The sequence below is a fragment of the Cynocephalus volans genome, chromosome 6 (assembly GCF_027409185.1).
Source record: "Cynocephalus volans isolate mCynVol1 chromosome 6, mCynVol1.pri, whole genome shotgun sequence".
Classification (NCBI taxonomy): Eukaryota; Metazoa; Chordata; class Mammalia; order Dermoptera; family Cynocephalidae; genus Cynocephalus; species Cynocephalus volans.
Window position 1 is genome coordinate 150,897,044 of NC_084465.1, and position 1,153,433 is coordinate 152,050,476.

Here is a 1,153,433-nt window from a genome sequence, read left to right on the forward strand (position 1 = left end):
AAAAGTATCCAAGATCAACACTTTCAAGGCCATTATAAATACTAGTATATACATTCAGATATGCAATTACACCCCAGCATGAACACACAGGGAAAGAAAATTCCAATTTGCATGGCTGCGAGGTTTCTTCTGCTTGCCAGCAATTTCAAGAGTATATTGAAATTTTCAAATTAACTGGGGACATTTTATCTCTCAATGCTTTTGTGTCACTTTTTCTTCAAGGTCTATGAATTTTACTGATTGAAATGCTCAAACATTTATTCATTCATTCATTTCAAAGGAACAGATCATCTTTATGACTTTTTTTTTTTTTTTGAAAGAATAGTGTTAGAACTTTCTAGTCTTCTTTTCTGTCTCTTTTCTCTATACACCTTCCCCCTCCATCTCTGTCCTCTTCCCACCTGGGCTACTTCCTATTACTTCTATGGGGAAACTTTTTCAATGTCTTTAAAAAGAATCTCTTTTTAATCCTAATGCATTCTATGGAGAATCAGCTTCCTAAAGTCAGAGTAAAATTCCTTGTGGCCTCCTGGGTCTGGGACAGGGTACATGAAAAGAGGAAACACTGGTATATAATCTTAAAATTCAAATGCTGTTCAGTAGCACCATACCATCTGAAGTAGCTGCAAATGGTAAATAAATGCAGCTTGTAACTTCATGATCCTTGTGTTTGTGTCTGTGAATACAGTGCGAGCTCTCAAAGAGAAAATTGTGTAATCATAAACAGAAGATAGCAGAGAATCCCAGGCAGCCATACAGAAACGACAGAATACCCCTATCAGTCGGTGTGGATATTAACATGGGTTCTGTACCCTTCTGGTTGGCTGCGGCAGCATGAAACCCACTCTAGGTGCGGCAGCACGGGGAGAGGTTTGAGGGTCTTCATTACCTATCGTCTGCCCTGCAAAAATCATCTGCTTTACTTGGAATTGATTTCAAAACCAGATTCACGTGGTGCCTGCTGTACCACAATAAACAAATAAATTAGCTGCTGTGATATGGAAATTTACATGATTCAGTGTACTTAAAAACTGTTAACTGTGAACTTATTAATTGAAAACCACAGGACAATAATCAGCATGTCCTTCAGTGGAAAAACGAATCTCTTGTTAAAGTGAATTCGTAAGGCAATAAAGAGGTATTTTTCAAATAAACTTATGCCTCAAGCCGCTTGATGTGATATTTTTAACTTCATCTTTCAGCAGCTTGGGCTCTGTTTGTGGACTACATATTGATTTGTTTCCCAGAAACGTGTAGTATAACTCTACAACCCCACATGGATTTTTTTCACTGCTCCATGCAGGTTATATTCATTTCAGTCAATCTTGTTTTTCTGCCTCCTGTCTAGAGAACTTTAATTAAAATGGTCTGCTAAAGCTCGAATCTTTTAAAGGGAGCACTTGGAATCCTAAACTACATTTTCATCACAGAACTCCCAGGGAACATACGCCTTCCCCCTCAAACATATGTTCTGAAGGGAATGTTTGTCTAGAAGCTACGAGGTTGCACTGAGGACTGAAACATAAACTCTGAGAGGAAAGTGACAATGATTTTTACATCCAGACAATTAACCAGCCAAATTTCTCAAGTTTGTCCAGTGAAAGCTAGACAATCCATAATCCATTATTATCCACGTTTGATCTCAGAAAAGAGTTCAGTAGGAGGTAGTGCTGTCTGTTCACTGTATCAACAGACAGACCCCATGCCCTCTTGGAGTTTGTCTTCTAAAACTGTCACCTTGTCACTGATGCTGTCAGACATGGTGAGGGTGTTCACGGTCTCCTTTGAGAACAAGGGTCCTGAATGGTAACATCATGTGATATGATTAAAAATATGAAATTTGGCTAAGACTATTTAGGTAAAAATTTAGTTTTAACATTTTTTAAAGGTCTTTGTTTTATCACATTACCTTCCCAATGCTACTGTAAGTACCCTGTAAGTATCATATGAAAATCTTCTGAATCTTGTCCCGTGTTTTACTTTTCTGGTTGACTCATCATGAGCTACCCCTGCAGTGGAGAAGCCATCTGTTGTTCTTGATGTCTTATTTCTCACAGAATCAACCCAGAATGCTCGTGAGTCTTTCAGAGAGGTCAGGGTGCCATGAGCACTCAGGTCTCTCCTTGGACAGAGTGGTGCATTTCCTCCACTGGTGGCTCCCATTAGCTGGCACTTCCTCAGTTTCAACAGCAACTTGGCACGAGGTGGAGAGAAGTGGGGGATCTCAGGGTTCAGAATCAAACCACTCATGGAGAAAATGTTAATAAAGTACAGAAATTAAGTGCATGGTTCATTAGGGCCTTGAAGATCACATGGCACTATAATATACTCAGCTCATCCAGGACAATGCTTTTTGAAATATTCTACTGATCTTTAAATGCATCTCTAAAATGTGCACACTCAAAAAACAACAACAACAAAAACTCTATTTGGATTGAGCTTTACATATGCATAAAAAACTTTTGTGTGTGTTTCTTGTTGCTTTCCCTCCCTGAAGACAACCTTAACAAAAATGTATTCTTATAAAACAAGACTGAATAGATTTGGAAAGTTGTCAATCACATGTCAGTCAGGCGTGGAATCATTCCAACCAATAGAATAAAGAAAGCAATGCTTGGTGATTTCTGAGGTTTGGTCAGAAGAGGCTATGCAGCTTTCCCCTGGGTTCACTTGGAACATTCTTTCTCTGGATGCTTCTTCAGGAACCCAGCCCCATGCTGTGGGAAGCCCAAGCTCCACGAGATGCCACATGTCAATGCTTGAGTTGACAGCCCCAGCTGAGCCCAGCCTTTGAGTGATCCCAACCCAGTCACCAGACATGTGGGTGAGGAAGCTTCCAGATGATTTCAGCCCCCAGCTTTTTGAGTCACCCAGGGCCATTCATGTCTTCCCAGCTGAGGCCCCAGACATCACAGAGCAGAGATGAGTCACCCTGCTGTGCCTTGTCCCAATTCCTGACCCATCATCAGTAAGCAGAAATAAAATGGTTGTTGTGTTAGGTCTCTAAATAAAACAGGGGGAGGAAGGTTAATACATAAAAAAAATAAGGATTTCTTAATACGTTCCAGCCAAATGAAAGGGGGAAAAATACTTAAAATCCATAGTCACCTCCATTTCTTGTCCTATTCAGTGGTAAACTTAGAGATGTAGGTGAAGACATAGAAGGGAGCTTAATTTGCTCTGCAGCTCACACAAGACTTAGGAGGATAGAAATATGTAAGATTATGGAACTAACTCAATAAGTTCTTGATAGAATGATATGATGAACCAAATCTCACAAGATGACATACAACAGGAATAAGTGTAAAATCTTCCATCTGTGTCAAAAAAAAAAAGATAAACCGAACAGTATGGTATGGGAGAGATGTGACTCAGAACCAGCAACAAGGATAAAGGGTATGTAGGTTGAGAGTAAGCTTCATATGAACAAAGAGCACAAGGAGGTTGCCTAGAAAAATAACACAGTACGAGGCCGCATTAATAGAAAGGGAGTAGCCAGAATCAGGAATTGGGGGGGGGGCATGCGGTGGTCCTTTCCTGCTCTCCAGAATTCTCAGAGTATCCCTTCTCTTCTGGCCTTTTCTCTTACAGACCGACTGGAGTATGCACCATGGTATACAGGGAGAATACTTGTGAAAACATGTCATTTGGAAAATGGCTGGAGAACCAGGGGTATTTACTTGGAAAACAGAAGGCAAATGGGTTTCATAATAACTATCTTCAATTTTGTGGAGGCAGGTAAAGTGGGAGAAAATGAGGATTCTCAGTATAGCTCCAAGGATAGGACCGTGAACACTATAAGCAGATACTGTGGGCAGCTACGTTATATCAGTACGAAAAAGAACTTTACAGAGTCAAGGTCGTCCAAAGATGGAACTAAGTGCCAAAGGCAGTGGGGAATATCTCACAATAAAAAGTATTTGGCAGAGACGGCATAAAGAGGAATTAAAGAACTAAATAACTTTAATGGTCATTTAACCATTGAAGTTCTCTGATTCTTTTGGAAATCATTTATAGTTGAACTGTTTGAATAGAATGCCATTTATTCATTCATTTTTCCATTTATTCAACAAATAATTATTGAGTGCCTGTGTAGAGCTTGAGCTAGGGTCTCGTGCTCACAGACCCCTCCAGCCCATTCACAAACCCTTCACATGCAGGTCTCTCAGCTAGGTAACCGGCAAAAAGCTCCTTGAAGCCTTGGTTGAAGAAGGAATAGTCTTTATTCAGCACACACAACGCTATGAGCTAAGCAGTCCACAGGAGAAACTCAGAAACTCAACTGCTACCGGCAAAGTCCAAAGAAAAACTGAGCAGCTGCCAGCAGAGTAAACATGCTCTATTTTTAGACATGAGCTCTGCCCTTCAGCTCTGCCAACTAACTGAAGAACACACAATAGCAAGTAACTAAAAAGATACATTGGTGCACGTGCTCACTAACTCCACCCAAACACAACTTGTTTACAAGAAATATGGAGGGAACCTGACTAAATTATCCTATTTTCCCCATAGCCTGTGAACTGGGTACTGTACTAGCCACGGGAGGGGCTAAAAACTCAACTTGCCTCCACAATCTTATGGCATAGTAGATGGATTGCAGCAAATATTGGAGTTAAAAAGTAGAAAAGAAAAATCTGCAAAGGAAGGGGAGTCGAAATTGCTTTTAATCACATGTAGAATGCAGTGCAACGAACTGAGTTTCTCACTGCTGCATTTTAATGGTGTGCTGAGATAGACATACACACACAGTCTAAATATGAATCTCACATCACTATCTTATTTGCATCAGCTCCAAGCTCAATGTTTGGGTTCTGTTTGAGAAATATCTGAAATCTATGTTGACATTTTGTTTTAGAAGTACTCATTCAGAGTTCCCCAATTTCCATATTTTCTGATTTTGATCCCTGGAATAAGAGACTCTAGCAATAGGAGGTAGCAATGAATTGGGAAGGTTATTTATTGTGGTTAAGAAGAAATTAACAAAAAAGTAGAACAGTCTCCAGGGTGTTCACACCAAACACAATGATTACAATATTTATCCCTATACTAATAATGTGCCATTAATTGTAACTATCACCTTAATGATAATAATATTGGCTTACCCAGGAGAATGCTCAGTATCGTATAAATTTAAGAAACTTATTTAAAGTTAGTTTAGTTTTGAATACATTGTGTCCTGGCTTATACCTGCAATGAAATTTCATTTCTCCTCCTTGAAAGTGCAGACTGTTGGATGCTTTGACAGCTGACATCAGGGCTCTTCCTCAGCCAGCTGTCGGAGGTGCCTCTCCCCTGAGGGCAGCATGCATTAGTGAAGTGACACATATGTGCTACTTCCCATAGCAGCAACCTAGGCGGCAGAGCTGAGAGTCAGCAGCCCTGGCTTTCCAGTGCAACCAGCTGCTCACTTAGCACCTTAGCATGCCTGATCACAAAGGGGAACAGCCACAGAGAGGAATCTAGGACCATCTTGGCTTTCGGTTTGAGAGATTTTTTTTTTTTTTTTTTTTGCCTTTTTTCGTGACCGGTAAGGGGATCGCAACCCTTAGCTTGGTGTCGCCCGCACCACACTCAGCCAGTGAGCGCAGGCCAGTCCTATATAGGATCCGAACCCGCAGCAGGAGCGTCATTGTGCTCCCAGCGCTGCACTCTCCCGAGTGTGCCACGGGGTCGGCCCCGGTTTGAGAGATTTTAGAGGTTATTTAGTTCCTCTTCTCATCCACAGCTGGAATCATCTATTAAACATTGCTGACAGGTAAGCCATTCAGACCAGAGGAAGATCACTACTTTTGGGAGACTCACTCTTTCTGTATACTTCAATAAGATTGGAATCCCTATAATAGCTCATCTATCAGTCATAGGCCTGCCCTGTGTAGCATGTTCCATGTGGCAGCCTCAAAAACATATGGAAAGTAACAAGCATGTCCATACCCCCGCTTCTGTCTTCTCTGTCCGGGTAAGCACCCCTAGTTCCTTTTCTCATTTCTTTACGACTTGGTTTCCATACTTCTCATCCTCACCATTGCACATTTGAGCACTTTTAGATTGCCCATGTTCCTCTCATGTGGACTCTGGACTTTGATGCAATACTGCAGCTGGTTTTAACCTCTTCAGGTTCAGCTACTACCTTCTTAAATTGGGTTCATTTTTCCTATATTTGACATATTTGTATTCTTTGTCTTCATTCCATGTCCATTCCAGGGCCAAGTTCAGGTTCATCCCAGAGCCAAGACAGACATGCAGGTAAAGACATAGATCCTTCGTGTAGACATAGTTCCATTGTTCAAACTGCACAATTCCACCTAACTTTATTACCTAAAGCAGTCTTATTTATCTTCTTTGCAAGGATCTTATTCATGCATTAATTCAACAAATATTAACTGAGCCCTATTCATGCCAGGCACTGGGCTACACTTTGTTAAATTCTTGCTGAAACCAATTTACATAAAGACTATGGTACATTTCCCCCTGCAAGGGGAAATGAGCTAGATTTAATACAAATTAAGCTCCGAAAACATTCACTTCTTCTCAAAGTTCTCACAGCCCTCACACAAATCCGTTTTGAGGATTGCTATGGGTTTGAGTTAAGCTCACCAGGCTGAGCTGCTGTTACCTACCTTGCTATGCCTTTTGAAAATCAGAGTATCTGATATTTTGACTTTTTATTTTTTATTGTGCATCTCTAGTCTCCTGACTCTGAATCTATAAGTTCTCATAAACCCTGAAATATAATTAACCTAAGCCTGGGAGTCTGGACCCATTTTAAAGGTTAGATTATCTCTTTACCTAGCTAGCTTTCTATTTTCCCAGTTCTTGAGGAAGGTTATGGAATCAAATGGGGACCAGGAAACTCTGTTCCCTCAGATGACTGTTAACTTTACATTGTCATCTCCAATCACTGCGCCTGGTTCCTTCCTGATTCTCCTCTGAACAGAGGCAAAAGTTGTTTCTGTTGCTTTGGGATTTTAGCTATTCCTGACACATGATGCCATTTGGTGATTTCTTGGGCGTATCTTGGCTCCTATATATTGTACCTGCCCTTTTATCAAAGAATGCTGTAAACAGCAGCAAAGATTTCTTTGAACACTGTCTCCTTCCTTTTTCTTCCTTGATGAAATTATGTGTGATTGTGTTGTTACAACTTCCTTTGCTCAGATCCGTCCCTCCATAATAAGCCACATTCACATGTATAATCTGCAACCTGGAAGAGATAACTATATTTTCTTTGAAGTCTTTGAAATCTACTTTCCTAAAATCCACTGTCTGTGCCTAACTATGCCAGGCATTTAATTTCCTTGCTTCTCTGGATTCCATGATGATACTTTCACTTAATTCCAATGTCTTTGTCATATCCTCATCCTCAATACAAGCAGAACAAGTCTTGAATAGATTATATTTTCTGAACCAGGGAATGGTCAGCTAGAAAAACCAAGAATTTACCAGCCCCACATCACAGTAATATTAGCAGTTAGGTAATTTAATTCTAACAACCTCCTGTTGGTGTAATTATTCCCATCTTATAGACAAGGAAACTGAAGTTAGAAGGACAAGGAGAAGGATAGGTTATTTGCATGAAGTCAGGGAGGCAGTTTGCTAGAGAACTGTTCACCAAATCCACTTACTTCCTCTTCTTTCTGAGATCAACTACATTTCCCAGCCTCCCTGGAAGCTGAAGAATGTGCATGGGAGCAATGCATGCCACTTCTAGGTCGGACCCATTAACAAAATGCCCCTCACCCAGTCTCTCATACTCTTTCTTCTTCAAGTCATGTAATACAGATGAGCAGGCTGCCCCTGGAAGCCAGATGTGGAATGTGTCTGAGCTACAAGAATGGAAGAAGTTGGGTTACTGACGCTGAGCCTGAAGAGGCTCCCAGCAATCAGGAACACCCTTCTGAACTTAGCATAAGGATAAACTTCTTTTTCTTAAACCATTGGAATTGAGATTTTTATCTGTTGCTGCCGCTGTTAGTCTTATTAAAACAGATAGTAATAGCAAACTCAGGTCTCTCTGAAATGAAAGTGCGTGTCTAGTTACTTAACTTTCCTAGCCTCAGGTTCTTCTATAAAATAAAGATAATATTCATAACTACCTCATAGGGCTGCTGTGGCCTTTAGATGAAATAATGCTGGTGAAATGCATAGAGGAATGCCTGACGTTTCGTGTCTACTCCATACGCACACTACAGGTGACTAACATTATTACCACTTACTGTACTTCCATGGAACCACATCTGCCTCTAGAACTACTTTGCAATCTCTTTATAGTGACATTATCTGTGTCATTTCTTTGGCTGAGCAGTCTACGTTATAACTCTGGCAAATTCCTTCTAATTTTCTTTCTTTTACCTACACCTAGATATTCTTCTCTGTGGTTCCATCCTTAGGTTAATACAATCTTATGTAGAAGAATGAAAACTTTTTTATTGATTACTATGTGTGTAACCCATTTATTTCAGACAAAGTATACTCTTCCTTCGTTGTATCATCATAAAGCTCACATTACCAAATATACTGATATATTACCTTGGGGATAAAATTTGACTACTTGGCTAAAAATTTCAAGTATCGTTGTTCCAACTTCTGAAACAATCATTCCATTTAAGGTGTGAAATATTCTTCTAAAGCAGTGCATCTCAAACTTTAATTGCAGATTAATTACCTGGATACTTTGTTGAAATACAGATGCAGTGGAGTTGGGGTGGGGCCAGAGACTTGGCGGTACCAACCAGCTCCCAGTGATGTCAAGACTGATACTGCTGGGCTGGGATCACACTGCAGTAGTAAGACTCTACAGTCTTATAAAAATATTCATCAGCCACCTATTTGGTTGCATTTCATATAATTCATGCCAGGTGATAAACTTATTCTACGGGGAAGCTAGAAAAAGAAAAAACTAAGCCACTTAACAAAGAAGAGAAATTAATAGGTCTTTTAGAGCCAGAATAAGAAAAGTCAATACAGATTATAGAACTCCATTTTCAAAGATTTAAAGATAAACAATTTCATAATCTTTTAGCAGATTATATAAGAAAGCAGGGAAATATATTAGGAATGAGAAAGTAAAGAAAAAAGTGTTATCTTTTATTAGAGCAGTAGTTCTCAAATTCTCAAATTAAGCATGTATCAGAATAACCTTAAAGCTTATTGAAACATGGATTAATGACTCTGTGGTCTGGAACAGCCCAGTAATTTGCATTTCTAACAAGGTTTCAGATAATGCTCATGCTGCTGGTCACGGGACCACACTTTGAAAATCTTTGCATTAAGGAACTGGGAAAATGGCTGGCAGATAACAGCAAAAAGTCAGTATATTCAATTTCACTTTGTATGTAAGAGTGTGGGAAGCTCTGTAATAGAAGAAAGAAAAATGAACCAAAGTAAGAGAAACAGTTAAAAACCCATTCAAGGTCCCAAGAACTTGAACTACACTTAAGAACATGTCCAGAGTAACTTCAAGATCATCAGCTATCATTTTAAAGATTTTTTGAAGAGTAAACGGTTTGACCAAAGCAGGAATGGAACAATTTAGTTTCTTTTTCTAAATGGAAAAAGAAATGACCCTGAATAACCCTGGACTTCTAAGTTTAACTTCTCTACAAAGGAAGTTAGGGGGAAAAGACAGAGGAAATAATCACAAAATCTATTGTCAAGTACCTTGAAAAGAACAGGGCATTGAGTAATAACATGGATAGCTTTCCAAAGAAAACCTTCTCTCGTGACGGTTTTAGATTTTGAAAGGATCTCAGAATCACGTGACCCAAGCAGCTTACTTTAAAGATAAGAAAACTGATGTACAGAGAGGATTTTGTGCCCAAGGTCATACAGTTAGTTGGCAGCAAAGAAAAGAGAGGATCCCAGTCTCCTGGGCCATTCCTGTTCTCACCAGCCTGAAGCAGCTGCAGGTTCTGATGGCTTTCAGTTGGTAGTCTCAGCAGCTTCCAGGTCCTGCGCCAATCTGATGAGGCAGCCACAGTGTGCATCATGGCCAAGTCAGTTGTACCTTGGCATCTGGAGACCTCTTTCCAAGCCTTTTCCTGTATGCCACACAGCTGCTGAGACTCTCTAGTTGTGTGGGACAGAGGTGGCAGAGAGGCAGCCGGCTGCCCTGGAAAAGCCCTGCATCTAACTGCTCTGACTGTAACAAGACTACTCATTTTGTCCATGTAATTGGCTCAACAAAACCCTGGGGAAAAATTATCTAAAGTGTACATTCATTTAGCCAGCAATAGTAAGTACCTACTATGCGCAAGGAGGCGCTGCACTGGACAATGTGGAGGATCAAAGGAGAAAAGATCTCCTTACCCACAAATGTTTAGTGGGTACATAGTTCATCAGGTGATTGTCCATAGCTGTGTCATCAAAGGGTTGCCCCAGGCTCATGGCACAGGGCACTTAGTACAGCCTTTGGAAGTGGGAGCCCTTCAACACTAATCAATGCCTTCAGGTTTCAGGTAAGGAAATGACAGTGCAGAGAGGTGAAGCAACTTGCCTAATAGCTCTTTGGTGAAGAGCTTAGTCTAAACTCTGAGGTACTGGCTCCTGATTCAGAAGTCTTTCTACTTGACTGCACTACTATTAAGGCAGATCATCTTAATATAAATAAAAGGCCTTCATATTACTGTCAAACAGCGATGGGAGAAAAGGTTTGCAGTGTGTATTTTGCACACTCTGTTCTGTGAATAAATGGGGTTCTCTACAGCAAGCACAATTTCTCAACCTTAGCTGCATATTAGAATCACCCAGGTGCCTAAAGTAGCACCAATGCCATGGATCCATCCCAGAGATTATTTTCAGTAATTTTGGGGTACCGTCTGAGAATTGGGGGCTTTAAAAGATTCCAGATGATTCTAATATACAACAAAAGTTGAGAACCACTGATCTATAAGAATTATTCTGAGCCCATTTTGGCTAATTAGAGGCCAAACTTCAGAAATGCTAGTGACAAGGCTTCTTGCCACGACAGCAAATGAAATCCATAATCTCTGGTTCCTCTCTTGAAGAAGAGGTTCCAGGCAAAGGGAAAGGCAGGTTGACCAAGAGCGTTCTATTCCCTTCCTACAACTTTCCCTACCTCCTTGGGGGTCTCTTTTCAACCACTACTACTGCTATCACTACTAAATGCTCAGATACAATTGTAGCCCAGAGACCATTTTCTTGACTCTTGTTTGTGAGGCTGATTAACTTGCATTTAAATATTACAGATAAACACACACTGTAAATATTATCCTAACATGCATTGTAAATACTACAGAGAATTAGAGGACAGAAGCACAGACAGTATATGATATATAAATACTTTGCCTCGCAAAGCACAATATTCCAAGTCTACCATAGACAGCTTGTTCCCTGAGATTTGCAGACACCATATAATTCCAGCTATGAATCCAGGCAAGGGGCCTTTTCCAGGAAAGCCTCCTCTCTACCCCCTTTTAATGCTTTGTCACTTCTTCCAAGTTGAGATTGGGCTGTATGCCTGGCTCTCCAATAGAGCTTTCTGTGACAATGAAAATGTCCTATATCTGCCCTGTCCAATGCAGTAATCACTAGTCAATGCTGGCCGCATATGGTTATTGAGCACTTGAAATGAGGCTGGAGCAACCCACGAACTGAATTTTTATTTTGTTTCATTGTAATTATATTTAAATAGTCACATGTGGCTACTAGCCAACAAGATGGATGGCACAACATGAGTGCACTAAAACATATTCAATTATGCAATATCTTACAAGAGTATTCACATAGAAATAGGTTCACACTACAAAAGGAGAAAAAAATAGTGCACTTTTATGGCATTGTATCAAAAAGTAGGGTAGAGAATACAGTAGCAGCCTCAGCATAAGCTACAGGCACAGGCATGGCCTGCTGAAAGTTAAGCCGCAAAGCTAATTTCATCTTTGATCAAAACCTCTCACAAACCAACACTTTAATTGGACCAAGGGGGAAAAAGTCAAGTGGAAAGGTTGCAGCAGTCCTCTTTTTTCAACAGTTCCTAGGACTTCCTGATGTCTTTTGTATCAAATTACTCTAACCATCACATTCCTCTTATATTAGCACTTCCTGGTTCCATAAATACTAGAAATAGACATTCGGGATCCCCCAAAACAAACAAAGCAAAACACCAAGGTTTTGTTTTTAGTAACGTAACCTTTTGAACCTCCTCTGGTGTTCACTCAAATGTGTAATAAGGGTTGGCGTTAAATTCTCAGATAATCAGAAAGACAAGAGAAGCAGTATTTAATTTAGTGAGTTAAAAAGTAAAAGATAAGTTCAGATCTGCAGTTGACACTGGAACCTATCAAACCCGTAACAGTTGCCTTGGCCTGAATTGACTGATTCCCAGTATTCCATTTTCTTCGCTATGATTCCCTGCTGGTCATCACTGGGGAGTTTTGCCTCCCCTCTTCTCAGTGTGGACCCTAGACCAGTGTGCACAAGGGGTTAAGAGCACAGCCTCTGGACTCAGACTGCCCGGGGTTGATAACTCACCCCACCAGTAACTGTTTGAGCTTGGGCAAGCTGCTTAACATCTGGCTACATTTTCTTCACATGCTAATGGGAATATTAATAATCCCATTCATAAAGATGTTTAAGAAAGAAATGAAATAAGACTTGTAAAATGTCTAGGACTTAGTCATTTCTTAATACATGTAAGCTATTGCTGCTTGACGAGTTCGGGCTGGGTCTAGAGCTCACAGACCCCTCAAGCCTGTTCACAGACTGGGTCACAAACCCTTCACATGCCAGGCTGGGTCCCCAGACCCCTCACAAACCAGGCTTGATCACCAGATCCCTCACACGGAGGTCTATGAGCTAGGTAACTGGCCAAAAGGTCCTGGGAGACATAGGTCGGAAAGCATGGCTGCACAGGGTGGATGCCCAAGGCAGACACCTGTGCACCTGCTTCACTAAACCTCTCTCTCTCCCTCTGAAGAACACAAGAATAGCAAAAAGCTAAAAAGATACATTGGCACACACGTGCACTAACTCCACACACACACACACACACACAAACACACACACACACACACACACACAATTTGCTTACAAAGGATGTGCTAAAACCACACCCAACTGGACCCAGGGTGAGGGACCTGACCAAACTATTGTATTTTCCCAACAATCCACCCCTTCAGGGTCCTTGCCATACAATCTATGTGTTCAGAATCTTCTGTGATGTTCCCTTAGCGAGGATAAATGACCCTTACATTTACATACTACACATTCCATCTCAGTCCCAAAAGTCTTTAGCTTTTTGCACCACCAACTCAAAAGTCCAAAGTCTCCTCTGAGACCAAAAGCAAAAGTCCTTCTAGCAGTGAACCTGTAAAGAATCAAAAACAAGATCATCTACTTCCAAGATAGAGTGGGACAGACATTGGGTACACATTCCTATTCCAGAAGGGAGGAAAAGAAAGGAAAACAGTCCCCAAACAAATCTGACACCCAAGCAGGGCAAACATTAAGCACACTGGGGCACCTGGATCCCCAAAGCATTGGGCAACCTTGCTCCCACAGCTCCACCAAGTGTAGCCCATTGAGCTGCCCTGGTGCCTACAGCTTTTCCAGGCTGGCACTGCACATTACCAGCAGCCACATGGTTCTGGGCTCCTGGCAGCAGTCCTGCAATCCTGGCTTCACTAGACGTTTCTGCAGTGGGGGTTCTCTGTGGGGGCTCTGACCCCACTTTTCTGCTCCACATTGCTCTGTGGATGACCTCCGCAGTGGCTCCACCCCTGCAGAAGGTCTCTGCCCGTGTCCCCTGGCTTTTTCATACATCTTTTGAAATCTAGGTGGAGGCTGCCACACCTCCACTGCTCTCACATACTGCTGGCCTGCAAACTTAACACAACGTGAAGACCATCAAGGTTTTGAGCTTTTTTTCTTTGGAGGTGCTGAGGCAGGATTGTCCCATCCAGAGCAGCTGGGATGCAGGGAGCAATTTGCCGAGGGCAATGACACCTCAGGACTGCCCTCCAGGACAAACTCAGTTCTCCTTGGATGGGAGGGGTGTTCTCCCAGACTTCTCAAATGCATTTAGGGCTTTTCTCCCCATTGTCTTGGCTCTTAGCATCTGGATGCCTCACCTCCAAGATAATGTCTTTAGCAAACAGTTTATCTGCTTCTCCCTTGCGTTTTTCTCCTGCTCTCTGCTTCTCTACTACATGGCCAGGCTGCAAATTTTCCAAATCTTTATGCTCTGCTTCCCTTTTAAATTCTGGCTTTTAAATTTCTTCAATCAGCTTGGCTTATACCAGCTACTTACTCAGTCTCAGGCAGTTTTGCAGTGTTTGCCCACAGAGTTCAAATAGCTGCATTCGCCCAGTCCATCAAGGAGTGGCTGCCTTGCCCCTGTGCATATCTGCGACTATTCTGCAACCGCTGCCACAGAGACAGGTGCATAGTAATGGAGACTAACTTTTCCACCTTTTCACCAGGTGAAAACATACTTGAAATTCTGCAGGGGCACCCATCCTCGAGTCATCTGCTCATCTGCATGTGACAGTCTTTTCTCATGTGGCAGTTTTACAGCACCCAGCTGGCCATCAGGTTTAAGTGGCACCCTCTGAGCCTTTTGCCTTCAGACAAATTCAACATGTGTTTACTACATAGTCTCTAAAGCACGTTACATTATCCACCCCTAGGTCTCATAGCTGGAGCTGCCAGGGGCTCTCCCTGTTTCTGCTTCTTTACTGTCTCAATTTCTCATGCATAACAGGTCATGCCTGGAGATGCACAGTTTCCCCAACTCACCACTGGGTTGGTTATCTTTCCTGGTGTGAAGGGCAGGAGTGGCCAGTCGCAACACGTCATCCTCCAGGACATTCATCCATGCTTCCAAGGACTCTGCTTTCTGCCACAAATCTCAATCAGTTTGCAGCATACTGAGCAGCAGCCAGGCTCCGGTCACCAGAAAAGTGGCCACCAGGCACCACATGCTCAAGGACAGCCACGTTTCCTCCCCCTCCCAAGGGGTTTTGTGTTGTAGTACCTGGTCTATGCTGCCTTTCAGTAAAGTGTGCAGCAACCAGATCCTGGTCAACAGGAAGGTGGCCATAGGGCACAGCATATTCACAAGTAGCCACATTTCCTCCTTCTTCCAAGGGCTTTCAGCTCCTGTACCTGCTCAGCATCCTGTCACAGACTATGACAATTGCTGAGCTAGGGCTGGGTCTGGAGCTCACAGACCCCTCAATCCTGTTCACAGACTGGGTCACAAACCCTTCACATGAAAGCTGGGTCCCCAGATTCCTCATGTATCAGCCTGGGTCACCAGATGCCTCACACACAGATCTATGAGCTAGGTAACTGGCCAAAAGGTCCTTGGAACGAGAGGTTGAAAAGCATGGCTGCACAGGGCAGACACCCAAGGCACATGTCCACACAGCTGCTTCACTAGAACTCTCTCTTTCCCTCTGAAGAACACTAGAATAGCAACAAAACTAAAAAGGTACATTGGGTACATTGGCACACATGTGCACTAACTACACACACACACACACACAAAAAAAAAAAAAATTTGCTTACAAAGGATGTGCTAAAACCACAAACAACTGGACCCAAGGCGAGGGTCCTAACCAAACTATTCTATTTTCCCAACACTGCTAGTGACATTAAATTTTTAGTCAGAGGACTGACTTCAAGACCCTGCTCTGCAACCTACTAGTTATGTGGTCTTGGTCTAGTTCTCTTCTCTGACCTTCAGTTTGCATCCATTGAAAAATGAGAATATGATAATGATTCTCAGAGAGTTGTTGTGGAAACCAAGTGAGAGCATTTATGAATGTGGCATGAGACAGGAAGTAGACGGAAGTCCCCTAAGGTAAAGGGTAATGCTCCTACTATCCCCTGGGAAATGGAAGCTGGGCTCTCAAAGAGCTTCAGGAATATCAATCCACAATCTGGCCCTCCGCTTTGCAGACTCAGAAATCTGAGTGGTCAGCCGGTGAGAACAGACTCGTTACACAGGGGTGGATTGACCTCAACCAAGCTCATGGGACTGAAGAATACAAACAGAATTCCAATCTGCTCATTTGTCATGAGAAATATACCAACATCTAGACAAAAAAGGTCATCCCAGCATGTCCTTGCTTTGTACCCGCACTACCAGTAAAGCCAGATCAGAATCAGAGGCTGCTTGAAGAATGCGTGCAAAGACAAAGGGCTTGTTATATGATTCTGACATTTTCTTGGATCAGGAGGTAATTCCTGGTGTGTCCCTCTCTGCAAGAGGATGCCAAGCAGGGGACCAAATCGGTTCTGTCCTCAGGCCTGAGCATTCTCCTGTTCAGTGTGTAAATAAGCACTGCCAAACTCTAAGACCAAACCACCCCTTTCTATGTTTATACAGCCCCACATCAGTCACAGACCAGAACATTCCTTCAGTAGATGCACAAATGCCCTTTGGTATTTTTCTGTTCCTGCTGACCAGGAAGTTGTTTGGTTCCTTTTCACTTATCTTCACTGTCATCCATTCAATGTTGATGTCATTGTTTGAAGCCCAGAGAGTAATGTTGCTTTGTTTTTATCCCCCCAGTTATCAGGGAGTACATCCTGAGTCCATTTCACAAAAGGCTAAACAACTATGTTATTGTTTTTATGTAACCAGTGATTTAAGGTTACAGTGACCTAATGAAAGAGTTTCAAACTATGTTGCCCCTAGTTTCTTTTCTTCTATTTGCTTTGTGTGTTATGTCTTCTCTTTTACCCTCCAAATGCACTCTCCAGCCTTCTCTGCCCTCCTTCCCAACTCTGAAGGCTGATGAATGTGGAGTCTATCAATGGACCCCCTGCTGTTGCTTCCAGCTGGGTTTATCGAGACTTGGCAGAGGGGAAGAGGGAGAGAAGAGAGAGAGCTCAGGTTACTTATTCTCTTTGGCTCACTTTCTGAGAGATCACCTTGGGCTATTTCTGTTGCTCAATCAAATGTCACTGCTCCTCTCATGATGGTTTTCGCTGTAAGACTCTTAGGGATTCCAGACACCACTCCCTGTCTCCTTAGCCTGAGTAATGGCAGCTTTTCCACTATTAACCCCAATCTACCGTAATAGTCCTTGTGCTTCTCCCGTTCTCCTGAAGAGTCCCTTTGCAAATAAATCTCCTTTGAAATTTCCCAATTTGAGGGAGACATCTACTCCTTGTCAGTATCCTGAATGACACATTTTGGTTTTGTTTTTAATGTTTGTGATCTTCTATGTAGATTTATGTAATGGTGACATCTTAAATGGTGAGTGAACAAACTCGTGGCAGAAATCCTTCAATGGCATGGGGAGGCATGAACTCTGGGTTCCGTGGCTCATACCTGCAGATACCATACACTCCCCGGAATCTCCTCCCACATCCTGGAGCTCTTCCTCATGCCCCAGGCAGCAGCTGCATGTGCGTGAGCAGCAGGGGTGTTGGAAGTTTCATTAGTGTGCGTGGCCCCTCCACGGTTCAGAAAGAACCAGTCGGGTCCGTGAACAACAGCAGCAGTAGGAGAATTCCCATCCGGTGTGTTTTCATAAATTATTCATTGATCATTTTTAGAACTATTATGTTCATTAAAGACCCCAACCCTTCATTTCCCATGTGAGGAAACAAGCCCAGTTGAGCTAAGACATTTCAGAGAAACAGGTCAGGAACTCAGCTTCTTTATTCCAGTCCAGTGACTTCCAGGAAAAGGCAGCTGCTTCTTCAGATTTAAGGAGCAAGAGTTCCATCAGGGGCTTTTAAACATTTATGACGTTTTATTGCTTAATGCAGAAATTGTATCAACTTGCTTCCAACTTAGATTTTCATTAAAATACATTGGAAAAGCATAGAAAAGTTTTTTTACATATATCTATTATACATATGCAAATATATGTTCATGTATCGTATGTGAGTATAGACAAGAACCTATGCATGTGTATCTACACGTGTGTGTGTGTGTGTGTGTGTGTGTGTGTGTGTGTGTGTGTGTGTGTGTGCATACATATATATTCTTTTTAGCCTTATACTTGGTTCTCATTAGTTTAACTTGCTGCTCTAGCCCTGGGCATGTGCTTCTCTTCATGGCTGGTTTAGCATTAACATTTTGGAAATTGTGACAGCCTCTTTCCAACTGTGAGGAGAGAGCTGGATATTCAATAGAAAAATAACCTATCAAATCACATTTTTCCTGATGTGAGTTAACTTACAAAAAAGTAAGAAGAGTTATTTCTTGTTATCTGAGGGTAAAAAGGAATTCCAGAATATTGAAATTCGAGCAAAATAGGGAGGTTTGGGTTTGTCAAAGCCTTGTCACATGTACTTTAACTTTCTTTTCTTTTTTCTTTTTTTTTTATTAATTTATTAATATATAAATTTTTTATATTCTAAGATGTTGTGGAGCAGTTGTGGGAGAGGGGGAGATGGGAATGGAGAAGGAAATAGGTGGGAGAAGGAGGAAGGAGGGGGGCATGGTTGAGGCCCATGGCACACCCCTCATTCCTTCAGGGGAGACCAGGGGGCTTCTAGCAGTGGCTCGGTCATTGCTGAGCTGGATGCAGATGTAGGTCGGGTGTGGCTAAAGCTATAGCCCCAGCAAGGCCCCAGCTCAGGAGACCAGGGGGCTTCCAGCAGTGGCTCAGTGGTCATCACTGGGCTGGTTGTGGGTGTCGGGGGTGTGTGGCTGAGGCCCTTGGCCCCACACTGCCCCAGCTCAGTAGTTGAGGGCACTTCATGTGACAGCTCAGTGGTTGTCTCTGGGTTGATTGCAGGTGTTTGGGGGGCATGGCCCAGGCCCTTGGCCCCCCACCTCCCTGGCTCAGGAGCCCAGGGAGCTTCCAGGCCTTCTAGGTTTTATAGATGTTCTTTGGTGATGTGAGACCTTTACTATTTAATATCAAGCTTTGTCTCTGATCTGTGGGTATTTTGTTTTTTCTTTCAGTTCTGTATTGGATTTTTTGTTGTTTCTACCACTTAAACTCTGCACTGGAACTAATTTGTTGTCCTTTGCTTACTTCTAAAATGGAGGAACTTCCTGTGGGGACCAGTAGTCGAGCCCCGTAGTTGATCTAAATTGCTGCATTGCTGCTAATTCCCTGGGGAAGGCTTTTTGTGCAGCTCAGGTTTTAATTGCTGACCTTGTATGTACTTCTGGGTCTTGTGAGTTCCAATACACATGGGTTGTGTAGAAACTCTGGTCTGGGCCTGAGACACTTTTCAGCAAACTGCACCCCCTGCAGTTCTATGTTCCTGACCAGTATCCACTGTGTGGGCCTGTGCTGATTAGGGGGGAGATCAGCTGTCCTTGCTGTGCCCCAATATTCCCCCAGTGGCCCGTCTCCCCCACTGCCTGTACTCTAAACACTTCTCATGGGTCCCTTGCTATGACTCACCAACCTCTGAGTGGCTCCTTTTTCCAGCTGTTGTGGCTCCTCCAAGGCAACCCTGTGAGTGCTCTTGCTGGCCTGAGGGCCACCAAGGCCCTCTTCTCCCCTGCTGCCTCCAAGCAACTGCATCCAAAGGTCACAGCTGTGGCTTTTGCCAGCTCTTGCTCTGTGTGCTCACCAGCTTTAGCCTTGAAGTGGCTGGGGCTTAAAACGGGGAGAGCAGTCCTTTCTTTCTCTCATTGTGGCTTCTCCTGCCTTCATGAACTCCCTAGGTCTCTCCTCTTCTCCTAAGCTCTAGTGGCCCCAGCTTGGCTGTGGTTGCTTTTTAATAGTTGTCCACTTTTGACTTCCTATTTAAATTCTATGTACAGTGATTTTTATGCATTTGAAGTTTCCTTTTGTCACTTGGAATGTCAAAAATGAACATTTTCTGCTTTGATGTAATTTTCCTATTTGAGAAAATTAAACTTAAAAAACCAGATTTCTCTGTAAAAGCGTATTGTACTTAAAAATCTGGGACATTATCCAAAACTAAACCAGCCACCTGTGGGCTCAAATCCCAGGAGTCAAGGAATTGAAAATCCTGCTCAACTGTTTCTCCTCCCTGGTGACCTTGGTGCTGCTCGAGCATGGAGAAGATGGCTTGCTCCTGGTTTAGCAACACAGAAAGCAATGCTTAAGAATAAAAGAAGGGGAGAGGAACTCATTGGAAGGATGCTACAGACCCCTGAGCAAAGGGAGGCTGAAGAAGCTAGCTTGGAGAACACTCAAGCAGCTCAGGAGGTCCACATAGTAACTCTCAGCAGAAACAGCCTTTCTAGGAAGCTCCCAAAACCGCTGAACACCCTCTTGCTGTTATGATGGATTCTTTCTTTCTTTTTTTTAAATTTTAACTTCTTAATATACATTGTAGTTGATTTTCGTGTCGCTTTCCCCCCTCCCTCTCTCCTCTCCCCCCACAACTACGTCATATCTGTTCACTTCTCTTAACAAGTTCAAGGAATTGTTGTGATTGTTGTGTCTTCTTCCCTCCCTCCCCACCATTTATTTGTTTGTATATTTATTTATTTTTACCCCCCCAAAATAAGTGAGAACATGTGGTATTTCTCTTTCTGTGCCTGACTTGTTTCACTTAATATAATTTTCTCCAAGTCTATCCATGTTCTTGCAAATGGTAGTATTTCATTTCTTTTTATAGCAGAGTAGTATTCCATTGTGTAGATGTACCACAGTTTCCTTATCCACTCATCTGATGATGGACATTTGGGCTGGTTCCAACTCTTGGCTATTGTAAATAGTGCTGCAATGAACATGGGAGTACAGGTATCTCTTCGGCATGATGATTTCCATTCCTCTGAGCATTTTCCCAGCAGTGGAATAGCTGGGTCATATGGTAGGTCTATCTGCAATTGTTTGAAGAGCCTCCACACCATCTTCCATAAAGGATGCACCATTTTTCAGTCCCACCAACAGTGTATGAGAGTTCCTTTTTCTCCACAACCTCACCAGCATTTATCATTCAAATTTTTTGGATATTAGCTATCCTAACTGGAATGAGTTGGTATCTCAAAGTGGTTTTGATTTGCATTTCCCAAATGCTGAGTGATGTTGAGCATTTTTTCATGTGTCTGTTGGCCATTCGTATATCTTCCTTTGCGAAATGCCTATTCAGCTCCTTTGCCCATTTTTTACTTGGGTTGTTTGTTTCTTTGCTGTGAAGTTGTTTGAGTTCTTTGTATATTCTGCATATTAATCCTTTGTCAGATGTTTATTTTACAAATATTTTCTCCCATTCTGTTGGTTGTCTTTTCACTCTGTTGATTGTTTCTTTTGCTGTGCAGAAGCTTTTTAGTTGGATACAATCCCATTTGTTTATTTTTCCTTTGGTTGTTTTTGTGCTTTTGGGGTCATATTCATGAATTCTGTACCCACTCCTACTTCCTGGAGTGTTTCCCCTATGTTTTCTTTAAGAAGTTTTATTGTTTCAGGATGTATATTTAATTATTTATCCATTTTGAGTGGATTTTGGTATATGGTGAGAGGTACAGGTCTAGTTTCATTCTCCTACATATGAACATCGAGTTTTCCCAGCACCATGTGCTGAAGAGGCAGTCTCTTCTCCAGTGTGTAGACTTGGTGCCTTTGTCAAAGAACAGATGACTGTAGCTGAATGGATTGATTTCTGGATTCTCTATTCTATTCCATTGATCCATGTGTCTGTTTTCATGCCAGTACCATGTTGTATTGGTCATTATAGCTTTGTGGTATACTTTAAAGTCAGGCAGTGTTATGCCTCCAGCTTTATTTTATTTTATTTTATTTTATTTGCTCAGGATTGCTTTGGCTATTCAGGATCTTTTGTTATTCCATATAAATGTCTGGGTAGTTTTTTCCATTACTGAGAGAAATGTCATTGGAATTTTGATGGGGATTGCATTGAATCTGTAGATCACTTTGGGTAATATGGACATTTCCACAATGTTAATTCTTCTGATCCAAAAGCATGGGATATCTTTCCATATTCTTGTGTCCTCTTTAATTTCTCTCAACAGTGGTTTGTAGTTCTCTTCCGTAGAGATTTTTCACATATTTGGTTAACTTTATTCCTAAGGTTTTTTTTTTGTTTGGTTGTTTTTTTTTCTTGTTGTTTTTTTTTTTTTTTTTTTTTTTTGGTGGTGGCTATTATAAATGGGCTAGCTTTCTTGATTTCTTTTCTGCATGTTCACTGTTGGAGTATAGAAATGCTACTGATTTTTGTGTGTCATTTTGTATCCTACAACTTTACTGAAATCATTTATCAACTCTAAAAGGTTTTTTGTAGAGGCTTTAAGCTGTTCAATATATAGGATCATATCAGCTGCAAACAGGGACAGTTTGACTTCATCTTTTCCAATCTGGATGCCCTTCATTTCCTTCTCTTCTCTGATTGCTCTGGCTAGTACTTCCAACACTATGTTGAATAGGAGTGGTGAGAGTGGGAATCCTTGTCTAGTTCCTGTTCTTAAGGGGCAATTGTTCAGCTTTTCCCCATTCAGGATGATACTGGCAGTGGGCTTATCATATTTAGCTTTAATTGTGTTGAGATACTTTCCATCTATACCTAACTTTTAGAGAGTCTTTATCATGAACGAATGTTGAATTTGGTTAAATGCTTTTTCAGCATCTAAAGAGATGATCGTCTGGTTTTGTCATTGATTTTATTGATGTGGTTAATCACATTTATTGATTTGCATATATTGAACCAACCTTGCATCCCTGGGATGAATCCCATTTCTTTGTGGTGGATAATTTTGTGTAGGTGTTGCTGTATTCTGTTAGCTAGTATTTTATTGAAGATTTTTGCACCTATATTCATCAAGGATATTGGCCTGTAGTTTTCTTTTTTTGTTGTATCTTTATCTGGTTTTGGTATTAGGGTGATATTTGCCTCATAGAATGAGTTTGGGAGAATGGCCTCTGTTTCAATCTTTTTGAATAGTTTGTAGAGAATTGGTATCAATTCCTCTTTGAAGGTTTCGTAGAACTCTGCAGTGAACCCATCCGGTCCTGCACTTTTCTTTTTTGGGAGACTTCAGATAACAGCTTCAATCTCTTTTATTGTTATTGGTCTGTTTAAATTTTTGATATCTTCTTGGCTCAGTTTTGGTAGTCTGTATGTGTCCAAAAATTTATCCATTTCCTCCTGATTTTCAAATTTGTTGGCATATAGTTGTTTACAGTAGTCTCTAATGATTCCTTGTATTTCAGAGGTATCAGTTGTAATATCACCTTTTTCATTTCTAATTTTTGTTATTTGGGTCTTCTCTCTTAGTTAGCCATGCTAAAGGTTTGTCAATTTTATTTATCTTTTCAAAAAACCAACTTTTTGTTTCATTGATCTTTTGTATCATTTTTCAGGTTTCTATTTAAGTTCTGCTCTGATCAATTATTTCTTTCCATCTGGTAACTTTGGGTTTGGATTTTTCTTGTATTTCTAGTTTTTTAAGGTAAAATGTTAGGTTGTCTACTTGCCGTCTTTCCATTTTTCTGAAGAAAGCATTTAATGCGATAAATTTCCCCCTTAGTACTGCTTTTGCAGTATCCCACAGATTTTGGTATGATGTGTCATTATTTTCATTAGTTTCAAGAAATTTTTTGATTTCCTGTTTAATTTCTTCTTGGACCCATATGTCATTAAGTAGAATGTTGTTTAATTTCCATGTGTTTGTATAGCTTCCAGAGTTTTGTTTGTTATTGATTTCAAATTTTAATCCATTGGAATCTGAAAAAATACATGGAATAATTCCAATTTTTTTGAATTTGTTAAGAATTGCTTTGTGACCTAACATGTGGTCTATCCTGGAGAATGTTCCTGGTGCTGATGAGAAGAATGAATATTCTGAAGTTGTTGGATGGAATGTTCTATAGATATCTGCAAGTCCAATTGGTCTAAAGTATTGTTTAGATCTTGTGATTCTGTACTGATTTTTTGCCGAGATGATCTGTCCAATGTCAACAGTGGGGTGTTCAGGTCACCCACTATTATGGTATCAATGTCTATCTTATTTTTTATGTCTCATAGTGTTTGCTTTATAAATCTGGCTGCTCCAATATTGGGTGCATATGTATTTATAACTGCTATGTCTTCTTGATGGATAGATCCTTTTATCATTACATAGTGGCCTTCTTTACCTCTTTTTATGGTTTTTGGCTTAAAGTCTATTTTATCTGATATAAGAATAGCTACTCCAGCTTGTTTTTCATTTCTATTTGCATGGTGTATCTTTTTCCATCCTTTTACTCTTAGTGTATGTGTGTCTTTACAGGTGAGGTGAGTCTCTTGAAGGCAGCATATTGTTGGGTCCATCTTTTTAATCCAGTCAGTCTGTCTGTGTCTTTTGAGTAGGGAATTTAATCCTTTTAGAATTGGAGTTATTATTGAAAGGTATTGATTTACTCCTAGCATTTTATTGATTTTTGTTTAGGTGTCTTAAGTATCTTTTGTTCTATCCGCTTAAGTATCTTTTGTTCCATCCATTCCATCTTTAGGTGTCTTAAGTATCTTTTGTTCCATCCGCTCTGATTTTCCATTTGTCTTCTGTGTGGTTGGTTTCTTGTGTGGTTTTTTTCTCTTTATTGTTAGCATTTTTGTTTTACTGGTGGGTTTTGTTCTTTCTTGAGGATTCATGGCAGTGATGGTTGTTTTTCAGGTACCAAACCCAGTACTCCCTTGAGAATTTCTTGTAATGCTGGTCGTGTGGTAGTGAACTCCTACAGTTTTTTTTGTCTGAGAAATATACTATTTGTCCTTCATGTCAGAAGGTTACCCTTGCTTGGTAAAGTATTCTTGGCTGACAATTTTTGTCTTTTAGTGTTTTGAATATATCATCCCATTCTTTTCTGGCGTTTAGGGTTTCTGATGAAAATTCTGATGTTAGTCTGACTGCAGCTTCCTTATAGGTGACTTGATGCTTCTCTCTTGCAGCTTTTAAGATTCTCTCTTTGTTTTGCCAATTTGACTCTAACATGTGTTGGAGAGGACCTTTTCATGTTGAATATGTTTGGGGATCTTTGAGCCTCCTGAATCAGAAGATCTGTGACTTTCCCTATACCTGGAAAGTTTTCTGCTATTATTTCATTGAATACGTTTTCAATGTCATTTTCTTTTTCCTCCCCTTCTGGAATACTCATGATTCAGATACTTGAGTGCTTAAGGTTTGTCTGTTATCCCTCTTAGATTTTCTTCAATTTTTTAAATTCTATTTTTTTTTTTTGGTCTGCCTGTGTTAATTCTAACAGCCCATCTTCAACGTCAAAAATTCTCTCTTCTGCTTGTTCTAGGCTGCTGGTTACACTCTGTTGTGTTTTTTATTTTGTTGAATGAGTCCTTCAGCTCCGCAGCTCTGCTACATTCTTTTCCAGGGCATTGATTTCTTTGTACATTTCTTTTTTCAGGTCCTTTATATTTTTTCTCATTTCATTGTGTTGTCTAACTAAGTTTTCTTGTATCTCATTTAACTTCCTTAGAATTGTTGCTTGAAATTCCTTGTCAGTCATTTCATGGACTTCCTGTTCTATAGGATCTAGAGCTTGAGAGTTATTATTTTCCTTTGGTGGTGTCATACTTTCTTGACTTTTCATATTTTGGTATCTTTCCTTTGGTGTTTAGTCATTGTGGCAGGGGGTGGCACAGTCCACTCGTTCCACCCTGATGTCTGGCCTGGATCCCAAAGGGACTGCCAATTCTTGGCAGCAGGGACTGGCTTGGGCTGGGGGTCTCATGGCACCTGCCTGTTCCCTCATGGCTGGCTCTAGATGTGTGGGCCCGGCAGCTCTCAGGCCCCTCTGGGCAGGAGGGACTGGTCTGGGATGGGGGTCCTGCAGCATGTGGTGCCGGCCTTTTCCGGTGCACCTGTCTCAGGGCATGTGAGCCCAGTGGCTCTCGGGTCTCCCTGGGCAGTGTGGACTGGCCTGGGCCAGAGGTTCCACGGTACATGCCTGTTCCAGTGCAGCTGACTTAGGGTGTGTGGGCCCGGCAGCTCCCTGTTATGATGGTTTCTATCATCCTTTGTCATATGATACTATCTTTATTTCAATATCCCAAACAGGAAATTCTAATGGCCGGACCAAGGCCACATGCTTAAAGCTTGGCCTTCAGGGACAGGAAGGAGGAAGGTCTACTCACCTTCTCTTTGCTTTCTGTAGTGGGTACAAGGGTACAATATCCCATCAAATGTGCAGACAATAGAGGGCATCCCCAAATAGGTAGAGTGGTTGGCTGTTAACAGCCAAAAAACCTAAAAACACAAACCAAAATAATTGTCTACTCTGCTTCCTAATCGAGCAGCACTAGGTTCAATGTCTCCCACCCAAGGTACATAGGCAAAGAGGCCTTGCAGTCATTTATTCTTTTGTCTCTAAACTCAGATGAGAATTCCCAGTTCCCCAGCATGCAAAGCTAGAATCGGAGTCTGAGTCAATTTTCAACCTAAGTGCGAGACAGTGCTAAAAGCATGGGCATTGAAGCAAGAGCAAACAGGGTTAAGCTGCTGGCCCTGCTACTTATCAACCACAGCAAATCATTTCACCTAGCTGATCCCAGTTTCCTCCTGTGTAAAATGCAGCTGGCAAATATTGCTCACCTCTTGAATTGTTGTGAAGATTAAATGAGGTAATTATACAAAGCACTCAGTACTGTCCTTGGCAGATAACTTAGCCTCGATCTTTGTAGCCCTCTTCATGAGCATGAGTCTCTGTGGTGGGGCATAAACCAAGTTCAGAATTCCCTGAAACAGCTTTTGATTGGTCACATGACCACTTCCCTAGACTTGTCAGTTAAAAATGTCTGAGTTGTCCCCATGACACTGTCACCAACATCAACTACTAATGCCAGAACCAGCCTGTCTCCTGTAATGTGATCCCTCACTGTGCTGTCCACATCATTACCCAGTGACATACCTGGACCCGACCCTCTTACAACAACTATGCCAGAATGGGTCCCTGTGCTCCAGTATATTTATACATTTTGCTGGAACTTACTTGAAACCCAAATTTAAAATATCATCAGTTTACATAACAGAAATATTTTTACTGATCCCTCAACTCTAGAAAAGTTCTTCTCTTTGGGTTGACCTTTGGTAAAATTTGAAGTTTGAGGAGGACCATTGTAGGATGTTTTGGTCCCTCTGCTATTGCTGATACATGCAGGGAGAGAAAGCTCAAACCTCCAGCTAAATGAGATGTGCAACTATGGTACAAGAAGAGGGAGAAAATCAAGAAATCACCCAGCAACAGGGGGTGTCCAGTGAGCTAGCGAGTGAAGGGCAAAGGCCACTGAAAGCCAAGATTTAGCTTTATAACAATATCTTGGGCTTTTATCAGTGAGTACAGGGCTATTTCCAGTAGCTTCTTCCTGTTGATAAGCGCTGGTATTGTGGTTCATGTAAAGCAAATGAAGCCTGACCCTGACGTGCATCTTTCTAACTTCCCTCCCAGGGCAACAGCTGCTGTGCTGGGATCTCAAGGCCTGTGCTCATTGGGTAGAACGGCTTTGGAAGGGGCATCAGGATTGATACAGACACAGCATCCAGGACACAGCTGCGACTGAAAGCCAGCTGGACCATCCACACGGGGCATCCATCTGAAGTGGCTGTTAGAGGCAGGTCCAGGTGCAAAGCTACAGGATACAAAGGAGACCCAAAGCATGAGTGAAAGGTACTGTCATGGGGGAAGGGGTGGCATCTGGAGGGACCACCTGAGCTGTTGGGGCACAGCAACAAGGATGTTTGATGGAGGGCTTCGAATGGGACTGCAAAGACGCCTAGCTGCTTCAGAAACAGAGAGGGCTTTGCTTTATAAGGCAGTTTTCTTCCCCTGGCAATTTGCTCTTCTCTTAGCTGGATTTGGAATCTACCTACATAGAAAGCCAAACTCAAACAAAAGCACAAAGGAAAGTTGGATGCTGTATTAGTCCGTTTCTGTTGCTTATGACAAAATACACGGAACTGAGTATTTTATAAAGAAAACAAAATTTATTGCTTTCAGTTTGTGAGGCTGGGAAATCCAAAGCCCATCTGGTGGTGGCAACAGTGACTCAGGGGTCTCACATTGCAAGATGGTAGAAGCAGAGAGAGTGAGAGAGAGAGACAGACTCTTCATGCTCCCCTTTTAAAGCCCTCAGAACCACGCCCCTGACCACCATTTTTAATCCATTCACTACTGCACGGTCCTACAATCCAATCACCTATTCAAGGCTCCACCTTTCAATGACCATAACAGGATTTCCCACCCTCTTAACAGTCACAGTGGGGGCCAAGTTTCTAATACATAAAACTTGAGGAACACAGTTCAAGCTCCAGTGAGTTTTGGGGGGAAATAATTCAATCCACTACAGAAGCCGTCTCATACAATTGGTTTGCAGATGTCCAGGCGGCATCTGGGACATAAGAGAGACATGAAGTCAGACTCTGGATCAGCACCCTGGGGTGCTCTCAGCTTGTCCTGTTGAGCTCATTCTCATGCAAAGTTTCATTTTCTTCTTCCCCTGGGCCCATGGAAGGCCCGGCTCAAGTGCAGTGACCTCGAAGCATTATACAAAGTTAATATGGCTTATAACTCTTAAAAATCCAGGGATTCTGGGCCGGCCCTGTGGCTCACTCAGGAGAGTGCGGCGCTGGTAGCGCCAAGGCCACAGGTTCGGATCCTTTATAGAGATGACCGGTGCGACACCGAGCCAAGAGTTGCAATCCTCTTACTGGTCAAAAATAAATTCCAGGGATTCCTCGGTGGGGACGACATATACACTTTTGGGGGGTTTTATCAAACAGACTTTCCTTGACTACATGAACCGCAGTGGAGCATCATGCTGCCCATGAGGCAGTCACCGAGGGGATGGGGCATATCCCACAGGTGCATTGAAGTATAAAAACGGATTCACACATGACCTTCTACAATTGAATTCCTGACCTTTAACTACCCTCTGGTCACTTCCCCACATGGAACATATAGACATCTGCTGACCCTGAGACCCTGGCAAGCTTCATACACATAAACATGTCTATACTCAGGCATTGATTCTTTAAAGCTGACCACATGCCATATTACTTTATTTACAACACAGATAAACAAAGGCTCTATCACTTCGAGATTTTTTTCCTCCTGAATTATAAATGAGGGAAGGGGACAAACAATAGGAGATTAATTTAAGGTGAGCTCCCCAAAGGATAAGACCTAATTATGTTAAAACAGCATTAGGTGCCTGGCCCTGGCCCTCGGGATGCCTGTTCTGTGATTCCACTCCATGTTGGTGCTAGAAGTTTCCTGTGTTCTGGGAACTATAAGAGTTGGAAAACCAAACAGACGTGGAATAAAAGGAATGTCTTCCCTACCGCTGGGAAGGTCCTCACGATACATGCTCAGCTTGAAAACTCGCCCTGCCACTGGGCCAATGCATGCCAGAGACCTTCAAACAAGTACTGATCGTGTTGAGGGCTCCGCACAATGACTATTAAACAACACTCTCAATTTCCTAGGGCCATTGCTGAGTATCAACGCCTCCTCCTTACTTACGTGCTGACATTTTTCCTTAAGATATTGAACCCCTCACCGAACAGACTAGCAAGTAATCACCAAGGATTCTTTCAGAAACCTGTTTATTAATGCGCCTTCATCTTCAGTTCAGATTGTTTTTAATCTTGTAAATCAGTAACCAACCAAGGTGATTGCTGCTGATTTTAAATACTTCATGTTGTTTTTAATGGGTTTTGCAGAGCTGGGATCTGATGAGCATACATGTAATAAAAACACATCCTCCTATCATTTCTTTTTTCTTAAACACATTTTCCTTGTACAATCTGGCAAAAAGACAGATACTTATAGAGTAACTTCTTTTGCTGTTTATATTTCTCCTGGCGGAGCTCCAAAGAGCATTTAGCAGTGTATTAATCAGCCAGAATGTGAGCTCGACAGACCACTGCATTTTCCTACTGCACCTGAGAACTGTGGTTGAATGTTCAGCAACTCTCATTGTGCCAAAAATGTATTTTCATTGTGTGTTGAATTCATGGGGTGCATATTATCACCTTCCACTTCCAGGTGAAGGCTGAGATTGCTAGCAGGATCTCCCAATTCTGGGATTCAGCAAATGGAGAGCCATTTCACCCCTCTAGACTTTAGGAGGAAAAACGGTAAATTCTCTCTTACTCATGTGACATCTTAGAAATGTCCACCAGAATTGCCAATAAGTTTGGAAGATGAGTACAGTAATGGAAATGGCTCAGTGTAATTAGTTATCTTCTCATTGGTGATGACTTCTAACAGAGGTGACAGGGGCAAGCTAGACTTGAATGAGCTGCTAAGCTTTAAAATAAAGGGGAAAAAAAAGTAAAAAATGGAATAAAAGGATGAAATGGATTTTGGATATTTCTGTACAAGAAAATCCAAAGAGTCAATTTATCTTCCTTTATTAGATTTGGTGCAGGTCTTGGAAATATCATAAATGTAAAGTAATCTAGCAGCTTTTCTCACTGTGAGCAGGTTGCCTTTTTAGGTCTTCCAAGGAGAGGGCTGCTTCTTGCCTTACCTGTTCTTCTTGGAGGCTCTGTGTAATAAGCATGTGTGAGTTGCCAGATCTCAATGGCACAAAATGAAGGGCTTGCTGATCTTAGAGGCACTGGGAGCTGAAGCAATTGCTTGAAGGAGTATGAAGTCAAAAGGAAGGGCTTGCTGATCTCAAAGGCACTGGGAGCTGAAGCAATTGCTTGAAGGAGAATGAAGTCAAAAGAGCTTCGCCTTCAAGCAGGCACTAGTCTAGCACAGCCAATGATAAGCCCAGCTCGGCAGGCATAATTCTAGAAGAATATCCACCTTTTGACAGTCTCAAGATGTCAGCAAAATTAAACCTCTGAACACAAGCATTTTTTAATTGGCCTCACTGCCTCTGCTTGCAAATTGTGTGTGTGTGTGTGTGTGTGTGTGTGTGTGTGTGTGTGTGTGTGTGTGTGTGTGTGTAGGGCATTTGCATTCAGACAAAGCTATGCAGTGAAAACCTGGCTGGTGTGGTTTACAAACTGCCCCAAAACAAACTTCTGAGCATAATATTTCCTTAAAGGCATGTCTTTCATACAAGAAAGACTCATATATTTGTATATTTTCTTTGACTTTGTTTTATTCTCAGAAATCTGAGTGTATTCCCCAGAGCCTATTTATAACGATGCTTCAGGTTCAGCTGTGTGTCCCCTTTGGCTTTCCTCCTGAAGCAGAGAAGCATTTGCACAGAGCACACCAGGTGTTACTTTCATATTCTCAGACATACTAGAATACATTAACACAAACACTAAATCAAAACATAGCAAAATTAATGATCATTGCCAGGGTATCTAGACCAAACTCCTTATGACTGCGCAGGATCTGTGTGCACTGAGTCTCTGTTCTCATTATCCACATGATTGGACAATCTGATACTGATATTAATTGCATTTTAACTGTTGGTTGATATTCCCATATATTATAGACCAAAATTCATCTCACTTAGCATCATGTGGCTGGTTAGATAATGACATATCCAAAGACCGGGTTTTCGGGGTTTCATTTTGCTGGCCTAGACCCAAAAAAAACTCACTCCTCTGGCCTGAGCCCCAATTTCATGCTTGGGAGCTAAAGCACATGACAACCGTTCATCATTTCCATTTCTTTTTCTTTCTTTTTTTCCCCCTTACTATCAGGAAACCAGTCACCAAAGGAAACTGGTAAAACTCTTTTGTAAAACATTAAAGAAACTAGTGTGCAGGTGTAGCTTTCGTAAAGATGCCAAACTGCTAAAGGACACAGGGATGCTGGGCATTCATCCATAGGCCTTTTTAATTGTATCCACACCAGCCTATAGATGCATAGTCCTCTCAGAGGTGGACTAGTGTCCCATGCACCAAAAGCAAAAATGTTAATTACCTGTCACTTCTCTATCTTTCTATTAGCTGTAGCTTTCTTTCTTAGACACTAATGCAAATATTTCAATATAAAATATTATCTTTGTAATTATACTTTCTGAGTTCAGGCATGGTAACCAAACTAAAGGGAATGAACATTTTTCTAAAATATAGAGATTAGGAAAACAAAGCTACTCTAAGGTGCCTTAACTCATGCAGCTTACAAAAACCACAAAAATGAACATGGTTGGTTGCCATGAAGACAGGAATACGAACTAATAAATCTCATTCAGATTTCTCAGTAACTGAGTCTTTTCCCTTCCCCACAAAGGGATGGCCAGTTTTTCTCTTACGATGGCAATTCAGAAGTGGGAAGGATTCGGTTTATCCTTTGAAGAAATACCATGAAAGGGTTTAATCTACAGGATCTTTGGGAGAGCACCTTTCCAGACTCCAGGTGCAACTCTCTGGCTAAGATAAACCCAAAAGACACTGCTGAGAAAGTTTCTGAAAGGACAGAAGCATGTTTTGAATGATAGGTGAGAAGAGGAGATAGGAAGTTCCCAAAAGAAAGGAGAAAAAGATTTATTTATCAACAGGGAAGGTAGATATCACTAAAATTATTGAGTTAAAACTTTGCCCTTTAGTTCACAAAGGAAGCTGGGGAGAGATATGAGAAGCAGATGGTAATTTCCCAAATGGGGATGAAAGAAACCCCGGGCATAGAAACCCTAATGTTCTAGTCTCACAGTCAACTGAGGACTTGGAATTCTTAGGAGATTGTAAAATTTCATTGCCCTGTAGATCTGTCTCTAAATTCTGCAGTAAAAAGAGGATGAAATAAAAATAATTAATCTATTTAAGCTTTAATGTGTAACTATTAGCTTGCAGAAATGTTCTGATGATCTGAATAGTAGGAAAATGTATGAGAGAGTGACGGAGCACTGGATCGATTATTTTTAGGTCCATCAGTAGTGCTCATGCATACCTGCTGCCTCAATCTCTGCAATTCTCTTTCTTTGTTCAATATCTACTCTTAGACATTAGCCTGCAAAGGAGTTAACGTTTGGTTCTTTTTCTGGGTATTCAGGGTCGTGACGAAGAGGGGAAGCCCACAACAAACCTGCTTGCATTAGAAATTGCTACAGGTGTTTTATTCTTACTTTTTTTCAATTTGGTTTACTTCAATTCAAGCCAGAAAGTGGCTGGCATGCACTTAGTGTGTGCTAAGCCCTGTGCTGAACACAGGAGACACAAAGACAAGCAGGACCAAGTTCTGTCCACAAGATGCATTTCAGAATGCAGTGGAGAAACAATCACAAAACAGGGTGACCAGTGTGATTGGGTGATCCAAAGGAAGTAGAGCAAAGGTAGACTGTAATTCTGCATAAGGAGATTAGACAAGGATTCCCAGAGTACATCAGAAGGAGGTCTCAGAGAAGGGGTGAAGTGTGCAGGGAGGACAAGAAGGATAGGTAAAGACACCGAGGGGGTGTTAGGAACACATCATGTTCTAGAAGCTACAGGTTGTTTGATGCGGGTAGATTTTTATGTCTATGGCAGATGCGGGAGAAAGATGAGACTAGAGAGGAAGGCAGGGCCCGATGGAGACAGACCTTACCTGGCAGGCTAAGGAGCTTAAATATATCCACAGATGACAGAGAGCCCAAACTAGGGACTTGAGTAGATAGACAGTTACTGTGATATCACAGGTGAGAAAGCAAAGCTTCAGATTGACAATCTACCCAAAGTCCTCTGATGACTAGACCAGACAGACAGAAGTGAATGCTCTGACTTATGGGATTTTCTTCATGGGACAGTGCTGTGGTTCTCAGGGCAGGTAAAGAACACCTGACAAGACAATGTGGAAAGAGAGTGATCTCATCTGGGCTGCAAATGACCCCCAAAGGCAAATGATAGAATATGGTCAACATTAATGGCAGCTGCCACATAGTTCCATCAATGGCAGCCCTGGAGGTGACAGGAAGCCTCAGCGGCACTACTCCAGAGACTGGCACTTTAGTGGCTCAGGCGCATGGCTCCATATCCTGCCTCTGCAGCAGCAAGAATGAAAGCTTACTCTCCAGGGCCACCTTAGTAAGTGCAGTATTTTGAGCACTGGCCAATTTAAATCTGTAACTCAACTAAAAAGTTGACAATAAAAATGTATTGGAAATTTCCTCTTAATGTGATTTCCCCCAAATGCAGAATCTTCTTACCCATCAGCCCCACCAACAAACTCAAGGCCTAAAACAACTTTAAAAATATTCAGTTTTCATGGTTGCTTAAATAATGATTTTTTTTCCCCACCAGAATTTGCTGCCTCTCATTCAACATTTAGAGATTTAGTTCCCCAATATGACATGAGGTTTCATCACTCAATAAGTTAACAAATATTTATGGCACGCATCCTGGGTCAGGATGCTTTCAGTTGCGGAAAATAAAGACTCAATTAAAAGTGGCTTAAGCAATTATGGGAATGTATTGTCTCACTTTAGATGGGGTGATTCCAAAGTCGGTTAATCAGTAGCAGCTCAATGTTGTCGTCAAGGCCCCAGAGTCTCACTCCTTCCCACTCTGCCATCTTCAGGGAGTTAGCTTGTCCTCTTGTGCTGGCTGTCCCCATGGTGCCAAGATGGCTTCCACAGATCAAGGCATCACATTGCTCTTTTCCAGGAGTGAGAACAGCTGTTGCCAAAGCATAGAAGCTACCCATTTCTAAACTAATTACTGATAACAAGAATAGAAAAAACCTAGGATTGACTTAGAGTGGCATTATCAAAAAGACAAAAGATAACAAGTGGTGGTGAGGATGTGGCGACAAAGGAGCTCTTGTTCACTGTAGGTGGGCATGTAAATTAGCATAGCCAATGTGGAAAACAGTGTGGAGTTCCTTAAAAAATTAAAAATAGAACTAGCACATGATCCAGCCATCCCACCACTGGGTACATATCCAAACCAAATGAAATCAGTTTGTCAAAGAGATGTATTTATTTCAGTATTATTTACACTAGTCAAGGTATGGAATCACCCTGAGTGTCTATCAGTGTATGAATGTATAAAGAAAATGTGATATGTATGTATGTGTGTGTGTGAATATATATATGATAGAATACTATTCAGCCTTTAAAAAACAAAGGAAATTCTGTCATTTACCGTAACATGCATGAACTTTGAGGATATTATGCTAAGTGAAATAAACCACACACAACAGTATCTTGTTCTCACTTACATGTGAAATCTAAAAAAGTTAAACTCTTAGAAACAGAGAGTGAAGTAGTGGTCACCAGAGGCTGGGGGGGTGGGTGGGAGGATTGGGGAGACAGTTGTCAAAGGAAACAAAATTTTAGTCAGGATGAACAAGTTCAGGAAATCTACTGTACATCATAGTGACTATAGCTAATAACAGCATACTGTATACTTGAAAATTGCTAAGTGAGTAGATTTTAAATGTTCTCACCTCATACACACACAAAGCATGTCAGGTGATACATATGTTAAATAGATTAATTTAGCCGTTCCACAATGTATACATATATCAAAACCTCATGTTGTACACCATAAATATATACAATTTTTACTTACCAGTTAAAAAAATTAATAAATAAAAAACATTCCTAATGTGTATTATTAACTAAAGTATCTAGGAAAATTAGTTACATAAAAAAGGTTCTGGGCTGGCCAGTTGGCTCACTTGGGCGAGTGTGGTGCTGGTAACACCAAGGTCAAGAGTTCCGATCCCCTTACCAGCCAGTTGCAAAAAAAAAGTTCTATGTACATCAAGCAAGATTCAACTCAGTGGTAACTACTGGATAGGTAATACCAATGATAATAATAATAGCTTACACTCGCATAGCACTTACCATGTACCTCTAAGCCCTTTACATATTAGCCCATGTAATCATTACATCAGTCCTAAGAGGAGGTGCTAATATCATCCTTATTTTACAGATGAGGAAAATTCAGGATTAGAAGGTTAAGTTACTTGCTCAAGGTTACACAAGCTAGTAAGTGGCAAAGCTGATTCCAACCCAGGCAGTTGGGCTCCAAGCTGTGATTTCAACCACTATATTAGACAGGTGGAAACAAGGACTGCAAGAGCATGATTATTACAGAAAAAAAATAAAGCACACTTGGCAGGTTTTCTTCTCACAATGTAGAAGAGGAGAAGTGAACTTGGAAGACTGTTCCTTGTACCTCTGGCCTTCTAGGTAAAAAGTGCTTTGAAAATGAGGTGCTCACAAAGGCGTCCCACTGCAGTCAGGAGCCTGGGGGGAGGAAAAAACCTAGTTATGCAGCAGACTTAGCAAGACTAGGCAGAAAGATTAAGGAGACTCAAGACAGTCATCTCTGGGAGTTTGTGAGTAAGGTTGAAAAGAGCACCCACTTTTTAATAGGCCATCAGGCCTTAAAGGATGTTACCTCCAATTCTCTCTTATGGAGAATCACAGAATGAGAAGCTAAGGTACTGATAACAGGGACCTGCAGTGTAGACAGCTTCAAGAGCCATCTAATGCAGACAGCAGGGCAGGTTGGACAGCCGGCTTACAACAGAGGCTTAGCTGTCTGCATTTTCCAGTTTTGCCCTCTGTTTGGATGCCACAGGCCTACTTTTTTTGTGTGGAAACTGCCTGTTTCCCGCAGTTGTCATCTTGTTGTACATTTCATAAAACGACCCACTGAGCTCTTTCATAGCTTCTCTCCAGCTTTCTATGAATGGGAATTGGGGCACAGCAGCCATCACACAGATGCTGAAAAACACAAAAAGAGTTTAAGGTTTTTTTCTAGCCCAATATAGGTCCTTTGGCCTAATCCACTGAAAGATACTCTTGCATAGTGAAAAGAACACTGAATTAGGCTTCAGCAGGGCTGGGATACAAATTCTCAGAGTGATTCTGACAAATTTCATATATGACATAGTTTTTTTACATCTCAGTTTCATCAGCTGTAAAATGGCAATAAAATGCCCTGACTCCTACAAAGGGTTTTAAATGTATTATGAGAACCAAATGAAATAACATGCATGAAAACCATTTGAAATGGACCAATTACTGTACCGCAGCAAGGGGTTCTTATTCCTTTACACCTGTTACATAAAGGTGGTGTAAGAAAATTCACACACCTGCCACCAGGGCCCCAGCCCCACGCCTTCCACCAATGTCACCACACACAAACAACTAAAGATTGGAATGCTCAATTAGTCAGCTCTGACTGCCATAACAAGATATCACAGACTAGATGGCTGAAAGAACAGAAATTTATTTTATCACAGTTCTGGAGACTGGAAGTCCAAGACCAAGGTGTTATTAGGACGTGTTTCTGGTGAGGTCTCTTCCTGGCCTGTAGATAGCCACCTTCTTGCTGTGTTCTTACATGGCCTTTCCTTTGTGCATGTGCATCCCTGGTGTCTCCTCCTGTTCTTATAAGGACACCAGTCTTATTGGTTTAGGGCCCCACCCTTATGACCTCAGTTAACCTTAATTACCTCCTTAAAGTCTCTCTCTCCAAATACAGTCATAATGGGTGGTAGGGCTTCAGTATATGAATTTTAGGGAAAACAATTTAGTCAACAACAAACACCCAGAGAGAGGAGCAGCTTTGCTGCACCTCCTTTACACAGTCGGACTGTTTCTGCCCTGTAGGGTCTACTGTTGTCTGTGACGGAGTGTCCTAGGCAAGCCCCAGACTGGGACTCTATTTCGACCATTTCTGAAACTGGGGGACTGGTGACCACTTCAGTTATCTATTTACATTAATTAATATGCAAGAATATTCTGTGCTTTTTAGATAGATATAGGAGTTTGTTGTTATTGCTCTTTTCATATTTGATTTATACAGAACTATCTGAGAACACAGTAAAATGTTATCTGCCCCAGATTAATCTTCATGATTGGCTTTGAGACCTATGCAGGGATGGGTTAAAGGAATAAGCTAAAAGCAGGCTTAGAATTCATTGCTCCTGGTACTTCATGGTTCAAAAATGTGGGCATCCTTGAAAATCAGCACCTTCGGCATGAGTAACATTTTAGCACCGAAGCTCCTTCAAGTGGGTTCATGACCACATGGCATCGACAAAGAAGAGAAGAACAGGGAAGGTGTAAAGTACTAGCTGTTTAGTCATGGAGGAGAACACCCCAGATTTCAAGGAAGTGGTAAGGGGAAGGAGGTGGAATGGAGATTGGCCTTACAAGGGCAAGAGCAAGAATATTTAAATATCTATGTGTATTACTTATTTGCCTCCAAAACTGGTGAGGCATGAGGCATTTGGTTAAATTCTTGTGATGTTAGATCTCAGGGCACAGACTAGGTAGGGGATGAGGAGAAGCAGGGAGGAAGAATTTTAGAAGGTGACTGGTGATTATTTTCCCAGTGCAGCTGAAAATTAATCTTGCAGACATTGACAGAGATAGGTTTGAGGTGAAATGTACTTACTCCATATATCTTAGGACAGGACACCCTGAAGTGCCTCATCAAGGCACAAGGGAATCAGTCAATTCCAGAGTTGTAGCCAAATAAAGGATCCAGGATTCCAGGGAACTCTTCTCCCCTGAACAAGGTCAGCAGAGTCAGAACCCCTGACCTAATCTTGGCCTTTTTAATCTGACTAGAGTAGTTAAAACTTGCTATAGCAGGGATGTAGCTGCTGTGCCTACAGCTCTGATAGAGTTCACAGTGTACGGATGCCCTCAAACTTTACTGATGCTTTAGTGAGAGCAACGATTTCCTCGGATCACTCACCTGTTATGTCAACACCATGTGAACAAAGCCCATAGGCTCAGCATAGGGACCAAGTGCCAGGAGCAGAGTAGCCTCAGTGCCAGGGACGGGGCCTCTGGAATATGACTGTGTCACAGGTTCAACAATCTCTCTAGGCATCCCTGTCACCAAAGGAGTCAGACTGAATGTGCAATGACTTAATTAGAATCTGGCACTCCAGCCGATATGGGCAGGTGGGAAGCATGTTTGGAAGTTGGCCTTGGGAAATGCCAAAGAGAATAAGCATCCATCTCCAGTTTGCTAGAGAATTTTAGATAGGCAGAGAGGTTGGACTGTGGACAAAGCTCATAATTTCAGGAGAAAAGAATCTCCATTAAGATCTCATGCTCACAATCTCTGAATGAGTTCAGATTTATTTCAAGAACACATTTTCCCCCAGCCCTGAAATAAGTGTGAACCGAACTGTGAAAAACAGATCTTGACCATATTGTTGTCACTACCAATTCACAGCAACAATCTTCAGTTTTGAATTATCACCCTCTTTTTTTTTTTTTTTTTTTGCATTGAAGGATTTGTAGATTTTTTTTTAATCTCTAGCCAAGATGATTCAAAAGATTTCCCTTTTTGAAATCTTGATCATTCTTATTCCAGCCTGAGATCTGCAGTGCATCTCATACTCCCATCAACAGTGCTCACTGGGACGTGTCTAATGAGAGGGGGCCCTCCCTTGGGCTTCTGGAGAGATCTCTACAACATAACTGTGCCCTACATAATGAGAGAGAACCACCTGGGGAATTCCAGACCTCGGCAAACCTCAAGTACAAACTAAGCTTGTTCTTTTCCATCATGTTCTAAGTCAATCTGAATGCATTATAAACCACAGAGTTGCAAATTGTATTTGATTATTTATAACCATAAAATAAATGGAATAATGTAGGTCTTGTGAATTTTTTTCAATGACGGATAAGGCAAGAAACAGAAAATTCCCTAGTGAGGCTAAATGATTAATGTATGATGAATTCATAACAGGCTTGCATTTGACAATCTTTTTTGAAGAAGTTGAAACCAGTTTCCAAGGTACAATACCTACAGTTTTCAAACATTTTTAAGTTTTCTAGCCCTGAGCTCTTACATAAACCGCTGGAGTTCAGAGAAATACATAAATTTTGAAAAAGAATGCATATTTCTTTTCTCCAGGCAACTCATCTTCTCATGGCAAAGGCCACAAAATACCATTCTTTCACCTGCTTCTAATTTGGTATAAAGGCAAAAATAATATGCCTAGGTATTTACTTCTAAAATCACACTATAAGAATACTTTGAGATGAAAGGGAGTCTTGTGAGTTACTATGTCATTGGCTTCCCATGATTAAAGTAGGGCACCCATGCAACTTGGACGAGCCACATCAAAGCCTTCATTAGGCCATCAGGTACGGTGCCATGTGTGTGACTATCGTGGCGCTCTGAAGTTAATATGCTTTCATTTGATTGAAGTCTGAACTCCTAACAAAATAGCAGTATGGAGACAGCAATGCTGTTCTCTGTTTTTTCTCCTTTTGGATGTCTCTCTTTTTTGTGAAGCTTCTGATAACTGAACAACAAAACTCCTTTTGTTGTTTGCTGCTGCTGTTGTTAATGGCCAGCTTTTGTTAACTATGTGTTCAGCACTGTGCAGAGTCCTTTATACATTTAATCTCGTTTAATCATCACATTGAGATTGTGAGATGGATTTTAATGATAAGGAAGTTGTGGGTGTCCCACAGAAAGGAACGGGCACAGCCAGGTCCCCAGGCAGGAGGGAAGGCAGGAGGATCCCCTATCAGCTAGAAGGCCTCCTTCTTTCGACATCCCACTGTCCACTACGGTGAGGAGTAAAAAAATACCAGATTGGCCAGTAAGTTCATTCAAGTCAACAGCCTCAAAGACCCCCTTATTCTCAAGGAGTCAGGTAAAAGATGTGTTGACCTGAGAAATGGTAGCTGCTATCGTTTAGAGCAAAGTCTAAGGGAAAAAATAACTGATTTGCTTCTTTCTGTTCAAAATCCTCACAAAACAGTCTAAATGAGCCCAAGTCTCTCCCTAAGCCCCCTACCATAATCCTATACTATTCCCCTAAGGGTCACAACAACCAAGACCTTATACTCTAGCAAAGGGGAAGCGGGAAGCAGTAAATACGAGAAGCTTCCACCCCAACAGTGCAAGAACCCTTCTCAAGAACACCTGCATTTCTACAGGCGGACATGGAAGCTGTAAGTAATTGCCTGTAAAGCAGACATTAAGGCTGTGAGCCCTGCCAGCACCCCCATCTCACATGGAAAAACAAGTTACACATAGGATGCACAAAACTACTCCACTGAGAGGAATCTGGTCCATCAGCCGTGCAACCACAGCTCTGCACATCTTCTCCCCTGAGCAGCCTTAATGGCAACAACTACCCTCACCCTGAAAAGAGAATGTGTTCGAAACACAGGACCTCTATTACACCTAGAATTAGGAACAGAATATCCACTGGGCTGACACAGACACAAACAGCTGTGTAGTCTAAACTTGGACAGCAGATTGACATGAAGTTGCTGCTGAAACAAGCATGCTTACAACAAAGAGCTATTGTGCCTACAATAGTAGTAGCCAAACTCTATGGTGGCACAATCAGATATGGACCATTGGTAGCCCATCTGTACCTTCTTGTTTTATGGCATTCACTAACATTGGTCTAGAGTAAACTGTCCACATTTTCATGTCTTTTCACACAGTTTTATTTTCCAGAGTTGGGGGAAGCTTAAGCAACTTTTGCCTAATCCAAAATTAAATCAGCAGGTATCAAAATACCCAAGTGCTTTCCTCTGACCGACATTTTGTGTGGTAGGAAGACAGAAAGGTATACAAAAGGCAGCCAGGACTGCAAGGATGCTGATGTCTCAGGCATTTGGACTTTTTTCTTTTTTTTATTGCTAACTTTCAGAAGTAATTAGGGCACTCATTTCTAAGCTAATGCCTTCTAATGGTCACTTAATTCTGGACAAACTGCAGAGTACAATGCTTTTGAAACTAGAATTAATTGTTTAAAAGACATTATTGGGATTAGTCTGGTAAATGTAGGAAGAAAAAAAGATCTTTTAGTGAGACATTAAAAATAATGAAGTTCCCTCTAGTCCCAGACCTAATACATTTTGTGGGTTTCTTTTTTTCTTTTTCTTTCTTTCTTTTTTTCTTTTTTTCCTGGAAGTAATCAGCCAGGGCATGGAGCAATACCGGAGACTTTTACACCTGTTTATGGGAGTTCAGTGATGTTTCCTGCTATCCTATCAGATCAGTCCGACTAAGCAAGGGAAAGCATATAGCCAGGATGCGTCATGCTGCGATTATTTTTCTCACTCGTTTCGGAAAACATCCATCTCATCACTGCTGTGCTCAGAGTTCTTGAGACAGCCAGTGTAATGAACAAAGCCGAGTACGTTTCAGTCCTCTGAAGCTCGCAGTGCATTGAGGAACAAAGGCACACAAATAGCAAAGCACGCTGAGACGAACATGATAATAGGAGTACAGACAAGATTCTATAAGAGACAATAAAATGAGGGAAGTTCGAAAGGGAAAAAAGCTGGAAAGGCTTCAAACTCTTTAAAAACATGCAGTTCCCTAATGGTTGGATAAGGAAAGGAAGGGAATACCAGGCACAAGGCACAAAAGTAGGAAAGTCAGGGTGGAACAGGGGGTCGTATGAATGGAAGAGAGCCAGGGCCATGGGACGTAAGGTGAGATTGTGGCCATGTAAGGGAACATTTCAAATACTGGTGTACAGACAGTCATGAACTTCTAAGGGTTTTGAGTAGCAAACTGCCATGTATGAAGTCATGAGTTCAAGTGGGTGTGTTGAATTTCTTTTCTCACCGTGGGAAAAATAAGGCAGCTATCAATGAAGTGTGATAAGGAAAGAGAAGGAAGAACCATGAGGGAAAAAGGGAGAAAGGCAGATCTGGGATCATACTTGCAGCATATAGTTCCACTTTGCCATTCTGGGTAGGGCAAGCCTGCTCATTTTCCTTATCTACTTTCCCGTTTCTTGTGTGTTAAGTGTTCACATTCTTCTCTCTTTAACATCATTACAATACTTAAGCATCACTTCAAAATTGAATCACCAGACCGAACTCCCATCCTGAGCTTTTATCCCAAATTTTCACATGCCTGCTTGACCTATGGAGATGGATGTGCTATTGGTCCTCAAACTCAACATAGCCAGAGTTTATCTTCCACTAGATCCCTATTTGCATCTGTATTCTCATCACTTAATGTCGCCACCATGCTCCAATCACCTGGACTAGAACTACAAAAGTTATTTTAAGCTATGCTTTCTTTCAACCCATCAACACATGATACTTTGTCAAATCCTGTTACAAAACCTCTCTTAATATCTATACATCTATCCCCTTTGCTTCATCTCCTCTGACATGGGACTATTTCAGGGTCACCTGATTTCTCCCTCCCTGGACTATCAGAATAATCTCCTAATTGGTCTCCTTGTCTCTGACCTCTTCCCTCACTACTCATCCCTCACCAGGCAGCCCACAACACAGATCGGGTGGTGTTACATTCTTCCTCACAAACCTCTGATGTCTTCCCATTGTCTACACGATGAAGTCAACCACCTGAGTGTGACATCTAAAGTCCTGAATGATCTGGCCAAAACCTCCAATCAATCTCTCCATGCTTTTCAGATCCCCTATCCCCCAAATGCACTATTCAATTCAATGTCTTGCCTCCACCTACATCTTTCTTTTTCCAGGTTTGCCTGTTGAAATCCTACTTATTTTTCAAGTCCTAGATCATATACTGCCTCTTCCACAAAACCTTTCTACTTTCCCCATCATAGCTGAATAAATGGCTGCTTCCTCTTTGCATACATGTAATTCTTTAAGTGTATTATTTGTGTAATTTATTATTTTCTATATGCTTTCTCTGCTCAATTTTAAGTTCCTTGAGTATGAGAGTCATGTTACATTCATCAATATATCCTCTAATATCTAGCATAGTGTTTTGCAAGTTATGCACTCTAGAGACTGAATGCAGATTTGGTTTATTCATAAATTTGTTCCTAAATATTAAAATATCTACGATTGTAAGTTTCCTGACTGAGAATCACAACAGCCTATCAAAAGGGAAGGTATGTCCTTCTTTATTTTAGTAATTTTGAGCCTTAAGTTTCCAAATGTTAACTAAATATGCATTGGGTCCTAAGTATGCATTCTAATTAATAATTTATTCATTTACTTACTTAAAAATATTCATGAAACATTAACTTTGCTCTTAGGACTATTCTAAGTGCTATAGATATGTTGATGAATGAGACTGGTATGGTTCAACTTCATCTGGTTTCCATCCTAGTGGGAAACAGATTTTTTTAAAGTAATAAATTAAAACAAAATTTGGATAGAAATAGATGGTGGGATGAAGATAAAACAGAATAGGTTCGAGCATTACTTGGGTGGTCAGGGAAAGCCTCTGTAAGGAGATGACAGGCCGTTCTATCGTTCTATAAACTGATATCATTCTATAGGCTGATAGGCTGTTCTTTCATTCTATACATTCTATAAACCAGGTGCTTGAGGGCAATAAAGGTACGTGATAGAACTAGGGACTCCCAGGACCATCAGCTTTTTTGGGTTTTTTTTTTTTTTTTTTTTTTTGGTCTATAAGTGTGTTCCTGGGTCACAAGCAATGATGAATGATAGACCATGATGATGCTTCCTCTCTGAGATGGAGAGCCTGCCACTAGACCACTGCTGTCTGCCCACACCCCCACCCCAGGGATATAGTACTATATCAGGATTTCAAGACTGCTTGCTGCTGCTAATTAGGCACTTAGGGATGGCAGTAAGCAGGTAAACTTTAGTGACTATAAGTCCAAGTTGTCGAAGCTATGCTCTGCCTCTATCCCTGCCACCATGGTCCCTTTGGTCATGATCCCATGAAGGAGCCCTGAAATAGTTGGGCAATGAGGTTAACTAATATGCACAAGGGTGTTCATCTCAACAACCAAATAAGTGAGACATATTTCTGTTGTGGAATTCTTCTGTTGAGCATTCTTACGAGAAACAAATATCTCATTCTGGACTGATTCCAATAGACCCATCCACATTCTTTCCTCCAAATCTTATTGTCGCTAGTCCTTCCAAGTATGTGACTATAGAGCCACTCCCTTAACCACTGCACCTAAGCTGGTATCGATTCTTACCTCAGGTTCTCTCTCATTCCAGCCAGTGTAGTTATGAGATACTCTATTCAAAGTTATTTGTGTTGGAAAGATGTCCTTTTTCCACTCCCCTAAGGACCACCTGTGATAAACGCAGCTGTAATAACACAGCAGTCCATTTCTAGTGGGACCAACACACTCACGCTAAGCAGAGCCATCTGTAAACCAAGCTTAAAAATTGTTCTTCTGTAGCTCTATTTTTCATAAGGACCTCCTAAGGCAGATTAAAGAGGGAGTGAGCTGGCCAGTTAGCTCAGTTGGTTAGAGCGTGGTGATGATAACACCAAGGTCTAGGTTCAATCCCTGTACTGGCCAGTAAAAAACAAACAAACAAACAAAAAAAACTAAACCAACAAAAAAGAGGGAGTGACAGTGAGACAGGAATGTGAGTCACATGCTTATGTAATTGACTTGTGCTTTTACAACCTTCTGGGTCCCTGTATCATATACCCTGCTGTCACATGATAGAGACATGCTGGGCAAGCCTGATTTTATGGCAATGGGGATCAGATAATTTTTACTCCATGACAAACAACATGGGTCACATGGTTACCTGGTGTTTGTGATCAGGCACTCAATCCATACCAGAGCTCAGTACAAAAAATCTGTTTCTTAAAAGAAGAATAGTATTTGCTAAAGAAGGTATGGTTTACATATGATCCGGCAATCCCCCTACTGGGTCTATACCCAAAGGAATGGAAATCATCATGTCAAGGGGATATTTGCACTCCCATGTTTATTACAACTCTATTCACAATAGCTAAGATGTGGAACCAACCTAAATGTCCATTGACAAACAATTGGATAAAGAAAATGTAGTATGTATACACAACGGAATACTACTCAGCCATTAAAAAAAGAAAGAAAAAAATTCTGCCATTCACAACAGCATGGATGAGCTTAGAGAAAATTATATTAGGTGAAATAAGCCAGGCACAGAAAAAGAAATACCACATGTCCTCACTCATAAGTGGAAGCAAGCAAGCAGGCAAGAAAGAATCAGTTGAACTTTCAGAAGGACAGAGCAGAACTGTGGTTCTGCTAGAGGCAGGAAAGTGGGGAAGTTGGTTAATGGGCACAAAACAGCTAGATAGGAAAAACGAGTTCTATTGGTGTACAGTAGTACTAGACATCTATAATTAACAATAATTTGCTGCATGTTATCAAATGGCTAGAAGAGAGGAGATTGAATGATGAATATGCTAAAGACCCTGATTTGATCATCACACATTGAATACATGTATTGATATTCAACTCTGTATCCCACAAATATGTATAATCAACAACTTTCAATTAAAAAAAAAAAGAAGCTGCAATTTAGGTCCACAGTTCTAGTGATTTCCCATTACGTGTTGCCAGCATTTCATGTTGTATTCCTATTTTCCAAAACCCTGAAGGCAGCAGAATCAGCTGGGTCATGAGGACTGAGGAGTTAAACTGCTTGTGCCCTAGGTTGCATTGACCACTCTCTTACTCGAGCCTCTGTTCAAGCTTTTCAATTCACCTTGTAAGTGGGTTAGAGTAGCAGACACAAATATTGTATACATTGCTTCCAAAATCTGAAGAGGTGCCTTCTTAGTGGTATAAAGCACAGTGTGCATCATTTTGTTGGGAGTACCTAAACTCCAGCAGCCTCCATAACATGGCCAAGGTAGTTGTGCCCTATATTTTCATAGGATTTTCTTAGAGCCTCTGGTTTGTGTGTGTCTTATTGATGCATCTAGATCTGCTACTTTCACAGCAGCAAAACACCATAAATTGAATGAACCAGCATGAAACTATGTAGGATGGAGAGGCAATCATTGTTTCTGGACCATACCATGGCCCAGAGTCAGAGTTAAAGTAATAACTCAGAGGCAAATTTGTGAAGACATGTTTTCATCCCTTCCAGATGAAAGCACATTAATTCTGGTGTTCTTCATTTAATGAGACTGAGAAAAGGTATTTTTTTAAGCTTAAAACTGTATTCTAGGTGCCAAGGATGCACTAATTTGCTTCAGTAAGGAAAGCACATCTGAAGCAGCAAAATTGAAATCACCATTTGATTAATCTACATAATATACTATTATTCTCCAAGGCCCATCAACAAGCCATGGAACATAAAATTAGGATGTTACAAAAATCACTGTACCTGTGCATTTTTCAAGTCTTTAATGTTGTAGGATTGCTTTTGTAATACTATTTTGGTAAAGGCAGGATATCCAGGGACATTCACTTGGTCTTCCCTTCACAGATCAGGGAGCCAGTGTGCATGGATTCTGACAGTTGTCGATGTTATCTATTTTAACTCTATGTGTTAGACAGGTGGGGAAAACAGCATGGGATAGGTTTAGGGCACCACTGGGTCTTAACGAGGCAGATATGGGTCAATTTATCATGGGACCTATTGCTTTTTATCCTCCTTTGGTGGCTTCTTTTCTTTCAGATTTCTAGTTGTCACAGTGCAGAGTGTTCTGGGGTTCTGTTTGAAGCTTTATCTCTCTCCTATTTTCTATGTATACTTTCTCCTTAAGTTATATTACCCAGTCCATGACTCTAATAATATACATAGAAAAACATATACATAGATGCCTGAAATTCTCTCCTGAGCTCATATATACTCCTGGCTTCTATATATCTCCATTTGAATATTGATAAGCTTCTTAAACTAATAAAAGGAAATAATTAATTTCTGCTCTGCACTCAGCAAATCTGCTCTTTCTTAAGCAAGGTTTCCACCATCTATCTAGTTTCTCAGACTAAAACACTTGATGTTATCCTTCATTCCATTCCTGTGTTCACATTTTGTCCATCTGTAAATTTCGTAGGTTCTACCTACAAAATGTACCCCCAGATCTGATTCTATGATACAGTCACTGCTCCCACATCATTTGTCTACACCACCGTCATCTCTTCTTTGACTAATACAATAGGCTCCTACAGTTTTCCCTGTTTTTACCCTTTTGTGCCTGACTCTACCTAGAATCAAGAGTAATTTCTCTAAACATAAATCAAATCATGTCACTCCCATACCTGAAATTTTCAGGTAGCTTTTTACTTCAAAAAGAATTAAATCCAAACTCCTTATCGTAGCCTATGAGACTCTTCTGGCTCCTGCCTGATCCTCTTACATCAGTTTTCTCCATTTTCCCCATCTCCCATATACTGCAATCTACACGGGGCGTGTTTTTCTCTCTGGAGGCTATAGCACTCTTGTTCCAACTCAGGATCCTTGATCATGCTTTCTCTGTTTGAGACTCTTGTCCATGGCTGCCTCTTCTTCATAATTCAGGATTCAGCAACTGCCCCCAAGTCATTCTTTAGTATCCTCCTTGTTTTATCCTTTTCAGAGCATCTATCAGTTTGGAAATTAACTTATTTGTTTATGGATTTATGACCTCTCTCCCCCACTATACTATAAGTTTCATGAGGACTCTGTCTTGCTCACCACTACATTTAGAACAGCACTTATCAAATAGTAGTTGGTCAATAAATACTCGGTAACTGAATTACTGACTCCCTGCATTTCTTCACTTTGCTTGGTGGACTGAAGCATTGTTTTGGGCACCAGAAATTAATGTTAGCTCAATCCAAGGTCTGACGACCTGTGGAATGTCTGGATATTTCCTTTGCCTCTGTATGCAATTATTCTAATGAAGAGCCTTCAAGGAAATCTAGAAAGATATTTCATTGCCCCTACTTGTGATTTCATTCCAGGTTCCTCAAGGATTCTGTCTTTCCCCTTCAATTAAAGGAGTCTAGAACTAGCACAGCTCTGGGAAGAGGATGAGGGGCTTTCACTCTCCCAATCTGGCTCAATTCAGGCCTCTCCTATGAGTCTTAGAGTTTTGTTTTCTATTTAATATAAATAGGATCTTTAATGTGAAGTAGGACTTAACAACAGAATCTCTCTCTCTCTCTCTCTCATCTCAGTTTTAAGATCCATCATCAATTAGCTACTGCCCCATATCCCTGTAGGTCAAACCATTCTGCTTACTAGGCAGGACCTGCATCTATCATGTTTCCCTCCCCCACTTTCCCTCTGGCTATGGCTCACTGTTGCTTGATCTCTGCCACCCCAGGATTTTTGTAGCCACATTGAAATGAGGAAACATGTTTTAATCATAGGGCTCATGTTTTTCAAAGATGATAGCACCCTTTCACCAATGTATTTCTCAAGGCTTTAATGAATGAAGACCTTCTCGACCCTCTCAAAGGGGAAAACAAAAATAGATAAATTACAAAAATAAATTCACTCCAGCATTTCTAACTCTGAATCTGGATTCCTTACTTATTATTTTACCAAAGTATATCTCACCGCAACCTCCTTTAACATAGTTTACTGTTGAACATGGATTCAATCATCTGATTGAGAAAGCAATTTAGCCACTACCAGTGCTCAAGTTAACTTACTGGAGAAGTCATAGTCCTATGTGGTGGGTTCTCACCCAAGTAGGAAGGAAGATTCAGATTCTAGATTCTGGGCATCTCAAAAATATCAAATATAAACCATGCAATTTTGGATTTTATGCTAATTGCAATTTAAAGCTATTGGTGTGCTTTAAACCAGGGTAAAGAGAAAGGATATATGCGATGTGTAAGGTAGATGACTGAGTTAAAAGAGTAAAAGCAGGAAGCCAGTTGTGGGGACATGGCAGCTGTGTAGGTGAGAGAGGATGGTAGCTTGGTCTAGGGAGATAGCCAATAAGACGGTGGAAAGAGGTAGGACAAGAGATGTACTTTGGTCATAGAGCTGCCTGGATTTGCTCTTTGGATATAGACAAGTAATAAAGAAAGAAAGATCAAAAACGACGCCTAGACTTTTGGCTCGGTGTTAGTAAGCCAGGTGGAGAAAAGTTGTGCCCTGTGGGAAAAGAGCATTGTGACTGTGCCTTGAAGCTCCCAATCAGTCTGTGACTCTCACTCAACAGACACGTGTCACCAACCAGTGGAGCACGGTGGGGTCCAAAGTAGTGGCTGGCGTCATCACACACGCAGAAGAGGGGTTTGGCTACATTTCTTAAGAGGGGCTTGACAGACGGACTGGAACTAGGAAAAGAAAAAGCAGGACTTCAAATAAGGATAGGGAGTAGGTACCCGCAGCAGGGAGGAGGCATGACCTCCACAGGGTCAGCACTCAGCTCTGCGGGGTGCCGTTCACATAGGCTGCGTGTGGGGTTGGCCTTGAAGGTGGCACAATGCCAGACATGACACTGGGATGGTAAACAAACCAGTGCAGTCAAATCGTAGGATACAGTTAAGGAAGGTTAGGGGCTTTAGGAAGATAAACGATTCCAGGATGCAGCCTCTACAGGGTTTATTCTTAGGCACGTTTGAATAATCTTAACTCCACAGAATCCAACAGGCACGGGAAATATTGGTAGGCATCCTAAGTTTCCCAAATCTCCTGTTAACTAATTATCAAATGTTAGCTCATCCAAGCTCCAGTAGCAGAGGAGCTGTAACTTTTTATGAGAAGCTCTGCTTTCTTCCGTTAAGGTGAGACACATGAATCCTCCAGTCCTTGTTCCAAGAAAGCACTTTAACTGCTGAGACTAGACTCGGTTGCCTCAATAAATGAGCTGTTAAAATTGATTTCTCCTCATTGAAAGGCACTTCATTCACAAATGTACTCTGCCTCATGGAGACCATTTTAGTCCACAACCTGGGCTGTTGCAAGTGGAAATTTTTCATGACAAGCATACCTTTCAGAATTCTTATTGGTGTTGTCACTGCATAAAATCCTGTTTTTCCACATATTCACAGTACCTCAAACTTGAATGTCAGTCAGGGTTTCGGGGCTTTTTCATCCTTAGAAACAATACTTTTGTATATAGAAAGCATTTTATTCCTGTCAGGGCCCGCAGTGAACTATTTGGAAAGGATAAATATCACTTAAGGAAAGATGGCTTGTGATCGCCTGCTCTATGTCTTATAATAGCATTATTCCATGTGGCACACAGGCAAGAGACCATTTACTGTATCACTGCCATTTTCAGAGAAAAAAAACAATACTTCGGCCAGAGGAACATTGCTCATAGTTTTGGAAATCGGGAAAATGTATAAAAACTTTGCTTTAGAAAAATATGCTGTGTGTCAAATACGGTCTTTCTTGTTTGACAGACAAGCAATGACAATAAATTAGCAAGCTAGCGCACGGCTGAGAGACCTCTGGAGTGGGAGATGCTTTGTGGACAATGGATCCATGCCCCATTTTTTCTGCCTGTCTATTTTGTTTCGCCCTGAGACTGGAAGACGGAACATACCACAAAGCACACATTGAATGGCGAACACATTTACAAAGATATCTCAGATCAATCTATTGTGAAATAAATATAATTATGGAGAGTGTCCTGAAACTCCCTGACAAGAACTACCTAAATGACTAAGTCAAGATTGTTACTGCCGGTTCATGAAGGCAAGATACTGGACTCAGCAATTCCCTCCTGCAATTCCAGCCCACCCTGGCTAATTTTTCCCCTAACAATCAGAGGTGGACATTCCGTCTGCTTTCCCTGAATACACAGAAAGTGTTCCCTACTCATCTGCAACGAGTTCCTTATGTTTCTCGTGGAATCTGCTAACATTTCCATTTAAAACCGTATCTGTTCCTGTTTGGGGATGTGAGCCATTTTGAAATACCTTATCCTTGAAGACTGTGATTTGTTTAGATTCCATGTGCAACATCCTGTTTTTTTTTAAATGCCTTCCCCCCCCCCCCCCCCCCCCCGAGAAATAGTTAAAAACAGTCAGGGGAGGAGGGTCAGCTGCAGCTCGAGCACCGAGTTGAGGTTAGACAATGCAAGGCCCTCTTTTCTCTACCTTTTGCTTTTTGTCAAACTGCTTGCCATAAGGAAAGGTCAGCTTTTGTTCCTTAGAAAATAAGAAGAAAAGAAAAAATTGACTATTCCTTACAGATAATGGGTGGTCAGCAATTACATAGCAATGGGACAAACATTCAGAAATTCCAAACTATTCTATCAGTGCAGCTGCACAATGACAACCATATGCTCCGGCCTGAGGGGTTAACTATTACATTGAAACTGATTACAGTAGTTTATCTTCACGGAAAACAACTCCATTCGGAGGGATGGTTACCTGCAGAAGGTAAACATCAATAGGGTAGGAGTTTGCTTTACATACCTCTGACCGTTTTTAGAATAGTATTCCGGTTAAAAGAATTGATTATCCAATCAGACCTACATTCACACACTAACCTTAAGCAAGTGTGTTAACAACATGAGGTTTTAGGCAGTAGAAAGGAATTAGAGAAAATCAGAAGGCAGGAAACCGTATAAAAGTTTTCCATTTTCTTGCAGCACTATGCTGAAGATGTGGAGTCCTTAAACACGTTAGACTAGTAGTGGTTCTCAATGGATGTGAGAGATTAACAAAGATCCAGATAGCTTTTTCCAGATACCTGCCAGTCCCCCACACTTGCCCTCTTCAGTGCTGGTCTGTCTCCATGTGAGCCAGCTAATGCATGTGTATGTGTGTGTGTCCGTACCAGTCCTTCTCCCACTTGTTAGTTTTTACATTTTTCTCCAGAGTGACAAAGTACGTGTGTGGGCTCAAATGAGAAGAGGCTTCTTTTCTCATGGATTGACTGATTTATTCATCCACCCCTTCAATGATACTTCCTGCGTCATTGTTTTAGGTGTGGGATATAGTGGAAAATGAGATATAGAAAGGCACTAAGTAAACGAAGGACATGCATGTGGACTTATCTTTAATGTACGCTAGGATATAAGGAAGGACAGAGATCATTTCCAGAATAATCGTAACTGTGGGGAAATGGTAAGGATAATGATGATCATGTTAATCATTAATAATAGCATCTTATGCGTGTGTGGCCATGCAATGTTTACAAGATTTCAAATGTTTTGTACTGTTATGATGTGTGCCATCTGCCTACATTATAGGTATCAGCATATGATGACGTGCATGACTAATTATCTTGTTGGTATATGTGTGATCTTCCCGGACAAATTATAAATTCCAGGAAGGCACGTACTGTGCCTTTCCCTTATTCATCTTTCATAGTGATCATCGATGTGCTCAGTTCAAAGTAAGTCCTAAAATATTGCACCCACTTACATAGGTCTTAATAGTTTTTAATGCTTTTTATACATTATTTCATTTTATTTTTGTAATATCTCATTTACAGATTTTAAAAATGAGAAATGAGAGGTTCAAAGAGTATATTTATTTACTCAAGATTACATGATTACTTACGAACAAAGTCCTATGTCTTTCTTTTTGTCTAATGCTTTTTTTTCAATATACATATGTGGCCAGCATCTTAAATGCATGTGTATCAGATTTTTCAAGCATACTTATTATGTAATATTTACATACTATGAGGAATGAACTCATTTGGGGGAATTGGGCATGAAAACAGAGATTAGATGGCTTGATATACATATCAAGCTGCTTCTCATTGGGGTAAACAAGATGGTCTGAGAATCCTGTGAGCAGAGGCAGAGACGTAAGTGCACCAGAGCAGCAGTTCAGAGGCGCAATGCACTGAGGGCATCTTTAGAATAAGTAATTGGCACATGGTGTTGAAATGAAGAGGAAGTTCTATCATCAAAGAATGCAATCGGCATGGCAGCAAACATTTGAGGGTACTTCAAAAAGTTCATGGAAACGGGCTGGATGGTTAGCTCAGCTGGTTAGAATGTGGTGCTCATAACACAAAGGTCCAGGGTTTGATCCCTGTACCAACCAGCTGCACCCCCCCCCCAAAAAAAGTTACTGGAAAATAGAATTAAAAGACAATATGAATCTTCCCATGAATTTTCTGAAGCACCCTCATAGTGCTGTGGATACTAGAGCCAAGGTGAAGAAGTTACCCCAGCCTGCAATCCAGCTGTGCGCCTAACGTCTTCTCCCTGCTTTGTGAAAAGGAAGTGCCAATCCCTCTCTAGGGCTTTCTTCTTAACTCATGTCGGAAGCCCCCAAGGCTTGACACAGAATATGTCAGTATGTCTCCAGAACATGCAGTCTATGTCTGATTATCAAGCAAGAGATATAAAAACAGTTAAAGCTACTTCCAGCCTTAGAACTCACAACATAAGAGAACACAAATTGATTATGTTTCTACGGTTTCTGAACAATGCAGGGTTCCACTTGGACTCGGCCTTATTTATTGGCAAATGCACACACAGGAAATCACTCTGGGATTCATGTCTTGCTTTTCTACAATTTGACAGCAAGCATCAAACAGCAGCAATGTCAGCCATGGGACATAACTTTTATGCCAATTTCAGCTATGCCCTATAAAGTTTTTGCTGTTTTCTTTTTTTTTTTTTTTCAAATCCATAAGGTCACAAAGACCTTCCCTTTCGGTAGCAGAGCTTAAATGTACAAATTAAAATTCCATTTCCTGCATCCATTCCATTCATAAAGAGCAATTAAAGTAGAGTATCTAATATACTGTATGATGCTGGCAAGGGCATTAGTCTTCATTTGCCTCAATGGCCTTTGCCAAAATATCTCTTTCATTTATTAAAGCCATTCGTGATTGCCACCAACTTTGAGCTGAATGGCATCCCAAGGCCAAATTTGTTCATTCATCCACTTGCTTTAAAAAAATAAAAACCACTGGAGGAGTCATTGATTGATTAACCTGTGGCAGTTCCTTACATTAAGCATCTTCGTATGTTGAAACAAAATACAGAGTAAGCTTCTGTGGAATAGAAAGCTGTGCCAGCAGCTATGGGGACATTATTCTATGGTTTTAGCCTTATGTTCAGGGACACTTGGAGTTTGACTGCCTGTGCCCATGCACCCTCAGGAGTCACTGAACACCATCAAGCTGGACTATTTTGAAAGGAATAGGAGTCCATCTGCCCACTTTCCTTGGGCTGCTTATCTTCCAAGTCCGGAAACAGAGGAGAGAAACTATGATAAGAAGCAGGCTCAGGAAAGAAGGTTCACGGCTTTACTTTGTTGCAGGCAAGATTTTTCTATTTACCAGGCCCTTTCACATATATCATCTCATTTAGTCCCACAACTGTGTAAATAGGTATTATTACCCCATTTCACAGATGAAGAAACCAAGGCTCAGAAAGTAATTTGCCCAAAGTCATATGGTTTATAGGTAATAAAGCCACGCTTATTGCAGTCTCTTTCTACACTAACAGCTTTCATATAAACTCGGTAAGATCCCTGAGTCATAAAAAAGCATTTATATACATAGTACCAGAGCAGCATAACAACTCTAAAATAACACCTATAAGCACAACACAAAAATGTTAATAAACAAAGAGGAGAAATGTACATGGTCTTCCAACGTTGCCTTGGATAGTTAGAGGAAAAAAATGACATCTTTTGTATACTTCTTTTAGCTCCAAATGGCAGGCTTGGTGGGTGATAATCAAAAACATTATTTGGTGGATGATAATCAAAAACACTATATTTGGGAGATGTAGTCACTCATAATTCTGTACGTTATGATGATTCCCTGGACACTTACCTGAAGTGGACTCCACCTGATAATTCAAGTAGAAACTGTTCAGCTCCAGAGAACCTTCAAAATAGGTCTGATGATAATTTTTTGAAAGTATTTTGTAAATAAAACTACCCCAAAATATTAATCATGTAGAAAATCTACTAGATCACATGTCTTAAGAACAGTGACCATGTCTAATTTACCTTTAAATACTTGATGCCTAGCGTATGTCTTGGAGTAGAGTGGGTGTGTATTAAGTACTAGGGAAACAAGGAACATTAGCCAGGTGAAACTTACCACTGGAGAGTTGGCATGATGTCAGCTAGCTGGCTCAGCTAGTCAGGCCCTGTACTGGAGGGCCACCAATTAGGTAGAACAAGAGCAGGACACGCAGCCTCACACCACCATGGAAGAGAGTCATGTTCTTAAAAATGCACGCTACATGAAGCAGATACCAAAAAAGTATGACTGAGGTCAAGTTGTACAAAAAACTCATTATGTTTGGGGCATCTTCTCAGCTCACAACAATTCCTCCACCTCAGGGATGTGACTCTGATGCCGACCGAGACCTTTCTCCAGAGAAGGCAGATAGGTCTCTACCATGTGCCTTGTCCCCATGGCTGTGAGGAATTCATGCAGGCGTGGGCAGTTGGGAAACCAGTGCTAAAATGGATCAATCAGATTCTTCTCTGTGGGAAATTAGAATTTTCAGTCCAGGCTCTTACGAGGTGGGGGTCCTTGGAGCTGACCAATATGAATGGTGATGCTCTGGAAAGAAGGTGTATGTTGTCAGAAGGTTTATGCTGTCTTGTTACTGAAGTCGCTGGAGCTACCCTTTCTTCCCTTCTGAGATCGTGTTTGTTTAGTCCTTCCTAGAATTCTATGATATATCTCACTATCCTTCCAATAAACTCCCACCCTTGCTTGAGCTACTCAAGTGGATTTCTATTACTTGCAACCAAACAAAACTTAAAGGATTAAGAAGTACAGAGGGATGGCTCTAAGAATTGGTGCAGCCAGAATGAAGCAAGTTGAAACTGGAAAGAAGACAAATCCACAAAGGTGGGCATAAGAAAGAAGGAACGTTCTGGAAGCTCAAGAGAGTAGGAAAAGCATTCCACAGTGGAGCAGCAGATCAAGTAAAATGTAGGACACTTGGGAGTCAACTGGGAATGAGGATCAGAGCTCCCTTCCAGAAGAAACATGGGATCCATGCCAACATGCAGGAGAAAGTACCAGTGATTGAAGAGGCTGGCCAGGTATTTGAGTTAAATTTAAGGACTGTTGTTTGTTTGGTTTTTGTTTTTGTTTTTGTTTGTTTCAGTTTTGTTTTATTTTTTGTCTGGAGCTTTACAGAGCAACATTTCCTTTCTACAGGTGGAGAGCACAGTAACTCTGTCCTTTGGCTTGGCATCTCAGAGCACTGCTGATTTTGCTATAAGAAAAAACATTTAATGAGGAAAGTCTCGAATAGAACTTTCAGTTCAACAGACTTTGAGAGATGAGTGGCCTTGGCAGTTGTCACTGAGCAGCTGACCCCCACCTGCAACACAGAACTGTTTTGACAAGCCCTTCCATGGTGCGACCTTGAATCTCCAGCTCCTCTCTGGTGGCTGGAATGGGCCAAGAACTGGATGGGACATTCGTGGTCAAACCCAACCAACCCCTCCTAAGACAGGAGTAGACTTAAGCCACACACAAGCAAAATTGTGGGAAATGGTTTGATCCTAAGTTTTCTTTTAAAAGATGCAGACCCAGCATCTTGTTTGCCCTGGGTGATGGTTGGGTCTAGCCCTTCTCAGTGCCAGGAGGAGGGAGCAGCATGCATGGTTACTGGAACTGCGACTTCACAGCCTATCAGCATGCATGGTTACTGGAACTGCGACTTCACAGCCTATCAGCATGCATGGTTACTGGAACTGCGACTTCACAGCCTATCAGCATGCATGGTCACTGGAACTGCGACTTCACAGCCTATCAGCATGCATGGTCACTGGAACTGCGACTTCACAGCCTATCAGCATGCATGGTCACTGGAACTGCGACTTCACAGCCTATCAGCATGCATGGTCACTGGAACTGCGACTTCACAGCCTATCAGCATGCATGGTCACTGGAACTGCGACTTCACAGCCTTTCAGCATGCATGGTCACTGGAACTGCGACTTCACAGCCTATCAGCATGCATGGTTACTGGAACTGCGACTTCACAGCCTATCAGCATGCATGGTCACTGGAACTGCGACTTCACAGCCTATCAGAGATCTAGTTTCTTCAGATTATCACCCATCCACTGCTCCAGCTTCTGGATTGAGCCTTCTAGTGCTGTCAGATGGGCGAAGACTATAAGGATTTTATTAATTTAACTATTAAACCTAGTGGAAACAAAGTTAGGTATATTTCACATAAGAAAAAACTTACTTTCAAGGCCCAGTTTTTGTGAAGCAAGTTAATATATATCATAAGCCCAACAAATTAAAATATAGCATGATTCTTTTGCCCTGTCTGTTCCTATCACACCTTCTGTTCAATAAATTCTTCTAGTGCATCCTTTGAATTCTTCCAGTAATCTTTCTTAACCTAAAGAGTGAAAGCCAGAAGGCAATTTTGAGTGCGATGACTATATTTGGCTAGTTGGAGCGTATGTAATTAAAAGTCGAGACTGATAGAAAATATTGCTCACCACATTAAAAGCACTTAAATAAAAGGTTAATGCTTATTCTTAGTATAATGAGCAACCCTTTCCTTTTAGGGGGTTTCTAAGAATATAATTTTCACCAAAGACTAAAATTTTCTTCTATAAATATAAGTGCTAAACAACACATACCCCACACTCCCACCCAGGCTCTGCTTTGGCTCGGTTTAGGAATTTGATCAACAGTTTTTCAACTGCACAACTCTTTACTTGTTCTTTGTGTCAGAGTCAGAATCAGAGCACAGAAAGTTCCCCCAAAAGTCTATCTTCTTGGTATTTGCAACCTGAAAGAAAGTTTTGACAGTCCCCTAAGAGGTGGTCTGCTTAGTTCTATGAAATTTCCAATGTACTGTGGGATACTTATCCCAACCCAAATCTTATTTTTTTTTAAAAAGAAGTTTCAAGTATTTCTAATCTCAAGGTTCACACTGGACTTTTCCAATGACCACAGAAATGTAGCAATAATCTTTACCTGAGCCTCTGAAGAAAGTATTGGGGGTCTCCAACAGAAACATGAATAATAATAGCATTTAAGCAACCAGTTCATTTTAATAACACATCTTCTTCCCCACCAGCTTTCCGAAGAAAACATTCCCATTTGGAGTCTGTCTTTTAATATTGCTGCTTTGCAAACCAAAATTAGTCTGAGCTCCCCTGGTAAGATTAATTAACATGGCCATACTGTGGAAGAACAGATAGACTAGAATTTCTTTAAAATAAATGCTTGTCATGACAACATTTTCTATGATGTCACTATGACATCTTGCTTTATTTTTTTAAATATTAAACAAACGAACAAGGAAAGCAGGCTTTTAGTGAAGAAAAGAAATAGTATCAGCTCTATTTCTTATGGCTAAGACATTAAATGACCTCTCTGTGGTGATATAAAAGTATCAATAAATAGAAAAGACCAGTCTGGCACTAATAAATAGGATCATTAGTAATAATCAATACAGAAAAAATACTTTCTGAAGATCAATGCTTGCCAAATCATTGCACACAAAACAAAGTAAGCACTTCTAATAATTTACCCGGGAAGTAAGAACTAAGAATGTGGGGAACGTTAATTATGAAATATATGATATATAATGAGTTATTTCTGAAAATGGAGTTGTATCTTTAGGTTAGGATAGTTGGAAAAGGCTTAGGGAAAAAATAACAAGATTTTGAAATTTTAATATTCATGGAAAGTCAGAGAGAATTGGAAAGGCCATTCACAAAAACGCCAGGCCCATTTAGCAGAGAGTGAATAAACCATATGGATTCAAATGTTTACTCAACAATCAAATGAATGCCAGCTTCCTTCCAGTAGTGAGGTAAGCATACAAAAATAAGGACAGTCCAAAGCCTCAGGTAGCTTCCAGTCTAATGTTAGGAAACACACCTGCACAGAAAAATACAACAGAATATAGAAAGCAGAGGCACAGCTAGGGCACTGGGGGAGCACAGAGGAGGGGAAGAGTGACTAAGGTTATTTTAGCCTGGGAAAACCACACTGAAAATGTGTAGAGGTGTTAGAGAACATGGTCTAGTTTATGAACTCAAAGTAGGTCCATCTTCTTGGTACACAGGGCAGATTGAAAGAAATGAGACCATTCCAATCACAAAGGCCTTTTATGTCATGCTAAGGACATCAGACATTAGTAGGCAATGATGAGACATATAAAAATCTTGGGAAAGAAAGGGGCTTGGGCATATCTCATCTTCTAGAGTTTGCACCGGCAGCAGAATGAAAGGACTTATGGTGGGCAGGCATCCTAAAGGCAGGGAAACTAGCTAGGGGACTGTGAAGGCAGTCAGGTCTATACCAGGGTGTTGATTCTGAGAAAAATGAACAGACGCAAGGGATAGGTCATTGAAATAAAAATAGACAGGCTTTGATGACTCACCTGACAACACCTGCTAGAGGTCAAGGAAGGTAGGATTCTAATATGACTGCCAGGTCTCCAGGCTGAGCAAATGGAGGCTGGTGACACAATCCAATAAGATTTGGGCATAAAGCCTGGTAAACAACTGGCCTGAGGAGGAGGAAAAGGAGTTCAGGTTTGAAAATGTTGGGATGAGGGTGATGTAGACACCCCAAAGGAGATGTCTGGTGGTGCTAGAAATGTGCAACTGGAACTCAGGGGGGCTTCTGGGCTGGAAATGAAGATTGTAGAGATAGGCTTTGGGGCATTCACTGAAGTGATGATGGTTGAGATCAGGCAGGAAACTGAAGGAGGGGATTGCTGAGGACAGGCATTATCAACATTCAAAGATCAAACGGAGAAATCATTACACGAGAAACAGACTAAAAAAATGCACTAGAGGAGGAGAGAGAAATCCAGGAGAGAGGAATATCATGAAAGCCAAGTTAAGAAAGTTTCTGAAACGAGAGTGTAGTCAACAGTGTCAAACACTTTGGAGAAGCCAGAGTCTAAATGTGCAGCATCTTAGAAGTCACCTGCTCTCCCTCCTTCAATGCATTTGTTAGGAAACGAAGACCCAGAGAAGTTAAGGCACTTGCCAACAATCACACAGCCGATGAGGGGAGAGCTGGGACTAGAAGGCAGGTGCCCTGATGTCCTGCTGGGCTGCTTCTGCTCTGTGAAGCTGCGCCTTTGGTTTGACTACACCCAGTTTTTGCAGAGGAGAGTTCCGGGAGATAAGCCTTAAAAAGGTTAAGTCAGGGCTGTGCTGGAAGGATGCTAAACTAGGGAGGTTAAACATTATTCCGAGGAACAGGGACTCCCTAAAGAGTTTTGAGCATGAGAAGCATCGTATCACAGACATCTCTGGGGAAATTTCATGTGGCAGTTTTCAGGTATATTGTCCGTATTTTGCTCAGATTAGTCATAGATGGAACAATTATGATGGCCTCCCTCCCTTAAATAATTGTGAGTTGAACAGAATAAAACTCCTTAATTAGATCAGAAATGAATGATTCATAAATAAGAAAAATCCCAACTGAAACTCAAGTTGTCTACTGCTTGGATCAACCATACAGGCTAAAAACTATCTAGCGATATAATGAAAGGCTCTTTGAGATTCGGAACCAACCCAGGCCTTAGGTGAAGCCCTGGTTTGTTTTGGCCTGGAGTACACTCTAGCTCACCTACACATGCATTCATGACTCTGTTAAAATCAATGATTAGTACCACCCGGAGGGGCCTTAGTTTGCGTGATTCTTTCCTCTTCCTCTTTTTCTTGTTTACATATACATCTGTTAGAAAGAAAAAATAAGAAATCATCCCTGTACTATGGAAGAGTGCCTTGGGAGAGACACCCATCACACGAGGCAGACTTTCTCTAATGGAGTTGCCATGGCATGAGCTGGTTGCTCTCAGTCCAGCTGAAGCCACAGGGTGAGATTTGTCAATGACACGGGAGCCCCTCGATTTCCTCCTCTCTCTCTCCCCTTGGAGCTTCACAGCTTTGAGGTTCTTAAGAGCATGGATAATGATTTGCCTCATAGGTGACGGAACAGTGGTGGTAGAAAGTGACCTGACACTACTGAAACCCCAAGGTCCCATGATCCCAGAAGTCTGGTTAGGCGTTTCATGGCAAGACCAACAGAACACAGAAAAATGTTACAAATAGTGCTTGAAATTGATTGGAGAGTCACAGCACCCTGAACCTCTGACCCTGACTTTTAACCTCCTCACTCCTTGCCTTCTATCTCTGCTGTTGTTATGATTGTGCACAGTCTGAGCGGAAAAGACGGCCCACTTTACATGGACCCAGGCAGAATACTACAGTGGCCTCGTTGCTGGGCAACAGCAGCTAGAACAATTTGTTTGGGGAGCATTTTGAGAATGATTACACTTGCAGGGTTGGGTTGGGTGGGTTGTTGAGTTTTTTTTTTTTTTTTTCTTTCCTATGGTACCTATTCCTGGATGCCGTAAATATTCATCTGAGCTTTGCATATATGAGGGGAAAATGTTATTTAAATGAGTTTGGGAGGGTAATCTGCTTGGATGTCTCACTATGCTCCTTTATGTTTTGCAGGCAGCCTGCTGGAGGAAAAAAAGTGATTTTGTGACCATTATTGTCAGAGATGACAATGCTACACTGGCGTGTTTCAGTTACATAGAACAATAGGAGCAGGAAAAAATGCAGTTTAGCAAAGGCATTTAGTAAATTGTTGGTAAATGGGAAGGATGCAAAAGCCCCAGCTAAGTCATCAGACACATTTCCTTGCTAATGTGGCTGCAGTTACTCTCCTGGCCTCCTCAACCCCCCCCCACCCCCCCGACTCAGAGAGGAACACCTCTCTTTTCCTCCCGTGTAGTGATATCAACACAGTGAAACACAGCACTTGGCTAAACCCCAGAGAGCTGACTTTGAAAGGTAAGGAGAGGAAATGTTTCCTTTCAAAAGGAATCTGGCAGCCTTTAAGGATTTGCAGCAGACCAGTTTCAGATGAGTCAGAGTGGGCTAGGAGTTGCAAATATTTCAAAAACCATCAGCGTCAATATTGCCCACACTCCTGGAATATTAAGATGTACACACACCCACGCACCCCCCAGAGATGTGTTTATTCCACAATTCACAAATGGAAAGGAGACCTTTTCTGAATTTTTTCTTATGGACTTGGGGAGCCAGCATGAAAATTGTGATTCTTCCAAATGCTTCCCCATATGCCTTAAATGCCCCATTAGAGTCAGTTTACTCAATCTGCATGCATTCTCTGTGACTTGGTGTCCACATCCCTGTTTCACTAAAGAGAACCTTTTCTTGGGGCTGCCGCGTCATCCCCTGGCTATGACTTGATCGGGAGCCTCTGGCACCACATGGCAGAAACCATGGCTGTGGCACCAGCCAAATACAGCAGTTGTTTATAGAGCACCGTCAGTTACAGACTCTCTCTCTTCACCCACAGGGAGATGTCTATGGTTATAAAATATGCCTCTAGGCCATCTGACAATATGGGACCCAAAGCTGTTGGGCTTTCGGTCCAAACTGCATTCAAGTAGCTATCCCATGTAAAAGATTCCCATCCTAGGTCCGTAATCCCAGATCCCCAGGCTAATTTTGCAAGCTCTCTTACACATGGGGCAGCCTTTGGTATAGGATTCAGTAAAACTCTCTCTGTCCTGGTTTTATTCAGGAATAGGGGTTAGTTGTACAGTTTCATTTTGCGGGGAGACCATTTAAATATCCAGGATTAAAGCTGGGGTAATAGGGTAGACAGTAGTGAGAGGAGAGACATACAGAAGAAGAAATTCAAAATTAAACTTATTCTTTAGCTTTTATCTTGGAGCGGATGCTGCGTTAGAGCAACAGGTCACTCAAGCGTCAGTCTGAACACACCCTTCAAGATGGCCTGGAAGGCCCACACCTTCCATATTTTATCAAACGACCTTCGATTTATTGAGAGAAGATATGCATAGGTCTTGCATAGACTATAGAAAGGATAAAATGCAGACTCTTTTCTCTTTTTAAGAAGATTGCAGCACACAGGGCTTCTCTGGGCTTGAGAGAGAGAGAGAGTTGGCCTTAGACGATTATACCTGCACTCAACCAAATGCTACAAAAGCAACACCCCAGCCCCCATGATGAGAAAAGTCACTTCAATTCAGAGGGAATATCTGGCTCCACTGCAAACACTCAGCCCCGTTCGCTTCTATTTTCCTTTTAAAAAATGCCCTATGTCTTTTGATTCAAAGTTTACATCCAGGAACAGCCCCTTTCTTTTGCTATACCTCTAGGCAAGGAACATATGTCACAAATGCCATAGCCATATTTAGACGCTGCCTGTCGTTCAGCTTCGCTGAGCCTGCCGCCAAGTTACCTTTTACGTGGCAATTACTCATGAAATCTGAACACTCCTGCAAATTAGTGTTAGGTTGCTTTTATTTCCCAATTAACTGCCCACCTGCTATTATAAGATTCAAGTAAGACATAGTCAGCCTTTTCTGCTTTAGCCTTTAGGAAGAAACAACAAAAGTACCCAATTTCTTTATGCAGAGAATAATTAACGTGTGAAATGATCTACCGAAGGCAACAATGAAACATGCAACTGTGAGTATATTCAAAGAAGAGCCAGACAAGGAAGAAAAAATTCCATGATACAAACATTAGACAGACAGGTGGATGGGTTTGGATAGACCATATGGCCTCCTTCTGTCTTGAAATGTACTGTGTGATTATATTTTGCAAAACTCCTTCAAGAACCAAGTTGATTTCTAAACAGTAAATTATGGCAAAGGAAATGCTTATGATGCCTTTGCTATACCCATTATTTTGATGTAATTTTGTATTTCTGGGGATATGTTTTCAAGACTGAACTAACACACTTGTGATACAGTAAATGAGGTGCAGAGGGTAAGGTGGAAAGACAGGGAAGAAGAATTTAGTCTTGCTGTCTTTTCTCAAGAGAATGGCTATGTAGTTTCCAAACTCATAGCAGAGGGAAACGCGGATACCCCACCGCAGCCTTGGGGAAACAGCCACTGTGATGCGAATCCAATGTACTGAGCGAAAAGTCAGACATGAAATGCACCAGATAGTGAAAAACAGTGTCATTTCTGGAAAACATTAAAGAATATTTTTCTCCCCCTGAGGAAGGCAGGGCATATGATTCCCATTCTCACATTGCGACAGAAATGCTGCACGCACTGGATGTAGAAGATTGCATCCTGAAATTCCAACAGACCATAGATGCCAGGCACCTACAAACATGCTTCTCCAAGCCCAGTTTAATTGACACCCTGGTTGACAAGATAACACAGTTTTGACAGCAACTCAGCACTAAAAGAGTTTCTCTTCAAATTTTCAAACAGTAATTCTTGCTTTTAGGTTGGGAGACAAGAAATCCACAGCCTTTCAGGGCAACTTTGAAACACAGCCCATGCTCTGTGACACCACACCAGGCTGGGAACCACAAAAGTATCGCTCTGACTGTGACAAAATGGCATTCCCCTGTCTCTACTCTCCACTGACCACCTATAAGTGCAGGATGGCCAGTCCCCTCAAATCCTCATGTTCCTTTCAAGGGAGAACCAGAGGTTATTTCCTGGATGCTTGAGCCCTCTAAGTTACTATGTGGCACCTACCACTGTCCTTTGCTCTGGCTTTTTGCCAAGATGCCACTGGTTGCTACAGACACAAAAGTTTGCAGCTCTGTGCTGATGCCTGCCAGTGGGACTGATCCTTTCACCAACGCCTGAAGCTGTCACTGCCACCATGATGCTTCTGAGATGGTACCGAAGACTGCAATGGTCCTTGGAAATGCATCTGCCTGAAGGTACCTACAATGTGCTGCTACAGTGGTGTAGCCAAGGCACAACAAAGGCCCTTCTTCTGGAGCTGTTTCATATCCCAATAATAATCTTAAAGGGGGAAAAAGCGCCCACTCTGCACACTGGTGCTGGGCTATCACATAGGCCACACAGCCTCAACTCCTGGCATGTGTTATGGGGTCTTAGGGGAATAGTACTTTCCTTTGTCACTCAGCTCTTTATTGCGGCTTCCACTTCCTAGGACTGCTGTTTGAGCCCTTGGAGGCTTGGAGGAATGAAATTAGAGTGACAGATATTATGATTTCCTTAAAAATGTTTCTTCATGAGCCTCAATACCTGCTTTACTTAAGCCGAAACCTTACCCCTGTTGATCATGCAACTAGACACCTGCCTAGCAGAATCACTTCAGAAGCTCTTGGGACATGGTCACCTGTGGGGCCAACTTGGGATCCCATGTCACAGCTTTAGAAATTGAACAGAATAGTACCTCTATATTCTCTTGAATTTTGGTTTTATGTAAACGAATATTAAACATCCACTGAGAAAGTTTAGTATGTGTTTAGATGATCATACTGCAAGCAAAAGCAGAATTCATGACTCTATAAGGTGAGATGATTTCAATTTTTTCTCTGCTATCTTGCTGTAGAGGAGACTATGGGAGAGAGTTGGGAGGTAACTCTTTGCCCCTGAGCTTGGGAAAATCACATTGTCTTCAACAGAGAGAAAAACAGATAAAATAATACTAAAAGTAGAGAAAACAAAGAGGATAATCAGATAGTCTTTTTCAATCTTTTGTGTACCCAGCCCCCAAAACTACTTGGACTACAGCTGTAAGACATCATGACAACCTACTGGCCAGGAAAAAATTGTGTCCTTTAATTCATCGTTTTGGCTATATGCGGCCAGACAATTGGTTTGAGCCACTTTTTTCCCCTCTAAAACGACTGAAGATTGGTTGGTTGGCATTTGATAAACACACACTAACAGTAGATTCCAGAAGGAAGTCATCACTAGTATCGATTTTTAAATATCCTTTTTCTTCTTTAATGCATCAAATACAATAAAAATAATTTCATAGGCACTATTATATGTTTTCTCAGTTCATTTAATCATGCATTCCATATGGCTCAAGAAATAGGTACGATGTTTATAACCTTTCAATGAAAATGATATTTTTCTAAGCTTATAAAACTATAATGAGTTCAAATCTGGGTGAAATACAATACCTTTAAACTATTTCCCATTATGAAAATGCCAACAGTAGAAACTTTGTTTTATTTTATGGCTTAGAGTTACTGAAGCTACCCAAGACGATTGCAATGAGTATTTGTTAGAACATCAGCATAAGAAACCCATTCTTCTGACCCTGAAAACTGCAAAAAGGTGCCACGCTCCACCCTCCAAAAACAAAAACCAGAAAAAAAAAAAAACCCTAACGTTTCACACAACTGGGTGCATCTGCTGAGTAATCTGCCAGTTTCAGGAAGTAAGCAACTCTACTGAAGTATTTATAGTCTTTTCAACATTTCCTTATACCACTTTGCAAAATAAATACAATCAACCAATACACCCCCAGAAAGAATATCAATGTATTGCTTTTTTAGTGTCTTGTGAATTCCAGGCCATTAAAGATATAATTAAAACACTTGCCTGAGAAGGAAAACCCAAACCGAGGCAGCTTCAATCCGCAGCAGCCTGTCTCCTTACAACCTATAATTACTCTGTTTAGCTCAGTGCATTAAATAACAATCGCCTGTTATTTAGGGACCACACTATTTGGTGTATGTACAAAGAAGCACCTGTATTAAACAATACCCAGTTTTATGGAGAGGCAGCTCTTCCTACACTATGACAAAATGCCAGATCAGCGCTTTGCCACCCTAATTTTGTCCCAGGATCAGAGGATTCCAATGATCGTAACAGAAAACTCACACATTCTCATAAACTACCTCCACAGATAACAATAATTTTAATTCTCTTGACATTCTAGCTCATGGGTCATGGGTCTAAAAATATAAGCTTTTAGAAGACAGGGAGAGCTGAGAATAGCACAATCCCAATAACAGAGTGTAGCAAGTCCCAAAAGACTGGAATCCTAGAATAATTCATCCATCAAAAAGTAATAGCTTTATTTGGGAGGCCCGTACCCAACAGTAGCTTCTCACATTTTCCATCATTTGTGATTTGCCCTGAGATATGGGTTATGGTGGATTAGGGAACAGAATTCAGCTATCTCTATCTGGTGTCTGATGAAGTACAAAGGTTGTGGGGATGGATTCTGGATAAAGAGATCCCTCTGTGTTCATCCTGATAGAGCAGAGGGGTTGGAGGAGAAAGAAATTGTACTGAATGCAAGCACTCCTGTTCATCCACTCCCCTTAAAACATCCAAAGCTCCAACCAGAGGGCTTTCCTCGTGCTAAAAACTGTGATAGGCACTTGCAAGGAGACGCCTTCCAATGTGCATTACAGCCATGGGCTGGCACGTATCCATTATTGGTTGAATCTTTCATTTCTCAGCTACTCTCTGATGCCTAAGTGTGAAAAAGTCAGCATGCCTGAATTGAATTTCTAGATTGCTTTCCATCAATGCACATTTGTTTGTTTTCCAAATCAACAACAAATGCAACACTAAACACTTCCGACTGCTCAGTTGTGCAGCCTTGCCTACTGCCTTGTGCTGTAACAGAGGTCACTCTCGTGCTCAGGCAGCTTCTGGACTGAGCCAATGGTACATGTAGAATCGTAATTCAGTGAAGTGACTTCAATGATAAACTCCACCTGCCCTCCAGTTACTTATTTTCCCTGTAGAAGGAATCTACCACTCTTTGTACATGCCTCTGTGTATGTGAGTGCGTGGTGTGTACGTGTCGGCAATCACTTCCACATAGCTCAGAAATACATAATGAGACAGTCATAAAGAAGGGCAGATGCAAAGGCCGCATGTCCGGTCCTGTCCAGGGTCTCCAGATCAAATTGGAACCCAATGTTTAGTTCTGATGTTGAAGTGAAGTCGCAGCTTGTACTGTCCACAAATTGGAGAAAGTTCTAATCCCTCTGAAAAAGCAACCATCTGGGAGAAGGCTGAATGGATTAAACATCAGAAATTGTGTTTCCAATTAGTTCCACAAATCCCTGGATATAGCTTAGAGTAATTAAAAAAAAAATACTATAAATATGCAAATATAGAAAAAATCCATGACTTAATGAACACAAAACCCTTCCTGATTTCTGAAAAGAATTTCCTCCTATCCAAACAGTGAAAGAAGTACCAGCTGTTCATGCTGAGTGAGGGAGAGCACATCTTCCTCCTCCCATCCCAGAGACCACCACCCACCAAGGGACCTTCTCCCGCTCTGTTGCCCTGGGAAAGATACCAGGTTAAGAAGCTTCAGCAAATCGATTGAGGGTTTTAAAGACTTCCATTCACTCTCTCACTTCTCATTCATCCAACTATATATCCGTTTTCTTTATGGCTGTGTCCTAAATGTCACTACCACTACAAATATGAGGTGTGGGAGACTTAAGAAACTTTACAGCACTTCCTTGAACTAAAGTCAGAGAAAGCTACTGCCTATGAAGAGTTGAACAGAGCAAGAGAGAAAAATTAAAAACAGAAATGGAAATATATTTTAATTTCCTCAAGCTCCATCACAGCCAGAAAAAATCTGACTTATAAGGTTGAAGTCCCTAATGTTTGACATGGACTCTATTGGAGAACACAATAGCAGGTGAGCAGCTACCTGATGTGAGTGTTTCCTATAGACTGGAGGCGGGAGTTTCCACTCCTACATAATCTGACCAAAGACAGGCTTCTTCTGACGACACCCTTCTTTTGGGATCCCAACCTTGCTACACTCACACCTCTGGATTTCCCCTGGGTTCGATATTGATCACAAGCATTTAAATTCTATGGGGGAAAAAAAAAACGCATGAATGTCATGTTAGAGCATCTGTGCTTGTCTATTTTATTATTACACTTAGCTTCAATTGCATTATGTCTTTTTTCTGACTAGCTAAGGTTCTCCCTTTGGGGAGCAGAAGCCTCATTAGTCAGAGGTCATTACGGTCTGAGAGAATCTGACTGCCTTTTTTTCTGAGCTCACATTCTCTGTGGTCTCCAGTGCTGGACCCTGAAGATACAGAAATGTGTGAGATGCAAGGAACTGAGGAGAGGCCTGGTGTGTGCGGAGGCCTGGGGAGCGTCTCCTGTGGGTGAGCGCAGGATGGGGAGGCAGTGGGCGGTGGGGCTCGGGTAGTGTGTTAGCCTCTAGGCTGCTGTAATAAATTACCACAAATTGGGTGGCTCAAGACAACAGAAATTTATTTTCTCACATTTCTGGAGCCTAGAAGTTCAAAATCCCAGGGTGAGCAGGGTTAACCTTCCGGATGCTGTAAGGGCGAATCCCTCCTGTGCCTCTCTTCTAGTTTCTGGTGGCTGCCAGCAATCCTTGGTGTCCCTTGGCTTGTAGCTGTGTCTTGCCCATCTCTGTCTCTGTAGTCACATGGCTTCTTCCCTCTAAGCGAGCGTCTCCATATCTCTTCTCCTTTTCTTTCTTACAAGGACACCGGCCATGTTGGATTTAAGGCCCACCTGCACCAGTATGACCTTATCTTAACTAATTATGTGTGCAAAGACCCTGTATCCAAGTAGGGTCACATTCACAGGTATGAGAGATTAGGATTTAAACATATCTTTTTGGAGGACATAATTCAACCCATAGCAGGTGGCGAGGCAGATTGTCCTAAAGGATTTCTGTATACTAAAATTAAGCATAATTTTAATATTATTCTGTATACAATACAAGGGACCTGGGAAAGATGTGGGTGAGATAGCAAGAAAAGAGACGCAGGGAAACATAGAAAGAAGTCCCTGGGACAGTCCATGTACAGGAGGTATAGGCCAGACAGTGGGCCCTGCATGTCAACGGGAAGGAGGGGCTGATCTGGCCACAGCTCCACTCCTGTGTGCCAGCTCAGCAGACAGGACATCCCTACAGAGTCAGTGTCAATGGTTTGGCCCAACACCCTGCTCATCTCACTTCCAAAGTGCCGTGTTTAGATGTCCTCAATTCATCTCTCAGATACATAGCCTCTCAGGAATGCTGGGCCACATTGGATTTTCAACCAACTCCGTGTCCATAATGATGAATCTTAAAAGACACAGAAAAATAATAGGAATATTTTCAACTAATAGTGGAGAAATTTGTCCCCAAAAGTAATTCTAGAGACGTGAAAAACTCACAGGCAGCGGGGTCCTCAATGTTCAGACACTGACTTGAGTTTGTGGCTTCTCAAGGCCACTTTGGGTTGTAGGAAGACATGGGGAGAGAGGGCAGTGAACCCAGTGGGAGATCCCTCCATGTGGTCCTAAGAGAGAAGCTACACAGTGAGGAGGTGGCCTTTGCTCTCACAGCAGGAAAGAGGAAATGGCAGCCAGCATGGGCACTAGGACAGTGGAGCGTCCCCTGGAGGTGGAAGGACCTGCAGCTGGCAGAGAGGTCGTGCGCTGGAAGCAGATGTCTGGCAGGTCTTATTCTCAAGGACTCCTGTCTCCTCTGTTATTCTCTGGAACTGCATTCTTTTCTGCATATGCTTTTCATCAGCGCATGGATGGAAACCACCTAAGAGACATTGTTAAATGTTAAGAAATTACCCAAGAAGGGAAAGCTTCTAGAACTTGATGTTGCCTATCACTCTGGCATCTGTCTGGGGTTCGATTGGTGGGTATGAAGGTGAGACTAACATCATTAGTTGATGTGAGGAGCTAAGAAAAAGGGCCAAATGGTGGAATTAAAAACTAGGGCACCTTACCCTCTCTATGAATAATTTCTAGTACATTCACTGTGTTCTCCCCAACCCTCTCCCACCAACCAGAGATAGAATCCTCTGTTTCTATTTGTCTCTTATTATAAAGCTCGTCACTTTTTTTAAACTGTGTTAAATTTGACTCAGGTAATAGAATTCTCCAGGCTGCTGACTTGTGAGAAAAGTAAGACAGCTGTTTTCAAGTGTTAAAAAGAACTTGGATCGACAGTTAACATGATCTACTGGGAAACATTTTTTTTCCCCACTGTGGGTAGATAAAGTATGTTTGGCTTGAGTTGTTAAATCTCTGAATTTGCAGATACATATTGATATGCAATGACCTGCTCGGAGAACTAATTGTCCACAGAGTAGCTTGACAGCTCACGTTCAGTGTGAACACTTTTTTCCAGGGTCAATCACTTTTAAAAGGAAAAGTGAATCTTAACTTTTTTTCCCTTAAGCCAATAGGGACCACTCTGTATTACATAGATAAGATGTGGACAGATCCTGTCCATGAGTGCTCATATGAACTGAGCAAGGACTTCGTGGACACGTTCACCCACGAGCATAACTGTGATCCAGTAGCAGCGAGATCCATAAGCTGAGAATGTTCTCCCAGCCAAGAAAGAAAGCAGAATGGAAAGCAGGCTGTCAGAGGGCTGGCTAGAGGCAGGAAATTCTGACCATGTTCTTTTAATTTTCAAAATGCTTAACAGGAGGGCAAAACCAGAGAAAATAAGCATAAGCTCAAGCTAAAATGGGAATGATTTCAGCCTGATCAAAAGAAGAAAGTCTGTGATCAAGGATACAGTGAACACTGGACTGGAGCTCTGAGGGAGAACCACTCACCTATGTGACAATATCTACAGTATTATGTATTGAGTGCTTGCTGTTTGCCTTGCTGTAAAGAGCTTTACTTTTACCTTTTAAAAATACGTAAATAGTAAATAAATATATATATGTAGTAAATAATTAATACTATATAAAATAATAAAAAGCATAGGTTGTAAATAAATAGAAAATGTAAGCAATAAATAAATAAATACTAGGGATCCAAATTTTAAACATTAGAAATAAAGTTGAATTTCCCCAGACCACACCCTTCCCCTGCTACATCTAATTTCTCTTTCATAAAGTGCACAATGCACTGGTCAATTTGGTCTGTGCTTTTCCAAACCATTTACTTAAACACACATGCACACACATGCACACACACAGACACACACACCCCACCACCACCAGTACATATATCTGATAGGTAGCATTTTATTTATATATAATAGATGCTATCATACTATACATATTATTCTACACTTACCATTTTTCATTCCAAATATATACATCTTGGTGGTTTTTCCATATCAGTATTAATTGATCTACCTTTTGCAAAATATTCCATAATACAAATCTAAATAGTTTAACTATTCCTTATTGTAGATATTTGGGCTGTTTTAAAGTTTTCCTATTACAGACAATGCTGAAAGTATCAACTCAAACTTGCAGTGTCATAGAGAACCCATTTCCTCCCACACTTGCCGATCCTTGATATCATCATGGGGATCTTTGAGAACAGAGGAGACAACCTCACCTGTCCTGGGTGATGTGGTCATTCACTTACTGGAAGGCAAAAGAGAAAAAAATGTGTCACGGCCTACAACAACCCCTTGATTCCATGACAATGGGGAAGAGGATTCTATGTGATGTTTTATGGAAAGATTACCTGGAAGGGGCATACTTCTAGAAAATATGTTCTCGCCTTAATTTTGATACACACACTCACTGGAGGGAGCAGAAGTGTCTGCAGGGGTCAGTGGCCTGCTTCAGTTGTAGGACAGTCAAAATTAGTTGGTGGAGGCACCTCTTTTCAGGTCATTTTTCCTAGTCCAAATCAGAGTGCCATGGGAAATATTTATTTTAAGACGTTTTCCCATGAATTCACAGTCTTAGTGTGGGCTAGGACAAGTGCTGGACTCTGAGGACAGAGATTAAGGGGACATCAGCTGTCCTTTCAGGGAGTCCATAGCCAGAATCCATCGCCTTCCAATATAAACCACAGAGAGATACACAGTGGTTCCAAGTGGGGTCTGTCTTGCTGAGGAGAAACAGTGTCTTCCATTGCAAGTTTAGAGTACAATCGTAATTATTAGATATCTGGATTTTTTTTTTTTTTTTTTTGTCATGTACATTGCCAACCACTTCAGCCCCAATGCATCCTTTTCCTGGTCTGTGACTGTGTTGCCGAGTACACCTGGATTCTGCACCAGCTGCCATTTCAGAGCTGCTTTTAGGAGCAGCCTGAAGAACCGACAGCTGCTGGAGCAGGGGCTTCCTCCAGCCCCGAGAACAATGTAATAATTGAAAACAGAGAGGCTACATTTTCTTGTGACCCAGAGGAAAACAGATGTATTCACAAAGTGACCAATGACCCTGGGTCACTGCCCTCCCTTAAACTTTAAACCAGCCTAAAGTAAGATAATCTTTTTTTTTTTTTTAACTTTGAAAATCAAAAGAAAACTAACTACCCCTCGTTGTAAGGATAAATCACAAGCACCAACTTTATAAATGAGCATATTACCTAAATTGTTACTTAGGTACTGACTCAATTAAATCCGCACATGGTAAAATCTGGATGTGCTATAGAGAGAGCAATTTATCTATAGATGTTCACGTCTTGCCAAAAATAGAATACAGCATCTTCTGCAGTTGCTCTTCCATGTGAGTTCTTATTTTTCTAGAGAACAATTGCTTCATCTAGTAGACATTTGTTATCTTCTCCCCCGCCGCCCACCATCCAGATAAGAAGGACATTTGAGGGGTGAGTAGTTCACTGGGATATTCAGGGACAGTTGATGAAGAAGAGAGACACAGCCGTCTGCATAGAGCTGACATACCAGCCAGCATCTCAATAGCCATCCTTGTTCCTCTGCCCACCAGGAGCTCATTGTGGAGGGATGGGCCTTCCTCCAGGGTCCCTAATGAACTCTGGGCAGGTGGAGGTAAAATAAGCCTTGGATGGAACCCATCACTGCCAAACTCACAGAGACTTGTATCTGCCAATTGGGACAATACCCATCATAAATTGGAATTGCCTATTATGATGGCCCACCCTCGCCAAAGGAGACTGGCTACAAATCAACAGCTCCTGGCACAGACGACTTTGAAAAACTGACCTAGGAGCCAAACTTGGATTGTAAAAATGCTCATAATCCTTGACCTAGTAATTCTACTAGACATTATTTGAAGAAAATGATCTATTTATCTATTTACACATAAGCACACAAACACAAAGATAAATAAATATAAGATCGTTCTTTAATGGTTATTTATACTAAATAAAAATTGGAAACCCAAAGTGGCATACAGTGGAGTATTGATAATATTAATTTTTGTACATCCAAAAGATGGCAATCAATTCAGTCTTCAAAAGTCGTAATTTTGTTTAGTTAATATTATAGTAAATGCTCAAGATAAAAAATGTTAAATGGTTTATAATTGTATATTTAATATGATACCAATGTAGTTACTTTGTGTAGATGGGTGTGTATTTCTATGGCACCCCCCCCCAAAATATTTAAAGGCGGTAGGATTATTAATTCTTCTCTTAAAATATTCTTTTTTAACTCTTCTGTATTTTTACTTCCATAATGAACATATACTACCTTTACTTCCATAATGAACATATACTACCGTTAGAAAATAAATATGCATTTAAAAAATTTTTAGTCTCACAAGCGAAGATTAGCTCTCATCACTCCGCATCCCCTGAAGACATTTACTCAACTCTTAATTGTATTATTTTAAAAGGTACAAACCCCAATTGTCTCGAACTACCCTAAGCCTTTTGTGGCTTTATCTAAAGATAAGTCTAGATCTGTGGAATTTAAAACTTGAGTTTACTAATCCCTTAATACTACCTTTGAAACATTTAGCAGTTTCAAATATCTCTGTATTTAGAAAGTCAGGAAATCAGAACAATCTGGTTCCCCCAACTTCAGATACTAAGTGTACCAGTCTTGATGGGTAACAGTTTTCAAATGTTTTACTTATGTCCATTTATTTATATTCCTCACAAAAATACCTGCAATGCCATCAAGAGGAACATTTTAAAGCATGAGGTGTTGCTTTAATGTAACATGAAATTTGGGGAAATTCTTCTGCAGATTTTTGCAAATGTACCCATGGACTACCAATTACATTTGCCAACTCTTAGTTGCTGTTCAGTTTAGTAAATTAACACATACTACTTTAAAGCTGCCTCTTTCATGTACAACAGTAATTAATTATTTAATGAATATGTAAATTCCAGGCCAACATTAAAGGAAAAAAAATTTTTTTTTTTAATTTCTTGTAATTTCTGAAGGAAAAAGGAGTTTCCAAATATATGACTCAAATGATCTCCGATTTTTTTTCATCTTCTTCTTGCTTTTACTCCTCAGATCTTAGTGTTAAGTTTGAAACTGGGCCTAGGAGACAACCTCCCCTTGGTCAGGAACAGATCTGGCCTCGATAAAATTGGAAAGGACAAACTTTCCCTTCAGAAGAGTCTCTGGTTTGATGCTTGTCATTGGCACTTCCAGCCTTGCTTACTTCAGGCTTGTAGTGCCTTCTACGCCTCTTTCTTTTCAAAACCCTTCAAAACTCTGTTTTCAGAAAAAAAAAAAAAAAGCCAACAAACAAAACTGGGAAACAGATTCAGTTTAAGTACAGTGGAGGAGAGACAATTAAGTTCGAGAATCAAGAATCAAGCAATGAGCAGGAAACAGTTTTGAGAGGAGTAGGGGAGGGGAGGGAGAGAAGGGGATTGGGAGGAAAGGGCCAGCAATGGCAGCCCCAGTGTGACCCGAGGGGTGCTAGTCCCCAGCAGTGTGGTGACGCTGGAAGTGCTTGGGTTTCCGTGCCAGAGAGCCCTGGTTTCAGTGTCTTGGGACCTTGGACAGATTAAACTATTTGAGCCTCTGTGTCTTCATCTGTAAAATGGGAAGACTAAGTAGAATCCTTTGACTGAAGGCCCCAGGCCAGGCCTGACATATAAATCAATGCTCAAAATGGCTAGTATCATCATAATACTAATTATGATTATATTTACATTTACAATAACAAAAGGACTAAAGAGGACTGTTCCCTATTCCACTTTTCTGATAGAGAAAGTGAACACCACGCTGAGGCCGGTATTTTGAGGGTTATGAGAAAAATAAATACTTTTGTGTCTGCAAATAATCTTTTCCTGCTATAAGAAACCTATATCTATTGATCAGATAAAAAGCATGTGTATCCATTATTTTTCAAGGGAAAGGTCTAAACAACAGAAATACCCAGAACAAAAATGCAAAATTAAAACAACAGGATTATGTCAATTCACGCTGTGAATTTTTTTTTCTCATTTGCTCACTATCTGTCACTGCTGACTACCCTTAGGTTTTTGAGCACTTTCAGCCACAACCTAATTTTCTATGACCATTTTGGTTTTGATCTCACAGGATGTGGCCTTGTTCTTTTCTGAAGACCCACAACTTTGTCCCTGTGCATGATTTAAGACAGTTATCACATTCTGCCTTGACTTACAGTCACATGTCATTATATTTCTGCTCCTGACCCCTAGCCCTGGCCACCTTCCTCAGTAGCATTCTCATACACATTGCCCCATCCCATGGGCCAGATTTTGTGCATGTCCTATGACTCAAACCAGGTTTTGGTCTTCTGAGAATCTTCCGTACCTGGAAAGGGCTTGGTGCTCAATCAAAGTAAATGAGAAGGGATGGGGAGATAAAGAAAGTGAAAAGTAAAGATGGATATTTGAGATCTAATATTTTCCCAGATATAAACATAAAAAATAAAACACAGTTAAGCTTCCTGATTGTTAAAGCCAAAGAAAATGACTATGTTACTGATTTCCTAGAATTTTGTTTACTCCAGGTGACACCAGAACCCTGTAATTATTTCATTCCATTTCCTCCTTTACTCAGAAGCATTATGTTGGGAAGATGTCAGAATTGAAAGAAAGTCACTTGCGTCATACCCTGACAAAGAGAGCCAGGGAAGGCCGTGAAGGGAGGGTTCTCATGTATGTATATCTGATAACAAGAACTATCACAAAAGACTGCAAAAATCACAACCTTGCACAAAGGCCACAGCAACCTTGCACAAACAATTCTTCTGTGAGGACATCTGACCAGCGACCTTGGACTGACACCGTTCTTGTTATTAGCCAAGGATAATTATCTCAAAGCAACTTACCTAACCCTCCTCGTTTTTCTTTTAAAAACCCTTGTCTTCCTTTACCTCCCTGAATATTTACATTGCAATGCTTGATCAAGAATAAAAATTGTTTTCTTTTAGAGAGCCGCTCTCTCTCTCTGTTGTGAGGATGGTGTCCGTGTAAAGGGAAAATACAAAATATTAATCTTACACTCAATACGGAACACTTCTGTGACCAAATGTGGGGGGGGGGGGTTCCCCACACACCAAGCAGTTCTACAGTGGACACCAACCAGGTGTCCTATAATTGAAATCAATTCTGACACTGTCTACCAGGAGATAGTGTCACATCCACAGGGTAAGGGCTCAGTCCCACAAGACTATCCCAACTTTAGATGCCAATTGCAAGTTCTAGGTTGTGTGTGGCCTGTGCTTCTGACCAACTAGCTATAAGTCAGGATTCCCACTTGGTTTCAGTAATTTGCTAGGATGGCTCACAGAACTTAGGGAAACACTGTAATCATGTTTACTGGCCTGTTATAAAGGATATTACAAAGCACACGGATGAACAGCCAGATGAGGAAGGCAAGGGGAGGTGTGGAACTTTCGTGCCCTCTCTGGGCAAACCACCCTCCCAGGACCCCCATGTGTTCAACATTCCAAAAGCTCAAGGCTCCTTGTTAAGAATTTTTATAGAACTTGGTCTCCAGCCCTGCCCTCCCAGTGGTCGGTGGGTGGGGCTGAAAGTCCCAACCTTGGAATCACTTGGTCTTCCTGGTGATCGGCCCCACCCTAAGTTACCTCATTAATCTAAACTCAGATGTGATCAAAAGAGGCTCATTATAATAACAAAAGACATTTCTATCAGTCAGTAAATTCCAAGAATTTCAGGGATGCTGTGACAGGAACTGAGGATAAAGACCAAATATGTTTTATATTATACCACCCTTTGGAATCAAAAGAGGATGTCATCTGTATTGACAGGGTGCTCTCGCTTGTCTTCTATATGAGCTCAAACACTACTTCCCAGAATCCACGACTGATGAGCTCATGTCCTATAAGCTGTTTACTCCTGGGTTAATACAGCATTTGTAGTGACTTGGGACATTTACAATGGGCTAGAGGCTTTTGTACAAAGCACCTTGTCATTTTTATTGCCTCTCTTTAAAGAAATATTTGCACAATTTTTATTTTATTAATAGGTATATTTTTCTTGTAGCAAGTAAGGATTATTTGCAGGCATTAAAGTATTTATTTTTTCCTATAACCTTCAAAGTATTGGCCTCGGGTTTGGAATTCACTTTCCCCTATCAGGAAAGTGGGATAGAGAAAATTCCTCCAATGTGACCAGTGAAGATAAACAGGACAGTTTGGGAGCTGGCTTTTAGCACCGTCAGTCATGTTAACATCTTTGTCTTGCCAGAGCAAGAAGGGCACATTCTGACCTTCTGTACATTACCCTCTCTCATTACCACGCTTCACTTCTACGGGAGCCAAGGATGCCCACAAATTTGGAGAGAGTCAGGAGAGAGTCAGAAAAGACTGTAGATAAAAAATCTCCTAAATCAATCCAAAATAATAATAATAATAATGTCAAATCAAAAGGAATCAAAAAGCCAAGCATGTTACTGTTAAATTAGACTTTTAAATATGCTATTGATATCAGAGGAGTTTCAGCGCAATTGTTTCCTTAAGTTTGGAAAGGAAATCATTAACCATTTGATATTACATTTGTACAGATTACTGAATAAATGAGTGGTACTACGGCCACATGGCAGTAGACGAAAAGGAAAAAAGAGAAGCAGGAGAAAGCAGAGAAAAGGAAAGGAGAAATTTCCTCTCTGCAGGCCACACAAAACATGAATCCAGGAGTTCTGGTTATTTCAAGCCTCACTCTTTGGATTCTTGCCTACCTAAATGGCAAGTCATTTTAAGAGCTTCAAAAATCTTGCCAGGCACAAAGATAGAAACTTAGTCTTGTATCAAGCAGCTTTTAATAGATGTAAACTCGGGGCAGATATGAGTGTTACATAACTTCAGGCTTATGGTATTCACTTGGTTGTCATCTGATGAACTGCCAGGTGCCCCCTGTCATCACTGGGCACCGGGAAGCAGAGTCCAGATACAGAATAGCGGTCAGGGGAGCCCTACTTTGTGGGGCTTCAGGAGTGTGACTTTACAGTTTTCAATCCACATGGCTCCCAGGTGAAATGGTTTTCCCACTGTCTCCTACTTACAGCCGCAGCAATCCAGGTTTAGAGACACTGAGCTCTGCTTTCTCTTGCCATTAGCATAAGAGTAGAGCTGGGAAAAGCCAGCAATGCAGATACTACCAACCACTTCAAGTAAGCCAGAGAAATACAAGTCTATCACAGGAAAACATTCCTGGGAATGGGCTATTTTTACGTATCTTTTCTTAACTGGACATTTTCTATAGTTAAATTTGTCAGTTGTGTAAACCTTCAATAGCAGTTGAAATGTTCCCACATCACTCAGTTCCCACATCCACCAAATTTTTGGTTGAGCAGCTATGCACTCATGTCAAAACACTATATAAAAGACTACAGGGAACACAGAAATGAATGAGATGTGGTCCCTGTCATCAAAGATCATGTGTTTACCATGCTTAATGTTTGCTCCCTAGCAGGAATTCCTAAATCACTTCTCTCTACACTCAAAAGACCACCCGTATTATTTTTTAAGGCAATTTGAGACCCTTGCAGTCATCTCAGCCAACATGAGTGTTAAGCCACTACCAACTTCCTCGAGAAACAGGTACCTTCTTTATCCACCCACCACCCACTAGATGTGCCCCCTTCAAGATCTCCAGGAAGGTGCTTGCAGCCCACACACTTGTTTCAATGGCAATGGCCTCCTCACATGTCTCCAGACCTCCTGGGGTTACACCAATCATTCATTTTGCAACAATTCCAATGTTATTGTATCACCGCCCCACCCCCCCGCAAAGAACGGTATGTAGCTTTCCACTGACCGTAAAACCAAATCTAGATTCCTCCGTGGTCACCCAGATCGGGACCCCATCAAGGCAGTAACATAAAATTAAGAGATGTGGCAGAACTAAAATAATTTAGCCAGTGGAGTTCCCAGCCAGGTCTGAATGTGTTAACTGAGAGTCACATTTGAACTGGCCTCACCTGCAGTATTTGGGGCTGCATTAATTTTTTGTAACTGGCAGCCCACCTTTGTACATACAAATTGGGTAATTACAGTAGTAAATAGGAATTTTTGCATTCAGAATCAGCACCTGTAAATAACAAGAGGACAGGAAAGAAGGCCATTGAAATTTTGGCCCTTCATATTTGAAAGCAGCACTTTCTAGACAGTTTGAATACTGAGAGGTCTGAGGGGACCTAACAGGAACGGGCAGTGGCGGGGAGGGAAAAGTACCTAACCGTTTTGTTTGTACATTATTTTCTATTTAAAGATAATAATGTGGTACAGAAAGGTTGAAACAAGAAAATTATACATTTGGTCATCTCATCTCAACTTCCAGCAGAGTAACAATTGTCACAAAATTACCATACTTGTGTTGAACATAATTTGTTAGGAGTTGATGGCCTGAAATCTCACATCTATCCTGAGACCCAAGAAGAACCTGTAGGGGGACTCACGTACTCTGTATTTCTGGAAAGAACATGGGTGACGCATGTCTTCATTGAAAACTAACTTTGCCAATCAGCCATTATTTGTAAAATGCTGTCTGCTATGCATAGAAATACGTATGTGTAGATCTGGAGCATACCATTTAAGCTCCCAAGACCTCACTTCTTGCCATAAGAAAATTGACTGTGTGGGAAATGAAACTAACATTGAGGAAATGCCTTACAATGTGCCGGGCTATTTACCTATGTCATCTCATTTAATCTTAACAGAACCGCAAGCCAGATACCATTTGTTCCCATTTTAAAAATTGGGAAACTAAGAGGGGTTAAATAATCTATTCAAACTCACTTAGCTGGGGAGTGGCATAACTAGTACTTAAAACCAGTTGGTCTAAGCAGGTGATTCTTAACTAGAGATGAAGGAGATGGAAGGAGGCCTATTACCTCTCAAACTACTCCCTAAGCTATATGCACGGGGGGCAGGACAGCACAGCCACCATTGCTGTAAGGAACATGTCACATTCCTCAATGACATTAATGCACAATGTAAGACCAAAAACCCTGGTCTAGCTTTGAATCTCTGGCACTATATCACACTGCTTCCTGGCCATTTTTAAGGTCTCTTTCAACAACAACCAAAAAAAAAAAAAAAAAAAATCAAAATTTTTAATCAATGGCTACAAAGCTTATGACAAGCCAGGACCTTTGGACCTAGTGTATGCCAAATTTGGTCTCTAACATTGTTTTCCAAGCCAACATAATATTTGAACTAGTCATAGAGATGTCACAGGACCTGAGAGGCAACAGAAATGACTTCCTTGAACAAGTTTCCCCCACTGGACTTAACACCACGCCTGTCGGTGTTATTCTCTCTTTTATATTAAGGCATCACAGACGTTTGCTAAAATGTAAATTACATCTGGGAGCTTAACAGTCTTGACCATTAGCATTCTTTGAGACCCCTGCACTGGAGCTTTTTAAACACACAGACTGCAGTCCACAGCAACTAGATTTAGTTGATCAGATTACTCCTAGCAGAGTGCAGATCCTAAGGGGGTGGGCTGGAAAGCAAGCGGGTTTTGATGGGAAAATGAGATCAGCGCAGATGCAGAGCCCTGGGCACTTCCTGTGGGGCCATCAGGGTGGGACCACTGAGCAGCCAGGAATGGGAGGGGGTGTCCAGAGAGAACAAAGCCTCCCACTTCTCAGCAGGCTCTGCGGGAGCTGTGCTCACCCGCACTCTCACTTAACAGATCTGACATTTAGAACCCATTCTCTATACAGCAGGTTCTTTCTCAAGAAAGAAAGAAATGTGGTCACCCCAGCAGCCATGTGAGGGCTATGCTGGAAGAGGAAGACACAGATGCACTCTTGGTGGCTTGGGATCCAATTGCTCAAGAACGTTTACTTGGAGGCTCTTCCAGCTCTCAAAAGGCGCCTTCCACATGTGAGTGAGGCTGAGTGTGTTTATGCAAATATCTAAGGTCTGACTTAGCCACGGTTTATCAGTGAAATCCTCCTTAATGACACTGAAGAGCAAAATGTGGCTCTGACAGGGGACCTTTGACCAACTATTTATTTGAATTGTTAATACTATACATTAAACAAATGAGTGGCTATTTGTAGCCTTTGAAGTTGTTTTTACTTCAATAGCAACACTTATGTTCAGCACAACACACACTCCCCAGGAAAAGAAAGGCAGCCCTAGGCCATGGACATACTCCATAGTGCCAGAAAATTGTCAAAAGACACACCATAAATATAAATTGGGAGTCAAGCAAGATGCTAATAACAGCCATGATGACGATAGTGATAGCGGCAAGCTCAGCCACAAACATTCAATGCCATGCCCTCGTTAACTCTGGATCCTCCCAGCAACCATGGAGACAGGTACGAACAGTATCCTCATTTTATGGATGAAGAAACTCAGGTACAGAAAGACTAAGTTTGTTGTCCACAGTCACATGTTGAGTCAGAAATGGAACGAAATCCCAACCCAGGCAGCTGTTGCTTTGTCTCCCACGGATTTGTCACCCCTTTTCCCCTGGTGACAGAGCCGCCAAAGATTACTCAAAGCCCATCTCTTCTGAGCAGTGAGAAGCCTCAAAAAGGGGTTAATCTCCCGGAACCCTCAAGAGCGAGGCATTCCTTCCCTTTGGGAAATTAACCACGAATTGGGGTTCTCTTCCCACATTTATTTTCCAGACCAGGAAGTTACAGGAAGAGAACATAGGTGGGGTTTTTGCTACGTATAGTTTAACAAGTTTAACTAGAGGCATTCCATAATGCAATTTTCAAGAAGTTAAGTTGATCCACCAACAAAAGCTTGATCTTAGCAAACTTTCTCTTCTTACAGCAATTTCCCAGTATCTTTGCATATCAGTCAATAACCTGTCTGTCTGAGCCAGCAACCTTGCTGTGTTACAATTCTTTATCTTACAACAGAGACTATTGCCTGGGGAAAATTTCCTGTCCTTTGCAAGGTCAATATTTGAAACTCCAAGCCTTTGGAAAACCAGACCCTGTGATGTACATTTGCTTTATGCATACTCCCCAGGCAGCTGGCTCCATGTCCTCTCTCTCTTGGCATCAGAATGGGCATGGAAAATCTGGGCTTAGCCATCTCTGAGATATCTTGTGGCCCTATTGTACCACAAAACATTCATTCCAGTGCAGGTGGGGACAGAGGTATAAAATTAAAAGACAATGCAAATGGCCCCTTGTCCATATTATTACATGCCAAAAAAAGGTGTTGAAAACTCCTGGAAGAGATCATTATTTACTCTTCTCCCACTTGTTTGGCATTTTACAGCAAAGACCTCCTAAATTGTGGGATTATAGATGATGGAAGCTCTATTTTTTCCTAAATAGCCTAAATGAATAACAAAAAGGTATCAAAAATAAAGACAAAAACTAATGAAACGTTTTAAGGCTTTTCTCTGGGAATTAAATTTTAATATACACAAGATTTCTTTTATCTCTGGCAAATTTTTGCAATACTCAATGAGAGATCTATTCTCCCCAGAGGTCAAATGAGGACTGGAAGTACCAGCTGGCTTATGAGAGGTTTTGCACGAAGGATCAATTTTCCTATAAAAATGAGCTTACTATTACCTTAAAGAAGTAGTATTCCAATCCCTTTGTGATAGGCTTTCTGAGTTGGGCCAGGCATGCAGCCTCGTACAATGGGTCTCACTACACATTACTCATATAGACTTGTAGATAAGGCATGAGTTGGGGAAGGTGAAAGGAAGCTTTTTGAAGAGAGAGGTCTAAACAGTATCTGAAAACTAATTTAAAATAACAAAAATACTATTTTCTGTTTTCTAAAGAGGTTTTGGGATAATTATCTTGTCTTTGAATACATGTATGTTAAAATTTATGTTCAAAAATGACCATAACATTTAGTAACTGTGTTACTATTCAATTGAATCCAATTTTGACAATGGCCATTGCTGTCACAGAGGCCTTTCCATAAAGTATTAACACCGCCTCAGGCTTTTGTGGCCTAAAAGGCATCATTTGTTCTAAGTACTGGCACTTTGCCATTTTTTTCTGTCTTCAAGCTCCATATCCATATGTCTGTCTGGTGATGGGCTTTTCCATTTCCTTCTCTTGGTTCCACATTAACGTGTCCTGTCTTATGGCAAGTTTTTTCATTGACTCTCAAATGACCTTTAAGGTAGCACATGAAATGAGATCCTGGGATTCTACATGTGATTTCCAACTCTTATAGCTCTATATGAGCTTTTAAGCAATTTGGGGGTGGGGGGGATGTATGTGCATGTGTGTGTGCATGCACATGCACATATGTGTTTGTATGTGAAAACTGATTTGAACATCACTCAGAGACTTTGTATTCCCCAGGATCCCCAAAGCCTCAGGGTATATTTCCTATAAAGGATTTATTTTCCTCTAACAAGTGATCTTTCTGGCCCCTGAAAGAGGTTCTATTGTCATTTAAGGTCGGCTAGAAGCTTGCTGAGATTGGATTGAGCAGGTGGTCTCTGAATACACGCTTCAAGGCACATTATTCAAAAGGGAAATAAGATCAGGGCTGAGAAAATCTAGTTTTTGAGGTAGGTAGGAAGGAGTTAAGTTGTCATTCTTGTTTGGCCTGTATCTTCACCTCCCTAGATAATACAGGAAAATCCTTCCCCTTTTCTATCTCTTCAGAGCGTTCCGTGGACAATTATATGATGTGTTTGGAGTTTCCCTATATGCTTGCCTTGGAAATATAAGAATTATTGGTATTATCATGATTTGACACTTACCAATGGCCCTGTGTGAGATGGGCATTCTCTGGCTGACATGCAAATAATAATGCATCCAATTTGCTGCAGCTGCACCAAGTCACAGCCTGTTGATAAATAGAAATCCAGAAGTCACATACAAGCCGGCCTCATGCAAGCCATGGATCCCATCCCTATTTTTAGTTAGGACAGCTCTGCTAAAATGTGTCACCAAGTGCAAACCTCTTACAAACCTTCTCACCTGTGGCTCAGTCTTGCAATAGCAGTACGTGCAATAGCAGTACAGAGTAAAAAGGTCACAGTGAGCCATGTTACAGTTTAAAAGAAAAAGTGAGCCCATGTGCTGGGTCCAATAGCCATACAAATCTGAAAGTCATTGTCTCCCTCTGGGCAGTAATCTATCCAACTGTCTCTCTGGCATTCTCACCAGGAGGCCTCTGCAGCTGCTCAAAGTTAACACAATGAAGACTGAGCTCACCCTCCTTTCTGCTGAGCACCCCACTTCCCCCCCACACAGGCATGCATTCAGTTTGAGGCAATTATCGGCAATTTCACTTTCTTCAGCAAATTGTCTCAATTTGGTTGTTTCATCCTTCCTGCCACAGCCAAGCTCCTGCCTATTGACTCTGATAGATCTTTCACAGAATCTCATTTTCATCCCTGTCACTAGAGTCCAAATGCCAACAGACTGATGATGCTTGCTGTGACAAATACTGTATCTCTTCAGCAGTCTCTTCAGGTCTCAGTCTCCTGAGAAAACAGCTCCCTGCCTCTCCCACCGTTTTCACAATATTGCACGCTAAGATAACCACCATTGCCAGGTGAATCTCTTCACAGGCTCATCCTGAACATTTTTCATATCAGTCCTTCCGTGGCATTTGTTTCTTAAGTTCTGCTTCACCTGTTTCCTGCCTGTCTATGTGTCTCTGGCAGCCCCAGGTCAGCAGGACAAACCCTTCTGTCCCTGCAGGCTATGGCCAAGCTTAATTTTAGCACTCTACAAATTACAGTAAGTCCTGCTAATCAGATCAAAGCTTTCATCCCTGCATGCTGGCCAGACTTGGGATGAATCTTCATGGCATGGCAAACAACCTCGAAAATTTCTTATGAGTCAGCTAAGGAGCATACAGGCATGCGAGATCACAGGACAAGTTCATGTGTTCAAACATAATGACGAGGGCAGGATCATTTAACATGAAAGTGAGACTTGTTCTCTGGCTGCCACATCAGGCCAGGCTGAAGGACAGACTTTTGCAGAAGTCAAATATCCGGGAAGGACACCCACGTGATGACACAGCAGAGCTGTAAAAAAAGCTCCTTGGAATGTCACATTTAGGACACCCTAAAGCACACCCATTTGGGCAATTGTAGCCTTTTCTTCTGTTAGCAAATTTGCTGTCAGTTTGATAAAGAAGCTGGAGCCGAGCATCTCCAAAGCTCAGAAGGCCTGGTCAGTCCAGATGTCTGTGACTATAAGAATTTCTGTCTCAAGCTTTTTCATTGAAAAACAGTCAACTGAATTTTTCTATAAATCTTATAACTCTTACTTCTTTCTGTTTTAGATATGCCCAATAAACCGTTTGGCAAGGACATGATTCCTGATTTATATCATCTCTTTATTGGCCTACTCTGCTATTAAAAAATGATTTTATTAGAAGAATTTTTATTTATAGACATCCTCTTGCCTCTTCCCAGTGGCGTCGAGGAGAAATGTGTACACACAGTCAATTCCTATCTGTTCTCTTAGAGTATCTCTGGTATCCCAAGAATTTAAATGTTAGGGATGTTGACAGGAGAGCTGACATTTCCCATCTGAAGTCTGGAAGGAGATCAGTCCTGGAAATAGACAGGCTGATCTTGAAATAAAGTTCACTGAAGTATGATTAAGAACAACTTTCAGAGTCCAAGTATTACCAGGTAACAGAGGTAATGCAAGGCCCACTATGGGCAGCTAAAACATCAGAGAAATTGCTTTTTGCTCTTTTTCTTTTCTCATTCCCTTGCTTCACATGAAAATGTGGAAAAAGTAGATCGTTCCCTCTTCCTTTCACCCTACCACCCCTACATATTTTATTTATTACATTCCTATATATTAATTCTATTGCAAAAATATTCTAATGCTCCAAATTAATCAAAATTTGATTAAAGTAATATGAATTATGAAAAGACTGTAAGGCCCAAAAAAGCTAAGGACCTCTGAGTTCTCAGCACTTTGCACAGCTTGGCACATAGCAGGTTCATATTTGTTTGATAAGTGGATAAACAAAGGAATTGAAGAAATCTACTTTTACAAGCTTGGATTAGGAATTGAATGAGATGACTGCTCTGGGCACAGAGTAGATTTTCAACACTTTCTCCTTCATTTCCCTGCACTAAATAGCTAGAGAAATCTCTCTCTGTTCCAGGCTTCAAGTCAGTTTTCACAGACCGCAGGTCAGGAACACTGAGTTCATTACTGCACAGTCCACCAAAAATATCTAGGTCACCAAGCAAGGCCCAATATGCTCATGAGGAGAGTTTGAACCCAGATTACAAAATCCAATATTGCTTCACGTTGCCTTAGCTCAAGAACCCCCCTGAACGGCCTTAGGAAATACCTCCCTATGGAGAGGACATGTTCAAAAGAAATCTCTCTCCCTGAATAGCAAGTGATCAAAGCTAATACCTGCTCAGTGCCTCTGACCCTGGCTGCCCTTGGTGGCCCTTACTGCCTCATGTTCCAGAGACAAGTCTAAAGCAATAGTCCAGTTCTGGTTTACTTAGTCAGCAACAAAAGCTGAATGAAAAGAGATATTGTATAATTCCAGATTTCACCACACTTTATTTAAGTGTGAGACAGTATCTTCCAGAGACAGTTTGAGTATAATCCTTCCCAAAGACATGGCAACAAACTTCAGACATCTTGAGTTTCTTCCATCACTAGAAATCTTTGAACAACTTTTTAAAATACTCACATATTGACCTAAAATTTTAAAAATGCATGTGTGGAAGCATTACTTCATTCTTCCAATGAAAAGTTTTCTCATCTGGTAGGACACAAATTGTTATCTATCCTGCATGAATATAGTCTGGCCAGAGGAAACCATGATTGAATAAATTTTCCACATCGAACTCCTTAGAACAGTTCCTACTAATCACTCATCATTTTCCTCACATAAAATGGGAAGACCAAATGTGAGTTTTATTGAGGGAAATGTTTGGCAGGTCATTAAAAAGTAAACATGGAAGGTCAGAATTTTCTAATGTAGCCTTGGATCACTAGTGGCACTAAAGAACTAAAAAGAAATGAAACTATTATGTGACAATTTTTTTTTTTAGTTAAAGTTTCATTGATGAATTATATGAATCATTCATCTTTACTTATTTACATATATGTAAATAATTTATTGTATATATGTATATGTGCACATTATTCATAATTAAAACTTTGCTATCAAATGCAGACATTCTTATAAACTACATGTAATGTCCCTCTAAAGAGCCTTATCCACTCATCCACTCCTTATCCACTCATCTGATGATGGACATTTGGGCTGGTTCCAACTCTTGGCTATTATAAGTAGTGCTGCAATAAACATGGAAGTACAGGTACCCCTATGACTTGATGATTTCCATTCCTCCGGGTATATACCCAGCAGTGGGATAGCTGGGTCATATGGCAGATCTGTCTGTAATTGTTTGAGGAACCTCCATACCATTTTCCATAGAGGCTGCACCATTTTGCAGTCCCACCAACAATGTATGAGAGTTCCTTTTTCTCCACATCCTCGCCAGCATTTATCATTCTCAGTCTTTTGGATATTAACCATCCTAACTGGAAGGAGATGGTATCTCAGAGTGGTTTTGATCTGCATTTCCTGAATGCTGAGTGACATTGAGCATTTTTTCATGTGTCTGTTGGCCATTCGTATATCTTCCTTTGAGAAATGCCTATTCAGCTCGTTTGCCCATTTTTTAATTGGGTTACTTTGTTTTACTGTAAAGTTGTTTGAGTTCCTTGTATATTCTGGATACTAATCCTTTGTCAGATGCATATTTTGCAAATATTTTCTCCCAGTCCATTGGTTGTGTTTTTGCTCTGTTAATGATTTCTTTTGCTGTGGTATATCTACATAATGGAATACTACTCTTTTATTTAAAAAAAAAAATGGAATACTGCCATTTGCAGCAACATGGATGGACTTAGAATAATATTAAGCAAAATAAGCTAGGGACAGAAAGAAAAATACCACATGTTCTCACTTATTTGTGGGAGCTAAAAATAAATAAATAAATGAATATGCAAACAAATAAATGGGAGTTGGGGAGGAAGAAGACACAACAATCACAATTCCTTGAACTTGTTAGGACGAGTGAACAGATATGAAGTTAATGGGGGAGAAGGGGCAGAAGGAGGGGGGAAAGGGGGAATTAGTAAAGGGACACGAAAATCAACTACATTGTATATCGATAAAGTAAAATAAAAATAAATAAATAAAATTTAAAAATCAAAAAATAAAGAGCCTATTCTGACAACAACTGGTGTATTGCAATTCAATTCTGGCACTAACTACCTAGAGTTCAGTGCTGACCCATAAGTTCAAGGACAAGACTGCCCTCACTTCAGATTCCAGCCACAAGTGGTGTCCCTAGGACACCCACACTTTTGTCCAACTTGCTACAAATGCAGGGGGTTCCCATGACACCTTCAAGTTTAATAATTCACTGGAACAACTCACAGAATTCAGGAAAGCATTATATTTATGATTGCAGTTTTATTATAAAGGATAGAAATGAGAATGAGCCAAATGAAGAGCCACATAGGACAAGGTCTAAGAGGGTCTTGAATGCACAGCTTCTGTGTCCTCTCTGTACGGAATTAGGGTGTGTCACTCTCCTGGTATATCAATGCATTCACCAACCTAGAAGCTCTGCTGAGTTTCAGTGTCCAGAGTTTTTACTGGGGTTTTATTGCATAGGCATGATTGACAACTCAACCTCCTGACCCCCTTGTCTCTCTGGAGGTTAAGATGCCTCAAAGCCTCAACACTGCAATCACAGGGTTGGTCTTTCTGGCTGAGATCCTGAGCCATCTCATTAGCATAAACTCAGATGTGATCCAAAGAGTTAGGATAAGAAAGACACTCTTTATCATGAAGAAAATTCTAAGGGTTTTACAAGCTTCATGCCAGGAAAAATGGACAAAAACCAGGCAAATTCTTTGTTATATCATAGAGTCCAAAATAGCAGAAACCCAAAAGGAATCAAGTAAAGCAATTCTACACACAGCCAGCCTATCTTGGTCCAGGTACCTGATTTTTCTTATGACCTGACTTAAAGGCCAACTTTAGAGTTAAAAGGATAAAATGACCTACTTATCTTCCAAGCTGTCCTCCATAATCATTGATTGCCTCAGCTATCTTTAAATTTTGTATTATCTAGTTAAAACCCCTAAAAAGCTACATGTGAGAATAAACCTGGCAGCAATCACTGGAACCAAGTAATCCAAGTTAACATCACTAATAATGGGACTATGAGCTTCATGCTCCTCGTAATATAATGCACAAAGAAGGATACAACATTACTTCTGTGGTATTAGTACCAAAAAATTCATAGCTTGAATCTATTCATGAGAAGACATCAGGGAAATATACATTGGGACATGATTTACAAACTAACTGGCAGGTACTCTCAAAAATGGCAAGGTAACAAAAAAAGACAGACTGAGGAATGGGCCCAGATGAAAAGAAACTAAAAAGACGTGGCAACTCAGTGGAATTTCTTACCCTAAGTTAAACTGGGACAGGGGGAAAAAAGTACTATAAAGGACATTATTGGGTCAATTTACACAATTTTTATATGGACTACATACCAAGTGATATTACTATGCTAATGCTGTATTTCCTGGTTTTGAAAACAGAGATGTACAAACATAGGAGAATTTTCTTATAAATGATAAAACAAATTGGTAAAATGTAAGCAATAAATGATATTCTTGGGAAAAGATATACAAAAACTTTTTGAACCATATTTACAACTTTTTGTTAAGTTTAAAATTATAGCAAAATAAAATGCTTCTAGAAATCCATGTGTGAAAAGAAAGGAAATGTAACGTTGCAAAGAAAATACAGAACTGGTCTAAAAGAAACACTGATGGAGGTGCTGTGATTTTGGCCCTCTAGTCCTTATTCTAACTTGGACACCTCAATAAAAGAATGCCCTCATTTATGATTTTCAATCTTAAGATTTTTTCAGAACTTTTCTCAACTTAAATCTCTGTTTTCCCCATTCTTACTGAATGGGGAAACTTTTTTTTTTGGTTTTGCACTTAGCATGTACAGAGTCCTTTGCTTTGTACTGCAGGCAACGCAGCATTGAGCAGAGCATGTTTCCTCCTCAATGAGCTTGTAAGTACGGTAGGGCGGATAGGCCTTATTATATTTAACTGTTTACATGTAATAAGAATTGAAAAACCATAAGTGATGCAAAGTGCTATAGAGCACACGAGTCTGAGGACCTGCTACGTTTTGCCATAAGAGGAATTGGTAAGGGCAGCACAAGGTAGAAGGCACCTGCTCTTCTCTGCCCCATAGGCAGAGGTGTCCAGCTAAAGCCTGGACAGCCTTGACACTGCCCTTAACTACAAAGTAGTGTTCACATCATTTCCTCAGTATTTCTTTCAGTATCAGGGGCTGGCAACTTGAGTTGAAAGGAAGTCTCATAATCATTTCCTCTTCGATTTTTCCTCTTCTTTCCTGTCCTCCAGTGTGCCAAGGGCAAGGGTGAATTCATGCCTAATCATTCCATCAGCATCCAGTGGGCAGGAATTGAAATTTAGCTTCAACTTCTGATGAGCCTGGGCAACCCAATCCAGGCTTCAGTTTGGCCAGAATCAGAAGCAAAGATAAGTAAACCCTGGCGCAGGTAAGAATGAAATTTGGTTAATGACCTTTGATGGAATTGACAGAAGGAAATTCATTTTTTGGACTTTTTTTATTGAAACATAATTGATTATCGGATTTGTGGGGTAAAGATTAGAATATCAATACCTATGTACAATATGTGGTGATCAAATCAGGATAATTAGTACACTTATGTTTACAAAATGTAATCAATCTTTGTGACCCTTAACCAATTGCTTGCTAACTTCCCTCCACCTCCCCCTTTCCCACCACTAACAACCACAATTCTGTTCTTTTTTTTTTTTTTTTGAAAGTTTAATGTATTATTGTGATTATTGTTTCTATCTTTTCTTTCTTTTTTTTAGCTCCCATTCATGATTGAGGATATTTGATATTTCTCTTTCTGGGCCTGGCTTATTTCACTTAACATAATTTTTTCTAAGTTCACCCATGTTGCTGCAAATGGGAGAATTTCATTCTTTTTTATGGCTAAGTAGTATTCCATTGAGCATATATACAACATTTTCCTATCATCTGTCAATGGACATTTAAGTTGGCTCCATCTCTTGGCTACTATAAACAGAGCTCCAATAAACATGGGAGTGCAGGTATCTCTTTGACATGTTGATTTCCATTCCTTTGCATATATACCCAGGAGTGGGATTGCTGGACCGTATGGTAGTTCTAGCTGTAGTTGGTTGAGGAATCTCCACCCTGTTTTCCATAATGGCTGCCCTAATTTACAGTCCCATCAACAGTGGAGAAGGGCTCCAGAAGAAAATTCTTGACTGGTTTGGTTGCAGAAATTTTCACACACGAAAAGTAGACAGCACCTGCCATCTTTTCTGTATCCCAAAACAGACACTGGAAATGAGCGGAGAAGTCGGGGATGGTCAGAATCATTTTTGATGTATAAGTTTTAATGCTATAAAAATATGATACATAGAAAAATGTTGCACTAGTTATACCAAGTTTAGATGGAAGATTCCAAATAGATTTCTATAATTTATAGTTTACAAATCCATCCTAACCTTCATCCTCCCTCTCTTTTAGAAACTACAAAAAACAATACATGTCTGTGACATATCAAAAGAGCCTTTATTCATCCAGCTCTAAAAACTTGAGAGTCCATATATTTTTCAGGAGAAGGTGTGACTGTTAGAAATCATGGCTCTTGTACATGATTTTTATACACCCATTGAGATAGCTCCGATGAATTGAAATAGATTATTTCAAAAATATGAAAGAAGTAGCACTTTTATTTTGTCAGGATGAACCAAATCCTTCTTCTAGCTTTTGGTCCTATCATGACACAAAAGAAACAATTTCAGCCTCACAATCTTGTAGAAAGATTTACGTCTGGAAAGAACTCCTCCCACCCTTGGGCAAGAACATTTGGCACTATTAACAAAAATGCTGTGACTGACTGTTTTTTGGCCAGAATGCTTTACAATGCTATTGGTCTGGTCAAACAGACTAAAAAAAAAAAAAAAAAAAAAAAAACAGTTTAATTTTATATATATGTATGTATATGTATATGTGTATGTGTGCTGTGTATACGTATATGTGTATACACAGAGAGAGAGGGTTTTTAATTTAACTCATGCATTTTGGGCTTTATGTGCACATTATTATACATTTTGCCATCATGTGTTCCGAGTAATTAAAAATGACAATTTCTCATCATAAATATTTGTGAAGTTCCCGTGTACTTCAAGGACACTTGGAAACTGTGCACTTACAACCACCAAAAAAAGACCTCGAAAGATAATATCAACAATGTGACTGTGTTTACTTGTAGTTAAGATGACCAGGAAAATCGCAGTGAGATATTCATCGCATTTCTTTTAAGGCAAGGCAAAATTCAAGAGATTAAGCCAGTTAGTCGTAGGCCTAAATAGGTTCTATTTTACGGGGGACTTCAAAGGATATGTATCACCTGCACTCTTCACTGGTTTGTGAACTCCCTTTCTAATTGTCCTCGCTTCTCCTTTCTCCATCTAAAATCAAACTGAAAAGAGAAATGAAGGAAGTTAAACGCATAAGCCAGTTTAGGGGCCCTGAAAGCAATGAAAAAAATCATTAAGCAAAAAGAAGTCTCTTTAGGCAAACTGGGGGAGCCAGCTACATATATAAATTGAACTAACCAAGAACTTGTGTTTCTGGGATTCCATCTTTCGCGTGGTTCTCAGTTGGATGCCTCACCGTCCCTCCAGCACTGAGGCCTCTCCCGCGTGACGCTCAGTCTCATGTTACTCTGATTTCTTATCATTCTAGGTATGAACCAGTGATTTATTGGGGCCATCTTTCACCTCTGATTTAAGTATTCTCTCTGTCTCCTTTTTTTTTGTTTTCTCACCTCTTAATGCCTGACCTTTTCAAGACCTCGTATAAAAACGCATATCATCTTTCATACTTGAACCTTCTTAGTCTGCTCCCCAACAAGTCTCAAATTTCTTTTCTTGCCATTTACTTTGTTTTGGCTATAATTATTTACATGTCAGCGTTGTCCTTCTCTGGTACCTGTTTTCCATTTCCCTTTTCGCCATCTGCTGTGACTGTTGACTCTATAACTGCATTGAACTACATATAGCTACATTAAAAACCATGACTTATTTGGGATACAGGTTGGAGGAAATGTGATGCATAAAAGAAAATGGCCCCACCACACTGCGAGATCTTCATTTTCCATCGCTTGCTGCCCCACCATGGGCTGGCTTGAAAGAGGCATCTTGTTCCTACCATTTACCTAACATAATGAGTTTACTGTCAGTACGAAACCACAAAGTAGGTTAGATACACAACAGGAGGAGAGAAATTTTAGAAGTTACTAGAATGAAAAAATAACAAAAAACAGATTTTATGGTTTTCTTTATTTTTTATTTTTAATTACAGAGCAGTGAAAAATATAAATGTGACTATAATAAACCTTAAACAGATTGGTACCAGTAAAAAAAAAAAAAAAAAAAAGCCTTCTCTCATTAGGCAAATTGATAGTGCTTATTCTTGTTAAAATAGCTCTTTAAGTCCCACCTTCAATGGTATTTTATGGGACAGCAAAGTAAACAAAAACTTTCTTTTTTTTCACTTAAGCTGACAGCATTAAGAATGCATTTTTGTTAGTGGAACTTGGTGAAAGTCAGTGCCAAAGGGATAAACTTTTTGGAAGTTTGTCATGGTAAATCAAAGTGTGTGTCATGGGCTAAAGAATGGCAGAAGATACATGAAAACCTGACGCTGATCACTTGGTTACAAATGACTTGCAGATGTTAAAATGTGTTTCCCTAAAAAAAAATAAGACAAAATGCCAGGCTGCCTGGCATGGAGGAGCCAAGCACCTGCCTGAAAACAATGAGGATTTAAATAAGCAGCAACAACCTACATACTCTTGAAACTTCCTTCCTTAAAGCTTACAATAGCCTCTTCTACATCCTTTTTTCACGCAAAGTACAAATTCCTAGACTGAACGCGCATAAAGTGTATACTTGTAATTTCTTTCTCAGTCCAGTTGAGATGTACTCGTTTTTGCAACTTTCGTCACATTGTGACATAAGGGCCTGATTTCAATTCGCTCACTTCTGTACCTATTGCAGAATACTCCTTCAGAGCAACTTTGCCGAGCCCGACATTGGACTCTAAATGACTAGCAGCTGCCTGCTTACTCTTCAAGTTCATCGTAGAGATCCAGGCAAATTATCATAATGTGACAAATGATATTGAAAGAGACCCTCCAGTTTGCACACCAGTTTGAGAGAGATCTACCCTTATGTTGGATTGTTTCTCAAAACAGACTAAGCAAATTCCTAGGAGCCCTCTAGCCAAAAATGAAGGCACTACAGCTCACATACTGGAGAAAGCAAGCTTATTTCTTAGGTTGAGAGGCAAATACCAATTACCATCTAGGCTAATCAGACCTCACTGAGACCCGAGTTTCACATTTATAGGCAATCTAATGAATGAATTAGTCAAAGGATTTGCAGACTCTGGGAGCACATGCAGGAGAGAAAATGAATTATGAAAGCCCATGAAGATTAATCAAACATCCTGAACTTCTTATCTTACTGTTAATGTTGTAAAGACATCATTGTAACATGGTTCAAGGTACATTTTAGTCAGACTATGTGTGTATGTAATTTTGACTCAAAGACCAAAACAAGAATCTCTTTAAAAGTTCTTTTAAAATAAACTTAAGAAGATATCAGTCAGTAAACTAACTAGAGAAGGAGACTATAGTTAGGCATTACTGTTAAAAGAAATATTCCCGTCCCCAAATAATTCGTATGCATATATTTTATTTGTGCTTTGGGAGGATATTAATGTCCAGTAGCAATTGGTGTGGGGACTTTTGGAATTTGGGTTTATGGTTATTCTTGGTTAAATATGAGTTAACTGCATTTATACCTATTTAAAAGGTATAATTAAAATAGTTAGGATGTTGAGGCCAAACATTCTTCGAGTCTATTGCTTTGGCAGTTTAATTTTAGGCAAAAAAAAAAAAAAAATCCCACAAAAAAAGCCCAGTTAAATGAACACCTGCTGAAAGAATAGCCTGTAGAAAAATCATATCTGAAATACAACAAAAATAAGTTAAAAAATCACATGATAGAATGATAAACCATTACCCTTGGCCTGCCCGTAATGAAATACTAAATATTTATACAATGATGAAAAGAACATAGAGAAACACATGGTCATTTTTAGCTTCCAGTCTCTATTAATCACAATTATTCTTATTAAGTAACTCCAGGTGAACATAATAAATAGATCTAAAAACAATTGTGGTGCATGATGCATAATTGAAGTACACAAGCAGAAATCAAACTAGCTACTGAAAATATTCTAGAGGTTTCCCTTATTCAAATAATCTTCATTTACAACATTTTCTAAATTCAGTTTTCTAAGTTCTACTTTTTTCTATCATTCCTAGGAAATCTTGTAAATGTCATTTATGCATTCAAAAATTCAGAAAAAATATGGCTTATCTGGAATATTAATTACACACAATTTCTCAAATCCCATTCTCTAATAGCTATTCAAAACATTTTCACTTTAAGATTACCCTATTTTACATTTTTTTGCATAACAGAAAGCTATAAATTACATTTAGAACACGAAAATAAGCTAAGATTTCACCTTCTTTTTAAGTTTGATGATTAAACCAGACTTCCAACATTTCTCAAAATAGCATTGAAACTCTTTGGGCAGAGTACATGCATGAAAATTGGTACTTATTTTATTATAGAAATTCTTTCCTGATGTAAAACATGTAAGTAAAATCACTGTTGTGGCATTTCGCTCTCTCTTCTGTTTTAAATTATTAGTAGAAGATTCCTGGGTTGGCATCTGATGATTAAATAATTCATCTACATCACATGAAAAATATGGACACATTCTGACCAACATTTTCAGGAGTCCTATCAACTATGGTCATTCTACAGAGTTAACATTATTGGGAAATGTACTCTTGGAACCTGTTTACAGTCATAAAGTGCTGGCACGACTCCCAAGGTGGTTTAAAGAGTTCATATATATCCCAATCTTACAGAAAAGGAAGTTTTGATAAGATTTTTATATTAGAGGAATAAAGAGTAAAACAGACTTTTCCTGTGATTAGTACAATGGAAACATATGACAACGTTGTTTTTATTTATTTCACTCGGTTAACAAAGACTTTGTGTACTTTAATTCCCTTAGAAAAATCATGAGGTTGATAAGAATTTCATTTAGGCTTTATACATGCTGAGATTGAAGTGCAGCGTCTGGCCTAGGGGATTCACTCATATTGAAAATATTTCCATGAGCTAGAGCTGCAGGTCCAGAGACTCGAGCTGGACTGGTGGCCACATTTTCAAAGGAACACGCTGAACGAAAGGGCAGCTCAAGAGCCACGGGCAGTGGGGCGTCTCACGTAGTCCGTGAGAAGGAATTCTTTGCTGCCTGGAAGGAAGCAGATTCACCTAGAGAAGGGGCTGGCTCCTACAAAGCACAAGAACATGCCAAGGGGAAATCTAGAATAAGCAAACAGAAATGTCTTGTTTGCTCTCGGTTGGTCCCCACTTCTGGTTCGATGACGCATTTTCCTCCTGGTCACTGAGGACTAACCCTGGCTAAGATGCTCACCCAGACTCAAGCACTGACCTCTCTCCAACCTTTTAATAAGAGTTTTTGTGCATCAAATTGTCATCGTATCTCAAGGAATGAATTAATAATGACATTAATAATATACGTTGAATAGTTATCATTGGGTCAGGGACTGCACGTACTATCTTGCTTAAACTTCATAATAACACTACTGGATAAGAATTATTCTCAACTGTTCTGAATTAAGCCTTAGAGAGGTAAAGAATCTGTCCCAGGTAACACAAGTTGCTGGCAAATCTGGAGTTTGGAATTAGGTATGTTTGATGCCAAATATGATGCTTACTCAACTTCACCAGTCTGCTTAATGATGAACTTAAAGATGACATGGCAGAAGATAGAGGACACATTTTTATAAAGAGGTCCCCTTAGTACACCTCTAATTCTGTCATCTGAATGACAGCCTACTCATGTGGCTGACTCTAAATCCAAATTTCTTTTGAGTGTTGCTCACCTTGTTTCCATATTGCTTTACCAAATTCAAGTACAGGCTATCAAACCACATGTGACCTAGATCGTATCTTTGGATAAAAACATCTTTTTATCTGGTAGCAGAGGCTCTTCTAGTCCAGGATGGCCTCCATTCATGCAGTGGATGATTTTCTCTGGAAAATGAAGAAACGTGACCTGTTGGGTTTCCTTTGATGCTTCTGAACAAGAGAAATGATTTTCCTGGGTCAAGTGACTCACATTTGTGGGAGGTCCTTCCTTGTAGTAAGTAGTTTCATTCTTCCAAGGTCTTCCCCTAAATGATGTTCTATCTTATAGCTCCATCTCTGGTTGGTAATCCCTTGTTAATGAATGAATAAACCCATGCCTCTTGAACTGTAGCAGCCCCTTAGTTTCTTCAACATTGAAATTAACTCTTGGGTAAGATCTGTAGGATGACAATCTGCATTAATTCTGATCACATCTGAAATTCTTGTCTTGTCTTGACTAATCTCATTATTCTCATTTTTTAATTCAACCCAGTGAGGGAAATGATACAGTGAATATAAGGGTTTGGATAGGAAGGATTTAGACTAGATAAGTGATTTTGGAATGTCATCCTTTTTTTTGCAGCAACAGCAGAATCCTTTCTCCCAATACTATTAGAAATTAATATATAAAACCGATAACAGAATTGTTCTTACTGAGATGGAGGAAAAAAGCCTTCTTTCATTTTGTCCCTGCTTTCTTTCCCCCTATCTATATTCCTCCCCCATCACGTGGGACACCTAGAAGGGCCTTGTAGTCCCAATGATATACAGTAGGTGCTCTACAAATGTTCATTGAATGAATAAAATTAATTAATTTACACTAACCTACTAAAAATGTTAATTTTATCTACTTGTTTTTCTCATTTGTGTTACTTTATGCTTCAGTATTTTCATCTGCAGAAGAGTATGTGTTCCACTGGGATACTGGAGAAATCAAATGTTGCAAATGCATAGTGTTTGGCATAAGGAAGGCACTCAGTAAATATTTGTCAGTACGCAAAGAGTGTTGCCTTTTTTTTACATAGGCTAAGCATCTGAATTTACTGAATTAGTCATTTGCTTTATTATCTTAATGAGGCAGTGTTGTTTTTCCTCCTAGAAAACAAAATAATCAGAATAAAATAATAAATTTGCCTTTTACATAACTGTGTTATAGGGGTTTCTGTTGGGATAAACTTTTATTCACTGAGTTTTGCAGAGATTATAAAATAAAGTATTTTGCAATGAAAATAGCCTTTTTGATTTAATTCACCAATAACTCAGAAGCAGCTGCAGGCAATCTTTTTCTTACATTCCAAAAAGAAAGAAAAATATTTGGCCTCAAAAGAAACAAGGAAAATTTTAACCCCAAAGGATGCTGTTCTGGAAAGTTCCAATAGAGTGAAAGTTGGGGTTATAATAGATATTTCCTACAAACCTGAGTACAGTTTACGCTAGAGTGAATAGCATAATGCATATGTGGTACCCAACTTAATTTACCCTGTAATTGTATCAGACAGCAAACAGGAAATAAACAAAGAGAACATTGACGCCTTTTAAAATGAGTAGCTGGTAAGAGAATATTGACAAAGGGTATTTGTCAGCAAAAAATAAAAATAGGACTTATATGTATCTAGTTCTTCCCCTTATTCCTTTACAAGGTATTCATTTAAAAGGAATTCACTATTCTCTCATGTAGTTTACTTGTCAGATGGTACAATTATAGTTATTTTGCAGAGTCAATTTTCTGTTACATAATCACATAGACTTGTGCCTAATGCAACAGAAAATTGCCTGGGTGGAATAACTTTCAGGTGTTGGTTTGACTCTAGGGATTTTGTGTTTGCCTTTTGGTCACAAAGTTTTATTTTTGTTCAAATCTCTCCCAACACCCCTCAGAAGAAGCACAATATGTATTTGTTAAGAAAGTAGGCATTAGAGTCAGATAAAGCTGCTGTGGAAGCCCAGGTCCAATAGTTACCTGTCATTTATTTGTGAGTATGACTTGTGTCATGAACATGACCTCTTGATGAGACAAGGCCAAGGTTACTGCTTACCTGGGTGAAGAAGAGCATCACCAGAACAGAACACTACCAGAGTTCTGGTAAGGTCTTGGAGGAAAATAGGCAAGATTGGATCTTTGTGAGAATTTGAAGTTTGATTTAAGGTGGGTTTCTCAAAGCAGGAGTGTAATTAGGATGGATAAGTAGGGACCCCAATATGACAGTTTGAGATTTGTGGAAAGAGCAAAGTAAGGATTTAGGATTAAGGATTCAAAGGATTTTAGGGCATAAACTTTCTGTTGATACTTCCCATTGAAGAGTTAATGGATCTTTCGGTAAATTCCTGTAATGAACGATCCAGTCATCTGCCTGGCAAGAGACTCCCTGGAAAAGTAAATCACGTTAATGAAGACAGCAGAATAGCAAAGTCTTGGTAATGTGGACAGTAAGGGGTGGTTTCCAGTTCTCAGCATCCAGGCAGACTGTGGGGCCAGTGCCATACAGAGCTTGTTTCTGCACCTGGGAAATGTTCTTGTAAGAATAAATGAATCAACAAATGAAGAGACTAGCAAAGCGTAGGTGCATAACAAGTGATAACTGTTATTATTTAATAGTGTGTTGCCAAACAAAATGGAGTCTGATGAAGTGGGGATAAAATATTGCAGCTGGGGTGTGGTGATTGGTGGGACTGTATATGAGCCGGTGGGTCAGATCATTCTGCACACCTGTGAGTATGTTCACGTGAATACCTGGCATCTCCTTTAGTGTTATCCTCTTGAATGACTTGAGAACCAAAACCATCGACCACTACACAGAGTATGGGCACCATTAACCAAAACTCCCTGCCCATCCACCCAGTTTACTGTCTACACAAACACGACTTTGCTATTCCATTGTCTTCATGAGCACAACTTCACGATTCCAGGACACTCTAGCCCAGGGAAACAATTTGATTGTTTATTAGTTGAACTTCCTGAAGCATCCATCATCTCTTCAACAGCAAGCAGCAACAGGCCTTTTATTTGCTAAGACTCTTCAAACTCTTCCCTGCAAACTCTCTTCTAGCTGTTTTCAGCGACTCTGGACTGTTTTATCATGATCATTACTCGATCTTAATCTAGTCCCTGCTTTGGAAGACCCACCTTAAACCAAACCTCAAACCTCAGTAAGCTCCAGCCTTGCCTTTCCCACTCCAGGGCACTACCGAGCTCCCTCCCAGGTGTTCTCTCTTACTGCAATAAGCACAAAACAGCTTTGTCTGTCAACAGGTTGTGTTGGTGGGGAGAAAACCACCGGTATTTGACAGCCTACAAAATTATACTCCATGAAGCTATTATTCCTAAAATCAAATACACAACCTTTGGAGATTTGGGGGTATTTCATTTAGAATCGATTTATGAATTCAAATCAAATAGGTAGACATCCACCCCCAAGATTAAACCATGCACCTCCACCCCCCAACCATGCTTCTCCATTTATTGAAGTTCAAGAAACATTTCCTTATCTCACTAGTTTGCCCTGAGTTTTGCTTTCTGAATTTTATGTTATTTTTGCTTGAACGTTTTTGCTCTTTATTATGGACAGTCTTGCATTGTTCATTCATCAAACATTTTAATGCTTAGTGCTTAGTCTGGGAGTGGGCTAATCAAAGATCAATAAGGCATGGCCATTTGCCATTAAGGAGTTCTCAGTCTGACACTTGATGGAGAATAAATGTTTCCACATTGCTATAGACTTCTTGAAAATAGGCATCATGCCTTTATAATGCTCCATGCCACAGAACCAAGTCCATGGTATGAGTTCAAGGAATAGCTGTTGATTGCAATGGGCTCCCCTCACTGACCCCCCCAGTCTTCCTGTTTTTACAGGCAGAAGGTAGAGCAGCAGCTTTGAAGATACTGTGTTTCCAAGGACACAGTGGAGCTGTATCTGCTTGACATGTAAACAATTTAGTCAAATTCAATCTAAAATCGAATCAGTCCAGATGTACTTAATTGGGAGACAATGCCTAAGCCTTCTAACAATACGGCTTCTGGAAACATGCCTTGAAGACCTGCTTTTTCTTCCTTCAGTCTTCTGAAATAGCAGAGGAGTGGAGTGGGGCAGGGGGTGGGGTCATTAACGTTAGCAATACTTACAAGAGGCTTGGGTTTTCCTGCTCAGAAACAGACCTTATTCTGGATCTTGGGAATTTCAGCAGGAGAGAATCGACCGCCCATTAGACTCATTTGCAAAAGATTTCCTGTCACTGCCCATTCTCCCTGCAAGTCACATTTTTGACTCTAGTGTGAGCAGAATGGAGTTGGTCTCCTCATTAGAATCTCAAATGTCCTAGAAAGAGAAAAGAACCATTGGGTCCGGCACACCTTGGCACTATCTGGTCTCTGTTCATTTTGTCTATTTATTTCTCATGCCTTTCCTTTTCTGTTTTTCAGTCCCCTTGGTATTATTCCAGCTCTTAATAGCCTCCCTTCTGATGTTTTCCCAAACAAAGCATCCTTTGTGTCAACTGTCAAATACTTGCCCTGGACTTCACCATGTCATCTCCTCTTACTTTGTGTTTTTTGGACAAATATGAAGACACTGTATGAATTTTTTTTTTTTTTTTTTTTTAGTTCCCTTCATTATCTTAGAACAGCAATTAAGACACCAACCAGAACTCTCTTGTGCTCTATTGGAAACAAACCCATCATACTCAGCCTCCTCTATAATTGAATTATTGAAGCTTGATGTCACTTTGGTTTCCCTGCAGTAAAACCCCTTAAGAGCAATTTCATCCTTTCTCAGGCCTAGTAACCAGTCTTAGTGCCAATTCTCTAAGGTACCTGAGATCGAATCTTACAAGGCCATAATTTCATTTTCTTTATCTGTATTATATCATTTCTTGCCACATAACTGCTCTTAACATTGTTTGTATTGTCTTTATTATATCCGTGAATGAAGTTAATAAAAACTTTTGCCATTTAAAACACCTGGAAGTTTTTTAAGTCATTTTTGTAAAATAATGTCAGTGGACTAGGCTGGATTTTTCCAAATAATATTGTAACCATGCCAGGACAAAGCATAGTATTAATTTTTTATATTTTTCTTATTAATCTGTTTAATTGTTATAATCAATTTTGTTCATTGCTCTATGTAGTCTTGCTAAATCTAGGACTGTCAACGGCTAAACTCCTGTTCTTTGTATGTTGTGTATAATAGCTCTCAGAGTTGAAAAATCAGTTTCTGTTTTCTTCTAGGTAACCAACTTTTATTATAATGGCAAAATAATAATTATTTTAATTGTACCATTCCTCGAATAGAAACACCAATCAATGGCTCTGAAACTAGGCTGAACTTGGCTGCATGTTAAAATAACAGCCTTATGATTTCAGGGAAGAACAGAGCCTGGACTATCATTTTAACTCAATCTAAAAGTCAGAAAAATGTTCTACAAATGATTGTCACAGAATTGAAGAAGATTGTACTGCTTTGTCACCGGTTTCCAGGAAACCAAGATGCACACTGTTCCTAAAGGCTTGCTTCTCAACTTTTGCTGAGCACTCAAGAGCCCCTGGGAAGGGGACAGGGACAGAGTCCCTTCATTATGTACAGGCCACCCCTTGTCTGCTTCTGTATTAGTATTCGGGGGAGCAGATGAAGCAGCCAGTTGAGCTATGGCAAATTATTTAATGAACTCTGCTATAAGCCACAAGTGTTTTATGAATTCAGTTCAGTCAATATGTTGTGATCTGAGTTTGTGAGGGATGAGCTGTATTCAGACTTCTAATTAATCGTTTCACAGCAGATGTAATATCTCCCAGGGCATTTAGTGCCTCACAAATCAAAACACAGGACTCCATCTCTATTTGGGATCTAATAAGGAATTTTATCCCTCTCCACCCATATGCTCAACTTCCAATAGTTTTCAGATATCACACATTTATTTCTGGAAGAAATCTGTTTCAAATATTCTCAAGAATTGTCTCTTGACTACAGAGAGTTTTTCTGTGATTTCCAGTAGAATCGTAATATTCCAACTGCGGGAAACCTTTCTATTACATTAGAAGAGGTAATCACTTCTTCTTGAAATCCATTGTCAAGTGCTGACTCCTCAAATGTCACCAGCACCATCTTATTAAGACCAAGATGTATTGTTCCCATAGTGAGAGAGAACACCACCTCCACAGAGCTTTGGTAGCTTCTTGAAGTGGGAACAGAAAATTTGGATTTTATTGAGATTTTGAAGTTTTAGTTTGTCAAAACTTTTCTTCTACTCTCTAAGTTTCAGTATTGGGAGCCTGCAAATTAAACTAAGTAAAACCAGGTTAGCAAGAGAAAAGACAGACTTATTATTCACATATGTATGCTGGAGTTCACAGAAAATTGTGACTCAAAAAAATGGTTAGAATTTGAGTCTTATATCCATCCTAATAGGGGCAGGGGAGGTGGAGAAAGGATATTTATGGGAAAACAAATGACTTTTAGGAAACATAAATGGGCCCTTGGGAGAACAGATATGATAGTTTTGTGACAATGTTAAACAAGGTGATTCCTTATCCCGGTGCTGACTTCTTGTGTCCAATGATAGGAGTCAGTATTCCCTGGCTGCAAAACTCCCAGGAAGGGGATTTATGGCAGGTGAATTCTTTTGGAAGACTCTGCTCTTAGACAGATAAGGGGAGTTCACAAAAAAGACTCTCCACAGTGGCGTAGTCTGGGTCCTTTCAGGTATAAGGTACATCTTTCAATGAGGAGGAGGGGATAGGAGTGCTTGATTAGGATTGAGTAAGGTCATGATGTAACAGTTTAGGATTAGTGGGAAAGACAGTGGAGGAATTTTAAGTGAAGGTTCCAACAGTACAAAACCCGCTTATGCTTTCTATTGAAGATCTGACAGGTCCCATAAATTGTTCCTGTAGTGAACAATTAAGTTATTTGCCCAGACGAGAGTCTCCTGTAATAGTAAAGTTATGCTAATGAATACAATGGAATATTAAATTCAAGTTAATGTGGGACATAGACTGCATGGGAGTAAGTGGTTTGCATCCTCACCAGTCAGCATACTAGACTCCTGCTATTACTTTTGTTTATCTATTAGCTAATGTATCCTTTATATATGCCTACCTTCAGCCAGAACCTTTCAATCAGTATTAATTGCTTTTGGTAATAATTTCATTTGTACTTTGCAAAGGTAGGCCTTTCATCCCTTAATTCTGATTTTGAAATGTTCTGACATCCAGATCATCTGAGCTACATTTTTTTTTTTACATCATACCTTAACAATTTTGTTGAGATCCAATACATAAAATATAAAAATATCTTTGCATGCAGTTGTTTTTGTCACATACGAAGACTAAAACCAATGTCAAACACTCCAAGCCACATAAAATGCCACTGAAGATAAAATAATCTAGATACAAAAATAATCTGATACATCTGCATCCCTTCCCCTGTAGTCCCAGCATGGGGACATGCCTGTACCTGCCCTCACCCTGGATTCCTTGCACACCAGCCAGCTCTTTGTAATCACAGTCCCAGTGAACCCAAGAACAGCCCCACTCAGGAGAGTCCTTGTCTCACAGCAAAGGAGTATAAAGGTGACTTGACATCTTAGTGCGTGTTACAGAGAAGGTCACCCCCAGGTCAATCCTCCAGGCCTACTGATGTTGATGATTAAAAGAATTGACTGCCTGGGCATGGAATGAAGCTGTCAAGGGCATTTAAAGGCCTCTCACAGATATTAAAACTCTGTCATATCTCCCAGACCTGTCACATAGTAGGTACGCCAGAAAGAGTTTAACAATTTCCATTTCATGTACTTCTAAAGCCCAAGAGCTTTTCCCTCTCCGGTTTATGAAACTTTTAGCCTATCCCTATCACCATTCCATCAGAAGAGCTCTAATGAGATACAGTCCTTTGGAAAGAATAGAGAAGGACAAGCTGGCTATGGCTGACTCACAGGGACCCAGGCCAAATTCTAAAGGAAAGAAGTTTGATTCTAGCAATTTAATGTCCCCTTCTCCCTCCTTTTACTTCTCCTGGCAGGTCCTAGCCATCTCGTGCTACCTCTTATTTGATCAAGATCCTCTGACATGGAGCCAGGTTTAGGTCTGCCTTTCTTGGCATGATTTGACCTCCTTCAAAACCAAATTAACTTGTTCCCAACTTCGACTCCTCAAGAATTTGCTCTGGGATAACAGTTACTAGCAGGTTAATAGGTTCATGAACACAGTCCTAGAAGAACAGATGAGACATCTTCATCATAAAGGAGAGAAGCGCAGGTGCTCTCAGAGACCTGAGCTGGAGCTAACGTTAGTGCAAGAAAGATCGCTATGTGCAGTCTTGTACATCATACACAGCATGGCACAAATGGCAGTGATGCCCCCAAGAGTTGTGCAGATACTCTGTCCCAAGCAACTTTTGGTGATCCCTCAAATTGCATGGTGTAGATTCCTCCATGTAGCACCAACCTTGGATTCACCATCAAAAGAGCAAAAGTGATGCCAGACACAAACAGATTGGTCTCTGTGCCCTTTGTCACCTTAAAATTTAGCTGGATGACTTAGTATTCAGAATAAAAGTCCTCTGTATGCAATGCCAATGTGAAGAAGGAGAAACTTTTTATTTCATATTATCTTTTATATATATTATTAATCATATACATCACATGTTAGCTTAAAACCAATGAATCTTGATCAGCATGAATTGGGGGTATGCAGGGAAGACGTCTCAGGAGGGGGTTATCTGAATTCTATGTAGGACGGGAAGTTATGTGTAATTTCTAAAATCTGTAAGATGATTTTACATTTTGGAGAAAAAATTTTTGGTAATATAATTTGAAGAGAGCAAATGTTGACAAAACCTGATAGACAAAGTGATTCTCAGGCAGGTGGGATCTATTCCTTCAGCAAACATATTGGAAATCCTCACAGGTCAGGGGGGCAACACCCTCACCTTTATTTTTAGCAAACTAGAGCAGGGATTACAAAAGAAACACTTGCTAAACTACCATCTGTAAATTAACCCCAGGTATGACTAGAGTTCATATGTGTCAAAATTCTATTAGAACACAGTAGTAAATAATAATTAAACAACAGCAAAAAAAACCAGATTTGCAATTAGACAGATACAGGTTTATCTCCTTGATTCCACCTTTCTTTAACTGTGTGATCTTGGAAAAAATTATTTAACCTCTCTGAGCCTCAGTTTTATCACTTGAAAAACGTGATTAATTAATAGTCATTGCCTCATAGGAAAAAATGCCACAAAAATAATGTATATAAAAAGCTAGTCCCAGAAACTTCTTAATAGATGGTAGCTATTATTATTATAACCACCCAGAACATTTTGAACCATCTTTTGATTTCACAAGTTGCCCAAAGTTTCTCTCTCATTCTTAAACACATCAGAGATCCTGAATTTGTGAGTGTATGTATGTATCTTAGTTTGAAATGCAGGTGACATTTGCCTGTGTTTACTGTGAGAAAAAGATCTCCAGTGGCTTAGCCGACTACCAAACCAGCCAAAAGAGACAACTAAGAATCTCTGTGCTTCTGGGAGGCCTCACAGTCTCTGTAAAGCAAGAGAAAAAATTTCCTTGAAAGAGAAATTACTTGGAACCCAGTAACAGAGAACAATCACTGGGCAGAAAAACCAACACGGTACAGCCATGTCCACATTTAAGGCTGCTGCTTGCAGCTCTAGATCATTTTCCAAATCCAGATAAAAGGGAAAGATACTAAGCCAGCTCAGACTCTGTCTGTTTGACTCTAAACGCCCACCCATATTCAAAGAGAGCCAAAAATCTGGATGTTTTGGCACCATATAGATAAAATACCCATTTTTAAATTGAATATTTTGCATTTTTATTTGGATGTTTGACAGCATGTATTTATTTATTTATGTATGCCCTGACTACTTCCCCACAGGGTTCAAGATGACAACGTCACGAAGGCAGCCTAAGGTTATAATTTGCTCTAAAAAAACCTCTAGCGTAATGCCTTACAAAAACAGTGTTTGAACAGAAGGAGTTATGGGCCTGTGGAAACATAGCACCATTAACTCGAGAAATAAACTAAAATAACAAACAATATATTAGGCATAAAATCAAATCTACAATTGTATCTTCAACTACCAGCATGAAAACATAATCATTTTAACTAGATGAGAGCACTCTTTATTACAGCAAAATTAATCCACAAAACCCATTTGCATTTATCTACATGTTTGACACCAATGGAAATTCAGAAGCCAGCTTCCTAAGACTGAGGTTATGACCACACCACTCTGGTCAAATATGCCCAGAACAAAATTCAGCTGGTCTTTAACTGAGAGAGAAAAGAACACATTTTATGTCAACCAGGACTAAGGTTTCATTTCTTCACATCATTAATATAACACAGCCATTGAAAAAAGAAAAATCACCAAATTATAAATAATAATTACAATAGTAACAACTACCATCTCCTGAGCAATTACTATATGCCAGATACTTTAAGTGCATGTAATACAATGTTACTGAACAACAGCCTGCCCCCAGTTTGGATTGGGTACTTACCATCATTAGATCTTTATAGTCATCATTATATTTTATTAATAAATTAAAAACAAGTGACTGAGCTAGTTTACAAATTATACAAGCATTAAATTCCAGTCTGTAGTCAAAGTGAGGAGTACTTTGCAAAGAGTGTGTTTTCTCAGGCTAAAATACATAAATATTTGTCTGAGTAGGTATTTGTACACAATGGTAAACCAACCACGATTTCATCAGACTCGATCCAGGCTCCTGTAGCTGTAGCTACCTTTACTGAACACCTCTCACTACCCGCCCAACGCGAACTGACCTTGTTTGGTCCTCACCACAAGCTTGTGAGAAAGGCATTAGTGTGTTTGCCTTGCAGTTGGGGAAACTGAGGCTCAGTGCTCGGACGACAAGTGGGAGATCCAAAATCTTATCCACCTGGTCCTGAAGCTCATGCCTGTTATCACCACAGAGACCACCCTTTCTTAACATTTTATCTAATCTTTTATTCGTATTATCTATTCATGTGGCTTATTGTCCCTACTGTCGAGAGTATGTAACTAAGTAAAGCTCACTGTCAGATTTTATGATCTTCATTGTCTTGGGAATAAAATTAAAACCCTAAAATCATAGGCCTACTGTACCAACTCTCTGGTACACATTCCTTCCTAGAAGTATGGTCTGAAGGAGGCCAGTCCAGTCAGTACCCAAGCAATTCAGGAAAATAACCGGATACCACCATGGTGGCTTTAGGCGACCAGCATGTACGTCTCCCATTTATTCGTAGGATAGGACACATTTTTCTTCCCAGAGATATTGTAAGTTCAAATTGAGAACAAGAACCATGCCTTACACTGTAATTCTCCCCACAGATGCTACCGAGTGTGGCATAACCCTGTGCTTTGATATAATGTGTGTATTATTGCATAAGAAATATTCAGCCAATACAAGGGTATTTCAGAAAGCTCATGGAAAAACAGAGTTGAGAGATAATATCAATCTTTTCATGAACTTTCTGAAGTGTCCTCATACAAGATGAACTGACTCTAACTTAATTACATCAAGTTAGATCAAGACTGTGAGAATCTGCTTCCCAGTCTGCCTCCCATCCCAAGCTAGCTCAGCAACCCTTGAACTGGTGAGTGGAGAACAGCAGACATACGCCACACCTTGGTTACCCGAATTTAACCTCTACCCTATTTGAGACGTCCATTGTCCTGATAAAACCCAATTTTTTTAATAATCACGTAGAACTGCTTCAGCACTAAACCACCTCCTAGTCTTCCTATTATCTGTCCTATAATCTTCCCAAATTCCTCCATATTAATATAGTCAATCATTCAGCAAAACTTTAAGGACCTACTAATGCTGAGCAAAGTGGCAGAGGTGGAGGATAGGAAGGTAAAAAGTCACTGTGCCCACCTTCAGGGATCACGCCAGCTAGTGGGGGTGTGAAGGTTAATTCTAGGTGTCAACTTGATTAGATGAAGGAATACCAAGAAACCTGGTAAAGCTATCTGTTTAGGTGTGTTCATGAGGGTGTTTCCACCAGAGATTAGCGAGAGAGCCTGAGTGGACTGGTTGGGAAAGACCCACCTTCAACGTGGGTGGGAAGCATCCAATCCACTGGGGACCCAGAGAGAACAAAAGACAAAGAACAAATAAGAAACTCTACATCCACTGGAGCTGGGATACACTCTTCTCCCCTGTCCGAAGACATCAGAGCTCGAGATTCTTCAGCTTTTGGGTTCCAGGACTTACTCCAAGGATACAATCAATTTCCCTAGTTTTGAGGCCTTCTGATTTGGACTGAGCTATGCTACTGACAACCAGTTTGCAGACAGCCTTTCGCGGGACTTCTCTTCACACTTGTGTCAGCTAATTCCCCTAATAAATCCTCTCTCATACATTTATAACATGTCCTTTTCATTCTGTCTCTCTGGAGAACCCTGACTAATACAGGGGGGAAATTAGAAGAACATCAGTCCCATGGACCAGGTGCCATGGAGGGGAATGCCTTTCTGAGAAAGTTAGTGTGTCCATCCCCATCACCCCCCAGCATGAATCCCTCCAACCCTCTGCCTCCATCCATCCCCACCCTGTGTTCTGTCAGTAAAATCAAGGTGCTTGGTGCCTCTCCCCACTCAGAGCACCACCACATCTGCCCCTTCCCCCTGAGCACTTGGGTCAGTCCCCCCAGTGACCCAAGAAAAGAGAGACCACCTTACATGAACTCATAAATTTCTTATGTCCTGAAAATATATTTGTCATGGTGTGCACTCTTCTTACCTCCTTCCTTTGGGTCTCTCTTCCTTTCCAAAGCTAATCCCTCCCTTGCACTTTGGAATAGGTCTCCCTACTGCCTCCTCTGGGTGCTGGCTGCCTTAATACTCCTCCATTCCAGGTATCCCAGCAAGAAATCAGTCCTTTGAGATCCTTGCTTTTATGACCTCCCATTGAATGAATTATAATGTTTAGTTAAATTAATCTCTTTTAAAGGATTTCTCATGAATACCTCTTGAAACTATCCCTTCATCTCCAAAAGAACCATAACATGGGTAATGGAAATCAGATCATGTGAATTCCCTCTTAGTATATTTCAGCGACTTCCCATTGCTTTTAGATGGGCATTCAAGACTTCATCATTTGTCTCCTGCCAACCTACTCAGCCTTCTGTCTCATCACTTTCTTTTTCAAAAACTAAATTCCAAAGATCCCCAAACTACTTATAATTCCTTAGAATCACCATGCTTCTTCACAACCTCAAGGCTTTGTTAAAAGTTTTTCTTCTAAATTATTCTAGACTTCTCTCTCTCCTTTACTCTCATATCCCCCTGTGTATTTCTGTCATTTGTAACAAAACACATGGAACTGGGTGAATTGTAGAGAATGAAATTTATTGCTTACAGTTTCAGAGTCTGGGAAGTCCAAAGTCCAGGGAACATATCTGGTGAGGGTCTTCTTTGGTGGTGGCTTTACAGCATTGCAGGGGTCTCACATGGCAGGAAATGGCAGAGCAGAGAGAGAGAGATGGCTCTTTACACACTCTCCTTTTAAAGCCCTCAATATGATGCCCAAGACCACCATTTTTAATCCATCCACTAGTCATGGTCCTCAGAATCTGATCACCTTTTCAAGGCCCCACCTTGCAATTACCATAAAAAGATTTCTCACTCCCTTAATAGTCACAGTGGGGATCAAGCTACTAATACATAAAGCTTGGGGGACACAATCCATATCACCCTGGTCACCAAATTCTGCTTATTTCATCTTTTAAATGGCTCTTTAATATGGCATTTCTTATCCAAGACCAGCAGAATACAAACTCTCCTGAAGTGTACATGGAACATTCTCAGGGATAGATCATATGTTAGGGCATTGCTATGGTTTAAATGTGTTCCCCAATAAGTATGTATCGGAAACTTAATTCTCAGTGCAACAGTGTTGAGAGTTGAGGTATGAGAGGTTATTGATTAGGCCATGAGGGCAGAGTGAATAAATGAATGCCATTATCATGGTAGTGGGTTCATTATAAAAGGGAGAGTTTGGCCTCCTTTTACTCTCTCTCTCTTGCCCTCTTGTCTTCCACCATGGAATGACATAGCAAGAAGGCTCTTGCAAGATGCTAGTCTCTCAGTCTTGGACTTCTCAACCTCCAGAACCACGAGTCAATTAATTTCCATTCATTATAAATTACCCAGTCTCAAGTATTGTGTGATGGCAGCACAAAACAAGTCTTAGCAAATTAAAGAGGATTAAAATCATATCAAATATCTTTTCCAGCCACAATGGTATGGTATGAAACTAAAAATCAAGAACAGAAAGAAAACTGGAAAATTCACAAATATGTGGTTATTATACAAGCAACCAATAGGTTAAAGAAGAAATCAAAAGGGAAACATGAAATTATCTTGAGACAAACAAAAATGGAAATACACACACCAAAATTTATGGAACAAATCAAAAGCAGTTCTAGGAAGGAAGTTCATAGCAATAGATGCCTACATTTAAAATGAAGAAAGATCTCAAAAAACAACCTGGTGTTACACCTGAAGAAACTAGAAAAAGAACAAACTAAGCCCAGAGAAAGTAGAAGGAAAGAAATAACAAAGCTCAGAGCAGAAATAAATGAAATAGATACTAGAAAAATAATTAAGCAATCAACAAAACTAAGAGTTGGTTTTTTGCAAAGGAAAATAAAATTAACAAACCCTTAGCTAGACTAACAAAAAAGAGAAAAGACTTAAATAAATAAAATTATAAATGAAAGAGAAGACACTACAATTGATACCACAGTAAAACAAAGGGTCATAAGAGACTACCGTGAACTAATTATACACCAACAAATTGGATAACCTAGAAGAAATGAATAAATTCTTAGAAAAATACAAACCTACTAACACTGAATCTTGAAGAACTAGAAAATCTGAACAGATAATAGCAAGTAAGGAAATTGAATTAGTAATAATAATAATAATAATAATAATAATCTCCCATCAAAAAAAAGCTCAGGAACTGATGGCTTCACAGATAGATTCTACCAAACATTTAAGGAATTAATGCCAATCTTTCTCAAATTCTTTCCAAAAAATGAAAAGAAACAAAGGGTAGAATGGTGGTTGTCAGGGGCTGGGATGGGGAAAGGAGTGGGGAAATGTTTGTGAAAGGATACAAAGTTTCAGTTAGACAAGAGGAATATGTTCCGGATACCCATTTTACAACATGGTGATTATAGTTGATAATAATGCATTGTATACTAGAAAATTGCTAAGAAAGATCTAAAATGATCTCACCACAAAAATATAAGTATGTGAGGTGATGGACATGTTAATTAGATCAATTTAAAGATTTCATAAGGTATACATATATCAAAACATCATATTGCACATCATAAGTGAGTATATTCAATTTTTATTCAATTCTACCTTTATAAAGCTGAAAAGAAGTCCACCTATACCCCCACCAAAAAATTGCAGTTCTCTACCAGGCTAAGTCCTACTTGCATGCAAAATTTCACTTTTAGCATCCCGTCTTCTGGGAACTCTTCTCTGGTACCCTTTCTTCTAAAAGCTGACATAGGTGCCTCCTCCTGGTCCTCCCTTTATTTCACAAGGAATATCTTCAGCATGGCTCTATTACTTATTTGTCAGGCTCGGTGGGCAGTAGTGGCCTTTCTTATCTGCGATCTTGATTTCTGCTATGGCCTCTGCAACACAATAAACACTCAAATGGTTGCAGAGTGGAGAGTAAAGTGGAATTCAGGATAAAGCCTGGAAGGGAATGAGGGAGACTTGGTTCTTCTTACTACTGGCTCACTTTGGGGTTCTTAGCTTCTGTTCTTACTTAGGAAGTATAAACAGCCCGTCTTTACCCAGGGTCCCACCCAATCTCTCCCTGCTTTCTATAGCAGATTTTTTTGTCCCACACTGACCGCAGCAATGCTACTAACTCAAAAATATGAGTTGGAGGAGGGAAGCAAACTATATTTGGCTGAGAGACATTTAGCACAGTTTCGTGTATTCGGTATGCGAATGGCAAAATGACTAAGCCATTCACCACCAGATGCCACCTGCCTTCATTTTTCCCCTAAGTCCTGGAGATTTCCTCTGGCTGACAAAATCTACTCATCCAAGCAGAATTCTCGAACTTCTGTTTCCTCCATCCTGCAAACATAGTTACTCCAACTTTTCTCTTTTTGTCCTGCTCTTCTGTTGAGACTTTTTCACCTCTTGCTGAACCCTCATGCTTTTTATCTGTGACTCCTTTTGTCCCATGCCTTTCCACCATCTTCTCTCACAGGTCCTGTATATCAAGCCTTATTCCTTTGCATTATCCCTTTGGGATCTTCAAAACACGTCTCCTTTCTAAACACGATGCATAGTGACATTGGCTATTTCTTTTAAAATGTTCATGCTCTGCTAGTTACATTTTAATGAAGGTCAATATGTGTCAGGGTATAGGGGACCACTTGTCAACTCAACCCATCTTTTAGAGAACAGGAAGTTCTTTTACTTATACCCACAGAATATCGTTCTAATAAGGTGCAAAAAGAGGATTGAGATCATTGTTCACAGTGAACAGGGGGCAGGGGATAACTGTCTGGCCTGGAGAATTGAATCCAAGCAGGTGATGACAGGGGACTCTGTCTCCCGGAGTCCCTTAAGGCCTGATCACTCTTCCTGGCATAGGACCTGTTCTTCCCAGCATGTGTGGGGTTGGCAATGAGATGGGTATGCTGACTGGTCCCCTCTGAGAGTGACAGGACCATGGACAGCCCTGGCCCACTCACCCCCACATCTTCTTTATCTCCAGAAGTACTATGAGAGCATGATATGAGTGGCTTCTCTGTTAACAAAGCTAAAATGTCTCATTGTGTACTGTAATAATGATTATACTCCTTTTGCACAAGAGCTAATCCATCTGCATTCAGGGAGGCATTTTTACCAAACTCAAATCTAAAGCTTGCAAGATTTCACTCTATACAGAGTAAATATTTCACTCTATAGACTCTATACATTTTTCTTCAAAATATTCTAAAATTTATTTTCCAGCTATTTTCATTTCCTGGAAAACAAAAGGTCTTTAAAATTGAGAGTGATTGTCATCTCAGCGTTTTTTCTCCTTTTCTCCTTGCTATGCTGGTTTCACCTTTGCAACCAGAGTGTTTAAATGTGAGCCACAGGCTACTGAATAAATGAAGGTGGAGCAGTTGGTTCCACTTAAATGAGCTGATTTGTGTCATTCCATATGGTAATATGCACTTATTTTGCATTCAGGGAATAAAGACCTTTTTTTAAGCATTTGTCTTTTTCCACAGATTTTTCTTTGAGAATATTGAAAAGACAAAGTAAGGCTGCTGCTGAACTGTGGGAACATGATAGAGTATCCCAGACAAACATGTGCCATTTCCTTCCTGCCATTTTCTCCACATTCTAAGGAATGGCGATTTTTTTTTTTTCATTGTTGTTTTTGAACATGGTCTAAAGAGTTACCCTGAAGTAACCATTTATGGTGGCCTCGCAGCTGAAAGCTTACAGTAACCACTATTCTTACAGGCCATATCCTGCCATTGATTTTTACATAGAATTCCCATTGATTTCAATAGGGAGTTTTTCCCTTAGATCGATGGCAGGATATAGCCAGTGACATTAAGCATAGATAAAAGACCATTGAGTTAACTGTCAACAGGACTAAAATTTGGTTGTAAAGTCGTTTAACAAAAATTGCCTTTCAAAGGTTCATCAGAAAAGAAAGCATTTCAAAATGCTTTGTTTCCCCCTTTAGGTCAATGTAAATAAGGTTTTTATTCCTAAATCATTATTTTCTTAGATTTATCATTTTGCTTCTCATCTTTATCAAAAAGTATATATTCTCATTAGTACTTCTAATAGATTTAAAGATTTTTTTTTTTAAAGGTGTGATTTTTGCCCTCAAACAGTATAATACCTAGTGGGGAGGAAAGACAGGTACACATATCTCCCTTGTACAAAGTGGAAGAAAAAAAGAGAGAGCAGGAAAGAGAGAGGGGGTTTAAACTCTGGGGCCTTAAGAAAGAAATCTGTCTATAATATATATACAGGATCTCAAGAAATGGAAGTAAAAAATTAAGAATGTAAGCATCCAAATGTTTTAATACTATGTGATGCCACACGTTTATTGGCCCTATGCATATACTGTTATTTTGTGTATTTTAAGACAAAAGCATGAAATAAGCTACTTTCCGAATGAGCTGTCAGCAGGGTCACCCTACCTCTCAGTGTTCCTGGGAAATCTCAGTTTGAACCTGATGTCCCCTAATAATCATTAAAAGCACCTGCCCACACTCTCAAAAGCAACCCCAAGTAGCTGATGAATTTCATGGCCATAAGGGAGATCTTGACATGCTGATGTCAAGATCTCCCTTAGTTGTGACGGGGTAATGAGAAATGGAAAAGAAAGATGTGGAGAACTCTGATGTGCCAGTCTGGGGTTCAGAGCCTTGGGAGTCTGAGCTCTAACTCCAAAATTAGGGGGGTGGGCAATGCTGGGCAGTGTGACACCCAAAGCCACCTGACGTGCAGCGATGGGCAGTCTGCTATCCTCCAAGATCATGGGCTCTTTCCATTCTTTTCTCTCCTTTTATTTATTTATTTTTTTAATTTGATCTCTCTTTCTTTTTCTCTGTCTTCTGTCCTAGAGTCACCAGTTTCTGGATAGTTTATTCCTTAAGTCAGCTGCTCTTCTGGTCCACCCAAGAGCATCCAGAATCTCCTCCTGACTGTTGAAAAGTCATCTTTTCCAATCTGCTGGGAAGTCAGTCAACAAACATTTATTGAACAACTCCTTAAGCCAGACAACGTGCTACGTACTAGAAATATAACGATCAAAAAGTCAAACTAGAGCTGTAATCATTTCTGTATTTGGATTTTTAGCAGGGCTCATCATGCAGGACAAGTGACACATAACCGTAATTTCAAATTTGCTGACAAATTTGTGAATGCAACCACATCAAAATGTCTTGAAGGTTTTATCAGACTGAACAACTTAGGTTATAACCCATAACTCTAAAACATTTTTCTAATTAATGGGGGATCATTTGGGGTTGATTCATGTACATTTGAAAGTGACATTACTCACATTCAAACATGTTTAATGAGCAATCATGAAAATTTGATGTAAGAAGACTTCACAAATGTTTCATTTTAAACAAAGAAATTGCGTGGGTAAGGTGAAACACAATACAGTAGCTTTGTTTATTGGACGTAAAAACATCTGATTGACAGATCAAAAAAAATTCTATCAATCTAATGTTTAGAAATGTTTTTTTAGTTTTATGCTGTTTATTTTTCCTCATCTTCATAAACCCAAGTAACCAATCTCAGGTTTTGTACGAAATAAGCTGCTTGTGTTGACTTCCTGGAAGTAAAATCTTAAATTTGAGGAAATGGTTATGAACACAGGCAAACTCATGGATAATACATTTCAGATGTTTGGCTTCCAGAACCTTCAGTTAGCCAAGGAAAGTTTCTATAGCTCTTGAAGTTTATTTTCCAGGAAACTGAATTGTATAGCTCTTCCATCTCATTACGCTCGCTCTTCCTCTCTGCCCACCAATTTGCTCTCTCCTGCACCCAGTAATTAAGCATAGGCCAGGGTCTGGACATTCAGATGCAAGTGTGGCATTTAGATTTAGCCTTATTTGTAAACAGCATGAGTCACACACACAAAAAAATCCATGTGAATAACAAAAGGAAGAGGACAGTGCAGTGTAAAGCTTTAATTAATGTGAAGCTAACCCGAGGATGTGCAAACTGTCAATTTCTCCCTGGCTGCATGGGAAGCAGCGGCTGACATGCCAGCCTTGATTCAAGAACAGTTTGCAATCTCAATAAAGCAATAATCATGCAAAAGATTGGTAGATCTGCAAAGATGCATTAAAAATGATCACTCTCTTCTTAAGGATTGCCCTTGGGGTGAAGAGTGAGAAAAGTATGCTCATTTCCCTCAATTCCTTCCATGCCAGGTAAAATCATTACAAAAGATTAGAAGCCCAGAGGGTGGAAATAGCTTCCCTACCAGAAAAGCCATTCTGCTCCCCTCCAAGCTTCCACACTTCCCACGGCCTTGTTGAGTGGCAAAGTTGCCTTCCTGCCTCCTGAATAAGACAGTTCTGTTCCTCTCTCCATTGTTCTGGCTCAGAGGAGCTCTTCATTGTTATCCAGAAGCTGTCCAGAGCTCATTTTCAGCCCAGCAGAGGGGTTCTTACACATAAACTAAACAGTTTTATTGTAATTAAGCACTTGGATGCATGGGAGGTTTCTTGGGGGATAGGATAGGAGGATGGGGATAGCTCTTTTCTGTTCTTAGAGTTGTCTGTATTCACCCTTAGCTCTTGGTTTTCGTGTACATACACATTGCGCACTTGTGAGAATTAGAAAAGGCTATCTGGAGTTTTTGCCGTCACCTCGACTGGCTGTCCGTAGTTGCCAATGTGCATTATTGATCACTGTGGAAGTCATTAGTGCTATCTAGCATGTCCTTCTGAGCACGTGGTACGGTTGCCATGCCTTGCCCTCCTAAAGTCAGATGTGGCCATGGGACTGGCTCTGGCCAGTGAAGGGAGTGGGAGCGCCAACACATCCCTTCCAGGTGGAAGTTGTCAGGGCCATGTGCAGCTGGCCACCCCTATCCCCCACTTCTTTCCTTCTGCCACATGACCAGCGATTTTTTTTTTTTTTTTTTAGCTGCTGGTTGTTCTATGAGACTGGGCCTGGAGATAGGACAATGCAGAAAAGAAAATGGACAAATTCATAGACAGGAAATACACCTTGTTTTTTTAAATTATTGAGCATTAAGAATTGCTTGTCACTATAGTTTAACTCACCTTCTATGGCTGATATGCTATCCTTGAACCTCATGCGCTTTAAAGGTTTAGGCAGCCTATCTTGGAACAGAGTCTCAGAGACCAACACTTTACCTATATTCCTGTTCTTTGAACAACATGGATGGAACTGTCTGTTACACTAGGGCCATCATGGACTCCTGCTGGTTTCCATACCAGCAAAATGCTTTGCAAATCTGCCCAAAGCTCTTGACATCAGATCTGGGCTGTGCACCTCTGCCAAGAAAAAAGGTCACTTTAAACATCGAGGCCTTTTGTTTTTGAAACCAGCTCTTGTTCTTTATCCCTTCCCTACCTGAATTTATTCTCTCATAAATTCAAACAAGATAATGAGCCCATCAGACATTAATAGAGACACAGGGCAGCCTATCCATTTTGGGAAACACACACTTAGTCATCCATTTCTCCACCTAACTATTCATCTGCCCCCACTTCCAGGAATTATTTCTGTTGAGAACAGCATTTATTCATTCTCCAACCCCCAATCTCCCCTGGCTGAGCCATCTCTCCATTTATCACAGGCAATTTGAAACACAGACCAGCTCAGGGAAGTGGATGGCCTCTGAGCCCCGGTGTTGCTGCCTTGTTTTCTTCCATGTGCCTCTGCCGGGGCTGCCCTGTCAGCAGCATCACGTGCTGGCTTAGGACACTCACCTCCATCAGCACACACATAGTAAGAACAGCATCTCAAAATGCAGCTTTTCTGAAAACTTTCCATCTTTCCATTTATTAACCTAAAGTTAACAGAAAAAAAAAAAAAAAAAAGAGGTTCAGTTAGTGATACCAGAATCTACTCTGCCCCACAGGCCTGAAAGAAAAGAATCGTAAGGGGAAAAAATATAGTGACATTGAAATATTCAAATACAGGATTTATATGATAATGGGGATAGAGTACATTTTTCACCATTCTACCTGCAAACCATTATAAAGCTGTATAATCATTTGCACAGCAAAAGCAAATCATATTTCGATTAAACCCAGAAGTTCAAAAGATTGACGGAAATCTTTTGCTCATTTCCAAAACAAAGGCATCAAAAGACACCTGAATACACCCAAGATTACTGGTCTCTCTTTCCGACCTAAATAACTGAGCTTTTCATCTCATGGCAAAGGCCTCTCTGTGGAGACAATCTGCAAAGTGGATGAGAATATTTCACGTCATCCTGAAGATGTTTCTCTTGAGGAGAAGCGTTGCCTCCCTTCTACTTAGGTGCCCCTTCCTTCTGCTTCCCGGACACTCGCTTCGTCTGTCTCTTGTCCACTGTTCACACTGCATCAGCGCGTGTCTGACACCCTTATCAGACTGTGCTTTCCTTCAGGGCAGGGACCACTTATGATTTCACTGCTGTGCTCTTGGCGGTGAGCACCATGCCTGGCACAGAGCAGATACTCAATAAATACTGAACATTTAGGACTTTTTAATGATGCTACCCACTTGTGAGCATCCCAAACTCTCCTCCCAGCTGGGGCAGGATAAGGGAAGGCATGGAGTCCTGCTACCTGCACTCTCATCACAGGAAGGAACTCGCAGAATTGGGGGAAGCCTTCCCTATCGCTCAGGATCCTCACAATTAGGGGAAAGTTAGGGGGAGGGCCTAGCTGCTAATCATCCTAAAGGTCTGTAACCATATTCTGTATCTTCATCCCCTTATCTTAAAGCTTTGAACACTATATAAAAAAATATGCAAACAATTGATTCTGCACTTGGCTGATTAGAATCTTAAATTCACACACACACGTAGACACACACACACACAGCACTTATCAAAGGCTTCCCATTAGACTATTAAAAATCCAAGCTCCTTATTATAACCCACAAGACCCCATAAGCTGAGCCTTAGGGACCACCTGTCTAAACTCATCCCCCACCCTTGCTGCTCCCACTTGCTCATTCAGTTCCAGCTCCTCCCCTCCCTGCTCCTTTCGTTCCAGCCGCCTACTCTTCTTTTTACTCTTGGCTCACATCAAGTACATTCCCAGCTCAGGGCTTTTACAAATGATACTCCCTCTGCCTAACACACTCTTCTGCAGAACTTCGCGTGGCTCATGTCTTCCCCATATTCCTGTTGCTTCCTTGAAGAGGCCTTTCTAAATCACCTGATTTTCTCTCACTCTTTTACTCTTGACCTGCATATTCATTTTATGTTCTCCCTGTCATTGAACACTATCTGCATGACTTTGTTAATTTCTTTGTTGCCCCTGTTTCCCTGTTTGTTGTCTGTGTTCCCTTACTAGGATGAAGACTCCGCAGGGGCCAGGACTGGATCCTGGCACGCAGACATGCTCAGTAGACATTCATTGCATGTGTGAGTGAGTCCACAAACCTGAAGCTCGCAGGGTAGGGGACTTGCTCAGAGCCACAGGCCCCTTCCAGGCTCACCAGGATGTGGGCAAATAAGAGTTTCAAGTCACTTTCTCTTTAGTCCAAGAGGATCGAAAGCCCTTTTTGAATACTGTGTTAGTCTGCCAGGGCTTCCATAACAGAGTATCACAACTTGGTGTCTTAAAACAACAAAAATGGATTCTCTCACAGTTCTGGAGGCCAGAAGTCCAAAATCAAAGTGTTGACAAGGTCATGCTCCCTTTGAAGGCTCTAGGGAAGAATCCTTCTTTGCTTCTTCCAGCGTCTGGTGGTTGCTGGCAATCCTTGGTGTTCCTTAGGTTGCACGTATCACTCCAGTCTCTGCTGCTGTCATCACATAGACTTCTCCCCTGCGTGTGTCTGTGTGTCTCGTCCTCTTCTTACAATGACACCAGTCACTGAATTTGGGGCCCATCCCAATCTAGCACGACCTCTTCTTAACTCAATTACATCTGCAAAGACCCTATTTCCAAATAAGGTCACATTCACAGGTACAGGGATCAGGACACCAGCATATCTTTCAGGGGAAGAAATTCAAGCCACAAGTGTTGATTAAGTTAGTCACATGGAGCACACGGGAGCCACTTTAAGAATAAAGCAGCTCTCCTTGCATGGTCTCAAATCCAGGCCACACCGCGTCTCCTAGGACACAGGCAAAGGAACCTCCCCATGGCATCTTTTTATCAGGAAGCTCATCAGTCTCAGACACATGGAATTTTGAAAGGAACTGCAGTAGAGAGAGTCCCTAAAATATTTATTATGTGTCAGGGAAGTGGCAAAACAGAAAACAACATATGTATTTAGATGATAGAAAGTTATAAACATTAATAAGGAGAGAGAACCACAGTAGTGTTTTTAAGAAAACTAGGATTTTAGAAAAGAGATGGGTCCATATTTTTAACATAAAATCAAGCAAATTTAGACTTAACAGAAAGAGTATATGTACCGAGTGCACAAATTTCTTGGGCAGAAATGTGAGAAATTACCCCAGAAGCTCAGGCAGCAAATAGCCACTTTTTACACATAAAAAAACTAAATTTGCATCCTAATAATGCCAAAATCACCACATAGTATAAAAATCCCATAAACAGATACTTGTTCTACATGAAACCAAATGTCCAACTATCATTTTTCCCCCAAAGAACTAATAGTTAGACCTAGTGTCATGCAGAGTGTAATGACAAGTAAGGGCCATAACCATGACCTCTGAGCTGTTCCATAGGGTGACTGGGCCCATCTCCCCCCATGCAGCCAGTCTTTGAAGTTCTACCTTGACCCAGCTGAAGATTGCTGAAGGCTCACTATCGTCCTGCCATGACTGCCATCCGAGGGTCACAGGAACAGCACCAAGAAGACTGCTCCATTACCAGGAGAATTCTGAATCTGCTGGAAACTCAAATTCAGTGGAGGGCATTAAGTCAGTGATTACTAAATGTGAGTGTGCTCTATTCCTAAGCAAAGTGACAGTTTGATTTGGGGCTCATGAGAAGTTCCTGAGGGAAGACATGGTATCTGTCTCTAAGATTCCTATAACTGGAAGACCTTAACAGGAGAAATGCATTTCATTTGGCTCAGTCATGCACTCTCCAAAAATAAAATACTGTCATGTGAGGTAAGAAGAGCTTAATTTTTGAAAAATATACAAGCAGCAAACAACCAGGATGAATTCTTGCAAAACTGTGGGAGATAATCTCTCAACTCTAAAAATCGTATAACTTTGAAGATTTATTTCAGTCCCAGAAGACTTCAAATATACAGAGAGTTCAAGTTCATTGGAAGAGAGATTGGAAAAGAATAACATTATAAATGACAAAGAAGGAATTTAATCAGGGATACGGCACACAAAATGAGCAGCTGATACTCTAAAACAAATGTCTTAAGAAATAAAGAGTAGTTGTCTTCACCTTCAGAGGCTGATCTGTCCAAAAAAGAGCCGGGTTATGGAGCCATTTCAGAGGTAGCCATAGGATAGCGTATAAGGGAAATCAAATCATCCTCTCCAAAAGAGTCATAAGAAGCTGTACTTCCTTTGGGAGCTTATATTTTATAGCACTGGTTCTAAAATTGGGAAAGGGGGTGCCAGAATGGGGTGGACAGAGCATATTGGAATCAATTCAGGAGTCTTTTCAAATTACATCTGCCTATTCTTGGGGGCTCAGGTTCTTTGGTAGGAGATGGGGAGGTGGGGGATGGGGGGAGAGATGATAATTTGAAAAGGGTCCTCAGGTGATTCTAACAATCTTAGAATCACTTTACATGAAATAGAACAAAAACGATTTTGGTTCCTTTTCATCTACTATTGTTAATGATTTTTCCTCCAAAGTTGGCTTTGCTTTTCTTCCCATGGCCTGACTTTTCTAACGCATCGTGGGCTGTTACAGAAACTGCCATAACAATTTGCTTAATAAAATGGTCTTAGCCAAGTAAAAAAAAAATTTTTTTCCCTCAATTGCAAAAACTATTAATTTGTGCTGATAACAATTTTTCACATCTTGAGAGTTTGGAGGAAAAAATTCAAAATTATAGGATTGCCAAAAACTCTGGTAAATTCCCTTTTGTGTTGCTGTACAAGTATGAATTTATCCCAACCAGACCTCCCATGTTTAGGGACTTTCCTCAAACCCCTTGACTTTTTAAGATTATGAAACATGTTCTGGGTACAGCTCCCCTAAGTATCCACACCCTCCCACTCCATGAAAGAGACAGAACATCTGCTCCTCATCTCTGGGAAAGTATATTTAATTATTGGATGCTTTCCTTTTCAAAATGGTGCTGGCTTGTCTTTTTTTTTTTTTTTTTTTTTGAGCCTCCAGGGCACAAACAAAATAATAAAATCATCCCTTCAATGTTTAAATCAGATAATAATGACCGCATCAACAAAAATAAAATTAATTGCATAAAATCCTGTCTTTATAGTTACTGGGAAGCAAAAGTCAATATCAGGCATTGGTTCTCTCAGCATCCATGAAATGGATTTACCTCAGGAGGCTTCTAGAAGCAAGGCTATACTGAAAAGGCGACAGCTAGGAACAAAGGAAGATTGTGGAATCTTGCAGACTTGAGGACCCCCGCAAAGATCAGTTATTGTTTCTCAGTCTTAGCAGAATCTATCAGAAACGTGTGTGTGTCTCTGAGAGAAACAGAGAGAGAGAGACTGACAGAGACAGACAAAGGATACATTAGGGGAAGACAGGGATACAAACCAAGCGTGTGGGTCTTCTTACTGAGAAAACATCATGCCTTCCACATCTTGTTAGGAAAGACTAATAAAATGAGAAGCAGAGATTTCTCTGGAATAAATCTTCATGAAAAAAAATACAAAAGTTTAAGCAAGTGTGGGCCTAGCATCATTCACATTTGAACACCAGTGACAAACCAGTATTACCAGTCATGACAGAGGCGGGGGAATGGTGGGGGCAGTTTTGTCATTTTTCTAGTGTCTTCTTTGTTTTGAATCCTCTTTTTCTAAAAACAAACGAATAAATACTAACCAAAAAGAAATTTGCTTTTGTTTTCGCCGGAGAGGAAAAGAAGATAGAAAAAATTAAATTGAATATTTAATTCAATGACTATTTTGTAAACCACTTTTAAACCAGAGAGAGTACCTGCCTTCACGGAGTGGACGTTATTGGGGAAACAAGCAATTAAAGACATTTGTCGTCCAGTTTGGAGGGGAACTTAACTCAGAGATGGGGGTAGGGGAGCAGATCAGGGAAGCTTCTCCGAGAAGTGATGTCTACACACGGTTCCCCAGCTCGGCTGCTCTTCGGAATTTCCAGGGAAGTCTTTGAAACTACACATTGCAGGGTCTCTCTCCAGATCTTTTGAATCAGAATCTCTAAGAGCAGATTGCATGTTTACAAGTCTCCCCAGCTGAAACTGAAGCAGTGGTTTGACACTGGGTTCTGGGAAGAGAAGAAAAATGGAAGATATGTAGGATCCTGGAGGTCAGAAAGAGGTCATTGGGAGAAGAGCAGTTGGGTGTGACTGTCACTGAGAGAGCCATGTGGATTGCTGGCCAACAGGGCTGGAGATAAGAAGCAGCCACAGCGCGAAGGGCCTTGTGCGTAACATTAAGGACTTTGCCCTTCATCCCAAGGACAACGCTATCCGATGAATGAAAGGCGGCAACTGGAAAGGAGCAGAGGGGATCGTGAGGGCTTGGGAAGAAAGATGAGAGTTATAGGGAGTTATATGAGAGTTATAGGAGAGTTATAGGGAGTTATACCAGAACCCAACCCTTCTCCAGGGCTTTTACACAGCCAAGAACAGTTCCTTTGCCCTTGTTCCATCGTTTACAGTCCCCGTTCCCTTTTAAATGCACATGTTGTTTATGGTCAACTGGTATACCCCTACTCTTCAGAGAAGAAAGTGATGGAGCCCTAAACCCATTTCACCACACCCCCTCACCCCTGCATGACTTTCTTCTCCATCTAAGGCTACTTTCAGTGCTCATTTTAACTGATGTGAATGTAAACAAATATTTTTGTTTACAATATTTGGTTTGAATGTGTCCTCTCCATCTGATGATGGGGCTAGAGCCCATGCCCCTAACAACATACAGTATGATGATATACACACTGGCCTCCCTGTCATATGACCATGTCCTCAGACTGCAAATCTCTTTGGCTTCATTAGAGAGTCATAATGTTGTAATGCAAGAATCCGTGTGAACAGGACGAAGTAGTAAAGAATGGTGATGTGACAGTGGAAAGGTAGTCTTTTGTCTTCATGTTCCAGCCAAACTTACCTGTGCTCCTAGAGTGCTTCAATGCTAGCTGAGCTAGTGAAACTGGAAATCAGGAGCAGACATCAGTGGGAAGATATAATAAGGACATTTAGTAGTAACAGGTCAAGAGATGGATCTTTGAAAACCACAAATTTCTCCCCAAGCCTCTGTTGAAGTGAATACATTTGCACTAATAAGAAGTGAGGTTTCCATAAGCAGAGGAAGTGGATAATGAGAGAAAACCAACCTCTGATAACAGAGGTTGTTATCCTTACCGGTAACCACATATAAAATAAACTATGCTGAGGGACATCTTAAAGGCATCTCCCTTCCTCCAGCAGGTTTGCAAACAAAACTGTTACAGAAAGAATCACCTAGTGTGGAAAATGTCAATTTAAATGTGACTATGGATATTGGCCAACAGGTCACTTCATTCTCCACACAGCTTCTTGCAGCTCTGTCTTTGGTGTTCCTGAAGATGAGGAGGAAAGTAATCAAAGAACGATTGAGCCAAAACTTTGTTTTCTACTTTGGGTCTAATCCAAACAATCTGAACCCCAAATCAAAAGGCAAAGAGTCCAGGAGTCTCGGTCTCCCCTCCTTGGAAGTATTTTATCTTAAAGCTAGTCAACATGTTGGAAAGAGTACTCAACAGGTTGCAAGTATCTAATAAAGGTCATTATTGAGATCTAGAAATTAATTTTGGTGAAAGATAGCTATGATACAACAGATGATACTAAGGAGTGTATGGGAGTGTCTTTGCATCGTTATAGAAAAAAACACTTAAATAAGAACTGAGTTACTATCATAATACTGTGATTTAATTATTGAATAAAGCCAAGATCCACATCAAAAATAAAGTAATTTAAAATAAAAACCTTAAAGTTAAAGTTATAACCGAGCTCTCCTAAAAAAGAAAAAAAAACAGAAAACTTAGCACAACAAAAGCATCACATTCTTCCCAGGAGAGGGAAAGAAAAATGGAGCAATAAAGAGAAAAATAGAAATGCAGGGGAGATAAGGAAGCCAGAATATTCTGTTATCCATGGGCAGATAGCTTGTCATGTCTCACACTTCAACTGAACCCAAATTCTGAATTTACAAGTGAGGTAGAATAATAACTCTTTCCTTGGGTGTTTGATAGAGTCTAAAGCTCGTGAATATGGATTCAGAAACATCTGTCTTCCACATCATCCGTCTGTGGCTTGCCTTAGACTAAAATCTTGGGTGGAACTAATAGCTCCAGTCATGCAAGTTCATGCCTCCAGGGGAAGGAGGTGAGAACACAGAAATATTAATACAGCCATCAGAGAAACGACTCGAAGCCAGCAGCTAACACTGTTTAGTCTCATTGACTTACGAGAGCTGAGTAGTTTTAAACCTGAATTATGAAAGTGGTTAAGGGTTTACTTGAGGAAAATGTTGGCAGGTATGAAAACCAGACTGCTTGTGGCCATTTCTAAGATTTCAGTTGACATTAGTTTGTAGTTGAGAAATCAGGAGGACTCCTCTGGAACAAGAGTTCAACCCTTTCTAGTATGATGCCAAATCCAAGCCAGGCATGAAAGCCAATTTTTATAGAGTCAAAGGCACCGACAGTATATAAAGTTTTATAATCTGATTTCTACAACATGATCTGGCTCTTTAGATTTCCGTCATGTTGAGAAGGTGGAATGAAAGACATGAAATGCAGGGGGCAAGTCTGGACCTGCTCAGGGCCCAGGGTTACAAAGTTTACAGTGAGTAATATTTTTGGCTTTAAGTCTGTACAATGTATCGATATCAGGGTTGGTCCTAAAGAGATAACCCAGGGTACTGCCACATCAAGGCAATAATCTTCATATATATATATATATATTTTTTTTTAGCTCTAAAAGCAAATTAGTCTTAGTATGTATCAAATGATACATAACAAATGATTTTAAACGGTAAAAAAATAAAAATAAAAATGAATAAAAGCAAACTAAGTAAATGTGGCTAAAATCAAAAGTTTCGACTTTATTAATGATCATCCTGAACACAATGTATATGTTGATGTAAATGAATAATGAAGAGTTAATTCTGAATCTGCACTTACTATACACTTAGAATTAGCACCGTACTTTACATTTATTTTATTTCTAATAATTCAAAGTTAGGTAGAAAGGCATGGAATGATTTCTATGGCAATTTCGTGGCCCTGACTGCAAAGAAGTCACATGATTTTTCTAGATTCACCCAGCAGTACGAATGCCAAAATCACCAGATTGTTTATTTCTGGCGCTTTGTTTGGCCAGTCATGCCTAGATGCCAGATGTGTGGTTCAGTGACGTGGAACATGCATATCATTTTGAGTCATGAGACCCGGCTAGGGGCCAAAGCTCTGTCACCTCCTGGTTCAAAAAAAGTGGGCTAATTTGCAGTGATCCATACTTTTGACTTGCCTTATCTCTATCCACTTTAAAACTATATTCCCATCAGTTCTGTTCTTAAGTTCTTTAACTTTTACCATTAAATATTTTTTATTGCATCTACTAAAATAATGCTTTTATGAAACATTGATACACTAAAGCATACAATTTCAAGATGCATAACCATGACATACACATGGCCTGCAAAGTAGAACACAGTGGTGAGCAAGAGCACAGCCTCTGGAGTCAATTTCCTACATTCATACCCCATCTATGACACCTACTAGGTGTGTTTCCTTGAGTAAGTTTCTTAACTTCTCTGTGTCTGAGGTTTTACAAGGTATCTACCTCACAGCTTTCTATGAGAAAAATAAGGTACGTATCTCATACAATAATTATGTGAGAATTAAGAGCAATAATTCATGTAAAGTTATTAGAAAGAGTGCCTAATGCATAGCATAGCGCTGGATGGTCTGTTTTTATCAAATCAATATTTGTACATAATTTAAAAAGTAAAATAGTACTGGGTGGGAGGAAGGGGAGATGGGGTTTTAACTACTCCGTAAATGGGATTTCCAACCTTCTGGTAGCTTTTCTGCCAATTCTTGAGCCTGCCTTAGGCCCAGAGTCTGTGAAATAATAACTGTTCTCATTTCTCTGAGAAGGCACAAAGATTTCAGATAAGTCTGTTTTCAATTCCCCTTCTGCTTTCCATCTTCTGAAACTTCATCGAAACTTCTAGTTCACTGTGTGCCCTCTCTCAGCCTCTATGTCCTTTTGTCTTAAATATTTTTAAATTATTTGCTGTCGGCTTTGAAGCATTTGGAAAGAGCAAGGGCAACCACGTGTGTTCAGTTCACCACAGTGTTCAGTAATGTTAAATATTACACTATTATTATTACTAATACCTAATAATAGTATCAGCTAATATTACTGCTATGATAACCATGGCTGATTCTGCCAGTTGCTATAACTATAAAGAAGTTCAAACAAGGAAGTGTTGGTGAAAAGTCAGAGCCTGGGCTTGTTTTCTGTATCTCAGCCTGGCTCTGAATAATTCAGTGGAAAATTCTTTCTCCTCCCTCTCAACTAGATTGTACCGCTTTAGTGCCTTTCCCAAAACTTTCTGGGTTCCTTTCCTCTCATAACTTTTTAATAGGCCCCCTGACTATGTTTAACCTCCCAGTGACCCTTTGGATCCTTGAGAGTCCTTCTCTCAAAAACTCATCTTAGCATTCCCACATTTCCTTGGCTTCTTACTGTTTCCAATTGCCTGGTTGTCTTTCTCCTTGTCAGGTCATCAGCAGGTCTCGATCATTCGGCTCGCAGATCATTGACCCAGCAAGGCATAATTAAGCTTCAAATTAAGTCTTTTAATTGTGGCATGTGGTCCTGAGCTCCTCAGAGAAAAGACTCTGTGTGTGGGTGAAATAATAAAGGAAATAAGAACAAACAATTGCTTCTCAGAACATTTCCAACAATTCCACAAGTAAGTAGTGAAGGAAAAATTGGCATATCGAAAATAGAGGGGTGGGAATCCAGAATATTCCATGACCTGGAGTGGTAGAAAAAGTGTGGCAGCGAGATTGAACACAGGTCCACAGAGACCTCACATCTGTCCTGGATTGTGCAAATGGAGAAAAGCAAGGATGAACTTTCTCCCCTTCTTAGAGTTGTTCAATGGGACGAGCCAAGATGCTTTGTTTGCCTGGAGTATGAATTACTGGCAATTCCCCCATAGACCTTTAGATCCAGAGCCTCAGATTTCTGAAGCAAGCTTGAATTTCTATTCCTGTTTCTTCCCATCTTTATAAGTACTGCACAGTCATTGTGCAGAGAACATTGGAATTCTGGTTGCAAGTGAGATCTCTGCTCTTCTGAAAGTTTCCCTTGACTTTGGGATTCTCCAGCTTATTTATGTAAGTATATTCTATAGAGATGCAAGTGCCCTAAAAAAGACTGCCATGCAACTGAAACTTCTGGTTTTATGTGGAAGATTACAGCTCTGTTGAGAAAACAGAGAGCAAACATAAGGAAATAATATAAAGGCATGACTCGCCAACAACAAAAGCCTTGAGATGAAATGTGCAAAGGGCAGTTGTTTGACAGCTTCCTTTCTACCAAGGGACAATACTATAAGACCAAGCTAGGAAAAACACGTGTGAATCGTGCCTTGTGTAAACAAGGGTAAATAATAGAATAATTTAGTTGAAGATACTGTAATTGGCTGAAAACTCCCGAATTGTAATTTTTCGATACAAAGGATATCTGGCAAACTTCACATTAGAAATCCCTGGCCGATTTAACTGTCCATTCCCGCTCTCCCTGAGCAAACCTCCCAGTAAGCCAAGGAGTCCTGCCAGTGCCACAAAATATATCGGTTTAATAGGAGATGGTTTTGTTGGTGGCTAAAATTCCCCATGTCATCACCTACCTTCTCTTGGGGTGAAAGATACTGAATTCACAGAAGAGATAAGAAAACTTGCCCTTTGGAATAAAACAAGGAAAATACATCTTGATGTATCAGATACTTCACAGAATAATTGAAGATAGACATATTGTTTTAATGTCCCTCCACCGTGACCTCCCCAAAAACAGACATTAGCAAAACTGAACAAAAATTTATTCCAGCCTCAAACCACACAGGACATGACTCTTTTTTTATTTTTATTTTTTAAATAAAACACCCTCCCTTCCCCCATCACAACACTGAGTTAATTATAATTTCCACCATCAATATCCAGTTGTAAATAAACTAATAAAAATAACAGAGTATCTTATCAAAGTGATTTTCTAATAATTCTTTCATCCAGAATTTTTTTTACGGTAATACAGGATCTTTGTCACTTCTGTAGGAAAATTAAAGTGGCTTATGGAAAAGAAAATTTAAGAGATTTACTAAATTGGGGGAAACCATGACCAATGGAGCAAAGATGTGACAATTTGGGAGAGGGGGAAATAATTTAACTAACCAGCCCTAATTAAAAATGCTAGTATGGCCTAAGGTTCTCTATCTTTCCATAAGGGGTGATTTAAGAATAGTATTTTAAAGCTTGCACATGTCACTTCAAGGCTCTTCACACTAGCAAAGATGCAGCTGCGGTGCTGTTTTCCTTGGCCAGCATCAGGATCCTTTGTGGGTACTGAATAAACCTGAGCCTCGAAGCTGAGCAAATCTAGAACCAGACTGCTGGATGGTTCTCCCGAGAGTTCAAATATGTGAGTGAAAGATATATATATAAAACTCACTTCTTGTTTGGATGCAAGGAAATAGGGACACTTAACCAGGTGTGAAAACATGACTGAGCTTCTGTAAATGTGGTGTTGGGTATCACTGGTCTCAAGGGGCGATGGGAAATGAGCCTTCCCAAGCCACAGGCTCTTGGCAGAAAAACTCAGTTCCCCAAGTTGCACGAAGGAGAGGTGTCAGCCTCTGCTTTGTTGACCTGGTTTCCTTCGGGCTTTCAATTAGGAGCACATTCCTTTTCTCCCTTTACTGTTTTCAAGTTTAGTTCAGGTCAATAAGCACCTGAAGCTTTTTGGACAGCAAATAATAAGCTTAATCAGCCTCCTGATGAGTGAAAATGCTCTCAGAGTCTTACAGCACTTGAGTCTTTGGCATTTTCCTATTCAAGATAAGCCTAGATAATATCTGGGATTAAATGTAGTTGATGAGGTTTGAAGTACCCAAAGGCTGACTCTTTTTTTTTTTAAAGAGAATTTAGCCCTATTACACTCAAAATAGTAGACTAGGAAGTACGTGGCTATCTCATCAAAAAATCTTTTATCTTTTAAAAAGTTTTCTTTAGAGCCAAAATGTAAAAGTGGCAAGAAATTTCTGTAGCAAAATTAGTCGCCCATGGGATGCTAAGAGATCAGGGAAGAAAATGTCTCAAACCTGGCAAATAGCTGGAAAACGCAGCCTTCATAGCTACAGAAGTTACCAAAGTCTGCTTCATTTGAGGAGGGCTGGTAGAAATTGAAATAACTGTTTTATGGAAATAAATAATCTGTAAACAATTCACAGTGGCCCTTCCAGAAGCCAACATCTGTGACTTTCTGTGGCACACTAACTTAGTTCAAGCTACTATTCATAAACAAAAGAATACTTTAACCATTTTATTTTCACATATTTTTGGTAAAATTAAGTCCCTTTTTTCAGGGTTTGTTTTTTTTTTTTTCCTATCTATCCATATGAATAAGTTACTAGGTAGGCCTAAGCATTCAGTATTATTTTTCAAGTAGATAACTCATAGGAGGCCATCTCTCTTTCTGATTACTTAAGTATCATTCAGGGCACTGGAGTCAAAATCATTCTGAGATGTATTTTACCTTGTTACTCATTGTTAACTAAAAGAAGAACATGCACAAGTTTAATATATTCCTTGTTAAAGGGATGAGAGTCTCCTTTATCCCTAGGCATGATCTCTAAGCCCATAGATGGAACTAAAAAAAAAATATGAGTCATCCCATTAAGAAGGAACATGTGTTTCAGCAAGCACATCTGCCTGGGAGAAACCCTTTCTGTGGCACCTAAGTTTCATTGTCCTAGCCTAGCTACCCCTTTTCACATCTGCTTAAGGACTTAAAAGCACAACTTCCTTCCTAGTCATCTCCCGTGGCTGCCTCTAATCGCCCACCCCCCCAGCCCAGACCCAAAGTCTGCTGTGCACATGGCTGAGGCTCAGCTGGCAGGGTGACAGAGAATGGTTGCCCCATGACTACTCCATAAGGATGAAAGTGCATGCCATGATGTCATGGTTAATCCTCACAAAGTGGGCATCACCATCTCTGCGACACAGCAGGGAAACCAAGGAATGGCATGTGTTCTTGTCAAAATTTGCCTGCCAGTGGACCTTACAGGGAAGTTTGGAGTGAGTTTTGGTTTTGGACAAAGCTAGAGAGTGCTGGTTTGAGAAACAATGTAGTGTCATTAGGTCTTGACCAAATGCCAATGTTGCAATTCACATAAATCCAACTTATTCAGTATAATGTGTTACATGAATGCAGAGGGGAAAGAGTCACTTCCAAAGAGAAAGTTTGAAAGAGTTTGATGAGGAAGGCAGCATGTGAGCATGAATGTGAAGGCGAGGCAGAATGTGGCCCCATCATGTAGGGGGTGGGAAGAGAGAGCATGTGAGACAGAAGGAAACCCATCAGCAGAGGCAAGAATGGGAGGTGGTGAAAGGAGGAGAGGCAGGAGAGAAGCTGGAAGAGCAGCATGGGGTCCTACCTTGGTGGCTCTGACTTCTATGCCAAGGGATATAGACAAAGGGGCGCCACTGAAGGTTTATGAGCAGGAGATGGTCATAATCACAGCAATATTCTTAGAAAGATGAATCTGACCATGTTAGTGGACTGGGTTGGAGACAGGAAGAACAGGAGGCAGACATCAGCTACGAGACTGTTGCAGTAATCCTCAAGTGAAATGAGGGTTTGAGTCACAAGTGACAATGAGGCTGGAAGTCAGGGACACGTGAAAGGAACAGAACAAAGGATGGGTCAAAGGCTTGCATGTGAGTTGGACCTGAGGGGTGATGAAGGAGGGAACTAGAAAGTAACTCTGAGGGTCTGAGCCAAAGTGACCAAGAACACTATGTTACCGAAGATGAACAAAGGGAACCTGTCTCAGATGTGTATCAAGTCCAGCCTTGAAGACAGAGGACCACAGGACAGAAAAGAATTAAGAGCTAGAAAAGCAAATTGGTGAAGGGGACGGGGTCTGTAAAAGTCAGGACCCCAAGGCAACTAGCACCGTGCTGTTCACTTGGTATCCACTCAGTAAGTACTAATTAAATGAATGAGAGTGAAGAATGGGAAAATGTGAATAAATACTCTTTAGCCCCACTTACAACAAAGATTGAATGCAGTAAAACTCAGATACAAATAAAGGCTGGAAAATATAAAAGACCTGATGAAGCAGGTGCTCCAAAAAGCTCAGTTAAATTGAAACCATTCCTGCCATCCAGAATTGACTTAATAAAATAGGCATGACATGATGTAATTGTATCATAGAACATAACTTGCATTAATGAAGTATAACAACCACTCACAAAATCCAAGGCTATTTTTTAATGTAGCGAGAGTATTGCTCTGCTCAATAAATTATGTAATCAAAATGAACCTATGACATTCTTTTAAGGTAGTGGAATTTCTGAATCCGAGAATCCAGGTACTTCATAATGAGAAGTGGCTCATTACTGGGATGTCCAGCAGTTTGAATCTCTCTTTGAGAACAAGCTTCAGTTCATCAACTGTAGTAAATAGTTTTGTTTTGTTTTATTGCGTTTGGTTTTCCCTCCTGAAACTAGCTGTGTGTTATAGCAACAAAGTTATAGACAATAGTCGTTTCTCCAATCACTTGATTTTTTTCTTTCATTTTTGGAGAGTTTGGGTGCTAAGGAAAGTAGGTATGAGTACTTATCCAAGAAACTGTCAGTGGCAGAAAAGAAATGGGGGACTCTAATAATAATAATACCAATTTGTATTTATATAGCATCCTTACTTGAAAGAGCTTAGAATGGTTTTAGAACTATTCCATTACACAAGTGTATGTGGAAAATATGACGGTGTTCATGTTATAGATTTTTTTAGCATGGTCAATAAAACTTTCTGTATTCTACCAATAAAGACTATTATTAAGATGTCAACTCTTAAATCTGAGTTCTCTTTTCATGAATGGTCAGTTCGTTCTAAACCTCCACAGTGAATATATCATCCAAAATGATTTTCACTAAAGTTCCCTTGGCTGCAGAACTAAGCAGGATTAGTAATTTGAAGAATCATGGCCTTTCATTTTCAAAGAAAATAATGTTACTATCTGAGTAAGGGTGGGAGATGAGGATAAAAGGAGGCAGAGGGTTGTGTGGGTAAAGAAGAGAGTTGTAGAGAGAAACCTCCGTATGCAAAACGTACCTTTTAGTGACAAATGAATAAATAAATGTTAAAAAGGACATTCCAAGTCTGCCAGTGGAGTCCAGAAATTTCTGAGTTATTCCTCACCTTTTCTTCAAGCCAGCTGCCAAGGGTAAGGTAAAATGAGTTCTGGCTAAGGGAATTCATAAATCATTTCTAAGAGCCTGGGCAACTTTCAACTTTAGCACTCTTTTATACGGTCCTTAAACAATTTGGCATCTACAGTATTTAAAATACCTCTCAGCCACTGTCCTTTTCTCACTGCCACAAGCCCTCAAAAAAGGGTGGACATCAGGACTAACAATTCTGCCTTCCAGGTCTACCAAATGGTTTCTCTGCAGGCAGGTAGGAGCAGAGACAGGATCTGTTCCGAAGATGAAAAGGGAGTTAGCAAAGGGGGAAAAACACAGCTCAGCCACTCTTCCCTTCAGCCCTCAAATATTCATGGAGAGGCTACTGGCAACTAGGGTTGTGAGGGATTCGAAAATGAGTAAAATCCAGATCCTTCCCTCAAAGGAATTTATCAAGGGAGGAACTGTGAAGCTCTCCATTTGCTGCCACTGTTGGAAGCATCTGGGCCATGAGCCTTTGCACGGCGGCCACCTTGGGCTACTTGCAAACCCTCCTGCTATGTCCTCTTCTTAGCCCAGGGGAAGCGACAGAGAAAAACAATGAATGATTTAGCTTATCTTGGTCCCTGCAGTGCCATCTATCCACTCTGCCCTCTTCTTCCTGTCTCCCCTCACTGACCCGTCATCATCGTCCAGCTCACACCTGTCTCAGGAAAGGGTCTGAAGTCAGTCATGGAGCAAGAGCCAGCATATGTTTTCTCTTGTGATCAAATACCACAACGCATCTTTAACAAGAGATGATCGCTAAGGTAACGAGGCTGATTTTCTTGCTTGATTTACAGAAAGCCATCTTCTCCCTTACTGTAAAGACACCACAACCCCAAAATTAAGAAAAATTGAAGTCTCAGTGATACTTGCACTTAAGGCTTTGTTGCTGATTAAGTGATCTCAAGCACAATGAGCTGGTGAGTGGGGCAGTACCTTGGGAGCAGAGGACTCTTCCTGATATCTCTACAATCACTTCATTCACATGCCCACATGCCGTTGTTCAGCCTCTGAATCTCCACTGTCCAATATTGTAATCAGCAGCCATGTGTGGCTGTTTAAGTTTAAATTAATTAACATTAAGTGAAATTTAAAATTCAGAGTCTCAACCGATCTTGCCATATGTCAAGAGCCTGGTAGTCACATACAGCTGGATAGTGGCCACCATACTGAACAGCGTACAATATTTATTGCCATCTTTGCAGAAAGCTCTATTGGACAGTGCCACTCTGAACCAATATTCAAACCGTGGCTGAGAATCACTTTCAGATGTGAAGTTCACAGAACAACAAGCTAACCATTCATATAAAAAATCAGGCACAATAAAAAATTTAAGCTATAATTATACAGAATAATTTATTCTTCTACACATAAAAGGACCAGAGACAACATTTTTTATTACATACCAAAAAAAAAAAGAAAAGAAAAGAAAAGAATGAAGACTTCCTACATACAGTAAGGACTGAATTAGGAAAAAAAAAAAAATCAGCTTATCTTTTAACAGGCTTAGTCTTCAGAGATCTACTTAAACAGGCTCAGTCTTGGGAGATTTATGTAAAGAGGTACTTCATAATTATAACAATTCTCACACAATACTCTAAAATTCACATAAATATTTTAATCTTCATATTGTTCCTTTAGTGTCAAATAAAAACATACATCAAAAGCCTGCAGTGTTACAGTTTGGTATATCATACACAAGGCACAAGCAATCTCTCGCCAATCAGAAATGAGACTAAGTACAGAAACCAGGAGCAAAGTGAATAGCATTAAATACACAGAAGGGCCATGTGACAGCTACTCAGAGACCCTCCTGGTGCTTCTGCAGTTGGGGAACCTCGTCTTTGCCTCTTAACAAGCCCTGGTTTGTGTTCTCTTTCTTGATGGCTGCAGAAGTATTGGCTTTTCCAGACCCAGGACTCTCTTGGACCAATGCTCATGCTGCTGCCACTTGCGGGCCTTTTCTGTAGCATGCCAGTGATTTCACCAACATGAGATAGCAGAGCTGTGAAAGTGAGACAGGAGACACAGCTGTGAATTGCAAGCCAGGGAGGTTTTGAGAAGGGAGGTTTCAACTTGGTGACTGAACTTCAAGGAAAAAATATATTTCCATCCCTGAGACCCCTCACCCCCACCCCAGTCTGAATCCCTCTCTATTTCCAACCTGTCACCTAATAGAATGACTAAATACACAAGGGCATAAAGGAGGGAGTTCAAAGCTTGAGTTCTGGAGATCTCCCCTGCTTCTTTCCACCTGCACACCATTCGGCCTTCACTTGATTCCCAAAGCCTAGCTCTCCTTCCCCAGGATGGCTTACCTGGAGGGCAGTTTACCACTCAGATGCACAGCATCAGCTTTTCTATTTTGAGTATGTGCTGAAATGCATCCCCAAGATCCTTGTTCTGCCCCACCTACATGCCAGCATCACACTTACTCTCCTGGTTGCCTATCAGGCCCCCTGAAGAGCAACCATTCAAAATTGTATCAGTCAGTCAGCTCATACTTACTGGTACCCAGTGTGGATCCGAGCTCCTTGCAACTTCAGGGAGCTTCCAGGTGGAAGCTCTCTCCTCTGCTAAAATGCAGATGTCTGAGAATGAAGACTGATATAGAGTCAACGAGGCTCTGTCATTGTGGACTAACTAGGTGCCTAAAGCATGTAGACAGCGGGGACAGGTGTGGGGTGGGACTGGAGCACATGGGGGCCTTACCTGGGTGGATTGTCAATAGCATTAGAGGCACGGAAAGAGAGGGAGAAGGTTCGTGAAGGTCAGCCTTAGCTTAACCATTGTAAGGTGCAGGGTTCAGGCCTCCATTTCACCATCAGGAAGCTTCTAGAGACTAGTGAACATCTGTTAATTCCCTGAAATTAACATATAAATCCACAACCCTAAAATGATAAAGCTTTCTCTTTATCATACTCTACTCATGAATGCAAGTGGCACATCCCCTGGGGTACCAGCGTTCTGATTGCTCTCCTGCTCTCAGGGAGAGGTGTCGGGGCAAAGCCAATGGGCTGGGAATTAATCAGCAAGCTCTTTCTTGTCGTCCAGGCTGGATAGGAACACACTGGAAGAGAGAAACAGGGCTGAGCATGTTTCAAAACTTGCAGGGAAAAGTAGATAGGCTCGGCTATCGAGCTGCTCTGACTCCACCAAGATGACAGTTTTAATTGCACTCAGCAAATAAGCTAATTATGGTCAGAGAAAGTTAACACTGGGGTTACAATGAGCGACACTTTTTTTTCTGGAAAATGCAGCACACAGGTGACATACTTATGCAATTCAAGTGCTTCTTCAAGGGTTTGGAAAGATATTCAAACCAAAAGAGTTCAAGATAAAGGGGAAGGAGAAAAAAAAGAGGATCTGTGCAGGACTGTGAAGGTTGAGTGGTGAGCAGGAAGTGGAGTTCAAAAGAGGTAGAACAATAGCTCACAAAAGGCAGCAATAAGTGGGACAGAGCAATTAATTGGATCAGTCTGTGAAGGCTCAAAACAGTCTGATAGCAAGTCGACGTAATATCCTGATTCCCGAGTTAGGATCCCAAATCTTCCATATGACTAATAATTAAAGCCAGCTCTTGGGAAATAAATTTTTTAATTTGTGTATTCAAAAGGAGGAATGCAGTTAGCCCTTTGTCCTTACTCTAAATTTTCTTTTGGGAGGTAAATTCCTTAAGATCCTCAGAAAAAAATATCTGGAATCATTCTATAGCACCATGACGAATTTGAGGTCTTAAATGACAAACTTCACTTCCCAAAACCCAGTCACATCCCACACAGTCCACAAAGTTTGCTTCTGAAGACCCAACGGCTAGCTTCAGCATGTACTTCAGAGAGTCTTACTGGGGGTATCATCAGCTTTTCTATTTCTTTCACGAGTTTGTCACCCAACTTTTAATGCACAAGCACGCATATACAAATATACCAACTCCTCCAGGGATTTTGGCAGAAGCAAAACAACTAGTTACACTGTAGTGAGCAGAGGTGAAAAGCAGGCCACTTGTTCAGGATCTCAGACTGGAAAACAGAGACACCTATTCAGCCGGTTCATCCTCACCTGCTATCACCTGGGAACAACCCTGGCCTCTGTTAGAATAGTTTCTAACACAGGGATGCAAAATGTTGAAGATTATGTGACTTGTTTCTTCATGTGGTTTTTAAACTGGAAAATAGACCCTCCTTCCCCCCTAGGGAGGTAAGTTATTCAAGTTTGGGACAAAGAACAAATTGAGTGAGAACAGTCAATTAAGTACATGGTACTGGCGGCTGAGAAATGAAAAAGAAGAGGGTGAGGGTTTTTTTCGAATGGGGATTTTACTCTCTGCTTCCAGCAACAGTCAATGGGTCTCCTCTCTCTTCAATAGGAAGAGGGGCATAAAGCATCAGATGGCCCTAACGTTGGGGGGAAACAGTAGAGAATGCATTGTATTGTTGGTGAGGGTGGGGAATAGACACCAGCTGGAAGGAAACAGCTGAATGGCATCACAGGGACAGCCTGTGAGGGAGGATTCCACACTGAGGACAGCCAAGAGCAAGGCACCTGGAAGAGGCCACCACCAAAGGCCTAAAGAGCCAGGGAGCAGATGACGTCCTCCAGTCAGGGCTTCACACCCATCAGCATCACCCAATATCATGCACGGCGGGAGCGGGGCAGGTGAAGGGCAGGCCTCAAGCTGAAATTCTAACTTAGGAGGTCTTGGGTGGGGCCGATACATTTGCACATCCAACAAGCTCCCAAGTGGTGCCACTGCAGTGGCTGCTGTGGATAGACACATTTCTCCAACAAGGCTTGGTTAGTATTCAACAGACTCGTATTTTATGGAAAGCTCTTGTCTCCATTTTCCTTCAGTAAGCAATACAATGGCATAGTCCATTAACATGGTGTTGACTGGCCTTGCAAGGGGAGAAGCTTCATGGCTGAATGTCCATTCTTGTGACAGATGCAACTCTGACAAGGGTCACACTGGGGAAACTTGGGGGAATGGTTCAAATATGCTTTGTGGACCTTTCTCTAAATTAATGAAAAGGCTCATTATTGTTACTTCATTTCTTCCTGTTCTTGATCGTTAAGACACAACTCAAGACATCCCTGCATATTATACCAAGAGGCTTTTTTTATCCCCTTCTTCACAAGCCCTCTTCACAAGTCCTTGGAGACTTCTAAACACCTGTTAAAAGAACTGAGATTCACATTTGTTCTAGAAAGAGCGCTGAGATCATCACACACCTTGGCTTTGTTTGGTGTTGAAGTTGATGCGGTGGTGATGGGATCAGGTGCTCTCAAAGGGAAATTGCAGGAAATACACAATACTTTTACCAGAAAAAGTGAATGGCAGGTATATTCTGTTTGGCCACCTAAAAATTGTGTCCCCAGGTGATCTGAGCAAGACAACCACTTTGGCTATTGGTTGAAAAGCCTCAGTTCCATGGCAAAACCATTTCAGCACTTGTTCATTAAAGTTAAAACATCAAAGAGGATTTGCAAATCTGGAAAACATTTATGAAAAATTTAAATGGGGTGTCACTTTGGCAGTGCAAGTGGCATGAACTGTTTGATTCTCAACTGTTCACAGATGTATCTGACTCTGGGATTAATGCATATATTTTCCAGGAGAAACTTTGTATGCAAAGTTTTGAACAAAATTTGCCTGAGAAAGGAAAATTAGTTTAAATCTGTATAGTGTGGAACTTTTCACCTGTATGTGGTATGTGTCTCTTTCCTTGTGTGTATGAAAAAGGAGAAACATTATTTTTCCAATTTGTATTTATTACAGCTCTTGATGTTATAAACTCTTCATGAGAAGATTTAAGAACTTAATGTTTCATCCCCATTTTTGTTTGGAATTGCTGAGTTCCAAAGTTGTCAAATCCTTTCTTTTCTGGTTCATATTTATGTTTGGAAACTTTCTTTAAATAACTATCTGGAAACCAGTCACATAAGAAAATGCCAAAAGACAATATGAACTAAGAACATATCTGGTCCTCTACAAGTCTAGAAGTTTTCTCAAATATTGTTTTTCTGACACAGATTCCAGGAAATGAATGATACTGTGAGTCAAAGCTTTCAACCCTTGGGAAAAGAGGGGGGAAAGTTCAGGTTTTTGACTAGAATATTTTGAAAGATTAAACGTTTCCTATAATTCACATTTTAGTTATTATTTATGTCACTTCTTACTCCTAAAATGATTTGATGTGACGTACAAAAGAACACACATTACTTTAAAAAGCAAGCCAAGAAAATGGGGAAAAAGAAAAACTAATTGCTGTAAGTATACTTCACTAGAGATTGATCACATATAGGGGACATGAATTTTCTAGCAGCCAACCCAGAAAAGGAAACGCTCTTTTTGAAACTATCAGGGGGGAAAAAAAATCAGTTGCTCAAAAGAAGTATGACTAGTCCTGGAATTAAGACCTGAAGGAAATTTTTCACACAAGTCAGTTTACTCTATAATATTCTCAACAGCTTTTTTAAATGATATAATGATTTTTTTAAAGACCAGATTCTACACACCCCTCAATGAGGGCCAGCCCTAAAGGAGAGCTCAATTAGAGAAAATCAACTGTGCCTTAGGCTGGCTTGATCTGGGGAAAAAATGTTGTGTATCTAGCAAAATGGATGGACTGTGTATCCTTCAGACAATCTTCCCTAGATGTTATTATCTTGAAACCAAGCCTTCGAAAAATGTTGAATAATGTCGTCCAACCCTCCTCCTGTGTATCACTTGGGGAGCTTTGTAAAAATGCAGTTCCTAGGTATCACCTTGGGTCTAACACATCAGAATCTCTGAGTGAATATCCTGGTTACCTGTATTTTGTAAGGGTCCTCTGGTAATTCTAAAGGACGAGCAGATTTTGCTCCTGCGTACTTGACACATAATCCTTTACGAACGTGCTTCCTCCAGTGCCTCCCATAACTCTGGACACTCTTCCTTGGTCCCATACATTTCTCACAGCTGATTCCCTGATTCTGTCTCTTCTCTGGTACCCTACATGGCCATGACCTTCCTTGCTTTTTCTCTTCAGCCTCACACTTTGCAACAAAAACAGACATATACATTCAACCACCTTGCCAAAAATGTCTCTCTCCACGACTATCTTTCCCAAGCCACAGTACAACATTTTCAACTGCCTGCCAGGCATTCCACATGAATCTCTTCAGTCTTTCAAACCCAAACCCACCTCAATGGGTCATCTCTTCTTCATCAGCTTCACCATCACTGATACTTCTCCAGTGATGCAGATTTGAAACCTCAAAGTCCGTGTCCTTGCGGTCTTGGTCCTACCACCATTTTCAATCAATTGCTAAGTCCTCAAAATGGTATTTCAAAAAATCTTAGTCTCGTGTTTCAGTCTTCACTGTCTACTCTCTCCTACTGCCCTAGGTCCAGTCCTCTTTGCATCTTACCTGGAATTACTGGGCTCCATGACATCCTTCAGTCTAGACAGTTTGGGAAGAGTTGAAATGGTTTGGACAAGATTAAGTTTTAGGTTTCTAAAGCACAACTCTGACCTTAAAAGCTTGTTTTCTTTCACATATCAGAATAAGTTGCCATGTCTTCAGGTATCAACCTGTCTTTCCAAACATCCTAACCCCATACAAATTCTGCACTTACCTGCTTCTTTGCCAATATTTCCTCCAGTGAAAATATCACTCTGCTCCCACCCCAAATGAAGTCCAAATTCCTCCTTATTCTTCAGGGCCAATCAACTGTGTATCCCACACATCAGTCAGAATAATGTCTTTCCCAAAGCAGAACTCAATTAATACCGAATGAACAAATGAATAAATTAATGAATAAATATTCACATCAGAATTTTCTCTTGACTGCATCATCTAGGGAAGTAGGAATTTTTTTTTTTTCATTATTTATTATCTTTGACTCGGTTCTTTTGGGGGAAAAACAGTCTTTTGAGCCTGCTTTGGCACTCCTTAACAACCAAAGAGAAAAAGCCTGCATATGTGACCCTTCACAGGAAGCAGAAAATCTTTCCAGTGAGCCACACGTTGGATCATCTTAAAGAGACCTTGTTTCACACCACAAATCAAAGTGACTGTGAGGGACAAGCCTAGTCATGACACAAAGATATCCACGCGATAGGAATTTGCTCAAGATCTTGAGACCAGGCAGCTTGGCACAAGAGCAATGGCTCAGTTAGGAAAGAAGCACGGGGCTCAGGAGCACTGTTCGCTGGTCACCGGCTTGCTATTACGGGTGCAATGACACTGCAGCACACTGTGATTTATCAGAGGAAAATAGCCTGGTAATAGGAGTAGAACTAGACCTCATTAAGATGAAACTGTGTCTGATATCCTTGAGTCAGACAAAAGAGAATATGAAATTGATGTGGTCAGCATTACTGCCAAGCTGCATTTGAAAAGAATCAAACCAAGTGGCAATTGACAGCACTTCAAGAGGAAAATACCCACAAATGAAACAGAAGCATGTTGAATGTAAACTTCCAGTCTAAAACGCATTAAAATATGACTTTACACTTGCTTTCTTTCCACAGTCAGATCATTCCGAACACATCTATAAAAGGAACAAGGTGCATACCTTTAACATGCTCTTGCTGAAGCCCTACAGCAAAGTATGGTGGTAGGATTAATTTAATTATCAAACTGTCTCCTCTTGAAATAAGTACGGACACGTTTCTAGTACTGAAAAGACAAAAAGTGCTTCATGAAAGGAGGATGGGAGTGAACAATGGTGACAGCCGACTTGGAGAAAATGACTGCTACTGGCCAGAGCCCTCAAAGATCCTTAACTCCTCAATAAAGGGACTGTCAGTTCTCCAGCATGACTTTGCTTCTTGCCACCTCCCAAAACTTCAGGTAAGGGAAAAATGTTTAGAGTGCCTCTTAGCTAGTGAGCCACACAGTCTGTAAATGTGAAATAGTCTTTGTGCAGAGGAAAGTCTACATTACTGAGTTGCTTTCAAGAAGAGAATCGACAGGCTTTTGTCTGAGAAGCAAGTGGTAGCCAGTGGTCTTTCACTCCATGCCAGACTTGGTGTTGCTTTTTGTCTTTTATTGTTATTTATTGATTAACAGAAGAAAACTTGGGGCTCACTTTTTAACCAACAAAAGATATCTTTATTTATGTTTTCCATTCAAATCCTCTAAAGGTACTACCCCTGTCTCCCACCCAAAGGATTATCTCTGACCTTTTATCTCCTAGTCTTTGATCTCCCTCCCCACCCTCATCACGTTTCCAAACAACCAAAGAGCAACATTGGACTAAGGAGCCTCTAGGCTCCAGGAGGTGCCGCAGGGTCAAATCTATTCTGGGGCCCTTACCTAGAGCACCTGGCACATGGGGGAGGAGAACCCACTGCCCCCTACTGGCTGCAATGCCCCTTCTTCCTTTTCTTTGAGATTAACAAATTTTAAAGTGAGAAATTTACATACTTGAAATAATGGGAGGCCATGTTTTTAAAAGAATTAATGCATAGTCAACTTCCTAATTTTAAAAATTCCAGGTGAGATCTATGAGTAGTAGATATTACATGGTTGAAAAGTAAATTTCTTCTTGTTAGACCATTTCACTGCAACAGAATGTTGCATGGGATGAATCTTTGGAGAGCATCAGCTTATTAGATCTATTGGACAAACGGCTCTTCTTCAACCAACTGTGACAGCAATAACACAGGGGGCAGTTCTGTGCTGTGGGAAAAGTCAAAGGAAACAAAAAGTGCAATATGTTCCAGCAAGAGACTTGCTTTGAAACATGACCCATAATAATTGCAAAAGAGGAAAATACTCTCCCATCGCAAGGAGTTGGTAAAGGGCCACAAAAATCGACTACGTTGTAATAATGATAAATTTAAAAATAAATTTAAAAAAAAAATACTTTCCCTTTGGAAATCTACCTCATCTGAACAGTTGACTTAAAACGAAGAAACAACGGGCTTTACTGATTTTCATCTTACTTCTTAAAATAAATTCTTCCAACAGGACAAAGGGGCAGCGCAGTTCAGGACAAAACCACATAGAACTGGCAGTGTGGTCTCTGTCCTGTCTCTGGGTGACCAAGACTCCACATGTCACTTATGAAAGCTTTTTGATCCAGCTTTCCCCACCTGCAAGGTGAAATTCAACAATCTCACAGATTGGGAAAATTTACCAAGAATAATAATAAGAAGAAAGCTTCTGTTGAAAGACTGAACTTTGTGAATACTTAACTTCAAATCACAGCACTTATACTATTTTAAGGAACTTTCTTAAGGGACTCATCTGTCTAGCTTTGGCTCTCCTGGTAAATTTTTTTCTAAGGAGAATTGCCACACAAGGCAACAGGGCTAAAAAACAAAACAAAACCATTTTCCAGATCCTAGAGCCAACATAAATATGGTGTGTGTGATGTATGGCAGGATACGAGGAAAAACAAGGAGTCCCACATTGACCTGCTCAAGACCCCCCTGCCAACACACCCCTATAAAATTATTTTATCACTCAAGGGGAGATAGCAGAGCTCACCCCAAAAGCGATGCTGGGATCAGAAAACAAGCAAGCACTACAAAAATCATAACCCTTTAATTTTTTACTGTGAAAAATGAGCATTTCACTTTCTCTCTGTTTAGCAAACAGCAAAGAGTTATTTGTTAATGAATTATGTTTATGAATTGAAAGGAGTTTTGTATGTAATTTAGGGGAAAAAATGTGAAAAATCCACAAACAGAAGAACCATCATTTCACATTAATATAATTCACTTTCCCACCCATTTCTCACAATCATGTACTCTTGATATATTTAATCTTTTGCAATGGTTCCCATAGCAACTCCTCCTGGTAGTGGCAGAGCTGCGGCTACTGTAGTCTTAAAACCCAGCCCTGCCCTGGGCAGTTTTTTTCTTTTCTCTCTCTATTTTCATTTATTTGTTTATATTAAACCTTGGGTATCTTAGACTTCTCCTTGCAATGACCATCAAAATCCTGCCAGGTATAAGAACATGAGATCCCTTTGAGGACAAAAGATATTTTATTTTTTTATTTTTATTTTTATTTTTTTTATGGGGTTCAAAGCAGAGACCCTGATTCATTTAAATCTACACTCTTCATGACCACTTTCAACTTCCTTAACATCACATATGTACATGAGGAGGTGCTCTTTAAGGGTATTAATTAAAATTTGTCCCTAAAGAGTGAAAAACTTGCCTCTGCTCTGCCCTTAGTTCTAGGGTGATCAGGGAAACAAGATGCTGGAAATCCCCCATGTAAAAATACTTAGGAGCGACATGGGTAGTTTGCAATGGCAGCTTTGAGTTTGTGTAATGCTTAAGGATTCAAATGGTAGGACATATCATTCCTTCCTGCAATTTGTTTCTCTGCCCCCAGATAATACCAGCTCTGAGGAGTGGGCTCAGGGACTAGAAAATCAAATATTATTATTAATCACTATAATTACTTTTCTTGGCCCAACTGTGGAGCTGGGAAGCAAACCAAATTCTCTCGAGTGCAGTCTTAACTAAAACACATTGCTGGGCCACCATTATGTCATTCTTAGTCATCTTAAACTATAAAGAATATTACTGAAAAATTTTTTTCTAAAATATAATTGAGCTTGTTTATTTACATACATCAACTCATAAAAGGCAAAGTTTAAAGCATTTCTCCCTACAGGTAGAGAAGTCTCGTCTCTAACTCCAAAATGTCCAAAAAACTTCAATGTAAACAAAATTAGTTTTAAAGTTACTTATGTACATTGGCATGAGAACACACTTCCACTAACCAGTTGAAGAAGATTAAAGTTTCAGAGTTAATGATACTTAAGTTCCTTGCTTGAAATTACAGCAGTTATACTTGTAATAAATTAGTGGCACATCCTGTTTTCTAATAAACGTACATCTAGGGTCTCTATCACTGCAAAACTCTACAGGGTGCCAATCACGTTGAAGAAAGCATAGATTTGTGTATTTATTAAGACCATTGCCCAGCAGGTGGAATTAAAATGTTTTGATCTTAAACCCAAAACAGCATATTATGACAATTTTCTGAGTGGCGTGTAAAATATCCTAAGGAAACTGTCATTTTCTAATTTACACAGGAGCAAATATTAAACATATTAAATGCATTTCATTTAAAACCATCAATATGGGCAATAGAATATAACAAAATATTTTGATCGAGATTTATGGTCACGTGCAACTATTGGTTATTTTGTGCTGTATTCAACAAGAATTAAAAAGGCTGTTTGAATTTTTTAACCAGTGGATTCACTATCAGGCAGTCAGGTTTGAGACTACATGGACTCAACGTTATTGATCATTTATTAAAATGTCACTGTGACTTAGTGTTCTGGGTGGCAGAAAACCAAAGCTTACATTTTCGTGAGCTAGTTTAGATCATTGCTTTCTTACATGATTTGGGGCTCGTCAATTCACCTCATCCAGTCCAGTTTCTTCACTGAAAAAATATCAATTACAGAATCCCAAAGATCTCTTTGTGCATTTCATAACATTATCAATTTGATCCATTGATACTTTCAGGAATGTATAATTGCATTGCGGTCAATGACACATATCCTTAAAAATTGTACATATTTCATGGGTCTAACAGCAGCATGTGAGACAAATAGTCCAACTACTATTTTCTTTTTAAAAAACATAGATTGAGGTATAATTGACATACAATAAACTGCACATAATTGAAGTACATAATTTGATAAGTTTGATTTATGTACAGATTCATCAACACCACAATCAAGATAATGAACATTTCCATCACTGGGATAAATTCCTTATGTCCCTTTAGTCTCTCCTTCTTGCCTCTCCACACCCCAAACCCCATTCCAATCCCCAGGCAACCATTGATCAGCTTTATTTCACCATAGATTAGTTTCTATTTTCTAGAATTTAATATACATAGAATTATATTTATGAATTTTGGTGGGGGTGGTCTGGCTTCTTTCACTAATTATTTTGAGATTCATTCATGTTATTGCAAATATTGGTGATTTGTTCCTTTACGTTGCTGAGCAGTATTCCATTGTAAGAGGATAACAGATTTTATCTATCCATTCACCTGTTGATGGACATCAGGCTGGCTTCCAGTTTTGCGTTATTACAAATAAATCTGCGGTGAACATGTGTGTATAAATCTTTGTCTGGACATATGTTTTGATTCCTAGGAGTAGAGTAGTTGGATCATATAGTAGGTGTATTTTTAACTTCTTAAGAAACTGACACACTTTTCCAAAGGAATCGTCCACTTGTACATTACAACCAGAAATGTCTGAGAATTCCAGTTGCTCTACATCTTTGCCAACATTGCTATTATCAGTCTTATTAATTTTAGATGTTCTCATCGATGTATAGTGATATGTCATTGTGGTTTTAATTTGAGTTTCCCTAATGATAAGGGATGTTCAGCACCTTTCCATGTGCTTATCTGCCATGCGTATATCTTCTTTGGTGAAACGTCAGTTCATATCTTTTGCCCGTTTTGGTTTTGACTGTTTGTCTTCTTATAACTGAGTCTTGGAAACTTCTTAATATATTCTGGATACAAGTTCCTCAGCTAATATGTGATTTGTAAGTACTTTCTCCTATCAGTGGCAATCTTTTCATTCTCTTTACAGTGTCTTTTAAAGAGCAGAGTTCTTAATTTTGATGAACCCTAATTTATCAAACTTTTTTTCTTTTATAGATGTAAGAAATCTTTGCCTAACCAAATATTACAAAGATTTATCCTATGTTTTCTTCTAGAAGTTTTATAGTTTTATGTTTTACATTTAGGCCTGCGATCCATTTTAGAATTAATTTTTGTACGTGGTTGGAGGTATAGAACGAAGTTCATTTTTATATGTATGGCTATCTAATTATCCAGCACAATTTATTGAAAAGACTCTTCTTTTCCCACTGAATTCCCTTTGCAACTTAGTCAAAAGTTCACTTAACATATGTGTGGGTCTGTTTGTGTACATGATTCTCAATTTGTCTATTTATTCTAGCAGATCTATTGGTTTTTGCTTCCTGAATTTGAAAGCTCTGTATTAACATTTACAGTGGTTGCGTTCTACAATGAATTGACCCCTTTGTCATCATAAAATGACCCTCTTTAGTACTGCTAATATCCTTTGCTCTGAAAACTACTTTGTTCGACATTAGCTTACTTCTGATTCATGTTAGCAACATGTATCTTTTCTATACATTTACTTTTAACCTAATTGTGTCTTTCTTTTCTTTTCTTTTAATTTAATTTGTTCATTTTACATGTTTATGGGGATACGGTTTGTTGTTTTTAATACATGCATATATCATATAATGATCTAATCAGAATAGTTAGCATATCTATCACCTAAACATGTTTCACTTATTTGTGTTTATAACATTCAAGATCCTCTTTTCTGGCTACCTTGAAATATTACTCTTAACCCAATTGTGTCTTTAGTCAAACTGTGTTTCTTGCAAGTGGTGTATAGTGGTTCTTGCTTTTTTTTTTTCTATCAGACAATTTCTTCTTTTTAATTTGGGTGTTACGCAATTGTAATTTAATGTAATTATAGAAATAGTTAAATTGGATTGGGTATTTTTTTAATGTATTTATTAATTTAAGAATGGTACATTGACATCTACTCTGTCTAGAGGGCATCATTGCAGCACTGGAAATACAACGGTGAGTAAAACAGACAAGATCCCTGCCTTCAGAGACTTATTTTCTAGTTGGAGAAATAACGGGGAGACCAGCATGGCTGGAGCAGAGTGTGCGAGGAAGAGAATGGAAGAGACTCACGTAAGAAGTTCAGTCGAAGGACAGATCACAGAAGGTGCTGTAGGTCATGGCAGGGTGTATGGATTTTACTCTCAGTGCAATGGGATGCAACCAACAGCTTTTCAGCATAAGAGAAACATGATCTGATTTATATTTTTAAAGAATTGCTCTGGCTGCCATGTGGTAAAGCTGGTGTGGAAGCAAAAAGGAGGCTATTGCAGTTTTCCAAGGAGAGAGGATGATGGTTTGGAGTAGGATGGAGCAGTTGAGATGGTTCAGGATTGGATTCTGGCTCTATTTTTAAGGTAGATGGACAAAAACTACTAATAGATTGGATGTGGAATGGGGAAAAGAGAAATCACGGATGATTAGGTTTTTACCTGAGTAACTACATAAATGCTGGTGCCATTTGCTGGAGAAGATTAAGTTTTGTTTTGGACATGTTAAGTTTGAGATGCTAATTAAACATTCATATACCAATTATGAAGTTGGATGGGAGCCTGGAAGATGAGGGGAGAGATCATGCTGAAGAGAGATATTTAGAAGTCACCAGTGGGCTTGTGTAAACTTTTAAGAAAATAATCTCAATTGCTATATTCCAAGGGAGGAATAATTTATTTTCTTGAGATGCAAATATGGTCTGTTTCTTTGCACTCCAAGCTCAACACACAGCGTGTATTAGTGAAGGTTCTTTTGATTGCATGCAACAGAAACTGACTCCAGAGAGCTGAAACAAAATGAGGAAACTAATTGAAAGGAATTTTTCGAAGAATTGGAGAAACATTGAAAACCATTACGCAGGAAGGGCAGCAACCAGGGCCAGAGCAGAGACCTCAGATAAGAGTCTGAGGAATTGCCATTAATAAAACTCAGCTCCAATGGCTTTAAGTCAACCAGAGTCATTGCAATGCCCTAAAAAGTCAGGGGAAGAGCCATGTAATACTCATTTGTTACAGAAAGGAATTGAAATAAATCCTTGCTATTCAAAGTGTGGTCCTTGGATCAGCAGCTTGCTTGGAACACAGAATCTTAGATCTCACCCCAGACCTATACTCAATCAGAATTTGCATTTTAACAAGACCCCCACCTGATTAATATACATGTTAATGATTGAGAAATACTAAAGTTCTCTGATTGTGTGAAATGGGCAGATTTTTTTATATAGCAGCTACATCATGGAAGGTTCTTTTGGATTCTTAACCCAAATTAACTTTAAAATTCCATGTTAATGGGCCGAGCCCGTGGCGCACTTGGTAGGGTGCTGCGCTGGGAGCGCGGCGACGCTCCCGCTGCGGGTTCGGATCCTATATAGGACTGACCGGTGCACTCACTGGCTGAGTGCCGGTCACGAAAAAACGACAAAAAAAAAAAAAAAAATTCCATGTTAATGTGTTTACATTATTTTGAGTGATCTGTGTATCATTTTTCTATTAGTTGTTCAGAGTATTACTACATGAGGGCACTTCAAAAAGTTTGTGGAAAAATGTAATTAAAAGATCATTCAAATTTTTCCATGAATTTTTTGAGGTAACCTAATATACACATATTCTGTATTAGTCCATTTCTATTGCTTATAACAGAAATACCTGAAACTGGGTAAATTGTAAAGAAACAATATTTATTGCTTACACTTTCAGAGGCTGGGAAGTCCAAAGTCCAGGGAACACATCTGGTGAGAGCCATGTTGGTGGGTAGTGACTCTTCACAGCAAAGCAGGGTGTCACGTGGCAGATGGCAGAAGCAGAGAGACTAACCTCCTCAGTCACCGTCCTTTTAAAGCCACCAGAACCACTCCCATTATTCTAAGAATGGATCAATCCATTCATGAAGGTACAGTCCTCACAATCCAATCACCTCTTTGAGGCTCCACCCTTCAACTACTATAGTAGGATTTTCCACCCTCTTAACATTGTCACAGTAGGACCAAGCCTCAATGAGTTGGGGGGACATCCAATCCACAGCATTCTACCCCCCAAAGTTCATGTCCTTATCACAGGTAAATACATTCATGCCATTCCCAAAGTCTTCACTTGTTTCAACTCAAAGTTCCAAAGTCCAAAATCCCATCTGTGAAATCAAATCAAGTTATCTACTTCTAAGATACAATGATGTGATAAGCATGGGGTACATATGCCCATTCCGAAGTGGAGAAGTGGGCTAAAAGAAAGGGGTAACAGGTCCTAAACAAGTCAAAGGGGGAAATGGGAGGGATTAATGAGAAATTGGTAAAGGATCACAGAGAATGACTACGTTTTGCAATGATGAATATACTAATTATCCTGATTTGATCATCACGTATTGTACGTAGGTATTAATATTCAACTCTGTACCACATAAATATTTATAGTCAATTATGTTTCAATTTTAAAATAAATTTAAATATATATATATATATGACATACATATCTTATGCTTTTCTATTCATATCAACATTTAACCACTCAGAGTGTAGAGTAGAAACCTCACTTCCACTTGGGTCCCTTTACCTTTCTCACTTTTAAATGTCATTATCTCAAGTATCAGATAGTGTCACAAGTTTGTTTTTGGACTCAGATAAGATCTATAGAATTCATGAAGAAGACAGTCTGTTCTACATACACCTAATTCCACTCTTCCCATTGTTATTTTCTGATGCTCCAATTTTTTTCTTTTACCAGTTTCTTTCTGTTTGAAGAACTTTCTTTAGACATTTGCTAAGGGAAGGTTGGCTAGCGACAAATTCTGTTAGTGTTTTTGTTTTTAATCTGAGGATATCCTCATGTCCCCTTCATTCCTGAAGGACAGTTTCACCAGACAGAGTATTCATGGTTAACAGTTCTTTTCTTTCAGCACTTGAAAAACTCAGTACCACCTCTTTCCGGCCTCCATGGTTTCAGATTAGAATCACTGTCATTCAAACTGTGCTTCAGCCACATGCCAAGAGTCAGCTGGAACAGGCAGGAGCAGGCAGAAAGGGCAGGAGCCATGGGACCTCCAGCCCACATCAGTCCCTGCTACCTAGTGAGGCCCAAGAGCTGCCAGGCCTACAGGCCCCAAGTAAGCCATGCTGGAATAGACAGGGGCTGCAGGACCCCCAGCCCAGGCCAGTGCCTGATGCCCAGAGAGGCCTGAGAGCCACTGGGCCCATACACCCCAAGTCAGCCATGCCAGAACAAGCAGGCACCATGGGAACTCCAGCGCAGGTTAGTCCCCACCACCTAGAGAGTCCCGAGAACTGCCAGGCCCACAAGCCCCATGTCAGCTGTGCCAAAACAGACAGGCACTGCAGGACCCCAAGCCCAGGTCAGTCCCTGCCACCCAGAGAGGCTTGACTGTTGCCAGGCCCACAGGCCCCAAGACAACCACGCCAGATCAGGCAGGCACTACAGGACCCCTAGACCAGGCCAGTCCCTGCTGCCCAGGGAGCTACCAGGCCGACACACACTGAGCCAGCCATGCCAGAACAGGCGTGTGTGTGGGACACCCAACCCAGACCAGTCCCCACTGCCCAGAATTGGCAGTCCCTTCAAGATCCAGGCCAGACATCAGGGTGGAATGTGTGGACCATGTACCCCTATCAAAATGACTAAACACCAAAGGAAAGATACCAAAAATATGAAAAATCAAGAAAGTACATCACCACCAAAGGAAAATAATAACTCTCACGCTCTAGGTCCCATAGAACAGGGAGTCCTTGAAATGACTGACAAGGAATTTTGAGCTACAATTCTAAGGAAACTGAATGAGATACACGAACACTCAGTGAGACAACACAACGAAATGAGAAAAAATATACAGGACCTGAAAGAAGAAATGTACAAAGAAATCAATGCCCTGAAAAAGAATGTAGCAAAGCTTGTGGAGCTGAAGGATTTATTCAACAAAATAAAAAATACAACAGAGAGCCTAACCAGCAGGCTAGAACCAGCAGAAGAGAGAATTTCTGACCTCAAAGACAGGCTGTTGAATTAACACAGGCAGACCAGAAAAAAGAAAAAAGAATTTAAAAAATCAAAGAAAATGTAAGAGAGATAACAGACAACATTAAACGCTCAAATATCTGAATCACAGGCATTCCAGGAAGGGAGGAAAAAGGAAATGGCATTGAAAATATATTCAATGAAATAATAGCAGAAAACTTCCCAGGTATAGGGAAAGTCACAGATCTTTAGATTTAGGAGGCACAAAGATCTCCAAACATATTCAAACCAAAAAGGTCCTCTATAAGACATATTATAGTCAAACTGGTAAAACTCAAAGACAGAGAGAGAATCTTAAAAGCTGCAAGAGAGAAGTGGCAAGTCACCTATAAGGGAGCCCCAATCAGACTAACATCAGACGTTTCATCAGAAACCCTAAAAGCCAGAAAAGAATGCGGTGATATATTCAAAATACTAAAGGACAAAAATAGCCAGCCAAAAATACTTTACCCTGCAAGGCTATCCTTCCAAAATGAAAGACAAATAGTATATTTCTCAGACAAACAAAAACTGCAGGAGTTCACTACGACATGACCAGCCTTACAAGAAATTCTCAAGGGCGTACTGGGTTTGATACCTGAAAAACAACCATCACTGCCATGAATTCTCAAGAAAGAACAAAACCCACCAGTAAAACAAAAATGCTAACAATAAAGAGAAAAAACAGTTTATCTACCACCCCAAGTAACCAACAAAAACAGAAGACAAACAGAAAATCAGAAAGAAAGGAACAAAAGATACACAAGACATCTAAACAAAAATCAATAAAATGCTAGGAGTAAATCAACACCTTTCAATACTAACTCTAAATGTAAAAGGATTAAATTCCCCACTCAAAAGACACAGACTGACTGACTAGATTAAAAAGATAGACCCAACAATATGCTGCCTTCAAGAGACTCACCTCATCTGTAAAGACACATATACACTAAGAGTAAAAGGATGGAAAAAGATATACCAGGCAAATAGAAATGAAAAACAAGCTGGAGTAGCTATTCTTCTATCACATAAAACAGACTTTAAACCAAAAACCATAAAAAGAGACAAAGCCACTATATAATGATAAAAGGATCTATCCATCAGGAAGACATAACAACCATAAATATATATGCAGCCAACACTGGAGCAGCCAGATTTATAAAGCAAACACTACTAGATATAAAGAATGAGATAGACACTAACACCATAATAGTGTGGGACCTGAGCACCCCACTCTCAACATTGGACAGAGCATCTAGGCAAAAAATCAATAGAGAAACACAAGATCTAAACAATGCTTTAGACCAATTGGACTTGGCAGATATCTATAAAACATTCCATACAACGACCTCAGAATATTCATTCTTCTCATCAGCACATGGAACATTCTCCAGCATAATTTCATGTATTTTTTCAGATCACAATGGATTAAAACTTGAAATCAATAACAAACTAAACTCTGGAAAGTATAAAAACACATGGAAATTAAACAACATTCTACTTAATGTCATATGGGTCCAAGAAGAAATTAAACAGGAAATCAAAAAATTTCTTGAAACTAATGAAAATAATGATACATCATACCAAAACCTGTGGGATACTGCAAAAGCAGTACTGAGATGGAAATTTATCACATTAAATGCTTACTTCAGAAAAATGGAAAGATGGCAAATAAACAACCTAACACTTCACCTTAAAGAACTAGAAAAACAAGAAGAATCCAAACCCAAAGTTAGTAGACTGAAAGAAATAAAGATCAGAGCAGAGCTAAATGAAATAGAAACCCAAAAAATGAAACTAAAGATCAGTGAAACAAAAAGTTGGTTTTTTTGAAAAGATAAATAAAATTGACAAACCTTTAGCAAGGCTAACTAAGAAAAGAAAAGAGAAGACCCAAATAACAAAAATTTGAAATGAAAAAGGTGATATTATGACTGATACCTCTGAAATACAAGGAATCATTACTACTATAAACAACTCTATACCAACAAATTTGCAAATCTGGAGGAAATGGATAAATTTCTGCACACATACAAACTACCAAAACTGAGCCAGGAAGATATAGAAAATCTGAACAGACCAATAACAATAAAAGAGATTGAAGCTGTTATCAGAAGGCTCCCAAGAAAGAAAAGCCCAGGACTGGACAGGTTCACTGAAGAGTTCTACCAAACCTTCAAAGAGGAATTGATAGCTATTCTCTACAAACTATTCCAAAAAATTGAAACAGAAGCCATTCTCCCAAACTCATGCTATGAAGCAAACATCACCCCGATATCAAAGACAAAGATACATCAAAAATTGAAAACTACAGGCCAATATCCTTGATGAATATAGATGCAAAACACCTTAATAAAATACTAGCTAACAGAATACAGCAACACATACACAAAATTATACACCATAATCAAGTGGGATTCATCCCAGGGGTGCAAGGTTGGTTCAATATACACAAATCAATAACTGTGATACACCACATCAATAAAATCAAAGACAAAAACCATATGATCATCTCTATAGATGCTGAGAAAGCATTTGACAAAATCCAACATTCACTCATGATAGAGACTCTCTACAACTTAGGTATAGATGCAAAGTAACTCAACACAATTAAATCCACATATGATGAGCCCACCACCAATATCGTCCTGAACAGGAACTAGACAAGGATGTCCACTCTCACTATTCCTATTCAACATAGTGTTGGAAGTACTAGCCAGAGCAATCAGAGAAGAGAAGGAAATAAAGGTCATTCAGATTGGAAAAGATGAAGTCAAACTGTCACTGTTAGTGAATGATATGATCTTAAACTGAACAGCCTAAAGCCTCTACAAAATAACTCTTAAAGTTGACAAATGATTTCAGTAAAGTTGCAGGATACAAAATCAACACGCAAAAATCAGTAGCATTTCTAAACTCCAGCAATGAACATGCAGAATAGGAAATCAAGAAAGCTAGCCCATTTACAATAGCCACCAAAAAATAAAATACTTAGGAATAAAGTTAACCAAGGGTATGAAAAATCTCTGTGTAGAAAACTACAAACTACTGTTGAGAGAAATTAAAGAGGACACAAGAAGATTGAAAGATCTCCCATGCTCTTGGATAGGAAGAATTAACATTGTGAAAATGTCCATATTACCCAAAGTGATCTACAGATTCAATGCAATACCCATCAAAATTCCAATGACATTTTTCTCAGAAATGGAAAAAACTATCCAGACATTTCTATGGAATAACAAAAGACCATGCATAGCCAAAGCAATCCTGAGCAAAAAAAAAAAAAAAAAAAAAAAAAAAAAAAAAAAAAAATGAAGCTGGAGGCATAACATTACCTGACTTTAAACTGTACTACAAAGCTATAATAACCAAATCAGCATGGTACTGGCAAAAAACAGACACACAGATCAATGGAATAGAGTAGAGAACCCAGAAATCAACCCATACACCTATAGCCATCGGGTCTTTGACAAAGGCACCAAGTCTGCACACTAGGGAAGAGACCACCTCTTGAGCACATGGTGCTGGGAAAACTGGACATTCATATGTAGGAGAATGAAACTAGACCCTTATCTCTCACCATATACCAAAATCAACTCAAAATGGATTAAAGAATTAAATATACATCGTGAAATGATAAAACTCCTTAAAGAAAACATAGAGGAAACACTCCAGGAAATAGGAGTGGGTATATACTTCATGCATATGACCCCAAAAGCACAGGCAACCAAATAAAAAATAAACAAGTGGGATTATATCAAACTAAAAAGCTTCTACACAGCAAAAGAAACAATCAACAGAGTGAAAAAACAACCAACAGAAATGGAGAAAATATTTGCAAAATATACATCTGACAAAGGATTAATATCCAGAATATACAAGGAACTCAAACAACTTTACAGCAAAAAACAAACAACCCAATTAGAAGATGGGCAAAGGAGCTGAATAGGCATTTCTCAGAGGAAGATGTATGAATGGCCAACATTCACATGAAAAAAATGCTTAACATCACTCAGCATTCAGGTAATGCAGATTAAAACCACTTTGAGATATCCTCTCACTCCAGTTAGGATGGCTAATATCCAAAAGACTGTGAATGGTAAATGCTGCTGAGGTTGTGGAGAAAAAGGAACTCTCATACACTGTTGGTGGGACTGCAAAATGGTGCAGCCTTTATGGAAAATGGTATGGAGGTTCCTCAAACAATTACAGATAGATCTACCATATGATCGAGCTATTCCACTGCTAGGAATATACCCAGAGGAATAGAAATCATCATGCCAAAGGAATACCTGAACTCCCATGTTTATTGCAGCACTATTTACAATAGCCAAGAGTGGAACCAGCCCAAATGCCCATCATCAGATGAATGGATAAGAAAACTGTGGTATATCTACACAATGGAATACTACTCTGCTATAAAAAAAGAATGAAATACTACCATTTGCATCAACATGGATGGACTTAGAGAAAATTATATTAAGTGAAACAAGTCAGGCACAGAAAGAGAAATACCACATGTTCTCACTTATTTTGGGGAGCTAAAAAAAATAAATAAATATACAAACAAACAAAGGGGGGGAGAAGAAGACACAACAATCACAATTCCTTAAACGTGTTAAGACAAGTAAACAGAGTTGATGTAGTGGGGGAGGAGGGGAAAGAGGAAGGGGGAGAAGAGGAACAGGTAAGGGGACGTGAAAATCAACTACAATGTATATTGAGAAGTTAAAATTTAAAAATTTTTTTAAATAAAAGAGGAAAAAAATTAAATTGGTGTTTCATTGTAGGTAGGGTGGTTTCTCTCTTTCCAGGTAGGTTGCTTTCAAGACTTTTTTCTTTGTCTTTAGTTGTCAAAAGTTTAATTATGATAAATTTTAATGTGGATTTCTCTGGGCTTATCCCATCTTTGCTCAGTTTCTTGACTCTGTAGGTTTATGTCTTTCACCAAAAGTGGGAAGTTCTTAGCTATTATTTCCCTGAATATTTTTTCAGTTTCATTCTCTTTTTCTTCTCCTTCTAGAAACCCAATGATACAAACATTAAAACTTTTCTTATTTTCCTACAGTTCCCTTAGGTTCTGGGCTTTTTTTGTTATTGTTGTTGTTGTTTGTTGTTTTTCAGTCTATTTTCCTTCTGTTATTCAGATCTAATAAATTCAAATAAATTTACTTGTCCTCAACTTTGCTGTTTCTATTCTCCATCATATCCACTCTACTGTTGAGCTCAACCAGCAAGTTTTTTGTTTCTCTCATTTCATTTTCTAGTTCTATAGTTTCCATTTAGATCATTTTATCACTTTTATTTTTTTGTAGAGATTTTCTATTTTTTTCGTTTCTTTCAAGTAAATTAGTAATACCTTGCAGAATCATTTTTATGGTGACTGCTTTAAAATCCTGGTTCTTGGGCCGACCCTGTGGCTCACTCGGGGGAGTGCAGCGCTGGGAGCGCAGCGGTGCTGGGTGCGCTGCAGCCGTGGGTTTGGATCCTACATAGGGATGGCCGGTGCACTCACTGGCTGAGCGCGGTGCGGATGACACCAAGCCAAGGGTTACAATCCCCTTACTGGTCACAAAACAAACAAACAAACAAACAAATCCTGGTTCTTGGTGTGCAGGTGATTTTTTATTATATGCTGGACATTTTGGCTTTTATGTTATAAGACTCTGGGCCCTGTTTAGATCTTTTATGATAGCAGAAAGTCACCCTATTTAGAGTAAGCATAGTGGTTCTGGCCTAATTTTGTAGTCTGTGGTTACAATGACAATTTAATTTTTGAGCCATGGGATGCTATTTTGTGTGTTTGCTTTCTCTGGTGCCACTGGGGCTCCCACTAGTCCCTGCTGGTGCTGTTTGTGGTGGTAGAGTGTAATTTCCCCAAGCCAGATGTCTAAAGCCTTTAGTGGGGAAAGGGATTCTCCAAGCCAAGAGGACAAAGAGGCTTCCTGGACCAGGTTCTTATAGTCATGGACACCCCTCATTAGAGCCACTGGTTCACCTGGTGTCTCTGGATGGACGATGGGAATCTCTAATTCCTGGCAAGGAATTAGAGTGCTTTCTGGGCCAGGTGCTTGTTGCAGCGGAGTCCCCTCCTCAGTGCCTGATGGTGTCTCTGGGTTTGGAAGGGGAATCTCAGCCCCAGTGGGGAAAGAGAGCACTTCCCCTGGGCACTTATTATTAGCAAGACTCTCAATCAATCCCCCTTGCTGGTGCTGCTGAGCTTGCTTGTTGTAGCTTGTTGAATCTAAGGGAGAAATAAGCCTACCTGAGCCACCTCCTGTTAATAGGTTGGGATCAGAACATGCCAGGTCTGAGTCACCTTCTTCTGTCAGGTGGGGGGACCCCAAGACACACTGCTGCTATTTTTACCTCTAGTCCTGAGGTTTCTAGTCAGTTTGCTTTCCTCTTTCCACCAGTCAGCAGTCTCCTTTTGTTGCCTTTTGCACTATTTCTGGGGTTGATAGTTGTAGTTAACAGGAAGAAATAAATCTACACCATTTTACCTGAACCAGAAGCCAGAAGTCTCTGGATTGAGGAGGTTTTTTGTTTGTTTTGTTTTGGTTTTTTGATTATTCCATTTACCTCTTTTTTGTTTTTGTTTTTTGTTTTTTTCATTTTGTTTTACATTAGGTAAACCTTTACTAAGTCCAACAAAGATTTTTTAAATTTATTTTTTTCATTGTATACGTTTATGGGATATAGCTTGCTGTTTCAATACATGCATATATTTTATAATGATCTAATCACAATAGTTAGCATATCTATCACCTAAACATTTATCAACTCTGTGGTTATAACATTCAAGATCCTCTTTTCTGGCTATTTTGAAATATGCAATACAATATTATTAGCTATTGTCACCCTAGAGCACCAGAACTTATTCTTCCTATCTACCTGTACCTTTGTGACTTTGTACCAGTCTACCCACCTATCCCCACTCCCTCCCTTTCCCTGCCTATGGTAACCACTATTCCACTCTTTATTTCTCTCTCTCTTTTTATTTTTCTTAATTGACCCATGATAATTACATATATTTATGAAAAAAAATATATTTGGATACATTCATACTGTGTGCAGTGATCATATCAGGGTGCTTAGTATATCCACCACCTCAAACATTTGTCACTTCTTCATGTTAGGAACATTCAACATCAACTCGATAAGCTGTTCAAAGATATACAGTACTGGTTAACTGCAGTCTCCCTATATTACTATAAAACACTAGCTCCTATTCTTCCTACCCCTCCACCATTTTATATCCAGACCACCTTGTCCCTATCCCTGTCTCCCCTTCCCCCCCCACCACTATTCTACTCTCTACTTCTGTAAGATCAACTTTTTTAGCTTCCAGTATGAGTGAGAACGTGGTATTTCTCTCTCTATGCCTGGTTCATTTTACATAACATCATTTTCTGCAGACTCATCCACATTGCTGTGAAGGGCAGAATTGCATTCTTTTTCATGGCCGAGTAGTATTCCATTGTGTATATATACCACATTTTCTTTATCCAATCATCTTTTGAAGGACATATAGGTTGACTCCTACTCATGGCTATTGTGAACAGAGCCACAATAAATATGGGAGTGCAGCTATCCCTTTGACATGTTGATTTCCATTCCTTTGGATATTTTGCCCAGTAGTGAGATTGCTGGATCATAAGGCAGCTCTATCCGTAGTCATTTGAGAAATTTCCATACAGTTTTCCATAATGGCTGCACTAATTTACATTCCCACCAACAATGTATAAGAGTTCCCCTTTCTCTGTATCTTCACCAGCATTTGTCATTTTCTGACTTTTTGATAATAGCCATTGTAACGGATCAGATGATATGTCATTGTGGCTTTGATTTGCATTTCTCTGATGATTAGTGATGTTGAGCATTTTTTCATATACCTAGTGTTGATTTGTCTTCTTTTAAAAAAATGTCTATTCAGTTTTTTTGGCTCTTTTTTAATCAGATTATTTGGTGTTTTACTATTGAGTTGTTTGAGTTCTTTGTATATTCTAGAGATAAATCCCTTGTCAGATACATAGTTTGCAAATATTTTCTGCCATTCTGCAGGCTGTCTTTTCATTTTGTTGATCATTTCCTGTGCTATGCAGAAGCTTCTTAGTTTGGTATAATACTATTTGTCCATTTTTGCTGTTGTTCCCTGGGCTTCTGAAGTATTATCACAAAATATTTGCCCAGACCTATGTCCTGAAGTGTTTCCTCTATGTTTTCTTCTAGAAGTTTATATAGTTTCAGGTCTTACGCTTAAGCCATTAATCCATTGTGAGTTGATTTTGGTATATGTTGAGAGATGGGTGTCTAATTTCATTCCTCCACATATGTATTTCCAATTTTCCCAGCACCATTCTTGAAGAGACTGTCCTTCCTCATTGTGTGTCCTTGGCTCCTTTGTCAAAAAACAGTTGGCTGTAGATACACGAACTTATTTCTAGGTTCTCTACTCTGTTCCATCGGTCCATGTGTCTTTTATGCCAGTACCATGCTGCTTTGATTACTTTACCTCTGTAGTATATTTTGAAGTCAGGGAGTATGATATGCCCTACCTCGTTCTTTTTGCTCAAGATGGCTTTGGCTGTTCAAGGTCTTGTTTTTCCATATAAATTTTTGAATTGTTTTTTCTATTTCTGTGAAGTGTGTCATTGATAATTTGATGGGAATTGCATCGAATCTATAGATAACTTTGGGTAGTATGTTCATTTTGATGATATTGACTTTTCCAATCCATGCACATGAAATGTCTCTCCATTTTTTTGTGTCTTCTTTAATTTATTTAATCAGTGTTTTATAGTTTCCATTGTAGAGTTCTTTCACTTCCTCAGATAAATTTATTCCTAGGTAATTTTTTTTGTTCCTGTTGCTATTGCAAATGAGATTGATTTCTTGATTTCTTTTTCTGTAGGTTTGTTGTTGGTGTATAGAAACGGTCCAGATTATTGTGTATTGGTTTTGTATCCTGCAACTTTATTGAATTTGTTTACCAGGTCTAGGAGTTTTTTGACAGTTTTTAGGTTTCTCTCTATTTAAAATCTTGTCATCTGCAAATAGGGGCAATTTGACTTTCTCCTTTCCAATTTGGATGCCCTTTATTTCTCCTGCTTAATTGCCATGGCTAGGACTTTCAGTATTATGTTGAATAGAAGTGAAAGTGGGAATCCTTATCCTGTTCCAGTTCTTAGGAATGAAAACTTTCCACTTTTCCCCACTCAGTATGATGTTTGCTGTGGGTTTGTCATATATAGCCTTTATTGTATTAAGATACTTTCTGTCCATACTTAATTTACAGAAAGTCTTTATCGTGAAAGGATGTTGAATTTTATCAAATTTTTTTCCGCATTCATCAAAATGATCTCTTTCTAATTTGTGTATCTACTCTACCAATAAGTTTTATATTTTCACGTGTATTCATGGTGGTTGTTTTCATTCTTTCTCCTCTAGAAAGAGGTAGGATTCCCTAAGCATTTCTTGTAAGGCCAGTCTGGTGGTGATGAATTCCCTTAATTTTTGCTTGTCTGAGAAAAGACTTTATTTCTCATTCATTTCTGAAAGATAGCTTGGCTGGGTACAGCATTCTAGTCTGGCAGTTTTTCTTTCTGTACTTTGAATATATTGTTCCATTCTTTCCTGGTCTATAGAGTTTCTGCTGAGAGAAGACTTCTGTTGGTCTAGTACAGATAGATCCCTTATAAGTGACTTGACATTTTTCTCTTCCTGTTTTTTGAGTTCTCTCTTTGTTTTTAACTTTGTATAGTTTGACTACAACGTGTCTTGGAGATGCCCTATTTGAGTTGACTCTATTTGGGGACCTTTGAGTTTCCTGGATTTGGATGTTTATATCTTTCCCAAAACTAGGGAAGTTTTTAGCTATTATTTCATTAAATAGGTTTGCAATATCTTTTTTGTTTTCTTCTCCTTCTGGAATGCCCATCATGTGAACATTTGTTTGCTTGATAGTATCCCACAAATCTTGTAAGCCCTGTTCATCCTTTTTAATTTTTTTCTTTCTTTTTTATTTTTGTCTTTTTGTGTTATTTCAAAACTGATCAGAAATACAAGGTTCAGAAATTCTTCTGCTTGATCTAGTCTGTTATTGAGAGTCTCTAAGATGTATTTTTTATTTAATTCAATGAATTCTCCAATTCCAAGATTTCTGCTTGTTTTTTTAATAATATCTATCTCTTTAGTGGATTTCTCATTCATATCATGAATTGTTTTTCTGATTTTGTTGAACTGTTTTCTGTGTTCTCTTATATCTCAGTGAGTTTCCTTAAGATAATTAATTTTAATTCCTTTTCTGGAAAGTCAGCAATTTTTGCTTCTTTGGGATCAGTTACTGGAGCATTATTTTGGTTTTTTGAGGGGCTTTTGGTGGTGTCATATGTTACCTTGTTTTTTCATGTTTCTTGTTTTTCTGATTGATATCTGTGCATCTGGTGGAAGTCACTTCTTTGATTTTTGTAGAGTGGCTTGTGTGGGGAAAGGCCTTCACCTGTAAATGCATCCTGGGGTGTCAGTTGGGTAGAGTACAATGGCTTTGTTCTGGATGGACAGTAGTGTAGACTCTGTGTAGTTTCTTCAGCTGTAATATACTTTCACTATATATGCAAGTGAATCAGTGAGTTATGCTTGGGAGATTTGTGGTAGGGTTGGCACAGCTTTGCTGGGGGAAGGGATTGCCTGTTCAGTTCTCAGGCTGGGAGGGTGTGCATGCACCCTGTGGGCCAGTCATCTCAGGAGCTGGCTCACTGGGTATGTGGTTATTGGATTGATTTTCAGGCTGGAGGTGTGGGTGTATTGTATGTGATGGTCTCCAGGACAGGTGTGCCAGTGGCAGAATCACTGTGTTACTTCTTTGACCTGGGCCTGCCAGGGGCACATCAGCCAAGCCGTTTCTCATTCAGATGCATGCGTGTATAATGGCTCAAAGATTTGGGGGTAGCTCTTCCAGGGGAGTAACAGCTGAGCTGTATCTCTGAGCCAGGGGCATCAGTGTGCTTTGGCTCAGCTCCCTAAGTGCAGATCTGCTGGTAGCCCTACTAATGTGCCACTTCTTGGGGTGTGATATGAAGTCATGCTTCCCGCAATGGCTGAGGAGCTGGTCTGCCAAGGTCACAGCTGCTGAGCCATTTCTCAGGAAGTGGGCAAGGCAACTAGGTGGTGCTGCAGTGAGAAGGCCCATCCAACTGCTTCTCAGGTGATGTGCAGGGGGGCTGGGCAGGCGCACGGCAAAGGGGCATGTGACATCACTTCTCAAACTGTTGGCAAGGCTGCTAGGCAGATCTGAAGCAAGGGGTCTTGACCAGCCCCTTCCCAGTTGGTAGGCAGGGTTGCTAGGCAGGTCTGCAGTGAAGTGACCTGTCCAGCTGCTTCTGGGTGGTAGGTGGGACCAATAGGCAGGTCTAAAGTGAAGGGGCCCATTCAGCGACTTCTGGGACTGTTGGCAAGGCTACTAGTTGGGACTGCTCAGGACAGAACTGCCTGGCTGCTTCTCTGGGATGGCATGGATGAACTTTATTTCCACTGGCTCGGGAGTGTATTCTTTAGGGTAGAGACCTGTGAGCTGTTTTTCTTGGTTGGGGGCTCAAGTGCACACAACTCAGTCAGTTGGTGGGGCTGGGGGATAGTCGGACAAATGGCAGGTGTTCCACCTGATGGGTCTGTCTGGCTGGGGACATGGGGGTGAGCCAGCTCAGCAGGTCTAGGATTGCTTCCCCAGACTCCAGAACTAGAATCGCAGCCACTGTGAGCCCAGGCTTCAAGCTGCTGGGATCAGGGCATTGTAGCCTCTCTTGTGAGTGTGCTGGGTGGAGGCAAGTAAACTTCCATGGTTACTGGCCCCAGAGCAGGGCACATTCTCAGCAATAGCTTTGCTTTCAAGATGGTACTGTCCTGCATCAGCTTGTGTCCCAAGGGTGGGAGTAGGGAGTGCTCAGTTTGTGTTTCTGTTCTAGACAGATGCAGTGTGTGTATTCTAAGCCATTCCCCACACTTGGCTCTGGGCTTGTCCTGCCAAAGGATCTGCCAGACTCCGTGGTGAGGGTGGGGGTTGGCGTGGGTCCTCTGCCTACTGTTGACCACAAGAGAAAATTTCTCCTGCGCTGATCCCAGTGTCAGAGATGTGGCAGCTGAGGCAGTGTGCCTCTCTCTCCTTTCTACGCCACCATCCTGAGCTTCTGTGTCCTCCAGGGATCTCACCAGTCTCCTGCTGCACTCCTACGCTCTCGCACAGACGCTCCTGTCAATATTCCGCTGTGTATTCGTTGTTCTGCCCCTTTTCTGTGGGAAGATCATGCTCTGAGCACCTCTAGTCTGCCGTCTTGCCCCTGGTTCCTTCCATTTCTGAAACATCTCTTCTACCTCTGTTTTTTCTTTTTAGCTATAATTCTTGGTGGGATTATTTTAGTAATCATTTTAGGGTTTATAGTATACATCTTTAATTTATCAGAATCTACCTTCAGGTATTATACAACTTCACATACAATACAAGGGCCATACGACAATACACTTCCATTTCCCCTCCCCTCCTTCATGCTATTTTTGTCACACATTTTATTTCTACATATGATAAATACTCCACAATACATTGTTATTGCTTTAAGCAGTCTGTTATCTCTTTGTTTCATATTGGATAGTTTCTATTGCTATGTCTTCAAGCTCACTAAACTTTTCTTCCACTGTTAATCACATCCAGTGTATTTTTTGTTGCTGTTGTTTTGTTTTGTTTTGTTTTGTTGACTGGTAAGGGGATCGCAACCCTCGGCACAGTGTGATCTGCACCATGCTCAGCCAGTGAGCGCACCGGCCATCCCTATAAAGGATCCGAACCCGTGGCCTCGGCGCTACCAGCACCGCACTCTCCTGAGTGAGCCACAGGGCCGGCCCCCGTGTATTTTTCATGTCAGATATTGTAGGCTTCATCTCCAGAAGTTTGATTTGGCTCTTTTTTTATATTTTCTATATTTCTATTTAAATTTAATCTTTCCTCTAGCTTTTTGATCATATGAATACAGTTTTAATGTCCTTGTCTAGTAATTCTATTATCCACGTTGCTTCTAGGTCAGTTTTGATTAATTGGTTTTTATCCTCATTATGTGTTGCACTTTCCTGCTTTTTTGCATGCCTATTAATTTTCAGTTAGATACCAGACATTGTTATTCTTATGGTATTGGCTGCTGACTATTTTTAAAGTATTTCTTTCAATTTTCTTCTTGACTTTTTAAAAATCTAGGACATGATCAAATTACTTGGAAACAGTTTGATTTTCTTGGGTCTTGCTCTTAAGCATTGTGAGGCAGGACCAGTGGAGCATTACATCCAGGGCCAGTTTTCTTCCCTACTTAGGCAAGACCCTTCTGAGTACTCTACTTGGTGAACCAAAAATTATGAGGTTTTCTACTCTGACTGCTTGGAATGAGCATTATTGTAGACCCTGATTAAGCTCTGGGTATTTTTCCCTCTAATCCTTTTCACTGGTTCTTCCCCAAGTATGAGCAGTTTCCTCACTGACATGCACTGATCAGCATTCAGCTGAATACTTGAGGAGGCCCAGCAGATCTCCAGAGTTTTTCCTCTTTGCAGCTCTCGCCTCTCTGGTACTCCATCCTGTGTAATCTAACCACCTTGATCTCCCTGTTTTCCCAGCTCCTCTTTCCTTAACTTGGAGACACTACCAGGCTCCACATGGCTTCCCCTCCTTGCATCATGGCCTGAAAACTTTCTCCACATGATAAGCTCAGTCAATCAGGAGACTCACTTTGTTTGTTTCCTTTGTCTCAGTTATCTTTGTCCTTCATTGCCTGGTTGCCTAATATCCATTATTTTGAGAACTTTTGTTTCATATATTTTTTTCTAATCTTTTAGTTTTTTAGGTGAGAGGGTAAATTTATCTTGTTAATTTATTTTGGCCTGAAATAGAAAGTCGAGTCCTATATTCTTTATGTAGAAAAGTGACTAGGAAGAAATAAGAGTAACTGTGGAGATACCAGTTAGGGCGCTTTGAATTTGTATCTGGGTAAGACTAGGAAAGTGCAGAAGACATGGGAAGAAGTGAATAGATTTGAGAGATATCTAGGAGGTAGAATCAATAGTATTTGGTGACAGAGGGACTGTGCAAGAGAGGCAGAGGACAGCAAAGAGAGTGTTGATGTATGCCACTGTTTGCATGGTGATGACATAGGGAACTCTGCAGGAGTTTGTTTGGGGTGAGATCAGGTCAATTTGGGGTATGTCCAACTTGATTTTGATGGGTCAAGTGTTTGTGAAGTGAGGAGTGACTTATTAAAAGGTAAGGCAACGGGAAGAAATAGTAAGAAAGTAGGTTATAAAGAATAGAAACAGAAGAAAATAATTGTCATGCCCTTCTATGGTATGTTATAGATCATTACTACCCTCCTTTGAAAGGTATATTTATTAGACACTTAGAAACATGAAAGTTTCACTGATCAATGTTGACTGTTTTTAACATGTCAGTAATAAATAAAAATGGCTTCAACTTCTGATTTTAGAATTAAAAATATTAAATATTTTTATTAATGGAGTAAGTATTTTATAATGAATGTCCTGCAGTTTTTTTAATATTCAGAAATTTTTACATATTTGGAAATTCTTGCTTTGCATTATAAGTCTTTTGTGTTACATCCTTGCAAAAAAACACTGACCACTAATGCAGATGATGGGATGATGCACAGAGATGTGAAAGCACTGAACCAGACTGATAAAGCAAGGTACAAGAATTCACCTCAGCATTCAGAGGAGATGCTGGGCTTGGGAGTAACACAATCAAAGAGGAAAAAAATTATCATGGTGTAAAGTGAAAATTTTTAAATATGTAAAAATAATTACAAGAAATTTATTATAAAAATTTACTCCATTAATAATAATAATAACTTTAAAATTCCTAATTCTAAAATTAGCAGTTGAAACCGTTTTTATTTTTTATTGATATGTTAAAAGCAGACAATTGTTTCAGGCTGAGTCTAAACAATCTGATTATGAGCCAACATCAAAAGTGTAGACAGTTTTAGGCAGCAATAGCAAACACCTGCTGAACTCACCACCATGTTTAATACTATGCTGAGTTTTGAGATACAAGATCACAGTTTAAACACTTGTCTAACAAAACAGCATCAGGCTTAAGCCATTGACCTTTATTTGTCTAAAACACACAGAACACTCCCTTGTCAATGAGCATAGCTGTCATATGCTCTGTCTGCAGTCACCGAACATGCTCAAGACTGCAGGTTGAGGTATGGATATTAAGTATACATTTAATCAGCTGGAGAGAGAAGGTGCATTACACTGACTAATTTCAATAGCAACTCTAATGTGCTCTTAATTATATTTGGTGTCTGGTAGATTCATTTAGTCGCTGATTGCAAGACATAGTGGCAAATATTGAGCAGGCTTACCTCTCTTTATAGACAGTGCATATTTTAAAAAGAAATCCATATTCTTAAACTACGTTGTTGAGAGTATAAATTGGAGAAACTTCTTTGGAGGACAATTTGGCAATACCTATCAAAATTTAAATGTACTTATATTCCCTTTGGCCTAGAAATTTGAGTCTAATACTTTATCCTACAGATAGCTTCACATGTACATTCAAAGACATATGGACGAAGATAATCTTTGCAGAATTGAGGGTCACAGCAAAGTATTAAAAACAGCCTACATATTCATCAACAGGGAATTGGTTGAATAAATTATGGTATTTCCATAACAATGGAATGAAGTACGGCTATAAAAATAGTAAGACAGTAGTTCTATATATGCTGAATTGAAACATTTCCAGAGATACGTAGATATGTGAGGAAAGCAAAAGACAGAACAGTGTGTAATATACTATTTGTGTAAAGGGGTAGAGGTTTATGTAGATATGCTGCATACACAAGCATATGTTTGTCTCTGAAAGGATACCTAAGAAATGAGTAATCACATTTGTTTCTGGAAAGGAGACCTTGAAATTTGGGAAACCAAGGGGCAGAGGATGGGGAAAGGTTTACTTTTCATTCATATCCCTTTTATCCTTTGAATATTTTACTATGTGATATATAACCTATTCAAAAATTAAAAATTAAAAAATCCATCAAATATTAAAATTATATCAAACTCCATTATAAATTTTAACATGGCTTCAAGAAAAAATACTTGACTGGAAGATGGAGTAGAGATACTTAAGAATGTATCAAATCCTGTTAAAATTGCATATTTAAAGGAAATGAGAAGTTTCTGATAAAACTAATGATCATCAAAAAAAAAAAGTCAGAAATATAGAAACAAAGGCGCTGAGATGCTTTCCTTGCTTGGCACGTCAGCTTTGAATTCAGAGACAAAAATAATGACAGCTTTCCTGAACAGAAGACGAGCCTGAAAAGTCATTCGGTCTCCATCGCTCCCTCCGCCTTCTCTTTGGTAGCTCAGACCCTGCACTTACCCAGCATGTATTAGGGTTTTATAAATAAACAGGCCAAGAGGGGAAGGAAAATCAGGAAAAAGGGAAAAGAAACCATTTAAAATGAAATCCTACATGAACAAAGGACCACGTTTACTGGGATTTCTATCTAAAAGCATTTCCTTTTAACATTCCGAAACAAAAATATTTGTCAAATTTCTATGTAGCGAATTAGAAATATCGATATATCAAGAATGACCTTCATTGTTTACTTTTAAGTGTATGGAAGAACATAGTGCATACAATAAAATAGATCATAGGTAGTCACTACCGGAGCTGCCCTACAAACCTTTGTAGCCCGGAAAATGAACATCCGGGACATGGTGAATACCTCTTTGTAAATTGTGTTTGAAGATATGAAATCTAAACTTATAGCCACTGTTTTGCATCTATAATTATCAGGAAGTTTGTTAACACTTCACTCTCTATCCAAACAAGTACTTTTAATGGTCATGGTTCAAGACCTTCATGTATCCAGGGAGTATTTTTTAAGGTAGACATAAAGAATTGGTGTCTTATTTTCTCTTTTTGTCTTAAAATTGCTTTAACAATTATAAGCTAATGGGTTAAAAAGCCCTTATCAGGACAGTAGCCTTGACTTAAAGAAGCAAATCACCAGGTTGAGGACATCCTTCAAATACCAAATTGTCCTGGTCATGAATTGTCTGTGACAAAAGTCACTTCTTAGCTCAACTGCCTTCATCAAAGTTTAATTATATTCCACAAGTTGCTGGATGTTTTCTTGGGCAGATTTCACTCTGGTAGAACTTTACTGACTCTAAATACAACTTATGAAAAGATTAAAAACATATGCTCCCCAACACTCACAGGTGGCCACATTTTAAAGAACTGAGCTGATGCCAGAAGCAGATAGCAGTTTCTATGGAAGAGACACAAAGAGAGAAGTAAAGAAAAACTGAGAGATAATGAAAAGAGGGGATACATCAGAGGATAAAAGAAGTTCATTTCCTGTAGAGGAACAAACTCCTTCCGTAACTTCCTGCTTCTTTCCCCAACCAGGACGTCTCCTCTACCTACCACAGATCTCCAATCACATCCCCACTTACCTAACACAGATGAGTTTTCTACCACTCTGTCTCCATCTGAATATGTCCTGGGCTTTCTACCTTAATTTCAACCAATTCTTCTCACCCACCTTGCCATTGTTTATTGAACAACTCCATACACACGGGGCTGCAAGACAGAAGATGAATAAGGCATGATTTATCATCAAGCTCACAGTTGAGAAAATGTTTTACAGCTCGTGACTCTTAACACTGGAGCCCAACCATGTTGAACAGATTCCAGCACAATCCATCTTCACATAAAGTTTCTACCCGTTCTAGTAACTAGCTATTAGACTAACTGCTGAACTGAAGTGTCTCTTCCTGCTACAGTAGTTATTTCTGTCCACAAGATTTTCTGCACTGGGCTTCAGGTGTTTGTATTACTTCCTGTGATTCAACTGGGAAATATCTTATCTGTGACATGGGGGATTAGAAATAGTCTCTCAAAGTTCTCTCAGCCCTCTGGTTCTATAAATCTGTGATTCTGTATAACAGGTAACCAAAACCAAAGTGGAGCTTTAATAAATTAATTATTCATTGATTCTATGACTTTTTTTTTTTTACTATTGACAATTTATTTTAAAGGATATTATGAAGAGATGCGCAGGACAAGATATAGGGAAGGGACGTGGCACATCTGTGCCCTGTACAGGTGCACCACCTCCCTCTCTCCTCCACACATTCAGCAGCTCAGGAGCTCTCCCGATCTGGTCCTTTTGGGTCTTTGTGGAGGCTCCATTACATAAGCATGATTGATCATTGGCCACTGGTGATCAACTCAACCTTCAGACCCTCTCCATTTCCCAGAGGTGAGAGAGGTAGGGAAGTAGGAAAAGGGGAGCGAATGTCCCAACCCTCTAGTGACAAGGTTGGTTCCCCTTGCCAGCAGCTGCATGTTTCAGCACTGGTTGTTTTTGTAGGTTCCCTTGCCTTCATTTAAGTCCCAGGGGTACAAAGCAGTGTAGGCCCAAATGGATACTGTGCCCACAGTGGGTTTACATCACAGCTAAGCAACTAGTGCTTGGAGAACCCACTACTTTTAAACAATAAGCAAGCCTATTTTTTGTTTGAGGAAAGATGTGTGTGACCTGACATCTAAAGATTGCCAGCTTCAAACACAACTCTGACAACTGGCTCCACAAAAGAGCCACCCGGGTTTTGCATTCTGGATACACCCAGCAAGATGTGTAGGAGCACAAGATGCCCCTGACTGACAGGAGGCATATGTTTCTAACTGGAGGAAAAAAGAATAATTAAATTAATATTTATGCCTTTCTGTATGTGCCATTCCCAGTATCCTCCTCTCTTCAGTGAAAGGCTAAATGAGAATTACAGGCTGAATTTGAAGGGCTAGTTCAGTCTGCTGTTATATTTTGCATTTCTTGACTTAGTAACCATAAAGGTCTGATAACATTATATTTATTGAGCACTTACTATTTCCAGCACTGTGTTAGTACTTCACATGAATCATCTCATTTAACCTTCTCAACTCCATGAGGTAGGTGCTATTTATTATCTTCATTTTACAGATGATGCGGCTGAGTTACAGAAAACTTAAGTACTTGTCTAAGGTCATTTACATGGCAAAGCTGGGTTTTTAATGCATATCCAACTGACTTTGGAGCCCATGTACTGTCAGAAATTTTTTTTTTTTTAATTAATGCTGTTTTTTTACATTCTAGGATGTTGCAGAGCAGTTGGGAGGGAGGAGAGAGGGAAAAGGGGAAGGAAATGGGATGGAAGAAGGAGGAAGAGGGGCAGGATTGAGGCCTGTGACACCCCCCCTCATTCCCACAGGGGAGATCAGGGGGCTTCCAGTGGTGGCTTGATCATTGCCAGGCTGGATGCAGATGTCAGGGGGTGTGGCAAAAGCCCTCGCCCCCACCACCCCAGCTTGGGAACCTGGGGCCCTCTTGCTGCAGCTTGGTGGTTGCCAGTGGGCTGGCTGCTCATGTGGCGGGGGGGGGTGTGATCCAGGCCCTAAGTCCCCACAGCCCTGGCTCAGGAGAGCTCAGGGCACTTCCTGTGGTGGCTCAGTGTTCATTGCTGCAGTGGTTGCACTTGTCGGGGGGTGTGGCTGAGACTCTCAGCCTCCACCCTAGGGACTGGTTGCAGGTGTCGGGGGGCATGGGCCCCCAGCCCTGCCTCCCTTCCTGGTTTGGTAGCCCACAGGACTTTTGGTCTTTCTAGGTGTTATAGGTGTTCTTTGGCGAAATGAGACCTTTACCAGTTAATATCAAACTTTGTCTCTGATTGCAGGTACTTTGTTTTTTCTTTCAGTTCTGTTGGATTATTTGCTATTCCCACCACTTAAATTCTGTGCTAGAACTAATTTGTTATCCTTTGCTTACTTCTAAAATGGGGGATCTTCCTGTGGAGACCAGTACTTGAGCCCTGTGGTTGAGCTAAATTTCTGCTTTGCTGCTGATTCCTTTGGGAAGGCTTTTTGTGCAGCTCAGGTTTTAATGGTTGACTTTATAGGTACTTCTAGTTCTAGTGAAATCTGGTGCACCTGGGTTGTGTATAATCACTGGTCTGGGCCTGGATCTTTTCATCAAACTGCACCCCATGCAATTCTGCATTCCTGGCCAGTCTCCTCTGAGAGGTCCTTTGCTGATTGGGGTGCAGATCAGCTGTCCTTGCTGTGCCCCAGTGTTCTCCCAGTGGGCCCGTCTCCCTCATTGCCCATTCTGCAAACACTTCCCATGGGATGGGCTGTGCACTGGTCCCCTGCAATGACTTGCCAGCCTCTGAGTAGCTCCTTTTTTCCAGCTGTTGTGGCTTCTTGCTCCTCTGTGGGTCCACAGGAACCCTGTTAGTGGTCTTGCTGGCCTGGGGGCCACCAAGGCCTTCTTCTCCCCTGCTGCCTCCAAGCAACTGCATCCAAAGGGCACAGCTGTGGCTTTTGCCGGCTCCTGCTCTGTGCGCTCAGTAGTTCCTGCCTGGAAGTGGCTGGGGCTCAAAATGGTCAGAGCATTTTTTTCTTTCTCTCATTGTGGCTTCTCCCACCTTCATGCTCTCTGTCTCTCCTCATCTTCCCCTGAGCTCTAGTGGCCCCAGCTTGGCTATTGTTGCTTTTTTAAAGTTGTAAATTGGTTGATTTGTGGAAGAGAGTGATGCTGGGGACTGTCTATTCCACCATCTTGACCAGAAGTAGGAAAATATTACTTCAGGACCTGCAAGAATGTGGTTATGGCTATACAAATTTCAACATATAGTATGCTCTAAATTACTTCTTTTTTGGGTAGCCAAGGGAGTCCCAGGGATATTCATGGGATTTCCACACAAAAATGTAAGTCAAGCTCTCACATTGGAGAGCTCTGGAAAGGCAAGTAGATAAAGATGCTCAGAATGGAGAGGCAAGAGCCAGGAGCAGATGAGGAGGGATCAGGAAGGGTTTTGCCTCATCTTTCTCTCAGTTTAAGAATAAATGTTATTAGAGGCTAAATTCAAAGAATTGATTGAGTGTATCTCACAAAGACTGGAGCATACCTTGGCCATCCAGGCTTACCTCTGAGTGGGACCTAGCCTGAGACTCTGGGTGGTTCATGAGGGCAGTTCAAGGGGAGAGTGTTTCTACCGCTATGAGATAGGAGTTCCTCAAATGAATGTCCATGGAATCATCTAGGATGGGAACCAGATTCGTTCTCAGAAAATGGGATTGGCATTTAGACAGGAAAGTAGGAGCTTAGAGCTTCACTCTGGAAAGGTTAAGAGGGACATTATAAAAGGAGGCCAAGGACAATAACAAAGAGTGAGACAGGACAAAACATACCTTGGAGGGGTGGGGGAGGGAGGGAGCTGATGTCCCTAAGTGCTGGGCATCTGTCCAAGGGCAGTCTTCCAAGGGCTGAGCTACTCTCCTCCCAGCGTGGGGACCTAAAAACCAGAACCACCAACTCAGAATAGAAATACCACACTTGAAATAGGAAGACTTAAAGTAGGAAAACACCTGATGAACAGAGAGCTTGAGAGAGAGGGAGACCTTTAAAAGACAACAGCTGCTTACCAAGTTCCTTTGTTTTCATTCCCAATCTACAGACTTGTGCTTAGACACATCTTCATTTAATAAAACTCTGCACCGCTGCATTTAAGAAGACGTACAATGTTGTGCCCCGGAGGGAGCGATGAGCACTGCTCATGTGGCTAGAAGAGCTTAAAGAGGTTATGCTCAGTGACAAGGATCTGACTCAAACCAGAGACTCGAATTCTCAAGGAAGAGTGTAACTAAAAGAAAGTGTACATGAGTGTACACTGTTTAGGCTTGAGACCCATGAAGGTCCAAAACAACACACACATACCTGCTCGTATCCAATCACGTGCAGTCCCTAGAATGAACTTCCTCATCTCAGGTGAAGTCACCCTGCTGTCCCACCCCTTCCTCATCATACCACTATACTTGTAGAAGATTTCCTGTATTCACTCCTTATTCAATCTGCTTTATAGTTCTCTGATTTTCTAGGCAGAGGACATTGACAATATACAATCACTTTAGAAGTAGTATTTTAATGTTACAGGGAGTAAAGCTAGAATATGAAGACACACAGATCTTTGGGGGTGTTTTTAGTTGCTTTCTATTCTTTCTTTTTACATTTTACAACATGTGAAATAAATTAGACTCTAATTTTCAAGTATTCAGGACCAAAATAAAAGATAGATACCTTTCCTCACCTTTATTTTGACTCACCGCCATTAATGGGTAATACTTTAGGGTTAATAATCACTAAATTATATAATTAACACCTGGGAAAACTCATTTATGGTCGAGAGGAGTCTCAATGTATGGAACACCATATTTTTTAACAATCTATTCTCACATGCCCATGTCAATGAAAAAAAACAAGGATTTGGTAATCTACCATAGAAAGCTCAAGGGCAAATTACAAATAGGAGTTTACAGACAGAGGCTATCACCTTATTATTAGTCATCCGTATTGCTGCCTACCATAGAATCTACTTAAAATATTTTATTCAAAATTATAATTAGCCAATTATTTATCACCTGGCTTAAGGATTATAGATAAGGAAACTTTGGAAGATTAAATGATGCCTAGAACACCTCTCTCCAAAGTTTACTCTTTAGTTTTTAAAAAAAGAGAAAAATACCTTACCTTATGAAGGGGAGAAAAACCCAGAAGATGTAAATGACTGTAGCTTCCAAGTCAAATCACTTGATTTGGTGTTACGTGCTATGTTAATTTCAGTTTTCCTACCGAAGACTAAGGCTAATTGAAGGTTTATCTGACATTTCTTCTCTCAGTGCTGTGAGTCCTTTTCCTTGCCATTTCTCTCTGGCAGATTGTTGTGTACCATGATTTTCTGAGCACACTTGGAGGCAGCTGCTTTAGCAGAAGCCACCCTTTGCTAAATTCCACAGATTTAACTATCTATCCATTAGAGAAGACAGCTTTGGCCTGGGATCCAGGAGGTGGGCTTTTAGTCACAGCTCTTCTACCAGCTGCTGTGTGACCTTGAAGAAGTCTTTGCCTCTCTGGGACCAGATTCTTCATATCTAATTTTAGGGAGTTGTGCGAGATGACCTCAAGGGTACCCACCAGACCTGATATGATAGTCTGTGGTTACAGGAAAGAAATGTAGCCATGGTGAGAGGAAAGAAAGAAGGTAAGAGACAGTGGCCCAAAAGGAAACTATTCAAACTAAAAATCCAGGCCAACAATCTGATCCAAAAAATAGCAGGTGGCAGGATTTCTAGAGCCTGATTTTCAGTTTCACGATTCCCATTTCAGATCTTGGAAAACCAACATCTCCAGGCAGTCTTTTCTCCATGGTGGCTTCTTCTTACTCCAAGTCATCCCTGGCTGACACCAACCATTCACTCAGAGGGCCCTGAGCAAGGGGCTCCCCCTAGTCCACACTATCTTTCCTCCCATGGTCCTTTTCCTTCTTTCTCTACATATCAATAGCAGGAAGAGTTAAGGGGCTGAGAAAAAACTGAAGAGAATTTATAAAAATGAAGCAACAAAACAAGGAAGGTGAAAGAGAGCTTGCTTCACAAAGGAATTTTAAGCAAAGTTGAGCAAAACAGTGACTAAGAAGCAGAGACAGAAGATGCACCACTTCTACTTGATGAACACATCTCAGAAAATACCAAGGAGAGGATGAGGGAGGCTTCCATAAGCAGGGGATGGCTCAGACATTCCCAGGAATAACTAAAGACATCAAGAAATGGGTAGGGGGGGTGCTGAAATCAGGAAGAGTGGATGTTATTGACCCCAAGGGAAAAAGCTGGAGTCCTGTTATTGGCATTATCAAATCCAGACGAGTCCGGGCATCAGAAGGACATACCAGAGGGAATATCCGCTAGGATCAGAAGACTGGGCTGCATGACTTAACAAGTCCTTCCTCTTTGGTCTATTTTGGTGCATGGATGAAATGCACAGCCAGGACCCAAGGGCTCCAAGATCAAGAATGACATCGGGGAAATTATTCAACTGGATAGCAATTGGACCTTAGTTTCTGGGGACAGGGTCATAAGTTGCTAGTTTTGGCAAGCAGTGTAGTGGGATACATGTGTGTTTTCCCTGCTGTCCCCAAGTTTCTCATTGCCATGAAAGCAAACTGCCTCTTAACAATAAGTGCACATGTCACAACTTTTGGGTCCACGTGGGATTTTCAGGTAGGTGAGGAGGTATGTTGGGGGAAGGGAGGCATTTTACGTTCTATCCCTCTAGCTAAATATGCGAGTATAAAAATTTTCTGATCTAAATAGCATGAGGAGAATATTCCAACAAACACTACAGCTGCTTCCACATGCCTCTTCAGTCCAACTGGAGGTGGTGACAGACTACAGATGGAGCAGCCCGAGTCCCCTCCATTGTAAACAGCCCCTGTGAGTGCCCTGCTCCGAAGAGGACACTGGTAGCTTCTTTCTGGTATCAAAGAACAGCAGTGAATCCTGGAGCCCATCCAAATATACTCCTGTTGCTCCCAGAGGACAATAACCTGTCACAGGACAGTCTCTGCTTTTAGAGGCAGGGACCTCCCGCTGTGATATAAAACAGATTTGCAAGTGAATTCTGCTCTGAAACTGAAGCACCAAAGAAAAGAGCCACCAAAGCAAAACAACACAGGCAGCAACCCAGAGCCATGGGTCACCTGCTCCACACTGGGTTCCTGAAATGGACTCCCGAAATGGATTCCACATTCCTGAAATGGACTTTTTCTATCGCTGTTGTGAAACAAGTCAGTTTCTAGGTAACAAGAATTCAGGATTTTTTTCCCTGCAGTTTTTGACCATGCTCCACCTGATGGAATACTTAAATTCCAACATGTTTACAAGAATGGGGCGTCCTCTAGGATAAAACTTGACCTCCTCATTAAACATCTCAGATCCTAACGAAAAATTATATGGAGTCTATGAAAGAATAAACTTCCCTCCCTAAAAATCCAAACTTTTTGCCCAGGAATAAAATCAAAAGAAATCAGACCAGCTATGTAAAGTCTTCCCTGGGTTCATTAGAGCTTCAATATCGAACCTACTGCTGAGCTGATGACAGGTGGGGATTTTATAGAAATCAGTGGGTCCAATTAGCACCAGGGGTCCACAAGTCAAGCACTTCCAGGCTACAAATTATGGGTGACACTTCTAAACACAGATTGACAGCTGAGGCCAGGACAGCTTTGAAACATTATCAGGGGAAAAATACCCTACCCAACTTTTCTAATCTACTATGTTTTTAAAAAGAGTATCCTGAAAACATTGTTGCCACACGAACACATATGCTCAGGAGACTGGTACCTGCTTTCTCTAATGAACCAAAAACAAGCTTGTTAGTGATGTTTACATTTTGTACTTTTAGGAACGTACGTATGCAGGCACCCAGACTGTGTAAAATTCATTACTGTGATGATTATATAGCTGTTTGTTGATAAGTCAGTCACTTCTAGACTCTCCTGTCACTGTAAAATTTTAGACTCCTGTCTTACAATAAAGGAGTTGAGTACAATTCCATTTTAAACTACCCATTCTCAAACTGTTCCCATAAAACAATAGTGCCCCAGAAGCTAGGCCAAAATATTCCACAAGGAAAATTCAATAATGTCAGACATGAGCAACTCTTAGGAAAAAGAGTGAGCTAATGATTGTCAAGTCAGTTTTCTCATTTATATTTTTCTTAAACCGTTGGCGCTTGCTGCCCACGTGTCCTTTAGAGTACGTTGGCAGAAAACAAAATGAATGAACATGTAGAAAATAGAGGAAAACTCAGTAATAGCTGATCCTGCTGGTTCAACAGCTCGTTCCTTTCCCCATGTATTTGTGTGTTCAGAGTTCTGGTTTCTGATCATAACCATATAACATGCTCCCATTAAGCTTTTCAACTTTCAGAAGAGGAGGGATGTCTCTACACACAGTTTAGCTGATTGTTGAAAAAATATATATCTATCTTGATAGAGGAAAAATAGCATATTCATACTCCAACATTTGTCAGTAACTGCAACTTTTAACTCATTGCCTCTCCATAGTAAGCAAAGTTGACAAAAATAAGACTGAAAGATACGTTGTCCATTCCTTTCTCAATAATCAAAAGCAGGAGTAAACTTTACCTGTAAACATCAAAGAGTAAATATTTTAGGCTTTGTGGGCCAAATGGTTTTTGTTGCAACTATTCAACTTTGCTGTTGCAGCACAAAAGCAGGCATAGACACCAAGTAAATACATTAGTGTGTTGTGCTCCAATAAAATTGTATTTATGTTGTTTAGAGTGTGGTGCTGATAATACCAAGGTCTGGGGTTTGATCCTTGAACCAGCCAGCAAAAAAAAAAAATTATTTATGGACACTGAAATTTGAATTGTATATAATTTCCACATCATAAAATATTCTTCCCCCCCCCAAACAATTATAAATATTTTTTAAAAAATTTTTCACATTTGACCCACAGGCCATAGTTTGCCAATCCCTGTCCTGAAGTCTGGATGCTTTAAAATGCATTAGAGAACTGGGTACCTGAACATCCTCGTTTTTACGCTTCGTTCGATTACATTTACTGAGTTGGCTTTGCCACGGTACCATCCAATTATGCAAAGAGAAGTGTAAGAAGCAGCAGATGAAGCTCATGATGCGGTTTACTGTGAAGATGTCACCTAGAGCATCACATATTGTATTGTAGCACGGGTGATTTCTCTCGGGTCCTGATCATAGGAATCGTAATCTTAGGCAAATGGCTTATCACAAAAAATCATGACAGTGATCACTTTCCCCTTTTGTTTTAGCTGCTAGAAAGTTCACAGGCCAATTTGCTCAGATCTAGCAAGTATATCAGATTAACACAGTGCATATTTTGTGCAAATATGCTCTACCTTTATCTTATTTTCCTAATCTAATTTTTTCTTTTATAATGCATTCCTCACTTTTAAAATATTATTGTATTGCATGTATTTGGTTAATTAGCTTAATAAAGCAGAATGCAAATAAAATGTACATTATGCTCACATTTCTGTACTTAAGATTGTTTGTAATTTATTAATCAAAAATGATTGGCCGTAATGTTTTCAAAAAGAGAATTGTGACCTCCAGGTGTATAACCAGTAAGACCAGTGGCTTTCTGACTCATAGTGACTGAAGATTTCTTCCTTGAAGGAAACCTTAGGCAGAAACCCAATAACACAACAGACACAGGGGAGCTGCTCTGAATGAAGTGCGGCCAAGCACTTGGGGCAATGGGAGAGAGGGATCAACTGAAGGGCAGTCACCGGGAGGGCGTGTGAGAATGACAGATTTCTGGGCTCCACTAAGAAACTCTCAATCTGCTTCCCTCAGGCATCGAGAATGGAATATGCGTTTTCAATGAGATCCTTGGGGAATTCACTGAAACACTACCAGTTGAGCAATACCACCCAAGAGCCCTGCTAAGGACACACTGTTCCAGGCAAATTACATCAAGTACTGGGAAATTCAGAGAGGATGGGGCCGGGAAAAGGGAGCTATGTGGTAAACTTGGCCAGTTCTTGGTGTAAAGGGTAAAGTAGTTGATGATGAACGTGGCCCCCAGTTTGTCCGGGTTCAAATCCTGGCTCTGTTGGTTACTAGCTGTGTAACCTAGGCCAAGTTATTTAAGTTTCCTATTTGTACCATTTTTATAATTTTGCCCTCTTTGATATCAAAACTCAATGTTGCAGAATAGAGGTGGAGAAAGGGAAACTTCACCTTACGGTTGAAGGTATCAGTACCCAGTTGAAAAGATTAGGAGATGGATTAGAAGAAAGAAGAATCTTCGTTACCATGAAGCCGTGGTGAAAACCCCACCACGTAGATGCAGTGTGCACACTAGGCTTAGCTGAAGGCTCTTTCACTTCCAAAATGGGTTGAGTTCAATTCCGATGACACGCCTGCAGGCTGAGAGCTATTTTCTGATGTCTGCCTTGAGTCCAGCTGTATCCTCACTTCTCTCAGCCCAGCAGCCACGATGCCAACAAGATGAGCTGCACATGCAGCATGTGAATACTGTTGGTCACGTCACCTTTTCACGTAAAAACACACTAAGTAAATTTCAATCAGTGGCCTATCATTTCAAAAGCCTTCCATCACATATACTGTCTCAAGGAAACAAAATGTAATATTTATGTAGTACTGGAGTACTGTATGCATATTTTAGTTCATGCATTTGGCGGGGGGAGAGTGATATGGCCCCAAAGGGATGAAAATTGGTTCTTGAGAGGAAAAACTCTCAGCTATTACAATGGTTTGTGGCATATAAAGGGCCATATACATAGAGACATACAGGATATCTGAGGTATTAAAATTCCATGGGAAGAGGGAGCAATTAGGAAAAAAAGTCCAAAAAGATGATAGTGCAAGTGAGGAGGGAAATAATGAAAAAAAAGGTTGAGAAATAATGTTTTAGTGGAAAAAGGTGATGCATATATGGGGGCAGAAAATGTTCACGATGCTCAGATAAAAGAGATTTTAAGGCAAAGCCATTAAAATAATTCTGATGCCTGCTAAAAATTCTGAGGTGGGCCTTAGAGCTACTACATGACATCATAATTGGAAAAACTTTTAAGATTTCTCCTAGGATGGGGTTAAATTAAATCAGTGCATAGTAAAGTATACTATATTGTGTTCTTAGATCAAGGCCTGATTCTGAAAAGCCTTATCACTAGAAACCAGTAAATCATTTTTTAGAAGAGAGAAATCTACTCTGTATTCTTGAATTAAAAATTATGCTCCATGAATTCTAAACTATAATAATAGCTACAATAAAATGATTGAGATGCCCCATCTAATCTCACATTCTGTCTTGCCTATTCAAGCACACACTCTACACAAAAGAATGAGCGCCAGCTTTTCTTCTCTCTGCTATCTGTAAATAGGAAGGAATGTATGAAAGATTGTGATCAAATTCTGTCATAATGCTCATATTTTCATAAAATGTAGATTGCGCTCTAGAGAGGAGATCAGCTTAAAATTTAGTTTATTAAAACAGTGTAAAAGCCAGAAGTCTAAAAGAGCAGTATTAACATTCTGTTCAAATCATCCGTTGATTTCTATTTCAAAGGGTACCATAAGACAGCTTGATTTTTATTACAGTGAAGAAAAATAAAATGACTCCTTTCCATTAATCAAAAAGAACCATAAAAATAGGTTTCACTAAAAGCTAACACTGACAAGTCCAAATGGAAAGTTTGATTGGTGAAGAGATGAAGATATCTTTAGAAATATTGTAATCAATTCTGAAAAACTTAATTTTTTTCTTCCATAGCGTTTCAGCTATTGTGATCTTCAATCCTAAATGCTTCTTTGAGCAATTTTATTCTATCCCACAGAATAAAATGAACTATTTAGCTCCCCAGTTAATGGCAAACTCCATTTCAGCATGCACATTAAGCCCAGACTCCAACAGGCTCTGATCAATACATTTGGGTATGAACCAGAGGCCCTTCTCGCAGTCTGTGATGGTCACTGGAGATAAAGAACTGGAAGCTCTCGCTGACTGATGTCCTCTCAGGAGTGCACTGACAAATGATGCCCCAGGAAACACAGGAGAAACCAATCTGATGGCAGCCACTCTTCCTTGGGGAAATGCTGACCAGCAAGGACCAGGAATCACATCTCAAAGTCAACATAATGGAGACCTGATGGAGCACATGGCACTTAATGTGAAATCTGGACTGTCTACATATTTTATGTCAAAGCAGTTCTAGGAACCACTGGGACCTCTTGGACCCAGGCTAAGGAGCTTGCATCTGAGGTGGGGACACAGAAGTGCCAGTCAAGTTGGCTGCTGTCACTCTACAGCTTGCCTTGACTGGTGGCTGTGAATGGAATAGTTACTAGGACTACATCCTTGCAAGAATCTGAACATGGGCCAAGATACCATACAGATCAAACACCTAGAAAGACAGTGGCAATAGAGAGTTAGCCATGGCAAATGGCCTTGTCATGGGCAGCCCTCCAAAGGGACAATTCTGCTGGTTAAGACTCAGATTTCACCAGACATGTAATCATGCAGACACAGTTCCTTTTTCTGAATGGCAAAGTAGGAGAGGCTTTCCAAATATTGCACAGTTTTGCTGGAGAGCTTTGAAGCTCATTAAGTTTTGAGAGTAGCGGTTGTAATTCAACCAGTTACTCAGCATGCAATAGTAAAGAGAAAAGGGTAACAGAAAAGCAGCAGTCAGTAACATTTTAGCAGCTAGTCACGGATGAGTCACACAGGCCCATGGAGTGCTGGGAATCTGGGTTCCTGGACTTCACTCCTCTATATCTTCTGAAGTTAAACCACAAATAGTTTTAAAAAAAAAAAATTGGTTTTGATTTAAAAAAAGTCTGCCTATCTGAGCAATATCTCATAAAGAGGATTGGAAAAGATCAGTCAAACATCCAGAACCTTTCAATTAATGCCTGACTGTTAAACAGAAAGAAAATAATTAAGGGGCAAAGCATGTTTCTAGAAAGAGCTGACATAAAAATCTGACATTGGAGTTCAAAAGCTGCTGTTTGGATACACTTGTACTTCAGGCACATGAGATGAGATGATTATTCACCCTGTCTAATGCAGCTGCCCATCAGTCGTAAATACAAAGACAGAGAATCCATATTTTTCTCTCAAAAATTTTATACAGTAAAAATTCCCAGAAGTAAACTGACTTTAAATCAGATAACCTGTGTGAGATGCTCCAGATGCACACAGTGGCAACAGATAAAAGCTAGTTTCCTTCTCAATATTTGATAGGTCCCCTTGATTTGTTTAGAGGCTGTGCACCCGGCACAGACACAGGCACAGCTCTGTAGGAAAGACATGACCAATGACCAAATCTCCCTCAGCTCTTTCCCAGATCTGTATTTATTCCAGCACAGTGGCCTACACATCGCCCCTCCAGTTTCGAGGTGAATCCCCATGAGAGACATTATTCATTTGCTGCTGTTCCAGGTAATCCATTTGAGATGAGAGTTCGCAGAGTTTTCCTTTTCCTTTTCTTCTTCTTCTTTTTTTTTTTTTTTTTTGGTTTTCTTTTTAAATAACAACAGCTGCCTTCTGAATCAGCTTCTTTTTGTTCCTTTTAAAGCGGCTGGAATCTGGGGGGTTTGAAAGATGCGTCTTCATCCCATTTGATCAAAGATTCTTTTCCCTGAGAACTGGTTCACTCCCTAGCTGGACATTCATCAAATCCTCCCCTTTTTCTCAAGCGCCAAAAGTGTTTTTCTTCCCTCCCTCTGGCCTGAAGTCTGCTTCTACATTAGGGAAGTTGATGAAGTATCTCTGCGGTGAGAGAGACCCATAGGGGCTTTCATCTCCAAGGCCACAAATTCTGTCTCGTCCAGACTTGTTTACTAAACCTAAGGCCCCGACTTATCTGACCCCTTTGAGCCCCTCTCATTGTGGGGTTGGAGCCAACACCTGAGAACTGGCAGTGACCAACTTGCATGTTTGTGAAGCGATGACCTATGGGGACAGCCTCCTGTGGGGCATGACCCTTGAACACACATCCGGGATCCTTTTCCAAAGGACAACTCTTCACTCTCTTTACTGTCAGCCTCAGTCTTTTGTCTTCTGAGTCATTTTATCTTTTACCATAAATTTATAGTGGTCCCCTATAAATTCTCTTAGATTTGAAGCTCTAATGAAGAATCATCTTGGCCATATAGAATCCACTTTTCTCTGAGCAGTACGTAGCTACTATTTCACCCCGCAGAGTAAATGCCTTATTACTTGCCCAACTTTTGGCCTCCTAAACATATTACAATTGCCTGCACTTGTGCTCTTTCTGGCTCAGCCAGACTCATTCTGAGAACAGTCATTCTAATTCACAATGAATAAGTAAATAAACAGCCAGTATTTGCAAAACCAAAACATTGCACCCGTCCTTTAAGAAATGAGAACTGAGCTTAGAAATGGGTTGCCTAACGACAGGGCACTAACTTTTCGCTCCATTTTCCAAACCAGTTGATAGCCTCCTGTTGGTCTGTCAGCATTCCAACCTGAAACTTTCTTCCCCCTTTTTAAAGGAGGAATGAATTTGGGGTTTTTTCGAGGGGAGCGGTTTGGCCATTATTACTTTTTTGTGAATTTCACAGTAATCTTGGTATCCTGGTTCTCGGTTGGTCCCAATTTGTTTTCCTTCCCTGATAAAAACTACCTTTATCCTCTAATTAAGCACTGTGTCTAAGAACGATTTGCATATTTCTCATAAAAGGACACAAGCCTCAAATGGAAGTGAAACAGATTTTAATTAATAACAGTAACACCTGGCAATTAAATGGCACTTTATACTTTGCAAAGTCCTTTTTGTCCACCAATTCATTTAATTAAAACTTTAGATACTTATCCAACCTTCTTTGGTTTATTCACACCGTGCTCAATATTTTTTTGAACTATAGTAACAAGGTTTGCAGTGCTGTTTTCTGTTGTTTTGTTTTAAATTAGGAGACAGTATTCTGTGACAGGGTTTTCACATGGTAATTGGGCATTTCAACTTGTAAGTCTGGTCAGAAATCCAGAGGAAAATAAAAATAAAATCTTTCATCTTCTTTTTCTTTTCTTCCACACTGAGCTCCACTGTCTAGGTGATAAGCCCTGGTCTGGGGGGTTAAAGGATGCAGAGCCCATTTCTAGAGCTTCTTGCAGCCCCTCTGGGTCTTTGGCAGAATGGTGTCACACCGTGGAAAGGAGACTTGCATCTCTGACAAGGCTCCCACGCTCAGTTATCTTGATGCCTTTTTCTTGCTATTCAAGGTCTTTGAAAAATCCTCCAGACAGAAGGTAAAGAGATTCTGACAAAGCATCTCCTTACACTTCATAGCATGATTGCTTTTAAATGTCACTCAGCACCACGTCAGCTGTCTTACGCTGGTTCGTGAATCTCAGTTTTGACACTGGCCTTTCTCGAACCAATCTTACTTCATATTGGCTTCCACACTGATGCCCAAATCACGGACTAGTGTTAGGTGTTGCAGACTTCATAAGCACAGTGATTTCCATTCTTCACAAATCCAAGTCAGGGAGCAATTTCCTAGGAGACTGGGCCCAGGTTAGATAAAATAAATCGCCAAGTTTATTAAAATCTCTCACATCTTGTCTCTTCTGTAAAAATACTTCACAGGGCCTTGGTCTTTGCTTTAAGAGGTTGGAGACAAAACTTCAGCATAAGTGGTCATAAAAACCACCCAGATAGTCAATGTAAAGATTTGAATAAATTAAGTTAGAAGAGGGAATTTTCACTTCAAAAGACTGTGTTTAGACATCAACAAAATGTAAGCGAAACAAATGTGTCCTAAAATACCTAAATCCTTTGGCAGCTGTATTATTTGGTTTGTATTTAAGGATACGTGAACATGCATATTTTAAGTCTCCAAATATGTAACATAAAGAAGTAGAAAAGGAATACATTTAAATATCCATCCCATCTTCCCACAATGCTTTCCTGACCAAGTAAACTTCAGTAGAAAGTACGTTTCTTTCATTCCTTTTTTAATCTTTCCAACCAGAAAAAGGATTTTCCAAGAGTCTTTCCCATTCTCTTCCCTCATCCTCCCCAGCAGGCAGCTCTGAGAGGTTCATCTCTTTGGAAAATGGAGAAAAAAGTGTTTCTGGCTGGGACCAGCTACATGATTTCTGGGGTCCAAACCAAAATGAAAATACCAGGCCCTTATTTCAAAAATTATTAAGAATGTCCAGGTGGCAACAGTAAAGAATTAAACCAAGCCCAGGGCTCTTCTGGGTGACTGCACGGTCACATTCCCTGCCTAGGGCAGAAGGAGCCCCTTTCAGATGGGGTGGGGACCTCAAGAAACACACAAACAGAGCAGCCCAGGAAAGGATCTTCAGCAACAACAGGAGAGAGAAAGTGACATTGCTTCTCTCTCTCGGTCTCCACTGGCTCCCCTCTTTGTTAGTAGGAAAGGCGGTTAGGGGCGGAAAGGAAAGAAAAAGAACATCGATCAGTGTCAGGCATCCTACAGATGGCTGTATTTAATACCTACGATTGCATTTAACCCCTGGAACAGCACCGTGACGAGGAGACATCTATTTAACAGATGAAAGAAACTCAGAGTGTTAGCAACGTCCCCAAATTTTTACAATTGACAAAATTTACAATTTTATAAATGATAGGGATTTATTGGCATTCTGGTCGGGCTTCTTCCAAAGCTTGGTCCCACTACTGTCCTCTGGAGGCTCAGGAAGCCTTCTCCTTTACAGGGAGACAAGCCTATTTAATACAGTGAAAGAGGAAAACAAATGGATCCATCAGTACTCATTTAAATAACATAACTGTGCTTCCCTGAACCCGCACCCACCCTCCTGTCTTTGGACATTCACCCTCCTTCAGGAGCCCAGGTCCTTACCTCCTCCCGATCCTCCACCTGGTACTCACAGCACACCCTTCCAGACAACATCCCAAACCCTGGACCTTTCCCATTCTTTCTTTCCATCAAAATGTCCCTAACTTACGTCCCACTCATGGAAAGGAACGCTGTCTGCTAAGTTAACTGATCAGATCAACATGTTCTTGAGTCAATACCTTGACTCCGCCCCAAAATGTGTATAATGTATCAATCTTAAGGCTTGATAGTGAGGTCAGTGAGGTGAGCTTTTTTTTCTCAGAAGAATGCTTTTCTGAACCTCAAATTATACCTCCTAGGCACATTAGGCCTCTTGTGTCAACGGCATTTTTATCCGCATAAAACAAAATAAATTATCATGACTATCAGATTTATAGGTTAGGTAACAGGTTGTAGGAAATAACCTCAGGTACCACAGTGCTTTCCCAGGCAGCAGCAATAAAACATTTTATGTCTGATCTGTAATATCCCGTATCCTGTTAGTGCTAGTCCTGCAGTGAACAAAATTGCCACTTCTGCCAAATTTCATGGTCAGTGATTCTGTGATATGAAGAAATGTCCAGTATGGATTCAAATGAAATCATCAACAGCCTTACACTGATGACCTATGACAGACTCACACTATCTCTCCCCAAAAAACATTCATAACTCAAATCATTTCACTATGGAGTTCACTCAAACACTGCAAAAATATATAGGGAAGCATTCATAGAAAAATATTCTCACAATACTCAGAACCTCAATATTGTTCTTCTTATCTGCAATGTACTTTTATCTTGAGGTTCTCTAATTTTAACATTCAAATATTCATATTTGGCCAAAAAAAAAGCTGTATTGTGTATTGAGCCTGGTATATGCACAAGTTTCAGACAACATGAGAAGAGTAAACCATTTATACTTGGCTTTGGAATATGATCTTACCCTTGAAGGGATACATGGTTGTGTCTGATGTTCTAGGAAAAGACTCCTAACAAGATAATCACGTCATGCTATGAAGACCTGACCCAGAAGGATCTGAAGGAGTTTCCTGATCTTGTTCTCTCTGCTCATTCTCTGCCGTGTCTACCATTATTTGTCTTCTTTGATACTCTTTTTTCACTTCCATGACAGTGAGCTGTGATTAATCTTTTCCTCCCCCCTCACCTTTCTCTCCTTTGCGGTTCCTTTTCCTCTCCCTTGTCCTCCAGAGGCAGATCGTGGGTCTGTCCTCATCCCTTCCTTCTCCCTACATAGGCCATTTCTCACAGCCACTTGTCATCGTGCCAACTCACCACCTTGGCCTCAAATCTTCATCTCCAACTCTGGTCTCTCAACCAACTTGAAATCCTGTGTTTCCAATAACCCGAATAGCCTCTTTTAACCATGAGTTCAAGAAATTGCAAACAAAACTCCAAAGGCAGAATACACTGTTTGAGGAGACAGACTGTCCCCTGTTATCAGACATGTCTAACCAGAGGCTCAACACTCTCTTGGCAAGATGACATAGAGCACTCTGAACACCAGAAGTGAGGCTGGACTACAGGAGCACTAGCCAAGGTCTCAGCAACAACGAGAAGCTTCTCCTTTTCAAATTTTCCTGATCACTCAGACTCAGAATCAAGGGGTCAGCATTGTCCCTTATTTGCCTTTTCCTTTCAAATCTAATTCATCATCACATCCTTCAGATTCTCCTATGCAACTTGCTGGATCTCCCTTACCCTCCGTTCACATCAGGCCATACAGCAGCAAAATTAAGCTGATCCACCTGATGCCTTTGCACCAAATCTGGGGTAAATTTGGAGCTGAAATCTCCATAGCAATTTTTTTTTTTTTTTTTTTTTTTTTTTATCAGCAGGTAAAAACTCTCAGACGAGACAGCTTCAATCAAACAAGCAACCAGAGGGAAGAGAAAGAATGGGAAAGAAAGACAAGGGGAAGGTGGCCCACAGCCAGGCTTTTGTCCCTATCCACTGCTCTGCCTGCAGGGTGGCTGCTGGATGCAGAGCCCCCTCCCACTCCCTGCCCCACCCTCCAAAAGACCCTGCATCTCCATCTTTTTCTCCCTACCCAAATCTCCAATACTTAACCAGACCCACTTTCCCTTCTCATGGGAAAAAAGGGACGCCCTTTCATTGTACTTGGGACCGCCATATTTCACTCCACATCAAGTTCCACTTTCACTCATGACTTCACCAGACTGTTTATCTCATTCTTAGGATACTGCAGCCACCTTTCAGTCTCTTGAAACCCTTTACCCATTGTGTACACTGATACCAGATTAATCTTCATAAAATATGTGTTCTTGTTAATTTCCTTTTCAAAAATGCTCAGCGAATGACTTCCCTTTTCCCATTGCATAGAATCCCAAATCTTATGTCTTAGAGTAACAGCCCTCCAAAATATCTTCAATGGCTCTGCCTAGTCAAATTTAGCTTATGGCCACTGACCACCATGATATTTCACTCACTCCATAACTTGGCCACCATTTATCCCTCTAATTGAAGACCCCCTGCTACTTCCAGTTATCAAGACTGCCTGTTCTTAAAGACCCAACCAAACATGTCCTATTGTCTAAAGTTCTCCCCCAATTTCAATCAGAAATTATATCTTCCTCTTTGTTTACCCTCTAGGATAGTATATCAAGTATCTGATGGTGTCTCATGCCCATGACCATATTTCTGTTGTGATTTTTGCACTTAGCTTTCTACTAGTACACTTCCTGGAACTCTGACTAATATTTGTGTGCATCACAGTATTAAATATAGTGTTCTACACACAGTAGGCATTTGAAGTTTTCATGAGCTAACTAAATAAATGAATGAATAAATCTTTCCTAGAACAACTCTTGCTAATAATAGACTATTCTCAAACAGCTATGCATTTTGCTCTCTCAATGGTCCTTGAAGGAAGCAAGTATTTTGGTTTCAAGAGATTTCTATACATAAAAAGTAGAGTTGCGATGTGAACCAAGATATAATTAATATGATTTACTATCAGTGATGAGTGCACAATTTTTTTTGTTTGTTTTTTAAAACAAAACAGTATGTAGGTAGGGAGGCTGATGCTAAACTTGAAAGCAAGGTTTTTCTCAGATAAATTCATTCATAATTACCTAGAGTTACCAAGGCAGTCACATGTGTATACTCCTATCATTGCTAGATGCAATTAGTAAATTACCCTAAAACAAAGTTATTATATGACCACTAAGTTTAAGATATCAACTAAGTCAAAGTTAAACAATTCACATAAAACATAAGTGAAATAAGACATTCACAATCAGCTCTAACAAATGCTCCTGTAAGATTTCACTACTCTCAAAAGATTTATTCTTTTTGCTCTAATTACTGATAAAGAGAGGTAGTTGCTAGCTGAGAAATTACTTGTCTCCTGTTTCAAAAACATGGAAGTTTAACCAATGTGATAATATCAATCTGAAAGGAGATTTTATTAGCTGCTACTTATGAGTAAAAAATCACCTATCTGGCATCAAAATTGGCATGTCCAAAAAGCCAGAATGTTTCAGTATATTTAAGACCAAAATGACATAGAGACCAATGATGTTATCAAAGTGTTTAGAACAACATCGTGGGCAGTGCCTCTCAGCAGCAATTCAGCCAAGTCTGTTCCCTTACTAGTTATACTAGTTAATTGTTCAAGCAGTCGACAAATTGCTGGGCACTATGTTAAGTTTTAGGAATAAGAAGAGGAACAAGACATGGTCCTAAAGGAACGCTTATTGTAGGCTGAGAAATAGACTTGTAAATTAGCATTTAACACAAGGTAGCCCCAAACTCTGCCAGGGAAGCAGGCAGAGAGAGAGGGGAGGAGGAGGGAGAAGAGGTTAGACATTTCTTCATCTAGGTGGGAGCACAGAGTTCAGTCTTGAAAAATGAGTAGGATTTTGTCAAATGAAAGGAAAGCTGTTTACAAGTAGAGTGACTAACATATCCAAGGTATGGGAGGACAAGAGAATGTTTTAATAGGTACCTTCTAAATCATCCAAAATTAAAGTATGTTTAATATAACTGCAATGGTGAATGAATCAGATTTTAATTATTTAGAATTTTAAAATATCATAGGTAGTGATATTCCAGAAAAAAGGATTATGTTTTCATGGTTTTATTTTTGGAACCAGAACACTCTGGCGGTTTTATCTGAAGACAAAGATTCACCATTGAAGCACGCTCCATTGACCTGGCAAGTCACCAGAATGGCCTTTACTTATTCATATCTAGAGTAGTGCTAAGGTTGCTGAGGAGAAGATGGACAAATGCTTTATATCCCAGAGAAGAGACACTGCATGAGAGTTAACTGAAAGAACTCTGTCGTGGAGATGCTAGGAGGCCATGCCAGCTTTACATGGAGAACTCTGGCTGTGCTTGACCCCGGGGAGAAGCAACTGTGATGGCATTAGTGACTCTGACTACTGCTGCAAAGAACATACCTTGATAGTCTCTCAGGAAAGAAATCCAGCAATGCATATCAGAAAACTTTAAAAAGTGGCTCGTTTCCCCTGACCCAATAATCCAACTACTAGACTCAAAATACTTCAAAACGTAACTTAAGAAGTCAACAAAACCATTATTAATGGAGAGTCATTTATTGTAACAAAACAATTTAAAAATAATTAGAAGCCACCCTATGGTGTGGCATTCAGGTTACGACTGTGTAAATTATGAACCATCTCTAAAATAAAGCATCATGCAGCCATTTAAGAAGCAGTGTTTATGAAGAGCATGTTGCAACGAGAAAATGCTCATGATATCATGCTAAATTAAGAAAAAATAAGTATACGATTGTGTACAGAGCATGATCTCAATTAGCTAAGGATGTCTCCTGCTGACTTTGCTGTCTCTTCCTTCTCTCTATATATATAGCCCACCACTTGAGAGTAACTTCCACACATGCAGGGATCTTGTCTGTGCATCAATGATGCACACAGTGATTCACACAGGATAAGCACTGGATGAATATTTTTTGATGACTAATTTACCTTTGTAAGCAATACATCTGTATTTACTTGCTAAGCCCTTAACATTTGGATAAACTGAAGGGATAGCCAATTAGAATAAAAGTCTGATTATTCATTTCTCCTGCACATAGTAGAATTCAGAGAATAATGCAAAGAAGTCCTTTACTTTCCCTCACCCCCTCCAAGTCCCTCTGGAGAATTCTTGGAGGCAAGGACTCAGGGCACAAGCCAGGCCTCCTCCTCTTCTCCCACCATATCACTGGCGACTCCACTGACTCCTAAACCCTTCACCACCCCTCAGGTTCCTCCTTCTAGCTGTGTTTTCCCTATTCCAGTTAAGCCTTGGGGTGAAACATTTACAAGGAAAAAAATAAAAAGAGCCTTCTATTATAAAGTGGACTATCTTTAGCGTAACACCGATGTGCTAAAAGAGTCACTATGTTAGTTTTCTCAGCCCGGCCAAGGTCCTCCTTGTGTTGTGCAATGTGTAACTTGTTTGGGCCAGTGCTACAGAAGATCACGTATGTAAAAAAAGGAAGAAAACCCTTCATTATCATGACTTATATAACAATATGGCAAAAGTGCTTTGCTCTGGGCAGGAAGATCATAAATAATTGTCTATCATATTGATACACACACACTTTCTTCCATTTCCTACAACTGGCATATAAAATTTTTTTTTAAAAATAAACATCTTAAAACTAGTTGACTACACTCGCTATCAATTTTCAAAATCCTTCTCTATCGGCTCACAAGCATACTAAAAGAAACCATAACTTAGAGAAGAAAATTAAGTGGTAATTTAACACGCCCTATAGAACAGTGTTTTGTTTGAAATCATGCCACATCTGAAGGGAATATCACATCACACTTTTCTATGTGAACCAATCAGATCATACCTCCTGAGTTATTTTGAGGCAACACACAATTTGTATACAGTTTATCAAAAGTTTGCTTTGTAAAGATACTTCCTGATCTCCGATATCCTGCAACTCAACTGTTCTGAAACAGCAAGTCTGAATGCACGCTATAGCCCTTCTCATTAAGATTCCAGTTCAGTATTTATTAAGAGATTTGGATCTCTACACCAGGCAGAGAAATCTGAATCTCAGCCTTGGTGATGAAAGCGGTAATCACTATGGTAAGCAAGGCTAGATTTGTGTGCATTGTACTGGACTTCCTAATCATTGAATATATGCCACTTTTGGAAAGCAGAAAAACTTGTCACGGCATCCATGGTGGTTTTCATTGACATATTTTTTACTAAGTGACTTTATTATTTATTTTGCTAAATAATCGTACAAGTCAGTTACATCTCAGCCATGTTGCTGACCATTATGAGAGTCCCACAAAGAAATTCAAAAACAGTAAACGTACATTTTTTCAGTGTATAGTTCTTTACATTCCATATGTAGCCATTGTAGAATGTTTATCAACCGCAGGGATCTCTCTCAGTTACTCCCCCATCTTCACATGCACCCTTCACCACAATACCCATATTCTCTGGCTCCTGAGAACATACTAATTGAGAGGGTATGCTGCATTACAAAGCACGATTTGCCTAAGAAGGAGATTGCCATCTCGCTCATTAATTTTACATTACCATACTGTGCTTCTATTGAGGCTACCACAATGCTTTCTACAGCTACTTACTGAGATTGCAAAAATACACAGATTGTTCTGTCATTAAGAAGAGTAAACGATTTTCTGAGTGATGCAACAAAAGGAAAAACTTTTATGATCATTTTCTCTGGCTATAGTAAACTGTTCAGAGATTACAGTATGTGTTTATGTGTAAACAGTCATGTGGAATATACATTGATGTGGCAGAGCTCCTTTGCTTCTCTCGTGCTATTGAACTGTTTAAGATGTCTTGCTCGCCCGCAGAATATTGGTTTTACGGCACATAAACAAAAGAGTCTATTGACATACTTATAAAGATGTGACTCGATCTCAATTTTCTCTCTTATTTCTAAATCATTGAAAAATGGATGAGAAAGGCTGGCCACAGTAGAACTACTAGCATAGTTGTCATTATGTAGGATTTGATATATCTGTGCATGTCAATAACTAGAAAGCAAAGCCACCATAGAAAATACTTTGGAAACCAAAACAGTACTTTGCTGAGAAAAAAGCATTGGACTGGGAATCAGAAAAGGGTTTCAGACCCTAATTTGTCACTTATTTATGGAACACTATGGGCAAGTGCAGCATGTCCACTTGCTATAAGAGTGGGATTTATCAAAATGACAGACCTCGGTCTGAGCAGAAGCTTCACCACTGACATTGTGTGACACTGAGCAAAGTACTCCCTTAGCCTCAGTTTTCTTCATCTATAAAAATGAGGTAATAATTGTATCCAACTCATAAAGTTGTTGTAAATATTACATGCAATAATGCATGCAAAGTGCTTAGCACAGCATCTGACAGATAATAAACATCCAATTAATAATAGATATCATTACTCCTATAAAGACATTGTCTGGGCTTTAGATTCTTTAGCTCTATAAGATAACTGAATGAGACGATATCCGATGGCCATCCCATTGTAATAGTCTACAATTAAATGAGCGTGTGATTATATCTTACAAAAGAACTCCTCACAATAAAATTCAAATAAAAAAATAATATGTCAATTCATTCATGAAGAATATTAACCTATATTTTAGAAATCTTATGTGAGGTAAAGACCTGATACCAGGGACAGAGTGGGAAGTAAGATTGTGTTTCTCTTGTTTATCTTTCCCAGTAGACTGTGAAGTTTTTGGAGGCAGGGATTATGTCTTACTTGCCTTTGGAATCCCAATGTTGAGCTCATGAAGTGATTTAAAATCAAATATGTAAATGAATGAACCTTTGAATTGTGGGAGCAAACAGCCTAAAATCTCTGCCTTTGTTGGAGAAATACAATCGAGTGATAGCAACTTTAAAGAAAAATAAAGTATGGAAGGAGTAAAAGAACCCCTGGGCTGAAGTTTGCAAATTTAGTTAGAATGGCTAAAGAAGGCTTCACTGAGGATATGACATTAGAATAAAGACAGGAATGTAAGGGAGTGAGCCACTTTGATATCTAAGAATGTTCCAGATGGAGGGAAAACAGGTGCAAAGGATCTGATCTGAGGGTCTGATTAGTGTGTTAAAGGACCAGGAAGAAACTGGCGTGCAGGGAGTCACAGGGAGCATTGGCAGGAGATGCAGTCAGAGAAGTAATGGAATGAGGGACGGACCACGTGGGGTCACACAGGGCCTGGCAAAGGCTTCGGCTTTTACTTTGAGTGAACAGAAAAGATTTAGGAGTTTGAACAGAGAGGTGATAGGACCTAATTTGTTTAATCTAGATTACTTTGGCTGCTATGCTGAAGAAAGTTGGAGGAATTAAGGGTATCCTTTAAGAGGCTATCTTCTCTTAGACAGAGGAGAGATAACGGGGGCATGGACCGTCACAGTAGAACTGAAGACAACTAGTTATATTTAAGATACAGGGTGAAAGGAGAGCTACAGAATCCTCTTACAGATAAGATTGAGACTTAAAGATGAGCAGCTGGAAGGAAACCATTTCCATTGGCTGAGATGTTAGGACTATGGGAAAAACAAGTTTGAAGGGAAATATTAGGATGTCAGTTTCTACTTGTTTGATTTGAGGTACATAAGTAGATATCTAAACAGAATGCTAAATGGGCAGGTAAGATATAGAGTCTGGAGTTTAGACTAAAGGTTACAGACTAAGGTAAGGATCAGTAAATAGATGGTATTTACGGCTGTGAAACTGAATGAGATTATAAAGGCAAAGTAGATAAATAGAAAAAAAGAATAGTCCAAAGAATGGGCATGAGACTAAGTGAATGTAAAGAGGCGGATACCTAAAGAGAAACCAGGAAGAGGCCGGGAAGGATGGGCTAGTGAGGAAGAAGGGAAACGGGGAACGCATGGAGCATGGAAGTCAAGTCTTACCAAGGAAGCGCCCATGGACAACTGAGCCTAATGCTGCTTGTAGGTCAAGCAAGGTAATGACGGAGAATTGACCATTGGGATTAGCAACATGGAGGTCAACTGGCGACTTGATAAAGGAAGTTTGGTGGAGTGGTGTCACAAAGCCAGGTGGAGAGAGCACAGGAGAGAATGAGTGGTGGGGAAAAAAGGAAAGAATTGGGGTAGCAATAGAGGAAGGTCTCTAGAGAAGGTTTTTTTGCTTGTTTTGTTCTGTTTTTTCTAAGATGAGAGAAATAATCACATACTTGTGTGCTGATGGGAATAATCCACTGGAGAGGGAAAAATGACGATGTAGGAAAGAGAGGAAAATTGCTAGAACAGTTTCCTGGATTGAGAGAGGAAAAGATCTAGAGGACAAGTGGTCCCACTGGCTTTAGCTAAAGATCAGTGACAATTCCTCCATCATCTTCAGCAATAAAGATGAAGGAGAAATGGCCATGTTGATCACGTGGCTCTTTATTTTTATTCTTGTGTAATAATGAAAATAGATTGGCTTCTTTCTTAAATCAACATTTGATTACCAGAACAGCTTGGAGTTATTATTCTAAAGTTGCAGATGTTATGGAAATAATCTTAATTCAGCAAATAACACTTTTACCTGACTTTTCAGGAGGGCATCTATTTCCTGAAGTAAATTACTCCTAAGCAATCTAGCTCACTTCTGGAACCAGCCATGGAACACTGATTTTTGAGAATAAACTTTTAAATATAGATTTACCATGTAGCTTATGCTCTGTACAACAGAAATTTGTAATAATATTTCATATTTGAATTATCCTTCTATATGAGTATTATTATAAAGCAATAGTCTTTAAAGTCTCTTTTGATTATTCTCCATTTTCTCAGAATGAAAAAATAATCCCTATCATATATGTCATTTATTGAACATTTTACCAATTAGAACCTTGTATTATTGTCTATTTCATGTATATGTGATTATATACGTGTGTGTGCACACATATCAATGAACATATCATAACTAATTATAGAACATAGTCCACATTTGCTTCTGTTTCTACATTGTTAATGATACCTGAAGTAGTGACCTAAAAACAAGAAAAACTAGAACATTTCTGGAGAAACACCCATTGCCATATAGTCATGAAAGCAGAGGTGTGAAACAAACATAAGCATGAATCCATGGAGAAATGAGTCTTGTGGACTAGAAACAAATGCAAGCCTGTGTGCTTTCTTCAAAGGACAAGGCCACTTCCCAAAACTATTATCAGATTATTTTTAAAAACAGTATTTTTCTTTAAAAAATTGGGGGGAAAAGTTTCCTGAAGCACCTGAAAATAAAATTGCTGTGACTGTGGATCTTCCATTACAAACCTCACATAGAGGAAGCTGGCTGCCATGTACGCAGGCAGTGAAAGGTTACGTGTAATCCCACACTGTGAATTGGCATCATAAATGTTTTCATCGTCATACCATATGTATTAGAACATTTCTGTTGCTTATGACAGAATACCTGAAAATGGGTAATTTATGAAGAAATGAAATTTATTTCTTACTGTTTTGGAGACTGGGAAGACTATGGTCCAGGGCGCACATCTGGTGAGGGACTTCTTGTTGATGGTGACTCTCGACAGCAACACGGGATACCACATGGGGAGAATGGGCTGAACAAGACAGCTAACCTACTCCCTCATTCTCTTTATAAAGCCATCAAAACCACGCCCATGACAACCCATTAAACCATCACCCTTTTACCCCACGAATGGATCAATCCATTCAGGAGGGCACAGTCCTCATGATCCAATCACCTCTGGAAGGCACCACCTTTCATATCATGATGGGATTTCCCACCCTCTTAACACTGTCACAATGGAGGTGGTCAAGTTTCTAATACATGAACTTTTGGGCAACACATTTAACCCATAGCACCGTGTCAGGTATAACTTGTCTCAACTCTTCTTTCCCATTCCAAGTTGATTCTTCTCTGTGTAGTAGGACTTATCTTCTTGCTATAGGTTTCTTGAGGGAAAGTCTTATACTATCTTATATCATGGTATCAGGCACATAAAAGAACTTGAAATATACTTGTTAAATTTAATATTCCAGAGGAATCTTCCAGTAGTAACAAATATTTTTGTGGATTGCAGATCCTCATTACTGGAGAGTACATATTAAAGCAAATTTATGGTAAATGTTATTTGTAGTAATAAACAATAAAATGCAAATTACTATGTTAATCAATATCTCCTTAAAATGTACTAAAAGTGATACATTTATTAACATTTATTAGGCTTTACTCTGTTGACAAAAGTTAGAATCATTATAAAACTGTTGAGAAATACAGAAAAACACAAAAAAAGAAATTTAAATGACCTGAAGTCCATCTCCCCAGTAAATTCATTGTTGACGTTTTAATATATCATCACAATAAATATTTTTCTATGTCGTTGGTATTTTGTAGTACCTGTTTCATAACATGGTTTTTTGGCATAATTAATGTTATAATGTGAATGGTCTTCTATATCATTAAATAGTTTTCTAAACATCATTTCTAATGGCCACATCAGTATACAGATACACCATAATTTATTTTACAAATTCTCTATCATTGGTTATTAATGTTATTTCTAATTTTTCACAGTTATAAATGATGCTGCAATAAATATTCCTATGAATCAACTACTTAAATCTAAAGTTATTTCCTTAGGTTAAATTCAGCATAGTGGAATTATTTAGACAAATGGTTTAAGGTTTAAGCATTATTAGGATTTTGAATACACATACTGCCAAATGGTTCTGCTTTTGTGTGGGCCTCCTTCATTTGCTTTTCATTTGTATATTTATATATTAAGGATATCAGCCGTTTGCTCTCACACATCATAAATTTTTTTTTGTTTTCTCTTTAATTGTATTAAAAGGTGTTTTTGATCTACTGAATTTTTTTAAATAGTCAGATCTATTGGTTATTAGATAGTAAACATTAGTAATTTGGTTTCCTGGAATCCATAGCCTCTTCTTAACAGCACTGCAATTTTCTTTCTCCACTCTCATTTTAGTATAGCTTAGGGGGGCTGTAATTAGAAGCCCCCACCCTCTCCTAGCCATTGGGTGGATATATGATCAAAATTAGGCCCCTCTTTGAAATTTACATTTTTACCTGAGGAATAAAGAAACTGAAAAAGGTTAGCTTTCATTCAACTCCAATGGAAGTTCTTTGACCATACTGTTTCCTGCTACAAAATCATTCCTATAGTTTCAGTTTCCTGGTTTCCAGAGTTTTTTATGGTAACCACCATTCCCTAAGCCTGCCCATTCCCAAGCATTTCCATCCACTCTATGAGCTCCTGATATTAATCCAATGACTATCTTTTTCCTTAATGAGTCAGTCAGTGTATGCAAGACTATGTCAAGGTAACAAACAGCCCAACAAATCTCCCCAGAGTTTGTTTCTCACTCAAGTTCTGAGCTGGCAGGAAGGTTCTGTGCCTCATGGTCACTGAGGACCCCAGCTGATGGAACTTTAATATTAATGCATGCTGTCACGATTACAGGGGCAGTGAAAATAGTAAGTTAAATCTCTCTAAAATCTCAGAAAAGACACACCATCACTCCTGCTTACTTTTCATTGGTCAAAACAGTCACATGGCCAAGCCAGATGTTACAGAGGAAGAGAGGTATAATCTTACCTCAAAGAGAGATAGTAAGTATTTAGAAACAATATTGGCATCTGCCGTACATATTTAATCAGAGTTTTTCCCTTGCTTATAACCAAAGAACCTTAATGGTACAATTTTCCTTTTGGAGTTCTACCTTTGATATTATATTTAGAAAGGTCTTTGTAACACCAAAAGTATAAAAACATTTTTTGAAATTGTCCTCTAGTTTGTTTAGAGCTTTTAATCCAAATTTCCCAAGTGGATGTTAGACTTTGAAAATAAAAATAGCTCCATGTAATTATGCCCAAATAACGCAGTTTGTGAATTCACATTGCACATTAACACCATTTTTAGAATTTTTGCAGAAAATGAATCAGTTTAGTTTAATGTGGAACACCCCAAACTTCTTTAGCCATTAAGCTATTTTTTCATGTTGACCCTATTACTAGCCCACAAGTCAGTGTTCCTTTGTGTACATTTAGGAAATGGTACTTTCTCTTAATTGGAATTTATTTTGTTTTCCAGGAGATAGAGTTCTACGTTTTTAATCTGAAGAATTAATAATTGTTCTGGCACCATATATTAAATAAATTTTACTTTACCTAGCAGTTTGATATGTTATTTTTATCAGATGCCAAATTTGCATCTATACTAGGGATTGTCTCTGAGGTTTATATTATGTTTCATTGATCTTTCTTTCAGTTCCATTACAAGCAACATTATTTTTAATCATTACAGATTTATCGTGTTTATTTATCCATTCCTGCAGGTTCTTTGCTACTCTAACAATTTTTTCCCCTTGTTTTCATGCAATATTCCATAAAACCAGAGTACTTGTTATTGTAAAGAATTGTGATAAGCAAATTACCTGGTTGGTGTGAATAAGCCAAGAATCTCTATGTACATTGGGCTTATATTCTAGCAGGATTTACAGTTATCAAATTTTTAATTACATAAATTTCTAACTAAACGTTTTATACATTCTATGAAAAAGTATGGAGCCATAAAATCAAATAAGAGGGGATCTTCTTAAGTCTTCTTTGAAATACATGATGTGGAGCTTGATTTTAAAGGACAGGAAGAAATAACCAGGGGAAGAGAAAGAGAAAGAAATTCAGGCAGAGGAATAGTAATGGTCTTGAGGTGCAAACATACTAAGCATTCAGGAAACTAAAGCCATTGTGCCCAGAGCTTGGAAGAGGTCAAGGAAAGGAGCCCAAGATTTCACTGGTGAGGGCAGGGGGACCATGTGATATGGGACCTTGTAGACTGCAAGGAAGCTTTATCTTTTATTTTAACAGTAACAAGAAGCTATGGAAGGATATTGAATTGATCTGTTTTCTGTTGCTTATGACAAAATATCTGAAACTGAGTAATTTATTTAAAAAAATAGAATTTATTTCTTATAGTTTAGAGGCTGGGAAGTCCAAAGTCCAGGGAACACACTTGTTGGGAGCCTTGTTCTTGGTGGTAACTCTCTACAGAGATGCAGGGTATTACATGGCAAATAGCTTGAGCAAGAGAGAGCTAACCTACTCACCCACTCTCCCTATAAAGGCATCAGAACCACACTCATGACCACCCGTTAAACCATCAATGGATTAATCCATTCAGGAGGGTACAGTCCTCACAATCAAATTACTTCCTAAAGGCCCCACCTTTCAATTACCGTAATAGGATTTCCCACCCTATTAACACTGTTGCAACGGAGATTAAGCTTCCAATACATGAAACTTTGGGGAACACGTGCAACCCACAGCCGATATTAAGCAGTGGACTTATAAGATCAGATATTCCCCTTCTTATCACTGTTTAAGAAAAATAAAGGAATTGAGGCTGCAGTGGGCAAGAATTGAAAGGGAAGACCAGTTAGGAGGGAACCCAAGAAATTATAGTTGCCTGGTTGGCAGAAGAAATGGTGCGATGTCTTGGAGAGACATGGAAAATATTTAGAAAGGAAATGTAATGGGATTTGAACATTTATGGGATTTTTCCCAGATCAGTTCAGAAGCCAAAATCCATTGTGATCTTGATTAGGATTGAGTTCAACCTATAAACAGATTTGTGGACAGTTGGTATTTTATACAACATTTATTGAATCCAACCAGGAACATTGCTTTCTTTTTCATTTGTTCATCCCTTTCTTTATGCCCCCTCAGCAACATTCACTGTCTTCTGCATGTAAACCACATACACTTCCTGTAAGGCTAAATTTTAAGAGTTGTGTTTTCTTGTTGTTATTATGAATTAGAATCTTTTTTCCAGTGTATTTGTAGCCAATTGCCACTGTATCTGGTATACAAGAAAGCTTTTGGCTTTGGTAATTACATTGTAATGTACCACCTTATAATAGTATTCACTATTACATCTAATTTTTTCCCAGAAAACTCTCTTGAGTTTTCTGCAAGTGATAATCACTTAATTTCTCCTTTCCAGTAGCTATACCTCCCTCCACCAAACTCCTTTACTGACTTACTGCATTGGCAATAAGTTCTAGAGATGATGGCAAGTATTCTTGTCGTATTCTTGGCATTAAGGGGAACACCAAAGTGTAGTACTTTCCAGAGAACATTGCATAGCATTCTAACATAGTGTTACACAAACAAAGGATTACAGGGTAAAATAAGTTTGAGAACCATCAGGATGAGCAGGTAAAACTGATTTCTTTATTGTATTTGCTCTTTCTGAAGCCTCAGAATATCAAAAAAAGAATCTAGTATACAGAATTTCCCAAATTTATTTGAACATATATGCCTCCAATTCTTTTCTCTCCTCTTCGGTATGTTTTAAGCTTCATATTTTGTGGGACACAAATTTAGAAACTGCCACCCAACTATTTTACCATTGTTTTTCTTTTTGGCTGTAAGAGAAGACTGCCCAAGCAAATTCATTTTCCCAGTCTCAGTTTCAGATTCCTGGGAAAGGGAATCTACTGGCTCAGCCGGGGCCAGGGATTCTCTCCATGCCCAGGACTGTACAAGTCCTACACTTGTTTCCTTTAGGGCCCCATCCCAAGGGTGAGAAGAGACAATTCTCAGTTCTCTGAATTCTGTAAAGTCAGGCCACTAGGCAAATCATCTCTGTCCTCCCATCATAGATATATGAAGGTTACTCAAAGGATGACTTGAAAAATCTCCAACAGATTGACTGATTTGTATCTGAATAACTTCACACAACTGGACTCACTTTAAAACTAAGGATTAAGTCATTTACCCTCCGTTTTCCTCAGTGATCTATGCATCCAGTATTGCCTGGCCACCTGATTCATGGCTACGGCTGAGCGAAGATTGCACTGGTGGGAATAATACACATCAGTCTTTTTAGTGGTGGCATATTTCCAGTGACTTCTTTGTCTATCTATTACAATTCCCCCCAAATTCAACCTACTCTAAATAACACATTATTGTCCTTCACCTAGGGTGCTGTTTTTTGGGGTTTTTTTTGTTTGTTTGTTTGTTTTTCCGTTCTCTCACATCAAAGCAATCAGTTTGCAGTAGAAAGTGTAACACAGGTTGAATGGATGTGTTGGGAGAAAAATACACACCTCTACTGCTGCCTGATGAGGAAGCCAACGGATGGGTTGTCTGGACAAGCACCACAGTGCCTCAAAAATATAACCTTCATACACAAAGGAGTGTGCTTTTTAAGGCATTAACTATCTGTGGCAATGCTGTAACAGCAGCCCTAGTCTTTTCTTCCTAGTAACTTCCTTTTGGTACATGTTCCTGCAATTACACTGGGAACTCAAATCATTTTACATCCAGAAAGCCACAAAATATGACTACATATATATGCTATACCAGTAACCAAAGACATTGCTTGAATAAAGATATTTTTATTGCCACTCGTTAAACTGCTATGTTCGAAATGTGTCAAACAAATGCTTTGGAACAGTGTCTTGCCAAACATACCCACACAGGCAGAAAGGCAACTCAGCTTAAAAAAACAAAGTGCTACCAGCCACCATGCTCTGATTGGAGCCACATGGTACCTTGGGATGCCATGTGCTGCCTTTTCCACCAAAATTAATCTGGAACATTTCCTTCTGTGGGTCTCTTTCCCCATTCCCTTTCCCCTTCTGATTTAGAACATATTACAAGAAATTTTAATATTCTTTATCCTATACCCAAGGATAAAGGACAACACAAAATGACTATATCAAATGTTTATTTAACCTGTATAGAGAGCTGTTATATTTTTTAATCTCCAACCTATCAAGACTACATTTTACCTGCTCAAATAAAGACCCATCCAACTCCCAGCCATAGTCAGTATCAGGATAATTTTCGGGAGGATTAGTCGCCCACCTAAGTGGCTGCCGTGGCTTGGGGCTTATGTCCTTGGTGCAAAAGCTTTGGCAGAGCCACGATGCTGCATGAAGCCATGGAGAGGGAGAAGCCCTGGGATTCTTCTCATCTGAAACACAGTTTGGTATAGCACAGCCCTGGCCCACTAGGCAAAATAGTGAAATGATTTTTAAAACACGGCATTTTACATAGGAAGAAACAGAGACATGAAATTTAGTTAGCTTGTCCAAGATCCCATCACTCCTAAGTGAAAGAAAGAGCAAGACTGAGTTGTAACAGACTGCACGGTTCCTGCCCTTCCATTTGGAATCTGAAGAACTGCTTACAGCAGGGTGTCATGTCAGCATAGAAAAGAGTATATTTCAAACACAAAACATTTATTTCATTGAATGTCAAATGTTCAACATTTAGTACTACTTAATAGCAGAGTTTTAATTTAAAACAAAAAAAGACATTGCCTTTGATTTGACTTGAACAGAGGGTCAGTGTTTGTTTCATTACAGTAGTGCCTCCTAACGTAGACCATCACTGTGTGGACCAGCATGACAGCCCTGTGAGGGTATTTTCCCATGTAACAGATGAAACAGCTATCTGAGAATAACCAGCACACTCATTTGAATGCCCCGTGGCTTGGCAATATTTGCTGCCAATGAGCACCCCATAAAGAGGGTGCCCTGCCCCAACAGCTCCTGAGAGCAGATTGCAAAGTCCTGAGATGCCATAAAGCAAGCGACATAGACTGAGCGCTCTCACAGGAGCACGCCTTACATTCACACCTCAGTTCTCACCATATTGCCTCCCTGCCCCTTGGCCTCCTGTAAATGCCTGGACCTCTCCTGCACTTCAAAGGCAGTCAGAAGCTGCTCACCCGTTATGAAAGAGAACTCAAGGATAGCTACTCCACACCAAGAAAACATATGGTCTAATTTCCTGGAAGAAAGAAAGGAATGAAAGGGCTCAAAGGGTGCTCAATTTATTTTTAGAGGAAAAAGGTACTGAGCAGAGTAGTGAGTTGGCTAAATTGTTTAAAAGAGTCATTTTAAAAGAGAGGTGTGCTAGACCAGGTATAGTGTTTCTTGAAACCAAATCACATTTTTTTTAAAAAATCTTAAAAAAGAAATTTTTTTTCTTTTTTGTTGTATTGTCCCCTGGACATTGGAAGAAATAAGGCCAACCATTCACCCCAACATCCTCTTTTACAACCTCTCTCCATCCCTCACCGCTGCAGCCAGGCAGGGTGTAGGGTAGTGGTCTCCCAGATTGATAATGCCTGCCTCCACTTGTTGAAGATTTTCCATTGTGACCCCGTCAAGAATTTACTCATATATTCAAAGGAGCTTTTACATCCCTCCCATTACACCAAAGCATAACGTGAAAACACAAAAGCTATGGGTACATACCTGGAGAATATTTGGAGAGAAAGAGAAAGCTGCAGGACCAAGCAGGTAAAGAAGTCATTCCTGAGCTGTAGTCACAGGTGGCATGGGACAGGATGATCATATGGGGAAAAGCAAAGCCTCCCTGAGAGTGTGATTGTTACAGATTTGGTCCTTAATGTGAACTTGGAGCAAGAGCAGAAGCAGAGGATGAGGATTTCCTGCAGCTGGTTCCCAGGGCCAGGCATAGGGCAGAATTGTGTGAGGTCCATAGAACAAATCTGGTGGGCTCAGAAAGGGAGAAATACAGCCTGAATTCTAACAGAATCTACTCTCATACCCAAACAAGGCTCAGCATTCTCACCACCAAGTCCAACTAAGAAGAAACCAGATTTCCCCTACCCAACCCCACAATTGGCTAAAATCCTGATAAATGGTGGTGCAAAGATTGGAACACCAAATCAATTCATTGTTGCATAAATAGCATTTAACTATACAGAAACTGCATATAATTCTCATTCCATTAGTGAGTTTAGGTATTTGTTTGTTACTGTTTTTGTTGTCATCTGTAGTTGAGATGGAGATCTGACTTGTGGGGTTGACCCTCATAATCAAGGTTCGGTGACCTCAGTGGGGAGACCAGCTGGGTAGCTCTGCTGATGGATAATTCTAGCTGATCTCGGTCTATGTGCACCATATTTGACATCTAGGCAGATGGGAAACACACACCTTTAATAACCACACTATACATTATCTACATTTCTAAACACAGTCTGAGAGCATGCCTTTTCTGCCTTGGCTGTCACCCACAGGGCTTGAAGCCTTTTCCTATGACATCACCTCCCAAGCACAGCCCTTCTTAGGGAAAGACCTCACTGGGTGCAGGGACCATGGCTGCTAATCTTTGTAGCTCATATCCTTCCCCAAGTCATTCCCTCAATTTCCAGAACAGTGGCTTATACATGACTGGCGCTCAATAAATATTTATTGAAGTCAATCTGCTGTAACCTTGTTCATGCTAGCACTTTGTCAGTGCTAAACATCCAAGCCAGTCATCTTGAGAATAACAAAAACTGTTTTCCTGAGGAGAAAGCATAATTTCAAATGACACTTGTAAGCTTTTTCTGATTACAGAAGTAATACATATTCATTATAAAAATTTGGAAAATTCAGAAAAGCATAAATAAAAAGTACAATAATTAATAACCCCATTGTCTACAAAAAGAACCATGTTAATGTTCTGATGTTCTGATGCTTATTCTTCCAGGTTTTTATATATGCCTACATATATTACAAAATTGGGATCACAGCAATTACTATTTTTAATGTTTTAACATAACTTTGTCATACACGTTCAAATATTCTTGAAAAACATGATTTCTAATGGTTGAGTGTGTCCCTCCATATGGATGTTCCAGTATTCTGTAATTCAATCAATTTCCTTTGTTGGGTATTTTGGTTATTTTCAATTTTCTACTATTATAAATAAAGCTTCAGCGAACATCCGAGTACATAAATCTTTGCACCCATTTTAATTAATTTCATATGTGAAATGGAATTTCTAGAAGTGAATTGCTCAGCCAAAGACTAAAAAGCAAGACTATTTTGAAGATGAAAAATGATATACAGGCCAGACTCTAACTTTATGCATTTGAGGAGATGAGAACCAGGCAACAATCTCTTGTCTTCACAGCACAGCCTCTTGACCCCTGACTTTTTTTAGTTTGTGGGCCTGCTCTCTTCCCAGTCTAGGAGAAGACAATCTTCTATCGAGAGTCAATGCCACATGAAAAAGGAGACTTGGCTATGAAGCCAGGCAGGCCTGTCATCTAATTCTGATTCTTCCATTTATTAGCCATGTGACCCTAGCTAAGGTACTGAGCTCTACTTTCTACCAATACAAAATTGAAGACTACTGTGTCAGAGAATGCTAGCTGACTACCCAAAATTTGTTCTCCCCTCCTCCTTACTATCAGAACAATTTTTTTTTTTTCATTTGGGGAAGCACTGTACCTAGTAAATTTATGACAAAGTCAATTTTCCTTGCAACCAAATGTGGCCTTATGTATCAGAACCTGGTCTTTAAGACGTAGGGGAAAATTTTTGTGGGACTTCTGGAAGGACTTCTTAAAATTTGGGATAGTTGGAGGGAAACCCTTTTACATTCCCTCCTTCCTGATGCTTGGAATGCAGACGTGATGGCTAGAGCTCCAGCGGTCATCTTGGGATTTTGAAATGAAGTCATACTCCATGAATGTTGGAAAAGAAAATCAGGTGGCTGGGACCCTTGCAATGCCGTGGAGCTGCAATGGTTGCTTGGGACTGATGCATTTACACTGCTTTAGCTTAGAGAACAAACCCTCTGTAGTTAAGCCAGCATTGTTTTGCATTTTCTCTTATGGGTAGCCAAACTTAATACCAACTGATGAAAATATCCCTATTACATAGCCACCGTGAGGATAAAATAATTTATTAATATGCCTGGAAAATAGCAGGTTCTCAGTAAACGTTCATTCCTTTTCTATATGGTTGTATCCAGTTTTTATTCCCACAGCATGCACACCTTCTACTGACCCTCTCTCTCTCTTTTTTCTTTCTTTCTTTTACCTCCAATATAGAGCCACAAAAGGACCCCCTGTCTGACTTCCAGTTGAGGATTTCTTCCTGGTAATCTCAACAGTTTATCTTCTGACAAATTTCTTCTTCTACTACTTTCTGCTTTCTACCTTGAAGCCTAGGTTTCCACTGATTTCCTGAGATTTCTGGATTCACATGGCTCTCTTAGGGATACCAGAGCGAATTCTGATTTTTCCAATCATTAACTCAAAAGTATACTTATAACACTTATCATCAAGACACAGTCATTAATCATACATTACTCCAAACAGCAATCACAAACTCAGATGTATTTGTGCCTGAAGTGCTAATTTACAGTTTGGATTACCTCACTGGCTAGATCTGGTAGATTCCCTGGACTCCAGCAAGAAAACTTCCTGGAAATCAGAGAAATAACTAATTGCACCTTCTGAAGTACTGAGGACACATCAACCGATCTATCTATGTATCACTTTTCTCTTAGTGGACCGGGAATATGAAGCTATAACTAGAGCAGGGCCCAGTTCTTGAATGATTGAAATTAAATTTATTTAACCAGTCACGAAATGACTTGACCAAATCTGATCATTGTTAAATAAAAAACAAAGCAATTGTTTGAATTCAAGAAGTGTCTTCAAATTTGTTTGCAAATATATATGCAACTAGAAATGGGACTAAATTGTATTTAATAGTGAAAAATTGGAAACAATTTAAATGCAGCAGAAGGTACATAAATTATGTTACAGCCATAGATATAACTATCAGTTATAAAAGCTATGTTTATAAAATAGATAATAACAAGGAAAACATTTGTAATATTAGGGGAAAAAATTAAATTTACAGATGGCGTAAACAACATGACCACTCTGTCTTTTCCAGTCAGTGTGATCTGCTAATTTTTCAGGTATTCCTACGCATTTCTGAAATATTTTTGCACCTGAGTCACCACATTTCTCTCCACTCTAGTTCTACTAAATCTTCCTGGATGGCATGATTGTCCTAGTATAACATACATTCACTAACCTGGTCTACAGATCTTTTTTTTTTTTTTGGCAGAGGGCCAGTACAAGGACCCAACCCTGGACCTTGGTGCTATCAGCACCACACTCTAACCAACTGAGCTAACCAGCCCGCCCCCAGATCTTTGATTTCTGGAATTTCAGTGACTCTCTGTCCTACTTAGAAACCTACTTCTAGGATCACTCTGAATCTTATTAACCAGAATTTTGCTGTCTTCTAAAACTTAAAATTTGGTATACTATTTGCTGACCCAAATCTCCTACTATTATGGCTCCCCTACATTCTCACTCCCTGTACACCTATTCGTCAAATGTATTTCTACCTTCATTCCTTAATCACTCCATTTTCCCCCCTAACCAATTCATTTCTGCCTTCACAGTGCCCTCTCTGGGTGGTACACCCTTCATTCTTCCTGTCCTGTGAAACTCCACCCTTGGACTGACCCAAAGACCAGAGTTCTCAGATTCTACTCCTGAGCTGCTCAGCCCCACTGAGGAGATCTGCCCAGCCACATACACTGGTATCGTGTCCTGGTTTCCAACCTCAGCTGAGCCTGGTGCTCCCAGCTCATTCCAATTCCTAGGGTTCCTCTTCCTAATTCCCTTGGCAAAAAATACCCTTATATTATCAGCACTCTCCTTCCCCCTTCTTTGCTGACTCATTGAAAGAGGGGTCCTCTTCTGCTCCAAATTCATCCCAATCCTTTTGCCTTCGAGCTCATCTTGTCCCATGCAGGGTGCTTCAGCAATTACCACTGACCCTTGCAACTTCAGCCTCTTTTGTCGGCATCAAAGCCACTCGGTTGCTGTCATCTCAGAAGGATGCTTTTTCCCTCATGTTCATTCCAGCTGCCATTCTTGACTTTTCCTACAGAGCCAAGCTATCTAAAAGAATTACCAACACTTGGATTGACCCCAGTTTTACCTCTTTCTCACTTATCAGCATCTCAAGTCTGGCTTTTCTCCCCAAAATGGCTCTTTCCAAGATTACCACTTGACCACCTCGTTGCTAAACTTGGTGGGAAAACTTCAATCCACATTTGACTGCCTACTCTGCAGACTGTTTTTGGTTTTGCTTTCGGTATCAGCCTTATTGAGATATAATTCACATACCATACAATTCACCTATTTAAAGTGCACAATTCAGTAGTTTTTCAGTGTACTCAGAGTTGTGCAATCATCATCACAACCAATTTTAGAGCATTTTCATGACCCCAAAAAGAAAGCCCCTGACCTTTAGCAGTTATTTCCTCATTCCCTTCATCCCCTTCCCCAGCCCTGTCTCTGTACTTTGCCCATTCTGGACATTTCCCATAAGTGAAATAATAAATTATACAATATGTGTTTTTTTCTGACTGACTACTTTCTGACTGACAATGTTTTCACGGTCCATCCATGCTGTGTTATGAATCACCGCTTCACTCCTTTTCATGGCCAAGTAACATGCTGTTGTATGAATAGACCACATTTTATTTATCCATTCATCAATTCATCAACATTTTGATTGTTTCTACTCTTTGGCTATTATGAATAATGCTGCTATGAACAGTAGGGTTCACATTTTTGTGTGGACATGTTTTTCTTTTATCTTGGGTATATACCTAGGAGTAGAATTGCTGGGTCATATGGTATATCTATATTCAACTATTGGAAGAACTGCCAGATGGCTTTCCAAAGTGGTTGCACCATTATACATTACGAAGAGCAGTGTATGAGAATTCCATTTCTCCACATCCTTATTAACGTTTGTGATTATCTGTCTTTTTTATTATAGCCATTCAGGTGGGAATGAAGTGGTTTTGATATTCATTTTCTTGATGCCTAATGATGTTGAGCACCTTTTTTGTATCTTTTTATTATTGAATTATAAGATTCGTTATGTATTCTAGTCACAAATCTCCTATCAAATATATAATTTGCAATTTTGAGAGGGTTCTAGTTTCACTTTTTAATGGTGTTCTTTTAAGAACAAAAATGTTTAATTTTGATAAAGTCCAATTTATCTACTTTTTCTTTTGTTGTTTGTGCATTGGTGTCTAAGAAACACTACCTACTCAAAGGTCATAAAGATATTTACCCCCCTCCTTTTTTTGAGAGTTTTATAGTTTTAGCTCCTACATATAAGGCTATGATCAATTTTGAGTTAATTTTTTGTATATGGTGTGAGGTAAGGGTTGACCTTGACATTCTTGATACTTCCAACTCTCTCTTCTCTTGGCCTTTAAGACTAGGTTCCCCTAGTTTTCACACTATCACACTTCACAATCATTTAGTTTCTATGAAAAGAGTTTCTTATGTCATTGAACCCCAGGTCTCTATTGTAACTATTGGTTTGATTTAGACTCCCTTGCTTAAGTATAAGATAGAGAACAGACACTTCCTGATTTGACTTTGAATTCACCAGAACCTCTGACAAGGCCTGAAACTCTGTGGGTGTTATACATGTTTGTGTAAAAAACAAAAATGGCATCAGGACAAAGGCCTGAAAGTAAAATATAGAATGTGTGTGTGTGTGTGTGTGTGTGTGTGTGTGTGTGTGTGTGTGTGTGTGTGTATGTGTATATATACATACACACAGATATATAGATATATATGTTGCCTTTTTTCCTATTCCTTGTGTTTTCTACAATAAAGATACGAAGAAATAATAGGAAAACATTTGTATTTAAGGAAAAGAGGGAAAGGAGCTAAAACTTTTGAAAAAACCAAAAGAATAATTTACTCCACTAACAACCTCACTGGATTATGAGATCAAGTAAAACCATGTAATTAAAAGCACCTTTTATTGAAAGCCCTATACAAATCCAAGGTAAAGCTCTAAACAAACCTCAGATATTGATGCCCTTGCCATCATCTAGTAAACTCTGAATTCCTTTAGGGCAGGACCCATGTCATGTATATCCCCGGCATGTAGAACAGTGCCTGGCACATAACACATCTTAATTCTTATATTTACTCAACCAGTATGTCTTGAGCAGCTACCATGTGCCAGAAACTGTACAACATGCTAGAGAATTCCAGAAACAAGAAGAGCATCGTCTTTGCCATCATGCCTTACTGTGCAGTTGAAACAGGGAATAAATATTTATTGAGAAAAAAATCAAATCTGCTTGTGTTCTTGACGTGTAGTCTTTTTAGAAATTTGGTTATAATGACAATGCAATATATTCAAATAATTTTTAAGAAAGCTGAAGAAAAATCAAGAAAGTGTATGCAAAACAAAACCCTGTTCGACATTTATAGAGTACCAACTCCAGGTGAAACACCGCCCTACAGTCTATGAGGAATAAAGAGATGAGTGAGACCTGGCTTCTGCCCTGTGAAGTACAAAAGCTGGTTGAGAGAGAGTGGTAGACGACATATAACTTGAATCCAAGGCAGGCTATGGGAAATGGTGTACTGGAGATTCAAACGAAAGGCTCAGAGGGCTCAGTGGAGGGCAGGATTACCAGGAAAGCATCTTACTATCTTAGGGAAGTTTCTGCTCAACATGTCTGGTAACTTAGGCAGCAACAGCTTTATAAACAGATTCCAATATCTGTGCACCCACAAAGCATCTCTGCCTCTCTGCCAGCATGGATGGGATGCTGGTGGTTCTAGGAGTGATCAGTGAATGCTGGGCTTCTATAAATGTCTTACAGAGCAAGACCTAGGTATGACTGGTTTTCATTTCTTCCGCAATATATGAGATTAGCACTAAAGGGCAGGAAGGGAACGTGGAGACCATCTATTCTAACCTCCTACTCAGTGCATCGCTATTTATTTTGTTGGTTTTTTAATTCCTGAGCCTGTATCCATGTTCAAGGATGACTATCCTTCAGCTTCCACCCTCCAGCAGACACTTGGATTTTTGAAATTATCCATACTTAAGGAAAAGTAGAAGAAATGAACATTCAATTAAATATAACTCAAACAATCTGTTTCATAAAAGCAAGTTGACCATAAATCAGAAGAATCGGTGGAGTCTAAATTACATCAACGAGACAGGAACTTGGCAACGGCCCCATCTTGGCAAGCCGTCATGCCAGGTCTACACAAGGTCAATATGGTAATTCATTTCCTGAAATTACTTAATTCTGCTGTCTGTAACCAAACAGTTATTTATCTTCAAATACAGGAGCATGTCTCTTCAAGGTAAAATTGATATTTGGAAATCCAAGTTTACACATGGATGAATTGTTACCATATCATAGGACTTGACTCCTTTACAGAGAAACATTTATTAAACACCCCAAAATAGGACTCCATTTACAAAAAAAGTAAGAAATTCTTTTGTACCACCTCTCCTGTAACATAGTAATTGCATAGAGCTGGATATTTCTCTACAAAAAACTTCCCACTATGGTTAGCAGATAACGTTTGTGCTAAGGCCAGTTCCAAAAATTTGAGCAGTAAAAATCTTTATTCTGCCAAGCCAGATTGCTGGAGGTCAATTTTATCTTCCTTTCAAATTATAGTAATTAATAACAGATTTTTTTTCCTGTTACTGACCCAGGCATAAATGCAGTTTTGAAAAATAGCCAAAACAGATCTGCATAATGCCCTAAAAGGAAAGTTTTTCTTTATGGCATCAGTGTAAGCCTTATTCCAGATTTCTGGCAAAGCTCATCTCAGTTGCCTTTCTCCAGAAAAGTGGGCCTACGCACACGGTAAAATAAACTCAGAGAATGTTCAGCAATCTGCTGGTGGAGGTGCTTGCTAAGTGAGCATCTCTCCCCTCTGTAAGCTAAAGTGTGATCATTTCTCTGTTCACCTCATTTGCATTAACTGATTAAAAATGCTCAATCTTGGACTGCATTTGAAGCTATGAATTTATTAGACCTATACAATAAGAAACCAGGCCCGGCCTGGATATCTGCACCACATACATATTAAATGAAACAGTATAGCATATGTTATTTGAAGATGTTAATGAAATGCTTTATCTATTTATAAAAATTCAAGCATTCACTCAAAGAACAAACACTAAGCAGGCAAGGTAAGAACCTTACAGTTTGGTAGGAAAAGACAAACTCAACATAGAATGGATGGCTGGACATGCTCTAAGAGAAATAGATGGACTCTCAGGAGAGAAGCTGATTCTTGGGCCAGAGGATACACTCTCAGTATAGCTAATGTAAAAAGCTGGAGGGGGGGTGGGGAGAATCTACCCAGGTAATTCTAAAAACATCATACCTTCTTTATTGAAACACAAAAGCTTTCAAATGATGGGATCTTTAGCACAGATACAAACCTGGGGTTTTGTTTCCCTAAAATGGGAAAGTGTGTTTGGAATAACTCAGGTGATGAGTTGCACTACAAACTATTTTTTCCAAAGAAAGAAGAGGAGATTTCATTTTATGCAGATGTGATTACATCAGCCAGACTTTCTTATTCTCTGCACACTGCTCACCTTTCTAAGTTATATGCTGCAGCTGAGCTGTTGATACTTTCCCCTCCTTTCTTCTGAGGATGAAAATGACAGCTGTTCCTAGCACAAGGCATTGCCATCTGTATGCATTAAACAAGCCAATTTAATTTTTAAGATAATAGGACTTTCCAAGCCTTCAAAGCTAAAGGCAAAGGAAAAAAAAAAATCTCAGGCTTTCTCAGATTCTGGAAGTGATTTTTTTCTCTTATGTAAATTATTAAGGTAATGGAAACTGTTGATATCATTGTATTTACTCCATAAGATCCTGTTTTGCAATTGTATTTGAATACATATCACAACAAAAGAATAATAATAGGTAAGGTGGGATGGTGTGTTGGAGCTAAAGAGAACATGCACTTTACTGCAGATGGGGTCCTGGGTGGAGTGCTTGTGAATGTCAGAACATATCAGGAGACTCAGAAGGATTCAGCAAATTCAACATGTTGCGAATCTGAGAAGTTGTGCTGTGTTTCTTATGGAAAGGCACAAGCAGAATCACCAAATTGGGTTTTAATTAGAACACGAGTCAATCAGGAGACTAAATTCCAAGTCTAATTCTAGCAGTGTCCAAAAACAAAAACCAAAAAGAAGCTCAATTAGACATTGTCTTCTAGTTCTCAGCTAAAACGGAAGCATCTGCCTAATTAGAAAAAGACATCATTCATCCAACACAAATTAGGAGACTCTTCTGTGGAGGTTGCATGCAAAATTCTATGATGACGGGTAAGAATTTCTATAGCTCCCCAGAACATGTTTACAGAATTACACGGCCTTTGATGAAATTCTCATTGCATCCTGCTCTCAGGGCTGTGTGAAGGGAGTTATCCTTATCTTTCAATGAACAAATGCCAGGAATATCCCACCCCAAAAGCCTCTCTCAGCAAAGCAAGAAAAATGTGTAACTTTTTTGACTGAATGCACATTTAGCTTCCCTTTTCCCTGTGCTGATTTTATTTTCCATCATTTTTATTGAATTGGCCCAGCTTAAAATTTAATTGGCTTTATATAAGACAAAAATAGGTTTTATAAGAGTTGTATTGAATTTTAAAAATGCAAAATAGAAAAATAAAATAATGCAAGCCCATTCTTCAAGGGTGGGTGCCAATTTTACTCCACATTCCCATGTATGTGATTTGATCCAGCTGCACACTGTCATCGTAAGGTGCCTAGAAAATTATTACACATGTGACCATATAAAGCAACTTATCACTTGGTTTAGAGGCAGTAAAAATTACCCACATTACAACTCTGCATTTTAATATAGAGAAAGGAAGTCCATTCAGTCACATATTTAGTGAGAGTTCCTCACCAAAGCACGTGTATTAAAAATCCACCTGCCCATATGGCTCTATAGAGTTCTGAACAAAGCTCACCTGTTTTTGAAGAAACTGAAATGTCAGCACCTGCAAATAATATACAGTACAAAGATCATATTTTGTTCACATGAAATTCAGTTTTCATGTGCAGAATAAATTTTTAATGAAATATTTTTCTTTTCTCTACCAAAATATTATTCCCAGAATATTCTTAAGAGACAAAAAGGCATTTAATATTCAGACTCAAATCCATTTTTTTTCCCCAGTTCAAACTGCACTCTTATGTTAAGATCTTAGGGTTTTATAGTAATAAAATGACTGTGTATGCAGTAATGCCTCTAGTTACCTAGGATGGGTTGGTTAATGCTTTAGTACTGCTTCATTATGAAAGATTTTTGCCCATTTGGGAGCAAGTCAGGGTAGTTAGCATGAAGCACAGCCCAACCTAGAAAATGGCCCAACAGGTGAAAGGCCATGAGAATTACTCAATTTCCAAAACAAAGGAAAATGATAAAAATGGTCCCCCATGATGGCTGAGGGCCTCAGCCACACCCCACCAACATGCACAACCAGCCCAGCAACAACCACCAAGCCACTGCAGGAAGTGCCCCCAGGCTCTCTTGAGCTGGGGTAGTGGGGAGCTGAGGGCCTCAGCCACACCCTGCAACACATACAACCAGCTCAGCAATGACCACCAAGCTGCAGCAAGAAGGGCTCTATGTTCCTGAGCTGGGGTTGTGGGGAGCAAGGGCTTTTGCCACACCCTGCAACACTTACAACCAGCTCAGCAATGACCACCAAGCTGCAGCAAGAAGGGCCCTGGATTCCTGAGCTGGGGTTGTGGGGAGCAAGGGATTTTGCCACACCCCCTGACATCTGTACCCAGCCTGGCAATGACCTAGCCTCCACTGGAAGCCCCTTGGTCTCCCCTGTGGGAATGAGGGGGGGTGCCACAGTCCTCAATCCCACCCCTCCTTCTTCCATCCCATTTCCTTCCCCTTTCCCCTCTTCCCCTCCCTCCCAACTGCTCCACAACATCATAGAATGTAAAAAAAAAAAAAAAAAATACTGTTAATAAAAATAAATAAATAAATAAAATGTGGAGGGAAAAATGGTCCTCCATGAACATCCCTCTTGTCTCTTTCCCAATCTCCTTTATAGATGCAGCCTTAAGCTCTCAAGAGGAAAATCTGAGGGTACTTCAAAAAGTTCTTGGAAAAAATGGGATTGAAAGATAATGCTAATCCTTCCATGAACTTTTTGAAGTACCCTCATATCCTCTGTCCAGTATATCTGTGGAAGACTGTTATGTGGCAAAAAGAAATCACCTGCCCTTGTAGGAGCTCAAGGCACTTCAAAAAGGAAGCAGAAAACACGGGCACCCCTCTAACTCCTGGTCTCCAAGCCTCTTTCTTGCTCTAAGTTCACCTATTTTCTTGACCTCTAAAACATACATCAAACACCCCTCTTCCAGCATGGTCTAAAGTCCCCTTTCCCTAATCTAGAATATCATTCAACCACCCATCCAACTATCTTTACCGCTTCCAAAAATGTGCCTCAACAGATTCCTCACTTCTTTCACTGCCAACATTTTCAATGTTTGCTCCTTTGACAGAAATACTAGAAGGCTTGTGTTCTCTCAGGTCCTTGTTTCGTTTGATACATTGCACACCCACACTGAATCTAACAGTAGTGACGTGTGAGGAGAGCCGATCATAGCCAAAGTCCCCCCTGCAGCTGACTACCCTGCTCTCCACTCCTGCTCAACAGCTCAGCATTGTCTGGGGAGGCCAGTGATGGCTCAGACAGAGGCATCCCACGGGCAGTCCATCTGGGCCCAGCATTGTGTCTTGAATAGCCCCAGGCAACAGGGCCAGTGGTAAACAACTAACAACGTGGCTTTCTGGGATATGGACTGCATGTGCAATGAATGGTCAGTTGGCATTCACAGTAGAGTGGAGCAAAGGGAAGGAGACACATCATGACAAAGAAACTACAGACCTTAAGAGGACAGAGCGAGTAACCAGATCCCCATTCTATCTCTGTGCCGGCGGCTTCCATTCTAGTCTGCATTGTTCTGAGGAAGTCTGTCTCCTCAAACAGAAAATGCCTAATGAAATAAGACATCCATTTGCTCTCCAAATTAACCTCCTTCTCCCCTCCCCCCACATCGAAAAATCCCAGTAGTGTTGCTGATAATTCTAGAACCTTCTCCCCTTCTCTCTACCCCTGCTCCTCCTGCAAATGCACCCCCTTTGACCAACCACAGAGGTTGTTGGAGACACCTGAGGCAGTACTCCTATTCCATCTGTTGAACGCAGAAGAAATGTTCTAAAGATGCTTTAGTTAAGAAACATTGGCTAGTCTGCGAGAACAGTTGGGAAAGAAATATACATAATGTAGAGGGGCGCAGTTTTTGCAGACTGTATCCCGGGAAGGCAATGGGGATCAGAACAAGCGAACATGTGCTAGCTTAACCGGTTGCAGAAGGCAGATTAAGCAAATGAAGAAAACTGAGGGTAAGAACCAATGATTAAAACATGGTTTGAAGTATCCTGCAGAGACCTATAGGAAATGGCAATGATAATCCAAGTAGCCTCTTTGGAAATATGATACGTAACTGAAGATGGAGTTAAATGATGCCAATTTTCATCTTGCTGAGTTTAATTGGCAGATTTTCTTTTTTCCTGGTAACTTCACTTTTATGTTTATTCTTGGTTCCTGATACCTGATTAAGAGCAACGAAATCAACGATCTCAAACTATGTATGCTGCGTGGTGTTTAGCATTATGCCAGTCTTCAGTTTATTACCTGGGCCATCTTTACCATACCAGTGACAGAAATGCAACTCACTTTGCTGTAACGTTGCAGTTTAGTCCATTTTGATAAAGGGCAGAGCCTGTAATGAACTCCAAAAAGGGAATGAAGCTTGGGTTTATATAGTAAAATAAACATCTTTTTATCTTTTTAAGCCAAAGAGACTCCCCAAAACCATTTAATTTGATTCAACTCTGAAAAATCATCCCTCCTCCTTCCCACTGGAAGATGGTTCTTTTATTTAAAAGCTGATGTAGGCACTTCAGTTCCTGAACCCAAGCCTTTCTATCCTGTATCCCAGCAAGGAACACAGTCCACTCACCACAGTAATGAGGCATGTCTTCATGTCTTTCCCAGTCACAATATAATCCATTGCCAACCCCTTCCAAACAACACATTGGCAGCAAAATTCCTGGATACCAGGAAGATCGCACAGATTAAAATTTAATTCTCTATAGAATGGAAGTATTTGACTTAAAGGGAACCAAGAAAAGTGGGTTTGGCATTAAAATCTCCATGAAGGAGAAAAACCTCTCTTGATGTTTACTTTGTGCTAGAAAATGTTCCTCAAAAATCAATCAAGCAAACAACAGCAGCAACAGAAACTTCTCGATGAAGCCCGAACTAAAGGCAGACATCATCGGCTTCACTCTAATTTTGTAATTATCTCACATTTCTCAGGACAAAAGTAATTTTAACTTGTGTGTGCGTCCGTGCGTGCATGTGTGTGTGTGTGTGCCCGTGCGTGCATGTGTGCACACATCCATAGTTTCACAAAGCACCTGCAGAAAAAGAGTGGCATGAAAAGCATCATAAAGCCAAAGAATATTAGAAACTTTAAAAAAAATGGAAAACACTGGACTAGCAATGTGCACAGATTTTTGTCCTTTGCTTTTTAAACAAAGTGCCACTCTATCCACCAGTTTTCTTCTTTCTCTAGTTCTCACACAGCCACCTCATGCTTAGCAGAGTACAACATCAGTATGAAATAGAGAACAGTGTGATGCAGATTGTTGTGTCTCTCTTTGAAGACCGTAGAAAGCAGGGCACTCTAGAGGAAGTGCCTGGCCAAGAGCAAGGGGTCTTGTCAGGCTCAGACATAAGGCCACAGCAGGTGGCCCCGCTGCCTTTCTGGCCACTGGACAATCCCTCTGAAATAGAACTATCCTGGAGAGTGACTGATTACCAGCCCTGGAGGCTGCAGCTTGGTGCTGCCAGGGCCAGTCACAGCCCCTAATTCATGCCCCAGAGAAGGTGCTGGAGGGAAAAGGAGTAGCCAACTTTCAACTGGGTCAATATTTGGTCTTTGTTTTCAAAGTCGCCTGCAGGCTACACCTGTTTTACTTCTGTGTGGCTTTGGTGGAATTACAAGCATGCCCATTTCCTGCAAATTGACTTGAAATGCGAGGCAGTTTCAGACCATCTCAGCTGACATCAGCTGAATGAATATTTCTCTGATCAGAAACTTTCATCTTCCCCTTCCAGACCAAGAGTTGTGTCCTTCACTTGAGGAAGTCACCTCTTGTAAGGAACACTCTATCTGTTCTTGGCTCCATGCATCCTGCCATACAGAAAATGCTCATCAGAGTGTGTTATCTTTCTCCACTTATGTTTCTGGGTCTCTTTAAGTATGAAATGTTCTGATATCTGATATAGTATAATGATGATTTATAAGGAGAACAGAATCTGGCCCCTGGGTACAGGTAACATATATGCAAAATGAGTTGACTTTATCCGCTCTTTTCATATAAGATCAACAGCTCTTCCAGTTGGGCTTCCCTCCCCTGTCAGGTTATCCAGCCATTGACTTGCAAACACTCTCAGCATTAACATCTGCCTAACACCCTGCCTTCACCACACAAGATGAAACTAAGCTGTCTCTTCTAATTCTCACTACTCTAAGTCATCCTTGTGTCTTTGCTAAAAACGTCTTCCTAAACACCCACAATAAAGAACCTTCCCACCTGGACCCTATTATATTAAAAAACAAAAAAATGAAATTTTTGCATTGAATGTTGACTTGGGTTTAGCTATGTGAATCACTGAGGTGTGACATCATACATTACTCATCTGTTTCGTGCAACTTGGGAAGGACCTAAGTGACACAGACAAATTGTTAGGATTTTAGGAGAAAAAAAGTGATACGCTACCTAAATATTTAGGACAGAAAAAAACACTCTACATAATGTTTCTTTGTATCCTGATTTCTGTCCTAATTTTACCAGGTAAAGTTGATTTACTGAGCAAGGAACAAAGCAGTTCACCACCTTCCTCCCTCACAATGGGTACGCAGGCCTAAAGATAATTAACTCTTTTGTGGTTTTCAAGTCTTGCACATTTTGGCAAATGGATCACTGAAAAACCTCACATAGCCATTTTGCAGATATCTAACAGGTTTTCTATATCCAAAACACATTGATTTGTCATTTTATAAACATGCATTGAAGAGCAAAATAATACTTTTTTCTTCTTGATCTTAATAGATCCACATTAAAAAACAAATGTTGGGAATTTATCATATATTGGATTTCTGAGAACTAGATTAATAAATCAACTGTTCATTTTACAAATATTAAGGACCTACCACCTATTAGACACCAAGAGGTGGAAATAAAAGAAGAAATACTATGATCTTTGGTTCAGAAGTCCCCATACTACAACTGGCTAAGGACTAACCCTTCTTTTTTCCAAAGTCTGGTTAGCTAAAGCTGGGGTCCTATTAGGAAAGGAAATGTTGAGAAAGAAGTCATAGAAAGTAGGCACTGCCAGGGAGGATATTTGGCCATCTACCTATTTAATAGCATTGCACCTGAACTAAAGGAGGAGGAGGAGGAGGGAGAGAAATAAACACCTTTGAATGAAATAAGCCACCTCCAGTATGTCAGGCAAACATAATGCATTTTGTTCACACCTTTCCTTATAACAGGTTTCTTTCAAAGGTAAGGTGTATTTTTACACCAGCAATTCTTTTTAAGATCAGTAAATGCTGAGTTAAAAAAAAATCTGCAAAGTGCCTAATTCACATATGGACATTTTAGGAGGGCATGGAGTTGGTTAGACACAGAAGACTTTCAGCATTTTCTAAATGCATACCAGTTCATCACTTTCCTCAGGAGAAAAGGCAAAAGCTGGCTTGCATTTTTCTCTTGCTATAAACATCGGTGTATTCATTTTCTGAACATAAAATAATAATGATTTATAATAGCATCCCTCCTGGTCTAGAATCTATTGACTAGAATCATGTTACTAATGGAATTTAAGCTATTTTCACTTATTATTCATAGTAATACTCAGGTTAGGCTCTAGGCAAAATTGTTAAATAGACAAAACTTATCTTTTGGTGCTTCCCCCCCCTCAGTAGAAATTTCCCCTGGTAGAGAAAACTAGACTCAGACTTACTCAGGTGTTTATAGCTACTACAGCAAAATATTCAGCATTACCTCTTCCAGGGATATTTGCATGTTAATGAGGGATTCTCAACATTCCAGGAAAAAAAAAAAAATAGTGGTTCTCTAATTTTGAGCTTCCAGGTCCTAATGACCAGACAGAGGAATTTTTGGTCCAGAAGAGCTCTATGCAACACCTTCACTGTCTACCATGTGGGTGTCCACACACTCTGTCAATGCGGAGGCTGACTCCTGTAGAACAGCAAAGCACTAAATTTAAAGCATAAATTTAACTACTAATTATAAGCTTATATTAAATTAAGCATTTCAATTCAACATTAAAGAATAGCACTCTGCAATCTATGATTGTAGATTTCCTTTCCCCTGTGCTTTTGCAAAATACACAAAGCAAGACACAACACAGTTTGTTCTTTGTTCACTGAAAGGAAATTTCCATGAACTAAGGAAGAGAGGAAACTATGTAGACTATGGGGAAACTAGTCGGTCTCATATCTACCTTGTCTATAGATGTCTTATTGATGAGAAACAATAATAGAATTTCCATGGACCTGATGGCTAAGTCAACTGTCTGTTTTGAGAATCATTCCTAGAGAAAGAACAGAGTAGAATGGAATGAATTTTGGACTAACACTCAAAGTTCCAAGTTTAAGTCATGGACATGCCCCTGTGAGACCTTAAGTAAATCACATCTTTCTGAGCTTCAGATTCTCATCTAGACAGAGAACTAGACATCAAAAATCCCTGCCAGTGCTAAATTTTGAATTTAAGAACACGGTAATAGGCAAACATGAGTAATTGAAACATGGACTAATTGAAACCCCAACTTGGAGTGATAAAGTATGATTTTAAATATTTGAGTTACTTGAAATAATAAATGGCATTCTTATTTCCTCTTCCACATCCGTATTCACACTTGCACCTATGACAGCCCTCCAATTATGATTCATTTAGAAGGAAAAAATTTTCCTTCCTGATTTAGCGAAAGGCTCATTTCTAATGTGATTCAGGTCAAAGTTGCCTTTTCTGTGTCGGGTGAAATTACGTAACTAACTCCAGAAATAGGATTATGGCATGGGCAAGATAATAGCATTTCTAATAATTAATGAGTCTGGTTGTCTTGGTCTATGCAGATGATGTTTCATACAGATCTGTATTTATTCTGTAGTCAAACATAGGCCAAAATGAGACAGACAGCTGAACACCAGTTTTGGTTTGTACAGTCATGGGGGGAAATCCTTGTCAATTACACTGCTTAGCTTCGTTTCCATGAATTGCTAAATAATAGTTAAGTGGACTTTGGGAAATTAGATTTTCTCCACTTTTCCTCAGGCAGGAACCAAAAACAGAAAAAGCTCTAAATATGGTTAACAGAACTCTTTCCTCCAGACTATTTCCTGAAGCTCAATAAAGATCATGAGCTGGATCCGTTCTTTTACTTTCATTTAACATCATCTTCTGATGAACACTTTTTAATAATAGACTATTCTTTGCGTCTCTGATTTAAGTAGTGACGATTGATTGACTAGTTACAACTTCCATGCTTCATGAATTGTTCTCTAGAGGTGATGAAATAAGGAAATCAATGCTGTTATTTGTGTTTATAGTCAGTGTACAGAGTGAATTGGATTTTCAAACATCAGAGACAAAGGGATATTTTAGAATGCTGTTCGTTAAGGGATAAAATTTAAAAGGGCTAATTATATCAAGGCAAATATTGCTCAAAATATTCCTAAACATGATGAAATCGGTGATTAATGTGAAAAGAGTCAACCCTCAGCCACTGAATATGGCTTTCTTCTTTAAAACAGAAATTGTCATAGTCACCGCTCTCTTCCTACCTAACATGTGCAAAGCAAAGTTGTCTCATGAATAAGAGCATGTGTTTGGAGTCACATAGAACTGGTCTATTCCTGGCTGGGTGGCCTTGAGCGGGTGGCTTAATTTATCTGAATCTTCATCTCTTTTGCTGTGAAATGAGCTAATAAGAGTTCTTCCTCCTAGGATTGCAAAGAGGATTAAATAAGGTAATGTCTGGCTTATGGAAAGCAACATAATAAATAGTAGCTGTCATATTACTAGTATTATTACTAGTACATATGAAGTAGATATTCAGTGATTGTTGATGGAGCAAGCTTTCAGAGGTCTGCCACTCTCTGGCCTGCCCCCAGGGTCTCACCCATGACCCATTGGCACTTTGACTTCAAGTATCTAGAACATGGTATTTCAAACCGAGACCTTTTCCTCTTTTGTTTGGACCTTTGGTGTTAGGTAACTGAATACACTCTTCTACCAACCGGATTCAGCCTGCTGAGCATTTCTGCATATTCATCCCATATAACATACACTTCTCAGCTGGCCTCATTTCTGTAGTCCAGAACCGCTGACCTTCTAGATCTAAACCTTACTTTGATGCAACTCTTTTTGGGCTTATATCCTGTTCACGCTCAGCTTTAATTCTCTGCAGGTTCACTCTGTGCACAGTGGCTAAGCCCTGGGAACCCCTTCCATATTTGGCCATCCTGCTCACGATCCTCCCTCCTATTCCTCAGACACAACCGGTGACAATTCCTCCGGTTCTTTAACATTCTTAATTCTAGCAATCCTTGTTTGCTGTCCCCTATCCAAATTGGAACCACACCACCACTCTGAACCACTCCAGTTTCCACAAGTCTCAACTTAGGAAACTCTTGTGCCTTCCTGTCCTTTCATCTACTTCACTCCCATATTTACACTAAACCTATTCTTTACTCCCCATGTGAATGCGAGTGGCCACTCCCTCCCTTTCCTTCCAGACCATCTGACCCTTCCAACCTCTCTTACCTCCATCTTCTTTCCCACCCCCATCATTTCAATGAATTCTTTTACAGAATCATCAACTCCCTTGTTTCCTCGCCTTCTATTTATTCATCTTGTGAATTCCTAACCCTAGGTAGACCCCGTAACCCTGCTCCTTCTTAACTGCTGACTGCTATTTGTGATTAGAGGAATCGACTGTGGGATTCATTATTTGATGCTCTTGCTTTGCTTAGGAATATTTTTATTCATCTTTAATTATTTTTACCACCTTTCCCAAAGTTGCTACTCACATCCCTTGTGCCAGCCTCAAACCACAGCCCTAGTTCTGACTTCCACAGAAATGCCTAGGCCTCTACTTCACACACACATACACATGCACACACACACACACACACACACACAATTGTGCTCCCTCCAGCCTCTGCCCATGCTCTCTCCAATGTTGCTTTTTTTTTTTAAGGGAATTTATTTATTTTTTAATTGGAACAAAATGATCGTACATATTTATGGGGTACAGAGTTATTATTGTAATACATGTATACAATGTGTGATGGTCAAAACAGGGTGTAATCAGGTAGCATATTCATCACCACAAAAATTTATCATTTCTTTGTGATAACATTTAAGCTCTCCTCTTTTAGCCATATGAGAACATACAATAAAGTATTGTTAATTACAGATGCCTAGCACGACTGTACACCACCAGAACTTACTTCTCCTATCTAGCTCTAATTTTGTGTCCATTAACAACCTCTCCCTGTCCCCCTCTTCCTTTCCCTAACAACCACAATTCTACTCTCTACTTCTTAAAGTTCAACTTTTTTTTTTAAGTTTCCACAGATGAGTGAGAACATGTGGTATTTATCTTTCTGTGCCCAACATATTTCACTTAACATATTGTCTTCTGGGCTCATCCATGTTACTGCAAATGACAGGATTTCATTCTTTTTCATGGCTGAGTCATATTCCATTCTGTATATACTACATTTATACATCTGTCAATGAACACCTAAGCTGATTCCATATATTGGCTATTGTGAACAGTGCTGCAATAAACAGAGGGGTGCAAATATCTCTTCAATATGCTACTTTCCTTTCCTTTGGATAAATATCCAGCAATGGGATTGCTGGATCATATGTAGTTCTACTTTTACCTTTTTGAGAAAACTCCATAAAGTTTTCCATAGTGGCTGTACTAATTTACATTCCCATAAACAGCATATGAGTTCCCTTTTCTCCACATCCTCAATAAGCATTTGTTATTTTCTGTCTTTTTGATAACAACAGCCATTCTAACTGGGGTAAGATGATATCTCATTGTGGTTTTGATTTGTATTTTCCTAATGATTAGTGATGTTGACCATCCTTTCATATACCTGGCCATTTGTATGTCTTCTTTTGAGAAAGGTCTATTCAGGTCTTGCCTTTTTTTGTTTGTTTATTTTTTTGCAATTGAGTTATTTAAGTTCCTTGTATATTCTGGATATTAATCCCTTGTAGGATTAATAGTTTGCAAATATTTTCTCCCACTCTGCTGGTTGCCTCTTCAGTCTGTTGATAGTTTATTTTGCTGTGCAGATGATTTTCAGTTTGATATAATCCCATTTGTCTACTTTTACATTTGTTGCCTGTGCTTTAGAAGTATTCTCCATAAAAATTTTGCCCAGCATAATATTTTGTTTCCCCTATATTTTCATCTAGTAGTTTTATAGTTTCAGGTCTCACATTTAAGTCTTTAGTCCATTTTGAGTTGATTTTGCTATATAGTGAGAGATAGGAGTCCAGTTTCTTTCCTTTGCATGTAGATATTCAGTTTTCCCAGCACTATTTCTTGAAGAGGTGTCCTTTCTCCAATGTATGCTCTCAGTGCCTTTATCATAGAGCAGTTGGCTGTAGATACATGCACTTATTTCTAGGTTCTCTATTCTGTTCCGTTGGTCCATGTGTCTTTTATGCCAGTACTATGCAGTTTTGATAAATATAACTTTGTAGCATATCTTGAAGTCAGGTAGTGTAATGCTTCCTGATTTGTGCTTTTTGCTCAGGATTGCTTTTGTGATTGGGGATCTTTTGTGGTTTCATATGAATTTTGGGTTTTTTTTATTTCTGTGAATAATGTCACTGGTATTTTGATAGGGATTGCATTGAATCTGTAGATCACTTTGGGTAGTATGGAAATTTTGACAATATTAATTCTTCCAATACATTGCTATGTAATGTCTTTCCATGTTTTGTAGTTTTCATTGTAGAGATCTTTCACATCCTTGGTTAAATTTATTATTCCTAGGCATTTGATTTTTCTGGTAGCTGGTGTAAGTGGGATTGCTTTCATAATTCCTTTTTCAGCTAGTTCATTATTGCTATATGGAAATGCTACTGATTTTTATATATTGATTTTGTATCCTGCAACTGTACTGAATTCACTTATCAATTCCAAGAATTTTTTGGTGAAGTCTTTAGGTTTTTCTATATATAAGATCATGTCATCTGCAAACAGGAACAATTTGACTTGCTCTTTTCCAATTTAGATGCCCTTTATTTCTTTCTCTTGCCTAATTGCTCTGGCTAAAACTTCCAGTACCATGTTAAATGAGTGGTGAGACTGGGAATCCTTGTCTTCTTCCTGTTCTTAGAGGAAAAGCTTTCAACTTTTCCCCATTCGGGATGTTGGCTGTGGGGTTGTTATATATGGCCTTTACTGTGTTGAGATACTTTTCTTCTGTACCCAATTTGTTTAGAGTTTTTATCATGAAGGGATGTTGAATTTTATTAAATGCTTTTTCTGTATTTATTAGGATGCTCATATGGCTTTTATCCTTCATTTTTTTGAGGTGTTATATCACATGTATTGATTTGCATATGTTGAACTATCCTTGCATCCCAGTGATAAAAACCACCTGATCATGATGTTTAAAACATTTCTCCATCATTTCGGAAGAATAGCTTTGCTGGGTACAGTATTCTTGGCTGGAAGGTGTTTTTCATTACGCACTTTGAATATATCTTCCCAAACTCTCCTGGCCTGTATGGTTTTTGCTGAAAAAATTGCTGTTATGCTATTAGTCTGTTGGGGATTCCCTTACAGATGATTTGATGCTTTTCTCTTGCTGTGTTTAGAATTCTCTCTTCGTCGTTGACTATCAACAACTTGACTACAATGTGTCTTGGAGAGGACCTTTCTGGGTTAAATCTGTTTGGGGATCTTTAAGCCTCTTGGATCTGGAAGTCCATGTCTCTCACAATACTTGCGAAGTTTTCATCTATTATTTTGTTAAATAGGTTTTCAACGACTTTTTCTTTTTCTTCCCCTTCTAGGACACCCATAATACAAATAATTGTATGCTTAAAGCCATCCCATAGATCTCATTGGCTTTCCTCTCCTTCTCCTTCTTCCCCCCCTCCCCCCAACTGGGTTATTTCAAAAGACCTTTCTTCAAGTTTGGAAATTCTTTCTTATGCTTGATCTAGCCTATTGCAAAAGTTCTCAGTTGTGTTTTTTATTTCATTTAATGAAGTCTTCAGTTCCAAAATTTCTGCTTGGTTCTTTTTTATGATATCTGTCTCTTTGTTAAATTTCTCCTTCAGATCATGAATACATTTTCTGATTTCTTTGTGTTGTCTATCTATATTCTCTTGCATCTCATTGAGTTTCTATAAGATTATTATTTGGATTCTTTTTCAGGCAATTTGTATATTTCCTTTTCTTTGGAGTCTGATACTGGTGAATTATTGTATTCCCTTGGGGGTGTCATATTTCATTGTTTTTTATTTTTGTTTGTTTGTTTGTTTAATGTTTGTCATATCCATATGTTGATGTCTGGGTATCTGGTGGAAAAATCACTTCTGATTTTCTGCAGTAGCTTTTGAAGGCAGAGACTCTTTCTTGTAGATGCACTCTACAGTATCAGTTGGGTAGAGTGTTTTAGGTTTGGTTCTGGGTGAGTGTAGTAATGTAGTCTCCATATGATTTCTTCAATTGTATCCAACATCAGAGCTTTCTATGAGTGCTTTTGTGGCTTTGGCCCTGGGGCACTTTGCTGCTACTTCCTGGAGCAGTTGACACTGGGCAGGATTGCTGGGGCTATAGTGGGGACCTCGATCTCCTGGGATATGCACTGGTGTGCTCAGTGCTTTCTCAGCTGAAGTAGGTAACCTTGGATGGGATGGCTACAGTCACCATCAGGACTTCAGGGTTCTAAGAGAAGTGCTGTGGCAATCGGCTGATCCTCAGCTAAAGTGGGCAGGGTCAACTGAGTAATGGGTGAGACAGCAGACACCTGGAAGAAGCACTGGGGCATTCTGAAGCTCCTCAGCTGCAGTGACCAACCCTGGGAGGAGGTTTCTGGGGCTATAACCAGGACCTTGGACTTCCTGGAGAAGTGCTGGGGTATTCTGAAGCCTCTTCACCTGGAATAGGAAACACTGGGCTGGGTCACTAGGGTCATGAGTGAGGTCATGGGCTCTCAGGAGAAGTGTTGGGGTGATCTGAAGCTTCTAAGCTGGAGTGATTGACCCTGAGCCTGTTCGCTGGTGCTGTGGCCAGGATCTCATGACCCTGAGAGAGGCCTTTGGATGTTCTGCACTCCTCAGTTTAAATGGGCAACTCCAGCAGGATTGCTGGGTCCACAGCCACTACCTTGGACTTTAAGGGAGACAATGAAGCACTCAGCAGCTCCTCAGTAGAAGTAAGAAACTCCAGTTGTTCCCTAGGGCTTCAGAGGGGGCCCTGCACCCCCAGGGGAGGTACTGCGGCACTCTGAAGCACCTCAGCTGCAGTTGGGGACTCTGGGTGGGGTCGTTTGGGCCACTGCTGGGATCCTAGACTCCCAAGAGAGATGCTGGGATGCTCTGAAGCTCCTCAGCTGAAGTGGGTGACACTGAATAAGGACACTAGGCCCTTGGGTGAGACCCTGAATCCCCAGGAGAAACACTCATGCACTCTGCCGCTTCTCAGTTAGAGTGGGTGACTCTGGGCAAGCTTCCTGCACCCCCAGGAGAGATGGTGGGTCACTCCATAGCTCCTAAGCTGGAGTGGGCTGCCCTACAGAAGGTTTCTGGGGTTGTGGGTGGGTCCCTGTGCCCTAAGAGAGATGCTGTGGTGCACTGAAGCTCCCCAGCTGGGGCAGGTGACCCTAGACAGGCTTGCTGGGGCTACAGATGGTACTCTGTCTCCCAAGAGAGGGGCATGAGTGCTCCACTGAAGACAGCAGGACTGCCAGTGGTGGCAGAAGGCCCCAGTCAGTCATCTCTCAGGCTCTGGAAAGTGCAAGCACTGCCTCCCCCGTCCTGGCAGTAGCCTTGCACTGAGCTGGACTACCTGTTCCCAGGGATGCAGGGCACTTTGTGGGCTCAGGTGCCAGAGTCACAGTGTGATGAGGGGTTTTTAAAGCTGTGGAGATGCCAGGGCTATTGAGCCTCAAGGCAAAATGTACCCTGGTATTGCTCTGATCCCCAAATGGTGACAACCTGCAGCATCCTGGGACCCAGGGGACAGGGAATCTCAGCATAAATTCCCTGTCTGGATTAATGCATTCATGTGGGCTCCAAGCAGCTCCTTACACTGGGCTCATGGCCTGCAAGGACTGGTTGGCCCCCTTGTAGCTTGGATTGCAGGTGTCCATGGTACGCACAGCCTTTGGCAATTCCCCTTGCCTACCTTTTCCCCACAGCAAGGAGTCTCTCCTGGCTCTGAGCCATATGTAGTCAGACATTTCATTTGTCGTTCAATGCTACTATCATGAGTTTCCAAACCTCAGAGGTCTTCCTCACCCTTTTGCTGAATTCCTATTTGATGAATAGAAACTCTATTCAATGTGTGATTGATTATCCACTTGTTTTGGACTTTCTTTGTGTGAGAGCTGAGAGCTGAGAGCCTCTAGTCAGCTATCTTTAACCTTCTTTCAGTGCTTCTTATTTCAAAAGAAGTATCTCCTCATTTACAAAACCAACTCCATCTCTTATGACTTTAACCAATCCTTTCTGCTTGTTTTCAGTTCTGTCTAAATTCATTATTTTCCTTCCTTTTTCCATAATTTATTTTTATTCTCTGAATTCATTTCCCCACTATCTGCAAAACATACTCAAATCTGCCCATTATATAATTTTAAAAGTTTAATTTTTTAAATTTCTTCACATAACTACTTTAGCTACCATTTCCAACAAAATTCTTGAGTAGCCTACATCTGCCAATCACTCATTCCTCCATTCTTTCTAAACTGATTATACCTACGCTCCCCAAAGCATCTCTTGTCTCAGAAATAACCAGTGACCCATGAGTTCTCCAATTTCTAAGTCCCATCCTTTTGATTTTTCTGCAGCATTTGAAAATATTTACCCCTCCACTGTGAAACATTCCCTGCACCTTGCCCACAAAATGCTTCTTTTTTCTCTGCATTCTTCTCTGAACATTTACTTTACTTTTATTTTGTTAGTCTCCCAAAATTTTGTTCTTGCTTTGCTTTTTTCTCTCTGTTGGCCTTTTTATCTAATTCTATCACATCTACAAGTATAATTACTAAATCAATGTCTCAAGCTCAAACCCAAGCTCCTGATCATTAGGTATATCTACAGGGGTGTTCCAAAGCCTCCTTCTTTACAACAGGTCAAACAGCTTCATCCATTTATATATGTATGTATGTATGTATGTATGTATGTATGCATGCATGCATGTATCTATCTATCTATCTATCTATCTATCTATCTATCTATCTATCTATCTATCTATCTATCTATCTATCTATCTATCTATCTATCTATGAAAGCTGATAAGAAAACCCAGATGGCCCTCCTTTGGTCCTGGTTGGAAATTCAAACCATGTGTGAAAACCCATTCTCTCGACCCACCCCCTAACTGCCAAAAAAACCTCCCAGCCATAAACTTTCCTTTACATGTATTCTCAAGCCAGTTGCAGACCCACTTGGGAGCCATGCTGCCTCCCCCAGAAAGCCTCATTATGTGAGTAAAAAAACTTTCTCATAGCTTCTTGGTGTGTGGGTATGTGTGTGCACATGCATGTTCATCAGTCTCAACATCCAAACCAAATTTTGGTTAAGATCCATCCTTGTTCTGAAGGGTGATCACAACACTTAACTTATTAACTTTCTATCTCTTATTACAAATGTCTAACTACTCTGAGACTCCAAGTGTTGCTTCATTAAATCCATTCAAGATTTTTCATGAAACTCAGATACATTTACTTTTTTTTTAGAATAATCTACTTTTCCTTATTGCCTCCCAAATAAAACTTTTGACCCAGTATTCAAAACCTTCCATGACCACTCTAACCAAAATTTCTAGGCTTATTCTCTATTCTCCGGCATGCATTCTAAAATCCCACTAAATTTTACCATCCACCTTTCCTCAACAGGCCCTGCATTTTCTATATTTGGCATTTTTGCTTTCAGTCTGTTCCCTTAGACTGTCCTCACTCTATTGCCCGCTGTCCAAACCCAACCCGAATGGATCAGCTAAGATTTTTTTTGGTTGCAAGAGACACAAAATCCATCCCAGTCTGGCAAAATAATAAAAGAGAATTTGTTGACTCACATAGTTTAAAAATTCAGCAGCAGTTCAGGCTTCAGGTGAGGCTTGATGAAGGGACTCATAATATACTCGGGATCCAGTTTCTCTCCCTCTAAGTTCTGCAAAAATTCCAGCTCCCATATCTTCCATACCTGTATAATTCCAAAGTAAGTGGAAAGGGAGAAGTTCTTTTTCTATGACTCCTGAAAAACTCCTGTATTCACTCTGATTGGGTCATTGTAGGTGATATGTTGTTCTGGAGCAATCACAGCTAAGAAGGTGCAAAGTAATGAATGGCTCAGGCTTGGGTTCCATGATCCATTCCTGGAGAAGGGTGGGGGCTATCCAGACCACAATGATCCAGAGTGAGGAAAAAGGCTGGATTCTCTCAAAAATCTAGAGATGTTACAGGAAGAAAGGGAAATGGATGCGGGGAAGGAAGACATTAAATCCTCACCAGACTGTTAAGATCCAGCTCAAATTTTACTTCTTCTTTAACAACTAAGTCAACTCATCTTCATTTGAAATAATTTCTCTCTCCTCTAAGCTCTCATTACATTTGCACCTACTTTTCTTTTTCTTTTTTTTCTTTTTTTAAAAGATGACTGGTAAGGGGATCTTAACCCTTGACTTGGTGCTGTCAGCACCACGCTCACCCAGTGAGCCATGGGCCAGCCCCTGAACCTTTCTAGTCACATTTGATCACATTCTGCCTTGTATAGTAACATTTCTGCAAACTCCAAGGACAGAGACCACATTATACTTTTCTATGTATTTGACGTTCAGTGTCCCATAAAGTTTACTGAAAGAATAAATAAACTACCTAATGAAAGTATTAAAATCAGATTAATAAACTGTCTAATGAAAGTATTAAAATCAATATTAACTTTTTATTATAATAACTGGTTATTACATTTTCTTTCCTATTATTTTGGCCAGTTAGTTTTTCTATTGGTCACTCTTTCTGGAGAAAAAATAACTTTAAATAATTACTTGAAAAAACTTGAATGGTTAGAGTAAAATGTAGGTGAGATTTATACTTTTGCCTAAGTGTATATATCAGACTAGAGGGTTTTTTCTTTCTCTTTTCCCCACTGTATCCTCCAAAGGAAAACAGAATAACTTTAACACATGTATTACTCAGTAAAGGGATGGTGCTGAAGGTATGCAAATAACAGCAACTACAAATACACTAAAAAATTCTACAGGTCATCTTCACTTCTTCATGGAACTAAAAAGCAATAGAGTGATGAAAAGAGAAATTACCTATGTAATTCTACAGTAGACAAAATTTCTTCCTGGGAACAAGGTCTCTCTCACACTCCAAAGTCTATTGATTGTGGGGCAGACCAGGGAGAAAAGTTGCCAAAGATGGGGTTGGAGGGAAAGACTCAGGGATCACCAAGAAACTGAGGCTAGATATGTTGTCTCCTAAATTTGTTACTGCTCCTTCTTCCATCAACAGACAGTATGTCCCAAATGGATTGGACAGTGGGAATCACAATGGGAGAGAATACAAGAAGTATGGAAGAGAGAAGACCATAGGCAACAAGATTGCATAATTAAAGGTTATCTTCCTTAATGATGATAACTAAAGGTATAAAATATGCCAAATTAAATTACAAAATGCATTAAATGTCTGAGAAATCATTGGTCTATTTCCCCATGCAATGCTGAAATACCAGCAAACCTACATTTTCTCTTTAAAATGAATGTCATTACTATGCTCATGGATAGCATCTTTTGAATGGTTGCATTTAGCTCTTTTTTTTTTTTTTTTTTTTTTTTTTTTTTTTTGCCTTCTTTTCTGACCGGCACTCAGCCAGTGAGTGCACCGGCCATTCCTATATAGGATCCGAACCCGCGGCGGGGGCGTCGCCGCGCTTCCAGCGCCGCACTCTCCCGAGTGCGCCACGGGCTCGGCCCCATTTAGCTCTTAAGATAAATGTTTTTCCATTTCAGCATAACCTTAGAATAATTTGAACAGAGTATCACCACTCAAAAAAAGTTTGATTTGTCTTCTTTGGCCATTAATAAACTCAAACACATTTCCTAAGCTTCACTGCAAATCATTACGAACATTTTAAATGATTTTTCCCCATAAATGAAAACTGTACACTATTTTAACGGTCCTCCCCTTACATCTGCTAACTTGGGAGCTGGCTATAAACAATGTGAGCAATAAGTCGACAAATAAAAATGTAGAAAAAAGTTACTGTTTTGGTATCATCGTAACAATTTGGGTTAACTGATGTTACCACAACAAATCTTGCAGGTCTCTGGAATGATACTTTTTATTCTTTATATTACAGGAAGTGCAAGATAGCATCTTATTAATATTCTGTTAACTCTATTAGCATTTTAAGTGTTAAATGACTAAATAAATTGCAGTGAAGAGAAGAGAGAATGAGAATTTGGTGGTGTTATGTTTTTAAGTTATTTTTAAGGCTAGCAAAATATACGCTCAGTGTTTTGATTTCAATCAGAAATGGAAGTTTCCTCTCATCACTCCATGTCAGTATTTCTTAGCGCAGTCAGCTTTACAGAATTTCATCCCATTTAAAATAATCTTACCTCACAAGTAATAGTGACAGCTCTGAGTGAAATAAAGACAATTTCTTGAGTTGAAGCAGTAATTATTTCCATTTTTCATTAAAGTAACCCATTCAGTAGCAAGGATCAGAGAAAATTTAAATTATGAAATAAAATTGCCATTAAAGCAGAAATGAGCTAATGGAAGAAAATATGTAAACAAGATGAATATGAATACTTTTGAAAATTAAAAAAAAAACCAACTAATGATAAACAGTAATAATGAGCATTTTGCATTTCTAAAAAACCTGATATCAAACCCTAAGAATCAAAGGCAAATGAACATAATTATGATGCATAGGAAGAAAGGGAAATAAAAGTAGCATTGCCTGTAACCTTTAGCAAAGGGAAATAGAATCCAAAAAGAAAACAAAAATTAAAAGAATTTTTTTCTGCCTCACTCCTCACTCTTTAACATTCTTCTGAGAACTAAGTTTTCTCTGAAGATATTTTTCTCTCAGTGGGTTTTCCATACCCTATGAGCTCCTTTGGATCATAGAGAAAGATAGGCTCGGTGTGTTGAGGCCAACATGGTAATGCGTGTGTATTTTGGAAAGAATGCGCTCCTTTCCTGCTCTGCTTCATATTTCCCTCTGCTATGGTGTTTCTGAGTGGAGGGCAAAAACAGAATGGGAAAGCAGGAACTAAAATCCCTCCAGTCCAGCTCCATGTCCTCTGGAAACCTCCTGTGACTTAAACCCATGCCAAGTTCATCTGAATATGGAAGGGAGATCTGGAAATTACAGCACTCAATGGTTGTGCCAAGTGGTAGCTCTACAAAAACTCAGTCTTTGTGTGGTGATTTCTCTACATGTGCCAAGACATTTGTGGCTGTATTTTTTCCTATGAACTAGAAATTCTGGAAGAATCTCAATTCCAGTTTAATTGAAAAAAAAATAATAGAAATCTGGGTTCTTGTTTCTGTTGTTGTTTTAATCTCAAAATCCTTTCCAAGATTATGAAAATTTTATCTGTTCTTCTGTGCATATATACCTTCAAGGGAAATAAAAGTAAATTAAAGAAAACAGTTATCAGAATAAAAGCAAATGCTGTTTTGGGGCGTTCTGACCACATCGCTGCATATATGCAGCCACTATCACAGTGTCTGTTTGTTCCCTCAGGCTGTAAAGCTGGTGCTGAGAGCCCCTGTGTCAAGGACTGCACCAAACTAAAGAGACAGATTTCTCACATTCAATCTTCAGAAACTTAACTTCTGTAAGTCTCAATTTTCTCATCTGTAAAATGGGAATTAAATTAAATAATGTGGCTTGGCATAGAGTCAGTGCCTAACAACTGCTGTATAAATATTAATTCTAGTTAGTGGTTATCAAGAAAAAAGGAGGAAAAAAGGCATATTAGTAATAGAGAGGTGAGTCTATTTTAGAAACAATTTTAATCTGCAACATGTTCAAATTTTATAATGAGCAATTAATATTCCTCAGCTCAGTAGTGAACTAAATCAATCATTCTATTGCAGCATTAGATATGAGGGAATATGGGGATAAGCCATAGGTTAAAATACTTTCTTGACCTCATTATGAATTTTCCTAGATTCTGAAAAACTATGAGTCAATCCCTCAGACTCCTCAAATGCCTACAGAAGGTCATGTTTAGAAACAACATTATCTCTTCCAGACAAGGAAGATACCTGTAACAGTTAATTTTTGTGTCAACTTGACTGGGCTAAGGGATGCCCAGATAGCTGGTAAAACATTATTTCTGGGTACCTCTGTGAGCGTGTTTCTGGAAGAGGTTAGCATTTGAATCAGTAGACTGAGTAAAGAAGATTACTCTCTCCAATGTGGGTAAACATCATCCAATCCATTGAGGGCTGTATAGAACAAAAATGCAGAGGAAGGGCAAATTTGCTTCTGCTTGAGTTGGGACATCTATCTTCTCCTGTCCTCAGACATCAGTGCTCCTGGTTCTTGAGCTTTCAGACTCAGACCAGGACTTACACCATCAGCCCCCCAGTCCTCAGGCCATCACGTTTGAACTGGAACTACACCACCACTTTCTCAGGCCTCCAGCTTTCACATGGCAGGTCATGGGACTTCTCAGCCTCCATAATCATGTGAGCTAATCCCTCATAATAAATCTCTTTCTATATATCTCTATATGATTGATGTGGTCTGAATATTGGTGTCCTCCCAAAATTCCTATGTTGAAATTCTACTCTGCAAGGTGATGGTACTGGGAGGAGGAAGGTTTGGGGAAATAATTAGTTCATAGGGTAGAGCCCTCGTGAGTGGAATTAGTGCTCCAGTCAAAGAAACTCCATAAATATTTCTCACTCCTTCTGCCATGTGAAGACACAGGGAAAAGAGGCTGTCTACAATCAAGGAAATGGGTCCTCACCAGACGCCAAATCTGCCAGTGCCATGATCTTGAACTTCTCAGCCTCTAGAACTCTCAGAAATAAATGTTTGCTGTTCATAAGCCATCAAATTTATGGAATTTTTTTGTTAGTATCCTAAACAGACTAAGATAATATCCTATTGGTTCTGTTTTTCTGGAAAACCCTGACTAATTGCATACGTTTACATCCTGCCTCTCATAGAGTCGTGTGACCTTGCATCTATCACTTAATCTGTAAGCTCTGCTTCATCATCTGTAAACAGTGATTTTAGCAAGATTCATTGGTTATTTTACTCTAATGCTTAGCAAATGGTGGACTTTTAATAAATATTGCCTGTTATTTATTAATATTATCCCTTCTCTCCCAAATTCCAAAAGTTAGATATTAAGCACTTAGAAGATATTTCCATAATGAGGTCAGTTCAAGGATGAGGCTTTTGGCCCCATGACTACCTGCTGCAGCTGAAGCCCTACGGTAGAGCAGCTATATTCAAATGAGAGAGATTAACTAACTGCCTGCTCTGAAGTCTGAATGAAAAGTGAGCTCCTGGCTTTTGGTTATAAAAGCAGTACTCACCCTGTTCATTTTAATCCCACTCTGACCCCCTCCCCCTCAGATCCTCTCCCTTCCTTGTTCACACAGTGACTAGGATATCCCAGTGGCTGGTAATATCTAGACCCACCATTACTTCAAAGTGATGATGGAAGTGCAGCATCTGGAAGCTATGTTATCTTTTAGCAGACGACTAGTGTCCAGAGGCGATAATCATTTCAAACTAGCCAGGAGAGGGAGACGAGAGAACTATAATAATGTTAGTCAGGTAGCGTTTTCTACCTTATCGGCTACAGCAGATGCAAACATGCGCTAACAAATACTGCACCAGAGGGTAGGATAAAAGTGGAATTAGAAAATAGCTACCTTCAGGAGATACCGGGCTTCCAAATTCGATATGCAATTGTAATATAGATAACATGGAAAAACAGATAATAAATACAGCTTTTAATTCAAACATGACCTTCAAAGAGCTTTTTCCTTAGAAACACAAATGAAAATCCCCAAACCTTTGAAAGAACAGATCCAAACAATAAGCATCGTCCCTCCTCCTGCCACCCCGGAATGCAGGGCACATCACAGACCATTCTTCTCAATAATGGCCTTGCAGTGTGCTTTTATCACATTTTATCACATATTCTAAAGTTCCTTATCGCATTGGAAAGATATGCTTCCTTTACCACGTTTTATCTCATTCCAAAGGTATCTTATCAATATTCACTGGGCGAGTGTATGAGTATTTCTAAATGACAGTACAGAACAATATATGATAAACGGGAACACTGCTGCCACTCTGATCGGCAGGCAAGATAAAGAGAATGTAGCCAGCCGGAAAAATCAGGTAGGCTTGGCTGAAGTGTCAGGATCATCTGTAATGTGGCAGGGAATGATTCATCACAGAGCACAAGGACCCTCCTAAAGAGGAAGGGAGCCGAGCAGCACAAGGTCAGAATGCCCAAAGTGCCCTGCAGAAGTGGCTCCCCACTACAGCCAAGCAGATGCCCCTGCTGTCCTTGAGAAGTGAGGGAGGCTTTGTATTAAACTGTTCTCTTCCAGAGCCATATTTTATGGGTGCCAGAGCCAGAGCATTTTAATTGGGCTGAACTACGTGCGTGGGCCTCTTAAGGATCAAGCAGGCTCTTCCCACCGTGACATTGAACCAGAGACTGTCCCTGCTGCTCAACAGTTTGTAAATCACATGGAAAATCTCACAAGAACAGAGGCCCCTCAAGTGTCCTTGATGTCTCAATTACTCCCTTTTCCTGGCCTCATATCTTTGGTCTCCATTCTGACATGGACCATTTGTGTCTTTTAAAGAAGTTTTCCATGGGACAAGAGGGGCCAACGTGCAACTTGCTTTCTCAAACAAGCATTCCAACATCCAACTGCTTTACTAATTTCCAGCAGTACTGTAAAAGATAATTTTTTAAACAAAATTATATGAATGGTCTGGTTAAGAAAGACTGTTACACAAAGGAATTAAATTCCACCAAATGTTAACAAGACACACATACTCTCAATTCTGAGCTAAGCCCCCAAAAGCATTTTCTGATTAATAAAATAAAAAGGCATAAACTAGATCAGTAAAGAGTGATAGAGATTCAGTCCTGATAATGAATATAGCAACTAATCCAAAAGCAGATGAAGTGATACCATTAAAGAAAACTTCTTAATCTTATCAGTCAAGTGCCTATAAACTAGTTGCAAAACCAACTCCAAAGTTATAATGTTGCAGATGACCTACAAAGCAGGCCAATGACCCCAACAAACACCATGATCCCTTTTGCTGGACAGAGGAATTGCAATTCACAAGCAATTGAGCGGAAATTATTTCCTCTCTAGGGCAGTTGAACTACCATAACAAAATCACCAATGCTGTGACAAGGTTAGCTTACTTGTTTCAAAAACAATGCTAATGATGTCAGGGTTGCAGGGTCAAACCCCATATGGGCTCTTTGTCTTTGGAGAGGGAGAAATAGTATTCCATGGCCAGAGTGGCTTCAGGAGCAAATGCCTCTGGTCAAATGGGGACTAGCACCAAGACTTCACCAAGACCCATCTGCACTTCTGGAAAAGCAGTTCAAAAGACAATTTCTGTCTACGTAAATAATGCCCAGTAAGTACGATCCCTGAAAGGAAGACACAAGGTCATGATAGGTCTTATAGCCCAGAATACAAAAGGACAGAGGAATGATCTGAGATGTATCTTTTGTTGCCAAAGGGATCAGAGAAGAAATCATTGGAGAATCAGAGCCAGAAACATGATTGCTTTAGAAAGAGAAGATCTCTCAAAAATAAAAATCTGATAGGACAATCACAAATGAGGCAATGGGAAGAACAAGCAGAACAATCTAAAAAGGACAATGTGACAGCATGAAGAGCCCCAAAGATAAGAGAGTCTCTCATAGCTGCTCCTGACCCTCAGTAAAACTCTCACCCTAAGGGACTCTTCCCCCAACACCGAAACCTTAACAGTCTCCTGCCCTCTGGCTCCTGAACTGTACCACCACTTTGCAGTGGACAACAGTTTTAAGAGACCTGGCTCTTTCCTCTTTGATATGGTGCATTTTCTGGATAAGCCACAATTGTTTGTCAACACACAACTGGTCATTTATGAATAAGCACCAAGTTTCAAAGTAACTTATTTATTGCATTTTTCACAATTTTTGTCTTTTGCATCACTACTAATTAAAGATTAACTACCGCTGCTAAAGAGGAGTTTGGTGAGTCAGCACCTGGAAAACAAATTATTTCAACAGCAGCAGCATCAAAGAGCTGACAGATAAGAATCATCCACCAGCTCAGACTCGAATGCTTTTCCGTAAATAGGTTTAGATCCTGCCTTCCTGCCAGGTTGCTAGAGGAGCAAAATACAATCCTCAATTGCATTCAAAAAGTGAGAAGATGAAAAGGAATGTGTTGTTTGATTAACACAGCTGACCAATCATTAAAAAACAAAAAGTCGGGTTGGATCCTAAATGCTAGCATTCTCCAATCCAACATTGACAAGCACAAGGCTATACCTAAAAATGTAAGATACAACTGGTGAAGATATTAGAAAAGAGGCAGTGGATATAAGGGATTTGATAGCTGAGCCTGAGAAATTCATTAATCATGTCTATGAAGAAGTCAATAATTAAAACCTCAGTTTCTCAAAAGGATTACCCCTACCTTCAAGCCTACACATAAACACTCTGATATTTTTCATAGCTCTGTAACTAAGGTGTGTGGCCTTGGGAAATAAACACAATGGCTTCTCTCAATCCTGGGCCGTTTAATTGCATCACAAGCAGAAACAGGCTGGGGAGAACACTATTCCCAAATGACACAAATTTTTAGGATGGCATCCCAGAAAGCAAAACCAACGGAGAAGCCCAGACATGTGCATACCTTTATAAGTTGAAACTCTAATTTGATGAAGATTCTGTAAATTATTTTCCTTGAGATTGTTATTTCTAGCTCTCACTGGCTGGTAAGGAGAAAGTAGGAGGAAAAAGATCAACAGCTGAAAAGATAGTGCTGACATGTCGCAGGATCCAGATAATAACTTAGAAAAAAAAAAAAAAAAGACCTGGGGTTAATAAGAAAAATGAGAAAGGTAATTAAGCTTTTTCTGTTCTGTTATAAACAGAACGATTTACGCTGTTAGCATCTTAATGACAGCCGGCTATATACCTCGATCGAGTGGAGCTTCCCACAAAGGACTGAACCTGGGCAAGCTGGTGGTGGATTCTGAAGCATCTTCTCCAGCAAGCCCTTCTTCTGACACATGTGTCACATCTGAATCCTATCTCAGCATCCCTCCAGCCCCTCCTGGGAACATGTGATGGTTGACTTGTGTTAGGGGAAACACATAAGGAGAAGGAGGCTTGATCTGGAACTGACATTCTCCACAATAAGGTCTCCTAACAATGTTCATGCCTTTATCCTGACCAGCCCATCCCCGAGTAGCTGCTTTCTTCATGCTCTTATCTCTAACATTCACTTGGTACTGCCCTACCTGGTAGATCTAGCTGTCTGTTTATTTAAATTTATCATGTTTTAAGAGTAGATGATAAAGTAATTGACACAGGAACCATTAAATGAGATTACATATTTCTGTAATGCTCCCACACTACCTAGCACAATACCTTGTTTAGTAATCAATGAGTATTGGTTGATTAAATATAAGTTTTTAGAGATATTTTGTTAAATAGGCTAAACTTCATTGTTCTGCTACAAAATGGGGGATTCAGATTAGGTGATCTTTGAACTTGACTAATCTATAATTCTTATTTATTAATTTGCAATCAAATGTTACATTAACTTTTTTTTTTGCACAATTGATAAGAAAAAAGTGCTTGCTAATAAACTGATAAAGTAGGACAAGCAAGACTTCTGGAAAATGAAAAATGATTAAGTAAGGCTTTTCTTTTCTTTCTTTTTACATTTTTTTGGGCATTTTGGGTACATCTATTTCATTCAAATTGAAAAATTAATTATAGCTCCTTCCTACTTGTTCATTTTGGTAACATTGTTTCCTTTGGTGCTTGAAAACAATAAAACTATATTTCTTTAAAATATAATCTACAATTTTGTGCCTTGATTTACTAAAACTGATTTCATCCCACCTAATTAGTGGCAAAGTCAGGGTTTATTTGCTAATTCATTTCTCCAATATTTTTTTTAAAAACCTTGCAAGGTGTAAAATGTCCAAGCCATTCTATTGCATTGGCTATTCAAGTCACCATCTACCCATTATTTGACAAATAAAATAGCTCGTTCATAGCCAATTCAATAAAGATTCACTAAAAATCTATTATATTTCAGGCAGTGGACTAGGATTTTTAAAATTATAAACTAGATTACACTTCAGGAGAAGTAGGCAGAGTATACAAGCAGCTGCGACTCAATGGCCACATTATAGAGAAGAGCAGAATGCTTTCCTAGCCTCAGAAAAATTTTCCAAATGAAGAGTTGTCCCAAGTGAAATCTGAAGGAGTAGCAACGTCTAGCACGAAGGGATAGTTTTGTCAGGAAATACTCTCTAGGCAGAAGGAACTGACTACATAAAAGTGAGGAGGGAAGAAAGAGCATATTAGAGGAACAATTTTAAGCTGATCTAGAGTGCAAGGGCATGGAGTAGGAAGAGAGGAAGGAAGGAAGGAAGGAAGGAAGGAAGGAAGGAAGGAAGGAAGGAAGGAGAGAAATGGACATTGGCAAAATCATGCCAAGATCTTGTATACAATATTAAGAAGTTTAGACTTCATCTTCTTTGATAAGACAATCCACTGAAGTTTCCTAAGACACAGGAATAAAATATTCAGATGGTATAAAGCTGTAGTGTAGAGAATAAATAGAAGATGGTCAGGACTTGGCATGAGGAAAGCAGTCAGGAGCATGAGCAGATGGTGACCTGGATCAGCACAGTTACGTGGTCAGGCTTCCCAAACATCGAGGAAACATACACAGGAGTCAGTGATTGGTTGATCGTGGGGTGAGCAGGAGGGTAAGTTAAGGAGGCTGCCTAGAGTTCTGCCTTGGACACTGGGTAAATAGCATCATTCACTGTGACTGGGAACAGAGGAGCTGGTGATTTTGTGGGGACAGTGAAGAAGGGGAGTGGGGAAGGCAAGGAGACAGTACGTTGAGTATTTGTGGCCTTGAGTTTGTCATGCTTGTGAAGCATCCAGTTGGAGATGTCTGGCTGGCAAATGGCTGTGTGGGTTTGCAGATGGGACAAGAGCTCTGACTTGGAGATAGGATCTGGGAGTCATTAACGAATACATGGTGGTCGAAGTCACTCGAAGATGAAAGCAGGAAATTAAGAGAATACGGACAAAAGCCTAATTAACAGTAATATTTAACTATGCTTGGAGGAAGAAGTCAGAAAGGGGACTGAGAAGGAAGATTTCGAGAAGCAGAAAGAAAACTAGGTGAGTATGGTCTCATAAGAGGAAAAGGAAGAGAAGGTTTCAAGAAGTAAAACAAAATTGAAGGTGCTGAGTGCTACTGAGAGATGACGATTACTATAGCCATCGGGGTTAGGGACAAAGAGGTCATTGGGGGCCGTGCTGAGAACAATTAGTGAAGTGCTGGTTAAAAGCCAAGTTCCAGGGCTCTCCTCCCGGACCACTCGGCAGTACTGGACACCGCTGACCGCTGGCTCTGCCGCCCGGTGCCACTGACTTCTCGGCTCCCGCCCTCTGCAGGCTTACTTCTCATCTGTCCTGGGTGAGTCATTTCCTGGATCCCTTTCCTCCTGTCTGGATGCACTGAGCATGAGCTCTCTTGGAGGTTTAGCTCCCCGATCTCCCTCTCATCTCCCCACCTACGTCAAGAACCCATTCCTCACGCCTTCATCTCTTCCATGGCCAAACCTTATCTCTCACAGCTGCCTGCCAAGCATGCGTCTCCCTCTGCCTCCGTCCCTCCCTCTCTCTGTCTGTCCCTCCGCCTCCCTTCTCCTCTGCCCCCTCTGTCTCTGACAGTGACTTCTGTGCCTCTCATCACTCTTAACTGTGCACTTTGCTTCTGTGACTTCACCAACCGAAAGCAACTTAAATTCAAGACAAACCAACTGGAGTTTTCACCAAACTCTCCGCTCTCCATCTCCCAATTTCTCTATTCCTCCATTTCCCCATTTTAAAACAGGGGGGTAGCTTTTCACCTCTTTCACTTCTCTTTTTATCCCTGCATCCAATCTGTTGAAAAATCACACTGACTTTATCTCCCCAATATTCCTCCCATTTTTCCCCACCTCCCAGTATGTGTCCGCCATTCTGGCTTAGGCCATTCTCTTTCCCAACATGAAGACAGATTTCTAATCAGTCACTCCACCTCCTGTCCCTTGAACGTGCTGTACACTCCAGCCTGAGGTCCAGCTCCAACCATGTGTCTCCTGCTTAGAAGTTTAATGCCTCCCATTCCCTGTTGAATTAAGTAGAAACGTCTCTAGTGTGCTTTCAGAACCTTCCACAACTTGACGTCTTATATCGTACCTTTCCAGTTTACTGTTCCCTCTGCCTGCTTACTAAGTCCCAAGCAAACTAGACTTGAAGTGAAACCCACATTTCTCACCTGGCTTCTGTCCATTGTATTTCCTCTCTAGAAATCCATCCACTCCATAATGCCCATCTTCAAGGCTATACCCACTACCAACTCCTCCACAACAAACACCTGCCCCCACAAACAAAATTCTCATAGCATTTTTATCATACTTCTCTTGTGGCGTTCACTGTCTCTATATTAATTACAATCATTTGTGTCCTGGTATTATTGCCCTCTGCTGCAATCCAAGATTACTGCAGAACATATCCATGTCTGCTCATCTGAGGCTTCTGGTGGGCAGTAATTGTCTGTTGGCCTGAATTAATGAGATTCCATTGCACATATAGAAGCATTAGTTAATAAGAGTTGATTTCTCCTTTTCTAGTGGCATCTAGAACAGAGGTCCCAAATTGGCAGCTAGAGGCTGAATCTGGCCCACAGATGTGTTTTGTTGAATCCACAGTTATTCTTCTAATTGAGTCAACATTTTTAAATGGAATATTTTACACAAAATGCCAGATTTTCAGCTTCTCCATACAAGTGAACTGTTCTGGCAACACTGAGCCGATATTCAATTCTGGCAGAAAAGGACCGAAGCAGGGGCCTGCCCACTCCCTTTGGATGAGACATGTATTCCTTAGTTTACCCCACTCCACACCCCTCCATACAGCTTTGTACCCCTGGTCCCCCTCTCGTTGATGTGACGGATGGATCCCTGTAGCAGGCATTAGAGTTTGAAACCCCAGGTCTAAGTCTTTATAAGTGTTGTCTATAGAACCTATGTTGACCCATGTTTCTAGCCTAGATTTCCTAGAATTGAATTTGAGGGGAAATGAATTGGATCATGGCATTACATTCCCACCTTTCAGTGACAGTCCTTGCCCTCACCACTACCCCACAATGTCCTTGGGGCTCCAGCTAGAAAACCCTTCCATGTAATGTGCCCTGCTCCTTTCTCATCAAAATATACCTGCCTTCTCATGCGAGTTGGATGATTAATATGTGCTCAAGTGTTAACGAATTAATAATGATAATATTTCCGGCATGGGTATAGTACAAGTACAACAGGTCTGTGTCAAGAATGATGTTGTGCACATGTGCACACATATGCTCAACACACCATGACAGACGTCACCAATCAATCATAGTTCTCTTTCCAGCTAGGTCCAAGTAGGTCTCAATACAGGGCTTCCAGAAGCCACCACCACTGGATTGGAGCTGGCACTAAAGCAGGTCCCCCGCATCCTTCACAGTGTGCATGACACACACACACCCCTCACCTCTTACTCTCACAGCAAGAATAGGTGGTGAAAGAAGAGGTACGATCACTATCATTTTGGAGATGAGGAATCTGATTTTGAAATATGTTCCACGTGCCTAACATTGAGTAAGATAAAGGTAGTCAAGGTAAATTTAAAATCCTGCTCTGGGGGGTTCAAAATCTGCTCCCCCGGGAAGGAGGAGAGTGGAGTGACTTGAATAACAGCTTCCCAGGAAATAGCTTGGTTGATTTTAACTAAAAAGAAATGAAAATATGATGGGGCTGCCTTCCATACAAAGAGAGGTAATACACCTGCTTTCCTCCATGCTTTTTAGGGCACCAGTGATGAGCTCTGTGAGCATTCTGGTTGCTTCCATTTAACAGAAGTAAATGTGGTGGAAGTGGGCAGGGGGGCGGCTGATGACAAAGCATAAGAAAGATTGAAGGGATCGAGGGGGTCTCCGTTGGTAAAGAGGTGGCAATCACATGAAAGATGCCAGAAAGCAGACTTGGACTCAAGAAAGGAAGGAGGTTGAAATGAACATTGTTGCTACGTAGTGATCCCTGCCACTGCAGACGTTCCACGAGGTTTTAGGAGGATTTCGTATACTGGGTGGGGAGAATCACTACATGACTCTAAGACTCCTTTCATCTCTAATATTCTATGTTTCCATGTAAAGGTCACTTAGAGGGGCAAGGCAGAAGCCAAATTTGCTGATACCTGGTCCGACACATTTCTCCATACTATAAGCCCTTTCAGATAATATATTTGCATTTTAACAGAGAATATTAATGCCTTAGAGCAAAGGAAGGTATAATGTGGTGAATTTGATCAACACAACATGCCAGATCCTTACATTTTCTGGTTGTTTATTGTACAGGGTAACTTATCCCTAGTGTTCACATCATACCTGATAGCACTGCCTTCTTAACCTGTATATAAGCTCAATCCTGCCAACATCACTGCAAAACGCCCAGGGATATTTGTCTTCTAAAAAAAGAATCACAAATAATTAGGGCAAATCTAGCTAATAATCTGCATGAACTGTAACCTTTGGGATCTTGAGTTATTCATTGAGTTTTGTATCAACAAATAACCCACCTGTAAGAGCTCTTCTCTGCCTTTGTGGTGGCTGGGATTTGAAGAGCGGAATCCAGGAATGAGGTAAGCCATCCAGGAGGTGGGGAGAATCAGATATCAGACAGGAATTACAGAGAATGGGGATGTGGACAGTGAAACAAGCCGAGGCCTCTCATTAGACAGGCAGGCCTGGATCTGAGAAGAGTCGGGACAGAAGAAAAGCGAAGAGTAGATCGCCAGAAGTTCCAAGAGCACAGAGCTTTTCAAGTTAGGATACAGCAGTGAGCTGGACAGCAGGCAGATCCGATAATCAGCCTAAGGTACCAACACGCAGAGGACCTCGAGATGGTGTGCAGATGGAGGCAAAGTTCTGAGTCTTCCAGGAACTTCAGCTGTGTTTCCCATTAGGTCAGGAGCCAAACCCACAGCAATCATAGCCCAAAGTTTAAAGCTGGGTGCAGCCAGAGAGTATGCCTTCCAGAGAAAGCAGAGGATGTGACATGGACAATTGTGATCCATTGTAATGGAAACCATCCCCCAGATTCAGGGACCTTCTTTACAGATTCGTAGTAACATGCTGTGTTGTCTACGGCCTCCATAGCTTAGCTTGGAGAACAGCAGACAACTACTTTCCACCTTTCCAGAGCTGAGAAGTAATGAGTATGTCATGGCTGGTGTATACGCACATGCTCACATGGGTAGCCATGCACACACACCTGTACACACACACACATTTTCACTTATTGGTCTTCTAAGCCAAAGTACGGCTCAACTGCACAGCCTGATGAGAACACAAATAGGGGAAAATAGAAACAGAATATTCTTGCATGTCACTATCTGGCAATACTAATTTTGCTACAGTCTACCTCCCCAGTGGAGTATAAGCCTTACCTTCTGCTAGATTTTCAAAGTGGGAAAACAAAGCATGCATTTCCAGAGAGCAAATACTTCTCTGCTTCCTATGTGGCCATGTTGTACAAAGCATCGTATGCAGGTGGCTGCCTATTAAATGCCTTTTAATGATTCTGGTGTGAAAGCAAGAATCATACAATCAGTGCAGAGATAGCAGGTTTTCTAGCCTGTGTTCTAAGATGTGCTGAATTTTGTTAGCACTCTAGGCTAAATCCATGGGAGAAAGAGGGTTAATAGCATCTACTTTCCCTTAAATAGTTAACCAAATAGGTTTACTCAAAGGCAAACTATAACTAAAAAATAAAAATAAAAAAGTTTTCTGCTTGTAAAAAAATTCTAAAAATAATGATGAATGGATAAACTTAACAGGGTATTGCTAACATTCATCTCTGTCATAAAGCTGCCATGATAGCTTTTGGAGACCTTTATCAGTGTTAATTTTGAAAGGGATTATCACGAGAAGTGGGTTTTGAGACACCCCCTCTCATTTCTCAGGACTGGGCTCTCTAGGAACATAGCCTGGAGCCTAATGAGGTGCCCCCTCTGTGCCGTCAAGGCACAGAGAACTGGAAAACATTTCCTGCCCTTCTCTGAACAGAAAATGCCACTGTTCTTCCAAGAGCCATACGCAGGGGCAGGATCAGTGTCTATTTCTAAGAGTCAAGCTTGGGTAATAACTCAATATTAAATGCTTGATTGAATGGGGTTTATTATACAATCTCATCAGCTATATTATTCAAGCTAAATCCCATTTCTAGAAATTCAGGCATAGAAGAAAAGAACAGGGCCTCAAATAATCATAGAAGTAAGAGGTGTGAGGTCTGCTATTAATAAATAGGGTCAGACTAGCTCAGCATGAATCCAGAACCCTGTAACTCTCATGAAACTCTATTGAATTTGGGTGAACTCTTACTAGGTGATAGGGGACTGTTAGTTACAGAAGCTGGAAATCTTGATTTGTCTTTCCAAATGCCTTCTAACATAATGGAGGTTTGGGTAACGCACAATTCGACTTCTCATATATACGTAATCTTATTGAATAAAATGTTCAATTGAGATAATTGACCCACTTGCGATTTACAAGAAGGCTATAACAACAAGATTCGATTTTAAAGAAAGAATTGAAAAGAAAAGAAAAAGCTAAGCATGTCTGATTTCTTTCCGATACTTGGTGTCAGTGTCTGCTCCTATTGCTCTTTGGCTCATCAGTGGAACCTCCAGTCCCTGAAAAGCTGCTCCCCAGCAAGGCTATCCACACACACCCTGTCTGTCACCCCACTGACAGTCACCATGCTGCTCAAACCAAATTCCTGGGTCATAGGCTGGCTTTGTAGAAACTGAAACAGATCATTTCCCTAAATGGGACATTTAAGAAATGGTGGAATTTTCCCCCCAAACAGCAAATAGCTATTATGCAAATCTTGATTCATTTGGATAACACTACAGTTATGTATTCACTTATCAGTTCACAGATTCAGGTTTGTTTTGACATTTTATCAACCATTGATCTTGATGACCTAGGAAATCCCGAGGCACTGGTAAAGCATCAGAGACTTTATTTGAGTCAGTATGTGTGACTGCAGCCCAGGAAGACATAGATTCAAGAAGGCTTGAATTATGTCTTTCAATTTTCAAACCACGTTATATTTTTGTAATCACAGAGAAGGGGGAAACAACAGTGAAGAAAGGGGACAGCCCCTTAATTGGTACATCAGGTTTCCCGTTAGTTACATAGCATCAGATAGTCTAATGACTGGTTCTTGGTTATAGCCTATCTACAGATATATGAGTAAGGGTCACAAGATATATTTTCAGCACTCTGGAAAATAAATATATACACAGCCTCTTCAGGCACCAGTAGGTCTGATCTTAGGTTAAAAATAGTCTTGTGGTAACAATTCCAGATGGGGTGATGTGACTATTGCCCCATTTTAGACCTCTCAAGGCTTTTAGAAATTTAGCTGACCTCAGCCAGATCAGATTCTGGTTTATGAAAGAAAATGAGCCGAAACACCAGGTACCACTCAAGTTTTATTAAAGAAAGAAATCTGCCGGCTGTGCTCAAAGTGGCAGGCAGCCCAGGGCTGCCCTGAAAATGGTGGACAGCCCCAACAATGGGTTTGCAAGAGTTTATATTAGATTTTGGGCGTGAAATGTACAGGGGGAGGGACCATCAGGTTGATGTAAGTGGGTGGAGAACTGCGCCAATGCAGAAGGTGGAAAGTTGTCTCTAAGTCAGGAGGCTTCTCGTAAAGGGAAGCGGGAAAGGGCTTGGTGCTGGAGTGGAAGAGGAGGCCGGTGGCTATTTCATGCTGGTGCTTATTGTGTGCACAATGGCACCAGCCACGTCCAAAATCCATCAGTTTATCAATATAATCCCCTTGTAGTGACTAATTTTATGTGTCAACTTGACTAGGTCATGGGGAGCCCAAATACTTGGTAGAACATTATTCTGGGTGTTCCAGTGAGAGTATTTTGGGATGAGATTAACATTTGAATCAGTAGAGTAAAGAAGATTTGCTCTCCCTGATGTAGGTAGGCCTCAATCAATCTGTTTAAGGCTTGAATAGAATGAAAGGCTGAACAAGAGAGAATTTATTTTCTCTGCATGACAGACTTTGAGCTGTGACATTGGTCTTCTCCTGCCCTGAGACTTGGACTAGAACTTACATCATTGACCCTCATGTTCTCAAGCCTTTAGACTCAGACTGGGACTTACACCATTGGCTCTCCTGGTTCTTGGGCCTTTGGACTGCTGATCTTGGAACTTCTCAACCTCTACAATTGCATTAGCCAATTTCTTATAATAAATCTACCTATCTATCTACCTCTCTTATTGGTTCTGTTTCACTGGAGAATACTGACTAATAATGCTTTATTGCCGGGACTGGTCATATGTTGCTCCACTCACCACAAGCAAGTGGCACCTATGAAAGGTTTTTGTAACTTTTCACGCAAAAGAACTGGGGCTCAGATGGATTAAGTAATGTATCTAGTGCCCCAAGCCAAGTAAGTGGCTGAGCTAAGATTCAAATTCAAGTCCGCATGATTATTGCAAAGCTCAGGCTCTTCCCATACAATACTCACTACATTTCAATTGGTTCACTCTAACCTGCTCTGTCTGAATGGGGAAAGGGCTGGAAGAATAGAGCAGAGGAAGGAGACCAGGCAGCAATGGATTCAGAGACCGAACAAGCAAACCACATTCAAGATGACAGTTACAAGATTCAAGTCAAGGCAAGAAATTCAGAATCCAAACAAAGGTTGTCAGGGATTACAGCCACAGAGCAAGGTAGGCCATGGAGAAACAGATAAAGTGTCAGTAGTGTCATAGCCCTAGAAGGGAGAGTGAAGACAAGGCTAGCCGGAAACTGAACAGGCGGCACAGGGGAGTGTCATAACCCTGATGCCAAGGCGACGGTCTTCCCCAAGACCAGATGCTTTAATTCTCTTCTCACCTTGGTTGTGCCAATGCTTGGTGAGTCTGGCCTAAAGCCCTGCAGGTGAGGAAAATAGGAAACAGCTGACAGACTAGTGCCTGTGGGATCAGGGAGCAGACCCTATTCTCTGGCAAAGGCATTCCCTTGACAGGTGGCAAGAGGAAAGCCTGTTCCCAATCAAACAGAGAGTTGGATGAAAATAGCTAAGATGAAAAACACACTCTATGCCACCTCTTCAAAACCTCCACATGCAATGGGAAGCGGCTGCTGATCTGGACCTTGGTAGGAGAGAAGGAAGTCTTCCCAGCTGAGAACTGACACAGAAATGTCTGAGGCCAGCTCCACGAAGGCAGCAGAGAGCCAGATCCAGATGAAATTCTGACTCACAGGAACAGCCGTGATAATAATAGTAACAACAATGCTTGTTGAAAACCTGTCATGGCTAAACACTTGGCACACATTTCAGTGTTGTATCATCCCAACGATCTTGGAATTTTTCTTTTACAAGTGAGGAGAAGGTGTTTCAGAATAAGTGACTCACCCACGTTAAGCAGGAGCACACACTCCTGTGAAAGGATGTCCCAAAGTTTAACAAAATATCAGAGTCCAAATTTCGTGCTCTTTCCGTGGTAGACTATGAAGGTATTTGTCCCCAATCAAAATGTCAGACATGGGGTTGGGAGAGAGGGAAATGGACTCGGTGTGCTATCTACTCACCAGGAAAAGTTACAACTGTATGCACACGTGCACACACACACATTTCCTACATCAGACTCTGCCGGCTTCTAAGTGATTCCCAAATCTTATTTTAATATGACCACACACGTCCCTTTTTATCTCAGAAGGTATATCTTAAAACACACTTAAATGAGAACACAGTTTTTAAACAGGAATATAATTTCCTCACATTCCTCTTGATGATCATTTCCTAGAATTTAACTTTTTTCAAAATGGAAATTTTTTTTTAGTTTAAAAGAATTATAAGTTCATTATTTTAAAATTTTAGACAATATGATTTAAATCTCCTAGTGGTGAACTGCAACTTTGATCCAATATTTCCTAATAATTCTAGCTGAATTCTAGAATAATTGAAGGATGCAGGTGAATTTCACAGAAATAATCCCACCTCACATATTTAATGCCCCGATTTTAGGCTATGAATTGTGGGATCTACCAGTCAAAATATAAGTTGCCTCTACACAAGGAAAAAATTTTAAGACTTTTTTTCTATAGCATTAACTAAAATGTGGACTAACAACAGGACAAATATTTGAGAGCTTTATGTGAAAGAATAAATGTATTTCATTAGTTCATCTCAAAGCTCTATTTTTAATTTTAAACAAACTTCATCTTTAGAAAATTTGTTTTATGGAAGTTGGTTTAAGGGCACATACAAATTAGTATTCAATTGTTCTTACCTAAAATTTTACTACTAATACCAGCCAGACCCTTCAAAGCAACTCCCAGTGCCTGTCATGCCTTAAAAAGTTCATTTATTCAATTGCACTGTCCTTGTTCCCAGATGGGCTCTTCCTAACAAGCACAGAAGCTGAAAACAACACCGGAAAAATATCCTGGAAAATGGCTCACAACATTCTAATGGGTTACAGATGGGTTGGGAACCTTCCTGCCATTTTTTATTGTTAGCTAGCTTCCTTTCTTCTGCCTGGGGTTTTATTGCTTGCTTTCCTTGTTAGCCTTCTGGATGCTTGAATTAACCCACTGAATCTTTCCATACTGGTGAGTGCGGCCAACAGTCCTTTGACATGAAGGTCTCCAGCTGACTGAAAGGGTCCTAGGGCTTTGGATTATATTTCCACGCAGTCTGTAACAGAAGATGCTCATATAGCCAAGCCCGGCAAGATGGTTAGGAAGGATATTTCTGTAAAGTTATTAAACTTACTTTCATAATTTAAAAAAAAAATCCCCACAGTTAGAATGATGTCCTTGGAGACCAGGGAAGCTTATCCAGATAGGCTTTATTAGGTCGAATATCAATCAGTAAAGCTCAGGCTGCCAGAGGATTATGTGGTTAGGAAAGTAAGTCAGCATGTTAATGGTTCTGACTGTTAGCAGTGTTAAACTGGTTCACGAGACTGACAAGGATTATTACCTGACACTTGTGTGTCCTTGCTGAACTTGGAATGTGACAGCTGAAATCCAACCAAAGTTAACTATGTCAGATGTTGCCGATGTGGAAATAAAAATCAGCTAAGCCAAAGAACAGAAGAAAGGATGGAACATACTGGATCAGGAATCAGAAGATGTGAATTCAGTCCTGGGTGGCCCCCATCAAAGACTGAAGGAGGCACTTACTTTGTATTAGTCCAGCCTTCTCCCATTTTTCTGGTAAACGCTGTTCCTTCCTACTCCACCATGAACTTCTATTGGGGTTGTCAGTCATAGTATTCAGCCAAGCCAGCCCTACACATCAGAGCCCTACACATGACCCAAGCCAGCCAATCAGAGCCCTGCCCTAGACATGCTTGCCTGTGAACTAAAGAAGACTGATCACTGTGCTGGGTGTGTGTGTGGGGGGGGGTCTGGGCACAACTAGTGGCCGTGTTCCATGCCATGTGAAAGGGGCAGATCTGGAGGATGAGAACAGGATGCTGATGCACAGAGGGCAGCAGAAATAAGAGGATCAGAAAATCCAGTGATTGTCCAGCTCCAATTCCACCCTTCCTGAGGCCTAGATCCAACTTTACCCTTCCCGTAGTTTGGTTTCAGGGGAACCACTACATCCCCCTTTTCACCTGAGCTTACTTGACATGAGTTTCTCTCATGTGAAATAAAAAAAGTCCTGATGAATGGAAATACTATGAATTAGTTTCTTTGGGCCTCAGTGTCTTTGAAAAAACTTTTAAAAGGACTGTTATTACTTGGGACATAGATTTCTCTGCTATCAAAGAGACCTGAAATAACAGCATCTTAAAATTTGTCAGGGGCTCAGGCTCCCTCTCCCCAGGGGCTACTGGGGGTGCTTACTAAGGAAATTATTGCAAGGCCAGGGTGGAGATTTGTTGCTGTTTCTGCCTGGAAGGATTTGATCATTGTTATGGATGAATAACCATTGTGTTATTATTCCTTTTTCTGGAAGGGAGTTTTTACTGTCATTAATCCAATCCTGCACTACCATGGTATGTGGAATGTAAGGAGAAAACAGGTAATTTGTTTTTACTGTGTAGAAGAGCCTCATCTAGATGAGATATGAGTGCACATCACCCAGAGATCCCAGACTTTGTGCTGGGTGCAGTGACTCAGTGGGACTTGGGGATGGTCTCCCTCGGGGAAGGGCTGGCTGTGGCCTACGAGGGAAGAAGAATACACATGGATACTTTAGGGACCAAAATGGGGTACAGTTAGAGAGACTGTCAATTGTCTCACAATATCTCCTTCTTTTCATAATAGAATACCCAGTTGTGGCATCTTAACAACTGGAGCCCTATCCTCAAGCCTAGCCTGATACCCTGCCACCTTCTTGCAAATTCTCTTCCTCTTTGGGACTATTTGGGTCCTTCCAAGAATGAAAAAGACCTTAATGCCATTTCCCTGCCTATTACCTGGACACCCATGGCCATGCACAGCTCATCAAATGAGAGACCCTTCACTGACACCTACGATAACCCAAACTTGGGGATGTTGTATGGATTCTAGCTTAAAGCTTCGGATTCAGAAGACCTGGATTCAAATCCTAGTTCCATCATTTAAAGTAATAAATGTAGTCTTGGAAAATTAATCTTTCTAAGCTTCCGTAACTTCATCTTCAAAATGAAGAGAATAACACTTACTTTGTAAAGTTGTTAAGAGAATCAAATGGTGCATAGTAGGTGTTCAAGAAATTCTAGCTGATCTGTGCCATTATAGCTGAGCTCACCATCCACCTGGCCATGCCTCTGAGCCATCAAGCTGCCTCAGCAGTCGGCCTCCCCAGCGGAGATAATCTCCTTGATATACTTGGTCCTGAGTTCTGTCCCTGTTCTACCTGACAGTGTTGCCGTCCCCCCAGGTCCACGTGCTCAGTCCCACCCAAAGCATGATGACCTTAGTCATGGTAGGCCCTCAATCTGTGTTTATGGAATCAATGAATGAGCACACGAGTTCATTACGGGGCTGGTATCCATTGTCTTCAAATACACATCAAGTATCTAGCAAAGTCCCATCCCAATTGCTGTGGGAAGTACCCAAAGTTGATAAGCATGGTGGCTTTCCCCAAAGAGCTTACTGTCTTCTGTCTCTCCATGTCATTGTCAGAAAGGACAGTCTGAGTCAGTTGATACATCATCTCTTCATCTCCACACTCCCAATAACATCCTAGAACCATGAAGGAAGTTCACATCTGCTCCTAAGTTCCTAGGATTAACACAACTCAAACACCTTGGTGGCCTCTGCAGTAGACGTGAGTCAGTCAAAGCCATCTGTGCTCCCTCTGCTCCTGTGGGACCACCTCACTGCATAAACCCCACTGAGGGGCAGTCAGCAGGAGAGGAAGGAGGGAACAAGGACATGAGTGCCACCATGAGTCCCCCTGCTGGGAAGAAATTCCCAGGCCCTGGCACAGAACCCCGTGGCAGCTGCTCCCACCTTGGGAAGAGCTCTGGCCTCTGATAGCAGATAAAACTGAAAAAGAGCAGAAAGGGAAAACTTCCTTATCTATCAGACTCACAAATATTGCACCTGTCCCCTGAACTGGGACAAGCCCCCACTTGGTCACCTCGGAGCCTCACCCCTCAGCACTGCTCTGGGTTTAGAACAAGGAAAAATATTTAAGTGGCTTTGCTCCAACAAGCATCTCCACCTCACCTTGGGGAGCTGTATAAATAGGTAAAAACTATTTCTTTTCCCCTATTCAGAAAGGTAAGTCCTGAAAAAATATTTCCATCATTTTAGAAAGGGGTGGGAATGAAAACGATGTTAGGAAGGGCTGGCATAACAGAGAGAAGTAAGCAATTTGATGACGGAAGGCTGAAGAGGAATGGAGAAAGGAGGAATTCATGCTGAAAGAACCCGCTGGTGCTTTCACATAACCAGACACACACAGACCAAAAACACCCTGTAGGGCTTATGGGTGCAAGAACCCATCCATCTCCGCACAGAAGAATGCACTTGGAGACTGAGTGCACCATGGCAGGGTAAGAAACGTTGTCAAAATGTTTCACACTGATTTTCCTCCTGTCGTCCTTCCTATTGCATATGTGGCTACGAGCACAAGCAGTGCCCATGGAGAAGTTCAGACCCATTGGGAGTGTGGCTGCTGAGCTGCATACATTCCCCATGGATGCTCTCTTTCTTCTTCCACCTCACACAGCTTCCGTCCACCGTGCTCTGCTCCCGACAGAGGGAGTGTTCCTGTAGGACTGAGTCGGTGTCAGGCCCTGGGAATCTGTCCTAAAGGGTGGGCAGTAAGAAGATTAGTGTGGCTACGGAATCGAGGTCTCCCTCAGGCTCTGCTCACCTTAGACTCAGGCCTGCATTCCAGTATATTCCGCAAGCCAAGCAAGCAATAGAATGGGAAGGGATGACCATTCATTGTGACACTTAACTTTATTCATTGTCGTAGTTGATTAATCGCTGGTTCATATTAGCCTTTGTCTCTGCATCAGTCATATAGACTCTTTAAACATAAGGACCAAGTCCTAGTCATGGTGACTTTCCACACAGTGTCAAGTGGGGTGCCATGTGTGTATTGGGATAGAGAGAGTTTGAAGATGGACACATGGGCTTTGAGTCTCTGTTTCTGAGCCGAGTTCACCATCCTAACTGTCCTCTATGGAAATGTGGCTCCCATCTCTGGCAAAGGAGCATGAAAGTTTGCCACAATTTTCCCAGCTGCAGAGCTTCTTTCTGGCCAAATATGACTCAATCAGGTCTTAAGCAAAAGCCCTGGAACATCTGTCACTTCTAGAGGCCTCGTGCCAAGCACAGGATGTAAGAGCTCCCTTGTCGCTCTGGCCGCCCACTTCTTGTCACGAGTAAGGAAAATCTCCCCTCTACTCTCGGATGACTTTCTTTTCAGAAACACAAAGGCTCTAGCTCACTGTGGACTCAGCATTGCCAACAGTCACAGATTTCCACATCATGGTATCTCCTTTCTTTCCCTGGAGAGCATCCCAAACTTCCTCTCACTTTGGAATACTTTGAGGCGCTGGAAACTGGACAGGAATGGCAAAAAGAAGGACTCAAAGTGGCTGAGCTCCCTACATTTACTTCTGCTCTTGCTACCACCCAGCCTTCCTTTGGCACAGTAGAAATAAAACCAGAGACATTGTGGGCAGTGTCTACTACATAGAAGATACATAAATGGTTATCCAAAGATTTGTTACAAAGACACAAAGTATGATGGATTTTCAAGCATTGGTGAAAGACTATTAGGTAATCTTCCCTGAAGGATACCTCCTGGAATCCTCTTGATTACACTTAAAGCATGTAAAAGAACACAATAAGTATCTCCTATGTAATATATATTCATATAGGCAAGTAACCATCAAAGAATTATTTTCCCATCATTTCAATTAAACTCAACAAGTGCCAACTGAGTGACCACCATGTGCAAACCTCTGTGCCAGCTGCAAAACCAGAATGAGGACACAGTGTCTGTTCTCAGGAAGCATGGCTCTATTATGGGGAAGGATGAGCTTACCACTCATAAAGATGTGTGAGACTTGTTAAATTATTTAAGCAGGAGGCCCTTGGCCTGAGGTTGTCTCCATACGTTAAGTTCCTGAGTAGCAAACTGCAACCTAACAGGACACAGATGAATTGAAACCTAACTTAGGCGTATATTTTTGTAACAGTCAAGCTTCAGCCAGTCACAGGGAGCCAACTAATCAGACTGTGGCCAAATAAGGCAAATGCCCGGCTGTAGCCAATCAGAGAGTTTCTCTACTTTGCTGCTTTGTTCAGCTATAAAAGCTCACTGGTCATACTGCTGGGTGGAGCTCTCTGAACCTCTCTTGGTTCTGAGTGCTGCCCAATTCATGAATCATTCTTTGCTCAAAAAGACTCTGCTAAATTTAATTTGTCTAAGGTTTTTCTTTTAACAGGCCCAAGTACTATAGCACCTGCTGGCATGATTCTTCCTGAAGGTGGGGTTGGAGGAGGAAGGCAGGGGCAAGGTCAATCGAGGAAGTGATGCTGCCCTGGGCTTTGAGTAGGGGCTAGAATTTTCCTAGATATCAGGTATGGGGTGGTGAAATAACAGGCTTTCCTGGCAGAGGATGATCATGAGCAAAGGCATGGAAGGGTGAAGACACGTGAGCTCTTGGGGAGCAGTGACTAACCTAACATGCCTGCCTTCAGTGGAGGGCATGTAGATGGTGAGGCATGTCCACAGGGGCCTGGATGATGCAATGAGCCTGATGTAAAGGGCACTGAATGCCATGCTTGAGGGGTGTCTTGGAGGCAAACAGGAGCCCCCAAAAGATTTTATTGTAGAAATGATGTGATTACATCTGTGTTTGGGTAAAACTAACCCTAGCAGAGGCATTTATTTCACCCATTAAAAAACCACAAGAGATTAAGTGTCTGCTCTCTCACCTCCAGTACCAACATACTCGAACAAGACGGCATCATAATAGGAAAAATTAAGGTGCTATCAATGTTCTTATGTAAAGGGCTGTGCTTTACAGCTGTCCTGGCCCAGGGGGACCTTCAGGTTGTTACTGAACCCAGGCAGTACAGGTAGGAGAAGTGCCCCTTTCACTTTCATTGCTTGGCTAGGTGAACAGAGCCCCACCTCTTTCTTTTAGATATTTTCAGGGACATTTCAGAGCTCTCCCCCTGGGGTTAATCAGACTGGAAAGCATTGATGGGGGCACGGAGAGCCCCCCACCAGCTGAGCAGCCACAGGGAGGTGCTGGCTGTGGCTCACCCCAGGGGAGGTCAGGCAGCACCTGCACCACTTCCACTCCTGCCTGCCTGGTCTCTCCCCATCGCAGGACCTCCAGCCTCTCCCTCATCCTCCCCCTCTTTCTGGGCCCTGGACATCTGACCTACTGGGAGACGCTGGGGGAGAGGAAGGATGCTATGGGTTAAATGTGTCCCCCAAAAGTTCATATATTAGAAACTTAATCCCCACTGTGACAGTGTTAAGAGGGTGGGAAATCCTATTATAGTAATTGAAAGTTGGAGCCTTTAAGAGGTAATTAGATTGTGAGGACTGTACCCTCCTGAATGGATTAATCCTTTGAAAGTTTAATGAGTGGTGATGGGCATGGCTCAGATGGATTTATAAGGAGAGCAGGTGAGCAGGTTAGCTCACTCTTGCTCAGGCCGTTCACCCTGTGTCACTGTGGAGAATCACCATCCAGCAAAAGGCCCTCACCAGATGTGTCCCCCGGACTTTGGGCTTCCCAGCCTCTGCAACTGAAAGCAATAAATTTCATTTCTTTATACATTACCCAGTTTCAGGTATTCTGTTATAAGCAACAGAAACAGACTAATACAGAGGACAAGGCTCCCGCCTTGTTCTCACTCACGAAATTCTCTCACAAATCCTGCCTAGGTTGAGCCCTTGCCTTTCACATTAGAAGAAAAGTAAATCTGGAGGCATCTTTTTCTCTGCTTTCTACTCTCACTTCCCCTCCAAGATCAATGGTCACAGAATAGTTCAACAGTTTGAATGAGGGAGAGGATAAAATGGAAAAATAAAAGACTGGAGAAAAGTTGTATCCTATATCAAAAATATTATCTGACAGCAAAGGGATTCTTTGAATGTTATTGGGTTTATTCATATATCTATTCATTACATGCACGAAATGCAAAATTCTTGAAACTCATCAAATACTTTCCTATGGGCTCTTAACCTCAGCCAAGTCACCAGAGCACAGGTATTTATAGACCAGCAGATATGAGTAAATTCATCTGAATCTTAATTAATACAGTTACACTTCCACACAGATAAACTATCATTCAGCCAGCTGGCTGCTTCCTCCCCAATGACATCACTACTCTGAGTAATTATGCATAGGAAATATTTTAGTAAATCACCTTTTTATTTTTTGAAAAAGGAACTCAAGATACAGAGATAATTCACTTCATCCCTCATCTCTAAATTCTAATCCATCTAAGTATATTCATATCTCTTTTAAATAGTCTCTTTAGGCTCCTTAAGCTTTCTAATCTCTTCTTTCAAAAAATTATTCAGTCCTCGAAAACATCTCTCCCGGAATAATACCTGGTCATGTGAATTCTGTCTCGGACTCCTACCCACTCTGGAGGCCCCACCACCAGAAATCATAGGACGAGGTCACCCCGCAAAGAGTTAGACCCTGTCCCTGAGGTGCCAGGCCTGCTGGCAAAATCTCTGGGACGATACTTCACCCCCTGAAAAAGTGCAAGAAGGTTTTATTTCTGTCCTGTTAGATGACATGGCCAAAATGATTGCACGAGATCCCCCTAGCTGTGGTTCACCCAGAAACCCCAACGACACAAAAACTCTTGTATTTTGAGATGCACTCACTGCATGACAGGGGCTTGGATCCTCACTAGGGTCAGTGAGAACTTTTCCAGAAGTAAGCAGGAGCCAATGAAATAGTCTACTGGAGATTCCTGTCCTGCATTTATTTTTCCAGACCTAATGCATATATTTTTAAAAACTTATCCTTCTGCCTGATCATCCAATCCAGACTTTTTTTCTGATGTTCAGGACAGAGTGGTTTGGGAAAGACACCCATAGCTTGGGTTACATTCATTCCCCTCGACTGGAATTAAAGAAGACTGTCTTATTTCTTGTTTGGGTGTTTTAGTTTAGTTTTGTTTTTGTTTCTGTTTGGTATGCTTGGTTTTCATCTTACAGTGGTCTTTTCAAAATTATACGTAAGTGGAATAGTTATTCATACCAAACGGCAAAAGGTAGAAGAGTCCTTAATCATTTCAAAACACTATATATGTACAAGTGGTGGGTGCCTGTGTGTATGTGTGTGTAGGTGTGTGTGTATGTGCACACATGCGCTATTTTTTATTTGCATAAAAGCTCATCGTTAGCAAATCACTCACGTGGAATTAAAAATGTGTATGCTCTTGATGTTTGAAGGATTTTTTTAAAATTACACCTCTATCAGTCTGATTAAGTCAGTTTTTCTTCAACTATCAGAATCCTCTGGAATATTCTTTAACGCTGCAGCTTTTGGGCTCTACCCCAGGCCTACTAAATAAGAATTTCTGATTGCAGAGGCCAAGGATCTGCATTTTTAACAAACACTCTAAGTGATTCTTAAGAAACCCTAAAGTCTGAGAACTACTGGATTAAATATTAAGAGTATTATTATCCTAGCATATCTTATCTCCCCACAAAAAAATAAAGCCCCCCAAAACAAACAACAACAACCAAAGAACCTGTGGTTTCTTAACATTTACTCTTTATGTAGACTTGCATTCAAAGAAACAATCTGATTCCAGAATTCATGAAAAAAAAAATTTTATAACAGATACCATGACAATGGCAGGACATGACTCTTACAGAATAATTTACACCAAAAAGATTCTTAATAATCCTCTCCAGGCATCTCTCCTGAGCCTCAATTTTCCTACTCTCAAGGAAAAAAAAATCTATTAAAAATACTTCCCTTTCATGCACTGAAAAGCAAAAGCTACAAAAGAAATCTTTGGATAGTTGGGAAAATGTGAATATGGGCTATATGTTATATAGCAAAGTTACAGTTAAGTATGATAATACAGTCATGTACCACATGATGACGTTTCGGTCAACGACAAATCACATATGCAACAGTGGTCAGAGCACTACATATACCACATAGGTTTGTGTAAGTGCACTCTACACACAACGTCAAAATCGCCTAACAGTGCATTTCTCAGAATGTATCCCCATCACTTTGATGCATTACCTTAATCTTAGGAGATGGATGAGTCTAAAGTATCCAGGCAAGAGATGTCATGACATCTTCAACTTACTGTCAATTGGTTCAGGAATAAAAGCATTGATATGCATGTGTGTGTATACACTTTTAGACACACATATACATACTATACCATACACCCATGTATTGGTGAGAAAGAAAAAAAACGTAAATGTGGCTAAATAATAACAATTGGTACATCTAGGGTATTTATTGTATTTTCTTCCAACTTTTCAGTAGATTTTTTTAAAATAAAAAGCTGGAGAGAAGCAAATCTTTCACGTTTTTTTTGTTTGGCTTTCTCCCCACTCCTGAGGAGAGGTTTAACAATGTTCTAGGAGGTATCTTGGTGCTGGCATCTGCCAATGGGGGTCCCCAAGCTCCCTGCAATTGCAGAACTTCAGAGAGCTCAGGGACAATAGGCCAGGGCCCTCAAAATCAAATAGGAAGGTGAGAAGCAGCATCCAGCAGCCATTCTGAGCTATTAGGTAAGGTAGGCAGCTAGAATTTTGTACAGTTTATTGGAGCTAAGCAAAGCCTCTAAGCAATACCATGATAAATGTAAGAGTAGTTAAATGCACTCCTATTATGTGTGTGCTACCACAACGCAACACCTCAAAGTAGAACTACATTGACAGGACTGGATCAGGGGAGAACAAGGGGGCAAATCCTCCACCAAGGAACAGGAAGCAACAATTAAGATGGGACACAAAACCTAGAAGAGATGCTTGACCTGCCCAGAACAGACACTTCTTTTAGTTGTACCTTGCAGATGGCATTTCCTGATTCCTCAGTGGAGAGGATGTTAGAAATAAATATCAGAAACTAACCATGTCAGGCTGAATAATTGCCACCCAAAGATGTTCAAGTCATAGTTCCCAGAATCTGTGAATGTTACCTCCTTATATGGCAAAAGGGACTTTGAAGATCTGATTAAATTAAAGATCTTGAGATGGAGAAATTTTCTTGGATTATCTGGGTGGGCCCTAAATGCAACCACCAGGTTCCATATAAGAGGGAAGCAAGAAGGTCAAAAAGGCAAGCCATGTGATGATGGCAGCAGAGATTGGAGAGATGTGGCCACAAGCCAAGGAATGCCAACAGCTTCTAAAAGCCAGAAGTGACAGGAAATGGATTCTCCCTGGAATCTCCAGAAGGAACCAGCCCTGCCAACACTTCAATTTCAGATTGCTGACCTCCAGAACTGTAAAAGAATAAATCTGTGTTGTTTTTAGCCACAACATTTGTGGTAATTTGTTACAGCAGCAACAGGAAACTAATACACCAATGAGGTAAATGTCTATTGAATATGGTTATGCTAAAGTTAGTTGAAAGCAAACTAAAGCTCTCATTTTATGCTGTATGTTCAGTATTTCTCATCAACTCCCATTTTTCATTTCATCATAAAATTTTGCATTAACAAATTCTATAAAAAATTGGTATAGACTATAGAGAGATATTCAGAGGGTGTAAACTACACCCATTCAAGCATTGATGTAAACTCTGGTGGTGAAAGGTAAGAAGGAGTCTGTCCATGCTCTCTTCTGCAAGGGTCGCCATCCTGACTGCAGAGCCCAGTCATGGGATTCTAGAACTGGGGAAAATTTAGAGACCATTTACCAACAGAGGTCAGTGGGAGGCAATTTGATGTAGTAGAAACATAACAGACACATGCATTTGCATCCCAGCTCTGCAATTATCAGCTGTAAATTCCGAGCTTCTGTTTCATCCGAAAATCAGAAATAATAATACTTACTTATTGACTAGCTTTCTCATGTGGATGAAACCAGATTATGGAAGCAAAGTGCCTAACATGGTAGCTATTACAATTGTTATTAATAACAGTAGATGACCTTCCCTAGTCCATACCAAGTGTCATTGTCCAGAAGAGGACTTTATACCTCACATGTCTCTCCACAATGCCATTCTAGTACACCAAACATGGCACTATTCTGGGGTTCACCTGGCTGCCTTAGACGACCTCGGAGCTCCTATGCACATGTCTTTCTGTCAGTTCGATCCCTTTTCTAGCTGCCCATGACAGTGGCCTGGACTGCCCTCAGTTCATCGAGTCACACATTTGCATGACACCAGCTGCATGATGTGTGGTGGATGATTTGGGCTGGGTAGGGGGAGGAAGGGACTTGAACAAGGAAAACAATGCCCCTTCCTCAAGGAAATTATATGTTAGTGCAGCTAGACAAGAACAGATGACATTTGTGGTGTAGAATAAGTAGAGAGCTGTAAGAGGAGCAAAGAGAGGTACTATGACCAGTTCACAGGCAGAGGAAAGGCTTCTGTATGGCTCCCCAAAGAGAGCTGTGACTGAAGCAGTCCCTGGAGACAGGAAGGACTGTGACAGATGGTGGAGGGGTGAGGAGTGTGTGATAGGGTAGGAGGAGGGACATCTGGGGACTGCTTAGACAAGGGCAAGCTGCCTGCCATGAGGGGAATTTATGCACACAATGGACATGCTTATATTCACTCCACTCCAAATGTGAATGCTGTTTCTCAGTCACGATGGCTCTGCTTTATTCTTTATGGTGAAAACAGGGTACTGAGAAGGGCAGAGGGTTTAAACCAATGCTCGGCCACTTCTCTTTCTCTCTTGCCAACAAGTAAATACAGAGCTCATTTTCACTCTCAGGAAAGGAATAACTGGAGCCGTTTCTCTTAGTTAAACTATTGTGTAGCCATCAAGTACCCACTGGTGGGATGAAAGTACAGAAGAGACACAGTCATGGTTGGTGGAAGTTCCCCCAGGAGCCCCTTGGTTAGAGAGTTCTGCAGATACCAATTTCCAGAGGAAGTCTAGGCCTTTGCTGCCCAATTTAGAAAATCAGAGAAACCAGTTGGCATGGGCTAGGGGATTCTGACTGTGGTCTGTGGCCAGAAAATATGCCAACGACCCCAAGAAGAAGTTTACAGGAGGGAAGCGGGGTAGTCAGGGCTGGTGACTGGAGCTCAGCCAAGGGCGTGAGGGTCATGAGAGAGAATTGGTCCCAGCAAAGCAGAGGCCTAATGCTCAAGGCCCCTCCAGGCCCACAAGGTGAGTGCAGTGCAGTATTTTGGAACAAATACCTGGGAGTGTGAGCATGAATAAAGGGGAAGTAATCTTGGATCCCAACCAATATGGGATACACCACTGAGGCATAATTAGGGATCCTGGCCAGGGCCCCCCAGGCAGAGAAGCATCCACCAGACACTGAAGGATCATTTCTCCAGCTGACAGCTAACTCATTCTGGACATAGAAGCAGCGGGCTGGGCAACTGACCAGACTTTCCTGTTCTTTCTCTGCCTGCTATTTGGAAGCAGAGCTGACCTCTTAGGAACAACTAAATCCCCAGGATGCCAAGATATTGAGGGTGATGGGAGTGTCTCAAGGAGAAAAGACTAGACTAAAGGTGGTGGAGGGTTATGCATACACTTGGAGAAATAGAGGAATGTTTATCACAGCAGTACCAGCTAGCCAAAACTGTCCTGCCATTCCTGTAGGTATTCATTGTTCAATTAGAGATTTCAGTGTGCTGGCATTTACATGCATAGTGCATCACTGTCTTCACTTGCAGACAGTGACTTTGTCGAACGGACTCTGGCTGTTGAGCGTGGATGTCCAGCACAGACAGTGGCAGCCACTCAGGCTCCAGAATACTTTGTGAGCATTGATGAGCCAGCACTTGTTGAACATCTATGCAATCCTTCCTATAAAGGATCTTTGTAGATTATATTAAATTCATAGGTAAAACCCTTGCCAATTTGTGTCTTTTATATGCAATTCTGGATAAAGATCCCTTTCTCCATAGCTTCTTGTCATATATTATTTTTTAATCAGAAAGTTTAACACGAAACTCCACCGGTGCAGAAGAAAGTGAATGAATGTAAGGGAGACTGAGCTCATTTCAGCTGGTCTCTTGAAGTTCAAATCAGGTGCCGGATGCAGCATCTGGGTACATTCTTTGGAGTCTCATATTCACTGAGATCAATAACCATCCTTTCTCAGTAACCCTGTTTCCCCAACTGCACAACATAGCATGATCAAAGAGTGAAGGATGGCGCCCCAGACCTTTAGATTAAAGCTGAAACAGGGCCTCCAGAGAGGTAAACCTTGAGGTGTTTCTACCTTGTTGGTCACTGTCAGAAGGAAGTGCAGGGAGGAGAGTGACAATGGCCCGGGGCTGCTGATCTAACAGGCCACATCTCCCATTTCTCCAGAGAGACAGGTATAGACAGCTGCTCCGGGCATGTGTGTGTACATGTAAATATCCCTATACTTACTCCGAACTCTGGGAGCAGTCTGGCCATCTGCCACAAATGCAGTGTGCGTCTCCACTATATAGTCAGTCACAGACGGAAACGGGGCAAGCACTGCACAGCTCTCCCCAGTCTGAGACTCACGCACACAGAGGATCCCAGAACGGAATTTCTGAGACTTTGAGGTTTTCCCATCACATTATTACAATGAATAGAAAACGCAATTCAGATGAAATCTTGTCTTAAGGTTCCATTGTTGTAAATGGGGCAGGTAAACACCAAAGCGATATTAACAAGACAAGGTTGAAAACGCCCAGACAATAGGACATCCAGGCATTCTTTCTCTCTCTTGTCCAAAGCTGTTCTCTAAACACAACCGATAACTCTCCCTCTCAGATCCAGATCAACAGCCCATTGACAAAGGTTCTACTTCAGATCCCAGAGACAAAAGCAAATAGCCAAGTACAGTTCCAGATAAACCCTGTTCCTCCTCCTGCTCTGCCTCGCTTCCTCCCACCTCAAAGCTCCGCTGTCTTCCCTTTTCTGTCTTTCTTTGGATTCTCAGCACTGCTGCCTTGTTTCCATAGAATCAGAGAAGTCAAAGCTAAAAAAGCCTTTGCAGGATATTTCCCTTCACACAAACTCCCAAGGGCAAAATGTTACCAAGCTCCAGCTCTTAGATCTATACCAGACTTTTCTGTTGGGAGTTGGGCCTCAGCACAGAGTCATGTGATTTTTGAGTTCTGTCGCGCACATTGGAGAGAACAGCACTGGGTTTGGCAGGTAGAAGATGGCTGCGGTAACATTTACTCCTTCCGGAAGAGATTTCTTCACTCAGCTTAGCTCTCATTTCCTGCTCATGATTAGAAACTTCCAGTTCTAATTCCAAGCACTTGGGTGACATGCTCTATCACTGATAAAGCAGTGCATACCCCAAGCCAAGAAGTCCTCAGAGAGATGGACGGGGCAGAAGACAAGGAGGCAGACAAACTCCATGAAACTTTGTCTCGTCTGTGTCACAATGTGTGACCTTGAGAGAGGGCTCAAGTTGTACTGTCCAGGCCCATGGAGAGCAAGCAGGAAACCAGTTAGTTGCTCAGGAGATGGCAATGATTCAGAGCACCTGCCTTGGAAGGTTGGCCTCCTGTGAGCCAGTTACAGGCCTTCCCCCAGACCACACAGGGCCTCATCCTGTACCATTTTTTTGCAGTCTCCCTTAGCTGGTTAAAGTACTCGATTAACCCGTAAGACAGTATAATTAACAATTAACGTGTCAAGATTTTGTTACATGACCCAGGTTACATTTTAACACCTTCTATACCTTAACACTAAAAGTGCTGCCTAATCACAGAAATGTGGGGTACTGAGAGCCAACCGGAGAGAGAAACATTTAAGAACTCAATATCATGATGGTAGATGACCATCAAATACTCGGTGGGTTCCTGTGTTTTTCTTAAACAATAGAACTGACAATACTAAATTGATTTTCCATAGCCTTCGCATTACAACATTTTCCCATCACAGATGGGAATGGTAAGGCTCTAGGTGGTACATCAAAGAAGTAGACAATAGGGACAGGAAAATGTCCCCAGACCTTCCAGTGTATTGGTCTGCCAATGTAGGTATGTCCCACGGTCAAGGACGAGTCCTTTCTGCTGGACCAGCTCACTAGAGCAGGTGGCCCATTGACCCTGTCCACCAACACAGAGCAGGTTTACACACAAGGAATGGATACTTTATCCTGGGCTGTCCAATTTCAGAACTTTTTTTCCACCCCAGTCTAAAAATCAGCTTAAGAATCATGATCAGACCATATCGATCACTTCTCTAAGCATCTTTCCAAAGGATTCTCTAGACACACATGACTGAGCTGGACTTAATTTAAGCACTTTACTATCTACAGTCTATCAGTTTAGCTTCATGAAAATTATGACATAAGGACCCAGCATCTCTAGGGAACTCTGAGCACCGATGTTCTCAATGTCCTGCATTTCCTCAGCTTGAAGAAAGGCTTTGGCTAAGTCTGCCCCCCTTTCCAGGTGACCCTGCATTGTCACCACTTCTCAACCATGAGCCAAGCTACATCAGTCTTGCTACCCGGATTTCTCTCCCTCATAAGCAACGGCTTACAGAGGAGAGTGACAACTGAGACCACATTCCCATGACTCTGAACACATTCCATCCAACGCTGAGAAGCAACTCTCCCATCCACAGAGAGAGGAATGAAGCCATTTGAAGGAAGGAGCCATATCTCCTTCCCACCGCAATTTTTTAAAAATCATCTTCGACCACTCCAGAGAAGGTCATGTTGGCTAATGTCTGTAAGACTGATTCTTTGATTCACTGACATTGGGCTAGAGTGGGAATTATGGGTATTCAGAAGAGAGAGATGTTCAACCCCTTTATTTCCCTGTAACTATTTTCTCTCATAGTTTGAATGGAATTTTTTAAATGCTATCTAAAGCACAGGAGGAAAATAATGTAAATCTAGTACTAGGAAACTCTTCCCTCCAGGCATCATTCAAAAGCCACACGCATTTGAGAGAAGGTCCAGGGGCTCAGAACCGTGGAGAGGGCACTTGTCGGCCTTGCCCGATCCCATCGAGGCAGGAGACAGGCGGGTGTGGGAGTGAGCACAGCAGCCCTGAACTCGAAGCGTGGAGCCGTGAGTCAGCCCTGGAGACACTCGCTGAAAACAGGCATCCAGCTTTGTCGAGATGATATCCGGAGGCGTGTGTAGGTGGATCTCGTGTTTCAGATGCTTTCAGAGTATTTTGTCATGTCATTTGTTCCATTAAGGTTTGTTTAAAGGAAAAAAAAAAAAAGTCCAGGAAGCTCACGTCAACAACTAAGGACTTTGTAAATACCATTCCTCCCACTTCCAGCCACATTGCCTGCATCAACACTCACCCAGACAACGTGGATAATGCTTTTGAAAGAAATTATGCAAAGACGACAGTCAGAAGTTCCTATTATTTCAGGAAGCTTTTATCAAACATCTACTTTGATTTGGTACTTCTGAACCCAAGGAGCCATGGCCACACCTTTAAGTGTAAGCCCTGTTCTGAAATGGATGAGGAATGTTGCCAAGGTACAAGAAGCTGATGAGTAGCACAGGATGAATGGAACCTGGGACAGTGACATTCTGTGAGAGGCCATCTTCATACTTATGTAATATGCATTCCTGCATCCATGTGGGGCAAGCCCAGGTGCTGAAATAACCCACCCAAACGTGGTAAGAAATTCTTAAATAGCAATAGGGGCAGAAAGTTCCCTTAGGTATAGGATGGTTGTTGTGAAACATCAGGAAACAGCCAGAAATGAAAAAGGCATTGAGTGAACTAGTGGTCTTTTAACAATAGGCAAAAAGAAGAAACTGGAATGAACCCCATGGTACTGGATTGGAATTGTAGGTATTGATACCCTTGAGATTTTCAGAACAGATAAATAGATAAATAAACATAAAAACACATAGATATAGTAATAAATAGAGAGGTGTATGTGTATATATATATATATATGTGTATGTTTATATGTGTCTACATATATTCCCTACATACATATATGTAGATACTTCAAAAAGTTTATGGAAAGATTCGTATTATCTTTTAGTTCTATTTTTCCATGAACTTTTTGAAGTGCCTTCATATACCCTATATTTGTCCACTGAGAGGGCAACACTCCAACAGCAATGAGTATACCCAGCATGTGGATGTTGGCCTCCAAATACGCCTCTCCACTGAACAGAACCAGGGCTTCTTAGGCACACAAATGATTCCACAGCCCGGAGAGGAAAAGTAATAACAAGTTTGGAACATCTCACTGTGCCAGAAAAAAGGGGAGTGTTCAAACAGTGACAAGGAACATGTCAAAGGCACACAGAAACCAGCCTGCAGGGGCTCCTGCTGGCCAAATCTAGGGCAATTACAGAATCAAAGCAATGTTAGAAATGGATCACAAGCCAATAAGTAACAAATAAAAACATGAGTTAATATTGATATAAATATGAATAGAGTGGAAGTCTATACAGTAACAAACAGGATATTTACATAGATTCTAATTACTCTTCTCAAAATGCTTATTACTTACAGAGGATAAAATAAATTTAGTGCAAAGGAGCTTGGTAGACACTATAATCAAGTACCAAATTAAATCTCACCATCAATGGGACACATTGAAGTCGTGTACTTCCTGAGAGGATACAGGGAGGATTCAGCCTCACCTCTGTGATATTACTGCCAAAAATACATGGCCAAAATCTGATCATGAGAACACATCAGACAAACCCAAATTGAGGGACATTCTACATTCAACTGACCTGTAATCTCCAAAAATGTCAAGGTCCTGAAAGTCAAGCAGAGACTAAGAATCTGCTCCAGACCGAGTGACTAATGTGCCATGACAACTAACGTAATGCATGATTCTGAATTAGAGCCTTTTGCTATCCACATCGTTATTGGGACAATTGGAGAAACTGGAATGAGGTCAGAGGATTATATAAAGGTAATACTGTAATTTTCATGGTTACATTCTGGTTATATAGGAGAATGTCTTTGTTTGTAGAAAATACAAAGTAAAGTATTCAGAAGTCCTGGGGCATTAGGTTGGCAACTAGATCTCGAAAGGTTCTAGAAAAGAAAAAAAAAAAAGTACTGTATTCACATCTTTTCCATAATTCTGAGATTGCTTCAAGAAATTTTTTTAAGAAGAACTTTGTAGGGAAGGTAAATTCCACTAGGATTTTGCATAAATTAATACAGCAGTCGGGCTTTCTGTATAGTAGTGTTTCTAAGACAGCAAGGATATCAGAATTATCTAGGGAATATTTTAAAACACACACACACACATACATGCAGAAAATCATCACGTTTCACCACTGTTACTAGCTGAAGGGGGTCTAATAAGGAGGCCCTGATGCTGGGCCACGGAACTGGCCCGTGGTTATGTGTGCCTACGGTTGCAGCAAAAGCAGAGGGTTTTAAATGCAGTTCGGTGAGTGGAGAGAAATATTTGCTGTCTCTCCTCCTATTGGTATGGTACCTAGATTAGCACATAAGGATGATAACTCCCTTTGTAATCTGTATGATTAATTCTAAAAGTTTGGGTCAGAATACTAGCAGGTTCTTAAAAAATGGCAGCAATTGGCCTTACCGTATGTCAGTGGCTGCGCTGAGTGCTCCAAGTAGGTTGTCCTGAATCTTCACAACACGGCAAGGTACATATCAAGGGAGTTATAAGTACTCCCTGGGTGATAACAACCTGTCTACCCGAGACTCCGAAAGGCTGGGGTTCCTCCCAAGATCTCACAGCTAGGAATGCTGTTACTACTTTCTCTTTCTGACCCTGGATGGAGGCCACATCACCTCTCACTCAGGCACCTTCCCTCAGGTAGACCAAGTCTCCATACCCTCCTTGATAGGAAAGACCTAGAAGAAAAAGATGGAGGAATTGTCAGTGTCCTAAGGGTCAGAAAAAAAATCCTTTCTCCCATCAGAGTGCCTCTGAATTGAGCAAAGTCACTCAGTGTCAAGACATATCATCACTGTCCCTGGAAGGAGACTGAAGGTGTAGCTCTTCCCTTCCCTGCTAATGGGATCATCCACTTTCCCTGCCAAGGACATGTCCGGGAAGAGCAGAACAACAAGGGGCATGACAGCACCGTGGGAACCCGAGTCCTCCCTGCGTCTCAGACTGTGTGCAACGGGAAGAGACACGTGTGCCTGACCCCCCGTGCCTGTGCTCGATGCCCTGTACCCTCTCCCTCTCCCTAACTCCTGCAATCAGCCTCAGCCACTGTCTCGGCTTCAGAGCAAACATGCTGGGGCAGAACCTAAGGCCCTCGCCCTCATATGGATCCTTTATCCTAGTAATTCTAAAGCCTGGATACGTAGGGTCATCATATAGCACCTGAGCAGGCTGAGTAGCTAGATTAAATTGTTTGCAACTTTGTGAAATGTACTATACTTACACTAGCTCTTAGCAAATTTCCAAATGAAAATATCTATAGCTGCTATTTAAAGGAAGTATGTAAACCATGTACAACGGGATTTCAGCCCCTCGCTGCATGTCCTGATTTGATAGACAAGCAATTACACAAGCAATAGTACTTTGATCAGCTAGTGTATTGGAAGATGCTGTCAGGTAAGTGGGGCAAAGCAGTATAGGTAGACACTCTGTAGGCAGTGTGAAATGGACAGAAACCAAAAGGTTAAGCGATGCAAAATAGACTCAGTTTCACCAGTTACCCCAAGAGGTGAACGGTCCAACCCATTTATACATTCCACAAATATACATCAAGAATCTGCTACATATCAGGCATTGGTCTAACCTTTGAGCATACAGAGATGAACATGACAAACTGGGGACAGGTGGGGCCCCTTCCTCAAAGAAGATCAGCTCCTTGGGATGTAAGGCAAGTCAGTCCGTTTGTAGCAATGGGGGATCAACTTCTCAGCCATTCATTCAACAAATGGTTATTTGCTCATCCAATATTTGAAGCATTGAGCTGATGTAGATCACTCACTCACTGGTAGCTCTTCCAGCCCCAGCTCCATCCAGGTACTTAGCTTTTCAGGCTATGTGGCCACCCATGATCACCTCCTCTGGTGTATGTAGAAGAGAAAAATGTGAAACTCTTTTCTTTCTCTCAATCAACAGTGCCAAAGTCAGCAGCTGACAGTCGTAAATTCTGTCTCGAAGAGGCGTATGGTGATACCGGCCATCAGCCATGCAAAGCTTTGGAGTTGCCCCGGGTTACTAACCAAAAATCAAGCGGTCTTGGTTATTCCACATGAATATGAGCATCACCTAAATGTAAAGCTTTAAATGCCTGGAAAGCAAAGCTGGGACTGGCCTGCCTTCTGCAGTCTGAGTAAAGCCCACCACCAGCTGGTTCCCATGGCCAATTAGCTGGCCCGCCTGTATCCTGTCTGAGTGCAGCGAGGCAGCTCTCAATGAATTCTACTATTTTTATGGCAAAGACAAACTTCTAGAGTTGTCTGGGATTTATTTCAGGCCCTCTTTATGACAGGGAAGTAAAGCCTCCCTATTTGTACAAGCCACTGCGTGTTTACAGAGGGATTCTAAATAGACTGCCAACTGGATAGCATTGGGCTGGCCTAGTTTTGAAGAGAATCTTAATTAGTAACACCAGCAAAAATCCCATTTGGACCAAAATTTCATGTTCTAAAAGTTTTCATCTCAACTCCCCTAAGGCTTATGGATGACTCTTTATTTCTGGAACAGTCTAGTGAAGAGGGAGTAAGAGAATCCAAAATTATACATGTATCTCAATATATCAAAGTAAAAAATTCAGGCAACTCCACACTCACAAGTTGGATCAAGAGAATGAGTTCCTATAAACACTGTTACCCCAGAGCTTTGGGCTTCCTCAAGAGGTCCTTCGGTCTTAGGAAAGAGTTCCCCAAGAGTCCTCCTCTGTTTTCCTGACCAGGCCACAGTGTTGGGCCACAGGTCTCCAAATTTGGTGAAGGAAGTGCATCTTCAATTGGAACAATGTATCTGCTTTCTAGGCCGGCATTTCTCAAACATTAATGTGCATATGAACCACCAGGGGACCTTGTTAAAATTCAGATTTTGCTTCAGGAGGTCTGGGGTAGGGCCAGACAAGCTACATTCCAAAGACGCCCCAGATGGTGCTGATACCGCTGGTCCAAGGACTGCACTTTGAGTTTCAAGGTTCTAGGTGATCGCTGTGAGCCTGAAAACTTGGCACCATCTCACTCAGAAGTGACTCTCAAACAAGTTAGGGGGAGGGTGCAATGCTGGAGAACAGAGTGACTGCATTAAGCAGCCTGGAGGAGGACTGCAGTCTGGTCTTCAGAGGACGCAGCCTGTGCATGGTCTCTTCCAGCCTCTCATGAGAGATGTGCCCAGCAAGATGCTACCTAATCCCCAGTAGCTCCCCTTCCAAAGTCTTCTCCCCATGCCCATCCAGAGTCGCTCAATTCTCATGCTGCTGGAGGGTCATGTATGGCTTAGATTTACTATTTAGGGCCTTACCTTTGGGATTTTCTTCACTGCTGCAAACTGGCTGACTTGCCTTACTCCCCATCCGAGCTGATCTTCTTTGAGAAAGGGACCCCACCTATCCCCCCTTTTGCAGGGCCTGTTATAAAGAGTCCTCACCTAAGACTTGGGACTGCTGGTCTGTGTGGTTCCGAGAAGACTTTCAGTATCTTCTTTGTGCCGCACATGCTGCTGACTTGCAGGTTGCTGCCTGGTCAGCCCTGCAAACGGCAGATCTGACTTTATACAGGAAAGGACCACTCTTCAACTGCACCCCTACTTTTCTGCACGTCTATTTACCTAACTAAATGATGAAGCTTTTTAAATAAATGAGTTTTCATTAGGATGGAGGGAGTTGATTAAAATAAAAACAAAATTATTAATCTGAAAAAAGAAAAGAAAAATAATAAAATCACCCACTTATTAGCATGTTTGATGAAACAGTAGAACATGAAACTGCTGAATGATTTTGGTTTTGAGTTCTACTTCTGTAGAGGACCGTGATGCATTCTACTTTACCCACATTTCTGGGCCCCAAGGAGATAACCCCAGTTGTAAGGAGAGGGGCTTGTTTGCAGCTGAAACAATTGCATTGCCGATTGAGATGGCTCCTCTCTTGACATTCCAGTTCTTATTAAATCTAAAAAGTTCTCCCAAGTGTGAGAAAGACCGATATGGGGACAGAAAGCAGGTCTGGGTTCAATGTGAAATGCTCTGAGCAATATAAACCTTGCTCCTCAAAGTGTGATTTGAGGACCTGTAGCACTGAGATCACCTGGGAGCTTGTTAAAAAAGCAGAAATCTCTGGCCCCACCCCTGATCTACTGAATCAGAACCTGCATTTTAACAAGATCTCCATGTGATTTGTAAGTACATTAATCTTTCCGAAACACTGCCGTAGAGTTCTCGTGTTTATGGAATACAACATTTGGGGAAATCTCATTTAAGGCAAATTTGTTAGCTCAGGGAGCCAATCTTGAAATTAAAATGAACTGGCCACATAGCTTGCAATTCCATCCCACAACCTCTAGTCTGATGAATAAGACTCTGGTGCCCCACTTTCAGATGGATTCCTCTGAAGAGAATGAGGTGTTTGTTTAAATGTGCATGGAAATTCTCAATTGCCTTTAAAAATATTTTCTAGGACAGTCCCAAAACTGCCCACAAATTCTCCTACATGGACCATAGCTGAGGGGTTGTATTTTACTCCTTGAGGTATTATGCCCAGGTGACCCAAAGATTCAGAACATGGGCTTTGTTCTGTGTCGTGGAGTGACAACGGTAAGTAAAATTCCTCTTCCCCACGATTGCTTCTGCTCTCTCACTGCAATGGTCTTTCTCTCCTGCTGAGCATTACTGAAGCACTTCTTATACTAGTTGTCTTCCTGCTCCAAATTATGAAAAGTAGATTCCTATCTGGGAGACTGGTAAGGGGATTACATGGACCAATCATTCTGCTAAAGGCAACCAAAATCTGCTAACTAAAATAAATAAACTATTTTCTTAAAGACGCGATAAGACTGAAAAGAATCTGTAGCCAGAAAGGTAAGCCAGCACAGAAGCACTTCCGTCCGGAGAGCAATTTGCCAATCTGGGAAAATAGGAATTTTCATTTATGATAAGTTTGTGAGGGCGGGGGGCACCAATCATAGTTCCGAGTTTACAAAAGATGTTTTAGCCCCCAAATAAGCTGGCACTCAAAAGAGGACACTCTTAGAGTAAGAGTGAAACAAAAGTAAGCAAGCTTTCCTAAAAAAATTGCATGCAGCTTCATATTACCTCAAGCCTTACACTTGGTTTAAGTGTTCGAGGCTGGTAAGAACCCCAAGCACTTGGCAGAAGCAAACATAAACCCACTGTGGAGGAAGATACCTTTGAGCTAGACCACAAATTATTCCTAAAAATAGTTTTCAACTACAATGACTAGCACTCAGTCAAAGATAACCAGGCAACCAGGGAGGCAAGACCCCACACACAGGAACCAAGAAAAGCAAGAGGCATCAGAAAGAAGCTTCAGATATTGTAATTATCAGACAATAATTATCAGAGTAATGTTCATATATTAAAAATCAGAAAATGTTACCCAGAATGCAGCAGAGGGAAACAAAAAGAAAACACAGAAGTAATATTAAGAGGAATAGAGAACAGACCAAACTATCTAATGTACATTTTATTTGATGTCCCAAAAAGAGGAGAAGAAAAAGAAGGAAGAACAAACATTAGAAGAAATAATACCTAAAAAGTATCCAGAATGATGAAAGATGCCAAATTACAGATTTGAAGAATATAATATATCCCAAGTAGAGTAAATAAAAAGACTCACACCTGCATACATCATACTAAAACTGCAGAAAACTAAAGATAAAGAGAACATCTAAAAACAATAAGAAAATAAAAAGGATACACTTAGACTAAAAGTTGACTTCTCAAAGGTAACACTAAAAGCTGAAAGCCAATAGAAAATATCTTTCATGTACTCAGGAAAGTTAACATTGATAGATAATTCTATAGCCAGTACAACAATCTTCCAAAAACGTAGGTAAAATAAAAATGAAGAGCTTGTCACCAGTATACTCTCATTAAATGAAAGTCTAAGACAGTACTTCTCAGTCTTTCTGTAGTGAAGGACTGGATTTTTTTTTTTTTAATTTGAATTTGTCATAGACTAGGACTTTTGGCTAATAATTTGTTCAAAAAGTCAAGCACACAGATTTTGCACTTCGGTATTGCAACAATGTCAAATTGCTATGCAAGTTTTAGATTCCCACTTTCTGTACTTATCTTGTGGTGGACTGGTAACAGTTTGCAGACTAGCAACCATTCCATGGACCATGCTTTCCATAAAAAGTTTTAAAGGATGCACTTCAGACAAAAGGAAAGTGATCCTGTATGGGTGGTCTGAGACACAAAGAAGAGTAAAGAGCCAAGAAAATGAATGATCGTATTGGGGACACACAGGAACCATATCACATCTTCTTTTAAATAAAGTGAAGCCAAGTTAGTGAGATGGCTCATTAAAGGAGTGTTGCAACCCAGCTTTTTCTATGTGGCAGGTGTTGTGGTTTGAATGTTCTCCCAAGCTCATGTTGGAACTGAACCCCCAATACAGTGGTTGAAATTGGGACCTTAAGAGGTGATAGGATCATGAGGACTGTGTCTTCATGAATGAATTGATCCGTTCATTGTTGATGGTTTAATGGGTGGTCACGGGTGTGTTTCTGATGGCTTTATAAGGAGAGTGAGTGAGAAGGTTAGCTCTGTAGCTGATGCCATACTCACGATGTGACACCCTGTGTCACTGTAGAGAGTCACCACCCAGAAGATAGGCCTTCAACAGAGATATACCCCGGACCTTGGACTTCCCAACCCCCAAAACTATAAGAGATAAATTTCATTTCTTTTTAAATTACCCAGTTTCAGGTATTCTGTTATAGGAAACAGAAATGGAGTAATATAGCAGAAAAGAGTGAATCTCATTGCAGAGAGAGAGAGGATTTTCCTCCTCTTTTTAAAATCAAATACATTGTGTAATGATGCACACACAATCTTTTAGGGATTATTACATTTCCATGATGATATAGGTAATTGCAAAAAACCACTTGAGAAAATTATCCCAGCAAAACCTACTAAAACAAATTTAAAAGTCAACCATATTTTCTCCTCAATATTATCACAAATAGCAAACTAAAACAAACTATGGCTATAGCGATGTAAGTTACAGAATTCTCGAGTAGATATCCAATAGGACGTGGCAATATCAGGAGCAATGGTTCTATCTTGATTGCTTTCATAAATAATGTCACAGTACAAAAGAAACATTACAACCCAAGTCTACCCCTTCAAAATAATGAGAATTTAAAAATAAGATTCCCACTACTGACTACTGAAGAATTTATTTTACAAACTAAAACAGAAATTGGCATTCCACTATTTCATGTTCTTTACATAAGAGTACCAAAAAATATGTATTCAAATCTCATTTTTTCTTTCCCTTATCTCAACTCATTAATTTATTTTCTTTTAGACTCATACACCAAGCCTAGTTCCCTACTCCCTGTTGGAAACCATTTGATTTTGTTTAGTGTGTATATACTCTTAACAATTATATATTGTTGTTTTGTGCACAGGTGTTTTTATTACAGGTAAATGTTGTGTTGTATACTTTACAAATCTGGATGGCTCCTTATTTCATTGACCCAGACTTTCACAGAAGTTAAATTGACGTCTGAAGTCAAATCCATCCTGCCTCCCAGGATGGTTTTCCCTTCACCATCCATGACATACAGGCTGAGTGCCCAGGCTGGCTTAAACACCCTAAGGAATGGGATCTCAGCTTTGTAAGGGGACCGGTTTCATAATGATAAAGTCAAAACCATGAAAGGTCTTGTATTAGTACATTTCTGTTGCTTATAACAAAATACCTGCCTCCAGTTTTGCCTGGCCTCCAGTGCCACTCCTTTCCTGGCCCTTACACATCCGCCCTCTGTTGACCCCGATGCGTACCTGTCACTAGAATAGGCACTCTCTTCACTGTCCCGCCTGCACACCTGGCTTGCCTCTGCCTTGGTGGCTTTGCTCACACTGCTCTTTTCTCCTGACATCTTTTCCTGTCTCTCCTCAAAGACTCGAGAGGCTGGCTGCACTTCCCAGTCTAAGGATGTTAGACCCATTTTGGCAAACTTCTGAAAATGATCTCAATTCTCTCAAAAAAGAACTTAAAATGTGATTAATAGCTGATGATTAATAAGCAAGAAGTCTCAGCGGCTTTGTGAGAAGAGGGCTACGCCCGTGCTTCTCCATGATTGAGGATGCCAGATCAGGGCGGAACACATGGGAGGTGTCAATAAACGTGGGAAGCCTCAATTGCAAGGATGGTTTCTTTTATCAATTTTACTTTTCCAGCTTGACCATGTGAAGATCTTTTTTATCATTTCATACCTCTTGCACAATTCTTTCCAAGAGCCTAAACAGTGAAGACTCACTTGCAATTTCTAGTGAGGTCAAGTCCCAAGTCCATCCTGTGCAGAGCTAAAGCCCACTCTCATGAGTACCCTCAGAAATACCTCCCACTGCTGTGCACACACTGCTGAGTCAGAAATGTTTCAAGATCTGTCTTGGTCCAACAGCCAGGGGGCAGCCCAATGAGCTGTTATTGGAGTCGTAGTTTAGGAGAGGAGTGGACCGTGGAACTAGGTCTTCTCATGCAGTGGGGCAGGCTTAGGGGGCCACCCAACCAGCTAGAAAAGTGGAAAGGAAAGCAGGCTAGGACAGGGCCTGGAGCTTACAGCAAGAGAGCACATGTGGCTCTTCAGCCAGCAGCCAGCATCAGTCTCAACAGGTAAGAAGTGCAAGAGGCCACAGAGACCGCTGGGTGCTTAGCCAGCATCCAGTCTCCCCTCCTTCCCTGGGAACAGCATGCTAACCCTATTCAGTGTGGCAGTGCGACCCAGTGAAAACCTATACTTTTCCACCACCCTTGCAAATGAACATAAGTGGAAATCATTGGATGGGATTTCTGGGGAAGTTCCTCTACAGCTGCTTGTCCTTTTCTTTCTTCTTGTGTAGAATATGGACATAACAGCTGTAGGTCCTGCAGCCATTTTGTAATGCTGAAGATGTCAGAATGATCCAAATCAGTAGCAGAAGTAAGCCAGACAGAACAGTAAAAGCTGGTGTCCTCCATGACTTTGTGAAACCACCATAGCAGTCCTGGACAGGTTACCTCCAAGCTTTGTCAATGTGAGCGAACGAACTCAATTTGTTTACAACATGTATTTGGTCTCTGTTAGCCAAACAACCCTCACTCACACCACAGAGACAATAGAAATTCAGAGGCCCAAGCCGGGGAGCAGATGCAAATGCCAGGGATGAAGGTTGTAAGGTCACAAGGCTTTAGCCACTGCCTTACGTGCAATGCAGGGCTCACCCTCCAGCGTTCCAGGGAACTCAGCTATCAGTCATGTTGCCCGGATGGAACTTTGTCCAAGGAAATGGACAATATTCAGTGTCCAGAATTTGAATACAAAACCAGAATTGAGTTCCAGGAATGGATAAAAGCACAGTTATCATGACCTGATATGGCCCAAGGTCAATGCTGCATGAGGAGCAAAAGAGATATGATGCCAACTTCTTAAACCCCTCCTGCCTGAACTCAGGACTGCTCCAGAGACCAGGGTGAAGGTCAGTGTGTGGGCAAATGACAGTAGCTTCAGCTATGGTGAGGGGTAACGCAGGACACTGAGGCTGAGGAACAGGCAAGGCCGTAAGAGCAGTCTCCCTCTGCTCCTCTGGAACACTGAGGAGCCAGCTCTTCACAAAGGAGTGAACCCCCAAGATCTCCTCTCATGACAAGATCCCTTGACCTCCATCCCCAGTGGGGACTGACACAGAGGAAGGAGGCAGCAAGGAGGTACCAATTGCTCTGGGACAGGGTCAGAAGGAGGGTCCTGAGGGAGGAGGAAGCTGCTGACTATCCCTGGTGCCTGCTCTTGGGGCACTGCAGAGAAAGCTCCGTCTGTGCATGTGCCCTCCTTCTCCTGCAGGTGACGCCGGTGAGGACCAGTCTCCTTGGGACAGCTGGGCATTCTCTCAATGTGTGAATTAGGGTGCCTCAACTGCCCATAATACTATACTCTATTAAAATAGTGCTATAGACTGAATGTTTGTGTTCTCTGCCCACCCCCACCCACCCAAATTCTTGTTAAAACCTAATTCCCATGTGATGATATTTGGAGGTAGGGGCTTTGGGAGGTGATTAGGTCATGAGGGTAAAGCCTTCATCAATGGGATAAGTAGTGCTCTTAACAAGAGGCCCTAGAGAACTCCTTCATCCCTCTGCCATGTGAGGACATAGTGATCACGACCTATAAACCGGGAAGTAAGCCCTCGACAGACACAGAATCTGCTGGCGTCTTGCTCTTGGACTTACCAGCCTCCAGAACTGTGAGAATTAAATTTCTGTTTGTTGTATAAGACACCCAGTCTATGGTATTTTTGTTGCAGCAGTCTGAACTTAGACAAGACTAAGACAAATGGCTTAAATATGAAGGATATGTATTCTTTTACTTAGCAAGAGGCCTAGAGATGGTTTCTTTCAGGTTTGCTTAATTCAGCAGGACAGTAGGTCATCCACGGCTTAAGTATGCCATGCTCAGCTTACTGACTTCCACCTCAGTCTTGTCTTCACGGTCCCAAAATGGCAGCATGGTTTGCAGCATCCCATCTATATTAAAGCCTTACCCAGACCTTTCCTTCTATCTAATTAGCCAGAATTGGGTCATATGACCTGGCTGCAGGAGAGAATGCCAAAATAAATAGTTGGCATGATTTCAAGTCTTTTGTGAGAAGTGTCTTATGCCAGCAAAGGAAGAGCTTGAAAATGGATGTTGAGTAGATAGCCAATGGTGTCTGCCATGGGGACAGTGGACACTGCTCTAAAAAGAAAGAACAGTTATAATTTGCCACCTTGGAAACTTCCTAGAACCCTATGTCATGAGAATTTACCCACATGCTCAAAGAAGGTGGGATAGAAAGAACCTGTTGTTTTTCTTTACCCAATCTTGAAGAAATTGACAGTCAAGATGCTCTATGCTATCATTGGACAAGGGGTGGGCATGTAGTCTTGGCACTAAGAAGTCACTTTAGGTGTTACAGGTCACTCTAAAATCTTCCATCAGACAGCCCCCTCCCACCTTCTCCACAAAATCACTGCAAGCAATGTGCTTGCCTTAGTCCATTCTGACCAAATCACCACAGTAAGCCTCTCCTAATTGCTGCCTTTAAGTGCCATTTCTTAACCCATGAAATTCTGGAGCTGCCATTTAGAGCATTTGAACAAATTATTCTCTCCTGTTGTTTGAATCTCAAAGTAATACAGGAAATGTTTGAAGCTATAATATTCAAACTTAGGTGTCCTTTAGGACATGTCCCTAGTACATGTTCTTCCAGATCCCTTGTTATTCAGATGTTTTTTCCAGACATGTGAGCCACCCAATATGATTTAAGTAAACTCCTTTTCAGATGATTGAGGTCAGCAGGGTTGCTGTTGCTTGCAATCAAAGAACCCTGGCTGTCACAGATGGAGTACCTTTTGAACTACTTTCATGTGATTCAGGCCACATTTTTAACACTAAAACCATGCCATCAATGTGAGAAACAAAACATCTACTCGAGGTCTTGTACTAATCGACACCCTCAACTCAACCTATGCTTCGACCTGATTTCTCAGCGAATAGATATGCACTCAATCCTGCAGCCCAGTATAATCCAGGTGCTAGAGAATTGCCTGGCAAACAATGCAGGAGCCTCCTTCTGTCTCTAAAGTAAAAGAACACATTAATTTTATCAGGGCATTCAGAGCTAGGACTATTTGCTGGCTTCTTTCACCTTCCCCCAGAGATTTAGCCAAACAATGTCTCTCAGTTGTGAAAAACAAAATAGAAAGCAATTACTATTAGGAATATTAAACTTTAATCTTAGCTTTTAAAATGACACTAAAGTCCTTTCTCCAAAGAGATCTTCAATCAGGTACAAAATAAACCAAGGATGCCTCTGTTAAGCAGGGATTATGACACAGTCCATAATGGATAGCCCGCCCTATTGAGGTAACAATATTTCATTACCCTGCATCAAACTAATGTGCTGTTATAATGATCTGATCATTAGGATAGTGGTTCATTCTGACTAATAGCCCACAAAATATTAGGCTATAAAACAAAATTGAGTTGGGTTATAGGCACAGAGAGCACGCTGAAGGGCCATGTCACAGACCTGAGAGGGAATCCTGCATTTGCAATCATGAACCAATGTCTCTGCATCCTCAGAGCAAAATCTGGAAAGATACTTGTGTATTATGACATGCCTGATTGTCACTTGGGCACTGTGTTTTTCTCCTGACATCTGCATGGCATATTATTGTACTATAGCCACTCGACCCAATGTTCAATTAAAAGAGCGTTTCTTAGCAACCAAAACAACATTATTGTGCAGTCAAAGGAAAAGCACCAGATTAGCAGAAAATCCAGATTCCAAGTTTGAATCAGGACTTCCTGCCAAACTCAAGCTCTGCCCTTGACTCAATGATGTCCCCATGACCACCACTCTGCATGGGGCTTTCCTTTCTGGCCGCAGTATTGCTGGCACCTGACAGTGGGTGGGGGCCGTTGAGGCACCAGCACGGCACTGGAGAAGGGCACAAGGCCCATAAGTGACCAGGTGGGAGCATAGGAGGCCCAGAAGGAGCTGTTCTGGAAAGCCCCGCAGTACACTCACAGTTGCAGCACAATCTGCAGGACCCAGATTGTTCCGGCACCGTCCCAGGCCTCCTTGTACTTTCTCCTTTTTCGGAGGCGCCTCCCACTTGTGCTGCTTGACACCATTTAGTGGGTGTAACACAATGTCCTCAGAGCTCTGCTCTTTAGACAGCTTGAACACCTCCCCCAGGAGCTGGCAGCCTTCCTTACCCTTAGGGGAATTTGCTGGGACTGAGTTTGGGAAGGACTTTGTGTGGAAGGAGAAAATTGCAGACTGGGGGTGGGAGCTTCTGTGGAGGCTCCGGGTGCGCTCTGCAGGGATGGAAAGGATTGATTTCCCTCCCTTGGTCTGCACTCTAGACTTGGGGGTGGGAGGACACAGAATAGGCAAGATGCACGTCTCCCTGAGCCTGAAGTTTGGGAAGAGGTCTCCCTCCCATACGCTTTCTGAACAACCTTTGCATATTTTTGTGGTTTTCCCTGTGGTAGCAGTGACCACATTTCCATGTATTGAAAATACCCAGAATCTCTGCTGTGTGGGGAGTGAGACCTCACTGTATTCACTGTTTACCCTCTCCTGTAACGCAACGCCTGGCAGGAAAGAAAGGGAGGTGAAAGAAATTCAGTTCAGTTCACACACAGCACAGTCCAACTGTGTGGCTGGGGATACAGTGGTGTCCTTGCCCTCTGAGAGCTTGCAATCTAGGAGAAAATAGGTGTGGCTGAGTCAGGAGATGGGGACCCTAGGACAGGAGGGTGTTGGCAGAGACATTCAGCAGTCATTTGCATGTGCTTGCAAGTTGGGGGATGAAATCAAAGTCTCCAAAAGAGGAACCCCTCACTCTGCAGCCACCTTCCCACCCACAGCAAGCTCCAGTGCCAGGCGTTGGAAGTAACATGTGCTCCTCTCTTCCCTTAAGAGGAGCCTTATGAATGCCATTTGCTTAAATTTCCATTTCTGACATTTTATGTCTCTCTCCATTAGGATGCCTTTGAAAACTCCAACTCAAGCTGGATTTCATTCCACTCAGCAGGAGATAGAGCAGTGCAGCACCTCAGGGTTCTGGTTCTGCACCTCTGCTCTTCTCCTGCTCAGCCCCCCTCATGATCTGTGTTTAACTCATCCTCAGGCTGCTGCAGAATGGCTGCTGGAGCTCCAGCCATTGCGTCAGGCATGGTGTTAGGGGCTGAATTGTATCCCCCCAAATTCATATGCTGAAGTCTTAACCTAACCCCGGCTACCTCGGAATGTGACTATATTGGAGATAAGGTCTTTAGAGAGATAATTAAGATAAAATGAGGTCATTAGGATTGTCCCCAATCTGACTGGTGTCCTCATAAAAAAGATTAGAACACAGACACACAGAGGAAAGACCATGGGAAAACATGTGGCAAAAGCAGCCATCTACAAGCCAAGGAGGTCTCAGAAGAAACCAGCCTTGTTGACACCTTGAATTTGAACCTCTAGCCTCCAGAACTGTGAGAAAATAAATTTCTGTTGTATAAGCTACTCAGCCTGTGGAACTTTGTTATAGCTGCCCTAGCAAACTCATACACGTGGCAACGTTCAGAAACACAGAGGGTGCTCTCTCCTCCTTGGGACTCTGCACTCAACAAACTTTGCCTCATGTTTCATTGGCCAGATCAGGTCTCAGACCCCTTCCCAGTCAGCCTGCAAAGATGAAATGGATTGCCCTGTTCAATTACACTGCTCATCTGGGAAGAAATGAATGTGGGGAAGTAAACCCCCATGGTCACTGCACAGCCCTGGCAAGAACAATCTCCTCTCTGTTTCTCTGTCCATCGCCACTCACATCCCACAGACAGCAGGATAGGAAGATCCCAAATGTGGAAAATGGGCCATAGCATTATTTATCACAGCTGATTGGTTTTCCCTTTTAAATCCTTAAACTATGTAGGTCTATTTAACTTTTATAGTAACCAGCAATCATTAACCTTTTGAAATCAAATCTTATTTGTAAAGAAGGATGCAGCTTCTACACAAAAGAATCACCCAGTTTTGGTCCTTTAAGGTCATATGGCAAAATGTTCATTGTCATCTGTCCAACATCATCTGGGCAGTGCATGGTGCCTCCCACATAGACAGCTCTCAGGAGACGAATGAAGATAACTGATTATTTTGAGAGCCTTTGTTTTATGAGAAAAGGGAAAAACTGAATGAAATTCTAGACAATGTTTGTGTATTAGAGTTCTCCAGAGAAAGAGAACTAGTAGGAGATATATAGATGTATAAGAAGAGATTTATCATGGAAATTGGCTCACGTAATTATGGAGGCTGAGAAGTTCCACATCTGCCATCTGCAAGCTGGAGAAACAGGAAAGCCAGTGGTGTAATTCAGTGTGAGTCCAAAGACCTCAGAAACAGGGGAGCTGATGGTTTACCTCCCAGGCTGAGGCCCAAGGCCTGAGAACTGAAACAGACGAGGCAGGTGGGGGAGTGGGGGAACAGGTGTAAGTCACAGAGTCCAAAGGCCCAAGAACCGGGAGGTCCTATGTCCAAGGGCAGGAGAAGATGGATGTCCCAGCTCAAGGAGAGAAAATTCACCCTTTCTCTGCCTTTCTGTTTTATCCAGGCCCTCAGTGGATTGGCTGAGGCCCACCCACATTGGTGAGGATGATGTTCTTTACTCAGTCTACTGATTCCAGTGCTAATCTCTTCTGGAAACACCCTCACAGACACACCCAGAAATAATGTTTTACCACTATCTGGGCATCCCTTAACCCAGTCAGGCTGACATAAAATTAACCATCACAGTTTGGGAAACAGAACCAACCAAAGCTAACCGACAGATGGAAACATTAGATTTTATTCGTCAGTAGTGACTTTACCCCAGCTTTGATTGATCCCTCTGCTCAGGGCTGACTGTATATAGTTTCTTTGCAAACAGGTTGAGCATTTTTTAAGATTTGGGGGAAGATGTTCAATATACTGTCCTGATATCCCCATATATGACAGTGTGGAGTTGTCTGCCCCCAAGCCTGCCACCCCACAGCCCCCAGAAAGCTGCCCCACCACAGCACCTACTGAAGGGTAGCCCTTAAGTGACCACATTTTCAATAACACAGCCCCTCTCCCCAGCCACATCATATTGGAGTACATGTGGGCCATTGATCCATAGGCAAGCAATCTCTCTGCTGGTCAGTGACACCTGCCTCAAAACATATGGGATGTGTTAATCAGATTCTTTTTGTGAGAGATCTGAGCTGTGAAACTGAACAAGTTAGCAGCATGAATCATATCTGAAAGGATGCAAAGAGAATGCTCCCAGAACATCGGAGCTCTACATGCATATTGAAGGATGAAAGCAGCTATGAGGGATGGTCATGGCCAGCCCAAGTCCTGAGGAAGCAGGAACTAAAGGTACAGACCAGGTGGACAAGTTGGTGGCCCTATTCCAAAACTCAGCTGAAATGCCATGTTCTTACTCAAATGGTGCTACCACTGCTCAGACTATTGGGGGAAACCTTCAGGGTCTTCCTTTGGGGCCGGCTATGTGTTCTGTTGAGTAGCCCCAATTGTGGCAAGTTTTTCTTTGATGAGGGATTCACTTTTACTCCAGATTAATTTATGCCCAACTCGTGCACATAGTTTGTGAATCAATCAGTGAAAGAATAGGACTAAGCCTATCAGACTGGGCTTCAGATCTCAGATCTGTAGGTCAGGGGTTTGGACAAGGATCTCACTTGGTCTTCTCAGGCGCTAACATTCTGTCACCATGGTTTTCACCAATGCCTTTCCCTCCTCACTATGTCTATGCAGGAAGAAATACAGAAAAAGTTCCCAGGAGGATGAGACCCCATGTAAGGTGGATCTTGAGAAACTTAATGAAAAACATATAAAACTTAGAAAATGACAGTTACTCCCAGCGGTATCAGCAGGACTCTTGTCTCTTGGCTTCCCTGTGCCACCCCCAGCCTCTGGCCTTGACCCCTACGTTGCAGCGTAGCCTTCTGCCATATTCCTTCTCTCTTCCTGCCAAGGGATGGTTGAGTTACTTTCCCAAACATCTCTGATGGGGGCTGTGGGACCCACACACCAAATTTCACAAAGATACCTCACCATGGGAATACGTGATTACACACGTTAACTCTCAGTTTTCTGACTCCCTGTGTTAGCATATGTCCCATAAACCCGATCCCTGAAGACACACGGGGACAAATACAAAAACACAAACCGAACCACAGTTCCTCTGATGAAGGAAGCCAGGGAACCATGCAGAGAACACCAAAGAAAGCGACAGGGGTTGCTCTGGGCAGTTGCGAGAAGAGAAGGGAGAATACGGCCCCCGATTCAGCATCTGGAAAAGTCGAGCTGGAAAACGCAACGACCACGTCTTCTGGACAGACACATCCAGACTCCAGTGTTTTCTTAGCCTTTGGTGTTGGGCGCCTGCCATTCAGGTCTGAGGCTGAGGGTGGAGATTAGATAGAACAATCGCCCCTGCTTTGGAGGCGTGTGCAAAGCACACGTGAGCTCTTTCTATCACCACATTTTTAAATGTCTATAGACAGGGTGGGGGGGAATTAGGTTAAGAAGGTTTCTGAAGTAAAGGCTGGTCAAAGAGGAACAGCAGGAGAGCTTTATTAGCCTGTCCGCGCTGGCGGTCACTGGGGTTTGATTATGCAGTGGATTCAGGACAAAGCAAGGTGGGGAGCTGGCCAGCTTCAAGGGGACAATGCATGCAAGACAGGCTTTGGGACATCGGGCAAGCTGTTTTCCATACGCCTCCTCACTGACAGATGAGCACATTTGGGGAGGACTGGGGTCCTGCGAGGTGGATGCAATTGGAACCTCTCATGAGGAAAATGACAAAGGAGCAGTGTCCACAGTTCCCCACCTTTCCTAGGCAGGGTTGATCAGCAAAAGCAGCAGCCAGGCCGTGCCTGAGATGACCCCAGCGCCGCTGGTGGTTTCCACCTGGCTTCACAGCACGAGATACCACTGGAGTAGCTCTTATTCTAAATGTGCCCACGTCACTGAGCTCTTGCAACCTTGGTTTCCTTTACCCTCAATGGCAGACAAATACGTGTGTGTGTGTGTGTGTGTGTGTGTGTGTGTGTGGAACTTCCCTACACTGCTGGTGTGTATGTAAAATGGTACAATGACTTTAGAAGCAGGTTGGCTGGCAGTTTCTTAAAAAGTTAAACAAATACCTATCATAAGATTCCACCATTCCAATCCTAGGTATTTACCCAAGAGAAAAGAAAGCTACTTCCATGCAAAGACCTGTATGTAAATGTTCATAGCACCTTTACTTGTAATAGCCTAAATCCGGACACAGCCCAAAGGCTCGTCAACAGATAGATAAATTATGGTGTATCCATACAGTGGAACATTACTCATTCAAAAAAAGAATGAACCTTTGAGACACACAACAATATGAATGGATCTCAAAATAATTATGCCAAGGGAAAGAAGCCAGACCAAAAAAAAAAAGAGGACATATTACATAATTTTGCTTACTTAAAGTTCTAGAAAACAGAAACCAATCTATACTGATAGAAAGTGTGTCGGTGTCAGCGGACGCCTGGGGGTGGGGAGGACAGCAGAGAGGGATTACATGGAGCAAGTGGAAACTTTTGGGGGTGGCGGGGATGCTCATTGTCTCTACTGTGATGGTGATTTCACAGGTGAATGCATGTGTCAAAACTTATCAATTACCTTTTAAATACATGCAGTTTATTATGTCAGTTATACCTCTATAAAGCTGTTTTAAAAACATACGTCTTTTACACTCTTCTTGGAGCTGCCTCCTGTTTATCATTTAAGACTCCATTTAAGCATCGATCACCTTCATTAGGAAAGTTTCTTGACCTCTGCCCCTGCTCTCTCTCACATGTACCCTCTGTTTAGGCCTTCTCTGTGCTCACCCAACCCTCTCTGGTAACACTTATCGTGTGTTTTGTAATGACTGATGGGCTTGTATGGCACCGAAGGGCAGGGCTCCATCTTGTATATGCATTCTTGAAACCTACCATGGTGCCAGGTACACAGATGCTCAGTGAGTGTTGAATAAATAAATAAATAGAAGAATTAAAAAATATTTAGTTTGTACCTTTTAAAATACTAGTTACCTAAGTAGGGATAAAATATGCATAACATTCAATAAAGAATGGATGAATGGATGGATGGATGGATGGATGGATGGATGGATGGATGGATGGATGGATGGGGATCTACTGGCCTAACCACACTTAAGCATGCAGCGTCTGAGGCTGTATTTCCCCATGACCTAGAGTAAGCTTCTGAAATCTCTTCTCCAACCCTTTTCAATAACCACAGTGCCCCCTGGCCAGCAGCCCAGGCTCCTTACTTCCTCCATATCAGGCATCCCTAGGTCCTGTCCACCCCAGACCCCTGGCTCAATCTCTTTTGTGACAATAGGACTTTTTCCAGACCTTTCCAAATCAATACTGAACCTGGAGAATGTTCTACTTTGTCATGGCGCTGATGGAGAAAAATGGAATAATTTATTCCAGTCTGATGCTTTTTATTCTTTCTAATAAACCCCAATTTCCCAAATTATAATTAAAAGGAAAATATTAGAGCACAAACAGAATTATAACATTGAATTGCTATATTTGGTGGACTTTCCTCTCTAAAGCCACATCAATAGACAATTTAACAATAGGAGAAATCTCAGTGGGAGTTCCACAGATGAAATTAACACAGCACACAGCTCTGGACTAAAATATTTCTTTGCCCATGTAATTGCTTGCAGCCACCCTTGTGTAAAAGCCCCCATCAGATTACAGGATTTGTTGTATGTAAATTGGAGACTAAATGGTTGGTAGCACCTTTCAGCTCTGCAATGCTGGAAATGAGTTTTTTAATAGGAAATTAGATTAGTAATATTTTAGTCAACAAAAATGTGGAAAAATTCTGCACAAAGATGAGAAAATTATTCATGCAAAGAGACTTATAGCATCAAGAGCGAACAATTGTTGAAATCTGTGAATGGTTCTTCACAAAAGAATTTCTCTACACTTCTCCTGGCCAAAGTCCAAGACAGAGAAAATGATTTTCTTCATATGTTTATCACAAGATTTCACCACAATTAATGTCCTAGATAATGACCATTCAATCCCTTCCTCTACAGCTCCCTACAGTTTGTGTGTGACCTGGAAGCTTTAATTGACTGTGGGGCAATTACCTGCCTCCTGCCTCCTAATGCACAGGTATGGGCACGGAAATGGTTGCATCTGAAGAACATTAGCATGTGGCCCCTGGAAGGCTGCAGTCTGGCCTCTTTGCTACAGCCAGTGGACCTGGCTGGCTTCTAGGTTCCAGGTCTAGGCAGGTCTTACTGCTATTCTAGGCCAGATGTAAAGAGTGTGATACCTGGGTCTCTCTCTCTTTCTCGCCCCAGGAAAACTGGGCTTGAGAATTCAGTACAGAGCACACAGCCCCAGTGAGGCAGAGAGAACCCAGGCGGAGAGGATAGTATTTAAGGGCCAGGCCACAGGGGCCCCATGTGCCATGCTAAGGAGGAGGAGGACCGGAGGTTTCATTTTTGGAGACAATACCTAGAAGGATTGATTGCGTGAGGATCTACGTTTTGTGGGGTGTGAAACTCGTGCAACTAGGGGATCTCTCTTTATGAAAAGTGATGAATACCCCATGAGGCACAAGGTCTTGGAAGGGGCCTTGGAGAGGAGGTGCCCTGAAACTTAAGCTCCCTGAACTACCCTGTGAATCTGCCTCTGCCCACAGACAGATCTGCAAAGAGGGAGGAAACTGTTGGGGAGCCTGTGACCCACGGCTGGGGACAAAACTGCACCCAGGATGGGTTGTTTTTCTTCACTGAGGTTGAGTGATGTGGAGGGAGTAGGCAGTGGTGTCTGGGGCTGGTCCCCGAAGAGGAACATAAAATGGGCTGGAGGTGGCCTGAGCAGCCCTCCTGCACAGAAGCAGGGAACGGATGGCGTGCGTGCTGCCAACAGGCTTCTAGAGAACAGAGCTGCTCCCTCGGAAATGGCCACACAGGGAGGGGGCAGGCACACACAGGACAAAGGCAAATCAGGTGCCCATGTAGCCCAAGAAAGAGGCCTTGGTCCCCTCCTGCCTCGACTGTGCAACTTGAGGGATCATTCTGCTCTGTGTCCAAGGCTGAAATGGCTGACAGGAAGGGAGAAGAGCCTGGTGGGACAACTCACATGACAGGGACATTTAGCAACCAGGTGCTGATCAGACCGCGCCAGCCACTTCGTGTGGTTAGTTTTCAGACTGTCCTGATGCAGTATCTTATTTCGTCCTGGTTGAGAGCATTGATTCTACGAAGAGCCAGGCTGGAATTCTGGTTCTACCACTGCCTCGCTGTGTAATCTTGGACAAATAATAAACCTCTCTGTGCTCAGTGTTCACATCTGCAAAATGGGCGCCATAATAGCCTCTACCGCATAAAGTTATTGTGCGTTAATGTCCATAAAGCACTTAGAACAGGGTAATACTAAACATAAGTTATTATTCCTAGCCATTCCTTTTAAATGATTATTACGTAGACTGATGGATCTCAAATGTGGTACACCTTAGCACCACCTGGCAACACTTTTTTAAGTAAAATTTTTATTGAAATATAACGCTCATATGGAAAAGTTCATAAATCATAACTCTGCAGATGAATACATTTTCACAAACGTTAACTACTCTCTGGACCAAAATTAGACTATGGCCACATGTGAAGTGCTTTTATAAGTGCAGATTCTCATCTAGCAACTACCAGAAGAAAAAAGTAAAAATCAATCAATCAATAATTCAGATTCTCTAGCCTCTTTCTAGACTTCGTGATCACAGAGAATAGTCTCAGAATTCCCAGCACCGGGAGGCAGGGATGACGGGGAGCCATTCAGAAGTAGCCTAGGACGGGCCTCTGTTCCACGTTGAGCACTTCTGCCCTTCTCAACTGCATCTAAGAAAAGTGAGTCCTCGAGGCCCGGGGGCTGCTCCAGGACGGGTGTGCTCCTTTGCAGCTGGGCCCTCCCCAAGCCAGCTGACCTAGGGACTGAGGGACGGAGCGCAGGTGACACTGGGCTGGCAGGTACTGCCTGTGTGGCGAGCAAGTTACTTAAGCTCTCTTAGTGATGCTTCCTCCACAATAGGAAGACAAGGTACGCCTTGCAGGCACTGTGAGCCATAAAGGAGCTGGCATCTCCATAAGGCCTAATCCATAACTAGTGCTCAATCATTCCCTTTCCATTGCCGCATGTTTTGAGGTGTTCATTGTCCCTCTGCCAGAAAGCACCATTGCGTCCTCTTCCCAAACGCTTCTGGCTCCTCCACAACCCCAGTAGACCCTGAAACTTTGCTCTGGGGCATCCCTCTATGACCTTTCTCTCACCTTGAACCCACATCACTTGCTACTTTTCCCTCACATCTCAACTCTGGAGTCCAATCAATTTAGCACTTTCATGGATATGATCTTTTATTTTTGGCTAATTGTTTCCTAATTCTTTCATGATGGAAATGATGTTTCCTTCTAAACAGTTGCTGTGCCCAAGATACCTTTTTTCTTTTTCTTTCTTTCTTTTTTTTTTCTTAATATTTGGCACCGTGTTCATCCCACAGTACCTGCTCAGCACTTGCTGAATTGATTTGAACTAGTTCTCATCCCTCAATCAAAACGGAATCGATTCGATCATGTTGCCTTTCTGCACCGCTGTTAGGCAGGGGATTACAGGATTGACAGGCTGACAGGTTCCCCAAGAGTCTGAACTTGCTTTCAATTAATTGAGTCGAGAACAGTTCAGGAAAGCCACCATGAGGAAAGCACCGTGGGGGACACAAAGAAACACAAAATACACACTTGCCCCCAGGAAGCTGGCAGATCAGTGAAACCAGTAAGACGTGAGCATGCACAAGCATTACTAATGAAAAAACCAAACAGGAGAAGTGCTCAGTGGGTAGAAGATGTCATCAGAGAGCTCTGTACAGAGAGAAATTGCAAGGCTGGAGTGGCCTGGGAGAGTTTTATGGAAAGGAGATAGAAACTGAGTTGGACTTTGAGGGGTGAGTAGGATTCAGACAAACAAAATGGCAGAGGGTAAGGGAGGGGAGAGGAAGAACTTTCAGTCCAGAGAAATGTCGTGGACCCAAGAATCAGATAGGAACACAGGATGGGATTTGACAGGAGGAGAGGTTTGGGGATGGGGCCCAATGGAGAAAAGGCTGGAAAGGTCATTCTGGCTGATAGAGAACCTCAAAGCCAAGCTAAGGAAGCTGGATGTTTTGTCATAGACTATGAGAATCTATGAGACTCTTGAACTAAAGAATGACTTGGTAATGTGACCTCTGAGGAAGGTTGGTCCAGCTTCAGGGTACAGACCAAACCGGAAACTTCAAATATAGCTGTCATGGAATAGTCTAGAATGTTACCCCTTGGCCACAGGTCAGCCCAGTTCTGACCACCAGAGACCAGCAGAGTCAGAACTGCTGTGGCTGTGAGTCCTCGTGTGTCCACCTGCACGGGGACAGTCCCCACACACAGCTGGGAGCTGCTTCCACACGCTGGCCTGTCTCTCATGGATGCAGCCCCTCTCATTGCAAAAGAAGCTAAACAAAAACAACAGCAAGAAGGAGTCATCTGAGAATTCTTGCAACATCTGTGCAAGCTGGGTAATGGACAAATACTCTCTTACCTGGGACCATATCCTCACTGAGCTGCAGAATCAGGAAAATTAAAGAACGAATAGACTTAATAGGTTTTTTTAGTGTATTCCCCTAGACGGTACCCAATTGTTCCCCACAGTACAGAATTAAATTACTCTAAAACACAACCACTTCCCAAGAAACCAGATAATCTTAATAATTTAAGGAATCTAAGGAGAAAAATAAGCTTAAGAAACAAATTATGATTTTGAGGTTATTTATGCAACTACTCTAGAAATACTTCAGGAAATTCCCTCAGAAGCATAACAAACCTAAAAAGTAGTCAGAGCAGGGCCGGCCCGTGGCTCACTCGGGAGAGTGTGCTGCTGATAACACCAAGGCCATGGGTTCGGATCCTATATAGGGATGGCCGGTTCGCTCACTGGCTGAGCGTGGTGCTGACAACACCAAGCCAAGGGTTGAGATCCCCTTACCGGTCATCTTTAAAAAAAAAAAAAAAAAATAGTCAGAGCAAATACTCTGAATCCTCAGGATGCAATGGTGCTTCTGCAGTGGTGCCAGGTGCAGCCTGGCAAGGTGAGCGAGCTGTCCCAGGAACAGCAGTGGCGGTGGGCTCTGCTCATGGACTAAGAGTCTCATCCATAATTCTGGAAAGGTTGTTGGGTATGGTGTCTCATCCTGGGTGCAGAAGGCTCTGAGCACGTACCACATGGTGAATTGGAGACCAAACATCCAACAGTCCATTTATATAAAAGGTTTCAAGAAAGAGAGACCAGTGAATGGGAGATAGACGACATGGTGACTGTCTAGGACATAGTCTTCTGACGATCCTTATAAACTCTCCTCTAAGCTCCATGGACAAAAGGGGACTGCCAGGAATCGCATAAGGAATATTTTCACAGAGGAATGAATGTGTAAAGAATAAAGACAACTAACATTTGGGGGGGCAATTTTTATGTTCTAAGCATGGAACTAGGCAGCTGCATTATCAGTGAATCCTCTTAACTATCCTATGAAGTAAGTATTATTACTGCTCCCATTTCACAGATAAGGAAACTGAGGCTTGAAGGAGTTAAGTAACACATCCAAGATCACCTAGTAAGTGGCAAAGCTGGGATTCGAACCCAGGTCAGCTGACTCCAGAGCCCATGCTCTTGAACACTGCACTAAATTGTGTCACAAGCAGGGCTGAGAACAACTCTATCCAGAACAGGGGGAGATGAGAAGGAAACTGAGCCCCAGTGGGCAATGGGGGCTCCAGAAAACCAGGATCTTGGGCACAGGTATTGGTGAATTCACAGAGGGCACCAGCAGCAGAGACAGTGGCTCCCTGGGCTGCAGACAGGAGCAAGGCAGGCCAGAGTGAAGACTCTGAGAGGACTGAGGGGACACAGAGACATCAGGGGCTGGGAGCATTCAACATGTAGATGTCATGGAAGAGACTGTGCAGGAAGGGGACAGAATGAGGGAAGAAAAGAGGGCCTGGGACAGATCCTGGAGGAAAACCAACATCTCAGGGATGAACAAAGGAAAAGGATCTCAAAATTAGGAAGGAGGGGATCAATATTCCATTAACTCAACTTTATCAAAACATATTTAATTTTATTAGGACTGACTCCCAAATGCAGTCACTCAAGAGTCAAGGAGTATTTGTCTTCTTAAGTGTCTCTACTTCAGTCTCACACCAACACCTCTTTTCCTATAGCTCACTTTCCTTTCCTATTATTGTTTACAGAAACATTACATTTTTGCTTTAAGTGCAAAAAGGCGAATGAGAAAGTTTCACGCAAAGAATTCATTCAACAAATATTTATTGAGTGCCTACTACGGGAAAAAAGCCAGGAGAAGCCAGATTAATTTCATAGTAAATTAATTTCACAAAGTTAATCTATCAGAAGTGATGGATACAGCACCCCAGGAGCCATCTGGGGACAGCAGTGTGTGCTCCAAGCCTAGAGTGCATTTGCAGAGATACAGCTGAGCTGCTTGGTCAAACCACAGGATAGTGGAGCACAGAGGACCAAAGAAGGACTTGCTTAGAGTAAAGTAAAACCAAAGCCAGAAATAAGCCTAAAACACAAGACTGGGATTAGACAAAACCTTGAGGTCAATATGGAATATCTAAGCATCAGAATCCTGCCTCCGAGCTAGCCTGAGAGGATCGACACAAGATCCACTGATAGGGTGTTGAAGGGATACAACTATTTCTAAAAACAGTGGCCCAAAGTCTCACTGGATTTAAATGGAACCGAGTCTTATGGTATGTGGGTGAATCATTTTGTTAGATGTTTCAAAATCCCTTTGAAAATCTTACCTTCAGACTCACCCAAATGGCATTTAACATGTGTGTCCCTAAAAATCCTGGTATCAGTAAGTATTTTTCCAGCTGATGATTCCATTTTCACAGGAAGACCATGGATGTTAGCAAAGAAAATTCTATAAAGAAAATGGGTTCAGAGAAGATGCAAGATGACTCAGGAAGAGTAAAGAAGGAGACAGCATCTGAAGGAAACAAAGAACAATAAAGGATCCATTAAAGGTACACTGCAGCAATAGTCAGAATGTACATTCTGGCAACAGATATTCCTTAATGTAGAGATTTCTTTTATGTAGGCTATTAACCATGCTGACCACCTTCAGCCTTTGTTCTCTTTGTAAGAAACTTTTAATCAGAAAGGGAGTAGCATTTCCTACCCTTCAAGGGTGATCAATACTCACACCTCTGCCAACAGACCATCTGCCAGAGCCAGCACTTTTGCCAGTCTCTCCATGACTCAAAAAGAAAGTTGGCACTCCTGAGAAGAACATGAATCTTTGACAATCTCCTAATGGCCAACATTATTAAATAGTAATCACATGGCTCTAGACTCCTCAGCCTCTTGTCATCTCAGGATTCAAAGGGTGGCAAAAGTCCCAGGCTCCCATTCCTTGTCCCATCTCCCTTATTCTTCCAAGGATAAGCTGGAAAACTTGTGTCCTAATTTCCCAGAATGTTACATGAGTTCTCTGTGTCTCCAGCTCACCCTCAATTTGAGCTCTAGTGAAAACTAATTGTCTTGTGAACACATTCTGGAAAAGTTGTGATTTGGGCCACAAATGGGAAGTGAGAAATCTCAGGTGGTCTCCATGCCCTAGAGACATTTGTCCTCTATAGCTTTTGCAGGAAGCTCTGATGTTCTTCCTCCACTAGTGCCCAATTCACCATCTTGAACTTCAGTCAGCAGCTACTGTGAGAGCTCCCATTTCTGGCATTTGTAAAAGTTGAGCTTTTAAGCAATTCTTTTTTCTGATTAAACTTTAAAATCTTTCAATAAAGGCCAGTCAGAAAAGATCAGACCAAGAGTTACTCATCATCGTAAGAGAACTTTCACTTGTCCCAGCCACTGAATGGATGCGTAAAAAAAGAGGTGAACAGAATATAAGGCTTTTTTTCTGCATAAACCTAAAAGTTTAGAAAACTTCTTGGCCTCCTCCTCACTGCACCTAGGTTTTTTTAAAAAATGGTAAGAATAAAACTCTCCTAAATCTCTCTCAGACATGCTCAATGACTCTATTATCTTCTCTAGACCCTGAAGCAGCCTGGTGACTTGATCCTAGCCCCTTTCAGTCATGGTCCAGGGTCAGTACTGCCTGCCTAGAGACCCACCCAGTGACCCAGTTGGAGCCCTCCCAAGGACCGGAAGGAAGCCCCAGCTGTCTGCATACCTGGTAATAGGCCCACTGCCTGCAGGCCCTGAAGCAGACTCTTATCCCAGTATCAGTTTACTGACCAAGGACCTGGAGGCAGTTTAGCCCACCCAGAGACCAGATAGGATCCATGCCCACTACAGCACCTGGTAATAGGCCTGCCAACCTTGGACCCCATTGCAGACCCAACAGCAGCCCCATAACCAGGCTCCAGTACCACTTAACTGCAACACTGGAGACAATCCCATCAGCCTGGGTATACAAGAGAAGGCCTTTACCTGCTAAAACAAGTCTATAAAAACTGGAAGAGGTGTTGGCTTCTTTAAATTCACAGACTCCAATGCAAGGCTACAGGATAACAAAGAATTAGGCAAACATGAAACCACCAAAGGAAACTAATAAAGCTCCAATAACTGATCCCCCAAAATGGAGATCTACAAATGGCCTGAAAAAGAATTCAAAATAATCATCTTACAGAACGCAATGAGATGCAAGAAAACACAAATAGACAATTAAATGAAAAAAAATGTAAAAGCATAAACAAAATGAGAAGTATAATAAGGAAATAGAAGCCATAAAAAAGACCCAAACAAAAATCCTGGAGCTGAAGAATACAATAACAGAACTGAGAAATTCAACAGAGAGCTTCAATAGCAGACTCAATTATGTAGAAGAAGAAATAAGCAAACTCAACTACAGCTCATTTGAAATTAGTCAATTAGAGGAATTTTTAAAAAGAGTGAAAAAGAGTGAAGAAAGCATAAGGAACCTATGGGGCACTATCAAACATATGAATATATGTTATAGAAGTCCTAGAAGGAGAAGAGAGAAAGAAAGGGAAAGAAAACATATTTAAAAAATACTGGTTGAAAACTCCACAAGTTTTGGGAGGGATATAGACATTCAGATTCATGAAACTCAAAGGACCCCAAATCAGATCAAGCCAAAAAAGAATATTCTGAGACACATGAGAATCAAACTGTCAAAAGACAGAAACAAAGACAGAATCTTGAAACCTGCAAGAGAAGAGACTCATCACTTACAAAATAACATCCATGTGGTATTAGCAGATTTCTCAACAGAAACCTTGCAAAGCCAGGAGAGAGTGGGATGATATATTCAAAGTACGAAAGAGAAAAACTGCCAACCAAAAATATGATATCTGGGAAAACTGTCTTTCACAAAGGAAATAAAGACATTCCCAGACACACAAAAGCTGAGGGAGTTCATCACCACAAGACTAGCTTAAATCAGAATGTTATAACCATAAAATGGTTTATGTAAACTGCATGGTAAACATAAATAAAAAACCTCTACTAGATACACAAAAGAGAAAGAGAATCAAAGCCTACCACTATGAAAAGTCAACAAATCACAAGCAAAGATAGCAGGATTGGAGGAAAGAAACAAAGGAATTAAAAAACAGTAAACAACAAAATGGCAACAGTAAGTCCTTTCTTACAAATAATTCCTTTAAATGTAAATGGATTAATATTTACAATAAAAAAACACAGAGTAGCTGAATGGATTTTAAAAACAAGATTCTGTTGCTGCTTAAAAGAGACTCACTTTAGCTTTAAGGACACACATAAATTTAAAGTGAGAGGTGGAAAAAATATATTCCATGCAAATATTAGCCAAAAGAGATCGGGGTAGCTATACTTATATCAGAAAAAATAGACTTTTAGTTAAAATCTGCCACAAGAGACAAAGAAGGTCACTATATGATGATAAAGGGGTCAACCTATCAAGATGATATAATAATAAATATATATCCACCCACCATTGGAGCACTTACCTATATAATGCAAATACTAACAGAACTGAAGGGAGAAATAGACAGCAAGACAATAATAGTAAGGGACTTACATACCTCACCTTCAACAATGGATAGATCAACCAGAGAATCTATAAAGAAATGGTGGACTTGAATAACACCATAGACCAAGTGGACCTAACAAACATATATTGAACATTTGATCCATTGGTAGCAAAATACACATTCTTCTCAAGTGCACGTGGAACATTTTCCAAAACATATCATATGTTGGCCCACAAAACAAATCCCAACAAATTTAAGAAAATTAAGGTTATCTCAAGTATTTTTGCTGACCACGATAGTATAAAACTAGAAATCAAGAAGAGGAGGAATTTTAGAAAATTCTCAGATATGTGGGAATCAAACAACACAGTCCTGAACAACCAATCAATGTGTCAAAGAAGAGTCAAAAGGAAAATCAATTATCTTTAGACAAACAAAACTGGAAACATGACATACCAAAACTTATGGGAGGCAGCAAAAGATGCTAAGAAAAAAGTTTTAGCAGCAAATGCCTACATTAAGGGAAAAAAAAACTCAAATAAACCACCTAACTTCACACCTCAAGAAACGAGAAAAAGAACTAAGGCCAAGTGAGCAAAAGGAAGGAAAAAAAATTAGAGCATAAATAAATAAAATAGAGACTAGACAAAAGATCAACAAACTAAGGGGTGGTTTTATCAAAAGATAAATAACTTTAATAAAATTTTAGCTAGAATAACCAAGAAAAAATAGAGAAGACTCAAATAAATAAAATTATGAATAAAAAAGGAGACATTATAACTGAAGCACAGAAATACAAAGAATCATGAGACTACTATAAACAATTATATGCCAGCATATTGGAAAACTTAGAAGAAATGGATAAATTCCTAGAAACATACAACCTACCAGGACTGAATCATGAAAAATAGAATATCCAAACAGACTAATAACAAGTAAGAAGACTGAATTGGTAATTGAATGCCTCCCAACAAAGTAAAGCCCAGATCCAGATAGCTTCACTGGTGAATTTTACCAAGGATTTAAAGAATTAATCCCAATCCTTCTCAAACTCTTCCAAAAAATTGAAGAGGAAAAGACACTTCCAAGCTCATTTTATGAGGCCAGCATTACCCTTATTACAAAGTCAGCTACGGATGCTGCAAGAAAAGAAAATTTCAAACCAATATCTCTGATGAACATAGATACAAAAATCCTCAATAAAGTGCTAGCAAACCAAATTCAACAGCAACTTAAATGTATCATATACTGTGATCATGTGGGATTTATCCCTGGGATGCAAGAATGCTTCAACATACACAAATCAATAAATGTGATACACCACATTGACAGAATAAAGGGTGAAAATAATACGGTCACATCAATAAATGCAGAAAAAGCCTTTGACAAAAGATTCAACATTCTTTCATGATAAAAACTCCCAACAAATTAGGTGTAAAAGGAATTTGCTCAACATAATAAAGGCCATATATGACAAACTCACAGTTAACATCATACTTAATGGTGGAGAGCTGAAAGCGCTTTTTTTAAGATCAGGAACAAGACACAGACACTCACTCTTACCACTCCTATTCAACATAGTACTGGAAGTCTTAGCCAGAGCAATTAAGCAAGAGAAAAAAACAAAGGCATCCAAATAGAAAAGGTAGAATTTAAATTGTCTTTGTTTGCAGATGACATGATCGTATGTCATAGAAAATCATAAAGACTCCTCCAAAAAAAAAAAACAATTACAACTAATAAACAAATTCAGTAAAATTACAGGATACAAAATTAACATACAAAAATCACTTACGTTCCTTTGCACTAATAATGAGCTATCCTAAAAAGAAATTAAGAAAACAATTCCATTTAAAATAGCATTAAAAAGAATAAAATTCTGGGCTGGCCCATGGCTCACTTGGGAGAGTGTGGTGCTGATAACACCAAGGCCATGGGTTCTGATCCCATATAGGGATGGCCAGTTAGCTCACTGGGAGAGCGTGGTGCTGACAACACCAAGTCAAGGGTTAAGATCCCCTTACCGGTCATCTTTAAAAAAAAAAAAAAAGAATAAAATTCTTAGGAACAAATTTAACCAAGAAGGTGAGAGATCTGCACACTGAAAACTATAAGAGAGGAAAAAATTTAAGAATATGTAGATTAATGAAATAATGTCCCATGTTAATGGATTAGAAGAATTAATATTGTTAAAATATTCATACTACCTAAAATGATCTACAGATTCAATGTAATCCCTATCAAACTCCAATGGCAGTGTTCACAGAAGTAGAAAAAAAAAAAGAACCCTAAAATTCATATGGAACCACAGAAACTCCAAATAGCCAAAGCAATATTGAGAAATAACAAAGCTGAAAGCATCACACTCCCTGATTTCAAACTATATTACAAATCTATAGTAATCAAAACAGTATAGTACTGGCATAAAAACAGACACATAGAACAATGGAACATAATAGAGAGCCCAGAAATAAACCCAAGCGTATATGATCAACTTATTTTTGGCAAGGGCACCACAAACACACAATGGGGAAAAGAAAGTCTCTTCAATAAATTCTGTTGGGAAGACTGGATATCCACATGCAAAAGAATGAAATTGTATCCTTGTCTTATATATATACAAAAACTAACTCAAAATGGATTAAAGATTTAAACATAAGATGTGAAACTGTAAAACTACTAGAAGAAAACACAGGGGCAAGGTACATAATATTGGTCTGGGCAACAATTTTTCTGGATTTGACCGAAAAAGTCTCAAGCAACAAAGGCAAAAATAGACAAATAGAATCATATCAAACTACAAAGCTTCTGCACAGCAAAGGAAACAACAGTGAAGAGACAACCAAAATGTACAAGCCATACATCTGATAATGGGCTAATATCCAAAATGTATAAAGAACTCAAACAGCTCAATAGCAAGAAAACAACCTAATTTTTTTTTTAATGGGCAAAAAACCTGAACACATTTCTGGAAAGAAGACATACAGGCAACAGATAAATTAAAAAATTTTTCAAATCACTAATCATTAGGGGAATGCAAGTTAAAACCACAGTGAGATATCACCTCACACATGTCAAAATGGCTATGACCAAAATGACAAAAGATAACAAGCACTGGCGAGGACATTGAGTAGAGGGAACCCTAGTACAATATTGGTGGGAGTGTAAATTGGTGAAGCCATTATGGAAAACAGAATGGAGGTTCTTCAAAAAATTAAAACATAACTGCCATTATGATTCAGTAATCCCACTTCTGGGTATACATCCAAAGAAAATGAAATGATTATCTGGAAGAGATATCTGTACCCCCAAGTTTATTTCAGCATTATTCACAATAGCCGAGATATGAAAACCCGTGTCCATCAACAGCTGAATGAACGAAAACAATATGGTGTATTCGTATACACACACACACACACACATACACAGTGGAGGATCATTTAGCCATAAAAACAAAAGGATATCCTGCCATTTGCAACAACACTAATGAACCTGGAGGACATTATGCAAAGTGAAATAAGCCAGACACAAGGAGACAAATACTGTACGATCTCACTTCTATATGGAATATTTAAAAAGTTGGACTCATAAAAATAGAGAGTAGAATGGTTTTTGCTAGGGGCTGGGGGTGGGGTGAGAGAAATGGGGAGATGATTGAAGTGTACAAACTTTCAGTTACAAGATGAACAAGCTCTGGGGATCTAATGTACAGCATAGGTGGTGATGGATGTGTTAATTAATTTGGTTGTATAATCATTATACCACGTATGTGTATCAAATCAAAATAAATAAATAAATAAGTCACTGGTTAATACTAACAAATTCTCACCAAGCAAGTAGATTTGGAGAGCAGTCAGAATAATCGTGATCAGTTATACTTACCTGTTGAACATGGAATGATTACTAACTAGAAAGTTATTCCTAGGAAGGAGCCAATCTAAACATTCAATGACTTTAAATTGGCAATAACTTGAATAAATTGGCAATGATGGAAGCTTTTTCAGGTACAGAGTAGATACAGCTGAAGTCACAGGGTTAGACAGTATTCCCTATTTTCTGCCACCCAGCCCCAACAATGTTCTAAGAGACATGAACCAGGTGGGAAGGCATCCCAGCCAAGAGGAAGGGAATAGATCAACCCAAGTCTGTTGAGTGACAGACAGAATGAAGATGGTGCAGGATCAGATCCTCTACTGGAGTGAGTATAGTTGACCAAGGATCGTAGGTGCTGCCCTCTGACACCCATGCCTCTGTGCTGAGCCATGCTTTCCATGAACTTCTCTTAGCCAATGACACAGGGCAGCAGGATACCAAGGCAGACCCACTCTGGGGCTCCTCTGAGGGGTGACTTTGGATCAAGGACTCCTCAGTGGCCTTATCAAACTTTCTCTGAATCTCAGTGTCATCTATGGCCTTCCTTCCTTCCTTCCCTCCCTTCCTCGTAGCAGTTGCAGTTGGAATTGTATCATGGTCTGATGATTCTCCCAGTCTCCTTTGGCTCCCTGCCTGTTATTTCTCACCAACACTCGCCTCAAATAATCTATCACACATCCAGTCTCATCTTGGTAGTGTCTGATTCTCAGAAGACCCAAACTAATATACCCACTGTTCCACTGAGACAGGATCATGTCAATACACCCAAGACACGGTGCACAAACACCACCGCCACCACCAAATACCTTGCGTAAGTAATTCATCAAATTTCAAGCTAATCCAGGTTGCCCTGCAAGAAATTCAGTAGCATTTCCTTAGGTTTCTGCAATTACTGATAATGCCATTGCCTCTCATCTTTTAACTAATCTTCTGTCCACCGTACCTGTACATGTTATGCAGGTAATCTTCCTGAAAGGTTGCTTCTGTCCCATCTCTTCCTTGCTTGCTCCCCAGATGGCTTCCTCAGACATCCTCAAATCAATCCACTTTTGGAGCACAAGGGAGCTCCGGCACTCCCCACGACACCAGTCAAAGGGCCTTCCTCTCTTCCATGGCAGTCAGAAGGGGGCCTCCAGGGTTAGAGGGTGATGTAGCTTCCTTAGATCTCTTCCCCTCCATTAACAAGCGTTGAGAGAGAGCCACAGAACCCTCTCCTACCTATTCCCTGTACTCACGGCCTTGCCACCGTTATACCCATTTTCTCCATTTATGGCAGTCACCACAAGAAGCCCCAGACTCCCAGGGGACCCCTCAGGGATCACATTCTAATCCCTGTAAAGCTTTGTGCGATCCTTCTTCTGTTATTGATTTCTGCCATTCCCCCAGTTTCTGAGCCCCTCCGCAATGCTTCAGGAACTCACGGTGCAGTCTCTGCACCCCCAGCCTCATCCCCGAAGCCCGGCTCTCTGAGGACATGGCTTACCTTCAGCCACGTACGTGGGAGCTGTTTGTCCCCTTCACTTCTCATATTTTTGGGCCTAGAAGCATCTTCCTTTGTCCTTGTTACAACTCCAGACCTTTCTTCTCTTGTCAAAACCCCTTTCATCTTTGAATCTCATGTCATCAGACTGTATCACCCACCACGATCCTCAGTTATTGATATCCTTGTAAACTCTCCCTTGCTCTTCAAGGATTTCTGACCTGGCTCACTGTCTCTTTCACCAATGTTACTCCTGTCCAGCTTTTGTCTTATAAACAATATATTTTTTTAAACTTTGAGCATAAATCTCTGTCCATCTTTTGCGTTTCAATAGCTAGACTCTAGAAAACGAAACCTCAGTGTCACAGAGTATAAATTTTCTGAGTTCTTGATATAATGCCAAATTCTCATTAGATTGTCAGAATCCTTTAAGGCTCAGTTTACATGTCACTCCTCCCAAACTTTCACGTCCCCCATTGCTATAGGTTAAATGTGTCCCCCAAAGGTTCAGGTATTGGAAACCTAATTCCCACTGTAACAGTGCTAAGAGGGTGGGAAATCCTATTATGGTAATTGAAGGGTGGGGCCTTTGAGAGGTGATTGGATCCTGAGGACTGTGCCCTCATGAATGGATTCATTCATTGATGGTTTCGTGGTCAGTCATGGGTGTGGTTCTGACAGCTTTAAAAGGAGAGCCAATGAGGAGGTTAGCTCTCTCTTGCTCAGCCATTTGCCATGTGACACCCTGCATTGCTGCAGAGCCACCACCAAGAAGGCCCTCAATAGAGCACCCCCTGGACTGTAGACTTCCCAGCTTGCAAACTGTAAGAAATAAATTTTATTTCTTATAAATTACCCAGTTTCAGGCATTCTGTCACAAGCAACAGAAACTGACTAATACACCCATCGTAATTACATCTCCTCCCATTATTTTCTCACAGCAACTTTATCATGAGAGCCATTGTCACAGGTTAACATAGTACATCTATTAGTATGTTTATGTCTTTAATGTTTGCCTCTGGCTTTGGCCTGTCATTTTTATGAGAACATCAAGGTTTCCTTAGTTCACCACTAAATGCCCAGTGATGAACATATTGCTGGTATACAGTAGGCTGTGAATGAATAAATGAATGAATGAATATGTCTATCATCAAGACACAGACACACAGTGTGAAGCAGGTTTGGGGATTTGGGCTGCCATGATGAAAGACGCCATAGCACTCACCCCTAGGCAAAGGGGCCCATAACGCCTCTTGCAAGACCCCTTCCTCTCAGCACCCAAGAAGCAGGTAACAGTTAGAACTGAATTTCTGTCTCTCCTTCGGGGCCACAGACCTGTACCTGCCCTGAATCCCTTTTCACTTCAGACATCACAAGAAGCCCAAGACCTCCCACTCATGCTCTGGGTGGTCTCACCTCCCTGAGGGCTTTGTACAACCTCATCCTTTCTCAGTCTTGTTGATACCCACAGTGTTCCCAGTGGTGGCTGTTATTGACTCACACACATATATTTTGGGCTTGGAAATGGGACAGGTGTCTTTCCTACTCCTTATTGACACTTTCAGGTCATTATTTTTCTATTCTTGCAAACCTCCTTTGCCCTGGAAACTTGTTAATTAGGCTATTGTATTAGTCTATTTCCTGTTGCTTATAACAGAATACCCAAAACTGGGTAATTTATAAATAAGTAAATTTTATTCCTTACCATTTCAGAGGCTGGGAAGTCCAAAGTCCAGGGAACACATCTGGTGAGGGCCTTGTTCTTTGTGGGTGACTCTCTGTAGTGACACAGGATATCACATGGCAAATGGCTTCAGCAAGAGAGCTAACCTGCTCAGTCACTCTTCGGATAAAGCCATCAGAACCATGCCCATTACCACCCATTAAACCATTAGTGTATTACTCCATGAATGGATAAACCTATTCACTAGGGCATGGTCCTCACAATCTAACCACCTTTTCGAGGCCTCACATTTCATTTACTATAACAGGATTTCCCACCCTCAACACTGTTCCAGTGGGGATTAATACATGAACCTTTGAGGGACAAAATGCAACCCATAGCAGCTATAAGATGTTATTTCACTTTTTGTTGCAGTCTTTTATATATCTTCATCCTGTAAAGATTTTAGCACCTGCATCATTGTCTTGCAACCATAATTGTTGTTGTTATTGATTTCAATTCCCGTGAAGAAGACCCTTCTAACATACTGGTCTCTCTGTCCCCTGACTGCCTCACCTTCATCCATCCTGTCTTCTGCTCACATCAGCCACCATCTTTCATGCTTGTGCCTACCAATATGATACCTACCAACATTCGCTCCGTAATCTCCATGTAGAATGCCTTGACAACTCTAATCCCCAAGTCCAAGCACTCCTCAGCCCCCGTCCATTCACCAACATTGCTTTGTGTCCTTACCCAGCTCTGGTCCTCACTTTTCTCTGTTTCCAGCTGCAGTCATCATCATCATAAGACATTCTCTCGCTGCTCTCTTCCTCAGCCATGCTCACCTAACAAAACGCTAAGCCTGTTCTCCTTACCGTTCTCTAAAGGGACCGGGTCACTCTTGCCTCAGGCTTTGCTCTTGCTGTTCCTTCTTCCGGGCATGCTCTTCCATGCACAGCCCTGTGTCTCCCTTGCCCCCTTCAGATCTCCGCTCAAATGTATCTTTGTGCACTCCACTTAAAATAGCAGCCCCCTTGCTCCTCATTTTCTAGCCCCGCATCCTGCTTTATTTTCTGCATGCCAAGTATCACCCTCTGAATGTTATATAGCTAGTCCCCATTAGAGCAAAACTGTATCGCTCACTGGTGTGTTCTCAGCATCTGCAGCTTTCGGCATACAGGGGAGCCACGAATGAATGAATATGAGATCATTATTTTTCCTATACTGACTCTAAATTCTACACAGTACATTTCAGGCTCTGTAAAACGGTATCTTCAAAAAAATCAATATTGGCCTCTTTATGGCCTTACAATTACTTTGAACAAATCACACAAACAGGATACCCATGATTCTCAATTAATCCAGAGGGAACACCTAAAAGGACTGAAGATACACAGCAGCAGATCCTAGCAGAGTCTATGAAGTAACCAATCGGAGATGAGAAGTCCCTGATGAGCCATCCCCTAGTGAGCGGACGGAACGTCTCCTGGCTTACGGGAAGGAGAGCTGGAGCCGAGGGAAGGCCTCATGCAGCTGGATTAGTTATTGGAAACTCGTTTCCCTGGGCCAGCCAGTCTTTCCAGACACTGTGAGAGTCTGTGGCTGTCTCGTCTCTTCTCTAGGGGCGTGGGATCAGACGAGATAGGCCAGCAGCCTCAGCTCCTGGCTCCTGCCTCACAACACCCGCAGTCCATTTGTAGGAGCCACAGAAGAGAAGCGCCTCTGCTAGCAAAGGAAGCAGAGAGCTGACCCCAGAGAGCCCCCAGGAGAAGCTCTCCAGTCCTAGTGAGCCGGCCCAACTCTGCTCCATGCTCTGCAACCGGCCCAGAAAAGCAGGCACGCTCAAACTGCCCGTGTGCCTCTCTGAGATATTGCAACTGTGTTTGATTAGGGACTTGAGTGGAATAAGCCTCTTGATTCATTGGGACTGTCTCAGAGCTAAAAGTTTCTTTCTACGCATAATTAACATTCTAGCTCTTTGAAGATACATTTTATCTGTCTAACTCTGTGTAAATGGATCATGTCCCCTCGGCTATTACTATGTTGTCTCCTTACCAAAAATAAAAGAAAATACAGAGGAAAAACGATAGGTAAAGAAAAAAATCTTTGCTAAAAATGATTTACATTTTTTATTCCTAATATGAAAAGCTCAAGAATGTTTTTAATGTGTGTCCAGCTTGAAACCCGCTGCAAATGTCTTAACAACATTTTGTAACAGGCTTTTCCCATCTGTGCTGAAAGCAGCTGATGATTTAATGCAAATCGTTATTGTTTCACAATCTCCCAGTGATCTTTTTTATTTCGGATTAGCATTTGGGGTCTCTTTTGCATCTGCTTCAGAAATTCGACTGCTAGGATTGGCTTTTTGTTGTGGCCATTCTGTGTTTTACTGCTTCCTACTTTCCTCATGTTTCAGAGCCTACTCATTTTTTAAAAAATTTTAATGTCTTCAATCTCATATGACTCTTCCTTTTCTCAACAATAAATCCTGGCTTAGACATGAATACTTTCTGGTCTAAGAGCCTTAAACAGTGAAGCAAAAAGCCATAGCGTGAAACAGAGGTCACTAACAAGGGACCTGGGTGGGGTCTGCAAATCCACATGGAAGCCTGGCATTGTCCATTTCAGCAGACATTTTAAGTCTATGACACCCTATGACCAAAGGGTGAATAAACTATCACATAGGTATATATATATAGATGTATATGCATACATGTATATACACATACATAATTTTCAAGTGTATATAAATAGTATTGTGACTGACAAAATTTATTTCCAAGGCATTACTCATTTCATGGCTCTTTGTACATTATGCTGTGCCTATTTTCCCCATCAGTGAAAAGTACAATAACCATCAAGTAAGGAATTTAAAATTGTTAAAAACAAACTTTTAGTTTGATAAAAGCTTCACATCACAATGGTGGGTCGTGTTTATGACAATGGATTTTGTGTTCTGACAAAATGCTTCCCAGTGCTCACCAACTGGGAAGCCACAAACTCCTGGAGTCTTAGTTTCCTCATGTGTAAAATTGGACTATCATTTCTCTAACCTGCTTCACAGGGCTTGGGGACTCAAAAAGAAAAGACGAGAATGTTTTGCAAATTGTAAAGTGCTACGTGAGTAAATAAATCAACCAAATAAAGTGGGAAGCCCGAGGCGACTTGTGCACTCTGATTGCAGGTTCAGATGTTATGGGAATGTTTTGGTTGCTTGGACCAGAGTGGGAACTCCTTGGGCTCAGATGGTAATCGAGCCAAGGAGATAAAATTAAAGTTTGGAAATGGACTTGTAAGTCAGGGCATGTGTAGGACAAGTTCACTTTGAGGCTTCACAAGACAAGTTCAAAGGTTTGCTTTATTTCCAAATACCCCGCATTTATTGGTGAGCCCTAATCTGACCCATCTCTGGGTTGTCAGGAGATGTTTTTACCCATTTCACCTCAACGTAAACAACCGTGATAAGAATGTTGCTGCTGACAACTAGAGCTGAATAAACGCAAGTCAGATATGAACTGAACCCTGAAACCAGATCTTTGGCCAAGGTCATGACTGGTTTAGAAATCTGTGTTGTTTTCCTTCCTGTCACTTGCCAGCGATATATGGCACTTTTCCCCCATGTAGTTTGCAGTTGGCTGGGCCCTGAGCCATGCAAGACTGTTTTTAATGGCAAAACCTTCAAAATTGTGCTTAAAATATTTGCATCATAAAATCCCTCCTGGAAGCCAAACTACAGTTTCAGAAGGAGCCTTCTAGCAAGCACCAGAGCTTGCCCTCAGAGACATAAGAAAGGCTCCTGCTAAAAGCACCATCTTCCAGCAGTTGATCTTGAAGCTGATAACACCCCAGGAGAATCGAATCACAGTGAGGCACCCCCAGTGTCTAAGAACAAACTTTAAATGGCTTTTCTAAGCCAGCAACAGTGTGAGATGACTCAGCAGTTTGTTCAGCAATTCAGAAAAAGGGTGTTTTTCACACATTTAATTGATCCTGTGAGCAAATAAGTGCTAAGCAAGAAAAATGAGTAATTGCTCAACTTCACTGTGGGAAGACTTGGTCCCTTGATTCTTGCACTTTTCTCCTAGACCCATTTGGAAAGTGACAGGCCAATGCAGATATAACTTGCTTGAAAAATATATATATATATAAATTATAAGATAAAAACTGATCATTTAAATTTGAACTAAGAAAGAGAAAAAAACAATGTGAGGAAAGGTGATTATCTCCTTGAACAAAGAATTCTTGATCTTAGGGGACTCATATTGGAATACTTTCAAAGTATAATTCCATACTATAGGGTTTAACCTAAAGACACTAAATTTATGGATGAAAGATATCCATAGATTTTTACTTTGCTGAATGGATTATAGAGGGAAGAAGAGGAGGAGGGGGATGAATACTGCTGGGAAGATGAAGAATTTGGGGAAAAGAACCCATTTAACAAGGAGGTAAGTTCATTCCATGTGGAAATGCAATGAAATCTCCCCCTTTCCCCATGAGCTCTAAAGCAGAATATCAGTTTCTTGTCTAAAAAAAGAAAAATTAAAAAAAAAAAAAAGCTATATTCAGAATTACAACCCTCATCCCCCCACACATTAAAAAAAACGTCAATTTAATTCAACCAGCTTTTGTGATCTAATCATTACTCAGAGCTGAAGGTGGTTTTCCATTAAAGTGTCTCTGTCACTCTCACTTTCTGACCTGTGAACGCTCTTATTAGCTGCCTTATTAAGATGTTATCCTGTCTCTGAAGAAAAGAAGATTATCTCCTCACCTGTCAATGCTGGAGTAATCTTTGTTTCCCCCCAAAAAAAGAAAGGGGAAAAAAAAGAAATGACTGCTAAACAGACATTTAAATTTATGGCACACTAAGCTATGCAAAGGAGGACATTTTTAATAGAATATACTTAGAAGTAGTGAGTTGAACCTTAGTGACTTACTCTTCCATGACTAGCAATTAAAGCCAGAAACAAACTAGTACCTGCTTAATTTTAGGTTGGTTTTGACTGGAGGCAACAATTGAGCTTTCGGGACTCATAGGATGAAATAAAAAACACATTAAAATCATGCACTTCGCATACACTATGTAAGAAAATAATCTGAGTGTTTCATTTTCAGAAATAATTCAGGCCCAGCCCAAAAGTTGTCTGACTGGTCCAGCCCATTCCTGGGGGGGGTCACTGAATAGATGTCCTTGAGATGGTAATGAGTTACCAGCCCTTTACTGTTCTCTTCATTTCCTAGTGTTTCTCCTTTCACAGGGTTTTGGGTGGGCCTTTTTCACGGGCTTGTCCTGAGCCCTCAGACAAAGAAATTTCCTACAAGGGGGTAGTAAATTGGGGTAATTTTAGACATCATCGGGAAAGACTGTGTACCCCATAGTACTCTCAGCCAATGAGGAGGTGGGGGCAGGGACTTGCACACTAGGAAATAAATTGCTTGTTGCAGCCCTTTTCCATGTGCCGGCCTGTCAGACACCCAAACCTTGCAAGGCTGTAATTAAAGTCTCGCTTCGCTGTACCTCATTTCTCCGTGTCTATCCTTTGGCCTTGGACAGGTGAGGGTGTTTCTCACACTCTACATATGACATTTACGTGTATATGCAAACACGTGTACTTTCCAATGAAAAATATTGGGAGAGGTGTTAAGGGACGCTCCAACCCCTACTGACCTTAACATATGCATTCTGCTTCTGTACAAGTCACTTGCTAAAATAAATGGGGAAATAAACAGAGTAGCATGGCCAACGCCATTTTAGGCGGCTCTGCCATTTTAGCCTGGAAAGTCCCTATGGGGAATCCAGGGTGGGGAGGGGCTACAGGGCTACCCACAAAATTAGCTTATGTATCGCTGGCTTGCTTGCATTGGCTAGATTGTGTCAGATGCGAAAAATTCCCGCCTAGCTAAAAATAAAAGCTGCGAGAGGTTTCAACTCAGGGCTGCGCTCCTCGATTGGCCTGCGTAGCCCTGGCTGCCAGAAATAAACTCTTTTCCTTTTCCTATCACCCAGTTCTCGTGAGTGTGGACCTGAACCCCTTCCCCACCCTTAAATATTAACTGACTAGCTTTTCTGCTTCTGTAATTAGCTTGTGCAAGGTTTTACAAGCCCCTGCGGGTGGGACTTTCTGGTAAGGGCAGATGAAGGACTTCCCAAACGGCCCAAAGTTCACCCAGTTCTGGGAAGGGCCTAACCACACAAGGGGTGGGCTGTTGGGCAATTCCCCAGTTCCTTGTCTGTATACCACCCCACTGAAAGCCACCAATGAATTTAAAAGTCATCTCAGGTGACCAATAAGCTGTATACAACTCATCCTGTTGCCAAAGTCTGCCTACCAAACTGTATAAAAAGTGCTCGGGTTAAGAGCTCGGGGCCGCTTCTGTCCTGAAGATGGAGCGACCCCAGCATGCTGGAATAAAAAAACCTCTTGCTTGATTGCAGCGATCTCTGTCTCCTGGTCTTTGCGAGATGAGCCTTCCCAACAAGTAAAGATTCGCGCTTTGGGGCCAGTCTTACAGTGAGCAAATTTCGTTTACCCGTTGGACGTTGGCCATAACAGAGGGGGAACAGTCTTGAAGATGACTGCCATGCTTGGGTAAATCAAGAGCAGTGACATGGACAGAAAATCTACTGTGATTCCTAGTCTCTTACCTTTGGCCTCTTCATATTCAGATTCATCATGGCGGATGATCACAAAGAACACTGCCCATGAAGTGTCTGCTTATTTTCCACGTCTTTTCAAAAGGTATTTGGAATAAAGCCAATTGCTCCCACTCAACAAAACAGAAAATTCATTTGGTGTATTCTCTGATTTGATATAAGGCTATATGTGGTCTTAACGGACTAAGGTTACTAATAATGTCACAGTGGGGACCATCTTTTCCAAGGGACGGTTGAGTTACTCCACTTCCATCCTCATCTGATTGTGGGCCTCAAGGTTCCCACCTGTCCCCTTCCGTGGAATTGGGGGTCCTGAGCATGGTGGGCAGAGCCCTGTGTGTTATGGCCAACGTTCGACGGGTAAAAGAAATTTTCCCACAAGAACCGGGTAATAGGAAAAAGAAAAGAGTTTATTTCTGGCAGCCAGGGCTACGCAGGCCAATCGAAGTGTGCAGCCCCAAGTTGAAACCTCTCGCAGCTTTTATTTTTAGCTAGGCGGGAATTTTTCGCATCTGACACAATCTAGCCAATGCAAGCAAGCCAGCGATACATAAGCTAATTTTGTGGGTAGCCCTGTAGCCCCTCCCCACCCTGGATTCCCCATAGGGACTTTTCAGGCTAAAATGGCAGAGCTGCCTAAAATGGTGTTGGCCATGCTACTCTGTTTATTCCCCCATTTATTTTAGCAAGTGACTTGTACAGAAGCAGAATGCATATGTTAAGGTCAGTAGGGGTTGGGGCGTCCCTTAACATGTGCACACCTTGCCACTGCCCAGTCTGGCTCTTCCTTGAGACACGCTCTCTCAGGTGACTCTCTCCAGTCCTTGTGAAGTGTTCTGGAGCCAGGAGTTCCATTCACTTAGACAAGATTGCTTGGCGGAGCATATGTTCACTTCTGTGCTGACTCATATCTATTCCTACTTCTCTTCCTTGCACGGCTCAAATTGTCAGTTTTCATTTACAAATCCCTTTGCAATTTGGGTCCCCACAACATTCAATATTACCTCTCCTGCTCTGCTTCTTCCTGTCAGTTGAGATAAATAACCTGTGAGTTTTGGCACTTGCAATGGGCCTCCTGGTCAGTGAGAAAATTAACAAATCTGTCCATCTTCCCTTTTCCACTGTCCCACACGTGGCATGCACATAAGAACCAAAGAGGTGATGTTTCCTTGGCTTGCCACGTGCCTCTCATTACTCATCTTGAGGTGACAGAATTTGGATTTAGTGACAGGATGTGGTCTGCTATGACAACCAACTGATGCTAGGCACTTGCTGTGGATTGACAGAATTGTGTCCCCCAAAGTGCATGTATTAGAAGTTAATTCCTACTGTAACTCTTGGGGATGGGAAATCCTATTATGGTAATTGAAAGGCAGGGCCTTGGAGAGGTGATTAGACTGTAGGACCATGCCGCAGTGAATGGATTAATAATGATGGTCAGGATTAATAATGGTGTTGGTTCTGAGGGCTTTAAAAGGAGAGCACATGAGAGTCTTTCTGCTCCACCATCCTCTGCCACATGAGACCCCTGCACTGCTGAAAGGACACTACCAAAGAAGACCCTCACCAAATGTGCTCCCTGGACTTTGGACTTCCCAGCTTCTGAAACTAAGCAATAAATTTCATTTTCTTATAAATCACTCAGTTCCAGGTACTGTGTTATAAGCAACAGAAATGGACTAATACAGTACTCCATAAAGAGGGTATCATTTTTTTTTTTTTTTTGGCAGCTGGCCAGTATGGGGATCCAAACCCTTGACCTTGGTGTTATAACACCACACCCTAACCAGTTGAGCTAATCGGCCAGACCCAAGAGGGCATCTTTGATGGGTCTTTGCAAATCTTGCCCTTTCGGTGAGGACTGCATCTCCTATATTTGTGCATAAGGTATACCATGGATCGCCCTTTCTGCCTTCAAAACACCATACAAATATTAATAAGTGTCCATCTAAAATAAATAGCAAAACCTTATTTTGTAATTTGGGCAAAAGGAACCAGGTTAGTACTGGAGTAGACCAGAATCTGGGCCTTTCTCTAGGCTCATATTATGTGAGGCTAGGACACAATCAAAACATCTGTGTTTACCAAAATGATCCAAAAGGAGCAAAGGGCAGTCATGGAAATATTATGCAGCTTTCTGTATAATTTTGCTCTTATTTAGTTCTAGCATATTGGCTCCTTCAGTTCAGAATTCCCAAGGCTCCCTTCGGAAACCTGGGCCTTCCAGTGGACTCACGAAAGTCCTGTTCTCTCTCCCTTCCTCTCTCTCCTCAGGTGTTCAAATAAGCAATTAATCACCCATTTCCGTGTTTGCACACAGATATGAGGAAACTTCCAACTTTCTCTAATATGAAAAAAGAAACATCTGTTAATACACTTAAAAAAAAAATACCCAGCTAGGAGAGTTTCCACAGGAATAGTACAGACACCACAAAGATCAGGAAGAAATATGCCTTTTATTAGAAGTCTCATATGTACAGGGAAAGCTGTTTCTCACGGCACAAGGAAGGCTGTGAGAAAGAGCCACTGTCATCCCAGGTCACCGCACTTACACTGGTAACACCATTTAAACATCACTGCACATTATTAACAAATAGAACCATTACACAGAAATGCAAAAGAGACACAGGTACATGTGTGGTCACTTCACATATTTTCTAAAAACAAGTCGACACAAAAATACAATGTGCCAGTAAAAAAAAAAAAGAAAATAGGCGTATCAATACATGTCTTTTTTTTCCTTTTCTTTTTTGTTAATACATAGTATGCCGAGCTTTCATTTCAAGCTTCTTCACATCAGGATTTGCAGGCACTTTAGCAACCCAGCCATGGTTTACAATACAGGAGTTCAGACCAACAGACAGAAACGGAGCAACCGAGGTCCTCGTGACCCACGTGGACATTAAAATACGGACATGAGAGCAATCTTTTGTTACCACTGCTTTGGGACCCCAAAATGTTCTCTGTGTGATGTGTGACGGCTCTTGTCTTATTTTATGTTAAATGGCAGAATTATTTAGAAACATGGCATCCCCAGGCAGAGATACAGTCTGCACTAGACAAACCTCAATTCCAACCGACATTAAAAACTGCGTAGAGCAGATTGGTACTTAGAATCCAAAAACGACTGGTTTATCTTTGTCTTACTCTATGCCCTTCCTGCCAGCCTGTCAAGATGAAAGCTCAGTAAAACAATTCCTGGGATGTCCTGGGCCATGAGCTGGTCCTGGGAGAGATCTTTTCCTAGCCCCCACCTCGCACCTCCTGGAGCACACAGGGCCACGGGGCTGGCCCAGCCCTTCCCCACCAGGGGCCACTCCCATCTCCCGTGTCCCCTACGCCGAGCTGTGGTGACTCAATGCAGGCATCAGGGACAGGACCGAACCAGTGCATTTATAAACACAGCCTAAAATGATCACTTTATTGGTAATGATGAGTTATAAGGCAGTTACAAAAGGATCCCCACGATGACCAAATGGCGCTGGAGTATGGCTTTAGCTTCTTCCGTAGAATGACAGAACTTTCCTGTCACAAGGAGCTGAGGAAGAAATGGGGGGACACCGCACTGATTACAAAGTACTACAAATGACTGTGCTCTGAAGTACCGTAAAGCTTCAGTTTCTGGCACACGTCACCCCTTTCACCCACCGGAGACTGAGATGTTGCCTCAGAGCTAAGAGACCTTAGAGGGCAAGACCGGGATCAACGTCACCCTCACCTTCAAGTTCATTTGTCACCACACGTTGTAATAACAGAGCCACGGACATCTCAGGAGCTGCGCCTAGACTCCTGGTCCTGCAGAGAGATGCAGCGCGTGTGAAAGCCTCCAGCAGACGACTGTCAGACGGTGCCAGTCCTCGCGTGAAGCAGGCACTGAGGCACAGGGGCAGAGACGTTAAGGCCTTCCATGTCTTTGCCCGTGCTGCTTAAAGGCACTGAAACCGACAACAGAAATGTTCCACAGTACCATCGAGGTTTTCAAAAAACTCCCCAAATACAAGTCTTCATGGGAAGATGTCCTTTATTGCATGACTTGACGCGTTGGCTCTTCTCGTGCTCAGGAATAAAAGGGTCTCCCTTTCTCCGGAGTCTGAAGTCTGCTCAGCCTAGCGACCTGAGAAGGGGAGGGGGGCACGTCTTGGCGGAAGGGCCCCTTGGCGGGGGTGTAGTTGGGGTCCTGGACTTTCTTATACGAGTCATAGTTGTTGGGCCCCTCGGGGGGAGGCTGCTTCTTCATCTGCTGCTCTTTCCGCCTCTGCTCCTGGCGAAGGAGCTCCTGGGTCTCCAGCATGACCCTGGCATTGAAGCCGTGCCCTCCCAGGTAGCCGTTCCTGGAGCCCTGGTAGCTGGAGTACCTGGGGTTCTCCTTGGCACTCTGGAAGCCTTCCCCAGGGGAGTAGTTCTGCTCCCATGAATCCTGGGAGACAGAGCTGGCGTTTTTCCTGCTTTGCCTGGAAAGCAAAGCCCAGAGGTTAGTGTGAGGGCTGGGAGGAGGGGAGAGAGGGAGGAAAGGGGGAGGAGTGGAATGGAATACGCATTTTAATGTTTCAGCAAATATTACTGGGTTCTACTCATGTGCCAGACACCGTGGTAGGGGCTGGAGAATTCAAAACTGACTGTCCTCAGCAAGCTCACAGTCTTAGACAACTCAACAAACATTGACTAGACACGCAAGAGAAAGAGAGTCAGCAGCTATTTAGAAACAGGGTCCTCCTTCTGTGACTGGGGAGGTACTGTCTGTCCTGCATAGAGTAACAATATCTCTTGCAATTTAGATACATCGGCAAGTGTAGAAGAATTGGAAATTTGGCAGCCTCTACTATAGCAATAATTGCTTGCTTTAGAACGTTACAATTCAATTCTAAACCAGCAAAACAAATATTTTACACAGCTGCCACCATAATGCCAGCTATGCTGGCTGAGATGAAGTACATGTAACGGATTACAATATGAGGTCAGTTATGAAAGATTTAGGTCTAGACTCCTCTGTGATTAAAAATGCAACAGGCAGTCGGTCCCTTAAAGCCCTGGCTTTCGAGTTGTTTATGTCAGCGGCTGACACTCTTCGGAAAACGTGCTCATCAAGACTGTGGAAGCTGGAGATCTGGGGAGTAAGCACTATTTTCTTGCACACGGTCCCTTCGCTACAGGCCAGGATAACCTGCTTAACTCACTTTCTGTCACCCCAGGATAGGGAAATAAATCAGCAGCATACAGAAATTTCAAATTCTTATCACTTCTGCAATAAAGTTGCACATGATTTTCAGGAAACATTATTGTTCTGAAACATCTTTAATTTACTATCAAGTCTCTAGATGCTTTTATGAATTTGCAATAAGATTGGCTATGATAAAGTAAAACCATTCATCCTGTGCCAGAAAGGAAGACATGACCTGATTTTTTTGCTTTGAAAATGGAAGAGAGGGAGAGACAACTAAGTAATAAAACAAAATATATTGCTCCATTTATCAATCAGAAAATCATTTGGCGACAGTACGTATTGCTCAGCCTTTCCCAACAACGCACGCAATGTGGCCGAATGTTCAAAAAGACTCCCATGGAAGGAAAATAAGGTCCGTGAAGCCACTGGTTCTCCCACAGGAGTGAAGTCATTTGCATTTTTGAACATGCAGAAGTGCCATCAATAAGGTCCGGGATGAAATCTGCCCATTTTCCATATGGTCTAAAATGTAGTTAGGGATATTTTCAATAAGGAAAATGAGCTTAATATCCACTGTCACCTCTGGATATGACTGTGATTAATTGAGCAGTCTGTGGTATCTCTATCTGGTTCTCTTTTAATGGGAGCCAGACCATTTGTACAATCAGCCCAGGCAAGAATCTTTAGATTTGATGGAATAGTTTATTTGCCTAAAGCACTGATTATCTTCACTTAAAAAGTCATAAATTAATCTGCCCAGAGACATGAATGATGGAAACTGTCAGCACATAACCAGGGATCTGACATTAATCACAAAACTTTAATTAAAACAATGAAGTTGTTACTGATATTACAGCAACAAAAGTGGGAGTCCTTTATGAGTTAGTTGTCAATTGAGAGATAATCAGAAATGGGCTGCAGAAACTCCAGCTCTTTCTCACCCTTGGCCGACTGAGATTCACCCACCACCCCCTTCTTCCCCAACCCCGTAAAGCCTGAGGCTGTGCTCTTCAGCAGTTGTGCTCCAGAAGCTGAATTTTGAATCATCCCAAGAAGACGGAGTCTTTCTCTATTTAAACACAGTGAGAATTCACTAAAGGTTTGTTAGGGATGGAAATTATGATGATGGGGAAGAACAAATTTCTTGTGGCTAAAATTTTCTTCCAATTAATCATTAGAGAAAGAAGGAAGCAGACTGCCCTGAAGTTTGAAGTAAGATATATGGGGAAAATGCATACCTGGAGGTACACACACATACACATATGCACTCACCGACCCTGCCCCCCCCCCCTCATAAACATACTTCCTTGGTAAGGAAGCAAGTGGTTATGGAGAGGATGAGAAATAAGCCAAATAAGCCCACTGTAGAGAGCAAGAGAAGAAAGCACTCAGTAAGAGTTTCATGCACTACAAACCTAGTCACCCAGGCGCCAGGGCACAGTGAGAGAGTGGCTTAGGATCAGGCAGATGCAGATTCAAGTCCTGAGTCTGCCCCTGGCCGGCTGTGTGACCCTGGGAGAGTTACGCTCGCTGGACCCAAGTTACATCGCCTGTGAAATAGGCATAATATCTAACGTCATAAAGCTGTGGGGAGAAAGAAATGAAATGACACACGTAAAGTGCTTAGGAAAGTGACTGGCACCCAGGAAATGCCTGACTAAGAGGTGGCAGAGTAGTTTGAAGACAAAGTCACTTTGCCTTCAAAGACTAGGCTCTGGGTTTTGGGGGGCATCTTTCTGATCAAGGAAGAAAAATAAGCAAAAATGTTAGTTTTCCCTTCCTTGGGCAGAGGGATTGGGTAGAGGTCATAGGGCAGAGAAAGGCACCAAAGAATAACTAATGAACTCTGACTAAGTAAGGGCAACGCCACAAACATTAACGTAGAGATTAGAAGGAAGTCCCGTGATCCATCAGTGAAAGGTCGCAAATAACATCAGCAACAAAACATCAGTCTCCCGTCACTGAATGTCTTTATAACCAACACGTAGATTTGTTTGGTCCTCCAATGAGCCCACTGGAGATTTCTGAATCCATTCAAATTACTATCCCCTGATGATCACAACGACTTCCAATATGGCCTGAGACCATTCTCATGTGGAGGACTGAAACCAAAGACCCAATGCCTAAGGAAAGCCATTTACCCACCAAAGTGAGGCGGACGTAGAAGGATGAAGAAAGAGATAAAGACCCAGGCTGTACAGTTGGTAAGCAGATTGGAGACATAGTGAATGGGCCTGGTGGGGCTTGGGGGTGAGGCGTGCAAAGTAGGAAGTCGGACATGGCAGACATCAGGCCAAGGGAGAGGAGGAAGAGGAACAGGAAGAGAGACGGCAGGAAGGGAAAACAAAGAAAAATATTTAATCAAGGATCTTAAGTCTTTCGATCAGTGACTATGACTGCATGTATCTCTTCTAGTCAGTTTCAGAGTTGCCTTTTGGATACTAAAAAAAGAAACTAATTTAGGAATAAAAAAGGATGATATCCAAAGGGTGCAAAATCTCAGACAGGAGAAATGTGGGATTTCTTCTGAGCTCTCTTACACAGTGTGATGTAGATAGCTAATAACAGAGTATTGTACGTTTCAAAATTGCTAAGAGAATAAACTTCAAATGTTCTCATCACAAAAAATGTTAAGTATTTGAGGTGATGGATATATTAACTAGCTTGATTTAATTATTGCACATTGTGTCCATAAATCACAACATGACTTTGTACCCCATACATTTATAGAATTGTCAGTTGTCACTTTACAATAAAAAATAAATTAATTTTTTTTTTTAAAGAAAACATCTAGTCTGATTAAGAATTGAGTGTGGGGCCACTCAGGGGTCCTTTCCTCCCAAAGTACTGTGACCACCTGGCTAGTGTTTCCTACTGACATTTCAAAATGTAAATTGCATTCTGCCCATAGATTTCTTAATTACAGTTAGAATTTACAAACCACTCTGGTTCATATACATTCCTCTAATTCAAACCACCTTATCTAATGCAACTGATACAAAGTTTGGACCATTTGTTTTATTTATGCTCCACTTTGTAAGTGAACTTTTTGTGTGTGTATAATCTTTTTGGTTTCAAATGCCATACCAACTTGTTTAGACAAAACTCTGCTAATTGTCAACATCCGAAAGCAGGGGTCAAGTGTCTTTGAAGAATATCACATGTCAGAAACTTGGGTTGGTCTCAAGCTCATGTAGGCTGTTGCAGTCCCCTCTGACCTCCTGTGGGATCTCTTCACCTTCCTGCAGATTCCTGCACAGCGCCTGCTGCTGAGAGGCATTGCTTTGCAAGGAATCAAGCTGGGTGCACGGTTCTAGGTTCCTAAACTTCCTCACAAATATGAAGATGCACATTGAGAAATTACTGTCTAAAAAAAGAGAAGAACATGATATTGAACTTACTTAACTCTTTAATTTGGGAATGACTGCTTTTCTCTTAACTACACAGAATAAAATGACTAAAAATAGTGAGCTGTAATTAACCCAGAGGGAAAGTTGTAGCTAGTCAGGGAAACACTGAGTAACAAGAGAAGTACTAGCAGCAGCAGCAGCGGCAACCCTCTTCTGCATGTAAATGTAGATTCTTCTAGAAGGGGCTTCAGAAGGGAGAGGGAGAGAAAGGAAGGGATGTATAGAGGAGGTGGTAGGAAAGGAGGGGGTTAAGAATGAAGAAGGAGACAGGAATGCTAGGAGAAAAGGCTCAGTTTGCAATGCCTGAGCTCCTCTGGAATGTGACCAGGAGAAATTCAGGGGAAGCACCTGCGTCTATCTTTTTCCTGTTCCCAAGGGTCAGGACCCTAGTGTCTCTTTTCCTTCTAGCTGTGCTACCTTCCAGGCCCTCCCACCACTGTTTCTCCTACCTCCCTTTCTTTGCCCTTTATATTTCTCAAGTCACTCCTCTTATTATACACACGGTTACATTTCCCCATTTCTTATAAATACTCTCAAACATAGCTGAAACATATGATGCCAAACAATTTGCCGATAAAAATAAGCGCAGAGCCCTTGCACTGACAACCCCATTCACACAAGCTACGAAGTTCTATGGCCTACCCATGTGGCTGCATGGTCAGGGCCACACCAGGCATTACCATGTCCCCCTTTCCAATGGAATGTAAGCCACACAGGACGGGAGAAGGGATTCTACACAGGTAAACCTATATGCATAATCCTTAAAGTGTCTGGCATTTGATTCATTGGGTTGATTCCTACAGTGTTCTTCTTCCAAATGCTAAGGGCAGTAGAGCACAGAGGGAAACTCCACACCTATTAATACCCCAAAGTTGGGAATAAAAGCCCTTGGTAACAATGGGCCTAGTAAAATAATGGATTAGGGCATGGGCACCAGGTTTGGGTTTGACTTCAGGCAAAATTAGTTACTAACTGTGTGACCTTGGGGGAAGTTACTTAATTTCTCTGAGCTGTTTCCTTATAAGTCAAGATCATCCATAAAACCCTCTCCAGACCTAAATTTTAATGACTCTTACCTAGAATGGGCTAAATTACTGTTAGTGGGTAATTCTCCTATTTAAAAGAAAAAGTAATTTAGTACTCACAGGAGATATAGCTTTATGGGTTGAAAAGAACAACTAATGAACAAGTTACTACAGACACTCGTCCTGGTGGAGATCTTCATTCACGCCCATGTTCCCTTGACTGGCTCTTCTCACTGTGGTGAAGTCCCTTGTGGCTCTTATGGTCATTATTGAACATTTGAAGGGACTCATCTTTGTTAGAGATTGAATCAAGATCACTTTCACATCCGTCAGCCAAGTATACACAGATTAAGCATTTGCCTCCTCTTAAAAACTGTTTTGCTCAAATTCAAAACATTCTACTTGATGTCAACATGGCAAATGGAACTTTTACCACTCAAAATGTCTTTGTCACCTGGTTTAGAAAAAAGACAATAAATACCCTTAATAATTTTGACTATAGGAGTGACTTGTTTGGGGAGCTTGAAAAGCTGAGTGCTCTTGCACACTTTTATTCTTTACTCTGCCTAGGAGAAATACTTGAAAGGCAGAGTGGCTACTATTTCAATGTACTAGGGCTCAGTCATCTGAGAGCTTTCGAGTCTTTTGTCAGCTAGTGAGCTGAGCATCCCTGGGTGAGGTTTGACAGTACACAACGGCCGGGAAGACAAGACAGTGAAGGAGCTTTGGGACCACCGTTCCGCCCTAAGTCCGGTACATGGAACATTCACCCCAGTCCTTTTACAGAGCTCTAGATTTACAGAGTGTCAGTAATTCTAGCTATGAGCTAAGCAAAGTAAGAGTTAGCTTCCCATTTTTCAGATGAGGAAATTATCTTGTCCACCACCACGTGGAAAGTAGCGGAACCCAGCTAGCAGAACTAGAACCCAGGTCTGACTCTTCAGCCAGTACTCAGGCGTCATGATGCTTCACTTTTGATTAGGGAGCTTTTGGGGTGAAAATGTTGGCATCTCCTGAGACACCTTCCTTTCTAGTCTTCTTGCCATGTGGTAGGATGCCCTTCCGAGCTAAGCAACCACTATCCATTTCCCGTTCCATTCATCCTCTGTGGCTACCTGGAGGCAGGTGGAGAAGCCAGTGCAACATGAGAAGAAGCGTTTCCTACAGGGCTGGGAGGGGACATACCGGGGCAGGGAGCTGTACTGGCGCTGTGCCTGCTGGAAGCTGTCACGCTCCTCCTGCCGCTGTCGCTGCAGCTGCACCTCCACCGACACTGAGTGCCTGCCACTCTGCGCTGCCGCAGGTCTGGAGTTTGGCTGTGGGAGGAAAATGCAAATCATAAACAAGACAGGAACAACATACATCACCCAACTGGTTGTCTCCATTTCAATTCTTATCAATTCACTTTGAAACATCTTGCAAATTCTGTGCATTTTCTTTTTCAAAATCAAGTTTCTTAGAGAAAAGAGGCATATATTGCTGTTATGAATCCCAACTACTCGAGCATCTTAAATTGAGATTTTTGGCTTTAGCACGTGGTTTAAACTTGAGAGGTCAATCTTTCTAATCTTCTTCATGAGGTTTGGTAAATATTGATATTAGATACCAGTTTATATCCCTTGTACGTACAACAAATACAAGAAGAGTAAGGCTGCTCAGACAACTAGAAGAAATTAATGACAAATAAAATTAAAATTTGCTACAATAATTCACAAAAATGGGAAAGTCCATGGGTGCACACGTGAAAGTTGGCCATACTGTTGAATATTTTTTAGGAAGTTGAATACTTTAGTCTAGCAGTAGGATACAATATAGCTGAGTCCCATTTTACTGCAGGATGACAGTTACATTTTGAGCCAAGAATAGTTTAAACTAGGCACTATTAGCCACGGTCAAGTCTCCAAGTGAGGAACAGAGACACTTATCAAAAGAATAAACCTGAAAGCTAATAGCTGCTTGAGTTAGTTTAGGTAATGCATTTCACCTTAGTTATTAGGATGGCATTTCCTAATAGGCTCACCATAGCTTATGGAGAGCCTTTCAATCCTTCTGACTAAATACTTTAGTAAGCAGCTCATCTGTTGATTGATGACTCTAACCAAAGTCAAATTATTGAATATGTATATTGTGCTGTGTAGATCAAGTCCCTGTGGACATTTCTACATCTCACTGACCACTGTTAGCTGACCTTCTAGACCTGACCTTTTGAAATGAAGGTAGCTCTGCAAAAAATAGACAATGATGCCTCTAACTTTGCAAACCATCCAACTATGGTTTCTCCTAGCATCAGTGGCTGGCACTCTTAAGTGATCCTTTTTGGTACTTGCTAACCTCTGCTCCCCCTCTGTGTTATGCAACATTGTGCAAAAGGCATATTCTGAGTGAAGAAAGTCTGTTGAAAACAAGCTATTGATTGTCTTTTAGAGTTGAAAGCCAATGGCCCACTTTGACTCAATAATAACTTTCTAACATAACAGAGTCTTAGCATTCATTTGGAGAGTTGTAAGATAGCATGTGGCTTTGATGACTCCTACGGTTGGCTTTGTCCCTACAGAAATCAAGCATTCTCTATTGTCCTCTTTCTGCCAGGCCAGCACTACCTTATTTGTTGATAAGCAATAATGAGGCAATATACGTGACAAAAATTTCAAAGCATATGGGCATAGTCAGTGAGCATATTAAAAAATATCCCGATACAAAAATAACGTGTGAAGAGATCAGGCTTTATAATACCCCAGTCTCTACTAGTGGATGTTTATAACCACACTCATGGAGGCAAATGTGTGTTCAGAGACCTGCTCTACAACACCATTCAAATAACACATCAGTAGTGCCTTCAGCAAGGAAAACACTTTGCTGAGTGAGTTCTGCTTATGCAAACAAAACATCCACCAATTGTTCATGAACCACATTAAAGGAGATAGACATCTTCTTCCCTAACACTTGATGAGGCTGGCCAAAAAAGAAACAGAACTGTCTTATTGCTCCTGGTGAGCCATGGGAAGCTAGAGAAAGCCACCGAACACAGAGAAAAGCAAAGCAAGAAAATACTATACCATTTCCCTTATGCCCTCAAAAAAACCCCAAAACAAAAACAAAAACAAAAACCCACATTTTCCTTTCCTTTCCGCTCAGTGGAAGCTATATACATGTGTCAAGCAGTCTTGAAAGATCTAGCATTCTGCAGCAGGATTTAGTAACCAGCTTTTTAAGCCCATGTTGTTCAGTGACATACTGCTTGCAGAGATGTGAAAAGAAAATGCAAGGTCTTGTAGAAATATCAGGTGTATTTTTAAGCTGTTTCTCCCCACAGGCCTGAAAATTTGATTCTGACAGAGAAAAAAGGAGTTGAAGGGCTTTTGTTTCCTCAACCGTATGTTTTCTGGCACTGTTCACTTCAAACCTTATCAGCTGTAAGCATCTACTTGGATCTTGATGAACTCCAATAATGAAATTATCAGCATATGGGACCTGAAAACTTAAAATGAATGAATGAGCTTGGTATCAGCAAACTGTGGTATTTCATACTATCATGCTCACGATGATGAAATATAAACAAACATCAGCCTCATCGTTAATAATTTATTCCATTTCTCTTTTCAGAGCATGCAAAAAGGTAGGTTGTTAAAGAGACTCACCCTTATCTTTAAGATGCAACTTTAATGCACCACCTATTTCACATATTTCAAGGCAGATTGCATATATGACCAGCCTATATCAACTCCTAAATAAGTTCATCCTGGCAAGTTTTACATTTGGCCTGAATTAAAAAGTAACCTCTTTGATTCATAATTTCAATGAAGATCTCATAAAAATGTAAATTGTGGGAACAGTATTACCATTGACAATCCTGACTTTTAAATATTGTTTCCAATCCCTATAGCAGAAGCTGAATAATATATCTGAGTCCAAAATCACCCAAAGAGAGAAAGAAATGAAGAGATAATTTGTAACCTCACAGCAAGTGCATATTTTCAAATGAAACATCATCAACAATTATAACAACCAAGTAACATCTATTCACCTGTAGTATAATTGGAAAAATTCCAGAGACTTGCCAGATAACAAAGTGAAGCTGTTTTAACAGTGCAAATTACAAACAACACTGGCCTTGTGATGAAATTGGTTACAAGCAAGGACCTTTTATATCAAAAAATAGCCAAGGCTGCCAAAGCCGTAATAACAATAGAGGTTGCAAGACAGAAATAAATATGTGATTATCTATTACACAATACACTGGAGGGCTGTGATATGTTAATCCCTTCATGAATTCTGTTTAAAACCACAAGTGAAAAATATGCATGTCGCTTTTGTAAATGAGCTGCAAAGTACTGTCTCTATCACGATGATGAAGAAATACTATTTAAAGCTTGAGAAAGCTACACAATGTCAGTATCATTTAGCAGTGTAAAACAAAATATAAAAAATAATCTTCCATATAGCGTTTCACTTAATTAAGTCATTAACTAAGCATTTCTCTCAATTAAATTTTTCTTATTTTTCCAAAACTAAAATATACAAAACAAACAAAATAGTTATTAATAGATTGAAGAACAAAAATAAATATACACAGTACAAAGTGTCAGTACTAATTAGAACTAGGTAGTGTTGTAAGACTTTTAAAGATTAATATAAAAGTATGTTGCCACTTAAGAAATAAAACCATTACCGTTTTATTAACATTTACATAAAATATTCAATAATTTTTAAATACCCTATCATTTTTCTTCATAAAGATAAAACTGTATGTAAGCATACGTATGTGTACATGTTGTATATAAGTACACACACGTATAATATCTCATAAATAATCATTTTGGGCAGGTTTACTACTTAAATTATGAATATTAAAAATCTTCAAATTTGTACATATATCCAGGGGCATATATATGAAAAAAAAAATACGAAAAGTGTGTGTGCTTTGGATGGAAATCTGTAGTGAAGATGACTATAATAACAAAAAGACCAATGACACCTTCCTTTGAGGTTTAGAATCCTTATTTTAGCAATTCAAATGTGCTGCAAACCTAATATGAATTCCATACTTTGATAAAAATGGCAATTTAAAGATTTAGTAGAGGGTACTAATAATTGTATGCCATTAAATCATATAAAGAGTGTAAATTACTTATTCTGTTTTCTATTTTATTTTATATATTTACTTTTGGTGGCTGGCTGGTACAGGGATTGAACCCCGAACCTTGGTGTTATCAGCACCACACTCTAACCAACTGAGCTAACCAGCCAGCCCTGTTTATTCTGCTCAAAAGTGGCCATTGCTAATATCGATAATTATTTTCTGTAGTAAACTTCTTTACAACAACGAAGTTGACTTTTAGTCTGTCTCCTACCTTCCCAGTCCTCCACCCCTCCCCCACCCCACACTCTACATATACAACCATTGACTGAACTCTTGTGGGTCTGCAATGTTGAAAAGCTTGATTGCTACTAAGGATGTGAGTAATGGCGGAAAAATCTGCAGAGCACACCCATTTTCCTCATAAAGATTTTAGAAATGCATTTTTGGATCTTCACATAGTACCTGTCCTCATCTCATCTTTCCCACCAGTGCTGGGACCTGTTATCTCCCCTCCTTCGTTAAGCAACAGGTACAGTGAAAATGAAAGAGTACCACTAGTGAACAGGCCGGGCCTTCCAGCAGCAGTGCTAACAGCAACCAAAGGCAGCTGCCTCAGTTGCCAGCATCCCACGCCTCCGGGGCTGGAATGGCCCACAGGTCACAGAAGCTGTGGCTCAGGGAGATGGGTCATGTGGCTAAAAGAAGGTAGAAGCTCTCTTCATGTGTAAAGGCACCCATTTGCTGCGAGAATGGCTTTCTCCAGATCTGTTTCTAAGGGAGGTGATTTCCACACAATCTCGGCTGGGGTAACACTCAAGGCTGTCAACTAAGACGGCATTTTTGGAGTCAAGGCATGAAGGAAATGACAGCTGATACTTTTTAAGTCTTAGAAAAGATGAAAGCAAAAAGAAAGTAACCGTTTTCTCAAATCCCCCAGGCACAGGGGAGGCAATCTCAAGGCGCAGAGGGGCTGTGTACTGTGATTTTCTGGCCAATTAAAGAAGGAGAAACCCTAAAATGGCAAGAAGTGTTATCGAAAGTCCAAGACAGGAAAAGGGAGAAAAGGGCAGATTTTGTTATTTGTTTAAAGACACACAGCTAGGAAGAAAGCAAGCTTGGGGGAGAAGGGGGTATTCACATTGCTGAGTATCAATTTTCTACCTGAAGGACTAAACTACTTTCAGCCACTACCAACCTGGGATGGAAAGGATTTAGCAATATGTAGCTATTAAAGGCTCCATTATCCCATCTATCACTCGCCTCAGCCAGCACGTCTCCTTGCGGGCAACACTCAGGTATCTGCAAAGTTTTAACGGCATACTGTACTTACGTCTGCAGCCTGCAATTTAATTCTTTTAAAAGCAACACTAAGTCCTGTCCACATCTGAGCTCTGTGATAATAACCCTAACCTCAGCTATTGTTCCATTATCTTAAGAAAGATTTAAAGCAACTTGCTGCTTTATTTATGCTGCACCTGGGACTAGGTGAGGAACAAGTTGCTTTCTCTTCTTCTCATACTCAACTTGGTAGAGAATTTACTTCAATTATGAAGCTAAGGAAATTTTCTGGGCCTCTGCTCATCTAAAGGCCTTTTGTGCCATAAATCAGCTCCCTCTGACCCAAATATTATTTTGAACAAAGGCCCAGGAACAGGTGCATTCCGTACTCCTAGAGTTTACAGAGAACATTTTCAAAATAGCTGAATTGAAAAGGTTGCCTGGATGAATTTTATGCAGCATCCCACTCTGTTTGTAAAGTAATTGGCTTGGATATTTTCTATACGACACATGTGGCTGCACTTTGTGTGGGCATTCCTAACAAGCATAACAATTTCAACTGATACGGTGTAAGCTGTACACGCAGCTTGGAGATGAGTCTGTACTTCCTTAAAACTAAAATGATTACAAACCATTCCAAGGAGTGAGATCATCGGTCACTTTCCAAACAGTGACCTTTCAAGGTCAAAAATACATACAGGAAGAGAAAAAAGATTCCAAGATACTCAAAGCTCATTTTTAAAAACAGATAATAAAAACCATTGGCCAAGCTATATTTTGAACAACTGAGCAGCTTTTACTAAGGTAACCATAAGAACTGGTATGAAAAGTAATACACTAAGTAGAATTATAGACACTTTACGCTCATTTACATGATCAGTAAAATGGAGCGTATACAGCAAGATCCCAATTGCTTGAAAATAAAAAAAGAATTGAAAAGGTCAACTTCTGACCCACAATTTAGGAAATTATTCCATTCCTAAGGTAATCAGCCTGTCATCCAAATAAATCCCTGGTCACTCATTAGAGGAAACAATAACATAAGCCAAGTTATCTATCTGAAGTTGCTATGGCATTTCGATAATTTTTTTTTTTTTTTTTTTTTTGGTCTTTTTGTGACCAGCCGTACCGCGCTCAGCCAGTGAGTGCACCGGCCATCCCTATATAGGATCCGAACCCGCGGCGGGAGCACTGCTGTGCTCCCAGCGCTGCACTCTCCTGAGTGTGCCACGGGGTCGGCCCAGATAATTTTGCCTATGACCTTCCACAGTTGAATTTCCAAATATAGAAGATTTTCTCAAAGGTTTTTCCCTAACATGATTGTTCATATTAATTAGATAACAGAATTGCATGCCAATATATTCACTGTCCCCATTAAAAAAAAAAATCTTGTAAAGAAACCAAAATAGATTTCAAATCATTTTCACTTCTTCCAGTGAAAAATATCTAAGGGATAAGAAGTAGGAAATGCTCATTTAGCCTCAAACAAACTTGGAGATCCTGAGTGTAGCTACAATGTCACCAACCAGAAATAAATGCATCAATCTTAGTTCCCAAAGATATGTTTCTCTGTTTCTCAAAGTAATATATTTCAAACATATTTCAACTTCAAAGAGGGGTTCTTTCATGCCTTTCCTCACCACCCCAAACGGATTTGGGCCTTTCTCCTCTGTGCTTCGAAACACCCCCTGCATAACCTGTCATATCTACACTGTGCCAAATATTCCTTTACTTTGTATCAGCTCCACTGTAAAGTTCTAAGGACATTCTTTCTTTCCTATCTTTAATCTCCAGCACCAAACACAAAGACTGGTCCATGGTAAGCACTCAATAAGTTTAGTGAAATAAATAATTACTTAAAGAACAGATGTAAAGATGCTGATTTGAATCCACATTCTCAGGTAAAGTAAAATAGCATAACGTTGTTCCTCGTGGTACGGCATGGGGAATGATAAGCCCATGTGAGGTTTCGGCAGGTTAGAACACACTGTGTGACAATTGTTTCCATATGCAGTTGCTATTTTTAATCCTTCGTGTTGACATGGTGCTTTACTCTGTTCAGCCCCTTTGTGCAAATATACCTAGTTAAGAATGTATTTACCGCACATCATAAAAGAATCCTGCTTTAGGAAACCTAGTAAGAAAACATCGAGTCAATTATGACAAACAGTATAAGTAGATTAACACAATTGTGTCGTCGAGTCAATTATGACAAACAGTATAAGTAGATTAACACAATTGTGTCGTGTGGCTACACAGGAATGACTGAATCTACTTGATCATCTAGAAAAATAAACTAAATACCATTAATATTGTATTAGAAGACAATTAGAGATTTTCTTAGATACGAGACCTGCTGAACTTGTTTTATAACTTCTCAAAGTCAGGCAAGATTGATTTCATGAAGCGGTTTTACTCCTGAATGCTCGTCCCATATTGTCAATTGCCTGTTTAAGGCTGCGTCTTCCTTACCTGAACTAAGGTGAAGCCCTTCAGACTAGTGTTGCCTCTCCCATTTTCCCTTCTTCTCTTTTCATCCACAAAATTAATCTTCTTCAGACTCCACTTTGATCACTAAATCCCTTAACCAAAAATCTTTGTAGGTTTCTTGCTTTATGTAGAGCAATGCATTGGGAATGCTGGGTTTTAGGACCAAAGAAGACCTCAGAGATCACCTAGACCCTAGAACAGTGCTTCTAAAAGTTGAACATGTTTCAGAATGACCTGGAGAAGGGCTTGTTAAAATACAGATTCCTGGGCCCCACCCATGGAGGTTCAGATCTAGTAGTTCTGATGCTGGGCCCAAGAATGTGTGTTTAGTACCAGTTTCCAAGTGATGCTGAAGATGCTGGTCTGTGGACCACACTTTGAGAAGGTCTGATCTACAGCAGCAGTAAACCGGATCCACGGAGACCTCTAGTTTCAACCAGAAGAGCTCCACTTGCATCTGCTTTACACACTCAGCTTCCTCTTAAACTTCCATTTTATCAAAGGGTTTAGTAACTGACACTCAATTGTCTAATCTTCTTGGCTTAGAAATAAGAAAACTGAGGCCTGGACAGCCAGGGGCACCTGGCTAGTGGACCAGCAGCTGTCCTGGAACCATCCTTCCTCCAACTTTCAATCTAGCATCGAAAGCTCCGACTACATTTCTACCTTTAATCTCCCCTGCTCTTCAACATAACCAACCTCTCAGTTTCACGTCACCTGGGTTGTCTACCCTTCCCCAAATAAAACAGGATCTTTTGTTTTGTTTTTTACTTCAAGCCTTTTCAAACACTAATTTTCCATCTGCCCCTACTCTCCCAAGTATCTAGTGTAATTATCCTCCCAACACTTTGTCTGAACTGCACTCATCAGCTTTATGGACACTGAACTCTCCCCTACTTCTGTAACTCACATGCATAGATGGCCTTAGACCTCAACATCATCCAGAACTGGGCCACCAGTCCAAAAACTATACTGGTTTGGCCACCACCTCTTCGGCCTGAGAAGCCCTAGACTTCTGGCCCCTCCTGCACACACCCCAGCGATCACTGTCACCCCCCCTTGAGCTGCACTTGCTGCCCTACCCAGCTGGGTGAGGCTTCTCCAGCATCCTGTCCTCACCAGGACTCCAGGTGCCTTCCTGGACTTCCTGCCTTGTCTGTCTTGCCAATCCCCATCACAGAAGTAATCTACAAATTTGTTTTTTCTATTCCCAGTCCTCTAAGCACTGTTGGTCATGGTCACATGACCATGTTGATTGCATTTACTAATACCCTGAGCTAGATTTTCCTACCTCAAGCAGCTTATTTATTCACCCCTAGTTGACTCACTCTCAAGTTTCCCAAAGAGATTCTTCAGAATCTTCATCATCTCAGACTCCCCAATCTGCTCCAACCCCTTCATTCGCAGAAGTGCCACACCTCTAGGGTGAAACACAGGATCAGAATATAGGTCTGGCACTGAGAAAGCCACTTAAAGTTTTGTTCTAGAGAGATCACTCTGGTGGCTGTTTGGAGGAAGGACTAGCATAGAGTTGTAGGCAGATAAATGAGAAGGATTCAACAAATACACAAGGGGGATGAGGGAGGATCAAGAACCAAGAAATACTACACACTGTACTTTGTGCAGAACAGACGCAAGAGACACGTGTTGAACTCATTTATTTTGGCTCTGATTCTGAGAGAAATGTATCTGTAGAAAAATATTTACCAGACTTAAAAAAAATGCCTAGTTGAGAGCAAGAATACTTTTGCGATGTCTTGTCATGAGGCTAATGAAACCTATCATGCAATGGACAGATGGTGGAACAAGATAGAAAATGAAATTAGTAATGATGAAACCCAGATGGAAATGAGGGAAAGGTCAATATGTTAAAGGTCAAAGGAATTTGATTCTCTCTTGCCTCATTCATAGAGAACTGAGGTCACAGCTTTGTGGCCTCTACTGCAGGGAAGCTGTAGGACTATTCCTTGTGCTCAAAAACCAAGTACTTTGTATCTCATGAATACTCATTAAAAAAAAAGAACCAACTACTTACCCAGGGTTGTTCAAAGCTATAGGTACGTCGCCGATCTTCAATATCTTCATCCTGCTTTGCCTGCTGAAATTCTTGCCGCAGGCGCTGTATCCGATCATGGTTGCTGGGAGTTGATCTGTTGCTAAAAGAGACAAGGGACAACAATAAACACCCTCCAGAAATACTACCCGTGAATTGCAGTCGCTAGGAAAAATGGCAACTTGCTGTGAAATGACACTATTTAAGAGGAAGTGAATTTTAAAAACAATATCTGGGCACTTAAATTATGTTTTAATTTTGTTCTTAGGATTAAGGCTTATTGAAGTTGTTTCAAACAGATATTCAAGAGGGAGAGCAGTATTTTTAGATATTCCTTTTATACACTGTTCTTTAAGAGCCTCCTTTCCTTCTGTAATCTGGCAAGGTGTTGGCAGCAAAGTTTTCTTAGAAAAGGCATTGCATTAGAAGTCAGAAATACGAGGGACCAGTCCCAACTCCTCTACCTTCTTAGACTAAGGCACTTAATTCTTCTGAGCTGCAGTTTCTTTATATATGAACTGGGGATAATAATTTTGCTGTAAATATCACAGTTGAAATAATCAAGTGAGATGACACTATAAAATAGAAAGGGTCTTCAAAAAGTTCATGGAAGTATTTGTATTATTTTCTTTTTTATTATGAATAGTCATGAGATACAAAGCTAATTGTCACCCCTCATGCCCGTGATGTGAGGGCCAGATTCATACTGGCAGCATACCCATTACCAGAAATTACTTTTGTACCCCGTGTTCCCCACAAAATTATCTCCCAACCTCGCTCCCCCTCCCCCTTTCCCCCCAACTCCACTTTGTAGCCCTAGGAATGTTCACTCCCTTTGTAAGACCAACACACTACTGTGGTTCTTCTTTCCTTCTTTCTTTCTCTCTTAGCTTCCACATATGATTGAGCACATGTGGTATTTATCCCTCTGTGTTTTGCTTATTTCACTCAACATAAGTTTCTCCAAGCTCATCCATGTTGTTGCAAATATTTCATTCTTTTTTATGGCAGAATAGTATTCCATGGTATATATATATACACACCAGTTTCCTTATCCAATCATCCATTGATGGACATTTAGGTTGGTTCCATGTCTTGGCTATTGTAAACAAAGGTGCGACGAACCTGGGAGTGCAGGTATCCCTTTAACCTGATGATTTCCATTCCTTTGGGTATATACCCAGACGAGGAATTGCTGGATTGTATGGAAAATCTATCTGTAGTTGTTTGAGAAACCTCCATACTGTTTTCCATAGTGGTTGTACTAATTTACAGTCTCACCAACAGTGTAGGAGCGTTCCCTTCTCTCCACACCCTTGCCAACATTTGTTATTCACCGTCTTTTTGATTATAGCCAGTCTAACTGGGGTGAGGTGGTATCTCAATACAGTTTTAATTTGCATTTCCCGGATGACTAGTGATGTTGAGCATTTTTTTCGTGTATCTGTTGGCCATTTGTTTGTCTTCCTTTGAAAAATGTCTATTCAGCTCCTTTGCCCATTTTTTAATTGGGTTATTTGTTTTTTTACTGTATAATTGTTTGAGTTCCATATATATTCTTGATACTAATCCCTTGTCGGATGCATAGTTAGCAAAAATTTTCTCCCACTCTGTAGGTTGTCTTTTCACTCTGTTGATTGTTTCCTTTGCTGTGCAGAAGCTTTTTAGTTTGATATAGTCCCATTTGTTTATTTTTTCTTTTGCTGCTTGTGCTTTCGGGCTCATGTTCATAAAGCCTGTGCCCAGACCTAATTGCTGAAGTGTTTTCACCTATATTTTCCCTTAGTAATTTTACAGTTTCAGGTCTCATACTTAAGTATTTAATCCATTTTGAGTTGATTTTGGTGTATGGTGAGAGGTGCATATCTAGTTTTATTCTTCTGTATATGGACATCCAATTTTCCCAGCACCACTTGTTGAAAAGGCAGTAGATTTTTGTTGCCTTTGTCCAATATCAGATGGCTATAAGCCTAAGGGGTGATTTCTGGGTTCTCAGTTCTACTCCACTGGTCTAAATGTCTATTTTTATACCAGTACCATGCTGTTTTGGTTACAATAGCTTTGTAGTATAATTTGAAGTCAGGTAGTGTTAGGCCTCCAGCTTTATTTTTTTTGCTCAGGATTTCTTTGGCTATTTAGGGTCTTTTGTTTTTCCACATGAAAGGTAAGATTGTTCCTTCCATTTCTGTGAAGAATGTCATTGGTATTTTGATGGGGATTGCATTGAATCTGTAGATCACTTTGCGTAGGATAGACGTTTTGACAATATTAATTCTTCTAATCCAAGTGCATGGAATATCTTTCCATCTTTTTGTGTCTTCTTTAATTTCTTTCAGAAGTGGTTTGTAGTTCTCATTGTAGAGGTCTTTCACCTCCTTGGTTAAATTGATTCCTGGGTATCTTATTTTTTTCATGACAATTGTAAATGGGCTTACTTTCTTTATTGCTCTTTCTGTTAATTCATTATTTGAGTATATAAATGCTACTGATTTGGGGGCATTTATGTTGTATCCTGCAACATTACTAAAGTTATTAACCAGCTCTAAGAGTTTTTTGATAGAGTCTTTAGGTTTTTCTATATATAGTATCATGTCATCTGCAAATAGAGAGAGTTTGACTTCATCTTTTCCTGTCTGGATTCCCTTTATTTCTTTCTCTTGCCTGATTGCTCTGGCTAGTACCTCCAATACTATGTTGAATAACCATAACTTTTTGAAACACCCTCACATAGCCTCACAAATGTGCAGAATTATTGTCATAATAACATTAAATAAAGTTCCTATTTCTGAGTCATTAGAGGTCTATAAACAAAATGCAACTTTTGTAGCATAAATGAAAAGCATTTTAAAAATGAGTTCAGGTGGTAGTTTGACCTAACCAGTTAGTTAATAATGATGTTGCTTTCTTTTTGTATAGTATTGAATGCATAAGGTAGTATTTCATACACTTACACATGCTTACAAATGTAGAAACTGACATTTTAAGAAGATAAGTGGCTTGTTCAAGGTCTCCCAGTGGGCCAGTAGGGAAAGTGATACTAGAATCCGGATTTTCTGGCTCCCTGTCCACTATTTCATTTCACTATGCCATGCGTATCCCTTAGTATAACACATATCAGACTCCAGAGCCCCTCCTTTGTAAAATCATACAAATTTTAAAAACAGTATTTTTGCAAGAGTAATTGAGACCAATAATCAAAATTAAATCAATTGTAACTCTCCCAGCACTCTTGGGCTATTCCATTCTCTAAGGCACTAAGTTGCAATCTCTCAGGAAAGCTCTTCAAGCACATCAGCCATATAGTGTCTCCCCAATGAAACTCCAGACCTTCTTGAGGACAAGGATTGAGTCTTCTATTTATCTTACACAGCCTGCAAACTGCTTGCAGAATGGGAGCCTGCAAGCTCTTAGCAAGATCAGGTCTGTTCCCTGAAAACACGTTGCCCTGGTTACTCTGTGTGTATCTGAGTTCTGTTGGCTGCACACCCTCCTAGGTGATGGAATTTGTGAGAGGTAGCTTGGAAAGAGAAAGTCTGTCATAGTACAGTGTATAAAATTTTCAAACAGACATATGTCTATGTATAATTTCACATATTTTGAAAAATTTCAAAGGTTTAAAAATTGCAAGTTGAAAACATTCACATACAGGACCAGAACATGAACATCTTCCAAGAATATGGAATAGTCTTTGATAACTAAATCTATTGGGAGGGGGCCCTTGTCACCTTCATGTTTCTATCAATTTCACTAGAGCTTCTGGAATATTCTGTCAATATATCCAATTTGTTTATTTTCTCAGTCAGTAAAAGCTTGAGCTCCCTTTGTTTTTCTTCTGACAAATGTTTTAAATGCATCAGCCTGAGAACATTAAAGGTTAACAGATCTGTAAATGTGCTGCCTGACACCATGAGACTTCATGAGACTGGGAACAGCTTCAAATCCTCACCTCCACACTATTGAAGCTAGCAAGTTGTTATCCTCACTGACTTTTAAAAAATATATACATACCTTATATTGTTCCAACACATAAATTTTCAGTAATGGCTGCCCAATATAATGTGCACTCTACAAAGCTCCTTTTTCTCTATGTGAAACTGTGACTGTGTGGGCATAAGGAACAGCTAAATTCACGAGACAAAGAGACAGGAAAGTGAGCATTCATGAATGTCACTGCCATTTTTACAGCTGTGCCTTTTATTTGTTTCTGGCGTACTTCATAGCTTTTAATGGGATGACTGTCGGAGGCCTGACAAAGTATTTTACAAGACTAAGCAGAAATATTTCTCTATTATTTTCATATAATAACATGTAGTATTTTTTCATACGGTATAGTCTTAACCCCATAATTGTCATGTTCGTGAAGTCCCAACTACTGATGAAAATTGACCTATTTGTGATTAACTGTGGAAGTATTTTCCCAATAAGAGAAGTTGACCCAGTATCTTTAACTTTAAATTCTGGTGACCTCAACATTCTTCATAGCAAGAGAAAAGCTCTGGAAGTCACTTCCACCCTTATTCCCAAATCTGGGCAGCAAGGGAGACCACTTTTCCTTTGCTCTGCTCCTTCCTATGCTCTATAGAAAGCCGACTGACTTGTCTAAAACCGGCAAAGCTGCTTGAATGGCGGACGCTGGAAAACAGGCTGCTATGGTTTTCATGATTGATGATGATTTCCAAAGATTGGAAGACTGTCAAGCATCCTTGGGGAACGACAGTTGGCAGTCTAAAGGTAAAATCCTGGTTTCGGAAATGAAACCCTTGCAAATGCTCAGTCCTGTTTCTCAGGACAGTCTATTACGAACCAATAATTCAAAGTTGGACTTGTAGAGCTCCTGGTTAGCTCCTTTGCCAAGAAAGCTAAAGGAAATTTTAAACATTTATGAGCAATAGTGACTAATCCCCACATAACCCAAATAACTTATATTTAGGTTCATTGCCAACTTAGAGTTGCTCATTGTTTTTTTGTGAGGAATATAAAAATACGAGGGTACTTCAAAAAGTTCATGGAAAGACGTGAATTATCTTTCAATTCTATTTTTCCATGAACTTTCTGAAATGCCCTTGCACCATTTAGGTTGATCACGTGGGTGAATGAGAAGATAGAACTCGGAATGAGGAGCCAGTAAATCAATTTGTGACAGGGACAGTGAAGGGAGCTACAGAGATGTTTTTTGTGCAAAAAATTCACACAGACAGACACAGGGCAGTTTTAGTCTAATACTAACACTTAGCCTCTCCTTACACATTGGTTTTTGTAGCCCAACGGGAACTTTCTTTTATATACACAAACATATATGTGTGTGTGTTGAGGGAGAGAGGGTGGGTTTTGGTTCAGTAATGATCTGGGTTGGTTTTTTTCCTGACAGGGTTAAGGAAGGGTACCTTGGATCACACACTACAGAGATTCCTAACCCAGCATGCATAGCACAATGTGACCTGGAATTATATGGAACTCCGATCTTTCCCATCCATAATTACCATGGAGACTGTACCTTCTCCTGTCAGAGGTAGACCACACAGAAGCTTCAGAACCTTCAGATTGAATACTGTAATGTATTACCTAAAAGTATCTGAAAACACCAATTCATGCTAAATGCAGCAATGAGCCTATCTGCAGGTAAGCACTGGAGCCTGTCCTGCACCTGTGCATCACAGGCATGCTAATTCAACCACCTCCTTCGGTCTAGTGAGAGAGCACAGAAACTTTCCAACAGCGCTCACGTGCACACACTGTGCATGTGAGAATTGTCCAGAGAGCTTGTTTAAAATGCTGATTGCCAAGGCTCTGATTAGATGTTCTGATTCAGTGAGTATAGTGTGGCGCCCAGGAATCTGCATGTATGCAGAAAGTACTGCAGGTCTTGGACAACACTTTGAAAACAATGCCTGCAGGCTTCTTAGTTGGGGAAAATTCCAGTGCCTACATGACAATTCACCAACAAATGAAGGAGTCCCCACTGCAATGGCATTACCCATGTACATTCTGTGACTCATGAGGGTAAATGTGCTTGGTCTAGACAGGAGGGCCCTTGGCTCTACTAGGTTGTTGTCCTGAAGGAATATGGGCCTGGTGTTGCCTTCCAATTATTTTTAAGAGAAGTCAGAAATACAGTTTTTTCCCCAAATTTAAAATGTTGACTTGTTTTTTAAATTCTAGGAAAGCCGAACAAAATAAGTCTGTTGGTGGCTAGCTTGCAACCTCAACTTTACATTCTGTAGATGCTGCCTATTTTATATGTTGCTTCTGTAGGTTATTTACTTCCATTGCACCAAGATAAGGCCAGTGATCTCCAAGTAACAGTCCCAAGAAACAAATATTTAAAAACTGACAACTAGGCATTGTCCATACAGTCTTGCCTCTCTTTCTGATCTGTCTAAACCTGAACCTGGGGATACTTCCTTGTAGGCTTGAATTCTGATCTATCTTTTCAGAAGGCTATATGCTGAGAGAGAGGAGTTTGTGATGTGACTGATTAATTCTTTAAGGATTAAAAATACTTTAACATTTGCATTTCTAAGTATGCAAAAGAAATCTGGAAACCTGTAATAGAAGGTATAGCTCTCAGATCCAGAATTCAAGGGAAGGGAGAATTAACTCGTTTTTCTAATAAGGAGGTATCATCTTAGTATACACTACCCTTCCCGTAGAAGGAAGAAAAAAACAAAAGGCAGAGAGAATGGAGGCAGAAGGGAGGAAGGAAATTGTGGCAGGCTTTCCATGATGCAGAGAATGTGGAGATGAGCACAGCTCTGGTACAAGAGAAGAGACGCTTCCAAAGAGAAGAGGAAGATAAATTTGCTCAAATTTTTCTTTCTTTAATACTCCCTCCTTTTCTTTCCATCCTTTCAAATTGTACCAGGTAAGTCAAATAAATCAAATTCTACTTCCTCGAAGCCTTTCCTAACTACTTTTCCAGCCCACTTCATCTTTTCCTTTCAATTCTTCTATGACTGTCCCCTGTCCCAAATACTGCCTTACCGTGTTTGCTGGAGCTTGCATGTGCATGTGGTTTTCTTAATTGAGTTTGTGCCTTCACCGCAACCATTTAACATGTATATATGTTGTATGTCACTTAACTGTGGCAGAGTAAATTGTTCAGCAAATACTTGTGACAGACAGCTTAGAAGGTGGCCCTCAAGGTCCTTGCCTTCTGGTGTTCACACCTTGTGCAATCCCCGTACCCTTGAGTGTGGACAGGACCCACGCTTGCTTCTAACCAGTGAAATGTGGCAATGGTCATGGAATGTATGTGATTACATTTCTGTGATTACATAAGAACATGGTGTCCATCTTGCTTGCCTCTGTCCCTCCCTAGCTGGCTTTGAGAAAGCAAGCTGCCATGAATCCCATAGCTGCAAGGAACAGAAAGCTGCTGACAAGTACAGGAGCGGGGAAGCTGATACTTCTAGTGGTGCCTCCCTGTGGAAATCCAGCCTGGTTGATACCTTGGTACCTTGCACCCTGCTGAGACTCTGAGCAGAAGACCAAGCTAAGCCATGTCTGGACTCCAGGTGCACAGAAACTGTGACATAATAAATGTGTATTGTTTTAAGCTATTAAGTTGGTGTCAATTTGTTAGGCAGCAAAAAACAAACAAACAAACAAACAAAAAACAAAACAAAACCAAAAACTAATGCCCATTGACATTGGCGTTGGCCAGGTGACTTGTTTTGGCCAACAGGATGTTAGTGGATGTGATGCAAAGAGGGGTTTGAAATGTGATTGCATGGTGGGCCTGATCTCTTGTGTTCCTGACTTTCACCATGACCGGAATATGCCTATAGCACAAGAGAATAAGAGATGGATCTGGAGCCAGCCTGCAGCTTAACGTCAAACCCGAAAAGCCCAGCCTGGATCAGCCAACCCCCAGTCTATCAGCAGATGTATAAGGAAAAAATAAATGCTTGTTATTAGATGCCACTGGGTTTTATGTGGTTTGTTATGCAACAATATTGGAGCAATAAGCTCACTAAACCTGCCTTCCTCAAATACATACACTCGTTAATAACACCACTACTCTATCACCTCAAACAGTGTTATGAAGGCTGTATATGCTTGTTAAACTCAATGAAATAAAGTGGCCTAGAAGCACATAGGCCCTGCCCACAACTGGAACCGAACAAATATTGCCTGTTGCAAAAACAAGTTGGTTAGAAGAGCAGAATAAAAGACAGGCACTGTATTTTACGAATGAGTTTCTCCACTATCATTTATATGGTTAGTCACTCTGACTTGCTAATCTCTGAGAAAAAATTGCACAAAGTAAGTACTATTGCAGAAGATGTAACTGAAAAATGTTAACTGCCAGATCTTAACACATGAAACCCATCGAATGTGCTTTCCACATAACACTACTATATAGTCAAGAATGCCCTGTGGACTGGACTGGGAAGAGCACCAGCTCAAAAGGATTCTCAAACTCCTTGTCCAAAAGTGCCACCTCTTAGCCATTCAGTGCCTCAGTGTCCTCGTCTGTAAAATGGGTCTCGTAAAACTTTTCTATCTACATCACTGACATTCTTGTGAGGATCATGAGATTTTTATCTGTATTGGTAAATATTTGTGGAATATATAATATGTACAAGGCAATGAATGAGAGATGACAACAAAATAGTGAGGCTGGGAAAATAAAAATAACGCACCATGGAAATCTATCCCAGTTTCTTAGGGAGACTCCTTTTGTCAACCTCCCCACTACTTCACCCAAAACACCCTGCTCTGGCTCTGTGATCACTCAGAATCAACCCTCGAGAGACCAAGGCAAGAATGTGGATGTTTTCCTGGAGTGTAGTGAAAATATACCTGCCAACCAGGTTATTCTGTAAAACTGTACTCCAGGGCTCATTCCTAGTTTCTCTTTCTGGCACAGATCAATGATGACCTCCTGGGACCTGGGTCAAACACACAACTCACAAGGAGATAGTCCTGGATAAAATTTGTTTTACTTAGTTTGCCAAGGAACCAGGACTTAATAGATGCCCTTCAAATCCCCAATTTACAAAAGAGTACATAATCAAAATTTTTCTTAACCATATCAGCTTATATCTTTGGCCGTTTCATTTTTGCTATAATATTTCTCAGCCCTAACAACCTATTTTTGGCCTACACACAAAATTCTATTCCAAATCCTAGTGAATTTCACACCTGCACTTGGCATGCAATTCCTGGAGATGTGAAAGGGACATTATTCTTTGCCCAATTAAAAAAAAAAACCAAAATGTAAATTTCCAAATTATATCTGAGATCCTGGAAATAATGCAATCCCACACTCAAAAAAGCTTTTTCCTACTGATATATTTCTGTCACTCCCACAGGTATCCCACATACACACCAAAGGGAAAAACACTCTAGAGTTCTGCTGCCAACCTCTCTGCTTAAGGAACTCTTCTCTTCCACGTGCCAGTGCTTCAAAGTCCTATGATTTCTGAAACATCATTATGGTCTGCATCTCAGCACAATTAGGAGAAGATAGTAGGTTAAAGCTTCCAGGACTTGATTCATTTACTTGCAAAGGTCTTATTTCCCTGAACCCTGACTTTTCCAAATCTTCGTGATGTCCTTGGCTAATGTTGTCCTTGGTGATGTCCTTGAGATGATGTCCTTAACCTTCCCAGGAGGTTCCTGCATTTTAGTCCACTTATTTAAGGGAAAAGTACCTCTTTACTGACTTCCTTTGTAGTTATACAAATGAAAGGACTGTGGGTCCTGTCTGTTATGTAAAAAACCCACCCTTCAAGGGTACTATTAGTTTTTGAAACATTTTCGTTGGAGAAAAATTAGAATGCTTTTCCCTTCCCTGCTCAATAACTCATTCTTCTTGCATTCTAGAAAAGGAAAAACTGTTAGTCCCTGTGTTTGTAGCAATGGCAAGTCTAAAATTTAGCTATTTCATGGACATCACTGAAAGCGGACACCAGGGCTGCAGTAGGCAAACAGTGACACTGGGAGAAACAGATGTAGGGCAGATCTGTCACGCAGCCTTAGTAACAGCAGCCAGCAGTGACCACCAGCGTCTCAGATCATTAAGCAATGTCTTACTGTGATGTCATGCATGGACGTACAGAGTTGTAATCCTTTCAAAACAGACAGACTGTCAGCGTGATAAAGTGGATACAAACAAGTTCTCAAACAGGGATGACTACAGAATTGGGGGGAGAAATGTCACCAAACTAAAAAGGGATCCTAGCAGAACTACCAGGAACTGACACCATTCAGAGAGAACAGGTAAACAACCTTCTTCCTACTTAGATATTTTTGTATGTGATTAGCAATTTCATAAAATATTCCTGATCTTGTAATCGCCAGATTAAATAGTTCTAATCTACAGATGTCAGAACTGAGTTCTTAATTGCTGGAAATTAGTGAGCAAACACATGTTTCTCATTAAACCCATTACATCCTGTATGTTAAAATGGAACACTTGTCTTTTGTTTCCTCTCCCGGCACTCAGATCAGGAGCATTCTTTGTAAAATCCTGGGTGTAAACAGCAAAGCCGAGAGACATGGCTAGGGTATCTGTGGCAGGTTCCTGGCCCTTGAAAGTGTGCCTATTCCTCGGGAGAAAACATTTAAAGGGCAATGAATGTGTTGCCTAAATTTTAATAATCAGCTACACTGTGTCTCTATCTTTGCTTTCTTAAGAAAGAGCAAAGTGGCGTCACCCCTCTGTGAAAGCTTTTGCTTCTGTTACAGGCAAGCAGCACTTCTTCCCATGGGGCCTGCTCAAAGCATACATTTGCCTCCTGTCACCTGTACCAGTGAAGAAGCGTAAGTTGCTAAATTAAAAGGGAAGGGAAGTAACAGACTAGAATGCTGTGGAAGAGGGAACTCTGAACTTTCAAATTAGGTAAGCATTAGACCAAGCTGGCTAAGGAGACTGGGACTTTCCACTATGACTCTGTCTCTCAGGCTGGAAGATTTATGAGGAATGGAGGAAAGGGTGGGAGGGTTAAACCAAGAAATGTATCAATTACCAAACTACAAATAAAAATAGCTCCTCTGCACAAGCTTCATTAAGTTTTATCAGCAAGTATCTTGGGGCTTTACACTCAAACCACAGGTCATAAATTCACAGTAAATCCCCCATATGTTCACCAAACACCTGAATTCAATTTCTCTTCTGGTTGTGAAGTAGGAATGTGGTGCTCAAATTAATTATGCATGCAAAGTTAGTTTCCAACAAGGGCAGCTTTTTGTGATGCTGAAGGATATTTATAACATCTGAAATTTTGGGAGAGATCTTTCTTCAATCTTAACATTTTTATATTAGTATGTAAATCTAAGCTCCCTCTTCCAAATTTGAACATTGAAAAAAATTATAGCTGGTGAATATCTTGTAATACTGTTTGCATTTTTCTATAGATAATCCCATACATTTATGATATGGAACAAATATTCTTAATATAGACTTTAAGGTTTTTAGACAAATATTTCTGTGGTTATATACAAATCACCCTGAATTATAGAGAAAGGCTGAACTGAGGCTAAGTGGCTATATTTATATGTGTCTATGTATACATATAAAATTAGCTGCTTAGGAAATACCATGTCATTTTCAGTTTATTTTCACAGTTTTACTCATCATCTGTAATATGAAAAGAATTATGAGAGACTTATGCAAATCCCAAAGGCACTCACTTTGCTCAGCTGATAAAATTCATTTCCAGATTGTGACACCCATGATTTGTTGTCCATTTCACACCAATTTCAGTGTAATAAATCATAACAAATTAAAAACATACAGCTATGTTCTCTGGGTTAAAAAGGTGGTCGCCAAAGCTGTTAATCCTGCATTTGCTTCTGATATGATGGTTCCAGTGGTCCGGATGCTTTATGGATCAGGGGGAGGTCACCTCTCCATCAGAAAGCCTCAGGACTAGATCTTACTCGCAGCCCCTCCACAGTCATTTGGTAACAGGCCTATCATTTTATAAGCAGCAATATCTTAGGAATGTACCCCTCGCCCCATTTTATTGCTATCATGATTCTCACTTATTAGCTTGTCACTGGTCTCAGGCAGGAGTGAGAAAAATTTAGCTTTACTTTTCAAGGGGAATTTCTCCATCTACAGAGAACACACACAACGTGCGTGGACAACAATTTCAGGACCCAACAATAAATACATGAGAAAAGCATTCTATTGTGAGACTTCGGTAGCTTTTCCTGACTAGTGTCACAGAAATAATCCAAAAGGACTACTAAATCTATTGTGGTCACACCTCCAGTGAGGCATTTGCTTAAAACTCAGCACAAAGGTAATATTATTTAGCAAGTTTTAATAAATTATCAACGTAAAACTAATTATTAAAGTTTTTGTTTAAGGAACCATATTCTAATACAACTTTTAAAACAAATGACCTTAAAATATATGTGACTATGTGTTAGTACCCAAAACCCCAGAGATGGTGGAAAGAGCCAGACTGAACCTCCTCAGACCCCTGTGAGGGACAGGGACAAAAGGAAGCGGGCAGGGGACGAGTTCTGTGCCTCTCGAGTATTCCTGACTCCCTAGCATATAACCTTGTGTAGCTTTAAGCAAGCAAATGACGGGAGAGAAAATGTTTTCCAGGTATACCTATGAATTTAAATGCATTCTAGAAGATAAAATGTTATTGCCTATAAGAAACCACATATGTCATTTTTCTTTGCATGGTGCAAGAAGCGGTCATAATTTGGGGTTAACGCCCAAAGTGCACTTACTTTTCATAGATCGTGTGATTTTCTTGGACTCGCTAATAAATGGCAAGGACATGTAAGGTATTCTAATGGGTTAGAGAGTTAAACAAAGTTTATGGATTATATTATTCATTCAGTAAAACCACTGAGGAGACAAAGGTTAGCCAGATGTGACCCATAGACTGTGCTTCAAACTAAAATATACACTTAGGTGTCTGAATAAAGAGCAAATGGAATTCAATATTACAGGTGAAAATCTTGATAAACTAAAAGAGTGAAAATCAGGAATATGTTATAAAAATCCAAAATGAAAAAAAGCAATGAAAATTACATTACAAAACCTGATAGGTTTTGATGACAAAATAAAATTATCATGTTCTTTTTCATATTAGAGAGGTTTTATCATGCAAACATAGAAACTAATTATAGAACCATTATTTTAATTCTTTAATCATGAAATGATTACATAGAATTCAAGGCTAACATTTTCTTTGTTTTTGCATTCTCTGTCTTTAATGACAGCATAATTACAAAATACTATATAAAACTAAGCTATGTTTTTTGGGAAAGATAAAATTCCATTGCAATGCAATCCAATTCTAAATCATGAATAAATTCTATATGCTTTTCTGAAATAACTCAAAATGGAAAATAATGTAACAAGAGATACAGTGCCTATAAGTTTTATAAGAGGCTAACTCTGAAACATCTTTGAGAACTAGAATAAAAGTAGTAAAACATACATTTCTTAACTAGTTTTCTAAAAAAACAAACAAAACAAGACAAAAAAAAATCAGATGTGCCCAAATGAAGAGTTTTATGTATTATTAGTTTTTAAAACACTTTAAAGATTTTTAGTCTGTTTCTCTTGATTATTTTTTTACTTCTATTTATTTCATGTCCTTGATTAACTTCATAATTATTAGTTAATAATTATGGAGGTTCCTTTTCTATTCACAATTTGGCCATGTCCCAACTTACAAATTATTTATCTGGATAGAGGAAATAAATGAGATAGTAACATCGACCAATTAACTTCTCATTTTGGGTTAAGCTAAATTGTTATATGAGGAAAAAACAAACAGTGTGACTATATTGATTTGGAATTATTGATAAGTTTTTAAAACTACAAAATGGCTTACATCATTCTTTTGTAAATTACTTTTTTTTCAAAGTAGTATTTACATTCATGTAGTTTGTATTATAAAACACTAACTAAAAGGCTTTAAATAATCTCCTGTTTCATCACGTCTTGCCTCTCTGACCACCCAATCCCCTGAAGGACTTTCAAGACTTTTAGCTGTTTTCTATGATATTTCTTTTTTTTTTCTTTTCTTTTTTTTTTTGTCTTTATGTGACTGGCCGTACCGCACTCAGCCAGTAAGCGCACCGGCCATCCTTATACAGGATCCGAACCCGCGGCGGGAGCACTGCTGCACTCCCAGCGCTGCACTCTCCCAAGTGCGCCACGGGGTCGGCCCTGATATTTCTTTTTAATTCAACCTGAGATACTCAGAATGGATCAATCATAATTCCTGGTTTGGAATATTCCCTCACCAATGATTCTTCCATGGCTTTCTTTCATTTAGTTGGTGTTTTTTAATATTATTCAATACTGTTTAATGTAAATTATCAATATGAATCCACTACATATGGCAAAAGCTAGCAATATTACAATAATCCACACCTAACCAAATTCGTCTGGTATTTAGTACATATTTCTGAATGATATGTTTATACCAGTGTCTCCTGGTTCATTAATTTTAAACCTATCTGTGGATTTCCTATTAAGGTGGAGGAAGCATTGGTTCTTTTGCAGTGCAATCCCAATTCCCACACTGAATTCCCATCTCCTATAGCTTCCCAGTATAGCACAACTTATCTGAAAATGAGTTTTCTGTGTTTACATATTTATATAAATACTGTTTATGGCTACTTCAAGTGGATACTATGATTATATTTCTTTTCTTCTATGACATTCTAGATTTTTCTTTTCTTAGAGCCTGTTTCTAATTTTTTTCCACACTCTATAGCCTTTTGATCCAAATTTCAACAAGATCAAACCTGTCATAGATTATCAATCCCAGTTTTTTTCTTGGAACCTGCAACCTCAAGAACTCTTCCTGCGTGCTCCAACCTGCACTGGATGTTCCCTGCACAGCAGAAGTCCTCTTCCTACATCATCATCCTGGGGTTTTTAGAGCACACATTTAGAGCTTACTAAAAGGGTGTGTTTTAGGGCCGGCCCCGTGGCTCACTCGGGAGAGAGGCCGCAGGTTCGGATCCTATATAGGGATGGCCGGTGCGCTCACTGGCTGAGCATGGTGCAGACCATACCGTGCCAAGGGTTGCGATCCGCTTCCTGGTCAAAAAAATAAAATAAAATAAAACGGTGTGTGTTAGAGGTAACAAATTTTGTTTGCATGCTAACATATTACTTATTCTACCATCACCACTCATTGATAGTTTGGTGAGGTATGAATTTGTGGGTGAAAAAACATTACCCTTCAATATTTGAAGGTGTTGCACCATTGTCTTCTAGCTTCCAATCATGCTCTGGAGAAACTTGATGATATCCTGATTCCCAAATCCTTATTGTATACTTTTTTTTTTTTATAGGCTCTTTTCTTTATGGTATTCTGAAGCTTCAGAATGCTGTTCCCATTTTAAAATTGATTTTGCCAGGCACTAGGTGATTCTTCAATCTAGAATCTTAAGTTCAGTCCTGGGAAAATTTCTTGTGTTATTTCTCTAATAATCTCTCTGTTGTTATCTCTGTTCTCTTTTTCTATAAGGTGTACTAGTTATATCCTGAAGTTTCCAGAATGAACTTTTTATTTTCTTTCCCTTCTTTTCCACTATATTGCTCTTTGTCTTATGTCTCATGTTTTACTTTTGGGAAAATATCTCAACTTCATCGACTAAGCCTTCTATTGTGATTTTTAATACTGCTATCAATAATTTTTTATTTTCTAAGAATTTTCATATTTTCTCAATAATCCTTTGCATTAGCCTTCTGTTCATGTTCAGTGGTTGCAATGTCTTCTCTTATTTCACAATGGATATAACCTATAGTTTTTAAATATTTTTCTCTTCTGTATTTTTTGAAAGAATATATTTCTTTCCTGTATTTTATGTTTCTTAGGGGTTTTTTTGTTTGCTTTGTTGTATTTCTTGTTTTTCCTTAAAGCTTGTTGTTTTGGACTGTGTCTTCCACAATTAAGGCTTTTCTCAAATGTGTGATATGCCTGCCTGCCTGCCCTTTCATATATAAGAGTGAAGCACTAAAAAGCAGATTAGTCACTGTGGATATGGGTGGGGCTTATGGAATGCTAAATATTACTACAGGAAGCCTGGGTAGAAAGTCACTTTTTTGGTTGGGAATTCTCACATCAGTGTATGAAGATTCCTTCTCTGGGGCCATTCAATTTCTTCAGAGGAGAATCCAACAATCTTTGGTCTGAGCCGCATAAACTTGATTCTTGACAACCCGGGGTCATTCTGTCATCATATACTGTAATACAGAGATATACCCATTTTCATGAAAAATAGTTAATATTTCTGTTTCTAATTCTCTTTATTGTTTTGGAGTGCTTTTCAAGAGAAAAAGAGGAAGAAATATCTTGTTTCTCTATGTTAAAATTGGACGTTCTAGTTTGTGTTATTCTCGATTATTTTCAAATAGATCAAATATCTTTTCAAAAATAAAACTGGTATATGGATACTTAAATTATTATTTTTTGAGTATACAAAAGACATGCATGCAAACATTCCAAAATGATAGCTGCTGGTTATAATAAAGGGATTATATCCACCAGTCCCCTACAAACTTTAGGGTTTATATCTGTATTACTTTTTTAGACTATATAAAGTTAACTTGGAGACTACATTTTTAAAACATTGAATTTAAATCTACAAAGCTCCCAATATAAATACTATTTAGCCAAGTCCTCCAAACTTTTTCTCCCAAGCACATGTTCTGGCACTAACTCAGAATAGTTTTCCATTCTTTGACATGTGATAAAATTCAGTTTGGCTTTAGATGTTTATTACACAAGTTTACTCCTACTCATCAATGCGGTGATTATGACATCTAATTTTTAATCCTCTGTTTCAATATCTGCTGGCCTTCACTCTTAATTCTCCTGCCAAAGAGTGACCAAGTCCTATTTGGATCTCTTAAAATTATTCCACTGATGCTTGTGGTAAAGAATGTTTCACAATTTTTCCCACCGTATGGTCCTACCATAGCTACAGAAGCATACTTCAGGAATATAATTCCAGGCTCCAGTACATCCTTATTACACACAAAGCTGATGCCATTTTTCTAGAAGAAAAATAGTTTTGTGGCTAATACATATGAATTGATATAAGCAAACTGAACCTATACTGTATAAGATCCTGTACTATATAATTATAGTCTTAGAAGAATTGATAATCTAATTAATTGAAAGTTTCCCCAAAGCCCTTTTTTGTCATTCATTTCAATCCTTGCATTTGAAAATCCTTTTAGAAAGCAGTAACAGTCTCTTCCATCTTGGAAAGAAGGAAGAATGAATATTATTTCACTTTATAAAAAAGTTTTGAGATTCTCTTGACCTTTAGTTCTCATTATTGAGTAATCTAAGTATAAAGAAGGAAGAAATTAAGAATTTTACTTTGTTGACTACAGGGTGTTGCCCCAAAGCTCTTTTGCGTCTCATGATTTTTCTGACAAACTTCCAACAGCAGCCCTTTCGTGGGCATCTACCTTTTTCTCCTAAAAGTGGAATTTGCAAACACATTGGCTAATTGTGGGTTTGCTTGGTTTCTAGTTAATCAAGACTTTGTTGTAGGACTTCTGGTCAAGATGGCAGAATAGACAGTCCCCAGCGTCACTATTTCCCACAAATTAACCAATTACAATGACAGCCAAGCTGGGGCCACTAGAGCTCAGGGGAAGAGGAAGAGAGACAGAAAGCATGAAGGCGGGAGAAGCCAAGATGAGAGAAAGAAAAAACCGCTCTGACCATTTTGAGCTCTGGCCATGTCCAGGCTGGAGCTGCTGAGCACACAGAGCAGGAGCTGGCAAAAGCACAGCTGTGCCCTTTGGATGGAGTTGCTTGGAGGCAGCAGGGAGAAGAAGGCCTTGGTGGCCCCCAGGCCAGCAAGACCACAAATAGGGTTCCTGTGGACCCACATAGGAGTGAGAAGCCACAACAACTGAAAAAAAGGAGCCACTTAGAGGCCAGTGAGTCATCTCAAGGCACCGGAGCACAGTCCATCCCATGGGAAGTGTTTGGAGCGCAGGTGGTGGGGGAGACAGGGGAACACTGGGACACAGCAAGGACAGCTGATCTGCCCCCCAATCAGCACAGGACCACTCAGAGGAGACTGGTCAGGAATATAGAACTGCAGGGGGAGCAGTTTGATGAAAAGACTAAGGCCAGACCAGAGTTTCTACACAACCCAGGTGCACTGGATCTCACTACATGTGGAAGTATCTATAAAGTCAACCATTTAAACCTGAGCTGCACAAAAAGCCTTTCCCAGGGAATCAACAGTAAAGCAGCAATTTAGCTCAACCACAGAGCTCAGGTACTGGTCCCCATAGGAAGATCTCCCGTTTTAGAAGTAAGCAAAGGACAATAAATTAGTTCCAGCACAGAGTTTAAGTGGTGGGAACAACAAATAACCCAACACAGAACTGAAAGAAAAAGCAAAGTACTGACAACCAGAGACAAAGTTTGATATTAACTAGTAAAAGTCTCATTTCACCAAAGAACACCTGTAACACCTAGAAGGATTGGAAGTCCCCTTGGCTACCAAGCCAGAAAGAGGAGAGGGCCAGGGGCCTCAGCCATGCCCCCCAACACCCGCAACCAGTCCTGAAGGTGGGGGCCGAGGGCCTTGGCTATGCACCCCCAACACACGCAACCAGCCCAGCAACAACCACCAAGCTGCAGCAAGAAGGGCCCTGAGTTCCTCAGCTGGGGCGGTGGGGAGTGAGGGCATTAGCCACACCCCCTGACATCTGCAGCCAGCCTGGCAATGACCAAGACACTGCTGGAAGCCCCCTGGTCTCCCCTGTGGGAATGAGGGGGATGCCACAGGCCTCAATCCTGTCCCCCCTCCTTCCTCCTTCTTCCATCCCATTTCCTTCCCCATTCCCCTCTCCCCTCCCTCCCAACTGCTCTGCAACATCATGGAATGTAAAAAATAATATTAATAAAAGAAAACAAACAAACAAAAAAACCTTTATTAATACTGTTGTTTAATACATGATTTTAAAATTATATTGCCGCCCATTAAAATTAAAAAAAAAAAATCTTTATTTCTTTGGTGAGCCCAGTATTCATGGAATAAAATTTTTCCTTCTAACTTGACTTTTTCCCTCTAAAACAAAAATAAATCAATATTGAATTCCAGACACAAGTTGTTCAAAATGTAGATAAAACCTTTTGACCTTTAGAACTTGATCTACATAATACAATTTTCACTGCTTTGTGTCTCAAATGTTATTCTGAAGACTTCAATTTGTCACTAACTGAACTTTCTTTTGTGAAAGATTCTCAGTTTGACATGATTACAGACTTTAATAAAGATTTGTTTTTCTGTTTACACATAGGATTTTTTATTTTTTAATTAGTATGAAAGGGCTGGGAACATGGGCAGAGTAACTACTGAACCAAGGTGCTACTGAGTCATGAGTAGAAGAGCCAAAGGTCATAGGAATTCAGGTGCCTGCTTCAAAAGGAGGCTTGTGCCTGAAGGCTCAGTAAGGCAGGGTAGTGCCAGCTTCTACCTGAGGACAGAGGAGAAAGGAATGAAGCAAAGCATCTGTTAAAACTCAGTATGATCCTTTATAAGCAGATTGTAACACTGTCTTTCCTATATTTTGTATTTTCAACTGATGTCCAAGTACCAGTGTGCAGGGAAGCTAAGCCAAGACCAAATGGAACTAATTATGTGTTCAGTACCATCAGAAGCCCAAATGAATACAGAGAGATACTGACAAAGACATTGACATAAATACAGGCATAGACATAGATTTAGATATAAATATCAGCAATTTTCTAACCCAGGCATTTATACTAAATAACCACGTTAGGATTTCTTTCTTTGAGTTGCAAAAGATTTAGAAAATGTATACTGAAATATTACACATTTGTCACAGCCAACCATCTGACATGAAGATTCACTGTGACTCAGAAGTCATAGGCCTCTACAGACACCGTTTTGTTTTGTCTTTTCTCATATTGTAATGTCTCTACAGACTGGCACCGATATTGTTCCTTTTTGATATCATAATAGTGTCTCCATGGATTTTGGCTGACATTTTGTTTTGACATTATGTGACAAAAGACCTCCACTGACATTGCGTATTGTCACTGCAACACTGTTTCTATAGGTTTCTCCTGCATTATTTTGTTTTGACATTAAAATGCCATCTCCATGGCCTTGGCATGATATTGTCTAGAGAACATTATGAGGAGGTATGCGGTCTACGGAATAGATGGGTAAAAACGGCACTATGCAGAACATTTAATCAACTTGAAGATATTTTTGATAATCACAAATTTATACATTACTTAACACAAGATTTACAAAATTGTTTTCATCAAATCCTAGGGTTTGTTACAATATGGATTCAGTTAAGGTGTTAATTCTACATCTTTGCGATAAAAGGAGACCCTTCAATCCCTTCTACATGTCAAAAACTTCAGAGGATTAATCCTCTATCCAGTAACTTTTTTTTAGTTAACACAGTCTTTTTTGTGTGTTACAAAACTGCAAAAAGTATTTATGAAGTAAACAATTACAACTTTTTATAATTGTTGAATTTAAGAAACCATTGACACATTATATATAGCTCTAAGAAAAAAAATGCTGCCAGTTAAACTGGCATTGATTATAAAAAGCATCTTGATATTAGATCTTAATTGTGAAAAAAATGTGAATCTCATAATGATTAAAAATAATGTTGGTACGGCATTTGATAAAGTTACATCACCAAAACCAGCAAATAAATAAATAAATAACAGTTTAAGTGTATTTTAATAAATCATAGGATTAAAAGATGAATATTAAACTGATTTTGCAGTTTTAGGTAGAAATCATTTGGTGAGTATCCTGAGAGGAATTTGAAATAATTCTCTCTTTCCTGGTAGCCGCCCCCTCCTTTTTGTATTTATAAAATTCCCTATGAACATTTTACTATTCATAATAAAACCAAGAACATTCACCTCTAAAGCTGCATAGTTCTAGATGATACTAGCTTAAATTCCCAGGGAAATATTTTCACAATATAAAGGTATATCTTCAACTTTGACCAAAAGCTGATATGACAAATGGTCATAATCTGGACATTTTCACATTTTTTTGCAGCCCTATATTAAAAAATGTTATTAAATTTTGTTATATAATTTTTTTCCTAGAACGTATATATATGAATAAATTACTCCTAAAATTTAATGCCAGAGACGGTGCTTCTACAGATTATCTCATATATACCCATTTACCACACAAAGAATTGATCGTAAGAAAATTCATGAATCTTACACAACCCTTCGTTTGCAAATGGTTATTTTGTTACACAGTTTTCCTATACTCCTAGAATTCAGTGCTAGTGAAAGCATTCTCCAGATAGCTCATAGATTTCCTTTTATCATAGATTAAGGATTTCATTTATTTATTTCCTTTTTGTCTTGGCTACCAGGAGATAAATTTAATGTCCATTTATAATTACTCACACATTCCAACTTCCTAATATAATTTTGTGTCATGTTTGTGTCCTTTTAACATTCATTTTAAGAGCTATTTTTAAAAGCTGCTTCAAATAATTTTGAACTAAGGTGGTCATAACGCATATTCCTAACGGGTCACAATGACCACTCTATTGAGTATGGAATATAAAGCCTAGGGGTTTTTTGGTTTTGTTTTGTTTGTTTTTTTCCCCTATTGAGTCATTCCTTCTGAATCTTTTAACAGAAATAGTAATATTTGGCTTCACATGTACATGAATGAGCTGAGGTATAAGTAAGCGTCTAATACAGTGCTGAGCACAGAACAGGCAGTTCATAAACATGGAACATAATGCAAAAAGATGACAGCTAGGTAGAGACACTGAGTGGGTCATTATAGGACACCGGGCCTCAGGAGAGAAGCGAAAATGAGAACACAGCTTCGGCAGTCATCGACATATGTACCCGTGTAATTTAAGCCACAGGAATGGGTGAAATCACAGTGAGAGAACTGTGAACTAGAAGCGGCTGGGGATATAGAATAAATGCAACCAATGCTCTTCTTAGGACAGCATGGTTTTTCCTTTTAATAGTGCTTGAGTCACAGCAATAGAGAAGCAAAAATGAATACTGGGTTGCCCCTGATGTGGAGATCTCATGGGATATAAAACTGTGCTGGGTTTGAGAGCCCAGTGTCAGGTGACTTGGGTCTCTGATGCAAAAAGGTCATTGCAAGGGAATAGCTGACAGCCATCTCTGCCCCCTCCAGGCTGGACCTCGGGCTTGCAATACCTGGGCTGCTGGCAGGTGGTATCTGCTTTGCTGGTGGAAAGAAAGACTCCTTAGGGGCTGTTGAGCCAATTTCCTTTCGTGAGCCTTAAGGTTTCACTAATTAAAAGAAACTGTAAAATAAATTACAAATTTGTTTAAGTTAACTAAGTATGACAGCTACGATGTACTGTTGTCATGATTATCCTTTCCAAGTCCAAGTCTCTAAGATTAACCTTCCTATTTCCTTGATGTTCGATTAATACCTGTTATCAAATGTTTTTCACCCTTTCCATAGTTTGGTTAACTCTTCTCCTAAAAAGAATAAAAAAATAGTACAGGTTGTATCCCTCTCTTGACCAAGTCTACGGTTCACTATAGTCTCAGTATTTCTATGCAGATGAACTATTCAGTTAATGTAGTTTCTAGGGCCCAATGAATATTATATTATAAAAGATTTTTTTAAAAAAATCTGACTGGACATTTTCAATTTACGTACTTTCCAAAAACAAAATACTTAATAAATTTTGATTTTTTGCCCATATAATTTAGAACAATGATTCTCTGCAGAATCTTAGAAGTAATTCAAATATTAAGTTAAAGATTTCATGAAGTAATATGTATGATTAATGATAAAAAGGATCACAGAAGGACAATGAGTTTTGAATTTTTAAGAGAAAAGCCAGGATTTATGATCAATAACTATGATTGTAATCTATGTTTGAAAGACCAAGATGTTTGGCATTGCAGAGAAAAGAAATCTTTTGCTTTAGAACACTTTTTATAAAATCCTTATGAGTGCATATATGTGCAGTTCCACATTTTCCGATTAAAGTTCAAGTTTGATACATACATTTTTTATCCATTTGAAAAAAGGGCTATGAGACCACACTCAAATTCAATCCATAAACGACCATCAATTTAAGACACATTGTTCACATCTTGCCAAGTCATAACTGATGTTGTAAAGGGTTGAAAAGCTTACATTCTAAAAAATACAGGCAGTCTCTACTTTTCACCACAATGTGTTCCTAGAAACCACATCATAAAATGGATCAGATTTTCCCATAGGAGCAATGTTATAATTGGAGGTTATGTTTCTGACCAAAGAGTTGGCTCTGTGATATAGCAACAATGGATCACATAAGAAAAGATATAATAACTTTAAATGTTTATAGTAATTTTAATAGTAAAAGTAGACTGTAAGTAGCATAAAATGAATTTAAATATATTTTATGTGTTACTTATGCAAGACAACCCAAGTTTCTATAGAATACATATATAGTACTAAGAAATTTTTAGAAATTTGGCATGATGTGCTAATAACTAAACATCATAATGCTTTTGCTTTTTTTTTTTTTTTTTTTTAACCAAAAAGGGCTTTGCAGAGGACTTAGACCAGATTTTTTGAAGAGGAAGAGGGACGTCTTCTAGTTAAATCCTTTAATTTTACCCCAGAGATCCAACGTACTTTTTATGTGATTTTTCATAGGATTTTTCTTTTACTTTGCAAAAATTTCCCTGTAGCTAGCAGAGACTTTGAAAAAATCATCATTCCATCGTCTTTAGAACTATTCCAAAATGCCAGAGCCAGAAGTCACAGATTGTTCAATTAAGTGCTTGAGTGTGTGTTGATCTCTATTATGGCATTTAATACTTTATTCAAATGCCATTAAGAAAACCTGGCTTTTTAAAAAGGAACATTCAATCAACTCCCAGATAACTGATAGAACTGGCCTAGAGCAATATCCAATGTGTACTTGTACTGTTTGTTTTGCTGTCTTCTAGTTCAGACACTGGCTGTGACTAGCACTGAATGGAAGGTTGAAGACAGAGAAAAGAAAGACATAGGTGTTAATTACATGGTGCGGAATGAGTGTCTGACTACTCAAATAAAATCTCAGGCTGAAGACTCTACTCCACAATCATAGGATCATAGTGTTTAGAATTAAAGAAGATTCCAATTATAAGGTAATTATGCAATCATCACGACCAACCTCTTCATTTTATGGATAAGAAAACAGAGGCCCATAGAGATCACATGATATGACGAAACTAACAAACTGGGAGATGGCAGACTTGGGGCAATGCAGATGTGTAGGTCCTGCCCAGGGCTATTCTGGTTTGGCTCATATTCTAATACTCTGCTGCTAAAGTCTTCCTGATGCATAGAAATTCTAATCTGTGCCACACTTAAATTGGGGGAGATCTCTCTCCCTCTCTCTTATACAAACACATACACGCGTATATGTAATAAATGTTTAGTTCATAATAGGAATTTAAAGTAAACCTGATTCTATTTCTTACATATTCCACATGCAATCAGCTAATTGAGGTCTTTAATGTATATCACTCCTGAAAGAGTATCATATTTTGAGGTATAAACAGAAGAAGAAGAAAATAAGAAAACTGGCCTTTGGCCATTTTTATTGAGATTCCCTAAAAGTAAGTCAAATTTATATAATGACATTGTCTAAACTGGGTCTTTTATTAATAGTCAGCTTAATTCAAAGCCTTGTAGAAAGATGAATTAAAATATTCATCGAAGTCCAGAGACTTTAAGCATCTACTCCATTATCTTAAATGCAACTCCAGACAAACCACCAAAGCAAACCTCTTTTTTTTTTTCCTTACCCTTCAACATAAATAAGCCTTTTAGTCTTTTCACTTATGGGGTAACTCATACCAAATGATGACACTATTTACAGTATCTGCTTTAAAAGGGCATAGCTTCTATTCCTATTTCAATTAAAGTCACTGTGCAATTATGCTTTCAAGAAACAATTAACAGAGGAAAAAACCATTTCCCTTGCTCCAGCCTTTTTAAAATTGGGTAGTGAGTACCCTTTCTTACCACTAGTGGCATTGAAGCAATTATTTAATGTTAAGGTTCAATTCCTCGGGTGTAAATTTTGGTTTTAGTTGACACTAAAAAGAAACACCAATTTATTAGGAGATAAAACTTGTTCTCCAGTAATGGAGCAGCTGCGTACATAAATTTATAGCAGTTTAATGTTCTCACACATAAAGCAATTAGAGTTTTCTGACAAACAGACTTGCAGCTGAAATGACAGTCTGTATCATGGTGGGAATGGTCTGTAAGATGCGAGAGTATAACGTGAGGCTTCAATAAAAAAACTGTCTGCAGAAATGTAAAATAATACTAGTATGTGTTGGGCAAATACAAGTGAAACTTTCCCCTCAGTGAGTGTGAATGACAAGAAAAGTTGCTAATTCCCTAATCATGGTGAACCCCTCTGCACTTACACATTAGTTTTCCTGGTAATAGACTCACTTAACAATGCCTGGAATTGAGCCTGCTTGGATTCTGAGCGGGGGACAACACAATTTCAGACAGGCATTACCTGATTTTTCTTCACTACAAAAATTAATAGTAGAAGGTGGGCAGTTAAAAGTATTTCCAGTTGCTGAATGCCTGGGTCACACTTTGCCTTGCAGAAAACCAAAGCACATTCATCCAAGGTTTTGTTGCTCCCCAGACAGTGCCCTCATCTGTCACACAACGCCTCTCATTTTTAATGCGAGAGAGAAAGTGGTGCATGTCTTCGCATCCATCTCCATCTGCTACGCCCACCATTGTAAGGAACTACCTCCAGGTGCTGAAACTCATGGGTGTTGGCTGAGAATGTGTTTCCCAGTTAATTTGGGAAGACCGGTTGAGACTTAAAACTACTATAACTTTTCTATAACTTGTAGCAACAATTACAAATTGTATTTATTAAGCACCTATTAAATGCCAGGCACTGTGCAGACTGCTGAGAATACAGAGATGAGAAAATGGTTTCTATACTCAATGGTCAGATAACTTAGTAACAGACAAGGTCTTCAGTGATAAAGTTGTACACTTTTTTGGGGGGAAAATAAGGAGTAATTCTTCCTTAAGGGAATGATGGAGACTGGGCCAGATGAATGTTCATGGATGCCCTAAATTTGGGCTCCGTCTGGAGTGAGGAATAGGAATCAGTGAGGTGGAGAGATCAGACCACGTGAAGGGAAGGCAGGTTGAAGAAGCAGCAAGTGGGTCGGGGGTCTTCGGACTTGGTGCTGATTATTCCTAAAAAGAGGCTGCTGAGACATCCAACTAAATATGACAGATTGAACACACACATGTATCCCCGGCTGTCTTCTAAAACACTGCTAAAATGACAACAAAGAAATAAAAAGTCTTAAACCACAAGGATAGAGAGAATAACAGAGGAGACCATTGCAAATCAAAGTTTCGGAAGCTGGCAGGCTAAACTGAGCGGCAAAGCGTTGGCTCTGCAGAAGCCCAGGAAGACTTGGGGACGGGAGGCACCCGGCACCTCTGCAGAAGGGTCATGGGTCAGGGCAGACTGTCCCCTGGGCATTTTTGCTTTTCATAGCTGTTCCTCTTTTTCATCCTAGGAAACCACAAACTTTTTAAAAATGTGTGTGTGTGCGCGTGCATATCTGTGTATGTATACATGTATATGTATCTATATTAATTTTTTTGCCTCCCATGGAAGCAGCAACAGGGTCAGTGACAGGAGCTCAGGAGAGAAGGGGTGGTCCCGGTGGACATACAGGTGCTGTGCGGACTGCACATTGGACCATCACGCTTGGAAGTAGGGGACAGGTGCAATAGCGCCCTTTCATGATGTAAAACTGGGGCTGGAGTGTATTTGCTAAAGCAGTGTCATAAATACAGCTACTTAGCACACTCCAAAGGGGCTGTGGCTCGCACTTGGCCCAGAAGTTGCTGCCCACTCTGATCACTTTGAGGCAGTACTTTCAGCTGAAAGTGGGCACAGCTCTGTCCATGACCTGGAGGCCACAGAGACATATTAAATAGGATGATTACATTTCATATTCTTATAAAACAGCCACATATCCTGGATTTCACTGGACAGCCACAATTTCAAATTTATGAGTCTATGCTCATAAACAGACTCCTCTTGGTCCAACTACATGTGTAATTTTAAGTTTTTAAGTTGGGACACAACTGTCACCCCGGGTAAGGAGTTAAAAGAGAAGGGCTTTATTGAACCTGCTCCAGAAGAAAACTCCGGTTCTGCATGACAAGGTTTCTGCCTGTGGACCCACTCAAGTCCCCACTAGGAGGGCAGCTGCTGGCCCTGGCAGGCTCCAGTTTGAGACGCAGCCTCTCGGAGTTGTGGCGGGTGGCAAAGCTCCACTGGGCTCCTGCCATTTCCATGCTGTTCATTAGGCAAAACCACCACCCAGGCGCTTATTAATTCCTTCTATCCTTGGTTTACATGAATAGGAAGAACAGCTTCTGCACACTTAATCTTCTTACTATAAATACCTAAGTGAAGAAATACGGGGACAATGAAGGCACATCCCACTCAATTTATTCCTGTTGGTATTCTTTCAGTGGGAAAAAGGAGACCCCCCCCCCAAAACCCCCAACCCTTGCGTATGAATGCAACATGAAAAAATCCCATGCTGAATCATGGACATGATTTTATAACGAAGATTCAGACTGAATTTTAAAATCTCATTTTATAGCTACTTATAAATCCTGTGAATAGCTGTGCATCGATCTCAGCAGACTTACAGAAGAACATGCATTATCAAGGGCAGAGATATTCAAACTTGGCAGGGAAGATAAGAGTGATGTGGGACAGAAGACACTGGTCTGGACAAGGAAGGGTCCCAAGGATGAAGACACCCTTTGGCTGCCTGGTCAGATGCATCCACGTCTGCTGATCCCGTGCCAGACGAGTAAGTGCTCCATGAACTTGACAACTAAGAACCTCTGATCTATGCTGTCCAGTGATGGGCTCCTCTTTTCTCCTGTTTTCTTTGATTTTCTTTTACAAGTATTTATATTCTGCGTCTGCACTTTGCAACACAGAACATCATGAGTACCCGTATAATATTTTCTCCCATAAAACCAACCAGAAAGGACTCCCTATATCCAAACTGCAAATTTCACAATAAAACTGTTTTGTGATTCTTCTACCAAACTCAGGACTCATATTTAAAATGAGACCATCACTTGCTTCCTGTAGAGGATTCCCCACTCGCAACCACACACACCCAAATGAAGCACTTACTGTTCATGGTTCTGATACTCATAAAAGGATGACATAAAACACATGACAAAGTGTGACACTATCATGGAAACAGACGTTGGAAAATCTGAAATATAATTCTATTTATTATGTTAACTACAACTCAAACTAAGTATTTTTCAAACTTTGACCACAGCCCACAATAAAAAGTACACTTTATGCAGCAACTACAACAAACGTACATACATAAAAAGCTGAAATAGATTATAAGATAAAACCATTTCTATTTCCAATGTATTCTACCATTCTACTTCATTCTCTTTAAAAATTGCTGATGCCAACCTACTGAGATGAGTTTACAACCTGACAATGGGAGATAAGTCATGATTTATAAATTGTTTCCTCCTAAAAGTTGCCTGCCTCTCACTTCATTTCAAGGAAACGTTGGCAGGATTCAAAGGCAAGATAGAGTCATCGAGACCCATAAAGTAGGAAACAATTTTTATGGAAAAGCTAGAATCTTCTAAAGTAATCTCTCTCAGGTTTCTTCTCTCTGGCATCTCCACTTCTGCGGTTTTCTTGGGTAGCTTCTATGTGTTTGATTCTCTGTTCTTTTCCATTTCATGTTGCCCATGTGGTTAAGACAGGGGTGAAATTCAAGCAAGAAGCAGGGTGGAGTCACGGAGAAATAGAAAAGCAGCCCTGGCTCAGGCCTGACTCGGTCGGTGCAGGCTCCATTCTAATAAAGCAAGCGGCCTTACAGCTGAGACCCTGCCCTGCGTGCTAGCTTGGACCAACTAAGAAGCCAGCTCCCAAACCTGAGCTAGTAATAAAGAGGGTATATATGCCAAGCACCCCTATGACTCTCCTTCTACAGCACTGTCCCCAAAACTTTCTACCACGGTGGAAGTGTCCCACATTGGTACTGTCCTGTATGGTTGACACTAGCTACAAATAGCTACTGAGCACTTGACATGTGGCTAACTCAATGAATGAACTGAATTTTTCATTTCATTTCATTTCAATTAGTTGAAAGTTAATGAGCCAAATGTGGCTGGTGGCTTCCATATTGGACAGTGTAGCCCTTGATCCTATCAAAGAATGGGTAAGAAAGGTGAGGCTGGGAGGCTTGGGGGCTGGTAAAAATTTGGAGATACTGATACTGGCTATATCTTTCCATCAGATATTTCCAAGAATGAAAATTGAATTGTGGCATTTAGCATTCTCAAATCTTGAAAAAGAAACAAAGTTGGGCCGAGCCCGTGGCGCACTCGGGAGAGTGCTGCGCTGCGAGCGCGGCGACGCTCCTGTGCACCACGGGTTCGGATCCTATATAGGAATGGCCGGTGCACTCACTGGCTGAGTGCCGGTCACGAAAAAGACAAAAAAAAAAAAAAAAAAAAAGAAAAGAAAAGAAAAAGAAACAAAGTTTATGGATCCAAACAACCATACAGTATCAACTGTGAAACTTTTTCATTAGAAACAAGCAAGGTCAACTAGACCTGTGTGGAAAGGTGTTGTACAAACATTTGCATGTTCTTTGAGGGGTAGAGGAGACAAGAGTCTACTTCATTGTAAGGTTTTGGAAAGACCTTGGTGTAGATTCTGCTCTGTCACGTATTGGCTATAAGACTTGGAGCAAATTATAAATGTTCTTTTGAGCTTCCACAGATACTCATGGCTGTTCTGATTAGTAAATGAGTGGGTGTAAGGGAAGCACTCAGTGCTGTGGTTTATGGCAGATGCACATGGTAGTTATTTACAACATTCAACAGAGTGCCCACACAAGCAATGTGAAAATAACTCTTTCACACTAACTTAGGATAACTACTGATGAAATCACATAGGTAGGAAGAAGGCTTACTTTATTCATTTTACATCTGCGTAACTCCTAGGAAATGATGAGGTAATCAAAAAATTGTGAGAGATATGATAATATGAATACCAAATTCCCCAACTTCTCAAGTCTAGGCAACTTGTAAATCTCAAAACCTAGAATATGGCTGGTTGAAATCAGAATGTCTCTGAGCTACAAGACAGACAATTTCAGCAAGATCCTTATCCATTGATGTATCCACAACAAACACAGGTAACATAGCTATTTAGCTCTTTCTATGTACTATGCTCTGTTCTATGCACCCAGTCATCACAACAATTCTAGAAGGTGAGTACTATTATGCCCATTTTATAGATGAGGTAAGTGAGAGAAATGGAAAGATTAATTTGCCCAAGACCAATAGCTAGTAGGAAGCAGAGCTGGGATTAAAATATAGAGTGCACACTTTGAATCACTACACAATACTGCTTTTATATAAGGAGTGGATTCTATAGTTATCTTAACATTTTCACCCAGGAGCTTATGTTTAAAATAAGACAGCATATTAACATCATAAAGAGTACATTGGCAGAAATAAAAAATCATAGATGACTAGAGAGGACTAGATAGAATCTTATAAAAATAGCTAAAATACTTTAACAATATGGATTTATTTAATACAAGGGAAATCAGGTCTTTATATCTTACTAACCCAATGAAATAATCAATGCAACTAGATGACCTAGAACTATAAAGTAAGATTTAATTATCATTTGAATACACTGTAAAGAAGGCAGGGGAATCATTAGATACTTACATAGGGAAAAACTTTGGTTCTTAAAAGTAGTAAGTGTTGATAATAAGGAAATTCACTATATTGAACACTTTACACAGTCATGCAGAACTGAGACTTTAATAAACAAAACAGATTAATTTCAGGGTTTGTACTCAAAAAAGAGTGTACAGCTTGGTGCAGTCAATAGACACCAACACAAAAGCCTTAAAGAGAACTGCAGTTTCAACATTGCTGTTGGGTATATTTTCAAAAATGTGCTAACATAATGGGCAATTGAGGCATTCTGAAATTAGATCTGACAAGGTGACTAATTGCTGTGCAAGTCACACTACAGTTTATAGACTGTGATCTCGCGCTGAACAACATGCAGAGATTGTCTTTAAAAGGCATAATCTTTTTAATTGTTTTTTTTGGTGTTCAAAGGAATTGCTTTCCAATGGAAAAAGAAAGCAAGAGAACAATGTGGAACATTCCAAACAACATGGAAACTTGGACCGTTCACAGTATGCAGTTAGTGACCAGCTGGACTGAAGGACAGGGTAGTAGTCATTAACTTACTGCCACCGTCTTCTTAAAAAGAGGGAGGCTTCTGGAGCCTGTTTCTAGGATTTAAGCCCAACAGAGGGAGCACATGGGGGAAGACTTAATCATCACAGGTGAGGTTTCTCTTTAAGCCAGCACAAACCAGGAAGAAGCATCATTGTTAGGAGAACTGAGTTAGCATGAATCGAGGGGCAGTGCTCAGTTGAAATTCACTGCCAAGAGAGTAAGGAATGGATTTACTCAAACACTCTATAGTGAACAGTGAATGGAAGGCAATATGTTATGCCCATAGGGAATAAAAAGATGGGCCAGCCCCATGGCTCACTTGGGAGAATGCGGCACTGGTAGCGCTGAGGCCGCGGGTTCGGATCTTACATAGGGATGGCCGGTGCGTTCACTGGCTGAGTGTGGTGCAGCCAACACCAAGCCGAGGGTTGCGATCCCCTTACTGGTCAGAGAAAAAAAAAAAAACAAAAAAACGGTAAATGAGACATAGTTGCTTGAGTAGGAAAGACATGAGGTATGTATATGTCACACACACACACACACACACACACATTATATCCATCTTTGGCAGTGCCTACTATGCTATATGCTGGGCATAAAGTGATGACTAGAACAGATATGTTCCTTGTCCTTATGGAGCAACCGTGTCAATAATAAACTAATTAGAATTGTATTATGTGCTAGGAAGGAGAACAGGGTATAATTTGATTGAGTTCAGCTTGCAACATTCACCCAAGCTCTTACTTTGTGAACTTGTCACCCACTAGACTCAAGACAATGGAGATTTAAGTCTGTTAAACAAAAATTATGGGATGCCATTGTTCTGGACTGAGCTCTTGCACTAGACTCCAACAGACCAGACCAAACTAAATGGAGTCACTCATGCTATATGCCACATAATCAAACTGAAATTTTAAGGAAGCAGATAGATCCCAAAATAGACCAGTTTTTTCCTGAAAACAATTCCACTTTACCTGAGTCAAAGTAATAAGAAAGTCAGCCCCCTCTGAATTAACCCTTACAGAAAAGGGACCTGACATTAACTAATCAGGTTTTTTCCTATTGTTCTGTGTCCTTGTTCCCACCTCAGAAAACCCACTGTTCTGCTATTGCCCAGTGGGAGCACTCATCCTATTTTGCAGAATGGAGGCCACCCTGAATCATGAATCATGAATAAGCCAATTAGATCTGTAACTAAATTTGTTGGAAGTTTAACTTTTGACAAGTCCAATGCACTTAGAGCAGCCATAACCCCTGGGAGGGGTTGAGTCTTCACCTAGGAAGTTAGGTCTGGGGGAGAGGCCTGTGCTCCTGGCCCCTCTACAGACTGGGATAGGAAACACCCAGTCAGTGCAGGATGGAAAATTAGACTAAAAACGGAGTCATCCATGTGGAGAAACCAGATAAAGAGAAGTGGAATTTGCAAAGATGAAGAAAGGGCACAAGATGAAAAGATAGCAGAGGCAAGATATTGTGGTTAGATAAAACAGGCATGTCAGTTTGGCTGGGACACTGGACATCCAACCAAGGAAGAAGTGAGGAAAGAGTGGGAGGATCAAACTAGAAAGATGTATGGGCAAAATAATTTACAGTGGAATTGGGAACCACTAGCAGACTTTTTCTGTAAAGGTCCAAATAATAAATATTTTTGGCCTTGTGGGCCCAACATTTTATTGCAACTACTCAACTCTGCCTTAGTACTGCAAAAGCAGCCACAGGCAATATACAAACAAACAGGCGTGGGGGGATTTGGTCTGTGGGCCATAGTCTGCAGACCCTTGCGTTAGAGGATTTTGGAGAGATCTGATCTGCTCAAGCACTGCTGGGAGAGTTACTGGGACAGCAGAATGAGAATCCCAGATGTTTTGCAGCAAGGATCTTGTGGAGGAGAAAGGCCAATGAGTAACACCAAGACTCTGATGTAATGGATTCTTGTTATTCATACCAAAGGCTCCAAAAGCAATAAATACCTGAGGGAAAGAGGTAGAAGGAACAAGGTAACTAAACCAGATTAATACTCCATTTGTTAGTTTAAGCAGTTATTACTGTTTGCTTAATATATCAAGAGTAAACACGGACAACACATGGTTAATTAAAATACCACACACCCAGGTCTACTTGTACCAAATCACTAATATACTTGCAGTCTTTGCCAAAAGCAAAAGAATAAATAGCTGCTGTGTAGAGGGATGGGAATTTAAAATGAAGAGCCACCAAATAATGAAAAAAAAAGAAAGGGGTGGCCATCAAAAATGTCTCTTTTGTTTTTGGCCAACTTTGAAAGATTAGTGGTAAAGGTTTTTTTTTAATCTCAAATGTGGACATTTTCATTCAAACTGCTAATATTACTAAACATATTAAAGCATGGTCACAGTTAACTTCTGCACACAATTTCTGAATTTGACTACACTAATCATTAACCAAAATTAACCACATAGGAATAATTTCAGGTCATTCAATACCATAAGAATACACTTATAACAAACATATTCTGTAGTAAATCTAAATATTCCAGAAAAGAATATTCTAAAGCTTTCAATGAAGAGTAGCACTTGTTAAATTATTAGAATATAAAAATGCAAGACAACAGAATCATGGTCATAAGGAGAGTTATGAATGAACCAGAGAACAGTAATTTCTTTTTCTACTCTGAGAAACATTTAAGCAAATTTCAGTGATGATTCTCATAGACATGTTTGACAGCTATAGAAGAAGGCGACTTGTAATTTTACTGTCCACAATCTAAAACTAAATTGCATGTAAAGTTTTTATTTTTTCAAAAATCAGAATGTACTCCTGTTAGTTCTCCTCCTAGCTGTGCACAAGCACACACACACACATACACACACAGAGATCTTTATTTTCACAGTAATTTTTTTGAATTAAAAAAGCAAGTAGTAGCTGAAGCACACTGACTGAATTCATTCATAGCAGTAATGAAGTTATTTAACTGGAACAGCTCTAAGCCTTCCCCTTGACCTCACCAATTGAATGTAAGAAATTTAAAACAGATAACAGACATTTTTCCCCTTAAAGATCCTCTACTGCCCCTCGTAGAAGTCCACCCTAATATCTCATTAAGTTCTTTCTAATACAGATTTTAATGTCTTCTCCAATTTAAACTCATTTCTCCTTATTTGAGCCTCTAGAAAAATGAGGCAAAACTTGTCAGACTCATCCTCATGAAACTCTGTTTCTGAGAATCTGAACTAGGTCTCCATCCAGTTTTCTCTTTTATAAACTGAATAAATCTCAATTCTTCTTTAACTTTTACACGGAGCCTCTCATCCACCCTTCAGTACTGTCTGTCGAGCTTGCCAGCTTCTCCATTTTTCTTTTGATATGCAGATACCAAATTTTACTATCATCTTCCATCCTATCTCCAGCATGCCAGAGATTAATTATTATATTAAAATCAGGAAATTTTAAAAGCCAGACCCATGTATTAACTGACATTTTACTGAATGTAGCATTTTGCAAGGTGCTGTGGGGAGGAGACAAACTCATCATGACCCAGGAAGAAAAGCCGCTCTTGGTCTTTCACGAGGACCACCTACCTTCTGACAGCCTCCTCCACCCACCTGCTAGCACACCTCCCTCTCTACCCGTGATCATCAGGACTTCGTTCCCTGAGTTATTTTCCTCTTATATCACTAATACCCCCTTCATTGCTGGTTGATTGATCTCAGCTTAATAACCTTTTCTTGACCTTCCTGGTCAATTGAGTTATAAATATCAAATTCCATCTCTACTCCTCTATACCCAACATTGCTGAGGGATTTTCACCCCACTCCCTCACTTCACTCTGCCTTCTCAATCCTCATTGCATTCTCAAATCATTTTCTAACAGCTTAATGCAGTACGTGGCCTTTTCTTGGTCTTCATGTTTCTTGCAAAAATTGACCCTGCTGGCTCTCTTCTGTTAGCTAAAACATTAATTCTGCACATTTGTTGAGGCATTCCCCAAGTTATTGCTCACCCTTTCTCTCTGTTTACTCCAGCCATAGCCTGGTCCATCCCATGACAGCCATGATCATTTTCATGCAATGGAATCTACCTCCCCAGCTCTGATTTCTCTTCTAAAAACCACATCCATTATTCTAATTGCCTGCTGGATGTCTCATCTGAATGTGCTGATAACATTTTGAACATACATGAGGGTAATTCAAAAAGTTCATGGAAGAATAGACTTAAAAGATAATACAGATCTATCCATGAACTTTTTGAGCAGACTTGTACATGTACAAAAATAAAATGTTTTCCTTTACAAACCTTCCTCTGCTTCTACTATCCCTTTATTGGTTAATGCTATCATGATTATGTCTTTAAATTCAGTCACTTTTTTATTTCTTTCCCTAATCCTTTCCTCAAATTCAACAATCTGGATTCAAAGATATAAAGTAGGCATAAGGGAATTTAGTGCTGATGAAATACTAAGCTCTGAAAAAGTTGTTTTATTGGAGAAATTTAACTGGAAAACAAAATTAAATTTAGCAATAGAGCTTGGTGTGTTCCAAAGCATGGACTATGCCCTTTTTTAAGTATGATGGATGTCAATTCTTTCTCTGAGTCTCAAGACAAAATTCCTTTTGGCTCTGACAAATGGAAACACAAGAAATCTCACTTGCATTAAAAAGAGCTCAGAAAGCTTCAAGGACTCTAAACCCATGGCTGGGATAGCCTGAGACCCCTTCATTCCTGTAGAAATAGCTCACTCACAAAACACTAAGTAAGCACCCCACAACACACACAATACCCAATCTGTTATTCTCTTTAAATATTTATTTTTTAAAAACACAAACTAGAAGTAAACCTTAAAGATCTTTGTAAGCTATATTTTTACTCCATTCCTAGTTAAGAAGCGGTGGCTGCTGTAATTCAATATCAACATATTTTATCTGAAACTACACACTCTATTGGAGTCATTATTTACAAAGCAAAACTATCATGCTAATTAAGAGAGTGATTTGAGGAATAAAATAAGCATGACCACATTGGGCAGTAATGACGTAAACCTGGTGCACCACTCAAGATTGACACCTGCTGCATTGTCGGGATCAGTTTTCCCACTGTCTTAACATGTGATGCTTATGAGCCTGTGTCTGTGTGTGTCTGAAGCAGTAACCTGTAAAGAAATCTCCCATTTGTCCACAATGGCCAATTATTTACGGTTCACTAAAAATTATTCACATAGAGCAGGGCTTATCTCCAAAAAGTTTGACTATAGTAAAGTCTCCTTAGCCCCAAGTTATTCTGAATACTTCAGGGTCACTGTGAATATCAGCCATCACCGCCAGCACGTGCATTTTGGTGCCTGATGGGCTACAGTGCTGGACAGCATGCTATGCCACAGCACGCACATTTAGGCTCCTAGTAATGCCTTTTCATTATAACAGTCTACACGAGGAACAGGACTGAGTTGTTTTCATGAAAAGGTGCTCCATAAATGACAGGACTTTTTCATTATCTTAAGAAATATGAAACATTCAAACACACACACACACACACACACACACACACACACAAAACCTCAAGTCAAGAAATTACTCCTATGATTAGTAGCAGGCAATGGAAAAAAAAGAATATGCAAGTAAATGTGAAGACGAACATCTGAAATGAAAAAAAAAATTAGAACACACGAAAAGCAGAACTAAGTAAAATAGAAAAATGTCTTCCTTAAGAGTAATTTTTCTTTGATATATTCTAAGCTTATTCTGTGAATTTGAACCAGAATAACTTGTTTATGCTTGAACGTACCTCTAGCCATGGAAGGTAATTTTATAAGACTTAATTTCTAATTTGTTTCCTAATTTAATTATTTTGACAGCTACTTATTTGTGTCCTTTGGTACAATCATTGACTCTTGGTACTAACTGCAATATCCACTGACCCTCTACCCCCGAATCTTGTACCACCATTAATAGAAAGGGCTGTCCTTTGGCCCTCACTGCTCCCAGGGGTGCCAGAGTGTTATGTTGAAATATGGATCTTTTTAAGCAAAGGTCATGCCACTAGTAATGGCTTGATGTGGGGTTTTTCTTCTTTTTTCCTTTATAAAAAGGCTGAATACGTGATAGAACTGTAACCTGCGAGATATCTTTGTTTTATAGCTTTGGTATCAGTTGCCGAAATAGAGTTCTGAGATGTGTGGCTTAACTATTTATGAAAAATGCCTCCTCCAACAGAAATGTTAATAATTTAATGTATGATAAACTAGACACTAAGTTTCAGACACAGTAATATTTTGTATTCAATATAAAAGCTTAGTAAATAATTTCCTTGCTGCATACTTTGATTTAAAATGTTAGTTTTTCTGCAAAATTATCTTAATACAAAAAGTCATGGTAAACACTAATTTTAAAATGACTTTTTGACTTCTGATTTTTTTTTTCCCTTTTAATCCAGAGAACTGAGAGCGTGTTTATGGGTGATGCCAACACATCTTGCCAAAGCTTGGTTTTGACGTTACACATTCAAGCCCGCACATTACTATGGGGTTCCACTTGGCCAAATACTTCCTAAGACATTGGAAGGAATCTCTAGGACAAGCATGCGATTTGGTAAGTCATCGTGAGGGTAATGAGCTTCACCCTGATTTGTCCTGACAGGCCATGCCTGCACAGGGCTCACTGGCTCCGAGGTAGTTACTGAAAAGAGCATCTATAATCAACAGCTGTGTCCTGATGTTTTGCCAATCCAAGCTCATAAAACGTGATGTTCGGTGATATATTTCAGACACAGTTTGCTGTTGTCTTTTCAACACCAAAATCCCCACGCTGTATTTTCTTTCATCCAATAATTTCAAAATAGTTTGAGGGCATTAATTACGCCATACAAAATTCTTTCACAGTAATTATTGATGTTACTGTTATCCTAATTATGTGTAATACCAACAAATATACTTCCTATATGGGATTGCACCATGGAAATGAACTTAATGGAACATGCCTTAATGCTACCTAGAAATATCTTCTGACTTGCTGACAAATAAAGAGTTCCTAAATGTAGATTACAGAATCTTCTCTGTTCTGTATTATGCTTTTCACATTAAATTTTGGTGCTGAACTTCGTTTTCTAAAATGCCTCTTCTATACACAGGTTTTTCCCTTTGAATAGTAATTAAGTTTGCCAGCTACATTTCTTAATTAATTTCAGAAAAACTGGATCTAGGTATGTCAGAGGAGCAGTTGCTGGGAAATTTAATTTCTATGTGCTATGCAGTGCAGAAAATACAAAGAAGAGTTGTGCAATCTTTACTTTGAGGAAGTTTACAATTGCCTAGGAAGACGAAATGTAGAGGACAGTAGAGGACTAAGTCTGGTTTCCTATAGTGGTGGTGAAAGGAAGCATAAGGTGGCCAGGGAGGAGATGAGTAGGAGAGCAGGTGACACAGGAAGCTGAATATTCTAGTGATAAACTTGGAGTTGAAAGTTCAAGTCTTACTTTTATTCACAAATACAATGAGACACTTCTGAAAAGCCTAAGGAGATGATACATGATCCGTGGGATGGACAGAGAAGGAAACTCTGAGGTGGCCAGCTGTTCCTCCTCTCCACCAGGACCAAATGGAGAAAGATGGGCATTTGGGGATTTAGATAAGAGAAAAGGAATACATTTCTGACAGCAAGACTTCTTAAACAAATAATGGAACAGGTTACAGAAGGAAACGATGAAAATGTCATCTGTGAAAGTCTTTAAAACTGGAATGTATTTTCAACAACCTAAAGAATGGGGTGCGTGGTGGAGTTCACTAGCCTCATGGAATCCAACAGCATTGAGTTGCAAAGACTCACAAAGGCTCCCAGGTGCATATACTTGGGATTCTTTTCCTAGTACGGACAGTCATAGTGAGCCACCATGTTCTTTCACACAGCGTCCCCTGACCCGCAGTGTGAGCTTAGGATGCAGCCAACGAAGAGGAGCCCAGACACTAACCAGAAAAGCAAGGTTCAGCTTCTGTGTGATGTGACATTCATTAGCAAAATCCTTAGCAAACTCAATCCATAAGCTTGTGTTTGGCATCATTAGATGTTTAGCTTTTTTCAGAGCTGATTTAGTATACTTTTTAAGTCATGGGTTTATTCATCCAACAACTTTATTGAGCGCCTAATCTGAGTTAGGTGGTAGGTATAGAGTGGTGCAAAACAGAGTCACTACTCTGGAGGAGACAGGCATGTAAACAGTTAATTATATGCCAAAGTGACAAATGTCAGAATAGAAGTCCAGAATGTGTGGGAAGCACAGATGGTGGACACTGACCCTAGACATAGGGGCACAGGGAAGGCTCACAGACAGACACGGGTTGATCCTGGAAGAAAAGCAGCAGCTGATGAAGGAGAAAAGCTTTATTTCTAGATAAAGGGCATGGCGTGATGAAAGGCATTCCATGTCAGAACAAAAGAGGATCATGAACAAGCCTATAGGAAAGGAGAAACCTGGCAAAAACACAATCTAGGCTGTTTGCCTTCTAGTGCCAAGGTTGCTTTTAAAAATATTTAAGTAAGACCTTCAGCCTTGATTAGTGCATCTGTCATATGAATATGTATTTGCTGGCTCCCTGGAATAATATATTCGACATGGAATCCAAACCCTCTTTCATTTCCCAATGGCTACTAAGAAGTGTGATCGAGCCAAGTCATCTTGCCTAAACAAACTCACTAAATTTAGGAATGGATGTCTAAATAGAAAACATGATTAATTTGATCATTGTTTTCTTCCACCATAAACACTCACTCTTTATCCATGACATAGATTCTCATGTGTATACACACACGTTTATACATACCATCCATCAATCAGAAAAAGTTGTCATGTTGAACGTATGATTTGAGAAGCTAGAGCTCAAACTTTACCAAGAAGTGGGAAAAAAAGTTTAGTGAATTTTCGAAACTCTCTGGTTATACATCAGCTCAAACTATAACACTCAAAGTAAAGATCATCAAGGTTGTGCTTTTTAGTTCACCGTCCACATGTGTGCAGTTTATTTTCTCATTCTTTATCAACATCGCTAAGAGGACGGCTAATACGAAACATGGACAAGTTATAGCAGGTGCCAAAACCCAAAAACTTCGCAAAGTGATGAGAATACAGGTTTTAGAAGAAAGGGAGAGAAATGTTAATGTTCAGTAAAATTATGGATTTTAACAATGCTACATGATCTGCCCGTGTCCCTATTCCTTTCTAACACATGAGACTGTACGGTCATCCTACCCCATCTCTCTGCTCTTAGGAAAGATTTACTAGAAGACTGAGATTTTTTTGGACAGGCAATTGCTGTTGTAACACAACCTTCTCAAGGGTTAAGTACAAATGAATCAGAAACATGTGGCTTAAATTTCCCACAAAATTGAATTCATATGGGCTTAGATATGAAAGGGAAAATACTGTTTTCCAAAACATGAATTTAGTTTTGAAAAACTCCAAGTGCTGGGAAAATAGTTTAGCTATTCACTTAAGTTTTAACTATGGCCAGAATCACTCATCCATAATACTATAAAACTTCATTCTGTTGAATAATGTGTCATGCTCAGAGAAAATTGTATATAGAGTGATTAAACACCCACCTTTCACAATTTTATAAAAAGCTCCAACAGAATAGGATGAGAACAGAACACTAAACGCTTAGTGCCAATGACTGAGACAAGTGATTCCTACCATGGAATGTGCAAGTATGTTATTTAGGGATCTTGTGAAAATGCTGATTCTGATTCAGCAGGTCTTGGGTGGGATCTGACATCCTGCGTTTATAACAAGCTCCCAGGTGATGCCAAGATGCTGGACCATGGACCACACTTTGAGTAGCAAGGACTTCATCACCCATGCTGCACTTCACAACTCACTGTACAAGTCAGATCATACTACGTTACACATGCCCGAGCTTCCTGAGATTCATATTTGTTTGGTGATACACACAAAAAATAATCCAAGCAAAATTACATCAAGGGGAATTAAAATATTCTGCTAAAAAGGTATAGATAATTGCTGTGACATTTACATAACAATATCCACTGATTAGAAGTCATGAGTAATGTATTCATTATTGCATATGAACAATGAGAAAACAAATAAGAAACAGTAAATATTCATCACTACCAGCTCTGCTACTACTTTATATCCTATTCCAACTGGGAATCCTTTCATGAAATCTTCCAAATCACTTCAGACATCAGAGATATCGCCTGTTTTGAATTCAAGTACTTCTTTGTTTACCACATGACTAATTAGTCAGAAATCATCTGGTCCTATTGCATGCATTAGTCTTGCACACATGGATGCTGTATTTTCACAAATAAATCTTAACCTCTGTGAGGGTGTGAAGTGTCTTCCTCCTTCCTGAAGACCCCAAGGTCCCTCAGCATGCTTTCTTAGTTACCTATGAAAATAAACTGCACATCCTGTATAACCATATAGAGTACTGGCAAACCTCAGCTTGTAATTTCTTAACACCATACAAATAGCCAAACCCATTTCCACAGCGTTAGGATTCATGCTGTTTAGGTTGTAATTAATCCAATCATATCTGTCAACCTGGGCAGGGGATGGACACTGGAACTAGGTAAGGAAACACCCAATGTTTTGAGAAAACATTCAATACTCACCCACAAGACTTGATGAAAAAATTGCAACTTCTTTCTTTCCCCAGGGGTTGAATGAGCCCATTTTTCATATATGCAACTTTACAGGAATCTCGTTAAAATGAAGGACACATTCATTTTCTTCTTGGGTAAAGTACTTACATAAAAGCAACTACCTTTTATGAGTACAACACACATATGAGGGTACCTCAAAATTCATGAAAAATAGAACTGAAAGATAATACAAATCTTTCCATGAACAATTTGAAGACACCTTGCACACCACAATGGCAAAGCTAGGAAAAGTGCTTTTCAAGCCCTCCAACTTCCAAACCATTATTCGCACTTTTCTAACAGGAAGACATATATTTATTTGACTGCCTTTCTAAGGGCAGGTCATTCCCGGCTTCTGGGAAATCAGTTCATATACTCTTCCACTGAAGGAGCTACCCAGTCATTTTCCTTAATCTTCCATGTCAGAGCACGTGGGCAAGCCAAATATGGAGGGCTCTCTTCTCACAAGCAAACGAAGGTTAACAGGTTGGTGTGGCCCTGAGGATCCTAGCTATCTTAGCCATCGTCTCCTAGGCTTGCTTTGAGTTTTTCTGCAGCTGAAGTCCTAAGGCCATATCACCAAGGGAGCTGTGCTAGACTCTGCTGCACCCCTCAGGCAAGGACAGGAAGCATTTCCTCTCAGCAGCATTATACACCAGTCATGAAAGTAAAGTCACATGTGCTGGTTGAATGATTGACCACTGATCTCTGTATCACGTGTGTCACCAAACATAATAATCCTTCTTTAGAAAAACGTACTCCAGCTTACATATGACCAACTAGAAACAAACTTAAATGCTATCAATTCTAGAAGGGCTGCCCAAAACAGATTTTTTGAAAGATATTACTGTCATAAATTCATCCCATAAGAATTAGGAACTATATGCATTAGCACAGTGCTAGGCTGAGTTCAAGGAGAGTGTGATTTTTTTCCCCTTACTTTTTACCAAAGAAATTGGCAATCTAGGTGGGAAGGCAATATATACACATATAAGCAGGTAATTAGTTTACAGAGCCAAGAATGTTAATGTAAGAGATGTTATGAAATGGTACAAAGTACAAGAAAGAAATGCTTGAGTTATATCTTGAAGGTCAGGAAAAATGTACAAAAAAAGGAGGGACTAGCACTCCAGATTGAGGATGTGGAGTCATAAAACCCAATGCTCAGGGCACAGTGAGTCACCTGTCTGGTTGGCATAAAAGGGACAATATCAGGTACAAAATTTAGGTTGTGGATAAAGTGAGGAAATCATCAAATCAAAGGTAAATGGATGTTTTTCAAACAATGTTTCTTGGAATCCTAAGATTCTACAGAGGTGCCTCAATATTCTCAAAGACTGACATTACGAATAAATAAATACAATAACTTTGACCTTAAAAGATAAATTTACACTAGTAAGGTAAAATTGCTTTGACCGTGTTTAGGTATTAAGTTTCTATATATGACTTTATTGGGAAAAAAGAATGACACTGATAATGGGAAACTACCTTTTTAGTTATCACAGGAAAGGACAGCCTTAGTTAATTTAAAATATTTTATTTATAATACAAATTCATTTCAAAATTAATTTAAAATTCATTGTATTTTTCAAACAATACACATTCTTAATTTGACACTTGGTGTTTCTGATATGTATAATAGGGAAGTTATTACTGGCATCACCATTATTAATTATATCAGTCTGGCTGCATCTCATTTTATGATGAGAACTAATTACATTGGAGCATGTATCATTACGAGATTTAGCTGCAAATGGTAGAAAAGAATTGCTTAGCTTCCCCCGATCATGTGTCCTTATATACACAAAATCCACATTAACTTCATGGAGAGTTAAGCATCGAGCAGGGCTGGCAGATGATGTGTTGTCCTTGATGACTCTAAAGAAAGATATTAATTTCAGTTTTGCAGCTCATTCAGAAAATTGCCTTGATAACTCGGGAAAGCCCTGTTTATGCTTTCTGCTAGTGTGTGTGTGTGTGTGTGTGTGTGTATATATGTGCGTGTGTTTGTGGATGTGTCTGAACCAAAGGAAACCATGCCAGCCATAAAGGAAATTAAAAATAAACTTAAATATGCCTCCATATGCCAGTGCAAGGGGCCCCAGAGACTTGATCATAAACTTGCACATTTAAATTGTCTTCATGAATTTGTGATTCAAAAAGTGTACTGAGCAATTTCACCATCACAATCACATAAAATATATTTTCACCTGGGGAAAAATATTCTTCAGGCAAGCAATAGGGTATTTTATTTAGACATTCACGTATCAGACAATTTATAATAAAGGAACATTCTGGATTTTAAGAAGCCTAATAGAGCCACTACTTTCTCTTGTATTAGAAGGAAATATAGAGTGAGTAATATAGGAGATATAGGAAAGGGAGTTTAAAACCATCAATTTTATGGGATGATTGAGAATTTTAAAGTGGAATTATGTTAACAATTTAAGTGTTAAATCCCCACATGTCAATTTGTTCAAATCCCCTTACACTGCTAGACAGAACAGGTGTTTAAGTTCCTATACTACTTTTGTCCTACTAGTAACATTCTCTACCTCTCACTGTGTTAACAAAATTTTCAATGGTGACTTCGGTCTCTGAGTGTTCTTCATACACTGGTTGAGAATAATCCACAAATAGAGAAATTAGTAGGTAATTAAAATGTTTAGCAAATATATTTCTCTAAAACTTTATTTCATATTTTTGGACTGAAAATAATCATTCCAATATGACATGATTTTTTTAAAAGGTGTTATAAAAAGAAGTCTATTACCAAACTACTAAAATTACTAGGTCTTGTATGCATATGGGCTGCTGTGGCTGCACCTTCTCTTCCTTGGTTTCTTAGAGCCAAGAAAATAAAGGGTTGAATCAATTTAATTTTAATTCCAATTTAAAAAATTGTCCTGCAATCAAATGCCAGTCACAGACTTCTAAGCCAAGAGGATGCAAAAATAAGGACATTACATACTAATATGTAATGTTATTAAGAAAAATTGGAGTAAGCATAAATAAAGCAGGGGAAGCACAGAAGAGCACAGGAGATTAAACCCATAGAAGTGCTTGTTAGCAGAAAACCTACTTGTTTATTGAGAGACAGACTCAATTAGCTGATGGTGAAAGTAGATAATTTGTTTGTTGTTTATACTTTGAGGAAAGGTTTTCTTACGTATTTCCCACCAAAATAATGGCCCCAGTGGTGTTGATTTTGTCTCTGGGGCAGCTGCTGCCACCTGTACCATTCACCACAATCCCCACATCCTGATCCCAGGCTTGCCAATCATTCTCTCTAGCACCAGCAGTGGCTTTGGAAAAGGCTCAGACTTCTGGGCTAAGGGACCTGGGTGTTGCAAAGGCTGGTGCAATCAGATCAGAAAATGACTATAATTTTAAAAGAAAAGAAAAGAAAAAGCTTACAAAGGATAAGTCCTGCTATGGAGATGAAAGTCAGCCAGTCATAATACCCTAAATGACAAAGCAACTGAATTCACAGGGCTTTCCTTGGTTACAAGATTATCAGTGGGAAGTGATTTGCAATTGTGCACAACCAAGACTGTTTTTCTCTTTAAAATCCTTCCTTTGGAGGAGCAGAGTATGTGAGAGCTTGTGTGTGTCTTGGTTTGTACTGGATGATTTACCCTCTCGTTGAAGGAACCTATGCCACTATTTAGCTTTTATTATAAACGTCTTGATCTTAAAATTGAAGACTAGCATATGTAAACATGCTGAATGCAAGAGAGTAGCAAAAGGATGTACGATACTTTAGAAATATATCAAATATTTCAAATTGCCCGCTAACCCAGCAGATGTTGGAGGCAGCAGCAGGAAATCATACAAGTGCTACCCACTGCTCTGACCCTGTATCTTTTCCCTCCCCTCCTGGCCTCCCTACAGCTGCTGTGCTATTATTCTTTTTGTTGGGAGCATACTTGGTTTAAACCTCTTTCAGAGCTGTGATTTTCATTCATGATCTGATAGAATAAAGATAAAAGATTAGACAAATACCCGCCCCAATCAATTTGACAAGTATTCATCAACCAGGTTTCAAAATGTTTAAGAAAAAACCCTCTACCTTAGACAAAGTAATCTTTAAAAAAAAAAAGTCATCCTTCATTCTCTCCGATTTGGTCTGCTTACTGGGCTGCCAGCTTTCAAGCCTGACCTCTCCTTGATATCCACTTATTGTCCCCAGACCACAACCCACTGGGCAATTAGAACGCAAGACCCGCTTTCCAACCACCTCGTTTTGGTAGAATGCATGATCAAGGAATTCCCTTGAAAGCACAGGGAGCCCGCACCAGTCAGGGAACATCACAGCGCTTTAAAGACTGGTGCCTGCGAACCGCTCACATCCGCCCTTCCAGTTATCAGAGTGACACCAGAAAGTGGGAGTCCTCGCTTCCCTTGGCCCTGTGCACTTAATCTGCTGCATGCGGTGCTTCTTTTCCCTGCTGGGGACTTCTAGCCCTCAGCTATTCCAATTTCTTCAAGTGTTTCTGACCTTAAAAAGTTATTTACACGATTACTGTCACTGGTCCCGAGACATACTATTATAATAAAACATAACCTAAAGTATATATATCAATGTCTGCAGACATTATTTTCTACTGACTTTGCTGCAAAAAATAACATACACATGAAAGTTTTATGTTGACAAAAGTGACCTAATTAGAAAAATACATTTTTGGCTGCAAATCTCTGAAAATTGTGCATTTATAGAGACAAGGGGATAAAAGATACTTCGTGAATAAGCCGAGCCTTCTCTAATGAAATGAACAGTGACACCAATAAACTTTCCTCTAACATAATTACCTACAGCAAAGTTGGTTTCTTTGATTCATAAATCCAAGTTCAGCAAATGGAAATCCTAAGATTTCAACAGCAAAAGGAGAGATTAATCTAGGTCAAGGCATTCCAGGGACCAAGCCAGCTCAGTCCACACCCCACAACAGCCCACTTAGTACCAGACCACAAAGATGTGGGTACCAGCTTTTTTTTTTTTTTTAAGGCAAGAGATAATGACTTTTAGTGTCTCTAAGCAAAGAAGAAATCCATGAGGAATAGCATGCTTCACAAACACTGACCTTTATAGTAAGAATTTTTGTAAGGAAAAAATGGCTTCTATTGAGTTACTTGTTATCACAGTGTAGAATGGACTGGTCCTGCCTCCATCTAAACTTATCAGTGGTGGTCTAATGGGTACAAAACTATGCTATCTACCCTAAGTGAATTATTATATGGTACACGAATGTATTAAAATAACATTACATGAACAAGTAAATGTTAAGTTAAATTTTTAAAAAATGTTAAATTAAAAAAAAAAACTCATCACGGAATGCTGAACCTTTAGGTATAGGGGTTTGGATCTACAAAGGCATGAACATTTGCCAACTCCAAAAAAAAAAAGCTTTGTGGTAGAAAGCTCTGAGGGGAAAAAAGCAATTTGGTGATAATAAATATAATTATTTTAACTTCCCATAATTTGCATAGTGGCCAGCTAACAGAATGCTTTCACAATTTGAACAGAAACCCAGTATATTATGGAAAATTTTACTGATGAAGGAACTGAGATTCAAACAAGATGAACGACTTGGTTAGGATGGTGATAGGAAAGAAGCATTAGAGTCAGGCCTTGACGCCGGGTTCCTGCAGCCAGGGGTTGACTGATGGCCTCTGCAAGTTCATCCAGATAGCCCGGCAAACACCCTACCTGCCCAGGAGGCTTTGCCTCCCCGAGGAACTGAGGAAGGGAGAGAGTAAAGCAGGAAAAAAACCAAGATGGGGAGAAAAGATATCAATACTTCTGCCTGCCCTTCTAGCACAGAAACAACACCTAGGAAATTCATTTACAGCAAGCACATACATAGGCACACAAAGTTTAGAGACTGTATTTTAAAATTTACTGCAGGTCACAAAGGCCCTAAGTGGAGGTATCTATAAATAGCATGGGGATCTGGAAGGACAGCCCTCCGGTGGAGCATTTTGGCTGTGTGACTGCTGCCCCTTCTCAAAATATGCTGGATACGCTGCCATTCTTCAACTCAGGAAAGCTTTTCAATGCAGAAAGCATGGAGCACAGAGAATGGTTTCTATCACTGCGGTAACATGAGATACCTAAGTGTTTTAGTGGAGGAAAAGCAAAGCTTCATATAAATCAACTCAAAATGTAAACATACCACTTAAATATTAATCAAGGTAATTACAGAAAAATAGTCCAGAAAATCTCTGTAACAATCCAAGATAAATAAATGTCCCTTCACGAGAAAGAAACTCAGAACCCATTCGTTCATAACCTAACTTGACTTTCTTCCCATAACTCATGCCAAATACCATATGCTTGGCCATGTCTGTCTGAAATGAAATTATCTAATTCTAATTCAGCAAACCTACACAAGACACATATTCAGGCTTATGAAAGGAGAAGATTAAGTCTAAGGTAAAAGCAATTAAAATAATCACAATATACATCAAACTGAACCACATTACATTTTTAATAGAGCCTATTTCTCAACTACTTCCTTTAAGAACATGTAAAAGAGGAGAAAGGGCATATATGCACCGTATCAGGTGTGTTTTACACCAGACTGTAGGTAAAACTCCTTATTAATACAGCACAGCAATAGCTTAGGCAGGTAGAGAAATGAGAGAGGCTGGTTCTTGGTATCTGCAGGGAGTAGAGTCTCTCTTGAGTGAGGTGAGATGCAATTTGCTGAGGCAGCGTGGTCACATGGGCTCTCTAAAGAGAAGGGAGTTGAGTCCTAAATGACAATAAGGACCTTTATAATATAAGGAAAACAGAACTGTAGACAGAAAAAAAACAGCAAGTGCAAAGGCCCTGGGGCAACAAGAAATATGTTTGTGAAACAGAAGAAAAGCCCCAGTGGCTGAAGAATTGTTAGCAAGGGTTAGAATGTCTAGCTCAGTGCTTGGAATACCACACTGGATACTCCAGATATTACTTTCTTTCCATCTTCTGAGACCTTTAGAACTGGTGGTGGGGCTAGGCTAAGTAATCCAAGATTAGTACCTAGGCTCCTAGGTAATATTTTTGGTCACCAAGTAAGCAACTAACACAGGTACTTATTATTGGCTATGTGATCTAAGGTGAGCTACTTCACCTCTCTGAGCCTCGGTGTAATCGACTCCTTGAGGTGCTTCCAGCTAAAGTGCTAAGACCAATTATAAACACTGATCAGCCAGCTCTGAAGTTTCAACTCAGTGAGAAGCTGTGATCCAATTAATAACAGTTTGGTTTGTATATCACCATTCAGAAATACATATCTCTATGATGTCCTTTTTGCAAGTAAAAAAACAATCACATGCTAAAACTCAGAGGGACATTTACACTGAGCTTTAGTCTCAGAATTTCCTCAGCAAGCCATGTAAAGTGCTGTAGAAGAAATGAGCGATAGGGCAAAAAGGATGCTTTCAAAAGGCAAACACAAACAAAACAGTCACATCACCATAATTAGCAATTGTTTCTCAATATGCGTTTAGCAGATAAATACAAAATTTTCTACTATTCACAAATTTTCTTTATTTCGGCAGGAATCAGTTAACACTAGAAGTCTACTACTCAGAACAGCAATAGGTAACCAGTCATCTTTTTGGAACCTGCTGACATCTGGTTACATAAGATTGCTCTGAAACTTCATAATTCGGGAAGTTCCTGCAGGAAACACTGTATTTGACCTCTATGCAAATGACTCTGCACTTTCAGAAATCGCTACTGACAGTGCATTTGAAAGCGGCAAAGGAAAGCATACCACCAAATTTTAACAAGATTCTTCCAAAAGCAGGGTGCAGATAGAAGGAAAAGTTTCACGGTTGGAAACAAGACTGATCCTAAGAGATTGCCCCAATTTATCACATAAGGGTCAACTAAATGTGTCAGATAAGAATTTGGTGAATTTACTTCGGTTAACACTGCTCTCCTTCTGAGTACACAGGGCCGATGAAAAGCCAGATGTTTTCAATCTGCAAAGCTTAACACTACTGCACAGCAAAACCAGCTGGCAACAGCCTGCAAGAAAGTGCGTGTCTTGCTGGGAGGAGTACCAGCCCTGGTGTGTTTGATCTTTCACACACATCAGACACAGCTCTCCCATTTGTGAGCCCATGCCTGTGTCGCTGTCTTGACAGCCAGTTCAAGCAAAGACTGGCAGCATTAGCATCATCAAGTTCTTTTTCCTGGAGTTCAAAAATACTTGAAAGAAACATACACATTTTTTTCTCCACCTAGATCTCTCCCAATATGCTAGTTAACTTGAAAATAACATAAAAATGAATTGTCAAAAAATTATTTCATCTGACTTAGACCATGGTAGAGACATACGTGTGTGAACATAAAATACAATTCAAGAATTCACATACCTTTAGTTCCTCTATCTTGGAAAGAGCTACACTGAAGTTGGCTTTTGTACTAATTTATAAAGTGTTGTTGTGCAAATTACCTGAATTTTTGGAAAATACAAAACAACAGGAATCTATTTAAGGAAACATCTGCTACAACCAACTCTCAAGTACTTCAAAAGTAACCTGTCTGCTCCAGTGGGATACTTACTGGCCAGATCACAAACAAAGCTATTCAGTGAAAGCAAACTCCGTCAGTACCACTAATAAGCAGCACTACAGACTAGATATCTTTTTTTTTTTTTTTTAAAGCAATCAATTCTGACAGTTCTTTTACCTAACAGACCAGAATTAGTGAGATTTAGCTATACATGTAAATGGGTTCTTTTATGCCAGGTCAATACTCTCCTCTATACATAGTGTCTTTCTCCTCAGAAATTCAAGTATATATTGGTAAATTTCATCAACATTACACATTCCAATAGTCCTAACACCTATGTCAGATAAGCAGACTGGGAAAACGCAAATACTCACATGACATGAAGAGAATAAAGAAAACAGCACTGAGCCACGAGACCATGAGCAGGGAATTGCTTTTCTCATATCTGAGTCTTCGGGGATAAACCCAATATCTAACAGGGAGCAAGAACTCAAAAACCCCTGCTTGTCAAATAAAGTAGTGATTGAGTGACTCAATCAATGAATGTATGAACCTTTGAACTGACTATTAAAACAGCAGTAGAAATACTGATTTCCAGTACAGAGCAGCTGCTGCATGTCCTTGTATATTAGGAACAGATTAACTGAGCCCAGATCATTACTCTAGGGTTTCTGACCACGTACAAGCAGACCTTTGAAAACGACAAGGAAAACAACAGTCATCCAGCATTCTTCATGACAAATGCCTGGAATCACAGGAGAGAAACTAAATCGTCTAGTTGACAGGTCTTCACATCCATGGTCATAATATCCAGGTTTATTTCCCACACAGGCTGATCAACATTCTACCTCGGTTGTTCATTCTCATAAATATTCCACTCTACCTCGTCAGCTCCCAAGTCTGCAATGTTCTCTAACTCACACATCCACTCTGGCAAGAAGCACCAGCCCTCCTTCAGGATTAGTTACTGATGGCACCCTCTGGCTCATAGGAGGCTTAGAGAATTAATTAATGTTTGCAAAGTGCTTGTAGATCCACAAGCCAAGGGGTATTATATAAATGCAAATTATTAGCATGATTCTGTTTTCCAGTGGGGCAGACTGCCCAGAGCACTTATTCATGCCTTATAAGAAAACCAAAGTCTCTTTAACTAGGTCTTCCTCTCTTAAAAGGATTGTCGATTTACAGCTCCAGCTCACCAACACCTGCACATCATCCTCTGTTCCAGGCCTTTGGGTTTTTTTTTTTTTTTCTTAAGGAGCTATTTTTGTACCCTTGGTTTTTAAGCTCAGAGCCTGCAAAAGAGATCAGAACCTACCATTAAAAACAAAGCTCATCTCCAGAAAGAAGCTTCACATTTCACTTTCTTATCTTTTGGAAGAGATAAGACAGAGGTCTTGACTTTTTAGAAAGTTCACTGTGTCCCTTGGTGGGACTCAGGAGACCCTGACCACATTCTACTTTGAGTGATTACATTCTGCTCACCTCAAGGTCTCCTGCTGCTCCAGTTGCATGTAGTATTTATTGCCACTTCCTGCCCTTGAATGTTTTGCAGTCTTCCTCTATTCTGTTTAGACAAATGTTGCACTTCACCTGTCATAGCCCCATATCTGGAATAAAGGGGGACAGGACATCCGACACCACAGCTATCACTTTTAGGACTTAGATCCCTGGTTTATTTTGTTATGCAGAATGAATGAGCTATTAATATATTATGTTTACACATGTAGTCTCTGCCTTTATCTCTGTTCTTTTCACTTTAAACCTGGGTAAGCAGTTGGGAGGTTATATAAGCATTATCTGGGTCCTGACCTGCAAATATCTTTGGCAACTTTTATTGGTCTTTGAGAATTTCATTCCTTTGTACTAAAGAACACACTGTCTTTCATATCATGTCATTAGTATTACACAAAGTAGGAGCAAATTTATTTGTCATCTCGCTCTCCAAGCATGCTTAGAAGGAGAAAATGGGTTTAAATTAGTCTTCATGTATATTGAAAACAGAAATAAAAGGACATAAGAAAAAGAAAAGAAGAAATCATTTGAAGTAATTTCGTCATTTACTGGATTAAATTACTATATGCAACACAAACACGGCATTTATCTTTAAGATTTTTTCCTTCTTACGTTTCAGCTTCAGGACATTTAAGTAACTTTAATAGGAAGAGGACAGGGCAGGCAGTATCCGCAACTCCTCAGGGCTTTGTCTCTGAACTACAACAGTTGTGGGGGATATTGACAGGCCCCAGAGCAGGCAGCCAGGCAAGGAAGAATAATAAAACAGAAAAAGCAGAATAACACCTTCTCTACTATGTTACATATCTACATATGCATATGTAATATATAAACATTACACATCATATTGTGGAGTTATACAGTTTAAGAAGTGCTTTAGGAATGCTGGAGGGGCGTTTCAAGATGGCGGCGGCTGCGGTGGCTGGCGCGGAGTAGCTGAGGTGGAAAAGGCGGCCACTGGGCCTCAGGCAGCCGGGAAACTTGTGGACCTTCCTCTTGCCATCTCTTAAGGGAGGACCGCTGCTGCTGGCCGGTCGTGGGGGGTGACCGCCACTTTGCCCCCGGCAGGAGAGGCTGCCTCATTTACAGGCAACAGCTTTGAAGTGTGGAGCAGGAAAAGAACTGTTTCTTAGCTGCAAAAGCGAGTCTCGAAACAGGGAACACGGCGCCAGGGCTGCTGTGGATGCAGCCAGGATCCCAGAGGCCGGGGCTGAGCTGAAGGCGGCCAGCTGCCCTATTCAGGATTCGAGGTTTCAGGCCAGCATTAAAGAAGATTCCTGGGAGCGCCCGAGCCGCGGCACGACTGAACAGCCCGAGGCGGCAGCGGCTGAGAACAGGGAAGGCTACAAACCAGAGGCAGAGAGTGAGCACCCGACCTGGCACAGCCCTGTGAGTGACCCCTGGCCCAGCCCTGTTCGGGGGGCTGACGCCCACCAGGCTCCCGCCTGCATCACCGGTTCACTCACCGCCCCGGGGCTGCCTCCATTTTCCCAGGCGCTGGCAGCTCCGCCCGGCTCGGCGGTCACTGAGCATTCCCACTTGCTAGGCCCACCGCGGGGCTTTCCGGAGCCTGCGGGCCAACCTCCCCTCCCACACCCTCCACGGTTCTCTGGCGGGGCTGGTGGCGTGGGGCATCCTGGCCAGTGTCGGGAGGGCAAGGAAGTACGGGCGGGGCCGACTGTCACTCCACCACACCCTGGAGTCCGGCCCCCGGTAAACTTCCTGATACTGGGAGGCAGATACCATCTCTGCGGCCACCAGTTCGGAAAAAAGCCTAACCAATTTCTGGTTGGGAATAGTGTGGTAGGAGAGTTCCCAGGTCTGCTTGAACCTGCCAGAGAGCTGGCTGCAGGTGGGCGCTAGATTCGGTCTATGCCGGGGGGATACAAAGGTGAAAAAGTCCCAAGAAAGATCTACACAGTGCTACAAAGGCACCCAGAGCGACCGGTTGTCTGTGCCTACCAGAAACCTGGCAGACTTCCTGGGCGAAGCGGTGCCGAGCAGGGTCTTGAAGGCCCAGCTGATAGATGAGGGTTGCAGAAGACACGCCCCAGCCCAGTACAGTGCGCACAGAGTGGGGAGACGTGCGGCCAGGGAGGCAGAGACTCAACAGAAACCACACACCCTGTGGGGTCGCCACTGCACGATACAACAGCCTGGGCCAGAGCACACGAAACAGGGAGAAGTCCTGCACAGGAAGTGAAAGCTCAACAGAGATCACACACCCTGTGGTATGTGATCCACCAGCCCAGCAGAGTCCAAGCTGACCAGAAAGGTGTCTCCCCGGGGAAGCCCAAGACCCAAGGCAACCACACACACAAGGCACTAAAGGCCAACTGAGCAGTCATGGAGGGAGCCATACAAAATTGGCAACCACCGCAACATCCTAGATAGTCATTAGTCTCAAACCAGTGGACTGTGAAACCCCCTGCCACAATGAATAAACATCAAAAAAAAGATACCAGAAATACAAAAAATCAAGAAAGTACACCACCAAAAGTTAATAAATCTCAAACTCTAGATCCTATAGAACAAGAAGCCCTTGAAATGACTGACAAGGAATTTCGAGTGATAATTCTAAGGAAACTGAATGAGATACAAGAAAACTCAGCTAGACATCATGATGAAATGAGGAAAAGTATACAGGATCTGAAAGAGGAAATTTACAAGGAAATCAATGTCCTGAAAAAAAATGTAGCAGAACTTGCTGAATGGAAGAAGTTATTCAGCGAAATAGAAAACACAACGGAGAGTCTAACCAGCAGGCTTGTCAAAGTTGAAGAGAGAACCTCCGAACTTGAAGATGGGCTGTTTGAAATAACACAAGCAGACAAAAAGAAAAAGAATCAAGGACATTGAAGAAAATCTGAGAGAGATATAAGACAACCTTAAGCGCTCAAATATCCGAGTCATGGGTATTCCAGAAGGGGAGGAAAATGGAGATTCCATTGAAAACATATTCAACAAAATAGTGGCAGAAAACTTCCCAGGTATAGGAAAAATCACAGATCTTCAGATCCAGGAAGCTCAACGATCTCCAAACATATTCAACTCAAAAAGTCCTTCTCCAAGACATGTCATAGTCAAATTGGCAAAACTCAGAGACAAAGAGAGAATCTTAAAAGCTGCAAGAGAGAAGCGTCAAATCACCTATAAGGGAGCCCCAATCAGGCTAACATCAGACTTTTCATCACAAACCCTAAAAGCTAGAAAGGAATGGGATGATATTTTCAAAATACTAAAAGACAAAGATTGCCAGCCAAGAATACTCTACCCTGCAAGGCTATCCTTCCGAAATGAAGGGCAAATAGTATATTTCTCAGACAAACAAAAACTGCGGGAGTTCACTACCACACAACCACCCTTACAAGAAATCCTCAAGGGAGTAATGGGTTTGGTTCCTGAAAAATAGCTACCACTGCCATAAAAACCCAAGAAAAATCAAAACCCACTAGTATAATAAAAATGGCATTCATGAAGAGAAAACAAGGAAACAAAAACACTATCTACAACCTAAGGAACCAACAAACACAGAAACCAAACAGTAAATCAGAAAGCAAGGAAAAAAAGACATCTAAGACAACCAAACAACCAATAAAATGCTAGGAATAAATCAACACCTTTCAATAACAAGTCTTAATGTAAAAGGCTTAAATTCCCCAATCAAAAGACACAAACTGGCTGACTGGATCAAAAAGGAGGACGCAACTATATGCTGCCTACAAGAGACCCACCTCACCCATAAAGACTCACATAGACTAAGAATGAAAGGATGGAAAAAGATTTACCATACAAACAGAAAAGAAAAACGAGCTGGAGTAGCTATTCTTATATCTGACAAAATAGACTTTAAACTAAAAACCATAAAAAGAGACAATGAGGGACACTACTTAATGATAAAAGGACTGATCCATCAAGAAGACATAACAATCATAAATATGTACGCACCCAATGTTGGAGCAGCCAGATTTATAAAACAAACTCTATTAGACCTAAAGAAGGAAATAGACACTAATACCATAATAGCAGGGGACCTGAACACCCCACTGTCAATATTAGACAGATCTAGGCAAAGAATCAGTAGAGAAACACAAGATCTAAACAAGACTCTAGACCAATTGGAAGTGGCAGATATCTACAGAACATTCCACCCAACAACCTCAGAATATTCATTCTTCTCATCAGCACATGGATCATTCTCCAGGATAGATCACATATTAGGTCACAAATCAAGTCTCAATAAATTCAAAAAAATTGGAATTATCCCATGTATCTTCTCAGACCACAATGGATTAAAACTAGAAATTAATAACAAACGAAACTCTGGAAACTATACAAACACATGGAAATTAAACAGCATTCTACTTAATGACATATGGGTCCAAGAAGAAATCAAGCAGGAAATCAAAAAATTTATTGAAACTAATGAAAACAATGATACATCATACCAAAACCTGTGGGATACTGCAAAAGCAGTACTGAGGGGGGAAATTTATTGCATTAAACGCTCACTTCAGAAGAATGGAAAGACGGCAAGTGAACAACCTAACACTTCACCTTAAAGAACTAGAAAAACAAGAACAATCCAAACCTAAAGTTAGCAGATGGAAAGAAATCATTAAGATCAGAGCAGAACTAAATGAAATTGAAAACCAAAAAACAATTCAAAAGATCAACGAATCAAAAAGTTGGTTTTTTGAAAAGATAAATAAAATTGACAAACCATTAGCATGGCTAACAAAAAAGAAGAGAGAAGACTCAAATAACAAAAATTAGAAATGAAAAAGGTGATATTACAACTTATTCATCTGAAATACAAGGAATCATTCGAGACTACTATAAACAACTATACGCCAACAAATTTGAAAATCTGGAGGAAATGGATACATTTCTGGACACACACAAGCTCCCAAAACTGAACCATGAAGACATAGAAAATTTGAACAGACCGATAACAATAAAGGAGATTGAAGCTGTTATCAGAAGGCTCCCAACAAAGAAAAGCCCAGGACCAGATGGATTCACAGCAGAATTTTACCAAACATTCAAAGAGGAATGGACACCGATTCTTTACAAACTATTCCAAAAGATTGAAACGGACGCAAATCTCCCAAACTCATTCTATGAAGCAAACATCATCCTGATACCAAAACCAGGTAAAGATATAACCAAAAAAGAAAACTACAGGCCGATATCCTTGATGAATATAGATGCAAAAATCCTCACTAAAATACTAGCAAACAGAATACAGCAACACATACGTAAAATTATTCATCACGATCAAGTGGATTCATCCCAGGGATGCAAGGTTGGTTCAACATACGCAAATCAATAAATGTGATACACCATATTAATAAACTCAAACACAAGGACCATATGATCATCTCTATAGATGCTGAAAAAGCATTTGATAAAGTACAGCACTCATTCATGACAAAGACCCTCTATAAGTTAGGTATAGAGAGAAAGTATCTCAACATAATTAAAGCCATATATGCCAAACCCACTGCCAATATCATCCTGAATGGGGAAAAGCTGAAAGCTTTTCCTTTAAGAACAGGAACTAGACAAGGATGCCCACTCTCACCACTCCTATTCAACATAGTGTTGGAAGTACTAGCCAGAGCAATCAGAGAAGAGAAGGAAATAAAGGGCATCCAGATTGGAAAAGATGAAGTCAAACTGTCTCTGTTTGCAGATGACATGATCCTATATATCGAACAGCCTAAAACCTCTACAAAAAAACTGTTGGAATTGATAAATGATTTCAGCACAGTAGCAGGATACAAAATCAACACACAAAAATCAGTAGCATTTCTTTTCTCCAATAGTGAACATGCAGAACGAGAAATCAAGAAAGCCTGCCCATTTACAATAGCCACCAAAAAAATAAAATACTTAGGAATTGAGTTAACCAAGGAGGTGAAAAATCTCTATAATGAGAACTACAAACCACTGCTGAGAGAAATTAGAGAGGATACAAGAAGATGGAAAGATATTCCACGCTCTTGGATTGGAAGAATCAACACAGTGACAATGTCCATACTACCCAAAGTGATATACAAATTCAATGCAATCCCCATCAAAATTCCAATGACATTTTTCTCAGAAATGGAAAAAACTATCCAGACATTTATATGGAACAATAAAAGACCACACATACCCAAAGCAATGCTGAGCAAAAAAAATAAAGCTGGAGGCATAACACTACCTGACTTTAAGCTATACTACAAAGCTATAATAACCAAAACAGTATGGTACTGGCATAAAAACAGACACACTGACCAATGGAATAGAATAGAGAATCCAGAAATCAACCCACACACTTACTGCCATCTGATCTTTGACAAAGGCACCAAGCCTATTCACTGGGGAAGGGACTGCCTCTTCAGCAAATGGTGCTGGGATAACTGGATATCCATATGTAGGAGAATGAAACTAGACCCATACCTCTCACCGTATACTAAAATCAACTCAAAATGGATTAAGGATTTAAATATACACCCTGAAACAATAAAACTTCTTAAAGAAAACATAGGAGAAACACTCCAGGAAATAGGACTGGGCACAGACTTCATGAATACGACCCCAAAAGCACGGGCAACCAAAGGAAAAATAAACAAATGGGATTATATCAAACTAAAAAGCTTCTGCACAGCAAAAGAAACAATTAACAGAGTTAAAAGACAACCAACAGAGTGGGAGAAAATATTTGCAAAATATACATCTGACAAAGGATTAATATCAAGAATATATAAGGAACTCAAACAACTTTACAAGAAGAAAACAAGCAACCTAATTAAAAAATGGGCAAAAGAGCTAAGTAGGCATTTCTCTAAGGAAGATATACAAATGGCCAACAGACATATGAAAAAATGCTCAACATCACTCAGCATCCGGGAAATGCAAATCAAAACCACACTGAGATACCATCTAACCCCAGTTAGGATGGCTAAAATCCAAAAGACTCTGAACGATAAATGCTGGCGAGGTTGCGGAGAAAAAGGAACTCTCATACATTGTTGGTGGGACTGCAAAATGGTGCAGCCTCTATGGAAAATGGTATGGAGGTTCCTCAAACAATTGCAGATAGATCTACCATACGACCTAGCTATCCCACTGTTGGGAATATACCCAGAGGAATGGAAATCATCAAGTCGAAGGTATACCTGTTCCCCAATGTTCATCGCAGCACTCTTTACAATAGCCAAGAGTTGGAACCAGCCCAAATGTCCATCATCAGATGAGTGGATACGGAAAATGTGGTACATCTACACAATGGAATACTACTCAGCTATAAAAACGAATGAAATACTGCCATTTGTAACAACATGGATGGACCTTGAGAGAATTATATTAAGTGAAACAAGTCAGGCACAGAAAGAGAAATACCACATGTTCTCACTTATTGGTGGGAGCTAAAAATTAATATATAAATTCACACACACACACACACACACACACACACACACACACACACACAACCGGGGGGGGGGGGGAGAAGATATAACAAACACAATTACTTGAAGTTGATACGACAAGCAAACAGAAAGGACATTGTTGGGGGGGGGAGGGAGAAGGCAGGGCGGTTTTGGTGATGGGGAGCAATAATCAGCCACAATGTATATCGACAAAATAAAATTAAAAAAAAAAGAAGTGCTTTAAAATTTGCCTCAATTCTCACAACAACCCCATGAATTAATATTACACTCATTTGATTTTTATCTTTTTTATTTTTATTTTTGGGGTCATATAAGTCTTGGTTTAATTCAGACTCTATTTCTGTCTCCTTATGTCTGTCTATATATCTATTCTCTCCTGAACCGGAACACATACCTGGACAGAATTGAAAGAACGGCTTCCATGAGTCTCTGAGTAGTTTTCAGTATTATGTAACACTCATTTTATAGATAGGAAAACTTTGCTTCAAAGGCATTAAGCAGCTGTCTAAGGTCACACAGCCAGTCAGGGCGCACAGCCTGAACTTGGCCCAGCTGGCAGACAGGACTTGGAGAAGGGTCAGCTCTCTCATGCTTTCACTCAGATGATGAGCAAGGTGTAAGAAAAGAAATGCAGGAGGAGCAGAAAGGAAGGGAATGTTCAAAGAATGATGGCACAACTTTCTCAAAACCCAGTCAAGCCTCCAGTGTGTCCCCAATCGGAGAGATTTCCAAACGCTGCAATTTGCACATACGTGTTGGCATATGAGTTGTCCCCTAAGTGTTCTGACACTCAGCCTCACCTCACTGTAATAAGGTCCCTTGGGTCCCTTCACCTCCTCTGCAGAGAGAGCCATTCTGGAAGACGTCATCACAAGGACCATTGCTGGGCCCAGCTATTATGGCTTGCAGGTTCCCAGTTTCCCCTGATGGCTCAGAGTGAGCTACTGTTCCCAGAGAAGAGTGAGTGGGGCAGCTGGGGAGGAGGAGAACAGAAGCAGTGGCCACATCGGAGGCTCATGTAAGACAGCAGTCCTGTGACCTGCCAGTCTCCCCTTCCTCTTCCCCAGATGCCAAGGGCCCAGCCATCTGCATTCTCCCCTGACCTTCTGGAATCAGCCCCTTCTCTCCTGTATTCTTAATGGCTGAGGTCTCACCCTCTACCCAAATTCTTCCCAACAGGATTGTGACTTCCTATGTACTGAAGCAGAACTTCATTTTTCCTGGTCTTCCTGGTATTGCTGGTTCCAAGCCAGACATTCCAAAACTGCCTACTGAATTAGCTCCTGAAAACTCCCAAGTCGGAGCTTTCCTCTGTCCCACTGTTTAATTCATAGCATGAATTCTAGTCACTGCTTAAGATCATTGTATCGCTCGGCCAGATGTTAACAATGAGTTGGAGTTTCAGTTTATTGCTATGGGAAGTCTTGGGTCCAAACTTTGGGGGTCCCAGGAATGAATGGGGGTGTGGGGTGGGGAGTGGAGACAGTTAAAGAACTGGCCTCTCAGAATGCCCAACGCCTTAACATTTCACCACTTAAATATGCTTCAACAGCGGCAGGAGGCATAGTACTGGGCAAGGGGTATAACGGAACATCTCAATGCTAATTGAAGGGGCTTCTACAGTGACAATTCAGGGAACTGCCATCTAAAATTCCCATCTGTTATAATCATGTCGAAAAGTCCCAGGCCAAGGCCCACACATTCCTGTATCCCTCCACATCAACAACAAAAACAGATGCTTGGAAGCTCCACGTTGGAATAAAGGCACGCTCATCCCTAGTAGTGACTATATTCCTCTGCATCTCTTTTCACAAGAAAAAAAAAAATCAAACCATAATAATCATTAAGACAGTGCCTAAAGGAAGCCACAAAGCGTCTTCAACAGCAGCAACAGTCTGAGGAGCAGTATGAATTTAGCTCCTAAATGGTTCTGGTCTCCGCATATTTAAGGGTAAACTGACTGTCAGGACATTCACTATCCATATTAAGAAACTGCTTCCAAATGGATTGAAATTAGTAACATGTCCCTTCTTTTTCCAAGGCAGTGTAAACTATACTCTCCAAAGGAAAGCCACAGTGCTTTGTTTTTAAGGTATTTAACTAAATTACTTTAAGCCAACTTAGTCAAAGATGCACAATATATTATCTCCCTACCAGGGCAATGAAACACTTCCTGTCACCCTTGCCAGAATGGGACAGCAAGTTGCCTGGATAAATATGGCTAAGAAAGGAATACGGAGCTGCAGATAATTAAAGTGCTTTAGACCATTCACCAATTGATTTTCCTCTTGTAAAGGTAGCTCGGCTGAAATGTTTAGAATAAATCATGTGTTAGAATTATCTTCTGAGAGTAAAAGCTGAGAGCATATCGATTAATAATTATTTGCACTAACAGACTTAACTAAGGCAATATCATCAATTATCTTAAAAATTGGCTCAGATCAATCACAACGGAATCAGGTGAGTTTGAAGATTCATTGTCTTTTGCTTTGTATTTTTAAAAAGATCAACAAGAAGGCAAACCTGCTCCTGAAGGGTCCTAAGAAAGCACTGCTGGCCTGGTTAGAATGATTTGCAATTACTTCTGAATATCACATTGACCCAGACCTTTTAACTGAGTAATGAGTCTCCCATGCTTCCACTGAATGGAAGGTCTCCATGGTAAACAAATGTTTTCAACATGTGATACAGGATAATCTGTATATTCTGAGAAATATACTGCTAATGACAAAACACAAAGACAAACTGAGCCAGAAAGTAATGACCTAGGAGGTCAAAGAGCCAACAGTGCACGGACATACAGGTTTTCCATATACAGATGCATGTATATATATATGCCCAAGACTCATTCACAGAATAAAAATAAGGACACCCAGAAAATACTTCAACCTAGTTTATTCACGCAATTGAATGTGATAGTGAATAATAAGCACCACTCCAAAAGTGTTTCAGAATTTAGGGCTTACTCAATCTTACACATTCATCTGGCAACTCAAAAAAAAAATTGTTAATTTGGGGCAATGATGTCCAGGTCCAATTTCCAAGCTCCCCAGAAGACGTTCCACTCTCCCACCACAGTGGTCACCCTGAGGTATAAATCTGACCATGCCACTCCTCCCCTCAAAGCCTTGCATGCATGGCACACACTCTGCAACCTGGTGCAGGGGCCTGTGCTGGACTCTCGAGTCAGTCCAATGGCATTCAAAGTGTGGTCTATGGACTCCTAGGTGTCTCCAAGACTCTCTCAGAGTGTCCATGAGGTCAAAAATATTTTCTAACAATACAAGACATTACTTGCCTTCTTCACTGGGTTAACACTTTCACTGATGGTTCAATGGCAATGGGGGAGGGGCAGGTAAAACAGGTGGCAATTCGGCACAAACCAAGGCAGCTAGTGGCACCCAACAATACTGGTGGTCATTGCGTTCTTCCCCTCCAAGCACTTGAAGGAAAAAAATATGCATGCCAGTTTCACTTAGCCATGACCTGGATGAAGCAGAAATGTTAATTTCAGTAAATCTTGACCCCCTGTAAACATCTTTTTAATAGTCTTTCATAAGAAGGCATGTGTCTGTTACATTCCAAAGTATGATGTTTGTCTCAAGGAAAAGCATACGTGAACTGAGTTGCAAGGTGAACTAGCTAGCCACTATTTCACAGAGAACCATTTTTACTGAAAAGGAGCAACTGACAAAAATCTGTTATTCAGATTTAGGAACTTAAAGTCATTTTTTAAAAAAATGAACAAAATGAGCCTGTCCCTTTGAGGAAAACTACTGACAATATTTATTGTCAATGATAAAAATTAGAGCTTTCAAATGAAAATGAGAACTTTAGAAAATCCACCACCATTGAGTTTGACAGCTTCCTAATGCTTAAAGTTTTCTGTTATTTTTTCTTATTGTGTAACAGAATATATCATCATTTGGAAGATCTGCATAGCTCAGTGGACCCATATTTTTCAAGTGACCAATGCATGATGTAACTAAATCATGCATGGCCAAATAGCCATCCAGGTGCAAGAGAGACTAATGGTTTCCAGGTAACAGTATGAAAAGTTCATCCCTAAGGTTTCAGGTTGCATATTACAAAAGCATGTAAGAAATTACCACTTGCCAAGTTTTGGTGCAGGAAAATATGCACAGTTAGGGTATACTGTCTTCATATACTCTAAACAAAACAACACAATGAACCAGATTGACTGCAGAAGCAGATATGAGAATCCAGCTGTCTGTCTTCCCTTAATAAGCCAGGCATTAGAGATTCCTAATTTCAAAAAATGTAAAACAACACTGCTCTTCTTGCTTCAATTTTTTATTCTGAAGAATAGTTATTTATATAAAAATACTTCATTTGTAGTACCATGTAATGAGTTTATTATTGTTGATTTTGAAGGAATAAATTATTTTAAAATTTCTCAGTTTAAATTTTAAATATGGTAAATATCAATGAACAAAAAGCTCTTTGAGGTTTCCAAGGATTTTTAAAAGTGAAAAGGGATCCTGTGACCAAAAAGTTTGAGAAACACTGCTCTAGTTTTATCTCTGCACACCTTCTCACCCAACGCAACTTCTGCTCTCAGGAGCCCATGGCCTAATAGAGAGACGTACCAGGAAGCAACAGTCGAGAGTTCTGTGCCACAAATGCTGTAACTGGAGGCCCAGAATGCAACAAAAGACAACATGACAAATTCAGCCCCGGAGGGTGAGAAAAGAAAATACTCTCGGAGAAGCAGGAAGGTGAGACGAAGTTTTCTAGGCAGACATGGAGAATGCTGGTGGGGAAGGAGCATGCCAGGCAGAGAAGCATCACGTGCAAAGGCATGAAAATATAAACGGCATGGCATAGAGCAGATGCTGTAGCTTAACTAGGCTGGAGGACAGAATGCAAGAGAGAGATAGGACTGGAATGGTAGGTAAAGCCCAGACCACATAATACATAAAAAAAAAAAAAAAAAAAAAAAAAGATTAACAGTGGTCATCTTCCACTTGTGATGGAAGATTTTTGTTTTTAAAAAAACTGTTTTGGCAAAGGAGTGAAGAGGTATGTGATGAGTCAGGGAGAGCAGTTAGGAGGCTACTGCAATTTATTTAAGAAAGAAATAAAAAAAAGGCCTATACTACAGCATTGGCAACTTGGAAGAGAAGGGCAGATTAAGGTGTCATTAAACAGGAGGGACTTAGAGAGGGGAATGAACCAGTTAGGAGAAAAGTTATGAAGTTGAATATGGGATGTGTTGACTATGTTGAATGTGGGACCTCCAGGAAAAAGATGCCAGGTGGGCAGCTAGGTGTATTCTGTGCTATGAACACAGCAATTTCTGAACCAACCAATCACTGGTTAAGAGGCAGCCACTCAAAGTATGAAGGGTCAGAGAGGGAGACGGCATTATGCCCAAGTCTCATATAAGGAACATCTCCTGGCCCGTGGAGAACCCTTCTGATTAAATCTAAATAGACTTGTTGGATATTTGAAAACAGACGTCACCAGCCAGAAGATGCTTTTCAATTCGCAATCCTGCACAGCTTGGAGTGGGGGGCAGAAGGGGAGAGGAGAAAAGAAGTCTGGCACTGATCCAGAAGGATTACTGGTCCTGCTCAAGAGAGAGAACAGATCCAACCCTCCCAACAAGAATGACAGTTTCAGCATTGCTTTCTAATTCCCCACCTCACACACCGACAGGAATTTCAGATGAGGCAACCCAAGTCTAAGGGAGAGTTTTGCAGCACATGATCAAAACTGTTTCACAACAATGAACTATTTTTAATCTCTGAAGCCAGGAAATAGAAACTAGAGGCTAAAACATGGGCTCAGTTGTAATCAGAGGAATATGCAATCTGGTAGAAAGTGAGAACTCTTCACATGTAAAGGGGAACTTAGTGAAATGCTTCAAAATCAAGCATTTTGAAAACTAGCATAAACCACTTTCCTGCTTGTTTTTCTGTCTGCCCTTTCGGTTGCTGTGTCCAGGGCAGAAGCAGCAGCAATCTCATAAGACAGTTTATATCTTCTCAACACAGATCTTAAATTTTTTCAATAATTTGCTTGTTGCTTTATGCTTTGCAAAAAGTTCTTTCATCTATTTAAAGGCTTCTAACTAGAGATCAAAACTGTGTCTTCCCTGTTCTGTCCCTGGCACTGTCGACAGAGTAAAGAAGGTGTTCTGGATCTAACAACATAGCGGGGATTGTTGCCGGCACAGGCTGGCAACCTTCCTGTCTTGCTCATAGAACCTTCTTAGGATCCAGGGATAACTGGTTGGCTGTGGTCTGTACATCTCCAGCTTTCTAAGAGCCCATGAAACCAAGATACTAACTTGGTTTCATTTAAGTGGGTTAGAAATAGTGATCTCTTTGCTCACCCTCACTCTCAAATTATCACACTGACTCTCTAGTCTGCTTTAGAAATAAAGTCGTTAAAACTAGACTGTATTTTTATGGCATACTCCTTCTTAGGTGAAACCCAATTTTAAAGTTTAACTGAGCCAGCACAACTGACAAGCTCCTAAACCTGATTTTTGAAGAAAATGGGAACACCGCTAAGGACAAGTCTTCCATGAATTATACAAAACACCTTCTGAATTAAACAAGTAATTCCTTCCACTGAAGGATCTAATTTGAATTTAAACATTTCTTTACATGCTACCTTAATTAGATGCACGTTTCTCTCAGCATCTTAATTTTATGCATTTTACACTTCTAAGCAGCTTGCTAGTGAGGATTGCTTATTTGCATTCATTTACATACAATTTGCAAGAAATGTTGAGAAACCTAGAAAGGGAGAGATTGTAAATTCATGAATTTTTCCCTAAATAAAAATGTCAGTTCTATGAGAAACAAACGGTGCATTTTTTTTTCCTTGCTTACCTATAGTACTTTTAAGACTACATTTAATATTTGTATACACAAAAAGATCCATTTAATGAATATGGAAATAGAAAGACTTTCCCCTGCAAGTTAACAACAATGATACAAAAGCCCCCAATTTCTAACTGCCTTCTTAATAAGAAGCTGAAACATTCTCAAGCAGATGATGCCTCCTGAAAAATATTATTTGAAAAGTGCATCTTCTCATACAAGAAGGACATATTTGATCAATTCTGCTCTAAAGATTCATTCAATTTAAAACCTATTTCTTTTAGTGATGGGCAGTTTATTCTATATGACTTTCACTCCAGTTAATTGGATTTTCTCCACATCCCTCTCTTCTCTTGAGCTTGAATTTATATTCACAGTAATTCTGGCCCATCCTTACAGGAGCTCTAAGTGAAGCTGGGTGAGTTTGGACCACTCTTTATGAGAGAAAATTCACTTGGCTATTTTTCAGAGATGGAAGCTGTTGATATTTCTCTGGTTTTCAATGTCCTGTATTTCTACTAACATCACAAAACCAGGGGTGCTTCTCTCCCTGTGACTTTGGCCATGGGCTCAGACAGGGCTTTGGAAATAAATTTCCTGCAGCAGCTGTTTCCGCAAGGACTGCAAAGGGAGCAAAATGGTAAAAAAACACTTAAAATATAAGTGCCATCAACATTAAAATTTTATCTCTCTAATTTCATTGGAACATGGCAGGGAGCTCCCCTACCCAAGCTCCATAAATAACCACTGCACTTCCAGAAGGCTCTCTCCTTTACATATTGAAAGTAATTTTAGGTCACTGCTCTGAGCTTTGCAGAAGAAAGCTGCTTGTCCAATATAAGATGTACTAAGCAAAATTTGAGTTTTGACATTCTTCTAGCTATAAAATAATGTTATCTCACAGATGGAGTTTATCCTCGAAAAATAGTTGAAGAGCCAGACGTGGAAGCTGTCTATCCAGAGCAGAAAGAGGAGGCACACGCACCATGGTTTGAAGAAGTTCCTGACACAGCAGGTTCCAGGAGCTTCCTGTGTGGTCCAAGCTAGTCACATGACTTCCCTGTGCCTCAGTCCCCCTGATGTAAAAACCAAACTCTCACAGAAAAAGCAAAAACAGATGCTGCACTTGAAATGATCTCTCTAAAGTAAACAAATTAGAAAATTTATACATCAACTGTGGTCTCTGGAAATCAGTTGGAACAGAGTTTCCTAAAATAATTCAAGAAATCACTACGAATATCCCGTAACATGCCAAAACTTTTTTTTTTTTTAAATAAACATTTCTCTCCCTAAATTCTCAAGGCACTGTTAGGTGGATAACAGGGAGACGGACTGTGGACTGGACCCATGTTATTATGGTGAAAGAAAAAACAAACACCACTTTCATCTAATTGCTTAAGAATATTTAGAGTTTATTAGATACTTATGGTTTATTAAATACTTATAGTTTATTAAGAATACTTAGTTTACTTTTGCTGTAAACTTAAATTTGACAGGCGTAATCACATATATTAAAGTAAAATTTGATGAACTTATCTATTAAGTTAAAATTTGATCATACACTTATTTATAAAACAGATTTGCTACATTTGGTCTAGCAGAATAATCCTCAATCCTGATTTTGTGCCTTCCTAAATTGTCTTTAAATATCTCAAGATGTACCAAAGCAATTTCTCTATGCAAAGTTAACAGGAGAATCCAAATTGCCTTATTTCATGAATAAATATGCCAGACGATGTCTCTTAAGAAAAAGCATAAATAATAATTAATGAAGTAGTATTAGTTGCAAAAAAGGTGAACACAATTAATCCAATGTTTATGCTTTCTTCCTTAAATTTTCATCTTATCCAATCCTATCGTTAAAATAAACTTAATTTTTTATGTGCCTATTTTCAGATTTAGACAAATAACAGGATCCTCAGGACTGACAGTGGATTTTCTTCACCACACCAAGTGAGGTGTCTGCTCTTTTCTGTGTTGTTCAAGCAGTGTCTGGCACTTAGAACTGGCATTCTGTAAGTGTAATATACAATATGCCCATTCATAGAATGCCTGCTGTAAATACACACGCACACAGGTACTGAAGTGCATAGTAACTGAGAGCAGGCAGCAACTAGCTCGGTGCTTGTCAGAGAAAAATCCTTTAAGACAGGCATAATCAAAGGATACAAATCAAAAACGAACTTTAATACAGTGCGTACGTGTTGGACAGGAGACGCATATGTCATTCTCAAGAAATCAGCTTCCGTTTAGGAGACAAGATATATTTGTATAACTAAGAATACAAGGCATCATATGTTACATGAAAAATGTGAAGATTCAGAAGGTGTCACAGAAGCAACACTTAAAAAGGTATTTAGAGTCATGTGGATGGGCACGAACATCCCAAACCAGACTTTAGGAAGAGTTATGTGATGTCAAATAGAATAGAACAGGCTCCATGCATCACACACGTACTTACAACACCCAACACCAGAAAACCTTGCCACTTGCTAGCTGTTAAAACTTGGGCAAGCTCATTCAGCACCTCTCCAAATTTTAGTTTTCTGATGTACAAAATGTGGATAACAGTAGTAACTCATTTACAGAGTTGTTTTGAAAGTGAAACGTTGTGAAAACTGAATCCACAGTAAAGGGCTTATGCAGTGCCTGGAGCACAGAATATGCCTTCAAGAAATACTAGCTACAATAGAACTGATTTACATTAAATTTACCTCACCCCCCTCTCAGCCCAATTATTCATACTTATGTCATTTAATTTGTTCCCATAATACTCTCCCTATCCTCTTAATCAGCTTTGTTTCTGGCCTGTGAGCACCCTTGTCTACAGCTTTCTAGAAATAAGTGACCCAGACACAGTTCAGTGCCTTTGTGCTCTGCAGGGTTACACAGTACACAATGACTACATCTCGGCTTTATGACATAATACCTTTAAATAGAGTGCATTAAATTCTGCTAGTTTATACTCTATCAAATCTAATTAAAGAGCACCATCATTTGAGAGTCACTATTTTATCACCTTTATTCTTAATATCTTGGAATCTCCTTATATCATGCACTGGTTCTTGTGTTGAAGACAATTCGATACAATACAGGGATGCTCCTATCTCCCATCTTAAATTGAACAATGCTTGAAATAAACAGGTTCTCCTGGGAAGCTCTGAAATTGTTCTGTCACATAGATTTTCATGATAGTGGCACATCGTGATACCTACTTTTGACCTGTATTATCTTTTATTTTACAAACACTTTGTACCCTTTCTGTTCTGATTACTAAGGCAGTTAAGAAAAAGGCCAGATCTAAAACCTATATCTGGGTATCACCCCATGAGGTGCGTCCTGCAGTTAATTCTTTTGTTATTAATGTTACTAGGCAACACAAGCTTTGACCATCCACTTTACGAAATGGCTGGTCTGGAGGCAGGTAGGCATTATACTTCATCACCTTTCCCATCTGCACTCACTAGACGAGGAACTATTCAGCTTGAAACCAAGTTACATGAATTCAAAGAATGCAGTGTCTTAAAACACTATGTTCTATTCCTAATTTTAAGTGTGTGTATGCATGTGTGTGAGCACGCATGTAAAATACACACGCACACTTAGTTCATAATCTTAAACAATTTATCATAGTGACCAAATACCATATATTCTTAGGAAAAATGCTTGCTTGTTTTTCAAGATTCAGTTGGCTTCTGAGTGTTCACAGATGGTCTTAATGTTTTAATTACTCAATCTGAGGAACTGATTAGACCAGACCTGGAATTAAACTTCAACCTCCTGGTTTTTGTCCCATCAGCTCTCAGTTCAGACTGAACTCTTAGGACTATATATTGTTTTCCTCGCAGAAAAAAACACAGACCACCTGCCCTCTCCCACCAAACAATCCCACTCCCCCCACCACCAAACAACCTCCAAGTTTCCAGCATGTATTCCTTTGTCAAGCCTTCAACAATGTAAACATCATTAGATTGTGTTTACTTTGGGACATAAAAATTACTCTAGCCCTTCTCCCTTACTTAGACCAGGTGTACACTAATTGATCTAGCAAATTCAGACCTCCAGGTTACTTTAATGTACTTTTAAACAAGTTAACTACTTCTTTGCTTGAATTCTCCGCTATATTTTGCTGGGTAACCTTAGCTCCTACTACAGAATGTGTGAATTTATTATTTAATGAGAAGGATAAAAATGAGAAATGATTTTGAATCTCAGCATTCACAAAGTAGCTCCTAACATGAGCAAGGATGGCAGAGAGTTTCTAGAAGATGGTGCAGAAATTAAAATTGTCAAAAAATAAAATAAAAATTCTAAGCCAAGCAAATGCATAATTTCTAGCCAATTTTTAAATCACTTCGTTTTCTGATTCTCGAGGAACCATATTAAATTCTGGTAACACAGCTATTTAAAAAAAAGAAGAAAATGAAAATCACACATAATCCCAGCAATTATGACTTTCATATTTTTGTCTTTTTTGGGTAGTCAACATCCAACTAGTGACTCAGTGAAAGACAGATTTAACATGTTGCAATAAGTTCCACCTGGGTACCAATTTTAACTATAAATAAAAATCCAGAATGCCCATTTGAAACATCAGTTGAAACATCTCATGTCTAACGAGAATATGCATAGAGAGGTATCTGGAAGGATAGTCCTAGAATAATGTGAGTGGGACATGGGGTTATTTTTTTTATGCTTTTCTGCATTTTTGAATTTTTATAATGAATGCTGTTCCTTTTATTATTTAAAAAGTTAAAATTATTCTATTCTAGTAGAAAATTTTCACTAACTGTCATTTTGTTTTACAACAGTCAACTGAACCACAAAAGCACCTTGATATCCATTTATAGTTTACAAAATTGTCAAAAGTAATTAATCCCTTCAAAAGGTGTCAGGAAATACGCAAATATAGAGGGAAAGTATACCATTGCTAATCACTAATTAGACACTATAGCTAATCACTAATGTGTGGGTGCCTGTTCCACTGCAGACACGCTGTTTAAAGTAAGGACTGGCCTTAGCCTGGAGAAGCCACAGACATCCTGCACACAAAACTGGAGAAAGACCTTCCCAGAAATACTGGCATAAGGACTAAGAGGTAATAACAAGGGCTCTAAACTGACAGTCCCCAATGGCTGGTTAGCACAGGCAGAGCCCAGAGTTAACAAAGTCAAGGGTATGGTTTCATGTGGGTGACCAGGGAACTTTGCTCTGCCTTGCAGCCACTGATGGCACCTACAACCCCAGTAGCTTGCCAGCAAAGACCAGCCCGCTGTGTCAAGGAAACCTGAATAAAAACCTGCATAGAATAAAGAAGTCAGAGTATTAAACACTAACTTCCTACCAGGTGTATAGCAATACGCATAGCATCTCCCTCCTAGTTTCAAAAACAGAGGATGCAAACTTTCCCTTCTGAGCAACTGATTAATCAGAACTGGAGAACCAGTAACTGGGCCATAAAGAAAGAGGTTTCTAGTTATAGCAGTTTCTGTCTGGCTTTCTCCTAGGTTCTTTAGTGTAGGGAAAGTGAAGGAAAATGGTCAGGGCCCCTCAGATGTTCAGAATCTTGCCAAGCATTTGATGTAAATATGCACATGTGCCCAGGTGTTCCTTGGTTATTGTCTAATGTAAGTGCGCATGTGCACCCAGGTGTCCTGGGTTATGAACTTAAGTATAAAGGACGAGTGGCCCCAATGCCCAGGATGCCATTACTGCTGCTGGAAACTGTTGCTGCCAGTGCCCTCGGGATGCCCTGAGAGGAAGTGGTGGCTGCTGCCGCCACTGCTGAAGACTAAACTCATGTCATCTGCCAATGGCTCCCGGGATCTTTCCCAATTACCTAGTGTGGACCTGCGTGTGAGGGGTCTGATGACCCAATCTGTACAACGGGTTTATAACTAAAATAACGAGATGTTTTGGCTTTAGTTATGAAGTGCCCAGTATAAAGCTATGCAACTATGCCAGTTGTCGAGTAAGGCAAATCATAACTAAAGCCAAAATGTTTCATTATTTCAGTTATACTAAGTTTCCATTTGTATTGTCAGGGCTAGGGCTCAAACCCTTCAAACCCATTGTACAGATTGGGTCACCAGCCCCCTCACCCACAGGTCCAGGCTAAGGTAATTGGGAAAGATCCCAGAAGTAGCTGGCAGACAACATAAGCTCAGTCCTCAGCAACAGCAGCAGCAGCTTACAGGTCTGGCAGTGGCCTCTTGGAGGGTCCCGGGGGCACTGGTAGCAACAGACTCAAGCAGCAGTAGCGGCCTCCCCATGGCCCCCCCAGAGGCATCCCGGGGGTGGGGCGCCATGGATCTGAGCCACTCATCCTTTATACTTAAGTTCATAACCCAGGACACCTGGGTGCACATGTGCAATTACATTAGACAACCAAGGAACACCTGGGTGTACATGCATATTTACATCAAAGGCTTGGCAAGATTCTGAACATCTGAGGGGCCCTGACTATTTTCCTATATTTTCCCAACACCTAGTCATACAATAATCCCAACCAGACAATTAGCATAGCTATTGCTGTAGCAAAACATTTAGCAACAAAGATTATTATCCAAACGTGAGTAGCAACTGCCCTACCCCACAAAAAGAATACCATGTCCATGGAAAATGGTCTAGTGATTCCAAGACATTGTGTTAATATCCTGAATTGGTAGAGCCAAGGAAATCATCTAGACAACTATGAAACAGGATTGATAAGTGAAGGCAATAGTCAAAGAACATGGATTTTTATAAATGAACTGTCTTTGAGAATTGTGATCATGTGGATCTTTGTTACAAATAATAATCATAATGATAATCTCTAGTTATGTTAAGTAACTTTACATTCATTATCTCAGTTAATCCTAAAAACAATCCCATGGCATAGAGAGTTTTAAGATTTCTTCTTTCATAGAAGAGAGAAGTTAAGTAACTGGTCTAACATCACCCAGCTAATAAGAGGCAGAAAAAGCAAGCCCCCAGGAGTGCTAACTTCCAACATGTCTTCAGCAACAACAAAAAGAAATCTTAGATTTCCCAGAGACAGTTAAACTTATTTGGGAATGGGCGATATTTGTGACTCCTACCTGGTGGAACTTTTTCCAAAGACTGAAGAATTAACAAACCCTCAGGAGAGGTAAGAAATGCAAGTTAGGAAATGGATTTGTGGCAGTAGATGGGATCTATCTACCTATTTGCCTCATTTCTTCTTAAAGAGTCCTAGCTGTATCAGAAAAAGGAAACAGCCCTCTGCCCATCCATCACATGGCTTAGTACTTATTGAACCCCAATAAAGCATCAATAGCACATTGGTGACGCTCCAACCACTCAGCTAGAGGTATAATACAGGGACACAGAGTACTGACGCTAGGAAGGAGGGAACAGAGCATTAGTTACCAGGGTACTGGCTCTTTCCACACAAGGGATATTGCTGTGTTACAGAACAAAAGCTCACACGCAGATGCCAGGGCTATAATAGCAGATGGTTTTTCAGCTGGCCGTGGTGGTTGGTACAGGCATCTAGACGGATGTGGTTGTTCCTGCACCAGCCTTTGCTATTTCAGAAACAGTGTAGATGCTGAACAATCTCTTTGGCAGCTTCTTGGCAATACCCCTGCTTTTTCTTTCTCCAATGTATGTGTGAGTGCCTGTATGTGCTGCAGACACATACACCTGCCAAATTACACCTGCCAAATTATCTTTACAAACTGCATCTGTTTATGGTGAGGCTGCTTGGAAGAGGAAAGGGGTGGGATTTAGAGACAGAACCAGGTTCCAGTCCCATCTCTGTCACCATGTACTATGTGGCCACTATGAGGCTTAATTTCTCATGTGTCAAAGAAGGATGCAGTCACCTAATTTGGGGGAGTTCTGCAGATGAAGGGCAGTAAGGCATGTTCCAGAGCTGACAGTGTGGCACAGTGCGCTCAAGGAACGCTATTCATTAATACTACGACTAGTAGCTGCTTCCCAGGAAACGCTGATAAATCACTTTATTTCCACTGTATGAACCTTCTTGGAAGAAAACAGGTATTCTCTCATTATTTAAAAGCAATATTTTGTAACACAGGTAGATGCTTATCTCAGCATAAATAAAAGTTTATTTAAATAAATTATTAGAAAACCAAAGAGAAATATAAATTAGAAAGAAATGAAAAGCCACCTATATTAAGAGGCCAAAGACGCTTTGGAGAGAGAAGTTCCAGCTGCTGGTTCAGCTCTTCAGAGTGCTGAAAGTGATTCTTTCTCTTTCGAAAGGGGAGACATGTTTTAAAATTTTATTTTTAAATTAGCGCAGTAAAATTGACTTTGGGTGGTGTACAAGTTCTGTGTGTTAAAATTCATAAAGCTGTTCACCAAAAAAGGCAACTCTACCGTATGTTAAAAAATAAAATAAATTTTATAGATCAAGAGATTAATGTGACCACTTCACCATCAGGATACAGAGCTTCCATCACCCTAAAAAACCAAAGGGAAGAAGCATGGTTCTGTTTGGCAAACACTCACTGAGTACTTCTGCGGACTGCTGATCGTCGCGCTGGGCAGTAGGAAGACAGGGCTGAATGATAAGATCCCCACCCTGGGCACCGTCACTCTTGCAGAGAAGGATCCGAGAGCCTCTGAAATATTTTAAAGACTTTTCCACTATATTCATTACATCTATCTTCAACTTTTTACAGATGAAAAGCATGAAAAAGCTCACTGAGATTGAGATCTACTCTTTGGAAGAAGAAAACATTTCTAGTCCAAATGTCACATCATATAAATGAAGAACAGAACAGAGGTACAGACATCTACATGACTTCACCATATCACACAGAGGATTCAGAACCAGGGAGAGGAACCAAAATTATTCCCCAACATACCTGAAAGCTCAGTAAGACAGACTTTCTCATCCTTTTATCCGTGTTGTTTTTGCATATGGTAGCATTCCTTGTAAGCATTGATACAACCAAATTACACCATAGAATCCATTCTTGGAGTTTCTCTCCAATTTAATAATAGAAGGGAAAAGGTGGGTCTAAATGTAGGCTTGACATGTCACCCTCCTGGCAATAATTAAGGCACAATACATGAATCTATTTCCCTTATTGAGACACACACATAAAAGACAAGTGGCTTAGATCCAGAAAGAAAGAAAGAAAACAGCAAAGCCACTCAGTGACAATGGCCATCCTGAGCTGGCTGTTAACTGAAAAGTAAATACAATGTCTGGTGTTTTGAAGGGCCAGAGCTTGAATCCATTAAGGTCTGCATTTGAATATAACCAAGAGGGCTCAGATACCTTTTCCTAACACCACCCAGGCACTGCTGCCAGCTGCAGCTCCAGTGTATACGTCCCCAGTTTCTCCCTCTGCCTGTGCCAAGAAAGCATGACGGTTTAATTCTAAAGGTCATTTTACAGCACTTTGGAGTGGGGTATACTGCAAGAGAGAGCTGTTTCTATTTGCCTGTGCCAATATGGAAAAGCAGAACACTTCAATCTATATGCCAGGCAACCGAAAAATGAAGGCAAAATGGATTAATCACCAACAGCACATACAGAGACATTCTCACTCTAGACACAGATCAAATGAATGGCTGTTCTGAAGCTGGTAAACCTCCCATTGACTCCTCATCTTCTATGTTCATCTGCAACACTTCTGGAGTCAATGGTTCTAAATACAGCCAGAAAAAAGTGGAATCCACACCCTTGAGTTCTGCTAATATATCAATGACTATTTTGTTACAGTAGGAAATATGTGAAGTTATGAAACGGGGATAATGTGAAAACATTTTGCTTATATGCAAGAGAAGTTTGGGAGATATCTCTTTTGAAGAAGGGTCTGGATGCCTCAAAGATGCCTCTCACATTGTAATTAAAAATCAATGGCAGCTAGATTGTAATTAGAAAATTCATAAGTCAGAGTTCTATTCTATCACTTGATTAGAGGTTTCTGCATGGTAAATGTGTTGACTGAGCCTAGATCTCACTTAGAAAATGGAAGGTGTATGAAAAGTTAAACATATCATTTATTGATAGTATTGATTTTCATAACATACTACCTTTTCAATAAAAATTACAAGAGGATCTAAATTTTCAAATTATCTTTCTTGATGTGAACATTAGCCAGCATAAATGAGGTTTTGAACTTGTGCCATTTATGTTATGGTTTCATGTGCAGAAACGTATAACTTCATAAACAGAACAATTGTTTATTTGGCAAACTTTGGATCTGTTTCTCATATCTAATTACAAGCCCATTAATTTTTATAATGATATTAAAGCACTCCAATAAAACTTTCAATGACTCAAGGGAAAGGTAGTTTTAGACAGTCAACCGTAATTAAGCAAAACGATTGTGCCGGCATCATTACGGCAAATGTAAGGCGTAATTTCAGTCTGGGGACGATCATCTTCACAAAAATTGGAAAACAACACACTGTAAACCTTTGCATCATAAGCACATTTCATCAACAGCAGCCTCAGGGCTCTAGTGAAATCAATTAGGTATGTTATATACTTAACAATGGAAAAAAAATCTTTGATTTTGTATCTCTCAACTAAGAGACATCTGATGCTGAAGTCATAAGAACTTTCAGGTGAGAATCAGCAGGAACCTTAACACCTGCTTGTTGAACTTGCCTGATCTGACTACATTTGGTCTGTTATATCGACATCTAAACTCAATTTAAAAATATTCCTATGCTGGTCTAAATTCTCTTAAAAGGCTACATAGGCCAGGCATAATGAGGAAAAACGTTTTAACTCGTTAGGAAATAAGTGTTTGAATGCCTATATAGTGTTTTAAGAAAAATACTGTCCTAACTGTTCATCAGTTTTCAGAAGTAAAATCCAGAAGTGTTAATCCCCTAGGACTGCGGTGGTGTCAGGTGCAAAGGCCAGCAGAGGGGCTTGGATTTGGAGGAGGCCAGGGAAAGAAGGGCAAAGTGACACAAGAGGGCCTTGGATGCTGAAGAAGAAGGCAGAAGATGAAGGAAGCAGAGGCAGGGTCTGCACAGAGGGGTGCAAGGGCCCACCTGAGGCTGCTCCTCGGGGCTTCTCACTTTCTAACCTCATCTGGGGTCTAGTGAAAGCAACTGCTTGCAGGCATCTTCTGACCTGTTTCTTCCGTGGCCACCTCGGCTGCCAGGAGGCAGCACACCGTGGTGTGTGCTCTGAATAGAGTCCCCCTGTCGCCTGGGGCAGGGCATCTGAGCACTGCTGCCACCAAGCCCCAGTAGCTCATGGCTGATGACTGATGCTGAGGTTGGGAGGAGGGACAGCCACATTGTGGCAACAGGGCGAAAGGGAGGAATGGAGGATATTTTTTTTAAAAAAAAAACCTCATACATCAGACTGGACAGCCAATGACATGCAGTATTTCATTGGACCCTCACTTCAGTCCCATGGGAGAGGAGGAGGAGGGTGGGAGGGTTTGGGAGCAGGTGGGAGAGGCAGCTGCTGGGGGAGAAGGAGCCAGTGGCCTGCAGACTATGCGTGAAAAAAGAGCTGTGCTGGCCGAGCAAGGGCTCTACTGCCCCTGGCTATTAATTTCATATCTGTAGCACATTGGGGTAGGAAACTAGACTCCAGGTCTCAGATGTCATTGGCTACTGCGACAGTTTCAGCAAATCCAGCACTGTCAGGAAACAGGAAATAGTGGCATTTGCCTTGAGTGAGCCCTTCTTATGCCCCTCCTTCTGCTACTAAGATTTGTCAAGCTGCTACTCTATCCACGCCTTGTCCCATGTAGTCAGAGAAAAGCAGTATCATCCTGTAATTCCAAAGGATCGATACTAGATTCTAGATTGTACAGTACAGTTTCCTCACCCAATGAGCACCACACTGTCATTCACCCCGTGCCCAGCTTTAAGCCACCATCTGCCACGGTGTAGCATACTGCAGGTAATGCTGGTGTGTATATTTGGTGAGTTGGGGCAGGTGAGGTGCCTGCTTGCAGTTTAACTGGGGAAATAAGACTTATTAAGCCTACATCAACAATTCACTCCCAAAATATACCGTTCCTTTAGGATTAGTTAAGATTCAGTCGCCTGATTATCTCCCATTCAAATGGTTGTTTGTTTTGCAACTCTTGGGTGGAAAAAAAAAAGATCAAAATATATATTTTTTAAAAGCACAGCAGCAAGTGTTTTCAATAAACCCCTTATGCTAACCACTGAGTGATGTAGCTGATCTCCTATAAGATAATTTAATGTAAACAAGTTAGGACACAGAAAAAGTGAAACCCCAGCCTTAGGGTTCCTGGTAAAAGCATTTTCAATGGTGTGTGTAGAACAACTGCCCCTTGGCCCTCAGATGAAATGTCAGAGGTCACAGCAGGCTGGGACACTGCAGATCACATTTCCTCACTTCAAGACAAAGCCAAGTTGTATAAATAAGGCGTTGAGAGTTGCTGAAGGGTTAAATGCAGATACCACTTTTTCCTTCACCAAGATGATTTTTCCCCCTTTTTACAAATCTCCCAAAACACACACTAATAAAGAGACACAGTCAACTTTATGGAAATTCCCAATTGATATTTACCAAAGGGTTTAATTCAAACTTTAAATAAAAATAACCAGTCTGATTCTAGCATTTAAGGTGATTAAATTCTCTTTAGAATGGATATTGAAGCTTTACTAGAAAACTTGCAATGGATGATTTTTTTTTTTTTTAAGGTGTGCCTCCTGTCCTCAGAAAATAAAAATTTGTATGTCAAAAAAGCCTAACTTTTTGTAAGACAGAATAAAAGTAATGAGCTCTAGTCTGAACAAAACATGCCTGGGATTTTCATACAAAGAACACACTTTTCCAGTTCTTCAAAGCTTGAATATTCTCTAGGTATAACACAATTTTTAAGTGCTTTTGCTAATTAATGAGTCATTTTTAGCCATAAATCAGCAGAACTGCATTTTTTTGAGGCATAATCATGCATATATAATTTACATTTTTCTTATATGTATCTGTAAAAAAAAATCTGACTCTGTCATGGACACAAGTCAGATCAGGAATAATGAGCCATTCTCTAAAGTGCAAATAACAGCGTTCATTAAAGAAGAAGTATTTTAGCAAAGAAAAGTAATTGACAATGAGGATGAGGCATAAGTGAGGATTGCCTACAGGTGGCCCAAATGTGGTACACAGAAACAAATTACAGAGGTTCTGCATGACATTTATTTAGTTGCTCGGTATGAGAACAGCAATATTAGTGACTTCTCATCTGACATTACTAATGATATCCCTTCTGTCTTCCACCTTCAAAATCCTTGCCAGCACCACCAGGGGAATGCCAGGCCTTTAAATATGTTTTTAACAAGACTGTTTACTAATATATCACACTTCATGGTAAAGGCACATCTATAGCCGATTTCTTGTGCGGCTCATTTTGCAAAGGGTTAGAGACAACTGGTGACAGAGGAAAGAGTGGCAGCACAGACTGCAGCAGGAATGTGCTATGCAGGAAGCAATGCTTCCCGAGCACTCTTCTCTTGGGACAATAGAAGCTGCATGACCCAGCCTCTCCTGACATGAGGATGCTTGAACAACGGCCGCGTTAGAGCTTCGCACACAGACCTCAAGGAGCCAACAGCCATCACAATCCCTGGCTGCTCTGTACCCTTCAGGACTGGCTTGGGACCAGCTTTCTGAGGTCCTTTCAGACATTTACAGTCACACGTTTTGATATCTTTAAAAAAAATCATAAAGGGAGTACACACTTCAATAAATACCGAATGTTTGAAACCTCTATGAAAAACAGACATATTAGAGCTTCCCCCCAAATTAAAATCTCAAATTCTTTAAGCTTTAAGAAATATATTCGTGTGATACACACACTAGGGTGGTCTTCAAAAAAAGTTCATGAAAATATTCAGATTATCATTTAATTCAATTGTTCCATCAACTTTTTGAAGTTCCCTCGTATAGAATGGCTGAAGTGGAAAGTATTATTTGAGGATGACTATTTCAATATGAACTAAATTTTCACATATGATATTTTGACAAAGAAAATAAATAAAACAAAGCAAACTTTAATCCTGTTGTTTTAAATTATCTAGAAATTAAAAAAAAAAAAGACTCCAGATTTTCTTTCTACTTCTGAAACCGAAGAATCCCTTATTCCTTTAAATTCCACTTCTTGACAACATATGAATGCACTAGTTGTTTTAATGAGAAACAAACTTCATTTCACAGGAAACAATTTCTCATCAAAAGTCTAGCAGAATATGTAGTTGGAGAATTATCTGATTATCAGGAGCACCAAAAGATTCAATATTACTTAACTTCTTTTAATATCATGCTATTAAATATTCTAGAAACAAAAGGGGTAGGATTGACATGGGGACGTCATCCGTGCCAGTACCAGAGTCTGGGTGAGGAAAAGAAGTGTTCGAGAATCAAACCATAGTTGGTTGTGTCTTTGTGAAGTAACCGATGTTAAAATTAATGTTAAACCTTAATGTATTGTGGGGGGAGTCAAAAATGAACATCTTTCATAAAGAGGTAAAATATTAATTCAGTTTTCCTAACAAAGAGCAAAGAAACTGGAGTCAGAGAGACATGGGCTCAAATCCTGTTTGCACCACTTACTAGCTATGGTGTCTTGGCTAAGTCACTTCTCTATATCTCTGTCTATTCTTTGTACTATAAGCTGGTTTTTAAAAGTGCCCACATCCCAGGCATGCTGCAAAAGCTAAGTGAGAAAAATGCATGCAAATTCTTGCAAGAGAAAGCACTTAATAAATGTTAGTTATTATTAGTTATCATTATTATTTTTATCACAAAGTTGTAGTAATGATAAAACTGTATCAGGTAAGATATTTAAGGATAAAAATCCAAATAGGTACCTGGTTGATTATCATACATATGTAAACTTCATTCTCAGTAACCAAAAATCCTACCTAATGGAAATTAGATTCACTGAATCTGTAACACATATTTTTCTAAGATTAGCCACATATTGCAAGCATAGGAAGATTTTTTAGAATTTATATCAAAATGCTAACAGTTGCATGATATTGTCTTTGCGTAATATGTGCTCAATGCAAGGTCACAACTAAGGACTTCCCAACATATAACATACAAAGATACCTCACATATCTTCTCTGTTGGTATAAACATAAAGAGTCATATGTATGCAGACACGCATGTGTTGTACATGTGTGTTCAGGTCGTGAGTGTGTGTGTGTTGTAAGTGGTGGAGAGAAGAGCAATCTGAAGAACACGAAGAATATTTGGGTTTTAGGTCTTTCCTCTATTCAGTAAGGTTGTGGTTTAATCCTCGGTGGGGACATGTTCACATGAATCAGAACTGCTCTTTCATGGGTGAACTGCCCCACATATTCTGCGTGTGACTGTTGGATGAGGCATCTGATGGGACCAGTGGAGATGGAACATTATGTCTTGTAGGACACCACCTTCTGCCCTGGAGTCTGATGGCTCCTGCAGCATCTGGACCAGCTCAAGTTGTTATGACACTTCTACATACAAAGAGGAGAGATATACCCAGTGGCACAAAGTGGAAACAAATTATCATTTTCTCCTGACATAATAGATATTAATTACCACAGACTTGCTACCTGTGAGATTCTGTGACTGTGAATCAGAAGTGACTCTACCTCAGAGGTTCACCTGGTAAATAATCACCACATCACTGTCATCACAGCCACAGCCTGGACTGTTTTCCAGGAAAAATGCTAGTCTAGGATGCTCTCAACCATCTAATTGCTACGAAAACTAGAATTCAGTCCACAGTGGCCATTTGGGAATATAGACAATTTCTTCCTGACTTGATTTTTCAAAATTGTGTGGTGATAAGAGTCCTGGTAGCACATTCTGCTGTGGCCCCCTTTCCCCCCAAGATTAGGATAAGGTGACAATGTATTCTTACCTATTAGTCCAGGTGACAAATACCAAAAGTAAGGGAAGAGAAGTTACAATGTTATGGGCTTAGTATGAGTAAGGAACTGTGTGTTATCTTTTATTTGCACCTACTTCATGACATGAGAATTGAGAACAGATACACAGACTTTTGGCCTGCAACTGACACCTTATAAGCACCAATCAATGTTTATTCTCTTCCCTTGACCCTTAATTCTTACATTTCTGTGAGGTCAAGTGTAATGAACCCCCAACCAATAGATGTGGAAACATGTCTAGGGCCACAAAGACAGGAAGTGGCTGAATAAGGATTTAGGCCCAGTTCTGGCCCATCTGACACCAAAACCCAGACAGGTCCTTTCTTTGCTGCCAAGTCACCTCCCACAAAGTGTGTGTTTCCTCTTTAAGATGACAGGCATGATATCGGGAAATGACTACGCACTTAGAAATGTGCAAAATCTGAGGAGGGTGTATGCAGAGAGGAGGGCAGACAAAGGCAAAGCATAAAAAGACAGAGGCAGAAATAAGAAAAAAGGGCAGGAAGCAGAGTTCTACTTGGAAAACTGAGCAGAGATGTCTGTCTCTCCAAGAATCTCATTGTCTCACAGTGTATTCGCATCTCCACGCTTCTCCTTGATTCTTCCAAAGCTCTTCCCAGGGCTGCTGCTGTCAGCTATTTGGGGACACTGCACTTCCTTCTTTCGATCAAAAAAAAAGGGCCATTTTTTGGTATAGAGTGCAAGAGATTACTTTTTAGAATCTGACAAGTGCCCTTGGCTTTCGGTTTTGCTTCCATATATTTTTGCTCTATATTTTACTCCCATCCAGGAGAATATTTCTGCCCATTTCCCCTATTCTTGGGTCTACTAATTTAAGTGTGCTCAAATCACTACTATCCTAAGAATTTATGACGTTATCAGGTGAGTGCCATGGGATGGCCAAACGCCTGGATCTGACCCATTAGCCAATGGCTGGGGTGGGAGTGGGGTGAGGAGAGAAGGTCACTAAGAAAGGCCATTAATGGATCCAGCATGACCTGGTCAGAAAACCCTCATACTGAAAATGGACTGGAAAGAGGAGAAACTTGCGATTAAAAGCTAGTTAGGAGGTTCTTGCAAGAGTCCAGGAAAGGATATCTTATTCTCACCAACACTTCCACCAAACCTCAGGTCAGAAGCATCATCACGACATTATTCCTGGAAGCCTTTTCATCTCCAACACCTTGCCTTACCTATTCCACTCTCAAAATTAAGTCAACCCAAAACTTCACTGGCTTCTGGGTTCTTTACTCTACCATACATCTTTGCAAACTCTCACAGGTCTTTTCTCAGATGAAGCCCACCTTTATTTCATTCTCACTCCCTGTACAGTATTTTGCTCAGGCCTGGAAAGCCCATTGGTCTAACTTGATTCAAGTCAATGACTAATCAACTGTTTACTGAGGATAAAAGAGGCCTTCAAAGGGTTCACAATCCTGTAGTAGAGATAAGACGATTACATAGATAACAGGGATAAAGGCAAGATACAGACAAGCTCCGGGCAGCTCCAGGGACAGGAGGTGGAGCAGGCAATTTTAAAATGTACAATCAACTATGTCACAATTCAAAAAAAGGGTCATTTTATAATTGTTCCATTCCATGACCACAAACCACTCCCTTTTTCTGTTATACATTTTTCAACTTATTTTAACTTTTTACAGAATAACTTTTCATGTTAACTCTTATAAGTAGACTCTTTGGATTAAGTAGAGTTCCTAAATTTATAGCTCTTCAGGGTCCACAAATTGGGGAGAGGTGGGTGTTTGTGATTTCAGAGAGCCATAATGAAGTTACTGCCATTATTAATCTGGCTATATATGCAATTCTTATGAAAGAATTCAATAATTCTTCCTTTCACATGATCAATGACAAATTAAAGTGACCACAAAGGCCTTTAAGGTCTTGATGTGGGGTGGCACTGCCTGTTTCTGTGCACACAGAAGAGAAAAACAGCTTATGAGCCTCCTGTTCACCCTTCCTTCCAGTTGTCATCACCGTATATAAATGGAAAAAAACAAAAAGTGTTTTTACAATGGGTTCCTCATTGTATAATGAGTGCTTGGAAGTATCGTACAGGAAGGGGCCTTTAGCAACTTGTTCTCAGAAGTATTACATCAGAAAGTAACATTTTGAAGATAATTAAAACCTGTATAAAGCCATGAATGTTCAGTAAAGGAAGATCATGAGATGTATTTTTGAGCACTTTAAAGAGTCTAGGCTCCTTGAAAAACCTAAAATGACCAGGCCTAGTTTCCTTTAAGGGTCAGACCCAGTCAGGAACTTAATATGCTGATTTTGCTAAGGGATGTCATATTAGCATTAATTGTAAAGGTCCATTTTACTTATTAGGCCCCTTTCACTTATTGGCATTCCAGGCACCTTGTATAAATCCTGCAATAAAGCCAATTAAAATCTCATTAAAAGATAAAACCTAAAACTATGCCAATAAGTGTTAAATACACTTTAAATACATTCATTTTTCCTCATTCTTGGAAGGTATAAAATGGAAAAGAACGGTGTGCATGTTGCAAAGCCTTACTGAGGACGGTACCAATCTCAGGAGGTCAACCTGAGAATACAATTAAATTAGTAAAATGTGCCCAGACTTGTCAAAATTCCAGGTCTGGTTTCCATCAGTACTGTATTTAAGGGATTTCCTAAGCTTTATGTGAAACTGTTTCTACCTGTAATAAAGTAAGGGAGATATTTCTGAGATAAGTGTGTATTGAAAAATATATAAAATGTCATGATAGGCAAACTGAAATGTCACTTTTAAATATCTATCCTTTTATCCAATTCATTGCACATATGTTTCACTAGAAAGCGTGGAATTTGCTCTGTGAACATCTCTTATAGGAATAAGGAGTTGCATTTTGAGCATGAAACTTAAGAACAACTTGCATGAACAGACCTAAAGAGCTGACCCATCAAGAATTTTGAAGAGACCCAACTTTATGGATTATAAAAAAGCCTTTCAGTTACCCTCGTCAGAAGTATTTAAACAAGGGTTCGGCTTCCATTCTTTTTATAATGTTTGAAGCAAGTTAAGAGGTAAGAATTTTCTAAGAAAAAGATATTTACCTAAAAATAATAACAAAGAAAAATAAATTATATTCACAATTAAGGAATATTTAGTAAGTGTTTAGTAAGGAAGAATGTGTGTGTGTGTGTGTGTGTGTGTGTAGGATGCATTTAAAAATAATACCTGAAATACTTGCATTCAAAAACTCATAATAATCATCACTGAATGTGACATCTATATTTTCCATTTGCCTTTCTGTCTTCTCCACACTTTTTGCATGATAGTATTTAGTATTTAGAAAAATAGTTGCTCTATAAAAACAAATGCATGGGTATTAGAAACACAAAGAAGGTAGTTGACTGGATCTACTTGATTGGTCCCAGAAAAAAGAAACCAAAATATTCAAGTCAAACGGTTGACATTTATTTCTTGCATCGACAGCAACCCCTCATTTGGGCATAGCTGATGGTCTAAGATGCCTCCACAACGTTCCTGATGTCCCGCCTTGATGTCCTGCCGCCCAATTCAATATCCGTATGCAAATATTTAAGAAATATGCATGAAATTGAGCAAGTGGGATACACCGCTTTAACAATAAGCATTCCTAATGCTATCTGTCTGACTAACCTGCTGAGAATAACACTGGATGATCTCTTTGGAAATTTTATAAATGGAACACTGTCAAATTTATAAGCAACATTTTAGACAGCAAATATGTTGCTTGGATTTTAGCAGTCTTAAACACTGCAAGCAGCTTAACCTTATCTCCCAGTGCCACTGCCTTCCTGGAGTAATTGATGCTCGGAGTCCCCAATTTCACATAAACCAGGCCACTGTGTTATTGTATACAGCAATCTGACTGCTGGCAGAGACAGGAAGCTGCACTGAACCCAGATCAATAGACATGTCAACAGAAAGCTGCTTAATCTAATTCAGCCTATCTCATCTCGGGGCACCGAGTTTGCAATTTTGCTGTTGGGTCCCTCTGGCAGGAAATGGTTTGGAAAGTTTAGTCTTAAGAAGTTTAAGTGATATGCTTATCCTTCAGGCTCTTGAATGTTTATTCAGCAGAATAGTTGCTTTAAATGTTTTATAAATGGCAGTAATGTAAACAAGGCACGTCTGACTTCCCTCACATGTGAAAACTATAATGGCGATTTCCTTGACTACGGACGTAGCGATGAACACTACAGCCAATTACACTTTAGAGGAAATGGCTTTGGTTCACATGTTCCGAGCTGTCATCTTTGTCCCATCCCCATCCAATGGTGTTCTGAGAAAACAAAAACAAAATCTCTTCATTTTAAATAAATATTTGTCTCTTCTTTAACTATGTATTAAGACAAAAGACTTCTGTGGTATGAAACCTCAAATGATTTCCCATCAAAAAAGCATCATTCTTCTTACTCAGAATAGTGTGGCTGAGGAGAAATGGTGGGTTGGTATGGAAAATGACAGTCTGAAATCCATTCATTCTGGCCCTGCCCAGACATTAGCGTCTGGGGTAAGCCCACCTCACTGCTTTCCTGACCCTAAACCCTGGCGATCTCTCGCGCTCTCTCCAGGAAGGCAGAACTAGACAGCACCGTCACCACCTGGCAGAGAGTGGGTGCTAAGTACCTGATACTGCTGCAGTATCGGTGCGAGTTGTGCTTCAATTATCAAAACAGGAAGGGCACTTACCATGTTCTGCACTTGTAAAAACACTCCATTTGTTCAAGTCTCAATACTTTTATAAGCCTTTGTTACGGACAGTTATCGCTGTCATCCTTAAAATGACCTTTAACAGAGGTGTGACAGGTGATGCAATCCCATTTTATGGGCAAAGAAATGGAGGGCCAGGTCTGCCAAGTGCCACACCTAAGATTGCTTATCAGGCAACAATAATCAACCACAATGTATATCAACAAACTAAAAGTTAAAAAAAATAATAATAATAAAATAAAATAAATTTTTTTAAAAAGATTGCTTATCAGACTAGAGGGACAGGCAGGTGTATTGGACCACATGGTTGTGTACTCAGACGAGATAGTGCATGAAAAGGCTTTGTAACAACAAAGCCGTATATAATATTAACTGTGCAAGATGGAGAAATAAAGGGTTTGGAGTCAGTAGTGTATTATTGTGGTCTAAGGTCAAGAAAGTTGAATTTTGAGTTGTGAGATATTCATTCAACTCATGTTGACTGAATTCCTCTTATAGGTCAGGCTTTGTTCTAGTACTCGGAACACAATGGTGAATAACACAGGCAGGATTCCTCCCTCTGGGACTCATAATTGTAAAGAGGAAGGTAGACAGTAAATAGGTAAATAAATATATAACATAGTTTCAGATATAAATAAGTGCATTAAAAAATATAACAGAGTAATGTAATGTAATGAAGAGTGTGGTGTGGGGGTGGAGACTGAACACACTGGGTGCAGGAGCCAATTTCTAAAGAAGTGACATGTGGGTGCGTGTTTGCATCGAATGCCGTATGTACCACCTGTATTACACAAGTACTTCCCCCAGACCCCTGTGTCCCTGAAACGTCACTCACTGAGGAGATTCAAGATAAGGAAGGAACACCATATACAACTGACTGCTGGTCTTTTAACCTTCGAAATAATCGTAGTTTCCAAATTGTGCTCTCTGAGGACTTCACAACCCATTAGACTCTATTCTGGAAAATTCTATGGAAGAGACATGACTTTTCATTCTTAGTACGGGGGGTTGCCACCTAGTACCACATTTAGGCACTCCATCACTGTTTGTTAAATGGATACATTAATAAACAGTCCCCTCAAAATCTCACAGGCAACTTCTATTTACTAATAATCAAGAAGAAATGAGCTACAGATTATCACTCTGAAGATGTCAGTTAAGAGAGATCTATTGGTATTGAAAATTTCAATCAAACTGGCATTCTAAGAACCACTCCTCCCACCCAGCCCTCCACAGACATACTCAATTCGGAGCTGCGCCCAGGTGGCAAATTCCCCACTCAGCAAATCACTGGTAAAACTGGGGAAAGCTGGGGTTCTAGGGGAAGCAGGACTTGGAAGCCACCTGCAACTCTTCCCTTCTCTGCACAGCACACAGTGGCTGGGTATATGCCTACGTTGAAGTTAGCACCTGGAAAGAAATACTTTGCCATTGGGGCACTTCTCCAAGGAAAAAAGGAAAAATTTTTAAGGTTTTACAACTTATTTTAAAGAAGCTGATGATGATGACAACAATGAAGAGTTAGAGGAAGAAGAAAAGACTGAGAATAAGGTGTCAATGGAGAGATGGATGGAGGTGCAGAGGTCAGGGCAGATGGGGGAGGGGAGGGTATGGGGGATGCAGAAGGAGAAAATGGAAGCAGAAGGGTGAAAAACTGATTTGTTCTGTAATCAGTGGCACCTCAGAATGGTAGACCTTTAAGGATATTTTAAGATCGGGTCTGCTTTTGGAAATGAATTGGGGTCTCCTCTGCTTAACCGAAACCAGCCAACTATTTTCTGAGGCAAGGCAGAGGGAAGCCAAACCACGCGCACTCGGAAAGGGAAGCTGACGGAAGAGCAGAAGCATCCAAGAAACTGTCAATCCAAGGGCCTGAGAGTCCAACCAGAAGAAATCAAGTTAATGTTGATGTCCAGTACTAAGAGCACTGAGAAATAACAATTAGGGGTGTTAATGAGATTCAGTAACAATGTCCTGAGGGCCCAAAGTGTGGAAGGTAGAACTGCAAGAGGAAGAGAAGGGTAGAGAGAGGACATGCGACCAATCTGTTTCCCACATTCAGGTCTTCGGGGCCTTATCCCACAGCTTATGCTATAACACACATCTATGCCTCAGGTTGCATGAGCCAGTCCACTGGTGATAAAATAACTCAATAAATGATGAAACGCTAATGCTAAAGAGTTTGGCTTAACTGGTAGGAGCCTGAATTTCACATTTTAACATGGATATTTATCAGAATTTCACGTTTAGCCTCACTTTTATTAATCTAAAAAAAATGGATGGCAAGTTAAGATTAACAATAAACTTTTCTGTCTTATAGTAAGCACTCAGAATAACACCAAAATACAGATATTAGAGAAATTAACAAAAATACAAAAAAGAAATGGTCGTGTTCACTAGAGCCCATCATAACCTGAAGTGATTCTTTATGCAGCTCAAGAGTACATTACTAAGAAAACTTGTGCACTATTGAAAACACAGGATTGGGACCTGACAACAGAAACTAATGTCACTGTGTGTGTGTGTATCAGTCACTTGTACTAACCAGGCCGAAAGTGCTACTGTCATTTCTGCCAGATAAGGCAACAGGCTCAGAGGCTGAATGGTTGGCTCAAGACCATATGAGTGGTGAGTATGAGAGCCAGGATCTGACTCTGAAGGCTTTCCCACAACTCTGTTAGGTCCTTCTCATAGAGCTGCCCAAGTTGTGCGCTGCATAATGCTATGACTAAGTGAGCACTGTGTGAATCACAGGCAACGTTAATGTGTAATCATGGTGACTATTTTGTGGCAAGTGACAATAAGTGTTCTGCTTTAATAAAATGCCACAGAGAAAATGATGCTTCTGGAGGAAGCAGTGCCTTTTCTAACTGGTACAAAAGTGCCATACCGGCTAGTGGAGGTCCTGACTGCAGGTGTTTCCAACTCAGAAGATGCACGGACACAACTGGACCAGGGGACACAAAGGAAGTTTAGGTTGCTTGCCCAAGTTCTCATTCCACCTTGGCTCTCTGGAATATGCGCTCCTAAGTCCATCAACCAACACTGAATAAATAGTTCACATCATCACAAGATTTGGGGGATGGGCCAAAAGTAGCTATAGCATTCACAGGCCTAGAAGGAGAAAGAGCTGGCTTTAAACAAGTTCACATTAAAAATCACAATCCATTGAAGGTTTACAAATTATTAGTTCCCTTTTTCAGTTGGGTCTGCCCACTGAAAACATTAAAATCAAACTGAAAGAATCTAGTAACCTTCTTTCTGGATTTCGAACTAATCTCAGCCTCCCTTGATCTTCAAGGTGAATCATACAAGGCAATCCTAGGAGGCTGAACTCCCGACTGTGCGGGAGGAGGAAGTGTCGCACAATACTAACTGAGAAGCAAAATATTGATAAACTCCATTAGCAGAAATAAGAATTCTAGAAAAAAGTGGTTCCTCTTATTATGGTACATATTCTTAATTAACGATGAGGAAGAACCCTAAAGAAATATGCCATTAGCTCTCCCACTTTAGCTGGAAGACGCACCCCCCCCCCATTATGAAACAAAGTGCACCTTTATGCACCTGGTGATTTTCTATGCAAAGGCGTAGTATAATGTTCAACAGGGATTGTTTTAATAGGGCTGGTAATGAGATCTGGGTGAAAAATCTCTCTGTTAATTTAGCAGGCCTCCCGAGATGTTAAAATCGTAGTTTGCAGGTGTTTGAAAGTTCCTCGCTAAGCATGACCCCAGCCTGCCCCCTAGTTTTGACATTAGGTTTTAAATATCACCCGTAAATCTTTTAGTCAATTTGTCCCCATCAAAAATCACTTCTAGTCTCTTCTTGCTTCTATACCAGTGTGAATCTCATTTGATTTCCCCAGTACTAACTAAAATGTTATTAAATTAATAATTTGGCACTATAATCATCCATACATTTTGAAAGTAAGCCTCTACGGAGTTTAAACCCTAAGATCTTTCCAATCAAAGGCAAAGTGACCTCAAATGGCCAGAACTGAATCGAACAGCAGCTGTTGCTTCAAGACCTCCTTGTTTAACAAATACATCCGTCCCTGTAAGCTTACTTAGATAAATGACTTGCAAATTAAAAGAAACATTTTTATGATTCACTGCAGTAGCTTGCTTTTGGGGATACAAGGTTAAAAGTGAACAATAAACCTTTTAAGGTTATTGAAACTAAATTATTAACACTGTGTTTCACCTTCGTTTTGTCCTCTTTATGGCATTCTTCCTAATTACTCACCGCAACTCCACTCCTACAAGTTGTAAATCAAATAAAAAATCTTTAAAGTACAAAAACAGCTGATTAAAATGTTCAGCCACAGGGGAACTACAGGGACGAGTGACATCCTGAATTAAAAAAATGAAGTTTATGATAGCTTTTGAAAAAAAAATGTTGTGGCAATTGGGCACTTTCATCTCTGGAAGTGTCCAAAAGGAACAGTCCCACTTTTGAAATCCATTTGTAACCTTCACAATAATGAGCACTTTTCTCCACTTGGATCGCACCTGGTGCCTCACACCCAGAGTGCATTTTACCTGTGCGGCTTTACACTCAAACATGAACTGTCTCAAAGCAGGCTGGTGACTCTGGGCAGAGAACGGAATTTTCTTTCAGCCCTCTGATTAGGGGGTTATTGACGAAGCTCTGAAACGAATACAGGGACCTGAAATGCAGTTGAAGAATGTCGAATTCTACCTTACCTGCATGGGGCCTCCACTTCCTCAGCTGTAAAATGGGCTAATGACACCTTCTTCTTAGGTCTTAGTCGTGAAAATTATTTGTACTTCCTGGCACAAAGCTGGCTCGATAAAATATTCATTTGGTGACTAATGCTTTACAAATTTTATAAAATTATGGTTCTGTGATTCATAAAACTGGAATTTGTTAAATATGTTCCAGTTAATAAAGCCTATTCAATGCCATCTCTTGGTACTGCCACGTTACATCTCGGGCACTCAGGGGGGAGCTATTGAAAGTGAGGAAGAGGGTAGGAGACAGACCAGATGACTCCAAGAGGTCTGATTTAGCGGCTTCCAAAAGCAGGGCCTTGCACAGTATCTTCTCCTCCTGCAGTGGTCTGTGAAACCACCACCTGGTCATTTGTGTGTCTTAGAACACCATTGCCTTCAGAACTTGCTTTAAATGCAAAAAGAAACATGAATGACCCAGGAGCCCTATCATATCCTTTCTTAAATGTGTTATGTCCCTGTGTTGAGCTCTTTGTGTAATTGTTGAGCTCAGCTAATGTCGGAATCCTGCCTATGACTCCAATTGTCACGCTCTTTTACCTGCCTGTAATCCTGCAATGACTGGGCCAATTGTTGAGCTAGGGCTGGGTCTGGTGCTCAGAGACCCCTCAGGCCCATTGCCCAGACTGGGTCACAAGCCCCTCACTCACCAGGCTGGGTCTCCAGACCCCTCACACACCAGGTTGGGTCACCAGACCCCTCACATGCCAGGCTGGGTCACCAGACCCCTTACATGCAGGTCTATGAGCTAAGTAACTGGCAAACAGGTCCTTGGAAACTGTAGGTTCGAGAGCACGGCTGTGTGCAGCAGACACCAGCCAAAACCACAGTGCCACCATGGGCACTAACTCCACCCACACCCACACCCACACACACCCACACCCACCCACACACACACACACACACACACACACACACACACACACACACACACACACAAAATTTGCTTACAAAGAATGTGCCACACCACCCCCAACCATACCTAAGACGAAGGGGCCTGATTAAATTATTCTATTTTCCCAATACCCTGTATTAGCCAATGACTTACTCTGAAAATGATGGCATAGGAAGAAGAAAGAAAAAGATCAGACAACCTGTAGTTCTTTTCCTTTTAATCCTTCCTTACTCATCAGTAAGCCAAAAGTAGACAGTGTGGGTAGAATGTGCACATATCAAAAGTTTTCTAGACATACAAACAGTTGAGTTAGTTTTGTGCAGTGTTTCACCATTCTGTTGACAAGGCAATACATATGCATGTATGAGCTATGAAGTACAAATGATGGAATTTCAGTAATTCCACAAACGAATTAAATCCTTTTATATTTCCTTTTTAAAATTGGCGTTGATCACAACAGTGTGAACAGTGTGAACATACTTAACACTACTAAACTGTACCCTTAAAAATGGTTAAGATGGTAAATTTTATGTTATGTGGTTTTCACCACAATTAAAAAAAAAGAGCTTCACATTGCATTATATAGAGATGAACAGTGAAATTCATGATAATAATTAAAAATTTTACTGTTTCTTTTCTTAGAATAACATTCAATTGCAAATTAAAAATATCATGAGATGTCTACAGAGACCACAGAAGAAAAGAACAAAGCTTTTTATTTTATTACCTTTCACGGCACATTTTCCTTGCGCTTTGAACAAGGGACCCAGCATTTTCATTTTGCACTGGGCCTCCAAAAGTATGTAGCTGGAACTGACCATGAGCCAGTTATTTGAGTGAAAGTCTTTGTCCGTGGCATGACCTTAGGAAAATCGAGGTTTGCCCAACAAGGATTAGGACTTGCCCATCTCTCTGCAGAAAGCAGACCTTCTTCTAGGGCCTGACGGCATTAGGCCCCAAATGGGAGACACCTGAAAGACTTAGGAACCCTCTATGCATGAACCCTGCAGCTCTCGCAATAAGTGTGAAAACGCAGTGACAGCAAGGGCCACAGCTTTCTGGCATAACCAGGATAATAACACATTGAGAGAGAGAGAGAGAGAGATCCATCTGGTGGTGGGGAAGGGAGAGAGTACTTCTCACCTACTGAGGGTACTCCAGGGCTGTGAGCCTCCCTGAGGTGCAGAAAGGGTGTGCAAGAGGCTCAGGACTGGACCAACACTTCACCTAATTTCTACCTTTACAGGGAGCTTTCTGCTCTAGCAGCCCTTCTGAACGTGCTGCCTCAGTCTATGCAGGTGCACTGCTCCTTCTGTATTTCAAATCACAGCACAGTAAACCCAAGAAAGGAAAGCAGAAACAAAACAACCCTCTTATGCATGTGCCACCTTTGTCCACTCTCGGTCAGGATGCCCCCTACTCCCACCCTCTGCAGACTCCCCTGGCCTTCCTCTTGCTTCTCTGACCAACACTCCTCTGCCTGCTCAGCTGCTGAAAGCATTTCTGTGGGTCTACCATGTGCCTGGAATTGTTAGGGCCTTTACACGAATCACCTCACTGGGAGCTCCTATCAATCCTCTATGTTGTATATTATAGGCACCATATTTTAGAGGAGAGGCAGGTTGAGAAATGGAGGAGGACACATGAAGTCAGAGAGCAGGGGTGGAGGGGAAACACTGGCTCGCAGACCACACTTCCCCGTCACCTCACACTGATGGAATACAGGACGTTATATGACAACTGGCCCCGGCTCCACAAAATGACACCATCAAGAAAGACATAAAAAGGGGATGGGTGGGAGAAAGAGCATCCTAGATGAGACAAAACTGAAAAACACATGACGGTCAAATGCAATGGAGGAAACTTTATTGGATCCTGGATCAAAACCAAACTATACCAATGAGGGGAACTCGAATATGGATTATATATTAAATACTCCTGAATCAATATTATTTATTGTTGGGTGAGTTTTAAAAAATGAACAAGAGGACACAGACCAATTTCAAGAGATTGCTACCTCTTTAAGCGAGGAAGGTGAATGGAATGGTAGAGAAATTTGACCAGATCCATAATATGTGATTTTTTTAAAGAAGAAATCTAAAGCATAAAAAAAAAAAGTCAAAGCAAGGGATACTATATGAGGCACAGGATGCTATAGAGAGATCATATGGGTTTAATATAATTAAGTTCATGTCAGCACAGAAGTAGTCAAACACTGTAATAATGACAGCCATCTGCTAAGAACTTCTTAGGCACTAGGTAGGTCTACCCAACTTCTATACGTTTCTTAGTTAACCTTTATAACCTCTCCATGAGATAGGTGTGAACACCATTTTTATAGGATGAGAAGCTGGGGCTCAGAGAGATCATGTAATATACTGAAGGACACACAGCCAGTGAGGGGCAGCCCCAGGATTCCAACCAAGGTCCTTGTGGCTCCAAATCCCAGCCTACGCACTATTCTAAACTGCATGTCTTAAACTACACGAAAGGTGAGGATAAATGTGGATATTAAGAAGACTGTTCTTAAACCTTGAGAATGTATTTTATCCCTACAGTTTGATATGGTTCAAACTCCTGAACAGGTCAGCCTCAGGAGGGAAGTCTCATTCTGAGAGCGTGTGCCAAATCCTATAATCATCACTGCCTTTATATTCCTGTCTCAAAACAACAAACCTTAAGAGATTGACTTAAAAGCTTTTCATAAGACGATCAATATACAAAACAATCTTAAGAAGATCAATATACAAAAACATTGCTCACTGAATCCTGCTTAAGTTGACAATATGGAAAGATTATTTCTCAGTTGGATTTGGGAAAATCTCACAAGATTTTGCAGAGGTCATGGGGGAATTGGGACAATATTTCTTCTTTTTACATCAATGTTTTAAACGTATTGAAACTCCCCCTCAAGGGAAGGGCCAGGTACATTCAAGTGTGTGTGTGTGCATGTGTGTGTGTGTGCATGCAAGCAAACACGTATCTTCTACAGGGTGTAGGGCACAGAGCTTTATACATACTAATTCCTCAATAAACATCTGCGGAGAAAATAGAGTACATTCTCTCCCACCTGAATATAAAGAGATATAAACAAACTCCACTGCAGCAAATTTAAAATAAATCCCGCAGGTGCTGGTTGTCACACCTGTGGAGTAGGAAAACTACGTCTCAGGTGCCACTATAGGAAGTGCACAGGACAGGGAGAGGGAAAAGGATACTTCTCTGTGATCAACAGGGGACAGTAAAACCCTCAGCAGAACAGAGTAAAGAATGACTGGGAGTAAATAATAGAGATGGACCTGGTTGCATGTTTGCTGTCATCTGAGGGTTTCCAGGTTTTCTTAGATATGCTATTTCATTAGGACTGCAGCAGTTATCCATCACCTTGTTCCAAGTCCCATCAAACCACTGTCCCTTTTTATATGTCTATCTCAAAAAGCTACAAAGCAGTTCTGCAGAAATCTGGGTACTGTCAGGTAGAATGATTTATTCCTTTTCCTGAACAAGCTGGTTCCCTGGACTGTTTCTCATTGTTATTGTTTTTTCAAACGCTAGTGTGCTTTAAATTTTGAGAATAGAAAAAGAGAGTGAGATTTTCAAGGTTCGCAGAGGTTGATATTTAATCAAATTAAACCAAAAATATTTTAGGTTCTGTGATGTTTCAGCCACTGAAAATATAGAGATGAATAAGCTTATATTCCAGTAAGGGACAAAGACATACACACATCATGACAATACAGGGTTTTACATTCAACAATACATGAATGTACAAAGAGCTAGTGCAGCAGCAAGTTCTAGCAGAGTGGAGAAGAGAGGACATGGAAAACATAAAAGAGGACTTAAATATCCAAAATGGGTTCCACAGGACAAATGGAATTTTGCTAGGCAGACTTCTTTCTATTTTGATTTAATTATTGGTTAGTATATCCACATGCAAATGAGATAACTTTAGTTCCTTACCTCACACCATACACATGAATTATCTCAGAGTCGACTATAAGCTGGTAGGTAAGAGCTAAAACTGTGAAACTTCTAAAAACACAAGAGAAAAATCATCATGGCCTTGGGTTAGGGAAAGAGTTCTTAGATAGGACACTGAAAGTATAACCAAGAAAAGAAAAATTGATAAATTGGATTCATCAAAATTAAAAACTTTTATACTTCAAAAGACATCATTAAGAAAACTAACAAACAACATTTCCCTGGGGGTTACATCATAAAGATGGCAGAATAGATGACTCCCAGCATTGTACTTTCCCAGGAATAACCAATTTATAACTATTAGAAAGCAGGGACTGCCAACCTGGAAGCACTGGAGCTGGGGGAGGAGGAGAGACCTGCGGAATTCGGGAAGGGATGAGAGGCAACAGAGAGAGGGTGTGGGGACGGTCTATCGTTCTGAGCCAGCCTGGTACAGAGGCAGGGATTAGCTGTCCCACAAACTTGAGAAAGCCTCAGCAGCACCCTTTGTGTAGACCTGCTTGGAGTCTACAGGGGAAAGAGGGCTTCGGAGTGCACCATTCCAGCCCACCAGCCATAAAGTCCACTGGCAGGATTCCCCTGGACCCACAGAGGAGCAGACTACTGCAAATGACTGGAGAGGGGAGTCACTCAGAGGCTGGTGAGTTATCATGAGGAACCTGTACAAGAGGAGCCCCACAGGAGCATGAGAGAAACTGGCTGGCCCACCAGGGGAACACTGGGTGCAGTGTGGGCAGCTGGTCTCAGTGGAAATCAGTCAGGGCAATAGAACTGCAGGGGGCTCAATCTGCAGGGAAGATCCCATACCAGGCCAGAATTTCCACATAGCCCAGACCCAGAAGTGATTAATGATCCTCATGAAAGCCTTCCCTAGAGAATCAGCAGCAAATAACAGTCTCCTCAAATGCCTAGGCATCAACATAAAGACACAAAGATAGAAAAAGAAGAAAGAAATGTGTCACCACCAAATGAAACAAACAAAGCACCAGTAAAGGATGCAGAAGAATAGCAGATCTATGAAATGTCTGACAGGGAATTCAGAATTACCCTCTTAAGGATGTTCAGGGAGTCACAAGAAAATACAGATAGAAGATTAAACGATATCTGGAAAATAATTCAGGAGCAGAATGAGAAACTTGACAAAGAATAGAATCAATTAAAAAAATAACAAATAGAAATTCTAGAAATAAAGAATAAGTTATGTGAATTGAAAAACTCAATAGAAAGCTCCAGTAGCAGACTTAATCAAACATAGGCAAGAATTGGTGAGCTCAAAGATAAAACACAAGAAATTATCCACTCAGAGGAGCAAAAAGAAAAAAGAATACAAAAAAAATGGAACAAATGCAGCAAATATGGGACTCCTTCAAGCTAAATAACCTCTGCATAATTGCCATACCTGAAGGAGGGGAAAAAAGAAGACATATAGAAAGCGTGTTCAAGAAAATAATGGCTGGGACTTCCAATCAAGATGGTGGAATAGACAGTCCCCAATGTGACCCTCTTCCATAATCTATCAATGTACAACTTTTAAAAAGCAACAACTGTCAAGCTGGGACTGCTAGAACTCAGAGGAAGAGGAGGATCTACAGGGTTCATGAAGGCAGGAGAAGCCACAATGAGAGAAAGAAAGGATCACAGGCATTTTGAGCACTGGCAGCTTTAAGTCTGGAGCTGGTGAGCACATGGAGAAAGAGCTGGCAAAAGCTGCAGCTGTGCCCTGTGTATACAGTTGCTTGGAGGTGGCAGGAGAGGATAGGGCCTTGGTGGCCCCCAGGACAGCTAGACCATTAACAGGATTCCCATGGACACACACAGGAACAAGGGGCCACAGACAACTGAAAAAAGGAGCCACTCATAGGCCAGTGAGTCATTGCAGAGAACCAGCACATGGCCTGTCCCATGGGAAGTGTTTGGAGTGGAGGGATGAGGGAGACAGGCCCACCAGGAGAACACTGGGGCACAGTGTGGACAGCTGATCTGCCCTTCAATCAGCACAGGATCAATCAGTGGAGACTGGTCAGGAATAGAGAACTGTAGGGGGTGCAGTTTGCTAAAAAGACAGGCTCAGACCAGAGTATCCACACAACCCAGGTGTACCAGATCTCTCAAGACCTGGAAGTACCTACAAAGTCAACCATTAAAACCTGAGCTGCACAAAAAGCCTTCCCCAGGGGATCAGCAGCAAAGCAGCAATTAGGTCAACACAGGTTCCCTACAGGAAGTTCCCCCACTTTAGAAGTAACCAAAAGACAACAAATTAGTTCCAGTGCAGAGTTTAAGTGGTGAGAATAGCAAATAATCCAACACAGAACTGAAAGAAGAAACAAAAAACCCACAGATCAGAGACAAATTCTGATATTAACCAGTAAAGATCTAACACTACCAAAGAATACCTGTAAAACCTAGATGGACCAGAAGCCCCTCCAGCTCCTGAGCTTGGGGGTGGGGCAGCAAGGGCTTCAGCCACGCCATGCCCAACATCCTCATCCAGCCCAGCAATGACCACCAGCCTGCTGCTGAAAGCACCCCAGGCTTCTGAGCTGGGGTGAGGGGTGCCAAGGGCCTCAGCCATGACTCCCGATGTCCACATCCAGCCTAGCCTTGACTGAGCCACTGCCAGAAGCCTCCTGGGCTCCTCTGACAGGATGAGGGGGGTGCCATGCACCTCGACCATGCCCCCTCCTCCCTTCCTCCTCTTTCTTCCCTATCCCCCTCACTCTCTCCCCATCCACCCCAACTGCTCCACAACATCTTGAATGTAATAATAATAATAATAATAATAAATACATAAATTTTAAAAATAAAAAAAGAAAATAATGGCTGAAATTTTCCCAAGTATGGAGAAAGGTGACAGCATCCAGGTACAGGAAGCTTGGAGGTCACCAGTCAAATTCAAGGAGGAAAACCACAAGGCACATCAAAATCAAATTATCAAAAACCAAAGACAAAGAATACTGAAAGCAGCAAGAGAAAAGAAACACACAACATTCAATGGAGCCCCTAATACATTTTCAGCAGATTTCTCAATAGAAACCCTGCAGGCCAGAAGAGAACGGGATGATACATTCAGGGAGCTGAAGGACAAAGACTGCCAGCCAAGAATTCTATATCTGGCAAGACTAACCTTCAAATATGAAGGAGAAATAAAGTCTTTCCCAGACAAACAAAAGCTAAGCGAAATCATCAACACTGGACCTTCCTTACAAGAAATGCTAAAGGAAGTTCTTCAATCTGAAAAACAGATGACGCTAAGGAGCAGCAAGAAAACACTAGAAGGTTTACTCATTAGTAGAGTAAATTCACAGACAACCTCTGAATACTCCAATGTCATAAGGATGGTGAATAAACTGCTTACATCCTTAGCAGAACAAACTAAAGGACAAACCTAATAAGACAACAACAAATACAGCAACCATATAAGAGAAAGGAAATACTGTAAGATATATCCTGAAACCACAAATTGTCAAAAATTGGAGGGGAATGATGCCAAAGCAGAGAGTTGGCTTTGTTTTCTTTTTTCTTAGCTATCAAAGTTAAGTTGTCATTAGTCTAGAATAATTTGTTATAACGATAACATGTTTTCTGTAATCCTCATGGTAACCATTACACAAAAACTTAGAAGAGACATACTAAAAGTAAATAGTCAGAAAGCAAAATGTAAAAGCTAGAGAAAACCACCCAACCACAAAGGAAGACAATAAGGCCAGAAAAAAGAAAGGATCCACAAAACCATGAGAAATAAAATAGCAAAATGGCAGTAACGAGTCCCTATACATTAATAATAACTCTAAATGTAAATAGATTAAATGCCCCAATTAGAAGACATAGAGTGGCTCAATGGAGTATAAAACAAAAAAATAAACAGTATGCTGCCTACAAGAAACTCACTTCACCTATAAAGACACACACTGGCTGAAAGAGAAGGAATGAAAAAAGATATTTCATGCAAATAGAAACCAAAAAAGAACAGGAATAGCTATACTTATATGCTATAAAATAGACTTCAAGTCAAGGAAAGTTAAAAAAAAAAAGATAAGGAAGGTCATTAGATGATGATAAAGGGATTAATTCAACACGGATATGACAATTCTAAATGTATATGTACCCAACTCCAGAGCATCTAGTTAGACAAAGCAATTACTATTGGACATAATGGTAGAGATAAACTCCAACACAATAATAGTTGGGACTTTAATATCTCTCTTTCAGCAAAGGACCAATCATCCAGACAGAAAATTAAACAGGAAACATCAGAATTAATCTACTACAGGCTGACTCAACCTAACAGACATTATAGAAACTTTCATCCAACAGCTGTAGAATACACATTCTTCTCAGCAGCACAAGGAACATTCACTAAGATAGACTATATGTTAGTACACAAAACAAGCCTCAACAAATTCAACAAAATTGAAATCCTAGCAACTACCTTATCTGACCACAATGGAATCAAACTGGAAATCAACAACAAAAGGGATAATAGAAACCATATTGAATACATGGAAATTAAGCAACATGCTCCTAAACAATGAATGAGTCAAAGAAGAAACCAAGAAGGAATTTTAAAAATTTCTGGAGACAAATGAAAATGAAAAAAACAATATACCAGAATGTACGGGATGCAGCAAAAGCAGTTCTAAAATGGAAGTTTATAGCAATAAATGCGTATATCAAAAAAAAAAAAAAAAAAAAAAAAAGGACTCCAAATAAACTACATAAAGTTACACCACAAGGAGCTGGAAAAACAAGAACAAATCAAAACAAAATCAGTAGAAGGAGAGAAATAAACAAAGATCAGAACAGAAATAAATGAATTCAAGATTAATAAAAAATACAAAAGATTGGTGAAACAGTTGGCTTTTCAAAAAGATAAACAAAATTGATAAACCTTTACCTAGACTAATGAAGAAAAAAGAGAGAAGACTCAAATAAATAAAATCAGAAATGAAAAAGAGGACATTAAAACTGATACTACAGAAATACAAAGGATCATAAGAGACTACTATGAACAACTATATGCAAACAAACTGAAAAACCTAGAAGAAATGGATAAATTCCTGGACACATACCACTTACCAAAGTTATATCATGAAGAACTAGAAAACCTAAACAGATCAAAAACAAGTAATGAGATTGAAGCAGTAATAAAAAGTCTTCCAAAAAAGAAAACCCCAAGACCAGATGGCTTCACTGCCAAACTCTACCAAACTTTTAAAGAATTAATACCAATTCTCAAACTCTTTAAAAACAATTGAAGAGGAGGGTATACTTGCAAACTCATTCTATGAGGACAGTATTACCCTCAATGTGAAAATGGAAAAAAGACACAACAAAATAAGAAAGCTACAGATTCAAAGATCCTAAACAAAATACTAGCAAACAGAAACCAGCAACACATGAAAAAGATCACATGCCATGATCAAGTAGGCTTCATCCCAGGGATGCAAGGATAGTACAACATATGTAAATCTATAAACATGATACATCACATCAACAGAATGAAGAAAAAAAAGCCATATGATCATTTCAACAGGTGCAGAAAAAGCATTTGATAAAATGTAACACCACTTGATGATAAAAACACTCAACAAACTAGGTATAAAAGAATGTACCTCAACACAACAAACCCACAGCTAATATCATACTGAATGGACAAAAATTGGAGACTTTTCCTCTAAGATCTGGAACAAGACAAGGAAGCTCAATTTCCTCACTCTTATTCAATACAGTACTAGAAGTTCTAGCCTGTGCAATAATGCAAGAGAAAATAATGAAGGGCTTTAAAACCAGAAAGGAGGAAGTCAAACTATCCCTACTTGCAGATGACATGATTCTATACAGAGAAAACCCTAAATACTCCACCAAAAACTTACTGGAACTAATAAATGAGTTCAGTAAAATGGCAGGATACTAAATCAACACGCAAAAATCAATAGCATTCCTGTACACTAATGACAAAATGGCTGAAGAAGAAATCAAGACAGTAATCCCATTCACAATAGCCACCCCAAAAATTAAATACCTAGGAGTAAATTTAACAAAGAAGGTGAAAGTCCTCTGCAAAGAAAACTATAAAACATTGGTGAAAAAATTGAAGACACAAATAAATGGAAAGATATACTATGTTCATGGGTCAGGAAATTAACATCATCAAAATGTCCATTTTACCCAAAGCAATCTACACATTCAATGCAATTCCTATCAAAATACCAATGACATTTTTCACAGAAATAGAAAAAAATGATCTTAAAATTTGTATGTAATCACAAAAGACCCCATATAGTGAAAGCAATCTTGAACAAAAAGAACAAAATTGGAGGCATCACACTTCCTGACTTCAAAATATACTTTAAAGCTACAGTTACCAAAACAGCATGGTACTGGCATAAAAACAGACAAATTGACCAATGGAATTGAATAGAGAGCCCCCAAATAAACCCATGCACTTACAGCCAACTGATTTTCAAAAAAGGTGCCAAAAATATACGATGCGGACAGGACAGCCTCTTCAACAAATGGTGTCGGGAAAACTGGATATCTACATGCAGAAGTTTGAAACTAGACCTCTATCTCTCACCATACACAAAAAAATCAACTCAAAATGAATCAAAGACCTAAATTTAAGACCCCAAATTATGAAACTACTAGAAGAAAACATATGGGAAATGCTACACAAAATGGGAATGGGCAGTGCTTTTCTGAGTGACACTACAAAGGTATGCAACGAAAGCAAAAATATATAAATGAGACTACATCAAACTAAAAAGCTGCACAGCAAGGGACACTATCAACAAAGTGAAGAGAAAACCTATAGAATGGGAGAGAGTGTTTACCAAGTACACATCAGACAAGGGGCTAATATACAGAATATATAAGGAACTTAAATGACTCAACAGCAAAAAAACAAATATCCCAATTTTAAAAATGGGCAAAGGCCCTGGACAGACATTTCTCAAAAGAAGACATACAAATGACCATCAAGCACATGAAAAAATGCTCAATATCACTAATCATTGGGAAATGCAAATTAAAACTACAACAAGATATCATCTCACTCTAGTTAGAATAGCTATTGTCAATAAGACAAAAAAAATAACAAATGCTTGTGAGGATGCAGATAAAAAGGAACTCTCCTACATTGCTGGTGGAGTGTAGATTGGTACAGCCAGTAAGGAAAACAGTACGGAGGTTCCTCAGAGAAATAAAAATAGATCTATCTTACGATCCAGCTATCTCACTACTAGGTATATACACAAAGGAAATGAAATCAACATATCAGAAAGACACCCACTCTCCCATGTTCATTGCAGCACTGTTCACAATAGCCAAGAGATGGAATCAACCTAAACGTCCATCAATGGATGAATGGATAAAATAACTGTGGTATATATACACGATGGAATACAACTCAGGTATTAAAAAAAAAAAATGTCCTATCATTTACAGCAACATGGATAGAACTGGAGGCCATCAAGTCAAGTGAAGTAAGTCAGGCACAAAAAGACAAATACTGCATGGTATCACTCATATGTGAAATCTAAAAAAAAAAAAAGGTGTTTCTCATAGAAGTAGAGAGTAGAACAATGGTTACTGGAGGTGTGGGGAGGTCAGAGGAGGATGGAAAGTGGTAGACTAATGGGTACAAAACTAAGCTGTCTACCCTAAGTGAATCATTATGCAGTATACACATGTATTAAAACAACACACTGTACCCCACAAATAGGTACTAATAAATGTCAAGATAAAACAGATAATTAACAAAAAAATCACAGACTGGGAGAAACATTGGTAAATCACATATCTTTTAAAATACTGGTATCAAGAATATATAAAGAACTCTTACAATTCAATAAGAAGAAGATAAGCAATCTTATAAAAACATTATACATTATACAGATGGCTCTTAAACAAATGGAAAGATGTTCAACGTCATTAGTCATTAAAGAAATGCAAATTAAAACCATAATAAGATACCACTTCACACCTACCAGGATGACTATATTCATAAAGATAGACAGACAAAAACGTGTTGGTGAGGAGCTAAATGAATTGGAACTCACATACGTTGCTGGTGAAAACATAAAATGGTACAGCCACTTTAAAAAACATTGTTACAATTTCTTAAAAAGTTAAACATAAATTTACCACACAAGCCAGCAATCCCACCCCAGGCAAATGAAACGTGTCTACACAAAAACTTGTATGCACTAAGTTTATAACAGCATTATTCATACTAGCCTTAAAACTCCAAACATCCCTCTACTGGTGAATAAATTAAATACAGTATATCCCACAATGCAATACTATGAAGCAATATAAAGAAAGGAACTATCCATATATACCACAACATGGATGAACCTAAAAAATCATACATTTTAATGGTCCATTCACATGAAATGTCCTTAAAAGGTAAATCCAGAGAAAGCAGATATGGGCTGCCCGGGGTTGGGGGTGAGAACAAGGACTGACCCCCAACAGGCAACAGGCACAAGGGACCTTCTGAGGATGAGGGAAATGTTCTGAGGTGGGATTGTGGTGATGGCTGCACAACTCTATAAATTTACTATAAATAATTGACTTGTGCACTTAAAACAGGCGAATTATATGATATGGAAATTATACTTCAATGAAGCTAGTAAAAATTATTCGTTAGGATGAAAATGGGGGGAAGAAAGACATTTTTAGGCAGCGCAGTAGTTGAATGATGCTCAAAAAAATTGTTTAAACAGATGAGTAAGTAAATCTCAGAACAAACACCGTGCCCCAAATGTATGCTGACAAATACCCTCTTATCGTGTGAAACTCTATTCACTTTCTCCTTTGTTATGTACGTGTATTTGTGTGGCAGGGGGGTAACTCAGGTTATTTTGAATTTTCTTTCCTTTCTGCTTCTTTCCAGTCACCTTATTTTGCCTGTGACTGCACCTTCTTCCTCTTTATTTCCAAATTACCTAAGTCCCCTAGTCTCTGCTTCTCATGAGTGAGTGATGGCAGGTCCACTAGCAGCATTTCCTCATCAGAGCCTCCAGCAACTGGCTCCTTGTACTTTTGCCTCACTCCCCAAAACGGCCCCTGCCTTCCACTGCCACACCTGGCCACTGGGCTCCCCAGCTTCTCGGCATCTGCCACATGACTGTCTCTACAGGGGCTGCCTCTTCTCCCTGTAGCAGCTTATGCCTACACCTCCAAATATGGCTTAAAGCTCTTCTTAAACACATCCCATACTGTTAAGCCTACATATCCTTCTTTAATGGCATGATTTAGCTCTTATTCATACATCCCTCTGCAATTCTTCTCTAGTTGGGGTGTGTGTGTATGTTTGTTCAAACAGATTAAAAATTTGAGGTCACAAACTATGCTCTGCTCCATATCGCATATGCTTTCAAAGCACCTAATCAGTTTTTGTTATTTTTGTTGTTGGGCAATGAATGAACAAATGACCAAAGGAAAGAAGTAAATGAAGTGCGGATGCAACAAAGAAACATTTCTTTCATTTTATTCATCCAATTTTCCCACGCAATACCTTTTGTTACATAGAAGTCTTAAGCAGGAACTATTCATCCACTAGCCCTCATTTGTCATGTGGCTCTCCTATTAATTCCTATTTGTATTTGGACAGCTTAAAAATGCCATAGCTTTAGTTCATATTTATGCACTTGGTTAGCTATGAGTTGAGACAGAAAACTCAAATACATTAGTGTCAAATATGAATAACCTTTGCCTGCCCAGCTCTGGGTATGCCCTGAGCTGAGGAAACAATTTGGCCTTTTGTCTCTATTTAATACATTGAGTAACCACAAATCAAAGACTGTAACCAATAAATAAATACATGCAATGGAACATAAACCAACCCGGCCACAGAAACCAGGAAAGCCTCAACATGTCAATTACTCGAACAGAGAGAAATACACCAGGGCACAGTCCAGACCAGGGCACCATCTGGTACCTGAAGTGCCGTGTGCCTGTTCCTGTCTCCTCTTCTGTTCCTAACCCAGACTGCTGTATCAGGACAGACTTCTTTCTAAATTCATATTGGAAAAGCTGTTGTATCAGGACAGACTTCTTTCTAAATTCATATTGGAAAAGCTAAGTATTTTATTTATATTTGACAAAAAACAATAGTAAAAAGACACGCCAATATAGCCGGTATCTAGGGTGCTTACTTAAGAAGGAAATAGATTGGAAGTTTTCCACGCCTAGCGAATCCCACCAGACACCTGAATATAGACCATCTCTATCTTTTCCAAGTTGTTTTTCCTTTAGTTGACTTAATGCTGAAGATGTCTTGCCATATTTTGGCTTTTTACTTCTCAATGCAGACCAGACACCTGAAAAACAAGAACTTTTTCTCTTCTCTCTGAAATGGCAGGTTTAGAAAGTAGAAGGGAAAACATACAAGTGGCAACTTCAAAAAAAACAAAAACGAAAACAATTTCCTCTAAGGTTGCTTTTCATTCTCAGGTTTATCTAAAAGGGGGAAGTTCCTCCTACCTACAAAAATTTGCCAAAGTTTGTCAAATTAGATTTGAACACACACATGTACATACACGCACAACAAAATTTCTTGAAATAAATGAAATTATATACTCCACTCCTACAGGAAAAATATATATTACATGAGATTTTTTCCCCCTTTTATTTGACACACACTTTAGTATTACAATCTTAAAAGAAACAAAATAAACTTGTTCATGAACTATTTGCTATGAAGAATCAACTTTTGGTTCCTGAACTATATTATTTCCAGAAGTCACACTAGCTGGGAATATATTAGTTACCCCTGAAGGTCACAAAATTTCAATCAATTTCAGAATGTCAGGGCTGTCTGTGGCATACTCCAAAACTCAATATTCAAGGTGGCAATTGTGGCTGAAAGATGTTCATCTCTCAGGTCCATCCCTGACACAATTTTCATGGGCAGAGAAGCACAGAAAGCTTGGATGAAGCAAATGCCTCTTCTTGAAAGTCTCCTCCACTCTCCCTACACAGCGGTCCATTGTTCTCTGACATGGACAGACTCTGTTTAAATCTTCATCTTTTTTTCCCTTAGCTCTCTTGCTTGTTAATGCCCTGACCTTGGCATCTGTTCTCGATGACAGCTAATGGTGATCTGCTCCAACAATGCCGACTATTGGCAAGGAACATAAGCACGCTTGGTGATGTCACTGAACTCATTAGGGATATATTTGACATTTTGGCCCAAGAGAACATACTTATTAAACACAACCTCAGTGAACAGCAGTGTGGCCTGTTGATAAGTAAAGTAAAACAATACATGTTTTGTCCTGCTATAAAAATAGCACTTTGACCAAGAAATAGGATTTTTCCTCTTATCTCTCTAATTATGGTTGCAAAGCAAACTGAAAGATAACTTATGTGCCAAGAGATAATAGTCTGAAACACTCAGTGCTATGCTGGGCATTTTACAGAACTCTAATAAAGGTCCAAATATTAATCCATCATTTAGCAAACAATCTGTTTTCCAATGCTGGCCCAAGAGGAGAGTCAGAGATTACTGCTGCTGAGATAACACTACTAGAGAAAGCATCTTATAGGTATATAATAGCAATATCTAAATTATGCTTTTAGTCCAAGTATGAGATATTTGGTGACTGATAAAGCTGACAAAATGTTGTCTTCCAGAGACTCCAATCCCTTGCAATTTTATCACCCTATGTGTTAGGTAAAGATGGCTTGATCTGGAAAGCTTAAGAAGGTTACAGTAACACTTCCGATCTTTGGCATCACAAAGCAGCCCTACAAAGTTTAGGAAACCTGCTAAAATGCCACAATGTGGGCCTCACCTTAACACTTAGGAAAGGCAAACCTTTAATTTGGGATTAAAAGAAATAAAATCCCAGCACCAAATCTACTGAGATTTCTCACACAAGATGATTTGGACATGTAAATGAAGTTTTCTTATTTATCAAGCACTGTGACTGAAGAAAACTCGACACAAAAACTAAGTAATAGATACTGTGCAGTGTCAACAACCACTTGGTCCCCAAATTGCAATGTAGAGAAAGCAACTTGGAAGAGCAGGTGGGATCTTTGCCTCATAGCAGGTATGTAAAGGCTAGGAACGCTATCAGAACTCAAATACATCTGTGTCCAATGTTAATACCCTCTTTTTTTTTTTTTTTTTTTTTCTTTCTTTCTTTCTTTCTTTTTTTGCCTCTCCAAGTAAGGCACTGAGTGGAGAAAACAACTTGGCCTTTATATCTCCTTAGGGATCTCTGGGTCAGAATGGAATACCCTTGACTCCTGTAAACTCTCCAGCCTCCTACCCCTATCAGGCACATAGCCAAACAGCTTCATGTGGCTAAATCCATGGCCATTGTTTCATATGCATCTTGCTAAGAGTTGAAACAAGGGATTCGTGCCCCCTTCCTGTCTTGGTTTTACAGTCCCACACTCCCTTGTTTTCCCTTCTCCTATTCTTGCTATCCCACGCCAGTGTCCTTTGCTCTCTCCCACTCCTGTTCTGATCTCTCAACACCAGAGAGTCCCATGGCTCAGAACTAGCCTTTCTCTCTTCATGCTGTCCTAGATAATATCATCCATTTCCATAGTTTTCAATACCATCTGAATGTTGATGATTTCCACATGGATATCTCTAGCCTACACATTTCCTCTTGTTCACCACACTCACATCTCCAACCATTTGCTTGAAATCCAAACTTAACATGTTCTAAACTCAGCACTTAAATTTCTCTCCAAGCCTGCTCCTCTTAGTTTCCCTACCGCAATAAGCAGTGCCACCATGTGTTCAGTTCAAGCCAGAAGGTTGGCAGTCCTTTTTTTTTTTTTTTCCTGCTCAATAAAACCAATCCACCAGAGGTCTTATCGATTCTAAGTTCAAAATCTCTTTCAAATCTATTCATTTCTGTCTCCATCCCACCACTTAGTCCAAGTCCCCATTATTTCATCTCTGGACTGCTGCAACAGCTCCCTCCCAGGCTTTCCTGCACTCGCTGGGTATTTATCTACTGTCTCTCAGCTCCAACGCTGCCCTTTTATACTCTCTGTTCTGTGTCCTAAGAGCTGCTTTCTGAAGTTACTATCTTAGGTACTTCTGTGTTGTCGTTTTCTTCTAGCACTGCTGTAAACAAAACCCTATGCTAAATCTCACCTATTTGAAATACCTAGGGTGGTTTCTGTTTTCCTGGCTGACTACTTAGCTTGTAATCTGTTTTCCACATAGCAGTGATTGGGATGTTTTAAAATTATAAATCAGACTATGCTCACAATCTAAACAACACTGTGATGGCACTTTGAATAAAATTTTATCTTCTCAGCTTTGCCTAGGTGGGTTCAACTTCCACATACCTCTCTGTGGGATTTCATCCCACACCACCTGTAGCCACACTGTCCTTCTAGTTTCTGGAACACACTACACTTTTCCCTGCCTTTCACTTAGTTCATGTAGCTCCTTCTGCCTGGATGGCTTTTTCCTCCATTGCTTGCATGACTGACTCCTTTGCATCCTTCAAGACTCAGCCCAAATGTCATCTCAAAGAAATCTCTTTCCTCCTAAATTACGTCAGCCCTGATTATGCCCTTATCATAATTTATAACTAAATATTTATTCAGTTATTTATTTTACTTTTTAGTTAACTCCCATTCTCCACACTATAAAAGGCAAGGACTTTGTTGAACTCACCACTATGCACCCATCAGAATGACCTCAATATATATTTGTCAATGAATGAGTAAATGACTAAATGAGTAAATGAATGACTATCATTCCTACAGTGCTTTTGTAAATGAATGACTTCTAAACATCATAAAAAATTTGAAGAATCAGAAATAGCTTCCTTTATTCCTTATAAAGAAAGATTTCCAAGGCAAATTGATAACACATGAAGGTGCTTCAAAAAGTTCATGGCGAGATTGGTATTATCTTTTAATTATATTTTTCCACGAACTTTTTGAAGTACCCTCATACATACACTTCAGGGAGAAAATCACTTAGAAATAGTGGTCCATGGTCAATTCTTCAGAAACATTGCTTTATTTACCAACCTTTTATGCTATTTGTAATTTTTTTCTCATCTATTCACCAAAGCAATTTCTCTAAAAAACTCCATGAATCTGAAAGTAAATTACTATTAATTTTGTTTAAATAATCTATAATTCAGACCATTAAGTAGGTCTTTCTCCTACTTAATGTGCATTTATTAAGTTTTACCATATTTTCCCCATTCATATTTTTGAAAAGTAAGATTATTATATTATAGAACTATAAAAATTCCATTAATTCCTAGGTTGGAATTCACAACAGATTTTCCTGAAAACGTAAAAGCTACTGTTTGGTAAGACAGGGAAGAAGCAGATGAGAGACCTGCAGTCAGTCCAATCCTCCTGCTAAGCAGGAAGATGACAAGTCAGAATTGGCTCAAGGGCTGGTAAGACCCTAGGCATTCTTTCAGAGTCCATCCTGTCGACTTTTTGTCAGATAACCTCATTCAAATTGTTTGCCCTTGTCATGTTCTCTCCTATTCACAAACATTTTTGTGATGGATATGGCATTATTTACAACTGGTCACTATTTGTAGATAATTTGCATTTCCCCCCAATTCATCTATGTGTTTATAAAACGCCACATTAACTACCACTGCCATGTAGTTACTGAGTTCTAATGACTGACATAAACAAACAAATGAGTGTGTGTGAATGTGACTGGCATGAAATCAGATCTTGTTGAGTTCTGACTAATAATATTCATTGGGGACTTACTGATCAGAATATGACTTAGTGATAGTGATGCATATTTACAAGAGTGAAGGATGCAATAATTGCTTTTGCATATCTTTTATATTTTACACAGTATTAAACAATTTTGATTTGTTTTAAGAAAATGTCTGACAATATCCAGTTCAATACATTTTCCAGCTCAAATGCTTCCAAATACATTTCCCTCTGAAAGTATCCAACCCCGTATGAACATTCAAATACTTCTAAAGGTATTTATGTTAATGAAGACGGAGGATACCAAGAAAACTGCATGACTAAAAGGTGTCACTAGGACAATGTCATCTCTTCTATAGTCAGTGAATATCGAATGCTGGAATCTGAGTTAGGAAAGACCTTGGAGATTATACCCCACCTAACCATCTACTGAAATACAAGGCATGACTATCATATGAGTAATCTATAGCTTATGATCTAAGGAAAGAGGGAGAGAGCACTTACTGGAAGGGTGATAACTAAATTCCAAAATCTACACAGCCCACTGTCCAGTGATATAATATTAATCAAAGAAAACTACATCACTAGTAATGGACACTATATTTATTTTAGCCCACAGACATTGGAACTTACTTTTACTTCCCACCCCCACCTCATTTCAGTTTCCAGGGCTGCCTGATCAGGACTATTTTAATACCACTTTTACTAGAATTTTCCCACAATTAAAGAACAGGCAATTTATTTAACTATGTCGAATACAAGACTAAAGATAACAGCATTTTCCTACGAGTATATAATAAATAACTAAAAGCTTTAATCATGAAAAATATTCTTTCACTTTAACAAGGTAGAAACTTCTTGTCGCTGTTGTTTTTCTTACTTGGTATAATGCAAAAGCTGTCTTGAAACTCTGACTGTCTTGCAACACTAGTTTACAGGAAGGAATGGACCTAGACCCATGCTGGTGCTCTAAGACTGAAAATGTTAACATATGCCAGCATCTCTTAAATCAATGTAAAATTTTCAAAAGTTTTAGTGGGATTCAATAAGAACTAATAGGAAATAAGACCTTCACGGTTGTCTTAGTACCAATCAGGTCTATTCTCTGATAAGTCTGAATGACTTCCATTATGCAAACACATTGCTGGCACATATCTGTGACTTTTTTCATCAAGGGGGTACAGGGGTGGGGTGAAATTAGAGTTCTTAAAAGCATTTGGAAACTAAGAATAATTAGCTCCTGAAAAACATTGTTCCCAGTGTTTATTAAAGTCGATGTTAAAATAATGGAGAATTAGATCCTCTACAAAAAGAATTTTTAAATTCCTACTAAGGACAGAGAAGCTGTAAACTGACAGATGCTGAGGTCAAGCCATCTAAGCCTTTTACAGCTAATACAAAACCTATCACAGCAATCGGTGCACATTGCTGGGTTGTGAGAATGAGCATGTGTCTTTAACTCTTAACCACAGATTAGAGGCTTGCTTCCTGAGGGTTTTTAGTTTCTTTTAAACAGATGGTCCAAAGTGAAGATGAAGGAAGCTGTTTTGATCCATTGTGTAGGTACAGAATGTTATCTTTGTTTTGTTTAAGCACTACACTGCCTAGAGTTAAATAATTGGGTGAAAATTCTCAGCTTTAACTTTGAAGCTAAAGCACATGCAAAGTGTTTGATAATTTTTCTTAATGTATCTGCATAAATGTTTACTCTCTTGCAAATATGAATATAAATACAACCATTCTTACTACTTATACAGTTATTTGAGTGGGAGGCATACTTCTATATGGACCATTTATACATATCACGCACGCACATCTTTTAAACAGTCATGATTATCTTTTGTAGGAATAGGAGAAACGTTGTTGTTCAACAAAGTTTACCTAAAGATAGGAGGAAGTAACCATGTGTAAGTTTCCATGCAATATCTGAAATAGCTTTCAAAAAGCAGAAAATGAATCTTCTTGACTTATCTTTTGATTTTACAAACGATGAACACATACAAGTGAATTCGCCTCTGAAATTTTGATTTACTCAGGAGTACTTGAGTATGACGTTATTCTGATATATGTTATCATCCCACCTGACATTGCTAAAATAATAAGGCCCAAAGTAGTACTTCTCCGTGCGCGTAGGACTGGGAATAGAAAACGCTGCCTTTTTAAACTTAGCATTTGGATGCATGACGTGATATGCCTCTCCTGGCTTCACACTGGTAAATGGTATTTCATCAGGCCAAATGATTGGAAGGAGGGTTCATGAATTTAGTTTATGAATAGTGACACATTTCAACCCACAAATAGGGATGTAACACTGCATCAAAATGGAGCTAAAAGAGGGAAACGATGGCAATAGCCAATAGGAAAATGTAGAGGAACTGAACAAAGGCACTTAATTTAATAATGCAAACCACTCCAACTTACGATGTACTGTACTATACCTCTAGCCGTGGAATTATTAAAATAAATGCATATTCAGTCGTTTCCCAAAGATGCTTTCCTTCTCTTTCAGATTCAAAAGAATGCCTTCCTAATCCAATACAATTCTTTTCACTCTGCATTTCAGCAGCTGTCTTTCCTGATTTCTAATCAAAGCTGATGATAACTGGCTTTGGCAGCAGAGTGTAGTATCCCAAATGAGTAATTAAAGCTATAAATATGCTCACCTCTTCTTCAAAACCCAGGGTGCATTTCATAGCCTAACAGATTCACGCTCAACAAGGCTCTCCTGGTTTTTTAATTTGGTCAGGATCTTTACTACCTTAATAAAGGAATGGCTGAGGTTTTGTGTTAGTATTTTTCACTAGTTAAAATGAAACTAGTTCCACTTTAACAATACAAACGTCAGTAAAGCTAACAAACTCCCCCAGTCCCAAACATCTCCCACACATGTGGGTCCAGGACAAAGAAGCTGGTATCCAACATTTGGTTTAGACTAAGGAAGAGAAAAATGAAGAAAAACAAAGAAATGCCATTTTAAAGAAAAACAAGGGAAAACATTTTCAAAATCAAAGACAATGCTTATTAAAACACTATGTAGTACTGAATACTTTAAAATCTTCCCTGAGAAACAGTAGCCAAGGGAATAGATGTTCACTTTGAAGGTGACTCTACTTTGAAGGAATATGTTCTCTAATTCATCCATTTCCTATAGGAAAGATTTTGAGTAACTCATGAAATGGAGAAAAACGAAAGAGATATACTGTGTCAACTTGACACAGCGTTTTCTTTCTAGCTCTTAATAACTACACTGTACAACCATGAATAAATATAGATGCTTCTTAATATACATAGCTTCATAATAGAAATTTAACATTGACATATATAAAAAAGGGAATAGACCTTCATTAGTATTAAACAGGGGTTTTTAAAAAACAAAATCCAAAATAAAAGAAACAGCTCAACATTTCTAAATTTGCTTACGTGCTTAAACTAATTATTTAAAAAAGACTTAAAATAATAAAGTTGGCTGGCTGGTTAGCTCACTTGGTTAGAGCTTGGAGCTGACAAGACCACGGTCAAGGGTTTGAATACCCAAACTCTCCAGGCACCCTCATCCCCCCAAAATAATAATAATAACAAAGTTTATATTAAACTGAATAAAGCAACATCCTCTTTAAGGTCATTTGCATTCTTAAAGAATACTGGTGAATGGCTCAACTCTGATAGACAATGCCTCTAGTCTTACACCACTCTGAGGCTGGCAGCCTAATGAGTAGGGAGAGAATAAGCAAAAAGAGGACCAAGGAGAAAAGCATCTCTAGCTATGGTGGAAGGTGCCCCCACACTTCTTTCTGCAATGGCCTGGTGGAAGTCACACCGACCTGGAGCATCAGTCACTAGCAGGGGGTTACGCAGAGGAGTGGCAAAGCTGGAGGATGACAGGGGCTGAGGGGAGTGGGGTGATGGAGCCCCCCGAAGAGATCTCTCCTATAAAACCAAGGTTTTTTTAAAGTTGCTTTTCCCCAAAGTAGAAACACCCTACCATCTTTTGATAATATTATTTGAAAATGAAAAAAATGTATATTTTTAGAGTTCAAAAGTGTCATATTGATAAAATAAAATTACATGTTTGAATTTGCAGGAAATAGGACAGATCATTGATATCAGTCACAGCATATTTTAAGTTGTTAAAAGGTAGTAGGAAATTGGGTAAATATAAACAGCAGATAATAATCATTGAACACACATTTTGACATCGGCACTATTCTCAGTGCTTTATGGTATTACTTCTTTTAATTCCTTTAGACTGTTTGAGGCAGTATTATCACTCCCTTTTGCAGAAGAGGAAACTGAGTCCTAGGAGGGTGATAAATCTATAAAATGAAAGATCACATAGCCATTTAAAAACTGCTTTTGTAAGAGAAAACATACAGGCTATGGAAGGATGTTGGTGACATACTAAGTAAAAGGGTACATTACTAAGGAGTTATGTACAATATGATTCTATTTCTAGTTTTGAATAAGTACAGATATGCAAATATCCATCTGTGTGTGTGCATCTAAGAATATACCCTAAAATGTTAACAATTACGTTAACAATTTGGGATTGGAAGATCTTTTCCTTTATTATATTTTCTAAGCTTTATACAAAAAAGTATTACTTTCATATTGAGATAATTTTAAGGGTTAGTCAAAGGAGTCATACTATTAATGTATGTTAGTTAAACAATAACAATTTCCAGAAGCTCTCCCTTATATGCTAACAGAGATGAACTTTTTAGAACACATGCACAAAGGGTTAATAGCAAAATCTTTAACTAACAGCCTTCTAAATATAGCTGCCTTGAAGTAAGGTGGAATTTTTGGATTTAGTGAAAAAAAGGTGCTTTAAAAGCAAGAAATAGGAAGCACCATAAAGAGGATGTTTGTTTTGCTTTCTGGTGGGAACTGTCTTCTTGGTGGCACACCCAGGAGTCAGTCCTCTACCCCTAGCCCCTCTCCCCACCCCAGAGCAGGATTTTCTGAGGGTAGGTAAAAGTCCCTCCCATCAGCCAGAGTTCAAAGCTGCAGACAGAAGGAACCAGTGCAGACAACACCGAGTCTGCTGCCTGAGTGTATACCACCACACACAGAAAGGGGCAGGACAGGGAGCCTCCATATGAACGTACATACAACAAACACCACCTGAGCAACTACTGCTTGCCATTTAGGAGCTCACAGATACCAGCTATACAGGACAGATGTCGGCTCTGCTCTCCTAGGGTTATATTTAAGAGAGTAGAATCAGAAATAAAAAACACATGCGTGAACAGGGCAATCTGAGATAGGAATACATGTTTGCCAAGAATTCAAGAAGGGTAGTATGTGCTAGGGACGGAGTGTATGTGGCGGGGGCCAGCGTGCTGCTTTAGACTGCACATCAGGGAAGCCACTTTAGAGAGGAAACTTTGAGCTGAGCCTGGATGACAAGGCCCAGTTGTGTCAAGATCCAGGACAGGGCGTCCAGCAGATGAAATGACAAGGACAAAGGCACCAGAGTGGGAACATTCTACTTGGCCTGGTTGAGAAGTTCTGAGGAGAGCAGTGTGGCTGGACAGAGTGCACTGGGAGCAGCAGGAGGCCAGGGCCAGGGCACAGTGGACCGGGCAGGCCACACAGTGTCCAGAGTGCACAGAAGTGAAAAGGCAAGGGTGGATTGGTGGCAAGAGAAGAAAAGAAGGATACAGAAGGGTGGAAAGCAGCACTGAAGCGCACAAAGGAAGAGGCAAGCGGGGAAACAGAGTGAGCACTTGGCCACACAGAGCAGGGTCGATGTGTCTTAGTCATAACTGCAATGAAGAGACATCGAGATATTTAACAAGAACCTGCAACAAACTGCAAAATGGCCACAGACACAGCCCAGGGCACCAGATACGCAAACATGCGGGACAGATGTGTAACCTGTATATCTGGGCCACCGGGAGTATTAAGGAGGACATGGAACTCAGGAGGGGGAGAGGTCTCAATCCCAACGCCACAGGAAATGGATTACCAGTTAAACATTCAAATCACACTTTTATTGGTTACTCACAAATAGCTGTACCTGTTTAGTTTAACTTTCAAGTAAATCTGGTTATAACTATCTGTACTGTGCACATTGAGTTTCTTTTTCAAAATCCCTTCTAACTTTAAGTCCAAGTAAGACCCTTAACTAGGTACGGGGTATAACAGAAATACCTGAATCCAGGTGTATTCCAATAACTAGCTAGCACAGTAGGGTGTGCTGTACTTTTCAAAGTTGTTATCTTCTCACTTGAATTAACTCGCTCACACGACATAATTCTAGAGGTCATGAAAGAGGTCAATACGAAGGGGTAATTATAATCATAGTATAACACAACACACAGGCAGAGCTTTATATTTTTAAGCAAGCTTTCAGATATCTACTTTATCTGATCAACATATCTTCCTTTTGTTATTGGCAAACCAGGTATGACTATCTCTGTTTATAAATTTGTAAAAAGGCTATTGATAATAGGTGACTTGCCCAAGGCAGCACTCCTATTTAAGGACGGTGTCCAACTCCACACCAGGTACTGTGAGGACTTCCTTAAAAGGAAAGATGATCATAGAAGCGACTACCTTCATCTGCACCCCTCATCCCCATGCCCCACTCTGACTTCTGCAAAATGAGGGGTTTTTAAATTAGGTTCCTTCCAGCTCTAAAATGGTAGAAACCTACGATTCTAAATAGTTTTTTTCAATATTAAATTTAATGAAAACTAATATTTCACTGACAACAAAAGCAACATTACACCTGTCAAACCATCACTACCACTCAATGTTGGAAATTAAGAAATGATGACGACTTTAAGGACCTTGTTAAAAAGTGTGCACATTAAAAATAATTTACAGAACCAATTTTCTGTTTGCAGCCACAGTTTAAGAAACAGGAAAACCCATTTGCATTTCTATCTTGTTAATTTCCATGTTACGCTGGTGTTACTAATAACATAAAATATTTAAAATTTGTGTTACACACAGAGCCAATTATAATTATCTAGTGAGAAAACAATTTTATATTGGGAATCTAAAAATAATCTATTTTACCACTGCAACAGATCACACACATTATGAAATGAATTCTACTGCCAATTAATGCTACAGTGGTTCATCTACTGAAGTCCAAGTTTGAAACACTTTCATCCCAGCTGATGCCCACATTCACACCACAGTGCCAAGAAAACACTCCATAATACAAACTATTATTATGCATATACAATATATATTAAGTACATTGTCTAACATGTCACATTCAGGGATTATTATCTCATTTTGCTTACTCCATGGTTTGGCCCACAGTTTATACAGATTTAAGTACATTTAAAATAAACTCCAAGACACTGCCCAAAATTTTATGAGGTACCTATTTGGAAGGATTTTTTTTATCATAATATATTTTTACCCCAATATTTGACCTGCACCACAATTAAATATATTTATAATACTGCAAGTAGTCACTATGCCAAATGTTTTACTTACATTATCTCATTCACCCAACACAACAACCCTACAAGATAGTGGTTATAATTATATATTTGTATATAGTTACATCATTTTAAAGATGGGGGAAGAGAGGTGTTAAGTTCCCCAACTTCACATAGTGTTTAAGTTTGAGAGAAAAAGAATCCCTTATGTTAGCAAATTAGTCCTTCTATGTGGTTGATCTGTTAAAGAATACCAATAAATTGATACACATGCTAATAAGCTTAATATTTGTTTCTACTGCACCTCAACTTCACTACAGGCACACGATGCTCTTTCAGACAATGTTTAATTACCAGTGCTTTTGCTCAGAATTTAAAACTAATTGGAATAGGACTCTGTTTAGTATAAACAGACATCTCAAAAGAAGCTGATTAAGGGATAATATATTTCTCACCCAGAAAACATTTAAAGGAAATCAGCAAAATGTTGTTTCTAGTTAAATATAGTTCCCAGTAGTTCCTGAATATCTGCATAGGAAGAAAACACAGACAAGAGTAGAGATACTGAAGGGTCTCAAAATAACCTACACTCTTTGTTTCCTTAGATACCTGGTCTTGAACTTAGCAATATCAGGAGGGGATGTATCATGATCATTGGCTTAAGGAACTTACCAAGAAAAAAAAAAAATTACACACACACGCGCGCGTGCGTGTGTGAGCCTTCATCTATTTTGAATTGTACTTATTTTTGAGGAATAAAGTCCTAGCAAAAAATTACAGTGCAATAATAAATTTGTAAAGTGAAACATTCTGTTCCATGTCATTGATATGTTAGTGAAAAGTTATACATACCTAATTTTTAAAACAGAATCTTTATATGCTGAGGACATATGCTATGCAGAGGAATCTTCTTAAATAAATAAATCGTCATTAAATAACTTTCAGTCATTTTTTTTTCATTCGTTCATCTTACATACCCACCTTTAAATTCTCCAAAACTGTACAAAAGCATTTGGAGGGTATAAGGGTGACATACGGCATGGTCCTTATCCTTATCTCCTTACAGGTGCTTCCGTTACCAGGTGTTTAAGACCTTCCTTGCCAGAAGATTAGGACTTTCCTCTGCCAGGGGGAAGGGACTTTCCAAAGAGCCCAAAGTTCACCCTGTTCCAGGAAGGGAGTATGCTCACCTGACTCCAGGAACAGCATGACCAGTACCTTATCTTTGGACACCAAGGGAGGAAAGGTGGGGGTGGACCATTGGTCAATACCTCAGTCCTTCCTTTGCCCGCCAAAAGCTAAAAGCCCAATGCTTTTAAAAATTGCTTAAAGTGGCCAATAAACAGTGTACAACCCAGCCTGTTACCAAAGGCTGCCTACCAAACTGTATAAAAGATGCTTGAGTCAAGAGCTCGGGGCCGCTTCTGTCCTGAAAACGGAGCGACCCCAGCATGCTGAAATAAAAACCCCTTGCGTGATTGCAGCGGTCTCTGTCTCCTGGTCTTTGCGAGACGAGCCTTCCCAACAAGTAAGATTCGCGCTTTGGGGCCAGTCCTACAGCAGCAGAGTAAGTCCTAAAAACAGCTCTCAGGGAATGCCTTAATGATTTCCCAATATCAGCAAAGAAGATGTCCAGAAGAACATGGAGAAAAGTACAAACTGTGCAGAAAGTTAGCTTCTAACTATCCTGTACAGACACTTAAGGAAGTGTTTGTAATTTATACACTGTTTGTGATTCAAGAAAGAAGAGATTCATTCTAACTAGTTGTACTAAACTTGCAGAAGAAACGACATTTGGAGAATTGGGATTTTAACAATAGGGATAAAGAGAGCTGCAGCGGGGTGTTCCATGCTAATGAGGAAGCCCATGTAATACGGGGTAGGAAAAGGTCTGACATATTCTGGGACAGGAAATACGTAGCCTGGAGTGAATAGAGTATTGATGAGGGCAGATATGGAGGGCTGGGATTGTGCTGGTTCACTAGACTGAGAATGTCACCCTAAGCAGTTTGGAATGGATTCTGCAGCCACTTTTTTTGAGTGGGTGAGTGATGCCACCTGAACTAGACTCTAGAAAAGTGATGCTGACAGGACTGTGTAAGATGGATCATGGGTGGTAGAGAGGGGTGTAGAAACACACGTGCTGCTGCTTTATAACACCAAACAAGGGGTAATCCGTCCCCGAATCAGGAAAATGAAATAGATGGGAAGAACTGATTGGAGAAACAGTGTAGAAGCAGAGTCACTAAAACCTCATGACGAGCTGTGGTGGCTAAGGAATGAGAAGGAGGAAGAGCACAGGGGACAGGACGGATGCTGGTGAAAAAAGCAGAGAGAGGGGACACGGTGGCAGTCATGGTCTCGGTAATGAAGGCCACACCAGATGTGTTCCTGTTGAGTGTGTGATGCTGTCAGGAGGCCCAGAGAGACACGTGGGAAGTCAGGTCTGGCACTTGGAACAGATCAGCTCTACTACAATGACTTTGGGAACCAGACACACAGAAGTGACAGCTGAACACATAAGGACAAGACTAGAGGGTAGGCACTTGAGAACTACAACAAAAGAACCCACAAAAAAGGTGGGGATCAGCCACAAAGACACAGGGACAGCATAAGAGACCAAGGGAGAAGAAGAGGATTCTATAAGTCAAATATGTAGATTTCAAGTTGGTCTCCAGATTGGCAATTTGGTCACTTGAAAAGAGTCTTTTTTTTGTTTTGTTTTTTAAATAGTGAGACACTGAAAACAATTGTCAGGGATTTAAGAGTGAGAAAGAGGTGAGTAGTTGGAAGAAGCTTTTAGTAGAATAATCACGGAAATGCATTTTAAGGGATTTCCACTTGCAGCAATAAAGTGGTCCAGAGTTAAATTCCCAGTATAAGCAACTTGAAAACCAGACAAAATATAGAAAACTGTTGTTTTCAGAAACTGGAGACCAGGAAGACTAAGACTGTAACCCCTGAGAAAAGGGACAAATGAGGTGAGCTCTACCATCACCTTGGCTTCCTGTCTCGTGTTCCTTCCGACTACAGTACAAAAAAAAAAATCCCAATCCCACTCAGTCTCACTGAGTGGAGGAGACAGGATTCTGAACGTGAGGAGGCTGAGGGGGTTAGCATTGGTAAGCAGCAGGGATCTACACAGAGACAGAGCTCCAGAAATCTGCGTGGGTCCTCTTCAGTCTTTGGGTACCAACCTTGGCACAAGTAAGGGAAAATCCCACAAGTCCAGACAAGAACAACTTTTGTGAATAATTACCAGGCAGCAGTAAGAGGAGCCACTGTGGGCAGACCTACAGTGCCCAACCAGAGGAAGAGGCTTCCTTAAATACACTGGCTGAATATACCAGGTCAAGAAGGGCCACGCCTTGAAAAATGGGGCTAAATTGCCCTAAAAATGAAGGCTACTCTGCACTTGGTCTAGAAGAGACTAAAAAGCAAATCAAAAAATAAGAAACAATCAACAAATAATTTAACTGCCTGCCAGGAAAGATCCAGCACTCAAAAAACACAATAAAACCCAGCCCTCAACACCACAAAATTCACTATGTCTGACATCCAATAAAAAATTACTAGACAGAAGAAGAAAGAGGGAAATATGACCCACAACCAGGAGAAAAATTAGTCAACAGAAACAGATCCAGAAAAGACAGTGATGATGAAATTAGAGGAAAAAGGACTTTTAAAAAGAGACTTCAATTACCCTGTACATGCTAAAGGATATAAAGAAAACATGAACCCGGAAAGGACAGAAAGGAAAGATACAAATATTTTGATGTTACCAGAGAAGCTTGGGATGGAATCAATTCTTAAAAATTAACTGATTCGATCAGAAGACAACTAATACTGTTATACTGTTTTATTGCTACACATAGGAATTAGTGGTATTTTGACAGAATAATTTGTACATTGAGCTCTTTACAACAATGAGAAGACACAAAGTCATCCTTCTTTATACCTTAACTATTTAAAAAATACGTTACTACTAAGTACCACTAAACTCCCATTTTTTTCATTCTACAAGTATTACACCATTCAAAAGAAAGTAATCTCTACTGTGTACTCACAATGAAGATTTAGGGTAGTTTTATAACGTTTTTAGACATCCCCAACCACATGGTTTACATTCCTTTCTAGATCATTTCACATACTGGTTGCCTACAGTTCTTTGATGCAACAAATTTCCAATGACTGATGAAAGATGATCTGTACTTTATCCCTTAAAATGGGCATTTATATCACCAAGAGCTTAGAAAATGGATCAATTCAAGATAAAACATTTTGCTAACTACTTTCATGGTTCACTGGCAAAGAAAAGAAGGCTTATTAGCTTGGCACTCTAGATATGGCCTTGTCCATATGGTAAAAAACATACCAGATTTTTAAAAAGTCAATCAAACCATTCTGGTTTAGCTATTAGAACAAACAGCATGGTCAATAAAACTGGTTGTGTTATTTAAGCCCGTCTGTTATTCTCCCAAAAGACTGGAAGAGCATTACCATCAGAGATTATATCTATTTCTCTTTCAGCCCCAATAGCTTCCAGCACAGATCATGATGCATGGTTATAAAAAACATATTTTCTAAATAGAAAAATCAGAACACAGCTGACATATGGTCTAACAATGGGATAAAAAAATTGAAAATACAGATCAATATAATGAGGCTCATGGGGGTCAAATAACTTGCAAAACATGCAAGTAAGTGGCAGAGCCAGAATCTGAGTCCAAAGTCACATTGGCCTACACTTCCACCTGCTGCACTTGCACATACCAGCAAGCACCTGGAGGACAGAGGCTGTAAAGCAGGACAGGCAGGTTGAGAAGGTCACAAAGTTAAAGGAAAAGTCTAAAACAGAGACATTTTATACTCTATCTTAAAACTTCTTCCAGGAATCCTGTAGATTATCATAAACAAAGAATAGAATGATTAAAACATGTAGGCACACAAAGCAAATCAGGTTAACTCTGATGCATGAGAATAAAGTACTTATTTTACAGAAAGTATTTATTTTACAGAAAGCACTATCAATAAACATTCCAAAGGTAAAGAAAATGTGAAGCGCAGCTCTGGGTAAATAAGCGCTTTTCATTTTTAGTGGTATCTCCTAACATAGGAGAGTTCTTTCAACTCCACAAATAGATATTTATCTATCTACTGGTAGTTCCTTAATTTTTGAAGACATGTTTCTCGAACAGAAATCTGGGACATCAGGCAGGCCAGCATTGTTTCCTGGGAATTGTTAAAAAGGTAATACAGGGTCCAGTCCAAAGAATACTTCTGAACACATATACACTTACCGAATTTTAAAGGACACAAATTTTTATGTCTTAATGTCTAGCAATTTTTACTCAGCATCAAAACTGGTACAGCTAGTGAAAGTTAACGATATGCACTTTATATAAACCATGTAAAATGGCTATAGAAGATGGCCATGTAGTCTTTCATAATTAATGTGGAAATGAAAAAGACCTATTTATTCATCTATTTATTTTCTATTTTTATTGCCAGCATCAGGCAGTCAGAATTTCAGTATGCTGCTGGCTATTTTTCTTTGTATTAGATTAGTGACTCCCCAAAAACCTAAGACATACTATGTATTTAAAGAAAGATGGAATTTGACTTTTTACGAGGTTCCAACCAGACTTCCCCTACCCTGTACGGTCTTGTCTCCGGCTTTGATCTGATCATTCACACACAGTCAATGGACTGTTTAAGAAGAATGGCTCTTTTCAGCACAAGCATCACATTAATTTGAAGGCTTGTCTCTCAGCTTCCCTGCATCGGAGTAGTGTTCCCTAGGTGGCAGCACAGAAGCCCAGGATGAGAGCCACTACCTGAGTACACACAGGCATGCTGCACATCTGAGGCCAACTGCAAGTCTGCATCTAAAGCAACCAGAGGAATATTTTGAAAATAAGGTACATGCACAGATAGTGATCTCATCTGCTGACTACGCCACACACAAGATGCTTTGTTCCTTCCAATTGATGGCATAGTCTAAGAATGTGTCCTAACTATTTACTTCCTGACTTTTGCATATGATAAATCAGTCTCTACTCTCAGAACATATGAAACAGAAAATTTACACGTTATTATCAGTTGTTCAAATGATAAAAGAAAACTGCTTAAACACACACACACACACACACACACACACACACACACACACACACACACACACACACACACACACAGCTTTCCACGGCCTAGAACTCTTAGCTTTAAGTACAGTTTAAAAAAAAAAAAGTTGGATCAATTAGCAGCGCTGTGAATGCTGGAAACATCTTAACAGTGTCTCAGAGATGAAAGAGTATAATATAGAATGAGAAAAAGAGAGAAAGTCTGCAGTCATAATGAATCAAAGCCCAGAAGGGGGTCTGCAAATCAGCAGGTTCTAATGAAATATTAAGGTAAGTGATTATTGATGAAAAATGAATAAGCCTTTTTGATTTCAGCAACCTTTAAATCACACCTAGCTAATTAAAACAACTCAAATGCATTCATTTATTCCTTGACGGGCATTTAGGTATCGTTGGGTATAATGAGACATCATTTTAGGAGGTATGTATGTAGTTGAACCCAGGTCAGTGGACAAAGTGTGCCAAAAAAAGACATAAAAGAAAAAAAAATCTAGTTGCTTTTCATATTTTATTTATCATTTTCAAGTTGGAAATGAAAAAGTAATTCAAGATATTTCCTGTGTATCATAAAGAGAACATCAATAATGGTATACTACATACTTATTAACATTGAGCCTTATTTTAATTAATTATCATATAATGACTACTACGCATTTATAATACTAATATTATGCAATTATATGGTATTTTTGTTTAAATACACCATAGAGGTATTTAAAGTGACCTTATCATTCCACCCCACACTTCCAGGAAAGAAGCAGGAAATAGTTCTTCAAAAGATAAGAATTATCCACAGTTTGCATCACAGGCTGCGGGAGAATCTGACTCCAGCCCCTAGACTGGCCTGGTCTTCCCTCACATCTTCTAATACCGTAACCCTCATTCACCTTAGTCTCATGTTTTGGAAATTAATCTTTGGGTATTCAAGTTCAATACTAAACCAAATAACTGCAGATTCAGTTGCTTCCTAATTACAGAAATTAATCAAATGTCCGCAGCAATGCACATTTTAGCACCAATACATAAAGAGCTACAGACATTAATTGTAGCATCAAAATAAAAAGTTGGGAAGCCTTAAAAAAGTTTTTACTTGAAAGATGCTCAAAATAATATAGAGAATTATCATATACCCATGCAAAAACAATGTATGCAGCAAACTTTTTAGCTTCTAAATGTTCTTAGAACTCAAGAATAAAGATCATGATGATAGCAGTGGTAGTGGTGAAAAAATAATAATAACAGCAGCTAATAGCTAATAGACTCTTCCTATATGCCAGGCAGTATTCTAAGTGCCTTACATGTAATCATTCATTTAATGCTCACAAAAAAACATGAGGCAAGTACTGTAATTATCCCCATTTTACAGATACAAGAAGTGAGGCACAGGTTACCTGGCAGAGGCAGGATGTGAACTGAGGCTGGTTCCAGAGCCTGTGGTTTTAACAATACCTATATCATATCCCATCTTAACAATCGGATGGTACGATATTTTGTCAATCCTCCCTCACTCTCTTGCAAAATTAGAAGCTCTACAAAACCTATAAAAGTTACGAATCTATCATATGCTAAGCCATGGGGACTATAACAATTAAAATGTTTAACTACATTTTGCTGACAGAAACTCCATATTCTTTTTTCTAAAACAGGCCCTCCCTACTTATATACAGCTTATAGTCTTCTTATCATACATTAACATCACATAAACTCTCTCCACTGTGCTGATGAGGAGTTGGTTTATTCATTCCTTAAGTATTTAACATATAACATATTTGAATGCCTGCGTGCCAGATCTTGGAATACAGCAGTGAACAAAAATGACAAAACGCCCTGCTTTAAAATGCAACTTCCTTCTAGTTGGAGGAAATGGATGATAAAATTTTTAAAGTGTGTTATATACCCATCATAACATCATAAGTACTTGTAAGAAAAATAAAGCGAGGAAGGGAGTCAGAGAAAGCCAAGGAGGGAGGGGGGGAGAGTTGCAATTTTAAATTATTTGCATTTCTTCATATCAACTACCTCCAGTCATTGCATGGTGGCACTGCCTTCCTGTACTTGCTGTTCTGCTGTGGGGACAGGGCCAGGCCCCTCAGAGGCCACTGAGCTCTTTTCAGATGAGTGATCGGGAGCATGCAGCATTCCACATAGAAGTACCTATGACTCCTAAGGGCTGAGGCTCCTGTGAGGCCCCAGAATTTGCCTGGAATGCCAACGAACTTGTTGTCACCTGGCCATACCTTCCCAACTGCCCTGCTTCACATGATAGGCAGTGCTGGGTTTCAAACAGGAAGCCACACGGGAAAACTCACGCTGGTGGTCATGTGCAAGCATGGGCAGAGTCCAGAAAGAGCTCAAGAGAGACATCAATCCATGAGAAAAGGGGCTGCCTGGCTCCACATGCCTGTCTCTACAGTGATCCGGAGATGTCAGGAGCCCTCAGCCCTGGGTCCTCCCAAAACGGTAGAGTTGATCACCGGTGACTGCAGGAAACATCACGTTCATTTCGCCATCATTTCCGCCCTCTGGGACACGATCTCATCCAATCCCTGGGACATATATATGTGTGGTGTTGGCATAATCGTCTGACTTTTAAATATTTTCAAGATGTACTAGATATAAAAGTGGGGAAGTGATACTCTCAGGTAACAGCTGTAAAGAAACTCACAGCAAACAATCAGAGATCTACCTGCCCTTTTAAAAATCAACTGACCAACTGAGCTAACTGGCCAGCTGAAGACCATTGGACGTGCAGAGGGAGGGAACGTACCTTGGGCTACAAACTGGAGTGAGGGAGATGGCGGGGATGGGGATAATTGGGTGGGGGACACAGGGTGCAAACACAATTTGTGGTAATGGGCATGCTGCCAGTATGAATCTGGCCTTCACATCTAGGGCATGAGGGGCGACAATTAGCTTTGTATCTCATGAATATTCATAACCAATTTTTAAAAAATCAACTGACATACTGTTTCAGGTATAAATGGGATAGGATGCCAGACATGCAAACCCCTTCATCAGTGAGGGGTAACACTATACCTATATCCAATTTGCTTTGATCTAGTACAAAAGGTAGAAATCTTACAGAAAAACTGAGACAATTCAAAGATGTACCAGTCTTTACAAGAAACTGGTATAGAACATTTTAGATTTGTCCATCACAGAGAGGGATTAATGGGACTGTGCCAGATGCAAAGAAAATTCCTTCGGAATAATATTAGAAAGATGTTGACTAATTCATGATTTTATAAAATCTGTCAGTGTTTCTGAAATAGTCTAGTAAGATAGGTGTGTCTGGAAGGTGCTCAGCACACATTGTAGCAACTCATGTAGTCAGTTCCATCTCCCCTGATGCTCCAGCAAAGTCTACAGGCTCTAGCACTATTGCAGACTGCATGCCAGGCACTGTCATGAATGGCCAAAATAAGAATGTCCAACTCTTCAAATGCTTAAAGTCAAACTTTATAAAAGACGTTAATATTCTCACTGACCTACTCTGGAACTGATCCATAAGGTTATAATCACCGCCCACAGCTGTGACTCATGGCACCTAAATCCTAGAAACCATCTGGTTGCCACTTTGGAGGTTGTGCAGCATCTCTTGACGGCCAGGGTCTACTTCACTATCCCGCAGGTCTCAAGGCCCCACCTACTCCCTGAGGGTTCAGGACATCACACGAGCCCCGAGAGACTGAGTAAGCCTGAGCTGCTGAAATCCCATAAATCCTTTCAAAGAATCAGACTACTCAGAGAAAAGCCACACCAGTTCCACCAGTGGCTTTTAGGAGCAGGGAGAGATCTAGGAACCTTCCCAGTAAACTGTTCACCATATTTAACATCTATCAGGAGTATATAAATCTAGCACCTTAACTGGGTGCCCTGTCAGTCAAAACTAGGTCAGTTTACATATACATAATATATACATTAAAATATAGCTCAAGCACACCACCTCTCAGAAGCCCATCCTTCCCCAGCCTGAGTCAATCTCCTGAACAGCATATTGAATTCGTATTATTCTGTATACAATATATTGCGAGTGGTCTGTCATGTGACACCAGGTGGGAGGAGACTGGGAGGTGAATAGGTCTGATTCGTTTCTATCCCAGGCATACAGAATTCTTGGCACACAGTCAGTGCTAGGAACTGTTGGGGAGCTGTAGAAACAGTCACAGAGGTTGCCAGACACACTGGCAGGTGAACGTGTACAAGAACTTCAGGCTTGCTCAAAGAGTTTAAGCCCCTGAATATTTCACAAAGCTTAAAAATACAGACTAAAGGAAAGAAGGAAATGGGAAAAAAAAATAAGAAGAAGAAATAAGTCTTTATTCTCAGTCAGCTTTACAAAGCAGGTAACATTTTTTTTAAGTTATGCTAATAGCTTGTCAAAAAAAAAAAAAAAAAAACCAAATAAACCCCACCCCCCCAAGTTCTTCTCCATTAAAATTATAATAATCTAGGACTTTAATCATTTTTCTAGGTCTCCCTACTTTCTGCCACAGTCCACATGGTGACTTTGTGAAATTTAGAGAAAACTCTCACTCCTCAGGACATCTGACTGTCATCTGCCAGAAAAATCACCATTAGTATCCAAATCCACCATGACTAGAGGCTGGATGGCACCCCCTGGAGGCGTGTAGGCCACCAACTGCTCAATTGTTACCCTATGTCCCCAGCACTCCCCAATTCCATTGGACTCCTGCCCATCCCCTCTTCCAACCTTCTTTAAGAATTCTAGGTAATATTAGAATTTAAAACAAACTTGGAGTTAAAATTTTACTTGACTATTTCTCTGCCTAGGGCCTGATGCAGGTCCAATGTATTATGTAACCTTCAAAAGACTAAGCAACTATTGCTTTTCAAACTTTGTACCTGACATGAAATGACCTGTTAAGTATCAAAGCAGAGACCAGAGAAAAGGGGCAAAACATACCTGTTATTTGGTTGTTATGAAGATTTATTTGGAGGAAATTGTTTTCAGGTCATAATCATCGGTAAGTCCTGAAGTGGCAAATTTTTTTCTTTTAAATCACATTTTTCTTCATAGAAGACAACAATATGCTTTTATTTCTAAAATATATTTTCACAATTCCAAACATGAAACTATAGCAGTATTTTTCTTAGGCATGATTTACAATTATTTTAGATACCACTATTCATGACTTTTGAACATCTATAAAATGTTTCCACTATTGAATTGTTCCTTTTTTTCCATACAAATTTATAGTATAAATGAGACTTTAGGAGGATTTATTTGATGGGAATTTAGAATAATCATTTTCTATTCCAATGGTGCTGGAATCAACAAATGATTCTCATTAAAACCAAATTTAAGCAAATTTGATTTATTTCTAAATTAGAATTTAAAACAATCTATGGCAGAGTTTAAAAAATAAAGGTTTACTAAAGCACTGTTCACCTCTATCTGAGTTGCTGGATATACTCTAAAGTTCAAAGTATCATATGTTTGAACATACAAGGTGTGGGGAAAGTAGGATAAGTTAGTCAGGCTCTCTCAACATTTCTTGTAAATGAGTTGTGTACTGATGGAGTTAGTGTGCATGTGCACCCATGTATCTTTCTAGTTAATTGCTTTTATGTGTTCTTGAGTTTGTGAAGCAGTGCCGGCCGACAGAGCTTGCCTCTAGGCGTCTGAAAATAGAGTATGTTTATTCTGCGGGCAGCTATTCGGTTTCAGTTTTTCTTTGTACTTTTCCAGTAGCAGGTGAGTTCCTGAGTTTCTCCTTTGTACAGCCTAGTTCCTAGTGTTGTGTGTGCTGAATAAAGACTATTCTTTCTTCAACCAAGGATCCAAGGACCTTTTTGCCAGTTACTTAGCTCATAGGCCTGCGTGTGAAGGGTTTGTGAATGGGCTCAAGGGGTCTGTGAACTCCAGACCCTAGCCCTAGCTCTACAATTGGCATCGTCAGCAGGATTACACTACACAAGGGTACTTCAAAGAGTTCATGAAAGGATTTGTATTATCTTTTAATTCCATGAACTTTTTGAAGTACCCTTGTATGTGCTAATTCAGACTTTGTATTATTTCCTCTACCTGGGTGGACATTATCGATCAATTCCAAGTTACAAAGTTTTAGTTTGAATTTATGCATATCCAGGAAATCCTCTGGACTCATGAACTTAGTATTCATTATTTCATTTGGATAGTCTGCAACTTTTGTTATGAGCTAGGCTCACTGGCCTTTAATCTTTGTTTTGCTCCAAACTCAGTCAGGCTCCACCCCTGGCAAGTTACATCACCTAAGCCTGGGCCAAGCAGGCCTCATTATGAGGTAACCAGGAATTTCTGTTAAAACAAAGGTAATAAAGAAGCACAAACTCAGGCTAAGGTTAGTTTCTTGCTCAGTGATACAAAAAGTTAAGCTGAACGAGCCACCCACCCACCCTACCAAAAGGAAGCATCTTAGAGACAATTATCTGGTCCCAAAGTATTTTGTTTTGGGAACAAATATTTTCAAATCTCTATATTCCTAAGGATTCAACAATATAGCCCCTGTATCATCTATAGGGTAGAACTAATTACAAAAGGCATAACCTGATACAGAAAATACAATGTAAAAATATTGTGTTTTACAGAAATGTGTATATACACTAACATACATTCATTCTAACATTTGAGTCCATTTTACCCAATTTCAAATGCATATTCAGATAATTACCACATATCCACCGAATACAAGTATTACTTAGTTATTCCCTGTTCTGTAACAATACAGACGGTTCATAAATTTCACATTTCTCAATACATGCCTAGCTTAGTGGAAGAGGCTAAGGTTATGCCACCCATGTCCTTCACTGGAAAAAAACATAAGTATCTTTTTAAATCAACTACTGTTTCTCCTTTAGTAACACAAAATCAACCAATGGAGGAAAAAAAATGGAAGAAGAGAGAATGAAGCATAAAATAGAGAATAATCAAATAGTTAGCCACACTAAGGACTTACAATACCCAAGGAAAAGCTCTAGAACAACGGGGAAGTTAATTTAAAAATAGATTGTGGATTCAGGGCTCAATAAAGTCTCCCAAGAAGTTGAGAATGCATCTCACAACAGGGCTTTACATAAATCCTCATGAATTTATATTAATAGTTGATTGATATTCCATCCTTATGCAGAAGCAAGAAAGAAAATAACACCAACCTAAGATCACTAAGTGCCAGTGAGACTGGTACTTGAAGCTATGTCTAAGGGGCAGGGGAACCAGGCGGTTAGCTCAAAATAAAAAGATGAGTTATGCCAAACTGCATGTAAATCAGGATTGTGCAGCTTATCTCAGAAGGCTAAAACCAAATGAAATACCAAGCAGCTCAAGGAGATTTTGGCCACAGAACAGCCAGTTCATCATCAAAGACCTAAAAGTCAGTGCCCTGCAAAGAGAAAGACATTAAAACAAAAATGAATACACTCTGCTGGAGGACTATTTGCCTGATAACTACCAAAGTCTAAAACAGTTTTTGTTTATCTCCATATTTCTGCAGAATATTGAAACTTTCTCTAAGGCTAAAGTAAATATATAAACAAATAACCCCCATTACACATTATTTCTACAAGCAAATTGTGGTTTCAGGCAATGTTAATCAACAAAAAGAATTAAACAAGAAGTCTTTAAAATTAGCCATGACCTTATTTATGGTTTCATTACTTTCAAGATTTCATTTGTTGGGTTGTTTATGTCACCTCAGCCTTTAATTTAATTGCTGTATCTCCAACTATATTAGAATAGCTTAATGAATGGTGATTGCTTGTTTTTACTCACCAAAATTTAACATTTGCAGAACTTATACACCAAAGAGCCACTTAATTCACCCATGTATTAGATGGAAATGGAGTTATACTTTTAGACTTAATCCCCTATTAGGAAAGTATAACATGAACCAATATGACAGTGTGATATAATTGGAGATGAGCCTGAGATGAGAAGTCTTGGAGGCCTATAAACACCTTACTGAGGGCTTGGACTGCATCTTGGGGACAACAAGCCAAAGAATAATTTTAAGCAAAGGAATGGCATGGCCATATTTTATAGTAGTGATTTGTAGAGAACAAGCCTGGAGACAGGAAGAAATTTAGAAGACCACCGCCAGTATCCACGTGTAGTGCTATAGAAGGAGAGAAAGAATTTAGAATGGAAAATTGGTAGGCCTTTGTCACTAACTGTTGTGGGGGGAGGGGTGCCTACAAAAAAAAAGCTTCTGGCTTGAGAAGATAGGTGTACGGGTGGTGAAAGCATTCACTGAGATTAGACTGACAAAACTAAAGTTGGGGTTTAGAATGAAAAACAATGAATTTGGTTTTAGATAGGTTGGACTCCGGTGCCTGAGAGACATAGGAAGTATGCATTCCCAGTTTATGGTGCTACAGGAATCTCGGGCTTGTACGAGAATTTGGGGCCTGTAAAGAGAGGGCTGGGCTAGTGCAGATTAGGCATCACTAGTGCCTAGTGGTAGGTAAAACCTTAACGGGAAAGAACACACAGAAAATAGCAGTGGGCTGTAGCTATTTCCCAAGGGAATAGAACTTCTAACAAGACAATTAAAGATTAGTCAGCAAGGAAGGAGGAAGCAAGAGAAAGGACCGCAGAAGCTAAGAGAACAGTGTTTCAGGAATGCCGCAGAGCGATCTCAAACGGAAAGGACTGATGTCGTCACTGGATCAGGAATGTAGACGCCATCAGGAAATGATACACTATGCGTGCTGTGACACGTAAACACAAACTTACTGCCTCTAGACAAAACAAATTTATTATACAGGTTGAGTATCCCTTCTTGGAAATACTTGGGACCAGAAGTGTTTCCGATTTTTTTTTTTTTAATTTTGGAATGTTTACAGAATATATACATATTGAGCATCCCTAATATTAAAATCCAAGATCCAAAAACGTTCCAATGGCCTTTCCTTTGAGTATCATGTTGATGCTCAAAAAGTTTTGAATTTTGGAGCATTTCGGATTTTGGATTTTCAGATTAGGAATGTTCAATCTATATTACAGTTCTGGAGATCAGAAGTCTGAAATGAGCTTCACTGAGCTAAAATCGAGGTGTAGGTTGGGCCACATTCCTCTTGGAGGCTCTAGGGAAGAATCTGTTTCCTTGCCTTTTCCAGCTCCTAGAAGCTACCTGTGTCCCTTGGCTCATGGTCCCTTCCTCTGTCTTCAAAGCCACCAGTGCAGCAAGTTCAATCCCTCTCTGACTCTGACTCTCCTGTTTCCCTCTTTTCCTTAACAAACGCTCTTGTGATTACATTGGGCCCATTAGGATAATCCAGGAAAATCTCCCCATTTTAAGATCCTTAACTTAATCAGATCTGCAGTGTCTTTTTTGCCCTGTGAGGTAACATATTCCCAGGTTCCAGAGATTAGGGCGCAGACACCTCTGGGAGACCATCATTATGCCTACCACACGGAGTGCATGAGATGAGGGATACAGCAGTCTGGGCTGGAAGAAGGAAAGCTGGTCCTCAGCAAGTGACAAGAGGGAAGTGGCCCTGGTGCAGATGCGGATGGGTTATAGGTCTTCATGCTGCAGGGAGCAATAAAGTCTGGAACATTTGCTCAAGCGAATGCAGAAGGAGCTAGCCAAGGGCACTTAGAGCGGGTCCAGGTTGGATGGAGCTCATTAATTAGCAATGGCACCAACCTGCAAAACTCTAATTACAATGAGATTTTTCTACCTTCAAGAATTACTTACTCACATTTCAAGAAAGGCAGAGACAAATAATACTAAGTAAATGTAAGTAAAGTGGTATTTGAATTTCTGAATAGCAAATACAACTTTGTTATATGACCTAACATTTTTAAAAGAGTAGTACGTGTTTAGTAACTGCCTGTATCTAAGAAAATTTGTTTTATTCTGTGTTTGCCAGACTTCCTTTCGACACAACTGGATTCCAGTTTTAATGGAGGGAAAAACAAGTTCAGAAAGGTCTTTTCTTTTAAAATTGACATTTTCTCTTTAGCGGTAAAATGCATGCAAAAAGCATATGATTATGGTATTTATGTTTCCATTAAGGTGTCCTTGGTAAGCTGGGGGAGTCTAGCCTACTATTTTCCTGCTATTTAGATTTACAGCAGCACAGTTCCTATTTTATTTCAATTATATTTGAGGACAATGCACTCCTGGTGGCAAATGATTGCCTGGTGACAGCACATGTCCATTAGAACTGCCTTTCTGTGGAGTTTTTTAACTACAGATCCTGGTATCTTTATATAAAAATACAAACTGCATATTGTCCTCTAGTAAATAAAAAAACATTATTGGCCAGGATTTCATCATTTCTTTGTTAGAATTCAAGGCATATTAAACTTTTAAATTGGAATTATGTAACTTATATGAAAAGAAACTTTTTGGTGTCGAGAAACACTGAATAGAATGAAGTTTGGGACCATCACACCTGCAAGATGACCTTTTAAATAAAATGATTATTTAATCATAGGTGAACAATGGACAATGTGAATGGCAAGATAAAGCTGTTTAATAGAAATTATAAATTATCTCACAGCTTCACTGGTAACAGACCTTAGTAAAATAACACATATTGGAGTTCCTTCTTTTTTTCCCCATTAACCCAAGAGTAATGCTTTTCAAAGGGTAGAGTGTAAAGGGAGGGGGTTGCGTCAGTCAACTGGGTGCTTGTTAAAAATGTGTATTCACCGTTCTCACCAGATCCACCGAAGCAAAATATCTATAAGGGGAAGTCAGGACATCAGTGAGAAGTATTCTGTGATGCTTTGTGAAAAGCACTCCGGGTTCCTTTCACACATGCTAAAATTTGAAAATCCCGTTTTAGAATGCAGCCTATTACAGTTCTTAAGATCAGGATTCCTGCTTGCCTGTCCTGCCAAGAAAAATGTGATGTAAATAGAAATGCCAAAATTTTAGACAAGGTTTGAGAAGTTCAAGCCTCCCTAACTCTATGGGCTATTGCAAGTTCAGAATCAGTAAAAATTTCTTGAAAGGAAAACATGAAGAACTTCAAAGAATTCCATGAAAGTACAAAATGAAGACTTTCAAACTGTCAAAGGACAGACTGAAATCGATTGAGAGATTATGTTTTTATACCACCATCCCCCTTTTCACTCTCAAATAAGCCATCTTACAGTACCCAGCATTTACTTGTAATCTAAGTATGTATACTGTAGAAGCACCCTGAAATGCCTTGTGCTGAACTCAATAAATCTTTATTTAGAGAGAAATTGTTCATGAGATGATGTGATTTATGGAAAATAGTTAGAAAACTAGCTATTTAATGAGGAAGTGGTATCAGCAGAATTGCATCCCCATGCTTTTATATTAATGTTCAGTATAAAGAATCAAACTTATTGTTACTGATTTCAATTTCACTATTTGCTTCTCTCTGCATCCATGTGGGGATGCTGTGCTTTCTTGAGAGTAAAAGCCCATTTCCTAAGTGGCAATTGCAACAGCAAAAACTTAAATAGTGTTTACTGTGGACCAGGCACAATGCTATGTACTATTATATGTTATTAACAGAGTTAATCCTACCCAAGCCTGATGAGGTAAGTGTTATCCCCATTTTACAGATGAGGATAATGAAGCACAGACTTTGCCTAGCTCATGGCAAAGAGCCCAGGACCAAACTCAGGCAGTCTGATTCCATAGTTCATGCTCTTGCACATTACACTCAACCTTAGAGAAGGATTGTTGGTGGAGGTAAGAGTTGTCAGGGAATAGAGGTGTCTTAAAGAGTTAAGAAGAAATTATGCTAGCAGATATTTGATTGGTAACATTTCTTTAAATAGAGGCTTAACAAAATGAAAAGCAGAAGAACTCACTGAACAACACTGGAGAATTTTGCCCATTACTTTCACAAAATATTGTGCAAATCACTTGATCAAGGGACAGTTCTCCAACATACTGACAATCTTGAGCAAAAGACAATGATTCCCTCTGGGTTCTTCTGTACACAATTCATTACATTCAGAACGGTGTTTGCCTTCATGAAACAGAAGCCTGATGGTAAGCAACTTAACCAAGTAACAGCACTTTTCACGGGTAACAAGGGGTCCAGGATGGGTATGCTGGGACTGGACCAGCTGCTCAAGGGACCAGGCTTGCTTCCCTCTTCTTCTATGTGGTCATGATCTTCAGGGGTGTTAGGAAAGCTCTACTTGGAGCACCCACCCAAGTTCCAGGCAGAGAGAAAGACAAATAGCAAAGGACAGAAGTTGAGTCAGCCCCATTTTAATCAGGAAAAAACTAACTTTGCAGGAAGTCCCATCTGTAGATCTACTTCTAACTCACTAGACAGAACTATGCCACGTGGTCACCTCTTACTACAAGTGCATCTGGGAAATTTAAATTTTCAGCTAGGTACATGCTAGCCTGAACAAAGTTAAAAAGACAATTAGCAGTTTCTTCCACAGTGGGGGAGAAATATGGAAACAGACAGCACTGCATCAGACTCTAAAGTATTCTACCCAGCTGAGATGGAGCAACCAAACTAGAACTGCATTCTTGCCAGAGAAATATAGGATTTCGAATCATAAGAGCTAAATCTTTGAAGTATCTAGCTTATAAGCAGGATAAAAACAAGTACACCAATATTTTTGTGAGTTTAAGCCTTGCTATTCATATAAAACACAAGGATGGGGTCTGTTTCTCTTTAACATCGATTCGACAAGAAAAAATCAAAAAGTTACCAAGTATGCTAATAAATAGTAGAAACAACGGCCCTGTAACCAAAGCATATAGTCAGATAACAGTTCATGTGCAATAAAATTAAACAGGTATGTAAATATTTCTAGAAATGGTATGGTGCTATCCTATAAATAAGCATTTATAAATAATATATGGAAATTGAGAAAGTATCTCCATTTTGACATCAAATTCACAACAGTTAATAAATTATCCCTGGCTGCTTCCATGGGGGCTACCAAATCCATATTTCTGACCATAAGGTCAATCAAAAATGATTAAGCAATGAAATTGAGAACACTGCTTTCTTACTGAACAAGGAAAATCCTAGAGCAGATGCAGGCTATGCTCCCATGAAACCTAAAGATTTGAAGAGTAAAATTCATGAAACACCAGTTGCAAATTTTGGTGTAATTTAGTCAATTGATAGGAGTTTCTTTATTGTGTATACTCTTCGTCCAAGAAATACTTTCTGAGGAGTTTCAAGTTTTGTTTTCATTTGAGTGATTACATTTTAAAAAGTTAATACAAGCATATGCTAGATCATTTTATAGGCATTTTATTTCACTCTCTGGATTTAAGTTTACAAATATGAAAGCACCAAGAAATGCCACTTTTACTGTCATAACTTAATGGTAACAGAGCAGATTGGACTTCCTGCATAAATGATGCATCTATGTGAAATAAAGGCCAAAGGTTGTGGGACGTGGATGTGCAAAAACCTGCAGAAATTCAACCAAGAAAAGTGATGGGTGAACTGAGCCAGCACTCGGCTTGTGGGGGTAGGCAAACTCAAATGAACCTGCCATGTAGCAGTCACCACCATATTCATGATTTGTGCAAGAGTTTAGATTTAAAAAAACATTACTGGCCACATTAAACTAATGCTGTTCATTTGAAAGTAATGGCTTTGCCATTTTGTTTGTATTTAATTTGTAAAGATGTTTGGTTTTATAGTTGTATAATGGTTATAAACAGAAGGGGTTTAGTCCTATTTTATTTTTATACATATTTAAGTAACATTATAATCAAAACAATTTAATTCAATACTGCAGTGTCAAGAGATTGTCTTTCCTTTAAAAAAGAATCTCTACACGACTCAAATCTGAGAAACACTTTTCTACAGCTTTCTCTCTGACAGCAAAAGGCAATGGAGGTGATGCCATTATTTCCAAACCAAATTCAAGTTCAATTATAGGTAGAGAAGAAGTACTTTACAGATGCAGCAATTCCCAACTTTCTGTATTAGTAACATCAGTTATTGTTTAACGAACATCTTATTCTCTGCAAAATTAATAATTTTACAAAAAACTAAAGTTTCTGTGATTGCTTTTTTAAAAAAACTAATTATATCTCTCGAGATGGAAGTACCTTAGAAATCCTTTAGTCCAGTCACCCTTTTGGGGTGCAAATACATAAAACTGTAATATCTGACAGCTGTCTAGGCTGTGCTTAGGTAAGTCTGAGAGGAGCTTTTAATACAGCAGTGTCTAACAGGTGATTCTAAGTTACTTACTGCTTGGTGTGACTTGTCCCCATGACTAAAGTCTTCCCCGAACTGTTTAGCTGAATGGGTTTTTTGATGGGAATTAGGAGGCTGCATTTCAGTTTGGGTTTAGGATGGTGCAGAGCAGAGACTGTGGGCAGTGATGCTACAGCCCAGAAGCAGAGGGGTTCTGAGCACAGAAACCCTTCTGACAATTTGCAGAAATCTTCAGGTAAGGTTTAGACTCTTCTGGACCCTGACGTTTAAATTGGGGTTTAAAGCAACCATTTCAGGACTTCAGGAACTTAGAGAGATCCCTGCTGACTCCTGGCTCTGTCAGGTGGGACCTCTGAGTTATGTGAGTAACTGTTACATCTACTACTTTTTAGATTTTCAAACTAGATGTGGAAGGTGCTGAAAATAATGAGTGCTTTTATCAATGGTCAATAATATGTCAATTTCTTTTTTTTTTAGGTTCCTCCAAAAGTTACTAACAGGCAATGTCAGTGTTTCTGGTGTCTTTTCTCCCAATAATACACTTTCAATGGGATATTCATGACCTTCAAATGCTGTTTGACCTTCTACAAGCAGCTTTCACAAGTATGGCAGAAACCAAGTAAGAAGCTTTTAAAGAAAATGTCACTGTCACTGATAATAACTTTATCCTCTGAATTCTGACATATCTGTGCTCGTTAATAAGCATGTGAACCTTCTGGGTGATCACACCAGAGCCTCCTGCATTAAATAAATAAACCATAAGCCTCCTATATTAACTTATATTATTTATTTATTACATTCAACATCAAATAGATTTTCATGAGACAATAAAGAAAACCTACAACCCAACAAAAAAGAAAAAGGAAACAACAGAACAATAATCCGACGAGACTTTCACTGTAAGATCTGCTTCTCCATCTGCTATTTTTAAAAATGCTTCCTTCTGGGTTCGACTAAGGGTTACCTGATGCATTTGCAAACCTTTATTAAAATAGCTGGAAGTAACTAACATATAGACTCACTTGCAAAATGTAGCAACGAAATAACACTACTGTAGATAAAATAATTCTAGTACATCCTTAGTCTTACAGGGCTTCTTAAAGTGAAGTCCCCAGGACCAGAAGGACCAGCATCAAACCTGAGAATTTTTAAGAAATACAAATTCTCGGGGCTCTACACCAGACATACTGAATCAAAATTCTGGAGGAAAGTCAATCAATTTGCATTTGAAGAAGACCTCCAGATGATTCTGATGCATACTAAAGTTAAAGCAATAAAGCGCTAAAGTTTGAGAGCCACTGGTTTTAAGTGAAACCTGCTGTTTATAACGTTCGAAGCCCAGCTCCCATATAAAGCGACAATTATAAGAAACCATTATAAGGTGCGATGGGATTAGTGAATTTTTTTGACAATAATATTTGCATATTTGATATAAAAGGAAGTAAGTGTTATTTTCTCCCTGAAATAAACTCTATATGGTGCTTGAATATACAACTGGAAGGCTGCAAAAAGATCTGTTAAAAATTGCTTCAGTTAAAATTTGAAATAAATATATAGCCAGTAATTCACACCCACCAATAAATATATAGCCATATAGTCTGTTAAAATTTTAAATAAATATGTAACCATTAAAATACAGTCACCATTGCACTACTGTATGCTACACTGATACACATAATTCAGACCTGTGGTCTGTGCTATTAAAATTCAATTTGAAGACTGGCTATACTATATTTCTCATTTACTCATTCTTTCTTATATAAAATTATGCCACCCCAAAAAGTGGCCCTTCCAAATCATAACTGGAACAAATCATGTCATTTCCCATCCATTTAATTACCACAACTAGAGGTTCTCCAAGCAATAAAAGGAAGTATCACTTACATAGAAGAGCCATAACTTCAAGTTTGCTAGTTTGCTTTTTATTTGAGTTGTAAACTAAAGGTTGTTTACAAACTAACACTGTTTTAAGAACAAGATAAAATACTTTGGAACCATTAGAAAAGTTACCAAAACCTCTGCTTCTCCTTCCATTCGGTTTTGATTTGTGTCAACTCAATACTTTTAGACACAACAGCTTTTTAAAGGCCATTAATAAAAGGCAGTTCTGCTTTGAGGATTGATGAACAATCTAGTCCCTTGTCAAAAACTACATAGAAGTTGATTTGGGAGCAATGCCGTGATTGCTCCTGGGCCTACCTGTCCACAGGTGAAGCTTTGGAATTCCGCGGCTTCTTTACTTGGGCATACAAAGCATCCATCAAATGCCCTTCTCTTGGGCTCTGTGGTCTGGTGTTGAGAGCCATGGTCCCTTCAAAGGAAGAAACTCCCCCATACATCAAGTCATCATCGCAGCCAAATGTCCGATGAAAATCTTGGATTTCGGCATAGTCACGTTCTCGAGCTTGTCGTTCCCTAAATTCTCGTGTTTTTGCTTGAATCCTGTAAAGTTAGAATAAAGTTGAAACAAGAAAAACCATTCCTTTCTACAAACTGCATAGAGAAATATTCATCAAAATATGTTGTAAAATATATTTTCCTTCATTAGCTATAGGAAGATAACTGGTATAAATGATAAGTTATAAGAATTTTAGATTGGTCAGTAATACCATAAATGCTCAAAAATAATTATTTCAGATACCTTTTGTTTATGTCAATCAGATATAATTTAAATCTTAAGTTTTCATTATAAACTAGATTAGAAAATTTACCAGGAACAGATAGTTTCTGGCATCTACTTGGATATTACTCATGATATCTATTTTAAGGCAAGTAACTTTTTTGAAAAGTTACACACACACACTGTATATGTATATATTTATGTGTGTGTGCATAATGTATATTTCTTACTCATTATAACATAAACATTTAAAATATTATGAGGCTTAAACATGAATCCACCATAACTCTCCATTAATGGCAACAGAAGATCTCAACTTAACATCAACATTGATTTTTGTATGATGCATACAGTACTGGGAAATCCTGAGATTAAGGACAAGAAGGCAAATTCTGAAATAAAACATGTCTGTATTATAGCTAAGATACAGACCTTAAATGACCACTTTTATTGAAGATACGTTTAGATTCCTAAGATTTCATTAAACTACTTGGTCCAAAGTCTACTTTTTCTTATAATATATTGATATAATTTATGCCCTAAGTCAATCTTAGTTATCTAACAACCTCAATAGAAATTTTGATGACTTTTGGTGGGAAAAAAATTCCATTACATATTTACAAATTGAAACATTTATTTAAAGCAATGAGGACTTATTTATATAAACCAATATTTAGTCTGAGTTTAATATTTTATTGCAAAAATTTTTTTTTCATATTTGAAGTAGTCCTTTGCTAGCATAAATGACACATAAATATATATTCAAAAGAACCCTGAAAAAGATACCAAAATCAGATGAAGGCAGCACAAAAAAAAAAAAAGAAAGAAAAAAGAAAACTATAGGCCAATATTCCTCATGAATAAAGAAGCAAAAGTCCTTAACAAAATATTAGTAAATAGAATTTAGCAATACATAAAGAGAATTATACACCATGACTAAATGTGTTTATTGCAGAACTGTGAGGCTGGTTAAATATTCAAAAATCAATCACTGTAATCCACCATATTAGCAGGCTACAGAAGAAAAGTCACAGGATTATACCAATTAGTGCAGAAAAAACAATGAACAAAATTCAACACCAATCATGACAAAAAACCCTCATAAAATTAGGAATAGAGTAGGACTTCTTAAACTTGATAAAGAGCATCCACTAAAAACCTACAGACTGCATCACAGATAATGGAAAAAGACTTGAACGCCTTTCCCTTGGATCAGGAACAAGGTAACGTGTGCTCCCACCACTGTAATTTCATGCAGTGCTGGAAGTTCTAGGCAATTCAGTGAGCCTAGAAAAGGAAATAAAAGGCACACAGATTGGAAAGGAAGAAATAAAGTTCTTCTTCTTTGCAGATGTCATGGTGGTTTACATAGAAAACTCCAAGGAATCTACAAAAATCTCCTAGAACTAAAAAAAGCAATTTCAGCAAGGTCATGGTATACAAGATTGACATAGAAAAATCCATTGTATTTTCTATATGCATGTGGATTCCAAAATTAAAAATATAATGCCATTTACAATCACTAAAATAAAAAATACATATATACAAATACACTAAAGTTTGGCTTATAGATATGTATAAAAATACATAGAAATCTAACGAAACATAGACAGGACTTGTATGCTGAACACAGCACAACGCTGGATGAAAGAAATCAAAGAAGATCTAAAATAGACACTCTGTGATTGTAGAAGAAAAGATTCAATGTGGTAAGTCAGGCAGTTTTCCCCATATTGACATACAGGTTTAATGGCAATTCCTACAGAAATCCCACCAAGAATATTATAGATATTGACAAGAATATTTTAAAACTTATATGATGAAGCAAAAGATAGAATAAACAAATGTGGAAAAGAATAAAATGAGAAGAATCACCTATCCAGACTGCATGACTTGTAATACAGCTACAGTAATCTAGACTGTGTCGTATTTGTGGAGAACAGTCACATACATCAATGGAACAGAATAAAGAACACAGAAATAGCCAACTAGCATGGCCAACTATTTCTCACAATTGTGCAAAATAGTTTTTTCAACAAATAGTACTGGAGCAATTGGACATCAATAGGCAAAAAAAAAAAAAAAAAAAAAGAAACCTGAACTTAAACTTCACATCTTGTACAAAAATTAACTCAAAATGGATCATAGGTTTAAGTAAAAATGTAAAACTATAAAACTTTAGAAGAAAACATAGAAGAATACCTTCGGGACTTAGGTCTTGTTGAAGAATTCTGAGAAACGATACCAAAAGTGCTATCCATATAATAAAAAACATATATACTGGACATCATCAAAATTAAAAACTTTTCCTCTCTGAAAGGATCTATTCAGAAGATGAAAAGACAGGTAGAGACTGCGAGAAAATATTTGCAAATCACATATCTGACAAAGAACTCATTTAAAATATATGAAAAATACTCAAAACTCAACAATGAGAAAATAATCCAATTAGAAAGTGGGCAAAAGACATGAGGAAACATTTCACCGAAGAGGATATGTGGATGACAAACAAGCTCATGACAAAATGTTCCCCACCACCACCTATTAGAGAAATACTAAGACCAGGATGAGCTATCACCACACACCTACTAGATCAGCTAAAATAAAAAGTAGTGACAATACCAAATGCAGGCAAGGATGCAGGGAAACTGGGTCCCTCATATATTGCTTTTGGAAATGAAAAATGGTATAGTTACCTGGAAAACAGCCTGGCAGTTTCTTAAAAAATTAAACATGCACTTATCATACTCTCCAGCAACTGTGTACCTGGATATTTATCCCAAAGACATGAAAACTTATGTACGAGCAAAAACCACAACATAATTGTTCACAGCCACTTTATTTGTAATACTGAAAAATGGGAAATAACTAAAATATTCTACAATAGGTGAATGGTTAAACACAAATTGGGGTACGTCCATATCATGGAATACCACGCAGCAGTACAAGTGAACAAAGTGTTGATACATACAGCAAGTTGAAGCAATCTCAAGGTAATTATGCAATGTGGAAGAACAGCTAATTTCAAAAGGTCATGTACTGTATGATTGCATTTATATAACATTCTCACAAATGACAAAAGTATGGAGATGATGAACAGGTTCGTGGTTACCAGGGGTTAGCTACGGCAGGAGATCTCTGTTTCCTGATTGCAGTACTGGGTTACATCAATCCACACATGTGATAGGATGATACAGAACTATATGTGCACCTTGTACCAATGTCAGCTTCCTGGTTTTGATAACATACTATTGTTATGTAAGTCAGGGAAACTGGATGAAGACTACCCAGGACCTCTCTGTACTATCTTTTGTAACTTCTTATGAATCTAAAGTTATTTAAAAATAAAAAGTTTTGTTTTGTTTTGTTTTTTAAGAAAGCCAGAAAATTGTCACATAGCAGTCCAAGCAAAATTTGCATTTTTCTCCCTTGTTTCTTTGTTACATCTAGCTTATCACCATCTTTCCAGTCTTATTTTCCCAATTTTGGACCCAGAGGGTCAAATTTCTCTAAGTTTCCTTATTTCCCAGCTATAAAATGGAAATACTTAAATTCACCTAGCTCAGCGTTTCTCAACAGGGGTCCAGTGACCTTGAAGAAGTGGTAATTTGTTGCAGTGCTAGACTTGTGGCACAACTGTCCCCAGTGACATGTAATCAAGCAGTGTCCTCCAGCCTCAGGGGCAACCAAAAATGTTTCTCATATTCCCAAAAACTCCCTAGGAAGAACTTATTTCCTGCGTTGAGAACCAGTGACTTTCGTAGCTCATAAGAAGATGTTGGAAAGTTAGAAATCATTATCAGGAGAGTCCTGGATTCTAATAAATATGAGTCCCACAGCCAAAATACCCATAAGAGAAAAACCACCTCAAATTCTAACATCAAATCTAGCTAAAATTGTACTATATATGTTTTATTACACTCCACTTATCCATTTAAGATCAATTATGACAGCCAAGATGTTATTATAAAAGCTGATTACCACTAAACACATCCATGATGGAAAGCTGATTTAGGTTGAGAGATAGTTTTATTTTTTGCACCATATTGTCTTTCTGACCCTGGATTCAGCCAGAAGAAACTAGCAGAAAGGGGGAAATTAGTTCTTTCTTTAACTCAATGCGTATTAATGTGAACGAAGCTGGATTATGATCACGTATCTGACAACCCAATTTACTACTATATTTGGTCACTATCAGACAACCACTTAATCATAGGCAATATCCAGGGTGACTAAGCATTCATGTAAGTCTTGAAATTTGGGAACCTTAAGAAATTTGGAGGGATATAATAGACATGATTATGGAAATATAAAGCTAAAAGTTCTGATTTTGGAGAGCCTCCAAAAATCGAAGGGAGTGACTTTGATTGATTAACGAATGGCTAAACCCTATGGTATATGAACCTCAATTCATTAAAAGTGAGGATAATCCTACTTTCTTACACTGGAAAGTGTAGCCCCTTAAGCAAGGAAGTTAACAGAAAAAGAGGATAGGAACATACTCTTCTCAAGAGAGGCATAAGCCTAAATAATCTCCCCAAACTCCTTGAACATCAGTTTCATTATGTTACTGATAGGTCCTGGATTTGAATGTTCTTTTGTTCCAAATTACACAGAAAATAATATTCATTGGGGGTGAATTCTTAACAAGTCAATTTCTCAGAAAAAATGCTCAGCAGCATGAGGTACTATTCATAAACCCCAGCCCTCAAATTTTACTCAAATTTGTACATTAATGACTAATTGCCACCAATCACTGAATCCAATAAACATTATAGACCCATCTACAATAACTCCTAATAACATTGATTTTTTTCTCTAAGCTTCAATAATGTAAGAAATATTTTTATTGTTTGTCTTGTTGTTACCGGTGTCTTTTATCCCTAAAGTTCTGAAAGCGGTTTGCACCATTCCTTTTCACCCTGGCAGTTTACACTGGTGATGAAAACTTTACAATAAAACTACGGCATATCTGGGTCCACACAGGGAGGACTACTACTGCAAAAGGCTGATGAATCTGGTTACTACCCTGAATTAACGTGCATTTGAAAGTTCATTCTAGAAATTAATGCTAACGAGGCTTGCTGTGCAAATGGCACTGAAAAGTAGATTTTAAAAACTTGGAATGTGCTATGGTTTTTGTGAATTTTAGTGACAATTCACAAGCAAAATTAGCAAAAGACACAAATCATTTTCTTTTTTATACTCTTTGATGCATGAACGCCTTGTTTATTATAAAGTGAGAAAAAGGACGTTGGAACACAACAAAAAGGTTATATTTACATGTTATATATTTTCATTCTTCGTGAAGAAACTTATTCAGAAAAAAAAATTGGCTCAAGGGAGAAAACAATTTTGGTATCCTAATACAAATAGAATGGGTTCTTAAGGAAACTTTTAAAAAAAGATAGTGAGTATCTTGCACTGGAACCCTTAATGGTTCCAGATGGTCAATGCTATAAAAGCACACACCCTCTATTCTTTTCTTGTGACCCCAAGGTCACAAATTATCTCTAAGATGTAAGAGTCCGTTTTTTCTGAACAGTCAGGTTGTTGTTTGGCATTATTCATCCCACTCATCTCTGATCAAACCTTGGCAATGACAGAAGTAACTGATTAGTCCAAAACTTAGCCAAAGAAATAAATGCCTATTGCTTTAAGCACTGCTGTAAGTCCTTCCTACTTATAAACAAGAGAACTATTCTGAGGTTTAAATCATTGCAGGCAGCTTCAACACTGAAGAAACATCAGACTTTATTTCCCTATCCTTGAAATCTGAAAAATAATTGAAACAACAATTAAAACGTTTTATCAAGTTTTTTTTTTAAGTTAGTAAAGAATTCATCCTTCCAATGTGTTATGTTCAAACACAAATATTCACAACTTTCCTTTCTACAAAAAAAGAAAAAAGTCTTTTCCATTATGATAATGAAATTGCCTTGAACCTGCATGGAAAAATAATAAACAAAATAATGTAATATACTAAATAAAGTAATAAGGTTAATTTCTTTCCTGCTGTCACTAAATTCACGCTAACAGACTCTCTTCAGCTTGACATCAATTAATGATTTTAATTCCAGACTCCTGTCACAGTGTTCACTACCCTTTTCTCTAATTAGAATGGATGACGCATGATGAAAATAAAACACACAAGACTTCTGTTCTTGTGACATTTCTATTCATTAGTACTTTTGCTTTTACAATAAATGGCTTTTAGCACTAATTGCAGTAAAATTAGATGAAAAGGACTTTTTTAGGACTATGAAGTATAGTCTTTATATATTCAGAAAGGGTACAAGGCATGGGGATTGCTACTGAGTGACCAACTCCTTGGGATGGAATATCAACCTTGTACTTAAATTGCTCAGTTACATCCAGAATGCTTCCACCTCCAAAACTTTGAAGCTTTGATAACATACAGCCACTCAGGGTGCAATTTTTTAAAGACTACAAGAAGTAGAACTTGGCCTTTAATGATTTTGAATTTTTTTTAAAATGCTGTTAACGTCTACAGAAGATAGAATATACTAATATTAGTTTAACAGAAAAAATTTCTTAATAAACTTCAGATAGCTACATATTGGATAGTTAACTATCTTCAAAACATTGTTCGAGATCTTGCAATCAACTCTTATGGGAAACATTTTACCCCCCACTTATTACACTGCTATCCAGAAGCCTCATTCTGAGAACAAAGTTTATGGATTTTTCCCCAACAGTATTTCCTCTCTGTGAAAATTGGTATTACAGAAATTCATCAAATAAAGTCTAAATCCATGGCAGAATGAAATTAAAGCTACAGGACAACTGGAAGGAAGAGTTTATTTTAATAGGAATTTTTAGTCTACCAATTAAATACTTGATTTGCCCCTGAAAATGCTTCAGCAAATGGCAGACTTCAGAACTGTGATTCAACTTCTCAATCCTTTCATTTACCCTCCTCCTGCAAGGTAAATCTGCCACCTAATAGTGTACAAGGTGCTAACGTGGTGTCTATGCTGAATTCCCAAAAGAAGGAATTTCCTTTATAATATGCCACTAAATTTCTTGCTTTGACAACAGTTACAATTTTAAGTGGAATTTTCATGTACTTGTAAATAGGGTAAAAGTTTATTGAGAAGAAAAGACTTCCATATTCCAAACGGGTCCTGAAAAAAAATCTCTTGAACGAGCACAACTGTTTTGAAGGTACATTTCTGATTCCAGGGAAGAATGGAATTGTGGAAAACCACAGTGGTACCTCGTAATAAGTGGGGGGGTAAGTTAAGTTACACCTTACTGCTAAAATGAGATCAGTTTTAAAACATATAATGGTTAAAAGCTGAAAAAGATAATAAAAAGCATTCACAGAGATACTGCTAACCACTAATACAATCACAATTTTTCAAGTATCTAAGTAGTGAAAAGACTGTCCAACGTCCGTGAGCAGAGAGGGCGGGAGAGTGAAATGTAGGTGAAGAACTTTTCCATTTTGCTAAGTTATGCATGTTCTTGGGCACTAGACCTAGCCCCCAAACCACCATCTCTCTGAAGCTTTGACTATTAATTAACTCTAGCCCCACCCATCTCTCCCATTTCCAAAGCTCTATGGTCACTTATTTTGACAATTGATTACGTTGTCATCAATTTTTTAAGGTTGACATGTGTAAATCTTTCCTGTCTCTTAACAAATGTAAGAGATTCCTGACAGAGGAAATAACAATATAATAATAAATATTTTATACTATCTTATTGTATACTTAATATAATGTGAAACAAAAACTCTTTTATATTGACTAATAAAACACTAGAATAAACACACGCACACAAACTCATAAATATCACTCACTCATACAATTTCACAGGCTTCCACGGGCATCAAGCAAACACAATTATTTCCAACTCAAAAGATGATCCAATGCCAAAAACACCTACAGCAGCTCTCATCAAAAGTCAAACTTCATTTTCCTACTTCAGTTGCAGTTTTTGTCAACAAAATCAGTTCCAAATATATAGCATGCCCAAGGCTTAATTTCCCCCAGTATTCATCTTAGTAGTAAAATTTCACAAAGCAAGTTAACAGATTCTTAAAACTTGATGAAACTAATCCCATTGATTAGAGTTGACTTTTCTGAAGCACTCAAGAGATCAGAGAAGCTAAAAACTGCTGCTATAAGATAGAACAAATACATTTTCCATCAAAAGGTTAATTTTTAGAAGGCAACCTTTGTTTGAATGACAATATATGACCTAAATGCAAAGATTACTGTGAGCAGAACAGACATATATCATCTGCTGAACAAGTTCTTACCAACTAAGACCACAAAAAATGTTTATTGAAAACTCAAATAACTACTCAAAGCAGATATGAAAAGAGTTGGTAAAATTAGAGAGAATGCCAATGACTGGGAAATGTATGCAAAAATGCCACAAAAAGTTGCAAAATGACATATTAAGAACTCGGAGTGTTATCACTTAAGGACACAGAGAGTTCAATGATCTAGTATTGAAAACACAAGGCTTTGAAAGGTGATTATAACATTGAATAATGGTAAGTTTCAAGCCATATGAGGGCACTTCAAAAAATTTGTGGAAAAATAGAATTATGTGATAATATGAATCTATATTTCCCTAACAGATACATTAATACTTCTCATACACTGGAAAGATTGCATAAGACATTCATTAACTTTTTCATATCTCCACTAGAAGCATTCAGTACCCTTGGAAATATTTCCAAGCACAACTTACTATGTAGATATAGACAATAATATTGTAATAGCTTTTACTTGCTGAGTAACTACAAAATGCAAGCCAGTTAACATTATAAATCTCATTTAACAGAATGAATAGCATATGAGGTAAATATTATTTGAGTGTTGGGGAATTTAGCCAGGTATCACAGCTAATATTTCACCTTTCAGACCATCTTTCCTTCTTTCTGTCCTTCCTTCCCATCCATCCATCTTTTCATACAGACTTGGCTTTGTTCCAGAAAATATGTAACATAATTTTCTAAGAATGCATGAAAATGCAAAATCAATCAAAATGAAAATAGATGCCAACTTTTAGAAGATAATGTGTGAGGGTATTTCAAAAAGTACCTCCATATGTGTGGATATAGGTATATCACAGAGGAAAAAAAGATTAGAACGGCATAGACCAGCATATTTACAGTGGTATTAATACAGATAAGTTTTTGTTTTCCTATATTAATCTTAAGGTTTTCCCCCCAAAATTTTCTAGTTTTAGAATTAGCATAAACTTTAGAGTTTAAAAACATATATGTTTTAAACAGATGAGAAACATGTGGGGAAGAGAATATTGAAAAAGAAAGTTGGAGCAATAATAAGATTCATAAGTACACAAAATAGGAGCCATAAAGTAGAAGCAGGTTACAATACTGGCTTTACACTTGCCCGGAGTTCTATGAAACAATCAACTCTGGTTTGTACAGCCAATTAGATGAGTGAGCTGGATATAGCTGAACCAGGAGCGAACAGCCTTTCCTTGTTTCAGTATTTCCCAGATGACTTGCTGAATTCTGAGAGATGTTAGTGTTCCATGAAAAACAAAAGTAACAGGTTGGGAGGATGTTTCATGAATAAATAAGTCAGGATAGCGATGACACTCTATTGCTATCTTGGTGATTCACACTGGACAAGAACTTAATTAGACTTTTGAAAAATAATGAGGTAAAGAAACAAGCATAAATTGGTTTAACCAAGTGTTTCTCAAACACATTTGTACACGGAACCCTTTTTCTGCTGCTGAACACTGTGTTTGGGAACCCCTGCACCACATGGTTTATATACTACCTTTTAGACATAAGTGGAGTTATCACTGGAGCAAAAACACAGTAGAAAGCCAAAACATCACTTCTGACGCTCGGTCAACAGAGAAATCCATCACTGTGCCTCATCATGGGAGCTAAGTGGACCTGAAGTTACACAGATCGTTTCATTGAACAGGTTCTATTCTGGATGAGTTCAAACTGTTGGAGTGGTGGAAATAAGCCAGTAGGGGCCTTGTTCTGGAACAAGGCCAAGTTTGCTGTCCCTAGACATGCCTGAAAGACAAACCAGTAACAGAGACTATGCACTGAATTCACACCTTTGCTTAGTTTCCCATCCTCTCCCAACCTAGCACATCAGGGGACCAGTTCTCCTCACCCTTGATATCATCCCAGACTCCCCGCTTCTCAAGAAGACCTTACTCCCATGTTCATCGCAGCTCTGTTCACAATAGCCAAGGCATGGAGCCAACCTAAATGTCCACTGATGGACGACTGGATAAGGAAACTGTGGTATATATATATATATACGCCATGGAATACTATACTCTGCCATAAAAAAGAATGAAATTCTCCCATTTGCAACAACATGGATGAACCTGGAGAAACTTATGTTGAGTGAAATAAGCAAAGCACAGAGGGATAAATAACGTGTGTGCTCACTCATAAGTGGGAGCTAAGAGAGAAAGAAGGAAGGAAAGAAAGACCACAGTAGTGTGCTGGTCTTACAGAGGGAGAGAACATTCCTTGGGCTACAAAGTGGAGTGGGGGGGAAGGGAAACGTGGAGGGAGGTTGGGGATAATTGAGTGGGGGACACGGGGTACAAAGCAATTTCTGGTAATGAGTATGCTGCCAGTATGAATCTGGCCCTAACATCATGGGCACAAGAGGTGACAATTAGCTTTGTATCACATGAATATTTATAACCAATAAAATAAATAAATAAAAAGAAGACCTTAGTCAAATGGGCTCAAGTTTGTGGCAGGCAGGTCTAGCGGAGCCAGAGGACGGATCCACAGGGTGGTCTTCCCCATCCATTTCTCCTACTTGGACAGCATTTATTCAAGATGCAATCTGCCAGTGTTGGCAGTGAGTGTAGAGTGAGGGGAAGGAGTCAGCAAGAATCAAGTCAAATTTAATCTTAGACACATGCTCAGAAGAATCTAGTTCACTTTCCCTATCTAAATAGATCTTAACATTGTAGGAAAAACATTTTAAATTATATTCATTGTCCTTTCAATGTTTCAATATTTATATCTTCAGTAATATTCAGGCTTGTGTATGGGAAACATTTTTTTTGGTTTATGGACATGTCGTATCTCATAACTAAGGAATGTCAGGCTTTTTATTTTTATATGGAATCAGCCAAAATAAGTTTTGGAACTCAAATAGCTACAGTGGTAAATAATGTCATAGGAGATACTTTACTACTAGTCAGCAGTGAGAAAAAGGCTGTGATAGGAATATAAGCAGTGGTTTATTTATTTTTATCTATTCCTCCAATCAAATTTTCCCCAAGGAAGTTAAAGTTCCCATTCTCGAAAGCAGCATTGCCAATGCCAATAGACAGAACAGAAAGGGGGACTTACCAAAGAGGGCTTGCCCTATCGAAATAATAAACACTAAACACACTCCACTTAACGGAGTTCAATAAGTCCAATGCATTCACTGGCTCTATTACAAAATCCATGAGTTTAAATAAAATATACTTGTAAAAATGGTTATTGAAATACAAAGTGAAAGTATAATAATTTTCTAAAATTACGAGCCTAATTGATTTTTTTTAATGGACCATTCACTTGTTCCTTGACCCTAAAAGATTTTTATTGTAGGCCTCCTGTACATTGTAAATTCATTACGACCAACCTAGTTCCCAGAAGTATTGTATCATTAGAGGTACGGAGATGGAGATTAAAAGCAAAACTAAGAAGTGAACTGTGCCTTAGGCAAATTAATAATATGAGTGAAACTATTATGTAAGAATCGTTTGGCTGAAAATATTTGACTACGATTATAAAAGTATTTTGGAAAACGTTAATAGAATTCTGCATTGGAACATAGCAGTCATCTTAAACTGCAAGACAGGAATATTTAGAATATGAAAAATGGTACAGGATAAATAAAGCTGTATCTTTGGCAGGTATCAAAATACAGGAGAAGTATAATGTTTTCTTCTGTCACTCAGCTTGCTCTCTAAATCACATATTTGCCTGTGGATGAATCTGAGTTCATATATTTACCTGGTATATGTTCCTTTCAGGACAAGAAACTGTTTTAGGATAGAAGTTTCTACTTGTGAGCAATTAAATGCCATACTGTATACACTAAGGAATACTGTGTGCCTTGGCCTAAAAATAGTGAACTTATTAATAAGTTTGGGGATCCCAAAGGCAGAATGATTTTTTAAAAAAATAAAAACTGAGGAAGAACCAACAGAATAAAACCCAGATTTGCATCATAAATTGAAAGTTCATATTTTTCCCAGTTACATATTTTCTACCCTGAAAAGCTACAAAAGAGAATCAGAAGGACCATTCTACTCAAAAAAAAACCTCACAGGTATTAGAAAGATGAATGGGAAAATAACCAAACACTAATGTGTTTTAAAGAAAACTGTCGTAGAACACTGTTTTTAGTTCTTTCATTCAATGGTAAGTATAAGACCGAAAGCATCCTGCCTCTAGAACTGTGGTGAGAACACTGCACTTGACCTCAAAGATGCTGGCCTCTCTCTCTCTCTCTCCCCTCATATATGGATATACAGTCCTAGCTACGGACAATATTTAGCTTTATAACCTTGACCAAGGTTCTAGAAACTCACTTAAACCCCAGATTATTCAAAGTAAAATGGCCATAGTACCTCTTGCTGTGGCTTCTCCAAAAATGAAATGTGATGATTGATACAGACAAGCTCACTGTGAGCCCGTAAACGCTAATAACAAAAATGTCACATGGCTCTCTCACCCCCTGGAATTTTAATGAGAAAAATTGTCGTCATTTATAAAAATGGTTTTCAAGTATCTGCTTCAAGTAACTCTTTTCATTCATTTTTATGGGTCTTGGTTCTCAACATGGAATGATTCAACAATAGATAATCTTTCTGGATGACATGGAATAAAATGTAAGTGGAAAATGTAAGTCACAAAACGTGAAGATAGTGAAATAGAAGGAAAATCAAGAAATACGTGTCAGGCTTAAGAGGAAAACAGCACAGTGAGAAACTAACCGCTTCCCAAATTCTTATTATAAATCAAGATATTTAAAATGATATATAAAAATTAAAATGGTTTTATTTTCGAGGAATATTTCTCAAAAATTATTACAATGTACTACATACATATAGATACATGAGGCAGAATTTTAAATATTTTTGTGATTTTAAAAATAATCATAAATTTAGTATTAATGTTTGTTCATCTAATATGTTCTATCTCTTATGCAAAAGAGCTTAACTGGAGCCATTAAAATCCACTTTGATATCTCAAATAAATACAAGGCTTATTCTTTTTTTTTCTTTTTTTTGGCAGCTGGCCAGTACAGGGATTGAACCCACGACCTTGGTGTTATAATGTTGTGCTCTAACCAACTGAGCTAACGGGCCAACCCATGGCCTTATTTTTTAAAACAGCTTTTTTTTACATTGTATTCATCATGCAACCACCAATATTTGGATTGAGAAAGAAAATATAAAAAATAACTGAATGCAAAATCGTTACATTAAAAAAAAAGAAAGTAGAAAGTGAAAAAAAAGAACCTCTTTCTAATGAGGTTTAATCAAATAACTGGAGTCTACCTCTCCTGCTCCTGCTTCATTCGTATTCTCTCCTCTTCTGATGTAAAGGATTCCTGTATTTTTATTTTACCCGTTTTCTCAATCTTGTCATCTTTTCGATGTTTGCCAAACCTGTTGATAACAAAAAATTCTAACTTGTCAATGTATACAAAATGAGTTTTCTTTCTTTTGTGACAAAGACATGTACTCAATGAAATGTTAGCTCTTTGAAATAAGGGTCAAATTTCTCCTCCAGTCAGTAGTTTGGGTCAGTATTAATATTTTCAATCAGGTTATTTTATTCATATGTCACTAGAATTTTCCAGAGAAAACCCTTTTGGAAAATGGCCTCGATACTCATTTTTCTTTTGGCAAAATAAAAATGAAAACAAACAGCAAAACTTGCAGTTTATCCTTATTAAACAATTAATAAGTATATAGGACCAAGTGCTGAACACTACAGATGCTGGAAGAAAAAAGGTCTGCATTGGAGTGGGTTTCTCTTAGGAATAAAGAATGATAATCCACAATCATCTATTTAATAATCTCTCCATAAACAACTATTCTTTATTTTCACAGTCAGGTTTATTAGAAGCATTAGTCATAGTTTAACAACGGACAAACAAGGCCATGTTTGCAAGGTTTAAAGTACAAAGGGTATTTACACTGCCATAATACTTTGAGGTTATTAAAGTGAAAGTTTTAAGGTATTCTCATCAAATACTCTCCAAAATCTGATGAAAAGCAATTGCCGAATGTGGCAGCTTTGACTTGGAAATCTACACCTGATCAAAAACAAATATAAGGAAAAAAGACATGATTCAAAAATGCTCCACACAAACTTCTACAGATGGGCGCCGAATTCCAGGCTCCTCAAGAAAACAGTAACACTATTTTATTCTGGGATCCAAAATATCTCAGAAACCTCAAACGCGGTATCAATTCTTTTTTCTGCTCTGTTACTCTTCTCTATAAAAGACTATATGTTGCCTGGAATGTGTGTCTTCTATATCCCCAAGTAATATTCATCTGCACTGATTTGTTCACCAAATGTTTTATAAAAAAATCTTTTATGGACAGTGACACAACTAAGCATTCATAAATATATAAAGTATATAAATATATATAAATATATAAAGTATATATATAAATATATAAAGTATATTGAGTATTTATTTCTCAGGAGGAACAAGGAATCCGGCTTATAATGACAATCTCATATCAAAAAAGAGAAGAGAAAAGGGTAGGCCCAAATTTGACATAAAAGGGAAAGAATTATTTCAATTAATGGCTTGGTTGGTAGCCTAAGTCATTTTTTTTTTATTAATACAAATCTGATTTTAAATACTTGTCTACATATAAAGTATATGTAAGAATACCTGATATGTTAATTAAAGTAACACTATGTTTGCAAAGTGTTATAAATTAGGTTTATAAATTAGGAAGGGAAAGCATTCTTAAAATACTAAAAAAGAAAAACATTAAAATACCACCACCACTATTCCTTTAAAAATTATGTATGTGATCAGACAGCAATCAAAACTGTCTGTAAAAAAACAAAAAATAAAAAACTGGCTATAAATTTAGTCTTACTTGAAAATTGGAAGATCATTGAAATTGCAAAAAACAAAAAAAGAACTTAAATCTAGAATCTGTCTACTTCTCAAAAGGGATAAAATATGTACTGTGCTTTTAAAAATAATAACTACAAAGTATTAAAAATAAAAGACTATTTTTGTCACTATATCAATAATGTCTCAGAGTTAAGCATAGTGATGGGCTTTATACAATGAATGAATAAGCAAATGAAAGAATAAACATAAAAAACTGATACATCTCAGTATGAGCCAACATCTAAAACATAATGTTCATTCCTTTGACAAAAATTTATTGAGCATCTACTATATAGTCAGGACTTATTTGAGGCACTAAGGCTGTAAGAAGTAAACAGAACATAGTAAGTCACTGCAACTATCATAGCGCTTACATTCTAGCTTTATTTATTTATTTATTTATTTATTTATTTATTTATTTTTATTTTTTTATTTTTTTATTTTTTTACCGGTAAGGGGATTGCAACCCTCAGCATGGTGTTGTCTGCACCACACTCAGCCAGGGAGTGCACCGGCCATCCCTATGTAGGATCTGAACCTGTGGCCTCGGCACTATCAGCACTGTACTCTCCCAAGTGAGCCATGGGGCCAGCCTGATTCTAGCTTATATTTAGGTAACAAATTAGTATATAACAGATTGGAGAATGCACAGTGCTATGGAGGAAAGCAAAGCAAAGTAGGAGTGATAGAGGGGTCTGTTTCATTTTAGATAGGGTGGTCAAAGATGGCCTCACTGATAAGATGACATTTGAGCAGAGAGCTGCATGAAGTGAGGAAGCTCAACAAGTTGGGGGAGTCAACAAGGCAGAGGAAAGAGCAGGTGCAAAGGTCCTGAGGCACCAGTAGGCCGAGTTTATTTGAGGATCTGCAAAGGCAACAATATGGCTAAAGCTGAAGAGAAATGGGGAAGATGAGAGGAAATGAAGTGGAGAGGCAGCAGGGGCCGGATCATGCAGGACGTTGCAGGCTACACAGGATTTGGGATTTTACTGAAAAGAAATGAAAAGCCACTGAAGGATTCTGAGCAGAAGAGTGGCACTGGATGACACTTTAATGATACTGGCTTTAGTGTGAAGAATGCACTGCACGTGAAAAGGTGAAATCAGGGAAGGAGGCTATGGTGATAGAGCAGGTGGCAGTGGAGGAGACAGAGAGAAGCAGTTAGGTTCTGGGTATATTTTGACAATAGCACTGACAGGATTTGCTGATGGGGAGGCCATGGGTGTCAGGGAAAGAGACGAGTCCCTGAGGCCTCTAAGGTCACACAGGGCCAGGGAAGGAGAAGGTTTGGTGGACTGGGGGTGAGGGTGGTGTACAGCAAAGCTTCAAGGGACAGCATAGGGCTGGACAGATTAATTTGAGTGTTATCAGCATGTGCACTATATTTAAAGCCATGGGGTTCGATTTTGATCCTGAAAATTCTGCAACATTGAGGCATCTAGAAATATAAAATGTATTAAATTCTAACTTCCAGAAAAGTATAAGTTCATATTCTAATACATCATATTAACTTATAATTGGGTGCTCCTAAAGGTAAGTCATTTTAACCAGTTAGTTTTTCAGTTCATAAATATCTTTCAAATGACACAATGTTGCCACATCAATTTATTGTTTTTTTTTTTAGACACATTGTGCTGGTTCACATTCTAAATTATATAAATTCACCCTGCATCATGTTTGAGAAATACCATGCAATAACACAGATAACAATAGATTATCTATCTGTACCAAAAGGTACAGTGTAATCTTATAAGATAATGCATATCTGCTTTTTGAGTTAGTAATACTGGGGGGGAGGGGGGGAATTAAGATTGGTTGAGTTTTGCATGTTTAAAACAGTTTAGATATTTTCAGACCAAATCTAATGTTGAATTTAATCAGCTAAGTCAAAATCTTTTTTTAAAACGGTCTTCAACCTCCTTTATTAAGAAAGTTTCAGTTTGTTCACCTAGTTTCATATAATATATAAACTCAGTCTATCAACTTTCAGCTTTTCATTTTAAGTACACGTGATTAAAAAGAAAAAAAAGAAAGAGGAGAATCCTGATTTACATTTAAGAACTGCACTTTTTCTCACTGCGTTTGGTATCAAAATATTAATCAGTTTCCTAGACTGCCCTCTAATCACTAGAATAACTACTCTATTTTTATAAATTTATTAACAAACCATTACAGCACACTTTCCCTTTTTAAAAAATATAGATTCAAGACTAATGTATGAAAAAGTGAAGAAACCATAGATAAAATGTTTATAGGTTCTCATTTGGACATTTCCCTTAATACTTGCTTTAGTTAATAAGTGATTTCTTTAAGTATAAATCAGAGCATATTACTTTATAATTGGGGCAAAACTTGATCCCTCGGCTGTAATTTTTTGACAGAATGAAATAAAGACAATAAGTAAAAAAAATATACCAACCATTCTTGGGTGCAAAAAAGAAAAAAAAAGGTATTTCTACCCACATTCACTCTAATTGTCAATATATTCTAGTATGCTTCTTAATTTATAGTTGCTTTATTCTTCCGGAAAAGGAGATGTGCAGGTGCCATTGAAAAATTTTGGCTAGACATGTACTCTCAAAGTCAGTTTCACAGTAATCAATCTATGAAAACATCATTTAATAGTGAGATGCTTAAAAACTTGGAAGGTAGTAATTATTTTTATATTATATTCTAAAAACCACAGATCAAAGTCAGATTGGTCAGTTTCCAAGGAACAACATAGCTGAAGAAATACTGTGCTAATGTCATGTCCAGGAAGCAAACCGATTCTCAGCAGAGAATCAGAGTTTTGCAAACTGCTCCCAACTAACGCCCACAAACGTTCAGAGAGAAAACTCCACCACCCAATGGACATGAGGCTGAGAGGTACAGTGGCCACTTACCCCAGCACCGCAGGAAGAATTTGCTAGTCACATCTTAGGACATATTAACATAGGTGTGGGCTGGCCAGTTAGTTCACTTGGTTAGAGCGTGGTGCTAATAACACCAAGGTCAAGTGTTAGGATCCCCTTACTGGCCAGCCACCAAAAAATAAATAATAAATAAATAAGAGAATGACTTAAAAAAAAAATAGAGGAATAAAAGGAAAATAGAGAACTTGAAAAAATGTTGATAGGGAAGAATTGCTTTAGAGGTAGCACTGGACAGGGAAAGAAGGTACACTGAAAAAATACGCCAGTGCTCCCAAAAAGACACAGTAGATGAGCCCTGTCTCATTCAGGGTAGCATTGATGGGAAGATTTCTTAAACATATGGTTTTCTTCATAAAGGGTACAGCAATGTTTTCATTCAGCTAAAGTAATCTCAAAGTGATCTGCTAAACGGGTTTTACTGTGATGCGTTACAGATGAGATCACTGTCATCTGCCAGATCAGTCATATGTATCGTTACAGTAAAGAATGAGGGACAAAACGTGCACTTGTTAACCAACAGGAAAGCAAAGATCAAACAAACCAGGTAACAGAGGATTGCAACAAATTCTATTTGTTTTTATGAAGAAAGAACTGTCATTAAAAATTAACTACTGTTAAGAGCTTCCTTGCTATTAAAACCATCATTTTGGTGTTTACTGAAGTAACCCAATTCTCTCTGCAATACAAATAACACTGAAATATTTTATCCTTTAAATTGTAATATTTCTACTGCTAATAAAATTAGAGATCTTTAGAAAAAATTATGCTGAATGGTAACACACAGCATCCTGCTATAAATAAAATAAAAATATAATTGGTTTTATAATGCGAGGGTTTTTCCCAATACCACATTTAAAAATATGATACAGTAAAAAGAAAGTCCTAAAAATCTGCTGCCATATTTAAAAATAGATGAACTGAATACCCAGAACCAATTATCTTGTAAGCTTTGAGGAATAATTCTTAAAATAAGATTTTCTTCAAAAAACCCCACTGAAATGTCACCTAGAAATCTGGTATTTCTCACTGCTAATTACCAAGGTCTTCATGCCTATGGAGGACTTTGCTGTAATACTTGTCTATTTACCCTAAGAAATGTGTAGGTTAAGTGATACTGCCTGGCTGGGGAAGGGAAATTTTAGGAGGGCGGGAGGGGCGGCAGCTGGCCATATGGGGATCGGAACCCTTGACCTTGTTGTTATCAGCACCGTGCTCCAACCAAGTGAGCTAACCAGCCAGCCAGAGAATTTTAAATGGATCAAACACAAATTCAGTGTCAGCTACCAGAAGCCACAAACCGCCCCACCCCCAACACCTGAGTCCTGCACAGGAGTGGTCAATGTAGCCATCTAATTCAATATCCTGTCCTGTATTTTGCTCCACATTTATACCTACTTGCACTATCACATGATTCATTCTACCACTTCCTTTCTCCAGAAATTTGTTTTCTCTTTCTGTAAGCTTCCAGTTTTTTCTGGAGCATGTGTGTTTGTATAGCCATTGCATAATCTGTCTTTGAGCACCGCCAGCAATGATACTGTGGTCATTTGAGAGACACCAGCTGCCCAATGAGCCCTGCTCAAGATCCTAGAGAGCAAAACCACATACCCTGTACTGTGTCACTCCTGTGTCCCATCCAGTTCTCTGCATGGCTCAGGAACACACTGTTCACTCAAATTGAAGCAAAACCATCAGTCTTCAACATCATTCCTCCATAGTCCTTTGAGCAGTACTTTTCCTAAATGGTATTTGATCTGAGTTTGTCTAGAAAATCTTTCTCATTTGATTCTGGCACTTTTTCCACATTCTTGGTATGAGTGTTCCTTCAACTCATCACCCTGGTCTCTAACACAATCACAAACTTATTTTCACTTAAAGCCCTAATAGGTAATTACTCCAGATTTTGTCTAATAAAAAAAAAAAACCTAGCCATATGATTTTGTAGATTGTTCTATTGTACTCTTGTCCCTATGTACTGAAGATACATGTTCACACGTTTCTGAAAATCAAAGATTAGAGATTAGTCTCCTTGTCCAATGTCTTTATTTGACGAACAAGGAAACTGAGGCCCAGCAGGTATGGGGAGCTGCCCAACGTCACACTGCAAGCTAGGACTAGAGTCCAGGTAATTCATAGCTACCTTAAGATATCTCAATAGGTCTGAACTTGGATATTCCTAAGAGAACATGAAATTCCAAGATGTATGAATTTCACTTAGTGTAATTCCTAAGACATATAATTGAGCATTGACTGTTCTTTCGATGATTTAATTACATTTAAGAAGAATTTATTGAATTCTTTTTATGTATTTTATCTCATTGATTCCCACAACCAGCATGTGATGTTGGTGTTATTAGCCTCCTGTTAAGTGGAAACCTTGGGAAGCTCAGGGGGATTTAATGATTTGTTAGGTCATATAGCAAGGAAGTAGCAAAGCCAGAATCAGACCCAAGACTCTTTTACCACACCCAGATACCTCAAAACCTTTAGCAGCCAAAGACAGTCACTATGCTTTTATGCTAAAAAAGCAGCTGGTTAATAAATCTTTGCTTAAATAAAGTAGAGAAATCTAGTATGGCCAGTAGCAATGAGCAGACATTGTCCCTGAATGGAGACCAGGAATTTGAAGGCAAGGTCAAGAACTGCTCCTAACCATTGGAAAGGATCATAAAAACTGCCATGTAACCATTCATAGGACACTACCAACATTTCTAAATGCAATGACATTCCAGATGTCATAATCATCTCTTCTGGCATATGCAAATACTGTCAGGGAACAGGAGAAGCATGTCAAACTACCCAAACCCATTCAGAGTTTAGGAATTCACCGCAAGTATTTATCTTTTGTAATGATGTGTTCATGGTTTCTGGCCATATATTTTGTGCCTTCGCCTCCATTTTACACATAAGAGAACAACAACAAAAAAGTCACTTGTAATATATCTTCCTGTACAGGATCTTTTACATATTTTAGTGACACTTTAAAAAATCGCTACCATGAAAGCGTACTGATTTGCTCAGCAGTAGATTGTGGCAATGCTGGAAGAATCAGGGAAGAGGAGGCTGATTATGGAAAGCAGAAAGCTCCTATTTAGGCAAAAAAAACATCCTGGTAATCAACAATGATGAGATGGCAGCCTTGGAAAAGGGTACATGACAACTTGATGGTGCTTTTGTAAGATAGGATATCATTTTAAGTTGGTGGAGTTTAGCAGAAGTTCTCTTTAAAAGGAAATTCACAAACTTGAGAATCATTATTTGATTGTGTATAGTTTTCATCAGTGCTAGTCTGATTAGATTTAATAAACTAAATTCATGTTGCTTGGCATTCAGGAAAAAGGGAGTGACTTTTTTTTTAAAGAAAAAAGTGCTTCTACTTAACCAAGCCAGAACAGCCTTTAGATGTGCAATGTACCCTTAATGGATAACATATCCTTTTCAGGACTCCCATTAAATTCCTTAGAAGTGCACTCTTACCCCTGGTACAGCCTGTGTTATCAAATCAAGGATGCAATGATATGCCTAGTAACCTGACACTTCAGAAATCCTAGAAGGAAGTGGAACAAGGAAATATTCAAACAATAATTGACAAATTGAAAATCGAGGGAAAAAAAGGAACCTAGCACAGAATCAATCTTGACTTAAAAAAACAAAAAAACAAACGAAAAATAAAAACTGTGGGATTCAGACATAAAGACATGGGGGGGGCAAACACAGTCACCCTTCAAAATACAAGACAAATACATAAATAACTGAAATAATATTGATAGTATACACTGAGAATTGGAGAGGATGAGCAGAAGCAAATCTTGATCGTGATGTTGAAGCTTTTTGGACATCAGCTGGTTCACAGACCATGTGACATGGTTTCTGTGGCAAATAAATTCCATCCTTGTAAAAAGGGGTCAGTTTGTAATTATTGTTCCATACAGCGTTTTTATAAGGCTTGATATACCTTATGTTTTTCAAATCATACCCACACAGGTAATCAAGCCACACTCACCCCATAATCCCAAACACCCAAATGCAAATAATATGCAAATTATATTTTTTTCTCCCCTCTAATTAAACTGACTTTATTATATCTCTCTCTATACATACACACACACATATATACTTAAAGACAGTAAAAACAACACGTAATTCTGATTTTTCTAAATGCTTCATTTGGCATTGAAATCGGCCGTGTCCACTTAAAACGATTTGGAGAGTGTCTTTCACACAACTCCTTCCCGGGGTCCTTTCTTTGCTGCTCTACTCCTAATTCTTGCTCTGTTCATTTTAATGCATTATTGTTTCATAATACAATACTACAAATTGCAAATTACATTTGGCTCAAGGAGTGATTATGAAAAATACTATCACTGCTGCCTTTGCTCGAATAACTCTGATAATAATGAGAGACTGATTGAGCTCTAAGCAGCCCAAGTGATGAGAGGGGTCAATTTGAACATTTCTATTAAGCTTCTTTTGTGAAACCCAACACTTTGCCAGGGCAGAGGCAAATAATCATACCCTACATCTGGTTACCATGGTTTTCCTTTTCCTAAAGCATCAGAACGATTTAGCAAGTGGTAACTGCCCTGAAGGCAGTCCCCATAAGAAATGCTAATGAGACCTAAGTCACAAAAACACATCCATTTAAAAGGACACTTGAGAGAAGCGAAAGTAAAAGGTAGAATGATATTTTAGTACACCCCTTTTTCTATTAGGACAAAGCACAAGAAGAATTTAGTAACAAAGATAATCCTAATAATTCCTGTTACCATCTGCCTATCTCATACTCAGTATGGCATCCAGGTTGCAAATGCTTTTGAGGGAATGCAAACACATGCAAGATGTAAGGATATCTTTTTTTGAGTTAGAAATATTCACCCTTAATTAAATGTGCATTGTGATTCAAATTACATGTTTTAACTCCCCATAGTAGAGATACTATTCTTTACTGCAGCTGAAACATCCTCAAACATTTTCTTACCATTATGTTTATAGCACAGATGAAAGTCACAAAGACAGATAATATGGTCATTGAAGTTTTGGGAGGGGAAAAAGAAAAGCCTCAGACTTTTCATGTAGCTCCTGGAAACCTTGAAAGATTAAAACTTCCCCAAAGATCTCATTATCTATCAAGTTAAGGTCTCAGTCAGCAGTTTTTTCTGTTGATTACAGGAAACAATTTCTGTTGATTCACATTCCCTTGAGAACTCTCTGTGGAGTAAATTAAGAGGTGTAGCTTTTCGTTTTTTTTATCTTTAGGTTGGTTTGCATATTCGGATTCTACATTAAGGAGTTGATGCATTTTTAAGACGCAATAGAAAGTTCTGTAGATTGCCAAGATCCAGAGGCCACCCCTCATTCTGAGAGCAGGGAGGAGCTCGCAGATCCCATAGAGGCAGCAGGTTCCTCCAGCCAGGATGCAGCCACCCACTATGACAGGAGTCACACCCCCCTCTTAAAGAACAAGGGACGAAAAGTCACCTATTTGGTTAAATCAGTGTCCTTGCAGCATGCCTGGGTCCTGGAGAGTTTAATACATACAGAAAATGATGGTGTAACACTAAAAAATGGCAACGGCTCTTTTCAGAAAAGATTCTTCGGTCTTCTATGCTGGGCTTTCACTCTACCGGGATGCACAGCACTGGACATTATGTATGACTCAATCGTGCTTAAGAACCCAACTGGGAAGTAGGAACCGAAATCCTGGGTGGTTTCAGGGATGGAGCAACAAGGGGTAGAAAGAAGGAGATGTGTCTATTGTCTCATGTCCAGTCCCCACGTCCCTCATGTGAAAGGGAACGTGAACTTTGACAAATGTCAAACCACCACATTCTTCCTTATTTGACTAAATAGTTCAACAAGTGTTCAAATATAGAACTTGTTGATGTGTGCACTGGCCTGGAATTCCTCTCATGCCACCTTTTTTTTCCTCTTCTCACAACTGTCACGTCGCACTGCCTGCTGTGTGGTCTCAGACTCTAGAACGACTCACCGGCAGTCACGAGTAGGAGAATGTGGCGCTGTGAAAACACATCGTGTCTGTGCAAGACACCAGCCCGGACTGCGGGAAGTGCCACTAAGACCTGCCTCAAGTCTCCACCAGTTACAGTTGCTTTCATAGAATGTCATTATGCTGCTTGCCCTAGATGAAGTCTGGAACGGCCTGGTCTGAACTACTGCATATAATCATGGCATGTTAGCAAACCTCATTTCGTCGAGGACAGTATATACATAAATCCCAAAGGGCAAAAATAACCCAAATAGCTTTTCAGCAAAGGAACTCAGAAAATCTACTGAGAAACTAACTCAGCTAAGGGGAGAAAAGCCCATAAAAAAAAGAACTTAACAAATAACATGAACTGACAGATGTACAGCACCTCAAAATTTCAAAAGTTTTCCTTATGCATTCTCTCATTTAGTTTTTAAAATTAAATGTGAAGAAAGTGGAAACGTGGAAACTGAGGCTGATGTAGTTAAATGCCAGAGGTGGTGGGGCTGGGCTGGGCTGGGCAAGCTTGACAAGCTAAATCTCAAATTTTCTCTGCTATAGTCTGTGCTTCTCCCTCTGAGATTCACTTCAATCTCTTTGAATGACTAGGCTCTTCGTGTTGATTTACACAGTAAGAGCTCATGAAGGCAAGCAAAATCTGTATTTATGACACTAAAATTACATTTAAAAGGAACTTTCAAAAAGATCACCATGCAAGAATCTTAAACAGTATAACATCAACTAGATTGTAAAATACTCAAAAGCGGTAAATGTAACTTTAACCCTTAAACATCCACCAATATGCATGGTGTGGTGTTCCTCGACACAGCATAACAACCAGTACATGCTGCTGATGGATGGGCCTGAGAATAAGCAGACACAGAAATACCAAAGCATTCAGGTGACTTATCTGAAGATCAATAATGCAATTACAAGTCATCCAGGCAGGGCAGCTGAGGTCAGGCAGGGGCAGAGTTCGTCAGCCTCGGCACTACTGAAATTTTGGATCAGATATTCCCTTGTCACAAGGGCTCTCTTATACCTCACAGGATGTTTAGCAGCATTCATAGCCTCTAGCCACTAGGCTCCAGCAGCACCTGTTCCCTACTGGTGACAAGCAGACGCTGATCAATGTCTCCGGGGGGCTAAACTTGGGGGTTGTGAACCACGTGGCTAGGGTTTAAGACAAATGTCTAAGCTCAGTTCACTACATTATCTTCATGATTTGCAAAGGATGAGAATAATGACATGTAAAGGACAGAAGAGGGTAAATGGGTCTTCACCCCCAACTGCTCCATGTTTTTAAGGGCTACTTCCTAAAGAAGGAAGTCTCTTTCTGCCAAGATGGTTAGGGTTGAATGTAGATGAACATCTAAGTCCCAGAAGATGACATCTAACAAGCTAGACAAGAATATTTTCAGGGATGTATCCATAAAAACCAGAAGAGTAAAAAGGCACTAAACCAGTAAAATCAACATTAAAACACTGTGATTATGAGCTTATACTTCCAAATCAGAAAGACATGGGTTATTTGATGTATGACAATATATTTAAAGTATTACCTTTAAATATAGTAGTAGCAAAGTTTAAATGCAATCATGTTTTAAAACGTGTTAGCACAGTGTCAGCAGAAACCATCACTCAGTAAATTTTCTAACTATTTTCTAACAATAGTGTGTAGACATCCATCCCCTTTCATGTCCAGGTAAGATATTCTAGGCTCCCTAAGTTTGGGAGATCATGACCATTTAAATCATAGATACATATATATATATATATATATATATATATATATATATATATTTTTTTTTTATCATTTGTGGTCTACTCACTGCCTTTTTGGTCAAAGCAAAATGCTCTGGCCGGTGGCTGTTGGTCTCGGCCAGCATGAGGGACTGAGGACAGACAGCGGCCCACAGCTCCAAAGCAGTCGCAATTCCACGGGCCCGAGGCCACCTGGCTTCAGAAACACTGGGCTGGACAGGCAGGACCAGAAGCAGGCACAACACGGCAGGTGCCACTGGCTGCCCACCCCATATCCATTCTCCCATCCTCCTTACTAGTACAACCCTGCTTTCGTTGGGAGAAGAAATACGCATAGTTGATATAAAATGACATTCCCCAGCCTCTCCTGAGAATAGGAACGAAACATGGAGGGCAGCAGTCAAAAGCACACACTCTGGAGCCAGAATCCTGGGTTCCAACCCCAGCTTCACCTCTTTCCAGCTACAGGACCCAAAGCTATGGGAGCCAGCGATGTTGGGCAACCCACTTAGCCTCTTTGAGCTTGTTTCCTCTTTGATAAAATGCAACCATCCTCACGGGTTTATTGTAGGATTCAGTGAATTGCCCATCACAGTGTGCTGTTACATGTAAGCACTAGATATGAACTATTTTATTATCATTATTATTCTTAATTTCTGGCTCATAGAAATAGATGGGTGGGACTTCTGGAGAAAATCCTTAGACACAGGCTGACTAAGCTCTAATCTGCCTTGTCCCCTTCCTCCTCCTTCCTGCTCAGAATGCTGACAAGCTGGCTAGAGTTGCAACCGTGCGGTGACATTGAGGATAGAAATGCATGTTAAGACACTCATATTCACAGCCGCATTATGCACAATAGCCAAGTGTCAATGGCAGATGAATGGATAAACAACATGCAGTATATACACACAGTGCCACATTATTCTGCCTTAACAGGAAGGAAATTCTGACACATGCTCCAACATGGACAAACCTTGAGAACATTATGCTAAGTAAAATCAACCAGTGACAAAAAGAAAAATACTGTATGATTCCACCTATATGAGGTACGTAGAGTGGCCAAATTCATAGAGACAGAAAACAAAATGGTGGGTGCCAGGGCTGAGAGAAGAGGGAGATGAGGAGTTGTCATTTAATGGGTGCAGAGCATCAGTTTTGCAAGATGAAAAGAGTTCTGGAGGTGGACAGTGGTGACGGTTTCCATGAGAATGTGAATGTACTTAATGCCACTGCACTACACACTTAAACATGGTCAAGATGGTAAATATGATGTTATGTATACTTTACCACAATTTTAAAAAAAGAATAATAAATTCATGTTTAAGGGTGGTTGAATAAAAAAGAAGTAGTGATATTGATGACACTTGGGGACCCCCATGGGAGCCCTGGACTGCCAATCTTCAGACTTCTCTTAAATGACGGAAAAGTAGACCCTGGTTTCTATAAGCCACAGTAGTTTGGGTCTGTGCTAACCAAAACAATTTCTCACAGATCTAGTCATGGAAATGAGAAGGCAAGAGGATTGTTTCCTTTCGTATAGTCAGCTTCCCAATGAGAGAAAAGCAAAATATATTTTTTGCAACATCTTTGTAAGTGATCCCATGTTCAGATCAATAACTCATTGGTTCAGTCCTATAGTTCCCAGCAACTGATTTTCCCCTCAAGATGTTACCCTCAAATCAACCCATGGTGGCCAACAGAGGTCAGGGTGGAGCCAACAGCCTTCCAAGGGTGTAAGAGCAGAACTAATTGAGACAACTAAAAATAACCACCCAAATGAAGTCCCATCTATTCAGGCCAATGATGGCATCCCAGCTAACAAAGACTTTCATTATTGAAAACAAGAGGAAAACAACAATTCATGAGTCAGAAATGATTTTCATTTCCTCCTCATTGTTTCTGATGCTATTTGGGTACTATCCAGTTGGTGAGCAAAGATGGCTTCATATGCTTTCTATTATTTGGGCTGTTAATAAATACTTTCTCTCTAATTAGATGGCTGCCCATCAGCTGCATGTATACAGAACGGGGGAGGACACTTCCAAAAAAAGAGGTCCTTTTCCTTTGCTGACCAGACTAAATGGAAACAGTTTGAAAATTCTACTTTTGTGACTTATAGAACTTCCATATCACAAGAAAAATAATGTTCAAAGGAATTTTGCCAGATAAATAGACAGCAGTCTACTCAGAGAGTCAAAGCACAGAACTTTGAGAATAAAAGACAGTAAGACCCACATGGATAAAACTGTATTTGAATGTGGGACATTTCTAAAAAAGAATTCCATAGGAAAAATGTTCTATAAATTTTTCTACATGTCCATTAAAGTTGAAATGGCAGACCTAAAATCTCAGTAGTAATCTATTTAAAGATTGTAACATTATCTATTACCAAACAATAGCTAACTGGTTGCGTGCTCTACCTTTATAAAAACAACCCTTAATTTATAATATTTTATTATAGAATATATAAAAGAAATAAAAATAATGTCATAGCAGGAAATATACATAATTTTGCACTTTCCTGGGAAGTACATTTTCAGAAAGAAATCTAGTTAAAATGGTTTTGAATGCAATGACCGTAAAGTGCATAATCCACAGAATGATTCATGAAATTTAAAATGCATGTAAAAATAATAAAAAGTTAAAAAAAAAAAAATGCATGTAGCCAGGACACAGTCATGGAAATCTTCAGAAAAGGCCAACAAACTAAAATCATGGGCATGCTCAATATACCAATTTCAATAGTTTAAATAAAGCATTAATAGTTTGAACATACCAAGAATTTGATATCCCCTTGGATAGAATGTAAAAGATAAATACTATTGCCCTGAAAAACTACGATTTGCAAATGTCTTTGTTCATCACCACTTTTTTAATCCACGAGGGATAGAAGTACCCATGAGTCTTGGGGAAATAGGCACTAGGAAAACACAGTCTGAAAATGCATGCAAGTACAGAGTGAGCATTCCTGAATACATGTTACAATGGTTAAATGTCACATTATTTAAAAAAAAAAAAAAAAAGCTTTCAGAAAAATAATTTTAAAGTTGGCACTTTGATGAGAGAGGCTATCTATGTGACCTAAGCTTTTCTTGTTCAGTAAACGTCGGGGAAGATTGGAGCACGAAGCCAAGTCCAAGTAGCTAATGCCGTCAAGAGCTTCATGCCCACCTGCCTGTGGGAAGGTCGGGTGCATGGAGTGCCACAAAACCAACACTCAAAGAAAAGCAGAGAAGGAATAACAAATTCTCACCAGCTAAGGGAAGAAGTGATCCCACATTTAGCAAAATCAATCACTACATTTATCTTTCCTCCCAGTTGCATTTGGGTAATAATATACTTAAAAATCAAATCCTCATATCCTAAATCCCACAGTCCTTTGTGAAAATTTGCAACCGGGATTGATATATCACTTAAAATGCCATTTCCATTGCTGAAAATTGTGAAAATCGGGCACAGGTTTTGTGTGTCTTTGTGTAGGGAGTCTTGGGGGAAAAGCTTTGCTACTTAAAGCAGGAATGAACACGCGATATCCTTAACATGGAACACACATTAGCATCAGAGATAGTCTGTCTGCACTGGCATCACACGAGACGCTAAAGTGTACCACACAGCAATGGGCAACCTTCCAAACAGGCCCAGTGGCACCCACTGACTAATCACCCCCGTGCAGCCAAGGCCATGAGTACTTTCTGACCTCTCAGCAGAAACGCCACTGACCACATCATTCCAATCAATGAAAAACACACCCTTGTTTTCACGGCTTTCATGACCATACTCTTCTGGTTTTCCTCCTGTGCCTGCAGCAGCCTCTTCTCAGTCACCAACACGTCCTTCCACCCCCACCCGCTCCCCTGAGCTGCCCCTGATATGTGAAGGGGCCTCTGAACTCTGGCTTCTGCCTGCTATTCCTTCCCTGTACATATGCTTCCCAGACAGCTCCCTCCACTAATGCCACCATGGTTTCAAGCATCTTTCAAGTATCTTCCATGTCTTTGACTTCCAAATCTCTACACTCCCAGCCCCTCCCCACATCTACGCACCAGTCACCTCCATCTGGATGTATCACAGACACGTCAGACTCAATATGCCATGTTTCCTCAAATATGATCCTCCTCCGGTGTTCTCTAGTCAGTGTGCGTGTGTCTGACTATCCACCCAGGTGACTGGGCCCAAACCATGAGGATTATTTCCTACTTTTCTTTCTCTCTTGCCTTTTTACATCTAATCAAATAACCAAGTCCCTGAGATCCTGAAATATGTCTGTATGTCTCTATCTGCACAGTCATCACCATCTCTGGCCATGATTTTTACAGCAGCTACCTCACAGTTCCCACTGTCTCTCTGGTCTAGCCCTTTAGGGGTATCACTCTGTACAATGTGTAATCTTTCAGCTTTTTTAATAACTGTAAATTTGGTCAAGCCATTCTCTTGAATGGCTACCCACTGTCCTTAGGGTACATCAAGAGTCATTTATGAGAGGCCATCCTGACTCTCAAATGCCTCCAGGTTCCTCCACCTCCACCCTTGCAAATCTAGAGGATTTCCAGCATCTAAACAGTATTTTTCAAGTTGTGTGTTGGAACCCACTAGAGATCTAATATTGACTTGGTGGGACTCACCGAGCATTTTTGAAAACTGAATTACATTATGGTAATAACAACAGCAACTAATATCTACATAGTGCTTACTTTGTACCAGGAGGAGTTCTAAAATGCTTTGTATAAATTCATTTCAGCTTTAAAATAACTCCGTGAGGTAGGTAGCATTATTATGCATACTTCACAACTAGAAAAATAAAGCACACAGAGTTTAATCAACTTGCCCCCAATATAAGAGTATATTGTGTAACTATCCAGCAGGGATTTGAACTCAGGTGAGTCCAGGCTCTTAACCATGACATTGTGCTGCCTCTCTGCAAAATACATCAGACTGCAGCACACAGGATTACTCGCTTTGTGAAATGTTTACTTTACTTATTTGTGCATGTATGTGTACACGGGGTTGCAAGGTAGAATGTGTTTCTTATTATGGATGACATCAAATGAGTGTGAATCCCATTGGTGCAAAACATTCCTGTCCCTCCAACACCTTCTTCAGATACAGAACTAAAAAAAAATATTTTGGATCTCAGTTTTAGTGTCATTTCCTTCCAGTCTGGACTGGGCCAACTTGCTCTAAGTTCCCCAAATTTCTAAATCCCCCTTTCATGAGGCCCATTGTAGCAGCACCTCTCAGCTGCATCCACCACTAAATCCCCATACCTAGCACAATGCCTACGATACAGGAGGCACTCAGGGAAATACGGTGAATGTATGAAATGAATGGTTATACCTCCCAATTACTAAAGACATCACACACACTCCATAACCAGGCTTGGGGGGGGAAAAAAGTCCTCCTGCTCATCGTTAGGAACAATTTTTGCCACGGTTAGAATTTATTTTACTGCCTGGGTGATTGTTTTGTGCAAAGCTGGTGAAATTTTATGTGGATGCTTCTATGTACTGTGCTTGTTTCAGAGTCATGTAACTCTACAGGTGACAGGGTGAGACAGAAGCAGAGACTGGAGACGGTGAGAAAACAAAGCTGTCCCCTCCATAGCACGCTCAAGGTAACCGGCCCACCCTGCCAGTAGCACTGATCTTGAGAACTCACAGGATCAGGGACACTACACAAGCTGAAGGCTTCCTTGACTCCAGATCTGCAGCACACGCCCGCCAATTTGCAAAGGAGCAGTAAAAGATAATCTTTAATGGGATACTCATCATTAAGTGCTGAAACAAGATTGCCCATCGGGAGGTTTACTGCTCATTTGCAAATATACTTACCTGAATGTTGAGACAGTCAGACCAAGTTTGTTTTAGGGCAATCGCCTTTCCCCTGGTATGGCTAGGACTACTAAGGTAGCAACAGAGAGTATTCTGCATAAATGATTATCAAGACTTTGTCACTGCGGTTCTAAGTAACATCCTGCAACTGTTGCCATGCTGGAGAGAGAACATCAAAGGAAAATTTCCACCCTATTAGGGTACCAATCTACAGGTGATCCAAAATTTACTTTCTTAAAACTGTTCCAGAGTCAACCTATACTGGGATAAATAGACGTCATCATTTTCTCAGTTGAAAACCTGTTTTACCCTAAAACGAGATAAATTTTTAAAAAGGAAAGAAAAGAAACCTGAAAATCAAGGAATTCAGAAGTTAAACTTGGGGTGCTTTTCCTAATGATCAAAGTCAGCCTTGAAAGCAGGAATTAGACAAAAAATTCTTTCCCTACAAGCAGCAATTAGTGGAAATTTATAAAGGCCAGGTTTGAGCATCTCTGGTAGACATGAGGCAGGAGACCCTAAGCCCAAATAGCCTCCCTAGGGGCAAAGTGGTAAGAGGTGAGCCATGGTCTCTGTGGAACAGCCCAGGACCAGGCAATTCTGTGATCTGGCGGCACTGGCAGGGCATAGGCTGAGGCGAGAGGAAGACACAGGAAAAATCAGAGGAATGAGAAGAGGAAGTAAGGACTGCTAACATTCTGAGAAGAATGACCTCACAATTATTTTAATAGAGGGGAATAAAAAAACAGCACTGGAGCAAGCTCTGAGGTACAAGTACATAAGTAAGTCAGGAAATGGAAAATGAGGGACGTACAAAAAAACAGGAAAGGAGTCGGATCATTTATAGGACTATAAGGACATGGTAGAAGAGAAGAGCTGGAGAAAGCTAGCATTTTTTTAAAAATCATCATCATGAGGGTTCTAGAGTAGGAAACATTGCCATCACACATGGTATAGACAGGTTTGTGGGTCAAGGCGGAGGAGGAATGTGGCAGCTGGTAATTTTTTAATTAGCAATAAAATCCTTAAGAATTATTTTGGGGAGAGAAAGGCCCATAGACAGAGAAAGCTACAGAAATCAAGTAGGACTAAAACTTGAAAGTCAGATTCAAAAGATGACTAACTTCCACATTACAGCTAGTGACAGGAATCTGTTTATCACAGCACACACAATAGCAATGGCACGTCACATGATGAATTTCATAGCAATCTTGACTCCTATGCAGGTCTGGGGCTGCATAAACCACCAGAAGTGGCTGGAAAGGCTCAGTTGGTACAGCAGGGACGGTTAGAAGCACACCTCAGAGGCTGACCAGTGTCAATTCAGTGTGGCAATACCACTCCATCACTGTGTGATCCTTGGTCAGTTAGTTCAACTCTTCAAACCTTTGTGTTTTAGTTTCTTCATGCATAGAATGGGACTAAAAATAGTACCTTATAGGTTTATTAAGAGGATTACATGGGTTATTGAAAATAATGTTGTTAGCAAAATTTCCACCAGTGTCAACATGCAATGAATGCTAACTGCTAGCTGCAGTAAGGTAGAAGTAAGCTACTTGGGGAAAGTTATTTCTCCTTAGAGAAGTCCTAATGACCAGCATATCCCTAACAAAATCAGAAATGTCGGCCAGTAAGTGACCATGGATAACCCTATAAATTAACCAAAGAGTGGAAACAGAGAAACCTTAACATAGCAAACAGGGATATCTTGTAGGTGGTTTCCATTAACTCAGCTCATTTCAAAGTCTCTGTTCCTTTGTATGGACAGAGAATGTAAGTCCTTTCTTTTCTTTTCAAGACCTCAGTTGTTACATAACCAACAAGAGAGACATGATATTTTCATGACAGATGAAATGTAAGTTACAACATAAATATTATGTTATGGAAGGAGAAATTAAGGTGAGACTGTCATCACCCTGTCAAACCACACCTCATTTAAGATATGGAAGATTCCAGGCCCTGGGAGTGGGCTGGGCCCCAGGTGCTTCAGCAGAGTGTGTGGACACCTTGCTGAGAGAGAGGCAGAGAAAGCTCCAGAGTGCCTCCTGCTGGAGAGGCAGAGGTGTCCGTAAGCTACCCTTGGGTGTGGCTTCAGAAGGGAGGAGGACTTTCACCAACTCGTCCCCACACCAGCTGCTCACCAAGCCTGTGAGGAGTAAGACCAAGGTCCTGACTTCTTTTAGGGACACTATTACGTCATCTCCTGGACCCTGATGTTTCAAAGCTTAGAAAGACCTTAATAGGGTAATTTTAACATTAACCCCTTGCTTGAGTCTATCACCCCTCAACTATACAATCCTCAGCCTGAAAGCTGGGAACTGCCCAACTTAAAGGACTTAATCTGGCAATCATATCATCTTGTGAGTCTGATGTAATAGAGAATGCTTCAATCGTTTATGGCTAGAGCGGCAGAGAAGATGGTAACTTCAACAACAAACCAGAGAACATTATGTAGATAAATGGAGCATGAAACAGCTGCCCTACAGGGACTGACTGTGTCCCCAGTCACAGGCAGGTACATACGTGAGGCAAGACTGTGGCAATGATGTCATCTTCCAAAGATGGGACACCAGCACTGCCCTGGCGTGATAATGTCATAAATTGCAAATTACTCCAGATAAAGGTTTCTCACATGCACTGCTTTACCAACTTACTCCAGAAGTTTTATTTATGAGGATACTTTAAAAAGTGTAGGGAAAATAGAATGAAAACATAATACAAATCTTCCCCTGAACTTTTTGGAGATCCCTTGTATTTATTCATTTGTTCAACAAATACTTATTACCATAGTTAGTCTGGATTTCACCAGAAGCAGACCCTGAGACAAGGATGCAGTGCAGTGGTTTAACAGAAGATGCAGTAAACACCTGGCAGAGAGGTGGAGACGAGATGGAGGGGAGGGAGGGCAGCCAAAAAGGCACGTTCTCGAGCCTGTTGCACTGTGGGCAGGTGGAGCTCAACGCTGCAGGCAAACTCTGGGGTGATCCTCTCAATCTGTAGTGTGCACATGAATCTCCAGGGCTGTTAAACAGCAGATTCTGACGTCAAGTGGTCTAGGGTGGGGCCTATGATTCTGCATGGTCAAGGGTATACAACTTATGCCTCAGTGTTATAAATTTGAGGGCCATGGGAACTGGAGTACCTTTACACTGGCTTTCCTGGGTCATTGGTTGAGGAGTGCTCCAAGGTGTTGTTATTCTGAGCATTTCCAGCAGGCCCAGATAGAATCAGAGCTGCCTTTCAAAGCATAGGAGAGGCCTTGGGCATGGAGGCAGAGGCTGGCCACTGAAGAGGTTCAGGCAACTGGCATCTGTTACACTCACTGGACACTGATTATGTACCAGGTAGTCTGCCACGGATATGGCAGGGAAAAAAATGTTAACATCCCCTGCCACTGTCAATTTATTACTAAACCTAGTCAGTGGGATACATCATATCTTAGGTAGCAATAAGTGCAAATGAAAAAAATAATACCAAAAGTGGGATAGAAATGTCAAGGTAGGAGGGAACGCAGTTTGCAATTTTGGACAGATCTCCAGGAAAAGCTGACACTTGGATGCAGATGTTAAAGGTGCAAGAGTGAACCTAGGGATAACTGAGAAGAGAGCATTCTAATTAGAGGGATGAGAAAGGACAAAGGCTCTAGCGGACCTGGCAGGTTCAGGGAAGAGAAGGCCAGGGTCGCTAATGTGAAGTTAGCGAGGTACTGCAACTTCTGGTGGGGAGGCAAGGGGCAGTGAGGAGCATAGCTGGAGGGCTGCTGCCCAACCCAGGAAGAGACATGGGGGGCCTGGACCATGGGACCATGGTGACAGCAGTGCAGGGACTGGAAAGTGCTAGGATTACAGATACATGTTGAAAACAGACCAAACGGGCTTTTGCTTTTGCACATTAATAAATGGAACGTGGGTTATAAGGAAGAAAGAGAGGTTAAGGATTACTCCAAGGTTTTGGACCTACCACCTGAAAAAACAGAGCTGCCATTATCCAAGAAAAGGAGCACTAAGAGTGGAGTGGTAGTTCTGCAGCAAATATCCAGAACTATGGGAGCATGTAAAGTTTCAGACGCTTGGTTGACATTCAAGAGCACATGTGAAGAAGATGGCTGGATCTACCAACCAAGAGCTCAGAGAAGATGTCCAGGCTGGAGATGTGATTTTGGTAGTCATCTGCCTGAGAATGTGTTCAGCGCCCACAGGCTCTGATTCCTGAGAATATTAATTCTTTGTTATGAAAAAGAGAAAAAGAGAAGGAGACTAAAGACTGAGCCCTGGGGTACTCTAAAACCTGGAGGATAGAGCTTGACACAGAATTAGCAGAGGACAACATCACTAATCATCAGGCAAAAGCAAATCAAAACCACAATAAGATGCCATCTCAACCCAGGGAGGCTGACTATAATCAAAAAGACTGAGAATCACAAATGCTGGCAAGGATATGGACAAAGGGAAACCCTCCTACACTGTTGATGGGACTGTAAAGTAGTGCAGCCATTATGGAAAACACTGTGCAGGTTCCTCAAACAACTACAGACAGAACTGTCATATGATCCAGCAATCCCAATACAGGGGATATATCCAAAGGTATGGAAATTGTCATGCTGAAGAGACACCTGCACTCCGATGTTTACTGCAGCTCTGTTTACAAAAGCCAAGACATGGAACCAACCTAAATGTCCACCAACGGATGAGTGGATAAGGAAAATGCGGTATATACACACCATGGAATATTACTCTGCCATAAAGAAGAATGAAATTCTGCCATTTGCAGCAACATGGATGAGGTTGGAGAAAATTATAAGTGAAATAAGCCAGGCACAGAACGAAATACCACATGTCCGAACTCACAAGTGGGAGCTAAGAAACAAAGAAAGAAAGACCATAATAAAATGTTGAACTTTCAGAAGGAGAGAACAGACCTATAGTTACTAGAAGTGGGAAAGTGGGAAAGGGGGAGGGTGAGATAGGGAGTAATTGGGTAAGGGACACAAAAAGTAATTACGATTTGTAATGATGAACATGCTAATAATACTGATTTGATCATCACATACTGTACACAAATACCGACAGTCAACTCTATACCGTATAAATATGTTGGGAAACTGAAACAGAGTGGACGGGGAACCCAGCAAAGGTGATCTCACAAAAGAAAAGTGATCAACATGCCGAGTGCTCCTGGCAGACCCGGGTGAGGGATAAGAATGGACACGGACTTCCCAATGAAGAAGTCATTGGTGACCTGGACCAGAGCAGGTTTTGCGGAGCTGAGGGGTATGAAGGATTCATTGAAGGGAGTTCCAGAGACAACAAATAAAAATTTATCAAAGGATTTGCTAAGAAGGGTAGGAGAGAAAATGAGATAGTAGTTGAGAGGGTGGGGAGAGCTAAGAGAGAGTTTTCTTTAAGGTGGAGAAGATGGTGGCATGGTGGCATGGTGGCATGGTGTAGGGCAATGTGCATGACCCAGCAGGAAGGAGCAGACACTGATGCTGCAGGAGAGAGAAGAAAGAATTGCTGGACCATGCCCCAGAAGAGACAAGAGAGGGTCAGAACAGCTTTAGGGGGCTTGGCCTTAGCTTGGAGCACAGGTGACTCAACTATCCAAAAAGAAAAAAAAAAGTAGAAAGGTTAACAGGAGACACGTTATTTCCCTATGATATGAAATTTAATCTGATTTTTGTCTTTTGTTTCTAAAGTGGCTATTATTAAACATGGGTCAGAAGAAAACCATAAACATTCAATTCTGCAAGAGGTCACTTTCCCAGTGCATTCTTTAAAAGACTGTCTGAAAGGATAAAACAATTACCTTTATATAATAATTTGTGGCTTGATAAAAATACATTTAGGAATAACATGTGCTTGATGCATTATATTTAATGTAAAAGATACAGAGCCTCTAATGGTAATAAATGAAAACATTCAGAAAGAATATTTCCAATATATGTTGTGGTGAATGTCATTAACTGAGCCTGTCTTCGAGTGCATTTTTCAATGGTGTGATAGTATTTATTTACCCCATGTTATTAGAAAGTGAATAGTCACTAGCCTTCAATTTTCACATCAATTGCAGAGAAAAGATTCCATTTTCTGCACAGTCTGGAATTGAAATTGACTTAGCATCTCAGAACTGTCAAAAATTTCTTTTACGAAAAGGTTTGCTTTGCGGAGACTATAAGGTAGGTGTCATCCCTGACACTTGCATTCTATATTCACGCCACAGGTCCATGGAAAAGAAACGTTAAGGAACATCAGAAAAGGTCTTAGAGAGGCCCAGCTATCATGCTGTGTGCCTCTGCCGGCTTCCTTTGCAGTCAGCTTGAGTGCTGTGGATGTCAGAGGTTCTCTACTTAAAACTGCTAACAAGGAAAAGAATACTTGAAGAATATGATATCAGCTACCCTAGAACTTGTCTTTGCTAACAGGTCAGTCTGACACTTATTTTCCTGTGTTCAAAATGGGAACCACTGTTTCAATTCAAATTAAAAGCAGCATACATTAAGCCCTTGGGATTTATAAATTTGGAATTTATTCCAAGGAAACCTCCCAAGACGTATACTTATGAAACAAAGCTATTCTCTGTTCAGGTGACAAACAAGAAATCAAATAAAACTGTGTAAAATCTCTTTTCAAGTTCTTTCTTCTTATTATAAAGTATTGCTCCTGTAAGGTAATTCTCCTGTAAAGTTTTGTTTAGACAGGGATAGTCTTCCACATACTTATTTTAATTGCATTCCTTAAACCACCGGCAGATTGCATAGATGCCATTGAACTTTACCAAAGTGAAACTGGTCACATTAGTCCACACAGCAATTAGGCCCGAGTCATAAAAAACTCCAAGCCCTGATATTTCCGACATGAGCAAATATACACACTGTTATTGAGCCTCTTTCCTAGATTACAGGTGAGAGTCTTCATTGGGGTGTGAGTGGGGGTGAGGGTGGGACTGCAAACTGCTATCAAGTCAGAGCAGAGTTAAATCCTTCTTACAGGCACTCGACCCAATTCCATAAAACCCTTTATTAAATGCTTTTCTTTTTCATCTTTACGTTTATTTTTAATTTAGATGCAATTCTAACATTTTCTGTAAACAGCTAACTAAATCCAGGCTTTGTATGAAATCCTGAGGGGCTGCGGATAATAAAGGGACTGTGAATTAGGGCTTCTTACAAGGCAGAAGGCTTCATTCTAATGTAAGACAGTGTGACATCCACCTGCACTAGCATTTGCATCTGTGAGAACACTTGGCCAGGAAGGCTCTTTCCAGAAACATTTACAAAAGAGTATGCGCTCTCACAACATGTGGTCTCAGCCAACCTCAGGATTACTATGTGCCAAAGTAGCTCTATTTTTCACACCAGAACAACTTGCTGGTCTAGCCATCCCTGAGCACAGAAATTTGTTTTTCTACCCCTCACCCTCTACTTTTTGTGGAAACTCTGTAACCCACAAAGGGATTAACCCTTGCCAAAAAGACCCTTACAAACTGGCCCACCTGATCATCAATCTTTGTCCCCTTGCATCTCATCCCCGATGGATGACTATTCCAACCCACACACCTCATTGCTTCAGCCCCGTTAATTCTCCATGTGCCTGTGTCTCCCAAGCCGCTGTGTTACACAATGAAACCAAATTGCTGGTGGTACTTTACATAACCTCAAAAGCACTGATCCTAACATCCAATTGGTATGTGCTGATGATTTCTGAATACGCCAGCAGCTAGGACTATGGTTTTTCCACTATGCAAAGGGGCTAATAAAATATGATACAAAAAACAAAAAACCACATTTCTGCCTTTTCAAGCAGTCATTTAAACCCCCAAGCTTGAAATTAAGATCAAAAAGTTCCAAATTGATTAATATGGAAATTAACTAAACCATCAAAACTGCTGATGTCGTAAACAAAATTCGTCAACAGCCACTAAGAATTCATTAAAAGTAAATTTATTGTTTGTTTTAAAAAAACAACTGTGCAATATGTGCTGCTCAAGGCATTTTTGAATCAGGTTTGTTGTTCATCTCTTCTCAGGCTTCAGTGTGGCACGGCTAAACGAGAAACACGGTACAGACACACAGTTAGTAAGTACAGGTAAGGGCAGCAACAATAATTCGTGTTTGTTATTCTCGCAAAAGCTTAATACTTGTAATCTAAACTACAACATTAGTTTTAAAATCTGATCATGTTCATCATGTTCTGAAAACCATTACATTCTAAAAAGGAAAAGATAGCAGTATATCTGATTTCGACCAAACCAGGTTTCAAACTAAGTTATCTATTTCCTCTTACAGAACTGAATAAAGCAATGCTGCAGGGACCTTGGTAATTATTTTAAATGTAATTGGAGGATTCAATTTTAATGGTAATATTGCAACATGACTTTTGCTTTAGCTTCCCACAGCGGTAGGCACTCAATGATCACATATGGACAGAAGCAAGAAATGAATCTGAGATGTGCACAATAAGGTCACTTCTACGAACCTTCACTTTTAAAGCACATACAATTCTATGCCATTCCAACAATAACAGTACCGATTCTGCAGCAAAGCAACTGCACTTACTCCACAGCTGAAAAATAGGGAATGCATAATTTTAAATTCTTAGTATCTGAGACAACAGGATTTTATTATCTTGTTGGTTATTTCCATTTGGAGATGGAAACTAAGGCAAAAACATGTTGCCTAATAATGCTGCTGCTTTCCTTTAAAAATGAACACATTTAAAATATTAAACAGAGCTCCTTCCTTCTAAAGTATACACTTAGTTCCCTCGTTAGTGATAATTGCATATAATTGCAGAATTCTCAGAAATATTTAATAGTATTACATTTGAATAGTCAAGGATTTGAGAATCAAACATATACAAAGTCTCAACATTTCAGAACCTCCCTCTCTGCACTTTGCACACAGAATGATTCCATTCACAAGTCATGTTTACCTGTTTCGTAAGCACACTCAGGTTTCTTAGATACAAAGCCATTTTAATTAAGGCAACAGTAGCTCCTTATGTGCAAAAGAAGATGTGGTATGTACAAGGAGAAATTAATGCAGACAGGGAATGCTTTACATTTGTTATTTGATTCTGCACAGATTTAAATTTGTGATTTAAAACTTGCATTAAGGCAGCTTTTGCACTTCATATATTCCATAATTTATAAATAGAAGAGTGATTCATATGACTCACAACATTCTTTCCTGGAGCTGTTTATCAATAATTAAATCATTTTGTGACTACCATTCAATGTGTGAAATAGAAAACCATGTTGTCTGTATATGTCAATGAATAAAAATATCTACACAGTGTACCATCATTTCCTCTGGTACAGTTTTAAAACATGGTCCATCTATTTGGCCCTCGCCATATTTAACCCAAAATCACAGACTTTACATAATCTATGGGGTAGAAATAGTTTGTGCATGTGTCGAGTGGGGGTGGAGGGGAGACAGGATGCTGGTGGGGAAAGGAAGGTGGGGTGGGGTGAGCCTGTGAGCCTGGTTTTGAAGGAAAACATATTACTTCCTCAAGCAGATTAAAGCAGAAAAAGCTCATACACTGCTACGTTTACATAGAAAGCGAGACCCCCAACATCTAATGTCCCTTACTTACCCTTAGCCTTTTCTTTTTGCTATCTGAACCACAAAAAAGAAACAGAAACAGAACACACACAGACATACCCCTGCTTTGCACATCAGGGGTATGGTACTGGCCTGCCATTCTTGAACTCCCTTACAAACTGTACTGAGAAATGTACACACACGTACAACACTACTTAGGAAATCACATCCCAGTCTCCTTAAAAGGACAAAGAGAAAGGAAAAGACTAATTTTCAAATATTACTGTATCCCGTCATGTTGTTAAAAAAAAGAAAAAAACATAAAAGAATCAACCTCAAGGTATATGTCTCAAATAATCAGATCAAGTAGGTAGATCTAATACAGAAGGTAGTTTTAAAATGCTTCAAAAAATCTAACAATGCTACTGACATAAAATAATGGGGTGAAGGAAGGATTAAGTACCAACATTCAATAAAACAAAAAAGCTTATTTTATGTGTAATAGATTATTCCCAACTCATTTTCAAGGAGTAGTATTTGGCAAGTTTGGCAACCCTTTCCAAAGGGTTTAAATCAGTGGTTTGCAACCAGAACATAGCCACGTCCAAGGGTAAGTAGTAGACAACATTTGAGCTGCAACTCTGCTCAAACATATATGTACATTCTCCATGTGCTGATATATTGCTCTCCAGGGAGAAAAGCTCTGTTTTGTGAAATTCATAGACTTCCATGGTATAAATACTCCCACCGTGGCTGATTTTAAGGTACCAGCCCGATGTCACTGAACATGGAGCTGGGAAGAGCTATGCTGTAGCACCCAGTATACAGTGTTAAAACCATGCCCGTACACTAAGTGTAAATAATCTCAAAAGCAGACATCACAGTAAAGTACTGTAAAATAATTAGGTAGTAATAAATTTTAAGTATTAATTACCTTTGATTTTTATGCAATTAAACAAAGTTTTAATAATGGCTATGTTTAACAACCAGTTTGCAAAATTTCTAAAAATTGAACAACTGGCTCTCACGAGTCCATGTGGGCTGACCCAACAAACCACTGATTCCACATACCCAGAAAAGCGTGGATGTCTGTGATTTTCTTACCAGTTCATTCTTAAACACTGGATGAATATAATATAATTCATAATTTTAGAAAAAAATCTGCAACCCCTGTACCTGAACATAGAATGTGATTTTCAAGAATATGCAGGCCTTTAAAGATACAGATGAGTCAACTTCCTTATCACAAAGCTGGCTTTCATTACAGGTTATCGGTACAGTCTGCAGATTTAGATCTAGACAGAACATCATGTAGTGTTCTACGGAACTTTCAGCAGAAAGAGGGCCATGGTGTGCTGTTCTTCACAACAGACATTTCCACCATATTCTCCATTCCCCTGGCCCCAGAGAGAAAGCACTACCCTGAAGCCTCTCTTCTGGACTTGCAAGTTGCAAAAAAAAGATAATTTATAATTAATGTAACTCTAAGATACTAGAAGTTTATTTTTTATTCCATGACAAGAACAGAGCACTGTAACTATCAATCAGATAAATACTGGCTGATGAATGAAAACCGGCAAGCCATTAGCTTGCCATAAAGTCTTCACAAGAGCCCCTGGAAATGAGACCATGCTACGAATCTCTGGGCTAGTTTTCTCCCACCTCTTATCCTCTCATTTAAAGAAGACAGTAGTACAAACTCCTTAAATTTTAACTGATGGGCAGCCGCCTTATTTGTGTGCATTATGTAGGTGCCAGTTTATGAGCTGTCAGATTGCATATATGGAACGAAAAGCCCCCTGGCTGACTCCGAAACTGAAATAAAGTGGCAGTTATAGCAATTTCATCCTGTAAGTATTCCTGGACATGGAATACAATCAAGAAAGACAATTTGACTGAAAATGCATTCAGAAGGAGCAGTTATAAACAAGAAAAAGTCTAATGGGAAACTATGAAAATCCCATTGTTCTGAAGCACTGGGAGACAGAAATCCCCTCCTATTTAAATTAAAGATAACACTGTTAATAGGCCAGGCTTTGTGTTCATGTAAGTCTAGAGTTAGCTTCCTTCTTCCATGCACTTGACTCAATGAGACATGTACAGAACACATCTGTTGTGCTGGGTAGCCCTCAGGGTAGGCTGTGATTCCTTGCCTTTCCAGGCCTGACTTATCTATAGAGTTCCCTGACTTATTGAGGTCAACCTAAGGATTGTAAATCAAGAAATTCTATGAAAATGAAAATTCTCGTTCACATGTTGCAATTAAAAGAAAGTTAAAAGGAAGGGATTCATAACACAGGATAACTACTTTTTGAAAAGTCAAGTGGCTGTGCTGTATGTTTTCAATTTTAAAACATCATCTTGATATGTTTAGGGGTTTAATTTATGGAACAATCAAGCAATCTTTATATTTAACATTAAACGCCTGAATATTATAAATCACCCTAGACGTACATTTATGGGAGAGTTTCAGTGCAACTTCTGAACAACTTGTCACTTTTATTGTATAGCAATGATTTGTAAAAAATGATATGCTAAGTAATCTTAGAGTATAATTTAAGGACACAAAAACAACTGTCAAGAAACAGCCAGAGACTATATTTAATGAAATCTTTACAGACTCAAGTAATAAGTTTTAAATTAATCAACACAGCTTAATTGAAGCTCTATTTGTAACATTTTTTATTAGACTTGTTATTAATGAACCTTTAAATGCTACCACTAACTTGAGCTCTATGTTAAATTTAAATAATGAACCATTGTTCACACACACAAAAGAACAAACACTGCTTTAATAGCCCTTTGTCTCAATGGGGCTTTTATTCCCATGCATAGCTAAGATATAGTCATATCCCTCCTTCCCCTGAACAGTTATTTACATGGTTGGCAAGATGTCATCTTCAAAGCTGCTAAAAGGGTCTGAAATAACTAAACTGAAGAAAGTAAAAATGCAGTATGTAAGGCTGGAAATTACATAAGAATTTTGGTTGACCTCAAAGATAATGTTTTCAAATCTGTGCTTTTAGTGCTTTTTATTAACCTCATGCTCATTAATGTTTAGGGACATTCTGGTTTGGGTTGGTAAAGTCTTACCTGAACATGTCTCCCAAGCCCTTCAGCATTCCCTTCTTGGCTTTCATTTTGTCCTTTTCTTTATCTCTGTCTTTCTTCTTCTCTTTTCCGGTTTTATCTTTTTTCCTATCAGTCTTGTCACCTTTCTCTTGGTTGCCATTCACTTGTCTCTCCAGGGAGTGGGAAGGCTGATCACTGGCTGTGGATACAGACTCTCTCCCTGATCTTGAACTTTCTTCTGTGTCTTCTTCCACTTGGAAGAAAAGAAAGAAAGAAAGAAAGAAAGAAAAAAGATAAGGAATATGGTGAACCACAGCAATGAAAATCAGGAAGCTAAAACACACGTGAGGACTTACTTTCCTGTATTTTCTACTGCAGGATTGCAATGCTGTTTAATTCTGAGCAGAATTAGAACAGAATATGTGACATGGATGACTCCCCTGGACATGTGTGTTCCCATGTGAAGTTGGCGTGCCCACAGTAAGAAAGAAGCAGCTTCCTGGCTGCATTCTGATGTGCCCACAGTAACACCCTTCCTGCTACAGAGCACACATTGAGGGGAGCACTGGCAGGACCTCTTTTTACAGCATAGACCCCTGAGGGTCTTGTGTACTCTATTTGCAAAATGAGAAGCAAGAAAACAAGCAGTCCCTCTTCAAGTGTTTCCTTTCTTCCTGGGTAAGGATCATGTAGATACACTCTGGCCCCTCATTAATTTGCTAAACTACAACCATTCATAATTACATACACCAATGTAGCACAAGGACTTCTTTCCTCAGGTTCCCAAATATGTCTATTTGTGATTTCTGTACACAGAAGAGTGGATTTTTTGGTTTATAGTTACAACAGTTCTTCATAGCCTCTGTTAATGCCAACATCATAAGTAAATGCTACTATATATTCTAATCCTAAATAATTTTGCATACCCATCTGTACAAGGGCAGCTGAACGTGGATGGGGCCATGAAAAGAAGTAAATCAATAATCTCACTCCTCTGGACTTTGCCGATAAAAGATCTACTTAGTGATAACAATGTTCCATTCTGTTTAGCCAACACTTAGTAAGCTTATGGTCCAAGGGTACTTCAATACCCCAACCTTTTTCCATTTGAATGAATGACAAGTAACTAAAAGAGGCTTCCTCCTACCAAAAGAAATTCAGGAATTTCTCTAAGTCAGAAGCATAGAGGCACATAGTGACAGCCATCCTCAGAAATAATTTCTGAGACTGATCACCTAAAGTTGTTTTCCAAATACGGTAAGAATTACTGGGGTTTCAGGTTACTCCTTGAATTCTGAGGTCATTTGTTTCTCCCGGCATCAACAAATAAAGCATGAAACAGTGTTTTTGAGCTTCTTGTAACACAGAGCCAAACAGAACAGTTAGCTGGTCTTATTTTAATCTTTCACAGAAATCGATCTCCAAATCAAGTTCATACATCTTTGGCACTGACTGGTTCCTCAGCTGGTTAGAGCATGGTGTTATAACACCAAGGTCAAGGGTTCAGATCTCTGCACCAGCAAGCCACCCAAAAACTACACACACACACACACACACACACACACACACACACACACACACACACACACACACATCTTCAAGTGAAATTCAGTCTTGCCTCTCTATTAGCAAGGGGCCTTTGAATTAGCAATATAAAAATATCCAGGGTATAATAAGACCAGCTAAAACAATCCCAATATTTTAGTTTTCTATTAAACTCTTCACAAATGTACGAAGAGACTATCAAATGATGGCACTGCCATGCCCAAGTAAAACAATATATATATTATTTTAAGCTAGCTATTTATCATAATACAAAAAACAAAGGTTGCAGAATTCTTTTTCTTGACATATTGGTTAAAAACATGAGCCAATACATTTCTCATCCCAGCAGGTCATGCCCTAGGTACAGCCAGAGAGTAAAAATATCACCACATCTAAGTCAGAAAGGTACTTTGGAAAGGTCATGAGCACAACTTCTTCCATTTCCTGCTGAGGAAACAGAATGGTTTGGGCCAGCACCTTCACAGTCTGGTCTCTTTCTGTCACGGATAGCTGGACTTCAGCAAGGCTTCCATGCCATTCTTTGATCAACTCTGTTTGTGATTGCCCAATTCCACGCTTCATACAGCATGTATATGGGTAATTTATCATCCAGTCACTACACAATCTGCCCAGAAGATAATTCCAGCAATCAACACTGCATTTCAGAAACCTATTGTCAATCCTGTTTGGTCATTTAATGCTGTGACTTGAGGCAGATATTGATGAAATCACTCAAGATCAAATGTGTACAGTGGGCTCCAGGACTGGCTGGCAACCACATAGATTACTTTGGGAAGGCTGGCCTCCTTGGTTAATGGACACAAAAGTACAGCTAGATAGGAAAAATAAGTTCTAGTGGTATACAGCCCGGCATCTGTAATTAACCATAATTTATTATATGTTCTCAAATGGCTAGAAGAGAGGAGCTCAAATGTTCTCATCAGAAAGACATGATACATTTTTGCAATGATGAATTTGCTAACTACCCTGATTTGATCATTACATATTGTATACATGTATTGAAATATAACTCTGTACCCCATATTGATATATAATCAATATGTTTCAATCAAAAATTAAATTCCTTAGAAATAAAAAAAAGGAAAGGTTGGCGTCCCTCTGTTGTAGGGGTTATCTAACTGTGAGCCACTTCCTCCTTCAAAGGACATGGTGGCTTTAAGAAAATGTGCTTCTTTTCCTTTCATTTAATATATAAACAGTAATTGTGCAAGTTTGCTAGAAGAAGCCGGTCATATCTTTTCAATGAGCATAGTTCGTGAAAATCTATAGCCTTCCAAATAATGCTGCATTAAGGCTGTAATTTTTTTGGTGGACACAGAGCAAGGAAAGAATATTCCTGGCCAACTGGCCCACCGGCTTGCTAATTATGTGCATCCTTTTCAAATGAGAGCTCCCCAAAAGAATACAGCTTAAGCAGCATCACAGCGCCTTGCCTAGTACCACTGAACATGGCTGTTTTCTATCTGCTTGAGAACCACTGCTTCAACCCTTCGGGAAATCAGTGTGGCCTCGAATCTTTTTTTTTTTTTAATTTATCAATATACAGTATAATTGATTTTCATGTCCCTTTACTAACTGTGGCCTCAAATTTGAGATAATCGACCAAATCCTTATAAAACAATTCTCAAAATTTCTCGGGAGCTTCAAAGCCTAGATCTATGGGTAAACTCAGCTAGATAAATGGAAGCAGTGAATTTTCTACAGTTCTTACATAGAAACCTCCCTTGATATTTCCAGAGCTCTTTGTACAATCTTTTATTATACTTCTCATATGCTACGATTACATGCCTGTCTTCCATTCTCTAAGCTCCCAAAGTGAGCACTGCCAGGAAGATAGCAGCTGCTCATAAAATGGCTGTTTAAATGAAAGACTTCCAGTAAAACCTGACTCATGACTTTATCCCAACCAAACAAACTCTTACCCAGTCTCCGGGCATCACCGTTCCTCTGTCTTTAGGACAATGCCCACTCTCCTCTAATCAAGCCTGATGCGACTAGCCACAACCCCTCTACAGTGACACCAGCAATGCCCACTGTACTTGGCTGAGCTATCCTGGTTTCTGGTATATTTGTATGCTATTATTGTTAGTGCTATACATATCATCTAATGGATTTTACAACCCTCTACAATGTCTGAAACTATAAACAAAAAAACGAGCTCAATAAATGCAAATGACTTAGTCTTCCACAGCAACCATTATCATAAATCATGAATGGAAGTATCAGTAGCGATTCTGTTAGTTTTCTGCCTAATAGTTTTGGCAGAAGTTCAAGGGGCATATGTCTGGTCCTGGCTTAGTAACAGAATAAAGGCAGTGCCTTCACAACTCTCTATATGCCGATGTCATATTTGTTGCCAATTCTTTTCATATTCACAATAATTTTTTTGGTGTGTGTAATGCCACTTATTTTCTAAATTGGGTGAAACAGAGAAAGTTAGTATAAAATCATTTATTAACTTTGCATTTTGTAACCTCATTTTATAAAATCAGAACTCCAAGCTCAGTTTCCTGCCCTAAGCAAGTGAACTGCTTAAAATGATACATGCACATTCGAGAATTCTTTACGCTTGTTTTGAACGCTCTAATTTAGATAATACATTATCACAGAAACTCTTCTGGGGGTGTACTGATTTAACTAATCTTGTTGAATGCCAACTAATTAAAAATATTTAGCAATATGTAGCTTCATATGTATAAACATAAGATGTTCTTTTAGAGGATCACATTATATATGCTTCAAACTCTGAAATTATTTGATAGAGAAAAATAAGAATCTCTCACTTTACTCTGCTCCTATGCAGAAATACGGGGTTTTTTAAAATTTAAAAGCTCAGATAAATTAGTTACGTATGCTTAATTTTTAAATATATATATATACACACACATATATACATATATACACACACATATTCAAGGCCACTGATATACTAGTCAGATTTTAAATTTTAAAGCTAATCTTTATAATTTAATACTAGCTTTATAATAAAGTACATAAAATATTTTTATTTCCTTCAATTAAGAAAACAGACAAATATTCATATAAACAATTTTCCAAGTAAGAAAAGTACTAGTACTATATCAGCAGTAAATGGCTTGATGTATTGTGTTCATACTGTAAATCGCAATACAAAACTACTCATAAAGCTATATTTAGATAATTTACTATTTTAAATGGTATATAAATTTTGATCATCTTTACACATTTGCTTTCCTTTTACAGACAGCCTGCACAAAGAAAGATAATTACCTCCTCCCAAACGAATAGAAATTTCTATTCTTGACAACATTTCTTCCTGCTTTAACCTGCTCTATGCATTGAACTAACAGCTACTTTCCCATATGATTACCTGTAAGGACAGGTACTTTCAAGTTTCTGTTTTTAAAGAAGGTAAAGCACGAAGCTGCTTATTTCTTTTTAAGGCAGCATAGTCATTCTGCAATTAAGACATTCCTAATTACCATGTTTTCAACAGATGCAAATGTACCTCGGTTAAACTTCCAGTCCGTGTTACAAATTAAGTTACTCAAGTATGAAAGGTATCATGTTAGAACTGGGTCACCAAAAAGTTTTGAAAAAATTGGGCACTTACTTGTTAATGATTATGAAGAAACTGAGTTTGGGTTTCAATTGAAGCTCAAAGTTCTGTAGCTCGTGCCGTCAATAAGATACTTCTATCTAGTCACCACAAACATTTTACTGTCAAAAGTTGACTCTTAGCAACCTGGTCATTCAAGTCTTTTTTTCTTTCATTGAAAATTGATGCTACTGTTGATATTCTAATGATCTCTGCTGGTTGTTTACCCAAAATCCTAATGGAACTCTGATTGTGTTCAGGAATGCAACCTATCTCCAAGGGGTGAATTCATTATTAAGTTTACACAAACCTATGAATGCTGTGCCCCTGTTACCTTGTTAGTCCAATGTTATTAGACCAAGAATAGCCCCATCAAGCTGAATGGACATATTCCTTGCTTGGGGCTCACTCCTTCTGTTGGACATAAGGAAGTAAAAAGCCTCTGGGCTCTCCAATTACCCTGTGGCTAGCTGAATTGTGGATAATGGAGTGGAAGGGGCAGAAAGATGCTGGGTCTTGAATGACACCAGTAGGATATGGAATCAATAAACTCTGAAATTGCCGAATTCTAAAATTCAGTTATGTAAGACAATGTATTTCCTTAAGGTTTAAGTTGGCCTGAGTTGGATTTTCTATTAAATGCAGCTGAAGGCATCCTAACAGTTACATTGTATAAATCAAACTTCAGAGCAGCTATCGAATATCTACAGTGTTATTTACCACAAGTGTGAGATTTAGCAGCTAATGTCATTTTAGGCAGCTTTGACAATTTTACTAGATTTAAATGATTTGTTCAGATTTGCTACTAGACGTAAATGAATTATTCAATAGGCATAAACGAAACACAAAACTAAAATGATGATATTATATTATTTCTCATTCACCATTCAAAAAGTACTGTCCTTTGAGGGCAAGGCCCAGAGAAGCACTGTTAAATATTTGTTGAGTGAATGACCACATGATTGGACAGACAGCTTGATCACATGAAGAGCTATCCTTTACTACTCCCTATTTATAATGCGCTATCCTAGGTATTAGGAATTCTTAAAGAACCATAGAAACACAGATTCTTGAGCAATTTATAATTTACTTAGGAAGACAAAGGATCAAACATAAAAATCCTACACAGGATGACTCAGACTTCACAAACTATCTTCTTAAAACAAAACTTTAAGTTAAAACGAGACATTAATAGTGGAAAATTTCACTAGATTTAGTAAATCCACTGACCACTACCAATGTCTATTGATTAATGTTACCTAAAAAACAATGTAATAAAAGTAAATGAGGACTGGACTCCCAGGCATTGCAAAGTCCTGTGTAGGAATCGAGAACATTGGGGACATAAATATTATTTTTGTTTCTTTTTTTAGTTGAATATTTTGACTTTGGAAAGGGAAGAAAGATGTAGGAAATGAACAGCTAGTGATACAGATGGTTCGAATAACAGGATCTGCTGTTCTGGACTCTGACTTTTAACATTAGAATGATGAGCTCTTGGCAATGGAAAAACTTTGCTATTTCTGAACACAAAAAAAATAAAACCACACTCACATACAAAGCTGGCATGAAATGTGAAGACTTCAGGAGGTTTTATACTAAAATGTGGTGTGGGAATAATAACTGATATAGGAAGAACCGAGAGGATGAGAAAGGAGAAAAAGATGAAAAAATCAGGTGACATTTATTAATGGTATTACAGGTGCTTTAGCAACTAGAAGAAAGTTCGGATAGAGGACTCCAACACTCTAAAAGAAGATTTCATTAAAAAAAAAACAAACCTTAGTTTACGTGGGTGGAAGGACAAAAGCAATAAGATCCCCTTCCAAAGAGTTTAAAACTTATTACCAAAAACCATTCTTCATTTTTACTTTACATTCTAAGCTTCCCTTTAATCTATCCCCCCAAATGAAGCAGGTGCAATGCTCCCAAAGATAATGGTAAAATGTCGTCTTCATTATTCCTGCCTTCCCTAGGAAACGCTACAGAACAAGCACAATGAGGTTCACACCCTCAATTTTCTGTGGCAAATTTGCTTTTGGCATCCAATTGATTTTTACATTCAAACAATGGTCCACAATGGATACCGTTTTTTGTCCATGGGACAATGTACAGTGATGGGGAAGGCTTTCAACAATTCTGGCCAAATGGAATAGTTACACAATCAAATCAGTAACACTCATTATCCTACTTTTGGAATCGCCACTAAAAATTTTATTTTAATCTAGGAGTGAGCTTAATGTCAAATGTATGTTTTAACAACATACAAATATTATTTATTGTGTTAAAAAGATTCCAGGCCACTGCTCAGACTTTCAGTGAAAAACAAAAACAAACAAAAAATCCCCCCAAAAAACATAAAAATGAGCAGATATGGTAAAATAGCAAACGATTATCAAAGTTCTATTTAGTCTTTTTTTTTTTTTTTTTTTTTGCAGAAATCACAATGCCTGTTCCTCTAGACACAGTTGGGGGATCCACAAAAAGTTCTTGCTATTTAAAAATGCTTTGTACTGAAAAGTCTCAGATGTATTCCATATGATCAGTTGGGGGTTTAGAACATTAATGGGAAATTAGATTGTTCAGGAAACAGTTTCTTTAAGAAGGCAGATGACAGTCTAGTACACATGCATTAGAGGGTAGGGGAAGGTCAGGGAGCAGGAAGAAGATACACCTGGTGGAGAGAGCACGGTGTGGACGAGAGTGAGTGGGGAAGGCGGAGCCAGTGAGGAGAAGCATGTGATTACAGAGCACACCGAGCAAATCTAGAGGCAGCAGGACCAGCGAGGAGATCCTAGCAATAACTTCAGGTGTTAAATAATGAGGGTTCAGGCCAGAATGGAAAAAAGGGGTGGTAACGGAGTGGCTATGCAGTGAGATGATGATGATTCCAAGTTTCTGAGCCTGGAAGCACTAATGAGAGAAATCACATCATCACTATCCATCTTTATGTGCAAGATGCTAAGCGTGTAAACGCGGTGTTTTCCTTTTTGCTGGCACTGCCAAGCATCATTACTCACCTGGATGACTGCATTACTATCATAACTTCTTGCCATCAACATAGCTACATACCATCCCATTGCCAATAACCCACCCTCTACCCTATGGTCCCAACAATCATATTCTTTACTCAAAATTCTTCAAATGCTTTTTAAGGTGCTTAGTGTAAAATGCAAATAATGTTAAAATAGACTGTCTGTGATCTGCTCTCTACCTACATCTTACACCTCATTCCTCACCATGCCCTGACCTGTACCATACACACCAACATAACAGAACTTAGCACTATGACAGTCCAGACATGGTTCCCATTCCTCTGTACCCAGTTAAAGACCCTCAAAGAATAGTACTGAACTCAAGCAATAGCTCTTCTGAGAAGCCTTCTCCCTCTCTCCACCCTAATTCCACATAGGCTGGATGGGTCCCCACCTGTGCTGCCATGATCACCTGTGTACTCCAAGAGCCCCCAACCACACTGCTCATCAAGAGGTGGTTTAACCACTGGGTTGACTGACTCCTCAGGAACTTATAGCCTGAAGATCAGATTTTAGGTGCCATAACTCATTAATATACATTAATTACTTTAAAGTAGTAGTTTTAATGTAAATGGGCTTTCCCATTTGGAAGTTTGTTTAATCTCAGAAGATATACATTCTAAGAATCAGTTCCTAAGTGTGATTTTGGTCAAATGTTTAAATACTTTTTCCTCTAAAAAAATGATTAGAAATGAGGATTCTATAATTCAAGCACTCTGGATGTGACTTTTTTCATTGTGCTTTTAGCTGAAGTGACTTTTCACCTAGAAAAAGAAATTTAAGGAATAGCTCTGGCTACTTCCTGTGCCAAATACACCCATACTACATTCAGAAACCTCCCAAAAATTAATCAAAGTTTTTTTTTCTTAAACTACAGGTCATGTTTAAGTATACAAATTGCCATCAAATGATAGAATAGGTTATCTTTCCTAGAATTTCAGAACAAATATTTTTATAGATCAGCATTCAATTATCCACTAAAATGGATTAACCAAATAGGAAATAGTTTACAAAATACTTTGACTTTGAAACCTATATCCTGAATTCTTTCACAGTAGATTTTTCTGTAATCTAATAGGTTTTGCTTATGATAAAATTAGACTTTGTTTGCATTATTTTTGCACAATGAATGGCTAGAAGCGGTCAGAATGCCGAGAGCAGAAAATCTGAGATATCAACTGGGATATGTTATTTTGTAGCTAATAAAACAACAACAAAATTCCCCTAGAACCAGTCATATTGGCTGATTTCATAATGTAAATTTACTTTCTTCAAGTCACATTCTGCAAACCTAGATTATGTATATTTTTAGAGCAATGCTTTTTCTCTTATCTCCTAATAAGAGAACTATAAGAAATACACAAGCTACTCAAAATCAATGTCTCCATGTTTGCAAGGCATGAAGTTTTTCACATTTTAAACGTTGAACTTGAAATATCTTACAATGAATAGGTATAATAAATAGGAGATATTTGGTTTTGCTGTTTCACCTTCTCATCCCTAACAAAGAGCTGTTACTAAACTGACAATAGGGTTTACAATTTCTGGCAACTTTTAATTATGATAAAAGGGAGTATATATTTTTGAAAAAGAAAACAAAGCAATTTGCATGTATTTTCTTGGTAGCAACAGAAACTATTTATTTTGAGGAATTTAGAAGCTGCTTGCTGGGAGCCAGGCTGGGTACATAATTTGCATGGAAGAGGGAGCAGATTGTGGAGGCCCTGACCTGTCAAACACAGGTAGGGCCCCAGAGATAATGGGTCCCAGAATACAAAGCTCCATCTTGATCCAGACAGACACACACAACATGGAGAGGCCAGATGGATTAAATGAGAGACAAAAACGCTGGCTTCTGCCATCTCCCCAGGAAGAACATAAGTGCTACAGAAGATGACAGATACCAGATACCACATGGATCGCGCCCCCAGTCTCTTGGCCCTCATTGTCATGCCCGTGCCATGATTTCAGCACTGCTGAGAAGAGACAAGCTTGTTCAGAGCCATGAGATAGTCACTGGGGAGGGGCCCAACCCCATGGATGAGAGCGCTCAATGGTACCTGTGCCTAAGTGTCTCACTCAAGAGGAGGCACATGCTACGTGATGGCAGAAAATGAGACTGGAGCGCCGCAGGGAACTCTCTGGTCCTTACCAGCCATCCTCGAGGCTCTCCATGGGTGGCTTTCCAACACCAGCCCATTCCCTACCTCAGTGTTCACAGAGGAACAGTATCCTCCCCGGACGTCCTGTATAACAGAAAGACTGTCTGCTCAGGCAGTGATCTTCTTTTCAGAGCAATGTTCAATGGTGATATAGCATTTTAATTTCAATAGGCAGCTGTAACTGGGTTTCACCATGGAACAGGAATGGACCCTCTGCAATGGCAGGATGTGCATCAAGAGGACACACTGCTTAGGGACAGGTCCGCAAAGGCGAGGATGCAGGAGCATGACCACGGTGACAGAAAGTGTGCAGAGCATGCTGTGAAAGTCCACAAGCCAGACTGTGAAAAGGATGGCATTTAGGAAACTAAAGGAGGAATGAACTGAGTCAGCCTTCTCTCTCACAACCGGAGGCATAGAAGGCCTTTTTTTCTCTGGTCATATGTAAAGTGATAGTCTAATGACCACCAGCAGTAATGCCCCCCTGGACGTTACCCAAAGACTTTGCTGAGGCACTGAAGGTCTAGTACATGCAAGGTCCAGTGTGGGATAGACGAGGTATAGTAAAACATCCCTTCCATCCCAATTACTGCACACTGAAAGTCTCCCTTCGTTCCTCTCTCCCTCCCTCCCTCCCTCTCTGTCTCGCACACTGGTAGTAGTTATGCAGGAGCTCGCAACTACTCATTGGCATGACAAACGTTCCCTGAATCCTGTGATCTGCTAGGCCCTGTGATGGGTGATGCAGGACTAAAACAGACACGGTGGCATCTTCCTTCGGGGCCTCACGGAAGGTGAGAGAGGTAGGCTGGCAGGATGTTGGTAGATAGTGAACGGGTATGCAGAATAATGGAATGTTATAACTAAAACGGACCTCAGAAGCTATCTAAGCCAGAACTTTTAAAACTGTTCCTAAAAACTGCAAGCCCCCCCCCCTTTTTAAAACTAGAATTTACATCGAACCCTAATGGAGAGAAGTGACTTAAAAACCAGCTGTTGAGGCAGAAGAGCAGTGAGGGTAGGGGGAAGGCTGACACCGGCGGCCTTGTCCACCCCCCAGGACCACGGAGGTGCCTCCCTCGACCAGCGGTCACAACACGCAACATGAAAATCAACAATCTAGTTGTCCAAATCTTCAGTTTTACAAATGAGGAAATTAAAGCTCAAAGGGTTGAAGTAGTTTGACTAAAATCCCAAATCTGTTAGAAGACTGTGGATTGGGATGCAAGTTAGCTGAACCCCACTTCAGTGCCCAGCACACCTTACTAATAAAATTTCAACAACTCAAATTGCAAAAATTTGAAATTTGCAACAGTTGCCTTTTTTTTTTTTTTTTTGCCATATCCAAAGTTCAACAGAATGGTCTGGAAAAGAGAAAAAAAAAAAAAAAAAACAGGACTGTTGAAAAATATGGCATTTTGTGGCTGTAGGTGCAGCATGATTAGGGCACTTGACAGAAGTGTCTTTCCCAGCGCTTATGCAGAATGTTACCTTTGGTTCACAAATTGTAATGTGTCTGTTCACTTGTTTTTCTTTTTCTCTTGAGGAAAGTTGAATGAATAAATTTGAACATACTGTTATTTCCCATTAGAAATCTGTTACTTCCCATTAAAAAAGGGAACTAAGTTATATAGGGACAAAATTAGATGTCCACATTGGTGGGAAACTCTAGAGGCTGTCCCTACAGAATTAAGATCATACCTTATATTCATATGTATCTCTCTGCCTGTTGCCTTTGAAATGAGACTCATTATATGAGAAAACCACATTTTATAAGGGAACTTAAATTTCATTTTAAGCCAAACAAGAAAAAAGTTCAGAAGCATCATAAATCGCAGATGCTTAAAAAAAACATACTGAGGGACCAAAGAACTATTTTTTTTTTTTTTTTAAATTAAATATACACCCAGGACAGACAGAGGCAAGATCTAGAAGTGGCAAATAATATTGGTTAGGATGGCAAGGAACCATCACTGTAATAAGAGAAAACTCAGTGAGGTCAAAAACTCATATGACTCAGGATCTTGGAGACCAGGCTTGGCAGCAAAAATAGGAAATATGTTCTTCATCTGGCGAGAACAGTCTGCATATATTTGAAATCACTGGCTGATCACAGTGAAAAAATTATCCAGATTTAGATGGGGAATTAGGAGGAGGTGGGTAGAGCGTAGCAATCCTCTCCCTAAGTTTTGCTTTGCATTTTACATTATGGCAGAAATATTCATCTTCACAAACACATTATATGTTATAGGCAAAAATTATATATCCTGCTTTAAATCTTCTCAGAATGTGATCTTTTTTATTTAAAACTCTTCTTCCCCACCACAATATTCCTTAGGTATGTGTGACAGAAATGGTCCACCCAAATGTTAAATTGCAGTGATTTATAATTCACATAAATTACCTCTGTCTCTGCTTAACTTGGGGCTGCAATGCCTCCAACTTTTCTTACAACAGTTAGATGGGTAGAGTCACATCTGAGGTTTAAAAAACTAAAATGTAAATTAGTAGCTGTGAATATAAGCTAATCAACAATTTTTACTATTAGGACTCCTATGTCCTTTCTTTTCTAAGTAAATACATGAATTGAGTTTTTCCTTTTTTTGGTGCGGGGGAGGGGAGACAGCTGGCTGGTAGGCATTATTTTTAACTAGAATGGTTATTTTTATACAATAAATGTTTAACTATAAAGGTAACTCCCCAGAAGCATACATTTGTATGTATTTAGAAATGTTACATGGAAAACATACTGGTCATTCATAATACCTTTGACTTTCCAAAATCTTAGCTTAAAATATTTTGCAATTTGGAAGTACATACACATGCACAAACATATCTTGCTAGTTCAAGAAAAGCAAAAGTAATTCCTAAAAGTAAAACAAAATTATGTTTTTAAAATCATAGATTATTGCATATATTCATTGGAGACATCTCTTTTATATACATGATACAGAAGTGGCTTTCAAACATTTGGGGTCAGGATAACTTTACAGACCTCCAAAAATTATTAAGGACTCCAAATAACTTTTTTGAATATGGATTATATCTATCAATATGTACTGAATTAAAACTGAGAAAGTTTAAAAATATTAATCACTTTATAAAAACAACAAACCAATTTTGTGCTAACAGGAATTACATTTTCACAAAAAATAGCTATATTTTCCTAAAGCAATTAGTGAGAACAATGGCACTGTGTAACATTTTTTCAAAATTTTTCCCTTAACATTGGCTGGAAAGACAGACTCTCGTATATGCTTCTGCATTCAATCTGATTCATTATCACATGATAAGAGGTCTCTAGAACACTCCACTGTATACTTGTGAGAAAATGAGAGGAAAGGGCAAATAATATCTTATTATTATTATGAGAACAATAGAAATAATAGGTTTAGACCCCACTTATCTTCCTGAAGAGTCTTAGGAACTCCCCAGGGTTCCCTGGAGCACACTTTAAGAACCGCTGCTCTGTGGCACCATTGACAATTGCTGTTCTCTCCACCATTATAAACTTACAGGTCTCCATGCCTTCATCATCGTCGTCCACCACAGGTTTATCATAAGACTTGTCGATGGCAGCTCTGAAGCTCTCGTTACATCCCCTGCCTCTGATTATCCGCGGCCGTGGGCGATGGAAAGGAATGTCCCCATTTAAAGTCACTTCAGCTACTGCTGTCTGCAGACTCTCTAATGAGCTAGACTTCTTCAGACCCAGGGAAGGTCCCACATCCCTGCTGGGGGAACCTTGGAGATTTACAAAAACAACAGGTTTGTTAGAATTAGTGGTGAAAATTACATACTTGAATACCTATGCATTGTGGAAAACTTCAGGGACAGAAACAAATTATTTGCTCAATGATGAGTTCTGGAATGTGGATGGAAAACATATAAAGAACAAATGAAGTAATAAAAACAAATGAAGATGCTCTAATTTTTATTTTTCCAAAATTTATACTAGGTTTTGTCTATTTTCCCTATTTTTATGAGGAAAGTCTCTAAGTTGTTAGTTTTCCATTTTTATCTCAACTGATGAAATTTTTGTCTGATTATTTTGCTATAAGTAATATAAATAATCTAAAAGAACCAGAATAAATCAGAAGATTATTTGAAAAGTACCGATGATGAGAAAGCTAAGGTAAGAAACCAAAAGCCAGCTTTTTGACTTAAACCGTTTTTTGGCAATTTAAAATCATTTGCTATAGTAGACATTCATATCAAGTCTCTTCCTCATTACACTGCAGATTCACAACCCTCCAGAAGTAAAAAGAGCACAAAGGGCTACATGTCACCAGTGCAATTAGGGGCAGCCTGGCACCAGGCACAGACCTAATCCTGGGAAAGACGAATGTTCTATGGAAAGAGCGATACAAGATAGGAACAGAAACAAATTACATGAGGGCTCTCTCTCAGAGAGAGGGAAAGGTGGAGAAAGCAAAGAGCTGGATATGAGTATCTGTATCAGCAGGCCTGGGAATAACACCAGTCTGAAAAACAGGTGATGGGCAGAAGGAAGAAGACTCAGCAATTACCAAGAAAATTTCAGTAGGATGGCAGGGGAGAATTCAGGGAATTAAAAACTTGGCTCTATTTCTTGAGGATCTAGGGCAGAAAGGCCTGAGATAACACCAATAATGCTAAGCTTTAGGAGGCAATCAAAACTGATTTCTTTAACCAGGTAAGACAGCTCATCCATCACTGCCTGACCTGGCACTCAAAGGTAGACTAATCTAGCCTCCAGATGACTGAAATACCAGCTTTGCACCACCACCTGAGCAATCCAGGTTATAGAACTTGTTCTTCACTTACACTGCTAAAAAGACAGATGAAAAGATGGGAGGTAGGGGAACTAAATAGTTTATCTCTACATGGGGTCATCAGCCCATATGTTAATCAATAATTAAGGAGTAGCCTTGTCATGTTATTACCAAGAAGACAAATAGTTGAGACATGGGCTTTCCATAGCTCGCAGTATAAAACAGAGTGAAAAGCAAATTGAGAGAGTTCAAACAAGAATTATCTTTTTAAGATTCATTTACGTTACATCCTTCACCTAATTTTCACAATGGGGTAGCAGTTTTAAGTAAGAATAGATATGGTGAAAACGTAATATATGAAGAAAGACATGTGATTTGAATGAAGAAATAATATTCTGTAAATTATTGTGCTTGGGAGAAGAAGATAAAATATTTAACTTTCTCACTGAAGGTTTGTATATATTTCACTATTTATTTTATGATAAAAGTTCACGAGATACTTCTTTTAGGGAGAGCAATCTTCTCTTCATAGCACTACAATTTTTGACAAATTCATTTTCTAAATTACTCATAAAAGTCATGTCATAAGAAAGAAAATGAATTTTGTTTCAGAGCTGGCTGGTGAGCTCAGTTGGTTAGAGCACGGTGCTGATAACACCAAAATCCGGCATTCAATCCCTGTAGCAGCTAGCCACCAAAAAGAAAAAAAGAAAAGAAAGAAAAGAAACTTTGTTCCAAACTACTAAACAAAAAGTACGAAATCCAGGAATCAAAAAGAATAGGAAAAGATTATTCCTGGGCAGGGACAGTACTTTTATACTTCTTCTTTTTCTTTTTTTTTTTTTGTCGTTTTTGTGACCAGCACTCAGCCAGTGAGTGCACCGGTCATTCCTATATAGGATCCGAACCCGCGGCGGGAGCGTCGCCGCGCTCCCAGCGCCGCACTCTACCGAGTGCGCCGCGGGCTCAGCCCGTACTTTTATACTTCTTAGAATTAGCATTGGGATGATCTTTTTCTCAATAAATTATACCTATCAATTTTCATAATTTACCAACTGCATTTGGGTTTTATAAACATGTATTAGGCAAATATTTGGTGCTTTCTTGGGTTCATCAAGGATATGAGTATATATACATATATACGAATATGCACGTGTGTTAATATCTCCAGTAAAGATTTCATGCTTCCAGTAATGATTATCATAAAAACAGTATTTATAAAGAAGCTTTTCTTTATGCAAAGTTAGCTGAGATTTTACTTGATGTACTCAGAGCCATGAAAACTCTAATAATGAATTTCAGGAATAACATGAGTATTTACTAAAATTGAGTGTCCCTCAGCATAAACACAGGCAAATCTTTCCAGATAAACAGTAGTGAGAGTATAATTAACTAGGCAATAAAACCTATGCAAGTGTAATTCACAGCTTACCTGTCTAGTCTATTCTCTAATTTCATAATACTGTGATATATGATAATTGTTGATGGAGGGTACTGGGTTTGTGGAAAGTCAATGAAGTGCTCTTTTTATATTTATGTATGGTTGAAAATTTTCATAATAAAAAATTATAAAGAAAGTCAACATCTATAACTTGTGAATCTATACCAGGGATCAGCAAACCATGGGCCAAATCTGGAAAATTTTACTGTGACACAGCCATGCCCATTTACACATGTTGTCTTTGGCTGCTTTCATTCCACAACAGCAGAGTTAATAGTTGCAACAGAGACCAGCTGGCCTGCAAAGCCTAAAATATTTACTATCTGGTCCTTTTACAGGCAGAGCTTGCTGACTCTTAATCTATAATATGAACATAATACATTGATATACTATATTTGTCAAAGAAACTACAACAAAAGTTTTAAGTGATATATTAAGATTCCCAGTTAAGGCTACTGAGATCCCTAATTATAAACTTAGCATTTATTAGTAATAAAAAACTAAAAAGTCTTTCTCTATATAAGGCATAGGCAAAAGATTATTTAGTTTTATTTGTACAAAAACCAAACCAAACCAATATCTCTTCATTTTAAAACAGTATTTTATTTTATTTTATTTTATTTTATTTATTTTTTTAAAGATGACCGGTAAGGGGATCTTAACCCTTGACTTGGTGGTGTCAGCACCACGCTCAGCCAGTGAGCGAACGGGCCATCCCTATACGGGATCCAAACCCGTGGCCTTGGTGTTATCAGCACCACACTCTCCCAAGTGACCCACGGGCCGGCCCCTTAAAACAGTATTTTAAAGCTCTTTATATAAAAATTTTGTAGGTCATTAGACTACTTATTTTTTTATATTTCAATTCTCTTCTGATTACTTTTCTCTCGTTCTTTCAGAAAATAAATTTAACCTCAAAATATGATATAAGATCTCTTAATCTAAGAATAAAGGGGAAAATTATAATCATACTATTTTCCCTAGATCTGTTTTTGTACTTCTACTTACTAGTACTCCTTTTGCCAAAAAAGAAAAAAAAAATAGTAGATGTCTTTTGCAAAGGGCAAAGGGAAATAGAATTCAATTTTCATTACGAAAGGCTTATAGTTAGACAGATGATGCCACTATGACTCTACCAAAATCTTTTGGACTAAACTATAAAATCATGGTAATCTTGAAAATTCAAGTGAAATGAAGAAAGAAAAATAACTGAAAATCTGTTCACTGACAAATACTGGGGAGTGGGGAGGATTTAGTTTAGATATTTTATTCATGTAGATTTAAAACCAATAGGCCAAGAAATACTTTGACATCTATGTAATAATTTTTTGTCCCAAGATTTTTAAATTTAATTTGGTAGGATTGTGAAGGGGGGGGGGGCGCTAAAGTCCTTTTTATCTAATGATCTAACATTTTAAAACATAAAAACACATGTTTAACTAATTATCAAATTTGCCTTCTAACCATGAAAGTTTTATAATGCTTTCAGTTAAAAACTGGATATCATTATTATTTTTTAAAATCACAATAAATTATTATTCTTTTCCTTATAGTAGCTGTAAGTTGGTTAAATCAAACATTTTCCTTATTTTACCTAATTGGCATAGTACATAAAGTCATGTCCTCTAACCTGAGCAGTTCAATTTGGGTTTTACGAACATTAACTTTGAGAGGTCTTACCTTCTTTAAAAGTACTAAATACTAATTGCTCTAAAAATTAATTACTATTTTATATATATGAACTATCAAATAAATGTTTTTCTTTAGCCTTGCTTCAGAATTTCAATGAATTTTATGTTTGATAAGAAAAATAACTAGTAAAGGCTGAGGCTATAGTTCATTGCCTTGCAATATAGTTAATCTTATGATTTATTGGGTGTAATTTTTACAACCTATCTTTTACTCTACAGAATCTGATAACTACAAACATGCCCATGATAATCTTTACATATGTATGTGGGATACATATTTTTCAAGCAGGCTAAAACTAATTATTGCTGCAGGTTAAAAAGGTGGATTGAAGCTAATTAGCGCTAAGTGGTATAACTACATCATCCTGGAAGTAGAATAATTAAAACACTATTCCAAACTTATGATAATAAATCGTAAGTGCTCAATTGTACAAAGTACATTACTTTAACTAGACTTAAAGACTTTCCTCTATCTTCATACAATAACATAAAAAGTAAAATCTACTATAATGCAAAACCCAATTCAATACAATCCACTGTTTCTATGGAATGATTTAGCAGTATTTTAGAAGTAATGAATTTAGAGCAAGTTCACAAAGTCACCAAGTAACAAACAAGATACGAAGTCATATGCTTAATGCATATGGCTAATATAGTCTAATCCAACACCACTTTAACCATAAGCTATTCCAGCATCCAGCAGAGAATTAAGGTTTTCTGAGTGACTAATGATAGCAACACTGGACATTGTCATTTCAGTGAAAAATATTTATACTGGCACTATTTCTTTTCTTTCAAATCAAAATCACCACTTTAAGAATCACCTTTTGGATGTTAACCTAGACATCACATAGATGACTGAAAAATTTAAGAGTTTACCATAAAAGATTATGTTTTCAGGATTTCTGTTTTTTTTAAATTATGACAAAACAGTCCTCCATGAATATAATTAAGAAAATCTAGGTTTTTTTAGCGTGAAGCATTAAATTACATTTCCATTTAGTATGTATAGCACTGATAAATTTCTTCTAACAGAAAATTTTTCTTTTCTTATACAATTTGATTTCCCACAATGAAAACATCTGTACAAGACTGGAATATTTATGTTTACATGCAATATGACTGACAGCTCTATAATTGTGATAAGCTCCTTGGACCACGGTTTCTATGACAACAGTCTAACTGTCCATTCTTACCTGCTTTCTGATCATCCACTGTATTGAGTTTAGTCTCGTCAGCTACTGTTAAAAGGTAAATGTATAATGGTTAGCCCAGTTAGTTCCCACAGCCCAACATGCTTCAACCATTCCCAGATCTTTTTAGTTAGGTGACAATTCTTGGTAATATTTCATGCAAATAATATGAAACATCAAGCAAACATTCGTAATCAAAAAAAGGGGGCGGGAAAGCAGTGTCTCCATGCAAAATGCCACTCATTTCATTTCACAGATGTGTGTTATTTATATGTTAGCATATCATAATTAGCCAAGGCAATGCACTAATAAATTTTTCTTTTTCGCATATGATAAATTAATGCTTTTAGTCTTGAAGTACAAACAGCCACCAAAGAACAGCACAAGTTACAGCTGATTAACAAAGGTTTTTAAAATCAGTCTATAGGTATAATTATTTTGCCTTTTTCTTTTTGGGGGAGTGGTGGATTTGGATTTAAAGAGAGACACTACCTGATTGGTGTCTGATTGAACAACTATGGTCATTTCCCTCCTCTCATTTGTTCCCAAATACTTTCTATAATAAATAGTCTCTCAAATTATTACTCCAATTAAATGCCTTAATTATCAAAACACGAGAGTTTCTATTAAATACACCTTCAAGAATAGTAATGAAAGGAAGATATTATGAATTAACCAAATTCCAGACATGGATTGAGATAATGGTTTCTCTCCAAAATTTTTTCTTTTAGTTCAAAAATCCCACAACCAACCAAATACAATTTCAATGAAATTGGCTTTAAATAGCCAAAGTGTTAAAACACTTTAGTTCTTAAAATAAAGATACATGAATATAGCATGATATGCACATGTGTTTGTTTCTTTTCTCATAAGAAAACATATATATTAACATATTGCATATTATGTAAACATGTCAGTTATAAGTAATATGCTTATCTCAAACTCAGAGAAAGACTAATTTTTGCCAAATTGCCACATTTCACATTTATTTTTTTCTATTGCTTAAAGTAAACAGACATGTGTTTGGGGCCATCAATTTTACCCTGAAAGCATCTAAACCTTATTTAGATAAAGATTCATGGAGATTGTACTCACTACCTAAATCCATGCTTTTTGATTTTCGCGTTTTAACGAAATCCAATTGACTGGCATCTGAAAATTGCTTTGTGCGTTTTTCTGACATACTCTGGCGTCCAAATCCTTCTCGTTGAAAAGCAAGAACTGGATCAACATCTGGACTCAAAGAGCTGGTGCGAAGAGAAAGACAAACATAAAAACATTTACTAAAAACAGAAGACATTCAGTTCAGGAAAGTTCACATATACCTGTGTATCTGAAAATGTGTATATGTATATTCCTCCAAAAAAATTAAACTAACACAAACATAGTTCATTAAAAAAAACTGTGGCTATATAGAAGGTGATGGAAAAATACAAAATTATTTTAACATTTAGAGTAACTCTTTCTCCATGTGAATTTTCTCCTCCTTTATTTCCCTCTGTTTCTTTTCTCTATTTGACAATATATCATTATTTCTAAGTGATTATAAAAAAATGAGCCTGATATTTTTCAGACATTGGAAGGATTGAACATTTGAGGAAACCTGTCATATATTCTATAAAAATATTGGGAGAAACAAGTGACCATATAAATTATAATTGAACAGAAGTTTCAAAAAGGATGTGTTCTGGCCCTCATATATCCTTTATCTTGTCTTTTAGGAAAGAAAAGAAAGAAAAAAAACTCATTCATGGCATGTAGTTTCATAAGGATGTAGTTTCTCTGAAATATATAATCAATTGAAAAAAAGTCCATTCCACAAACCTTTATTATTACAACCTATTCTGATTAAGATGTTGTGCTGGGTACCAAGATAAAAATATTAAATAAGAAAAGACTCCTGTTCTCTATGAGTTCATAAGAAAAATACTAAGCCAGCAGTATGAAACAGATGCTGTGGGTGCAGATGAGAGAATAAACAGTACAGGAGGGTGTCAGGAAACACATGACTAAGTCTAGATGACATCTGATCTGGATGACACCAACCCAGTGGCTCAAGCAGAGATGATATTAAAAAAAAAAAGCATATGGCAAGTCATTGCTGACAGGATATATATTCTTAAGTGTATTTCCAATGGAAGTGACTGGAGATGACAGAGAATCACTCCTATTTGTAAAAATCTGTGAACACTTTAGAAAGCGCTATCAGGTGTTCTGAGCATAGTTCATACTATGAAAACAGCTCTGGGCACATTGAGTAAGTAAATATACTAACTCTCCTTTATCAGTGTTGAGCCACCTTACCTATCTGGCCAGGTGAGAGAATGCCCCTCTGCAGCTAACTCAACCTACTGAGAATGCAATGGGACTACTTCTACTATGCCAGCTGAATTTATGACAGCCTTTCTCCTGTTTCTGGTGGAAGCAAGCTTCTCTAACCCTTCGTGGTCTTATGAGAATTACCACCCATATTGGTAAAAGGACAGTGATCTGGTTTGGATGGACATCAGAAATTTAGCTGCAATCTACTGTGCATGAAATGATAGTTGGCTATTAAAAAAGGGCTAAGCCAAAAGTTGTGAAAAGCAGGATACCAAGGAAAAAAGCTCTGCCACTGTGTTAAGTGACCTGAAATGTTTTAAGCCCATATGTTTTAATATGCTCAATAAAGGGAATAGAAAGCTCACCCATCTTACAAACTAGTGACAGAATTCAAGGACATAAGATGAAAGACCTTTGTAAAGTGCAAACCACTAAACAAAGTCAGTTATTATTACCCAATGAAGACTATCTATCTCAGATTAACAAATTATCGTGATAGAAATCTAGTGTCCTTAAAAAGCACCTAAAGAAATTGGTCAATCCTTCTCGATCTTTTCTACCAAGTGTACAGCAGGAACCCTAGGGTGAGGCAAGGGGGGTGCCTAGGGCTCAGAATGTAAGGGAGCATTCACTCTCAAGGTCATGCAAGTGCAGTGTCAACACCCGACAGTGAGGCCTTCTTAACTTTTGTCTCTTGAACACTCCTCTCTTGCCTTGCTGGATCAGCCAGACAGAAAAGGAAGCTATATCTTACAGGGACTGGGAGTTTAACCCAAAGAAAGAACACAGTATTTTACAAAGATATAAAACAAAGTCATTTATATTAATATTAATGTTATTGTGCTTGCACTCTATTCTAAATCTTTTCATTTTTAATATACCATATTTCTTCCCCAAAACATCAAATAAATTTGATGCTGCAAGAAGCGGGGTCATGTTTTTCTTGAAGCCTCAGGTGCCCCTTCACATACTACTATTCTTTGGTGAATAAGGACACTTCAAAAAGTTCATGGAAGAAAAAAAATAAAACATAAAACAAATCTTTCCATAAACTTTTTGAAGACCCATCACATCTGGCATATAATTTTCAGAGCATATACACCCCAGTGAAGAAACACATTTCTGGAAGTGAAAAATTAAAACATATATGATGAAAACTATGGCCCCATTTTGCAGCAGCAAACTCTAAATAATATATTTCCAATAATAGTAATTCTATTTTGAAAGTGATCTCTTCGATTGTTCTGCATGTTTCCAACATTTTTTGTATCATGTGGAATACTTTAAAACCTAAACTCCAATAGGCATCAAACTTGTGGACAGAGTGAATCTGAAATACAGTTTTAATAGAAACTATTGGCAAAAGATTTTTCAAAGAAATACAAATTGTTGCTGTCAGTGTTGCCTGAAAACCACATCTCGGCATGTTTTTTAAACTAGTTTTATATTCTGTGAAATTATCATGCCATTAAGATTAGAATTTGCCATAATACCTTTCTCCCCTTTAAACACATTGTTAATATTCCCTAAATCAATTAACGGATTGAAAAAATGTATTCTATTAGTTAACAAATAAGTAGTTTAGCTATTGGACATATTTAACCTTCCGCAGTTGTGCAGTGAACTATAAACACACACACTTTAAACTGTCAAATGAGTTTGTGAGTTAATAAGAGTCTTAAAATAACTAAATATTCCTAAACCATTACATAATTAATTCTTCCCTATCAATATAGCCATTAAACTAATTTCAGATACAATAAACAGTACACTAGAATATTTAACAAGTCAGAATGCAGGACTGACAGCTGATTCTTTAAAGAATGTAACCATATCCTGACCCCTAATGTTATTAAAATTCCAGTTATTAATCCTGTCTTATTGCCCTTTTGTTTTCATAACATTTTCATCAAGGATTAGGGAGATATTGTCAGGCTGGAAAAGCTTACATTTTCTGCTGTGATTCAGAACAGCTGCCATTCTTGTTTGGATAACCCTTCATTCATATTCTTTTCTTTGCCCCACATTCCCCTCAGCAAAATCATACAAGTCCTCACCATTTTGCAAATCCTCCTTAGGGAAATTAATGCCACAATCTAGCCCTGCTAGTTATTTATTTATTTCCACCAATAATACAGTGCACTTTATAAGGCCCCAGACAGATCTATTCCTGTGACCAACTCCACAATTTCTCATCATTGTGGAGATTCAAAGGCTTTTGTCCCTAAGATGAATACTGCATATATCTAATCCTTACTTTCTCTGTCGCTGCTTTCACGTTCAGAAAGAGATACAAACTGCAGCAGTCAACGTCACTGCATTTGCAGATTTGAAGTGGATTTTTACTTTACATGATAGTCTCCCCCTCTACTTTTAACCAAAATACTCATTCAAAGATAAGCTATTATCATGCAAGCCTGAGTGTAGCTCTATTTTTAAACCCTGTGTTTTCAAAAAGAGAATTAAAAAAGAAAAGCTAGAGATGAACTTTTCAAGGGCCCAAATAACAGGTGAGATTATTCCACGAGAACATCCGCAGAATTAACAGATAAATGAACTATCATGGGAGAAGAGCACCGGGGGGTGGTTTACTTTGTTAAGATCATCACTAAAATGTTAACACAAATAAACGCCAGTACCCCAGACACCTCCTAACTCACATTTAATGTTGACACAAGTCAGGGAAAGAGCAGGAAGTAGAAATGAGTAAGTTGTAGAGGAACAGTGCCGTAACATTTAAATATAATTTTGCTGATGTATTCATAAAAGACCCCAGAGAAAAGGTAATAAGGAAATTCTGGTATAATACTTCAGATGGTTTGTGTTAATTATCACTACAACCTTACGAGGTCATCCCTAAGAGGGATTTTCCTTTTGCTTATTGATGTATATAATTACTAGGCATGCAGATTAAGGTGCACATTCATGTACATGAGCCACACATTGGCTCAATAATATCAGATGCTTTCTTCTATTTTCAAAGACACAGGAGAAAAAATAGCACAAGACTGCCCCAAAAGTCAGTATGTTAGAAGCAAGTACACAGCACCTTCAACAGTATAGTTATAGCACTCTACAAAGAAAACCTTCAAAAAGCCTCCTCCTGCTCCCAGAACACATCAACTATGAGTTTTGCCAAAGACATCTAATTGTTACAAGCAACTTAGAAATCTACTTAGAATTTATTAATTTCACAGAAAGCACTTGAAAGGCTAAAACAATTGAGCAAGTTTACAAGGGTTAGGGTGTAATCTTTTATTAAAAGAATTGATAATTAAGAATATAAAAATCATGAAAATAGAACACTGCTATAAAAAATTAACTAACCGTACTCGGATAAGCCATTTAAACATAAAATAGAATGTGACTGCAATTAACCAATGTTTTCCAACCCTGGACTATGAGCTTACCAGTCGGCTGAATCACTGATTGCAGCCTTAGCCCACGCACCAGCACCTGTGGTCACAAATCCCACATCATCATGGGAGCTGGAGGATGACTGGTCAGAGAGATGTGGAGGAAGAACTGGCAACCTGTCATCTTCTATAATGACAGTGTCATCTTGGGGCATATTCACGGTGGGGGACAGCTGGAATTTACCTGTCCAGTGAAAAAAGAAAAAAGAGAAATTCTAGACATCAATCTAAGTGTCACATCTACTAATTTTTAATACTTTTCTGTATTAGAAAATCTCAACTTCCGTACATCTGCTCAACCTGGTATAACAAAATAGAATTTACCACATTTATTTTTCATAAACGATTAGAGACCTCAAGTCTATTACTAGCTCTGACACTACAGCTATGTACCTCAGGGCACAGTATGCAATTTCTCTGATTTTAAGTTTCCTAAAGCCAGAGGTGATCTCCTAAATGTGTTCTAATGTGAAAATGCTACACAGATTCTAAATTGTGAAAGTCCTTTGAAAAAATTTACCAGAAAATTTAGAGGGAAGCCCTACAGACTTAACATCAATCATTCATCCATTCGTTCATCGGCAACTACCACATACCAGGTACTGTAACTAAGACATAACCTCTTTCCTTAAAGAGCTCACAACCTGGTGAAAGGAAATACAAGCAAACAGTGATAATTGTATGGTGATAAAAGCCATGTGCAAAAAGCGCCATGGCATTCACTTGCGTGGGTAATTGCCTACACGGCTGGGGGTAGGGAGTACTGGGAATCTTAACAAAGTTAACATCAAGGTTGGGTTTTGAATGATGAATATGATCTTTTCTGCTAGAAGAAATAATGACATTTATCTTAGACTTCAGTGACAACATTGCTAAATGCATGAGAGAGAAAAGCCCACAGTGCATTCAGGTGACACTTCAAAGACAAGGATGCCTGGGGGAGGGGATGTGCCAGGAGCGATCTGGAAGAGAAAAAATTAGGATCTGACCACCCAGCGGTTTTCAGGCCATGAGCAGGGAGCCTGTAAATTTTGATTTATCTAGTTAGAATATAGTGTTCTTGGTAAGGAAAGACTGCATACAACAGCCTACACTGTCGCTACTGATTAGTTGCCAGTAGGAAAATTTGCTCAGTTTCATGGATCAGCATGATAGACATTTATATTTCACAATCTTTCTTGGGTCAAAATTATGTTTCAAGGCCCAGAATTCTTAAAGATTAAGCTGCCATCCAAATGATGTCAACTTTCTTCCAAAAATCACCTCCAGTTCTTCTAGCTTCCTCCCAAAATCGTGTGCCATGTTTCTCTTGAGCAAAAATTTATAGACAAAACTTTGGTCCACGAAGAAACCTTGTGAGAGGCCACACTCGCAAAAACACAAAAACACGCACTCTGTATGCTGTGGGCCGACTGCCTGGCATCCGCACAGAGCAAGGACACCTGACATTCCCTGTCCACCTTACAGGACGATAAAAAAACTCTCACCGTTAAGTCCAATTTCCAACTACACAGGTTCCTACCCACACAAAAGTCTTGTTCTGCTTTCCCAAGACACTACGACCATTTTACACAGGTGCACTTTTGCTTTGTTATAAATTATTTTTTAAAATAGCAAAGCAGCAATGTATAGGCAGTTTATTAACATTGTAACATTAGTTTTAGGTAGAATATCAAAAGTAAACATTCAGGGCCGAGCCCGTGGTGCACTTGGTAGAGTGCTGCGCTGGCAGCGCGGCGACGCTCCCGCTGCGGGTTCGGATCCTATATAGGACTGACCTGTGCACTCACTGGCTGAGTGCCGGTCACGAAAAAACGACAAAAAAATAAAAATAAAAAATAAAAAAGTAAACATTCATAAGAATGTTGGGGATAGCAAAGACAGGCCTGAAAGATTTTTAAAAGTATATATTTCTCTAGATATTTTAGCAAAGGAGCAAAAATTATTTAAGGTGCTACATATCTTTTCAAGACAACCTACAAAAGAAAACTTGCTGGAAATTTGAAATGCATTCATTATTTAGCATCAGCTACTCTATTGTAGAAATACAACATGTTCACTGAAACTTCTTCTCAGGACCTTATCAAGAAAAACGTTCCACTTTGATTTCAAATGCACCTATTTTGACAAACTAACAGAAACTAACAGCTTTCTATGAATGTTCAAGATAAAAATGCAAATCAAATGTAATACTTAATCATTTCCCTTCTGTGAACTCAAATCACTCATTTATTTCTATTCGAGTTTTAGGCTTAATATTGCAAATGTACAGAAACCTGTTCAACAAAAATATCATTCATAAATAGGTAGGACATTCTACCACTATTAGTCAAAGAAACGTTTGCATCTCAAGACATGCTCTTCCCCCTCACAAAAGTGTATAAAATTATAAAAACAGGGTTGCCCCTGACTCACCCCTGACAAGGCATATATCACAACATCAAATATTAAGTCCTCACCCAGCCACGATTTATTGGAAGGAAGTATTACAGTGTAGTCATGGTGCATACATTTTTAAACACAAAAGCTAAAACTTGGGTTTACACAGTATATTCTGAGAGACAGCCTAATAAGCAATATGGAACATTAAATGATTCATATGGTAATCCTTTTTATGTATTATATTGTTCTGTAAATATTGCACCTTAAGTACAAAATTTTACATATAAATAAATGGCAAGAAATCTCCCTAAAAGGAAGACGACAATTTAGCATGTTCGCTCACCCATGATTCTGGGGGACAGTATTTCACAAGATTGGAGAATGCATATTTTCCATCAATTTTCTGCTTCTTAGCATGCTTGCCAGGAATACAGTCTTGGGATCTGGCTTCAGGAATATACTGGGGTAATAAATGACTAAACAACGTAACAACATATTCCACCAAGCTCCACCTAGATGATACCACAATCTCTTAATTTTGTTTGCTAGTGCCTGGTACATCCTGAATGTGAAACCTTCTAAGAGTGACCTGAGAAGGCTTCCGTCTGTTTTTTGATGAAGAAACTTTCCTCTTGCCTAAACTAGTTTACGGATTCCTACAAACTACTAAGTAAACTGGTCAGTTTCTTGTAGAGGAGTGAAACAATGAGATTCAAAATGATTGTTTACTCAAAATTTATTCATTGGTAAATTGACATAGAATGTAACACCAGCATGATTCTAGAAACAAATGAAATGAGGGAACTGTGCCAGTGATATGACTCACAATAAAACAGCATTAACGTTCCATTTTCTACATCAAATGAAAACATTCTGAGCATAATGATTTTTCAAACCCACCACAAATGTATGAATACAGAACTACTGAGATAAATTTTAAAATGGATACAACAGATTTCAGTTTGATTTAAACAAAAATTTTTCAAATAAAAGAATGGAAAAAATTTAAACTTCCATGTTCCCAAATGTCAACTCGTGATGTATGTTATGAAGTGAATATGTTGGTTAAATTAGCTTTACATATTATTATTGTTGTTGTTGTTATTAATAATTAAGACAGCTGAACAATTGGAAAATATTTCTAAGGCTTTTAAAAGGAAGAAATCCCATGTAAGCTCACTACAGGTTACTTTCTGACGAATGCCCAGGACTACTCTTTTAAAATCCATGATAGTGGAAATTCAGTCAAAACAGATGACATTTGGAGAAGTCACAATTGTCATTGATCCCACCAAAAGCTAAGGAGATCGATCAGGTTTGAGTAATGTGTGACTCATGACTCAGAAAAATATACACCTGAATTTTGGTTCAGAAACACAGAAAACTGTGTGGCTTCAGTCAAGTCACTTAATTTCTTTGGTCCATAACTCCCTTGAGTAGAAGTAGGTTGGAGTATGTGATTTCTAAGGCTGTTTTCAAAGATTAACTTTTCTAATTTTTAGATCACAGTAGTTGCCAGGATGGAATAGGTTCTGGAGACTGCCTAATGCCTTTGCTTACAGATGTAGGTATTTATACATTCATGTTAATAAAGAATGAATGTCACAAATGTCCCTAACATGTATTGTGTGATCTCAGCATTCCCCAGAGAGGACTATTTTGAGAAATAGAAAATATCTAAAAACAAAATAGGAAAAAAAAATCATCACATGATCTTGGAACTTAGTTCTTTTATCCGTTAAGTGGGAAAGTGTGACTGATGACATTTGACATCTTCTAACTCTAAAGTCTCCTCCTTTTTTGGTATATTTTTTAGAAGCCTCTCTCTTGGGGCATGCTCCCATAGAAAAGAGTCAGAAAGCCTCAAGGTTCCCTTTGGTCTAGAGTCATACATGGGGAATGTTCTATGCAAAAATTGGCCCTGTATGCATAAAATTAATAAGGTTAATGTAATCAGCTGAAATTTCAATACAAAGTCTTCTATGTATCATAGCAGATCATGAAGTAAATACCACCACCTCCACTAATGTCTCTACACAGGAGTGATTCAAAATGTACAAAAGACAACCATCGACCAAACATGATTTGTCTGAGAAATTTCCACATACCTAGATCCTGTGCAAACCAAATACAACTGCTATTGGTTTAGGCTAATGGAAATTCAACACTCTAATATCTTATATTTGGTACTCTGTTTTGGTATTCTGTGGCGAGGTAACATCTTTTACAGGATTTCTAACTTTAAGTCGTAATTAATTTCACAAACAGCATTTGATTTTTTAGGGCCAATGATACCAGAATAAAAACTGACAAAGACTAAGGAATTCTCAAATTTGAAAAAAGCAAGATAAATCAAATTAAGCATATATATTTCTCAGTGTAACACTGTATAAGATCCCTAATTTCCAGTACAACATGTAAAAAAGTACCATAAGAAAATATCCAAATCATACAACATCGATTTGGCCTACTATCAACAGTAATGAGTCTGTCACCCCCCAGACCAAAGTGATAAAAGTGTATACACAGCCCATCACAAAGCACACAGCTGGGAGGGAAGTTACTGCTGTAACTGGGGAAGCATCTGGAGTTTCAAGAGTTCATTACATATCTAGCAGGGGGAAGGGGAAACACTGTCAACTATAACGCAAACTGAAGAGGACTAATGAAACCATAGCTCACAAAACCAGGGCAACAGCTTATGAAGAAAATGAGGGATTCCTCAACCCACATACACAGCATTTCAAAAGGTCACTAGGTGAATTTAGGGGTTTTTTGGTTTGTTTTTTAGTTTTAGTTTTTCGCCTTCCTCTGAAGCATCAGGGATTGGAGGCAGGACGCAGGTAACAGGAACTGGTGGGCCATTGGTCTGATTCAGTATGGCAAGTCCTATGTTCCTATAATAAAGGGGAAATTACAGCATATCACTTCGTATGCACACAGATGCAGGGACACACGCACACTCTTCCTCTCTCAAGGGGTCTGAAATTTTATCAATGAAAATGAATTTAACAAAGATAAAGTTTCATACCAAAGCCGAGAAAGTACAGAAAAACCAACAGCAGTGAAGCAAATGATAATCAATAAGCAAAGATTAAATGTGATAAACTATGTATGATGCCTGTCACCTGACAAATGTTCAACCCAACAGGTGTAGCATCCTTCCCTGACTTTCACTTATGCCAAGCAGGTAAAAAGAAAAATGTTCCCAAAGTATAACCAGAGAACTGGCATGTTTAATTCTACATGTAACAAGAAATTGAGAATTTAGCAACTTTTCTCAACTAGAATAGTTTAGAGGAAGAACAACAGAAAATTCTACTGGTCATGTCTATGTATTTTTCTTATCATGCCCAGTAGAAAGTTCTTTGAAGGCAAAGATTGTTTCTTACTCATCTTTTCATCTAAAGAAAAAGTATATATACAAAATGTCTTGCCAATAGCAGGCTTTCCATAAACATCCATTGATGAAATACAAAAATTCTTATTTCAGTGAAGCTCCATAGTAGAAAGCTGAATTGTATTAAATCTGCATTAAGTACAAAATGGAGTTAAATTTAGGGTTTTGTTTTGTTTTGTTTTTTTAAAATTAGAGCCTTACAAAATATACCAATAATAAAAGCGTTTTATGTCAGGTATTATTTTAATCAAAACAGCTTCTTGTGTTTTAAATTTGAAAACTCTCACAAGCTAATCCCAAGATGAGCAACTCAGTAAATCCAGCCACTCCCGTGGCAGAGCAAATCTTTATTAACCTGATCTGTTAACGGAAATCTGAATTGCTACAGAGCAAGTGCTAATAACCTCATTACCCAGTGGGGGCCATGCAGACAGTACGGTGTTGAATCCAAACAAAGAATGCAGAAGACTAGTTTCGGGGTTTTAAAACTAAGGCTTTGAAAAAGTGGAAATACAATTAAAATATACTAGCACCCTATAAGGTGCAAACCAAATAAATGTGAATACTTCATGAATATGTGTATATATACATATGTATACACACATTTTTTCCTCTCCCTCCAAGTGGGGCTACTGCGAATGATACACAACTTTTGAATCCTTACTGCCATAAACCACTAAATTTCGATTTTTTTCAAAACATGGCTTCACTTATTATCTCAAACAAGTGAAGAACATCTCAATCACGGGAAAATATTTCTATGTGACTCCTTTCTTTTCTTGTTCTTTCCACATGTTACAGGATCTAAAAGTCACTTAACAAATCAATTTATTGATTTATTCTCTTCACATTAACGCTTCCTGAATGATTATAATGAGCCTGTTCTTCTTCCTCTTGAAACCATGGGCCTCATCTACATTAATATTACATTAATAACCTCTCCGTGAACCTGTGAGAGCATAAAAGTAAGATGTGGTAAACAGGGCTTTACCTGACTCACCCATTATCCTACTGAGTGCAGCATTTCTCATGGGCGATTCGTCAAGCCCCTCAATCCCACTGTAGAGGGAATGGGAAATTCTTCGCTCTCTATCATCCAACACTGTTTCAATGGGCAGCTCAGGTCCAGGGGGGCTCCCAGGTGACTTTAGCTATAGAGAAAGGGGGGCAAGGCAAAATCAGTACTGGAGGCCCATTAGCAGCATGGGGGAATTATAACAACTCGCCCAAGGCCTGCATCCAACTGGGTACCAAATGAACTAGAACTTTTCACCCTGTACCAAAATAATTTGTGATGACAGCTCTGCCTAATGACCAACTTTCTGTGCCATTTTATACCATGCCTCCCATGAAGTTCTGTCAGATTTCAACCACTGGAGGAAAAATATGTATATTAAAAGATTTTTTTTAAAAAATCGTATCTTGGTTGCTTATTTTTCAATTTGACTGTTAGTATCTGTTGAAGTCAATTTAAGTTATAGTTTAATTCAGAATTCTTCACTAGATGTTGCTCTGTATAAAGCACGCTTTATCAGAATGGAAGCTGGAATTTCGCTATAGTTTTTATACTTTTATACCTATAGTATGTAAATACATCTAGCAATTAGCACACATTTGTGTGCATGCTGGTGGAATTTTTATCTACTCTACAAGATCTAAAGATCCCATTTGTCAGTTCAGAAGTCTTGAATAATACGCTGAATCTAAATCACTGAATCTATTCTTCTGCCAAAAATTAAGAATAATCATGGTATTATCTTAATGTAATCTTTAAGTATGAGATAGTGAGTAATTGAGTTAAGTACTTTGATAGTGTACAGAACAATATGGAAATAAGGACCAAATATTCTAATGAAGCAAGCAAAGGTGTTAGTATTTCACAAACATATGCAATCCATTAAATAAGCAAAGAATATAGGTCAATTTCTGTGACTATGAGTTAAAATAGTATGTGGCATTCCTTTAAAAGGCTGTGTCATATTCTTCATAGAAACAGTAGAAATAAAAAATTTCTGTTAGTTAGACTCTGAAACAAATCTGCTTCAAGGGGAAACAAAGTGCATTTAATTACAGTCCTCACAATGTGGGCTCTGAGGTTAACCACATGGACTAATATCTTATGGTGCTTTGGAGCTAGCAAGAGATGGAAGGGCTGCTGTGGGGAAATGGGTGGGAGCACAGCCTAACACAGACAAATGGGAGAGGAGACTGCACATTCCAAACATGAAACCACAACTGTGGCAGTTCCTTCCTCTGAACAAATTATTATTTCTGTTAGAAGCTATCATCTGTTTAATATAAATGAGATATTTAATGAAGTTCTGAATTGCAGACTTATCTCTCCCAGTTTGAAAAGCACTGGGGAGATTTAATGCACTGAAGGGTCAACACAATTACAATTGGAGGCACGTCAAACTGCAGGAGAATAATAAACTTCCAGTGCTAGTGAATTAGGCTCAATAAGGTTTAAATTGTGAAATGAGGATTTGTTTTATTATGTTTTCTTTTTTAAAACTGCAGATTACAACTGACAGCTTTACTGAAAAGTAAATTAAATATTCAAGGTCTCTGGTGTAAAGCAATAAAAGAACATTTTCTGAAAGAATACAACACTTAAATTCCAAAATACTCTGGAGAGGTAAAAACAAAAAACAAACAAAACTAACACCTTATACCTTTAAGAACAAGTATGTTTGAGTTTTTTTAAATGAGCAAATACATTAAAGAGACTTGCTATACAAGTCTGTATATACAAGTCCTGCTTGCTATATAATAATTCATTTTATAAGACAAACAACATATCAAGTTTGCTTTAAAAAGACATTTAATTGAAATATTTAATTCTACAATTTTCTATATGATAAAATTTTTATATATTGAGGGAGAAATCCCAAAATATCCCAAGAGGCTATTTTAAAATTTTATATAGTCAAAAATCCCATTTAAAAAAAGTACATGCAGGCTTTCTAGAAAAAAAAATAAGAGCCACACACTTGAACATTTCCATGGGAAAGATTCTCCATCTCCCTTACCTCCCTACCCATGTCTAATTTGCATCTCAAAAAAGAGATTTAAATGAAGACATCAATAGTCTACTACATAAATATTTAACAGAAGATACAATGCCTTTTAATTTCTTTTAAAAAACCTGATTGGGGTACACAGTTTTGTTTTAAATCTTTTGATGATTTTTTGTTGTAGTTGCAAGAAAATGAGTTTAAGAAAAAGAAATGTGTCAGAGAGCACAGGAGCAGCTCAGAGGAGGAGAGGCAGAGCCAGTGGTCTCAGGGGGTTGCTCCCACGCTCTTGCAGGCTCCTTATAGTAAAACCTGATTAAAATTAAGCTTAATTAGATGAAACCAAAGTAAACAGAACTGCAATCTTCATTTTGTTGTCTGTCGTTTCAAGTGAATAAATTTTCTTCAATCCCTTAATTCAGTCCCAAGTAGCAGTAGGCAATCTGACGCCTCAGCTCTATCCCTAGGAAAGCCTTTCCACCTATTAAAGAACAAAAATAGCTCTAGGTTGCAATAAGATAACCCATTATCGGTAGGAGTGTAAAGCGATACAGTCTTTTGCTAAAGTAATTTGGAATCGTGTATCACTGGTCAAAAAAGATCTTATTTTTTTAACTCTGTGAGCATTTATTTCACTTTGTGGTCCCTACTGCAAGGAAATAAAAGCTAGGTGAATAAGAAAGATTCATGTGAATGAATATTTGGCATAACTTTATTTACAAAGCTATAAAAATTGGGAATGACCTTAATATCTAAAAGCAATGCAAATTAAATACACACTTTAAAAAGATATTCAAATGATCATATATTGCTTTTATAATCATAAAATAACAAATGCTTTTTAATAACAAAAAATGGGATATTGTCCAATTAATATGCTTTTCATTATATACTTGGCATATTCTTTTCTTAAGAAAAGTTAAAATCTTGGTTTCTTCTAAAAGACTAATACAATTTCTATGGGATTTAGTACAATCTCATTTTGTGGTAAGTATGCATGAGTGGGCTGAAAAATGTCATTACATAAAGAAAATGTATCCCACCATTTCCACTATAAACACTGAAAAGTTGGCATAGCTATGGCCTTAATCCCCTTCAGCAAACCTAAAACTGGATCCTAGTTAGTAATTGGCAAGATCTTATTATTTGATATTTCAATCTTTATGAACATATTCTATTTTATCCCCAATGCCTGGTATAGAGCAGGCACTCGCTGAATAATTAGATTAATAAATTCATTCCTCAGAAAAGTGAATGACTCAGATTTTCCTTAAAATGACACACTAGGTCAAGTGTAAACAGGCCTTGAAAACTGAGGGCACAGCACAGTGTTGAAATTAAAAGACAGTAATCTAGATTACAATTATTATACATTATAGAAAATACTAGCATCCAAAGGACAGGTAAACACAAAGCAACAAATGAAAAGACAGATTTTAGTTTTGGAGGAGAGTGGAAGGATTTTGGGGTACAGTTCCAGGTTCTGTTTTCATGCAGGACCACATTTAATTTCTTTTGCCTTCTCATGTGGGTGACAGCAAAAATCAGACAGGTGGAGTAAGCTCTCTAAGTCATTCTGCCAGTACCTGGTAGAACCAGAATTTAACTGATTCCATCTGATTGCAAAGCTCAAGCTTTCTTTGTACATTGTTCCTCAACACAACTGGGATATAAATGGCCTAAATAACACAATCACGTCAACCAGATGCACTCCCTTGTGTAAGAGGGAGCGACAACTTGCTTCTAAATTACTCTAAATTATTCTGCCATGACCTTGGCCTTGCAGCCATTAAGCAAATCATTTGACCTCTCTGCATTTATTTCATAATACATAAAATGAAGAGAATCATAAATGATACCTTAGGCCCCTTCCTATTCTAATATAGCTTTCTAATTCTAAGAGGATTAAACCTAGAGAAAGAATTCATTTTAAAGTGGTCCTTGATGACTAAATCCCTCCACAGGGGGTCTGAGACAAAAGCTCACCTGGTAATAGTGTCTAATGGTACTAAGACAAGGCTTTATAAAAAAGCATTTCTAACACACATGTAATGAAATGACTGGAAGCTACATCAAATTACAGTAATTTCTACAAATATTAACTTCCTTAAAATATTTACAATCAGCATAATTCTCATGTACAGGTTATTTTTAATACTAAAGAAACAATGCCTGGTGTTTACTCCCATTTCCCTCCACTCTCCTTCAAAGTCCTCAACAAATTTGTCCTTTGGGGTGAGTGATAACTTTTCTCTTCTTGCTTTGTATATTTCAAAGCCAAAACAATGCCAGAATGTAAAAAATTTTTCTCTAAAAAAGTTAAACCATCCTTCAGAAACATAAAACAAGGAGAAGCCATTTCTGTTTCTTAAAATAAAAAAGAAACAATAATCGCTTATCAAATGTTTTTATACGTAATTAAATAGGAGCATTAGACCTAAGGAAAGTAGGAAAGCAAAGGAAATCCAGAAATCACTGCCAAAAATTCATTTTGTTACCTTGTCTGATGGTTACTTTAGAATTTCAGTCTCTAATACTAAGTTCTCTTTTTCTTTGAAAAATGCCAGACTCTCCAGGGCTGTGCCCTTATCTTTCAGTCAGTATTCATGTGTCAGGCCTGGGCTGGATACCAGTGACAGATAGTTAGGAACACGGAAAATGGACAAGGTCCTGAAAGTCTCAGAATTTGTAATTACAAAGAGGAAACCATGACCATGTGATAGCTGCTAGGTGAAGTTAAGTACACAGGGTTATGGAAATACTTTAAAGAAAGAAAACTGAAATAAAAAAAGTTGTGAAGTCTTTGCTAGGACAAGGGGCAGACGCAAGCGGAAGACCTAGAGGTGAGAGTCTCACAACATCTGAGAAATTACAAGGAACGCTGAGTGGCTGGAGCAGAGACTGCACAGGGAGAGGCTGAAGGGACACAGAGGCCAGATGAGGCATGTCCTAGCGGGCCACATGACAGAGTCTAGCATCTCTCCTGGAGACATGGAAAGCTCCTGAATGAACTGCAGCAGGGAGTGACATGATCAATTTCTTTTGCAGAAAAATATCCCTCACTGCAATGTAGAGAATGGATTGAAGGGGGAAAAAGCCTGACTGCAGAGAAATCCTTCAGGAAGTTGCAGCGGTGAGCCTGGTGAGATGATGGGGAAATAACCAAGGCATTTGAGAGAGCAAGGTGAGCCCAGATCTCTGGCTTCCACACCTGAAGAAATGGTGGTGCCTGGGAGACACACTAGTGAATAGCTCATGGCAGCTGGATAGAGGGTTCTGGAGCTAGAACAGAGTTCTGAGCTGGAAACAGGAGTATGGTGTTCATCATAACACAGTTGGTACAAAGGACCAGGGAGATGTCAGCTAGGGAGCATGTGCAGAGTAAGAAGAAAGCCCAGGAAGAGCCTTGGGAAACCCACACAATAAAAGAACAGGCAGAAAAGAGGAACCTTTAGAGGAGAGAGAAAAGCCTGAGTGCAGAAGCAGAAAAATAGAGAGAGCGGGTAAGGAAAGATTACCTGCTGTCTCTGTTTCAGGTGGTGCTCAAAGATTCCTGAAAGGTTAAGCAAAATGGACTGAGAAATAGCCCCCAGAAAATGTCTCCTATGTGTTGTATGGGGACAAATACAAGTGAAACATGGGGTTTTAAGATACCTACTAAGGAGAGTTGACAAATAATTTTAAGGAAAACATATGAAGATAATACACATCACTTCCAAGTACAAAGGAAGGAAAAATGTGACAAAGTGCAAAAGATTTTCTTTTGCAAATTCTCATCTTCTTTAGCTTGAAATTAAGTATGCAAACCTTTGATTCAAAGATGAGATAGTAAAATACAGTTCTGTGATGTTGTCAAAGACTAATAGACCCAGAAGGAGAGAACACAAGCCCATTATTTTGGCTTGAGGTTCATTCATGACAGCAAGACGCCCTATGCTTCTATCAATATTTACTCTATCATATAATTTACACAGACCCTCCCAGTGAATCAGAGTAATACATAAGTACAACCGCAACAAAATCATGTCTTGTGCCTTGTGGGAAGCTGAACTGAGCTCTTCTGTCTTCATATAATTCTTTACTTAAACCCTGTCAGTACAAAAAGCTTCTCACTAGTATTACAAAGATAGCATAGCACTCATGATAAGATTTTTTGATATAATTGCTTTATATGCTTACTCTGTTCTAAGAAATAGTAATAACCAGCAATGTATGAAAATGATACCATAAGGAATATTGAATACTAAAGTCTATTACTGTCTATTGCAGCTGTTCCCTTACTTAAATCATTTTCATTCACATAAATTCATAAGCAGAAATGAATGAGACACAGAAATGTTTCAGTGGGATTCTAATTTCATGTCTCTTACAGGACAACAGGGAATAAAATCAGTGCTTTTATCAAAACATTTTCAGGCTGGTGCAGGTTTACTTTGCTATTGTTTGGGGAAAACTAGGGAATAATCTGAGTCAATGAAAACAGAATGCTAATCTTCAGTTCATTTCTGATATTTTAATTCCCTCTATAATATTCAATGTTTTCTATGAAGGAAAACTTTAAGAAGTGTTACAAATCTTGGTTTGCTTTTAAAGAGACCAAGAAGATGGTTTATTGTCCAGTAGAGTATACGTTCTGTGAGAGAAAGCAACCCATCTGTTTTATTCACTGCTGTGGTCCCCAGGACCTAACACATTTTTTGACATATAGTAAATGCTCAATAAACATCGGTGCAATGAATACTGTCCTGCAGAACATGAAAGTATTCGGTTGGCCAAAAGACAAAAAGCTAATGAAGAATACTGTGTCTTGTACACTTACTGTTGGAAATTTTCCATGTAGCACTTTGCAGGGATTATACTAAAAAGATCAGTTACCAATTTGATGACCAATAAAAATTATTATTCAAAATCCGTCCAGTAGCCTACTCTGAGGGATTAGCTTTTATATTTATCTTATATAAATGAATGTTTTTGTATCTCACTCTTTTTCATTCTGCGATTTTTAGTTGAGGTTACATTGCTCTCTTGTTGTAGAAATTAATTTGTTAATTACTGTTAGCTCATTCTACATTTGGCAAGCAAAAATAATACAAAAATAAATCAATGTCAGTAACCTTTGAAAATTGGTCACCTCTACACTGATTACCCACCGAGCTCAAAAATATTTTTTCTTTGCAAAATCTGATTATATTATAGGCTCAGATGTGTGGTCATCACAAACTAATAGGCTTCCTTTATGTATTTATTATACAGAGGTTTTAAAATGTAAAAAGTACTTAAACAATTTAGATATAATTCTCAGTTTGTATGATTTGCTAGTAATTTTACCTTAGTTGATTTTTAAATGTGGGGATTTAAGCATCAATAAAAACAAAAACAACAAACAGCATTTTCAACAATCTCTTCTCTGCAAATTATTTGGTCGGACCTATTTCTTTTATAAATGGCACATAATTTATAATAGATCTATAAAATTCAGTTTTCTCAAGTCTGAATGCTAATTATCAAATCTGCATATAATTTATTTTGAACTTTCAAATGCTCCATTTAACAAGAGAGTATGTTTTTACTTATTTGGGAAAATAGATGATCACACCCTCCAAGAGAGGATGTCCCATGTCTTCCCACTCAGTTCTAATTCCATACTGCGGCACCATTTAGAACCACCCATGGTGTTATACAGCACAGATCACTGGAAAAGTGGGCACTCAGGAAGAACAGACGCAGCCCCACTATAAGGGAAAAAGAAGAGAGTGGGGGAGATGGGGAGGCTTACAATACTGCTGACTTCTCAAGAGAACACCAACATGTGAGAAAGCCAGACTGTTCCATATTAGAGACTTTTAAAGAGACATCTCATTTTAGATAAGCAAATGAATAAGCAATGATTTCTCCCCAGGATTAAAACCACCCGATATAACTGCCAAACAGAAGAGAAACTATGGCTCTGAGAAGAACACGTGGCCCTGTTTTCAAGAAGAGAATTCAGCTCAGGGTAGCTCTGAGATCCCAGTGTAATTTATTCAGTTGGCAATAGGAATATTAAGGAATATTTTGATCACAAAATTAAGAAAACAAATCACAATCCACAGACAAAACAACAAAACTACAACAAGCAAAGATAATTTACAGTCTTTTGAGGAAACATCCCAGAACCTGTCGTTCCTTGTCCAATTTTAGGACAGAAATTGAGTCTTACTCCAATTTCAGACACAAGTGCCTTGTATGTGTGTGTGTTGTTTTTGTTTTTTTAATTTTTTACCTCATTGCACTTGTTTATTCTCCTTGCAACAATAAGCTGGATCATTCCTCGCTTGTTTCCTTCAGTAGACATAGACCTTCTTAGGGTTTCCATGGCATCTTGGTTTGTCCTGCCCAACAGGGATTCTCCATTTACTGCTATTAGTTGATCATTCACCCGAAGCCTTCCATCCTGGGAAGAAAACAGGTAAAAATAAGTGCTAGTAAATAGTCTGCTATAAAAGAAGTTGATTTCCCTTTAGTTTAAAAAATAAAAACCAAGCAAAAAAAAAAAAAGGAGGGGGCGGCTTTAATCCTAATGGATTATGCCCAATTGAATGCTAGCATAATAATGTCTAAGTAGCCATTGTAACCTGTGTCTATTTCAATCATTTATACATTTGTAAATCAAGTCATTATCATAATCTGTTTACCAAAATAGCATACTAATTCAAAGGACACAAAGTAATTACTTTCTTGCTTCCAGAAAAACCCATAGAGGTTATTTACAACCCAAGACATGTAAAAGTTCAAGGCTATTAGACTATTGCAGAGAAGTGCCCCCTTAACAAACAGCCAGGAAATTTTCTCCAGGCTGAGAAACAGAATAAGTGACCCACAAACAGGGAAGGGAAGGGGAGGGGAAAAATTAGCCTTCAGTATATGCCAGCTCCGTGCCAGGACCTATGCTAAGGCTTTGCATAGATTATCTTCATTTAACTAGCATGACTGTGGGATGCAGGTTCTGTGAGATAAAAAATGAAGAGGTGAAGTCATGGACTCCATTTCAAAATGACACATCACTGAGATTTCTCCGAGTCGTTTGATCATGGATGGGGGTATTATAAAGAAACCAGAAAACATCTGTTAACTGTATACACTTCCAAAATAGAAATAGTGCTGCAATTAAACATTTTTGTTAATATTAAGCATAAGCTTGATAAAATGGACATTTGCTTACTTTAGATGCTGCTCCTCCATTAATAATGGACTTGACAAAGATTCCCAAATCTGCATGGTTCTCTTTTGACCGGTTACCTTTGACACTGACACCAAGACCAGCAGATCCTGAATCATTAAGTGGAACTTCAAATGTCAGAAACTCCCTGGTGCCATCAGGTGTGAGAACAGTATCCTCATCTTCTGCTTTCTAGTAGGGAACAAAATTGCACAGCACATTATATTCCAATGTTTCCTTCTCACAGTTATTTTTAATGATTGCTAATGAGCAGTTCTTTAATCATAACAGGCATAATATTTCCACCAACATTCCACGACAAGATCCATGATAACAGTGCATCTGCATCCCCTCCAGATGATTCCTGGAACCAGCTGTTAATATTTTTATGTGGCACTTATTTCAATATTGAAACAAACCTAAACCAGAGTCTGAGAAATACAGGGGGAAATGTAATGGAAGCACTGAAGACATGTAGATTCCTAGAGTTTAGGGTTTTTTTTTTTTTTTTTTTTTTGCATGTCTGTTTATTTATTCTAAACCAAAAGAGAAAAATAACAACAGGAGTCAAAATAAGCAAATATAATTCATTTGTCCCCTTTTTTTTCATTAGAAATTTTCAATGTTATTAATAGTTCAATGTTCACTAATGGTGTATCTTTTTTTATTCACAACAAGAACAAATCCTAATGATACAAAGTCAGCAGAAAAAAATATTCATCAGGTTCAAGAGAGCCACTAAAGAGTTTTAACCTTCAACATCAGTGAGGCAAGGTACAGATAAACGTCATCAAAGTACACATAGACGACAACATAGAAAATTCTTCCAGATATTGTACCTACATAATACAGCTGGGGAATATTATTCAAGCTATATTGTTTAAATAATTAGGTATATATCAAGCTTTACTTTCATAATAGTCATTGCCAAGTACAGAAGAAGACTACTTTACAATACAACACACTTAGATATATAAATTCTTGCTCATCTCCCTTAACCCAGGGAGGAAGAAATGAAAGCTCAATGTAGACCCTAATGAAATACAGGGAGATGACATATTCTGTCACTAAGAAATGTTACACTCCAGCGGAGAAAGCAGTCTGTCTGCTGAGCTCCTCTTCAGTAATCCCCCCTACAGCACCAACTTCAACCACCATCTTTGTACTAGTTATCTCTGAGTTGGCGAGGCCAGGGCTCTAGCTGAAGCTTGGTATTTCCAACCATGTAATGGACACGTGGCAAAAACTCTACAAATCAAAACAAAATGCCTCATCTAGTCCTACGACCTCTTCCTCCTCCTCTTTTCCTAATTTGGAACTATTTCTACAGCATCTACTTAGTTATTCAAGCTGGAATTATCAAATTATAAATGAAGAACGGCAAGACATATAATGGTATACAATTAGGCTGGAATTTAATGCATCCTTCAAAAAGACTGTGCCTTTAAAGAATGTTCAACTACACAAATAAAAGTCGGGTATTGCAAAGTGATGGTAAGTGGGCAGATTTCAAAATTTTCCTTTGCATCCTACAATATTTTCTAAATTTTCTAATAAGAATTAAAATCAACATAATGATAAAATAATTTTAAAATTGGGGGATTTAACACGCAATCTCAGTTGTCTCAATTAGATTACATAATTTTTGGAAGTATAGTATTTATCTGTGATTTTTTTAGATTATCATAATACAAGCGATATACTATTTTTAAATTTTCTAATCCATAATAATGTCATTTGTAAAGTGACAATTCAAATTTACTAACATTCAAGGTTAACATTTTATGGTAAGACATCTTTTCTGCCATCTTCAAGCATGGTCTCTTAGTCATTAAGGGAAGGAACACGTCAATTAAATAAAATGGCTAATGTGTTCAAGATATGAAAACTATATAATAAAAAATGCAAAACACAAACAAGCTGAAAAGATATAGGGAAATAACTATGCTACCTACTCAAAGTAAACACATTTTAGCAGCGAAATCCAAATAAAGCCTAAGCCTGCTATTGTAAAACTCTCTTATATTTAAAATATTCCCAGAGGACAACTATAACTCAAATAAAACTACTGTAATGGGGAGAAATAATGATCAAATACTCATATCAAAATACAGATATCACATTACACATTTAATACACAGCACTATGTTCATACATACTTTTTGCTGTACAGACATAAGCATTCAATTTACTTTTTATTTTTATCCATGCGGTTTGAAAGAATTAGAGCATTAAATAATTATTTTGTGTGAATGAATAGTGCTACCTCGATATAATCTGATACAGAAGCATAACGTATACATAAATTTTGATATTTAAAATACAAAATAGCATCAAAACACACCTTAGTCCCCTTCTACTTTCAATTCAGAAGTAACTGAAAGACACAATTTACTCTGTCAATCTGTATTTATATTCCTAGAAAAACAGCATTTGAAAAGACATGAAAAACAAAGATAGTCCTTAGGTGGATACATTCATGTCTGATCATTCAGTGTGCTTACCTGCCTCAAATCTGGAAGGTTCTTAACTGTTGTTACCTACTGATTTGGATCTTCAGTTTAGCTTTTTAATGTTTACTGATTTTGACTAAGACTAAGAGTTAAAATTCTCATTTTTTTTTCTCTCTTGAAAAATCAAGACAAGGAGCTGACTGAATATGAGAAGAAAAATTTTAATCAAATTGGAATCATTTCCTAACTGCTATACTCTGAACCTGTTTTAAAGGAGGCCACATCCTCCACGGGACAGTTTCATTTATTATGAAAACAGCATGATGGGAATAACCTTTTTCAGCTTCCTTATCAAGTCTTAAGTCATTATTATCATTAAAAACATTTTCGTGAGAGAGTGTATATTTCATTTGATATTCCATTATTAACCCATTTGGCTCTTGACATTAATGCCAGCTTTTAGAACTTAATTCTCTGGTGGCAAAATGTTAAAAATTTGTTCTTCAAAAACCATTTGACATGCTACATTATGGAGAACTTTCACAAAGTCTTACTAGTATGGGGATCTCTAAATTCTGATATAAAGCAGTAGCTGATTTTCTGTCACCTTGTTGTTCCATCCAGATTCTGTAATTATCAATGGTTTCTAAGTTCTTTCTACAAAAATATGTTAAATGTGCTTTCTTTAACTTGCTTTTTGAGTTATTTGTGCGTGGTCATGTCACTCAAGCGCACGTGTAATGTGTCTTTCATGTACATACATGTCTGTACACATTGAGTGATTTTTTTCCATCAAAGCAACCCATCAGTTCTTCCTTTGCCCATTTTTCCATTGGCACCTTTGCCTTTTAATGCCCAGTAAAAAAGGGGCATTTTTGCTAAGCATATTAGAAATAGAGAACCTGCTGAATGAGAATTATGAAAGCTATTTACTTTCCTACTATTCTCAGAACAGCAGAAAAGGTGTACACTTTTATCTGCAGTGAGACAGAGATATAGATGCAAGTGGCTGCCACCACCATAGGCTGGTCTTCTTTCTTCCATAAACAACAGTCCCAATAGCTGTGAGGACACAACTGGCCTGCAGGCCACTCTAAGTCTGCAGTAAATCTGCAGCACAGGGGTGTCTACAGAAAAGGAAATAATGGTTGATTACGTTAAACAGCAGAAAAATAATCACGTGAAGAGTAATCTCTGAGCCTCAATATACGAAAATTTTGATAAGAATGTACAAAATATTGGGAAGAGGCAGAAGAGACATGGTCTACACAAATAATCATATAAGACCATAAAATTACAGAAGTGAGTGGCAATATCTGATTTTGGGCTCTGCAAAAAAATAAATGACTCGGCAAACGTTTTATCACCCCACTACAATTCATTGATTTCTCTCCCAACATCTGCCCTTCTCCATAAAGTTAATATCTTTAATGCATAAATCCCTGATAAATTAATAACCAAAAGCTGAACACTCCCACATCAAATGGGAAAGGGATGTGAATAAGCCATTCACTAAAGATGAGTGGACCAATAAGTAAGCCTTCAAGTAAAAGGTTCAATCTTACTTGCAATGAAAGACATGCAAATTAATCTATCAGCAAAAGTTAACAAACTGCTAAAGATTTTTTCTTTTAAATAACGATATCCGACAATGAAGCTGTGCTGAATTGGGCACATTCTTGCACTGATGATGAATGTATAAAAAAGTACAATATTTATGAAAGCCAATTTGACAATCCTTATCAAAGGCCTCTCCAGTTTACACTTTGCTTAACCCAGAAATATTACTTTTAGTAATATAACCTAAAAAATGAATTGTGATTACATATAAATATTTCACTGTGAGGATGTTGACTGTTTTAATTATAACAGCTGAAAATTAAAAACAACCTACATGTATGACATTGAGTTAACTAAGATTTACTTATACAGGGAATACCATTTAACTATTCTGGGGATTTTTTTTGGCAGCTGGCCAGTCCATTTATATCTGCAGTGAGACAAAGGGATCTGAACTCTTGATCTTGGTGTTGTAACACCATGCTCTAACCAACAGAGCTATCTGGGCAGCCCCACTATTTAACTATTAAAGTGTCCTAGAAAAATATTTCATGAGACAGAAAAGTATGTATGACTAAGAAACTGGGCTTTACCCTGTGGGTTTTCATATCTTCCAGTATGTCACCCAACATAAGCCTCAACACCTTATTTTTAAAAATGGTTGAATGTCAATCATCCCATATCAGTAGAAGGTTCACAAGGAAGGGATTTATGTCAGTCTTCATCTGTGCCTGGGGTGGGACATTTATTAGCCATAGGATATGTGCCTGGGACATTTTACATATTAGAGATATAGGTAAAGAAGAAAACCATTAAAAATATACATCAAAATGACGACACTGAAGTCACAGAGTTGCAGGTGATTTTGATTTTCTTCTGTGCTTGACTGAATTTTCTACAGTCAATATGCATTACTTTTGTAATATAAAAAAAGTCCACTGGGTACCATTTCTTTAATACTCCTTCCTCAAAAACACAATGTTGGGGAGGGCAAATTGGTAGAGGGTTATATATGGTAAGCAGGGGCTGGTGCTGGGAGGGGATGGATGACGGATGAGTACCTGATGAGGTTTATGAGACTGTCTACTAAAACAATCGTGCCACAGCAGAAGACCATCATATTCTCACATCCAGCAGAAAGTTTTATAGAAATTAAAGAGACAATATACTTATTCAACATACAGTAATTAAATCATATGAAGGTACTGCGGACAAACATGAACAACCATTTATGTTTTTAATGAAGAGGAGACTTTTTAAAATACAGAAATTATCTTTATTTTTTGGCAAAAAGAATAACCCTCCAATCACACCCTGAACTTTAAGTTCTATATTTTAATTTATCCCATATGTGAGATGAATATTTATGTATGTTGTTTGTGCTGATATTTTAAGGTTAATTATTCTTATTAGTAAAGTTAAAATGTCACATCTGGCTTTACTGTGCTGTTTTCTAATTTGAATAGTAGATGCCAAACACATTTTAAAATGTCCCCTAATTGAAGGACATTATCAAAATAATTTGCTTCAAATATAATTTTTTTAAGTAATTTTTTTCAAAGATTAAAAGTTGGCTCAAAGTAATTTGTTCTCCAAATATAAAAAACAAAAATAAATCAAAATGTTCCAGATTTAGGAGACTAAAAAGACGTGACAACTAAATGCCATGCATGATCCTAAATTGGAAATTGAGCAGAATTCTATTCTTATTTATTCCTTCATTCATTTATGCTATGAAGGACATTAATTGGGCCAACTAGTAAAACAATACTTTTAAATCAATGTTAATTTACTGATTTTGATAACTATAATGCAATTACATAGGAAGATGTCCTTCTTAAGATACACACACTGAAGTATTTAGGGATAAAGGGGAAGTATGACTGTAATTTATTCTCAATTCAGAAAAAAATTATATAGGGAGGACTGGGTGAAAAGAGGGGGTAGAGGTAGAGGGAAGAAAATTATACATCAAATATGGTAAAATATTAACAACTGGAGAATGTAGATAAATGGTATACTCAAGTTCTTTGTACTCCTCTTGAAAGCTTTCTGAAAATCTGACATTTCAGAATAAAAATTAAATATCATTATTAACCCAGAATAGTTTTGCTATATTTGAAAGTCTTTATTGTAAGAGTTCAACAGTAAAAAAAATTCATACAATAATTTATAAAGACATTATCAATTCTATCACTATGTTGCAAAAGGACAACAATAAAAAATAACTAAGATATATTTCCTAAAGGAAAATACACCAAACATTAAGAAATTATTATCTTACTCTAGTAACAGTAATTTCAAATAAATACCTTAAAAACTGGTTCAGAGATTCACTACACATCATCATTACTATTTCTGTAAGATCATGAAAATATTATTCTCTCCCAATTTTGGAATAAGATTGTTTTAAAATAAGTTTGAGTCAACATTTAAAGCACTTAGAAGTTGCACACATTTCATAAAATTCCTTTTGACAATAGCAAAATGCAATGCTCAAAACCAAACTATTGCAGTCAACATATGATTAGTGTATGTCAACATAAATCTTCAACAAAAACCTAAAATTAGAAAGTTTTGTGTACTTCCATGTGTGTTCTCTACAGTATTAAAATTAATTTGCATCACAGGCCTAAAGAAATGTCTGATGATGAGTTCATCCCAAAGAATCTGTAGTTTGGGATGAAGAGGTAACAACTCAGATTCATCCCCCCGTTAGTCTCCTATTGGCTGGTCTAACTCGACTGTTTTCTTAACATACAGTGGGATCAATATACTAGCCTGTACTTGATCTACTATAATCATTAGTTAAATGATCCTATCAATAACCATGTTTATTGCCTAGCTCATTAAATTTCTAAGTCACAGCTATAACCTTTCTGAAGTTAGCCTATTAAGATGTCTTCTGATCTTCAGGAAGGTTCCCAAAGAATTCCCAGTGTATCCCTGTAGTTTTGTAGGGAGAGCCCACTAATTCTTTTTAGAATGTACTCACTTATTGGTGGGAGCTAAAAATTAATATATAAATTCACACACACACACACACACACACACACACACACACACACACACACACAAAACCGGGGGGGAGGGGGAGGGGGAGAAGATATAACAACCACAATTACTTGAAGTTGATACGACAAGCAAACAGAAAGGACATTGTTGGGGGGGAGGGGGGGAGGGAGGTTTTGGTGATGGGGAGCAATAATCAGCCACAATGTATATCGACAAAATAAAATTTAAAAAAAAAAAATAGAATGTATTTTGAATTCTTAAAATTAAATTGTGTATTATATCTTATTATCTCCTTAGTCTAGTATCATTTCTAAACTACATTATTTTCTAAAGCTCTACTTTCTCCCAATAGCTCTAAATGTGTTTAACATACAATTATATTCTTACAGGGTCTGACCCCAGAGTTCTTGGGGGCATCTAAAGCAAGGCTGCATTAGTCCTATTTGAAGCCCAGGGAATAAACTGGCATTTTGGTAAGTCAAGGTCTGACAGCCAGTAGGTAAATGTGCTACCTCATTGTGATGGTTAATTTTATGTGTCAACTTGGATGGTGTTTGTGGACGTGATCAACATTTAGGTGAAATCTGAGTAAAGCAGATTGACCTCTGTAATGTGGGCGGGCCTCATTCAGTTAGTTGAAGGCCCGAATAAAACAGAGACCAGCCTCCCTGAGCAAGGGAGAATTCTCCATTCGACTGTCTTCATTCTTTATCTACACCATCAGCTCTCCTGGGTCTCCAGACTGCTGGCCTTTGGAATGGAGATGGAACACTGGCTCTCCTTGGTGTCTGCCTGCTGGCCTTCAAACTAAAACTGTACCACCTCCTCTCTTGGGTCCTGAACCTGCCAGCTCACACTGCAGATTTGGACTTGCCAGCCTCCATAATCACATGAGCCAATTCTTTATAATAAATCTCTTCACACACACACACACACACACACACACACACACACACACACACACACACTCTCTCTCTCTCTCTCTCTCTCTCTCTCTCTCTCTCTCTCTATTGGTTCTGTTTCTCTGGAGAACCCTAACACACTCAAGTAGTGTCTAGTCCTATCTGGACATCCACACAATTCCCCCATCAAGTGAATAAGCTTCACAGGTTTTTCAAAGGCAAAGGAATTTGTCCAGCACATGGAGCAGGTGACTTTGGGCCTTTGTTAAATAATTTAGCTTTCTGTCTAATTTTGAATGGATAACCTAAAACTAGAGATTCGAATCTCTCATTCTCATTAATTTATACAATATTTGGAAAATGTACAAGGAACTTACATCTCAGAAATGCAAAAGGTCTACTAGCCTACTAGGCCTTTGGACTAGAACTGTATCACCTCCTCTCTTGGGTCTGGAGCCTGCCAACCCCCTTTTGAAATTCAAAAGGTCTACTATTCATCTAACCTTAATGGTCAGTTTTATTTTTCATATTAAATCAGTTGTGGGTCATTATAATAATCAACCAAAAAACAAATTGAGCTTTGTGCTTTAGGACATATCTGCTCTCAAGATGCTTACAATCACATGAAAATTTAAATAATATCAGAGTATTTCAATGATAAAGACAAATTCATTCTACAAACAACAAACAGAGACAAATATGAAAAGAATTTGAGAAAGGAGAGAACATTACTTTCTGTCTGGGAAAGCCTTATGAAATAGGTAAAAGTAAATAGGACTTTGAAGTTACTTGCCCATATGGGCAGGCAAAAAAAGGGAGAGTAACTTCAATAAGGGAAAAGTATACCAAAAGTTGGTCAACAGGTTGGGAAAGGACAAAACTGTCCGTGGAGCAGTAAAGAGAAATCATTGATACTAAATACATGTTCTAATAGAGCAGACATATCAATCCACTGGTGATATATAAAAAAAGAGGGGGGGCGTGCTCTCTTCTCACTATCTTACTAATAAGATGCCATCTGAGCATGGAGTTCCTTTTTATTTACTTTAGCAAAATTCAATCATAGTTTATCAACATCCAATGTGGAACTCATACCATATTACCTTAAACTGTAAATATATATTTACAATTTTTGTTTTTCATTCCACACATCCAACTGTTCTGCCACAACCAGTATTGAGGAGAAGCAAAATCTGCTTGCAGATTCTGGAGTCAGACAAGATTTGGAGCATCCTAAGTTTAATTATTTTTTCCTTTCCTTTAAATAGGATAATATTATCAACTAAGTTACGGACATTGTACAGATTAACTGAGATAACACATAAAGAGGTTAGCACAATAACAGATGAATAAATATCAGTCATTGATAGTACTGCAATGCCATAAACAATGGTAAACATATAAAAGTGAAAAAAACCTATCTTCTATTTTGTGTGTGTCTCTCTAAATCTTGTATGGTTCCCAACAGCAATAATAAAAGGTACTTCAAAAAGTTCATGGAAAAACAGAATTAAAAATAATATAAATCTTCCTATGAACTTTTTAAAGTACTCTTGTATTTCTCTCTTCAAGAAAGGAAAAAGAAACATAACTATACCCACAGGCACCTTTCCTGTGGTTTTTTTTACAAACAGGGTTTGCTCCAAAATCAACCTTGAGAAAGTCCGAAATGAAAATTGGTCATTGGACTCAGATTTGGGGTGAAATCATTGGTGCATTTACCCCCTATTTCTAGGCATTGAGAGAAAAAAAAAAAAGATAATCTAGGATTTCATAGATCTAGACTGTAAAACATAAGAAAATCACTAAGAAACACTTAAGAAAACAGTGAAAGCCTGTCATGGAGTTCTCCTTGAGTTCTCCTATGTGCCAAGAACTAGCAATATATAAAATGCCTCTAACAGGCCCTTGCCATCAAAAGTCCAAAGAGACACAGAGATCCTGCCTCAGTCAATTTTTTAAAATTATAATGTTAACATTAAGCCTCCTATAACCCAAAAATGGTATTGTATAGCCAGAGCACAAAGAAAGGCACAAATATGAGAGGACATAAAAAATAAAATTCAACACAATTTTTTTAAAACAAAACTATGCTTTTGACTCAGTTTGAGAAACTCTTATTAGCAAAAAATTCCATTTGTAATCAGAAGTCAGACACACATGCATATGACTTCTTTAAGGAGACTGTCAGTTGCTCCGGCCATGTTATCATAAACACACAAGGTTTGTGGATTGCAGTGGACTTTGCATTTCTTCACGGAACACCACATTTAAAGCTCCTTCTTAGTGACTGAAAAGTTTATGGAGAATTATCAGTTTCCTCAACAGAATGGAGAACATGTTTTGAAAGAACATGCCTGTCTTTGCTGCTTATATCATGTCTTAGACATGAACAGACGTAGTTTATGTGTGAAGTCATTTTGTTTTCCAAAAAGTTCTATGATCTTAAGATTCCAGACCACAAAGGAGTGGCCTTTCATCCAAAGATCACATTGCAAATACTTCGCCCACTAGCATTTATCTTGCAACTATTTCATGGTATGGTTACTGCGATTCAAATTTTTATTTATATATATTTATATATACATGAATCTGTCAATCAGTTCTCTTACAACATTTTGGCTTTGTCCTGCTCAGACAGGCATTCATTACCCAATGTTTACAGAAAAATTTTCATATATTTTCTCTTAAGACTTTAGTAATTTTTAAGGTTTAATTTCATAATCAACTAGGATTTATTTTGATGTATGTATGGTGAGAAAAAGGAACCTAACTTTTTAAGTGAATGACCAATTGTTCTAAACACTTAGTAAATCATCCTTTACCACTAACTTGAAATGCCATTTTTAATATACATGCACACACATATACATACCATGTCTTTCTATAATTGCTACTCCGTTTAAATGATCTACTTGTCTATTCACGTAAAAATACCATGCTGCTTTAAGTATTGCAGCTTTACATTACTTTGCCATAATTATTGTCTTTTAAATACTACATTTAAAAATCGTATAAATTGCTCTTATATCCCATCTTATTCTTTAGAATCAATTTGTCCAGTTTCCCCTCCCCTCCTAACCTACCTCCTCAACACACACATACTGTTGTGATTTTGATTAAATATCACTGAACAACTTGTTTTATAAACAAAAAATTAAGGCTATAAATTTTCTACAACCCATTCTTATTAATGTGTAATATTTTCCTCTGAGTCTGATTTGTCATCCATTTTTAGAATCATTACATATTTGAAAATAATACTAATTAGTTCAAAGTGGTCGCTTATAAATTTGAACAGAAAATCAAACGTCTTAACCATGTTATTCAAATTCTTACATTTTTTGTCTACTTAATATGACAATTTTTGGAAAGACATGTACTAATACTACCCACTGTGGATATGGTTTTGTTAAATTTTCTTTCTACTTACAACAGTTTGGGAATGATATGTTTTTGTGCTATGTTGTTTTATGTAGAAAAGATCCTGATTGCTAGACTTTCTAATGGATAATCTTATGTGTCAGCATAAAATGCCCGCTCCTTTTACCCCAGGTAGCAAGCACATCATCTCAGAGACTGATATGGCAATCCTTGCTTTCACTGTGTTAGCTCTGCTTACTAGAACTCAACTTGTTCCTTCAGTTCTCTGTGTTAGGATTTGTCTCCTAAAAAGGACACAACTGTGTTTGCACTTAAATCTGGGCTGTGAGTACATGACTTTTATTCAGAGAAATTACCCCCTTTATGGTTATTATGACAACAATGTTTAGCCTAATGACTGACATCATTTTAATTTTCCTGTTTGTGATAGTTTTTTATTGTACTATAAGCCCTCCCTTTTGTTTCTATGCCTAAATCAGGTTTTGTTTCCCCCCCCATTTTGTAGCTACTTATAGCATTTCACAGCTCATGAAACACTATGCATATTTGTCAAACTACTAAGCTCACCAATTCTTGGTCCCTCTTATTATGCAAGTATAGAAAACTACTCTAATGTTTCTCTCTTTTTTTTTTAATGCCAGTCTGACCAAATATACTCCATTTGGGGTAATAACAATAAATCACTTTAAAATAAGACCACTTTGGAGTTTAATAAACCCATGTATTAACTACTATGAGCCAGGAAAAGGCAGGACAAGTAACTTCATATTTAATTAGTAAGAAGTTAGTTCCATTTATCTTTCAACATCTCTGCATCCTGCAAAAGACAAAGCTCTTACCGTTTCTTTTGGAATCTGCATCTGGCTTGGCTCTGCATTCTAGAAGAATTGAAGAAAAACATAAATACGGACTGACCAAAGCTATCTTCAACACATAGGGACAAAATGCTTTATTTTAAAGGAAATTTTGTTGGGTCTTAAAATCAACAAAATATATAAAGGGTGATTATGTTATGGCTGATGTATTACTCTGTCTTCCAAACTTTCACTGATGTGTCTATTAATGTGCATATTTTAAGAAATTTTTGTATATGTAAATTTTTACTTGCTCATTTGCATTAATTTATTATTTGAAGGAAAACAAATCTCACCAAACTGCTTTCCTAATCATAGCACTGTTTCTAATTTTGTTTTTTAATTTTCCCAATCAAATCTAAATTTTAAGGTATAGGATCATTTGATAGCTAGGCCAGATAATAACAGTCTGAACCACAGTCTGAGCCACTAGCTTTATACTTTAAAATATCACACAAGAGATAAATGTAATTTTTTCCCATATAATACAGACTTGCTTTAATTACATAGGTAACTTATAAGGTTGATTTATAAAAAAGGCCCATATTGACAAAAGTATTTATGTTTAGACACACAGAATTTAAACAGACAACCCAAACAGGATAAGAGTTATGTTAATTTGACTCAAAGATAATTAAAGAGTTATGCTGAATGGATTCAAAGATAATTTTAAATGCCCCCCTTTAAGTTTTCAGGATTTTATTCTCTAAATCTTGAAAAGCAGCTGCAATGTGCTTAATAGACTGACCACCTATTGGCTCACTCCTCAATGAAAAGCTCACAAGCAATAAATTAAATAACCAAGAAAAAAAAAGTAGGCAGCAGAAGGGAAAAACAGAAGCCTGGAAGATCAAAATTGGACAAGAAGAACCTGCATAACCTTAAGCTGGCTATATGTTGGCACTAACTCTTGAAAAGACTGCTGAAGAGCAGTGTTTAAGCTTTGGCAATTTAATAATGCTAACGATCGTGGCTTGGATACACTGAGGAAAAATTAAGCCTTCATCAAATTACGTCTAGAGTTTAGTTGCTTTTTTTTTTTTTTTAAGTGCTCATTTACAATTTAATAGAGACATCTCCAGATTTAGGATCAGGTGGCATTTTAAGCACAAAATTGGATAGCAGTGGGGGGAAAATGGAAAACTGAATTTAAATTGAGCAATAATGCATTAAACATTTTTAGATATAAAGAAGTTTTCATAATTTATTCAAAATCTACTTAAAACAAAAGTGTTCACTTTTCAATCCTATCACAATCTGAAATTTCCATGAAATCATATGAAGTTTTAGATCTGCGTGTAACCAAGGGATGGGGTATTCATGACTGAAATTTATCTTTTAATAAATATTTATATCAAGATATAATTTATCTAGAGAAAATAGAAATACTTATTTTATATAAAATAACAAGAAAATTTACCAACCATGACATATCCATACTTGAAATTATCACATAACAGTATTAGGGCTATATGACAAATTTGGGAACTGTGCTCCTAAAACCTGGTCACACTACAGATTAATTGTTGTTTAGATAAAGCTAAAAGCTAGCTGAAAGAGTTGACAAATAGTCTAACATGATCCAAGTCGAATCTGTTTCGAAATATTTAAAATACCACCTATACTTGAAATAAAAAAACTTTCTCACCACATCAAAAGATAATGGCAATTCCTCCAATTAAGTCATTTTTATAAACAAGTGAAACATAACACTTTTTGCAGGAAAACATTCAGAACTACATAAATTTAATATACATATTTCATTCACACCAGTATCATGTAAATGCCCATCTAGTACTTAGATGTATTGATGTATATATAAAAAGATTGCAAAGAAAAGCCTTTCCACTTCATTTATGTCATTCCAAATAATGTTACCTATATTGGTAATTAATAGCTATGGGACTTATTGACACCTAGGTCTTTTTATTTCTGGTAATAATTTTTCTTAAAACGTACTCCTTTTCATACAACAATAAGCAAGCTTAGCTACATGTAGTATGAAAATTTGAAATATGAAAATTTGTCATATGTAGTGGAGAAGATGGCAAGCTTTCAACAACAGCCTTTGAAGTGACAGTTAAGAAATAATCAACGTCTCTGTATTAAATCAGTCCATCTGAGAGTGCACAGTGATAAACATTTGCAGTCCTAGAAAGTATTCCAACATCTGATTTTTAAATACCCCTAGAGTCATGACTGTGAATATCCATTTCTAAAACTGAGGATGCTTGTATTGAGTTAGGGCTGAAAGAAACATAAAATATAGAAACTCCTTGGAAGAGGTCTCAATAAATATTTGCAATAAGGTAGGTAGCTAACCCAGATCTCTTGCTCATGTTTATCAAAAATCTTTCATCTGCTCTAAATTTACACACCAGTTCCCTTGGGTGGAAGGCGTCTTCCTGGCGAAAGACCAGAAGGCTCACTGTCCCTTCCATCTTGGTGCTTCTCAACAGGGAAACAACTTCCTCTTGAGATTTGCCTGCTAAATCTACTCCATTTACCTAAAACAAATAAAAAGTTTTCAGCTGCAATCCTGTACAAACAGAAGAAAAGACACACATTGAAGGACAGACCACGTCTGCTATGGAGCTCATTTCATAACTCATTCCATGCTAAATTCTGCCACAACCTGGTAGCCACTAAGCTTTTGTGGTTAGAAAAGAAATAAAAATTAAAAAGGCATTGTTCTTATAAGGGATAGTAAAAACACACCAAAAATGCTTTGGTATAAATATTTTAACTTTCAATGAAATTCTACTGAAAATTATGACGAAAACTTTTTATTCCTAAAAGGTAAACATTAAACATTAAAGAAGAATCACTACAAAATAATGATAACATTTTAAGATGGAAAGCAATATTTCACTTCAATTTTTTTCAATGTTATAAGAGAATTCTAGCAGGAAAAACATTTAAAACAAGCCATTCTTAGAGAATCTTATTATTTTTAATCTCATAAGAAATATAACATCATTATCAAAAAGCACTATATATTTAATCAAAATAAGAGTATAAGTTTCTTTTAAAAAGTACTCTATATTATTCTCTTTAGACAAAAATAGCATTTTGTCCAACGCAAATAAATATATTACTTAAACTGTATATCAAAATTTTCCTGCAATTAAAATACATTTCAGAACCTTTCCTCCTTGGCTAAAACAATCTTATATAGCTCCACATACTACTATTAAGAAATTGCAGGAAATAGGTAATGAGTTCAAATAAAGCAAAAAAAAAAAAAAAAAAATTCTAGATGATAAAGACAAAAAAGTCACTTGGTACTTTTTTCTTTGTAGGATTTCAAAAATACAGAAACTCAGAAAAACTTCCCACAGAATTGTTCATATTGTATAGATACAACTATGGATACTAGAAGAATGGGTTTAAAACACACAAAAATAAAGTTTCAGTTTTAAGACAAAGCTGACAGCTATAGGAAATAAAGCCTAACTGAAGAAATACAGGTTGCAGGCCATTCCCATTGCTGAGAAAAAAAACGAAAGTCTTTGTGATGTGCTGCAAGTAAAGCAACTACATGATAAAAGAAAGAGAGAGTCAAACATAAAGTTATTATCTTTAGAAAGAACAAAACAGAAAAGGAGGAGGAGGGAGGCAGGCAGGCAGAAAAGGACAGACTTTTTTGGACTTAGAAGCCAGGACTGTGTTCAAGTCCTAGCTGAGACTCTTCCTAAATATGCTCTTTTCTTCACCCCAGTGGCTGGCTGGAAAGAACATTACTAAATAACTTGCAAACTTGGACTAATACTACTCAATTTACAACCCAAGGACAAGTGGCTCTTTCTGGAAGCAACATCCTAACCAAAATTTGTACTCAAACCTTTCCTGTTATTTAGCATCTATTAAAAAATGTCACAAGCACAGGGCAAAAAGTAAGGGAGTAAGATTTAAGCAATCTAGGCCCAAAATGTAGACATGGAAAAAAAACTACGGAAGCTTTTCTTTTGCTCCATGACTTTTCTGGAAAACTTTGAGAGTTCAATCTGGAGAGTTTAAAACTATATATAAAAAAAAACTGCAAGAAAAAAGGATAATGTGGTAAAAGTTTCCTCCATCATTAGTATATGAATACTAGTTTATAATTAGGAAACACAATATCTGCTATTAAGAATACAAACTGTTTTCTGAAGAAGACACTAAGAAAAATGGCTATTAAAGTATACTTTTTCTCATTCTTTCTATCCTGTACAAATCTTTAAACAAACAGAAAACATGTATGTTTATGTAGTTACAAGATAATCTCAACCACCAATGAACCGAAACTTATGAGGTAGAGAAAGGAAATTTTCAAAAACTGTTTTTCTTCTTTTTCCTGCCATTTGACTTTTATGTCTCAATTCATTTCACCATGCTACTATTTCTATTTTTTTTAAGGTGACATCAAGTGAAGCAGTGGGAGTAGAGAAGGAATAAAGAAATCTGTGGCTGGCTGTGATCAATTAGTTGTAAGCACCACTGCACTGGGTCCCATCTCCATACTACCATTTCAAATTTCCTTGTTCCTTTCATCAAGACACACAGTTTTCACTTACTTCATTTGTCTCTGTTCTGATTACAAAGTAGATAAAATTTCTATATTGCCAGGCATATATATATAGTCATCAAGAAATATAAGTACAGACACTGTACTTAAATAATGGCAAAATGTTATGTTATTTCATAAACCAAATATCTGAGTAACTAAAAATGTATAAGTAAACTAAATGAAAAGATAATTTCTCATCAGATAACACGGAAAAATTAAAAAGTAAAACTAAAATACATTGGTCCGTGATATATACTTCTGCTAAAACACACAATTTAATTTCACAATTTATCAAAAACAATTTTTTTTAATTGACTAACAATGCAACTTTTCAGGAATAATGAAACATCTTACTTAGAAAAGTCACTCACCTCTATCAGTCTGTCTCCTGCCTTAAGTCTGCCGTCTTGAATGGCAGCCCCTCGCGGGAGGATGTTTTTCACATAAATTGGAGCTGAGCCACCTATTGTTACATCTCGGGAAGTGATACTGAATCCCAGACCTTCTGTACCTAAACATGTAACCAAAAATCATAAGTATATAAAATAAGACAACTTGACTTTTATAGGTGTATCATACATAAAGAATATATAATTATTTTCTACCTCAATTTGACATTTTTTAACTTTCACAATGACTTACATTTCTTCAAATACTTTAAAAGTTGCAATAAATTTTCCATAGTGACTCAACTACAGAAAGTTTAAGATGCTTATACATCAAAAGTCATTAATCTAAGAAGAAATGGCGGTCTTCTCAAAGACAGATAAAAGTTAATATACAAATATGCCTGCTAAAAGTTTTTAAGTCAGTCTAAGTCTTTGACTATGAAATGAACATAATTTCTCTACATGAAGAAAAAAAAAATCTGTTAAAACCTATAGTACTTCAAAAATCAAGTACTATTGTGCAATAACAGTATTCAGATTTGAACAGTAGGAGGTGAGGGCAAGGGAGGAGAAGTATTTACAAAGATGAAAAAGTAGAAAGGGAACAAGAATTAGTTCAAGATACAGAGAGTGGAGCCTCCCAAATCCATAACTACTCCAGCAGTTAACTAAGAGGACAAATCATATTATCTCTGACTAGTTCTTTGCTAATTCACCTAAATCTTACCATGTATATTTCTCAAAAAAAGGGTAAATTATTCAGTGAAGATTCCATCTCAGATCATGGCTACCACATCTGAGGATCACCCTGTTACATTTAAAAGTACTGAAATTAATGACATTTATAAGTTACTCTGCTGATTTGTAGAACCGGAATTCTCAGTTGTCTTTCTGACATCTTGATCAGCAGGCAGTTTTATAAGTTTAATACTATGTAGGAAAGGGGTTATATCTCACTAGAACCAAAAAGCACAATAAGCCAAAATGTGTCAAGGAAAAAAATGTGAAGGTACTGACTAATTTCTACTGAATCAAATAATTTTTATAACACTTCTAATAATGATTAATTTCTACTTAAGCTTTTTTAAAAAATTACTTAAGACATAAGTTCCCATTTCACTTAAAGTAATATTCGGGCAAATATTGCTCATTATGGGAAGAATAAAGAGATATATATGTAAAGGTGAAAAACCTAAAGAAGAATACATTAATTTGATGCAGCACTGGTATAAAACTACGATAAAAAGTATAAAATGTAATTGAACAAACAATGTTGGGCAAAAAAAATGTGGGTTAAAAAAGAAACAAAGTAGATAAGAACACACTCGATAATTCTGTCTGTAACAAAATCTACCATAAATATTCTCAAGTTCAAGGGAAACATGCATTTACTTCTAGTCTGAATTCACGTTAATGTGCCTGGACTGTTAACTTCTTAAATCTTCTGTGCCGAAGATCTGAATGGCATACTGTCTATATGAAATCTTATTTATTCTGCTGCGATGTTTCTATATGTCTCTGAGCTTTCGTAGAACTCTAATGACTTGCAATAACATTTATTAAGAAAGAATTCTAAATTATTCTCCTTTTGCAATATTAATTTGTATGAACTACAAAGGCTGGCTATTAGATGAACTTCAATACTATTAAAATATCAGCAATAACCCCTAAATCTGTAAGCTAAAAGTTCAGGCAATGACCTTTAAAAGAAAGATAAATAGATATCAATTTTCATTTAGCAAAGCCAACAAAACATTTTGCACTGACTGAAACAGATTACTGACCTTCTCCTCTGACTTTATTAAAAAGCTAATTTCTATAAAAGAGCAGCGTATTTGAGAATGCCAAAATGGCAATAAATATTAAGAAATCATAATTATGGAAGCAAGTACATTGAGGCTATTCTACTTTGTCATGTTATATGACATAGTTTCAAAATTAGGCCAGAGGATCATTATCCTGAAGGCTTCTCTTTTTAGTACCAAGAGCTGATCCCAGTTTTTGAAGAACTGCTGTCACTCAAAGCACATTAGTTCCTTTTGAACTGAGTTTAAAGTTTAACACTGACACCCTACGTTTTTAGTGTACTTCATTAAAAAATCTTAAATGTAACAATAATTGGTAATAAAATATTATATGCTAGCTACAGTGATAGCTTGTTCAGTTTTCATACAATCATCATTATTAAAATATCTGTATTTAGTTCTAATCAAAGACAATCAGCATTCTTCACTCTTATAGTAAACAATTTATTTTTCATATAAAATATTTGTAAGTACAATCAGAATTCTTCACTCTTAGTTACAGTAAACATAATTTATTTTTTATATAAAATATCTGTAAGTATTGGCAGCATGCACAGGCAGTATGCACTTTTTGTCACACATTCCCATAGTTACTAAATAAAAATTGAATCAGATCTATGGAGCTCTACATCATTTAGATTACTCAAGGTCAGAAAAATATTTTAAAGAAAACCATTGTTTCCATTTTTCTTATATTGATTAAGCACAGTCGTTCTAAATTAGCTAATGTAAATGAAATTGTATTTTTCAAAACAATATTAAAATAAAACTTAATTCTTATATTCAAAAGAATGGTTCTTTTAATGGCAAATAAAATTTTACTTCATTAAAAAAGCTCACATCATATCACAATTTGCTAAATATATTAATTGTGTGAAAACTGTAATTAAGTAAATGAATATCACTGTATCAGTGTAAAAGGGAAAAGATATTTATGAACTAATACCTTTATGACAATAGCCAAGTAAAACACTGCACCTTTGTTGAGGGATCCCAAGCAGAATTTTATTTTTTATACAACTCTCTTTGCAGTTCTTGATATGTTTTTGGTTAAAAACTAGAGCCTGTCATTAGTAGAGAAAAAGGGGGAAAGAAGATCTGCTATTTCCCTCATTTAGGAATTGACAGAACTGAGGGGGTTTCTGCTGATATGCCTGTGGATTTGCCAAGGGTTGGAGGCAAGCTGTCAACTCCTGATCATGTCAACCAAGTATCTGGAGCTTAAAAGCCAGTAACCAGAAATAAGAAACTTGTGGTTCACATAAAGTTCAATGAAAGAATATGATTTAGAAAGGAATTAGCAGTCCCAGAGTTTACAACCCTGTAAATGCTACCCCAAATAGAAAAAAAACAATGGTCTGGATATCAGGATATGGAAAACATTCTAGTAAGAATCTGCTGCCAGTAGCCACGATACCTGAAGAAATCACCCAACCTCTCTTGGATTTATTTCCATCCAACTGCAGGAGTTGGTTAAGCTCATAAAAAGAGAAATCTTTTTTATAATGACACCATTTTGAAAGACATAATTTTAAAAGATACCAAAGACTTCAGCTAAAATTGATGATGAACAGCAAAAGTGTCTCTCAGTGCCTAGAGGGAACATGGGTTGGAAATCAGGAAGTCCAGTCCAGCATTTGCTCTAAGCCATGGAGGACGTGAACTTGAAAAGCATGCTCCCAGGACACACAGATCCACCATCTATGGGAAGGGGCTACTTAAATACATTGGTACAAGGTATATGAAGAACTAGCAATCCCCATCACAACCTCACACATCACCTTAAGAAAGGGAAACACTGTAGTATTCTGGAAAAGCAGGAGAGAAAGAGGCAATGGACTGGCTTCTCAGCAACCTACCACGAACCATGACAGCCCTGCCCAAATCAGTCACTCCCCATCATCAAAGCACTGGGCTGGAGGTGGACACCCTCTAAAGTCCTCTTTGAGAGCTGTCTTTGGACAGCAAGTGGGTCAATCAATACAGTCAAATCCTCGCTACTATTTTGGGTTTAATAGTAATGTCCTAAAACCATTTTCATTCATTTCCAAAAATTTTACTGCAGGGGTAACTGCTACCTTTTTCTCGCAAACTTAAATTTTAAAGTCTTATTCTTTGAACTTTCACATTTAAATTTCTACATAGAAAAATGAATTTGAAAAAGGATAAAAATAAATTTTAAAATATATTAACTAGCTTTTTAAAAAAAAAGTATCTCAATTCTTTCACATAATAATGGGATAAAACTTGGGGTGCTATTGGTTAGTTGAGTGACTTTTAAAATAAATTCCATAAAACAAAAACAAGATAGGCCGTACCTTTCTTAAGCTGGATATTAAGCCTCTTGCCTATCTTTTTGGTGTTATAACCACTGCTTACATTTGTAGTAAATACATTCTGTGGTGTGGGAGCTGGAGCCGGAGCTGAGGGTGGTTTTCCAGAGGGGTGTGCACTATGAGGTAGTCGTGGGTTTGAGTCTGTCTGCTCAGGCAGCTGGTTCGGTCTGGGTGCTCTCTGCAGTGTGTGAAGCCCTGCACTGTTCACACTCCTGTTATCCATATACTGGCTGTCAGGGCTGAAGCGGCTAGAATAATAATTGTTCTTCTCACTTTGAGATAGCTGTTCATACTGCTCTTTATTTGCTGCAGGAACCACATGGAACCAAATGATGGGTGTACGCATGGCTTGGCGAAACATATGTTGTGCTCTGGGTTTGAGAAAGAAGAAAAAATTAGCAAATTAAGAATGGCAGACTAGAAGATATTATGAGCTTAATTAAGTATACTAATTAAGCAATAAGATCTGACAGACTTCAAACTGAACAGCAAAATTCTAATAACCCATTTAATCAATCAAGTTTGCAAGCTCAGATATAAGCATAGCTGTTTCTCCAAATATAAATTTCTCATTCTCTAAATAAAAATAGCAAAATTATCTATAGTTACATATAAAATACTGTGCTTGCAACTGTAAATCATTAAACAATTTTAAGTACAATGGAGGTATAATTTCAATATTAATAGAAATCAAATCCAACTTCCTCCCTACAACATTATCCAATGAAACTTGTAAAAGATATAAAATTTCCTTATAGAGAGACCATTTGAATTTTCAAAGAAATAAATATCTTTATAAATAAACTTAGAAAACTACAGAAAGCAACTATTCATTACTTATCAGCAAAATTAATTCAAGTCTGTGTATGCAAAAATCTCCAGAACACCAATCCAGCTTCAATGATTCAAAATGTTAAAAGCAGCGGGTCTCAGTGCTATCCCCATGACCAGCTGAGAGGCAGCTCCATCTCACACCAGTTCTCCAGTTAGGTCTCACCCCACACTTAAAAGTTCTGATCACTCATGCCTTCTTTTATAGGAACTGGCCAATTTTTATTTTTTTAATTGAAAAAAAGCTTGAATCAGGATAAAGGAAATCTGAGTATAACACAATATTGTGTTTCAAAGGAACTTTCTCTGCTTATTTGTACTGAGATGTTACGTGCAAATTTGAAGTATGAGTTAAAGTATAATAAAAATGAGCACACTGGTCAATATTCCAAAAGATGAGGAAGCAGCAAAATTATAAAGCCTAACTTGGCTCCATAATATTTTAAAAGAGCTTTATTATTCAGAGAGTATTTTGAAATATAGTCTAATGGTAGTAATTACCTTGAGTTTGACTAAATTTTTAAAAAGTAGATAATGGCAAAAAATACTCCTTTCCAGTACACAAGAGATCACAGACATGCTGTTGGAAGCATTTCAATGGAATGCACTCTATCAGGGCTAAGGTGTGCAAGAGAGGCAGTGCAGCCTGTACACACTTACTGCTCAAATCTTCTGTTTCGAAGGTCACCACCATTAATCCTGACAATGCAATCATTCTCACAAAAAAGGTTTTCTTGTTCAGCTTTACCACCTTTCTCCAATCGTTTTACTAATAACCCCAGGGTTCTGGAACATTAAGAATGCAAATGGTTACACATGTAATCTTTCCACCATGCATAATGCCCTACTGCTGTAATGCTGGAGTTATAGTTACAAAGGCTTCCTTACAAAGGGATGCATTAAATCACTATTAATATATTTTAAAATACACCAAGACAAAAATCACAACAGTCTGAATAATGTATAGCAATGGATCCCTTCAATAAATGTAAGAAATCATTTTCTGGCTCATCAATATTACATTTCTGAAACAAACTGTATTCTCTGTGCTTAAAAATGCTCCAAACAGAGCTTGCCTAATGATTCAGCAGATATTGCAGGGTGGAGCATGGATGATCATGGATTTGTGAATGGCCTGGGCAGGTTTCTGTTTTAAGGTAGCTGGTACATTGCTGATTGTAGCCCCTGTCTTTCCACAAAAGCAAAGGTAACGAGGAAAACCTAACCCCATTGCACTGTAAGTTTGAGAAGGATCATAGGAAAGATTTAGAGAAAAGAAGAGTTTCTGTGTTTTGGCACTTGAATTTGATAGTACCTAATGTTCTGAATTTCAAAACTTGTTAGGTCTCACAAAAGAAAGTAATTTATTGCCAACATGCCCACTTGAAGAAAGACAGGAGAAACTCAGTGGGAGGTTCCAATAATGGCAGTCACCATTCTTCTCTTCCATTTGTGTTCTCAAACTTCAGGTTGAAAGAAAAGTTTGAATGAACTTTTAGAGATCCAGATGAAGTAAAAAGTAAAAATTACTAGTGCACTTGCTCTAGAACACTAACTGCTTAACTAACAGCACATTCTACTTGCATATATCCCGTGACAAATAGTAAATACTTTTTGAATCACAGTATGAGCAACAGGAGTGTTTACTCAGTTCTGATGCTACTGTTTGCTTGCTGGTTGGCATAAATTCTGTACTATGATGTCAAAATTTTTATGTAAACTAATTTTTGGCACCTCCAAAGTTTGCATTTTCTTTCATAATCCTAATAAAGAGACAAAAATGCCTGGATATTAGAACTTAGAATCCTGCATAAATTAAAATTGAAGACACCATAATTTCCAGTAGCCTCTATATTGTTCCAATAGAATTACAACTTGCAGATTTTTGTATATGCTTTCCAGTAGAAATATATCGAAATAGATAGCCTCCTCTTCGAAACCTATACAGTAATTGTTTTATCTGTTCTGCGGCCACTTATCTATCCTCCTGTTATACACACACCTTATCTCTGCCTTGTAGGCTCCTAGAAGATAGAGAAGATGGGATTCAGCAACATGTGCTCCAGCACTTAGCAGTAAGGTCTTTATAAACAACAACTGAATGACTGGATAATTGAGTTTAGCTGAGACAAACAATCTCCTATTTCTAATGAGCTTTTTAAAAACCAGAATAAAAGTGAACGGAATGAGATTCAGATACTTTTTTCCACAAAGGTATCATTTAAACTAAAGATATGATTGAACTAAAATGAATAGAACTGAAGCAAAAGTCCCGCTTCACTTGTTATTTTGAAGTTTAACCTTGTTTCTTTCATGAATATTTATAAAGTCATGACTAACTGCATTCTAATTTTTATTAATAAATATAAAAAAGAGGCATTATACTAGGGTCAAGTCTACCAACTTGCAAGAATAATAAGATAATACTGAAATTGTCTTTAATAATTTTACCAGTTGAGGATTAGCACGTACTAGAGTAAGAGTCTAAAAATATTAGTGACTAGTAAAAAGAATATTTTGTAAGTAACTTTGAGTAACTTACCACCATATATTGGAAACAAGTAAATACATAAAATTTTGTCAACTCAAAGGTAAGAAAAAAAAGTGCATTGATTTAGCTGCATGAGAAACTTAACTGTCTCAGCCAATGTTTGGAAGGAAAAGATTCCATAATATTCCACAACAATAATTAAGTTTAAATGTCATCATATCCACAATTTATCTCCTTAGGCTTTGCTATTGTTTGTTTCTAACTGCAATTGAACAAAGTGTTCTATCAGTGGAATCAAACAAATTCTTAACATATGTCTGTGATTCTGATGAATGAGAAAGCTTAATATGAGAAATTAAATCACAGTTACTGATACCACTGGAATTTGGGGAAGATATTTGAAGGTGACTTCAAAGCAGCCATGTAAAAGAACACCTCAAAAGAAAAGAAGCGTCAGTCACCCACAGATAATCATAACCACACAAGTGGTGGCACATCTGTTGCTAAAAGCCACCTCTACAGGTGGCTGTAGACCCACCAATGAAAGAACACTTTTTTCAAGGGCATGCATTCAGTCCCTGCAAAAAAAATATGCCGTACCAACACTCGCTCCAGTTAATTACTTAGTTTTCAATTGGTGAAATGATAAGTGATTTGATTGGTTACATTTGATATGGTTACATTCTTGCAATCTAAAGTGACTAATAATTAGTATTTTTTATATATTCTGAAATATTCTGTATAATCTAAAATAGCCCACAGAGCAATTTTAGAGAATACACACAGGCTATGTTTCATGAAAATTACTCAGCAGTTAACATTTATCTCCAAAAGATCCTTTCAGTATTTATGACATTTTAAAATAGACTAACTTAGAAATCTGTACTTTAATTATAGAGTAACATCAAAATTCTTTTCAGATAATTAGATCAATAAATTTATATTCATCTAGATAATCATTTTTCTTTTTTAACTCCATTTTTCCCCCCCGGTAATCATTCTAGAATAATAATCCAAAGTTTAAAAAAAAAAAAGCATTCCATGTTTCATTTATATAATGGTTGCCTTTCTAAATAAGTCCTCATATATGACCAAATGCATCAGTAATCCTAGCATACAAATCATAAATAAATACACTCACATTTGCAGAAAATATAATGAAAGTTTATTAACCGAGGCTTTAGCATCAAACATTGTTATAATAGTTGCAAAAATCTCAGAAACCTTTTACTCGGTACTAAAGACTAGAGAACTGATTGGGCTGTCGGGGGGAGAGCAGACAAGGGAGAACTTCATCCTGAGAGACACAGCAAGAGATCATGGAATCAACAGAACAGACAGAATTAAGGTGAAGTTAGTAGCCTGCTGATTTCTAAGTACGTAACCACACTATTAGAATCATTCTCTCAAAAAGAATGGAATAATTTAAAAGTAAAGTGGTACAATCTGCAAAATTATCTCATTTGCTTCACTAGGTGAAAATGATTACAAAAGGAATGGGAATGAACTATCAAAAAAAAAAAATCTCACAGGAAAATGGAACAGATAACAGCTAGACGGAGAATGCAAAGAACCTCTAAAGGGAAATCAACAGGAAGTTGCAAAAACAGCCACTTTCATCTGCCTGAAGAATGTGTGTGCAAGCAGATATATTTCCATACCTCCCACTTGCAATTTAAGCTATCTCTAATAGTACAATTTAAAACAAATCTTCAGTATATATTTTGCAAACTCAACCAGCAACTAGAATTTGCTCTAAAGTAATAAAAAAAATTGACTAGTTATGGTGCTGTGGCTCTGGCACGACTTTTATTAGAAAAAATAATTGAAGCTAATGAAGTTCTGAACATTCCAGCACATCAGTGGGCTGTAAAGAGAACTGTTTACTTCTGGGCAGATAGTACCAGAATTCCTTATTGGGGCAACCAATAAGGAGCCACTTTGCAAAACATAAAAAGGGAGGGGAGAAGAAAAGTTAGAGCTGGGGTGAGCTCTGTCTGGGGAATTATTTCAGAAGCAGAATGACCCCGAACTGCCTTATGCTGACAGAGAAAAGACATGGTGCATTTATTCATGGGAAGGGGAAGATTTATGAAGAAATGACGATAGGGTTTAGGGATATGTAAAACAGAACTTCCTCCACTTCCTTATGAATTTAATGTAAACCTTACTTAGCTCATATGCTTTCAGGCACACGGATTTTTTTCTAGTTGATCTGAAACATCCCCAAACCTACTCCTTAATACCCTTTTCAAAATTTGAAAGAAAGAAAAAAACCCAAAAGAACAAAAAACAATTTGTCCACTGCATACTAATCTCACTTATAATTTTTCAAAAACAAAAAAAAATGCAATTGCACACATTTTTTTCAAGCCTTTCTTAGTTTTTGAACGTTTCTCAAAAAAAAAAAAAAAAAGAAAGAAAGAAAACAAAACAAAAAACACAAGGAAGAATATAGATGCAGAAAGCAAGCCATTGAAATGCTGCATCTTTGTACATGATTTTGGATGCATAATTAGAAATTTAACTGCTTAGATTATATTAAGGATTGCACCACTACATTTTTACAAGGTTCATTAGTCTAATTATACACTTAATTAAAAAAACTCACTCGCACATGTTAACATTTTCGATTCTAAGTATAAATTACAACCAATGATAAAACTGAAAATAAGTAACAAATGTTTTATTGACATCTAAATTGGCTGAGTTAGTCTGAGTTTTGCTTTGAAAATGTAAACTCCCACAACTGCCACCCAGCTGTATGGAAATGATCATAATTCATCTTAATAAAAGCTGACACAGTATAAACACTACAACTACAGAGAAGGCGGAGTATGAATGGGCGGAATGGGATCCCAACAACAAGAACTTCTCACCTCCCTAAGTGCTACACATGGGGGCCATCAACTACCTATATGGTCCCTGAGAACCACAGCCACCAACATAATGGATGCCAATGGAAAAAGTTTTAAGGAATTCCAAGTTAAAATGAAAATTTCATTAAAAAAAAAAAAAATTAATGGATGAGATAAAGTAGGCCAAAAACGGTAAATAAAAATGGAGAATCCTTTCACATTAGGGCAGAAATGACAGATACCATGTTGCTACTAATTTAAGAAGCATAATTTTACCTAAAATGTAAAATACAACTTTTTTCTCAAAAGCAAATGCAGTTATTACGGTGTTTTGTGGTAACAAACTAGTCTGCAGCTGAGAATGCATGTTTGAAACTTTCAGACAAAAGACTATTGATTCAGTAAATAAAGTTAAATTGTGTTATTTCAAAAGTAATGAAATTAAAACTGAGTACTCAAACTTCAAGAGCATATTTATTCTGAGCTACTTCCATGAAGTTCAAATAAGCTGTAATATTTCATTAACATATGTACCCAATTAACTAAACAAGTGAGTGTCGGGATTCTCAAATTTATGATATCACAGTAAATTTTCTCTCAGATTCATGATATAAGAAAAAAATGATCATTTCCCCCTATTGTATAGACTAATCACTACCTACCTAGACAACCAGAATACCAAGCAATACTGGAGGGACTTTAAGGCACATAACAGAAGATAAGGTGAAGAAAAAATATATTCTCACGATTTGATCATTCTTATTAGCTGCCACTGCTAAGTACTTTGCTAAATGATTTACATGTATTTTCTTATTTAAACCATAAAAAGTCATGTGATTCCCTTCCCTCAGATATAGACACTGAGGCTAGACGAAGTTAACTTGCCCAAGGCCACACTTAGTAAAAAGACAGAGCTAAGTTCCATCCAGGTATCGTGGACTGCTCCTAACAACCCCTCTGCCGATACCAAGATGACTTAATATGTGGTGGAGTCAGTCACTGACTGACACAGAGAGGTAATACAAAATTTCTAACTAGAAATTCTGGAAAGAAAATAACATTTTTGTTTTGGATGTGTTATAGAGCAAAAAGTGATAAAGTATAGGTTAGATGACTAAAGGTTATAACTAACAGTAATTATAACCATGTAAGTCTTAGCAGAAGGGAGAGCTGAGCTCAGATTTTGCTTGAAAAATTAGATGGATGAGTATGTTATGTCTCCAGACCTTCCGAAGATGTTTTCCTATTAGTCCTGTAGATAGAGGAACATTAGTCTATATTTGATAGAAAAATTATTCAAAATATGCATCCAGGATGCAGAAGACAAATTTATATTTCATTGATTTTTCTATACTAATCATTTTCTAATTAATCTATATTCAGATTAGTATAGAATACATATCTGTAGAATACAAATAATAATAATACATACAATACATATTTTTCAAAAGGGGTCACTTTTATTTCAACTCAAAAATCCTAAACATCATAAAATATTCTCTTACTGTATGATTTTTGGGGGGCTTAGATGGTGGAATTTATGTACAATAATGTAAGTAAGCAAAAAAATTAGTCTAGAAGGGAAAAGTCATGAAAAGAAACTTTAACACAGCAATTAAAGACGCTTTTCCAAAGAGTGTTGACATTTCACCCAACAACTCTGAATATCAAATTGACAATAAATCATTGAAAAAACATTTGCGATAAAAATCAAAATTAATCAGACAAATCAAATAATGGTATATCTGTTAAAAATATATATAATAAGTTGAGAAGTAATTAATAAGTAGAGCATTTACCAGCACAAGCCCCCATAGCAGAAGGCTGAAAACAAACCCAGATCCACACAGGCATGCACATGTGCACACACATACACACACACACACACTCACTCACTCACTCACTCACTCACTCACTCACTCACTCTAAATCTTACCCGGGCCTGATTTCCTAACTAAGTGAGACTTTAGATTTTTCCTTAAGTCTTATGATTGACAATCAGATCTTAGGACAGAGAGTTCTGTGGGTACTTAATACTCACTGGAGGATGGTAAATGGGTTTACTTGTTTTTTCTATTTCCTTCTTCCTGGGAATTCCTGAGAATCAGGGGTGTGCGTTGTTGGGAAATAATATGTAGCTACAAAAGAGGCTTATCAACCAGTAAGTGAAAAAGAAGAAGTTGTAGACTCTTGCCCCTCCAAAATTAGAACAGGCAACATAGGTGAAGGAATTTAGACATGAGATATGAGAAACACAGGAATGTAAACCCATGATGGCAAGCATTTTTATTTTTTGATTCTCTAGGGTGAGGACTGGCAAACTGCAGCCCAATAGTCATATTCTCCAGCAACCTGTTTTTGTCAATAAAGTTTTATTGAAACACAGCCACACTCATTTGTTTGCATATTGTCAATGGTTGCTTTCATGCCATGATGGTAGAGTGGAGCAGCTGCCACAGAGCCTCAGTGGCCCACAATGTCTAAAATACTGAATATCTGACCCTTGACAAAAAGTCTGCCAATCACTAGGATATCCCCAGCATCAAGAACAGTAACTGGTAGACAATCCATCTTTAAAACACACACACATACACACACACACACACACGCACACACACACACACACGCACACACACGCACACAAAAACCTGCTTAAATAAAATAAACAAACAATTAGTATTTCTATAAGAAAAAATAATGTGAAAGAAATTCTAAGTGCTGCAGATTTAAGATATAAATAAAGATGAATGTATACAAATAGGAAGAGTCCATTATAGAAAACATCCAGAGAAGCAGAGTGCAATTTATTAAGAATATGTTTTGGCCATATTTGTTTCCATAGGGTAAAATATTTAGAATATCTGCTCTAAGTTAGACTGTGGAGTCCAAGAAAGAGTAATAGCAACTTAAAAATAACATAATCACGTTTCTTCAAAGCTTTCAGCAATTCCCCCATTACTTACTGAGTGAAATCCAAATTCTTTCCCCTGGACTCATGAGCCATTCATAAAGTACTTTCTAAAAATCTCTCCAGTGCTATCTTCTAACACATTCTGATTCAAATAATTTACTCCTTATTTCCCACCAACTCATGTCCATTTATTTGTATGTAGCATCTTCCTTTCCTATATTCTCTTCCTGGAATGACTATCTTTCTTGAACCATGTCAGCAAGGAAAGTCCCATATTTCCTTCAACAAATGCGTCAAGTTCAATTGCTTCGCTGAGGGTTTGCATAGCATCCAACGGTCCTACTGTCCTAAATCCCTACAGCACATAGCATGGATCTTTTTATATACATATTTCTCAATTAGACTTTAAGTCCCTTAAAGCCAAATGCAGAATCTTATAATTTCATAGGACCAGGCCCTACATCACACAATTTATATTTGTTTTTTATATACTTAACTTTATATCATAATCATATTTTTATGTCATTAATAAGTCTCAGGAAAACTCATTAACCACGATCCAACTAGGACATGTCACTGCTGTTTTATTTTTAATATAGTCATGCCATAGATAACACAGATAGTCATGAGCTCTTTTGTTCTTTTGCTGAATAAGCTTCATTAAACAATACCTATGGTCCTATGGTCCAATACCTATGGCTAGATCCCAGAAATACAAAAAAATGTAAAATAAAACATGGTTCTCTGCCAAAGGAAATCACGGTTATTTGGCTCAACCCTCCTAAAAAGAGCAGCATCTGTGATTTAAATAAGGAGGATATGTTTGACATTTAAATCAGGAGGATAAAGTATGTGTGAAGTAAAAATTGATGTCAAGGTAATGAATAAAGAGTTCTGAAGGAAGATCAGTTAACTTTATTTCTGAATAACATACAAGATGATAACTGAAGAAAAACAGCATCAAGGGAAAGATAATACTGTTTCAAATAATACTGACAAATCTATTTATCTCTCCTTCTAGGTATCAGGAGGTGGTCATCCAAGGCAGGGTGGGGAGAACTAATTGTCATTAATGCCCCCGATCAAGGAACAACGTTTAATTTACTCCGGGAAATAGCCTTTTTGAAGTAGGCCCAGCAAGATCCTGATTAAGATAAGCTTCATTATACATCAGGCCATAATAATACCCAACTGGCTTTAGAAGTTTCTCTAACACTGACTTCACAAGCTTAAATTACTATTTTCCTTAATTATATTTGATATATGAGGTGATCTGGATTGTGTTCTTTCTCTCTACAGTATATAATTCCCATTTTGTACGGTTCCTTAGACTTTGAAAATCTAAATGAGAAAGCAGTACTGACATGTCTTTGTCACTTTATAAAAATAAGTATTCAGTAAGTGTTATTCAATTAGTTATATCTCCAAAATTGAAAAGACCTAAATATGACTGGAATTTTCTACAAGGGAAGTTATTCTTGGAAATTTTAACTTACATATTATGAATATGTATTCTTGTATTCCCACTAGATATATATGCAATTTCTTCACAAGTCCTACTTAATTTTTTCCTTTCTGCTATACTGCATTGCTTAATTTGCCCGTGCAGCCACCACAGAGCTGATGTTGCTCCCTTTATAAGCTGTCATCACATTTAAAATCATCCTCTGCAACAAGCCAGCTTTGCTTACCTAATTCAGACAATTCTTCCCCCATCAGCGCACAGAGCACCTATTATATAACTATGTCAACATTTATCACATAATTATAATTGTGTAATTTTCTTGGCTATCACTCCATCTAGACTGCAAATCCCTGGAGGAAGACCATGCCCTGTTCATCTTTGTTTCCTAGCACCTAACACAGGAATTAACACTTGGAAAGTTTCTAATAGAATGAAAAGAACCCTCTTCTAAGACGGTGTCTCTGGACTCCTGGGGATTGGTATGTATGAATGTGAGCAACCCGCCTCCTTTTCTCTCTCACTGTCAACCCACGTCTGAAGAACCATGACTCTCTAGTCCATGAGGAAGCTTGAGCTTGAAGATGCAACAAAGGTGTTGGATAAAAAAGAAAAAAATTCTGTTCTATTTCCATGTGAAAATTGGTGATGCCTAAAAAGGGTTTATAAACAATCTGTTTTTCTTAAATCTCTTTGTGCCTTATACAGGAAAGCTGCACAAGATTATCTGCATTAAGTGCCAAATTAATAGGAATTAAAAATGACTCAGATATAGAACAATATCTACTTCTGCAAAGAAAAATTTGTTTACTTGAATGTATTCAGTGTATCAGAACTAAATGCCATAGTAACCAGCAACTGTGGTGGATTTTGTGAAATACCTTCTTTTGAATTAATCTAACTAGTAGGTCTATTTTTCTATCTTATTCTCCTTTTGCTTTGGGATTTTCATCTATATTTTATCCTAATATTCTTTCACACTGAGGTAGGAAATATGACAGAAAATAACATGTTTATAATTGAAATACTGGTTCAAAGCTAGTACATACTCAATTAAATCTCATTTGTGATGAGCTGTGTTTCACAGGCAGCTTAAGGCACATTAATATTGAGAGGCTATAATCCATGCATTTCACCTTCTTATCTTTTTTCCCTACCATAAGAGAAACGAAGAGAAATTTAACTTTTGAGATCGTTTTAAATTTTACTTTTTTAAGGGAAATAAAGGCAAGGGCCACACTGAAGACAATTAATGTTGCTTAACAGAAAGTCCTTTGAAGAAGTTTTAATCTTCTCTGGAGTTTAAAAACTAAAAAGGAAGAAGAGGAAGAAGAGGAGGAGGAAAAAAGCAAAAGCAGCCACAACTCTGTGACTATGACACCAACCAAAAAATGCAAGGTGGATTTCACATCCTGTTACACAGCACCAACATTCGAGCCTCGTACTCCAGCAGAGTTCTAAGCACATCGAAGTCTCAGCTTTGGGACATGGCATAAACCATGTGTTTTACCTAAGAGATGAAATCTAGACTCTCCACAGTTACTAGCACAACAGGAAGTGAGTACAATTGCTGAAATACCCATTTGAGGAAAAAAAAAAAAATATATATATATATATATATAATATATATATATATATATTATATATATATATATATATATGATTTAGTCACACTCTTGTAATTTATATCCCATCTGTCTTTTACAACCCACTAGATGCTTGTAATTTCTTGACAACAGTTTAAACTGTGTTCTAAGTTCTCAGTCACTGGTCCAAGGTTACCTTCCAGCTTCCTCCATCCTTTTCCCCATGCAAAGAAAGTTAAAATAAAAATAAACAAATCAGATGATAAGAATGAAAGAAATAAGAAGTTCAAAATTAAGAAGCCAAATAGTTTACAAATGTGTTTTACCAGGCAGTCATTAGAAGGTCTAATAAGAGAGAATGTGACTAAACTTGCACAGGATGAACATGCGTAGGTTTGAGCTCCTGGGAAGGACACAATGCACTGCACCTGTAGAGGCCTGCATTAGTTTCAAAATCAATTCAAGCTATAAAACCAAAAATACAACACTACTTCTTTCAAAAAAGAAAAAGAGGAGAAGAATCAAGGAAACTGACGCAACATTTGAAGTTTTTAAGTATGTATGTTACTTAAAGTAATGAAGTTGAGATTAAGAATCAGTACAAAATTTTGACATTCTAAGTGTTCAGAGAGTAAAAGGAAGGAGCCACATGGCAGAAGATAAATCTATAGCGTGCCTAATTTTCTAAAATTTCAAATTCAAAGGTTTTTAAACGTAAAAAAAAAATCTCATAAAATTGAAGAATTAAATAAACATAAAGACAAATTTAAGATGAATCATTATCTAAGTTATCCAGATAATTTTTTTAGTGGATAAATTTTTTCAGAAAATCACTTTACGCTCACTTTAACTTTGCAAACCCAGCTGGAGTTCTGACTTTAATGCCTATTATTAATTTACAGAAAAGTGAAATGTTTGCTCTGATGTGATGAACAATAAATTGATTAGGATAATTTAAATGCACAATTTCTTCATGTGCCTGCAAAATCTCTCTTCATCAGGCTAAGTACTTTCTGTGATTATGACATATACGTATGAATGAAGTAGCAGTTGCCCCCAAATGAAAATGTTTTCTATTAAGCTTATGTTAAGTCAACACCACTCTATATCTGAGCATAAATGAAGATAAAACATCCCACATTATGATTCAATTAAAAACCTCCAAGATACGTTACCTGCCGCCTCGCGCACTGAAAGGCACTACATGGATTCCCAGAGGCCCTCCATCGTTGGGGACTTGTACGTGCTTTACCATATCACTGTGAGACAATGATGAATGAAGGAGCATGAACATGGACTGTAAACAAACCAAAACTGAAACAAAACCAAACCAAAAACATCCGCAACAACATAGACACACAAGAAACAACAAAAGAATAAAACAAAAATCCCTCCAAGCACGCACGCATACACATACATATTCTGGAATATAAGCATGGTGATGAAGGCAACATTAAACACTACATACCTGAACACTAGTCTGATGGCATGGAGGGAGAGCAATCATCAGAGATAACTACATTAAAAATGGCACAGGACCATTTCTCTTGGACCATACACTTCTGTGTAATACAAGTTCATGTTTTGCAAATCATATCTCTAAACTTCCACTGAAAATTTTCCATCCCAATATCTATTTCAAAGATTCTGAAGATTAACCTAATAAAGGTGTTGAAGCTACAGAGCACTTTATAATTTAGAAAGTGCTCTTATATATATAACATCATTGATCCTTCCAATAATTCAATGAGGTCAAAATTCTCCTCCCTGTAGATGATAGTCCAGAGGAGATCACAATTGTCCTTACTGCCCACTATTTGATGACAATTCAAAGTCACCATTTCCTAAACTGCTAAAAAAGCACTGCAAGGGCAGGTTATAAAACTCCTTTCTCAAGCCAACAGAAATCCACTGAAAATCAAATAATTATCATGAAAGTGTTTGTAATTGATCTTTAAAATTATGCAGCTATATACTACATAAAGTAACATGAAGTTACCTCTACACAAGATACTTCATGTAAGGAGCACAACATTCTATGTATTTGTCATTTCTATGAATCTTTACTATTTATATAAGCCTGAGTTTGATGAAAACTGCTCAAATTTGGAGAACATAAATTTTCTAAACTATTTAAATGAGATTTTGCTTTCTTTGTAGATTTTTCCATATATACATACTACATCAGAGATCTAAGCAGTATTTATCTAACAATCAATATTTGGACATAGTACTTCAATTAAATATCTAGTTTAAGCAACCAAGAAAACCATAACTGATAACCAATGGATTCGACGAAGATTATAATATATAGTTTTTGTATGACAGAAAATGCCAATTTTTCTATTGTATTTCTTATACGAAAACCTGAGGTTATCTTATGCACTATGAAATTCTTGCTTATAAAATACAAAACAAATATAATTAAAGGTATGCGTCTCAAAGAAATCTAAACAAAATTGAAAATATATGCATAGATTTAATCACTTACTTTAATTAGGACAAAAAAAATTTTTACCAAAATGTCAAAATATTTACTAAAGTAAAACTACTTAAATGGATTTTTTTTTATTTTTTCAAAGAATTTTATAAAATATTTTAGATAATGTTAATATCACTTAAACATCAATTTAATCATTGGTTTATCAACTAAAAAGAGTATAACTTTAATACTTCAATAAACTGATCTTATTCCACATTTTTTCTAAAAAGAACTATGGCATAGCAAGTATTTCTTAAATATAAATACTCAGAGTGCTGGTTTCTGTATATCCAAACACAATCTGATCCTAGAACCTGCTTAATCTCACTGAGAAAGTTCTTAGAGACCTCCCTTGAAAGACCTAGAGAAGACAGAAGTATATAAATGTTAATCTCTAAACCCCCAACTTTAACCCAAAGTCAAAGAAAAAATCCAGAATGACTGCTCTCCCTGCTCAACTCTATCAAGGGATGAAGTCTTGAAATGCCTTCCAGTTAAACATGCCAATATTGAAAATAATTGACAAGTTGTAAGAAATTTTTGTCTTTTTACACTTAAAATTATGTTCAAGGTCCCTAACCTATGACCTGTAACTTTTCATCAAATATCTAAAGAGATTCTATTTCCTCAAGTTAAAAAATATATATATACTATAATAACAAATGTTTACATGATTCAACTAATTTTTCAAGGATGTTCACAATTTTGATTTAGCAAAGCTGAAGAACAAACAGATGACCAAAATAGTGACATACAAAGCAATCTGAAAACAGTTACAGTGTTTACAGTGCTGTTAGCATGACAAACATTTTCAATCAAATACTATTTTATATTACAATTTAATAGTATTTGCCGAGGCATGAAACTCCAGACAGGTAAATGTGAACTTTCATGCTATACTGCTTACATTACATAATTAACACAATAGATGAAAGATGCTCTTCAGAAAAACAAATCAATGCAAGGCATGTTTTTAAGCACAAACATTCCACATGCCATATGCTTCTAGAATACTTGCTGCAAGTAATGATGCTACATGTATATTACAAATTTAGTTAAAACCATCTGTAACTTACTCCAGACAAAAACTGGGTGCATTCTCCAAACCAGTGTCTGCATGTCCAACTGGCTCAACACGGCTGTTGTCTTCTTCTGTCCCATCCTCATCCTAAGGGTGGCAGGACACAAAGAGGAGTATACTCTGTGTTAGGTTTATTTCTATAATGTGAAAGGAAACTGGGTAAAACTGGAGTCAAACAGACATTATGTCATGTTAACTAGGTCTTTCCACTAGGAAGGATGACCTTTAATGATACGATGGGTATGTGTACACAAAAAGCTGAATTTTAAAGCAATAGTCTCCTGAGTTAGCATATCTCAGAAGGTGAACAGGAACAAGGAAAGAAAACAACAGAACATCTATTTATGCTAATTTTCTTACATCATCATTTTAATTTCATTTCTTTTGATGCATATTTTAGGAAGTAATTATATAATCCTACAATGATATGGTATATTCATAAACAAATATACATGACACTGGGGAGGCATGCTTAAAAATTTTTACTGATCAAAACAGCAGAGACTATTATAAACCATAACCACTGCCAAAATCCTCAAAGTTGTGTTTGTCAGTTCCTCAGTTCCTCCTGACACAACCTGTCAAAATGAGCGCACAGTGGGTACAAGTCCAGACTGAAAACCCTTCATCCTGTGAAATTTCACATAAAGTTACCCAAAACCAATTGACTGATTATTTAGAGGTGTTTGTAAAAGCATTAAGGTGTTAGCCATAAAGGACCACTTCTGTTTACTTCTATGTATGATGAAGGATCTAGCATAGGAAAAAGCACAAATAGCAACATAATCAATCTCCACCCTGTATTCTTCCTTTGATAAAACATTTGAAAAATTATGTTCCAACATGTTGCAGAAACTTGGTAAATATGCTGGGACTCCAAAAGGTGCATGTTGTATAAGTGTGGTGGTTCTTAAAAATAAATGAAATGACACTCAAGAATATGTCTTTATAATCTTGTCCATTGTCTTTCATTAAGTAGTTCACTAATAGTTAAGTCGGCTTTTCAAGATCATTTGAATAATGGTAAACATGCCTGACTAATATCAATGGACTTATTAACCAAATTAATATATTTGGAAAAGACTCAGATTCTCCAAACATGATGGCTAAGAGGCCCATGTGTAATTCACATTGATCCACAGTGTCTACCGCCTAGTAGATACTCTGTAAATATTTTTCTAATTAAAGAAAAATCATCCCTAGGAATCTCTGGGGTAATAAATTTCTAAATGCAACCAAGTAAAATTTATTTAATCTGTTTCTTGGAAGTTTATGTGTGTAATTTATGTATAGATATAATTTGTTAGGTTAATCTTTTCTACTATATAAATTTGATAACAATAATTTTATCATGAACTTATTAAACCACCTATATTAGAAGAGAGTCCACCGTTGGGAAAAAAATTTGTATTTTTAATTGTGCATTTGAGAGACTCATAGCGGAAACTCATATGCCATCAACAGAAACATCAAAAACAGAATGATAAGCAAGAGTTATAAGTTCAAGACACAATGTCAAACAATACATTAGATTACTGACGAGATATTAAGGTAAGGCAGAACAGTCAGTAACTCCCAACTGACATTTCTTCTGAGAATCTACAAAAATAAGAAGCAGACTGCATGGAGCTTTTCTATGCATTGTAGCTGTGCTCTGTGCGCCCTGGAGGGTGGTATACTGTATGAAGCCAGGCTTTGAAGATTGATGATCCTGTGTTTTGAGAGGCTCTAATATGTACTTCTTAGTCATCTATCTCTTTTAAGCACCAGCATATAATACATTTCAAAGGTTAACCAGCATCTTGAACCTGCCTAAGAACTGCATTTTGATGTGAACATGAACTCCAAAAATGATGCTTTTCCACTGGGAGTGGGGATAGGGAGGAGAGCAAATGTGATTGTTTATAAACCAGATGTAAGATATAAAAAATCATCTTACGAGTTACAGACATTTTGCTTCAGGACTCATTAATAATTTAAGCACAACTGAAATGCCACCAAGATGTATTATCACCAGTTGAAACACCTATGTTGCACTATGAAATAGCCACATAAATGAAATGCCCCAAACTACGGTGATGAAACAGTAACTGATAATTTACACATTCATTGTTCCCACAGTGGTCATTATCAGACCCCCAAGAGCACGTAGAATATTATTTCCTGTAGCTGCATATGGTGTTGAGTTTAGATGGCAACACTCACTGCCCTGAGGCTGAGCTGCAGTTGCTGTGGGAACCATAACTTAGAATTTCCCAACTTTCGGATGTGTAAATATCAGCTCCTATATGGTATTATTTTGTTGTCTAGTATTTTTTTTAATTTGTGACTGAACATAATTACTTCTAGCAAGACATGCACTGAATTCCATTATAACCATAGTAAATGAAGCTCAATTATCATATATGCCAAATCAATATTTAATAACTATAGTACTGTGTGAATTTAAATAGACAAAGTTAAAGAATTTCCAGGTGAGTCAATATACTTTTTTTTCTTTCCTCTCCATTTTATATCAGAATGTAGTTGTTAAAAGCTCGGGTTCGAAAGTAAACAGACCTGGGTGTGAATACAGCTCTAGCATTTGCCAATTTTTTCATTTCTATCCTTTCTTCTGTAAAATAGGGACAATAAAAACATACTCTTCTTAGGACTACCAAGAGGAATAAGTAAGATAATCCATGTCACAAGTATAGCGTGGTGCCAGACACACAGTAATTTCCCAGTAAATGGCAATTTATAAATGTTATTGAAAATACAAATAAATAATAATGTACATGATCTATAACATACACCTTACTAGATATTTTATGGTAATTATATACAAATCCCTTCATACTCTGTGCCTTGCAACCAATTTAATATAAAACATATTACCTACTCAATTAAATAAAAAAATATGTATTTACTGTAATTCGCTGTATACAAAGTATTTTCATTGTAAAGTGTCTTTGGGATGATAAATCAAGAAAAAGATAAACTAAATGATACATACAATCTAGTGAATGGTAGGAGGAAGAAAGCACTATGGGTTAGTGGTTGAGAAAATTTTCAAAGAGAAAGAACATATCAAGAACTGTGAGGAGTCTATGATTTTACCCCACCTGAAAGCTTATAAGTTAGCCTGCCATAGCTTCATGGATGCTGGCAGAAGATACAAGAATCTGGGTCAGAGACAAAAGACTGCTTATTACTCACAGCAATATCATTAGCCAGAGTATCATCCCTTTGTGCAATAATTTCCTCAAGCTGAAATTTGCATAAGTGGATGGGAAGAGGGCCAGGGGATCTGGCATGCACAGAACAACCTGAGCTTAGGGAACCCAATTATTTTATATGGACAGTAAGCATGCTTGCTTATTGCTATAGAGAGAGATCCTGTGCCTATCTTCCAAGGCTGTTTGCTGTACAAATATCCCTGAAAAGATAGCCCAGAACAAAGGCTTCTGTTCTCAAAATGTAGAGAAATGCAAGAGAATCATAGACAATTATCTCCCAACAAGAGTTTAATTTAAGCACTGAAAAATGATGGCATCTGGTTGATTACTAGCAGAGTAAAACTAGGAATGTCATTAACAAAAATGCCTTCTGAACAGTAACATTAAATGCTACTAGTTAAAAGAGTAATACTTTCTATACTGAGGAAAAACAGTTTTTCAGTGTAGAACTACATGCTCAACTGAACAAAAAATCAAGCATGAAAGCTGAAAAAATAAATTTTCCAACATGCAAGGTCTTTACTTCCCTTTCTTATAAAGCTATTTTTGGATGTGCTCCAGCAAAATCCAGGAAATTCAATAAAACAATAGACAGAACTCAGAAAAGGAGTAAAACGACAGTTCAAGAAAGAAGAAACCAGATCAGATTAGAGCAGAAAGATAGAGAGGTCTGGGAAGTCCATCTCCATGAGAAAAAAGAAGTCAATAATTGCTCTGATACTTCTGAACATTTGGGAAACAATAGGCATTTTGACAGACCTGATAAAGAATGTAGGTGAAAAAATGAAAGACACATGCAGAGAAAACAAATTTTTTAAATGTCAAAGAAATTAACTCCAGGAATAAGAAAAGAGAATATGTAAGACAGGAAATCTAATTGGATTACACACTTGGTTATAAAGTGAACAATTCTTACATCGCCATGTAACGGGACACTGGCTATTGACTGAACTTAACTTCTGATATAACAATATTGAGAGGATGGGAACAGGAAAGTGGAAGTGACATAACAGGAAGAACTGGCATCTTCCATAATGGCAAGTCAACAGATATCAGTAACGTACTCAAAAAAGAGCAACATACATCTATTACTTGGAAGTAAATACTGGAACACACATGAGAAGAGAAGACTGGAAGAAGTGGAATGGAGAAGCTAAATCTTCAAAACAAGTCTTTTAGTATTATTTCTTTATTTTTATTCTGAGTACATATTTGAAATGCCTGTCAAGGTATAAAGGAGCTTTTTAGGTCCAACTAGACATCCGGACTCTCAAGACTCCTATAGGCCACCTGGCATCAGATTTACTTTGAAGGATATAAGGCAGGAAGCCCAGCATGCCAGTAAGGCAGTATGATGCTTTTGTCCTTAGGAGGAATATGCTCCCAGCAGTCCTCAGAGCTGTCCATGAGCTATTGTCTTGGGTCCCCAGGTTGACAGCTCAGGTGTACGAAAAGGGACTCACATCGAGAGGTTGCAAGAGCTATCCTGGCTTAAAAGCATCCTGCCCCAGAGAAGCCAGTATCTCTTATAACAACATCACAGGCATAGGTGCTTGTCAGATACTTGGTTTTTGAAGTCCAGATGCAATTTACCAATCAGGGGTCACTTTTACCATAAAAAGGCAGTTGACACACTAATTTTATCAGGCTTCCAGAAATGGGGAGCCAAGAATTAACCAAAGTTTTAATTCTAACACAGAAAGGGGAAAACATTTTGTTAACCTTTTACTCACTCTACTATAAAAAAGGTGGAGAAGTCAAAGTAGTCAATAGAGAGAAATGAATGAAAGAAAACGAACATTTGTTAAGCCTAGGTGAGAAGGATAAGTTTTAGATGAGATACAAATGCCTACTAGACAAGTATAGATAAAAGCATATGTGAAGCTATTTGTTCTTGGCTCCTAGTAAAAATACTCTTATTCTCTTCAATTATGCTAATAACATAAAGACTTACACCAACTTGAAAAAGCCCTTTCAAGTGCCAATAGATGATACTTTCTGAAATCACAAGTACTCACATAAACCGCATGGTCAAGAAAACTAGAAGATAATTTTAATTTCAAAAGGTATCTGGTTCTATTTATTTTTCCTGTTTGAGTTCTAAATATCTTCTCTACACTCTCACATTAAAAAAATATAAATAAAAAAAATCCAAAGTGGATGACATTGCAAAGAAGTGCAGGATTTGTAATTACGACGATTAAGACTTGAATCCTGCGACCATCACTCACTATATAAAACAAGAGCTCAGATGTTTACAAAACAAAAAAAACAAAACTACACTGTCTACTTCACAGGAACATAATGAAACTTAATCTAGGAATTAATCATCTATATAGATCCAAGGAACTAAATATTTTGAATAATTATTACTTGAAAGAAAAGCATACAATTTTAAGAAATAATTTATCATTTAAAAATGTTTTATAAAAAACTAAAGTAATACTTCCCTACTTAAATTTCTCGCATACCTATCTTTGATTTTTAAGTTTAGGAAGCACACAAAGAAATGAAAGTTCTCATGGTACCCTCTTAAACAAATAAACTTGCAATATTCTTCCTCAAGTGTTTTTATTATTATTCTTAACACAGTAAACTATTTTACTTGGTTCAATTATATTGCTACAAAAATATTCAAATAAATGATCGTTTTCACACATTTTAGAGAATCTCCAAGATTTTCCTAACTTAATTAGACATATTAACAATTAATGAGAAAATATTTATTTGGATCTTGACAGAATGCATTAAACCATTTTTCTTTGAATTACGTTTGGTGAAAAATAATTCCAGTGAGAATCTGTTTCCAAGTCCCATAAGTATCACAAACAAGATTCCAGAAGGTGTTTGTGTTAATGTTGCAACTACTTGATTAATTGGCCAAATCGCCAGGGAAAAGTAATCTCCCAACATACATGGAAAACAATTGAAAATATCTGGGGGGTGTGGGGGACTTCACAATTGAAAATGACAAATCTATAGCAACCTTCCAAAGAAATAAAATCAGGATATGTGTAACACAATTTTACTTCATGATCATTAAATTCCACTAGAGTAAGAACATTCATGACAAAACCTAATTAAAATATTTTTAAGAATAGACAATACTAGGTGATAAAATCTTTTAAAATAAAAATATCTTCTTATAGTTGCTATACTTTTAGATGAAGTCCAGTTAATTACAACATAAACGGTGCTCTACTGAACAGAGCGCAACACCAAATTACTTAGGAGTATATGAAGAATTATTTAGTACCTGTGATGTTGATGATTATACGTGAGCCTCATCCCCTCAAGCGGATTCCTAACATTCTCCTCTCAAGCGAATACTGATCAAACACAGTATTTAACAGAGCTCATGAAATTTCCATTTCCCAGAGAAATGAAATGTTTTTTGTCTTGAAACGTACACAACATGACTCCACACAACCAAAGGCAAGAGGAGTCTTTAAAAGAAGCACAGATGGTGCTGATTTATGAAAGCGATCAAACGACAGAGAACAATCTTTGCGCCAGTTCCACACACAAAGGAATCTTAAAACTAAGTTCTAGAATGTAAGTCTGCTTCTCATTGATTATTAAGATTCCACGGCATGGAGGAATCTCACTGGCAGATGTCTAGTCCAATATCCAGTTGTATACTGGGATCTTTTTCTTCACATTCTTCTTCCAGGATGCCTGTGCCCAATGATACACAAAGAAGAGTGGCACAGTCACGCTTACTAAGCATCACTGATTCCAATAACTAACCCCAGCATCCCTCCTGCCGTCATTTGCCTCGCTCCCCCATATGTGTATCCCGAGCAGATGACCACTCCAGCAGCTGCCCCCACTCCAACAGCACTGGGACCACCTGTTCTTCATGAACAGCCACCACACACTAATGGCCAAGGGGCCACTCTTTAGATGACATGATTTTAATCAGACTAATCAATCTGATTTCCCATGTGGCTTGCTGGGAGGAAAGGGTGTATAGCTCAAGGGTAGAATGTTTGACTGACTGCAGGTGTGGCTTGCTCACCAGAGTAATAGCCATTTGTATTCTTCTGAACATTGCTGAAAAAATACTTTGACTTATGGATTGTTGAAATATATGGATTTTGAAATCTGACGAATCTTGCCTTTCTAACAATAACATACATTAGAAATCCTCTGAGGTGACATGGAAAAATGTTTTATTTTAGGGGTGAGATAAGTAATGCACGGGTAAGTAAACTATACATACCTTACTCAGAGGTATACAAAAAAATTATATATCACTACTTTGACTCAAAAAGATCAATTTCTCCCTGGCTTAAAGATATTTTTAAAATTAAAATTTGATTTACTAAGTTTCAAACTAAAACAATTTTTAAATAAACTTTTATTGAAATGAATGATTAAAAAAATTCGAAACAAACATTTTCTTTCTGTGGTACTGCAAATCACTTCTTAAAAGGGCAAAAAAGCTTGCAAATTAAAAAATATATAACAAAAAATGAAAATGATAATTGCTAGTATATACTGACGACTTACTAGGTGCCAGTTAGTACTTTAGTCCTCAGTACAAGCTCAATTTAATCCTCAACACACCCTTAAAAGGACTTCAGTAAACAGAACTTATGGGACTTTCAATGAATTAAGAACACACTAAGTCTTTTCCCAAACATGGCTGAGCCACATAACCACATGAGAAGCTCCTGATGATTTAAGAACAATGTTGTTTGGATAATCGAGCTGTGTTGTTGACATCTAAAATATTTGCTGATAAGGTTTACTGACCACTCTACATGAAACTGTGTCTAGAAACGTACTAGACGCACCCCACCTGTGCAGCAATGTAAGGGACAGCAGACGTGGGTGGAGTGCTGCCTCTGCCGTGTACCATTCATCTCCCTAAGCTCTATATCTGAATAAAGGAAATAACTTTATCTCATAAACTTGCTGTGATGGACTCAAGGATATCACTACATGCAAAGCACCTTACATAGAAAAACAAAGTTTTTAGAGCAAAGAGAAGGTACCAATCTTACTAAGCATCTAGAACACATCACAAACTGTACACTTATTCATTTAATCCCCACCACGAGGTAGAAATTCTCAGTATGAGAAAATCAGATCTAGAAAACAGTCCATATTTTTCTGCAGTGGCAGAGCTGGGATTTTGAAAACAACATCAAAGCTTGTGGTTCTTCAGTTTCACCACATTTTTTCCACCCTATTTTACTCATGGAAAAGTAACCCAGAATTATTAAGTAGTGAATATGATCCAAGCCAACTAGTTAATGTCAGGGCCAGGATCTATGAGGAAATAAAATAAAATTTACATTATAAAAAATATTAAATTCTGAACATATAATAAATGTACTTTTATATAGTGAGAATTTCTATTAAAATTTTTTTGAGAATTTTCATTTAAAGGGAAATATAAATAATGACTATCAAGAGGGATTTCAAGGGAAATGTTACCCACGAATATATCAGGATGGCAGGATTATAAGTGATTTTACTATGTCTTTATAACTTTAAGTATTCTTACTATGAGCATAAAATCTTTTAGAAATGGAGGTTACTTTTATTTTTTTCTTTTAAAGCTTACAATACTTTTATAAATTATGTTTTATACATATATACCACTAATTATAAATTCTCTGAAAAGTGACTTTGCTAAGAATCAAGGGCTAGGAAAGAACACAGAACATTACAGGGAAGAATAAAGATGGGATTATTCATTGATATTACTGTGTATCATTATTTAATTAGTTCTAGAAATCTTTTAAAAAAATCAATGTTTTGGTCTAGCATTCTAAATGGGAAAAAAAAGTTAAAATAAGAAAAAGAGGCTGGCCGGTTAGCTTAGTTGATTAGAGCATGGTGCTGATAACACGGAGGTCCAGGGTTCAATCCCTGTAATGCCCAGCCGCCAAATAAAAAAGTAATTTAGATAAGAAAAAGACAAATAAACTGGTAAGACACTCATCAAATAAATTAGACAATAGAAGAAATTTTGATTAAACAGAGTGAAAGAAAGGATGGAGGTAAGAGTGAAGAACAGTCACAACAAGGCAAGTTCACCTTTGGGCTCTGGGGTCCCCACAAACCTAACAGTGCTTTCTACAGCAACAAAGATATATATTCTTACACTGTTTTCCTTGATGGTAAATATATACTTGGCTATTACTAATTATAAAGAGCTTGTTAAGAAAACAGTAAGAAAAAATTCCATAGTCCCCAAAGTCCTACACCTCATTATTTTAAATTGTTAATAAACAAGTAAAGAGCAACACATGGGTCCTAGAACAAACTCCAGTCATGTAAACATACATTGGAATTTGCACTGGCTCATTACTTTCCAAAGCAATATTATAATTTCACAAATGAAATACAGTCATTAACTTACTTGAAACCAGTAAATGGCTTGGATGAATGTTCTAGTTGAATTCAATGAAGCAAAAGCTATTTGAGAGATTTCCTGGGGATGAAGGGATTGTATTATCTCTAATAAAATGGAACCTATTGTTTGTTTGACACAAGGTATGGAGCAGTGATGGGTTGTTTGGATGCTCAATTCTAAATTATAGTTTCAAAAGTTTATCGTAACTGAAGAAAATAAGATTAATAACCCTTATTAGGTATGTATTGTTGCCTTATCCTCAATTCCAAGACTGATATAAATGCCAAACAAAAATTAAGATATTAAACAAACACAATAATTCACCATATTGAATGTTATATGTGGTGTAGCGGCTTAACATGGTGGTTAAGAACATGGATTCTACATGCAGAATGATTTTGATAAGTTTCTTCACTTCTCTGTGCTTCAGTTTACTGATTTATAAATTGGAAAGAGTGACATTATTTACCTTATAGCATTTCTATGAAGATCAAATGAGTTAATTAATGTAATGTACTGAGAGAACTGCCTCGGAACTATTAAGTGCTAAGTAGGTGCTCAAGACTGCATTCTAGATAAATGAAAGAAAATAAAACTGAAACGATTTATAACATGTCGTTCATTTTGAGAAATAAATGTCTTCCATCTTTCTGAGGGACAAGACAATGTGTACCGATGCTAGATGCTTTTCCACTTACCTATGGTGTTCGCTTTCAGTTTTTTGAAATAATACATATAGGTTTTTGTTTACATAGCAATAATAAGATATAAATATTTCATTTAATACATCATTCTATTGCAGTCTTTACACAAACCATTTTTAATGATTTAATATTCCATCAGGTAAATACATCATCTTGTAACAACTCATTTATCACAGGACATTTTAAACCTCCAGTAATTAATGGATTTCTTAATAAAACCATTTCAATATTTAGGATTAATTTCTTTGACAGAAGCCTGTGACAGAAGTTTCAAATGGTACAATCATTTTAAGGTACTTACTGTCAAATTACATTCTATAAGGACTAAGCCAACTGATATCACTACCAGTCTCATATTAAACTGCCCATTTCACAAATTTATTTTCTGTGTTGGGAGACAATTCTTCATTGATCTCTTGCATATTTGCATATCTTGAAACAAAAGCATTGTCTGCCTTTGTTCAGGAATTGCTCTCCAAGGGTATCTGCATGGAGATAGCCTTGGAAGACAAAGACAGTGCCTACCTCCCAAGCAAAGGGCAGTCTTGCTTACAGCAAATTTATTAAAAAATTCAAGTTTCCAAAGTTCAGAGTCCTCTCCTGTAACAAATCCACAGAGTGTGCAGGAATCCATCTGGGCCCATGGAAGTCACTTCCACGGGTCGTGGGGTAAGGGAAACTGAACCAAATATGCTGATGCCTGTGCCACTTGATGTGCTAAGTAAAAGTAATAAAATCCTACATCTCTGACCCAGGAGCCTCATGTCTTCTTCCAGCATCCATTAAACTGAGGCAGATTAATTTGTTAGTGTTAAGGGACGCCCCAACCCCTACTGACCTTAACATATGCATTCTGCTTCTGTACAAATCGCTTGCTAAAATAAATGGGGGAATAAACAGAGTAGCATGGCCAACGCCATTTTAGGTGACTCTGCCATTTTAGCCTGGAAAGTCCCTATGGGGAATCCAGGGTGGGGAGGGGCTACAGGGCTAACTGCAAAACTAGCTTATGTATCGCTGGCTTGCTTGCATTGGCTAGATTGTGTCAGGTGCGAAAAATTCCCGCCTAGCTAAAAATAAAAGCTGCGAGAGGTTTCAACTCGGGGCTGCACACTTTGATTGGCCTGCGTAGCTCTGGCTGCCAGAAATAAACTCTTTTCCTTTTCCTATCACCCGGTTCTCGTGGGCAAATTTCTTTTACCCGTCGGACGTTGGCCATAACATTAGCTTGCAAGTAGGATAAAATCTAAGCCCTTCTCAGATAGACAGACAGGTAGGTAGGTAGACAGACAGACAGACAGACAGACAAATAGACACAGAGAAAGGGAGACAAATGGGCACGAGCGTGCCTGCGCGCGCGCGCGCACACACACACACACACACACACACACAATGTGATCAGTAAGAAGTCTTGTTGCTCTTTGTAGATTTATCAATTTATCTCATTTACCTATTTATCAGGACATTTTTTCCTATGAATTTTAATAAAATTTGTATAAACTTTAGTGATAATTAATTCTTTAGATGTCATATTAATTTTACCAATTTATTGTTTGTTTTCATTTTATATAAACGAAGGTGGGGATACAAGAAAATAATCCTGTTGAAAAAGTAACTTACTCCCTTAGTTCTTTCCCTCTGCCTTTAACAAGGACCCATACTTCACTTCCTGACACCTTTCCTTTTGCCCATGACCCGATGGATATCAACTATCTGCTTTAGACATAACCTTTAGAAACATTTCCACCCAAAATCAAGGGAAGAACTGTTTGGCGGTGGTAATAGCCTAGAATGTCCATTTCAACACACTTACTTATTCCTAAAATGTTTTGAATCAGAGAAATGATTTAAATGATGAGAAATCATTTAATTAGATCTAATAATCATATCATTTGCTTTTGATTACACAATTTGACTCAATTATGCTTGTACTCTTGGTTTCCTTAGGTTTTTCCCTTGGGATATAATTAAATCCAAAATTCATGATTTGCAAATGGACCAAGAAACTTCAGCTCATTTTATATGGAAGATCTTATCAATATTTACAAGAAAGAGATGCCTTCAGAGAAAGAGACAATTTTTTAGTAGAAAATGACTCAATAAATGATATATAGAAAAAATACGACATAGGAAGTACAATAGATTTTAGTTACTTTCATTTACAAAAATAAAAGGTTTAAAACATTTATTTAGGTCATAGTCAGGAATCAGAGTTGTTTCACTCTTGAAATATTTACTCTTAAAATGTCCAGATAAAATAGGATCAAGATGTCTGCTTATTTGTTCTCCAAATAATAGATCAGTGTGAATTGGACTACTAGTAACAGGAATTTTCTCTTGAAAAAAAAAAAAAAAAAAAAGTTTTTTAGACCGTACTTTCTGTCAGGTAGAAAAATAGACTTTGTAACTGATAACAAACTAAATTTTAAAATATTAGACAGTACGTACATTTTTAAAAAACCATAACATCTATCCATTTAATACCCTGACTCCAGCGCACGGACACATTTAATTGTGTATGAACAATGTGCAGTATCTTCGTGTAAAGACAAAGAAAAGGGAAATACATTCAGAAGCCTTTCACACTTTTCCTGTACAGTCAGCTCAGCCTTTGTTATTCAGATTAGGTTTTCCAGGGCCAGCACTACCTTTTTTCACTTATTTGAGAAACCTTTTGAATACCAAATGCTAGTTCCTATTCAAAACCTTGAATCTGTCATTAGGCAATTTCTAAAATAAGTCTCATAGCTCTTTCATCCTTATTCCTTTTTATCTCTAATAGTCCCTAGCTGCCTGACTCACAGATCTCTATCACCATGTCGGGTATCTCAGGTTTTGGCCTGTCCCTTGGACATTAAATGTGAAACCTGCTCTTCATGTGGCCCCACGATTTTGGCTCTGTTCTCTATCGCTTTGAAAACCACCTCTCCAGATGAGGGACTCTTTATATAAAAAATGGAATTGTAAGGGGGGAAAGAGGGCTCATGACTATAAATATTTTGGGGGTTAGTGTAAGAAAATAATCTAAGTGATTCATTTCCAGAAATAATTCAGGCCCAGCCCAAAAGTTGTCTGACTGGTCCAGCCCATTCCTGGGGGGTCACTGAATAGATAAAGTTGTCCTTGAGATGGTAATGAATTACCAGCCCTTTACTGTTCTTTTCATTTCCTAATGTTTCTCCTTTCACAGGGTTTTGGGTGGGCTTTTTCGTGGGCTTGTCCTAACCCTCAGACAAAGAAATTTCCTACAAGGGGGTAGTAAACTGGGGTACTCTTAGACATCAGCTGGGAAGAGTGTGCACCCCAACCAATGAGAAGGTGGGGGCATGGACTTGCGCACTAGGGATAAATTGCTTGTTGCAGTCCTTTTCCGTGTGCCTGCCTGTCAGACACCCAAACCTTGCAAGGCCATAATTAAAGTCTCGCTTCACTGTACTTCGTTTCTCCATGTCCATCTTTTGGGCTTGGACGGGTGAGGGTGTTTCTCACAGGTAGCAAGTCAGATATTAATAAAATTCCAACTTAAAAGAATCATTAAACCATCAGAAAATTTGTGACACTCGTAATTACATGGCAAAGGTCGAAGTAGTTGAATCAAACATTTGACTAGGTCAAAGAGACATGTAGTTACAGATCTCATTTCTTCTGACACTTTAAAAGAAATACCATCAAGGTACAAATCACATCTAAACAATAGAAGCATACATATCATACCCCACATGCCTAAGAAGAGTGCTGCTGTGCTACAGGTGTTCCACTTAAAGCCCCATGATACCATTAGCAATAAAACACCCTCAAAGAACACTCAGCCTTGCTACTATGAAAGGACTGAAAGTTGGAAAGAATCAATTTTAAATCACCTCCTCAGGTCAAAATCCTGGAGTTTCTGTAAAAGCAATGTCACTAAGAAAGCATTTGGAAAATGTAACCTGAAAATACCTACACCTCCACATCAGAACTCTTCCAGGGGCTCATGGAAAGATGGGGTGGGCAAGGACGACAGGCAGACACAGACATGCAGATTCACTAGTAGTAACCAGAAGTTTGATCATACATGTTAGAGACAAAAATTGATGCAATACGCAGTCTGTCAAAAAAGTGACCTGGAGGAATAACCAACAACTTAGAATTGGTGTGAAGATGTGACACAATCAGGGATGTGCTGATAAAGGTCTACCAGACTCTCCAAAAAAAATTAAAAAACAAAAAGCCCTTTGTAGTGTGTTTGCCAAAACCTGTGGAACAAATACTCCCACTCTGGCCTATTTCAAGCTACCGTCACTAAACACTAAGTTGGAAAGACATGTGCACAATTAGTTCTCAGGAAAACATAGGATTCAGCCATGTGAAGGATTACTGAAGTGGTACTGGAGTACCATTAGAAAGAAAGAGTTCTTAGAAGATCAAAAAATAAACAAAATCAATAATATGAAGTATTAATGCTCCTTTTGATGCTTACTCATTGTCGGCCAGATTACTGCTTAATATTGTTTTATATCCTAACAGGGTTATTCATGTATCAGGTGTTAAAATATTATTTGAACCAACAAATAAATTACTGTCAACCAATAAATTTATAACAATTACAAACCACTCTAACAGCAAAGAACAATTCTTACCGAAAAGTAAACTGAGCTGCATAAAAGGCCAGCGTGATGGTTACTTTTAGTGTCAACTTGACTAGATTAAGGAATAGCTAAAAACCTGGTAAAGCATTATTTTGGGGTGTGTCTGTGAGGGTGTTTCTAGAAGAGAGTAGCATGTGAGCCTGAGGGCATGGGGTTTCTCAATATGAGCTGTTCTCAATACGAGCGGGCACCATCCAGCCCTCTGGGGGCCCAGAGAGAACAAAAACGGAAGAAAAGGAAAATCTCTCACTCTATTTCTGCTGGAGTGGGATACATTCTTCTCTCTTGTCCATGACATCAGAACTCACGATTCTCCGACCTTTGGGTTCCAGGACTTACACCAGAGGACGTCAGGCCTTTGGCCACATACTAAGAATCACACCATTGGCTTCCCTGGTTCTGAGGCTTCTGGGCTTGAACAGAGTCACGCTACCGGCATCCAGTTTGCAGACAGCCTATTGTGGGACCTCTTGGCCTTCATAATTGTATGAGCCAATTCCCCTGACAAATCCTCTTTCATATATATATATATATACACACACACATACATATACATATATATACATCTATATATACCATATTGGTTCTGTCTCTTTGGAAAACCCTAACACAGCCAGTTGAAAGGGATTAGATACTGCTCTGCCTATGTTTCGGCAGAGGAATTAGAGATAAGTGTCTTTTGGAGAGGACATACCTTGGATTGCAACACACAGGCTGCATTTCACCCCAACTCTCCCTTTGGCAAGGTGGCCCTCTAAACATGGAACTGCCTTTCAGTGTGATACAATTATACCTGTGAAAGTACATATATTCTGGAGAAATACTTTTATTTTACTTCATGAATATTCAGAGGGTAAAAATGGGTAGGAAGAGAGAAAACATTTATTGAGAGAGGTAATACATTAAAAACCTTCGTGAATGTGCCAGGCAAAATATATGTGCTGTTCCTGTTCTAGGAACAGAGAACTGCAGCTCAGAGTGCTTAAGTGACCCATCCCGTGTTACATAGCTATCAATCCACTGAATCAAGTGTCCACATGTACTACAAGGAGAGCTAGTTCAGAACAGGGCATGTGAGCTGTAAAGAGACTGCAAACACATACATTGCCAGCACTACAAGGTATAAATAGGAAATACAGTTTCCTGGGAAAGATTTCACAGGAAGGGAAGGAGATGACTGACGATCATCCAAATCTCATCATATCACAGTCAACCATGCTTTGAGCAGAGGGAGCTGGACTAGATGCACCACTGAAATGGGTCGAGGAGAGTGGCCCATTTCCAGGACACTTAACACATTTAATTTGTAAGGAGGGCAAGGGGAGAAGTTGCAGAGAACATCACTAACAAGGACCCACAAGAGCTTCCTGATGCAAATGAGGCCGTGTGAGGAGGCAGTCTGCAGAGACTAGAGAGGTTCTTCCAGTGAGCAAACTCAGCTCTTCCTTAAAGACATACGTGGGGCCAGGCTTGCCACAGGCTTCTTTGCACCTACAACATGCAATTCCTGACTCCAGTATTACAACCTGAAGTTTGATTATCCAGAATGCACTAGATTACTAAGGTAACAACCTCGTGCAAAATGAAATGAAAACCTGGCCAGTGCTGATAGATATTAACAACATCAACATCCAGTTGGAAATAGAATATGCAAGGTGAGACCATAAACAAATAAAAGTGAACGTAGACGAAATAGCACATGAATTCTGTAACTCTACATTACTTAAATAAAGATCATAAATCAGGGTCATAAAATACTCTTACATCAAGAGCTACCATGAATTCACTTTGCAGTTTTAAAAAGAAACCAAAAGTAACAAAGACTGAATTGAATTTCCTTTTCTCAAAATGTTTATTTTGATAAACTTCAAACCTAAAGAAAATTGAAAGGATATACTCAACACCATATACCTTTCACCTACATTCATGAATTGCTAACTTTTTATCTCCTCTCTCATATATATTTTAATTTTGAATCACTGAGATTAGGTTGTCATAGCAATTCTTAAAGATGACTTAAAGGTAATGAAGTAATTATTTTCAAAAATAGAAAATGGAATTTCAATTGTTCGGGCTTATTTTCAATTTGGAGAAACTTCTGGAACAAAATAATGGGTGCTGTTTGTCTTAATGGTTTTGTATTAACAGTTGCATTTATTACTGTTTAGCTTTTTTGATTTTTCAGGCAAAAAATAAAAAAAGAGGAAATAAGTTGAAATAGTAAAAAATAGGTACTTCTCACTATAGTACAAATAAAAGTATTGTTGGTTTAACAGATAACAATGTGATTTTATAAAAATTTCCAGAGGGAAATGACCAATGACCAATCTCAAAAGGATAAGGTTTAGAATTCAGAGTATAGGGAAAGTAGCAAGGCATGTCTGAAATCAAATTTAGAAACTAAATACATAAATTTTTTTTGAGTAACAGTTTACTTATAAAATTTTCCTTAAGTTTATAAAAATAAATCTATTTCACAACTGTTCATTTTCAAAGATTTGAATGTACTAATTCTTAAAAAAGGGGGTATAATCTACATGCTGCTACATGCATGAATGATGGACTCCAAAATTTTTAAAGTTTTTATGTGTCTATTATGCAACTCTTCAAAAAAGTTAAGTATCATAAATGACATTTATTTTATATTCTTTATTTTGCACATTATCCATGTTCCTGATGAAAACGTGCAACAACTGTTACTCTGCTAGACTTAATCTTCTATCTCATAAACATGAGCAAATAAAGGTCTATTTAAATATCCACGATTACTAATCTTCAGAAAATTAATCTCTTTCACAAATGTTTAATTTACTAGTCTTTATTGAGCAACTACCTTCAAATCATTGCACTACACACAAATACGTTTGTCTAGTCATGTTCCATTTTTCAGGGGGCAAGTGACTCCAACTTTGTCCCCTGAGAGTACATTAGAGTTTTTAATGAAAGACAGTAAGGGTTCATAAAATTAAATATAAAAATAATAGGATAATTGTTAAATATTAAAATCTTGAAATTGATTATCCAGTAAATTATAAATAAAATCAAAATTTGGGTATTGGGGGAAAATGGGAGAAAGGTAATGCAAAGAAAAAGTACTGAAGGCAAGGGAAACCCAACCCACCTCAGTGGGTTTGGAGTGTATGTGTGTCTCTTTAGGAAATTTTTTAAATGTTATAGGGAGTATTTTGCCATCATTGAGTAGTTTCGTAAAAGATTTAACTAGTGCTAAATTAAATAGAAGAAACTGTTTCACCTCTACAATTCTATTCCAAGTCCCCACTTCAGAATTAATCACGGTTTCAACTTGGAAAACATCTCTCCAATTCCCTTTCTATAATTTTACATTCATAATATATCTATATACTCAGCTGTAATTTTTAAAAGAGTTAAAACATATCATACAAATTGTGTAAAACTTGGTATTTTCACTTAATAACATGTCTTCCAAATCTTTTGATACCAATACATATATTTTTACCTTAATTGCTTTAATAGCTATAGATTATCCCACAGAATAAATATAAAATAATTGTTTTAGCCATTCCTCCACTAATGGACATTTTGCTTGTTTCTAATATTTTACTACTACAACAATTAGTATACATAACTATATGTAAATATTTCTGTAGGTAATCTTCCCAGATGTAGAATTTTAAAATCAAAGGTAGAGATACGCCAAATCCATTTTCAGAAAAGCTTCACCAATTACTTTCCAAGCTACAGTAAATGAGTATGCCTACTGGGCCACATCCTTGCAAACATTTATTATCAGTATGTTCAATTTGCTAAGCTACAGCAAGAAAATCAATATTTTAACGTGCACTCCTATGATTCTTAGTGACAGTGAGCATCTATTTATAAGAAGACAATTACTCTTTCATTTTCTTTGAAAACAAGTCAAAGAAAATTTTAGTAAAAAGGACTACATTAAACCAATGTATTAAACAGGAATTTTTATTCCTACTTGTTTTATTAAATGATTTACTCTGATCAATATCATTCAAACTTTCAACGACCAGTTCACGCATGGGGACAGATAGCCAAAAGAAAGGTATATGATTCTTAAGAGGATGAAACAGAGGACCAGCTGACTGAGAGATCATGAGCCCGGAACTTAATGGGCCTCAACTATATGTTTGCTTCCACATATGCGCCTGTTTTTGTTTTTACTTACTATGCAGTATTATGGGCAATTATTTACATAACTGAGGGCAATAATCCTCTCTTTGAACATAAGATGGTCATCTCCTGGCCTGGTTTGTTACATATTGTACATGCACAATAATTCTTGTGGAACTGAATCCACACATATCACATGTGTGCAAAAAAACCACCGATTACAATGGTAATTTAGTATTTATAACATTTATGTAACATTAACTCCCAAAGTTTGGCCTGCTGTCTCAAATGGTGACATCCAAACATTTATACATGTTAATATAATCAATGTGAATTTTGATAATCTTCAATCTTTTAATTTTAAAACACAAAACACAATTTATCTTTCCAAAATGATCCCAAGAAAAAGTTTAAGCTGAACTAGTATTTACTAGTTCTTGATATTATACATTTCTATGACTACATATATAGCTGAAAACCAGGCATCCATGTTTTTTTTTAAATTAAACTTGAATGCATATGGATCACTACTCCTTGGGGTGAACTTTGGGTCCATTTTGATAAAGTGAAAATCTGTTAAAAGCCATGCACCCTTTTCAGAGCAGTAAGCTCATACAACAATAAAACTTATTTATGAGTTCAGAGAGTTCTCATCCATCTATTAACATTTATTTATTCAATTATTGAATACCTATGATATGTTAAACACTGTTCCGGGCATTTAAGACAGATGAGTGAACAAAACAGAAAAGATTTCTGCCCTCCTGAAACTTGTATTTTAACATTCAGGGACAGAAAATATACAATAAATATAAATGTAAAAAGTAAGTCAATTACGTGTATGTAAGAAATTTTAAAAGGTGTAAGGTAAGGAGAACTGGGAATACAGAATGTGGGAAGAGTGGAGACCTACCAGAGGCAGTAAGATAAAGTCGTAAATAGAGGTTAGGGAAGATCTTAGTGAGGAGGTGAGATTTGAGCAAAGATGAGCCCAAGGGATTTAAGAAAGGGGATATCTGGGGAAAGTGCATTCCAGGCAGAGGTCCAGAGCAAAGACCCTAAGGAGAGAGTGAGCCTGCATATTCAAGGAACAGCCTTCACAGACTTCCCAAAGCACATCCAAGGACACCAACCCTCACCTCTGGGAATTGCTGTCTATGAAGAATCCATCTTTGTCTATGCAGTTATAGTATACTAGATAATAGTTAGACAGAGATTTGAAGCCAAGGTGTACTTACTGTGTGACCTTTAGCAGTTATATGACTTTTGTAAGCCTCAAGTTTCTCATCCAGAAAATGGGTGTAATAATGTTAAAATCTACTTCATACGTTCATTTAAGGATAATGTATATAAAGGGCTTAGCAGAGTAAAATTTAAGAAATGGTAGTTCTTGTTGGATATGACCCCAAAAGCACAGGCAACAACAGCAAAAATAAGATAAATAGGATTACCTCAACCTAAAAAGCTTCAGGGCATCAAAGGATACAATCAGTAGAGTGAAGAGACAATGTACAGAATAGGAAGAATATTGGCCAACCATACATCTGATAAAGGGTTATTATCCAAAATAAATAAGAAACTCAACTCAACAGCAAGAAAACAAATAACCTGATTTCAAAAGGAATAGACTTTTCTCAAAAAAGAACACAAAAATGGCCAACAGGTATATGAAAAAATGCCCAACATCACTAAACATCAGAGAGATGCAAATTAAAACTACCGGGAGTGATCACCTCACACCTGTCAGAATGTGTATTATCAAAAAGGTGAAAGCTGACAAGTGCTGGTGAGAGTGTGGAGAAAAGGGAACCCTTGTCCACTGTGGGTAGGAATCTAAATGAGTACAGCCATTAGGGAATACGGTACGGAGGTCCTTCAAAATATTAAAAATAAAACTACCATATGATCTGGCAATCCCACTACTGAGTATATATCCAAAAGAAAGGAAATCAGTCTATCAAAGGCATATTTGCACTCCCATGTTCACTGTAGCATTATTCACAATAGATAAGATACAGAATCAATCTAAGTGTCCATCAACAGAAAATGTGGCATATATACACAACGGACTACTATTCAGACTTTAAAAAGAAGAAAATCGGTCATTGGCAACCACATGGATAAACCTGGATAACATTACGTTATGTGAAATAAACCAGGCACAGAAAGATGAATTCTGCATGATTTCACTTATTGTGGAATCAAAAAAAGGTGAACTCACAGATATAGAGGGTAGAATGGCAGCTACCAGGGGTGGAGCTGAGGAGGTCGGGATACAAAATTTCAGTTAGACAGGAGGACTAAGATTAAGAGATCTACTGTACAACATGATGGCAATAGTTAATAACAATGTACTGTATTCTTAAAAATTGTTGTGAGTAGATTTTTAAGTGTTCTCACCACAAAAAAATAAGTATATGAGGTAATGTATATGTTAATTAGCTCATTAGCCACCTTCAATGTATACACACTTCAAAACAGCATGTTGCACATGATAAATTTATACTTTTTATCAATTAAAATAAACAAAAATATTGAAAATTTTTAAAAAGAATTGGTAGTTCTTGTAATTATCATTAACCACAAATTTCCCTACATATAGCACAAAGTTTCACATATACTCAAACACAAAAACATCTGAATCCTGGGGTGTTAAAAAAAAAAAAAAAAAAGCCAACCATGTTTTTACTATTATCAAAATTGCCTTTATGAGAAATAGAGTTCCAAGAAGTTAAGTTAAATTACATAACAATTACCCATGTTTTCCAGACCACCTTAAAATCACAGTGGTGTTTTTCAACTCATAGAATTGTTATTAAAGTTCAAATATTAACAACCAGGTAAATTTATAATCACATAGGGAATTGAAAAGAAACAATGAAACTCTGGTCCAATTTTTATCTTCTTATTCACAGGAAGTCCCTAAGCAATATTATTCCAGCGAAAAGCAGCTTACCACACACTGAAGTTAACCCTTAAATTCCCTTTTATTTTGAAGGTCACATATAGTTCTATATTTGCAAGTGTTATATGCCATAAGGCATGCCGCTTTATAATTAACATCTTACCTAATAGCATAAATACAACAGAAAAGTAATAGTAGCATCTAAAAATTGATGATGAACATTCCCATCATCTCATTACAAAAAGCAATGCATGCAGAGGATAAAAAATAAAATCACTAACCATATCACATTTTCCAACAAACAAATATAAAAAGTTTCTTAGCATAAACAGATTTTAATATCAGAATCCCTTGGGATAAGAATCAAGACCAATATTATTTAATATATTCATAATAATCTGTTGGAAGAAATAGACCACGAGATGTATTTCAGTGACACAAAACCATTTAGGTCAGTAGAAATAACCAGCAGGGTCTCTGAAAGACTCCAGAAGGAACTAATCAAATATGAAGCATGGTGAAATCTGGCTTAATAATGCTAGTAATCAAGGTTCTCTCTAACTTTAAAATTTCAGCAAACAGCCCTATCAAATGAGCAATGGCTTCTTCCCATCAACAGGCGCTGGAAACAATCTCCTCTGCTATTTAAAAAACAAAACAAAATAAAACGTTCCTCTATTTCTTTTAGCACTCCATGTTTTTATACCTTCCATTTTTTCCCCCAACCCCCCAGAAACCTGGTACGTATTCCTCCTTTCTACTGAAATTCCTCTGAGCCATTTTTAATGTCTCAATCATAGATCATCACACCTTGATTACAACTGAGACCCACTGATTGCATACCGTCTCCTACTGCCTTCCAAATTCATTACTTCTATCTTCACTGTAACAGCCTGGGTTGGGGACATTATTTCTCATCCTCCTAACTAGACTTTCATCCCTCTCTTCTCAAGTACATTTTCAGTATACTTGAATGGCAAAAGAAATATTCATTTGGTAGCAACGTGACAGACCCGACCACTTTCTTTCACCCACATTGTCTCCTGATGTCACATATTTGGATACTTTCGCAACCTGAACCCAATCTAAGTTCATCTATCCATCCTGACTACTCATGCACACTAAGCTCTCAACACAGCAGATTATTCACAAACAAAAATTCCGCCTTTTTTCATGTTTCTGTACTCTAGCTCTTTTCCAGGATTGTACCATCCTTCTAGTTCAACTCTTATGGTGCTCCAAGGCCCAAGGTGAACACCATCTATTTAACCCAAAAAGCTCTAGGGTTCTGGGCAGAGTCCACCAATTTCTGCCCAACTTCCCCATCCACCAAAAAGTTCAAAAATGCCTTACATGCACCTCTTATTACTTCATCGCAAGCACAATGATCCCAGTCCTATGTTGACACAAGAGACTGTCAGGCATTTGAGAACAGAAGTGGAATTATTTTCTTCAGTACTCAACACCAATGCCGAGTGTCAATACTAAAGAAATATTTAACTGAACAAAAACAAAATGGCAAATTTAGTACTATACTTTCAACTTTAGAATAAACTGGCTTGGAAACCAGACTCAACTGGTTTTATATTATATCTCCATCACTTACTAGGTAAGGAACACTATGCAAGCAGTTTAGTAGAAAGATGAGTTTCCTCACCTTGAATCGGGAATAGTAATGCCTACCTCACTTCCAAGATCACGAACACTGGTGTTTAGAACAAATCCTGGTACATAGTAAACATTCAAAAAACTGGGTGTCTTCATTATTTGTAGGATTTTTAACATAAATGTTAAACAACTGAAAGAAATATTGAAAAGAATCTACCCTTTCCATGTGTTTGTTGGATTACTTCATGTTAAAATATTCTTTTGGAGAAAGACATTTTTTTGTAGAAAGGAGACAAAGAAAATAGAATAAAAATGGTTATAGTGCTATAGAATCCACTTCTATAATTTTTTTAAAAACACAGGCAACTTAAGAATCGATAATTACGTAACTATTTCAGAAAGTTTAATTTTTAAAACATTTCTAAATAAAAATATCATATCACATTAAGTTTACAACCTAAAATTTAATGATAAATATTCACATCGTTCAAACGAATGTTCCTCTTTGCAATTGTGCCTCACTCACACTGTTAAGAACGTAGAAGACCCTCGATAAGTCCTAGTTAAAAGATGAGTCATAACGATGAAGGGAAGAAGACTGAGAGCCACCAAGCCATGCAGCGATGAGGAAGGGGTGGGGGAAGTGGCAGCTCTATGGCACAGGAAGGAAGACACAAACACCCCATACCAGCACGTGCAAGCGAAAGAGAGCTGGAGAGGGAGCTGGAACCAAGAACATAAGGTCAGGCAGGAATGCCAACCCCCGCTGCATCTCCAGCACTAACTCACCCTTCAAGATAGGGACCCTAACTGAGGAAGAGTCTCTCCCGCTCTTCCTGGCTCCAGTTACCAGTGTGACTCACAGGACTGTTCTTATGAATAAGCGTAGTAAGATCAGCAAAGAAGCAGATATAACCAAAATCTTATCTATTCACAAATACCTATGATTGCTTTCTTGTTAAAAAATGCCTAAAATTGTACCAATTGTTTTTATTTTAAATATGTGAGTTTAGAAGGACAGAAAATTCATTTACATTAGTGCACAAATTAATTTTTCAAAATACAGAATGAAAGTGATGTAGCCCTTCACTACTTAAATGGATGAAGAAGACTGATTGACATTTCTTATGAGTAAAGAGGTTAGAGCCCAGCCCATGGGACAAAAAGACCAGGACAGGATTACAAAGCCAGTGGTTTTGCTAATTCAAATCACTAGGGTTAAAAACAGCAAGGACTATTTTCAGTCTATATTATAAACTAAAGGAAACCAAGCAGAAACACTAAAACAAACCGATTTTATGTAATCTTGTACACACACACATATACACACATAAAAATAAAAGTAACTATGTAAAAATCAATGAAGATTTGTTAGCAATGCAAAATGGTAAACAAATGAAAGAAAGGACTCTAGCCCAGGCTGGTCGTAGTAAGGAAAAGAGTAAACAGTAAATAATTCTTTAAAAAAAACCAAAGGATGTATACAGAAATTTTATTTTAGAAGTTACAGTCTTAGTTTTTAGAATCAGAGTAAAAAATGCTTATAAATTAGACTTAGTTTGTAAAGTTTCTAAATGAATTTGAAATAAAAAAATGTAACACAAATTAATTCCTTTTATATTTTATAGGCAAAAGTAGTTACAGTACAAAACTTGAAAAAGGCTATCAGTCTGAATGAGGAGAAATAGAAATAGCAAAATCTCAGAAACTGGGAGAGCAAACATTTATGAATAGTGGCTAAAAAATTCACAAATTGAGATAATGAATAGAGTCACATATTGAGATCCTAGTTTTAAGTTTACTTCAATTTAGGCACCTCTTTGAGTTTAAATAAAAGATCAACCTACATGGGAAGCATTACAGCCACAAGTAAATAAAAATATTTACAAATAAGTAAAAATCTGTTTTACTTATAGAAAAGAAGCTTAGCCAAAAAGCCAGTTCTTAGTAAGATATTATCTTATTTAAAGTGTTTATTCTTCCAATCCAAGAGCATGGGATATCTTTCCATCTTCCTGTATCCTCTCTAATTTCTCTCAGCAGTGGTTTGTAGTTCTCATTATAGAGATTTTTCATATCCTTGGTTAACTCAATTCCTAAGTATTTTATTTTTTTTGGTGGCTATTGTAAATGGGCAGGCTTTCTTGATTTTTCGTTCTGCATGTTCACTATTGGAGAAAAGAAATGCTACTGATTTTTGTGTGTTGATTTTGTCTCCTGCTACTGTGCTGAAATCATTTATCAATTCCAACAGTTTTTTTGTAGAGGTTTCAGGCTGTTCGATATATAGGATCATGTCATCTGCAAACAGGGACAGTTTGACTTCCTCTTTTCCAATCTGGATGCCCTTTATTTCCTTCTCTTCTCTGATTGCTCTGGCTAGTACTTCCAATACTATGTTGAACAGGAGTGGTGAGAGTGGGCATCCTTGTCTAGTTCCTGTTCTCAAAGGAAAAGCTTTCAGCTTTTCCCCATTCAGGATGATATTGGCAGTGGGTTTATTATATATGGCTTTAATTATGTTGAGATACTTTCCCTCTATACCTAACTTATAGAGGGTCTTTGTCATGAATGAGTGCTGAATTTTATCAAATGCTTTTTCAGCATCTATAGAGATGATCATATGGTCCTTGTGTTTGACTTTATTAATATGGTGTATCACATTTATTGATTTGCGTACGTTGAACCAACCTTGCATCCCTGGGATGAATCCCACTTGATGTCCATACTACCCAAAGTGATATACAAATTCAATGCAATCCCCATCAAAATTCCAAAGACATTTTTCTCAGAAATGGAAAGAACTATCCAGACATTTATATGGAATAATAAAAGACCACGCGTAGCCAAAGCAATGCTGAGCAAAAAAAAATAAAGCTGGAGGCATAACAATACCTGACTTTAAGCTATACTACAAAGCTATAATAACCAAAACAGTATGGTACTGGCATAAAAACAGACACACTGATCCATGGAATAGAATAGAGAATCCAGAAATCAACCCACACACTTACTGCCATCTGATCTTTGACAAAGGCACCAAGCCTATTCACTGGGGAAGGGACTGCCTCTTCAGCAAATGGTGCTGGGATAATTGGATATCCATATGCAGGAGAATGAAACTAGATCCATACCTCTCACCGTATACTGAAATCAACTCAAAATGGATTAAGGATTTAAATATACACCGTGAAACACTAAAACTTCTTAAAGAAAACATGGGAGAAACACTTCAGGAAATAGGACTGGACACAGACTTCATGAATACGACCCCAAAAGCACGGGCAACCAAAGGAAAAATAAACAAATGGGATTATATCAAACTAAAAAGCTTCTGCACAGCAAAAGAAACAATTAACAGAGTTAAAAGACAACCAACAGAGTGGGAGAAAATATTTGCAAAATATACATCTGACAAAGGATTAATATCCAGAATATATAAGGAACTCAAACAACTTTACAAGAAGAAAACAAGCAACCCAATTAAAAAATGGGCAAAAGAGCTAAGTAGGCATTTCTCTAAGGAAGATATACAAATGGCCAACAACATATGAAAAAATGCTCAACATCACTCAGCATCTGGGAAATGCAAATCAAAACCACACTGAGATACCATCTAACCCCAGTTACGATGGCTAATATCCAAAAGACTCTGAATGATAAATGCTGGCAAGGTTGCGGAGAAAAAGGAACTCTCATACATTGTTGGTGGGACTGCAAAATGGTGCAGCCTCTATGGAAAATGGTTTGGAGGTTCTCAAACGATTGCAGATAGAGCTACCATATGACCCAGCTATCCCACTACTGGGTATATACCCAGAGGAATGGAAATCATCAAGTCGAAGGTATACCTGTTCCCCAATGTTCACCGCAGCACTCTTTACAATAGCCAAGAGTTGGAACCAGCACAAATGTCCATCATCAGATGAGTGGATATGGAAAATGTGGTACATCTACACAATGGAATACTACTCAGCTACAAAAACGAATGAAATACTGCCGTTTGCAACAACATGGGTGGACCTTGAGAGAATTATATTAAGTGAAACAAGTCAGGCACAGAAAGAGAAATACCACATGTTCTCACTTATTGGTGGGAGCTAAAAATTAATATATAAATTCAAACACACACACACACACACACACACACACACACACACACACACACAAAAAAAACTGGGGGGGGATATAACAACTACAATTACTTGAAGTTGATACGACAAGCAAACAGAAAGGACATTGTTGGGGGGGAGGGAGGAGCGGGAGGAGGGAGGGAAGTTTTGGTAAGGGGCAACAATAATCAACCACAATGTATATCGACAAAATAAAATTTAATAAATAAATGAATGAATGAATGAATGAATGAATGAATGAATGAATAAATAAATAAATAAAGTGTTTACAATTCTAGTACAATCAGAGAATATGCTGATTGGCCATTCTTGGATATATTTTTTTATCAAAGGATTTTAGCCATATGTATAATTATCTCATAACCATCCAATAGACGTGAAAAATACAAAAACAATATTGATCATATACTACAAATTTGTTTTAAATACAAAAAAATCATAACCTAGAATCTTTAGTCATAGGCTAGACTGCTGTATGTAATTTGCTTATTCTGCTATCCAATAAGGCCTTGCATTTAAAGATAAGCAGCAAGTTGACTTCCTGATATTAGAACATGACTATTGAAAATTTGTAGAATCACTAGGACAGGGTAAGTGGCATAGAATAAAAATAAATTTTATATTTGCTTTGAACTAGCACGTTATGGTAATTAAAACAACTACCGTACTGAATATTGATGTATATTATTTTATCTAATCCTTACTAAATTCCGTGATATAGGTTCTATGCTACAAATAAGAAAATTGAAACAGGAAAGAGTCAATTAACATTGCCAAGCGCTACACAACTAAGGGAAACAAATCTAACTTTTTCTGGGTTGAGAGCATAAGCTGTTAACCACTTTGGTATGATTATTAAAGCTTCTGAACAACTACACTAGGAAGACAGAGGTAATCTCACCAATTATCCAGATGAGGACATAGTCAGAGAGGTCAGGCTAATGAATCCCTCAGAGAGGGAGTCAAACTTGAGCCTTCTGAAGGCGGGAATATCACACTACCTCCTGACAGGGTGCTACACACAGAAGGGACACAAGGACATCTTTCACTCCACGGTAATAAAAAATAACATGTCAGTCACGTTGTAGAAACTGATCAGCATTTTGTGGAAATATCATTAACTGAAATAAATTACCCAGGGTCCTTCAAAATTTTACCACACTCATCCCCCTCCCCCAAAAAACTTTTTAAATATTAGTTTTCATTAAGTGACTATTTCAACCCAGGTTCTGGCTCCTCTGGGAAACTAGAAGTGAAGTAGTGTGGGGAAAATAGAATAATTTAGTCAGGCTCTCTCTGCTCAGGTCTAGCTGGGGGGTCAAGCAGCACATTTCTTGTAAACAAGTTGTGTGGGTGGAGTTGGTGCGCATGTGCACCAATGTATCTTTCTAGTTAATTGCTTTTGTGTGTTCTGCAGTTTGTGAAGCAGGCTGGGGGCAGAGAGCTCAGTTCTAATAGAACATGTTTACTCTGATGGCAGTTGCTCAGTTTCAGTTTTTCTGTGGACTTTGCCCATAGCAGTTGAGTTTCTGAGTTTCTCTTTGTACTGCCTATCTCCTAGATGTGTGTGTGCTGAATAAAGACTATTCCTACTTCAGTCAAGGCTCCAAGGACTCTTTTGCTGGTTACCTAGCTCATAGACCTGCATGTGAAGGGTTTGTGAATGCGCTCAAGGGGTCGGTGAGCACCAGAGACCCAGCCCTAGCTCTACAATTGGCGTAGTTGGCAGGATTACACCACAATTGGCATCATCGGCAGGATTACACCACAAGTGGCCTTACTTAAGATTCCAGTTAGTAAGTCTGATGCTTAGATCTAACCTGGTCTGCCTGACTAACACCCCTGATCTGACCATTCCATTTTCTGGCACAGTGAGTGCTATCTTAGAGCAAGCATCCAATACACATGTGATCAAAGACTGAATTAAGCAATAAATGGCACAATGCTGATTCAAAAGACAGGGAGAGTCTAGCATTCTAAGATATCTGAGATAGAAGGAAGACTATTTTAAGGAAAGGTAGAGTATGTTGTCTACTAGAGCATAGGATATACATGAGATCACGGTAGGAGATGATGCCTAAAAAAGTTGAATTGTAATTTGGATTGCAGAGAACATATAATACTAAGCTAATAAGTTTAATTTTAAATTAGTGTACAAGAGGGAGTTTCTTCATGCTTTTAAACTTGCGCATGAGACTATCCAAGTGGCAATTTAGAAGATTAAGCAAATAGAAATATGCAGAATTGATTTTAAAAAGGAACAGATGGTAGAGGGAGACAAATATTACGTCAGTCCAGTCAAAAAGGAATATGCCTGAAATGAGAACAAGTGCTAGGAAAGTAGAGGATATGCAGATAGGTAAGAGTAAAGATATAATATACAGTACCTGGCAATAGATAAAACATGAGGAGGAGAAAGGAAGAAAATAAGTTTGAAGCCTGAGAAACACCTGACCAAATTAATAGACCAAATTAACAGAAATAAGAAAATTATAGACAATCAGGATTCTGCAGGTCTAAGAAAAAACTGGAAATTAACTACTCATAATTTCACAGGTGGTAAGGTAATTCTGCACACAAGGGCTGCTATATATTGCCCAGCTCCATGGAGAGACAGGTCTAGAACAAGGGGTTTTAATTCATGTTACCCTTTTTACTAGGGACCACTTCCCCTCGGCCTGGGGGGAAATGTAAAGATAGTTGCCCTTCGTCCATCTGAGTGATTAGTAAGACATCTAGATAGAAGTGACCAGCTAGGACTTGAGGGTAGGCACAGGCTGAAGGAATGGGAAAACAAACTAAAGTAATATATAAGTTCACCAAGGAAGACCATATAAAACTGCATTTAGAGAAATGGCCTGCACTCATGCAGGTAGGACAGAAGAAAGAGATTTCTGTAAATAATGAGTGAGCTTACAAGCAGAGCGAAGTCAAGAGGAAAACTTTTGCAGGGATGCCACAGATTCAAAGTTTCAGCCACTTACTAATAGCAGGGGGAAAATTGCACATGCACCTTACAGAAAGCACCTTAAAGTACTCTAAAGTACCTTAAAGAGAACATTTTCACCTTCACAAAGATTCTTTGCATATTTTACCATTTTGAATATGTTCAAGAAAATATGACATAGGATTCAGCTTTTTATTAAAATCTACAACAGAAGGAATAAAAGTGAACCTTTAAAGAATAATGTAACTTACCCCCAAGTCAAAACTTTAAAATTCAAATAGTCATCATATTGAGCCACAGAAAATACGTCAACACACTAAGTCATGTCCAATATTAGACAACTAAATTACCAAAAAGTTTAACACATTGCTCAATGGAAAAATCTCTTTAAAATAACAAGTATATTATTTTTATTTGAACTGAGACCTATTTTTCTTGGCCAACCTACAAAAATATATTTTTCTTTGTAAGCGTTCAGGACATTAATGCCAAAGTCTCAGCCAAAGGTTTATGAAAGTATTACTGAATTGGGTCTGCTTATGATTAAAATACAAAGTTCTCAGGAAAATTAGTCCCTCCAGGGACTTAAAATATGAGTAAGTCCAAAAGCCTAGATTTATGCTGATATAATATAATCAAACTAACATTCCTTGCTCTCCCCTCAAACTTTCTCCAATTTAATCTAGAAGAGATTCTTGAAAAGTTAAACATTCAATGTAAGAAAATATATACTATCTATGGAATAAGATATTCTTTAACAAAATGCTTGCTGTAAAAATGTTTTAAGGGAAGAACATCATTAGATACACAAATTACAAGCAGATAGCCCTATACAAACAAATATATTCAATAAAAGCACGGTTAAGCTGTGATGCAAATACACGTGAAAGAGATCAGATGCTACCAGAAGTGCAGCCATGCCTCACTCAAAAACAAAACAAACGAAAAAACCCTGAGAAACAGATACACATCCTGTCCTTATTAAAGAGAAAGACACATAATTAAAATGAAATCTGGTAAGTGCACCTCACTTTGGTTTTGGCACGGGTAAGGGTATGGCTGATTCAGGCAGATGTCAGAAAAAATCTCCTAAGGCTGGAGTTGAGACCCAAAGAATAGGAGTTAGGAAGGAAAAAGAGTCATGTCAGCCAGCATGTTCGAAGGCCCAGGGATGCAAGAACAAGGTGAATTTGGAGGCCAGAATGTGTTCAGTGGCGCTGGCAATCCTGGGAATGATCAGGAAGCAGCTGGGATCAGGTGAGTGAAGGAGCATAAGGAAACACAACCACAACAAGAACAAAAACACCAGTATCAAAGCTAACTCTTACTGAGTGCTGACTGTGTGTTAGACACTTTTAACAGCTTTACAGGAATTATCTCATCTAATTATCACAATCCTCTGAAATACATCATAGAAAGTTATAAAAGTTGCTCTGAGGCTTAGAAACTTGTGGAACTTGCTCAGGAGAACACATGCTAGGAAATTCCAATCCAGGTCACTGTGACTTTAAGCAGCTGGTAACCCCTTCACTCCCCAGTGCTCCCAAGGATGGTCAGAGCCCTAAAGGGTGTTAGGTAGGGTTCTTGGTCACACATCCTTCTGGCCACCCTGGACAGACATGACAGGGAGGATGACTGCAATGCTGCTGCAGTGATCCATGTGAAAAGTGGTAACAGCTTGAACTTGGGGAAGAGAGAGGGGATGAAGAGGAATAAATGGATTTAGAAAGAGAATCACCGGGATTAGGGGTATAAAGAAAAGGAATAGGGAAAGTGAAGAATAACACCCATCAGGATCCTGGGCTGTATTTTGTGTGTGTGTGTGTGTGTGTGTGTGTGTGTGTGTGTGTGTGTGTGTGTGTGTGTGTGTGTGTGTGTGTGTGTGTGTGTGTGTGTGTGTGTGTGTGTGTGTGTGTGTGTGTGTGTGTGTGTGTGTGTGTGTGTGTGTGTGTGTGTGTGTGTGTGTGTGTGTGTGTGTGTGTGTGTGTGATCCTGGGCTGTATTTTGTGTGTGTGTGTGTGTGTGTGTGTGTGTGTGTGTGTGTGTGTGTGTGTGTGTGTGTGTGTGTGTGTGTGTGTGTGTGTGTGTGTGTGTGTGTGTGTGTGTGTGTGTGTGTGTGTGTGTGTGTGTGTGTGTGTGATCCTGGGCTGTATTTTGTGTGTGTGTGTGTGTGTGTGTGTGTGAAAATAGCCTCAAGATAACGTAATAACTTCCAAATTCATAAACCAGAACATCTTCATATTCACACAAGGCTTTACTCTGAGCTGTTCAAATTCTGTATCTATTTTTATCAAGCATACCACTTAATAAACTAGAACAACTTTCCATGTAAGAAATAGAAACACTAACATAAAGATGTCCAAAACAATAGATCGTGATAAAAGACATTTAAATGGGGACATACATCCCATCATTATGGACACAAATGCGATTTTACAAATTCCACATTTGGTGTCTATAATTAACATAATATTTATATTGTGTGTATGTGTGTGTGTGTGTACTGTTTCTGATCTACATTTTGATGGTATGAATAACAGAAAAATAACCTAAGAAGGAAATCACTGTATTTGTAGCTGTCTCTGATACTTTCTTTTGCAATTGCAAGATGCTAACACGGTACCATCTCAACTTTCTAAACATCATAAAGGGAAAAGTTTGGAAACACCAAGAACAATCTAAAAGCAGTTGCTTTCCAGAGTAACAAGGGATTCTGATCAGCCAGGATTCCTCAAACACTCACCTAAGCCAACAAATGATGAAACAACAAAAGAAAGAGAAGGAATGCCTGGTCCTAATAGGTAATAAAATCATAAGAGAATATAAATTGCCAATGATCCCTCACGGAATGAGAAAGGTTATAAATGAGACACAAATATCTGTTAACCAAAATTCTCAAGCCCCTGAACAGATCGATTCCATCAACACAAATCTTGTAGCTCAAGAAGATGAGTTCTCTTCAACGAATCCTAGCAATCAAGAACAAAACTGCAAAAAGTCTGCACTCATTCCCCAAAGTTTAAATATTTGTAGTAGGTGACTTCTATGCTATTATATAACACGTAGTCTAAGGCATAACGGAAAAAAAAAATTGTTGAAGAAATAAATTAGAACAGCACCTCAGCTCAGGGTATAATAAGGGAAGAAAAACCTACTGATTCTGTTCATACAGAATTCACGTGCACAAGTTACTATTGAGAATCAAGCATAAAACTTTTATCTTTCAGAAAGCATTTAAGGTGCCACATGTCTTAAAGAAAAAAATCTTGTTCATGTCCTGTCCCCATCACTCTACTCATTTCTATTCTAGCAAATCATGCAAAAAAAAAAAAAAACAATTAATGATCAGTTGTCCTCAAATAGAAGATAGGAAGGGAGGGGCAATAATGTGATTCTAGTTGATAACAGAAAACTACATATCAAATGTTTGAAACGTAAATTATGAAAAAAAAATACAAGTTATATCAAAGGTGAACATCTTTTAGAAAGTCTCATTCAATTCATATTATGTATTTAATATTTCCAACAATGTCACTTAAAAGTTTGAGTAAGACAATTGAAGAAAAACATTTCTTGAACTTAAACCTATACTTAGCGACTTTTTTCCATAAGATTGTTTGGGCAAATTTACTAATACATGGGACTCAACTAAAAAACTAACAACAATTTTAATGAACACTTACCACTTAAAAATGGATTTTTTTTGCAGGGCTTGAAGGCTTGTCTGTATTTAAACCCTGATAGTGCTCACTCAGCCTCCAAATATCTTATGGGTTTGGGAGGAAAAAACATTAGAAAAATTAAGGTAAGGAAGAAAACACTGAGACCAGGAAGGAGAGCAACTGAGGAGTTTCAGGGTGATTTATGTTTGCACAAATATGGAAGAACTGAATTCGGCTCTCTACAAGAACAACAAGAGCTCAACCTCCCCCCCCCCCAGCCTCCTTTTTCTTAACTGTTGTGTATTTGTTGGGGGGAAAGGGAAGGGTTTGAATGGCCTATACTGCTCAACAGTAAAAGAAGCCTACTTTCAGCTTATATGTTGGCGAACTGTGTCAACAGCCTTCCGCTTTACAGAATGTGTAAAGGGAAATATTCTGAAAGGCATATCTGATCAAGTCAGTTTAATAGATTACATAGAACATTGTGTTGCAATAAGATGTCATAGCGTAAATGGGGTCTCTGTGCATTGCTAGCAGAGTGTAACTTGGCCTAACGTCTGCTGAGGTCAATTTGACAACATCCATCAAAGTTACAAATGTACATTGTACTCTTTTCCAATGCATAAATGTATAATTTCATTTCTTGGCATTTATCTAAGAGATACTCAATACAAAATGATTTATATAGAAAGGTTATTCACTGCAGTATTTTTTGCAATAGCACAAGACAGTAAACAACCTAAATGCCCATCAGTAAATAATGGCCCATCCATGCAACTGAATATTATTGAACTATTTCAAAAATGGATACTTTTTGTGTCAATATGGAAAGATTGCCAAGCTTTATTTAAAAAACAAAAAAATCAAAGCACAGAACATTGTAGATAGTATTCATACGAAAAAGTGAAAAGAGAACATATTTTCATATTTGCTTATAAAAGCATGGTACCATTTGAAAGGATCCACAAGAAACTAATAACTGTGATTGCATATGGAGAGGAGCTCAGAGACTGAAAGATTGTTGTGGGAGGGAGACTATTATCTTTTATGTTCATGTATAAAGTTTGATTTTGGAACTATGAATATATTACCTTTGCAAAAAATCAAATAAATAGCATCTTAGAAAAAATAAAGAAATAATATTATAAAATTAATTCCCATATAGTCCAGTAACTTATACTGTATTCCCTGGTAACAGGGAAGACCCCCTAATTCTAATCATTCATGTCATACAGATGTCTAATGAACTGTAAGGATAATAAGGAATGAATAGGGCCACCTATCACCATCAACTTAAAAAAACAAAAAATTCTCTACACCCTGTATGGGGGTCATCTTCATATCAGAATCAATTCCATTAACTAAAAATCTTTTTGTGCAATACCATAATAAACAAAGAATATTTCCTCTCTATTTGAAAATAATTTCCAAAACTCAAAATAATTTTCATAGCAAGTATCCATTTCTATCAAACATCCATGTATAAGAAAGCTTTACTCAGAGAATTCAATAAGAAAATAATCTCAAAAGCCATATAGTAAGTATTACATATTGATTGTAGGTCAGAATTCATAATATACATATTTTATATATTGAATATAAAAAATCCATTATCCCTAGAAGAGGAGAAAATTCACCTCTAAAAGAACATTTTTGCCAGCTTGGGGTCCCAGATTAATAGTATAATTGATTTTCATTCTAATGAAAATAAAAAAGCTCTCTGAAAAAAAAAATTTTTTTTAATAGCAAAAAACAGCTCCCAAACAAATATATAATATTCTCAGGAATTTATACATTCCTTATATATTTTTCAAACAAATATATATTAACTATGTTAAGCTCAACTCAATTGCTTATAAATTATTCAATATAATCAAATGATTTGTTCAAATATTGTTTTTCAAATTAAACAGAAAATTTTATGTCACTTTAGTGATAAACATAAAGAGTAATTCAATATTCCTTGATAATTAATATTTCCTGAGAAACATTTTTAATATATGAGTAATTAAATATTTTGGGAGCTAACAGAATCGTCAGCTATCTTTCTGGGCTTTTTTGTCACATCCCCCAAAAGTCTCACTTAAGTAAGTCACAACAGCTCTTACCCTTCTACCCCCATCACCTCCTCTACAAAGCCTTAGAGACTCAGGTGGCCTTCTCAGGGATACGAGATTAAGTGTAATAATGCCAGACATCATTAGGACACAGAAAGACTGGCAGTATCAGACTGACAGTGCTCACCTTTTAACACTGAATTCCATGCTCAATTATAAAACATTCTGGGAGAAAGTTCACAAGTGATTAAATTTATGAATAAGAAAGGCCATGTTTTCCATTATATCATCAAGTCTTTACCTTGAAAGAACTTATTTTTTTTCTTCCCATTTCTTGGTCCTTTAGTTTGTAATCATTTTTCAGTCTTTTTACCATATGCAGATACTACATGATAAGCAATGAGGCCATCAAATATCAATAACATAATAGTGTGACTGTGTTAATAAGGTTTACAAATGTATGTCTTAATATTCAACAGGCTTTTATACATTTACCTATAATCTGCAGTTTTTAGTTCAAAATTAATAAAAATCGCAACATCACATCATAAGGCATTATAAAATAATCAATTTAGTTCACCTGACAAAGAATCCACCCATAATATAGTGTATCAGAAAAAGGGAGAACATTATGGACTTTTTCCTTTCAATTTTGTTCAAATATTCATTCACCCACAAATATATGAGGGCTTTACGAGGAGTTTCAGACAAACCCTACAGAATTTGATGCCTGTGCTATATAAGGGCAGCAAAACAGAAACAAAGACAAATTCAAATTCGTAAATGTCATAAAGAAGGCAGCAGGGATATCTCCCTCCTTCAAATGTGAGGAAGAGGGAAGGTCCCCTGAGGGGAAAATATGTAAAAGCTATGGAGGAACCAAATCTGCCAGTAGTGAGGGAGAGCACGCAGGCTGAGGGATGGAGGCTTGCAGGGCAGGGCTGCGGTTAGTTGAGCATGTTTTGCTGATTGAAAAGATCTACTAGCAGAGAGAGGGGGGAGGGGGAGGGGGAGAGAGCGGAGGGAGGGAGGGGGAGAGAGAGAGGGAGGGAGGGGGAGAGAGAGAGGGAGGGAGGGGGAGAGAGAGAGGGAGGGAGGGGGAGAGAGAGAGGGAGGGAGGGGGAGAGAGAGAGAGAGAGAGAGACGGAGATCTTCATGACCTGGCAGAAGAGGAGTTGAATATGAAAACTTTTCCTCTTAGAGGAAAGTCCTAAGAAGGACGGGAGACAGGATAGAAGTGAAGACGTTGGCATGTGAGAGGACAGGGAAGATTCTCCCATGTAGGAGGAAGAGCAGGTTTGTAAATCTGGTGGTGGGAACACAAAGGTGCTTCTGTAATACACTTCTATTTCCTCAATGGAATGAAAAGCTAAAGTCACAAGAAGGCCAGTTAATGAATTACTTCAGAGAACAGAAGGGATTACCAAAGGTAGGAAAAGACATACTTCTCAAAGGGTTCAACTTAATTCCAATAAATATCAATACTGGAATTCCACTTTACAATTTGAATATTACAGTACTTGCAGAAAAAGAGAAAAAAGTGCTCAGTCTTCCAACCTTGTGAAGTTTGATGTACTAAAAATAAAAACATTTTAAAAGTAATATGTGCTTACTATAAAGGAGTGTAAATAATATTATCATATGAAATAAAACTCAAAAACTCAGCCTAACCCTACCCCAATAACATCAGGTGCACATTGTAGAAACCATGTTTATTTCTAATATTTTAAGTTCTTTATAATTTGTTCAGGTATTTATTTATTTGTTTGTTTGTTTGTTTTTGCAGCTGGCTGGCACTGGGATAGCTAACCGGCCAGCCTGTTCAGCTATTTAAAAAGTTGATTCACAATCTCCTTTTAGCCATAAGAAGGAGAGAGAAAAAAAGAAAAAACTAAAGGAAAAAAAATAGCTCAGAGTTATACAGAACCAATGAAAATACTACGCAGCACGTATACCCAAGCCTCAATTGGTTGAAAAGAACATAAAACCACTGGGCAAGATGTTTTAATACTTAGAAAATTTTCAGGGCCATTTCAAGACCATGTTGAAGGTAACTGGGAAAAGCCTGCATAGGACTGATAAAAACGTACAACTTCCTAGATCATAAAATTGCAAAATTAAAAATGGCTTATGAGTGACTCAATTTCTACAGGCAGACTGCAGGAAATAGGTAGTGAAAACAACAAATTGTAGGCTAAAAATTTTAATGCAATTTCTTAACCAGTATTTCTTAGAGAATAGCAGTTCTACTGCTCATAGAACATAGAAATAAAAAAAAATTCAAAAGCAAATGATATATAGATGGGTAGGAATAAAAGTTATAGTATTAAGCTTGTATTTTCATCATCATATTTAATAGCATAGCTCACAACAAAAACCTTTAAGACTGCGTGCAATGAAAATATGAAAAGGCACCTGAGTGTCAAAGCTAAAAATGAAAATGTATCTTTACCCATAGAGCAAGCTCTAAATGTCTAGTTCTAGCAGGACTATTCACAGAGAAGGAAATTATCAGCTGCTAACAGATTCCCTGTGAAGGTTAATCCACATACAACTAAAGATTTTTCTCTCAGTAGAATTTTGTATTCACTTCCCCACTGCTTACAGGCTTTCAGCTCCATAGGCCAAAGAAGCAATAAATATGGCCAGTTATTAAGAAAAAGGAGAAATTGACAAGTACCTCTTCAATTGCATAACCCAGGTCCAAAGGCAAATGAGCGACACTGGGCCTCCCTAGCTCCATCTATATATCACAAAGGTATCCAGATGCTTTGCAAGGGGCCAAGCAGAAGCCTTGGTAAGACACTTAGTATTCTGAAATGGTATCCTTACATTTTATCTTATAAAACCATGCATGCTTGCCAAAAACAAAAGGGAATATAAAAAATGGACACAGACACAGAGATTAACACTAATGTCATTTTTGTGTCAGATTATGTTCTTCAGAAAAGAACCAGAGATGATTTAAAAAGATTAAATTTTATTCTAATTCTGATAAGATGCCATAGAAGCAAGAATCCAATTCTGAAAGGATGATGAGGGTATTAGAAATACACCAGGGAGGAAAATGAGCCAGCCCAGCACACCAAATGGCACTTCCAATATGCAAGGAGAAAATAATATTTAAGAAAATAAAATTAGTTACTGAGTACAAGAAAGAGTTGTTGAAGTATAACCATTCAAGCCATTCTTACCTAAAATGAAACACAGGAAGGAAAGCAGCATATTATGAGTATCTACAATACACGACAAACTAGCTCTGCATTTTAACGTGTGCTGTGTCACTTAATCTTCACTTGCAAAGCCAAAATCTACCAAATGGACATTATTTTCCTTATTTTGTATGCAGTGAAAATGAAGTTTGCAGAGTTTATGTATCTTGGATATGGCCACATAACCACTGAGCTGAGAGTCAGAAAACAGGACCCACTCACTGGAGGGGCAGGTTTCTAATCCTTACACAAGCTTCCTAGACTTGCTGTGTCTTATTATCTATAAATACATGCAATGGTAAAACACTACTTGTCACTCTCAGGAGGAATGCCATTCAAAGGGGCCCTGCCTGTGCTGGGAAGCCTACCCAGGAAATTAGTGTGTCCTTCTAAGAAGAATGTTCATCCGGGCCCATATACGCCAGTCCTGTTCTTCCACTGATATTTCTAGTCCACAGTTCTTTGATAATAAAAGTAGAAAATATGTAGGGATCATGGGAAATATGTCACATACATATAAGGAAGTTTTAATCGTTATGTTTTAAAACAAATAATTTTAACACGTTTTATAGTAGCAGCTAGTCTATTATCAAAACATAACAAAATAATCTGCTATTGGCAATTAATATGTCCAGGTGACAAGACAGCTCTCTTAAAAGGTTGCTTTGGTTTTATTTTTGGTGTTATTGTGAACATGACAGATTTTTGTTATGAAATAAAATCTCTGGCATTTTACATTGAAAACTAAATTTAATTTTAAAACAATCTTGATGTTTTTCGTTTCTACATTTGGTGGCATTAGAGGTGAACACAATTGTGTTTGCTTCTGAAAAAATTTTGTAAAGGTTTGATAATTGGGAAATAATATTAACAAATCCCCTTCCTTTTAATGGAAAACGATAGAATTTAAGAATTTGGAGGCAGGGAGCTTATTTTTAGGCAAATAATTAGAACAGTCATTTGGTTACTCAGTGCCTATGGGCTAGGAAAACAAAAAATCAACAAATAAAAAAGCCACACTTCAGTTACTATTTTGCAGCACCAGAAGCTAACCTTCAGTCACATTAATGATGGCAGATACTATAGAGCCCTATCAGTTCCTACATCAGAATTTCTATAGCTATTTCATTTTTTAATGCTGTGACTCTTCATTTTACTGACTAGTCTGCAGCTTTTGTAATCAGATTTCTGAATGGCCAACTTCTAATTCTGTAATTAAGAAAGTATGATCTTTTAAACTCCAGAAACCAACTTGTATTCTGGACAGTTCTAGGTCTGAGTAAAATGGTAATTTTTTTTTTTTTTTTTTTTTCCCCATTTAGAAAAGGCTACTAAGCACCTGGGCAAGGAAGGGGACTTCCTCTATGCAGGGAGATCAGCGAAAAAAAACTTTGACGAACTGTGTGGAGACAGAAGCCACAGACTGACTATCATCCCAGACATTTCCCATTTTATAACACCGAGGTAAAATAAGCAAAAGCTAGTGCCACAATTACTTATTGACTGGCCTGGAGGGAAACTTTTTTTTTTTTTTTAACTGCCCTCATAAAATCTGAAGAAGCTTTAAAATGTTTCTTCAATAGTTTTAAATTTTACTTTTGGTCTTAAATTATAATGAAAAGTAAAAACGAAACAAATTCATAGAAAATTCATCATTTTTCTCATGATTTGTGAACATAATTATTACATAACATGGGAATATTATTTATAATGCATAAATATTTTCAAAAGTTTTAAAAGCATCAGAATAAACAATGTTAGGCTATTCTTTTGGGGGGATAGGCAAATGATAAGCCTTTATTTTTTATTTTATATAAAAATATTTCCTATTTAACATTCCGTTATTTCCTTATTCTTTCTTTTTTTATTTATTTATTTTTTTTGGTGGCTGACTGGTAAGGGGATCCAAACTCTTGACCTTGGTGTTATCAGCACCATGCTCTCCCAAGTGAGCTAACCAGCCAGTTATTTTCTTATTCTAGTATCTAGGACTCAACAAATACAGGCTAAAGTAAAAACAGACACTACTCCTGTGGTAGTTAATTCTAGGTATCAACTTGATTAGATTCAGGAATACCTAGAAACTTGGTGAAGCTATCTTTTGGCTGTGTCCGTGAGGGTATTTCCAGAAGAGATTAGCATGTGGTCCTGAGTGGACCTCAACACAGGCAGGCACCATCCAATCCTCTGGGGGCCCGGAGAGGACAGAAATGGAGGAAGGCGAATCGCTCTCTCTATTCGCTGGAGATGGGACACACTCTGCTCTCCTGTCTGTGGATATCAGAGCTTGAGACTCTGCAGCTTTGGGGTTCTGGGTCTTATACCAACGGTGCCATCGGCTTCCCTGGTTCTGAGGCTTTGGACTTGCGCCGAGCCACGCCACCCACATCCAGTTTGCAGACAGCCTGTTGTGGGAAGACTCAGCCTTCGCAGTCGCATGAACCAATTCCCTTAATAAATCCACTCTCCTATATTTATATACACACCCATTTGGTTCTGTCTCTCTGGAGAACCCTGATTAATACAATCTGCTTACCAGTCACCTTCCTTTCAGAGGGATATATAATCAGAGGTCAGGAATGTAACGTTTTGCATGAGAAAATATAAAGCAAAAGTGGCTTGGCTGGAGACAGTGACAAAGGTGTATAAAATAATAATAATAAAAAAAAAAGGCATTGCTCCTAAACTCCTGGCTTTGAGATTTTGAGACTTGACACTGGATGTTGGGATTGCTTTTTGGTGCAAAGGTACAGAGGCAAGGGGATGGCACATTCAATGTCATGCTGGAACTGTGTCATCATCAAACACTTCAGATAGTTTCTCTCCCAGTTTGTCTCCTTCAGTATAATCTCCCAATTAGATAAGGTTTTTCTTGATGGAAAGAACCCTAAAACACGGATTTCTCTCTAAAGGTCAGGGCAGTCATTCCCCTATAACAGAGCTTAAGTGGCACTAGGAATGTGCCTTGTACCTCCTCGCTTTTTCTGCTAATTGGGTTCAGGCCTGTTCACCAAGAGAAGGTAGTGAAAATGGCAGGCTCCCAATTAGCTTATTTTTTCCTTAAGGTCCCTCTACTTTCTGCTCCTAAATTCTTCCAATCATGTATTGTAAAGTTCCTGCCTTCTCTTTTTTGGAATTTATTAGTGGCAATAAAGTGTGGGGGTATAAGAACAAAGTCAAGCTTATGATCTATTATCTGCCAATATTAAATTATAGTCCACGCAGTCAGGGAAATAGTAATGGTTAAAGGGCATTAAAACTTCTTAAAACACTGTTAAACATCAAAACTAAAGGTTTTGTTGCTTTTCTTGTTTCTTGGGTCTCAGAGTCAAAATTTCAGAAGCACAAAAACTTTTTCAAAGTAACACCACAACAAACCATTTAGTTCTCAAATCCCTTTGTGTACTCTGAGATCTCTCAGAAAAAGGAAGTCACAAGACTGGCATAAGCAAAGGATGATCTTTGAAAGATACACAATCCTCCACCTTACGAGATGAATCTGACATAGGATTCTGCCACAGGCTATTTTGAGCAGGGTGAATTAGTCACTGAAAAGCAAGACTATTATCTCTGGAAATCACGTTGAGCTTAACCCCAAGTACTACCTGGTACAGAATTCTAATAAGATATGTCACCTACCTTTTGTTACAGAAGTACAGCTAACCAATATTCTGACAAAGGTCAAGAAGTTTCAGTATCCCCTTACACGAGAACACAAAGAGTAAGACACCCTCAGCTTCTGGAGGTGCCTGCTAGCTCAGCACTTCAAAGCACTCTTTTGTCCTTTGCATCCCTACTGTTTATTCCCAATGGCAAAGCAGATGTGGTCATAACTGCCTTCAAAAACAGAGATAACGAGAGACAAGCAATCTAGGAGGAAATAGAGCAAAAACAAAACCATTGGAGACATATAAAATTTAGAGCTCTATTGACCTCTTCAGTCCAGATGAAGGAAGACAGCCATCAGATCTACCTTGGTAATACCAAACTGTAAAAGCAGAGAGTGGATTCTTTTTAATCATACAAAACATTTCTTTTATCTATGTGATGCAATAATCTTTTTTTCTTTTTGGCAGCAGGCTGGTTCAGGGATCCGAACTCTTGACCTTGGTGGTATAACACCACACTTTAACCAACTGAACTAACCAGCCAGCCCTTTTATATTTTTAATGCAAAAATTAAAGACGAATAAAAAAAGCCTCAGAAGAGATATTGGGCCACTAACGTAAGAAGACTCCTAGGGAATAGTTAACAGAATAAATCCACAATTTAGTAAGAATAATTGGAATGAATTTCCAGCCTATAAAGTATAACCTATTTTTCCTCTTCTGCACAGTGTTTACTTCTAGCAAGAATTTTAATATGGCTTTTGCTTTATTTTGTTTTTATGGTTCTTGCCTTGTTAAATGGATTTCAGTCTAATTAATTATCCTGCATCTGATGTGAATTCATCAATGGTTTCTACTCTTCCAGGTACACTGTCTCTCTTGTATCAAATTTAGTGAATGGGTCAACATTTTTTAAACTTAAGCCAAGGAAGAAGATGTTTTTAGGACTGGGATGTCTACATAGACTAAAGGCGTACCTGTTTTTTAAAAACCTGCATATCATAAAACAAATACTTCAAATAACTTCAACAGAAGCAAACCAAGGTTCAGTCTTTGGGGGAAAAAATGTGTGGCCTCTTAATGCAATCCCCTTTTGGTTAAAAAGAAACTATTTTATACCAAAATTACAAAGAAAAAGTATACTTCTTTCTTAACAACAGATATGCAACTGCATTAGTAGGATAAAAGTTATAGCTTTATAATACAACTTAATGTATCACATTTTAGAAACTCTGGGCTACCAAACTCTTTGTCCTAATTTTGCTTTAAAAAATGGTGTATTTAGCATAATTAGCTAAAGGTGTTGGTTGTCACTTGCACCCTTGCCCACACCATCCTTCCCTTCTTGCTTTAACAGACCCCACTTGCGTTCAGTGATGAGAGACTGTGTTTCAGGGAAGGTAAACCACACAGCCCCCTCCCCCACCCCTAGCTCCAGGAGGTCAAGCTCAATTCCCATAACCATCATGGGTATTTCTTATTTCTTCTCCCTTTGATTTAGAAATGGGCAGACAAGTAATGCAATTTTGGCCAGCAAAACACTGGAGGGGCATCTGATGGGAGACTTGTGGGAAAGGTTTATTTGCTTTTTTAAAAAGCCACAAAGAAGAAAAAGGCCCTGTCCCCTTTCCTCTGTGCTAGGATGTGATGGTTGGGGCTCTGGTAGGAAAGAACAAGCTGAAGCACATGGCCCTGTGGAGGGGCTCCCTAAAAAGATGGAGAACCCACATCCTCCATGAGGTTGCTCAGGTTCAAATTTAACCCCCAGCCTTCCTGTCACATGAATAACAAATATTTCCAGCGATTTTTTTCTAAATAATATATTAATACATTCAGTGTCTCTAGCTATCAGGCATGACTCTAAGCCCTTGGTGGGTATTATATGGCTTGACAACCCCCTGACAAGTTGTTAGGATGGTCCCCATCTGCTAGATGAGTAAACTAATGGATACACACAAGTTAAGTGATGTGCCTAAACCTCATACAGGGTACATAGCTGGTAGCCAGCCAGTCTGACTCCATTGCCCAGACTAAATCACCTAAATTTCAGAAACGTTTATTTCAAAGTGATAATGAAGTGTTAACATCAATTAATTTTAAAGTCTGTATTATTTTGAGAAAATTGTTTCCTTGTTAGAACTTCCATGGGTATTTTTATTATTTAAAACTATTCCTGGGGCTGGCCAGTTAGCTCAGTTGGTTAGAGCATGGTGCTGGTAACACTGAGGTTCAGGGTTCAATCCCTGGATCAGCCAGCTGCCAAAAAAATAAAAATAAAAAAATAAAAATAAATAATAATAAAATCAATTTATTTCCATCATACAATGCTTGTATGCTAACATTTGCTGTATAATAAAAATCAGTCCAGTGTCCAAGACACACTGTCCTTTTTTGCTGTTTCATATTTGAACACCCCAGGTACACAAAATTATTTAAGGAGTTTATACTGTCAGAGACTGAGATAAAATATGCAAAATGCTTACAATTTCTTTCCACTAAGATCACTAATCTAAATTGAAAAACAGCTATTTCAGTATTGAGGGAACAGATTTATTAATAATTTTTTAAATAATTAAAAGAAATAAACATTCTGTCACTGAATACTCACCTAATTTTCCATCCATATAAACTTTTTAAAGAAAATAACTAAGTAACCAAGTAACCAAAAATGTGGGTTTTGATTAACAAAACTATTAAAAGATGCTCAATATCACTAATCCTCAGGGAAATGTAAATCAAAATCATAGTGAGATATTACATCACACCTGTTGAAATGGCTATTCTCAAAAAGGCAAAAGATAACAAACGTTAGTTAGGATATGGAGAAAAAGGAACTCTGTACACTGCTGGTGGGAACATAAATTAGTACAGCCTCTATGGAAAAACAGTATAGCTGGGATAGGATATTATAGAAGGGAGGACACATGTAGAAGGAATCATTGTGTTACCTGTTCTTGCTTCTCCAACCACTTGTCCACCATCGGGTGACTGGCACTCAGAGACGAGCGAGCATTGTCTCTCTGAAATTGGTTAGTCCAGTTGCTCGTATCCCGAGGGAGGCTTCTATAGTTTTCATCTTTCTATTCAAAAAGAAACAAAAAGGTGTCTTGTAAAAAACCAGACCTGGCAAATTATTGATGCACTTGGTTTTTCAAAAGCAGTAGAAAAGTAAATCCACATATTTAAAATATTTTTTCAAGCCAATATAAAAGAGCTGATTGAGCACATTTCACCAGATTAGACCTCAGAAATGTAGTCATGTTCTGAGGAGGAAAAGTGGCCACACATGTATGCACACAATAGGCAAAGCACTATATTCTGCACTCACACCCAAATTGATCTCCCCAGGTCAAGAAGTTGTACAGAAATATTTTTCACTTTTTTTGGTACAAGACTTTTACTATCTCTCAATCATGGCATTTTCTCTTGTCTTCTTTCCAATCTCATGATTATAATGTGAGATATTTTCAATAATTAACCAAAAATGCTGAAAACAAGAAAGACTAATAAATTTGCTCTTTCTCTTGATCCTTGCAGTTTTGCGACTTTAGGTAAGAGACTTAAAATTCTCTGGGCTGTTCTGATATCTACTTCATAAGCTAGTAGTCAGCATTAACTCTGTTAATCTACTCTCTTAATTCTACATTTATGCTTATTCTTCATTCCTTAATCTATATGAGTACCAAGTACACACAAAGAAACAAAAAAAATGCAGCAAAATAGGTTTGCATTGTATAGACCTCAGTTGTAGACTGGGATACTATTTTCTCCTACTTTTAGAGTTCCATCAGAGAATAAAGCTTGACAGTCTTGGACCTATGTCAGTACTTTGACATAGGGGGAAAAAATCTACAAACATTTACCAATATAAATTTTGACATAAAATTTTATAAACTTGAAGAATTAATTTGCAAAAACTAAAATAATGTTTTAAAATTCAGTAGCAGAATTAAACTTTAGCTGCAAGTAAGTTTTTGCTAGAAAAACTCTATATATTTCAGGTCACTGCAGCTCGAGGAAGCTGTAATGAAGCAAAACCACAAGTGCAAGAAAAATTCAGGGAAAATTAAGGATGTTGCTCCATGCCCAGGGATTAGGGACTGACCTTGCTTACAGAAACATGGAAATGGTAAGGAGAAGACATGGACAATGTCTAAAGAAAACAACAAAGGAAATGAAGAAACTAAGGCTCACTGTATCTCAAAATGCTACCAGTCTCTCCTTAAACCTTGAGCTTCAGAAAAAAAGAAAGGAAATATTGTTTCATATGATAGTCCATAAATATACTGAAAAGAAATTCAAGTCATAAAAGGCAGATACGTTTACTTGTGACAGAACCTTAAATGTCTACAAAGAGAAAACAATTGGAAACATGGTGAAGCATATACGATTTTTATGCCAAGTATCTTGATACTACCACTGTTGAGAAACCTGGCTTTTATACTCATTTTCCACCATTTGAGGTGATCATTACACTAAGTCCTTACTTAGAAAATAAATAATGAAACAGGAAGTATTAGAAGTCTATCTTGTCCTTTCAGGAGGAGGTTTTCAGAGAAACCATCAGTGCCATGTGATGAGGGAAAGCTTCTACTTTCAGGAGATATGCCACGGAAGGGAAGTAGAACAAATAATGGAATTAGAAAAATCACCATTTTCAATTCCTAATGAAATAATTAATTCAGGCTAAGATAAGTGATAGATGCTAAAACTGTTATGTGAAAAGTAAATAGAGAACTGGATATTTGCATAGTGACAAAATATCACTTGAAAAGAAAAAAAATACATCTTTAAAGGAAGAGCTCAGACACCACAGAAATCTCAGCTTTCTTGGTGTCTAGAGTCCGGTGCACTATGGGCACTTCCTCTGCTCCTTCTGAACCTCTGTCATTAGTCCCCTTCTTGTAAGTGGCCCTTGCTGGCTCTATCTATGGATTGCTTACTACTAGATCTCCAGAAGAGCTCAAAACATGCTCAATTTCAAAAACTTCCACCCTAACAACTTCTTAACACTAAACTTTTTCCTGAATTCATGATCTAAATTTCCAACAGGATGTCCCAAAGGTACCTCAAAACTCAATACATCCAAAAAGAAACTCGCTTCTTATATCAACACATGCAACCCTTCCCAAAATATTCAGAATCATCTTCATCTCTTCCCTCCCTCTTTAATCTCCACAGTTGCTAGGTCTTATTGATCCAAAGTTTTTTGCCACAATTTTACTCTTTGGCCATAACCCTAGTTCAGGACCAACTCGTCTCTCATTTGAAACTGTAATAATGGCCTTCGAACTGGACACTTGCAGCCTTATCCTCTCTGACAATGTTCTCCACTGCTTCCTGGCAGAGATTTTTTCTAAAGCCTGTGTTGGATCACATCACTCCCGTGGCAAATGCTATAGGCAGAGCAGGGAACTTTCAGACAATGGTGCTTGCTGCACCACACATACGTCTTCACCTTCTCTCCTGCTTTTCTTGAGCCTAGACTTCTAACATTTCTTCTAGAGAAATACTTACGCTTCAAAGACCATTCTAAATGCTGCTTTCTCTGAGAAGCTTTCCCTGATTCTCAATAGAACTAATCATGTCATGCTCTTTGTTACCACTATATCCTAATTTTACTTTAATTATAGTTCCAACTTACAATTTAGCTAATTTTTAAAATTGCTATTTGCACTACTACAGTGAAGCCTGGGCAGAAGATCTCCATTCACCTTTAAACCCAAGCACTTAGCACTGTGGTCTACACCAACGTAAATGGCTTTTTCTTGAATATTTTTTAAGTTTCCTATGTCATATGGTTTCAGAATCCTGAAATTTTAAAAGAACACTTTATAAGTTGTTTAAGGGGTTGCTTTAAAAAGGTATCAAGATAAACTTCAATGAAATGTATTTTTACCAAAATGCAAAGACTGCATTTTTACATTTATACTAAAAGATGTACACCCTTGTTATTAAGTCAATTATGACATGTAATTCCTGCAACAGGGCACCAGAGAGTAATCATCCTACGGGAGACAATGGCTAAAGATCAAAAGCTCTATCGTTTTGCACTGTATATGGAAAATTCTTTAATTTTATATTTATGGAATCAACTTCAAGGAGTTAACAGGTAACAAAAACAAAACTGACATGAACCCCTCATAAAACAATTTTCATGCAGCTAGTTGTGGGGAGGGGGGGTGGAGAACAATTTTCCGGGTCTAGCTCAGTTGGCTAGACTGATGCTTGTAACACGAAGGTCCATGGTTTGATTCCTGTACTGGCCAGCCAATAAATAAATAAATGAATGAACAAATGAATGAATGAATGTTTTCCTAATTCATGGCAAGGCCAATAATTAATTTATGTATTAATTCAAGCATACTGTATGAAAAGTCCAGTAAATTACAGTAATCTTAAATCATTATCAACTAAGTGAAGAATTTTGAAAATATATTATTAATCACTATGCAACATATATATTATTTTGTTGATAGCACTACGCAGGTTCACCCATGTTCTTCCTCACAATCCTGCCTGAAGTTTGAATCAAGTGCATACAAAGAGTGTAGACCTGTAAAGCTGTGATTCTGCATTTATGACATTAAGTGCATCAAAAGACATAACATACAGTGTATATTCACATCACAATATACAAGGGTACTTCAAAAAGTTCATGGAAAGATTTGTATTATCTTTTAGGTCTATTTTTCTATGAACTTTTTGAAGTACACTCATATGTTTAAATATTCAATTTCCCATTGAAATGTATATAGTGTACTCTATTTCAACTTAAAAATATTTGAGTTAGTGCAAATAATTTTAAAAATATGATTGGCTTAACTATATCTACGCAAGACTACATACACTCATTTATGAATGAATCTACAACTACATAAAAGTCAAAATTTTTACATCAGACATACATTTCATAACCTAAAGGGAAAACCAAGCCATCAAATTTTATTCCGATTAATATTTTTGCAACAAGTTAGAGCTATATTTATAATAAATTGGCGAGTGTGATTTTAATCTGCTCCACTCTTTGATCAAATTAATGCCTTCATTCTGTACCTTGTTAAATGTCAAATCTATCAGTACTACCAATATGTAAAACTCCTAATGATTATTAAATTTGCTAATGGCAAGAAATAATTTATTACAGTACTACTTTATCTTATAGATTATATAAGAAAAATACCAAGAGGAATTACTTTTTTTTTTTTTTAATTATAACTTTAATTCTCCACTTATGAGGCTGCCCCAAACAGCCACTCAGCTTTGTACTGGGAGGGAAACTTACCCTCTTGCCAGAAAAAAAACAGATGTTCCTGCTGTGATCAGGGATTTTTCTTATCATCTAAATGTACTGCCACATCGTCAGGTGTCAGAAGGCCACCCAGGCTGGGAAATGCGTACTAATTTGCTGCTCCCTTGTAGCAGTACCCTGGTTATGGAGCAAATCTCTTCCAGAGTAGGAAAAGTAACTGTCCTATCTCCCCTTCACCCCTCCCCAAGCCAATTACAATTCAATAAAAAGAAATCACATGAACCCACCCAGTGCCTTGAGACAGAAGCTTATTTCTGGCATCCTAAGCTGTAACTCCAAGGCTTTATCTCCCAGAAACAGCTATTTAGCTGATGGTCAGATTTCTTGGCAGGCCTACATCCTTACATTGCAGAAATCAGGATTATTTCATGAACATTACAGAAGTAATGCACATTTCTATGTTAGCATAGGAAACCCAACTACATTCCACTTTGCTTCAGAGCAAAAATTTCAAACACTTTTTTAAAAATCATGAGGAATCACCATATTTTGAAATACAAAACACCCAACGCATAAAAATTTCACTTTTGCACCCTCTATGCATCATATGGTTTCAAATATTCCCATGTGATGTTAAGATTTTAAATTTGCAAAATTTTCAACTATGCATTGTGGTAAAAGAGAATTTAATTTTCCACTTTATTATTCCTCCAAGAAATCATATACAAAAAAAGAGGAGACTATTTTCAGGATATATAACCTGAAATCATGAGACTCAAGTGAAATCAGTAATTATGACTTAGGATAATGATTTTTTTTTTTTATTATATGAAACTTTCTAAAATCATCAGTAATCATATTGCTGATTAAATGTAGCAGACTCCTTTGGGGCCTGACTGTGTTTGGGGCCAGAGTTTATCTTTTGTGCCTCCTAATGGCTACACCAGCGCACGACCTTGGAAGCAATGCCAAGGTACAGTTTATGAGAAGGTAACAGCCATAAAATGGTCTGCAAATAGGATTGTTGTCAATATACTTTTTTGACTTCAAATCAACCTCTAAAAAATAAATGAGAATGAGAGAGAGGAGGAGAGACAGAGATACAGGAACAAATTTATTCAAACATAAAAATTTTAAAAAGTAGGTACAATAACCAACTTGTAAATAAAGGCAGAAAGTTTGGCAGTCCCTGTCAATATAAACCAATTACATGCCTATTAAGACATTTTTAAAAATATGAAAACACAGGATTTTAGTCCAAGCACAGTATTCATCATCATTTACCTTAGGTGCATGGCTATTTTTAAGTATAATGAAAAAGCAATATTTGAAACCCACGAAGGGACCAATGTCCTACATGTAATACCTAATGTGGCTGATCAAAGTCAAGCAATTCGTTCCTATATTATCAGTAACTCCTAATCCAAATGAGCACAAATACTGGTATATGTGTACATCTTACTTTACTTTTCGATATTAGGTTTTCCCCCACATTCTTAAGAACTATTAATGAGAAGCATTAAGGAGACACCCATACATTTTTGTCAAATGAACCAAGTTGAGGTCATTAGTGACAGATACATAGTCTGCTAAACTGTGGCAGAACTTGCAAAAAGAAACACTAGTTACACCAACATTGTAATTTTTTAAACATGATTTGGTCAAAATCCAGAGATTTTGAATGCCAAAGCACTTATAGCACCTCTTTTTAGCTCACATTTCATGAGTAATAAGTATTTTATTTTATTTATTTATTTTTAAAAGATGACTGTTAAGGGGATCTTAACCCTTGAGTTGGTGTTGTCAGCACCATGCTCACCCAGTGAGTTAACCGGCCATCCCTATATAGGATCCGAACCCGTGGCCTTGGTGTCATCAGCACCACACTCTCCCGAGTGAGCCACGGGCTGGCCCATAAGTATTTTATTTTTAAATGTCTATTTTAGAAACCTTTTTAAACTGAGTTTAAGTTTTGAACAGGAATTAGTAACAGAAGTTGAAAATAATTTATCCAAGCAAATTAATTATGTACAAAATAAAATCTCCCGGTATGTACATCCAATTATATTAGCTTTTTTCCCTTTGAAATGTTAAAGATATCATCCATAGTTCTTAAAATTCATTCTGGCCTGAAAATTCTGATTGATCATTCTCCACATGTGACAGTGCGTTTTCCATATATGCTCAATTACTTCTAGATCGTGAAACTACATTTAGTTCAGTGGGAAACTGAATGCTGAAAATGAAGAAAAAAAAAAATCATGTTGGAACTCTAATACAGAAGTACACATGTGAGAATTACAATTAAGTTTGCAAATACGTTTCCTGTCACAGAGCAAACCCTTCAGGTTGATACACTAACAAAACCAGAAGCATAACATTTTAGTTTTAACTTGCAACCTACAGCTGGCCAGCACCTTGTTAACAGTCTTCATTGCAGACAAAATAAATGAATAAATAATAAGCCCAGGACAGGGATCAGCATCAGGTTGTGAACATAAAGGGATCCAATATGAAAAAGGATTGGTCAAAATCTCTCCCGGAGATGCAGGTCTGACAAACCGAAGAAGGGCACAGAGCTCTCTGAAGCCACCCCCTCTCCCTCCCCCGTCACCCCTCTTCCTGCACTCCTGTCTGTCTGTGGAGCAGACCAGGGAATCTAAGAAGAGAAAGATCAGCAAAACTCAGACTCATTCAGGCCACTTGTTTGAAACATCTCTCTCAGTTGTTCCTAATCCACTTCAACAATTCACTTCGACAACTGTACCTGTTGGACTTCCACCTCAACAGTTCAGAATGCTCTGAGAAATCTTAGACCCACAATTTCGTAGCTACAAGGAACAAACTAGAGAACATCCAGCTTAACTTCTTACTGCTGAAAGAAGAAACAGGGTCCAGAGAAGTTATAACAAGTGCTCTGCAGAGATTACGATGGCCAACCGGTTCCTGTGGTTATTCCTACCCACTCAATTTCTCGGAAATGTGATTTCCAACCTTGCATTCTACCATCTAATCGGAACCACAGTTTACATGAGTAATGGCAGTAACTTCTGATATCCAGGCAACCCTACACGGTGATCTCCTCGCATGGGAAAGTATCTCCTGAATTCTTGTACATAAAGTAGGGCAAAACAATTCTACAATCTTCAATCACAACTTATATTTACATCAGAGATAGTTGGTTCATTGATAAACACTAGTCTTAAGAATAATAAAATGTTTGCTTTAAAATTGTTTTAAATTGCAATGATCTCTTTCCAGGTATAACTGGGATTATCTTCTTTATCCTATGAAAACATACAGAAGGAATGAGGAGGAGGTAGATGAGGACGGAAGTTTTAATTTTCTCCCAAACTACAAAAATATTTTCTCCTCTTGGACTCTGAAGAGCTACAGAACAGAGCCAAAGGGGAAGCAGCAGAAATAGCAGCTCCCGTTTGATTTCTTGCACAGCACTTTATAAAAACCAACGTAGCCACTTAATTCTCCTAGAACCTTGGGCATTCTACAATCAGCAAATGTCAGGAACAGAGAACATGGGACCACCATGTTTGACCTATACTCCTTAAGCCAAGAGTTAGTGTATGAGAAAACACAAAATATAAAAATTTCAGGTCAGGCTAAATTTTGAAAAGCCTGGCTCATTTTCTCAAACTACTTTGAAAAACTACTTTTTTTTTATTTTGAAGGCAAGAAATATCTATCCACATTACATTTTCTTTCAAAAATACACAACTCTAAATGTTTATACATCAATACTACAGCTAAAAGTAACAATAGCATTTTGCATCAAGAGCACTTCACAAAATACCAAGAGAAGAAAGGAAGAGATACAGAGGATGAAGGAGAGAAAGTAAAATACTTAGTTGTTGCCTAGTTCCAAAATATCTATGGTCTTATGAATTACCTCAGTGCAATTCATAAATCTTTTATATTTATCTACCTAAACATTTTCACCTGAAATTAAAAAGGAATGTATATGTATAAATATACATAAAGTTAAAGAAATTACTAAAGTTTGAAAATCAAGACACTTGCATCATTTATAACTAGTCTACCAATGTAAAATATTAGCAATTTCTTCTTTCATTTTTCAGCCCACAATCAAAACTTCAATGGAGTGGATGGATTACCATAAAAATCAGATAATTTCTGTGAAAGCCCCTAGGTACAGTCTACCTTAAATTTCTGCTTTAGCTTTAGTTCTTCCCTTAACTGTACAACTGCCTCCTCAGTAATCCATTTCCACAGAGACATTTTTGAAAATGTAGAAAATGCTTATTTCCACTATCATAATCTTATCATATATATTGCTTCTGATATAGTAATAATGACTTTTCTGGAGAATTATACCTCCACGCAGGAAGCATTTAGTGTTCAGAAATTGATGGCACAAACTTCTAAAGAATTAAGTCCCTCTTTCCAACTCCACCAGCAGAAAAAGCACGTTCTCTGAGCAGGATATTAATATTCAAGAACTATTTTTGTCTCCAAAATATTACTGAGAATTATAATTTTAGAAAATGTGATTCAGGGAATTTTTGAGTAATTCCTGTTGAGTGCCTCCACCAAAAAACTTAACAATCTGACTAAAGTGGAAACTAAACAGCTGTTGCATCAGGATGTCCCAACAAAAACTAAAGACAAAAGTGGTAGTACCCAGCCATGAGAACACAGCGCATTTAAAACCACTCAGCCTTTCCCAAATTCAGGCTTGCCATGGAGAAGAGTGCCAACCACAAATCAGTTATTAATAAAATCAGTTGAAGAACTCTTCATATAACTCATTTCCAAAGAGAAAAAACACACATCTCAGGGAATGATCAGGCCTGTCAGAAGCCTCACAGAGAATTACCTGTGCATTAACTACCATTGCTGATTCTCAGCACGAACTGTAGATGAGACAATCTACCTTGTAAAACTAAGTTTAAAAAAAAACTTTTTTGGAAAAATATTTAGATTTACAGAAAAGTTGCAAAGATAGTACAGAGAGCTCTTGTGCACTTCTCGCCCAACTCCCTCTAATGTTAGCATCTTACCTAACCATAGCACATACATTCCTATTTCTCACAACTAACCAACTCACATTGGTATCATACTAACTACACTATTGACTTTATTTCCCTTTCACCAGTTTTTTCACCAATGTCCTTGTTCTGTGCTGGGACCTGATCGTGGATCCCAAATTGCATTTAGACATCATGTCTCCTAGTCTTCTCTGATCTGGGACAGTTTTTCAGTCTTTCCTTGTTTTCCATGATACTCTTGAAGAATACTAGTGAGTTATTTTGTAGAATGTCCCTCAGTTTTGGCTTGCCAGCTGATTCCTCACGATTAAACAGGAGTTATGAATTTGGGGGGGGGCGGGGGGAATACTGAGGTGAAGTGCCAGTCTCATCCCATTATATCATGGGTACACGATTTCATCATTACCTATCACTGTTGTATTAACCTTGATCATACGGTTAAGGTGAGTCTACCATGTTTCTCCACTATAAGGTGAGCATTTTTCACTTTACATCCTAAGTACAGCCAAACCTTAAGAGGAAGGGATTTAAGCTTCACCTTCTGGAGGGAGAAGTAGTGCACATATTATCTGGAATTCTTCTGTAAGGAAATTTGTCCCTTCACATACACTTGCTTTTTATTCAGTGATCTACTAATATCAATATGGACTCGTGGACATTCACATTAGTCCTTGGATTATAATCCAATTGTATCATTATTTACTTTGTTGTTATTAAACTGTTCTGAGCAATGTGCATAGGACATCAAGAAGAGGGGCTAGTATACCATTTCTCAATCACAAGAACAACAATAGCAATATGAATCACAAGGATTAGAGAAAACAGACAAACAAAACTAGGAAGGAAAAGAAATAAATAACAGTTATTAGTAGTGATGTTAATAAAGCTAGAATATTTTTACTTGAGACTGAAATGTACATACATAGACGTGGTGAGGTTTATAGAAATTATGCCAGTTGTAATAATAACAACTAAATGAATATTACTCTTATATTCATATTTTAAAGTTGCTCACCAGAAAGTTTTAGAGGAGATAAATATAAGGATACCTCAGAACCATGGAAGAATCATATAGTCTTTCAATTCTATTTTTCCATAAAGTTTTTGAGGTGCCCTCATATGATAAGGTGATTACAAAATATCTTACAGTTTAAAATATTCAAAGAAATGGACATTTGGCCATATGCATAATCTATAAGTGTGTTGCAAAGTGGCACACTTGTTAACAGCACAGAATTTAAAAGTGGACAATCTGGGTTCATATTACAACTTTATGATTTAAAAGCTGGTTTAACTACTAGGTAAGTTATTTAAACTCTCTAAGGCTCTACCTATTCATCAATGGGAATGGTGACAGTATTTATACTTCAGAGGATGATTAAATGAGATATAACATATAGCACACCAAGCATAGCATAGTACCTAGTAAAAGCAAGTACTCAAAACAATGCGGCTACCATTACATAAAAATATTGAAACTTGATTACTTCTTGGCCTTTTGGCTAAGATCAAGAGTAAAAATATTGAAAACCTGGAAAACAGGTATGCCTTAAAGATAAGATAGATGGAAGCCATTTCTATCCCTTGACTAGAACACATTCTAACATTGAGTGGAAGACATTTTTCCAAAGGCAGCCCAGAACATATGGCACTAGGAATCCACACAAATTAAACCAAGGATGCTCAAAGCTGGAGCAGCTAGCAAACAAATCCATCTGATACTTTTCTTGTTAATGCAGGGCTTGAAGTGACTAGATCTAACTTCATGACTCAAAATGTATAGTTTATAAGCCAAATTATCATAAAGTAAAAATAGAAATCAACTTTAAAAGGTAAAACAAGGCCAAATTATTTTTATGAGTATAAAGACTTTGTGAATTTTTTGCTCAATATAATTTAATCAATGCTATAGCTTGGTCTTCTCCCCAACATCAAGAAAAATACATGTAACATATTCATTTCCCACTGTACTATATGTAACTTTGAGGGTGCTCAAGGATTCTGGCCTTATTTGGATTTATATTCCTGGAGTGGTTTGTGAACTCTAAAAATATCACATCCCTGCTCAAAAATGTTCTCAATATCACCTTAGGATTCTAAAACTCCAAACACAAATTACAATATTTGAAGCATATGAAGGCAGATTATATTCCTAAACGTGGCACAGAAATAGATGAGACTAGGTTACTAACAACTCAGACTAGGTGAGTTTGGCACTTGAAGTCAGGCTACTGTAGAAATGATTGTAACAAACATGACGGGAAGTCCAAAAATGAACTGCATTCAAATTAAGATCTTTTAATATGCAAAATAGAAGGGTGAAATTTATAGTTTTAGAGACCTTTAACAGAAAATAGAAAAGCTGCAGCAGAACAGTCTAAGATCTAGTTCTCAGCTGGATCTCTCTTGAAGCTAGTGCCGCAGAAAATTAACCACAGCTGTAGGTTGGTCAGAGAGGAAACGTGGTTTTAAAGAACTCTCTCAGCTCGTCCTTGGAGATTTTGGATGGTTACTATAATGCCAGCAGCTATGCTTGGCTCACAAATAACCAAAAAATAGACAACATTTTCTTATAGTTAACTGGTTAACTATACTAGTTTAAAAATAAAATATTATTTTCAAATTTACCAATATGACAACTGGCTTTATACATGAGAAAGAATAAATATGGAAAAACGGAGAGTAGGAACCAAAGGGTTTTGAAAGGAGTGAGGAAGCAGAGAAACAGGTAAATGTAGAATATCACTTTATAATAAATAAGCAAACAAGCAAGAAGTTATTTTAGACTAGGTTGGAGTAGGATTCAATGTTAATTGTTAATACACCATCTGCGTATCAACTGCAAATATTTTCTCACTCTCAATAAAATGGACAGTAGGCATTTTCTGGAGGTGTCATGTGTCTAAATTAGCAATGGGGACCTCACACATGTTACTGGGAATTTGGCATCTTGACACTATATATTCAAATGTACTTTGAACTAAGGTGGGGGGTAGGGTGGGAAAGGGAGGGCCCACAAAGGAACAGTAGACAGAAACCGTGTTTTAATCATAGCTTCTACCTAAAAAAAATTCCAATTCTAGATTTCATTGATAGGAAGTACCTGATATTTCAGTGAGTTGTAATATTTTCAAAAAGTAAAAATGAATTAATTTTAATTGATTTTCGAAAGTATAAAGAAAAGTGAAATACCACAAAACCAAATACAGGAAATGTTCCAGATTCTATTCCACTGTGATAGAAAAAATTAGCCTAAAAGAAGATATCTCAAAATAACCACAGATAGTCCTATGTGCCCTGTCTTAACAGGCAAGCACACTTTCTCTTTTCATCTAGACCTGATGGTCTCAAAAAAAAAAAGAGCCCTGGAATTAACAGAGGAGGTTTAAAGAAACACACACAAATTTCCTGGCAGAGAAAATCTGTTGGTGCAAGTGAATGTCTGTGTTTCATCTCTTAAAAGTCCACAGGTAATCATGAAGACACTCAGATAGAACCATTCAGCTATATAGTAAGACAGTAATTTTGGGAACTCAGGAATAGTACGAGACGCGTCTTTGTTTTCTTCACTTCCCCCTCCCCCTCCCCCTCCCCCTCTAGAACAAGTATACTTTAATATTCATGAATTTATATGTAAAACAATTGGCTTTAAAAATGTTCATCTTCTTGATCAAATAAGTCTACCTGAGGATTCTAGTCTAAGAAAATAATCAGAGATGTCAACACAAATTGATATAAAAAGATATTCTCTGAAGGGTACTTCTAAAGACTGCTTATAAGAGCAAACAAAATTGGCAAAAATATAAATGTCAAGAGAAAAACCACCAAATAAAGTTAATGAACACCAACTATTAAAAAAAAATCAGTACATGATAGAATATTATGTAAGCTATCAATATTTATGAGACATAGGAAAATTCTCTTGATACAACAGAAATTCTTTTAATTGCAGGCAATTAAACTATACTTGTTGGATAATTCCCCACTGGTAATAAGGAGATCCAAGATCTGCATAGAGCAGTGCTCCACAGAAGTCCTGAAGTTAATATACCAAAATGTCAATACTAGTCACCTTCAAGATTTCAAATTACTTACCTGCTTCTTTATACCTTTCATTACTTTATAAATGCAAAGAGCACGTAGTAGTAGTATCAGAAAAAAACTGTTTGGGGAACCTTAAAATGCACTACGAAAAATGATTATAAAAGAAATTTTCTAAACTTAAAAGAACGATCTCATATTTCTAATAGAAAAGAAAGAGATGACAATGGCATAATTAAGAAAGCATCTCTTTCAGGAGGCTGCATATAGCAGGGGTACTAGAAAGATACCAAACATGTCAAGCAACTAAATCAAACAAATAATAAACCCAAGGGGTAAGAAACATTCCAAGGTCTCTCTTTAAGGACGAAAAAAAAAAAAAAAAAAAAAACTAATGATGCCAACGCAATATGTTCCCTTATTACTTTCTTATCCTTTCCCTAATCAGGTAAGAATTTCTCTTGGAAATTTGTCGACACACGGTTTTTACACTAAATCTATGTATGCTAATGTGGGGGGTGGGTTATAATTTAGAAGAGCAACACCTCTCATTATTTAGGGGGAAGGAACGATGGCTGTAACAACTGCACAGTGAAACAGGACACAGTCTTTACCCTTGGAACTTCATGGTAGGCTGATTCTGCTAAGTGCCTCATTACGTCTTTCTTGATGGGATGAATCAAACACTCTCCACAGACTAGTTGGCCTCTATTCACAGCGACACTGACTTAATAAGGATGACCAAAGAGGTGGTAAAATGATTTAAGTATTCAGACTGACTGAAATACTCTTTCCTAGGATGAAAAATTAACCAGACAGAAAATCTCAAATGAAAATACAGCTTCTAGCGAGATACCTTCCACACAAAGTGTGAGCAAAATGTTCTCTAAAAACAGTTGGAAACGGCATTCAGCCTTGAAATGCTGGAAACAGGGATGAGTAAATACCCCAAAGAACTTGGAAAAAAGCCAAGACTCCCCTCCCCTCTGTGTCTCACAGCCAAATAAAAGTATGAAGAATTTTTTAAACTCCTGAAGCCCACAGAACCCTTGGCCTCTCCAAGCTTTTTGCTGGCATAGCACCAAGTCCGTCTACACTGCCCTCAAAGTTTAGTAGTGGGATGAGAGATTGTCACTATTTCAATTAGGAAGATTTCACCTCTCATCTGTGGTGTTAAAACACAGGAGGGAATTTGACATGGTAGTGTCCTAAAATATCGGAATGGAACTTTCCTGCTCAGAAACAAGAGATTTTAAATGATTGGTAAGATGATTCTAAAACACATTTGTTTTGTTTATTTAACTTTGAAGAATATAAGCCATTTAAATAACAATGTAAATGAGTTATTCAAGAATGTCAACTTATTTTAACCATTAGAGATCAATGAATCACAAGGCTATGAAGGCATAACATTTATTTCTGTGTTTTTATACAGAAAACCTAAAGCATCACACAAGAAATCACCCAGCATAGATAAGCTCTCAGAGACTCAATGGAAATTAATAAATGCATTGCTTTGTGCCTGATCAGCAAGTATGTTTTCCTCCAACATCCTAACTGAAAATTGAAAGGATAAGTCTTTTTATAACTAAAAGTAGGATAGCATTTAATCAAACATATATGTATGAGGGATCCTCAAAAAGTTTATGGAAAGATTTATATTATCTTTTATTTCCATTTTTCCACAAACTTTTGAGGTACCCTTGTGTATACATAAAACTCTCAGACTAAAATACAAATAGCATAAAGTTCAGACAGCAAGATGAGTAAACTAGCATTTGAAAAGTAAAGCCAAAGAAAATTCAAGAGACTAATTCATTACACATTACCCTTTATGTGTGCTGTATGTGAATATGATTTTATATAGAGGTATATATGTATGTAGATCAAGGCCTTTCCTACAGGAAAGTGTGGGCATTTGGCTACATTAAATAGGGAAAAAGCTGTTTGAATATATAACAATTTTTTTAATACAAATAATATTATATTCAAGGATGTCTCACAACACTGATATTTATAATGTTTATTCTGCATTCATTAAAAATATTTTCTAAAAAAATTTCACACCAGGGGAAATCCCTATGAGAAAATGTAGAAATAATGAGGATATAAATATGTAGACTCCAACTCTGTGTGTTTTTGTGTCTGTGTATTCACTGCCCATTTTAACACAAGTTGTTGCTGGGTTTTGAAATTACAGGCAATTTCATTTTCTTGTAATCTATGAGTTTCCCAAGTTTTTTACAATGATAGCTACGTGGTATTTAAAACAAAGTCAGTGAGGTGGATATGGTTAACTGGCAATGAGCATCTCAACCCCAGACTCTCCTGCCGACAAGAGTCTGCTTACAAATTGAATTCTGCCTATTCACATTCAACAGTGTGAGATTTTAATGGTGGTTGTGAAACAAGTACTTTTCTTGTTATCGGCAGCATTTCTGGGTTTAGGCTCCAGCTTCACAGATGACACGAGGCAAGGTGAACACAAGTGAGACACAGTGCTAGTGTCTGCAGGGCAGACTTGGGTAGGAACAGCTCAGGTCCCCGGACTCCTCACAGTGGCAGAAGGAGCAGATCCCTGGGCAGGCCAGATGTGTTTTAACTGCATACTTGTAAAAGTTCTCCAGACCCAGCCAAGGGCTTGCTCTGCAAGCCTGTCCCATGATTTTGTGGGAGAAAAAAAAAATCTAAGTACTAAGTCCTTTTATGTTTAAAATATGTGTTATGTTTTAGGTTCTGTCTGCTGCAACTAAAACTTACACACCCAAGATGCTGAATTGATTACCTCAATGATTTCTGACTTTGTATCCTTCAAGTAGTAGAAAATCTAGTTGAAACGAATTTTTTTAAACTGCCAACTTGACTTATTCATTCACTTGTGAATATCCATGTAAATTAGGTCTATTCTGAAGAAAAATTAAATGTCATGAGGCCTATTCATAAACTGAATTCTGCTTCTTTGGATAGTCTACTGCATGATAAAGTCCTCTAAAATTTCAAGCTAATCTTAATAATACACAATGTGGTTCCCCATCAAATCTATAATAACAAAATATTTTAGGGGAGTGGAATTAGGCTTACTCACCTAACAGTTTAATTACTACTTCAAAAAATCAGAAACTAAAATACACTTTTTTTAAATACTAGATTCTTCTCAATTTAAATTTATGTATACTTGTTACTTGAACTAGTACAAAGAAGATTTTGTTGCAATGCAAAACAAAGTTAAATATTTAAAACAGGCATTTTTTACATAGATGCAAAGAATAAATCAAGCAAATATCAGGCTAATCCATTTTGATATTAATATGTGATTAGTATTATCTCAACATTTCTCAAAACATGCTGTGCTAAATTATTGGCTGCATTTTTAAAAGTTTGTTAATTCACTCCACAGATGTTTACTGAGCATCCATTCTACAAAATGACAAACAGATTAAAGCTCATTGGGTAAAAAGTTAGCAGTATAACAGGAGGGGAAGTTAAGGGTTCTGTATGAATATATGACAAAGAGCTTAACAACCAATTTTTAAAAAATAGACTACATAGTCTCAACTAAAGTTTATTTATTTAGACTAAAATTAGGTCAAAGACTGAAATAAATTAGGTCAAGGGAGAAATTTTTATTGGCTACACCGCTGACTCATGATCAATTGAGTAGTCAGAATAAATTATCATAAAGTCCACTTTCATCCTTAAAAGTCCATAACACTATAAGTTATTTAATGTACCTCGTAAGCCAATATGAATATTTGCTTATATGTGTACAAAATATCCCTGTAAAAACATACAAAAAGCAAATATAGGGGCTGCCTGTGAAGAGAATTGCGGGTGGCTGTGAAACAAAGTAGGAAAAGCACTTTATATAGTAAACATTTCCCATTGAAAGTTTTCATTTTTAATCTTATAAATATATTATCTCCTCCAAAAATGGATACATAAATGTACACCATGCATAGTACTGAATTTTATCAGAACATTCAAACATGATATAAAATAGGAGGTTATCTGAAGTCTGATGTGAAACTGATAATACACACACAGAGGGCTGAAGTGAAAAGGCCGAGAACTAAATGGTCTACCCAACAGCGGACACTCAACACTGATACCAAGAGACAGGGGATGAAGGGACTGCAAAGAACAAGCAGAGGTGGTTACCTTCCTGTCACAGGTTTTAGGACTACCAGCAGTGTTCTGCTTGAGGAAGCCAGCCGTTGTTGACCAGCGTGTGGGGTTTTTTCTCGAAGGCTCTTCAGAGGAAAAATTATTATCACTGACAGATGTTGAGAGGCCAATCAAAGCTGGGTCACTGCTTCGTCGAACATGAAGAGGCATATCTATAAATACAAAAAAGTACTATGTTTAAAAATAAGATACTTAACACCAAGGTCAAGAGTTCAGATTCCCATCCTGGCCAGCTGCCCAATGAATGAATGAATGAAGAATAAATAAGTAAAATATAATAATGTCTGAAAAACAGATCTTAGGATAAATATACTTAAATCCCAAAGATTATAGAATAATACTTTTAAAAATGGGACAGTGAGTCATCATTCTAAATACAAGTTCCGCTAGTTTTATTAAAACATTTGGTGGTAAGAGATGTGGGTAGGTGTCCAGTTCTGGAGTGAGACTGCCCGGGCTTGTATTTGGGTTTCACCACTTATTTGTGTGGCTCTGGGCAAGCTGTCTAATGGTCCTCTATCTCTAATCCCTTCCTACTCTGATGACAATAAAATACTATCTTCTCATAAGGGTACTATGACGTCTAAATAAGAAAAAGTACTTAATACAGTGCCTAGCACATAGTGTGCACTCACAGAATAATAATAACAACCATTACTATTATTATTATCCCAGTATTTCTAAATAAATTAGCATATATATTATAAAATATAAATAACAAATCTGAGCAGCTAAACAAATTTCATCCAATTTTTAATCATATCTACTGCATTAAAAATATAGACTCTGGACGATATTTGGCTAGTCTATTAAGGAATTTTGTTAAATAAAATGTTTCTTTTGTTCAATAAAGTATTATCAGAAAGTGTAGAGCACAAAAATATTCCTTATGTATAAGATGAAGAAAACCTTGAAAATAACATTTTAATACAGTTTTTGTCATAAACTCCCATACACAGTTACATGAAACAGTATTTTAGCAACTCTATTCACATAGAAGATTTTTGTTTGCAACTGTTACAGCAAAATCAATAACAAACTCAGGTGAACATTTACACAGTAGTACTGAGAACATCTTGGTAGCTATGATGATTGTTATGGCAGAGAAGAAAAAGAACTACAGAAAGCAGAGAGAAGAATAAAAGCACCTGAGTCTGCAACAGTTAGAATCAGAACCAAGAGTCCTACTCACCGAGTAAAATCAATCAAAAACATGATAAACATAAAACACAAAATTTAGGTTAAATTTTGAGTAATCTGTTTTCAAAAACTAAGATGCAAGTCAAATATTAATTTTAATTTTTAAAAAACGCCCCTAATAAAAGTTTTAACCATGAAGCAAGCAGTAAACTCATCACTTACTCTATAAGCAACATTTTTGAAACACTGATGCATTGGTCAATGGAGTGGTGCTAAAGGAAAGACAGGCTATTTATATCCACTGAAGGTGACTTTAAACCATTGTCAATCCAATAGTCTCCAAGATGTTAAAGCAAATTAGAAATGATCAGAGAAAACAGAAATATATGAATCACAGTAATATTGCATTTAAAATTTATTTGCATCATGAGTATTTGATATCAATAACAAAGGCAGAACAACATTACCAGGAAAAAAGTACAAACAAGATTTAATTTGATATTGTTGGCAGTTATCTTAATTTTCTGGGAGAAAAACATACATAAAAATTATAGAGAATAATTTCTGGTTTTTAAGATTGTGTAAGTATCTATGACAGCCCTTGTTACCTATAATTTGCACACACACACACATACACACAAAGTAAAAATAAGCATGAATAAGAACTATATAGTTACTCTCAGAACTTCACAAAAATATACATCTAAGAATCTGTATGTGTTAATATTACAATGCTCTTACTATAAGGAAAGTAACCAAGAGGAAACAAAATTATTCCCAAAATCATCAAGCAGAAAAGTAACAAAATGGGGTGGAGGTGACAAAGACTTATGGACAATTATAATACTGTTACTTAGATGTATGTTCTGTTGCTTTCCAATTATAGGGTCGTTAATTGTTCAGTTGTTAAGCAACTCTGTCTAAAAGAAGCACGATTAGCTCACAAGAGAAGGCCTTTAAAAAATAGTACACGTGCAAGAACCAAAAGCAGTATCTACTATCTATAATAAAATAACCGCACAAAAGTATAATCCAACCCCAAAATAAATTCAGGGACTATATAATTTCATTGAATTTGCTTGACCACAATAAAACAGTTTACTTGTGTTTTAAAATGCCCTCAGGAGAATACATTGCATGCATGATTTTGATTAGGACCATCATCTTCTGACTAGACATAAACATGGTTAATCTGCTGGTCTGCAACAGACAAAAACAACTCGCATTTACCTCTATATATCTGAAACTCTAAATGTGGATATGGAGAAAGAGAGGGGACTAGATAGAGACCAGGTAGGTGACAGCGGGGACTGTGTAGGTTGTCTCTTCCAGGTGGAGGGCGGGGCATGGCACAGGGCAGCACTTCCATCAACTACAAGGTGAAGAGTGCCCAAGAGATGTTCAATTATGCAGCCCTTCACGTGAGTTCTTCACACATTAAACTTTTTTTCATTTTAGCGATATTAATAAAAGAAATCAATATAAATATAGTCTAGATCTTTCACTTCCACCACTTGGTAACTGAGTACTCTCACGCAATTTCAGGCCCCATGTCTATATTTGTATCAACTGCAAACTCAGGAAGGTGTCCTAGATTTGATTACCAGGCTGCTGAGAAAAGAAAAAAATCCAATTAAAGAAGTAAACAGTGTTCTCACCAAAGGAATGCCAAACAACATCATCCTGATGTGGAACTCAAGGTTTTCCGACGGTGTGAAGGGCTGTAGGACTGAGTCATCACCATGCACACAAGCAGCACAACCAGATCCAAATGAAAAGCCCAGCGCCTGCCACCACAGTGACCAGCTAGTTCCTGCTGCCTAAGATCAGCATTCAGCAGGACAACCTGGACTCTCACGACGACAGCGTCCATATGGATTTATACTGGATCATAATTTCTTCTTAGTTTCATAAGTGCATAAAAATTATAAGAAAAAACATGTGACTCACTTTTCAGATGAATAAACTGAGATTTAGGGAGACGACATGGGGAGCACAAGATCACTGAACAATTTCCCAGCCAAGACTTCGGGTTCCTGAGCCAGTGCTCAATCACTACACAAATCACAAAATCAGCTCTATTTTTCCGCATAGTATTGGAAAACAAATTCCATTTCTAGCTACCTGCAGATATAAATGTTTGTCTCACTTTTGTAAAAGGGAAGAATTCCGTTGTTTTCAAAGTAGAATTATATGCACTAAGAAATCATACACCGATTTTAACTCTTACCATCATTTCATTCTGGGGAGTGGAAGAATCATTACATTTAACTATATGTAACAGGCATCCAAATGTCAGAAATATTGTAACAGGAGAAGAAAAAACTAAAACTTATGGGTTAAATAAAGGAAGTACAATATACAATATAGTAGTAGAAGATAGTAAAGCATGCCCAAAAGAAACAGGCCTAGATCAGTGGTTCTACAATGGATCACAGGACCCTTTCACACTCTAAAAATGGAGGGCCTCAAAGAGCTTTTGTTTATGTAGGTTATAGCTAGGGACAGAACTGTTTTAGAAGTGAAAATGAGAACATTTAAAATATGTATTAATTCATTTTATAGTGATAATAATAAGCCCACTACATGTTAATATAAACAACATAATTTTATGATAATGCTATTTCACAAAACAAAAGATATTTAGTGGGAAGAACAGCACTGTCTTATATTTTGCGTAATAGACGACATCTGGATTCTTATATCATCTTTTGTATTCAATCTGCAAAAATATGACAAAGTATGTAAAGAAAAAAAGTTCACAAATAGGTAGCTGGAAGAGGAAATAATATTTTAATAGCCTTTCCAGGTCACTGTGGATTCTTCTTTGATACCACACCAAAACTTGACAAATGGTAGTTTCTCAAAGGTTAGCTGCAATAGTGATGTGAACTTTTCTTTCTTTGTTACATTAAAATCTACTTGTCTGCCTGAAACCTTCAATGGATTTTCTACCCATGAAAAATTCTGTAACATTAGACATTTGTAAAATGTTAGTTACTGAGTTATGCCAATCTTCCAAATGTTGATACACTTCTTCATATCAGAAAATCACATAAGTTAATCTCCACCAATGTCATCAGAAGAGTCTTTACATACTGGGAGCACTGTCATGCTCACAATGGGATGTAAGTTTTCCAAAACTCAATTTTCACTAGAAAGTTTGAATTTTATCTTTGTCAACAAATACTGTCAGTTGTTTGCCTTGTAGCAACAGGCTCAAGCCATTCATTTTCTAAAAACTCTCTCCCAGACACCCAAGTATGAATAACCACAGTTTTTCTGTCCTTTCAAATAAAGATGGGGTTTCATGAAAAACAGCTACCTCAGTGTGCAACTCAAACCACAGCATAGAAGTCTTGAGAAAGACAACCACACTGTTGAAGTACTTTATGCCTATTTCCTATTTTGTTACTCAAAATGTTAAAAAAAAAAATTTTTTATACTCAAGGCTCAGGTTTTAAGTAACCATTTTTGCTGCTTCATCAGGGACAGTAGATAAAAATGGCTTAAAAAAAACAAACTGGGAGTATGTGAGATGAAGAATACATTTGGTGCCACTGTCTTGACTTGGGCCAACTGGCCTTCATTTTATCCCTCAGGGCTTGGGCACCATAAGTGCACAGTGAACAATACAAAATATGGTTTTTTTTGTTTGATTGTTTGTTTTTGTCTTTTTGTGACGGGCCGCACCACGAGCGCACCGGCCATCCTTATACAGAATCCAAACCCGCGGCGGGAGCACTGCTGTGCTCCCAGCGCCGCACTATCCCAAGTGCGTCACGGGGTCGGCCCACAAAATATGTTTTAATAATACTCTGAAGACAGTTTTGCCCTCAGAGCCTCCCTGAAATAATCTCAGTGACTCTTAAGGACTCACAGACCACACGCTAAGCACTGCTGGCCTAGACTTGTGATCTTGGCGTGCAGGTTCACCTCTCCATGCTTCAGACTCTAATTTATAAAAGCAGAGACTGTACTAACAGGTTTAGAATATCTCTTCGATGCTCAAAATGTGTGATTCCATATGTGTTCATACACCCCTCACCAGTGATCAACCGCCAAACCTCATCCTAACAGAACTTATAACAATTTATGAAAAATACATTAGCAAAAATATAAAAGCCCTTCACAGTAGTATAAGCAGCCATTATCAGGTACATCTAAGCAGGGTAAAGAATCACAAGCAACACAGAAGGATGGATAATACACAGGAGCTGTGGGGATGGAAGAGAAGTAGCCACAAATAGCATGAGGTCTTTTGATGAGTTTAACCTGATTTTAAGGAAAGAGGTGACTATAAACTTCTGACCTTACGAACAAAATGAATCGTGAAACCCAGCTGCCTGATTCACTTGAGAGGTTTGTCACCTCTCACTGTCCTGACAAAATATAACACTGCATAAAGAACGCAATTTTGCCTTGGCCTCAGAAGAATAAAATACAGTCTTCTCGCCTAGGATTTGTTGTGTGTTTCTGGGACCCATGGCCTATTTTAGCAGTACTAATAATCTGATGTAATTAGTGTTCATTATTGTGATTAGAAATAATAGAAGCTTCTCATTTAAGGTAATTTGGTCATTATTATTGCAATTCCTCATCTCCAGTTTTAAGAAAATTGATGCATTAAAAATTTTGATAATACATAACTTCCTAACCCCACAATCTTCTGATTTATTTAATATACAGACTTTCAAAGTACATCCTCTGAAATATTAAAAAGAGAATTCAAAGACAAGAATCTTCAATAATTAAGCTGCTGGATAAAGCACAGAGGGACTGGGGCAATGTCACTGGGTCCCAGACGATGGTGGGGACTGTTTGATGTGTATGTTGCTTTGAAGAGTGGATAAAAACAGCAATAAACCCGCATCACAAGATCTGAAATTCTCTGTGGCACTAATGCACTGTAAATACTGATGTGTCTCTCTAGGTAAGGTACCTTTTAAATAAGTGGAAAAAATGGTAAATCTAATAATGAATAAGATAAAGCACAGATATATACATTTTTAACTGTTAAATATCCCACCCCCTATTCCTCATCAACTTGCCCAATGCTTCTCTTCTTTCAGCCTTCAAGTGGTTTTAAAATTATTTAATCACTCAAGGCAATGAATAAACCTTTTCCAAGAAGACAGGCATAAGCCGTCAAGGTATTTAATCAAATCTAAAAATCATATGCAGTTACACGTGTTCTATTAGAACTTATGATGCAAACAGCATAATTACTTTTCACGCAAAAAGAAGACCATCTCCCCGATCTTCAGAGCAATTATACATTTCCTAAAGACACATCTCACCATGGAAAGAACTGAGTTATTAACACATGCCACAGGGATAAAAGCCCTGTCATCGGGATTGCAAAGCCAACCTTCCAATACATGTTGCCCCTTTTCACAAAGGCACTTATCAGTATTCCACTTACTGAGGTAAGATCCTGAGAAGAAATTTGTGGAAGGCAGGGCAGGAAATAAGCTTTGAAAAACAATGAATAACTCAGAGAGAAGGATATAAAAATGAGTTTTATCACCCTGTTATTAACCATCTTTTAAGTACAAGCAATAAATATAGAATACTATGGTTGGAAGGTGCCTTACAGATCAACTGAAATAAGACATTTTACAGATGAGTGCATGGGGCCCAGGTAAATGTTCAAGGGCAGGGTCAAAGGTCACACTGTTCCAGGATGACCCAGCCACACCTGGAGCATTTGTTAATGGACTTCCTGTCCTGTGCAATTTGGATTTGATCACACCATTGTCCAGAAAGAGCGAAGACATATCAAATCTACAAGACGCCTACACGCCACTTGAGAGAACAGGTGATTTCTTGGGAAGTTTAAAACACATATATACAGATGACAAGATGTTTTCAATGTTTCCATTGAATCTTAGGCACATATAAGGATGAAAAAGAAACTCAAGGGGGAAAAAGTATATGCAATTTTCTAATGTCATATTAATGTTTCCACAGGAAAACCAAAAATATTTCTCAGGCATATTAAATTTGTAGCATTAAGTTTCTCATTCTGAAACTTATGACCCAACATTCCACTCCTATACCATCGCTGGCGCCTACAGTTGTCCACATGAGAGCTCCCTCCACATGCTTCAGGTGAACCAACTGTGGTTTCCCAACACTGACAACTCATGTCCTCAGGAGCCCCTGGCCTCATTCCCACCCACTTCACGCAGTGTCCTGTGCCCTACAGGTCCTCCTCAAATCCATCAGATCTAGTATTAGTGTCCCAGCAGCAAACAGTTGGCTGACTCAGAAAGGGATAATTGAGGAAATTTTAATGGAAGGACTGTTTACAAATACACAGCAGGACTGGGGGAAGGCAATAAGGGACAAAGTACCCTCAGCTCACAAAAGCCAAGGGAAGCTGTGGCTTTCACTGAAAGGACACAGCTACCCACAAACGACACAGCCAGGTGCAGGGCCTGCCTACCTCTCTTCCCACTCTCCGTCAGTGCCCTGATGGTGCCTCCCCTGGCCTAACCCAGGCACTAGCCAAAGAGCACAGAGCCTGGACCACGAATGCAGTGTGAGAGGCTGGCCTCCGAGCATATGGGGCAGGGTAGAGCCGGTGTGGAGGAATCAAAAGGATGCTATCCAACTCAAAGATGCAGGTGAAATTCCTGCCTCTTTCTCCCACTGCACTTTGTTTCTATTTCTGATAGCATCAGCCAGTTATCCAGCTGGAGGACAAGTATTTACTCTATTCATTGTAACTGGTAATGAACCACCCTCCCTACACACACACACACACACACACACACACACACACACACACAAGCGCACACAGTAGAAACAAAATTCTGTGAAGTTGGTTAAAATACATCAATTAGGGAGAAAAAAAATCTTCCCAATTGCTAAACATTCAATTCAGGGATTCCTTTCTTTTTATCCTAAGGGTAGAAAAGAGTGGGAAAGGTATAAATGAAATAGGCAAAAGAGGTGAAAAGCCTTTCACTTTTCTCTTCCTGCCTCCTAGGGGAAAGGCCAGGGCCTGGCCTGAGATGCTTACATAAAATGACCAGCTGCTGATAAAAACATGCACTGGCTACTGAATCCTATCCATAAGAACTCAGTGTTCCCAAATCCTTTGCTAAGACAGAGTCAGGACAGAATCCTGAGCACCTGCCAGGCACATCGGGGCGTACTCAGGCCAGCTGGAAGAACAGAAGAAAAGCAGCACTTTGATCTAACTGTAGTGTTCCTTTTTTGTTTTGCTCTTGTAAGCATAAAGTCTGGCTATTTCAACCAGCAAACATTTGTTGAGCATGTCCTACGCACCACTCTAGTATTCCATAAAGTTTAAAAAATAATACATAGGGGGCCAAGTGGTTGAGAGTCATTTACTGTGGAAAAATCATTCCAAATGAATCCCACCCCAACCATTCAGAAAGGAGCAAGTATCCTAACAGACCACCACCTGCCCAATGACTGGCTCTGAACAGTTAAAAAAAAACAACCTATGTTAGTGAAAGGAAGACGGGGACGGTAAGAAGAGTAATAAATACAACAAGCAGCCCCGGTGAAAACCACCACAGGTGGGTGGAACAAACCATGTGTACAGCTGCTACTAGACTGTTTTTGGGAGATTAATATGAAAATATTTTTCTAATTTATTTGTGTACTTTCAGAAAAATACCTTAATGAACAATGAGGGGAAAGAGGCTGAGGCCATGAGAATGCAAGCTGGAAAGAAACGATGGGAGAGAAAGGAAAGGAAAAGAGCTAGAGCAGGGGCTTAGGAACGTGTGACAGGCAAGAGTTAGCTATTTCCCTTTAAAAAGTGAGCAAAACTTTTGGAGACAGGAAAGAACAGAAAAGGGCAGAGGCATCTATGTTATCATTACTGATAATGTCATTTTTCTTCAGAGATGTGTGTTGAGTACATGCTATTTGTCTATTTCATATGGTCAATAGCCCTAACTAGAGTGTAAGATCCCCAAGGGTGGGACTGTGTCTGTCTTCCTCACTGTTTCATCCTCAGGGCCTGGAACAGTACCTGGAAGAGGAAATACAGTTGATTTTCATTAAGCACGGTGGTTATGTTCTATGAAGTCTCTGCAAACACTGAATTAGCAAATACCGAACCACAGCCCTTAGGGGAACTCTAGGCTTAGGAAGAGCCTCTGATCACAACACTGTCGTCAACCACTCAATACACAATCTTGTTTTATGTGTGCTTCTGTTTAATGACACCTTATTTAATACATATTGTAGATTTACTAACTTTAAACTTAATGGTCAACACGACGATACCTACTATGTACCTGAATGAAGCTTACCTGACACGTGTAATTTTCTCTGTAGGCACATCACAGACTGTGCATAGGAGCATTAGACAACATTTCAGTTTTATGCTTGGGGGCCATTTTAACAGCAAAATCACCAACAAAAAACACAAAAACGTGGCATTAAATAGAGCACAGAAAGGACACTTGCTGACAATACACGAACTGGAGCTAGAGGGCAGAGTGTCACCTTGTTCATGCACATCAGGTGACCCAAATTGTCTGTCATTCTACACATGTCCATGAGTGACCAAAAAAGCACTCCGAGTATTGATTTTGGAGTTACAAATAAATTTTAGCAAGTAGGTGAAATCCCGAATATGGAACTCACAAAGTGAAATCAACTGTACCTTCACTTTCCTCAATAAATATTTTCTGAATGAATAAATTACGCTTATAAGTCTTGTAAAGAGAACGACCGTCACCACCTTTGCCAGGTTCCTCTCCAGAACTGTTCCTTTGCTTTTTTTTCTTCATAGCAATCTTTTAGACAGAGGAGTTGGCTGCTTCATCACTCTTTTATTCATTAACCCATTATTATCTAGCTTCCTCCTCACTACTCAACTAACAGTTATTTACTAAGAGCACCATAAACCTCCCTCCTTTTATTGACCCATATTTTTGAGCCCCATATCCCCAGGGATTTCATAGTATACAAGGTAGACCTGATTTCTTCCCTCGCAGAGTTTTCAGTACAATGGAAAAGGCAGAGAGATGAGCTAGTCCTTTACTGCATAAGCATGGTAGTTCAGAAGTACGGAGCACTGCAGGAGCACCTAAGAGGGCACGTTCTTTAAGAGCACTAGTAAAGACATCAAGAAAGAAGGGGCATTACATTTTACCTATTATCCTTTCTCACTCTCTTTTGTGCCACCTCTCTTAGAAAGCCTCTGACCACTTCTACGTAAGCTTCCTTTACATCTGCCTGTTCCTATCATCGTGTTTGCTACACTGTCATCATAAGTCTTCGGATCTGCCTCCCCATGGGCACACAGCTCCTAGAGAACAACACTGTGCTTTTCACTGCCATATCCCCAGAGCGGAGGCCCTTAACAAACGTGCTGACCCAGTGAAGACATGAATAAATAAGACATCAAAAAGATGAAGTGTTCATGTCTGTCTGTTTTTGGTTTTGTTTCAGGGTGATGATATTGGCGTTTGGGCCAGTAGGATGGGGAGGAAAGAAAAGAAAACGCAAGCAGAGAAAACTGCAGCGGCGAAGACCAGGCACTGAAATCCAAGAGCATTAAAGAAATGTCAAGAAATTCAGTAGGGCTATATTGTAGAGTTAAACATGTGACTGAGAATGATGAAGCGAGGGATAAGTTGAAGCCTCCAAATTTTAATGCACACACAAACCGCCTAGCGAACTCATTAAAGTGATTCAGTAGGTCTTGGGAGGGTAGGACCTGAAATTCTACATTTCGGTGTCCCAGTGACATCAGTACTGTTGGGCTGAGCACCACCCTTTGCGACTCTGAGCAGCAGAACTATGTCATGCCAAAAAAAAATTTCAGCTGTGATCAAAACTTTGGACTTCATGATGAGGGCCTGGGCCCTCATTTTTCAGCTCAATTTACTCTATCCCTCAAGTCTTGGCCCTCTTCAATTCATCCTCTAGGAAGTACCCGTAATGCCTTTTGTAAACCACAAATCAGATGTCAGATGTCATGACTCAGAATTCTTGGTCTGGTTGGGTGACAGTACCATTAGTTTAAGCCCTGACACTTGCCCTCTGGGATCTGAAAAACATCTCTCAACCCTTATGCTCAGATCCAACTGGAACACACTGAAGCTACCAGAAGGCCATGGGCTCCTCCAGCCCTCTCTCCTTTACTGTCTTTTCCACCCCCTCTTCACCTAGGGTCAGCCTGGAGGGAACCACCCCCCCACCCCCATCCCCACCCCCGCTAAGTTCAGGAGGTTCCTACAGCACCAGTGAAATCAAGACTATGTTAATTTCACTGATTGAAGCTGTTTCTTTCTTATCTGTCTCCCTCATTACATTTCTCCCCAGCTTTACCCTCAGTTTCCAGCCTGGCAAAGGCACTTAGTAAATGTTAAAGCATTGCTGCATAAATAAATGAGATGAATGAATGTGATTTCCACCTATCTCTATCCTTTTCACATTGTCTCAAGTATCATAAGGGCAATCTCTTTAGTTAAGAAGAAACAATTACAGATATTGGATGGCAAGAGGAGACAAAAAATGGTTTTTCTACTAGGAAAAGGATAAAGAATTGCTGCTGCAAATCCTGGAGATAAACTCCCTGGCCAGAAATCCCAACCATGTTTTACCCTGTTTTTTTCACTATTAACTTTGTACCGCTGTCCTTCATGCAGTGTTGACTCCCCTATGAGAATATTTGAGTAAGAGCCAATCTAAATTAATTCCTCACATATAATTTCATATGTATATCTGTATCAAATCCCTCATAACACTTTCACACTTTACCAGTTTAGTTCAACAATTACGTAATTAAATTTTAAATTATCAACTTCATCTGACAAGTAATTTGTCTTTCAAAAATTGATGTTGACTATTGATTGCACTGACGATGTTCTCTAAATGCTCAATGCCCTCTCCTTTGACATTTTTCTTTTATTATTTTATTAAGGATTTGAGTACTTCAGTAATTGTCGAGTTAACTTTTGATAAGCATTATTTTCCCACTCCTTTATTAGTATAATCTTTATTCCATAACACTATACAAAAGTGTAATATTTTGTCCTTACCTGGGGACTAGCAATTCACCAATTTCATTAGCCAATTTTCTGTCATTTAAGGATGTACATTTGATGCTCCTCTACTTTACTTGGTTTTATAATTATTTCACTAGCATGTTAACTGTCACTGACTACGCATAATGGCAAGCTTCTTAACTCTCAAGTGTTAAACGTCCACTCGAGTCCCTACACTTCCTTTTAGTCACAGATCTCTTATCTTGAACATGAATCTTCATAGTACTATGTAGAACATAAATCTACATAGTATATAACAGCCTTATAAGAAGGTATAAAAAAGTCATTCGTTCAAGACAAATATCAATTGGGTACCTACTATGTGCTAGGCACTCTCCTAGTTGCTAGCAGTGAACAGTCCTTCAAGGATTTTACATTCTGGTGAGAAGAGGAGGAGAACGAATAAACAAATAAGTATAGACTATGCCATGAAGTAATCAGTGCAATGAACAAAAATGAAGTAAAGGATCAGGGGCTGCTGGAAGTTGAAGAAATGCTATTTTTTACAGGAAGAGTGTGAGAGACGGTCTTCAAAAGCATTCAAAGAGCTGATTATCCATTTCTTTGATTTGAGTGTTCCAATTTCAAATTAATTCCTTACCACAGAGCCTTGTACATACTGGCTATTAATAAAGCCATTTGGCACCAACTGGCTGCTCCAAGGCGGTAATAAGACTTCATGGTTCTGAAACATATGGATGCATGTCTGTTTATATTACCTTCAAAGTGCAGAGATCTTTCATAGCTAATCTAATCCATTCATTCTTCTCCTTAAGGAAAGAGTAATGTAAAAGTAAATATGTCCTGATCACTTATAATACTCCAATTAAGTCTGTAATCACTAACATTCATTGAGCATTTACTTTGGGTCATGTTTGTGCTAAGAATCTTAATGCGTTTGTTGGAGTGAGCAGGACTGAAGCCATGTTGGGATCTAAACCACATGGGTTCTAAAAGATTTTAAAAGGACAGTTTTGGGGGTTTTTTTTTTAGCATGTATTTCTCTGAGTTTCCTCTTTTTCCATGGGTATTTGATATTTTGAACCTTGGCTATGCAGCAGGATGACATTATTTATATAAATGTAAAGTTGTTTTCCAATCAGCCTGGAGTTGTAGAATTGCAACGAGACACATACAGTCCAGACCCTGGGAAACCAAGGAAGACATCAATAAAGGTATTCTGATTCCACCCCTCCAGCATGACCCTAAGACAACACCAAGAATGGGAGCAGAAACCAGACAGAGCCTTGGCGATACCTTATTCTCAGTTCCTTGTATGGAGCCCTCACAGCTCACATCAACTTCCCTCCTGCTTTTCATTTCCCACCTTCCATTCCCTCAATCTCCTCTTTAAAAACCCTTCAGTAAACCTGAATCTTTCAGATGTTTTAGCCTGGCCATTCTCCCTCACGTTTACTGGAGAGATGAGTCAGCCTAACGTCTCTCCTCAGGTCACTGGTATTACTGAATAAAAGCTGACTTCCATTTTCACCAACATTTGACCTCTGAGTTGTTTTTTTTTATTTGCAGGCAGCCAGCTTTGGGTTAGTAACAAGATTTTGGCAAGCCAGGGGTGGTTTTTTTTTTGGAGTGTCAGGCAGCAGGACTTGGGCCCAGTATCACATTAACTGACCAAATTCTCAAAACAAGGCAATAAAATAGGCTATGTTATTATTCCCATTGTATAGGAAAGAAAACTTGGTGTTACAGGGGTAAAGATCAGTAACTGGTAGAGACAAAATCCAAGCTAAGTAGTCAGGCCATAGAAAACATGCTGCTATCCAGTAAGCGTGGAACCCTGGAACACCAAGAATTTACAAGGGGCGGCTCTGACTTATTTGCACCTTTCTTACCATCACTGCCATGCACGGAGGAGTACAATAAACGCACATTAGCTGAACTCATTCACACCACAAGTCAGAGCTGGAAGGGACGTCACTGCCCCTCAGCCATGAACTCAGCTGATGCTTGAATCCTTGCAATCATTCTTCACAGGCAAAAATAAAGGTTATGAAAAAAAAAATTAAGAATGAAACAAGTTGCCATTACCTGGCAAACAAGGGAGGCTTTGAACTTCATCACAATTTATTGCACTGTTAGGAGATTTGTGGCAAGGAGTGATGAGTAAGTGACCTACTGAAGCGATGGAAGCTCATCGAATGTGTGTGTGTACAAAACTGAATGCTTATATGCCATCTCTACATCACGAACATTTATTTGGATTAACAGAAATGTGTCAGATACCCTTAATTCACACTTTCACATAATATGTCACTACAATCTTGTGAAATAGGCTATATTTTCACCAAAAGAATCTTTCCAGTCAAACATTCAGTCAGTTTAGGATAATATACTAAACACTCAGTAAGGGCTCTCTCTTACCTGCACCCCTTCTATATTTGACCTTAACAAAGGGTAGAAAACCCAGGTCAGTACGTTAGATCTCCTCAGCCCAACTTCACACTTGTATGTACACTCTGAGTGATATCAGTGGTTCTAAGTCCTCATCAGTCATTAAAATAATCTGGGAATATTTTATAAAATGCTGGTTCCAGCACGCCACCCCACCCTCCACCACCAAATACAGAAAATTTGGCATAGGATGAGGCCCAGGTGTTATTTTTACAAGCTCTTTAGGGGATTTTAAAGCTCTTGAGGTGATTTTCATGGCTTCCTAGGCAGCCAAGATTGGAATCTTTGCACTAAACTAGAGAACACTGCATAAAAGTCCTAAGGGATCTTGTAAAAAATACAGATCTCAGGTGGTAGGCCTGACATTCTGCATTTCTAACAAGCTCCCAGGTGATGCTTTGGACTAGCAAGGCTGTTATCTGTGCCGGCCCATATAGTAGTCACCAGCCACACTGGCTATTTAAATTCAGATCTTCAGTCACCCTTGCCTCATTTCAAGTGGAGAATCGAAGTGCAGAGCCAAGAAGCATGTGCAGGTGGCTTTGTCTACTGAGAATCCGCCTCAAATTCATTCTACCAGGTTTGTGCCAATGTATGGGATGGCAGATAGGAGGTTTGTGACTACTGTTGCTCCTCGGGAAGATATTTGTCCTCAGGGCAGGACATAGCCTATGAATGCTATGGCTATTACTGTGAAGAACAGGACAATGCCGATGTTTCAGGTTTCTAGGTAGGTGTAGGATCTGTAGTAGAGGCCTCGGCCTACATTTACGAAAAGGCAGATGAAAAATATGGATGCTCCATTAGCGTGAATGTATCAAATAAGTCAGCCATAGTTTACATCTCGGCAGATGTGGATAACGGAGGAAAACGCTGTTGTTGTGTCCGCTGTATAGTGTATGACCAAGAACAGTCCTACGTGGAGTTAGTGGCTACTGTATTACATAAAAAATTTCAGAAAGATTGGTGTTTAAGTATTAAACAGTTCCATAGGACACTAAATTTAGCTAGACAAAAGTATAACTAAAATAATCATTAATTTTATACTCTAAGTTTTATTAACTCCTAATCTCTCAGAAAGGAAAAGATCTCAGGCAGTTCCACTACTTCTTTCTAATTTTTATTTGAAAAAGTTACATGGGGAGAATAGTTTTTCTGCTTATCAAATATAGGACAAAATCATCTGCATTTTCTACCATTTCACTGAATTTTTCTAAGAAATATTTTGACATATACATTTGCACATTTGGGGAAGCATAATACATATCCTTGACTCCCCAAAGAAGTAAACAAATATTTACATAAGCTTTTTTTTTTATTAAAGTGCTATATTTGGAACTAATCCACTGTGACAATTCAAATCCTATTGCAAATTTGTATACAAAACAGTCAATTCCAATAGTAATCAAGAAAAATAATAATTCCCCATTTTGTATTTTAAGAAAACCAAATAAATGCTTGCCTGCTTTTTAAATGAGGAGATAAAGCACTTTAATATTGATAAAACATTTCTAATATTTAAGCAGCACTTTCACAACTCTAAAGCCAAGAACTTTACCCACAACTCTGCCAATCTGACAACCAAGCAGACAGAATTCAACCCAATAGTGGTTTCCTAGGCAACAAGCACAGACACAGCCACCGGAAAAAAATCAAAATAAGAAAAAGCACTACAGCATTTCCAGTAGGCTTAAGAAATGCATTTTAATTGTCAAAACGTCACAAAGACAACAGTATTGAAAATCATTTCATTGGAAATGATTCAAAGCAGAATGCTATTTTCATTACAGCAAACGAGGTGTGGAAAAATAGAAATATTAGATTCCCTTCCTTTGCTCTGAATTAAGTAGGAACGGTAATCAATCTTATTTGATTTTACAAAATTGATCTACATTAGTACAGATTTCTAATATGCCTCCTTAGTTTTCTCAGCAAATATGACCATACACAGATTCAACAGAAAAAGAGAAGCAGCATGCAGAATGACGGTACCAGAGGATAAAATATGTGCCTCTGTGTCATTTGATACAAAGACAAGCTCGGACATGCTTAGATCTTAATTCAAATGGTAAATCACACATTTCAAAACACAGACTGAAACAGAACTGAGCTGTCCATATTCTCGCTTGGCTCCAGTTTCCTCATGCATAACAAGAAGGGCTTGGATTCAATCTCAAAAACCTTTCTGGCTCCAACAGCTTTTGCTTTTTAGAAATAAAGTATAGTAGGGCTGTTTTGTCTAGAAACATTGCTTACAAAATAAATACTATATTCTAAGTCATTTTAAAATTTTTTCTTGATAGGACTTAAACTTTGACAATTAACCTTTACAAAATAAAATTGGAAACGTCCTACTACATGGCGATTGAACATCTAAATTTTACACCAGTTTTGTAACCATGATGGCATTTGCTCTTATATCTGTCTCAAGAACATTTACTTGGATTAAAAGAAATGTGTTGGATGCTCTTAATCTATACTTTCACACAATATGTCACAACCATCTTGTGAAATAGTGTATATTTTCACCCAAAGAATCCTTTCAGTCAAATGCTTAGTCAATTTAGGAACTTAGGTTGAATTGATCAAATAATTTAGTCAAAACTACCAATTTAGTAGCTGCAGGCAAATATCGCTGAAGTGTTTTTCTGATAATTCACCTCTCAATGCTTGGTAAATTAAGAGAATGAATAGCAATATGGGGATTCCAAGAAAAAAAATGTTCATTTTTTTTCTTCCTACCTTGTATATCCAACAAAGCAAGATTTATATATATATAGTGTGTGTGTGTGTGTGTGTGTGTGTGTGTGTGTGTGTGTGTGTGTGTGTGTGTGTGTCCTGTGTGTGTGTCCTGTGTGTGTGTGTGTGTCCAGTAAGGGGATCGCAACCCTCTGCACGGTGTCATCTGCACCACACTCAGCCAGTGAGCACACCGGCCATCCCTACATAGGATCTGAACCTGCGGCCTCGGCACTATTAGCACCACACTCTCCCAAGTGAGCCACAGGGCCGGCCCAAGATTTATATATTACAGTTCATTTCCCAGGGCCAATCACCTGCCATTGAACTTCATTATATCAGTGTTAACACTTTATTCAATCAGATGTACCACTGCAGTGGTCTTGGATATCTGGTTGCACTTGTATATCTTACCCATTTTTATACATAGTTGTTCTCATATAAAAGTTACTATAATGTAAGACATGCAAGTTATAACATAATAAGTTGATGATTCATAAGCTAAATGAATTTCAAGAAATAGCAGCACATATGTTGGTAAGTACATTCTTATAAATTAATTTCAATTCACTTACACTTGCTTTCTTTTTTGCTTTTTATCTTACTCTTTAGCTTCTCTTACTGCTTACTACTCAGAACACTGGACTACAATGCACTTCCATAGAAATAAACTCGTTCTCAGCTCAAAGAAAATGTAAACAATATGGCTATTAAAAGAAAAATGAGAGGAGTAAATCCTAAGAATCTCACTGGTATATGAACTGAAATTATCTGTATATTTTCCAGGAGTCTGACAAAGCCTAGGTTTGGGCAGGAAGGTTGACAAGAAGGAAATATTAGAAAATTGATCTTTTTTCCCATTTCACATTAGCTTCCAGGAAGCAATCTCAAAGCTTTGTGGATCTAAATAACATGACAGATGGTATAGATATAGATTGAATATAGATAAAATTTTCTTTTCTTTTGCCTTAGTTTTCAACTGTAATTTACATTTTCCTTTTTCACAATTCTCTTATTTCCTAATTGTTGTTTTCATTATTTCAGATATCAGCATAAAACCGTATCTCCCATATAATCAAAGCACATTGAGTCTATACAGTATCAACTATATATTTATACAAAGGATAGCAAGCTTTGAAGTATTAAAATTAATGGGGTATATACAGCTGATTTACTCTAACATGTAAAACTTAATAGTGCTCAAAAAGTATATACTGAAGAAATTAATTAACTGGAATTTATTTATTCCAAGTAAGAGTTTTCCAATTCTGCTTCACACAATTCACAACAGGCCAGAAACTTTTTTTTTTTTTTTTTTAAAGATGACCGGTAAGGGGATCTTAACCCTTGACTTGGTGTGGTCAGCACCACGCTCACCCAGTGAGCGAACCGGCCATCCATATATGGGATCCGAAGCCGGGGCCTTGGTGTTATCAGCACCACACTCTCCCGAGTGAGCCACGGGCCGGCCCAACAGGCCAGAAACTAAACACGAGTGTTCCTCTATGAGGAAGAAAAGTTATCTCAAATTTTTCAAACCTTTGAAACCTCAGATTTCAAAAAATCTCATATGCTCTAAAGCAAACTATGGGTAAAAATTATCATTACCTAAATGGAGTGTCTTTACAAGGTATTAAACAATGTTTGGACAAACCATACTCTTTTTGTGCTTGCATTTCTAAAAAGAGAAAATACAAAGGTCAAGAATTCAGGTCCCCATACCAGCTGCCTGGGGGGAGGGAGGAAGAGAAAATAGAAATCCCTATTGGAAAGCCATAGTATTCAATATCTTTATAAATTAATCAAATGAATCATTAAGAATATACCAGCTATTAGAAGACTGGCCCCATGTCAAATCATATCTACTGAGGGGCTGGCCAGATATCTCAGTTGGTGAGAGTGCAGTGTTGTAACACCAAGGCCAAGAGTTCAGATCCCCATACAGGCCAGCTGCCAAAAAATAATAATAATAATTTAAAAAAACACTGGGAAGCTATTGAAGTTTTTTAAGCACTGGGGTAGAAGGAGGAGAGATGCAAATTATTAAATGATCGCTCTTCACTATACTGGAGAATGGACTGAAGAGTTGCCCAAGGGAGGCTGCAGAGACCAGAAGGCAGGCTCAGGGACCCCAAACTTTCCTGATAACACAGCACTATTAGCAAAAATTTTTTGAGCATGCAACGGTATAGGATTTTTATTTGTTTACCATTTAAATGCATGCTCAACTCTACTAGTATAAGCATTATTAAATGTACAAGGAATGGGAAATTTAAAAATAAGAGATAATATAAAGCTATATGTAAAGTTCTAATATACTCTTTCCACACTTCGGTGGTTTTGCAACCCACTTCAGAGCCTGCTGATGATGCCCGCTTTGGGAGATGACATGTCAGATGGGTAGTTAACCACAGGACTAGGCATGCGCTGTGTGAGATGGAGCCAGACACCACTCTTGGGGCACAACAAGCATGTGCCAAGACACAACACCAAGAGAAACCTCTTGAAAACTCAGCAGTCCTGGCTATGACCAAATTCCCTCACATTGCACCTACTAAAACATCACAACGAATGGTTTGGCACAATTATCTGGCACTAATTTGCACCAGTGGCAAAAATAAATGTTAAGCTCATCAACTGAAATGTCATTTTTTCTTCAGTATTTGTACTCAAAAAAATAAAAATATAGAGGCTGGCCGGTTAGCTCAGTTGGTAAGAGTGTGGTGCTGATAACATCGAGGCCCAGGGTTTGATCCCTATACCGGTCAGCAGCCAAAAAACAACCCCCCCCCCCCCAAAAAATAAAGATACACACACATCGCCCTCCCTCAAAACAAGCACAGTGGTGGCATCCTACTGGAGCAGAACTGCTCATCAATGCTTCTGGCATCTGCAAATTAGACCTCATCAAATGCATGGTCATAATGCCCACAGAAACATTAACCTTACGGTTACCTAAAAAGTTCATCAGAGTCCAAATAGAGGAAAATCAGAATTGGCATGGAGAACTCATGTTTATCGGTACCCTTGGAAAGATTCACCTCTCAAATAATCAAGGATAGAATAACTACACTTTCAGACGTCTCTTTTAAAACTAAAATTAGAGCCCAGGATTTTAGCTTACTTTTAGGCTTATATAAAATAAAACCAATGTACCCAAATAGTGGTGTCTATTTTAAGTGCCCTTTCCCATTAATAGAGGCTAATTGGAGAAATGACTGATATATTCTAGGTACGGGCCAGAAAATATACTAGATAATCATGGAACACACTGTCATAGCAGAAAGCCAAGACACTACTACCAACAGCTCTAAGGAGCCAAGGTAGAGAGGTCTCCCTACCAAACACGGAGCAATTGGAGCGTCAATAAGAATAACAATGCAGTAGGTTGAAACAACAAGTACATTGATATGTATGAGTCCTTAATGACACTTTGTTAAAAAAGAAAGGAAAGAAAAAGGGAAAATAAACCAGGAGGAAGGCCTAGAAAACCAACTTATTATGCTGAAACTGATAAAGAGATGGAAATGAGCATTTGGTTTGCCTTTTCTGCACTAACTGTACCTCAAGATTAACAACACAGTTGACAAGGATAAGCTTCTCTTTATAGATATATTCCAGGTAATGAATAAAAGACAGAATTAGAGTATCAACGTATAACAAACAAAATAATATGTCCGGGCACTAACTACAATAGCTGCTCACAAAAAGATCAATCACCACACTTTATGCATCTCCTGATGGAATAATAACTAGGGATATTATTGCCCAAAATTTAAATTAGAATCACATCAAGACTTTACATATAACTACCAGTTTATAAGAAACACAAAGGATGTGAGACCATGGTAGATACCACAGGGATGGATTCAGCAAAATCAAGACAGGGGGAAAAAAACAAACCTAATTTCAGTGAATAAATTAAAACAGACAGGCAGACACACACACTCACGAGTGGGGAAGGAGAGGGAAGCTATAGACTAAAAGAGACTAAAGAGATATCAATCAAGTGCAATGTGTGGATTTTGTTTGGATTCTGATTTAAACAAGCAAAATATAAAACCACATTTACAAAACAATCAGAGAAATTTTGTTGCATAGCATAAAAAAGTACTGTCTTCTGTTAAACACTATTGAGTTATAGTTTTCTTTAAGTTTTATCTTTTCAAAATGTAACACTAAAACATCTGTGAAAAAAAATGACATGAGGTCTGAAATTTGCTTCAACATTATCCCATTTGGAGGAGTTGTGGGAGTATAGATGAAGGAAGATTGGCCATAAATGGATCGCTGTTAGAGCTGATAGGTGGGTATGGGGTGTCTTTATACTACTCTCTTTAGTTTTATATATGTTTAAAATGTTCTATAGTAGAAAACTTATAAACAAATGATCTAGCACTGTGGAAAATTATAAAGACAGGTAGAAAATATCAAAAAATAACCCAGTTAGGGTTAATTTTTTAAAAGGAAAGCTGCTTAAAGTCACATATTCACCATAATGATTTCTATAATATTTTTTGTGCAACAGTTGAATAAATCTCTTTAGAACAGGCTGTGCTGACTTTCCACAACCTTCGTTCAGAAGAGATTCTGTTCTACCAAAAAGGTTGCTAAATCAAGCCTCCTAAAATGCTGTTTCTCACAAGTTAAATGACTTAAGATGTGCCATGAAAGTTAACAACATGATTAGTGGGTCCAGATGTGGCCTGAACTGTTTACTTAGGTGCACTTTGACTTTAAAAAGTAACAAATACTGTTGTACTCTAATTTTTTCCATTTTCAAGAAAGATTAGGCATATTTGATCATAAGTTACGGGTATACAGTAGTCACATTTTACCTGCACATACTCAGTAGATATTTTTGAAAAGTAATTCAAGGGGCAATGAAGCAATACAAAACAAGCAATGGTGAAGAAATGTGAAAAAATTCTTATATTATTTTGATGTCCTTAAAGCATATTATTAGAAGGTGTTCAAAAAGATTTTCATATCCTACATGTTATTTATGTCACCCTTTACTCTTGCTATGGATGTTTGAAGTAAAAAGGCCTATATTAATACTCAATTTTCAATCAATAAATAAGGATGATTACTTGGGTGTGAATACACAAAAATAAGTGCAAGGGAGCTGGCCAGTTAGCTCATGGTGTTGATAACACCAAGGTCCGGGGTTTGTTCCCCATACCAGCCAGCCCTCAAAAAAAAAATGCAAGGAATCATTGCAACACATACTTTTAGGATACCACTGTACTGACAGTCCCGACTCTTGCATAAGGAAATAGCACACACACATCAACACTTTCCTTACCAATGATGGAAAAACATCCTTTAATACAGATGAATAAAGAGAAGTCAAGGTCTACAACAGCCAAGTTCCTGAGAATAAAAATATGCCTCCAGCAGCTACTCAATTTTAGTTCAAAATGTTTTTCTTTTTCCTAAGTACATATTCTTTAAAGTTGGTAAGGAATAATAACCACAACTATAAAACACAGCTAAATCAAACTTCTCGTCTGAAGCAATAAAGCCTTGTATTAAGATCTTAACACAAATGCCACAATTTAGTATTCCTTGATAATAAAAGAGGTGAATGAAGATGACATATCTGTAAAGCAAAGAGCAATCATTTTAGACGTGCTTTCAGTAGATATATTTACTAATTAAGGATCTCAATTTTCTATGCTAATAGGGTATTGCACTGGACAGTAATCAAGCATATCCAATCAAGGATATCAACGTAAAAAGTTATTTGTGAGGTTTCCATATAAATTTAAAATTTTGGAGAATATATAAAAATGGAAACATATAAACACCGTGTCCCATGGAAAATACTATAAAACATTTCTTCACTGTAAAAAACATTCCTACTAAAGGAATCTGGTAAATAAAATGAAAGGATCAAGTATACCTTTGAACCCGAATCTGCTGAAATTTTATATTCAATACATATGAATAGTATTTTCTCACGCTGCATTATCTAGAACCTGAAAAGAACTGAAGATGCTGTCCACTCCTCTAAACCAACTCTGCCCAAGGCCATGCTTTATGCCCTTCCTCTTGGTGTCACTGTGGGTATCATGGGGCTGAGAGGAAAAGGGAGTATACTCCTTGAATACAAAGCATTGAGCCAGCAACTGCAGGCACACAGGGATGACGAAGATTTGATTATTGCTCGATAAAAACTTACATGCTAGAGAGGTACCTAAGGAGCTACAAAATAAATCAGAATACAGGACATACTCCTACATGAAACTAGAAAAACATACAGTGCTTGAGAAAACTTTTAATTCTTTAAAAGACTGGTAAATTCCCAAAAATTCACTTCTTCACAATCAAAAGAAAATAAGTTGGAATAATACAGAAAAGGCCTTTAGGTCAATGTGCTCAGGAAGATTCATTTAGAACAAGTCTTTGGTCATTTTTAAAGCTTCTATTCAAAAGAGCATTATTAGAAACGTCTAAAATACCTCAAGAGTGGGAACTGATATGAAGGGTCACAAATGAAAATTAAACTCAATACTCAACTAGCTTATGTTACAATAACGTAAGTTACAATACAACATAACTTATGCCATAATAACTTGTAATGCTTAAAAGCCAAGTAAAACCAATCACAAGGAAGAAAAGGGGGAGACTGAGAGAATACTTGAGACAGCGGAACTTCCCAACATGCTCAGTAGTCACAACTTGTACAACAATCATAGCATAAAAATCAATAATTATTATGAAAATGTTTTAATTAGGTAAAAGAGCTGAATATCAACCAATGTTGTTCCCACAGATTATTTTTATCAAGCAATCAGAATTATATAACAATGGCTAGAGTTTTATTTTTACTAACATTGCCCTGTTTTGCTCACCTAAATTAAAAGTGGTCTCAAAGAAACACTCGCAAATAAGGTGGATTGCCCCTCACTGCTCATGACTTTCCTTCCCCAAATATTTAAATTAAAATGACCAGCCCATGAATGTTCTTAGGTCAGCTGCTCATTCTCACTTGAGGAGATCACCTGATCCTGGGAGACAATGCCTTCATGTATAAAGCAAGGAAAAAAAAAAAAAAGTTTCTTCATGCTACTCTAAAATATTAAAATGTATGTAAATTGTGGGGAAAGAACAAGGGCCCCCCCAAAGATGTCCACCTCCTAATCCCTGGGACCTGTCATGTTACCTTACATGGAAAAAGGTACTTTGCTGATGTGATTGAGGTAAAGACCTTAACATGATGATATTAACCTGGGGTGCTATGGAAGAAATGTCATGTCCCCCCAAAATTCAGATTTTGAAATCCTACCTCCCAAGGTGATGGTATTAGGAGGTGGGGCCTTTTGGGAGGCTCCGTCCTCATGACTGGGATGAGCGCCCTTATACCAGAGGCTCAAGGGAGCGTGTTTGCCCCTTCCACCATGAGAGGACACAGCAAGTAGGAAACATCTATGAAAAAGCAGGACTTCAGCAACCATTGACACTGTCAGCACCTCGATTTTGCACTTCCAGCCTCCAGAAATGTGAAAAATATATAACTGTTGTTTATAAGCCACCCAGTCTAAGGTATTTTGTTATAGCAGCCCAAATGGACAAAGACACTGGGATTATCCAAGCGGGCCTGATGTGATAACATGAATCCTGAAAAGTAGAAGAGAATGAAAGAAGAAAAGAGCCAGAGAGAGATGTGACTACAGAGGATATAAGGTCCAAGAGACGTAAGGCTGCTGAGGCTGTACATGGAGGAAGGGCCATGAACCGAGGAATGCAGGTGGCCTCCAGAATCTGAACAAGACAAGAAAATGGATTCTCCCCTAGAACCTCCGTAAAGGAAGGGAGCCCTTCTGACACCTGGTTTTTAGACCAGAGAGATCCACATGAGACTCTGCCTTATAGGACTGTAATACATTTGTGTTGTTTCAAGCCACCAAGATAAACACATACACAATTTCATACACCCTGCTCTTCAAAACTGGGGCAGATAAACTATGCGTTAACTCTGATTAAGCTAATTTCCCAATTTTGAAGAGAAGAGAAAAGAAGGCAGCTCTTAGAGGAGGGTGAGAAATGAGGAGGGTAGAGCTGGTAACTTTGTGGCTGAAAAACAGACAGCCCCTGCACAACTCCGCCTACCTCCCTCCCTCCCTTACCTCCTCCTAAGCAATGCATGGTCCCCCAGGCCTTAACCGCGGATCACAGACACCAACTTAGAATTCAACGCAGTTTTGTTCTGTGATTTTTGATACATCAGTGACCCTGTTTCTGCCTCCCATTCCCAACTCCCGTACTCTGGTTACAAAAGCATGGCTATTATCAAATATTAGTAGATAGCCATACACTACTTATGCAAACTGATCACCAGCTGGTTTTTCTTGTTCTAAGTGATTAAATCTTTAGGCTGTAACATCTGTGCCAAGCAACAGAATATTCTTTTCCAATTCATTAACACAAATTCTATATTTAAAATAAATACTTCTGAAGCTGACTTAAATAACAAATTAACCAATGGATCAGCCATGACATTTTAATTAAATGTGATGATAGGTTGAGTAACCTAGCAGTACTCTGAAATGCCCTTTGCTTGCTGCTTCTTCCATATTATGATCGGTCTGAGGCTTCCCTGACTGATCCAATTGTAATTTTCCATCTTAAAACACGGGTATTATCTTTAAAAAATGATTTATTTTCCTGAATTTACATGCTACTCCTATAATCCTTCCCTATATAACCTAACTAAATATCAGCTATGTTTGTGCATATATATGTACAGGTATATGTATGTGTAATATATACGTATTTAAATTATTAGGGTACAAAGACAACAAAAGATGCTATGTGTGATATGGTGAAAAGACACCTGCAGCACAGGCAACAAGCTGTTGTGACCCTTTATTCTGTAAGTAAGAGTCAAAAAATAACAGGTAGCAGCTGCTTAATCCCTAGAACAGATAGAAAATTTGGGATGCAAAAAACTTTTTACCCCTTTTAGGTAGAACATAAACACAAAGGAAATCCATGCAGGGAATACACGGTGGAACAGAACTAACGAATAAGCAAGGTCAGTGGTCTGGACATATGAGACCCAGAGGCAGAAACAGATGCGGTAGGAGAAGCAAGATCCTCTATTCCAGAGTAAGGAAAATTCTAGATTCCATTTATCTTTAGGCGTTTCTGAATGTCAATATGACAAAAATATTTAGAATCTAAGATGTGAAAAGATCTTTATAAAAAAAACTCCTTTATTTCTGAGAAGGAAATATTAATCCTTTTTCAAATGTCCCTTGAACACACATACGCCCATGTGCACGTCCACATTCACAAGCCACACTGTGCGCACACGCTATAGCTCCCAGATTCTTTATTAAGGAGAAAAACTATTTGATGACCTGTAGGTAATGAATTGATAAACAGTTAATAAATTACTAATTTAAAAATCAATATAAATGAATTGAGTAAATTCAAAATAATATAATGAATGAATTAAAAAATTGACTTAGACTTTAAGCTTTTTTTTCTTTAAATGTAGCCCTTGCAGACAGATTACTAGTTGTCCATTCCATGGAAAAGTCAGAGGAGGTTAAAATATCAGAGAAGCATTTATCAGCATCTTGCTGCCTCTCAATCCTTCACTACTTGGGATTGACACAGTGATTCTGAGAGATGAGGGTACAGGAGACACAGAGGAGCAAAGAGAAGTGGAAGCACAAAGCCATTTCTGACATTAAAAGCAATGAAAAAATAAATAAGCAAACATATTCTCCAGAAGTAAACAAGAGACCTATATCAGGTGCAGCAAGAAGAAAAGAAAGGACTTAATCTGCCAGGCTTTCATGCTGACAAAACAGTCTGCAATACAGGTCTCTCTGTGACATGTGCTAATAGAAAAAAGAACCTAAAATGCCTGGTTGGAATGGGACATGAAAATGAAAAAGAAATCTTGTTTATTCACCAGTGTACAATCTAACCGTGTCTACTGAAACAAACATTTCATACAATTATTTTCTGTATGTTAACACACTTCTTATTGCCATTTGGAAATGGGCTTTACTGCTTTGATTTAAATTATACTTTCTTAACATGTTTATAGTTACATTGCTATTACAAATTTTCAGGTATAAGTAACTGTTTCTGCATCTGATAAACAGGTAGTATAACTGTGTAAATAAGGTATGTTCCCATACAAAGGCAAGGGTACAAGGCAAGACCTCAGTGTCAAGTAGAATACAACAGTCAAGAAAAAAGGGACCAAGGAGAGAACTGACTATACAGTGGAGAAATATTTTGGGTGAAAAGAATGAAACTGTAAAACTTTCCCCTAAGAATTCAGCAGGTTTTGAATGGTACAGAGAGCTTTGTGCACAAGGGGACCAGTTCCACATGGTTTGGGATAATTTCAAAGACAACTTCAGGTGAAATCTGTGACTCATGCCATCCTAAATGCCACATGTCAAGGTGTGGAGAAACCCCACAGGCATAACTGTCCAATAAGGCAAGTCTTTCCAAATGAAAACCAGGGCACTGTCCAAAGGATCGCCAGCTAACCAGGAGCCAATGTTTCCATCTGATTACATTGGGCAGAAAATCTACCAATGGACTGTCAGTCACTATTATTAAGGGTAAAATATTTTATTTCATATGTGCGAGGATTTTTAAATTTAAGTGCTTCACACAGATGCAATTAAATGTAAAGGCCAGATGTTCATTCTGCTTAAGGATAATTTAGAAATACTGATGCCAGATAAGAACTGCAAAGATGCTTTGACCCTAAGTCAGGTGTTTAGAAATGCCACAAATAAACCCACGAAGGGATCTTGAGGTAGAGGAAGTGTTCACACATTTCTGGCAATATTCTACTTGTCTGAAATATGAAGACCTGGACTGTAGTTATGCAACAAGCACAAAATATGTTACTATTTTACACCATTGAGCCTCAGTTTCCAAATGGTAAAAATAGGGGAGGTGGACTAGAAGTTTCCTAAGGAACTCTTACATTCAACCAAGTTATGAAAATCTTTTCCAAATGTCCCTTGTACAATACGATACACTGATAACCTCAGCGGGGAGAAACCAGGCACATGTCTAAATTTTCATGTGCTCAGTGGGAGGAAAAGGATTCCTGGGTAAAGTAAACACATATAAATGACACAGTACATTGAAAAGACAGACTATAATGTTACTTTGGAGTCTTTCAATGTAAAGACCACAGATGAAATGTTTCAGTCCAATGAAGCAAGTGATCACTTAGATTTTATTAGTGTGTTTTAAAGCCTAATATTACTTATGTTCTGGTGTGGGGAAAATATATCTTCTTCGTTTTTTTATGGATGAAACATATGAAAAGGCAAGTTTAAAAATAATTTTACAACCAAAATCACCATATGTCAATTGCTGCTTATTTAATTGGAAATCTAAAAGATAAAATATACTTCTTTGGGATACCAAATATCAATGAAAAAGAAGATTTTATTTATGGTATTTAAATGTAGTCCTCTGGAACAAACAACTTGGTTCACAGACAGTGCGCCCACTGCTGAACTGCTGTCGCCTGACAGCCTGTCTTATCTGCCAAATTGCTCATTAAGTTTGGCAATTTTCACCTGCGCCTCCAGTTTATATTTCAGCAGGGAATAAACATCAGTCTGCTTTTACCATCTTCTGCAGTGAGCTTCCAACACCCCCTTAGTAGCATAATACCCCCCTCCCCAATCTGCAATCCTCCAAACACACTCACCTTGTATACATACCGTTATTTTTAAAATGTCAATTCAGCGTCCAGCTTTGGAAGCTACCTTAGCTTAAATAAAGCAAAAATACAAGAGACAGGATATGCAAAGTACACCCTGTATTACAATACTAAGTGAGTTGACCAAAAATTTACTTAATTTTTTAACTCAAAAATAGAACACATAAGCCACATGGATTTAACTTTTTTAAAAAATGTTCATTTCAGAGAGTATTTCTGAGTGGGCACAGGCGTAAGGAAAGCAGAGGATTCCTCTTCCAGTTGGATCTGACCCATCCAACCTTTGTTACAGGTCTGAGAGTACTCCAATTTATAAATAAACAATAGAGGTAACGTGGCAACCAGAACAAAGAAGTAGCTGAGCACACTACTCGGCTCAGCCTCTGCCTGATTTCACTGACCCCCGCACCAATGAGCACTGTGACATTCAGAGGCAGGTCAATACAAAAATAAATAAATACAAAAAGAGATTCTTGGTGGGCAAAAAGCAGCAAAGATATAAAACAAAACGTCTGAAACCCCATAAAACAACTTCTGATGGAATACTGTTTTTCATTTTGCAGAAGTAAAATATTCACCACCAACCCTGCAATTAGCTAGAAAATTACAATAATTACAGCAATTTTGTATCCCATCTCCAATCCAATTAATAGATATATGACCTTGTCAACATGTAATAATCAGATTGCATCTACAACAAAACTGGATGGGTTTTATACGCTGAATAGAACTTGCACAGTAAGAAGGTAATTATTTGAAATACTGAGAATACCATTTGTATGCCATGATCCACTTCACAAGTTAAAAGGAAATACAATAGGAATATTATTTCTATTTTCAATATATATTTAAATCAGATCCGAAAAGTAGTATTCTAATACCAATAATGATAAGAAGATAGATCTCTAAACCAAAGAATTCAAACCTTCTAGGAAGACAAAATAGATCTGTACGCTCGGGTTAAAAAAAAAAAAAAAAAAAAAAAACAGATCAGGTAGGGGAAGGAGATGCTAACTTTATGACACAATCTTTCTGTAACAACTATTACTGTTTCTTTAAGTTCTGAAAGTTAGGACGTTGGTAAAATCTTACCAACTGGCTAAACAACACCATTTCAGAAACATTTGCCAAGGAATGGATAAAAATTAAAATTAACATAGCTTAGAAAAAGTTAAAAATGTTAAAGTACTTAAAAGATAGTAAAACGAAATATAATAAGTAAGGTACTTTCTTTCCCAAAATTTTTATAGCAATAATATTTCCAAAAGTTTTACCATCGCGAGAGAATATGCCATTTCCCAAAGAAACTTGAATCTTCAATCTGGATCTTCCAGAAGAGATATTAAGAAATCGGAATGCTGGGATGAAAAGGATTCCTGTCACACTCTAAAACCAGACTTCCACCACATATCTGACCTCCATAAAAAGTCACTGAGAATCTTAAAAAAAGAAGAAAAAGAAAAAAATCACTAGACTTGGACTCAATGATTCGCACATGAACTGTGTGTCTCTGAATACTTTAGGTCTCTCTAAGCCTGATGTGTTAATATTAAAAACAGAGATAGTTAAACACATATCACAGAAGTGGTTCCAATGTGACCCTAGATGAAAGTGCTCCACCCCACCTACCTAAAGGGACAGTTGTGTACCATTCAAGAATCCATGTCCTAGTTTCTTGGGCTCAGTAAACATCCACAAGAAGTGCATCTGCACTCAAGAGACATCGTCATTGTCATCACCATCCTACAGCCTTCTGCTAATCAAGTGCTTGTCATGTGTCACACACCATGTCAGGGCTTTAATCATTATCTCCTTATTTCTCACAACAACCCTGAGGTGGTACTCAGAGATGACGGAACTGAGGCTGAAAGAGATTACTGTGCTTCCTTCTGGTGTTCAAGCTGATGTGACATTGTGCATTTTCTGCATCATGAATACTCTATTCTAGAAAGAAGTATCTGCACAGTAAGCTCATGGTAAAAACATAAAACCCAATATATTCCCACCCAAACTTATCAAAGTCTGAGTGAAAGGGAAGAAAAAAAAAGAAAAAAAAAAAACCCTAACATTTATGTAAAATATTTGGTATCCAGTCTTCTTTAGATGGAGCATGCATGCCCAGGAGGATGTAAAGACCTTCCAAGAAATACATGGAAACACCAACATTTTAAGGGATTCGATGTCAAAATCTTCACATTCCAATGTTCCATTGGCCTGAAAACAAAGGAGTCAAGATATAATGCTGTTTCTTCCTACCCATTTCTCCATTGTCAATAGCCCCAAGGCCAACATGTCCATGAGGCACAGGAGACACAGTGCCCAGGGCCCACAATACTTTTAGGAGCCCACAACAATGTCTTCATTTTTTTTCTCATATCATCAGAAGAAAATGATACTTTTAGGACCCATGAATATCTATTAAAATTGCATAAAACAAAAATTAAAATATTGAAATATTTAAAGTTCTATCAAATATTTTATTAAAATATTAATTTTATTACTAATATGATGATGCGAGAGGCTCATGGAGGCCAAAGTGCCTAGAATCTAGAAAAGGCAGGCATAGTGGTACCCCGAACAGTTCTTCTCCTACTTTACAATATTGAAAATATATACTTTTGCAGGTGGGAACACACACACACACACACACACACACACACACACACACACACACATTTTGAAAATCAGAAAACAAAAAACAAGTATCACCTATCCTGACTCTTACAACTGATGCAATGTACAACTGCACATAAAAACTTCCAGGATGACAAATAAAACACATTTTGATACAGTGGCCTTGAATATAAGAAAGTAAATGGCTCTGGGTATCAAATCCTTTTGCCACTCAACTAGTTTCTAGCTCATTTCTTTCAACAAAAAGAAGGACACCAGAAGCCAGTTGTCTGCCCACTGAAGTATCAATAAAAATAGTTTTTATGAAGGATTACTGACTGATGTTTAGCGTTTAATTTGGAAGTAGTTAGTAGAACTGGGTAATACTGGTATAACAAAACTCTATCTATTCCCTATCTATACCTTATCTATTCCCTAAGCTGCTTTCAGCTTAGGATCAGCCAGACAGAGCCACATAGGTAACCCTACACAATCACACACACAGCAAGACCCTCTCTTCTAGTCAGCCTACCTACAGCTCCCCTATGCAACAGCTTCCAATTAGGGCACACCTGAAGCTTTCCTCTCTCCATTGTAAAGCTAACCTCACTCCTCTGCCTGCCTGGGAGCATCTGCCAAACATAAGCCATGGTGGCTGGCTCCCTTGTTACAGCAAGCTCTGAATAAATAGCCTTTACATGTTCTCATTTGTATGGTCTTCATTTATTTCCACATTAAAAAAGCAAAATTTGTTACACAGTTGTATGTTTATGCTATTTTGATAAATTATATACTCAAAATGATAACATGGTATGCTTAAATTTTACAGAAAATCTAGAAGAGTTAAATTTTAATTTCTTTTGTTGCAAAGAAATATGAAAAGATAACCTATAAAAGATATTCAAGACTAAGAAATACATTGAGTAATAAATTCTGTGCTATATACAACTGATTTTCATGAAGGGCACCAAAAGTATTCACTGGGGAAAGAAGAGTCTCTTTAATAAATGGTGCTGAGAAAACTGGTTATCCGTATGCAGAAGAATGAAACTAGACTCCTATCTCTCACCATACACAAAAATCAACTCAATATGAATTAAAGACTTAAATGTAAGACCCAAAATTATGAAACTACTAAAAAAACCAAAAACAAACAAATAAGAAAAAAACAGGGGAAATACTTCAGGACTTTGGTCTGGGCAAAGACTTTCTCAACCTCAAAAGCACAATCAACAAAAGCGAAAACAGACAAATGGAATGATATCAAACTGAAAACCTTCTGCACAGAAAAGGAAACAATCAACAGAATGAGGAGACAATCTGAAGAATGGAAGAAAATATTTGCAAACTACATACCCAACAAGGGATTAATATCCAGATTATATAAGAAACTCAACAGCAACAAAAAAAAATCTGCTCAAAAAAATGGGCAAATGAGCTGAATAGACAGTTCTCAAAAGAAGACATACCAATGGCCAACAGGTATTTTAAAAAACTGCTCAACATCACTAATCATCAGGGAAATACAAATCAAAACCACAATGAGATATCACCTCATTCCAATTACAATGGCTATTATCAAAGAGAAAATAACAAATGCTGACAAGGATGAATAGAAAGGGGAACGGTTTGTACACTGTCAGTGAGAATGAAAATTAATATAACCATTATAGAAAACAGTATGGAGATTTCTCAAAAATTAAAAAAAAATAAAACTACCACGTGACCCCGCAATCCTACTACTGGGTACACATCTAAAGGAAAGGAAATTAGGATACCAAAGAGATATTTGCACATCCTCGTTTACTGCAGCATTATTCACTACAGCCAAGGTACCGGAATCAACCTAAGTGCCCATCAGCAGATGAATGGATAAAGAAAATGTGGTATATCTACACAATGGAATACTATTCAGCCACAAAAAGAACAATGTCCAGTCATTTGCAACAACATGGATGAACCTGGAGGACACTGTGTTAAGTGAACTAAGCCAGGAACAGAAAGAGAAATACCTCATGTTCTCACTCATATGTGCAATCTAAAAATGCTGATCACACAGAAGTAGAGAGTAGAATGGTTGTTACCAGAGGCTGGAAAGGGTAGGGAGGGAAGGAGGATAGTAACAGGTTGGGATTAGTGAGAGTTGGTTAACAGATACAAAATTACAACGAGATAGGAAGAATAAGACCTAGAGTTCTTATAGCACGGTAGGGGTGACTATAACTAACAACTTGCTGTATACTTTCAATTAGCTAGAAGAGAGGATTTTGAATGTTCCTAACACAGAGAAATGATAAATGTTTGAGGTGACGGATATGTTGATTGACCTCATTTGATCTTTACACATTGCATTCATGTATTAAAATATCACACAGCACCCCATAAATATGTACAATTTTAGAAAATTGAAAAATAAAAACCAAACAAAAAAAAACATTCTGGGCTGTAACCCATTCCCCACTTCCCCAGACTGTATTATTTTGAAGTAAATTCCAGATACATCATTTCAACTCTAAATAGTTCAGCAGATATTACTAAAAGATAAAGCTCTTAAAAAGAATTTCAATAACATTATCACACCTAAAGAAATAATAATTCCCAAATATCAAATACCCAATTAATGTCCAACTCACCCAACATATAAATGTCATTCTTTTTTTAAAGCTTCATTTTAATCAGGATTTAAATAAGATCCATACATTATGATTGGATGATATGTCTCTTAAAAGTCCCTATTAACCTATAAATTCCCTCTCCATTCCCCACTCTGCCCATGACTGATTTATTAAAGACCTGCGTCATTTGTCATACAGTTCCTCGTAGTCTGGATTTGGCTGATTGCATTCCCATGGTGTTAACATGCTTCTGAATGCTCTGTATTTCCTGTAAATTGGCAGTTGGATCTAGATATATGATCACATTCAAGACTAATTTGTTTTGTCAAGACTACTTCATAGGTTTCTTCCATCAGGAGGCATAAAATGCTTGGTGGTCTCTCCTTAATTTATTACTTTTTTATGTTAGCAGTGATTAATGATTGTCTTAGTCTGTTTTGTGCTGCTATAACATAATACCTGAGACTGGGCAATTTCTACAGAACAGAAATTCATTTTCTCACAGTTCTGGAGGCTGGGAAGTCCAAGATCAAGCATCTGCTGTGGGCCTTCTTACTGCGTCCTCACATGGTGTGAGGCAGAAGGGAAAGAGAAGATGAATGTTCTGCCCTCACATGGCAGAAGAGTTAAAAAGAGTGAACCCTCTTCCCTTAAGCCCTTTTTTTATAGCTAATGCTGCTTTCCATTCATGAGGGCAGAGCCCTTATTATCTAAACACCTCCCATTAGGCCCCCACCTCCCAACACTGTTGCATTGGGAATTAACTTTCCAACACATGAATTTTGGGGGACACATTCAGACCACAGCAATGATCAACACCTAGATCCATTATTTCATCAGGAGTTACAAAATAGTAATATTCTAATTCTATCATTACTTTTTCATTTATTAGCTGGAATAGTTATATAAAAAGAAACTTACCCCTCATCTATGACTTTGGTTATTCAGTGATAACTTTCTTATAGGAAAAGCACTGTAGATAACATTCTTTCTTTCCTCTACCAGTTTTCCAAATAAAATTTGGTTTGCTATCATTTTTTAGCTTGCTTATTTATTTATTATCATTATCAATTTGTAAATTTATTGCTGTTACCATCCTTACTGATGTCCCAATTTTCCCATCTTTGGCCAGCAAGAACTTCATGTTGGCTCCATGACACTTTAATACAATCCTAGTAATCGTTCGTAGCTTCCTTATTTTCCGACATGTCAGGATGGTCCAGGACCATCTCATGCACTTCCTGTTCAGACGTGAATTCAGCCATTTCTCCATGGAGCTCAGATCCCTTTTAATGGGAAATGCTATTTCCAGAGCATACTCTAGATATGAGAAATGCTCAGTTACAGGGCTGGTTGGTTACTGATTCCAGACCTTTCCAGTGAACACATACACATTCCCTTCACTTTTTTTTTTTTTTTTTTGTAAGAAAACATATCATTAATTCATTGGCATGTCGTCTTCAAATTGAGGACTATGGGATTTTTGTTTATTCTCTTCCAACTTACATCTGTATCCTTTTTCTTCTATACAGAATTAAATTCTATACAGCAATTAAAATATAATTCTTCATTTGCTTCTTCCCATAACCCCTACCCAGCAATCTAGAATTAACAGTACCAACATTACCAAAACAGTTTTAGGGTTCTCGTTTGTTTGGAAGTTTTCTCTTTCCTTAAGATACATTTTCCTATGGTTGTACAAATTACTGTGTTTTAAAGTTACTTGAAATAGTTACTCTTGTTATGTTTGGGCCATCAACTTACATACTTCTGCTTAGGTGTTTCATATGAATTTTTTAAGAATTAAGAACTACTATTTATTAACATTTTATTACGCATAATATTAATACTATTCATTAAGAACTTTTAAAAATTAAATTTGCCTATTTTATAATTATGTAAATTATAATATGATTCCAACATCAAATATACAAAACAAGGTAGATAAGTCAAACTTCTTTTCAATTTCCTCCATCCTAATCTCTACCTTACCCTTAGGTACCTATTTTTTATAGTTATCCTACCTTATTTTATTTATTTAACATAAGAAGCTTTTAAATAAATAGTCTTTCACTCTCTGGTTTATTTTATTTACTCTGTCGTTTCTTAAAACCCATTTTTTAGTATATAGAAAAGTTTATATTTTTGTTCTTATAATTATATTTATACTCATATTTTTGTGTAATACCACCCATAGTCTCCTCTTTTTTTCTTTTGTTATTGTCCATTAGTTACTTCCTATGAACAATATTGTTATTAGCTAGTAATCATGTCTTTGCCCTTTACTTTAAGGGTATTATTCAGGATATTGTCCAATATACTGGAATTAAGAAAATTTTTCTCTCAAGTTTCAGGAAATGGCTACTTTGCAAAGACAATGATTCATTTATTTCAGGGTTTCTAATCTTGTCACTATTGTCATTGGGCTGGATAGTCCTTTGATGTGGGGGACTGTCCCGTGCTTGTAGGATGTTTAGCAGTATCCTTAGCCTCTACTACATGCCAGTAGCAGCCCCCCACCTCCACCAGTTGTAACAACCAAAAATATCTCCAGACATTGCCAAATGTCCCTTAGGACATTTTCAATGTCCCCAATGAAAACCACAGATTTAACTAAATCAGAGTCCCCTTTTTGTATGTACTACAAAAAAGCTCAAGCTCAAATAAATGGCAACTTCTAAAAAAACATAAAAAGACCTCAAGATGAGAATTCTGTGTAATAAACCCACCCAAACATTATCTTAATACCCAAATTTAATATCTACTATTTGATTGATTTTTAAAAAGTATACCCTACATACTTTTCACAGCTTTCATTAATTCCTTTTGGAACAAAGAGGAGGAGTAGAATTATTCCTTGGAAAACATAGGGAAGTTATCACTCCTTGAAGTTAGAAGTTAATTTATCTGAAATCCTTTACCAATCATTCCCCTAGTTACAGTTGTTTATCCTCAATTGAAAAAAAATCTCTACATATTGTTGGCTTCTTTATTTTCATATGTGTAAATAAGAAAGACTAGCAAAAATAGCTCCCTGATAGCAGAGACTAGGACTTATTAGTACAACTCTGGACTCATCGCATAGCACAACGCCTGGCTGGCACAGACGAGCTCAAGTTTTATGTCTGAATGAATGTTATTAATACAGTATGAAAAACCATCTTAATAGACAGATGACTCATGTGGAATGGGTAACTTTTAGACAGTCACAAACCTTATATATAGTAGATGCTTAACATGTACTTACTCAACGCCTGCCAAGGACATAAAATCTAAACAACCTTAGCATATAAAAATCAGAGCAAGAAAAGTAAGATTTGCATATTCTCCCACTGGTGGCTGCAAGACAACACATATGCTTCAAATATAACTTCTTTTTCTCAGTAAAAACAAGATAAGAGAGATATTTTGGGTTGAAAACAGCATTTAAATTTTAACACATAGGGCCAGCCAAATGTGGTGGTTGTTTTAGAAATTTGTTGAGTCCAGAGGAGTGAAAAGATAAAAATTGACGGAAAGCATGCCATTCAAGTTTTTCTTTACATAAACACAGGACTTACCTTTCCTCCAACATTTTTTATGGCAAGGCTAAATTAAAGGGGCACCTTGCTTTAGAAAACACACAAATACAACACTATAACAACAGCAGAACAAAAAGTTCTGTATGAGGGTATTTCAAAAAGCTCATGGAAAAATAGAATTAAAAGAATATGAGTCTTTTCATGAACTTTTTGAAGTACCCTCATATTTAAGTACATATATTAGGGTGTACTTACTCACATAAAGACACGATTTTCTAAACTTCAGGTTCCTGAATACCTGTACTATTATTTCATTAGAATTTTCTTTAAGTCAAATTTAGCAATCTACTTTTTATAGGCAGGCTCATTCCAAGTAGATATCCATTAAATCACGGGCTTAATGAGCTAATGCATAATGAAAGACACTAGGGTAGCCTGTATACCACCTACATGTCACCTTGTACAACATGCATGGCTGATGCCTCGTCTTTTGAGAAACACTGCCCAAAGTAAATCAAACATAAGACGTTTTAAATAGTATATTCATGCAGAAATCAAACGTTATTTCCAAAAAATTAGTTTAAAATATATTTTGCTTACACATGTGTACAAACAACTTACAGCAGCTGTTTCACTCCAGCTTCCTTGGAAACATTTTTCATTGTACCTGGATTTCATCTCCAATAATAGAAAGTAGCTGTAAGAAGTGGCTACTATCGCTCTGCACACATATAATCCTTCAGGGCATCACTTACATAGCCCATGTTGCAATGTACCTTCTAAAGCTCTTCACCTCTATCTGGCATACTTTCCCTGTGGTTTCTGATTTGTTAACCAGTAAATTGATATTCTTTCCTTGTTCTCATATATACCTTCAAGGACAGTGGAAGCAGAGGTAGTTTATAAACATCTGGAAGCAAATTGCCAAAAGGCTATCAATTGCTACCAATGAAAAAAAATGGGAATAAGCATGCATTTTAGAAGAATAAACTATGCATTCTAAATATTATCTACCTATATTCTACATGCTGTTTTTATATATTATATATTATTATATATTATCCATTTATATATGAAGATCTACTACAGACTATCCATCAGTAAACCCACACAAACCAAATTTTCTACTTGAAAAACTCAGTATTTCTGCATAGATGTGCCTAAAGGATAAATGATCTTTAAACTGAAAAATTACATGAAATGGACCTTTTTACTCTCAACAGCTGCTCAATTATAAGATCATATAATTATAAACACTAAACATTATTTCTAGCAAAAATGCCTCACTTTTCTAAGTAAACCTTCCAGAAATGGCAACCAGAATCCTTCAAGCAAGTGACCTGGAACTCGAGTACTTTGGCCCTAGGATTCCTAATTAGACTCACCATGTCTTACATTCCCTCTCCTTAAGATGGCATTCTAACAGCAGCTCTTCCAGAACCCTGAAGATAACTTTGGCCTTAAGGTCTCTTCCTCCCCAGCTCTTCAGATAAAGTTCACATAATACAAATAATGGTTGTAACTGAGCTGAATGCCAATCAATAATGCCATGTTTTGTATCAATACTATTCAATTCTCTTTGTTCTAGCACTCACATGAAATATACGGAAAGGAAAATCCAGGTAATTTAACTTGAACTATTATCCTTATTTACCTTTAGTGGGCAATTAAAAGTCTACTAGCCTAAAATTAACGTAAGCCCAATCTACTAAAATATAAAGAACTGCCTACTTTTCTTGCAAAAGATATTTGCCCAGGTTCTAAACATAATCAGTTTTTGATAAAAACAGACAATGAATTCCATTCACAGGAGCATGGATGGATAACAAAAGTTGGCATTCCTGTAAATTAAGATGAAATGTGCAGAGAAAAAGAGCTTTCACTTACTTGCACGAAGGACTGAAGGTGTGACCTCAATTTCACTTGTTGCTTGATAAGGCTGAAAGGCTGAGACATTGCTGGTGCCAAGCTCACTGCCAAATATCTCTGGACTCTGGGTACCTGTGGAGCTGGCACTGGTGCCATCGCCTCCATGATGCGGATCTTGCTCATCAAACACTGCTACCAGCTAGAAACGACAGGTAAATTTGCAGTTATAAATAAAATCATTTAAATTACTACCAAAAATGTATGCCATTTTCATATAAATACACAGTGGAAAAATACTGATATTAATGCACCCAGAAATATTAAGTTTTAGAAAGCAAACCTGCAAAGAAATAATGTTTCCCTGAATTTAGATGCTTTACTTTTATATTTCTAAGTTGTACATTTCACATACAAAATTCTATGGGTGAAAAATAATAAAGCTGTTTAATATCTCAGAATGCTAAAACAGGGATGAATTTAAATCTTTTTTATATATCATATATATTGTTAAATGGAAAGGAAACATGCAAAAGAGTGCATTTACGTATGTGTGTACATATGTATACCTGAACATGTATTAATGCACACATACACACAGTATAAGCTACCCTTATAAGGAAGAAGGGGATATTAAAAACTGTACACATGTCTGCTCATCTGTGCATAAGAAATATAGAAAGGATAAAAGAGAAACTGAGTAAATGGGTTATGGAAAGGAGTAAATAGCAATAGGGTTGAAAGCAACAGGGAATGGGAACAGACAGTGGAAATAATGGGGAAGTGACACTTTTCTGAGCTTATTTTTCTGTACAGCTCTGATTTTTAGAAACACAGTAACAATTCAATTACCTAAAACAGAAATAAATAATTGAAATCCTCTGGGATGGCAAGGTGAGGCAGGAAGCACCAGAGGAATCCAAAATGGCACACAAACAAATGAACCTAATTGTATTACAAATGAAGATTATGACCACACCAGAGGGGATAGGGGAGAAAAGAATTAGCCTAAGTAGCTTTGGAAAACTGTGCCTTCACCATGTAACGTAAAGCCAAAGACAAAGAGAATGGTCACACAGATATTATATTCTAGTTAGTGAATTTGTTTATCACAAGCATATACAAGGGTACTTCAGAAAGTTCATAGAAAAATAGAATTAAAAGATAATATAATCTTTCCACGAGCTTTTTGAAGTATGGTCTAGCAATTCTCAATCTACTATATACACACACCAGGAATAAACAAAAAAGTGAAAATATTTTGGATAATGAAAGCCAATGTTCTCACTGTCAGAAACAGAAGTTACAAAAATAAGGAAATGCTAGACCAAACTCTGTGGTATTAGATTTAAATCAGCAGCATCAGTATGAAGCCAAGGTTTTTATCAGTAGTAGTTAGGCAGGTACACAGACAGATAGAATAGATGAATGTTAATGCATATATGGTAATATATGTACAAACATATTTCCTCGCTCTGTCCATCAAGAGGTCCTAGAAGCGATGAAATCCCAGTACCAATGGGCATACCCAGTGCCCAGATCCTAGTTTCTAACACTGTTCTCCAGTAAATGAACCTGGGCTCCTTGGGAAAATGGTTGATTTTAGGGTGAGGACAGGGAAAACACATGATGAGCCTACAACACCTTGTGATGCTAAAAAGTAAGTAAATATATACTCAAAAATGACTGAGGCATCTCACAGGGAAAACAGCTGCCAACCTGAAGGACTCACAATGGCCAAAGCTGAGACAACTTGTAAACAAAATAAACAATGCCAGCATTGGATTATAACCCAAAGAATAAACTAAATACCATAAGTCTATAAATGATACAAATAAATAATTGAAGAAATGGTGGAGAATGGACAGCTCTTCCCTACTATAGCATTCCAAATAATAAATACAGAAGGAATGATGGAAATAGAAATCATCATTAGGCAACCTCCACAGTAATCATTGTTACAGGGAAGATCTACCCATGGATGCTAAAATTGATGGGTGAGAATATGATGAGGATGTTTGCATATCTCAAAATGTCTCCCCGTAAGATACGTTTTAACTAAAAAGGGAAAAATAGTTTCTTTGCAATGAAGAAACTTGGAGACACCACTTTACCAAGGATAACATCACCAGTAATAATATGCTAGCCAGTTTGCTCAGCTGGTTAGAGTGCCACCTTGTAACGCCAAGGACAAGGGTTCGGATCCCTGTACCAGCCAGCCGCCCCCCCCCCCAAAAAAATCACCAGTAATAAGACATGTCAGCATCATGTACCATCAGATAAAATGCCCTGAGAAGTATATAACATTACTTCTGTTATTCCTGCCAAAAATGTATAACTTCAATCTAATCATGAGGAAACATCAGACAAACCCAAATTGAGGCACTTTCTACAAAATAAATAGTATCCTTTAAAAGTATCAAGGTCATGAAAGTAGAAGGAAAAAAAATGATGAAAATGTATAAATTGGAGGAGACTGAGAAAAAATGAGAACTACACGCAATGTAAGGTCTTGGACTGGATCCCAGACCAGAAAAAGAACATTAGTGAAAAAGAGGCAAAGTTCAAACGAGCTCTGTAGATTAGCTGACAGTACTGACTCAGGATTAGTTTCTTGCTTTTGTTAATTATACTATGATTCTGTAGGATGTTAACATTAGGGACAGATGAAGGACATATAGAAACATTATTTCCAACCTCTTTGAAGTATAAGATTATTTCAATTAAAAATTTTAAAATGTTACAATACAGTATTACAAAAAACATAAAGATAAAAATTTATTTTATTTCTTTTTATAGCTAATATAGTTATTAAAACACTAATACACTTCTTAAAAATCCCAAAAAGTAATAAGGTTCCGGGGAGCAGCAATGGCTGTCGCCTTGGTCATTCACCCTACAATCCCATGCCTAGCAACTAAGTTTGGCTTTCCAAGGAAAGAAGAACCATAGCTACAGACAAAATGATCCACCTCTTCCGCCAGCAAGCCAAGCTTTTTCAATGCCAATACTCCTATCAGTTAAGGGACAGTAAGATAAATTTACAGAATATAAGCAGTATTTATAATTACAATCCTCATTTCATAGTTTTATCATTTTGAACAAATGCTGTTTCCATGAACACTTACATATCATCAATCAATTCATGAAACAACAAAGAAAACCATTATAAGGTCATAGAGACATGTAGATAAACAGGAAGCTCAGAACCCTGCTGTGGTATAATATATAATTAGCTGATTAATCTTGGAGAGAGGCTAAGTGGCAAGAAGAAATCAAAGTAGGATGAAGAGTTGGGCCACTCAACCTTATGACAAGCAACAGAAGTGGGAAAAGAAATCCTGAACAGTTACAAAAAATGGGAAGATGTTTCTAAGTATACACCAAAGTTTCCATATACAGTAACAAAATCAGCTTGTTTATTTGATACTGCCTGGCAGGTGTCTCCCCTGTATTAGTAGATGTATGTTCCTCTAGATCACGTATGAGCAAACTTTTTCTGAAAAGGGCTAGATAGTAAATATTTTTGGAGCTGTGATCCAAATCGTCTTTCACTATTCTACTCTGCCACTGTAGCATGCAAGTACCACAGGCAGTACGTAAACAAATGAACGTGGCTATACTTAAATAAAACTTCACTTACAAAAGCAGGCAGCGGGCCAAATTTCACCCATGGGCCATAGTTTGATGACCCTGCAGTAGATCACCCATCTTCTAGTAACACGATTTAAAATGTTCAATTTGGGAACTAAAACTAAAAGTCAAGGTACCTTTGTAACCCTGACAAGCCAAAACTATCCATTTCAAGCTCTTCATCAGGATTTGGATTTCTGTACTTAATTTTAATGTCATCATACTTTTCACGAGGTATGTGGCTTATTATGTGTTTTGAAGATATTAAGTTTTGACATTTTGGTGCTTAATTGGAAGCAAATGAAATTCAAGTTTTCTTATTAACTTTTCACAATGATGTGTTCTCTCAAGAACCAAGTCCTTTCTGCAAACTGAAAATGGAGATTGAAAATGACAAAGAACGAGTCTTTAAATGCCACACGATGAAGGAGCTTATACATGTATATTAGTTTCAGTAATTATCTCCAGCATTTTTAGAAAACACAAGTATTATGAAATCTGGACGATGTCATGAACAAATGCTGTTTGAATTTCAGTGGCAGAATCACAGTTGGTGATTTACAATATGTCAATAACATACAATTTTACAGCTTTCTTTTAAACCAAAATTTAAGTGCCAGGTGCAGATATGAAGCAATTTTGTGTTAAATTGGGAAGGACATTTAATTTTAGAAAATATACTCTACAAGAATACATATAGTAACACAGCAAAAGAAAATGGGACCTTCACAAAAACATCACATATTAAAAATCTCTATCATGCCCTTCAAAAACTAAAGGAAACGTCTGCTTTCAAATTTGTGAAACATGTCTCAAATCCATATTTTAACAGATGGAATTTTCGCTGCTGTCCATGAAGTAGATCGATTCTGAAAGTTCATTTTTACTTTCAATAGTTATTAATTTTTCTTCTGTTCTACTCATCCATCAAGTCTCCATGAGAAAAAACAGGCCGAATTTGGATAACACCCACAATAACCCAAATATCAGATAAACTCTAAACATTGCCTCACAAGTGATTTTAACTCCCTGAAACATCAGAACTCTCCAACAGAAAACCTGTCATATAAAAATCACACATAAATGCTTACTGGATCTAGGGTGGTCCCTTTAGAGGGTAAAATTACAAGTCGAAAGACCACAACTGCATGTAGCAAAGTGCTAAGTGCATAGAATTTGGAATCAGAGCTACATTCAAAGCCCCCTCTGACATTATGGCAAATGGTAAATCTACTCTCCTCTAACACCTCTAAGTTTTACTTTCCTCTTCTGAATAAAAGAGGATGGTTGTTGTGGTGGCAGAATTGTGCCCCACCACCAGAGTCATCTATGCCCAGATTCCTGGAACCAGTGAATGTTACCTTTCAAGGCAAAGGGGACTTTGCAGATGGGATTCAAGTTAAAGATCTTAAAAATATCCCAGGTTATCCTGACAGCCTTATCTACTCATGTAAGCCTGGAAAAATGGATAACTTTAACTGGCTATGGCCAGAGAGAGATGTGACAGTGGTCAGAGAGATGCTACACTGCTGGCTTTGAAGATGAAGAAAGGGAGCCACAAGCCAAGGAACATGAGCCACATTGAGAAGGCAACGAAATAGACTCTCTCCAGCAGCCTCTAAGAAGGAACACGCCTCTGTCAACGCCTTGATTTTACTCCAATGAGACCATTTCAGATTTCTACCATATGGAGGCATAAATTAACAAATTTGCATTGTTTTAAGCCAGTAGTTTGTGTACATTAGTCCCCCCTTATACACAGGGGATATGTTCCAAGACACCCAGCAGTTATCTGAAACCGCAGATGTACCAAATCCTATATATACTATTTTTTTCCAATCTCATAACGGCTACTTAGTGACTACAGGGCACGCAACTTGCACAGTGTGGATCCACTGGATGAAGGGACGATTCACCCCCCCAAGTGAGGACAGAGAGGGACGGTGCAAGATTTCATCACGCTACTCAGAACGGGGTGCAATTTAAAACTTATGAATTTTTCATTTCTGGAATTTTCCATTTAATGTTTGGGACCACTGTTGATCATGGGTATCTGAAAGTGCAGAAATCAAAACAGGGAAAGGGGGACTACTGTAATGTGTTACGGCAGCAATAGGAAACTCATACAGAGGCGATGCGTAGTCTCCTAGACATGTGACGAATAAAGACGTAAGGTGTATCAACTTTAAGACTACAACCACAAAATTTAGTAATTTCGCAGTTGGTCTACATCCTCCCCTTGATGTCTCACATAAAAACACAGCAGCTTTTATTATTTCAGTTTACAGAAAAGAAAACTGAGGCTGAGAGAGATTAATCTGACCAATGTTTAAATAAGTACAGAATGAATCTCAGGTTGTAAATCAAGTCTATCTGACTTCAAAGATTCTATTTATTCAAACATCTAACATGTCAACAGCACAACCCACTGGAAAGCTACAGGCTATGATCATCTGTAAGACTCTGAATAGGATTCTGTTCATTCTTGATTAACCAAAGGTAATAACCTGCCTTACCAAATTAATACAATTTTGACACTACCACGTAAAATTTTTCTGAACATATCTGAAGGTAACCAAGATAATTACAAAAAATTCCATGCTGGTGATATTACCAGTCAGTCTTAACCAGAGAGCTTAAAAGAATCAAAAGAACTTGCAGATTCTGCCTTCTCACAGAAAAAAGGATGGTGATTTGAGTCAAGTACTTGTCTAAGCGATGTCTCCAAGACCTCTAGGCTCAGATTCCAACACCCTCAGAAGCCATTTTACTGCCACATCCCTTGAGAAAATCCTGTTTCTGTTGCTTTCTTCATGTACAGGCTGAACACATCCAGAGCAAGTTGATTATCATAGTTCTTGTGAATACCCTTTGGAAACACAATACTAATATATAGAATTATTTAACTGTAAAATAAAGGCATCACATTTTTGGCTCTGGAGAAAGTCCAAAACATGGAAAAATTCTAAAACCCACAATGAACTTGAAGATGCCTCCGAGATCCTCTCTTCCTCTAAGGATCATGAATGGCCTCAATGAGTAGGTCGGATTCTGTTGCATCATTTGGTCCACAGTATCAAAACAAAGTCAACGAGAAACACAGAACAGAAAGTGCATCTCTGGGCAATAGCAGGGAGTTATCAGGGGCACATCTGCCTATAAAGAGTAAATGCAACAGAAAATAACAGAAAGAAAATTCAGCAGAAATCTGAAAGCTATAACACACTGCAATAAGTTTCTAAAAATTAACAATAAAAATCAAGTAACTGGAGTTATTGAATTTTAAGTCTGAAGTGAGAATGCTTCATAACATATAATTCTAAACTATCACTATTCCAAAAATCACTTTTCTTTTCCATCTATAAATTTCTATATTAGGATCATACATATCAATAACTAAATTTTCTGCCCTTTCACTCAGAAATGTACAAAAAAAAGGTAATGTAGATCAATTATTTGGGCTCCTGAATTCTCCTTTATCCATCCTTTATTTTTCAAACATGTCACTTAGACTTGTGTCCCATAAAGCATGCTTGATAAACTGTGGCACTTATATAAAAGGAAAACTAACTAGATGCCTAACATGTTTACATAGATTAGCATACTGTGTTATCCAACACAAGAAAGGAACCTAAGGAGATAAATCTTTAATAGTGCCATTTCAAACAATATGTCATGGAGGAGAGGGCAAGACATTCCGATGACTACCTGAACAACTCAGAAGACCACCTCCATCATAAGCTCCTACCTTTAATGGCCAAAGGTCACCTGTCCCACAAGAGCTAATAGCATCCTTGAAGAAGGTAATATTTCTTAGTCACTAATGCTAATAAAGATATTCTGCTTCATCTGGAAATCACAGTGAAAGATAGTCACCTATCATACTCCCCAGCCCTGATGCTTACATTTCAGAGCTGAGATTTAATTCTGCTTTCCCTCAGGGTGACACACTCTATCACCCACTGAGGCCTGAGGCAAATTAGATTACCAATTTAAGAGTTATGCTCAAGTTATAGCCTTAAGTATGTCAACCACAAACCACAATAGAAATATGCAAATGTGTACAGCCATAAGCTAGTTGACCCACCTGTCAGATATATTGTAAACCCCTTTCACTCGCATCCTTGTCACAAATACCACTGTTCCATTTGTACCCACCAACGAAGTTACAACTGCATTACAGTACTGCTTATGTGTTAATAAAAGGCAGCATAGCACAGTAACATGGAGCAAAATAATTCTGAAACTGGCTAATCACATACACAACATAGGGTGACTTCAGATTGCAGGAGGTGGCATTAGTTGTGATTTTATCATAAACACATGCAGCTTCCCCTCAAAGAGAACATGGTAAGTCTGGGAAATAAGCAATATGAACCCCAGAAGCAAACGTACTGATGTAATTACTAATTATTATGTCGACATGCAAAAAAGGAACTATAAAATCAATCTGTATGCTTTCTGATGACTGAACTTACTTTAATGACACAGAAACAATACTAAATCCTTAATCATTCTCTGAGCCTTACTTGCCTATCATGGTTCATTAAAAACTCATTTAAATACAGATAAAGTTTTACTGGACGAGTAAGCAAAACAATAGTAAAAGAATATATTTGGGCCAATGATGTTTCGTAGTAGTAGTAATACAAGCTATACCAATAAAAGCTAACTCACTACAGAAGGAGAATCTCAAGCTTGCCACTGAAAAACTTTAAATGTTATGCATGCAAGATTAATTCTGTGCTTCATCAGCATTTTAAGAATTAAGAAGATTTTGTTCAACTTAAAAAAGAAGACGAAAAGCTTAGAAAGGAACTCCGAAGTACCGTGAGCACACTAAAGGCTAGCTATCTTTTCCTACTGGCTAAACTGAGAGTGACAAAGTGCTGGGAGTCCTTTCTCTGCACCGTACCGTGAGATTGGACCTCCAATCTGCCTCGGCCTTCAGTTGCTGGGGTGAGACACTGGAGGCAGCTGGTCCTCATCTCTGGGTGCCCTCTCTCCACCTTGCCACTCTGTCAATCTTCCAACATATAGCTATCTAAAAGTGGCTAATGTGGACATAACAATCAACAACATGGTGTTTTAATCTGTGGACAATTTAGCTTGACAACACATACGTGTTATGTATAGTCAGAAACAGCTGCATCAATGAATAGTAAATAAGAGAATCCCTCAAGAATAACTCTTTCAATTAACGCTATAGTCTAGAGATTGGGGATTTGTTTTTTTTTAAAAAAAGTTATTTATCAAAAGTCCAATATCAAGTAGGAAATAGATAGGGCTTAATGAGACAAACCAACCCCATTCCCACCCTCGACCCACCACCCACCCACACACAAATAGAGCCTCTCAGTGCCTTCCTGTAAACTGTAATTAAAAGATACACTACCCAAGCCCACAGTACCAATCACACTGGTTGAACTTCAGTGAGCAAGTATGAATGAATTGATTCTTCCCAACTTCTACACTAGACAAGTCATTGCCCCCTTCCTTCCCAGGGCTACATCAATATCCTCAACTCTCCCCAATCCCCAACCTACAGTCCTAGGAGACAAGAAGCTGCCAGTGTAAATGCTCAGCCCAGAAACACAGCACCATTATTACCTCCAGGCAGGATCATACTCTGCTCTCTCTTGCTCATCTGCATTTCTGCCTCATTTGATGAGTCCACCAAAACAGAGCTGAGCTCTTTTTATCTCCTTAGCTAGCTGGGTATATTAAGCCAGGATCTGTTCTGTTGACCTGGAAACCTTGTCTCCATATCCACATGCCACCCTCAAGTCTTCCTCTCACCATGCAACCAGCAAGATACAAATGTTTAGCTGCAAGAAAGTTGGAGTCCCACTTAACCCACAATGACATTTTCCTACGAACTTGTACCTCCTGGCTCTGTGCTGGAGTTTGTATCAGGTGTCTTCAGGAACATAGGTGACTTCAGCCTATGTCTTTCATCAAGTAACGTCTCAAAGAACTTAGACATTCACTTCCTTGTGCCTAATCAAGCCATCACTGAATCCATTGTTGAACATGTAAAAAATGACTCATCACTAAAATTTCTTGCCAATCAAATCTGGTGAACTTAATACTTTATTTTTTGGCAAACAGTAGTGGAAAACTTTCTGTTCTAAAATAGAAATTTGAAAGATCACTTCCTTAGTTCTAAATTTTGCAAATTATGTTTAAAATTAAAAGCACTAGAAAACTTGGCTATGGTTACAGTCAATCAATCAGGAAGTAAAGAATTGCACAAAGTCACAGAAAACATCCTAACACAATGTTAGGCCTAGAGATGATGAAACACAGGTTAGCAAATCATCATCTCTGGTATTTAAAGACAAGACAGTATTTACAACTCAAAGAACTAGACTTGTCTCCAAGGCAACCTGCCATTTGTATAGAGAACTCACTCGGCAGTTCATAATTCACATAATTGTGAAGTGACTTCACAATTTGAACAAGACCCCCCCACTGATAACTTAGCTTCCATCTAAAAGCATCATCAGAAAAATGAGAATAGTTTAACTGCTATAAGAGAAGAAAGGAATTCAGAGGATTCTATTAAGACTTGGGGATGGAGCAGAAGGATGGATACAGGAGAAAAAAGTGACTAAGAAGAAAAAAGTAGAATAGGGAGTTGCTGCTTAACGGTGATATCTTTTCAAACTATGATGCATCAAACCCACTACTTCTATTCACTCAAATTTCTGACAGAAAGTATAGTTTAAAATGATACATAATAAAAAGTCAGTATTCACTCTGACAACCACAAGCCAACATTAGCAATAGACCAAAGTTCAATAAATGTGTTTTGTAAAATATAAGGCTAATGTTACATTACAAAATGACTTTCAGTTTAATTTGCAGGCAAAAAAGAAGAGTGCGATTTTTAAATATTCACCCAGATGAAAAACATTTTCTAACTCCGTTTTTGCTGTTACACTTACCATTTCCATACTTTCTACAAAGGAGAGATAATGGTGTCCTTAATATTAGCCTAAATTATCTTCCCCATGCAATACAATGCTGATTAAATTAGGCTGATTTTAATCAACTGGCAGGTTTATTAAAAAAGTAGCTAAATAATAAAATTCTTTTATCAACTCTTCATTAGTATAACCTGTTTAGCAGTTTTTTTTTTTTTTTTTTTTTTTTACAAAAGGAACACAGAATACATACAATTGTGTGTCAATACTTTCTCCCCCCCTTATTTGACAGGTAAAAGACATACTTACAATCTAAGTATTTCCCCTAATCCACAGATCGCTTTAATACTAAAATTCAATGCAAATCTTTGGAAACGTAAATACCAGTGCCATCTAATGGATGTTTGAAAACTTTAAATTTTAAAGAAAATATATTCTGAGAAAAGCCCAAAGCCTCTTCCTGCCTTTCATCTGCTTCTCACAGAAAACATGCCCACAGGTGACCCAGACCAGCGGAGGCAGAGTTATGTTAATCTGGTGGTCTGCAGTGCACTCACACATTACCATTACCAGGAGGAGGTTCATCGTGAATCAGCTGCCCAAGATGACTAAGGCCCAAAGAGGGGACTAATGAGTTGCGTGACCCTAGCCAGTTTCTTTAGTTCTCCAGGCTCAGTACTGTATAGGCTTTTTGTGTATGTTATTTCATTTAATTAAATTGCTCAGAATAGTTCTGCAAATACCAAGTGCAGTTGGCCCTCATATCCGTGGGTCCCACATCTGTGGATTCAACCAAGTGCAGATTGCATATATTTGGGGGTGGGGGTGGTGGTGGTAGTGTCTGTACTAAACAGATACAGATTTTTTGTCATTATTCTCTAAACAGTACAGTATAGCACCTATTTATATAGTACTTAGAGTGTATTAAATATTATAAGTAATCTAGACATGGCCTTAAGTTATATGCAAATACTATGCCATTTTATATCAGGGACTTGCGCATCTTTGGATTTTGGTATCCGCAGGAAGTCCTGGAACCAATCCCCCAAGGATACCAAGGACAACCGTACTTAATAAATGTTAGCTATTATTATTAGAGAACGTTTCAAGAAATTGAGGTTATCAGAGTTAGACGAAAGGCATGAGGAGGTATTAAGCTAAACCGCCTGAACTTCGTCTCAGAAACTGTGGGGTGGCATCCTTGAATGCACACCAGTTTAATTTGCATTAATTCTGCACAAGGTTTCAAGGACTATGGAGAAAGGACTAGAAGAGTAAACACTCACAGCTCGTTAGTCCAATAATGAAGAAGTCATGAGGGCGTAGACTAACGGAAAAGGCAGTGAAGTGAAAAGACAATTAAAATATATAATTGTTGAAATGCAGAATTGAGAATTACTTAAAATGATTTGGTATGTGGTGGGTGGGCACCACTGTAAAGGAGGAGGATGAATCTCAGGTGTCTAGATGTGTGGCTTGGGGGAATGAGCAGAGGACAAGCACGAGGACAAACAAGTTTGGGACAAAAGATGATGCATTCAATTTGAAGTAAAACTATCACACACTCAGTATCCAGTTCCTGGTAGAGAACTGGAGATGACAGTCTGTGGTGCAAATGGGAGTTCAAGGCTAAATATACGTAACTGGGTGATGTCAGCATGTAGGTATAGCAGAACCTATGAGTTCAATTAAGGACCCCAATCTGAACGTACAGCATGTATGGAAATCAGGACCAAAACCTGGACAAAGCTGAGAATGTAGGTTTCTCTTCCCTTCCTTCAGTCCCACTATCAAAGAAACTGGAGAAAAGGGCTGGCCAGTTAGCTCATTTGGTTACAGTGCCATGTTGTAACACCAAGGTCAAAGGTTCGGATACCCTTACTGGCCAGCCACCAAAAAGAAAGGAAAGGAGGGAGGAAAAGAGGGAAGGAGGGTAAGAGAGAGGGAGGGAAGGAGGAACAAATGAGCGAACAAACTGGGAAAAGAAAAGTTTCACGGAGTAGAGTGATCAGTAGTATTTAAATACCACAAGGAGGCACATTAGCACTTTCTCAAGGAAGGTTACATCAATACATATTTTCAACAAATGGGACCTAAAATTATTTCATACCAGTGCTAAAATAATTTCAATAATAGAGGGAAAATATTAAAAGAATATGAATAAACAATTTTTAGTCCACTGATGTACAAAAAATAAAACTCAAATATTTGTTAAAGTAACACTAAAGCAGATAAATTCAGGTTCACAATATGCCTGTCTTAACAGATAAGGATTCTGTAAACAGTTCTTAATTTTCTTGTAAAAGGGTCTATTTTATTAGTCTTCGCGTCTCACCCTGCTTCTTGACCCAAAAGTGCCCCCAATAAATAGGAGGGTACTCTTCAAAAAGTTCATGAAGATCCATATTATTTCTTACTGCCATTTTTCCATGAACTTTTTGAAGTACCCTTGTACATGATTAATTAGTATAAATTATCAAATTTATTTTGCAATCTCTTTGAAAATATAGGCAAGTTAATAATAAACAGCTAATATACAACAATTCCTCTGCGCATCATTCCCTAACCTCACCCCTTTGCTTAGACCCAGGAAATGAAGCTCCTTTCGCTGCATGAAAGAACAGCAAGAGATCAAGGATTGCTACCACCCACATCATAGTCCTCCTACTTTTCAATGCTCTAAAATCCAGATCTTACTATTCTCTGAAACCAAAAGTAGGTCTGAAGTAGGCTAAGCCTAACATTAGATAAAGACACAACAAAGGGACAGCTCATGTTCTTGCCGTCCCTGCGCTTTCTTGCCTGTGGTTCACACCTTTCCTCTAGAATCACAACTCTCAGGTCTGATTATACAACCTTGCACCAGCTTATAAAGCTGTGGCTCATCACCTCTTTTATTTATATTTATTTTTTTATTTATACTGTATGCCTACTATGTGCCAAGAACTGTGCAAAGCACTAGTTATAGACCACTTTGATAGTTTAATAAAGCTACGAATGAACTTTTTCCACAGAAAAATGAATAGAGGTATAATTTTGGATATACTTTCAGCAGATTAACAGATCCCTGCTCTGAGAGAAAAAAGACAGAATAAAACCCACATTTTCTAACATTAACTTAAATATCAATAAACATTTCTTGAATTCTATCACATCACTCTGACATCACAGTTACATATTAGCGGAGTATAATCTCTTCTAAATATCTTCTGATTCTCTTTATTTTTACACTGAAGCATCTCTTCCAGTTTTTTGGTTCCACCTTCCCATTTTTCCTATACAAATGTTCAAAGGCGGAACCTAGAAATAAGCAATATTTGATCACTCTACATCCATTAGAAAAGAATCATAACAGTATTTCTGAATATTAAAAAATGTGGTTACAATAATAGCAGCAACAGTAGCAATAATAGTGATATTAATGGCAGCAGCTAACTTCTTACCATTTCTGCACTTACACCTTTTATACGGTATCTTATTTGATCCTCAAAATATAAACAGTGCTACTGTCCTACCCATTTTACACCCAGGGAAACTGAAAACCTAGAGGGTTTAGTTACTTGACTATGGTCTACCAGGTATACTGCCAAGCGTCAGAGCTGCCCAAGTACAGCTGAATCCTATGGTTTTGCTCAGAACCACTGAGGACCCTGTCCAGCACACAACCCACATTGAGGCCAGCAAGCAGAGGTGTTGTTGAAGGACAGCCACATCAAGGAAAAGGAAAACCACAAGTTTTCGTGTAAAGCAAGACCTAAAAAGAACCAGTGCTGAGAAAGACAAAATACATTGTCACTCCTTTGATTAACCCAGTTCTCCCCTAAACATCTAGATCCACCAGAAATGACAAAACAGTCATTTGTAACACTATCAGTTCAAATATTTCAGCTCTAGAGAGCTTTCAATAGGCTGGCAGGAAATAGTAAACACCCAAATTCCATGAGAAGCTGTACTTCAGTTAACTTCTGGAGAATCACCTACTTGTAAGGCAACAACTGTCAGTGGTAGGGGGTACTAAAATACAGAAGTAATCTGTACAGAAAGAAGTCAATGGGGGGTCAAGTAAATGGGAAGAGCTGAATGAACAGGAGGGAATTGGGTTCAGCCCCAAAAATGGGTGCACGTTCAGGCTGATAAGTGACATAAGGAAACTGGGAGGGCAGCCATTAGAGGCTGGGAGAAACAGGTTCAAATCTAAACTCTACCACTAACTAGATGGGTAGCACTGGACGAGTTACTCAACCTCTCTATGCCTAAGTTTCTTTCATCTAGTAAATGGTAATGATGATAAAGCCAATTTTGTGAAGTTATCATAAACTTTCTAAGGTCATTATGAGAAAGCATGAGCCTGTAAATGTAAATAGTAAACAAAATAACAGATGCAAAGCAAGGGAGCTCAAGAACCAGCAGCAGGAGAGTGGTGGTGGTGCTGGTAGTTGATGTTGTTTTCATTAGGAACAACATATTTTGTTTCTTTTTATGACAAATTATAATCCTGGGCAAGATACTCAGGGTTTAAAAAAAATATTGAGTTCAACAAAGATATCATTTAACAATCTAGCAAAACTAAATATAAATAGCTGCTTTTAATATTCCCACATTTTCGTTTCCTTACGTCTTGAGGAAGTATAATGGCATGGGTAGAAACAGGTGAAGATGTGGCGAATGGAAATAAAGTCAAGAAGAAGAAGAAAAGCCTCGAACATATCAGCAAAAAATGCTAAAGGCCGGGGAAAAGATCAAGGGGCTAATTAACATCAGAGAATGCTGTCTCAGTGTGCACCAAATCCCTTGGTGTGTAAGAGATGAAGAACAGACACTTACTGAAAAAGGGATATAAAAAGTGCTATGAGACAGTTTATGTAATGAGTTTCTTCTAGCATCTTCCATGACCAAGAATAGCAACACATAGTAAAGAGTAAGACAATTTTAGAAATTAATGTTCAATCTGCAATTATCTTGAAAAAATATTTAGGCTTCAAAAAGTTAAATATTATTACAGTTAACGCCATGCAAATGCTCAAAATTTTGTTGATACAAAAATATTTTCATTCAAAGATACTAAACCTGCTGGACAATCACCCAAAGCAGGTTCTGGCAAATGAATCAAGTCAGTATTGTTATTAATAGAGTTTTTAAAGATTTGAGAATGAGATCGTAGAGTATTCTGTGGACAAAAGTCTGATGAAATGTTCCAAAGATAATCCATCCCAGGTCTTCACCACTAACTCATTTTGTTGTCTTTCCTATCATTCATCTTGACTTCTAGTTAATACCTGTGTTTCCACAACCGGAGCCACTGAGTAGGAACCGAAAAATATTTCAAAGATTCTAAGAGTTTTCACTCACCTCCTCAAATACATACATACACATCTGTATGTATATGGTATTTAAATTATTGAGTGAGTGTTGTAATGTCTTCAAATCTACAGTCACACATAACTTTACTGAACAGAAGAAATTTAGAGGAAAGCTAAGGCTTCATTAATAATTACCCCCACATCTATGGAAGGAATAGTGGAATGCTAGCAGTATTTCCTCACAATTCCAATATGTACCAAATACCATAAATAAGTCAGGGATCCAAGAGGAAAAAAACCTAACCTCTTCATCTCTCTAATCACACTGTTTTCAAAAAATACTACTAGAAAAACCATACGAAGATATTATAAGGACTATTATTTCTCCTGTATCATCATGCTTCCGTGAAGATGGTCCTGAATCATCTCACAACCTTTTAGAAGGCTGGGTCCATAACCAGAATACCAACAACCGCCATGGAATCTTGGATTCTGGATTTCACTGTTCTTGGTTCCTGTCCCTCTGGGTGGGTCTGTGATCTTAGCTGATCACCTGCTGTCCTCTATAGAAGTCAACATAGTCAATACCTTGGACAGGACCTAGTGAATTTAAAACATAACCATATTCATCACTAAAAGATGAAAAGAAAAGGTGATAAGGTGTCTAGTTGGGTAACTGAGCAAAAGAAAAATTAGGGCTCAAGTGATAACTGTGATTGGAGTCAAAGTCAGAAAATAAAACGAACTAGTCTAAGCTTTTAATTACTTTTTTTTACCTCAAGACCTGGTTGATCCTGAAGTGAGTTATAGTCTGTGTAAAGAAAATAAAGAATAGAAATGCAAAAAAAAATTTAAAAGATTCCGGTAATGGACATGGGAGACAACGACGTAGAAGAAAGTAAGAACAGTACTAAAAATTAACCACAAGGAACTGCTGCCAGAGCCAAGGGGGAGACGCTGGGCGCTCGCGGATTCAAAGGCCAACCAACCCAGACCTTGACTGCTTTGGGGCCCACAATTCTCATCAACAGTTTTATCTCTCAAACCATAGAAAATGCTGGAAATGTCTTAATGACCCAGAAGCTGGAAACTACTCAGACAATAAAATCACTCTCACACATAAGTCCCCCTAGGCCACGGTAGTAAAGAGGCATGATAGCAAATGCCAAGAAAAGCCATTAATGAGACATTTAAAGACAGTTCTTACATCTTTAAATATTAGCCTAAAAGAAAGGTAAAAAGAAACTAAAAAACTGGCCAAATAAGTGTTGACTGTAAAACACAACTCTGATTAGACAATTATCAAGATAGCCTAAAAATAAAAACAAGCCTCATGTAAACAAACCATTAATAAGCTGTTGATTTTTCCTTGGAAAAAGAACACTATTTCTAAATTGCTGCCACCTAAAAACTGACCTGATTCAATAATGTCAGACAGTGAAGTACACTTAGGCAAGTGGCAAATGATGAGGGGAAAAAAGTCACTTCACAAACTGTGACACCTCATTCTAAGTGTAATAAATGAACAAAATAGGATACTGCATAACAAGACTGTGGAATCTTTATGCATAATACTTTTCACCAAGAACGGTCTAAGGCTGAATTAGATTTCTATATAATATGATTAAAATATAAGTTAAATTTACTCATTGGGCCGGCCAGTTAGCTCACTCAGTTAGGGCATGGTGCCAATAACACCAAGGTCAAAAGTTCAGATCCCCATACTTGCCAGCAGCAAAAAAAAAAAAAAAAGAAGAAGAAGAAGAAGAAATTTGCTCATTAATTTCCCCCTCTAAAAAGAAAATATTAATGAAAACCCCCTGAAATTGGTAAGGCAGGGTTCCTATATCAAATATTCCCTGTGATGCCATTAAAAACACGAGAGAATCAAGAAATTGATGCACCTAGCCCATAGGAGCACTCTGGGAGGAACCGGCTCAAATGCCTCCTCTTCCCTGATGTGGCTTCATTTCTGGATGTTACCACCAGCTGAAGTCCTGATATATGCTCACTGATATATGGGTAATGACTGATGAGAATCTAACAGAAGAGCTCTCGGTCATAGAAACTGAACCAAAAAAAACAAAAACAAAAATTACAAAGACACAGAAGTGCTTGGGAAAGGCACTTCCACTGCTGGGATTTGCTGCTCAGAGGCAGGTGTATGTCTCATTCCACCTTCTCAAGTATGAGCTCAGGGGCTGGCCCTGTGGTGCTGTGGCCTCTGTGTCATCAGCGGGCTGGCAGTCTACACCAAACACGGGGTGAAAAGAGCAGCTACAGAGAGCTGTGTAGAGGAAGGAACAATTGGCTGGAGTAGAGTGAAGTCCTGGGGGAGAAGGGGCCAGACAAGCTGGGCAGACAGAATGAAGCGCAGGATGAGTCTGGAAGGGTGAAGCGAGTCACAGGGGCAGGGACCTTCTAGGAAGAAGAGCCTGCATAAATGCAGGGGTGGGGCGCCTCTCCTGCAGGGCACCTATGATCCACACAGCAGAGCATGCTGAGTTTCTACTCTCTTTCATACTAAGACAGCAAACACAGGTTCTTTCAGACCTGAAATATGAAACTTGATTTGCTAACAGTGACACAGGTCTCCAATGCCTTATCCACAATTCCAAAATCAAACAGCTCCGGAAAGGTACTTTTTTTCATGAATTTGTAAGCAGCATATTTAGTGGCAAAACTAAGCCAGAACTGATGCAAGATTATTTATATTTACTTGTTCACTCGATGACTATTCACATGTTTTGCTGCAGAAATACCAATGTTTTGATTATAGGGTTCAGCCTCAGACACCACAGGAGGTATTACATCTTATGATACATATTCCATGTTATCTTTCTAAAACTGGAACAGTTCTGGATTCTGATGACCATCTGGCCATACCGAATTGAGCTAAAGAAAATTGTGATGCTCCCAGTTGTGTGTTGGAGCCAGAGAGGACTGGTTCATGTGACTTGATTGTTAAATTTTAGGAAATTTTGCTAGCCAGTTGTTAACACAGTCATTATTAAAAATTAAATTATATAAACTTACAATTAAATTAAAACAAAAGGTAACAAATACTAAAAACTCAGCTCTTTCTAAATTTTTGTTGAATTTAACTACTATATATGGTCTTGAATTTGTTCACATCCTCTATCTGTATGGTGGAAATATCATAAAAAAGTGTGTGATGGTGTGTCACCCAACTCTATACTCAGTGACATCACACTGGTTTCTTTCATTTTGTTTTTTGGTTGGTTAGTTGTTTTTTATTTTTGGCAGCTGGTTGGTATGGTCATTGGGTTTTTGAAATAGGCCATGGTGGGAATACAGTCAGCCCTCCATACCCATGGGTCCCACATCCACGGATTCAACCAACCACAGGTCAAAAAATATTCAAAAAGTAAATAAATAACAATACAACAACAAAAAATAATACAAATTAGAAAACCAACACACTGTAACAACTAATTATACAAAATTTATACTGCATTAGGTATAAGTAATCTAGAGATGATGTAAAGTATATAGGAAGATATAAGTAGGTTATATGCAAATACTACACCATTTCATATAAGAGACTTGAGCATCTGTTGATTTTGGTACCCATGGTGTTCCTGGAACCAATCACCCTCAGATACTGAGGGACGATGGTATTTTTATTACAGAAATTAGCAAACACTACAAATCGGCCCACCTTCCTTTACCCTCAGCTGAGAGTGATTATTAAACATTTACCAGCACACCCCAGTTTTAGGCTCCCAAAATGTGAAGACAAAGATGAATACTTTTATCTTTGGAACGATCTTCAGGATCTTATCATTTGAAAGGCGAGTTCCAGAGCACCACAGACATTGTACAGGTTGGAATTGGAGAGCCAGACTCAACAGAACAGAAGCTTCAGGAACCACATGCTCTGTTCCCCATGTTTCGTTTGCCATCAGAAGACGAGTCTTACAGGGAAGCCTCTTCATGCTGGCTTTTACCTACTTCCCAGTGGAGAAATTAGAGGTGATAATGCAAGAGCATACTTTGGAGCAGGGATTGCTGTCCATTTTATTCACTGCTATATCCCCAGGGCCTGGAACAGTGCCTTGCACATAGTAGGGACAGAGTAAATATTTACTGAAGGAATGAATGAATCTTCCCCAAGTACCCTGTGGTTCAGCACATACTATATTTCAAACCCCATAAGGTAAGAAAAATGGCCAAACAGATCAACTTGCTAAACCTCCTCTTCTAGCTTGAGAATTCATGGGAGGGGAGGAAAAAAAAAAGAGTACCTCAGTATATGCATAAAGATACAACTATATAATATTTCTTTTACTTTCTGGTTTAAATATGTTTCTTTGATTGACTCTGAAATCTATTACTTGCAATATTGCTTCTATGAAAAAATAACAAAGTTCTAAACAACTGATTTTAAAATGAAGTTTTAGAGCATAAACTCATTCCTAAATACGTAGTCACCACAGCTACTTTTTCTTAAGATTCTACAGCCTTAATTTAAGATACACGGAAAATTTTAAAGCAAAAAATAAATAACTAACTAACCCATAAAGACACATTGAAAATAACAATATAGAAAATGGAGAAGGTGATTTTTAAAAGATAAAGTTAGTAAGTTTCCTTTCCTATTTTAACATGTTATTTAACAAGGTACTTGGAAGATTTCCTATTTACTGCCTAAGGAGAAACCTTTCTCCTTTATGTAACTGCAGTATAATTGATATTTCACACATGGTATTTGTATAAGAAACATAAATACAAAGAGAAGGTAAGGATTTCTAGCACTTACACACCTAATGCTATAAATGCTTTCTTTAGAGAAATGAAAATTTAAGTCTCTCTAATCTGTAGTATATGACCAAAAAAGCCATCTACCCCAAGATCTAATCTATATTCCTAAAGGGACAACAAAACTCTCTCATTTGATGAATCCTCTCCAGATAAATTCTGAATTCACTGGAAACCTTCAATCTGGATCTTGTGCAATCCCCTGAAGCCCAAGAAGGCACAACCCTTTCATGCTGACAGCATAACCTCTGTCTCCTAAACAAAGCAGCCACATGTTTAGACCACACCACTGACAATCTGTCTTGTGTGTTACTGTCAGATCAGAGGGAAGAGGCCACTAGGCAATTCTGGTGCCTCAACTGCAACTGTTTGTCAGAATCATCACTACACATGTCATCTACATGAAGCCCAGAATGAATAATGTTCTTCAATCTTGGTGTGCCTCACTTTAAGAAAATTCATACAGATTGAAAACAGTTCACCTTTACCCCACACAAATCTTTAAGTGAATACTAAGTGCCACAGGCATTACTCCATGCAGAACAATATCCTTTAATAATTTTGGAATAAAACAGTATGGAATGGACAAAATAGAACAAAACAGAATAGAAAATATCAAGGTACATTTCAAGTGGTGAGGCTGTTTGGGGTGTGTACGTGTGTGTGTGTGTGTGTGTGTGTGTGTGTGTGTTTGTGCACATTTGCTTGCTGAGCTGCCAAGTAAAACTATATTTTTTACTTTAGGGCAGTGGTTCTCAATGAAGGGCAATTTTGCCCCCAGGGGACACTGGCAATGTCTGGAGACACTATTGGTTGTCACAACTTGGGGGAGGATGCTGTTGACATCTAGTTGGTACAGGTCAGGGAAACTGCAAATCATCCTACAATGCAGGACAGTCCCATACAACAAATAATAATCCAGCCCAAAATGTCATTAGTGCAGAGGATAAGAAACCCTGTTACAGGAGACAGTCAAAAGTGTAAAGACCACTAAATCATCTGATGGCCACTCCTGTAGAACATATATGAATCTATATGTGCATTGCCTTAGGCGGAGTCTGCTAATATTTAAAAAGTAACTGTAACAATAACCTCTCAATGGGCACTATTAAAACTTGGTTACAAATATTTTTTTTTCCTAATTATAAAAATCATGGATGCTCACTGCAGAGAACTGTGAAACTAAAAAAGAATAAAGCATTTTGTCACAGATGGGGCAAGGAGTCATAACTTCTAAATATTTTACCAGGAAATGATAAATTTCTGTGATATACACATTGTGAATAAACTCTCAGTTTTTCAGAATGTTTGTTTAAATTTCACAATTTTCACACAATTTTAATTGATAAGACAACTCTCACTCGTGTCTTAAGAACATGCCAAAAGGTTAGATGTCTGAGTGAACTAAAAAATGTGTAATGGCGAATGCACAACAACATGCATTTGACAAAACCCATAGGAACTGTACAACACAAAGACAGACCCTAATATAAAGTTTAGTTAATAATCATGGATCAGTATTTGTTCATAATTGTAACAAATGTGCCACACTAATGTAAGAAGTTAATAATAGGAGAAATTGGCTGGTCCGAAGGTAGTGAGTTAGGTCAATTGATAGTTCACAATCAGTTACATATTGATCTCCTCATTCTGCTCTTTCCCCCTTCTCACTACAGAACTTGACTAGTCTTTAAAAAAAAATTTTTTTAATTAAAAATAATAATAATAAGAGGAAAAACTGTGTGGGGGGGTGGAGATACATGGACTGTCTGGACTTGCTGCTCAATTTCTCTTTAAACCAAAAACTGCTATAAAAATAGTCTTTTAAAAATCCTAAAATGTTAAGCTGATAAACAAGAGACAGAGGATCAGAAAGAGAAAAAGGAAAAAAGAGACTAAACCAAGAAAGACAGAAACCTACTTCCTAATCACCATGCAGGCTTATTCAAACCACAATGCAACTTACAGTTTTATTTATCTGTTTGTTTGAGGACACTAAACTTCCAATATTCAACCTGCTCCCAGACAGGGACACTGACATGGAAAACCACACACTGGAAAAGGATTGAACATAAACAAGCTTCTCTTTGATTCTCAAACTGTTGAGAGAGAGCAACTTCACAACAGAAGAATAAACTATCAAGTCTTAGGTATTTTGTCAAAAATATTTTTTTCATCACAGTCTGATAAATTTTAGTCATTATATTTAAAAGAACCCTAATTACATTCAAAAGAAAAGTGGATATGCATGCTGTCACTAATGAGATCTCAGGGCATGCAGTCTAGAATGCATTTTTTTCATCATTTGCATTAAGCAGAAATTTTATTGGAAGGCCAATTAATAGTCAATGTAATAGCTTTGTGGAAAGAAGTACTAAATTAAGTGTGTCAACACCACATATTCAGTACCTGCCCCTGTCTTGCACTCATCAAGAAAATTACACAAGTAAAGCTTCATTCTCACAGATGATGGCAGATTACTGGCAACTCACAACAATACTTTGTTGACAATTCCAGTTGTTTTGAACATCTGGTAGAAATAATGTCATTAAAAGGAGCTTATCTCCCTGAAGATCTGTCACAAGGAAGCAAAAAAAAAGAAATTAACTAAAGCTCATAGTCTAATATTTTTTAAAAATTCTGTATGTATTTTAAAATTCTGAAAAAAATATCCCAAGTTTAAGTGAACTAGATCCACTAGAAACATATGCAGTGTCCACATCCAAGGAAAACAACTTTTATTTAACAACTTTCATTAAAAGTAAGCCAATACTAGCCATATTTACCTATATGCTACCAAAATCTCAACAATCTAGATTTTCTAGCTCTAAAATAACTAGGTCTATCAAAATCTCAACAATCTAGACCATTCTAGCTCTAAAAGAACTAACTCTAAATTTCTTTAATAATCCAAAACAATTCAAATGTGATTGATTGGGGAAAGAGGCACTACGTGACATCAAGTTTGCCCATTTTAAGTGTTATCCACTCAGATGGTTAAAAAGAAAGGGTTATGGGCCAAGTCCATGGCGCCCTCGGTAGAGTGCTGCGCTGGGAGCGCGGGGACGCTCCCGCCGTGGGTTCGGATCCTATATAGGAATGACCGGTGCACTCACTGGCTGAGTGCCGGTCACAAAAAAGACAAAAAAAAAAAAAAAGAAAAGAAAAGAAAGGGTTATATAATTTGATGGTTCAAAATAACACCTGCCCTCATAATGCCCTAACTCAGAGGTTCTCAAAGTGTGGTCCCTGGCCAGTTGCATCAGCATCACCTGTGAACATGTTAGAAATGCAAATACTCAGGCCCCACCCAGACCTACTGAATCAGAAACTATGGGAGTGGGGCTTAGAAATCTGTAATGCAAACTTAAGCTTGGCAAACACTGCCCTAACCTTGCAGAGATGACAACATGAGGACAAAGAACAAAAACAGAATAACTAGAGCATTCATTAAGACTTACAGTACTAAGAGAAATTCATGATTTATCTCATTTAATTCTTATAATAATATTATAATGTAGGGAATATTGTTCTCATTTACATTGGAGCAACTCTGGCTTAATGACATTAAGCAACTAAGACAAGACACAAAGAGGCAGTGTGAAGCCAAGGTCCACCACTAACCACTATTACATGCCTGCAGGCAAGGAGGGTTTCCACAACTTTCTGCTCTCATAGCACTGAGTTCATGCACCCAATAAATTGCCAAAGATTTTAGGAAACCAAGGTGTTCTGTCAAGATATAATCGCAGTCTTCTACCACATATGCTTCAAAACCCCACATGCATTGATACTAGTCCATCCTCACAAAATAGGCAGGGTGTTAATGGCCATTTGATTCCTCTTTTATCAGATTTTCATTTAATTGCTTGACTGAAAAATAACTTATATATAGCTCACGTCACCATCTTTGCAACCAGATCACCTGCGCGGAATCAAGGCAAAGTTTTCACAACTCAAGACAAAAGCCAAACATCCCCAAACTAAAGGGTGGGAGAACAAGAACTTGGGCACTATGGGAGTAGTGGTTATAAGTGGAATCCCCCTCATCTCATGGAAATTAGAGGTATTAGGGGAAAACACCATCGTTGCCCCAAAGTACTTGTCAACAAAGATAAACATACGGACAAGATGTCAGTAAGTATCTACCAACATGGATGTTGAAAGGAAAAATATTTATAATCATTTCATTAAATTTTTTGAAAAAAGGGAAAAATTGGTAAGGGGACACAAAAAATGATTACATTGTATCATGCTGAACTTCAAAGCATTTATAAAAAACAAACCACCTTACATCCATATTCTAAACCTATATAGCTATTAAAATATATATATACCGGCATAGAAAGCAGACCAAAAAGATATGCACAAAAATATTAAAATAGTGTATGAAATATTTAGTATGGTGTAATTACAGGGGATGTATTTTCTACTTTTCATGGCTTTTGTTTTTCAATTCCTTATGTTATTAGTATGTTTTTAATGTAAAAAGTATATTTATAATAAAATTAAGTTAGAAATAAATATGATAACTAAAATATATGTTATATACTTTTAGAACCCAGCGAATTATCAATGTATGATAAAACCTTTATATTAAAGCAATAATGAAAAGTTGTTTTAAATTTTGAAGATTTTATGTTAACAATTAAAATGTGGCATTTTTTAATGAAACTATTGCAAAATACTGAATATACTTGAGGAATGAATACTTTTTTGTACAAAAAGAAAAATAAGCACTTTGCAGATCATAGCAATTACGAACATTCATCTCATCAACAAGTTTCAGGTTTCATTGGGAATATATAGCTTTAATTTTCACTGGAATTAACCAAGCTAGCTTTCCTCCTCCTTCACATTGTTTTAGATATTTAATGAACTCTTTATGCTCAATACAATGAACGAGCACATTGGAATTTAAGACCATCCTAGAAGGAGCCCTCATAGCCAGGTAAAACACAGTTGTTACTGCCAGAACACAATCAAAATAATCGGAAAACGCAAGGAATAATTACCCCATTGTCTAGTTTTCAAACACACCAAAGCAAGAAACATTTTTTAATGTTTAACTTACTCTAGTAAGTTATTTTTAGAAATTTTATTTATTTATTTATTTATTTTTGGCAGCTGGCCTGTACGGGGATCCAAACCCTTGATCTTGGTGTTTGCTCTCCCAAGTGAGCTAACTGGCCAGCCCTATTTTTATAAAAACTTAAGTTATTCAATAGTTGATAATAATCTCCCAAGCTGGGGCAGTGGGGGGCTGAGGGCCTCGGCCATGCCCCCCCCCCCGACACCGGCAACCAGCCCAGTGACAACCACAGAGCTGCCACAAGAAGTGCCCCAGGCTCCCCAGCTGGGGGTGGTGGGGGGCGAGGACTTCAGCTACGCCCCCCTGACATCTGCACCCAGCCCAGCAAAGACCAAGCCACTGCTGGAAATTCCCTGGTTTCCCCTGCAGGGATGAGGGGAGTGCCAAAGGCCTCAACCCCACCCACCTCCTCCTCCATTCCCCACCCTATTTCCTTTCCCCTTTCTCTCACCCACTCCCTCTCAACTGCTCCGCAGTATCACAGAATGTAAAAAGTATATATGTTAATAAATAAACTTTTTTAAAAAGTTGATAACACAGAAATTTTCCTAGTCCACAATAGCTAATGAAACTTTCAAACCTTTCATGCAAATTTATGGAGTGGGTGACATTATTGAACAGTTCATCCAAAAGTTAAGGGAAAGCCTATTCCCATTAGCAGGTCAATTCAATCAATATTAGCCATTAAGAGTAATTTACAAGAGGAAATATTTAAAAACATGATTACTTATTTTGCTTAGTTGCTTTATTTTCACACAACCATTTAAAAATGAAACAGTGGTGATTTCAAAGTCAGATACACAACATTTTTTTTACCATACATTTGAAACATAAACAACAGAGGTAATCTGCCAGAATTATGCCCCACCATAAATGTTACATATACCATGTGTATTAAATAATTATGACTACAGATAATCACAGCACACATAAAATTTATGCAACATTGCCAAGAATTCATCCAGAGATTTATTACATTGAGACATACAGTTTTTAAGCTCTGTAAGGAAGTCACATGCTTAGCTCTTAATATTCCACAGAAACGATAATCAAAGACTGGAGGAGGGGATAGTATGCACTTGGGTGAGTTCCCAATTGGACAGATTATTATTGAGAGCATTCCTCTTCTTTGCATGGCATAACCTGACATCTATTGTTCAAGTAGCCACTCAAATTAAAATACTGTTGTTGAATGATGACAGAAAAAATGCACTGTGCAGACTGGAAAAACATATTTCTGGTAATGACTATGCTTAAAAATGGCTAATTAACCAGCAAATTTTGACCATCCGTTCTCATAACTACTGAAACATTAGCCTACATTATGAACTGTTACCATAAAAAATTTCCCTTGATTTCATAAATGCTGTACTTCAATGGGCTCTCTGAAAGCTAACCAGATGGTGACAAACAAGTTACACAATGGAGCTGGCATCCTTACGCAACTCAGTTTCTCCTGATCAAGCACACAGCCTTTCCATTTGATTTTTTTAGGTTATATCAGCCAGGCTGCACTTTAAAAACTCATTTGTAAGCAATAACATTTATTAATCCTGGAAACTCAGTTTTCTGTAGGTCATAAGCAGCCTCTTTCTCTCTCCATTTCTACATCTCATTTTCTACAGACTTTTTCCCATACTTAAAACAGCATGAAATTCACTGCCCAAATAGCATTAAAATGTCACCAGAAACACCGTAGTCACTCAGTGAATGTGGTTTATGAACAACCTTTCTCGATGCTCCAGTCTTTTACACAGGGAGTACCATTCCTCTCTCTGATTCCAAGACCAATGGCAGAAACTTAGAGCCACCGAAGAGGCAGCTTTTGACTGGCTTTACTTCTGCAAATACTTTGGACAAAAATGTTAGCCCCTACAAGTTTTTCTTTGGTCTCTACCACATCCCAAATCCAATTCCTGTTTATCACTCTCAAAAGTAGTCAACTTCTAAACACTAGAAGAGGAATAATCGAGGTATGTTTATTCTTAGACTTTGCTTCAGCTAGGTCCAACTAATGAAACCATGACTAGCCAAGCATCTCTGAAGATGGCGAACTGGAGCAGGAAAACCAAACTGCAACCATCAGAAAACTCACAGCTCAACAGTTACATTTTTCTATATTTTAGCTGATTTCCTCCAACAATATGTTTTTTCACATGCACCTCAAATTCTGATGTTGAAATAGATAAAACGTTGTCTTAGACACAGCCCCGTCTTCACTTTACAGTGTGAGAATCTCTTCTCCTCTGAAGTTCTGTAAAATAGTATACAATCCACAACATAAGGTAAGAAAGACATGATGGTTTCTTGCTGCTGCATCAGCTGGGTTTCTGCCTTTTGTCGAAAGCCTTCATCGAATCCTTGTACACCGTCTGTGCAGTTTTGTATTTTCATGACACTGATTAGCATTTTACCAACAAAACATCTATAGCATCTCCTAAAATACACTGAACTTACACACTAGCGAGAATTGTATTTGGAGAGGTACTGTCTTTTTAAATTATCACCCTACTATCCACAAACAGAATGAAAGTTCATTGAAATTTTATTTCAAAATGTAAATTCACTATGTGTCTGTCTTCCGATGAGGCATGCTCTTCTATCCTCTGTTTCTGTGGGGATGTGGGCTGTACTGCCCTGAGCTGTCTGCATGATGGTTCTCATGACAGAGACTGGACAGGACAAATATCTGAGCCAGTCCACATTTCCACTTCTCCTGGATGACCATGCTCGGACAGCTCAACAAGCCGATACCATCCATCATACAAAACAACACTGCAATCAACAAGAATTATGCTTTCTTCACTGAGTGCTGCCAATAGTGACGTGAGGACTTTGCTGGACCTTCTCACATCCAGGACAACCTGGTTAAAAGAAAATCTCACTGCTTCTGTGAAACGAGTCATGGTTCATTTGTTGAGCTGGAGCCCCTGTACACGGTAGGCATACCTGACGCATATATGCACAAGGAGGAAGATACAGTCCTTGCATTCACCATGCAACATGAAGATCATTGCCACGTAGTCTTCACCTTTAATGTGTTGGAACCCACACCACACAGAGAAACTGAACCCTTACTTTTGAAAAAAATATTACAGAGCAACATAAAAATTTTTCAAGGAAACCATGTTCACAGAAGCTTAAGAAAAACAAATATCCCTCCTCAGGGCTTACTTATTTTACAGTCACTCCATCTTTGGAGATAATTAGGATTTTTTTCCAACCAAGAAAAAAAAAGAAATCTTTGTTATGCTCTTTTAATTGTTAGTTTAAAACTAAAACAGCAGATGTATGATATTAAAAGATTTCGCTTCAAAAACAGAGTGTTTTTCATTATTTAAATAATCTACTCATTTTCCACCTATTCGTTATTTTTAGAGACAAGTCTGAACAACCCCAATCTAAAACATCACACAGACAATGTATTGTTACACACACCCTTCACTTTAGAACATGAATAAGAGATCTACTTATGAATGACAATTTAATGCCATAAGTAGTAGAAAAATTCATGTTTACCCAGCTCTCCTGAGCCCCAGCTATAGAAATGTTAGAATTTATTATCTTCCTTAAAATATATGTAAAAAAGAGTGATCCCGAATCAAATGAAATTGTAAATGAAAACCCCATATAAGTTAGATGACACATTGTTTTTCTATAAATATTTGGACAGGAAATTTATTCTGGGGGGAGGGGGTGGCTGGTTCGTTTTTCTGTTTTGCTTTTTGGGGCTTTTTTGGGTGGCAGGCCAGTATGGGGATCCAAACCCATGACCTTGGTGTTATCAACACCAAGTTCTAACCAACTGAGCCAACCACCTGGCCCTGAAATTTCATAGTCACAAAACTGGTGTGGTGCTGGTAACACCAAGGTCCAGGATTTGATCGCTGTACCAGCCAGCCACCAAAAAAAGAAAACAAAAACAAAAACAAAACCTTCACACATACACATATCAAAGCAGGTAAGAAAGAAGTGATCATCTTCATGTTCTGAGGCCCACAGAATCAGTAGACCCACCAGTGCAACTCAACCAACCAACCAACTAACATGACTGCATAACCAAACAATCAAAACATCTCACAAGTTGCACACAACACATATACTCATTTTTTAGCCCACTGAATACGTTCACTCACTCAAATACACACAGATAACGGTATCAAAGAGCCTAGGGGTTCGTTGGCCCCCATCCCTTCATTTTCCACAGCTCCTGCCCTAGGCTTGAGGCACTGCCCCCGCTACATTTGCATACACATTTTAAAGCAAAACACCCAGGAGAAGGAGTGTTGGGAACAAAACCATGATGAAGTGGGAGGGCCCCTCCATCCTAGCCCTGACGGTGACCGACCAAGCGAGAATAATCCAGGTAGGAGCAACAGGAACAGGTAAGGGGGCAGAAGGTTCCCACAGCAAATAAGCAAATGTTGTCACTGAGGCTTTGGTCAGGCCAGGCGGCAAGGGCTGCAGCATGTGTCAGATATCTGGGTATGGCCATGAGTGAGGACAGAGGCCACACCAGCTTGTTCCCCAAAGGCTGTCCCAAGCACAGCCATGGACACCACACACAGAAGGAAATGTGACCTCCCAGGAGAACCCACCAGGACCAGTCAATGCATTTTGAAGACACAAAAATCTCTTAGAACAACAGTGCGGTAACACAGTTTTACGGTCACCCCCAAAGTCTGTCTGTTTTGACCCTGTCACAAAAAAAGAACTGGTTAAGACTTGAGGTAAAAGATACTATATAACCATGTATGTTCAAAAGTGCATTTTAGGCAGCAGCATTTCTAAAAACATCTATAATAGCATTTCACTTACTGTTTCAGAAAATAAATCTAACTTCAAAGAAGATACTCAAACACTCTTTCAAATCCAAGTTTACTTTTCAGGAATCAAATATTTTAACTATTGTCTACGACTGACTGTAAGTTTTAAGGGGCCCTTAATAAATGGACTGAAAAGGCATTTAAAATATCAAAATAACCGTCATTAAAATATGGGTAAAACCTACTGAAACTTTGTCAAGCTAACTTGATCTGACTCTATGTACTTTGATAAAGCAGCCACTTCAAATACTCAAATGCTCCCTAAAATAATGCTGTATAATACAACTAAACAAGCATATTATGTGACTGAACTTTAAAGTGGATAAATACATCCTCATGAGGACTTAAGAGAATGGCGGCAAATCATCATCAATCAACCAAGCCTAGGAAATCATCTTCGACATTTCAGTCCTCAGCAGCAGCCAGATTCTCAGCAGCAGAAATGACTAACCAGGTACTAAGGTGGCTTGCCAAACACCGTTCCTGGGTTGCAACCACTGAAGGGGCTTGTGAAAAGGGGCCTCCTCTCTAATCCCCTGAAACTGAGTGCTCAGAGCAGGAACCCCAGGAGCCATACAAGAAAATGTCCTGGGGACTGTGATTCCCAGCCAGGTTTGGCAATCAGAGAAAATAAGGCCTTTGAAAGTCTTTTAACAGTAGAATTAGCACAACCAAGCAGAGGAATAATTGTAAAAATGATGAATTGGATAACTGGCAAATTTTCAAGGAAACCAAAAAAGGCAAGAGAGGATAAAGGGATAAAGGGATATGAAGGATGCTTGCTCGGTGAAGCAGGCTCACTGTACTGCTAAGGATAGCAAATTACAACAAAAGAAAATGTGGGAAGAAAGTAAAAGTGCAAAACAAAAAGCAAGCATGAGATACAGAGGCTTACATTAATCAAACATTGGAGTTCTAGAACAAGGGTCCTGTTTTCTTTTGTTTAACCCCACTGGACCAAATAAGTGTAACACATAATTAGCAATATTTTCGTTCAAAAGAAGACTAAGACCTCACCACAACACTTAAAATACGAAAAAAGACTATCAAGTTCTGCTGAGGCAGACCCAGTGGCTGGCATCCTAAGGCTCTGGTAAGGTAAATACCGAAGCTACCTACTGCTGTTTTATGTATTTTATGGCTAGACTAGTGATGCATTTAACACACAAATGCCAGCAATTCCAGGCCAGGATACAAAAATTTATTGTGGATGTGCTTTAAGTTAATGTTGATTCCAACAGTTTACCATCCATCAGCTATTCTAGTGCCAATTAGCACCTTAAAAATTGTGTGTAAATATTTGGAAAACATGTTATCAATTAAAGAGAGGAAATATTCCACATTAAAATCAGGAAGAGACTTTAGGTTAAATGCTAAAAGGTAACTGCATTCTCAAAACATCAAGTTTTCACAGCATAACACAAATTGGGATAAGCACTCTAAAACAAAAATATAACATGTAGATCCTACTTAAAATTCAGTAAATGCCAATTATTATTTACTGCTTTCAAAGCTAATAGGTCCTCTAATTGAATATAAGAGGTTTTAAGCTCTGTGCATCATTAACTTATACTCTATGTTAGTAATGAAGTGTTGACAAATGCTTTCAGTGTACTAAGAGTGTGAAAGGTTCTGAATAAAGGTAGCTTAAGATCTTTCGTTGTACCAACTTTTAATGATTGCCTTTTTTAAACAATAGGAAAAGTTAGAGTGTCTAGCACATGGCTTAAAAGCAGGCTTTATTCTTAAGTAATCTAATAGGGAGAATATAAATTTCTCATAACTTAAAGACTTTACTCTCTAAAGAAAATAACCTTAATAGTTCACTACAAAAGAACTAATATACTAAGCTACAATTAAGGGCAATAACAACTCAACAGCCTTTCCTTAAGAATCTGAATCTAACAATATTGGGGTCCTTTTTTTTTTTTTTAAATCATCACACTTTAAAATTGGAGCAAAAATGATTAATAGGAGGGATTGATATATTTTTATTAAAACCACAGTGACTTTTCACAATGAGAAAAGTAGCAAAAGACATTCATTCATGGAGAGAAATCTAGAAAGCTAATAGTAAGATATTTAGATGACACTGAGTGTAGTATTTGAGAATCTATTAATTGGTTAAAGGTGAATAGATAAATATATTCTTTTAAGAATAGTCTTTCCAGGGAGAGAGGGATGAACAGGCAGAACACAGGGATTTTTAGCACAATGAACCTATACTGTATGATGCTATAATGGTGTCATTATAAAACTGTCCAAATCCATAGACTGTACAACACCTAAGTGAACCCTAATATAAAACTATGGACTCTGGGTGAAAAGGATGTGTCAAGTACATCCATCCAATTGTAACAAACGTACTGCTGGTTAGGGGATGCTGATAATGGGAGACGCTATTTATGGGTGGCCACAGTAGGTATATGGAAAATCTCTGCACCTTCCACTCAATTTTGCTTAGAACCTAACATTGCTCTAAAACATAAAGTCTATTTTAAAAAATTTATTTGAATGTTAGCTTTACAGACATGAACGATGTGGTCCCATTCCATTCAAACAGAATGCTGCTGCCACTTTTTTACTAGAAGAACACGATGGGAAGTGTTCCTTCTACTTTAAAATTCCCATTAGAAGACAAAATCTTTTATTTTGCATGCGTAGGAAAATAATCTCCTAGAAAAATTTTAAGTCAGAAACAATTGAGGAACAAAAATAAAGAAAATGTATAAGATCACCGAATAATGAATACTTCAATTATTGCTTGAACTATTAGGAAGCCTTGAAAGAGGGAAGTGAATCATGTACCTTCCATGCCTGTATACTTATCTTACACTATTTTATTCTCCTTAATTTTTTTTTTTTATGCCCTCAGTATGCTTTAGTCTTTTTGTAATCATGTGTATCTTCTAAGGTCACTTTATACAAGTTGTAGTGCTATCCTTCATTTTCTGAGAAATATCTCCACACACTGACCAGCACACCCACCTACCTACAACTCATCCAAAGAAGTGGGCCTTTGGTAGGCATAAGGTGTTCTGAATAGCTCTACCCATCACCCACGCCCATGACCACAGTCACTGTCACCAGCCTGTACCACTCCCTTCTAGCCACCACTACTGAGATCAAGGTTGGATCCCTGATTTAAGGTGGATCGACTGGATTATCTCTCCAGAGAACTTGGAAGTGGGACTGAGAGACAGAAATATCTCTGCTTGTGGGAAGAACTATCTTAAGAAAAATTTAGCAACATGGGGTAGACAAACCATAACCCAGAAATAGACAAAGTTACTCTAGGGAAAGAATAAAGTAAAAGTCCTGAAGAAAGCAGAAAGCAGGACTGAGCAGAGGTGGTTCTGGAGTTCCTAGTACCTCTCTAGTTCTTGTTCCCATTAACTTTCTTTGCTGGTTGAGGTTATGAAGAACCCTTGTAGTATCATTACAACAATTTCTTTCTTTTCTACTGAAGCTAAATTGATTTGGCTTTTGTTATGCAGAATATCAAAAAATTCACTTTAATATAGTCTAATATCCTATGCGCATCAAAAATTTAGTGTACACGACCGTGTTGCCACTCTTCAGGTCCTTTGCTTAAGAGAATTTAGATGAATAAAGTTAGAACGTTTATAATTTTTCTGCCATGTCTCCTCCAATCATGAACTTCAAGGGTTAACCCCGCCATTTAAACCCTTTCCTTTCCCCTAGTCCACTATCCTTTACTATACTAAGTTCAACACCCTACATGTCTATTAAATGGTATTCCTGGTTCACAGAAGGTCTACACTCTCATACAAAATCTTTCCGGACACAGAGATATACCTGACCTTACCTCACTCCCAAGCCAAGCCAGGTGGGATTTCTTCCCCTTTAAATTCCCATGGTGGTAAAAGAAGCTATAACTGTTTAATTTTCTCCCTCAGCCACTAGCTCAGAATGCTCAGTGGATCCAGTGGTTCACCCTGCATAGAGGAATATCAATCACTGAGGAGGTGTTTGTCAGATGATGTCAACTCTATCGTATCCTTCTCTCCACCCTTGCAAAGTAGGCCACTGTTACTATCAGAATGTGCATTTATCTCTGAGTATATTGGTTCTGGGCAGAAAAATAGATTGTAACCAACTAAGCTACTTGACAAGAGGGATTGTGCTTCATTCATTTTCTGCATCCTCATGCCCAACACATCATGTAAGACACAGCGTATGCCCAGAAAATAATTATCAAGCAGAACAACTAGAAAATACAAAAAGTATGACAGAATTATTGTTTTACCAGGGCTATTTTTCAAAGATGAAGACAGTTGTGGTGTTGTTGGCTGTATATAATAAGTATGGATCAACATGCTCCGCTGTACACACCAAACATTTTTCAGCTTCTGCTTACTTTACATGTGGATTGCACATCTCTTTGCTCAAAAATATTAAGTATGTCATTATATCTCCAATTGCTACACCCCCAAATGACTCTAGCACTGCTACTCAGAAGCATACATTAGTATGACTTCATTCCAAAACCAATTTGAATGGACGGTGTTACAAAGTTTTTCGTACTTTCAGTTCTTAATAGAACTGCTTTATTGCATTAACCGTATGGAACTATAAGCAAGAATCACATAATAAACTACCACAATATCTTTGATCTTTAGAATAACTGACAAAATACCTACTGTCACTACTAGCTCATTCCTCTAAGTGTTAAGTCACATATAATTTGGGAAAGAGTTCTATCTCCTTTCTGACAGCCCCCTTAACTCCACTATAATTAAATTTCCAAGAGGCTGAAGCTATACTATTCCAAAGAAAGTATCTGTGCCTCAGCTTCCATTACACAATGTCTCTTTCCCCAAATGTGTACACTCTTACCTTTATTCCAATCACACTGAACCAATTATTAATTACATAAATACATGCTGCTTTCAAACCCATACATTTGCCATTCCCTCTGCCCAGGAAAAACTTCTGCCTTTGAATTGAAAGTCCATTTTTTTCTGCAAAGATAAACTCTAAGGCCACCTCCTTTTAAGTTTTCTGGAGCCCCTAGGCCAAAGCACTCCCTCTTTTCAATTTCTCTTTACTTTCATATGCCTTTTTAACATAGGTATCATACTCTGCCTTATATTTTAGTTAATTGTGCCTATGTCTTACAAGAGCTTAATTTGATTGAACTGATCCTATTGGCAAAAGAGTATTTTTCATTGATCCAAGATAAAAAGCTTGTAGATCAATTGATACAAAGTTATGATTTTCTAAAACCCATGCCTTACATGGAATGTCTTGGCCTCTTATTTGTAAAAGACATTAAGTACCTGGAATTACCCATACACTTTTAGGCAAGGGTCATAAATAAGCAGTAGAAAAGTAGCCAGAGATGATTTCTTTTAAGCCCAATTTTATTTCAAACTCTAAGCCTCCAGGCCTTTCACAATATTTTCTAAAAGAAAATTGAAACACTTACATGAATCCTACTTGAGATTAGTTAACAGAAGATCAGACATATACCAACAAAAGAGAAAACAAGATTGCTACCTTTTTAACTCCCCAGCAAATCAAGATTCCTTAAGTGAATGCCCACTTGTGTCAATGCCTCAATTTCCTCTGCAAATCATTATTTCACAGCTTAAAAAAGTTACTCACCCAACAGGAAGACACACAATAAGTGATGGAACGGATGACTCCCAGGACAGCGATATAATTTGACCTTACTTACTCAATGAGAATAAAAGTGACTATAACAACAAAAATGCACTTCAGAGGCTTGCACTGCTACCACTTGTCAAAATGAAGAAGAGTACGATGAACATTACTGAAAATGGCCCTGGGAGCCGAACTGAAATTGTTCACATTATATTAAAACAGGCATTTAAAACGAGTCAGGGAAGAGAAAAGTTTTTTTGTTTGTTTGAGTAAAAGCTTTAAAAGTTTGAATTGGAGGCTGACATAGGTCATGTGCCTTAATTATCTGTGTCATAAAAAAACACCTACTACACATATAATTTTAGAATAATTTAAAATATTAGTAAATCTTTGGCTTCCCAGGAAAAGGAAATTATTTAATGTTTAAGACTTAAATATGAGAAACCATAGCTAATCATGATCCCTGAAGAAGGAATTAGAGCCCAAAAGTATGTTGTGATAATTTTCCTTGACCTTAGAATCCTGACTTTACTATACTCAAAATATTTTTTTCAATAGGGAGTACTATAAGGGGGTACTGGTACTCATCGGTACTATTTCCAAAACACAAAACAACTGTTGTTCAAAACTTGGCCATGCAGAAGAAGTTAATGATACCACAAATACTTGTCATAAGCAGATATTTTTATATATGTTAATTCTCATTCTAATAAAGAGTTCAGGGGGTTGTTACACATGAAGGAATTGATAAAGAAAAAAGGACACAAGCCCAATACAGACAATGCCACAGAAAACCAAAACTATCTACTAAGTAAAAATATATTCATTTTTTTGGTTCCGCCATGTTATGCATTTTCACAATTATATTTTGATAAATGGCTCTAGTATTAACAACAGTACCTCTATTTGAAAATTAGTGTCAATGGACACAAGAATTTTATTTCAAAAATTCCAGGGAGACAAAGCCTTTTCAAAAATGAGAGCATATATACTGTAATTTGGGAAGAAGTGTTAGGGAGCAGCAGAAAGTATAGCATTCCACTGAGTTCATTTTAAGTCTTCTTCTTTTGAGACAATGATGTTAAATAAATTATGATCACGTTTTCATGAGCTGCAAAGAATAGCTAGGGGAATACATGTCAGCACCTCATTTGGATCTGTTGAGGTATTTGGAGCTAACTCAGCATTTTCATGTAAAAATAACAGAACCTTATTTCAAATTACTCTCAGTCATTTCCCTCTGGGGATGTATCTGGTGAGGGCTCCCTCAAACCACTATTTGGGTAAGGTTTAAAAAAAAAAAAAAATCCTGGTGGTGAAAGCTGGTGGCGCTGCTACTCACTATTGAGTGTACAATAGCTGAGGTTCTAATCCTAAGAAAAGAGAAAGGGACAGGAGATACTATTCTGAATATTCCAAATGTGGGATGCAAATTATACCCTTCCTCCAATCTTGCAGGGGTGATATGGGAGGAGGAGTGATAACAAGAAAATCAGAAGTTCTTTGCAATCCCTTTTACCACCAACCCTGACCCTTTTTGTTCTGTAGGAATTAAATAACTCCACTCTCATAATACAGTCTTCATCATGGCAATTATAAAGGTGAAATGGGAATCTTATTTTGCTAAAGGTTTACCAATTGCTCTAAATTGTTCCTCTCAATCCCAAATCAGTATTGGATTTGTCAGTTCCAATTTCCATTTACCCTTACACAAAATCATATTCATTAAAACCAGGTACAGCACAGAAGCCACGTTAAAATGTCACTTTTTCACAGCAGACAGCTTAGCAATCAGGGAAACACATTTAGAACTATCAGCTACTACGTTTCCTCCCATAGTACAAGCATCTAGGGCCTCACACCCCTTAGTGGCATCAGTAGCACCAAGCTCACATTCATGTTCACTCTATAGGTCCTTTTAGGTTTTCTATCTTCCAAGTCTCATTAGAAATTATATGGGAGAATTCCCGTTTGTTTGTTTTTTTAAAGTCTATCAATTCTATACACATTAAAGCCATGATAAAAGTAGTTTCAATCTAATGAAACGTCATCATCATCTGGAGGGAGAACAAGAGGCAGAGAGAGACATATGGTCTTTTTAACCTACTAAGTCTAATGACTTTTATTTAATTTTTAAAAACTAATCCATTTTGCTCATTTCATGAACACCAGCTAACTCTATTCCACACTAACCACAACACTACCAATCATTCATCCTTCTAAATACAACCATATCTTGTACATCTTTTGTTCAGTTACCTGGATTATAACTGAAATAATATTTTAAGTATAGAAAAAAATTAAGAATTTTGGGGTTTCTATTTTAACATCTTGAGAACTAGAGTTAAACATGTATTAGAATTACTTGAAGAAGTCATAGGGCTAAACAGAGTGCTTATATATTAATGCATACTACCTAATGAAGCATTTCACAAGTTGTATATCTCATTTATATTTAATAAAATTGTTCATTCATTAGGAAAATTTCTGCTAGGATGACAATATGGAACACTGTGCCTTGGATACAAAACCTGTTCCTACATAAAATTCATATAGGTCTTCAAAAATAACTAAGGGAGGGCCGAGCCCGTGGCGCACTGGGGAGAGTGCAGCGCTGGGAGCGCGGCGGCACTCCCGCCGCGGGTTCGGATCCTATATAGGAATGGCCGGTGCACTCACTGGCTGAGTGCTGGTCACGAAAAAGACAAAAAATAATAATAATAATAACTAAGGGAAATCAGTGTTCTGATAAAGATTAAGAGTATCATCTAATATCCTGATGCTTAATGGGGATAAGAAACTGCATGTTATAATGGAAAAAGCATAACACTGAAGGATCACATATCTGTCAGCCCTTACTTGTTCTATCACCTTGGACTACTGACCCTCCCTATCCACAAAATTAGTTACCCATTTCTGCCCAAGAGGGGTTTTATGAGTAGAAATCTTATATATCAACTAACCCATGTCCTGGCAGGTAGGTAGTATGTACCCAAATATTGGCCTTTTTATTTATATATATAATAAATATTATTTATCTATAAAAATATAAATGTAAATGATACAACAATGTTGGTTAACTCTATAACAATTCTACCCTCCTTCCTCACTAACAGAATCCCAATTTTTTTCCAAGTATCTACTTTTCTCTGGTTGGCCACCATGTGATTCACAGGAATTCCATCCCATTTTCAGGATTTGCTTAGAAAAAAAGTGAGAGACTCAATTCTAGCACACAAGTCAGCAGGTGAAGTCTTCTGAGGGCTTTGGGGATAGGTTTCCAGCTCATGAAGCTGGAATGTGTGTAACGCACGAGCTTTAACATTCCTGTGGTTCTAAGAAGAGCTGGTCTACGTGCTGAGGATGACAAAGGAAGGAAGAGTTGGGTCCTTGACAACATTATTGAGTTATACGACCTCAGGGTCACCCTATTTTGTGGTTATGCAAAATACAGATCCCCTATTGTTTGAATCTTTCTTATGGGAATTTCCTGTGACATGCACACTGGTTGACTGGATTGATATTTAGGATGCTCTCATTTTGTGAGAATATGTAAACACATTTTATTATCTCAGTCTATAATTACAATCCATTAGTATAATAATTTTTATGTATTTATGGAATAAAATAACCAAGACTTTGCAAATGTTCACTATGACTCATTTAATTCCCACAACAACTTTATAAAGTAGGTGCATCTCTTATCTCCATTTTAGATGTGGGTAAACTGAAGCCGAGCAAAATCAACTAAATTGCTCAAGTCACAGAACTATTAACTTGTGAAGCCAAGATTAAGCTCAAACAGACTGGCACCCAAGCCCACACTCATAACACTAAGCAATACTGTCTATCAAATGAATAGCACAGGAATAAGTTTACGCCATCAGTGATATTAATTGCTGGCCAGAAACCTAAGACAATTTATTGTCCAATTATACCCAATTATGAGAGCTAGTTTAATTATATCAAGACAGTTCTTCATCTGGTCACTATTGAAGACCATATGGCCAGATAAAAGCCAATATTAAAAGAATTAAGCACACTTTTCTTAACCCAATAAACAACTTGCTCTTTAACAACTTTAAACTTTAGGTCATTTATTCTCAATTCTTAAATCTGAGATTTTAAAAAGTGATTTTGATATACGGTATGCCTAGGAACCACTGCTTTTAGATAAAAAACTGTTATATCTTTATAGCATTCATTTTTTTAATGTGAAAGAACAGTGGCCCTCTCCTTTAAGATCCTGTGGAAATTCACAACACTAAGTTTCCTAACTGTATCATCAGGTTTTTTATTGCAAGGGAAGGACTTTTAAAAATGTGGGATTCAAATTATGGAGATAACTGGCTTTTCCTAATTTGTCCCATTTTCCAAATTTGAGAAACAAAAACAAGAAAAATCATAATTCAATTGTTTTTCCATCTTATCAAAAGGAAAATGTGTCTTGATCATTCAACGATTAAATATAATCCAATAAACTGGCCACTAATCCAACTCAATATTTTCCATTGATCCTGGGGTCAACCCCAATGATAAGGCAGGGAGAAGGCTATTCTTAGTATATAAGAATACTGGGGCTAAATCAACAACACCTTGCAGTGGAGGTGAGGAATAAAACTAGGCCTTATTACCACCACAACACACAATGAAATTTTCTATTTTGCAAAAAGTTTTGAACTATTTTTTTTTCCCAGAGATTGACAGACATAGCTTGTGTGTTCCTGAAAGTGATATGAAAACAACATGAAGCACCTCTGTGGGACATTTCCATACAGGTCATTAAAAGCATCTGTAAAGGGGAAAGACATGCATCTTTTCAGAGGCTTAATCTCACAGCAAAATATAGATTTTGACTAATTCCAAAAACAGATTAAAATCCTTGGAAACTAGATCACAGCCATGACTTGGTCCTTCCTGACCTGCAAGTGCAAAGATATCCTTGGGGAAAAGCAAGGAGGAGACTCAGAAGTGTAATGACTAAAATGTATGGTAAATACATTATCCAGGAAATGCAATGAGAACATCTGACCAAAAATGGCAAAGAAAGTGGTACAAAAAGAATAATAATGAAAAATTTACCTGTGTATTACCCCCCAAAAAAAAAAGTTTTGAATATAAGTTGTGAGCTTTTCTCTTATCTAAATGCATTTGAGAAACATGCTCTTCTGCTTTTTTTTGTCTTTTTTGTGACCAGCCGCACCGCGCTCAGCCAGTGAGCGCACCGCCATCCTTATATAGGATCCAAACCCGCGGCGGGAGCACTGCTGCGCTCTCAGCACCGCACTCTCCCGAGTGCGCCACGGGGTCGGCCCTGCTCTTCTGCTTTTAAAATAGAAAATGTAACATAAAATTCCCGCCACAGTCCTTTTATGGTACTCTATCTAGATGTTAATTAAACAAATGAATCAAAGTGTTTTTACAATCGGCACCATCCATTCCTACAATAGGCCAAATAAAGCACAAGTTGCTGATCTGGTTGCTGTTAAAGCCAATATCTGCTTTAAGATAAAAATAAATCTTTAAATGTTATTATTAAAACTCTTTATTGAATGTACTATTTTAAGGGATTAAAAAAAGAACACATTTCTAAAACTGTTCAGATACTTCCAGGATTTTTTTTTAAAGTGTATTTTAAGATAAAATTTAACTTCTCTGACTATAGTCACTTCCTCTATAAAGACTTAGAAATAAAGAGTAGTAATGACTAGTTAAGAAAGATTGCTACACAGGAAACTAATAACAGTAAATGCAATTTATAGCTGCTAGTACACTGCACCACTCAAAGAAAACTCGAGGTTAATGAGATCTTGTTGAGCCAACCTTTCCTGAAAGGATTGCTAGGTAATGTGCAGTAGAGAAAAGATATTCAACAAAGTGTTGATAACATTTATAACAGAGTTCTGGAAATAAAATACTAATCCACTATAAAATTTTTAAAAAACAATATCACAAACAATCATTTCAAAAATGAAGATAAAAACAGACTATTTTAAATTAAAACATTGACTAAATATGTATACGTATGAATGTTTAAATACAATATGAATTATCAATTCATTTATAGAAATTTTCAATCATGTCATTTCCAAAATTGTGTAAAACCTTAAGAAAAACTGTGTCCTTTGGCAGCATTTTTTTTTAACATTGGTTGAACTTGACATTAAACAAGTGGTCTAGTCAGAATTTCAACCATTCAGAGGTTAAATTCATCCATAGAGCACTTCTTACAAATCATTAATTAACACAAGGACAGAGAGATACAAACATCAGTTTTGTACTTTGACAATTTAACCTAATTTAAAATTTTTCTGTGGCTTGTGAAGTAGTAATGGCATTATTCATTTAAACAGTAAGATAAAAATAGGAACACCAGAAAACAGCAGTTACAGCTGGACATTAAGCTATCAATATTTTACCAAGAAGCCTTATACAATAGATTTGACATTAACATTTTCAAATTTATGCTCGAGCCATCTGTCCTCAGAATCACGTGATGTTGTAATTGTTGTAGGATCTTGCTAGCAAGCACCATCAGTTTACTACAAGCCACATGTTACAGAGTTCTGTCAATGAGAACTACTGATAGGTGGTAAACCAATCGTCTTCCGTTCTCTATGCGTTTCCTTTCCTGTGGAATAATCGGATGCACTGCTCTCTCATCTCTCCCTGCCAGTGTCCATCTGTATCCACCCTGAGCAACACTCAAGTCTGTTACCTATGGTACACAGTGAATAAAGAAGTGGTTTTAGTAACTGCCTTCAAAAACCTGCATTTTATCCTGTTGGGAATATCACTGACCATAAAGCTAAATCAAAATCCACCCAACTAAAGTAATGCTAATGATGTTTCCCACCTTCGGGATCACACTTCTGTAGTCAACCAGTTTTGTAATAATGTTTCCATTACTGGCAAATGAGATACTCACCCTTTAAGAGGGCTTAATTCATTGTCATTTTAAATACTTTTGTTATGAATCAAAATCCTGCTCATTTTGAAAGTGTCTAGATAAAACAAGAAAACCTGTTCTCTCTGATAATTACACCAAAAAAAAAAAAAAACCTACACCCCACAAATCTTATTTCATAGATTTTACAGAAATAAAAAATAAAAATCATAGAAAATTTATTTCTAAAAAAATTATGGAGATTATTTTTATTTTCATAATTAACAAAACCCTCAGTTCTAGCAAGGATTTCCACAGAGTCATACAGCTAAGGGGTGGCAGAACAAGTGGGGTAACCCACTCTGTTCTCAGATGCAGCAATTTGTAAGTTGAAGAACAAAGACACTGGAGTTAGATAAGAGCAAAAACAAATCCTGCTCCAGAACATGCTTGCTGTTTGATTTCAGGCAAATTAACTTCTCTGAACTTCGATTCCCTCAGCTGTAAAAGGATGCACTCAAATGTCAACCACCCAATTCCTTTTCCTAATGTTTTATTCTAATAGTATTGAATATGAAATACTTCAACTGATATAGACTTAATTACATTTATAGTGTATATTATCATCTCCAAATAAAAATGTTAATAAAACCATCCGAAAACAAAGAGTCACAAAGGGTATTAATATCCATATCTAAACTCATCACATTTCCAAAGTCTTTTCATACTAGCCGAAAATACAAAAAATTTTTTAAATGCCAGGATCTGATCATAATAAAAGGAATAACTATATTTTTATTCAGAAGAAAATCATTGTAGAGCTCTCCTGAGTAAGCGAAGACAGTAATACAACTTTAGCCAAATGCAAAATAAGAAAAATGTTATTGCATTAAGATTTAAACATCAACGCATGAAAACTGCAGAGAAGTGTAAAATCATTCTACAGAATAGTGGAGTTTTGGGGAGAGGCTGATCTTATTACCAAAAGAAAATTTACAAAGGGTGTTTAATTTGGCTTTGATTTTTTAAATATTTTTAAATATTGAGGGAGAAATTATTCACAAAATAAATTTGCAATGCTTAAATATAATACTGTTATAAGGGACAGTGATTTTTTTTAAAAGTCAACATAAATCAGCATGACTTAAGGCTACCAAAATGTTTAGAAAAATTCTATCGTCAGAAAAAATGATAAAAACTGAGGTCATCCATAGCTGTTTTAATATTAAGGGACCATTGGTTAAGTAAGACTTTCCTTGCTACTCAGGCAGCTAGAAACAATAGATCAGATTATAAGTATTCTCCAAAACATTATTAAAGTCTTCATGTCTTGCTAAAATAAAAATTGGAGTAGGTGATTCCAATGCTTCCAACAGACTTTTGTATTTCCCTCAAGCAGAGCCAAATAATAGGCTCAGACGGAATTTTCTAAAAATAGGAAGACAATAAAACACATATCTCTAATCCTATAATAAATAAAGAATTTTCAGTTTTGAATTCCAAAAGTTGCTCACTCTCTTCATTATGGCAAAAATACTCAAAAGTATATTCAAATATCTACCTGTAATTTCAGTTATTTTATAAACACAATGCAGTAAATCACGGTAGTTTACAACAGTGCTTAGCAATGTTTGTCATCATCTTCGTGGTGAAGTTAGGGCACAAAGGACTATTCAGGAAAAATCAAAATGTCATAGACTGTTTTTGTTTCCATTCAAAATTCTAATAGTTAATTACTGAGTTTCAAATTGTGAAGGGACATACTAACTTATTCTTACAACGAGATGAATGTGAATTAAAACTGTCACTCCTCTTTAGATATTAAAATGCTCGATTCCGGGATTCTACGAAAGATAACACAGACTAGGTTTTTAGGTTTTTTTAATCCTAATGCCACAGTGAGCAAACCAAAGAGCCAAACCTGGCCTGCCACATGAGACCCGGGAGCTGTGGCTTGTTCCTGTCCAGTTCAGACTAAAGTTTAGATGCCTTGGGAATCCTGACACCCTTAAAAATTACTGAGAACCCCACAGAGCTTTTGTTAATGTGGATTATACCCACCAATATTACCCATATTAGAAATTAAAACGTAGAAAAATTTAAAACAAGAATACACAAGTGTGTGTATTGTCACAAGCACACAGATGAAGTCACCACACATCACATAGCTTCTGGAAAAACGCGCCATATACTCTAGAGAGAATGAGACAGAAGACATGTAACATCCGAGCATTATTATGAAAATAGTTGTGACCTTAAGAACCTCTTAAAGGGTCCTGAGGATCCCAGATGTCCCCGAACCACACTATGAGAACCACAGGACTAAAGTATCAGTGTCCTGATCATCTGCCATATGAAATCACACTCCTGCATCCATAAGGAGCAGCAGCAGAAGTAGGCACATCAAGCACATATAGTCTAATTTACAGCAAGTTCTTTTTTTTTATTGTACATATCTGTGGGGTACAGCTTCAAACATCAATAACAGTGTGCAACACATGATGTTCAAATCAGAACAATCAGCCACATCTGTCATTACACAATGCAATCAATCCTCGTGGCTCCCCACCAGCTCCTGCCCCCTCTCCCCCTCCACCCTCGGCATCCCCAGCTCTGTTCCCCTCTCCCAAAAAGTCCAACGTATTATTGTGATTGCTGCATCCCTTTTCCTCTTTTCTTCATTTATTTGTTCATTCACTCATCTATTTTTTATTAGCTCAGACATATAATTGAAGACATGCGATATTTCTCTTTCTGTACCTGGCTTATTTCACTTAACATAATTTTCTCTAAGTTCATCCATGTTGCTGCAAATGGCAATGTTTCATTCTCTTTTATGGCAGAGTAGTATTCCATTTTATAAATACACCACATTTTTCTTATCCACTCATTTGAACAGCAAGGTTTTTAAAAAGTATTCTAATTGATTAAAAGTTTGGCAAAGATTTTATATTTAGAATAATAAATTTCCTCCTCTTGAGTGACTAGAAGGATAATATTGATTAATACTGATAATAGTATTATCAGGATGATAATGATGGTGATGGTGGTGGTGGTGGTGCTGATGATTAGAGCAGCTAACATTTATATTGCACTTAATATAGGCCAGGCATTGCTCCAAGCCTTTGAAACATATAACTCATTTGGGCTTTACAACCCTACGAAGTAGAATTAAGCACTATAAATCAGCTACTACAAAGCAGTCACAGGGCTTCCTCTTCAGCAAGAGGTAGCAAAACTAGCAAAATTCTAAATGACAAAAGCAGAAGTCTTATGTATTTGGGAAATAAAGCAAATGACACACTAAAGAATAATAAACCAAAAGAATAGATGGAATGGAAAGTTTGTTGAAGAAAGCAATGACTGATTCAATTAAGAACGCTAATATCCATAGTATAAACTAGTAATTCCAGTTTTTGGAACACTGATTGTGAAATTACTCTCTTTAAATGAAAGAATTCATATTTGCATCAATTTGATATGCACCACTTGTACAAGGTTTGCTATTTAGCTAAACAAAAATATTTGTTTAAAAAACAAAGTTATTTCTCAGGTATAATAAGGCAGGACTCCTGATTTGGTGAGAGACTGCAAACAAGTACCATTATACTCAATCCAGGAAAAAATCATTTGCCCTTGCAATACCCAAGCAACCAGAATTTCTATGAAAAAAAAATTTTCTCAAATTGTCATAAATATGAACATTTGGAACTATGATTAGTAGAGGAAACAACTATTAATTCTAAATGCCTTCCACAACTTTTTTGGATATCTTGAAAATACTACTGATGCTCTAAGTAAGAAAAAGGTTTGTTTTGTTAACAAAACTAACTGAGATATAAATTACTCCAAGTAAGAAATGTGACTTGGGAAAGGCACTGTGAGTTAAGATGAATCATTAATCATCACTGAGTTAACTTAGACCAACATCACATCTCGCTGTGGTTTTGTGGCTCTTTGCTTGTCATTTCCTACACAAGACCTCAGGAACTGATTTTTCTTCTTAAAAAGATAAATAAAACTACTAGCTAGAATATTAAAAGTGCAGTTGTCCAATCTAAAGAAAAATTTTAATGTAAAGTTTATTTTGGTGGCAGAATTTTTTAAATAACGTTTTATTTTATATCCTAATTATGTCTTAGAGGGGTCACTAATGCTTTCTACTTTATATAACAGATTTTGTGGAGAACATTATATCATACCCTGGCATTCTAAATTTTGGAGATTTAAAAGAGAATCATACTTAATGTCAGGAATTTCAAGGATGTGTTACAGCTGTGGCTTAGAAGGAATTCACGAAGTCAGCTTCACCCTAGTTTCTGAATTTGATATGCTGCATGCACACACTCACCATAAAATGCCATCATGAAGTATAACTTTAAATCAGGAGTTTTTCAAGAAGAGCCGTGCTACCCCCTGGGAGGGTGTTTTGACATTGTGAAGGCATTTGTTTTCCAGTTTAGTCATGCCTGAGCTTTTATATATTAGATTGATATTTATTATAAGGTACTTCCTTTGTATTTATCTCTAACTTGATAGCACGCTAATAAGCCTATAATATATCCTATAATATTAACATTATAGATTAATATAACATATTCTACAATATAAAAATTCTTTTTCTATTTGCCTATTTACTATATTTATAGGCAGGTTATATTTTCTATGGATTTCATTTCTAGACACCAAAAAGAAGAGTTATAAAATACTGATTATAAAAAGAAGGTATTGGGTCTAAAAGCTAAAAACCACTACTATAAACAATAAAAAGCAAATGTTCTAAATCATCTTAACGTGTCAAGCCTTCCTAAATCCCTTCCCCAAATTCAGTTACATTAATAGATATACCTACTCTTCCAAGTTTCTGACCTGACCATCACCAGATCCAGACATTTGTTCATAATTCTTTAAGTGTCCTCTGGGCCTTTGAACACACAATACAGAATGATCCACTAATCAGTGTTCCTACCACAAGAAAAATCCTGGAAATCCTCAACATTTTCCAGGAATCAAAGACACATGCAAAATTCAAAATCATGTAACTCCAAAAGAAGGACATATACAAATGAAAAGATAGTGTAATATGGCTGAAAGCTCATCAGAAACAGCTTTCAGACCTCATTCAAGCCATTCGGTTTCCTCAAATGAAAAGTGAGAGAGGTAAGTCCAATTAGCTCTAATATTTACTTGTTTTTTATTAAATTACAACCCCATAAATAAAGTATTTATGCCAGTGCTATCTTTAGACAGGGAATCACAGAACCATGACTTGGAAGTTCCTTCTCTCCTCCCCTTATGACAAATACATTAAGGAAAAAAATTATGATACACCTGGAGGGCCTCTATGTACTTTGGAATAAGAAATATTTTCAAAAATTGTCAGCAACAAATGTTATAAGAGCCAGGTCCCTAGGCAGCCATTCAGAGACACTCACCATTCTGATACTACCAACACCAATAATTTTATCCAGAACAGTTTATAGATGACATCTTACATATGAACACATTCATAAATCAAAAGTATTAAATGTATTTTTTAATAAACTAAAACAAAACAAAATTCTGAGAATGCACAAATTCTTAACAAATCAGATTCAACATCCCAGAAAATGTACTTTATGAGAGCTTATGTAAGGCTTAGTACTACACAGAAACGCAATATTCATCATCAAGACCAATGATCAACAATTTTTAAGTTATTTTATTTAAGGGAAATTGTGATTTCAAATTTTGATTAGATTTTAAATCATTAGCACATAATCATTAGGTAGTAGGCTTTGTCTTTTTTCCTCAAATTTGGGCTTTAATGGAAAACTTTGGGAGGCGCAGAAATAATTTTGGGTCCCATCTTCTATTCAGGTACACAAGGACACAGTCCATGGAACAGGATTACATTCTGTGCAATATGAAATGCCAGGCCTGACGCAAAAGCTCATAGGAGCAGGGCTGGACATTGCAACGCTTATAGAAAATCAGGTATTTAAGTTCTCCTGTACATTCTGAGAACTGATATGGGCCTAGGCATATTTCTTTTCTACTAAATCAAAATCTAAAACAGTGAACCAGGGAATGTGCATTGCTTTTTTAAGCTCAGCAAGTGACTTTTATGTTCAGTCTTGAATAAATAAGCAGCAGTATTACAGATGTTTGACAAGGGAATAAAAGGTAAGGCCTCCTCCCCAAAGTCTCAATTCATTAGTTACAACACGAGGACTGACAAAATATATGATGACAAAAGACATTACGCTTCAATACATATGCTCATTTAGCTGCTCTACAGGACCTGAGCTAAAGATTGAAAACAAAATAATAATGTTTGCTTGACTCTGCTGTCTCTCTTGCTTACCCCAATTCTGCCCATCCCTACCTCTTGGAGGTATTTTATTTGCTTGATTGTATAACTTTCTCTCATCAACAGTGTTCTCATTTGTTCTAGTTTTTAGCTGATATTAGCCAAATCAGGGAGTCTTTAAAAATGAATTCAAGTCTAATCAAATCATCCACAGAAACACATTGGATGCATTTCTTTACATTTTAGGGCCAGAAATTTTGGAAAGACTATGTGATCAGAACAGGGGAAAAAAATAGAAAAAGGCAAGAGACTTTTCTGAACCATACGAAGTTATAGGTGACCAGATGATGGCTGGTTTTCATTTCAGACACCCCTAATTTAGTGTGTCATCCCCTGACTACACTAATTAGAACTCTATTGATGGAGATGGCTGTGTGAATTTGCTGGAAACCAAAGAAATCACTACAGAAACAGCCTCCAAAACCCAAGGATAATCCTGTAAGTTGACCAGTGTCAAGATCTGAATACTAAAACATACAAATCCAAATTTAGATACCTCTATGATATTTTTAGTTACAGTGAAATGTGTCACTGTGTAGTTTCTCTGCACCTAATGCATAAAAATGAAAGGAAATCTAGTTTCCAACATCATACTCCCACTAAAACAACTTGCAATCAATTAACGTTGTCAGCAGCAAAACTCAATTTTCTCCCCTGCGTGTGGAGGTGAACGTACAGAACAGATTGATAATTCCCGTTGAGAGTGTGGCGAAGTGTTTCTAAGCAACCTTGCTCCGTTATCTTCTCTGACAAAAACAAGAGAAAGGTTTGAACCGCAGGCTGATGGAGCTCTGAATACTAATGACCAGGCAAAGAGGAATAGTTCATTACTGACTTGGGGAGAAAAAACACCGGAGCAGCTTCTAGCTGTAAATAAATTCTAATTAAAACTCAGTATGCAGTTCATAGATCTGAACCCAAGCTTACATATGAAGTTTCTTCCATGACTGTCCATTCATGGGAGATGAGCTCATTAATATACCTGTAGAGCTAGTTTAGCAAATGATTCGTGTGTGTTTTCTAGAAATTACTTGGGGGAAGAAGTCTTCCAAACATGTCCATTTATTTGTTGTGGAATTTGCTTAACCCTCTCAGGAACATTTAGACTGACGACATGCTTAAATTAGCATCTCTGCGCAAAAGGACCTGCACAGAGACACGGGCACCAAGCTACACAACAAACCCGAATCAAAATTTTAAATGTTAAGCACAGCAGAATGAATCCAATTTGAATGAAAATCAAGAATGCTTCTCTCTTCACATCCTTGTCCTCCTCTGTCTAAATCCATCACTATATTGCTCTTGTCAAATGAACATCACATGACTCATCTTCTCTGCCTGCAAAATGGGAATGAAAAATAATTTTCCCAATAAAAACTCCACAGGACTACTAAAAACATGAGAGAGAGACATAGAGAGAGGGAGAGAGTGTGTTTCTTTAAATTTTTAAATCAGAGCTTTATTCTGTTCAGGGATAGAATTATTTACTTAATGTGTGAACTGATACTGGAATAAACTTTTAAAAAATGTGACACCTTATCAGAATATTTCAACTGCTATTCAATAAAAATATCACAGGAAGAATGAAAGGATTCTAATTGTATCCAACACACAGCAAAACCTTACTTGAAAAAAAATTCTTAAGAAAACATTTTTTAATTGAATCATATCCTGAGTATACTGAAAAATATTCCATTTAGGGGAATTCTACAGATTTTTTTAATAAACAAGGTCTAAAAATACTTCAGTATTAATGTGGTAAATCTTCATTTCTTATTTTAAGAATTCTTAAAACATGCCATTTAAAAAAAATAAATAAATAAGAACGTATTCCCATGCCAGCCAGCAATAGAATTATTAAAGAATAAGTTTAAAAATAGCAAGAGCAACTAACATTTATGGAGAATGTACCGTGTACCAAGCCCTGTGCTTGTCATTTACATGCATTATCTCATTTTCTCCTGACAACTCTGAGGTGAGTTCTATTAGCCCACTTAACCTGTGAAGAAACTAAGTCTGTAGGTGGCTCCAAGTACTTCGTGGAGCCAGGATTCAAAACCACATTCACTGTCTATAGAGCCTGTTCCCTCACCAACTCACACCCCGTTTCCAACTTCTCACATATGCTCAGTCCCTGAGATCACACATATTCTACCAACATTTCTAAGAGTAACTTTATTACCAATCCCCTGAACTACACATATAAACAGACTTTTATGTGGATGAAATTTTTTATTTCTGTTTTTTCTAAACCAGTTCAGGCTGAATTTACACAACTTAAGGGTAGAGGTGCTAAGGGAGAGAAAATGGAGAAGATAGGCTAAGCATATAAAATTTCAAGAGATCTGCTTATTCAAGAAGAAAGTTATTAAACCACTTTAGCAACATCCTCACAATTCACCTTGGCATCTCTAAGCATTGTCTCTCGTGAAGGTGAGTCCCTCCGGCTCTGCTGCCAGGTGAGTCCACCTGCAACTCTGCCTCCCCATCACCTGCGCCACAAACCCTAGACGACCCTGCTTTCCTCCCTTGTGAAATAGGTGTTCTGCTTGGGAGTTTTGGTAAAGATTATATGAAAAAACATGTGTTAGGAACCTAGTTCATTGTCAGACAATAGGCACTTAATCAATGATAGCTGCCATTTTCACTACAGAAAATAATTTCAAATCTTCAAATTAAAACATTCCTGATAGAATCTCCACAGGCACTTTAATCTGCCTGCAGAAAATTGTAAAATGAGATTTCTGTTTTTAAATGTTGTATCTATTCCCCATAGTCTTTACTAATCTTGGCTGTTGGCCCTAAAACATTTTCTAAAAACTTGGTATCTCCCACATTTCAATTTTTAAGCGTGAAATCGTGATCAAGCTTGAGCACATAAAGATTTACACCATAATTCAAAGAGGAAAAAAGATTATAGTAGTAGGGCCACTTAAAATGTGTTCAGGACAGATTCACAACTTCAGAGCAATGACTGCCAATAATAAAATGAAAAATGTACTATTTGAATACAAATCAAATTTAATGTTATCAAGGAGGGTGACAGGATTATTTGCTGATTCATAAGGTATCTCCTTCAACCCTCCTTGTCTGACTTAAGTGACCTAACATATTTATCACTTAATTTCTAACAGAATAACGTAAAACATGGTCAGAGTATAAAGTAATATTTTTGTTTCAGCTTCTTTTTGCTCACAAAATAAAGGTATCATGCTAAAAACTAGCTTACATACTTGAATTCATAATAAATATTCAATATCAAGCATTTCTTGACTTAAATTCCTTTTAAAGTTAATAATCATCACATTGTTTAAATTAAATGTGACATCTTTAAATGTAAATTAAAATTTATTGGGGATTCCTGGAAAAATATACCCTAAAATGATTATAGCTTATTAAAAAAGTAGCTATTGCACAGTTATAGAATTTTGGAAGTGGAAGAAAGTAGTACTTTAACTCAACCCCTTGTTTTAAATGTGAGGATACTAAGGCCTCAAAAAACACATAAATTTGCCTGATTTCATACATCGGAAATCTAGACATAACATCCATATAACCTGCCCTTCCTTTGGAAAGTTTCAAAGAATCTAAGCCATGACACATGAGTATCTCTGCCCTATCATGACTACTCTCCTTTGTCCGTGAGATAACACTGTACCTGCCTGCTTTTTAATGGTAGTATTAAACCCTGGGAGCAACATTCAATCCATTTTTCAGAGGTGAACAATCACTGTAAGAATAATAATGCAAAAATTAATTATAAAAACATAGACATTGATGGGCTCAGTCATACATCTTCTGACTTGTCTCCCATTTCCCAACCTCATCCTAAGGAAGCCAACAAAGGGCTTTGAGAAAAATGACTTACTCTCTCTTGCTGTACAGTTGAACCTAATGAAAGAACCACCTGTGCTGAAAGGGCTTCGAAGGCAGCGGTGAGAAGGAGGGTGAGAAGGGGGCGTGAAACATGAAAGGTTGTTCACTGGTTATGAATGAGAAATAGAATCTCACAATAAGAATGTTATGGGCAATCCCTCCAGTGCCTAAAATCTGCTATTTAGCAAGCTTGGCAATTGAAACATGCATGAGTTGATTCATGGGCTAACTAAAGGCATTCTTTATAACAGCAAGCTGTTCTCACACAAGCTCCACAACTAAAGGAATATAAAGAATAGAAAGCTGATATCAACTATTTAAAAATATACACCAAGAACCAAGGAATTCCCTAGTAGAAATATAAAGACTTGCTAAAAGTTTCATTACGTGAATTTATTGCCAATTCAGTCGTCTTAAAAGTTGTGCTATAAAACATATTGTCTTTTGCTGTTCCAAATAACATTTGAAAGAAATAATAACTTTCTTAAGAGTGTTTCTGGAATTTTCTTCCATTCTCTAAACCCGAACCTCAGACTCTTAAGGGAAATGGTGAGCTGGCATTTGGCCCGTTGTTCTCTAGGCAATTACTAGTCCACTAAAGAATAAAGTGGAGAGGGAAAATCACATAGAAAACTATTCTAGCATCTAACTTCTTGCATTTCCTGCTGAAGACTTTGGAGATAAGGTGGAAATTAGAGGCAATACAGAAATCTAGTGTGAGAATTACTTGTTAGAATATGACTTGTGAAACCAATATGCTCTCCAATATCCACTTCTCTAAAGTAATAAGGCAGTTATTCATATCTATATAGATACAGATAAATAATGCGTGTGTATATATATAATGTCTATATATGTGTAAAGTGTGTATACATATATGTATACACACACACACACACACATACCCCTATACATGAAGAATAGTTAATTGGTCCCGCAAGATCTTAACCAATTGGTACAGCCCAAAAACCAATGAATGGATTGGACCGAAGTATCCTCACTACTGATCTGTTGTGTCATACACCATATGTGACAGCAACTGAGAGGTGCCTACACCAACATCCATTCTCCACCTCTTCCTTAGTAAGGAAACTGTGATTTTTAGCTGAGCAGTCATGTGATAACCTTGAACTGAGCTGTTTTCACATTAGCTCTGCATCTAGAACATGATTAACGCAGGAGTGCTATTTGGTATGTCACTAAAGCATTCTAAAAGAGAAGCCAGGTGCCCTTCCTTTCTGCTGCCTGGAATATGAACCTGATGGCTGAAGCTGAGGCAGCCACTTTGGACCATGAGGTAATGAGCTAAGGATGGCATCACAGTGAGGCAGGTGTCTGGTTCTCTAACACTAAGCCATGGACTGCCAACTGCTTGACTTCTTTTATATAAGAGAGAAGTAAACTTTTGGCATGTGTAAGCTATTATTATTATTATGGGATTTGGGGTTATATACTACCATATTTAATCCTAACTAATAAAGTAAAAGATTTACCAAAATTCCCACACAAATATTTAATAAATAATATACTAACAATGACAAGAAACATCTTAGTTTTTGTTTTAATGCTACGAAATTTAAATATGCTTATGAAGTTTAAGCATATGCCAGTAAAATAACAAAATGCAGAGAAGAAAAAACAAAGTTATCCTTATAAAACAGACATCCAAAGTGTTTCGTTCTCAAAACTAGACATCAAGAAAGCTGCTACTCTTCGAAACAGGGTCAGAGAGACACATGCTCCCTGCTTTCATTGTTATCTTTGGGTTTTGTTTTGTTTTTTTTGTTTTGCAGCCTTTGGAAAATGAGTGAGATTGCTACTCAGATCATTTCAGGTGTAGCTTTTATTATTTAGAATCCTTGCCTCTTTCTTTCCTCTGGCTTTTTGAATGTTCCATCAAAGAGTTAATCAGCCCAGCCTTATTAACTGTGGAAATGGAGCTCAATCAATCTGCTTTTAGACAGAATTAAGAAATAGACATTAAAAAATGTAATTAGGAAATCTTATCTTCCAGAGGTTCTTGCACAGATGAAATATGAGAATATTTATGAATCTACTTTGTAAACACTAAAGTACAATACAAATGATATTAGTATTGATTCTACGTTGAAATAATCAAGAAAGGAAAACAGCCCATTTTCCCTGCCAAAGCAGAATGTGCTTTGCAATTTTCTATCACTTTAAGACTCCAAAACTTTCAATAAAACTGATGTTAAAAAAAAAAAAAAAATCAATGCAAATTCAGGGCTAATTTTAATTCCTTCATCTCCACCTATTTAATTCATATCAATAATGCTACCATTTGTGGATATTTTATTTATTAGAGCCTTTGATATACATAAACCATCCAGTATGACAAATTCTTAGTGTCACTCAGATTACAAAACCTATGTTTGTTACACAAATTCGAAGATATGAAGATGCCTGAAATACCCTACTTATTTTTTAAACTATTATTTTTCAAAGTATTATTTCTTCTTGGTCCAAAATACATTGGTGAATGAGACTCTTTAAGTCAAAAGGGCAACCCACCATTACTGCTTTAGAGACGGAAACCTTATCCTCCTCTTTGTCCATGTAGACATAGCTCTTACTGCTTCCTAAAATGAAGAATGAACTACTGATGTTGTCTCAGAATACTCCAATGCAAAGGTCTTTCTAGTGTAGTAAGGAAGAAAGGGTTTTGTGCTTGGAGTGAAGACCTACGAGTTTCAATTCCATGACAGTCACTTAACTATCTACGACACATTTGGTAAGACACTGAAACTTCACTAAACGTAAGCCTAAACACATATAAAATAGGGACAATAGCTATGGTACAGTGCACTCAGATGCTAGTTCCCTGGCCCACTTCATCTCTTCTCAAGTAGCGGTGTTCAGTACCTTCAGGAAGAGAGGTGTCCGACTAATCAAAAAGTTGATTATCCTAATAATTCACATAAAAAAATGTCATCTGACTCAACCAACTTTCACGTGTCTCTACAATGTATGTCTACTTTTTCTTTATTCTTCCAGTTGAGAGACACATTTTTTTTGAAAATTTTAGTTTTTGCAGTAGAAGTTCTTGGTTTACCCAATCATAATGCTTTCTAATGATGGCTCACAATTGGGCTAATTGGGCAGACAAAATATATAATAGGAGTCCAAGATGACTGCTTAATATTCTTTCATTACATGAACTAAAAAACTTAAGGCTAATTGTACTTCAAGTTCATATGTAATTCATAAGATAATCAACTGTCATTTTACTATCCATCTCCTAAAACATTTGTCCGCTCACTAGACTTTTCCATCCTTTGATCCCATGGATTTGATTATTTCTTCCCTGACATATCAGTTAGCTTCTTGCAAAAATGTCTTTTTCATCTTTTGCTGTTATGCTAAACTTGCTGGTTTGAGCCTATTGTTTCATTCTCTTTAAGTCAAAAAAAACAAACAAAAGGCACCCATTCACCATTATCTGTAGATTTCATTACTATACTGCTTAGCTAATTCTTCCAGATCATTAAAGAAAATATACACATTATCCTGTGCTTCTGTTCAATTTGATATGTTTTCAATAATCACTACCTCTTGGACAGTTTATTACAGATTTACCATTTCTTTATTCAATTCAGTTAATTTGGTGTATAAGATTTCAAAAATATTGCTTTCTCAAAATCATGATATTTAACATCTACAGCCTTATTTTAATCAAGTAATTCTATAAAGCTATCAAGGAAAGCAATCAGGTTTTTGTATGATGATTACTACTTCAAAGTCTTTAGTCCTGCTTCCATTATCTTATAGATGTTTACACATTCTTGTTAATGTTTATTTCATCAGTCTATTAGGAAATGAAATTAAACTAACTGGTTGCTAATTTTTCTCTTTAAAAACAGTCTACTATATTTCCCGTGCTAATGCTTTACTATTCCTTGTACGAAGGCCCACCATTTTTCGAAATTTTCAGAAAATCGCTGGAAGCCTACAAATAGTTCAACTCTATGAGAAGAAAGAGATGACTGTGGTGTGCAGGTGTGACGTCAGAGGTTACCGGACACACGTGTGTCCTATCATTCAAATTGTTCTGCCTTCATTATTTAAAGTCCTGAAGGGTTTTGCCTTTGTGAAATTCCATAACACTATAGTTTGTATATACATTTTTAATGTGTAAAACAGTGAAAATAGTTTGTTGTTTGTGTAAAATGGGGGAGGGTGCTTGCATTTGCTCACATAAGCATAAACTAACTGTAGAAGGCCACATGCACACACAAACGAACATTAACTGCCTCCAAAAAAGGAACTGAGTGGCTTAGAGGTAGTGTTATCACTTACACATTTTGAATTCTAAACCATGTGAATGCATCACTAATTCAAAAAAAAAAGCAGGTTTTTCGCATCCAAAAAATCATCCCAGACCTAGAGAATCAGAATCCTCCACAAGATTCTTATGGGCATTCTTTTAGAAAACTATCTCCACAAAATCCCACAATGTTCAAATATCCGTGAGAAGAAAATAGATTAGTCATATCAAGTAACTACTACTACTTACATGCAGATCAATTTCCAGCCCCCAACTGATGCATATAGAAACAGGATAACTGCAAATAAAGATATGGGAAATAAGGTAGGACGAACCAAGAATGTAAATCTAAAAAATAATGACCCTAAGGAAACCTGGTCATTTTCTTTGAAATAATTACTTCATTAAAGGAACTCAGTACCAAGGAATTGGAAAAGCACCAAGAGGCAATCTACTAGGATAAGCAGGAATAGACCTCAGACCATTTTCATCATACCTCAAGTTTCTCCTTGGGCTGATCTTAAATGAAAAACATCTCCTTGGCTTCCACAAGGGAACCCGCACAAGTTCCTTTAACTTAAAAGGAGGTGGAGAATGGAAGAAAGAGAAATGGAGGACAGATCTGAAGATGTATGACTGAGCACATCAGTGTATGTGTTTTTTATATACATCAATTGACAAATCCATGTGTATGTACAATGCAAGCATTTTACATTTACTTTGTGTATTATTATTACAACGATTGTTCACCTCTGAAAAATGGAATGAATGTTGCTCCCAGAGTTAAATACTACCATTAAAAAGCAGGCAGACAGTGTTATCTCAAGGGCAAAGGAGAACAATCATTGGGCAGAGGAATTCATGTGTCATGGCCTAGATTCCTTTGAAACTTTCCAAAGGAAGGACAAGTTATACGTTATAAACACTGTGGCATTGGTGGTAATATTCTGTGTTTTATACACAAAGATACTTAGAGTGTCAGGAGCAATTAGCTTTAGCTGTATCTCCCCTATGGTAATGCTTCCCCATGTTTTTGTGCAAACACTATGTAAAACCATGACTGGTTAGAAGTAAAAGGATTTTATCACTGGCCAATAAAAGCAATCACCTTACAAACCAGTGTGAATAAGTGCCCTGAGATGACTTCCATTGCAGTCTGACACTCAGCTCAGGGCCCGCTCCGTGGGCGGCATCACCAGTATAATTCGCGCAGGGCTCAGTACTTGGTTTAACGCTCTGCTTGTGTTGTCTCAAAATTCTTAACCATTTCTGAACTAGGGACCCACAACTTTGTTCTGCACTGGGTTCTGCAAATTGTGCAGCCAGTCCTGGCCCTGCTTCTCAAGGTGTGGTCAAAGAACCAGATGCATCAGTACCAACAACTGGGGAACATGTTAGAAATGCAGGATCCCTGGCTCCACTCAAGACCTACTGAATCAAAATCTGTCTTAACAAGATCCTCAGGATACTGATATGCATTTTAAAGTCTGAGGTGCTCTGCTCTACTGGAAGTAATTCTATAGTAATTATAGTTATTCTATATATAATTATATGTTTTTTTCTATATATAATTCTATATATTTTTAAGTACCTTAAAAATACATGCAGTGGAATATACATGAAAAATGGTTCAAAAATAAACCAACCTATAAGATTAAACAGCAACTGAAGGAAGTGAAATATTTTGTTTTACAGAAAACAATATAAGAACTTTGGTTAAACAGAGCTGCTATCCTTCTCATAAATTCATTTACCAAGAGCTTCACAATCACTTTTTTTAAAAAGCGTAATGCTGTTATGGGATGAACTGTGTACCCCCCAAAATTAATATGTTGAAACCCTTAACCCTCAGTACCTCAGAATATGACTATATCTGGAGATACGGTCTTTAAAGAGGTCATTAAGCTAAAATGTGGTCATTAGGTTGGGCCCTAATCCAATATGACTGGTGTCGTTACAAGAAGGAAATTTAGACACAGACATGTACAAGGGGAAAACCATGTGAGACAAAGGGAGAAGATGGCCATTGGCAAGACAAGGAGAGAGGCCACAGAAGAAACTAACCCTGCCCGCACCTTGATCTTGGACTTCTGGCCTCTGAAAATGTAAGAGAACAAACCTCTGTTGTTTAAGCCACCCAGTCTGTAGTACTTTGCTATGGCAGTCCTCACAGACTAATAAAGTATGTTTCAAAAAGAACCAAAGCATATCAAAATACAGTTTCTTCCTCTTTTTGACAACATCAATGAACTTATTGTGTCTTGTCAACCTTCAATTCACAGTCCCATAAGGACATGTGTACATTAAAAAAAAAAAAAAAAAAAATTCTCCAGTTGGCCTTGTATCATAATACACAACTAATTCCATGTATAGGAGTAATATATATTAGTAATATACAGTATCTATTTATAATCCTATGGCTACACACACTAGAATTTGCAAGCTAAAAGGAAGTAGGAGAATGACGTGGCAGATATCTTAAGATGGCCCAATAAGGATCTCTATTTCTGTTATTTACAAAGATAGTGAACATTACGTAACCAGAATCATTTCATACACTTATTTCCACAAAATGACAATTGCCATTCTTGCTCTTGGTTTTACTAACATGGATATAATTATACCTTATATGAAAAACGATCTCAGCAGAGTACCATTCTCAAGTCTTCTCTCTCACTGCAGATGGACGGTGGGCAATATTAGCCAGAGGGGCTCATCTGTGCATGGCAGTTAAGGGCTACTCACCACCCACTCTGCACATCTAATTGAAAATTAGTGCTAAAGAAGGAGCAAGACTTAGAACATCCATTCAAAGAATCCTAGAAAATATGACAAATCATATGTGACTTTGCATCTATTTGCTTTTCAGAATATCCGCGGTATTGCTGCCTGACTGGCTTCTCCTTTTGTTCCCCCAGCTTCCAATTTTCCCCTTGGAGAGAAAGGAGAGAGAAAAGACACAAACATTTATTTGGAAATTGTGATCACATATAATCCATAGTTGATTGCACTTTCATTGATTCATAGTCCAATTCTGTTACTTATTATTTTTAAATGTGGAGTGGGTGGAATAGTTGGAAACTCAGTTAATGTAGAGCAAGAAAAACACAGGAAATTTTGTTGTTAGCCAAAGGAGAGGTCCTGTTCAAGAGTGCTGCTCCTGCTGTCAGCAAAGGTCCCTGTTCAACAAGGCTCGAGCTTTGAACACCCTTCATGGTGTGCAAAGAAAATTATTCCCAGAAACTGTAGATGGGCGTGTCCACAGTGTCTAGGTGTGTCCCTTAGGACTTCTCCCCTGGAAATCCTGATTCTTTAAAATGCACAAGAGCAAACCTCATAAGCACCATGTGTAAGAGTAGCTGCGTGGGGACAGGCACTACAGGCAAAGTACTCTGGTGCCAGAAAGCTTCTTTCTGTCCTTACTGTAGCCATTAATTAAATCTCCTTCCTTTCCTCCCCCCTGCCACTACAGACCTAACTAACACCTTGAAACCACTGCTTCTGGCACAGAGAAGGGTCTGCATCCGCAGGACCACTGGGAAACAGGGACAGGAAGGAACAGGAGAAAATAAGCCCCACCTAAAGGCTCCCAGCCCCAGTCATGAAGACCACTTCGTTCCCAGACCCCTTCCACTCCCTCCCCACAATACTCCACACCTTTCACCAACCTCCAGTGATGGAATACCCATTTTTGAGCCTGGACCCTCTTCCGAAAAATAAATAAATCTTACTTTATCTCTATGTATGCCCAAAGAAAGTTTCTCCATTACCTAGCACTCAGCAAATATTTATAATTCATAAATGTGGTCCTTCTGTTTTTTTGTTAAATTAAGTGGGGTTGGGCAGGGAAAGGAGACATAAGGCAATGAGGCTAAGGTGTCTCTGTCCATTTACTCTCTCGTTCAATCAACATTTGAGTGCTGACCACACGTCAAGCACTCTAAACCCAGGCGAGAGAGCAGTGGGCCAGACTAAGGCCCTGCTCTCATGAGTTCAGGTTACACTAATAAGTTAACATCAGACAGTAAAAGTGAGAATTAAAACAGGAGGATGTGATGGAGGGTGACTCGTTGACCAGAAAAGACTTCTCTGAGTGTCAAGACTGAAGACAAGCCCAAGGCAGAGAAGAGTCCACCATTCCAAAATTGGGAGAAGAGAATTCCCAGCAGGGAGACAAAGAAGGCCCTAATCCAGAAATGAGGTTGGTGGGCTCAAGAAGCAAAAAAAAAAAAAAAAAAAAAAAAAGTCCCACATGGCTATAGTGTTGGTGGGTAAGGCACTTTTTGGTGCAAGATAAGTTGAGGGAGTTTAGGTCAGGGCTGGGCATTTCTGTACTCATTGTTACCAAGCTTAAAAACTGAATATGCCTGCTTCAGAGATGAGACAACAGTTATAATTACAAGAAACTGTCCTCTATGCAACTGCAGGCCTAAATAAGGTACAAGGGACAGTAACAGCCAGGGGAGAAGCCAAGGGGGACATTAACAAGGACTTGAGACAGACACAGACCAAGATTTACAATACACTCCTGTAAGCTCCATCCTTCTAAATTTCTACACTCCCAGATTCTGAAATTTCTCACCCCATCCTTTAGTCCCACCACAGACCCACTCTTCAGGGACTCTGAACTATGCACCAAGTTAAGAGGAAGTTGCTTATCCCCAATTCAAGGCCCTCTGCAAACAGTCTTTTTTGGACTCATGATGCACTACTCCCAATGGAGTACGACACACTCCCTATTTGTTTGTAACACTCAGAACACACCTATACAACTTGTACTGATGTAACAAATTCTATTACAACGGCAGGTGAAACCTCCCTACTTTGAATCACCTGGGACATTAGTTTTATCTCTCTGGGTGGCAACTGATACAAGCATACAAGTTAGGAGATGGATCAAGTAACTGACATATCCCTTCTACTAGGATGTAATATAAGAATGCATTCTACTCTGTCAGCATTCTGTGAGAATGCTCCACATAGCACCTGGTACAGAACACTGCCTTCAAAAAGAGAGATCAATGCTTTGAAAAGCCTACCATGTTCTGGGCAACATATAAGGCATTTTGCTTCTATCATCTCATTTAACTCTCACAATTCAATGATGTAGGTATAATAATACATATTTCCCAAATAAGGAACTAAGTCCTAAGAGATTACAGGACTGGTACAAGGTGATGCAAAAGAGGCAGGGTCGACACAATTCGACTTCTTCAGGATCTTGAGACACTGGTCCTTGCTTCTTCCCAGTCAATACTCACTCAGTAAATGGTTACTGGCTGCCTACCCTGTACCCGGTAATGCTCAGACCCCACAGAAGCAATAGCAAACAAAACGAAAAGACAGGTGGAAGCCTATAACTTTTTAAAAGAAGTGCACACTGAGAAAGATACAAATATGTAATAAGTGTGGGTTTGAGGCAGAAATGCTATGGAGTAGAGGTAGACACTGGGAAATGACAAAAAAGCTATAAAGGAGGAAAACGATGGAGGGGAAGACTAATATTTGCATGATAGAGGTTTACAATATAAGGAATCAAATTAGAATAAATTCTGAACTTGCTTGAAAATAAAACATTAGGACTAAATATAAACATATATGTGTCTACGTCTACACACGAGGGTACTTCAAAAAGTTTGTGGAAAACAGAACTAAAAGATAATACGAATCTTTCCATGAACTTTTTGAAATAGCCTCGTATATACATATCATGAATATTTAAAGATTTTTAAAAATTCAACAAATATTTCTTGAGTACTAATTTGTACTAAATATATAAAACTGAATGGGTTTTGATAACAGACACAAATAACCATACTAATATTCATCCGTGATAAGTTAATGCATATCGTTATGATACAGAATTTGTATCACTGCTAATCACCTATTTAGATTAACTAGCATGTGTGTGTGCATGCACGCACACACACACACACACACACACACACACACACACACACACACACACACACACACACACACACACACCTTCCAGCATGGAAACCTATAAATCACTGAATATCTCAAAGCTATTAGAGAACATTAATTCAATTCCTCAAGCTAAATTACATTTCACAATTTCCATCAATGGACTTGAATAGAATCTTGAGATGATTAATGTTTTATCAGAGATTACCCAGACAGAGGAACAGAGAGCCTGCCATTTCAAATTTAGAATGTTAATTCAGTACCACTGACAAAGTAAAGACCTGAGCTCTCATTTCTCTAAGGAGCATTATTTAAATTCAGTAAAAACTTGAAAAAAATGTAACTTATTTAGAAATTCATTTCTGTCATTTAAGATCTGATATTGTTCTCTTGCTAGAAACCAAGAGACTGGAGATTTTTGAGAAGTCTTAGAAATCTTACTGCTAAAAAAGATGGATAATTCTTCTATGATCTGAACTACAAAAAATATTGGGGCATGGTTTTACAAGCCTCTGCTACTCAGCTATTTAAAAAGTTAAATGATTTTTCATGAATTCAGATTTATTATAGCCTACAATTATGACTAATGTCTCTCCCAAGCACTCAGACTATAGCTTCCTTTTGTAACTCAGAGACAGAAAAAAGGTTTATTACTTTAACAGTCAGTTGCATGCCCTAAGGACAATACAAAGCACAGGGGACATGTTCTGCTAGTAAGACTTTCTGTTCAATCAAAGCATGCTATTTGAAGGACCTAGTATGTATATAATCAATTTGTAAAAACAGTGTTTTTGAAATGATCCTCAATTTACACTTAATTTAATGATTATTGCTTTTAAACTCATATTTTCAACTACCAGAAAACCTTAATAAAATTGTATACAATCATTTCTGAAGTAAAGAACTGAACTAAATGGGTTTCTCCGAAACTTTTCCTTAAGTCTGTGACCCATTTACATAAATACACATACCACTAAAGCCTGCATAAAAAGCTCTTCAACTTTCCTCTGGCTTGGCTTTGCAAGAGACCAGAAAACTCATGAATTGGGAGTAATTCCAGGAGTTAGTTATAAAGACAGGATTATCCTATCCATGAAGTCCTTTTGAAGGTAGAAGAGGTCAATGAAAAGAAAATGTGCTTTATAATAAGTCAGATCTAGGCTTTTATCCCGCTTTTGGCATCTCAGATATGGTATGTCTTGGCAAAGTAACTCTCTTTGGTTTCTCCATGGAGCACCTTGGAGTTGCCTGCCTCCTGAATAAGATGGTAATGTTTAAAATACAAAGGACAGAACCAACCAAATAGTAGATAGGTAGTAAGGGACAATTCTGATTATTATCAATTTGTTTGTCAAACACACGAAACTTGAGATTTGGGTTCTGCAGTTCAGAAATATTTATGAATTTCTTAAGACTTAACAATCGAAACACTTCCTAAGAACATCAGGAGGTTCAGACCACAGTGTATGAAATTCTATCTTCATTCTGTTCTAGCTTTAAAGAAGTCAGATTAGCCTCTGATTAAATTTTTAGAAGTTATTCTTGTGGGCTGGGGCAGGAGATAGGGGTGAGGCAGATATGTATTTGTCTAACAGCAGGGCAAAGATTAACAAATTGAAAATACTAAACTTTATATAGTACTACAATAGAAATTTCCATTGCAAAATATTTATTAATGGCCCAAGTATTTACTAAGTGTTCATTCAGAGTTTTAAAAAAGAGTCCTTTGCAAATCTAATTTTTTTTTTTTTTTTTTGGCTTGCAACAATAACTTTTTTAATCTAGTATAAAATACTACAAAATATAACTACCTTCCATAAAGCACTTCACAAGGCACAAAGACACTAATCTGGTTAAATTTCCAGTTGATTTCACTGCATTTTCTTATCTATCCTCCTGAGTATGCAGTGGCATTCTGAATACCAATTACGATGATCCTTTTCAGTCTTTCCTACCAAAAGTGTTTCAAGAAAGGAGGGTATTTGGTTCCATAACTAGGAACCAAAAAAAATAAAGTTTTAGGAAAAAAAATAAAGTTTAAACATGCAATGTAGAATAAATTAATTTTTCCATCGAAACAGACACAAGACTTTATTTTTCACTTAGTTATTTCAAATATAAAGAATTCATTATTTATCTTAAAAAAACACTCCATCTCAGTTCATACATTAGAATTCCTTTGGTTTTCTTCCTATTTTTGCTTTCTATCCCAAATATATAATGATAATAAAAATTTAATCTTACCTTTGTGTTGCATACCAATTCTTTCCTTGAAAAAACAATTTATAAGTGGAAGTGGACACCTCGTTACCCTTTAAGAACCAAATTTTGTTCAAACTATTGCTTTTGCTCCTAAGCTCTAGCACAAGTTATATAAGATAGAGTTAACAAGGATAAGGTGAGATTCAGCATGTCTGTGCAGGTAACCTTAGGAACATTCAAGTTTGTAAGTACTATTCATCCAATCTGAATTTTTACTTTTTTTTTTTTTTTTTTTTTTAGAAAATTTGCTTACTTGGTTGAAGATAAGTGCATATGGACTTTCCTTCTATTACAAATACACAAATGTTCAAAGCCCTGTTGAAATTGCCAACACACCCCACAGGTTCCTAACCCAATTCTAGGGATTGGGAAGATGACAAAGGATCCTTCATGCAGTGATCTCAGAGAATAGCAGAGGCTTGCACTAGCAATTTTTAATATATCATCTAAATCTTAAATAAACTAGACAGAGATTGCTAAAGAGAGTAGGGATTTAACTAGCTTTAAGCACATAAATAAGAAATTGCTCCCAACCATAGAGTTTAAATATAGGGAGGGTAAATTTTATAACCACAGAGCCAAAGATATTCCAAGGATTTGCTTTATCAAAGAAACATTGAAAATCCCAGAAGTTGCTAGATTCCTAACAGAATGGTCAAGGAAAAAGTCCTGGGGTGTTGAGCTGGAGCAAGGAGTAAGTTAGTAGCTGATAGGCATTATCAAGAATATGCCAGAACAACAGCTGGGAAGGATAAGTTTTCTCAGCAGCACTGGATACGTGGTGATGGAAGAATAAGGGTAGGAAAGGCTGTTTCGAGCATTCAGCATCCTCAGAAGCATAACTGTACCATGTACCTCCTCTACTACTGTAATTCTTAATTATGTTTTGCTTTTATTTATACAAAATATAGTATTGATATACTGTACAACATATGATTAAATATTTATTTGTATATTATATTTTTTGCCTCAGTAAGTTTTACTGGGACAAATATCTTGTTTAGAAAAACAATTCGTGAATTGTTCTAATTTTCTGTGCATGGGGAAGATGAAATTGGGGTGAACTGGGGCACACACGTGGAGAGCAGAAGACAAAGGCTCTAGGTGGGAGACCCGGAGGAGAATGTCTTTCCACAATCGCTCTGCCCCTTGTTGATTCTAAGGTCATCAGGGCTCGGGCAACACTGTCTCTGAAGTATGAAAGCTGTCTGTACATTCAGTAAGCAATTAAGTCCCAAAAGAAAATATGATTCTAATTTTTGCTATTGGAAGTCAATTTGTTTAGTTATGATTCCTAAGTCGGTGACTTTCTTACAGGCCCTTCACCCATATCTATAAGAACCTATCAAACCACAACCCAAGAACTCTCAAACCATTTCTCTCTGAAACTTCAAAGACATTTATCTACTTTGAAAATGACCTCACAAGTAACAACTATTACCCATAAATGTCTATCTATAAGACTTGAAATCCTTAGCTACAAACTGCAGAATGTATTCAATTATGCACATATTTATATCTACTGAGGATACTGAAAAAAGAGAGGGAATTCTAATACAGTCTGAAGAGCAAGAAGAGATCTCTAAAGTTCCTGCAGAATGAAAGTGAGCTTAATAAATAATAACTACTGAAAGGAAGGACACAGAGATACAATCATGAAAAATAGGTATTATAAATATAGAGAAAGTGGAATTTTAAATATAACTAAAATACTGGAACACAGAATTGGCACTAGATGTCAGTTTGTATGAAACTTTCAGCTTCATTATGAGCAACTGTCCACACTAGAATAACATATTTTAGTATTCAAAGGTAAAAATAAATAGAATATTCAATGTATGTAACATTTTAAGTTTTCAGAGCATTTTCCTGATGAGAATAAAAAATATTTTTAAAAAATGAGGGAGGAAAGAATATCCACAAATGAGGCTCTTTTTTCCAAAACATTTATTAAACTCAGTATCATCGAGCATGCTTCAGTTTACACCAGGACTTCAGAAGTATGTTGGGCTATATGTACTCATCACCAAATACATTTGAAAACTGTGAAAAACTAGGGCAAAGGTCAAAAACCATCAGTAAGTCCTGGGGAGTACCAACAGTAAACACTTATGAACAGCTTCTAATATAGCGGACAATTCTACTGCCATGAGGATCTAAAATTACAAATCTGGACAAATTCAGCATGTCCAAAATGGAAAGCCCAAGCTCCTCAGCGTAGTGTGGAAGGAAGGCCTTTCAGGGTCCAGCCCTGCCTACTGACCCAGCCCCCTACCCACCTTGTCCTTTATCATCCAGAACCACACACCAACTTAGAGTTACCCACACAAAGCCATGTCACATCCTCTGCCAGTTAGACACAGGCTCTGTCAGTGCAGATACTATTCCCTCCGGGAATATCCCTGCCCCTCCACCTGCAGCTAAGCTGACTCAATCAACACCAGGGTCAAGGCTGAAACATCATCCCTCTCTCCCCACACTCCCCCAAACAAAACAAAACCCGCACACAACTGCATTAAATAACCCTTTCTGTCACTGGCGCCACATTCTGAGCATGACTCCATCATAACTCTTAGCATAAGTATGGCTTGGAATTATCATTGCTGTAAATTACAAAAGTAGTACCACATATGGTTATTAAAATTATTAAAGATGAGATAGTCTGTGCATAGGACCTAGTATTGTGCTTGTTATACATATGCCGAGCATATGTATGTACATATGCATTCAGTAATGCAGTACATATTCTATATCCTTCAGTTGCGGCATATTTGTTTCTGAAATTAATTTGAAGAGTATCATAAAGTAAGTTTTCAAAGTTTAGTTTTATGTAGACCTGGTTCATAAAAATACTTGAAGATAACAATATTCCTAGTCTGAGGTGTTTCTTAAATGTGATAGGGGTTAGGTTTTCAGTTCCATCCTGGCAGTCTAGATTATAAATCAATATTTTAAGCTGAGTGATTTAATCATTTTGAATCACGTAGGGAGCTGTGGAATCAGGTCTGGCCTAAAGGTTAGCTGTCATTTGTTTAACCCTGACATGTCAGGCATTGCTCTCAGACTTAAGTGTACAGTGTTGGATATTAAAATGTTCCTTTAAAAAAAGAAAAAGTCCTCCTTGGAACTTCTTTAATCTGCTAAATGGTATCTACAAAGAAGCCTTCATTTTTAATGGTGAGAAACAGAACACTCTCCCTGGGTTCATGGACAAGATAAAGCAACCTCACTATCATCACTGTATTTAGCATTGTGCTCAGATCCTAGCCAGTGGAAAAGGCATGAAGAAGGAACAAAAGGCATAAAGAGTGGAAAGGAAGAGAAAACTTATGATTTACAGAAAGCATTCAGAATGTCTATAATGGAAGAATCAGTAGTATCCAGTGTTAGGGAGGATGTGGAAAAAGGAACAGCCATATGTGCACCAGAAGACTTGTACGAGAATATGTATAACAGAGGTATTCATAGTGGGGCTGTGGTGGGGGCAGGTACAGGCAATAAGGACTAGACTGAAGAGAATTTGAAAACCATTAAAAAAAATTTTAAAAGACTGAAAATTAGTCTCCTTTTTATTATCACCATGTACTAGCAATTTCAAACAATGTCAATGATAAGACCCTTCCCCCAAAAGAATCCTTTTATTGGTCTACGTTCTAAACAAATTGTTAGGGCTACTGTCATATTTTAATTTCAATTTAATTTGAAATTAAAATTAGCATAGTTTCATTGCAAATGCATTAGTAAACATTACTTTTTACATGGAAATTAATTCTGAAAACTCTAGTTACAGAGTTGGCCCATGCCACCCATGGCCCACCAGCACATGTACTCAGCTACACAGATTCATGGTGAATCTAACGGTCCTAACTGTTCAGAAACATTCAAGCTTATCTAAGGTACCATTTGTTTCTCCAATCCCTGTGGTACTACGTATTCCACCAGTTTTACAGTAGATTTTAATGTTAAAATGACAGCACAGTGATTGCAATGATAAAGAAATACAACTTATCTGCATTCTGTCATTCTATGTGGACTTTTTATTTGTGCTTAAAATTTTTCAAATATGGGGACATCATCTGAAACTCATTACAATGATTTCTGAAGAAGTAACAAAGACTTTGCAATTCCTAGAATTTGTTGTTAAATGGGATTTTTATGAATCTCCAACAAAAGTATCTTTAAGACTTTTCCTAACTACTTACTCATATAGAGATTGTTTCTTTATGTAAAAGAAGTTTTTCAGAATTAAAATTGCTCTCTTGCTTAACCCATTCTTGCCATGTGACACCCTGGTTGTCATGGACTCTGTAGAGAATTCCCACCAAGAAGACGACCCTCACCAGATGTGTTCCCTAGACTTTGGATTTCCTGGCCTCTGAAACTTCCATGCCCAATGAGCTCACAAGAACAGCAATGAGATGCTGATCCTACAGACTGGATGAAATAGACAGAGTGGGAGCCCTTCCCAGCTCCTCCCAACTACTGCAGGAAGTTCCCAAGAAACCAATGGGAGAAGCAAATAAGTCCATTGAGAATTTTGAACCCTGGACATGTCTAAGTACAGAGCTGTAACAAAGAGAAGAAAGTGTGGCAGTGTCTGACAAGAGAAATAGATGACTGCTGCATTGTTTCTGTCAACACCTATGGCATAATATGTACAAAAGACTAACAGGAAGTTGGTGACATATAGCTTAAGGTGGGAAAGTTAAGCAAGAAGATAATTTTTAAAACATTGGTAAAATAAGCTAGTGGTTTTCAAAGTGTGGCCGTGGGACCAGCAGCATCAGCATCACCTGGAAATTTGTTAATAATTCATTATCTTGGACCCCACCCTAGACTCACTGAATCAGAAACCCTAGGAGTGGGGCCCAGCCAATTTGTTTGCACAAACCCTCCATATGATGCTGATGGATGCCAAAGTTTGAGAACTCCTGTGTGGTAGGCTGAAAATAGCACCCCAAAAGATATTCACATCTTAATTGCTGGAACCTAAAAATATTACCTTATTTGGAAAAGGGTCTTTGCAGATTGGATTAAAGATCCTGAGACAAGTGACTATCCTGAATTATCTGGATGGGTCCTAAATGTCATCACAGTAACCATGTAAGAGGGAGACGCAGGGGATTACACACACACAGGAGGAGGAGGCAGTGTGATCATCAAGGCAGAGCCTGGAGTGACGCAGCCACAAGCCAAGGAATGGCAGCAGCCACCAGAAGCCAGGTAAAAAAGAGGGATGAATTCTCCTTTAGACCCTGTGGAAAGAATGCAGGTGGCCTTGCTGGCACCTTGATTTCAGTCCAGTGAAACTGATTTTAAACTTCTGATCTTTAGAATTACGAGAAAATAAATTTCTGTTGTTTAAGCCACGAAGCTTGTGGTAATTTGTTACAGCAGCCACAGGAAACTATCACACACTAAAATAACAAATAAAGTACTATAGGTTAAAGTACTTAAAAATTTACTAGATTCCTATAAGAAAATATAACTTGCCATTATTTAAAAAAATTAAAATTATAAAACTGTCCTTTGTTGAAGTATAAACAAAAGATAGATTGACAGATCTGCCTATGCTGTCTATTGAACATGAATATATGGCATAGATAAATTCTAACAAAGTCATTGATACATTTGGAGATGGTTCAATAACAGGAACTGCAATGCTGTTATTTATTACTATGACAGACCAATATGTAGGCATACGTTTTTCACTTAAAAAAAAATTAAATATAACTAAAAACCATTAATCTCTTTCTTTTTTAATTTTTTATATTGTAATATTTATTTTATATTTAAATTGACATGATTAAATATTGGCAAGTCACTAATGGAAAACTTCCATTTAATTTATTTTCTGGTGATTATTATTATGTGTTTCCTGTCATAATCATTATTGAAAATAATTTTGTTGTATAGTAGGGTGGGATAAAAATTATCCATGCTGGGTATCAAATACATGAAGGTATGCCACTGATTTGAAATAGCCCCAAATAATAACATTCTAAATGTCTAAATGTCTTTTTTTATTCACTAGAATGAATTTAAAAAGTTGTGGCATACTCATACAACAGAATACTCAACAAAATGCACCATTGTCACACCCGACAGGTGGATCTCACAGACATAATAATCAGCAAAAGAAGCCAGAAACAAGAAACTGTATAATGTGTGTGACTCCATCTCTGTGAAGTTCAAGAACACAAAAAGCTAATCTATCCTGATGAATCAACAATAGGCAGGTGGGAAGGGTACAAGCAAGGCTTTGGGGGCACAGAAAATGTTCTATATCTTAATCTGGGTGGCAGTTACATAGGTTTATAGATACACAAGAATTTTTCAAACCTTCACTACATTTACACTCAAGTTTTTTAAAACGGTCTTCTCTGTCCACATCTGCACACAATTAACAGAAAGTGGAAACTGAGGTTCAAAGATATAAAATATGTATCCAAGATCATTAGTAGTTTAAAAAAAAAATGTTAGATATAGTTAAGAGTAGTTGACAAATAACAGTGCTGTGGTTTTTGACATTTCAAAATGTGATTACGTTCTGCTCCTTAATGTGAAAGACAGCTCGGTTGAGAGAGATTAATGGGAAGAAGAAGGTACAGTCAAGTACGTGAGCAGCAAACGGCTCTCAAAATTAAGCAGAGTATATAGGACCTGAGGAAGTATATCAGAAAAATAAATGTTGTGCTTTGAAAATTACTCTTTGCTGGCAAGTTGTCAAAATGTCCCAGAATGAAGCAGCAGTGCTTTGATGGGCTGCAAGTTTAAATTAGAGAGGACCACCAGCCTGGTGCATTGCAGCTCTGGTGTGAATAAAGTTGCATCCTCGATTCCCTTAAGAACCCATCTTTGTCTTTGATGGCATCCTGCCCTTGGCTGAGAACAGTCCACACATTCCAATAGCCCCAGGAGTTAATGCTTTTTGCCCAATGACGATATTAACTTGCCTGGGTTTAATCTGCAAAGATTGTCCCTTCTGCCTAATTCCCACCTAAGCAACACGAAAGGAAGGTGAACTGTGAAGGCACACACTGAATAGCAGATACTCAGTTCAGGAAGGAGCATTTCATCCTGTCTTTGGGGAGAGGGGCTCCTAAGTCAATCAGAGTCCAAAACACAGAATGGAACCTCAATTACCAAAGCAATTGCCAAAGAGGAGGGACTCCAAGAACTCATTTCTATGACACAACCTTTATAACCAGAAGCATCTAATAGTATATGAGGCCTTTAAAATCCCCCTCCCAGCATATCAGATAGGGAGTACAGAAGGAACAGAGGGGACAGAACATGAGGAGAGAATGAAAATAGGGAAAATGTACCAGACAACATAAAATATACACAAGGCAGTCACAGGGAAGAGAGAAAGGTGGGCAGATGTTAGGTTGGTTCAGGCCTTTGTGGAGTTCAATGAAAGAAAACCACCAAGGAGCATGTTACATACAGCAAGCTGTCCAACAAGGAGCCCCATCCCTCTGTAACCAGATCCCGGAGGAGGGTGGTAACAGTCAAGGGTGTCTTCAGTCCCAGATGCTTTCAGGAACAAGAAATTCAAAAACCATCTCATTTTTCCCAAAAACTTGCTACCTTAAAATCCTAACAAAGGCATTAATTCTCTCATTGCACAAAAAGGGGCCCCAAAGCAAAGGGCACATGTTCAAATGAAATATACTTCTGTGAGAGCTAACTATAACCTATTAGTCAACAAACGCAAGTAAGTTCTTATTACTCTTCCCAGTTTTTATAGAAGAAGAAAATTACGCATGCCTACATATGCATGTGGGTGTGGAAGGTTACGTGGCTTAGGGTGGGGGAAAGACAGTACTACAGTAGTACGGACACCACAAATAGAGTAACCAAGAGCAAGCGAGGAGAAGTAGACAGACGAGGCTGGAGGCGGGTGGAAAAATCATGCCTGGTCCAGTTCCCTCCATCAAGTTGACGTGCTGTGCATCATGACTTCCCAGGGCTTCTTTTGGTTGGTTGGTTTTTCACAGGTCTTAGGAAGTAAAGAAGCTACTTCCTATAAATGTTAGAGTATCAATAAGACAGCCCTAACATAGTTGGGGCATGTAAGGAGTTGACCAGATTTGTAGACAGATGCATTATTTTTGTGGGGAGAGGCCAAGTTGAAAAATGTATTTTGGCACAAATCTGAACCTTTGGGGACCGACCTAAGTTCCCGGAAGGGTAATACCAAGTTTTCTTTATTTTACAGATTTCTAAACTGAGAGCTTTACCCTATCCCACCCACAAAGTCATTACTCAAAATACATTAAAACCATAAAACATTCCATCATTTTACATATAAATGCAATCTGTACTTGCAAACAACCGTCTAGGGTCCAAACCAATGTGCTAAAAACTGCAACATTTCATGGTCATGTCGGAAATAAAAAGATGACAGCATTCCCAAGATGAGGCTTAAGTGGCAGGTTTTGTGCCAACAATAGGAATTCTAATGTGTAACAGCTAGCAGAACAGTTGAATAACTAAGTAATTTCCTGGGATAGTGGAAGAGAAAAGAGTGTGAATGGAGAATGAATGAATGAAGAAAGGGATATTCTGTGTTTTATACAACTTCTAACAAATATACAAATTCTAAATGACAGTCACTCTAGGTGACATATGTTTTTATAATCCTTTAAGCAAGGAAAAGGGAAGTCCATCTTTTGGCACCTGTCAGATATTTCTGTGGTGTCATTTGACACACTCCTCAGAGCTCATTCTGCAGTCAGCGAGAAGGCCAGGGGTCAACCAGCAAGAAAAACTTTGATTCAAAGGCCTAGAGTAGTGAGCACTAAGTCAGCTTCCACTCCACTCTGTTCTCTAGCACTGAAAAACCAGAATGAAGAACCAGAGCGTTATGGGGAACGTGCAGGTGTTTCTCTCCCACTTATTTGAGAGTCAGAACAGGGCAGGCTTCATGAATGTAACCCAACCAGGCATTAACATACAGTCCCACACTTGGTTTGTTTGTTTGTTTTGTTTTGTTTTTTAAATGATTACCACTGAGGGGATCTTAACCCTTGACTTGGTGTTGTCAGCACCATGCTCACTCAGTGAGCTAACCGGCCATCCCTATATGGGATCCAAACCCATGGCCTTGGTGTTATCAGCACCACACTCTCTCGAGTGAGCCATGGGCCGGCCCCACACACTTGGTTTTTAAAGCTCTGTTGTCAATGTCTTAAGATTCTCAATAATGTTTGAACAAAGAACCTTCCCTGCTCATTCATTCTGTACTGTGCCTGCAAATGATTAGCTGGTCCTGAGTAAGAGTCTCGTCTGTTCTTAGGTGCTAACTTTTCTCGCTGGCTCCTAATCAAATTCTTCCATACAATGACCTGTACTGAGCTTCTCTATGCTATAGGGGCCCACACTGGCTATTGCAAAAACCAGAGCAGGAGACTCCAAGTTCCTCTTCATTCTATACTCATAATACATTTCAGAATTTAAAATATATTGACAGCCTCCAGAACCATTTCTTATTATCTCTCCCTGGCTCCTCCCCACTCTCTTACCCCCAGTATTTGACAATGTATGTAGTGTATGAGATATTATGAAAACTGGGGAAGGGGGAAATTATCGTCTTTCCACCATTTAAAAAAAAAAAAAAAAAACCCTCCTAAAGTAGTCTAGTTCTTAAGGAGACACTGCTCTGTTCTTCCATGGTAGAAAGTGTCTGGAATCCCTGGCCAGTGTCTGTTGGTACTCTCTGAATTGATCAGACAATCCCTGTGAAGAGCCACGTCAGAAAGGCCTGTAACAGACCGGCCCCGTGGCTCACTTGGGAGAGTGCGGCGCTGGTAGCACAGAGGCTGCGGGTTCGGATCCTATATGGGGATGGCCGATGCCCTCACTGGCTGAGCGTGGTGCGGACCACACCGTGCCAAGGGTTGCAATCCCCTTACCAGTCAAAAAAAAAAAAAAAAAGGCCTGTAACATCTGAAAAATCTGTGGCACTATACAATCCAGAGACACCACGTGTACAAGTTATTCATAAAGCGACTAATTTTAGACTCAAGACAGTATTTCCTCTAAAGTGATTAAGTAAACATTTCTAAAACTAACAATTCTAGTGAAAATTTAGCACCCCAGGTACATTTTCAACTCCACAGTTTATTTTTGGTCAATTAATTATAGAATTTAGCATTAATTAATATTCACACAACATTAAATCAAGATCCTTTTGCCAAAAACAGGCCAAAATTATAGGCAATATATAAGGATAAGCGCTTATGAATTTAATATAGGAAAGTTTCAAGGCCTCAAAAACCAAAGAACACAGCACAGTTTGTTTGCATGGTAGCTTTTCTAAAAATTGAAAATTCACACAATGCCAGGCAAACATCAACTATCTAAATATTGTCAAGACTTCTTGAACACTAAAACCTCCTCTAAGATTATACTAGACTCCTGGGATGTTGAGCCAGTTGGTTAAGGAGCATTAAAAGAGATCAAGGCCCTGAGCACTTACTTTTCCTCTCTTGATAGTGTTTTTAAAATCATGAGAAATTATTAGAAATGTACAAAGTGCTAGGCAATGAACTATGAGAAGAGAAAATTCATTTGACATTAAATTACCTTTGGAAAAACTGGAAAACATTGTGCAGATTTATTATTTTTATTAAGAGTAATAAAGTTTATATTTAGGGACAATATACCAAAACTTGTAGAATTCTTTAGATGTGGAAGCTGCCAGTTAGTTGTTTCAAAGTATAGAATTTTATACCAAAGAGCTCTTTTATTAAAGCCCTCGTTATTCACGATAGATTCTGCTATCACCTACTAACATCTACTCCGGTCTCTGGTAGTATATTTGTATACTTTCCAATGTGCATGCCATTGGCAACAACTTGAAATAACATTAAATATATCAGCTAGGGCACGTGGCAAGAAGAATGAGAATCATTAAACTATCGAGTCTCAATAAATAAATAATCTACGTACCTAGGAAACCATTGAGGGAATGTGAAAGTTATTGATGGTTCTTGATTAGGAAGCCGCAGTTATGACTATTATCCTTGCTCCGTTACCCTAAGAAATGCTCTGCTGAGACACATACAGAAATTGTCACTATGTCACCATTCAGAACAACAGAAAGAGGCAGTGCTCATCAAAAATTGGGCAGGCATTATGGAAACAGAACCCGAATCAAACAAATGAATCATCGTGCAGACAATATTAACAGAAATCTAGCCCTAGAGGACAGGTGGGAGAAACCAAAGACTGCTACACATGGATTTGTGTTAATCATCAAAGAAAAAAAAAAGTGTGTGTATGCAAAGCATGAGTATGAGGAAAATTCTCAGGAATCAGTATGAGCATGGCTGAACGATGTTCATTCACTAAAGAATATTTATGGAGTTTCTAGAGAATGCTAACCATGTTAGAAGTTATGTTTTTTTGAAAATGTTGATGGTGGCATTTTCTTTTATTGTAGTTCATAATCTTTATTGGTTCTGAGCAGAATGAAACTGCTGAACACTGTAAATATATGATTAGCTAGCAGGTATCTTCTAAGTTTTACAGGGCATGAAACCCAACAGAACATTTAGAAAATACCCAAAGCTTTGATTCCTGAAAATATACAAGATTTATCTACATCTGCAAATTCAACTCACTTGGGGTGTATGGAGCAGGGTGTGTGTGTTGGGGGCGGGGGGATGACAAACTTAGAAATTGCTGGAAATTTTCCATTCCCTGAACAATTTAGGGGAGCCGAAATCAGTCTATTTTCCACGATGCTTGCCACACTTGGTCCCAAAGTGGAGAAAAATTGTGCACCTAGAATTAGGCAGAATAAGGACCGGTTTATTATTATATTCACTAATGCTTTAATGCTTGCATAAAGTAAAAATCTGTGGTGGCTGGTAAAATTATAGCTTTCAAAGGTATCCCATGTTTACTAGCTACATATAAAACATAAGGTAATACACATATGAATAAATGTTTTCCATCACAATTCTGTTACCTATAGTAAGACATTCTAGAAACAAAACCTTGCCTAACAGCTATATTGGTTAACTGTTAAACAACTGTAGTCCTCAACCTAAAAATAGAAAGGAAGTCAGTCAAAATATAAAATTGTTCTGAAAATATAAAAAATTTTATAAGAAAGCATAATTCTTACAGAGGCATTACCTAATCAAGCATTATCTGAACAAAACTGGAAGGCAGAACAGACGAAAAACCAAACCAGCAAAAGGAACATAGAAGAATTCATGTACTGAAGAAGGCAAGAGAGGAACCATAACGGGTAATTTCAGGTTTTTTTTAATGCCTCTCAAATTTAATTTCAAATATGGCCAGAAATATTAACATGGCAAATCACAAGATTAATACCATTTTAGAACTCCTTCCTTCTGAACTTCTAGTAAGGCAAATCAGAATAAAATTATAAAAAGTCCAGAGAAAAATCTGTATCTTTGATCAACCATGCTGTGAATTAAACGTCCCGCCAAACAAATTGAGGGCTTCATCCCCAATGTGACAATGTTAAGAAGGTGGGAAATTCTATTGTGCTAATTGAAAGGCGGGGCCTTAAAGAGGTGATTGGATTGTGAGGACCATGCCCAAGTAGATGGATTAGTAAGTTGATGGTTTAATGGTGCTCATGGGCATCGTTCTAGGGGCTTTAAAAGGAGAGTGCATGAGAAGCTCTCTCTCTCAGCTTCTGCCATATTCACCATGTGACACTACACACCAACAAGGCTCTCACCAGATGTGTTCCCTGGACTTCAGATTTCCCAGCCTCTGAAACAGTAAGCAATAAATTTTGTTTTCTGGGCCCTGCAGCTACTGCCGTTGCTGCAGAGAAACTGTTGGAGCTGGCAGCCTAGGAATGAACCTCCTCTTAGCCTCCTAGCTCACCTGGCCAGAATCCTTGGATGAATCTGTGGGACCCTTCCTCCTAGCCCTGTGGTTTGTTTGGTTCCAAACCAAAGAGGATGGACAAAGATTCTCAGGACCTGCTAGAGTCATCCCTGGTGACATCAGGCACTGGCAGCCTCTCAGAGGATGAGGAGTCACTGGCAGCGTAGAAGTGAGCCTCCTCCCAGGCCTTGGGCACCATCCCGAAGTGGAGAAGCTCCTCCAGGTTCACCAAGAGGAAGAAGTTCGATGATGAGTTGGTGGAGAGCAGCCTGAAGAAGTCCTCTACCCGGGTGAAGGGGGCCAGTGGGGTGGTACCAGGGCTCTGTTTGGGTAGTGAACCCTCTTCCAGTGAGAAGAAGAAGGTATCCAAGGTCCCCCAGCCCAGTCCCAGCCCTCAGACTCATCAAGCATAAAAGAAGAGCAAATAGCCACTTCAGGTGACCAAAGATCTGGGCCACTGGAAGCCTATGGATAACCTCCTGCTCATCATTGCTGTGCTGCAGACCAACAACCTGACATCTGTCCACTTGGGCGTGAAGTTTCAGCTGCTGCTTCACCCTTCAGGAAGTTCAGGAGTGCTGGTACGCCTTGCTCTATGATCCTGTCATCTCCAAGCTAGCCTGCCAGACCACGAGGCAGCTGAACCCAAAGGCCATTGAAGCCATCCAGAGCAAGGCCCTGTTTAGCAAGGCTAAGGAACAGCTGTTGAGCAAAGTGGGATCGACCAGCCAGACCACCTTGGAGACCTTCCAGGACCTGCTGCAAAGACACCCCAATGGCCTTCTACCTGGCCAGTACTGACAAGGCTCTACAGGTCCACTGGCAGCTCATAAGGAACTACTACCTGCTGGAAAATCAGACAGTGCAGCCACTGCCCAAGGTAGACCAAGTGCTGAACTTCTCTGATGCAGAGGACCTGATTGATGACAGCAAGCTCAAGGACATGCAGGATGAGGTCCTGGAACATGAGCTGACAGTGTCTGACTAACACCAGAAGTGAAAGATTCAGTAGCTGCAACAGGAACTCCATAAGTGGCAGGTGCTAGTAGACCGCGTCACAGGCATGAGCTCCCCTGACTTCAACAACCAAATGCTGGCAGTGCTGCAGGGCCACAAGGTGCGATACCTAACGTGCTCGTGTGAGATCACCCTGGGCAGCAAAACCAAGGATAACCAGATTGACATGGACCTGTCTCTGGAGGGTCTGGCCTGGAAGATCTCTCAGAAGCAATGGATCACCAAGCTGAAGAACAACGGTGACTTCTTCATTGCCAGTGAGGGCCAGTGGTTCAGCTCCATCAATGGACGGCCTGTGCTGTGTGGCTCCAAATGGTGCCTCAACAACAACTCCATGGTGGAGACTGCCAGCCTGCAACTCATCTTCCTCATCAACCAGGAACCCCTGACCTCATCCAGGCTGAGGCTGCCAAGATCACACCACAGTAAGAAGTGGTAGCAGGACCCGTGGGATCTTTCTGGTCTCAGTTTTCCCTGCCATTCCAGCCCCTTGAGCTGGAAACTCAGGCTCATGGAAAAACCTTCTGCCCAGAGTGGGCAGCAGGAGGCCCAACTGTTGGCCCATTGATTTGAGCCTTTGAGGGAGGGCTGGGGCTGGCCATCAGGAAGCCCGCAGAGGCCAGGACCCTCGGGCTTTCTAAAGCCAGAGCCACAGTCTCTCCCTCTCCTCCCCCCAGATTGCCACCTTCACTCCTGTGTTTCAGGCTGTTTAGCTTCAGACTTCTCTTTATTGTTTTTCTTTTGCAAATAAAAAGCACCAAGTTCCCCCAAAATAAATGAAAATAAATGCTATTTCCTTTACAAATTACCCAGTTTCAGGTATTTTGTTAAAAGCAACAGAAATGGACAAATCACAAGAATCTCACCACTCCCAAGGTTCCATACACAATCTTTTTTTATAACGGAACAATGAAAACAAGTTGAAAACTGATAAATTTATTTTAACCCACGTACATGACAACAGAAAACAAGTTTGATGCATTTAGAATAAAGTAGTTCAAATACAGTTTGCGTCTATAAACATGGTGTGTAAGCCGTACATGAACATAGCTATAGGCTAGAAATATGTATACAGGCATATAATCTTATGTATATGCCCAAGTGTTCTAAAGTTGTGTTTAAAATGCAAATATATATACACACACCTTAAAAACAATTTTAACAATAAATCCTCTTTCAAGGATACCCCACAGTACTTAAATATATATACATTTTCTCTATCAGTTACAGAGATATTATTCCTTAGAAAGAAACAACCATAATTTAAAAAGGAAAAAAAAGCCAAACACAATGGAAGGTTAAAAATTTAGTTTCCAGATCTTTACTCACTTATTCCAAATGATCGTTGTGGATCTATAAAATGATCATATGGATCTGTAACAATGACAGCAGTGTGAGGGGCACTATGCTGGGTGCCCTCCTATATGCACTGTCCTAGCTCAGCTCCTCAGGAGTTTTGCACGACCTTGGGGAAGTCATGTGAAACTCTGATGATTAATTTCCTTATCAGGAAAACTGGGGCAGCAATCCCTACCCCTAGAGGGCAGTAATGAGGTTTTATGAGATGACAGATGCAGAACACTTCTTAGTGCTGGTGTATAGTACTGGACACAATGAATGGAAACTATTATTGCGAGTCACTATAGCAATGCAGCAAGGATTATTCTCACCATGGGAAAAATGAGGGTATGAGAACTTAAGTTATTTCCCTGTGAAACGATTGAGCAATTGCGGGCTAGAAAACAGTCCAAGTAGAGATGATAAAGTACGTGAATAGCCAATCAAGAGAACAATACTAGTTAATTTTTAATAGAAATTAAATTTAATTAACCTTTTTTTAAAGTTCATGTACATAATTCTCCAACCAGCTATACAAAACTTAAACCTACACAGGTGACCATAAATCAACCAAAGCTACCAACAGTCCAAATATTAATAAATATTTCTACTTAAAGTCCAACATACAAAATAACTTTTTCCCCAAATCTGAAGGCATGCTCAGAACCAGTCTACAATTGTTCAATCGTTTCAAGTCAAAGCATTAACACATAAATGTATTTTTGCACTTTTATAAAAATATATCAAAACATAGTAAAGTGAACAATAAATCAAAAGCAAATTTGCCTCCTGATCAACACGTGTGCACACACACACTCTGTTGGCCACCTGCTTTCTTTTTGATTCATAACTTAGTTTCACCTTTCTTAGGTCTAGTCTGTGAAATGCAAAGATGCATAAATCCTTATTTTCATCAAAAAGCAGCCCCAAAACATTTTTATTGCTTGAAATTTGAGCCCAACAAAACCTGTGCAAACACAAAGTATATCTGGAAGGAATAATAGAGCTATACATCATAAATACATACCAGTAGCGCAATGTTAAAATCATTAAGTTTTATTTAATTACCAGCCACTCTCTGAAATGCACATGGTCTAGGATACAATTAATCATAATTATTCAACCCCACAGCAATCGCAAGCACCTCGCAGCATCAAGAGGATTAGCAAATGTGTGGCCTTCTTAGTTTTTCTGCCTATTATAAGAACAAAAAGAGAATTCAGACAATATGACACCACAAGAAAAGGGCAAACAAATTCATTTCCTGTAGAATAAAAAAAGGCTTAAATACAGTTTTCTGTCCAATATTCTCTGGGGATCAGCTTCCAAGTTTCTGAGTTTACAGAAGAAACCATTTAGGGTCAATGTGCAAAAACCATTTTGCATCTTTATCTGAAAGCTTTGTTAATTTTTATTTTAAATTTGTTTTTTAAAGTTATGATGCATCACAAGCTGTAGATTTATATTGCCAAGCTCTATTGGTCAGCAAATCCTTTTACGAACATATTTATCAAGTTACTAAAACTATAGCAATCACCAAGAATGTACCGCTAGTTCATCCTCTTAGGAAAAGTTTATAAACACAGAAACATGAGAACATGTATCCTCACACATATATGTATGCTGTGTGCTGGATCTAGCTTTCAAAGGCAAACAGATAAATTGAGGAAAAGGAAAATAATGTTTTCCAACTTTAAAAATTTGTTCCTTCTTGGAAGGGATGATCATGATATTTTTAGTGGTCATTTGAGTTACGTCCTTTTGCTCCGATGCATGGGACAGAAGGACTAATTCTCTCACAGGAAAGAGCAGGAACCCTGGGAAATTATTTCAGAGCTGGCTCTGAAGAACAGCTAATAGGAGCTGAAGTTCCAGAGACTGCAAGTTTGGGAATATTTCAAACAATGAGAAGTCAGAAGACTAAAAGAAGTTCTCTAACAATAAGCAGTCAGAAGACTAAGAGAAAAAAGGAATAAAAATCATAAATGCACAAGAAAATTGGGGTAGGAGAAAAGAAAAGTTCAAGGATAACAAAATTCATTAAGAATGATAAACAGTTTATTAACAAGTTATCTAATTGTATACGGATCATTTCTTTCTTTAAATCATACTCTAAATGTCTAACAAAGATTTAAAACATTTTTAACACTGGTTGATATTTTTGCTTAACTTTCTAAATTAAAAACTTTTTAAAAGTTTATTTCAATTTGTCTATAAATAACCTAGTAATTTGGTCCACAAGACCATAATCAACTAATTGTTTGTCAAACTGAAAGCAAAACACATAAGGGTTGGGGAGAGGGGGAAGGGGTGGACAGCTTTCATAGGACTGGTTTTGTAAATGTAAAATCACAAAAGAAACAGCCACCCTCAAAGAATAAAGGACTATACTCCAGGGACTAAGAAAGCCTAGAGAGATCAAAATTATAGATTTTGAATTTTTATTTTTTAAACTTTTTAATTTCTTAGTTTAGGTAAAATTGTGAGATATAAAACTTAAAAGAAATGCAATTTGGTTTGAAATTTAAAATGGAAAACATTTTAAAGTACTAGCTACAGCCTCTCTATAGATATTGGCACTCAGCTATATTCTCTGGTGCAAAAATTACATTATTACAACCAAAGAACCTCAAAACTATGACTCTTCTAAATTATAATCACAGAGCTAAGAAAAGAAGAAAAAGGCACAAATTCTCTACCACTTCCTCTAAAATTCAGACTTCTTAACCTGCATTTTAAAATGTTAAGAACTTAACACAAAATTGTATTTGTTTATCGAGTATTCAACAATCCACTAACAATGACCTATAAACAAAGAATCAGAATAAAATCAAAAGTCTTTTAACCTAAGACCTCCCTACATTAGAAGATGCACAGGTGTCCAAGCTCTTTAGAAATTCTTCTTAGCGTTGCTTGAAAATTCAGTGACTGCTGTAAAAACTGAAATATATTCCTTTCCCACCCCGCTTCAAATAGCTTTTCTCAACTCTTGGTGACATCAGTGGCACCTTGCACCAGCGAATCCAGCATGTGAGAACACTTCCATAACAGTTACAAAGTAAGTCACAATTAGTGTAAAAATGAGAAAGTGACATCTCCAAAAAGAAATAATAGCACTCTGGTAAATGCTTATGAATCCATTTTAAAAGAAAATGGACCCAAAAAAGAAAGGACCCAAAATGAACCAAACGTCTGTTTAAGTTAGTAAACAGATGAGCCACTTTCAACACTTCAAGAGTCTTTTTAGCTATGACATCATTCCCAACTGATACACATCGAAGATCACGTCCACTTTCATCAGCTGCACATTTCTGTTAGGCAGAGGCATTTGCTTTTCTAACCCACTGGATCCATACAAACCTCTCCCTCCACACACAGCCACACCGTTCCCACCCCAGTGCTGAGGCAGTATTTAAGGTCAACCACAATATGATCTCACCTCCCTTCTGGTTTCACCTGCTACCACTTCCCTAAAGTTTCTTCATTGTCCCCAGAGCACACTTCATCATTCCTATAACTTAGCTTTCACCCACGCCCCATGCACCCCACTGGATGTTCTAGTCCACCAATACACACCTAAAAGTTCTTACGGTCTAGTTCAACTCCACACCTCCTAGAAGGCTTTGCTCTTCTTTCCAACTACAAACATGACCCTGGCACCTATAAAGTTTATGGGCACTCAAATATTTATTGAATGAATGAATGGTTTGAATACCCTGAATTTCATTGCATGGACTTAAAATGTGTTATTTGCCAACTTTTCTTTTTTAATTTTTATTTTAACTACCACCATGAGATTCAGAATATCTAGCATCTCGTTTCACATATTGCCAAATCTCTCTCCTGTGACTCTCACATTGTTAAAGAAACAGTAGGAGGCTTGGAATATAAACAGCATTTTAGAATCATCTTGTTTAACTACCCATTAAAAATCTTTGAATGCCCTCTACAATATTTCTGCCACACACCCTCTACCTGAAGCCCATTCCTCCCAGACAGCCTACAGCAATCTCTGAGAACTCAACTTTAGGAAACTCCTCCTGATCCTGGATCCCTGGCCTTCTCCCTGACATTGAATAGTACAAGCCCACCTCTCTTTCTACATGATAGCAGAATGAATTTCAAGGTTCATTCATTTGAAAAACACATACTGAACACCTGCTATGAATTCCTACCCCCATCCCAGGTACCAGGGATATAAAGAACACACACACACATCCCCCTCCCTACCTGAGGTCCTCTTATCATGGAGTTAAAAATAAGTAGCAATGGAGACTTTGCTCAGATAACCACCCACAGGACACATCCCAGCTCATTGAACTCAGGAACATGTTATGATCTCACCTCCCTTTGTTATCTTGGCTACTTGCTCCTCATTGCCACCAACTTATTCAAGAAAACATCTCCTGCCTAACAACCAAGATATTCGACAGCCAAAGCAGCTGAACTCATGCCTATTTGTGATCCCAGAGTCCATTCGTATTTTCATGCTTCTTTTCCAAAAGGTCCAAATTCACTGTCACAGTAAAGCAAGAGGTTTTCATGACACACAAATTCTCTCTCTCCCCTTGCATCTGCCATCTGAACCAGGATGAGAACCCATTCTGCAAACAAAACATTTCACAGAACCCTAATTCATAAAAGAGCACAAAGCAATATTAGCATAAATTTATCTTTTAATCTGGAATGTACACCATTTCTTAATAAAAAGGCAATTGGATAAAACAATGAGGCTATTTGATAAATAAAACAGTAACTCAAAGCTGGGATTGAACATTAGATCAACCTCAGAATCCAATTTGTTTCTGCATCTCTGTTCTGCTTACACAGTATCAGCTTAAAACTCTCATAGATAAGCAGATAAAAAGTTCACCTTGCAATTTTAGGAAAATCTTTAATTCAACTGACTCAAAAGCTTGAAAGAGAAGTGGGAAATTTCTGATTCAAAATTGAATCAATGACAATGAACTAGCTCTCATTCCTTATGAAAACTGCACTCAAGTCTTAGAATCAGCAAAAAAATGAACAAACTAACAAAAAGCTATCTAGATCTTGCCACATGTGTTCCTTCGTTATCACACAACTGAAGCACCTAGAACTTTCCTGGCATTTAACTGGGCATGGTGTGCAAGTGCTAGCATGGGCTACAGAATGGTACACCTTTACCAGAGTGGACCAGGGAGAAGCTCTGCCTGTCTCAGCAATGATACATAGACATCTTCTTTGAAGAGAGAAGGCAACAGAAACCCACTCTATTCTCAGGTTTGCTCAGAAAAAGATGTAATCCGGCAGGACACATGAAAGAATTAGTAGTTTCCAACCTTGAACACCGGAACGTGACATATTTGCAACATTCCTAGCATTTCAAGAACACCCTTAAAAACTCCTCAAACAGAACCCACACACCACAATTAAACACCATGAACTGAAACGAACAGGACCTTTACCTTCACACCTCTTACAAAAATCATTTCATTGATTATACTTTATACACTATATACTTTACACACTATACTTTCTAAAGGAACATGCATATTATGTCATTATTCTCTAGAGGTTTTCATGAAAGACTATTCCAATAAACACAAATGTAATCATATTATGCACAGATTTTACAATCTTTTAAAATGTCAGATTTTTCTCTTACTAAACCTGCTTCACAATACTAAAACTGAAAAAAGATTGTGTACCCAAATATATTTTCATTTAAAATGCATGTAGACAAAATAAGTACCCAAACCATGGTGCTCAAGTTTGTATAACATTCTGTGCAAGTTGAAGAAAACACACTTCTCAATCAATACATAAATTTCAATCATTTATTTTAATCACTCTTTACTTTTCACACATTTCTTAACATTCAATAGAAGAACCAGGTACTCCTAAATGTGGCCATTCCTATACTTGATTTTAATTAGAGAATTTTATTTACACCAAATAAAGCTTGTATTACATCTGACCATATTCCTTGATAAAACAAAGAATAGGACTCCTCTAAACAGGGTAATACTACACATGGATTAGAAAGACACAGTTATAAAACTTAACTTGGAAAACATTCCAGGAACAGAAATTCAAAATCATCATTTATTGAGGAAATTAATTTTTTTGTGATTTATATATTTTGCATAAATTTTATATAAATATTAGTTTTGGATTTGAAGACTGATGCTGGTTTAAATTAAAACCCAAAGCCTCAAGACATCATGAATTAACATATAAAGAGACATGAAATAAGCAATTTATGTGTTTGAAAGGAAATATGTGTGTCCTTCTTTGAAATTTCTGAAAATAATTCTACATAAGAACTTTCACCTGAAAAGTTAGCCATTTCAATGGCTACAAAAAGATGGGTTAAACAATATTTGTCACAAGAAGTTTTTCTTTCCTCTTCTATGGGGAGAAATTCACTTCAGAGATAAAAATGAATTTGTATTTGTAAGCAAGATATCAATTACAATCAGGCCCATCAGGCTACATAAAAACACTGAAAAATATAAGAATGAAAGAATCTATTGGACAAACTTCAGCCAATCATTTTCAGTTTCTACCACAAAAACAAGAAGCTTTTGGGAAAACAGTATTATTTTGTGAGGACAAAATCTATGACAGACCAGTAATAGAGCTGTCTAAAGTAATGGCATTGTTTAATGACTAACATTGCCTGGGTTTTGTTTTAGTGCCCAGGGCACATTCCATATTAATATTATTTCTTATAATCTTCTGAAAATGATAACAGCAAAGAATGTGAATTGAGCCTTTTCAGGAGTTTTTTTTTTTTTTTTTCACGTATTTCATTTTTCCTGACAAATGGACTGAGGAGTTTTCCCCTTCTCTGGCCCTTTAGCCATGCATGAGAAGTTTAAGAGTTTGCAGGTCTCATAAGAAACTTCAGTGTTTCTGGACCCTGAGGGCAGAGTAAGAAAAGTGATGAAATAGCAAAAATCCACCCTGTGAGTGCTCTACAAAGACACAGAAGCATGTGGGAATATAAGTTGGGCTTCAACAGCCCGACAGTGAAAACTGACACTTTCACGCGGCTGTGTTGTTAACACATACGGTAGAAGCCCACAGAATACCACCAAAGATGTTCCCGCATGGGAAGGAACCGCATTTTGCCATGTCTGACAACATCTATTTATAGCAGACCTGATTTCTCCAGACACATGATTATTTATGTACATTAGATCTGCATTATTTAACAGTACTACTAAACCAAGACGGGAATTTTCTACTCATCTTTTAATAGGCCATCAAACTCTTTCCCCCCTAAATAATTATGTTCTGTTTTAAACAATTCAAGTATTCAACTTTGATTGAAAATAAGGCATTTGAATTTAAAAACCTGTGGACCAGAGTGTTTTACCACCTTAACAAAACAAGTGTTTAAAAGGAAGACTAAGAGACTACATTCCCACAGTTAACCAAAAATAGGTTTAAGACATTTTTAACTGGGAATAAATAAAAATAAATAGAAAATAAATTTTTTAAAAATTTTTTTTTAATATTTACTTGTACATATTTGTGGGGTACAGTGTGTTGTTTCAATACATACATATACCTGCACAATGATTCACTTAGGATAGAGCATAGTTTTGTACCCGTTAGTCCACCACTTCTCCTCCCCCCCGCCTGCCTCCCCTCCCAGTTTTTTTTTCTCCAAATCTACTCTCAACTTCTATGAGAACCACTTTTTTTTTAGATTCCCCATAAAATTGAGACCATGCAATATTTATCTTTCTGTGCCTGACTTACTTCACTTAACATGATTGTTTCCAGTTCCACCTATGCTGCTGCAAATGAGAGAATGTCACTTTTTAATAGCTGAATAATATTCCGTTGTGTATATATACTACAGTTTTTTTAAATACACTCTTCCACTGATGGACACTCAGGTTGATTCCATTTCTTAGCTACTGTGAATACTGCTTTGATGAACATGGGAGTGCAGGTGTCTTTTTGATATACTGATTTCATTTCTTTTGAGTATATGATCAGTAGTGGGATAGCTAGGTCATAAGGTAGATCTATCTTATTTTAAATTTTAATTTAAAAAATTTTTTAAATTTTATTTATTTAAAATAAAATTTTAACGTTATTTACTTAAAAAAAAAAAAAAAAAAAAAAAAAAAAAACTTTTAACTGGCTACATCTTAGCAAAAGTAATATTTCAATCCATTCTTCAGCCCCCGAAATCCACACTCTACCTCCTGCCTGTGGGCCTGTGTAACAACCGCAGCCCTCATTCCTCAGTCCTTGCTGCGTGGCCCTTACACATGCTGTCTGGCCCATGTAACTTGCTCATAGTCACGTGCACATTATTTTCTGTTATCTCCCAAGGAGAGTGTGCAGTCCTTCAGTGAAAAACTGTTTCATGACTATTTGTATCTCTTGCAATAATGTTTGTGCCCCTCTCTTTTTATGCAGGAAAATGTGTGTAAAAAGGTAAAAAGCCCTTTCTGTTGGGAAAGTAGCAGCTAGAATATGAGCTGCAGCTTTTACATATTAAGCTTGCTATTCTGACCTTTGTCCCACAGCTGTGAGGAAAGAAGGGCTTTTTGAAAGGAAACTGCATAGAAGCCACAAAGAAAAGGATCTGTTGTGACTAAGGGCAGAATCTTCTCAAACAGCTTCATTTCTGCTCAAAGGTACAAAACTGGAATAAACAGCCCCTGTTCAAGTACCCACCACAGAAACAGAGTGAGTCATGTCACCCCAGGGTCAGGTGAGACCTCTGAGATGTCTCAGATCCTTGGTGCACCCAGAGGCCAACGTAGCCAGCAAGACCCCATGAAGAGTGCTGAGCCCAGAACCCGCCTCCCCTCCAAAGGCCGACCCAAAAGTAGGCTGGAGAAGGACAGAAGGACACAGGTCTTTATCACACTCACTCCTCCAGGCCTCTCTGCAGATAGAAGTATGATGGCTGAAAAGCTGAAATGCTGACACCCTGCCCTGCACAGGCCCCTGTGGGAAGCAGGTACCCAAAGAGACCCCCAGAGCAGCAGCTGCTCACCCTGCCCTGATGTCGACCAGGTGACGGCTCCGGGGCTGCATCCCCCAGAGCACCACATCCCACCGCAGTGAGGAGAGGCTCCAGGCAGGCTCTGATAAAACTCCCACAAAGCATTATCCCAAATGCAACCCAGGTCACACTCCTGAGGAAACTACCTTCTCAGGGTTCAAGATGGGGGTTTGGGTCATCAGATTTCAATAAGCACATGTCAACAGCTGTAAGCTCTGGGCTGCAAAAATATATGAGAGTGAGGGAAGGTGACCTCTCATGAGTCCTCAGCTCTTGGCCATGCTCAGCCATTTAGATTCCACGGAGATCTTACTGCATATTACTGAATTTGAGGAATTGATAAGAACTGTGTCAATGGTTCCTGATGCTGTCAAGAGTCTAAAACACACAAAGACAAACAAAAACTCCGGTGTGCCTTGTGGATTCTGTTACCACAGCTTATTCTCATTTCAGGTTCTGACTGTAGAAAGAAAAGCTAATAGCTTTAGACAGTGCTTCATATGCAAATATTTTACACTTCTCTAAGTAACTCTTCTGAGAAGAGCAGGCAGGAATTACTTTTCTCAAATAACAAGACTAGGCAACTGAACATCAGAAAGAGGCCTAAACAATAAATTTACTGCGCATTACTGGTTATGTAACTGACAAATTTCTTGGGGTAAACCTGGGTTGCTAGTGAGACCCAATTCAGGGTGACCCTTTCCAGGTGCAGACCCATAACAGACGTCTGTGCTGTGTTCTTAGAGACTCGGACACAGATGGCTCTAGTCTAAGCATTCAAGGTGACACTATATAGCTAGAAAAATACCAGCTTAGTTATTGCCCATTAATGAGACCTAAGTAGAGGGTTTAACTTCAAATTTTGAAAACAATGGAATTATTTGAGTGAAGACTCAAAGAAAGATTAAAAGCCAGCTTCACCAGAGCCCCATCTTGATTTGAGGATAGATTCAAGCCTATGTCAGGACAGATGGTAAAATTTTGTCTGATCAATATTATCTTTTAAAATATGTTCAAACTGCCCAGTACTGGAAAGACTGCTTTTAGTTTGGCTGCCTAAAACATGAAGTAGCTGACTTGAGTTTAAGGGTCATCACAGACCACCTCCTCCTTCCTCCCCCCGCCAAAAAAGAGAAGAACCTGTAAACATTGTAATTACATTCAGTGAAGCAAGATGCTGACACTAGATGGCTAGGAGCTGAGACCAAGGGAAGAACAGACTCCCACCCCGCATTTAATACTCACTCTCAGATGTGTCCATCAAGTACAATGGCAGGTGCACTGGCAACCCTTTTGAGATCACTCTCTTTATGTTTGTATACTTCTCTCTCTCTCCTGCTGTGTGTGGGGAAATGTCCTGTTGGTCTGCTTCTCTCTCTCCCCCTCCCTTTTTCCCTGACTCTTGGCCTTGAACTCTGTTTTTAATCTCTCTCTCTTTCTGGGGAGTGCAGGAGATAAAAACAGAGACAAAACAAAAAATATAAGTGGAGATTGTTCTGTGACTAACTCAGAACTCTACACTTTGGCCGTATACATTTTCTGAAACCATGCACAGAGCATATAGTATTTCTGTTATGACTAAAATATAAAATCATTTAGAAAAATCTGACTGGTTTGAGGACCCTAACTCATATTGGATACAAACATGTGAAAATTAGCCAAGGAAATGACAAAACACATGAGAAGAACATGGTTATGATTCTCGTCTAACACACTTGCAACCACTGTAATTTCAGGACAAGCTTTTGAAAACAGTTCCTTCTTTCTAACAACACCCAAAAAGATAAATGATAAAATGTGCACATCCAAAGTGAACTGGCATAACCACTGCAGTCAACACCTAAACACATTTATAAAGCCTAAGCAATTGTTTTCCAGACTTTCCAGGTTCAGAGAAGGACATGTCACCTTCTCTTGGCCATATTTTCATAAGACTCCACTTTAGAAGCAAAAAGTTCTTTTGAATTCTATTGACCTGAGGGGCTGGCTGGTTAGAACACAGTGTGATAACACAGCTGCCTCCCCACCCCCACCCCGTCAAAAAAAAAAAAACCCAACCAAAAAAGAAAGCTCAGATTTACAAAAAAAAAGGGATTCTATTGATACAAGGTACCCATCTATTATAGATTGAATTGTGTCCCCCAAAAAAGACATATGTATCCTAACCCCCAGTACATCAGAATGTGAGCTAATTTGAAAATAGGATCTTTACAGAGGTGATTAAGTTAAAATGAGGTCTACAGGGTGTGCCCTAATCCAATATAAATGATGCCCTTATAAAAGGGGGAAATTTGAATAGAGACACAAAGGGAAAATGATGTGAAGACAGGCAGGGAGAATGCCATGTCAACATGGACAGCTGGACTGATGTGTCCACAAGGCAAGGAACAGCTGGGTCTCAGAAGCTGGGAAAAGGCCTGGAACAGATCCTTTTCCACAGCCTGCCCTGCCTGCACTTGGATTTCACACTGGTAGCCTCCAGACCTGTGAGACAATACATTTCTGTTGTTTTAAGCCATCCAGTTCTAGACACTTTGTTACAGCATCCCTACAAAACTAACAGACCACATGTAAGCACTTGGACTGAAATAGTTTTTAAAGTTTCATGTGGGAAATAAGATTCCAGGAGGAAACGCAGGGCACAAGTGGGCACACGTAGTTGCCTCGTCAGTTTTATGAAACAGGGTGAAGTTGTCTGCACACACATTCGCTGGCTCTCTCTGTAAGCAGAGTCTGCCTTTCGATCTAAACCCCACATAGAAGGGGCCCTTGCTGTGCCCTCACATGCCCCACTCTCCTGGGATGTGCACAGCCAAGATCAAGAAATTAATTCACAATGAAGGCAGGATGTTCAGCAATGCTGCTTGGGAATATTTTCCAAAGTCCAGCAACTTCTTTCCACAATTCTTCCTTTTTCCTATTGAGAAGTACTGCACAGAAGATGGGATGATACCTCCAATGGACTAAACTCAAGCACATACTCTGATGCATCTTTACTCTAGTGTGTACAAATAGCCAAACACCAGGGACAGTGGTTTTGTTTATATATGAAGTGAAACCTGATTGGGAAGCCTTTAATATGTTCATCCATTTAACACTAATTAAATACCTGCTATGATTTAGGTCAAGGATCAGCAAACGTTTTCTGCAAAGGGCCAGAGAGTAGGTATTTTAGGTGTTGCGGGCCATGTTAGCCTCTGTCACAACTAATCAACAATGCCAATGCTGTGCTAGTAAAAAGCAGCCACAGGCAGTAAGTGAACAAGTGAGCGTGGCTGTGTTCCAATGACAGGGCTGGATTTGGCCACTCATTTAGATGATGGGGAGCTGAGGCAGTCAATCCTGTCCTCAGGTGGCTTCCTCGAGCCTGAGACACAAGGACCAGAAAGCACAGGGCTCTAACAGCCACACTACACAGCACTGATGGGCATCACCAACAGGAGAGAGGCAGCTACACCTGTGTTCTAAGCAAATATAATTTTTGCAAGCAAAACAGCAAAAAATTGGAAAACAAAAAAACAAAAAAAAAAAGGGAAGGGGAGGGGAAAATGAAGAAAAAAACACATTATTGATAGGAGTGGTTCACAAGACGCCAATGTTACAGGTGACATGAAAATTACTTGCCTACATCTTTCAAATATGATTTTTTAAAATCCCTGTGAAAAGCCAAATGGCCTACAAATAGGTGAAAGAAAAGGTCTTTAAACCCTCCCCCAAAAGGGGGAGAGAGAAGTGTTAAATCCTTCCTTCACCATGATCTCTGCCAGCCATCTAATATTGCAGAGTTATGAGGTGAGAATAATATACCCAATTGGTGCAGTAATGAAAAGTCCCTGGACAGAAACACACACTCCATCTGCCCATACACTGTGGACATCTATTTTAACAAGCCTCAGTGTGATTTACTGCCCCTGACTCTCATATTAAACATTTTCAATATCTTTTAGCAGTTTGATAAAACCTGTTAAAATTAAATTCCAACCACAACTCACTCATCCACACCTTAGGAGGCAAAGGTTATACTAATGTGATCTCTCTTTATAGCCCTTGCCAAAAAAATGAGAGGAAGTCTTCCAGTCTGCATGTATAAAAGTAGTAATCTGAAAGCACAAAGAGGGATTTTTCCCCTTAATTTAGATACACACACATGTGCATGCACACACACACAAACACAAGTTAAGGTCAATGAATATAGATTTGGGAATAGGTTCTGCTGCTCAGAATATCACTTCCTGCAGACCCAGAAAGATTACTTCCAATCTGCTAGATGAAAACATCAGAGACAGGACCTCCGTTGCACATTTCATATGAATGTACATAGGTTGATTGAAATTAATATTGCATTAATTGGGACCCATTAAAAAGTGACTACCCAGCAGCTCAAATGCTTGAGAAAAACCACCAAACACTTTGTCTGGTTGTCATAACCCTCTGTTTAGTGACTTGTTTAAGACAACAAGCACGAAAATATTCAAGACCTTCAGTTTTTATTAGGAGATTTTAAGAAAATTTTTTAGATAATTTGTCATTTTCTTGAAGTCAATGGTCCATAGAGCTCATTTATTCACTAAGCGAGTACTACAGGGAGAGTATATTTAGATAGTGAGCATATTTAGTATATGTGGACATTTACCTAAACATCTAATGTATAGTGTAATATAAGAAGATATATGAGAATGCATGCAGTTGAGCCCCACTGTGGTCAGGTGAACTGTATCACCCACATAAATGAGGAGCTCCAACAGAAGTTACCTAAACATATGGCCCATCAAACGAGGGACAGGTGATCTAAAATTACAGATACAGCAATGATATTCCAGGATTTTCAAAATTTAAAATGTTTCCAAACTCCCTGTGGAACTGAGCTTGCTCAGCATGGAGCTAAGTCCCCTGATCACCAAAACTGGAAAAATAGATTCCCTTCTGCTTACATTACCAGGCTCTGGTAATGTATTTTATGAATCTCCATGATTTCATGAAGGTTAAACCCTGGTCACAACATCCCCCTGCAGGAGGGCACCTCCGTCATGTCCAGGTTCCCGACCTCCAAATGGTCATGACAAACCACGGCCACAAGCCCAGGCCTGGGGACCCCAGTCCACACTAATCCTCTCTCTTTAAGGCTAAACTAAGAGGAGCAGACACACACAAGTGATTTCTGTAAAAGGAGATTTTTATTTTCCAACATCCCAAATACACAAGTCATCATAATTGGCTGAAGTGATCACTGAGGCTTAAATGTCCATGTGATCAATGTTCCAAATGTACACACCCTGCCCCTTCCCTCCTCAGTCCAAACATTAATCCAATATTTTTTCCTCTAAATTGGTACAGAAACACAACCACATACAGCCTGAAAAGGCAAATGATGTCAAGACAAGTATATGGATTAGGGTAAGTGACAGGCAAGGGGCAAATGTAGAGAGAATATTCTCAAGGCCAAGCAGTCGGCCCCTACCCTTAGGAAGGGACAGTGGTCAGAGGGAGAGTGACAGCTCATTTATTATTTCTATAGTGCCTGTTAAGGACCTGACCCCACTTTCTCACCCACTGCCTGCCCAGGTAACTAATGTCTATAGCACATAGGAATTGCCAAATGCAGAGAACAAATCCTACTGTTCTGATTACACATAAAAGGGCTGGTAGTTGGCTTGAAATAATCAGGCAAATCAAAATGATAGACCAGAAAATTCACAATGCTGTCACTTTAAACAAAAACAGGGATAGCCAGTTAGCTCACTTGGTTAGAGCTCATAACACCAAAGTCAAGGGTTTGGATCCAAATACCAGCCAGCCAAAAAAAAAAAACAAAAAAAAAAAAACTTCATCTATTAAGACCTCAGTAACTGGCTCTTTGCTGACTTTACCTACTCCATTTCCTGGATCTCCTCTCCTCCCCTACCTGTCCACACCATCCTAGGAACCATTCCTAGAATCCAGCTCCATCCTCCATGTGAACAAGGCTACTGTGACCTTCACATCACATCAGTCAGTGGACTGAGGGGGGCTGCCTTGCTCCCAAGTGCTTCAGGCTCAGGTAGAATGAAGGAATTAACTTTGGTCGTAAGGCACTGGTGAAAGACATACCAGAAAAGAAAAATAAATAAGGGGAGTTGGAGGAGGGGAGCGTGTGAACAGTTTGATATAGGTAATTGCAGATAATGCTGCCAACACTAGCTCCTATGGCATTTACACCAAGTAGACACAATTCAGAAATGCTGCCATTAGAGAAAAATTAGAAATGGGTTAGCTAAAAATGTATATTTTGGAAAATGAGAATCTTGTGAATTCAAAAGCTAAATTTACTGATTATACATAAATAAAAATTGTTGATAACATATAGCTCTGGAAAATAAACCCAGCTAGTTATTTCATAAAAGCATTTATAACATGCTGATTGAGATATAAGGAATCAATTATAATTTGGATTGTGATTTTTCTAATTCATTGTTTGAGTGGTTTTACCTCCTCTTAAGTCGAAATGGTGAACAGAGTCCCAGTGCCACAGACAGCTCAGGGAAGAACAGGGAAGATGGGGCAGAGGTTGAAGAGGAAAGACCAAGCTGTTGGTCAAATAATGGATTGGTATTTTCATCCCCAGAAGTTTTCCTGACCTGAAGAGTCAGGATTTAAGGGGTTTTTTTAATTACATATTCACAACTGTAGTTACATACATTTATGGGGTGCAAAGGAATGTTATGAATTTTTAATACAATGTGAAATGATTAAATCAAGCTAATTAACATATCCATCACCTCAAATATTTAACTTTTTTGTGATGAGAATATTTGAAATTTACTCTTCGTGAAATTGAAATGTACAGTACTCGGTTATTAGCTATATTCACCACATTGCACAACAGAACTCAAAAAGAAAAAAATCGAACGTATTCCTCTTATCTAACTTAGGTGTTGTCATCTCCCCAGTCCCCTCCATGCCTCTGGTAACCACCACTCTACTCTCTGTTTCTATGAGTTCAATTGTTTTAGATTCCATGCGTAAGTGAGAACATACAGTATTTGTCTTGCTGTGTTTGGCTTATTTCACTTATAACATTCTCCAATTCGATCCACGTGGTTGTAAATGACAGAATTTCTTCCTTTCGTTAAGGCCAAATAGTATTCCATTAACATTTTCCTTATCCATTTATCCATTGATGGACATTTAGGTCGATTCCATAACTTGGATATTGTAAATAATGCTGCATTGAACACAGGAGTGCAGACATTTTTTCATCATACAGCTTTCAAATCTTCTTGGAACATTCCCAAAAGTGGGATTGCTGGATCATGTGATAATGCTCTTTTTAGTTTTTTGAGAAGCCTACATATATGGAGCCTTTTCCATATTGGCTGTACTAATTCACATTCCCCCCAACAGTGTACAAAGGCCCTTTCCTCCACATCCTCACCAAAACTTATCTTTTTGATAACAGCCATTCTAACAGGTGAAAGGTGGTATCTCATTGTGGTTTTAATTTGCATTTCCCTAGATTTGAGATTTTAAATAGAAGGTTGTTACTGTATATCCTGACCCCCAAATCCATATTCAGCTGCAGGTGCCTGTTTAGTTCCAGGCCAGGTCCCTTGGCCTGCTGGTAATTGGTGAAGTAATTAGTACCAGACTCAGGTACTCAGAAGCTAAAAGCATTAGGGATAGATGGCATTAGAAAACGAAACTCTTTTCCTAAAGAAGCAGAACTGGAAGAGCACTGAAAATAGGAAATGAAATAGGGAGAACCTTGGGAATATACCCAAAGCATCATGTTTGAAACCAAAAAAAAAAAAAAAAAAATAGGGGAGTTGTGAGAAATTATCCCCAATTACTAAGGAGCTGTTAACAGATGAAGTCAATCTATATTTTCTGATGTGGAAACATATCCAAGATATATTGGCAGAACAGTATGTAGAGCAGGAAACCATTTGTGTGTGGGGGTGTGTTTAAAATGCTCATACATGTGCAGAAAATTTCTGGAAGGATGCAATAAAAAAAAAAAAGATAACTGTGTTTTCCCTTCAGGAGAGGAAAGAGGTGTGGTATTCGGGGCACTATATTCTATGTTACATACCTCTCTACTTTCTTTTTTCCCTAAGCATGTACTACTATTATAATTGAACAAGAAATACTCGGGCTTTAAAGGAGCAGAAAGAATTGACATACAACAAGGCAGGTACAAGGTGTTTTAGAGTTATTCTGTTTAATAAGAAGGAAAGAAACAAAACAGGGCAAAAAAGTGCTCTTACATGCACAATGAATAAGTGAAAACCAAATGCCTCCAAATGAAACATGAAGGCAGATTTGTTTTTTGCAAAGACCCTAAAGTTGGTGCTTTCAAATATGTTATGGATTGAATGAAAGCTGCAAAATACCATTGCCAGAATTGCGAGGCTTTTCAATTTGTTCGGTGATTTCTAGTTAAGATAGAAGCTGTAGTTCTGGGAACAAAAGGTATCAAAAAGCAAAGAGGTGACATCCTAAATATGAATGAGGAGACGGAAACTAAGATGGCATTACTAAAGGCAAAGCAGAAAGCCCAGAACACAACAGTGCTTTAAGGTCTAATGCCCCCTTGAAGAATGGGTGCCTCCACTGGGTCCCCAAATAGTAACTGGTAACTGCAGTTCCAGAGCACGCTGAGGCACTCCCACAATGTCTCTATTTAAGACACTGCTCAGACAGGAGAACTGAGACCCAAACAAGTGATAAAGCGATTGGCTCAAGCTTAAGTACCGTGGACTAAAGGTTTCTCCCTCATGGGTGCTTTCCCTCTCTCGTTGCCTGCACTCTGATTTTATTTGCAGAGAAACGCTAAATGGCATGGTATTTCAAATCGTGGTTGCCAGAAAGTATTAGTAAGTCTGTTTTTGCTAAGGCCAGCTCTTGGCTACCTTTCTGAGTGAGAGGTGCTGGGCATGACAATTGAGGGCCTGGACCCTGGAGCCAGAAATCATGCGTTTGAGTCCCAACTCCTCCCCTTCTCAACACAGGGAAGTTTCTTAACCTTTCTGTCTGCCTTGACTGACCTCAGGGGTAAAACGACAATAACAGTGTTTAGGAGTCGCCATTTGACAGGGCTGTTTAGAGCACTGAGATAATAAAGCACTTAGAACAGTACCTAGTACACCATGAGACTCCAAGTGACATTACCTATTATTCTGAACACACCAACCAAAAATGCTAAATTGTCCATTCCCTGAGATCAGTCGACTAGCATGTGGAAAATACTCAATATATTTGTTTTAATTTTTATACTGTTCTATTAATTCGATTTTAAAGGATGACATTTAGAGAAAGGAACAAGCGGATACCTACTGGTATGTACCAGATACTGCGCTGGACTTGTTTATTAAGACAATCTTCATGTTGACTGTGTGAGCAGATATCATAGACATCAGCAGACACAGTCTGGGAGGGTTCTGGAACCACCCGAGGTCACAGAGCCGACGGTGTGTGGGCAGACTGGGCTTTCTACCCCAGGCCTTCATCAGTTTAAGCCAAACCGACAATCAGCCCTGGCTCCCTGAACATCCACATACAAACCCTCTACTCCACTCCAGCAAGATCTGGCATCTCCACAATTTTTTTACCCTCTTCTGCCTTAATCATTACATTGCCTCAGTTACCCAAATCCACACCAGCCCACATAGGACTCCCTATGAGCCCCACCTTCTCCATCAAGGCCCACCACTGACACCTCTGTTCTTGCTGGCCCTTCGGAGGCAATGCCACTCTCTGACATTTATGTGCTGCTGGCTCCTTGCCCGGCCTCCCTCCTGGTCTGGGAAGGTGGCCGGTGAGAGGCATAAGACAAGCAAAGCTAACTGAGACAATTACTGCACCAGTGCTCTGCCAGGAGGAAGCATGAAAAATAAAAATCAAACTGCGCCCCAAGTCATCTCACAAAGAGTCAAAGTAATCGTGATGCTGAAGATAATGTGCCAGTTCCCATCAAGCCTAATGTTGTCAACCAATTAGTAGAATAAATTGATTTACTTCATAATGGGCTGTGTCTCTGTGTTAATTTGCCTGCATGCTAGAGTGGAGGATCCGTACATAAATAAGAGGTCGGCAGGGTGAGGTGGCTGCTCTGAAAGATCCAGCTACCCGGATGGGTAAGCCAGGAGGCAGGAACAGGGCTCACCCATCCAACTGGGCCAGGAACATCCACACAGGGTTCAGAAAAAGTAAATTAAACGAGGGCACAGGGATTTTGCAGTTGTTCGTAATATAAAAACCTATTAGACAAATGTTTACTGAGCCTTATCCATTCAAAACTCTACGTTAGGCAGTAAGAACATTGAAAATAAGGCTCAGAACCTAAAAGAAAAGAACTTAAAATCAAGATGATCATCTAAGACACAAGTTACACAATGGACACAAAAACAAATCAGAAAGAATTATTACATTCTTTCGCAAGGATTTTAAACAGTTAAATGGCCCAGTTTCGTGCCCGCCTTATGTCTAGAAATCGATAAATAAAATAAACCTGTTATCCAGGACGTTATCAGGTGCTATGAGCACAGTTTCTTGCAAGATGGATAAAATAATCCATGTCTTTATTTGCAGGTATTTTCCATTCTTTTCAAAAACAAAGATGAAGCCAGTGCCCAAGCTTTCTCCCCACTGAGTCTTATTTCTATGCCTCACAACTATTCAAGGGATTAAAAAAAAAAAAAAAAAGCTCCCTATCAAAGGCCTGCCACATATTTTGAAAGTTCTACAATGAGAAACGCCCATTAACACTATAGCTCACCCCCCATCCACAAGTGTTAGTTTTAATTACAAGTGATCCTGTGTAGCAGGCCTCGCCGTGGAGACCAGTCACAGGGGCTCTGAGAATTTCCCAGATCGTGTATTTGAATTCACTACAACGCTCTGTCACTGGGGGTTTCGGCCTTCAGTGATAATGTGCTTTGTTCTCAAACGTGCCCCCCACACCTGCCAACTGCAAAGGAAGCCAAGGAGACTCCTGCTGGATGGTAGCTCCATGCTGCCCTCTAGTGGATGCTGTGGCTCAGTGTTTCTGAAGAACGACAGAGCCAATGAGCAGAAAAAAGCCTGGCATGAAGGCATGAATAAGGAGAAAAAAACTGAAACAAGTCAACCTAAAAAACATAACAGTAATAAAGTGATTTCTTCTAAAAATTCAACAGTATTTTATGGGCATCAAATAATCAAGTTTGCAGGCATGAAATAGGCACAAACCTCAAGTATGTATAAACATGTCTACACATAAAACTTTAACATACTGAAAAGCTTAGGCAACAACATTTCTGTATCTAAAGTGTACGTATATACACAACACACACACAAATAAATGACACCCCATTTTTCGTGTACTGAAGAAAACAGTGACAATTCAAAGTCCACAGAATATAATGGCTGTGTTCGCCTGGTAGACAAATACAGAAAGATAATTTAGACGTTGCAGGGAGCAGGAAAAGTGGAGAATGGACTTTATGAGGCTGTGTGATTTGCCATTTAAAATGCAATCATTTCCCAAGAGTCAGAGTGGGTAAAGAAATACTTGTAATTTCAGAAAAATTAAAAATCAACAGGAAGTTAAAAAGCCACCACCAATTTCATTTTTGTTACTCATTAAAGTCACATCAAAAATAAAATTTCCCCCTAAATGCATACATAGTAAGACTGTCTTTATAAAACTCAAATTAAGTGGGGAGGAGCAAAGTAGGGAATAGAGCCACGTTTTAGTAATAGTCCCCACGTTATGATACACTACGCTAAGTAGCTAACTGTAAAATGGCCAGTACATCTAGGTAGCAGGAAACAGTGATACTTTCTGAGACACCTTACAAATGGTACTATGACACCTATAACTTTCACAACAACGTTCTAAAATAAAATCTGTTTTCACATCACACTCAGCCCAACTTCCTCTGCAAAGTCTGCAGACACAGGCTCACACAGTTGCCAGCAGCAAAGCTCAATCACAAACGGCAGTGACCTCTGCTGGATAACCTGCGAATCACACCCCAACAAGGAAAGAATTGCTTTCCATTTCTGGGTATTTTGAAATAAAAATACCAAAGAGCTCCAACTGTTTATCCTTAGTACAGTCCCTTCAACCTGCTTTCATAAAACCACGTAAAAGCTTATGCTTTCGGCAGATTTGCTTTGATTTGGAAATCAGTTACAAATTGAGTTCAATCATCCACAAACATCTTTTGTCTTTGTTACTATTTATATGATTTATAGTTCTCCCTCCAAGGAAAATAAAATTAAATTCTCTCACAATTCTTAGAAGAGAAATATAAAATATGAAATATGGCCATACAACGTTATTTCAAAGATTGTTTCTAAGTAGGGCTAGGGTCCTCATGCCATTAGCATAATATCTAAAATTTTCTCTGCTCTCAAATTCATTCTAATCTGTGAAACAAGACATGATTAAGCACGAGGTAGATAAAGATGATACTAAGTCTCTTCTTGAAAAAGTATGCATGGGAAAATACAGTATGCATTATGACCACCGCTCTTCTTAAAATATATGGGAAAATACAAGGAAAAAATATGTGGCACATGTTTTTAAACACCCAGGAAGGAAGCTCGTCATGCCACCTGGAGCATGACCTCGTCGGTGTGGTGAGGGGCGTCAAGTTGAGAATCAGAGCTCAGCTTTACCACTTACTGGTCATCTTGAGCCTCAGTTTACTCAACTATAAAACAGAGAAAACAGCAGCTACTTGGTAGGTTTGTTATTAGAATCCATTTACGTAAAGCACCTAGCACATAGTTCACAGTCAATAAACACCAAGTGTTAACACATATATATGGACAGAAAACGGACAGACAGGCACTCCCTCACTTCTCTCCATAAAACCTTACAAGATTCTAAATTAAGGACAGAAGTAAATCCCAATCCCTTGCACTAGCAGTCTCAGCCTTCCTCTTGTAAAATTTAAGAAAGAAAAAGTAGGGCTATAGCAACTAGGGTGGACTGCTTCATGAGGCACTGAGGGTCCCACTGAAACAAAACAGCACCCCTGCCCCACCCCTGGACTGGGAGGTTGCAGAGATAATTCCTACAGGAGTAAAGAGTTTATCTAAGCATCTTCAAAGGTCCTTCAGAAGATTTTAATGTTCTATGAAGCTAGAACATCAGATGCACCTTTAAAAAGTCATTTTTAGGAAGGACAATTTGACAACGTCTATCCAAATTTTAAATGCATGCATGCTCCTTTGACCCAGCAATCCCACTGCCAGTTATATATTCTGTGGGATATATTCAAACAAGTTCACTGCAGAATTGTTTTTTTACAGAAAAAGAGGGAAAGGAAGAAGAGGAGGGACATGTGATATATTAATAAACATGGCATACTTTCTGGTCATTAAAAAGAGCAGAATGGGTCCAACGTGTGCTCATCAAGAAGGAGACCCAAATTACATGCTAAACTTATACAGAAAAATTCCAGAAGACTATACATAATAGGCTTGTCTGGACATTTAAAATTTCTGGAACAATATACAAAAATGGTATTTGTATTTAATTCTGGGGAGTGAAAAGGCAGTGGAGATGGGAGGGCACTTCTAGTTTCTCTATGACGTATGACTCCTTACCAGGAGCACGCTTGATTTTATAATTAAAAGAACTCCAATAATGAATCTTTACTTGTATTAAACACACATGCAAAGAGGCCAGTGAGGAAACCACAGAGGCCAAAGCTGCAAAGCAATTAAAATTAACCAGGATCCTTCTCCAGGCACCAGCCAGCACTCTGAGACCCACAAGAACCTTGGAGAGACTGCAGGGAGGGTAGGGCAATGGGGGTGGGGGAGGGACTATCTTTGCTTCTTCAGCAGAAAGGCACATCTACCTGGGCTAACATGTACAAAGATGGAGTCTAAAACTATTTGAGCTCTGCATTCTAGTGCTATCTTTCATTTACACTGGCAGATTAAACTGGCCTTTACTGGCAGGTTAATTATGACATGTACTACATAAAATTTTCAGGCCTCAAGCTATCCTTAGGGTGTGTCTAGGAAACAGAGGAAGACACCTTGTCACAGCACTAGCAGGACATTCAGCACAAGGCCTTGCCTTCCCCGCTCCTCCCCAACACCCCCCAAAAGCCCCACAGCCTCGCACACCCATGTCTCTCAGGCCTCCCTGTCCCTCTCCGCACAGGCCAAGTGGCCACATATAGCACTTGGTAAGCTTGAATGCAGTTTGTCACCTATGAGTCTATCCCCTCATCTGTAAAATGGGGTGGTAACCACTTGCTGGGAGATATGTGCCTCATGGGAACAGCTCACAAGGTAATGGCTGAATGACCACTAATCCTGTCCTTTGGGAGAGTAGGAGGGGAAGGGGTACTGATGGAGTTCTTCACTTGAAAGAGAAGGTGGACTGAGGTCTCGCCTACCAGCTGTGCCTGGGCAGATACCTCTAGGAGCAATGGTTTTCTTGGCTGTTAAGTATATACACTACCTTTCTCAGAGAGCTGTGAAAAGTATTAAATAATGTACACCTAAGGTCCTATACAAATAGTTACTGGAGGGGTAGTATCGGGACCCTGTGCCTAGAGCTCATCAACCAGTGCACATGGTCCCCACCCACCTGGGACCCATCACCCCATGCACAGGATCCTCATCCACCTTGGGACCATCACCCCCATGCAGATAATCCCTGCCCACCTGGGGCCCACTGCTAACATGCACAGGATCCCTGCCCACCTGGGGCCCATCACCCCAGTGCACATAGTCCCAAGCCCTCCTCCTGCTTCCCTGGATCCCGGCCTACCTGGGGCCTATCACCCCATGCACAGGATCCTCATTCATCTTGGAACTATCGCCCCTATATAGAGGATCCCTACCAACCTGGAGCCTATCACCCCCATGCATAGGATCTTGCCCACCTGGGACCCATCAACCCTGTGCACAGGATCCCTGCCCACCTGGTCTCCCATGGCTCCCATGCACAGGATCCCTGCCCACCTGGGTCCCATGGCTCCCATGCACAGGATCCCTGCCCACCTGGGTCCCATGGCTCCCATGCATAGGATCCCTGCCTACCTGGGGCCCATGGCTCCCATGCACAAGATCCTGCCCACCTGGGGCCCATCACCCAGTGCACACAGTCCCAGGCCCTCCTGCTTCCCTGGAACCTTGCACTATCCATTATCTTTTGCCTCTTCTGTATCCTCCACCCTCTCTCTCCTCATTCCTTCCAACTACCATGTAAACATGCCCAGTTGTCAACAATCCTCCTAAAAATATCCCTTTGCTTTCTACTTCCTCCCAAATGAAACCCACCCTCGATCCTCTTCCCCTGCAGCCCCATCCAGGGCTCCTTACTTCACAGCCAGATTCCACTCTTGCTTCTCGCACTCTCCCAGGGGCTGGCCTCCACCAGCTTGGGGATCCAGCCCTCCATCAGGCCCTCAACCACTCAGCCCCAGAGGCTGGGCCTTGCCTTATTACCCAGCCTTGGACTCTCCTCACAGCTCTCCAAGTCACACCCACAAGCTGAGGATTTCCTCAGGTTCAGGTCTCCTGCCCAGGCCTCTCCCATGAGCCCCAAATCTGATCACCTGCACAATACTGAAACTTGAATGCCACAAGTACCCTCACCCAGTGTGTCCAAAATATGCCCCCTCCTGCCCAAACCTCTTCTCCTTTCCTGTTTCTCAGCCAGAAACCTCAAGGACAACAACCTCAACACCCTCCCCTCTCACAGCCCCTCCAATCCATCTCCTAAATATCATCTCTCTCAAATCCATCCGCTTTTCCCTCTTTCCACCACCAGCTGGAATACCCTCACCATCTCCCAGCTTCTGCAACAGCCCCTTACCTGGCTACATGATCCACCGTGGAGCCAGATAATCTTATTAAGACATGAACCTGATCTCTCTCCAGTAAACCTCTTTGGTGGCTTTGCTTTGCTCTTGTAATTGATTCAGAAATTTTAATATACCCAGAAGGGCCTTGGCTGAAGTACTACCCCATTGGAGAAAACAGACTAACTCAGCACTCCACACCTCCAGTCACTCTGTCCTGCCCTGTTACTCATGCTGTCAGACATGTCTCCACCTGATGAACTACATAGCTCCCTCTGTTTCCAGTCCATCATCACCTCCATAACACTGAACCTAGAATCGTGCTGGGCCCCAAAATCACTCAAATGTCTGCGCTGGCTGGACCTGCCACCTCCACCACCACCCCTTGAACCCTCTCTTCTTGCCTCCAACTCTCCCTTTATGTGTCCTAATCATGTGACTTCACTCCCTAACTGTAAGGTCCAGTTGCACAATGTTTACGGAGTGAATGTCACCAGAGTAGGGTCTTGTGTCCTTTGTTCTGATGTTTTCCTGATGGCCCCACCCACAGCTCGGGCACAGAAATAATGCAAGGAACATCTGCTCTGTAACAGTCTACCTACATCATTGGGCCTGTATGGTCTAAATATACCAAAGAGTCCGTTACTAACAGAAATGTAAAATAAGTAAATAAAATGGGCACAAAGGCCTTCTCCAATTCTGGTAGTGCTTTGACATTTACAAATATGAATATAGAAGTATGAATGAATAGGGAATTCCTTTAATTCAGGGCACTGCATTTTAAAATAGCATCCCTTCTCATGTAAATCTACAAGAGAATTACAAAACATACCAACGTGAAAGACTCCATGGAAGGATATATATGGGTGTTGTGTGCACATGTGTGTGCATGGATGTATTTTTCAGATATTTATTCCATATACTGCCTGCACAATTTTTTTAGGCTGCGAAACATTGCAAAGCTGTCTACAGTGACTAGATATTGAACTCTGAAACCAAAATAACGCATTAGAGATAACACACAAAATTCAAAACCATTCTCCTTGCCCTTTGGGGCTTCTGGAGTCAAATCTGCCAGCTCCATACACATCCTGGTGCCTAAGATTTAGCCCAGGGGAGACATCTGCCCTGCAGCCGGAAACTGATAAAACGTGGAGAGGGACCCAAAGGACGCAAGTCTTTACTCAGCTCAGTGGGAGCTTTGCAAGCTTAATATTTTCAAACTGCTTTATACATGTAGCAGCTAGATCCCAGGGGCCAGCTCCGCGCTCCAACAGTCCTCTGACTGCTACGACAGGAGTGCAGGCTTACTCTCTGGGGCCACAGCACAGTGGTGCTGACTGACATGGCCTACGGCACCATTTTCAGGTTACAGGCATGTTAAGCGCTTCAAACATCACCAGTGCACATGGAATCCTGGAATTCTTACTGGCAGCTTATTTCAAGAACAAATCTACAGAATAAGGACAAAAAGATGTGCCCCTTGACAGTCTGACTTCAGTTTCTCAAGGCTGTCACATTTAGGTGCATGACCACAACTATGCAAAGCCTTTATAATTGGTCACGTTAAATCCTCCCTGACTGATTGGGATTAGACACTCATTTAGCATATGGAGCCCTGCTACTGCACTAGCATTCTCAGTGACAAGGACAGTGGAATTCAATTTCTTGTTTAGCTTGTGAATTTTAAAGAATGTATATTGCTGAACAACTGAAGGTAAAACTACATATTTCAAATGAGCAAAATAAAGCCTGTGCGTTACACTCAGTTTCTCTGCGGCACTGAGATGCTCACCCAGTTTTCCAAAAGGGGCACCTGTTATGATTAGACCAGCAGACAGTGTGGTTTAAAGAAAACGACATGAAATGGAGAACTAAGATTCTAGACTTAATGCTGCTGCTAAAAGCAACTAAGTATCTTCTGTAGACATGTGTCCTCATTGGGACATTAAGAAACCAAGTTCCAGAAAAAGGAGAAGTGCAGGCAGGGGCTGTTTACCAGCTGATGAATGATAAAAATGTGTTATTATACTTGACATGTCCTAATTCTTCCCTGTTTCATATTTAGATACCATTTTACTACTAAGAGTAAAAGTTTAGACTAAAAACCGAAATGGAAAAGAACAATTGCTTTAACTGATGAGCTCTCTGGTGAATCATTAGGACAATACCAAATACGGGTAAAAGTATAAATTATAGTAACTAGAACATAACCCTCCAAAACACAGAAAGAGTGACTTAATAACTGCCAAAAATATCATTCGTCACAAAAGAAGCAAGTTAGAAATACTGAGTATGAGGTTCTATCTAAATGCTTACAGTTAAAAAATAAACTATGTTTTTGCTAAATGATCAATAACTTTTCATTTTTGTTTTTGGATTAGTACAGATTAGTGACTACAATTAGCTAAACATGGGGCGGGGGGGGAGGGGTAACCATAATTAAGTCCAGGTACATGACAAACAGACTCTTCTCCTTCATGAACAGTTTAGAAAATAATATACTTTATTATTGAAATTATGCCCTAAAGCTTTCTCTGCTGTCCAAATAATTTCCCAACTGCATTTCAATTAAACTCCTAAGTTTTCATCTCTCTCCCCTAGGGTGTTCTTCTGCATTACAACATATTTTAATATGTTTAAATGATAGCAATGCTGTAAAGTGTTATTTCTCATTGAAAATGGTCATTGATATCACTTCATACCTCAGAGAGCATAACAGTAACTTGGCAATAAAACAAAGTATGATCATCCCCCACTAGTAACCTGAGAAGGAAGTCCTGCTAGGACTTCATGTCTATCACGGAATATGCATCACATAAGCATACACTGGTCATTACTTAGATGAAAGCATTTTCCATATCACATTTCTAATTCAACAACTGCATGTTCTGTTATATACTTACTGTCTGCCTCCCCAAATTTCCATATACCTCCACGGTCCACTTTGACATCGGAGCCACACAACTCCCACTTGGGTATTTATTTTTTTTGGAAATGTGAAAGTATTTGCTTTTATTTCAGCAAAGAGCTTTATTCATTACTCTTTCCTCTTGATTACTATCGCACACACTAAGAGGGAGGAAGGGAGGGTAAGTTGCTCTCAATAAAGCAAGAAGGCTTTTTACACCTGCAGCTTCAGTGTGTCTGCACCTAACCAAAACCCCATTTTGAAGAACAACCCATTACTCATCCCTTCTTGTGAACGACCTCACGTTGTTTACTACTTATTGTGAGCAACAGCGGTAAGCTAGAGAGTTAGCCCCAGGAGGGCAGGGCTTTGTCTTGCTGCTGCTGTACCCCAGGATCTGGAAGACCACACTGCAGGCATTCCACCTGCATTTACTGAAAGTCAGAGCCGATGAAGAGAAGATGGCTTGCAAAGTCAGAATACGGCAAAGGTTTAACAAAGTCAGCAATCCTTCTGGTACCATTCCACAAATTTTAAGTTGTTTTGTTTTCTAACATGTAAATAGTACCAGGGTAGTAAAAATGAAAGCTTTAAAGATTTTTCTCTTGGAGCCTGCAGAAACAGATCTATACCTGACACAAAAATCTGTCAGAACTTATATTCTAAAAAGTCCTCTTTCCTTGATGTAATCAAGGTACCAGAGTGACAACTGACTGCCCTAATTATGTTATTTTCCACCTAAAACGCAGGTAAACATAACAGAGTTTCGCTTTCTATCTTCTAATCAATGTAGGTAGTTGCTAAGACCTATCTGAAAGAAATCCTCGGATGAGTCAGTTTTTGCAAATATTCGACCAAGAAATGACACAGACATTTGGAAGCCTTGCTTTGTACTGCTGGAAACTAGAAGCTAGGGGTGGGGGCGTAGAAACACTGCTTCATGGGCCTAAATTAAAAGCTCAAAGAATGGTGTCAAAGAGTAGGGTGTAATGAAGATTTCCATTCCTGGTGCTTCATCATTCTTCCCTGGTACATGTAGATATGTACCAACTCAGATAGAAACCCAATTTGCAAATCACATCTAAAATATTCATGAATATATTTGTTTATGAACAGAAATACTTTCTTCATCCCAGTACCGCCATGTGGCATGCACATGGGTCTGAGGACTGCATTTGATTTATATAAACAGACTAAAACTTCATGTAATGTTATATCATCTTAAAACGCATATGTGAACCCAAGATTAAAAGCTATAAAGCCAAGCTGAACCGCAGAGGACTGTAATAAACGTGACAATGTTAAGTCAGCTTCAAAGACATTCTTAAAAGAAAGGCCAAAAACTTTTATGAATATTTTATAGTTAATTTTTAATATTGATGTATTTCATCTTAAAGCCGATGCCAAGAGCTCTTATGAATGGCTCCTCTTTTCCCGTTGGTGAATCTGTGAGGAGTCCTTGATAAGACCAAAGAACACCTTGTGGCACTGCCAGATCTAAACAATACTACACAAACATGGAAATACATGTCCTAGAACTGATACTTTTACAGAGGTCCGACTATCTCAGATGGCCTATTGTTTAACATTTCCTAGATGGGCCAAGATTCCCTCTGCTCTTTGGGGAATGACCAGGATAAACTTATTACAGTCACATACAACTAAATCCCCCCGAAAACAGGAAACCATCATCACCAGTTTTAAACATGGCTGTGGGGCTACATATGCTAAGCATTAAATGGACCAAGTTCAGCAGATTCCTAACCTTCACAAGGGATTTATATTCCCCCACAAGTCACATCCGATAGACAACTGCACAAGTAGTAAGTAAGGGCCAGGCATCGCATGAGCATTTATTTATATTTGTATGTGAATCGCAAAGACAAAAAGACCAAGTGCACCTTGTGGGGTGATGAATGAGGGTATGCAGTGGGAGTTCTCTGCCTGAGCCGGTGAAGAACCCTAAAGCTGAAATAGAATTTTTTTTTTTAAGTTGTTTCAATGATTAGAAAAAAAAACTGAGTCGTTAGGGTGTGCTCATAGTCAATTCATGTATGGTATGTTATCAGCACTTAGGTCAGAAAGCACAGAAGAACACTGAAAAGTATAAAGGGTAAAAATAAGCACACTTGATCACACCCTGGACGCACTCAACCTTATGGTGGCTAAGCAACCACAGTCACATGTCCACTGAGCATGTGAGGAATTATGTGCCTGCCCGTGTACAAGCAATCATGGAATACACGGATTACATGTTCCTGGCATCACTTCCACAAAAATTAGATTTTCGCTCCAAATGGCAAAAATCAATACAACCAAAGACTTCCCATCCATTCTTTCTGTTGGTCTGAGGACAGAAAGACACACACTTTTTCTTAAGCCCAGAGTCTATCTCTTATACTGAGTACTAACTACCCCTTCACACTCCTCTCTGAAACAGCACATTACCAGCTGCTGTCTCTGTTCAGAGGAATTCCTCTCACAAAACAGCTCTACCACCCACTCATCAGGGAGCTGCTGATAGAAAAGTAGCCTGCGCAGACAGAAAGGAATGCAGGAAACAGACTTACACCTGGAACTGGTGAAGCACCTTCACCGCCCTAGGGCCACATGTAGAGGTGTCCCCACCATGGACCTTGGGATCTCCTCAGCCAGTCCCCAGCATGATAAGTCTTCAAGTTCACCTTGAACACCCATCTAGTACGGCCCAGTCAACAAGTCCTTCAGCACGCAACTGTTCCACAACACCTGCTAGTTGGAACTCCTCACCTCAAACAGGATGACTCCAACTCCCCAGATTCTGGGGCTGGCGCTTGACTGAGATCATCTTCCTGGTGGACGTGTGACATGATGAAGCCAACAACTGAATTTTCTAGAGCCAAGAGTGTCTAGAGAGTGGAGTGGAAATGGCCTTCAACGACCAAAACTATAAACACTGCTTGTAGATCACTAAAGACACAGATTGGTTTGTGCTGGACACAAACCAGCAGATTGGTTTTCGTGTGCAATTTTAATACCGTATGCTGGCAAGAGACCTGAGTTTTGGAAAAACTGTGTCATGTTGGTTACTTTAGGCCCTTTCATTCTGGATAACAAGGAATGGGGGGGGTGACGGGGGACAAAACAAAGTGGACAAACTAGTTACTTATCTTGTGCTCACATTTTAGATTTTGGAGCATTAATTTTTTGCTCAGAAAGGTCTAAGTAAAATCCCCTTATTCTTACTGTACTGCACAATTACCCTCCTCCCAAATTTTATACTTCAGAGAGCAATGTGTAAACACTCGCCTCCCTCCATGAGTGATTCTGGGACACGTAGCTACTTTGCTGGTCCGCTACTGGCCATCAGGGAGTATGTCCACAAAGGTGAGTAGTCTGGGGCTGACGGCCAAATGGCCCAAGAAACTGTCACACTTTTTTTTGGCATCTTGTTTCCTTAGGGGATTTGACTTCATCTGCTCCCAAAGCTGTACACTAGATCCCAGAAAACAAGAAACACATCTAGGTTGAGAAATTCTGCTGAATGACCACATGGATGATGAGGCCGATGGTGGGGCCATGACAGAAATAGTAAGACTCCTTGGCTGGCCAGTGAGCTCACTTGGGTAGAGCATGGTGCAGATAACACCAAGGTCAAGGGTTCAGATCCCTGTACCAGCACCAGCTGCAACCGCCCCCCGCCCCTCCCCAGAAAACACTACAACTCCATTGAAGGTCAATGTCCTTCAAGTAAGAGACGAAAGTACAGAGATGGATGGGTCTGGTGGGCAGCCTCACATGGTAATGGAACACTTACTGAAATGCATGATGCCTGTGGGATGCAGTGTGTGTCACCCACATCTAGCAAGAAGATGGTTGCCCCTCAGTGTGCAGACAGAGTCCATAAAGATCCCACATGGAAAAGACAGACAGACGTATAGATTCTAGAGAACGAAAAAACATTAGGCAAGGCTTATAACAGCCATTTCCAACAAGTACCTGAAATCTTTAGTTGTAAAAAGGAGCTTATATATAAAGTAACAAAGAGTCTAAGTGGGTTAGACTTTGGCCTGTTATATAGAGATTTGCATTTCAAATAAGTTGGTAGCTAAAGCAACTGAAAATGTGCAGGGCAGCATTAAAACAGAAGTGTTCGTTTAATGGCAAACCTTAGAATTCTGAAGGAGGTAAGGGGCACACTGTAGCAAGAAAAAAATCACAGTTTAAGAGAACAAAATATGTTATATGTTAACCCAGATCACTTTTAAGGAAGAGAAATGTTTGGAGGGTTTTATGTAAGTATTAATAATCAGAAAAATGGTATTTTGGGCAAAATTATAAGGACTACATACACTTTAGGAAGAAACAATACATAAAAAAGGAGACAATATTTGGAAGTAGAACTGCTTAAGCAAAAAAGCCTCCGTTCCAGATACTTAAATTTGGAACATCTGCTGTCCTTCTGCAGCTCTTAATTCCACTTTGTGATCTCTTGGTCAGCAAAGATGAATCCCAGCAGCTTATTCCCTCACACCCAATAATACGTTTTCTCAGTCCCTCAAGAGGTATGTTCATCACATTTAAGGATCAAAAAATTGTATCTTTTTATCCTTTTCTTTGTTTTGACAAACTTTGCATCCTCTGAAAAGGAAATGCTCCCACAAAGGAACATAAAATAGCATGTATTAGCATGAGATATTACGCTAACCATGACCATAAACATAAGTTTGGAAGATGAAAAAGAAGGGACTGAGACCAGCCTAACTACATAAAAATGCATGTGAAGATTGGATTTCTGAATTTGGTCTTCCCAGAGGACCCTGAGATGGCCTCAGTGTTTCCACAGGGGTGCCTGATCTGGGAAGGAAGATTCTGCTCTCTGTGCTTAGATTGCTTGGAGATGCAATGACAGGACCAGAAAGAGGAGAAACGTCTGCGCCCATGTACACAGACACACACAGTCAGGTATGGCAGAACGCTGATAAAGGGCTTCACATAACACAGAGGCATGAGTTAACAGAAAAATTCACACCTTGTCTTTATTAATTGCTTTAATATTAAACTGACAACCTTTATAAAAATATGGATGTGATCACATGGCTCTAATGGGGATTAGGTGAAAATAAACACATTTGGTGCCAAGAAAATTGTGAAAAACAGTTCAAAGAACTATCATAAATATTACTCCACTACTAGCTTCTGGAAAAGGATTTGCAAATACCAAAAAATGGCAATAATAACAGCAAACAAGGATAGGGCGATACTACATACCAAACAATGCTTTCACCCTCACAACAACCCCATTCAATAGGTACTATTATTATCACCATTCTACAGATGCACTGAAAGGTTAGGTAACTTGCCCAAGGTCACAAAGCCAATAAACAGCAGGGCGGGAACTGGAATCCAAGACAACTGAATTCAAACTCAATGCTTTAGATAGAGTTCAAGATGCACTGCCTGTGTTTCTACGAAAAATTATCTATGTCTCTTGCCTTGGATTGAATGTCCCCTCAAAATTTGACCCCTACTGTGACAATGTTAAGAAGGTGGGGAACTGCTAGTGATAGTTGAAAGGTGGGGCCTTGAAGAGGTGATTGGATTGTAAGGACTGCACTCTCATGAATGAACTGATCCATTCTTGGAACAGCAGGTGTGGTTCTGAGGGCTTTAAAAGGAGAGTGAATGAGGAGCTATTTCTCTCTCTGCTCCTGCCTTTCTAGAAATGTGATACCCTGCGTCACCACCAAAAAAGACATTCACCAGATGTGCTCCCTAGACTTTGGACTTGCCAGACTCTGAAACTGTAAGCAATAAATCTCATTTTCTTACAATTTTCATTATAAGCGACAGAAACAGACTATACAACTCTATGGAAAAGCATAAGCTTAACTGATAAAAAAACAAGAACATAGTTCTATGGTTCCATGAGAACTCCTACATTGCTAAATGATATCAAATTCCATACCAAATCCAATCGCAAAATTGATTTACTTCTTACTTCTCCATTTCCTTTAACCCCCTTTACCCTACTAGAATACGGTACTCCAAAATTCAACTCTGATGTCTGGCTTTCAAGATCTTCCATTTTATGGCTCTTCCCAAGCTATTCCATATTTAGTAAGGACAGTCTTCTGTGACACGGAGCCATGATGCACATTTCCACATTTATGCTTCCCTTAGTGCCGACATCCAAAACATTTTTGACCCCCACCTTTTCATTCCAACATCACAATCTCTTCCTGATTGCTCTGGTCTGTTATCCATTTCCCCCTTCTACATTCCCATTGCCTTATAGTAAGAACCTTTAAATTAAGCACTTAAAAATCACTTTGTATTCTTTCCTATTACAAAAATAGAACAGCACAGGACAAATGCTTTTTCTGAGCCCAACATTCCACCCAGCATTTGTTGAGCACATCAACAATTTTTAGCAGTATCTGCGATTCAAACCTGTTAAGAAAACAACCATTTTCCTTATATAATCAAGTAATTTTTATGTGCTTTAACATGCTCACTCTACAATGTTACTTGTATTATATTGGCAATTTAAGATGAGGTTTGATAAAAAGAAAAGTAAATGTAGCCCTTTATCAAACCATTATAAATTTCTAAAAAGTGGAGTTTGAATTGAACATAACATAAAGACTTTAAGTGAATATCTCTTCTAGGGCCACCTATTTAGCTTTTTCACAATGTATAATGTTTGTATGTAAATCTTGCTAGAATATTAGTTGACAGTGATTGCTTTGTGTGTTCTATCTATAAAAACACAATAGGCATTGCCCTAGCCAGTGTTTCTCCTGACCCCACAGGACCGGGATGGGGAGTGATGGAGGGGGTAAAGGGACAGGGTGGGAGGGAATGAAGGTGGGGTGGGGATGTCATTTGCATGACATCACTACCAACCCTGCAAAAGAGAGCAGAATGCAGAGAATAGTACATGAGAGAATGAGAACTGTGAAGAATATGACCATTTTGACTTAAAGAGCAGTAATGAAATGACATTACGTGCTGTTTAACCAAGAGCCTTGGGAATGACAATACAGAGATCAGACACAAGGGGGAGCCAGTGGGTCAATCTTAAAACTAACTGGAGCCTGGGAAATTTGGTTTTAAGAAACTAAATTTGTCCACAGCCACCCCACTCTGAATACGCCCCCTCTTGTCTGATCTCGGAAGCTAAACAGGGTCAGGGTTCATAGGATTAAAAAAAAAGTAACTAAATTCTGTAAGGACAAGCCATGAGAACGGGAATAAACAAAATTAAGAATAACAAGAGGTGCAGTGAGAAAAAACAGCAGAGAGCAAGAGAAACAGAGATGTATGCCCTGTGCTCCTCAGAAATGAATTTAAAAACCAAAGGAATTCATTGTAGTCTTCAATGTGAACTCAAAAACAAACATTTGGGAAGATGGCTTGGAAATGGCCCTCTCACATATTAGCAAAACATCAAAATTTGTTATGGTGCATAAATTTGAGATTGAAGAATAAAGTAAAAAAAAAAAACATTTTTAAATTTCCCTTCCTTTGTCTAATTTATTTACCACCACCAGCCCCATGAACCACAGGAAAGTTAATATTAGAGTGATTCTAAATCCATGCTCTATTTTCTAATGTGGGATTTCTTTCAGTCTCTCCTATTTTGTATTTTATTTTCACCCTTCAAGATAAAAAACCATCTGGAACACATTTCATTCCAGTATTTTCTTAAGGTTCCAGATAACTGACCTTAATTCCAGGAAGTGTTATATGATAAATATATTGTCGGTAAAGACTTTAAATATTGCTACTAAAGATGTAATTATAGACGCTCTAGTTTTCATACTATTGAAGCACGTCAATTAAAACTTGGCACAGTTGAAGGAAATCAGGGGGCAAATGAAAAGGAGGATGACGTGTATTTCATATCGAGTGCAGCATAATTATTACCTCTTTTTGATGAAGATGTTCCACAGAAGGCACTAGCGCTGGGCCTGTAATCGCTTTAATCATCGCTCAATACAAAAGGACCAATCCATCAAAATCCAAAGCGATTTGCTTTTTGTTATGCTTTTAGAAAGTTCATCAGGTATTTCCAGTGCTTCCTAATGACAATAATGAAACATCTGGTAATAGTGACCTACTTTTGGCTGCTGAACTTCCTTGGATGGTCTTTTCCATTAATTATGTACATGCTGGGAACTGAGAGAGAATTTACGTTATGAATAATAACTCAAGACCACAGGAGAAGTCAGAAACCGACAAGAGCAGCTCCCTGCTGTCCTCACAGCTATCTGTATTAGGGCCTTGTTAGTGCTTTCGGATTTGGGAACAGATGCTACATAAAAATTGCAAAAGCACCAAGCTAAGGCATGCATGCAAGCTCAATGTAAACATGTTGTGAGGAAACAGCCTTTTATTAAACATTCAAAACTGTGCCTAAGTGGGGGAAATAGCCAAGCTGTCACATTTTCTACATTTTACTCAGCATGGAATTATGTTCTGATGCAAACTTTGACCCTAAACTTTCGAAAATAATGCCCAGGTCTGTTAGAGCCTTGGCAATAGCATAAATTAAAAAGTGTGATCAAGAACGTGCACATATCCAAACACCATTTCATGGTTCCTTAAATTTGGGGATGAAAAGGAAGGGAGAGAAAAGTAGGATCTAAGACAAATTTGTGGTAGTCTGAAATTAATCTGATGATGAAGGAATTTGTCAAAAAAAGAAAACTTGGATCTCATTAAAATCAACTGATAACCATTTATCCTAATTGGATCTGCATCTTTAACAAAAGCGCAAAATTTTACTAATTAATACATTGCTGCTATGTGCCTGCTTTTCAGCTTCATTTTAACTTTTTAGGAGATCAAAAAAGAAGTGGTATGATTCAACTTTTTAAAAATGATTGTTTGGGTTTTATACCCTTTGGTAAAGATGTGAAGATATGTACTGGTATAAATAACACGATACTATTTTAAATTACAATATTATTTAGAATACACTTACCAAAATTACTGTATTATCTAATTTGCTAAATCCCAAATATCATCTAATATATACTAAAAGGTCAGTCAGGATCCAGTAAGGAAAACAGAAATCACAACAAAGAATTTAATATGAGGAATAGGGTATGCAGGTGAACTGCACAGCATCTACCACCCCTGGAGCTGGAGAAACAGAGAGAAGACTGGGTTCTCAGAACCTAGAAGCTTGGAGAAGGGGTCCGGGGCAAGACGCCCCAGCCCTCAGTGGAGAAAGTTCCGCATGCTGGGGCAGGTGTGTGGGAGCTCAGCGGTAGTACTTCATGGAGCTGGGGCACCACTCTACTCCAAGTGGTCTGAAGACAAAAAGCTGAGAACTAGAACAAACTGCCACTTCACGACCAATCCTGGGCAATGCAGACAGGAACCACAAGCAAACAAGGAAAAACAATAGCCACGTTCCCCACCCCCACCCCCCCACACACACACTTTTGGGCTCCCCCTGTGCTGGGAATGCAAATAAGCATTTGTGGGTGTTTTTACTTTAATTTGAAATGGAGGAACTTTGGTCAAGGGACTTACATCACAAACCTGGCAACATAAGTGAAAAAGCCTGCTCACGTGATGGGTCTTAACCCATTACATCCTTTTATATTACCACCTGCACTTGGGAGGACTTGACTGTGACTCCTGGATAAGAATACTTATTAACCATGACAGACCTCTGGTGAGATATAAAGAAAGGAGAGCAAAGGTCCCAAGTAGCTGTATCTGTCAGCTGTGGCAGGTTGCTGGCCAGCTGCTCAGACCCTTGGTCTAGTGGACAGAGGCGATTCGAAACTGACACCTCTTGGTGTGGGCTACTCTCACATAGAGGTAGAAGCCGATCCCACCAAAACCCGCAGGACCTTCAGCCCGTAAGGGTAAGGGATCTTGAGCACTGCCATCTGCTATGCTGAGAAGGGACCAGGGTGTAAGCTGCTCTCAAGCCACGCTCTTAAGCATCGTTAATCACACTCCATCAGATGTATCCAGTTTCTGGAAGATGCGAATCAAGAAAGAACTTTGCGCTGGAGATTAAGATCCCTAACCTGTTCCTAACAGGATAAGAAATAGGAGTTGTGCGCAGTGTGCCCTTAGGGAATCTTTGGGTTTAGGTATAGGTGTAGGTAGGTTAAGGATTAAAAGTGAAAGTAATTGTGTTTTAATGTGTTCAACCAAGTGATTCGAACACACCTTTGTCTCAAGTGGTCCTTGCCTACAAATGAGGGTCTGTGCACTACATCCTAGTAACCCTCTGATAAAAAAAAGTCACTGCAAAGCAGAGCTCAAAGGGCTGAATGAGAGTTGAGAAATAACAGCTTAATCCTGGCACATTATCACTGCACCTCAATCTCCTCATCCGTAAAATGGAGAAAATACCAGACCCCATTCATAGAGTGGTGATCATCAAGTGTTAAAATGTGTAGAGCACTTACGGGCTAGCCAGTTTGTTCAGCTGGTTAGAGCACAGCCTTATAATACCAAGGTCATGGATTTGGATCCCTGAATCTGCCAGCCGCCAAAAAAAAAAAAATGTGTAGAGCACTTATAATAGTGCAGGTCACAGAACAAATGCTAATGTAAGTATATTATTTTCAATATTTATTTAATATCTACAATTTTATTGGTTAGAATTTACCCACAAAATGCATTTTATTCACAAATACTAATACAACAGTACACATAAGCACTAGCTTGGTGTGCACCCTAAAGAATCTGATCCTAAAAAGCAGACAGATACCAAGAAACCAGGAGACCTGCAGAGCAAACACCACATGCCATCCAGGCCTGAGTTTCTTCCATTAAATAAGGGAGCGAGATGAAATTATTTCTAAGGTTCCTTCCAGTATTTAAAAATATTACTTATGGGACCACGCCCTTTTTCTAAGCAAAAACAACAGATGGTGTAAATGGATAAAAGGTGGCGCCCAAGGGAAGTTAAGGGGGAGGGCTAAGCATAGAGAGGCAAGGCACGTGCACATTTGACCCTTTCAAGGATTGGCCTAAGCTTGGAAATCCCCACCTGCTAAGCATATAAATATGATCTTTTGTGTTACAATAAACAGAACTGCCTGACAGAACCCCTGCTGCATGTGTATGTGTTTGTTCCCTATCTGGGAGAACAGCGGTGTGCTCACCCATCTCTTGGAATCTCTTTTCACCCCGCATCCTGGGGGCGAGAAAAGGACAATCCCTCTGGCCCCAACCCTCTAGGGAAAGGAAAAACCTGTTGCGGTCCCATGCAGCCGCCAGAGACACCCAACAATAATTATAAAAACTCTTTATAGTTTTTTTTTTTCTGATGGAATTTTCCAAACTTGCAGAAAAGTAGAAAGGAGTTTAATGAACCCATATATATCTCTCAACCAGCTGTAACAATTATTAATATTTTGCCAATACTGGTCCATTCTTTTAACTTTTTTTTTGGCTGCAGTATTTTAAAGAAAGTGCCACTTATGTTGCAGCACCTAGAGGCCATTTCTTAATTGTTCATAGCATTATGCAAGATGATACACAATAACATTTCAATCAAGACATCATAGTTTAAATGAATAAAGGTGTATTAATTCTTTTCCTTAAGGTATAAGAGTGGATCACTTTTGATATTTTCCCCCCACCATTTGAATCAATTTACATTTTTTAATTTAAAAATATAGTGAAAATGACTCCACTTTAAAAACCACCAAGCTCCACTCAGGATAACACAATTTTTAATTCATACATCACTACATGACTCAGGAAAGCCTTGCTTTTCTTCTTCCCGCAGTCCCTAAGTTATGTGTCTACTTAGAAACTTTATGACTAAGCCATGCCATCTAGAGGTTATAAAATACAAACCCCAGGACACTTTTATTAAAATGAGCACTATGATATTGCTTCCACATAGGCATGTTCTTCCCTAGAAATAGTCCATTCAAAGGTTATTTACATTAGCCATATATAGTCCATTCAAAGGTTATTACATTAGCCACAAACTAGAATTAACAACTTCATTTTCATAAAACAGATGTGCTAAAAAGTGCTTGGATGTTCATCAGAATTTATCTAACTTTGGGGAGAAAATGTAGAAAGTGTATTAGTTTAAAATGCATTTGTTTTCCCCAAATATTTTTAAAAGATTTTGAAATAACTCATTGTTAAATAACCTATTGTTGAAATAACTCATAATATCAGTAATTCTTAGAAAATACAATTTGAGCTTTAACCAAAATAATGGCCAAATATTAACTATATATAATACATGCAACTTTTTCCCTCTGCCCCCCCCCCATTATGTACATTTCTCTCCCAACTCCAATAATTGGGGAGAAATAATTTTCTGATTTGAAATGAATTTCTAAAAGTTTCCGTGACTTTAATCATGGGACAAAAGTTTGGCTGAATCACACATAATATCCACATAAATGCCTACATTATTATATATATATATATATATATATATATATATATATGTGCATATTTTTCTCTCAAAAGGAGCAATTTAAAACTTAGAATAAAATTTTAGAATGTAAAGAACATTTTAAACATGGTGATACTTTGAGAGGAGTTTAAACAGATGTAAGTTACTGTGCACAGGGCTGCCGCACCACACCAAGGCTGCAGAGAGCTGCCCAGGGCTCAGTCATGTGGCCGTACACACAGCAGCCCCGAGCGTGCCCTTGCTGAAATGCACAGCAGAACTGGGCAAAATGATGATGCATTTCAGAATAAAGTGTATTTGTCATTCATTCCCTGATCCAAATGCACACCAATGAGCATGTGGACACGCAATCCTCATGGGTATAAAGTGTTGGCTTAGCAACCATTAGGCATACCTTGGCTGAAATTCCCAACACGCAACTCAGTCAGTACCAAATATGATAGCAATTCCTGCACAGCAATAATGCAGGGAGGCAAGTCACTCAACAGAGCTGTGCTCAGCTGTTTCCAGACTGGAAAATTGTTAGACAACATGACACAGAAATACTGTGTTCTATTACAACTTTTTTAAAAAGTATTTTGGTTACGTCCCAATTCACCCCTCATATTCCATGCTGGCAGTGAAGAACTGAATCTACTGATCTAACGAATTAGTAATTTAAATAAACCTAACTTTTAGAAACTGAATTAGACATTTAGAAACTGACAACAGACATTCTTCCACACATTAAATTCTTTTTTTACATTGGCAGGAGAGCTGGGATTATGATTAATTGGACTGGTAGAGATAGTATAAGGATTTTGTGTAACAGAGATTTTCAGCTTTTTACATAACATAGCCCTTCAGGAGATACTGGGAATCTCAAATTTAAAAAACCTACTTTTTAACTGAAGCTACAGTTACTTGATCTGAAAATCAAGGGACAAAAACAATGCATTTCATTTACCCAACATGCTGACAAAGCTAACTCATCTATAACTAATAAAGGACCAGTTTATTATGAAATAATAGGGTTGGTCTGTCAGGTCAGTTGGTTAGAGCAGTGTTGTAACACCAAGGTCAAGGGTTCAGATATTCATACAGACCAGCTGCTAAAAAAATAAATAAAATAAAATAGATTAGAAAAAGGAACCCCTCTATACCTTGAAAATACAGGAAAAGGGGTCATTGAAAACCATCAGAAAAGGACAAAGAAAAAAAGAAATAATAACCACCTTCAAATATCCTAAAACAAAGGTACAAATAGAGTAACTTGGGACATTCATGAAGTACAAATGCCAAACTTTTTACCGAATGTGCCTGATTGAGGTCCTGTTTTTTGTTTTTTCCCCCCCCAAACTGCTAGCATTTGATGGCAGGAAAATGATCTGGCTAACCACCACTTCAGTGGCCTGAAGGAGTCAGTCAATACAAAGCAAAATGATCGTAGAGAAATGGGCAGATCTGTTTTCTATGGTTAGGAACAGCAGGTAACAGCTATTACAATAGCCTAGTCTTCTTCGCATAGAGAAAAAGTGAAAGAAGAAACTGTGGATGTGACCTATTTATTCATCTGCAGCCACAACTGAGCGTAGATGATGGTCTGCTGGCCTTCGTCCAGAGTCAGTGATCTATAATAAATCACAGAGATCAGGGTTGTTATCACAGCTTGGGCAAACAACTGTCAAGGAAGGGACTTCCCAGGCAGTGAAATGAGATGACATAAAAAGAGGCTTTGACCTTCAGATAAGCCCTTCAGAGTGAAGGCAGATCCTTTTGTCATGATAAGGTTTCTTATCATGGAGCAGTGCATACTAGAAAGAGGCATACTATATATCTAGAAAGCTCTGCCTTAAAGAAGATGCCACAGCCAGATCCTGCAGGTCAGCACTCTGCAAGTCTGCAGGATCAGATTCAGCTCCTGTGACCAACAGGCCTAATGTAAAGGCCCCTAAGGGACAGAGAGCTACTCTTGACACCCTACTGGAAATGCTTTGTCAGGGGGATGACAAACTTTGTGCTCACCTTCTTTAAAAGGGGGGCTCAGACACCTAATCAGCTAACATCTCAGAGTGGCTAAAATGAACTACTGACCTTTAATCAGCTTTCCTCATTCTCACAGTATTCCCTTGCTCTACTTTCAAGCATCTGACCTTAGACACAGAGGCACCTGAACACACGGGGCTGGCTCACAGGTTAGGACCCACTGTGGCTGAGAGGGTCCAGGCACGTCAAACGTATTACCTCTCAGCCACGTCAAACGTATTAAAAAAGTTGCATCATTCTTCCAAAAAACTTTTCACTTTCCACCTTTTCTTTTTCCAAAAAGAGTCCTTCTTTTTAATATATTCGGTTACGTCAGTTTCTATATCAGTAGCAAAGGCAATCAAAACCTTTTCTTTAGCTAACTTAGTGGTTGCTGTAGTCCATCATTTTCAGGCAAGGAATAAAGAGGTACATCCCAAGCAAGTCTCAGTGTGCAAACTACTGAATACTCTCCTAAACTCTTCTGAGTTTTTAAGCATTCTCTGATCGACTCTTCTGAAATGGCTTCTACAGAACTGTAGACAGTACAGAACTGCCTCGTGAATTATGAGAGAGAGAGAGAGAGAGAGGGAGGGAGGGAGAGAGCGCGTATGTAGAGAGAGAAACAGACAGACACAGAGAGAGAATGCCCAAAAGAGAAAGTCAGCTCCTTTCGGGAAAGACACCCTACTGAGTAGGAGCAACATAAGTAAAACCACAATTACAAGGGGGGAAAAAAAGTTTAAGTAAAAAGAAACTTGCCTGGAAAATTTCCTGAGTCTAATATAATCGGTGAATATTATTAAAAATTAAGATTTCCAGAATGTGTTTGATGGAGTGTGGATGTATTGTCCTCCCAGAACTAATGTGGAAATCTGATCCCCAGTGTGACAGTTTCAGTCACAGGGGTGGATCCTTCATGAATGGATTAGTACTCTCCCTAAGTAGGGGGAGTAATGAGTGAGTTCCAGCTCTATGAATTCCCGCAAGAGCTGGTAAAGACCCTGGCAACTCCTCTCTCTCTCTCCTGCTTCCTCTCGCCATGTGATCTGCTTGTACCCGCCAGCTGCTGCCACTTTCAACCATGAGTATAAGCAGCCTGAGGCCCGTGCCAGATGGAGCTGTCCCAGAATCGTAAGCCAAATAAACCTCTGTTCTTTTTAAGTTACCCAGTCTCAGGTGTGCTGTTAGAGCAACACAAAATGGACTAAGACAATGTTTATCAAAATAGGTACAGCAATTCAAATAAGCTAGGGGATAACCATACTAAGGGAAAAAAAAAATTCTCAAGAGCCACCTGATTTCCCTATCACTAAATAAAAGCCAAATCTCAAAAAAAAAAAAAAAAAAATTCCAGTTTAAGTACAGAAGGTACATTACTGAGGCACTAATGATTTTTAAAACTCTAACATGAATTTTCATACAATACATACTGACTGATTATGTGGCTAATCATGTAGCAAGAAACTGCTGCTATTCCAGTTACTTCTGGTTCTCTTCAAGATAAAACACAAAAATATCTAAGAATTTCAATTTCTCTTTGCTCTTTTTGTCAAAGCTCAAAAGTTAATTCATTATGACCATTGGACTCTAGATGGCACTATAGGAATCACTCAACAAAAATCTGAGTGCACTACTTGATACTTAGGTTTGTCCTTGTCAACCTCCTACTGTCCCCTAAAGGGTTCCTCCTTTGCTGTAAGTCTGCTTCTGGCTTGTTCACTTGACACTCATTCTTGCAGACAGGAAGAGAGCAAGGGCATGCACACATAGTATGGGATTGATAATTCCAAAAATTGAAGACTGAACCAGACCCTGTTTGAGCCTAATTTGAAGTCAGAGCTTAATTTGCTTACCAAACTTACCACCTCATCTCCCCATCCCACAAAAAATCTATTCCAGACCTCCAAAAATATTCTAAATTTAATTACAAATAGCTAGCCCATGATTGTTGACACACGAGTTGAGAAATTAATTTGGAAATCCAAGAACGAAATCCAAACATTAAAATGAACAAATAATCAGGGTAAAATCTAGGTAGCTGGTAGAAGCAATCTTTCTGTTGAAGTGATGCTGGTGGGTCAGAAATAAAAATTCCATTTTTAAAGTGTCATTCTGAAGTGTTTCATGAAATGCATTTATCAACATCTAAAGCAACCCAGAAGCTGGTGGTGAGAAGACCAAGGACGCCTTGCTCTGCAATGACATTCACTACGGCTAGACCAGTACTAGTTCATAATTTGAGGCTATAATGTTATCACCTTACTCATCACTGCGGCATGAGAATACTACACACACAGAAAAGATATTTTATTTGACAGCCTTTGGCACTGAAAAATGCATAATGATTTAAGATGATTTTGTACCTATCATATTTGAAAAATATTTGCAATAGATGATTTTAAGCATCCAAGTACTCACATATGGGTGGCTTGGGACAAATTCATCTTTCTAGTCCAGTCCAATTGGATGAGCCAAAGACTGACAGCCACTTGCCCAGCCCAGGTAAGCATGGTGAATGAGGCAGAACGTAAACAGCAGCTACTGTAGCTGTGTTTATTTTTAAATCCCACGGGAAATACTAATAATATTGTGATGATTTTGTTAAAATTAACACACCATAATAAGCTCTATTCTCATTGGTGGGGCCTGAAGGAGAAAATACCTGATGGTTTAATGTTCTAAAGTCATATAGAAGGGAAGGAGGAGCAGGGATTTTCTAAAAAAGCAAAGAAGGAAGTGCAGGACACACTAATGGTACATTCCTTCTCCATCCTTGAGTTTCCTGGATGTATTAATGATGGATATGGATTTTCCCCAGGGGGCCTGAAATGGTTAAGGTAGAAAGATGAGCAAAAGACTAACTGCTGCTTGTTCACAGATCAAAAGCAATTAATCAGCTCAACTATAAACAAGTATTTAATTCCTCACCTATAACAACTACAGATGAAAACAATGAAGGCTCCAGGACAGTAATGAGACAAACTCATCTCAGGTGAAGTTTTGGCCTTCTCAAAAGTTTTGGCCTTCCTTTTTTTTTTTTGTCTTTTTCGTGACCGGTACTCAGACAGTGAGCACACAGGCCATTCCTATATAGGATCCGAACCCGGGGAGGGAGCGTCGCTGCGCTCCCAGCGCCGCACTCTTCCGAGTGCGCCACGGGGTCGGCCCAAAAAAGTTCCTTTTCTAACAGCATAGAAATACCTTTCTATGCAGAACCCTTCCCTTTCTGTGACAGTATTGTCTGCAATGGGATTTTGTAGTGCTCACTCCCAGATATAACCTGGTCAGCGTAACTGCATCGTTGTCACTACATTCCACAGAAGGCTTGAACTGGAAAGTCAGTATTTAAGTAGCTTCAACAGAGTTCAAAATTCCGAAAGAACTGACAGAAAGGGAGATGAAAAATAGACAATTCTTTTCCTGCAAAACTGACTTTACAGAATTTCATTATTGTAACTCCTACAATATAAATATCTTCAAATACAGGTAGAAGAGAGCACTCCAAAGCCTTCTTTGTAAAGTTATACTTAAAGATAATGGTAAGTATTTAATTTTCGTGGATAAGCAAAAGAAGCAAAAACTTATTTGCACCATAGGATCTTCTCAAGGCAAAGGTGGATTGAGTACTACTTTGTTTCCATTTATTTCACTCATTCATTCAACAAATATCTGCATGCTTCCTGTGTGTCTACATTGTTCTAGGTGATGGGGACACAGCAGTGAATACAACAGAAGAAAATAAAGGACACAGAAAAGGAAAAAAAAAATACCTGGAACTACTAACAAAATGATGCATTGTAAGTGAGGAGGTGATAATTAGCTTGGAATTAATGAAAAGGAAGAGGATCCTTTACAAAAATGCCTGTTTTCCCATGTTTTGATGATTTGAGGGTTCCAAGTTACCAGCAGCAAAGTGTGATTTTTTTAAAAAATTTTCATCTAAGGTATCTGATGCCTCAGACCGTCTTCAAATATAGGTATAGAAACAAATTCCAAAGTCATTTATTAAAAGTGTAACTTTCAATCCCATGATAAAAGTAAAATTCTACTATGAAGAATTTTTTTAAAGTACGAGAAGTCTTCCAAAAGTTCATGGAAAGATCTGTATTATCTTTTAGTTCCATTTTTCCGTGAACTTCTTGAAGTACCCTTGTACTATAGACAAAGCTACTTATCGTCCATCTCAAAGATTTACACAACATTAGATAACTAGAGAACAACTACTATTAATAAAGTCATGTTTTATGTTAGAGGGGCTAAGAGATTCTTAATTAGTAACTGAGTTAAAGACTTCAATATTGACTCTTTAATTTTGACCCAAAGGAAAGTAGCTTACCCAGGCTGTTATTGCTGATAAAGACCATTTTAGGCAGAGAATCAGCAGTCAGTGTCTAGCTTCCTGTATTCCAGGCACAGTCACACCTGAGCAGATGAAGAAGCTTCTTCGCCTGCCTCAGAACACAGTGGCCTTCACCAAAGCCAAAGCATAAAGGCCAGCCAGCGTGGGCGAGCACTGTGCAACCAACCGCCAGTGGCTGTCAGGCACCTGCTGTTCTCAGATCTCTGAGCCATTATGATTCTCCTTCCTTACTGGGGTGAGCACGGGTAAAATACATGCAATTGCCACTGGGCTCTCTCTCAAATGTGCCACTAAATAGTTCCATTAGTTTCAGCAAGTCACCAGACCTCTCCAGAGCTCAGTTTCTTCACCTGGCAATGTTCAGTGCTTTAGGCCAGACTCACTTGGAGACGTTTGAGTGAAAGAGTGGGGGTACCTGAGTGGCCCCCACCCCTTTCCACCACCAGTGGAGACTGCGATTCAGCAAGTCCTGAGTAGTTTCCAGGTATCTGGGGGACAGAGTATGGGTGTGTGTGCATATGTATGTGTGTATGTGTTATAGTTATAAAGATACAATTCTAAGATCTACATATCATGGAAAGAACCCTGGGTTTAGTTACACATGGCTTTTATTCAAGAGAATAACCTCTCTCACTTTCACTACCAGCATGATTATTTATGGATTTTTTTCATCTTTCTCATCCACCCTCATGACATAGTACAAAATGGAGGACTTTTAAATCACAAGTTAACACAAATTATAGTGCAGTTAGTTTACAACCCAAAAAGGTAAACAAAAAATTTGCCACCAGCTGAGCACCCACTCCCACTAACCAAGCAACTACATGTCCCCCTGCAGCATGTTCCATCATTTCTTTAATCCTACAGCAACAACTCCTCATTGAGATCATGTATAACCAACTGCTTGTACAAGCACTACATTCCCTAATTGACCAACTGCATCATAAACACACTCCCTGTAGAACTGTTGCACTTCAAAAAATATGTAACGACCCTCTAACCACACGACTTAGGATATTTTATTCAAAATGAGCAACAGTTTTATGTGGGTTCTTCTGCACTTAGGTACCCAATGCCTGCTTTAATTAATATTATGATGCAACAAAATTTCTATCTGGAGTAAGGGATGTGGAACAGAGCAAAGCCTGAAGACCTTGGCCATGCTTGACTATTTTGACTAAACTGTATTCAATAATCTTTTTTTTTTTTTTTTTTAACTCTAGGATGATAAATTCCATCCTCTCTCTCACCTACCTGTACTTCATTTTCCTCATTGTCTAGGTCCTCAATGCAGTGGAATATCATATTCTTAAGGCCAAAATTATCTCAGCCTACTTTAAGCCAGACCTTCATCTTTATAAAGAAATGTCAATGGAGAACTGAGTATAATTAGTGCCCAACACTCTGCACAGTGTTCCCCAAAAATAATCAAGGAGAGCTTGCTTCCAATCCAAATCAGAAATCTCTCAATCTGGGGACAGCATGTTTTTGGAAGAAAGTGTACTGCTGTAGATTAATCTGAGGGTAGCAAATAGTTAAGGTTTGTTTTTGGTTTGGGTTTTAAGCTAATATTCTGGGTACTGTGATATGCACATTTTCACCTAATTACATAGAATAAAGCTAAACTTAATACTTAAAGAAAAGTATAAGCTATCATTGAAAATATGAATTGCATTTAAGCTTAAGGACTTCTCATTAATTGGAGTTGCTAAAGAAGCCAGAACACACAACTTTCACAAGAATAATAAGAAATTAAGTTCTATAATATCTTCATATTTACACAGTAAAGCAAAATTATAAAACTTATCAAGAACACATCTCTCCTTTAGGTCTGGGAGACATTAGCAGCAAACACCAGCTTTTCTGCCATGATTAGGAAACTACTCTAATGGAAAACATTCTCGCAAGCGGACATATGCATCCTGCTTTCTGTTTAGGAATCCAAATCATCCTCTCTATAACAACAACAAAATGCCTGGGTTACAACCACTTTATGAAACAGCAGAAGAGTTACATATTCCTAACTTACTAGATATTCTTAATCAGTAGTTTTCCAACAGCACTGAACCAGAACATATGTATGTTGTAGTGTTTTATGACAATGTTTTATTTCAAATTATCCTGGAAATATCTACCTTTTCTCATTAACAAGAAGTGGTATTGTCTATTGTGGAGAGAATGACTGGTATAAAAATACAATTTTGTGTATGCAGAACTAAACTAAAATTAACTATAATTCTACTGCATGCCAATTTTAGTCAAACATGGAAAAGACCTACAAGATCAAGGCAGCATTATTTGAGTTGTGTGTGTTCTATATACACTGCCTTAAATAAGCATCTTTTTAACAGGTAAACTATAAACTACATCTCTAACTCACAGCTTTTAACATTTCCCTTTTTGTTGTGGAATTTTTAAAAATCATATAACTTTCTGAGTTAGTATCACTGTTTTTCCATTGTATAGCAACCTTGTCAGAATGTGCTAGTCTGCTGACTTCCACATCTAGATTGTGATTTTCTATATAATCAATAAATTGAACCCCTAACCTAGCAAGCCCAGCAAAATGCCCAATATATATTTCAGCTTCTCCTAGTCTTTTTATTTTTTTTTCCATTTCATACATGATCTCAACTCTCTTGACAAATCTCATAGGCATTATTATACTTCGAACTACATCCACTTCCCCCCAAAAAGTATACAAAACAATGCTTTTGAAATTCATGTTTTATATATGAAACCTTTCCTCAAAGTGACACACAAAACTGAAGTCTATGACTACTTAAATGTGACATGCTGGCTTCTGGTAGGGAAACAATGCTCTAAAGAGGGGATGTTTATATATTGCCATAAACAAAATGACCCAGGAACTTTGTGCAGGAGGTTTGAGAGCTCTTCACCTAAAACATCAATGTCTTCAAGCATCCTCCAAAAGGCCACATCTTCTCTTCAAGATGAAAAAGTAATGCCATTTTACCCAACAGCTTGGAAGTTAATAATTTAAAAGCATGCTTACAAGAGCTGAACACCATCATTATTATTACCACCACTGCAACTATGAGCAATTAGAAGAAGTTTGGGGCAGGGAAGTCAGAAATGCCCAGCAGAATTTCATTAAACAAATTGGTTTCTGGCAGAGAACTGTGGGTCAACACCCTACTTCTATAAACAATGCCATGGAATTTTTAATGACAATATAAGGCACTCATATGTAAACTCAAGTATCAAATACCAACTCATAGGCCCCCACCCTCAGGTTCAAAGATAGTTTCAAACTTGCTGCTTCTTCAAAAGAGAAGAGAAAATATTTTACCAACTGAATCATCAACAAAACTTTGAGGCAGTATCTTAATTTCCTCATTCATCTCTGGCCTTACTTTCTGCATACTCTACATACAAGCTTCAAAAACAGGTTTCACTCTGTGTTTTTACTCAAATTACATTAATCTGAACAAAACACTATCATGTTGAAATAATTCAGAATTGCTGAAAATTCCTAACCAACAAACATCTATTACAAGTTGTGATTTCTGCTGGAGGAAATATTACTTATTAAATAATTAGAGATTTAGAATGCCTCAGATTTGATTTATTTCCAATATGTCAATGTTCTCCATGATAATAAGGAAAATAAGGGAAAGAAAATGAAACTAAAACTACTCAAGATTTAGCACACATGTGAGGACTAAAATAATTGTAGAATTGATGATACATATTAACTTTAACCATTAAGAGATATTCCCAAAAGCCATATTCATAAACTAGCCGAAGTCAATATCACTTATTTGAGCTGAATTTGAACTATAAGATGGAAGTAGTCAATTTATCTGTGATATTGAAAACACAATTCCGTCCCTGACAGCAAAATGGATATCATGACTAATTCTCAAGTTTCACAGCTCAAAAATAACCATTCTACCAAAAGCCACTGCAGGAGGCAGGCGGCACACATAACCCATGGCATCATCCAAAAATAAATTTTAAAGGAAAAGAAAAATCACATTTTATGTGAGGTTATTTTTACGTTTTTACCTATTTACTGTTCTGTGGTAATTATAAAATAGCTCAAAAAATATTAACAATAAGACACTAAAAAAAGGAATCTTTAATTTTTAACAGACAATACTGCTAAAAGAACTGTTTGAACACCCTAAATTTTTATGAGGGTACTTCAAAAAGTTCATGGAAATACTTGTATTATCTTTCAATTCTATTTTTCCAAAAACTTTTTGAAATACCCTCATACGTACAGTATGTAAAAACTATAAAACAAAACATCAAGAAAACACACAATCAAAATCACTTCCTGTCATTTATATTTCCATTCAGTAGCCTCAAAATATTCTTTAGGAAAAAGAAGTTTAATTCCAAACAAACCTATGGAACAATATTTCTATAAAATTATATAAATGCTAATTTGCTTTTATTCTAATATTATGTTTATGTGCAAAAGTCAACTAACACTTTTACTGAGATGTTTAAGTAACAAGAGAGTCTTCATTAAAATCAGGTTTTAGTAGAGGATTCCATCTTAGTAATCAGAATCTTCTGATAACATTACCATTGCCAGTGTTGTGACATACAGTGAGTAATTTAAACCCTTGTAATAAATGAATAAACACACTCGCAAATAAACAATAAACATCCACAAATAAATTGATGGCACAGAAAACACCAGAAAGATTTTGAAGCCATAGAAGAATGTTCAAATTAATCCAGAAATTTTTTCAAAAGAATATGAAGAAAAAAGTGTTACTTTCTATTCCAAAGGAAATTTAAAGGGGTCAGAAATTTCTGTACCAACCTTCCTTTTGCTGATTTCTGAAGTGGGTCTTCTGAGCTTCAATGACCTTGAAAACCTCAGTGCCTTCACTGAATCCTTCCGAGAGGTACCAGAGAAAGAGTAATACCTCTTTGCAGGTTTCCTCTTCACTCTGTCTGCCATCTCAATCCATTAGAAAAGCAATAATCCACAATGACCCAGATTTCAAAACTAACTACAGATTAAAATTGATTCCTAAATAAACAGACCCAAAACCTAAACAAACAACCTATGCTTTGCTCAGTCCTCAGGAAAGGGTAACAAACTGAAAATAGGTGGGAAATAGAGGACAGAACCCATTCCACACAAGTAATCCTCAATGGACGGCACAGATTTTGCATAGGGCAGCGTTGATTCCAGGCTCACCAGGGAAACCAGGTACAGGCTCCACTGTACCAAATTAAAACAACCTTCACCAGTTAAACAGGCCAGGAGTAGTTTGTCAAGAGTAAAACAGGGTGTAGCAACACACCTTAGAGTCAGCAGGGTGTGAGTAAATACATCAGGTTCAAAGAAGTCTCTTTAACTCATTCCTTGCCAAAATATACAGCTACAGGATAGGATCAAACCACAACTCCTGCTTCAAAACAGGAGCCCTCTTAGCATAACTATGAAGGTCTTAGAACATTCTCTTCTTCCAGTGAATGAGAAATGGAGTGGTCAAATGCTCAAAGACACATTTTGCTCAGAAAAATATAGAACAAGATATCCCCAAGCATTATAAATTAGGAGTCTGGAACACTCTTCGTCTGTCCCAGAAAGAGAAGGAAAGATATTTCTATACCCTTTCAAAAGGTGATAAGAACATCTTTCCTTCACTTATCTCAGCTCTAACTGAACTGAGGCAGAGTGTGAGGACAGATTGTGAACATAAGACATGAGAAAATGGAGAACTAGGTACCTAGTGAGTATTAAATACTATGAATATTCACATACAGTTAATACTCAATACTATTAATACTAGAGCCTCACAAAACTCAATGCTTTAAGACACACACTAGCCTAGCCAAGGATTGAAAGGTAGTATGTTCAAGGTAACATTTTTTAAAATTTAGTTAATAATCTTAAGAGTTTATTTTTTAACAAGAGGCATATAATTATTTTTAAAAATACACATTCCAATCATTAAAGAAACTACATAACTGAAGAAACTACAAAACCAGACATTAGCCTGTACCAGAACATACAGCTGATAAGTAATAGAAATACAGGACATATAAGGGCAACAGTATTTAACAAAGAGTCCTATACTGCAGTGCTGCTCAAAGCATGGTCCCAGTCAGCAATGAGTAAAGAAATAGAGTAAGTTTTTGGAAACTTAGCAACTTGACAGAGTAATTTTATGTCTGTTAATTCTAATAATAGATGAAATTAAGAACTGCAAAACACAAGCCAATTTTTCCTAGTAATTTATGTGCGCCGTATTTTACAAAAGTATTGCTCTGTCTCAAATTGAATAAAGAAACCAAATTTGGTCCTTCATAAAGATAATTTGAGAGGCAGTTATTGGTTGTGTTAACTGAAGGGAGAATATCCAAACACTGCCTTTCTGGGAGACAGGGGAAGTCAAAAGTGGCCCCTTGCGATTAGGAAGCACCTCCCATCTGGAGGCTGACCTGAACATATCTCCTAATTTATCCAGCCTGAATATTCCCACCACATATGGGACATTTCTTGCTTGAAAAGTACTTGGAATTAAGTTATACTAAGAAAAAAAAAGACAAAATATAACCATGCTATAGAACATGGAACCTAAGTGTAGTAGCTGAAAATATGTTGTTAGCATTTTCATCTTCTTACTGTACAATAGATCCCTTAAAGGTAAGCATTCTCTGCTCACTTCAATGTCTCAAGTCCTGCCTGAAATGGAACAAATGCTGAATAAAACAATGCTGCTACAGAAATGCAACTGCAGGTTTATGTCATTTTGCTAACAACAAAATGCCTGAGAATGAATGGTCATCATCTGTCCCCTGGAAGTGTCTCACTGACCTTCTATAAGGAAATAAGTCAAGCAAGATACTGCACATTCAGATGCAAGGAACTTCGGAATTCTGAAATCCAGGGTACAGATTCTACAATTTCCTCCTTCCAGTAGTATTTCCAGTTTTTTACTATATGCCTTTATTATATTAAATAAGCTCTCTCCTGAGTGGTAGTCAAGGACTTGCCTTTTAGCATCAAATGGTTATAAGTCACAGATTTGTAGTGGCTTTTCAGTACATATTTTTGAAATAGTACTACCATTGTCTCATGTCAGGAGTAAACTCCCTTCGTTGTCTCTGTATTACAGATTCAGTTGTTTCTTTCAAAATCTGAATTTTTTGTTGCTCTCATTCAAGTATTTTGTTGCAGAACTTAAGAAGTTCCATTCCCACATTTTATACTATATTTCCTAGTTAAAATTTATTAGAGTTTTCCATCACATTCAAGGGCTAGTATTAAGTCAAGGGTGTGCACCATCAGAGGAACCAATAAAGATTATTAGGTTGGAATAATTGCAAATTTTTGCCACATGTAAATGCTATTTGTTGCGTGCCTTTAAATACCATCTATTCCATATGGTTGTGACTTCGAAATTCCTACCTCCAAATCTGATCGCTCCCTTGAACTTCAGACTTATATATCCAATAACCTACAGGACATCTATGCTGGATGTCTCACAGACATTTCAAATTCAGCTAAATGTCCTAATAGAAGACCTGACCTGACCCTGTACCCTTATATGAGGAGGCAGTGAGAAGCTGCCTGGTCTTCCCCCATCACTTGCCCATCTACAACACATTCTTCTTGACATACTCTTCTAAAAACACATACTCTTCTAAAAACAGTCTGCCAGTTCAGTGGCTTTTTATTACATGAAGTATCCAATCTCAAAATTCCTTAGAATAGTCTTGAATACCCTCCCTGACCCAAACCTCACTTTTCTCTCTAACCCCCACCTCCTTTCCTGCTTGCTCACTGCATCACTGCCATAATGCCCTTTTGATCCAGGAACACCCCAACCTTTTTTCCACTTCTGGTTTTTATACATGCTGCTCCCTCTGCCTAGAGAGCTCTGGCCCAAGCTGCTCCCAGGTCTGGCTCCTTCTTATCCAAGGTCCAGCCCACCTGTCTCCTTCTAAGAGATGTCCTTTCCAGCCACCTGTAAGTGCCACCTGCTCCCACACTCTCACACTCCATGCTGACTTTCTTCATAGCCTATAATTCTCACTACAAGGAGCTCTGAGAATCAGGAATCTCCCCCTGCTGCTCAATGATACATACTCAGCAGCTCTGGCTGTTTCTCAAATATTAGGGACTGAGCAAGTATTTGTTAAATGAATGCCAGAAGGATGGAATGAAGGAAGGAAGGAGTGGACCTGCAAAATCTGCTTAACCTTTCTTTGCTCAAATTCTATAAGTTTAGTTTAGGCATCAATCAACATGAACTGTACTACGGTTGTTATATGACACTAAGCTCTTGACATTTTAACAAGCAATTACATAAGACACAGAAATCTGATAAAATGAAATATAGTTAAAATTCACATTTTTACTAGCCAAACTAGCTTCTTTCTCCAGTACCAATCAATAATTAAAATGTTTGTTATTTGGGGCCAGAGAGAAGCCCAAAGAAGTGGAAGGAGCTCTGTAAGTCTGGGAAGTATATTTAGTTTCTCTCTTTTTAAAAATGGGGACACAACCATGTCTCTTGCAGAATTGATACAAAGTATGACGATATCCTAGGTCGAAGAAAATTTCTTAGTTATATTAGGTGACTTATCCACAATTATAGGAGGATCAAGGGTACAGGATCTGCCTACTTTTCTCTTCTTTTCCTGTACATCCAGGAGAAAAATCTAAGACTTTCTATATGATTTATATCCTTTTATGAATGAATGATGTAATCTTGTTTATCATTTAAAAATACTTCTCCAAAATTATCCAGAAAATAGTAATAAAAAATAAGAAACCAATAGCCACCTATCCTCTTCCTTTTGTTTTTTTGTTTATTTGGGGGTGTGGGAGAGAGAAGGGGGGGGAATAATACAGTTCTTGTTTGGTTCCCAAATACTAAGAACACATAACTGGTACGTATGCTGCTTTTCTGTTTCAAAAGAATATATATATTGATATTATAATAGGAATCCTCAAATTCTAAGAATGCAGAAAACAAATAATGTATTTCTTCTGACAACTATTACTGAGTGCCGATTATATACCAAGCCCTCTTCAGACTGATAGAAATGTAAAAAATAAGCAAATGGGACCGATTATAACAACTCATTTCATAAAACAAATACCCATCGTAGCCTGGTTTATTTGTCTGCTTGTTATTAAATCCTTAGAAGCTGGTATTAAAAGGATGAATAGTCTAATTCTACAGTGGTGGTGGCAGTGACAGTGACAACAATGACAGCAATTAACATTTACTGGGACCTTATTTTTGCCAAGCACAATATTAAAACCTTGACACAAATACTCAGGTTTAATGTTAAATTGTAAACGACCTTAAAAACTCGGAACAATCATTATACCCCATTTAGAGATAGGAAAACTGAGGTTAGAGAGGTTAAGTAACTCGCCCAGGCTCGTAAAGTAAGAGTCACTGAGCCAGGATTCAAATGCGGACACAGTGGTTCCAGATCCCACCATACAAGATGCCCATCACTTATGAATCAATGTAAAAGCAAAGCACAGCAAACCAAGTTACCAAGCCCTTCTATACCTGAAAGAGTACGAAACGTCCCCCACTTCTCCTGACTCACAGGGTGACACCAGACAAGCAAATTCTTGAAGGCTTTCCTAGGAAGACTGAGGAACAGCCGGTACTGTGCAGACTGCCCCCAGCTGCAAAGCTCCTACTGCTTATGAGAAGCCTTTATTACTCATCCTGCTCACGCCCAAGACTCGGCCCCCTTCCACTAACACCCTCCCCACTTACCACCTGCGCTGCACCTGGCCCTACACACCCACAAATGGAGGAACGGTGGGCAAAGCAGTCCCATAAAATATTTAAATGTTGGGAAATAATCCCTTTGAATTAATTAATTAGCCATTTAGTGCTCTAGTTGGCAGCTAATTTAAATGTTTTCTTCTTTAGAGTCTAATTAAAATAAACCCATTTAAGAAGAAATTAATCAAGTCATCTGGTTAATGAAATCTACTTATACAAATTATTTCAATTCCAGCTTATCAAACTCTTTAAATCATTCCTTCCTTCTGCCAATTCATACTAAAGTTAAAAAAAGATGTTTCTATTCCAAGCTATATTTAGAACTCTCTAATGCTTTCTTCCTATTGGAATTAGAAAGAAGTAGAATTATGGAGAAATTAAAAAGTGGAAACTAAAAATATTTCCAGTTAATCACACCCTCCATTTTCAGAGATAAGCACCATTGATGCTTTTGGTTTGTCCCTTCAAACATTTTCCATGTACATAATTATTTCTACTAAAATTAGACCATATTTTGTATGTTGTTTTAACATGATTTTTAACAAATTTCTATCTGATTTACAAATGTATCTATGCTTCAGTCCCAAATATCCAATTTCCTAGCTGACATCTCCAAGGCACCCAAACTCACTGAAGTCAATACTGAACTCCTGGGCTGGCTGGTTAGCTCAGTTGGTTAGAGTGCAGCGTTGATAACACCAACGTCAATGGTTCAAGTACCTGTACCAGCCAGCCACAAAAAACAAAACGAAACTGAACTCCTGATCTTTCCACCCCAAATCTGACCACCTCCCCACAGTCCCCACTCCACCTGGTCCAACCTCCACCCATCTCTCACACCTCCTACCACAAAACTTTCTGACCTCCCCCCACCTGTTCCCTGTTAACACTGCCTCCAGGGGTGTATTTCTCAAATGTAAAACTTATAACACTCCCTGGATTTTCACTAACCTGTCTTTAAGATTTTTTTTTTTTACAGGCAAGTCTTGCTTTACTCTGAGTTGGTGGGGCATATTATATCCTCATATGACTATTTTTTCTTCAGAACCATTTTCTGTAAGTATATATTTACTTTCTGTGATTGCTTATTTTTTTCTTTTTTTAATTGTATTTAATAATATAGAAATGTATTATGATGAACTCTTGAAAACAAAAAGCTCTTAACTATCTGATTTAGAAAATTCCCAAATGTTTCATAAAAGAGATGCAGAAAAGAAATAAAGTAAGGAAAAAACTTAAATCCTAATAAGAAATGAGTTTTGAGCTTCATTTCAATCTCCCGTTACAAAGCCTGTCACAGAAAATAAATGATAGTTACATAATATATATAAAGAATTATGTAAAGTTAATGTTTGATTAAAATATTTACAACAATGTAAAACATGTTCCTTACCTGAAAGTTCTGCCATACTTATGTTTCAAAAGCAAAACTTACTACAACACATTTCAGAAATACTGATATAAAACTTCTGACGAAGTAGTAATTTTATTAACATGAGAGGCACAGAAACTACATCAGTTTATAAGTTAGAAGCTATCAACAGGGTGGGGTGGGATGATGAAAATGTCTCTTTGCTAGCCTTTCCAACATGTGAAACTTGTTGTTTGCCCATGATCCCAGTAAGCTTTTAAAGTTTATCTTTCCAAACATTCTTCTACCTGAGGAACTGGCCAGACTATCCCCCAGAGAATTCTGAGTTCTCTGATAAACACCAGCGAGCAGCAACCAACAATTTCCATCACAATTCTTTGCCACCCCTGGACCATGATACAGTATAAACATACAAACTCTTCAAAACATGTATAAATGGCTATTCCATTGAACCCTTCATTCACAAAGGGCAAGAAACAGTGGAAGATATTTCAAAAGGTCATCACCAAAACAGAACATACATGACATCATTCTTGGTCAAACCAAAATTACATATAAGCATGAGAAAGGAAATGCTTGACACCACGTAGTAAATCACCTTTGGCACGGAAAACATAAAAGTGATGACAATTACATGTGGAAGAGAAAGACTTCTTGCTTACCACCCACACAAAAGAGCACTTTACCCCTAATCTGAGTTCCTGGACAGTGAGACCTGAAATCTTGGTTTATGCCCTTTACGATCAGCCTCGGTTGACTGGCATGCAAAGAGAAGTGATTCCCAAGTATTTTTATTCTGTAATATATTTGGAAATCTCTAAATTTACTGTACTACACAGAGAGAACAAGAGTGGCCTAGACCCACTGATGAGAACTCGGGGAATGTTCTGAAAGAATAAATAATAAAGACCAGACAACAAAGAAATTCAGATAAAATACAGCTTAGCATTTAGGAAAGCTCACTTAGACAAACGCATTATAGGTGCTCTAAATGGTGCTTGAGATAACATAAAACTCATTTCAGTTTCTCATAATTTTGCAAAATGTCAATTGAGAAAACTGAGAATTAGATACTGAGTGAATATGACATCTTGACAACATGCACACTTTAATTCTCAGTTCCCCTACAAGAAAGCAACAATGTAAGAAACAAACAATTATTAGCCATCAACTGATTACATCACATAATCCCTCAGTTTGAATAATGCATCCCTTTGGAAAGGCACAAAAAAAACAGGGTACATATTTTAATGCCCAAACTAGATCTAGAATATTTTTTATCTCAGAAAATCAAAACTACTCCAAGAATCCAAGACAAACCACGCCAGTACTATTTTGAAAAATTTGGGTAAGTCCTAGATATTAAAATTGTGTGGACACTAAAAGAAAACTTCCTCTGTGCTGTGCATTGAACTCTAATAATTAAAGGATAATGAGCAAAATGATGGCTAATTAAGTGCTTTCCTTCAATTTTCTTTTGCTATCATTCAAAATATTGTCTCTATCCTAATTTCCCCTTCATAAAAAAATAATTTTTCATAACACTACAAATTCATAATGACCAAGTAGAAAATTTGCACCTTTGAGAGAATTGTCTCCATTACAGAGACAGGACCATTGAAGCCATCGTTTCATAGTTTAGTGAGCCTAAACACCACCTGGAGGGGATAATCAAATGCAGATGCCCAGGCCCAGACCACAGAGTTCCTACTTCCCTAGGCAGGGTATCTGCATTTTAAACATGCGGCCAAATCGGGCCTTTTTTAGAGGAATTTTATTATTTAGGAGAGCTGTAAGTTTCTTTTAACCTAAAAGCAAAACAGGTGTCAAAATCTTTACTCAGAGTAGCTGCCAGAAATAGCTGAAAACACTCCAGGATGATTAAATCAGAATCAAATTTCAGAGCCATGGAAAAGAGCCATACAACTGACTACATCACACAATCCCTCAGTTTGAATAATACATCTGACAATGATACCTGTGAATCTGGATGTAATGAGTCTGGATTTTTTATTTTTTTTACAGTTACAATGTTAATTTCAGAAGCACATTCAAAAATACTTATATATATATATATACACACATATATATACATACATATATATATACATATATATATACATACATATATATACATATATATACATACATATATATATACATACATATATATATACATACATACATATATATACACACACACACACACACACACACATTTTTTAAAAAAAATACTCCTGAACAAATAAAACTTTGATTTAAAAGCTGTTTCAGTACATCGTACTCTCCAGCATTTTTCTACTTGGAAACTGATTTCAACCACTATGATATAAAACTGTCTAAAAAGGTATTTCATTGATTAATGTTAAAAACTTTTTTGTTAGGTTAAGGTATTTGTTTTAACTTGTATAGGAAATACAATAAAAGATTCTACAACATATAGATTTATCACCAAATTCACACAAGAATACAAATCTAAAACATAGTTTATTAAGAATCTTGTGATTTTAATATGCAACTACTTCTGAAGATCAGACAGTCTGCCTTACCCTTGATTTTTGGGTGTGATCTAATGTAGCTAATTGTGTTGAAAAAAGAGTACATTACTTACAGTTGCTGAATAACAAATTATGCCAAGGATCTAAACGTCAACCACCTAAACCTAACTGATTTTTTATAATATGCAATCCAACAACTGTAGAGTGCACATTATTCTCAAGTACATATGGAACGTCAACCAAAAAGGCCATACAGTGGGCCATAAAATGTCTTCGTGCATTTCAAAAAAAATTTTTTTTTAATCATATTGCTAAGCATCTATATCTTGATATTCTGCAGACTCAAAATGAAAACTCTGTTTAGGGTGTCCATGTTGACTGGGGGTGCAGGCAGAAAGGATGAAGTACAGTCACTGGAACGTCCTCAGCCCTTAAGGCATAATTGGATCACGCTGAACATATGTGAGTCAATTTAGCTCAGCATTCTCAGCAGCACTGAGACTGTACAGCCCCATAAATCCTACTCATCCAACAGCCCAACTTCCACAACAGGTTATTCCAAGCCACATGCCAGAGCGAGGCATATCACAGAAGCCATCTTATAAGCTGATTCTTACTCGCTCTACTGAAAGGTACAAAGTCAAAGTGTAATGTAGAATGGTACCACCTTGAGGGAAAAGCTAAGTCTGTAACAGGAAAAAGGAAACACGTGTGGGAAAACAGGTGTACTCCTCCCAGCCACTCGGAGTGCAGAGAATCTCAATAAGGAAGTTCACAACCAGCTTTCTCCATAGTAATCTGTGTCCAAAACAAGTACAATAGTAGACACATAAATTCATAAAACAGTACACAGTCATGTCAGCACAGCTATGGGTAATGGACATGGAAATATATTTATGCTCAACTCAAAAAAAAATAAAATAGAACACCAACTACAGTTCAAGCCTCTTTATTTAAAAGACAATGTCTGTTTCTCTATTTGAAAAAAAAGAAAGGTGCACATCTCACTCAACAACAGAGATGAGCTTGGGGCAACAACAGGATCACAGGCAACTATTTCCTTCTCTGTTTCTGCATTTTCCAATTTTTCGTCACAAGGAATTGTGCTATTTTCACATAAGCAATAACAACACAGAAAGAAAACAGAAAAGAGTGCAGCCTTATAACATCAAGGTCACAGGTTTGGACCTCTGTACCGGCCAGCCTCAAAAAAAAAAAAAAAAAAAAAAAAAAAAGGAAAAGGAAGAGAAGAGAAGAGAGAAAAATAAGAAAGAAAAAATAAGAAAAAAGGGTGAAGAGGAAAATACTGAAAGATCAATACAACATCTCTTTCTAATATTATGGTCGGGAAAGGGTACGTTTAAATTCTCCATAAATCTCTGTAGTTGCACTAAGCCTTGGAATTGAATCGCATACTCTTCATCCAAATCACAGAAAAGGATTTGAGAGTTATCCTATGCCTGGCTCACTGAAAAGCAAAAAAAGGAGAAATGGTCCCAAGAAAAATAGCGTCAAATCATAAATGGGCAGAAAAGTTCTGCTTTTTTTGGACACAATGTGTTCCTGGTCCACAGTAGCTACATGGGGCAAACTCCACCACAGCAGGTGCTACTGAATCAAATATCCCTGAATTTACACAATATTTGGTATCTGAAATTTCTTGTTTTCCTTGAGGATTCAAGGAAACATATAAGATACCCACTAGCTCTGAGCCAGGCACGATGCTCACTGTCAGGAACATAGGAATGCACAAGCACAACAGCTGTGTTCACCCAGCTCCCAGCCGAGGCACTGCAGATGGACTGGAGGACAAGGCCAAGGGCCAGTAAGTAAAGAGCACCCCAGAAGGAACCAGAGTGAGCGGCCAGAAGCTTTGACCATCTTCCAACATCATGACAGAACCTGGCTTATTGTTTAATACCCCATGCTGTTACAGTGAAGTTTTATGAGGAGGTCGGACTATCAGGCAGGTAGGTCCGCACAGCCGTGATGACACAATTGTACGTATGGCTGTGAGCCCTTCTGCAATGTCGGTACAAGTCAAACACAAAGGGGGCATGGCCAAACAGCTCTATCAGCCTGATCAAGTCTCATCATCTCTTTGCAATAAAGAATTTGCTGACTTCTATACACAGGGCCAAACATGCTGTCACAAATTTTTTAAATGTTGAGAATCACTCCTCCTCCTCCTCGTTCCTTCCGAGAGTACAGACACAAGGTCGAGGGGAGGGAGGCAAGGTAACAGGGAAGCGCCGTGGGTGGCCACGTTCGTGGACTACAGCTGGTGTTGGTGTGAAGCACGTCCAGGGCAATGACAGAGAAAAGGATGCCTCTCAGGCCACCAAGTGCACCACAAGGGCGGATGCCTGGGACACACCCGCTCACCATGTAGCAAGGTCAGTGCATACAGCACCAGTCAGCTCTGGGGACAGATCATTTCTGAGCCAAGCTAGGACCAGAACTCAGAGACCTGTGTATCCTACCCTGAAACACAGTAATCATAACGAATTGTCAAAAAAGATGTTATACTAAGTTAAAATAAGGGGAAAATAGCACAGAAACCTTTTTGCAATATTTCCATTTTAAAAGTTGCAATTTAAAAATTCTAAAACTTAGTATTAAGTCCCAAGTATCAAGAAAATCATTATACCCTTGCATTCAGGGTAGTGAAGAGTCATGAGACCAATTATAAAACAAAAAACACTAGAGTGGGTGGCCCAAATGTTCTTAACTAAAACAGAAAGGAAAGTACTCCTATCTACCCACGCCCTCCCCAATGCTCAAAAAATGCATTCAAACAGCTTCCCCTGGACTTGAACTCACTCTGTCTTTGTCATCTGCTACATCACAGAGGATGTCATCAAGGTCTAGTATTCCTCCATCTCCATGTTCCAAGCGATGCACCTGTATCCAGTAGTTTGGGTCCTATACAAAAGAACAGAAATACTGAATATAGCAAGTTATCATCACCAAAAGAAAATTCAACAATTTAAACCATGATAACTTCCTGCACATGAAAAGGAGTCAACCATATCAACAATATTGCAATTGATTTAAAAATTCAGGTAGCTCCCTAAGTTTGGTGTTGAGTCACTTTTCCTTTTCTTCTATGATGAAGTCCACTCATGCATTCTCTCTCCTTTAGCTCAGATACTGATACGCTAGTATGACAGAAATTGCAGAAACCAGCAAAACTCACTGCATAAAAATATTGATTTCTCTAAAGTATATTGGGTTTTCCATTATCCAATATATGAAATACTCATTAATCTCCTCAATGCAATCTACAGAAATATTCTAATAAGCAAGCAGCATACAGTGTATGTCTGAAAAACTCATTTTTGCTTTTCTGCAAAAAGTAGGTTGAGGCCACCCTGGTAGCCTCAAAGTGCTCCTTACAAACAGGTCTAAAGACACTGACACAGAAAGATGTTGACTAGACTATAAATGAATAAAGCAGGCTGAGAACAACGTGTGTGGTTTGAGCCTATTTTTATAAAGGCAAAATTACATGCACATGTGTATGTGCATATTAAAATGTCTAAAAATCACACACACCAGAATTTGCAGTGGTTCCTGCTGGGAAATAGGATTGGGGAGAAGAGAGGAAAAGAAACATTTTAAATTTTATATACTTCTACATGGTGTGTGTGTGTGTGTGTGTGTGTGTGTGTGTGTGTGTGTGTGTGTGTGTGTGTGTGTGTGTGTGTGTGTGTGTACACATATATGTATTTTTTTTTAAGATGACTGGTAAAGGGATCTTAACCCTTGGCTTGGTGTTGTCAGCACCACGCTCTCCCATGTGAGCTAACCGGCCATCCCTATATAGGGATCCGAACCTGTGGCCTTGGTGTTATCAGCACCGCACTCTCCCAAGTGAGCCACAGGCCAGCCCTCAGTGTATTTAAAACAAAACAAAACAAAACAAAAAAAAACCTGTTTTCAAACTATTTGAAGAGGGAACACAACTGTTTATTTCTGAATTTCCACAATCATTCTCACTTATATACTCAAATGAAAATAAATTGTGTTTTGCTATTAGCTGCTGCAGTCTCTGCAACACAGAACTGCTATCAGAAAGTTCAGTTCAAGTTAATAAACCATTTTTCCAATCTAAAAAGTGATGTTTGATACAGTTTTTTCTAAAGAAAAGCTGAGAAGAAGGAGGGAAAAGACTAATGATAGTTAAAATACAGACTCCTAGACCCTACTCAAGATCTATAGTAAGACCCTCCAGTGGTGGGGCCACGGAGACCAAATTCTTACAAGCTCTCCAAGTGAATCTCTAGCAAAGGCATGCCTCAGAACCACTAAAATGGAACACTTCTTATAAAAAATGCAGAATTACCAATATCCTTGTCACTTTTTAACCAGCACAAGCAGCTCAGACTTTAAGTTTCTTTCATCAAACATTACCATGAAAGCTACTATGCAAATACCTTACAGTTACTCTGCACCCTCATCTATCTGGACCTCTATAAAAGGAATTGTTCATCCAGAACACAGAGTAAGTTTGTAAAACACACACACACACCCCTTGGCATCCTCTTCATTTGTGAAGCCTATCTGAGCATAAATTCCCTGATTACAATGTCAACTGGGGAGTCCTTAGGAAACCTGCTACTGAGTGCTCCAGAAATTGTCGTTTCTAGATTTGTTGAGCCACCCAAGAACAAAGTCCCAAAACAAACTATACTCCTAGTTCCTACTCTTCCTTACCAAATGGTATCAACTGCCCAAGGGAAATTGGAAATAACTAATATCCTGGGAGTGGATTTAAAAAAGGTGTCGCCTAGCCATCATTCTGTGGCCACTTAGAACAGGTACACACTGCCCTCCCCTTCCAAGCAAGTTCTAGTGTGACCTAACCAACTGTAATACCAACTTCTATTTCTAAAACGCTTCTGTGCACACATAAGCAGACTGGCCTCCAAAACGTGGCTTATAAAAACTGTTCTTTCAGCTTTCTACTCCTCTTCACTCTCTCCATGTGAGATAACCTGCAGCCTTTATATAACATTTGGAACCACCCCTTCAAAATAAATCTCCACCTAAAGACTTTCTCAGCCTCCTAACTTCATCCTTCAGAGCTTGCTACGTTCCAGCCTTTGCCCAGCACTTCCCTTTCACAGCCTGCACTGAGCCTGCATCACCATATCCCCGACACCGTGCCCCAGTGGTCCCAGCTTATCTACTCCAGGTCACCCCTCTCTGTCCATCAAGACTTCTCAGGCATCCTCTTCTCCAAGAGCTTTTCCTGACCATCGCACCCCCAAGACAGATTAGAAGTCTATCCCCAGCCCACTGTTAAGGTTCCTAAAAACCATAATGGTATTGAAAATAGTAGTCAGTATCAAGCTTGAGCTGTTCATGCCTTATTTTTACACATGTTAAAATGACAGTATAAGGGTTGGCCAGTTAAGTCAGCTAGTTAGTGCGCAGCCTTATAACACCAAGGTCATAAGTTTGGATCCTGGTACTGGTGAGCTGCCAAAAAATAAAGTAAAATAACAGTAAAAATCTTTGGTTGACCCTACCTTACCCTCCAGTTATTACACCAATTCTCTGATCCCCTTCACAGCAAAATGCATTAAAAGAATTGAACATCCTTGCTGTCTCAGATTCATCTCCTCCCACAACCCCATTCCAATCCAGCTTCCTCCCCACCAAACCTGTCCAAGTTACCAACACTGCTAATGCAACGGTTGTTCTCAATTCTAATCTTACTCAGTCTATTAGCAGAATTTGATACCGGTGGTTAATCCCTCCTTTTCGAAATACTCTATAAATTTGGCGTATAATCCTTCAACTAACTGATCACGGTTTTTCTAATTTTGAGACTCAAATGGTGACTCCTGCCTCCAGAGGGGTACTGATTTAACAGTCAGCTGTGCCAAGTCGTCATGACAACATCATGTCAAGGCATATATCAGGCTGCCACTTTCAAAGGCTACTCCGTTAATACATGCTGAGGGGAAATGACTTTTTGAAGAGAGGGAACTGAGAAGAGATCATCAGTAATCCCAACAGAGCATACTGCTATATTTTAAAAAATCAGATCTGAACAGGGAAGATAAAAATGACTTCCTCCCACAAGAGTATAAAAACAGAGAAGGAAATTTTTGCCACTGAGAAATACAACTCCTTGGAGCCGTAGTCTCTCAGAAGATTTTAATTGGCAGCTCTTATCAACACAATTCTCTTTTAATAAACAGAGGACTTGTATTTTCAAGGGAATAGTCAAGTATCCAATGGGGGAAAAGTTGGAGCACGCTTACTGATTTTAGTTTGCAGTAGTTTACATTAAAAGGTTTAAAACAGTAGAAGTCATTACTGTCCTGTCTATAGAAACTTTGAAATGTAATTGAATAAAAATTTGTGATAAGCCACTTTTTATATTATCAACAAATACTAATTCTACAATAATTGTGCTGGTCACTGGGTTTAAAACCAAATGTGACACAACACTCAATTTTAAAAAAAGTTTCTCATTTATATCCATTCAAAATAACCAAAGATTTAAACACTATTAATAATTTTACTTTATAACAACCAAAAACCCATCACACGTGAGCAGTAAATAGGAGCAAATTTCATCCATCAAGCAGCTGGAGAAAGGGTTATCAGGAGGTTAAAGTCCTGGGAAGAGGAGGCTCCCCAGGGATGGGTCCAAGCCCAAAGGAGACGTCTGTAGACAAAACCACATGAAGAATCACTGCTTCTTAACAGATAAATAACATGGCTGGGACCTGGACCAGTGCTGGAGGAATGGGGTGGAGGGAACATTCTAAGACAACTTAGAACAAACGTAAGCATTGGTAACTTTACAAGATGTGAGTTGCAAGGAATGCTGAGGCCCATTCTATCCCAGGACACAGTGAGAGAAAACAGTACAGACAAATCCCCAAACTAAGACTGACTCCTATCCCACCTTCAACCAACCTCTCATATTCTATAAAGTGCATCATCACATTACGTAACAAGTTAATGAGCTTTTGGGAGTTGTAACCTGTATAATGCATAGCCTCTCCATATTTTATGCCCATGCAAGTTTTAAGAAAAGTATATGCAACTAGAAACAGCACCCAACTTATGCATTAACCATGGCATACAGCAATAGCCTGTATCCTGTCAAACTTTCAAATGAGAATATATGTGTAAATGTAAGACTAGAAAAAGATCACTGAATATCCACGTTGATCAACAAACTGAGTATTTACTATGTGCAAAGCTTTGAGTAAAGGCAAAGCAACAATCATTGCTCCCTGTCAGAAATTAAAATTTATCAGGTATAACATAAAAAGAGGTAGACCAAAAAAATGCTTCATGAGTTCAGAAGGAGGGAAAGATTACTGTTGCTTGGAAAGGCTCAGGAAAGGTTTGGGAGGGAGTTTTTAGCAGAATCAGATCCTAAGAGATGAGCAGACTGGGGGAGGACGAGAGGAGCGCTCTGAGCATAGGACAGGTGTGAGCAGGCATGGAGGGTTGAGAGTTGATTCAGAAAACTGAGCACAAAAACTGGCTAAAAGAATTAATAGGGCGAAAACATCATATCAAAGAGGCACATGTTTACTTTGATTTCCTCCTAAACGTCCACTAAAACTACAATAAATGGGGGGGTTTTATGTGATTGTTTCTCGTTTTCCAAGGCATCATCCCACAAAGACAAAGAGAACAGAGGGAGACAAGGGCAACATAAGTTTTGAAAGCTGGGAAGCAGAAAGCCCAATGGTAACACCCTTAGTAGAACTGAGAAAGGGAACTCAAGGCGGCTGTGGGGAAAACCAAGAAACAATAAGGTCTCCCATGTACAGCCCCTAAGAGACCCTGGAATTGGGAGAACCGAGGATGTCAGAACCCAGAAATGAAGATGGGAGGAAATATAGCAGGACTGGCGGAGAGTCTGTTAGCAGCAGTTAACGCCCAGCTTCCCTGGACTCCACAAGGCGCAGACATGCCCCTGCCCTCCCCTGGCAGCTCACTGGAGGTTTATTCTCTAGAGAAGGTAAGATGGCAGGTGCAGAGTGGGAAATTTCAGGCAGCACAATTGCAGAGGTTCCAGGTTGAAAGTGGGAGGAGATAAGTGAATGTGTATGTGTTAAATGCACAGAAGTTCAGCCTCTGCTTCACACATCCCCAGCATGCAGGTAGCTGGGCTTGTGCCACCAGGCCAGAGGCTGAAGATCTCCCCCTGGGCCTTTGATCATCCAAAGAGAAGAGGCCTGGGGAATCGGGCCCAGCCCAGTGACCCTCCTGTGAAGCTCACAGCGCTGAGCCCTTGCCTGAACTCGGCACTCTGCAGTAACCGTTAGCGCCCCTTAAACCAGAGCCAACAACCGAGGCACAGACTTCTGAGGAAAGTTCCAAGGATGGGAGAGAGACCAAAACAAATAGAAAACACAGCTTGAAAGAAGCAGAGATTATATTTAAAAAAGTGCTGTTTAAATTCCTTCTCTGACTGCCTAAGAGAGTTCAGATGATGGTGCATCCAGGCTGCAGAGGAAGATGAGAAGGGAGGGAAGGAAAAAAGGAAGAAACCTTCTGATAGAAAAAAACTGTTTAAAGACATTTGGAAATTAAAATACTAAAAATGAAAAGCTCTATAGGAGAGTTGAGAGGAGTTGAAAATATCTCCCCCAGAAAGTAAAATAAAAGACAAAGACAGAAGACAAAATAGAAAGGGTAATAAAATTAGAAGACCCAGTCAAGTAAGTCAAGCAACTGAATAATAGGAGTTCTAAAAAAGAGAACTGGGAAAATAGAAAAATAACAAAAATCAATTTCAAGTTAATGTCCCAGAATGACATGTGTTACCACATTAAAAAGTTGCATAGAAAATCAAACACAATTTATTAAAACAGACATACACAAAGCCCCATCAGAACCCAGAAGACAAACAGAAGATTCTTAAAAACTAAAATAGGGCTGGCTGGTTAGCTCAGTGGGTGAGAGCACAGTGTTGTAATACCAAGATCAAGGGTCTGGGTGGGTCCCCACGCCAGCCAACAACAACAATAAAAAGATAAAAAATAAAATTTAATAAAATACAAGTCACAATAAAGGGATAAGGAATCAGAATGGGTTTGAACTTCTCAAGTCTAACACTGGAGTCTAAATGATAATGTACCAGTGACTTCAAAATTCCCAGGAGAAATAGTCCCTATCCTAGAACTCTATACCTTCCCCAAGTATCAGTAAAACACAAAAATAGAAAACAGATATTCTTAGAAATGTAATGTCTCCAAAAATATTGCTGTCTCTGTACCTTTCTCTGAAAGTAGTGGAAGATGTACTCCAACAAAATAAGGAAACGAAAACCATGAATGAAAATGGGATGGTATATGAAAACAAGGGACATAACACAGAATAAAGCTCTCAGGATGACGGTGAGTATTGATCCCAGATCCCGATCCCAGGATGGCAGCTGTGAACCAGGTGTGCCGAGCGAACAGTCGGGACTGGAGCAGGCCAGACGCTCCGTATGAGATGTCTTCAAGATGGTATTGAAAGTGTATCCAATGTAACTACACACACCAAGATGCCACTTTAACAACTGGCCATGCTGGGATTGAGTTAGCTATAAATTCACAGAAGACCAAGCAAAGAAAAAATAATGGTCATTCCTGGGAAAACATAAAAGTTGTGAAGGGAAATAAAAGCAATCAAAGTACCATACGTGGTTCAGCTATGAGCAGCTTTTAATAGTGAAAATGATGTGAACATCAAATATATATTTCTAATCAAAGTTATAGCTACATTTGGAGGAAAGCAATCTAAAAAGTGTGTGTGTGTGTGTATGTGTGTGTGTGTATGTCAGAGACATATAGACATAGACACACATGCACACGGAAAACGGAGAGATATGCAACAAGCGGCTCTCTGTGAGAGAGTGGCGAATGGGGAAAACAGACGTGGGGCAATGAAATAGGGTTAAAGTCAATAGATAATGGCAAACTAAAAAAAAAACAAAAAATGAACAAAAAAATCACAAAGAAACGATATAAGCAATTTACACAGAAATATGGCGGTATATATCAAAAGAATCCGGTGTAAAAGTTGGAAAATGCAACCTCTCAGGGAGAAGGCACTGCTCTTTTTCATAACAATCCTAGAAGAACTATCTGCCTAGACACATATATGGTGAGAAACAAAAAGGCTAAGGTCTGGTAGATAAGAAGAATAAATTTTGGTGTTCTAGGCTAACTACAGCTAATAATATTATATTGTACATTTCTAAACAGCTAGAAAAGAGGATCTTGAATGTAATCACCACAAAAAAAAAAAAGATAAATGTTTAGATGATGAATAAGCTATCTACCCTAAATGAATATGTGCATGCACTGAAACAACACACTGTACCCCACAAATATGTACAATTAAAAATTTTTTAATTTTAAAAAAAGGCTAAAGGGAAACAGTTTGAAAAATTCCATTAAATAATAACCATGACAACTGCTTAAAGTTTGCCATCCATCAGTCTTATAAGCCAGAGGATAATTATATTGCCAAGACAAATAAATTCATTTTTAATGATATAGCAAATAAAAAACATCTCATTTTTTTAAAGTCAATTGAAGAACACAATCAAGAATTATATCTCATTTTAGATTCTCTTGGTAGCTAACTCACCAATGTATTTTTTAAGCCAAAAACAAAAGATGTTTAAAATATGTTCCAAAGTTCCTTTAAAAAAATCATTAGCATTTCAAGACAGACATGATACATGCAATTCTGACTTTAGCTGATTTAATCAGCTCCATTTTAAAAATGCCTTCCGAGGATGCAGAGAAAGGGGATCCCTCCTGCACTGTGGGATTGTAAATTGGTGCAGCCATTATGGAAAACAGTACGGAGGTTCCTTAAACAACTACAGATAGAACTGCCATATGATCCAGCAATCCAACTGCTGGGTATTTACCCAAAGCAATGGAAATCATCACGTCTAAGGATACCTGCACTCCCATGTTTATTGCAGCTCTATTTACAATACCCGAGAGTTGGAACCAACCTAAATGCCTATCATCAGACAACGGGATAAGGAAAATGTGGTATATGTATACAATGAAATACCATTCTGCCATAAAAAAGAATGAAATACTGTCATTTGCAACAACATGAGAAAATCATTTAAATGAAATAAGCCAGGCACAGAAAGAGAAATACCAAATACCACATGTCCTCCCTCACAAGTGGGAGCTAAAAAAAAAAACAAAATAAACAAAAAAAGAAAGATACAACAATAGCAATAAAACATTAAACTTTCAAAAGGAGAGAACAGAACTGAGGCCACCAGAGGTGGGAAAGGGGGAGAAAGGTAAGAGAAAAAATTGGTAAAGGGCCACAAAAAACAATTACATTGTGTATCGTTGAATATACTGATTACCCTGACGTGGGCACCACATAACACAGGTATTGACATTCAACTCTCTACCACACAGATATGTCCAATCAAATACATTACAGTAAAAATAAAAATTAAAATTAAAAATGCCTACCTTTTAATATAAACTCAAATGTAAGACCCATTTTCAATTTTGTTGCAGCAACACTGTTTAACCATTAAACAGATTTTTAGTTACCTTCTCAATAAAAGTAGAAGACATAGACCGTCAGATACCATAGCTAATGTTCCACAGTAAAATAACAATCTGTATTATCACCAGGAAGTGAATAAGATGTAATGGTACGTGCACTCCTCCTCTGCCCCAAACCACACCCACCAACAGCAACATCTCACCACCGCAACATAGCAGAGCAAGCCACAAACCTGCTGCCTCCCCTGAAGGGAGCAAGGCTTCATTTAGCATGTCAATCAAAAACGAAAAAGGCAGCATAAAACCAAAGGTGAAGTCCAACCTCAAGGAAATAACTTTCTGGCATTTTGTTTTATTAGAACTAGCACATAATCTCTCAGTGGGTCACACGTCATCCTAGTAATAGGGGAAATCAGCCCAGTATTGACCTCTAGCTCTTACATAACTTTCCCAACAACTCAGACATCACCTTCGTCTCCAATGCCCCTCAATTCCTCCACCAGTCCACATAAATGGAGGGAATAGCCCCAGATCACAGAGTTGGTTTGGGACACAGCCAAGACAAGAAGGAGACAGCAGTAACTACCAGTTATCCCTGCACTGTGCTCTACAATTTTAAAAATGCATTCACATGCATTATCTAATGTGGTGGGAGGGTTTATAATCCCTACATTCAGATGAGAAAACAGACTCGGAGAGCACAACTGCTGACAAGAAGTCACGATTCATAGATGCTGTCAGTCTAGGTCTGCGGGTTCACGTCCCAGCCCTTTCTCAGACTCACACAACGGTTTTTGATCTGCAGCATCACCTTGCTTTCTTCTCTCTACAATCCCTTCTCCCAACCTCTTCCCAAAGTTTCATTTTTTAATGGAGTGCATAAAGAGGAGGTCCATAAAAGATTTCTTTTAATGAGAAGGTTTGGACTGTTTTAGAAAATCAAATTTGAAAAACCACTCACCTAAATATTCTATTACGGGTTCTAATCTCATCCATGATTTAAAGGAGGGGTTCTCAAATGGGGAAATCCAGACCAGCATCTGCACCACCTGCGGACTCTTCAGAAATTCCAATGCCCTGTTCCTACTGAACCAAAATCCCTTGAGGCAAGGGCCAACAATCAGCATGTAAACAAGCCCTCCAAGTGATTCTGATGCACACTAAAGTTTAAGAACCAGTTATCTGGAATTGCGGGGGTAGAGGAGTGAGAGTGGGAAGGGTACCACGAAACGCTTTCTGTTTTTTCTGTATATTATGCTTAAGCCCATAAATTCATGGATTTCATGCTTTCGCCCAGACTTCTTAAATCAAACAGATGTTAGGTATTGCATCTTAAAAAATGGTTACCGTGAATACACATGTGTATTTGTCTCCTGTGATAAATTCCAGTGTTCACTGTCAGATACAGTCTCTTCCTCAGAGTTGCTTCAAGTCTAAGCTCTGTGCAGAGCATCCTGCAAAAACCACATCTTTAGACCAGGCCCTCCCACCGCTCCAGCTTCAAACACCCACCTCCCACCACACATCACAGTGAAAACTGTCTGAATCCCCACGGAGTTTGTCTTAAAAATCTGTCCGGAAATTTTTATACAATGAATAAAAGGACGCCCATTTGAGAATAACTTATGACTGGACAATGTTTTTATCAAGTCCTATTTTACTTCAAATTTATTAAGCTTATATTTCTTATCTTCCCTCTAAAACCAACTTGTCTTCATAACTACTGGCAGCACCATCCACCTCAGCTTTAACCTAATCAAGCCATGACCTAACTTCTTTACAGGAAATATAGGGGACAGAGAACCAAGATAAATGACACCATACGGAAACAACCAGACAAATCCAGAAAGTGAGATTTTTTAACAACACAATGCATCAATCTTTAAAAAAAAAAAAAAAAGTCCACACTGTCTGACACCTAAGTGCAATGTATGATCCTAGAGTGCAGCCAGCATCTAGAGAGAAAAAAAAACTGTGGAAAAGGACAATTGAAGAAATTTGTCACATTAGGTAACAGAATCATACACAACTGGTAAACTTCCTGACTGTGAACATTGTACTGTGGTTACATAAACGAATACTCTTGAGGAGATGTATGCTGAAGTATTTAGGGGTGGAAGTGTCGTAATATCGGTGGTTTAGTTTCAAGTGGTTTAGCACAAAAAAAGAATTTAATATTACTTTAATGTGCAGTTATGTGTTTATATAGATAGATAGAAAGTAAATGCAGCAAAATGTTAACAATTGGCAAATCTAAGTCAAGGGTGTAACAGTGGTTCATTTCACTAGTCTATAGATTAAAATTTTTTCAAGATAAAATGTTAAAAGTCTGTCATTTAAAAAAAAAACTGGGAGACTGTTGGACATCAAGGAGACTACAGAGTATAACCAAATTCAAGGTGTGAGTCTCGACTGGATATTTGCTGGTGTTTAAAAAAAAAAAAAAAGTCATTGTAAAAGACACTTTGGGGACAGTTAGGGAAATTTTAATATGAATTCAATATTAGATAATACCAGAAAATCATTCTTAATTTTTCTACGTGTGATAACACTTTTGTGGATATTTAAGGAACATCCTTATTCATTATTCTTAGCAGATGTGTCCTAAAGTATTTAAGGTGCCATGATATTTGCTACTTTCTTTAAAATAGCTCTAATAAATATAGATATATGCACATATACACATATACATACATACATACACACACATAAACATATACATATATATGAATAAATATCTATTTTGGGGATGCAACCAGGAAAATGCAGATCATCCCCAAGTATTTTAAGCAGAGGGAACTTAATATAGGAAATTGGTTACCAAGATGTAAGAGTTGAGACTCCAAACCAAGATGGAGGTGGGGAAGGGGGACTCCCACGGATTAGCAGTAGCAGGAAGCTATTGCCACCCCTAGACTGAAAGGATAAAGGGAAGTGGCACCAGAGCCCAGGGCTGGGTGCCATGGCATAACCTGGACCCATGAGAGACTGGGACAGGAGCTGGAATTTGAAAAGAGACTTAGCTGCTGCAGAGACCAAAGCAGAGAGGGAGCAGGGGTCTACCTCGGGTCTACCTGTCTCTTCATGCAGCCTCCCATCTCCCACCATACCTCCCACTGGCCAAACCCAACCAGAGGTCAACCAACACAGCTGTACTTTGTATGATTCTCTCAACTACTACTTGAGTTTTTCATAACAAATTGGGAAACTAGATTAATTTTAATCAAATTTAATGACCCAGGGTTCATGAAAATACAGAAAGCCAGCATTCTCACACACTACTCCTGAGTGCTAAATTGTCACACACATTTGCGGGGGGGGGGGGGGGGGGGGTGGAGTGAGACAGGGAGATGGAATTTGATACCAAGCATTAAATTGCTTGAAATTACACATACCCATTGACCCACTAATTAAAAATGTGTAAAAAGACACATGGTCAAGATGTATGTACTAAATCAGATGTTTTAATACATAATAACATAGAATAGGAAACCAGTTATACATGCAACAATAAGAAATACGTGAGTACATCAAATCAATGAAACACTACACAGCAATTCAAACTGTTCACAGAACTATATCAAGCATCATCTCATCTTTAGCTTGAAGAGAGTGCTACCTGTAGACACAGAAGACAAGAACTGCTATACACAACTGGCAGTGCTTGGCTATATTTTCTGACTTTCCATAATAAATATATATGTGCAATTTTAAAATTTTATCATTGTAAATAACTCATGAATACATTTCTTCCTTTCCTATTCCTTCATCTCTTGCTCTCAATAATATAATTACTATCCAACTCATCTCCCTGCTTTCAGATTCCTATCTCTTCAGTCCTGTCCCCCATCTTGCTACCATATTTATCTTCACAAAATGTCCCTTTTATCATGTAATATGAGCCATTTTCAGTAAGTGACTACATTCTAAAAGTCAAAATCCAACATCGTTGGCCAAGCACTCAGAGCTCTTCTCAAGCCTGCTTTTCATGGCTCCCAAAACCAGTCCTTCAGTCCTCCCAGACAGGCCCTCACACTGCCTGACCATATCTATGTCTTCAATTGTTTAGCTCACTGATAAACCTCCAGCACCCAGAATAGTGTCCAGGACAGAGTAGATGCTCAATAAAAACTGACAGAGTAAATTAACAAATCCTTATGTTTTTGTTCATTCTTTTCCACACATCTGGAATGCTTTCATTCCCACAGCTCCAACTACTCGAATTGTACACAGATGGTCCCCAACTTAACAATGGCTCAACTTACAATTTTCCAACTTTATGATGGTGTGGAAGCAGTAGATGTTCAGTAGAAACCAACTTCGAGTACCCACACAACTATTCTATTTTTCACTTCCAGTATTCAATGAATTACATGAGATATTTAACATGTTATTATAAAATAGGATTTGTGTTAGTTGATCTTGCCCAACCATTGACTAATATAAGTGTTCTATGTTCTAAGCATATTTAAGGCAGGCTAGTCTAAGCTATGATGTCTAGTAGGTTAGGTGTATTAAATGCATTCTCGACATGTTATTTTCAACTTACAATGGATTTATTAGGACATAACCTCATCATAAGTCAAGGAACATCTGTATAACTGTCCAAACCTAGTTCAAAAACCACCTCTTCTGTGAAATGTGCTCTAACCCCAAAATATTTCTCTAGACTACATATTTGTCACTTAGTAGCCCATTTCCTTATGCATGTGAGGTTTTCTGTTTACCTCTAGATAAGATCCCCCAAAGCAGGGACCATCTTCAGGTTTTTTTTTTAGCACAGAACAAAAAACAAAGCACTGTGTTGTATAAAAAGTGTGTACTAAAGAAAAAAATGAAAATAATAGCCCTATTGGGTAAAGAAAAGAACTTACACAAGAGTTTCTCAGAGACTATAATCAACAAACACAGGCTAGTGTTCTCCTGACCGCCAAAAGAAACGACGTGGACATGGCATTCCGTGTCAACGCCCCCGTTCACCCTCTATAGCCTGCCTCTCAGTGCTGGCTCAAGAAGTGGCATGTGATGATTCTAGCTATGTTCCAGACAACCTTCTAGAGGTAGGAAAGGAAGACATCACATACTTTTCCCCTGCAATGAAAAGGAACCCAAATAGCAGCGTGGCACCACAGAGGTGAATCCCCATCATCACTGGCTTGGAGCGCTAGGCAGAAGTGAGTCTATGCCTGGATACACCTGCTTATACCCCAGGGAAAGGAGGTCAAGAGAAAAGCTCACCTTGGCCAACCAAGTGCTCCCCACTCTAGTCCTAGTCTAGTTGAAGGAGAGCCTAAGCTCAGGTATTACTCAGACTTGGAAATCCGTGCTTTCCCTTTAAGACACATTGCCTTTTCCAAGAGCATCCAACAAACAGTTCACCAAAGGGACAAATTTAAAAGGGAGAAATGAAGTAATAACTAAGATTAAAAAATTTTTTTCTTAGAATGGAAAAAAAAGAATGAAAACTGTATCACCCACCAAGTAATATACTTGACTAACTTCAATATGAGGAAGTAATGCTTTACAGCATGTGACCTATCAAAGGCCTATCAAAGATAAATCGATTTAAAAGTGCATTTTATTCCAGTAATGCTCTAGGCAGTGCTAGATTCAAAGCTGTAGAAAAGTCAATCCATAAAATAGGGACGCCTCAAGGTAGAGACCCACCTTGCGGCCAGCTGGGGCCCACAGCACACACGCAGTTCAGACAATAACTACTATAGTATGTGGTATTTTAAAAAGCTACCTAAATTGCTGAATGTTTATCTCGTATTTATAAAAGAAATAGTCCAAAGCAACCAACCTAGGAGATCCTGAAGGTTACTCATCCACTCTAAAAAAAAAAAAGAAAAACCTACCCTCACATATTTACTCTCTAAATAGAAAACAAGAAAAGCTGACTCAGACCAAAAGGAATTTTTCTGACCTGGAAAGAAAACCTCAGTGAAACATGATAAATTCTAAATGGCCCTGAACTCTAAAAATAACAAACAAAAACTTGACCCCCAAAGCAGGGCCCCCTCCTCCCCCACATTACTTAATCCCAAACCACCTCCTGACTTTTCTTACTTAAAAAAGTTCTCTCAAATTACATAAAAACACACGATTAATTCCTTACACCTGGCTATAGTAAACATGATCGAATCAGAAGAAATATTCCTAAAGTAGCTCAGAAGAGGAGACTGAAAGGAAATAATGGATTCTGGCAGACAACTTGCACCTACCTCTGGCTCCCTCTTCGGAAGCCTGGGCAAACAGTTATCCAGCTGCACCCTGTGGCCCCTATACTCAAACCCAGCACAGCCCACACTGTGTGGGGTGCGGGTTAGAGTTCCACAGCACCACAACATCACAATACAAGTGTGGCCCCACGGCAGAGGACACCAGACAGCAGGGCTTGGCATGTGGCTCAGACCACAGCCACTCAGGGAGGGGGAAGGGCCTGTTCCCAATGTCTCCTCAGGATCAGTCATGCCAGAGGTGGGGCTCCCTTCCCTCCTCGGGACACTCCTACCATCAGTTGAGGGAGGGGTCCATGATAGTATCTTCAAAAGATTTGCCAGAGACTGGAGGAGACTGCTCCTGAGTCTTATTACCATGGACATCTTTGCCAGCAAGGAACAGAGTGATACAGGCAGACAAAGAGCAAATATATGTATATTCATACATAACAAGATATGAGCTGTTCAGTCCATGAAATCGCTTGACTGCTCACATTTGTTATCTGCTTGCTGATACTTCCTGGAAAGCCATCCCCATCTCTTCACTTGTGGAAATCTCACCCAAATTTCAATGCCTGGCTTAAATAATCTGTTCATGACATCAGTCTTCAATCCCACTTTATTTTATGCCCATTTTCTCCAAAGCACTTAAAATAACACCTTGAAGGTTTGCACATTTTATAATTTATCACCCTGGTGAGTCTACAGGCAACATTATTCATTCATTCAGCAGATATTTATAGAACATTTACTATACAGCAGGTGCTGAACTAGATACAGGGATTATAGCAGTGAATAGTCCTCTTAGAATCTCTAGTCTAGCATTATGAAACACCAGGGACTCTCAAACACAGCCCCACACCCCCAAACATTGATATACGTTACTAGTTATCTCAAGCCAAAGATCAATTTACATTCCTATTTGTTTCAAAAGTTGTAGGCACTTACAGATTTTTGCTGAAAGGCCCTAATGTGACTTAAGACTTTATCTGGGCCGATCTGGTCAGTCTCAAATAGGGGAATCCATTTGAAATGGGGGGATTTTTTAATAAGTGCTCCAAGATACCTTATGAAATATATGTAAAGGAGATTATATATATTAATTCCGTAACTATATGGTCAATTCTCTGTTCCTATGAAGTTTTCCTTTATGACATATTTAAAATTTAGTTGACCTGTGCTTTCAATTCATTCATTGTAAGAAATTATAGTACATAGTATCTCAGGGAAAAACAAATGTAAGCAACACAACCAAAGTACTAAAACAGAAAATATAGAACACACAAATACAAGTAGTCTGCCCTATTGATATTCTGTAGGATACATAAAAGAAAGAAGTTTCTGCTAAAAATCCTGCATAGAAGCAAAGAAGAAAATTAGCTCTGGAAATTCAGGCAAAACAAAATTACACAACTAGTAATTAAAGTATGAAATGGACTACCTCACATGACAACAAAACTCGTAACTATGAACTTATGAAACAGGGAAAGGGGATAAAACGGGAGCAAAAGTACTTTGTGATGCTTTAAAGACACACAGAGTGAATGCAACAAGAACCCCAGCTTAGATGACAAGTGTGCATGCCCTGTCTATCAGTAGCCACCAAAAAGGAAATAAAATGATGCTGTGTGGTTAAGTGGCCTGACACTGCACAAGTCATTTCCTCTTTGTGGGCTCCCGAGGCCTTCTGCGTAAAAACGAAGGGTGTGGATTATCTCTGAGGTTCATATATTGCTCTGCCAGTCTATAATGCTCTATCACAGAAGCTAAATGCACTCCCATCAGCTTTTTTCTCTAAGTAGAAACAAGATAACCATTCCTACCAACACATAATTTCACCTCATAAACAAACTCATAACACAAAATTAAAGCTACCTAACCTTCCCTACAACTCTCTCTGTTAAACATATGTTTCCTTGTAATAAGATTCGAAGATACCATCCACCTGCAACAGCTTTCCAAACCCCAAGTCTGGTGATGGCGTTAGAACCACACCATGCGGGGCCAGCCCGTGGCTCACTCAGGAGAGTGCGGTGCTGATAACACCAAGGCCATGGGTTCAGATTCTATATAGGGATGGGCGGTTGGCTCACTGGCTGAGCATGGTGCTGACAACACCAAGCCAAGGGTTTAGATCCCCTTGCCCATCATCTTTTAAAAGAAAAAGAACCACACCATGGGCTGCCCAGAGCAGAAAAGCACGCTGCAGGAAGCAAAGCCACAGCCCCATCCAGATTACTGGAAAAGACCCCTGCCAGCAGGAATAGTCGAATACACGGAAGAATACCCACATGGAGGGTCCTAATGACTACACACACTTCCGTACTTACCATGCACTCCAACAACAACTGCAGATAATGGTGGCACGTTACACACCACCAGTCAGTTAAGAACTTAACACCCAATGGGAAAGGAATTATGTTTGAGAATAAAGGGGGTACAACCAAATCTATGATAACACCTCCATTCTCCAAGACTTTAAAAATCAATTTGGAGAGGGAAGCCATAGATATGTGAAAAGTTCACTAACAATAGTTAATTATAAAAATTAAATGACAACCAAGTGGTACAGGAATTACAAAAATTCAGAAAAGACAAAGAACACTTCATGAAGGATTTATCATTTCATTTCAACCAGGGGCAATCTTAGGACAAAGGTGAGGAGGTGAAAACATAACACAGCATGTCTGACCCCCTGGGAATACAGACTGCACACACCACATGCCTCCAGCAGGTGTGCTTTCACTTTTTCTTTCCTTTCCCCACAGTGTGGTGGTACATTGAGTTGAACGGGCCACCTGTGAGATCCCTGCTATGGTCATACAAGGGCAGAGCCCTTCTTAGACCTGTGCTCCAGCCCTCACCTAATGCCATCATCATCACATTTGTTCTAAACAACTGCTAACACAAGGGCATATGCCCCCAACAGAAGCAGCAAATGTACATCCACAATTTGAGGGGTTTATTTAGTTAGTTTTTTTTTTTTTTTCAGCTGGCCAGTATGGGGATTCCAACCCTTGACCTTGGTGTTACAACACCACACTCTAACCAACTGAACAAACTGGTCAGCATTCACAATTTGAGGTTTAAAGAGAAAAAAGGCATTTCAAAATGCCCAAAATCAAATTTTTTTAAATTCCAAAAGTTTAAGGATCTTAGAGTTGCATCATTATTCTCTCTGCCCCCGCTCCCTACCCTTTTTTTTTTTTAGTTAAATCAATTCTGGATAAACTTCTCATCCCTCAAATTTGTTAAATAGTTCCTTAGAACATGCCTTTAGTGTACTGCAGCAGCTCTTCCTGTTTATCAAAAGACTAAAATAAATAGCAGGTCAACAAGACTAGACAAGAAAAACATAAAACTCGTTTGACAACTGAGGCCACAAATATATATTCATATGAGTGCAAGAGAAACCACCACCTGCCTTTTTAGTCACACCTGCTCAATGCCCCAGAGCAATCAGGTTTTTCCAGTGCAGCCCTTGACCTATGTCCCTCTTGTCTTCTCCATACCACAGAGACATCTGAAGCCAATGAAAGGTCTGGACAATGAATTTATTAACTTTAAGACCTGAAGCCTTCATATTACGGCTGAGTAATGTAGATTACAATTATGATTTAATTAATATAAAATCAGCACATCCACATATATGAAATATAATACAAGAGCCCACTCTCACTGAAAATCTATGATCCAAACAACTCATAGGACAAAGCCCACGTGGCTAGGTGGGTATTTGTTTTGATGGAAAGCCTCTGGCTTTGGTCCCGTACAGGCCTGTCCCACAGTCATCTGACATTCCTGCAAAAACATCTCTGTTTTAGATGGACACACAATGGGATTGGCACCAAAATTTTAGTTCGTGGTGCAAGGTATATTAGGAAACAGTTTCTCCCTCAAGTAAACAAATCTAGGGTGTACTACCAACACTCTTTTTTTTTGTTTTTCCTTACTTTTAAAAAATTTGCCTTGGAAATAATGCTGTTCTGTACTGTGCCAAGAACTCATCTCAACTCACCTAAAATAAAACTTATGACAAAGATATATGCCTCATTATATACCACTAAAGTCACAGAAACATTCCCAAATTATGTAGTAAAGCTAAATCTACCATAATTTAAACAAAATAATTTGCCTTTAAGGATTGCCACTCTCTCTTAATTAAAGCAACAATGTCATGATGAAATGGAAGAAAACACTTTCCAGGCTAGAGGCACTTGATAGAAATTTATGCTGCCTTATACCAGAAAGGCAATACAAATATCTCGTGAACGGTGATTAGTTTATTCTTAATCTACACCCAAAATTCTAGGTACCATTGGAAAAGCTTACCTGCAGGAATATGATATTGAGGTAAAACTGACTAGGTTATAAATAAGTCTTAAGCAACATCACACTCTTTACAAAGACCAGTGGCAGCCAAAGGAAAGCAATACCAGAACTGAGACTGCATTCTGAAAATAACTGAATTCTAAACTTCGAATTAAGGTATTTCTCCCATATACCTCCATCCTGTCTTTAAGAGTCAAACAATTGTGGCAAGAATAAGGTGTAAAGTAAACCATGTGAAAAGAAGAAAAACAAGAGAGGCTAACACCACAGGAATGCTTAAGCCGCACACAGGATCTGCCTGGGCAGGGAGCACCAGGACAGTGAAAGAACCTGACCCCTTTCCTCCAACCCCATCGCAGCTGGAGGGCAACGCCAGCAACGGAGCTGGACCAAGAAGAGGAGCGCTCCCACAAACAAGGAACTAAGGGACTAGGGGGCTCAACTGCTCACCGTTCCATGTCTCAAATCACAAACAGACACTGCTAACAAGCATCTCCTGCAACTGTCCAATTCCAAGCTTTTGCCAGTTATGATAAAATTTAAATGAGAGATCTAATAAGTAGGTGAATTCAGATATCTGATGGAAGATATAAATAAAGCATTAAGTATCTCTGCTAATTTGAGTTAATATGAAAAATAAATATATTTGGGGGTTACATCAAATATATTTAATATAATTATAATAAATTATAGCTATACATTATAATATATAATACCTTCAATTATGCATATATTACATCGTAAATATAAGGGCTGGCCGCTTAGTTTGTTAGAGCATGGTGCTGATAACACCAAGGTCCACGGTTTGATCCCTGTACTGGCAAGGCACCAAGAAAAAAAAAAATGTATATGAACTCTAACGCTACAAAAACAATAGCTTTAATAGTTTCTAAACAGTAATAAGTAAAATTTTGCCCACCACCATCCTGTCACTCACCCTTGCTATTTCCACTGGATGTCACCTACATAGAAAACAAATAACAGTTTATCTCTTCCAAGTTTTAACAGTAAACTGGCTCAGTGCTTTTGCACAGGGTCATTGTAAACCACAGCCATAGAACGCATCCACGGAGGTGTTATGAGCAGTGAGGACTGACAACAGGCCTGGCCGCTTAATCTCAAGTGCAAGCAGGATATTTATTGTTTGCCTCTTGCATTTGGAGTATCAGAAAGCATTTTTTAAACCACCTTCCAAAACACAATCTTCTTTACAAAGTGTGGCGAAGGACAGGACGTTAGTTTAATATTCCCATTTACCCAAATACATACAGTGACTTGAAGGGGTGGAGGGCAACTGTGATTTACCTTATCCAATAAAACCTTAGAGAAAAAAGTCATCATTGACAGCTGAAACAGACAGAGACTCACACACCTGTAAAGCATTAGGCTTATTACGCCTTTTGGTTGCTATTTTCCCTTAAAGAAAACATATCTTTGATTTCTGTTACTGACTCCCCAAATTTTAAATCAGTGTTGTCTCAGATAAGATCATAAACTTCTTTCAGCTCAGATTACTGATTATTTCAAACCATTTTTAAAAAACCAAAACATATTACATATCAATCAGATCACAGTAATTAATCTTGGCTTTATTATGTCAGAAATTTTTTAAACTTCCCATTTTCCACAGTTAGTTCCCTGCTGGGGGGGGGGGGGGGGGGGGGGGGAAGGGACCAACCACTTCATGAACTTTGTTTTGCATCATCCTAGTGCACCGCGTTTGAGACACCCAAGGGCTGCACCTTGACCACGCCGCAGGGACGCAGGCTCAGGGACGGGGGCGGGGGAGGGGGGCTGGCTTCTTAAGGGACCGTCTTACGGACCTCAGGCGGGTCCACCACACTCTGGGCCGCACAATAGAGGGGCCCCAGGCCAGAAGGCGGGCTTTATGGCTCCTTGGCGTTCCCACCCCTACACCTCGGGGATGGTCTGTTACTACTAATAAAACCCACAGCCGCCAGCAGATGGCGCCCTACGAGCACGAGCACACAGGTTCCTATTCTCCGCAGAGGGAAGCAGGAATTCGTCACACCATTAAGGTAAAAATACATTAAGGAAAACTTCATATCCATCATGGGAACCGTTTAACCAGAAATTTAAATAAACTCAAGTGTTCGCGAGAAAATAAACAGGCATTCTGAGGATGCTACAAAACAAATCTTATATTGTTTAAAATATTTTTCTAGATATTATTTTTAAGGTAAATAAAAATCAATGCAGGGCAGCTTGGAAACTGCATCGTGCTCTATAGTTTTCTCCATGAAACTAAAATGGCCTTCCAAATTACGCTCATTTTAAGAAGCTTGTACGATCACACCCTCTCTTGTAATGATGGAGACAGCACTGTTGTTTATTTCCCTTCAGTTTTCCTACATGACTAGCTTTTTTTCTTTTAAGCTCATACATTTCTAAATTTGCTAGTAAATTTCCAAACTTGCTGATAAAAAGTTAAATTACATATTATAGGCTGCTGTTTCTAATCCCAATAAAATATTTTAAATATTTTGATTATCACCACAGTAAACATAGCACACAGAACCATAAGAAATATTACAGTGAAAAATACATGTATGTGTGTGTGTGTGTATATGTTATATTGGCCAATCTTCATTAAACCCAGGAATCAGAAAACTGACCGTGAGATGTTTTTGTTTTTCTCTTTGCCTCTGTGCTGTACTATTAACTCTTAAGACAAAGTACCAAAGGCAGGGGGATAGGGATGAGGAGGAGCTCTGGGGGTAGGTAGCCTTGCTGGGCTAACAGTGGCGATGGGGCTTCCACAAGAACTCCTTCCTGCACGTCACACAGTCTACTGGATATGTAATCCAAGGGACAAAGACACACTGTGGAGCAAATGCCCAAGCAGAGCGTTTAAAATCACCTTCATGAGCTACATGGCTTCTGTCAATGATAAATATAAAGGAAGCACTGGCTCCTTCAGCACAAGCCATAGGGCCTAGGAGTTAGGAGTGAAGGCTCTCCACCTACCTGGCACAAATTATTTAACCTCTCTGCCTTGGTTTCCTTATCTGAAATATGTGAGTAATAAAAGCACCAAGTTGTTAAAAGGATTAAAAGTCAAAACCTTTAAAGCTCTTAAAATAGCAGTAAGTATTAGTTGCTGTTATTATGAGCCAGGATTTTCAAAAAACAGTCCCTACTTGTTCAACTGTGTAGACTTATCACTATACACTGTAAAATCTACCCTTTGGGGGACACATATATCTAGTGTCAATCTATCTTCAAACGAGGGTAGAAACTGACAGTTCTCAATGATGGCTGCATCAGAAACACCTGGGGCTGACCGATTAGCTCAGCTGGTTAGAGCACAGCCTTATAACACCAAGATCATGAGTTCGGATCCCCTTACTGGCCAGCCACCAAAAATAAATAAATAAAGGGGGGGGAGGCAGAAACACCTGGGGAGCTTTATTAACTAGCTACCTACCACCCCAGCTTAAACCAACTGGTTTAGAAACCTAGGTAATGAGTCTTGGGAGCTCCACCATCTAACACTAGGATTTTAACTGAATAACAAAAGTTACTTTGCAGAGACACATTCGCTGTACACCTAAAACATCACTTGCTTGATGTGGACTAATTCTACTGTCTTGGGTGAGCACACTTGTGGTTTAAAAAAAAAAAAAAAAAAATTCCCATGTTCTCAATCATGTAGCAACTAAATGCAGTATCTAAGCATAAATTTGTCTATACTGTAATCTGGTTAAAGCTCTTTCCAGCTTTCAGGAGTGGTATAGGTAATCACTTAGCACCTCATAGATTTCTGCTTAAAATGTGTTTTAACCATCAACAGATGACACATAACTTCCTAAAGCTCTCAGCTATAACTATTTTTATATTTAGGTCAGAGCAAAGAGAGTTAGTGGTTTCCTAAAACAAAAGCTTTTCTCTCTCATATGTAAAGGAAAGGCTAGCATTACGTCTTCACACTCTCCACCCTGAGCACAGGCTAAGAAAAGGGGCTTCTCCTCCAGCCACACACTGTCTCAGAGTCCCCAGTTGTGGGCGGCTTTCCATGCTTTTCTGTGGACTAGCAATTAACTCTAGTCTCCACTTTGCCAAGAACTAGTTGGATGAGCTCAGGCAATTAAAAGCTCTGGCTGTCTTTTCACCTGCAAAATAAAGGGGTACTACAAAATCTAAGCACCCCACTACTCTTAACATTATACAATAGTTTGTCCTTTGAGCCCACAAAAATCAGGCCATCCATTCCCGCTTCACACAGTGAAGTTTCTCATCCTGAGAAGTTTAAATACTTTTGCCCAAGAGGCACAAGCTCACATGCCTACCGGGAGCCGAGTGAGTAAATGAAAGGGGCAGGATGGGTGGGTTCCTGCAAACTGGAGAGTACAAACCACAAAAGAGTAGCTGCTGTGGGCGTGCAGGGGTGCAGGCCCATTCCTGCCTGGGCTCCCTGGGTCTCCAGAAGTCTGCATATTCTGATGTTTTAAGTGGCATTTTCTCATTTTCTCAGGCTGGCTATGGCAGATAATATTAAAGCAAGGCTGTCCAAACCATCTCTCTGCAGGCAGAGTAAGACTCACAGGACCCCAAGTCAGTCAGTCCTTCCGGACTGCTTAAACCTAAAAGCAAGGAAAGGCTGACCAGCTGGCTCAGTTGGTTAGAGCACAGCCTTACTGCATCCAGGTCACGGGTTCAGATCTCAGTATCAGCCAGCCACCACCCCGCCTCCCAAAAAAACAAACAAACAAAAAAAAAAAACCTGAAAGCACAAAGAACTACTGCCTTGTACTTTGTAAAGAGGTTCAAATTCATTTAACTGAAGCAAGTCTGAACACAGCAACAAGAGAGATTACTGGGTTTACTTTTTTGATCAAAAACCAATCCAAGTTTATATAGATGGTGAGTTATGGGCACTTTGAAGCCTTTAAGGCTTTCTTTCTGCCCCTGGTCTATCCTCTTTCCATTCCCAATCCTACACACTGTTGCCAGAATAAAAATTTTCCATCCTTGTGCTGGCCAGTTGGCTCACTTGGTTAGAGCATGGTGCTAATAACACCAAGGTCAAGGGTTTAGATCCCTTTATCGGCCAGACGCGAAAAAAATATATATTTCCAGCCCTTTTGTTAAGCACTCTCCTACTTGAGAATGAAAAACGCGTTTCCCTGTTGCGTGTGACACAAGAATTCATCCCCACCATACACACACATGCCACTCATCCAATCCCTCCAGCCTCGGTCACTAGCATGTATTGGGCATAGCCCTTGTGGCACCTGACACCTGACCTTCAACAATGTTAACCCTGAGACAATACAAGACCTTTGCAATGCATTCTGGGTCAAAGACCAAGTATATAAGTCTATTTTATTAGATTCTAGGTGTTTCAAGGCTTAGTAGTGTGTGTGATGGATCAGAAAAATGCAGAGTAAAAGCCCTTCACTCTCCATTTTCCTCGCACAACACAGTCTTTAGAAAGCACTCAAATGTAGGCTCTTGAGTATTTAACAAAATTACAAAGTGCTTCAAATACATACAAGTATACTTCAGGGAACCTGTGCCTTAAACAGCAAATAAAATATCTAAAAGATTCTGACACTAGATAAGTGTCATTTCTGAATATTTTCACAGATTAAAAAAACAGTCACATCACTAGCCAGCCACCCCCACATCGTGAATACTTCCACAGACTGCAATGACATAAGAGACATTAAGAAAAAAGGCAGCAAAGTTCTCTTCAGTTCTGAAATCTTTCCTAACAGATGAGTAATAAAAGAACGGAAAATATGCACCTCAAAGTACCTCTCCACTTTAAAATGATACACACTTCCATCTGTCCTAATGCTACTAACTTGCTTGTGGTAAATGTGTCGCATTATTGCCTATTTTTAAATGTTCCCAGTTTAGATGATGTCATTGCAGGCTACAGCAAAAGATTTTTATTGTCCAACAGAATATAACCATTTCTACACTTGTGTTTTCTTTCTCATTACCAAGAAGTAACAATTTTAAAAAATCCAAATTTTCAGGAGGTACATTAATTCTTAAAAGTAGTTTGTTATATGTAATGTAATAACTCTGGGTTTCACATTAGGCAAAATTCTCAAATTATCCTCAAATATAAATCCTTAAAATGCTGAAAGCACCCTACATTTTAAAGATATAATGCTATAAAAATAAATTTAAAAATAAAAAGAATTACTGTGAGAGTTGGAGGTGTTCTACATGTAAAACAGAAGCTAAACACCTTTAAATTGTATAACTTGATTTAATACAGAAGGGTCTGCTACAATAAACCAATGTGACAAGTAAGTGCCCCAAAGTTTCCACTTAATTAGAAATACATTAAGGAAGTTACACACAACAAATTAACTTTATTATGCAATGAACAATCTCCTGGAGGAGCCGGAGAGTAATCTGACAGCAGCCAAAGCAGCTCACTGTGCTGCACTCCCGGCTGTTGTGTAATCAGCTGTGATCCATCCATCCCTGGGGAGAGATTACGTGTAAAAAGATGAGAAAAAGAAGGAGATTTCCTTCCGATAAAAACCACATCCAACATCTCTCTCTCCCGATCCGTCAAAATCAGGGGCTTTTCGATATGTGTTCTGGAGAATTTAAATAGAATTTGTAGCTTGAATCAGAACTAAAGAGCAATTCATAAAGAATGTTAGCGTGCTTCTTAAAATGCTCAATATAAAATAATTGCCAAAGGCTATAACCTGACCTAAAATAAATGTTATCACTCATGGAACATCTTATAACATGAACTACAGAGAGATCACAGTTACTGCTCTGTGATGTGAGATACTTCTGATGGCTGCATCACCTCTAATCTTTTAGCTCATAATTTGGAAATTATGCCCTTCCAGATGAATAAAAATACAGATACAGGAATGCCAAAGTGTTAATGTGAGAACTTCTGAGCCTGGAAAATATACTAAACTACATCAAAAGGCAATGAAAAGTTTTAAGTTACCATGGTTTTCAAAGAAATGTAATAAATATTTTAAAACTTTCAACTAGTTAAATTAGTCATTCAGTGACTGACTGAAATCCAGTTTTCATAAAAGTGCCTCTTCTGCCCCTTATTAACCCTAATATGTGCTGGATAATATATTTAGATTAATATGTGCTAGATAATAATATTAGGATTATTAGTATGGAGGTAATTGTTAGTTTTTGATTATAGTTATGATTTGTCATGATTTTAAATCTATCACAACCCAGTACAAAGAAAGTGATTTTTTTTAAAAATCCAACATCTGGAGATTCATGAAATTCTGTTTATCACTATTCTTGTAAAACAAAATTTATGTTACCAAGTGATTATACGTATGTGATAGAGTCCCTTACTGGTCTAAGTTCTACAAGAATACGATGATAATTTGTGTGCTAACTATGCCAGGGGGTTTCAGTCTACGCACCTCACTCCAGCTACATAATGCTAAATTAAGACAGAAAGAGCTCTGGACATCAAGTTTAACTATTTGTGTTCATGGAAAACTATACAGTGAATGAATTGTCATTTTACAACAAAAAAAGGCTGAGTTCATCCACCTATGAAATTATCATCCCCAGAATATGCATACATATTACATATCTAATGCTGAAAAATGGGATTATAGTAAGACAAATCATATTTCCATCATTTTTTGAGTTGCCCAAAAAACGTGAGTGAATTTACATTTGAAGAAGGAACCAATTAAGGAATCATCCTTGCATGGATTGCCAGTGCCTCCCTGTTTCATTATTGTGTCTTTATGGTAAACTACTCATAGGAGGGGCTCCCTGACCCCCTCCCACATAAAATACACAAGCAAAGCCCATGTCACTCCCATGCCTCAGCCTGGTGACAGATGCCATTTTGTTCTCAGTCTAACTTGTTTCCCCTTTTCTGGCTAGAATTAGAAGCAAAAAGGGTTTCAAGTGCACATGGAACATTCACAAAGATAAACCATATGCTGAGCCATAAAACAAGTATCAATAAATTTCAAAAGACTGGAATAACACAGATGTTCCCTAGCCACAGAATTAAATTATAAACCAATAATAAAGATACTGGAAAAATCTCTAGTGTTTGAATATTTGAAAATTAAGGAACATACTTCTAAACCAATCAGTAAAAGAAGAACTTACAAGGAGATGAGAAATAGTTTGAATTGAATGATAAAAATTCAACATATAATAATTAGTGGCTTGAAGTTAAAGCTTGATGGGGAATTTATAGCTCTAAACGCTCATATTAGAAAACAAAAAAGGTGTGAGAACAATTAAGTTTCTGCCTTAAGAAGCTGGGGGAAAAAAAGACAAGCAAATTAAGCCAAAGTGAGTAGAAAGAAGGAAATAATAAAGCTGAGTGGGGAATCAATAAAATAGAAAATGGACAAATATAGAATATCAACCAAACCAAAACCCAGGCTTTTGAAAATTGATAAGCCCCCAGCGAAACTAATCAAGGAAAAAGAAATCACAGATTACAGTATTAGGAATGCAATAGAGACATCACTACAAATCACACAGATTTTAAAAGGATAATAATGGAATATTATGAGCAACTTTATGCTGATAAATTTGACAACTTGGATGAAATGGACCAATTACTTGAAAGACACAAATTACCAAAATCAATTCAAGAAGACAGTAAAAATCTGATTAACTCTATATTTGTTTTTGAATATGGATTCATAACTCAACTCATTTTAGAAGGGCCAGGATAAACCTGATGCCAAAACCAGACAAAGCTCTATATATTTTCTCCCTTATGAACACAGGCACAAAAACCCTTAACAACAGATCATTAAATTAAATCCAACAATATATAACAAAGAAGGAGTAGGAGATACAAAGGCATCCTGTCTCCAGCCACAACTCCCCGTCTCCCTCCCAAAATCCAAATCATATTTTTGTTCGTTTTTCTAAAGGATAAATTAACTGGGTCTAGAAATTAAATGAATTAACAAGTTTGCATATTAAAAAGTATTCACTAATTTCATACTGTACTATACAGCTACAAATTTGCATAATGCAGTAAGATTATTTTTCAACAAGTCTAGAAACCAGGAGCAGAGAAATTAAATTTTAAAACACAGGCTGACACCAAAGGCAGTATTCAAAATGCACTCCATGAGGTCTCTGACTGCAACAGATGTGGACCACAGATGCTGTGAGGATTCTAGCAGCCTTGAGAAGGAGGGAATCCCCTCTAATGAGCAATGTACACAAGAAGAGAACCACAACTATTTCTATCACCAGAAAAAAATTTCTCTTGTGGATTCTCAAAGAGAATGCTACGTGAGACATAGTAAACCATGTCCTGAAAGTCATTCTTTAATAAATCCAGCATGGAGTTTAACAGGTACATGTATTTTAATCTCTCTCAATTGAAGGGAAATGACCTAATGCATTCTAAGCATCTATTGAATATGCTTTGTGCTATTTCTTTATAATACTTTCTCTCTTGACTTTATTATGGTTTTCTGATTCAGAAAAAGGTCAAAATATAAAATTGTGATTGATCGTCTGCTTTTAGGAACTCTTCTATAGAGCAGGTCTGAGTTTTAAGCTGCACTGCAGAAAATGTATGCAAAGAAAAGAAATTCTGGTATGAGATCCTCAGTTGCCCTTATACACTTCAATCCACTCTTATTTGGAGAGCTGTTCTTTCATGTTAGTCTTTTACCTTAGTCTTTTAAAGTCTTCATCCTTTACACCAACCACTGACACTGACAATTGTAACAGTTACACTTATTGCTCTAGTGCTAACTAGAATAAGTGCTAAGCAGGTATCACAGTACCTGAACTATTGTTCCAAGTGTGTTTGAAAGCAACACAAAAACCTATAGATAGATGCTCTATAAAATTAAGGTTCTTCATAAAATCACAACACTTTTTAGGCCACAAAAGAATAAAAATAATTATTTGCCATTAAAATCACTAAACTTTAAGAGATCACTAAGACTCTGCAGGCCATCAATAACAATTGAGAGGCTGGCTGTTCAGCTCATTTGGGAAAGAGTGATGCTGGTAACACTAAGGTCAGAGGTTCGGATCCCCTACCTGCCAGCCACACCAAAAACAAACAAAAAAACCTGAGAAATTAAGGTTCTAAATCAAATAGTAATTTTTTCAAAATCAAATAGTAGTTGGATAGCAAGATCTAAAATTTCCATCTCCTAACTCCTAGTCCAATATTTTTTCAGCATGCCAGACCCGTTTTACCAAAATCTTTATTTTTAGTTAAACCATGGAGAAAGTAAATACAGCAATGAATGTGCAAATATGTATAAGAGGAAAGCAAAGAATTAAGACTACTAAATTCAGTGAGACAAGTATAATGGGAAATAATCCCAAGACTCAGTTTTCTCACCTTCTCAGAATTGATAGATTAAAAGGAAGAGAAGGAATTTTGCAAGACTAACTATCAAAAAGAATAGCCATTTGCAAAATTAATCACAGCTATTCATCTTTCCTTGAAAAATATAAGACAGCAGGGTATTTTCCCTGTCTCTAACTTTTAAAGACCTCTTGTTAAAGAGCTATTTTAGAGGAAAACAACGTTACATAGATCCCACCATTAAGATATGCAACCTTATGAAAATGTTAAATTACAGAATAGTCACCGATAACAGCAAAAGCATAGTCAAGGCTTCATTGTAGTTCGTGTTTATCTTCTCAAGTAAATGCAAAAGCATTAAGTGGAGGACATTCTAGGGTGGAAGGTCTGAAGTCACTTGCACATCCCCTTTCTCCTGCCCTTCCCTACAGTACAAAATGTCTTTGAGGTCTCTTCTGGAGTACCTTAATTTTATTTTTTAAATACATATAAAATTTACATCTTACTCCATAATATTTGTCTTAAAACAAAAGCTGAGCCTTCAGATAAGTGGACAACCACCCTGACAAACCTACACCTGCCCCCAGCAGTATTCATACCCAGTGTGAGTCACGTCGGAGAGAGAGGGCCACAACAGGCAGCAACCCGTCTGACAGAGAACCATCCCTCCTGTCAGCACCAGGAACACAAGGCACTCCAAGGAAAAGCTCCTCTACAAAGACCCTAGTCCAGCGTCTCTTCCCCACCTCCCACCCATTCTCTGGAGCTCCCTCTCTCCTGACTTCTAAAGGAAATGAGGTGACATTGCAGTAAAGGAGTCTGGGCCAAGGTCAGGCAACGAAACATGAAGTTTCTCAAGAAAAACACAGGTACTGGGCAATACCCCTCTATCAATAGCAAGCATAAAAGTCTCACTATTACAATGAAACATTTGCTTCCCTCTCCTGAGCCTTTACACCAAAGTCCAAAGAGTACACCATTAATCACCATACACAAAAGCATGACTAACCAAGTCATGACTAACGAGTCATTTCCTGACTGCATACAGAAGCTGAACTTACCCAGTACCACTGACAAGTGACTATTAGTATTGAAAATCCCATTACAATCACTCTCCAAAAGATTCTTTCTCTTTAAGACAAAATTTAAGAAAAAAAATTTTTCTTTATTACCAGGTGTCTAAGATTTTATTTATTTGTTTGTTTTTGGCAGCTGGCCAGTATGGGAATCCAAGCCCAAGACCTTGGCATTATAACACTACACACTAACCAAATGAGCTGACTGGCCAGCCCTCAGTTGTCTAAGATCTTAATGCAAACATATTCACTAATAAGAAAAGTTATCCAGTTAAAAAAAGAAAAGCAACTAGTGACAAGCATGATTAGAGTTTTTATAAGGTATTTGTTCCAGTAAGCAGTCTCAAAATAAACCATCTTTCTCAAAACCCCTAATGTAAAGCTAACTACAGTCCACAAAAAGAGATCAAAGCTGCTTTCTACTTATTTTCCAGTGACAAAATGAACCCCATAAATAACAAAATAACTACTTATTCAGAAAAAAAAAAGTACAATGAGTATGTAAGCAAACCACATGGTTTTAAAAGTCATAGAGAAAGAACTGCAGAATAAAATGTTTTCTAATCTCTTAATTTATGATTTAGAAAGTTACAGTTTATTTCTCAGGTTCAAAAGACATCCTCTGAAAAACTTTTATCATAATGCAATGCATCCACATTATCCGACTCCCCAAAAGGAAACACTTGATATTATTACGACAAAGTACTTTATTTTATAAAGTCACATGGATAATACACTTCTGCACCTGAAGATCTGTCAAATTCTCATCAGTGAATATTTGCCCACTAAGAAATATAAGGGGCACTTTAAAAACAAAACAGGCACAAACAAAAACTTCAGATGCTGTGTTAAACATGGCCTCTCCACTTGGGGAACTGGGGGGTGTTGAGAAGAAATTAGATTACTATCTTATCAAACACAAAATCAACTTTAGATGAATTCAAGATTAGAATCAAAATGGTTTTGTGTGTGTGTGTGTGTGTGTGTGTGTTAGATTTGCAAATAGTATTTTTGCAATTTGAGGTGAGTAAGGCCTTCTTAAGCAAGACATTAGATGTTAAAACCCAAAAGCCAGAAAGTTAAAAATTTCTGTACAGAGGATGATTTATAACATAAAAAAAAGTTAAATGACAGAGAGAAGACAGAAAATATATTTTCACTATATATCACAGTTAAAGTTACTATTATGAAGGGCTTATAAGAAAAATAACCCAAAAGAAAAATAGATAAATAGAAAATTCTGAGAAAAAGATATAAATATATGAGCAAACAGCAAAACTCACTAATGCTAAGGAAAATTAAAGCAATGATGACATACCACTTCTTGACTATCAAATCGACAAAAGAAAATAATAAATAAATAGCCTGGTATTCACAAGAGGCAGAGATTAAATTTTCTTTTTTTAGTACAATCTTTCAATACATAACAATGCATAACAAGTGCGTTTCCTTTGGCCCAAGTTACTCATCTGTATTCTACAGAAAAACTCCCACACATAAGAATAGACATGTAAAGATACTGTAGTGGCAGTTATTTATAGAAGAACATTTGCAAAGATATTAATCCTCATCATTAGAGGAATGGTTACATAAGTTATAATGCCTCCATACTATAGGACATTATGGGATATGCAGTAATGACTGTAAGACTTCTCACTAGATGTGACTTGAAATCCAGACTCAATCTGGCATTAAACCATAAAATAACTAACCACAATCTAAATTTTCTGCCTTATCTCCCACTCTTCCTCCTCCTCAAATGATCTGTTCCAACTCAACAGATCTGCTTGCCAACCCCCAAATTTGGCTTTTGCTTTAAGCATTCCATCTCCCTGACTTCATCAGCAATGCCTATCAAATTGCTACCTAACCTTACCAAATAGGCTTCGAAGATTTTCCCTAAGAAAAAAAAATAGACGTATGCAATTACATATTCAGAAAGATTCTCACCACACCCTTTATAGCAGGAAAAAAATGAACTTATTAATCCACCTTATTTTTTTATTCATTTCAAAGCTAGTGCCAGATACAAGAACACTGCCTGTACTTATTTCAGCAAGGCAATATATGTAGAATAATCTCAATTTTAAAAAAGAAATATTTTGTAAAAAGAAATATTTTGTTAATGGTATACACGCCACTTTGTGCAACAGAAACTTTTCTCAGAGTGATAAAAATTACTGTGTGTTTTTTCCAAAGTATTTTGCACAAGCAAGTAAGACTTTTAAAATCATATCTAAAATTGAGTCATTCTGAAAGGAGGAAAGTCCTAAAAAATAAGGAATCCAAGAGAACTGCTTTCATCTTTTCTTCTCTTAAAAAAAAAATACATTTTTCAAAGGAAACAGTATCTGCAACTGAATATACACATTCAATTTCTGGCCCATCAATGAAACACATTCCCTTTCTTTTGCCTAAAGTTGAAAATAAAACAAGACAAAAAATAGCCAGTGCTGCAGGTATGATTTAATTCTTACACTAAATTTTTCAACAGCATTAAATCCTTGAAAAAAAAATACATTGTTAACTTAGACACTTTGAATCTCACTTTCTTATTTTAGCTTTTCCCTTGACTGCCTGCAGTCTGTTGTAGAATATGTTATATCTCTCTACGGCCTCACACCACTGCTGCGCTCTTTACTGCAAAGAAAAAACCTGAGAACACTGTTTTCAAACTATAAAATATATTTTTTAAACCAAAACCCTGCATTACACACATACAAGCAAAAATTTTATCAAACACTCCTTCTACATGTGCCCTAAAACATTTTCAGTTCTCTTTTCTAATGCCGGTTTTATCCACCAATGAAACATAGCCCGTTTACTTTAAAACATTTTTCCCCACTATTTTATTATAAAACTATTCAAACATTTACTTTATCACAAATCTACCCATCCATCCATCACTCTATCCACCAATTATTCCATCTTATTTTTTAACACATTTCAAAACAACTTGCAGATGTCAGTACACTTTGCCCCTAATCACTTCAGCATGCATATCATTAACTAGAGATCAATATTTGAAACACTCAGTTTTTTATCCAGGGATGTTTTTTTCCTTTTACCAAGAACCATAACAGGAGTTAAAATTTTATGTAGAAAGTCTCGTGGGCCCATGGCAAGGCCCCCTCCACTGGGAGACTGTACCCTCCGTGAGGAAATTCAAAATAGTCTGCAGCCCTTAGAGATCTAGAATCAACAATGCACATTGAGGGGCTGCTCCCCAGAGATGACCTCCAGTTCCCAACCTCTTATCCTGCCACACAGAGCTGCTGGCAAACAATCAATTGGTCCTCTGGATCCCCACCAGCAGGGTGGTCATGATGCAAAAAGAAGCTAGGTGGTTAGCTAAGTTGGTTAGAGCTCAGTATGATAACTCCAAGGTCAAGGGTTCGTATCTCCATACCAGCCAGCTGCTAAAGGGGGAATTAAAAAAAAAAAAAAAAAAAAACAATAAAATGAAAAACAAAAAGTAAAAAAAAGCAGCAGCTAGGTAGACCACACCTTGCTCATAAGTAGCTTACACCATCTTCATGACACACAATTCCTAATATTGTCATTACCTGTGCATGTCTCATCTCCTCAAGTAGTTTATTACCTTCTGAAGTGTAGGACCCATTCTCTACAGTATTAAATAAGTATAAGGCATTGTTTTAATGCAAATATGAGGCCTAAAATGAAGGCCCACTATTATGTGCTGCCTTAACATCTGGGGAGGGTCTCAAATGGCCTAATTGAAAATTCTGCTCTGATCCTCCGATGAGGTCCCCTAGCCAAAGATCCCTCCTCACCACAGGGACCAGGCACAGTTCCTGTGTATCCCTCAGTAGCAGGCTTCAGGCTCCCTGTCACTCCCTGGAATTGTTCAAACAAGCCAATCACATCCTCTTGCAGGAACCAGGGATCACCCCAACCTCTGGCTGCTATGAAGCCTGCCTCTCACGGCCCCTGCTGTGCACGCTGTTCCCAAGTGGCCCTGTATGCACACAGTGTCCTCCTCCCCTGGGCTGAGAGTGTATGTGACTGATAAACTGCTGTCAAGCACTTCTGTCCAGTGTCAGGTGACGTGTGTTTAGCCATCGCATAAGCCTAGGGAGGGAATCCCTCCCTCACCAACGGGATGAAGAGGAAACAATCAAAACAAAATATTCATTTTTAATTAATACATACATGACAACTGAAGGAAGAAAGATGACCATTATAATTGCAACAAAAAACAAATTTTTTAAACTTACAAAACAAAAGCATAGGAGAGTATAATGATTTTGTTTAGTCATGGGAAAATGAGTATAGAATTCTGGCCTTTACAAAAACAAAAATTTTGCCGCTGGTATCTCAAACTCAGCATGGCAAGTCCCTACAAACGTGCTCCTCTCTGGACCTCCCTATCTCAGTGACAGACACCACCATCAGCACAACTAGACTGTAAGCATGAGGTCAGGGACCTGTGCTTGCTGTTCACTGCTGTAGCCCCAGCACCTGGAATAGAGCTTCGCACAGAGCACATGCTTTGTCAAATGTTTGCCAAATCAAGGAATTAATAGATAAACGGTTTCCTTTGAAATTTCACCTTTTATGCACCCCTGTACATTTATAATCTGTATTTGGTTAATCTCAATTTAGGGGTGATTTTTTTTCAACTAAAAAAGAAAGATTAAGAGTTATTTTGAAACTTTGGAAATGGGTTATTTTAAACATCCCAAAAGACTGGAAGAAACAAATCTCATTTCTCCCTCCCTTTTTACTGTCCAGACTCTCCACAATCCCAGCTCAGAACATCAAGATCTAGTCACAGAAACAAGAATGGTGAGAAAAGGGGCTGCAGGAAAGGGGGGAGCCAAAGGGGAGATACAGAGAGAAACAGAGACAGGGAGAGAGGAGCAGGGGCATGTGTATTGACCTGGTCCCAAGAGTTCATTATGCAATGTGTTTATTTAGGTGGTTGAGCTAATAGTTGGCGAGGTCAAAGGTATCTCTCTCATACAATTTGCCTTTCACTTTTTAACAGAAGGCAAAGTTTATTCTGTGATTATATGGTCAGGCAAGAAGGATTTCCTACTTCTGCACTAGCAGTCAAAAGCCGAAAGCTCTTCTCGAGGTACTTGGCTACCTTTTGCCCTAGGACAGGTGAAATCACTTGGTTAACCTTGGTCCCCCCATGGACTGGGAAAGATGACTGCCACAAGTCACTGAGCAGCGCCTTCCCTGAAGCCACAGAGGCAAAGGCCACATCCCCTCCCTCAACAAGCTTATGTTTGGGGGAGGCAGAGCCACAGTGCTATGGTTTGAATGTTTGCGCCCCCTCCAAAATTCTTGTTAAAACTTAATCTCCAGTGCAATAGTATTAAGAGTGGGGCCTTTAGGAAGGGATTAGTGCTGTCTAAAAGGGCTGAAGGAAACTAGCTAGGCCTTTTTGCCCTCTTCCACATGAGGACACAGCAACAAGGCACCATTTTGGAAGCAGAGACCAGACCCTCACCAGACACCAAACTTGCCAGTGCCTTGATCTTGAACGTCCAGCCCCCAGAACTATGAGAAAAAATGTTCTGTTGTTTATAAATCACTCAGTCTCAAGTATTTTGTTACAGCAGCCCAAATGGACTAAGACACACAGCAAAGCAACATGAGACACATCTAGGAAAACGGGAACTCGAGATCATGGCGTGCCACCACAGCAAAGCTGGGACAGCAGGACTGCTCCTGGAACAGTAACTGAGATGGAGCAGCTACAGCAAAGGATGCGCTGGGCTCAGACCCAAAGGAAGGCAAGGCCAGAGACAGACGTCTTATTGCAAAAGCTAAGACTTTGAACTTGATACTAAAGGCTACAGGTCAGAGTACGTGCAATGTACTTGAATATTTTTTATTCTCTTCTCTTTCTCAGAAAATTTTTTTACTTTTTTTTTTTTTTTTGGCAGCTGGCTGGTATAGGGATCCAAACCCTTGACCTTGGTGTTATCATCACCGTGCTCTAACCAACTGAGCTGACTAGCCAGCTTATTCTTTTTTTTTTAATGCCAGTTTTAACTTTCTAAGGAACACCACCTTCTCTTGCCCTGCTCCTGGCCTGCCGCTGCCACCACACACACACACAGACGCACACGCACACGCACACACACACACACACACACACACAGGACTAACCACCCTGCATGATACATGCATCTATAATTTTAAGGAAAATACTTTTAATAGATAGCTAGAGGGAATGATCAGGCTTTTACAAGTACCACTTGTCCTGGAAAAGCTAGTACTAGACCCATCTACTCCTGCAGGAAGAATCCCATTTTTAATAAGCTCTATCACACATCAAAACTGCTATGTATATACCATTAAAATGGAAGGAAGCCTATTGCCACTTCATACAAAGTACTGCTGATCTCATTTGTAAAGTGTTTCAAGTATACTGTACTATAAAACATAAAACCAGAAAACAAGTACAAATAGGGGTGTTTCGTGAATGGTTATAATTGATATATATGAATGGGATATTTACAAATAGAAGTGAAGAAACACTACGGCTAAAAGAAGGTAATTTATTCTCCCCACCACCCCCTTAAACAAAATTACCAATTATTAAAATGTATGTAAAGTTTTTATTAAAACGAAGTTGACAACTAAATGTAATGTAGTACCCTGGGCTGGATCCTGGAATAGAAAGAGGACATTAATGGAAAAACTGGTGAAAACCAAATAAAATCTGGAGTTTAAAGTAACATGTTGGTTCCTTAGTTTTGACAAATGTGCCGTGATAATGTAAGATGTTAGCAAGGGGGACTGAGTGATGGGCATACTATCTGTACTATCCTTGCTACTTTTCTGTAAATCTAAAATTATTTCAAAACAAAAAGTTTATTTTAAACATGCAGTTGTTAAGTAGTGCACCAAAGGCTGTTCAAGAAAAGAGGAAGGGATCGACCATTTCACGCACTGCTGAGGGACGCAGTAAGGTAAGTGTCCACTGGACGTATATTAATTAAAATGCTGAAATCCCGGAGCGCTGGGAGAGAGGGAAGACGGCGGGGGATCACAGGAACTGTGCTGTGGACCTGTGAAAGGCCTCAGAGCTCTGCTCTGTCGCAGAGAGCCCCTGACAACCTCGCCTCTTTTGCTACGACCCCGAGAGACTGTCCTGCAGACACCACTTCTCACTGTCACCAGCCACCACGTCTAGCCTCAGTGGTGCTCCAGAAGGTTCTAGAGTGAATCAGAAGATCCTGACAGCTTTTCTTGAACTCAGGAATGCATCCTGAACTACTCATTTTATTATGATGTTTAATAAAGTGGGAGCAGGGAACAGAAAGTCTACCAAGCATTGTTCTCTTACCTTTAATCCTATAGAAGGTTCTATACATAGAGGGGCTCTGCACGTGCAATACAGAATACTTTCTGAAGCTCAGTGGGAAATAGTCTTGGTAAGTCACAAGGAGAACAGAACAAGAGTCTGGGTCACCGACAACCACTACAGTTCACCCTCCTACACACTGACCCAGCAAGGGACTTCATACCAGTTCAGGGAACAGCAAAGGGGAGGGAGGAACGATTGTCAGATGACTTCAGCTGAAAAGGGAAAACACAAAGGAGGCAGCTGGTGAAAGCCTCTCCCCATCTCCACCCCAAGAGGGGAAAGGGGCTGGGAAGGAAATATGAAACCACTTCAAGAGGGAAGAGAGGCAGGTTCCCCTAGCCTGCCTCTGCCTCTCCCCAGGTTACCACCAGGGCAGGTCGGGGGAGTGGCAGGAAATGGGTCCAAGAGCATCTCCTGGATTCTGAGATAGTAGTTAATCCAAGGAGACAAAGATGCTCTGAAAGGAAAATGATTAAAAATGTATCCGTGGATTCTGGTATCCCTGCAAACAAATTTATCCTTAGGTTCAGCCTCTTTCATGATCCAAGTATGTCTCCAACCTTTGGAATCCGTAGCAGTGGCACAGACAACTTCCTTTGTCAATCACTTTGCCAGTTATAAAAAAATGTAGTTTCCTATCACTAGTTACTGACAGGACTGCAGAAAGTATGTTGAGAGCTGAATTGTTCTTTTAGTTCCAGCCCCCGTCTCATACCTCCTACTCCTACCTCTCATCTCCCGAGGTCTCCTCCACTTTCATGTCAATCTGCTTTGAATCTTCAAACTGTCTCCCTCACCCGCTTCTTTTATATTGTAAGAACAATAAATTATGTGCCCTCCCCTCTAATGATTCAACAACCGAGTTTTGAACGACAAAAAAACTGACATACATCTTTTTATCTTTTTTTTTTTTTTTTTGGAAACCCGGATTTCACAGCATAAGAAAATCAATTAAGTCTACTAATTATACCAAGTAGGGTAAAGAATGGTTTAAAAAATTTTTAATGTGAAACTTGACTTTATAAGTCTACTTATGCGAAAACATCACTATATCAGCAATATGGTGGGTATGTAACACTGTTGACAAAACGTGTGCTAGCATAAATGAAAAGAATTTTACAGAAAACTTTTTCCCTTAAATGAATATTATGGCTTAATGGAGCTGGCCTATTTGCAGATAAGCAGACCAATACTACATCTCCAAATGCAATAAAACATCAAATCTACACATAAGGTTATTGCCTATGGAAAGGCCCTCTGCTATGTTTTTATATGGCAAATATTTATTTTTATTTTTAAAATATTTTTATTTTAAAGTATTTATTAATAATAATATTATATAAATATTAATAATATACATTACTTTTAAAATATTTATTTTTATTTTAAAAGAAAATCTTTAGTAAACAAGAAACACTAATTCTGATTTGTGTCAGGTTTTGGGGGGCACCAAAAATTCTGACAGTTTTGAATGGCCCCAAATATGCCTCCAAATCTATGTAAAAGTGACAGTCCAGTGGAGATGAATACGGCCACCTACAAATGGACCAGACACCAAACAGAATACCTAACTGTCAGCACAGAAACTCTTCTCACCCTGGTCAACGCCATGGTGATATCCTGGGGCAGAAGATTCTGGGATTATATTATCTCTTATGATGTATGAATTCAGTAGGCTTTACATTTCACTGAGAAATCTCCTACAGCTTAACACAAGTCAGTGATGCACATACAACACAGAGAAGTTAACAGCTGTCTAAAACACTTCCGTCCAAAAAATAATTACTGATTTTTGTTTGTAAATTCACAGGAGGATTCTTAAGATATTTAAAACATTAGAATATAACAGATGACAAGATTTCTTAAAATATATAGTATAACAATAAGGAAAATTCACAAGCAGGGTCAGTGACAACAGTCAGTAGCAATAAAATACTTCCATCATACCACCTAGCATAATAATTGCCTTTTTAGTTTTCAAGGTGTTTTTACTTCTCTTGTCTTAACCTCCCCATAACAACCTTGGGAGGATAAAAATGCATGCGATATCTCCATTTTAATGACATACAAAGTTAGGAACCAAGAGATTAACTGGATCTACTAATGCACCAGATCTTCTCCTGATTCCCAATTCCTGGCTTGATTGCCTCTAAACAACATTGCACCCACCATTAGTCTCCAACTCACAGACCCTACAGCCCAAGTTCTTTACTTCTGTTCAGTGTCCCTGTTCATAAAGTGTCATGGCAGTATACCTGTATCATAAGATCAAGGGTGATTGCTTTGACCTAAAAAAACACAGGGAACCTCATAGATGACCTAATGAACCACCCCCCAACCCCCATATGACCAATCCACAGAGGTGGTCTCCCCACATCACTCCATCACTTGTGTACACAGAGGAGAGCACAGGGATTGTACAGGCTTTTTAACACTGGTCACCACCAGGCAGTGAAACCTGCAAGAAGAGATTGCATTCCTCCCTTACTTTTGTATTGCTTGCAATATGTATCATCTTTAAATGCCAGTGCTACAAAGGAAGAAAGGAGACAATACAGTCAGGCCTCTCTGCATCCATAGGGAAGAATCTATAACATGAAATAGGAAATGGCAGGCTGTGACCGTCAGAAACTGTGGACCACACATTCCTACCACAGCCTCCTTCTCTGAAAGCAGGAGCTTTGGAGTCATATAGTCTTGGGTTCTGAATCCACCTCAGCCATTTACTAATATCACCAAAACTCAATTTTTTTTTATTGAAGATAATATCTAATTCACTGGGTTATAAATTCATATATTAAAGGCCTAGGATGATGCACAGGACTTAGTAGACATTCGATTACTACTCATTATTGTTTTTTATTACATCTTTCTCTCAACCAGAAAACCTCTGGAACTTCTGGGTTCCACGACAACACGTGCATAGAAAGGACCAAAGGCCTAGCAAAATTCTACTCTAGAGCCTTGGTGCTTGTCGGCTGCTGTCTTCACACAGGTGAGTAGTTTTCTAAAGCACAAGACACAACTTGTCAACAGTGTCCTCTTGTCTGCGCTGCTCAGAACCCATGACCCAACACAGTTTTGTCATCTTGGAAAAGAAGGTGGTGCATGAACTGCAGACCAGTTCTTTTGTTACACCTGAGGAATATACAACTGAATGTAGGATAAATCTACCCTAATAGGACCCCAATGTAATCAGCACCTGTCACACAGAGGACCACACCTCACACTCACCTTTCAAAATGGGTTGAAATCTACACTAAAGTTCAGGTCCTAAAATTTCCCGCCAAATGACGGAGAGCACAGACCACACAGGTGAGTAGCTACAATCTCCCATATCTGAAATCTACTTTCTCTGAGCCACACAGACAACCTAACCAGCATGAGAGATCTTACATACAGCACTGACTGGCAATGGGTATCTGAAGTAGAAGTGATTGTTCCACTTAATGTGGAGACTCAACCTGCACATCATCTGTCTAAAATCAATGCCAAGGGTGGAGGAGGGAAGAAGAAAACAGAGCTGGCCTGAGAGAGTGCGTAAGCTACGTGAACGGGCTGGGGCACAGCCAGCCCTCTCTCTGCTGCCCTTTCTCTGCCATATATAGCAGCGCTGGCACCTGGCACTGACTCCCTCAGTGCTCAAGGCTGCCTATAAAATTGCTCAGAGTAACAGCATGTCTCTGCTAGTCGAAGAGATCCCCAGACACTCTGAGCCTGTGAAAGAAGCTTCAAACAGCCAGGCCTGGGCCAATCCGGATGACTGACAGCGGCAGCAATCTCAGCTGCTCGGAATAGTCAGTGCGAACCTCCCTCCTGTATCGCACTTGGCTGGAAGGGCTCTCCATGGTGTCACTTAGAAGTAATAACAAATAGCACCACAACTTAATTTTATAGTTAAAGGCAGCAAGCCAGACAGCTCTGTTTTACCTAAAATTACCCACATCAGGGGAAGATTTGCATTAGCCATGCAAATCCTGAAATATTCACCATGAGAAATCCCAACTTTAAAACACATTCACCATTAAGAGAAATTCAATAACAAAGGTATTATGTTTACCACCTAAAAAGTAACAAAAAATTTCAAAAAGTTAATCCAATATTTGGCTGTTTATGATTTACCTTCCCAGATTAAAAATCTAAAAGGCTTCTTTTCACCCCGAGGGAAGAGACTGGCAGCACGTTCACTATGGCCTTACAGCTAAGTTTTTGTGTCAGGTTTTTACAAATGCTGTTTCCCAGCCACTGCCTAAGTAAGCATAAATAGGCATTCGCTTAGCAGCATATCATCAGAATCTCTTGTTTAAACCTCCAAATTACTTGGCTTTGATAACTATTTTTTAATGACAAACTACAAAGAAATACAGTGTTTACAAGGCAGTGATTGGAGCAGGACCGAGACTGGGGTGAGATCAGCGGAAATTGCCTCTGACACAAAATTAAGGAGGTGCCAAAATCTCAGTAGTCATGATACACGGTTTAATGTAAAAATTGAAAAAAGTTAATGCAAAAATCCAAGACAAACAAGATTCCAAAATTTTATTTTATTTTTTAGCAGCTGGTCAGTACAGAGATCTGAACCTAGGACCTTGGTGTTATAAGGCTGCAGTCTAATCAACTGAGCTAACCAGCCAGCCCAATTCCAAACTTTCATATAAAAACAGGACTATTTGAGTGTCCTGTGTGATTAGAGAGGAACCGAAAAAACTTCTCAAAGTTCATCATCATCACAGGCCACGCCACTCTCCCTAAGGACTGGAAGAGCTTCAAGGGACTTCAGGAAATGAGTGCACACCCTGGAGCTCAGGAGCCTTGGGGGAGAGACCCAGTTACCCCTCAGCCCCTGCTCCCTCACACCGATCTTTTGAAAAGGGTCCCACTCCGTCTGCTAAGGAAGATCTCCCAGTTAGTGCTTTCCCCTCCATCCCTCACCTCCAGACACTGACAGGAGAGACAGCTAGAAGAAGTGGAGGGGAGAAGGCCCTCTGGGTCCTGCCAGCACCCAGTCTCCAGCCTGATCCCAGAAAATTAACAACAATAACGTAGCAAACAACTCATCACTCTACAAATGAGAAAAACAAGACTCAAAGCAGAAAATTTAAGAAATGAGTACACACTCTGGGCCTATCAACTGCCCGTACAAAGGCCAGGACAAGAACCCCAGCCTCCCACCCCAGAGGAACTGTCACACCAGGAGACTCCTCAAAGTGGATGTGCTTTCTACTTCCACGGCATAAAAAATTATAATCCTGGAGGTAATTGTGTGACCGAGATTAACCCTTGACATTTTCTATGTGAAAAGCTCTCTTCATTTGTCCTCTCAGGATTATGATTCTTTAAAATGCAAAACTGGAGCAACAACAAAAATAATATTCTCCAATATAACAGAATTCCTAACAGGATTATTTGCCGTGATCCAGAAGGAATAACCTTGAAAACTCATACATGCAACTTTTTAAAATTTAACTTTTATCAATAGTATCTAATATTCTAACATAACATGTAATGACAATTCCATATTATAATTTAAAAAGCTAAAGAACTAAAGCCTCATGTGTTTTTAAAAAGCAGATTACAGTTGTGCCATATGCTAGCAAGTATACGTAACAGTTGCAATTTACAGGTATTTATCACCACATCCCACAAATGCTCTCCCTGTCCCAATATGCCCATAAGGTGGTCTCCCTGTCCTAATACATTTTTTTTCAAGTACCAAAGTTTCTCCCTTTTTGTTTCCCATTATAAAAAATAACTGCGAAATGCACTATTGGGATTTTGTTCTTAAACCACTTTGGTGTTGGCAACTGATAGTCCCATTTTACAAAGATTTGCAATTTCCAACCCAGAAGTCTTTGCTAAAGTCTTTGCTTAGGCTGAGTGATCATGTGTGTCTATAATCCCTTTAATAAGCTTACCTTCAGGATACAGCATCTCATTTTGTGGGGATAAGTAAGAGAGTCTTGAATTCTCAGAACAGGGAGCCCCTCTATAATACAGACTGTCCGATAAGTGGTCCCATCACCTCACCTCCCAGAGACCTCACCTCCTTCCCTCTCAGCCACGAACTCCACAGTGAGGCATTTTTTGGGTTTCAACCCTGCCTCTCTCACTTAAAGGTTCTGAGAGATTATGCAAGTTACTTAACCTCACCAGGCTTCAATTTAGTCTTCTATCAAAATAGGGATACTACCCCCCACATCATGGAATCAATGTGAGGACTAAACCGAACAGTGTATGTAGAACCCTTACACTGTGATATAGTTGGACAATAAATATCAGTGTCAGCCTCGTAACAATCTATCAAAAATTTGTTTATCAAAGATACTTCTCTAAGTAGCTCTGTGCTAAAAATTCACCTAGAAATGAAAGACATGCACAGGCACATAAGATTTTTATAAGCACGAAAAGATTAAGGATTCTTAAAACACCCTGTGCCCACATTAATAAGCTCCATGGTAAAACATACCATTCTTTTAATAGACCAGAGCAGGGCTTTTTTTTCCCCCACAAACAAATGAAATGGTTTTATACATAACTGCAATGGGTGAACTTAGTGACCTTATATTATGTAAAGGAAATAGCACAGTATTTCTTAGAAAATAATTGAGAAACAAGGAAGCCTCTAAAAATAACTCTACAATTTAACATAGTTTCTTCATACTATTTCAAAATATTGACAATATAATTTACTTCTTAAAACCATGGAAGTCATGGGCCAGCCCGTGGCTCACTTGGGAGAGCGTGGTGCTGACAACACTAAGGCCACAGGCTTGGATCCCTATATAGGGATGGCTGGTTGGCTCACTTGGGAGAGCGTGGTGCTGACAACAACAAGTCAAGGGTTAAGATCCCCCTTACCAGTCATCTTTAAAAAAAAAAAAAAAAAAACCATGGAAGTCATATGTCTCAAATTTAGGTTTCTAAGAATTTTTGCAAATAGGCTCCTAAGCAGCCCTAAATTTTAGCCAACTTCATATAAAGTAGAAAAAAACAATCACAATCACATGTAATAAATGAAAACTGGGAACTTCACTGATTTAATTATTTTTTTAAAAGTTGAAAAATTATGAAAGAAGATCAAAAGAACAGCAATCTACATACCTAATTTCCTTGCATGTTAAGATTTAGGTTTCCAGGAACCTCCTTTGAGAAACAGGTATTTGCTTCTACTAATGAGCCAATAGGAAATTAACTTGTAAAACATTAATACATTTCTGTGGCATTTTTACTAAGAGGGAACCATATCTTCTTCAGATAAAAGGAGAATCATCTTTTAACCATGTGCAGGCAGTATACTCTGACTTCTACCATGAACACCTAAGGTGCTGGGGTTCGGGTCACTCACTGCATTTTGGTCCCTGGGCCCTTCCCCAAAGGGATTAGAAGGTAGAGAAGGTAGCCCTGGTTCGTGCTCCTATGTAGTGTTTTGTTGAAACCCTGCTTATCATGTAAACCAACTACCTTCAACTAAAGAGAATTTAGTTTTCATGTCTGTTTTTGCTAAGATTATAAAGGTCAGAAACTTGTTCATTGGAAATCAATGTTTTTGTTGTTTACATTTTCTGATTAGCTTGCTGGGGTTTTTTTCCTTAGCTTTAAAAATCAGGAAACGGTCCCCATCAAAATTCCAAAGACATTTTTCTCAGAAATGGAAAAAACTATTCAGACATTTATATGGAACAATAAAAGACCACGAATAGCCAAAGCAATGCTCAGCAAAAAAAATAAAGCTGGAGGCATAACACTACCTGACTTTAAGCTATACTACAAAGCTATAATAACCAAAACAGTATGGTACTGGCATAAAAACAGACACACTGACCAATGGAATAGAATAGAGAATCCAGAAATCAACCCACACACTTACTGCCATCTGATCTTTGACAAAGGCACCAAGCCTATTCACTGGGGAAGGGATTGCCTCTTCAGCAAGTGGTGCTGGGATAACTGGATATCGATATGCAGGAGAATGAAACTAGATCCATACCTCTCACCGTATACTAAAATCAACTCAAAATGGATTAAGGATTTAAATATACACCCTGAGACAATAAAACTTCTTAAAGAAAACATAGGGGAAACACTTCAGGAAATAGGACTGGGCACAGACTTCATGAATACGACCCCAAAAGCATGGGCAACCAAAGGAAAAATAAACAAATGGGATTATATCAAACTAAAAAGCTTCTGCACAGCAAAAGAAACAATTAAAAGAGTTAAAAGACAACCAACAGAGTGGGAGAAAATATTTGCAAAATATACATCTGACAAAGGATTAATATCCAGAATATATAAGGAACTCAAACAACTTTACAAGAAGAAAACAAGCAACCCAATTAAAAAATGGGCAAAAGAGCTAAGTAGGCATTTCTCTAAGGAAGATATCCAAATGGCCAACAGACATATGAAAAAATGCTCAACATCACTCAGCATCCGGGAAATGCAAATCAAAACCACATTGAGATACCATCTAACCCCAGTTAGGATGGCTAAAATCCAAAAGACTATGAACGATAAATGCTGGCGAGGCTGCGGAGAAAAAGGAACTCTCATACATTGTTGGTGGGACTGCAAAATGGTGCAGCCTCTATGGAAAATGGTATGGAGGTTCCTTAAACAATTGCAAATAGATCTACCATACGACCCAGCCATCCCACTGTTGGGAATATACCCAGAGGAATGGAAATCATCAAGTCGAAGGTATACCTGTTCCCCAATGTTCATCGCAGCACTCTTTACAATAGCCAAGAGTTGGAACCAGCCCAAATGCCCATCATCAGATGAGTGGATACGGAAAATGTGGTACATCTACACAATGGAATACTACTCAGCTATAAAAACGAATGAAATACTGCCATTTGCAACAACATGGATGGACCTTGAGAGAATTATATTAAGTGAAACAAGTCAGGCACAGAAAGAGAAATACCACATGTTCTCACTTATTGGAGGGAGCTAAAAATTAATATATAAATTCACACACACACATACACACACACACACACAAACCGGGGGGGGGGGGGGGGGAGAAGATATAACAACCACAATTATTTGAAGTTGATACAACAAACAAACAGAAAGGACATTGTTGGGGGGGAGGGGGGGAGGGAGAAGGGAGGGAGGTTTTGGTGATGGGGAGCATTAATCAGCTACAATGTATATCGACAAAATAAAATTTAAAAAATAAAATAAAATAAAATAAAAATAAAAATAAAAATCAGGAAACGGGACTAGGAACTTCACCTGAGCCATGACTCTAAAGCAGCTGCAGAAAGCCAAGAGAGGACTCTAGACAGAGGCACTATCTCTCTGGGAAGTCTAAACTGTCAATTTCTTTCCCACCAGGAAATTCTTCAGGATCTAGCACCAGCCCAAACCTCGCAGCACTTCATATTTTAATAAGGGAGGCCACTTCTAAATGCTCAAGATATATTACTCGACCACTTTAAAAAAAAATTAAAAAGGCAAAAAATTTTGAGCCATGAATGCAAAGTCAAATTCTCATAGTAATAACATCTACTGCCCCCATACACATATCTCACCTAACAATGGGAATTTGCATTTTCAACCACTCTGCGCTAATCCTCTCACTGAGCTCCAAGGGGCTTCCACAGTCCCGAGCCCAGCTCCCTCAACCTGAGTCCCGGAGAGGTAGTGTTATGGTGTGTTCGTCCTGCAGAGCTCCCTCACAAGAGTTCATCTCATCAAAGGGTCCATGACTAACAATAACTTAAAACCACTTGTGAAAGATGTTGAAACATGTTCGCAATATGGTAAGTGAAAGAACGCGGGTTACAAAAACAGCTTTAATGGGATGGTTCTGCAGCAGGCACTGCAATTGGCTGACTCAGCATCCACTCCTCTCGTCCTGGCTGTCTTCGTCTAACGTGGCTGGAAAAGCAAAAATCTTGTGCTCACAATTCCAGGCACTCCTTGATGCCAGGCACGGCCACAGGACAGTTTCCTAACCAATGAGACCTTAAACCAAAGTCGGCTGGGAACAGGGATGGAGTGCATGAATGGGTGGAGAGGTACCTCCCACCTCCACAATCCTCTTTCCTGTATTGAACACCATAGAAAACGTGGGACGAGGTGACTAGGTCGGTCAGCCACTTGATGCTGCAATCCACCTCTCAGCTGCCAGAATCCCTCCACGTAGCACCAGTCAGAAAGCCCTGCTCTTGGCCAAATCTGTGCTCTCCCCGCCCACCCCTGCCCACCCCTCACTTCTCTGCCAAAACTCCACATCCCAAACAGAACAGACTTGCCCTGAACCCTGCTTGAGATAGTTCACCTGTATCAAACTCTTCAAGGAGCAGCCTCTCGCTCTCTCCCACTATCTACCAGCAAAAACTGAGCTCACCTCCTCCACAACACTGCTCAAGAACCACAATGAGCAGAGGCTTTACTCGTTCATTACTGGAGACCTGAGCACCTACTCCACTCCAGGCACTGTTCCAGGTGCAGGGACTACAGCAGTGAAGGCATTTGATGTTGCCTTGCAATAAAATCCTATGACAGTCTGTGACTCATGACACATTGTAACATTCAGGCTCCTACTGCACTAATCACTAAGAATTTTCCCTTCATTTGTACTCATCAACATTTATAGAGTACCCCTATGTCATAGGCACTTCATGAAAGGATGTAATCTACTTTATCTTCACAGCGCCTGTCAGATATAACACCCGGCCTGAGGTACAACTGGTTATTAAACACTAACTGAATTAGCAGACAGCACCACAGCATTAAGAATAACCCATCAACTTGCACTGAATTTAATTTTCTCCCATTATATTTTCCCATTATTTACTCTTCAAACTCTAGTCCTATTCTCTTACTTCTCGTGTACTTTTGTGTTTAATTTCTCTTTATCTGTTTCCAAAATTATAAATATAGCAATTACATATCCTTATAGTATACCTTGTTATTCCTTATACCAAAAACATTATTATGTAGTCTACCATATAGTTAACTGGATGCTTACTAACACCACTATATTTAACATTATTCTGGAAATGCTAGACAGTCCAATTAAACAGAGAAGTAAATGTTTGCTATAAACACATAAAAGAGGCAAAGTTATCACTACATGCATACAATAAAATTGAATACCTGCAAAACTGAATAGAATAACTTGAATTATTATAAAACTAAGAGAATTCCTAGTTTTGAAGGTTATAAAAGGAAGGTTGTAAAAGTCAATAACAAAATAATTATGTTTCTATATATAAACTATAACATGTTTAAAAATATGAGAAAAAAGTGACAAACGCATCAAAAGCATAAATACCTAGAAAACAATTAAATATATAGAACTTTATGGTGTATAGAATTTTAAGGGCTAGCTGGTTACCTCAGTTGGTTAGAGTGCCACCTTGTAACACCAAGGTCATGGCTCAGATCCCTGTAGAGGCCAGCCACAAAAAAAAAAAAAAAAAAAAGGACTTCAAAACTCTAAAATGTGACCAAAAAGAAAGAGAAGTTAGTATATATACATTCTTGGACATATGTATTTTCTCCTCAATAGTTAAAATTAACTATTTTAAAGATGTCCATTCCCTCCTAAAATAATATATAACTACAATGCAGTCCTATTAAAATATTAACAGAATTTCTATTTGCTCTGTGTTTGTAGGATGGGACAGCTTTGGCAAAAGAAATTTAAAGTTATCCTGAAAAATAAAAACTAAAAATTATAAAAAATTATGAAAACAAAAAGCAATATGGAGGTATCTTAGAATAAAAGCCATTTGGGATTATAAAAACAAAGAGGAAAAAATAAATGGAATATAGAATACAGAAATAGAGTCAAATATACCTGAATTAATGAGAAATATGGCATTTCAAGCAAAAGCAGAAAGGAGTGATTATTTTTAAATAAAATGGCCCAGAAATTCCATTTCTAGAAAGCTACAGATACACCTGTAGTTCCAACATTGGGATTATGTCCTCTTCCTCCTTCTCAATCTGTCTCAATCTCTCTTTGTGTCTGTCTGTCTCTCTCACACATACACCCACCCACAATCCCTAAAAGCACTGAAAATTGGAAGGTTATACAGAAGACACAATCAACATGTTTACATTCAGAGAGGAGGAGGAGGAGTTAGGGGCAGGAAGCCTTATTTCTCTGTACTGATTAAGTTTTCTAAATGTTTATACTTTTTTTTTTTTTTTTTTGCCATTCTTGGTAGTGACATAAGAATCATTTTTCTTTTATTTAGCCTTGTTTGTACTGTGAATTGGGAGTGGGAGGCACATAGAAAAGCACAGGTTTTGCCATCAGACACAACCAGGTTCACAACCCATCACTTCCACGTACAGTTGGTGTGATCTCAGAAAGTTGCTTATTTCCATAAGTCCACCCCTTCATCTGCAAATGAGGATAATACCCTCACTGAGCTGTTATAACTACTAAATGCAGTAAAAATAGTCAGCCTAGTACCTGGCACTCAATTACCTAATAAATGGAGGTAGTTGCTGTGCTGATGACGACTATGGTCCAAACAGCAAAACAATCTTGAATTTGCAGAGTATTTTACGCTTTTACGACAGAGTGGTGAAGTTGGTTATGCATCTGAGACATGTATTCTCTCAATTTGTTAATCTAATGCTTTCCCAGTACGCGATATTTTAGTCATACTTTCTTACAGAGTAACTACTTACTTGTGTGGGAGATTTTCTGTCAGACGAGAAAAGCCCAGTTTCTAAGGTGCCTATAAAACTCTAACATACAAGCAACTCAAACTCACCAGGAGAGAACAACTCATCTTCTAAACCTCAAAAAGTTAAAAATACAGACTTGCTCAAATTAGGTGCAACCCAATTATAATTCTCAAAATTATAAAGTCAGGACTCCCAGTCAAGATGGCGGAATAGACGGTCCCCAGAGTCACTCTCTCCCACAAAACAACGAATTTACAACTATAAAAATGTAACATCAGCCAAGCTGGGGCCGCTGGAGCTCAGGGGAAGAGGAGGAGAGACCTATGGAGTTCATGAAGGTGGGAGAAACCACAAAGAAAGAAAAAACTGCTCTCAGCGTTTCGGGCGCAGCCACTTTAATGCTGGAGCACATGGAGCAGGAGCCGGCAGAAGCCACGGCTGCGCCCTTTAGATGGAGTTACTCGGAGGCGGCAGGGGAGAAGAGGGCCTTGGTGGGCCCCAGGACAGCAAGACCACTAACAGGGTTCCCATGGACCCACGCAGGAGCGAGGAGCCAGAACAGCTGAAAAAGGGGAGCCACTCAGAGGCCGGTGAGTCATCACAGGGGACTGGCGCAGGGCCTGTCCTGTGGGAAGTGTTTGGAGCACAGGCTGTGGGGGCGACGGGCCCACCAGGGGAACACTGGGACACAGCAAGGACAGCCAATACACCACCCAATCAGCTCAGGACCACTCAGAGGAGACTGGTCGGGAATGCAGAATTGCATGGGGTGCAGTTTGATGAAAAAACTCAGGCCCAGATCAGAGTTTCTATACAACCCAGGTGCACTGAGTATCTGGAGAGCCGCAAGTACCTATAAGGTCAACCATTAAACCCTGAGCTGCACAAAAAGCCTTCCCTAGGGAAACAGCAGCAAAGCAGCAATTTACCTCAACCACACAGCTCAAGGACTGGTTCCCACAGGAAGTTCCCATTTTAGAAGCAAGGAAAGGACAAAAACTTAGTTCCAGCCCAGACACACCATAAATGCCTTGGGGTCCACCAGGGGACATGAGGTATGGAGCCAGGGGCAGGACCCCTGCCCACAACCACTCACACCACCAGCACCTTGGGGCCCCACCCAGAACCCAATGATTGGAGCCAAGGACCAGACCCTACTTCCACATACTGGCACACCAACAATGCCTAGGGGCCCGCCCGGGGACCCGGGGCTAGCAACCAGGGTCTGGACCCCCTTCCTACAACCAGGCATGCTGTGACAGTGACTCAGGGCCCCACCTGGGGGCCCAAGGCATGCAGAAGGGGACCGGACCCCCCTGCCACAACCAGGCACACCACACCAGTACCTCAGGGTCCGCCTGAGGACCTGAGGCACAGTGAAGGGGACTGGACGCCCCTCCCACAACCAGGCACACCATGCGAGTACCTCAGGGTCCGCCTGAGGACCTGAGGCATGGAGAAAGGGAGCGGAACCCCTCCCACAACTAGGCACACCACGCCAGCACCTTGGGGCCCACCCAGGGACATGGGGTAAGAATCTGGGACCAGACCCACTCTCCCACAACCAGGCATGCAAGGTCAGCACATCAGGGCCCACCCAGGGGCCCGAGGCATGAATAAGGGGACCAAACCCACCTCCCACAACCAGGCACCCCATGGCCCACCTGGCACCCAAGGCATGGAGAAGGAGACTAGATCCCCCTCCCACAACCAGGCACACTGCTAGCACCACAGAGCAGGCCAAAAACATCTCCACGTGGGTGGCCCACCATAGCTACCACAATAACCATGGCTGCCACGAAGGCAGCTAGATGCCATAACCACCACGCATATGGTCCGCCAGCCACTGGAGTGAGTTGACACAAGGTGAGTCACCAGCAGAGATAAAGAAAGGAGGAGGATGTCTGTCTCCGCAGAGCCCATTTCATAGTGATGGAAGAGACATCTGCTCTATGATAGTATTGGGGGACCTGATCATGCTTCTCAGCATTGGACAGATCATCAAATCAACAGAGTAACCATTATTCTTTCAGAGGGAGAGAAGAAATTAGAGTGGGAGGGGGGAGAAAAGGAGGGATGAGGAGGGATTGGACAAGGGGCATAAAGAATAATTACGATTTGTAACAATATATGTGCTAGTAATATTGATTTGATCCACATATCTCAATGTTGAAACCCAAAAATATGTATAATCAATTTTGATTCAATAAAAATTAAAATTAAAATTTTTTTAAAAAGTTAAAAATACAATTATCATTTGATCCAGCAATCCCACTACTGGGTATATACCCAAAGAAAATGAAGTCAGTATATCAAAGCGATATCTGCACTCCATGTTTACTGCAGCACTATTGCAATAGCCAAGATATGGAATCAACTCAAGTTGATTCCAACAACAGACGAATGGATTTTTTTTAAACGTGGTATATACACAAAATGGAATACTGTGTATGGATGGATGGACTTAGAAGACATCAATTATGTCAAGCAAACTAAGCCATGTACAGAAAGAAATACCACATGACCTCATTCATATGTAGAATTTAAGGGGGAAAACATTTGATATTATAGGGGCAGAGAGTAAAACAGCTGTTACCAAAGACTGGGGGGGGGGACAGGAAGAGGCTGGTCAACAGGTACAAAACTACAATTCAATAGGAGAAACAAGTTCTGATGTTCTATTGCACAGTAGGGTGACTGTGGTTAACAGTTAAGTTTTGTATATTACATAATAACTACAGAGGAGAGGCTTTTGAATGTGTTCACCACAAAGAAATGATAAATGCATGGTGTGATTGATACATTAGCTACCCTGACTCAATTATTATACAACCTATATATGTATCAAAACATCAGAAGTATCCCAAAAGGATGTACAATTACAATGTGTAAGTTAAAAGGTAAATTTTAAAAAGTGTGACAAAGGCCACCTCCTTTCCATCCCCAGTTCAAATCTTAATAAGACAACCTTTGAAAATAAGTCACTCAAGTCGGCATGTTGCGCAGAGAGAATTACCTATTTGGCAGTAAGCACAGACTGCTGGAGTACTGACTTAAGTCAGCCCTTTATATTATTTATGTTATAAGCTTTTAAGAAAAGTCACTTAAATATGCTCCTGAAAACATAACATAGGCTAATAGTCCGGTAAAAAATATATATCTGAAGCTATGTCAGAGCTGACTGATATAAAGACCAATTATGGCATTTTAAAGTGTTTTATGTGATCAAGTGTAATCACTTACATCAAACACTTTACTGTCTTTCAATTCAACAGAATCTCTTTACAAAATATCCAAATGAAACACAAGTGCCAGACCATGCATACTATGACAACAGACACCTGTCCTTAATCGGAAGGGGGATGCTATTATCGGCCAGACAACTAAAACTAAAAAGATTGAAATCCAGTAATTACCAGAAGACAGTACTTTGATTTGTGTCTATTATCTCCATTTGCAGAGCCAGAGGCTGTCTGAGAACACCTCAGCCAAAAGCTTTTATTTCAAAAAAGCCTATAGTCACTATACCAAAAAGATTAACAGAGATTGTTCTCAAAGTCAGAGTGGAAAGTCTTTTCTTCTTCTGCCACTATCTATTTTTCCGAATGTTCCATCTCCATTTGCAGAGCCAGAGGCTGTCTGAGAACACCTCAGCCAAAAGCTTTTATTTCAAGAAAGCCTATTGTCACTATACCAAAAAGATTAACAGAGATTGTTCTCAAAGTCAGAGTGGAAAGTCTTTTCTTCTTCTGCCACTATCTATTTTTCCGAATGTTCCATCATGAGATGTTTTATAACGGAAGAAAACAGCCAAAGAGGCAAGGAAACCCCTCCCCCTTAACACACTTCAGCCTCCTCAGCCTATTGCTGTTTCCACCCTCAAGGATGCAGCCCAAGACCAGTCTTCACAGAACCTGCAAAGCACCTGGGCTTCTCCAGCTCCAGCTCGGTTCCTGACTGCTGTGTACAAAGTAAGTCCTCTTCACACATGCCCAAAGGAGGAGCAGAACTCGATGACACACAACCCACAACCCAAGGGCACTTGGATAGACAAATGGAAAAACAAACCAAGAGCCTAGGACACCCTTGGAGAGGCTAGCAGATAAGCTTCAGGCAAACTTCGAAGAACAGGCAAATTAGTACCAACAGTGAACCCATCAGGTGCCACATCTGACAGTATGAACACACCTTTACCTTTAAAATCCTCCTATGTAAGACTGGATCGCCACAAATGAAGCCTTGGCATGTAATCATTTAAAACGCCAAAGGCTCAGACAAATATTTTTAAAGACCTTACCTCGTGGGTAACACTTATATAAAGCATCTCATGCTCTTGGGAATAATGCAATTTTGTATTTTACTGCTGTCTATTAAACCACCCAGTGGGATAAAAGTAAGTATCTACCTATTTATCAGTAAGAATATCCCTTCAGCAGCCTATCTCTGTAGGGCACAGCAGAGGCTTGTGCGAATTCTGGGCATTCAGATGTTTGATTAATAAAATCCAAGAGGACATTTGTTTCAAATCCTTTTGTATCTCTAGACCAGCAAACCTGGCCGTGGAGACAAATAGAGAATCACAGTCAGGAAGAGCATGCTATGGAAAAGAGGGGCCACGAAAGCCACCTCAAAGTGTGGGGAGCAGGAACAGGGAGAGGGGAAAGCTACAAGTGAGAAAAAACAAATTTAAAACAAAAATAGGAGTGCTTGTGAGGCAAACAGCGGATTAACAAAACAAAAATGGTCACACAATAATAAAAATTTTCAAAAGCAGCTTCCCCTGAATAACATACTGTATGTGGTTTTTATGATAATGTGAGGGGGAAAAAAAAACACAAAATAGTTGCCATAGGTCGGTCAGTATATGGAATTTTTTTATATTCCTGGATCATTAATTTATGGAGAAATATACAAACATCTGTTCACAGCACCATCAAAAACTCTTCCAACTCATAAGTGGCTACTTCTCCAACCCCTGCCGTAGGTAACACCTTGTATCTTGTCCCTTACTTCCCAAAATAAGCAAGTTCTTTCAAAGCAAGAACTATATTTTATATTTACCTATTTTGTATGTACTCACATGACTACACATAACATACTCAAATATTTTATTAATAAAGAATAGTTTATTGCAATGAATCTATCCTTTTCATATCATATGTACACTTGTTAAAAGTCACCGATTTTAGAATTGGCAGATTTTCTTTTTCTGTCTTCCACTACTATACATTCCAGGTTGCTCTGAACAGGCTGAACTGCAACCACACCAACTTCCAGAAACTATTTCAGATTATGTTGAATTATAGGAAATCCCCTCACCTAAACTATACATGTACAAGCATCTCATCAAAATTAATACCCACAGAAATAAACTTCCCCTTTTTAATAAATGGCTCTTATGAGTAACCAACAACAGGAAGACACTTCAACTAAAGCCAAAAATGTCAGCAGTGATGAGAACATGAACTGAGCTTATTAGTAAAGACTTATACCTCTGACTGCAATGACCCAAAACCACATGCATCTTAAGAAATTCTTCAAACTTATGAACAAATTGAGGATTTCAGTTAAGGTGAGACTGTCATTTTTCCAAAATCCTTAAAACAGGTATAGCGGGCCAAAGACACACTTTCAATGAGGCAAAGGATGACTGACAGCTTCAGGTGGAACTCTTGGGCAGCACTCGAGTCCAGGTGCAAGGGCACATCCTCAGGACCCTCCCCAATGGCAGCTCCTGAGGTCATAAGTGAGGAGTCTGCCTGTGCTCAGTGCTACTGTGATCTGGACCTGCATCTCGAATAACCTAAACTGGCGTCTGAGGTCAGCATTTGCAACTGCTTCTTAGCAGTTTTCTTATCAGATAACTGCCAAAAATAGTCTCTTCTCAAGGACATGGATAATCAAAGAATTGGCATTAAAATGAGAATTGAGATGAGGGATGGGAAAAGAAAACATCCCATCCTAAACATGTACAATATGCTTTTTTCAATTTTTCCCTTTGTTCCAATCAACTAATTACAGAAATAAAATAATGATGACAAATAAACAAGACAGTCATTAATCTCAAGGAGATGATTAAAGTCCCCTACTCTGGTCTCAGATGGGAGCACGTAACTCACAATAACATGTTAAGCAAAACCAGCAGAGGGGACTGGGGTGCTTATCTGGATCAATATCACTGTACAGGCAGATAATACCCTACCCTACCCCCACCCTGCAAAAACACCCATTCATCTTTTTAAAAAAATCTTTGTCCTTTTGAACCAATAAAATGTTTACAGAAACAAACTTGTTTTTCTCCTAGTTTCTGGTGAACAGTCAGGCTGAAAAGATAAGTGGAAACACTACTTATAGATTCTCATCTATGGCTTTCACCTCTTAAAATTTTATCTTCTACTTGCTTTTCTGCATGAATCTCAGTTTCAGTTTCAGACTCAAGTCATGAAAGGCACTGCCATTCCCCTAAAAGGAGGGTTCTAAACAAGATAAATGACATAATTTCTTGAATATTTGTGGGGGAAAAAATTTCTCCTTTATTCTTTTGGTACATATTTTTTGTTGTTGTTGTTCAAAGCTGTTTCAAAGTCTGTGGTGCCATTTTTAATCCTTTAAGCCTTCATTTATGTTAAAACTTTCTCATAGCTAAAATACATATTTTCAGGATTCTTGCATGATAGATTCACATACAGATGCTCCTCAGCTTGCGATGGGATTACTTCCAAATAAACCGCTACAGATAAACCTCGGAAAAACTACAGTACAGACAACTATTATAGGATAGGCCTGGCAATGGGTTTACCTGGACATAACTCCATCATAAGTCAAGGAACATACCAAATGCGTATTGCTTCTGAACCATCCTAAAGTCAAAAATCCTAAGTTGAACTATCATAAGTCAGGGACTGTCTGTACAGTGATCATGACTGAACTTTATAACCAATTAGAAGTCATAACTTTTAAAAATTTAAGGTTTGCATTCTCATCTAACACATCTGTTTAATAGATATTTGCAGCAACAATGAGATGCAACATGGTACAACTTGTCCATCAACCTTTCCTTCTACACTCACTCAGATGCTTAAATTATCTTTAAGAAAACAACACATCCAGAAAACCATTGAAAATTCCCCTCATACCAGCTGGGACCATGCCCAAGATTCTGGCCCTCAGTTAACCTTTAAAGGGACACACTTTTCTGACAACTGTAGTAAAATACAGAGTAAATGATGCTTCATTTTGCCCTTATATTGGAAGAGTTTCCCTGTTGGTACTTCACTATGTTATTCTAAAATTCTCCTCTAAGACAACCCTGCCTTTTTAGACATGAAATTTAATATCCTAAACCAACTTCCTTCTTGACAGCCTTTGATCATTACTCCTAAAATGTATCTGTTTCTGATCCCTTTGTAAACACTCTGTTTTTATTCTGTTGCCCAATATCTGCCTAAACTATTAATGCTATAATTATCTACATGAGCCACTTTAATAAAACCACACACAATGAGGGCTCAGTATTGACACGGGAAAATCTAGACTAGGAAATATCCTCTGAATAAAGAAAAAGAGGTTTAAAAATCACACCATCTTTCTTGAAATACCCACCAGTTCCGCACACCATGCTGGCTGTCATATCATACGTTCTTATTAACCTTTAACAAAGCCCTTCAAGAAAAGTGGCATTCTTCCCATTTTATAGATCAGGAAACCTAGGTTGAAAGAGATCTAAGTAATTTTTCCAACTAATACAGCTGGACAGTGGCAGAGCATCACTCCAAAGTCTTTCCCCTACACTGCACTACACCTCATAACAAACTGCAGGAAAGTAGCTCTGCAATGAAGTATATTAGAAGAGGTCAGCGAACTGTGATTAGAGGAATCACTGCCTCACCTGCAATTTCCTTTTTCCTCTATCTTGCCATGCTCTCTCCATATCTACACCTAATGATGAATCATTTTCTAGCTGGGGCACTACAGACCTTCGATTTATGGACAGCGTAATATGTAAATATGTTGTAATCCTAGAAGCGGTGAGTTTGGATAATTTTGCTGTTACTCATTCACAGAAGAAAAACATTGCCAAGAACAGTTCCAACCTAAAACATAAGAACTGGAGGAATCCAAGCCCGCCCCCTGAAAGGGCACACCTTGAAGCTCCTTAAGTTGGTGCTGGGTGACAAAAGGCTTAACAACACTGGAAATCCCCCACTGTATAAATTATAATGGGTGTGACCAAAACAGCTAAATCGAGTCCTGATAGAAGGTTGTGTGAGACAGAATAGGTATACAAACAAAGGCTAAAACAGGATCATTTTTGCTGCTCGGTGCTGCCCAAGAAGAACAGAAGGGTGGGGGGCAGCTACAGAATCATAGGCACTGGAGATAAATGAAAACTAAAGTAAACGAAGAAGCAAAAATACTTAGGACTGCTTCCATCAATCAAAACTCAATACTGAGAATAGATATAATTCAATGAGCATTGGACACGAAACACTTAACTATTCTTTTCTAATGGAGGCCCAAAGAAATATACTACACTGTAGAAAACTAGTATAGGATAGGCTTGGCAACAGATTTTAAATCTCTCAACTTAGGACCTAAATGGTCCTATCACCTTCAGAGAAAAGCTATGTATAAATTTAATCAACAAACAAGTGTCTACTAGATACAATGTACTCTTTTAGGACTGTTTCACGTGTGGCCCTGCTTCAGAATATCACAACTTGCCTAGAATCATCCAGAGTATTTCCACAAGTGACTGTCATCTACTCAGCACTTCAACAAAAGGGGAAAAGAAGCTTCTAGAACATTCCACCTCAAACATTTAAGAATGACACAAACATTCTTAAGTTTGCTAAACATTGCTAACATTGCTAGCAATCAAACATTCCGATTTAAAGCAAGTGAAAGAGAGCAAAGAAAAATTATCAGCATAAAAAAAGAATTGAGAGTCGATTTACGGCAGCCAATTCAATAGCACCTCACCCAAGACCAAGGCAAAGTTCTTTTGAGCAAGCAACATGTTAAGCACAAGGATTTCAGCCCACATAATGTGCTGAGGCAAAAACTAATATTAAAGAGGATTACTGAATAAAGACACCCACGATGGCAATTCACAAGTCACTTTACTTCATATATGAAATAAAGGAGAAAACAGTCTTATGTCTTAATTTTTTAATATAGTGAAAAGCTCTGCCTACACTGCTGAGATTTCTGCTTTCCCTCTGCTTTAAAGTTCACTTAGAACATGAAAAGCAGATCAGGGAGGGGATTATACAGGAACGAGAAAAGCAGCAGGGGATTACACAGGAACAAGAAAACCAAGAAAACCATTTATGAATGAAAAAAAGACTTCGTTTTCCTTGGAGTGGGATTATTCATTTTTGCAAACATAACTTTACCCATCAAAATCTTTCACATTGCCGTTAGGCATATAGGTTTCAACAAGTTCAGTGTAATTCCAAGCTTTAACAAACTTACTCATATAAGTAACTCAATGCAGGAGGCAGACTCTAAAATAACCCCGAAAGATGTCCCCTTCTCCTGGTTTTCTTGTTCCTGTATAATCTCCTCCCTGATCTAATTTCTCATGAATAGAATATAGCACAAGTGATGGGCTGTCACTCCCAAATTAGGTTATAAAAAGCATGTGGCTTCTGTTTTAAGTGTTCACTGGCTTGTTCTCAGATTACCAGCTGCATTTGGTGAGGAGCTGAGGCCTCCCGCCAACAGCCATGTGAGTGAGTGTGGAAGCGGATTCCAGAGCCCCACTCCAGCCTTCAGATGACTGCAACCTCTTAAGGGACAGTGAGCAAGGGAGATCCAACTAAGCCACACCTGATGCCCTGCCCCACAAAAAGTATGAGTCAATAAATGTGTGTTTTTGTATAAACCACTGTGTTTGGAGATAATGCACTAAACTGTAATAGATAAATTAGATAAATAGATAAATTAGATAATTAATGCACTTATCTCTACATATGAGCTTGTCACAAAATATAGAATATGTATGGGCATAAAGTTCAACCAAAAAAAAAGGGGGGGGGACACAAATCTATTGAAGTATTTAGCCTTATTACAAACAAAAAGAACACAAATTTGGATTTATTATTTTTCAAACATAAAAAATATCATATACATATTCTGGTATCTAGGCTAATTTAAAACAAAACAAAATGGATTTATTTTCCTATTCTAAGAAACAATCAGTAAAACATTTCAGAAATATAGCCAAGTTATAAAACTCCTAGGAGTTTTACAGTAGCAAATAATAGTATATTTCTTCTACTGACTCATATGAAATGATTCTAGCATTCCTCCCTTGACATTTAGAATGAGTAGATTACCCTGGAGAATCAATGTTAAGCAAAGACAAAATTATCTTTTTGCAGTATTTTATGCTCTGTAGTGCACTGTGCTTCAAAGAAAGGGCTATGGTTTTCTATTTAAGAAAATGATGACTCCTAAAGGAACAAAGTGCTACCACCAAAGGAATTATGTACATCAAGATAAATGAACTAGGGAGGAAAATGTCTCAAGGACAGGGTTTGAAAGGTGCTTCACACATATATGCAGGATTATACACACTGCTTGAGAACCCATGAAATTTATTCACATAATATATACATGATATGTGCACACCCACAAAAGAGTGTTCAATTTCATTTAACAATGCTACTGATGTCCTAGTTTGCACCCATATTTTTATTGACATTGAAACAAGTTTGTCTTTAAAAAGGAAGATCATAGAAATAAAAACCTCTAATAATGTTTCCAACCCTGCAAGTCACAAGTTCACCCCTAAACCAGGTTCAAGTCCTAAAACCACAGAACAAGGATCAATCTACTTTACTAAATATTTTATTTCTTAAAAGGTTCTTTCTATTTATATGATGCTACATACTTGCCAAAACTCTTTATGTTCCATAAAATAGCTTTTAATACTTTAGAAACTGGGAGTAAGGAAAAATGATTTTGTTGCTGATGATGAAACTCTAGCTGTTCTTGCTGGGCTGGGAGGGCTCTGCACACACAGTGAAGACAAGCCATAAAGATGATTTCTAGAGTTTTCATATCTAGTGACCAGCAAACCTACAAGCTATACCTCAAAGCACTCAATCCATTACTTTGCAAATACAATATATATCTGGGATATATTATATTTTTTAAGAAAAAGAAACATTGTACATCAGAACATCCATATTATCAAATCAATACTCCATACACTGAGAATTTTCTCTCTGTCATGGGCACTAAGGGACAGACTCCACCAGAAAGCATATCTGTGCCCCTATCTTAGTAGTTCTCAAAGAAGTAGTACTACTCCATGGAAGGCATTTTGGGAATTTTGTTGTCACACTGGTTGGAGGACACTGCTGGCATTTAATGGCAGGGGTCAAGGAATGCTAGAAATTCTGCAATGGGACAGTGCCCTAGAAGGAAAAAAAAATCGTCCTCAATTTCTGAAGGTCTGAAGGTCCCACCAGACACTCAGGTAAGAAACTTATTTATAATTTTCTGAGCCTTGAACACATAAACACAAAGTATTTTTGACCAGTTTTAATAGCACTCAATATTTCAGGAATGCAGTCACCGTGTAAATTGAAAAAAGATTGCCTGGAACTTTCTAAGAGCTGGTCACCATCAATCGCTGGAAGAGCCTGTGACTGCAGCGATGCTGTCTGTGAAACTGAGTGGCCAATGTCACATCTTCACCAGTGCACTGTCCTAGTCCTGTGACCACTGGGGGAAGCTGGGAGAGGCACACAGGGGCACTCTGTCATTACAACTTCCTGTGAATCCATAACTATTTCAAAATTAAAAGTAAAAACAAAAAGAGATGTCGAGAAATCCACCCTGAACTTAGCCTTAAGAATAAGGATGTCTGTCACGCCATCCACTCCACTCCACCAAGGCCAAAGCAATCTCATTTACAGCCAATTCCTAATCCACCTCCTACAAACTAAAACCTAGAGCTGTGTCTAACCAAAGTCCACCTGGGTACTCAGGGGATGACATGTGGGTGGTACAAGAACCCACATCTCCTGGCTCCTAATTCCATCCTTTTGCTAGAATGCAGATTGTGCGCTTCTCTGCTACCTTATTTACTGTGTTGAACTAGTCCCAAATGCTAGTTTTCAAGTAGACCTTTCTTTTCAAAATTTAAATACATTCAACTGAGTTCATCCCCTCCCATCCACAGTTACAAAATCTAAATATGTCAACGGAGTCATCTCGCTGTTTTTTCACTCTCAGTTCACGTAGTCATCAACAATAAATAGGCTTTGGTTTCCAACCTTTTTCACTCTATAGCATACAGAGAAAATGGAATTTGTACAACACACTGGGGCTACTCATACCCGGCCTCCCTAAGGACTAACAAGAGGCATCACCAGCCTGGAGGCTGGTTGGGAAGCTATGAGCCACCCTAGGGATTAGCCATATATCATCTCAGATTTAGAATTCTCAAGAAACCCAGTAGAAATTTCTTCATCCATAGGAGTCTGTCTGCAAGACTCTCAGGAGAATGAGTAACCCAGGATTCCTTTGAAACTTCTGAAGAAATGCCATTGAAATCTAGGTTGCTCCTTAAATACAAGAGCTCCTAATTATACAATCCCTTGACGTGTTATGGCCAGCAAATCTACTTCAGCAGTGAATGTGATCTCTTCAAGGAATAATGGTGGTAGGAAAATATAGTTTTTAAAAAAATTTTGTATGAGACCTTATTGGTGAGTAATATACACAGAAGAACTTAAAGAAAAAAATTACATATTTTCTGGGATTTACCTTGAAATAATCCAGCAGGGGCAGGGGGAAGAGGGGAAGGGAGTTACAGATAAAACAAGATCGGCCACATGTTTGGATTGAAAGTTGCTGAACCTGAGAGATGGATACCTGAGAGTTCACTATTCTATTCTCTACTTACATATGTTTCAAAATTTCCATAATGAAAAGTTACCCAAAAAATAGCTTGCAGTGTGTTAAGGGCAGCATGGTAAGAGCTAAATGGTAGGAGCTGCTGCTGGAAAGAAAGTGAAGGCAAAACTGAGGCTAGAGCCAGGTTTCCTTCTCAGCATTGGCTCTGTACCCCATTTTTCTGACTTCTAGAGGAGCACCTTGCTGTCTTGAGTTTCTCATTAACCCAACACACAGTACTCAATGTGTTATAAGACAAAAAGTCATTTACCTTCATAAATAGCCTACATTGTCAATAACTGTATGCACTTCACCTTCCAATAAATTGAAAAATTTAGGAAAGTGGGTGAAGTCTCATAGTTCTTAGTACACCCACAGCAGAAAAAAACACATATTTGCCAATTATTAGACTTTAGCATCCTCCCCCACCATTAGTACTATATAGGTTAAAAGTAATACATGATATTAAGAAAAAGACACAAGTCTGCCCCAAAAAATACAGTTCAAATTTCAGGCAGTGGTTTTCTAATACCTTTATCCAACATCTCTCCCCTCAAAAAAAAAAAAAGAACACAAAATTTGAAGGCGAAGGCTCAAACCTAAACAAGATGTCGAAAACCCTACACTTTCAAACGGAAGTAGTCCATCAACATTAAATGCAGCCCAGGTGATGGCTGGTGCCATCAACACCATAGGAGAAAGACAGACAAACCTGGTAAACTATGCATAGGTTTGAGGGAGCACTTCTTTTTAAGACTCGGGCTTCTTCCAGCCTTTGTACTGAAAACAGGGGCAGTGAGAGCCCTTATTTCTCAAGGGAAGAAGAGATATTAATAACAGTGGCTAACATTTCCATGGTGATTACAAATGAGCCAGGAAGCATTCTCAGCACTTTCCATCTATTAACTCATGCAATCCTCACTCGACCTTAAAAGGAACCACTATTATTACACACACACATACCCTATTTTAAAGATGAGGAAACTGAGGTACTGCAATGTTAAGTAATTTGCCTAAAGCTTACACAGTGACGGAGCTGTATTTCAAACCCAGGCAGCCTGCCTCCAGTCTGCTCTTAACCACTCCACCGATACCACTACTCAACAGACAATCTGAAGAATTAAACTATATTTGAAATAACTTTTTTAGTGTTATGAAGGAATAGTTCATGCTATCTGTGTATTTATTAATGAATCACTGGTTACCTAGTCAATCAAGACATCGTACTTCCATCAGAATAAGGCACTGTGGATTAACTAATACTAAATTATATTTTATTAGTCATATTTTTACCAGACTTCTTTGTACAAATCTGTGGAGCCCTGTATAAGGCGGAAATCACCCAAAGCTGAAACAAGCAGGTCAGAAGTGGGTATTTGCCAAGGGAAACACTTCAAGGTACAAGAGCAGATTTAAAATGCTCTGATTCAACACAGACATCTGTTCTGCCATAAGCGACCATCTGCTTCATATCCCAGACAGCAAAATATTTCAATAGGAAGTGTCAAATCTGACTCCTAATCAGGAAACAATTATCCACATTTGCTACTAGCCCCAAAGCTGATTTGAAACTTCTGGGGCAAAAGTTAATGGGAAAAACACAGTACAGGTACACACTCTAATGAGACTAGACACTGGCAAAGATTCCTTCCAGCTCTAATACTTTAAATAATTAAACCCCCCCCTCAAAAAAAAAAACAAAACACTTAAGATGTTAAGACGTAAGATGAGAGATATTGAGAAAATTTTCAGAAGGGAAAAAAGTAGAAGGATGGGATACATACCAGTGGCCTTTCAGGTGCCTATGCAGAAAGCATTGGACTGGGGATTGCAGGTGAGCTAAACCAGTCCCTGACCCAAAGGGACCTACAGTCAAGGAGACAACTACACACACAGTTATGACATATTGCAAGGCATTTTTAACATAATTAAAATGACTTCCAAATGTTCAAAAGAATGAGCACAAAGCCAGTTAGGATGTCAGGAAAGGTTTTGTGAAGGAGACTAGCCACTGAGTTGGGTCCTAAAGACTCAACATGTCTTCAGACCGAGACTAGGTATGAAAGAGGGTATTCCAGAGAAAGGAGATCTCAAAAGCAGCAGTGCATCCCTAACCTGGAAGCAGCAAGACATGGGGTTCCCTGCAGTGTAATTCATGGAGGTGGTGCAAGAAAGTAGCTGAAGGCAAACTGAAGACCAGGGTGAACGTCTGCACTTGTTCCCACAGGCAATAGAAACCCTCCAGAGTCCATTCAATGAACATATATTCAGCACAGATTACAAGGCAGATCATGGGATTCAGCATGAACTAGAAAAACTAAGTACTTGCTATAACAGAGCATGGATTCTGGGGGGATCGATAAAATCAAACATGTATGATAATTTCAGTTGGTTAGAAGTGCACTGAAGAAAATAAAACAAGATAAGGAGATAGGGGCAGGTGGAGTGCTGCTGGCACAGCAGCTGGTTAATGCCGCTCCTTGATCAATTCATCTTGTTCCCCTGGAAGGTGTGTTTGGGGCACCGGGGGGAGAGAAGAACACAGCTCTGGAGGCAGAGAAGTAACAGCAACAGGCCCTTGCAGAGTACACAGGAACACCAGAGTAGCCCAAGAAGACTCAACTGACTCTGTGTCTTTTTAACTCAACCTCATTAACTGAGCTAGTGAGAGTCTCCTTCCAAAATGACTTTTTTTTGACCAGTAAGGGTATCGCAACCCTCAGCTTGGTGTCGTCCACACCACGCTCAGCCAGTGAGCACACCGGCCATCCCTATGTAGGATCCGAACCTGCGGCCTCCACGCTAACAGCACCACACTCACCCGAGTGAGCCACGGGGCCGGCCCCAAAATGACTTATTGTTAATACAAGCAGCAGAAACATCTTGAAAAGTGGCAGCGAGTTCTCTTGGGGTTTTGGTGGACAAACAATTTCAATCCTGTAACTGCTGCGATCCAAACACTGCTGGATGCAAGCTCAACAGAGGACGCCCTCCCTCAGTGAAGTTCCAGGATACAGAGGGCAACAGGAAACTTTTTTATTACAGATTTTGAAGAAAATTTAGCTAAATTTAAAAAATTATTAAATAAAGGTGGAATGATGCATGTACTTTCATATAATATTGGTATGCTAACAGAACTACAGAACTACAGCCTTTCTAAAAAGCAACATGGCCACACATTTGAAGTTTGTTTCTTTTGATCCAATAATTCCTCTACTGGAATGTAAAGATAAAATTGGATATTTAGATACGTATTTACATATAAACAAGTTCAGTGCAGTGTTATTTATAAAAACAAATTAAGTATCGAAGAAAAGTTATATAAAGATTATATCCACTATATTCACACAAAGAAACATGTCATTTTTGAAATACAATACAAAAAAAATTTATGTTTTTAAAAGCAGGAAATGATAACTTAACATGACCTCCAAATTCATAAGAATATGAGAGAGATTTTTATAAAGAAGAAAATATAAAATGTTAACTGATGAGATTCCAAGCTTTCTATTAGAAGCATGAATGTGTGCAAAATTTTTCTTCTTTGAAACTCTTTATCAACTTAGTCTCCTTATGTTGTCAGTTCTATCACTCAACCGGCCTAAGGTCCACGTTTTCCATATACGTACAAGACCTAGAACTGATACCGGACACTCTGAGAGTGTCACAGGCAGAGTGAAAAAAAGAAAGGAAGCCTGACTTGGCCCTGGCCCACTTTTATTCTCTGAACATTGGACGGTGGAGCAAGGCAAATGGCTCGGTCCCTGGCTCGCAGCCCTGGCTCAAGCCCTGCACACATGCCAACACCTGCTGAGCATAATCAGGGTGTGGCTCCACCCCGGGCACAGACACAGAGCTTGGATGGGGTGTGATTCCCTTAGGTATAAACAGGTAAATACCCAGTTCCCAGCACTGAATTCCAGTTCATTGTCAACCTCGGTGCCCATACTTTACTGCTGAACACACCTGAGAACACCCCGCTCCCCACTCCCCCTTTCAAGGCTCACATCTATTAATTCCCTTGACTTCTACCTCCTGCCAAAACTGAATGAATTCCATTATGCCACCCTATCTCAACCTCAAACTGGTGTCACTCTCAACAAACCACTCTCCATATAACCATGCTGGCCCACATTCTGCTCTGAGTCATGCTTTGCAGCTGTCTGCACAGGGGTTGAGGGCACAGCTGAATCTCAGTAGTTCTGCAAGCTAGATGCTGGTGGAATTCCATGGATATGGCCACCATTCTGGCTAGGTACACCTACGTGATGGCCACAGCTCTCAACCAATGCCCTGACCAAATCTGTCACAACTTATTTGCCCACCTGTATAACCAAGTTCTCACTTAAAATACTACATTCAAATGGCTTAACTGAAAGCCTCAGGAAACTTCATGACAAATTTAGCATCACCAAAGAACGAGGTTACTCCTACATTCGTTCTGCTCCCCTCCTGTCACACTCACGTTTATAGCCTCCGTTCTGTACGAGCCTATCTTCTTTAAACTGGTGAACAAACAACCACTGGGCCCACCTTTATTCCCACCCTCCAAAATCTCATCAACTGCTTTTCAATTAGACCTCACCTTGACCATGGACACACTCTTATAACTCTCATGGGTTCTGCATTCGTGTGTCCTGCTGCCATTTCCACGAAAGCCCCTTGGGTCCAGTACACAACTAACCTTTACTGTGTACCCTCAAGTGCTTCACACAGCATTTGTGTACTCTCTGAGTACTTCAGAATAATCAATGTGAAGGTTTTCCACAAATATCAAGGTATGAAACTGAGCAGGTCATCAGGGCCCTTTCCACATCCTCTGCCATTTTTTGTGTGACTTGGGGCTAGTTGCTTCACCTCTTGTTTCTAATTGATAAAATGGAACAGGGGTGTAACAACAGCATCTACCTCCCTCAAAGGGTGGTTGTTTCACTTTATTCCCTAAAGCCCCAACTCCACTGTGTGTGTGTGTGTGTGTGTGTGTGTATATATATATATATATTAGTCCACCCATTTTTTCATTGAGCACATGCACAGTGGGGCACAAGATAAACAGGAGCCTTGCTCTCAAGGAGTTCATGGCCTGATAGGGATACAAATGGGTAAATATATTTATAACAACACATTATAGTATATATAGTATAGCACACTGGAAAGGCTACGGAATCACTAAAGAATAACAGAGCTGGCTAAGGGAGTGAGAAAGAAAGAGACGAACTAAGTGTGTATATAAAGAGGGGGACGGGGATTGGGCAAGGTGGGTAAGGTTACAAAAGACTTCTTAACCAAACAATTAGGGAAATTAGACTGAGAAAATGGCAATAACAAAATATAAAATTGATCTCCTCTCCACTAAATTATTTCAACTCTAAAAGAACTACACAAATGAACTGGCCTTAATTTTTCTCAGTTCTTATGTATTAAAAATAGAACAATACTTTTAGCACTTCACATACCAGGAAAAATCAACCAAAGTACTCTAAATAACACAAACATCTTTTTTTTTTTAAAATAGTTTATGCCTAGCACAGTCATTAACCCTGACAGACTGAGAATTTTAAAGAATTACATTAGACAAAAATCTTTAAATTTTTTCTTTGTAGAAAACTGCACCTGGCGTTCTTCAGTTATACACTTTTATCAAATTCACACACAAACAAAATTATAACCATCCCATACCGATGGGGATAATTTCCTCCAACGCGTCTTCTAGTTAACTTGGTGGATGCTTGCTTTAGCAGTCACAATTGTTACCGTTTATTTTCAAAGAGCACTAGTTCAGATTGACAGCATCCATTTGTGTCTTAAACTGGCTGTGAGTCCTAAGTGCCTTTTTACCTAAACCTCCAGCTGCTCCATTTCTGAGGCTCTTTTCCTAAGTGACATTAATTCAGAATGGGGGGAGGGCATCAGTCCCCTGCTCTAGTCCATCCTAACCACCAAACCAGTTTTATCTTGTTAAAATATAGCTCCAATCGCTTAATCCCCCTGCTCAAAAACCTTCAGTGGCTCCCAATTACTTCCTAAATTAAGCATCAGCGATGGCTCTACAGTCAAGACCCTCTCTTTCATAACACCAGTCATCCTGCAGTCTTATCTCCCACCTGCAGTCTATATCATCCAGCCAAATATGTCCTGCTCCTCCAACACATGCCATCCCTTCATCTCTGTATTCAAGCCATGCCCCATGCTGTTCCAGTCAACACACCCATACATCTGTTCTATGAAGATCTAGTCAATGCCATCTCCTCTTAAAAGTCTTTTCGGGTTATGACTGAACCATGATCATCTCTCATACTTTTGAACTGCAAAAGCACTTTCTACTCTTTTTAAAACTATCACTTTTTGCCTGGCATTCTAACCATTCCTAAAATATTATTATACCTCCAGCCCTTGGCTAGCCTGTCAACTCCTTGAGGACAGAGCTTTGAAATCTGACTCATCCCAGTACCCTTTAATAAACACCCTGCACATAAAGGGTTATCTGGATTTGATGACATAACTTTCACCCAAACATTCTGTCTGTGTGTCAGGAAAAACAGTTTGGAGGCAAATGAGAGCAGTGGACATTTTTGAACAGGCAAATCACATGATTGGAGCTGCATTTTAAGAGAATCAAGGTGGCCTGACATGGAGGAAAGTACTAGGCTTGGTGTTGAGACTTGCCTGCTTTCAGAGTAAACTAGAAATGGCAAACAAATTGTATGTCAAGTTCCTGTTCCAATCTCTTAGTCACCTGCAATGACACAGAGATGTGACCCGTTGTCAGTACCCACCATAGGCCTAGGAAGCCAGGCAGCTCATGAGGCCATGGATATGCCATCCCTGTACCCTATGACCTTTAAGGTCTAACATCACTGATTTAGGAAGGTTTCAAGATATTCCTATAGGAACTCAAAACAGTCAATAATGTTCTGCAATAGAGCTGGAGTGCTTCTTTGTCATTTTAAAACATGCAGGCATTCATAATTTTCATCAGCAATCTACACAAAAGGTAAGTTTGTAATTTTTTTTTTTTTAAGTTTACACTCCTTTAATTAAAGCGTTCTGGCCTTTGGACAAAACACTTTAATGGACATAGAACGGCCAATGCCGAATCCACACAACACAGCAGTTATTGCACAAGGGCAGAAAGCCCAGCTCAGAACTAGGCTGTGCCCGAACCCTGTGTTTGACTCAACATAGCTCAGCCTCCTTGTTTCATTTTCCAAAGACAACAGCAATAATCATACCCAGAAGACAGGATTGCTGTGAGATTAAAGGGGTCCCACATGTGACAGTGCCTGGCACACTGAAGTACACAATTAATACTTGCTACTATTATCACCACTATGAAGATTACGACTATGCAGTTAGCTGAGTATTTCTGTCAGCATGTTGCTAATGCAAAACAAGTTTTTAAAACAGAAAATACTTACACAAAACTAAGAAAGAAAAATAACATCCGTCCATCCTACCCATGTAAGTCTTACAATCACTTTCTGACTTTTCTTTGGTGTCTGATTTTGATGCCAGCCAAGGAACAGTTTTCACTAACTTTTCAATTTCGTGGTGTATCCTATGAAGCAATAGGTGCTTAGGCAAAGACACAGACGTGTTCAGGCTAGTATATTGAAAAGAACCAATCTGACAGAAATGAACATCCTGTCCTTTTAGGTAGAAACAAAGGAGTTTTTCAACAGAGTGAGCTCAGACCTTGTTTTATGGAGCTTCACAGGAATACAGCAAATTAAAATGACACTATTTCCTAACAGTTCACTAGGATAAGCCAATGCAGGTTGGTCGCACCTGGAAACATCATATCAACCACTGACAGTGCTAAGAAATCATGGATCCCTTCCACAAAGGTGAATACCAAGGAAGTTCCTGAGGCTGGAAGATAGGACTGCCTGTATTCATCCCAACTGACGAGCAGAACACAAAGATGCGTACCTCCAAGGCTTCTACTTTTACCAACAACTCCACTATGCCTTGGTCAGTTCTACAACAGAAATATATTAAAACTCAAGCTCAACTCACATTGGATCATAATGCCTGGCTCAAAATAGAAGCCCTATTTAAATTAAGTGAATTAACCGAGTGAATCCAATTGGATACAAACATAATCAGTGGTTATAAACAGACCTTGCACAGTGTACATTATCGGGTTTGAAGCCCACCCTCTCAAGGTAGCGAATCTCTCTGAAACCCTACGTGTTGTGGCAAAATTGCCCACATTTGCTACTGAAGCAGTTGCTAAAAGAGCATTTGCAAAGGCTGTGTGGTCTGTGTCTATTGGCAGCTGTCAGTACTAAGAAAACCAGGGTGCAAGGAACATTTTCACTACATTAAACAATTGATATTCTTGAAGCACCCTTCAAGAAGTTCATGGAAATACTGAATTAAAAGATAATACAAATCTTTCCGTGAACTTTTTGAAGTTTCATATAACCATATAACCTTGTATAGTTTGAAGTTTGAACCATATAATCTTGTATATGGTTTTTTTCTTGCTGCTAAGGGTGGATGACACATCACTTGAGCAAGTTAACTCTTTAAAATAGCCACCACAAATATAACTATACTAGATCTTTGAACAAAGGAAATTATACTAAAGTGGGCATAAATAAAATTCATAATTATGTTAGAACTGTGAATGAAAAATAATCCAAGTAATTATTTGAGAACTCAAAAATATTTTATTTAATATTCAGAAATGCACGTAACAACTCCACATATCAAGGACATAGTTCAAGTTTCAACATACGCATCCTTAATAATTTCTTAACAGAATACAAATAAAGTACCTTAAATGTTAGCAATAAAGCAGTAAACAGAGTAAAATTTTCCAAAAAGCCCAGGTTACACAATGAGAATGCATGTTGAAAATCAGACTACTTTAATGCTTACTTGACCTATTTTTAAAATGGATTTCTCTATGTTTTCCTTTATTTTAAATGTCTATTTATATTTATTTCTCTAAAAGAGATACAATCAGGAATCAACGTCCTAAAAAAAAAAAAAATTCGTTCTCTACCCAGATGACCTTCTTAATCGCTATGGTAACTTTTATTTCAAATCATTTGGCACCCAAATGTGATAGATACACATATATGTTTAAAATTTTACTAATCCAATTCCAATACTTTTCACAGAATATTTTATTCTACTGTGCCGTCGTAATCCAAACTAAAAGGAAACCACTTTTTTTGAAAGTATTAAACCCTGCTAATTTTCTAGGGTCTACTCTGAATCGCGGCTGGCTGAAAGTCATTTGGAAACATACTGTATTTTAGAGCTAGTAGTAAGCAATGTAGGTTTCTTTAAAGTCAGAAAGTATCACTATTTAAATGTCAAGTTTATTTTAACAAGTAAAACTTTTTCAAAAAGTTAATATGTCTGTAGTGCAAGCTCAGAAAACAAGGGAAAGGTATTCTTTTTGATGTTTCAGCAATATGAAAAGCAGAAAGCAAACAAAATCTGCTCTCACAGCAATATTAAAATAACACTAAAAACCAGGAGAACTGAAGTTCCTTCCCATCATCAAAAAAATTCATTAATTTTCAAAATATGTAATTTAAGTAGAAGCATGCTTCCTGTAGAACCTTGCTACTCATGGTCATTAAGAGTCAAGTGGCATCTGCGTCACTTGGGACCTTGTTTGAAATGTAGAGACTCTCAGGCCCCACCCAAGACCTGCTGAATCAGAATCCACACTTTCACAAGATCCCCAGGGGACTTGTGTGCACACTGAAGTTTGAGAAGTACTGCTCGAGAACAGCATGTCAAAATTTTTAAAAAAAACAAAAAACTGTAAGAATTATCAACAGAAAAACGATTAACTCATAAAACCAGGCCTCTCAAATGTGGCTGTGACAGTTTTACTACAATATACAAATGACAAAATTTGCACACCAAGAAAAAGGAAGTACAGGGTCTGAAATTATCCTCCAACTTCAAATCAATCCTGTTCTTCCAGAAAATAAAACATGTGATTACCGTAAAAATAGATAATCATAACACTTTCAAGTTTCAGGGAACTTGTAGGTTAAGTCTGTAGTTTATAGATAAGGAAACTGATGTGCAAGGTTACAAAGATGAATGCTGAGCTGGAGTTTTGAGTTATTACTGAATAATTCTTTATATACAAATGGAGCCAAGACTCTTACTAGATGGACAGATCTGCCTTTCTCACTGTGTTGATTTTCAAATAGACATTTATCTATAATCCTGGATGGTTTTAAATCTTTAAGGTTTTTGTGCCCTTTTCAAGAAAACAAGGAAAAGAAGCAATAAAGAATGGGAAATGCTAGAGACCAGAAAAACAGAACTCAGCTCTCACACTGACTGAAGGTAGTCCCTTTAAGAAGGAGAAGGTCCTGGCACAAGAGCTCTCTACCCACGAATGACATCCAAACATTTCTTAAAGGTGCTGTATAGTAAAATCCTCCCTGAACCTTCATAACTTGCCAAAGGGCCTCCAATCTTTATTTTCTTTCTCCCCACTTGCATCAGCCCCAAAAGAAACTTCTAAAGCTGTCACTGTTCCCCCTGTATGCACCCCTTTCTTCTCCCAGCCTAAACTCTACATGGCATCTTTGCCTCCTTCCTGTCAAAGAAGCATCCACGTCTCTTGCATGTGCCCTCTCTATTCCCACTGGGATCTTTCTTCAGATGCTCATTACTTCACTGGGTAACGTGAGTGTGCTTATGCTCACTACCTATGGAACATAAAAGTACCTACCTTAGGGCTCTTGCCTAACACATCTCCAAATGAAATCCATCCTACAGATTCCTTCCAGCATAGTCATCCTAAAATATCTCCCTAAAATATCATCAAGAATGTCACCTGTTCAAAACTTCACTGGCCCCCACTTCTTAGAGAATAAGGGAGAAATTCTCAAGTCCGCGTGTGAGATCCGCCTCAAGGTCTTTCTACCTTACCTTCCATAATTCCCAGTCCCTACCCTCTGGGTCATTGGTGAGCTGTAGTTCACTAGAGCTTGCAAGTTTCTCAGAGTTGCTCACACCTATCTCCTAACCTGGAACTTGTTCCTCAAATACTGCCCAAACTGCAAGGCCAAGGCCCACTTCCTCTGTGGAGTCTCCCTTGAGCATGCAAAGCTACAGGGCTGTGTCCTAAAACTCCTGAGAGAATTCATGTTCACTGACCTTGACTTAGTCATCTCCTCTGGTGTTGTTAGTGAGCCACCATAAGTTCCATCAAGGGAATGTCTACATACTGAATTCTTCTATAATGACTAGCCCAGTAGGGATCAATAAATACTTTGGGGAGTAACTAGTGACTGGCTGAGCTGCAACAAAAGGAATTTCTTCTGAATTGGTACCAAAACCCATCCAACTGAAGCAAAGATTAGTAAACTATTTCTTTTCTGGATGAAGGAAAGAAAATAAATCCCTCATTGAGATTTTTTTTCTATCGAATCTTATATTTACAAGGGTAGTGTACACCTCACTCATTTTTAAAACCTAGGTCTTATAATATGCCAATTATTACATTCTAAAAGCATAGATTAATCTTATTTTCTAACGCAAAGTGCTAGGACACCATGTACTTCTAAGAACCTCACAAAGTGTCTGATACCTAGTAAGTGCTCAACAAACATTTGTTGAATAGACAGGGGGTTCCTTTCTTTTTTTTTTCTTTTTTTCCATTTATCATACAAAGAGACTCCAGTAAGTAAAGAACCAAAATACCCAAATAAAAGGGGAAGTTGAAAGAACTCAGGAAAGAATGGTAAGCAGAACTTACCCCCTCCTTCATTTCTCCATTCCCCAAAAGCAAATTGCATTCACTAATGAGGTCCTTTAGTTTAAATGAAAAACGTGTCACTAAACTGTGCCTCCAGAGTAAAGTAATATTTGTCATAAAACACACACCAAACACAAACAAAAGTGCAGAAAATGCACTACTGATGGCTCATACACTGGCTCCTCTTTAAAAAAAAAAAAAAAAGCTATCGATAGTTTCCATATATTTTTATCACAGTAATATTTTCCCTATAATTTTAAGTTTTAAGAACAATAAGGAAAATATGTACAAATAAATAACGTAACTGGGAGGTCACTAATGTGTGGAGTAGATATGCCTCTTTATTGGCTAAGATCCACCATAAATGCATAAATAAAGCATGAATACAAATTTTAACATTTAACCAAAAATGTGTGATCTTAGTTATTTAATGAGGATTAGATTTTTTTGAGACATGTACTACAGAAAAGTCTAGTAAATTCCGTACATTTCCTAAAAGCATGAGTATCATTTGTAAATCCATTTTTAAATGCTGACATCAACTGACAATATCAAAGGTAGGACAGTACCTTTAAAAACAAAGTAAATAAAAATGATCCAAAGATTTAAAATGAGGAGAAAGAGTCAAAACATTTGATTAAAAAGTTTACTTTAAAATGCTTTTAAAAAATCTATTTCTACATGGTCCTATAGCTTGTGTTCTCAACAGAGCAAGCAAGCCTCCAATAAATACCTTTGCAAATACAAACATACTCACCAGATGACGTCTGAGCTTTCAAATACAACCTTAATATGTTACTTTACCAAAATTACTCCTCATTCATCCCAGGGCATCTAGGAAAGCTACACCCATTTACACAGCAAATGAATGGTTAGCAGAGCCAGGCGGCACACCAAAAGAAGCTGACGCATCCCCAGGATTAAAAACAAAGTCATCCCAGCATCTCATTTTCACCCTACCATAGCCTTATCTAATTCTTTAATGTTCTCTTTACCTTGGTGATGATTTTAATTATAAGCAAACAAAAAACCGAAAAGAAAATACATGTATAAACTCTACCCCTCAACAAATAACATTTGGGTATTACCTTAGTTATAACATGTTTAACGTTGTTCTAACCATAGTGTTCATTTAATTTTGTACCTTTTCTCACTTAACCTAGTATAACCTTTTTTCCACTTTGCTATGTAGTCTTTATACCCTATATAGTCTTTAACAGCTGCATATTATTTCTCCCAGTGGATAAACGTGGTTCTTCACATTACCATTTTCCTGCTGCTGGATGTTTGAAGGTATTGATTGTTTCAGAAAGTAAATAATGCTGCATTGAATATCCTTACCCATAATTTTAAATTCCTAGGGATATATAATATCCCAGGGGACAATACCTCAGAGGACAGAAAGGGTATGGGCATTTTTGTAGATCTTGATCATCTTGCCAAGTTGCTTTTCAAAGGAGATGTACAATTTTACACATTGCCAGCAGTGTCCAAATGCGCAAGGTCACTGTGACTTTGCAGCATCAAGTATGTTAATCATTTTTGGTTTTGCCAACTTATAAGATAAAGGATAATATTCAATTCTGTGGTCTTGGAATACTAGATTTATTTTATTCATCATTTTTCCATGGCTTTTTACTAGTTAATTCCCTCCACTGTGAATTGCCCATTTGGGTCCTTTGGGCGAACATCCACTAGGCTCTTAATGTTCTTCTCGTAAATTGGATGGAGTCAAAGTGCCCCGTAAGTGCTTTGCATTTGCAATTAGAAGCTTTCATATTAGAAGAATAATAGAGATTTAATTCTACCACTGATCAGTTGTATAAATGTTCAGAAGTAAACCAACATATCACTATTACCATGGACTCCCACCTCTGGGAAATAAAATTGCTTTACTTTAAACCATTGGCTTAAACACCATTTATGTAACACAGCCCATATTTTTCACCCATTACTACTTCCCAGTGGAGCAAACTCAATGATAAAAACGGACTGTCACCATTTAAACAAACTGGAGAGGAAAAATACATATCTATTTAGAAATGGGGTCACAGTCGATCCATATTTGAACAGCAAACCATACCTGGCTTCAATTCTCATTATTAGAAAATTATAACCCCAAAGCATTGATCACAATAAAATGCATCATTGTACCTCACAGATTTGGCTAAGAATGCATAACAAAATGTACAGAGTCACCTTTCATGCAAGGTTTGGCTTCTAAAACCAAGGTTAAGATTAAGACAAAATTACCCTTGAAAATTACTTAAATAGCCCACACAGTAAGCACATGGTTTTTTTTTTTGTTTTTTTTTTTTTTGTTTTGTTTTTTTGTCTTTTTCGTGACCAGCACTCAGCCAGTGAGTGCACCAGCCAATCCTATATAGGATCCGAACCCGCGGCGGGAGCGTTGCTGCGCTCCCAGCGCCGCACTCTCCCGAGTGCACCACGGGCTCGGCCCTAAGCACATGGTTTTTTGAGTACTGCACTATCTTTCACAAAGCCCAATACTGCCAGTTATCCTGCAGTATTGGAAGAAATTTCCATTTTTTTGTTGTTGTTGTTGAATACCAGAAGAAATGGGGATGGCTTGTATTTAAGAGAATGCTACATGAAAAAAATATTGCTAATTATTTTTAAGCAAACATTTATAGCTCAGTTAGCATTAGTTAAATGCACATGATACAGTACAGCTGTAAATTGATAATGATAAAGCCAAATGAACTAATTTATAATTTAAAAGCAAAACAAAAGCAGCAATTGAAAACCACGACCAACTCAAGACCTCAGTGATCATATGCCAATAAAACATTCTTCTCAAAATATACTTGAATTGAAAATACCTGCATGTACGTATTGTATCAGTCATTGCTTTGCAAACTTGCCAAGTACTAAGTGATATCTAGACTTTAGAATACTGAATTTGAACCATCACTGTGATGTAACAACACACTAACTTTTCATTCACAGGTAACAAATTTCGGTAACTCGTGGAATTTTACTTGGTTTTTAAAAAATGACGGCATATGGAATGTAAGAACCCAAGACAGGATATGCATCAACACTTAAGGCTTCTCAGTAATTGTGCTTTGAAAATCACTGCTTTGAAGCACGTGCCAACCAGATAAAGGAATCTTGACATTTTCAAGGTAAAAAGCAGAGATTTTTTTTTTTTTTAAGTCCCAAATCCCTTTAATATGGAGACTTGTACAACACAGAAAGCAGCAGCACAGTACCCGGTATTTCAAGGTTATGTGATAGAGAAGCTGCTCAAAATACTCTAAATGTATGTGCCATTAAACCAAGGTTGACCATCAAAAAGAATAAATCTCTTTACAGGACCAAGACTGGGCAGGCAAGTGGAACACAAGGCTGCCAATTAAAAAATTCAAAAAATTTACTACGAGAAAAGATGTTGTACATACATGTGAGAGCATGAAGAAATCCAGGTGCAAATAAGAGTGAGACAAAACAGATGAAGCATTGCCATGAGAGGTTGCCACTTGCTGTCCACAGAAAACAAAGACATGGAGGGAACTTTATTTTTTAACCACAAATTTGCATAGAACCAAGACGTACAGGGAAAGCTGTAGATATTATTCTAGAATTTAGAAAGCATGTCAGAAGAACTCCTGACCTGCCTCTGAAGAAGCAATTGCTAAGCTATCATTCTCAATTTCATTCTTTTCCATTAGTAACTTTGTTCTTTTACAAAAGTACTATAGGCTCATTGTAGAAATTTTGGAAAAGAACGAAGAAAATAAAATTCATCCATAATTCTGACCAAAAAAGAATTGATCAATCAGGTAGTAAGCAAGAACGCTGGAAGAAAGTGAGAATATAATTTTGAAACTAGTAATAACAAGACAAGGGAATAATACCCACAGCATGACACCACCTCTAGCCTCTAGAGAACTAATTTTGAGAAGTCCAAGAAAAATATATTACACACCTATAAAAGATTCCTGCTTTTATGGCACAGGAGACATTAAATTATGACATCTGAAAAAGACAAGACAGCGTCATCCAAAGCAATAAATCTGACCAGAGAGCTCAGATTTTAAAACAATAGATCTAAATATTGGAGGAGCAACATGGCCCAGGAGGAAACAAAAATGTGATATGAACCACAAAGAACTTTGTCAGGAAGATAAACCCCAGAATTAGCTGAAGTTCATGAATCTTTTTTTTTTTTTTTTTTGTAAGTAGAGGAGGAAAGCAAGGTTTTAAGCTAAATCTCGAGCAAGAAAGAGATAAGCTGCACTGTGGAGAATGTAGCTACTATGAACCAATCCTTTTTTTTTTTTTTTGGTGGTCTTTTACAGCAGAAGAATCTTCAAGCCAGAGAAGGAGCAACCACGTGAGCAGAACATTAGAAGCTCCTCCGTACCGTGAAAAAAAAATTAAGGAGAAAATTTCCAAGTGTTTTCAGTAATCTCAGTCATTTTGCCACTTGAGAACCACCTTCAAAGACTCCCCATTGCTCATGGAAGCAGGTACAACTCCTCCCTCTGACAATAAGCTCCCTATACTCTGTCCTTCAAGCCCCTTCACTCCCCAGTCCAATCCCTCTTCTCAAAAGTCAATTTCTCGGGATGGTCTCTTACTTGCCACCAGCCTGGGAAGAGTTAAGAAGGCCGTCCCAGCATCCTCAGGTCGCATAACGCATGTGCCTCCTACCTCATATTCCGCCTTTGACATTCTTCCCATAGCCATCTCTCTCGCTGAGTGGGGCTCTCTAGGAGGGCATCGTCTAGCACCAGGAATCATCATGAGAATAGCAAAGAGAACAGAGAAGTAAGATGAGCACTGCACTGCCTCCCCCAGGGATGTGGGTCAGGCAGAGTCCTCTGCTGAGCTACCAGTGTGTACATGGCTCTGAGTTACAGTTTATTCTACAGCATCCTTCAGGGGTAAGTAGTGCCATGCCCTTTTTCAAAAAAAAACAAACAAAAAACTGCAGCTCAGCAGTGGAGTAACTTGCTTGAGGTCCTACGGGTAAGAAATGGTTCCGAACCTCACATCCACAATCCTCCAGAGCTTATTTCTTTTCCACCTGATCAAGCTGAGGGAGGTAAAGAGGAAAAGAAGAAGATTCCACTGAAATCTGTGAGGATTAGCAGAGTGAGGAACAATGTTACCTACCCTGGGATCATTAAGGCTGGATTCATGAGACTAGCATCTTGTTAAGATAATATGGTTGCCAAATGTCAGCTAAGTATTTTCAACAATTTCCCAAGATACTATATCAGGAGGTGAAACATTGAATGGATGGTAAGTATCGTTGGGTGTTCCACCTGATCAAAACCATACTCAAAAATAAGAACTAGCAACTTTTCAACTTGGAGATAAAGTATCTTTTCATTATGGAACCCAAACCTGAAATAAAATTCACTAAATTCAAAGTCCATGTGTGTGGCTTTGGGCAAGACATTTAAGCTTGCAATGTCTCAAGTTGTTCATATGTAAATGGACAGGAGAGTTAGGGAGGGAAGGTGCAAGAGGACCAGGCAATCTCTAAATCTAGTTTTCAGTCTGTTGAATTCTAAACCCCTTGAGCCAAAAACAGACATAAGGCAATAGCAAGCTCAAATCCACCTGTCTGACAGGTAGCAAGCAATATCACTGTGCTGCCTCAACGACGTCTTGGGTTCTTTGCTTCAAGAACTGAGTATCACGAATGAAGGGGGACAGACTTGGTCTGTGTTGCTAAATGGCAAACAACGTGAATTAACAAGGATAAAATGCAGCAAAAATCAGAACAACAGAGTATTTTCCAGTAACAGGTGTCAACCCCTAGAACTGCCTGCTTTGAGAGGTGCTAAGTACATGGCCACAGGTGTTATCCCCCAGCAAAGATATGGTGGAGAAAATGTTTCTAGACTGTATAGCAGGTCTACACATTTAGAAGGAACCTCTTAGGTTCCTTTCAACTCTAAGTTCTACCTTATTAATTCTATGGGCTAAGAAACTGTAAGTATGTTGAACTGATATAAATGACATCAGTTTTAATCATATTTTTAATGACATTAAGGGCTTACTGCTTAAAAGAACTGGTGTGATTTTATTATCTTTGTTTAAAAATATATCTCATTTCACCTATCGAGTTTCCTTCAAGTGAGATAGACCAGCATTTTTGTTCACAAAGGACAACCAACTAATTGACAAAGCTGTCAGATTCTGACAGAAAAATCTAGCATCCTACTGCATAGCTTATTTAACCAATCAGCATTAATATGTATAAAGTCACAGTCACCCTCCAAATAAAATAAAGCAAATAGCAGATAACACCAGCTTCTGAATTTTCTACAAGGAACCCACTAGATACATTAATTCTGTGAAGTGAGATGCATTATGAGCTGATCTACATGGAACAGGCAGGGAGGAGACACTCATTAGCTATAACATTCAGTAGCATATAATGTAAAACTGCAAATGCTATTGAGATGAGACTCACACATGAAGAAATCCAACACAGCTCTCTTGCTTTGCATTTTCAGGAAGATGTACCCATTTCAGTCCTACACACAGGCAAATTTTTGGTGGTTTTCTCAGATTCATATCTTCTCTGGGTCCCTTTTAGCTGAGGACTAGATGCTCAGAAGTACACAAACAATAACAATGCCAGAGTGGCCTCTAAATTCAACTGTGACACTCCACCATTCCCCATCATTCTCTCCTACTTCTCTCCATGGCTTTCTTTGCCCAGAAGATGCTTAACACCTGTTGGTAATCACCATGGAAACTACTGTGAAGTTCATTTTAACACTGCATCTTTCGGATGAATGCTTTTAACATTACTGAGACTTATTTTATTAAAAAATTTATTTTGCCCTTGACAAAACTAACCTCAAAAACCAAGCACCAAATATTTTCCTGGTTTTCTATGTCCTCCCCCAGACACGGATGCTTTTGAACAACCAAGGTGCAGGTACAATTTCTGGGCAATTTGAGAGTATTTGCTATTAAGTGCAAGTACTGGTTTACAGTAGATCTCTCGGGGATTTAGCTCAATAGGCCTCTTAAAACATTTTTGGAATGATGTGAAATATAAAGTAACAATTTCCATAATAAGGTACATAAGGACTTCCCGTGCACTATTAATAAATTTTTGTTGGCAATTTTTTCCAGGGATAAACATCTAATTACCACAAGCCTATAATCAGAAAGATGTCATATTAGTACTAGACAAAGGAATTATTTCTTGAAGGTCATCAGGAATCACAATAGGAGGAAATCCTGCTCTGCTGTTAAAACTCTACTGGGATTCATTAATAAAGTCATTGGTAAGTAGAAATTTAGTCTTTGGTCTCATGCCTATTTTATCCCCAGGGACAACAGCACACCCATTCTTTTCTCCTGCCACAGTTTTTACAGAAGCCGTACTTTTTAAAATAAAAGGGGGGAGAGCTACGATTGTTATTTTCCAGTTCTGTTTCTCTGGGTACAAAGAGACGTTCAAACTAACAAAGAACAATAATCAGTGCAGATGCAAGACACTATACACTGTGTAAGGAAATACTGAAAATTAACATTCATAGTGCCACATATGAAAAGGAGCTAAAACTCAATGTTAAGGCTAAGTTGCAAGATATTATTTCACACAAAAACTAAAAGCAACTTGGGATTTCCTATATTTGAAGGGATGTATTTCCATTTACTTTGTACTTTTCTTGAAGGTGGGGCAGGAGATCACTCTCCCATCCCACGCTTCTCATTTCAGGCTCACTATCGAAATAAAGTTCTGTGCCTTTGAGGACCTGGGGCACCCCTCCCTCATCTAGTCTGCCAGTGCACCTACATGTAGAGGCTCACAAGAGCATAAATCACAGCATCTGGATGACACTGAGTGTTTCTGAGAGCTTGCACAGCTGCAGATGTTGCTTCATGGTAAAAGAGACATCCATCTGCAGGGGGCAGCTGTGGTATTTCACTTGCCCCTCTGACCCAGACCCATGCAGTCCTTGGATGAGCTGTGGTGCTCGCTAGGGGAACTGGTATTTCCTGTCTGCTCTTCAGTCACTTCCCATTCTTTTTTATTGGTTTCTGGTGGTTTCCACATTTGGAGAAATAGAGCAGAATAAAGAGGTTCACCAGATTTCAGCTTTCTTTCACAGTCAATGCTGGATTTAAAAGAAAAATTAGGGCTGGCTGGTCAGCTCAGTTGGTGGTTAAAGCATGGTGTCGTAACACCAAGGTCAAGGTTTGGATCCCCATAATGGCCAGCTGCCAAAAATAAATGAATGAATGAATGAATGAATGAATGAATGAATAAATAAATAAATAAATAAATAAATAAAAATAAAGAATGTAATTAAAAGGAAAATTGGCAGAAGAAAACTCACAAAAACAACAGTTTGATGGTGTTTTTAGGAAAAGGCATGACAGAATGTTAAAAGAGAGTTGGATCTGTTTCTCTAAATATACCAGGACTTTGCTATAAGACATTGACTTCAGTTATTTGTTCTTGAATTTAGGTGGGGCTTCTGGGAAGAAAAGTTGGTGGCAGGGAAGTGAAACAGAAATTAATTAACAATTTCAATCATACAGTGCTCAGCACTATAAATACTACGCATACAATGTAAATGATATAAAATATCATCCCTGACCTAGAATTCACATTCTGTCAGGTAAAAAAGCCAAATGCCTGAACCAATGAAAGAATATTGTATTCTACTAGATAATCCAGAACTGAACTATATGGTCCAAGCAATCACATGCAGATAGCATGGAGAGGTTCTTGAACTTTTTAGACCAACAAAACTGTATAATTAATGAAATTTTCCCTTCACAAAGCTGAGGCTCTCTAAATGGTAGTACCTAAATCTGGCACCACTGAGAAACCGTGACATGGTTGCAATAATTTTCAGATATTCTTAACTTGTAAAGAGCACAGAGTAACAGAATGCACCTTGGCCTGACTATTACCATATCTATTTTTCCCCCTTCAAATAGCATTCTAAGCTGGCTTCTGGATTCAACTGGTGATACAATAGCAAAAAAAATGGTACCAACAGATTATGGAAGCCTGATTTAAGGACAGTGTGTAATTCAAACACATTCTGATCAAGCAATGTAAGAAAATTCACACTTGTCGGGCTGGCCCGTGGCTCACTCGGGAGAGTGCGGTGCTGATAACACCAAGGCCCCGGGTTCGGATCCCATATAGGGACGGCCGGTTCGCTCACTGGCTGAGCGTGGTGCTGACAACACCAAATCAAGGGTTAAGATCCCCTTGCCGGTCAAAAAAAGAAAATTCACACTTGTACTTAAAGATTCTGAGGCGTTCTAAGAGAGCAGAGGCAGAACCCAGCCCCCTCCACTGGTGGTTGGAGTAAAGTTTCAGCATTTACCTAAGGAATCCTGATGAAGGGCTACAACCCCCTTGGGTGAGCCAGATGTGCTCAACCAACCTCAGGGCACATAGAAAAATCTTCATTGAAGAACTCCCCGTCTTTCAAAATCTCAAAACATTAACATCAGCTCTATATCCATTCTTTTTAAATAACTTCAATCTTAAATTTATATTAAACTGATTACCTAATCTAGGTGCTGCAGAAAAATTCTATACATTGGATACTATACAAAGAGTTCAAAGGACTCTTACGGGGAAAATAATTGCTAGTGCCCCATTAGGAATGTCATTAATCTTTCCGTCTACACACAGCAGAACTGTCTGGAATGTTAGGTTACATTTTTATTTAAACACACACATGAGGAATGATTTTATCCTTTTAAAAATGAATGGTTTTTCAAATCTCTAATGACCTCCATCTCCAAAAACCGGCACGTATATCACATAGTTATGCCTTTGAAACCACAGGAATATAAATCCATGATTTTCTCCTTATTTTCTTAATTTTGCACTTTGAAATCCATACTCTTGTAGAAGTTCAAAATAACCTTCTTCAAGTGTTTTATGCACCATACATTTTTTAAAAAGAAAAGCATCTTTACCACATTTCTCCCCACCCCGAACATCCTCCTCCTCTTCTTCATCAGCATTTGTGGTAATGCTGTAATCGTGAAATAATTTCAATAGACAACAGTAGATATACAAATGAAATCACATATGAATACAGAACCCTGACAATTGGCCTTTTTCCCATGTGAAGACCCAGTCAATAAACATTCACCCAGACAACTCATCTTTCCAAGTTTTGCCTGGAGCTGTGTGAAAGTTCCAAATTATAAATATTCTCAGCTAATGAGCTCATTGCCAACACACTATCCCAAGGTGAGAATTTCCACAACATGTTGTTTACTCAAAGATGACAGTCAACCATTTTGTGTTCTGGCCAAAGCTCTGACCCATAACCACTGACTACAAGTGGTCAAGAGATGATGACAGACTAGCCCAAATGAACAAAGAAAGATATCCATTGGATATAAAACTACACATTTTACAGTGCTATGTGCCCTGTAAGGGAAATGGCAACTAGGGTATCAGGGAATGCGAGAAGTCCTCTGACATGCTGAACAGCATTATAAACACCACTGCCACCCATGAAGACCGACCAACAATTTTATGAATGGCACATGGAAGTAACTACAGTCAGAAGCATCTCATTACATTTGGGAATGAGAAAGGAATGGACAGCGCCTGCCAGCATGTGACAGGGAACAGATCCCCATGAGATCCACACACTGATCCAATTAATGTTTCTATTTCAATACATCTAAAGATCCACTTAAAATGTATCCATTCCTGACACCACAGGACTTCTAAAAACTTAAAAATGATTCTTAGACTCCCACATATATTTCTTTTCCAATATGTACACATAGATTTGTTTTCAGAAATCCAAAAATGGCTTGCAGAGTTCAAAGAAAAAGTGACTTATAGGCATCATTATTTTAGGTAGATCAAACACCAAAAACTGATATACACAGTTGAGATGCCCTTAAAAAGAAAAAAAAAAAAGCTCACTAAAACAATTAGTCTAAAAACTAGCACCACATTCTGCTTAGAATAAAGTAACCAGAAAACTACTAGGTCTTTTCCATCTCTTGTCAATCCTTACAGCCTTACCAAAAAATCCCTATAAATCTATGATGCACCTCAAAAACATAATGATAAGACCCAGTTCACAGGAACAGTTCTAAACAAGTATAGATTAATGCAAACACAATAGTTATTAAGGGCAAATTCTTCACATATAATAGAGAAAATGTGATACACCCAAAAGAAAAGGAGGATAAAATAATGATCCCAAGAGGCAGAATCTTAAGAAAAGTATTGGTCAGATAACCAGATGAAGTTACCTACCTCAGCAAGATGGTGAGCAGCCAAATAAGACTAGTCAAGGCAACTGCTATGAGTGGATGTACTTTACAACTAGTCTAAATAAGGGTTGAGAGCATTTAAGCAGCTGGATGAACAATGTTGCAGAGATATTTTGCACTTTTATATCTCATTAAGGATGGAAGGAATCCTTTAAGACCAAAGAGGCAAATAAAATGTGTAAGTCTCAAAGTGGAGAAAAGATAACACTTACAGTCATCATCCAGTCTAACTAGAAGAAAAGATGTGAAAAATATCATTCCACACCCAAAGCATAGGGCAAAGGGACACTCAACATGTACTCACAAAGCACACATGGGACAGACTCATCGAGGGTCTTATAACCAACGGGCAGGCCATGTGGATAAGTGGGAAATTATCTAAACACTCAACTAGTAAACCTTTAAATTCCACTCCACGTAACATTCTCAGGAAACAAAAAAAAATTGTAATAACAAACACTGGTTTTCAAACCATTTTACACAGAACCCCAGTTCAAGGAAGCACCGTGTGTGTCACCCTGCAAGTGCAGGACAAGTCGATGTAGTTACCTGTCACATCCCTATCCATCACTCTGCTCCATTTACATGGAAGAATCTAAACAAGGGACATAAGCACCACCACATCTACCATGCAGCAACTGCCTACCTTGGGCCAAGCTCTAGGTCGGGTCCTTTACATATATATCTCTTGTTTAATCTTCAGGGAGAAGTAGATACTATGCCCCGCTAACAGATGATCAAAATGAGGCTGGGGACTCAGCTGTGAAGCATCAGGCTCACTGTCACCCACTAACCTGGGAGGGCTCCCTGGCAGAGGCAGAGAGCAATCCCCCATGCAGGCCAGTGTACTCTGGCCCAATCTTTCTGGAAAGCAAAATGTCCAACTGCATAAAATGAGAGCCTTAAAATATTCCATATCCAATAAACATACTTCACACTAATTTAAATAATTAACCGAAACTGTAGACCAAATTTTATGCACTAAGATTACTACAATATTTATAAATTGTGAATAATGAGAAAACAAATTAAATTCCCAATAATAGTCATATAGGTAAATATTTATATATCCACATAACGAAATGGTATATAGCCTTTAAAATTTATTAGGAAAATTTTTGAAAGACATGGGAAAATGCCAATATATTAAGCAAAATAAGCAGGAATAATTGTATGTGCACCATGATTTTGACTACTTAAAAAGCATTTGTATTTATATATGCACAAACATATAGAAAGAAAGACTAAAAAAATACTCAAATTTTAGATTATTCTGGCTGGTGCAATTACAGGTGGCTTATCTTCTTTAAAATCATCTGTACTTTCCAAATTTTATTATAAATAATCACTGTTTAACATTTTTCAAGAAAACATCCAATATGCTGGCTCAAATCAGTGTCTCTGTGGCAGAACCTTCTGTGCTCTACATGCTGAATCTGGAATTATAGACACTTCATCTGCAGGAGCAGAGTATCTGAAACACTGTGCAGCTTTGGCTTGGGATAAAACTTGTCATATTCCTGGTTAATTATTGATGAATCTGGTAATTGCCTCATTTATTAAAGACTTATGTGCTTTCACAGGCAACAACAACATACTCTGAGACCTGGTGAGCAAGCAGTTTCTAGACTGTAATGGGATTATATGTGCTGTTCTCATTCAAAAGACAAAATCCAATAAGATAAACTGTAGAGTGTATTTGTTTAAATAAAACACACTCAAACATTGTCTTCCACTTCCTCTGCCGGCACTAATTTAACAATCAGTCCGGTCCCCAAGGAGGCATGCACAGCAGTGATGCTGATGCATAAACAAGAGGGGGAAAGATGCTAAAATTGCTTCACTTTCAATAGCACAGAGCACCAATCATAGAGTAACTGAAAGTGACCAAGAATGGAATCTTAGAAGCTTTTCCTCCCCCATGATGAGGTTAGCAAGCTCTTCGTTGTCCTGACTTAAGTACCCTCCACCCTCAGTACGCTCAGTTCTGTCACAGACAGACCTGCTGAAGAACTGGCAATTGCAGGCAAATGAGAAGTTGAAGTGCCAGGAAAGGGGGAAAGAGTGAGTAGTCTCTTCAATGTGAAGCAGGAAAAATCGAGTGATAGCTGAGTTAATCAAAAGGAATGAAAAGATGAAAAGTTTCACTGTAAAAATTTTTCTATATATTCCAGAAAATGCTCCCAATATAATTTTTTTTCTTTTCTTTTTTTTTAAGATTTACTGAGCCATAGAAAAACTGACTGCATTTCTTTCATCCATGGAATTATAGAAAAGAATCACTTATGACTTGAAAGACACCTGGGACTAGAAAATAAATCCCAAGCCCTTCAGTGGAAACTCAAACAGTTCAGTAATAACAATCCCTTCCATCCCAGCCTCCCACATGCACACACATACATGGACATGCACACGTGGACACATTCACGGATGCACATACACACAGACATACGCACAGCCAGATGTGTGCACACACACACTTTGATAATGTGAGAGCATCACAAAATATAAAATAATTCCACTTGGAAGAAACAACTCTAACCTTATTCTAAAATGCTTACTCCTCTATTTAGTTAGGCAATACAAAATACAATTTTTCCCTATAAGATCATTCCTAAATCTGGCCAATCAGATATTATCACTGAATAAGGTTCTATGCCACCCTGAGTGAGAGGCACAGAAATTTGTACCTGCCACCGCAGAGCAGCAGCTACATAGGAGCCATCAGCCATCTCAGACCCAACTCAGTCGGGGTGACCCTGAGAGTCACAGGCAGAAGTAGTTGGCCCAAATCTCCTCCATGCTCCACTGTGCTGCTGGCAACTGCCAAAACAAGGCATCCAAAGCTCCTGAGAACCCAAGCCTGCAGCCAGCCAACAGCACGAAGCAATGACAGGTCATGGGTGGCCCTGGCCTCTCTCACTGCAGGCAGCAAGTCCCCACACAGCTCATGCCTGGGGCTGGCACTCTTCCTCAGGAAGTTGTGATCTAAGCCAGTGCTTTAAAGGACAAGGCCTTCAAAAGAATTGCTTCAGCCATCTTGGGAAGAGACAAGAATGTGGGAAACGTGCCAAGAGCAAATGATCCAGGTCAGTGCAACCTAACACCAATCAAAGAAGCACCTCGGCATCTGCTCGGGGATCGAAACTAGCAGATGTTACCTGGTCTAACTTAAGGGCCTAAACACTCGAAATGCTGTCCTCGAGCTATATGGACTTCTTCCTATGCTTCCTGCCTTTATAACTTCACTTGGACTTTTCCTGAATGCCTCTGCAATGCCTCCCGGATGCATCTGTGTGAAGGTGTACATGCACTCACATACTCTTTACACAGATCCCCCGTGCTCCACTCAACACAGGCAGTGAGAAGACCAGTGATGACAGAATGGAGCCCACGGAGTCTTCCCAATTCTGAGACAAAAGGTAAACAGAGATCAGGCCAGAGATCAATATCTCAAACACCCAGTTTGAGCTACCAGCTCCCTTTCCTCATTCAATTCAAAAACTGTTTTCATTACTATAGTATCGTCTGTTCTCCCATCATCAGCATGCCACATACTCCACTCTGCAGGGCACCGCTAATGCAAAAAATGCACCTTAATATTCATTCAGGTTTAACTACAAAAGATGAAAAAAACTTTTGGCTCCATAAAGCCAGAAGAGTATTTCTTAATTAATTAACTACAGCATTAGTCATAGCTGCCCTGCAGTTTTCAAATACCTTGTTTTTCCACAAAGGATACATTTCACCCTCTTTTATCTACTTTATGGACAAGTCATCCACCACCTGCAACTAGCATATCCACCCTAATCTTTATGGTGACATGTGTGCGCAGTAAATCCAACGAGCCAAGCCACAGTTGTCAGCAGTATGAGCCAGAGAACTCTGTGGATATTTCATGAAGACCAACTGCTAGGATGAGCATTCACACGAAAGAAGAAACATTTAAGAAATTCTTTTTGATGGTATCAGCCTATTCTCTCTTAAAAGTTCATCCACTTTTAATTATTTACAACTAATAAAACATGTAATCACACAAATTATTGGGGTAACTTCCTTTCAAAAAATACATGTTTGCATAGTGACTCTTTACATCCCTTTAACTTCTAAATCTCTCTGGGCTGTGGGTGGGAAGATGGGGAAGGCACCATCTGGGACAATGCCTGGAGCTGTAGCAGACACAGCCCAGCATGGGCTCCAACAGTGGCACTTGGTGCTGCTGCTGAGAGAAGCCTGGTGTTGGGGCAGATAGCCTTGACTCCACTGGGGAGGGGGCAGTCTTGGAGGCAACAGGGAGCCTCTGAGGCTTTCTGAGCAAAGAAGCTCTGGCAGCAGTGCAGATGAAAGTACAGAAAAACCAAGATGGGAGGGAAAACCAGGGAAAGAATATTCCAGGCCAAGGGACGACATGGACAAAGGCAAGAGAACTGGGTTACTTGGCACAACTTTGAGCAAACAGTGAGAGTCATTTCGTGACAGGGGCAGAGTGGTGGTAGGAGATGAAGGGGAAAAGGTAGGCTGGGGTCAGCTCTTAGGCCGACACATTAGAATTTTACTTGGAGAGCCATGCAGAACCCATGGGCTTTTCTGTACCAGAAAGTGACATGATGAAAGATGTCCTTAGGAAGGTCACTCCTATGGAAATGTGTAGGATGGATCATTTCACATGGGGTAGATATCTATGAACCAAGAGATACCCACAACAGATGGTGGCTGACAAATCATTAGACCCAAAGCCTGACACCAGTCAGTTATACTCATTTTAACCAAAACTGGATGGATTTAAGCAATACCACACTTAAAGTTATTTCAGTGGAGTTGCATCTCACACAAAGGTTATGCTCTAAATGGCTGGGGGGTAAGGCAAACTTAGCATATGGTTAAATTATCCTTGAAAACTCCATTTAATTGCCTACAAGCACAAGGTGATGTTCCCACAATGGGGGGACTCAGGAAAGGATACCACACAGGGGACAAGTGTTTCCCCCTTCAAATGTCACCCTCAGTCCAGGCCACACACTCACTACAAGGGATGGCCACAAACTACATTTACTCTTCTACCATCTGTCTCTATCTCTTTGCTTAGCACGTAGACTTTAACGCACTGCAACGGGACATCCTGTGATGCAACACCCCTGGGCTTCACCACCCCCCGCAAAAAAATTTCATGTTAGAAAAATAACTGACTCTTCTTTAAATATGAAATTTCTTTGGTAAATGGTAAATAATTTAAAATATTATCAGAAATACAAAAGTCAATTTCCATCATTTCCAGAACTGTATCTAAGAAAGGTAGATTCATACTCAAGTTCAATCAGTAAACAGACCATTACAAAAGCTGCCTTCTGACCACTGTTCCTTAAGTAGACTGATGAAATTACCACATTCCCTCATCTGTGTATGGAACTTGAGGGTGCTCTGGCTTACTTACCTCATAGGACATTCCCATAAAGGAATCATGAGTGGCACAACCACTTTGAAGCTCTTAGGAGAAGATGCCACATAAACATAAGATGTTATTATCATTATCTCTTTCTATCATACAGCCTGGGAAAGCTGTCAGATCTTTGGGCTCATGAAATAGGAACACAAACTACTTTTTAGGTTTGTCAGCTTCAAAAGTTCAGAACATGCATTTTATTACCCATGCCCAGATCAAGAAAAGGACTATTATAAAATATGACACCTAACAATAAAAAGAATAAATGTATGGTGTTATATGCAATACACACACACACACAAACGTATGGCAGAAAAGATGGCCACAAGTTCTTGGACACTCCTCACGCTGAAAAGTGGAGTCTATGTCCCATCCCCTTGAATCTAGGAAGGCTTAGTGACTGATCTGAATACCTGAATACAGGGACAGTGATGCTGCACTAGTTTCCAGGTCTAGGTCTTAAGAGAATGGCAGTTTCCTCCTCCTGACTTTTGGGACACTCTCTCTAGGAGCCCTGAGCCATAGCATAAGAAGTCCAACTACCCTGAGACCTCTATGCTAGACACACCATCTGTTCATGCTCTAGTCAACAATCCCAGCTGAGCCCAACCTTCTAGTCACCCCCACCAACCAGCAGACATGTGAATGGAGCCATCCTGGACCCTCCAGACCAAGTCACCAGCCAGCTGAATACCCCCAAGTAACCCCAAGTGGAGTGGAGGAGTAACCCAGCTGAGTGAGCCCTGCCCAAATTCTTGACCCACAAAATCATGAGATATAATTAGACAGTTGTTAATTTATGCCATTAAGTTTTGGGTGACTTGTTATGCAGGAATACCTCAATACACATTAATTTTCAAATGACATTTTTACTAACCAACTTATGGTCAAGTGCTATTTGATACTGCTGCATAAGATAAAAAATTCTCACATGAGCACTGCTATCAGAGTATGGCTTTAACTAATTTCTACCAGGTCTATAAAATTTACTATTAGTAAGTTCTTATAGCAGCAGTATATTTGAAGACAATATTTTAAAATATTATTATAAGGAACTATACTTTGAAACTCTAAAAATACGCTTAAGGAAATTATTTCCTGTTTTAATCACATTTCACCAGTCATGCCACAAATACTCTGAGCATGTGCTGGGTTCTCAACTTGCTAAATACAAACAGCGCTACAGGAGCAGCCAGGAAAGGGACTGAAGAGAAGGAGGACTGGACGGCCCCCAGAGGAGTGGCCACGCCAACTCAGCCTGTCAGCACAAACTATGCAACGAAGGTTGGCAAAGTCCACATTGATTATGATAGCTTGGTTATCTGCCCTCTTTTCCTTACTTTTAGTATTATATAAAACATATAAATACATAGGATATAAGGAGCCATATTGATAAGAAAAACAAAAATGACAATGCTATGTAGAAGATATAAAACTGATCCATGAGCACACAAATCCTCTGGCCCACATTTAGGTTTAAGCCATTGACATCGTGGTGCCAGGGTGGGAACTGTTCAGTGGGAATATTCTAAGCAGCACAGTATAAAAGAATAAAAGGAACTGTTTACCAGCCTTGTGAAAGTGTGCCTACTACGTTCTCTAATATTATTGTTTCTCTGACAAACGAATGCATATTCACAAACAAGTTTCAAAAGAAATTCTAGTAAGAGAGGTATTTAGTCCACTGCTCGCAAGCCCTCTTCCCTGCTTTACCTAAAAGTGAAAATCTTAGTTGCACTGTTTCTGTACATCACAAACACACAGATGATGTGTCTGACAAACACATAACTCATGTATGTTACTCAACCTGGCCTTTCCATTCCTCTCTCATTACTATTCCCCTGTGCTTTCTTTTTCTGCTCTTTCTTAACCCTTTTTAACTTTTTAATCCATTTCTGTTCAGTAGAGTGGTTTTTAAACTTAGACGTCCTGAAGAGTTAACAGCTACAACCTAAGGAATACCTGACACACGTATTGTGAAATTGTTTCCACAAATAAAACTCAAAAATTAACAGGAAGGAGAGCTGAATAACTTCAAAAATCAGAAATGAAAATGTACAGACTGGCCCATCGTCACACAAGTGACCAACCATTGAGCACCCTGGCTGATTCTCTCAACTTGTGCTCTGGAAATTTCAGTGCACAGCCAAACAGCGGTGTAGGGTCCCAAATCACACAACATCCCCAAAGGGTCTAGAGGTTGGTCTAGACCAGCCATTCTCCACCTTAGCTGCAGAGACAACCACCTGAAGAGCTCTGCAGAAATACCAATATCCAACCCTGACCCACAGACCTAATTCCCTTGGTTTGTGTGCAGCTTGGCATCAGTTTTTTAAAAACCTTTCTGGTGCTCCTACCTTGCAGCCAGGATTAAAAGCAACTACCCTGGTACCATCCAAGGATCTACTTGCAGCCAGGATTAAAAGCAACTACCCTGGTACCATCCAAGGATCTACTTAAAATACAGATTCTCATACAGAGGGTCTGGAATGAGGTCCAAGATTCCATATTTCTAACAAGTTTCCAAGAGATGCCAGTGCTGCTTGTCAACAGACCACACCTGAGTAGCGAGGGTCTTATCTAGCCAAGCCTCCTTGACCTTCAACCAACTTGAAGATCATTCCAAAGGGGCACTTATTTCCGAAACCCATAAACCACTCGAGCAAACCCAAAAACCTATTTCCATGGCTACTATTTACTCTTTCTTGTGGAATCGCTACATCCTACAATGCGCAGGCCCCATCACAATGATTCCCAGTGCAGGCTCTACAGCTGAAGGGGTCAGCCTGAGAAGACCAAGCCATGCATCAGATATGCAACCTTTTGAAACTTTGTTATCCCCTGCAGCCCAAGCTTTCTCACCTGTAAACTTGTAATTGCATCACACACCATAAATGCTAACCATTGCTCTTGATAACAATGCTGTTACTACTACTATTTTCAGACACTATCATCTCCTGGTTCTCCTCCTACCTCTCTGAAACTCCTTTTCAATTAGTTGGGGCTGAGAAAATGTATAAAAATGTGATAGGTATCACTGTTCAACACACTTTCTCAACAACTCCCCAAACTGAAAGGCAGATAAATAATGCCCATGATACAGCACCTCTTGTGCAAGAGCCGTTGATCATTAGTCCTGACCTAAAAAGCTTGACGACACCAAAAGCAAGGACTGAGGTGAAAATACCACTCCACTGAATCAATAAAGATAGCAGCTTCCCTTCTCATAGGTGGAAAAAAGAAACAGCCCAGGACCAAAAACTCTTCTGTTTCACACTAAAATCTCACCTATCAAAACAGACTAAGATCTGTATAAAATTCTCCCAGTTGTTTCTCTACAGTTTTGTTATGAACTGCTTGAGGACTCTGGAAAGTTTCTGAAAGCACCATTCATCACTTTCATTAGCAAAGCACAAAAACAAAGAGGAATTTGTGAAAGAAAGAGATATATATAAATTCCAACCTCCTGTGCTGCTATTTGTCTTTTCCATGTCCTGTATGAAACTTAAAGCTTTGGATTTCAAATGCACTCGTGCGAAACAATGTATACAAACAAATACTGGAAGAGATCAGAGTCAAAATATAAACATTGCACAACTAGATAAGCTTTATTACTTTAATCACTACTTAGCAACTTCCCTAAATACATATGTGGAGAAGGAGGAGCATTACTTTAATTAAAGAGATGTTTAAGGTCCTCAAAAAGAGAAAAACAACTTTCAGTACTGTGGTATGGAAAGGATGGATGAGAGGAGGTGGACCTCATGAATACAAACCCAATGTGTTGATCACTTTGCAAGTCTGACATAGTAACACTGCCTGACACAGCCAGAACCTGAATAAGCCATCAAGACACCACCCCTATTTAGTATGATAAATAGGTCAACTCTTGGGTGAAGTCTTCAGGTGACTGGCATTGGGTGCCTTTAGCTGAACTAAAGGATTAAAGGCTGAATCAACCTGTCAACCCTCACAACTACCTACCTAAGCAAAAGATGTTCTGTGTGTTCCTTACTACTGATTCAGCTGTCCTAAACACTACTTTTCTCTGGGTCTTAATATGGTGATTCTAGAATTTCTTTCTTTCTTTCTTTCTTTCTTTCTTTTTTTTTTAAAAAGATGACCAGTAAGGGGATCTTAACCCTTGACTTGGTGTTGTCAGCACCATGCTATCCCAAGTGAGCTAACCATCCATCCCTATATAGGGATCTGAACCCGTGGCCTTGGTATTATCAGCACCACGCTCACTCTTCCAAGTGAGCCATGGGCCAGCCCTGATTCTGGAATTTCTACAGCACATTTAGAAGAAAAAAGTGACCCTTCAGCAGCTCATCTTGAAAAATGACAAAATATAAATCAAATAAAAATTGACTGTGAATTATCCACTAAAATTATGCCTAATTTATGTTTAAAACTTGAAGAAGAAGAAAAAGACTTGATAATGATGAAGAATCTATTATACGACTGGGGCATTGTCTATATTAAATCACTTAATCTTCACGGCAGCCAACAAAAGATAACATCCCCAATTACGAATGGGAAAACTGAGGCTCACAGAGATTGTGGGATTTGCCAAAGTTCAACACACTGGGGGCCAAAACCAAAAATCAGAAAAGCTCTTCAATTATGGACATCTTTGGAGCATCCAAATCAGTGTCACCAGGATTTTATTTTTTAAGTTGCAGAAGAAAGTTTTCTTGAGTGAATTTTTAAAGAACAGTTTTACCACACAGTTTCCCACATCTAGTGAAGTTCTACTGAGAGTGAGAAGAAACAATTTAGAAAAGCTTATTCAGGTAAGCCTTCATCGCTGGCAACCATTCTCAGCAAAAACGAAAGAACAGTACAGCTAACATTTTACTCCATTTTATTTCCTACAGTATCTTTTTACATTCCCTCTTAGAAGCTTGACAACAATTACATGAGGTAGGTGGTATTAGAAGTCCAGGATCCTGGACTTATGAAGGTTACTGTTCTTGCTGTCAGACTACAAATGATGGAATCTGCTCTTCTGAATCCCTGGTCCCTAATGTGTCGCACTACTGATGTGCCTGCCTCCTAGAAGAAAACATACCCACCACCAAATTTTCCACTCTCAGCTTAACTGTATCTTCACAAACATCTGTGCTTTACACAGTGAGTCATAAAATATGAAAAATAAAACTGACTCCACCAGAAAAAGTATTAGCATTCCAGGTTTCCTTCAAAGAAATATTCCTGGTAGAATGTGGCTTCCTAATTCAAAATATGCTCATTTCAAAGTCCTCAACAGTACAAATGCTTGACATCTCACCATGTTCCAGGTGTAGTTGTTTAAATATCAATCCAAATGATGCACTTTCACTTATAGAGCCACTTGATTTGTCAAAAGGTTTTTTCCAGATCTCTAACAAAGTGGTAAAGGTACCAAGTCCTATATTCAACTTTAATGGACTTAGTGATTAGTCATATCCTGTGTATATATCAGGAAACCAATATCCTGCACATTTTATCTCCCTCTTCTGCAGGTGCTGCTGGCTGTAATAAGAGAAATCTCAGTTTAAAGTGTAACCCTGCTGGGCAGGAACCTGGCCGTTATTTACATACAACTTTGCACACTGGGTTTCAGAATTATAAATTATACATCTTTAACGCCTTTGTGTTACAAGAAAATGTGTTCCCTGGGAAAGAGTTTACTTTTTAATTTTAGATTTAATATTGTATTTAGAAAAGAAAACTAAAACACAGACATTAAATGATTTTCTATCTTTTATTATACACATAAAAGAAGAACAAAAAAACATTCTCATATCAACCACCTGCACAAAAGCAGCACTCTCTTCTTTGTGCTTTTAATCTATTAATACAACATATTTGGTTAGTTAGCATTTTTAGGTCTTTGAGACACATAATAAGTGGTTTTCTTAAATGTTAGAGAAGGAAATGTTGGTTTTTAGTGTAGACTATCTCAAAGAGGCCTTTTCGAAAATATAATCCCTATAACATAGACTAGTTTCCTAATCTAAACGGATGTGGTACAAATAACAAGAACTAGAAAAATACATACTCTAAAAAGAAACATCTGAGTTCTAAAAATTTAAGTGTTATGACGTCTGAATATTAAAGAACACCAAGAGTGGGAGAAATAATATTGACCTGATTGTCTTCTGTAAAACTACTTCAATTTATACCACCATAAAAACACCAACCTCATGAATATATGTGTATGTATATGTATACACATATCATACATTTAGTATCATGCAGTATCATATAACCATTTATAATTCAGAAGCAAAGAGAATAGTATTAAGTCATTTCTGAGCGTGTGAATTATCTTAAAAGACACTTATTTTGAGACAACAAGGAATTTTGAAGAACACCTTAGGCAAAATTTACCCTCTCAAAAGCAAGCATTTGACTTGCGGGGCAACTCCATCATTCCAAAGTAAGGGAAGCAAAATATTCTGAAAGTGTGGGTGGGTAGAGTAAGAGATGCTCTACATCATGCCTCTCTGAAAAGCTACTGCACATCACTCCCACATCATGGTCCCACGAGCACCATAACCATACAGACTTACAGAGGACTAGCAGAGGGAGCCCAGCCCAGCACCTATGAATATGAGAAGGTGAAGACGGGAAAACAGAGATACAAAGAGCTTGTGAGATTTGCCAAAGCTCGAAACTACTGAGAGCCAACAGCAAAAACTGGAAAAGCTCTTCCACTATGTACATCTCTGGGGCATCCTCACTAACCTTGATGCAGCAAAGGAGCTGGTGAGCTGAGCAGGAAGCAGTCTCTGGCTGAGGGAGAATGGGTGAACAATTGGTGATGCCTTTAAAGGGAGAAGCAGATAGCAAGGTGAGACCAGGAGGTTGGAGGCTCAGCAGTCAAGAACTTAACAGACAGCAGCAGGATAGACAGTGCAGGCCCATGAAAGCAGGGATTGTACATTGTATGGAACACTCCTAAAAACAGCTAGTTCTTATGAGGTGTATGAGTATCTCTGACACACAAATACAGTCATGCTCTGCATAAAGACATTTTGGTCAACTACAGACCTCATATTTACCGATAGTCCCATGAGATTATAATAACTAAACCATACAGCCTAGGTGTGTAGTGGGCTATACCATCTAGGGTTATGTAAGCACACTCTATGATGTTCACACAACAACAAAATCGCTAACGACACATTTCTCAGAACACATCCCCGCCATTAAGCAACACACGACTGTACATGTTATTTTATAGAACTCTCAGAACTATAAAATATCTAAAAATGGAGGCTTGTTCATAATGGCTCATGTAGTATATTTTTAAGACTCTTTATTGAGATATAATCACATACCATAAAATCCACCCATTTAAAGCATACAATTCAATGATTTTTTTATTTTGTCTAGTCATAGAGTTGTGCAACCATCACCACTCTCTAAATTTAGAGCATTTTCATCACTCCCCCCGCAAAACCTTGTACCCACTAGTAGTCTCCATTTACCCCCAAACCCCAGCCCTAGGCAAAAAACTTGTCTCTACAGATTTGCCCACTCTGGTCATTTCATATAAATGGCATCACACAATACGTGGACTTTTATGACTGGTTTCCTTCACACAGCATGTTTTCAGGGTTCATCCACGTTGCAGCATGAATCAGTACATCATTCCTTTTTATGGCTGAACAGTACCCCAATGTGTGAATATAACCACATTTAGTTTACACATGTCAGCTGATAAACATTTGGGGATGTTTTTGACCATATGAATAATACTGCTCTGAACTCTTGTGTACAAGTTTGTGTGTAAACATGTGTTTTCATTTCTCTTACATAATATTATGTAGCCTATCTTTAAGAGAAAATTAATAATTAGTATTTCAAATCATTTGGGTGGGGAGCTTGAAATTTATTTGTGGCCTTGTAACACCAGTGTCAAGGGTTCAGTTCCCCACACCTGCCAGCCACCCCCCCCAAAAAAATTTTTTTTTTTTTAAAAGATGACCGGTAAGGGGATCTCAACCCTTGGCTTGGTGTTGTCAGCACCACGCTCAGCCAGTGAGCAAACCGGCCATCCCTATATAGGATCCGAACCCATGGCCTTGGTGTTATCAGCACCGCACTCTACCGAGTGAGCCACAGGCCGGCCTCAAAAATTTTTATTAAGTAAAATAAAATAATGACTAAAAGACAAAAATTAGTCACCTTTCTACTTTGTTCACTGACCTCTGCATTTATTTTTACAAAAATTTGCTTTTCTATTTTTCCATGTAAAACAGAAAGGGTACCAAAAATAGGCAAAATTGTATAAATTTACTAATCCTCATCTCTACTGCTGTTGACCTTGGTCCCAGCTAGGAATGTTGTGTGAGTGGTCAAGCAGGAGGAAAGCTTGCTGTGTGGGCCCAACATACCGTCTCCACCTGGTAGAAAATAACCTGTGGATAGCACCTTCTGGCCCAATTTTATGCATTTCTTTCCATCCATGAAAAAAATAACACAGGGCTCTGATCATCTATTGAGTGTTCGCCATCACCAACTTCCATCCAACTCCATAGGAAATAAAAACCTCCCAGGACAGATGGAGGATCCGTCTGTGGGTTAGTGGTCCATGGGGGACTTTAAATGTTATCTCCATGACCAATTCATCCACATTCACCATGAGCCAAAAAGCACTTCACATCAGCCAGATCCTCTCTGTGAATCTCAGATCCTAAACATTTCTATTTACTCCTGGCACTTACCCAAGGATCCCAACTGACAGAATTAGAGGCACCAGACCAAGCATAGGTGTGTTTCGGGGCCAGATTCCCACACTGCCCTGGCCACCTGCCTTGAACCCAGCCCAATGCAAACCCCAGGACTATCCTCTGCTGGGTCTGAAAAACAGACTGCATTCCTTCAAGACAGCTGACACATAAGAATAACTTCTAGATACTCCAAATCTCAGTAAACCTTAGTTTCTATTACAAACTGGTCATGCCAGGATGCCAAAAACACCAAACTGTAAAAGTCCTTAAAATTAACAAGTGCTGATTATAGTCTTCTAAGTAGAAGTGTACTATATGCATCAGAATACATGTGACATGTTTATTCTCAACTTTGTATTTCAACAACCTTTATGACTGCTATGTGTCAGACACTGGCTATACTAGTAGTCTGAGGCAGCACCATGGCTTCAAGCATTTGCCCTGGAGGCAGAAGGAACACTGTTCTGTTCCACAGACATACACACCTGAGTACCACACTGTGAAGCACATTCATCTGGTCAGCAAAGGAGCTACAGAAAGTCTCCAGCAGAAACACCCAGGAGGGAGAACCTCAAACAGCTGGGGATATAGAGCCAGCCTCCCAGGGACAACTGGTCTGAGCTGAAGCTCAATGGAAAAGTGCAAAGAGGGAACAAAACATGGAAAATGCCAGAGCAGAGGCAGGAAAGTGCATTCAAGTCCAAGTCCATGGGGTGTGGGGTGTGGAGAGTCTGGTGAGGGAGAGACTGGAAAGCCACAGGGGTCCCTACAAAGGGCAGGCTGTGCTGAGGACAGGACTTGGCCTCTGGAAAAGGGGATACAGAGGCACATAAGCAGAAGAGGACAATGAGATTTGAATTTTAGAAACATGAGCCTTTCAAACATGTTTAGTTTCTTCCTTTTTGAGAGGGAAGATAGAAAATGTTAATAAAATAATAAAATTTCTTTCATTTCACTATTTTATGCCTGCCTCTATTTTCTCTCAATCTCTGCAACAGAATAACTATTAAAAAGCTTCAATAAGCTTGTAAATGTGTAACAACATGCAGTCATACATTTATTCACAGAAAAATTCCATACCAACCATAAGATTTTTCATAAAAACCATGACTTGCATGATTTTAGTAATCAACAGTCCCCCCCCCCAAAAAAGTACATTTTCAAAAGTTTCTGACCTTAAAATCAAATTGTTATTTTAAAAATAATCACAATACATTGTTATTAAATAACTCCAAAGGGACATGCTTGAGGGACAGAAGCATGGCCCAAAAACCAGAGGGCCAGCTCACCAACCTGTAATACGGCCAGTACCAGCAGCTTTTACTTTCCCTGCCCCGTGTACACATGCACATACAATTTGTTCTGGTTGTGGTGCTACAGGCAAATGTTAACATTCTTACCTATTCTTCAATTACAATACACACTGCCTTTTTAAGCAAAGAGGAAAACTCTAAGCAGGAGTAGTGGGACACTTGGGAAAGTTTCCCAGGGAGTAAAACTGCTTGGTTGATAAAACATATTAGTGATTCAATTCCTCTTTACTGAGCAGCTACATGGGCCAGCCCCAGTACTGAAGTTTCACATTCATCATCTTGTCCAACACTCACATTAACCCTGCAAGGAAATATCCCAGGTTCTGTAGGGTTGTATGGCCCAAGGTTAAATGGCTAATAAACCTAGGTCTCCAAACCCAATTAGACGCCCCACTACCTCCCTGAGATGAGGGCTATGGGGGAAAGGGAGGGAGGGCAGCAGGCAAAAATGGTCCAGCAACTCCCCTCCCTCACTTTTGCCTTCTGTCCCTTTTCCCCTTTCACTCAGCAGCCAGTTAGCAGCATTTCTTTGGACTGAAGGCAGAGTTCACGCAACAGCTGCTCCAAGCATCTTCCTAGAGGACTGCTTGCTGCCATGCCCAAATACCCGAGTCCTTCCTGTACCATCAAACTGTATAAAGTCCCAGAGTCTCGCCTTGCCATTCACAGTCCTCCCCAGCTTCATCCTAACCCACTGTCTGACGGACTTGCCAAGGAGCCAAACTGGCCCTGAATGCCTGAATCACCTTTGTTCACACTGTTCCCCTTCCTAGAAAGCTTTCCTTCCCATTTCTCAAAGTCGCAGCAGATGCTCTTCACATTCACATGCCTGGATCCCACTGCAGACCTACAGAACAAGAACCCCCTTCCTTGCCAGGCAAGTGCTTTTTGAGGAAGCACTGGCCTAAATCAAGGCCAGCTTCCCACCACCAAGCTCAATGCAAACCCCAGTGACTAAATGAGACCCCCCCATACACACATATACACCATAAATGATGCCTCCCACTTCCAAAATCCAGAAGCAATTACTGTCCCTGCCACCCTGTTGCCAATTAATGCTATCACCTATTGTTACTTACGATTTTACATATTCTTCCTGTCTCCTAGATTATACTTTTTGAGGACAAGAATTTGTCTTATATTTCTTCATAAAGCATGATTTTATACACAGCAGCCCTTCAACAAATCCCATACTTACAGCTGTGTTCTGCACCCTATGGGTGCCAGACCACAGGCACTAGACGAATAGACACGTGTCAGTCCACTGACTCTAAGCACTTGAGAGAAAAGTGTCACTGTCTAGCACAGCATCCTCCTCAGGGAGGGTCTGGATGAGGATGGGTGAACGGGATGAACAGCCATTTTCACCCATCACTGATCCTAACCACAAAACATTTTTTCACTAAAGAAACAAATATGTTATATATGACTAAGTCTAAGCCTTCAAATATCTGCTTATTGAGGACGTTTCTGGTATTAAGTCATGCCATCCCACTGTCCAGAAAAATTGATTTAACCTGAAGAGCAAACAGCTCAAATGTAATCTCACAAAATTAACCCCACCATACCACAAAATGCTTACTGCAGAGAAAATTTTAGTGAGTTGGGATCTTCCTTTCTATTTTTTTTTTTTTTTTTTTTTTTTGGCTTGGTTGTTTTTTATGCAAAGCCATAAACAAGATCTGCCTGCATTTTTCCCCACAGATGGGAGTTCATCACACCACGTCACCTAGCAACCTAAACACCACTCCACAACTACTCAGCTACCCAATTCCTCATACAGATTTTGTCTTGTTCTATTATGCAACAAGGGTAAGGAACAGATAAGAGAATAAAAGTTAAAATGATGTTTATATGTATTTGCTTCATAATCACTTTACATTGGGTGGGAAAAGTGGGAAGAAAGACTAAATATTAAACTTAATCATTACCTAACAATTTAAGAGGAAAAAAATACAAATGGACCTTAGAAGGCACTCAGGCTCTTCCAACATTTGAAAGTCAACAGTCTTGTGATCCAATGACTGAACTTTGTATACTGCAAAGTCCATCTTAAAATTCACCCACTGAACTGTAAGTTGCACTTAAAGAGCATTTAAATTTTGGAACCCCCTGAACCACCTCTGACTCTCCCTGTCATTTATCTCCACTGCATAACAGTCCACACCACTGGCCTCCTCCACCTGGAGGACCATGGAGACTCCTGCCCTAGACCCTTACAGTCCATTTTCCACCAAGCAGCCAGAGAGACGCCTCGATTCCAGCACCCATAATAGTGCCTTGAACACAGTAATGCTTAAGAATTTCTGTGGAACAAACTAATGACTCAATCAACCAAACAACTACATCTGTATCTCCCAAACAGGGAATTCAACCAACATTTATTGTGTGCCTGATGAAATATGAGTGATTTTAAGCACGTAAAATCAGAACAGTGAAAGGAAATGTCGAACTCCTCCCTATTCAGGAGCCTAGGCACACCATGGAGTAATTTTCTGTCCTTATATAATTTATTTTGGTTTCCAGACCATGTAGACAACTTGATTATTCATTTAGAACATTTAGATCATAAACTGTCAGTCATAAGCAATCTTTAAGAATCTTAAAAGTTTAGAAGGTTTTCTCCCTTAGCTTTCCAAGATAAACAGGTGCCCAACTTCCACTAATTTTATTTGATTTTCAATGGAAGGGTTCAACCGATTTTAGAGCTGTTAAGTGAAGTCAACATCTTCCGTCCTTGTGTCAGGTTCCTAAACGTTTCCCAAAATCACCTCTAAAAGGCCAAGTGTACACTATTTTTTTCCAATTCATACTAAAAACAATAATGGGAAAAGTTTTTCTTAATTTCAGAGAGAATTGGAGGCTACCACCCTGAGCACCCTGGGTACACTCCGTGAAACTGACAAAGCCCACAGGACCCAGGCCACTCCGCTGTCGGGAACAAATAGAAAATACCAAATTGAATCTGCTTTCCACCGAACACAGCACAATTACAAAGGAAATATCCTCAGGTGCTTGAGAGAAACTTCAGCGTGGGCTGTTGTCAAACAAAGACACAGTCGATAAAACAATTTAACGAAATGCCTTTTCACTTCTGACACATTGTAGAGGAATGCAGTTAAGTGGAGACAATGTTATCTCTCCACGATGTAAAAGGGAAATCCACTCAACTCCAAATCGGGCCCTGGCTCCGCAACCCCGGCCCCCTATGGAAGCAGTTCCAGACAGATACGAGCGGAGGTCCCTGCAGGAAAACTTTTCACTCAGCGACTGGTGCCAGGGCTGTGCTTTTTTAAGGAGCTCTGCAGCGGGGCCTCTCAGTCACCGAGATTCTCAACAACGGCTCGCGAGCCAGTGGGAGCGGGTGTCCCTCTGGGGGCCGCCTTCCTGCCCCCCCGCCGGCGACGCTCCGCCACCTGCAGCCCCCACGCCGCGCCGGGAGGAGAAGGCCGGTCGCTGCGGCTCTGTCCCCCGCGCGGGGGAGGGGAGTGCAGAGAGAAGTCACGCGGCCACTGTCCGTCGTGTGTGGAATAATCAAACTCTCCTCACCCCAAAAAAGTTCCCTTTCCCAGCCCTGGCCGCGGGGCCTGGGAGCACGAAGAGGCCTGGGGCTGGATTTCAGCCGCCCGCAGCCGGCGGCCGGGGAGGGGCGGCGGGCCAGGCTTGGCCCGCGCCCCTCGCGCGTCGGGGTCGGGGTCGGGCTCTGCTCGCTCGGCAGGCTCCGGGGAGGCGCCCGCGGCTGGAGCCCCGAGGGGGCGGCGCTCGGTGGGGACCGCGGGTCCCGGCGCGGTCCCCCGGGCGGCGTCCTCCCTCGCCCCGCCGGCCCGGCCCGGCCCGCGCGGACAACTTTGCAGCCCGCAGCCCGGGGCGGGGGGCGCCCGCGAGGCCCGGCCGGGCCCGGCCGCCGCACTTTCCCTTTCCCCGCCTCCCCGCCGTCTCCCTCCTCCCCTTTCCAGGAAGCGCCATATTGATCCCGGCGCCTTCTCTCTCCTGCTCCCGCTCCTGCCCCCTCGCCCTCCTCGTCCCGCCGTCTCCCGCTCGCCCCCGGCGTCCCGTGCGCCCCCGGCTCCTCACCTTGGCGATGGCTTTCCGGTAGCGGGTCACCGCTTGCTGGATGAGGCTGAAAACTTTCATGTGGCCGTCCCCGCACGGCACGACCACCCGGGTCCTCCCGAAGCACACGGTCACTTTCATGCCGCCGCCGCCACTGCCGCCGCGGGCCGGCCCGCGCCCCTCGCTGACCGCGGCCGGAGCGGCCCCGGGCCGGGGCGACTGGACACTGGGCGCGGCGGGGCCCCTGCACGGGAGCGCGGGCGGCTAGGGGCGCGGGCAGGCGGCGGCGCCGGGGGGCCGCTCGGCTCGCATGCCCGGCCCGGCCGCCCTCGCCTCGCCCGGGGCTCGCCTCGCCTCTCCCCGCCGCGGCGCCCGCAGCCTCCGGCCACCTGTTCGGCGTCTCGGCGCGCTCGGCTGCTGCTGCTGCGGCGGCGGCGGCGGCGGCGGCAGCGGCGGCCCGGGGCTGTGTGGCGCTCGCGCTCACTCGGGGCCGCTGGGGGAGGGGACGGCGGCGAGGGGAGGGGAGGAGGAGGAGGAGCAGGGCCGGGCACACAACACCGCGCACATGCGGCAGGGGCAGGCGCGGCCGCTCCCCGCGCGGGGCGGGGCGCACGGCCGCGGGACCCCGGCCCTCCGCCCGCCCCCGCGGGCGGCCTTCCGCCCGCTCCCGCCCTTTCCCGGGGCGCCCCCCGCCCCGCCCCGCCCGCTGAGCCGCGGCCGCGCGTCCCCCCGGCCCCTCACCCGGCCAGCCCCGCACGCTGCGGCGCTGCCTCGCCCCGCCGGGCCCTCCCCGGGGACGCCCCTCCACGCCCCCAGAGGGCTCTCCGGAGGGCCCCCCGCCCCCTTTCTTTGTCGCTTTTAATCTCCTTCCCCGGACTGGAAGGTTTCGCGTGCAGTCGCTTCTGGGGAAAGCCTCGTCGCGCCCAGAGAGGAGCAGTCACCAAGTCCCCCCGGGAGGTTGGGGACCGGGCTGGGCCGGGACGTTCCAGCCCAGGACTCTCCTCCCGCGGGGCGCCCTCTCCCCGGCCCGCAGCTTGGCAGGGCTCCCTCGGCTGCAAGGCCGGGCAGCGCTCGTTATGCATCAAAAACAGAAATGACTCGTCCGCTCTGGGGAGAGGTCGGTGAGGCTTTGACGCGACCCGGTCTTTTTCCTGAGGCCACTATTACCTTGAAGTTTCCTGTTGACCCTGTGGTGACCCACCCACTTAAATCCGTAGAACTTAAACATCAGCGATTCGGGTACATTTATTTCTTTAGAATTCTGCACCATCAGCAATCCTAACACAAATCCATGAACAATATATTCCGAACGCCTTGGGGGGGAAGCCGCGCAAGGGGACCCCATGACGTGCTTGGCGCTCAAGCCCCCGGAAAACCGCCACTCGGCCACACTGTAGTGAGTTACATGCGGGACACGAGACGTTTTACAAGATCTTGGACCAAGTAGGAAAAGTAACAAGTTCATTTCTGTCTTCGTTATGAGCTGTGATTCCTTAATAACTGTATGCCGTTGTGTTTCAACAATGGCAAATGTCAGCAAAGAGTCATTTTTGACCCGTCTGTCCCCAACTCTATTAAATTCATTTTTGCCAGTTGTTTCTAGGGTATGTGAGAGCAACAAAGCTCCCGTGAGCCCAAGAATTTCAGCCGTTAAGAGCTGGAAGAGCTGGTGGTCATTCACCCATCCCACTCCACCTCCCATTGTAAAATAAGGAAACAAGACAGAGAGGTTCGTCTGCTTTCCAGAATCCGTGCACTTTCCAGCACCCCACGCTGCCCCAGACAAAGTGCAATTTCTCCTAGGAAGCACCGTTCTTGCTGTCATCTCACAGCCCTTGACCAGCACACTCAGTAGCCCCTCCTAGCAAATCAGTGCAATAGTGGATGCCGTGTGTTATCATCCCCATCTTCTTACTCCAAGATGTTGACCAAGTGCTGAAGTCCCTTGCCCAAGGCCATAGAGAAAGCTGGAGGCAGGGCCAGAAATAGAGTCCAGCTTTCCTTCCACACAGTCATGAGAAAGACTCATCATACGCCCCTTCCATGTGGCTGAGGCATTCAACATTTATACCCAATAATTACGTTTGTGACAACTATGCCACCAGCTCTTGTCGAGGTCTCCTTGCTTCTTATATTAATACTTGGAATGCACAATAATTACTGATGTTTATAGGTGTTGTTTCTGTTTTCATGCATGGGGGAGAGGGGTATACTAGTTTAGAGTGGGGCTATCTCAAAGTGGTTCTGATTGAAAGGCGAGTTTCGGTAACAGCCAGAGTGCATCAGACATTGTACAGTTCTAGATTCAGATCTTAATTCATCCATTTGCTAGTGCTTTAGACTTGGCACTTGCTCTCTCTCCTGTCTCAGTTTTATCAGCTGAGAAGTGCAGCTGATGATATCCATCTCATAAATTATGAGAATTAAATAATATGTTAAAACACTCAGTACATGCTGCCACATGGGAGTGTGCAGCATAGAAAAGTTACCATAATGTAGGTAAAGGTAACAAAGTCCAAGACAGGATAGCAAATGACCATTAGGAGGGGGTGGGTGAGAAAGAGAAGAAGACTCCTAAGGCTCAGAGAAATTACTGGACAGGTGATACAAATACAGTCTTCCTCAGTATCCATGGGGATTTGTTCCAGTACCTTCCACCGATACCAAAAAATCCACGGATGCTCAAGTCCCTTACATAAAATGGTGTAGTATTTGCGTATAACCTATGCAATCCTCCCACATACTTTAAATCATCTCTGCAAGATATAATCCCTAATACAATGTAAATACTATGTAAATAGTTATTATACTGCATTGTTTAGGGAATAATGGCAAGAAAAAAAGTCTGCACGTGTTCAGTACAGACACAACCATCTGTTTTTTCTTCCTGAATATTTTCGATCCTTTAGTTGAAGCTGCAGATACAGAACCCGCAGATACTGAGGGCTGGCTGTATTCAGTGACTGCACCGAGACTGGAACCAAAAACCAGGCTTATGACTCTCAGACCTGTACTTAGTTCACTTTAATTTGATTCCACACACAGTGAAGACCTTCCATGTGGAAAGCCCTGGCTAAATATTACAGAATTAGAAAGGTGAGTGAGAAAAAGACAATGTAGGGGTTAGAATAAGATAGCTATTCCAATAATTATAATTTAAGACATTAAATATTAAGTGCCAGCAAAGTATGTATGGAAGTGGGGAGGGGATGGGGTGCCTTCATAGAAGAGGTGACATCAGAATATGTGTTTACTATGCTATCACATCAATTCCTTTCACTATGGGATATCTAATAAGGGTTTCGGCTGTTTTTCAAAAATATGATCCATAAGAGCTGTCCTGTGGCTCACTTGGGAGAGCATGGTGCTGACAACACCAAGTCAAGGGTTATGATCCCCTTATCGGTCATCTTTAAATATATATATACACACACGCACGCACGCACGCACGCACACACACACACACACACACACGCAATCCGTAGAATTAACTATAACATTTATTCAACTAACCAGATAAAGACTTGCAGCTTTATTTAAATCTACCTAGTTTATCTAGATACAATTGATTCCCTTTATATTAATAATTGATGAAAAACTAATGCTATGTAGTTTTAGATAGATGCCAGACTCTTTGGATGTCTTGAGTTCAAATTAATAAAGTTTCATGACAAATAGTGAATATACTTTTGCTAATATACTCCTTACCATAAAATTGGATTAGGGCCAGGCCACCTTCATGTCTGTAAAATGATCAGCTTGACCAAATTGCTTCTGGCCTGAGGTAAGCATAAAAGCAAACTCAGTCTCAATGAGAAGCAAAATCATCAAAATCAAGGGCCAGGTGTTTCATAAATATTTTATAGTGTGTTTACTTTCTTAAATTCTGCATATTTCAGGTAAAAAAAAAATATATATATATATATATATAACTCTTATCCTACTTGTTCTTCTCTTTTACAGTGGATTGATTCAGTTGGTTTTGAATACTCCAGAGAGTTCTGGGAATTAATTAGGGTGTATCTGGGCTATGGGCCTACCTGTAAATGAGTGGGTGTGACTACGGGGACTATCATTACAACTATATCCAGCCACACTCATGAACACCATGAAATGAATACACACCGCATGTATGACCCAGCAGCTCACTCTTAGAAAGTTCATAGTTAAGGATGAAGAAGACATTTCCAGGAGTTTCTAAAATTCAATCATACTTCGAAGATTATAGTTATCGCTGGGGTATTTCACACACATTAGTGCCTACTCAAAGATATCATATGTTAGATAATGAGAGAGCCCATCTCGAAGAAGTCCAGGCTGAGCCCACCACTTCAAGAAGCCCCAGTGTCCCCCGCTGACACTGTGCCAGAGTCAAAGTTCCAGGAAAAGCCCAGGTTCCTTGCAGGAAACAATCATCTGGCATCCTTTCATGCCTCATTGTGATCCACCACTCGGACCCCAGGTCCGCAATCAAATGTCTCCCTCCTTCCCTAGCCCCAAAGCTGAAGAACAGGCAGTTTATGGATGACATCCACGAAGGTCAGCCTACGAGGGCACAGAGCAGAGTGGAGGCTGGCATCACTGGTGATATTAAAACCCAACTATTGGAGATAAATCTGCAGTTTTAGCTACTTCCTTTCTGGTGGTCTAGCTTTACCTGAGGCAGGATTCAGAGAATCCAGTGGTGTGGAAAGATGGTTCCCCATGATGGTTTATAAATACCAGTTCTTTCAGTCTAATCTTTGACAGCAAAGTTCAGAGTCAAGTTCTCTAGTGAGGCCTAGCATAACTTATTTTTTATTTTTTAAAGATGACTGGTAAGGGGATCTTAACCCTTGACTTGGTGTTGTCAGCACCACCCTCACCCAGTGAGCTAACCGGCTATCCCTATATGGGATCTGAACCTGTGGCCTTGGTGTTATCAGCACCACACTCTCCCGAGTGAGCCACGGGCCGGCCCCTCCTAGAGTAACTTCTAAGTTGCTGGGGGAAACCAGAGGTGCAGGTAGTGAGATTCCTGCTATGGGTGTACTACAAAAAGTTCATGGAAAAATGCAATTGAAAGATAATATGAAAGGTCAAGTGTTCAGTTCCCAATACTGGCCAGCTGCCAAAAAAAAAAAAAAAAAGATAAGAATCTTTCCAAGAACTTTTTGAAGACCCTTCGTATTTGAGGAATTTCAGTGTTTGAACCAGGATTCTGTGCTGGGTAGAAGGCCTTCTCTCCAAGGCATGGTTCTCCCAGGAACATAAAGTACTGCAAGGTTGTTGGTTTTTTTTTTCTCTTAAAAAACCTTTTAAAAAATGAGGTGGGAATGAGAATAGACCAAGGAAATGATTTTAAGCATTTCTCAAGATGTGAAACTCTCCACACAGAGGACACAACATTTGATGATTAAAAGAAAGCGGATGAAATGAATTCACATAAAGCCTCACATCAATGCTTTGATAGATCTTAACTCTAAAAAGGGCTTCTGATAAGGGGATAGGAATCAGCTTTTAAAGATTATTTAACAAATGTGGATTAGCAGTTTCATTCAGTAAAGAGAAAAACTGCATTAAAGTTGATCATTAGAACAATATACTTTTTTCCTTGATCCTATTAAGATTAAATGGCTGAAATTCTCAAATTCTTATGCAATCAGGCTGAATAGAGGAAAAGCTTTAACTGGAGACAGTGTGGTGGAATTGAACAAGGTCCAGGCCCACGGACATACCTGAGTGATGAGGCTGCAAGCCTCCCAGCACTACCCTCAGCCCACCTGAAGCAGCAAAGTCCTTTTCCCCTTAGGTCAGAGTTCTCCAGAGCCAGACTTGCTGCTGATGTCAGAGGAGGTGTGAATCTACTTTCTGATGAAGCCTGGGGACCAGGGCCCCAGGTGTTCTGTGTAATAGTTCCGAGGTGCTGGACCAGTACACATCCATTCCAGCTGATCCTCTGTATCTGATTTTAAATGGCTGACTCATCCTTCCTTCTTCCATCAAGTTATTCTGTTAAGCTAGGAGTTCAATTTCAAAAACTCTCTCTGGTGCTTTGAAATTTCATCTGCTCTGTATCTAAGTGGAAGCTGCATGCTTGCTTTAGCTGGGGGGAGCAGGATGCAGTGGGTGCACAGTCCTGGATCCAGAACCCACAGAAGCAAGAAATCTTTGTGCTGACAAAACGTGAACAACAGATCTCCCTGCCCGGGTCCAGCCCTCCTCTCCAATGAGTTAGGACCAGACCATGCCATGTCTCCTCTGCTCAGAGCCCTGCAGTGCTCTCCATCCAATTCAGAGACAAAACCAAAGTCCTTACAATGATTTACAAGGCCCACAAGCTCCACTCTCCACTCCCAAACCTTCCTGCCACTCTCCCTTGTTCGCTCCGCCCAGCAGTCCCAGGCTCTCTGCTGATCCCTAAACAGGCTGAGCAGGCTCCCTCCTTGGGGCCTCTGCACTTGCAGTTCCATCCACCTAGAACCTTCCTCCCAGTATCTCTAACTCTTCCTCCCTCACTCCTTCAGGCCTCTGCCCAATGTCACTTTTGCATTTTCTGACCACCAACATAGAATAACAGTAATTTCTCATGTCCCGTTCTATTCCCCTTGCTTTATTTTTCCTCCTAGCACTTATCACATAACATATATATATAATATAACATATTATATGGTTACTTGATAATTAATTAGCTGCCTGTCTCTCCCAAAAGAATGTAAGCTCCGTGAGAGCAGAGATCTCTTCTACTTTGTTTACCACTGGGTCCTCGGGATCTATGATACTGCTTAGTCCGTAACAGGCGCTCAATACGTATTTGTTAAATTAATCTCAATCACTGATGACAACCAAGACACTTATCACTTGGAAAAAAATTTATCTAGTGGATCTGTGGCATCATCTTTACTTCAGAGAACAGATGTCGTTATGATTCCCAATTTATTATTATTTTAAAATAGTAAATGCCAACTGCGTGCATGTCACTGAGCCAGGCACTCTTCTGTCAGGTACACATATGATGTGTGCTCCTGCCTTCTGCATGATAGAGAAGGTGTGTACTCATGAAAACACAGTTGCCCATTTAGAGCAGGGGTTGGCAAAGTATAGCTCACAGGCCACCACCTGTTTTTGTATGGCCTGTGAGCTAAGAATGACTTTTACATTTCTAAATGGTTAAGAAAAAAATCAAAACAAGAATAATATTTTGTGATGTGAAAATTTGAAATTCACATTACAGCATCCATAAATAAAGATTTATTGGAACACAGGCATGCCTACCCATTGCATATTGTCTATGGCTGCATTTGTGCTCTACCAGCAGGGGTGAGTAGTTGCAACAGAGACCATATGGCCCACAAAATCTAAAATATTTACTATCTGAATACTTACAGCAGAAGTTTGCTGACCCCTGGCTTAGAGCAATGTATGATGATTAGAAGGTGGGAGGCAGTGTAGCACAGAAGGAACATTTCTTCCCATTTTTGGGAGCAAGAAAGATGTCTTCTTCTTCTGTGTTTGCTTCTCATTCTCCTGGGACCTTGACAAGCCAATCTCTTGGAGCTTCCATTTCCTTATCTATTGTAATAGATACATCCTAAAGCAACCCCCAGTGGATTACAATCTTGTATAACCCCCTCCACTTGAGCGCAGGCAGAACCTGTGACTTGTTCCTAATCAATAAAATATGGCACCTGTGATGGGAGGTCACTCCTGTGATTACATTCCATTCTATAAGGTTCCATACTAGCAGACTGGAGAGAGACTGTTGCTGGCCTTGAAGGAGCAAACTGCCATGTTGTCAACTGCCTATGGAGAGGACCATGTGGCGGGGAACTGTGGGTGTCTTCTGGGGCCAAGGGCAACTTCAGCTGACAGCAAGTGAGAAGACAGGGCTCTCTGTCAAATAGCCACCAGCATATAAATTCTGCCCACAGTGAATGAGCTTGGCCCTAATTGAGCCTCCAGATAATAATGCAGATGTGTAAACAACGAGATAGCAGCCTTTAAGACCCTGAGCATAAGAACAATGAACCGTGGACTCTCGACCCACAGAAACAGAGATAATAAATGTGTGAAGTGAATATTTAAGCTTGTGGTCATCTGTCACGTAATGATAGAAAACTAGTACATCTATACAAAGACTTTGAATTATATTTTAAAATACCTTGACATTCTAAGGCTCTTCAAGCAATGTAGCCTGCTGCTACAAATCACTTAGGATGCTTATTAAAAACACAGATTCCTGTGGTCCTCCCTTTGAGATTCTGATTCAGCAGGTGTAGGGTGGGAACTGAAATCTGTATTTTTAATTAGCATTCTGAGTGATTTTTATTACCAGGCAAGTTTAGAAAACACTGACTTTGTTTTCAAAAAAATGAGAGGACAGAAAATCACCATGGACCGAAGTGGTCGAAAGGGAAGTGACCAGAGAATAAGAAATGAGTGGAGATATCTGTGTGTTGAACATACGATATTGTTCTAGCACCTCCATGCCACATCAAATGCCATCTTTCTGGCTAGAATACTTTTCTGTGATTAAAAAGTCCTGTTCATCCTCCAGCATTACCTTCTCTGTAAAGCTATCATCAAAATCCCTCAGCAGGGATGCTTCTTCCACTTCTAGTCTCCCATTATATCTTTCATGCAATTCTACCATTCATTCAACTAATATTTACTGAATGTCAACTACGTGCCAGATACTATTCTAGGTCCTAGGGAGGCAGCCATGAACAAGATGATTACAAATCCCTCCCTTTACTCAGCTCATATTCTGGTATCTTGAGCTATGAGTATTGGCTTATAGCAGTGGATTTCTAAGTGTGGCCCCCAGACAATAGCATCAGCATCACCCAGGAACTTGTTAGAAATGCAGGCTTTCAGGCCCACCCAGATCTACAGAACCAGAAACACTGGGGATAGGACCCAGCCATCTGCATTTTAAGAAGCCCCCCTGGTGATTCCAATGTACACTAAAATTTGAGAACCGCTGCTTAATAGGTCTGTCTCCCAATCACAGCCAAGGTATTCTAGCATCTTACTCAACATTAGCCCCTAGAAACCAGCACCTGAAAAGTTTTTAATTTATATGTTGAATAAATTATGTAATGGATGATTGAACTTAGGGTCATTTTTGGTGTGATGTGAGGTCCAGAGTAGTGGAGAACAAAACCAAAATGAATTATACGGCCTCTCTAGTTTTACATAATTGAAATCAGGTTAAAATGAGTGTCAAGAGAACACTTGTTGCAGAGTAAAATGTCTCAAAAGCTTCGGAGTGAACATGGAATGCAACCTGAGAGGTGGCTGTGGGAAGCGGGGAGTGCGGACCTCCTTGCTTGGGACACACTACTGGCCATTTTGATCTGCACGTGTCTGCATGAGTGTGTCTGCATGAGCACACACACGTGCATGCCTGTACAACCTTCCTTTGCTGCCCTGAGTCCTGCTGAGCCCAGCAAGGGTGTGGGGCCAAGAACAGCTGCCTTTCTTGGGCCTGAGGGTAGCTGTGAGGGTGATTTGGGCAGGGCGTCCCATCGATCATGAGCAGGAGGCAGCAATGCACCAGCCTTTTTGTGGATCAGCAGCGACCGGACAGGCCTTATGGAAGTGGAGCATTCTTGGAAGTGTGTGGCTGGGGGTAAAAAGGGTGAAAAGTATGTGGGGGACCCAATAGTGGGAAGACTTCAGGCTTAAAATTTCCTTTTTTATGCAGTAGTCAGTGGGGAAACTTTGAAGGATTTGGAGTTCAGGACTGGGATCATGAAAGTGTCTGGTGGGAGAGAAGTCAGATCAGCTGGGGTTGCCTCCCTGCCTCACCATCCTGGCACATCAGTAACAAGCAGGAATTCTGGAGGAGCACCCCGCCCCCCACAGCTAGGCCTTGGAATATCCAGGCTCCACCCTGAATGGTGAGCTTCTTTCCCCACAGGGCTGCACCACCGTGGGCTGCTGGGGCCTCTGGCTCATTCTGCTGCCCCTCCCTGGCATGGCCACTGCCACAACATGTCACTGCACTGCTGCAGCTTGCCGATCCCAGCCCTGGCTGTGACATCCTGCTGCTCCCCAAGCCTGAGGATGAGCCCTGAGCTTGCTCACCCCCCCTCACTCACCACAGTGAGAGACCAGGTCTGCCATGCTGTCTCCCAAGTCCTTCAGAAACTTTCCCATGGCCCAAAGCTACCCAGAGTCAGAAATGAGTGGGGACGTGTAGGCTGTGGCACTGAAGCCAGCTCATTTCCCCAGCGCCTGCACTTCTCAAGTCCAGACACGATACTCCACTCCTCCTCTCCCTGTGCTCACTCAGCATGCCTGGATCATAACCCCGGGTCCTGGTGCCCTGGCCATCTCCCAGCACCCCTTTTCCACTTCCACACAACAGATGACACATGTTCCAAAGGAGTCCTGGCAGATATTTGAGTCTTTTGCAAAAATATTATTCATTCATTCAACTTCATTGAGGAATCAGTATTTTGCCAAGTATTATGTGAAATAATGGTGATTAAAAGGGAAGACATAGTCTCTGCCCTCAAAGATGTCGTCTTCTGGAGGGGGAAGGGGGCTGGAGATAGATGTAAATCAGTTATTGTAATACAGTGTGCAGTTTACCATGGGAATGCAAAGGCTAGAGCCCTCTGTGGTCAGAGGAGGTCAGAGAAAGCTTCCAGAAAAGAGTAATTTTTAAAATGGATGATCATCAGCCAAGCACTTAGGAATTACGTGTCTGAATTAAGGGGAGGAAGCTGGCAATGGAAATTAATTATTGACAGATCTGTGGGTTCCTCTAAGAAAAAACAAAAAGACTGAAAAATGACCAGATATAGAACAAAATGAGAAGGAGAAACCAAAGATACCTGAAGTTTGAGACGGTGATATAGGAAAAATATGGGGTCATTGACAGGTATGAAAATCAGTGGGAATATCAGTTTGAAGGTGGGGGAAAGGTATTAAATACATCAAAAGACAAGAAATAATAAATTCTGGTGAAGACGTGGAGAAAAAGGAACGTGGGTGGGAATATAAATTAGTATACTAAATTATATAGTAAATTAAATTATGGAAAACAGTATGAAGATTCCCCAAATAACTAAAAATAGAACTCCTGCATGATCCAGCAATCCCGCTGCTGGGTATTTATCCAAAGGAAATGAAATTACCATACTGAAGAGATATCTGCACCCGCATGTTTATTGCAGCACTGTACACAATAGCCAAGATAGGGAGTCAACCTAGGTGTCAATTAACAGATGAATGGATGAAGAAAATGTGATAGATACACAATGGAATACTACCCAGCTATGAAAAAGAATGAAATCCTGTCATTTGTGGCAACATGGATGAGCCTGGAAGATATTATGTTAAGTGAAATAAGTCAGTCACAGAAAGATAAATACCACATGCTCTCATTGATATGTGGGAGTTAGAAAATAAAAAAATAAATAACTAAGTTGAGCTTCTAGAAGTAGAGAGTAGAACTGTGGTTCCTAGAGGCTGGTAAGGGGAGGGGGGATAAGGAGAGGCTGGTTAACAGACACAAAATCACAGCTAGATAGGACAAATAAGTTCTAGTGGTCCACGGTAGTGCTGATTGTCTATAATGAACAATAATTTATTGTATATTCTCAAATGGCTAGAAGAGAGGAGCTCAAATGCTTTCATCACAAAGAAATAAATTTTTGTGATGTCAAATATGCTAATTACCCTGATTTGATCATCACACATTGTGTACATGCACTGAAATATAACTCTGTACCCCATAAATATGTACAATTAATATGTATTGATTAAAAAATAAAGAAACAAAAAATATTCCAATGTTTAGAGGGGAAAGTGGAATATAGTTCAGAAGAGCACTGTTAATGCAGACTGCATTCATATGGTATTATTGTGTCATGTCCACTAGGGTACCATGTGCAGTCCATTGGGAGTGGACCAGGAGAATATTTTCTGACAACTAAATATCCTTGCAGTACAGCACTCTGTGTTGTGAAATGGAAACAATATGGGATTTAAAGCCAGAAGACCTGAATTTGAGCCCTCTCTCTACTGGCAGTGTTGTTGGCTGAGTTATGTAACCAACAATCATGATGCTCTTGCTACATCTGTACAATGTAAATAATTCAGATGCATCACTCTGGGATTGCTGTAACAATCAAATGAGATAATTAAAGTGAAATATTTTGTAAAATGTAATGTATTCTCAAATGTGAACTATGATGATTGCTATTTCATTTTTCAGCTTGCTCTCTGTAAAATTACTCGTGTCCTTGAAACATCAAAGGCAATGATTTTTTTCCCTGATGTTTTAGATGGGCATGTTTATCATCATGGTTTTTCTGATTACAAAAGTAACCATGCTCTGTTTACATAATTCAAACACAAAGGAAACAGATAAGAGAAAAAGTGAATAACGCCCTTTCCCTCCCCCCAGAGATATCTAGAGTTTGGTGCATCCTCTTTCTGGACATCCTACCTTGTTTATGAACCTATCTTTCCGTGAAGCACAACAAAGGCATGTAATAGAAACTCACTTTATTTTTGTTTCCCTCTGCCCCTGTAAAGTTTATTCACAGGGGAAATTTTCCTCTGCCACTAACTGAAAACTTGGCAGGTGCCTCGGTTTTCTTGCTCAGGAGATTATCCTGCAATCACAAAATACAGCATCAACTCAGTAATTAGGTCCAAGATTTTACCCATCAATTCAGCCTCCATTCACTTTCCTGAGGTGGTGGGGTCTGGTTTCTTTCTCTTATATCCTCTTCCCCACTTTCTCACTTGGCAAAGTCAAGGGGGACAAAGAAGACAGGTGAAGGGACAGACGGAAATTTCCTCACTTGTCTGCTGACTGGACTTTCCAGGCTGACAAACGCTTGGAACCAAAACCTCCTTGTCCGGGTGTTTCTGAGACATCTCAGAGGTGCCCTGATGCCTCTTCCTCAGCTGGCTACAACCTGCTTCAGACCTCAGGTCTCTGAGGATCTGCTCCTCATTCAGACTCCCTCTGATGGAGGTCCCTGGCCCTTTCAGGCACTCCTTTTGGACTTAAAATGGACTTAGAGGGGCTGCAGACTGGCTCTTCCTCCCTGTTGACTTAGGACCTTTGAGAAGCAGTCCTGAGCTCCTCATCCGTGAACGTGGTCATTGGCGAGAGCATAGCTACCTCTCAAACACAGCCCTGCACCCTCTGCCCCGCCATAAGCTTCTTTAAGTTCTCTCAGGTGTAAATCGGGCACCAATCCATAGCATCCCCCAGCTCCAAGGAACACAAGCAAAGCTCTCTAAGTGCCTGTAGAGGCCCACTCTCTCTGGACTTCAGATGAAGGAGTGAGCATTTCCCCACTCCTCACCCTCTGTAGCAGAACTCTTAGAACAATTTTCCTCACGATGCACTCTGTCTCTACTTTCTTATGATCTTAAAACAAATGAGAAGATTCAAAGTCCCCAGAACCAATTTTCAGTATTTACATTGCAGATTTCTTCAGGGTGGCCTCTGTCACACTCCTTTTGGTATCTAATCTCATACCTTGATAATACGGTTGAAACTTAAATTTTAACTTCCAGTTCCATGCATTCATACATATGTGTAAACATTTTTTTTAACAAAATGTTATATTATAGATAAAGTTTTGCAACTTACTTATTTTTCACTTAATAGATCTTGGACATCTTTTCATGTCACTACAAATAAATCTACCTAATTAACACTGCTTGTTATAATTAGCCTAGATAGCTCGTAACCTACAGGCGTAAAGGAATTCTGTTGTGGTTTAAGACTGCCCCTGGGAGGGCTGGCCCATGGCTCACTTGGGAGAGTGTGGTGCTGATAACATCAAGTCAAGGGTTAAGATCTTCTTACTGGTCATCTTTTAAAAAAAAAAAAAAAAAAAAAAAGACTGCTCCTGGACAGAGTGGTCATCTAACCTAGTTTTGGCCTTGGCAGCAGCAATGGGGATGTTGGCTACAAGCCTAGGCTAGGCGGCAGGGATATGGTGTGGGAGTGGGGGGTGGTGGGTGGTGGAGAGGGAGATTTGGAGGTAGCATGACACCATTCTCTGAAGGGCTGTGATTAGTAGCTGCTCCACAGAGCTACGCCCTTGTGCCTGGGTGCACTGAGAATTTAAATAATGGGATGGGGACTAAGGGTGCAATCTTCCTACCTTTCCTAGTCCTAAATTCATCTCACCATGGTCTAATGGTCCAAATGCATCTTCAAAAAGCACTTTTATTCCGTAGGCCCTTACAGTTTTCCTTCCTTTTCCCCTCAATGCTTGGGGTCAGGGTGGGGGTGGGGGGAGAGGAGGTGGGTAGGAAATGTTAGTAACTGGCGTTACTGTTGAAGGAAGAGAGAGAATGTTATTCAAGAGATATATGGAACAGCAAGAGACCTGAATGGGGTGAAGGGGGGAAAGGAAACAAAAATAGCTATTTTCTCTCTCAATCATTCTCTTTCTTCCTCTACCTGCACTCCACCACTTCAAGTAGGAGCAAAAGTTATTGTCTTAGCTCCAAAATTACATATGTTAGGGAAGGAAGAAAAAAAAGGCCACTAATGAATCACCATTCATGACCACTATAACATCATTTCCTGCTACGTGTTAACGTCTCTATCCCGTACAGCTCATCAATGTCATAATAATTCATTAACTATCTGATTGCCAGGATTGCAAACATCCGGTGAACATATGCACAAAGTGAAATAGCAATCTCGTGAAATAGGTGAGTTTTCATGGAAACTATATTGGAGAATTGTTCCCGTCACAGGCAGAGCTGTTGACCGGGCAGGATTTGTCAGTGTCAGACTGTTTAAAATGGAAGAGAAAATCTGCAATTTTTCAAGGGTAATGCAAGATAGGTGCTTCAAAGAAGAATGATTTGAACATCAAAGGATTAAGAAAGGCCCTTGGGAAAACTGATCAAGCTAGGGAATATTTTTGTAAAAACAATTCCTTTTATGATCAGACTATAAAATCAACCATGAAGCAAAACTACATTATGCAATTGTGTCAGAAAGTTCACCCTCTGCCCCAATAAATAATTCATGCATTCTTGGTGTGGTTGAAGACTTAGCCCATATTTATAAAATGATATAGACTAAATCTTCTTAAATATAAATTTTAAAAGTTTTAAAGCTTTTTTGCAGTTTTTGGTTCCATTTTTCCAGATAAATTTCAATCAAACATTTAAAAAAATCACCACATAATTTTGTTCCCTATGAGGAGTGGATTCCAGTAAAGTACCTTTCTATCCTCAAATAATGAAGGCCTCTTATATGGCATACGTGCACAAAGAATAGCATATTTTTAAAGTTTAGCAATTGATCATTCTCCAGGTTAGTGTTAAAAATGGAAGGAAGGCTTTTTCAATCAAGGGTCCAGGCCAATAAAGTTCTCATTTTGTGGAGCTCTTCATGACCTAGATAGGAGGAAACTCAGCAAGAGACTTAAGCTTTCCACAAACACTTTCCATCAACCAGGCAGCAGTTCCACTATTGAGCATCTTCTCTGCATACCAAGTTCTTAGACTAGAGAATTATAAAAGAAATATAAAGTAGTAAAAAACATAATTCTTGTTCTCAAACACATTGCAATACAAACACACAGTTATTTATGAACTCCAAATAAAGAGACATTAGGAAATATAAATAACCTCAAACATAGCTTGCTAGGACTTGTCCTGAACATATCATATTTATTCCCACAGGATTTTTTGTTTTCAGGCAATGGCTGTTATGTGAAAATAGCACTTGCATTAACAATGGTAACTATTTTAGTCATGCGAGAAAAAAAACGCAATAATTTCAAATGGGAAAAAAATAAAACAGCTTTTAAACAGAACAGTATAGCAGGTTCACATGATCTTAGCCACCATCAGAAACAACTAAGCCAAGGTGTCCTCTGGTAGGAGCCCTGGGCCTGTGGGGTTGTGGAGAAGAGGTGGAGATGCATCAGGATGGGGGCTTGCCAAACCTGAGTCTGAGCATCACCAGGCAACTGCAACACTTTGGCATCCACCAGTCTGCATTTGGATCCTAGATCTGTTACCTATTCCTGGTGAGCACATTAAACTCTCTAAGCCTCAACTTCCTCATTTGTAAAAATTTGTAAAAATTGCAATTTTTTCATCCAGATGTTGCCTGAGTGATAAAGCAAATAAAGCAGCAGAGTACCCAACTCAAAGGAAGTGCTTAATAAAAATGGTTATTATCTCACCATTGTCATTATCACTATTATCAATACTATTTATTCTATTGTCCAGAGTTACGAAATTACCTTGATTTTATTTTTTCAAAATGAATTTTTAGTAACACTCTGTTGACAATAACTCAAATGCTGTTTCTTATCTCCTCTCGTCTCAAGAATTTTGGTCCCCAGATTTTTCATTAACATTTCCCCATCTATTGAATCATTCCCATCAGCTTAAAAACAAGATCCAGAATCTCATATCTTGAACAACAAAAAGAAAAAACACCTTTCCTTGTCTCTACAGCTCCCTCCAGAAAGTGCTCCCATTTCTCTGCTACTCTTGAGCAAACCTTTGTGAGGGGCTTGTGTGGTTCCATTATCCTCTCTCTAACCTCCCATTTTCTTGTAAATCTCAAATCCTGTTCCTGCCTCCACAATTCCACTGAAATTCCTCTTGTCAAGGTCACGCATAACTCCCTCGTTTCCAGATCCAGTGGTCATGTCTCTGCCCTTTTCTTACTTGACTTTTAACACTTTGCACTGTTCCTCCTGAAGCATTTCTTCTCTTGGCTTCCGTATCACACTCTTTGATCTTTCTCCTGGCTTTCTGGAGACTAATTTTCCATCACCTTGGCTGGATGTTTCTCATCTGAAGAGTCATTAAATTTTGGAGTACCACAAGGATCAGCCAGCCCCATTATCTTCTGCCTCTGTCCTGGTTGCCTAGATAATCCCATGTAATTGCATGAGCTTAAGTAGCATCTCTGCTCCTATCTCCGTTAGAGAGACAGATAGGTGGGTATGCAGAGGGAGGGGCATAGTTCTCCAGCCCCCACCTTTCTTCTGAATGCCAGACTCCTACCTCTATCTGCTCACAGGACATAGCTTCCTGAATGCAGAAAAGGCATTTGAAATCTGACATGCCTAGAAATCCCCTTGATATTTCATCCCACTGTCGCCTCAAATCCCTTCCTCTCCCAGGCTTCTGGATCTCAGGGATTCACTGCTTTGAGTGATTTTTTTAGTGTTTCCCCAGACTGCCTCCTCTCGGTAAAGTCTGTATTGTTCTGCTGCATGCACCCAACAAGCAGCCTTTGAGCACCTACCGTGTGCCAAGCACTTAACCTACTGAGAAGGCAAAGATGAATGTCGCTCTTTCCTCAAAGAGTTCACGCTCTACGAAATAGAGACACAAAAACAGAAGGTTATAATCTACAGTGGTCCTGGTAATGCTAGAAACAGGATAACTTTGAAGTCCGGGGCAGAGATAACTAGTTTAAGAAAGCTTATTGGAGGTGTAACAACAATGCTGACTCTTAAGGCATGAGCTGGGAGAGGCGGGCTGAAGGAAAGGCATGCCTGACAGAGCGACAGAGGACAGCAGGAGCCATGGCAGACATGAGATTAAAGTACACAGCAGGTGAATAAATAGAACTCTGCAAATAATAGGAAACAGCTCAAACTACTTGTATTAGTTTGCTTGGGCTGCTATTACAAAGTACCACAGGCTGAGTGGCTTGAACAACAGAAATGAATGGCTGTCTTCTCCCTGTGCCTTCACATGGTCTTTTGTCTGTGTGTGTCTGTGTCCTAATCTCCTCTTCTCATAAGGACACCAATCACACTGGATTAGGGCCCACCTTAAAGAACTCATTTTAACTTAATTACCTTTTAAATACCTTATCTCCAGATACAGTCACATTCAGGGGTACTGAGGGTTAGCACTTCAACACATGAATTTTGAGGGAACACAGTTCTGCATCTAACATTAGGAAACAAAGAAGGAAATTTTATTATAAAAATATCAGGGTGTCACATCACAGGAATTCAGCTGAGCATGCAGAAAGCTCTCTCCCTCTGACTCCTCTCATGCTTCCATCTCTGCTTTTCTATATTTTATAATTGTATATACATAGTTTAAAGAATCATAATAATAACCATCTCTGTAGCTCCTCTCTAAGAAACACATACTTCCAGCTACTTAGAAACATTGTGTTTCTACTCAATGGCTTCTACTCCTCTCTGATAAATTTCATGCCAACCTGCCCCACCCCCTGCCCTTTTCCTTTGTTTTATCCAAAGCAATGTATTCAGTTTTGCCTATTTTATACTTCATAGAAATAAAATTTGGTAGCATATGGTGTATGATATGCTTTTTTCATTCAATGTTATACTGTTGAGATTCAAGCATGTTGCTGTACGTTGCTGTAGTTCATTTTCATGCAGTGTAATATGTGTGACCACTGTATGACTATCTTACCATCTATCCATCCTACTATTTATGAGCATATGGGTTGTTCCCAGTATTCTGTTGTTATGAGCAAGACTGCTATGAACTTCTTGCACATGTCTCCTGGTTCACATGTGCTAGACATACTCTAGGATGTATTACTAGGAAGTTTCTTGGTCATAGGTTTTGCACATGTTGACTTCACTAGTCACTGCCAAACTATTTTCCAAAGTGAAAATTTCCATTTTTCCACATTCTTTCTGTATTAGTTCACTTCTGTTGCTTCTAACAAAATACATGGAACTGGGTGGTTTGTAAAGAAAAACTGCTTACAGTTTCTGAGGCTGGGAAATCCAAAGTCCATCTGGTGGTGGTGACAGTGAGCCAGGGGTCTCACATTGCAAGATTGTGGAAGCAGAGAGAGCAGAAGGAGCAAGAGACAGATTTTCCTTTTCTTTTAAAGCCCTCAGAACCATGCCCCTGACCACCATTTTTAATCCATTCACTAGGGCATGGTCCTACAATCCAATCACCTCTTCAAGTCCCCACCTTTCAATGACCATAATAGGATCTCCCACCATCTTAACAGTCACAGTGGGGGCTAAGTTTCTACTACATAAACTTGGGGAACACAATTCAAGCTTCAATGAGTTTTGGGGGGACATAATTCAATCCACCACCTTCTCCAACACAATATTGTTAGACTTTAAAATTTTTTGATGAGCATAAAATAGTATTTCACTATTGGTTTTCATTTTCATGCCTTAATTACTAAATGAGATCGTATACCTTTTCATACATTTATAAACTGCCTGTGTTTCTTTTTCTGTGAAGTACCTTTTCGTGCCTTTGCTCATTTTGGGGGGGGGGTTGTCATTTTCTTATTGATTTGTTTAATTAGTTTATATATTTTGTATATTAATCCTTTGCAATGATGTATATTGCAAATGTCTTCTCACAGTTTGTGGCTTTTTGTTTTGTTTGTTTGTTTTACTCTCTTAAGAAGTCATCTTTTATTGAACATACATTTTTATTTTTAATGTATTTGAATTTATTATTAATTCCCCTTATAGTTAGTGCTTTTTGTGTCTTGTTTAGAAAATCTGTACCTAAGCACAGGAGCCTCCAGAAGATAGTCTCCTGGTGTTTTCTCTCCCAGTAAAACAGTTTTGAACAAACAAAAAAAATCTGTACCTACTCTGAGGTCATAAATATATTTTCCTAATTGTCTTCTAAATTTTTAAATAGTTTTGCCTTTCAATTTGAAGTCTTTAACTCATCTAGAATAGAATTTTAATGTGTGAGGGAGCGATCCAATCTTTTTTTCTTTTTCCTTTGGATAGCTAATTTTTTCTACAGCATTTATTGAGTTATCCATTCTTATTCTACTGATCTGCAATGACTGCTTAGTCATAAATAGATGTTCCATATTTGCATTAGTCTGTTGCTGGGTTTTCTATCCTTTTCCATTGGCCCATCCAACCTTGTGCCAACACCAGCTGCCTTTATTACAATAGTTTTATAATAAGTTTTGATATAACAAACCAATACCCTTTAGGAGTCTCTAGACTATTCTCTATCCTTTTCTCCTTTTCATACATTTCAGGATGAATTTGTCAAGTTCCAGGCAGGGAGGGTCAGGGGACACCCTTTGGGATCTTGATTTAAAATAAATTGATCAGTTTAGGAACAACTGATATTGAGTCTTTCCATCTATGAATGTGATACATCTTTCCATTTATTTAGCTCTTCCTTAATGTCAATCCACAACATTTTTAAATGTTTTCAGAACTTGCTCATTCTGGAAGATTTCTCCCTTGTTACTCTATCCTTTTGCTACTACTATAAATGGTATCTTTTTCAAAATCATATTTTCTAACTACTTTAACTGAGGCATGAAAATGCCATTGGCATTTGTACATTGATTTTGTACTCAGCCACCAAGCCAAACTCTCTTATTTATTTTCATAATTTTTCTATAGATTCTTCTGGGTTTTCTATGCACACATCATATCATCAATAAATAATAAAATGTTTATTTCTTCCTTCCTAATCTTTATACCTTTTATTTCTTTTCCTCACTGGCTAGGACTTTCAGGAGAACGTTAGATAGAAGGAGTGGTAAGGGGCATGTTTGTTTCGATCCTGATCTTAAAGGAAATGTTTTAAACCTTTTACCATTAGAAATTAATTTTGCCCTAGAAGGAAATATCTTTCTATTTCTCGTTTACTAAAAATTTTTATCGTGAATGAATGTCGAATTTTACAAATGCATTTTCTGCATCTATGCAGATGACCCTATGCTTTCTGATCTGTAATCTATTAATGTGGCAAATAGATTAACCAATTTTCTAACGTTAAAGCAACCTTACGGTAAAATCAACTTGGTCACAATGTACTTGCTCACATTTTGTTTAGGACTTTTGCATCCATGTTCATGGGTGGGATTGACTGGCAGTTTTCCCATTTCATACTGTCCTTTCTGGATTTGATATCAAGATAATGCTAAACCCAATAAATGGGTTAGAGGAAGTTCCAGCTTTTTCTTTTCTCCAGAAGAGTTTGTAAGATTGGATTTATCTGTTCCTCAATGCTGGAAGAAATGATACCCCCAATCCCCCACCCCCACGCCCCATCATTCCTCTTTCTTTGCAAACAGATCCCGCTGCAGAACACAGCCTCCCCATAGCTCCAAGTTCATCCAGGAACAGCCACCAGCAGAAATGGGTTCACTTTCTCTTGATCTAACAGTGCATACCTGGGTGAGAGAATATGATCAGAAATCTGTACCTACTCCAAACAGATATGACCATGTGGGCTCAGGTACACAACACTAACAAAGCACACGCCCCAAATGTCTACTTCTGCAGGTACGATGAGACATGAGGCTGAGTGCACTGTGGGCCACATCAAGTAACTTGGGCTTTACCTCATTTGTGACATGACACAAGAGAGAGCCTTTCAGCAGTGGCTTAATGTGGTCGGACTGGAGTTTTAAGCAGAAGGAAGGTGGACTTAAGGAGAATAACGATGGAAGAATGCACACCACTTGAGAGGCTGTTGCCTGTTCTAGGAAAGAGTTCACGAAAGCCTGATAACCTAAAATTATAGGGTGGGCATGTGGGGAACACAGATGAAAAATGTTTTGGAGTTATAATCAGAAGGCATTGAGATTTGTTGGGTTAAAAGGGTGAGTGTGACATAAGAAATATATATATTTGGTCTCTATCACCTTCGTCCTGACACACAGCTCCTAAAACCCTTGTAATTTCCTTTTTTTGTTGCTTTTTTGTTTTTGTTTTAGTGCCTGGTCAGTGCAGGGATCCGAACTCATGAACTTGGTGTTACAAGTCTGTGCTCTAACCAACTAACCTAACCGGCCAGCCCCCAAAACCCTTGCAATCCCCTGAATGATAGGGATGACAGGAGCATCTTCTGTTATAATATTGGGTCTTAGCCCCCGGTTCCCAACACAAGAGCTTCTGAGACCCACCGGATCTCCAGTGATGAGTGTCTTTTTCTATGCTATTGAGATAACTTGTGGTTGGGGTACCAAGGTAGCTTCAAGATAGGGCTGGTTGCCAGAGAAACCAACTAATCTCAGGGCAGGGGATGGGGGCTGGAGATTGAGTTCAATCGCCAATGGCCAATGATTTAATCTATTATGCCTATGTAATGGAACTTCCATAAAAACCTAAATAATGGAATTCAGAAAACTTTCAGGTAGGTGAATGCATCCATGTGCCAAGAGAGTCGCACACTCCCTCCGTGGGGACAGAGTCTCCTGCACTCAGGACTCTTCCAGACCTTGCCCTATGTACCAATTCACTTTGTTGTTCATTTGTATCCTTTATAATAAACCAATAATAGTAAGTGAAGTGTTTCCCTGAGGTCTGTAAGCCATTATAGCAAATTATCAAACATGAGGAAGAGGTCATGGGAACCCCCAATCTGTCAGAAGTCAAGTCAGTTAGAAGGATTGGAGGACCTGGACTTGTGATTGGTGTCCGAAGTGGAACTGAGCCCTTAACTTGTGGAATCAGACATCCTGTGTAGACCAACACATGGAGGGGAAGAGATCTTAGTGGATATTTGGAAATATTCCTTAAAGCAAGGGATGATTAGGCTAGCTAATTGGGGAAATGCAAAAGAGGAACATGGTCTTCCCTCTAAAAATTAAAGATGTAGAGATCTGGATTAGAAAATTTGAGGTTTGCACACACTTATATATCTTCAGGCCCAGCCAAAGGAACATAAAATAAATCAAAGATAAAAATCTAGTGTTTTTTTTTTTTTTTAATTTTATTTTGTCGATATACATTGTAGCTGATTAATGCTCCCCATCACCAAAACCTCCCTCCCTTCTCCCTCCCCTCCTCCCCCCCAACCATGTCCTTTCTGTTTGTTTGTTGTATCAACTTCAAATAATTGTGGTTGTTATATCTTCTTCCCCCCCCCCCCCGGTTTGTGTGTGTGTGTGTGTATGTGTGTGTGTGAATTTATATATTAATTTTTAGCTCCCTCCAATAAGTGAGAACATGTGGTATTTCTCTTTCTGTGCCTGACTTGTTTCACTTAATATAATTCTCTCAAGGTCCATCCATGTTGTTGCAAATGGCAGTATTTCATTCGTTTTTATAGCTGAGTAGTATTCCATTGTGTAGATGTACCACATTTTCTGTATCCACTCATCTGATGATGGGCATTTGGGCTGGTTCCAACTCTTGGCTATTGTAAAGAGTGCTGCGATGAACATTGGTGAACAGGTATACCTTCGACTTGATGATTTCCATTCCTCTGGGTATATTCCCAACAGTGGGATGGCTGGGTCGTATGGTAGATCTATCTGCAATTGTTTAAGGAACCTCCATACCATTTTCCATAGAGGCTGCACCATTTTGCAGTCCCACCAACAATATATGAGAGTTCCTTTTTCTCCGCAGCCTCGCCAGCATTTATCGTTCATAGTCTTTTGGATTTTAGCCATCCTAACTGGGGTTAGATGGTATCTCAATGTGGTTTTGATTTGCATTTCCCGGATGCTGAGTGATGTTGAGCATTTTTTCATATGTCTGTTGGCCATTTGGATATCTTCCTTAGAGAAATGCCTACTTAGCTCTTTTGCCCATTTTTTAATTGGGTTGCTTGTTTTCTTCTTGTAAAGTTGTTTGAGTTCCTTATATATTCTGGATATTAATCCTTTGTCAGATGTATATTTTGCAAATATTTTCTCCCACTCTGTTGGTTGTCTTTTAACTCTTTTAATTGTTTCTTTTGCTGTGCAGAAGCTTTTTAGTTTGATATAATCCCATTTGTTTATTTTTCCTTTGGTTGCCCGTGCTTTTGGGGTCGTATTCATGAAGTCTGTGCCCAGTCCTATTTCCTGAAGTGTTTCCCCTATGTTTTCTTTAAGAAGTTTTATTGTCTCAGGGTGTATATTTAAATCCTTAATCCATTTTGAGTTGATTTTAGTATACGGTGAGAGGTATGGATCTAGTTTCATTCTCCTGCATATCGATATCCAGTTATCCCAGCACCACTTGCTGAAGAGGCAGTCCCTTCCCCAGTGAATAGGCTTGCTGCCTTTGTCAAAGATCAGATGGCAGTAAGTGTGTGGGTTGATTTCTGGATTCTCTATTCTATTCCATTGGTCAGTGTGTCTGTTTTTATGCCAGTACCATACTGTTTTGGTTATTATAGCTTTGTAGTATAGCTTAAAGTCAGGTAGTGTTATGCCTCCAGCTTTAATTTTTTTGCTGAGCATTGCTTTGGCTATTCGTGGTCTTTTATTGTTCCATATAAATGTCTGAATAGTTTTTTCCATTTCTGAGAAAAATGTCTTTGGAATTTTGATGGGGATTGCATTGAATTTGTATATCACTTTGGGTAGTATGGACATTTTCACTATGTTGATTCTTCCAATCCAAGTGCATGGAATATCTTTCCATCTTCTTGTATCCTCTCTAATTTCTCTCAGAAGTGGTTTGTAGTTCTCATTATAGAGATTTTTCACCTCCTTGGTTAACTCAATTCCTAAGTATTTTATTTTTTTGGTGGCTATTGTAAATGGGCAGGCTTTCTTTTTTTTTTTTTTTTTTTTTTTTTAAAAAGATGACCGGTAAGGGGATCTCAACCCTTGGCTTGGTGTTGTCAGCACCACGCTCAGCCAGTGAGCAAACCGGCCATCCCTATATAGGATCCGAACCCGTGGCCTTGGTGTTATCAGCACCGCACTCTACCGAGTGAGCCACGGGCCGGCCTAATGGGCAGGCTTTCTTGATTTCTCCTTCTGCATGTTCACTATTGGAGAAAAGAAATGCTACTGATTTTTGTGTGTTGATTTTGTATCCTGCTACTGTGCTGAAATCATTTATCAATTCCAAGAGTTTTTTTGTAGAGGTTTTAGGCTGTTCGATATATAGGATCATGTCATCTGCAAACAGGGACAGTTTGACTTCATCTTTTCCAATCTGGATGCCCTTTATTTCCTTCTCTTCTCTGATTGCTCTGGCTAGTACTTCCAACACTATGTTGAATAGGAGTGGTGAGAGTGGGCATCCTTGTCTAGTGCCTGTTCTTAAAGGAAAAGCTTTCAGCTTTTCCCCATTCAGGATGATATTGGCAGTGGGTTTGTCATGTATGGCTTTAATTATGTTGAGATACTTTCCCTCTATACCTAACTTATAGAGGGTCTTTGTCATGAATGAGTGCTGAACTTTATCAAATGCTTTTTCAGCATCTATAGAGATGATCATATGGTCCTTGTGTTTGAGTTTATTAATATGGTGTATCACATTTACTGATTTGCGTATGTTGAACCAACCTTGCATCCCTGGGATGAATCCCACTTGATCGTGATGAATAATTTTTCGTATGTGTTGCTGTATTCTGTTTGCTAGTATTTTAGTGAGGATTTTTGCATCTATATTCATCAAGGATATCGGCCTGTAGTTTTCTTTTTTGGTTATATCTTTACCTGGTTTTGGTATCAGGATGATGTTTGCTTCATAGAATGAGTTTGGGAGATTTGCGTCCGTTTCAATCTTTTGGAATAGTTTGTAAAGAATCGGTGTCAATTCCTCTTTGAATGTTTGGTAAAATTCTGCTGTGAATCCATCTGGTCCTGGGCTTTTCTTTGTTGGGAGCCTTCTGATAACAGCTTCAATCTCCTTTATTGTTATTGGTCTGTTCAAATTTTCTACGTCTTCACGGTTCAGTTTTGGGAGCTTGTGTGTGTCCAGAAATTTATCCATTTCCTCCAGATTTTCAAATTTGTTGGCGTATAGTTGTTTATAGTAGTCTCGAATGATTCCTTGTATTTCAGATGAATCAGTTGTAATATCGCCTTTTTCATTTCTAATTTTTGTTATTTGAGTCTTCTCTCTTCTTTTTTTTGTTAGCCATGCTAATGGTTTGTCAATTTTATTTATCTTTTCAAAAAACCAACTTTTTGATTCGTTGATCTTTTGAATTGTTTTTTGGTTTTCAATTTCATTCAGTTCTGCTCTGATCTTAATGATTTCTTTCCATCTGCTAACTTTAGGATTGGATTGTTCTTGTTTTTCTAGTTCTTTAAGGTGAAGTGTTAGGTTGTTCACTTGCCATCTTTCCATTCTTCTGAAGTGAGCATTTAATGCAATAAATTTTCCCCTCAATACTGCTTTTGCAGTATCCCACAGGTTTTGGTATGATGTATCATTGTTTTCATTAGTTTCAATAAACTTTTTGATTTCCTGCTTGATTTCTTCTTGGACCCATATGTCATTAAGTAGAATGCTGTTTAATTTCCATGTGTTTGTATAGTTTCCAGAGTTTTGTTTGTTATTAATTTCTAGTTTTAATCCATTGTGGTCTGAGAAGATACATGGGATAATTCCAATTTTTTTGAATTTATTGAGACTTGATTTGTGACCTAATATGTGATCTATCCTGGAGAATGATCCATGTGCTGATGAGAAGAATGAATATTCTGAGGTTGTTGGGTGGAATGTTCTGTAGATATCTGCCAATTCCAATTGGTCTAGAGTCTTGTTTAGATCTTGTGTTTCTCTACTGATTCTTTGCCTAGATGATCTGTCTAATATTGACAGTGGAGTGTTCAGGTCCCCTGCTATTATGGTATTAGTGTCTATTTCCTTCTTTAGGTCTAATAGAGTTTGTTTTATAAATCTGGCTGCTCCAACATTGGGTGCGTACATATTTATGATTGTTATGTCTTCTTGATGGATCAGTCCTTTTATCATTAAGTAGTGTCCCTCATTGTCTCTTTTTATGGTTTTTAGTTTAAAGTCTATTTTGTCAGATATAAGAATAGCCACTCCAGCTCGTTTTTCTTTTCTGTTTGCATGGTAAATCTTTTTCCATCCTTTCACTCTTAGTCTGTGTGAATCTTTATGGGTGAGGTGGGTCTCTTGTAGGCAGCATATAGTTGGGTCCTGCTTTTTGATCCAGTCAGCCAGTCTGTGTCTTTTAATTGGGGAATTTAAGCCTTTAACATTAAGAGTTGTTATTGAAAGGTGTTGATTTATTCCTAGCATTTTATTGGTTGTTTGGTTGTCTTAGGTGTCTTTTGTTCCTTGCTTTCTGATTTACTGTTTGGGTTCTTTGTTTGTTGGTTCCTTAGGTTGTAGATAGTGTTTTTGTTAGCTTGTTTTCTCTTCATGAATGCCATTTTTATTGTATTAGCGGGTTTAGATTTTTCTTAGGTTTTTATGGCAGTGGTAGTTATTTTTCAGGAACCAAACCCAGTACTCCCTTGAGGATTTCTTGTAAGGGTGGTCGTGTGGTAGTGAACTCCCGCAGTTTTTGTTTGTCTGAGAAATATACTATTTGCCCCTCATTTCGGAAGGATAGCCTTGCAGGGTAGAGTATTCTTGGCTGGCAATCTTTGTCTTTTAGTATTTTGAAAATATCATCCCATTCCTTTCTAGCTTTTAGGGTTTGTGATGAAAAGTCTGATGTTAACCTGATTGGGGCTCCCTTATAGGTGATTTGACGCTTCTCTCTTGCAGCTTTTAAGATTCTCTCTTTGTCTCTGAGTTTTGCCAATTTGACTATGACATGTCTTGGAGAAGGCCTTTTTGGGTTGAATACGTTTGGAGATCGTTGAGCTTCCTGGATCTGAAGATCTGTGATTTTTCCTATACCTGGGAAGTTTTCTGCCACTATTTTGTTGAATATGTTTTCAATGGAATCTCCATTTTCCTCCCCTTCTGGAATACCCATGACTCGGATATTTGAGCGCTTGAGGTTGTCTGATATCTCTCTCAGATTTTCTTCCATGTCCTTGATTCTTTTTTCTTTCTTTTTGTCTGCTTGTGTTATTTCAAACAGCCCATCTTCAAGTTCAGAGGTTCTCTCTTCAACTTCGACAAGCCTGCTGGTTAAACTCTCCGTTGTGTTTTTTATTTCGCTGAATAACTTCTTCAGTTCAGCAAGTTCTGCTACATTTTTTTTCAGGACATTGATTTCCTTGTACATTTCCTCTTTCAGATCCTGTATACTTTTCCTCATTTCATCATGATGTCTAGCTGAGTTTTCTTGTATCTCATTCAGTTTCCTTAGAATTATCACTCGAAATTCCTTGTCAGTTATTTCAAGGGCTTCTTGTTCTATAGGATCTAGAGTATGAGATTTATTAACTTTTGGTGGTGTACTTTCTTGATTTTTTGTATTTCTGGTGTCTTTTTTTTGGTGTTTATTCATTGTGGCAGGGGGTTTCACAGTCCACCGGTTTGAGACTAATGACTAACTAGGATGTTGCTGTGGTTGCCAGTTTGTTATGGCTCCCGCCGTGACTGCCCAGTTGGCCTCTAGTGTCTTGTGTGTGTGGTTGCCTCGGGTCTTGGGCTTCTCCGGGGATCCACCTTTCTGGTCAGCTTGTACTCTGCTGGGCTGGTGGATCACGTACCACAGGGTGTGTGATCTCTGTTGAGCTTTCACTTTCTGTACAGGACTTCTCCCCGTTCCGTGTGCTCTGGCCCAGGCTGTTAGATCGTGCAGTGGCGATCCCACCGGGTTTGTGGTTTCTGTCGAGTCTCCGCCTCCCTGGCCGCACGTCTCCCCCCTCTGTGCACACTGTGCTGGGCTGGGGCGTGTCTTCTGCACCCCTCGTCTATCAGCTGGGCCTTCAAGACCCTGCTCAGCACCGCCTCGCCCAGGAAGTCTACCAGGTTTCTGCTAGGCACAGACGACCGGTCTCTCTGGGTGCCTTTGTAGCACTGTGTAGATCTTTCTCGGGTCTTGTTCACCTTTGTATCCCCCCGGTATAAACCGAGTCTAGTGCCCGCCTGCAGCCTGCTCTCCGGCAGGTTCAAGCGGACCTGGGAACTCTCCTACCACACTATTCCCAACCAGAAATTCGTTAGGCTTTTTTCCAAACTGGTGGTCGCAGAGATGGTATCTGCCTCTCAGTAACAAGAAGTTTACCGGGGCCGGAGTCCAGGGTGTGGTGGAGTGACAGTCGGCCCGCCCGTACTTCCTAGCCCTCCCAACACTGGTCGGGACACCCCCAGCCCCGCCAGAGAACCGCGGAGGGAGTGGGAGAGGAGGCCGGCCCGCAGGGTCCGGAAAGCCCCGCGCCAGGCCAAGCAAATGGGCTCAGTGATGGCCGAGCAGGGCGGAGCTGCCCGCACCTGGGAAAATGGAGGCAGCACCGGGGCAGTGAGTGGCCTGGTGGTGCAGGCGGGAGCCGCGTGGGCATCCACCCCCCGAACAGAGCTGTGCCAGGGATCACTCACAGTGCTGTGCCAGGTCGGGCGCTCGCTCTGTCTCTGGTTTGTTGCCTTCCGTGTTGAAAATCTAGTGTTTTTAACAAGAAAATTTGATACAACTAAAACTTATGAAAATTGTCTGGTAAGAAAATATGTTTTTGTTTTTTCAGAAGTATCCACATTTACAAAGGGAGAACCTCCTGCAATTGCAAAAAGAAAATTGCTGAAAAGCCTCCTCCTAAAGTTAGATATAAATATTCAGCCAGAGTTCATGATCACTGTTTGAAAAATTAAAGCAGGAGGTGAACTGCTTTCTCCTGGGAGAGATCCTTCTATATTAGTATGTAGGATAGCAAGGGGCTTTGGGATATGACAGTTTCATGGTGTATGTTTCCACACATTCAAATCAGATTCAGATCTCACATTTGCATTGTTTGAGAGGCCTAGTCAAACGGAGAAAATGTCCAAAAGAAAAGAGGCTTCATCTAATTCCATAAGGATTGTTTTCACTAACTCAGCTAAATTTGAGATAGGCACAAATTATATACCCACATTTTTCCATGTTAATCATAAATCATTTCCCAATAGGAAAAATAATATTTTTAAAAGAACTTAAGAATGCAATTGTGACTCTGGCTTTTTACCAAGATAATTCAGCAATGAGTTAGCAAATATACAATTTCCAAATTACCCAGGAGGTTGAATGAGATGATTACTAAGGTCTCTCCTAAAAGCCTACGGCTCTAAAATATGAGCTTTTTGTGAGGAATTGGTATAACTTATAAAAATCGCTACTGTAAAGGGTTTGGCTTCATGCTATGTCCCCCTTCACACTTCCAAGTGCCACTGAATTGTACTTGGAAGACCCAAGAAATATAAAGATGGTCACACAGTCAGCAAGGTTTTACTGCCTCCTATTCCCAACCCCTTCCTAAACACAAAAGGAATGACCCATTTGTGGGAATGATGATAGCCAGAGTGTGATTTTCACTAACTAGGGTAGGCGTCAGGGTTACAAGATGACAGGACATTGGATGGAGAAGGAGGGGAGAGTTTATCACATAGGAAGCCTTAATGCTGTGAATTAATCATGTGTTCAAAATGGAACTGAAAACATCCTTAAGCAGACTCAGCAGCATACCGTGGTAAAACAGAAGTTGTCCTTGATTTTCCTTTGCCTGAGCAAATAAACGTAAAGGCATCCAATTTATATGGAGTATCTTTTAAAAAACACAGCACAGGCTGCAATTGGTAGTAAAATAACATGCTTTTATCTATCTCTTTACTGTTAAACCTGTATTTCTTTAAACACAGTATCATTTTAAATATATCTGATTGTTTTAAAGAGATATTATTGCCCTGAAGAATGATTAGGGCCATATAAAAATTAAGGATTAAAAACACATTTATAATTTTATGGCCTGGTCAATTTTGCTGCATATTACTTCTTAAAAATGATTTTTTATATTGTAGCATGGAGAAAACTTGAGCATAAATATACTTTTTATTAAAAAATATCATAATAGTTTATATCTTCTCTTAAAAGCAAATGTAAATTTAAGGTTCTCCTTAAGGTAATATTTTTATTCTCCAGTCTTGGTTTTTTTCTATATCTTAACTAATTCAAGGCCCTTTGGTGCAAGCAATAAGAATATTGAATAACATATTCTTTAAGTAGAGAAAAATAAAGGTTTTCTTCTGCATGTAAAGAAGTCTTCCATGTAAAATAGTTTGACCTGTTACAAGAGCATTTACAGGAAATTAAAAGCAGGGAGAACAAGGAAAATTCGGAGTGGATGTATGAAGTCATTGGAGGCCAATTGCATTGTCAGAAGAGCTGCAGTATTGAGAAGTGGATTCTGGAGCCAGGCTGCCTGAGTTTGATTCTGTCTCTGCCACTTACATACATGTGACCTCAGGCAAGTTAATTAACTTTGCTGGGACTCAGTTTGCTCATCTGTAAAATAGGACTAATAATAAACACCTACCTCAAAGGATTATGATGAAGATTACAGGAATCCATAAAACATATGGCTATTTCCTGGCAAAATGCCAGCATGTGTTTGTTCACACATTCATTTATTCATTCACCTAACATTTAATGAACATCTTTTATGTGCTGGGCACTATTCTAGGTACTGTGATACGTCAGTGAACTGAATAGGTCAAAATCTCTGCCCTCATGGAGCTTACATTCAAGAGAGGAGCAGACAAACTCTAGACACATCTTAAAGGTAGAGAGCTCAATAGGGTCAGTTGTAATTATGATTATCATTAATATTAATAATGAGAAGAAGACCATGAAATTCATGAGTAATCATGTAGAGAGATTTGTATTGACTGAGTTAATGAAAGTAACAAAGCATATGAATCTAATTGAAGAAACATTCAGTTCCCTGTTCTTACGTTAAGCTGAACACACATTAGGAGCTGGTGAAGACAGCTTGATAAATGCAGGCGAGCACCCCACCCTGGGCCCTCCAGGGGCTCTCAAGGCTCAGATCATCCATGCTTTCTTTGCTTTTCAAAGCAAGCCTGCCTCTTTGAATCTCTGATCCTCATATCAGCCATTTCATCCTGGGGCTCATTCTACTGTGTGACTTCAGGTTACATCCAGCCACTTGACTGTGTTTTTATGTTTGGTTGTTTTTCTGCTGCTTCCTGGATTTCTGTCAGCCATCCAGCTTTACAGATTGCTTGGCTGAGATTTGTATTTGTCGTCTTCCTTTGAAACTGTGATTCACAGTGTACACCCTTTAAACAGAATCCTCTCAGCCTGCAACACTAAAAAGCTTGTTTTAAAAACAAATTTCAGAGCAGGCTGTCTACCCAGCATTTTCATGCAGCATGCTCAGATGGTCAAATATAATGAAGAGGGCACATTTCAAAATGTTTATTTTCTAAATTAGCCAGAAAGGTTTTAGATGCTGATCAGGTAGTGATGTCACTTCACACCTCCCGGGTGCCCAAGACAAATCCAATCAGCTGAGAAAACAAGCTTTAATATTAAAACTCAACAAAGAAGAAAAGAACACGTTGACCATCTTCAAAGTAGCCTTAAATGTGGGTAAGATGTATTCAAATTGGGCTTTTCAATTTAATTAGAAAAGGCGATGATCACAATAAGCCCATAGGATTTTTGGTTCATAAACTTTTAACTCTAGACAGAGCTTAGGGTTAACTCTTCTCATCCCACTCTCTCATGTGTAGGATGGGACAGTAATAGCACTTGCCTCTTGGCATTATTTTGGGGGTTATACAAGATAGTGTTATGTGCCATGCCTGGGACGGAGGAATTGTTCAAGAGATGCTGGCTGTTACTGTTATTATTGATGGCACTGCCTGTGCCATGTGCGCTCACCTGCGAGGAAATAGGGTTCCAACTGCAAAGCACTATGTCTAACATCTGTCCACCCACAGTGTCACAGAACCCCCAGCTTATTGTATATTATTCCCCAAAGTTTCAGAGATCCCTCCAGGATATGTCATGTCTGTTTGAAAAGTAAACCCTCTTGGCTGCTACAAGGGAGATGTCATTTTCCTCTCTCTGGCCCCTGAATCCATCTCAATGACTCCCAAGTGTCCACTGTGACAATGGCTACACAAGACCCCACTTATCCACCCTGGACATAGCCACCCAGCTTGGTCCTTGGGCCTCCAGGTCCTCCTGAAGCTGCCAATATGTTCGACCCATCACCTGCCTGTCACGTGATATCTGAAGGAGACATCCACAAAGCAGACCTTTCTCTTTTGCCACCTACCTATTCAGGGCCCCATACATGTCCCTGGAGAAATACAGGGGGCTGGACATCATGAGCTCACATGCCTTCCTGTCTGGGCTCCTTTCTCTAGCCAATGAGTTATTTGCCTGTGGTTCCTCAGACCTCGTGCAGATAGGTCCTAGTAGATCTGTCCAACCTGTCCTCCAAAATCCTAGAACAGTTCAGACTTTCAAGCTGGGATTACACCTCCATATTCTGGGAAGATAGCATGCATACAAAGTGGTGAAGGGCAAGGTGGACGTGGGTCACAGACCCAGTTTAACCACTTATGGTGTGTTAATTTGGGCAGCTACTTCACCTTTCTGTGCCTCAGTTTCCCTTCTTTTAAGTTGGAATAACCATACCTTCCTTACTATCAACAGGACAACTCCAACCAGACTTCCCTTCAGCACCATCCTCTGCAAAATTGTTTCTCCTTCCTCACCTTCATCCCCCGTTGGTAGATCCTGCCATTTCTAGCCCAGAAACACCTCCAGAGTCTGTCTGTCCCTCTTCTCTTTCAGACCTTAACAGGGTCCCTGGAAGCAAGACAGCAGCATCCTAACTACTCAAACCTTCCCGTCTTGGCCCCTTTCCTTCCTAAACATTCTCCTCCACACTGCAGAAGTATAAAGACAGTCTGCCAGGTCACCCTCGCCTGCAGGAAAAGGCAAAACTCAGTTCTGTGGATAGACATAAAAGGCAAAAACTCAGCACCATGGATACACATGAAAGGCACTTAGCCTCAAGCCTGCATCTCCAGACTCACCAAGCACCTCTCCGCCCCCAGGGCCCCTTGCTTACATGTATCTGCACTGTCCATAGCCCTTTAAATCTCACCAACCCCTGCAAACATCTCCTCTCTGGCTGACCAGACCCCTGGCTGTGCAGGGTTCATACCATGCCCCCTTACTCAGGCAAGTCATTTCTTAAGCTTCTGGAGCCTGACCCTTGGCTTGCTCTCTCTCTCTCTCTCTCTCTCTCTCTCTCTCTCTCTCTCTCTCTCTTTCTCTCTCAGAAGTGAGTCAGTGGCTCCCCTCTGAGTCTGAGCACCAGAGTGGTAAGTGATCACTGCTCTCACCTGAGGGGTGTGGCTGGGGTGGAGGGCATCTCTACCCCTCAGAGAGAGGATAGCATGCCCTGATCACCCCAAACTTATCACTCATTTGTTCAATAACCTGGAGTGTTTGTTGACAGTTGGCCCTTTGCACATGCTATACCATTTTTCTAGAATGTTCTCTCCTGCTTTCATCTTGGCAAACTGCTATGCATCACCTAAGAAATAATATCACCTGCTCAATCAAGCCTCTTCAGCCTCCCCAGATCTGGCTTGCAGCTCACATCGTGTTTAATGTTCATATAGGTTCTCTCCTAACTTTAAGTTTCTCGGAATGGATTATGTCTCCTTTATCTTTTTACGCTCAACTCCTAGCAAATGACATAGTAAGTTCTCAATAAATATTTGGTGAATGGATGAAAGCTATAGTTTTTGTTTTTCTTTTCTTCATGGGTAAGACAGAGTTCGAAGACCCAGTATTCTGAAAAAGTAGAGAATAGTACTTTTCCAAAGAGCAAATTTTAAACAATTTCCCAGATAAATCTAACTCTGCAACGTGAACTATCAGAAAGTTTTTAAATTCTCTATTTCACTTTGTGTGTACAGACCAGATCCTTGAGCACCTAACAAGAAGGACCAGCTATATTGGGGCTTTGAAGGGCTGTTATATAATATGAATCGAAACCTTGAGGCCAACTTACTAAGATACAAACATTCCTACTATTTATAGCTTTACTGAAACAAACTGAGGACTTGAAAACAAATTTCTAGGGAAATGTAGAATAATTTCTAGCTGTTGCCCTTCCTCAATAGAGTGTAGTAAGAAGGTGAAAAGCAAGAGGTCTGTAACCTCATCACAAATTAACAATATTAAAAATAATATGTTAATATTAAATATATGTAGTGCTTACTACGAGACAAGCATTGTGCTAAGTGTTTTATATGCATGAGCTCAGTTAACCCTCACAACGGTCATGACATAGGACCTGAGTTCTACTCACCGCACCTACAGGAGCATACTGACCCACTGACACAGGATTTGATGCCAGTCAGAGCTGCAGAGTTCCAGCTATCAACCTTTTTTATTATTAATGGTTTTTGGCAGCTGGCCAGTACTGGGTTCCAAACCCTTGACCTTGGTGTTACCAACTGAGCTAACCAGCCAGCCCTTAACCTTATACAAAAAAAGGGGGGGACGTTTTTTGAGAACTACATTTAAAATCTGTCATAATATTGTCTACCACAGTGTTCTTCTTTAAATGGAACATTCCTAATAATGTGAAATCTTTAGACCTAGAGTCTGTACAGCCCAGTTCTGACAAGGCTGACTCCCCACAGAAACACAAAAGGAGCCAGGCAGCCATGAGTACGGACACCAATTGTCCCAAGCCCTCGGTGGCCAGAGTGCCCCAGTCCAAATCTTATGAAATTCACCTCCTTTGCTTCTGCACGTTTCTCTGTTTATATCCAGTTCCTTTGAAAAACACCTTCTACCTGCTTCTTTGATCCACACCTTCACACACACACACACAGAAAAGATAGTGTGCCAAAAAAAAAAAAAAAAAAAAGCAGGAGGGAAACGTTCCCTGCTATGATTCAGGTTAGGTAGAATCAGGTTTGGGCTTTTCACAGAATTGTGCAGAAGGGGTTTTCATAAAGGAAGAGGAGCTTGCTAAGGAGTGTCACCAGCAAGAAGGAAGACAGAACTTCAGAGGCCTCTGCAGTGGGAGAGCAGCTGAAGATGCTGACGGGTGTAGAAGGGGAAATAATAACAGTACCAACAGCTAGATCTTCTGGCTATTAACCTTACATGATATACTCTATACCTATCACCATCTAAATCGTTTTTAGGATTCTCCAAAATCTAATTTTCCCAAGACACAAAATCCAAAAAGGATATAAACACATGAAAGAGTTCCGAAGCAAACCCCTGATCATATTTTCAAAACAAAAAGCATCACTCTTGATTGACTTGGTTTGGAGAGCACACGTGACCCTCAGAGCTGCCTCTGAAACCGGCTCCCTTCTCACGGGCGTGGCAGGCCCTGCCTTCTGACATGTCCCAAGAGGCATCGGCCTCCTCACTGAAATCCAAAGCCACACAATGTCAACACAGTACTCCTGTGTAAATATTTGTTCCAGAGAAAATGTCTTAAAAGCCTCTACAATCAATTTTCTAGCAGGTGGTAAAATGAAAAGGGGAATTAATATATGCATTAAGAGAATTTCTTATAAGAGCCCAAAGAATCACTGCGCTGCCTTCATGATATACACTTAATGGCCTTTTCCGACCTTCCCTTCCCTTTGGTCTTTCTCCCCACCCCAGATCTTCTAATAAAGAGCATCCTAAGTGTTTAGCTCTCTTGGCATGGGGAATTTAATTGCTATTTGCCACCTGGTCTTGTCTGACTTGACATATTTCTATATTGCTCTTAAATCTCCCTTTGGGACTCTGAGTTTAAATATTAGAAAGAAGAAAAGGGAACAAGAAGAGAGAAACACAGAAGAGAAAATTTGCATGATTTCCTCACACTTCCTTTCGAATAGGCTACAATCTGTTTTTCCTCTCCTGCTTCGTTCTTACCTCATTCATCTCCTCTATGAGTCCATCGTATTTTTTGCTTTCCATCCTCCAGAATTTAATCAAACAAGAAACACATTTTTCCCCGTGATAAAATCATACTCATGCCCAAAGTGGGGTGGTTTGAATGTTTTAAAGGGAATTTGATCTCCCAGAAGCTCTGAAGTCCTGCCCATCATAACCCTGTTTTTAAGCTCTTAGGGATCCTTTTCTCCTTTTAATTTATTTATTCAGCAAATTCGAAAACTTATTCTTGCCTGGCATGTGCTTTCTTCTTTTTCCACTGCTTTCTGACTTATTTTCTTTTTAGCTCCATTATCAACCACCAGGAGTAAAATAACAAAACTCCCTCAACTAAACACAAGTTAATTCTTCTCGATGGTAAGACATGCTTCCCTTTTTATAATAAAATGAGGAATTATAATTAGCAAAAAGTTTTATAAGACTTTATCAAACAGCAAACACTTAATTTCTCCTAAAATGAGTTATTTTTAAGGAGTAAAACAACCATTGAAAACGATGTTTTCATTCTAAATGTGGCTCAGAGATTCTTTGGAAGCTGTACTTCATTTATCAGAATAGCAACTTGCTGAAGCCTTAAATAAGAAACAAGGAAAAAATCAGTTGACACACCAATAACAATTGCAGAGTCAGTTTTAGGATCCCTGGAGAAACTTATGTTGAGTGAAATAAGCCAGGCACAGAGGGAAAAACACCGCATGTGCTCACTCGTAAGCGGGAGGTAAAAGAGAAAGAAGGAAGGAAAGAAAGACCACAGTGGTGCGTTGGATTTGCAGAGGGAGAGAGCAGACCTAGGGCTGTGGAGTGGGGTGGAAAGGGGTGGGGGAGGGGTGGAAGGTTGGGATTAATTGGGTGGGGGACACAGGGAATAATCACAATTTGTGGTAATCGGCATGCCGATAGTACTGATCTGACCATCACATCTTGGGCACAAGTGATGACGGTCAGCTTTGTATCCCATGAATATGCATAATCAATAAAAATAAAAGAATAAAATAAAATAAAAAATAAATAAAAATTAAAAAATAAATATTTTATAGTTTTTTACTTTTTTTTTTTTTTGGTACACTGAAATAGCGGTGCAAGAAGAATGGTTTATCCCTCACACACCTTTTCCATTTTGGGGTACTCGTTTCTAGATTAAAGAGAGACCATTGACTTTGATATATCTCTCTGGTATCCAGCCATTTACCAAAATTTTAATTTTAATTTTCTAGTTATACAATTGCATGATCATTAAAATTTTTAAAAATCTTTTTTTTTTTTTAAAAGATGACCGGTAAGGGGATCTCAACCCTTGGCTTGGTGTTGTCAGCACCACGCTCAGCCAGTGAGCAAACCGGCCATCCTTATATAGGATCTGAACCCATGGCCTTGGTGTTATCAGCACCGCACTCTACCGAGTAAGCCACGGGCCAGCCTTTAAAAATCTTTTTTAAAAAAAATTTAGGATCCTTTAGGGAATTTATAATCTGAGAAAAAAGATAATAGGACTCACACATAAACTATAATAAAGCACTTCACTGGTAAACACTGTACTGATGGATTGCCCAGTGATAGGAATGGACCCTGCCATGGACAGCATGGAGATTAAGTGTAAGTTTCCAAAAGAGGAACTGGACAGAGTTCAGGGTGGGAAGGAACCTCTCCGACATGTTTATACTCATCCTGTTAAAGCGATGTCTAAGAGGTTTAGAATTCAGATTCCTGTGCTCAACTCAGAGGGAGAATACCTGCGTTAGTTAGGAACTGAATGCAGACAGATAAAGTGTTATCTCTGTCCCTCTCCTGACAGGGCAGATCAGGGTTCCTCTAACCAAAGATGGGTGGGAAAGAAGAATCCTGAGTTTTGCTGCTGCGGAAAACTAGAAAAAAGGCTTGAGCATTGGTAAACTAAAAGCTGCTTGGGGGCATCTGAGGCTCTAAGCATGATCAGGGCAACATTTGAAAAGGTCATTAAAATCTGTATTCTAAATAGAAGCAGAGTGCAGGTTAGGGCAGATGATTTCAGAAACCGTAAAAATAACCTGGGATAGTCTGTAGGTGGAAGAAAGAGCTTAATGCACATGAGTGACAAGGTAATGTAGTAAATAGTTCATTAGTGTTTTCTTTTCTCTTAACACTTGCTTTAACTGTGTTGTTTGGGCATTAATAAGAGGTCAGCTTATGTATTATCTAAATAAATATTTCTTTGAAAAAAGTCGTTGTAAATGTAATGAGCGGTGTATTCTTGCATATCTGTCCTCTACATCTGGAAGTAAATCTAATCTCTGTCAGATTTTATCAATAAAACAGTGGCAGCTACCTGCTGAAAAGCCATATAGTAGAAATTATATGGTAGCCATATAGTAGAAAATAGACCAAGAAAAGTCTCATGTGATAAAGCCACAGTTATTTAGAATACAGGTGTTAATAGTGCTATTTAGATGTTGTCTTTGTTGGATTTTTTCCCTCTGTTCCAAACCTTCAAAAACCATATAAGCTCTAGGCAGTTTGACTATAGTCCCTTTACAGTCTTTGGGGTTAAAAGAAAGTAGGATCAGTTTGGTTTGGGTCAGAAATTGAGTGTTGTTCGGTGTGCATTTTTTAAATTTCCAGATTCTATTCAAGGCACATGCTGAGATGAAATTTTAAGAGTATCAGAAAGTTGACAACATTCAGTGACATATAATCAATTTCATAATTTGTAGAAGTATTATTACTATCCGCACAAGGATAATGGATGGTTTTATAGTCCTTTATTTACAAGCTGTAGATTTCTTTATTCTTATTTAACGTGTTTAGGAAATAGGAACATGAAACACAATAACATATAGTGCATGTAATTCTCGTACAGGAGACAGACACAAGATGAGGTTATACACCTATTAGAAAAAAAAAATGCTCCTGTTACTAAGAGCTATAAAAGAAAGCAGCAAACAGTATTCCTGTGGGAGTGGTATTAGACCAATCACTAGGACATTTAAAGCTACTGAGAACAAAGTGCCAGGTGGTGTCCTGAGGGACGCCATCCTGGGGAGACTGCCGCTCGATGATAACATTATACAGCTTCCAGCTCCACTCTCTATCAGAGCGTTACATAAACCCTACTTAACGTAACAGATGGCATAATTTAGGTTACATACTTAGGTCACTGAATTTTTAAAATGTCATTTTCAAATTTGACAATTTTAATAAGTCAAACTTTTGGAGAGAAAATGAAGAATATTTTTGTTTCAGTTTCAAGTCAAAGCATATGCTTTTATAAATTTATAATGTTAATCAAATCTAGAAGGTGGGAGAGCCAGGGACCAAGTGGAACAGTGGTAGAGCATCTGTCTGGGAAGCAGGATCCCTGCTCAGGCCTTCAGGAAAGGAAAGACAGAGCAGAGGAGTTGGGCCTATGGAGTCAAGAAGGAAAGCCGATGAGGATGCATGAATGAGAAAGTGACTTTGTCGAAATAGATGGTGGAATATGGAATGAGACATCAGAGGAAAGGATCCTTAGGGAATACTAGCCTTCTGGGTCCCTCAGGATGAAAAGAAATTATTTAAACCCAGTTGAGGTCATACTAATGAAGGCACATTTCCAGTATAAGTAATTGACAATCGTACATCCAGAATCCAACCACTTCTCACCACTTCAGCTGCCACCTCCCTGGTCCAAACCACCCACGTCTCTCACCGACAGGGTTGCCATAGCCCCTGGACTGTCCGCCCTGCACACACCCTTGCCTCCTTCAGATAAAAGTGTTATAAAAATATGCAAAAACACACACCTGGTTCCAGTGTCCACTGAAGAACAACTCTGCTTCTTTCAGTAGCCAGGGCTACCCTGTTACAGGCTACTTCTGATTGTGCCACTCCTGTCATCAGAACCTCCCCATGGCTCCCTGCCTCACTCAGAGAGCAGGTCAGAGTCTTGACAATGGCCCCAAGGCCTTGCACGTACCCTCCCACAACCACAGCTCCCACGATGCTCCCACCTCATTCTGCTCCTTTGCTCATTCTCTCACCCAACTCATCCTCCCCAGGGCCTTTGCACTTGCTGTTGTCCTTCCTCCATCCTTCCTCTGCAAGATACTAGAATTGTCCTCTTACTTTGTATTAGTCCATTTTCTATTGGTGACAACAGAATACCTGAAACTGGGTAAATTATAAAGGAAATGAAATTTATTTCTTACAGTTTTGGAGGCTGGGAAGTCCAAGGTCCAGGGGACACATCTGGTGAGGACCTTCTGCTTGGTAGGGACTCCCAACAGAGTTCTGTGGCAACACAGGGTAACACATGGTGAGAATGGCAAGAGCACTTTCATGTGCTGTCCTTATAAAGTCACCAGTCTACACCCATGTCTAAACTTTTAACCCATTTCTCCATGAATGGTTTAATCCATGTACGAAGACATAGTCCTCACAATCCAATCACCTCTAAAGGCCTCACCTTTCAAATGCCATAATCAGATTTCCCACCCTCTTAACACTATTACAGTGGGGCTCAAGTTTCCAGCACATGAACTTTTGGGAAACACATTCAACCCATAAGAGACTCCTTCAAGTCTTTACAAAGATGTCACCTTCTCAGTGAGTCCTTCCTGGCCATCCTTAGTTAATGCTGAAACCTTGACAATTAGATCCCTTATCCCCCTCCCTGGCTTTATTTCCCTCGGTAGTTCTTATTTTTAAATCTGTTTGGTTTGCTGCATTACCAGCAATACAACAGCACTTGGCACATAGTTGGCACTCCTTAGATTTTTTTTTTAGCAAATCAATGATTGAATGAATGCACAAATAATGGTAAGTAAAGGAAAAATATTCCTAAAACTTGTATCATGATCATGCTGTGGAGATTAGGGTAGGGAGAGGATTACCGGAGTTAAAATGAGCCAAAGTAATATGTAATTATAAACAGAATAAACTGAACAAGGGGATTACATCAATGAAGATAAGAATAATGTTTATATTCAAATTAGGCATTTTTCAAAACTAAGTGATATTTCCTAAAGGAATTCTAATATGATAAAAATATAATTTTTATTTTTATTTATTTATTTATTTATCTTTATTTTTATTTTTTTTTAAAAGATGACCGGTAAGGGGATCTTAACCCTTGACTTGGTGTTGTCAGCATCACAGTCTCCCAAGTGAGCCATGGACCGGCCCCTAAGAAATAATTTTTAAAAGTGCATTTGTTCTGCTAAGAACCCATATTAAAACAGGCTAAAATAATATAAAATTAATTTGGAGGGAACTGGGTCTTTTGAGATAAGCCACCATGTTCCTGCTAGTCCAGTCCCCAAGAACACTGGTTCTAGAGAATAAGGCACCTTTGGCTGAGAAGGCCAAGCATGTATTTATATAGCCAGCGGTGGGCAAAATTGGGAAATCATAAAAGACTTTATGCAGTGCTTTACGGTTTAAAGAGAACTTCTTTGTATGCAGCATTTCTTTTGATCCTCAAAGAAACCCTATGAGGTCAGGAGGTATGAAAAACTGATTTTCAGAGAAAAGATTTGTCCTGAATCACCAGCTAGCATCTATCACCAGCCTGTGCCTCCAGCCTGCACAGGACCTCTTCCTTCCCTCCCGTGGAGGAGGCTTGCCTTTCCCCAAAGCAGCCTGGGCTCTGGGCTCTGGGCTCTGGGCTCTGGGCTCTGGGCTCCCCTCCCCTTCCCCCGCTAATACTACACACAATCATTATAGCTACTATTTACTGGGCACTTTCTCTCACTCCCAGCCACTTTGCTAAGCTATTTTTACATAGGACTCCATTAAACCCTCCCAACAACTTTTTGGAGCCCACAGGTACTATTATTGTCACTATTTGATGGATGAGGACACTGAGGTTCTGAGAGGTTAAATAACTCATTCAGGGGGCAGGCCCGTGGGTCACTCGGGAGAGTGCGGTGCTCATAACACCAAGGCCCCGGGTTCGGATCCCATATACCGACGGCCGGTTGGCTCACTGGCTGAGTGTGGTGCTGACAACACCAAGTCAAGGGTTAAGATCCCCTTACCGGTCATCTTTAAAAAAAAAAAAAAAAAAAAAAAAAACTCATTCAGGGTCACTCAGTTGTAAGTGGCCGAACTAAGAGACCCTACAAAGACTTGCTGTGCTTTGGCAACACCAGACCTTTTCTCTCCCACTAACATTTACCTGTTTCCTTCATTCTTTCTACAAATATTTATTGAGTACCTTCTATTGTTCTAGGCACTATAGAGACAGCAGAGGATAAAATAGACAATAAATATTGTTTCTGCTCTCATGGAGCTTACATTCTAATGGGGGGGGAGTCTGAACAAAAATCAATATATATCATAGGTGATGATAAATGCTAAGAAAAACAGATCAGGATTAAGGGGTAGAGAATGAAGGCTGGCGGATGCTGTTGTAGATGGGGTGGTGTTGTAGATAGGAGGCCTCCATGACAGTGACGATTAAGCAGAGACCTGTGTAAAGTCAGGGAGCAAGTTTTTCCACTACCTGGGGTCCAGGCAGAGGCCCCTAAGGGCAGAGGCCCTGAGGGTGTTCTGGAAATAGGTAGGGACAGCAGCCACTTGGCTTTAAGGGAGAATGACAGGAGAGGGGGTCAAAAAGGTAACCAGGAATCTGACCACCTACAGCCTTCTAAGCTTGATGGAGATGTTTTTTGTTTGTTTGTTTGTTTGTTTTTGACAAGATAAGCAGGAGAGTTTTGAAAAGAGGATCACCCTTGCCTAGCCTGCATGGGGCTGAAAAGAAAGTACCACAAATGGCAAGTGGCGTTAGGGGGCTCTGAAAGATCCCAAGGGAGGAGGGAGAACTGGGAGGAGAGGAGTTTTTTGGAAAGTTGAGCCAACAGGACTTGCCACTGCACTGGATGTGGTACATGAGAGGAAAAGAGAAGTCAAGGAGGTTGTGACCTGAGCATCTAGCTCCGAGCAGACTTTGCAGCATGTTGGAGTCACCTGGGAGAGATTTAGAAGGCGAATACCCGACCACACCACATACCGATCAACTGCAGATTCTGAGTGGAAAACTCTCCTGGAGATTCGAGCATGCAGCCACAGTTGAGACCCACTGAGGGTGGAGATAGCATGAATTGAGATGGGGAAGATTGGGAGGAGCAGGGGGCACCCTATTTCCTGGTGGGGGTGGGGGCAGGGGCTGCTCATGCTTGGTGTCGAGCTCTTTTACCTGCCTGTAATCCTGCCAACTGGGCCAATTGTCGAGCTAGGGCTGGGTCTGGAGCTCACAAACCGCTCAAGCCCGTTGTCCAGACCGGGTCACAAACCTTTCGCATGCAGGTCTATGAGCTAGGCAACCAGCAAAAAGGTCCTTGGAGCCATAGGTCAGAGAGCATGGCTGTGCAGGGCGGCCACCCAAGGCACTAGATGCTTGCGAAGTGGCACGCTGCCCATGTGCACTAACTCCACCCACACAACTTATTTACAAAGAATGCACTGCACCACACTCAACTGGACCTAAAGTGAGGGGGCGTGATTAAATTATTTTATTTTCCCAACAATCCACCCTTTCAGGGTCCCTCGCCATACAATCTGCTCGTTCAGAATCTTCTGTGACGTTCCCTTAGCGAGGATAAGTAACCCTTACATTCACATATTACACATTCCATCCCAGTCCCAAAAGTCTTTAGCTTGCTGCAGCACCAACTCAAAAGTCCAAAGTCCAAAGTCTCATCTGAGACCAAAGGCAAAAGTCCTTCCAGCTGTGAACCTGTAAAGAGTCAAAAACAAGTTTATCTACTTCCAAGATACAGTGGGACAGACATTGGGTACACATTCCCATTCCAAAAGGGAGGAATAGGAAGGAAGAACAGGCCCCAAAATAATCCAGAACCCAAACAGGGCAAATGTTAAGCACACTGGGTCACCTGGATCCCTAAAGCGTTGGGCAACCTCGCTCCCACAGCTCCACCAAGTGCAGCCCATTGAGCTGCCCTGGTGCCTGCACGTTTTCCAGGCTAGTGCTGCACACTGCCAGCAGCCCCACAGTTCTGGGCTTCTGGTGGCAGTCCCCCATCCTGGCTCCACTAGACATTTCCTCAGTTGGGGTTCTCTGTGGGGGCTCTGACCCTACTTTTCTGTTCCACATTGCTCTGTAGATGACCTCCGCAGAGGCTCCACCCCTGCATAAGGTCTCTGCCTGAGTCCCCCGGCTTTTTCACACATCTTCCAAAATCTAGGTGGAGGCTGCCACGCCTCCACTGCTCTCACATACTGCTGGCCTGCAAACTTAACACAAGGTGAACGCCACCAAAGTTTTCGGCTTTTTTCTTTGGAGGTGCTGAGGCAGGATTGCTCCAGCCAGAGCGGCTGGGATGCAGGGAGCAGGTTGCTGAGGGCAGCAGTTCCCCAGGTCTGTCCTCCAGGACAACTCAGTTCTCCTAGGGTCTGTGGTGGATGGGGCGCTCTCCCAAACTGCTGAAACGCCCTCAGGGCCTTTTCACCGTCCTGGCTATTAGCATCTAGCTGCCCCATCCCTGGCACCTGAATTACTTGAATCAGCTCGGCTTACACTGGCTATGCACTCACAGTCTCGGGCAGTTCTGCAAAATTTGCCCAAAGTTCTAACAACTGCATTCACTCAGTCACTCTTTTCTCGGGTTTATATGGCACCCGTCAAGCCATCTGCTTTCTCGGGTTTATACGGCACTCAGCCAGCCATCGCGTTTAAGTGGCACCCTCCAAGCCTTCTCAGGTTTAAGTAGCACCCGGTGAGCCATCTGCCTTCAGACAACGTGACATGCGTTTACTACATCGTCTCCAGAGCACATTACACCATCCACCCCTACATCCCATAGCTGCAGCAGCCAGGGCCTCTCCCTGTTTCTGCTGCTTTACTGTCTCCCCAAGCCAACCAACTCATCCTGGGTAGATGGGACATAGGTGGTGAACTGGGTTGCCTGTGGGTCACCCACCGGTTGTCCTTCTGGTCCCACAGACTGCTCGTGCTTCATTTTCTGATGCACAGCAGGTCGTGCCTGGAGACGCACAGTTTCCCCAACTTACCACTGCGTTGGTCGTCTTCCCTGGTGTGAGAGGCAGCAGTGGCCAGTCGCTGCACATCATCCTCCAGGATAAAAATCATCCATGCTTCCAACAACTCTGCTTTCTTTTTCAAATCTTCCAGTCACTGCACTGCTTTCCGCTTCAAATCTCCATCAACTTGCAGCATAGTGAGCAGTAGCCAGGCTCGGGTCAGCAGAAAAGTGGCCACTGGGCCACTGGGCACCACAGCTCTTTTACCTGCCTGTAATCCTGCCAACTGGGCCAATTGTTGAGCTAGGGCTGGATCTGGAGCTCATAGACCGCTCAAGCCCATTGTTCAGATTGGGTCAAAAACCCTTCACATGCAGGTCTACGAGCTAGGTAACCAGCAAAGAGGTCCTTGGAGCCATAGGTTGGAGAGCATGGTTACATGTAGCAGCTGCCCGAGGCACTAGATGCTAGCCAAGTGGTGGGACTGCCCATGTGCACTAACTCCACCCACACACAACTTATTTACAAAGAATGCATCGCACCACCCCCAACTGGACTTAAGGTGAGGGGGCCTGATTAAATTATTCTTTTTTCCCAATACTTGGTCTGCTAGTTTAGAAAACTGCAGTTGAGCAGTTGCTGTTTACAGGTAGCACTTGACCTAAAGTAACTACTGCTGTCCACAAGAGACTGTCATCACCCTTTCCTTTCAATCCCATTAGTGTTTGATCCATTTCTCTTATGGAATTTAGCACTCATGACACCATACCATATTTTGTGGCTTTCAAGACTCCACTCACCTACTTGCCTCTAGGTGCCAAGGGTTCAACGGATGTGTGTTTGGAGAATGGATGAGGAAATCTGGGTCATGTGTATTGGTGGCCCATATGGGATCACTTGTCCAGAAAAAGGGGCTCTCAAAAGTTCCTCCCATGGGCCGGCCTGTGGCTCACTCGGGAGAGTGCGGTGCTGATAACACCAAGGCCACGGGTTCGGATCCCTTATAGGGATGGCTGGTTTGCTCACTGGGTGAGCATGGTGCTAACAACACCAAGTCAAGGGTTAAGATCCCCTTACCGGTCATCTTTTTTAAAAAAAAAAAAAAGTTCCTTCCAGGGAAGAAACTGGCATAGGCCCAACCCCAGTGGGATTGTTGGAGCCTGCAAAGTACCCCAATTTGTGCCTGCTCTGCAGTGGATGATAGCTGACTAGCTCAGGCCTGAATAATAGGACACACCTGAAACAAATACATTTTGTACACTGAACAAAATACGTATTACAGGAGAAGAATCAGAAGCAGGATATGGCAGTATAGATTATGTGAAGACCGAATTAAACTCAGCATAAAGAACTTTCTAGCCATTGAAATCTATCCAAATGCTTGTACAATATCAACAATAAGAAAACCAGTAAGGGACAGTGTAGCAAGGTTCAGACTCTGATTGGAAGTCAGGTGACCAAGGGCCCCAGTTTGCCTGGAATGTGACTGTTCCCAGGACACAGGACTTTCAGTGCTAAAACTGGAAAAGTCGCGGCAAACCAAGCCTTGTTGGCCATCCTCATTGGAAGGTTGGACCAAAGCTTGGTGAGTGCTCAATGAACATCTGTCAAACAAATGAGTGAATCAAATTCTCTGATTCTAGGAACTTTGTTCAATTGTCCTTGGTAAATAAAACATCTCCTTTTTGTGTGGGGAAAGCTTATCTTCAACATTATTTCTTTAAAAGTAATATATACAATTATTATGTGTCAACTAAAAATAAGTAAGTAAAATATTGTATTAGTCCATTTCTGTTGCTTATAACAAAATACCTGCAACAGGGTGATTTATAAAGAAAACGAAATTTATTGCTTACAGTTTTGAGGCTGGGACATCCAAAGTCCAGGGAACACATCTGGTGAGGGTCTTGGTGGTGACTTCAGTGATGCAAAGTTATCACATTGTGAAATGGTGGAGCAGAGAGAGCAGAGAAACAGACTCTCCTCTCTTCTTTTAAAGTCCTCAGAACCACATCCCTGACCACCATTTTTTATCCATTCACTACCAAATGGTCCTACAATCTAATCATCTCTTCAAGGCTCTACCTTTAATTAACATACTAGGATTTCCCACCCTCTTAACGGTCACAGTGAGGTCCAAGTTTCTAATACATAAAACTTGGGGGACACAATTCAAGCTTCAGTGAGTTTTGCGGGGACATAATTCAATCCACTATACTCCGCCTCTGGCCCCCCCAAACTCATGTCCTTTTCACATGCAAATACGTTCATTTTATCTCCAAAGTCTTAACTTGTTTCAATTCAAAAGTTCAAAGTTCAAAGTTCCATCTGTGAAACCAAAACTAGTTATCTACTTCCAAGATACCATGGTGGGACAAAATAGGGTCCATATTCCCATTCCAAAAGGGAAAAATAGGCCAAAAGAAAGGGGTAACAGGTCCCAAACAAGTCCTAAACCCAGCAGGGCAGGCATTAAATCTCAAAGCTGGTGAATCATGTACCTTGACTCCCAGTTCGATGTCTTCTGCATGCTGGTATAGGGTTGGGCCCCCAAGTCCTTGGGCAGCTCTGCTCCTTTGGCTTTCCTGGTCTCAGGTGATGCTTTACCTCTTGCAGACTAGTGTTCCTCTCTAGTAGTTCCACAATTCTGGGATCTCCATGGCGGTCCTGCTCTGATGGCTCCACTAGACATGGTGTTGATGGGGTTTCTCTGCTACAACTCTGACCCCACATTTCCACTCGACACTGTTCTAGTGAAGGCTCTATGTGGTGAATGTGCCCCTGGGTCCCCAGACTTTTCCATACATCCTTCGCAATCAGGGTAGAGGCTCCCAAGCCTCCACAGCTCTGGCACTCTGCAAGCCTGCAGACCTAACACCACATGGACACTGCCAAAACTTCTGGCTTGTATTTTCCAAAGCTGTGGGGCCAGCCACACCTGGGGCCAATTTAGCCACAGCTAGAGCAGCCAAAGCAGCTGGGGTGCTGTTGCTAGAAGCAGCTTCTGGAGGTGGCCCTGAGCAATGAGCAGGTGCAGGGCCCCTCAGGCCTGTTCCCCAAGACCGTTCCATCTCCCTAGGCCTTTGGGCCTGAAATGGAGGGGTGGGTCCCAGAGGCTTCTGCAATGCCTTCAGGGCCTTTCCCCCTTCTCTTGATAATCCCTTTCTTTTGTACTAGTCTTCTTATTTCCATTGCATTTTTCTTCTGAAAATGCTCTCTGCTTCTCTTCCACAAATATCAATGAATAAAGTAAAACATTTTTAAAAAAGTAACAGAACCCAACCATATTAGTTGAAGTAAAAGCGGTGATCATGGAATGTACAGAGACCTCTCACAAATCAAAAATGGCAAAAGCAGGCAGGCGTTAGATGGGTGGAGCAGGGAAGGAGGGAACTATTTGGAAATAAGGCAAAATAGCTCTCTCCCTCTTTTTTTCCCTCTCTCTCTCTCTCCCTTTTACTTTTCTCTGTGCATCTGCTCTTTTCTTTCTTTCTTTCTTTTTTTTTTTTTCGTTCTGTCTTTTCATCTCTTCACACTAATCCCACTATTCTTGCACAGGGCTCGTGACAATCACACCCAAAAAAGTTTAAGCCCTACAATTAGCATAACCTGTTAGTTGTGCTCATCACAACAAAGCAGCTCAGGCTCTCAGTTCTAAATTCCTAAGAGACTGATTAGCACAGGTTAGTCAGGAATAAGGTTTTGATTAATCACCTGTGACTGGAGGTGAAGAGGCAAGATCACGTGGTGTGTCCAGCTCTTCCTTCTATGACTGAGGAAGTTTCTTTAAATTCAGGATAATGGTTGCCTCTGGTGGGAAGGAAAGGGGACAGGACAGGGGTCCATAGGGAACCACAACTACTTTTAGTTTTATTTGATTTCTTAAGCTTTATGGTGGGTTTCCTGGTGTTTGTTATACTACTTTTCGTACCATTTTGAATGTTCTAAATCTTTCTTAAAAGTTTCAAGATAAAATGAAGGGGCTCTTCTTTAAATTAAAAAGAGAAACATTTCCATAAAATTGCATGTGTATAGACACATTCATATCCACCAACGATCAGCTTTTAATAAGATTATTAGATAATTTTATGTTAATCCTTTGGTTCTCAAACTCTTATCCTAGTAAACAGTTTCATACAGGAGTTGCTGATTCATTCATTCATTTGGCAAATATTTACTGAATACTTTCCATATGCCAGGAGTGGTGGGAAACCCTAGGTTTATAGAAAAAGCAGAGGACCTGGGTTTAAACCAGGCAGACAGACGTGCAGCTAGTAGACAATTAGTAGATGGAATTTTTTAAAAGTCTGAAATGAGCTTCTATTTAAAAGTTTCTCACAGTTTCTATCCAGGAAAATCCTCAATTGTTCAGGAGCAAATTGTCTTTATATTGGAAAGAATCACCTGAGTGGCCCTTCTTGGTAAGCAACAGGAAGGTGAGTGGGCACCCATTACTCTAGGGCAAAGGAAGAAAACAGCGTCTCTACAAGTATAGATGTGGCTTGATGGAAGCTACTTTTCCCAATTCTTCCTGGTAATCAGAGCAAGGGAGGAGCTGGACAAACTTGGATAGGGGCCAAGTTTGGGAAGACCTGAAAGAAGACCTTTAGGGTAGATGCAGTGTTTAGAAACTTTAAGTTGAGGTGGCTTCCAAAGATCTGCTGGCAAAGAGGATACCATGGGTCCTGAAGGGAACTCATACTGAGGAAGGGTGTGTTAGGTCACCTTCCAGAAGCTGACCCTCAGAGGAGCGAGGAGCAGTTTACTGATGAGACAGTCCCAAGGGAGATGGTGAGGGATTATGGAAGTCACGCTCTCAGGAAAAGTTTCCCCAGGGTAGCTTCAGCCAGATCCCAGGGGGGAGTCTGGAGCGTAAGTTTTACCTCAGAGTTGTCTACACTCTGAAGCAGGAGAGAGGGGGCCACAAAACTGGTAAAAAGGGGTCCTCATGGATCTCAGCAGAACCCTGTCATCAATTGCCACAAAGGACTAATGCAAACTGGTGAGCCAGGTATAGCACGAGGACCCGTATGGTCAAGGGGTGGGTGTAGGAGATTGGGGTCTGGGAGCTAGTCTTGGCCCAGCCTGGGGCTAAGCCACCCTTGACCCAGCCACCCTGACACTATGAGTCCTCTTCAGAAACCACCACTGACCAGTTCATTGTTATACCTAAGCAGGACTGGAAGCCCTGAAGCGTGAGCTCAGCCAGCAAAGGCGGACCTGTCACAGTGTACAGGCCAGTTTTTAACAATATGGGAAACGATGACAGTTACAAAACAGAGTAATCCACTGAACTGATTGCAGGCTCTATCTTATCCTTGTCAATGTATGTGGGAGAAGGACTGGCTCCTTTTGAGCTAAGTAAATCCCTGAAGTACTTGGACAATCTGATGGAAGAAATAAAACCCAAGAGAGGTAATGAGCTTCCTGGAAATCTGGCAAGTGGAAACTAGAGCCAGTTCTGACTTGAAGAATAAAGCATATGAATTAATTTTCACCCCAAGCTGGTGAAGCAGGTCATACCAGTTTCACACACAAATAGGATGATAGTTTCAAATTGCGGTAAGTGCTAGGGCTGTAAAACCCAGGCTAAAATGAGAATGATGCAGAGATCTGTTTGGATTTGGAAAAGAGGAGTCAGGGAAGCCTCTCTAAAAATGTGGTATTTCAACAGCACCTGAGGAACCCCTCCCCAAGGGATCCATGCAAAGAAAATAGCATGTGCAAAGGTCCTGAGGCAGGGAAATATTTGATGTACCCAAAAGACTCCAGAATAGTAAGTGAGAAGGAAAATGGCTCTGATGAGACTGGAAAGGATGGCAGTGACCAGGTCACACAGGGCCTATGAACAATACCAAGGGCTCGGGATTTTTTTCCCCCAAGGGTCATGAGTTGCCACTGAAGAGAGTGCAGCAGAAAAATGATCTGATAAAATCTACCCCTTAGGGCTGGCTGGTGAGCTCGGTTGGTTACAGTGCAGTGTTATAACATCAAGGTCAAGAGTTTGGATCCTGTCCTGCTACCAAAAACAAACAAATGAACAACTCCACCTTTTTAAAGGTAGATTTAAAAAATAATTGCCCATGCTGTTGTGAGGAAGATGGACTGGAGCCAGACAAAAATGGAAGCTGTAGTAGATAAGGCCATCATATTAGAATCAAATTAGTTGAATTCAAAATCCAGTTCTGTCACCTACTAACTGTGCAATCATGGTCAAGTACCCTTCTATCTATGCTTTGGTTTCACCATTTATAAAATGGAAATAGCAACGGTACCTATTTCATAGCTATGATGAGAATTGAAAGTTATAACATTTACAAGCATTTTTATACATAGTAGTATGGTGACAGAAATAAATAAATGTTTATTTTTATTTCTTTATTTATTTTTTAAAAGGATCTGAACCAGTGACCTTGGTGTTATCAGCACCGCACTCTCCCGACTGAGCCACGGGCCAGCCCAGAAATAAATAAATGTTTAAATCAGTAAGTTATGTAGTACTTTAGAAGTTATCTCCTTTATGACTGATAATGAGAAAATGTGGCACAGAGCTACAATCAGATCAACCTCCCTACTATGTCCCCCAGCGAGACAGACTTACATCTAGTCACAAACAGAGCTGGAAGATCACCGTCCCTCCCTGCCCCCATTGCTTCAGAGGTAGAGCTCCCCCTATAGCCATATAGCAGAAGGAAGACCAGACCTGGTTGTCTTTTCTTAAGTCACATAAAATGAACCCATTTAAAGTGTGCAGATAGATGAGTTCTGACAAATGTATACATCCGTGTACCCACCACCACCGCAATCAACATGTAGACTATTTCCATTACTTCAAAAATTTCCTCATGTCCCTTAGCAGAAAATCTTGCATGATCCTCCCAAACACCTGGGCAATAAATATAAATTAATTTTGCCTCTTTTAGAATTTCATATAAATGTGATCATATGGTATGTACTCTTTGGAGTCTTCCTGCTTTTTCTCAGAGTATTTTTGGGACTGATCCATGTTGTTTCATGTATCAGCTTTTTACATCGTATTGCTGAGTAGTATTCCATTGTATGCATGTACGACAATTTGTGTATCCATTCACCAGTCGACAGATATTTGAGTTGTTTCCAGGTTGGGGCTATTATAAGTAAAGCTGCTAAGATTGTTCATGTAAAAGTCTCTGTGGATACATGTTTGTATTGTTCTTGGGTAAATGCCTAGGAGCATCATATTACAGATGCTTCCTGACTTACGATGGGGTTACATCCTGACAAGCCTATTGTAAGTTGAAAACATCAAGTCAAAAATGCATCTAATATCCCTGACCTACCAAACATCCTAACTTGGACTATCCTACCTTAAATATGCTCAGAACACTTACATCAGCCTAACACAAAGCCAATTTGATAATAAAGTGTTGAATGTCTTATGTAATTTATTAAATACTGTATTGAAAATGAAAAACAGAGTGGTTGTATAGTGCATGCAGTATGCTTTCTACCGAATGTGTATTACTTTTACACCATCATGAAGTTGAAAGATCTAAGTTGAACAATCCTAAATTGGGGACAATCTGTGTAAGCACATTCTTAACTTTATGTGAAACTGCTGAACTGTTTTCCAAAGTGGTTGTGCTGTATTTTACATTCCCACCATCAGTATACGAGAAATCCTATTCTTCCATATCCTTGTCAGTCTTTAATTTTATCCAGTCTAGTGGGTTTGTGGAGTTTTCATTGTGCTTTAATTTACATTTCTCTGATGATTAATAATATTGAGCATCTTTTCAGGTATTTATTGGGTATTTCTATGTCTTCTTTTTGAAGTGTCAGTTGAAATATTTTCCCCATTTTTAAACTAATTTTTCCTTCTCATTATTGTGTTATAAGACTCCTTCATATACCCTGGAAACATGTTATACATACTTGTATATACTTATGTACTCTGGAAACATATTTATATGCATGTTTATATACTCATTTTAAGAGTATTTTATATATTCTGGAAACATGTTCTTTGTCAAATATATGGGTTGTAAATATTTTCTCCTCCTAAATGAATTGCCATTTCATTTTTAAATAATGGCTTTGAAGAAACAGATGTTTTTGATGTTGATGAAGTATAATTTATCAATTCCTTTCCTTTGTGATTTGTGATTTCTGTCCTATTTAAAGAATATTTGCCTACCCCAAGTAAGCAGAGATTTCTTTCTTTGTTTTCTTCTAGAAATTTTATGATTTTAGCATTTATATATAGATTTGTGATAAAATTCAAGTTAATTTTTGTGTATTGTGTGAGATAAGGATTGAGATTTCTCTTTTAAAAAAGATTTGTTTGTTATAATCCCGTTTGTTTATTTTTTCTTTCTTTATCTGTGCTTTTGGGGTATTATTCATAAAAACTTCTGCATAGCAAAGGAAACAAAAAACAGAGTGAAAAGATAACCTACAGAATGGGAAAATATATTTGCAAACTACCCATCTGACAAGTGATTAATATCCAGAATATACAAAAATCTTAAGCAACTTAACAGTAAAAAACAAAATAATCCAATTAAAAAATGGGCAAAAGAGTTGAACAGACATTTCTCAAAGGAGGACATACAAATGGCTAACAGGTATATGAAAAAATGCTCAACATTACTAATCATCAGGGAAATGCAAATTAAAACTACTTTGAGATATCATCTCACCCCAGTTAGACTGGTATTATCAAAAGACTGAGAATAACAAGTGCTGGTGAGGATGTGGAAAAAGGGGAACTCTTCTACACTGTTGGTGGGACTGTAAATTAGCACTGCTATTATGGAAAACAGTATGGAGTTTCCTCAAACAACCATGGATATAACTACCATATGATCCAGCAATCCCACTACTGGGTATACACCCAAAGGAATGGAAATCATCATGTCAAAGGGATACCTCACTCCCATGTTTATTGCAGATGTATTTACAAAAGCCAGGCTGTGAAACTACCTAAATGCCCATTGATGGACTGGTTAAGGACAATGTAGTATATATACACAATGGAAGACTATTCAGCTCTAAAAAAGAAAGAAATTCTGCCATTCTCAGCAACAGGGATGAGCCTGGAGAAAATTAAGCTAAGTGAAACAACCCAGGTGCAGAAAGAGAAATACCGCATGTCCTAACTCATAAGTGGGAGCTGAATCCGTAAATAAACAAATAAACAATAAAGAGAGAGAGAAAGAAACAACAATCACAATAATACTCTGAATTTTTAGAAGGAGAGAAAAGAACTGTGGTTACTAGGGGTGGAAAAGGGAGGAGAGGAAGAGAGGAAAGGGGGTTAACAAGAAATTAGTTAATGGACACAAAGAATGATTATGTATCATAGTGATGAATAAGCTAACTATCCTGATCTGACCAACACGCATTGTACACAACTATCCAAAGTCAACTTTGTACCTCACATATATGTATAATAAATTACCTTTTTTTAAAAAAGTATTAAAAAATAAGTAAAAAAGACTATTGTTTTAGAGAAGTTATAGATTCACAGCAAAATTGAGCCTTTTCAGGTTGGCTTCTTTCTCTTAGTAAAACACATTAAAGATCCCTCCATGTCTTTTTATGGCTTGATCATTTTTTTAACATTGAATAATATTCCATTGTCTGGATATACCACAATTTTTTGATCCATTCACCTACTGAAAGGCATCTTGTTTGCATCCATGTTTTGGCAATTATGAATAGAGCTGCTATAAATATCTGTGTGCAGATTATTGCATGTACATAAGTTTTCAACTCCTCTGGGTAAATACTAAGGAGGACAATTGCTGCATCGCATGATAAGAGAATGTTTAGTTTTGTAAGAAACTGCCGAACTGTCTTTGGAAGTAGTTGTACCATTTTTCATTCCCATCAACAATGAACAAGAGTTCCTGTTGCTCCACATCCTTGCCAGTGTTTGGTGTTGTCAGTGTTCAGCATTTGGTCTTTCTAGTAGGTGCGTAGTAGTATCTAGTTGCTGTTTTAATTTTCATTTCCCTGATGACATACGATGTGGAGCATGTTTTCATATGCTCATTTGCCAGCTGTGTGTCTTCTTTGATGAAGTGTTTGTTCAGGTCTTTAGCCCAGTTTTTAATTAGGTTGTTTGTTTTCTTATTGTTGAGTTTTAAAATTTTTATTATTTATTATCAGCATATTCATTATCACAAATCATGATTTTCCTTTATGCGCTTTACCCAACCTATCACTCCCCAAACCCCCTCTCTCCCTCCCCCCATCTCTAGTATTCTTTGGTTTGTTTTCTCCTTCTGTAAATTCAATGTATTGTTGTGGTCTGTTCATTCTCTCTTTCCTTCCTTCCTTCCTTCCTTCCTTTCTTCTTAGCACCCAGTTATGAGTAAGAACTTGCAGTATCTGTCTTTCCTTGTCTGGCTTATTTCACTTAACATAATTTTCTCCAGACTCAACCATATTGCTGCAAATAGCAGAATTTCGTTCTTTTTTATGGCTGAGTAGTATTCCATTGTGTATATATACCACATTTTCTTTATCCAGTTGTCTGTTGATGGACACTCAGGTTGGTTCCATATCTTGGCTATTGTAAATAGAGCTGAGATGAACATGGGAGTGCAGGTATCCCTTTGACATGATGATTTCCTTTCCTCTGGTTATATACCCAGAGTGGGATTGCTGGATCATATGGTATTTCTATCTGTAGTTGTTTGAGGAACCTCCATACTGTTTTCCATAATGGCTGTACTAATTTATAGTCCTAACAACCATGTAGAAGACTTCTCCTTTCCCCCACATCTTCGCCAGCATTTGTTATTCTCAGTCTTTTTAATAATGGCCAGTCTAAGTGGGGTGAGTTGATATCTCATGTGGTTTTGATTTGCATTTCTCTGATGACTAGTGATGCACAGCATTTTTTTATGTATCTGTTGGCCATTTATACATCTTCCTATGAAAAATGTCTACTCATCTCTTTTGCCCATTTTTAAATTGGATTATTTGCTTTTTTACTGTACAGTTGTTTGAGTTCTTTGTATACGCTGGATATTAATCCCTTCTTGGATATATAGTTTGCAAATATTTTCTCCCATTCTATCGGTTGTCTTTCTGGAAGTAGGACTGGGCAAAGACTTTATGAATATGACCCCAAAAGCACAAGCAACAAAAGAAAAAATAAGCAAATGGGATTATATCAAACTAAAAACTTCTGTGCAGCAAAGGAAACAATCAACAGGGTGAAAAGACAACCCACAGAATGGGAGAAAATATTTGCAAACTATTGTTGAGTTTTAAGAATTTTTTGTATATTTTGGGTAATACTCCTTTATCAGTTATGTCTTTTGCAAATATTTCCTCCCAGTCTGTGGCTTATCTTTTCTTCTCGATAATGTCTTTCACAGAGCAGAAATTTTTAATTCTGACATTCAGCTTACCAATTTTTAAAAAATGAATAGTGCCTTTTGTGTTGTATCTAAAAAGTCATCACGAAATCGTAGGTCATCTAGATTTTCTCCTATGTTATCTTCTAGGAGTTTTATAGTTTCGCATTTACATTTAGGTCTAAGATTAATTTTGAGTTAATTTTTAGTTTTGAGTTAATTCTGTAGTTTTCCTCTTAAGGACTTTATACATATTATTAGATTTATGCCTAGGTATTTTATTTTTTGTGGTGCTAATGTAAATGATAGTGTTTTTAATTTCATTGTGGTGCTAATGTAAATGATAGTGTTTTTAATTTCAAATTTCACATGTTCCTTGCTGGTATATAGCAAAGCAGTTGACTTTTGTCTATTAACCTTGTATCCTACAACTTTGCTATAATTGCTTATTAGTTCCAGGAGTTTTTTTGTTGTTGTTGATTCTTTGAGATTTTCTACACAAATGATCATGTCATCTGTGAACAAAGATGGTTTTATTTCTTTCTTCCCAATCAGTATACTTTTAATTTCTTTTTCTTGTCTTTTTGCATCACCTAGGATTTCCAGTACAATGTTGAAAAGGAGTAATGAGAGAAGACACTCTTGCTTTATTCCTGATCTTAGCAAGAAAACTTCTATTTTCTCACCATTATATATGATGTTAACTGTAGATTTTTTGTAAATGTTCTTTATCAAGTTGAGGAAGTTTTCCTCTATTCCTAGTTTACTGAGAGATTTTAATCAAAAATGGGTGTTTAAATTTGTCAAATATTTTCCTGCATCTACTGACATGATCATGTGATTTTTTCATCTTTAACCTATTGATGTGATGGACGATATAGGTGATAGATTAATTGATTTTCAGATGTTAAGCCAGCCTTGTGTATCTGGGTTAAATCCCACTTGGTGATGGTGCATAATTTTTTATGTACACTGTTGCATTTGATTTGCTAATATTTTGTTAAGGATTTTTGTATCTATGTTCATGAAAGATATTGGCCTGTAGTTTTCTTGTAAAAGTCTTTGTTTGGTTTGGGGATTAAGGTAATACAAGCCTCATGGAATGAGTTAGGAAGTATTTCCTCTGCTTCTATCTTCTGAAAGAGATTCTAAAAAATTGGTATAATTTCTTATGTAATTGTTTAGTTTAATTCACCTGTAAATCCATCTGAGCCTGGTACTTTTTGTTTTGGAAGGTTATTATCAATTCAATTTCTTTAATAGATAAAGGCCTATTCAGATTTTCTATTTCTTCATGGATGAGTTTTGGCAGATTGTGTCTTTCAGAGAATTGGTCCATTTCATTTAGATTATTAAATTTGTTGGCATAGAGTTGTTCGTAGTATTCCTTTACTATTTCCATTGGATCTGTAGTGATGTCCCCTCTTTGTGTCTGACATTGGTAATTTGTGTCCTCTTTCTTTCTTTTTTTTTTTAAGTCCTCCTAGAGGCTTATTGATTTTATTGATTTTTTCAAAGAACCACCTTTTGGTTTTGTTGACTTTCTGTACCGAGTTCTGGTTTTCTATTTCATGTATTTCTGCTCTAATTTTTATTTCTTTTCTTTTGCTTATTTTGGATTTAATTTACTCTCCTTTTTCTAGTTTCCTAAGGTGAAAACTTAAAGTATTGAATATAGATCTTTCTTTTTTTCTAATTTATGCATTCAGTGATATAAATTTCTCTCTAAGCACTTCTTTCATTGTATCCCACAGATTTTGATAAGTTGTGTTTTTATTTTCATTCAGTTAAAAATATTCCTTTTTTTTTTTTTTTTTTTTGGTGGCTGGCCAGTATGGGGTTCTGAATCCATGATCTTGGTGTTACCAGCACCATGCTCCAGTTAAAACTATTTTAAAAATTTTTCAAGAGAATTCTTCTTTGACCCATGTGTGATTTAAAAATGTGTTGTTAAATCTCCAAGTATTTTTGAATTTTCCATCTATCTTTCTGTTACTGATTTTTAGTTTAATTCCACTGTCATCTTGGAAAAGACGTTGTATGATTTCTATTCTTTTAAATTTTTGAGGTGTGTGTTATGGCCCAGAACATTGTCTATATTGGTGAACATTTCATCCAAAGCCGAGAAGAACATGCATTCTGCTGTTATTGCATGAAGTGGTCTATAGATGTTCACTATATCTGGTTGATTGATGGAGTTGTTGATTTCAACTGTGTCCTTACTGATTTTCTGCCCACTGGATCTGTCCATTTCTAATAAATTGGTGTTGAAGTTTCCAACTATTACAGTCTGTTTATCTATTTCTCCTTGCAATTCTATCAATTTTTCCCTCACATATTTTGATATTCTGTTGTTAGGCACATACATGTTAAGGATTGTAATGTCTTCTTGGAGAATTGACCCCTTTATCATTATGTAATGCCCCTCATTATGCCTGATAACTTTTTTTTTTTTCTTTTTTTTTTTTTTTTTAAAGATGACCGGTAAGGGGATCTTAACCCTTGACTTGGTGTGGTCAGCACCATGCTCACCCAGTGAGCGAACCGGCCATCCGTATATGGGATCCGAACCCGGGGCCTTGGTGTTATTAGCACCGCACTCTCCCGAGTGAGCCACGGGCCGGCCCTGCCTGATAACTTTTGAAGTCTGTTCTCTCTGGAATTAATATGACTACTCCTGCTTTCTTTTCACTAGTGTTAGCATGGTATTTCTTTCTCCATTCATTTATTTTTAACATATATGTGTCTTTATATTTAAAGTGAGTTTCTTGTACACAACATATTGTTGGGTCTTTACTTTTAATCCACTCTGACACTCTCTCTTTTAATTGATGCATTTAGACCATGGCATTCAAAGTGATTATTAATATATTTGCTACTATCTTCTATATTTTGCCCTTGTTCTTTGTTTGTCTTCCACACTTTTTTCTGCCTTTTGTGGTTTTAATTGAACATTTTATATGACTTTATTTTCTCTTTTCTCAACATAACAGTTATACTTTTTTTTTTGCTTGTTTTAGTGGTTGCCTCAGAGTTTGCAATAAATATTTACAACCGATCCAAGTCCACTTTCAAGTAACACTCTACTGCTTTATAGGTAGTGCAAGTATCTTCTAATAACAAGATAATTTTAATTTCTTCTTCCCATTCCCTGTGTCATTTTTTATCTTTTTTATTTTTGTTTTATTTTATTTTTTGGCAGATGATTGGCACAGGTATCTGAACCCTTGACCTTGGTGTAATCAGCACCAGCTCTGGCCAAATGAACTAACTGGCTAGCCTCAGATGTAATTCTTATTTTTGCTCTTCTGTAGGTAAGGTAAGGTAGTGTTTTCCTCTGGCCTCTTTCAGGATTTTTTTCTTTATCTTTGATTTTCTGTTGTTTGAATACGACATGCCTATGTATAATTGTTTTGTTTTGTTTTGGAATTTATCCTACTTGGTGTTTTCTGAGCTTCCTAGATTTGTTGTTTGAAGTCTGACATTAATTTGGGAGAAATTCTCAGTAATTATTATATCAAATGTTTCTTCTCTTCCTTTCTTTTTTTCTCCTAATGGTATTCCATTTGTTTATCTTACTTCTTTTGTAGTTTCCCCACAGTTCTTGTATATTCTGTTCTGTGGGGGTTTTTTTTCTCATTCTTTTTTTCTCTTTGCTTTTCAGTTTTGGAGATTTTTGTTGAGATATCTTCAAGTGCAGAGATTCTTTCGTCATCTGTATCCAGTCTACTATTGAGCCCATCGAAGTTACTCTTCAGTCGTGTTACAGTGCTTTTGATCTCTAGCATTTCTTTTTGGTTCTTTCTTATAATTACCATCTTTCTGCTTACATTGCCCATCTGTTCTTGCATGCTGTCTACTTTATCCATTAGTGCTCTTAGCATATTAATCATAGTTGTTTTAAATTTCCAATCTGATAATTCCAACGTTCCTGCTATATCTCAGTCTAGATCTGATGTTTGCTCTATCTCTTCAAACTGTTTTCTGTCTTTTAGTATGCCTTGTAATTTTTTACTGATAGACAAACATGATGTACTGAGTAAAAGAAACTGCTTTAAATAGGCATTAGGTACTGTGACGGGAAGGTGTGGGAAAAGGAAAAGCATTCTGTAGTCCTATGATTAGGTTTCAGCCTTTTAGTGAGCCTGTGCCTCTGGACTTCATAAGTGTTTCTCAGTTATCTCCCTCCTTAGGGGAGACAGGATGGCTGGAGGGGGCTGAAGTTGGGATTTCCCTTGCCCCAGGTCAGTTAGGCTCTGATAAAACCCCAGCAGGTTAGGCTCTGGTAAAAAAGTTTCTCCTGAGGGCATGTCTTGTTACAAAGAACAGGCATATTTCAAAATGATTTCTTTCTCCCTTCCCCGGCCAGAAGCATGAGAGGATTTTTCTCTAATACTCACTGTGATAACCTGGTACAGTTCCAGGTGGTATAGCTCCCCTAATTGTGGGGGGGGCTCCCTGATAACTGGGATCTCACTGGAGGTTTTTTTTTGTTTTGGTTTGGTTTGGATTTTGGTGGCTGGCCAGTACATCCCCCTGGAGTTTTTAACTCTCATACTTATCCATACTGATCCTCCAGCAATTTGTTGACTACATTTCAGGTTTTTCTACCCCAGCACTAGTTCCAGTGGAAAGTTTTGTTCCAGTAAGTTGTGATTCTCTGTATTTGCTTGTCTGTGTCTCCAGTCTGGGGGTCAGCTGTTCAACCTGTGATCTCACTTCTCTTATGGATCTAGAAAAGTTTTTGATTTTTCAGTTTACTCAGCTTTTTACTTGTTACAATGAAGTGGTGACTCTAAGCTCCTTATGCACCCAACTGGAAACTGAAAGTCTAAGTTTCTTTTTTCCCCGCATATGAATGTCCAGTAGTTCCAGCACCATTTGCCGAAGAGACTATCCATTCCACAGTGAATCAGATTGACACCTTTGTCAAAAACCAGTTAATCATATATGTGTGGATCTCTGTCTGGACTCTCTACTCTGTTGCATTCATTCATATGTCTGTCTTTGTGCTAACTTTACATTGCCTTGATTGCCTTATAGTAAGTCTAAAATAAGATAATGTAAGGCCTTTAGCTTATTTTTCTTTTCAACATTGTTTTGCTTATTCTAGTTCCTTTACATTTTTATAAAATTTCAGAATTAGCCTGACAATTTCTACCAAAAAAAAAAAAGCCTACTTGGATTTTTTTTATTGGGAATGTATTAAATCTGTAGATCAATTTGAGAAGAACTCACCCCCTAATATAGAGTGTTCTGAACTCATGGCTTACTTTTCCATTAATTGAGGTCTTTTCTCTCAGAAATGTTTTATAGTTTTCAATACACATCTTTTGTCACATTTATTTTCAAGTATTAAATATTTTCCATGCTATTATAAATAATTTTTTAAATTTAAATTTTTAATGGCTTGTTGCTAGTATATAGAAATACAATGATTTTTACATATTGATCCTGTATCCTGCAACCTTCGGTGCTACATGCATGCTGAAGTAGGGAGCATGCTTCTGCTTACTTCACTATATATTCTTTATTATATGCACTGTCAATTAGGAGGAATGTACTGGGTCAAAGTTTAGAAAATCTCACTATCGTGATGCAAACATATAAAGAGTATGTTTCACACACACACATAATAAGACATCCAAGGATGAGTGTTTGCTGTTAAGTAACAATAGTCTCAGGGAGAATCTTTTGGTGTTTTCCACACAGTTGCACAATGGCTATTGCACCTGCAATCCTCACACCCTTGTTAAAGGCAGGAAGAAGGGGAGAGAAGAAGGTACCAGGCATAGCAGTTTCCTTTTCACAGCAAAGCAAGATGTTTTCTCTAAAACAGCAGTTCTCAATCAGGGGTGATTTTACTTGTACTGCCCAGAGGACATTGTGGTCGTCACAACTATGGTAGTGCTATTGTCACCTAACAGGTAGGGACCATCTAATGATGCTAAACATTCTGCAATGCCCAGGTCAGCCCCCACAGCAAAGACGTGTCTGGTCAAAAATGTCAATAGTGAGTGCCAAGGCTGAGGAAACCTGCTCTACACTGCTCCTGTAGATATTTAGGTGCCATTGGCCAGATCTGGGCATATGACCATCCCTAGCTTCAAGGGAGACTAGAGTAGCAGGAAACACTGATTGTAAGGTTTATGTTAGGTATATGATACCCTATAATCTGTGGCTGGGCTATTGGTTTCCCAACAAAACTAGAGTTCTACTAGCAAGAAAGAAAGGCTGCCACAGTTATATATCAAAGCAGATCTACCCAGCTTCCCAGTGTGCCAGAGACCCAGATGAAGTAAATTTTCTATTTTTTTCTTCCAAGTCCTCTGTTCCTAGGACTCAGAATTAACAATAAAAGGAAGCATATATATAATATCTATGTAATGTTCTAGCTCTCCTGAGGGAATGTGATAATACTCCTTCAAATATATATTTTTTAAACCGTGAGGTATGGCCAACATCTTGGGCCCAAAATAAGACTTTATATTGTGCTTTGAAGATCTTATTTAAATATACCACATGATAGGCTAGTAGGGGCAAGTGAACATTTAGCTGTTATAAAGATAACAAAATTGAGAAGTGAAGTAACTTCCTATTGGCCATGCAATACCAGTCAAGATGAGAACTATATTTCTGGCTTCACAGGCAGCCAGCAGTCTCCTCATAAAGTCTATGGACGCTGTACCAATTAGTTTAATTTAAGTGAGAATTTATTAGTTCAAATTTTGGGGAAGACTGGGATACAGCTAGCTACAAACCAAGTTGAGTTCAGATGCTCAAAGACATTATCACGTTCACATCTCTATCTATTGGCTCTGTTTCTGCTCACCTTTCTGATGGCTGCTACCAAATCCAGCCTCACCTCCTTTTTGGGGAAAGACAGTGTATCTATCAGAGTCTTAGTAAGAAACAAATAACATACTCAAAATTAGGTGATGCAGGGATAATTTAAGAAAGGTGCTATTTTCAGTAATGAGTGCAGGTTATAAGGAAAGCAGTAATGGTTAGTGCAGTACCTAGTGCTCTAATCCACAAGGAACTATGGTTATTATTATTATTCTTACACCTAAGGAGACAGGGGAATGGAGCAGTTACTGGGAACTGGAGTGGGGAGCCATACGGACAGGGCCTCTGCCAGGAGCTGTGGCATTTGTAGAGGGCCATCGTCAACCCATGCAGCCTCGCCTCTCCCCTCCCACTCACAGATCCCATGGCTGTCCTCCCACTGGTTCAGCCCAATAGGAAGCTGAAAGACAAGAGCTTTCAGCCCCTTCTCCCCACAAGTGCAGAGAGTAGGTTGAACATAGAGCAAGAATATATCGATAGAGGCAGACAGAAGATAGCCAGCAACAAAGGGCTTTTTTACTTTTTTCTCTCAGGATCTATTAGTAACCACAGAATAGAAGTTAGATTGGCATTGATTGAATCCCATGCCTATCCCTGTGGTCAGATGGAGGAGGACACAGTGATTTACCAGATTCACAAGAAATGGGGGACAGGTGACTTCCCTAAGGAAATGGTGCTTGCAGACAAATATATGTTCATTCCAGAGCCAAAACTATAACTTCAACAAAAGGAAACATAAAGTCTATTCATTGCTTGAGTGGAATAGAGAAATCTGTGGGAACTTTCTTATTTATACAACATTATATCTTTATAAGGTTATTTGTTTGTGTTCATTGTAAACATTGTTCCATAATAAAAGCAGTAGAAACTCAATGGTTGAAGACTCTATATAGCTAGACTGTCAATCAAATATTAGATATAATAAAGATATTTTAGACATGTTACATTTCAAGATATTACTTCCTATGCACTATTTCTAGGAATATCCCAGAGAAGATGCCTCATCCAAATGAGGAAATAAGGGCTGGCTGATGAGCTCAGCTGGTTAGAGTGCAGCCTTATAATACCAAGCTCACAGGCTTGGATCCCTGCATGGGCTCTCCAGCCACCAAAAAAAAAAAAAAAAAAAAAAAAAGGAAATAAATTTAAAAAGAGGAAGACATGGGATTAAGGAAGCAGGAAGTCTAACATAGGAAGGGGAGAAAGGAATTCCCAAGGTGATGATGAAGATATGTCACAGGATGACAGCTGTACAGACAGCAGCTAGAAGAGAGTAGGGAACTGAAGGTGGGCGATTTCAGAAGATATCCAGAACAACTCTGAAGGGAGAAAACAATAAAATAACAATAAAAATAATAAAATAAAATTTATTTATTTAATAAAGCAAGCATAAAACCAATAGATAATGATTCTCAATGTACTGAGAGATTTATTGTGCTGTCAAGAAAGTTAGAAGATGACTTAGCAACAGGTCAATGTAAAACCAAGTGAACAAAAACTCAAATGTATGAACAAAGAAATTCGAATCAATTACTATCTCTAGAGGGAAAATAGTACAAGAAAGAAAACGAATTCTTAGTATACTCAATATGTACTCTGTTGTGAATAATATTCTACATGACCATAAAGTATAAACAGTATTAATTTAACTAAAATTGTGCTATACCCTTACTGATAAGTTTGGGGGTTGTTGGGAAGTAATACATGTGTGAAGTGTAATATAACTAAATGATTTTCTCCCCTTGCAATTAACGTATTGAATGAGTTAGCACGGAGAAACTTCATTTTTTCTTTTCTTTTGTCAAATCACTGCTCTTTTTTTTCAAATATACTCTGTTTGAAGTTTTTTCTCCCACTCATGGACACAATGTCACACAGATTCCAGAGTCACTTTCTAGTAATAACAGGAAGTATCTTCTTCAGGTATTAAAAGTCTAATATGTCCATTACGACACCAAAACTGCAATCGAGATTTTCCTTCTGGTGTGATGGACTAGAACACAGCCAGACAAACTCCCCTTCAGAAAACAACTATAAAACTTGAACATGATACAAAAAGCAGCTACCTGAAAGTACTGGTAGAAGCTGAACAGAAGCTGACAGACTCTGGTGAAGGGACATGCTCGCTGGGAGAGGAGACAGGAAGCTATACAAGTAAATTCCCATTTCTGTGGCTTTTGGCCTGTGGCTATGTGCAATCCATGTAACACGAAGGACAGCAGCGGTGACATACGTGAGAAAACCCACAGGTTTTCTGGTCTGGGGAACAAGAAAAAAGTAGTCAGTGAACCAGAAAGGAAGTGAAGCCGGGACACCATGAATGCTGAAGAGAGTGGAAGGGTCCCAGAAAGAAATTCAAACATGGAATGCTCAAGCTCCATCTGCATATCTCTGACCGACCCCTAAGGCACACAGATGTGAAAGAGATTTAAAGCAGCTCGGCTAGGGAAATAAGATCTAAGCTGACGACAGAGCTACCATCCAAGAAACAGAGTTTTCACGCTGAAATTTCCTGCTAACACAAATGGAAAAAAAAAATATATATATATATATATATATATATATATATACACCACTGGACAAAAATAATAGAATCCAGAATCTTCACAATTTATCCCTCCAATGTGAAAAATCAGTCAAAAATTACCTGTCATATGAAGAATCAAGAAAACGGAACTCATTTTCAAGAGAAAAGAAAATAAACTGAGCTATATCCCAATAGAAACCCAAGTTGGAATTCACAGACAGAATTTTAAAGTGAATACTATAGCTGTTGTCAATGAAGTAGAAGAAACCTGCTTTCAACAAAAAATCTTAGCAGACAAACAGGAAATCTCATCAGAGATATCAAAATAACTCTAAAAAACTAAATGGTAATTCTAGAGCAAAAAAGAAAAAAATACAATTTCCAATGTAAAAATTCCACAAGATAGACTTAACATGTGGATGAACACGACAAAGCAAAGACTAAATCTAATGCAAAATAGGGCATAAAAAATTATCCAAGATGAAGAGCACAAAAGAAACAGCTTTAAAAAAAATTTAACGGAAACTTGAGGCTCTGTTAAACAATATCAAATGGCCCCACATTTGTATAATTAAATATTGGAAGAAGAGAGAGAATAAGAAGAGAGAGAAATACAATTTTAAAGATATAAAGGCCAAAATTTTTCCAAAATTTGATTAAACACAGAACTTTGCAGATAGAAGACGGCAAACCAACACCAACACAAAAACACCCTTGAGGTACATCCAATTCAAACTGTTGAAAATCAAAAATAAAGAGTATTTTGAAAGCAGCCAAAGAAAAACATATATAATACATATATGGGACTAACAATCTCATTAACTGCTGACTTCTCATCAGAAACCATGGAGGCCAGGAGAGAATGGACAAACACCTTTAAAGTGATGGAAGACAAAATTATCAGCATAGAATTCTAGACTTGGCGAAATAAAGACTTTTTCAGATAAATAAAACTAAGAGAATTCATCACCATCAGACCTATGCTACAAGAAATGTTAAAAGAAGTTTTTCTAGACTGCAGAGAATTATATGGCAATTCAGATCTTCAAAACAGAAAGAGCATTGAAAATGTTAAATACCAGGGAACATGCAAAATACCCGATGCTAAAAGTAGACAAAAACATCAGCAGAAAAGAGAACTACAGACTAAGATTTTTTGTATGAATGCAGACACAAATTTTCTTCACAAAATATTCACAGACTGAATCCAACAATATATAAAAAGGATACTACATCACGCCCAGGTGGAGATTAACCCAGGAATGTAAGTTTTTTAATATACCAAATTTAGTCAATGTAATTTATCATTTAAATAAAATAGAGGATGAAACCGTGTAATCATTTCAATAGATGCAGAAAAGCATTTGACTAAATTCAACACCAACTCATGACTATAAAAAATAATAGATTAAAAATACTGGGAAACTAGGAATAGAAGTGAACACTCTCCACTTGATTAAAGGTATCTGTGACAAACCCACAGCTAATATCATACTCACTAGTGAAAAGCTTAATGCTTTAAGATCAGGAACATGGCAAGGATATGCACTGTCACCTCTTCTGCATTGTATTGGAGGTCCTACCCAGTGCAATAAGACACAAAAAGAAATAGAATTTAACAAGGTTGCAAAATATAAAGTCTATTTTCAAACACTGATTGTATTGCTATTAACTGATAATAAATAATTAAAACATGAAATCCTTAAAAAACATGAAATAATATTTAAAAATTACTTAAGAATGAAATTCAATGTATGAAAGACATCTTATGTTGAAAACTGCAAAACATAGCAAGGGGAAATTACTCAAGATCTACATAAATGAAGAGATAAGCCATGTTCACATATTGGAAAGCTCAACATTATTGAGATGACAATCCTCCCAAAATTGATCTATAGGTTAAATGTCACCCTATTTAGAATCCTAACACACTTTTTAAAAAAATTGACAAGATGATTTTAAAATTTATATGGAAAGGCAAAGGATAAGAGTAGCCAAAACAATTTTTAAAAAGGACAAAGTCAGAGAACTTAAACTTGTACAAAGGCAATAGTTCCTGTATTTCTCAGTGTCCCCCCTGTACAGTCCTGGTCTCCTGAGCAACAGAAATTGACACGCTATCAAGATCGAGAATGTCTGCTCTTATCCCCCAGAAACATCTTTTCTTCACATGTTAGGGGTGTTAAACCTGATTCATTTGTGTTCCTCATGGTAGAGCCATCTGCTATCACTCAAAGGGTAATGCATTTTTTATCTCCCTGGAGTGGATACTTACATTCTGGAGTATGCACCTGCCCTTCTTATCCCAAACGAAAAAAAGTGCTCTCTCTCCCTCTGTCAGAGGAAGAGGAGGAATGGATATTCCTACTTCTATATACGTATCTAAATTCGTAATTTGTTGGGGCCTTTCCTGTGGTACAATCCCCCTGTATGTGCAGGATCCATCTGGCTCTCATTACATCACCTGTGATATTCTAGGAGTTGGGGACAAAAGCTACAATGTTACTCTGGCCAGCGCTACAGTGTTACTCTGGCCTCTGCTAAATAAATCAAAGTGTGAGCTCTGACTCAGAGTCCTGGTGCTTCTGCTAGCATCTATTTATTCATCTATCTGTCATCTATTGATGTGTAACTTTGCATGTAGAGTAACATCTCAGGTTCACACTTTCTGACTTAACAGCACTACCGAATTTCAAGGCTCAGTATAGAGCTAAGTAATCAAGACAGTATTGGTACTGGAGTAAGTACAGACATGTAAATAAATGGAGCAGAATTGGCATATAGAGAAATGAACCCAAAATAGTATATTTTGGGTTTTTGTTTTTGTTTTTAATTAATAGACTGCTTTTTTAAGAGCAGTTTAAGGTTTATAGAAATTGATCATGAAGTACGTAGATTTCCCACAAACTCCCTCTTTCCCTCACCACATAGTTTCCCCTATTATTTTCCTCTCGTATTGGTGTGGTACATTTGTTACAATTGTTGAACCAATATTGACACCGTATTATTAACTGAAGTCCATAGTTTACATTAGGGTTCATTCTTTGTGTTCTAAGGGTTTTGACAAATGTATGACATGTATCCATCATTACAGTATAATGCAGAATAGTTCCACTGCCTTAAAAAGCCCCTGTGTTCCACCGACTCATCCCTCATCCCACCCTCCCTTCCCCAGGCATCACAGTTTTTATTATCTTCTGGAATGCCATAGAGTTGGAATCATGCAACCTTTTCAGATCAGCTTCTTTCAATTAGTAGTACGCATTTAAGGCTCCCCCGTGTCTTCATGGCTTGATAGTAAATTTCTTTTTAGTGCTGAATAATATTCTATTGTCTGGATATAATACAGTTTTTTTTGTTTGTTTGTTTTGTTTTTTTACTAATTTACCTACTGAAGGACATCTTGTTTGTATCCAAGTTTTGGCAATTATGAAAAAGGCTGTTATAAACATCCATGTGCAGGTTTTTATGTGAATGGAAGTTTTTTAACTCTTTTTGGGTAAATACCAATGACTGCAATTGGTGGATCACATGGTAAGAGAATATTGAGTTTTCTAAGACGCTGCCAAACTTTCTTCCTAAGTGGCTGTCCAGCATTGCGTGAGGCTTCCTGTTGCTCCACATCCTCAAAAGCATTTGTTGCTGTCCATGCTCTGGATTAGCCATTCTCACAGGTGTGTAGTGGTGTCTCACTGCTGTTTTAATTTGTAATTTCCATAACGACCTATGACATTGAGCATCTTTTCAAACGCTTCACATCTGCATATCTTTTTTGGTGAGGTGTCTGATCAGATCTTTTGCTCATTTTTTAACAGGGTTGTGTATTTTCTTATAGTTGAATTTCAAGAGTTTGTATACTTTATATTACAGTCATTTATCAGATGTCTTTTATGCATATTTTCCCCCAGTCTGTGGCTTGTCTGTCATTCTCTTAACAGTGTCTTTCTCAGAGCAGTTTTTTTTTTTTGAGCAGTTTTTAATTTTAATGAGGTCCAACATCAATTTTTTCTTTTATGAATTGCGCTTTTGGTGTTGTATCTAAAAAGTCATGGCCAAACCCAAGGTCACCTAGATTTTCTCCTATGTTTCTTGTAAGATTTTTATAGTTTTTGCATTTCACATTTAGGTCTATGATTCATTTTGATTTAATTTTTGTGCAGGGTGTATGGTCTCCATGTGGAAGTCTAGAAGAGGCTGGAGTTGTATATTTTCCTTCCCCCAGGTTGGTTAGGTTATGGTAGAACAGTTCCATTGAAGGAAGGCCTCGTTGACAAGAACAGAATGCTCTGGGCATATTTTGTCGGGTTACTTTTCCCCTCGTCCTGCTGGACATCCCAGGGAATTAACAGCTAACTTTCACTGTGAGAACTTGGTGGGGATCCTGATGGTAAAACTCATCTAGGGGGCCGGCCCCATGGCGCACTCGGGAGAGTGCAGCGCTTGGGAGTGCAGCAGCGCTCCCGCCACGGGTTCGGATCCTACATAGGAATGGCCGGTGCGCTCGCTGGCTGAGCGCGGTGCAGGCGACACCAAGCCAAGGGTTGCGATCCCCTTACCGGTCACAAAAAGACAAAAAAAAAAAAAAAAAAAAAAAAAACTCATCTAGGTGTACACCCTACCTCTTTCTAAGACTGAACCCTCTAGAGTTTTCAACACTCAAACTCATCCACACTAAGTTTCCAGCAATTCATCAATTCCAGTTTCAGTTTTACTACACAGATACTGACTGCAGTGGCAATTTCTGATGCTGGGCTTCTGCTCCAGTAAGAGACGATGCTCCGTATCTGTCTGACTGTCTGTCTCTCCAATTATGGGGGCAGTAATTTTCCTTGTGATTTCAATTTGCTAATGAATCAAAGCAGACTTGCTGATTTTCAGTTTGTTTAGCCTTTTTCTTGTTGTGAGGATGGAATGACGATTCTCAAGCTCCTTATATGCCAGACCGGTCAATTTATTTTTTTACAAAGGTGCACAGGTAATTCAATATGGAATGGATACTCTTTTCAACAAATGATTCTGAAAAAATTGACTATCTGCATCTGGGAAGAAAACCTTCAACCCTTACTTCACATCATACACAAAAATTTACTTAAAATGGACCGTGAACCTAAGTCGGTTCCCATTCTGGGGCAATTTTGCCCCTCAAAGGATATTTGTCAATGTCTAGAGTCATTTTTGGTTGTCACAACTGGGGAGGTGCTATTGGCATCTAGTGTGTAAGGCCAGGGATGCAACTAAACCTCCTCAGCTTTTCATAACAAAGAATTTTCCAGCCCCAAATGTCAATAGTGCCAAGGTTGAGAAATCCTGCCTAAAACTAAATCCTGACTAAGATTATTAAACATCTAAAAAAAAACACAGAAGAAAATCTTTGTAACATTGGGGTAGGTGTAGATTTCTTAAATAGGACACAAAAAGCACAAACTATAAATGAAAAAATGATAAAAATGAACTTTAAGATTAAAACCTTACTTTTCAAAAGATCTAGTTAAGAAAACAAAAATGCCAAGCCCCAGACTGGGGCAGAAATTTTTCCAAAATATATATCCAACAAAGGGCTTATATCCAGTATGTCTAAAGAATTATTACAAATCAATATTAAGATGACAAGCAACCCAATAAAAGAAGATACACAAATAGTCAATAAGCACGTGAAAAAAACACCGAACATTACCAGTCATCAGAGAAATGCAAGTTAAAGTTCCAATGAGATATCACTACTGTTATGGGTTGAAATGTGTTCCCTAAATAGATATGTTGAAGTCCTAACCCCCAGTGCTTCAGAATGTGGCCTTATTTGGAAATAGGGTTGCTATAATGTAATTAGTTAAGACAAGGGCATACTGGAGTAGAGTGGCTGCTTAATCCAATACGACTGGTGTCCTTACAAGAAGAGGAGAGGAGACATCAAGACACAGACAGAGGGAAGAGGGAATTAGAAACAGGAGTTGCGCTGCCACAAGCCAAGGAATTCCTGGGGTTACCAGAAGCTGAAAGAGAAAGGAAAGATCCTCCCCTAGAGGTTTCAAAGGGAGCATGGCCCTGCCAACACCTCAATTTCAGACTTCTGGCCTCCAGGATTATGACAGAAAAAAATTTCTGTTGTTTTAAGCCACCCAGCTAGTGGTACTTTGTTACAGCAGCCCTAGGAAACTAATGCAACTACATACCCGCCAGAATTGGCTAAATTTGTAAAGACTGACAAAACCAAGTGTTGGTGAAGACGCAGGGTAACTGAAACTCTCCATACTTTGCTAGCAAAGGTGCAAAACAGTAGAGCCATTTTGGAAAACAGTAATGTAGTATTTCCTATAAAGTTAAATATGCAATTCTCATTAGATCCAGCAATTCCTCTCCTAGAGAAATAACATATATGTCCATGCGAAGATGAGTACATGAGTATTTATAGTACCAAATTCATAATAGCCCAAAACTGGGAGCAAACCAAATGTCCATCAAATGGCAAATGGATAAACAAATCACGGTACATTCACACTGTGGAATACTACTCAGTAACAAAAAGGAATGAAAGTTTAAAACAAGTAACAACATTGATGAATCTCAAAAACATGCTGTTTAGTAGGAGAAGTCAAACACAAATGCTTATGGATGTATAGGGCTGATTCACTTACATGAAATGCTAGAAAAGGCAAAATGATGGTGACAGCAGTAGTGAGTGAGAGGAAGGGAACAACTGCAAAGAAGGAGGAGAAAACTTTTTAGAGTGAGAGAATCATTCTATATGTTTGTTGTGGTTATGTTTACAGGTTTGTACAGAATTACCAACATTGATTAAGCTGTATTCTTAAAATGGATATTTTATATATACATAATTCTTTAACTTAAAAATCTATAAAAGACTAAAAAATAACATAAAACCCTTCAATATGTCATTCAATTAAAAGCTTTCTTTCCTCCCCCACAGCTTGGGCCTGATTCAGTCTATGAAACCTGCATTGACGATGGGTGATGGTTTCCTTACTATCTCTAGAATTTGTCTTCTCCTCTCTCATTCATTTTGTTGCCCATGGCTCCTGCAGGATTGGGGTCATTTGGGAAGACGAAAGCTATTCCTGACTCTTGCACTTGTAATTTGGTGTTGGTGCAGATTAGAGCAGGAAATTAGGAAATGTAACTTTTACTGGCCTCTTATGACCACCTTTCCCCTTCTGGGTTCCCAAATCTAGTGTATTCCTCCACTTGGACTTTTTTGTGGTAATCACCAGCCCTGGCAGGCAGACTCTTGGGAAGGGAGACACCTCTCAGTTGGGTACCTTAAGACATGTCTGCTTGTGCCTTTAGAGAACATGTGACTTTGCCTGGCCAAACTCTGGAGGTGCATCTTGTTCTGACCACTCTTTATGAATTCAGACACAAAAGTGTAATTCCTAAAAAGAAAATCGAAACATTCTTCTGCATAATCAGACAGGAAAAAAAAAATGAAGAAGAAAATCAAAATAACGGAAAGGAATAAATATTTAGAGACAAATTCAAGAAAACCTTCCTGAAACAAAAAAGGATTTGAATTTACATGTCAAAATGACACACAATGGGCCACAGAAAATTGACCCTGAACAGACATCATAGATAAATATCATAGAACAGTTACTAAACTTTTAATAAAATGAAAAACTCCTTGGGCAGCCTGGCACAAAATACTAGTCACTTATAAGTGGGAAAAATCAGGCTGGCCTTGGATTTCTTCAAAGCAATATTTTATGCCATTAAACAGTAGAAAAACACCCACAAGATATTTAAGGAAAGAAAGGGACAAGAATGTTATATCGAGCCTAAGTGACCTCAAGTTAATTAAGTTTTAAATGTAAAAAACTTCAGAGTATATTGGTCCTTGAGTCATCCTTGATGAAACTGCCAGAGGGTACACTTCGGCCGAGGACAGATGACTGGGGAACCAGGGCGAATGGGCTCTCAGTGAATACTGAATACACAGAACTGTGGAACTAAGACTACAACAACTGGGGGTGGGGGGTAAGGTGATAGAACAGGCTGCAAATGGTATATGCTTGACAATGCAGAAATGATATCACCAGCACAAATTGAACAGGAAATGGAGAATACAGTGGTAAGTAGAATGAGCTCTGTGAACACTTCGTCCGTAGTAACCGGTAGTCAAAGGACACAGTTGAAAGCTGGTCCCTTCCCTGCTTGCTCTCAGATCCAGCCTTCGCCCTTTTGCTACTCTGGTCAATGTCACGAGAGGGCTGATCCCTGCGAGTTGTGTTTCTCAGGTTCCCATGTCTGCTGGCTTTTGGCTGCGTTAGCCAGGAAGGAGAAGACTGGAAGGGTAAGGAGAGAAGCCTTGGGTAACATCTCCAGCAGCAGCTGTGTCTCTCTTTTTTTTTAGGTTACAGCTACCATCACATAACCCTGGTCCCCAAACAGTAATACCACCTCCTCCTGCCTACCTAGAGGAAGTCGCAGCTCTCTGGTGTTACTAATCTCTGGGCTCCTTCAGAGTCCTGTCTGGTTTCTTAGCTCTTCTACCTCCTGTATAACCAATTCCCTGAATTAAAGTCACTTTGTTTTAAAGTTTTTAGTGTAGTTTCTGTTTTTCTAGACCCTGACTGATATAAAAACTGATAACTCAAGTAATAAAACTATAAACATATTAAAAGAACAAAAGATTAATGGTAATAAACATTACATTGTTCTCCAAAATAAGGTGGTAATAGAATAGGAAGAAAGAAACACACTAATTTTCTCATTGCTTATAGTAGGGAACTAAGAGATACTTTCTAAATAAATAAGAGAGGTAAAGGTATTACATAAAGTTATTGTTATACTGATCTTCCTTAATATCAGAACTACATACAGAAAATAAAGCAAAGGCAAACAAACAGACAAATAAAGAAAACAGAATTGTGTTGACTTAAAAAGAAATTCTAAAAGTAAATCATGACATAAAACAATACAACAGAACTAAAATAAACATATGTTAGTCATATCAACAAATACAAATAGGATTACTACTCCAATTAAGAGAAAAATGTTTTCAGATTAAATCATAAAGCAAAATCTGTTTATACATAGAACACAATTAAAACAAACCAGAATAATGAAAATAAAAGGAGTAAAGATAAATAAAGTTAGGAGAAAGTACACCAAAAGAAAGCAGAGGTCATGGTTTTAATTTTAGGAAAGTGGGAGCTCAGGTCCAAAAAATGATTAAGCAAGACCAAGAAAAGCACCATATAATGCTAAAGGGTGTGATTCACAGTGAAGATATAAAAGTTATAAATAGCTAAGCACCAACTTTTGAAATCATGGGAGATAAAATGAGAAATAAACAGAATTACACTGGTTTCATTCCTGTCTCTATGGTCTTTGACAAATCAAATGGATAAAAATAAAATGAACAATATAGAACTCATAAAATTTATGTTAAACACGATAGCTCTGATTAATGCATACATCAAACTCTATTTCCTACACATAGGACATGTTCTTATTTTCAAGAATATTCAAGAATAAAAATTCAGGAAAATTGACCACATATTAGGCCACAAAGAAAAACCTCAATTACTTCCAAAAAGTAAAAATAGCATAGGCAACTTTTTCTGATCACTGCACAGTAAAATGATAAATGAATTTGAAAATCTGATAACAAAAAATTCCCTTCCACCTGAAAATTTTAGAAATTTATCTTAAATGAATTTTGATTTTTAAAACTGTCTCTTGACTCTTAGATCAAAAATAGTATAAAACTAAATCATAGCACTTCTTGAAAATAACAAGAGCAAAACCAGTAATTTCCTACATATTAGAATCTATGAGATGGGGCTGAAGTACTTCTCAGAGGAAAATTCATAAGAAAAAACCCCAAATGAATCAAGCATCTAGCTTAGAAAAAGAACAATAAAGTAAACTGAAGGAAAGCAGAAAGAATAAATTAATAAAAAAGAAAGCAGAACTCTCTGACTTACTGAGTTAGAAAACAGAAAAAAAGAAAGAAGCAAGTAAGCTGGATCCTCGGGGAGAAAAATAAAGAAATAGAAAGGCACTAGCTAACTTAATAAAGAAAAAAAAAACAAAACTAGAAAATGTAAATAGATAAAACAAGAAAATACAAAACTATATTAAATTTAAAAAATCACGAGGAACTACTTTGCATAACTCCGTGAAAGTAAATTTGAAAATGTGGATGAAACAAACAATTTTCTTGGAAAATATAATTTAGCAAAATTGACATCCAGAAGAGAAAGAAAATCAAAACAGACTGATTTTTATACAAGAAAGAGAGAAAGTTGTCAATGTTTCCTCAAAAATGCTCAACTGGTTTCCCAGGGAATTCTAAGAAAACTTTAAAGAGCAGGTAGCCCTAAATTCTGCTTAAATCATTCCAATGCTTAGAAAAGAAGGAAAACTCAAATTCTTTTCTGAAATATAATATCGATTTCAAAACCTGAGATGGCACACTTGAACAAAAAAAAACTACAAATTAATCTCATGTATTAACACAAAAATCATAAGAAACAACTCTCAAAAAATTAAATATAAACTATTTGGGGGTGATTTTGTGGTCACTGTTTAGAAAATGCCACCTGACACGAGACTCTGATTCTCTGTCTTAGGGGAACCCCGGCGTTGGGTCTGGACCCAGCTGACGGCCATGATCTTGTGCCAAATGCCTGACCCAACACCAAGCCCATAATGAATTGCTCAGGAAGCACGTTCCCTAGATTCGTTCTTTACCAGGCAGCACGAGACCCCTCACTGCTCCTCCTGCCCCTTCTCCTCAGATGGTGTCAGACAGTTCTAGACAGTTCCAGCACCTTCCCCCAAAACTGAGCAATTCCCAGCCCTTATTCCAGGGCTCTCCTCTGACTGGCTGCCTACTCAGACAAACTAAATTTCCATTTATCTCTAATGGGTGATTGTGGTGTCTTGTAATACCTTTCAGGGTAACATATTTGTGTTTTAATTGTGGGCTGCCTTGACTTTCAGCTCCAATAAATGACTCAGTCACCTGAGATACCTTTTAAGAGGACGGATGCTGTGGGGCTAGTCAGCATTTGGTGTCTCTGGTATTACACAGTGTGACTGCAACAACTTTAACAGGCAGCCGAGCCCATTAGCACTGGAGCTGGGGCTCCGGATAGTATCTGGTATTTCTCCCTGCACCGGAACAGGGTGTGTCCCATGGACTCTAAAGGGAACCTGGTAGGTAGAACTCAACAGTCACTACCCTCTGGAAGAAGCTTCCTCCAGCAGTTCCCCTTTTTCAGGCTGGACTTGCTCTTGGGCTGGGTCTGATCCAGGTTCAGGCAAGTGCTGTCACCCCTGAGCCCTGAGCACCTAACCTCTGACTTCTCAAGCACTTGATCAATTTCTGCAGACACTCCTAGGGAATCAGCCTTCTGCCAGGCTTGGGTGCGGACAAGTGTCAATGTTCTAATACTCTCTACCAGAGGATGTTTGGATTTGTTCCTTGGTTGGTTTATAAGTTATTCCATGCATCTGTCCTCTCACCGGGGCTGTGGGCTGTTACACAGCACATAGGCAAAGGGTTACCAGTGTTAAAAAGAAGGAGGGGTAAGGGGAGAGGATGTGGGTTTCATGGGGGAATTTTTAGAGGAAAAAACAATCAAGTTTACAGATAGGAACAAGGTAGGAAGCAAAGAATTGGGAGATTTTCAGCCGGTGTTATAAAGAATCAACTCTAACCTCTTCCTGGACGCCGGCTACTCCAGGATCAGAGAAAAGGAGAGCAAGTGCACTGTCGCTCACTTCAGACAGGACACAGGACGGAAGCCAGCTCGCAGAAGGCAGGCCCGGACCTGCATGGGCCTTCCCTCGGGTGGGGCTGGCAGATCACCGCTGCCTCTGCCGCTTTGGGTAGAAGAAGGGAGACGTGCAAATTTGAAAAACAGATCATCACAGAAGATCAATTTTCAAAATCTGGGCTAGACATAAACTGGAGTTATAATCCAATCAGAACACGTAGGGCTGTGGCAGGAGGCCAATTCCATTTTTAAAATGACAAGAGAATTGCTTTCTCTCTGAATATTTGAAGGGCTCATACCACATTCATGACAAATCCAAAGCACTTTAGGGTTGGTGGGTCCATATCATGAGTCCTGCCATCCTCGTCTTAACATTCTCAAGATAAAGAAATGCTCTCTGGAGTTTAAGCCACAAGAGCAGATAGGACTAAAGTTGATTTCATTCCACTGGAACATCCCGTGTCTGACTTCGAAATATGAGGGACTACCTGGTGGCTCAACCTCGGCACCCTGGGACACACTTATGAACAGTCTTGGCACCTGTGGCCTGTGCTGAGAAGGGTTCCGTATGGTGACTGACATGAGCGCTGAGGGTCCGCACTCCCTTGGTCGTGACAGCCTGGCCTCTGAAGTCACAGTGGAAGCAAAGGTGACCACCCACACCCCAGCCAGGATGCATGGACGTGCAGAAGAGGGGGAGGCTGACACAGAGCAGCCTAGGGCCCTTGAGAGTGGGTCTCACGTCCCTAGAGTCAAACCAGAGGCCTCAGGTTGTTCCTGTGAGACAGTTGAAATAAGAGGGACTGAGGTGCTCGCCCTTTATGTGGGAGCAGAATGGTTACAGTTCATAGATAGTATAGCAAGAACAGAAAGGCTTCCAAAGCAATTGGAGAAGTATCACCCGCTGTAACCCACACGGCTACGTGGCTAACCACCACCACTCCCCATTTCTTCTCTGCCAGGACAGCCCTAGTTTTGTCATGGTGTCCACACATCATCTCTGTGACTCATTATTTTAAGACAACCCTAATGGTTCCATTACCCTTGGCAGTGATTTTTCTAGGGATATCCTTGTGCCCATTTATGGCCACATGTGATATAGGGGAGGACTTCTGGGGAAGGGGAGAAAATTCTAGGAAACATTTTTCTTGTTTTAAAAAAGGAGCCATCCTCTTTCCACCGTGTGAGGATACAAGAAGTTGGCAGTCTGCAACCAGAAGAGGGTCCTCGCCAAAACCTGACCATGCTGACACCCTGATCTCAGACGTCAGCTTCCAGAACTGTGAGATATAAATTTCTGCTGTTGGGCTTCCAGTCAAGATGGCAGAATAGAGGGTCCCTAGCATCACTGTCTCCCACAAATCAACCAATTTGTAACTATTAAAAAGCAACGACAGCCAAGCTGGGGCCACTAGAGCTCAGGGGAAGAGGAGGAGAGACCTACTGAGTGTGTGAAGACAGGAGAAGCCATGACGAGAGAAAGAAAAAAACCTCACCGACCATTTTGTGCCACGGCTGCTTTAAGGCTGGACCTGCCGAGCACATGGAGCAGGAGCTGGCAAAAGCCGCAGCTGTGCCCTTTGTATGAAGTTTCTTGGATGTGGCAGGGGAGAAGAGGGCCTTGGTGGCCCCCAGGACAGCAAGACCACTAATAGTGTTCCCATGGACCCACATAGGAGTGAGGAACTGGAAGAACTGAAAAAAGGAGACACTCAGAGGCCAGTGAGTCATCACAAGAGACCTGCACACAGCCTGTCCCATGGGAAGTGTTTGCAGCATGGGAAGTGTTTGCAGCATGGGAAGTGTTTGCAGCATGGGCAGTGGGGGAGATGGGCCACCAGGGGAACACTGGAAAACAGCAAGGACAGCTGATCTGCCCCCCAGTCAGCGCAGGACCACTCAGAGGAGACTGGTTGGGAATGCAGAACTGCAGGGGGTGCAGTTTGCTGAAAAGACTCAGGCCCAGATCAGAGTCTCCACACAATTCGGGTGCACTGGATCTCTCGAGAGCCAGAAGTACCTGAAAGTCAACCATTAAACCCTGAGCTGCACAAAAAGCCTTCCTCAGGGAATCAGCAGCAAAGCAGCAATTTAGCTCAACCACAGAGCCCAACTGCTGGTTTCCACGGGAAGTTCCCCCATTTTAGAAGTAAGCAAAGGACAACCAATTAGTTCCAGTGCAGAGTTTAAGTGATGAGAACAGCAAATAATCCAACACAAAACTGAAAGAAAAAGAAAAATACCCACAACTAGAGACAAAGCTTGATATTAACTAGTAAAGGTCTCATTTCACCAAAGAACACATATAACACCTAGAAGGACCAGAAGTCCCCTGGGCTACCAAGCTAGAAAGGGGGGAGGGCTGGGGGTCTCAGCCATGCCCCCCAACACCTGCAACCAGTCCCAAGGGTGGGGGCCTCAGGCCTTGGCCACACCTCTGACACCCACAAGCAGCCCAGTGACCACCACCAAGCTGCCACAGGAAGTGTCCTGAGCTCTCCTGACCAGGGGAGGTGGGGGCTGAGGGCCTCAGCCACACCCCCTGACATGCACAACCAGCCCCGGGCTCCCGAGCTGGGATGGTGGGGGACAGGACATTAGCCACACACCCCTGACATCTGCACCCAGCCTGGCAATGACCAAGCCACTGTTGCAAGCTCCCCTGGTCTCCTCTGTGGGAATGTGGGGGGTGCCACAGGCCTCAATCCCACCCCTCCTCTTCCCTCCTTCTTCCATCCCATTTCCTTCCCCTTTCCCCTCTCCCCTCCCTCCCAACTGCTCTGCAACATCATGGAATGTAAAAAAAAAAAAAAAAAAAGAAAGGAATCGTGAGTGACGGAGCCATCATTTTTCTTCCACCAGTATTGCCACGTCTGGATGTGAGGCTCGACCTGCAGCCATTATCTTGTGACCGTGAGGTGAAGGAGGCACAGATGGTGCTGAGACAGGAAGAGTGACGAGATGGAAAACATGAGGACTCTGGTGACCAAGCCGAGCCACTGAGTTAAGCCACCCAAAGCCATCGTTCTTTGGACCGCTTGTTAGGTAACGGTTTCAGAGATGAAGTGGGGGTTTTCTCTCACTTGCATCTAAAACTGTCCTAAACTGATACTTAAAGAAAGATGGGAAGGAAGGAAGGGGAACAGAGGGAGGGAGGTTTCCTAACAGAAATGCTCACTGCACTCTCAGGTAATGGTCCCGACTAGTGAAAGCAAATGGTTAGTCCAGGAACATGGGAAATGCAAAGCTGGTGTCCACCTCACTAAGCCTGTCTCTCTCTCTCAGACGCACGTCTCCTGTGGGAACTACTATGAACTAATATAAAGAAAATAAATGTCTTCTCAGAAGATTTTGCTTCTCAATCAATCCATAGCTATTCATTGGCCAAATAGTCAACTCAGCCTATGAAGCAACATCAAAAGAGAACAACAATTATTCTCTCCGAAAAACATGTTGTTGTTTTTTCTCATTTTCTTCAGCTCCAACCCATACAAAGAATCCAGGAACTGCAAGGTTCACATACCTCATGGAAGCGTCATCCTTCTGTTTCTCAGAATATTTTGAAACCCAGGAAGGAAAACCATTTTAAAATCTCACACATCCAGAGAAACAAGAGACCTTGAGAGTCACCCCGTGCAGGTCCCCATTCGATGTTGGAGGATTCCACGAAGCCACCTCTTCTGGAGACAGGACCTAGGTCTTCTGCCTGCCAGTGTGGTGCTCCTGTCCATCTCATTCACCGAAGGAAAGACAAAACAAAGGAAATCTTTAGCGGGGGGAAACACCTTTGTAGGCCTACCTGTTTGTTGGATACATTAAGGGCTGTGTAGTTTTAACCAATGTTGTTAATCACATCGCCCGTGCAGGGGATGTGAATCACATTTGCTGACTCAGGTGTATAAGAAACATAACACTTTTTAAAAGATTTCTACAATCAAACAATTTCTGATTGAAGCCCCCATTTCTCCTATCCTCATACATTTTCTATGTACTGAGTCCCTTCAGGAGCGAGGCTCTCACAGCCCCAGATACTCAGCAGTTGGAATTTTTTTTTTTTTTTTTTTTTTCTTTTTTCGTGACCGGCACTCAGCCAGTGAGTGCACCGGCCATTCCTATATAGGATCCGAACCCGCGGCCGCTGGGAGCGTTGCCGCGCTCCCAGCGCAGCACCCTCCCGAGTGCGCCACAGGCTCGGCCCAGCATTTGGAATTTTAAAGCAGGGTTCTTAAACACTTTGGGAGTCTGGTGAAGACTATCGACTCCTTCTCAGAAAGTTTTCAAGCGTAAAAACAAAAAGCAGAGGATTATAAAATAAATCAAATACGTGGAAATATATTTATCGAAATATTTGAGTTCTTATATAATGCTTCTTTTTTTAACTCATTAAATAGTCAGATCTAGAAACAGGTCTAATGATACCATGATTTCCAGTAAGTGTAAGTGGTAATTAGAGATATCTGCAACAACTGTCATGTGATATGAAAACCATCTGCGATTTCTATTGGTAACCAAGTCATAGATACTGCCATTACTCTTGCTGTTTGTTGCCTATATTCCTAATTGAAAGAAATGTTAAATTTCAGTTAAGGCTATTGAAAATACATGACATTGTTCTCACTCAACTTCATGGACTCCTTGAATTCTATTCACAGACCTGACTTAGTCTGTTCCTGCCGCTATAACAAAATACCTTAGCCTGGGTAGTTTATAAGCAACATAAATTTACTGCTCACAGTTATGGAGGCTGGGAAGTTCAAGATCAATGTGCTGGCAGATTGGATGTCCGGTGAAGGCTTGGTCTCTGCTTGCAAGATGGCACTTTGAATGCTGCTTCCTCCAGAGGGAACAAATGCTGTGTCCCCACATGGTGGAAGGGACAGGAAGGGCTAACGAGTGCCATTGAGCCCTTTTATAAGGCCACTAATCTCTTTCATGAGGGCTCTGCCCTCATGACTAATTACCTCCTAGACCCCCCACCTCTTAATACTTTTCTTTCTTTCTTTCATTTTTTTGGTGGCTGGCTGGTACAGGGATCCGAACCCTTGACCTTGGTGTTACAACACAGCACTGTAACCAACCAAGCTAATCAGTCAGCCCCCCTGCAGCCTAACCTTTCAATACTATCACATTGACCATTAAGTTTCAATATATGAATTTAGAGGGGAACTATTCAGACCATAGCACTTCCCAAGCACTCCATAGACCCCACGTTAAGACGCTCTGTTAGTCTAAAGACTTTTTTCTGCCTCCCTGCTGTATCACCTTTGCCCAAGGCCATGACTGTGGCTGATTGAACAGGGGATGGCCTACAAAATACAAGGAAATTCCAGAAACAAAACTTTGTCCTGCCTCAGTTGGGAGAATAAACTATCCAGCTCCCAGGGTGCTGAGCAGATACCTTACCACCCAGTAGTGGAGGAGCCTCTGCCTCTTCCCTGCTGCTGCCAGGGCTAACAGAATTTCTTCAGTAAGATCTGCAGGTCAAAGACTTCTAGCTCAAAGACAAGGAAAAAGATTTTGATAGAGAAGACATCAGTGGATGAAAGATTTGAACACATGTTTGAGAACTAGACAGATGATGAAGGAGTGGCAGCTAATGCAACAAAGTGAAAGAAGTCATGCTTGATTCATAGTTTGCTTTGCAAAGGGGATACCAAAGAGAGCACCAGTTCTTTCCATGGGACCCCGGAAAGGCTCAGGACCTGAAGACTAAGAGGTGGGAGGTGCAGTTCTCTCTCTCACCCCCAGAAATCAGATGCCTGCCCCATCCTCTACTCACTCAGCATCCTACCCACCCTAAAAGTCAAGAGACCAGAGTCTGTTCTTTGGAGAAGATAATTAGAAAGAAAGCAAGGGTGAGCCTTGGGTTTGGATACAGAAATATTAAGTGAAATTCTTCAAGTTGAGTCCCTTCTTTCCTAATCTGCTTCCAGAATATCAACACTATATGCCCTCTGGCCACCTGGAAAGGGGGGCAAGAGGTTGAAGGATTCTTCTCCTGATAAATTCGCCAATCTCCAGATGCTGACCTTTGGGTATGTCTCCAATGAAAAGGCCACCTGGTCATCCGATGGAAAAGCTCCTGAGTCAACAAAGTCCACCACCACACAGAGCATGTACAAAGACCTTCTGACTTTGCTTAAACAGAACAGATGGGCAAGGAGCCCATGTGAGAAGTCTCCCGCATGAGTTTTGCCAGGACTCAAATTTACTTCCCATACATTCTTTCTCAAGACCGAAGGATTTTTCCCTCCAAATTAAGAGGATAAATGGAAAAGAAAAACAACACATGACCCAGAAGATGGAATTAAACATAAGAGAGCACTCAGCAGTAAAGTTCACTTCTTTGATGACAGCTTTCTCCAGGCCAGCACAGTCTGGAATAGGAGATCAAAGGGCTGTGGGAGAGAAATTTCCTACAGAGTTGGGGTGGAAAGGGCAGGAGGAATGGAATTGGTAAATAAACTGATTTATTTGACTATTTGGAAAATAATACTGAAATGTTTATAATATCCCAGAAGAAGTTTGTGGATCAAATTAAAGTTAAGTTTATAATAATGCAAAAAAAAAAAAAAAAAAAGACAAAAATGTGATTATTCATTCCAGGAAAAATGGGCAAGTTGTGTAAGAAAGGAAACATAATTATAGCACACATATGGCTCAGCAGTGAATAATATTTAAAAAGTATTTAGCGCCAACACTATCAATATAACCATCTCTTAAGATTCGAGTCCGTGGGGGAGGCAAGAAAGACGGGGTGCCGTGCTATAGTTAAACACTAAGCTATTAGAAGCAGAAGTCGACAGAAAACGTCTAAACTTGATTAAGTAAAAAATAGCAGAATAAATACACTGCCTAGAATTATGAAGGTAAATACCAGAAGAAAGAACTAGAAAGAAGAGCAGTGTTTGCCTGTGGGGAGTGGGCTGGCTGATGGGACGGGGGCTACTTACAGGACACACCCCGCAGTCATAGAGAGGGTGGCAGCGCCTGCGAGGATGTCTGCAGTGGGCACAGCTAGGGGCTCGGATACAGAAATACTCAGTGAAACTCTTCAGGTTGACCCCCTAATGGGGGGTTTGATGGGAAAAGGAAAATGGAGCAGAAGAAGAGAAAATAGAAGTAAAATGAAGGAGGAAAGGGGGTAAGAGGGAGAACAGTAGTAGAGCAGTGAAGGCTCTAATGATGGAAATAAAAATAACGTTGCTAAACGTGGAACGTTTGACAGCTTTAAGAGGAGGACAAAGAATGTAAGCACTTGCTTTCCTTACGGTGATAAGACCTGGCAAATATGCCTGTCCAGGAGCTTCACCTGGGCGACCTTCCAGAGGGCTGTGTGTGGCTTGCGGTTGAGGGAAACTACTGGGTTGGGGAAGTTTCGTGGCAGGCAGAAGTGACTGCAGGACACATTCTGTTCTCACCACCTCTCGGACAGTGGGAGGCCTGACTAGAAACCAGCTGCGGCCAGCCCTGGGGCTCTGAGGGGAAATGGAGAGTCACCAGCAAGTGCCCTCAGGCCAGGACTCCGGTCTTGGGAGCTCCATGTGGGACGCAGAGTCTGTTCCCCAGGGGGCAGGGGCTAGAAGAGGAATTCAATGCCAAGTTCGAACTCACAAACTGTCCAGAACCTTTGTCTTCCGCCATCTTTCTCTGGAGTGCTGCTGACTCTGAAAAAGAACTTCCTGTTTTGTACTAAGTTTATTTTATTATTATTATTTTTTTCTATTTTGTTTGGTAGTACGTTAAGTTCTTTTTTTTTTTTTTTAATTTTATTTTGTCAATATACATTGTGGTTGATTATTGCTCCCCATCACCAAAACCTCCCTCCCTCCTCCCTCCTCCCTCCCCCCCAACAATGTCCCATCTGTTTGCTTGTCGTATCAACTTCAAGTAATTGTGGTTGTTATATCTTCTCCACCCCCCAGTTTTTTTTGTGTGTGTGTGTGTGTGTGTGAATTTATATATTAATTTTTAGCTCCCACCAATAAGTGAGAACATGTGGTATTTCTCTTTCTGTGCCTGACTCGTTTCACTTAATATAATTTCTCTCAAGGTCCATCCATGTTGTTGCAAATGGCACTATTTCATTCGTTTTTATAGCTGAGTAGTATTCCATTGTGTAGATGTACCACATTTTCTGTATCCACTCATCCAATGATGGACATTTGGGCTGGTACAACTCTTGGCTATTGTAAAGAGTGCTGCGATGAACATTGGGGAACAGGTATACCTTCGACTTGATGATTTCCATTCCTCTGGGTATATTCCCAACAGTGGGATAGCTGGGTCATATGGTAGCTCTATCTGCAATTGTTTGAGGAACCTCCATACAATTTTCCATAGAGGCTGCACCATTTTGCAGTCCCACCAACAATGTATGAGAGTTCCTTTTTCTCCGCAACCTCACCAGCATTTATTGTTCAGAGTCTTTTGGATTTTAGCCATCCTAACTGGGGTGAGATGGTATCTCCGTGTGGTTTTGATTTGCATTTCCTGGATGCTGAGTGATGTTGAGCATTTTTTCGTATGTCTGTTGGCCATTTGTATATCTTCCTTAGAGAAATGCCTACTTAGCTCTTTTGCCCATTTTTTAATTGGGTTGCTTGTTTTCTTCTTGTAAAGTTGTTTGAGTTCGTTATATATTCTGGATATTAATCCTTTGTCAGATGTATATTTGGCAAATATTTTCTCCCACTCTGTTGGTTGTCTTTTAACTCTGTTAATTGTTTCTTTTGCTGTGCAGAAGCTTTTTAGTTTGATATAAAACCATTTGTTTATTTTTCCTTTGGTTGCCTGTGCTTTTGGGGTCGTATTCATGAAGTCTGTGTCCAGTCCTATTTCCTGACATGTCTCTCCTATGTTTTCTTTGAGAGGTTTTATTGTTTCAGGGTGTATATTTAAATCCTTAATCCATTTTGAGTTGATTTTAGTATATGGTGAAAGGTATGGGTCTAGTTTCATTCTCCTGCATATGGATATCCAGTTATCCCAGCACCATTTGCTGAAGAGGCAGTCCCTTCCCCAGTGAATAGCCTTGGTGCCTTTGTCAAAGATCAGATGGCAGTAAGTGTGTGGGTTGATTTCTGGATTCTCTATTCTATTCCATGGATCAGTGTGTCTGTTTTTATGCCAGTACCATACTGTTTTGGTTATTATAGCTTTGTAGTATAGCTTAAAGTCAGGTAGTGTTATGCCTCCAGCTTTATTTTTTTTGCTCAGCATTACTTTCGCCACGCATGGTCTTTTATTATTCCATATAAATGTCTGGATAGTTCTTTCCATTTCTGAGAAAAATGTCATTGGAATTTTGATGGGGATTGCATTGAATTTGTATATCACTTTGGGTAGTATGGACATTTTCACTATGTTGATTCTTCCAATCCAAGAGCATGGGATATCTTTCCATCTTCTTGTATCCTCTCTAGTTTCTCTCAGCAGTGGTTTGTAGTTCTCATTATAGAGATTTTTCACATCCTTGGTTAACTCAATTCCTAAGTATTTTATTTTTTTGGTGGCTATTGTAAATGGGCAGGCTTTCTTGATTTCTCGTTCTGCATGTTCACTATTGGAGAAAAGAAATGCTACTGATTTTTGTGTGTTGATTTTGTATCCTGCTACTGTGCTGAAATCATTTATCAATTCCAAGAGTTTTTTTGTAGAGGTTTTAGGCTGTTCGATATATAGGATCATGTCATCTGCAAACAGGGGCAGTTTGACTTCATCTTTTCCAATCTGGATGCCCTTTATTTCCTTCTCTTCTCTGATTGCTCTGGCTAGTACTTCCAACACTATGGTGAATAGGAGTGGTGAGAGTGGGCATCCTTGTCTAGTTCCTGTTCTTAAAGGAAAAGCTTTCGGCTTTTCCCCATTCAGTATGATATTGGCAGTGGGCTTATCATATATAGCTTTAATTATGTTGAGATACTTTCCCTCTATACCTAACTTATAGAGGGTCTTTGTCATGAATGAGTGCTGAATTTTATCAAATGCTTTTTCAGCATCTATAGAGATGATCATATGGTCCTTGTGTTTGAATTTATTAATATGGTGTATCACATTTATTGATTTGCGTATGTTGAACCAACCTTGAATCCCTGGGATGAATCCCACTTGATCGTGGTGAATAATTTTACGTATGTGTTGTTGTATTCTGTTTACTAGTATTTTAGTGAGGATTTTTGCATCTATATTCATCAAGGATATCGGGCTGTAGTTTTCTTTTTTGGTTATATCTTTACCTGGTTTTGGTATCAGGATGATGTTTGCTTCATAGAATGAGTTTGGGAGATTTGCGTCCGTTTCAATCTTTTGGAATAGTTTGTAAAGAATCGGTGTCAATTCCTCTTTGAATGTTTGGTAAAATTCTGCTGTGAATCCATCTGGTCCTGGGCTTTTCTTTGTTGGGAGCCTTCTGATAACAGCTTCAATCTCCTTTATTGTTATTGGTCTGTTCAAATTTTCTGCGTCTTCATGGTTCAGTTTTGTGAGCTTGTGTGTGTCCAGAAATTTATCCATTTCCTCCAGATTTTCAAGTTTGTTGGCGTATAGTTGTTTATAGTGGTCTAGAATGATTCCTTGTATTTCAGATGAATCAGTTGTAATATCGCCTTTTTCATTTCTAATTTTTGTTATTTGAATCTTCTCTCTTCTTTTTTTTTGTTAGCCATGCTAATGGTTTGTCAATTTTATTTATCTTTTCACAAAACCAACTTTTTGATTCATTGATCTTTTGAATTGTTTTTTGGTTTTCAATTTCATTCAGTTCTGCTCTGATCTTAATCATTTCTTTCTGTCTGCTAAATTTAGGTTTGGATTGTTCTTGTTTTTCTAGTTCTTTAAGGTGAAGTGTTAGGTTGTTCACTTGCCGTCTTTCCATTCTTCTGAGGTGAGCATTTAATGCAATAAATTTCCCTCTTAATACTGCTTTTGCAGTATCCCACAGGTTTTCGTATGATGTATCATTATTTTCATTAGTTTCAATAAATTTTTTGATTTCCTGCTTGATTTCTTCTTGGACCCATATGTCATTAAGTAGAATGCTGTTTTATTTCCATGTGTTTGTATAGTTTCCAGAGTTTCGTTTGTTATTAATTTCTAGTTTTAATCCATTGTGGTCTGAGAATATACATGGGATAATTCCAATTTTTTTGAATTTATTGAGACTTGATTTGTGACCTAATATGTGATCTATCGTGGAGAATGTTCCATGTGCTGATGAGAAGAATGAATATTCTGAGGTTGTTGGATGGAATGCTCTGTAGATATCTGCCAATTCCAATTGGTCTAGAGTATTGTTTAGATCTTGTGTTTCTCTACTGATTCTTTGCCTAGATGATCTGTCTAATATTGACAGTGGGGTGTTCAGGTCCCCTGCTATTATGGTATTAGTATCTATTTCCTTCTTTAGGTCTTATAGAGTTTGTTTTATAAATCTGGCTGCTCCAACTTTGGGTGCGTACATATTCATGATTGGTATGTCTTCTTGATGCATCAGTCCTTTTATCATTAAGTAGTGTCCCTCATTGTCTCTTTTTATGGTTTTAAGTTTAAAGTCTATTTTGTCTGATATAAGAATAGCTACTCCAGCTCATTTTTCTTTTCTGTTTGCATGGTAAATATTTTTCCATCCTTTCACTCTTAGTCTGTGTGAATCTTTATGGGTGAGGTGGGTCTCTTGTAGGCAGCATATAGTTGGGTCCTCCTTTTTAATCCAGTCAGCCAGTCTGTGTCTTTTGATTGGGGAATTTAAGCCTTTTACATTAAGTGTTGTTATTGAAAGGTGTTGATTTATTCCTAGCATTTTCTTGGTTGTTTGGTTGTCTTAGGTGTCTTTTGTTCCTTGCTTTCTGATTTACTGTTTGTTTTCTGTGTTTGTTGGTTCCTTAGGTTGTAGATAGCGTTTTTGTTTGATTGTTTTGTCTTCATGAATGCCATTTTTGTTATACTAGTGGGTTTTGATTTTTCTTGGGTTTTTATGGCAGTGGTAGTTATTTTTCAGGAACCAAACCCAGTACTCCCTTGAGGATTTCTTGTAAGGGTGGTCATGTGGTAGTGAACTCCCGCAGTTTTTGTTTGTCTGAGAAATATACTATTTGCCCTTCATTTAGGAAGGATAGCCTTGCAGGGTAGAGTATTCTTGGCTGACAATCTCTGTCTTTTAGTATTTTGAATATATCATCCCATTCCCTTCTGGCTTTTAGGGTTTGTGATGAAAAGTCTGATGTTAGCCTGATTGGGGCTCCCTTATAGGTGATTTGATGCTTCTCTCTTGCAGCTTTTAAGATTCTCTCTTTGTCTCTGAGTTTTGCCAGTTTGACTATAACATGTCTTGGAGAAGGCCTTTTTGGGTTGAATACGTTTGGAGATCGTTGAGCTTCCTGGATCTGAAGATCTGTGATTTTTCCTATACCTGGGAAGTTTTCTGCCACTATTTTGTTGAATATGTTTTCAATGCAATCTCTGTTTTCCTCCCCTTCTGGAATACCCATGACTCAGATATTTGAGCGCTTAAGGTTGTGTGATATCTCTCTCAGATTTTCTTCAATGTCTTTGATTCTTTTTTCTTCTTTTTTTTTTTTGTCTGCTTGTGTTATTTCAAACAGCCCATCTTCAAGTTCAGAGGTTCTCTCTTCAACTTCGACAAGCCTGCTGGTTAAACTCTCCGTTGTGTTTTTTATTTCGCTGCGTAACTTCTTCAGTTCGGCAAGTTCTGCTACATTTTTTCCCAGGCCATCGATTTCCTTGTACATTTCCTCTTTCAGGTCCTGTATACTTTTCCTCATTTCATCATGATGTCTAGCTGAGTTTTCTTGTATCTCATTCAGTTTCCTTAGAATTATCACTCGAACTTCCTTGTCAGTCATTTCAAGGGCTTCTTGTTCTATAGGATCTAGAGTTTGAGATTTATTAACTTTTGGTGGTGTACTTTCTTGATTTTTTGTATTTCTGGTATCTTTTTTTTTGATGTTTATTCATTGTGGCAGGGGGTTTCACAGTCCACCTGTTTGAGACTATTGACTAACTAAGATGTTGCTGTGGTTGCCAATTTGGTATGGCTACCTCTGTGACTGCTCAGTTGGCCTCTAGTGCCTTCTGTCTATGGTTGCCTCAGATCTTGGGCCTCTCCGGGGAGCCACCTCTCTGGTCAGCTTGGATTCTGCTTGGCTGCTGGATCACGGGCGGTACCGCAGGGTGTGTGGTCTCTGCTGAGCTTCCACTTCCTGTGCAGGACTTCTCCCTGTTCCGTGCACTCTGGCCCGGGCTGTTGGATCACGCAGTGGTGGCCCCACAGGGTGTGTGGTTTCTGTCGAGTCTCCGCCTCCCTAGCCGGACGTCTCCCCACTCTGTGCACTGGGCTGGGCTGGGACGTATCTTCTGCAACCCTCATCTATCAGCTGGGCCTTCAGGACCCTGCTCAGCACCGCCTCGCCCAGGAAGTCTACCAGGTTTCTGCTAGGCACAGACGACCAGTCGCTCTGGGTGCCTTTGTAGCACTGTGTAGATCTTTCTCAGGACTTATCACCTTCCTCCTGGTATTGCGGTTATTTGTGTACTTGTCTTATCTCCCACACCTAAGTGTGAGCTCCTCGGGGGAGGAGCCCGCAGCACACAGTTCACCTTTGAATCCCCCCGGCGCGGACCGACTCTGGTGCTCACCTGCAGTCAGCTCTCCGGCAGGTTCAAGCAAACTCGGGAACCCTCCGACCACACTATTCCTAACCAGAAATCGGTTAGGCGTTTTTCCAAACTGGTGGCCGCAGAGATGGTATCTGCCTCCCAGTAACAGGAAGTTTACCGGGGCTGGAGCCCAGGGTGCGGTGGAGTGACAGTCGGCCCCGCCCATACTTCCTTGCCCTCCTGATGCTGGCCGGGGACACTCCACGCCACCAGCCCCGCCAGAGAACTGTGGAGGGAGTGGGAGGGGAGGCCAGCCCGCAGGCCCCGGGAAGCCCCGCACCGGGCAAGCAAGTGGGAAGGCTCAGTGAGGAGCCGAGCCGGGCGAGGAGGACAGGCCTGGCCGAGCTGGGCCCGAGCTGCCACCATCTGAGAAAATGGAGGCAGCCCCTGGGCTGGTGAGTGGCCCGGTCGGGCAGGCGGAAGCCAGGCGGGCGTCCGCCCCCTGAGCAGGGCCGGGCTGGGGGTCACTCCCGGGGCTGTGCTGGGCCGGGCGGCTCCCTCTCTGCCTCCACGTCGTCGCTGTCCCCGTCCTCGGCTGCTGCTGCCGCCTTGGGCTGCTCAGTCGGTCCCAAGGCACGGCTCGGGTTCTCCCAGGAATCTTCTTTAATGCCGGCCTGAAACCTCGAATCCTGAATAGGGCAGCTGGCCACCTTCAGTGCGCCCCGGCCTCCGGGATCCTGGCTGCATCAACAGCAGCCCCAGCACCGTGTTCCCTGTTTAGAGACTTGCTTTTGCAGCTAAGAAATAGTTCTTTTCCTGCTCCATACTTCAAAGCTGTTGCCTGTAAGTGAGGCAGCCTCTCCTGCCAAGGGCAAAGTGGCGGTCAGCCCCCACGACCGGCCACCAGCCGTGGTCCTCCCTTAAGAGATGGCAAGAGGAAGGTCCACAAGTTTCCCGGCTGCCTAAGGCCCAGTGGCCGCCTTTTCCACCTCCGCTACTCCGTGCCAACCGCCGCAGCCACCGCCATCTTGTCCTGACTCCTTGTACTAAGTTTATAAAACCTGTAAGATAGGAGACAGAGCGGCAAATCTGTAGCCAACAAAATCAAATTATCCTAAGACACTATGCACTTGGCTTTGGAATATATTTTTTATTGCTGTAATAATCTCCTTATCGTAATGTGTTTCTATTTCCTGAGGACGCAGGGGACTGGGGATGAGGAGTATGGATCAGAACTTAAATCTTCTGTCCACCCATAGAGGAGATTTTAAAAAAGATCATGCAATGGTCCGGAAATATTTGTTCTTGGAAAATTACCATGTGCCCAGAGGAATGGTATTTGTCTTCATTGTTGAGGTCGTCACTATTTTACATAATTTGTTTGTCCTCTCTTCTGTGAGGGACATCCTCTGATGTGTTGATGACTTAGAAATATTAAGCAATATGAGGATAAAAAGTAACAACCACTGGTGTTATGTATATTATTTGTCATATCGAAATGATCCTGCAAGGTAGATGTTAATCTCTATGGTTTATGTATGAACAAACTCAAGTTCAAAGAAATGAAGCAACTCCCTCGCTCACCAGCCAATAACCGGCCTAAGCCCGACTAGCTCCTTCCGCTGTAAGCCTGCACAGATATTTAGGTGGAGATGAAACTGCACAGCTAATAAAACTTAAAACAAGCTCGTCGTTTGTTTTTCTTCTGGCAGCAGGAAAAAGAAATAACCAGAAATCTCAGCCCTAATTTCCAAATCTGTCCTCTGAATGGGTTTGTGAAAACACCAGGGCCTAAAATAGATCTTCCGGGTAAATAGCACACAATGGGGGGCTGGGAGGGGGTACACCCCTGGCCTGTAAAATAATACTCTTCTTTGTTCCAGGAATATTACATGTATCATGTCATTCCATCAAGGCAGGCATTATGTTCATTTTATAAATAAGGAAATGAGAAAGTTAATTATTTCCCTGAGGTCACAGAGCTATGAGTAACTGAACCTGGATTTGAAGCCATGTCTATCTGAGTCCACGGCTTGGGCTTTTCCTGTTAATTCCAGTGTATGAGTGCACATGTATGTGCACATGCATGTATGCATGGACAGTGTGCATGGTACGTGTATTTTCCAATTTTATGACTTTGAAAATGTTCTTTGTGTCAATTCTAAATATACTCCTTTGTGAGAGTAAGAACGTGACTTTAATAAACGTAGGAGGTCAAGGCGGGAGACCAAATTCTCAGCATCAAATCTCAGGCCCAACATGGGCGGCTCCACCGCCTAGCACCGCCCTCCCTGAGGCAGCCCAGAAACCCTGAGCTCATCAGTACAGATCCCGTGCACCTTAAATTAGATTAGATTAGATTAGATTAGAGCACAGAACTCTAACCCGCACATCCCCCAATGCAGAGGAGGCTGGCCCCACCCTCACTTGCATTAGCTAACTTTTTTAAAAAATGAATCAGAGTTTCAGATGAAGTTCCATAAACCCGTGGGCCACTCAAAGACTGCAAATTGCTAACAGATGTCTTTTTGGTTACAGTACAGTCACATCCTGCCAATGATAAAAATGAGAGGTTAGAGAACAGATCATTTTATTATCACTTAAGGAAAACCAGCCATTTAAGCTTCATGTTTTTCAGATATGTGACATGAGTTTTGAATCTCCTGGCAAAACGACCATATTTTTTATAGCTAAAGAAGGCCTTGGCTGTCAGAAGCAAAGTCCTGTGCATCTGAATTTTATTCATTTGAAAATAGCAAAATAGAGTGTATCTGCATTTATTACCTATCAGGGCAGGGGGATTTTCTTTTAATCTCTGTGTAAATATGCTATAGGCCACTCTAACATATTTTGTTGCTAAAATTTTATCAGAGCCTAAATCATGTCCTTAATTGTTCTTACTCTATAATCATGTACAACAAATTATAGGATATAAGCTAAAAGGGTGTGTATATGTGTGTGTGCACGTGTGCTATAATTTTCCTTTTGTAGATAGTGGGTGGGGATTTATACTGCATATTTTTACTTATCAGACTTCGAGTGTGGTTATCACAAGATTTCTATTTTAAGAGTATTCACTAGTCTTCTAAAAGTGTCAATGGTCAATAAACTTCAAAATTAATCAGCTGAGCTAGATTACGGGCAGGCTTAATTTAGCAATTAGCCTGACCAAATTGTCTTTTATAAGAAAAGTTTATATATAATAAAGAACATTCCTCTGTGTAATTATTTTTACCAAGCACAGTAAATCAAAAACTGTACATTTACTGAGTCAGCTCCAAGTGTAGGCATGGCAGCTAAAAACGTCACTGACATAATGAAATTCAGATCATCAATGTTCAGTATTAAACCTAAAGACAAACATTGCAACATTGCAACATTTGTATTTTGAGAATACCAATGGAGTTAATATTTTTTCTGTGCTGTTCAAATGCATGCTTGCTACCTTCTTTGTCGGGAGAGACTATGAAGCTCAGAGGGAAAAAATTGGCCATATTTCCAACTAGCTAATTCAGCCAGAAACCAGCAGGCCTGTAACACTTGTTTTTGTTTGGTTACACATGGCCCTGAGCCACAGAAAATTGCAGAGCAGCCTGGGAGCTTCTACAAATGAACTCTTCTTTCCCCACACGACTTTTTAATCCTGAGGCTTTGAGTGTTTTGATGCCCCTCGGGATTTGATCATATAACTGTCATTCTCTCAGAGCTGGATCTCCTGGATAAAGTGGTTTCTAGACCTTTAAGCCCGTTCCTCAAGTTCACATTGCATACCACCCCTCCCTAGATGGTTCATTTATCCTTAGCCCCACTGCAGTGACGTAAGCAAAGAGCAGAGAACCTACAGTCAATCAGCCTATCAGTCAGCCAATCGATCAATCTGTGTTTTTTGAGCACTTGCCAAGTGCCCAACGCTTGTCTTTAAATATCACCTCTGGTGTTAGAAGATGAGTGAGCAGAAAGGAGGGCTTACAGCATGACCATGAAACAGAAAACAGTATCTGCTGACCTGGTGCCAATAGCCTAATGCAAGAATAGCACAAAATCATGCGGTGTGAGGCAGACATTCTGGGGAAGGTGGAGTGTTTGGGGGAGAATGAGAATGAGTGGGTAGAGTGGCATCAACAGCACCACGTCCTGCGATTAGGAGGACAAGGGATCCAGTGCCACCAAGGGAGAGCGCCCTCTGTGCAGGGCAGAGCAGAGAGGCCCGCCTGGCCTCGCCATCCCTGGTGGCTGCCCGGCCTCTCCAGCTCTCCCCTCACTGCGAGAGCCCAACCCCCTCACTCCAGGCCTGCCATGGCCGGAGGGGCTTAGCGAGCTCTGTCTGGTGTCAAGAAGTGGTAGGATCCACATAAAGTCTGGACGTGAATCCTGGCAGAGGCATCACAAAAACAAGCTTTGGGGAAAGGTGATAGTTACGACCATCTTAGGTTCAACTTCACAAGTTTCTTTCCAGCTACTGACTGAGGCTGTTTGAGTGACATTTAATTAACTCCTCAGATGGAATTCACAGGGACAGTGTTAGGCATGCCATCGTTAACCACGGCCTTGAAATCTTCACTTTCTCGTTAGTGCAACCGCACCCCCGATGGCCGGCCACCTGGCCGCATCTGTGGGGGGCCGGCTTGTGGAATGGTTTGGAAGAGAGAAAGGGACATCTCATTTGCCCCGTTCATGAAAAATTATCATCTTATAGTTTCCTCCTAATGTATTTTCAAATTAGCCTCCCTATGTCCAAATTATTTTACCACGATAAAGAAATGCACATGGAAAACATGACCTGGCCTCTTCAGAAATTGATTTTGTTGATCATTTTGAGTATATGATCAACCATTTCAAACGGTAACCATTTCCTTAAGCATCTGTTAAGTAGAGTCGTAAGGTAACCTACTACCACAGAAAGTACGAACATTTGGGGGAAAGTCACCTGCTGATGATGTCTATTCACCTCTTTAGGCCAGACCGAAAACTTGTTTTACTTTTCCTGATAAAGCATGTGTAGAAAAAAGTCTTGTCATTTCCTGGTGGAGTCCTCCTGCCCGGCCTACCACGATCCTTTTGAGATACTAATGCCTCTCTGTGCCCGGAAGAAAGCAAATCTCACAGTTAGCGTTCCCCCACTACATTCTCCTTTTTTAATTGACAAATAAGAAATGTGTATATTTATGATATACAACATGTTTTGTTATATTTATACATTGTCGAATGACTAAATCAGGCTATTTAACATATCCATTACCTCGCATACTTATTTTTTGTGTGATGAGAACATAAAAGTCAACAGCAATGTTCGAGTATACAGTACATTATTATTAACTACAATAATTAGTGCTTTTTGAAGAAGACAAAAGATGATGTGTTGTTTCTACACATTCTTTTCCGTTCCAAAAAGTAGTTATTCATGGAAACAGGGGGAACACCACATCAGTATGAAAAACTATCTAGAAAAATGTGGGTAGCAATGGGAACAAAAGGTGAACTTCAAGTAATTTACATTTGAAACAATTATAAAACCAGAAAGAAAAAAAAACTCAGAATTTTGGGGGTGCTCTATTTATCTGCACTAAGCAAAAAGCAAAGGTGGGTCCCAGATGGTGCATTTATTTCTATATCTATGTTTGATCTCCTATCAAGGAGAGAAAGATTTGGAAGAATTACACTTTTAAGAAAATAGAAGTCCAGAAAAAAAATACAGCATGAGGTATCCTCTACTCCAATTGACTACCAGGATTCCTACACAGACAGGGACAGAGCTTTTACTCAGCAGACTTATTATGTAATATGCTCTCAGATTCTTGAAGGCAGAACTTGAAAACCTTAGCTTTATAAACCTTTAGCCAGTTCTTCCCTTGTTGTTATCCAGGTAGAGCAGAAGTAGCATTTGATGGCAGGAAAAGGTACTACCTGGAAACCATCATATCCATATAACAAGAAACATCTCCAATTTTAAATATGCGTTCTTTTCAGCAGGGTCCAGTTCTGCTCAGGCCCTGAAACTGTTAGTCAAAATCAATTTGTTGAGCAGACTTACATATTCTGAGTTTTGATGCTGTAATCTAAAAAAGAAAACAAGGACAGAATGAATATTTCAGTACTCAGCACCTGAGTTTATTAGCTCCACATTGGATATGTCTACGATGGCCTCTGATGTTTCTGCATGTGTTTAATTTCTTGATTTCACTAACAGATTGGATTTTTAAAAAGTGCTTCTGACTCATTCACATGTGGTTGCTGACATAAGCCCACATACCATTTGCTCACAAATATGTCAAAGACCTCATCCACCAAGAGCCTTGACCTGAAATATCTAGGTCTGGATTGCCAGGAAGCTATTTGGCCACTCTAATACAGAGTCTTTCTCCCCACCTCAACTCCGTGTTTCCATATCGTGTCTTAACATCAAATTCTCCCTTATTAATATGCAAATAGTTTTGGCAAGGTGTTATGTCTATATGGTGAGCTCTGAGTTAATGCTAGGGATTTTTTTTTTTCTTCTGAGTGCTGAAGTTAGATCCTAGAGGTGAGGCAGGACAGAACAGGGACTTGCCCCAGGGAGCTGCCCATGGATATTCAGGCTGTTCAAGCTGACAACAGTTTTCAGCGCCTTAACCACCCTACCAATCCCAGCACACTCTTCTTCAGAGCTTTGTGGTTTTCTGAGCAGGAAACAAAACCACAAAGTACAACCCCCCCCTTTTCTTTGATTCTCAGAAAAAAGCTTGCTCAAGCAAAAAGGCACCTATGCTCCATTTTCTCCCCCTTTTTCTTGAATATTCCTCCCCTTAGTTAAGAAAGAGAAACACTCCCATCCCAGAACAACATACAAACCCATGAGAAGAAAATGCCTGTGCACCCTTCTGCGTGTACTTTCACTTTGCAATAAACTTTGAGTGTGAGTGTGACTCTGCCACATGAGCTTAGAATTATGATGGGTTCCTGATGGGATTCTTCCCTCGGGAAGTCCAAAAACCTGCATCTCCAACATCAAATGGACTTAAAGGGAGAGTTAACCCAAAATCTTTTTGCCCCTCAAAGATAGTCCCTTTAAGTCCATTTCTTATCCTAGTAGACTATAGGTACCAGAGAAAAACAACATTCAGGGAGGTTATGTGTATGGACTCTAGAGGCAGACTTCCTCCATTTGAATCCCAGCACTGCCCCTTGACCTTGGGCAAGTTCCCTTGCCTCTCTGTGCTTCCATTTCCTTAGCTGCGTACACATCGATGCATGTCAACTACTTAGAACAGTGCCAGGCATGTAGTGTGCACTCAATGAGCATTCAGTACACTTTCCAGACAGAAAAAGGAAGACACGCTGCAAAAGCCATTCGAGACTTACTAGTAATTAATGCCCATCGGCTACTGATGGCGTATTTCTACGTGGTGAGTTTTAATCCCCACATCAGACTTCTGAGGTGGGTAATATTATCTCCATTTGACACAGAGAGAAAGCAGCATGCCCACGTTTGACAGTCAGGGAGTGGCAGCACCAAGATTTGAACTCAGGACTATTTCACTCCTGAGTCTGGGCTCCTAACCACTTCTAAACTCCTTTGACTTAGTAGCTAAAGGCAGTTTATCTGGCTCTTTCAAACTGCATCTTAGGTGAACTCTGTGAGATTGATGATATTTGACCCTTTTTTGTCCTAAATTTTATATGGTGCATCCTAGTAGTGAGAAGTAACATCATTTAGAATGTGACCCACGAAGGGGTCCTGACTCAGGGTTCATTCGGGGTACTCCTCAGAGAAGAAAGGCTCGCTCAGGACCGGGCAGTGGGGATGCTGGTGCAGTGCAGGGCACTAGCCACAGGGAACGGGGCAGGGAGCTGAGGTGGATTTGGGAAGGACCGACATTATCCATTTTGCCGAGGCAGCCCCCATGGGTACACTCAGCAAGATATCGCAGCAGGGTGGGGCTCTGCCATTAGAACTCGGAAAACAAATTTCTTTACTTTGTAAAAAATTGTAATTACTGTGCTTTTCAAACTGACTCTGAAAGCAAGAACCGTCTTATTAGATATCCTATAAATAGTATTTGGTTTATTGTGAAAGCTTAATAGATGTTTTAGAATTAAAAGCAAAGTCATAATAAGTCCCTTGTTTCTGGAAAACAAAAGAGCTCTCTGGCTTTTGCCATCCTCGCCCCCAACCTTTGAAGAGGCTCTGGGAATGCCCAGATGTGCACGGCGCTGGCTGGACCGGCAGAGCCCTCCGGAGACCTCAGCCCACCTCAGCCCCCCACATTCTGCCCTGAGGACACTTTGTGTCTGGCCAGTCTGGGCCTCCTCTCCACCTTTCTCAAGGAAAAGATCATGCTACCACTTTTAGCAGAGGGAGGAAATTGAATACCCCCTTGGGTAAGATCAACAGAAGACCCCTCACAACGATTCCCTAATTCCGACAACACCGTTTCAATCCTGTAGTCAGGAAGGTAGCTGCTCAGGTGTTTGTGGAGCCTCCCAACTAGATACTACACCAGACAAATTCGTCAAGCGTACTTGCTACCCTTGGGGGCTTAGGAATCCACTCGGGGAGACGCAGAGGGATGCACAGGAGCAGTTAGAGAAGCCTGCACTGTCACTCCTGTGTGCTCAGTGGCCTGCGTGGACAAGACGTTCAGAGGAGAGGAAGATCAGCAAGACCTCTCCTGGAGGAACAGACTTTGGCTGAAATTTAAGGAGAGTAGGATCTGGAAGGTGGCAGGGAGAAGGGCGATGGAGGAACGAGAGGAAGGGCGTGGAGGTGAGGACACTTAGCTGGGGGACTTATCCACAATCACACGGCTTGTAAGAAGCAGAACCTGGACACAGACCCAGGTCCAACTCGAAATCCCACATTCTTGACACTAAAACCCACCGCTTAAAGATCAGCTGTTTTCTGACAGCTCCCCTTCCTCGTGTGCACTCTAATAATTATAACAACCATTCCTGGTGTTTATTGACTTTCATCCAACTGTATACCCTTCTAAAATGATCACATGTCTAGGACTTGAGTTAAGCATCAGAGCTTTTCTCTTTTCACAGAGCTAATGCTAAATGATGGGTGACGGGCATTAAAAACGTTCTGACAGACAACCACTTCTGTCCTGGCACGTGGAAAGGCAGCTGGGGTGAGGGATCGCCACCAGAAGGAGGTGGCGAGATGAAATGTACAGTGGTTGTTGGAGGAAGGAAACTTCCTACGTTCCTGGACTCGAGCGCTGCCTCAATTAGCAGAGTTTTTACAGGCGCTGTAGAAGCGTATTAACCTCGTGACCTCATGACTTGCACAGAAGTGGGTTCTTCCTCCACACTCCCTGCCTCTGTGGGTGACTGGCTTCATCCCTTAATACCCAACGTGACATGAAATATGTAAAACAGTAACCAAATCACTGACACCAGATGTGAGGCCAAATGCTCAGCATCGCCCGAACAGCTGAATCCGGGCTGCCAGCCACACTTTCCCAGCTTCCGGCCCTGGAAAACGACCCTGTGGGGGTCTGCTGGAGCTGTGGCTGCAGCTGTCACCTGGTGGCTCAGCTCAGGGAGCCCTGCCTTTCCTGGCCTGCCAGGTTGGTGGCTATCTGGGACGGTGACCCCCTCAAGCTCCCCTGTCAGCTGCTGTCCTTTTGTGTAATCAGTTGTTCTCCAGGGCTCACCCCGCCTGGGGGGATGTCACAGCTGCTCCAGGAAAGACCCTCCACCCCCCCACTCCTTTATACTTTCTTCTCGTGCCATTTTCCTGAGCAGTCAGGCCATTCACTAATCATTGCATAATCAGTTTTATCAAGACACTCATGAATTTAAGAGGCTCCTTTGGCCCCTTAGATGTCGCTAAATGCCCGCTGCTCAGAAATACAGCTGTGTCATCCTCCCTCGTTTTCCATCAGCGCTGAAAGTACGGTGGGCTGGGAGCTTTGTTTTACGCCGTGCAGCTGCCTCTCTGTGACACACATCAGAGGAGGCGCGCTCCCCCCGCATCTCCCAGGCGCAATGTAAGTGGCATTTGAGGGAGTTTGATGGAACAGTCTGAGTTAGTACTCGTATGTAATGAGACTCATTCCTCATTTGTTCCCACTCGCTGCAAGATGGTTTTGCATTTAACAGAATTATAACTCCATAACGCTCCATTTTAATTACGGCCAATGGCAGCTGGCACCCCAATCCACAACACCAACTTTCTGTTAATGGTATGTAATTCACATATACTTATTCCCTGTTGAAAGACAGGAGCATCATAGTCAAATGGCTTGTGCTTCTCTGACTTAAACATAAGGAAAGCAGTAACAAGGACCCAGTTTTCATGATCTATTATCTCTTGCTACTTCCCAGGTCCTGAGAGTCCCACAGACTCATAAAACCCCGCCGAAGCTCATAGAACTTCAGCTTCTGAGAAGATACTAGGGCTTTGTTCCTAATGCTTTGCACAGACAGGCTCCTTAGACCTGCATTAGAAGTCCTCTGGAGGGTTGGCCAGTCAGCTCCCTTTGCTAGAGCGTGGCATTAATAACACCAAGGTCAAGGGTTCAGATCCCCATACTGGCAGCTGCCAAAGGAAAAGAAAAAGAAAGAAAGAAAGAAAGAAAGAAAGAAGTCCTCTGGAATAAAATCAGACAGTTCAGGATACTTACAAGTAGGAAGGACGTGAAGAGATTAAACATATTCATTCACTCACCCATTCAATAACCAAGTTTAGACAATAAACCATAAAGAAGCAAATACACAAGATGACAGGAAGTGATAAGAATCATGGAGAGAAATAAATCTTGGTTAAGAGAATAAAGAATATTGGGGGGAGGGTAGAGTTTGCCCTCTTCCCTTGCTTGGTCAGAATGCCTGACTGACAGGATGACATCGATGAGCGCCCTGGAGGAGGAGGAACACACAGGGAGTCATGCTGATGTCTGGACAAAGACTGGTGGAGACAGACGGACAATCCCATGAGTTGTGACTAGATTTTTGGAGCAAGGGCAGCAACAGGAAGACAAGTCAGGAGGTATATTAGTCTGCGAGGGCTGCCATAACAAGGTACCACAGACTGAGTGGCTTAAACAACAGAAATTTATTTTCTCACAGTTCTGGAGACTAGAAGTACAAGTGCAAGGTGTTGGCACATTTTGTTTCTCCTGAGATCTCTGAACTTGACTTGCAGACGGCCCTCTTCATGCTGTGTCCTCACGTGGCCTTTCCTCTGTGTGCTCACTCCTGTGTCTCATTATTATAAGGACACCAGTCATATCAGATTAGGGCTGCACCCTTATGAGCCTCTTTAAAGACTCGATCTCCAAATACAGGCACACTGGGAGTTAACGCTTCGGCACGTGAATTTTGGAAGGATACAATTCAGTCCATAACGGGAAGTGACTGCGATAATCCCAACAAAAGATGACCGTGCCTGGACCGTGGTCATGCCAGTGAAGAGAGTGAGCAGGAACTGGATTTAGGCACTTTTTCTGATGGCTGAATTTGACAGATTTGTGTTTGTTCCAGTTTTCATGAGCATCAAGAACGAATGGAAGGAATACACTAAATTTTACACACTGGAAAAAGCGTAGAGAAAGGAAGGGTTAGGAGGATGGAGAGGTTTCTCTTTCACCTCCTGTTTTTTAGCTTCTTAAGACAAGCCTGTAGTTTTTGAAATTTAAAAGTATAATTAAAAATAAAGAAAGGCACTTTGTTAGTGTTTTATTGAAGTGTCATGTACTTTCAGGGAAGTGCACAAATCTTTTTTTTTTTTTTTATCAAAGATGAGCGGTAAGGGGATCTTAACCCCTTGACTTGCTGTTGTCAGCACCAGGCTCTCCCAAGTGAGCCACAGGGCTGGCCCCTGAAGTGCACAAATCCTAAATGTTCAGCTCAGTGAATTTTTACCCACGTACACACTCAAGATATAGAACATTCCAGTGCACTAGAAGATTGCCTCATGCCCTCTCCCAGTAAACAACTCCCCAAAGGTAACCACTATTCTGACTCTAACACTGTGGATTAGTTTTATCTGTTCTTGGACTTCATATAAATGAAACCAAATGGTAGATATTTTTCATGTGTGTCCTATGCTTTTCACTCAATATTATGTATATGAGGTTTATCTATGTTGTTGCATGCAGCTGAATTTCATTCATTATCATGGCCGGGTTAGTGTTCCATTGGATAAATAGATTACAGTTTACTTATATATTCTATTCCAGAATTGACATGAGTTGTTTTCACTTTTTAACCATTATGAATATAGGTATAGTTGTAATAAACATTCCTGTATGTGTCTTTTGCTGGGCATAAACTCATTAGAAAAAGCATTTCTTCTCAGCAAATAAGAGATAGTTCTCTCTCTTAGTTAAAAAGTAGTCCCTTCTCCTCTCTCTATCCAGGATCATGTTAAAAACAAAAACAAACTCTTTAAAACACCTCAGGCATGATCACTTCTGGGGTGTGCCGAGCCAGTTTATCACAGCACTGAAGAGTCCATTGTTAAGTATTCAGGAATTTTGCAAAACTGATTGCTAAACACAGACATTATTAAAAGTTAATATATAAATTTCAGTTAATTCCAAAAGATTGAAGAGGAGAGAATTACTTCCAAACTCATTCTATGGGGCCAGGACTACCTTGATAAGAAAGCCAGACAAAGACACTAAATGAAAAGAAAACTGCAGACGAATATCTCTGATGAATATTGACACAAAAATTGTCAACAAAACACCAGCAAACAGAATTCAACAGCACATTTGAAGTATTATATACATGATGACCAAGTAGTATTTACTCTGGGAATGCAAGAATGATTCAACATATGAAAACCAATATAATATATGCCACATTAACATAATGAAGAAAAAGGAACACAGGATCCTGTCAATTGATGCAGAAAAAGCATTTGACAAAATTTAAAACCCTTTTATGATAAAACCACTCAACAAACTAGGAATAGAAAACTACTTCAACATAATAAAGCCCATGTATAATAAGCCCACAGCTAATATTGAACTCAATGGTAAAAGACTGAAAGCTTTTCCTCTAAGAGAGGAGTAAAACAAGGATTTCCACTTTCACTATACCTATTCAACACAGCACTGAAACTTTTATTGAGACTAATTAGGCAAGGAAAAATAAATAAATAAATAAATAAATAAATAAATAAATAAATAAACAAACAAACAAACAAACAAATAAATAAAAGATATCAAATTGGAAAGGAAGAAGTAAAATTATCTATGTTCAGAGACAACATGATTTTATATGTAGAAAACCATAAAGATCCTACACACAAAAAAAATCTGTTAGAACTAATAAATAAATTCAGCAAAGTTGCAGGATACAAAATCAACACACAAAAATTGGTTGCATTTTCATACAGTAATGGTGAATAATCCAAAAAAGAAAATTAAGAAAACAATTCCATTAACAATAGCATCAAAGGAATAATATACTTAGAAATAAACTTACTGAAGGAGGTGAAAAATTTGTGCACTGAAAACTACAGAACATTGCAGACAGAAATTAAAGAAGACAAAAATAAGTGGAAATATATCCTGTGTTCATGGATTGGAAGACTTAATATTGCCAAGATGTCAATACTACCTAAAGCAATCTACAGATTTAATGCAATGCCTAACAAAAAATACCCAAGGGTGTTTTTCTGTAGAAATAGAAAAATCCATCCTAAAATTCAAATCAAAGGATGCTGAATAGCCAAAACAATCTTTAAAGAAGAAGAACAAAGTTGGAAGGTTCACACTTCCTAATTCCAAAACTATTACAAAGTTACAGTAATCAAAACAGTGTGGTACCGTCATAAAGACAGACATATAGACCAATGGAATAGAATAGAGAGCCCAGAAATAAAAGCTCACATACATAGTCCAATAATTTTTTTATTAGGGTGCCAAGACCAGTCACTGGGGAAAGGCCAGTCTTCTCAGCAAATGATTTTGAGAAAACTGGACATCCACATGCAAAAGAATGAAGTTGGACACTTACCTTGCACCACATATAAAAATTAACTCAAAATGGATCAAAGACATAAATGTAAGACCCAAAACTATAAAACTCTTAAGAGAAAACATAGGGCAAACACTTCATGACAATGAATTTGGCAATAATTTCTTGGATATAACACCAAAAGCACAGTCCACAAAAGTAAAAATAGGTAAATTGGACTACATCAAAACTGAAAACTTCTAATTTCTGTGCATCAAAGTACACACTCAACAGAGTGAAAAGGCAACCTACAGGATGGGAGAAAATATTTGCAAATCATGTATCTGATAAGGAGTTAATATCCAGAATATATAAAGAACTTCTACAGCTCAACAATAACAAAACCACCCAATTCAAAAATGGCCAATACTGGGATTGGCTGGTTAGCTCAGTTGATTAGAGTGTAGACATTTCTCCAACAAAGATATACAAATGGCCAAGAAGCATATGAAAAGACGCTCAGTAACATTAATTATTAGGGAAATGCAAATGAAGAAAAACTATGAGATATTACCTCACACCCATTAAAATATCTACTATCAAAAAAATCCCCTGGAAAATAACAAGTGTTGAAGAGGATATGGAGAAATCAGAATCTTTGTGCACTGTTCAAGGGAATGTAAAATGGTGCAGCACTATGAAAACAGTATGACAGTTCTTCGAAAAGGTAAAAATGAATTACTATATGATCCAGCAATTCCACTTCTGGGTATATATACAATATTACTGAAAGCAGGGACTCAAAGAGATATTTATACACCCATGTTCATAGCAGCTTTATTCACAATAGTTAAAGGTGGAAGCAACCCAGTGTCTATTGATGAATGAGTGGATGAATAAACGTGGTACATACATATAGGGCACATTATTCAGCCTTAAAAAGGAAGGAAATTCTGATACATGCCAAAACATGGATGAGCCTTGAGGACATCATGCTAAGTGAAATTAGCTGGTCACCAAAAGACAACTACTGCATAATTTCACTTATGAAAAGAATCTAGAATAGTCAGATTCTTAGAATCAGAAAGTAGAATGGGGGTTGCAGGGGGCTGGGAAGAAGGGAAATGTGAAGTTATTGCTTAAAGGGTCCAGAGTTTCAGGCTTGCCAGATAAAGAATTTCTGGAGATCGGTTGCAAAACAATGTGAATATACTTAACAGTGCTGAACTATACACTTAGAAATCATTAAGATGGTAAATTTCATGTTATACGTATTTTACTACAACTTTTAAAATTCAATTAAGTTATATTAAAAACAAAGGTAATGAATATTCAAAACTCTTCACTTCCTAATTATTTTATTACATTTTGTTATTGTCTATGATCTTGAGGTTATTTATATTTCTTGTATTCACAGGGTGCGAGTAGTCTACAGTGGTGCGTTACAGCCCATGTCTTCTCAACTCCATGTCAATGAAGTCAGCTGGTAGTTTGAAATCAATCATGGTGGGAGTATTTCCACCATGGAAATTGGCAAACACTGCAAATCAGAGCTAGATTTGATTAATTGTTTTGTTGATTGTCTAGACTTAAGAAAGTGATGGGGGAAAAAAAGACTGCTACATTGTCAATAGCACAGAACATGGAGGAATTGTTTTCTCAGTGTTCAAAAACCATTATCCAATTCAGCAAGCAAGTTGTTCATGTCCTTGGTGAATGTATGAGTGAAGTTCTGACATTTGAGGGTACTTCAAAAAGTTTGTGGAAAAATAGAATTAAAAGGCAATATGAATCTTTCCTTGAACTTCTTGAGTATCCTCGTACATCTTTACTGTTTCACTTTCGTCTTACTTGTTAACTTCAAGGGAAATATCAACCATCAGTCATGATGGTACCACACTTGTTTATCAGTTATAACCTTAGGTTGCCTATGGACACAAGAGTTTGACAGAAATCAATGAAAGCATTCTTTGAGAATTAATTGGCTATATGGAATTTACAAAAACTTGTAAATATTGTAAAAACTGCACAATTTATTATTGTTGTAAGTTATGTGCTATACATCCTTTATATCAGTAAAGTTTATAATAAACTATCTACATATACAAAAAGATTATGTCAGAGAGCTGGTTGCTAAACATTTACTAGCATACCCTGATGACACCTGTGCTGTGATGTGGGAATAGGATGAGATTTAAGACTGACCCACTTTGCCTTTCAATGGTGTCTCTGTCTGAGACTCTAAAAGACTACTTTTTAATGGAAAATATGCATAATTATGGCCACAGATGTGCTGTGTTCTCTGGTGTTGAGACACATCGGACCTCCTGGCAACTGTGTCTGAAATCACTTTGCCCTACACCTTTCCCTGCACTCTGCAAGTCAATATCCCTACAGTCCAAACCAAATCCATCTCCTTGATGATCTTGGAATCCCCATCATTACTGTGATGCCGAGAGGCAAGGAACGACAGAGCTGTGACCCATAGGCTGGAAGGACTTACCTGTTCATCACAAAGCAGGCTGGACCAGTGCTTAAGCCTGTTTAAACAACTCTACTTCAACACTGCTGAACACATGCCCCACACTCCCTATCCCTTTCCCTAAACCTATTTTTCCCCCATTGTACTTATCCCTTTCTTTTTTATCATTTGTCTTCTCCCCACTAAGTGTAAGCTCCTTGAGGGCAGGAATGTTCTCTTTTTGTTCACAGCCACATCCTCCAGTGCCGAGAAAGTGCCTGGCACTCAACAAATAGGCACCCAGTCAATAGGTCCTCAATAACACTTGTCCCACAAACAAATGAAGTTTCAAGTTCAAGAACTCTGGTGGTACCGCTCCCCACTGAGCATACACCCTGCTGGTGTGCAAATGCCGGATCCTCTCGCTTCCCGCACTCATCAGGGCGCGCTCACTAGCACAGCACGCAGCAGCATGCGGGTGAGGACCAGCCGGCTAGGAGCTCCCTGGATGGGGCCTGTGCAGCCTGTCCGGCCCAGATCAGGGACTCGGGAGAAGGGCACTGAGGATACGTCACCCTCCACAGGAAGGGCCTCACTGCAGACAGCACTTCTATTCTTTCTTTAAAAAAATGATTTTTGAAGAAAGAGCACCAGGATTTTAAAAATAGCCATCATCCTTTGGACACCACGTAACAAAGCCAAGACTCTTCCCTATTTGTTTTCCTGTGTGTGGTTTCAAGTCAGCAGATCAGGTTAATTATTGTCACTCAAGGAAGTGCCATTTGCTCAAGGAGGAATTGTGTCATTTTTCTTCATATGGAAACTCATCTATTTATTTCTGCATTCGTGGGAACCCAAGAGCTACACAGAATGACCTCGGACAGATTTTTTTTGAAAATATGGTGGGCACTGTACAATTAAACTTCACATAAAAATTCTGAAGGAAATAAGGATGTTGAATTTTCAAATCTCAGACGAGCAGCTGGATCCTAGTCATACTGAACTATAACCAACACCATCTATTGAACAATGAATTATATCACAGCAACAATGGCCTTTCTAGGAATTTGCTAGTCCTATGTTTCAGATTTTAGAGGCCACAGGCAAAATCAAGTGAGAAAATTATCCGTAGAGAGCCCCCCAACCACCAGAAGATCTTTCTGGGTGTCTTCTCCCCCAACGTTGTATTTGCTTCCTGTTTCAGCAGTTCACATGAGAACACGCATGCCTAAGACTTCCCCCAGCTCCTTCAGCAAGTAGGTGTCTCAAGGTGACACTGAACCTGGACTAACAAAAATTGCATGTGTAATACTGGCTTCCTTTGGCCACACATTGGCGTTATTAAGGCACATGCTCCAGCGTCACTAACAAATCCGAGAGAAATATCTTTAATGGTGGAACTCCCAACACTTGATGGGGGTGTGGGTAAGGGATTGGGGGCAGGTAAACTGTGGTTCTCCTCGAACCTGGGCAGCTGCCTTCTCGAACAGTGTTGAATACCAGGGCAGCTCTGTTCTGGTAAAAGGCTGGGAGGCTTGACTGAGGGGTGGAGAGAGCTGCAGAAGGGACAGAGGACACTCGCTTTTCAATGTTCAGCTGGATTCATTTGGCTAGCCAGCCAGGGGCATTTGCTATTCCAGTATCTCCTCAGAGCATCCTAGATGGAGACGAGGCTGCCCCTTCTAGATACTTGATCAGCCATTACTGCGTGGGAAGTAGACAGCTAGGCTGAGTCTAGGAGGACTGTAATTTCACCTGAACACATTCTGAGCAAAGTTTCCAAGCTGAACAGATTTGCAGCCTCCTCCCACCCTTTTTAAAATTTTACTTCTCAATATACATCGTAGTTGATTTTCATGCCCCTTTACCCATTCCTCTCCATCCCTTCCCACAGCCTCCCCCTTTTTGATACGTGCACCATAGACACAAAGGTGCAGTAGCCCTGCTTTCCATAATTCCTGCTTAATAGGCCGAATGGGGGATCACTTGCTGCTGGCCTGGGCGTGGACTTTAGCGTGGGGGGGCAAGAAGCAGCTTCGGCCTCAACGAACCGCAGCCATTTTTTGGCAGCAGAGAGCGAATTTGGCCATTTCCCCCCATTTGCCCAAACAGACACTGCCTGTGTGGTGGTTGTCAGTGTGTAGCAGCCTGCAGCAGCAAAGAGAATTCTAATGCTCTGCCATGTTCACAGACAGCTCTTTCCCCAGACTCATCCTTCCTTTGGTCCCTGCTGCCGTGCTAGTACCAGGGACGCCTTATTTCACAATGTGTAGAAACCAGGTGTAATGACTCATACCTCCTGGGTCCAACTGAGAAACCGAGATCTACTATCTTCATTTTACAGCTGAGGAAACTGAGACAGACAGACGTAATGATCGTGGTGGTGACCATGATGACTAACAGCAAAACTCTCTTCGTGGTTCCTAGAGAGAGGACCGCCAGCCATAGGTGTCCTAGCCAACAGCCTCCATCTCTGTCCCAGGACCTCAGGGCTTTCTCCAGCCTCTGCTCCCAGCCACACTCCTGAACACACTCACATTTATTGATGGATTGATTTTTGAGGTCTTTATTAGCTGTTGCTTCTGCTTTGGACCCAGCTTTCTCCTTTTTACTTCATTTGTTCTGTGGCTGGCCGGTACGGGATCTGAACCCTTGACAATACTGCACTCCAACCAGCTGAGCTAACCGGCCAGCCCCCTCCTTTTTAATATTGATGCATTGCCTCTAGGTGTCAGCTTCTTGTCCCTGGACCCTGTCTTCTGTCCTTCAGTTCCTGCCCTGCAGCTTCAGACAAGCACAAGCTACCAGGACACAGCCCAGGCCAAAGCCCAGGGCCCTGATAACTTGCTGGGGAAAAGATAATCTCTGTCAGAGACAGATAAAAATTATGGGTTTCCTAATTTGTGGTTCTGAAGTCTGATCTTGCTCAAGCACTTTAAAGTGGAGAGGGAAAAAATCTCTCAGACTTTGCAGGCAAGTGCAACCTTCTCTGAAAATGGGTCCATGACCTATATGAACGTGGGTGTCCTACCTGTTAGTGACATTGGCCTTTTCGCCTATCTCTGAGGTTCCCCATTTAGCTCGTGCCATCTCTTACCTTTAGTTTTAGTCCAATTTTAATTGAGGGTGTCAGTTTAACTAAATGATGTGAGACTTTATAAATTCAGGCTGGTACATTGATCTATGTGATTTTGACATTCCTGTACATAACAGCTCTCAGTATTATGGCCAGGTAGTAAAAGGCAAGGACATCCTTCAAAGATTTGTTGTCTGGAAGGAAACAAATCAGTTATTATGACCCAAGTAAGGTTTTCATTGTTGTTAGGGTTTTTTGTTTGTTTTGTTTTTTATGTTTCTTTTGGGATGTGTTTACTGAAAGCTAAAGAACTATAGGAAATAGGTTAGCTGGAAAAGGTAAACCAAAAAGGACAAGAAAGGTATTACAGGTAGGAAACCTTGGTTTAAACTTATGGCTCATAATGACCCTGTGAGTTTACTTTCCATTCTGCAGATATTTGGATTAAGATTTGGGGGTAAACGTGAATCTGTAATTTGGGAGGAATGTGTTTCTGAAACAGCAACCCATCGCACGTTGGTCAACTAGGTTTAAATAGTCTAACAAAACAGACTTTAGAGTGCCGTGTCACCTGTTCAGACAAATGAGGTTATTCCTAGAGCTTTAGTGTGAAGCAGAAGTTACATTGGTAATTGTTTATTCGTTCACTCCTTTAGCAAATTTTTGAGTCCCGACAGCAGTGAACAGGAGCACGAACAAAGCCTACAGCGTGATGAGGGAAACAGACATGAAACAGATAATCACACAAATAAATATATAATTGCAAAATGTGATAAGGACTATCACGAAAAAAGTAAGGGGTGTACTGGGAGGTTATATGGGGATGCAGGAGGGGGAGTGGCAGAGGAGTTGGGGCAGTTCTCTGACACTGAAACTGAGATGACAGCTGGTCAGGCAGAGAGTATAGGGAAGAGAGTCCTGGGTGTAGGGAACAGCATGTGCAGAGACCCTGAGGTAGGGAAGGGCTTGGTGGGTTGAGGAAGCAGGAGGAGGCTGGCATGGCAGGACATGGTTAGCACGGGGAGAGTGGCTCAAGGAGAGGCTGCATCTGCAGGGAGAGAGCTCATCCAGGCCTGGAGAAACTGGTCAAGTTTGGTATTGCATTTCAAATGTGGTGGTGGGGGGGGGTCTCCCAAGGTCGAAGCCATTTGGCCTGATGAGATTTACTGCCTAAGTAGTTTCTATTGCTGCTTCACAGAGAGTGGCTGGGGGTGGGGTGGGGAGAGGGACCAGTGGGAGCCAAGTCGGGATGCTAATGCAATAGTCTAGGCAAGCAGTGTTTTCCTGGACTCACATGCTGGTGGTGGGAATGCAGTATGGCAGACTGGTGGAATGTGGGTCTTGGAAGTAGAATCGACAGGACCAGTTAACGAAGTGGGAAAGAGGGAGAGGACAACGGTTAAGAACAGCTCTCCTACATTGACAGCATGAGAAATGGAGACTGCCAGAAGGAAGCAGATTGCAGGCTGAGGGGGAGAGCCGAGGTGCAAACTGTAGGACACGTTAAGAGTGAAATGTCTACGAGACATCCAGACAGAGATGCAGAGGAGGCAGCTGGCTGTGGGAGCCTGGTGCTCAAAGAAGAGGTCTAGGGACACATGTCTGGGCCTTGACAGTATACTCATGGCCCTTGAAGGTGAGAAAGCAGATAAAACCAACTGGGGATGAGGATGCTGTGAGAAGAGAAGCTGGCCTGGGACTGAGCTCTGGGAAGACACTGTCAAGGAACAGACAAGGAGTGACAGAAAGACCACTGCCATGGAAATGGAGAGAGGGAGGGGACAGGGGGAGGATGATGGAAGGAGAAGTGAGTAGGGAGGGGATACCTCTGCCAAGTGACACTGAGAGGTCATTTCAGAGGTGTAGTGGATTGAATTATGTCCCCCCCAAAACTCACTGAAGCTTGAATTGTGTCCCCCAAGTTTTATGTATCAGAAACTTAGCCCCCACTGTGACTGTTAAGAGGGTGGGAAATCCTATTATGGTAATTGAAAGGTGGGGACTTGAAGAGGTGATTGGATTGTAGGACCATGCCATGGTGAATGGATTAAGAATGGTGGTCGGGGGTGTGGTTCTGAGGGCTTTAAAAGAAGAGAGGAGAGTCTGACTCTCTCTCTCTCTCTCTGCTCTCTCTGCTCTGCCATCTTGCAATGTGAGGCCCTGCCATCATGGTCACCACCACCAAGACCTTCACCAGATGTGTTCCCTGGACTTTGGACTTCCCAGCCTCCAAAACTGTCAGCAATAAATTTTGTTTTCTTATAAATCACCCAGTTTCAAGTATTTTGTTATAAGCAACAGAAATGGATAATACAAGAGGAGACAGGAAAACTGTCCATTGCATTTGGGGCAGCGTCTGCGGCGTGGCCAGTGTGGAAATCCTACAGTAGGGGAAACAGAGGCAGTGGGCTCCAGAGAAGTGTGTGGGTAGAGAGGGAGGCGTCTCCATAAGATGGGAGACCATACAGTGCAGTTGGAATGCTGAGGGACTTCTCAGGGACACACAGAAGGTTGAGTTGAGGGCTTGGCTTATCTGTGGAAGCCTGGTCTAATCCCAGCCCTGTCGTATGAGAGCCTGTCGAGGGGATGGAATTGGATTGAAGCACCGTGGAGCTGGGGGTGAGCACTGTGACAGGTGCTCTGCTCACCAAGGCCATGGCCTCATATTTGACGTTTACTTCCCCTCACCCCCTGCCCAGAGTTTATCAGCTGCCAAACTCCTGTCCATCCCATTTTCAATGTGTCTCCTTGAAAATATGTTCCCTTTCGCCAGTCCCGTCACCATGTCGAGTGCAGGTAAGCTGAGGCCTCGACAGGTCTCCCCACGCAGTTGTCCTCCCAGCACCTGAGGCTCAGCTCTCATCCTGGCTCCAGGACACCGATTTAAAGCACACCCATTTGAATGAATTTCTCAGTCTGCAAAAGTGGTAAGAAACTTTCACAGAATTCCTGAGCCTTAAGACTCACTATTTTGGGGGCTGGTCAGTTAGCTCAGTTGGTTAGAGCACAGCCTTATAAAACCCCAAAGTCATAGGTTCAGATCCCCGTTGGCTGCCAAAAAAAAAAAAAAGACTCAGTTTTTCAACTGAAATACATCGCATCTTCTGCTACTAACAGAGAAGGAAGCTGGTAAACCTATATTTAAAAAAAAAAAAAAAGCCCAACAGACAAAAAAACCCCAACATTGACCACGAAGCCACTGTAGGAAGAGCCCCAGGCTCTCCTGAGCCAGGGTGGTAGGGATTGAGGGCTTCAGCCACACCCCGGTGACGTCTGCACCCAGCCCAGCAATGACCAAGCAAGCTCCGGAAGCCCCCTGGTCTCCCATGCAGGAATGAGGGGGTGTCACGGGCTTCAACCCCGCCCCTCCTCCTTTCTCCTCCCACCCTATTTCCCTCCCCTTTCCCCTCCACCCCCTTCCCCCCAACTCATAGAGTGTAAAAAAAAAAAGTAATAATAATAAAAAAATAAACTCAAAGAGTACACCACAAAATAAAGAAAAATTAAAGAAAAATAAATAAAATAGTATAATGATCTAAAAAAACAATTTTTTAATTAACAAGAATAAATTTCAACTTAACCTATTAGGGAAAGCTTACCCCACAAGACTCCTGACTTCTTGTAGGACATCAAGTGTAAAACGAGACCCTTACAAGTAACTGTTGAAATATCCATCTTAAGAAAGAGAGAGAAAGAGAAAGAGATTGATTTTGAAGTATATTCTTGAAACCTTCACAAGAAAATCTGAATTTATTTCTATATTACCGACTTCCTTTTCTTTGAGCAAAACAACTAGATCCTTTTCTTGCACCGTTTGCCCATTTCTTATTCTGCCATTATTTTTTAGCTCCAATATTAAAAGTGGACCCAGAGCAGAGACACTTCCATGATTGGGCTTCTGCTGGCTATTTGTCGCTTTGTTCTTGCTCAGAACTGACCAGCTGACTCTTGACATGTGTCAGGAAGATGAAGAGTCTCTCTCATGGCTTCTCAGGGTGTGCAGGGAGGTACAGCAGTCACTGAGGCGTTAGCCACAAATTAAACATTTTGGTGGGTAGAGGAGCCTTTTTTAAACAAATTATGCTAAGTGGAAACAATTTTTTTTAATAAGACATTAGGTTGAGCAGACCAGTTTCTGTGACTAAGAAACTAGTCCTAACACCATTGAGATTGCTTGTCTCACACACACACACACACACACACACACACACACACACACACGCTGACAGCCCCAGCCATGCACAAGTCTCTGTTGACCGTGAGAAGACACATTCCACACCCGGAGCATCCCGGGACAGGCAGGCCTGCACGGGGACTCTAATTACATTTGTGATCTAGAGAGGCACTTTCAAAAGAATTAGCCTTATGCTGTTTTTCATTTTCAGGACTTTGGAAATGCACTCATTATTTTATAGAAAACAGACAAGGTGACTCCAGGCTATGAGTGATGCCACAGAGGGTAATCGTTCCTAATGGTCTGATGCTTTGGGGCTTGTCCTGGACCACCCATGAAGCATGACTTAGGACATCACTGTTCACACCCTGGAGTCCTCTTTAAAAATATAATTCTAGAGATCATTTTTCATCCAGTTTAAATTGTTATTTGTTTAAGTAATACACACTTTATTAAGAGGCAGGTATTAAGAGCCGGTAGCAATAATCATGTCAACAAAAGACTTCTTCAGAAGCATGAGCTGACACATGCTTACTTAGGGACATGAATGCAGTGATCATGGCTGGGAATAGTAGTTGCAATAATATGCTACGATTTAATAACTTCTCTTTTCATAAAAAAGATTTAAATTAGATAATTGTGTGTATACGAAGAAAAGATAACCTAATTTTTAGAAAACTATTCTCTCATGTACTGGGTTACTATAACAATCAGGTTTAGGAAATTTTTCTTTGACACAGAAATGTAAATTCTATATCCATGTGAAAGAACATAAAGCTTTATTAATTATAGACAAGATTTTTCTAAAAAACACATACTTCTATTAACACTGATTACTTCTGGGGTGAACATAGAGAAGGAGGCATCATGTTTTCCTTCACAGACTTCCTATATATGTCTGTATAAACTTCTCTAGTTTGATTTTATTTTGACCTAATCATGTATATGAAAAAAAGCATTGTATATTTTGACGTGAAAATGGCAGTTTGAAAATGATATTATGTATTTCTCTTATAAATTGTGGACATGTAATAAAGGAGCGGAAGACAGAAGAGGCGAAGAGAACTGAGAGGAAAAAAGAGAATTTAAAGAAAAGTAAGGTTGGTCGTAGGATGTTTCAGCAACTTTAGCGAACAAGTTTTCAAGCATCTTACAACAATTTGGAAATTCTCAGTCATAAATTTTCTTCAACAATTGTTTAGGGACAATTTGTACAGAACCACCTCTAGGCCACTTCAGTTTTAGTCATTGTGTGCAGATGTCTAAAAAAATTTGTAACTCATATTGTTCTTTTGCTTAATTGGACTGACAAGTAAGACTGGTGTGTGCAGAATCGAACCATCGTCTAAAACTGCTCAGGAGCACGTGAAACCAGAGCTGCCAGCAGCCATCGTGTCCCACCTGGAGTTGGAGAATGAAGCCAACGTGGCTTCCTCATTTGCTGATGTCCTTTGAGACTATGCATCACCTTAGACTGGATATTTCCATTATTTAAGTCAATTACTACCCCCACCACCACCCTTTTCTGGGCTTAAAAAAAGTAAATAGTTCAGTTGCCCATCACCAAAAAGAAAATGCCTTGACTTGGCTTTAAGATGAATAGTTGCATATTATTTTGTACTGCATTTATGATGTTCCTTGTAAAGGTAAAATGCACAGACGTCCTCCAGACACTACGAATCTCTGTCCCTGAGGAGTGACCTTGTGTTGCTCCCTGGCCCTCTCACCCTGAGTGGGCCACCTCTAACTACCTCTCCCTCTCAGTTCACTCACCCACCCACACTCTTCGTGTTTTCAGACATAGGCAAGGAGCTGGAGGCTCAGATGCCGGATTCTTGTTGCTGATGTCCTGGGGCCACCACAAAAAAGATGGTAAGTACTTTACGTTTAAGTCGCTCCTACCTGCACCTATAGCAGATCTTACTAATAAATCTTTCTTTTCCATTGAATCTAGAAAGTTCTTAATTTAGTGCTCCATGAAGCCATTACCAGTTAATCACAGGGATATTGGAAAGAAAATGTATAGTCTGCCCTTCACCTGACTTAGCTGCCCACTGCATAGTGCCCCAGGCACTCAATCCTCAGGCTAGTTACCTACGCTTTGTGACCGGACCTAAAGTCTTGATTGTGCGAGTCACACCACCCATAGGCTCTAACCTGCTCCTTCTCAAGAGGTGTCTTCTGGACTTGACTCTGGAACCTCCCAGCCCCCCCTCTCCCTGGTCCTAGGAAATCTTGTCTTCACGTTGCCCTACCTGCTGAGAAGCAGTATTGTTAAGGTTGTGTGGTGTAGCACACACCGGGGCCTTCTCTCTATATATGTATCCCAGCCTTATTCTAATGTGCCTCCCTTACTGGAAGTTAAAACAGGATAGAACATTTCACAAGCTCCCTAGGAGCTGGGGTTCTATGTGAGAGTTAGGTTCTGCTAATTAGAATCACACACGCAAGACTTGAATTTAGAAAGGAGAGCAGTGGTAGTAGAGGCAGGACATGAAGCCCTCAACTTGCTGGGGTGCACTGAAGCCAGGCCAGAGTGGTTCTAAGTCAGCCACGCCAGGAAGGCTTCCCTCTTCTGCAGGTGGCTTCCCTCTTCTGCAGGTGGCTTTCCTCTTCTGCAGGTGACTTCCCTCTTCTGCAGGTGGCTTTCCTCTTCTGCAGGTGGCTTCCCTCTTCTGCAGGTGGCTTTCCTCTTCTGCAGGTGGCTTCCCTCTTCTGCAGGTGGCTTCCCACTTCTGCAGGTGGCTTCCCTCTTCTGCAGGTGGCTTCCCACTTCTGCAGGTGGCTTTCCTCTTCTGCAGGTGGCTTCCCTCTTCTGCAGGTGGCTTTCCTCTTCTGCAGGTGACTTCCCTGTTCTGCAGGTGGCTTCCTGATGTTCCCCTGCACCCACTGCTGGAAGCTCAGCATAGAGTCTGCTTTTTCTGTCATGCCAAAGCTTCTTTCAGCCACCAAATATTCTGCAACAAATCCCTTTCTGCTTAAACCACGACTGGACATGACGAATGCAGGCTACAGTCTCCGCTACTTCCCAACCGTCCATTCACTGGTTCTTCCATCTGATCTGGCTTCACTCTTAGGAATCTGTTGGATTGCAGAGAATAAATATGCACAGCCACACCAGATAGTCTAGCTTCCAGTTGATGAAAGGAAATATGGTTAAGTCTTCAATAGCCATTAGCCAGAAGATATATTTAATACAGGAGATGTGGAAGGCTAAAAACTCTTGCTCTTTTCCCCAAAACTTGCTTTTCATGTGACTTCTCATTTCAGTAAATGACAATTCCATCCTTTCTGTTGTTGCTATGGACTGAATTGTGTCTTCTACTCCCCAAATTAATGTGTTGAAGCCCTAACCCCTCATGTGACTGTATTGGAGATAGGGCATTTAAAGAGGTGACTAAGGTTAAATGAAGTCATAAGAGTGGAGCCCTGACCTGATAGAGCTTTTTCCTTATAAAAGAGGAAGAGTCACCACTGCTCTCTCTCTGCCACATGTGGACACAGCAAGAAGGTGCCTGTCTGCAAACCAGGAAGACAGTCCTCACCAGAAACAGACTGTGCTGGCAGCTTGATCTTGGACTTCCCAGCCTCCAGGAGCATGAGAAATAAATTTGTGTTGTTTAAACCACCCACTCAGTGGTATTTTGTTATGGCAGCCCAAGCTGACTGATATAGTTGTCCAGTCCCCAAAATTAGCATCATCTTTGACTCTTCCTTTTATTTCACATCCTACATTCAATCTGTCAGCAAATCCTGCTGGAGTCTATCTTCCAAATACATCCAGGTTTTATCTACTACTTATCCCCTGCATGATTCAGCTTCTGTGATCTTTCTTTCAATAACCTCCTAGCTGATCTGCCAGCTTTGCATTGTACCACTCCCTACCCCAGTCTATTCTCAAAACAGCAGCCAGATAATGCTTTTTAATGCTAAAACAGATTGTATGTCACTGCTGTGCTAGAACACCTTTGAGAAAGCTCCCATCTTGCTCAGCTAAAACTCATTGTCATTATGAAATGACCTACAGGGTTGTTTTTACAATGTCCACACTCCCTCCCCCACCAAATCACCACCTGCCCCATCACCTTAAAGACTTGGTCTTTCCTCACTCTACTCTTGTCATGCTGGCTTTCCAGCCATTCCTCACACAGATTTGCACATTCCTGTGTCCCTCCCACTTCCAGGTCCTGGCTCAAATGTTGTCCTCATAGCAAAGCCTTCCCTGTCTATCCTATTTGGAATAGCAGCCCCCCACCCCCACCTCCCACACTCCCTAACCCTTTCCCTGTTTTGTTCTCTGTCTTCTTCATTACTTTACCCCCAGGCTGAAAATGGTGTCTGCCACAGAGTGGCACCCTGTAAATATTTACTGAATGAATGAATGAATGTCTATTTCTTCACATTTATTCAGAAAGCACAATCTTTCGAAATAAAGCATTCTTGAATATTGGTTTCCTTAACTGTCTTTAAATAAAGACTTTTACTTTCAAAAGGATAATCTCTCTGTGTATTAGCCCCACATCTGTCTGAATCCAGGCAGTTTGAACCATGGGGTCATCCTTCATGGTAGGCGAAATTTTATAAGAAAAAGAACATCTTGAATGCTGTGTTTATAAGCCTCAAGCAAAAACAACATTATATCAATATTTTTAAAAAGTAAAGGTTGGATGGATGAGTCTGGAGAAAATTATGTTAAGTGAAATAAGCCAGACAAGGAAAGGGAAATACCTCATGCTCTCATTTATAATTGGGTGCTAAGAAAGAAAGAAAAGACCTACACAATTCCTTGAACTTGCAGAATACTAGAGATGGGGGGTTCGGGGGTGGGAGTGGGGCTTGAGGAGGGATAGGATGGGTAAAGGACATAAAGAAAAATCATGACTTGTAATAATAATATGCTTATAATAAATAATGTTTAAAATAAATAAATAAATAAATAATAATAAAAGAGTAAAAGTTAGGAGTATTAAAGGATGCCTTCAAAGACAAATTAGTTGGGACACTTGAGTTCACTGGAAAAAAAACTCAGGTCCACACAGGCATACCTTGTTTTATTGTACTTCATTATATTTTGCTTTGCAGATATTGCACTTTGCAAATGTTGCATTTTTACAAATTGAAAGTTTGTGGCAACCCTGTGTCAAGCAAGTCTATCAACGTCATTTCTCCAATAGCAGGTGCTCATTTTGTGTCTCTGTGTCACATTTTGGTAATTCTTGCAATATTTCAAACTTTTTTATTACTATTATATCTGTTATGGTGATCTGCAATCAGTGATCTTTGATGTCACCAATGTAATTATTTTGGAACTCCACAAACCACACCCATGTAAGATGGCAAACTTAATTGATAAATGTCGTATGTGTTCTGACTGCTCCACTGACCAGCAATTCCCTCATCTCTCTCCCTCTCCTTGGGCTTGCCTATTCCCTGAGATACCACAGTATTGACATTAGGCCAATTGATAACCCTACAATGGCCTCTAAGTGCTCAGGGGAAAGGAAGAGTTGCACGTCTCTCATTTTAAATCAAAAGCTAGAAATGACGACGCTCAGTGAGGAAGGCGTGTTGAAAGCTGAGACAGGCCAAAAGCGAAGCCTCTTGAACCAAATAGTGAGCCAAGTTGTGAATGTAAAGAAAAAGTTCTTGAAGGAAAATAAAAGTGCTACTCCAGTGAACACAGGAATGACAAGAACGTGGAACAGCCTTATTGCACACATGGAGAAAGCTTTACCGCTTAGACGATCAAACCACCCACAACATTCTTTAAACCAAAGCCTAACAGAGAGCAAGGCCCCTAACTCTGTTCAATTCTGTGAAGGCTGAGAGGTGAGGAAGCTGCAGGAAAAAAGTCTGAAGCCAGCAGAGGTTGGTTCATGAGGTTTAAGGAAAGAAGCCGTCTCCTCCATAAGGTAAATGTGCAACGTGAAGCAGCAAGTGCTGATGCAGAATCTGCAGCCAATGATCCAGATTTACCTGCCATCACTGATGAGGTGGCTGCACTAAGCAACAAGTTTTCAATGCAGACAAAGCCTTAGATTGGAAGAAGATGCCATCTAGAACTTTCAGAGCTAGAGAGGAGAAGTCAATGCCTGGCTTCAAAGCTTCAAAGGACAGGCTGACTCTCTTGTTAGGGGCTAATGCAGCCGGTGACTTTAAGTTAAAGCCAGTGCTCATTTACCTGAAAATCTTAGGGCCCTTAAGGAATTATGTCAAATCTATTCTGCCCATGCTGTACAAATGCAACAACAAAGCCTGGGTGACGGCATGTCTGTTTATAGCATGGTTTATTAAATATTTTGAGCCTAGTGTTGATACTTATTGCTCAGAAAAAAAGACTCCTTTGAAAATATTACTGCTCGTTGGCAATGTACCTGGTTACACAAGAGCTCCAAGACATACTCGTACAAGGAGATCAGTGTTGTCTTCATGCCTAACGTAACATCCATTCTGCAGCCCATGAATCAAGGAGTCATTTTGACTTTCAGGTCTTATTAATTAACAAATGCATTTCATAAGGCTATAGCTACTACAGACAGTGATTCTTCGGATTGATCTGGGCAAAATCATTTGAAAACCAGGAAAGGATTCACCATTCTAGATGCTATTAAGAACATTTGTGTTTCATGCTAAGAGGTCAAAACATCAACATTAACAGGAGTTTGGAAGAAGTTGATTCCAACTCTCATGGATGACTTTGAGAGGTTCAAGACGTCAGTGGAGGAAGTAACTGAAGATGTGAAAATAGCAAGAGAACTGGACTTAGAAGTGGAGCCTGAAGATGTGGCTGAACGGCTGCAACCTCATGATAAAACATTAATGGGTGCGGAGTTGCTTCTTATGGATGAGCAAAGAAAGGGTTTCATGAGATGGAATCTATTCCTGGTGAAGACACCGTGAACACTGTTGAAATGACAACAAAGGATTTAGAATATTGCATAAACTTAGTTGATAAAGCAGCGGCAGGGTTTGAGAGAACTGACTCCAATTTTGAAAGAAGTTCAACTGGGGGTAAAATGCTATCAAATTGTGTCCCATGCTACAGAGAAATCTTTTGTGAAAGGAAGAGTCAATCTATGCAGCAAACTTCATTGTGTTGTCTTATTTTAAGAAATTGCCACAACCACCCCAACCTTCAGCAACCACCACCCTGATCGGTTAGGAGCCACTAACATCGAAGCAAGACCCTCCACCAGCAAGGAGGTCACAACTCACTGAAGGCTCAGAGGATCGTTCGCATTTTTAGCAACAAGCATTTTTTAATTAAGGTATGTATGTCTTTTTAGACAAATGCTAGTGCACACTTAGTCGAATACTGTATAGTGTAAACATAATTTTTATGTGCACAGAGAAACCAAAAAATTGTGTGACTCACTTTATTGCAGTATTAACTTTTTTGCAGTGGTCTGGAATCGAACCCGCAGTATCTCCAAAGAAAGCCTGTGCCTTCCACCTGGGAACTGAAAAGCCTTTCTTAGGAACATGGGAAGTTTCCATCCTTCTGGAGTTGGAATACCCCTCGGAGAAACAGTACGTGTGGTTCTAAGAGTCTCAGTGGTACCCTTGGGACTTACCTGCAGAAAAAGGAAAATTACTCAGAAAAGCAGCTATTACAATGTCATCCCAGTGCTCCGCAGTGGCCTGCTGAGAGCACTCTCCCAGGAAGCCTGTCTCAAGCAGCCTGGTTTCGGGGCTCTTTCATCTTCCTGCCAATCCCACCCGGCCCCCCAGGAGGAAGCCTGACAACTCCCAGGCTACAGCCAAGAACTGTTATTAGAACAGCACATTCTAGTATCTCTTGCAGAGACCACTGACATTTTTTGCTTTGGAATGCCCCCTCCAGGAAAAGCATTCTACAAAACAAGTCTAATATTCTAGAAGTTCACACAAAATATTTTCTCTGACAAGGAGGCAAGAAGAGCCAGGGGCTGCCTGACCTTTGCCAAGGGGCATCCTCAGCTAGAACAGCTTGAGTCTTCCCTGCGCCTACTTGCTTTGGGGCAGGAATTTGTCCTGGCAGCAGCTTCTCCTAAGGCCAGACAATACAATGTGCTGGGTGTGACAAATTCTCGCTGCCTCCCACATTCCTGTTTGGTGGAGAGCTGGTTATGGAGACGCTGATCTCTGAGCTTAGCTCCTGCCAGCCCTTGACCATGAGGTCTGATGGACTCCAGTTTACCCCTTCAAACATGCTTCTCTTAATGAACGTCTGCGCTCATTTCTTAAAACCTTCTGAAACAGGCTGTTAAGTAACTGGTGACTTTAACCTTAAATGGAAGAAAAGGAGTAAGAGCAAAATATGATGGATGCCTATGTCACACCTTGAAATACAGTCCCCAGACTCCAAAGGCCCACGTTGCTTTCTGTCCTCTGCGATAGGACTCGGCGTGGATATAAATGATTTGTGAAATGTCTTTTAGTATTTCACTTCATTTTGTCATGAGTACATGCTCCTGGTTTTAAAAATTCAAACAGCACAGAAGGCCTTTGTGAAAAGCAACAGGGCCTTTCGATCTCTCTCTGAGACCTCCTCTTCCCTTGGCTTCCATCAGAGTACTTTTAATTTTGCATAGCCATGGTTAATGTCCACGTTTCTCCTCCAGAAAAATAATGAAATCTGCTGTGTTCTCCCTGTAGATTTATTCCAGACATTTAAAACAAACAAGCAGTGTTTGTTATGTAAATGTCAAGGCCTTGTAAGATCTTTTGGTTCTAACTCTCCAACAGCTGTGTCCGTGGGTGATCAGAAAACAGTGCTCTGGCATGGCCCATCCCCTTATCTTGTGATCACCCCCTTGGGGTGGCAGGAGTCAGCACAGGCAGTGGCAGATCCCATCGTGTAGAGACTCTTCCTTCTGCACGTATCTCTGTGGCTGGAGACCAGGTTTGCAAGGCACAACACAACTCTGGGCAATTATCTGGGGTTGGGGGTGCGGATTACCCTGTCTTGCTCTCTGCCTTGCAATAAAAATCAGGGAGAAGGGCTCCACAGCCCCACATCATTCAAATTGTCAGAAGGCCCATTAGAGACTTTAGGCTGCAGGATGGGACAACTGGCACAGGTGGAGACCCAGGCTTCAGTTTAGTTGTCAGTGCATAAACAGCCAAAGAATTATATAATAATAATGAAAAGGTGGAAAAATAACTTTTTTAAGAGATGCAGAAATCCTATGCATAAAATATTGGTTATCGGGGGCTGGATGGTGAGCTCAGTTGGTTAGAGTATGGTGCTGATAACACCAAGGCCCTATACTGTCCAGAGGCCAAAAAATATATGTATCTACACATATAAATAAATATACATATATATACAGAGAGAGAGAGAGAGATTATCCAAGACCCATAATCAGAGCACAGCACAGTGAATACTAGTAAAAGCAGGGATGGTGCCCCAGTGAGAGGAGGAGGTTGGGAGGTTCCAGAGTCAAGCCCAGATTATCTAATCAGATGGAGATTCCAGAATGTGTGAGTCTGTGTGTCCTGGTGCCACATGATGGGGTGATACTTTATTCAGATTCCTTTTTTTTTTTTAATTTATTTTTTGGTGGCAGGCCAGTACAGAGATCTGAACCCTTGACCTTGGTGTTACAACACAGATTCCCTTATTCTTAAACTAATGTCCTTATTCTGTTCCAGGATCCCATCAGTCAGGACACACACTACATTAGTCATCATGTCTCCTTAGACTTCTCTTGGCTGTGATAGTTTCTCCGACTTTCATTGTTTCTCGTGACCTTGACAGTGTTGAGGAATACCGCCAGGTGTTTTGTCAAATGCCCCTCCATTGGGATTTGTCTGTTTTTCTCATGACTAAACTGGGGTTACAGGTTTCAGAGAGGAAGATAAAGTGCCATTCTCAGCATAGCACCATATCATCTCAAGGGCACGTACTGTCAACATGACAGATCACTGTTGGTGTTAACCTTGATCCTCTGGTCGTGTTTATTAGGTTTCTCCATTGTGAAGTTATTCTTTTGTTTTGCTTTTTCTTTCTCCCTTTCCATCCTCTTTTTATTTTTACAGAAGAAAAGCATTTCTCACTAACTCATTTGCAGCATTGCCTTCTCACCCATGGACGTGTATTACACTGAAGTTTTCTTATGGAGTGAACATTGCCTCTGAAAATCCCCGAGGACAATCTTTTTTAATACTAACAGTGTGTCTGTTAGCATCTTCCATCTAAGATTTGGTGGCTAGTAAGTGGCCATGTTTTGGTGAGAACACAGTGGAAAAAATGTCTCAACATAAATATTCAGCAAGTTTAGAAGGTATTCCTCTGGATATTTAAAATTATAAGTATCATTGTAATTTTCTTCCTATGCTGAAAATAAGCTCTCCTATTTTAAAAAAAAAAAAATCAGTTCTCTGTGGTAATCTCAGTAAGTTATTGAAACAGCCTTGAGGTTGGACATGGTGGGCTTGAGATGTCTGTTCAACTAGGCAGTTGGTCATAAAGTTTGGAATGAAGAGGACAGGTCTTGGCTAGAGATACAAAACTGGGAGACATCAGCCTGTTGGTGACCAGGAGACTAGACGAGATCGCCAGAAGCGAAGAGGACCAATGCCTGGCCCTGGAGCACCCAGTGGGTGGAATGTGGGAGTGAACAGCACGGGAGACCCAAAAAGAGCAGCCAGGGACATAGGAAGAAAAGCAGGGGAGTGCAGCACCCCCAAAGCCAGATGAAAACAATTGTGTAAGGAAGAGGGAGTAATTGGCTGTGCCAAGAGCGTGCCATATAGGTCAAGATAGAGCAGGACTGAGAACTGATGCCAGATGGAGCTCCATGAAGGTCACCGGGGGTCTTGACAATAGCAGTTGCTGTCAGGAAGAAGCCCGGCTGGAGAAGGCTCAAGAGAGAACGGCAGAAAGCACACTGGATGGAGAACCAGCAACCCTTTCCCAGAGTTGTGCTGCCAGTGAGGGAGATGCATGACATGGTCACCAAATGGCCTTGAAAACTTACAATTCTTTTCAAGGTCAAGGAGTTGGAAACCCATATAGTCCAGCTGCCAAAAAAAAAAAAAGGGAGAAAACAAAATTTTTTAATTCTCTCAGTTAAGCCTTTCCTTCTGGATGTAAAGACAGAAGCTGTGAACTTTCATCTACAAAACCTGGGCTTGTTCACAACTGAGCTTTGCCGCTGAAGTCTCCACCCTAGCTGTAATTTTTCTCCCATATCCTGCCACTCCTTCCGAGTGGCAGCTAACCTTCCTGTCGTGCTATGTGCCAGGCGTTGCTCTGAACCCTCTACATCTATTAACTAAGTCAATCTTCAAACAACCCTATGCAACAGGTAATGCTATTGCTTTTAAATTACAGGTGCAGAAGCTGAGCATTTAGGTAATTGCCTAAGTTCACGCAGAAAGAGCCAGACTCAGCCCAAGCAGGTTGTGTCTGAAGCTCATGGTCTTAATCTTCACAGACTCAGGGAGAAGAAACAGCCTTTATTTTTCAGCCCTTCTCTCTCCAAGGTGCTATCGTCCTCTCACACCTGTCCTCCAGCCCCCTCCACCCATGTCACAGGATCGAAACATCTTATTGTCTCCCAGTAGCACCTCAACCACCGTGTTCTATGTGAACTTTGTGACTGCTTTCCATCTGGAAGTATCCTCGTTGCTTGTCACATGTCACATTTTGGGGGAAGAGGCCTGAGTCACAGCCATGATCTTCCCTGTGTTGCTTGTGAATGAGAAAAACTGAATTCAGTCCTTCTGTTATGGTCCCGTACTGTCTACATCTTGCTTCTGATACAGAACTTCAGTTATATGAATTTCACTAAATGCCAGAAAATGTTTTCTTTCACGGGCCAGTCTTCCTTTAGGGGAGAAGCATTGTCAAACACTGCAATGGACGACTTGAAAGGAGCTTACAATTTGACCGACTTCAGAGGCACACACAGCCAGCTGCAAACCTGCCCTGAGCACGGTCCCGCCGCGTGTCCTCAGAGAAGCCCTTTCCTTCCCCGACAGGGGCACCTGCTCCAAAGCCGCCACTGAAGGCCACAGCAGCTGCGGTGTCATCAGTCAGCATCCGGGAAAACAGGATTCCAGGAGAAGACAGGGCATGTTGGAAATGTAACCGGTCACTGGCTTGGACTTGATAGCTTTTCCTCTGCTGTTACTCCCACCTCTGTTCTTTGCGGTTTGTGATGACGTTCTTTCTCAGGAATCCCAGTTGACAAAAATCCTGAAGTCCTCGTGGTGTTGATTCAAACCCCATTCAGCCCTCTCCCATGAGCAAGGTTTCATTCTCCACCAGGCAGCAAGGGACTCTTGGCCCCTGTCCTGGTACCTACCAGAATTAGGGTGCAGCAGCATGAAGAAGCACGGCGAGAACGAATATCAAGGGCAAGGTGACCCCTAGACCACCCGCCTTAGAATCGGTCGCCCGGGCTGATTCCTGATGCTGATCCAGGGCCCCGGTCCAGGCTGGAGAATCGGCATGGAAAGGGAGAAGGACGAGAATCTCAGTTCCAACAAGCTCCCTGGGTGACTCTGCACACACAAGGCTGAAGCCCGTGACCTAGATCATGCCCAAGGAGAAGTAAGGAGTAGGCTAGCCCTCCCAGGACTCTCTTCTTTCTAGGAACAACAGAAAGAAAAGTGAGGCAATTCCAGGAGGTAAGAAGGGAGCAAATGGAGAGATACCTGTTTCTTACACCTCATGCCCGCCCCGCTCCCCAAATCTGTGATCCGTGTTCTCCACGGTGAAGAGTGTGCACTTTCACACTTTTGACATGTACATCAAAGGACACATTTTTAATTGTAGAGCATACAAAGTCTGTTTCAACTAGCTATCTCAAGTCTTTCGTGGAATGATGTACAGTCTAAGTACACGCTAAAATTTAATCTGTCCCAATTCTCTATCATTTAACAGATGAGGACTTTTGGGGCCCAGAGAGGTTATGTCACTTATTCAGTCACTGAGCCAGCTAGTGGTAGAAACAGGCCCAGATCCAGGCTTCTGTGTTCAGAGCTTTACCTGATGTCCCAAATGCAAATAAACGTGACAGGAAGCTGGCAGCCTAACTCTTGGGCTCAGAGGTTGCTGTGTATGGCTGGGGTCACTCCAGAGCTGGGGGTGGCTTGCACACCCAGCTCACTGAGGGGAGACTCTTGTGTCTGTTAGTAATAGCACCATTTCTTGAATTTCTACTACATTACATGACCTCAAGTGCCTGGCTAGATTTTCTCATTTTTCACCCCAGTTCTACAGAGATGTGTCATTTTCATTGTACACAGGAGCCAGTCAAGGCTGAGAGGTTAAGTAACAAGGTCAAGACCACACATTAATGAGTAGGGAAGCTGAGAACGGAACCTGGGCTTCTCTTAGTCCAGCCTGTTGGAGGTTCCATGCAAGACGCAGGCTCCCTAAATCCAAACTCACTCAAGACTGAGTGTGGGCATTGCCAAGTGCTAATGTATTCATTCCATGCAAGACATGCCTAACTACAGGACTTGTTTTAACCAGTCATTACAGTCTCTCCCCAGTGGGAAAACTCACTTGGAAATGCAAATTACGATAAGAAAGTTACTTACTGCATATAAAGACAGAACAAAGGAAATCCGATATCCTTAGCGGATACTCTTATCAAGTCAATAGCCTGATGAAACATCTCCCTGTGGGGACAGCTCCCAGTCCCTGCCAGACTGGCTGAAGGACTTGTGTCAGCCTGCCAGGCCACCTTGCTGACTCATTGCTTCAGTCCTCTGGCCCATTCTTCCCCCGACTCTCCTTTGTGACCACATAGTCACAGCTGTGATTCAGTTCCCTTCCCCAGTTCCACAGCAAACATGTCACGACTCACAGCTTATTTTACTTAGGATACATCTTAAGTTGCCACTTCTTAATGAAATCCAGGGAGGATCCAGGCAAGGTTAGGAAGCATTGTCTCTAGGAAAAAGTTAGCTTTTTAAATCTCACTTACAGCAAATGCATTCGAGTAAATCTCAAAGATTTCACTTTGCTTGGCTGGCTCCTGTAGCCAACAGGAGATCCAATTTCCTTAGGTCTGGAGTAGCCACTGTTTACCATCGACAGCCAGTGTTTTTGTTTTTTCTTTTTTGTTCACTTTTAATGATAGTGTGTGCTCATATCGAATCAAACAATATAAAATATTATACTGGCAGATCGTGAAAAGAAGCTCTCCTCCTGCCCCTTCCCAGAGGCCATCATTTCCACGGTTGGTGCATATTTACATTAATTTTTGTCATTAAATGTGACAATCTGTGTTTCAAAAAGTGATGATGTGTGTCTAGTTTACCACAGACATTTTTTAAAATGTTACTTCCATTTCTTATTTAAGCCCTCATTCTGCCTGTCTCAGCCAGCTCTCTATTAAATATACTGCTAGGTGCTCAGTACATGTTTGTTGACAGAATAAATGGAAAATTCTTTAGGAATGGGCTATTCTGACTCTTCCATTTGGAACACTGATAATGTGCAGTACAATGGAAATATTAAAACCCGTGGTTACTGTAGTGGGTTGAAAATTCATGTCTACCTGGAATCTCAGAATGTGACTTTGTTTGGAAATAGGGTTTTTTGCAGATGTGATTGGTTACAATGGACCCCAGATCCAATGACCGGTGTCCTTATAAGAAGATAAGACACACAAAGACCCAGAGAGAAGCAGATGTGAAGACAAAAGCAGGGATTGGAGTGGCGCAGTTACAAGCTGCAGCTTGCACATGGAGTAAAAAGTGAATATTGGGTTCGCTTTCAACACCAAGGTCAAGGGTTGGGATCCCCGTAGCCTGCTCTCCACTGCCACTGTCCACAGGTAAGCACTGTTGGAGGTTTGTCTATCCATTACGTGTGCATGCAAGGAGTACCCATTAAACATACACGTGGTATTTTTTTCTCACACAAATAGGATTCTGTCTTACTTACTTAAGGCTTAGCACTGTGCTAGGAGAGTCTTCTTGGCAGTGTATTTGATCCATCTCCTTCTTTCTAACAGGTGCCTGCCATTCCACGGTATGGATGTAACCACAGAAACGTATCTGGTCGCTGTATTAGTTTCCCTGAGCTGCCGTAATAAATTACCACACACTTGGCTACAACAAGAGAAGTCTATTCTCTCATAGTTCTGGAGGCTTGGAGTCCGAAATCAAAGCACCAGCCGGGCCCCCGTCCCTCTGCTCTGGGGGGCAGGGGGTCATCCTCTGCAATCCTTCTTCCAGCTTCTGGGGGGTCCCTGCAGTTCTTGGTGCTCTTCGCTCTATCCCATCCTGGGAGCCACCGGAGCTGCGCTCTTCGGGGCTGGGCACTTGGGGTCCCCCATCGGTTCCAGTCCCCACCCTCTAGTCCTGTGAACGGTGGCCCCGTGGTGGGCAGTGTGGTGTGAACTCTCTCCGGATGTGGTCAGCACTCAAAGACAGGAAGAATTGTCCCCACTTGGCAGGGAGGCGTCATGTGTAGAGCTATGGGTTAACATGGGATCCCACAATGCACAACTCCTTGCGTGGCCAGGGGACACCCAGCCCACAGGATCTCCTAAATGCCAGATGAGATCGTGGATCTGATGACAAAGGATACCCCTGCTCACTGTCACCCTGGCAAATTCAACCCCAGCAGCCCTTTGGCTCAGTGGGCAGTGGGAAGCGGGAAAGGGACTTCCAATGGTTCCTCCTGCAAGTGAGCTGGTGCAGGCCCACGGCCAGCAGGGGCTGCCCCAGTGACTTCAGAGGAGAGGCTCTGCAATTGTCCCTTCAGGCGGCGGCGGGGGCAGCCCTGTGCGACAGTGGCTAACATGCAATGAAGACTGGGTGGGGAAGGCGGAACCCACCAGAAGCCCTAAACTCAAGCAGGGAGGGCAGCAGGAAGCCCTTTCCTTTCTTTACAGAACTAACTGGCACACAAGCCTGCAGTGTAGAACCCACACATACGCGGTTGCAAACATTTACCCATCGCCTTGTGCATCACTCCCTGTGACACCTTCCCAGCTTCAGAGCGGAGAAAAGGAGATGATGCCCTGTGCACTTGACCACAAATGCCGGGGGAAATGTTTTCCCCACCCACTGCTTCCCAAGCCCGTGTCTGAGTAGAGGCCCAAAGCTGTCCCAATCCTCGTTTTTATAGGATTGCACTGAATGTGGCTTGTAGGAGTGGTCCCAGTTCCATCAGTGCCGGGGAGGACTGCACTGCACTTAAGGACGGCGCTGGTCCCCAGGCTGCTGGGGGCATGATCACTTCACGTTCACTCCCCAGGGAATCTTTCAGAAAGATTGGGGAGAAATCCTTCAAACAGAAACTGTCGTGCTCCTCTTTGTCACAAGGTAATTTTTTAAAATGTGGACTGAGATGTTTTGTTTCTCTAGTATGCGATCATTGTCAAAAGGACTCTGCCCTGAGGGCAGGAGTCAGCCCTCCTAAGGGGTCGTGGGAAAGCTGGCAGGGGGTGGGGGCGTGTCAGCCTTCGGGTCCACCACGGCCACCCCAATCCCTTCAGTCTCTGTCATACACACTCCTCTCCCTTCCGGGCCAGACGCTGACATTTCCTTTTGAGGGGCATCTGAAGGAAAACTGTATTCAGAACAACGGTACGTGGTATGTGTGAGTGTCAGATGTGTCATCAATGAGCTATTGCTGCAGGAAAATCCCTTTTCATGTCTCCAACTTTGATTCCTTCTTTCACGTGTTTTCATACTACTTCCCACCCTTTAGGTCTGAGCTAGCAAAGTGAATCATTGCGGTGCTGCTCTCCCAGTCGGGGCTACCACAAACTTCAAAATCTCCTGCCTGCTTCTGCCAAGGAACGTGAAGGTGGACTTGCCACCCGAAGGAAGTTACTTTGGGGCAAGTCGGTCTTGCTCAGGCCCTTCTCTTGCCTCCAGGATGGCAATAGACACAGTGAGGGGGATGAGATTCTAGATATTTACCAAAGGTTGAACAAAAGCACTTCCTGATGGATTTGGAGGTAAGATGTCCTTATTTCACAATAAAGAGAGCAGTTAAGAATGATTCCAAAGTTTTTGGCCTGAGCAATAGGAAGGATGGAGTTGGCATCGATTTAAACTAACTATTGTGTCAGAAGTTTTCCATGTCTCCGTGTCTGTATTCTCAAATAATAAAAGGATGGAAGCCTCCTAAACTTAGCAGCTAGAATTTACCTAAATCATCATAAAATAGTCTAGACAGTAAAAGCCAATATCACGTGCACAGCAAACTTCTAGGACCTAAGTAGAAAAATTGAAATCTAGAGATCATTCTTGACTCTTGAAAATGTATATGTAGTGAATGACTCTTGAAGAAGTAATTTCCAGAAATTTCCCTTCCCTTCCGCCCAGACCTGGCAATGGAAGCTAATAAATGAGTAAGAATAAAACATTACACAAAGAACATTTTCCAGCCGTTTGAAGCTACACACATGAACACTGTCAATTATTTGCATCTTTTAATCTGAATTTTTTTAATTTTAAGAAATGTATTTATTTTTTAATTGATTGTACATATTTTACAGGGTACAGATAATCTGATTTTTAAAATGGGGCTGGCTGGTTAGCTAAGTTGGTTAGAACAAAGTGTTGATAATCCCAAGTCAAGAGTTGGCCAGCCAAAAAAAAAAAAAATTCCCATTTCCCAAATAAAAATAGATATTTGCTTTTTATAACAACTGAAGAAAATGAGGTAGAATCTAGATCCCAGAACTTCCCTTTTGTAATTGTCTATCAGTGTAAATGCAGAATGGCAGTAATTTTCTACCCTTTATACCCTTATTTTAATAGTCTTGGGAATGACAATTCTTTATTCAGATCTAACTACACATGGCAAAAATATTGAAATAAATTAAAAGCATACTATCAGATATGGTCAATTTAAAGAGGAAATAAAGATTTTTCTGAAATAGTTTTTCTGTTCTAAAGACTTTAAAATTTTATTTTTTCAGAGTAAAAATATAACGTAACAGAACACTTCCTGGATTGATAAAGTGAATCTTTACGTACTTATGCAGTTTAATCTATGATTTCCAAAAATACGAATAAACTATGCCAAATTCTAGGAGCATATATGGTTGTCTTCAGCTGATAAGATTATTAGAGTTACTAATTTGCCGAACTATTTATTCTATGGATTAGAAAATTGTATTTAATACCATTGTACATATTACGTGTGAACATCACATATGAATCACAGGAACTGTGATTGATGTAATAAGCATTTTAAAATTTCTATCTTTAATTCACTCATTGAACATTCACTATACTCTAGGTTTCTGGAGACAAATACTCAACACATCATTAATCATATCCACACTAACGTTTTCTAGCTGGTCTTAGACATTTGAGCAGTTCTTTCGCCACTGGCCGTTTGCTCAGTCAATTGTTCATGAGAATGTGGGCGCCCCTGAGCCACCCTGTCCTCCAGGACATCAGAGCCACAGGTAGAACACTGATTCAGCCCTCAAGTGGGAACAAACCAGGTGGGCCCGATGCCAAGCAGGGTGAAGCCAGAGGCAAGAGGAGGGAAAGAGCTTTGCCTGATTAAATAGAAAGCCTTCCAATCAGGCCTCTCCAAATTTTGTTTTCGCTAGAAATATTGCTTTCTCTCAGTTTTTGTCTTACATTTATTTTCTTTAAGATCAAGTTTGCTCTTGGTTCTCTGGTTTTCATGGAATTGCTTTAAAATCAATATCAACTTGTTAAGGATGCAGGTACCCCCGTGGGAACAAGACCTTGCATCCCTGCACACAGCCCAGTTCTAATAACTACACCGAGAGGCAGCACCCCAAGTGGGTTAGAAGCGTGAGCTTTTCAACAAGATGGACCTGGATTTCAGTCTAGGTCGTGTTGCTCTCTAGCCCTGTCACTTCCTTGGCCTCCCATTTCCTCATGTGCAAAACAAGAAACCTAGTACAGTACCTAGCCCTCCTTGCGGTGAGGAGTAACTAAGGTAATGAAGAATTTGCAAACACACAGTAGTTATCATTAGTATCAGATTATTGCCTCGCAGAGTCATTTAGAGGACTGAATAATCTGATGTTTGTTCGAGCATTTTGCAAACTGTAAAGTGCTGTAGGAACTTTGTGTTAACAGCTTATTTAGACTTCTGGGCAGCCCTGGCAGTGCAAGAGCCTAGAAAAGGTGACTTGTTTTCTCAGTCCCTAAGTGCCTGGTTTACTTCCAGGAAACCACTCCCAAACTCAGGACGTTAACCACTGCTGTCAGCGGAGAGGAGACGCCCAGGCAGGAGCCGGAGGAGCGGGTTCTTCTGCCTGCAGCTCAGTGTCCTGAGCTGCAGAAATGGCAGATGTCACTGGAGCTGTGAGTTCCAGGAGTGTGGGTGCTCTGTGTGGCTGTTAAGCAGAGCTGAGCTCGCCGGAGGCACGGCCGGCTGCAGCAGCCCTGGCATTGTGCCCTCTGCTTCTGGGCTCCACTAGACAGCTCAGCAACCTCCTACCCTGACTCAAGTCCCAAGCACTGTCCCCTCGGGGATCCAGACAGGGTCCTTATCCCAGGGTCTCCCCAGGACCCTGGAACACTGTAAAGAGAGACAGATCTGGACCACGGGAAAAATAACAGTCACAGAGTCCTTGACAAAGATGAATTATATGGGGCCTGATGACTTCCCTTTCCCACTGTAAAACAAAAGAATGCTATTCACCCAAAGTCACGTTGGCAGCCAGGGAAGGTGCTCGAGGGGGGACCCAGCCAGCAGGTGCTCATGCCCCAGGACTTCAATTTCCAGACCTGGTCTGGCTGGGCGGAAAAGCCATCCTGGAGCTGCCACCCCTTCCTCCTCTTCAAGAGTGTCCCAATGCCCCTCCTCACTCTGCCTGCCATCCAATCCCCGGCTGCCAGCCTCCTTCCAAACACAATCTCCACCAGCTGCTGACAAACTGAAATGTCACCAATGAGCAACTGCATAGTAACAGCTTCCCACCAAAGAAGGCCACGTCTGTTTCTCCCCCGGTGTGATGCTGAGGCTAGAACATGCATCAACTGCATTAATGTACACATTTAGTCACTAACCCAGTAATCGGAAAGTACTCTTGAAGCCGCAAAGCATTACCCAAATACAAAGTGGCATTTTGATTGCTGTGGCCAACTTCGGAATTGGACAGAGGAGTTTTGTCTACTAGATTTCACAATCCTTCTCTTCTCAAAGCGTGTGCTTTTAGAGAGTACAAGTGTGCTTATTCTAAAGTGCAGGAAATTAAAATGCTTTTATTTTTAGAATTTCACAATAGCCCTTGGGATAATTAAACACCTGGGGGTGCCCTAAAATCAGGGCTGGGGATCATTGATTCAACCACTTAGAAAGTAGCACCAACAGGGCTGGGTATCCAGGAGGACTTGAAAATCTAGTTTTGGTTTTTTTCACAACACGATATCTGTAAGCTAGTCACCATTGTCACTCAAGTTGCTTTTTGCTTTGGGGGCCTGGGCAAGATAGGAGTAGGGGAGGAATCAATGGGAAAAGGACGTGAGACTTGGTACACATAATTCCACCTTCTGGTCAGGGGCTCTGGGAACATCATTTTTCCCAGGCCATTGTCACTTTGAGGAGGGGCACTGTGCTTCCTCCTTTCCCTTTTATCCACCCATAGCCACCTGTGGGTGCAATGCTTCTTCTTTTTTTTTTTTGACCCTCAGAACAGTGCTTGGCCAAGTCTCCAGGGCAAAGCCTGAAGCCACAAGCTGGCCCCCGTGAGTAATCCACCTGACCAAGTCTACAGAAACCGGGGAAAGAGAAGCACGTCCACCTACACCCAGCTCCCATGTTACTGTGTTTCTTGTTAGCTCTCTCGAAAAAAAAAAAAAATCCCTTTATTTATTTCAAAGACCCTGCTTGGTCAGTCTCCTCAGTCCTGTCTGACTCTTTGAGGCAGGCCCTATCTCTCTCTCTTTTTTTTTTTTCCTTTTTCTTTATCTAAAAATTTTTAATTGACACATAATGATTGTAGGTATTTGTGGGGTACTGTGTGATATTTCTATAACATGAATACAATGTGTAACGATCCAATCAGGTTAATTAACATAGCCAGCACCTCAAGCATTTATCATTTCTTTGTGTTGGGAACATTCAAAATCCTTCTTCTACCTAATTGAAAGTATATAATAAGTTGTTGCTAATAATAGTCACCCTCTAGTGCTACACAACACTCGGTCTCATTCTTCCCATCTAGCTGTAATTTTGTACCTATTAATCAAACCTCGCTGTCCCCCTTCCTCCCTACCTTTCCCCAGCCTTTAGTAACCACCATTCTACTCCCTATTTCTGTGTGATCAATTTTCTGGGAGTCCACATATGAATGAGAACATGTGGTATTTCTCTTTCTGTGCCTGACCTTATTTCACTTAATGTAATGTCCTCCAGGCTCACCCATGTTACCGCAAATGACAGGATTTCGTTCTTTTATTATGACTGAGTAACATTCCATTATGTAAATATACCACATTTTAAAAATCCACTCATTTGTTGTTGGGCACTTAGGTTAATTCCATACCTTGGTTATTGTGAATAACACTGCAATGAGCATGTGAGTGCAGACATCTCTTTGATATACTAATTTCCTTCCCTTTAGATATATACTCAGTAATGGGATTGCAGGATCATATAGTAGCTTCTCCTACCCATATGATTCCTGCAGCTTCTCCTGAACTTCCCCTCTTTGTTCTGTGATCCATAACCCAACTGGCGTGGAAGTGAGACATACCCAAGAGACACCCGAGGCTGCCTGTGGTCAGTTAGCTCTGGAGTGTCCATTTTCATAGGTAACACAGACCCATGTGTTCAAGTGTGAGGCTGAAAGTATAGTGCCCATCTGAGAAGGTATCTTAAGACTAAAGAACAAAGCAGGCCACTACATATAGTTTACAAGGAGTTTATTATTATTGTTGATGGGTGAGTTACTTACAGAGAATGGAGTATCTATCCAGGTGCTTTGCAGCTGCTTTCTCTGTAACCCTGGGAGGTGGTGGTGGGAAGTTGAAGCTTGTAAGGGACTTAGAAACAAAGTGGAGCTATGCTAAAGAGAGAAAGGCTGAAGAAGCAGGAAGGTTCCCAGGTGCCTGGCAGCCTCCTGTTGCTTATCATTGGGGTTGCTGGTGTCATTCCTCTTACACAAGCATAGCATTCTGTTCTTTTCCAATCCTCAGTTGCTAAGCAACCTGTGTAGGGAAAGATTGTAACTATTAAAGCCAGAGCTTTGAAGGCCACAAGTGTGGATTGAGTTCTGACCAGCATTCCTACACTTTTGCTAGAGTAATGTTGTCTCTTAGAGCTCTCTGTGATGAATGGGCATTTCTTTCCTCCCCTAACTCTGTTCCTTTGCTCTCTAGGGCTTGCTCTTTAGAGTTTCTCACACCGAATACAAAGCTTTAAAATTAGGCTGGTTGTATTTTTTTTTTTTTAGCTCCAACTGCTATAAACATGCCCCTTAGTGTGTACAACTTCTTCCTTCTTTCGTGAACACCTCTCCCTCAGGGGAAACTCAGTGAGCTGTCTGACCAAAAACACGATGCCATTTCAGATGACTTCTTTTAGGATAATCAAGTTTGAAATGTTGATACAGATCTGGATCTTAAGGGGACTTGGAAAGCATGGAGGTTGGGGGTATGAGCCTGTAACAAGACCCTGAGGAAGAAGGCACTGGCTTTCCCAATGCCTTTCTTTCCTAACTAAAGGCATCACTCATGGCCTATACTCTATTTAACTGTAGCCAGCAAGATGGCTATTCTGCAGCCTTTAAGATGGAGTCAGATAAAAACCAAAGCTTTGAATAATTTTCCACCCACCCCACATGAAAATGCCAACTCATCCTATAAAACAAAAGTGCTTGGCAAGTCTGGAAGTTGGCTTTGTTTAAAGATTACAGAACCCTTTTCTTTTTTATTTTCGTTTTTGTCAGAGTAACACAGCATATGTACTAGGCTTAAAAAAGAAAATTCTTTTGAATAGTTTCCCATAAGGTAGACCTAACTTCCCAACAGAGCATTGTAGGAGGCCAAAACACTTCACCCCAGGTGGGACTCGAACCCACAGCCCCTGGCTTAGGAGGCCAGTGCCTTATCCATTAAGCCACTGGGGCTTCATGCTCAGATTAAAAATACTGAGCATTTTTAATCATTGGCCTTCCCAGGATCCCTCACTGTGAAGGTGTGACCACGTGGAGTGAACTCTGCCCACTCCATGGGCTTTTGTATGCTGTTGAGTTGGAACTGAGGAGTGTGGAAGAGGCAAGGTGTGAGGACTACATTTGGCAGGTGCAGGTTGTAGTGAGGAGACCCAGGCTGCTGCTGACGGCTGGGCCATGGGCATCTGGCGTGGCAGCCCCGGCCATGGTAGAAGTCATCGCTCCTTTGGTGGCCGTCTCTGAGGAACCACTGTGGAAACACAATCTAGAGTCTCCCCATAATTTCAGGAGTTATAGACATTCCTTAATAAATTCCTGTCTTAAGAACAAAAGCTAGAGTGGATTCTGTTGTCTTAACTAAGAACCCTAACAATAAAAAATTATGGGTTTGTAATGAAAAACAGGTCTCCTGCCCCACCCTAATCCCCACTCCCAGCAGTGACACTCTGAACCATTTTAGCAATGCTTCTGGTCTATATTAACTTTAAATACAGTGTTTTGACAGGATTTTGTGAACTTAACATGACTACTAAAGGGTTCAGAGTACACCACTGTGCATAAAAATTATTTTGAGCAGAAGTCATTTGAGTTCCTAAAATCCCTTATCTGCCTAAAAGCAGAGCCACCCAAAGAACTCAATTGTCATAAATCCCCTCCCCGGGAGCAACCAGAGAAAATTGACTCTTGCACCAGAGACAATGAGAAGTTGTCACCACACCTAAACAGATAGTGTCACAAAACTATCATATCTCCCATCTATTCTCCTAAGAACCCATTTATCTTTCCTAAAAGTCACTTCTTTTTGTGTAATAGCCCATCTCCCCTCTCCATCTCCTATTGAGATGGTACATAATGCCCAGATTATAACCACCCCTTCAAATCACTTTTTTCTGTGAACTCCCATATGTATGTAATTAAATCTGTCTTTTCTCTTGTTAACCTGTCTTTTTGTCAGTTTAATTTGCAGGGCTCCAATCATAGAATCTAAGAGGGTAGACGAAAAGTTTTTCCTTCCCTACACAACATATTTCTATTTTCCTTCCTTCATCCTTCCAATATATTTATACATTGATGGCCCATTTTATATTATTTTAACTATGTAAATGCTTACTGTTGAGTCAAGCAGTGTACTGTATGTCTCCCCTCCCATGTAACCTATATTTCTTTATTTTTCATTTACTTATTTTTCTAAGCAAAAAAGATCTATTGCTATTATTTTCAGACAGATCCAACAATGCCTGCCCAGGATAAAAATGTTATTCAATGTGCTCAAGAGGCCATAGAGAGTGGACAGTAAAAGATGCAATAGGAACCCAGTTTCAGTGTCCTGAAGGGGATTGCCACCTTATACTCAAAATGTTCATGGAAAAATAGAATTAAAAGACAATACGAATTTTTCCATGAACTTGTTCAAGTGCCCTCATACATTATACAAGGAAAAAAGTCCTAAGTAAGCAGTGACACACTGAGGCAAAATCTAGAACTGAATTTTGTTCAAAGAATGACGCAGCTAAGCTAACGCCACATTCATTTACTGAACGTCCGTTGATTTATGATGGCAATTTCAACTATTCTCAAAAGATTATAAAAATAAATGACAGAGAATAAGGCAGTTTTGCTGAGTCCCCAATTTCTTCTATTTTCTTTTAGGCTTCAAATACTTATTTGTATATATTGATTGTTTTATTAATTTTAATATTTTGTTGCTTCTTAAAAATTATCAAGGTAATAAATTGGCCCTGGATCAAAGTCAAATAGTGCACAAGCAAATAAAGTAAGAAGTGTGCCATCTTCACTCCCCACCCCCACTGCCACCTTCCCCACCTCCCCATGAAAGGACGTGTTTCCTCCCTGACTTTCATGGGGTGTGTGGCACTGGTCAGGAGACAGGAGAGGGCGGTTGCTAAGAATTGAGCCTTGCTGCCTGGCAGAAGCCTGGGTTCAAATGTTTACTCTGCCCATTTAGTAGCTTGGGCAAGTTTTTTAGGGGTTGAGCTCTGGCCATCCCATCTCTAGCATGTGGCCAATTGTAATGTCCACCTCCCAGGGCCATCCAGGTAACACACTGCCAGCATCTCATACATCAGAAATCCAGAAGGTGGAGACTCCCTGTAGGCTGGCCTCACTGTGAGCCCAGCAGCTAAAACTCAGCCTACGCTTGCCATCCGTGGTGTCCTCCATAGACACCAACTCTTAGGAAGAACCTTTTAGTTTGTGTACATATTATGCTTTAATTTAAAACAATTTGAGGGCTGGCTGATTAGCTCAGCTGGTTCGAGCATGGTACTAATAATGCCAAGGTCCAGGGCTCGATCCCTTTACCAGCCAGTTGCCAAAAATAAAAAATAAAAAACCACAAAAAAGCTTTAAAAGACTGTAGCTTTGTAGAAAATAGCCCTTAAAAAGCCAAATGCTATGTATTAATGTGGGAAGAAAGAAAAAAACCCAAAAATCAGCAGCTGATGGTTCTTAACCAGGAAAATCAAAGTGTTGGATAAACTAAAAAGTGGAACTTGAGACTTGGTGCTGCCTTCGAGCAAGGATGTAAACAAATGACTGCACTCTCTGCTCTATAAACAGAAAAATAAACAAAGACAGCAATTTGTGGAACTCTTCTCAGCAAAGGCTCTAAGTAGTACCAAAATTGCTCATGTGAGAAATATTACTGAAAATTAGAACTCTAATTAACTGGTGGGGTGTGGATAGTCACGGAAACCATGTGAAACCAGATGGAAATCTGCACGGTCCTGAACAGCAACAAACACTTCCTCAGTCAAAACTTGTGCAGGTTATAAAAATTTCCAAAAATATCCCTTGCAAATCCTTTTCTGGTGATTGAGGAAATTGCCAGAGGAGTAGGAAATCCTTGAAAGGCTGGATGGATGGTTCTGCAGACAGCCAGGGGGAGTGAAGACGCTGATTTGAGCATCAGGATAGCAGCTTAGGGTCAAGGCCACAGGGGCTGAGTCTCAGACGTCCATCTCCGCATGTGCAACCGGCCTGCCCCAAACCACCAAGGGGCTCACTTGGCTGCCCATGGCTGCCTCTAGGCTTTCTGCACCCTCCCTTCATCACCGATCCACATGATGACATCTGCTGTCACTTCCCACCTCAAGTGCCCAGAGCCTGTTCCTTCCACCTTTTTCTGTGTTTATTCTTGGAAAAGAATATGACAGACCCATTTACACTCATGTCTGTGACAAGACTGTCATCTGCTCTCCAGCAAAGCCTAAACGGTGGTCACAATTACGAAGACCTATGGAAATCTACATTTTTGTGTAAACTTTTCGGATTTTTATCTGTTAGCTACCAATCAGTTTTTTTTTTAAACTGAGGAGCACACGTAGGTCCTGCTTAGACTCCCCAAAATCGATACTGAACTCACAGGTCCGGCTGCCTGCCCCCCCAAAATCAAACAAACAGAATCAAATGTTGGTGAAAATGGAAGTCAGCTTTTATTCAGGAACACCAGTGACCTGAGGAGAGATGTTAGGCTACCCTACCTCTCCAGTAAACCTGAGGGAGAACGGCCAGGCTAAAGCCACCTCAAAGACTCAGGTTAGGGAGGGGTTTTTTAAGAGGGGGTTGAGGGAATGGAAAGTGGGAAATGAAAAGCAGGAGGGAGGGGACGTAGCAGCGAGGGGTCCGTGCCCGTGGTCAGGTGCCAGGTCTCGCCAAGGCCTCGTCTGGTTTCTGCTGTCCGCTCCACTGTTATCTCACGACCCTGCAAGATTCGGATTTGTTCCAGCCTAGAATCATCCTTTCTGCAGGCTTTTGTGTAATTTTGTTTCACAGAGCTCTGGCTGACTTGGCCGGTGCCAAGGTCAGCTTCCACTCATTTGCCCTTGATCACTTCTCAAAACTCTACAAGTTGCAGAGAAAGAACCGTTAGCTTTGCAAAGTACTGATTACCTTCTCAGCCTTGTTTTCTATTTAGCAAGCAAGATTCAGTCAGAGGGTGGGAAGAAAGAGTGGAGAGAGAAAAAAACTGTCCTTTTTAAAAATCTTCCCCCCCCCCCTCTCCTGCAGCCAAGGAGTGGTTTTTGGTCCCATCATGGCCTCAGTCCTGCTCACTCCAACAAATGTTTATGGGCAGCATTTGGCCCATACGACAGTGAGACTGCCCCGTGAAGACAGAGGATCAGAGTGACGTGTCTACAAACCAAGGAACGCCAAAAACGGCCAGCAAACCACCAGAAGTTAGGAAGAGGGGAGAGAGGATTTTCCCCTCAGTTTTCAGAGGAAGTATGGCCCTGCCGACTCCTTGACTTTGAACTTCTAACCTCCAGACCTGGGAGACAATACATTTTTGTTGTTTTAAGCCACTCGGTTTGTGGTACATTGTTATGGCAGCTCTAGCAAACACACGCAGATTTTGATATTTTATGTTCTCCGGCCTAAACCAGAGACATGAGTGTTAGACATCACTAAGTCATAGGGGGCAATGTTGCACACCATGCTGGTGGCCACCAGCTGGTAAGATGGCCCTAGTCACATGGCCTGTGGTTGAAAGGAAGTCTTAGGGCACAAAGTCATTGAGTGAGCCTGGGTCCCTAGGAGCCAGCAGGACATCTGACATCATGAAGTGACTCAGAGGTGAGTTTGAATTCTGTTTTCTCAGCTGACACGGCTTCTCTGAGGACTTGGCCCAGACTCTCTTGGGGATCTACTGAGCCAGAATGAACTGCAGGAAGAGCACCCCAATTCCACCTCCCCTAAACAGATCAAGCCCACCAGAGCGGTGCTGAATGCAATTCAGCACGGTTGCTCGTTTACTCCTGCCTTCAGCATGCAGATAACAGGGTCTCAAGGAAAGCCACTGGCTTTATAGAGATAGGGCCTCTAGACTGACAGCATTTTTAAAAAACCAGATTTCTCTCTGAGCTGTATCCTGACACTAAGTCAGCAGGTAGAACCGTTTTAGGAGGACAGGACAAACCTGGTGAGTAGTGTGTCCAAGGGTCCAGGGCCAGCGCAGAGCCTCAGGGCTACCCTGAATCAGGCTGAATTATTCCTCAGAGTGGATACAGAAGAAACTCCAGGGGGAAACTGGATTTGTTGCTGAACAGGGAGTAAGGCAGCCCCAGAGGAGCCACACTGGCTGGTTGTCGGGCCTAGGCAGGAGCCTACAGAAGAACACAGAGGTCAGGCAGGAACCAGGAGTGTAGACCCTGTTCTGGAAGTGGGATAGCAGGCAGGAGAAGACATGGGATTCAGGAGAGAGTAGGTGACCGTGTTAGTCTTTTTCTGTTGCTTATAACAGAATACACGGAACTGGGTACTTTGTAAGAAAGTGAAATTGATTGCTTACAGTTTCGGAGGCTGGGAAGTCCAGAGTCCAGGCAACACATCTGGTGAGGGTCTTGGTGGTGGCAACAGTGACGCAGTGGTCTCACACGAAAGAAACAGCAGAACAGAGAGAGCCTCTTATGTGCTCTACTTTTAAAGCCCTCTGAACCACACCCCTGACCACCATTAAACCATCAACTTAATCACCTCTTGGAGGCCTCGCCTGTCGATTACCATAGTAGGATTTCCCACCCTCAACAGTTACAGTGGGAATTAAGCTTCTAATATATGGACTTAGGGACACAATTCAATCAGTCCACAGCAGTAAGCAAGCAAATGTGCTGGGGCTTTGCCCCTTGTGGGTTCTGAACTTGTGGCCCAGGGGTGGAAGGTTGGTTTAAACAAGCAGGACCAGGCCAGTGTGCAAGAGAAACGGGGCTCTTGTCTCTTCTGTGGAGCAGAGGAGGATTCCACTAGAGTTCTTCACAGGCAGGTTGCCAGACAAACACAGAACACCCAGTGAAATCTGAATTTCAGATAAACGGTGAATAATTTATAATATAAATATCTGCAAATATTGCATGAGACATACTTACTTATACTAAAAAATCATTTATCAGTTGGTATATTTCCTTCTGACTGAATGTCCTGTATTTTTATTTGCCGAATCTGGCAACCTTACCCCAGGCAACAAAGAAAGTACCTCCTTCAACATCATACTTCTCATCAACACTCAATAAATATCCACGTAAAGGAGAAAAAAACCCACAGGGCTGCAGAGAAAAGTAGGTTATCCAAACAGGCAGAAACGTGGTAAACTAAGTTCCTCTTCCTGCCCCAAACAGTTTGGAGGTCATAGTGATGACAACCCTTTAGAAACTCAACGCAGTGTTCTTCTTTTCTCAAGACCAAACCTTAGGAAGTTGCAGGAGATTTGGGTTTCTTTTATAATTACAACCCAAAGACACCATCTTGACTGTAGCTGGTGATGCCAGCCACGTGGTTTGGGACTGGGCCCAGTGCAGTTTTTCCCAGAGCTCTTATAAGGAAGTAATCAAGAAACAAAATGAATCTGCTATGGTTGAAAACTGTAGTGCTGACCCAAAATATTTCTAATGTGTGGAACTAGCTGGCAAGCTGAGAGCCTGAGAAAACAAAAAGGGCTCTTTGGCTGCTTTGAGATGCCCAGATCCTCGAAGTGTGGCTTTTCCTCCACGCTATTAGCTGAGCTCCAGCAGGCGGATGGCCAAGTTAGGCAATCCCAGTGGGGGATATGTTGGCAGACACACAGTTTGGCCTTGACAGCTTCATTTGGAAGACTAGGAGGGGTGAGAAGGAGGGAGGGCTGGGGGAATCAGGAGGCTGGAGGAGGAGTCCTTACGGCGCCTAGAGTTTTCCCAAAGACTCTCATATGCCATTTGCTCCTTGCAACAACCCCACAAAGTAGGTACTGATTTTTCCATTTACAGCTGGGGAAACTGAGGCTTCCAAAGTTACCTAGTGGGTTAGAATTAAAACTCAGCTCTTTTTTCTTTACACTTTGCTTATTTTTTGCACAGGTAATACATTCACATGTCTCAAAATCCAAAATATACTTAGAAACATAGTGAAAATTCTGTCTTCCTGGGCCCCAGTCTCCTAGCTCCCCTCCACGGAAGATATCAACGTTCTCTATTTCACATGTGTCTTTCCAGGGAGATATACATGCACATAAATATATATCCTGCTTTTCTTTTCTCTACTCTTTTTTTTTTTTTTGCAGTGGCCATTTTGGGGATCTGAACCCTTGACCCTGGTGTTATCAGCACCATGTGCTCCCAAGTGTGCTAACCCGCCAGCCCTTCTTTTTTTATTTTAATGGGAAGAAAAGGCATAACAGATTTTATTTTAATGTGCTGTGGGTAGGGGACAGTGCAGAAAGAATCACAGGAGAGTGACTGCCCCGTACCTCAGAGGGTCACAGAACCTTACACACCAGTCTTCTTAGGGGAGAGAGGCGTTGGGGGAGGCACAGACCCAAAGAACAAAGGGCCTTGGACCAAGTCCCTCCCAGCTCTAGGGGAGGTGGCGTCACAGGTGAAGGAAGGAGGCAAAAGTTACACGGAGACTGTCCTGTGATGCGATGAAAATATTTCAAGTAACCTCGCACTGTTTGCGTCCCTTTTTTCAGACACTATACACGCTATTCTGATATTCTAACTTAAAGCAAGCTCTTCGAGTCTTGGTCCAGTGCTCTTTCATAAATAAATAAATTTTCTCCCATTACAAAATATAGTAAATTTGATCAATACAAAAAAAGTGAGAAAAATAAAATATCATCTCTTGTCCTCTCCAAAGGCCACTTCTGTTGACTGTTTGGTGTTTTACTCTGACCTTCGTAAACAGTTTGTGTGGATTTTTCCCACTACATTGTCGAGAGGCTGCGGGGCCAATGTGGGCCAGGAGAAGACGGCTGAGCAGCAGAGGGGGTGAAGGCTTAGCGAGCCCCGAGTACCTGCCCTGTGGAAACACAGATGCTAAAGTGAAACCAAGAGCAAATGAAAAAGAGAAATGAACAGATCATTTCAATACCGTGTGACAAGGGCTAAAACAGCAGGAGGCGAGGGGAACGGAGGAAGCCGGGGGACAGGGTGGGAGTCAGAGGCGGCCCTGGGCTGGGGCCCCCGAGCTCGACCTTGACTGACCTGAAGGGTTAAGCCGGTCATGAGCTGAGGAGGCATTCCCGCAAAAGGGACTGCAGAATTAGAGATAGTTTAGTACAGCGGCAGGAATGGCGGGAGACAGGAAGGGACAGGTGTGTAATACGAAAGGAATTTGGGCTTTATCCCCAGGGTAACATAAACTCTTGAAAGTTTCAAAGCAGGAAATTGACAGGATTGGATTTGCACTTTGCCAAAGTCTGGCTGCTGGGGCAGGTACATTAGGAGTGGAGATGGTGTAGGGGAGTCTGGAGATTGGAAAACCATTTAGGGGACAGTTGCAGAAATCCAGGTGAGACAAGATGGTGGCACAAAGGTTGTGGGATGGAGAGCCTTGGGTGGATCCTAAAGACACTGTGTATGCAGATTTGGTGATGGACCAGGGATAAGAATGCGGCTTGGGCATTTCTTTTCTTTTTTTGGCTGCTCACCAGCATGGAGATGGGAACCCTTGACCTTGGTGTTACCACCCTGTTCTTTAACCAACTGAGCTAACCAGCCAGCCCTCTTGGGCATTTCTTGACTCAAAATTCTTCACCGGCTGTCCTTTAACTACAAAGGTTTAAGTTTCTGTGCCTGGCAAGAAGATCCTTAGTGACATCATTTCAGCCTTGCTTTGCAATCATGCTCTCTCTCTTCCCAACTTGTACTGGAGCTGCCTGGAATGCCGGTGACTCCCAAGCATGCCCTACCTTTGTCTCACATCCTTCTCCATCCATCTGGGCTTCTAGAAGCACTTCCTACCCTTCCAGCCCAGCTCTGTGCTGCCTTCTCTAAAAAGCCCTCCCAGGCCTGCCCTCGACTCATTTGGACCTAATCTCTTCTGCTAAGTGCCAGTAGCACCTTGCTTCTCCATCTGCTGAGACACTTACACATTCTGCATGTCACTTTTTGTGGAAGTGTCTTATTTTCACTACAAAGTTAAAGGCTCCTTGAAGGCAGAGACCACAATTCTCTTGGAAGCTCAAGGAACGTTTGTCAAATTGAAATGAGCACTCACTGGGAAAACCAGGTTCAGAGCCAAGAAAGTTTGTGAAATTAGGCAGAATTGGGCAAGTACAGTGGGTTCACTTGGGTAAAAAGAGCTGAACCTATGAGAAGACCCTGAAGTCGGGAAGTCAGGCAAGAGTACAGTTAGTGATAAGACCGAGACCTGGGGCCCGGGACAGAGGCTGATGCCCTGGTTTGAGGCTTCCTGCTGTGTGCTATAGGTCTCTACCGTCAAGAAGCAGAGCCTCCCAGATGCTGGCAGGTCCTGGATAGTGCAGGAGCAAGGGACAGGTGCCTTTGTTTGGGAGATGCTTGGAGTCCTCACGGATGAGAGAATCCTGAGGGTTTCATGCAACAGTCTGAGGTCATCAGATGGCCCCCTCCCCTCCATCGCCTTCCCAGAAGAACCATGCTTCACTCTCCTGCCCTCCTTTCCACAACTTGTAGGCTCCTGCAGTGACCACAGGCCAGGCTGTCACTGTCAGAAGCTCCCACAACTTAGCCTCAAAACAACTTCTAGCTGAGCATTTCTCTTTCAAAACCAGACTGGAGGAGGCGTGTGAGAGAGAGAACAACAGTGAGGTATCCTAAGGACATTCCTGGCCTGAACAGAGGTCGAGTGTTCCGGGTGCCACCTCATGTGCAGGTTCTCAGAGACTAAAGTGTACCTCGTTCTTCCCTTCTAATCAGAGAAATGAAGGAGCGACTTGGAGAAAAGAGAAGTTCCACAACGTGCCTTCTAGTGAGAAGTCTAAGGTGTTCATTCCATCTTTGAGGTCGAAGGATCTGCAGAACCTGTGGAGAACTTTGGAACTGCTTATGCGTGTTGCTGCGGCATCTGCACAGCAGCCCGGGCTGGAGCTCCAGGCGCTGCATGTGGTGCATTTGCTGAGAAGGATGAGGAGGAGGTGAGGGATTGGTAGAAACATTGAGAGAAAGGAACAGAGATGCTGGCAAACCGTCAGCCTCTTCTTAACCAAGGCATTCAAACAAGACACGAGAGACAGGTCTCGCCTAAGACAGAGCTTGGAGAGAGAACTGTCCGGTACTGCCTAAGATAGAAATGCCCTGGGGCGCCGAGGGCCAGACGAGAAGGACTTTACAGCATCCAGTCCGCTGTAGGAACGTCCTGCAGCCAACATGTCACATGTCAGGTGGTGGCGACTTTGGGGTTGAGAAACCCCACTACAGACCGACAGACTGTCTTCTCCCTGGGAGATTTTGGTGCATGTGAGGTGGGCCCTCCTTCATGAGCCATCTGCCTCTCCGGAATCCACTATTCCAGCTCTTCTCAAACTCGGAGAGCAGGAAAGGGACAAAGGCTCAAACTCACCTGAACTCCCAGCCCTGTGAAACCTGTCCCCGAGCTTCATGACCAACCTTGCCTCCCCAAGGCCGAGTTAATACCAGCCAAACCAGCCAAGCTAGGGAGGTATTGTCCCATTTGTCTAATTTACAGATGAGGAGCCTGAGGCCCAGAGAGGTTAAGTAAGTTTATCAAGGCCTCACAGCCTGTAGGAAGCAGAGGTCAGTTTCAAACTCAGGATAGAGGCTAATGTCAAGGTCGATGCTCTCTCCATAGGCCCTATACCTTCTGATGAGACCCAAGGGGGCAGCAGGGCGAACCTGAAAGGGCAGGAACTCTGCGCTCAGCTGAGTCTTAGCTCTGCCACACTCTCTGGTGACTTTATGCAAATTAAACCTCAGTTTACTCACTTGTAAAAAGGGGATAACGAAAGCCACTTCAAAGGGTTGTTTTGAGAATTCAATTATGTTTTAAATACAGAAACTTTGCCCTGAAGTAGCTTAATGTCAGCAGGGAACAAACAGAAAGGAATCCTAGAGAAAAAGAGGCTCCTGTCAAAAGGGTGAGTTGAAGATACAGCAGTGAGAAGGGCTCTGGAGCACGAGACAGATGGGAAAAAGAGCATCCCCTCCCCTCCCCCTGCCTTTACTGTCACAAAGAGGAGGGACCGAGGAGGCAGAAGCAGGCAGGACTGCAGGTCTCGGGGCTGGGAACTGAGGTGTTGCTGTCCGGGGCTTCTCTGCTCGGTGTGTTCACTTTTCTCTAGCTCATGTGTGCTCCACCTTGTTACTTCGATTGTTATGTGAGCCGTTCATCCATGATGCTGCATGAAGGTGTAGCTCATCTTCACGACGGTCAATGAGTACAATTTTCATTGCAGTTCTTATGTGAATATACCACCATCGATCCATTCTGTTGATGCACGTTTGGGTTCTTTTCAGTATTAGGTTATTTCAAATGACACTGCTAGGTACATTCTTATACATCTCTTTTCAATTATATAAGCATATTTGGCGGGGGGAGTAAAATTGCTGGGCCACAAGTGTATGCATATTTTTAACTGTAGAAGACAGTGCCAGACTGTCCTCCCAAAATGATCATTCCAATTTACTCTTATCAGTAATGCATGTAAATTTTAATTGCTTCACATCCTAGAATAGTCCATTTTAAAAATTTTAGTCATTCTGGTGAGTGGGTAGTAGTATTTCACTGTGATTTTAATTTTCATTTCCTTAATTACTAATGAGAATGAGGATCATTTAATATGTTTATTGACCATCTGAATTTCTGCTTTTGTAAAATTCAATCTCTTGCCAATTTTTCAGTTGGGCTATCTGTCCTTTTCTTATGGACCTGTAGCAATCCTTTCAATATTCTAGATATAAGTCCCTTGGTTGGTTATATGTGTTGCAAGTATTTTTTTCCCAGTTTGTGGCTGGCCTTACTCTACTCATTGTGTCTTTTCACAAGCAGAAGTTCTTAATTTCAATGCAAGCAAATGTATGTCTTTTAAAGAAAAAATCAGAGTGAATGCCCGGTCATAAAGATATTCTTCTATATTATCTTCTAAATGTTTTATTGTTTTGTCTTTTACATCTAGGTCTGCAACCTATTTGGGATTGACTTTTATGTATGGTGTGAGGTAGGGGTCAAGTTGTATTTTTTTCCTAGCGAATGTCCAGTGTTCTAGGATCATTTATTTAAAATTGCATCTTGTCCCCACTGCTTTGCATTGACACTTTTGTCAAGAATCAATGTCTGTAGACTCAAGGATCTGTTTCTGGGATCTTTATTCTTTTTTGTGTGTTTATTATTATTGTTCTTTTTCTTTTCTTTTTAAATTTTCTTTCTTTTTTTCTTCATGTGTGTGTGTGTGTGTATTTGGGCTCTTTATTCTATTTTACTGCTGATTGTCATACCATGACAGCATTGACTTAATGTTGTATAATTTTATAATAAGGCTTGATACTTAGAAGAGCAAGGTGTTCTTCTCCAAGGAAGTCTTGATTATTGTTGGCCCTTTGTACTTCCATATATATTTTAAAATCAGATTGTCAAAAAAGAAAAAAATCTGTTGAGATAGAATCTCATTGAATATATACACCTCTTTAGGAAGATCTGATATCTTTATGATATTGAGTTTTCTAGTTCATAAACATGGCATACCTTTCCATTTACTTCACTCTTTTTAGTTTCCTGCAAAACTATTTTACAGTTTTCCATATAGAGATCTTACTCATCTTTTGAAGTATTTGTTTTGTGGTATTTTGTATTTTTTATGTCATTGTAAGTGGTATCCTTTTCAAATTTATTTTTCAACCATTTGTGGTTAAGTATATACTGACTTTGTATTGAGCAACTTATTAATTCTAACAATTTATCTGTAAATTTGTAAAGATTTTCTAAGTAGATAATAGTCATGTTTTCAAATAGTACTTTTCCCTTTATTTCCAATTCTTATGCCTCTGATTTCCTTTTCTTGACTTATGGCACTGGCCAAGAAATGTTGAATAGAAGTGGTGAGAGCAGGCATTCTTGTCTTATTCCTGACATCAACGGGAAAACTTTCAACTCTTTGCCATTAAGTCTTTGGTTTTCCTAAAAATTTGCTAGGTTTGCATATTGATTTCTTTTTTGTTTAGCTTTGGATTTGTTGTTGTTGTTGTTGTGAAAATTGTGGCTTGATGTCTTCTGTTAGTTTTACAATTGTTTAGCCAAAACCCCTCAAATATTGCTTCTTCTCCATTTTCTTCTTTATTTATGGGACTCCAATTAAACAAATATTTAGGCCAGAACTAAAGGAACCTGCTGCAATAATAGAAATATTCTGTATCTATGCTGGGGCTACTGAACATTTCTGTTGTATATTGATGCTGTGGCTATTGAGCATTTGAAATGTGGTTAGTATGACTGAGGAAATGAATTTTAAAATTTCATTTAATTGTAATTAATTTAAATTTAAATAGCCCCATGTGGCTGGCTAGTGGCTATCATATTGAACACTGCAGATTTAGAACCTTCCAGCTCTATTATAAATGTCTCTTAACTCTCCCGTGTATATTCTTTCCTTCTAATCTACTTTTCAGTTTCCTAATTCTCTCTTTAGTTGTGTCTAATCTACTGTTAAACTCATCCATTGAATTTTAAATTTTAGTTATTTTATTTTTCAACTCTAAAATTTCTTCTTGTTGCTTGTGCTGGTTACCAATTTATTGCCTCTCATCTCCAAATACACCTGTTTAGACTGCTCTGTGAAGGTGGATCTTGTCCTTAAGTTTTATTTCCTCCCATGCCATCTGGCACTGAAGCTTTGTCAGCAGAGAATGATGAAGAGATACTGCAGGAAAATAGTTTTGTTTCCTTGTTCCAGTGTACTCAGCTAGGACTCCTGCACAGAACATAGCTTTTCCAGTGCCAGGCTTCTGCAGTGAGTGCAGCTTCTTCACTACCCAGCTCCAGCAAGGCACCCAATACTCCTCACGCTGGAAGTTTTGTGTTAGAGCATCTCTAGTGACACCCTTCCCTGTGAACAGCTTTCCTCACACCCTAAAGAGCAGATTCCCAGCAAGTTCCAGAGGGCAGATTTCCAGCAAGTTCTACCTGTGCAGCACCACAGCAACATCTCTGCCATCCAGTGAGCCACAGCCAGCCACGGCCTCTCAACAAAGTCAGAATCTCGGCCCTGAGTAAAGTAGGACTGTTCCTTGGATGCTCTATCTCAGCCCTGGAGTTATTGATTGCTCCTTACACCTGCTAATTCTCTATTATCTAGAGTTCTCTTTACTTTTTACTAGCCAGTCTCTCATTACTCTAATCCTTTGTTGTATTAAATAATTCTTTAAACTTTCCCCTGTTTAAATCATTCTGTGGTTTCTCTCTCCTGTTTGGACCCATACAGATACAACTCTTTTTCAAATATGCAGTGTTACTCTTTGTATAGCTCCTTGAAATTTTTAAGTTTGGCATCTATCTCCAAGAATATTACAGAAATAGTTATTTTACAGTTTGTGCCTAGTAATTGTACTATTTGGAGTATCTGTGAGTCTGTTTCTAGTGTCTGCTGTTTGTGCTGATTCTCATTTATTTGGCCTCATCTCCACACATAGTGGGTTTTATTTGATTTTGGGTTGATTATTACAGTTTTGTAATTATTTATAGAAATAAGTTGTAGCCCAGCATGATGTTACTTTCCTTCAGAGATGATTTTCTTAAGTTTCTACCTCGGTCTTAGGCACACTGACAATCCAATACTACCACAATATAACATCAGTTGAGATTTTCCGGACAATACAGATGACTTGAAAGCAGGCCTCAGGTGATGTCATGGTAACTTCAGGTTTCCCTTTACTCCTAAGGGACAGCTCTGGAAGGTCCCAGCCCTAAGCACAGGCAGTGACACAAAGCTCTTGCCCGTGGCCAACCCTGGAGTCCAGTGTTTTCCTCTTAGCCCTGGGAGGACCTTACAGTGCTGCTCAGCCACTCAGCCACCTCTTCCCAATCAACAAATATCTCCTAGGAAAAAGCAGTTCCAAATGCTGAGCTGCATTCTCTGGATTCCTGTCTTATCCCAGATCTTATTTACGTAACTCTCCTTTGATGCTTTTACAAAGACTTTTGTTTTTATATGTTGTCTAACTTTTTTGTTGGCTTCAGCACGGGGACTGGGGTATTAGGTAGTTCAACTCAGACCTGGAAGTAGAAGTAGAAGTCATCATGTATTCTTTACTGAAAACAAAGTCTTGTTTGTGTTCTGTGGACCATCTCTAGGCTTAGTTCACACTTTGGAGCATCATTTTCCCCCAGGAAATGAACAAGCACCTTCCGCTCCCATGATACCCTGTGCATGTTTAATCCCATCTAGACTGTGAGATACTCGAGGGCAGAACTATTCCATAGTTATTCTTTGTATCCCTGGTGTCTATCGTGGCGCTTTGCTCATAGGAGGCATTCAATAACTGCCACATGAATGAACAGTTAACAAAGGCTTTATTCTGATTTCATAAATTTTAGACATTTCCTCCAAAAAGTTGATCTTATCTTTGGGAGCAGGAGTTCAATCTGTTCATCAAGGACTGAATCTTAAAGACTGAACCTGAGAAACCTGCCCAGGCTTGCTGTGGACTCCTATCTTTCTTCCTCTTTCACATAGAGCTAATCTCTGCTTCACCGGAGCTTTTCTTTCCAAGTATTCGTGTTTCAGCAAGTCAGAAGGCAAATGATTAGACATTAATAACTTGGTGTCAAAGTCAGCCTGAAATCATAAAATAGATTTTTAAAAATCTATACGTGGAGATATTTATTTTAGAATACTGTAATTTTCTTTAAAGTAGTTTGACAAGGACAATATGGTGTGTGTGTGTGTGTGTGTGTGTGTGTGTGTGTGTGTGTGTGTGTGTGTGTATTAGTTTAAGATACATTTAGGGGAATTCACTTTCTTTCATCAGAAACCCACTCTTCAAGAGTGGTCAGCTAACACTTAACCTAATGGCCACACAGCAGTCAGCTACTACAAAGCCTTCACTGCATATATGTTGATCACTAGAAGAGGGTTTTTACTAGCAAAATGAATTTCATTGATAGGTTTTTATTTGTAAAATTAGTGGCTTGCTAACCAATATGACGGATGTCAGAAATGGGCTCTTTTCCCACAAAGAAAACACCAAGCCCGGTTAGTTTTACAGGCAAGCCTAACTCTTTGAAGAATAGGTCATTCTGATTTTATAAGGGCATTTTGAGAGAATAGAGAAAAAAGATTACTCCTCAAATCATTTCATAAGGCCGATAACTTTGGTTTTTAAAAAAATTAGTGGGAACAGTATCCTTTAAAATCAGGAAGAGAACAAAGATATCCACTATTACCATGTCTACTTAATATGTCCCAGCCAGCACAAGAAAAAGAAATTCAAGTCAAAACACTGAAAAGGAGGAAATTAAAATTATTTTATGATTGTCTTTATAGAAAACTGAAAAGAATTAACAAAAGCATTTTACTAGAAATAAAAAGGAGAGAGTTCAGTAAGATGATAGATATAAAATCAACATATAAATGACAAATGTACTCTATTCACTAGGAACAATTTGGAAATTTCATTTTTTAAAAAACTTTAATAAACCTAGAAACAAACCTAATAAAAGATACACAAGCCTTATACACAGAGAATTGTATAACTTTGTTGAAAAACATTGAAAAAGACCGAAATAAAGAGAGTGATATTATATATTTACAGGCAGAAAGGCTTAACCTAAAGGTGTCAAGATTTCATTTACAAGTAAATGCGTAAACGGAAGGTTGATGAGGAACAGAATACGGGCATTGTTTAGAAATACCTCCCCATACAAAATCCTTTTTTAATTCCAAAGGGAAAGGAGTAACCGCACTGTGGAGGAGCCTGGGAGACACCATCTTAACGAAGTGCTCAAAGGTGACATCACCAGCAATGGGACAAATGAAACTTGCGTGCCACCTGACGGGGTGCACACAATTGGGAAGGACATAACATCACTTCTGCGATGTTCCTGCCGAAGACGCCCCAGTGATGAGGAATCATCAGACACACCTCACGGAAGAACATTCTCCACAACTGGCCTGTAACCTTCAAATGTGTCAAAGTCTGAAAAGTCAAGGAAATACTGAGAAACTATTTCAAATAGGAGACCAAAGAGACGCAGAAACTAAACGTCCCACGTGATCTTGAATGGATCCTTTTGCTATAAAGGACGTCACTACAGCAGTTGGTCATTCTTAAATTGCAGTTTGAGGACGGGAGGGGACTAATGTGTAATGTTACTGTCCTGATTGCAAGGGTTTTATGGAGGTTCTGTAGGAAAACGTCCTCGTTTGTAGGAAACATGCTAAAGTATTTAGGAGTAATGGGCAGTGATTGGGTCAGCAATAGTCTCTCAAATCGTTTGGGAAATAAAAAAGGTGTTTTTTTTAAAAATTTTTTATTTTTACTATATTCAGCTTCTCTGTAAGTTTGAGTTTGCTTCAAAAGAAGAAAAAAGGGATGAAAGCAAGCCGGATGCTAATGCTCCACACCAGCAGAGGTGACAGAAGGGAGAAAGGCAAGGCAGCGCCACGCGTCGTGCTTCACCTACAATTCACGACCACCCTGTTTTCACCTCCCATTTGAGCTCACGGGACCGCTGAGGGTCACGTCCCCTGTTCACATTTCTTCATCTTCCAGTAGTGCCACAAAGAGTAAAACCAGATGATTCAAAGATGAGAATGGAGGGAGAAATGCTCCTAACTCCCGGAACCTAACCTGGGAACTGTTGGGACTTAAGGATAAGTGTGGACAGGACGTCCCTGTGTCAAGGGTCAGAGGTCGTTGTGCTTGGACAGATGCCGCGTGGTGGGGGGCACTGTGGCCCGGTCTGGTGGCTGTCCACACTCAGCTGTCCAGAAGAACGGCTTTTCCCTGCATCATCTAGCAGTTCCCATCTACCAGGAGCCTGGTTACTAGAGTCTGCAGTTCACAAACTAGCAGAAAAGAACAAAAAGATGGGTGACCCTCACTGTCTCCCCTCTTTAAGCATCAGCTGTCTTTCCAAACAAAGGTTGAGGGGCTGAGTGAAGAGTGACGGACACCTCGACCAACCAGGAGGCAGCTTGACCTGATGCTGGGGGCGTTCATCTGCTTTGAGCCTGCCTCATGCCAATATCCCATCATGGCAAAATCATTCCCTGAAACTTCCCCTTATTCAGTGGGACACCAAGTACTAAGTGCCCAGCTTCTCTAGGAACCTTTCTTGGGCAGTGCCCCGTTTTCTTCTCTGTCTACCCACAGTCAAGGGAAAAAGATGCAAGGAGAGCTGTTTACAGACTCTTGGAACTCTGGAGATACAGACAACACCAAATACTGCCCTTAAGGTCAGTTTCAACCTTCTTGGAAACTAACCACACAAACCAGCAAGTCTAGTATTACTGGACCGTGTCCCCTTTAGAAGTCAGGCCTTATACCTTTACTTAAATCTGCAGATTTAATCAATCACAGGCACTGGTGAAAGCTTCATGCTGGAACAAATAAATGGGGCCAAAATGCTATGCATCGGGCCAGAGTCTGAATTTCCCTCTTGCATTAGGACTCACTACAGCAAGGAATCAGCCCCTGAGAGCAGCAACTGCTCTTGCTGATGCCAGGATACGTGTGCGCTGCTTAGGTTGACCACTTCTATGCAGTTTTTTCAAAGGTGACAGCCAGCATGTAGAGATGCTTATAGCCAGCCAGACAGCAGAATTGTGTGGTCCAGGCTGACAAAGCTATAGTGTCATAAGCTATCAAACCAAGCTTCTGGGAAAACTTAAAATCTTAACTATGTATTATAAAAGAGGACATCAAACAGAGTGAAAAGAACTTCAGAGTCAAATAGGCTTGAGTTTTGATCTTGGTTTTTGCTTATGTGACCTTAACCAAGTAACAATTCTGAGTATCAATTTCTTCATGTATATAGGGGTTTTAATAATGCCTACTGTATTAGTCCATTTCTGTTCCTTATAACAAAATCCTGAAATGGGGTGATTTCTAAAGAAAACAAAATTTATTGCTTACAGTTTCAGAGGCTAGGAAGTCCAAAGTCCAGGGAACACATCTGGTGAAGGCTTTCTTTGGTGGTGACTTCAGTGATGGCAGATTATCACATTGCAAAGTGACAGAGCAGAGAGAGCAGAAAGAGAGCAACCTCCTCATTCACTCTCTTTTTAAAGCCCTCAGAACCACACCTCTAACTACCATCATTAATCCATTGCTACTGCACAGTCCTACAATCTAATTATCTCTTCAAGTCTCCACCTTTCAATTACCATAATAGCATTTCCCACCTTCTTAACAGTCACAGTGGGGGCTAAGTTTCTAATACATAAAACTTGGGGGACACAATTCAAGCTTCAGTCAGTTTGGGGGGGACATAATTCAATCCACTACATCTAGTCTCTTTGTTTTCCTGAGATGATTAAGAGTAAGCTCTCAACAGGGCCTAGAAGCAATGACACCAAAGTAGCACTTAGACCTTGATTTCTAGATATTATTTCCACTAAAAGGAACCAGGGCTGCTTGGAGAAATGGCTGATTCCAGGGCTGGCACAGGAAAAGTACAAAGGAGCCTGAGTCACCTTGTTGACTATGGGCATGTCAAAAGGACACGGAGCCAGCTTATGGGGCTCCCATTGACCAAGTCTTGGACAATTAGAGCATCAGAATAATAATGATGGTTCCGGTCAAAATGGAGGAATAGACGGTTCCCAGCATCACTCTCTCCCCCAAATCAACCAATTTACAACTATAAAAATGTAACAACAGCCAAGCTGGGGCCACTGGAGCTCAGGGGAAGAGGAGGAGAGACCTACAGAGTTCATGAAGTGGGAGAAACCACGATGACAGAAAGAAAAAACTGCTCTGAGTGTTTCAGGCTGTGGCTGCTTTAAAGCTGGAGCTGCTGAGTGCATGAAGCAGGAGATGGCAGAAGCTGCAGCTGTGCCCTTCAGATGGAGATGCTTGGAGGCAGCAGGGGAGAAGAGGGCCTTGGTGGCACCCAGGACAGCAAGACCACTAATAGGGTTCCCATGGACCCATGCAGGAGCAAGAAGCCAGAACAGCCAAAAAAGGGAGCCATTCAGAGGCTGGTGAGTCATCACAAGGGACCAGCAAAGGGCCCATCCCATGGGAAGTGTTTGCATCATGGATGGTGGGGGAGACGTGCCCACCAGGAGAACACTGGGACACAGCAAAGACAGCCAATCTGCCCCCCAGTCAGCACAGGACCACCCAGAGGAGACTCACTGGGAATGCAGAATTTCATGGGGTGCAGTTTGATGAAAAGATTCAGCCCCAGATCAGAGTTTCTACACAACACAGGTGCACTGGGTCCCTGGACAGCTGGAAGTACCTATAAGGTCAACCATTAAACCCTGAGCTACACAAAAAGCTTTCCCTAGGGAAACAGCAGCAAAGCAGCAATTTAGCTAAACCACACAGCTCAAGTAATGGTTCCCACAGGAAGTTCCCCGTTTTAGAAGTAAGCAAAGGACAAAAAATTAGTTCCGGCCCAGGCACACCGCCAGCACCTTGGGGGCCCAGGGCTCTGAGCTGGAGACTGGACCCTCCACCCACCCACAACCAGGTACACTGCCAGTGCCTTGGGGCCCCACCCAGGGGCCTGGGGCATGGATCTGGGGACCAGACCCCTTGCCCACAACCAGGCACACCAACAGCACCAAGGAGCATACCAAAAACATTACCTCCATGTGGGTGGCCCACCACAGCCACCACAGTAACCACAGCTACTGTGAAAGTGTCTAGATGTCACAACCACCATGCAGATAGTCCTCCAGCCACTGGAGTGCATTGCTATAAGGAGAGTCACCAGGAGAGAGACACCAAAGAAAAGAAGAGGATGTCTCTCTCCACAAAGCCCATTCCAGAGGGACAGAAGTAGCTGCTCTATGATAATATTGGGGGACCTGATCACACCTCTCAGCATTGAACAGATCATCTAGGTAACAAATCAACAGAGTAACCATTACTCTTTCAGAGGGAGAGAAGAAATCTTGGGTTATCAGTGGTGGGAAGAGGGAGAGAGAGGGGGAGAGGGAGAGATTGGACAAGGGGCATAAAGAATAAGTACAATTTGTAAAAATATACATACTAGTAATATTGATTTGATCAACATATGTCAACATTGAATCCCCTAAATAAGTATAATCAATTATGATTCAATTTAAAAAAAATGATAACAACAGATTATAACCCATGGAACAAAACAAAACTCCATGAGCCCATTCCGATATAAATAAACAAATGAATAAATAAGTAAATGGGGAAGAAGGGAAAATTTTTCCTTAAAGTAGAGTGCAAAGGAAAATGTGGAAGGAATGATAGGGTTAGAAAAGCACATTTGCAATCATTGCCGTAATAGTCAATTTGGGCAAGAGTCATCAGTGTACATTGTACAGTTTTCTATCACTGTTGTAACAAATTGTCACAAACTTAGTAGCTTAAAACAGCACAGAAGGTATTATTTGATAGTTCTGGAGGTCAGAAGTTCAGAATAGGTCAGCAGGGCTGGTTCCTTCTGGAGGGTCTAGGGGAGAATCTGCTTCCTTGCCTTTTCCACTTCCAGAAGCTGCTGCATTCCTTGGCTCATGGCCTCACATCTTGCTGAGACCTCTCCTCTTCTCACTCTGACCCTCTGCCCATACCAAGGGTCTTATGAGCATCCTTGTCATTACTGTGGGCCCATCTCAAGATCACAACTTGATCACATCTGCAAAGTCCCCTTTGCCATGTAAGGTAATACATTCACAGTTTGCAGAGATTAGGATGGGACCTCGTGGGGGGCCATTATTCAGCTGACCACAGATGCTCAAACTAGCAGGTGAAAGTTTGATGAGAAACAAGATGTTTTACCTAGGCTCAAATTATATCCCCACAAATTGCTTCTTAATTACAAAGGGAAAAATAATAACTTTGCAGTAGCAAATTCTGGCAGACAGCATTTTGACCTGAATCTAATCATGAGGAAACATCAAGCAAGCCCAAATTGAGAGGATGAATGCCCTGCTGTCAAAGACCATGAGGAGGACACCCGAGGTTGATCACGTTGTCTGTATGACTCGTTGCAGCGAGGGAGAACGCACAGCCTGGGGGACATGGGGCGTCTCTCCAACAAGAGGGTGTTAGAAAGGACTTACAGGATTTGGACTTCGGTCGACTGGTTTGGAGAAGGATATAAGAAAGCGGGGCTTTGCTCTGGATTGGGGACTGTCAGGCAGCAGGATTAAGTCTGTGATTGGGCATCTGATTGAATCTTATCTATAAGGGAGGCAGACTAAAGATATAATTGGAAAGAAAGCGGCAATCACTCATATTAGGGGAGGGTGGGGATGTGTTTGGTATTTCGTGGTTTTGACAAAGTTCATGTTTTGTCTGTGTTCAGACATGATTACAGAGGGCTCTTGTTTTTGTCATAAACCCGCATGGTCACAGAGTGGCCCCGTCTGGTGTTGTTGTTCTGTGAGGTTGTTTGTGTTCAACAGTGAACACCAAGACCTCCCTGTGAGTGCCAGGCAGCTGGTAGCAACACCGAGGCCCTCCAGCATACCAGCAAGCCTGGCGCCTGTGTCAGAGCTGTGTCCTTCTCAGAGACATTCCACAAAGCCGGCTCCTATGTTTCGATCAAAAGGCTATGAAAGACAAAAAAAATACTGAGAAACTTTTCCAGAAGAAAATAGACTAAAGGGGCTGGCCAGTTATCTTAGTTGGTTAGTGTGGTGAAGGTCGAGGGTTTGGATCCCCGCACCAGCCAGACACCAAAAATAAATAAATAAATAAAATAAAATAGACTAAAAAGAAATGACACAGCATAATCTGGGATTTGATTCTGGATGAGAAAAAGATGAAATTTGGATTTCCTGCTTCTGGTTAAGTGTACTGTGTTCTGCTCTTTTTCCCAGGAAGTGCACACTGAAGTATTTAGGGGTTAAAGGGTATGATGTCAGCAACTAATTATCAAATAACCCAGGAAGAAGAGGGTTTACATAAGCAAATAACAGAGCAAATTGGGCAAAATGTAAATAACTGGTGCATCTGAGAGAGGGATAGGACCCAGCTTTTTGTACTATTTTTACAACATTTTTGCATCTTAGAAATGATAAGAAAATAGGGCTGGTTGGTTTGCTCATTGGTTAGAGCACAGCCTTCTAACCCCAAGGTCTCGACTTCAGATCCCCCTTGCAGCCAGCCGTGCAAAAAAAAAAAAAAAGAAAGAAAGAAAAGAAAACAAAAATTTATCCTCCCTGAAAGACTATGCCCCAAGCAAATGATTTTTCTTAATTTTCCTCCTTCAAAAAGAACCTAAGTGGCAACCAAAATATCACTTCTCAGCGCTTTGCAAGTCTCCTTCGCTGGAACACCATGGATTCGGGACAATGGTTTCTCCACTGAGTACAAGGAAGGGAACAAGCCTGGAAACTGCGACCTTTCTGTGTCTCCTGCTACTAGCCAGCTTGATCACTTCGGCTGAAAGTCGGATTCTTACCGCTGTGCGGGTCCTCAGGGATCACTTAGACCAAGTCCTTTCTTCAGAAACATGACAAATGAGGAACAGCGTAATTAAAGTTTGTTCTCTGACTGTGCTTCACAGGGACATGAGAACAAAGTGAGAAGTGTTTTGAAAGGAGTGAAAGAGAACAAAAGTGTAAGATATTATCAGTAATAGCCACAGATTTTTATTTGTTTTGTCTTGATTTTTGCTCTTTGCTGAGATGAATTCAAGCAAAATTACATTCAAGTAGCTTTCTTTTTTTTTTTTTTTAAATATTCCAGACATATACTTTATTGATTAAAAATGGAACCAGAGCATGAAAAAAGTATAGGAATAATACAAAATAATAGCTGAATATACATTGGAATATAGTTGCCAAATACACCAGGGGATAATGGTTCGTTTGTGTGTTTTTAATTATGAAAATTCAATTTTAAAATATCAATATCTCTGACCAAGCTATTTTCAGTGTTGGAATAGTGTTCTGCAACTGCTACCTACTTATGTGCTTTTACATTGTAAAATGGGTCTCTGGTGATCATTCTTTTTCACTGAGTGCATCTATCTATGTTATGATTTTCTGTTTTTACCTCCCAAAAGGTTACATCCATAATAACTGTGTTACCCAACCTGCCAGTGGCCATTTCTCAATTATTCTAACTCAAGTATTTGTGGTTTCCAGGAGGTTGCTTCCAACTTCCCATACGTAGATGTTTGCTTAGTGAATGCCTGTGGTTTCTTTTCCCCTGAAAATTAAGAGGCCATAGATCAGATCAAGTAGTTTTCTTTCCTTCTTTTCCTATTTTTTATTTAGAATTTTAAAAAAATAAATGCTGATTGCTATCAAGTGACTTTTCAGCATCTATTGGTATATTACAAAGTTTTTATTCTTCAGTTTGTGATTGAATTATATCAATAGATTTCCTAATATTGAATCAACCTGACATTCCTGTTCAGAGTTTATTTTTTGATACACTGTTTGATTCAATTTGCTAATATCTTATTTAAAAGTTTTTGCATCTGTATTCATAAGTGAAATTGATCTATAATTTTATTATTTGACTTGTCTCTCAGGCTTTAATGTAGGTTATGCAGGATTCATAAACAAACTGGAGAATTTTACCTATTTTTTATTGCCTAGAATAGTTTAAAAAACATTAGATGGAATTGTTCCTTAAATATTAAATAGAGCTCAACTGTGAAATCATCTATTACTGGCAGATTTTCAATCAACTCTCCAGTTTCTTCTATAGCAATTGTTTTATTCTTCTTGCATCAGTTTTGGCATTTGTATTTTTTAAAGCAATCATCCATTACCTTTTAAGTTCTCAGATTTTGTCAAAGAATATCAAGTGATATTTCTTATAATTTTTTTAATACCTATGAACTTTTTGGGTTTTTTCACTTGTTTTTGGCAGCTGGTTGGTAGGAGGATCCAAACCCTTGACCTTGGTGCTAGAAGGTGGCACTCTAACCAACGGAGCTAACTGACCAGCTCTATTTTAATGCCTATGAATCTGTGATTATATATATTATTATATCTGTGTGTCTCCTTTCTCAGCTTGTACATTTTTTCCCTCTTAATCAGACTCGTGAAGGATTTTTCCATATTGAGTTTTCAATAGCACTAGGAATTATTTAACCTTTAAAAAATATTTTAGTTTTCTATTTCATTGATTTCAGCATTAATGTTTTTAATTCCTTTTAAAATTTTTATTATTCTTTTTATAATTTTTTTAAGTGAGTACTAAGTTATTTTACATTTTTGTTTTTTATCCTTTAGTAATAAAGACATTTAAGCTATAATTTTTCTTCGGAATATAGCTTTAAGCATATCCTGTGTGTTTTGGCACAAAGTGTTCTAGTATCTTTAATTTCAATTATTATTTCTTTTTTGATCCAGGAGTTATTTTGGAGGATGCTTTTTCTTTCCTTATTTTTAAATTTACATACAGTAAAACTCACTTTTTTTCATGTACAGTTCTATACATTTTGACCGATGTGTAGGTCATCTAATAACCATCACAATGAAGATACAGAACAGTTTCATCACACACCCCCTCCCTGTCACCAGTAATTCCTTTGTGTTACCGCTTTGTAGTCAAACCCTCTACCAATTGGTAACCCCTTGGAAATCACGGATCTATTCTCCATCCCTCTACTTTTGCCTTTTCAAGAATGTCAAATGTATTAGTCAGGGTTCTTTGGTGAAAAAGAAGCAATAGAAGATAGATACCTAGATGACAGACAGACAGATGATAGATAAATAGATGTAGAGATGATGAGTCTGTACGCTGGAGACTCAGGAAAGCCAGTGATGTTGTTTGAAAGCTTGAGAGCCGAGAGCCCATGGTGTAGATTCCAGTCTGAGTATGAAGTCCTGAGATCCAGGAGAGCTAAGGGCAGAGAAGATCAGTGTCCCAGCTCAAGCAGTCAGGCAGAGAGAAAATTTAACCTCCTTCTGCCTTTTTGTCCTTTTCAGGCCCTCAACAGATCAGATGATGGTCACCCACTTTGGGGAGGGCCATCTGCTTTACTCAGTTCACCAACTTAAATGTGAATCTCTTCCAGATACATCCTCATAGACACACCCAGATATCTGGGCATCCCAGGACCCAGTCAAGTTTATGCATGAAATTTATTTAAATAAGTGAAATCATATAGTATGTGGCTACTAAGTTTGGTGTCTTTCACTTAACCTAATGCACGTGAGCCTCATTCATGTTGTTGCATGTTATCAGTAATTCATTCTTTTTTATTGTTGAGTAGTATTCCATTGTACGGATATATACCACGGTTTGTTCATCCATTTAGCAGTTGATGGACATTTGGGTTGTTTCTCAAATTGCTCAACAATTATCAATAAAGCTGCTAGGAATACTCCCTTAGAGGTTTTTGCATGAACATAGGTAAATACCCAGGAGTCAGATTGCTGGGTCATATGGTATGTGCTTAACTTTATAAGGAATTGCCAGTTTTCAATTATGTCTGTACCATTTTGTATTCCCACCAATAATGTATGAGGTTCAGTGCTCTGCATCTTTTCTAGCACTTGATATTATTAGATCACCATGGTGAGAATGTTGCTTAATTTCCAAATTTTAAAGATTCTTTTGGTCATCCTTGCATTATCTATTTTTATTATCTATTATCTATCTAATTGAATCATTATGACTAGATAATACAGCCAGTAAAATCTCTACCTTTTATTTTATTTTACTTTTTTGTTGTTGTTTTTTGGTGACTGGCCAGCTTGGTCTACTTTTCAAAATTATAGTTTTCCTGTAATTGATCTTTTTTGTTATATATATATTATTTATTAAGATACATTTCAATAACATAAAACTTACCATTTTAAAGTGTATAAGTGATTTTTAACATAATCACAATTTTGTCCAACCATCACCCAAATTCAGATGATTTTTATCATTCCAAAAGGAAGCCTCATACCTATTTGCTGTCACTCCACATTCCACCTCCCATCCAGCCCTGAAAACTACTAATTTAATTTCTGTCTCTATGAATTTGTCTGTTTTGGACATTTCATATAAATGAATCATATGCTATGTGGTCTTCTTTGACTGGCTTCTTTCACTTCGCATAACGTTTTCAAGGTTCATCCATGTCGTAGCATGTATCAGAACTTCATTCATTCTTATGGCTGGATAAATATTGCATTATGGAAATACCATATTTTATTTTTCCACTCCACAGCTGATGAAACTTTGGATTTTTTTTTCAGGTTTTTTTTTTTTTGGTATTAGTAATAATGATGCTATGAGCATTTGTATATAAGTTCTTGCATGAACATATGTTTTCAATTCTCATATGGTAATTCTACATTTAAACTTTTGAGGAACTGACAAATTTTTCACAGCAGCTGCGCCAATTTACATTTCTACTAGTAGAGGGTTTCAGTTTCTCCACATTTTCACTAACATTTGTTATGGCCAGCCTCGTGGGTATTAAGTGGTACCTATTGTGGTTTAGATTTGCACTTGAAATTTTTCATAAAAAGAGGCTGATTTCTTAAATCTCCAACTGCAATCACACATTCCACTTGCATTTCTAACCATTTTTGTTTTATATGTTTAGATACTATATTGTTTAGCAGATTTATACAAGTTACATCTTTTTCATGAAGTCTGCTTTTATTATAAGGCCCTTTTAAATTTTGTTTTGTATTTTTAACCTTAAATACTACTTTATCTCAGGTTAGTATTGCCTCTTCTGATTTTTTTTCCTTGTATTTCTCTGGATCACTTGGCCTATTCCTTTATTTTCATTCTGTCCTTATTGGTTTGTTTCAAATGTGTTTCTCACAAACAACATGTAGGTTACGGTTTCTGTCTTTTAATATATTAGGTAATTCAGCCTATTCACATTTAGTGTAACAAAGGTTATAGAGTACTTGATTTTAATCCTTTGATATTACTTTACTATTTATTTTATTTTATGTTGTTGTTTTCTCTCTCTTTTCCTTCATTTTGCTGATGTGACCATGTTCTTTTTCATTTCCCCTTTCCTACTTGTTAATTCAGAGATTTACCAGCAAGCTGTTTTCCCACTGGAAAGATGCATCCTGGACCACTCAGGGATGCCTGGGCATTGACTCCTACTCCCACTCTAAAGATGTAGGCTTTGCTGGCTTTGAATTTGGCTCAAGAACGAGCAAACACAAAAGTTTAGATTTTATTTATTTATGTTTTTTTATTTTATTTTTTAAAAGATGACTGGTAAGGGAATCTTAACCTTTGACTTGGTTTTGTCAGCACCATATTCTCCCAAGTGAGCCACGGGTCGACCCCCAAAAGTTTAGATTTTAAATGTTCTTACCACACACAAAAAATGATAAGTATGTGGGGTGGTGAATATGTTAATTAGCTTGATTTAATCACTCCATAACATCAATATATATGAAAACAACTCATTGAACCCCATAAATACATACAATTATTATTTGTCAATTAAAAATAAGCATTTAAGACACACAACTATTTAAAGGTATACTTAAACCTAAATAGACCAATAATTTTATTAAATATAATGGCATAAAAACTCTAATAAAAAGACACAGATTGTTAAAAAAAAGAATCAGCAGATCCTCCTGTTTGTATCCATTCCTTAGATGAAATTATTAGGGTTGTTTGTGTAGATTCTTCCCAAACAGAATTTCAAGTCCTAAGAATAAAGGGCTGTGAAGCACCATAGAATTAAATCTCTCAGATCAGACAAGATTCTAACTGCACCAAAAAGTACATTTTCTCTGGTTCTGTGTGGTCTCTTCAATTTTTCTGTGTCCTTGGCTAAAGAAATTCAGAACTTCTAGTGTGTGAACATGGGGATGGGGAGTGGGGATGAAGCAAGAAATAGGTGCATCTTTCTGTCATTCCTTAGCCCATTGTGAGAGATGCAAAGTTCTACTATAATTCCATTCCACTGGTGCTTACCACCCTAACCCTAGTACCCATAAACAAATATTTCTCTACTACCTGTGAAAACAAAAACAAAAGCACTGTACAAACTATTCTGTACACCAAGGCACTACATTCCTTCACCAATAAGATGAAATCTTGAGAATGGTATGTCCAGTATGGAACATACAGGTCACCATTTTGCTCAGATAGTTTAGTATCTTTAGTTTCCAGATACTGTTAGGTTTTTGGTTATAGTATCTTTTCTATTTCAAGATCCTTATATAACACTTATATTGCATATTGCATATTCCTGGTCACTCTTTCATTTTACCATATATTGCAATACACATACATACATACTGCAAAACTCACTGCTCATCAGTCCAATCCTGTGTTCTTTCTGATTTATTTATAGTTTGATAATCTTTCTTGAGTATTTTCACCAAATGAAGGTAGTTGCATGATTTATTGTCTAAATCTTTGTGTAACATTGAATATCTTTCACCCTAACCGTTGTATAGTAATCCTGGATGCTTTTCTTTCTGTTGTTTATGAATGTTATTCCACCATATTCTAGCTTCCAGTGTTTTAGAAGACAATCTGGTTTTTTTAAAATTATTGTTACTCTTTAGAATTTTGGGGGGAGATTGGGGGTGTCTGGAATATGAACAATTTTCTCTTTTTCCTTGAAATACAGGAATTTTACTAGGATATTCTTTAAATGACTTTTATTAATACAGCCTGGGATTTGGTACATTCTTTAACTTTGAATACCTAAGTCTTTTTTTACCATAGAGGATTTATCATTATTATTATTGCTGTTGTTATCATTATTGGTTTAATTATTGCTTCTCCTCAACTTGGTTGTTTTATCTTTCTGAAAATTGTGTTATTCACATGTAAGGTCATCTGAATCTAGCTTTCAGGTATTTTATCAGTTCCTTCAATATTTCCAACTGTTTGTAGTTCTGTTTTATGTTTTGAGATTTTTCTTTCCCTGAATCTTCTAGGCCACTAATTAAATTGCAACCATCCTCTTCTTCAATTAATTATTGATATTTTAAATGTAAAAACATGTTTTTTATTTTCACAAAGTATTGTTATGCTATCTTCTCAAATTTTTTTTTTTTTTTGTTACTTTCTGGTTCAAGTTGTTGAACACCTCCATTAATTTTTGCTTTTCTTTGGGCCAATTCCCTTTAGCTGGGCTGTTACTTTCTTTTGCTCACTTGTGCCTCTATTCACGCTTGGGGTCCAGAGCTAGCTGATGGGATACTTTTGCAATCTCACAGATAGTACAAGGTCCAGGATTGGCCACCCCTGTAGTAGACAGTATGCTAGCTGGCAGGTTGAAAGGGAAGGGAATTTCTGCTGTCCCCGCTAGCCTCCGCTGTAAAAGCTAGCCTTCTGCAGACTCAGTTCTTGCAGCTCCTTGCCTGGGAGAAGGTTAAATACACAGATCTTCTCCAGCCCAGCTCTCTCCAGAGAGGGAGCTCTAGTCATTGCCCTGTGCTGCCTACTGCCGGTTCTACCATCCTTCCCAGTGGAACGTAGTCCTGAGTGGGAGCAATGTTTTAGTCATTCTCTCTTGGCAGAGCAAGAGGTCTCCAAGTTTCACCTGCCTGCTGGCCTCAGCTTTTGTTATACTCAGGAAAGGGAGTTGGTGGCTCAAAAGGAGTTAGGAAGGAAAGCTTGCCAGTATGTCTCAATGGTGTTTAGGGACCAGCAACCACAACGATTTCCATGAAAGGGCTTATTCTTTGGCAGCAGAGAGAAAAGAGAAATATTAGAGCAGTATTTTTTATTGGTGCCTGTGCAGACTTTATCTATGGTAAGGCAAATATTACTTATCACATATCAAACACTTAAAATAGTACATTGGGCATAGTTGTAGGTACTTCAGATAAGTTAGTCCATATAATCTTCACAACAATGCTATAATTTTTGTTCATTGAGAGATATTAAATAACTTGCTCAGGTTCACCTCAGGCAAGTTATTAAGTAGACTAGAATTATTCAACGTCTTCAAAATGTCTGCAGTTCACTGTTTGGCTGGGGTCAGAAGTGCCACCTTCCTAACAAGCTAGGTTTCAGCTCCTGAAGCCTGGACGTGAACCAGTTGCCACGACAACATAACAAGATGCTGTTGCCTTAGATGGTGGAAGAAAACTTCACATCCCAAAAGAGTAAAAACTCACCCCAGTGTTTGAATGTGTGAGTTACTTACAAAGAATGCCTGTATTTGCCAGAACTCAAACCAGTGGAGGGAGACAAAGATCTCCAGCCGCGCACAGTGGGAAGTGTTTGTATTCCAAATCCAGCTTCCTTGCAGTGTCCCCACCTTTTCTGCACACTCAGGGCCTCTGCCCAGTCTCCTGATCCCACTTCCTGAGCCCTTCGAACTATCTCCTCCCAACCAGAGCTCAAGACTTGGGACTGACTGGGCCCCTTCAGGGTGATGGAAAGGTGACTCGCTGGTTCATCCAGTGGAAAAAGCAGAGGCATTCAGAAACACAATTCCTCCTAGAAAACCAGTCTGCACAGTAACCAAGAACTTGGATGCATTAAACCCATGGCGCACTGGACAGGAAAGGATGTGACATGGCATCTGGACCTGAGGAATGGAATGCAGTGTGCAGAGTTGGAGGACACTAGGGGAGCCTGGAGAGACAATGAAGCAGGGGCCGACTGAAGAGGCAGCCTGAGGAGGCGATGATACAAATAGCAGAAAAGTCCATTCAGGGACCAGATAACTGCTGAGAAGGAGAGTTGTCAGTGTGTGAAAGGTTTGACCTTTGAGACCCAATTCACCTTTGATCCTTTTGGGGCCCACAAGACACAAGGCTCAGGAACTACCATTATATTCACTCAACTGTCTTCGCTCCTTCTTGTTTGGAGTCTGAGCATTTTAGAAGCAGAATTCTGTGGCAATTCTTGTTAGAGTGCTGTCAGGCCAGCTTGACTCCCACCCCAGTATCCTGAGCCTCTCCAAACTGGGGCCTCTTGACCTCCCTTGCAGGTGTAGCCCAGTCCACAAAAGGCTGAGCTCAGGGATTCAAATCGAAGGCGTCTATGTGTGCCCTGAAGACCTTTATCTCCTACAGCTGCATGGCTGAGATTGCTGAAAATCAAACACAAGTCACCTTGACTGTTACAGATGCCCAGATATCTGGTTAAACATTATTTTGGGGTATGTCTGTTTGGGTGTTCTGGAAGAGATTAGTCCTTTCCTGTAATGCCTGGATTACAAATGCAATTGAACTCCCAGCCTGCAGAGTGTCTACTATTAAATGAGAGTACTGACTGGGAAAGAATGGGATCCTGTAAGTTGGGCTGGGGATGTGGAGCAAGACCCTGAAGAAACTAGGGGCACTAGTGAGCCCCTAAATTGACAAGTCTTCTTTGCCAGAGGAAGAGGCCTCCCCGCTCCCAGTGGTATCAGCCTCTCCACTCAAACAGTGGTACTGGCCTTTCCACTCAATCAGGATTCATGCATCCAGGAATCCTGTGCTGGTGGGAACGATCGATCCTAACTACCAAGGAAAAATTGGACTACTACTCCACAGTGGAGGTGAGGAAGAGTATGTCTGGAATACAGAAGATCCAGATCCCTTAAGAGTGTCTGTTACTATTACCATGCCCTATGATTAAGATCAATGGAAAACTACAACAACCTAATTCAGGCAGGATTACTAACGGCTCAGTCCTTCAGGAATGAAGGTTTAGGTCACCCCACCAGCCAAACAACCAGAATCAGCTGAGGTGCATGCTGAAGGCAAAGGAATACAGAATGGACAGTGGAAGGAGATAGTTATAAATACAAGTTACAATCACGTAACCAGTTATAGAAATGAAGACTATTAATTGTCATGAGTACTTCCTCATCTTGTTGTGACTCCATGTGTGTATGCATGCGTGTGTGTATGTGTGTGTGTGTGTGTGTGTGTGTTTGAATAGTTTCTTTTTTGTGTGTGTGGATGACCGTTGCGGAGATCCAAACCCTTGACCTTGGTGTTAGCACCATGCTCTAATCAAAAGCCTGATATATGTGTGTGCGCATATGAATATATATATATATATGTAGAGAGGCTGATACCACTGGGAGCAGGGAGACCTCTTCCTGTGGCATAGAAGCCTAATCAGAATTTAGGAGCTTGATGCCCCCAGTTTTATCAGGGTTTTGTTGCACATCCCCAGCCCAACTTACAGGATCCTGTTCTTTCCTAATCAGTGCTCTCACTTTAATAGTAGATACTCTGCAGGCTGGGAGTTCAATACATATATATGTATATGGATCTCTTTGTTTACTTTCCTCTCTTATTCCCTTATCATGCAATATAAAAAGATGGACTTTAAATCATAGTATTCAAATATTGTTAATTTTACACCATAGTATTTAAGTTGTGGGATATTAACGAGGAGAGCAAACATTACTCAGGGACTTTACCTCCTCTTCTGGGGAAGGGATAGTGCTTTACAGTTGTATACAGCATAATTAGTTGTATGATATTAAGTGAAATTATGGCCCTGTTGTTGTCTTTACTTGGAGATTAAATGTGGTTTAAGGAGATGCATATGCATGCCAAGTTGACATAGGAGGGGCTTGTGATGATTAATTTTATGTGTCACCTTGACGGTTACAGATGCCCAGATATCTGGTTAAACATTATTTTGGGGTATGTCTGTTTGGGTGTTCTGGAAGAGATTAGCATTCGAATTGGTGGAATGAGTAAAGCAGATTGTCCTCCACAATGTGGGTTGGCGTAAGTCACCCTTTGAGCGCTCGAACAGAACAAAAAGGTGGAGAAAGGCTGGATTCTCTATCTCTGCTTTATTGCTTGAGCCGAGACATCCGTCTTCTACTGCCCTTAGAATGGGACTTACACCACTGGCATTTCTGGTTCTCAGGCCTTCAGATTTAGAATGAAATTCACACCATCAGCTTTCCTGGATATCCAGCTTGCAGATAGCAGATTGTAGAACTTCCCAATCTCCACAATCTCATGAGCCAATTCCTTATAATAAATCTCATCATATATACATATATATATATATATACACACACACACATACACACATATATATATATATATACACACATCTCCTATTGATTCTGTTCCTCTGGGGAACCTCTAATACAACAGAGAATTAGATGATTCTTATGAAAATGAACATACACACCCAGTGTAAAACAAAGAAGTTAACAAAGTAAGTACTTAAGGCAAGAAAGGGCTCACCTAATTTTAAGCTCACATCCCACTCCACTATATTTCTCAAGTGTATTTTCAGAAACCACAGCACTCTTAACACTGTCTTCCGCTGTGTCTCATGAGATTCCCCAGTTGGCCACATACCTGCCCTTTTATGATTCATCCTGGTGGGTTTGCAAAATGCATTAGCTAGGTGTCTGGTCCTTCCCTTCCTTTATCTCTGTCTCCCAAAGAATCCCACATTGGTTTCTTCAAGGACTTCCAATTGGTCTCCAAACTTACAGGTCTAAGCAGATTGGATTTAAAGTACGGGGTCAGCAGTGAGCTTGATCTGACTTTTCTAGAGCTAAGGTTGACTTCCTATAGGTACAACAACCCAAGAAATGCAAACTGGTTCCCTCTGTTCAGACTTGGAGGCTAAATGCCAGTGTGAAACTGAGAAAAGTTGGGGTGGTTAGGCTAGGACCTTTTCCTTAATCTAAGTAGTTCTCTTCCCTGTCTATGGAGCAGTGGAGATGGTGGCTCCAACCAGGGAGAAGCACATAATTTAAAAGTGAAGAGCACATGCACCTTCCTGACTTCTTACAGCACATATTTCCAATTTACCAAGTGGCTGGAGGTCCTCATCCTTCTTGGCTGTCAACATTTAGAGATGATTCTTTTAAAACATACAATCTAAACAAGGTGTCTCAGATACTTACTTCATAGCATAGCATTAATTTGAATTTAGTTACTTCAGCAGTATATAAATTAAAATGCCAAAATAGTTTTCTATTAAGCATTCAACTTTTCCTTTAATGTCTGCATACTTCTGCTACAGAAGTTGACCTCCTTGGGCCAAACGTTTGGTACGATTTATGCTAAACCAGTTTTGTTTCTGTAAAAAGTAGATCTTTGTTTATCATGGCTGTCCTTCCTTCCCTAAAAGGCAAATAAATAAAACCCACCAATTAAAAGAAGTTGAGTTGGGCTGGCCAGTTAGCTCACTCGGTAGGTAGAGCATGGTGCTGATAACATCAAGGTTAAGGGTTCAGATCCCTCTACTGGCCAGCCACAAAACAAGCAAACATATTCTAAGCATAGGATTGACTGTTTTGCTCTGGATAGTCCCACAAGCTAGCTGATACCTAAACACAGCTGGTTATAAAAGTCACAGAAAATTTTCATCCCTTTCCTACAATACCAAAGTTCTTCCAAGGAAATAAAAATCTGAGCATATAGTGTAAAAATAGCAACCCACTAACTTTACTCCCTCCCCAGGGCTGCAAACTTCAAAACAGGCTGTAATTCTTCAATTACTGTAACTATAAATGATAAACTACTAACAATAGAGAAAAAGAAAACAATACTAAATGATACCTTTAAACTTGCCAGGAGAATGCAAAACACTTAAAGGCTTTGTGTAACCAGTAGTTGACAAAGATTTGTGAATATAAAAAATAATCATATGGCAGATTTTACTTTTGGCTCAATTACCTTAAATTCTGTAAATGTGTCCTCACATCAAAGTGGGGGTGACAAGACCACTCACTGGAATACGGGAAGACAAATCCTAGAAGGTATATAAATGATTAAATAAAAACCCTCATCCCTTTTCATTCCAGCTTATATGATTTAAAATGTAATATATTCATGTAGTAGTAAACGTTTGTTACTCTCTAGTCACATTTCATCTGGACGTTGCTAATTCATGGGCTAAAGAGTCAGAGAAATGAAAATGGATCAAAAAGCCCCTATAGAGTCGTTTCTAAGATTCTGGATTGAAGTATCCACACACGAGAGTTTCAGACCTTCATAACCGACTGCCTGCTCCATCTGTATATCTATAAGGCACATCAAGCATGATGTGTCTAAAGCAGAGCCCATTATTTTCCGTCTCCATCTGGTCTTCCAGGATTCCCCTAACTCACTGAGTGGCATTAGCTATGCAAGCCAAAAACCTAGGTGTCATCCTTGACTTATCCCTTTCCCTACTCACCCAATCCCAATCCATTAAGTCATGTCAATTTTATCTACTTTATCCCTCTGGAGATCGCCACTGCCGTTACCATTACTGCTCACCTACACTCCTGCAGAGGTCTCCTGACTTCACACTATCCATTCTTCACACTGCAGCTTCTGTTTTCTACTAAAACTTGCAAATGTTATGAAATAGTTTACAAACACCAAAGCAAAAAACATATATGTACACTATAAAGCATAATAAAATATTCATGCACCCAACACCCAGGTAAAAAAACATCACTGTCATCAATTTTTTTAATGCAAATATGACCAAATCACTCCCCTGCTTAAAATCCGTGCAACTCAGCCATACTGGTCTGGCTTCCTAGGCTCTGACTGCTGCTTCTTTTCTCAGGATATTTGCTGTTCCTTCTGTTTAGAAAATGCTCTCCCCCCTTCATTCTCCACTCTTTTAACCTCTCTTACAAAATCCTCCTCATAGTACCCAGGATTTTCCTTCACAAGCACTTACCACATTTGGAATGACTGATTGTTACTAGACTAGAAGCTCCATGTGGGCACAGACCATATCTTTTTTGCAGATCTTGTAGCCAGCATAACACCCTGACACCAGTAAATGTTTGCTAGATGATGAAAGGAACTGCCTGAGTTGTGGAAGGGGGACAGGAGAAGGAAAAGAAAAAACAAAAACCTTTCAGAATTTCCTAGGTAGTACTGCCACTTCATATGAAAAGTATCATTTCTCCCCATCAGTGAATCCTACTTTTAATGAATCTAGCCTGTGGGATAGTATATCTCATATAAGGATTCCCTAATTTAACTGCTTTGGCCTCTGATATGCTTCATGAACACAGCAATCTTCAACCAGTGGGTCTCTCCATATTAATTTCCACTCATTTAGTTACAGCCTATGTGCAATAGCCCTTAGGACTAGTGGTTTTAAAGTTCACATTTTAACTCTGATCTGGTTCAAGAATTTGTCCTTGGAATCAAAAATTAAGAGCTGAGTAATTATCCTTTGCTACAACAAAGCTCAAAAATTTTTAACTGATTAAGAATATATACACTGTGAAATAAATGTTCTAGGTTGTACATTTGAATGTAAAATATGAAATTCACAAGTACTTTTTGCCATGAATCAGCTGTGAGCCAAGAAAAGTCCCTTAACCATTTTTATTTACATCATCTTAAGTATCTTAAGAAGCTAAAATATAAAGTGTTTATCACTTATTTAACTAGAAACAAAGTTTTACTCTTAAAAGTCAGAAAAAAACTATTCTTTATGTATGGAATGAAGTTATTTCTATTTATCTTACAGGCTACATTACATATGTAAATTATATTTATGAGGATGACGGTTTTAACTGGGATTTAAATTTAGGCTCTGCACTTTATGACAATGACTCCTACAAAAGTCTTCTCATTTAGTTTCCTAATCTATGAGATAAACATTGCCTATCTAATAGGACTACCTGAAGATTAAACAAAACAATCTACGTAGAAGCACCTTTATAGTTTACACTCAATAAAAGCTAAAAAAATAATGAACAGAAATGTTATAATATTGAAGCATATACAGGTTATAAAATCCTGAAGAGATACTAAGTTATAAATAGAATAAAACACAACCCCTAGAGTGTTTAAAGTAAAGCAAACTGTCACAAAATACTTGACTAAGCCCTAGAATAAATCCGCACCTACAGGGGCTGGCAGGTTAGCTCAGTTCGTTAGAGCACGGTGTTATAACACAAAGGTCAAGGGTTCAGATCCCCATACAGGCCAGCTGCACCCCCCAAAAAGCTGCATCTACAGTAGCAATTAAAATATCTGGTTTCAAAGGGAAAGGACAGAATGGTGTTGACAAGGACTGCATGTTGTCTGGCTGTAAAATATATCCCTGACTCACATGTGTTAACTACCTTAGTATTAATAATTTTTTAAATACTTCTGAAAGTTTTGCTAATATTATATCTGTTTTCTGTGATAAAAGCACAGAAAACCCTCCTGTCCTTTTTCTTTCTTCTTCATACCTCTGATGTGTTTTGTCCACAGCTAGGGACCATACTGCAGGGCCTGCCAGGCTAGTACCCTGTGCTGTGCGCTAAGGCTTCCTGCAATATGGCTTTCCATCACCTGACCTAACTTGACGTGACTGTGGCTCTTCCCTGCATCCTCCTCAGGGGAAGGTGTGGGCTAAAATGAATTCTAACCACTGCTTCCTCTCTGGATGGTGCACAAGCTTGTCTGCAACATGTTTCCTTTCAGGCAAAATGAGGAAAAGATGTGAAGAAAACTCTTGTCAGTCATTTCTGTAGACCTCAGCACAAGTATTTTGTCCATTTTTCAATATAATATATTTTCTTGACAATTATATAACAGGATAAGACTTAATTTAACATTTATAAATATTTAAGAAAAAAGAAATCAATTTGGAAAACTTTATCAACAAGTTATCAAAACAAGTGTTTGTTTTTTGAAAGTTAATGTACAATATTGTATGGTTTGCCATTATTTCCTCTCTAGGAAAAAAGGTAAAATGATAAATACAGTATATAAATCATTATAAGTTCAGTAGATTTTTAAAACACTTAAGAGACACAAGTTAGAAAAAGTGCATTTGAATAAACCAATTGTAAAAGCCACTTTGCAACTGTATGAGAAAGTTAAATATGAACCACATTATATGATACTAAGTAATTATTGTTTATTTGTTAGCAGTAATATCACTGTGGTCTTATTTTGATTTTCTTTTTTTAAAGGCCTTATCTGTTAGAGATACAAAGTGAAGTATTTTAAGTGAAACAATTTGTGTGGGATATGCTTTAAAATATCCCAGCTTTAGAAACAAAAACTGTGTTGGGGAGGTGAATAGATAATGAATACAATAAAAGAGTATGCTAAACTGCTATTTATATAATAAGCAAAATCATGGAATTTTATATGTCTATATAAGCGGCACCTGGTGTAACATACAATACAGATTTTTCTTATAGGTATTTAGGTTATGCATTGCTAAACACACCTGTGACTTACCAGAGTGAATCTAGCATCTAAACCATTAAAGGACAGGTGGTAAGGGTAAGAGGTAGGAAGGGAGTATGGAAGAAATACGATGGCATCACAGGATTTCCTACAACTCAGGAAAGGCAATAGAGCTGGGGGATTAGTCTGCACTAGAATTAATGTATTATGAAAACAGAAGACAGTCTTTCAATGAAAAACTCTTTCTACGCCAGACTTGAGGTCACCACATACTCTCCTCATTCTTTGTTTCTGTGGTGTATGTACATCACCAGAAACTGTTGATAGAATTATATCCTCAATATTCAAAATGCTTCTATCCAATGCAGTCCTAATTCATAAAAATAAAGCACTCTTTATGTTGAATGCATTTTTATGTATTCAAGAACAATAAACTAGACATCTGTCATGTAGGATTTCAGTAGGAGTACAAGTGAATCAAAACATTCAGATAAAAACGCAACTAAAGCTGCATTAGCTGCTTTGATGACTCATGATCATTTATATATATATTTTGTAGCCAACCTGATACTCCATCCACATAAAAAAAGGCATTCTATTTCTTTATTTTTTTTTATTTGACAAGCAGCAATATCATGTTTGTCATTTTAATGTAGATACAATTATTAGGTTATCTGTCATATTACAATATTTAAGTTTTTATTTTATGTCCTTTAAGATACATTAAAAAAAAAACAAACACATCAACTGCAAACGTGAAGGGGAGAAAAAGCATGGTACCCAACCAAATTTCCACATTTCAGCAATACTTCACTCATTCTTTTAATAAAGTTTAAGAAATGTCATAATGACATGAGCTTGAAACATCTCTAGGCATTTTCTTTGATGCTCATGACGTGGCACTGGTGATGTTGTAAACAGCAGAAAAACAGGGGCTGCCAAATGACCAAATTATGGAGGCACAGGCCTGCTTTTTCCCACAGGAACACACCAAATGGTGATGGCAACGATCTTCTCACACTCACACTGGAGAGAGACATCACGCGACGTAACTGTACTCATCTGCAGATGCTTGACTGCGCTCAATGTACTGTTTGTCTATCAGAACTTCAATACATTTCTTAATCATGCTGATACTGGGATTAAACCGAGCTCTTGACTGGCTAATCACCTGTGTGAGACAGACATGGAAGTCAAACTACTGCTAGTTAATCAGCTATATATAATTACTTTTAACCAATCAGCTGTAAAGTGCCTGAATTTATTAGGGTTTCAACAGACCCAATTCAATAGGAAAAAGATACTTTCAGTATGAAATTATATTCAATTGAATAAAATAATCTGAAATGGATCGACATGATACAAGTGAGTGAGTGCCATGGACAATATTAAATTTTTTAAACAGAGCAAGGTAGTGCACAAGGGACATGATGGCCAAAAAGTTTTTTATGTAAAGTAAGAAAAAAGCCTAGCATTTATACTGTAAAGGAATTAAAATACAGAACATAGATACAGCAAAATCTAATAATCTTTATACTTAATTAAATGGAACTATTAATTAATTAAGCTATCTAAATACTCAAACACACCCTCAAGCTTCCATTTAACTGTGACTCAACTTCTAGCTCTTAGCTTAAATACCACTTTCTCAAGAAAGCTTTCTCCAGTGCCCCGAGTCAGGACTTTTGTACACATTCTCATAGTACTGTGTATCTTTCTTTCAGTGCATTCTAATGTAACTTAATATTTATATGCATGTTACTTCAATAATGTATTTCTCCCCCATTAAACTCTGAAGTACAAGAGGACCTGCTGCGTCTCGAGCTGCTCAGCACCATGTCTCCAGTGACCAGCCCAGCACTCTATCATGTGGTAGACACTCACATATTCATGGAATGAATGAATATTTGATATGGTCAACTTCCTTCAATAACTGGACAGAAAACTCAATAATTCGGCAAGTCTTAGACCTTTAAATTCAAGCCAGAAAGAATCTGAATTTAATACTGAAATTTTAAGTGCGTACTGATCTTGCTAAGTAATGAAACATTTCTTCAGGTTATTTGGGGATCATATTATTTCTGTATTATCTTTATGAAGAAACAAACCTGATCTGTACATTGATAATACCCTCTACCCTAAGAAGTCTTGAGGATTCCCCCCCTTACCTCCTGAATAAGGGCATTGTGCCGAAGCACTTTTCGTGCTTTCATGATACGAACTATAGCAGCTTGGAGATACATTTTCCGGTCCTCATCTACAGCACTTCTAGTCTGCTCCATTTCCTGTTTTACAGAGGAAAAAAAAAATAGCAAATGAGACATTAAGTCAATGAACTTGTTATTAAGTGATCAATGAGTTCAAATAAATTTCCAATCAATAGCGAGCATCAAACTATACAGCTATGCTGTGCCCAATATCACATAAGCATTGCCAAAACAACATTTACGATGAGTTACATATAATTTCTGGAGTTAAAGTTAGAAAGTTATTAGAAAAAAATCTACACTACTATAACTGTTAACGTAGAGAGACAATACAATAGGACTTAAATGACACAGGGCAATAATTTTCAAGACTGTATCATAATGCCTTTAGATGGAGTTGTGCCAAGTGTAGTAATTGGCTCCAACTGCATTCTGGATCAGGCTTCAAGGAAAAGAGTTGTGAAGGGTTCTACTTGGCTCAAGCAGAGAAGGCAGGAAGGTTGGGCCAGAGAGGGCCTATCCCCATGAAGCTCAAGGAAACACAGTACAAGTTAGGCACAGAAGCAGTCCACATTAACAAGGATCTCATAATAGTTTTTAAAAGATAAAATACAATCCAAATATTAAAAATTATTACTCATTAGTCCAGAGAAAAATGGGATCTTAACCATTTTAGGTTCAAAGTTAGTGGCAATTAATTCATATTTGTCTCCACCATGGGGAAGTAAATTGCTGGAGAGAGGCTGGACATCTTGTATATCTTCACATCCTGCATGGAGCCCAAACATTGCACATAGGAGGCAATCAGGAAACCTAAGTGTACACAGGCTATCCCACACCAAAGCAATAATTGCTGCTGAATTAAAAGAATCAAGAGCAGATGTTCACTACTCATACTGGCTCATCAGGGAGCCGAGACCCTACTCCAGACCTACTAGATCACAATTTGTATTTTAACAAGATCCCCAGGTAGTTCATTTGCACATCAAAGTTTGAGAAACATTTTCTACATGACAACTTTCCTTTGAAAGAAACAAGTTGTGTAACTTTTCCTTATTTTACAAATGAAAAATATGAGCGATTATATTATTTCTCAAGGTGAGAAGGTTTGGAGAGAATGCAAAGCAAAGCGGCACATGTTACTATGGTTTAAGAGCAAATATGACTAAACTACAACACTTTTTTCCTTAGTCACTTGTTACTACTTTTTAAAAATCTAAAATACTAACAGATATTTCTGTTTGATTGCAAGGTTAGTAAATGCAAAGAATAAACCACAAAAGATGTATCATGTTATTAATTTTGATGTGCAAAGTTTTGCATGATCTTAATGTAAACTGAACTTGTAAAGTCCAATGCTTAAATATCTCCAAAAGAAATGACATTAAAAAGCACTTACCTGTGGTGTGTCTTTCTGCATTGATGTAGTAATTTTAAATTTTGTTCTTTTACTGCTGAAGTTCATATTTAATGAAAACGAAGATTCTGCATCAATATCTTCCTAAATGTATTTAAAAATAATACATTTATATTTACCAAAAAAATAAGAGTTAATTGGTAAAGGGACACGAAAATCAATTGCATTGTATATTGATAAATTAAAATGAAAAAATTTAAAAAGTAAGAGTTTACTCAAACTAATATGCCATGAAATTAAATAATGGCTAAGCAAAAAGGACTAAACTCTTGTAATTTTTACATTACAAAGATTATTGAATTTGAGAAAAATAATTGTCTTTTGTCAAATAAGCAAAAGATTTTTCTGATTTTGTCAAACAAGACTTTTCTGATTTTGTATTTGCCAGAGTCTTAATTAGTTTACATTTAAGAATAAACTAATTTCTGATCCAATTATTACATATACTACCTCTTGATAAAATAAAGTCAAGCTTATTGGCTTAAACAAACAGAATTAACATTTTAATTTTTATGAAATATCAAGGCTCAAACTTTTTCCATCCCATTTTGAAAAAGTAAACAACCAAATGGTTTTTAAAATGCTGCAATAATAAAATCCCTATTATAAATAACCTGATTATAGAAGTAAGCTGTGTTTCCAATGTCACAGGAGCTTCAATTCTCTGTGGCCCTGGGGTGATGGAGACAGGCTTTACCCTTCAATCCATGTTTTATTCACTCTTCCAGAAGCAAGTGGCCTTTTCTCAGGTTAAAGTTGTTAAGTCGATTTTTAAAAGCACAACTTCTGTATCAAGCTTAAAAAAGCCACTCATATCATACAATAGAATTTCTCTGGCAGCAGAATCAAGAGGCACTTGGCAGATGGACTAATTCTCAGTAATAACCTAAGAGATTCTGCTAAGGAACTGGAAGATTTGTAATTAAAATTTAAAGTGCAAACAAGATACTTATATTTATTTTGTAAATTTCTGGGCAGCAAAAAGAACATGTTTTAGAAAAAAATTAAACTTTTAAAGCACTAAATTGCTTAAAAATTAAAAATCAATTAATTAACCTTAATTAAAATCTTAACATTAAAAATTTAGTATAAGATTCTATATCCAGAAAAATTAATCACTTCTCAAAAGACCAATTTGAATTTCAGAATATATGCCATTTACAGTTGTTAAAAATTAAATACTATAAAATATAATCTTAGGGATGTCAGCAAAATGAACTGATGAGAGAAGTTTTAAGCTATTAACTTCATCAAAATAAAGATGAAACATCATTTTTAAGAATTTTTTCATATAGGCACAATAATTTGAAGCAGATTTAACCCACATCTGTTGCTTTTTTAGCAATTTGAGAATCTAGAATTATACTATAACAACAGCAGAAACTTGTTACTAGAAAATAAGTTATAAAGAAAAAAGAAGGAATATACTATTGGCTTGTATTCTTGTGATGGATATCAAAATATGTGGTAGTTAATTGTGTCCTGATGTTAAGGCACCTGTGAGCACCTGGGATGGAGTAATACACGTTAAATATGCATACAAATAGACATCAACAGGCTGCCATTTCCTATTACAGAACCATGAAGTTAAATTAATTAAACACATGGGACAAATAACTCAGAATGGTTTATGATAGGCTATAATTTAAAAACCTCAATTAACCAGAATCCTCCAGAATCTTCCAGATGACAATTCTTTTACAATTTTTCAGTAAGTTGTCACAGTACAGGACAAATAAAATCGAACTATAAAGGGCATATTAAGCACCATCTTTCATAGCATTCTCTGTGACTCCTCAAGCTCACGGCTGTAACAAGGTTTTAAATGCAGCTGATTCAAGTGCTTCCCAAAGCACAAAGGGCACTGACAATTACAGCCTTGCTTTTAAAACCAAACATCCCATGAAAAAGCTTTAATGTTGATAATGCTTAAATTCGTTGGAATATTACCACATACCTTTTCTGTATCATGGTTAATCATTTTCACATCAAGTAATGATTTAATTGTTTTTGTCAGTTCCTTTTCATTCATCTGAGTGCTGTCTTGAAGCTCTTTATAGCTGACAGTTTCACTGTTGTTAAAGGCAAGAAGAACTGCCATTTGGTATGTTGTAACCATGGCTACATATGGTTTGCCCAAATAGTTCATTTTAACTTCACCTACAATTAAAAATTGTGACCATTCAAAAATTTGATCATTCTAAGAAACATTTCAAAATTACTTGAATAATTGTTTATTTCAAATATCTTCTCCTAAAGAGTGAACCAAGGACTTATTAAATTGTTAGAATGCCATTCCCTACTATTAATGCAGTCATTTTGGTTTTGTTTTGTTGTTTGGTGTGGGAGGGGAGGTTATTAGCTTTGAGTATGTAGTATAAATCACAGTTAAGCTATCATGACTTCCAATGACTTCAGATTTAAACGTCTTTAAATATTAATAGGAAGACTAAGACAGAAAAAAAAAGAAAAAAAACCCAATAATAAAAGGAGGTGGAGAAGGAGAAACGAATAGACATAGGGGAGAGAATGATAGCCTACTACCAGCAACTACCACCTGTGCTGTCTATAGCTGGTCTATCCCAGGTACGATTCAGGCATACGGGGAGGTCTATAAGCATGTGGGAAATGCTTCTGCAGTTCTGTCTAAATTGTAATGTCTGCTGAAATTTAACAATGCTATTTTGTCTCATAAATAACATTTTTCTTCCAAGTTACTTTCTAGAGGCAAACAGGCAGATCCATTCTTTTGTTGAAATGTTCCCGACTCTAAACTATCCTGGAAGCTATAAAAACTACAGCTGGTTTTAGGCATACTACAGTTCTGCAACATCTGGGGGAGACAGCAGCTTGATATCAGCACACTGAAAAGCTTGTGACAAATAGTACGACACACATGTAGAGGCATACACTATGTAACACTCTGTAACATGTAAAAATAAGTAAATAAATAAAAGAATGATGCAAATCAAAGAACTTCTTCCTAAACATGAAGTTGTGGGTTAGTGACTATAAACCTGCCCATCTGCATTATTTCACTGTTTAATGCATTACAAACTAAACCACCATGAGATCTGATTGTAAAGCTCTTCATTTAAACTCAAGGAAGGTGTATTTTACATGAAATACCCCCGCCAGAGGCTGCATTTTCCCTCCAGGGATAATTCGTAACTCTGATCAAGGTTTTGTGCTTCTTTTATTTATTCATTACATAATTAAAGATATTATAGGACATAAGTTAATTAGTTCACCAACTTAGTTATCACCTCACAGATACCTATGTTAACTTTCATTATCATTGTTACTTATGCCTTGACTTATTTCAGGAAAAAAAAATGGTATTTATAAATATTTTTCAGAATCATTTGATAGGAACACCTAGAGAGAAAAATCCTAATCTCTGAATTTTGATGCAAGGAGGTTTAATATATTAATTAGAATATCAATTCATGTGAAGGGTTTATGTAAAAAATTATCATTAAAAGTATATTAATAACAATTAGTATAAACAGTACTTTAAGGACTCTCACCTCAACATTTAAGTTTGGAAAATGTGGTAAGAAGCAAAACATCACATAAATTGCATTTTATCATTTCTGGAATGCCTACTTAATCATTTGCCAGAAACATTCATAAAATAATGCATCAAGCACTCAGATGATTAAGTTGGACCATCAGCCAGGATGTCACTAATGAAGTATGTGAGGGGTCTCAAAAAGATGATGGAGGGCCGGCCCGTGGCTCACTCGGGAGAGTGCGGTGCTGATAACACCAAGGCCCCGGGTTCGGATCCCATATACGGATGGCCGGTTTGCTCACTGGCTGAGCATGGTGCTGACACCACCAAGTCAAGGGTTAAGATCCCCTTACCGGTCATCTTTTAAAAAAAAAAAAAGATGATGGAAAGATTTGTTGTATGAGTCTCCTGCCACACAAAAATGGTCTTTCACTACCACCAGACCCAAATAGCATTAGGAGATAATCTAAGTAAGGAGCCAGAGCATCATTTACTTATTCTCAAGTTCATTCTACAACCCCTAAAAAGAAGAAAACTAGTTTTATATGCCTTTTTCTTGCTATTTTTCAATAAGTTTTCAGGGATAGGAGTAAATGGACCTATTCCCACTTTTTTCAGCATCATTCTCTCTCTCTCTCTCTTTTTTTTTTTTTGCTGGCTGATAAAGGGATTGAATCCCAGACCCTGGTGTTATTAGCACCATGTTCTAACCAACTGAGCTTGGTTAGAACAGCACCAAGAATGGCCAGCTAGCACCATTGTCTTATTAGTCAGTTCACACCTGAAAAGACTGGGAAAAGAGTGGATGAACATGTGGGGCAGGGAAGGAAACCCCAAACTTGTACAATTCATTTAATTACTGCCATGTAAATAGAAAAGAATGGCAAAAGAGTGGTAATTTAACCTGCAAAATAGGCGACATATGCTGAGACTAAAAACTAAAATAAAACATCTGAAAAATACGTACTTTTTAAAATAAGCCAATCATAATTCAAGTAGTATTTACAGTTACAGGAAATAAAAAGTGAAGGCTGGCCGGTTAGCTCACTTGGGAGAGCATGGTTCTGGTAACATCAAGGTCATGGGTTCAGATCCCTATTGTGGCCAGCCGCCAAAAAAAAAAAAAAGAATGAGCAAAACTCTCTCAATAGTTTCATCCAATTCCCTCCCCCATTATCTCTATCAGCTCCCTGCTCTCTTAGGGAAGAATGTCAGCTAATAAATGTCAAAAGAATGATAGAGTATTACCATTTTTTAACCAGTAATGAAACAACTAATTCAGGCAAGGATCATCTGTGGATGCTAAAACCACCAAGTAAGGTTGTTTCTGGAACAAGGTATTCACATGTATCCTAAGTATCACCTCTCGGATCGCATGCTAATTGGAAGGGGAAAGAGTACCTTTATAACGGAGATATCTGGGGCTTACCACTTTAATCAAGTGACCAAATTAACTATCTGTAATAGTGAGACAATCTGACCTTATGTGCTTCTGATGTCATGTAATATGAAGACCACAGGGCTACCGAAGAAGTATTCTTGCCAATAATACTTAATCTCAATACACAAATAATCAAAGCTTTAGGCCTAATTTCCACTTTACTGAAAGTACAGGGGATACAAAACAAATAAAAAGCATAAATAAATAATCTGACGAATCCAGATCACTGGATATTGTACAAGACAACTGGCCTGGTCTTTTCAAAACAATATGTCAGAGAATGCTGAGGGGCAGGGTGGAAGGTGGGGGAGGGGAGAGAAAGCAGGGAGACATAATAACCAAATACAGTGAGTGCCTTTGATTACATTAAAAGCCATTGAAGTCACGTTGGGGACAATCAGGGAAATCTGAGTATGGACTGGACATTAGGTAATATTAAGACCCCTTACTATTTTTAGCTGTTGAAGTATTTGGAAGCACCCATGAGAAGAATGCAGTCAACAACAGAATCACTACCTTTAAGGTATGTGCAACAATATGACGTGACTTTCATTTTGGCAAATTTACCAGATTTCATCTTGGCAAATAACAGTAACTACCAACACATATAATGATTTACAGTCCACACAATGCTAGCCTGATCTATACTATGTATCATCTGGTAAAGTGTTAACTCCCTTGAGTTCATCATTTCTCAACATATCTTTCAGCAACTGACCTGGGATTTCTGCAGCTTCTTGCTCTGCCACAAATAAAATTTATTTCTATTTAGACACTGTAATGGTTTCTTTTATTTATTTCTTTTAAGATGACCAGTAAGGGGATCTTAACCCTTGACTTGGTGTTGTCAGCACCACGCTCTCCCAAGTGAGCTAACCAGCCATCCCTATATAGGGATCTGAACCCATGGCCTTGGTGTTATCAGCACCACACTCTCCCGAGTGAGCCGCAGGCCGGTCCAGTGTAATGGTTTCTGTTACACTGTCTAGATATATCTTCTCTTCATCAAGTTGTTCTCTAAGCATAATTCTATCCAAAAACCCACTCATTAATCTAGTGAATTTTTCAACCTTTTTTCCACTCAGTATCTCTCACAACTGATATCATAAATTGCTTACTTCTTAAAATTCTTACCTCTGGTGGTACATACACTCTCAACACACTTCTTTGCTGATGCTGGCTAAATCCTATTCATTCTTGAAAATCAAGTTCATCTACCCCGAAGTCTTTCCTCACCAGGACCTTTTGCCACTACCACTCTACACAATACCAGAACACCATGGGCTTGCCTCGCTAGCACGACATTCAAAACACTGGACTATAACTATTTACTTGTCTTTCTTCCAACTAGACATAAGCTTTTTGAGAGCTGAGGCTCTGTATTTTATCTCTGTGTACTTGGCATTTAGAGAACATATGTGTTCCAAGTATGTCTAAGTCGATAAGTGATTTTTACAAAGGTAAGAATGAGAAAACAGGCTCAGAGAAGCTAAGCAACTCACCCAAGTTTACAGAGCTAGTGAGTAGTGAGCTAATAACCCCAGGTCTTCTGATTTTAAATTCCTCCAAATACCACTTTATACACCATTTTCAACCATTTGTAAAGATTCTTGGCTTACAATACAAAAATTAAACTGTTTCTTGGGTTTCATATAATCTGGGAGTGAAGAAATGAACCAGGAAAGAATAACTTTGATTATATGTTTAAGTATGAGTGATAAAGAGTTCTCAAGAAACAGAGACTGAGCAATCAGCTCAGGATCTGAGTCAATGTTTTAAAGAAGTCCTGGAGACTTAGGCCATAAGTGGATACTCCAAAACGGGTATCTTATGGTGTTTGAGAACTTTCTGTTAAATGAATAAATGGAAAAGATTTTAAAAAGTTGGTCAAAGGGTAAAAAAATTCAGTTAGGATAAATAAGTTCTGTAGATTTGTTGTACAGCGTGGTGACTATAATTAGTAATAATGTATTAAATACTTGAAAATTGCTAACAGTAGATCTAAAATGTTCTAGTCAAGTTACAGAAGAATGATAAGTATGTGATAGATGTGTTAATTAGCTTGATTTAATCAGTTTACAATGCATATACATATACACAAAACATCACATTGTACAACATAAGTATATACAACTTTTATTTGTCAATTATACTTTCATAAATCTGGGAAGGAAAAAAAATCCCAACAACTCTATCCAATGATATCACTGATAGCTCATAGGTATTTTCAGTACCTCCAGTTGTTAGAAATAAGAAATAAGTTTAAAAGGTTAACATTGCTTTTCCAGAGGAAGAAACTATTTGGTTTTAATTAAAACACATGCGTATACACTAAAATAAGATAAAATAAACAAAAGACCTCCAAAATTCTGGTTATTATTATGTATCAACTTAGAAATTTAGTATAGTTCAAAAGTAGAAAAAGAAGGTGTGGTGGGTGACAATTTTCAGGCCAAATTCCAGTGGCTTAAACTATGTACATAAATTCTTTCTTTTTTCCTATATATAGCTAGAGTTATTGAACACCAAAAAAGTGAGTGCCTCATTAAAATCACTTTAGGAGACAGGTTAATTATTGCTGAGGTAATGAGAATAACCAAGAGAGTTTAAACTCCCGGAAACAGATATTCATGGGAAATAAGAGCAAATTAAATTCAATTACATTAAGATATATTAGTTTTCTTGTAGAAAACATAATATCTGAAACACTGGTTTTGCAATTTTCTTTTTTTAATCAATTATATTTACTAAATGAGAATAGAAAAAATTCACAACACATGCAAAATAAAAAATCAACCATCAAGTGACCACTTATTAAGAACATCAGTAAGCATTTCTTTATTTCACAAAGTATTAAAAAAATTAGACTGCTCAACTTGTTCAGTAAAGGTAAACTTGTACAAATAATGCCATATATATTACTACCATAATGAGCCATCATATTCTAAGAGGTAAATTAGTCAAATAAATGGCAAGTATCATAATAACTTAGATAAAAATCTCTCAGGTGAGTGGATAGGAAGAATTTCTTAATAAAGGTTGTGGCCAATGATTGGATTTCCTTGTACCATTTATTTTTTTATTTTTTATTTTTATTTTTTTGGCACTGGTTGGTACAGGGAGCCGAACCCTTGACCTTGGTGTTATCAACACCATGCTCTAACCAAGGGAGCTAACTGGCCACCCTCCTTGTACCATTTCTAAGAGATACTAACATATAACCCATTTCTTCCTGTACAAAGGAAAAGTTTATGCAATACACTTTTCAAAGCATAGTTTAGCAAAAACAGAAAATTTGAGTATTTACTTTGGCTAACATCTTTGGGCAGCTTAGAGCAACTGTACACAGTCTACAATCATTCAGGTATTAATCCTACTGTTAAGAAGTGGACCCCACTGTTCGAGAAAAAAGCTAAGGAAATGATTAGACTCTAATCAAAGTTTTCTTAAACTGGAAACTAATTGGGACCTTCTGGAAAAAGCATTTACTACTGCAGTTCATAACAGTACCACAGATAAAAAAATCAAATGATTAGGTCTCCTTGTAATGCTATAATAGTCAATGAAATTTCTGAGGATATCTGGCACACTCAGAGAATAGTTTTTTAGGAGTATCTGACCCATGAAGTCTGAGTTTCTAAATAAATTTTCTAATATGTATAAAAAGTAGTTGCCTACAAAAATATAATAAATCATTATAAAATTCAGAAAAGTTCTTTAAAAGCAGCAATATTATAAGCAGCATAATTATAAAATACTATTAAAAAGTGCTGTACTTAAACTTCATTATCAGTTGTTTTAATGGTAACCAGAAAGGCAGATAGAGGAGAAAAGGTTAAAAACTATAATTAGGCTGTAGGAAATCTGTTTTTAAATTAACATAATCATAACAAAAAAATTTCATTAAACCAAATATAATTGAATGCATTTTACCTGTACAGAGATAATGTAACCATGTAAGTTTCCTTCCACTGAAATGCTGGCTGTAAAATAATTCAAACTGTAAAAAAGAAAAAAATTTTTTTTTTTTAGATTTTCAGCTACTATAACTTAGCTAGTTATTACTATACTAAAAAAAAAATGTTCATGTTAGAAATGACATTATGGTCCATCTAGTGACTTCTCATTTTATAAATGAGAAAACACATCTGAGTACCTGACCAAGATCATACAAATATTATTCAAGCTCTTTTAACTGACAACCTTGTTGAGAGTTCTCTCTACTAAATCACAGCACTGCAAACTTGATTTTTTGTATAAATTCAGAAATGACAAAAGTCAGTGATTTATTATCATTTTTGAATGATATTAATTTGGATTTTATAAATTCTACTTACTGATGAAACACATCATCACATGTATTTCAATATGAAAATGATGAATCTCCTATTTGCTAACCTATACCCCTGCTGAAGTGACAGGCTAATAACTAACATTTGTGTGGATACCTACAAAGTGACATCTACGATTTAACTCCCACATCCAGTCAAACACTAATACTAACAGGCTTCAGGGTACTAATCTTTGGATATTCTTTTGTTGATATTATTGTGAATAATTTAACATTCTATTAATGTAGCTTTCAAATTTTAAAATTTCCTTCCCTGGACTGAATGTGTAATTATAGAACATCAATCCAAAAATACAGAGTTCATGTCTTTTAAAGAGCTAGTACATAATATAAAATGGGAAAATTATACCAAAATGTGAAAAACTCAACTTCTTTATAAAACAGAAAAATAAACTGCACCACGTCATAAGAGTTTAGAATTGTTGACATACTTTTAACATGATGTGCCTTATGTAACATACCTAAGGCTTTTATTTGTATATCAAGCTTTATCTTTTGTACTTTCAAAAAGAACGTTAAATAAAGCAATCAGCAACAGCTGAGCTATCAGCTGTACTATGCCCACTCCTCAAAACCAAAGTTTACAGCTCCAGCCAAGAGAATTAGTGAATTCTTTCAGCAGCTTATTCCAAGTTTGCCTAGTCCAAGGAAGCTGAAATTTGCTAAGCATGTTTTCCATCCAACAGTGCAGCACCCTCCTCTACCAGCATACCCATCAACCCCCTTCTGTGATAAACAGGAATAACTGGCACCTGAAATACTTAAGATTGTCTGCCTGGTTCTAACCAGACAAACAGCAAACCAAAATATGTGATAAGGGGACTCCAGAAGTATGCTTTGACTACCTAATAACCTTCATGGATGTCAATAAAATTCATTACTACTTATAAAACTCATAATTTATCTATAAAACACTTAAAATGAATTTGTGAACAAAAGAAAAATAAAACATTTTTGAAAATGAGAAACTCAAGCTTAAAAGTGCTCTTTATAAATAACTTAAGTACAAAACTAGCTTTCCAAGCACTAAAAACAAGTTTTACCTCTTTATACTCCTAGAAACTAAAACTATTCAATAATGTTTTATTGGTAATATCAACATGCCAAAAGAAAATATTCTTTTATCCTTAAAATTAAAATCTGATTACAGACTCATATCTAGAGCTAGTGAAAAACAAAAAGATTCAGCTCTAAATAGAATTATTATAAATTCATCTGGTAATACAAAGACAACAGTTATAAAACCTTGGTCAACTGTATCATTAAATAACTGTATTATCAAAGTTTATTAGTAAGAAATACATGCTGATTAAACTTCTCATTTTAAAGTAACAGACTAAAGAACAGCATTATTCAAATACCATTTGAGGGCATTAATTAGATCTCAAAGAGCCTTAAAAACTAACACTTCATATTCAATGAATTTTTTCACCTCTAATAGAGAGCTACGTTAATATACACTAGATTATTTTTTAATAATATTCAGGTTTGTGGACTATGCACAAAAGAAATATAACAAGATTTATTGGTTTAAAATGTAAAATAAATTTTAATTACAGCTTTATTCCCATAATTTTAAGATACTTTTGTGTAAAAGTGATTTTTGATAAATAGCTATATTTAAGATTATGACATACAAGTATATAAGACTTGTACATAAAATGCAAGTCCTCACTAAGGCAAGATGAATTAATTTACATGTGAAAAAATGTACATTATTAAGTATACAAACGGATTTCAATCCTATGTAACTGAAAACTTGGAATTACTAGGAAAAAAATATAAGGACAAACTCCCTCTACTGGTAATTAGAGAGAATCTAAACGGAGAGAACAATATTCTTGGAATCGTAATTTTATAATCAGAAAGAAACCCACTTCCTACTTATAAATGAGGAAACTATAAAACCTGATGAAGGTCATAAATATATAATAAATTAATTAATAATAAATAAAGTTTAAGGGGTCAAAAATTATTAGTAGAAAATACTTATTTCAAGGAGAGAGTGAAGAAGGACATAATGTTAGAACAAAACTTTAACCAGCCCCCACTCACTCCCTAATTTCAATTAGAGAAGCAGGGTTTTAAGAAGATGTAAGTTGTAAGACTGTCAAGGGGGCAAAGGGGTCAATTTTCTTTCTCTTGGCTGGTCACAAATACATCAAAATGCTTTACCTGGCTACCCCATCCCCAGACCCAGCCTGCATCTATTCTTTCTGCAAAATGTGTAATAACCTGGGACTACACCCTATCCATCCAATGGATGCTTGCAGGAATGCTCTTCTTCATACAGTTTCTAAGATAGTTTGTGCTATAATCTCTTTTCAAAGATGTAGAAAGTCATAGATAGACTCTTACTCCGAAAGTCAACCTTATTCTCGGTATCCTGAAATCTACCTGACTGGTTATACCTATTACTATTACTACTACCACTATAACAATTATTACTTCTACTATACTAAGTGCTTTACATGCATTATTTCATTTCATCCTTATATCAACATTCTGAGGTAACACAATTATCAGTTAACAGAAGGTTAGAAAGTTATTTGCCAAAGTTAGAGAGTAGTAAATGGCATAATAGACATTTGAAACCAAAAACTATGATTCCAGTGCCTGTGTTGTGCTATTTTGCTTATAATCTTCATTTTAATAGAAACAAAAATAACATGCTTTTAAAAAATGATACAAACTACTCATTGTCACCATCCCTACAGTGTAATGAAATAACATTTTCATTTTAAATGTCATAAATGTATGCCTAACTTACTGGTTCACAACCTAAATCAGTGCCCAATTAAGGTACTATTAAAGAATGATGAAGTTTTCTCTAGAAAAAACTGCCACCCAAACTTCCATCCCATCGAGAAATAAGAAGCTTCTTTTGGTTGCTTAAAAAAATTAAAAGGGGTCAGTTTCATGAAAACATAGTCACTCAAAAACTTTTACACAAATGTTCATAGCATTATTCATATATCCAAGAAGTGGAAACAACCCAAATGTCCATCAAATATCAGTGGATAAATAAAATGTGGTATATCCACACAATGGAATATTATCTGGCAATAAAAAGGAATGAGCTACTGATACATGCTACAACACGAATGAACCTTGACAACATTATGGTAAGTGAATGAAAGTGGTTACAAAAGACAACATATGACATGATTCCAATTATAAGAGATGTCCGGAATCGGCAAATCTATGAAGACAGAAAGTAGACTGCCTACAGAAGAGGGTGGGGGAAAGGAAGTTGAGGGAAAATGGCGAGTGACTGCTAATGGGTAGAGAGTTTCTTCTGGGGTAACTTTGGGGCAATGAAAATGTTCTAAAATTAATTGTGGTGATGGCTGCCCAACTCTGTGAATACACTAAGAACCACTTAAATTGCACACCTTAAATGGGTAAATTGCATGATATATAAACTATATCTCAATGAAGTTGTTTTAAAAAAATACATCTCCATAGTCTCTTTAAAAGCTTTGTGATAATCATTCTAGTGTTTCTACTCAGCCGCACTTTAAAGCAATTTTTACTTGAATTTTCCAGCTTCAATCCATTTTTTTAATAGAATATTTCACATTCCATATATATTTAACTAAATTACAAAACAGAAATAAAAATATTAAAAATGGCTCAAAATTCTAAGGGAAAACTGGAAAATAATTTTTTTTAAAGTGCTGGGTTTTAAGCTTTCTTCTAATAGCAAAATTTTTGTAATTTAAAACTGTTTAAGAGCAGATAATAGATTTACTAAGAATAAGAGATGCTTTGAAAAAGAACTGTATGACATCTTTAGCATTTTAGTTTTAATATTAGGAAGTACAATAATTGAAATTCTTTCTAAAAGAACAGACTAATTTGTGAATATATTTTTATATCACACGAGCCCTTAAGACTTTGGAAATATTTAAAGTGACCTAATATAAAGACAATTACTAAAATTCCTTAAGTCATCTAGTACATTTCCTGCAAACTTACCATCTGTACACTTTTTTCTAATTCCTGTGGGATCGCAAATGTAGAAGAAGGAGCCTGAGTAAGAGGCCATGCACCAGCCTAGAAGGAAAGATGTAAAATAAAAGTTAAGTAGATCAACATCTAACTTGAAAGTAAATATTTATAAAATGATTAAGCAACGAAAACATCTTTTTTATTCCTCAAAATATTAATTAAACCCATCAGCATTACGATCATGGCACATTTCATTCCAAATTAATATAACAGGTAACTTTGAAAGCCACCATCCATTGATTAAAACAAATGAAATAAGGCATCCATTTATTAATCCTTTGTATCAAGAGTACTGAAATAATTAGTAAATGCCCACAATAAAACACATATTCATACCTGTAGAACATATATTTGAAAACTAATTCCCAAATCTATTACTGTGTCTTGGTTTTTGATAAAATTGTTGAACTTATTGTTGAGATCAGCACTGACACTCATATCTGTATACATCCGATGTAACTTGCTGGTAAACTCATAACCACAAGCTTGCTGTAAAAAAGTTTTAAAAAACATCATATGAATTAGAAAAAAAAAATAATAAACCATACTGATTAGTAAAAATGTGTTGCTAGGTCTTTTGGTCAAAGGTGAAGGCCTATATTATTCATAACCCAAAGCAGCTATTTAAAACCTTTCAAAAATTTCTTTCTTTTTAAAGGCAGAATAAATAAGTAAATGAAAACGCACATTTATGAAACAAATTTCCCTTTAAAACAAAAACTTTTCTGTAAATCCATATATCTTATTTCAACACTACAAAATGCTCCATTATTATATACAAGATATTTTGTAAGGTTTATAGATACACATGAAAGATTACTCCAGCCAGTAGTCAATTAAAAAAGGAAGGCACTTAGGCATATTTTTAATACCATCTACTGAGTGATGGAGAAATTTATTTCTTTGAAGTTATTCAAAACTCTCATCACCAGGTTGGAAAATCTGAATCTCTAACCTTGGGATATAAAAAGCTTTTGTTCTGTTAACGTTACTTTTAAAAATTAAAAGGTAATTTTTGGTAGGTTTAAAAAGGAATGCAATTTATATTCAATGTCTCCTATGCAGGAAAATTTTCAACTATTGAATAACTCAGGATAAACATAAATCACCTACAATTGTGTAAGCTACAATGCTGTAAAAATGAACTGAAATTCAACTGCACTCCAAAACTTGTACTTAAAGGACTACATTAGGTGTATTAAGTAATACTAGTCTTTTTAAAGTTAATAGTAATTATCTTGTGGCTCTTTCTATATCAGTATATATTGGGAGATTTTGTCCTTTTAGTACAGTAATTACGTAGCACACTATGAATACACCATTACACATTTAAACAGTCCCTGTTGATTATTTCCTGTTATTACTTACAGTGTCACAATAAACATCTTTACACACTTAAATAAATAAGAATAATTTCTAGAACATTACCAGATCAAAGCCTTACATTACCTTTAGTTTATTGATCATGGCTTCTTCAGAATCCATAGACATAGACAACCCATGAATTAAACGTTTTGCCAGCATTCTTGCGTAGAACTACATTAAAAAATATTTAAAAGATTACTTCCTTTCTAATGACTTAAAGTTCAAAAATAAATCAAAGCTGACTAAAACATAAAAAAACTTTTCTATCCACAACTTACCTTTTGAAAAACATCCTTATCATCGATATATTTGAAAACAGTAATAAAGCTTGTGAGTTTGTCTTCCACTTCATTCTCAGTCATCCCTTTTGCTGATTTTTTTAGTAGGTTGTCACAGTACTTAGCAAGCTAAAATAGAAATTGATAACAAATCTTATAAAGGGCTCTTCTGCATATTATCATGCCTCAAAGGAAGCAAAGTGGCAAAAATACAAAATAAGATCAAAAAATGGGATCTTTGCTGTCCTAAAGCTTACGTTTTAAAAATCATGAACATAAACTAAATAACTTAAAATATATATCATATGGTAAATTAATTTAAAAAAAAACCCCAAACTAGAAACAAGTCAAAAATCTAATCAACACTTGATGAGCAACCACCAAACTTACCAGTTCAGGTGCTTTGCAAACAGATTTCGGTTCTCTGTAATTTACAACTGATGTAAGGGCCTAAATAGAAAACAGGCCAGTAATTAGCCACTAGCAATAGGGCAAAAGCATAGCTGTTTCAATATATGGTATAATCTGTAGGTCCAAAATTACCACTCCACACAAAACACAGCATTTTGGTGGTCATCTGTTAATACTGTTTACATATCTAACATAGTGCAGACTCCTGTAGCTACATTCCTAATTATATAAAAATCATATATCCTGCTACTATTCCAAGACATTCTTTATAACTCGTTACTGAAATCTGAATACAGATAAAATAACAGTATTTTTTTATTTACAACAACCTTGTAAGCAAATTTCCTTTGAAGAATACCGAGACTCAAAATTGTACAATATGTTTACTTTTCTTTCAAATATTATTCAATATAGCCTAAGTATTATACTGAAGGAAAAATCAGTACTAAAGAATATTAAAATTATGCATGTATTTTCAAAAGATAACTAGTTTATTAACAAGTTCCCTAATACAGCATAATCATGGGAAATTCCACAATTTGATTCAATCATTTAGTTATTTTAAGTTACATTATTTTGACATTCATATTTAAATTAATTACTTAAGGTTAATCTCCAGGTCTAGATCACAAATCTCATACTTAGAAGCCTAATCCTGAAAAACGCCTAAAGAATAATACAGAGAATTTTATATACACATTTAGTATATATGTATTAAAAAGTTACCTTATCCAATGCACTCATAAAGTGCTGATCACCATTCAAAACAGTGTTGATAAGTTGAACAAATTTACCATGTACTTCCAAAACTGACTCTACAAATAGTGTTGGCATCTAAAAATATAAAATACAAAGTACAAAATCACATTTTAAAAAGTTCAAGAATAAAATTAGGCTTATTAAAGACTTAAGAGTTAAGCTTCCTCCAAGTAAATTATGTTTTACACACATATACTCCTCAGAAAATGTTTTTAGTTAAGATAGTCTTAAGAACCTAAAACTGATGTTGAAATTATCTTGTCATTCAACTCCAGAACTATCTAGAACCTCTGCCAGAAGAACCCATCAAAAGCACACTTCTGTCTTGTGCTGGAATACCAAACCTTAAGGGTAACAAGATACAATCTCTGAACTACCAGGCCTATCTCTTTCCTTCTTTTTTTTTGGTAGCTGACTGGTACAGGGATCGAACCCCAGACCTTGGTGTTATTAGCACCATACTCTAACCAACTGAGCTAACTGGCGAACCCCAGGCATATCACTTTCATAGAGAATTATGTGAAAAAAAGACTGCCTACAAAGTCACTTAAGGCTGAAAAAGAGAGGAGAGTTAAAATGCACCAGTATCCATGAGAACAGTGATCCTTGGAACTCAGCAGTGCGATCCCCCACATCTCAGAGGGAAGACATACAGAGCAGTGCAAAAGTGAGTTGTGTCCCTTAATGGAGATAACTATGAAGAAGTTAGTACCTAAGACTTTAACTAAGTTGGCTGAATTTGAGTCCACTACGAATGCATTCTCTTATATTTCCATCTCTCAGCCTTGATACCAAACTTTATGCTTCAAGGCCCAACGTTATTCAACACTCTGAATCTATAAGCCTAATAATATATTAAGCCTAAGAAACAATACAGAGTAAGAAACCTAAATAATATATACTAATGGTACTACAAAAAATAGAAAACTCATGCATTACTGTGGCAAGACATAAAAACTAAGAATTATTATTTGCCAAAGACAAATCTACAACTAGGTGGACCACCATGTAGTAAGTGCTCCTGAACAATGTCTATACACAGATATAGGTGCAAACAGTATTATATGGCAAACAGTTCTACTTAAGACAAAAATAGAAGTAACATTTACCATTATATCCATCTTATTCATTAAATATCACTAATAATAAGGAAGGCAGTCCAACAAGATTTGATGATAGAAACTCACTTTGATAGAAAAGCCAAATTATTGTAAATAGTCATTTGACTGGCAAAGTATTCTTGAGAAAAATGGATATTAGGGATGTGAGGGTCACTGTTTTGATTATTTTGGGTAGCAAGCATATAGTTAGGGAAGATTATTTTAATCTAAATTTGCTTCCTGGCAACCAAAATCAGAGGAAATGTAAAGAAAGCGAATTGCAAGTTGTCTATATTACCATTGACTAATACCACTTCCAATGCAACTAAATATCAATGCCAATTACACAGAAACACAATTATTTGAAATAGCAAACATTTTTCTGTGAGAGGCTAACAATTGCTAAATTAACAAATCAGTATGGCTAAGAAGCATCCAATTTCATTCAATGGTTTTCTAATTATTTGATCCTTCCAAAATAAGTCCAACAAATTCTAGACTTAAAGCATTTGAATGAAGACATTTCATTGGTTGGCACAGTAAGACTTTTTCTTTCATCTTTTAAAACATTAAAACAGTAAAGTCAAAAGAAAAATTCCATGATAAATCTGATTAAGAGAACAACTTTCCAGTTCCTTATACAACTCACATTTTCCTGAGTAAGGTTACTGGTTGCTCTAAGGCCCTCATCATGGATATGATTTTGCAGCTCCTGAATCATATGAGGTAAACCAGTAGACACAGCACGTAGTAAGACATACATATTTGCCATGTCTGAGGGGAAAAAGAAATCTGATTATTAAATGTCCAAATATTTTTAATTTATTAGGTAATATATGGTTCAAAATACAGTAGTACAAAAGAGTATACGCAGAGAAAAGTCCCCCAAACCCCATCTTCCAGCCACCCAGTCTGCCCCCCACAGGAAAGCAGTGTTGTGGTTGTTTAGTAGCTTGCCAAAGATGTTTTATGCACATTCAAGCAAATACACATATTCTTCCCCCTGTCCCTTCTTATACAAATAGTGTAGCATATTTTATGTATTACTTGTAGCTGCAGAACACATTTTAACTTAGAGGTCTTTTTATTTCAGTATATAAGCCCTTCCACATATTTTACAACTGCATCGTACTCGATGATATTCATATATTACAATTACTTAACAACTGAAGGAAATTTAGGTTGTTCCCAATCTCTTGATATTACAATGTTGCAATTAATAATCTTGTATATGGGCAAGAATATCTGTAGTATAAATCCCTAAACGTGGGATTGCTGTGTCAAAGTTTAATCTTGTAGACATATCCTTCTAAAGAGAGCTCCCAACAGCAGGGAGCTCCCTTGCCAACAGTGTTATCAAACATCAAAATCTGACACTCAGAGGTGAAAAATGATGTCTCAGCACAGTGAGTTTTACTTTAAACTCTTTACTGAAGTATAATACACACAGAGAAAAGTGTACAAACCATAAGTGTATATGTAATGATTTATCACAAGTGAACACACAACTCACCCAGGGTAAGAAAAAGACATTACCTATACCCAGAAGTCCCCTTCATGCCTCCTCCCAATCACTACTCCTTCTGCTCCTCTGCAAAGGTAACCACTGTTGTGACCACTAAACCACAGATTAGTTTTGCCCGTTTTGAACTATGTATAAAAACGTAATCACACAATTCTTTCCTGTCTGGTTTCTTTTCTTCAATGTAATGTTTATACGGATCATCTGTGTTATTGTATGTATCTTTAATTTGCTCATTTCCACTCCTCTGTAATATTCCATTGTATAAATACATTGTACTTCATTCTACTGTTATTGGACATTTGAGCTGTTTCCAGTTTGGGGCTATTACAATAATGTTGCTATAAACATTCTTGCACCTGTCTTTTCGCATACTTGCATGCATTTGGCCGGGGGAGGTACATGCCTAGGAGTATAACCGCTGGATCATAAAATATGCACATATCCTGCTTTAGTGGTCAATGCCAGTTTTTCAAATGGTTGCATCAATTTACATTTTCACTCCAGTGTATAACAAGTTCCTGCTACTTTCCACACTTCCCAATACTTATTATTTTCAGTCTTTTTAATTTTATATAAAAATGTTAAGTACTCATATCTTAGTCTGATTTTAATTTGCAT

General features: G+C 39.1%; 2 protein-coding genes, 1 non-coding gene and 2 pseudogenes across 21 annotated transcripts in view; 2 read left to right on the top strand and 3 right to left on the bottom strand.

Moving 5' to 3' along the window:
- Positions 1-317,777: 317,777 nt before the first annotated feature.
- On the bottom strand, positions 317,778-953,749 carry PARD3 (par-3 family cell polarity regulator). 17 transcript variants are annotated; one of them, XM_063101399.1, is made up of 25 exons: positions 953,300-953,749; positions 847,122-847,223; positions 703,161-703,341; positions 663,431-663,609; positions 645,901-646,032; positions 599,774-599,865; positions 597,391-597,474; positions 585,568-585,693; positions 584,059-584,447; positions 579,918-580,057; positions 577,376-577,504; positions 574,983-575,021; positions 562,833-563,021; positions 561,894-562,064; positions 553,615-553,765; positions 546,827-547,016; positions 542,280-542,341; positions 541,098-541,142; positions 535,532-535,759; positions 521,697-521,928; positions 490,972-491,082; positions 476,985-477,227; positions 335,820-335,940; positions 326,122-326,252; positions 317,778-319,791 (listed from the first exon to the last, which is right to left on the bottom strand). In XM_063101399.1, exons 1-25 carry the CDS (start codon positions 953,417-953,419, stop codon positions 319,398-319,400), a joined length of 3,981 nt encoding a protein of 1,326 aa, XP_062957469.1. In that variant the 5' UTR covers positions 953,420-953,749; the 3' UTR covers positions 317,778-319,397. The 17 variants fall into 17 exon arrangements, with proteins under 17 accessions (XP_062957469.1, XP_062957461.1, XP_062957468.1 ...); XM_063101391.1 differs by having other exon boundaries at positions 542,193-542,341; XM_063101398.1 differs by having other exon boundaries at positions 553,606-553,765.
- LOC134381226 (microspherule protein 1-like) lies at positions 781,881-783,252 on the top strand (annotated as a pseudogene).
- Positions 953,750-1,073,925: 120,176 nt separating the features above from the next.
- Positions 1,073,926-1,075,696, top strand: LOC134381081 (tigger transposable element-derived protein 1-like; annotated as a pseudogene).
- Positions 1,075,697-1,091,413: 15,717 nt separating this feature from the next.
- Positions 1,091,414-1,091,486, bottom strand: TRNAR-CCU (transfer RNA arginine (anticodon CCU)). The gene has a single exon. It is a non-coding gene; the product is annotated as a tRNA-Arg (tRNA).
- Positions 1,091,487-1,131,049: 39,563 nt separating this feature from the next.
- Positions 1,131,050-1,153,433, bottom strand: part of CUL2 (cullin 2) — a 99,600-nt gene continuing 77,216 nt past the window's right edge. For all 3 annotated transcript variants that reach the window (XM_063099056.1, XM_063099055.1, XM_063099057.1), the window contains 12 exons: positions 1,151,940-1,152,064; positions 1,150,158-1,150,265; positions 1,149,411-1,149,470; positions 1,149,021-1,149,149; positions 1,148,827-1,148,913; positions 1,147,714-1,147,866; positions 1,147,345-1,147,422; positions 1,142,946-1,143,012; positions 1,136,012-1,136,214; positions 1,134,037-1,134,138; positions 1,132,599-1,132,715; positions 1,131,050-1,131,601 (listed from right to left, as the gene is read on the bottom strand). In XM_063099056.1, coding sequence (XP_062955126.1) covers positions 1,131,470-1,131,601; positions 1,132,599-1,132,715; positions 1,134,037-1,134,138; positions 1,136,012-1,136,214; positions 1,142,946-1,143,012; positions 1,147,345-1,147,422; positions 1,147,714-1,147,866; positions 1,148,827-1,148,913; positions 1,149,021-1,149,149; positions 1,149,411-1,149,470; positions 1,150,158-1,150,265; positions 1,151,940-1,152,064 — 1,361 coding nt within the window. In that variant the 3' untranslated portion in view covers positions 1,131,050-1,131,469. The remainder of the gene's footprint in view (positions 1,131,602-1,132,598; positions 1,132,716-1,134,036; positions 1,134,139-1,136,011; positions 1,136,215-1,142,945; positions 1,143,013-1,147,344; positions 1,147,423-1,147,713; positions 1,147,867-1,148,826; positions 1,148,914-1,149,020; positions 1,149,150-1,149,410; positions 1,149,471-1,150,157; positions 1,150,266-1,151,939; positions 1,152,065-1,153,433) is intronic.

Bases quoted from the DNA above. Each gene is read 5' to 3' on its own strand.
- PARD3 (XM_063101390.1), bottom strand. From the start codon at position 953,419: ATGAAAGTGACCGTGTGCTTCGGGAGGACCCGGGTGGTCGTGCCGTGC. The intron at 646,033-663,430 runs GTAACCACCTCT...CTTTTTGAATAG, and splicing joins CTAAAACCTGTGACAGGAAG to AAAGATGAAAACTATAGAAG. The intron at 541,143-542,192 runs GTAGTGAGTACA...ACCTTTTAACAG, and splicing joins ATCAAAAAGCATGGATTTAG to TAGCTGACGAGACTAAACTC.